This window comes from Canis aureus, chromosome 10 (genome assembly GCF_053574225.1).
Source record: "Canis aureus isolate CA01 chromosome 10, VMU_Caureus_v.1.0, whole genome shotgun sequence".
Classification (NCBI taxonomy): domain Eukaryota; kingdom Metazoa; phylum Chordata; class Mammalia; order Carnivora; family Canidae; genus Canis; species Canis aureus.
Window position 1 is genome coordinate 39444021 of NC_135620.1, and position 1153433 is coordinate 40597453.

A 1153433-nucleotide genomic window follows, 5' to 3' on the forward strand; every position below is an offset into this window, starting at 1 on the left:
CTAGAATACAGCAAACAACTACGATGTGAACTGCCCATGGGAGCACACAGCAAGGAACTGAGAGCAGCCACCAGTTGCTAAGAGCAATCCCTGTCTGACAGCCAGCAAGAAAACGAGGACCTCAGTAATACAGCTGCAAGGAAATGAATTCTGCCAACAACCAGTGAGCTTGGAAGAGGATCCCAAGCCTCAGATGAGAATCACAGCCCTGGCCGTCACCTTTATTTCATCCTGGTTGAGACCCTAAGCAAATGGCCCCACTAGCCCATAATTGGAATTCTAATTTACAGAAAGTGAGAGATAATAAATGGGTGTTGTTTTAAGCTGCTAGATTTGGGACACAGTAATAGAAAACACATATACCAACTGCCAAGTTTACTTCTCTACGTCAATGGGGAGGAAGAATCTCACACTTCCCATATCCAAAAAGAACTTTTGACTTCTTTCCACTATTCTACATTTTCCTTCCCTCCTCTCAGTAAGTTGCTCAGGCCTAAAAGCTAGAATGATCCTTGATGCCTCTCCTTCCTTCAGATTGCACAGACAGTATGTTTGCAAATCCTCTAGGTTCTGCCATCAACATGCAACCTATGTCGGACCACTTGTCACTGCCTTCCCTACAGTCATCTCCATCCAAGCCACCTCCATCTTGTGCCTGTATTTCCACAGTAGCATCTAGCTGCACTCCTCATTCCACGTAGTTAACTCTATCACTGAAGCCACAGTGAGTGTTTTAACGTAAATCAGGCCATGTCCCTCTGTGGGATACACCCAGGGCTTGTCATGACACTCAGAATAAAATCCAGATTCCTCACCATGAGCTCAAGGGCCTGCATGGTTTGGTGCCTGGCTACCTCTCTGATATCATTTCCCACCAATATCCTCTTTCCTCATTGTGCTCCAGCTACATTGGCCTTTTTGCTTTTCCATTATGATGCCAAACAAGGTTGCATTCCAGGATCTTTATAATTGTTTTTTTCCCTTTGCCTGGAACATTCTGCCCCATATCTTCCGTGACTCCTTCCCTCATTTCATTAGGTTTCTGCCCAAATGTTACCTCCTCTGGCAGTCTTCCCTGATTGTTCTATCTAAAATAGCCACCCCCTCCCCCTGCTATTACTTCCTATTTGTCTTCATTCCACTTAGTACTCCTGGCATTGTTATACATGGTATGTTCTCTATTTGTTAGTTTATTTGTTTATTGCCTATCTCCAGTGTTAGAATATTAAGTTTCATCACAGCAAGGACTTTGACTTGATCACCACTCAATCCTTAGGCCTTATAACAGTGTCTAACAAACATGAAGTAGGCATTTAAATAACCTTTAATGAATTAAGAGCATAGAGATATATTTGATACATTTACCTTACAAACAGAATTGAAACTTTTACCTAAGAAAGTCCTGATCATGACACCTGTTAAAAATAGGCATTGAGGAAACATTTCTTATTGAATTCAGAAATATTTGTGCTACCAAATTATATATTTTAGAGAAGTTTAATGCTATTGAAATAATACATGATATTGCTGATGTCATTTTTGCTGATGCAAGGTTATGAGGGTTGAATTCTAAGAGATAATGTCCTCATTATGTCCTCTTTTTTAGGGGGGGAGGGGCAAGGAAGAAATGACTTTGGTAATCCAAATGCTGACATCAAAATTCTAGATCTGATCAAGACAGACATGAAAATGGGCCACTAATAAGACCATATCCTAGGTCAAATACAAACCACTTTACTAATCAATGGCAAACAGAGCTAGAAAATATACAAAATATATGTGATGTGGAAAATGGAGTTATTCAGAGCTCATCTCATATTTTAGATATCTGGACAGATCACAATTTCATAGTTTCTACACAACAAATAGATGCCATTACGATGAAGTTTGAGATGTTGGAAAGTTTTTCCCAAGATCAAAAGGACTTCAGTGATCCAAGATGTATCAGTGTTTAAGGCCAAATTTCCAGGTTTGAAATGATCAGTTCCTACACAGAGACATCCTCATCCTCTTTCTTCCCTTTCACAATGCAGCTGGTTTTAAAAGTTTATCAAAAATAGTCTCCACTAGGCTAATACTGAGTTAGCTTTTCTACAATGTAGTATATGGCACACTGATCATGAAGAAAGCCAGTACAATTTGGTGTTCTCTTTTCCATCTATATCTTAGGTTTCTACTCTTTCAAAACTATTATGTGTTCAAATAATGCACTTGTTTCTTTTTCCCTAGCATGTCATCTCCTTGCCAACTTAAGACTTTTTAAACCATGTAAATATCTCTTAATTTATGAAAGAAAAGTTTATTGTAATTTATAATGTAATGTAATTTAGAATTTAGAATCAAGCAAATCAAATTCAACTTCCTTTGAAATCATCCCCAAAAGAAAAGAAATAAATGCAATACTTTCTTAAAGCTTTAAAATAGATATGAAAATATTTACTATTTACTAAAAAGGCCCTTTTTTGAACTCTAGTCAAGTATGGAAGTATGCTGTGAATTAAAAATCTGATCTGATAAAATGACACATAAATATTTTAGCAGGAATTTTGGTCCTAATGCCCAGGAGATGGCTGTAAATCTGCCTGCAATACAAAGCTCTCTCAAGTTTGACAACTTCAGAGAGCCAACTATTTGGGTATTAAAAACTCCTGCCCAGATTACTGTTAATGCTAATCCTGATGGAATTACTTAATAAGTATGATTTTTATCCCTTTTATAATGTCATAGCTGTATGACTGTTATATTACATGTCTTCACTTTGACTGGATTCTGGCTTTTTCCGTTGTGAATATGGATAGAAATTATGGTCTGTTTCTCATGAAGGTAGGTTTAGTTCTAGTTGAATGAACATTATAAAAGAATTATTTCTTTTCAGTGAATGTCAGTGTTATGCCCATGATCTAAAAAAAGAAATCGTAAATTTTATTTACAGAGACAGGGCAATATTTTTATTTTTAAGATAAAAAAAAATCCATGTTGACCAGAAATAGTTCAAATAATCAAAGCTTCAGTTAACAAAGTGGTTAAAAGATGAGGGGTATCTGAGAACTTTCTAAATTGCACTGAAATCACACAATAGCTGTTGCCCTGGGGGTGGTGAGAGGGGGACAGACTTCCAGGAGCTAACAGGCTGGGATGAAATGTTCACAGACCAACAGAACATTAGCAACAACTCTCCCCTCATCACCTACCTTCCCACTCATTTCATGGATGAATAAAGAGCTATTCTTCATTCTGTCTCACTATTTGTAACAACATATGCTTCATTTAGGTCACAGGTTAATAACCACATTAAAATACATGATACAATGAGCTACAGCAATAGTAATCCGCAGGGTTTAAATGGAGTCATTGGATTAAATGCCTCAGCACCTCCGTGCTTCCCTATTATTTTCTCATTAATTTTCATACTACTCCTGTCAGGGGTGGAAGCTATGATATCCATCAAGCAAATAAAGATATTGACGCAAGGAGAGAGCTGACCGTTACAAAAAAAGTCCAGGTAGGAAAATGGCAGCAGACTCCAGATTTAAAGACTCTCTATTACTAGATCCACAATGGCACAATTGAACTTCACATTAAAAATAAGTACCTTTCCCTGAATAGAAACAGAACAGACACCCTGGGCTTATGTTGGCTTCTTTTAAAAGAAGAAACTTTGTTTTGTTTTGTTTTGTTTTTCACAGGGGACCTGAAAAGCCTTCATTGGAATTTGCTTTTTAATTACGTAAAATGTTCATTTTTAGATTTTAAATGTGCACAGTTGGGCACCTTAGCAGTCAATTTATATGGTTAGAGCAGCACTATATGCATGTGTGGTCATCCAGGCCCTCATCCTCACACCTGGGCACCAGTCCTGCGGACCTCGGCACACAGAGCCCCTTACCACTCCTCCAGCAACTCCTAAGTTGTTTCTGACCTCAAGACCTGTCGCTGATGCTTGCTTGCAAAATGCCACATCTTCGCTAACAAAATTGGCCATTAAGACTCTCTACTCTCTTTTTCTACCCTTTGCTCTCATCCATTCAATCATTTATTCATTCAGTGAATATTCATGGTTATCCACATATATGAGGCACTATTTTAGCCTTGTTATATAAACGATCACCTTTGATCGTCAGAGGAACTCACATTTAGCAAAGGGAGGGGATCCCTGGGTGGCGCAGCGGTTTGGCGCCTGCCTTTGGCCCAGAGCGCGATCCTGGAGACCCGGGATCGAAATCCCACATCAGGCTCCCGGTGCATGGAGCCTGCTTCTCCCTCTGCCTGTGTCTCTGCCTCTCTCTCTCTCTCTCTGTGACTATCATAAAAAAAAAAAAAAAAAAAAAAAAAAAAAAAAAAAACAAAGTAAAGGGAGACTAAAGAATTATTTAACAACTGAAGAGGTGAAATAATGCATTGGGGGTATAATGAGAGGACTGTAATTATATAAAGAAAAAAAGAAGTAGATTATTATATTGAAAGAGATTTTTAATATTGAAAGGAAAAAAGGATTTGGAAAAAGATTTAGCTGTAAGGGGCAAGCCTGGTTGGCTCAGTGGTTTAGGGCTGCCTTCAGCCCAGGGTGTGATCCTGGAGCCCCGGGATGGAGACCCTGGATCGAGTCCCACGTCGGGCTCCTTGCATGGAGCCTGCTTCTCCCTCTGGCTGTGTCTCTGCCTCTCTCTCTCTGTGTCTCTCATGAATAAATAAATAAAATCTAAAAAAAAAAAAAAAAAAAAAAGAAAAGAAAAGATTTAGCTGTAAGGCTGTTTACCACAGGCTTATTTATTTCAGAACTTAAAAATATCATACGCCACTCTCCTAGTATGGGAAATAGGTTAAATAATTATGGGACGTTCACAGGTTGGGATATTAGGTAGTTTGAGTGGAATACTCCTAACCTCTTTCCAGTCTCTCTAGGAGTGAGACAGAATGTTTTCCCACCACTACTTCCTGGTTCTCCACCAGGTGCAATGCATGGAGTGTCTGATGATGGACTCACATGGAAGCTCTTCCTGCCCGGGGAGAGCCTTTCACAATGCTCCTTTCTGCTTCCTGCCCATGAGCTTTCTAGGAGGTGTAGTCTTTGATTAGTAGAGATGCACTTAAGAGGAACCAAACATAGACTATTATCCTTCCCACAAAAAGTAAAACCACTTGGAACAAGGATGGCTCCTCAATGTTGTGTTTGGAATAGGTTTTAGAGTGGACTGACAGTGAAAAACAGTGAAAAGGGATTCTTTCACAGAGCCTCAGGTAGGCATAGCATATTATTCTTCCATCAAGCTCCATTCATCCTGTAAGTGGATATTCTTTTTTTAATATCTGATAGTACTGTTTTTCACTAGAGTTGTTGGTTTTCATCCCCCCCCCCCTTTTTTTTCCTTCTGAATCATCATAGATATTTTAGGGAGAAGTTTAGAAAAGCCTTTTCAGGGATACATGCCATGAGTATTTAAAACCCACTGTTTTATTTGGCTTGTACAATTTTTAAAAATTCTTTCAGGCTGGACACTGATTCTCCACTTTGCCATAGGTTCTATCTACCACTGATTCTCCACTTTGCCATAGGTTCTATCTACCACTTCCTAGTATCTGAAAATGGCTTGTTCACTTATTTAAATTCCCTTCCTGGCCATTGAAGCTATCAGTGTTTTCCCCTCTAGTTTTATAGATATAAATGAAGTGGGAAAATAAAAACCCAACAACAGTCACCTGGACAGGTATTATGCTGCTATCAGGGATTTCTAACATTTCTGACTTAGAAGTCAGTAGGAGCCAATAATAACTTCATACAAGGAACCCTTAAGGAATCCTAGAATTTTCCATTCATTCCTATGTACAGGGAGGGAACTTCTTTTGTAGACCTGTAAAGTCTATCTTTAGTCCTTGAATGGGAGAAAGGAATGTGAGGCCTAACAAAATTGATGTATATGAAAGGACTAGGAAATGCAAGCTATAAGGAGTGACACGTAATGGGAATTTTGCCAAGTAATAAAGCAATTGCCTTTCAAGCCAGGCACAGGGCCCAAATCAACTAGCTGAATCCTTCATGGTTCAGATCCTCTTCATTTTCTCTTTAACTCTCCATCTTGCTAGTCAACTCTGATGTTTTCCAAACATTTAGAAACTGGAATGTAATCCCAGAAAGTGAGGGATTTCCTCTGGGCAGCCACCCTGATCTTGGAAAGAAACAAGATTTCAGATTCCACACCCTCTTCCTGGAAAGCCCATTTCAGATTCCTTTCTGATAAGCCTTGGGGAATGCAGATGACATTAGGGAAGACCTAGACCTTCCCATCATTCACTGGAATCCCAAACAGTGAACCCTGCTGGTCTCATTTGGGAGAATTCTTAGATTGAACTATTTGGGGAGGTATAGAAGTATCTATGATCTATATTGACCAGATAACCCATTTTTGCTCATCTCTTTTGTTTCAAAAATATTAAAACACAGAAGGGAGACTCTGCAACCTGGCAATATACAGTTTTAACAAGCACATCAGATGATTCTGCTGGAGATGATCCCCAGACCACATCTTGAGAAGCACTAAGACTTTATTCACCTGAAATGTATCTGCAAACTTTCCACTATGAACTTGCAATTATCCTTGATTACCAGGGCCCCAGGTAATATAAATCTGTTAATAATTCAGAATTCTCCTTTTAGCTATCAATTCTAACAACTTCCTAAATCTCTACATCCTGACAGAATTTCTTCACTTGAACAATGAAGACAAGCATCAATTGGATAATCAATCCAAGTTCACTACTGAGATCAAGTTAGAATTCTTTAGGTGTTAAAGTTTCAAGGTCACAAAAATTTGAAAAGCAAAAATCAGTTTATTGAAACGACTTAATCTGGGGTTTCATCAATGGAAAAAGAACACAGGAAAGTAATTGGGAATGTAAGCTTATTTGTTATAAGAAAAGAAGAACAACAAAGAAATATATTACCTCTAATGAAGTTTAAGGAATATAGTGGATTATGTAAAGATCACTTACAGAAATGGAAACGTAGAGTTGATAAATTGGACAGTATTTCAAGATCATGTATATATACTTCTGTGAAATTTGTATCAGTTATGCTAAATAAAACTGCATCCTAGATATACATACATTAAAAGAGTATAAAAATTGCCCTTATCAAGGTTAACAAAGGCTAGAGTTTTGAATATACATGATATTAATATAGTAAGTTATAATTAGACATTTCTTTGTAGATTTTGCTAAGTTTGTGTATTAATTTTGTTTCATACATATCTTAAGGATCGAGGTTAAGAGGAAAATGGAACCCTGTTAAAAAAAAGTATGTGGAAATATTTAGAAAAGTGCAAATGTTGCATAAATGAACAAATTCCTGAGATAATTTACAACTTTTACCCTTTTATATGTATCCCTGTAAGCTTTGTACTTTATTTTCTCAAATAAGTCTAGAATTCATTTAAGATGACTGTTAGTAAGGAGCTTTATAATCTCCAGTGAGACTATCACAGACTTTGAAAATATTCCATATATGGCTCCATCAGTTACTAAAGTAATGTGCCCTGGTTTGCACAACCAATACTATAATTGGCACAGGTAGCTCTGGGAACACGTTTGTGTACTCTGAGTAGCAGTATCTGAGACACAAGGGTCCCAGGAGATGCTGTTTCCTCTGTATCTTTTTCCACAAATTTATTATTATTATTAATTATTATTATTATTATTATTATTATATTATTTTCCTTTTTAGAAAGGATGGAATTAGGCACAAATAGCATTTATTCCTGAAGTAAAGTTTTTACATGTTAAAGTTAAATAAATTAAGGTTAGACCTTTAATCCTCAACTTTCTTCTCTAGATTTTAACATTATTTTCACATAATGGTACATAATAGAAAAGCTTAAAAGCAAAAATGAAGGGGTGCCTGGGTGGCTCAGTCAGTTGAGTGTCTGCCTTTGGCAGGTCATGATCTCGGGGTCCTGGGATCGAGCCCCACGTTGGGCTCCCTGCTCGGTGAGGAGTCTACTCTTCTGTTTCCCTCTGTGGACTCTCTTTCTCTCTCTCTCTCTCAAATAAAGAAATAAAATCTTAAAAAAAAGGCAAAAATGAAATTTAGTCTCATTTTCTTCCCCAGCCTAAAGGCACTTAAAAATTTAGATTGATCACATTTTTGTGATTTACTTCCTAATCAATTTACTTTCTTACACAACTAAATGGTTACAGCTAGTCTTTATCTTCTAGGGTTTTACAATTTTCTGAATTCTTGTGCTTCTTTTCTCTCTCCATTTGCCTCCATCCATCCATTCCTTAAATGAATGTGAAAAATCACCTATTCTGTGCCAAACACTCTGAGCACTGGGGATGCAGGGTGAGAAGATACAACTTTTGTTCTCCTGGGGGCTTACAGCCTAGTGGGGGTAAAAGAAGTAAACAATTGCAATATGGTGTGTGATGGGCACAGTGATAGGGACAGCATAGCAGGGGAGGTGTGAGTTGAGTGGGAGGGGAAGGAGGTCAAATAAGGTTTTCTGGAGAATATCCATTTGGTGATTGTTCATCTAGGACCATTTCAGTCTTGTTTTGTTTTGGTTTACTTCAAGTTTTTATGTACAACTCTATGGTCAACTAATCTTTGACAAAGCAGGAAAGAATATCCAATGGGAAATAAGTCTCCTCAAAAAAATGGTGTTGGGAAAACTGGAAAGCAACATGCAAAAGAATGAAACTGGACCACTTTCATACACCATACACAAAAATAAATTCAAAATGGATGAAAGACCTAAATGCGAGACAGGAAACTGTTAAACTTACAGAAGAGAACCCAGGCAGCAACTTTCTTTGACATCAGCCATACCAAATTCTTACTAGACATGTCTCTAGAGGCCGAGGAGGCATCAGTCTTTTACTCCAAATAGCATCATTTCTTGCACTTTATAATGAAAAACTTTCTGAAAGTTCTGTTGACCTTCTGGTAAGATTTCTCACATATCCAACCACCAAACTTATTTATCTTAAACGGCTATTGTGTTAAGCCATGGAGATTTAGGGCTTTATCTGTTACATCCCTTGCTTGATCCATATTCAGCCACTGAGGCTGAACCCTCTGGAAATCATGGATGAGGTCAAAGAGACTTGCCCCTCCCTCTATTACTACTCTTTGCTCAGAGTAAGAATTTGCATTTCTTATTTAAGTTACTTTCTCTAAACTTCAGTTCTGAATTTTCTCCCATGTCCCTTTTTCTGTCCTGACTTCTCTTTGAAAAGTTTAAATGTACAATTTAAAGAGGAAAATACATGTTCAGGAAATTTTGCTATGAGAGGTAGACACTATAAATCACAATTATAGCTTCCTTTATCAGTTATATTACTGTATCATTTTCTGCTAAGAGCTACGGGCTCATAAACCTGAGGGCATGTGTGGTAAAATTAGATGAGGCAGGATAAAAAACAATTATGGAGGTTTTCTGAATTTTGTCAAGGCCTGTAATAGTTTGTCTATGCAATTAGCCTGATTTCCCCTCAATATGGGCACTGTAATTTATTAGATTTCATGACTGCTTGAAAGTTGAGAGCCAAACCTGTGGCTGTGGCTCTTATGGAATCTGAATTTATATTAATTTCATCTTTGGCTCTGCTTTAGGGCCATATTCTTTTTGTTGTTGTTGTTTCCTATCTAATTTTCTTTCCAAATGGAAATATCTTTATTGTTTAATTATGAAGTCAATTCATACTTCAAGTAACAACATTCAACTAACATCAAAAAGCAAAGTAGAACCCGAAATATCCCAATGATCCCACCTTGACCCTTATTCCTCCAGAGTGTTAATGTTCTCACTACATTTAATTAGATATCTTGACATTTTGTTTAAACAAATATCTTCATAGGCTGTCTTAAATTCTTCTGGAGCTCAGCAGTGTGCCCACTGTTAAAAAGAAACAACAGGCCTTAAATAGAGTCACTTTTGCTAACTCCCATTCAGCAAACTAAGACATAGTGCCTAACCTGTATTGTAGTTTCACTCTCTCACGGGAATATAACCTTTTACTAGTCAATCTAGAATTACCTGATGAGATAATTACTAGTGAGATAATCTACCTCACAGGCCCTTACTTTTCCTTAAAAGAAAGTGGCTTTGCCTGAAATAATCTACTCTTTGCTGTAACTTCTTCACCCCACCTCCTACTGCCTATAAAAGCCTTCCCTATTGTACAGCTCCTTGGAGATCCTTGGAACTCCTTTCTATCTGTTAAAATGAGTTGTTGCATGATTCATGAATCATTAAACAAAGCCAATCAATTAGATGTTCAAATTCTGTTGAATTTGTTTTTTAACACCTCTAAATAATGAATAAGGATGCTTGTAGTAGTGCTTTCCAATCTACAGAGCACTTTCGAAAGCTTTAGTTCATTTGATCTTATAAGCAAATCAGCTGTATCTTCTAAAATATGCTTATTTTATTATTGCCAAAAGTCTCATTGATTTGACAGAATTTCATTTTCTTGCCAGTGTTTTTTTTTTTTTTTTTTGGCCAGTGTATCCAATTCAGAAAAAAACTATGTCATTCTTCAAACTTTATGTTCCCATTCTCTCCAGTGGGTAGTGACATCATTGGTACTTGCATCTTTGAATAAGAAGGACAACATAAGAATACACAGAACAGTAGAACAGTTAAAAATATATCAGTTGTTAATTGGAGGTCAAAAGTAACAATTGTTTTCAAATTCTGTTTCATATAACAATTCATTTTACTTATGATTCTATGAGGCCTATTTTTACTAAGTTGTTAATGAAAAGCAAGCAAAAATCATGTGCTCCCATGTGTTTTTTCCTCCATGTGTGATTTTTTCGAAACTAGCCAGAGACTGTTGATTTTCTGATTTCTTTTTCTAGCAAAACTGCAGGGGATTGTGTCCACATATATACCAATATTCCTTTCAGAATAAATCAAATGTAGGTAGGACTTACAGTGCTGCCTTTTATTGATACCTCTAGAGAAACGGAGGATAACATTTTAGTTCAAAAGAAAGAGGTCCATTTTCCTTTTGCTTGAACACTGATTCCAAATAAAAAAGAAAAAGTGGTTATAATAAGCAGAAACACTTGATATCCAGTCATAGGCAACAACAGAAAAGTGGAGTATTGCTTAGGTACATAGATGACAGTCTTTTGGTTTTGTTAAATTGGGTAAGGCAATTTTATGACATGGAAACCCAGCTCCTGGGACTTATTCTGGAATTCTTGTGACATAGTCAAGAAACTTCAGATGCTGAGTTTTGAGTAAGTACTATACCCACCAGCTTTCTAGTGTACCTAGTGTGCCTGGGGGCAGAGAGAACATGAATAGCTATGTTGCTGGATTATGTCATAATGAAGCAAAACATACAAAACACACAAAATCCTCAGGTTTAAAAATGGTATCCTTTTATACAAGAACAAACCCTTAAAACAAAATGTTGCATTAGCTGACTGAGAACTATCTACTAAACCACTATTACTTTCTGTATAATAGTTTAAATGATATGTCAGAGCACACCATATCAGCATTTGAGAGAAATAAGGTTTCTGATCACTGACATACTCTGATGGGACTTTATGAAGCTAGTCCAACATACAAAATACAAAGTTCCTGTTTGCTCCTCACAGTGCTCATTGATGTGGTTTGCATTAGAATAAGTATTCACTGAAGTTTATCAAACAGTTGAGGGTCTGCCTTGTGGTAGTTGTTGAGGATAAAAACTGACCGTGACAGATACCGTGCTTACAAAGGGCTACTGAAATAATGAAGGACAAGTATTTTGGAGATACACACGTCTTTCATAAATGTATTTTGTGAAACTTGTGACTCCTGAAAGAACATGATTTTCATAATAGCTAGTACAAAATGGAAACTGAATGTTATTGTTGATAGACCCTACTGAATTAGGGAAGAATTGTTGCCAAGTTCAGGTAAACTAGTTTTAGTTTTTTGAGGGTCTCTGGAGAAGGTGCACGGAGTTAATGTCTATTTCTAAAAGTAACTTTCTGATTCCTTTATAATCTCTGTTGTCATTTGCTGTGTTATTTGGACAGATCCTTCAACACATGCAGAAAGAATGACAATTTTTTGAAAAGGCTGTTATTATATAAGATTTTCTGCGTGATAGAACCACACCCAACAGGCCTCACCCAGTGGAGCTTATATATGTTCCTAGCCTTAGGAATGTTCAGTGTGTTAGATTCGGCCCCTGTTGGGCCGTCATATGACGCAAACGGTGACTCTGAAATGAAGCCATAATATATGGTTTAACCTCTTAACAGTTTGTGATGTCATTTTTTTATGTGGTAAGAAAAACAAATGCTGTCACATTTTATATTTGAGACTCCCGCAAGCCAACATCAGGAGATTAAGTACGCGCATTACTAACACACTATCATGGACTCAGTGTAAATGGATGCCAGGACAGCCCTGCAACCTCAGGCACTCCTCAGTAAGTCAGTGTTACAGAACGGAAAGATAAGTCTGCCGATAAGTCATAACCCTCCTGGGATTCTGTGTTTTCCCCTCAGAAGGAAGCAGAGGTAATTTAAAATATTTTGATCTGGACGTTAATTCACATAACTATGTTTATCTGGTTTCAGCTAATCTTTATGCTTTTAATTTAAAAATCCACAAACACAGTAGCTAAAAAGAAAGAAAAATCTGTATGTTCCTGTAAAAGACAAAATTAGACCGGAGATTAAATTAGGGTGGCGAATAAGTAAAACTGCTGGTTTCCAGTGTTTACTTTCTTGAAATATGGTTTTGAGTCATTTCTGTGAGATATAAACATACTACTTTATGTTTCCTATCATTTTTTTATTATGCACATAATTTAACAGTTTGTAATAGTTGAAGCCACATGTCTCTATGGACTGGAATATTGTTGAAACAGCTTCACTCAAGTGAGGAAACTTTTAACTGTATAATTCAGGTATGTATATTTTCTTTGAACAAAGTGTGTGACATTCAACTTGTCAAAAATGAACATTTTGCTTGACTGAACAGCTTTGCTCTGTGTTTTGCTTGTCTACCGAGGCAAATAAAGGCTGACAAGAAGGGCATTTCCAGCTAGTTAAAGAACAAGGAGGGAATGAGGCACAATTTGAGCCAGTTATCAGAAAATTCCTTTCTTGCTGAACATTTTATAATGTACACGATATACTAACTAGAAATAATTTAGATAAATTGTAACTCTGGGTAATAGAATGTGCACTGCCCCCTTTCTACTGCTTTTAAGTATTTAGTAAAAAATGGAGTTTGTGTTCGGGTAGGTATTCTGTGCCTATCATTTAAATTATTTACTTTTTGTTTTCTTCTTATTGGGGAAACTTCAAGGTGATGACGAGAAACATAATTGGCTCTGTACCAAACTTTATTATATTTTTTAGAAGAATCAAGTATAGTTGGAAAGCTCTATCTATTCAAGAATTATATGGCCTATGGATTTTTTTAAAGACTTTTTATTTATTTATTCATGAGAGACACAGAGAGAAAGAGGCAGAGACACAGGCAGAGGGAGAAGAGGCTCCATGCTGGGAGCCTGATGTGGGACTCGATTCCGGGACTCCAGGATCACGCCCTGGGCCGAAGGCAGGTGCTAAACCACTGAGCCACCCAGGGATCCCCGGCCTATGGATTTTTATTTGGAGTTTGCCTAGGAATTTACCTGATTCGGCAGCCTCCCATCTGTTAATGAATTTTGTTCATTTACTTAACCAGGCCTTTTTCTTAGTGGAAAAGGAAAGACACATTTTGGTCAGTTAATCACACTACTAAAAATGTAACTACAAATTAGAATAAATTCTCTGAAGGAAAGTAACAGAGATATATGAGTGCATATAAATAAGGACTCCAATGAAGATGTGGGAGGGGATTAATAATGAGGTAACTAGAATGAGTGATGGGGAAGGAAAGGGACAGCCCCTACAAAAATTTCATTCTTAGGAGTACTATTCCAATATCTGAGAAATAGCCAAGAAGGAAAGAAAGATTGGCCATGCCTTATGGTTTTGTGAGGGCAAGTAGGAAGAGGACCTGAAAACGTTCACTGGCTCTACCCTCTTGGAAGTAACTGGTGACTGGAGCAGGTTCTATATCTGTACAGTGATGGTGGCTGAATTTTGACTGGAATGGTTTGGGGATTAAATAGAAAGGGAAGAATAAACTGTATAAATAAAACCTTCAATAAGTAAGGTCATGGAGAAAAGTATGGGGTGGTTGGAGAGTGAATATATTTTTTGTTATACATGGCAGAGGCTGCACCATATTTAAAGATAGGATATAGTTTTCAGGGCATTGTTGAATATACCACAGAGAGAATGGAAAATTTAGAGTAAGTTTCCTTACTAGATGAAGGCAAGTGGGGAATGAGACCAAGGCACTATGGAGGGATTGGCCTCAGAAAGGAAACAGAGGTACACAAAATGGTTATGGATATATGTAGATCCTGTGGAAAAGGGTAAAAGTAGAAGTTGTTCCCATTTGACTGATTTGGTTCTCTCTGAGAAGCTAGAGTTCTGCATATCTGTTGAAAAGGAGAGATATAAAGAAGGAGCTGGGTGGAAGTCTGGAAAAAGGAGAAAGTTCGAAATAGTCATTGTAAAAAGCTGGATAGTACTAGAGTGAATGGTCCAGAAGGATCGATGGACAGTGTTAAGCCTAATGAGGTTGGTGAGATGATGCTATGGTGCTTATCTGTCCTATTTTGTGGCTCTCGCTTGCAAGGTTTGGCTTCTGTAGGGCAGGCACTGAGAAAGCAGATAACTAAGTTTGTTTTGAGTTGCGATGTGAAGAAAAGACCAAAAGGTAAGAGAGTAGAGGGTATTGGAAAGTGTTCTGGAGAGGCTAAGTTCTGGGGAAAAAGTATGCTGGATAAAAAGTTACAGGAACAAAGAGAGGGCCAAAGAAGGAAATGGGACATAGCGAGCAGTCAATGGAGTAGGAGTCCCACTGAAGTCAATAGGTAGACTACAGTGAGTCTCAGAATCATGGATTCTAGTGTTCCAATGGGATGGTTCTTTGAGAGGTCTGACTGGTGATGCCAAAACTCATCTTTAGCTGCAGGTCCCAGATGAAAAGGCTTGTGGCCCGGAGCAGAGGCTCTGGCAAGACTAGAGCCAGGGTGAGATGAAGAGCCATTGGTGGTGACTGGGATCTTCTGATACTCTGTGCAGATTCTAATACCTGAGGAATGTGACAGTTCTCAGGCCTTTTGTTACAGTGAGGTCATTAAGATGTTAAGTAAAGACATCTGTTTTAAAACATCCTCCCTATGTTTTACGCAGTATCAAGGAAATTTGATCTTCAGTGGATAATGATTCACTCAGTTATTTCTTATACTATCAGTGATATTGGTTGGAAAGTAGTTTAAGATAAATCTATACATTTCTGGGGCACCTGGGTGGCTCAGTTGGTTAAGCATCTGCCTTCAGTCCTGCTTCCAGCCTCCTCCCCTCCCCCCATCGTGATCTCTGTCACTATCTCTGTCTCTGTCAGATAAATTTTTAAAAAAAATCTTAAAAAAGGGAATTTATAGATTTTTAAGCAAATGATGAACAGTCAAGGAAATGAGTATTTGTTAACATTTGAGTCTAGTGTCAAGGATCTGGAGTCAAATCTCTGATATGGAGACGCTCTATGGAAGTGCCATCTTCATATATAGAACGAATAATGCTTTCCTTCTCTTGTGTGGCTTTCCAAACACTAACTTTGTTCTCCGGTAGCTGGAGTGCATTTCTAGTAATGGAAGACTTCATATTTGGTGGGCAGTTTTCAGCAGCATTGTCTTAGCTGGTCTCCCTCCTTTCGGGCTTACTACCCTCTTTTTATCTTACACTTAACTGCCCCATTAATTTAAATTCCTGTTTAAATAGAGGTACCCCCCCCTTTTTTTTTTACCACATTGAAATGGGAATACATTTGTATGCTTCTCGAATGAGACATTTGGACAAGTCACTTAACTTTTCTGGGCCTTAGTTTCTTTACCTATTTAAAAATAAAAATATGCGTATTGAATTAGATGGCCAAGTTCTTTGGGATTTGGGTACATAGTTGGGCTAGAGTGACCTTCCAATGTTGAAAATTCTGTTACTTTATACCTCTCTAGGTCTGGCCCTAATCCTGATAGTATAGCCATTGAGTTACAGGATTCTTATATGTCCAGTAGGAATACATGCACCTATCTGGAGGGCTGTTTAAAGCTTTAATTCAGTTAATGCCGCATGGTACACCAATGTGGGTTCCCTTTTATCTTCCAGCCTGGTGCTTTACCTTCTCCCATCCCATCATGTTAGGCCCACCACCACACTAAGCAAAGCTTTGTCTTTTTCTGCTTAACCTGTGACTCAAATATCTTAGTAAGACAAACCACTTGCAATCCTCCACGGGACACTTTCCTCTCTCCAGCCTCCGCCTGTTTGTTCCTTTTATGTGTTTGGTAACTTGCTTTTAAAATATCTTACCCCTTCCTCCTTACCAACTGAAGTTGAAAATCTGGCCTACAACCCTTCAAACAAATTTTAAGGTTCTGAACTTCAAGCTTTGACTTTCTGGGATTCTAAGTTCAGAGAAAGATTTTTTTTTTCCTTTTTTCCACTTCTGATTTTCTCGAGAACTCAAATACACAAATAATGAGTACACAGATGAATTCTGAGAAGCAGCTCCTTGACTCTATACCAGGAAAAAGAAAATCATCCTGTTCTGGACACAAACCCTCACGCTGGCACTTTTTAAACATTCACTTCCTATAGGCATTTCTGCCCTGCCTATGCCTCTCGTGGTCAGCAGACAGTTTGCGTCCAGTCTGTTTATGCAATTAAAATGGGCAAGATCCAAATCTGTCTAGGTCACCGATGGGCTACAGCGCTCAAGCACTGTTGGCTTTAAGAATACGTGGCTTGAATGAATGGTTGCTAGGCAGGATGGCGGCGTCTTCATTTAATGCTGGGCTCATCCCAATGCGCGCACGTGGGAACTTCACAAAAGTTGTTTCACGAGCGCTGCGCTGAATCCTCTTATCGCCGAGTTTACTGAAGTGGGGCCAGCTCCCCGCCTCTGTTAGCTTCACTGCCAAGGTTCGAGAGGGGTGGAGTGGCCTGCAAGACGGTTGGGAGAAGGGTGGGGGATTTACTTTCTCATAAATATGCTTTGGGAGCCTGGCCCCGGGGCGCCAGGTTTTCAGGAAGAAACGGACCCGGGTCCCAATGGCAAAGAACTGCAAAGGGCACGACGTTTGCTTTCTGTTACACAGAGAGCCCGGGACCCTCCAGTCTAACGCATAAGAGCACGGCCCCAGCAAACCACTGGCACGAGGAAAGCGGTCACTGTCTCGGGGTCGGCCCATTTCTTGGGCTCCGTACGGGTGACACTGGCCCTTGGTTCACTGCGTCCCAACCCAGCTGTCGTGGTCCCCGCCGCCTTCCAGCGAAGTCCTCTTCCCCTAGACCCAGGGGCCGAAACCAGCATCTCCACGGGAGACTCGCTCTGCGTGCGCAGGGGACGGGGCTCCGCGGACCGCACACCGCCGAGTTCGGGGCAGGGCAGGGCAGGGCAGCGCCGCGCCGCGCGGGTTAGCGTTTCCGCAGCATCGCGTCTCCCCCGGTCCCCGGAGGCCTCGCGCGGTTCCCGGGCGGCCGCGGTGCGCGGGGCTCCAGGCACAGCGCGCAGGGAACGGCCCCGGGGACTCGTTCCGGGGAAAGCGCCCGCGTCCGGGGAGAGCCTCTCCTTCCCCATCCCGCACTCTCCCAGGGCGGGCGGCGTCGGATTCCCCCCGCGTCCAAGGTGTGCGGTGCGAGGCCCTCCCTAGAAAGAGGGTAAATAAATAGAAGCCAGCGCTTAGCCCCGCTCCGGTTTCCCGAAAGGCGCACGCAGTCGCGGCCCGGGCGGCTGGGTGTCTGCGCTCCCGCCTTGCTGGGCTGACACGGGAGGGGAGGAGCAGGAGCCGGAGGGGGTGCCGGGGGGGGGGGGGTTGGAGCGCGAACCGTCCCGAGCCAAGACAAGCAGCACATTCACAAATAACGCCCCCACCCCCAGCGCACGCGCTCCCATTCAGAGCAGCGGGGCTCGGCGGCCGCGGGGCGGCTCAGAGGACGCGCGGCCGAGCCCGGCGCAGCCCTGCCCCGCAGCGCCCGCCCGGTCCGCCGCCCGCCGCCCGCCGCCCGCCGCCCGCCGCCCGCCGCCCGCCGCCGCGGCCCCGGCCGAGCCCTGCAGCCCGCGCGGGAGGCGCTGCCGCTTCCAGGGAGGGGTCTGGCTCGGACTCCCCTCCCGGCCGGCCGGGGGACCATGGCGCGGCTGGCTGCGCCCCGGCGCTCGAGGCTCCTGGCCCGCATCCTCGGCGGCACCTGGTGTCTGCTCTACGTCGCGGGACAGGTGAGGCAGCGCGCGCGCCGGGCGTCCCTCCCCCTCCTAGGACCTTCCTTCCAGCCGGCTGGAGCCGCGGACAGGTGGCTCGGGGCTGGGGCTCCGGGGGCCGGGCCCGGCGTCCGGCTCGCGCCCGGGTCCTGCCCCCCGCGGGGCAGAGTCGGCGACCCCGCACCTCCTTCCCGGTGGGGGCTCGGCCCCGGGAACCTCCTCCTCGCTTCCGTCCTTCCCGGGACCCGGTGAACTTGTGCCACCTGCGTCCGAGAGTCGGGGGCGGAGCGCGGTCAGGTGTGCAGACGCAGGACCGGGGCTCCGGGAGCCTGGGCGCTGGAGGGAAGGAGGCTCCGGGCGGCGCCCTGGGACGGCTCACCACGCCCCCTCCGGTGCTCCTGGGGTTTTTCCTTGAGCTAGAAGGGTGTAGGAATTGGGGCGTTCTCCGGAGCGGGTGGCTCCGGCCCCCGGCCCCGAGGCAGAGCAGCAGGGCCCTGGGAGAGCGTGTAATTCACAGCCGGCTGGACTGTGGTTTATGACTGCAAGAGCCCTGGGGAGGGGAGATGCTCAGGGAAGCGGCCGGGGCCCCGCAAACCTCCGATGCCTGTGATGTCTTTGGCATTAACACCTCCCAGAGTCTGTCTGTAGCTTTTGATTAAAACTCACGATTTAGGCAGTTTGTACATAATTTAGCCTACACAGATTCGCTTTTCACCCGACTCCTTGGGTAATTCTGGGAAGATGCCCAAACACTCTTGGCCGGAATTATGACCAGACAGCCTCCCTTTCCTCTGTTTTGCTTATGGAGACTTGTCCAAATCGGGGGATTTCCTCCCCTCCTCCCCTCGCTTTTACTTCACGTTTTGAAACTTGTTTTCCGATATCTCTTAATGGTCATCTTGACGGTGGTGGTGAGCTTCGAGAGGCTGAGCCAGGCCCAGGTTGAGAAGGGCCTGGAGCCGGGGAGAAGCTGAGAGCGGGGAACACGAGAATAAGCGATAGAAATTTTCAACAAGGAACACCTGCCTAGATTGGAGTAGGAAAGACCATTGCCAAAGCTCGTCTTAATTATTAGCAAGTTTCATTTCCAGAATACTTTGCTCCCTGGCAAAGCTTCTCAGAGGTGGCTGCACGTTAGGATTGCCCAAGGGAGCTCTTGAAACTCCCTGTGCTAGGGCCACACCCCAGCTGGATTACATCAGAATCCTTCAGCCCTTCGGCGGAGGGGGTGAAGGCCAGCGTCAGAATTTATGGAGCTCCCAGGTGATTCCATTGTGCAGCTGGGTTGAAAACCACTGTGTAAAAATGACCTGCCTCACAGTGACCTGTTTCGACAGAATCATGACCCCAGAAGGAAATTCAAAGGAGAATAGTAAAGGGCCTAAGAGAAGCTAAGGAGAGAGTCTTAACATCTAGCATCCAGTCCTGGCTGGGTCCTTGTGTCATTTTGGCCAAGGCTCTTAACCTTCCATTTCCTCATCTGCAGAAGGAGGGTGTCAGTGTATGTTCTCCAAGGTACTTCCAGCCTCAACAACACCAGGCAGGTTGACAGCTAAGCCAAACCAGGGCAGAAAGACTCAGTCTTATTTCTAAGTAATCACGGGGGTTAGTATTTTACTTTATCCTTGAGATTTTGCTGACACATCTGTTATTTGAATCCAGCAAAGATGCTAAAGAAGATGCTAAGACACATACTGTAGGATTTGTGTGTGTGTGTGTTGTTTTCTACTTCTTCACATCATTCATTCAGTGCCTCTTGATGTTCGGGACAAACTGATTTTTCCCTAGCATTACATCCTCGTTCTTCCTTTTCCACTTCTCAACCAACTTTCTTCTGTATAAAGATGATAAAAGCAGATTTGAGCCTTTGGTGTGAGTTGGAAGTGGTTTATTGTTTAATTCCAAGTGAGTTTTTCTTGTTCCATTCGGCAGGGCTGCTCTCCACATGTGAGAAGCCTGACTAAACTTGTCAGAGAAGGGATAGAAAAAGAGTTTAAAGTGGTAGCTGGGTTCGGTGTCCTGGTGGAATGCAACACACCGTCGAGTTAATGCAGGCGACGGGCAGAAGCAGCTAGCTCATCTTGCAACATGGCTTAATGTCCTCATCTAAACACACGGGCATTATTTCTAATCAGTGAATTAAGTAGACCAGAAACTTGAAGTTATTTAATATCAAGGAGAAATCATTCTATAAACCACAGCCAGTGCCAAATGATTTGAACATTGTTTGGAATGTATACATCGTTTAAACTGTGTTTAAATCAAAGCCCTCAGTACACGAAAGTATGACTATCAGAGTTATCAGACCTCTGTGTGGATATCGTAGCCCTAGTAGAAGGAGGGTCTGTGTTCAAGAGCTTCTGACTCCCTAAGCTGAATTACACCTGAGCTATATTTCCCAAAAGTCCAGAGAACAATGCTAATGCAAATAAAAATTTTGATTAAAAATTTGTAACACCAGCATTTCTCCTTTTTTTCCCTCACTGAATTTCTGCTTTCAGTGGTTATTTTCCTTTGCTTCTGTTCTGACTGAATTACTCTCCTAACTTGCAAGATTCTTTTCTTTCCTGTGCAATTGGAAGGCAGCTCACTCTAGGCTCTTATGAAACTGTTATTTTATTGATATCAATTTCATTTCATCCGTTGAACCCAAGTTCATCCCTTTGCTCAAACTGCTCCCAGGTAAGGAAGTAGATAATTAATGGTTTAAACCTGTGGAGGTTATCAACTACTTAATGATTTCTGCAACCCATCTGTAGCAATCCACTGTGAAAATAAACAAAGTTATTGGACAGGGTTGTGGCTAGGTCAGCACAAATCCATTACTATTGCTTAAAAATGTCACTTAGTACAAATTCATGTTCTTTTGATGGCATATCGGCAATAGCTCATTCAAACGTTAAAATTGAATATTTTCATTTACTATGATATTCTAAATTGCATTGTTCTTAGGAATTGAGTAATGAAGTAAATAGTTCCAGGATGGATGGAAAGAATTCATGCCTTTATGAGCACCTGATTTTCAACTAAAGACCTTAAAGAAAAGACTTTCTTGTATCTTTTATTATCCTCTTGTCGTTCTTGCTCTTGTTTTATTTTTATTTGCATTTTTGCCATGATGATTCTGTATGGTTAAAGAAAAAACCATTATGGGCTCATAGGAAAACACATCAAATTTTTGTTCTACTCTTTCTCCTCACCTCAGATCTCATGCCCCCAAATAGCCTTTTTTTTTTGTTTTATTTTGAGTTATAATCGACATACAGTAAACTACATATACTTAAAGTATGCACTTTGAAGTTTCAATATTTATATACATCCATGACACCATCACCCCAAAGTGTCCCGGTTACCCTTTGCAATCCTTCCATGCCACCCTTCCTTGCACCCAACATCACTAAACAAACCACAATGTGCTTTGTGTTAATATGGATTGGTTTGCATTTTCTAGAATTTTATGCCAATGTCACTATATAGTAGGTACCCCTACTATTTGATCTGGCTTTTTTGCACTCAGCCTAATTATTAGGAGATTCCCCTTGCTGTAGCATGTATCAGTAATCTGTTCCTAAGTAGTAGTAGGTTGCGTGTATATATACCATAGTTTGTTGTCCATCAGCTTTCACCTACATTTGGGCAATGTGTTTCCAATTTTTGGCTGTCACATAAAGTTGCTGTGAAGATTTGTATGCAAGTCTTTGTGTGGATGTGTGGTTTCCTCTGTCTTGGGTAAATACCTAGGAATGGTACAGCTGAATCATTGGTAAGTGTATGTTTAAGTTTTTAAGAAAATGTCCACTTTGCAGGAGGTTGTACCATTTTCAGCTCTTACTAGCAGTATGTGCGAGTTCCAGTTTCTCTGCATTCTTGCCAACACCTGGTGAGGTCAGTCTTTTAGCTGTGCAAGTAAGTACAGTATAGCTGAGGTTTTAATTTGTAGTTCCTTAATGATAAATGCTAATGAACATTTTCTCCTGGGTTTATTTAAAAATCCATATGTATTCTCTGGCAAAATTTCCATTCAGATATTTCACCCATTTCTTCCTGTGTTGTTTTCTGACCGGATTTTGAGAATGCTTATATATATCATGACTATCAGTCCTTTAATCAGATATATCATTTGCAGATACTCTCTCCCAGTCTGTGGGCTTGTCTTCATTTTCTTGACTGTGTTTTTTTGATGGGCAGAAGTTCTAATTTTGATGACTCTGAAGTTATTGAATTGTTTCTTGGTAGATTGTATGTTTCCTCTTGTTTTATTTATTTAAAAAAAAGATTTTATTTATTTATGCGTGAGAGACAGAGAGAGAGAAGCAGAGACACAGGCAGAGGGAGAAGCAGGCTCCATGCAGGGAGCCTGACATGGGACTCGATCCAGGGTCTCCAGGATCCCACCCTGGGCTGAAGGTGGTACTAAACCACTGAGCCACCAGGGCTGCCCTGTTTCTTCTTGTTTTAAAGAAATATTTGCCTAACCCAAGATCACAGAATTTTTCTCCTAGAAGTTCTGTGGTTTTATGTGTTACATTAAATCTGCATTCCATTTGGAGTTAATCTTTGTATGTGGTATAAGATGAGGACCTAAGTTCATTTTTTTGCCTATGGATGTTCAGTTCCAGCATTTCTTTAAAAAGTTATTTATTTTTAGAGAGAGAGAGAGAGAGAGAGAAAGAGAATGCACAGATGGGGACTGGTAGAGGGAGAGAATCTCAAGCAGACTCCCAGTGGAACCAAGGCAGGGCTTGGTCTCACTACCCTGAAATCATGACCTGAGTAGAAATCAAGAGTTAGATGCTAACCTGACTGAGCCACTCGGTGCCCCTTCTAGCATGAGTTTTTTTTTTTTTTTTTTCCAAAGACTTTCCTTTCTCCACTGAATTGCCTTTGCAATTCTCTGGAAAATCATTTGTCCATACATGAGTAAGTCTATCTTTTGGATTCTCTATTCTAGGGAACTATATGTTTCTTGCCATGCCAGTTAAATACTATCTTTAATACTGTAGCTTTGCCATAAGTCTTGAACTGAGAAAGCATGATTCTTCCAACTTTGTCTTTCATTCTCAAGGATGTTAGGATTTTGACTTGGCTACTCCATATGAATTTTAGAATCAACTTGCCAATTAAAAAATACATGCAGGGATTTCATTTGGGGTGTTCTAAGCTATAGATCTATTATGAGAGAATTAGCCTCCTAACAATTTGAATTTTATGATCTTTATCTTTTTCAGTCTTTAATTTCTCTAAACAATATCTGGTAGTTTTCTGTATACAGGTCTTACATATTTTTGTCAAAATATAATAAGTATTTAACATTTTTGGTACTCTTTTAAATTTCACTGTTTTTAAGAAATTGTGTCTGGTTATTTCTTGTTAGTATATAAAAACAAGTGATTTTTGCATAATCTGCAACATTATCAAACCTGCTTATTAGTTACAGTAGCTTTTTGTTATATCCCATCAGATTTTCTGCACATATGACTGTGTCATAGAAATAAAAACCATTCTTCCTTACCAATCTGGATATTTTAAATTTCTTGTTTAATAACACCAATTAGAACACTGATTGCCTTTTCCTAATTTTAGGGAAAAATTGATATTTTACCATTAATTATGATGTTTGGTATATGTTTTTTTGTAGATGCCCTTTATCAGGTTGGTGGAGGTTCATTTTATTCTTCCTTTGCTGACAGTTTTTATTAGAAATGAATGTTGGATTTTTGTCAAATGCTTTTTCTGGATCTAATTAGCACATGAATTTTCCTTTGTCATTTGTTAATATGGTGAATTACATTGATTTTTCAGACGTTAACCACCTTGCATTTCTGGGAAAACTGTTTGGTGATTAATATATTAATCCTCATTAAAAATATCATTAAGGGCGCCTGGGTGGCTCAATCGGTTAAGTTTCCGACTCTTGATTTCAGCCCAGATTGTGATCTCAGGGTCATGAGATCCAGCCCCATGTCTGGCTCCACATTCAGCAGGAATCTTCTTGGGATTCTCTTTCTCCCTCTTGCTCTGTTCCTCCCTTACACCTCTCTCTCTTGCCATCTCTAAGAAAAAAGAAAAAGATTATAAAAATAAACAGAGATGCCTGGGTGTCTCAGTTGGTTAAGCAACTGACTTGTGATTTTGGCTCACGCTATGACCTCAGGGTGGTGAGATTGAGGCTTGAGTTTGGCTCCATGCTCAGTAGTAGAGTCTGCTTAAGATTCTCTCCCATCCCTCTGCCCCTCCCAGCCCTGTTCAATCTCTCCCTCTCACTCTTAAAAAAAAAAAATAGAATTCTTTAGACTCAGTTTACTAAATTTTGATTCAAATTTTTGCATCTATGTCCATGAAGCATACTAGTCTGTAGTTATCTTGTGATGTCTTTGTTTTTAGTATCAGTATAATGCTAGCCTCACAGAATAATTTGGGAAATATTCCTCCTTCAGTTTTCTGGAAGAGTTGTGCCTGATTTCTTCATTAAAGTTTTGTAGAATTCAACAGTGAAGCCATCTGGACTTGGAGTTGGCTTAGTATAAAGATTAACTATGAATTTAAATTCTTGAATAGACAGAGGGCTCTCCAGGTAATCTATTTTATCTTGAGTTAGCTTTGGTAGTTTGTGTTTTTCATGAGTTTTTCTTTCATCTAAGTTGTTGAATTAATTGGCATAAAGTAGTTCATAATGCTTCCTTATTATTTCTAAGATATTATTAGAATATGGAGTTATATCCTCTATTATTCTTGATAATGGGTATTTATTCTTTCTTTTGTTCAATCTTAGTGATTTATTAATTTTATAGATGTCTTAACCAGTTTTAGTTTCATAGATTTTCTCCATCGTTTTCTATTTTACTCCTTTCTTCTGTCATCTTTATTCTTTCTTCCATTTTGTATTTTGGTCCTATTTTTCTAATTTTGTAAGGTGCATTCTAGGGTGATTGACAGGAGGCTTTTTATGTTTTTAAATATAGGTGTTTAGTGATCTAAATTTTTCCTTGGTGGTGTTTTATTGGCATACCATACATTTGTTTTCATTTTTCTTTTGCTCCAAATATTTTCTAACTTCTCTTTGTTTTTTAAAAGACGTTTAATTTATTTATTCATGAGAGGCACAGAGAGAGAGAGAGGCAGAGACATAGGCAGAGGGAGAAGCCGGCTCCATGCAGGGAGCCTGACATGGGACTCCAGGATCACGCCCTGAGCCAAAGTCTCAACCGCTGAGCCACCCAGGTGTCCCTCTAACTTCTCTTTGATGTCTTCTTCGACTATAGATATTTTTAAATGAGTGGCTTAGTTTCTAAATATTTGGAGATGTTCCAGATATCATTGTTAATGATTTCTAATTTCAGTGTGCTCAGAGAACGCACTTGAAATAACTTGAATCCTTTTAGGTTTATTGAGAGTTGTTTTATGGCCTAGAGTATGATCTGTCTTGGTAAATGTTCTATGTGTATTCATAGAGAAATAATCTTTCTATATATTTGTATCTTCTAAGTTTTCCTAGTTGGTTTGGATGTTGTTGGGTGGACTGCTCTATAAATGTCAATTAGATCCAGTTGGTTAGAAATATATTCTGTATATTTACTGATTTTTATATATTTAGTGTATCCGTTATTTAGAGAGGGATATTACAATCTCCCTATGCTATTGTAGATTTGTCTATTTCTTCTTGTGGTTCTATCAGTTTTTCTTTTATTTATCTGATACTCTATTATTAGGTACATAAACATTTAGAATTATTATGTCTTTTTGGTGAATTGACCTCTTTTTCATTAATAAATGACCTCTCTATCCCTAGTAATAGCCTATGCTCTAGCTTTGCTTTGTCTATATTAGTATTAGATCATTGTTTTTAATTCTTTGAGATTTTTCATATGATAATTACCTCCATAGTCCTTATACCTTTACTATGATTTTCCATATTCCATTAGATTTCCATTATGATATGATTTCTTAATTCTCTTTTGTATTCTACTTTCACCATTCTTTCATGATGTTTTGTCACATTTTACATTTTATTAATATGACACTGAGTCAGTATTAATGAGCTAGAATGATCAGTATAGTATTAATGGTCAGTACTAATGGTCAGTGGCCAAGTAGTATATTATTATTTTATTTTTTCTAGTACATTTCGTTTTTTAAAATCCAGATTTATTGAAGGACATCTGGGTGGCTCAGTGGTTGAACATCTGCCTTTGGCTCAGGGCATGATCCCGGGGTCCTGGGATGGAGTCCCACATGGGCTCCCCACAGGGAACCTGCTTCTTCCTCTGGCTATGTCTCTGCCTCTCTCTCTGTGTTTCTCATGAAGAAATAAATAAAATCTTGTTTTTAAAAAATCCAGATTTATTGAGCTATGTAATTCACATATCACATGACTCACCTTTTTAAAGTGCACATATCATGCAATTCACGCAGATTTTTAAATTATATCAACAGATGTGCAACTGTTACCTGAGTCAATTTTAGAAATTCTTTCCACTAGAAAGAAACTTTGTACCTTTAAATTATCACACCTCTACTTTCTGCCCACCTCCTCCAGCCTCAAGCAACCAATAATCTATTTTCTTTCTTTGTAGATTTCGTTATTCTGGATTTTCATATGAATGAAATCAAGCTTTCATATGTAAGCTTTTGAGATTGGCTTCTTTCACTTAGCATGCTTTCACTGTTTATCCAAGTGGTACCATATATCCTTATTTTATTCCTTTAGAGCTGAAAAAATTCTGTTGTATAGATAGATATACCATATTTTGTTTATGCATTTGTCTGTGGATAGACATTTGGGTTGTCTCTACCTTTAGGCTATTATGGGTAATGCTGCTGTGACAATACATGTGGAAGTTTTTGTGTGGATATGTTTTCATTTCTCTTAGAAAAATATTGGGCAGCCTGGGTGGCTCTGCGGTTTAGTGCTACCTTCAGCCCAGGGTGTGACCTGGAGACCTAGGATCGAGTCCCACGTCAGGCTTCCTGCATGGAGCCTGCTTCTCCCTCTGCCTGTGTCTCTACCTCTCTCTCTCTGTGTCACTCATGAACAAATAAATAAAATCTTAAAAAATAAAAAAAAAGAAAAAGAAAAATATTTTAGGCTTTGTAGGCACACTGTCTCTGTCAGAACCTCTGCCTCTGTAGCCTGAAAGCAGCAATAGACAATATATAAATGAATGAACTTGTGTTCCAATAAACTATTTACCAGAACAGACAGTAGGCCAGATTTGGACCATGGGCCATGCATGGTTTGCCAGTTACTGAACCAAAGTTTCATGATGCTATCTATGCCTTGGTGTGGGCTATTTAAATTCACCATTCCTGAATATATCAATGCCCTTTTTGGCATTGTTTGTTTGTTTTCATATTTCTTTGATGAGTTCTTTTTTTTTAAGATTTTTTTTATTCATGAGAGACACAGAGAATGAGGGAGAGAGGCAGAGAGACAGGCAGAGGGAGAAGCAGGCTCCATGCAGGGAGCCTGATGTGGGACTCGATCCCGGGTCTCCAGGATCACGCCCTGGGCTGAAGGCAGGCACTAAACCGCTGCGCCTCCCAGGGATCCCCCACTTTGATAATTTCTTTACTGGCACCTCAGGTGTTTACTTTTTGTGAAACTCCTGTTATTAAACCTTCTGGATGAACCATCTATCTTTTAAAGATCTTTTCTCTTGTCTTTATTATTTTTTCTATACTTTTTTTTGTAGTGGATTTTTAAGTTTACAAAATACATTTTTTATACTTAAAAAAAAAAGATTTTATTTATTTATTTGAGTGAGAGAGATAGCACATATGAGCCAGGGAAGAGGTACCAAGACTAGAACTGAAGGCAGATGCTTAACTGACTGAGCCACCCAGGTACCCCCCGCCCCTCTTTTTTACACTTTTGAAAGATTTTCTCATATTTGTTTTTCAACAGAGTTGTCTTTAGGTAAGATTTCAACCAGTATTTGTACTTGTAGCCAAAGCTTCACCCCCCCACACACACTTTTTTGCAGGACCAGATGCCTCCAAGTCTAAAGCCTTTCTGGAGTTTTACAGGCCAAGTGGTCTTGCTTCTCATCACTATATCCCTTTGCAATCAGAATTCTGCTAAGTCAGTAACAATTCTTCCACAAATTTTCCATATTCCAAAATTTATTGGCATCTTTTATCTGCTGTTTTCTCCTTTCCAGTTCTCTTGTCATCTTTATTTATTTATTGTTATTTTAGCGGACATTTGGGAGGGAATAGAGAAAATATGGTGTTCAATCTACCACGTTGAGCTGAACGTTAGTGCTATTTTTCTTCTTTCATTCTTTCTATTTTCCTGTCCTGATCCATCTCTACACACCATTAAAACTCATTCTCGTTATTGGACGCACTTTTTAGAGACTCATAGATTTCCCACCATATATAAAACTTTGGTCAGTTTTACAAAAAAGATGGTGGACCTGAGGTCTAAAGACCCAGGTTCTAGTTCCTGGATTTACTGTCTATGCAGCGAGGAGTCAGACTTCTTCAGGAAAGGAAATGAGTGCTTACCGGCTGCCTGCTAGTTGTCAAATGTGGTAATAGGTACTTTCTCCATTCTCATGCTTCTCTTTTCGTTTTTAATCTTTCAATGAACTTACTGTCCATTTTATGCCTAAATATATACAGCCAAACCTATTTGCTCACAAAGACAGCACAGAAATATTTTATTGTCTTACAAATTTTGATGTTTGGAGACAGTTTTATGAGAAAACACAGAGCTACCATGCTGTGAAGATCTGGCCCTAAAATATCACGTGTGGTATTAAAATGTGTTCTCTAAGGTATAATTGGGCTTGGTCTCTTTTGTGGTGGAGTATGGAGATGGGGTGAAGCAAATGGGGAAATCATGTTCAATAGTTAGTAATACCCTATCAGCTTTAATATTTGGTTTGACATGGGGATGAGCTCTAGAACATTATACATTTAAAAAAAATGTGTGTGTGTGGGAGGATGGAATGGGTGGTATCAGAGCTACATACTTGTTTTTGGCTCTGCTCTTGGCTATGGGATTATATAGCCAGAAGAAGACTTAGGAAGTCTTTCGTATTGTAGGTCACAAACTTTATCATGCATTAGTCACCAAAGATCACCAGACTAGAGCTGTGCAGCTAAAAGCCTGGAAGCTTTAAAATGCAGATTCCTGGACCCCACTCTCAGATTCTCATGCAGTAGGTGAAAGATAGGTCCTAGGAGTCTGCTTTTGTGAGGTACCCCTTCCTCCTGACACATATACCCATAGAAGTTTCGGATATAGTTGGACCAAAAGCCATATTTTGGAAGACACTGATTTGGTCTCTCCTATTTACGGAAGAGAGAAATAAAGTCCTAAGAAGTCGAGCGACATGCCCAGTTTATTAGTGGGAGCACTGGGAGTGGACCACACATCTCATGATTGTTTGTGCTGATTTTCCCACCAGAGCATACACTATTATTTTAGTGTCTAGTTACATCATGAACTAAAGATATGAACCACCAGCTTGAAGCGTCTTTATTTGTAGTAACCTCAGTTTTTTATAAATGGTTTTCAGATGTTTGGGAATAGCTCTGGGTCTCTGTCACTCTGCCTGCAGGGAGGAATGATGGGGGCTGGGGGTGGAGGGAAACCCTCCATCCTTACCCCCGCACGTAACCTGCTGGAAGCTGGCTTCTGTGTCTTTTCTCCTCGAGTCATCATGCCCCTGGAAGATTAACAGATACTTATTTAGAAAATCGTCCACAGCATCCAGGAACTTGACACTTGATGAAAGGGAGAGTACGTGCTGCTGAACACCTTCTCTACCCAAGTGTGATGTAGCAACTGTTGCTACGTTCTTGGAGGAGAGGAAGGAAATGTTTCATGTGCCTATTATTTAGGATGTTCTTCCCATCTCTATCACAAACCAGCCAAACAAAATATACACATACTCTGCACTGAGTCATGCAGAGTCTATGATGTAGTACTATGTGTGGAAAAGAAAGAAGTTTTCTTCACTGCTAATAGTCATTGTCAAACATCTTGTACATTTCATGAAGAGTACTAATTGTGTATTTTCTTTCAGAAATCAGTTACAGAGAAATAAAGGGGTTTTTTAAACTACTAAAGAATATTTGTTGATATAATCTGAAATTCAAATTCTCAAATTCTCCTGTTCCTTATAAAATTGTGTATTATTAGTCCAAATGGGCTAGATTATGCCATGGTAACAAACAACCCCCCAAATCATAGGGACTTAACATAGGAAAGGTGTATTTCCCCTTCAGGCTTCAAATTCCTTGTGGATTGTCAGGAGGGTTTGGTACTTGGGATCCACACGGGAGGCAGCATGCTTCCTTAGCCCCCAGGGCAGGGAAAGAAGTGACTTGCTCTGCTTTCCCCTGCCAGTCAAATGCTTCCAACTCAGAGTGACTACATATCACTTCTGCTGACATTTTATTAGACAATTCAAATTAAAGAGGGTTGAAAATGTAATGTTGCCATGAACCCAGACTTTGGGACTACCAAGATGCCTAGATGTTTGTTTCCTGACAGAAGTTTTCTAAAATCACTGCTTTAAATTACCTTGACTTATTCACTAACATTTGAAAAAATTTAGAAGTGTAAAATGCATGTTGACAAATTTACATCTTAACCATTTTTAATTATACAGTACAGTAGTGTTAAAATGCATTCACATTGTAATGCAACCCATCTCCAGAACTCTTGCAAAATAGTTCTTCAAAATAAACTCTATACCCCTTATATAACAACTCCCTACTCCCATCCCCCCTGTCACCCATACTATTCGTTTCCGTCTATGAATTTGACTACTGTAGAGTCCTTATACAGGTGGGATCATAACAGTATCTTTCTTTTTGTGATTGGCTTCTTTCTTTTAGTGTGATGTCCTCAAAGTTCATACCTGTTGATGTATGTGTCAGAATGTCCTTTTTAAGGCTGAATAATAGGCCATTTTACAAATGTAGCACATTCTGTTTATCCATTCATCTATCGGTGGGCCCTTGGGTTGGTTCCACATTTGACCATTGCAAATAGTGCCACTATGAATATTGGTGTTCCATTTTGTTTTATACAGGCTTCTTTTTTTTCTGTATAAAAGAGAAGCAGCATCTTCTTCAGACTTCTAGTTTGCTATTCAGACCAGTTAACAGGTATTTTAATTTAGAATAATGTTCTCATTTTGAGAATCTTCTGCCAGTGGTCACAACAAAAGGTAAGCAAACTTTGACTACCCCCTAAGTGTTTAACTGAGTCAACAGATTAATGGATTCTTGTGTTTGGTCTTGTATGTAATCTGCAAATCCTGACAGTTTTCAAGATAGGTGACAGCATAAGGCTAGGACATTATTTTTCCTCTACAAAATCTAGGAACACGGCAGAAAATTACATTTCCTTTCTTTTTGTATATCTGACTCAAATACTGTGTATAGTGTGGTCAATATGAATCATCATGTAAAATGTAGCCATGCAAACAAGTTGCATGTACAGCACAGAGTGTGCAGGAGCAGAGTAGAATTTTGGGAACAGTGCTGAAAGAAAAAGCAGTAGAATAGGATCCAAACTTTGCATACTAATTGCTAATGCATGGTTTTGGACACACTAGTTACAGAGCTTTTCTGAGTTTCATTTTCTTTTTGAATCTCTACAATGGAGAGCTTGGATTACATGATCTTAGTGGGTTAATACCAATTAACTGTAACTTCTAAAATGAATAGCGGTTTCTAAACTTTTCTAATATGACTTTTTAGCACAAAAATATTAACTCTGATTGAGTTTTTAGAAATGAACATCAAGTTGTGGCACTCTCTTGCTTAACACCTTCAGCCGATTCCTGTTGGCTTTGGATCAGTGTTTCTGAGACTTTTTTATTATTCTCTCTCTTTTTAGACATTTTAAAATACTTCCTCTTATTCCCCCACTACCCCCATAAAAATTTAATACCACGCATAAACTGTTTTCACGTGCTGTGACACTTTGAAGGGACTCGTTGTATTGTCTTCAAACCGTTGCTATCAGGAAGTATCCTTTACTCCCCCATTCCCAGAATTCCCCAATTTTTCATCCACTTGGCATGATCACCCCCATTGAGAATATATGCTTTAGACTAAGATTGAAAATCCTTACTAGTCGTCCAGGCCTGGCAAGATCCATCCCCTGCATAGTTCCCAGCATGTCTCCCCTTCCCTCCCCCCACCTCCCCTCCACTTCCCCTTGCTTACTACTATCTGGCTACTGGCCTCCTTTCAGTTCTACAAGGGCATCAAACTTGTTGCTACCTAAGGGCCTTTGCACAGTTCTCTTTGCTGGAGGGCTCTTTATTTTTAATTAATTAATTTACACTCATCCATCTGTTCTTCAGCTCCATGTCCCTTCCCCTGAAGAACCTGTCCCTCCACTCTCCCTGCCCCAGTCTGTTAGGTCTCTTTTGTGACTCTCTCATGATGCCCTATTTGCTTCAAGCACTTATAATTTGTAGTGATGTACTTACTTGTATTTTTATTGTGTGTCTGTCATCCCAGTATACAGTAAGCTTGAGGCCGTAGACTGACTTACTTTCCTCCGTATATGTCACATCTAGTTCAGTGCCTGGAATAGCTGAAAACAGTCAGTGAAGGGTTTTTCGGGAAAATCTACAGTGAGGAAAAAACACCTCTGAACTTGGTATTGCTCTTTACATGAGCGTATACACTCCTGTTGAGTGTCCTTACGAAAATGAGAAATAAAATGAATGCATACCTTGTTAATCACAGCAGCACCCACGTATGTGTACCAGTTAAATATTAACTGCTGTAACAGTAAAATCCTGAAATCTTGGTGTTTTGATAAAATAGTGCTTTTTTTTGTTGTTCACATAAAATCCAGTTGGCAAGGCTGAAAGGTGGGTGGGGGTTGTGTTGCAAGCAGTCATCCAGGGATCGCTCTGATGTAGCCTGTGCTGTCTTTAATGTGTGGCTTCCAAGGTCACCCTGGCGCCTATGACCAGGTGACCGAGGGGGAAGAGAATGTTGAGAACTGCATGGGAGGTTTTCTTGGGGTAATCTTAGGAGTGGAATGTATCACTTCTGCCCACATCCATTTTTTGTGTTCCTGATGAGACTCAAACCTCCAGGAGGATCCCTATCCCTATGATCCCACCAAAGAATCCAGTCAGTCATGTGGCTGTACCCCCTAGCCAGGGAGGCTGGGGGTGGGGAGGACAACTGTGAACTTGGGACGTAACACAAGCTGGCCTTTGCCACAGTGCCCTTGGAAAGTCACACATGTGCAAGTGTGTAGTAGATGTCTAGACGTGTGTGTGTTTATAAATCATTGTCAGTAACTTAGAGGTCTTAGGAGTCTGAGACTCAGAGAAAGGGAACCACGAAAAATAGGAGTATGTGAGTTTTATTTTGGAGGTTTCTCCCCTATAATTTTCAAAATTAGAAGATTAGATATGATGGACTGGGGGAGGGAAAGGTGGAAATGGGCTATGAATTAGAAATGCACTATATACAATAAACTGAACCAAATTTATTGCCATGCCACAACCAACCTTCCCAGGCTCTCTTGCCCAGCTGTGTTTGTGATAGTGCAGATTAGCATCTTGTCAGCTGAATGTCAGGCTGGCGGCTGGCAGCATTGGCCTTCATGAAATGGAGCCTTTTTGCCAGTGGACTGTTTTCAGTTCCTCAGTCACCTGGTAAGTCCTATTTCTTTTGATGACCTACAAATAAGAATGAGTTCTCCATTCCATGGGGCTGTTAATCAAATAGTGTCTGTTTGTTTAAAGAAAAAAAAAAAGGTCTATTGCATGTCTGGTTCGTAAGACTACAAGGCGGTTGTAATTGATCTATGAAATCGTGATCCTATACTTTTCTCTGGGCCAGAGCTGACCCAGCCGTCCTGCAGGTGTCCAGTTCTAACCCACGCTGTGTGATGGGAGCAGAAATATGAGCCTGGGCATTTCTCTCCTGCACGGTTTGTGAGCCTCTCTCAACTGCTGTCCTTGGCAGAAAGGAAGAAAGAAAACAAGGATGAATGAATGGAGAGCTTGGGTGGCTAGGAGGGCCGCAGTGTGACTCCTGTTTGGTTGTACTGGGGAACTCTGGAGACTTGTTCTTTTTTTCCCCTTCTGTCATCTATTGACCTCCGTCATCTACCTTTCAAGAAGCTGGGAGGAAGAGCAGCATTTGGAGGCTTACAACTTAAATTCCAAAATTTCAAACAAGTTATTTGGTGAATTGGATGTTTTTTTAACAAGTGTAAACATTTTCCACCTTGTGCTTCTTTCAGTTCTTGTGTTTTTCCTTTTGCATCTGGTACAGATTCAGATCAGTGTTGTCCTGCTTTTCCTTCCTTCCTTCCTTCCTTCCTTCCTTCCTTCCTTCCTTCCTTCCTTCCGAGAGTGAGAGCAAGCATGAGAGAGTACGCTCATGTGTGAGAGAGCAGGGGAGGGGCAGAGGGAGCAGGAGAGAGAGAGAATCTCAAGCAGGCTCCGTGCCTAGGGGGAGCCCAAGTCAGGGCTTGATCCCATGACCCCGAGACCATGACCTGAGTGGGAAATCAAGAGTCAGTCGTTCAACCAACTGAGCCCCCGAGGCACCCCTGCTGTCCTGCTTTCTAAACTTCCGATGAAGCTAGAAAGTGTTGGATTGACATTATCAGAAAGTTGGGGGCAGCGGCAAACATTACCACTGAAGCAGGCCAGTAAGGTCACGCTGGCATCTTTCCTGCTGCCTCAGTAGGATTACTAAAGAGGTTTGTGCTGAAGTTCCACCCAGGACCAGAGCTGGACAGGTGGCCTCCCAAGGCCAAGGTTTCACAGCTTGTTAAAACTTCACAGTGGTACTGACATGCCACGAAGTGGTGGCCACTCATTTCTCCTGGGTTTTACCCCAAACGGTCTCATTTAGAGCAAGGTAGCCATGTAGAAGCTGGGTGGAAATGGCTCTGTGGGATCCCGGCAACCGCAGGAGTCCTGCAGTTACGTCTAATTTGAATCTGCCTGTGAAGAGCCTTAAGCGTCCCTGTGTTTGGGAACATGCCCTTCCCTGCTGGATTTTGTTCTAGGTCATCCCGCGAGTAGAAGATGACTGTTCAGAGGAATGCTCATTGAGTGGGAATTCGGGAGCCTGTCAGCCAACCATGAGCTCAAGCAGTTCTCTTTCCCTGCAGCTGGACTTGATTATGTCTTTAGCTGCCACTGTTAATGAGGCAAGCGCAGCATCTGCTGGGAGCTGGGCTGGCACTTCCAGGGCCGTCTGCCACCTTCCCATCAGTTGCTGCAAAGAGTGTCCAGGGTGTGGAGCAGATAAACCTGAATATTGGGCGTGTGGTTCTTTGAAGCTGTTTTTGAGGGGGGAATAGAAAATGACTGAACTTGACATTGAGTGGCTTGCCAGCGACAGTGTATATCTCTTATAATTTTTGTGTACTGGTTGCTTTTGTTTCAGTTGGAGGTTTTCGTAGGGGTAAGCTTGGTTTTGGTTGAAGGCATGGAAGATTCTAGCTCTGATTTTTACAGGTGCCTCCTATGTAAAGTCACTAGTTTCTTGGGTGATTTCTGAAGCTGGGACAGATGACACCAAATTATGTCATTCATTTTATAAGTCTGTTCTGTGTTTGGTGGATTTACTTCATTCATTTGGTAAGTCTGTTCTGTGTTTGGTGGGTTCCCTTTCACGCAGGCTATTCCAGAAAATGTTTGCATTTTGAATACAGCAATGTAAGTGGTCAGGTCATCATAACTAAAATACTCTCCATGTTGTATTTTTTGAAACAAATATAAAGTACTAGCTTTTTGGAATTTATTCAAGAATCCCTAATCTGAATAACTCCTTTTGTTTTGTGACCTGACATAGGATCGTTTCAAAACCCATTTCTTCAAGGGGCTTGACTTCTTATTTTCTGGATTTGATTGACTTTTTTTTTTTCCACATCAAACTCGATTGTTAAAATCTTCAAGAACTAAGTCCTATTATGCATCTTGTATCTTTCCAAAGTGCCCAATCTAGCATCAAGCCTAGTAGACCCTCCAGAGATTAAGTTATCAGTATATTTTGGCTGCTATAATAAATTACCACAAACTAAGTTGCTTAAGAAAACAAGAGAAATGGGGATCCTTGGGTGGCTCAGTGGTTTAGCGCCTGCCTTTGGCCCAGGGTGTGATCCTGGAGTCCCAGGATCGAGACCCACATCAGGCTTCCTGCATGGAGCCTGCTTCTCCCTCTGCCTGTGTCTCTGCCTCTCTCTCTGTGTGTCTCTCATGAATAAATAAATATTAAAAAAAAAGAAAACAAGAGAAATTTATATCCTCACATCTTTAGAGACAGTAAACCCCAAATCAGGGTGTCAGCAGGCCTTGTTCCCCCCAGAGACACCAGGGAACAATCTGTTCCTTGCCTCCTCTGGCTTCTGGTTGCTGGCATTCAGTGGTATTCCTTGGCTTGTGGCTGCATCACTCCAGTACCTGTCTCTGTCTTTATACCATCTTCTTTGCACATGTCAAGCTGCTTTCTGCCTCTCTTATGATGGCATAGTCTTCTCATCTCAAAATCTGTAACTTAACTACATATCTGCAAAGACTCTTTCTCTCATCCCTGGGCATGACATATCTTTGGGAGCCATTATTAGTCTACCACACCCTTGGATGGTTTCTGAATGATCTTGTGGCCACTCATTGGATCTTCATCAAAAGCACTTCACCTCAAGGATATTTGCTTCTGTTTTATTTTTGATGAACTGTTTGCTTCAAGTCATTTCTGTTTCATATCATCTTGTTCTTTATTCTTTAAGATATTATTTGCAGTGAAAATTACTTTCCCTGCAGTAGGAATGGCTATGACCTTGACAGTCTGTGCCATTAATGATGAGTCTTACATGCTCTTTGGGACTGAGGGCAAGGCATTGTAACTATCATCACTGAAACTAATGAAAAGCTGGGTGTGGTGGCCAGAGCAGGGTTATTGTGGATTTGTTGGTTAGATAGCATCAAAGTCTTGGCATTAACAATAAATTTAATAATCTCGACATAATCTCAGTGTCAAGGATTTTACTTTCTAAGCTTTACTCCTATCTTTTGAATTTGGTTCCTCTAGAATACCTGATGTCATAATTCTTCAACTCTACTGAGACTTGTAAGTGCTTACTCCTACCACCCTTTCACTGTACCTCATTCACCTGACTTCCCTCCTGGGCCAGCTCAGATGCCTTGCCAATCATCATTACAACCCCCTCAGTTTTTTTCTCCTCCCTTGATGCACTCAGTTGACTAAACCTTTCCCCAAGTTCATTGTACCTATGCAGCTGGGTGTGGTCACTTCAAAGGGCCAACAATTATACTATATTCCCCTTATCTATCCACTCTCCCACTCCCTCAAATTGACATTTTGCTGCTTTTCTCTTATAAAACCTCTCACAATATCTTCCTTCTCCCCACTTATAGCTTCTTTAATTGGGAAAATAAAAGCCATCCGAAGAAAATTTCCACATTTCTCCACCCACTTGCATCTAGTTGACATACTTTACCTTCTCTTCATTTGCAATGGGTAAACCATCCATTCTCCTAACAAAAGCCAGTCTTTCCAACTGATGTCCCAGATCTCATCCCCATTTCCTCATTCAAAGATACTGCTCTAATTATCTGCTTTTCTGCATCCGATTTCTCTTGTTCCTACTCCTTTTTTACTTATATGCTAGACTTTTCCCACCAGCCCATAGACATCCTGTTACTTCTGCTGTACTTAAAGCTCTCTTTATATGATTTGCACCTTCATTTACCACTCCTTTCTCCACTTTTCTGTACATTAAAACACAAATGATCGCTTCCTCTTCCTGTGAAGCCTTTTACCACTTGGCCTCCAGAACAACACATTCGCCTTTTCTTCTTCCTATGGGTTTATTCCTCTTCTGTTTCCCTGCTTCTCCAGGATCAGGGAAACTCTTTTCTTTCCACATTCACTTCTTGGTAATCTTAATCAGTATCATGGCTTTAATTGCAAATTAGATTCCAATATCCAGATTTGTACCTGTAGCATACAACTTTCCTAACCTTCATCCTCCTCTATTCACCACCTACTTAGCATTCCTACTTGAATATTTAATAGGCATCTCAAACATAACATGTAAAACTGAGCTTCTGATCCCCCTCCCCGCAAAAAAAAAATAATAATAATAAAGCAAAATATGCTGCTTCCCCCATAGACAGTCCCATCTTATTGGAAGCTAACTCAATCCTGTCATTTTCTCAGGTTAAAAACATTGGGGTTGTTTTTGACTCTTCTATTTCTGTCACACTGCACACTCACTAGTAATGTTCTGAGCTCCTTGTTTTATAAGTGCAGATGAAAGTCACTTCTTAAATCTTCAACATCACCATCTTGGTTCAAATGATCTCCTATTTGCCTGGATTATTGGGAAAGTGCTGGCCACATCATCTCAGTTTATGCTTACCTACTTTAGTCTCTTCCCTGTGCAGCACCCACTGATCCTGTTAGACCAGGTCAGATACTCCTCTACTTAATACCTTCCAATGCCCTCCTATCTCCCTGAGAGCAAGTGCTAATGCTTTAAAATGGGTTATAATGCCCTCGACATCTGACTACCTCTCTAATCCTCTCATACCAGTTTCCTCCATCTTTACTGTTCTCCAGCCACATTGGTCATCATGTAACCATCTTCATTTCTGCTCCTCAACATGGGAGGCATCTTCTATCTCAAGGCTTTGAATTTCATATTTACGTGTTTATAAAAACAAGATGAATATATTGTCTTTATGCTCATTTTTACTTCCTTGGTTTGGGAACAAATATGAGTGTGTAGGTGGTTTTTCTAAGGTAGTTTTTCTAATTTTTCTTGCTATTTGCTAAATTAAAAAAATATTTTGAAATGAATTGACATCTGAGACTCTTGTATTCTATATAATTTTTACAGACTTATCTTTCCCCTTTGCAACAAAATAGTTGAAATTCTCATGGTCTTGTGCATTTTTGAAAATCACTGTGACTCACTTCTCAATTATGATTCTTTTATCTTTAACTCTGTGGGGTATCTCCCCCACTCCTTGGCACCATAGAAATAGCAGAAAAAGATAGAAGGAACCCCTAAGTTAATAGAAGTTCACAGATGTCAGGGGACATGTTAATGACCAAGTCTTCTCTCATCCAGAGCCTGCAAGGGAAAGAACACAGGCTGGGTGGTGACTCAACCACATAACTAGCATTATGACCACAGACAAACCCCATAACCTCTGTGAGTCTTTACCTTCCATATCTGTAAAGAGAAAGGGGCTGAACCAAAGGGATTGATCTCTGAGGGCTTTTTTAGTCCTAACAATCTGTGCATGTAGGCAAGAGTACCACTCAGGTCATAAATACCTGTTAAATTATATTGAGGTCTCTCCCCTTTCATACCTGCTCTTTGCCAGCTTTTATGTTAAAATTTTCCACCAAACAGGAACACCAGAGGCAAAGGACTTCCAGGCAGGTACCACCCTTTCTGATTGCCAAATGTCTCCCCAACCCAACCACTGCCTGCATGGATGGGCTTTTGCTAGAAATTGGCCAGCTTTAGTCCCCTTCTACAAATAAACTTTAAAGTACTCGCTTGAAGAGTGAGGAGCTGCCAGTGGTACTGGCAGTGAGTTTTATAATTATTTTTTGATGTTTTCCATGTGACTTTTGGTCTGAGGGCAGAGTGTTTGGTTGGGCTGTATTGATGGTTTTCCTATGGTCATGGTTTACACCTGCTGGCCATACAGGAAACTGTCGTAGGAGAGCTCCTTGTTCCTCTGGCCCTCTCCTAGCCTCGGGACATGCTGACTTCCATGTCTGCAGCTGTAACCATTGCCAACCTGTCCATCATTATTTGTGTGTCAGCCGTGGCTGCTGCTGAGGAGAGGCTTGGACTACTCAGCTTAAAAAACCTGAATCAAGCCTTGGAAGGCATTTTTCCTACCATGATGTTGAAGATAGTGATGAAGGGTAACCAAGGGTAACCACATTGCTGTGAGCCAAGGTCTGGGTTGGCCTTATCTTTAATACTCACAACTGCTCCTCCAGGAGTGGCTTTAGATCCAGGTTGGGAAAGATGAAAGTGACCTAGGTGTTAATTAGCAAGCAGTAAAAGGTTGAGCTAAATTGGAATTCAGACCTTTCTGACTTCATAGTGCATGTTCTCTCTTCTACTCTATCCTGCCTTTTAAATGTAGGTGGTGCTAGACTAAGATCCCTTATAGTTAATTTTGATGGGTTGACCAGGAGTCCAGATCTTTTATTGTGTATCAGTTCTCTTATGGGGGAAAAAAGGAATTCTTATTTTTAAACAAACTTAGAAACTTTGGCAATATTAATCCTTTGTGTGTTGGGGGAATTGTTTTACTTGTTGATTTAGGTTCCATTGTTTGATCATTATTCACGCACATCTTCTAATAAAAGATGAAGATAATTGAGGTTAGTTGAGAATTCGCCTACTAAAATTGTTGGCTGTATTATATTTCTTCATCTCTTTCTTGCTTAAGATAAAAAAAATCACCCCTACCAACAAAATCATATAACTAGAAATTAGGAGAAGAGGGAGACTCTAATGCTTTCTTTTAAAACACATGGATCTTGAGATTTGAATAAAAGTGATAATATTTTACAATTCCTATCTGTTTAATTGTGACAAAGTACACCTGCTTGCTTTTAAGAAGAAAAGTAATAGAAGTTTAAGGAGGGAGGAAAGTGACGTGGACACCCGATAACTCTTCTCCAGTGATATTCTGATGAGTTAAGCATAAATGAATCAGAAACAGATGGATTTTTTTTTTCCCCTTAAAATACACATGGGTTTAAAAACCAAGGGAAAATATGCTTGGAAAAAAATGTTCTTTGTTAAAGCCTAAATGTTTGAAATATAATTTAAAATTTTCATAGGATCCAGCAGGTAGTTGTGTGCACTCATCTCTAATTGAGATGGGGTGTGTGCATAAGTCGAGCATTTAAACTATTCTGTGGAGCTGCTGTCAGGGAGGCATAACAGTCCTGTAAAATGACATAAGGCACAAGGGCCTTATGTGCAAACTCGTTTCACATGGCTTCTTGGGTATTGAGTAACATGAATTTCATGTAATTTGATTCTTGAAAATTTCATAAGGTTTACCTCAACCTTTGTGTGTGAAAGTGGAAACAGTTTCAAAGGGATATATCCAGGTGCTGTGCTGGGCATCTTTATTCCCCATCCTTCTGCCAAGAGTGGAGTGTCATCTCCATGACCTTGTGCTCAACTGATTCTCCTTTACTTTCTTTGGTCATTGTTTCAGGTTTGATTGAGGCCAGTATTGCCTATAATTTGTTCTAGCTGCAGGTATTCCTATGGATGTGGACTTAACTTTGACTTTACTGCAATCTGGCAAACTTCTGAGTAGCAAGAGATGAGTTCTAGAAGAGATCACCCAGTCATCTTTCTTTGTCCAGGTCCTTTGTTGTTGACTGGAGTACTTGTGAGATCTTTGAGGAACTGTGGTAATGGTGACTTTTGAGAGCACAGTTTTCCAAATTATGAAGCTATTTATCCCAAAGAGATGCACTACCTTCTCCTGATATTTCTGGTTGGGTATATTGCCCCTGTCCTAAGTTAGACATGGAGAAGACCCATGTTTTGGCAATTCATTAAGCTGCTTTTCTGCCTAATGCCTCTGCTCCTGTTAGGAGGAAAAATATCCCTTACACTTACACCTATGCTTGCTCCACACTGAACTCCCTAACATCTTTCTTTTCCTTTCTCACAAAAACCATCAGTTCCCACTTTTACTCTCCATTTTTATGGCTTGGTATCTCTGTATGTAATTTTAGTCATCTGATTTCACAAAGACTGCCTTATTTTCCTTCAGTATTTAGAAAATTCTACAATTCCAAACCATTTTTGCTTCTTACATGGTCCATTCCCTTTTGCTGGCAAACTATTTCTTTCAGCATAAGTATTTCTTAATCTTGCAAAGACTTTCTTCATTAGATATAGTTTTTAACTCTTATAGTCAACATCTAGTTTTCAATTTGTTTCTTTGGTTCTTTTCAAACTAGTCTCTTCTTGGGTCCCTATTCATGGCTTTTCTTACTTGTGATTATGCTCTGTACCATCCTCAATGTCTAAAATATCTTTTCACCTCATCAATATCTTCATCTCACTCAAAAATCTTCAAGATTCTCTTTAAAAATAGAGTATATTTGGCTGATAACAATGATGTATGATTTCTGATATATAAAATTCCACCTCAAGGGAAGCTGTGTTCATTTAATGAAAGAATGATTATAATGATCGTGATGAATCTAGCTGGGATTTCTATTTTTTCAGCTGGTTTTTAATGTTCTGCATCATTTACTTACTTAAAGCCCATGTATTGAACATACGCCATATTCTCATTAAGCACCGGGGATACAAATATGAATAATATCTTACCTGGAAAGCACATAATTGGCAGAAGACAGGCATGTATAAGTTATAGTACAGTAGACTATATACTTTGAGGTTTAACTGAATCCTGTGGGCTCATGAAGGAGGGAGTCATAAAGTCAGTTCAGGAAAGGGATGGTGTGAGTGATAAAGTGACATCAGACTCGAGTCTTCTTGGCTGAGGGAAGAATGTGGAGAATGAGGGTATTGATAGAGAAGAGCATTTCCGAGGCATGAGAAGTGTGAGGTGCGGGGGCGGGGAGGGCGGTAAGAATAAAACAGTAAGTGTAGTTAAATTGTAGACTGTGGTAAGGCCAAAAACAGGACATAATACAGACTGGCAGATTAGACCAGATTTGTGAAAAATCTTAGCACAGTGGTAGGGAGTTTGATGTTAACCTAGGGTTATTGGTGGTTGTTTCATGCTTGTGTATGTGTGTGTGTGTTTCAGCATGATGAAATTATTTATTTTTAAGATTTAACCCTTAGACCCTTGTGGAGGAAGGATTTGGGAAGGGAAAAGATCATTTGGGGAAATGAGTTAGCTTAAGTTTCTCAAGGATGTGGGTGAGAGAAAATGAGGGCTTGAGCAGAGGCTGTGGCAGTAGGATGGAAAAGAAGGACAAACTCCATGAACAGAATTTGGTAGCAGACTGAATTCAGGGCCAGATATAGTGGGAGAAACAGCTGATGACTCTCACGTGCACAGCTTGGGTGGATGGCAGTAGAGTTTAGTGAGACTGGCTTTTCTGCCTGTATCCCTATTTGGAGCAGGTAGGTAATTTAATTGTTGAGTTGGAATTGGCTGGGAGGCATCAAGTAGAGCTGCCTCGTGGGCATTTGGAGATGTGAGGTGGGTGCCCAAGAGGGAGGTGGCAATAGAAATAGCAACCTGCCATCTCCTTAGACTTCCACAGCCTGCAAAAGGTACTTTGTATATACAGTTGACCCTTGAATAACATGGGGTTTGTGGGTACTGGCTCCCTTCCCCACCATAGTCAAAAATCCACATATAACTTTTGACTGTCCCAAAACTTAATCACTAATAGCCTACTGTTGACTGGTAGCCTTACTGAAAACAATTACCACATATTTTGTATGCTATATGTATTGTATACTGTATTTTTACAATAAATTAGAAAAAGTGATTAGAAAATCATAGGAGAAAATACATTTACAGCACTTCACTGAATCCATATAAGTGGACCATGTAAGTGGACCCACAGCAGCTCAAACCCGTGTTGTTCAAGGTCACCTTGACACTTAAAGTTCTCTAGGACAGCACTGTTGATACTCACATTACTCTCTTCTCTTAGCCATTTTCACATTTTCTTGACAAATTGTTCCATTATTTTCTCCTCTGTGGCTCTAGATTTTGATGTTGATCTCTTTTGTAAAAAATAAGAGTTATTATTTTTGGCTTCAACTTCAGACCTTTTGGAGTGATAACAATTGAATTTCTTTATTCCATTTTCAAGTTGCAGTTCTTTGGCCAACCATGTCTTTGTATCATAAAAAGAAGAACCCAAGTGTACTTCTCTTGGCTTAGACATTATAAGCAGGTGATTTTGCAGCTGTTGTCTCTTGGAAATCATCCCGCTCTTCTCCGTATCTCATTGGGCAACATGGAAACTCTCAAAGTCCGTGATTTTTAATTTGTAGTTATAGAAATTCCTGGTTTGATTTCCAACTAAAACAGCCAGTGTGGTAGTTAGAAAGTGTTACTTAAAAAGGCTTTAAGCACTAATCTAGTTTTTGAATACTTGTAATTTATTCCGTGATTGAAGAGACAACTTTATATGCAATTTCAGTATTGAATCAATACATTTTCTTAGTTGATAACAATCAATAGGGAGAATATCAAGCATATGTCAGACTTCATTTTTCAAAGATACTGAGATTTCAAGATAGAGTCAGGAGTAATATCAATAACTAGTATAATAATATGCAAATGTTTGTTTATTTAAAATATATTGCCTACGGATATTGTATGGTTCTATCCACCTATATGAGATATATAATAGATAAATTCATAGATATGGGAAATCATAAGTTACTAAGGGGTGAGAGGATTGGAGAGTTGCTATTTAATGGGTACTGAGTTTTTGTTTGGGATGATGGAAAAGTTGTGAAAATGAACAGTGAGGATGGCTGCACAACACGGTGAATATATTTAGTGACATTGATTGTGCACTTAAAAATATTGCCTTTTCACAAATGGCGAGATCCCATTCTTTTTTATGGCTGAGTAATATTCCATTTCACACACACATATGCACACACACACACACACACTCAACCACACCTTAACATGGTTGGACATAGAGGGCATTATGCTAAGCGAAATAAGTCAGACAAAGACAAATACTATATGATTTTACTTATATGTGGAATCTAAAGAACAAAACATAAAGAAACAAAAAAATGACCCTTAAATGCGGAGAACTAGGGGTTACCAGAAGGAGGGCAAGTGGGGGAATAAGTGAAATAGATAAGGGGTAGATTAAGAGGTACAAACTTCCAATTACAAAATAAATGTTACAGAAATGAAAAGTATAGCATAGAGAATATAGTCAATAATATTGCAATGTTGTATGGCTACCAATGGTGACTACATTTACCATGGTGATTACTAAATAATGTAGAGAATTATTGAATCAAAATGTTGTATACCTGCAACTAATTATATTAATTATACTTCAGTAAAAAAAAGTCTTGCATTCTCTAGATAAAGTATAAATATATATCATAAAATTGCTGACTGAGTGTAGCACAACTTATTCATCAAATTGGTATAATAATATCTAAGTTATTTGTTGATACTTAGAAAATTATCAATATGATCTTCTGTTTAGTATATGATGTCTTAGTCTGAACTCTGATATGACACAGGATACCTCATCAAACTCTTCCAAGTTCTCCATTAAAGCAGTGGTCAGTTAGGTGCCTGTCACTGGTGCTTTGTTACAACTGAATGACGACTGGTTGACATGCACCTAGAATCCAGTCCTTCCCACATGGCCTGGAAACAATGATTACTCTGACTTCTGTGGAGAATGTTACTACCAACCCACCCTTGGTTACCCTTCACAGACACTGAGGCACACATGTCCTTGTGCGGCCACCTCCAAGACATTTCAGCAGCCACTGGAAGTGACTCACGTCTGTGCTGGCACCATTCCAAGGCCCATTACCTGCTCTATGGCTGGCATAGTTAGGTAGCTTGTAATCTCAATGAAGGATGTCTTTTTACCAATTGGAATCGAAGTCTTTTACTATGTTTACCACCAGTACATGTGATCACAATGTCAACTTTGGTTATTCACTACAAGATGTTTTATATAAGAGAGTTTATAAGAATAATGTTCACTGAATCGATTATAATGGTTTATTTCTTAGAGCTTAACATATTTTTCCTGGACTTGATCTAGATGGCAAGTTGAAGTCTTGGGTTTTGGGTAGTTCAGAGGTATTGCTATTGGTTTGGAGATGAGATAGAAGAGGATTATTATCTCATAATGGGTTAATGCAGAGATTTTTTTTTTCATAAATAATCTTTCTCTGAACCTCTTGAGAGGATAGTGGCAAGATTGCTTTTTAAATCATTTGGCTGTTTTATTTGGACATAGATTCACTTATTTTGCATCTTCTTTCTTTGAACCACTTCAGAAATATGAAAACTGTGACAGCTCCTCAGATCATTCTTTAGAGACCTTCATCATGGTTCTAGAAATATGGCTTCTTGTTTGTGCTATTTTGCATTAAACTTCATGGGCGTCCTTTAGAAAATCTGCTTCTACCACAGAAAACTTTTATGTGTGTTTATAATTCTTAGTACTGAAAGATGAGCTCAGTGTATATGTGAACAAGGAGAATGGAATGAAGTAGCGTCACTAATTTATTAAGTACTTGTTCAAATCAATTGTGACAGCCAAATCAACATGGCCCAGTTAATAGTACTTACCATCTATTGAGTCAGGTATGTTAGGCTTTTTACATAAATTCTTGCCAGAGTGATTATAAAACTTAGTATTCAAGTAGATGAACTTGTGTGAGAGTGGGCAGTAAAGAGTAAAATGATAGATTTCTCTGAAAAACAGTAGTCAGCAGGTTGGCTTTATTATATATAAAATGGTACTTAAAAATATTTTAAAAATCTAAGAAAGAAAACTCATATTATTTCTTATTAACTTAAAATTTTTAAATTTCTGTTGATTCTCTGAGTAGTAGAATAATTATCCAAGTAACATATATACACAACTTAATTACATTGGCATTTCTCCAATATCGTTAGTATTCTTCTAAAGATTATTTATTTTTAAAAACATTTTATTTATTTATTCATGAGACACAGAGAGAGGCAGAGACAGGCAGAGGGAGAAGCAGGCTCCCTGTGGGGAGCCTGATGCAGGACTCGATCCCAGGACCTTAGGAGCCAAAGGCAGACGCTCAACCACTAAGCCACCCAGGGGTCCCTGAAAATTACATTATTAAAGTATAGTTTTTATATAGAAATAGTTACCTCCAAACTTCTTTCTATTCGCATTTTTAATTAATAAATTTCAAATGGTGGTCTCCTTGAAATGTCTCTTCTCTGTAGACCTTATTATTTTTGATAAAAAATTTTGCCAATTTATACACAGGTACCTGGTAAGTCAGAGAACATTCTAGTAAGTAGAATATATTCCCAATTTTATATTTTTAAATAATTAGATGTAAAATTATTTTAACCTGAATGAGCTTATCCTCCTTGAGTCTCCATCTAGAAGACTTTTCTTTCACAAATATGTTTACAAAACTAAATTCATCAAATACTTTGCCACTATGATCCTTTTTAATATTTTGTTAAATTTAAGTGCTGTGAAATTTGAGGTCTCATACTCTTCTTTTCATTCTATTTAATGTAAATTTTCCAACTAAAGATAGCAATTCTGGGATGCCTGGGTGGCTTAGTCCGTTAAGCATCTGCCTTCTGCTCAGGTCATGATCCCAGGGTCCTCGGGTCAAGCCCTGCATCGGACTGCCTGCTCAGTAGAGAGCCTGCTGCTCTCTCTCCCTCTGCTGCACCCCCCGCCCTGCCCCCACTTTTGCTCTCTCTGTCAAATAAAGAAAATCTTTAAAAAAATAAAGATGGCAATTCTGGATTCCTTCAAAGGTATGTTCCCACTAGTGAAACTAATTCAAAGTACAATTAGAGAGTTTCAAATTAAATCTTGCACACTATCTGAGGTCTCATTTAATTAGTTCAGTTGCTTCCTTTTGTAGGAATTAATTTTAATGTCTTCCTGTTTAAAAGCTTTGCTTTTGGAATAGCAGTTTGTTCAAAGCTTCAAAAACCTAACTCTTGGTATTTCATTTATACTTTTATTACTCCATTAAAGATTTCTAATGGATTTTTAGCAGAATGTAATAAAATTTAGAGAGTTTGTTTACAATAATAGGTCAATACCATCGTAAGAAACTAAGGTTGACTTTATGAAGGGTCAATACCATATGTAAGAAACTAAGGTTGACTTTATGAGTTTTCTAAAATCTGATTAATGTTTGAGAGCAAGGAGAAAAGACCTACTACCATGTGGAAGTGTGTGTAAGCAACATCAGCTTTGCCACTAAAATTTTGTTTCTAGTTGCTTTGACTGTGTGTGTGTATACATAAACTATATAAATAGTTTATAGTTACTTAACTATAAAACTGTATACATATGTATATAATTAGATAGGTACATATAACTTTTGGGTTACTTTATAAATATAACTATACGTGTGTATGTATATATATGTGTTTGTGTATGCATGTATATTATAAAATATACATAAAATATATATGCATGTTAAAATAAAAATTGTAAGGCATTGTCCTTGTAACACACATGCATATACATACACTACACTTGGTAATTTTGTAAATTACATCTATTTTGATTGGTTGACTATAATAACAGTTGGGCACTATTTTATTTTATTTTTATATTTTTTGAGACTGAGAGCACACATGAGGGTGGAGGGTCAGAGGGAGAGGAAGAGGGAGAGAGAGAATCTTAAGCAGGCTCTATGCTTAGCACAGAGCCCAGTGGCCATGCTCAATATCATAACTCTTGAGATCCTGACCTGAGCTGTAATCAAGAGTTAGAAACTTAACTGACTGAACCACCCAGGTGCCCCAGGACATAATTTTAAACCATTTCAAGTATATTTCTGCTCTATGTTTTTTAATTTTCTGAGAACATTTTTTGCCAGTACGCTCTGCTTTACTTAATTTGTGTTTATATTTACATCATGAAAATAAATACTTCCATTTTCAATGATGACCTTTGAACTGAGTTTGCCCTGCATAACAATGATATACACTATTATCAGCTGTTTCACTTAAGACAGAGTAAACTTCCCAAAGCTTCTTTCCCAGAAAGTATTTGAGGAATCCAGTATATGAGACCTTCTCTTAACTGACTTCTCTGAAGTATCTTTGACAGTCATCACTTAACTGCTTGCAAATCAAAGCCAATAAGCGGAGCATTTAGTTAATTATATTGCTTTGTTTTTCTTTTGTGCACAAGAAAACTTGGAATTGAAATAAATGAGTAGAGAAACAGCTATTTTGCTTCAAAGTTATATATTACAGAGCCATGTATAAACACTTTATGTAGCTGCACATGCTGTACCATCATCTTCAGGTACCATCTTGGGAAAACAATTTTTGAAATAGATGTTGATGCTGTTGAGACACATTGAGATCTCTGGTGTTCATGAGGTCAAACGTTCATCATGGTGGTAAAGGTTGAAAAACATTCTGTTCCATTTACTTATTCATCCTCAGTTACATTTTGAAATGCAACCTCTGTACTTTGTTTCTTACTATGTGTTTTTATTTTTTTGAGCTCACTGCTGTCAAAAGGATTCATTTCAATATTACAAATTCAATTTCAATACTACCAAAAAATTAAATAGTTGCAGCTTTCCACTACAATAAGTGATGAAACCACTATAACCAGAGTATTCAGACTACCCTCAGTGTGCTCACTAGTTCTTAGAACCACTCAGCCTTTATATCCTATACATAGTTCATCAAGTGGTTGGCTGGAATAGCAGTGTAGAGTACTCCCACCATCATTTGAGTGCAGGAGTAGCTATCCCAAGCCAATGCTATTAGGGAGTGCCATGGATACTGTCCTTGTAAGTGAAGTATAATTTGTGTCAAGACAAGAAAGCATCTAGAAAACAGGATCAGTTGAATACTGGGTGACTCTAGATTTAACCCTGCATTACAGTGAGAACTCTTTTTTTTTTTTAAAGCAGCTTTATTGAGGTATAATTGACAAACTGTACATGTTTCAAGAATGTACAGATAGAATTGACATATTTTTATACATGTGCACAGGTGACATTATCACCACAATCAAGATAATGATCATATTCATCACTACCTAGAAGTTTTTTTGTACCCCTTTGTAATCTCTCTCTGTTGACCCTCCCATCTTTCCCCACGCTGTTTGAGGCAACCACGTTGATGTGCTTTCTGTAACCATAGATTAGTTTGCATTTTTTAGGGTCTCATAAAAATGAATCCTGCAATATACTTTTTTTTCATTCAGTATAATTTTAAGATTCACCCTTGTTACGTGTATCATTACTTCATTCCTTTTTATTGCATAGGAGTATTCCATAGTGTAGATATATCACAATATGTTTAACTTTTCACCTGTTAATGGGCATCCGTGTTGTTTCCAATTTTTGTTTATTTTAAGTAGAATAGTGAGAATTCTTGACTGCACAAATGTCTCACATATTAGTAGATAAGACCATGGCAGAAACTTGAAGTACAATGTGGTCTATATTAGAAGACTACAATATTAGAAGATACTAGAAACTAGTTAAACAATTTTGGCTTAATTATTTAATTTATTTATTTTAGAGAAAGAGGAAGAAAGAGAGGGCAAGGGGTAGGGGCAGAGGGAGAGAGAAAGAGAATCTCATTCAGACCTCCCACTGAGCATGCAACCCTATGTGGGTCAGGGTTGTGAGATTAAGCCTGGAGCTAAAGTCAAGAGTTGGATGCTTAACCAACTGAGCCACTCAGATGCCCCAATTTTGGTTTAATTTAATGTAAATGTTAATAAAAATATTTTAAAAACAAAAACAGCACTAATAGTAGGACAAATGCAAAACTGGATGGTGTACCAGGACATTAGGTGTAGACCATGACTGTAATGTAATCCTCTACGAGGTTGGTTCTATTACCCATATTTATCATGGGAGGAAACTGAGGCTCAGGCTGTGGAAGCATTTTATGCAGGATCATATAGCTAGTTAGGTACATATGTATGATTCTGAATTTTTATCCCACCATAAATCACTGCCATTTTAGTATCTGAGGACCTTAAGTATACCATGAAAGGGTACAATGTCAAGGAATCTGATACTAGCATTAAATGTTTAAAAGGCACATACTTGTGGAGCCATTATATTGAGTATAATATGGTTCCATAAGAGGTTACATTATGACCATTGTTCTAAAGAGGGCTTCAGGATGCTGCGAGCAGGTGGTAAAAGTGGGGAACATGTTGTACTAGGGCCAGAGAGGGCAACTCCTAGTCAAGTTCTAGTGTAAGGAAGCTCAGTGAGGGGATAGAAGTGATGGAGGTGTTTGCCATAATGTCTTTCCCAGTAGGAATGGAAAGGCAGGTTAGTGGGTCAAGGAAAAATTAATTAGATAATTTCTACCATGAAGCAGGGCTTTGAACGAGAGTGAAAGTCTTTATTTATAGTTCAATGGGGAAGACATCCCAGGGCCCTAAGAAGAGGGCTGACTGTTGTTTCTGTGTTTCCTTTTCATTAATCAAGTATTGTAACTGTCTAAGACCCTTATTCATTGTTTGGAATCCAGCCACTCCAAACAATGGGCAAATGATATGTTTCTGTCCTACTCCTCTTGGGCAGGAAAATTGTAACCTGAGGACTCAGTCACCTCTCTTCTCTCTTGCTCTCTCTTTTTTTAAAAGATTTTATTTTATTTTATTTTAATTTTTATTTATTTATGATAGTCACAGAGAGAGAGAGAGAGAGGCAGAGACACAGGCAGAGGGAGAAGCAGGCTCCATGCACCAGGAGCCCGACGTGGGATTCGATCCCAGGTCTCCAGGATCGCGCCCTGGGCCAAAGGCAGGCGCTAAACCGCTGCACCACCCAGGGATCCCTAAAAGATTTTATTTTTTTATTAGAGAGAGAGAGAGAGAACAAGTGGGGAGGAGAGGGAGAACCAGGCTCCCCTTGAGCAGGGAGCCCAATGTGGGACTTGATCCCAAGACCCTGAGATCATGACCTGAGCTAAAGGCAAATGCCTCACCACCTGAGCCACCCAGGCATCCCTCATCTCTCTTCTCTAGGCCTGATGTGCTTGGTGTCCAGATATGTCCTGCGCACTCTGCAGTAGCACTACCAGCCAGTGTGTGGCATCAGTCTGTGCAGAGATGGCCACATGGGTTGTCAAGTTTCTGACGTGATTCCCTGAAGTGGTTCTGACAGGTCACCATGCCTTGTTTTGACACCATAAAAACAATGACTACCCCCAATTTTGTTACATGCTACCATCATGTTTGTGTTGGATTTTTTTTTTTTTTGGAGACACTTTAAAAATCAGAAAAGGAAAACAATGGCATATATAATGCTATAAAAGATACTTCTGTACCTTTCACCTAGAATGAATGTGCATTACATTTTGTCACATTTCTTCTCACTTTATGAAAATATTATACATTACAGATAGCAATAAAGTCCTCTTGGAATCTTTTTTTCCCAATCCTAATTCCATTCTTTCCTAGGAACACCTGCTACCATGAATTTCATCAGTTCCCTCATCCCTCTTTTTATACTTTTAATGACATATATACAGATGGATGTATTTTAAAATTGTAAACATTTATATAAATTATATATATTACACTTCATGAAGCAATTTGTAACTATTTTATGCCACACTATGCATTGTGATCTAATATTGATACATGGAGATCTAGTCATGAATGTTAATCACTGTAAAATATTTCCATTCTATGAATATATCAGAGTTTATGCATTTCTGTTGATAAACATTTGGTTTATATCCATCAGAGTCACAACAGAAAAGAGATGGCTGCACTCATGCTGGGTAATTGAGGACAATTTAATAAAGGATTTGTTTACAACTCTGTGGGCAACATTTTAGAATCCAACAAGGGAGGGTACAGTATCCTGCAAAAGCAGAAGTGCACTATGACCACCTGATGCATGACACAAAGCTGTTGTTCCGAGAGAGAGAGCGAGAGAGAGAGAGCTGTTTACAGAGGCCTGACATGAGCTGTATCCTTTATAGAGATGCAGCCACATGTTTCCTTGTGATCCCTCACAAAAAGGGATGCATTCTCTTTTATTCCTCTGAATTCTTGTTGGGATTCCCCATTCTCACAACTGGAAGAGAAAGGGCCAATGGAGTCATTGCTGTAGTCCTTGAAGATTAACTTCTCACAATGGAGGACATCATGGAGAAGGTGGATTCTGGATCTAGGAGGGTAAAGAGGAGATACAGAACACACTTTTGTTTCATATAATTTGCTACTGCACACAGTGCTTCAGGGGCCATCTTTGTCCTGCATCCATACCCACCTGTCTAGAGTTTCTCCAAGGTGTAAGTATAGCAATTGAGTTACTTAGTCTTAAGAAATGAAGATTTTCATTTCATGCGTATTGCCATCTTTTTTTTTTTTTTTTCTCCTAAGTAGTTGTATTTTCACCAGCTCTGCACAGGAATTCCATTTTCCATGTCCTCACTGGCACTTGGCATTTTATTTTTGACAGAATGGTGAGTTTGAAATGGTGTCACAATATGGATTTTGAACATACCTTTTCTGGTTATCTGCGAGGTTGATTACCTTTGCTTATTTTTATTAGATATTTGAGTTTCTTTTTCTGCGTTCTACTATTCATATATATTGCCCATTTTTCTACTGAGTTGTTAGTTCTCATTGATCTGTAAGAATTCTTTATGTAATATGTATTCTAATCCTTCCCTTCTTATATATGTTGCAAATATCTCCTCCGAATATGTGGCTTATCTTATAATTTCCTTTATGATCTTCTAATATTTTGCATTTTTATAAAGTTATTCATGTTTTTCATGTTAAATATTCAATTCTTTCTATGTTAAATTTTAGTTTCTGTTTATGAACAATTTTCTGACCCCAATATCATTTATTTTTATTAGTTTTGCTTTTACTTGTAGGTCTTTAACCCATTTGGAATTTCTTTTTGTTTCCTGTGAGACATCTAACTTACTCTTTTCCCATTGAAAATCCAACTACTCCAATATAATTTACTGACTAATCTATTATTTTTTTTTCTATTTATGATGCCTTCTCTCTCATACTGTTTCTCTTACAAGTATAGGATTTTGTCTGGGCTTTCTATTCTACTGCATTATCCTTTTTGAATATTCCTGCATAGATACAACCATATTTTAATTACTACAATTTAGGGGCACCTGGGTGGCTCAGTTGGTTAAGTATCTGCCTTCCTTCGGTTCAGGTCATGATCTCAGGTCCTGGGATTGAGCCTCACATTGGGCTCCTTGCTCATTGGGGAGTCTGCTTCTCCCTCTGCCCATCCCCCTGCTCATTCTTTCTCTCTCAAAAAATAAATTAAAAAATCTTTAATTACTACAATTTAACATGTTATATTAAAGACATTCTTCAGAATGTCTTCACTGTGTTCAAACCTCGGTTCTTTTGCATGAATTTAATTATCAATTTGTCAATTTTCATAACATTTTTTATTGGAATTATGCCAATTACCTACATTAATTTGGGTAGAAATAAAATCTTTATGATAGTAAATCATCCCATTCTTGAATTTGGTTATTTCTCCACTTAAGATCTTCCATGCCATTTGATCAAGTTTTGTAATTTTCTCAGAAAGGCTTGCACATCTTTGGTTGGATTTCTTCCTAATTGCCTCATTGTTAATTCCTGGTTATTATTGAGAATGAGCTTTTTCTTCTGTTATATTTTCTAATTGGTCATTTTCAGTGTGAAAGAATGTTATGTAATTACCATGGAGAAATGTTATACATTTCATTTATTACTTTTGTATCAGATTATGTTATTCTTTGCTCAGAGTCTTCCACAGGCTTTCCATCTGAGTTAGTGTAACATCCAAAGTCATTATGGTGACTTGTACAGCCCCACTGTGATCTGGTCTCATGACCCCTTTTTGGGTTTATCTCCTTAGCTCCCCTATTCCTTTTATGAATCTATATACTGTAACATCCTCTGCCTCCTCATTTTCTCCTTTACTATACTTTATTTTTCTTCTTAGGTCTTATTGCTAACTGGAATTTTGTTATTTCTTGGTTCTCTTCCTACTTCCCCACACTATAAGTCACCTCCACAACAATGCAGACTTTGCTTTACCTACTGCTGTTTCTTCAGTATCTAGAACAGTGCTGACACACAATAGGCTCTTAAATACTTGGTGAACGAGTGAATACATGAATCCAGTAACTTTGCTGAATTCTCCATTAGAAAAATCAAAGACAAAGTATTAGAAATCTGACAGTCTACAAGTCACAGCAGTATTGAAAGAGATGTACCTTTATTGTACCTTTCTTCTCAGGACCCTGATGTGAGTGCACATAATTGGCCAACAGAACACCTTAGTGGACACATGTTACTTCAACATCTTCTCTGAAGCCTTTGAACCTTCTTGTGTACCCAGGTCCTTCTTCCCATAAACTGAGCTGCCTTCCCTCAACACAATAGAAGGACATCCCTGGTGAACTTCAGTGTTTCCCCTAAATGTATATTCAGGGCCTCCGCATCTGCTTTGATTGTACCCTTTACCGAGCTGCATGGCGATTTGGCCAATAAACTACAGCTGCGCTTAGGAGAAAGCTTGGTCACTACGTCCGTGGAATTTCAGGTTGTTTTTGCTGCTCCTATTGATGGTTGGCAGTACATTTGTCACAAGGCACACAAATGCCTTTGTCCATTCCTTCATTTATTCATCCTATAACCTTTGATTGAACAAAGGGCATACTTAAGGCACTCTATAGGGTGGGTAGATTGTATGGTAACTGTGGTACACCCCCGACTCTTGGGCAGTTCATACGCTTACTGGAAATATTTAAAAAGTGTGGTCAGGGAAACCAGAGAAGAAGAGTAATTCTTCCTACCTGGAAGAATCTTGGGAGAGTTCACAGAAAAGGCAACAACAGAGCTTGGTCTTGCTTGTTAAAAGTTAAGTAAAATTTCCAGGAAGAGAATGAAAAACTATCTTTATAAAAGCAAAGTGTTTTTGATCTAGAATTTCACTTATAGCAATTTGTCCTACCGATGTACATGTGCACAAAGATTTACTTCATTGAATATTGTTCATAAAATCAAAATAATGAAAATTATTTAACTGTCCATTATGGTGGCACATGATGTAATGAGCACTGGATGTTATATACAACTGATGAATCACTGAACTCTACCTCTGAAACTAACAATACATTACATGTTAATTAATTGAATTTAAATAAAATAAAATTTAAAAAAGAAAAAAATCAAACTAAAGGGGTGCCTGGCTGGCCCAGTTTGTAGAACATGCAATTCTTAATCTCAGGGTCTTAAGTTTGAGCCCCATGTTGGGTGTAGAAATTACTTAAAAATAAAATCTTTTAAAAATGCACTATAAATTGTACAGTTTTTCATTTATGCATAAAAAATTTGCATGACATTTAATTATTTTATTTTTATGAAATATACCTTACAAAGATTTCTCAAAGGAAAAAAATGTCCATATGAGACTGGTATAATAGTGAATTTCAACAATATTAAGTAAGTCTGTATGCACTGATTTAGAAAGATAGAACATTGAATTTGAAAACAAAACTCTTAAGTCTCAGAATAACACATGAAAGGAACATGATATGCTTATATGTGCACAGAAAAATTCTGGAAGGATACTGTTTTAGTTATCTATTGTTGCAAAACAAACCACTCCAAAGCTTAGTGGTTCCAAACAACCAAGGTTTTATGCTCTTGACTTTGTGCATGAAAAATTTGGGCAAGACAAACCTAGGAAGGGTTCCTGCTTCTCCAGTTAACTGGGGTCTCCCTTTGAGATAGAGTGAATGGCTGGAGTTGGCTGGATGGCTTGAAGGGGACATCTGTCTGGATGTTGATTGGGTTTCTTGGTTCATTTCCACACTACATCCATATTTAATATGACTTCTTAACTCACAAGTCTGGTGTCTAGGCCAGGGTAGTTGGAAGATCAAGGGCTAGCCAGAGAAGTCACTCTCTGTCCCCTCCCATCTCTCCCCAAGGGGCATCTTCCCGTAGGAAGCATTGGCTTCCTCACAGCCTGACAATCTCAGAGCAGGAAGGCTTCTAATAAGGCAGCTGGCTTCTCCCACGGTGAGCATTCTGAAAGGCCCAGGTGGAAGCTGCAAGGATGTCTGTAATCTGGCCTTGGAGGTTCCAGAACATTACTTCTGCCACATTCTAGTCTTAATGCAAGTCACTAAAACCAGCCCAAATTTTAAAAATGGGAAGCCACCTCTCAATGGTAGATGAGCAAAGAATTTTCATCTGTGATTAATTGATCATAAATCTATTTCTTTTTAAAGATTTTATTTATTTATTTGAGAGAGGGAGAGAGTGTGTGCATGCACACATGAGTCGGGGGGAGGGGCAGAAGGAGAGGGAGAAGCAGGGCAATGCCAGGCTCCATGTGGAGCTCCATACAGGGCTTGATTCCAGGACCGTGGAATCATGACCTGAGCTGAAGGCAGACACTTAAAGGACTGAGCCACCCAGGTACTCCAATCTTAAATCTGATTTTAAGGTAGGTTAAAGATAGTCTTTATTTTGGTTTCTATATCTAAATTCAGTTATATGAGATGTTTGTTAATAGTAATTGCCTCTGGAGAGGGACTCAAGGGTATGGAGTATTAGGGAGACTTATATTTTATTGTATATATTTTTTTCAGAATGGTTTAATCTGAAAAAAAATCATTGTATCTGTATGACATTTTTAATTAGAAATCAGCCCCCAAACATAGTCATTCATAACAAGCTCAGAAGGCATAGAATTGTGCTGTACTCAGCTTTTTAAATCATCCCTCAGTGTGCCCATGAAGCATTTGCTCTCTTGCACAAATAAAAGGGTTAGATCCTGAGAAGAGAGGAAGTAAAGGACCAGAGTTTTAGTCTAAGTTAATAACTTTAAGTTCTAGATGGGGGGGTGGGGAGGGATTGAACACAGTTAGGTCTGTTTAGGGTTTTCACTGAAAGTGGAAATCGCTCTGTACAGGAGAGGTTCATGTTTCCCCTAAACTTCCTGACTTCCCATTCCTTCCAGTTTAGCCGTTTGATGGTGCTGGACCTGGAATCTGTCATGCCCAAGGTGAAAAGGTCCTGGGCTGCTCTTGAACTTCTGAGCCCCCTTAGGGAGTGGAAAGAGCATCCAGCCAGCAAAACGGGGGCTAGGTGCAAATGGGTGTGAGCTCAGTTCAAAATAATAAAGACAAAGGTAACGTACAGTCAGAGAAAGATTTAATCCACCACCTTGCATGTCCGTGCCATGACTTTCTCCTCATAATGTGGAAGAGCCCACCTCTCAGACTGAGAGGTCTGTTTCCTGTGGTCCTCTAGTGCTTGGCAACCTTTCAGGCTGTGGAGTGACCGAAGTGTCTCCTCCTTTCCTGAGATGTGGAGTAAGGGACTCTTTTGGCTCTACTGTCAGCAAAAGGAAAGGAAGACTTTTGCTTTTTTTAATTTGCTTGGTTTGCTGAGACATGACTCTTAAAAAAAATTCCAAATTTAGGATTGTGGTTATAATGGCTTTTGGGCTTCTAATTTTATGTTTCTTCATTCAATTTTTATTTTAAGAAATATATTTTTTTTTAATTTTTGAAAGCTTTCAAAGGAGAAAAGAATTTTTTAAGTATTGGATGAAGTTCTTATAAATGACAACCAATACCATGGAAAAATCTGAATATTTCATTTTTTAAAAATCTCAATAGGCACAGTTATGCGTGAGACTAGAATTATGTAAATCAAATATTTTATTGGATAGAAAGTTGCATTTTTCATGAACCCATTTTACCTTTAGTGTTGTTGTTTTTTTTTTTTTTTTTTTTTTTAGATTTTATTTATTCTTGAGAGACACAGAGAAAGAGGCAGGCTCCCTGCTGGGAGTCTGATCCAGGACTCAATCCTAGAACTCCAGGGTCATGACCTGGGTCAAAGGCAGACACTCAACCACAGAGCCACCTGGGTGCCCCACCTTTTAGTGCTTTTTGAAGAGATTATAATACTTTCCTTGGAGACACATGCCATCAGTGTTTTGCAGAGAGTTGACCCAGGTCTTAAAATCAATTATCCTATGTATAAAAAAATGGCTTGAACAAAGAATTCTGATCTCATTCGTTTGTTGGGCTATGCTGCTTGGTACAAATAGTGTTGGTAGTAATAAACTATTGATGGTAATATAGATTATTGGTAGTATTGTATAATTGGCAATATTGTTGGTGCTGTGCTCTTCTCCATACAAAACAATTAGAAACTCTAGTGAGGTTTAATATGAGTTAAGCAAAAGAAAAAAAAGATTTGAAAATAATAAAGTTTCAGAGGTACCTGGGCAGCTAGTTGTTGAGCATCTGCCTTTGGCTCAGGGCATGATCCCAGGATCCTGGGATTGAGTCCTGCATTGGGCTCCCTGCAAGGAAGCTGCTTCTCCCTCTGCCTATGTCTCTGTCTCTCTCTGTGTCTCTCATGAATAAATAAATAAAATCTTTTTAAAAAAAAACCCTAAAGTTTCAGAGTAGAGCAACTTATTCATGAGAAACAGTTCACTATAACAGTTTCAGTGGGCTTAGGTGCTGGCAGGCCTGCGTGATTGCAGGATGATTTCATGTCGTGCTCCCCTTCTCTGTTGGGACTGCCCAAAGCCTTCTCTGTGTTGCCAACTGCAAATGTTCTTTCCTTGGCTTGAATTGGAAAGTTCAGTATGGAGTTCGCTCTCTTTCTCTTTTCATTAACTTGCAACAATTAAAATCATCCTACTTAGGTGCCTCTTACTAGTTACCACTAACACGCATGCTAATATGGCATGGCGATCAGATCAGATCATCTGGAACATATCTCGTATTTTTCTAGATTTTCATGAGAATGAAAACAGAATATATATCTATATCTATAGCTCTATATTTTAAATCTATGAAAATAAATGTTCCAGAAGAACTCACAGACCCAAACACCCTCAGTTTGAGAAATACTATTGGAGAATTAGAGCCTAGAGGAGCCCACTATTATCTCCTTAGAATTCTATCCTCTGTCCCTTTCTGCCTTCCAGATACTCCTGGGGCTTCTTCTCTTTAATCCCCACCTGTTATTACTGCTGATCAGCCTGTTTTTGATACCAGTGGACTCTGACAGATATGGCCACCAGGACAAGGCTTCAAGGCTTCCATGTTGGCCTTCCAGATTTTTGGGCTTCTGACACCTTCATCCTCAAGCTGTCTCTTCATCTCTACTTCTCCAGCTACTGCTCTCTTGCCAGCCTAATTTTTATCTCTCCAGAGGTCAACCTCCAAAGGTAGGGGAAGCCAGAACTGTGATCTGGCTTTTGTTCCCCATTATAGTAAGTTGATTAGTGTCCCATCAAATTCATGTCCACCTGGAACCTCAGAATGTGACCTTACTTGGCAATGTGATTAAGATGAGACCATTCTGAATTGGGGATTGACTGGTGTCTATAAGAAGAGGGAAAGACCATATGAAGAAGAGGCAGAGATGGGAGCAATGTACCTACAAGCCAAGGAACTCCAGCCACTGAGAATCACCAGAAGCTAGGAAGAGGCAAGGAAAGATCTCTCTCCACCCTCAACCCCCAGATTTCTTCAGAGGGAGCATGGCCCTGGCCACACCTTGATTTTGGAGCTTCTAGCTTCTAAGAATGTGACAGGAATACATTTCCATTGTTTTAAACCTCTCAGTGGGTGGTACTTATGGCCGCCATGGGAAATGAATACACCCACCTACCAAAAACACACTGATCTTACCCTTTATCTGCCTTTCCTCTAGCTGGTTTTCTCTTTAGTCTTCCTTCTAAATGCCTCTTCCTTTGTTTTTCCTTTTTGTGTCTTGAGACCTTTGGCCTCTTCCTAGTTAACACCACTATTTCAGAAGGGATGGGTAAGTTTTAGCGGTGGAGTACAGGCGGGCCATCATATCACACAAAACCCTCTTCCTAGTGCCTAAGAACAGCCCCACAGACAATACAGCTGCGATAAATGGTGTTAAGATCTGTTTTTCCATTAGACACTCAGATGAGATAATGGGGAAAAGAAGCAACTTGTAGAAACATTCCCTCTATCTTGGGAAATGCAGTCTTGTTTATTAAAGGCTCAAGTTTTGTGAGCAAGTTTATCACATTAATTTCTGTTACAGGAAGATTATTTTAGCTGATGTTTTTCTTCCAAGTAAAATTCATGGAGTGCTAACAATGTCTTAGGCTGGGTCTGGAGCCAAAATAATTTGCTTATCCTTAGATGAAGAATGGCTCATTAATTGGGCATTGGACAAAATGTTCTTTTCCTCTGTTTGTCCTTAATTACATTAATTAGCTGCAATTTCTGTGGCATTGTATGTTTTGTGCGTAACACATTCCAGGCGAGTTCAAGTAAGGTGACTTAAAAATTGGATTTGTATATCAAAACCCAAAACCCAAATCAGACCAAAACCCACATCTCTCCCATGCCAATGAAAAGGAAAGTAAGCCTTAAAAATTACATCTGAGCACATGTGAGATCTTGGCTGATATAAACAATATGTACTATTATAGAAAAGATAGCGCCGTTAAATTCCATGGGAAATTTGGGCTTGTCATGATTCTGGGCAGAAGTTGAGAAAACCCATATCAGCTTGGTATTAAAACTGTCATATTTAAAATCAGAGCTAAATCAAATTCTGAATAGGCAGAAATGTAATTTTTTTTTAAGTTTTACCAGAACCCTAAAAGTATGGAGTGGATTACATTACAAATATTTTTCTGAATCAATTATCTTTCCTTAAATTATTCTAAAGTTTTCTGTCTGTAGGAATATTAACTCAAAAAAATTACTCTTTGGGGGGTTACCTGAGTGGCTCAGTGGTTGAGCAGTGGACTCTTGCTTTCAGCTCATGTCATGATCTCAGGGTGGTTGGGTTGAGCCCCGAGTCAGGCTCCACGTTCAGCAGGTAGTCTGCTTGTCATTCTTTCCTTTTCCCTCTCCTTCTGCTCCTTCCTGCTATCACTTTAAAATAAATAAATAAATATTAAAAAAATAATTACTCCTATCATACTTTATCATTTCAAATGCCAACAAAAATTCTGTATGTGGTTTAAAATGTGAAAACCTTGAAAGGACTTCTAAATATCTTGAATGTGTTTAAGTTCTCGAAGAAGGTAAAGGAAAGTTGACTTTGTGCCTAGGGTTTTGCTGAACACTATTTAGACTTTTGGCTATATGATTAATGTCATTTTTCATTTAGTGTAAGCCTTAATGTCATACTTTTCCCTTCATCTGCTGCCTTCAGGTTCTGCTACTTTTGGCTTTTCTGTATAATTATTTAATGAATGCTGTAGAAATAGATGATAGTGGTAACCCTTCTTTCCCCACCGACACCTTCACGGAGTATTTGAAATATATGACAGTCCTGGTAAATTTTTAATCTGACCTGTTTTCCTTTCTTATATTTTCCTCTTTCTTCTACCCTGACCCCTGCTTCCTCTTTAAAAGTGCAATGTTCTCAGTTTGATTTTCCAAGTCTGATCTGACTTAACCCATAAAATGGGTCTTTATGACCATCTGCTCACAGTGGTTTGGGTCCTGCTTATCTTTCGGCTCTATCTCAAGAGTCACTGAAAAGAAGTGTAGCATATTTGTTAGGGTGAAGTTCAGCTGTGATAGAGTACCCAAAGTATTACAGTGCCTTAAAAAAGATGTAAAAATACATTTCTTTTCCTTATCAAACATCGATGGTCCAGGCTGGCTTCTGGCTTCATGGTTCCTGGCTCCCTCTTTCTTGAATCTCTGTTGTATTGTCTTCAACACAGTTTTTAGGTTTGGTCCAGGATGGCTGCTCCTATTCCATTGTCATGGCTACTTTCAGTCCAGCAAGACACAGGGATAAAGGAAGCCTTGCCCTTTCCATGAAGGACACTTGTGGGAAGCTGTATGTATCAATTGGCTTGCATCTTATTGGTCCAAACCTAGTCATATGGACACGCCTAACTGAGGGAGATATGGAAATGGGGTCTTTTTATTCCAGGTAGCTATTTGGCCAGCTAGGGACTTGGGATTCTATTACTGAGGGAGAAGGAGAGAAAGAATTCCAAGGAATAAGCTGCAGTCTTGGTCACTGTTACAGAAAGAAAAGTCAAGATGCTTTAGGGAAGGTCTCAAACTCTGCCACTGACTGTGCAACTTTCTCTCAGACCCCCTCTGGGTCTCAGTTTCTAATCATCACTTATTTTGTAAACATTAATTGATTTTTGCTTTGTGCACAGCACCATACTCAGTATGGAGTGGATAGGGAAGCACCTTGCACAGTGGTTGGCATGTGGTAAATGCTCAACTAACAGGAGCTATGTTGGGTTTCTGGACTGTTCATGCTTTTCCTTTCCTGATCCTAATTTAACATGATTATAGTTCACTTGTACAAGTCTTCACTAAGTTAATATCATTCTGGAAATGAATAGTTCAGTCGGGACAGAAAGTGGTTTTAAAGTGAACCTTACACCATTTTACTCTTTACATTTTTTATTTAAAAAACTTTACTTTTCCCTTGTATGTTCTAATTGCCTTGGAAACATACTTTTCAGGCAACTTAGCACCAAAGGGACTTTGGCCTCATTTGGTTCCTTTTTATTTATTTTATTTATTTTTTAAGATTTTATTTAAATTGGAGTTAGTTAATATATAGTATATTATTAGTTTCAGGGGTGGAATTTAGTGAATCATCAGTTGCATATAACATCCAGTGCTCATTATATCAAGTGCCTTCCTTAATGCACATCACCCAGTTACCCCAACCCCCCTCTCCTCCAGGTACCCTCCATTTTTTCTGTATGATAAAGAGTCTCTATGGCTTGCCTCTGTTTTTATCTTATTTTATTTTTCCTTCTATTCCCCTATGTTCATCTGTTTTGTTTCTTAAATTCCACATGAGTGAAATCATATGGTATTTGTCTTTTTCTGATGAACTTATTTTGCTCAGCATAATACCATCTAGTTCTATTCATGTCATTGCAAATGGCAAGATTTCATTATTTTGATGGCTGAGTAGTATCCTATTGTGTATGTACACACACACACACACACACACACCATTTTATCCATTCATCTGTTGATGGACATCCGGGCCCTTTCCATAGTTTGGCTACTGTGGACATTGCTTCCATAAACATTGGGGTGCATGTGCCCTTTTGAATAGCTATTTTTGTATCCTTTGATAAATATCTAGTAATGCAATTTCTGGGTCATCGGGTAGCTTTATCTCTAACATGTTTTGAAGAACCTCCATACTGTTTTCCAGAGTGGTGGCACCAGTTTGCATTACCATCAACAATGCGACAGGGTTCCTCTTTCTCTGCATCCACACTAAAATCTGTTATTTCCTGTGTTGTACATTTTAACCATTCTGACCAATGTGACGTGGTATCTCATTGTGGTTTTGATTTGTATTTCCCTGATGAGTGATGTTGAACATTTTTTCATGTGTCTGTTGACCGTTTGTATATTAAATTGTTCTAAGCATATATATAGGCTCTGCTAATTTTCACTATGTGAACTTGGACAAGTTTTCAATTTCTCTGAGCTCGTTTTTTTATCCTTCTGATAGGTATAATAATAACCATTCGTGAATTTTCAACTACTTATAAGGAGATGTTGAAGGATGGTGGTGCTACACTTTTCACTCTCTTCTTTTTGTTGCAACAGTTCTTCAATGATTGCATGCAGTTGGCTTATTCGATTTCAGCTTCAGATGCATTTTGCTCTCAAGCATCCTTTACCTTTGTGTGAAGTACCAGTGGTAGAAAGGAGCATGCTTGGGGAACTTACTATACTGGCCTGTGACCCTTTAATCTGGACGCTAGCCCATTCTGGCCAATTCCAGTCAGGGAGCTGTAGGGTGGAGCAGCATTCATATGGTTGCCTGGCTCTAGCCCATCCTGAGAACTCCATGAATCTGGGTTCCTTTTCAGGACTTTGGGGACAAAAGATAGAATTCCCATGCTAATGCTAGAAACAAAGTAACTCATTTTTTTTTAAAGACATGGGGGATTTTATTTTTTATTTTATTTTTTTAAATTTTTATTTATTTATGATAGTCACACATTGAGGGAGAGAGAGAGGTGGAGACATAGGCAGAGGGAGAAGCAGGCTCCATGCACCGGGAGCCCGATGTGGAATTCGATCCCGGGTCTCCAGGATCGCGCCCTGGGCCAAAGGCAGGCGCTAAACCGCTGCGCCACGCAGGGATCCCAAAGTAACTCATTTTTATACAGAACTTTATCATGTAAGGACATGTCTCCTTGCAGCAGGGAGATTGATTATCCTTACTATACAGATGACAAAAATTGAGTTTTGTAGAGGTTGGGCTAGCCAGAGATTACAAACCAACTGAAGGGCAGAGCTAGGGATTGAATCCAGGTGTCCTAATTCCCAGGTCCCTTTTTATTAGGTGTGTCTTGATCTTCTCCTGGCAGACCAGATTGGGAACTAAACCCAGGCAAGGTCTTACCAGCCTCAGGGGATACCTGAAGGCCTGTCATGAGACCACACTCTAGGACTGGGAGGGTAAGGAAAGCTTGATCTAGAAATGTACTCTTCACTATGAATTTGCTTCACAGTGTATATCACAGGATACTTTCTGAATACTTTCCTGTCAGTCTTTTTTTTTTTAATATTTTATTTATTCATTCATTAGAGACAGAGAGAGAGAGAGAGAGAGACTGAGAGAGAGGCAGAGACACAGGCAGAGGGAGAAGCAGGCTTTCTGCAAGGAGCCTGATATGGGACTTGATCCTGGATCCCGGGATCACACCCTGAGCTGAAGGCAGACACTCAACCACTGAGCCACCCAGCTGTCCCTCCTGTCAATCTATTTACATTTTTCATCCTGATCATTTGTTCACTATCAAGTGTTATGATCTTTGTAGAAGTAAACCCTGGTTAGAGTGAGTTTTCTGACATCTCCCATATCAGTACTATGCTTTACCTTATATATCCAGAATTAGAGCCAAAGTCCAGGGCCAGCTTAATGTGTGTAAAGAAAACCTCCTATATAGCATGATATCTGAATCATTAATGGGTGTAATTGTTACAGAGTGGGAAAATATGAGATCCTGGCAAAAGCAATACTAATGTTCAGAGATTTCAAGTTCTAGATCTGTTTGTGATCTTTGTGGATTTTCCTTGGACCAACTACATAATTTTCTCCATATGATATTTTTAAAAAATTTTAATATTAAAAAGTGATTCCTGATATCATTGTATATTTTTCTAAATTTCAAGTATGTTTTCATCTATTTTTCTTAAGAATTTTTTTTTCCTTTGAAGACAACCATGCACAGCATGTCGTTATTTCATTGGTTCAGCAGTGACGTCATACTCTAAGTACACATCCTTGTTGCCAAGTTTCCTGGTGAAGTAATTGTCAGCTGGTATTTCAGAACCCACATCAATAGAAACTATTTCTCATGATGTCACCCTGCATCAGGGCAGGGGTCCAGAAGATAGGATTCCCTTTGACCTTCAGGGCCCAGAACTGTGCAATTAGCTACCTTTTGGCAAACTGCCCTTGAGATAAGTACATGAGGTTAAGAGGTCTGTTTGAACAGTCCCATTAATGTACTTTTTAATTTTTTATTTATGGTGATTTTTCCAATTCTATCCAGCTCCCTTTCTGAGGTTGTTTTTTTTCCTCCTTTTTATTATGGAAAATTTCAAACATACAAAAGTCAAACATATAAGAGAGATTACTATGAAAATCCATATGCCTCTGCATTGATTCTGCAAACAACACTTTACTGTGTTTGCTTTGTCACATTTATTCATTCATCCCTCTATATGGGTGGAGTTTTTAAGCATCACTAGATATAGAAGAAGGCTAGCTGTAGACTATAGATATTTGGAAGTTTTAGGGGAAAATTAGAGCATAGCTATGAGTCCTCCAAGAAGATAGTTTACTACAGAAAGAGTAACAATACTCTTTAATTTAATAATATTAATTATTATTAATTAATAATATATAATAAAGATTATATAATACAATTGTTATAATTAACAATATAATACAGTTATTGTTAATTATGTATTATATTAATTATTATAACAATATAATGCAATTATTATAATTATTGTTGAAGTAATATGGCAGCAGTATTGTTGACATCAGTGTACTCTCATGTCTGCATGTTGTTGACTACAAAGGGATAGACATTCAATTCAGGAAGCAAAGTTCTGGTGGCTTCCTGCTTTCTAATGAGTCACTTCATTATGTAACATCAGGTAGTCCAGACTGAGATCCAAATTGAAGGACACTAAAACTGTTATGGCTCTTTATCCCTCTAGCCTAACAGAAATCTTTGTTAGAAGATCCTTTCAATTTTGTTGTTGAAAGATTCCCAGGAATAACAGAATTCTATACCCTGTCTGTTCATTTTCCTACTTAAAAGCCAAATTAAAAAAAAAATCCTCAATGATGACTTGCATAGTCATGCTGGCTCTCACTTTTCAATTCCCTTTCATGACATTTAGCTGTGCCTTTGACATCAAATAGATTCCTGTCCCACAAACTACTAGTCTTTAGTTTACTAAAACTAAAAACTAGTCAAACATACACCATAAAAATGAGTCAAACTTTTACAAAGCATGAAAAAAAAATTGAAAAGTGAGAAAAGCATGTCCCTTCAACCACCCTGGTCTTTGAGAATTGATGAAGTTTACAAGGTTTGTTATTAGTGATACATTATGCATGGAAAAAATAGCTTTCTGGGTAGTAAAAGTATTCTGTTGGTATCTTAATGTAACACTATATGCTCTGGGTGGCTTTAGTTAAAAATGGCTGCTGTCTTGTTTAGAAAATGTCATCACTGTGGGGTGCCTGGGTAGGTCAGTTGGTTGAGTATTTGACTCTCAACTCTTGATTTGGGCTCCAGTTGTGATCTCAGGATCATGGGATGGAGCCCTGCCTCTGGCTCGGTACTCCCTCTGGGAGTCTGCTTGGAATTTTCTCTCCCTCTCTCTCTGCCCCTCCCCCTGCTTATACCAGCTGTTTATCTGTCTCTCAAAAATAAATAGAAAGAAAGAAAGAAAGAAAGAAAGAAAGAAAGAAAGAAAGAAAGAAAGAAAGAGTCATCATTGTGTAGATTCTTTGCCTTTAAAACTAACTCTTTATTTCCTGGAATCATATGTTCTTCAAACTCTGAAAAGAATATTCCAATTGCATGATTCCATTTATATAACATTCTTGATAAGATCATAGAGGTAGAGAACTGATTAATGATTTCAGGATGCTAGCAAGAGGGAAAGAGGCAGGAGGTGGGTAGAGTTATAAAGAAGACAACACAAGTGATCCTGTATGGTGATGAAACTCTTCTGTTTATTGACTGTAGTGGTAGATACATGAACATACAGGACAATATTGCACAGAACTAAACAAATGAGCACCTGGGTGGCTCAGTGGTTGAACATCTGCCTTTGTCTTAGGTTGTGATCCTGGGGTCCTGGGATGGAGTCTCCCCTCTAAGCCCTGTCTTGGGTTCCCTGCTCAGCCAGTAGTCTGCTTGTCTCCCCCTCCTTCTGCTCCTCCCCCCCTCACATTCTCTCCCTCTCTCTCAAATGAATAAACAAATCTTAAAAAAATGGAGGGGAGGGGACACCTGGGTGGGGCAGTGGTTAAGCATCTGCCTTTGGCCCAGGTTGCGATCCGGGGGTCCTGGAATTGAGTCCCACATCAGGTTCCTTGCAGGGAGCTGGCTTCTCCCTCTGCCTATGTCTCTGCCCTTCTCCATGTCTTTCATGAATAGGTAAATAAAATCTATTTAAAAAAAAAAAAGAACTAAACACATATATACACCCAAGTGAATGTAAGTGCACCTATGGAGATCTGAATAAAATAGGTATATCATATCCTGGTTATGCTACACTTGATCTTAGCCAAAAGGCCAAGAAGTGATAATATGCTGGTTATGATATTGTACTATTGTTATGTATACTATTGTACTATTTGTTCCCATTAAGATAAACTGTTTGAAGGGCATATGGGATGTCTCTATTATTTCTTACAATTGCATATAAATCTATAATGATATAAAAATAAGTGTAAGAACTTTTATTCAATGACTCCTTTGGGAGAAATAATTTTGTTTAAAAACAGAATTCACACGTTCATGTCATCTAGCTTTTCTTCCATCTAGAATTTTTACAATTACAATAACATATATTGGACAACTTGGAAGTGAATTGAAATCACAATAAAGTAAAACTTAATTTTAAAAAATCTCATTGTAATTTTTATTTCTATTTTCTGATGCATATTTCTGTTGGACAGGCTCAGTTTCTTCCTTATGAACAGTACACAGAAGAATATGATTTTATACCAGAATAGAAGTGAACAATTTATTAGAAAGAAGAAATATGATACAACTAAAATCTAGCATATTTTATACTTTGTATCTCTAGAGAATATACTTACATTAAAGAGCAATGTATTATAGACCATAAAGGCATGCATATTGATTTCTCATTGATTAAATGCTGAATATTTGGTATTGTGGAATAAAAAATATTCCATCAATGTTAATTACTAACTGATGTGCTGGATATAGACTGATTTTTAAAAAAATTAAAACAATCACACCACTTATTATTTAAAATTTATCTAATCATTGGAGACAAAGCAAACCAACTGAATCCTGGTAAAGATTGCTATGGTGTCCTTAAGGAAAATTCCATTAGACATAATTAATTCAAGTATTCAAGGTTTTGACAGTTTCTACAACTAAAATTATTTTCATAATTTCAGTTGAGTGGGGCTTGAAAAATTGGTTCTGTAAGAGTTGGAGGCCCCAAGGGTATGCAAGTACCCATCCAAGTGCATGTGGTTGACTGCTTCTCCAGGCTGCAGGAATGCTAGATAGCTTTGGTCCTTAGAGGAGCCAATTCAATACCCTAGAAGTCAAGCCAAGCAGCTTTTTTTTTTTTTTAATTTTTGCTTATGACTGCACATCTATTAGCCAGGGATTGCTGCCTGTCCAGTCATTGTATCTTCTTTGTTCTTCTCCTGCCAAATTTTGAACAAGTGAAAAGAAGCAAATTGATTTCCTCTTAATGAGTACCAATTTAGTGGAACAAAAGCTATTTGTTGTATTGTTGCAGCACTAGTTTAAAGTATACACATTTTAAGAATGCAGAGGCCCATCAACAATTTGTAGGATAGTTCCAGATAAAGATGGGCTCAGGAGAGCTTCTGAATATATGAAATGAGCACCTCAAGGCATAGTTCCTGCTTTAGCAAACAAATCTGTTGGGAAGACAGAGAAGGAATGAATGATTATAAACCTTGCTGCATTGGAATGCTATGATGGAAGACGTATGTTGTTTATTTACTGATTTGCTAACTTTTTGTTTTAATCTTTTACTATAAAACAAAACACAGACACAAAAAATCACAGAAAATAAATATATAGCTTAATGAATTATAAGGTGAAAACTATCCAAGTCAAGAAATAGAACTGTTTCCATGAGCCACATGAGGCACAAACCCTTCCCTTTGGTAATAACCTGGATTCTGCCTTTTGTAGTAATTTTTACTCCTTGTGTTTTACCATCAAAATGTGATTGTGCAAATGTGAACCCATAAATAACATGGTTTAGTCCTGCCCTTTATAAAATAAGATATGCCTTTTGGTTTTCTTCTCTAATCTATAAATCCACCCATCCCCCACCTCACTCTTTCTTTTGCTTTCATTTTTCCATCATAGAATGAGGGCTGTTTGACCAGTAGAGTTACCTATGCCCAAGTTTTGTTGATTCCCCACTCATACATAGTGAAGTTTGATATGGTCCTCTGTCCTTGATATTTCTGCAAACTGTCTATTAAACCTAGAGACTGGGTGAGACTCTGGTTCTATCTTTTTGTCAAGACTTTATCCCTTGTAGCATACACCATCTTGTCTTTTTTGTGACTTTAGCAAATGATACTTAATGCTTATATCTCTTTATCCATTGAAGGCTGAAATGGTGATATTCTAATTCTAGCATTTCTTTTCAATTATTAGTTGGATTACATTTTATTTTATTTTTTAAGATGTTATTTATTTATTCATGAGGGATAAAGAGAGAGAGAGTGGCAGAGACATAGGCAGAGGGAGAATCAGGCTCCCTGTAGGGAGCCCAATGTGGGACTCAATCCCAGGATCCTTGGGATCATGACCTGAGCCAAAGGCAGATGATCAACCACTGACACCCAGGTGCCCCAGTTGGATTACATTTTAAAGAGATATTTAAAGAAGATGTAGTTTATGTACACAGTGGAATATTACTCAGCTATTAGAAATGACAAATACCCACCATTTGCTTCAACATGGATGGAACTGGAGGGTATTATGCTGAGTGAAGTAAGTCAGTCGGAGAAGGACAAACATTATATGTTCTCATTCATTTGGGGAATATAAATAATAGTGAAAGGGAATATAAGGGAAGGGAGAAGAAATGTGTGGGAAATATCAGAAAGGGAGACAGAACGTAAAGACTGCTAACTCTGGGAAACGAACTAGGGGTGGTAGAAGGGGAGGAGGGTGGTGGGTGGGAGTGAATGGGTGACGGGCACTGGAGGTTATTCTGTATGTTAGTAAATTGAACACCAATAAAAAATAAATTAAAAAAATAAAGAGATATTTCCTCTTGTCCTTTTTGATCATGTAGTTGTACAGTTCCTGTAAAAAAAAAAAAAAAGTGCTTAGTATTTCCTTTTATTTAGCAGTTACCAAGATAATGACTTAGTTTTCAATTATCCTTTGAAAGTGACCAATATTTTAAAATTTCATTATGAACTCATGGATTCAAAGGTAGATGGTGTTGGTCCATTGAAGTTTTATTATTGAAATTAAGATTGACTTAATTGAGATACTTCTCCAAAAGCCATGATTACTTTTTGTGAGAATGGTATTTCAGGACCATAATATGGGCCCTAAAGAAAGCTTATTGCTATGAGGTTAATCATTGTCTCTAGGACTTTCAGTAGACGTAGATGGGAAATTAACAAAAACATAGGTATGAATTCATTACTAGATTTGGAATTTCTGGGAATTTGTGGTATATTCCCCTTTATAGTTCTTGATGTGTGTGTGTGTTTGTATGCCATATTCTTTCCAGATAACTTATACTAACCTGTATTTATACTGTTATATCATTGATAATTTTATGATTAATTTAACTCTTTTTTGCCAATCTGATTTGCAATGGTTTGCTGTTCTATGTTCTTAATTTAGATTCATTTCTAAGTTCCTTAGTATAATTGTAATTGCTTAAAGATGGGCAATAATAGTAATAATAACAACAATAACTACTAACATTTCTTGATCAACTACTGTGAGTCACTACATAGCATTTACACTAAGTCTTCAAAGCAACCCAAATTAGATAGGTACATGTTTGACTTTTTAAATGATGAAAATGGATGTAGGGAGGTTAAGTACTTCCAATTAATCTATAATTGAATTTTTAGTTTTTAATTTTTAAATTTCAGTTTTCTTATCATAGTCTACCTGATTTAGTTTACTTTTTTTTTTAAGTCTGCTTTTTTTTTCTTTACACAGGTCTTTTTTATGTCCTATTGAGGATATCAACTGTTTTTATGAAATATTCTTTTGGTTCCTTTAGCAAAAATGTTTTAAATGTATACACTTTTCTATATTTTCTCCAAATATTGTCTAACGTTCCTTATTTTGCCCAGGTTTTTTTTCTTTGTTTTTTTCACCCTGGGACAATAAAAGAAATCTATTCAGACTTGGTATTTGCCAACAGACTGGGTGTGTAGCTTGCTCTTGGCCTTGCTCACTGACCACTGTGAGTTGTCAGATCTCATTTTCTGTTACACAGCTAGAGGGCAAGTTGCTATGTACTGCTCTTACTGCAGATATTGTTGAACATTTGTATAATATAGCTTCAGTTGTTGAGGAGGAATCTTCTCTTACTCTCCAGTTCTCTGAAACAGAACTGATTAATTATATCAAAGATTACACATCTTAGTGTATATTGGGTTCATCATATCTGTGTCCTCCACCATCTCATGGTACTACACATCTTGATTCCACACTTCCCACTTTGCTGCTAGTGGTTCTTTGTGTGTGTGTGTGTGTGTGTGTGTGTGTGTGTGTGTGTGTGTGGCCCATGTGTGGTCTATGTATGTGTTTTCTTCCTGAGTATTGCAGTTTCTGTATACATGTTAGAAGAGAAGAACTGACAGGATGGTATGAGAACAGCATGCTGGACCTTACAGATTTCTTATTCATGCTATAGAGGTATGGCTGCCCAACCTTCTGGTTAGTTCAAATGCTAGGTCTTCCACAAAAGGCTAGGCAAAACAGGACAGATGAAACTAAATCCCTATATCCCTTCAGATAGGCAAGTGTACTTTGTTTCAGCTGGTAAAGCAGACATGGGCTACTGAAACTTGATTCTTTGCTTACCTCTACTGGTAATGTAGTTCACAGAATTTTTTCCCATATTCTCACATTGTGTTCTTTTCATTTACTAGAGCTGTGTGTGTGTGTGTGTGTGTGTGTGTGTGTGTGTGTGTGTGTATGGCTTCATATAAAAAATTCAGTGACTTGGCATTATCCTATGTGACATTGTACTAATTGTGTCTGGATTTTCATAGAGATTTTAGTATAGTATTAGTATTGGGAAGGGCTGTGTTACACACGAGCTAGCACCATGCCACTTTCAAACCAACATCCATAAATGAATTTTGATTAGTGGTTATTTTTGGAAGACTTCTACCATGTTGACCGTCCTTCATTGAGGTTTCAAACATAATTTCTTTAAATGCAGAATAATGTATAAGTAACTCAGAGACATTTTATATAGGATTTTGTCTGCCCTATGTACTCTTAGTACTGACTTTTAATTGCACTGACTCTTAAGATATTTTTTATGTAATTCACCATTTGTTTCTTTTGAAGCCTCTTTCTGAATTCTGCTTAAGGAATTCTGCATGATAAAGCTCTGTTCCTCCTCTGATAGCCTCATGATTAAATTATACTACCCACTGCTTAGAATTTTTTCTTTCCGTGTATATATAATTGTAATATAGAATAAATAGAACAGAAATGGAGTGTTTAAGTACACTTCCAGGTAAAATCAAATTTCTCCTTTATACTGGGAGAGTAAGCTTTACAGGAAAGAGGAAGGGATGTGTGATATTAGAGAATGATATTTTGGGGGAAATTTTTATCTTTCCTCAGCAAGGAATAAAATATTTTTCTGGAATACTAAATGAGAATGAGTTATAAGCAAGGAAGATCTGAGATAGAGGAGGCCAATTTTGCCTTCATGAGGTACCTGGTTTCAGACACATCGTTCAGCCATATGTTAATAAACAACAAGGAATCATAGTAAATCAACACCCTTGGAAAGATTTAAGGTCTTATGCAGTAATAATCTCTCCTTTCCACATCTTACCTTTTTATCCAGAGCTAAAAACTGTACATGAAATTCTCTCATTAAATACTGTTTATTGTCTAAAAAGGAGATCACAAGAAATATGTGAGGTAGAAATGAGGAAGAAAACCTAGTGGTAGATTAAAAACATATGTCTTATCTACCCATGAAGTTATTCATAGTGCTTTTAATAAGTTGTATGTAGTTAATTTTTGAAGTCTAATATTTGTAACTTAACAGTGAAGTAGAAAATGATGTTCTAAAGGAAGAAGTTATTTTAGCTATAAGCAAACTTTTGTTTATGTTAAGAATCTATATTGCTTGCTATATTAAAAAGTCTGTAATAAGGGCACCTGGGTGGCTTTTTTGGTTAAGCATCTGCTTTCAGACACTTTCAGCTCAGGTCATGATCTCAGGGTCCTGGATTGAGCCCCACATCGGGCTCCCTACTCAGTGGGCAGTCTACTTCTCCCTCTGCTCCTTCCCTGGTCATGTTCTCTCTCTCTCTCAAATAGATAAATAAAATCTTTAAAAAATTAAAAATGTGTAATAAAATTCTTAATAAAGGTAAAATTATGAAAATAATTCATATAGCACAACACTAACATGAAAAGATATGATGCTGGGTGCCTGGGTGGCTCAGTCAGTTAAGCATCTGCCTTCGGCTCAGATCATCATCTCAGGGTCCTGGGATCAAGTTCTGCATCAGGCTCCCTACTCAATGGAGAGCCTGCTTCTCCCTCTGCTGCTTCCCCTGCTTGTGCTCTCCCACTCTCTCATGCTTACTCTTTCTCTCTCAAATAAAAAAAATAAATATCCTTAAAAAAAAGAAAATATATGATGCTGTCAGTATATAAAGTTATATATATGTATATATATATAACCAGTATATATAGCATATATATATGTATATACATATATATACATATATATAACTATGTGTGTGTGTGTGTGTGTGTATATATATATATATATATATACACACACACATACATACATATACATATACTTCACCTCATGGACAGTTTACATAATTTCAGATAGAATTTGGTCAGGACCCAAGGTTTATTTATTTTTTTTAAATAAGGCACAATCACATAAACTTTTGTGTGTGCACCTTTGAAAAGATAAAATGATAGAGTAGTCATATCATATTATGTTGTATTACACTATTGTAAAGTACTTGGAATAGATATACACTTACTTAAAATAGAAGATTATTGGTTTTCTATTTCCACCAATGTCCTCTTTAATGCCCTCTATTTAGAAATGTTATGTAAATTCAAGGACTTACTTAGAGTATCCACAGAATGACTATACATAATAAAAAAACACAGCTCTCTTGTTTGTATAATGAAATGAAGGCTTAGAGGAGCATGTGAAAACAAAGGAATATAACTGGGATTTTCATATAGACTGTATGTAAGAGTGTGTGTGTGTGTGTGCTTCATATAAAAAATTCAGTGACTTGGCATTATCCTATGTGACATTGTACTAATAAAATAAATGTTAAGTCCTCTTGGAAATTTATTTTCCAAATTTCTTGGCCACAAGGAGGGCAATGTAAAAGGAAGACATTTTTGCCACATTTCTCTCCTATGTTCTGGAAGTGGTTTACATGCAGGGTCAATGACACAGCAAAATATTTCTTAGGATCAGTCAGGAGAGGCTATATTTTAGTTGCTGATTTATATCCGTAGGTTCTAAGGCCCACTAAGGTTTAACTTGGTTTCAGTATCAAATGTCCCTGTGTTTGGTACTGGTGGCTCATTCTTTTAAAATATAAATTTAAGTACTTCCTTTTTACCTACCTATCTGCCTACCTAATGAAAAAATTGGGACAGGTATGGATCACTGAGTGAGTAACCTAACCCTGAACTTCTGGGCTGACCTCTTTCCTCAGCTTTCATTTCTTGGCTGATCTTCAAATTGTGTATTCAGAGGCCTGTTGTACATTTCCACTTGGGTTTCAGGAATGATTTTTCTTATTTAATGTGATTTCATTGTCTTTGCCCAGCTCCCATTTTTTGTTTTAGACCATCAGTATTTCTACTTCAATTTATATTTTACTATCTATCCAGTTACCTCAACAAACATCATGGGAGCTATCTTAGATTCTTGCTACATTAACCCATTATTTCCTACGAACAAGACCTCAAAGCCATCTCCTCCATTCTACTCTGACTGCGTTGTTGGCTGTTTTTCTGAACAGGATGCTATCCTCTTCACCTGGCCAATTATTCACACCTCTGTAAATAATTATTCACACCCATTTTCCTGTTTAAAACTCAAGTATAACTGACACTGTCCTCAGGGTAGCTATGGAGGACAGACCTCGTGGTGAACTTTCCCTCATGCTTTAATTTTATGCTTTGGTGATTCTGAGCCATGTGGGTGTTGTAGCTACCATACCGACCGCCCTCTGTGCCAGTGCTGTTTCCAATGAACAGAATGACAGTCCCCTTCTCTACATGATGTGCTCTTTCTCACCCTTCAAGTTTCAGCTCCTGTGTCTTCTACAGGATGTTGTCGCTGGTTCCCCTCCCTTCCACCACTTAGATTGGATGAGGTGCTTCTGTATTCCACTGACACCATGTGCACTCACTTGAGTGTACCTCTGGCATTGCATTTGCCAAAAATTATGTGCTTATGTGTCTTCCCCATGATACTCCATGCTTCTCGAGGGTTGGAATCAGGTCTAATGCGTTTTGTACAGCTCCTGGAGCATAGAAAATGATTAATTTTTTTAAAAAGATTTTATTTATTTATTCATGAAACACACAGAGAGGCAGAGACATAGGCAGAGGGAGAAGCAGATTCCCTGCAGGGAGCCCGATGTGGGACTTGATTCCCAGACCCCGGGATCACGTCCTGAGCTGGAGGCAGATGCTCAATCACTGAGCCACCCAGGCATCCCTAGAAAATGATAAATTGAATTATATATACAATTATTAGTATGCCATGCTTTGATTAATAGATGTTTTCTTGAATATTTATATGTTTACTGTTTATTATTTATTAACTTTTTTTTCTTTGAGAGAGCATGCTTGATCTCACAACCCTGAGATTCATGAGTTGGAGGCTTAACCAACTGAGCCCCCAGGTGCCTGTCTTTGCTGTTTAGTAATTTTGCTTAGTGGTACATGTATATCTTTTTACACATATGTACATATACATATAAACAACTAATTCTGTTTGTATATCAAGACTTTGATTTTTGAAATATGGCCTTAAGGCTGTTTGTTTTGTGAAGGGAAATTAGGTATAAGAAAATTAAATGTACCATCAGAACACTATTTTCCTCAATTGATTTTTTTGGGGGGATGGGGTAAAGATACAAAAAATGTAGTCAAACAAACTGCCGAGTATCATTTTAACATTAAAACAACCTCTTTTCTGAAGCTAGCTTGTGGCTTTGAAGAATTATTACTTGTCTTCTCATCTGACAAGAGCAAATTTCTTAGGATCTCCAAACTAGTGAATAGTTATGTGCCTTAAGTTTGTTTGGCTTGCTAACCTCCAAATGCCCGATACCTATCAATGCTCATTTACCTCTAATTTTAAATGGGCTTTTAAATCTAAGGTACACATGGTCTTAGCCAATTAGAGGTCTGAGGAGTCTTAGAATTGGTCTATCATTAAATTAACCAATGAGTATGAAATTTAAAAAGAAAAATCCTTAATCCATAAAATAGCTGTGGTGTAAGTGGAAAGGTAAACATGTTCAGTATATGACTTTATTTATTAGAGTAATTTTTTCCATGTCAACAGCTGTTTTTAAAGTGTGGCCAAATTTAAGTAGCTCTACAAATTTCAATGGGGCTTTTATTCAATTTTATTTTCTAAAATTTACTTATGTCTTAGTGATTTTTCTGGCTGCATACTTGACTATGCCTATCCAAACGATAATTTGAACTACTTAAATGTGACCACCAATCAGGAGAAAGTCATCTTTTTTTGTTTCTTACTTCATGGGGAAAGAAAACTAATTGAATGAGTATTCTTGGCACATTTTCCTCTTGGGATTTTAATCAGAATTAGATTAGACCTTCTCCCTAAACCCTCCATATCTCTATTCCATATTTTCCATCTTTCCATTTCTGTGTGCCACATTGTGGAGAATATTTGTTTTTCCTTTTCTATCTTTCAATACGCTAATTCTTCTGTCACCAAACACAGCCAATGGATTTTAATTTTTGTAGTTAGATCTTTCATTTCTAGTACTTCCACTGGACTCTCTTTCTTTTTTTTCCAAATCATCCATGTCACTTCTTAGGCTCCCCAATTCCCTGGAGATATTTTCAAGCTTGTCATTTACTTCATTAAACGTAGTGCTCATAGTTACTTTGGTAATTTTAGTATCTAAAGTCTCTACAGCTACAGAGTTCTTTCTGTTTGTTGTTTATGCTCGTTCTTGCTCATGTGGCCTTGTTTCCTGTGTTCCGCATCAATTTTCACTACTTGCTTGCCATCAACCTTGGAAATTGCTGGTGTGAGCCAACTTTATGGTCTAGGATGAATGTGCCCTTCTTCAGAGGGGCTTTGCATTTTCTTCTACCAGCCACCTGAGGGCGCTCTCTTGTAAAAGCACCTACATATGGTTGAGTTGTTCAGGTCCACTTAGGCTACCAGCACTCCTGGTGCAGATCTCCTCCACGGCCAGTTTGTGACCACGCACGCTTAGATACAGGCTCTTTACGTCCGCTTTCTTCTCCTGTCCTGCCTGGCACTAGGCCATCTTTCTCTTTAGTCCCTGGAGGCAGACAGGAGTGGAGTGGGGTTTGGTTTTGCCTGAGGATGTAGCTCCTGGGGCACTTTTACATCAGTGTGTAGACCTTCCGCAATGAGTTGGCGTGGGATTCTAAGGGTCAAGAAGCAAAGGCTAAAGGGTGAAGTATTAGTGCACGCCCTGGGGGCAGAGGTGGCCAGATGCTTTTAAGAGAAAAAGCACACTACTTGCTGATATCTTTCCTATACTTATGATTGTACACTGTCAGTGCTAGTCAGCTTTTGGTGAATACATGTTCACCATCAATGTAGCATGGCCTGATATTAGTTTTGTGATAAAGCCGTGAAAATCATACAGCAGTCAAGTAATTTAAACATCTAATTAGAGTTGTGGCCCTGCCAGACATGAAAACTATGAACAGAAGTTTAGGATAGGATAGGATAGGACAGGATAGGATAGGATAGGATAGGACAGGATAGGATCATGCACTGTATAGAATTGCAGACTCAACTCAAATGGCAGAATCCGTTAACGTGTGGCCTGCTGACAAACCATTCCATTTGTAGGGAATAAAAGATTTAAAGGAACTCATCTGTGTAAATTTCAGGGTCATTCAGCCTCATGGTAACTCCTTAAAGCTCCTTCAGAATAAGCAGTATCAGGGAATTGCCATTTGCTACTGAAATAGTAAAGCCAGTTCTTGGTATAATTACTTCCTTCGAACAGATTCTCAATTCTGGCTGTGTATTTCTATCACTTGAATAACTTTGGGGAAACAAAACAAAACACCTCATTCTCCAGAGATTCTAAGTGGGTGAGAATGAAGCTAGGCTTCAATTTTATTTTTTTCTTTAAAGACTCCTTGGTGATTTTATTTATTATTATTATTTTTAAAGATTTTATTTATTTATTCATGGGAGACAGAGAGAGAGAGAGACAGACACAGGCAGAGGGAAAAGTCACATGCAGGGAGCCTGACTCAATCCCGAATCTCCAGGGATCAGGCCCTGGGCTGAAGGCGGCGCTAAACAGCTGAGCAACGCCCCCACCCCCCCCCCCTGCCCCGGTCCTGGGCTGCCCTCCTTGGTGATTTTAATGCATAGCCAGGGTTGAGAATCTCTTCCTTAGGGAATATGCAGGTCCTTTAACCCTTAAAAGTTTAATATTGAATATAAGGAAAACAAATACATTGTATTAAAATTTTGCATTGTATTTGAGAATAAGCTCTGTATTCTCTATGTAGTTAGTATTTAAGGCTTTTGTTAATGTTCAAGAGGATTCGATGTTATTTAATTGACTATTTGTGATTCCATTTTAAAATGCGTAATTAGGGCACCCCACGCTGGGCTCCCTGCTTGGAGCCTGCTTCTCCCTCTGCCTGTGTCTCTGCCTCTTTCTCTCTGTGTCTCTCATGAATAAATAAATAAAATATTTAAAATAAAATGTGTAATTAGTTTTAGGATTTGGGATCTTGAAATGTAATAAGGCAATCTGGCTAAATTTATAGACATAATTGGACTATTAAAAGAGCTTGAGAGAGAGACCATACTTATGTCTGAATAGATTTATTAGGATTAATAACCAAGGAACATTTTGTTTGTTATTCAGACTTTTGAAGTTTTTTAAAAAGAAAATCCCACATATTAAATTTTAAAATGTAGTTTGAAATGTTTATGGGGCTTAATAGTCTAATTTCATAAATGAGACCAAATATCAATTAAATTTTCTCTTGAAGGTGATTTTAAATACATGTTATTTGGTTTCTAAATAGATAATGCAATTTCTAAGTTTAATTGCTTGGGGAATACTAGAATTTTTAATTTATAATTTTAGTTGATTGAATACTTTCAAAGTAGTCACAGGGTATTTTTTTTAATGTTCAAGAACAATTCTTAACAATACCAAAAACTTACTTTGACAATTGTAATTTTTCTGTTTTCTTCCCAAAATAAAGTTTTTTTTTTTCCTATGTATAAAAGTGACACATAATTCAGAGTGCAGTAAGAGGCAAGGAATGAAGGGAAACACATTCGTAGCCTCAGTCTGAGGTGGTTAGTTTGACGTATTCTTTCTAACAACTGGCCAGCAGATGAGTTTAACTGATCTACGTATCTTTATCTTTCTGTCATCTATCTATTAATATTTGACTAAATGGGATGATTTTATATGTGCTCCTTTATAACCTTTTTACTTTGACAGTCTCTTTTGACTGTTTGTTCTTTTAACTTTTAACTATAAGGATTGCATTGTATTCATTATAGGGATTTACTATAGTGTATATGAGCAGTGTACCAATTAATAATGTCATTTTCCAACTTTTCCATTATAAACATAACTGTGAGGGACATACTTGAGTTTTTACCTTTAGGCCGATGTGTGACTATTTCCAGAGGAATCATTTCTAGAAGAGCAAATTGCTCTGAGTTATGAATCTTGGGACCTATTACCAAATTGTTCTCTAGATGATCCCCAGGCCTGAAGGATTCATAGAAATACACCAGTTCTTCTGAGAGAAGTTGAGCATTTTCTTTTGAAATGACTTAGTGGCTATACTCTAGTTCTGAGTTAGGTTGATAGTAGGGGGAAGAGTTTGAATGTCTGGATCAAAATCCTAGCCTTCATGTACCCCAGCTACCTTTGATATTTTAATTGTCGCTTAAATTCTCAATTTTCTCATTTTGTAAGAGAAGATAATATTTATCTTAAGCAATTCCAAGAGGGAATGGCTGTGTGAAAGTAGTAGATTGGAGCCTAACACACAGGAAGAGCTCAGTATATATAAATTTTCTCTCTACTTGGGTATGAACAATTGGAATTCAGTTGGTCCCTCCTAGTATCATCACTCTTTGAATTGCATAAGAGATGGGGCACAATTTAATTTTTCAGCTCCTGCTAGAGACTTCACTCTGACATCTCTTTCTGAGTAACTGATGTTTAATAAAATTTTCGATAGAATGAAGTGATTATCCTGTTTAGTATGGAAGCTTCTTGTACGTTTTTCATGATTGAAATACATTTTCACAACATTAAAACTTCCTTTGAAGAGATCACTAGCATTGCCATTTAAAATAGTTACAACAATGTGTCTTTTTGTATCCATATCATAAAATTTAAGTGGACGGATTTAATCATAGGGAAAATAAAATCTTGATGAACACTGTATACTTCCAAGTATTGTTCAAAGAGGTATCTGGGCTGAGAAATAAAGGTGAGAATTAGCTTTCAATATACAAAACAGGGAGAAAATGATGCAAAAACATTTGCCTTATTGAGTTTGAGGAGATGCAACTTAGTGAAAAGAATTTTTCCTCTGAATGAGCAACATAAATTTATAAATTGCATAATTTATAAATTGCATAAATTTATAAATTGCATAAATTAGGTAATTATACATGGGATCCTTCAATCCCTAAGTATCACTTAGGAAGCAAACTTAGAAATCATCTAGTTCAATTCCTTCATTTTACAAATGATCAAGATGAGATCCAGGAAGGCCTTGACATATATTTTATTTCTTTCAAAAGAAATCCCTGGGGATTTTGTTTGAGTGCATTGCAGACACATGTTCATATTCTGCAAGAGGAAGCTGATACCTGGAGAATCTGAAATGAATTGGCAGTGACAAACAAGGATCCAGGCTGGGGACTCTTACACCAGTGTTCCTATAACACTGGTCAACATGCATGCTGAATAGGCAGGAATAATAAAGGCTTTATTTCTCAGCCTGAAACTTTTCTTTTTTTTAATTTTTTTATTTATTTATGATAGTCACACACAAGAGAGAGAGAGAGGCAGAGACACAGGCAGAGGGAGAAGCAGGCTCCATGCACCGGGAGCCCGATGTGGGATTCGATCCCAGGTCTCCAGGATTGCTCCCTGGGCCAAAGGCAGGTGCCAAACCGCTGCGCCACCCAGGGATCCCTGAGCCTGAAACTTTTCAATATGAGAAGGAAAATTCAAAATCAATTCAAGTGGGAAAACAATTGGCCAACAAATAACGAATGCATTGTTTGCAGACGGTTTTGTTGATCCTTGGACATTTCTACGAGGCTCTTGGAGTTCATGAGCGCAGAGAGATTTTTAGGGATGTAGTTTAAGGAATATTAGGATGCCGGTCCCATATTCCCAGTATTTCTACCCCAGGTGACTTGGCCATTAGAAGACACGTGTTTCTCTCACTGCCCAGCTGCACTGTCTACAGATTCAGCAGTACCCTTTCTGACATGGTGCAAGTCCAGGAACTATAGGAGGAAAAACCAAAAGAATAGTCCTGAGTATGTATGTGAGTGAAAAACAGTGGACAGAGGTGGACAACTTGATGTGAACAAACATCAGAAAGACTCTTATTGTGTAAATCCATGTTTTGGGGTCTTCTCCATTCTCTGTCCCCTGTGCTTGTCAGGGGTAAAACACCCGCCCCCAGGGAAGACTGTATTGAATTGAAAGAGACTGGATCAGGGGATCCTTTTGACATTCTGCTCACTGCCCTTAAGGAAGCTGGAGGTGTCAGGTAAGCCCTCCCCTTGGCCCCCACCACAAACCCAAACCGAGAGTAGGCATGCAGCACAATAACTTGCTTCAAACGCCAGGTGTGTATGCAGTACTGGTATTTGGCCTTAAAAAAAATTTATTACAGATGTCTGGGATTGAAGACTGTTGACTAGGTGCAAACATTACCTCATACTCCATTTGACACTAGCACAGTTGAGGGGGGGCAGATTATAAAGGTAAATAAAAATGTGCTAAAATGTAAACGTATGCTATTTCTTCAGCAAATTGGGTTTTCTTGTTATAACCATTTCAGAGTTTTATGAGTCAGATAATAGAAATCCTGAAATTAGGTACAGATTTACAGCTTGTTAGGGGAACAGTTCCCACTAATCCTTTGAATATTTGATCCTCACAGTCTCTCTCATGGACTTAGGAGAATGGCTTCTTTAATGTCATGTCTCTTTTAGAGCTTTCAATCTCTGTAAATTTTACTGAGGAACCAATGACTGACTGTCTTTTTGCACTGAAAGATCTAAAGTGATGGCAGTAGTGAGCACACTAGGCACTTAACAGAGATTGGTGTTTTTGTCTTTGCGTTCTTGTCGATTTTTCCCATCCTGATGGTCCGTTCCCAGATGGCAAGCACCATATCACACTTGTTTTGGAGGACCAAGGAAGCAGAACACAGAAAACAATAGAAGCCATTCGATGACTATCAGTAACAAAATGGGGCTAAGGGGAATTAAATGCCATAGCAATCTGACCTCAGTGTCATATTACATAGGTTGAGAAATGACATGCACATCTGATCTGTATGGCTAAAGCCAGGAGGATTTAAAGGAAATATTTGGTTTTTTATTTGATTTATTTTTTTAAAGATTTTATTTATTTATTCAAGAGAGATGCACAGAGAGAGGCAGAGACGTAGGCAGAGGGAGAAGCAGGCTCCATGCAGAGAGCCCGACGTGGGACTCGATCCCAGGACCCCGGGATCATGACCTGAGCCAAAGGTGGATGCTCAACCACTGAGCCACCCAGGCACCCCAAAAGAAATATTTAAGAATGAAGGAATATTTGGGTCATTTTGAACTGGTAGAATTATTAGCATGTTTGCAATGGGTTACTAAGCAGCCTTTTTAAAGGGCTGGGGAGGGGAAGCCTATCTTGGCCAATGAAATGACCTGAAGTGTGCCTGTAGAAACATCTACTAATGAAAGAATTGATTAACCCTGAAATCCTTGTCTAAGTCTGCCAGCAACATGTAGTGGTGGTTCCAAATGTCCTGACTTTGCTTTGGAGCTGTTGAAAACTTTGCTTGTCTCCCTTTCAAAGGTCAGTAGAATCAAGTTCCCTAAATGTGTTGCTTGACTGTTTGGAGTCGAGTGTGGACTCAGTCGTCAGGAGTTGAGGCAGTGGCTCTTGAAAGAGCTCTTGTATTCTTGTTAATCTTTCTGTGACAACCCAGGATATGCATCCTTGTGTTTGCTGAGACCCCCTCCTCAGGATCCCAGCCTGCTTCTGCCTCTTTCTTTCAGTTACACAGGTTATGACAAATATGTTTTGGTCTACTGAAAGAGTAATTGCAAAAATCACTCATATTTCAGTTTGTGGTTTGTCATTTTGCGTTGCCCGATGTTGACCACCGCTGTCACTATTCTGACATTTATGGCTGTGTTTCATCTTGGAAACCATGTGTGGTTATAACCAGGAGTTGGCAGTTACAAGAAAAGAGTAAAGTGAAGCTAGATTGGCATTGTTTCATTCTTAGAGATTCCTTTCAGAAGGTGACATAAGAAATACTAAATTGAGAAGTCCGACATGTTCAAGCCTGTTTATGGTGTGACCTGATTCTGAGTTCATATGCTGTACTCCAGTGACATCATTGTTGTAGTCACAAATATAACACTGGGTTTCAAAGATTAACCTTCAAAATTATTCTTTCCCACAACGAGCAGTAACCAGTTAATGCAGAATTAGAGATCAGATGGCTCCTATGTGAATAGCTCATAAGCATCTCTTTATTTATTTATTTATTTTTTTGCTCATAAGTATCTCTAGGGATTATTATACTGATGTGAAAAATCACAAGTGTTCACACCATTCCATGTTTTATTAGTTACATAATTCTTTTATAAAATCCCTTATCGGTCTTTTAAAAAAATCAATTTATTGGAGGTGGTGGCCAAGAGTACCATCATTTTTAAGTAAAAATGTCTGACTTCACCTGCCAAGAGTAGCCAATCTGCTATTAGGTCTGTTAATGATTTAACTTTCTTCTGCTGATGTCAGCATGAGTGTGTTACTGCTTTCAATTATCAGTTAGATCTCTGCTCTTGACAGAGGAGAATATACATAGATAATATATGTTAGAAAAATGATTTTGGTTTTCATTATGAATTATGACTTTATATGAATCATGGTAAAAGTTTTATTTTGGTCTACTTCACTGTTTCTTAATTTTTTTTCATATTTCCCTCCAAGGAGCTTATTTTTAGACACTATTTTCTCTAATGGCTCTCCTTGTCCTACATGAAATTAAATACTAAGAATAAAAATATTTTGTTGCGTAGGGTTTTATACACAGTCCCATGCCTGAATTTTCACCCTCTTGGGAGTGAGGCACTCACTGAAAATGGATGGTTTATTTGAAATGAGCTTAGGTATAATAAAGGAATTTTAAAAATTTTCTTATTCCTTATGAAACAATTTTTCAGTGCAGAAAAATCAGAATGCAAAGCAAAAATAATAAACTTATCCAATCAGATATTCATTGATAACATTGATGTACATACTTGCAAATCCTTATCTTGATATGTTGTGTATCTTAGACAAACAAAAACACTGTACAGTATATAGTGTTTTTAAACTTGTTTTATTCATTTAATATTCTGTAAATATCATTTTTAGGCCAAAAGTAGACTAATACAATATCATTTTTACTGACTTCATGTTACATTGATTTGTCATAATTTATTTAATCAACACCCTATTGTTTGACATTATAGTGGTCTTAAAAATCATTGCATGATTGAAAATCATTTAAAAAGTCTCTGCACTTTTCTTGTAACTAAAACATTTTGCACATTAATCCCTTAACATTTTTCAGAAGGAGAATTAAAAGCCATGTACACCACAGAACCTTTTTGTAAGAGTCTTATACCAGTTTCCATTCCTACCAGCAGTAATTGGGGTTATTCATTTTCCAACAATTTAAACAACAAAAAGTATTATGACTTTTTAAAGTATTTCTTATTTTGATGTGTACAACCACTGATTTTAGTAAGTTTTCCTTTATTTCTAGGAAGGATGGTTTGTATGTTTTTCATGTATTTACTGCCCATCTCTATTTTGTTAGCCTTTTTCTTTTTTTCTTAAGATTTTATTTATTTGAGAGAGAGAGAGAGAGAGAGAGAGAGAGAGAGCAAGCATAAGAGAGAACAAGCAGTAGAGAGGGAGAAGCAGGCCACTCATGGAGCAGGGAGCCCAATGTGGGGCTCGATTCCAGGACTCTGGGATCATGATTTGAGCCAAAGGCAGCTGCCTAACTGACTGAGCCACCTGGGTGCCCCTTGTTAGCCTTTTTCGAACTTAAAATATTAGCATCTGATTTTTTCTTCAGCTTTGTACAAGGTCAGTGTAAAAAGAAAAGCAGTGACTGGATATAAGTTTACATTATGGCAAAACAAATATTTGTATTTAAGATACTGACTTGCTAGGTCAAAAGTGGTAGTATTTAAACAGAGTCTTTTTGGAGACAGGAGAAGATTAAGGGGATCAAGCAGGAACAACCTACAGATTTAGGGTTTAGTAAAATAAGTGATCTTTCACTAAGGAGAAGACATCTTGTAAATTGCTTACATGGTACAGAGAGTCATGTATCTATCTGTAAGCCTACTTATGTGACAGGGTTGACCTTTTGAGAAACAGTTGTTTTGGTACTTTTGTAGTTGACCATTTATGTAGTTTAATCCACATTATTGATTCTTGAAAGTTTACATACTTCATCACTGAGATTTTTGGACTTCTTTCATTTTTTTTTTTTGTTCTCTTTATTGATTCAATGAATTAGATCAGCCCATTGCCACAAAATAGTAACTAATTTATGCTAAGACTCTCAGTGGCCATGAACATTACTCCACAAGAGGAATTTCAAGATCTGGGATTCTTTCCCACTTTTCTGACAGTAGATTTTTGTATCAAAATATGTCATTGCATATATTTTATTGGCTTCACCTGAGCTGACATCATTATACTTAACTTACTGCTCACATTTAATTAATTACTAAGCCCTGTTTTCAACAAGAAGAAGAACCCAGAAACCAGACGATTCCTTTTTTCATTTCCATGACTTATTTATTTTAATAGCTGGAAGTTTCTGCCTCTTACTCCCCAGTTCACCCATTCTCCTCCCCTTTAGCAACCACCAGTTTGTCCTCTATATTTGAGTGTATTGCTTTTTTTGTTGTTGTTGATTTTTTTTTTGTTTTTTAGATTCCACATATAAGTGAAATCATATGTACTTGTCTTTGGCTTATTTTACTTAGCCACACATATTGCCATGAATAGCAAGATTTCATTCTTTTTTTATGGGTGAGTTATTCTATTGTGTGTATATACACCACATCTTTACTCATCCATCAATGGACACTTGGGCTGTTTCCATATCTTGGCTATTGTAGATAACACTGTAATAAAAATAGGTGTGCATGTATCTTTCTAAAATTTTTAAAAAGATTTATTTATTAGAGTGAGAGAGAGCATGACAGCACAAGTAAGGGGGGTGGTAAGGGAGAATCAGACTCCCCACTGAGCAGAGAGCCCAATGCAGAGCCCAATCCCAGGACGCGGGAATCATGACCTGAGCTGAAGGAAGACACTTGACTGAGCCACCCAAGCACCTCTGTATCTTTCTAAATTAGTGTTTTCATTTTCTTCAGATAAATACCCAGAGGTATTTGGGTGTATGGTATGTTACTTCTACTTTTAGTTTTCTGAGGCAACTCTGTGCTGTTTTCCATAGTTGGCTGCACCAATTTCCATTTCTACCAGTAGTGCATGTAAGAATCCCCTTTTCTCTCCATCTTGCCAACACTTGTTATTTCTTGTCTGTTTTCAATGACAAAAAGAACTCAAAAAGCCAGATGATTTTTTAAAATGAAATATGAAGAAATGACCCCAAATCATTTCTTATTTCTAAGCTGAGATATGTCTCTGGATAAGACCATTTGTTTGTTTGTTGTTTTGAAATGATATGTTATCAAAGGACTGATCATTGTAGTATTTTTGTTCAAAACCATGACATCGGTTCTCTGCCCTTTGGCATATGAGATAGTGACTGCTACCTCAACATTAGCAGGTAGGAAGGTTATAGGTAGATAGATACAGTCCCTTTATGGTTAGGATTCTTTTATCAAAAATCTCAGTAATAAAGTAGATGATAATACTATAAAAACAAGAATACATTAACTTTGGGCAGAAAATCCCACATCCTTTTGTGCAGACTTGATACTAAAATCTAATACAGGATAGAGTCAAACGTTGTATGGAATTCACATGTGGTTAGATGCTGCACTAGGAGTGGGTTGAGTACACTTATCTTCACAATAATATTATCACCCTTATTTAAAATGTGAGGGAATCAAATTCCCCATGACCTTGACCTCCTGACCAGTCTGGAAGCAGTGTCTATGTTCCTGCAATCCTTTGCCCTTTCCAGGATGATATATGTAAATGGACAGAAATGCAATATTCATATAAAGCAGTGATAAACACAACATAGTTATATACGTCAGCAGGTGTGTCTGAGAAGTGCCTGGAGAAAGGATTCTAAGTATCTGACTGGTTCAGGGGCAATAGAGGGAGCACCTCAGGAGCCAGTGGAACTGCTATTGTTAACTCAGTCCCAAATACCTTAACCTTTTCTCAGCTGTTGAAAAAGCCAGTCTTCTAAGGTGTGAATGGTCATGGCAAAGCTCCTGTCGCCCAGATCCCTCTCCAGGCAGCCCCTGTTTGAGTAACTCCAATTTGCCACTGTAGTGCCTGAGACCCTTAACAGAGAACACGAATGGCAACCTGGAAAACCTCGATTTCTGCGATTAGGGTTTCACTCTGTACAAAAGCTGGGAAAGCCTGCGTCAGCTCCTGGGTTTTATGATTGCCTTACCCCCAACCCCGCCCTCGCCTTACACATGCATCCGTGTGTGACTTTTGCTAGTTAGCTTCACATCATGTCATAGTCTGAACTTGGGCTGTGCTGGAAGGGAAGAACACTTTACATTCATTAAGTCTTCCTCCACCAGGTGCTTTCATATTTGGGTACTCCTCAGATTTTGTGATTAGACTGTTTCACATGCTTGTCTGCCTTTCATCCAACTTCCTTTACTAAGTGAAAAGTAGTCTAATGAATTATTTGACTAACTCATGAATGTTTCTTGCTTCCTCTTTGGAGGTGCTTCTCTGGGAGCACAGACAGGTCTCTGTATCCCCAGTACTCTGCCACCATCTCTTTGCTCTCTTCCCCCTTGCCCCTTATCTCCTTTGGGATGGAGACCCTCAACCACCAAGGGCCCCATGCTTAATCTCTTTCTCCAGGAGAGGTCAAAACATGTGTTGCCTTTCTCTGCCCAGCTTCCTGTCCCACTTGATGCAGATTCTTACCCTTTCTATGGTATGACACACTACTTGCTCATGGGACATGAGAGTGGCGTTGCAGACAACAAGGAAGATCCCCTTCCTACACATTCAACTTTCCTTGGTTATATAGCAGACCACTGTGGAGAGATTGAGGGGAGAGCAGAGTTCATGGCTGGAATGGGCACCTTTCTAGAGGCCATCATCCTATGAAAGTTTATCCCTACTTGCTACATTGTCTACCATTCTCATGTTTTAGAAGTAGGTGCTTTCTAATATATTGTTGGTTGTAAACTATATTTAATGCCATTCATATTGTTTAATTTCCGCTATCCCTTTTGTTCTAGATGATTTTAAAAATTTCACCAATGATGGTTTTGTTAATTTTGTTTCTTTCCAGAAAAATATTTGTACTTGGTCTCTTTAACCTGTGGGAAAAACATGTTAGTATCCCATCTCTTATGAGGTAGAGGATGGAGATGTCACACAACTAGGGAGTAAAAATGAGATTAAAAACCAGGTTTGTGTAATTTCTAAAACCATACGTGGTGCATTATCCATGCTGCTTTCCCCGATTATCAATGACCCTTTATTGAATTTGAAAATCAAACTGAATGGAAAATGGTAAATGTGGAGATAAAAATATTAATTTATGTGAATTCATATATGATGTGAAGTTTACTAAGTGAATAGCCAATTTATGTGTTATAAGTAATCTATCCCAAAGCTGTATTCAAAAGATGACAGAGGCAAATAATACACTCTTACCAGCATGGGATCTAGTTCTCTAGAGATTTACATGGCAGCTCTTCATTGAAGAGAAGAAGGATCATAAAAACACTGGTAGGTTATCTCGTCGGGTGGAGTTGTAAGAATTATGAAATCATTCAGAAGGGTGTAGCACCATCTGGCCTTTTATGAAGTTTGGGAAAGTGTGACATTCACTCCTATTCAACATGTGAAATTACATATTTTGTCATGACTATTTCTTTCATTTTTAAGATTTTTCTCACTGTGTGTTTTCTAGAATAAATGGATATTTATTGTGAAAGTAATTTCTGAAAGTCATGCCTTTCAGATTGCCCATAAATCACATAATAGGAGGCTGTCACAGCTCACAGAATTCTATTCAAATAGAAATTCTTTGGCTATTGGGAATGTGCTTACCTTTGTGTCTATTGGTCGTAAATTTCCATTTTTGGGTAACCTCTTCCAATCTAATGTAAACTGGTAAGGTTCCGTCATTTTCGGAGATCTCAATGTGGTCCCCATTATCCTTGATCTTAGTCACTTTTCTTTCTTTCTTTTTTTTTTTAATTTTTTTTTTATTTATTATTTATGATAGTCAGAGAGAGAGAGAGAGAGGCAGAGACACAGGCAGAGGGAGAAGCAGGCTCCATGCACCGGGAGCCCGACGTGGGATTTGATCCCGGGTCTCCAGGATCGTGCCCGGGCCAAAGGCAGGCGCTAAATCGCTGCGCCACCCAGGGATCCCTTAGTTACTTTTCTTGCAGAAATTACATGGGTGTGCTTGTTAATGGTGTTAAGTTGGAGTGTGGTTGATCCCTGAAGTTTTTCTAAATCAGAATGCAATTTGGATCTCTTTTATTAATGAAATTGACTATTACATTCTGCAAATTTTTGTTTGTTTTCTTTAGCATTTTGAAATTTGCAATTGTCTTTTTTTAATTTTTTTTTTTTTTTAGATTTTGTTTATTTATTCATGAGAGACACAGAGTGAGAGGCAGAGACATAGGCAGAGGGAGAAGCAGGCTCCTTGAGGGGAACCTGAAGTGGGACTTGATCCTGGAACTCCGGGACCATGCCCTGAGCCAAACTCAGACGTTCAACCACTGAGCCACCCAGGCATCCCCAAATTTGCAGTTGTCTTGAACTTCATGACTAAAATTGTGCACTCATATCTTGTGGAATTTGGCTACCCCTTTGTTGAAGAATGGATACATCTAAGATATTCCTTAAGATCTGAGTCTCCACACTGATAGAAGTCATACTTCTTTGTCTTACTCACCTTTGTCTATTTCTTGAGATATCAGAGGTCTTCAGAAACTAAAGTTTGACTTTTTTAAAGACCCATAATACTACTTTCTGTGCTTCTTCTCATTATAGATTATTTTCCACCTTAGCAAAAATATCCCTTTAAAAAATTGTCATTGTATATAGTTGGTGTAAGTGATACTCAAAATATTTAGCCACTATTAGGGACACAAAATCTCTGGCCAGCTACAAGGGACATGGCTGTAAACAGCTGGGGTGGCTGTGTCCGTGTGCTCTGAATGAGTGACTGCTGGTGGGGGATATTTGTCAAGCATGTGTCTTGATTAACTTTGTCTTTTTGCTTTTTACTAACTGCACAGTATCATAGATCATAGAAAATGTTGACAGAGAGACCATTGCTATCATCGTTTAAAATGACTCTGATGAAAGAGCAATTAGAAAATCACTTCCATGTCCTTTTCATGTGGACCTGTAATCATTAGATAGTTCAGCACAATTCAGAGATTTTTGGTGTATCCAGTTCTACTCTTGTTTCATCTTTTGCAAATGCAGCATACTTCACAAATATTAATTCCTAGCACTTGTACCTAAAGTATGAGTTAACTCTGCTCTATTTAAGATAAAGTTAACAAAGCAGGGAGATTAAATCTAAGTGCTGTCAGGTCAGTGGTAAACCCAGGATAAAGATTCAAAAGAAACATTTCATTTATAATCCTGATTTTTCATGTTCCTCTGAAGTCCAGGCATGGGCTCTTCTAGGTAGACAGAAATGTTTATTTAAATATTTTAAAGTGATTTATTAAGATAGATGTGTCAGTATTTTCTGTATGTACGTGAGATCCTTGAGAGATTATACAAAAAGGAAATAGATGAGAACTCACCCTTTGTAGGACCAAAATTCCCTTTAGCTGAAAGCAGGCTTAGAGAAAGACATTTTGCTGTTTTTAAAGAGGCATGTAATCTGTATATTTATTTTCTTTCTTATACCGGAGACCCGTTCTCATAGTCAGTGTGTTGCTTAGCACCGCCTATGGGATTGTGAACTTTTCCCCCTTCATTTACTTCCTTACATAACAGAGAAAGGGAGGTGGAAGTTAGGGGCTAGTGATATCTTTTCCTTTAGCTGCAGTTCATATATTTATATTTTATATTTATATTTATATTTATATTTATATTTATATTTATATAAATAAATATAAGAGAGAGAGTATATATATATATATGCCTTTTCTTCATTAAGCAGCAGGACTCAGCTTCTTTCCAACACCTTCTTTCTGAAGGGCAAAAAAAGGGGAGTTGAGAACTACTGACAGAATGATTGCATCATTATCTGTTAGGACTGGCAAAGGCATGGGAAATCAAATATTTTTAAAAAGATTTTATTTAGGGGCACCTTGGTGGCTCAGTGGTTGAGCCTCTGCCTTTAGCTCAGGTCATAATCCTGGGGTCCTGGGATTAAGTCCTGTGTCAGGCTCCCCACAGGGAGCCTGCTTCTTCCTCTGCCTATGTCTCTGCCTCTCTCTGTGTGTCTCATGAATAAATAAATAGAATCTAAAAAGAAAAATTTATTTATTTATTTGAGAGAGGCAGGGGAGAGGAGCAGAGGGAGAGAGAGAATCCTCAAGCAGACTCCCCACTGAGCGCAGAGCTGGTTGGGGTTGCAGGGCTGTATCTCAAGACCCCAATACCATGACCTGAGCCAAAACCAAGAGTCAGGTGCTTAACTGACTGAGCCACCCTGGTACACCGGGAAATCCTATTTCTAATAGAAATAGGAAAATACTCACTTTGTATAACTCAAATAACTGAGTATTTGCTTTGACCAGATGGATGATAAGAAAAAAATCCTGCATTCTCTCTGCTGGCAAAAGAAAGGCAGCCAGAGAAAGCAGATAGGTCGAAGTGAAGAGTTAAAATGATCCTAAAGCCTCAATAAGAATTTGAAATAGTTTGGCCTGCAGGAATGAAAAGACTAAAGATAAAATTTTAAGTAACTTTGGCTTTATTATTTTAAAGGTCATAGTAATTTGTTCTAATTCTAACCTTCTATTCTGCTAATTCCTTGTCACATTGTTTCATCAGAGAAAGTGTGCAAGAAAAGGCTTGCCAAGATGACTTCACTTAATAGAAGAGATACATTCAAAATCAGTAGTATGTGTATATGACAGGAGTTAGAATGCTAGCAACTTAAATACTATATTAGGTAGGGCATATGGATGGAAGTGCTGGTTTGGGAATCAGATGATCCAGGTTTAAAGCCTGGCTCTCTCCTACCCCAGTGGACTTTAAACCCTGACTTTGCCTACCTCTGCCTCTTTTCCTCATCCCTAAATTCAAACAGTATGTGTACCAAAGGCACAGGGATGGGGTGAGGACTAAAGTAATAAAAGTGCCTCAGAATAGTGGCCAGCCCACAGCAGGTGCTCCAGCAATGTCACTTGTAACTACTGAGTTAGTATTATTCTTCTTATACTGCTAATAATTCTTATCTGTTCCTTTCTCCTGGCTCATCTCTTTTAAGTGATCACAATTTAAATTTCCAGTGTCCAGAGTGTGTTTCAGGGTATTAAAAAAAAAAAATCCTTTGCAAGCTTCCTGTTCTGCTCTGTCCCAACCAACAACCTGCCCAGGAGCCCTTCCCCCCACCCCCACCCCCAGCCTTCATTAAAGGACCTGGCAAAGGATTAATAATGACAAGTACAGACCTTGACTTGTTTTTCATTTGATGGCTTTTGCTTCCCTGGCTCAAAAGCCAAGATGTTAGACAAGATGGGTTTGGGGATAGCAGAGACCCTTTTAGTCAGAGGTGAAGATGATACTGATTGCGCCCCAATGTTATTTTCAGGTAAAGTAACTGCCTCTTTTGTTACTTGTTCAGAATGTGAGCAGAGCTGGAGATAAAACACAGGGATCCCTGGGCAAGGCGCAGTGCTTTCCTGGAGAACTTTACAACACACTGCACAGCAGTTTTGAAAGGTCATCATGGTGCTACTTAATATTCTTAATGTACTGGGTTTTGTTTTCTGTATTGAATCCCAAAGTGCTTTCAGCTGCTTGCTAGCTGCCAGCCCTTCCCCTGCCCACCCCCTCCACCCCCCTTCCCTGCTCCCCCCCACCCCGAATTTTCTACATTTTCTATTCCTTTCCCTCTCTCTCTCCCCCACCCATGTCCTCTACTTTCCCCTTCTAGGTCTTTATGCTCCACATCTCATTCCCTACTCCCTTCTTGCTACTACTCCCTGTTTTTTTTTTTTTTTTTTTTTTTATGGAAACTGCAGTGATTCTGCAGTGTAAGCCCACAGTGGGTAATGCACATTTACTTTTGCCTTTCTTTTTGGTAATAAGCCAGAGAAAAATGGTAAGTAACCCCTTATTTACAAATAATATACCCGTAATTCCATTTAATTGGAAATAGTTGAGGCTACTTTCTCAAGTAGCCTCCTTGCTACTTCAGATAAAGAACCTACCCAAGCTTTCCTCTGAGCAGGCATTTTGCCTAAAAATTGACTCTTTGATAGTGAGTCTCAGGGCAGTGTACATTCCAAGGTGCCATTAGCCTTTAGTGTGTGTGTCAAAAAGCAGCATAGAGATTTGGATACATCCCAATCAGTTAGAGTCTAGCTGAAACTTGTACCAAATATAAAAGAAAAAAATTAAATCAAGCCAACTGGTCTAAAAATAGATTCCCCAAGTAGAATTTGAAGTTTTTCATTAAGGACCTTTCTTGCATTTTGATATTAACTATAGCAAATTAGGGTGTTGGTTCCAAGTTTATAGAGCCCAGTTATCTTGTTGAACAAAGAATGGACTGACATTGGTTGTGATGAAGCAGTATTATGTCATATATATGGGTGAGGGAATACATATGTATCCTATTATAAATCAGAACACTTGTCCCTCCTAAATATTCTAGCCAGGAAATTAATTCACTGGAAATCTTATTTACACATATGTTGGTAATGTTTATTACTTGTTCATTCTGTGTAAATGGCTCTACTTTTATTAAAGACAAGTATCTATATGAAAAGAAAAGTATTTCTCAGCAGACCTCTCAGCTCAGCGATGCCTGTACTTCACTGAAAATTATGAACAAGTGCTGGCTCTTGAATTAACACATGATTGTTTTGCACAGATGAAGAAAAAGTGCTAATATGTAACCTGAAGGGTTTTTTAAAGATCATACATGCAATATGTGATATATGCTAGCATTTCACAAATGGTGGTCAGTATTTTAAGAAAACATATTTTCCATGAAAATGGAGGCCCATGGAAAAATCACATCCTTCATACTGGATCTCTTGCCTTTCATTAAACTCTTGTATCTGATAGGTCATTTGCAAATATCTTCTCCCATTTTGTAGGTTGTCTTTTAGTTTTGTTGACTGTTTCTTTTGCTGTGCAGAAGCTTTTTATCTTGAGGGTGACAGAACATGAGAGACACCTAACTCTGGGGAACGAGCAAGGGGTGATGGAAAGGGGAGGTGGGTGGGGGGTTGGGTGACTGGGTGACAGGCACTGGGGGGGGGGGCACTTGACGGGATGAGCACTGGGTGTTATACTATATGTTGGCAAATGAAACTCCGATTAAAAAATATACAAAAAAAATAAACTTTTAAAAATCTTTAAAAAAATAATACTTAAGCTCCTGATGATTCAAATTAGCTACTACCTCCAACTATCTCCTACTGAAAATGCCATACTGAAAGCTTTGGCTTAATGTTACCTGGAGACACTGGTACCACTGTATATCTTCCCTTAAGAAAAACAAAAATAATATTCACCAATATAATAAAAAGTTGGGTCATTTTCCATTAATAAAAATTGGACCTTTTAGGCATCTCATCTAGTCTTAGCCTTTTCCTTATTAAAAAGTTTCTTTAAAAAGCCAATTTAACCCAATAAGTAGAAACAGACGTGTTAAAAGAATACGTATTTAACATATGCACATATGCTCACAAATATATGACCACATATGTACACACATATGTATGCTTGTGGAAATTCGAGCACCATGTCATTTATTAATGGAAACCAATGCCTTCAGGGAAGACAAAGCATAGTACTAAGACAGAAACTAGTAAAAAATGAGAAAAGTTGAAAAAAATATGATTAACATACACATGTAAAAAATGATAAAGGAGTCAGGGGACTGGGTAGCATAGCTAGGTACACAGGGGAAAGGCTGAAGAAACCGTAAGTAGCTGGTCATGAAAGTAACCCCAGGCTGTAGGTCTGTGATATCAAAGAACATGTAGGAATGGTAATAGGCTCACAGATAAAGCTAAATTGATGGAGAGGCCTTTCTAGAAAGAAAGAAGGAAGTGAAGTGAGGATTCCTGGCTTCTGTATGTTGGGAAGATTTCCACAGCATTAGAGTGGTATAGCTATATATTTTTCCTTTTAATAATTGGATATTACCAGGTCATCTGGGGAAGGAAATGCTTCAGAAAAGCAAGTGGGAATGAGGGGGAAAGTCTTAGAAAGTCAGACTGTGGAATGGGTTGGTGGGTTCTTTATTAGTATTTAATTTCCTGTCTGGGAGGTAGGTTTCTGACTTTGTATCTTACAAGTGAGGTGACCTATCAGGCTCTTCGCTGTGACGTCTGCTGCTTTCCTGCCTGTTTTATCTCCTGGATGCCTAGAATAATCTGAGAAAAGACAACAGAGAGCAAGCATATGTTCAATACAAAGGCCCCATGAAATCTGTGAGCCTGCTGTGCATCAAGTCGATGTAATTCATTTATTTTTTTAAAGTGGTGATGATACGCTCTTTCCTCTGGATGACAAATTACAGAGCACATCTGAAAAGCTCTCTCTTTGGGGAAAACATTCTGCTGCTTTCTTATTCCTTGCATAGCATCTTTATTATGTATGATGAGTAAAGAAAAGCAACATTGACTGAAGATCCCTAAAAAGAAAAAAAAAAAGATAAAAGAACTAGATTTGAATATATGATTATAATAATACACATACTGTATAGATAGTATTAAACTAGGAGAAGCAGTCCTTTGAAAGTGTTTTATAACTGTCTAAAATATGAATTATAGCTAGGTCTTATTGTCTTGTCATTGTGTTGGGGTCAGAGTCTAGAACTGGTTAAGTCTATTGTAGCAGAGGCCACCAGGAAAGTTTCTGTCTATAGAATTTAATAGGGTAGCTGCTAATTATTATTCCTCCGTAAGAAATACAACAAGAGAATAGCTTTACTTTTCTCAAAGAATACTTTTACTAGTTATTACAAACACTTTTGTTAGTCCTTGTAGTATCTTTATTATCCTTGCAATGGTAAAGGCTTACCACTGATGTTTTAATATTATGATTATGATGTATTGATACTTGTCTTCAAGCCACCCAGCATCTTTATTGTCTTTGATTTCTTAGTGTCCTCCCTAGCCATTTCAGATACTTTGCCTGTCTCCTAAGAACCCCTTGTGTTCTTCCCTGCACATAATTATCCCCTTCTCTAATAAAAATCCAAGTCACCCAGACTGGCCACCCTCATCTGCTCTTTTCTTTAGGTTCATCTATCTCTTCCATGAACTCAGAACCAAAGGGGAAGGGTGTCTCCTGCCTGAGCCAAGTCCCTTTGTCACCCACCACTTAGATGCTCTTTCTTCCCGCCCCAGGGGTCTTCCTATGTTCATTGTCTTTGTAGAGAATGTACTTCCTCCCAAAACTCCATGCTCGTAGGAATTTATAGGTCCCTTTTAAGTCGAGAAAAACATTCCTTTGATTCAAATATTCATTTGTCATCATTCAGTGAGAATTTGTTGAATGCCTATGTATCACTTAGTGCTGGGTGTTTGTGAGTAACTGAAACATCTGGTTATCTTGAACAAAGAAGGAATATATTGGAAGTCTCTGAGGTAACCATAAAATGGATGGAAAAGTTGAAGGATCTAGCTTGGAGATGACATAGGCCAAAGCAATTCAGGAGAATCCAGGTGGCAAAGACTATAGACAAATCACTTCCTGGATGAATTAACTTTAACCACCCTCAGCCCCTGTATCACTCTTCCCCAAATTTAAATTCTAAGGAGTGAGTGTCTGATTGATTTGAGACCCAGTGCCATCCATAGAATTGGAAAGATCTAGAAAATCTGGACTGACAGTCTCCCTGGGGTTGCATCCAGTGTGGGAGGAGTAGTTGTAAGGTGCTGTTCCTGGGAGACAGAGAACGGGTATCAGGCAAAAATAATAGTTTATCACTGTCCCCACCAGTATGTTAGGCAGCCACCATGCGAGCCTTGAGAATGGATAAGTAAAGGAAAGCTAACACTTATGGAAAGGAAAATAATGATACAAATGGTAGAATGAATATCAATTTGTAATGATGAGTCAAACGTGAACAGATGTACACATACCACAAGGTGTACAAGGGAAACAGTCCCTTTTCAAAGACGAAAAACTATAGCTGCCAAAACATGAAATATGGCTAACCACACTGTCTTGTCCCAGTGAGAAGACAAGAGACTGGAGCCAGTCCAAGTTGAACAAGCTCCCATGCTCAAGAGCATATGGGTAGTGGGGAGTCTAATGGAGGAAGAAGTAATTTTGAGACAATATAGAAAGCTGTTGATACGGGGACACAGAGAAGGTAGACCTAACCATAGGGTGGGCTGTTTCTGTGGTAGACAGGATGGTGCAGGAGTGACAAGGGCATTCTAGGAAGAGAGACCAGCTGGAGGACAAAAGCAACATGAGCATAAAACATATGTGGTGACATTGTGGAAAAGGAATTTGAGGGAGCAGAGTCAGAGGTGGGTTTGTAAGGCACCGTTAGAGCCGTTGAGGAACACATTAGAGAGGGCCAGTAGCAGGAATGGAAAATGCCTGCAGGTTTGGCAGGGAGGAAGCCAGAGGTGAGGTGGGAAAGGGTGGTGAATAGAACAGGGCGGGAGGAACCCTGGTGTGGTGCCAAGGAGGGAACTAGAGGTTCATGTGAAAGGAGTGAAGGAGGCTACTGTGGAGAGAGATGGAGAGAAAGGAGCAAAGACAGATGGACTCAGAGCTGGTGAGGACTGAGCAGTGATGTCTGTACTTTTACCTGCTGCAGGGTCAAGGTTGGTAGGGAGAGACTGAGCATACATGGGGGGGAGGGGTGTGTAAAGATCAGAATAGCAGGAAGAAATGTTGACCTAACATGGAGGGGATGGCTTGTCTTTGGATGCTGGGGCTCAGGACTTAGGGATGGGTGTCCATATACCAAAGTCTGTGGCTGGGGGAGTGGGGGGTTGGTGAGGACATTAGGGGAGGCTTTTGTGGATAGCCGCAAGAGAACACGAGGCAAACTTGGGAATTAAGAAGACCTAGGGTCCAATTTTGGTCCCAAATCATAAAAGCCCAAGGACCTCTGGAAAATTACCTAGCCATTCCAAGCCTCAGTTTTTCCATTTATAGAAGAAAGGTGTTGAAGACCCTACCCCTAAATGAAAACACTGAGTATTGTCACTGATGCCCAATAAGGACTTCAAAATGGTATCTATTAGTAGTCGTATAAGTTTGTACAAACATAGTCTTTAATGGATTACTTTATAATACACAGGATCCCCTGATTTGGAGTTGAGTCTAGAGCCAGTGGGCCCCAGATCTGCTACTTATCTGCCGTGTGACCTTGGGGATGATAGTATTTACATCATAGGGTTATTGTAAGGATCAAATAAATTAATGTATATGAAACACTCAGTGACAGTTCTGTTATTGGTATTCTGATTTTTATTTAAGTTCCAAAACTACCCTTCAGTGTATATTGTCATCTGCATTTTTGTAAGAGAGGGCCTCAAAGTGCAGAAGAGTTAAATGGCTTACCCAGGGCTAGAATCTAACAAATGGCAGAGTGGGCCTAGCACCCAGATTCCCTGGCTTTCCACATTTTGTACACAAGGCATTAACTATGACTTGTGACCCACCACCTACCTTCAACCTTTAGTACCTGCTCACTCATACTCATGATTGTTCATCATCATATACTCAGTCAGTTCTTGACCATTAGCTTTCAGGCTCCTCTATGGGGCCAGGCAACCAACTTTTTGTTCTGCCTTTGTGACCTGCTGCTGAAGCTCCAGCTCTTAACAGTCTGTATGCAGGTGAAGAGATCCAAGGGTAAATATAAATTTGATTTGCCCAAGAGTTTTTCTACAAGTACACGATGGAGGTCGCAAATATTTAAGAGAGAGAAAGGATCCCATAATGCCTACTAAATGGCAACTATGTTTCTGTGAATGCAGTGAAAGAAATCTGGCCAGTTCCAAAGATGCTGCTCATCTGCGCATGCTCTACCGATACATTGCTGCATTTCTTTCTCATCAGTACAGTCAGTTGTTTTACTGAAGTTCAATTCAGCACATTGGAATCGCCCAAAGACTTGCCATTTGGATTGTAATATGGATGCTTGATGATAAATGTCTGACCCTGTTTCTGTTGTAGCAAGTCTGATGGGAATCGCAGTTCCAAACGTTCTCTAACATCGTGACCTTTCTTTGATGTGTCTTGGTGTGGCAGACAGATGTATTTAAGCATCAAATCCAAAGTATTTCAGACTACCCTTGTTCTTCGTAACAGGATTAGGAGACAGGATGGGCCTTCTGCAAAATCCAGCTTTACCATATAAAAGAAAACATATATAAAAAGCAGATTCTCCATATTTAGAAACGAGGTTCTTTGGGGTCAGGTTTTATTTAATTTAAATACACTTAGGCTTTCCATTCAAAATGTATTTCCACTTCATGGACTTAACGAGTCAAACATTAGAGATTGAAAGGAGAATTCCAATAGTATTTTAAAACAATTAAGCTGCAGAATGTCAATATTTGGACACCTAAAAAGAAAATATTTCTTTTAATGAGTGTTAATGTAATCATTAATATACCAAAGAAAGGGTTCATAGAGACCATTGAATTCACTAATGTCTTAAAGAAGGGCAGTTTTAGTTCAACTGCTGAAGAAATGTTTTATTTCAGCTAGGAATAAAAGGATTTTATATACAAATCAAATGGTTTTACAAGATGGGAAGGATCTGGAGGGAGCAAAAAAAGAAAACCCTAAGCATCAGAAGTGTTAAACAGGGGATGTGCAGGCAGGAGGAGGAGAGGAGGATGGGGAAGAAGGTGCTCTCTCGGGGGGCTTCATTTTGGATCCTCTGCTGCTCCTGCAGGCGGCTCATTGGAAGCTGCTTCTGCAAGCAGAAAAGGATCCCTTACAGATAGCCAGGGCCACCTGACACATGGATGTGACCCTCACAAAACACAGGGCAAGTGAAGGCACAAAATGATGGGGGAACAGAGCAGGGGACTTGCTTCATGCCAAGAAGACAGCAGAAAGATGCACAGAAGTGAATCCTGTGTGGCGCAGCGGTTTGGCGCCTGCCTTTGGCCCAGGGCACAATCCTGGAGACCCGGGATCGAATCCCACATCGGGCTCCCGGTGCATGGAGCCTGCTTCTCCCTCTGCCTGTGTCTCTGCCTCTCTCTCTCTCTCTGTATGACTATCATAAAAAAAAAAAAATTAAAAAAAAAAAGAAAGTTTCTATTACGCTCAGTTATCTCAAACCCATAGGACAGGTGTCAGTTTTAAGCCAAATTTAGTAACCTGGAAGCTTAGAATTTTTCAACATCGCCTCTATCACCAGTGGGAATTTTAATGTTCATCCATCTCAGAGGGGCTGTGGAATGATCCTTCTGATAGATTCTGTGGTATAACAAAGGATAAGAATCTGGAAAAGTTACATTTTCTTGGGAAACGAGTGTCATTTGTTACGAGAAGACATACTGAGACAATGGGGTTTACAAACGTGTTGACTAAAGAAAAACAACTAAGTAGGAGCCTGGGTGCCCAAGAAGTGAAGAAATGCAAAAATGTAACCCATTGTCTGAAAAGATTTAGTGAACACATTTGTTTACCTAGCAGATATTTCCAAAGCACCTACTACGTGCTAAGCACGGTGCTGGGCTCTTTACGTACTATGGCAAGTAAGGTGCTTGCTGACTTCGTGGAGGGTTCAGACCAACAGGCAAGTGTTGGCAGTGAACTTTGCTCTGTGCTCTGATGGACAATCACACTATAACGAGACAGAGGGCAAGAGTACCTAACTGAGCTTACAGTGCATCGTGTAGGCATCATAGGAGATGTGTGGCACTTCAGTGATCACTGAAGGAGAAAAGATAGGCAAGCACAAACACACCTAGAAGGCTGACTAGGACATGGAGGATGCCCAAAGGACCGCCCAGCTCAGTGGGGGAGTGGGCAGGAAAGGTAGCCAAAGGATGAGAGTACCTACTGTGAGCCACGTGCTTTCCATACGTTATCCTATTTAATCTTCAATATGACAGATTTTGCCTTCATTTTACAGATGAATAAAAGAGAACTGCAAGGAGAATAAATGGGCCAAGGACATGCAGCTTTGTACCCACCCCATCTAGAATCCAGCTTCAACCACTGCTGTTCCTTTTGCCTTTGCATTTCCTGCAGATTTAAAGCAAAATAACCTTTTCCCCAAAGATGGCTATTTGAACCACAGACCAAATAGGTCTTTAGCTTTAATAATACCAGATCTTTTCTGTGGAAAGGTTTCATGTCTAGTACATAGTCACTCAACAAATGAGTGATAGGTATATGGAGTGTACGGTCTAAGGAGCAAAATGACAAGAGTATACTGGAAGCTAAGGTCTTTGTTCCCTTGGATTTTCAGGGTAGCACTTAACTTTGAAGTGCATTTATTAAATCCACACCACACTACCTTTTCTTGTACTCATAATGAATGTGGAATTCATTGCTTCTTGCTTTCTTCATGTTTGGGCTCTAGGACTTTTTGGGGTTATAGTTAGTTTTCTATTGGTCTGTGTCTTCTACGAGTTGTAAAATCCATCTTGCTTGCAGAGTGTGCGAGATCATGCATTTGTAAATTCCTAGTCCTACTGTAAACTACACACTACTTGTAAAGTGCACTCCATATATATCAGTTGAGTGCAGTGGTGAGGTGGTAAATGTTGAACAACCAGTTCTCAGGGGAAAGAAATTGCTAATTTGTAGTGTTTGCTGATTCCCATAGTGTAAATGCTCCCCTGATTTCAAGCTAGTAATATGATGTCACTAACTGAAGACCCCAAGGAACTGTGTCAGAGGTTTGCAGTGTCTGATTTTTCCCACCGTTCATGCATGCTAGACATCAAGAACCTCAGCCGCTTACTGGTGTAATAAGATAATTAGCAAGTGCTGTGTTTTGAGTACTGGCTGTCATTAAGGTCAATATAATTTATTTAATTGCAAATTTATATAACTTAATTTGTAATAATGGGTGTGTTTACCAGTTGGCTCACAGAATTCCTGAGCATGTAACAATTGGCCCTTCTGAGCAGATGGCAGCTGGCTCCAGCACACCACTGAATCCTAAGCGTCTAAGGCAAGAACCTCTTTGTGTTCATCACTGTGTTTGCAGTGCTTAATATATGTCCTGGAATGCAAAAGATGTTTGGATCATCAATAAATGATGAATAATAATAAGAAAAGAAGAGTATATGCAAATGTAAAACCAAGTTGCTATTGCAATGTGAAATGGACCTTAGATGTATCACATATCCTCTCTTGGTCTCAGCTTCTTCCTTCATCTGGAAGATGATTTTGACTGACCTTAGGCTCCCCCCAGCTCTCATGTTCTACATGTTCTAATGGCCAGAAGCAAATTCTGTGCTTGTGCCAACTGTTTTCTTACCTGCATGCTTATATTGTGATGACATTGTAACTACGTCATTTAGGACTTGAACCCTAAGTGAATGGGAGGTTCAGAACTTTATCTTGAATAGAGATGAAGACTACTTAATTTGCTTCTGTCTACTACTGAATCATTAGAACATTTGTCTAGATTTGCTTTAGCAGGGTATTGTCGTGTGCTCTTACATGTTTGGATTTAATGAAAAAAATCTGACTGTTTAAGTGATAGGAAAAAGAAAAACAGAAGGTCCTCACTTTCAGATGTTTAATAAAGCTTAAATGCTAATGTTCTGGAGCTATGAGCTTATTTTAAATTTTTTAAAATTAAAAACAAATTAATTCAATTAATTTATATAATTTATTAGTGGTTTCAGAGGTAGACATCAGTGATTCATCAATTTAAGATAAAACCCAGTTCTCATTATATCATGTGCCCTCCTTAATGTCTATCACCCATTTACTGAGCTTAAGGTTAATTTTGCTAAGCATTTACTTTGAAGGGGAGATCCTTTATTTTTTTTAAATTTTTTTGTATATTTTTTTATTGGAGTTCGATTTGCCAACATATAGCATAACACTCAGTGCTCATCCCGTCAAGTGCCCCCCTCAGTGCCCATCACCCAGTCACCCCAACCCCCTAAAGGGGAGATCCTAATAAACACTAAGGATAAAGCCTTTACCATAGTTTAAGTCATTTAAGTCAGAAACTCATCTGATCCTAGAGCCCCTTTTCTCTATAAAACACACTAACAGCTCATGGGATACTGGTGCTCCGTGAAACCCATTTTGGAACATGCTGTTCTTGATGCTTCTCTGATAACTCATCATGAATTGGAGCAGAAACAAATGGTTTTATTACTTGTTTATATATGTTGAATAATTTACAATTTCAAAGTTTCACGTGTTCCGTGATTAATTTAGAATTCTACTTTTCCAGGTGTTATCCTACCAAATCCATGAACCTGTTCTGTAGTAAAAAGCAAAAATTATGGTGTATTAGAGTAACCTCAAAGTGAATGTAAAAAGACTAAGACCTTTACCTCTTCCAGATTTCCTGAAGATATCCAGTAGAATTTGCCACCCCATTTACCTTATTTATAAAATGAGGCAGGTGGATTAGGTATGCCCCAGCATGTCAGATGTATATGTTAGCCATGTCACCAGTGCCCAGGGAACCCTGGCAATGAGGAGGATTCTGGTATAAAACTTTAAATACATTCAGAGAAGTAAGGGGATGAGGTAGGGGGTGGGGTGGTGGTGGACAAGAGAGGAGTTTAATTAATCTAAATGTTCCAAAGTTTGAATGTTGACACACTAAACCACACTTAGGTCCAAGAGAACATAAAAAAAAAAAAATCCCCTGGGAGAATAGACTTGATTTACATGGGACTTCTTTCATTAAATTCAGTGAAGCCTGCAAAACTTGCTAATGAAGGAAAATTATGAAGTATTCTGGCTCAGTTTCCTTACTCTTTCCATAATAATTTGGCCCCAGACCATCTCACATAGACCCTAAGGTAATCAGATTTCAAAGAAATTAGCCCTTCATTCTTTAGCTTAAAATTCAAAGAAGTGTGTTTTGCTCTTATCAGAAAGATTATGAAGATATTTACAACTGGGTTGGTACTTTTACTGCATTGTAAGACATGTAGGTTATGTTAGACATGAGCTTTTGGCATATTTTTAGAAAATATGCAGATATCTCCATAGAAATCTTCAATGCCTCTCTGAGGCATTACTGAATCTGTCAATTCTTAGGAAATAGGTCTCAAACAGATGTTTCATAATAAGGTGGGATGGAGGAAGGAAGGAATGGCTGAATAAGTCTTTGCTGCTCAAGAATTTGGGATTTTTATGTTGCCCCCTCCAATTTATCCTGTACTTTGTAGTCTGAGTGATCGATATTAGTACGCAAATCTGATTAAAACTTTCTTTGAATCCCTTTAAAGCAGTCCCAATGCTCTTAGCATAAGATACAAACTCCAGCTGGGAAGCCCAACATGCTTCCCATTCAAGAGGAGAGCTGCCACTCTCCTCTTGAATAAGTTAGGATGGGCTTTACTTTGGTTTTTAGTTATTCTGTGGTATCACACAACTCTCAGGAGTTTAGCACAACACAGATTACTCAGGCACCAAGAACAGCTCAGGTAAGCGGCAAGGATTTGCTCATTGTGATCCACTTAGGGACTCAAGGACTCGGGTTACCTGGGCATCTCCACCGAATATTGCTGGTTGTTCCATTAGAGGAAAAAAGAGCCCTGGAGTCCCATGTCAGCGACTAGGTGCTCTGACCCTTAAGTGACACTTGTGCTCACAACTCATGGCCGTAACTAGTTGTAGGGTCTCATCTAATCACAAGAGGAAGAGAGGGGGTTAGAGACTGCTGAGCAGTACGAATGACTGCCACCAGCTTGAGATTTGTTGTTGTTGACTCTCCCTTACAGATCTATACTCCAGATGTCATTAAAACCTCATCTATTTAGCTCTTCACACCCTTCATCATGTCACTAGATGTTCACCCAGGCAGTTGTTTCATTCATTCCTCTCTCTTCCTTCCTCCTCCTCCACATCACACTGAGGCTCAGAATATTCTTCCCTTCTGTGCTTCCTCTTCCCTCTTCCTTTATAACTCAGTTTTTCCATTGTTTCATTCAGGAGGCTTCTCTCTGCACCACACAAAGCTGGCTTATCAGTCCTTTCTCTGATCTCTAACACAAACTGTAACATGTTGTATTGTACATGCGTATTTATCTATCTCTGTCTTGGATATGGGTAAATAAGCATTTCTAATTCACTGCTGTACTCCAAGTACCTCGTACAGTGTCTGGCAGAGAGTCAGTGAATAAGTACTTAATTAGTATTTGCTATTTGAGTGAATTAGTTACAAGAGATTCTTTATAGTGAAGAACTTAGCATTGCTATGGATATGAGAAATTCCTTATACTCTAGTTTTTAGACTTTCATTTAGTTAAAAAAAAAAAATGAGCCAACTCCAGGCTAGTTGGTGTATTTGATGAGGACGATTCAGAAAATGAATTTTAGATTTTCAAGTGGCTGAGAATATAACTAGCTGCTAAAGTTAGTGGTATCATGAATGAGGTTGAAAGGCAGCATGTGAGGGGCACCTGGGTGGCACAATTGGTTGAGTGTCTGCCTTTGGCTCAGGTTGTGATCCCGGGGTCCTGAGATCGAGTCCCATATCGGGCTCCTGGCATGGAGCCTGCTTCTCCCTCTGCCTGTGTTTCTGCCTCTCTCTCTCTGTGTCTTTCATGAATAAGTTATTTTAAAAAAATGCAGCCTGTGAGACGGAGTTAAAATTCAAAGTTAAGTATTCTAACTTACTAGACCCTTAAGAACATAAAGTCACTAAACAATTCTGCTTGTTCTTAGAATCCAGTCTTGCAAATATAACTCCTCAACACAAATGTGTCAGCTTGCTTTAAATACATTATTTTCATTCTCTGAAAACTGAAAATAAAGGAAGAGATAGTAGAAACTTTTCCTGCTTTTCATTGTGCAATCTTCAAAAGAAACTTTCAACCTTTCCATCAGTCACATGGGAAATTTAAACTTAAAGTAAGAATAATTTTATTTCTCATTCCACAATTGATGGTGTGTGGTGAAGAACCCAAGGGGGCAGTTGAGAACACCAGTCTGTACATTGGCCTAGTCTTCAAACTCTGCCCCACAGTTTGCCAAGTTTCTCAGATGAAGCTCAAGCAATTCTAAGAATTAACACAATTGTTAAGGCAGATTCTTAAGGTTTAAGCACTAGGGATTAGCACTGAGCCTATGTAGAAAAATTTCCAGAAAACCAAGAGAATAATAGCATATAAGCAGAAAGAAAGTTTTCGTACCATACACAAACATACACACACAGACACGCACGCACACAAGCATGCATGCACAAACACACATACATACACTCACAATTATTTACATATATATTATATGCTTTGAAGTCTGAGGAGATTGTTACTAGAACATTAAACACCAGGGAAAATCATTTCATGGCTAAAGAATACATCCAAAGGATTCAGAAACAGTCTAATTCTGGAAAATACTTGACTCAGACTGTGAGGACCTGTACTGATTTTCTTCAGAGCCGGAACTGGGAGAGATTAATTGTGAACCACAGTAAATAAACTGTGAGGCCAAAACTTCACATCTGCTGAAGGATAGGTGTCAATTCCATGGGATGCTTGGGATGAGAAAACCCTTGAGTATCTTCAAGGCTGCTTCTCCGCTTTCTCAGCCCAGGGAACATGTGCACCCTCAACAGGGTGGGAGAGCTGGCTTAGCCAACAAGGACTCCCAGGCTGAGATTTGTTCCATTTGGTCAGCATAATCCTAGACCTAAGGAGATTCTTTTTTTTTTTTTTAAGATTTTATTTATTTATTCATAAGAGAGACACAGAGAGAGGCAGAGACACAGGCAGAGGGAGAAGCAGGCCCCCATGCAGGGAGCCCGACGTGGGACTCGATCCCCAGTCTCTAGGATCATGCCCTGGGCCAAAGGCAGGCACTAAACCACTGAGTTACCCGGGCTGCCCTTGCTCATGAATTTTATGTGATTATTGTATCTTGATATATAGTTACTTTGTGTACCATATTTGTTTAGATGATTTTATAATTTCTGTAGGTAGTCAGTTTCTTTAAGACATGGAACATGTGTGGAATGACAACTAAATTTATTAATAACCTAGTGTCAGGTATTTTAGGAATGGTAAACAAATGTAAGAATAATAATGAAAAAAACTATTCCAAAAATGATATGAAAGTGCTGAAAAGTTCTCGATACTTTCTGGATAGCCTAGAACTAATGTTTGATGTTGGGACAAAACAGAAGTCTGAAAAGATCTTTCCCAATGATGAGGTTAAGTTGAAGGTAATTTGGGAGCTGATGTTTATGAAAAATAATAGCTAACTTTTATTTGAGTTATTGTCACAATATAATCATCAAATCAGTCAAATATTATCTAAGAATTTTAACAGAAGAATGTTTAACAACTTATATAACCTCTTACTGAGCCAGGGAGTGGTAGAGGCAAATAACTGTTATGCCCAGCGTGGTCAGAATCGTGTAGTTACTCCTTGCAAAGGGTGAAGGTCACTCTCATGCCCTTGAGAAAGAGTGGAAGATGGCAGGTTGGAATTTAAGTTCTCAGAACTAGGAAAGGCAGGTCTATATGAAATCACTGGCTCTGCCTTCTTCCTCTCTTAACTCTTTTGCTAGATAGGTCCTGAACCTGTCAGAGTTCAGGGCCTAACTGAAGTTTTCAGATAGAGAATGTACATGATAAGCAGCTAAGATTCAGTGTTTCAGAGCTCACAAGAGTGGTAAAGGTCACTGAGCCTAACTCTTTCATTTTATAGATGGGAAATCTAAGGCCAAAAGGGGTTCTGTGACTTGCCCAAGCTCACACAGCATGTGAGTAACACAAAAGCCAGACTCTTGACTTCCAGCCCAGTATATTTTCCATGACACGACACATGAGTCATCTGAAGAAAGGAGCCTAGAATTACAAGGGTGGGGTGCAATTGAAGAGAGATTTAGGTATGTAGCTTTGGCAGAGTGTGCTCCCTTTCAGACAAAGGAGTTATTCTGGAGAAAATGTCCCCAGTGTTAACATTTAGAAATCTGAAATACCCATTGGGATCCTCAGCTGTCAGGGCAAGAAGGTTCCTTTCTAAAAAAAAAACAAAAAAAAAAAAAAAGGGAAAGAAAAACCAAGTTTGCCTGGTAAAGGGCTAAAGATTGCAGAGGTTCTTGTGGGACCACAGTCACAAAAGCTGGCCTTGGTTTGTCACAGAGAACCTCACCATGGAAGGGTGACCTGCAGGCCTCTGTGGCTAGTAAGAAAGGTGGCTTTGGGAAGGGTAGTACGTTCTAACAGATGGCTCCCATCTGACCACCAAGTCAGAATGACTTTTATGAAAAGGCTGCTGCTTTCCAGGGTTTCTGACATGTGCATTCCAAACAGGATCAAGAACATCTGGAGAACTTGGAACCAGAAATACACTTAGGTCATGGCCTCTAGGCAAACAATCAGCAAACTGAGTCACCGAAGCCTCTCTTTCATGAAGCATTAGCTGAGGGTCTGGAAGTGGTGCTTAGGCGATTCCATGTCAGTAGAGCTCAAGTCTCATATGTGAACATTGCTTTCCAACTAAGGAATTTAAAAGTGGGAAGAAAGAGAACAGTCATAGATTTATAGGGGATGTTGGGACAGGTGGCAAAAGACCTGAGCCCTGAGCCCTTACAAATGTCTGTGGTGGGCATTAGGAGGAGAGGTGTGGGGGTATGAATTTCTTCCAAGAGACTGAGAGACTTCTGAGATATTTTGATCCTCCATAGCATCTTCCACGGTTGATGGAATAAATGCTGTGAAGTGAGGGCTTTGTTTTTCTTGCTGTTCCATGTCTTTTCTGTGCCCAGGAAGAAAGGAAAAAAGAATGACAGAAACCCAATGTACATAGTAAAAATTTTCCCCTGAAATGGCATTTGCAGTAAAGGACCTTTCCAGTTAGGACTTGGAAAGAGAGTTCTCTTTCTTTCTGAGCTGTCTACCACCACCATCATCTACCCACACAGTTATCATCTTAGCTCATATACTTTGCAATTTTCCATTTTCTTGTTTCTGTCACTCTTATATTCTAAGTACTTTACGGGTTTTATTACATGATCCCTTCAGCCCCTGGAATTGTACTTATTGAAAGACCAGAATCAATCATATTAATATATCAATAACTGCCAGTGATGGTTATAATTATAATAACAATTGTACGTGTGCAGCATTCTGTATGTGGCTTGCAAAACACTTTCACATATATTGTATCATTTCAAAATTTGAAAGATTGTTGTCAAAATTTGTTGAGATTGGATGGTTTCCTTTGGGAAAATTGAACCTCCGACAGAGGCACTTGTCCTTGGGCTCTCAACTAATATCTGATGGAAATTTGATTCTAGCCCAGGTCTTCTGACTCCAAACCAGATACTTTTTTGATGATTTTTTTTAAAAAAAGATTTTATTTATTTATGAGAGAGAGAGAGGCAGGCAGAGACGCAGGCAGAGGGAGAAGCAGACTCCATGCAGGGAATTCAGCCCCAGGTCTCCAGGATCACGCCCTGGGCTGAAGGCAGCGCTAAACCACTGAGCCACCTGGGATGCCCTACTTTTTTGATGATTAAGAGGATATCTTGATTTCCAAACTATGTGTTCAGAGAATTGACTGACCAAAGTTGTTGGTTTTATATGTATACATCATGAGAAGTGGGGGTATGTACAGCCTTGCCTTCAGTATTTATGCAAAATTTCAGAGCAACAAGGTTTTGTAAATTTTTAAATGAAGAAGCTTTATAATGGTAAAGACTAACTCAAAATCAAACCAGCCCCCCCCCCCAAAGTCAAAGTGACTCTAAAGCCTTAAATATGGAAATTCTTGAGTAAAAAATTAGTTTTTTGGTCCCTGTTTTTGGTGACCAAACAGTATATCTTTATTGAGATCACTTAACTTTGATTTCCCCATCTGAAAAATGATGGAGTTGAACCAAATGGTGCATCTGTCAATTCCTTAGTCTCTATGGGCTGCTGTAACAAAATACTGTACACTGGATGGTTTAAACAACAAAAATTATTTCTCATAGTTTTAGAGGCCAGGAAGTCTAAGATCAAGGTGCCAGCAACATTTGGTGTCTGGTGAAGACTATGGTTCACAGATTTTTATCTTCTCACTGTTTTACCACTTGGAAAAGGCAAAAAAGCTCTATGGGGTCTCTATTATAAGGGCACTGGTCCCACACATGAGGGTTCCACCCTCCTGACCTAATCACTTCCTAGAAGCTAAAGGTGTACCTCCTAAAACCACCATCATTTTAGAGGGTAGTATTTCAACATACAAATTTTGGAGGACACAAATGTTCAGTCCATAGCACCATGACAAAATTCCATGTTTCGGCTATACAAATTAAAAGAGTTGGGATCCCTGGGTGGCGCAGTGGTTTGGCGCCTGCCGCCTGCCTTTGGCCCAGGGTGCGATCCTGGAGACCCGGGATCGAATCCCACGTCGGGCTTCCAGTGCATGGAGCCTGCTTCTCCCTCTGCCTGTGTCTCTGTGCCTCTCTCTCTCTCTCTGTATGACTATCATAAATAAATTTTTAAAAATTTAAAAAAAAATTAAAAAAAATAAAAAAATAAAAGAGTTGGAAGGTAAGCATTTAATTATAGCTGTTCTAAACATAGTACTCATTTCTAGTTGGGGAACTTATCTTGAGCACAGAGGTATTCAGATGCTGTTAATTAGGATTCAAGAGATAAAGTTCACCATATACAAAACAGTTAAGAATTAGAAGCTAAGATTTGAAAGGTCACTTTTCATCAGTCCATATCTATGAGAAAATCAAGTAACTGGAAGACATGTTCCTCAAGGGTTTGAAATATATGCCCCTAGAGAGTTTTCTCAGGCCATCTTCCACAGATTACCACCAGGCAAGGGCACGGTCAAGCTCATTTGGTAAAACTGCATAGAGGATTATATTCTAAAAATAGGAAGTTTATTAAATACATTTCTTCATATCCTATTTATGCTATTGCCCCTCCTCGACCCAGGACCTCGACCCTGCAGGGCTATGCACACTTCCACTTCAGAGTCACTTCAAGGATGCCATTTCTCAGCAGGACCAGTGCTCTGCTGGTGAGTTGTGGGGCTAATAAATCACATGCAAAACCTGAAATCCAATGCTATGTGGAAATTAAGTGCTATTTCAGTAACCTCATAGGATGGATTCACAGTCATATCAAAGCATAATTTGGGAATGGAAGCCTTGCTTATGAAGGAAATGTTAAGCATAGCAGTGGCTCTTGTTCACTCCCAGAATTTCCTACAGGGCATCTATTTAAATTCTCTAGTGAGAGAGCTCAGAACCTAGAATTATTCCGTCAGTAAAGTATTAAAATGGTCTACTGGAAATGAATTCATGATTCATTCAAAGCTCAACAGTTTTAGTGCAAACTAGGTATTTGTGAAAGGCCCAGAAAATTGTAGGCTGAAATCTTAATGCAACCATCTCTGCATGTAAAGTCTTTTAAACTGTAGGTTTCAAAGCAAAGCTGTGAGTGCTGAAGGACCATTTGGATCAGTGGAAATTCCTTGCAGAGGACTAACTAGCAGGGAGGCCAAGGAAGTGGAGGCTGATGATGGCTTTGGTCTGAATCATCCAGAATGGCATCAGCTGTTGCACCCAAACACACCAGAACCGTTTACTCAGTTTCAGAATCATTTCAAGGAGTCTAAGGAGCTTTTGAAAAATTAACCACTCAGAAGGGCCTTCCCTTCTCTGTTATATTTTTAATGACTAAAATCCGAGTGGAGTGAACGTAAAGAAAACCCATGATAAAATTAATCTAGAGTGTAGACATCAGGAACAGTCTGTAGATGGTAATGGAAATAATATCAATAGTAACATAAGCAGCATGCATTGAATATTTACTTCACTGCAGAATGTGTGCTGAGATGCTACTCGTTTCTTATGACATCCTTATGGGAGTGGGTATTAATATTCTGATGTTATAGAATTAAGGAAGTGAGAAAAGAAGCAGCATGCTCCAGGAAATATGCCAGCGAGCTCAACAGTCAGTATTGGAACCCGGATGTGTCTATGCTCATGTTCTCTCTCTTCCTTGCTGGGAAAGGTCTAACCAAAGGCTGGTAAACAACATGGAGGAAGTTGAGAAATGAAATCCATGATGATCTCATTTCATATGATGATGGAAATTAAATTAAATTCTAGCTTCTAGCAATTAATAGCCCTCTTAAAAAAAATAATAGCCCTCTTTTCCTGATATTCCTGCCACTACCTTGGGGTCTCCCAAAGCTTGGCTATTAACCATAGAGCAGAAACTTTTTGATACTAGAGCATATCTTATTTAGTGCCATTTATTCCAAACTGCTGGTGGCCCAAGGACTGTGACACTCATTTGGCATTACTGTGAGCCTCACTATGACACAGCAAGGTGGGTAGTATTCCGTTTTGCAGTTGATAAAAAAAGTTTCAGACAATTTAAGTAATATTCCTAATATTCTGGACTCATAAAGTGCTGGGATGGCATAAGAGCTGAGGGCTGCTTGACTCTGACAATCTTCCCATGGGACATGACCTGCATTTCTCAACCTACTATTTGAAACAGCTAGGACTTGAAAAAATAGAAATGTCTGGGTCTCTCCCCAGACCAGATAAAAATATCAGGATGACCTGGGCCTCAGTATTTTCCAAAAGCTCCTCAAAGGATTCTAATAAGTGGTCAAGATTGAGAACTATCTGCATCACTGATTAAGCTAGTTTATGGGATATAATAATCTCTTTAAACAGCACAATGACTGAATGATTAGTTTGGGTTTTTGTTTGTTTGTTTTAACTATAATAGATCTCTTCTGCATAGCCTTATATGCCAGGTAAATGGTATCTGATAGCTGATATTATCTGTTAATCTTTTAAGGATTTGAATAGGAATTTTCCTGGTATGAGGTGAACATAAGAAGGAGAGTCAGAAGAAGTACAGCAAATGTCTGTCCATCCTGAGAGCTGCTTCATTCTTCTAGTAGATAAATGGAATTAGTAACCGTTGTGTTCGGGACTTATGTCTGTGAATACCACAGTACCCAGTCCCCAGGAAGTCTTATAAGAGCCTTAGGTGGACTGAGAAGAAAAGTCTTGTCATTGTCCTGAACTTGCATCAGTGGGTCTGTACTCTTGATGTAATAAAAACAGGTAATTCTTGTCATAGTTTCCAGTATCAGTCTTCCTTCTGCAAAGTGATGGTCAGCATGGCATGACATGAACCCTGTTTTACTTAGGACTTATACAATGATGAAATGAAGGATCCTATGGGTAGATAATTTCTCCCAGCAACATTTGCAAGGTCCGTGACTAAAGAGATTCTACGGTTAACCTATTTCTTCTATTCCTTCCTACCCTGACCTCCTTCTCAACTCTAGACAACTCTAGTAAATGATTTTTAAAATTTTTGGATAAAACTGTTCTAGAAGAGAACTCAACTGTGTTTTTAAAGATTCCCTGAGGTGATTCTTTCAAGTCCCCAAAAGGTGTCATGTTAAAAAAAAAAAGTACCTAATGATTTGTGTTAGCAATTGTGATGTTAAATTTACTTCAGATTGGTAGATGGCTAGCAGAATGTGTTCTAAGTTTAAGTTGTCAGTGCTCTGTGTCAAGTTTAAAATCAGTATATTCAAACTGTGGAAGCTGGCTTTATAGAAGAATTTGTGACTGAAATGATAAAAATATTTTTAAAAATATGAATACATTGAAAGAGATAACAATGGTGTATATTTGCATACTTGTTGGATGGCAGATACTTAGCATGCTCCCATGTCCCTGCAGGACATTCCTAATTGATCATGATACGTTATCTTCTCTTTCTCTGGTTAGGCACAGACATGCACTCAGAAACATTCTCAGCACAGTAACCTATGCAGCAACTACCAATAGATCAGATTTGGCCCTGTAGATAAGGCCTATTATAGCAAGTTATAGTTTGCAAATAATATTCATGTTTGTTACCTTGTTAATGTTGCTGTTCTCAAAGTTTAAAGCCCTATAGGATACAAGATGCAGGTGATTGTATAAAAGATGATAGGGCTCCTCATATTCCTTTTGAATGATAGGTAAATACTGCAACCTGTTTTGTTTCTTGTTTTTGTTTGTTTGTTTGAATATGCTTTCATGTTCCTAAATCCAGCAAAGGGAGTATCCTGCTTTCCTAGACTCTGCTTTTAACACCTGCTTTGTTTCAGTGCTGACAGTTTATTTTATAATCCCCCCAGATTGGAGGAGCCCATTGAAAAAAATCACATTAGGCCTTCGATCATCAAGGGAATTAGAGCTCAGTTTCTGCACAACTGATAGAGTCCTATCTGTGGTACTTCTTGCTCTTCTCTTCCATTTGGCAACAAAGCCACATGGGCTGCAAGCATTTTTTGTTGGAAGTTCTATCTTTATAACTGAACATGAAATCATGATCAGATTTTCTCTTGTGTCTAGAAGGTCATGTGATCTCTCTGGGTACTGGATAAGCTTCAACTTTAGTAATTATATCCATCCTCCCAAATTCCAACTTGGTTTATGTGGTTCTCTTTTTTCCTTTCCCCCCATTAAAGGAAAGATTGTGGCATTCCTGATAGGAGCAGGGTGCCTTTTCCTAGCATGCGGAGTAACGTCCCTTTGCTAATTGGCATCACACTTGTTAGATCAGTGCATAGGTTATGCATGCTTTATAATACATTACGAATACCAATATTTGTTGCCCTCAAAATTGTGCCTTACTGTCAAGAAGTAGCTAACAGTGGTTCATGGGCCTATGACCTCTCTTTGTACAGCCTATGACCTCTCTTTGTACAGCTCTCGAGCTAAGAATGGGGTCAGCATTTTTAAAACATTGTAAAACAACTGCTACAACAACAAAACCCAAACTACATACATAAACAAGAATATACAGCACAGACTGCAAAGTCTACAATGTTTTGTAACTTGCCTTTTTACATAATAATTTTGCTGAGACCTGCTTAAGATGATTATAATAATAGTGATAGTATGAATGAAAACCCACTATCTAGTGCTTACTATGTAATGTCTTAAGTATTCTTCATGTTTTAACTCAGTTAATCTTCATGGAGACCCTGTAAGATAGTGTGGTAGGAATACTGTAAGACTGTAAAAGGACTGTTGTAAGCCCAATAGTCCCTGCCTCTGCCATTCTTACTCTTGTGTGAACCCTTCCTCTTATGTATGGGCTGTATTTAGAGACTCCTTTCTAATGAATAGTTATTTCCTTCTAACAGAATATAGCATGGGATATAAACTATGATGATGGGATATTACTGAGATTAGATTATAAAAGACTATAGCATCCTCCTTGGATTTTCTCTTGGGCTCTCACACCCTTCCTTTCTCTCCCTTTCTTTACCCCTTCCCTCCCTCTCCTTCTTCTCCTTCTGAGGGTTGCCATGGAAGAAGCCAGATGCCATGTAGAGATGCTCATGTAGTAAGCCACCGAAGCCTGCCAATTAAGCTCATGTGTGAACCAGGAAGCAAATCCCTCCACCCCAACTGAGCCTTCAGATGAGACCACAACCTCAGCCAACAACTTGCCTGAGAGACCTTATGAGAGATGTTGAGCCAGGGGCAGTCACCTATGCTGCATCCAGATTCCTGACCCGTAGAAACTGAGAAAATAGATACTGTTTAAAGTCCTGAGTTTTGGGGTAAGCTGTTAGGTATTGACAGGTAAATACAGATGCTGGCAACTGGAAGTGGAGCTTTGCCATGCCAAATACATAAAATGTGGAGTGGCTTTGGAACCAGATAGTGGGCAGAAGCTAGAGAGGATGTAAGATTTTTAGGAGGACATTAATGAAAGCTTAAAGTACCTTGAACACATTATTCATAGAACTGGGGGCTTTAATGGCCCTGAGGGTGAGAAATTGCAGGCTAGTGAAGAATATAAGAGAAGGGGGGATCTTTCTCAGTGGCAGAAAGATTAGCAACACAGTGGCCTGTAGTTATTTGGAAAATAGAAAGTGGGGCTAATGAACTGGCTGATTTACATGCAAAGTGTTGAAGATGCCACCTCATTTCTTCTTCCTAATAACAGTAACCTGTGAGAGGAAAGAGACTGAGGGATAAACAAAAAGAAATCAGGCCTTGGTGGTTTTGAAAATTATTTTCTGTGAGTGATGAATGATGCTAAAATAAATAGCTTCTAAGCAAAGATCAAGTGGAGGGTCTTGTCAGGGAAACATAATCTAAAGATGAAGCTGAGGGTTTGACTGTAAACCTGTTCTTAAAAACTCAGAAAGATACTATGTGCCTCAGTGTACTAGTTAGCCATACAAAAGGCTCTTTGAGGCAGTAAAAGGTGTATCTCGCATGTCCTCCTTATTACACAGCAGACCTCTGGGAAATTGAAGGCTGTTGTTTCTCAGACACCTCAGCAGTAACCCAAGGTACAGAAGGACAATTTGGAAGAGATCCATAAATGTGGCTTTTGTTTAATGGAGTGAACTCCAGTAGATTCATAGAAGACTCACTAAGGTCTTATAAACTGTTCCGTGGGCAGACACATGAAGGCTTGAAAGAAGGGGAACAGGGACAGGGCAGAAGGAAGATATGCCTTTGTACACTAGGGATTCTACTGTCAGGAAGCGGACTGGGAGAGCTGTTCAGCTGCAAACAAATGCTACTTTTCATTAATAAAAGGAAAGATGACTCAGAGAACAGAGCCATAAGCCCAGAGGATGTAGTTTAGAGCCATGGAGAATTATTCTCAGGCCTTAAGACCTAACCAAGGAGCTTTCAACATTTTCCTGGCTAGATTTTAGATTTCCTATGGACTGTGACTCTGTTGTACCTCCTGTTCACCCCCATGTGATTTGGGAATGTGTATAGTGGTCAACCTATGCTGTCTCACTACTGTATTTTAGGTATGTATAGGGAGAGGAAATTTTCAGTTTCACAAGTCTAGATTCTTTATTTGAAGAGCTATACTCAGGAACTACATGTGTGGAGAGTCATCTGCAAATGGACCTGACTTCCATCCCAAGATTCTGGACTTGTGCTGTAATTGGATGAAACTTTTAGGGGCCTTGGAAGAGGTGAATCTATTTTCTGTGTAAAAGGGATGTGACTCACTGAGGGGAGTCAAACAGAAGACTGTGATAGGCAGCTTCTAAGAGTGTCCACATCTACTGACATTCATGTCCTTGAGTGCAAACAAGATTTAGTGACTCATTTTTAACAAATAGAGTGATGCAGAAGTGATGGGATGTGACTTCCAATCACGAGTTATAAAAAAGATTGTGGCTGCTCTCCTGGATGTTCTCCTCTTACTGTCTTTTGTGTTGCTTGCTCTGGGAAAGCCAGCTAGGGTGAGGAGCCCTGTATAAAGGGTGACACCTGCCAGCAACCATGTGAGTGAGTCTAGAAGGAGATCTCCACCCCCCCATCAGGTAAGCCTTCAGATGAGAGCATATCCCAGGCCAACAATTTGACTGCTGAGAGACCATGAGCTGGAGGCCAAGCTAACCACAACTGGATTTCTAACAAAGATAAATTGTGAGATAATAAATGTTTGTTTAAATTGCTGAATTTTGGGGTAATTTGTTACATACCAATAAATAACTAATACAGATAGGTACAGCTATTATCCACATTTTATGGAAGAAATAGAGATATAGAAACCTATTCAGTGCCGTACCACTAATGAGGAATGGAGCTCAGATTTGAACTCAGGCAGTCTGGATCCAGATTCTGCAGATCTTTGTTTGAATCACAAAGATCATAAAGAGACTGAAGTAAAATGGATGAGAATGTACATTTCTTGAATGAGTGAATGGGGTTTGTAAGCATTAAGGGTCTCTTTGCTGGTGTGGGTATATGGGTTTTATAAGCACACATATGCACAGATATATTCACGATTAACATCTTTGGAAAGTATGGATGGTGCCTTCCAGGGACCTTATTGTCAGGTGGTACTGGGTACAAGCATATATTTGTAAAAGAGTTCTTTTTCTGTCAAGTAGTATTGACTGAAAATCCCAACTAGCATTCTCCAGCAACCTGGGAATTCCTGAAACAGTCTTTGGTCTCAAGTACTCCACATTTAGGGAAAATGTGTGGGAGTAAGGTTAAAATCATGAAATAAGTCCTATAGCTGAGTTTCCCCTTCTATTAATATTTATAACATTGTACACATTATGAGAAAGATGTGGGTTTCAAACCACTTATTTAAGTAACTTTGGCACAAGCAAAGGATGGTTGTTGTGATGTTGCATGACCTGCTTAGAAAAAGAAACCATGGCATTATTCACTTTTGTGTTTAGAACCTTTAAAATATTTTATTAGTAGACTTTATTTATTTTTAAAGATTTATTTATTTATTTATTTTAGAGAGAGAGACACACACACAAGTGAGCCAGTGTGTGTGTGTAGAGAGAGAGAGAGAGAATCCTGAAGCAGACTTCACCTGATGCAGGGCTGGATCCCAGGATCCTGAGATTATAACCTGAGCTGAAGTCAAGAGTCAGACACCTGATTGAGGCATTCAGGTACCCCTCGACTTTATTTGTTAAAGCAGTTTTATATTCACAGCAAAAATTAAGGTACAAAGATTTCCTTTATATTCTCTGACTCCCTCCCCCACTACACATGCATAGCCTCCAACTAATACCTTTTAAAAGTGAAGTCGAATCACCAAGTTCTCACTGAGAAACCTCCAATGGTGCCATCACATATACATAATGCGGTCAGTTCATCAGGTATTAATATGCCTGGGACACATATATTCTCTTTGGTTCCAGGGCTGCAATAAACTGCCAGGTGATAACTTCATTTTGAAGAATTTAACAAACCTCGCTATACATTCTGTGTATTGCCTTTTTGTGTGCAAAATGCCACCAGGAGACAAGATTTTGGAGACACAGCTCAGTAAATAGTGACACCTTTTCTTCTTTTCTTCTAACAGGGCTGGGGTGGGGATGGCAAAGTTTGAGGACATGGAGTAAGGGGGCATATGGCTCTCAGTGATAGAAGGCTGTTCCTTTCAGACTTCTGTGTTATTTTAAAGACCTCTTTCAGTTGTCAGCCTGTTTTCTTTAGCTCCTTAGACTAAGTGTTGACTGACATAGAACGGGCATCTTGAAATGTTATGTCCACCTCGTTGTTGCTTCTGAGATGTCATTTTTGTTTGCTTCGTGATCAACTACTAGTGAAAGAGTGAGCAAAGCATCAAGACTTTGAACTTACTGGAGCTGTCACTTTTCTAAATCCATGATGATGTCAAAGAGAAAGAGATAGGTGCTCCTGTGGTATAACTTCAACCCAGCTTTTCTTCTCAAAATGCCTAGTGATCAGGGGATGGATCCAGTGCCACTCAAAAGGGGGTCTGTATACTGGTAGGGTCCATTTCACCTGTGAGCTTATTAAAACTATAAATGCCCAAGCCCTATCCAAGTCTCTTTCATTAGTCAGGATCTCCAGGGCCAGGCCCAGCAAGCTGTGCTTTAATTGGTGATTCCTATACATACCAAAGTTTGAGAAGCAAGCTTGTAAGACTGAACTATAGGTTTGATTAACATTGTCACAGTTTTCTGAAAGCTGAAATCCAGGTTTCCCCTGCTCCCTGAAAGTAGAGCTTTCATATGAAACCTTTCATAAACTGAAGTGGTATAAAGTGAAGCATATCCACTGCTTTCTGAAAGTTTGCATTACCACTTTGCTTTTACAAAAGGTTTATATTAGTATGGTAATGGCTTTTTTCATAAAAGTAAAAATCTTCTTTGGATTTCTTTTGTTTGGCAAAAGCAAGTGCTAATATAGGTCTTTCATAAAAGCAAAGTGATGTAACAAGAAGCTTGGAAAAGCAGGGGGTACCTATATAACTTTTTCAGCTCTTTTGGCAAGAGTTACTTTGTTTACGGTAAATTTTTTTCTTAACACCCTTTTTTTCTTCTGTTCAGTAGTGATATTTGAAATGCAATTTGCAAGGGATCGTTTAAAAAGATGGAAAAAGCCTCAATGGAACAAATTGATTCTCCTAGAACTCTTTTTCCTGGTAGACCCTCCTGTAAATTTTGGCTGTTAGAGATTAATTTTTCTTTTCATTACACAAATGTGGCTAACTTCACTAATTGTAACAACTTCAGAAGTTAAATTTGTGTTAGAACTGAAATGTCTATCCCTAAATCCTTTCTTTACAAAACAAGTGATTGTTGTCATGGTTCCATGGGACAAACATAAACTTTCAGTGTCGCTAGAAAACAATTATTAGCAAGCTCTAATAACCATTTATTATAGATAAAAAGTTATTTAGTTATATAACTTCTCAGATGACGTTCTTTAAAAGAAGATGAATATCTCTTAATCTATCTGGGGACTTCTCATTAATTGTCAGTTGAACTGTGCCAGGAAATTATCCTGCCATTTATATACTATTTTAAGCTTATTGCAGATGTAGAGCTTCATATTAAGGCTGGAACATTCTTAATCTTTCCTGTCTCTTCAGAACAAGAAGATAATAAACATTTCTGACAAACTGTAATCAGGAACTTGCTTGTTAGTTAATGAGCAGGTCAGAGGTGGTCATCGGGGACAGTCCTGAAGAATGTTCATAATGAGGACTGATTGGCTTAGATCTACAGCTCCATAAAAGTGGTGATAAAAGGCATGGGGTGGGTGCAGGGGGAGGGATGGGGAGATTAAAGAGAGGAGGGCTCTTCATGGCCTCGATGAGTCACAGTACTCACTCTTTCCTTGTTTTGCTCTCCTAGTGTTTCAGAGAGTCTAGGATGCACCTAAACCATCCATCCTGCACTGATCACTAACTTGGTTAGGCTTGGTTTAGCACCTTCTCAGTGGCCCTGCAGGAAAGACCGCCATAAACTAGCAGGAAAGAATATGAGATCAGATTTGGGCTTGGGTACTAACCTCTACCTTGGAGTAGGGGAAGTTAGAAATATTGGAGCAGCTGGCTGGGAGGCATGTGGCAGCAAGGAACTTGTAGGAGGCAAGAGATTTTGTTCTGTGTCTCCTTTCCATTATCAATCTTGTGACTGATAACCGATGCTTTGTTCTTTAACAGAGGCGGGTACCACATACCATCTTTGCCTGCTACTGCCACCATATCCCCCCTTCAAGCTCACTACAGTGGGTAGGGATCATAAATGCTTCAATAATTCTTGCTTCTCTCACCTCGTCCTCCTCATTGTAGCATGAGGAAAACATTTTTTTAGTTGAAGAAGAATGTGTGATTAAGTCTGCATATGTCCTGAATCTGATTTTGATGTGTCATATAAGGTGAATTTCAGTATATTACATAGAAACAGACCCTTAATTACTAAGGGGTTCCATAAAGCAAAAGGAATTTTAGAAAAGCTAGCAACCGTTGTAACCAAAATATACATAGAAACATGATTTATACATATATGCTAAATTATTTCCCATTGTAAACATGAACCAGAATTGTCTCCTCTATTCATATGTACTCTGAAAATATTTTTTGAGCAGCTACTATTTGACTATTTTGATCCTGGCACTACCTTGCATGATTTGGCCCCTGTCCCTGTTGGTAAGTAGACATTGATCAAGGTCACCAGCTCATTGTCCGTCTCCTCAGCCTCCTCTCCCTTTTTCTGTTCCCCTTCCCTGGTCCTCTTTCCCTTCTCCCTCTCTCTTATGTTCTTAACATTTTTCATGTAGCTGAGTTACTCAATGGTATGTCTGGTTAAGTCATTCTAAAATGACTGCTTTCTGAAACTACTACTAGCATTCATGGATTTCTAGATCTCTATGTCAGGATAATTTACTATGTGTAGATAAAGACAGTGATTTACCTAGCCCAGTGGATTTCAAATTGTGGAATACATTGGAACCACCTGGAGCGCTTGTTAAACCAGAGACTGCTGGGTCCCACTCCCTGAGTACCTGCTTAGTAGGTCTAGGGAAGGCCTCATGAATTTGCCTTTTGAATAACGCGCCAGCTGATACTGATGCTGCCAGTCCTGGAACCACACTTTGTAAACTACTGACTTACGATATTATCTTAGGGACAGTTTGTTAATGTGTGTCTTTTTGTGAAGTAATTAAAGAAGAAAAGCTTGTGGTAGGATATTTTCTGGGGAATGAAAGACCAGATGGGGTTAAGAACCCTAAGATCTTTCACTTTCTCCAGACTGCCCTTAATCTCCAGGAAATGCCCTGTATCTGGCTCATTAACACTTAAATTTACATTCCTGTTGTTGGAGCCAGGGTAGCTGTTGGCTAAGGAATTTCATTTTCACTGGGTGGGAATGGAGTAGTATTACTGTATATCTTCTCTTCAGATTTCTCCTGCTGGGTAGATTGTGTCCATCTTTGCATAATATTCCAGTTCAGGATACTTGTGTACTTGTTCTTTTTGTTTGTTTGTTTGTGTGTACTTGTTCTGTTTCTTTGTGTAAAAATTCCAAATAACTGCTCATATGCCTCTTTGAAGGCTGTTTAATCTTTGGCAATGAAAGCAAACGGGAAATTTGCTAAATGATCTAGGCATTCAAATATACAGTAATGTAGAGACTTTAGGAGAAAGTAGTTGGTAAAATTTAATTGTTAAAGATAGCTCAACTTATTAAATGGTTATATTCAGGACCATAATAGCCAATAGCCAATAATAGATCTCTCCATTCTCCATTTGAGCCCTTCACCAAGGACATTCACTAATTACTTTACAAAATTAGTGAATGATATTCCAGATTGAGTTGGTATACTCTTCTCTTGAGTTAGGCCATGGTTTGGTAGCAAGATAGATTTACTCTTATGGTACCACATCAAAGGTAAGAAATGACCTGCTAGGGGCACCTGGTGGTATAGTTAAACAGTTAATCATATGACTCTTGGTTTTGTCTCAGGTCATGATCTTAAGATCTGGAGGTAGAGCCCTGCATCAGGCTCCATGCTCAGCATGTGGAGTCTATTTAAGATTCTCTCTCCCTCTGCCCCTCTCCACTGCACGCTGTCTCTCTCAAATCATCAATCAATCTAAAAAAAAGAAAAAAGAAAATAAATGACTTGCTCAAGTTTGCTAAATGCCATAAGTGTAATTTTGGCATATCATTTACACTTCCTTTCAAAGCTCTTTTAATTGTCTAAAGTCTACTTCAAATAGAGATATTATTGTATGAAAAAAATGAGATTTTAAGGAAGAAATGTTTCTTGCCTGTTGCCTGGATATAAGGCTAGAAGTATGACTCTAACTGAAATAGAAATGGAAAAAACCTCTCAATGTGGTGTCTCCATCTTGAACTTTGAGACAGCCAGGTTTCATATATAGTCCACAGTTAGCTCTTAGCCTCACGTATCCATTGACCTTAGTTTCAACTTTGCTCTTTGTATAGGAATAAACATCTACCATTTGTACCTCTTGAGTATACCCATTAGCCCAAGTTCCATTAAGGAGAAAGGCTGTCTTTAACATATGGTCTGTATTCCCTATGTAACATAACAAAATAAACACTCAATATGATTGTATTGGTTGGTTTCATCTTTTTATTTCAACAGAGATAATTATAAACTCTTGCTCTCTAACTCATGTTTTGTTTGTGTTCTCACTCCTTGTATTTTCCCTCCTTCCTTTCCTCTCTGAGTTAGAGGATAGAAACCAAAGCTAGCAACTCCTACTTGAAGTTGAAGAATCTGTTTCTAGTAGTTTATATCTTTCCTGCTGCTTCAGTTGTTTCCTTATTGCCCTTCTCCCCCCGCACCCCCACCCTGCCCCGCCATTAACATACTTTTTTCTCTCCCTTCTTGAAAAACCACAGAAACATTTTTTTGAATCTCTAACCCTTTGAGTGAACACTCTTATTTTTACCCTTTTTACTATCAACCTTCTGGAAAAAACAGCCACCCATCTCTCAGGACCTTGCATTGACTTCCTGACCCTTTTGCATCTCAGCGTCTGCCACATAGATCTACTGAATCTACTCTTTGAGAACATTACTCTTGACTTTCTGATTCCCAAACTATACCCTTTTAAGACATCCCCTGTCTTTCTTCATGCTCTCCTCTCTTGTCTTATCTGTCACAGAGACGTCTCTAGTCCTGTTTTGAATTATCCTATCTCTATAGACCTTTCCATCTTTGAGTCATTGTCACCTAATCTTTCTGTTATTTAAATATGGATATGCTCCAAGCTTCTTGTCCTATCCACTTCTACTATTTGCTTTCCACTTACTTTCTCCTATTTGTTTCATTTGCTCACATGATTCAACTTTCACTTTTATACAACTAACTCCTACACCTTTATTTCAGTCTCACAATTTTTGACCAAGCTCCTGACCTATGTTTCTGTCTGGCCCCTGGGAATATATGTTTGGGTTTCTCACTTGGATTTTTATTTTATTTTATTTTATTTTATATTTTATTTTATTTATTTTATTATTTATTTTATTTATTTTATTTTATTTTATTTTATTATTTTATTTTATTTTATTTTATTTTATTTTATTTTATTTTATTTTATTTTATTTTATGAGGGAAAGAGAGAGGAAGGGAAGGAGACAGGAGGGGCTAAGGGAGAGGGAGAGGGAGAGGAAGAGGATCTTAAGCAGGGGCCACACCCAGCACAGAGTCCAATGTGCAGCTCCATTTCACCACCCTTAGATCATGACCTGAGCTGAAACCAAGAGTCGGACCCTTAACTAACTGAGCCACCCAGGAGCCCCTCACCTGGACTTTAAGCATATATAAATATAAACTCATCAGTTTCTTTTCCTTTTCTCAAATAATTTTTTCCCTTTGATTTCTATACATTCGTGAAGAAAGCCATGTTTCCTTGAGTGACTTTAGCTTGAAACATCAGGATCATCTCTGACAATTTCCTCTTCTTCATCTAAATTATCAAGTCCTGATAGTTTTTCTTCCATCACTTCATTTTCACTTGTAGTCTCTCTACCCTGGCTCAGTCTGTCCTTAACTCATACTTGAACTATTGCTAGCAAGATTGCACAGATAATTTTGTTTCTGTTTTTCTTTATTTTCTAACCATTTGCACCATCCTGGTGACTTCTCATTTTATTTTAATAAAACAACACAAAAGCTGTAATCTTTGCTGCTCTAAAAATTTTAGTCTTTCCTCATGTCCTGACAAGTACATTTTAAACTCTTTGGCCTGGTAATCAGAATGTTCTAGTCAACTTGACTGTCCTATGATACCTAGTCTATGTTCTGTGTTCTAGCTAGGTACTCTATTATTGCTTCAGGTTTGATCACAGAAACTTGTTGATTTTCCTAGACTATATTGGATGTTTCTTTTAGGTATTTACTGTGATTAAAATTATTTTAATGATTAAAACCATTAATATTTTATCAAAGAAAAAATTATGTTTAAGTTAGCATGGTAATAAATAAAGGACTGTAAAAAAAAAGAGGGTTTTTAAAATCTCAAAGCTCTTCTTATAGTTCCAAGTTTCCTAGCTTAGACAGGGAGAGGAAAAATGGTATGTTTCAATTGAGCAGGGCCTATCTTTTCCTTTTGATAGTCAAGTGGAGTAGCAGAAAGGCCAGATTATGTCCCTGTACTATAGGGATTGCAGCGGTGGGGAGGCGGTATGGGGAGGAAATGTAGTAGCAGAAGTTATCCCAGGGAAAGCAGGCCATTTATTTTGTCTGAAATATCCAGTTACTTGTATGATTTACTTTCTCACCATGTTGTCAAGTCTGTTTAAATGGTCACCTTCTATGGACACCTGGGTGGCTCAGTTGGTTAAGCATCTGCCTTCAGCTCAGGTCATGATCCCAGGGTCCTGGGATTGAGTCCAACATCAGGCTCCCTGCTCCATGGGAGCAGCTTCTCCCTCTGCCTCTGCCTCTCACTCTGTCCCTCATGAATAAATAAAATCTTAAAAAAAAATGGCCACCTTCTCAATGAGGCCCATCTTGGTCATTTTATTTAAAATTATAACCTTTTCCCTTGGATACTTCTATTTCCCCTTTACCTTGCCTATTTTTGCTTACCCCATCCATCTCCCCACCTTCTCACATTCCTTATAGTTTTTAAATTATGTTCATTGTCTGCTATCCCTGCTAGTATTTAAGCTTTATGAGGATAGGTGTTATTGACTGTTTTCTTATGGTAGTGATCTTCGGATAATGTCTGACACATAGTAGGTGATTAGTAAATATGTGTTGAATCAAAGAAGAAGTTAAATTATTCAACAAATAACCTTTGTCATGCTGAGTACAGGCTAAGAACTGGCTCTGATTGTGGGGACCTACAGTGGAAAACAAAACAGAGTTGGTCCTTGCCCTGATCTAACCTTAGAGCCTAGTTGAAAAAGCCTATGCCAATATTACAATGAAATAGGTGAGTGTTTTGCTTTGAGAACATTGAGCTGCCCAAGGGACATTTTGGAGGATGCCATTAAAGCTTCCCTGAACAGATGAGGACCAAGCTGAGAACTGAGGAGATTATGAGTTGACCAAGTAAAGAATGAGAAGGAAGAGGTTTTTTCCATCATATTTAAGCATTACTAGTTCAAGGAACTGCAAGTAGTCAAATGGCTAGCCTATAGAAAGTGGAAGGCTGGGATCCCTGGGTGGCTCAGTGGTTTAGCGCCTGCCTTCGGCCCAGGGCATGATCCTGATGTCCCGGGATCGAGTCCCACATCAGGCTCCCTGCATGGAGCCTGCTTCTCCCTCTGTCTGGGTCTCTACTTGTCTCCCTCTCTGTATCTCTCATGAATAAATAAATAAAATCTTAAAAAAAAAAAAAAGAAAGTGGAAGGCTGATATTGGGAAAGACAAGCAGGTAAGAGGTTAGAGAGGTCTTTTTAAATCCTTCTAAGGAGTTCGCACTTTTCCCAAAGGCCAGTGGTCTCTCTCAGTACACACTCCATTAGCTTGTGTAATAGGTTGGATTTCAGAGTATGAATGTCTTCCAGTTGATTTTGCTCTTCAATGGATTGGAAAAATACTTTGTAAAGAAGCATGTATTTGGACAGAGTATAATAGGTATAATATCACACTTTTATTTTTAGTATTTGTGGCTATAGAGCAGTCACAATTCTGACTATGGAATGTTTGGTTTGGCATTAGCCAACAGCTTGTTGTTTAAATGATACTCACATTTTGCCTAACACAGCACAGCACAGTTTAATGTTATTCTCCAGAGTAATCAGATTAGTGACACATATTGGGAAAGGAAAGAAAATAGTTTTAGGAGGTATTAGATATCTTTCTTAGTAAAACCTGTTGCGATATAGGTCTCCTGTAATTAATATGTGTTAAAATCCTGCTTTCAGTATATAGGCCAAAGCCCAGATCATGTTATTGACATGGGTAGAGATTTGCCTTAAACTTTCTCTTAATGCTCTCCTGTAGTTCCTTTCTTTTTTTAGAGTTCCGTATGTACACATTAATGTCCTGCAACTTTCTAGAGGACACTCTACCCATGTTATTATGTGGCATTATTGGTGGTTCACCTAACCAGTCTCTGCTCTTTACCACCAACAGCCTCACAATTTACTCCTCTCTGTCTTATTTCTTTTGGGTCTTCCTAGGTGATTTGTTAATTAATCTCTAATAATGCTCATTCATTCTGCTACATTTATGCCTACTAGCTCTCTTAGAAGTATTTGCATGATAGATGATGGAGGTATTAAATCCATTTATACTCATGAAACAAGCTTCAGTGCTGCTGAGTTGGGGAAATCTTGTTCTAAGGCAAAAAAAAAAAAAAAAAAAAAAAAGAATGCACAGTGGGACATTCCCTTTAGTTAAAGGGTGTATTCCCTTTAACTTGATCCTTACATGTCTGATACTTGGTCTATTTCTAAAGCCTGTCGGTTTTATCTTGATGATAAAACTTCACAAGACCTTTACTGTCTCCTGTTTGTGACAGACTGCCCCATTTGGGGTGAAGCTGCTTAGTAGCATAGAGTAAAACATTAGTGCTATAGGTAGAGGAGCTCTGGTTCCTAATAGTCACAAAAACTGGTAAGTTGCCTAACTTCTTGGAGGCTTGTTTATTTTTCCTTCTTTTCTAAAATGTACTTCTTTCCATAACATATTAGATAAGTTTTAAATGATTATCAGGGTATTTCAAAACTACAAAGTGTACACAAATAGGAGATGGTATTTAAATACTTCCTTTTAGAGTTCCAAGATTTTATTTGTATGTGATTTAGGGTGGCCGTTCAAATGAAGAATTCCAGCTTATTGCAACTCAAATACTGATGCATAAAATTTTAACGGCTTATATTTTTATTTATTTAGTTAGAACTCACAGTTATAACTTCTTACTTGCCTGAAGTAAAATTGTTCCATATAAGAGAAATATATCTTCTCTGAATAGAATGTACAGAAATAGCATTTGAAGATTTATTACAGAAAGAAAACAAATGGTGCACAATTAAAATAGGCATGTTCTCCAGGAAAAATGTCTCTAGCAGGCCTCAAAATGCTGACTCTACTTTTGGATTTGTCTGGTCTGGCATATATACCAAGAATCTAAAGTATTTTAGGGTGATGCAATCTTTTATTTTAGTGATCATGATATGTGAAATCAAAGGGCACTTGGGAGAGTGTGATTCAAAACCTGGCCCGACAAGAGGCGGTATCCATGGGTGTTTGTGACCTGGCCTGACCCAACTGCTGGGCTGCCGCCATCATGGCCATTAATTATGCCCATCCATTACTGGAAGTGTCAGGCACACCTCTGTCATCAGGTAGACTTTCTGCTCATGCTACTTGTCTCTGTGAGACTTGGTTGTTCATTCCAGGGTGGCTATTAATGGGACAGCAGCTTGGGGACGTTTCAAAATGGAATTTTTGTCTGTTGCCCCTCTGGGCCTCTGGGGATCTTAGAATAGTCCATTCTCCCCATACTCCAAAGCCAAAACCAAAATCAAAACCAAAGCAGTTCCTGCCAGAATTTCAATTAATTAGGAAATCAAGAAGGCCTTAATCTCCTTGAAAGATCAATGTGGAAAGAAAGACTTTTTCACTTAAAATAAGTCTGATTTCAAAAGTATTAAATACATCGGTAATCATAATAGCTTTCAACTAATGGCAATTTAATGTCTTATCTCAACCTGTAACTTTGATATCTTGCCTACAGGATTTCAAAGAGGGATGGAGAAAAGAGAGAGAGAAATCAACTGAATGAAGTAGCATGACCTGGAGGAAAGTAGCTTAGAGTCTGCTTGACTTGGGTTTGAATCTCAGCTCCACTGGTTCCTAGCTATCTGACTTTTACGCTAATTTTTGACGTGGATTTTGATTTAGATAATGAACAGAAAACCCTAACTATGTGCAAAATACATGTTTGTTCCACTTTTTGCAAAGGAATAAAAACATTATTGGAGAGACCATTGCTTAAATTTTCCTAATACCATAAGTTCTCTCATGGCTAAAGGTCAGATTTGGCAGCAACTGCAAACTGACAAAGCTGTGAATTCATAACATAAGTAAGTTAAAAAAATGGATGGATCATCTGTTACAAAAGTCCTATAGTTCTCTTCAGAGGAGTAGCAAAGCACTAACCCTAGGGCCTAACCAGCTATTTGTGAAAAGGAAATGGAATCCCAGGACCTCAGGGATCACAGCAACAAGAAAAAGCTAGCACCAGCTAAGACAGAACTTCACAGAAAAAAATATGACACTAAATTGTCTGGGTCATTATTTTAGGAACAAACTGTGTTGCTAAAGTCAACAGAATGACTATTCAGAAGACTGAATTATGTTTGGCATATATATTTTATAATATAATACCACGACGTGATTAAGATTTGGAGACATAAATAGTTATCTTTACTTATCTAGAAAAATCACCATGTGGAACATCACATTGACAGATTAATGGGATATTACTATAGTTTATTCTTATGAAGAATAATATCTTCCTATGTGTTATTTTAAAAAAATAACTTCTTCCTCAAAGAATTGTAATAAGTCAAGAGAGTCTTCTAATAATTTTGGTGGGTTCAAGAATTAGCATGAGTATATTATTATTTTATGAACTTTTCTTGTTATGAGATGGAGTTTCTTTCTGTAGAACAAACATTTCACACAAGGAGCTTTTATTCTTACAATGCATTGAGTGAACTAACCGAGTTAGTTTCCAAGGTTTTTACTGATGGGAATTTAAAAAATTTAGACTGGGAAAACTGTCAAGTTAACCCTGTGGAGACATGCATACATAAACACCCCTCCTTGAAACTTGATTGTTTCATCCCATTTCTCCTAATGACTGCCGTAGATCGAAGGGTGGTGTTAAAATTAGGATTTTACGATGCCCATTTATAAAAAAAATTAACATTGTTCCTGAGTCAACTAAAGATTTGAGAAGGAAAGCAGGTTGATTCTGTGGATGTTTATATAGTAAACTAGCTAATCAGATGTTTGAATCTGATTTGTCTCCCTCCTTGGCATGTGGAAATAGGCAATTTTCCTTTTTAGGCATATGCTACTATACACTGCTATGACAAAATATACATGTAAAGGGTAGGGTTACCCTATATCCCTGTTTCCCCAGGACAGACATGCTTTATGTCGTATGTCTTGCTATTCTGTCTGGTTTCACACGTATCTTTTATTTTTTTTATTTTTTTTTAAATATTTTATTTATTTATGACAGATACAGAGAGAGAGAGAGGCAGAGACACAGGCAGAGGGAGAAGCAGGCTCCATGCACCGGGAGCCCGATGTGGGACTCGATCCCGGGTCTCCAGGATCACGCCCTGGGGCAAAGGCAGGCGCCAAACCGCTGCGCCACCCAGGGATCCCGTATCTTTTATTTTTTAACTAAGTGATATCATTAACGTCATATTGAAAACAAACCACGTTGTTCTACCACAGTCTCATTCAGTTGTGCATGAGATGCATTTGCAGTGAACAGTTTAAATTGTGATTAAGTGTGAGAGCCCACTGGTGATAACCTGCTTCTTTTCCCCAGTCCTTTCCAGAAGCAAGGTAAGTAACAGCTCACTTTCAAAAGCTGCAGGCTTTCTGATAAAAATAAGCCCTTTTAGACCTCAGTAGATAGGGAGAGTTAACTACTCATGGCCTTAAGTTGTGATGGAAGAAGTTCTTGTTACTGGCAGCACTGCTGGCCACATGGTGTTCCAGCTTGCTGGGCTGCAGCCCTAGCCACAAGTATGCAGGGCCAGTGGGAAACAGTAATTATACATTAGGGTTACATGAAATAGGTGTGGGGAAATAGAAGTTGAGCAGTCCTGTCATGACGCATATAGAGACAAATCTGAGTACTTCATTTACTGTCTGGTACCATCTATACACCCATGTGTTTGTTTTACTCAGGTAGTGAGCATTTTTTTCAGAGTTATCAGAGCTAGCTCTTACAAGCCAAGTTGTTCACTATTTTCAACTGTTACTAGTTTCTTTCTGGAAGCCAGGTGAAATAGGAAATAATTTGGGGGAGATTATGTTTATGAAAGTCTGGAGATTTCATTTCTCTTTAGTGCCCAATAAGATATCCTGAAAGTCTGAGGTTTGGTTCAAGTTCTCATTTGTGCTACTGTTTTGTAACACTTTTATTAAAAATATTACAATAAACCCATTTTGACCCTAATGAGTTTTAAGTGTACAGTAATGAAAATATCCATTTCTCAAACAATTGATAATGGGAAACATAGAGAACTCTTATTGACATATACTGTCCACTAGGGGGGCTGTAGTGATATTAGTAACTATGAAACTAGATGGAAATCTAAAGGAGCATCAGGAGCTATTTCAGAAGCTATTGATTATGTTAAAGAGATTGTATGTGAAGAAGAAGATTTAGCACAGAGCTTCAGAAAGTGCTTTTAACATCACTCTTCCCCTTCTTTGAGAATAAATGGCTGTTTCCCTGAGTTAATTTAACTCATTTATTTCGAATTATCTTATGCAAAAAGTAAAGCAAGAAGGCTTGTTAATGCATTGATTTTGTTAGCAGGAGAAGAGTTTTGCAAATATTAAATGGTGTAAATTTTATATCAGTGTCATCAGCTGCTTCAAATAGAAAAATTAAGCTAATTTCAATAATGGCTTGATTATTTCCATTCAATTTATGGAATAATGGTTAATATTTGAAGTTTAATTTTGTTGAAGATGAAACACTTGAAAATAATGTAAGTGCTAAGGTAGATTCTGTTAAAATTCAAACATGATGTGAGATTATTTGTTTTTTGCCATAATGATACAATTATACATGTTGGTAGAGGACTGAATCATCTTCAAAACGGCCTTGTTAAATTAAGCCTGTAGAGCAAAAATTACTTGGAATTAGTTGGGGTGCATGCAAGTCATCATTATGTCAAAACAAGCTGGTATTTTACCAATTGTGAAATTTGTCAAATTGACATCAGAATTACAACTTTCAAAATTTGTAAATATTTTGTGTGTACAGAGTTAGGATAATTGATATACAAAGTCAACTTTGATGTTGAATATAAGGACAGAACAAAACACTTCAGTGTGGTCATACATCCTATTTCTCTTGGCTGTCCACATACCAGATATTAGGAATGTTTAAAACTTTGAAGAATCTCTGCATATCAACTTTAGTGTTTTATAATCACTTTGAATTTTTTTATAATGGACTATTCTAAATTTTGGTTATATGTTGTTTAAAATTAGTTGGATAAAGTCTTTGATAAAATTATTTAAGAAATAAAATGCTAAACTTTTTACCTCCACAGCTTTTAGTAATTGCAACTACTGGGGGAGAAAAGCTGGCAACCAGTAAAAAGTTGAAATTTATTTCTCCCTAAATATGGAAGGTACTGAACAAATTAAACCATGAAATCTTAAATGATATGCAAATTATAGACCACAGAAATAGTTACAGTTCATTTGCAGAAGTCTACCAAGCTTGATTTAGGAAAAATTACTTAATATAGCAAATACTAGAAATATTAGGATTCTAATTCTGCCTGAATTTAGCAAAATCAATAAATTTCTACCAGCGGAAACTAACGAAGAACATTGCTTAGTGTTCATTATGTGCCAGTGACTTTTCATGGACAATCTCATTAAATCCTTATGATAGCTCTCTGAGATGGGTTAAAATGAGCTCTTTTCTGGTTGAAGACATACAGGGTAGAGTAGTCAAATGACTTGTTCAAGATCATTAGTAATATATGGGATCTGAAACCAGATATGCTTGATAAGAAAGTACCACCCTTCACTTACTATGCTCTACTGCTTCTGTGTATTTGGGATCATATTAAAGAAAGACCTTACAATCCCAGTGGCTCATTGTTATAGCTTTTATTTAGTTTATGTTTCTGCACACCAATTGAAGTGGAAAGTTATATGTTGCGAATATTAAACTCATGAAATCCTGGAGTTATTTCTTTTCAGTTGTTAAAGGGGTAACTAGTAAGATATCCTTAAAAGTATTGCAGCTCGGGGGAGCCTGGATGGCTTGGTCAGTTGGGGTTTGCCTTCAGCTCAGGTCATGATCTCAGGCTCCTGGGACTGAGCTCTGCACCTCTGGCTCCCTGCTTAGTGGGGAGTCTGCTTCTCCCTCTCCCTCTGTGCCCCTCACCCCACTCATGTTCTTTTTCTCTCCCAAATAAATAAAATATTTTTAAAAAGAGTAAAATAGCTCAGTTTAAGCCATGGTTAATATGTAATACAGAGGGTGAGATTGTGAGGTGATATCCTTCCAAGTTTGTGGTGATCAAGACTTCCACAGGAAAACCCCACCAGGAACCAGTGGAAATGTTTTGTGGTAGGGAGTGATAAAGCTAATTAAATAAGGATTTTTTTCTGCAAGGCAAAAATTAGGGGGAAAGCAAGCCACGAAACAACAACATGTGCAGTCTAGAAAACCTGATTGGCTGAAACAGTGTGATATAGACCAATCTTTTAAAAATATATCATGGGGGCAGCCTGGGTGGCTCTGCCTTTAGCACCACCTTCAGCCCCCGCCGTGACCCTGGAGTCCCTGGAGTCCCTGGATCAAGTCCCAACTCGGGCTCCCTGCATGGAGCCTGTTTCTCCCTCTGCCTGTGCCTTTGCCTCTCTCTCTCTCTCTCTCTGTTTCTCTCATGAATAAATAAATAAAATCTTAAAAAATCAATCAATCTATCATCTATCTATCTATCTATCTATCTATCTATCTATCTATCTATCTATCTAATCTATCTCATGGGCAGCCCGGTGGCTCAGCAGTTTAGCGCCGCCTTAAGCCCAGGGCCTGATCCTGGAGACCTGGGATTGAGTCCCACGTCAGGCTCCCTGCATGGAGCCTGCTTCTCCTTCTGCCTTTGTCTCTGCCTCTCTCTCTGTCTCTGTCTCTCATGAATAAATAAATAAAATAAATCACATATCACAATTACCTGGGACTCTTAAAATAGTACATATTCATATGCCCCACAGAAAAGGACTGTGTCTGAATTTCTCTGTCAGTGGGATTCATGCATGTTATTAAGAGCTCGAAGGTGATTCTTTGATCAACCAGGGTTAGGAATGACTAGGCTAGAATATTCTCAAGCAATAGGAAGCTGCTGCACTTGGTTAGTTGGGAAAAAATTACCCCAGGGAAGTAGTTTTTTTAAAAAAATTATTTATTTATTTATTTATTCATGATAGACACAGAGAGAGAGAGAGAGAGAGAGACAGAGACAGAGACAGAGACACAGGCAGAGAGAGAAGCAGGCTCCATGCCGGGAGCCCGACGTGGGACTCGATCCCAAGACTCCAGGACCGCGCCCTGAGCCAAAGCCAGGCGCCAAACCACCGAGCCACCCAGGGATCCCCAGTAGTTGAGTTCTTTAAAAAAAAATTGTGTCTAGATTTTTGGGATAATTACAACTGGAGAGACTTTCTGGACTAGCTAGGTAGGTTTTCTACCTCTTGTGCTAGGGCAAGTGAAGATAATTTGGATAAATAAGAATAATTCCAGATTTTAGTGAATTTTCCTAAAGTACATATTAAGATGATAGATAAGGAAAGAATATCATTTTTTAAAGATTTTATTTATTTTTGAGAGACAGAGAGAGAGGCAGAGACACAGGCAGAGGGAGAAGCAGACTCCATGCAGGGAGCCTGATGCGGAACTCCATCCTGGGTCTTTGGGATCACGCCCTGAGCCAAAGGCAGACGCTCAACTGCTAAGCCACCCAGGCATCCCAAGAATATCATTTATTGATGGCGAACAATTTTCCTGATATCAATACTGAGTAACCTGATGGTTATCTGTTTCCTTAGTCCTCCTTCATCCAGTTTCCTTTTTTTTTTTTTAAGATTTTATTTATTTATTCATGAAAGACACACAGAGAGAAAGGCAGAGATGTAGGCAGAGGGAGAAGCAGGCTCCAGGCAAGGAGCCTGATGTGGGAATTGATCCCAAGACCGCAGGATCATGCCCTGAGCCAGGGGCAGGTGCTCAACTGCTGAGCCATCCAGGCATCCCTTCATCCAGTTTCTAGTTAATTTTTATAACTGTATTATGCCTATTCTTATGTAATGTACCCTTCCACCCCCACTATAATTTACTTTTTTAGTATATGTGCTGCCGAAGCGAGCACATTTAATTTACTTTTTTTTTCTAGCCTATAATTTACTTTTTATCATTTCCTACTTTTGTCTCCCTTGGGAACCATTGCTGTCATCATGACCAACAACAAATATTTATTTGGCACCTGCTATGTGTAGGCTAGTGCATGAAGTATAAAAATAAGTCCAAGTCATTTCCTGTAGAGAAGGGACTTTGATCTAGTTTTGTAACAGAGGACATTCACCGAGACCAAGTGCCAAGTGGCTAAGGATCAAACAAATGGTCAAAAAAAGTAATTGCAAAGGCATAATTTGTGGGCAGATGCTACATGGAGTAGCTGGAGCTCAAGTTGGGTCTTAAAGGAAATATCAAGACTTGAGTTGTTAGAAATGAAGAGGGCTTCCAGCAAAGACCCAGAGGCAGTGAAGTTGATGGTTCTCTATGAAATAATGAATAGTCCAGGTGGTAGGATGGCTTTTTTGTTTCTCTTTAGCCCTTCTGAGCTAGAATATTAGGAGTAGGCTTTATAACTTTTGACCTCTGTTTTGGTTCAGAAAACAATATTAATAATTTATTTAGCTGATTGTATTGGCTTTTTATTCCTCCACTACTTCCTTCACATCTTATTACCAAGTTATGAAAAGATTAGAAGACAGGGAAGATGGATAAATTTGATTTTAAAATGCCAAGGCAAGTCAGGGTGTTCAGTGATCTTTCAACAGGTCCTAGAATCCTAGAAGCAGAGCTTGGAAGGGTCCTTTAAGAATATGAATCAGTCCCTTCATTTTACATTATCTGGATCCATCTAAGTCATCTCTGAAAATTATTAGCAGACTCATGCCTGGAATAGGGACCGACTGGCTCCCATTTCAAAACTCTTTCCTCTGAAGTGTATCTTTCCTCAACTACGCAATATGAGGAAGTTATATTCCTTTCTTCAATTGTCAAACTAATTCAAAAGAGTAATCTGAAAGATTCCACCTCATTTTTACGTGTTAGATTTCATTCTTGCTCTTGAATGTAAAGCAGCGGCAAACAGAGGTAGGGGGCCTGCTGTGGGAAGAACCCTGGGCTTTACTACAAGCTCTTCTGCCTTCTGCTGGCTGACAGCACCCGACACAAGTTCTGAGATCTTTGTGGGCCTCAGCTTCTCAATTGCAAAGAAAGAAGATTCTATTAGAAGTGCACTAACATGCTGACTCTATGTGCTCTGAATTTCATTTTTTTTTTCACGTTGGAAGTGTCACTTGCCAGAAAGTTGGATTGTGTCATGACTGAGTATATGTAGTTTGAATCGCAAGATTTATTCTCTTGCTAAATGTATACTGATGTGGTAGGTTATTCTACTTGTCAAGTGTTTCTTAAATCAGCAGTTGGAGTTGGCATTAGTGAATGGGCACCGATGACTGTAGCTCTGGAGTCTTAGCACAAAGAAAGTGATTTTGCCTTCTTTTGCTGACTCTAGGCAAATTCAGCAAGAAAGAAAAAATCTGCAGAGATGGTTTTGACGAAAACTTGGCATTTTGCTTTAACTCTGTCCACAAAGATACCCATTCATGATTAATGAATGCTTATTAAATTAGATGAATGGGGAGGTTCCAGAGGGAATTTCATTGCCCAAATACAAAAGCATTGCCCTTCCATAGAAATTCTCACGTATAGTGACAGGTCACAGCTTTCTGCAGTGAATTTAACTCTACTTTACCCTCATACATTGTAGTCCTCATTTTTTCATGGATCAGGCTATCTGTTGCTGTTTTTAAACCTCACATTATTTTCTTCAGGTTGCCTAGGACTTTCCTACCCTCGGTTCTGACATGTTTCTGGGACCTATTTTTTTAGATGCTCACCTGGCCTCTTAATTTTCTGTGTGATATTGACATAAGTAAATTCAAATATGTTAGCATTCTCATCTCATGCAACAGTTTTGGAGACTAAGAAGTCCCTATTCTGAAGAGAAGAGAACAAGAAAAAAAAAAAGAGCTAGATTTCAGAGAAGCCATTTGTAATTAAAATGTAGACCATTAAAATCTCAGGGGAAAAAAGATCTGTCATAGCCATTGTGGGGAGAGTCATCTTGTTCCTGGATGAGGGTTCCTGGATAATTTTCTCCCTGTGTTCAATTCCATCAAAACTAAACCACCAAGGATTTTTAAGGAAATGGCAAGTTGAGGCTAAATTATGGTAAGCATATATCCTAAAAGAAATGTATCAGTTAAGATAAAGTTTTGGCTGCTGTGATGAAGAGACTCTAAAACAATAGTGAGTTATCTAAGATGACCATTTCTTTATGTCTTACATAAGAGTCTGGCTAGATGGTCCCAGACTTCTGTGGTGGTGCTTCAATCTTGAGGGACATAAGGTTGTTTTGTTTTTTATCTTGTTGCTGTGCCATCCTCAATGCATGGCTTTCACCTAGTGGTTCAAATGAATGTTCCTGCCCAGGTCATCACATACACATTTCAGTCAGCAGGAAAAAGAAAAAGAGGTAGGCAAGCTCTTTCTTGTTAAGGATATGACCCATAAGTTGCACTAGCACTTTTATTCTCATCCAGTTGGCTAGAACCTAGTGGCATGGTCACATCTTGCTGGAAGAGAGGCTAGGATATATAGTCTTCAGCTTGGTGGCAGTGTGCACAGCTAAAAGTTGTTAGCATGGTAGAAAAGAATAACTGCAGTCTCTATCACAGGAAATAAGATTTATTGAAGACCTATTTTCTGCACTTAGCTATTTACATAAATATTGATAAAAACAGTAATAACAGCAATAAAATCTACCATTTACAAAACTGTACCACTTCATTACTTCTATGTTACATTGTATCTAATCTTCCAACAACTCTACAAGTTAAGCAGTTAGAAGCAAACAGGTTCAGAGAAGGAAATCAATGTACTCCAAAATGCATAGCTAAAACGTCTTTGGAATTGTAGATAAATTCTCTGATTCCTGGAGATCTCAGAAGGCCAAGATAAAAAGGTTGGATTTTCTTTGGTAGGATATCCAGTAATTGAAGAAAACTTGATGAAACTTAAATCAGAAATGTGTTTGGAGGTCAAAGTGGATGGCAAAGTGGAGGGATGGAAGGCAGGGAAATGGCTTATCAGCTGACTATGTAGGATCATGCGCCCTTAGACCAAACTGACAAGGGTGAAAATAAGAATGCTGGACATCTGTGGGGATGTTACTAGGGGACATTGTAGGTGCCACACAGAAGACAGACACTACACCAGCTACCTGAACGAGAGAATTTCATATGAGAAGTGTTAGAGAGGAATGAATGAAACTACTAATTAGGTAGCAAGAAAGGGTGAAAAGCAAGGTCTGATATAGTGGTCCCCAACCCAGGATGGGTCTGCCCATCCCCCCAGATGTTTGGTAATGCCAGGAGACGTTCTTGACTGTGGGAACTTGTGGAGAGGAATCATTGGCATCTTGCGTGTAGAGGTAGGAAATGCTGCTGCACATCTTAAAATGTACAGAACGAACCTCAATGACAAAGAAGAATCTTCCCTTAAGTTCAGTATTGCTGAGGTTGAGAAGCCCAGCTTTATTTATTTTATTTTTTAAAAATATTTTATCCATCTATTCATGAGAGACACAGAGAGAGAGGCAGAGACATAGGGAGAGGGAGAAGCAGGTTCCCTGCAGGGAGCCCAATGTGGGACTCAATCCCAGGACCCCAGGATCATGCTCTGAGCCAAAGACAGGTGCTCAACTACTGAGCCACCCAAGGTGCCCCCCAAAACCCTGCTTTAAGGTATGGAGCAGTCGTGACTACAGAAAGCAGCTACTAGACCATCCCCATGGCTTCAGAAATAAAGGGAAGTGAGTGGCATTATTGAAATTTAGGAGAAAGGGCCGTGTGGAGACCCCTGAGGAGGTTGGGCACAGGTCAGCTGATGCTCATGGCCTGAAGGCAGAGGGGGTAGGGAGGAATGAGTCTAAGTGCTTGAGAAAACGCAAACTGGATCCAGCTGAACAGAGAGACAGAGTAGGCATATTGGTATATAATCAGATGGGTGGGGCGCAGGAAAAGAGGGATGAAAATGGCTTTGAGGTCTCATGCACAATCTTACTCATACTGAGAGAAGTATTGCCCCAGCCACTGGATTTGGTAAAAAAAAAAAAAAAACAAGTTCAGTTTTTAGATTCTTGACCTCCATGTGGAATCATCCAGCAGGCCATAGGTGGACTTTGGAGGGTAAGGCATGGATATAAAGGCATGGGTCCTCCCCTGGAGGTCAGACATGAAGCCCTGAAAGGAGATGAGATCAGCAAGGGAGAAACAGTGGGTATTGGACACATAATTGTCAGACTTGACCTATTTGGGAACGAGGCTGGGATGCAAACCCACCATGCCCCTGGCATCATTACCTTGGAAGTGTTTTTAGATTTTTTATCTGGAGAAGTTGCATCTCTGATAATGATTTTTCTTTTGTATCATTATATTTACCAGGCCATTAGTGGCTTTTGTCTCTGGGCTCTTCTTGAACAAAAATTTAATTTTTCATCCACTCACTTTTTGTTTGTAGCCTACACATACTCTTTTTTGTAACCCCACTCTGCCCATGTTTCCTTTACACAAAAATGTGTAAATACTCAAATTTCATGATGACTTTTATTTTTTAAAGATTTATTTATTTATTTTAGAGAGAGAGAGAGAGCAAGCATGCATGTGAGTGGGAGGAAGGGCTGAGGGAGAGGATCTCAAGCAGACTCCCCTCTGGGTGTAGAGCCTGAAGCGGAGCTCCATCTCACAACCCATGAGATCTTGACCTGAGCCAAAACCAAGAGTCAGATGCTTAATCAACTGAGCCACCTAGGTGCCCCTCATGATGATTTTTATAATTAAGCTTCTTCATTTTACAAGGGGATAAAAAATAAGTGAATTTCCAATTGGTTTTATGCACACTGTAACAACCATATACTGGAACAGAGAAAAGATATTAAGTAAAAACTAAGGAAATTTGAACAAATATGGACAGTAATTAATAATGTATGGATATTGATTCCTTAAGTGTAACAAATATATTAATATAAGATGTTAATAATAGAAATTCAATATGGGGTCTATGGCAACTCTGTACTAGCTTCACAATTTTTCTGTAAATAAAAATAATCTAAAATAAACTTTTCTAGTTTATTTAGAAAAGGAGATTTTATTAATGGTTAAGGCTAGAAAAACAGAAAAGTGTCTCTAGCAGACATGAATAAATAAATGAATAAAATCTTAAAAAAAAAGTAAAGATGGCTTCTCTTCTTTCTTTGGACATTGGTGTGTCTAGATATAATGAATAGAACTACACAATTATTTTTTATCTGTGTGGGGATCTTGCTAATGATAAAACCATCATATAGAGAAGGGCAGAGCCAAGAGTCACAAAGAGAGAAAATTAAAGCCTCAGGAAACTATACCTGAAGCCCCCTATTTTCAGACTTCTTATTTTCTGGAACAAAAATATCTTTATTTTTTCCTTTATAAAGAAATATTTAATGAATTAATTTAGAGTGAGTGACCAGGAAGAAGGGCAGAGGAAGAGAGAGGATCTTCAGCAGACTTCTGCTGGGCATGGAACTGACACAGGGCTCCAACTCATGATGCTGAGAACATGACATGAGCCAAAATCAACAGTCAGATGCTCAACTGCTGAGCCATCCAGGCATCCTCAAAATGTCTTTATTTTATAAGGCACTTGACTTGGGAGGCTCTGTCACTTGCAGGCAGAAGAAGCACAACAGATACATTATCAATGTTTACATATTTCTCAACAGAAAATTTAATGGTCTCAGGCATCCAGTGGAAAATTTTAGATTGAATTTTCTCATAGCCTAGTATGACACTGAATAAAAATTAAATTGTAAGGAGTTAAAATCTCATTATATATAAGATATATATAGGAAGTATAAAATATTCTTAAATTATTCAAATGAAGGTGAAATAGTCTCTTAAGCATTAACTAGTAGATTTTGATAGAACAAATACTTTAAGTTCACTTTTCAATTTCCTGATAAGTGGGTAATCCTTTCTGAAAGCAAGTATAGAGTTTAGTAAACTACTTGAGTTTCATGTATCTCTATCAAATTATTGAATCCTTGAGTTGGGAGTCAATAATCTGCCACCTTCCAAAAGTGACTTTATGATAAGAATTCTCTTACAAGGAGAATAAAAAAAAATTTATTGTCGAAAAATTCTAGCATTAATTCAGGTGACAAATCTTAAAAGGATATAGTTGCTTCCACATTAGAGGATCTTCTTATTTCCTCAAAATAAGGCCTCTGTGAAATAATACTGGATCTTTATGTTTAAAGTCAGATTGTTGCAAAAAATGCTCTGGAAAGTCTAAACTTTCATATATCTAAGTGCTAATTTTCAGGCCAATTTTACCATTTATTTTGATGTTCAGACTGTTTGTTTTCTATTACTGATGGTATTGATACTATTTACTGATTTGATTTAATTACTGATTTTATTGGTGTGAACTTTTTGTGATGTGTCATACCTATTGAGGCCCAGAGGAAGATCTAAAGAGATGTTGTCACAGGTGACATAGGTCAGGAGCCTGACTCACCTCCATATAAGGGGAGGGAGTGGTGAAGGCTATGTTATCATAGCAAAATGATTGGGGTACAATGTTTGCATGTCAAAGAGCTTGCTTTAGTAAGATAAGAAAATTGTTTTATAATCCTGGTGTTGGTAATATGATTATTACCAATATGATATGTCATTATTTTCTATACATTGAAACTTCACTGCTTTTAAAAATCATTCTAGGGGCACCTGGGTGGCTCAGTCGGTTAAGCATCTGACTCTTGGTTTCAGCTCAGATCATGATCCCCGGGTCATGGGATCAAGCCCCACATTGGGCTCTATGCTCAGTGCAGAGTCTGCTTCAAATTCTTTTATCCTGTCCCTCTGCTCCTCCTGCCCACACTGTCTCAAATAAGTAAAATCTTTTAAAAAATCATTCTAATTAGTGAAATCACTTTATTGAATCCCTTAAAAATCCAGACTATAAAGACTGGTGATCATTTACTCTAGGTTGGAAGCTGCTGGATCACAGGGAGGAATTCATCAATGAAGAGAAGGGCAGAAATACTTGGAACATCTGGCTAGTGGTAGATCCCAAAGAACTATTCCAGTGGCACGTGTCAGTTTGGGCTACTTGGCTTCTGCTACAGAATTGGGTTCTCTCCAGACAGTGAAAAAGATAAAAGGATACAGACAACCTTTGGAGTGTCTTTTATACACAGGGAACTTCTGGATTAAATTGTCTTTCTTCATTACAATTAGGCTATTCATTTTATATTTTCTGTTTAAATGGTATATCCTATATCCCTATCAAGTTAATATCCATGACACAAATGACATAAATAAAAGAGATGAGAAAAGGTTCTTGAAATTTTTGGAAAGAAGAGAGACTTTGTCAGGATTTTGATTCACATCTATATTCTAAGATAGCTACTCTCTTCCTCTCCCTGTTGGTTTGTTTACTATACCTTGTCTGCCTCACCAGATCCTGGGTGGGCCTCAGGAGATTTTTCTCAAACCTCTTTCGTTGACTGTATCTGTTGATATAGGGAAGCATCATGGAATAGTATAGTCATTTCCAATTTTTCTTTTAACAACCTTTGTCTAAATATCTTACGAGGTAGTTGAAGATATAAACAGATGAACATATCCTATGTTTAGAACAGGCAGAGTGCAAGTGACTTCACCTCCATCTTCTGAAAATCATTGTCATACTTGGTCATTAGAGCCAGGGAATTGGTCAGTCAATAAATATTTATTTAATAATGACATTTGCAGACATGGCCTTTGCCTGTCCATTGCTTTCAGTCTGGATCAGAAAGCAGGTACTAAATACACAGGCACACAAGTGAATACATAAAGTCACCCCGAGATAAATGCCCTGAAGAAAAGAAGATGCTGAGCAAGACACTAGCAGGTACTTACTTTAGATTGAATGGATGGGTAAGGCTTCTCTGAGGCAGTGACATTTAAGCTTGACATAAAAGGACGAGTACAAGTTATGGAAAGATGGAGGGAGAATGTTCCACTCAGAGGACCCAATGTGTGCAAAGTGCCTGAGGGAGACAAATTTGGTGGTCTTAAGAGATTTGGAGTCAGAGGGGCTTGGTTTAGACTTCGGGTTCTGGGTCTGTGTTCAGCAGTTTTTGGGACTTCCATCGAGTTGTCAGCCTTCTTTGTGTCTCAGTTGCTTCAGCATAAACGTGGGGGGGCCTCTTTGCAAGGTTGTTCTAGGGATTAAAGATGATTCCATAAAGCCATTGTGCTCAGTAGGAGCTGTATTAAGCATAGCCACTGTCATCATTAGTTATTAGTTTACTCTTTGAGCAGCCTTTTTATGTTGTTTTTTAGTTAATCCAGTTGTGTTTTGTACTAAGGAGCTTGGGGTGGGCGTCATATATTGGAAGTCATTACCAGAAATCCTCTGTACATGTAGAAAACTCTTAGCCCCAACTAAAGTAAAGTAATCTTCACCACCCTGTCGTGCTCCCATCTTTTTCAGAACTTACAGGTTTGAACATGGCAATCTAATTGTGAAATGGGTTATCTTTCTTCAAGCTCTAACCCTTTGGTTTCTTCCATCTTTCGAGTAAATTTTAGGGAATCTTTTTATTTCTTTGATTCTTGCCTTGATAGTACTGGTGCAAAACCAAAACCCATAAAGTTAGGGGAACACCAAATATGCAGTGCTATTCTTGCACTTCTGTGTGGAAGTGACATCTCAGAGCTCAAGGACTGTTGCCTGGGTATGCAGGCTCACCTTCATGGAGAAGGGCCTTCGAGGGGTGGCAGTCGTGCCTGGGGTCAGCACCTTTCTGATGAGCATAGTGTTGACTCTAGATTTTGTACTAGAATGTACAATGAGATGAAGAGGGCAGGAGAGGGAGGAGACATCTATTTCATTGTGCCTGATATTGCCCTTTTTTTCCCCCTCAGAAGTCCTCTTGGGAATTAGAATTTTTCATGCTCTTTCATTAAAGAGGTGAATTTGTTTCCAGAAAGTATAAGAAAATTGGCTCAGCATGTTTCATGTGTGAGACTGTCCCAATTTTTAAAAACATGGGCTATTTTTGATTTCATGAAAAGTTATATATGTAAATAATCACACAATGTACCCTTCTTAATTGTCAGTGAGTCTTGTCTCGTTCTGAATATAGTTTTTTGAATATTGCTTGTCTTTTTTGTTACCAAGAAAGAACAAAACAAAATAGAAACCGTGAAAGCCATTATGATTATCCATCACTCCCATGCTACATTCATTTATTAGTTCTTTGAACAAATATTTACTGGGCACTTAACGATGTACGAGGCTCATGCAATCTTCAAGGATAAAACACCGGCAAGACTCCACTTTCTCTGGTCTGTGTCTTGCAAGCCAAAACAATTATCAGACAGGGTTTTTTGAAGTGCAGGTGTCTTTTATTTTTTCTTTAACTGTTGATGTTCAGCTGTCACTGTTTATGACATGTTAGTCAACATTCTGATGGTGTTAAAAGTGTGGAATGAGGGCACACCACTTTCTTTTTTCATAATGTTCCAGTAGCCTGTAAAACTCTAGACATGAAAGGACAGAGATATTTATTTATAATGGAAATTACTTGTCCACATCTTTTCCACAGTGTATTTTTCTGATTATGCAAGGTACATCTTATCTATAAATGTACATGTATAGACATTGTATATATGTACATACACATGCATTGTAGAAAATTGAGAAACTATGGAAAAACCTAGGGACTAAAATTACCTGCAAACCTATATCTAGCAGATAACCTCTGTTAATATTTTAGATTATGGTATGACATGTTTTATTCTATATATATGTGGTATATGGGTGTTGGGGAGTGGAAGTAATATTTTTTGAGTCTTATATTCTAGGTGCTATTATGCTAGGTATATACATTTTCTCATTGAATTATAACTGCCCTTGGAGGTGGGAAAATAGTGTTTTGTCCAATTTACAGATAAGGGGGCTTTGACTCACCCATGGTCTCTCAGCTATTAAGAGGTGGGGTTGCATGCACACAAAGATTATTTTTAAAAAACCCTTTCTATCAGAGTTGTTTATTATCCAGATAGTTCATATGTATCTAGATACTTGGCAGGATGAGGATAAAATTAGAAATTGACATTGTTGGGGCACCTGAGTGGTTCAGTCGGTTGAGCCTCAGACTCTTGATTTTAACTCATGATCTCAGAGGTTGTAAGATTGAGCCCTGAGTCAGGCTCCACTCTGGGCATGGAGCCTGCTTGGGATCTTCTCCCTCTCTCTTTGCCCCTCACCTCCCACACGTGCGCATGCACTCTTCTTTTTCCAAAAGAAAAAAGAAGAGAGAAAAAGAAATGGACATCATTCTTATTGAGGGTATGGGGCCATAGGGGGATCTGTTTTGTAAGATGTGAAGTTTTTTCTTTCCTTCCTTTGATTTAAAAAAGCACTTAAAAAACAAAACAAAACAAAACAAAAAAACAAAACCAAATCCTTCTGTAATATAAATGAACTGGCCCAACTATTTATTTGGAACTTCTTACGAAGTACTGAAAGACATTTATTTTGACTTAAGGGCATGTGCCTGGTCCCACCTGGCTGTGCTGGAGAGAAGGGAGTGGATTTCTGGCAGGTGAGGCACCATACCCCAGTGGGGTGGCCTGTGGCTCTTTGTCTGAGGCCTCAGATGCTACATTGTGCATCCTTTGAATGGATTCCAGTGTGCACATGGTCTCCACTTGGCAGCTTTCCTTAAAAAGCAGGGAAAAATGACAGGACTTGACCAAGATGCTAAACTAGTAACAGTGTCCTTTTGGTACCTCTGCATTGTCAGTTTAGTTAAAAGTAGTTGTGTAGGTATTCTCGCAAACTTGAGTTGTAAAATAGAAATCTCTGGGCCTCACAGTCGTGGGCCAGTTTTATTGGTTCTGTTTTCGAAGCACTTGCTTATAACCGTCCTTCTTGTGTTACCTCTCCTGCATGTGGTGAAGGCTGCCACACCCCAGTGAAAGGAAGTGTGTAAAAGTAGGGTCAATCTCGTTGAGCTTTTGTGGATTAAAGTTTTCTCATGGAAACTATAAAGGCTCATCTAAAAACCCTTCTATAAACTATAAAATAAGCCCCTAAGACCTACTTGAATGTCTATACATTAAATGCTTAATGTAGGTACAAAGACCAAAGTGATTTTTGCTTTTCTAGGGTTTCCTTCTGAAACTCCACCAAGTCTTTCAAAGTTACAACCACAAGGAATTCTAGATGCATGTTTCATCTGGATGTCACCTAATCGTTGTGGTGTTGTGTCTCAGAGCACGCTGTGCCTAAAATCACTGAACCTACACGTGCCTCTGGCAGTTTAGAATATTTATGATAGGGAACAAAAACAAGGTAAATTAGGATGGAGCTCTGGCTTGGGTTTTAAATTTCCTAGATTTTACAAGTCCAAGCATTCTTTTGCCATCCTGACAAGGTTTAATACTCAAGATACGAGCTTGAAGCCCTAGTGAGGGTAATCAGATATTAACTGGGCTTTCATGTTTAGTTCCTGCGGAGTTTAAAAATATACTCGTTAATTTGAATTGCTACTATTGCAACATGCAGTTTTTGAAAATTTTACTGTCTGAGTGATTAACCAGATAATGATGGCAAAAGTACTTTCCCAGTATCGGCTACACAGACTGTAGGCCTCTGCTGTACATTCTCCCCTGTAAAGGTGAAAGGGGCCTTAGGAACTGGCGGATATTTAGAGTGGTGACATTATTTCCCTGTCACCAAAAACAAAACCCTTTCTCATCCTTTGCCCTTCTCCTAAAATACCAATATCATAAAATGGTCTCTTAAAAAGTTTTTTTTTTTCCCAAAGATATGAAATGTTGATATGGAAGGAGAATTTTTCAGGAGGAACTCTGAATATTTGCCATCATGACCATGGGGACAGACTCAGGTCCAGTGAGGGCATGCCTGGCTGGCTGATAGCTTCTTTCAGACCTTGACCCTGGCATTGGCTCCAGCAGAGCTGCCTACAGCAGTGTAGAGGTTAATGTCAGCCGTAGCTCGTAGCTCGCTGTGGAAAGCAGATGAGTAATCCCACCTTCGGAGGGTGACACTTCCTCACACATTCTCAGTATAAACAACTCGCAGGCAGCAGGGTATTTGTTGGCAAGGTATATTTCTGTGGGAGGTAGGGAGCAAAAGAAGAGGCAATAAAAAGAGACTTAGATAGTTGAAAACTACAAATCTCAACATGGCAAGCAGTTCAGAGCATGGTAGCTGGCCAAGAGGAGGAATTTTAAGTGCACAAACACACGTCTAATCTCTGAGACCCTCCAGGTGGATCTGCAGTGGGGGAAATGTCCTGCTGCATTTCACCTAGCACATTCTCTGGACCCCACAGAGGAACCCCTCTGGGTTTCTTCCCAGCCTTTCTGCTTGTGCTGTCATCCCTAGCTCTTTCTCCAGTGTCTCTTCTTTTCCTTTTATTTGTCTCCCTGCACATGCTTCTTGGAAGACCAGAGACTAACCTAAATATAACATTTCTTTTTGATGTGCACGATTGCCCCTTTCATCAACCAGGACTCTCATAACATCTTAAGGGGCATCTGGAAATAGCCAGCGAGGCTTCACATTGTCTTTGTGGAGGAGAACTTTTATGGCTGTTAAAGGAGAGACCCCCAAACCCTATCCATCACCCCTCAGTAGGCAGGTAGTGGCTTCTAGAGAGCAGTCTTTCTGAGATCTGCAGAGATCATAATAGACTTTGAATTCTCCACATAAGAAATGACTCTGTGCTTACTTTTCTTGATGCACAGTATTGAATCAGATGGTTTTCCCCCCTCATCATGGGAAATCTATTAGAAGTATCATAATAGGGGACTTGACTATTTCCGTGTCTAAGCCATTTTTGGGAAATTGGTTATATGGTGCTAGTCTAAGGAATGGTTTCACAGAGATCGTAGATGAATGGATTTTTTTTTTAAGTGCAAAAATCATGCAATGTTCACCCAACATCATGGCTAGAAGCATGTTTCTAGAATGCTTCTGAAGATCCAGGGAGAATGGGCTCCAGGTGCATTTATAAATTTCCTTACCCAAGCTGATGGGGATTTGTGACTCAAGTGTTAAAAATGAGGGAGAATTCATATAAGTGAATTCAGTACCTAGTGTCTGGACAGATCAGTGAGTGTGATCTTTTCAAAATGGTCTGTGGACTTTGGGTCACCCAGACCCAGTCTGTAATCATGCTTTGCCACCACCACCATGTTGTCTGAGCTCTAGTCCTACCTGCTGGACCCACCAAGTCCCTCTCTACCTCAGATCCTTTACACATGCTGTTCCCTCTGGCCATGAAGGTCTTCCCAGAAACTCTTGATCTACTGAACTTTTCATCACTCCTGAGTACTGAGTTTTAATGTCATTTTTTTTCAGGCTGGCCATCTTCTTTGAGTCCCTAGTCTTATTTACCTTCCTCACATTATCCATCGTAATTGCCTACAGTATTTCTTTTTTAGAACACTTACCTCAACCATGAATGCATGGCCATCTGGATGGTTATTTTTCATTGCCTCCTTGGCTTGGCTAGAGTGTAAGTTATAAGAGCAAGGAAACCTCCTCTTCATCCGGGTTCATCATTGTGTCTTCAGCACTTAGCACAGAGTATGGTACATAGAAGTATCTAAATAAATATTCGCTGAATGAATGGATAGAAAAATGGATAGGTAAAAGAATGGCTGGTTGGGAGGATAGATAAATGGAAGAGAGGTTGAAAGAATACAAGTGCTTAAAATAGTAACCTAGAAATTTTTTGTTTGTTTGTTTCTACCTAATTATTAGTCTGACTTCAGTCACCGTAATTAAAAATCAGGAGATAAGCCCTCTCATCCCTAAATGGATCATCTATCTTCTGGGAGGCTAAAAAAAACCATTTCTACAAAAAGAAGAGACCAAATGGACATTGTCTTCCTGGGAGTCTTGTTTAATATCTAACAGCCCTATTCACTTTAGTCATTGTTCAATCATAAGATTAACCATTGAAGAGAAAATAATGTGTCTCATTGGTATATATGCCATTCGTTGTATTTTCAAAAGTAATGCTCCAATATTGTGAATATTCTGAACATGCTCCTCTTTCAATGAATTTAACTATAAATGAGGATTTTGAAATGAATGGACTTTTACTGGTATAATATAAATGCTGGCATTGCTTACTTAAGGAAAACTATGTAAAATCCCACACCTTTGACCCATGAAATGGGTCTCACTGATTCTTTCCAAAGCAGAGAACTTGCTTTGTCTTTATGTGGGGCATGCACAGAGAGGCTATATTAAAACATTTTTGTCTGTACATCTATTGTATTTCTACACCATTTTATTTTATGAATAAGCCAAGGAGGAACGTTTGCCTCTCGTAAATCTTTTACAAGAACAATTCCAGCAAAAGAAACCGCAGATGTAACTGCCAGTTTTAAATTTCTAACAAATTACTCTGCCAGCCCCACGTGAGCTTCCAAGTTGAAAGCTTGCAATACTTGGAAATTTTATGGAGATTCCTGCATTTTAGCTTTGGGATGAACTTTGCCAATGATAAACTCCTGTTCTTATTTAAACCTAAGGAATCATAGTGTTTAATGTTTACTTAAGACTAACCTCTGCTACTTTGTCCCTGTCTCCTATCTTGCCCTCCTTTGCTCCCTGTCTTCAAAAATATCCCCGGTTTTCCATTAGATTTGGTGCTTCATTGGCTTGGAGGGTATCACAAACACAAACTTTTGATGTCAGAAGTCACATTCATCACATAGTCTCCCCTGAGTAAATTAATTATCCTCCTGGACTGTTTGCTCCTTGCACAGAGAGGATGCATGTCACCTTTGTAACTCTCAATGCTGTACAGTGATTGGTGTCTTGAGGATGCTTAGTTACTGTTTGTAGAATTAAGCTAAACTGAGTATCTTTTTGTTGTTGTTATTTATGATACTAATTTTATGTCCCCTCTTTCATAAACATTTCAAAATGTATATAAACCTGCCACCTCTTAATACAGGGGGTTGGGTGATATGGAAGCAAGCATGTTCAAACCTAGTGACATTATGAAGTATATGGCGTATGTTACAATATGACTTGTGATATGAGTTTAATAAGCTTTAGTGGAACATAGAATATTTTTCTCATAGACACTGATAAAGAAGTGAATAGTTTTATACAGAGACACATATGAACATGACATTAGGTTCAAGGCCTCTGTATAAAAGCAAATACAAGGCCTACTCTTGAATGATTGCTCTTGACCTTGTAAAATCTTACTGAGGGATATTTGTGTATCCCGTTTTTTATACTTTCTAAGCTATAAAAGTGGGTTTCTACCTCACCTCATTAAATTTTGAAATATTACAGTTTGGAATTAAATAAAAATACAGAATTTGGCTTGATTTTTCAGCCTGTATTATAAATCTTTCTTTGGTACCATTTTAAGTTCTCTTTATGTGTGTTTTTTCCTCCTAACTCAAAAGTCCTTAACAAACCTTTCTTTTTAAAGAAAAGTTCAATTTTATTTATTGAATAAGTAATACAGTCACATGGCACAAAATACTATATAATAAGTCTTTTTTCCTCTGATCCCCGCCACCCAGTTTAGCTCCTTGGAATTAATCACTATGGACTGTGACTTATGTATCTTTCCAGGGTTAGTTTATATTTACCTATGCTTACATATACACACATGTGTTTTGTATGTGTGTGTGTACATACACGTGTGTGTATTATTTTTTTAATGCAAGTGGTGGCTTACCGTATACCTTACTCTGCACCTGTTTTCACTTTAGAGTATATGTTCAATCCTTTAACCTGGGTCAAATATTTGTGTTACAGTGACTTTCCATTTGTGGGTTCATGTGAATGTCTGATGCAGGTCTGTTCAGTTACTGTTGTACGCAATTCACATAATCTGTAAAATGACCCTATGGACTAAGCCACGTGCAATATTTTGCTTTCTTTATTTAAAAAATGGATAAGACTCTGGCTTCTGTCCATTGAGGGTCACAGTCTCTGTGATTAACCTTATTAACCAGCTTCGGTTTCTGACACGTTGGGCAAGATGAAACACAAAACTACTTTAGGAAGCCGCCTATAGAAATTTGGCAAAGAAGCAAGAAATACCTATCATTTATTTCTTATTATATTCTCCCTCCTTAAAACATATTTTTTATTTTTGCTCTGACATGTCTACCCTCCTGATTTCAGTCACTGATGCTTCTCACCACCCCCACCCCAGCTTTTAGAAATTCTCAAGTCCTGTGTTTACTTGCTTAGGATTCCCAATGCTGTCCTCCCACACTGAGTACATATGTGCATTACCTAATGACTTTCATATATACGCACATTACCTATTAACTTTTTGGCTTGTCCTCGCTAGACCAGAAAATGTCAGTGATGAGGAAACATATTTTCTTTTCCCCCTTTTCATTTCTTTATCTCAGAAGTTAAAAAGCAGCTGTGTCACCTAAGGACTCAAACTGAAGGAGAGCAGAATGCCTGTAACAGTGGTAATAATGTTTCTGTGACTCAGACTCCTTTGTAATGAGATGCTTAGTATCCTGTATTCTAGGAGTAGATTTTGGCCTTTTTTTTTTTTTCTTTTTTTTTTTTTTTTTGGTTCAGACCATCCAAATTCTGTACTTCTAAGGCAGGGTGTGGGAGTCATAGAAGAAAGAAAAATGACTTATCTGAAAGTCTTGTTCCAACTGAAATAGTTGAACTTAACTAGTTGTGTGACATGAGACAAGCCATTCAGCCTCTCTGATCATCATCAACTACTCTGAGCAAAAGAGGGCATGTTTACTTTCATGCAGTCTTCATTTGTTTCCCATCGGCTTCTCATTTTTCTGATGTTTTGTTACATTTATTTGTACTGCAAATCCTGGGAGCCTCAGTTTGGCTTCTGTGTAAAGCCATAAAGCCATACTACTCACCCTTTCTCTGACTCTCTCACGGCACTGCTGTGGGGGCCCACCAAGGATACTATGGGTGAGATACTGCAAAGTATCTGCAGGTAGAAAATAATGAACATGCTGTTTTCTTATATGTGATCTGATTGCTTCACATGACCCACTCCTGTTTCCTCTCCGAGGATCAGATGGGGCAGCTTCTGAGAAGCTAGAACTGTGCTATACACATCGTACTCACTGCATCCACACCCCTTGGAAATGAACTTGTCTGAAGTTGGTGTCCTGTCATTTGAAATTCGGTTCCAGTTGCCAGTCTCTTACGACTCATTCTTTTTTTTCATTTCAAGGAGATTAGTTTGTGGTCAGTCCAGTGGAGTCTGTGCAATTGATAAAATGCATTGGCCGTTTCAGAGGCTCAGATAATAGAAAGGCTTTGAATTACCCAGAGGTAATTCTTTTTCAGTTTTCAATGGAAAAATGACCGATCATTTGTGCACAGAATCTGAAGCCCAGGAAAAGGCTGTACAATATTTGCTTCCTCATTTCCCAGGAGATAGGACTGAGTAGTATAGGTTACTGCTCAGTGAGTTGGGGCCAGGCATAAGCGATGCCTGGCAATCCAGATCACTGCTTTGGGGCACCTTCGTGCACAGTGGCAGATTAATAAAAAAGGAATGGGCATTTTGTGAACCACCTAGGTTCCCTAAAGAGACATGGCTAAGACAGGCCTAGGGAGAAGCTAGTAATTTAGGATAAAATAAAATATTTCATCTTTGTTTTCTGAATATTTCAGAAATGACCATTTCTGGGACATTTCCAGTTTGTACTATTTTTTTTTTTCTGAATGAAAAATGTCATGGTAGGCTTGTGTGTGAATGTTAGGAAATCTGTTCATTCCATGCCAGTCTTTTCAGATAAAGGCCAATCAAATTTAACATTGAGTTATCAAGTTACTGAACATGAAACTAGCTTACAAAATACCACAGAATGTATATGAATGCTGTTGATGTTATTGAGTAAATAATATAGTTTATAATGAATGAGGGACATTGTATAATAATCGATGATCCTTTTATTCAGCAAATACTTATTGTATGTTACCATTTATAAACCAATGTGTCTTAAGCCATCTATCCTTAATTGCAAATGAGCTTAGGAAGAAAATCAGAAATTTATGAGGAATAAGATATTATTTTGAACCATCTGTGAGTAAGGAGAAGAGTTACAGCATAAATATTTGGAATTAAGGAATTAAAGATTCTAAAACTGTGTAATGTCTAACTGAATAATTGTATTTTATCTATTCAATTTGTGGTATTTAGCAATTACACAGAAAAACAATTCTAATGCTTTTCAAAATTCAAGTTAAAAATTATATTTCTATTTTTCCTGTGATTTGTGGCCAGATACTTTGATGATACCCCTCAGTAAGAGATACTTGCTCACATTAGTTCCTCCTTAAATTTCCTTAAATTTACTATCATTTTGTTCCATAGGCTGTTGAAAAGAAACCATTTGGCATAGCATATGATGCCAAAACAAAAATCACTTTATTAAATAAATTCAAGTATTACAGTGTATTGCTATTACACAAGATTCCATATTTTAAAAAATAAATTGGCGCTCACCCTTTTATTTTGGGATAGTTAGCTAAGGGCAGACTCTAGTAAACCAGGAGGAAAATAGTCTACTATGAAATGAATAACTTAAATACATGTTCTCTTTTATCTATCATGTTGTGAAGTATTCACTTTCAATCCTGGATGAGATCACAGAGACTCAGAGTGTTCAAAACTGGGATAATTCCAGTGCTCTTTTTCTGTCAGTGGAGCCAATGCAGGGGAAAGGTCAAGTGGAGTGGGACACATCAGAATGGTGGAGGAATCACACAGGACAGAGCAGTAATCCCCAGTCATTGTGCCACAGGAAAGAGCTCGTGGGAATCCACACAGATTGCATGCTCTGATTTCATTCATTTCAAAAAATAATTGGACAAAGTAAACATTTAATAAAATAACTGGACAAAGTAAACTAGAATCATCTTTTGAATGTCTGTCCATGCATAACATTTTTGGGCTGAGTGGTTTCCTTGTCACAAAACACCCTCTTTTCTCACAAATTCTGCCTCTTGCTATTGCAGGGACATTTGGCTCTGCCCCTCCTTTGCGAGGGGGTGTTCTACACCAGAGCCAGGACTCCAATTTCCATCCTGGTTCAGAATCAGCAATCACAGGACTCACATTTTATCCTTCCATTGCCTTTCTCTCCCTTCATTTATGGGACCATGTATATTTTTATGAATCCTTTCCCTTTTCCAAAGTTAAAAGAGAGAAGTAGGTAAACACAGTTGCTCCTGCTGTAACTCCATATGGAAACCCACTTTCTCAATGAGTGAGTTGTAGATCTAAGAAGTGCACTGAGCTGTCTCTCTCAAGCTTTTCCCTCTGGGAATGTGCAGCTGGATGGGATTCTTAATTCAAAAGAGAAAAAAGGGAGGATATGTGTGTTGGGGGTGGGGTGCATGCAGTGGAATGATCAATGTAGTCTGGAGGGACACATAGGGAAAAATCTGCAAAATGTTAATCTCCACCATCCCAGATGATTCTCAGCCTATTCAATTTTAAATTTACAGTAGCATCCTAGAGATACTTGGAATTTGAGAAGTCAGGATTAGATGAACTTTCTGGCTGTTTTTTTTTTTTTTTTTTTTTTTTGCCATTCACAATTTAGGAGTCCCATTTTATTTGAACTAATTCCAAAAGGCTAGCTGGAGGAACATAAAATCAAAGTTCTATGATCATAATTTCTACATTCACATTTAAGAATCTAGTATATTTTTTTATAAATTTATTTTTATTGGTGTTCAATTTGCCAACATATGGAATAACACGCTGTGCTCATCCCGTCAAGTGCCCACCTCAGTGCCCATCACCCAGTCACCCCCACCCCCTGCCCACCTCCCCTTCCACCACCCGTAGTTCGTTTCCCAGAGTTAGGAGTCTCTCATGTTCTGTCTCCCTTTCTGATATTTCCCACTCATTTTTTCTCCTTTCCCCTTTATTCCCTTTCACTATTTTTTATATTCCCCCAATGAATGAGACCATATAATGTTTGTCCTTCTCCGATTGACTTATTTCACTCAGCATAATACCCTCCAGTTCCATCCACGTCGAAGCAAATGGTGGGTATTTGTCATTTCTAATGGCTGAGGAATATTCCATTGTATACATAAACCACATCTTCTTTATCCATTCATCTTTTGATGGACACCGAGGCTCCTTCCACAGTTTGGCTATTGTGGACATTGCTGCTAGAAACATCGGGGTGCAGGTGTCCCGGCATTTCACTGCATCTGTATCTTTGGGGTAAATCCCCAGCAGTGCAATTGCTGGGTTGTAGGGCAGGTATATTTTTAACTCTTTGAGGAACCTCCACACAGTTTTCCAGAGTGGCTGCACCAGTTCACATTCCCACCAACAGTGCAAGAGGGTTCCCCTTTCTCCACATTCTCTCTAACATTTGTGGTTTCCTGCTTTGTTAATGTTCCCCATTCTCACTGGTGTGAGGTGTTTTCTCATACAGATATAAGATCTTTGAGAGTAGAGATTCTCTTCTGTTTTCACATGTCCTATGGCATGAACCATAAACTGAACATTCGTGAATGGATAAATGGATCAATGAAAGGATTATCACACATAGCTTAAAATTAATGCTCAATGGCTACATTTCTGTGAAATCTCATTGGCTTCTTTGCTTCTTTTAACTTATAGACTTATACTCATTTTGGGTGTTTGTAAATTCTAAATTTCAAAGTTTGTATATAGTTTTGAAAACTTTGAGGCATTAGGTAGCCTCATATTTTCTGGAGAGATCTTTGAGTCGTAGAATTGGAAAGAAATAACAAATAGAATTGTTGCTCATACCCAACAGAATTATGCTGGTATTCAAAGATGGATTCATAAAGCTGTATTTGCTATAGATCTTGTTGGTGGGCTCAGAATAAATCTAGAAACAAGGAGAGGGTTTGATAAAGACATGAATTTTTAGTAAATATCTTTGAAGAATTCCGTACCATGGGAAAAAGCAATTTCAAACTTCCAAGAGCTTCTCTGCAGCTGGGAAAGTAAATTCCTATAAAACCTTTTTCATGGTTAGCTCCAAAATATGAAGGCTGGCTTTAAACACTGTACTGACTCATGTCTTACCCAGAGGGACAGATTCCCAACTCTGTTGGGATGTGCCTGCAATGATTTCCTGTATACAGAGATGGAACAGCTATTGCCTTTGCTGGCAATTTCTAATCATAGAGTAAGGAGACTGCATGTCTGTAAGGATTTAGGTTTTCATCTTTAATTACAGTGTGTTAACCTATCAATCCCTTTGCCAAGTTCACTTATTTGTACGTCTGCTTGCCATTTTCATGTACCATTGTGATCTTCATGTGTTTCATTAAATTGGCTCACTTTGAAGTTCAATTAATTAATTATTTTTTTTGAAGTTCATTTAATTTAAAAGTAAACTTGATATCACAGCCATAAATGTAAAGTCAGTGACACAGGCCATGGGCCACAGGTAACCAAACATACACACGAAGTAAACGAAGCAGTGTCATTAGAGTCTATACACTGGGGTCTGTTCAAGGGTCTGTGGTTGAGGTCTGTTTACTCCTTGTTAAATGGGAGATTATCAAGTCTTCAAAAGAAGTTAAAAATAGGACCACCACAATGATCCATTCTCCTTCACTTCACCAAAATGATTGAATGAGATGCAGAAAGAAATAAGCTTGTTGACCTTATGATGTTATTTGATATAGTGTAACTATGTTCTTTTATATCCTCTTGCGTATTCTGGAAAACAATTTCAATATACCTAAAATCTTGGGTACCATCAGTAGCGAGGCATCCCACATCTCAGGAAACACTGCTGTATAATAAAGTAAGGCTTTCAGCACTGAAATTGATGCAGCAATAACAAAGTTGTTGAGCATCTATTTCTCATATGACTGGGCTGCTAGCGTCATCAGTTAACTAGTTTTGAGTTACACAGGGAAAGGTAGTTATAAATGTTCATAACTTTAAGATTCAGAAGATAAGGTTATTTAAACCTGGTTAACTTTAAGGTGGCTTTAAAATACCTAAAATAATGATTTTATTCTTATTTTTTTATGTATCTACACTCCAATGCTCTTGGAAATACTATGTGGTCCCTTTATGTAATATGTACCTACATGTACAGAATGCATATGATTATGATGAGACTGGCTCTTTACTGAAATGCTGTTCCTATATATTTTTAGGTAATGAATGACTACTGTCCTTGAAATATTTTTCTGATGTTTATTCTTTTGACTTCAACAGCACTTTCTGGGGAGATTTTTAAAAAATTATGGCTCTGAGGTTCTGATAAGGTTAGTAACAGTGAGTTCAGTAAACAGGCTGTTAGTTTAGGAACTAAAGTGTTTAAGAGTGTGGCCGACTCTCTGGATTGTAATCCCAGCTCTACCATTTAGTATCCATGTAACTTTGGTCAAGCTATTTCATCTTTTTGTGCCTGTTTTGTCATTGGTGACATGACAATAATAATAATAACAGTGTCTGCCTCATTTGTTTTACTTAAAAAGTTAATATAGGTATCTAATGTTTAGAACAATGCCTCACATGCAGTAAACATTCAAAAGCATTAGCTAATGTTCCTACCCACTACTGATTACCCTACATGGCCTTTTGCCATGATATGAGATAAATACAAAAGCCACCCAACTACGTTGAAACCATGGTCATTGTCATTCCATTTTATATTTTAGTTAAGTATAAGTAAGTGGGTGACTTAGGTTAAGCATAAGAAGTTCCTGAGCTTGAGAATTACTGTCATGCTACTCCAAGTCTTCCTGGGGCCATTACACAATACGAAGGGGATATTATTCATAGGAAGGCTGGAGTAATACTCAGCACATAGAGCTGTCGGCGGTGCTAAGCTTTACAACAGCAGTAGGACATAGGAACTTGGAGAATCTAGTTTGGAGGCGTGCCACCGCAGTGATTAAAAGCTTGTAAAATAAGATCTATGGAGGAAGGCTAAAGAAATTTGGATTGTTTACCCTGGAGAAGAGAAGACTTAAGGGTGATTTAGTGCTGTTATTGAAGCATAAGAGGATTCTTTTTTAGAGTTTCATGGAAAGCTCCTCTGTAGTCCTCCTGAGATCCAAACAGGAGGAGGTGGACTGACAGTGCAACACAAAGGATTTAGGGTAGGTAAGAAAAGCTTTTCAACAGGACATTTTTTAATAATTTGAAAGGGAGACTGTGTTTTTTCTAAAGGTTCTAGTAATAATCATTTGAAGTGGTTTGATCTGGTCCTGCCTTGAGGCATAGGAGTGGGTATTTTGCTATAGAAGGCACCTTCTACAAATCACTAAAGGCCTGGCCGGCCTGGTTCTCAGAGATAGCTACTTTATTAAGATAACAACTCTTCCCATCAGCACAAATGTAAGTAGCCCCCAACAATAAAGCCCACCTGGAAGGACTGCAATCTAGGTTTATTAAGTAGAAACACAAACATTTCAGTCTTGGAGATGAAAGCTCTCAGCTAGAATCATGACTAACCGTGTGTCCCCCTGGATCCCTCTGTAAGTTTTCTGAATTGTCAATCTAGAAACTTTAATATATTCAACAAGTTTTCACTGAACATACTCTGTGTAGTAGTAACTGTGAAGTTCTAAGGATATAAAACAAGTAAGACATATTCTTTGCCTTCTAGATGCTCACACTCTAACTAGGTAAGGCAGGATGTAAAAAAAAAACAATTATAGTGCAGCATAATGTTGCCTTAGGAGCATTTTGCTCTGAGATCCTAGAGGAGACTGCCTAACATGGCCTTGTTGGGTCAGGGTAGTTTACAGTGGATGTGGCCCTTGATATAAATCTAGAAAGATGAGTAAGATTTACCAGATGAATTTCAAAACAAAAGAACAAAGCTGAAGGAGATTCCAGGCACAGGGAACAGCATGTGCAAACACATGAAGGTATAAGGAAGGATGGTTTATTTAGGCAATTAACTATATGTCTAGAGCTGCCCTACCAGTACAATAGTCATTAACCACATGTGGCTAGTAAGACATACTTGAAATGTGGTATCTGAATCAAAATCTGCTGTGAGTGTAACATACACACAAAGATTTCAAAGACTGAGTACAAAAAAATATATTTCACTATAATTTTTATGTACTACATGTTGAAATGATATTATAGATATAGTAAGTTAAAATATGTCATTAAAGCTAATTTCACCTATTTTGCATTACTTTTTTTTTGATGTGGTTACTAGAAAAATTTAAATTACTTATATGGCTCACATTGGCAGTTTGTGTTACACTTCTGTTGGAATGCTCTGGTCCAGAATATAAAGTTCTCCTGGAAGTGAGGCAAAGTGTGGGAGGTGAAGGTAGAGAAGTATTCATGGATTAGATTACTGTAGAGCAGTAGATTCAGAAATTTTGTTTGCAATTCACAATATAAAGTATATAATATACTGCAACTTATTACATATATATACATAATAAGCATAAACGTAATAGAAACATGCAAAGAAACCAAAACAAAATGTTTACAAGTTTGCTCCGTTGCTTTGCAGTACTTTCTGATATTCACTATCCTATTCTATTTCATAGTCTTTCATTGCTGGTTAAAATCCATTAAATTGATCTTAAAATCCACTCATCTACTAATGGGACACAACTTATAGTTTTAAAAATGCTGAAATTTAATCTTCTCAACAAATCTGGGCTTTGTTTTCTACTTGCTGAAGTGCTTTTTTTCAGAACTGTGAATACTATTGGATTTTTTCCTTAGACTCCATTCACATGTTTAAGGTAGTTGGGTAGAAGTGAGGAAATGACCAGAATTAGACATGGGGCTGAAATCACTTTAACAGTCAGTGGGAAAGATCAGGGGGCTCTAAACTATGGGCATGGCATTAGCAGTAAAGAGAAGAGAATCAGTAAAAAAGTGGTGAAAATTAAGGGAAAAACTAGTTGAAGGTCTATAGATGGGATTGGGTGGGCGATTGTGAGAGAGGAGAGTGTTAAAGTCTATAGTCTTTAGTTTCTGGTTTGAGTGGCAAGATGGAGGTAGTGCCATCTGCAGTGATAAGTAATACAGACAGAGCCGGTTTGGGGAATGTAAGGAGTTTGGGTCTAGACGTATTGGTTGGAGGTATCTGCATGATATGTAGTTACCCATTGGGCCAAGTCATCAATGTTTAGCTTAGATATGAGACTTCAGGTACAAATTGGAGAACCCAAGGATGGTGTGTGGGATGAAAAGAGAATAGGGAGGAAGACTGAATTCTGAGAAATATGAACACATGAAAAGCCAGAAGAACCACAAAGAAGGATAGAGTAGGAGAACATGATCTAGTGAAGCCAGGGAAGGAGAGAGTGTCAACGAGGAGTAGACAGCTAGTCATTTTTCTTTTTTTAAAAGATTTTATTTATTTATTTAAGAGAGACACACAGAGAGAGAGAGAGAGAGAGGCAGAGACCCAGGCAGAGGGAGAAGCAGGCTCCCAGTGGGAGCCTGATGTGGAACTTGATCCCAGGAAGCTGGGATCACACCCTGAGCCAAAGGCAGATGCTCAACCACTGAGCCCCACAGCTAGTCATTATACAGAGAGTCAAATACTGGGAAAAGCTGGTCTGATTTGGTCTAGGAAGCTGTTTATCAAAGATGGTCCAATAGAAGCTTAGGATAGTGCAGTTGGGTGAAAAACTACCCAAAAAAGAACAGAGATAATGTACTGTATACATTTTTTCAAGAATTTTGGCTGGGGAGGGAATGTAAGATTAAGGAAAGATAGAGAAAGAGATCTTGGAATAAAAATGCATGAAGAGATGAATAGCAGAAAATGGAGAGTGCAATCTTGAGCAAGTGTTTTGGCTGTTGGATTTTTTTGGTTTTTTAAATTTTAAGAAGGAAAAGGTTTGAGTATCTTTATAAGCTAAGCTAAATGAGTAAATAGGGAGAATTTGAAGAAAATCATGGGACAGTGTCATGAAAAAAAAAAAAAAAAAAAAAGCCCCTCAGGAGATAAAGAGATCTTACAGCTGAACCAGAAGCCATGGAATGAATGAAGGAATAGGATTAAGCAGGGAGAATCGGGGAGAATGAGGGTTGTGGGGATATGTGATGAGTTGCTGAGCAGAATAGAAGGACCCCCCCCAGGGGATTGGACACTGTACAGCTTGTGGTATTGGTGGGTACACAGGACCCACCCTTTAGCAGCAGTGCTCATCAGACTGGGTCCAGGGGTGAGGAAGAAAGGTAGTGGGTGTATTTGGGATCAGAGTATTACCAGAAATTTAGAACCTGAGCTAGAAAGGGCAAGAAGAGAGAAGGAGTCAAGGAAATAAGGATCTTAATGAAGTCAAAGATCAAGTGGATTTGGAATAAAAGAGAAAGAAGAAAGGAGAGGACACTGTAGTTAAGATTTTTTTTTAAGATTTCATTTATTTATTCATGAGAGTCACACAGAGAGATTGAGGCAGAGACATAGGAAGAGGGAGAAGCGGCTCCCTGCAAGGAGCCTGATATGGGACTCGATTCCAAACTCTGGGATCACGCCCTGAGCCAGAGGCATACATTAAATTACTGAACCACCCAAGTGTCCCTGCAGTTAGGATGTAAGGTTTTGACATCAGTTTTCTGAGATAGAGGCTTTGTGCAGAATGGCATGTGCTTCAGTTCATCATAATCTCCTGAAAACAAGTGAGCAGGACGGGGAACCATAATTCAAGTTACAAAACTAATCTTTTGTTTGTTACCGGATGTTTTCAGGTCTAAAACATTTCAAAATTTGGTCATTCCAGAGATTATCCACGTAAGCACCTTTGAATTTATTTGGATAACAAGAAGTATGTGTATGTGTTTGCATATTCTCTCTTCTGACCAGATACTTGGAATGTTGGGAATTCCTGCCTTATACAAAAGGATCTCCATAGTAAAGAAATAGTTAAGTGTAGTTCAGGATTCAGTTAAAAGGTTAGTAAGTGATTATGTTAGTTTTACAAATTCTCAAGTGTGACAAATACTATGTACTGATTAGACTATGATAAAAATGTAAGGAATGCTAATATATTCAGGGGACAGTAATGTCAAAGCTGATTTCAGACACAAGTGAAATGACATTTGTCAATGGTATTCTGTTTTTATGCATATATCTAGCAAAGCACAAGCAAACATACGAAAGGAATATGTGCGATTGAGAAATTTCCTGTATCAGGGTGTTCCCTTAAAAAAGTAGATAACTGTTGTAGGCATGTGCCAATACCTCAGAGCACAGCCAATGAGTTATTCGATATACTGTGTGTTCCAGGATGACTCAATTTGGGGAGCTTGGATGTCAGTGCTAGAGAGATCCGGTGAAGGGACTAAATAATGAGATTCATCAGCCTCACTTTCTGTGTCCCCCTTGCTAGAACGTGATCCTCAACTCCATCCCCATTTGAGAGAAAGGACTCTGAGTTCTGTTTTAATATAGAACAAGCTCAACAGTTCCAAGCCCTTGACAGTGCCAGAAACTTCCTTAAGCTCTTAGCTTTTCTGGCAACTGTTAGAACAAGAACATTGCCCTTTACATGGCCAAGCTTGTGTTTTCCGGGTGGTCCCAAAGCCATGGACCTTGGGGAGCCTACTTTTGGACTGTATTTGTCCTTTTTTTTCTTGTTTTTCAGGGAAATGATAGTTGCAAAAGCACATAATGGACAGATTGAAGGCCTCTCTGAGTATTTTTCATTACTTTCAGTGGCAGCTGTTGGCTTTTATGTTTCTTACTACTGTTATGCAAAGCATGATTTCATGTGATAGTCATGTTGCTGGATGTGTAACAATAGGAAGAAAGTAAATGTGACCCTCAAAAGTGAGTCAAAACAGAGCAACCCAAAAATAGAGAGTGTCTACATCTTGTAAAGTTTTGATAAGTCCTACAGATCTTGACTCATTCTTCAGAATGAACATATTTTGCTAGTCCACTCTATGAACTATTTGTAGGAACTCAGATATAGTGGGTTTAGTTTTTAAAGTAGAGAATGTTATTTTTCTACCTGACAGATAATGTACCTTAAACATTGGTATTGCCAAAGATTGGTCATCAGCAGATATCTCAGAGTTTGCATTGCTCATCCAGGAAAAAAAAAAAAAAAAAGGAAAGAAAAAACTTGGACCACCTGTAATTTTTTATCAATATGTTTATGGAAGGTCCACTTCTCTTTGAAGGGTTAGTAGCTATTAGACCGATAGTTTTCCACACCTATTGAGCTGTGAGAAGAGTGATGAATGGCTCAGTCCCCCAGTTCACTCTGTCAGGAGGTGACATGCAAAACCACCTGCTGGCTTAGACAGTATCTCTCCTCTTTCCCAAAGACAAAATGTTACAGCTCCTTGTTAGTAGGGATTTTATATGTTATACATTTGCAGCTTAGGGGCAATAGTATAGGTAATTTGGTGTTCAGTTCCAGGTTGGTTCCCTATTTCGGAATTGAGATAATGAAGGTGATATGTAGATAGTTTCCCTTTGGGGAGATTCATAGAGTTGTCAATTATGGTCTTCATCAATGAATCACACTTAAATTGGGGACATTATAAGAGGTACAGAACAGGGACACCATGCCCATCACTACATGTTTTCCTTTCTTCCAAATTCCAGGACTCATGGATCTAACATAGCCACTGTCTACTCTTCAAGGTAACTCCCAAAGTCTATGATAGACAGCAATTCATAACTTGAATTGTGTTCACTGGGAAGATAAGTCTACATGGAGATGAGTGATTTAATCCAGATAGGTACCCAGCCTGGTAAGCATCACATCTCAACTGGTTTTGATGCCTTCTACTTAGTCACTTGAACTCCTGTAAAGAGCTGTTCTAGAAATCAATCTAGGTGATATTTATAGAACCATTAGGATCGAAAGGGGTTATGTCTGGTTTTCATTTGTATTTACACACTTGTAGAGGAGATTACATGTCACAGTGGTGTTTGCAACTGGGCATTGTTGAAGGCTGTTGATAGGGACATCATGCATGTCTAGAAGCAGCACAGAATGCCCTCTTTCCTGAGTGAAAATGAGTATACTTTCACAAATAACTAAGTCACGCTGTTATTTTTTTTTAACTTGCCTGCATTTTTGATACCCATGGAACTGTATGGAGATAAGACATAACTTGAAGAAGCCTTGGCAAGATATCAAAAATGATGGGTTCTGATTCCCACTAAGTGAGTGACCTTGAGGAAATCACCTAATATCTGGGGCCAGGATGTCATTATTTTCTAAAGAAAGTGGTGCTAGGTATAACTTCAGAATACACTTGGGGACTAGGAATCCTACTTGAGCATCCTCAAGAGCTATTTTAAACTAATGCTCTAAGAGATGACTTTGCACAGAAGATCACTAGCCTGTTTTATGCTTGGCTCATGAAACTCTGAATTTCTTGCATTAATGGGGGTGAAGTTACAAGAGGAAGCAAGTTAATTTTTTTGGTGAATAGTATAAGTTGTTAGATTCATTTCTCATTTCTTGGAGCACCTCAAAAAGTCCCTAAATTTTGAGCTGGGGACAGGAGGTTAAAAAATCATGTCTCTCTGTTGTGGTTCTGGCCAAAGGAGCCCACCAGCTGATGAATGCCATATCTCCTGTAATGACAGGCAATTCAGGCTTCCCTTTGGCTTAACAAACATCTTTTAGAGCTTCTAGGGTCATTTCCTTTTATAAAACTGTAAACACAATGCAGGAAGCTCCATCCAGGATGTCCAGGCAATGCCAAAGAATGTGGTGCTTGGTATGGAGATGCCTGCAAATAGATGTGACATAGCAGAGATAAAAGAGGATGTTGTCTGTTCTCAGTGACCACAGAGAAGGTTCAGCAGCAGTTGTAGAAGTGGGGTGAAGGGGGCTGTTGGCTTTTCAGAGGCCTTGTCTCATGCACTGCCCTTGAACTTGTGTGCTCTGGAGTTCATCCCTGGAATAGTTCAGAGAGGCTAGGTCTGGAGATTCCTGCTCTGCTGCTTGCATTGCATAAAACTTATAATTCCCTAAGGGTCTCCATGGGTCTGCTGTGTTTGCACAAGAAATATTAAAGGGTGGCAGTTGCTTCCTTCTTCTGTAAGGCTTCTTTTGCCTGACACTTCGGCCATTCTTTCTTTGGTAAATTTATTTCTCAACTTTGATTTCTTCTTATTCAGAAAGAGATGTTATTCAGCCACTCAGAATAAATTTATTTGAAATGAATGTACATTCCTTATTTCCCTCCCTCTTTCCCTTCCTCCCTGTTTTCCTCCCTCCCTCTTCTTTTTCTTTCATCCTCTTCTCATCCTTCCCCTCTCCTCCTTTCTCTCCCTCCCTCTTTCCTTCCCTTCTGTTTTCCCTTCCTTTTTTCTTTTATAAAAATTCTATGAGGGGGAAAATAAATTACTTCCCTCTGAGCCCTGATGCAAATTTCTTTACTGCAGTGTTATAATGGTAATTGACATTTGTATCATTTCTATTCTAATGACAATACTGCAATAGCTATTATTCAGGTTATTAAAACTCCAATGTGAAGTATGTAAGGTACACTTGTATGCATTTTTGTAACTAAGCACTGAGTCTGAGGTCACAGTCAATGTCTAAAAGTTTTATTTGAAGCAAAAAAGCCATGGTAGTTCCCGTATGGGAGCCACGAAGTATTCTTAGGACTCATTCCACCCCACTGCACTCTTTGTGGAGATGGAACTCTGATTACTATGTAAATAAAATGAATTTCATATATATATTTTGATGAAGTCAGTTTCAATATAAAGGTCTTGTAAAAGTCAACTACATTGCTTTATAACACACCAAAATCATTTCGTTTTGGCATATACCTGAACTGACTGCATTGATTGATTCAAGAAGGAAAATAGTTCATTTCTAGAGGAAGAAAGGGCAACAAAATCATAGCCAGTATAAGAAAATGAATTAGGGAGGGAGAGTAACATCCTTGGCCTGAGCCCACCTTGGGAAGGCTATGTGACTCTATCAGGAGGCCTCAGCTCCTTAGACCTGGCCAAGCTTTTGGGGTATTTCTTCCCTAAGAGCTGACCTAATCTTGGGAAGTTCCTGCCAGAGGTAGTCTGTGCATGTAAAAGGTATTGACTGAATATTTAGTGATAAGCTATTTATTAAATCCTCAGGAACCCAAACTGGCATTTAGTCCATCTGAATTCCAAAGGATATAGTATAGTGTTTATACAAATAAATTCATCAAAGTAATGAGCAACTAAAAACGCTGCACAATTTAAACATCTCACATTGAATGCCCAATGAAAGAGTGAGGATATTACTTTTTTCTCTTTTATTGGGCTCTTGCTTGGTTTAATTTGAGTCTTCTCTCTCTTCTTTTTAATAAGGCTGGCTAATGGTTTATCTATCTTATTAATTCTTTCAAAGAACCAACTCCTGGTTTTGTTGATCTGTTCCACAGTTCTTCTGGTCTCTATTTCATTGAGTTCTGCTCGAATCTTTATTAACTCTCTTCTGCTGGGTGTAGGATCTATTTGCTGTTTTTTCTCTAGCTCCTTTAGGTGCAAGGTTAGCTTTTATATTTGAGTTCTTTCCAGTTTTTGGATGGCTGCTTGTATTGCGATGTATTTCCCCCTCAGGACTGCTTTTGCTGTATCCCAAAGATTTTGAAGGTTGTATCTTCATTCTCATTAGTTTCCATGAATCTTTTTAATTCTTTCTTAATTTCGTGGTTGACCCTTGTTTGGTTTTCCTACATAATATGGCATTTAATAATTGTAACTTCCTCAAATCCTTTGAAACAAAGGTCTATTCCTGTGGTTTGGCCTTTTATTTTGTTCACTTTGTGTAGGTAGTTGAGCCCTAATAAAACCATTGCTCAATATAGGAAATATCTGGAGTATTTTATGAAATTTAGGTTATGGCCATTTTGACATGCTACCAGATTAATGTATCATTCTGCACATATTGTTGAGATCCTTCTGTGGGCCAGATATCATCTTCCTTGTTGGGTAGACATAAGTAAACAATGCTGATATGGTTCATATCTTCAAAGAACTTAAAACTTGCAGAAAAAGATATGTAAGCAAACAAATGCATGGTTATGTGGTTATAAGTGCTATGGCAGAAATGATGAAGACACAGTGATAAAAATAATGCCTTGAAGGGGTGATCAGGAAAGAACTGAGAAGCTAAGCATTAAACTGAGTCTTGGGAAAGAATTAGAAGCACCCTGTCTTTGGATAGGAGTGCTTTGAAGAGTATTCCAATCAAAAAGAACAGAGCATTTCAAGACCTTTTAGAGGCTTTTACAGGCTATTGAGGTTGGTCACTGTGGCTGCCTCATGTGCCTAACTACAAGGATTTAGAGTTAGTGGCTGGAAGACAGAATTTTGTTGAGTGAATCATGAGTCTTTACGTGTGTAGAGAGGAGCTGGGGATGATATGTACGTTGTTGGAATATCATTTGTCATAATATGTGGAATGTGAGTTGTCAGAGAGTAGGAGAAAAATGGGCTAGCGAGGAGGTTTTTGCACTAGTCTAGGTGAGCCATTTGATGGCAGTAGTGATGGAAATGAGTGGTTCAAGATAAACTTGAAATTACCATTTGGTAGATTGCCTACGGGAGATGAGGCATATGGAAGGATACTGAATGACATCCCATGATGTTGACATTTCCTGAGATGGAAAGTGTGAAAGCAAAACAGTCCAGGAGGAGGAAGAGGGTAGAGATTGAGTGGTCTATTTTGGATAAGCAGAATTCCACATGCTTGTGAAATGTTCAAATGGAAATAAGTAGTTGGATATAAAAATCTGAACTTTGGGCTGGGAATATAAATGTGGTAGTTATCAACATAGAGATGACATTTAAAACCATGGAAAGAAAGGCCAAAGACAAAGATATGAAGGCCTGGGGCATATTAAAAGGTCAAGTAGAGGAGAAGGAGACAGAAACTGCTGCCAGAGAGTGAGAGAAATGAGAAGAGTGATGTTATGGAAGTCAAGGAGATAATGAGTCCCATTACTGAAAAGGGGTCCCTCAGGGTTAGCACTGTGAAGTCACCAGTGATCTTGTTGGGCGGTGGAGTGGCTGAGGAGTAACAGGGAGGCAGAGAAGTGTAGACATCAAGTAAATACTATATAAATGAAAATTAACTGTGAAGAAAAGTCAAGAAATGGAAGAATAGCTGAGAAGTACTGTGGGACCCAAGGAAGATTTTTTAAATGTGTGCTTGCCCTCAGTAGGTGGATGAATAAATAAATTGTGGTACATGCAGACAATGGTATATTATTTAGCAATAAAAATAAATGAACCATCAAGACTTGAAGGAAATTTAAGTGTGTATTACTGGGTGAGAGAAGCCATGTGGAGAAAGGTACATACTGTATGATTCTAGACATTCTAGAAAAGACAAAACTATAAAAACAGTAAAAAAAAAAAAAAAGTCAGTAATTGTATAGTGGGGTGGGGACTGGGGGAAAGAGATGAATAGGTGAAGCACAAAGGATGTTTAGGCAGTGAAAATACTCTATCTTGTATTATAATGATCAATATATGTCATTGTGCATTTGTCCGTACTCCTAGAATGTATACCACCAAAAATGAACCCTAAGTTAAACCATTGATTTTAGATGATTATGATGTGTCACTTTAGGTTCATCCTTGGTAAAAATTTACTGTTAGGGTGAGAGCACAGTATGCTTGTGTTGTAGCAGGAGGTATATGGAAAACTCTGCATCTTTCACTTGATTTTATTGTAAACTTAAAACTGTTCTTTAAAAAAGCCTTAAAAATATGTGTATGCTGATAGGAGGCAGAGGTTGCCAAGGAGAGAAGGGGATAATCCCAGGAGGTGAGAAGGGATGGAAAGGGATTAGTGTCTCTGAAGAGTCTTCTTAGGATGCAGCCAGAGAAGATGTGGCTAATTCAGGCAACTTTGTAGGTGAGAAGTTTGGGCCTCCCTTTGGAGCTTCTGGTTCCACATGAAGTATGGGATGTTTTCATCTAGAAGTAAAGTGGTAAGAAGGGAGGGAGGTAGAAGATTTGAACAGAGAGAGAAGATGTCAACCAGTTATATAGGAGAATAGAGGGAATGCAGGCCTACTAGAGAAGTAAAAATAGTAGCAAAGCTGAGCTGTGCTGAGAGCTCATGCAGGGCTTGTGAATATGGAGTTACAGTAAAACCATTATAACAGTATACAGTATATTTACAAGCATGACTCATGATAGAGAATAAGGATACATTTTTAGAATTTTTAATATTTTTTATATTTTTAATTTTTCTCTCCCATTGTCCCTTTTATCATTGTGCAGTGGTTTAAGTTTTCTCTTTGCCTCAAAAAAAAAAAAAAAAAAAAAAACTCTGGATAATCTGTATGCCTTCTAGGGAATAGGAGGTCCTACAGATATATAAAGTTGAAAAATACTATAGATTCAGGGACACCTGGGTGGCTCAGTGGTTGAGCGTCTGCCTTTGGCTCAGGGCGTGATCCCAGAGTCCTGGGATCAAGTCCCACATCGAGTTCCTCAAAGGGAGCCTGCTTCTCCCTCTGCCTAGGTCTCTGCCTCTCTCTGTCTCTCATGAATAGATAAATAAAATCTTTTTTTAAAAAATACTACAGATTCAGAAATTAGAATGTTGAGTTCTAGATATTTGTATTTCAGCCTTCAATCTTCATCCAAAGGTAAGATTTCTTTTCTTTCCATGCCTCCTCTGTTCCCACTCCCAGCCAGGGCCTTGCTGACTCTTATTTTCAGGCTCTTTCTGGGTTAGTGCTTAGGCAAAAAGGAGAAGAAAGGAAGCTCAGAGGGTTTCTCCTCTGCTTGACAGATGCACTTGTAAATGGGTAGATATTTTTGGGCCTGGCATATATTTAAGTCTGTATCATCTTTGGAGGACATTTATGGGTTTTCCTAGAATCCCCTTCTAAGCCCTTCCAAGTGCATCTCCTCTGATATAATCATATTCCATCCCTGTGACTACCTCTCCTCTCAGCTCCTAGGTTTCCAAGAGTCCAGTCCACAGATACACTTGGTGGGAATCCCATTACCCTCCCAGTTAGCCCCTATAATACCTACAAGCCAAAGCGGCTTAAGGCTGGCCCTCTCTTTCATGGGCCATCTCTGACCTCAAGAAACAACAGTGTTTCCTTTGCTCGAATTAATTACAGAGTTGTGCATTCCATTTAGTCACCTCTCCTTGGCTTCTACATCAAAGTGATTTATCAGCTTATCTCTCCTGTCCTCAAGGTTTTTGGGACAGGATTCAGAACTGTTGTCCCCTGAGCCGTCATCTACAGGTGTGATGCACTGAGCTCTGACTAGTTCCTTAGAAATAGCCCTAGCTAGTGTTGACACTGTAGGGAGTGGGTATCCCTAGACATCTTCTGTTGGTGGCGGGTACAAGGTTCAGCATTCTGGCAGTTCCCACCAAACAAAGCCCCCACTTCTCAAAATGCATCCTGAGTCTTTTACTACCATCCTCAGAGCTGAGGAAGTTGTAAATGTCATGGAATAATTTTCAGTCTTTTCTTTGAAAATTTGTATGCTGGTTAATACTTCATGTTGGAATTTTGTGTTTATCATTTTCTGATACCTCAAGTCAAAGTTCCAGTTTAATATCCTTTAAACCCATTTGTATATTCAAGCAAACCTTGGTACATAGCTGAGGAGCACCATTATGGAGGACATCTAGATTTAGTTTTTTTTTTTTTTTTTCAGGAAAGTAGTATAGACACATGAAAATTGGATGTTATCCCAAAGGCATGATTTTATTGAAGGACCTTAGAGTTACAACTGGACCATAAGAATAATTGAAGGAAGAAAAAGACTGGTGGATTGTGAGGAAGTGGTTGGATTAGAAGTCACAATGAGCTTAAAAAATGTTGTAGTGGAGGTATCTGGCTGGATGAGCTGGGCAGGGATGAAAGATGGTTATAAAAGATTATTTATTGATTATGGAAAGGGCCAAAGAATGACCATGGGAGAGCACGGAAGAGATAGAATGGAGGAAATGGTAATTGTTGGTCAAATAGTGAGAAGACAGAGTGATAAATGGTTCATCTTCAGGATGGTCTAGTTTGTGACTGCTGCCTGGATTAGGAACAGATGGGAAGACAGACCCAAAGTAAAAGTCCTGCGTGAAAAAGGCATAGTGACCACAGAGTAGGTAGAAATGCCAAAGAGATAGGAGGTGGAGAGTAGAGAATGTAGATGGTGTGAGGCTTAAAGGAGCAGTGGTTTTTGTAAGACTGAAGGGGAGATGTGGTGCAGAGGTGAGAAGGGCCACCTAGAAAGACACCTACAAGATGCCTCAATCAAAATTTTAAGATGCCTTATGCATTACAGAGTATGATCATATCCCTTTTTCTGAACCTAGGTACGCAACCTAAGAAAGTTATGCTGTTTTGGAAAGGGCATAGTCAGCAGCCAGGAAACCAGGTTACTACAAGTTATGCTGTTTCTACAAATAACCGGCTGTGGGATCTGGAGCAGCAAGTCACCTAACCCTGAATGCCAAAACCCTGCATTGAACCAGCAGCTTACAAAGCACTTTTGTAATCAAGTTGTCATTTTATAGGCATAACCACCCTATCTGGTACACTCTATCTTATCCATTTTGCAATTAGGAAACTGGGGCCCAGAAGCATTAAGTGATTTGCCCAAACAGCAGGGTTGGACTTGAATGTAGATAATCTGGTCCAAGTCATGCGCCATCCATTTCTACTCTATGGTCATTCTGTCTGTTTTCACTCTAGACACAGCAATGCCCATCTAGACCAATAAAATTTGTATTTTGAGTTGAAAAAAGAAAAAAAAACCCTTCTCTCTTATTATGTCAGCCTTGAAAATACTTTTAACTGAAATTGAAAACTATTAATATTTTATGTATTTGTGAGTCAATCTTTTTATTAACGATTTATCTGGCAACATCATACATAGGTTTAAGCCAAAAAAATATTTCTAGTTGTGCTTCCCACATGAAGATTACTTGGTAACTTGAACTGATCATTCTCCTGGAAATAGGAAAACATTGTACAGCCTGCTAATATTTCTGCAGCTTGCAGCTTTGTGTTAAGGAAGACTTTTGGAAGTCTTGTCTCTCAGATTTAGTAGGCAGAGAATGAAGGCCACTGAGATGCCAGCCAATCTCATGCTTACAGCTGTGTGTCCCTAAATGTATTAATTGCTTTTCCCCCCACATTTCATCACATTTTACTGTGAAATAATATTTTTTTCAAACTTGTAACACAGATAACTCTTTTCCATTGTTTTTCTGCCTTATATTACTCTCACTTTATAAAACATTCCCAATCTTTAAGACTAGTTAACCATCCCACAACTGACCTTGCACATGAGAGTACGCAGTAGTCCTATTAAACATTTAACAAGACTCGATGAAAGTTGTATGCACATGGATCAGAGCAAAACTCTTTAAAATCAGTCTATCTGAATGATATATTTTTACGTATTTTCATGAATCCAGTGATTTTGTTGTTTGGTCAAGCTCATCTTCTTTTTTTTTTTAATTTTTATTTATTTATGATAGTCACACAGAGAGAGAGAGGCAGAGATATAGGCAGAGGGAGAAGCAGGCTCCATGCACCGGGAGCCCAATGTGGGATTCGATCCCGGGTCTCCAGAATCGTGCCCTGGGCCAAAGGCAGGCGCTAAACCGCTGCGCCACCCAGGGATCCCTCAAGCTCATCTTCTTGAAGAAACTAAGATCAGGCATAGAATCTTATGACTGAGAAAGCAATTTTCTCAGTTTGTTCATACCAAGATGAAAAACAAAAATAGAAACCCCAATTTATGCTTCTTTGTATTTTTGATGTAATTTTAATAGTTTATTTTTTAAAATCATGATATAAGAGTATGTAATTGGTATTGGCATTACTTTAACCAATTGTCTGAATACGTTGAAGAAAAATCTGTGTATCTGTGAAGAAACAAGAATATATTTGGCATAGATAAACTGAATAAACTCTTTAGATGCACTCAGGGCATAAGAACAAGGTTAAGATTATTGAAGAATATTATAAAAGTTATAAATTGGTAGTTTAATATGTATTAAAGTGATTTTAATTTCTTATGATATGAATCATTTTTTGGAATACATCTGTTGGAGAAATTTTTTTAAATAAAAACAAAACCTGAGTAAGCACGTTTGAACTACAGTTATTTTTAATGTTGAACATTGAATTCACACTTTTTAGGGCAGCAGGCTTCTTTAAGGGCATACCAATGCCTTTATTTTGTCCAATAACATATAGAGCATAAAGAGGGTCATACTAAATATGGGCCCATATTAGGTTTTGAAGGAGTAGAAAAGGTCAATTAAGGTGGACATTTGCAATTACTTTCTATCTTGACCAACCACCTATTTTAGCTTCTAAAGGACACTTGAGGCACATATCACCCTTCATATGCCCACTTGTAAAGCCTCCTCAAACCACATGGCCCCGCAGAGTGCCCATGAATCCCTGCACCTCTGGCCTGTCTTTAGATGATCTCCTGGTGTAGTCTCAGAAGTTAGGCTTGTTCCTCCAATCTCCCTCTGCTTAGCTACTGTGAAGAAGCTGGCAGAAGGAAGAGGAACCAAGGAGAGGGCGGGGTATAGAAGGAAAAAGTAAAAGAGGATAAAGGGACTAAGGAAGAGTGTCTGGCCTTATTATCTAAAAATCCTTACATGACAAAGAACATGAGAAAATTGATAAGCAGGATAGAAAAACCCATAATTAAAAGTGAAAACCAATGTGACCAATGTTGCTAGAAACTTACACCCTGACACAATAACTAAGCAAAATATTGTTAGAAAGGGATTAAATAAATGGAGAAATTAAAAGCATGTCTATTGCAATAGTGTCATAGACCAACATATGGAACATAAGATTTGAGACCAATTAGAAAGGTTTTTGTTTTTTTTTTTTTTTTTTTTTTTAAGGATTTGGGGTCAAATATTACCTCTTGGGTCTTTAGGTTTGACTACTCTTTAAGTCAATTTGCGAGGTCTTTAGGGGCATTGGAGCAGTGGTAGTCTGAGAAATCAAGGAGAATTGGAAAGTCAGTGGTTAAGTGTTGGTTCAGGCACTTGGAAAGCAGATTTTTCTTGTATAACTTCAAGTCTGAAGGTTAGAACTCTGTAACACTGAAATGATATCTCAAGATATTTATCTAACATGGGCTAAAGTCATTGAAGAAGAAAGTTATTGTGTTAGGAAATCTTTCAATGCCAATGAGACTAGGCTTTTCTGGATAAAAATGCCCATAAGCTTGACTATGGCATACATCACCCAAGAAAAATCTATGTCTGGTTTTAATGTTGATATTTAGCCTTTGGCTAGGTTCAAATGCTGTAGGTAATTTCAGGCTTAAACCCTCACTTGTGTAAAGCTCTGAAAAATCTCAGAGCACTTAAGAGTTATATGAAAGACAGACCTGCAGTCATCTGGAATTCTAATTCTAAACCTGGTGCAACCGGGGCTCTTTATGAGGAACAATTTGCTCTTTTGTGCCTGCTATTCGGAATTGTGTGAATAACCTTGTCCATAAGACATTAATTTTAAACAATGGTTCTGGATATTCTGTATAACTTGTAAATATAATTCCTGACATTAATGTTAGCTTATTTCTCCCACTTTCAACATGACATTCTTGCTTTAGCCCTAAAAATTGGGTTATTTATTATTCTTTTTTTCTTTTCTTTTCTTTTCTCTTTTCTTTTCTTTCTTTCTTTCTTTCTTTCTTTCTTTCTTTCTTTCTTTCTTTCTTTCTTTCTTTCTCTTTCTTTCTTCTTTCTTTCTTTCTTCTTCTTTTCCTTCCTTCCTTCCTTCCTTCCTTCCTTCCTTCCTTCCTTCCTTCCTTCCTTCCTTCTTTTCTTTCTTTCTGGATTACTACCTTAGAAAACCCTTTGCCCCAATTTTCATTTCTATAGACCTAAAACAAAACAACACTCCTGCTTTCTCTGTACTCAGAGAATTCTAGATAGAAGTCAGTAAAGATGAGATAAAGCATTCTGAAAATTAAGAAAGACCAATTAAAATATTCAGATTGGAAAAGAATATTTGTTTTAATTCTTAAGAAGACTTTTCTCCTCCCATTTCCCATTACAAACAAACTTTGCTAATTCCCAAGCCACTTCACAGAATGTGCTCCAATTCCTTACCATAGTGAAACTCAAGACTCTTATCTTGGGTTACTGCTTCACATACCAATTAGGTTAAGTGTGGTCTGTTCTTTGCAGTCAGATTAGGATGTGGTGATGGAAGAAGGAGAACCTAGCTTCTCAATAGTGTTCAATTCATAGGCATATCCAAAGCTGTGAAGTAAACCAATCAATTACAATAAATAGCTCAAGCTGACTTCCTCTCTCCTTCCCTCTCTTTGACGTTGAAGGCCCCAGTGTACAAAACAAATAAAAATCCTTACCATCATGTAATGTGCATTATAGTGGGGTGAGGCAGAAATATACACAATTAAAATGTCAGGTGATATTGCATGTTGGCAGGAAGGGGAGATGAATGAAGGGAGACAAGGACTGCAGTCTTAACTATGATCATTAGGTAAGATTCTGCTAAAATTTGACATTTGAGCAAACCATGTGGGTATCTGGAGAAAGAGTGTTCGAAGCTGGGAAAGCAGCAAGTGTTCATATGCTGAACCATGAGAATGCTGGTATGTTTGAGAAAGAGCAGGGAGGTGTGAGACTGGAGTGAGAGGGGAAAGGAAACAATAGCAGACATGATAAAAGAGGGACAGATTATATAGGACCTTGTAGGCTCTGATTTTACTCTGAAGAAGATGGGGGCCCTCTGGAAGTAACAGAGGAACTAATAGCCAGACTGTCTGGATTTCATTTTTTTTTTTTTTTTTGACTGTTTGCATTTCAATCCCACCTTTACCATATACCAGCTGTGTGATCTTCAGCATAATACTTAACCTTTCTGGGCCCCAGTTACCTCCTCTGTAAATAGGGATAATAACTGGACCTTCCTAGGGTTGGGCAGTGCAGTGGAAGTGATGAGAAATGGTCAGATGAGGGCAGCCCGGGTGGCTCAGCAGTTTAGCGTCACCTTCAGGCCAGGTCGTGATCCTGGAGACCTGGGATGGAGTCCCACGTCAGGCTCCTGCACGGAGTCTGCTTCTCCCTCTCTGCCTGTGTCTCTGCCTCTCTCTCTCTCTCTCTCTCTCTCTCTCTCTCTCTCTCTGTGTGTGTGTGTGTGTCTCAGGAATAAATAAAGAAAATATTAAAAAAAAATAAATGGTCAGATTATAGATGTTCAGAAAGTAGAATCAACAAGAATGGCTGTCCGATCAGATGTGAAGTGTGAGAGGAAGAGGAGAGTCAAAGAGCATTCCCAGAATTTTGCCCTCAAAACTGTCATTTACCAAAAGGGAGGAAGAATATGTGTGAGGCAATTATTATTATTTTTTTAAATCAGAAATTCTGATTTAGGCATATTAAGTTTGATGTGCCCCTTGGTCATCTAAGTGACATTGGCTAGGCAGACATTGTCTTTGTTATAGAGCAAAGCAAGCATCAGAGGAAGTCCAGATTAAGGGGAAGCCGACCTCCCCAGAGAAAGGGATTACCAAATAGAGGAGAGAAGCCTGCAAGCATTTGGCAGTTAAGTTACAGTTTGAAGGAATAGAACCTAACCTGAAATAAAACTGAATGACCAGCCACTTGAAATCTATTGCCTTTGCTTCACATAGAGGAATTTATAATGACTTTTAAAAAGCAAAATAAACAGCCCAAATCGATTTCTTTAAGACCTATCACAAAATCCTAAATCTTCTTAAAAGTTAGATGAGAATCTCCCCAGTACTGCCCCTCTGAGTTCCATGACTATGATAACTACTTTCTTCTACCTTCTGATTTATTGTCGTAAAAATAAAACAGACATTATGAAGCAGTAAAATAATAACTTGGACTGTACACTCTGATACACAGCATATTAAATACAATCTTAAGTGATTAGTAACTGTATTGCTCGTTTAATTGATTTAAGTGTACTTTAGAAAACTTTTAAATAATTTTATAATGACAAAGATGGTTATAGTTGATTAAAATTCTGCTCATGATAATTTTGGCATAAAGTTGGGCATTGGTCCTCGAATAAGTCCACTGTTATATTTTAATTTTACATGTATTAGCTTTGTCTGCTTAATTTCAAGTACTTTGAAAAGAGTATATATTTCTTACATTTTATGATTTCCATATTCAGGACTTCTGATTTTGATGACTTATGATTGCTGATTGCTTGCAATTTTAAGAAGACTCAGACATTGGCCTATTATCTAACTCCACAATCAACTCTTTTTGTAAAGCCATCTCCCAATCAAAAATCTCATGGGGCTGAGTTCATTTTATTAGACATTTAATTCTCGCTTTGCTTGACTTGGGTTAGATAGCTATTTTGTTGTATAAACTTTGTTTTTTGCTTTTGTTTTTCTCATCTAGCACATACTAGAGTGAATTTTAGGCATAACCCTCTTTTTATTCCCTTCCTGAATACTTAGAAAAAAAAAAAGGGTGGAAGCTTTTGACCAGAAATTTTTCATGGCTAATTTCATATCAAAGCACTATCTTCTTGAAAGTTTTAGCAAAATATATTTAGCAATGGATATATTTTATAGAGGAAATAAACTGTCCATTTTTAAAGCAATTGAGTTTTGTGCATAAATAATACTTGAATTGATGGACTATAAATGGGAGTGTTTAGCTAGATTTTAATGAGGAATTCTGGGTTATTTATTTAATTGATAATTTATATTTATATAATATTTATTTTATTTATATTATATATTTTATTTATTTTTATGTTACAGAGAGAGTAGGGAGAGGGGCAGGCCATGGGGGGGGGGTGTGAGGGAGAGAATCTCAAGCTGACTTTGTGCTGTGTGCAGAGCCGTATGCAGACTTGATCCCAAGACCCTGAGATCACGAACTGAGTGGAAACCAAGAGTCTGATGATCAACCAACTGAGCCACCAAGGCTCCCCTCTGGGTTATTTAAAGTCAAATAATATGAAAGTGATGAGTTCTGCAAGTCAGCCCATACACTCATAAATTAATTTTTTTACATTTCTCTCCATAAAACATACTTTCATATCGGTAGACCTAGAACTTTCATTTTATGATAAAAAAATTTGGATTTTATGATAAAAAATATGAAGTCTTCTATTAGAAGACATGTTTAAGTTTAGGATATAGAAAGTTATGTAGCAATTTAACAGATCATGTTGGGATAGGTGAGGTGATGGATGTTTATGTAATTTTCTTGACAATATATTTTGAGTTTTCTGCAAATAGCAGAGGAAATATAAATTTCACTTTTAAGTAAAAGAAACAAGGTAATTTTTATCAGTGTCATATCTCATTTCCTAATGTTCTTAGTCTTTTGCAATGAGAAGTTGTAGAAAATGCAAATAGTGTCAGCTACTCTCCCTTCAGGATGGAACAGAAGATGATTGGCTATCTTAGGAGGTTTCAGTGAAATAACAGTCCAGTGAAATAACAGTCCATCTATTCCTGATCTCTTTAGGCCCTTTTATTTATATAAAATAATTAGCCTATAGAAATTAAGGTTGATGAAATATAGTTAGGAAATTTTTATGGCATTTTTTAACATTAGTACTTTGATCTTCAGTTTGAATGCTTAGTTATTAAAAATTACTCATTCACACCCATTAGGATTGCTATAAAGAAAAAAAACCCAAATGTTGGCAGGGATGTGGAAAAACTGGAACCCTATGAGTTGTTGATGGGAATGTAAAATGGTGCAGCTGCTTTGAAAAATGGTATGGTGAGTCATCAAAAAAATTAAACATAGAATTACCATGCAATCTAAAAATTCTATTTATGGGGTATATACCCCCAAAAATTGAAAGCAGGGACTCAGATATTTGTAAACCCATGTTCACAGCAGCATTAATTAGAGTAGCCAAAAGGTGGAGTCAACCTGGTATCCTTTTATGGATGAATGGATAAAGAAAATACAGTATATACATACAATGGGATACTATTCTGCCTTAAAAAGAAAAGAAATTCTTGCACTTTACAACATGGATAAAACTTGAAGACATTAATGCGAGGTGAAATAAGCCAGATAAAAATGACAAATATTGTATGATTCTACTTATATGAGGTGGTTAGACTGATCAAATCCATAGACACCGTAAAGTGGTAGAACGGTGATTGTCAGAGGCTGGGGAGAAAGTGACTTGGGGAGTTAGTGTTGAATAGATGCTGCATTTAGTTGGAGAAGCGGAAAGGAATTCTGAAGACAGTATCATGGTTGCCCAACAATGTAAATGTACTTAATGCCACAAAACTGTGCACTTAATGTTTAAGTTGGTAAATTTTACGTCATGTATATTTAATCACGATGAAAAAGTTAGTTGTAAAAGAAAACCTACTCCATTCTACTCCACTTGATATTTAAAATCCTTTCCAACTTTATCTTCTTTCCTTCGTGTCCCTAGGATGTTGAGATGTTTTCCTCCTGTTCTTCCTAACCACCTCCCCTTCTGCTTGGGTACACTTGAAATGCCCTTTATGTCACTTCACCATCCTACCTACCTTTCCAGGTCCTGCCCAATGACATCTTCTCCATTAAGCTTTTCTCTCCAGCTGGAGAGAATCTCTTAAGTAGGTAGCATTCTGTGTGTGTGTATATATACCTAACATCAAAATGGTCAGTTGGGTAAATATATTAATCATCAACCATTCTCCCCACTATATTGTTTCTGAAAAACATTTATTTGGTATTAGACATAATTCTTCACTTTAAAACTGGTTGCTTCTAGAATATATAATGGTGTCTTACCTATTGCATTGTTGTTAACATTATCTATTTTGTAAAGAGTCATACTGAAGTGTCATGATAGTACATTATCATCCACATTTTTGTCTTTTTAAAAAAGGAACATTAACTATGTGAGTCTTTGAATTAATAAACTTACATGGAGCCTTGAATCCTGTCCCTGTCTCTGGTTATGCTTCCTTAAGATCTTTGAATGCACCATTTAACTTCTCTCATCCTGAGTTTTTCTCTGTGAAATCAGAATCTTCCTTATATCATAAGGATAAGCTGTAGTATCATCAGAGAGTGTTGGGGACACTTTTTAAGACATTAGAGAATCACAGATATTTTAGTCATGGTCCTGGATTCATTTATTAGCTGTGTAATTTCATACAAGTCACTTAATATATTGATTCTCAGTTTTTACATTAGCATATGAGGGTAGCAGCCACATTGAGCTTATAGAGTAGTCTAACAGTAATTTGTAAACACAACATGGTATTAAAAATTAAAGGAACATTATAGGGGCACCGTGTGGCTCAGTCAGTTGAGCACCCAACTCATGATTTGGGCTTTGATCATGATCTCGGGGTCATGAGATCATGCCCCCTAAGCTTCATGCTCAGCAGGAGGAAGTCTGCTTGATATTCTCTTCCTCTTCCTCTGCCCTGTGTATTCCATCCAGTACAGAGATAGTCCTTGTGCCTTAAATAATAAAGGACAAAACAGAGGTCACAGAGTACTGTAAGTACTGTGAATAGTGAGTGCTGGAGAGCTAAAAAAAAAAAAAAAAAATCATAAAGGTCCAAGGATAGTATCTCATGAAATCATCTTCTGATTGAGTTCTTTGGGAATGATCTATATCAGTTTTTAAGCCCAATTTGATATTTCACCTGATATTTTTGTTTATCTATACATGTTTCTGGCATACCTCTTCCTCAATCAGATAGGGATTGTTTAGGAAAATAATCAATTGAAAATGTTTTTTGGGCATTGCCTGTGCTTGAGGCTTGGCTGTAGGGACTGTGAAATGAATAAGACATTGGCTTTACCCCCAGACATTTGGGGGAGACCAATACATAAAGAGACAATTCTAGTTCAACACAACACATGCCATAACACATGTGAAAGCAGAGAGAGAGAATATCTCTCAGGGGAGGGCAGGGAAGGATTCACAAAGGAAATGGCATTTGTACTGAGTCAAAAAGGATAAGTAGACTGTGTCAAGCAGATGACAGTGGCTTAGAAAATGGGTTAAATGGTACAGTTGAGAAAGGGAAATGTGTGTATGCATGCACGCACATGTGTACATTTGTTCCAGAGTCAAACACGAATAATTTGGGGATTATCTACTATCCTTGGTCTAGACCTCTACTACTTAATTCTTACTGTGGATGACTGAGAAACAATTCCAATGACACAGGAGCTCCCAGAATAAGCTTTTATACCTGGCACTTGCAGTTTAGACTTTCCCAGTCTTTCCCCGATGCTCATGGTCCAAAGGACTCCTCGTAAGGAAATTTTCATTTGCTCTAGAATCCCCCAATTCCACCTCCCACAAAGATAGTCTGGTCAGGATACTTTAGGGCCACCAACAGAATTGCAAGTTGCCAAAATAAATGTTTTCCATCAAGATTTCACACTTGAACTTAATGAAATAGACATTCTCCAAACTGTTTCTTTCGAGCTAAGTTTTTCTTTAAGATTTGTAATGAAAATATTTCATGACCTGTTGACATATTCATATGGTGATTTTCAAAAAGCAGATTTCGTTTACAAAATGGACTTGGCAACAAGTAGGAATATCTGGGAAGTTGAACAAGGCCGTTGACAGGGAAAATTAGGGCTGAATCATAACTGACATTGTTTTGCAGCTGTGCCATTTTTTTTCAGACTGACCAATGGGACAGAGTTTGTAGAGACCTTATGCTAATAATGCTGAGATTGGCAGCTAATGGCCGTTCATAATGGAACTGCATAGGTAGTAGCTCAGAAAAGGGAAAAATTTGGACAGCCCTGATGGCCCAACAGTTTGGTGCCACCTTCAGGGCGGGGTTATGATACTAGAGACCGGGGATCAAATCCCACGTCAAGCTCCCTGCATGGAGCCTGCTTCTCCCTCTGCCTCTGTCTCCACAGGGAGCCTGCTTCTTCCTTTGCCTATGTCTCTGCCTCTCTCTCTCTTTCTCTCTTTCTCTCTCTCTCTGTATCTCATGAATAAATAAATAAAATCTTAAAAAAGAAGAAGAAGAAAGACAGTAAAGATGAAATCTATAGCATTTTTCAAAGGAGCAGAATTAAAAATAAAATTTTCTTTATAGCCTCTGTTCTATATTTCTTTTATCTGTGTTCTTCAGTTAGCTCTTCCACTGATTGAACTAATTGACTGAGAGATATCTAATTTACATTTATAGTAGTAGTGCAGTTTTAAGTAGAATATACTTTGTGTTCGAACCAGGAGTTGAAGATTAATGAGGTATGTTCAAATTCCAGTGATACAAGGCAGCATACAAAATAATTCTAAAAATTAATCAGTTTCAACTATTCTTTTTAGGTCTATAAAATTTTTATTAGTTCTCTCATGTGTCTAAGTTTCTGCTCCTAATGTCAGTAGGCCAAAAGATATAAGAAAGATATAAATATTGTCACTTTAAGTTCCCTAGTGATAAATATAACTCAAAATCTAATCAAATTCTTTAGATGCTGTAAAGTTTTTAACCATTCCTGGAAATGGTATCATAAGACTTTGCAAAGAGCGTGGTATTTGAGCTTTGGTCTTGGAAGAGAAAGAAATTACTGTTCAGTGAGGAAGAGATCACAGAGGGCTTCTTGGAGAAGGTGGTATTTGGGAGCTTGGGACTGGAAGATGATGGGGTTCACTAGGGAGAGAAATATGGGAAGCTAATTGTGCAGTGGGACAATTCCAAGAGGAAAGAAAACGAGGTATGTAATTATAAGTTGTGTAGGGTAGATGGAAAGGTAAGAAGGTCCCAGCTGGAATCCAGGTTTGGAAGATGATGTAGTATTTTATTTTGTCAGACATTTGGAAAACATTAAGAGGCTAGTTTTCATTGGATAACATAGCTGAAGTAGATTTCAGAAGTTAGAAACTGAGGCCAGGAACTTCCCTCTTAGGACCACTTTTGTTGCATCCCAAAGGTTTTGGACTTTTTCATTTTCATTTGTTTCCATGTATTTTTAAGTCTATTCTTTGATTTCCTGGTTGACCCATTCATTGTTTAGTAGCATGTTATTTAAGTTCCATGTGTTTATGCTCTTTGCAAATTTTTTCTTGTAGTTGACTTCTAGTTTCATACCATTGTGGTCAGAAAAGATGCATTATCTTTTTGGGTTTGTTGAAGCCTATTTGTGATCTAACATATGATCTATTCTGGAAAATATCCCATGTGCCCTTGAAAACAGTATGTATTCTGCTGTTTAAGGATGGAATGTTCTGAATATATGTTAAGTCCATGTGGTCCAGTGTGTTATTAAAAGCCATTGTTTCCTTGTTTATTTTCTATATAATCTGTCCATTGATGTTAGTGGGGTGTTAAAGTCCCCTACAATTATTGTATTATCATCAATTACTTTATGTTTATTATTTACAGTTTTATATAATTGGGTGTTCCCATGTTGGATGTATAAATATTTACAACCTTTTATCTCCTGGCAGTTTGAATATAACCATTCTAATGGGTATGAGATGATATCTTGTGGTTTTAGATTGCACTTCCTGATGATTAACACTGAGCACGTTTTCATATATCTGTTGGCCATTTGTATGTCTTCTTTGGAAAAATGTCTGTTCAACTCCTTTACCTATATTTCAGTTTTTGTGTATTTATTTATTTAATTGTATTTGCTATTGAGGTGTATGAATTTATTGTATATTTTGGATATTAAGCCTTTATCAGATATGTGGTTTTGTAAATATTTTCTTCTATTCCATAAGTTGCCTTTTCATTTTGTTGATTATTTCTTTTGCTGTGCAGAAGCTGTTTAGTTTGATGTAGTTCCATTTTTTTTCTTGTGTTACTTGTTTTTGGTGTCATATCAAAAAAATTATTGGAGGGGCAGCCCAGGTGGCTCAGCGGTTTCGTGCCACCTTCATCCTAGGGCATGATCCTGGAGATCCAGGATCCAGTCCTGCATGGGGCTCCCTGCATGGAGGCTGCTTCTCCCTCTGCCTATGTCTCTGCCTCTCTCTCTCTCTCTTTCTGTGTCATAAATAAATAAATAAATAAATAAATAAATAAATAAATAAATAAAATCTTTAAAAATATATATTATTGGAAAGACCAATGTCAAAAAGCTTTTCCCATGTATTTTTTAGTTTTATGGTCTCAGGTATTACTTTAAGTCTCTAATCCATTTTGAGTTAACTTTTGTGATGGCATAAGGTAGGGGTCCAATTTCTTTTCTTTTTCTCTTTTTTTGCATGTGAAGATCCAGTGTTCCCATTTATTGAAGAGATTATCCCTTCCTTAGTAAATATTCTTGGCTACCTTATTAATATTGTATGTGACTGTGTGGGGGATTATTTATGGATTCTTGATTCTTTCCCACTGGTCTATATGTCTATCTTTATGTCAGAACCAAATTATTTTGATTACTATAGTCTTGTATATCGTTTGAAATCAGGAAATGTGATGCTGCCAGTTCTATCCCAGGATTGCTTTGGCTTTTGGACGGTTTTTATTTTCTATACAAATTTTAGAATTGTTTTTTTCTACTTTTGTAAAAAAAAAAAAAGTCATTGGAATTGGATAGGAATTTGAATGAGTCTTTAAGTGGCTTTGGATAATATATGTATTTTCACAATATTAATTCTTATGATCTATGAACATGGTTATCTTTCTATTTATTTGTGTCTTTTTCAAGGTGTTTCATCAGTGTCTTAGAATTTTCAGTGTATAGGTCTTTCACCTCCTTGGTTATATTCATTCCTAGATATTTTATTGATTTTGTGCTATTATAAATGCTATTGTTTTCTTTTAAAAGAATTGTTAAAAATAAAAAAATAAAAAAAATAAAAGAATTGTTTTTAGTATAGTTGACATATGATGTTACATTAGTTTCAGGTATACAACATAGTACATCATTCAGTATGATGTTAGCTGTGGATTGTCATGCATAACCTCTACTATGTAGGAGTATATTCCTTCTATACCCAATTTGTTGAAAGTTTCTAATCGATTTGTGTATGTTGAGTCATTCTCGCATGCCAGGGATACATGCCACTTGATTATGCTGTATGATCCTTTTATGTGATGGTAAATTAAGTTTGCTAGCATTTTGTTCAGAATTTTTGCATTTATAGTCACCAGGAATGTTGGTCTGTAGTTTCTTGTAATGCCCTTATCTGGCTGTGGTATCAGGATAATGCTGGCCTTATAAAATGAGTTTGGGAGTACTCGGTCCCTGTAAATTTTTTGGATGAGTTTGAAAAGGATTGGTATTAGTTCTTTACACATTGGATAGAATTCACCAGTAAAACCATCTTGTCCTGGGTTTTTCTTTGTTGGAATGGTTTTGATTACTGATTCAATATCTTTACTAGTTATTGGTTTATTCAGATTTTCTGCTTCTCCATGATTCAGTTGTGCCAGTTGTATATTTGCAGGACATAATTTCTTCTAGGAATCTATTTCTTAACCAAGGAGATGAAGGACATGTATGCTGAAAACTGTAGGACACTGATGAAAGAAAGTAGAAAATACTCAAATAAATAGAATCTAAGTTGTTGACATAGAATTGTTCATGATCCTTTGTATTTCTCTGGTGTCAGTTGTAATGTTTTCTCTTTCATTTCTGATTTTATTTATGGGAACAGTAATTGCCAAGGTTTTTTAAAGAAATCATCTTTATCTGAAGTATAATTTATATAAAATGAACATATTAAACATGTAATGGGTTTTGACATATGTATATATATTATGACATATGTGTATATTATATAATCACCACCCAGATCAAAGGTCAGAATATGAGACGCCAGGGTGGCTCAGCAGGTGAATGTCTGCCTTTGGATCAGGGCGTGATCCTGAAGTTCGGATGGAGTCCCACATCGGGCTCCCTGCATGGAGTCTGCTTCTCCCTCTGCCTATGTCTCTGCCTCTCTCTGTGTCTCTCAGGAATGAATAAATAAAATATTTTTTTTTAAAAAAAGGTCAGAATATTTTATCACTCCAGAAACTTCCCAAGTTGCTTCTTGCCAATTAATTCCTTCTTACTCCTGCTCCAAATAACCACTGATCTGATTGCTATTAGTTGTAGAAACTAATAGAACTAGAACTTCATATAAATAGAATAACATAGTATATACTCCTTTTATGTCAACTTCTTTTACTTAGCATGTTTCTTAATATACTTTTTTGAGATATACTGTACATATAATAAAAGGCATCCATTTTAACATTTTGATGAGTTTTGATGAATATATCCACCTGTGTATCAGGTATACTATCAAGATATACAACATTTCCATCATCAAAAAATACTCCCTTGTCCACCTTCCTAGTCAGTTATCCAGTCAGTTATCTATCCCTACTTTAAGCAAACCCTGATATGCTGTGTCACTCTATGTTAGATTTGCCTTTTCAAGAGCTTGGTATCAATGCAATAACATGATACATACTCTTTTGGGCCTAGCTTCTTTGGTACAGCATAACTTTTCTGAATGTACAGCATTTAATTTTGAATGATATATACCTACTCTGGAAGTCTAGGGTAGATATATATCATGATTTGTTGATCCATTCACCTGTTGATAGATATTTGTGTTGTTTCTACTGTTTGGCTATTATGAGTAATACTGATATAAACTTCAGTGTACATTTTGGAGTTATATATTTTCATTTCCTTTGGGTAAATAGAAATACAATTGCTGGGTCTGATGATAATTGTATATTTCACTTTATATGAAACTTCTAGACTATTTTTCGAAAAGTGATGGTCATTTTATACTTTTATCAGAAATGGGGATCCCTGGGTGGCGCAGCGGTTTGGCGCCTGCCTTTGGCCCAGGGCGTGGTCCTGGAGACCCGGGATCGAATCCCACGTCGGGCTCCTGGTGCATGGAGCCTGCTTCTCCCTCTGCCTATGTCTCTGCCTCTCTCTCTCTCTCTCTGTATGACTATCATAAATAAAAAAATATATATATACTTTTATCAGAAATGTATAAAAGTTTGGTTGCCCTACATTCTCACTGACACTTTGTATTTTTTTTTCAAATTTTAATCAATCTAATAGGCATATTGTGATATATTATTGTGGTTTTAGTTGGCATTTTCCTGATTGATGATGTTGAGCATCTTTCACATGAGTATTTGCTGTTCATGTGTCTTTTTTGGTGAGCCTTTTACAGACTTTGTAAATTTAGTTTTTGCCTTCCTATTATTAAGTTGTAAGAATTCTTTACATATTCTGGATATGAGCCTTCATCAAATATATTTTTATGGCTTATTATATTTTAAGGTTACTGCATTTTTTGTATACCAAGAAATCTCTGCAGACTCCCAAAGTGGTGAAAAATTTCTCTTATGCCTTTTCCAGAAGTTATATAGTTTTTAGATTTAGATCTGTTATCCATTTTCAATTAATTTTTGCATATGATGTAAAGTAGAGGTTGAGGTTTATTTTTTTCTCCGGATTAGTATCCAATTTTTATAGAAACATTTACTAGAAAGACAATTCAGTACCCCGTTGAATTATGTTGGTACCTTTGTAAAAAATTAGTTGTGTGGGGTCATTTCTGGAATTTGTTTTGTTCTGTTTATGTTTATCTTTATAAACATATCTGTTTATACATTTATATTTATATCACACTGACTTGATCAATACTATCTTATATTAAGTCTTGAAATGAGGTAGTTTAAGTTCTTCAATATCGTTCTTCCCTTTACAAGATTATTTTGACTAGTTCTTTGCATTTTCATATGAGGTTTAGAACCAGTTCATCAATTTATGCAAAAGTCTTGATAAGATTATAATTTGAATTGTGTTAAATTTATTGATCAATTTAGAGGGAAAGGAAATCCTAACACTTTTTGGTCTTTCAATTGACGAACATGATAAATCTGTCCTTTAATTTAGAGTTCTTTAATTTTCTCACAGCATTATTTTGTAGTTTTCAGCGCAGACAACTTGGATATATTTTGATAAATTTATTCTTGAATATTTATCTTTTAAAATATTATTTTAAGTGGTATCATGTTTTTTTTTTAAGATTTTATTTATTTATTCATGAGAGACACAGAGAGAGAGGCACAGACACAGGCAGAGGGAGAAGCAGGCTCCGTGGAGGGAGCCTGACGCGGGACTTGATCCCAGATCTCCAGGATCATACCCTGGGCTGAAAGCAGCAGCTAAACTGCTGAGCCATCAGGGCTGCCCCTGGTATTATGTTTTAAATTGAATTTTCTAGAGTTACATGCTAGAAATGTCATTGATTTGTATATATTGACCTTATGCGGTCTTGCTAAATTAAGTTATTAAAACTAATAGCTTATTTTGGTAGATTTCTTAGTGTATTTATGTTGACAATGATATTATCTGCAAACAGTGTGACAACTTAAAAAAAATCTATTTGTATATTTTGCCCTATTGCATTGGTTAGAACCTTCAGAGTACAATGTAGAATGATAGTGGGGAAAGTAGATTTTCTTGCTTTGTTCTTTATTTTAGGTGAAAGCATACTTCATATTTCTTGAAGTATGGCAGAAGTTGTTGGTTTCTTTGTAGATTTTTAAGGATAGAGGAAGTTTCTATCTATTCCTAGTTTGCTGAAGTATTTTTTATAAATAGGCATTGAATTTGGTTACATTTTTTTAAAGATTTTTATTTATTTATTCATGAGAGAGGCAAAGACATAGGCAGAGGGAGAAGCAGGCTCCCTGTGGGACTTGATCCCAGGACCCCAGGATCAGGACCTGAGCAAAAGGCAGACACTTAATCACTGAGCCACCCAGGTGCCCTGGTTACATTTTCTTCCTCTATAACTATTAAGGACTTTATTTTGTACTCTGGTAATATGACAAATTACCTTAATTTGTAATTACTTCAACTGATTTTTTTAAATTCCTGAGACAGATCTCATTCGATTGTGATTGTCCTGTCTGTATATGCTGAATTCTATTTACTAATTTTTCAGAAAATTTTTGCAGGGATGTTCATGAGAAATATCGGTACATTTCCCTTTTTTGTAATAATCCTTTTCAGGTTTTGGTATGAGGGTTTTCCTACCTTCATAAAATGTGTTAGGATGTGTCCTCCTCCTTCTCTGTTTTCTGGAAGAGTTTACATAAAATTTAAATATTTGATCAAATTCACCAGTGGAATAATCTGGACCTGGATTTTGGGGGGAGGGGGACTCTGATTATGAATTCAATTTCTTGAGTAAACAGGGCTCTTGATATTTTTAAAAAGTATTATGTTTTCTTTCTTGGTTAATCTTGCTAAGAATCATTAATTTTATTAATATTTTCAAGTGACTCACTTTAGGTTTTGTTAAATTTGTGCATTGTTTTCCATTTATTGAGTTCTACTCTTTTTTCTTTCTTTTTTTGGTTATATTTTGATCTTTAAATTTATTTTCTAACTTTCTAAACTAGAAATTTTGAAAGTGTACATGGAGATCATTGATTTTAAACTTTCTTTTCTAATATAAGTACTTAAAGCAGTATTTTTTTCCTACACACTATGTTAGCTTTGTCTCATAAATCTTATATTTTCCATTTTCATTAAGTTTGAAATAATGTCAAATATCCCTTGTGAATTTTGCTTTGACCCATGGTAGAAAGTGTGTTAATTTCCAGACATTTGAACGTTTTCTAAATACTTTATTTTTATTGATTTCTAATTCTTTTTTTTTTTTTTTTTTTTGTCATCAGAGAATCTATTAAGACGTATTTTAGGACTCAGCATATGGCCTATCCTGGTATACTTTCCTGGGCAAACCTCCTATAGTCTCTGCTCATGCACAGTTTAGCCCTTTGCCAAGAACTCAACAGGGACCTATTCCCCCAACACACATACATTCTCACAGAATTCTGGATACCTTCTTTGTGCCTCTCTTTCCTCTGGTGTTCTGTCCTGCAGATTCCAACCAATTTGCCTACTTTGAACCCTGATGTATACCTTCTAATCCCTGCAGGACCACAGTGCTCTGCAGGACTCCAACTCACTGAACGATATTAGGGAATTGAGAAATGCCCCTATATAAGAGTCAGGTAGATTCTGGGGCTCACTTTGTGAGCTTCCCTTATCTCAGGGATCACACAGTGTTATGCTATCTGTTGATTAATGTCTAAAAACAGTTGCCTTATATATTTTGTTCAGTTTTATCACTTAAAGTAGGAGGACTAATTAGTTGAATTCATCATGCCTGGAAGTAGAAGTCCACTCCATGAGTTTTTGCATGTCGATGATAATTTTGTGTATGTGTGCCCTTTATATTTGAAAGTCAGTGTTTCTGGATATGAAATCCTCACCTCAAAAAAAAAAAAAAAGAAATCCTCAGCTCACATTTTCTGTCCTTGAATATTTAAATATGTTACTCTTGAAAAAGTATGATGATAATCTAATTTTCTTTCCCATATACGTTACTGGCTGTTTTTTCTTCAATGCTAAGTGGATTTTTTTTTTAAATGTAAAGTCCAAGAATCTCACTAGAATATGTCTTGGTTCCTCTGAAGATTAGTATTGCCCCGTATGGGGTATGTTCTTTTAATAGGAAACTTCCATAGTTTCCTTTAATTTCAAGAACTTTAAAAAAATATATTGTTTAGTTTTTTTGTTTTTTTCTTTTTCTTCTTGTGGTATTCTTCAGAGACTCATCCACATTTTGGATTTTCTTTGCCTATCTTCAATATTTGTTACTTCACCTTGAATTCTTTTTCTTTCTTTCCTCCTTCCTTTTTCATTGTAAAAGTTCTTTCCTTTTTATCTTGCATTTATATTAATATTTTATCTCTTGTCATCATAAGTTTGTGTTCTTTCTAATTTAATTTCTGATATAATTTTTCTTATAATTCTAGTTCTCTTCTGATATTTAATTTCTGAGTTTTCCTAATTCTCATTCAGGTTACCCTTTGTGTGTTGTACTACTTTTTTGTGTGTGTGTTGTACTTTTTCTTAGTATACTTTAGCCTAGTTAAATAGATAGCCTAGCTAGTTAAATGTTAACAGTTTTAAACTGTTCTGTTATGTTCTGTTATACTTTAGGCATATTTTCTTTCTCTGTTACAGAGTCATTCACTTTCTCCTGTTTTATTCAATAACTTTGCATGGAAGTTGACCTTGATATTTTTATGTTACTCATTTTTATGTCAAATTTGTTTCCCTGAACTTATAGAAGGAGCATCAGGGTAGTTTTCTAATTTTACAGAACTCCATCTTCTGTTGTTTTTTATGTGCTATTAAAGAATATGGCAAAAGTACAAGTGAAAGACTGCTTTTTAAAGGAGACGTCTGGGATCCCTGGGTGGCGCAGCTGTTTGGCGCCTGCGTTTGGCCCAGGGCGCGATCCTGGAGACCCGGGATCGAATCCCACATCGGGCTCCCGGTGCATGGAGCCTGCTTCTCCCTCTGCCTGTGTCTCTGCCTCTCTCTCTCTGTATGACTATCATAAATAAAAAAAATAAAAATTAAAAAAATAAAGGAGACGTCTTTACTAGTGAAACTGATTTGGGAGTTATTTATATGGAGGCAATAGCTGAAATATTGGGATGAATGAGCTTTCCAAAGAAACAAGTGAAGAAAAAATACAAAGGTCCAAAGCCAGAAATTGCTGAAAATCCATACTTTCTGGCAAAAGATGAAAAAAAGGAAGCAAGCAAGCTTGAGAAAGAAGGTATTCCAAATTTAAGAAGAGAAATGGGATGATGTCTTGGGAGTTAAGAGAAAATTCTGACTAAAAAGAGATGGCAACAGGATTTAAAATGATGTAAAGCAAGTTAGTAAAACTGGGGCTCAGTAAAATCACTGATATGATTGATTCAAGGAGGTGAGAGTAGCAGGTGTGAAACCCTTATTTGACAAGTGTAGGGTTGGAGAGAACAAGGGAGGAGTCAATGTGAATGGTAGAGTTGAATAAAAAAATTTTTTCCCAAGATAGTTGTAATCTAATTATGTTTGAAAGCCAAGAGGAAAAAAAAATCTGTGAAGAGAGAAAAATTAAAGATGCTAAAGAGAGAAGGTAAGTGAGAAACAAAGAAAACAAGAGGAAATGAAGGGATTTTCCTCCTGTGAGATATGAGGAAAGAAGAAAAATACATAAAGGATAGACTTCCAGTTAAGAAAGCCAATAAACATATACTGAAAGATGTTTAATTTAAAAAATAAAGATAGCAACTTGTTTTCTGAAATTTCCTAATTCTATTTATTGCCTCCCTCCATTTTCTTTGGTGACCTCTTTCTTTCATGTCTATTTCCCTTTTCCTGCTCAATTTTGATTCCACTCCTCATAGTTTCTTTTCACTGTGGGGCACTGTCCTGGGAGGGAGTCCTGGATGCTTAGTTTTGAAGCTGTCCATAGGGGCCAGTCTGATCTACTCCCTAAGACCTTACCATGAGCCAGCCCCTTGTACTCACCTATTATTGTATTGATGAAACCCTTGTCAGTTTCAGCTTTTGTTCTGAAATTGGCTGGCTACATTTTATAGTAAATACCTGTTAGATATTTGGGATTCTTCTCTGGTGTTTCAAATATCCCATTTTTTCCTCTGCACTCATCTCCCACACAAACATTGATACCATGCCAGCATTTTTTACATTGGTGGCTTATTCTTATCTGATTATAATTGGGGAGTTATGGGGATACCTTGTTACCTACTTCTTTTTTTTTTTTTTAATTTTTATTTATTTATGATAGTCACACAGAGAGAGAGAGAGAGGCAGAGACATAGGCAGAGGGAGAAGCAGGCTCCATGCACCGGGAGCCCGATGTGGGATTCGATCCCGGGTCTCCAGGATCACGCCCCGGGCCAAAGGCAGGCGCTAAACCGCTGCGCCACCCAGGGATCCCACCTACTTCTAATATATATGTTGTCTATGTGATTTCTTTTTCCTTTCTTTCCTCCCTCTCTCCTTCTCTCCCTTTCGTCCACCGAGATGCATTGTCTTTTTAAGACCACCATGTTTCTGTCCTCTTTCTAGAGTTCCCACATAGTACAGTTATTTAAAAATGGATTCTAAGTGAAATAAAATACTGAGAAATGTGAACAATGTTGTTTGAAAAGTTTGAAAAACACTTGCCCTAGATAGCACAATCTTATCAAAATATCTGCTGGTTAAACCTCTTGTCAAGGCTCTTGTTCTGGTCCAGCATAGGTCCTGGGAAGGAGAATCATCCTGAATTTGTATATAAGGGCAGGAGGGTGGAGGTTTAAGAGATGCAGAGATAAAGTTAGGAAGACAGTTATTTTAGGTTGGAGTAAACAAATGTGCTATGTTCAAGTAAGAAGGCATACTTGAGAATCTATCTAATCAGAAAAAGAAAGGAAGGCCTCGCAGGCCCTTAGCTCTTGTGACAATATGAAAGGCTATACATCATGACTCTAGAGAGGATGGGGTTCCTTGTCTCACATTAGTGTAAAAAGGTTGATTCTATGTATGGATTAGATAGTGGTGATAAGCAAAACTTACTGTATTTAGGATAGGGATGGAAATATTGGGAAGTGTTTTATGTTTCTCTTGCCTATTCATTGAGTGCCTTTCGGGAAAGGTGTTAACATTTTTATAAAATATATCCTTTTAAAGATACACTGAAGAAACTATTAGAAACTAATTATCAAGTGCCTGAGATAAAGCCATGGTATAATCATGGTCTTTTTCCTATACATCATTTACAAACATGACGGATCATGAATGCTTCATAAGAGTGGTTAAGGTAGGGAAGAAGTATTGGGTCATTTAGTTAGTGGTCACATCTGCATGAAGGAAATAGAATGATTAGTGGAAGAGTTAGAAGTGAGCAGTGTCTTAGATGATCAATATGATTTCTTAAAAGATTATATATTTATTTATTCATGACACACACACACACACACACACACACACACAGAGGCAGAGACGTAGGCAGAGGGAGAAGCAGGCTCCAAGGAGGGAGCCCAGTGCGGGACTCAATCCCGGGACTCTGGGATCACACCCTGATCCAAAGGCAGGTGCTACACCTCTGAGCCCCCCAGGCATCCCTGATCAATATGATTTTGACCAGCAGGATATGGTAGTGGGGAATGAAGGAAGAACAGAGCAGACCATCCAGCAGGAGGGGCTGGCTTGAACAAAGGCACTGAAGGCACCTTGCTCAGGCAATATCAAATAGACCAGTTTGGCTAGAATATGTGATATGTATGAGGCAGTTGTGAGAATTAGTTGAGAAAGCTTATGCAAATTATCAGGGGGTGAATTTCAGGTAGAGGAATCTGTACTTAATTTTGTAGATTAAAGGGATCTTCCAGAAGTTTTCAAATAATAGATGTACATGATCAGAGCTAGAAGATAATTCTGTGCGCAGGGTTGGTCAGAGGATATTGTTCAGAGCTATGGAGCCCACAGTTATAACACTTTTGAACTTGATAATGATGAAGTTGATTGGTTTTGTTTAAGTTTAAACAGATGCCTTTGACTATTAGCGTTCTCCTCCCTCTGTTTATGTGTACACACGTCACTTTTATGTCTGTTGTCTGAAAAGTGGACTGTGTGTTGAGAAATGGCTTCTCTGTATTCCTGGGCTATTTCATAATAAGCAGAAATGCCAAAAGTTCCAGGATAAAGAGATCTTTAATGATATGTAACAAATTAGATTGTGGAAGGTCAGGAAAACACTTTTTTTTTACTGAAAATTAAAGACATCTGGGTTTTTCATTGTAAATATTTTGCATGCTTAGGACTAAGCTAACTGATAATTTTAGGGACAATTTGTAGTAAAACATATGACTTTCTAAGCTCATTACATGCTACATATATATTTTTAAAATCAGAGGGATACCTATGATTATTGTTCTCTTAAGAGATGATAATATTTTCTGAGGATTTTTATGATGTCAAGAACATGAATGTTATTTTAAGAAATAATCTAAACAAGAGAATAGAGCTCAACTTTTTTTTTCCTCTTTCCCCTCAGGCCAGAACTATGAATTTCTGGAAAATAAATACAAAATCATCTCAAGTTCCTATGGCAAGTAGGCATTACAGGATTACGCTCCTTGCTTGATCAATAGTTTTATAGTGTAAAAATGAATATTTTAGGCTTACCAGCTATACAGTATCTGTCATTATTGGTTTATCAGAGCATTTGAGTACCTGCTATAAAAAGAACAGTGAATGTGAACTGGGCAACCTTTTTGAAGTGAAATTTAGATCCTTCAACCTATATTCCATGGAATCATATTTAAGAATTTAAGAGCTAGAAGGAGCAGTAGATATCTTCTAGGCCAGTGTTCTGTCCCACAGGTGGTCCGTAAATAAGAATTTTTGAGAGCTGGGCGCCTAGATGGCTTAGTCGGTTGGGTGTCTGTCTTCGGCTCAGGTCATGATCTCAAAGTCCTGGGATCAAGCTCCACATGGGGCTCCTTGCTCAACGGCAAGTCTGCTTCTTCTTCAGCCTCCTGCTGCCTGGCTTATGCTCTCTCTCTAATAAATAAATAAAATCTAAAAAAAAATAATTTTTGAGGGCTATATGCCATACCCCTTACTTTAGAGAAGCACATGGTTATTAGCATATTGAAGACTCTGGATTTTCCTAGTGATGAAGTTGGTTTGACTTTTTATAACCCAAAGTTTCTCAAACTTATTTGATTGTGTGTGTATGTGTATCATGTGTACACATTCAATAAATTCATGTGGAACTCATATTCTTTAGAAGATGCTTTAGGAAACTAATTGTTCAATCTCTTCATTTTATGGGAAACTAAGAGGGAGTTTTATTCACTCTAGTTCACATGACTTTTCACAGAACTGTGGACCATATTTCCCAATTCCCATATTGCCACTTCTCTTTTCAATTACCTCATTGATCCACATGTGAAATACCATTAGCATTGTTGTAACTGTCCATTTCTTTTATTCCCTAGTTACTATTAACTTTGCTTCTACTGATAAAACCTTTCATAGAAATAAAAAGATGAAGTCAGAGTTAGCAGTCTTTACGTTCTGTGGCTAACTCTGGGAAACGAACTAGGGGTGGTAGAAGGGGAGGAGGGCGGGGGGTGGGAGTGAATGGGTGACGGGCACTGGGGGTTATTCTGTATGTTGGTAAATTGAACACCAATAAAAAATAAATTAAAAAAAAGATGAAGTCAGAAACAAGTAACTATCCTAATTACAAAGATTCTATAGTGCTTAGCAAGAAAGGGACTGGAGTCTCAATCATCTCCATTTTTATGCCACCTGTGCTTCCTATGTCCTGCATATATGCCTGCAGTCGAGGTATTGGATTGCTCCTGTAATTGCTGAAATGGGATTAATCATTTTTGCATATTCCACTTGTGACTCACCAGCACCCCCCATGCTTCTTCATCCTCCTGGGCCTGTTTGCCATTTTATCACTTACCTGATGCTTCAAGTAAGAGTAAACAGGAACAAAGTAGTAAAAAGTGATTTCATCTTAAAAGGGTGAGTTAGGGTTTACTCAGCACTTCTGTCCCTAAGGACTTTCATTTGGGGGAAAGAGGTCAAGGTTAAATGTTAAAATAGAGAAATAACAACAACAAAACAATAAAGCCCGTAGAAATATTCCATGGTAAAGAGTGGAAAAGAGACAAGTGAACTCACAAGTCAGAAACTCAGTTCTAGGGGCTCCTGGGTGGCTCAGTAAGGCATCTGCCTTCAGCTCATGATCCTGGGATCCAGGCCCGCATCTGGCTCCGGCTTAGCAGGAAGTCTGCTTCTCCCTCTCCCTCTGCCCCTTCTGCCTATGCATACTCACTCTCTCACTCTCTCAAATAAATAAATAAATAATCTGAGCAGCCTGGGTGGCTCAGCCGTTTAGTGCCGCCTTCAGCCCAGGGAGTGATCCTGGAGTCCCGGATCGAGTCTTATGTCTGGCTCCCTGCATGGAGCCTGCTTCTCCCTCTGCCTGTGTCTCTCATGAGTAAATAAATAAAATCTTTAACATAATAATAATAATAAATAATCTTAGGAAAAAATAGAAAATCAGTTCTAGGCTCAACCCTTGTTAGGTGTGTGAATTTGTTCAAGACACTTGACTTCTCTGACTTGGTTACCTCACCTGTAAAACAAATGCAGTGGACTAAAGTGCTCTCTGACTTCCTTTCTAGCTCTAACTTTATGTGAGTCTGTGAACCGTGAGTGGTAATGGTCCATGACTTGATTGCTAAGGATAATCAAGATTTGGCTGTACTTGTTCAGACTGACAGTATCTTGATGGAATGGCTTGGAAAGAGAAGGAAAGGCAGGATCTTAGTTCATGTTTTTAGCAAATTCCAAGCTACGTACTTTTTTTCACTTAATACGGCAAAATACAAATCACCTTATTGTTTGTGATAGTATATTTTTAAAGTTTTCATTTTATAAGGGACAGTACTCTTAATTTTTGGAGAATTCTAGGCTAGAGGAAAAAAAAAAGTTACTTGAAAGAGTATTACTCTATGAGAGCAATCACATAGCAACAAGAAAGCAGAAAGTAAACTGGCCTCCTAAAGAGTTCTTTGCAGACCTTACCCGTAATGCCAAATGCAATAAAGGACACAAGCTGTTTCCATGGGGAAGATGTTGTAGAGAGATACAACCCATTAGAATGTATACATAGATATAATTCTATTTAAATTTGTGACATCTTATACAGCATAGCCATTTCTCCCTTTGGGAAAACCATACTGAATAATTAGTCACGTAATCCTCCCTGGAGAGTAGGACAACAACAACAACAACAACCACAACACAACCACAAGAAACAGCCATCTGGACCATGTCAGGGTTCTAAAAATTAGGGGAGCTCACCAAACAAATTGGCTGGGGGACAGGTTGAGTTATAGCAGCTGGATGTTCAGTTCTGTAACCAGACTCACGCTCAACTCTGCAAAATCAGTCAGGAGGTTCCTTGTTTATTCTCTGTGCAGAGATTTCTCATCTTAGAGCTCTCAGGGTGACTCTCATCACCTCCTCTCTTCCCTGGAAGCTTTCTGCAGTGTTTGGTGGAAGTTCTCCTCCCAGTCACTAGTCTGGCCAGCAGTGAGAGTGATTATGGGAGAGCTTGGTTCTTGTCTCACGGAGTTGAAAAATGAATCTCGTGGATGACAGTGAGCAAGGCGATAGAAGTTTATTAAGCAGAGATACAAAGAAAGCTCTCAAAAGTGAGAGGGGTCCGGCAGAGTTGCCTCCAAGGGCTTTTATGGTCTATCTTTTATAGGAAACTGACCAAGGAACTTGGTAAATTTCTTGTTAATATCAGGGTGGATATTTCCGAACAAACTGGTGGACTTATAACTATCATAATAACAAACAAGATGTTCTTGTAAATATTATGAGCGCAAACAAGGGGTTCCCTTCTCTCTGGTTAATATCTCCTACATAACATTTTTCTACATCTGGGATTTCTGTGAGCCTAGTCAGGTAGCCCTTGGCCTTGAGATTCTTGTGCTGTCTTGGTTTGAGCAGGGACTATTGATAATACCTTAATATGATTTCTTTGTAGTCTGGTGAGTTTCTGTGATTCCTTAGTAGCCATTAAAGGGGAATACTCCCTAACATTTTGGAGCTAGGGAGCCAGGTTTATTTTTTCTATTTTTACTCTCTTATTTCTGTTTTCTTGGGATGGGTAGGAGCATGACTCTGGGGCCTTTTCCTTATCTTTCCCTGCCTAGCCCCATCTGCCCCTAACTCATTCCTACATCAAGAGGGAGGCACTTGGAGGAAAGTGGAGGCATACTGCTGGAGGCTGGCATCTCCCTTGTGCCCGTTCTCGCAGCTTCTCAATGAAGGCAGCTAACCAGGAGAAAGAGAATGAACCTCACATGAATAGACATTTGTTTTCACATACAATGCTAAACAGGCTTGTGGGCCCATGCTGTTTTGCATCAGCAGATGCTTTAAGAATGCAGTGAAAACATCTTATAAAGTGAAAACCTATCATTTGTAAAGCTGCAAAGAGAGAGCTTTGTTTGCCCACACAGCATTTCTCAATGGAACCCCTGAGGCCATGAGTTTTTCAGGACAAGTTTCAACTCTGCTGAGTGCACATTTATTGTGTGAAGGAGAAAAGGACCAAATAAGCAGGGCATGCTATTGTGAATCTTGTAAAGACCGCATGAGTTTAAAATCTCTGTCTGTCTGTCTTTGAACTAAAGCCAAGTCACAATTACCTGTGATCAAAAGACAGAGTGTTGGCAAATTAAAATGGAATCCACATAATCTCTTCTTGACATTGAAAATGCCACCCTCACCTTCGCTTGTTTCGTTATTTGCAACAGAGCAGCCTACAAGTGGCAACAATTGTCCTTTTGAGTTTGGGGAGGAGGTTCTAGCCAATAGTAAAAGTGGGCTAAGTCTAGATAATAAGAATGAGCCTCCATGTCCAATTTAAATATAATCAAATAGACTGTGTAGATGGCCATAGTCACTTTTAAAGGGTGGAGAATTTCACGAAGATCCAGTAATTTCATGAAGTAATTTCACAAAGATCCAGTAATCCCCACATTAAACTTTCTTGACTAACAAGAATAGATTGTAAATTACATAGATTTGGGTTTTTTTTAAATGCAACTTATTTCAGCCTTGTATGAACAAAATTTCTTGTTTTTTTTCATTATCCTTCTGTACTCTCCAATCTTCTGTTCCTCTGTTCTTCTTTTATTAACTCTACATCTAATCTTTCTTGCATACCTAGAGCATCACACCTATCATAGGGGCATGAAGAGGTTGGATGCAATATTTCTAAGCTATTTTGTGATTTGAGGATAGAATTGATCCACATAAGGTTATGCTAGTTTTCATTTCCCTTCATGATCTGTGAACTGGGTGGCTCCTAATCCAGCAGTTTTATATTGATTTCATGTATGTAAATTTTGCAATGTCTAAAACATTAATGCACATTTTAATTATATTAATACCAGAATTTACCTCTAACTTCTGCATTAAAAGCATTTCCTCAGGGGCACCTGGGTGGCTCAGTTGGTTAAGCGTCTGCCTTCAGCTCAGGTCATGGTCTCAGGGTCCTAGGATCCAGCTCCCTACTCAGTTGGAAATGTGCATCTCCTTCTCCCCCTGCCCCTCCCCCACTGCTCTTTTTCTCAAATAAATAAATAAAATCTTTTAAAAAGAGAGAATCATTTCCTCAAATGCATAAAGATGAAACAAAACTTCTTGAGTAGAAATCCACCATGAGGGACACCATTAAATGAGAATATTTTACTGTAGTGCTGAACATGGCAGCACTTGGGCAAAAAGGCATGGAAATTCTGGATGAATATGGAAATAATATGATTTTCATAGCCAAACACTGGGATTTGAGAAGAATATAGACCTCTCCACCCCCTTCACAGAAAGAAGAAAGAAAGAACATTTTAGAGACTTGAAAATAATTTAAGCAAGGAAAAAAAAAAAACAAAAAAAACAAGAAGAAGTAAAAGAAAGAAAAGGAATATCTATTTCCTTGAGCTTCAGACCAGAAAGATTCATGATGTCCCGGCTGTTTCATGTGCTGCCTTTTTCCCAAACACTAAATCATCATTGTGAATATGATGTCAACTGCATGTCTTAAGACAGTAACTAAAAGACAGGTATATAACCTGGTACAGATTAGAAAGTTATACCACCAGGTGTTAAATGCTGACCATTTAAGGGTGAGTCTGGACTAGCCCAGCTCTTCACACCCACAGCGCCAAGGCTCTTAAGTGCAGTTTCCTGCCACCAAACCACTGCTGATTCTTGGTGGGCAAATAGAATAAAACAGGGCCTGAAAGAACCCTGTCTTTAAACATAGAGGGAGTGGCTTTATACTTAGTGGTTTTAGAAAATAGGTCTTTATTAGACTAGAGCAAAGGATTTCCAGAGCTAAAGCCTCTTTTGAAGAAAGAATTTGTGGTGTTTACATTCCTCCAAGGCCCAAGAATCTTAAATTTGAGAGAAGTGGGCAAAAGTATTCACATTAACTATTAAAGGCAAGAGTTTGGGGTAGGGTGATCTTAATGATTGTTGGAGGCCAGATCATGGAGAATGTTAAAAAAATACTGGTTTGTGTTTAGTAATTAGGAGGTAGCAGAGCCCCCAGAGTTAGCTCATAGCAGCTTCCTGCATTTACTTAAAAAAAAATGCATCTTCAATATCAAATTTGGTATTTAGAATTGTTTTTAATTTTATCCTTAGAATCTACTTGAAGATTAATAAACAGTGGATAAACTATCTAATGTCCTCTGTCATGAACTTTGGGTCAGAAGATTATCTAGCTTTTTTTTTTCTTTTTCATTGTATGATTATCTTTTGAAGCAAAACTCTTTTTGGTATTAAAATTAAAATTGGGGATCCCTGGGTGGCGCAGCGGTTTAGTGCCTGCCTTTGGCCCGGGGCGCGATCCTGGAGACCCAGGATCGAATCCCACATTGGGCTCCCGGTGCATGGAGCCTGCTTCTCCCTCTGCCTATGTCTCTGCCTCTCTCTCTCTCTCTCTCTCTCTCTCTGTGACTATCATAAATAAATAAAAATTAAATTAAATTAAAATTGTAAGACTGAATTTGCAGTTTTAAATTCACCAGCAGTTCCCCATGAAAACAATGGTGTGTACAGAGGGAAAGGGGACACATTTTATTGTTTTCCCTGGTGATGGTATAGAACTGGTAAAAATGTAGGGCCAAAATGAATTGATAGGCATTAGCCAATCTTGCAGTTTTTATCACAGCCCACCATCATGTTCAGACAATGACTTTAGAGAAAGTATCATGAAAGACTCTTTTCAGCTGCATATATAGATACCAGAAGTTTAGTATATTGAATACAAAATTTCTCTGCACAAATTTCTATCCCTTACATAATATACAGTTTGTTGGAAAAAATAAAGTCTCATTATAATCATCCCTCCCTTTCATTCATATCTGTTTAGTCCTATGTCTTGTATTTTCTTCTGTATTTTCTCTTTTCCTTTCTCATTGTAAAGGGATTGGGGATTCTGCAGACATGCAGTGATGAGAGACTCTGGTGCTCTATAAAGCACTGCCAGGAATCACTCAGAACTATTCTGGTGTTTTCTCCCATACCAAGCCATCCAGGAAGAGTTTGGAGCCTGTGCACATTAGCTCAGGGCACAGTTGACTGCACTGCTTCTTTGGATCATATGGTTGGCCAGTTCAGGGACATTCTGAAGAATGTAGGCTCCCTAGGCAATGAGTCACCCTCCTGCCTTCTATCATATAGCTTCAGCTTAGGACTTAAATATTTCCTCTTTCCTGAGGGTAATTTTAAGGTATATCTAGGTGATCTCTTGACCATGTCTTCATAATTCAAAGGGTATGACTAAAAGGATGTCCCTGTCTTACAATTTACAGTCCTGGGAAAAACAGATTGATGATAATAAAAATAGAACATATACCTGAAATTTATACTAGACAATATTTTTACTTTCTCTATACCCAAAACATATATCCTAATTTTTAGCCCTGTGAATCCAGATCCCTGAGAATTCTTGGCTATTGGCAGCACAATCCTACTCTTGCTGTTATACAGTGCCCGCAGTCTTCTGACATCTGTGTGAGAATGATTTATAGTTACACTCCTGCTGCCTCTTGCCCCTGCCTATAAAACTGAAGAGCAGAGAGAGAGAGTGACAAACTGCTGCTTTATTTTCTATCATTAGCATTATCACTTTTCACTGTTTTTGCATAAATTAGTTTTGTGAAAAGAGTAGAGAGATCTAGAAGGCAGAAAGAAGGAATATGGGCAGAAGAGGAGGTTAAATCCCACCATGCTCAGCCATTAAAGGCAGACAGTAAGCCCTGGGACACCCTTCCTTTATTCAGTAATATTTTGCTTTACTCTTTTCCTATATACTACATTTAGTTACTCAATTTTCCTTACATCACATTCCTCCCCACTGGTGCCTAAGGGCTTCATTTATCTATTTTCCATAGACAACTGTTGTTTGTTCTTGACCTAGATCTGAGGGTAGTTGGCTATGGACTTTCTAGTTCTCAGCTATCAGGCTTCTTATGACTGATGGAGGTTTACTGATTATCAAGGAGAATGCAATTCACATTGATTCCAGGTAGATCAGGGGATCCACAAGAAGGCACTGGCGCTGAGACCTGTAGCCCAAGGAATGCTGTGGGTTGGGAAGGTATGGGACTAGAGAGCTTTAGAGAATCTTTCAGAGTTCCAGCCACTAGAGTCCAGGACTAAAATCAAGATATTTAGCTCAAGGCATGAAACTTGAAGATAGATGATTTCCTGGGACCTCCTTCCTTTGCACTGTCTTTTGAAAGAGCCACAAATCCCAACTGGGACATCCTGAGCCAGAAGCTTTTGGGGGCCAGATTTGAGCTAGTAATTCATTGTGTATCTCTTAAAGGAAAAAAAAAACTAGTAGGAGGAATTGCAAGTGATCATGTTTTTCATGGTGACTACAAAGCTTGAGCACAGGCAGGAGGACTCTAGGCTCAATGGAAATCAGCCATTTTTGCTTACTAGGAAGAGCTACCTAAGAACACTTAGGATCTTACTTTGCTCTGCCCACTTATAGGAGCAAACCGAATCTGGCCACACTTAAGCAGTATAAGTTAATCCATCTCATTCCTCCCATGGTCAAGTTGAGTTGAGGGAGGGGGAATAAAAATTTAGTTTTTGATCAACTTTGTTTAATAAACTCAAGTACAGCAAATACTTCTCTCATCTACCTCTAAATCATAATCTGGTATTAGTTGATGTGGAAAAAGTATGAACAATTTCATTCTCTAAAATGATGCTGTTTCCATGTGTTCATTCTTCAGAGTGAAGTGGAGAAATTGTTTCTTCAAGCTTTCCTTGCTTAAACACACACACACACACACACACACACAGGGCAAGAAAATTGACCATTTTGCCTTTAAATGAGATTGAAGAATTTTCTCCATCCTCGATCAGGGCCAAGTTCTCATAACTATCTGTACTATCTTCCCAATCATTATATGACAAGAATTGTTTTATAAATCAAGAGCTTATACTCAAGTTAGACACATTGAATTGTAATTTGTTTTAATATCCAAAACTAAAAATAATTTTTGCAGTGGGCAAAACCCCAGATGTGTTTTGTCAGTCTCCTTTTCACTTAATGGCTAAAGCTTTATGTATTTAAGGAAAATTTTATCCATGTGTTTCTCATTTATTTACATTTAACTCATCAGTATGTTTAGTATGAGTTATTTGATGTCCAAGAACCCTTTTTAACCATTTTATGTGCTTATTTTATATGCCTATGAAATGGGAAGTTATTTTATGCCAAAATGAAAGCAAACTACACGAAGTCTATCACCATCACTGTCAACAAATATTTATTCCTAAAATTTCAATCCCTAAAATCTGAACAAGGAATTTCTGAATAGTTCTGGGCTAGTCGATGTAATACCCATATCTGTTCTCTTCAAACTGTCTTGTGTGGTCAGGGGCTTTTATAGTTAAATACAGCCTGGTATAAACAAAGAATTTGGGGTCAGGGCCTTCATAAGGATATATGTCAAGTACTGAGCCCAAGGAAAAGCAAACACTAGCTATTTCCATGCAACTCTTTACCGATAGCGTTGGTGAACCCACTTTGCCTGCACTGCACATCTCTACAAATGTGATCATCTTAGTTTGCTCCAGCTGCCATAGCAAATGCCATAGACAGAGTAGCTTTAAACAACAGAAATTTATTCCTCACAGTTCTGGACGCTCACAGGTCTAAGACCAAGGTAAGACAGCATTGGTTTCTGGTAAAGACTTTTTCTGATTTGCAGACAACTGCTTTTTCACTGTATCCTCACATGGTGTACAGAAAGAGGGAGAGAGGGAAGGAGGGAGAGAAAATGCATGCACAGGTAAGCTGGAGTGCTCTGGTGCCTCTTCTTATAAGGACATTAATCCTATCGGATCAGAGCCCCCCACCTTATGCCCTCATTTAAACTTAATTACCTCCATAAAGCCCCTCTCTCCAGATATAATAATCACATTGAGGATTGAGGTTTCAACATATCAATTAGATGTGTGGGACAAAAGCATTCCATCCATAGCAATGGTCAGTGATTAGAAAGAAAGAAATCTAATCATTGAGTTTCAAATCTGGTATTTCACCAAGGAAACTATTTCCCCAATCGTTTTGTGTTTTCTTCCTCACTTGTCCCATTTAGCCTTCAGTGTTAACAAACCAGCTGGATCCTGTTGAAAGTACTTCTTTCATCTTGTTGATGTGGTGGAAAGTTGTCCATTTATTTAGCATGCTCATTGACTGGGCACTCTACCTCAGGCACTCTGTTAAGTCCCATGAATAGGAAGATGGGTAATGCATTCTTATGGTGATGCTCAGGCTGGTAGGGCAATTGGACACTGTAGTAGATGTTATTGGGATTTTGGCCATTCTTGCCCTGGCCTATCTGAATTGATTGTCAGGCGGGTGCAACCTGGATGTTCAGTAGAGTTAATATTTCCCAAAGGCTACCCCATTAACAGATGGGATACTTCAGCTCCAATGCCATCTGATGTGTTGATTCTTAGATACATTCCACACAGTTTTCTAGTCATTTGAGAAGGATTGAGACCCAGTTGCACATAGCCACCATCTACTCTCACGCATCCCTTATTGGGTTTTTTCTTTTTCTTGTCTCACTTTACCTCATCTGGCATTTTGAGGTCATCTGGAAAATAAACCACCTGCATCTAAGTTCTTGTTTTATTGTTTCACTTTTGGAGAAACCTGCGCTAAAGCACAAGGAATACCAGGAGTTACAAAAAAAGAAAAGAGGATTTGCAATATAATGATATGAAATGTAACAGAAGTGTGCACAGTCAGAAGAGGCAGTAGCAGAACAACGACCAGTTATTTCTTTTGGTAAAGATTCAACATCCCTCTCTACAGTGTAAACCTTAGGAAGGCAAGGGTACCATCTATTTGCTCCTGTATCTTTAGAGCCTAGCACATGTCTGGCATATAAGATCTTAACACATGTATTTGTTGAATGGATGATCCTTCTTTGTCAGAGTAAAATATGAGGTTTATAAAGGTACATAACTTGTAAAGCCAATCAATCAGTAATGATAGTGAATCACACCTGTTCTAATGTCTAGTTCAGGGCTTCTCCCCCAACCTACTCTAAAAGGATAAAGAGTGGGCTAGAAGGTTATAGGGATAAAGAAGTATGTATTAGGGTGAAATTCTGAGCAATTATGGTATACTTGAGGAAACAAAGCATTTTTTTAAATATAATTGGATTGTAAAACATAAACGTTGGCTGGAAAAACAGAGATGAAGGCTAATAGGTCATGGTCAAGCAGGAAGACATATTAGGCCATACTAAGGCATTTGGGCTCTCACTGACTAGTGGTAGTGGTGGTAGTGGTCATAGTAGGGCAATAGTTTTATGGAAGAGTTTTCATTGGTAGGATATTTGATTACGTTTTAGAAAAAAGTTTTCTGTGCATTGAGAAAGATAGTTGGGAATGGCTAAGACTGGCGATCATAGAATAGATTCCAAATATGTTTAAGAAAATTAATAAGATTGATAGTGAGATGCATAGGCTGAGCTAGAAGAGAGAGTTCGAGTCAATGTCTTGGCATGGGCACCTGGCTGGTGCCAATTCTTGAGATGAAGCAGGTAAGAACATAGTACTATGAGAACTGATAGATCTTAAGGTACTCATGGAGCATCCAAGTGGGGATATCTGGGCTCTAGAGAGAAATCTTTGTTGGAAATGTATGTCTGGAGATGTAGGTCTACATGTGGTTGATAATTTAAAGCCATCAGGGTTCATGAAAAAAAATTAAATATTTAATATTAACTATTAATATTTAATTAAATATTTAATATTTAAATTTTGCTTACTAGATCCCAATCACTGTTCTGAATACTTATATTAACTCTATTTAACTAATACTAAAAATACTGATATTAAATAACTCTACTTACTCATGATAACCATTCTTAACTGTTAAGATAGTAAATATTAACTCAGCATCTAACTCAACAGCCTTAAGAGATACTGTTATTCCACTTGTAGAGGAGGAAACTTAGACACAAAGGAGCTAAAATAACTTTCTCACAGTCATACAACTAGTGAGTGCTGGAGCTGGGCTCACTCAGTTTTATGAACAGAGAAAGAAAAAACAAGTGTTCCAACTGCAAAGAATGGAATTGGAGCCCAAGATTGATTAAGACTTACAGGGGCATCAAGAGAGGTAAGAGAAATTTTAAGAATAGGTGGAAATTTAGGAGATTGGAAAGGAAAAGATATTACTTGGGTCACATGTCAATGAAAGAGCAAGCAACAAGAAGGCTAGAAGATACTCATTGGATTTCACATGGGGAAATAACAGCAGTTATTGGGGAAATAATAGTCATTAACAGCAGCAGTGGTTTCTTTTTTAAAATTAATTTATTTATTCATGAGAGACACACAGAGAGAGGCAGAGACATAGAGGGAGAAGCAGGCTCCCTGCGGGTAGCCCGATGTGGGACTCAATTCCAGGGCTCTGGGATCACACCCTGAGCCGAAGGCTCAACCACTGAGCCACCCAGGTGTCCCAACAGCAGCAGTTTTGATGAAATGATGACGGTTGGTCATTCAACTCAATCTCTGAGGTTGGGAGAAAGCTATGGGCAAAGCTATAAAGACCAAACAGCTTATCCGAGCTAGAGGAATCCATTCAGAGAATGAGTTTGAACTGACAAGTTCATGCAGCAAATATTATCTGAGGAAGTTTAAAATGAGCCAGATTTTCTGGAGGCTGCAGCTACCTACCTACCCTGATGCCCAAATGGGCAAGCATTAGGCAGCAGTAATGCCAAAAAAGGAAGGAAGAAAGGAGGGAAGAAGGGAAAACCTGAGTGAGAAACATAGTAAAACATGAAAATTGATTTTATAACCTGTTAGGATGTTCTCAAAATTATTCTTTTTTGAGACCCCAATTATTGGCTTTTGTTATTGTTCATACATGAAGAAATGAAAGTGTTACCTCAGACTCTGGAGCTCAAAATATCAAGAATAAAAAGAGGATTCATGTTAAATCCCTTGCTGATGGGTATTGGCAGCCTCCAAGAAACATGTGGGAGAAAGTTCTCAAGCTCAGCGTACGAGTGGAATGACTTTTGCACATGCAGGAAAGAGCATGTCCAAAGACAGTGGTGAAGGTTGAATGTGGGAGTTAGAAATCAGTGTAGGCAGCCCTAATGAGGTGGAGACAATTCTTTCCTCGGTCGTGTTTTAAGGTAAGTCAGGAGAGTTTGGACATAAGATGCTGTGGTCAACTCTCTCTGTAAGGGAGTTTTGCTGATACTTGCAGTGAATTCATTAGTTGTCAATGATAATTGAATCAATTCAGGGTGTTTTTGCCTGGGAGAGACTCCACTTTCATTCTGACTTGCCAGGTTTTAAAAAACAAAGCTTTAAATCGGTCAGCTGAAATTGGTTTATGAATTGCTGGAAATCCCTAGATAGATTTCCATCAATTCAAAACATCATGGACAATCCTGTATGTGCAGTGGGCTTTGAGTTATTCGTGAAATCCTATTGAACATCTTTTTTGCATTAATTTAGTGATATTTCTCACTGACGTCAAGGTGATGAAAAATAACACTAAACCTAACTTGGCTGACTGTGAAGAACTTGGAACCCCACCAGGCATGCTGCAGGCAATTTCTGGAAGGCAGGCAGAGGGACCCGGCCTGCCTCAGAAACTACCTCAGAGATGAGCTTTAGAGAAGAATGGATCTACAATTATAAGAATAAAACTCAAAAATATTTAACTGCTGACAGCAGTTTCTGAAAAGTTATACAAAATATGAAAACCATGCACCAATAAAGTAGAAGGAGGCACACTTTTAAAATAGAAAAACCAGCATTTTATCTGTTTACCAATACTTACAATACTTACCCTGTTTCGGGTACTTTTCCAGTGACTATGTCAATCTTAACACATTTAATTTTTTTTCATTTAATTTTTTTAAAGATTTTATTTATTCATGAGAGAAATAGAGAGAGAGGCAGGGACATAGGCAGAGGGAGAAGCAGGCTCCCTTTAGGGAGCCCGATGTGGGACTCGATCTCAGGACCCTGGGATCACGACATGAGCTGGAAGCAGACACTCAACCACTGAGCCACCTGGGCATCCCAACACATTTAATATTCTTGATAACCCTTAGGAGGTGGGTACTGTGATCATCCTCATTTGGTAGGAGCGGTGGTATGGCACAGAGAGGAAAAGTAGCTTCCCTGTGGTCACACAGCTGGTGCTGAGCTGGGATGTAGACTTGGGGAGCCTGGCTCCAGAGTCCTGGCTTTCCGCTACCATGCCCACTCTGTCTTAAAGGAAAGGAAAAGAAACAATCTATTATCTCTGATACTCAGAATGACTCTCCCACAGGGTGGCTTCTCCTTAATTCTAGTTATAGGACATTATGCCTTACTAAAGCTTCTTTTAGTATTGTGGGGCTAGCCATCTCTTACACCAGACCAGCCTTGTGAGAGGAAGCAGAGGCACAGCATCAGCTCTCTTCCAGAGTGGGTGATGCTGCTTTCCTTCTCAGTGCAGCTGAGGTCTTAACTCTAGCACATGCTGAAAGATTACAAATAGGAATAATTTCCACTGTATAAACTGTGAACATAGACTTTATGGAAAATTTATAGAGCGCATAGTTCTAAGGGATTATCTTCAGAGAATTAGCTTCCAGAAATTGTGAGAAGGAGAAAATGAGAAGGGAAAAGGTGTAAATAGCTTCTGTAAAGGATTCTTCTCTCGAGACATACATTTTTAGAACAAAATCACCACAGTGGCGTACTTTGTTTATTTCAAATAAGATGTACATTTCTCACTGACTTGAGAAGCTATCTACACCCTCATGTTCATGGAGGCACTACTTATAGTATAGGCAAGGCATGGCAACAGCCTAAGTGTCCATAGACCGATGAATAAATGAAGAAGTTGTCACACATACACACTGAGGGATGTTATTCAGCCATAAAAAAATGAGGAAATCCTACCATTTGCAATAACATAGATGGACCTTGGAGGCATTATGCTTCGTGAAATAACTCAGAGAAAGACAAATACTATATGATCTTACTTATATGTGGAATATTCAAATAACAACAACAAATTTATAGGAAAAGAAATCAGACTTATGGTTACCAGAGGCAGGAGGTGGGGGAAGAAGGAATCAGAAGAAAGTGATCAAAAGGTATAAACTTCCAGTTATGAGACCAGTAAGTACTAGAGCTATATTGTACAACATGATGACTATAGCTACACTGCTGTATAATAGGGAAATTAAGAGATTAAAACCTAGGAGTTCTCATCATAAGAAGAAAATCATGTTTTTATTCTTTCTTTTATTTTCAGTGTGTCTATATGTGAAAATGGGTATCAGCTAAGCTGATTGTCGTAATCATTTTACAACATATGTAGATCAAACCGTCATGCTGGATGCCTTAAACTTATACAGTGATGTATGTCAAATATTTCTCAGGAAAATTAGGGGGGAAAAGATTTTCTGACATGAAGACTTTGATTACTGGGTTTTGTTTAGCACAAATTTCTGTCCATTTGATGGACACATTGCTTGGAAATGAGGTTCTTCATGTGTTATCATGAAGTCTCCTTATCAATTTTTTTCAGCCAATCATTGTTCTCCCAAGAATCATTTGGCTCATCATAGAGGGGGCTTGCATTCTACACAGTAGGCATCGTATTTAATAGCCAAAAGAATAGGTCATTCTTATTAAAATACCTCATCCTTAGTCTAAACTTCTCTCCTTAGACTCTGGTATCCGACCGTCTATTCATCATTTCCACTCAGACTTCAGATTGAGGTCTCAAACTGAAAATCTCTAAATGACCATTCTCTTACCTGCAGACTTCACTCCATCTTAACTGAAGAGAATTCTTCAAATTGCTGAAGCCTTAAAGTTTAGAGGCATCATGACATCTCGCTTTTTCTCACACCCTCCATCCAGTCCAGCAACAAATCCTGACTCCATGTGTAGGATATGTCCAACATTGAGTCAGTTTTTTTATGCTTTATGCTACCATTTATTTGAACCATCATCTTTTCCTTCTTGGCTGCAGTGGTCTTGTCCCTCTAGAGCAGCTAAAATGATCCAGTAAAAAAATGTCAACAAATGTCACTATTCTACTAAAAAGCCTGTGGTAGGTCTTCCTTCCAAGTGGATCTTGAAGTCCTTTAAAATGGCCTTTGTTGCCTCTTTTCTGACTACTTTCACCCTTTTTTCTCTGCTCCAGCCATCTGGCTCTCTGCTGCCTCATATGTCAGGCACACTTCTACCTTCAAGCCTTTGCATCGGCTGCTTCTGTTGACTAGAAAGCTCTTCTTGCAGATCTACCCATAATGAATTCCTTCAGCTTCTTTTAAATCTTACCTGAAATGCCACTTTCTAAAGCTGTTCACGCTGGCCACCTTTTTTTTTTTTTTAAAGATTTTATTTATTTATTCATGAGAGACAGAGAAAGAGAGAGAGAGAGAGAGGCAGAGACACAGGCAGAGGGAGAAGCAGGCTCCATGCAGGGAGCCTAACGTGGGATTAGATCCCGGTCTCCAGGATCAGGCCCTGGAGAGAAGGCGGCGCTAAACCACTGAGCCACCGGGGCTGCCCCTAGCCATCTTATTTAAAATGAGACGACTGCTCCTCCCAGTCCTCTCCCCCCCCCCTTTTTTTTCCCATGACGCTCCTAATTTAGCAACTGGTAGAACTTATTTCTGACATTTATCTTTTAGTGTTTATTTCCCGTATTTAGAAAGTATATTTCTCAGGGACAGGGATCATTGTCTGCTTTGTTCATTGAAATATCCCAAGTGTCTAGAATAGCATCTGACAGAGTAGATGCTCAATAAGTATTTGCCGAGTACACAAACAAAAGAATTAACTTAAAAATGTGTGTTACATGGGACCTCTCTAATGAAAACATCCTTGGCTGTCTTCCTTTTTCATTTCCTCATGGTTATCCGCAAGTGTTACAAATTTATCCTAACTGTGTTTTGTTTTAATACTCGACTATTTAAAACCTCTTGTTCTTTAAACCTTCATTTAATATACCTCCTCACAAAACAGTCCTAAAAATAGCATCCACCATTTTAATTAAACCCATCATGAATGTATCATTATCTAAAACACAAAAAATAAACTCCTAGAGAAACATCTGGCAAGTAGGGCTAGATTTGCTATCATTTCATGAGTTTTGTAAATTGCCTTTCTATTCTGAGAGTCAAAAAATGATAACTTGCCTATTGATTAAAAAAGAAGAGGAAGAAAAAAAACTATTAATGTTATTTGAAAATGCAGAAGATGAACAACAATTTTGGTTAACTCAATGATTCTTATTACAAAACAGATTTGCTACAAAAGGATTCCAACCTTGCCTGAGAAGATGTGCACTGGAACCAGAGGACCCAGTGTGAAATCTCCTTCTATTTTGATTTAAGATGCTAAGCAATAAACAGTTCTTGAAGCTACCAGTATCCAAGGACACAGATCTAGTGTTTTCCACCTTGTTTGAATGTTCAGTTTAGGCAACACATGGCAGCTGGACTCAATCCTGTTGTTAGGAACGTCCCTAAATGAAAGTGCCCGGTCATTACTCATGATCTGATTGGTATGCTTAGAGAAGTGGGCCAGCCAGCTTTCAGGCTGAGATCGCCTTTAATGGGGGAGAGGGAGAAAACTTTGGAACTAAGAGGCAGAAAACAAAGATAAACATAGAAACAGCATGGCCAAGTGTTAAAATCACAAAATGCAGATGGGACAGTTTTATCTCTCTATATTCAGCAGTTAGGATTAAGTGGGACCTGAAGGGTGCAATGTCATCTGCCCTGTTGGTCTGAGGGAGTGAAGACAATCGCTCCCAAAGCCCCCTACACTCATCAGCCTTTATTCAAAACTGTAATTGATTTGGAGGTACCTCCATTCCCAAGCTGTCTAGAATCCCCCTATTTCATAACTAAGAGATTAAATAGTATAAAGTATGGTACTTCTATCTTGCCAATTCCTCGATTTTTACATTAACAGTATTTTAATATAATAAACATATTTGTTACTTATGAAGGCCAGTATCGGGGAGTTGAGAGCATGGACTCTGGAGCCAGACTGGTCTCATCACAAAACTGGCTGTAGGACTCTGAGCAAGTTACTTAACTTATAATTTTTTCATCTGTAAAATGGTACTAATCATTACACCTACTTCATAAATTCATGAGAATGACATGAGTTAATATATGAAAAGGGGACAGAACAGTAGTAATAAACACTATATAAGCATTTGCTTTTATTCCAATGAATAACTATTATCATCAATAGTTAATTTTTTTTAAAGATTTTATTTATTTATTAGAGTACAAGCAGGAGGAGCTGCAGAGGGAGAGAAAGAAGCAGACTCCCTGCTGAGCAGAGAACCCAATGTGGGGCTGGATTCCAGGACCCTGGGCCAAAGGTAAATGCTTAACCTACTGAGCTACCCAGGTGCCCCAATACTGCTACTTTTGATTTAGGCTAGACATGATTATTTATACCTAAGAACTAGTTCTTGCCTTTCTAAATATCTTTAATATAAGATTGTAACATATCTTAAGGAAGGAAAACTGATGAGGAGGGGTGCTGTTCCTACTAATTTACATCAGTGGTTTCCAGAGAGGTCCAGGCCAGGCTGTTGACCTGGGAAAATATACAGTGATAACATGGCCAGGTGTGGCATTCAGGGCGTGTGTACATGAGGAGGGACCAGATGCACTCCCACCTGCTTCTAACACCACCCTCACAAAAAGAGCATGATAAGTATTTGAAACCATTACACAGTGTGTTATTTTAGCTGTGACAGATGAATCCTTTTAGAAAAATTTCATGAGTTCTAGGAACAGACTACTTTCCCATGGATTCACTATTATATATATCATCTTTGCCCGCATATTTTTTATCTATTGTTATATATTTACTCCCAAAGTTGGTAGTTTAAAACAACAAACTTTTATGAACTCACAGTTTATGAGAGTCAAAAATTATGGAGTAGCTTAGCTATTCTCAGGTCATCACCAAGATGTAGACTGAGGCTGTAGTCATCTGAGAACTTGACTGGCCTGAAGGATCCCCTTCCAAGTTTATTCACATGGCTCTTGATAGTAGGTCTCTCACTCAGTTCCTCACCACACAGGTCTCTCCATAGGACTGCTCACAACATGGCAGTTGGCTTTCCACAGAGTGAGTGATCTAGAGAGCATGTAAGAGAGCCCAAGAGGAAAGTCACTGTGTTTTTTATAACTTAATATCAGAGGTGATATATCATCAGTTTTGTTCAATTATATTGATCACATACCAACCCTGGTATAAAATGGATTACTGGCCATGTAAGTACTAGAGGCTGGGAGCATTGGGACACTCGGCACTCTCTTTGAGGCTGGCTGCCACAGCCATATTTAGCTTTTCAAGGGGAATTTTTATCTTCTTTTTATGAATAACACTATAGCCATAAAATAGTCTGAATTAAAAATAAAATGACAAAGGGCTCCCAGTTGGCTCAGTAGGTAGAGCAATGATTCTGGAACTCTAGATCTTAAGTTCAGGCCCCACATTGGGTGTACAGTTTACTTAAAAAAAAATAAATGACAGAAATTATATCTAAAAGCATGTATTCTTCATTAAGCATTGTGATTTTATCTACATATACATAACATTTTTGTATAAAGGTACAGTACACACATACACACACACATATACATGTACACACTCATTAGAAATGCAGAATATTAGCCCTGCCCAGACATACAGGTTAGAATCTACATTTTGACCAAACCCTCAGATAGTAAATAGGGACATTGTTTGAGCAACACTAATATAGGATGCATTTTAAACTTTTTCACTCATAAAATTGATATAACCTGAAAATTAACAATGGAACAGAGCCAACAAAATTACCTATTCAATTAATGTTTGATACTCAAACTCTCTACTCTCTCTGCCCCTCCCCTAACCCCTAGTTCCTTTCCTACACATACTCTACACAGAAATGCAATCTGGCCCTCCAGAATGTGAACATCAACCAAAGCTTTTTCTTTTTTGCCTCACAAGAAAATAGGTGGAGTACTACAATGACATTTCAAAAAACCCATGTTTTGAGATAAGGATTGTTTTTATTGATGGCAGATGGGACTAGACTTCCAAAGGATACAGTTGGCTCTAGGAAAAAGAAATAGTTTTGAAAATCATCAACTGGTATTTGCAAAATGTCATCAGGGACTTTCTTTCCCCCTCGCCTAAAACAAATACAGATAATTCTGCGTAAAGAGAAGGCCTATGTATAAAATTCAGCCATGTGTTTGAAATGATTCCACTTTTATGGGACAGCTTGAAGTGCCATGGCAGACAAAAATTTAAACTAATTTGTTTTTGTGGTATTAATGAATTTATGTTGGTCTTGTTGGCATCGGGATTCATACCCACCCACTATTTAATTACAGAGTCAGTCCCTAAAGGGGAAGCCATGTAGTAAAAGCAGTTATGGAGGCTTCAGCTTATTAAACCAACCACTAGAATATATTTTTTTCTCTGATTAAAAGAGTAATGCAAATTCATTGGCAAACACTTGAGGAATACCGCCCCCCAAAAAAACTACAGAAAACAAGTTATTCGAAATCCCACTAAAAGATAACTACTTTAAAAAGAGAGAACGTCTATTAATGTTTTGACCTATTCCTTATTTTTTTTAATTTTTTTAATTTTTATTTATTTATGATAGTCACAGAGAGAGAGAGAGGCAGAGACACAGGCAGAGGGAGAAGCAGGCTCCATGCACCTGGAGCCCGATGTGGGATTCGATCCAGGTCTCCAGGATCACGCCCTGGGCCAAAGGCAGGCGCCAAACCGCTGCGCCACCCAGGGATCCCCTAACCTATTCCTTATAGTCTTTTTCTACATATGCCATATATATATATATGTAAGATTCCTGCTATGAGGAAAAAGAAAAAATTAGTGTATTTTTATAATGTAAACAGAACTTGTGAAACTGGTGAGTGTCTAGGTGACCATTTCCTGCCATCTGTACGCTGAACTGACTTTACACACAATGTTTACAACCATATCAGTCTTAGAGCTCTTCAGAATATTTTTGCCACCTCCAAAAGAAACCACATACATTAGCAGCCATCCCCCAACCCCTGCCCCCACTGCCAGCCCCAAGTAACCACTAACCAACTTTCTGTCTCTATGGATTTGCCTATGACATTTCATGTTAATAGAATCACGTAATATGTCATCTTTTATGTCAGGTTTCCTTTCACTAGGCATGTCTTCAAAGTTCATCCACATTGTACCATGAATCAATACTTTATTCCTCTTTATGGCTGAATAGTATGCCATTGTATGGCTATACCATATTTTGTGCATCCATTCATAAGTTCATAGATTGTTTCCACTCTTTTGGCTATTATAAATAATAATGCTATGAACATTCATGTACAAGTTTTGGTATGCACATATGTTTCCAATTCTTTTGTATATATATCTAGAAGTATAACTAATGTGTCATATTAAACTCTATGTTTACATAGACTCCATGTTAAACTCCATATGTAACTTTATTTTAAAAAAGACTTTGTTTTTTTAAGTAATCTCTATATCCAATGTGGGGCTAGAACTTACAACCCGGAGATTAAGAATTGTATGCTCTGCTGACTGAGCCAGTCAGGCACCCCTCCATATTTAACTTTTTAAGAAACTGCCAAACTGTTTTCCAAACTGACTGCACAACTTTGCATTCCTAACAGTAATGTATGGAGGTTCCTATTCCTCCACATTCTTGCCAAGACTTGTTATTGTCTTTTTCATTTTAGCTGTTCTGCTGAGTGTGAAGTAGTATCTCATTATTGTTTTGAAATTTGCATTTTTCTAATGACTAATGATGTTGAGCATTTTTTCATGTGCTTATTGGCCATTTGTATATTTTCATTGGGACGATGTCTATTCAGACCTTTTGCCCAATTTTATCTGCCTTTTTATTGTGGAATTGTAATAGTTCTCCATACATCCTGAAGACTAGCCCCTTATCAGTTAAGTGATTTGCATATATTTTCTTCTATTCTGTGGGTTGTCTTTTCACTTTGTTGATAATGTCCTTTTCACAAACATATCTAAACTTTAGATTTTGATAAGGCCAGTTTTTAGGAATTCCAACTGAACATGCCTGGTGTATATGAAATAGCATATGGATGACACACATACATGTACAGAAAGTGAAGGCCATACTCAAACAGACCTTTCAAAGTAATTATTTCAATAGAATTTCTGAGTGCTCTAGATGTGTTATTTCAGGGGGAAAAATGGAAAGCCATTTTAAGCAAGGCTTATTGACTCTTTTGCAATGCAAAAGGCAATTTAGTAAGTTCAGACATTTCCTAATGCTTTCAAAAAAGTTTTCTGGTTTTAGTTTCTCTCCCTTAATATTCTCTCCTTTGAATACATTGAATGTATATACTGAATATATTGAATGTGTGTGTGTGTGTATATATACACACACACACACAAAGGAATATATATATATATATATATATATATATTCACAAAGGAACATTCTTTTGTACTGAATATATTTGAAATTCCTACTGTCCAATGTGAGAAACACTGTTGAGCAAAGAGGAAGTAGAATCTTCTCTTTTCTTATGAATTTGTTGGAGGGATTCCTTCACTTAGTTTTGTATTACTTGGAGAGGAAAGCGTTTCACATTCTTAGAGTAGGTTCTATTTCTTGTTTAAGAAAATAATAGAAATGCATCTGATTATTTCTTTGGGTGCTTGTGCTGAAGTGTTATATCTAATAATTCACTGCTTAATTTAAGGTCATGAAGATGTATATACCTATGTTTTTCTTCTAAGATTTTTATAGTTTAGATCTTTGATCCTTTTGTGTTAAATTTTCTATATGATAGTGTAAGGGTACAAGTTCATTCTTTTGCATGTGGATATCCAGTTATCCCAACATTTGTCGAAGAGACTGTTCTTATCCTCATTAGTTGTCTTGACACCTTTGTTATAAATCAGTTGTCCATAAATGTAAGGAGCTTTTCGCTATTGAATCTTTTCTCTATGCTGCTGCCAGTGGTTATTCTAAACTGTAGATTTTTAAAAAGTTTTTTTTAAAAAATTCCAGTTAGTTACCATACAGTGTAATGTTAGTTTCAGGTGTACAATATAGTGATTCAACACTTCCATACAATACCTGGTGTAAACTGCAGTAGATTTGATCATGTGTTCCTGATATTGAAATATCTTCAATGGCTTCAATGGATTATAAAAAATGATTAGATCTCGCTATGTTCAGTGTGGTAGGAAGGACAGGAGCTGTGGAATAGGCATAGTTTTGAATCTTGCTCTGCCTTTTAATCAAAGTATGGCCTGTAACAAAATTGCTCAGTTACAACTAGAGTGTGAACCCCACATGGTTGGGGGCCTTGCCTGACCTGGTCATCACCAGAAGCCCAGCCTCAGCACAGTGCCTGATACATTGCCACATTCAGAAAATATTCATTCAACAGTGAATGAACCTCAGTTTCCTCATCACAAAATGGAGATTACTATAACATATTCATAAGGATCTGACTGATGTTAAATTGTATAAGATACTCCAGTGGTCTTTATAATTTTTTCTTTAATATACTCCCAGAAAGATGCACAAGTGTTAACAGCAAGTGTGATGAACTAAAGCCAAGTGAATACACTTGGCAACCACCACCCAGATCAAGCTCCCCAGAATCTTCCCCACAAACCCTTTCTTATCACTGCTTCTATCATCCTTCCCTATACACAGCCAGGTCTTTTTAAGATTTGGTTCCAGCGTGACCTTCTCCCCGGAAATCCCTCTTGAGCACAATATCTTTCTAAAGATTTTTTGACAGGCTCTACCACACTGTATTTTACTCATCTCTTGTACTTCTGTCTCCCCTACTAATTGTTGAATCCACCACACATAGCAGCATCCCCACCACCTATGGTAGACATTCAATAAACACTTGGGGAATCAAATCAGCTGATGTCATTTTGAGCCTGTGGAAACAAAAACTATTTAATTTCAAGCTATTATAATATTTTAGAAAACTTAAAGCAATGGCAGTTTGGAAGAATAACACAGAAATGGAAGAAGGCTGGGTGAACTCATGGTTTGGGCAAATGTAATATTAAGCAGTTATCCAAACAAACTCTATGTGGGTTTTAATTAGTTATCGCCGAATCTTTGAAAAATGCATCCATGGTCATGCCTCTGGGTGCAAAAGCAGTGTGCTGAAAACCCAGATTACAACACATAGTTGCTGTGTGAGACGATAGAGGGAGTTTCCTACACGAGCTATTTCAGTTTATCGTCAGCAACATGCATGATCGCAGCCAGTGTCTTTTGCCAACCTGGGTGGGGAAGGAGAAGTGACAAGGGAGATCTTTTAAACTGTGTGTCCACCAAATGCGGCACAGCCAGAGGGGAAGCATCTATGAGTTGTAAAGACAGCATTTCAGTGTATAACCAGGACTCCTTGTTAATAATGTGTGACACATGGCACAGCTGTGAGCATTTGGTGCCAGGCAGGGTGAGCTAGTGGGAAAGCATGCGGAGGAACCAGACCATTTAGACCTGAAGAGAAGCTTGTGCTGCTGGTAGGGGGAAAACAGGTGATAAAGTCATTTTCCTTCACAGCACAGGGAAAAATCACTTTGTGATTCACTCTCAAGGCTGCCAGATGATTGTGCAGCACTGCATCCCCGAGATAGTAGTTTCTGATGTCATAGCAATGTAAAATGGGCGTGGGTGTATTTGAATGGAGTGGGAGTGGGTTGGGAAAAAAATTAAAGGCAATTTTTAACAAATGGAGTGTGTGGATGTGTGTGGGGTGCATGTACAGTCACACACACATTTTAATAGAAGGAGAATACAAACATTTTCACCAGAGCCAAAATGTTCCTCTAGCTTGGTGGGCCTGAAACGTAATACGTCTAGTTTAGATGCTTGGCATGCTGCACGTGGAAAGTTTTCACATTTTGTCATCCTTGTTTTTTAAAGAGTCTTTGCTGTCAGGGACACCTGGTGGCTCAGTGGTTGGGCATCTGCCTTCCACTCAGGGCGTGATCCTGGGGTCCTGAGATCGAGTCCTGCATTGGGTTCCTGTGGGGACCCTGCTTCTCCCTCTGCCTATGTCTCTGCCTCTCTTTGTCTCTCATAAATAAATAAAATCTTTAAAAAAAAAAAAAAGAAGTCTTTGCTGTCAGTGAGGAGCATGTTAGCGACCTCGGGACTGGCTGGGAGAGGTACATGCCAGTTTGGCTGTATACAAAGAGTCGGAAATGGTCACCAGGAAACCCATCATGGTCTCAGAAGTGCTGTTTAAAGCAAAGACTACAAGCACATTACCATTTCATTTTCTTTTTTTCCCACATGGCAGGAATCTTAACATATGTTTCCCTCATGTTTCTATGGCAACAGTGTGGCAATGCAGTATATGAAGATTGGACCTTTACCTTTGTTTAGAAGAGGCATCTGCAAATAGATTACAGCTTAAGTAGATGGTCAATTTTAGATGTTTTTCATTAAGAAGTGGCAAGTCGCCTTATGGCTGCTGAGTTTTATGTACAATTTTAGTCTATCAGATGACTCATTATATAAAGTTATCAAGTGGTTTGTGTCATGGGAGAGTTTGAGTTAGGTAGAAAGACATTTAAGCATACAGAGTCTCAAATACAGCTTAAATTTGGGGAGAATTCTATGAGACTATGATTTTAGAAGAATATGATTATAGGAAATCAGAAAATTGCTTTGTATTTCCCCTTAAGCTATTGAGGGGCTTCCAGGGTAGTGAGATTTTATTTACAAACAGAGCACCAGTGATAGTCGTGAATGTCTTCTGTGTCGGTTGTAGAATTTGAATGGAAATACTGAATATGATACATGAATCACCGTCTTTAATGAAATAGGGAATCACTAGGATTTTACAAACTTAGCAAGTCAGATGAACAGAAATTCATGATTTCTTCCCACCCCCAATTCTTATCCTCCCTTTCCTAGCCAGCTCTAGCAAATACCTAAGAAAGTAGATGTTTACGCTAGAGGATAACCCTAATACACAGATAACCCCAACAAACTATAGTAGAAGGAAGGCAACCAGGAAAGGGTTTCTTGGGTCTTATTACAAGAATACCAAGACTCCAGGGGCACCTGGGTAGTTCAGTGGTTGGTTGAGCATATGCCTTTGGCTCAAGGGTTTCATGATCCCAGGGTCCTGGGATTGAGTCTTGCATCAGGCTCTCTGCAGAGAGACTTTCTCCCTCTGCCTATGTCTCTGCCTCTCTCTCTATGAGTCTCTCATGAATAAATAAATAACGTCTTTATTTGTTTAATTTTTTAAATATTATTTTTTTGAAAAAAATAAATAAATATTATTTTTTTGTATATTTTTTATTGGAGTTCATTTTGCCAATAAATAACTTCTTTAAAAAAAAAATACCAAGGCCCCAAACTATTACCTTTTAAAAAGGAAGAAGCTATATTTTGCATGCATGAGGAAAAATATAAAAGTCTATCAAATCTTTTGTACAAAAACCATAAACTGTAAATTATAAATATCTCCCTACTGTTTTTTTCCAAATAACATGCAGAAATTTCTGATTTTAATAATGCATTATTTTAGCAGCGATATAATCTGTTTTATATCTATGTCTGGGGAAAATAAACTGTGGTCAACCTAACATAATATTATGATTAAAGGAGACAGAAAGCCCACCTGCTAAATATATCTTTCCCTCCGAACAAAATTCTTAGGGATGTTGAACTGTAAAATCCTCAAAGCCTCTTGAAAGCAAACGGGCTTCCTGGAAGTTCATATTATTGCAGGAGTAAGATTCAGAGCCATAGACTGATAGAGCTGGAGCAGAATTTGTAACCATTTTTGCAATCTTTTAAAGATGAGAACATTGTAGTCCAGAGGTAAACAAGGGCTTGTCCTAGGTCATGGTTTGTTGGGGGCAGAACTGGAGACCAGACACCAGTTTCCTGAAAGAACTCAAGCCCCTGTCCCGCCCCAAACATGACCTCCTTTTACCTCTCTTTTCTTTCCTCATTATCTTTTCAATTTCATCTCTTTCTGCAGGTATCTATCTTGTATTAATTCTTGGATGAGGGGCGGGCCTATGAGCAATAAGACATAAGGATGGATATGTTTCTTAAGCTCATATGTTTATAAAGTTAATCATATTGACAATAAAATAACAAAATATCAAGCACATCACAAACAGTAGAGTATTTGTCCTTTATACAGTGCCAACTTTTTACAATAGAGGGCAGATGGCTGTTGAACTTCTCGTCAGCCCTGAGATTCTCTAATTCTGACTCAGAACCGCAAAATGGCGAGAGTATGGGATGGCAACTCGTATGCACTTTGTAGCCCATGGGAAGTAGTTTGAGATCAAAAAATTGTTTCTTTTCCCCCTGGGAAACCAGGGGAATGTTTATCTAGGCAGGTGATTCTAGTAACTGGTTCTTTTCCCACACTCCTTGCTCTGAGTTCTCCTTTGTGAGCCCTCGTTGGCCTCTTTGGGTCTCCCACACCAAGGTCTTGAGCAAGGCAGTAAATCCTACAAGTGAAGCTGCAGGCACTCACATCCTACCACAGGGCATTGGCTCTTGTAGAACTTCTGGCCTTCTGCCAACTTCTCGCCATCACAGCAGCCTCCCCAGCTACATTCTCTTCCTGTTCTATTGGCCTCTCTCTGCCACAGGTGTGTTTTTACTTTACTTCACCTTTTCTTGGAGAGGAGGAAGTATCATGGCCATCAAGCCATCTTCTTGAAATGGGGAAAGGAAGTATCTCAAGGCAAACAAACAAGTTAACATTTAATATTTAACAAGTACAGCCCCTACAGTCTCCTATTTTACAACTTTTATTTCCTTGATCCTTTTAACCAGTTGTCATGCTGATGTTAATTATGAAAGCCTGACCAACTGGACATGCACATTTGTCATGCCTTCCTGGGTAGATTCAGACTGGCAGGGACTAGAATAGAGTCATTTGTTCCATTGTCAAATGAGGGTCAAGTCTTTCATAGGTCCAATTGCATGACTTCTCCTATATCACAATTTATCTCTACAGAGAAGAGCTAGTAAGTTTTTAAAGGACACTGATTTAGTGTTTTCAATGGACAGGAAAATACATTATCAAAATATTTAGAGCAAATTAAGAATACAGACTACTGAATAAGATCTAAAACCCAGCATGACCACCAGACACATAGGAACATTTTTCTTCCAACAGACAGTGGTCTCCTCCAAATCCCTTAGGGTACAGTGAATAATCAGTTTCTCTACCACAACCTCTGAACATGAGCAGAGACAGTACAAGTGAGGGCAGTCCCCCTATGGTTTGGCAGCTTATGTCTCCATCATCAACTTTTCTGGACTTTCTTGAAAAGTAGCTGTCATTCCTGGCTCATGGTTTTACTCAATTCCATCAGAAACTAAAACCTGGGTGGCCTGGAAGCCTCAAGAGCATGTTAAGAAACCAGAGAAACCAGTGTCCCCAAAGTGTAACCAATCCTAGAAGTAGAAAATGTCTTAGAAAGGGAGTTTGGCCTGGCACCCTACTGGCCTCAAGAAAAACTGTCCTTTGGCTTCAAATCCTGTGTTCTTTCCACAATATCACTCTACCCAAGGCATCGATCTTTGAGTCTTTGGGTCTTATTTATTTTGACTAAGTCATCTAAGGAAGTTTTGATATTTTACTTTTAACTTTTCTCTTCACATCTTACAGTGTAGTAAGTCATTTGGGGATTCTCTGGGAACAAACTGCGCAGTTATACCAATACATCTTTGGGAAATTTGTCCCTGAATAATATTGTTTTAAATAGAGCTGACATCTCCAAGAACATGAGCACAGCATTACTGACATACACATTCTGTGAATGCTGTGGGATCCTAGGGCAGAAGTATAGTTAACTATTTGTGAAGGCTTCATGGAGAAGATCAATCTCTTGTGTGATGCAAACATCAAGTGACCCAGAGGGTCAGTAGAAATGAGCTCAGAGGTCCTTTTCTGAGCTTTACTTTGAGTTTCCAAGTTCACTCTCTGCTTGAATACTCTCCTAGTTCCTACTCATAGACTCTCCAGGGTTTCTAATTTCTTCTCATCTTCCTCCACTGGACCTTGTTGACTATGGCTGTTCTTTAGAGTAACCATCATTTCTCTCATCATTTCCCTTAATCCTCTTTCCCAAGGGATTTATGTTCTTACCAGATCTAGGATGATCACTCCAGAATAAGTAACACAAAATGGAAAGACCATTGGGGTGTGTTTCAGAAAGCGTAGTTCACTCTCTGCATGACCTTGTAGGAGCCACCCCACTTCCCTAGGGCTTGGTTTCTCCATCTATAAAAATAGCTGGTGAAATCAGATGATCATAGTAGCAGTGAGTTCTTCAGAAGGAAAGTAAAGCACCTCAACTCTAGACTTCCATTTTGTAACATCAGTGATAATTTCTCATTTATAAAATCACTTTTGATTGTCACTCAAGCTGTCTGCATTTCTATCTACTGAAGATAATTTTTCCTTACGTGTACTTCCAGCCCCCAGGGCAAAATACCCACCATTGCAAATGTAATCTTCCCATCAAACTAGATCTACTTCACTCCCTGTTTTCTAAAAATGATCTCCCTGGGGACCCAAGCCTAAATTATTATGGGCTTTTTTTTTTTTTATCCATTCTTTACTGTCTATGGCCATCAGTCACTTAGTCTGCCATGTTTCCTCTTAAAGTATCTCATGTGTTTATTTCTTCCTGTCTACTGTGTGTCTGTGTATGTATGTAGTAAAATATATACAACACGGAATTTACCATTTTAGCCCTTTTTAACGATATGATTCATTGGCATTAAGTTCATCCACATTGTCTGCAGTCATCACCACTTCCAGCTCCAGAACTTTTCCATTATCTCAAACTGAAACTCTTATTCATTAAACAATATCTTTACACCTCATCTGAAATAACATGATAGAACATCTTGGAATGTCAGAGCTAAATAATTCAAGATCATCTACAACTACTGTTTGATAGGTCATATATGGCAACCACAACTCAGTTGAGTTACACTGTGTACTTACCTTCATCCTAGTAGTTCTGTATTATGTTACCACTCTCCTAGCTTGCTTCTTTGGTTCTGACAACTCCTGTTTCCCATCTATCGCATGTATTACTTAAGACTGAATCTACTTTTACTTTTCTTCCTTCCATTCCCTGCTCAGAAACCAGAAGGTTCACAGTCACATTTCACTCAAATATCAACTGCCCATCATTTTTGCTGCATGTCATCTACTATGTCAGGCTGGTGGCCCACCTGCTTCCACTACAGACACACTTGTTTTGGTGGTTATAACATGTTTATTTTTGGTACCTGTGAGGTTCAGACAGGTTCAGGAAATAGCCCAGGATTATAGAGGTAGGATTCAGATTCTCTCCCAGAGGGCCCATATAATATAGTGAAGTAGTGACTAGATCAGTAGTGAGGGGTTACCTCAGTTAGCTTTGCTCTAGCTCCAGATGGCCAGCCTGACTCTGGCCACTGCTCCTTCTATGTCTTCTGCCTTAATAACGGTATCTACCAGCATTATTGATTTGTGTGGGACAGGGCCTGAACTAACCTTTTCATAATGTATTTCATTGAATTCTCATATTTATATTTTACAAACTTAACTACTAAGTATTAAACTAGTGATTTTCAATCTTGGCTGCACAATAAAATCACCTACGGTGCTGTTAAAAAGGACCAGTGTTCCTGCTTTACCCCTTGAGCTTTTGATTCTGTTTGCCTGGGATGAGACCCAGAAGCAACGTAACTTGTTCAAGGTCATGCAGCCAGTAAATGGTGAAACCTACATTCAAACCCAGGCCAATGTAGCTTCAAAACCCAAGCTCTTAATTCGAGTTATCAACCCTAGTTGTGGATTAGAGTCACTTGTGGATCTGTAAAATGGCATTATAGGGGAATTTTGATGGGGGGTAGGGTAAGAAGTAACTATAATATTTTTTTAAAAAAACTAGGGGTGCCTGGGTAGTTTAGTTGATTGAGGGTCTGACTGTTGGTTTTGGCTCAGGTCATAATCTCATGGGTCAGGGGGTTGAGTTCCTCATCAGATTCCATGCAGCGGGAAGTCCGCTTGAAAATCTCTCCCTCTGCCCCTCCCCACACTCGCACTCATGCTTTCTTTCTTTTTAAAAAATAAACAAATTTTTTAAATAAATAAATACAGGTAAATAGCCCCTTAGATGATTCTAATGGGCAACTGGAATTAAAAATATGGCCTTAGCCATGATGCAATATTACATCTCTTTAGATCTGATTCAACAAATGCGTGATTTCTTCATCCATTGATAAAAAGCCATTTGTGGGCAGGGTGGTATGTTGGAAAGTGTTGGGAGAATATGGAACAGTAACAACATTGTGTTGTTGAATATTAAGGAATGAAAATGGGGCATGTAATACTTTAAGTATCCTACATTTGCAAGCAATTATTGAAATAAACTCCCATTAAACCATATCTTTGCAAGCCTAATTTGGCACAATACAATTCTGATCATTCAATAGGAACTCCACATATGGAAGTAAGTATCCATCGTGAAAGGAAATAGGGACTATGACCTGAAGGGCTTTAGTGTAAAGATTTGCGAGTATTCTGAATGTAAGAACTGACAAGTACGTCCAGTGTGCTGCTACTTGTTTGAACTTCTACAGAGGCAAGTTTGTTGTTGCTGCATATCATGGGCACCATTTGATTATTAATATCATCAAGCTGATGGTTTGGGAGCATACATTATCCTATTTTGGCTTCAGATTCAATTCTGGTTATTGACAAATGGTGGGATAGGAGCCGAGATCAACTTTGCTGCAAGAGAGGCCCTAAGAGGATAACGTCTCTAAGGACCCTGTAAAAAGTACAGTTATATAATTTGTTGAGATGAGTTAAGTGGTAATTATCCTAATGTTTGACATTTACAGATTCTTCCCATAGTACTAGACGTTTAACTTAAGCACACATTTGACACTGAAGAAGTACTGTTCTATGTAATGTGCTCAAAACTTGCCAGTGGGTGTGGTGCTTTTTTCTTTAAAGTAAACAAACAGCCTGAGATTTACCAAAGTCATTGTAGAATACAGGGAAATGAATTCACTAGCACATTTCTAAAAGGTTATCTGCAAAATGTGATGATCTAATACATTTGAAAAGGGTTACCATATTTGTTGCCATTAAAATGTTAAGGGTATATTGTTTTGTTATGACTTCTACTCTCTTTCCCTAACTTTGGACATGTTGTCTTGTCTTCTTCAGAAGGAGCCAATTTCCTATTTAAGCAGTGCCCTCCATTCACAGGGTGCTATCCTAAGGACTTACAGTCCCCTAAGAAAAAGAGCATTTCTTTCATTTAAAATAAGAAACCTAAGACAAAGCTTAATCTATTTAGTTCATTTATTTGCCACATGATCATGAAGCTAGGATGTAGAGACAAGCTTCAGAGTGTCTCACTTTACAACCCATGCCCTACACAGCCTCCCTCTCAGGCCACAGCAGTTGGGGAAGAAGGAAGTAATAAGACAGTAAGTCAGGGAGGTTGTACAGTGATCCTCAAATCTGGCTGTACATCAGAATTATGTGGGAAGCATATTTAAAAAATAAAGATTTTCAAGGAATATCCTTAGAGAGGCTGATTGTGTAGGTCAGTGTTTGGCCATGACATAGCACCTGCAGTCCTCCTCTCTACCAGCTGAGCTTATGCTAACTGAAATAAGTCAAACAAAGAAAAACAAAAACCATACGATTTCACTCATATGTGGAATCTAAAAAACAAAACAAATGAACAAACAAACAAAAAGCAGAATCAGATGTATTAATACATATAACAAGCTGATGGCTGCCAGAGGGAAGTGATTGGGGGCATGGGAAAAATGGGTGACGGGAAGTGGGAATACAGGCTTCCAGTTATGGAATCAATAAGTCATGGGAATAAAAGGCACGGTAAGGGGAATAGAGTCAATGATATTGTCATGGCATTTTATGGTGACTGATGGTAGTTTCACTTGTAGTAAGCATTGCCTAACTATAGAAAAGTTGAATCACTGTGTTGTACACCTGAAACTAATGTAACATTGTATATCAACCATATTCAAAATTTAAAAAAAAATGAAGTCAAAGGTACACCTTGAAAGTCATTTTCATAGTTTCTCCTGGGTGATCTTGATGTAGAAGGTCAACACAGCATTCAGAAACCAGCATTTAGGTAAGAAGAAGCTGCATTCTCTAAAAAAAAAATAAAAAGGTGGCTACATTAAAAAAGTATGTAGGTCTTAGGGCTATAGCATGAATATTGAAAACAGCCACGACATTATAGTATGTCAGGGGAGACAGGTTGGTAAACCAGAGAGTGCAGATAAAGTACTTTCTTAGAGGTAGGCAAGACCATCACGCCAATATGGTGTGGGAAAGAGAAGGACTACACCCATTTGTGGAAGCCAGCAAAGGCTTCACAGGGGGGTATAACATGTAAGTGGGACTTTGCACTGTCTGTACAAAGGAAAAAAAAAAAAAGAAAAGAAAGGAAGGATGGCGTCCCAAGCAGGAGGTTGTGAGATCAAAGGTTATGAAAAGCAAAGAAAACAGGTATTGGGACAGCAGCTTGGAGGTGTGATGTGGCTGGTCTCACACACTGGGGTAAGAGGTGAGACCTTGCGTGAGTAACCAGTGACCACTGGCATATTTAAGTGAGGCAGTGAAAGATGAGGGCTGCAGCTGAAAAGGACGCCTATGGTTGAAGTGCAGGGCTGGCTGAGGCGAGTGAGGTTGGAAGGAGAAGGATGGAGATGGTGGGAGGCTAAGCAATAGGGCTGCATAAATGAATATAGAGAAAAGAGAAGGAGTTATGACACGCATCTGAGAGATCACCAGAAAGAGATGGGGGGAGGCAAGGAGTCAGAGAAGAGACCACAATCTCTAGATCCCTACGGACAGTGATGGTAGCCCAGCTTTTGGGGGAACATCTGTGGTTCCTTGGAGGTGCTCAGTCTAACCCTAGGTTTTCTTTCCATTTTACTGGTGCAGCCCATCATTTTAAATAGAAAATGTTAACATCAGTTTGAAGACAGGTGAAAAAATAATTTTATTCTTGAAATAATTATATTTATAGAAAGAGAAGTATGGTTTTTATTATTTTATTCGTGTTAAATTGGGATTGGTGGAAGCCTTGGGCCGTCCGTATTCATCTTTGAAAAACACATGGGGATCTTAAAAAAAACAAAAAAACCTTTTTAAATGTTTTCTGATAGACTAATGTTGAAAGCCCAAGCTCCATTAGTCCCACTGGTCAAACTTAAATCTCTTAACATGTAAGTCTTTCTGTAGTTGCTTTCCAGTAATAAAATGGGTGATGGAATTTTTAAGAAAACATTTTACGGTGCTGCAATAGATGAATTTTTCCACTGGGGTTTATATAATGACTTTGGAGAAAGCTAAAACAATGTATAAAATAAAACCCAGTGGAAGAAAAAAAATTATAAGGAATTCCCACCTGAAATGATGGAATGCCTCTAGTTTTAGAGTTCTGTATTTTCTTTCACTATCTATTTAATAATTAAAGGGCCCCTTTAGCAACCAGAATTTCCATTTTGAAGCACTTCATTCTAGGGTGCAATGAATTCCATTGGCAGATGTGGAGAGAAAAGCATTCAAAAGAGGTAGGTACCCTGGGCCTAAGACTCCATCAAGTAAAGATTGGCAGGGAGGATTGTTCTTCCTGGCTGGAGGATTTCTTGTGGTAGGGATCACCTACTGCAGAGCCAAACCAACAATCAAGTCCTGACCTGCAAAACATTTGATTGTGTCTTGCAATCCCATAGAACCAGGTATGGGTCCTTGCTGCGTGCCTTGTTGGCTGCATGTTCCTAGGCAACCGACTTAAATCGTCTGAACCTCTTTTTCCTTCTCTGTAAGATAGGGATGATAAAATTCACCACATGGGAATATTGTCAGAACTGTGAAATATGTGTCTGCTTTGTAAATTAGAAAGGCTTACATAATTGTAATTATTATTAGAATTTTAGGGCTTTGTTACATACATAAACACAACTTGGTTTTGTTTTATCTTGCAAGTTTTCTAGGTAGCTATCTCCCCGATTATTTCTTTTTCATCTGTGTAGCCAACAGCTAACATTTTGAAGGCAGGGTAGGCTAAGTTTAGGGAATAATGAATGTAAGGAGGCTCTAGGTTTGTGTGGTTTGCATTTTCAAAATGAGCTATTTGCATTTTTTAAAACAATAACTTCCACTGCTGCAGTATACAAAGAAGCTGGTGTGTTACCATGGGATATGGCTTCTAATATGAACCATAGCCTCTCCCGTGGTACTCAACCTGTGGAAAACCAATTTTATGAAAACAAGTGTTGTCATATTATGAGTGTTCTTAAAATACCCACATGAAGAAAGGAAGCACTGCAGAGACACAGCAAGCTAGTTCTAGGAATCCCAGATTAAAAAGGAGGGTCGAGTTGTGCTTTCTGTAGCATCTTCATTAACTTCTGGTGGAGTCTAGCATTCCTATGAGATTATTTAGGAAATTTAAAATAGATTTTGTCTTGGGTGGTCGAATTGTCTAGAACTAGATCTAATGCTCTGCTTCGCATGAATTGCACCATAGCCATGAGCCTTGTATGTCCCCTTGAGTACGGTATGTGTACAGTTGAGAGTGCATGTTTAAGTATATAAGCATCAAAGTACATGCAGTAGGAAGACTGGAAATCAGGAGACCTAGATCTTACTCTCTCTGTCACTAAGAAGCTATGAGAACTTGAGGGAAATCATCTCACCCGCCTGAATTGAATTTCTCTCACATGAAAGATGGAGGGCAGGATAAGATGCTCTAACGTTTTATGGTCTTGTAACCAACTGACTCGCTGATTCATTCAGAAAAACCTCAGAATTTATGGTATTTTTATTCTAAATTCAGTGTTTCAAGGACAAGCTTTTGTCAACCTGGCTTCTGTGGTCAGAAGGCATAGACTTTAGATTCTCTACCCACCATTGCCCTCTTCCAAGGCTGGTGCCTCGGGACATATACATCTGATTCTACAAAGTATCCTATACCTAAGGCAGAACTAATAACATCACTTGTCAGAAGATTTTAAAACATTAAGTATGTCTTCATTTGTGATGGAAAAAAGCTTCCTAAATTGGTTATGGAGAACAGAGTCAATGAAAGGGGAAGCCAAGTTTCTTCTGCTGTATTCTACTCCCTACTAAACTTCCTATTTTGATGAACCCCTTGAAAATCTACAGAAAAGTTTTCAACCCCTGTGGATTCAAATCCTCTCAAGAAAACAAGTTCCATCCGACTTTCAGGCGGCCAGAAAATTACGACTTAATAGATCCTAAATATATGCCATATTACATGACCTTTGTTCAAAATAATACTCATAGCCATCCTGTGTGATTGCTGTGTGGATTATACTTTAATCTATAAACTTTACAAGGCAGCACAAGCTATACATGTGAAATCATAATTTTGCCCACTGATACTGGGATACTGAAGTTTGAAATTCCACCCTAGAAAATTTCAAAAATATATCTTGCATTCCTTCCTCAAAATGGGAATGTGATCCTTCCCTATCTGTTTCTTATGATCTTTAGTCAATTGCAAGAGATTGTATCTTGGTCTCTTTCTCTCTACAGACATTAGAATTTTTAGGTTCTGGAAGTTTAGGAGATCCTAATGATCTCACATTCAAACAGGCCAAATAAAAGTATATAATATTTTGAGCCTGATACTGTATATGAGAGAAATGTCTAAGTGGCATTCACCCATTCATATACTAACTATTTACTAGTATATTACTGGTATATTGTTTGCATAAGGCACTGCACTGGATGAAACAGAGCTGAATTAAGTCTTGGCCTATTCTTAAGAAATTAATAGCCTAATAGAGAAGTTAGGTTTAACTATAAAGGACCAAAATACAAAGTAAAAAGACCTGGGGCTGCAAGAGGAATATATCTGTAGCAGGAAAGGTTTCTAAGATTTTATAAAAGCTTTTTTTCCCTTTACTCTATGTGTTGGGGGTCACCAAGACCACCCTAATGTTTAATAATTTGCTGGAACTCACAGAACTCAGCATGTGGTCATACTCATGGCTATGGAACAAAGCAAAATCAAAAGGAAAGAGTGTATGTGGCAAAGTCCAGAAAAAACCAGGAGCAAGCTTTTATGGGTCCTCTCTCCTGGTGGAGTCACACAGGATAAAAAGGAAGCTAGCTGATACTCAGCACCAAAGGATTGGAGAGGGATGTTGGTCATATAGGGACCCTCTTCCTAGCACATTCCAGACTCCCAGAAGGAAAGCAGGTGTTCAATCTAAGTCATGTTGTTTGTACACACACTTGAGGCACAGTGAGCTATTCTTTGATCAGCTGTGGGAATCCAAGTTCTCAGATGCCAGCAGAGGACCAATCTTGTAAGCAGGCCTTTCAAAAGATAGCAGTGTTTGGGCTGGCAGATAATTTTTTGTACACCATCAAAAAATTATCAAAAAAAGTAGTAATGGAAAAAAGGTCCCAGAGTAATTAACTACTTATCATTCATAGATTAGAGCTGCCCAAAATTGGGCTACTTGGAACACACTCAAAAGAAGGCAGAGTTCCATGTAATCATATCATTCATCTTTTCATTTCTGTATCTCTATACACTATACGGTGAGCTCTGAATAAAGGAGTGGAGACTATGTATTCATTTAAATTTATCATATGAGTCCAGTATGCTAAAGTCAAAAGGAGGTTTCATTTAGACATTCACAATGTTTCACTGAGTGTTTTGTGCCAGACACTGTGCTGGGTGCTGGCACGCCTTGCATGACCCAGTCAGAGCAGGTTCCTGACATCACAGAGCTCACATATGAACATTGGCATATTCCAATTCTTTAATATTAACTCCATGACCCTGGGCTCACAGAGAAGGGGAAGCTCAGAGGGAGAAGATTTGATTTCTCATTGCTTATGGGGAATGTGATCCCCTGGGGAAGTAGTGCCTTTTATAGCCTAGGGAACTCTAAGCTGGAGAAGAAGGCTCTGACAAAACAGCTCTGAATCAAAATAATTGACTTGATCAACATGCTATGCTGTGCCCTAGAATGCCAGACCAGTCTTTCTAGGACAGAGAGTCATGAGTTCTGCGGTTAAAGCGATTGAAACCAACACCAGTTCCATAGTTGGAAAAACTAGGCGACCTCTCACTCCAGTCCAAGAACCCAGCTTGAGGCAGCACATGGTGCCTAGCAGCCCAATCACACAACTGCGGCCAGCACCTCCTCCAGGTACTCCTCCATTTCCTTTTTTTTTTTTATTGGTGTTCAATTTACCAACATACAGAATAACCCCCAGTGCCCGTCACCCAATCACTCCCACCCCCGCCCTCCTCCCCTTCTACCACCCCTAGTTCGTTTCCCAGAGTTAGCAGTCTTTACGTTATGTCTCCCTTTCTGATATTTCCCACACATTTCTTCTCCCTTCCCTTATATTCCCTTTCACTATTATTTATATTCCCCACATGAATGAGAACATATAATGTTTGTCCTTCTCTGACTGACTTACTTCACTCAGCATAATACCCTCCAGTTCCATCCACGTTGAAGCAAATGGTGGGTATTTGTCATTTCTAATAGCTGAGTAATATTCCATTGTATACATAAACCACATCTTCTTTATCCACTCATCTTTCGATGGACACTGAGGCTCCTTCCACAGTTTGGCTATTGTGGACATTGCTGCTAGAAACATCGGGGTGCAGGTGTCCCGGCGTTTCATTGCATCTGTATCTTTGGGGTAAATCCCCAACAGTGCAATTGCTGGGTCGTAGGGCAGGTCTATTTTTAACTCATTGAGGAACCTCCACACAGTTTTCCAGAGTGGCTGCACCAGTTCACATTTCCACCAACAGTGCAAGAGGGTTCCCTTTTCTCCGCATCCTCTCCAACATTTGTGGTTTCCTGCCTTGTTAATGTTCCCCATTCTCACTGGTGTGAGGTGGTATCTCATTGTGGTTTTGATTTGTATTTCCCTGATGGCAAGTGATGCAGAGCATTTTCTCATGTGCATGTTGGCCATGTCTATGTCTTCCTCTGTGAGATTTCTGTTCATGTCTTTTGCCCATTTCATGATTGGATTGTTTGTTTCTTTGGTGTTGAGTTTAATAAGTTCTTTATAGATCTTGGAAACTAGCCCTTTATCTGATATGTCATTTGCAAATATCTTCTCCCGTTCTGTAGGTTGTCTTTGAGTTTTGTTGACTGTATCCTTTGCTGTGCAAAAGCTTCTTATCTTGATGAAGTCCCAATAGTTCATTTTTGCTTTTGTTTCTTTTGCCTTCGTGGATGTATCTTGCAAGAAGTTACTGTGGCCAAGTTCAAAAAGGGTGTTGCCTGTGTTCTTCTCTAGGATTTTGAATGCCCAGAAATTAGTGGCATTTCTATACACTAACAATGAGACTGAAGAAAGAGAAATTAAGGAGTCAATCCCATTTACAATTGCACCCAAAAGCATAAGATACCTAGGAATAAACCTAACCAAAGAGGTAAAGGATCTATACCCTCAAAACTATAGAATACTTCTGAAAGAAATTGAGGAAGACATAAAGAGATGGAAAAATATTCCATGCTCATGGATTGGCAGAATTAATATTGTGAAAATGTCAATGTTACCCAGGGCAATATACACGTTTAAGGCAATCCCTATCAAAATACCATGGACTTTCTTCAGAGAGTTAGAACAAATTATTTTAAGATTTGTGTGGAATCAGAAAAGACCCTGAATAGCCAGGGGAATTTTAAAAAAGAAAACCATATCGGGGGGCATCACAATGCCAGATTTCAGGTTGTACTACAAAGCTGTGGTAATCAAGACAGTGTGGTACTGGCACAAAAACAGACACATAGATCAATGGAACAGAATAAACCCAGAAGTGGACCCTCAACTTTATGGTCAACTAATATTCAATAACGGAGGAAAGACTATCCATTGGAAGAAAGACAGTCTCTTCAATAAATGGTGCTGGGAAAATTGGACATCCACATGCAGAAGAATGAAACTAGACCACTCTCTTTCACCATACACAAAGATAAACTCAAAATGGATGAAAGATCTAAATGTGAGACAAGATTACTCCTCCATTTCCAGGCTGGTGGCCTTCTCCTTCTGGAGACATTTCTTGCTGCCCTTGCCATTGTTGGCAAATTCCCCTCTTCTATACTGAAGCTAGAAGGAGGCATTCTCTTATGAACTAATCTAACCCTCATCCAGACAGACTGAAGAATTGTTTTCCCAATTGCTGTCCACACAAGCAGCTATTCCATGACTGGGGTGTTCATGAATGGCAGAATCCAGCAATGTGCCCAGCGACGGTTCTTTATACAACCTTGAGAAGCAGGTTGGATCCTTAAGCATGGTTACGAGAAATCACAGTTGCTGTGTGGTGGGGAACTCTCAGGGAAACAAGTGCTAAGTTAGAAAGCCAAACTGGTAATGTCTGTGAGGCTACATGCACATTTATCCTGGTAACGATAAAACAACAACAACAAAAACTGATGTGACTTGCTTTTGGTTCATCCTGACTCAACAGATATATTTTTATGTGAAAGTTGTCTTTTTTTCCCCATGGTTTGAAGAGTGAATGACTTCTTAAACATAGCTGGGAATGCAGTCAAAAGAAAAGCATGACTCAAGAGCAAGAGGAGTGGACTGAGAATTCAGAATTATGGGTTGTGTTTAGTCTAACTATTGATTTAACCTCTGAGCCAAGTTACTTAACCTCTTGTTCTCAGGAACGCTTCTCCACCTCTTGTATAATAATTTTTGACTAACAGATGTTTTAACAACAACGTAAAAAAAAAAAATTGGCAGGACAGTTGACTGACTCCAAATTGATTGGCTCTGTCCACAAGCACAGCTCAGAACCGTCAGACCTTAAGAGCAATGACATGACAGGATCAAGAGCTGATGCTGGCATTTCCTATCTTTCTCTATAAAAATCTTTGCTTATTTGTACTATGTTATGCTTCTCTCTCAAAAAACCATGAATGTCAGGAGTGATTTTCTATGCTTTGCTATGACATGTCCCTTCCTCATCAAACTCCTATCTGAGGCAAACAATAATAGTAAACATTTCACGAGCACCTTCTCCATGCCAAGTAACCCTCTGTTGGCTTCTTAGTTAGCAATCCATTCCAGCCTCATCTACAACTTATGAAGTAGGGGCAGCCGATCAAAGTGGGGCACAAAGAAGGTCAATAATTTGCCCAAGTTCCTTAGCTGGCAAGAGACAGAGCTAGGATTTGCCACAAGGAGGTCCGGAGTCTAATATGCTTGTCTGTGACACTGGACTGTATCTCTAAAAGGAAGAATGACATTCAATAGGAAACCACAAGAGTCACATCACAGAGTCACCTTCCTAACAAGTGACGAAGACCAGGTGTATGTGCTGGAGTGAATGAGAGCGTAAACGACTGCACACTTTGGAATGAGACAAGCATGAGTTCAAATCCAGCCCCTGCTGCTTTTAACCTCTTCCCTCTGAGCATCAGTTTTCTCATCTATAAAATTGGGGGACTAATACTGCCTTTGGGGATGATTTTAAAGATCAAGGGAGATCAGGTACATGGAGCACCAGTCGGTTCTGGCATCCAGGAAGAGGCTCAGGAGCCATTTGTTGTGCCAAGGATAAGGTGGTCTGCAGGTGGCAGTTTGACTCCACCCCTAACTGGGCAACACTGAGCCTGGATCAGGCAGGGCTAAGTGCAGTTCATCCACTTTGCAGTCAGAGGGCTTAACCACCATCTACGCTCTGCCACCATCCAGGTGAAGGGAACCAGAGGAACCCCGGGGGGGGGGGGGGTTGGAACAAACTCCCCTCTCCATCACTTAGCAATTCCTTATGAGCTCAGGTCAACTGGCTCTAACTGAAGGACGTTAAAGAGCAGATCTGCAGCTTCTCCACCCTGAATACATCCTCCTTTCCCACAGCAAGCAGCTTCCCCTTCACTGTATATTTTATGGCGGTCAGTGGGTAGGAGCTGGGGAAGCAGGACAGTGTTGCTTAGCAGCGAATCTAAGAGCTGCCATGTGCTTTTGTGTTTCTCAAGCCAGGGTTTTTGTCACTCTGTCCGATGGAATCATACTGGCGTTCCCCCTTGTCCGAACCCCATGGGTCAAGTGTAGGCGTGTGTGTGCTTTATAGAAGGGTCCCCGTCCCTTGCCTGGTGCCTGCTCGAGAGGATGGTGGCGGCTGGTTTTGTTTAACAGACACTTCATGCTGCAAATTCTCAAGTGCAAATCACCTTTTGTTTCTTTTATCCCTGGCAATCATGCAGGGCTGAACTGGAGCTTACATAATTCTTTCAATGAACACATTAAACAGACTCTTTCATTATAGATGTTAGAGGAACGAAAATCATCCGCACAAAGCCACATTTCCTTCACAAAGTTTTAAAAGAAGTGAGGGAACTGCCATGGAGGGAACAATTAATTTTGTTTCTGTAGGAAAATGGGGAGGAGGGGGGATGAAATATGTTTTAAGACTTTCGAAAAGATTTCTGGTGGGAACATTTAACAACTGAGTAAAACATTCCCTGGGGAACGACAAGGCTATTTGGACCTGTGTTTCCGTGGCAGTTTCTTATTATCTTCGGAGCAGATGAAGAGTAGAATTCCTCCTGCTTTTGAGAGCTAAAACTTACTACAGAGGCACATTTTGAGACTGGCATTTCTGCGAAAGCTGTGGAAGCCACCTGACATGTTCATAATACTGTCTGTCTCCTTGCGGCCAAACCTGCACAACGTTGGCTGTCAACACTTTCTTTTTCCTAGTTCCATGCCCCTTTCAGCCTTCCTGTGATTCCCCAGGTACTTTCCCATGATTTACTTTCATTTTTAGTTGAATTAAGACTAATTCTTGCAAATTTACTAGCTTTTTTTTAGTGGCAGAGAATTTGCCAACTTTACCAAAATGAGAGAATTGATACCTTTGAGAATGAAATGCCAGGCCAGGATTGCCCAGCTCAGACTGGTACCTCAGTATCTTTGGTTTGGTTAGTGTTCCTCCCAAGACACCAGGTGGAAGACATTCTCTGTGTTCAGAATGTTGGGACTTTTGTGGCATTACAGGTAAACAAACCCAGACTCGGTATGATGATGGAGACATTTCTCCCCTAGTATTGAGAGCTGTCAGGAGGTCAGCAGGCTGTCTTGGGGAGATGTGAAACCATAGATAACAGAGGAGTCTAAGAGTGGTTGTAAGAGCAGCTGTTCCAGGTGGGGAGGCGGGGCAGCATCATTCTTCTGAAGGGTCTGCAATGCTGTTGTTTGGGTGGCACCTGATAATGCTAACAACTGAAGAGGTGAAGCCGCTCTCAGTGGTGTGGATGTATTAAAAGTAGACTATTGAAGACAGAAGAGACTCCAGTAGCCAAGAAGAAAAGAAAAGAAAAACCATAAGGGTGTAGTAGTAACAAAAAGAGTTGAACCTTCTTGAATAATACTCTGTGGATACTGTATTGTGCAGTTACTATCGTGTTTTGTTTTCAGTGGTTGCCTTGAGCAAATGACTACATCTGTTGAACCTCAGTTTCTTCTAAATGACTCGTGTTAATGACTCCTGACACTTTATAAACTGAACGGCATTTTTTTTTTGAGAAATAATTGATGAATATCACTGTATCAGTTTCAGGTATACAGCATGATGGTCTGATTTACATATACAGTGAAATTATTACCACAGTAAATTCAGCTAATCTCCATCTTCTTATATAGATAAAATAAAAAAATTAAAAAGAAAAGAAAAATTTTCCTCATGATGAGCACTCTTATTTTATCTTTTAACAAATTTACTATTTATTATACAGCACAGTTAGCTACAGTTATGTCGTACATTACACTTCTATTACTTACTGATTGTATGATTGAAAGTTTGTACCTTTTGACCACCTTCCTCCAATTCCACTTCCCAACACCACCCTAATTTTTCTTTGATTCTACATATAAGTGAGATCATATACCAATGGAAATAAATTTATCTTTCTCTGACTTATTTCATTAAGAATTATGCCTTCAAGATTCATCCGTTGTCACAAACAGTAGGATTTCCTTTTTTATGGCTGAAAAATGTTCCGGGGTGTGTGTGTGTGTGTGTGTGTGTGTGTGTGTGTGTGTGTTTCTTTATCCATTTATTCATCAATGGACTCTTAGGTTGTTTCCATGTTTCCATGTTTTGGCTATTATAAATCATGCTACTATGAACATGGGGGTACAGATATATTTTTGAGTTAGCGTTTTTGTTTCCTTTGCATATAATCCCAGAAGTAGAACTGCTGGACCATATGATAGTTCTATCTTTAATTTTTTGAGGGTTCTCTATACTATTTTCCATAGTGCCTGTGCCACTTTACAGTTCCACTAAATTCCCTTTTTAGCACACCCACACTAGCATTTGTTGTCTCCTATCTTTTTTGATGGTAGCCGTTCTAAAGGTGTGAGGTCAAAGGCATTTTAATCATCATGTTAGTTTTATTTATTAATCCATTAGTAACTTTATGTAACTTGCAACAATCCATTCATTCATTGCATGATTATGGTGCTGAAACAACTGTCCATAAACAATACAATGAACTCAAATACAGAGAAATCTTTCGCAAAAATTAACTAAAACAGGGTAGCCTGGGTGGCTCAGAGGTTTAGCGCTGCCTTCAGCCCAGGGCTTGATCCTGGAGACCTGGGATGGAGTCCCACATCAGGCTCCCTGCATGGAGCCTGATTCTCCCTCTGCCTGTTTCTCTGCCTCTCTCCCTATCTGTGTCTCTCTCATGAATAAATAAATAAAATCTGTGTGTGTGTGTGTGTGTGTGTGTCTCTCATTAATAAATAAAGTCTTTAAAAAAATTAACTAAAATAATGGATCATAGACCTAACATGCAAAACTATTAAATTTTTAGACTAAAACATACAAAAATAAACATAAAAAAATCTGTGTAACCTTGTGTTTGATGATGAGTTTTTAGGCATAGCACTAAAAGTATAATCCATGAAAGAAAAAATCAATAAGCTAGATTTTATGAAAATGAAATTCTTCAGCTCTGCCAAAGCACTGTTAAGAGAATGAAAAACAAAACAAGCCACAGAGTGAGAAAAAATATTTGCAAGATCTATAAAAAAAAGAACATATCTAAAACATGCAAAGAGGAGCACCTGGTTGGCTCAACGGTTGAGCATCTGCCTTCTGCTCAGGGCATGATCCTGGGGTAGGGGATTGAGTCCCACAATGGACTCCCCACCCTGCTTCTCCCTCTGCTTAGGTCTCTTCCTCTCTCTGTGTGTCTCTCATGAATAAATAAATAAAATCTTTTTTAGAAAATTAAAAAAATATACAAAGAGCACTTAACACTCAACAATAAAAAACCAAATGGGCAATAGCTCTGAATAGACACCTCACCAGAAAAGATACGTAAATGGCAAGTAAGCATATGAAAAGGTGTTCAACATTATCCATCACTGGAGAAATGCAAATGAAAGCAAATGAGTTACCACTACACATCTATTGGAATGACTAGGGAGGAGATTGAGGAGGATGGGCAAAATGGGTGAAAGGGAGTAAAACAATTTATAAGAATGTATTCTTATAAATTTAATTTAACAATTTTAAGAATGTATTATATACATATATAAAAAGAAAAAAATTTCGTGTGTAGCTTTTTATGATATTTGATTTAATACAAATGCAAAGCAAATTAATTCTGCTCTGTATTTCTTTCTTTTTTTTTTCCTCTATATTTCAAAGTGGTTAAAACCCCACCATTTCCCCCCTCTCCTTTTAGATTCTAACTCTTTGAGGGCAGAGATCTGACCTTTGAGTTGATTCCAGCTTTTATTTACAGTGTTGCTCATGTATGCGGGTGCCCAATAATATTTATATAAGTGAATATTATGTTTTAATTTCTAAGAAAACATAGCCCTGAATTCAAGTTCCAGCTGGACTATTGGACAAGGTAGTAATCACTTTGAAACTTAGTTTCATCAACTATGAAATAAAAATAATACTGAATGTCTTATTGATTTGTGAGCATTTTGAAAAATTTCTACTGTAAACAGAACAAAGTTAAGAATCCAATAAATGGTCTTGAAGAAATTAGTGGCTACTGATTGATAAAGAGATGCCAAAGTATTTCATTAACTCAGGGGAAAAAAAAAAAAGAAAGAAAGATGGTAGGTGGTAAGGTGAGAAGGTGGCATGACCCATCACTTAGCACCTGTTTGGCATGGCCTTACTTTCCATCAGCCCATTCATTGCTTGAAAGCGAATTGTAGCCAGTCTGTCTACATTATTGTAGAAAGGGTGTAATTGTTAGGAATTCCCTCTTCCTCACTGCTGTTGACATTGGTGAAAATACCCAAGAAGTGGATGTGCTTAACTTTTTATAAGTCTTGTTTTCACAACCACCCAGCAAGCAGAATAGGACTTTCCAGACAGTGGAGACTTATACACAGTGGAGACTCAGTTGGTAATTGTTGATTAATCCATTCCTGAGATTGTTCCAAAAGACCAAGGCAACCAAGAGAATTGTTAGGTAGGGGGCTGAGGCATATATATTAGCAGGCTTGAAAATGAACATGAGTGGTTTGCAGTTCTTACAGCACATGTCATTATTCTTGGAGCAACCACTCGATTCCACTACTTTCTATGGATCCAAGGCAAGAAGCTTGTATCTCTATATAATGTAGCAGATACTATTATTTTGACAATTTGTTACTGCTACACCTTAAGGAGATGCAAATGAAGACCAATAAAGTACCACCAGACACCTATCTCTTATGGTTACCTACCATTCTCATTCTTCTACGAGACCATACGACTGTTGTGCCCAGGGACTATATTTACTTCTTTGTCCACTCCCTCCAGCACAGCTCTTACAGTATAGTAGAAGCTAAATAAATATTTGTTGAAATAAAATAAGGTAATAAAAGATCAAAAGCTGCTTCACTCATGTAAAGAAAGCTTAAAAACCTTTAAAAATTAGTAATATTTTTATAACAGAAAACCTGACAAACTTTAGAGTTAAAAATATAGTTTTAGAAGTGGAAGGAGTGGAATTTTTTAAACAAAAGATGAAAAAGCTCACATTTTTAAATGTTTACATAGTATAAACAAATGGTACATCCTATTTTCAGCTTGGATTTGAAAAAGTTTATTTAACATTCAGTTACTGATACTTCACTGACAGAAGAAAATTATTAACAGACTATAGGAATTTATTTGGTAGCTGTAAAATAGAAAGGTCTCTTGAAGTCAAGTTTAGATACTGAAGTCGAGTTAAATAGGAATTTGCAAAAATATACTTAAAATATGCAAAATTTACAAAGAACAAGCAAAATGGTGGAAGCATCCATGGGTTCTGTCTAGGAAAGACAAGAAGGGAAAATTATAAAGTTTAAAGAATCTTACTTTTACTGAGTAAATAATTATTTATCTTATTTGGTTGTTTAACTTTTCCCAGGATATTGATAACACTTGATGGTTAGATTCCAGGCAGTGAGGCTTTAAAAATTAATGACTCATTAGCTAATCCTCATTATTAGCTAATTGTGATTGGTGACACATTTTTTAATTGGTGACACATTTAGCACATTTAGTTATGTACTCAGAGGACACATTTAAATAAAAGAGTTTGGTGAAGCAGTTTGAAAAACATGAAAACATTTTTTATTAGTGATAAATTTGCCTAAATTCCGGTTGATTAAAGATAGAACTTTATATGTAATATGTATTAATATAATAACTTTATATGTATATGTATGTAATATGTGCTTACATTATATATCTTTTCCTCATCTACTCCCAATTTAGTATTTGTTTTAATCTCAAAAAGGAAAAGTCATCTATATTTATTTCACTGGAGTTTCTGTTTTATGATTATCAGCTTGCATGGGAAGTGTTTAAGGAACACTGGGAGTTTTTAAGGGAGTTATCCTGTAGACAGTTAACCAAGCTTTGGAGTCTAGCTCCTTTGGGCCAAGGTACTCTACGAGGTTAGGACCTTGGAGATGAATCAGACTTTTCTATCAAGGAGCTAATACTCTGGAGTGGGGAGGGAGACAGACTTGCCTAGATAGAGGTGAGCTGAGTAGGAGCTAACCAATAGACATCTGTAGGTGGGCATGCAAGGCATTTGGAACTGAAAGTGTATAGGCATAGAGAAGCAGATGATCACTATGTGTTTGAACATTCACAAACCATTCAGTGATGCTGGAGCATTAAGAGCAAAGGAGGAAAGAGTTGGAGAAAAGGATGCAATGATAAGTAGAGGGCCAAAAAACTGCTTGGGGGGCCTTTAAAGATTTTCTTTGTTTATTTTGAGAGAGAGAGCAAGCATGGGGATGAGCAGAGGGAGAGAATCTCAAGCAGACTCCATGCTGAGCGTGGACACTGAGATCATGACCTGAGCCAAAATCAAGAGTTGGACACTGAACCGACTGAGCCACGCAGGTGCCCAGGTTTGGGGGGCCTTTAAAAGGAAGTTGGGTTATAATCTGTAGAAACTTGCTACTGAAAGTATGCTTGCTGGACCACAGCATAAGAATCTTCAGGGAATGCGTTAGAAATGCAAATTTCAGGCCCAAACCCAGATGTCCTAAATCAGAATCTCTGTTATAATGAGTCAATGTCCAGTTGACTCTGGTGTACATTAAAATGTGAGGAATTGCATGAAAATGTAAAGAATTGTTACAGCGTGTTCTGCTAGAGAGAGACTTGGCTGGAATTTTTTTTAGAAAGCTCACTCCAGCAGCAATACAGGCATTAGATCAAAGAAGGAATAAGATTAAAAACAGAGTGACTGGGGGCACCTGGGTGGCTTAGTGGTTAAGTGTCTGCCTTTGGCTCAGGGTGTGATCCCAGGGTCCTGGGATCAAGTCCCACATCAGGCTCCCTGCGGGAAGTGTGCTTCTCCCTCTGCCTTTGTCTCTGCCTCTCTCTGTGTCTCTCATGAATAGAAAAAACAAACAAACAAATAAACAGAGAGACTACTAAAACCGGTGCTGTAGTAGTCTAGGGGATAGCCAACTACATCTGGGAATGTAAAGCAGGAAAGACATTTAGAAGACAGCAGTGTCAAAATTTGGCAATTGAATTGTGTAGGGGGAAGATAAAAGATTCTAGGCACACACTAAAAGATTTCTAGCTTGGGACACATGGAAAAATGTGTTGCCAGTATAGATAAAGTCTGCGGGGGAAAGAGCATATCTGTAAAGGGTGGACATGATGAAATACTGAAATATTTGTTTGGAGGTACCTGTGGGACCTTTGGTTGTGGATGCTTAATAGGTAACTGGGTGCATATATCTAGAATTTGGGCTACAGATACATATTTTTTGAAAGGTGTTATCTTATAAATGCTGTCTAAATCCATGGTCATGGAAAAAATTTCCAGGAATAAATCATAGAATAAGAAACAAGTTGTGTAAGGATAGAACACCAAAGAACACCAGCGTTTAAGGGATGGACAGATGAATATCAAACCATGAGAGAGATTAAGAAGAACTTGAAAGGAGTGGTGTCATGGTTAAGGAAAGCAGAAGATAATTTCAAGCAAAAGATAGTGGCTAACCAAGTCATGATTTGTGGATGTAAGATGAAAACAGGGAAATGCCTATCATATTTGGTACCTAGGAAGTCATTGATGACCATATACAGAGGAATTTTAGCTGGATAATGATATCAAAATTCATGGTTGCTACTGGTCAAGGTTGTGGTGCCATTAAATGTAGTGAAGCTTTATTTCTAGAAAAGTGGCTAAGAGGAAGGAAAAATGTTGGATACAGGAGCATAGAATAAAATAGAGTTATATTCTGTCTCTCTCATTCCTTTTCCTCCTCTCTTCCTTTCTTTTAAGACATTTTTTAAGATTTTACTTATTTATTTGAGAGAAAGAGAGTGTGTGAGCAGTGGGGAGGAGAGGGAGGAGCACAAGGACAGAAACAAGCAGACTTCTTGCTGAACACAGTTCAATGCGGGGCTCCATCTCAGGACCCTGAGATCATGACCTGAGCTGAAATCGAGAATCAGATGCTCAGCCGACTGAGCCACCCAGGCACCCCCTCTCTTTTTCTTTTAAATATGTAGAGGTAAACACAGAAAAGGGTCAACCATAGATAAATAATGACAATATGTGGATAGGGAGGAAGGAGAGAGTAATAATTAATGGAATAAGATCACAACAGGAATATTAGTGAATAGAATTCAGAGTATGGGTGGAGGATATTTGCCTTAGGCCAGAGAAAAGATATGTTAATGTGTGGGGCTAAGGGAAGCATGGGGATAGGGACATGTAATTTGGGAATGTGGTCATTTTAGAATATTCACATTTAAGGGACTTAATATTTTCTGTGAAATGGGAGACAATGATAGTCACATAGAAGGGAAAGCTGCTAAGGCCCAAAGGAGAATGAGGGGAAAAGCTGACTGTGATGCAATTAGAGGTTGGGGGGGGGGGGGGCGGTGGGCATTTAAGGGCTGTATTTAAAATTACTCAAGTTAGATTTTTTGAGTCTAGAAAATGTATTTTGGTAGTTTCTGCATTACCTAGTCCATCTATTTGATTAATAAGCAGATTCAAATGTGTGTGAATAATCTATCATCTGTAATTCTAATGCACGACCAATGAGGCCATTATTCAGGTGCCTAAGAACTGGAAAGTACTCCAAAGATGCCCAAAACAAGCAAACGAAAAGACTGTTGCATGACTACGGTCTCAAGGAAATAAATGTTGGCACCAATTGCTGGACATCTATTTTTATCTACTATTTATAGAGGAAGTGGGGAATGACAGTGGAAATAATAGCAATAACTTTAGCTAATTAATCTACAGATTTGGAGTCAGAAAGACTCTCAGAATTTATATAAATACTTTCTTCAGGTCCTGTGCAAATGCTTATAGTCCCAGAATCTTCATTATCTACCAATTAACCAACTTCATCTCAGGACACTTTATTTAATTGTTTGAAAACTATTTTATCAGGATAACTTATGGCTGAATTCCACTTTCCTTAAACTAGATGTGCCAAATTTATTTTCATTCAGCAAATTTTGTACACATGCTAAGTTTAAGGTATTATTCTTGGACTTCCAGGATGATCAATAGGTCAGGGTCTCTGACTTTGATATCTTTATAGACCAGTAGGGGAGGTAAGACAAGTTCCCAAATGACCACAAGAGAGATGAAAATACATGCCATTAGCGAAGTAATAATATGTTGTACTTTTTTGTTTAAAAATGAGGTGCCAGGACTCATATCTCAATAAATTATGACATGTGTCTCCTACACCTCCTCCCCAATTCTGTTTACATTGGAATGTCCACATGTTTTTCCAGCCAAGTGAGTCAGTCAAGATGGAAATACTAATTTATTTGACTGAACATACTCTGCTAGCTTATATTGCTGGAAGAAAGAAAAGACCTCATTGGTAGTAATGTTACTACCAAACTCTGTTTGTATAGCACTTTATAGTTTACAAATCACTTTTCGTATATTAACTCATGTAATCATCCCAACAACTCTGTAAGGCAAATAGTAATATTCTCCCCCATTTGCACATGAAGAACCTAAGACTCGGTTTAAGTAATTTACCCAAATTACCCAACAGGAAAGAGATGAGCTATGCTATCCAGGTCACATGACTCCAGGTCTCAATTAGAAGAGCAAGACCTCTGGATTCAGTGGAAGAAAAAATATGGGTGCTTAAAGGGTATGGAGAGGACACATAGAGAAAGAGGGCTTTAAGGACTGATGCAATTTCAGTAGGAGGAAATGGAAGGAGGCCATTCTAGGTGGAGAGCATGACAAGATTCAAATTGTGGATGTAGGAAGTGCAGGATATGATCATTTAAGAGCCAAGGCTCCGTATATGGGTTTGAGAATAATCTGTTCAGAAGAGATGGCTGACTCTCTGAGAGCTAATAAAAATCCTAGGGCAAGAAAAAAGGAAGAAAAGATGCTCATGGACAGAGCCCTGAGATCACCTATGGTTAGTGGATAAGAAGCACAGGAGGAGCTACCAAGTGAGAAATCAAAGGAATGGCCAGAGTTACAATCATTCCCAACTATTATATAAACCAAGGGGGAGGGGGTTTCAGGAGAGAGCATATGATCATTAGGGATGATGACAGAGGACAAGAGGATGAAAGACCAACTTGGTGGTCTTGGAAAGAGCAGAGGAGTGACAACAGAAGTCCAAATGTAAGAAGCAAGTAGATGGGAAAGGAGTGAAGATCAGGAAGGGGGTGAGGAGGACTGATGCAAGAAAATTCCCTCTCTCTCAGAAGTGGCCTTTCAAGTATTTGAAGACAGCTCTCAAATCATCTTCTTCCCTTTGCCGGGCAAAATACCATTAATTAATTCAGTTGATTATCATATGCCTTCCAGATAGTCACCATTGTATTTTCTCGTTTAGAAATTGTTAGTTTGTCATTTGTCCTTAAAGTTTGGGATCTAAAAATTAACTCTGCATCCCATGTTCGTGGTCAGTTGAGCATAGAGTAGAAGAAAGCTATTATATGTTGTATTTCTTATACCGTGTTTTTAACAGCAGCCCACATTTTAATTAGCCACATTTCACTGTTGATGCATTGGGCTTACAGTCTGTTGATTCCATGTCATCCACATCCTATACTTACCAACTATTTGGAGAGACAGCCCAAACAGGGAGACAGACACTGGAGCCCTGGGGTGGAAAGAGCATGGGACTGGCATCTGGAAATCTACATTGTAGTCTGGACTTTGACACATCAAATATATGCTCTTGGGAAAGTCCGTTATCTTCTTTCCAGGCTCCAGAGAGAGCTAGACTGGATGACTTTTAAACCTCTTTCTAGCTCTAAAAATTCTAAAATTAACAACTGATAAACAAATTGCCTTCATTGATTTACTACTCAGATATTTATAAAACTCAACATATATAGAGAGAGAATGGTTCTGAACCCTGGGACTTACAGACTCATGGTGGCATTTTGAGGCAGAAAAGTACTTGGCAAAAAGCAAGGAAGAATGGATGAAGAGCAAAGACTCAGATAATTCAAATTATTACCTCCCACAAGGTGTGTGGAAGGGCAGTGGCCTTGGGGACTTTCAAAATACAAAAATGAAGAAGAGAGCGACACCTGGGTAGTTCAGTCCATTATGCATCTGACTTTAGCTCAGGTCATGATCTCAGTGTGCGAGTCTGCCTATCTCTCTGTCCCTGCCCCTACTCGTGCTTTCTCTCTCTCTCTCTCTCTCTCTTTCAAAAAAAAATAAAATAAAATCTTTAAAAAATGAAGAATAGAATCCCTCCACTTGGCATTATACTAAGAAGTAATCATTTTATGTCGTTTCATAGTTATCAAAATTATCTGTGAAGAAACACAGTGAAGAGGATACTAGAAGTGTATTACACTGAAACTTTTTCCAAGGACCTAGTATTTACAGGAACTACAGCCACTTATATTGAAGAAGATGATGTTAATAACACCATCCGTGATATGGCAATATCATTAGCTGGCTTTGATGTTATCTACCCTAAACACAAAATTAATGAAGCATACAAGAAATTTCTATCTAGCATCAGGCAATCTTGAAATTTCAAGATGGGTCACAAAATCAGAGGGACCTACTGAAAGATCATTATTTTTTTCCCAGAATATCAACTGTAAGTCAATTCCTACATTTGTCTTAAGATTCCAATTTTCAGTAGATATGAACAATCTAAAGATTTTTATTTATTTATTTATCCATGAGAGACAGAGAGAGAGATGGAGACACAGGCAGAGGAAGAAGCAGGCTCCATACAGGGAGCCCGACATGGGACTCGAGCCCAGGGCCTCCAGGATCAAGCCCCAGACTGAAGATGGCACTAAACCACTGAGCCACCGGGTCTGCCCAGATATGAACAATCTAGAAGGAAACCTACCCCCCCACACACACACACACACACTTTGTGTGTTTCTGAAAGCAAACATGGGCTATGGAGATAAATTTCTCCCTTCCCCCTCCAATGAATAAATACTACTGTGGTATTTCAGTTACCTATTGCTATGTAATAAATTAACACCAAACCTGGTGGTTTAAAACAATAACTCTGTTATTATTACCTTCCATAATTTCATGGGTCAAAGGGGCTCAACTGGATGCTTCTTCTACTCCATGTGATATCAGTTAGGATTGCACTCATTTGGAAGCTTAATTAGACTAGAACGTCTAGGATTGTTTAGTCACGTATCTTGTACCTTAGTAGGGACAAGTGGAAGGCTGGGCTCAACTAGAACACTGGAATATCTGTGTCTCACCACATAGTCTTAAGACTTTTCCTATTCCACACAGCCCTCTCCATTTGGTCACTTCACATAGCCTCTTTAGCTGGGTGCCTGGACTTCATATTTGGTGATCCAGAACTCCCCAGAATACAAAAGTGAAAGCTGCTAGGTCCCAAAACTCTTAGGCTCTAAACTGTCATGACACCACTTCTACCTTATTCTATTGGTTAAAGCAAGTCACAGAGCCAACCCAGATTTAGTGTGTATGTGGTGGGGGGAGGGTAGTTGGGGGTGGACACACTAAACAGGTTCATTAATTCCAGGAGGCATGGTTCAGTTGGGACTATTTTGGAAAATAGTTACCACGTGAGAAGTATTGGAAATGGACGCCAACATCAAGACCTAGACCCAGTTGAACATGACCTGGCTCCACTGAGCTCATTTTTCATAGAATAGAAAGTAAGGAAAAATATTTTATTGCTGGCCTTCTACTGATTTTTCTTTTAGTATAAACCCAAATGTGGATTGTGAAAATTGCCAGTAAAAAAATTATTTTTAATAATTTCATGGTCAAGTGCTTGCTTCAGCAACATATATAATAGTAATTTCATGGTCAAGAAGAAAGGTTGTGTGTGTGCATGGCGGGGGGGGGGGGCATATAATTGATGATCTCAAGGCTTTTTCAGGCAATGATTTATAAAAGATTCACATTTTCATTAGCTTAAATGATGAATATGACTTAATTTTGCCCTACCTTTCACTGACCTTTGAGATCCTTGCAAACCCTTATCCTTTTGGGCTGCTTCCATGGGTGGTACCTATGAACAAGTACTCTATACTACCAGGGAAAGGCTACCATTTTCTTTCCTTTCCTGTTCCAGCCCTTTTGGTGATATCCACCATCAAGGCTTCTATGCCTAGGAATTTGAGCAGAAGCACCATGTAACCTGCAGTGCTCACAGGTGATCCACTTCCTGTCACAGCCCCCTTTTTCTCCTGGCTATTCCTATCCCTTCTGCAGGTGCTGTTTTCTCCCCTGGTATAGTCCCTGTCCTGGCTGGGCACTCTTTCTGGTCCATGCCACTGATGTGCTAAGCCAAGAGTGCCCACCTGTCAAATGGGAAAGAAAGCTTTCATGCTTTGTTACCTTTCATCCTTGGTTTTTAGTGCCACACCTTTTTGTTTTTTACTTAAAGACTCCCTGCACTGAGTGGAATCTGAGTAATAATCACTATTTTGCATGTAGAATTGTTCTTTTTTTTTCTTTGATATCCAAAGCTCTGTGTCTAGACCAAGCTGGAATGAATTCTTTTTCAAGAGGCTCCTCCATACGTCATGCAAATAGACTCATCATCTATCCGACATGCTTGGGTCTCCCATTTTTGGGTCACATTGAGATTTTTACTACACACGTACACACATACCCATTCATCCATAAATATCCCACACATGCATGCCTATTAAGTGCTTTCATTTCCTTACAAAGATTATGCTTCTTTAATAGGAACAAACTATTATTAATATATGACACAGTAATAATACATTTATATGACAAATCTATTCTGGAGTCCACTTCTGTTTCCCCAAGAAATGCATGGGCTGAATTTCAGAAATAACTTGGGAGTTGAGAGACAAAAGAGTTTTGAAGAACCAGCTGCCATCTGTGTGAAGTACATTGAGAATGACAGATAAGGGTGAGGAGAGAAGAGTGGACATTTAAGGAACGCTTGCTATGTGTGAACTGTAAACCTCCCTATTTCTTGGTCATTTTCTTGAGATACTGAGTAAATATTTGAGATTCTTTAGGTTACATAGACAATTTAAGTACTGATATATATTTCTCCCAATTTTTTGTGTTTACATTTCTTAAGAGATTGGGCCAGGGGATATGCCTGTGCAGGGTGGGGAGGGTGTGGTGAACTCACATATATCTGAGTTACACTACTACTACTACTACTAAAGCACTATCTGTAGAGCTGTGCTTAAATATTTCTTTAAAGGGGGAATAAATCTACTTGGGTCCATGCTATCCTATTTTTTCTCTGAAATATTGGCACATGTTGATAAGACTTCTAGCCAGGGATAGAGAAGCTTCTAGAGTTCATGCACCAAGAAAGACTGATTTGCCCATAAAGTACTTTAACTTATGACCTTGACACTTTTATGTGTAATTACAGCCATTGAGCCAACTGAATACAGTGAGTATCTGATGTACTATCTGCATTTCAGTAGCAGGACAAAGAAGTGTGCTAGAGTAGGGAGGAGCCTGGAGCTGGTATAAGCAGCCTGGGTGAGGACCCAGGAGGCAGAATCAGAGCTGTCTCTTATCCACCAATTCTGAGCATTGTTTCCTAATACTGCAGAGAATTAACTGAGACTTCAATGCAGAGAGAGTATAAAGAAACCCTAACAGTGTCCTCAACATTTCTTTGGCATCCTGGAGACCAAGTGGCCATTTTGCTGTAGATAGATAGGGATGGTGAATTGAAAACATTAGTTCCAATCCAATAGCACTTGGGGTCAGAAGAAGAGAAGCTGTGTTAGTTGAAATCCAGAAACAGATGCCAAGACAGGATTAGGAATGCGAGAGGTTTACTGGGGAAAAAGATGGGGGAGGCAGAGGAGGCCAGAAGAGCCTTTGACTGGACTGCAACTCAGCTGTCCCTAGTGAGGGAAAGAGATGACAGAAAGGTTGGGTAGGAAGGGTCACCACAGTGCAGTGCTGAGAAAGGTTTGGCCAGCCAGTGGGAAGTCCTGGAGCAGAAGTCGCCTGTCAGAGGATCTCCACATCTCTCAAGCATAGAGCTGCTTTGGTATCTGCTGTGCTCAGCCCTGGGGTGGGAGCAGCCGGTCAGCAACAAGGAGGTGGATTCAGAGTACATTTGGGGCACCTGTCGATTAAGCTTTCTGCAACAGGAGATCTGAGGCGCACATCTTTATGGCCACCCAAGAGGATTATGTAAACTGAGCAAGGATGAAGAAAGAATTTCTGCCCTAATTACTCTTCATCTTGATTCAGAATTATGAGAGATACCATCACTTTCAACTCCTTGTAGCCAAGCAACTTTAGAAAAGCCAAGATAATAATGTTGATGTAAATAAACATTGCCAACTATACAACCAAAGATGATTGATTTCTACCACTGCAATGTGTATTGTAGACATCTTTATGTTCTTCCTTTTTTTTTAAATCTTAAAATTCTCCTCTAACTGCTCAACTCCCTTAATTCTTGGCATTAATGAGTATTTCATTTTACATGGAAGATTTAAGGCATATCCTTAAGCACATAGAGATTTTAAGACCATCTCTGTCTCTGTCTTTAGAAGATGTGACCATAATGTGCCCTTCTACCTAGGAGTAGAGCACAGGGAATCCCATCTTTTCTATTTTATAAATGTTCTTTCACTGTCTCAATGTAGATCTGAATCACAGCTGTTACCAGCTTTCTCAAGCCGAGTATCCTAACTTTGGAAATTGTTATCTGCTTTCCTCTTGGCAGGAATGGGGTATAATGTGTCTTAAAATGTTTGAAGAAGATAAGGAAGAAGAGAATTCTCAGCATATTTTGGTAAAGTTGCTACCTTCCTTGAATTATTTGGCTGTTTTGCCATCTTAAGTATGTCAAGGGCTATGTCTCAAGATCCACATGTTTTCTCTACCAGATGCCTAAGAAGGCGATGGATGTTTCCCCTCATCTGAAAAGATCAGAGGCCAGTGAAGAGGGTCTCCAAGATTCTTTCTAGCACTTCCTTTTCAGTGCTCATGTTTATAATCAGTTATGGAAATGCCACAGCTTACCTGTAGATCAAGCCCACATTATACACAGGGCATGCGTACCCTTTGATGGTTTTCCTTCTGCTACTTTTTTTTTTTTAGCACATTGTTCTGTGAGGGTAAATTTCTCCATATGTTTTTGTTCGTTTCTTATTTTGTTGATATTGTTTTAATGACTCCTTGCCTTGTCAAGGTAGCTATCTACCTTAAAGATAAAGTAGATCTTTTTAAGCATTACTCCCCACCCCCCTAACCCCACACCATAAAGATTATTTTGCTAGGGTAATGGAGTTTCTTTTCATTGACATTCTGGGACAGATCTTTAAATTCAGCTACATCTGGTCACCTTGCCTCAAACCATATTATAGCTGTTGCTCTAAATCAGACCTGAACTAAGCACGAACATCTGTACCAGGAATTATGAGGCCCAGCTGAACACTTTGGACCAGTATGTTCCATCTCACTTCTTTCTGCTTTGACTGTTTAGCAATTATCTTTACAATCCTTAGAAATGGTAATTAAAGTTGGTAAAAGAACAAACAGAATACAGAAATGTTTTTAAGCTCCAAACACCAGGTATATAAACGTCAGTGGCTTAAATATGGTTATAAGAATGTTTTTATTAACTCCCCCCACCGATCTTCTTGGGGATCATATTTAGCCTTTCCTTAAGGGAGTATAATACTGCTAATCAGCTCACATAGTTGGCAGCCATTAGCTGGGGACACCTGAAGCCACCTCAAGAACCTTTTTATTTTCACAGACAAGCCTGCTGTGGCAGTAGGTATAGATAGGTATGTTGGCATCACAAAGTCTCTGTCTAAAGAGATTTAGTCACCCACCAACAAAACAAACAACAATACTTTCAAAGATAAGCAGATGGTTTTCTAAGTGGGCTCTTACAATGATGAAAGGAATTTATTCAGTGAGGCTGCCTCCGCACTCTCTATACACATTTATGAACATGTGCACACAGAGTTGCTGATCTCAGCATAAGCTGATTGAGCCTCTTCTGACTGATGACTATGAATTTGCAGACATTTATAAATACTATTATTTTGGTACATATTCTCATAAGTCTCTGAAATACTTCTCCGTCTGCATTATAATGAGGAAATTTCTTTAATAAGATTATATGCTGATGATTTGTTTCTATCCTTTACATTCAAATTATTGTTTACTCATTTCCCCATCTTATTACATTAGAATATTCTAACCAGAAATGAAGCTATAGAGATTAATAGAAGGGGAGCCACTGGAAAGTAGCTATTTTCCACTGCAATGGAAATTAGGCAGGATTGTTTTTTCCCATTGCATTTGGGTCCACTATAATAGCCCTAACAGGAATAGGCTTTCAAATGATTAATTTCCTTTCCCAAATCAAAGACCCTTGTTTATTGCAAAGTGGAATTTATTAATGTCAGGCAAACTCACTTTGTTACCAAATATCAGGACCTTTAATAAAGTTAGGAACATCTATATTTATTTTTATTTAGAGTCTACTTATTAGTATATTTAGTCTCCAGATTTCATTTGGGACTATTGTCATTTTGGGCTTAGTGTATCAATATTTTAAGGGCTAGTGATAGGATATTTATCCTTTGGCTTGATTTCCTTCAAACCAGAAGTTACTCATACTTTTATATTGGGAACAGATTTTCTCTTCTTTCCCTGGGTGTCTGAATCACTTTGATTTTGAGATCAGATGGTATTGATATTGGGCGGCAGGGCCACCTTTGGGCTCTTTGAGTCCATATATATTCTTATCTCTGCCTATTACTTGGTAGGGATTCTCAGAACTGGAGCTAGAGATTTTCTGTGTCCAAGAAAACTTTCTATTCAGTTATTTATTCAATAAGCATTCAAGTGTCCCTTTTATGCCAAGAACTCATAAGCCTTGCCCCAATCATTTCACTGTCCATTGGCATTCAAATATAGATGTGTATTCAGACAACACAGGAGTCAGTTACCTAAGTTGTTTGTTTAGACGATTATTCTAATTAGAATTTATAGCTTCACTATCTTAATTCTTAATAAACTATGAACCAAAATAGGGGAACAAATAGATGTTACAAGATCCTTTTGGTAGAAAAAAAATGTAACTGTGATTTTCAGTGCTACACTTTATTTTTTTTTAATTTATTTTTTATTGGTGTTCAATTTACTAACATACAGAATAACCCCCAGTGCCCGTCACCCATTCACTCCCACCCCCCGCCCTCCTCCCCTTCTACCACCCCTAGTTCGTTTCCCAGAGTTAGCAGTCTTTACGTTCTGTCTCCCTTTCTGATATTTCCCACACATTTCTTCTCCCTTCCCTTATATTCCCTTTCACTATTATAAGTAGTATTGAAACTGAAATCCAAAGCACGGGACATAAACTTGACTACATTTCAGTTTTCACAGAAAAACTAAATGAAGAAAAAAGAACAAGAAACTGATAATTTGAGGGCATGTTTGTTTGTTTAAACCTCTATTATTTCTGCATCCCTTCCTCCCAGCCTGGAAGTCAATGGAGGCTTCTCCCAGAACATTACAGGCTGCTTCAAAGCTCTGGCCATAATCCACTCCTATCATCAACATTGCAACTTCTAGAGACATTTCAACTCTTCCTTAATGATGGTGGAGATTCCAAAATGTGAACCAGTTGCTGTGTGTTTTAATATTCCAAATCCTAGTCACAACCCTAAGAGCAAACTTATAAGAAGTAGGACATTCTGAGGGGGGAATCTTATCTTTTCTTCTACCAAATACATTCATTGTGAGCTAATAATCAGGAGTCAGAATACTAACCAGTATTCTCTGGAACCACTGTCAGGTCAGGCAGGGGAATGGTTGGTGCCAGGTTATGATAGGAGCAAGTGTGAATTAGAAGACAAAAGTACACATAGATATGGTTTGAGCTTCTAATTGTATCCTAAAGCCAAATACAAAACCTTTGTTATTATTCAGTGATTTTGGTTTTTCATTTTAAACTACTTTTACCTCCTTTTCCCTCTCGGGGGTAGAGTATAGAGAATAGAGAGTTACTTGAAAGACTCCCTTGTTTCCTGTATTTACCTATGTACCTCCCTAAAATCTCTTTATGTTTGATCGCTCAGCCCCATTTACAGAGAACGTAAACCACAACAATAAATTGCTTCCATGCCTTCCTGGATCTAATGAGACTCTATTCTGGGAGCTGGTATTTCTACATTCCTGGGTTTCTCTAAGGAGTACTCTGGTGTGCCAAGGATCAGAAAGAGGAGTCAATGTTTGAAGCAGGAAATGAGACTGTAATTGGAGAAGCAATCTTCATCGTGGGGTACAAATTCTAGCGCATGACAGTCTGTGCTTTCTGAGGAGCAGTCCTCATGAAATCTAGAAACCCTGTAGAAACAGATAGGTGTCTCAGTCATGATTACTTGTTTCTTGCCCTCTTCCTGTAGATGAATAACAAGGTTTGAATCCACCAGAGACTTGAGGTTTTTAGAGACACTGTCTCTGACTCCTAATCCTAACATAGCCACTGGCCACGTGTAAAATTCCTCCACTTCTCACATTTCTGTTTTCTGACTGCAAAACTAACACCACTGAATCTAAAACATAATGGGCCACCAGTTTTGATGTATTTTTTATGATATGCTAACTACCTTATAACTGTAAGGGGAATTTTGACATCCAGGTGTAAAGTAACCTTTTTTTCAAATCAAAAATTGGGAAACCTGGTCCAACACTGGGAAATAGAATTTTTTAAATGTGAGTTATCCTGGAAATTTTCAAGTTCTGGTCAACATTTAGTTGAATTCAGGGGCTGGGGGATTGAGAGCCCAAAGAGCCATAGGCTGTTTTTAAGAAACTAAATGTAATAAGTTGAATGCAATGTTGTCATAAATTATTTTCATGGAAAAGCAATAAAAGCATGCCTAAAGGTGATGAAATGAAGTATGTTTGGATTGTCCTTGTTAATATTTTCTGTTGGCATAAAGGGGACGTTAGAGATAGATCCATGTTGCATGGTAAGTGTCACTGCTCCCCAGATGTTTCTTATCTCAGCTCTCATACCTTCGCATGCTCCATACTCTTCCCTTGGCAAACTCAACCATCCCAAAGTATCATCCACTCCCCCTATGATGCCAACACTTACATATCATCCTTAGACCAGTGTCTATCCAGTGCACAAAGCTCACCTTCCTTTGCCCAAGGCCCCTCAGGCTCCACTTCTCTGGAACCAGAATCTGCGTCTGACTCACATAATTGCTCCTCCTGCTATATTTCCTGTTTGCTGTAAGAGCTACTACCCACTCCACTCTTAGGCTCAAATCCAGGCAGAAAATATAGACTAACCTGACAATTACCATCTTCATTCAGTTGGCCACCAAATCTTCTCGTCTTTTCCTCTCTTCTCACATCTTCATGAGTCTCATCAGAATAATTGCAGTGATCTGAGACTAGTCACGTCATCTCTGGTCTTACCTCCTCAGAGCCACCAGATTGCACTTCCAGACTCATAAGCCCCAGCAAGACTGGCCGCTACCATATTTAAGTGAGCACAATTCATAACCCGGCCCCAGAGCATTATACAACATCTGTCCCCATCCTGTGGCCTCATGTACCCCCACACTCGTGCCATGCTAAATTACTTAAAACACAAATAAAACAAGGTATCTCAACCTTAACCCCTCTTCCCTCTTCCTAAAACAAGAATCTTCACTTCCCTACTCCCATTCCTCTTGTCCAGCAAGTAATAAATCCCCACTCTTCTTTTAAACCCACTTTAAAGTCTTTCATAATCCTTCTTGGGAGAGGTAATCACCCTTGCTCTGTATTCTCTGGCATCCTCTGCTTTCCAAGAAATTTTCATTGTATTAATTAGAGCACTGTTTGCCATAGTAACAAATAGTCTCTAACAGGGACACATTCCAACACAGTGGACTGTTACTTTTTGATCATTTTACAATGTTAGGTAAGTGAACAGGTCATGGGCTGGCCTTCCTGGGTATAGTCATTCAGGGAGCCAGCCTAATGGAACCTCTTACACCTTTAACCATTGATGTCAAGGTTTCCCTGAGGCTGTCTCCATTCCAGACAGACCTGAGGGCAAGAGATCCTGGAGGAAGGAATGTGGGAGATTTTTATGGCCAGGCCTAGAGTTTCACCTATCACTTTTACCAGCTAAAACTCACTCTTGGTCACTTCTAACTGCAAAGGAGGCTAGGAAATGTGCTCTAGGTGATGCTCTAGGTGATGGTGAAAAGATGGTAGCTTTTGGTGAGCGTCTAGTAGACTGTCATATCCATGTACTTGTTAGAAGAGAGTGCTCTGAAAGGAAGAAATATGTCCTATTTAATAAAGGTCCTGGCACTTGAGTAAATATGTGTACATATGAGTGAATGAAAAAAAATGAGTAAAAGATACTACATTGGATTGATTGATTGATTGATTTTTAAAGATTTTATTTATTCCTGAGAGACACAGGGAGGCAGAGACAGGCAGAGGGAGAAGCAGACTCCCACAGGGAGCCCAATGGGGGACTTGATCCCAGAACCCTGGGATCACGACCCAAGGGGAAGGTAGATGCTCACCACTAATCCACTCAGGCATCCCGCTACTTTGGATTTAAATAATCATTTTAAAAATCAGCTTGAAATAGAAGTGTAAGAGTTACATATTTACATATCTTTATATATTTATGTATCTCATTATATTCACACAGAATATAATAATTATTATTCATGGTTTGATAGATACAGATTTTTAAAAAAAATTTTTTTAAGATTTTATTTATTTATTCATGAGAGACAGAGAGAGAGGCAGAGACAGAGGTGGAGGGTGAAGCAGGCTCCATGGAGAGAGCCCATGTGGGACTCGATCCCATGATTGCGGGTTCACAACCTGAGCCAAAGGCAGATGCTCAACCGCTGAGCCACCCAGGCATCCCTAGATACAGATATTTAAAACTAACTTAATAATGACCAAATTAATTTGGGTACTTTACATTGCCTAATTAGTAATAGTGTTCATGAATAGAAGTTAAATTAGAAACAGATATGCACAAGATATCTATAGGGAGAAAATGGTTATAATTACATTTATCTAGCTTGTATGTTCTTATCTATTCCCAATATTAAATTGAATTTTAGTTTAATTAAGACCTTCTGCCTTGGTATCACAGAAAAGTATTGGGGAACTTGAGTATCTTGGTAAGAATTGTGAGTCTTACAAATGTCAATATTCTTGGGAAATACAAACAGGCAGAAATGCTTTTGAAAACACATATGCAGTTATGATTGAGAATTAAAGTATAAACCAAATGGATAAAGTGATTTTACTTTCTTTTTATAGCATTGCATATTCAGTCTTTATGTTTGACACCTCACTTTGTCTTTTGGAGGATATTTTAGTTATTTTGCCTCTTTCTTTAATCAGTTTAACAAAAGAAACATGTCTTTTACAGGCACAAAAGTTCTCCCAAAGAAAATGCACATAAGTTGATTAGTCTCTTCAGATTTGAGCTTTTATTTTTTATTTTTTTTTAATTTATGATAGCCAGAGAGAGACAGAGAGAGAGAGGCAGAGGGAGAAGCAGGCCCCATGCACCGGAAGCCCGATGCGGGATTCGATCCCGGGTCTCTAGGATCGCGCCCTGGGCCAAAGGCAGGCGCCAAACCGCTGCGCCACCCAGGGATCCCAGATTTGAGCTTTTAAAAACTATGACATTGCATGACAAAGTGGCCACCATTTTGCATATTGGTGTTAGAATTCACAATAGCCTAGGATTGTTGGAGAAATGATTAATGAAATCTGAACTTTAGTAGCAATCAGCCATACATCAGTTCTTTTGAAAACAGTGACATTAAAATAAACCAATTCTAGGTCACTTTAAACTCAGGTTCTGATCTTTTTGAGAAAAAGTTGCAGAAGTGTGGCTATTCTTTATCTAGAGCTTGAAAAGCTGTGAGTAGTCCTGAGCACCAGACCCATGAATTTGAAATGCACCTGACACGAAGTGGAGAACCCCTGAAAGCTTCCCTGATCAGGGAAATTTCAGGGTCAAGACAGGTTTTGAAGTGTATGTAGGTACAGACTCAAGGAATGACTGACTCTGATGAGAAAAGAAATGAGAAATTTAATTTTAAGGGTAACAGGAATAAGTTAGGTTAACCAGAAGGTTACATTTCTAAGAATTCGTCTGTAATTCTACCTCTCCTTGTTCAGTACTGGTTAATTCTTATGAAGCCATGCAGGAAAAGTAATAAGATAACCTCTCATTGACTGTGCCTCTTGATAAATATCAATATCAATATCCATTTTCTATTGCTGCCATAACAAATTACCACAGATTTAATGGCTGAAAACAGTACATAAGTATTATCTCAAAATTTCGATAGGTCAGAAGTCTGGCAGGCATGGCTGGATTCCCTAGTTAGAGTCCCACTGGGCTAAAATCTAACTATTGGCCAAAGATGTAGTTCTCTACTAGGGCAAAGGTCCTCTTTCAAGCTCTCCGTTATTGGCAGAACATATTTTCCTCTCAAGCTTCCCACATGCCCCCCCCTTGATCTTCAAGCCAAAAATGGCAGGTCAAGTCCTTGTCACACTTTGAAGCTTTTTGACTTTCTCTCCTGCCCTCAGCCCAGAATGTTCTGTTTGAAGGACTCCGATGATTGCATTGGGCCCACTTGGATTATCCAGGATACAACCCTATTTTGAAGTCTGCTCATAAGTAAACTTAATTACATCTGCAAAGTCCCTTTGCCATGTTGAATGATATAGTCACAGGTAGGAGACTAGAGAGTAAAGGGGCCCAAGATTCTGTCTACCTCCATGATACTATGTTGTGTATAACAGAGGCCATTTAGATATAAATTACAGAAAATTCTATTCCTTTCCAAAGTGTTTAGGGATTAAAATTATTTTAATTTATTATGAATTATTAGAGACATTGAAGAAGGCATAAAGTAATATCATGAACACCCACATATTCCTAATGACATTACCGATACCATAAAAGAGGTATAAAACTGAAAATGTTCAAAAATTAAATGTTAAACTAATAGGAAGATAATACAACACCCATTTATAATATCCATTACAGATATTATAAATATGGTCAAAGAATTTCATGTATGTTAAAAGCTTAAATTTTTAATTGTTCCTTGAGTAGAATGTGCTTTTGATAATAACTGTGGCTGTTATCTGTTGAATGCTTCCTCTAGGTAAGTCGCTGTACTCTGCACCTTACATGTATTATCTCCTGTCTTCTCAGCAGCCCACTCATGCTAATATCATTCCAGTTTACTCCATACAACGAGTAAACTGAGGTTCAGAGAGGTAGTGGGAGGCCTGGGTAAATTCACTGACCCTTGCATATGTAGTAGTTACTTAACAATTTGTTCTCCGCCAGAGGTTTGAGGAGCTCAGTAGAACAATGTGATAATAAAAAGAAAGAGGTTTTGGAGTCAGACCTGTATCTGAGTCCTCCTTTCAACACTTACTAACTTGCCAAATTCCTGAAACCCTGTTGCCAGTTCCTAATTTGCAAAGTGTGGCTAGTAACAGACACCTCCTGGGGCTGCTGCAAGATAACATGTGTAAAGAACCTGGTATGTGATAAGATCCAGATAAAAGTTCTCCAGTACCTTCCTCCAGAGTAGCTAAAGTGCATCTGGTTCTAAAGTACTTGAATAATTCGGGAAGTCAGTTATGGGCTTCTGCCAGCTTCTCCTTACCTCATAGATAATTTAATAGAACATCAGGGTCCACCTAGATGCTCATATCTATGGGACTAGGGATAGATCCCTGTGGGTCTGAGGTACCTGGGTGCCACATACAGAGGGGTAGCCCAAGAGAATAAATCTACGCTTGATTTGGCCTCAAAGATAGTTTACAATCTCTGAATTTTGGCATAGTACACCAGGCAATTAAGAGGTGCCAACTTAGCAGTGGACTTTCCTGGCATCCATCCAAGGAGCCACATGCCAGAATATTCTAGTGGCTCTCGCATTAATATGTATTTGCGTGCGTTGTTTTTGATTGCTCTAATCGGACTTGAAATGAATCCAAGAAGTTTCTTCAACTCAGAGACTCATTCCTCAGTGTCCCCTCCCTCCAGGCTCTGTCTGAAGGCTTAATTGGCTATCTTATCTCCCTAGGTGTGCGGAGACCAAAGCCAGGGGGCTGTTTTCCTGAGGGAATTTACGCTAATTCGGAGAGAGAGCCTTCATGAAGATTTCCTGTCTGACCTCTTGAATAGTCACAAAACTGAAGACCCGGTAGAGTGCCTCTTTTCTTTATTCTTAGAAACACTGAAGTTCAAGTCGCTAATTCTGACTCGTGGTGATGGTTGGTTTTAGCAAATGTGAAGAGGTTTGGATGGTATTTCCTCATGTCCATGACAAGAGGGAAGCAACGTGATAGTTCAGTAGACAGAATATGTGGGTCAACTTTCTACCCTTTCCTGGGTCTGGCAAGCTGCAAACCTTTCACTGGAGTGTTGGTTGGTTTGGGGCAGCCTGTGAAGGATTCACATGAAAATAACTGATGTTTTGCCAGCGCGTTGGAACAAGAAATGGTAATAATTTAAATGAGTGAAGAAAAAAGGAGCTTTATATGTAAATTGTTTTATGAGTCAATGGAAATTCCACCATCTTCCCATACTGGTTTCTTTGTGGATATTTTTACTTCAAAGTGTTAGTCATATTTATTTTATGAAAGTTTGTTTCTCTGGTGGTGGTTTTGAAAAAAAAAAAAAAAAGCAGAAAATTGAAAGTCTCCAAAATGAGCTCTGAAATGAAAACAAGTAGCACAGTTGAACAGAGATGTCAGGATTCAGGGTTCTCTATAACTGTGAATCAAGCCATTATTTGTGATTTGTACTTTATTGTGAGAATTGGAAGGATAACTTCTGAAAGTTTCAAGTGTGGCTCTTCATGGTGATGAGCTTGTGCTAGGAAGTGCTCACGGTAGAATTAAAGGAGCCCAGTGGATTTCTTGTGTACTCAGAAAATACTGATTTAGAACATGTTCAAAGCAAACATGCAAGTGGCTTTATTTCTACCTCCTCTACCCTGCCTCCTTACAGCCTCTCTCAAGAGGTTCTTTTGGGCACATTTATCTCATAAACTTCTCTTTTAAATACTAAGTAAATCAGTTCTCATGGTGGCCACTCATGACCACCATCTTCTCCTGGACAGACATTCACATTCTTCTCAAAGCTTGTGCCCCAAGTGTGGGCAGGAACAGTGGTACAGGTTCCCAAGGGTACAATAATTAATTTTCAGATGGTTCATGCAGATACACATATATTTCTCAGTAAACTCAGAAAATGCAGAGCCTGCCTTTTAAACTTTTATTGTCTGCTCAAGGATTTTTTGTGTGATCTACTATGGTATACACATTGCCACCTAAGTTTTATTACTTCTTTCTCAGAACATTATCTTGTAATTATGTTTTAATTTTGTTCCATTTGATGTTATGCAAAATCTGAGATATGTTAGCTCACTTTGGATTTGGTTTATGAAAAGTCCTGGTAAGTACTGCTACATGGATACCATATGCAAACCTCATGAGCAAGTCTAATTATTACATAATTTATACCAAAAAGGAAATTGAATAATATGAACTAATTATGGCCATAATGGAATTGTCATAGTGGTGCCACTAAAAACAATTTTTGTCACTTGGCAAGCATTGAGAGTTTTCACAAACATTATTGTTACATATTATAATATTGATTTACATCATAATGGAAACTGTTCATGCTGCAGAGTTTTCTCAAATCCACTGAGGTCACAAGTAATTGAGAGAGTGGAGGCATTTAACCTGACAGAGGAATTACTTACCAGCACAACTAGTCAGAACTGGGGTTGTATAAGAAAATGGTAGGGAAGAGAAAAGATCAAAGCTTCCTGAATACCAGAAGCTGATCCAGTTTCGAACAAATTTATGAAATTCTAACAATTTCTTTGGAGGATGTATCTCTCTATCTGAGGACTTCTTTTGGCCCCTAAGATATAAAAATTTTAAAGTGTAACTTGATTTTCTAAATAAACATTAAAAGATGAATCACCGCAGTGTTTGTGTTTGTTTAAGGGGAAGAGTTCAAACGTGAATTGCTACTTCTATCAATAGCCAGAACACTGAAACTCCTTTTGTGGCTTATATAAATTAAGTTTCTACTACATTGTGAGGAAGCTCTGCAGGACAATGGGGGAATCATCGATGAGAAAACTTCCTGGTATAGGTCACAAAAACCACTTCACACAGGCAAGTGGGTGAGAGGAAAAACAGCTGAGCCATAATCTGTTTGTCCAGTTCTGTCTGCTAACAAGTCATCCTTTAGTAGCCCAGTGACAGTCATGCTCATATTTCACTGCTCTTACCTGATTAGCAGCTCTGCTCCTTGAGATCAGGATGCATGTTCACTCTCACCTCCCTAGCACCCACCCCTGCACTTGCATATGATAAATACTTGGTTGTGCCAAGTGTTGATGGAGAAAACCTATCATGACTATTCTCTCTGGCCCAATTGTTAGCATTTTTATATTGAAAGCATGGTAAGAATTCCATTACAGGCTATGCATGAAAAGGGCCCTATAAAATGAAAATCTGGGGCACTGGGGTGGCTCAATTAACTATCTAACTCTTGATTTCAGCTCAGGTCATGATCTCAGGGTCCTGGGATGGAGCTCTGCATTGGGCTCTGTATGCAGCATGAAATCTGCTTGTCCCCTCCCCTTGCTCTTTCTATCTCTAAAATAAATAATAAATAAAATCTTTAAAAAACTAAATGTGAAGATCCTTCTAAATGCAAAATATTATTATTAAAATGGTATGAATGATTTCAGCTTTTAATGAGGTGATGAAAGAACATTTGGGATTATCTTCCATGATGTTTTTTCAAGCCATATGCAGGTTTGCAACAAAGAATATGAATGCAAATAGATTGAAAATTTATAGTTGTGTAAGTAATAAACTTATCCCCAATATGTATAACATTTTGGACACAAGTGGCATGAGATGTAAGAAACACATTGTCACACTGTTGGGTAAAATGATTGCTATCCTCATTTTAAGTCTTTAATTTTTCTTCTCTCCTGCCCTTTCTTTATTCTTGCAAATAATTTTTGAGAACCAGAACAGCCTGACTTATAACTTATTTGTGGAACTCTTTTACCTAAAAGCTTCTTTCGGTCATTTTTGACCTTAAATAACACTTCCTCAACTAGGGCCTTTGGCACAAATTGACTTTTACATTGCATTAGGAAAACTTTCTAGTTAGCTTTCTCTCCAAGGGCTAATTCCATGGGTTCACTTTGAAAAGCAGTGTAAGGGAGCCATTTGTCTTGAATCCACAGCAGGGCAACTAAACTTCTAATCATTGTCTGAAACTCTGCATGTATGTGATTTGCATTGTTTGCAGAAATAGGATGTTTGTCAAAGACTGTTATTCATTATTGGAATAGTTGGGAAACAGGTCATGTTGGCTTTGGTTGTCAGCTGGATACAAAATTATGATGATAATTAACATGAAATTCACTACAGAATGAGATTTCCTTCAGTATGTAATTTAGTGCAAACCCCAATCTGCCTGTAACTTTGTGGTTCACAAAGTAGTTATTTAAGCCATTCTTGTACCTCGGTAGAAAATGGAAATCATTTAAGTAATTTCTTATTTAATAATAATTTATTATAAAATAAATCATCAGTTATTTCAATAGAGTGTTCGTTTAATGACTGCTAAAATAGAGGTGAGTTTCAGGAGGGATCCTCAAAAAGACCCCCCCTTTTTTTTAAATAGTCATATGTGAAAAGGGAGTTTGTTTTTAAGGTCAAGTCAGTAATTCTCCGAAACTCAACTGAAATAAAAAATACAATTGATTAAAATCGGTTCTGCTTCAAAGTAAATTATTTTTTCTTCCTTGTTGGGGTGGGGGAACTGGTGGGGACAAGTATTATTTCTATGAACTGAAAAATGAGTTCAACCAACACATAAACACTTACATAAAATGGAATATAACCATTTCCATATGTTCCCTAGGTGTTCACCAGCCTCCTCCCCAACCTGCCAAGGGAAAGGAAACAGTGGAATTTAACTGCTAACATCTGAAGATAATAACTTAATTTGCTTAATTGTACTTCTACACTGGCTGCTATTTTTTGAGTATTTAGGGGACATAAACACAAGGAAGTGGCCATGTGCCGAAAGCATTTAAGTTACTGAATGTGAGCTGTGACTCGCTTTGTTCATCTCTCACTAGCATCTTCCTACCTGAACTGACTCTGCCCACCCTGGAAAGAGTTGTCTTTTCCCAAAACTACAATTCTGCTTGATGCATATTTGGCCTTCTCCTAGCTTCCTCTGCTCTCACAGAAATGTAGAAATGATGGAGAGTACTAGTTTAGGATACCAAACAATAATCAGAAAATGTGAAGTCATATAAAATATTCATATACTAAAGTTTAAAGTATTTTTTTCCCCAATGCTTCATGATCAGTAGAGTCAGAATGCATTAGATAAGTCTTGCAAATGCAGGCAAATAAAATATTTAAAACCCTCACAGGGTGACATATTATATATACTTTGCAGGGTGTTCTGATTTTTTCTCGGTGATATCATATTATATAACTTGAAGTAGCAAATGTACTAGAAACCAAATCTTGTCTTCCTGTCTCAGTATATTTTCCCAAAGGATAGCCAATTCAAGTTACACCTATAAGTGTGCCGCAAAAATCACAGATTGAATTGGAATGCACTTCCACTTTTAAAACACCTGGCTCTTCAGTATCACTGCACATTTCTTCTCTGCGTAAAATCAGTTAATAAAAAAGGTGTTGTCTCCCTCTGCCTGTGTCTCTGCTTCTCTCTCTCTCTCTCTGTCTATCATAAATAAATAAATAAATAAATAAATCTTTAAAAAAAAAAAAAAAAAAAAGGATCCCTGGGTGGCACAGCGGTTTAGCGCCTGCCTTTGGCCCAGGGCGCCATCCTGGAGACCGGGGATCGAATCCCACGTCGGGCTCCCGGGATGGAGCCTGCTTCTCCCTCTGCCTGTGTCTCTGCTTCTCTCTCTCTCTCTCTCTCTATCATAAATAAATAAATAAATAAATCTTTAAAAAAAAAAAGGTGTTGGTCACTAATCAATAAGGCTTTATGAAGCTGTGTGCCACCTTGAGTGTGTGCATTTGCAAGTAAATGTTAACTCCTTCTTCTCTTTATTCCACAAAAACTTAGTGAGGGACTAGATTTGGTTTCTAGTAAGCACCTTACTAGGCATTTTATACAAATTTCTCAGGACAACCTGAGATAGGCAATAATAACTCCATTTTGCAGTGGTAATGACCATTGGAAATGTAATTTTTGAAAGATACCACTCATAATTGTAATAAAACTATAAGAACAAAACTCTGAAAAAGATATAAAATCTAAATGGGATATCATTGAAAAAGTCAAAGATGAATAGCTTATTAATGGCATGTTAATAATGGCGTGCTATACATATATATTCAATATTACCACCCATCAGGGATATACAAATGAAAACAAGATACAGCATTTGATACCCATCATATTGGTAAAAAATTAAAAGAACTGACAAAGGCAGTATTAGTGAGGAAGAAATAGTGAGAACCACTCCTATATTGCTGTTGGGGTACAGATCAGTATAGCCACTTTAAAAGAGCAACTTCCAATGTCTATAAAGTTGAGTATATGCGTATCCTAAATCCCACCAATCTCATTTTAGAAATCTACCCTAGAGAAACACACAGATGTTCAACAAAGTATTGAATGTTATAGCCTAAAATTGAAAGAAAACCTTAAATATTCATTAGAAGGTAAATGGATAAACTACTTGTGGTTTATTCACAAAATAAAACACTAGAGAAGCAGTTAAAATAAATAACTAGATCTATATGTGTTGGATCAATCTCAAAAATATAATGTTGAGGGGAAAATGATACTATTTTATAATATACAATTTATATTAATTTTAGTATCACATAAATATTTATTAAATAATGTTTAGAGAAAATGATTATGTATAAAAACAAGGGTGGGAAAAATGTGCCTCAACTTTGTAATGTTGGTTACTTTCTGCATAGAGAGTAAAGAATGGGATCAGGTTGGGAACATGTGCATGGTATACTTTAACCATATCTATAATATTTTATTTCTCAAAAAAAGAATATGGTAAGATGTTAATATGTGTTTAAATGGCTAGTGGTTGCAAAAAAGTTTACTTTATTATTCCCTGCACTTTTTATGTTTAGAATATTTTAAAATACATGCATAATAAAACCTTTAGGATAATGTCTGACAGAAGTCAGTACAAAATGAATCCTGTTTTTATTAGCAGTGGTTGAATTGGCAATCATTGAGACATAAGTGACAAAGCTCAGTGCCCAAGATTTAATATATACACTATTCACATTTTTGCCTCATAGCATAATTAAGGAGTAGTCAAATGTCTGACAACAGAATACAAAATCATGGGACCTCCTATCAGTTCATGAACTGCAACTCTAGTAAATAATGTCAGGATGATGAATCTCAGTATTTAAGGAGAGGGACTATTTCTTTACACTTAACCTTTGGAATTAACTGAAAAAAAAATTATCCTGGGGGGGGGGAAGATTTTTTTTCTTTCTCAATTTTTAATTTCCTTACAGCTTATATAGTTTCTATCTGTTGTTTATAAGATATCCACCACCTGCTAGGATTCCAAACAACAAATAGATATCAGGAGTAATTATCTCAAAGACATTAGAAGTAATACAATGTGAAGCATTAAAAATCCCAACTCTCATGTGAGCAGATTTTTAAGACTAAACAATCTCTCAAATAAAATGTTAAAAAAATTTAACATCAGTTAGAAAATTATAAATAACATGTGTGAATTTTAGGACTCTGCTCAAGTACATTTTCAGGTTTCACACTGTGAGATCCTTCCCCAAGAAACTTTGTCAGTACTGGTGAAATTTCAGTATTAAACCAATTTTCCCTAGGTCACTCCAATGTTGTTCCTGTAAACTGGTAAATTCCTGAGATAGTGTCCACTTACAGTTATCCTAAAGCAAGCCAGAGTACTTTGAAATTAATATCAAATATCTTGAGTAACAGTTATAAATGTGAGGAGCCGACTCTTTGCTGCTTGACTTTGGAACTTCACGAAAAAGCATAAACTAACCAGGGGCTGTGATTTAAATTGCTCTGCAGAAAATCACTTGGGGCACCAAGGAATAATTTATTGCTTCCTTAATATAAAGAGCTAATTCATCTCATGAAAAGACAACTTTCAAAGAAGTTCTTTAGCTGCCTCTTAAGGTGGTGCTGAAGCTGTCAGAAGGTATGAAGAGTTTCAATGCCTGTCTCTAACGGGTGTTGATGACTGAGCTGTGCGTGGAGGGTGGAGGTGCTGTCCATCAGTGGATGAAGGCGGCTACGAAGGGTAGTTGCCCATGCCGCCAGCAGCTGGACAAGGTCCCTTGGCACCAGACATCTGCACAGGGAAGTGCTGAGTAGAATCGGAGCGGTCAGAGGACAGCCTAATGGAGTCTTGTAACTGAGAGTCCAAATTCTATTACTTGAATTTAAGAAAATATGACAGAGTACTGTGGGGTGCAGGCAGGGGCCAAATGACCTTTTGATGCATAACATCCTCTTAGAGTTTATATGATCTTCTAATTGGAGAGACATGATTTTTTTTAGAGTCGATGCTGCTATTTCCAAGTAGGTAGAAATGTAGGCCTTTAAACTGAGTTTATTTTATTTTTTTTTAATTTATTTATTCATAAGAGACACAGAGAGAGAGGCAGAGACATAGGCAGAGGGAGAAGGAGGCTCCATGTGGGAAGCCCAGTGCGGTACTCAATCCCGGGCCCCGGGGGTTAACAACCAGAGCCGAAGGCAGATCCTCAAGTGCTGAGCCACCCAGGCACCCCTTAAACTGAGTTTATAATTGAGCTGACCAAGGAAGCAAACATTAAAAGAACATTATTTACTAGCATGATATTGTTGAATAGCTGTAATCTCTAAATGTTGATTTTAAAATTCTGTATACCATTTTACCTTCGTTAATAGGAACTTCTAAGTAAGAAGAAGGTCATGTTTTTGTTCAGCTTAAAAAAAAAGCATTATTACTCAAAAGTTTTGGAAGGAACACATTTTCGTTTTCCGTTGTGTTACTTTAAGTTTGATTTCAACTCGATGTTGACACAAGAGCAAAACGAATACCCAAAAAATAAAGATGTTATTTATATTACTTAAATATAAATATGTAGCTTCTGCTAAGTGAAAATATCTTTATCTACAGTTAAATTGTTTTACCAAAACTAAAAATGTGGGATTTGTTGTAAAAGTGTCACTTACAGAGCCTAAAACCTGAGGAGGGCTTGTGTTGTTGGGTTGAGGCTTTATTTCCAACTAGCCATGAGACTTGAGGCAAGTCATATGTCTTCCTCAACCTCATTTTCCTGACCTTTAAGATAAAATATACTCTGGATGTCTTTGCAGCTCTAGAATACTGTGTTTCAAATTAGATATTTGATGGAAACTTCAAATTCCTCACAGTTGCTATTTGGTGATATTTTTTGATGACTACTCAAGGTCGCTTTCATGTCAGAACCAGTTTTGTGTTTCTAGAGTCAGATCTTCCCAGCTATAATAGATTCACCTTCCTTCCCCAATCTCAATAAATACCCACAGTCTGCCTGTGCATTCTACATGTACCACTACTAACATATTTCAAAAGTTCCACTTTGCTCTTCATGTAATGAGTACTTGTATGTCAAAGCCAATTATATAGTTCAAGAAAGCTGAGTTCCTCACACACAGCTTAATGCCAAAACCCCTTAGTATGGTTCCTGTTGATCTTCAACTTTGCTTCTGACAACGTCCATTTAGACTTTCTTCACTGCAGCTTGTCAACACCACAATTTGTTCCCATATGCAATTATCAGCTCATTGCTTTGCTCATAGGGCCTCTTCTGCCTGGCATGTCCTTGTTCCCTCTTCTCTAGACTTTTCTTTATTAACTCAACTCAAGTCTCACTTGCTCCAGGAAACCGGCTCTCAAGATAGGCTTGTCTCTGTGAACTCCTAAGCATTCATGATCTTTGCTTTTGGGACCAGCTGGGGCCCTATCTTCTCAGGCTGCCCAGAAGACTTTATGAAGCTGTGGAGAGTCCTTGGCTCAGGCCTCAGGACAGGCTATTGTCAGGATCTTAATCTGCAGGAATGGTCTGCCCACAGGGGAATATTAGTGCAAATCTGGGGAAAAAAAGCAGGAAATCATAAAATCTCAGTGGGTATAGTGGAGGGACAGTGGGGAGGGGAAAGGCAAGTGGCGGTTTGGAGTACAAGGCAATCAGAAAATTCAGACTAGGAGTTAATTCTGGGATCCTATCCCAAGAATATTGTCCATTGGTCATAGAACCCCTCCTACTTTGCATCTCCACTTATCTTTTCATATGTATAGACCATCTGCTTTGGATATTTTTTTAGCAAGGACTATGTTTTATAATACTTTTCCCAGCACACAGAATAGAATCTTAAGCAGAGTAATAATAATAGTGACACAATGACAAAAAAAATAACATTAATGAGAATATCAACTATCATTTATTGTCTACACCTTCTGTATCAGGTGCTGCCTAAAGCACTTTGCCTACACATACCTCATTAATCTTAGGAAGAGGATGCTATCCCCTTCTAACAGGTGAAGAAATGAAAAAGAAAAGTAACTTTCTCAAGGTCACAAAACTGATTTGTCACTTTAAAGAATACAGCAATGCACATTTGAAAAATACAAATTCATCTCAGCAACCATTAATTGAGTATCTACTATATTTAACATACTCATCTAGGTGCTACCAGGGAACATAAAGCTGAGTTAAATGGTCCTTACTCTCTAGGAGTTTAGGCTATCAACACTTTAATTCTAACCGTATTAGAATTAAAACTTGAAATGTTTTCTTTTTGAATAAGATCATCAGGGTAGTGGCAGAGTAGTAAGATTATGAGTATTGTTTTAGAATACCTCATCCTTTTAATAGCAAAGTCTTTAGAAATACTACTTGATTTATTTTGGGTTTTTTTTTTAAGGGTTGGACTTGATTATATATGAAGCAGGTTCAAAGGAGCTGCTGAACACACTAAATTTCAGGTGACTTTATTTTAGTTTGAATTAGATTCCCTCGTAGGATTATTGCTTTGCACAGTCCATTGCTCTTTAATGGCTTTGAGTGGATGTATGTTCAGATGGCTGCTTGTCTCCAGTGTGAAAGTACAATTTAAGTAGATTGGTTTGCAAGTATGACTCGTTACCATTGCTGGTTGGTGTTCCAAGTTTCTACAGAGACAATTAATCTTCATGTATTACGTATTAGTTCCACAGTATGAGTGAATGAGTGTGTGGAGAATATACCTAGGGAGCTGTATTAAATAAGTTGCTGCAAACAATGGTTGGTGTTCTGTGCTGAACTCCAATTTGATGTAATACTTACAAAGAGCAACAAAAATGGTCTTAGCTTTTTGAGTGCTTACCTTCTTGGCAATTCAAAATTTATGCCACCGGTGGGAATTTGGGATCCACTGTGTATGCCTTGAACATCCCCAAATGGTGGGATAAGCACATACATTTGCTTCTCTTCTATGTGAAAGAAATTTTCCAGGGAAGATATTTCAGGGCCAGTATGAACAGAGGTGCTAGCGACCCAGGCTCCTTCCATTGTTCTCCTAAATCATCTTAGCCTCTGCCTCCTAATCTTGAGGATGTCTTGTGATCCAGAAATGGCTCCCAGAGCTCCAGTCACTCATCATTCAGGCAATAAGATGGAGGAAGGGACAAAAAATAACGTGCTAATGGAGAAAGGGTATATACCGGCTGGCTCCCCACAGCTTTTCCAGAAGCTACCACTTTGTATTTCCTCTGAATTGCTAGCTCCCTGGCATGAACTTAGCTACATAGCCATGCCTAGGTGCAGGGGATTCAGGGTCATGTAGTCTTTTTTTTTTTTTTTTTTTAAGAATTTATTTATCTGACAGAGAAAGAGAGCACAAGTAGGGGGAGCAGCAAAGGGAGAGAGAGAAGCAGGCTCTCCCCTGAGCGGGGAGCCAGATGTGAAGCTAGATCCCAGGACCCTGGGATCATGACCTGAGCCAAAGGCAGATGCTTAAACACTTAACTGACTGAGCCCCCTGGTGCCCCGGGTCTGGCAGTCTTTATACTGGGCGGCTGGCTATATACCCAGTTTAAAGAGGAAGGGAGAAAACATTTTAGAGTGAGAAGCCAGTGGTCTTTCCCACAGTGATACACTTAGGTGGAATGATAATGGAACTGAATCCCTAGTATATATACTGAATAAAAAATTTATTTTGCAGTAGCTTCAAGATTCATGGGGGCAGTAAAATTGTTCTGGAATCAGATAGTAGTGATGGTTGCATAATATACTAAGAACCACTGAAGTGTATACTGTAAAAGAGTGGATTTCATGGTATATGAATCACATCTCAATTAAAAAACAACAATTACTGTGGTCTGTAAAGTTTCAATCTAAGAGGAATGGACACAGATGCAAAAAAAAAATCTTTATTTCCCAGAATGGAAAGAGGGTAGTTCCAAAGAAAAAGCAAAGGCTATGACAGCATGGCTCATTGGTTCTCTTTGGTAGAAGGGGAACTGCCCCCAGGCCATCCTCTCTGCCTGATGCTGGAGTGTGAGGGACATGCAGGATAACTGGTTGAACTTTGGAGCAGCTAGTGCTGATGATGACAGTGATGAGTATGGCAACAGCAAACACTTATCTATCAGATGCTGGCTAGCTGTATTATGTATGTAATAATCAAAGTAATGAACACTTCAGATAACATCAGGATAACATCTCATAATACTTATGAGAAAACTGAGGCACATATTGGTTAGCAAGCTTGTCAGGGTCACACCCTTGCTATGTAGTAGAACCTGATTTCAAATCCCAATGTCTGGCTCACAGTCCACACTCCTAATTGCTATACTACACTCTGGGGCTTTCTCCTGCTATCAAAAGTGATCCCTCCTAGTTAAAGCAAGAATTCTCCTTCTTGTATGGATTTTGTGATCTTTATAATGTGTATTTAAAATTAAATTTGATTATAGTTATCCAAGGTAGTTTATGAACTAACACAGGATATCTTCTGTTGTCAGGATTGCCTCATGCATTTTCATACTCAGTGCTCTCCTGAACTAATTAGGAACATGAGGGCAATTATCAAGACACACACACAACTGAAGAAGGTGACCTACTATACCAGGCTTGTTTTTAATTAGATACTTAAAGCACACATTTCCTTTGTCAAGCCTAATATGATGCAATAAGACAAATTTCTTTAATTTTTCCTTTCTTCCAGATGATCTCATATGGTCCTTGTAAAGTATATGGCTTGCTTTTGAAAGGCAAAGCATCTTTTTAAAAACTCAAAGTTGCTTGCAGTTTTCTGAGCACTTGGGGTATGGGTGTTTATTGTACTCTTATTTCTATAATTAAACAATGAATTAAAATCTGAAGAGTTTATTTTTGACGCAGTTCAAAGCTTGGGCAGTCCTACCTTGGAGCAGAAATACTCTCAAAATGTATGACAATGGACCTCTTCTGTATGTAATCAGTGAAGGTGATATGTACAATACATACTAAAACTTGGAGAAATTTACACATTTATAGAAGCATAAATTTGAGTGTCCTCTTTAGATGGGTGCTGCCTAATACCTATGAAATACGATGTTTTTGTGTTCTTTTTTTTTTTAAGGTTTTATTTATTTGTTCATGAGAGACACAGAGAGACAAAGAGACAGAGCAGACGGAGAAGTAGGCTCCCTACCAGGATCCTGATACAGGACTCCATCCCAGGACCCCAGGAGCACGCCCTGAACCAAAGGCAGACGCTCAACTGCTGAGCCACCCAGGCATCCCTGTCTTTATGTTCTTATAGCATATATGATTCTACACCACCATTTACTTTACTCTATGACTATGTTAAGGCCAACACTGGAAAAAAATTATCCAAATCTCTTAATTGCAAAATCAGAATCACACATAAGGACATGTGATCTTAATAGAAATACAGTAAAAAGATAGTTTTAATGGGAAGACAGTAAGAATCTTACCTGGCTTCTTAAAGCTGAGTGAATATCCATTATCTTCAAGGAAATAGATCCACTATTATACACTTTTAAAGCTATTTTTGAGAGGGATCCCTGAATGGCTCAGCGGTTTAGCGCCTGCATTCAGCCCAGGGCATGATCTTGGAGACCTGGGATTGAGTCCCACGTCAGGCTCCCTGCATGGAGCCTGCTTCTCTCTCTGCCTGTGTCTCTGCCTCTCTCTGTGTGTGTGTGTCTCTCATGAATAAATAAATAAAATCTTTAAAAAAAAAAAAAAAAACAAGGGGCAGCCCAGGTGGCTCAGCGGTTTAGCGCTGCCTTCAGTCCAGGGTGTGATCCTGGAGTCCCAGGATCAAATCCCACGTCGGGCTTCCTGCATGGAGCCTGTTTCTCCCTCTGCCTGTGTCTCTGCCCCCCCCCCTCTCTACTCCCCCCTCATGAATAAACAACAAAAATAAAATCTTTTAAAAAATACAACTATTTTTGAAAGTGTGTATTTCAGAATTTATGATTTTGCCTACTCAGATATAGCATCAGATATAGATGTGGTGGCTATAAACGGGACAGTCACATACTCAGGTTTGCAAGAGAGTGACTTTGGTTGATTTTTATAATCAAGTTTCATTTTATTTTGTGTTTTATATCACCCTCTGCACCATTTGTCCTGATGTATAAGGTAAATCTAGTACAAGTTAGTGATTTGGGTACAGAATTGTCTCTGTTGTGTGCCCATTGCCTTATCCCCATTCTCTGGGAAGCATATACAAATGTGACCACAGAGAAGAGGGGAAAGGTGTGTGGTTGTAATCTAGCTCCTTACTCAGGGTCTTATTCATCCCACTGGTTCTTGGCAGAGATGAGATTTGTGGCCACTCAAAAGAATACTTGAGGTCCAACTCACCAAGAATTATCAGTGATAAACATTTTGGCCACGATGTTCCCTTTCTCTGATAATGGTGACTTGTATTTTGTGGAGCAAAGGAAGAAAAATCAATATTTCAAGTAATCACTCTACCACAATAATTTATGTGTAACAGTCAATTATACAAAAATGAATACGCCTGCTTTATTTACAGATCAGTTGACTTTGCTTGTAATCTCATTGTTCCAGCTGCAGTTTTAAAGATTCCTGTACTATGAAACTTTCTATTATCTTGAGTTTACACTATGGAATTACATTTTACATAGTTGTAGCAAGCACAAGCTAATTAAATAGCTTGACTAGGGGAGAAAAACATTTGCATTGTGATTTAAAATAAGAAATACTATTTTTCGGATAGGATTTAGTCATAAGGTAAAGTTGTTGTCTTGTGTTCCCAATGATGTCTACAAGAGGGAGAGATGACTCATCATCTGATGAATAATTCTTCAAAGTAATGAATGCTGGCAGAAGTGGCAGGCATTTGATATTCTTCGAATGAATTCTAAAGGTCATTCCACTTGCTGCATACATTTCTTGTCCTCTGAGCAACTGCTCAAAAAGGGTTTAAAGTCTAATATCAGCTTTGGTCTAAAATAGATATGCATGGGGGCACCCGGGTGGCTCAGTGGGTTGAGCATCTGACTCTTGATTTGGCTCAAGTCATGTTCTCAGGGTCATGAGGTCGAGCCCCACATTGGGCTTTGTGCTGATCATAGAGACTGCTTAATTCTCTCTCTCTGCCCCCTCCTCTCTGTCCCCTTCCCCCCCTCTCTAAAAATAATAGTTTTGCACACTAAAAATGATGCCAATGATCTCTACTTCATGAAACCAAAGAAGACACAGAGATCTGACCTTTTAATGCCTAGAAGAAGAAACTAATTTAAACAAGTTCTAGACTGGTGGGTATAGTAAAAGAGGTGGCAATTCTGTTCAAGTTTATCTAGGACCACAAGTATTTTCTACAGAGAACTTTCACATGTTTTTTTTTTTAATTACCAATATCAAAATATTCTATAGGCAGTCGAACAGCACAAGGCTTCAGAAGATCAGCTTCCTGTTTTCCAGGAGCCAGAAGAGAAGGAAGATACCCACTTTCACCTTGCCTACTGTTATGGGACTTTTACCATAGCAAAGGCTTAGCTCTGACCTACTGTGGAGATTAGGCAGTCTTTAGTAACTGAACAGTAGTCAGACAGAAATAGACTCAACCTACTCAGTAACAAACCTTTTTCATGTAGGAATGACAGCAAATTGACCAGCATTTTTATGACCTCTCTAGAGAAGAAAGAAAAATAGGAAGTAGCAGCATTATTTCTTGAAAGTCATGATTTCTGGCTTGAGAACTCATCCATATAACTAAAAATCACATATTGAATAGCTGGAGTGTCCCAAACTTGCTCAAGATTCAGAAAGAAATTAAAATGTAAGTCATAAAAGTAGTGTCAGTTAACTCCCAAAGGCCCTTTGTTCTCTCATTATGGCTGTATTACTCTAACTTTGCATTTAATTCCTAGTAGATAACCTGGTATTTCTATGGCTGATAGACTATTAGGGGAGCCCCCATGAACCTCACCTCCTGGGTGTTTATGGCTTCATATAATTCCTTCCCTTTGAGTTTGGGTAGGACCAGTGGCTTGCAGTAACCAACAGAATATGGCAAAGAATGTCATTCCAGTGATTACATTACATAAGACTCTATCTTTCTAAAAGACTGACTTGAGAGGCTTGCTCTTCTTCCTGTTGGCTTTGAAGAGACAAGCTACTGTGAGTCTTACAGACACAGGAAGTGAATTCATCTAACAACTTAAAAGCTATGAAATGAGCTCTTTCCCAAATGAGCATCCAGATGAGAACCCAGCCCTGGTTGGCACTTTGCAGACTTGCAGAGGACCCAGCTAACCATGGTCAGACCTCTGATGCATAGGAACTATGAGATAATAAATATGTGTGTTGTGTAGTCTTTAATTTTGTGGCAGTTTGTTATGTAGCACCACAAACTAACATAGCTGCTTTCTTAAACTATAAAAGAGAGAGATTGGTACTTGGCTGAGGTATTGAAAGCAACAGGAGAAGAAACAATTGACAAGTAAGGAGACAAAAGATGTGAGAACATAGAACATACAAAATATAAGAAGAAAAGATATGGGTCTCTCAAAATCACATTTCTGTCTGAACCAATGTAGCATAGAAACTAGCAGCCTTTTATACCAGTATAACCTCTGAAAGCATAATTGAACAATAAATGGCATTCACGTTATGACAATGAGTTTATAAGCAGCAACATATCAAGTAAAACATTCTATTCAAGAAGCTAGAGATCTATGTAATACAATTGTGAAAAAATTTCGTAATCATTGACATAGCACTGGATGTGTTTGATCTTGGCATTATTTGAGAATTTGATATTTATCCTAGGATTAATTCAAAGAGATTGGAAAATAACAAAATAGTTATAATCAAAGAGTTACATGTGCCTTTCCCACAATGTGACATGTTATAATGATTATTAGAATATTGAGTAAGAATTTTAAGTTACAAATATATACTTGAGCTTAAAATTAAACTATCACTTATTTCCATGTAGCCTGTAGACAGCATGGCCTCTGTTTCCAAGCTGGAATTAGAAACAATAAAGAATGCTGATAATGGTGGTGGACCATGGGTTGGTTTTCCCTTTGGCATATAGAATATGAGAGGGAGATAGGTTCCTTGGTCTATGGAAGAACTAGTTAGGGGAACAACTACTATCTAATACTTACGTAAAAGGCCCAAACTTGATGCATATTTATATAACTGTGCAGTAAATCCTCTTGAGGCTTATTTTTCATGGTCTTCTCTATATATATCTCATGAGATTTGGAGTAGGAAGAGGTGGTATGAAATGTTGGAAATGCGCTGGACCATGCAGAAATCTGAAGCCTGTAAACTAGTTTCAGCTCAAACACACAACCGTCATGTTATCTGTCTGGGATTTAGAGTTACCAGTTGTAAAATGGGGTAATAGTCTCTACATAAAAGTAGATTATATACTATCAACCTCTTTGACAGACTCTTTGTAGGAAAATTTTGTTGCAGTAATTTTGTAAATGGTGTCAATTTCCAAAAAAGAAGAGTCTGTCTAAAAGGTTTATGAAGCCATAAAATAAAAGGTTTTGAAAAGAATCGCTTTATGTAATTTGAATATGGGATTGCATTTCAGTTTATAAAAGCACTTTTCATTGCAGATGATCATTTGATCCTCTTGGTTATCCTGGGAGGTAGATATTATCAGCATGTCATGTCAGCAGTGCTTCTTATTGCTTTGTAGTGTGCGCGCACTCATGTATGAGCGTGCACACACAAACACACACATTATGGATTATTGAAGGACAGAGTTGCCCAGTGTCCCGTAACTGGTGAATGGTGGAACTGGGACTGAAACCACACTTCTGACTAAATCCCATTCTGTCTCTGGAGGACTTTGATGGAATGATTTTGCTTACTTATAAGAAGAAGTAGTCCTATGCTGAGAAAAAAGATGCTTCTGAGTCACCACACTTCCTTTTCATCAGCAGCTGTGTCATGTTCCCACTTAGGGATTCACATCTGGACTGATGTTGCAACCTACTCGCAGGCCTAGGGAACTGCTTTCTGTCCATGCAGAGTTGTAGGTAAGCAAGGAAGCCCTTGTCATCAGCCTCTTTCTAGTAACTCCTATTTGTGGAGTCCATTCCTCATAGAAGATGGTAAAAACATGGTCTTGATCCTAGTCTCTGGAGCCCTGAAGCTAATTAGCTCACATGTAAAATATGATTACTCTCTGAAAAACTATTAGATTCTAAACAAAGAACAAAGTTTAAACATGACCTGTCCATATGTTCATATTGCAGATTATTCATTTTTAAAATTCTTTACTTAAAGATCTGAAGAGTTTAAATATCTAAATATAATAAACAAAATAGTAAGTTTGCACAAAAATGTACATAAGTATGACCCCTGTTTGGGGCCAAAAATAAAAATAAACTTAAATATCTGTATACACTTATATAAATGTAGAGAAACATGAAAAAAGAAGCTACCATATGAGAAAAGTTGGAACATTCTGACTTTATTTTTTATATATAGCTGGATTTTTTCACTTGTAATGAGGATCAAATAGTAATTTTGTAATTTAAAATTATCCAGTTAATATAAAATAAGAAATATGGGTTAAAGGAAAGGAGAGAGGGAGGAAGGATGGAAAATGAGCAATCATTCTACAGCTGACGTGGATCGCACTCGCTTAGCTCATAGATATAATTTATCTTATTTGTCATAATGAAAGAAATGAGAATACATGCTATGTAATTAGGCAATATATTCATCCCATACTTCAATAAATTTGCTTAAATGCCATTTATACATTTCTGAGCTGTCTATTGCTTATATTACTGACATTAAAGAACATGAGATTTTGATGGATACTGTAGAGTGTGTATAGTGTAGGATAAAGCCATTCAATTATTCGTTCTCACAGCCAGGTGCAAGGGTGAACACAATATAACCCCAACAAAAAAATTAAAAAGGCCTAGGAGAGCTCATAGCTTGTTTACCAGGGATGGTCAATACTTGGCACTCCTACCACCTGTGCCATCACCCCCACACCCCTTGTAAAAGTCTCTGTGTTACACTTGGCTCCTGAGAGAACATCCTTCAGGTTCCCTCTCAACCCTAGACGTGGACAGTCACTAATGACTTGCTGGCATGGGCATCATGTCTGTAATAGAATTACACTTCTGGGGAAATTGAAGCCTCTGGGGTCTTTCTGTTTAGCTTGTCACTTGTAACGTTTCTCACTGGCCCATGAAAACATGAAGATGAATTTCACTTTGGAGGAGAAGGGATGAATGGGTGAAAATCAGTGGCAGACAACTTGTAGAGAATTTAAAGACTTATTTTTGAGGGAAAATACTGCAATAATTAGATCTGCCCCATGAGGTCTGTTGGTTTGTTTTTTGTTTTTGTTTTTGTTTTTGTTTTTGTTTTTGCCAAAGCTGTCCTAATGGATTCTGGTGACAAATTGTCAGGGATATTATAGAGGAGATTCATGGGCTAAACCCCTTGGTGCTTTCATTGCATCTTGTACATACCCTTTATGGTTTCTTTATGTCATTGTTTTAAATTATTTATCTGTTTATGTGCCTATTATACAATGATGATTAATCCATTGGACTTTGCTATGAGCCAGGCATCCCTAAGTGCTGTTAGTTCTTTTTTTCACTTAATATTTGCTATAAAGGTATAAAGCTGAAATGAATTCTATTTGACAAGTAAGGAAACTGAGGCGAAGGAAGGTTAAGTAACTCGCTTACATCACTATGTTAACAACTTTGTGCTCTTTACCACTGCACAGTACAGCTTCCCAAGACAATTAGCAGCTGAGTGATGCTTGGATGAGAATGGTAATAGGTTTGAGTAAGTAGGAAAAGCTGTCTCTTAAGTAAATCATTTCTATTTCCCACCAGCTAATTGGAGACAGGCGTTAAGAGGAAGGAATTAGTTCCACTCCACAGTTCCCAGGCTGAGCTGTGTATTGCCTCCAACAGAGGTGGGGGGTGACTGGCACAAGAACATTGTTCTAAGCGAGATCCTAGAGGAAATTACTCTTGAAATGGCTGTGAATAACCATATTGAAGATTGATTTGATATTTCATTAACTTACAAAGCATAATTATTAGGTAAATTTTGCCATTGTAATTTACAAAGCAGCAAACTTCCCAGCTGATTTCAGCTTGCTCTAGAGTGGGCAAGGTGAAGTCTAGATAATATTTTTCTTAAGATAACTGCCAGCCAAATACAAGTCTTTCTACTGAACCAAGTCCTGCAAACCTAAGAAGTCTTTTTTAAGTAACTTCAAAAGACAGGACTGAATACTTTTTTTCCTCTAATTTTATTTTTTTAAATCAATACACAAGTTAGAGATATGATATAATATATAGGTATATCTTTCTCATTCCCCACGGACACATGTCCCTACAACTGTAAAGAGTAAAAGTCTGATATCAAGTAATTTCTGTTAGGATGTAACTCTTTAAGCCCTCAGAATTAATACATGGCTTCTACTCTATCATAGAACTGTTTGGCAATATATGAATTTTCTTAACTTCTCAAGTTTCTTTTATGCAGGCTAGGTTGTGGACTTTTAAGCTTTCCGAAAAAACCACCCTTTGAAAAGTTTTGTACCCTATCTCTAACAAGTATTATTCAATAAATCATTCTCAACGACTATGTCAAATAAGCATATTAGTCTATGTGTTATATTTAAACAGGCCTATTAACTGGCTGCATTTTGGCAGTGTGCCCAATTAAAGGTTGTCATAATGAATTTAGCTAGAATAGGAATGAGCCTGGTCAGGTTTCAAATGAAATGTCTGTTTTTGTATAAGTAACCTCTGAGGGAATCCAGCACTGCAAATTGTATAACGTGATATAATAGTCACAGAAGCTCAGAAATTCAGGAAAATGAAGTGCAGCATAGTCTTCCAACTATGTCATATATTAATCAAAATGGTTTAGTGTCAGCTTTTCCTTTCAAATTCCAGTGAATAAGAAGACAGCTTATTTTCATAAGGATATCATGATGTGTATGTGTATTTTAAGTGGAATGTTATATGAATGAGTTACGCTTGTCCGACCAGCTCCTTTTAATCCTTGACCATTTAAATGGAAAATCCATCTAAGCTGACTTTATTCCATGGAAGTCACTTTTCAGTGGGGGAGATTAGGAGCTGTCATTGTGACCAGCACACTCTTGCACTTTACAGAGAGTGCTGTATTATGCTTGTCTGAATTTTGTCCTTTATTTTGTCCATTAGAGTGGCTATTTCGGCCTGAGTTCAAGCCAGGCTTTTATTGATTGTTCCCAAACAGGGAGAGAATTCAGCTATTTACCAGATAAGAATTAATTTCTGGCCCTGCATCTGCAACAGTTCTTTCTAGATTTGAGTCCGTTAAATAAATCGTGAGGATACTGCTGAAGAATTATAATCGTTATTTGAAACTTGACCAAAAGAATTTTTATATTAATTTTTAAAATTAATTTATTTTTTTTGGTTTTCCCCAACCTATCTCTCTGGTTTAACAAACTGCTTGTTCTTTTTCATTAGTGTTCATAAATGGAACACTGGGAAGACTGGTTCCGACCACCCACCACAAGGTGGTGCTATGCCTTTGCCTTTCCAGAGTAGTGGGTTGTGCTCTAACATACCCCTAAGGCAAAAGAGCCCATGCATTTTCTTGTTAACCTTCCTGCAGGTGTCAAAATAATCCAGATTTCCCCATGAAATCTGGGCTGATGTTACAAATAAGCAGATGAAAATTATCCTCTTACAATAGTTTTTACAGTGGTAAGGGGAATAGGAGAGGACGCCAAAAGAAATATTTAGATCATATATTTCTGCTGGAAAGTGCCAGTTGGGGACTGGGTTCAGTGAGGAATGCTTATGAATAGGCCTTGATATTTTGCCTGGGTGGCTGCTGGCCAGGCACTCATCTGTCCTGACAGATGGGGATGAGGGGGAAAAGAAATCAGCATGTGTGCTTGTCACTCCCTCCCATGACCCTCAGAAAATTGCTAGTAGGAGCTTCTATTAATGTGCCTCAGAGTTCCAGAGTCCCTGCTATTATCAGGCTCTCTCCTTCCCTCCAGGCTGAGGAGGACAGGCCTGCTTTTTTTAGGAAGCTCAGACAATGGGGCTTGAAGAGTGGTGTCATCTCCACCAACAGAGAGCACCCATCCTGGCCTACTCTTTTCCTTAACCTTGAGATACAGACCTCAGTATAGGGGCCTGACAATTTCAGCCAACAGCCTGGACAAAATGGCCTGTTACCTGGTACAGGACAGGGCCTCTTAGTTGTGCATCACAACCCTGAGTTCAAAAAAGTTTTTTAAAGACTCCAGCCTTGGCAAAAAAGACTTCTTCATTGAATCTAATTACCAGCTTAAAATGCAGTTGCCAGCACAGAGAACCAGCTTCCATGAATTTCCAGGCCTGCTTATTAAGATGTCACTTAAGACTGCAAATAATTGTGGTAACTGGCATCAATTCTTAGAGGGCTTTGTGAAGATTATTATTCCAGAGACTTGTCTTTCTTGAAATATTTTATTATACCCATATTCTCTCTCCATTTCTTGAAGTTATAATACCACATTCAAAGAGAGGCTTTGAAAGAAGACAGTTATAAAAGGGATTGTTAGGATCTTGCAATGGAAACTTTATTGTTATTTGAGTCATAATTGCACAACCAATCTCATGGTAAATGCAATTAAGATCTGCTTGTGCTGAGGCAAACTGGGTATTAGAGTTGTGATGTTTAATGTTGACGGGTTAGTCTTTCCTGAAAATGGTGCACTTTTCGTGGTCATTTTTTTTCTCATCTTGCTCTCTTTATGTTTAATTAAGTCTGTTTAACTTTTCTAATAGGAATACTTGGATTGGTTGTTGCCTTTTCTACTCTTACAATGACTTATTCTATTTCATCCTTCTATATTTTAATAAATCATGAGACCTGTTCCTTTAAAATTTATTATTGAAATAAAGGCCATCACTTGGGGGTGCCTGGGTGGCTCAGTCGGTTAAGTGACCAACTCTTGATTTAGGTCATGTCATGATCTCAGTGTTGTGAGATCAAGCCCTGAGTGGGATTCTGTTCTCAGTGCAGACTCTGCTTGTCCTTCTCCCTCTGCTCCTCCCTCCACTCATATTTACTTTCTCTCTCAAGTTAATAAATAAAATCTTTAAAAAAAGAAGAAGAAAAAGAAAAAGAAAGAAAAGGCTACCACTAGGAGCATATCAGGAAGACTGGAATCTAAATTGAGTTGCAAAAAAAAAAAATTAATTAATTAAAAAATAAAATAAATAAATAAATAAATAAATAAATAGAGTTGCTTTACAGTGGGGGCCAGAACTGTTTATATTTTGGTTTCTTCGAGTGCACTAAAATTATATCAAGTTGACTGTCTGAATTATGACTATTAACAGGTCAAATGTAATACACCTTGAACATATCATGGGGAGTGCCCAGAAATTCATCCTATCATGAGTGTCTAATGTTGAGGAAAGTATTGAGCTTGCTGATTCTCTTGTAAATTAATTTTATAATGTTTTTTGGAGAAAACTAAGATTTTGGAAGCTATAATATTCTCCAGTGCTGTTCTATGGTAAATGATAGTGACCTATGGTTTTTGGAGAAGACTTTTCTAAATTCCTTTTACTTGTATAATTTACAGATCACTTAGCTAATGTTTAGCACCATGTGTTTGGTAGGCTAAGAAAACATTTAGAAGATTGTGTTTAAGAAGAATTGATACACAAGAAAATATGAAAACAAAGAAAAGTACTCAGTACATAGTCTTAAGGTAAGGTAGAAAACCAACTTAGACTATTTATATACCTCTATTCCTAAGAGGTTTCATTTATTCAGTATGCATTTCTTAAGGGGTTTTTACCTCAAACACTGTACTAAGCACAGACACTTAGGAGATGATGCCTGCTTTCTATAATTCCTATTTTAATTTTAGATGTAACATGCTCAAGAATTACCTAACCACGAAAAGGAAAGATGTAACAAATATTTAGACCACATGTGCCAAAGAAATTAAGGAAGAATAAGATCAGTGGCCAGGGAATCATTGTACTAGATCTGGAATTGCCTTTTCCAGGGTTTCTTGTTGGGCAAAATAAATAAAGATGCTGGCTGTAGTTTGGGTTTTCTTTTTCTCTCAGAGCACATTCCCGGTAGATTTAAGCTAGTCACAAGATTGTACTTGAACCTCAAGAGTCAGTGTAGATTTGTCCAGTCATTTAAGGTGAACTTGGTTTTCACTTGTTGAAAATAGTTTTTAGAAGGTGATCTTGTAAGTTGTGAGATGAAGACAGATAACTAGGAATTAACTATGACCTAGTCTCCAGTGGGTTGGGATAATAGGGAAGACTCACAGAATCAGTGTCATGGCAGACAAAGCAAGGGGATATGGAACATAGACTATGCAGGACAGAAGGAATAGCGATGAGGAGTTCTGGTTTGCTGAGACCTAGAAGCCAGTAATGGAGCTGCTATGAGAAACTTCTTTTCCTTGGATGAAGCCCTCCCCCACTCTTACACCCTATTTCTGTTCTTTTATTTTTTCCTATTAGATTTTAGATGTCACTCTAATGTTCAAATGTAGTTGAGAAGAACTAAACAGAAGAGGATCCAAAAAATAGAAGAGTGAAAAGATAAAAGTCAGAATTACAATTTGCCGCACATATTAAAGAAGTGGGTCTGTTTGGACAGCCCTCTTATATAGGCACTTACACATTTTTTTTTTTTTACCATTGACTGATCCCCTCAGTATGAGATTTGAAAAGCAGCTCTCTCTGCTATAACCCTGGGGGGTTTGCCAGGAAGACTAAATATCCTTCTTCTTTACCTCCCAGCCCCTTACTGTTTCAACTACTCTATTAAAATTGTTTGCACCCAAGTTTCATCATCTTTCTTCTGTGATGATGGACAATATACTTCATAGTTCTGTATTTGTCCCCTTTACTCAATATACTGCCTTTGATAGTATTCTATGATTAGCTACTTATTGCTATGGATCATAATAGCAGCCATAATTACAGCAGAGAAGAGCCATAGTATTTAGCTAGGGAAAAAAAGTAATTGATAAACCTAGTGAAGAGGGTAGTGAGTATGGTAATTAAATTGTAATTGAAAAAGAAAGGTGCTAAGAAGTGAGATATGTGGGAAGAGAAGAAGACTACTCATCGAACTTAGGTACTGAAATGATGACCTTAGGTTCCTAGGTTTTAAGTTATTTCTATTTTCTTCGCTGAAATGAAAGTCATATGTTCATTTGGTAAGATGTTTAACAAATTGTTAGTTAGATGTCCATCTAGGATGATTTTCTCCATACATTTCTTTTTTTATTCTTGGAAACTATTTTAGCTGATTCTCATTATTTCATGAGAAGTGAAAACGACATTTTTGAACTTTAGGAGAAAAAATCAATTCCCGTATCACTTTTCATTTTCTATTTGGGACCAAATACATTTGTGTTTTTTAGGACATTAAATGTAACCTGCCCTTGGTCTAAGTTTTGTAACAAAACTCAAATCCCAGACTTTGCCACTCACATACAGCATAGAGCTTTAGTTCTGTTACATCTTGTGTAAAGTTCTCCAGATTTGCATTCTTCCTTCTACATACCCCCTCCCAAGACAAATGCAGTTGGCTGGGAAATAGATGAGCTACTGATTTGAGTAGCTTAAGAAATAGTGTGAGCTTATTTGTATTCTGAGGTGTGTGTCTGTGCACTTGTGTGTTTTATTCTTTGCCTCATTATAAAAGATGAGTTCCTGAAATTGGATTTCTGGGAAAGCTCAGAGATATTAATGGAATAAATGTATGCAAGCTCATTTGTAGAAACCCAACCATTGAAGCCCACGAGAGTAGATGGGCGACCTTGGAGATTCGTTGGTAAAATTTTAGAGAAAACAACCTCGTAGGGCAGGGATGCAGAAATATGAGACTATGGAAAATATCTGCATGAGTGATTTAGAGATGCTTTTGCTAAATCTTATTACAAAACATAACTGCATGTTTAGCTTCAATTTCTTCAATGGTCAATATCTCTTTAATTGCTACCTTTAAAAAGTCTACAGAGTATCATTTAAATATTGGTTGGTATTCATATATTATAATAAATGTTAATTTTATGCTGGGAAGGCGTCTACCCTAAGAAATAAGAACCCCAAACCCCTAAAAGTTATACCAAGGAAAACAAGTCCTTTGTTGGTCTGTACTGTCACTTAATTTAGGGTAGCAACCTTGGGTTGTTGTACACATCACTCGACTTTGAATGGTATGCTATTGTAATTGTTCATTCAGGTAACCTGTTATGCCTCCCATGCTTTTTACTCTTCAGAAAGAAAAATGAAACAAGTATTAAAGTACTACTTTAGGGCACAGTTTCCAAATGAGTTATGTTTAAGTTGAAAAGTAATAGGTTCAATAATCACCTCATTTTCCTCTTCTTTATGTGATCCTAGCAATAGAAACAAGGTCAATAAGATAGAAGAACTAATTAAGGAGGAACAGTCATGATGTCCTCTTTCAATGTGCTTTTCTTATTTTCCATAAATAAACATGGTGGCCCTCAGAACTATATAATTTGCATTAATTAGAAAGAAATTTATACTATCTGATGCTGGACTTCTAGTCCGCACCTCTGTTGACTTTTTGCAATACTGCAAAACTTTGTAAACCTCTGAAATACTTTATCTGAAAAAAATCCTGATTGTGTCCCTCTGAAAATTCATCTCTGTTTCTTAGTATACTTTAAGTTAAGATGTCAGGATTTTTTAACTGAAAGCATAGACAGTTTATCAAATGGTGTTTTGGAGTTTGCGAAAAGAAATTGATTTCCCACAGAGAGTCAAATTTGGTCCAGAAATGAATTCAGCACATTGGCTTTTTAAAGGAAAAGCTTGGCTGTATCCATTTGGGAATCTTCTTGAGCAATAAATTTGATGATTTAGGCATGTACCTTCCAGTGTGTCTACTGTGTTGGATGATGTTGAGTTATCTCTGATTAAGGGGAACATGCTTCGTTATGCTAAGTTGCTTTCACCATTATTCATTTTTTAGCTGCTTTCATGTATTCTCCTGATATTCTCACATTAATAATAAGAGTCAAGTTGGATTTTGCCAAACATTTTTGGAAGGTTCCTAAGAACATTCCTCTTTTACTTTTTCTCTGCCTCTTCTTTCCCTACTAAAGACTATACAATATTATGTCTTTAGAAGGAAAAATGCACTCAAAAACTTTTCATCTTATTTTATCGAGGTAAGAGCAGGAATTTAAGGAACTAGCCTGGGATTTATGTATGAAAACTAATGAAGTAATGAGAAGAATACCATTGTATCCTATCCTAGTCTTGTTCTTATTTGGAATATGTAAGCGCCTGGGGCTTGGGATCTTGAAGACCTCAGTATGAATCCTGGCTCTGCAACTTATTGTCTTTATGTCTCTGGTTATATTATAAAATGTACTTACCTTTAGTTTCTCCATCTGTGAAATAGGAATAATAATATTCATATCATTGTTTTATTTCAAGAATTCATTGTGGAAAATATAGATGAAGCACTTAGTAATATCTGACACGTATTAATTTATCAAAAATGGGTTTGTCCTCTTTTCAAATTTCATATATAAAAGTGATACACTTCCTAAACAGACTATTTTATTTTAAAAAATCATTCAGTATGACTTGCTGTGACTGTATTACTCAGGATTGTGATAGTAATTTTTATGATAGATAAAATAAACATTTATAATAAATAAATAGATGAAATTCATGTACTTTCCAGACAAACCTGATATTATAGAGGAAAAATGTTGGTGTTGATTCAGTTAGAACTAGCTTAAGATTTCACTACTGTACTTCTAAGATATTAAACCTGTTTGACCAAGAGAAATTTAATTAGTCTTCTTGGCTTCTTTAACTTAATAGAACAAAAAAAGGTAACGCTGTATAAAGTTCAAAGAACTGTTTTGAGGGCAATCTATGTTAAATACTTAAGCTAGTGTTTGGGACATCATGTAGAACTGAGTTAATGTCAATATCCTTCCAATATATCCACTCAGTCTTCAGTGGAGCTAGTACATGGTCCTACAAATGAGGATACCTGAAATATTTTAATTATCTTTCAAATTGATCCCATCATTGGGCTTCATCTAGTGCTTTAAGCCTATCTGCCACCAGAATATTATTGTCTCCCAAAACTGTCTTCATACCCAATCTGAAGATACCCTCTTATTTGTCAAGAGCCAGACAAAAGCTTTCCTGACTGCCTGTGGAATGGATGATTCCTCTTCCACATCTCCACCACACCCTGAACACATCACAATTTAGCACTTGTAACACTTTTGTCCCCCTTATTCATTTGTGTATACACTTCTCTCTTTAAGACTAACTGCACTCCTTTGAGGTCAGGATCATATCTTGTCTAGTTTTGTTTTGTCTCTTTGTTTGTTTGTTTTGTTGCCAGTGCTTGGCACAGAGTAAACATTCAATTTTTTGTTGAGTAGGTCCAGTGGGTGGATGAATTGATGGATGGATGGATGGATGGATGGATGGATAAGAGAAATAAGCATATTGTTGGATAAACAACCATGAGAGATCTTTCTAGAGTGCCTAAAAATTAGCTAAATGGAACCAGAGATACTGCTTCCCAATAGCAGTGGTTATACACAAACTCAATTTTTTCATGAGCTACAAAGCTCTTGACTGCCAAGATCTCCAGTGGCAGGTAGCATCCTTTCTCAGCTTGCCCCTGATCAGGTTCTATACAAGTTAAGACTTTGTTTCCAAAACTGCTCATGAGTCCCACAAGGCCATCCCCATTTTTGCTCTATAAAGAGAGGACAGTGAACTGGAGGCCTATTGTTAAAATCTAGCATTCCTAGTGCATCCAGGTGTACCTCATCCTGAGGATGCCTCTCTGGGGAGGCTGAGAGAATGGGGGAGGAACTGCATTCACCAGTACACACCTCTTTCTGGACATGAGTTCCATGCTACATCAAGTACTGCTGTTGGTGCTTTCTCCAAGTTCCTTTAAGGAGAATGTTGATTTGACAAAGGCATTCTTAAGCCTATTAAATAATGATTAAAGAATATAGCATCTATGTAATTGAAGAATTTGTAAAAGAAGGCAGATAACCACACCAAAAAGCCAAAGCTCAGGATAAATACTAGATTAGAACAGAAATTTCAGCATTGGAATTCATAAGACATAAGGTCCTAGAGCTAGGCCCTCAAGAGAATAAAATGCTCTTGATTATATATTTATTCACATATAAAGTTTAAAAAGATATGAGGAAACTGACAAGTTCACCTAAAAAGTTAGAAAAATATAAGAGGGGACACCTGGGTGGCTCAGCGGTTGAGCGTCTGCCTTTGATTCAAGGCATGATCCCAGGGTCCAGGGATCGAGCCCTGCATCAGGCTCCCTAAGGGAAACCTGCTTATCCCTCTTGAAAATCAAGGGCAGGGAGAGTACAGACTATCTTGAAAGGTTAGTCTAGAGGAAATGAGGATGAAATAAGCCACAAGATCAGAGGTGGTTAATGCAAGTGTGTCTCAGATTTGGCCCGAATTTCAGAGACAAACATTCTCAGTGAAAGAATCTGGTCAAAAAGGAGTCTCTGTTCTACATTTATATGTTATAATTGGCACTTAAAAGAAGACCTCTGTGTCTTCCATGGTTTCCATATATCCCAAAGAAACATTGAGAATTGATTTTGTGAGAGAGGCAGGGAATAGAAGAAAAAACTGAACCTAATAAATTATTCAATAGATGTAAACAGGAGAATCTGAGATCTTATCACCTTGAGCTGGGTGCTAAATACCATCTCTGAATCTTTTAATAAGAACATAGGGCAATATTAATAATGATATTTAGTATCTACTGCAGGCTAACCGCTGTTTGGGATTTTGCCATGTATTCCTTAAATAACCCTGTGTAATGGATACAATATGTGCTGGAGAAAATCAAGAAGTCTAGTGACTTCTGTGTCTAGCAAGTAGATGTACACAGATTTATAAGACTCCTAAGCCTCCTTAGTTACCATTATTTCATACTGCTTCCAGAGAGACCCATCTGAATATCTAAAGACAGATTTGCCAGAAGTCTTCTGTCCCTCGGCATGTTGTGTTTGGGTTTAACCAGAAATTTACAAGGAAGGAGAATCTATTGGCTATTATAAAGCAAGTAGTGTCCAAAGCCAGCAGCCTGACTGCTCTGGATGATAACTCTAACACAGGACTTGAGAGGCACCATCTGTTCAGACTTGTTTGTTCTAGAATAAGCTGATGAGAACATCTCTCTGCTAATTTTTATCCACTATACACCGTAGCACTGGGGTCATGAGTGTGATTGGGTTGATACTGGAATTAGGCATTACAATAGGTAAAATGCCACATAATCGTTATACCAAAATCATTTCGTAAGGTTCTCACAGATGGAGGAGAGTAGTACCAAATCCACAGTGGAGCCACCAGTGTGAATTGTGGACATGCCTTGCATCTCATCACAGAGCTCTCTTCCAAAGAGAGCTCAAGTTCAGCCTTGTTTTGTTAATGAAATCTGACAGAATTATTGCCTAGGGTGGTATATAAACCCTGATTTTACTCTTTTAAAACAATTAAAAAGTCATCAAAAGATTTTAAGCATCAGGTATAATTATATACACTCTAGTACTCTTAGAAACACGATTTACCAGTTTAATTGATCTCAGAACTAAGAAAGCTGAAAATGAAAATACACAGTCATTTCTTAGGATAGGATTTTACAGTTCTTAGAATTTGTTTTCCAAATTTATCTTTCATTGTTGTTACTTTTAAATAAATACAATAATGGATTTACGTCCTCTCATTCTATTTTGAGTTACCATAAAAAAAATGGTCCAGTGTCACTTATATTTCATCTTTATTAGATGTTTTACAGTTACTGGGCTTAATTCTTTTCAAAATTATTATTAAAGTTATTATAATATTATTGACTATGTTCCTTATGCTGTACATTACATCTCCATGACTTAATCTATTTTGTAAGTCAAAGTTTGTGCCTCTAAATCCCATAGTTTGCCTGCCCACACCCCAACACTATCCCAACTCTGACCCACCTCTGGTAACCAACAGTTTGTTTCTTACACCTGTGAGTCTGTTTCTGTTTTGTTTATTGGTTTTGTTTTTTAGATTCCACATATAAGTGAAATCATATGGTATTTGTCTTTTTCTGACTTATTTCACTTAGCATAATAACCTCCAGGTCCATCCATGCTGTCACAAATGGCAAGTTTTCATTCTTTTTATATGGCTGAATAATGTTCTACTGTGTACATATATCACATCTTCTTTATCAGTGTATCCATTGATGGACATTTAGATTGCTTCCATATATAGACTATTATAGATAATGCTTCCATGAACACAGGCATGCATAGATGTCTTTGAATTGGTGATTTTGTTTGCTTTGAATAAATACCCAGAAGTAGAATTGCTGGATTGTATGGTAGTTCTATATTCAATTATTTTTTTGTAATTGGCTGCACCAATTTAAATTCCTGCCAGAAATGCAAAGTGTGAGAAAGTGGTCCATGTAGCAAAAGTCCTTTGCATGGAGGTGTCCCATTTTCCCAGCACCATTTATTAAAAAGACTGTCATTTCCCCATTGTATATTCTTGCTTCCTTCATCATAGATTAATTGACCATGCATATGTGGATCTATTCCTGGGCTCCTTATGCTATTCCACTGATCTGTTTGCCTGTTTTCATGCTAGTATTATATTATTTTGATTACTAAGGTTTTGTAGTATAGTTTGAAATCAGGAAGTGTGATACCTCCAGCTTTGTCCTTCTTTCTCATGATTGCTTTGCTCTTTGGGTCTTTTGTGGTTCCACACAAATTTCAGAACTCTTTGTTCTAGTTGTGTGAAAAGTACCAGAGGTATTTTGCTGGCAATTGCATTGAATCTGTAGATTGGTTTGAGTAGTACAGACGATATTCAGCAATATTCTTCTAATTCATGAGCACAGTATATTTCTCCTTTTATTTGTGTCATTTTCAATTTCTTTCATCAAAAGTCTTAAAGTTTTTAGGGTACAAGTCTTTTACCTACTTGCTTAAATTTAGGGGTTTAATTCTTAGGTCAGCTTTGAGAGATCTGAGGCACAGAGGGGTCAGGAAACCTGATGAAGTTCCCACAGGGAAAAACAGATTAAGATCTCTCTGATTCCAAAGCCTGTTCTCCCCGTAACTCCATGTTCTTCTGTCCTTGTGAATTCATTCACATTTTCCGGAGCAAGTAAATACTAGCATTCTCTTCTGAAATTGTAAGTCTCGCGAGATTTCGGATCATGAGGCTTCTTCACAAAAGCCAATTCTCAGACTTTTACATGGAAACATCCCAGCATTAGGTTTGTGATATCCTATTGCTCAGTAAGGATCATCTTTCATTGCAGAAGCCAAAAGTTGGAAGCTCAGGCCAGGAAGGTGTCCTTTAGAGGCTGATATACTCTTTGTCCTTGACCCCTGACTTCTTTGATTTGAGGCATTTGCCAGGTATACGATTCAATTTACTTTCTCAGAGTTGTGCAGGTGATTGACATGGAGCCAAGTTTGCTGGGTGTCCTGGAGTGTGTTTGCTGGCTGAGTCCTGTCTTGTTCTCTTTTTTCCTATCTCAATTTCATTTATCCTCCTTTCTCAAGCTGCTTCCCTTTAGTGAAGCTCTCAGTAAAAAATCTTCTCTGTTCTCTTTTATTTCATCAAGTTCAAATATTATATTTTCTAATTATTGTATGTTGTCCCTTTCATCTCCATGCTCCTAAAACAATGTGTAGGTTTCCAGTCTTGCAGTCTTGCATTCACCATATAGTGTCAGAATGATCTGTTTACCAGTGCTTCCCTTAAACTTGCTTTATCTATTCTTACATCTCTAGTTTGTAGCCATTAAAAATATATTTGTCTACTCTTTGTTAAGAATATGAACTCCTTAAAAGCAGAAGTCATATCTACTTATTTTGCACCCTATCTTTTCCTGGTGCTTGGCTGTCTTAGATGGTAATTGGGAGTTTATCCCTGAAGTATCTAGAAATCTTTTGACCTAGATGGAATTGAAATTAATCCTGGAAGTGACTAGCCAGGAAGAAAAAGGAAAGGAAAGGAAGAAGGTAGGAGGGGCAGAGAGGAAAAAAAAGGAGAGGAGAGGAATAAAAGAAACACAGGATTACAACAATATTGTCATAATCACAATAGCTATCAATTATTGAGTTCTTGCTAGGTTGTCACATAGTATACTTTACAGGACAGTAAGTAGCTCATTCAGTGCTCTCACTAACTATGTGACATAAGTACTATTTTACAGGTGTTTAAAGCTAAGCCTTGAGTCCAGTAACTGGCCTAAAATTACCTAGCTAGTGGCCAAAGTGAGATTAGATAGTTCAATACCACTCAATTTAAGAGTAATTAGTGTGTGCCTACATATGTCCTGCATAATCTTAACGTTACATGATTCTCCCCTAGGAGAGGATAGAAGTTAAACTCCTTAATGCTAATGAGAAGTTGCATTCATAGCCTGGTGCTAGTCATTTTAGCCTACCCTGATAGCATGTGTTTCATAGGCTTATTTTTTTTTTATCTGGCCTCAGCTCTGTGTTCCTTTTTATTTTTATCCTCTTTGAAAATTTCTATTCAGTTTACATATTTGTGTGAGTGTCAGGTCATTCTGAAACAATACAGAGTATAAAACAAAATAGGATAAATTTGGTTTTATTTTAGCATAATATGAGGTAGGATAAATAAATAGGGCATGATTTGGCCCCAGGAGGAAGCACTGTGTGATGTCATGGGCATAAGTTTTGGAATCAGCACCTGTGAACCAGCTGAATGCTGGTTTTGCAACTTGCTGTATGTCTTTGGATAAATTAACTCCTCAGTGTCTCCTTTATTAACTGTAAGGAGTACAAAACCCCAAAATACTTAGCACAGTGTTTTACATCTAATAGGTACTCAGTAAGTGGCAGCTGCTATTGTTTACAATAAATTGAAATATAAAAGATTGTAACTTCTTTAAATCTGATAATATAATTATTACTCAGGTTAGGAAGAGGTTGTGAGTTCCAAGTGGCAGAGTTCCTCCATGACCTTGGGTCAGATGCTCTGAAACTGCTTAACAAAATGTAGAGAAAGGAGCCCCCACGCCCCTGGCAGTAGGACTACTGGACATCTATGCTGGAAGCTCATTTCACTGAAGTGTGGGGGTTGTACCCGTGCACCTGCAGCCCATGAATCCTCAGATACAGGGCAATCACCACGTGTCCAGGCAGTCAGCCCCCTCGGGGCCAATGTGTTACTTTGCCAAGCTGAAATTTGAAGAATTTTATTTACTGTGTGCCAGATACTGTTTTAAGTGCTTCATAAATATTTTAATCCTTATGACAGTGCTATGAGATAGGTGATATTATTAGCCTAAATTTATAGCCATTGAAACAGACACAGAGAGGTTAAGTAACTTGACTAAGATCACATAGTCAGTAAGTGACTTTAAATCAGGCGGTAGGAATTGATTTCATTGCAATAAATGAATAACATATCATAATAACTTTTCTTTTACCTGGATAAGTTATGTTTAGAGGATGAAACATGAAAATTAGAAACTTAAACTTGATGTTTAACTTTGTGTCTCTGGCCACAAATAGACCTTGATTTCTTCATCTATAAAATGGGAATGATAAAAATGAATGTCCTTACAAGAGTGTTAGGAAGATGATGTCCTCAAAGATGTTTTTGAATTGTGACATGCTACACAAAGGGAAGTATTACTTACTGAATATAATTTAGGTTTATATTATTCCAAGGCATGTGCATGTGTGTGTATGTTTGCAAATTCAAATCTGCATCATACAAACTTGTAGTAACTGGTAAAGTTCCTTTTTATTTTCCTCTTGAAATATTTGTTATGTTTGCTTACAGTTGGAAAAAAATGCTTGTGATAGAAATTCATATAAAATGCATGCCAGACAGACTGGATTGTGATGACTAAAAGAAACCACTTGGGTTTATTATTATGCATTACGTACATCATCACTAGAAACTTCTCTATTGTTCTGCTGAATATGGCACATTCATGCATTTTATGTTACTGCTGGAATGTTTTGTATAATGCCTTTTTGTTATAGAATTAGTACCTATTACTCAGAGTTATGTGAGCAGTCATTTGAGACCCATTATAAATATTTAGACCATAGAACCCAAACCAAAATCTGCTCAAACTCTGTGTTGGGATTTAGTAAATAGAATTTAATTCTATAAAGCCATAGGGAAGCCCTTATTAACTTAATTCTTGCATCTAAATAAATCACTTGAATTCAATTTCATTATTTTAAGCCATTCTAATTAATAGGTTGGCGATCTTTAAAAAAGCCAGTTTTAGCTTTGCTGATATAATTGTTCTTTTTATTTTTTAGTAACTGTTCTTATTGAAAGATATCCTCATTCATTTAACACATGTCCAATTGCTTCTTACCAGATAATACTGATTTTTCTATTACTTTCCCTTTGCTCTATTTGAGTGACATAGCATAATGGACAATTAATTCTTTTTGTTAGTTGGTAATTTTGATGGGAACTTAACATAAAACATCTGCCAGCTTGCATGTAGATAGATGGTGGAAAAATTATAACTGCTCTGAATTATCTCTCTGAACCTGTGTCAGCCTCTCGAGGCTGTGGATCCTAAATATGGAAATGCCTTCTTAGTACAGAATATATGGAAAGAATATATATTTATTTCCACATATTATATTTATGTTTTTGTCTCTCTTTACAATAAATTCTGTTTTATAAGACTGCTACGTTGTGATCTCATCTCAAGCTTTAAAATAGGCCTGTCTGATGCCTTTTCTTCTCTTTTTCAGCCTCTTTCTCTAAACATAACCACAACCAGGTCACACCAGTCCTCAAGAATAGGCCTGTGTACTTTCTGGCGAGCCAATGTCTATTTTCTTTCTTTGCTCTTCTTTTTCCTTCTATTAAGGCATATATATACATATGCATGTATATATGTATATATATACCATACAACATAAAATGAATATATATCAAAGATTTTATATAGCTCATTAATTAATGAGAGGAACCTATAAAATGTTACAACTTGTTTAAAAGAGAACCCAAAGAATATACATATCTGGGCAACCAGGAATGCTGAGATGAATTTATTAATGGATGCAAAACTAGTTAGTATCCACTGGGTAATGATCAACTGCAAAATTCACCAAAACGATATACATTTCTGTGGATAAGAATCATTTGCCTTACTATCAGTTTTCTACAATTTACAGAGCTGAAAATCACTCAGTGAACTGATCAGATAACCCAGAAGGGTGCACTGGACAGGACACCCAGAAGCCTTCCTGCCCATCTGAAATTCTTTCCCAATTTCTCCTGATACTCTGTTCCTTATATACTAATCAAGTACCTGGCCAGGCATTATGTCACAGTTAACTGCAGAAGAAAAGCCTGCCACCACAGAGTTTAAAACCATTTAGAAACAAAGAAACACAAATGAATATACAATTATACAATGTGATAAGTGCTATAAAGAAAAGGTGCAAGGCAGCATGAAAGATTATAACAAGAGGAGCAACAAGGGAGGTCTGAGGGAATGATATTGAAACCATTTTTAGGATGACCCAGAGCTGGCTGTGAAGAGACTGAGAGGGCAACATCTCAACTTCACAGACTAGTTAAATCAATCCAGAAGCTACAGGTCTAAATCCTGGAATGCTATTTGATGGTCCCCCGTTTTTAAATCCTCTCCAATTCATCTTTTATTTCCTTTTCTCCCAAGCAGCAAAATGTTGATTTGACCAATATATATTTCTTTCTTTCTTTCTTTCTTTCTTTCTTTCTTTCTTTCTTTCTTTCTTTCTTTCTTTCTTTCTTCTTTTTCTTTGAGAGAGAGAATATGAGCAGAGGGGAGAAGCAGAGAGAGAGGGAGAAACAGGCTCCCTACGGAGCAGGGAACACGACATGGGCTTGATTCCAGGACCCTGGGATCATGACCTGAGCTGAAGGCAGACACTTAACCAACTAAACCATCCAGGCGCCTGATATTTCTTTATTCTTAAAATGGCTTCAACTTTCTAATTGTGTAGCTTTTTTGTTATTGTTAACTTCTGGATCAGCATTTATTCAAAAAAATTTGTGATCATGACCACCCACACAGTAAGAAGCACATTGTTCCTTATGCCCTCCATATGCAAAAACTAAAATAGTTATTTCACAAAGTAACACCCTTAATACAGTGGGATAGTCTCAGCTCTTTTCTGTTTTGTTTTCTTTCCTGTTTTATTTCATCCTAAAGATGCCAGTCTCATGACCTGTTAAATTGATTTCACAAGCCAAATGGGCAGCCATGTAAAATTTGAAAAGTACTGTTCTAAAAGCAGAAGTTTTATTTATTTAGTTTTAGTATCTCTGTCATATGCCTTATTAAAAAGCAGCAAATTAAACAGAAACCCCTTTAGAATCTTATCCTGAACTCTGTCCTCTGGTTCAGGGGTTGAAAATCTCTTGATCATTTTTCTGCCAAGGTCAAGCCTGGATTTCCAAACCAAACACTCAGGTATACATCACAATTTTATACCCTGAGACCAAATATCTAAACCTGTTTTAGTATATGTGCTGCCAAAGCGAGTACCAAATATCTAAACTTGATGTTAAAAAAGGTTCCCTCCCCCTTTTAACTTAGCTTTAGTTTCCAAGTATTCCATGTTTATTCAAATGCTTGGGCATTTGGACATGCCCTTCTGGTCTCCTGTACCCTCTCTCCCTGTCATTCCTCTGGACAACTCCTACTCCATCCTTGAGTTCCAGCCTAGAAGACTCTCCCAGCAAGACTTGGGGGTTCTTCTCTGTTGCTTGTTCTGTCCTATTATGATGGCTATGGCCCTCAGGACCACCTCAATTTTGTACATTAAATGTCTGTGGGCAAGCTGTCTCCCTGCTAAGAATTCAGGATTCCTAAAGGTGATAATCAAATCTATCTGCTACTACCATGGGAGAGTGGGGTAGGATGAAGGCCTCTTGGCCCATCTCTCACAGGATCAAAGAGCTTCAAATGATATCATCCTCAACTAGGAATTTCTATACACAGTCTCAGATATACACTAAGAGAATGGAAAGATCCTCGTATGTATCTGTAGATCTTTGTTGTTGTTGTGTGTTTTTTTGTTTTGTTTTGTTTTGTTTTTTTACTGGTCATATGGCCTAGAGGGGACTATAAATTTTTTCATGTTTTCCATCATTATCTACAAATAGCACAACTGTATTGTGTTTTCAAATTATTAATTTATAAAATGTAAAGATTTAAAATGTACCACAATTTTAGCCTTATTCTTTCCATATTTCTTCATTTTTGAAAATAGATGTGGGAACTTAAAAAACAGAAATGGGCTGTACCACTGTTCACCTCTTAATTGGGTAACTGTGGCTTTGTTGAGTAAGTGAATAAATGATATATAGATCACATCAGTCTAATGTTGGGCAGGAAGTAAAGATTGAGGCAAGAATTATAAAATTGTCAATAATAATTTTCACCCTTCAGTGATGACATTTCTATGTGTTGAGGCCATGATTCAACCTCCTGGACCAACATGACTAAATTCCAACTGTGCTTAAGATTTTAAAATGAGTATAGATCATATTTGGCAATTGTATTTATGACTAGTTAATGTTGACCAATCAAAAAAAAAAAAAAAACAGCAATAAGGAAAACTTCATGAAGTAATATTTTACCCATCAGTTTTGTCAAACAGGCAAAAATCCTGCTGGTCTTGATGAAGAATGGATTGATCAGGGTAGAAGTGTAATTTTAAAAGTTGTTACTGTAATCACTTAGTACAATCTTCTTTTTGTAATTTCATATACAATAGAAAATACATATGCAAATTGATGTAAGTCTTTGAAAACATGTGTATAGATCAAAAGTACCAGAGGCTACTAAATTACATATTTTCTATACTATGTAGTTAGAGTTTGAATGATCTTCCATTGGAAGGCAAGACAATCTCTGGCTGTAGAGCAAGTTTCACCTTTGTCACATGGATGATGCTCCTCAGTCAGGCCATGAATACTGAGACCAGAGAGACATGCTTTACATTCAGGCCCTCCCCACCCCAATTTTTTTTTCACATCAATCATAATGCTAACATGATTTAGGAGAGAATGACATCTGAAAGTTATATTTAAATTTTGCCTTTTTAATAAAATTTGTAGCTGATGGCCCTAAATACACATTCCTTGCCCTTATAGATGTTATAACGGAATCTTATATATTTATGCTAATAGTAGCTAAAAACATCAACTCAGCCTGACTTTAAATAATGCAGTATTTAACCATTTGCAAACATTTTTAAAGGTGAGCATTTGATATTTTGGCAGAAATTCTCACACACATCCGACATCAAAAATGTGTTAATCTGCATGACTAAAACAAAAGAAACTGTAAGCTACAAGCTTGGTTCTTGCCTGGAAGCTCTCATTGCAATCTGCTTAATATCCTTTCCACTTGGTTACATGATCAGCTATTACACTGCCTGAGCCAGCGAGTTCTTGTTCTTTCCTTCTGACTTCAGACAAAACACATTTACAGGTTCATGATCTTGTCCCTGATGGTAAGGGACATTTTCAGGGACTGAATTCTAGTGACTGTCTGTTAACACAGGACCCTGGGTGGTGCGAAGGCTTTAAGTCACAAACTGCCAGCGCCCTCTAGTGTTACTTTTCCCGGGCACTTGGCCATCACTGAAGCTTCTGCTCTGATAAGATGCTTCCTGAAAAGGAGATAGGATGGAACTCTTGGGTCCAGTGATTTGGCAATAAAGCATATGAGTGTCTTTTTATTTTCTGTTACTCTATATCTATAAATAGAAAATGAGGGTATTATGTGTCCACTATTTTGGGGATTATAATAAGCAAAACATAGTCCTTCACTATGTCTCTGCAGGAACTTAGAGATTTTTAAGTCAGCACATATGAGAACACCAAGGTTAGAGGAAGTTGTACCTGAAAGAGGGAAAAGATTCTAGGTCCAAGGAAATTTAATTGTAATTTTTTAAATTTCATTTATTTAATATAGTTAGATAATGTTTTAAGACACTCAAGTAGCTCTTAGTGATCTCTAGGCTAATTTTTCATGGTGAAATTATCTATCACCCCATATTTCTTCCTTCTCTAACAACCATATTTCTCTATTATGTTCATCCATCAACAAGAATCATATTTATGAAATATATTTAAATTTTTCCTTTTTAAAAATGAAAAATCATGCTATGCATATGATAGTTATGCTACATGTTCTCATAAAAGGCATTCCAAAATCAAATGTGATTTCTTTTCAAGTATCTTACTGGAAATTACTTAAGATATTGGTTATTGGGAGGTGTAGCTTATAATGTGCTCATAGCAATAACATCCTTTTTTTTAACATTTTATTTATCTATCCATGAGAGACACACAGAGAGAGAGAGAGAGAGAGAGAGAGAGAGAAAGGCGCAGAGACACAGGCAGAGGGAGAAGCAGGCTCCATGCAGGGAGCCCGATGTGGGACTCGATACCGGGACCGCAGGATCATGCTGTGAGCCAAAGGCAGATGCTCAACCACTGAGCCCCTCGGGCACCCCTAGCAATAACATCCTTTTGAGCAATTCAAACATTATGTTTTCTGGATCTGTTCAAATATGGAACATCTTGATGGAACAAAATTTTGATGATAACAAAATTCACCTCACAACCACTTTTGGACATCTGATGGCTGGAAATGCCAACCCAGTGTTATTAAAATATTTAGATTAATTTTAAAAATACACTGGAACAGTTATGTGATATCACAAACAATCCATAAATGAAGTGAATCATGGTCTTTTGCAGAAACATATTTTGAATTTGTGCTATCGATGGCCATTTGGTGTGTACTGTTGCTGGCTATTAATCATGTTTGCAAAACTTTTATTTCATAAAAACCCAGAAATATCAAAATTTGCTTATTTTATTTGATAAAGGACCTAAAATATTCTTAAATGTTTTAGAGAAAATTGTTTTACTAAAAAAGAAGAAAGAAGCAACACAAGAAAAGTGGCATTCTGTGAAATGTCATGAACACTGTAAAGGGGAAGATTCATATATATCTAACCCTGAAAGTAATTTCTAGAGACATTATTTTCTAGCTACCATGGATCAAGGGATAGTCTTGACTGAAAGAAGATTTTAACAAATTGAGCAACATACTTCTGGTTTTGACTTTCTTTATAATAACTATGCATTGAAAAATGTGAAAGAAAATATAAATAAATATATTTATAGATATTGCTTCAAGAGATAGTAGAAGTTAAATATGAGATGGTGGCTTGAATGATGAGATTTAAATGTTGTTCTGTTCTCTACAAAAAATAAAAAGTTTTGTGGCTCCATTAAAGTAATGTTTAATGTTTGAATTCAAATGTTTAAACATTTGAATATTAAATAATATATAAAATGAATCATTTTTAAGTTTGTTTATCTTTAAGCATTTCATCGACAATTCTAGTAGTTATTGCCTCAACAAAAAGAAGTTTATCTAAATTAAAAGTAATGTCAAATTATAAGAACTGTGAGATATGATCTAATTCAGCATTGTTGTCAATGTAAGAAAATCTTTGAAAATCTTAACTATAGGAACCATTATTTTACAAAATGAAGGCAAGGAAAATTAAATGTTATGGAATAGACATAAAATCTATGAATTATGTATGTGTTTATTTTATGACTCATCTAAACATTGCTGGTCTATCAACAGAACCCTGAGACATATATAGTAATAATTAACATTAATCATCTTTGATATCTCACTATCATTCATGAAAAACCCATAAAAACCCATCTTTTTCTTTTTTTAAGATTTTATTTTCTTATTTATGAGAGACACAGAGAGAGAGAGAGGCAGAGACATAGGCAGAGGGAGAAATAGACTTCTGTGGGGAGCCCCATGCGGGACTCGATTCCAGGATGCTGAGATCATGACCTGAGCCAAAGGCAGATCCTCAACCACTCTGCCACACAGGTGCTTCAGCTTTACTCTTTTTCAATTTTAGTGTCATGGAGGTTTATTCATCAAGGTGGGAAGGTAGAGTATTTTATTAAATGGTTTATTAACTTGATTCATGCCCTTTTAACTAGATTTGTGGTGTGAGAAGCCCCATGTGTTCCCTTGTACATGCTCTTGTGAAAGCTAGGGCTGACCTGTAGAGGGAGCTTCTGGGCACGATTCCAAGGCAGGTCACCAGCACCTGCTGTCCCCACCAAGAATTCTGATTTGTCCACATCAGTCATGTCAGCTTCCACCAAGAGTGAGATTCGGAAGGTCAGTTTTGTCAGTTCACTGGATGTTCGGGGTTGTGAATTCTCTTCTTCCTGACTGAGTCATTCATGAGAACAGAGTTCAGATCTCAAACCTTCAATAGAATAGAATACAAAGATTCTGTGGTAAAGCCCTATGATCCTATCCCTCCTCTTATAATACTACTACTCCTGGTAGAACATTCTACTTTATTTTTAAATAAATGCTTTTCCATGCATTTTATTGATTACTTGAACCAAGGTGTGTCTCTTTTTAGTAAAAGAATCCTCAATGCAACTTCATAAAAAAAAAAAAGTAACTGTGCTAAGTGAAAAAATGAGATCCACCGTATGTTGTTCCATTTCAGGACTCCTTGCACACCCTCAAGTGCGAGAAAAAGGTTGACTTTAATCTGAGGTTGAAGCATAGCATGAGGTGTAGTCATAGTATTTCATTTTAAGCAATTTGCAAGTGTGACTGGAAGTAGAAATCCTGCCAGGTTATAGCTGTTGATTGGACGGCTTTCATCAAGACTAATTCTTTTACACTTGCTTTGGATGCTTCCAAAAGAAACACATGTAAGAGTATTAACAGGAGAAGAATTTAGGCATGAGGTATGAGAGGAGCAAACCCTACCCTATTTAGAAGGTTGGCGGCAACATCAAGCTCACTCTGACAGGTAAGCCCCTAAGCAAAGATAGTAAAGGCAGGAGCCGGCACTTCCCCAGACTGATTTGGGCACGCAGCAGTAACATATTACTTATGGCCTCAGGTGGTAATCCTTCCTGCCCTCCTCTTTTTTTTCTCTCTCAAGAAGAAAAGCATTTCATAATTCTCTTGCTTTTTCCTTTAGTCTTTTATCACTCTCTTCTACTCCACCCTCTTGGTGAATAATGAATCCAGATATTAATATTTTTGTCTTTGTTAATTTCATTTTTTCATTGAAATTTTAGATTATGTAGTATAGCATGGCCGTTAAGAGCAAGGATGCTGGAACATGCTGGCTTCGTTCCCACTTGGCTCTATCCCCTCTTCCCTGGGTGGCCTAAATTTTTCTTGGACTCCACGTTCTCATCTCTAAAATGGGAGTACTATTAGTGCCACTTCATTGGGTTGTTGAAAGTTGAGTTAAGGCTATGAGGAAAACCAATAAAAATCCAAGAGACACTCTAGGTAGGTGACCAGGGAGGGCTATTTAGGGAAATGGCATTTAATCTGGGCCCTAAGGGAAGAGAAAAAAGAAGGGGCCAGTAGGAAATCTGTCTAAAGAAATATTCATGTCACACTGCCTGATTTTTCTCCCAATTAGAAACTGAGTCATTGCACTCCACGGTAATGCTAGTTATTAAGATGCTTTCATGGTATAGACGCAGTCTATAAGACGCAGTCTTTACACCATGTGTTCTTTGTCACAGTCCTGTGAAGTTTAAATGAGGAAACAGGCTCAGAGAAGTTCATTGTTTTGCTCATGTGTTGTTCTTATGACATCACCATGGCTCCTCATCCTAGATGCTCTCATGCAAAAGCCTCTTGAGCTCTGAGGAAGTGGCACCACCTTCACTTCCTCCCCGCCATCTCTTACTCTAGAAATATTGGGATCTTGGATTTCCTTCTTTCTAGAGCCTGAAAGTCTTGCTCTTTTCAAAAGACTTAGCTAGTTGATCTCCATCTCCCTAATACTTACCATCATGTGTCTCTAACGAGATGTGTGGACAACCACAGACATAACTGGAGATATTTGAAGTGTAGTGTTGGTTCATATGCATCCAGCTCTTGCTCTCTTGCTCCATCATCTCTCCTATTAGTTACAAAAGCCACTTGCACCTGACCCTTTGGTCATTGTGCTTCATGATTTTAGCTAAGATGGATGGTGGCTTCACTAGAAAAGACAAGATTTCCAGGAAAATGTGGCTGTTGGCTAAATTCTTCATCACAGAAAAAAACTTCTCTTGATTTAGATACAGGAAGGTTTCCTTTCCTGTATCCTAAGAATGTACAGTGCAAAGAAACACATGTAGAACTGCAACTTCAGGGAGGCATAATTGCTAATGGCTAGAATTTGAAGTTCTTTTGAGCCACCAACAAGTTAAATCAGAATCAGCTCTTATCATTAAACTGGGAGAAGGAAGATAATTTGAAGAAAAATACAAAATAAGAAAGTTTAATCTTAACTCCTGACATTTTCAAAATGCTTGCTTAGTGGAAGTAGAGAAACAAATGCTTTTTTTTATTTGAATCTTTCCAGCTAACGGCTGCCTTACAATTAATTAGTCATGTTCATAAAGTGAATCATAGGCTGAAGATACAAATCATAAAAGATATTTCCTCATTTTTCCCAACATATCCTACTCTACAGAAAATACAAGTCCTACCAAATATTAGTACCTCTTGTATAATCACATACATAATTTATCTTACATCACCTTGAAAAAGGCATTTTGTATAAGTTAATTTTGTATATTAAGTCCATGCAATTTAGCCACTAAATTTTAGTAAACATTATTCTGACAAATATATTGAGTGCTTCTTCATTTTTTATGATAAAGTTCATCATTCCTGCCTTTTTTAGAAAAGGTTATAGAATGACATGAAATGAAATATACAGATGTGAAGACTTTCTTTGATTGCAACTGATGTCAGTAATCTTTATGTATATTTATTTGACATTTTGATTTTCTTTTCTGTTGATTGGTAGCTTGAATCTTTTGCCTATTTTCTATTAGGTTGAATTTCTTTATCTTATTGATTTGTATGCACTCTTTATATATTCTGGAAAGCAGTCATTTGCGCATGGAGATATCTTCTCTTAGGCTGTGGATTATTTTTAATTTTTGTCTTTTTAGCATTTGGTGATATAAATTTTTAAATTTTTGATGCATTCAATTTGTCAGTTTTTTCTATTCTGATATGTGGTTTTATGTCTTACTTTAAAAACCCTTTTTGGGGTACCTGGGTGGCATAGTGGTTGGGCATCTGTATTTGGCTTGGGTCATGATCCCAGGGTCCTGGGATTGAGTCCCACATCAGGCTCCCTATCGGGAGCCTACTTCTCCCTCTGTTTATGTCTCTGGCTCTCTCTCTGTGTCTCTCATGAATAAATAAATAAAATCTTAAAAAAAAAAAATTTCTGTTTTAGTTTGTTAATATATTCTCCAATAATTTTCTTCCCATACTTTAAAGTAGTGGTTTTTATGTTGGATGTTCAATTAATCTGAAATTTATTTAATGAATAATTTGATAATAAAGATCTAATTTTATCTTTTCCAATATGTAATATAATTATAAAAATATATTTTTAAGATTTTTACTGTTTTCGGGCAAATAGGACTTGATTGATACTGTGGTTATAATGATCTTATATCTAGCAATCCTGTTAAACACTTAGTTTTTTTTCTATATATTGCTTTTAGATTTTCTATATAGGTAAGCATATAAGCATATAAGGACTGAAAATAAGGACAGTTTTGTATTTTCCTTTTCCATCTTTCATTTTGTAGTTCACTCATTTTCATTTCATTGGTTAGGGCCACCAGCCACATTGGCCTCAATTATTATTTTCATGGAGATGCTTTTAGTATTTTCCCATTATGTAGTTGTTTTCTGAGCATTTGTTAGGTTAAAATGTTTCATTCTTTATTTGTCAAGATGAAGTCTTCTATAACTTTACTCATATTTCACTGCTTGATCAATCAGTTTTTGGTTAAGGTCTGATGATATCTTTCCTTATAATGATGGATTTATGGATTTCTTTTGGTAAGACTCTTTTCCTCTTTTTTCAGAATTTACTTTTGTAAATTTTGTATGTTTTTAAGTGTAAAGAGGTTCAGAATTTTTTATCTTCATGAAGGGCTGTTCTTTTTACCATGAAGTAGTGACCTGATAGTTATTCTGATAGTTGGCTGGATAGTTGTTTTCCTTAAATTCTATACCATGTGATATTTATATAGCTTTTCAATTGGTAAGATGTCAATTGCAGCACTTTCACCATGTAGTATCCCTATGTGCTCATTTCTAGACACTATATTGGATTATTTGACTGTTATTTTTAAATCAAATAGGAGAAACTCTTATTCTTTAACTGGTGAAGTTAGTTGCGTTACCTTAGTGACTACTAACATATTTTGATTTATTTTTCTCCACCTTATTTTGTACTTCCTATTTTTAATGTGTTTTCTCCTTTCTTATCTCTTACTGTCTTGATCGTTTCCCTTACCCATCTTTTCCTGTTAATTGTTTTTCAGCAATATGTTCTACTTCAACCTTTCAGTAATTTCTCCTTCATTTTAGGCACGCATACTTCTTTAAGGAAAATCTAAGGTAGAAAATACTATGCTCTCTTCTTCTTCTATTTCTTTTTTAAGATTTTATTTATTTATTCATAGACACAGAGAGAGAGGGCAGAGACACAGGCAGAGGGAGAAGCAGGCTCCATGCAGGGAGCCCGATGTGGGACTCGATCCCGGATCTCCAGGACCACACCCCAGGCTGCAGGCGGCGCCAAACCGCTGCGCCACCCGGTATGCCCTCCTCTTAAAAAAGCCTTACAGTGCCTTAGTTTCAGCCTCATCACTGTTTAGTCTTTTAATTGCATTTTGTTTTTAAGCTTCCCATACTGGACACTATTATTGCTATTGCCATTTATAACAATGTGATCACCTGTAAATTTATTTAATCTGTTGAAGAGTCATTATGTTTCTTCAGTATGTAGATTCCATAATTTTTTCACTTCTGGGGAAATCTCAGTCATTATGTGTTCAAATATTGTCTTCCTCATTCTATTCTCTTATTCTAGGATTCCCACTAGATGTGTCTTCAAATGTCTTATTTATCTTTCACGTATTTTAACGTAATTTGCTTATTTTTTCTTATTTTTATTTCACTGTAAGTGAAATAAGTAAGCTGAATACTTCATGCATTTGCTTTTAGGTTTATCTTTTTTAATATCAGTGTTGTCTATAGATTTCCCTCTAATAATTTTTTTGCTACATTCTACATGTTTTGATATGTGATTTTTTTGAAAAGATTTTATTTATTTGAGAGAGGGAGCATGTACACAAGCCACCAGGGAGGAGCAGGAAGAGAGGGAGAAGCAGAAACCTTGATGCTTGGCTATATTCCAAGCCTCTGAAATCATGACCTGAGCTGAGGGCAGACGCTTAACCCACTGAGCTACTATCCATGTGCCCCAATATTCAATATTTTTTATTATGATTTGTTTCTAAGTATTTTCTGATTTTGTTTAGAACTTCTTATTTAGAAGTTTATAAATTTCCAAATATATTTATCTTTTTGTTAGTGTTCTAATACAAGGTCAGTTATGTCTGCTATCTAGTTATTGGTACAGGGTTACATATATATGTCCTTTAGATTAATGCTATTTTAATAGTTGATATTTTTTTATATTTATATCCTTGTTTTATTTTTATCTACTCTATCAATTCAATCAGGCTTGGTGGAATCTCCTACCCTGATGAAAAATTTATAATTTCCTTTTTCAAGTTTTACTCAATGTTTTCTTTTTATATTGTGGACTATATTATTAAATGCATGCAATTTTAAAAATTATATCTTAAAACTTGTCTAAGTATTCTCTACCCTCTTTACCACTAATAATAATTTTACCTTGAAGTCTACTTTATTTCCCATTTAAATAGCTATCTATGATTTCTTTGTAGCATTTTCCTGTTAAAACTTTTACATCCTTTAACTTTCAACATTTTGTTTCCTTATGCATTAATTGTGTCCCTCATATAGGGTATGTTAATTTTGCCTTTGCTTTTGTTTTTATCTAGTCTGATCAATTTTTCTTTTAGCTATTAGCCTATTTGTATTATTCTTATTGTCATTTTCATTCATTTAATTTTCATTATTTCTCTTTTCCTATTACTTAATATTATCTTTTTTTCATGCTTTATCATATTTGCTTCATTCTGTGTCTTCCTTCAAGATTTTTTATTTATAATTAAGCTTTACACCCAACATGGAGTTCAAACTCAGGACCCTGAGATACACAATCCCACTATCCATCAGTTGAGCCAGCCAGATATTGTAATCTGTGTCTTCCTTCAATATTTTGGAACTTAAGGTTTCTATTCATTTTGTCATCTTGAAAATTGTAATATGCATATCTGAGTTCCCTGTGTCAAGAGTTATTAAATATCTTTAATCACCTCACAAACAAGGCCATTTAAAATGCTTTACCCACAAGCATCCTCTTCCAATTTGTTTTGTTTTTGTCTAGAATCTTAGTCCTAGTCTATCTTGATTTTATTTTTACTCCATGAATTAGTTATTATTAGTATTATATACTGCAGTCAGTGTTTATTTCAGTATGCTCATTTACCACTTCTTTTCACCCTTTCTTCCTTCTTGAACCCTAATTCTGGAATCATTTTCATTCTCCATGAAATAGTTTAGAATTTTATGTATTGAGTAGGTACAGGAAATAAATACTTTCCTCCTTAGTTTGCTACAAAGGTTTATAATGTACCCCAATTCTTGAAGAGTAGTTTTCCTTGATAGAGTTATGGGTTGACAGTGATTTTCTCTCTGTACTCTCCAGAATTTACTACATTGTTTAGTCACCAATTGTGGCTATTGAGAATACAGCTGCCATTTTAACTGAACTCTTTGCTCTCTGCTTTTAAGTTTTCTCTTTGTCATTATTGCTTTGCAATGTTGCGTTGTTTTGATTTGCATTTCCCTGATGATGAGTGATATTGAACATTTTTTCATGTGTCTGTTGGCCATTTGTATGTCTTCTTGAAGAAATATCTGTTCATCTGACCATTTCTTAACTGGATCTTTTGTTTTTTGAATGTTGAGTTTGATAAGTTATTAATAGATTTTATATATTTATCCTGCCCATCCTGTGATATTTTGATGTCACAAAAGCCTCTTGTATTTTATCTCCTGTACCCTACTCCTCAACCCCACTTCCATGCTGGTCTACATGTTGAGTATGACTTAATAAATACCTTCCCCCAAAATGAGGCACCAAATTGCTGTAGACCTGTTTGAAAAGCAAAGGATGTATCATAGCTCAAATTGTTAATGTAGTTTGGAAGAAGCACAGACATAAAGTAAAACCTCCTTTTTAAATATTCCATTGAGTCATTATTTATATATCATTCTGCTAGGCAAAAACTTACCTTGTCCTAACAAGTATCTCCATAATGGAAATAAATAATGTGAGTAAGCCTTTTTAAAACTTAGTGCTTAAAAAAAGTACATATTTATCCATTAGATGTATCTTTGATAAAAAAAAAACCTTCTACTATGCAATTCTTTGTTAGTACAGTGTGAATTATTCTTTGTATTTAAAAGTAATAAAATCACATTTTTTCTAGAATACTAAAAAATGCTGAACTATGACCCATTCAGATGATCCTCAAAGTATTCTAATTACTGGGTTTCTATAATAGCTCAATAGAAATACTGCTTTGTTCAGAAACATTTTTAATAGTGCTAAGGATAATTAATGCAGAAAAGAAAAGAATTGGGGATCCCTGGATGGCTCAGCAATTAAGCATCTGCCTTCCGCCCAGGGCGTGGTCCTGGAGTCCCAGGATCGAGTCCCAGGATCAAGTCCCACATCAGGCTCCCTGCATGGAGCCTGCTTCTCCCTCTGCCTATGTCTATGTCTCTGCCTCTCTCTCTCTCTGTATCTCTCATGAATAAATAAATAAAATCTTAAAAAAAAGAAAAGAAAAGAAAAAAATTGAGTTTGACTCCTGGCCAGTTAAAATTAAATATGATCATTTATGGAATAATTATTATTTTGCATAGTTTATCTAAAATCCCTAGGTACTTAGCTTGCTTTATTCTTGCCTAGGGTATATATTAAAATATATATTTGTGAATTGAAGGCATATGTTTCAGTTATGTTTATGTCTGATTGATCTTCTTTTTCTCTCTGTAATTATTTGCTATCCCAGATAGATGAGTACTGATTTCATGCTAAAATTTATGTTTTGAGAATAAAGGTTTATGTTTGATAGGCACACAGCTACGTTCCCTTTCTCTTTTATAAAGAGAATGGTAGTGAGGTCAAAGTAGCAGCAGAGAGCTAAAGAGAGTATCTTTATTTTTGTAGTTGACATACAAAATTATATAAATTTCAGATGTACAGCATAGTAATTTGACACTTACATACACTGGGAAACATCACCACTATAAATCTAGCTACCATCTGTCTCCATACAAGGTTGTTACAACATTATTATCTATATTCCCTGTGCTGCACATGGCATCCTCATGATTCATTTATTTTATAATTGGAAGTTTATACCTTTGAATCCCCTCCCCTATTCCACCCACCCTGCTCCCCTTGGCAACAACCAATTCGTTGTATGTATTTATGAGTCTGTTTCTGTTTTGTTTGTTCATGTTTTTTAGATTCCACATATAAATGAAGTTATATGGTATTTGTTGTTCTCCGTGTGACTTATTTTGCTTATCATAACACCGTGTAGTCCAGTGATTGTCATTTTTGAGGTAACTTTATGTTTAATAGTGTTTCTGATTTTGAAAATATATTCATACCCTTCACCCCCGTAGCCCATCTCCCATTCACTCCCCCTCCTGTCCTTCTTCTCCTGGCTTTGCCCTTCTTCTGATCACTGAGGTTTGAGATGACAGTTCTTCTCTGGCCTCCCCTCTCCCCATTCAGTCTGGCTTCAGTTCTTATAGCGTCTTCATTTCCCCTTTCTCATGCTTTCTACCAACTAAGAGTCTTCTCCATCTTTCCTAGATGGTTAGTCTTTGGTTTCAAGAGCTTCCCATTTCATCCTGGACATTTGCATTTCTATTCTTTCTTCTAAAGATTCTAACCATGTCCCTCTGCTATTTGTTAAGTCTTCACCTGCTTTAGCATAGCATGTAAGGCTCTCCTCATTCAGTCTTCACCTCTCTTTCCAGATTGATCTCCTCCTACTTGGTTTATCCATAGGGCTCTATGAAAACTTATTCACCAGGGATGACAGCACAGTGCCTGGGGCCCAGGATGCTCTCAGGCTCATGAAAATATTGTGATTTTAATGTATTTTAAAATTAGAAGAAAAACGAACATGATGGTGACAATAATCATGAATTCAGCCTGAATATATTTTGCTTTATACCAACACAGGTGTAAAATGTAATTTTTAATATGGTTTCTAATGGAGAAATAGGTCTACAAATGCAAAAGTGCCTAGGGCCATGGAAGCAATAATGTATCCCTGTCTGTGTACATTAAATTCTGGTAGATTTCTCATTGTTCCTCACACACTTTTCATGCTTTCTTATTTTCATTACTATTATTCTCTGTACCTAGAAGTCATAGACTTAACCCATCCAATTTTTCTTAAGAAAATCGCTCTTATACTTAAAAGCACCAATTGCTATTTTCCCTCATCTTCCCTACCCCCCATCTATCTTATATGTATCCTAAATCATGTGTTTTACATTATCATTCATTTTTAAACTCAGTAATGACTTACTGAACACCTACTATGCGTCAGGTTTTATACAGAAGTATAAGAGGAATCAAACATCCAATTCTCAGCGGATTCTCATCTCAATGGGAGCAGAAATATGGAAAGCAAATAATTTACTAGATGATCCTATGATAATGCTGTAGTAGATGTATGTCCAGGGTGTCCCGTAGATTGTAAACTCATTGGAGGTAAGCCTATCTTATTCTTTCATGTGGGGATGGCCCTTAACCTGGAAATAAGCTGTGTTCCAAATTATTTTTAAGCCCATAGCTCACTTACACACTATGTACATCCCTATGCAAGGTGGTGGTCTATTCCATAAATGGGCAGCAAACATGCCTATATATTTAAACCTCTGTCTCTTTTTCTTGTAGAGTTTATGCCTAAAATACTCTGGAGGTTCTCTGCTTCCTATTAAAAATTTAGCTTTAGAATATCTTTTGAAACCTTCCCTAACACCCCAGGTAGCACAGATTTCTCCATCTTTTCCATTCCCATAGAATGTTTATATGGCATGTATTATACAATATAATATATTATAATTATTTCAGAATGAGTCAGTAAAAGGTGTGGTTGGTAATTCCTTGAGGATACTGTGTCTTCCTTCATTTTTGAATCCAGAGCCTGGCCTGTAAAAGGGGCTCAAGGCATATTTATTAAGTAAGTCACTGAAAGAATAATGAAGTCAGTATTTTTGGAACTCAGAACGTATTTTCCATTTTACTATAGAAACATTGCATGAGGAGTTAACTCTTCTAGTCCAGTTTACAAATGACTAACCAATAACACAACTGAAGTAAAATCCAATAGTCATGTTCCACCTAAAAACCATGTATTGAGTAACAACATTTCTCTGCAGAAGTTATTCAAAATATCAGTGAAATATATAACACATCTTCTTTCTTAGAGAGAGGATATTGGCGTCAGCTTCTGCTGGCTGGTGGAAGTAGGAAAAAAAAAAAAAAGGCTTACAGACCTTAAGATCTGATGATGGTACCTATATGGCTTGGATTCCAAACTCTAGAAAGGTTGGCTATCAGCACATGGATTTAAAAGGACCAGAAAAATAGACCCTTGAGGAGGAGAAAACAGTGAGATTAGAGATTCCTTTATTTACAAAAAAAATTGCGGACCCCTGGCTGGCTCAGGTGGTAGAGCATCTGCTCCTTGGTCATAGGTTGGTGAGTTCAAGCCCCAGCTCAAGTGAGGAGGCTACTATTTATTAAAATATATATATATATACTATTTCCAATCCTCACTATCACTCCTGACCAAGGCAAAAGCCAAGCCCTCTTAGTTGGCTTGAATCTGTGTTCTTACAGAAGGCAAATTCTATTCCTTCTATTCTGTCTCTCTTAGGAAATAGATGTAGAGTTGGAATTGAATAGTTTCATTTTTATTTTTCGGTTTCCCTTAAAATTCAATCATTGTCTTTAAACAGCAAGTGTTTGCCTCCTTACTGGGCTACTTCCTTGATCTTAGCATAACAAACAAGCACCTTTGAATATTCTTAGCACATTTTGCAAATCTTAGCGATCCTTTTGTGCTTAAAAATCCTGTCTTTTTGGGATCCCTGGGTGGCGCAGCGGTTTGGTGCCTGCCTTTGGCCCAGGGCGCGATCCTGGAGACCCGGGATCGGATCCCACGTCGGGCTCCCGGTGCATGGAGCCTGCTTCTCCCTCTGCCTCTCTCTCTCTCTCTCTCTCTCTCTCTCTCTGTGACTATCATGAATAAATAAATAAAATCTTTAAAAAAAAAAATCCTGTCTTTTTTATATATTCATCCTTGATTGTCTATCCCTCCTTCTGTCTTTGTAATAGGTCTTTTTTAATTTAAATTAACCACTGCCTCTCATGCCACTATGTCATGGTTGGCATTATCTTCAGAAAGCTGTCATTCATGACATACATATTAGGTACCAGTGCTTTGTAAAGTATTTCAAATGTATCATCTCATTTAATCTTTACTTCAAAACACACAAAAAATTGTCAGTTTCCTAGACAAATCTGTTTTCCTACCAAGCTTTCTCTAATCCCTTATCTGCTTTATGTATTATCTATTTATTTTTCTTGAAATATAACTGACATATTATATTAGTTCCAGGTGTACAACATGGTTCATTATTTGTATATATTGTGAAATGATCACCACAATAAGTCTAGTTATCCATCACCATACAATACAATTTTTTTCTTGATGAGAACTTCTAAGACTCTCTTAGCAACATTCAAATATGCAATACAGTATTATTAACTCTAGTTGCCAGGCTGTACATGATTATATCTCTAGGACTTATTTATTTTGTAACTGGGAATTTTCACCTTTTGACCTCGCATCTGCTTTACATTCATCTAAAACACTTAAAATATTCCACATTGTCATCCGCCTTTGTAATGTCTTCCAGATCTTAACACTTAATACGGTCTGGATCTCAAACTCTAGAAAAGTCGATTATGGGCCCATATGAAGAGAAGGACCAGAACTAACTCCAGGGCTTTGAGAAGGAGTAGCTGATGGAGACCAGAGCCTCTTGTTGGTTTACATCTGCATTTTTCTTCTCCATGCCAAGGGCATATGCCATCATCCTAAATGAAACTTTCCAGATATAGTGATGTCTCCATAGAATTCAGAATGACAGTCGGAAGCCAACAGGGAGAAGTGTGTAAAAAGGGCCCATTGGGGCAAAGAACAATGTGAGGAAAGATCTGGAAGCCAGAGAGATAATGGCATTCTTGAGGAAGTGCCCTCACCTGACTGGAACATAGAATCCAGAGGGGAAAACAGAGATGAATGTGTCCTGGCATGTATGGGTGTTCAGTAAATATGAATATATGAACCTATGAATGAGACTGAATAGAGATGACCATAAAATCCATATTCCCTAAAATCTAAAGAGGAGTTAGTGCAAGAGGGCTCCATAGAGCCATATGGTTATCAGATGTCATCTGCAAACTGGAAAGATAATACAGAATGTTTCAAACATATATGCACTACTTTTTTCATCAAACAGTATTATGATTGGTTAATAAAATGCAAGTTCAAATAAAAGGATTACTGAACTTGTGGTAGCCTTTTGTCATCAATTGTAGGCAATCGATGTTAAAATTACATGGATTCTCTTGCAAGTGACTGGGAATATAGTTTGTATTAAATTCTAATTAAAATGCTTTAATTTACTAATCTATTGAGGTAATTTCCTTCTCTACCTAGTTTGTTGAGAGTTTTTATGATGAAGAGGTGTTGAATTTCATCAAGTGCTTTCTCTGCATCTGTCGTGATAAATGTGTGGTTTTATCCTTCGTTCTGTTAATGTGGAATATGACATCAATTGATTTTTGTGTGTTGATGAAATTCACTAATCTGGAATACACACTTGTGTCTAATATTCTCCTCTTCTGTGGCATTTTCCTCGTCTCCAACCAGACACCATTTATCAATCATATTTAACTTTATTAGTGTACCACTTCCTTTCTTGTACCTCCTCACCAGACTGGACAAAGCTTTCTCACACTGGACTTGTCAGCTCCAGCTCTACCTTCCTTAATGTCTTTTTTGTAATCCCAGGAATGTTTCTGCTTTTCTTTCAGGAGAGCTACTTAGAAATAACTATTGCTCACTCTTCCTACTGTCTGCTTCTCTGTACCCTTTGAAACCAAATCTTGCAAACATGTTCTGTATCACCATTTCCATTTTTGCTCATCCCTTCCTCCCTTAATCTCATTTTAGCTTTCCCCCCTCACCATTCCACCAAAACTATTTTTATCAAGATGATAGTGGTTTCCACATGTTAAGCCCTATGGCCAGTTGCATATTCTGTGACCTGGCAGTAGCATTTGACCTGTTGACCAATAATCCTCCCTCCAAGGAATCCTTTTGCACTTGGCTTCCAGAACAACCATTCTCTTGGCTTTCCTTCTATTTCTCTGGCTGTTCTTTCTAAGTTTCTTTTACTTGTTCCTTCTCAAATCCAGTGCTCAAAACTTGGATTGTTTCTTTATTTATATGCATGCCTTTGGGATCTCAGCCAGTCTCGTGGCTTTAAATATGATTAAAACACTGAGACTCATAAAATTTCCCTCTGCTCTCAACCTCTCCCCTAAATTCCCAACTGGTGTATCCACCTGCCTACCTGATAGTTCCACTTGGATATCTATGAGGGATCTCCAGCTGAGCTGAATTGAACTCCTGACCCTCTCCCCATGCTAGTTTGTGGCCACTCTATCCTCCTAATTACTCAAGCCAAAAAACCTTCAAGTCATATTTGACTCATCTTGGCGAGGCCTACAGCAAATTCTGTTGGTTCTGCCTTCAACATATATCCTAAATCTTGTCCCCTTTACCCATACCACTACCACTCCAGTCTAAGCCAACAGCAACTCTGCCAGGAGACAATAGTCTCCTAATGGATTTCCATGGCTTCATTCTCACTGTTGCCTCAAAAGCTTGTTTTCAGGACAATAGTCAGAGTGTAATAGAGTGATGTTGTGAAAACACAAATCAGATCATGTCACCCCTTGGCTCTCCATTTCACTCAGAGTAAAAGCCAATGTTGGAACAGTGGCTGTAGGGCCCTATGGAGGTAAGTCTACTGTTTCTTCTCTGACTTTTCTCCCTGAATTCTTCCCCAATTCACTCTGCTCTAGCTACACTGGTTTCTTTCATAGTTCCCAAACAAGCCTGCCTCATCCTTTGTGCTTGCTGTTCCCTCTATTTAGACTGCTCTTCCCCAGGTATCCAGTTTGTGCCCTTGCCCAATTCGGATCCTCTTTGGTTGCCTTTTTGATTTTTTGCCCCTCTCTGACTGCTATATTTAAATCACAATTTCCTATTCTGTGTTGCAACTCTCCATCTCCTTTGCTTGTCTTCTGTTTCTCCACTTATGACTTCTGTATCATTTATTCAGTTTTCTTGTTTATTCCACATGAAGGTATTGTTTGTCCTTTCCCTGCCACCCCTGGTGCATAAGTAGGCCCCAGAAAAGTGCCTGGTATATAGTTGAATCTCACTAAATATTTGTTGGCTGAATGAGTGAATTGGATGGAATATAATTTATAGTCAGACTTCTAGGGTTTGACTCACATTCCTTCTATTTCTACTCTGAATCATCCTGTCAAATACAATGTTTGAGTCACCAGGCCTATTTATCTTCCTGAATTTATATGACAGCAGTGCCACTATTTTCTCAAAGTTTTTTTGTCATCTTTATTTAGAGAAACAGCATCTTGCTCAAGTGTATATATAGTAGTACCTGTTAGAAAAGCCACTCTGGTTACAGAGAAAAATTGCTTGCCTATTTCAATATATTAATATATTTTATAAACAGAATATGTTAATCTCTTCTGGAAGGTTTTGGTAGCAAACAGATGAGACTTGAGGAGGATCATGACAAATTTTTATGATATTTTATAGTTCCCCAAAGACAAAGGTTAAGGCAGGCATTATGATTACCATCTCTGTTTCTCATCCAGGGAAACTTTAAGGTTTCTGTTTGTTGAACACAGAGCTGGTTGGTGCCACAGTTAAAACAATGACTTCAGACTACAGAAACCAGGTATTTTACAGAATAAAACAATAAGAACCTCCTTAGATTGCAGCACATAAATACACGCATGCACGCGTGGACACACACACACACACACACACACAGGTCCACTTAACCCAAAGAGCACCTTATTATTTTTATCATGAATTCACTATTCTATATTTTAACATAAGATAAAATTTCATTTGTAGCATCAAGGCAATACTCCTTTGTGGTAGAGTAATTGGAAACTACAGAAATATGAAAAAATTAAAGTAAATTCTAACTCCATCGGTAAAAGTAATAACCATAAACATTTTGATGAATTTTGTCTTATTTCTATGTATTTACCATAGGAGTTGTTTAAATAAAATTAGAATCATGCTATGAGTCTACATTTTTATGGTGCTTTTCAAGAGAATTAAAAGACCTTATTTACTGATTCATTCATTCATTCAATAAATTGGGTACCCACTGTATGCCAGTTTTGCTAGACATTGGTTTGTTTCAGTGAATAAAAAGACTTATTCTCTTTCCCCTGAAAGGTTACAAAATTGTGAGGTGAGACAGGAAACAAAGATAAAGCATTACAAAATGTGAACTGCTATGAAGAAAATGAACAAGGAACAATGAAAAAGGAAAAACAGCCCTTGAAAATATGAGAAAGAATGATGAGAGAGAGAAGCCATCAACCCTAAAATGATAAGAAGTAGCCAGTTATAGGACATGCTAGCATTCACAAAAGAGGGAATGGCACAAAAGATGGAGAAAGGTCTGTATGGGTGAGAGGAATAGTGGTATGCTACGTGTAGAGATTTGACTTTATTCTGAAAATTATGAGAAGTCCTTGAAATCTGTTAAGAATGGAAATGACATGCCCCAATGAATGCTTTAAAACTGTACTTGATGGTGATGGGCAGAAGTGAGAAGCTCCATTAATGGCACTAACACCTTGGAGTGGGCTGGTGGCAAGTCAGATGGAGAGAAATGGACCGATCTGAGAACTTATCTCACAGGTGGAGAAGACAAGACTTGCTGAAGGATTTGACATGGAGAGTGAGAAAAAGGAAGGAAACAAGGATGACTCTTACATTTCTGGCATGAGCAACTGGGTGTCTGGTGGGCTGGTGGTGCCATTTACTAAAGTGGGGAAGTCTGGGAGGAAAACGTGTTGGCAGGAGAAGGAGTGTGAGAGGGGGCGTAAGATGAATCAGGAGTTCAGTTTGAAACCTGTTAAATTTGAGATCTTTGGAAGATATCCAGGCAGAGATGTCAGAGAGGTAGTTTGATGGTAGCAGCTGAAAATAGAAGTAGAAAAGGAAGAAACTGATATTTCTTGAGCATCTGTAAGAATTAGATACTGGGTATGTGTGGTTTAGCACTCCCCAGGCATTAGTAAACCTATTTAATAGAGCAACTAAAAATTAGAGTGGTCCTAAATGTGAATAGTGAAGGTACAAGGTCAAGAGTTGAATCTTACTTTGTCTGGCTCTAAAATCCAGTTTCCATGCACCAAAATTGACAGTTGTTCTCATTTGATGAACATTTAACTGAGCTAGACTTGCCTAGATGAACATTCAATTAACCATACTTTAGGAGTATTTAAGAATATAGCAGTATACATACTCATTTAGTATAGCAAATTATAAAATGTCTACCTGTGCATGATTTAGAAATAGATTTGTCCTCAAGCAATCCCATCACTGTACCTCCCAGTCTCCTATGAAAGGTGTCAAATACGTCACCACAATAGCTCAAATACCAAATTTTCCGTGGACCATATTTTTGAATAAATGCTTTATTTTTGCATTGTTTTAGATTCACAAAAACATTGCAGAGTTAGCGCAGAGTTCCCATTAACCCCACACCTAGATTCCCCTATGGCTAACATCTTATATTACTATGGTACATTTGTCACAAATAAGAAACCAGTATTAGTCCATTATTATTCATTAAATTCTAAACATTATTCAGATTTCACAAGTTCTCCCCTAATAACTTTTACTGGTTCAGAATCCCATCCAGGATACTACATTGTATTTAGTCATTATGTATCCTTAGGATCCTCTTGGCTCAGAGAGATTCTCAGACTTTCCTTGATTTTCATGACCTTGACAGTGTTGAGGAGTACTAGTCAGGTATTTTGTAGAATTTCTGCAATTTGAGATTGTCTAATGATTTTGTCCATGGCCAGGTTGGTGTTAGAGTTTGTGGGAGGAAGACCACAGAAGGGCATGCCCTCCTAACGTCATGTCAAGGATACTTTCTATCAACAAGACATTACTTCATGATGTTAACTTTGATCATTTGGCTTGGGTAGTGCTTGCCAGGTTTCTTCGCTGTAAAGTTACTACCTCCATCTCATGGGGCATATTTTAAATGTCATGGATTTCCTTCATGTGCTTCTGGAGCTGACCTATTATACCTACATATGTATTGATTTTGACAATTAATAGAATATTGACTACTTGCCAAGCACCAGGCAAGAACTAAGGGATTCCCGTGAAACCACCCCATATGTAGTAGTAATATCTCCATTTTATATGTGAGGGGAAAAAAAACCTACTCAATCAGAGATGTTTTGTAACTTGCCTACAGTGGCACAGCTGTCTACTCCAGCGGTGTGATTCTATGCCTATCTTACAAGGGTGGAGCTGACCCCATGCTCTGCCTCCTGTTGATCTCTGCAGAGCTCATGACAGAGTAGAAAGGCCAAGCTGAGGGCCCTGAAGACTTTGTCAACCTTCTGGGAGTTTCTTCCTGTCTTTGGGATTTAGTTCTTTGTTCCCTTGCTTTTAGCATTTGTTGTTGATGATCACAACTAAAGCAGAAGTATATTTGTGGGTGGGATGGCATTTTGCCAGGTTTCAACTCTTGGAAAAGAAGTCCAGAGTCTTTAACTTTAATCTCTTCAGATTCTAATGGAAATGATTTTTCCAAAGCCCTCATAGTAATTGCTGCTTTGCTGTTTATATTCCAAGTAATCAGCACCCTCACCCCCCATTCATCAGTGGTGTTTTGGTTGTGCCACTGACACACTTACGCGTCTAGCTACATCTGTACATGTCAGATTCCAGGGCCAGGTTAAATACCTCTCAGTGAAAAGGTTCATACTGTTCACATCAAATGCTATTTCATCCTTAGCAGACCTACTTCCCCTTCCTGTGATAATGATGGAAAATGTGTGTTTGCACTTTTCATCAAAGTTGGGGAGACATTCCATCCAACTGTTATTTTTAGGTTGCTAAAAGAGATAAGAAGCTACAAGTCTGTCTCCTAAATTCAATATGTATTCATACAGCCAAGATTAGATCTATCAAGTTAATTTATTTCAGAAGTACAGAAATTAAATTAAAGCTTTGATATATTTTCAGGAGACTATGGAGAAAAATACACATATCATTCATACATATTCTTTTGGAAAATGCAAAATGCAATAGAAGCAATTGATACTCGTAACATTCCAGGGCTATTCAGTTTCCCATAATGTAATACATCTTTTATCTTAAAGGACCATAAAGGATATGGTCATGAAAATTTCATATTTATGTGCATCTACAATTACAGAAGTAATCATGTGTTAAAATTTTCACATTCACTCCAATGTGAGGAACAGAATCTTTACACAGATAATCATTCTTCCAGAGGCTGACTCTTGTCCTATAAATCTTAAAATGGCCTACTAAATATTTAGTCATATTTTTATGTCTCCAAATAAAAGCAGACCTGGGTAATAAACAAATATCACTTGATGCTAATCTTTAATTTTATACCCCTCAGCTTCCACAAAGATGTCATGTATCTGAAGGTATGACCTCCATGGCAGACCACGATCCCTTCAATGTGGGAGATGAACCACCCTGGAAATCCATCCCTGAAATTGGCACCCCTTGCTCAGTGTCACCATATACCCAAGTGGAGTGATGTGACTTGGCATATCTGTTTACTAGCTCAGGAGTGACAACATGACAGTGGTATTTAAAGACACTGTGTGCAGAAAGGATTGATTTACTCTATGTTGGCACTCTTAGATCTGTTTGCATCTATATATCTGTTCTTATTTTTCCACTATTCTCATATTCCGTGCTCTACTGTCACCTGAGTTCTTTTGGCATTTTGGGAAGTGTTTGGTACTTTTTATATAAATGTTATGGAAAAAGCTCTTTGAGCTCTTCAGAGGAAAGTCACTATATAAATCCTATAAAACTAAAATATCTTCTTGTACAGAAACTCTTCTTGTCAGAAACCTAATACAGATCGCCTGACTGCCTCTGAGATACATATATTTGATTTCCTTCTCTGTCATATGAATGAAATGTGGGTATTTAGAAAAACTTAAGTAATCGACTGAATCTTTTTTTGTTGTACTCTGTTGCATTTGAAAAGATTGTGTAACTCCAACAAATTGTTCTATTTTATATAGAGCATGCATACTTAATGATAGACTGTTTCTTCCTTTGTCAAATTATTTTAGACTTTGATGCATCTTTTGGTTCAGACAAAGCAAGATTAAGTAGAATTGCTCCACTAAAAAGTTAAGATTGTTTCTTTATTTCATTCCTTGAACCTTTCATGTACTGGGCCATGAGCCAGGCACCCTAAAAGCATACCTGGGAAGTAGGAGGAAGGCCGAGATTCAGCCATTGCTCGCACTTTATCGCCCTCTAGAGCCCAAAAGAAGAAGCTTCAGTCACTTTCCCTGAAGAAATACTTCTCTGAAGAAAGCCACTTTTTAAAGATGTATTTATTTATTTGAGAGAGAGAGAGCAGAAAGAGAGAGAGAGAGAGAGAGAACATGAGCAGGGTTGGGGGCAGAGAGAGTGAATGAAGCTGACTCCTCCCTGAGCCCCAACGTGGGGCCCAATCCCAGGATCCAGGGATCATGACCTGAGCCAAAATCTACTGAGCTACCCAGGAGCCGTAGAAAGCCATTTTTCATCTACAATTCTGATTTAGATTCAGAGTTTTAGAAGATGTTGACTAGAGCTCTCTATGGGAATAAATACCGTACTGCTTTAAGAGATCTTAACTGAGTAATTGTTATGATTGTGTGGAAATTGTCTGAGATGCTCAAGATTCTTACATAAAAATTTAAAATGGTGTAAAGTGCAATAGAGAAAAAAAAGAACTAGTGCCCTGTCATTACATTTACAGTGATTCCATTTCTATGGTTTGCAGTGAGTGAGTGATTTATTTATAACTCACGGAAGAGGATCTGCGCAAGTTGAACCAAACCCCTTTGTGCTAGCAGCCCAGTACAGTGGGAGGAACTAGGCTTTGGAGCCACACTTGGGTGTGAATCTTGCCTCTCCTCTCTAGCTGTGACCCAGTCTCTCTGAATATTTCTTCACCTGTAAAATGGGATAATGGGATTACCAGGAATGATAGATGATATCAGCACAGTGTTTGACTTGTAACAAGTATCAAAAAAAAAAAATTCCTTCTCATCCCTTCATATTATACAAAGAAGGGAAGAGTAAAAGAAAAACAATGATATAACCTCCATTGAGGAGAAACCTTGAAAATTGTTTTGAGATCACAAGGGCTAGAAGTTTCAGCAAGAAGCCAGTATTTGGAAAAAGGTTGTGATTCCCTTAAGTGATAGAAAACTTTTGTTGCATATTCATGTGAATTCTCAATATTGGTTTGTAATGACTTGTGTTTCCAAACTATTGAAATGGTATAAAATAATTAAGCAATATTTGGGGAGGCAGTCCTTAATTGACTACAACTTTAACACAATTCACTTTAATTCTTGATAGAGATAACTTCTGATAGGAATAAACCTTAATAGTCCAATGTAAAGGAAATATAGAGGAATATTCATATTGAATTTAGAACAACATTTAGAACATTGGTAATAAATTGGTAATAATGTTAGTGTTTTCAGTAGGTTCTTAAGGTGTCTGAGTGGCTCAGTTGGTTAACTGTCTGCTTTCAGCTCAGATCATGATCCCAGAGTCCTGAGAGCGAGCCATACATTGGGCTCCCTGCCCAGTGGCAGGGTGGGGTATGGTGGTGGTGGGGAATCTGTTTCTCCCTCTCTCTCTCTCTCTCTCTCAAACAAACAAACTTTTTAAAAAATGGATCAGTATGTTCTCTGCTCTCTAGAGGAGCCAAGCAGTTACAATAAAGTTGGTTAAAGCTGCCTTGAGTCCTAGTGGTGTAACTGGTAATCTTTGTAGATTTTATTTTATTTTATTGTAATTTTATTTTTATTTTATTTAGCAATCCCTATAGATTTTAAAAAGACCAGATATGGCCTCTTTTTCCTATTGTTTCCCCACCTTAGGTGTAAGAGTTATTTGTGTTAGAGAATCTGGCTCAGAATTGTCTCTTTTTAACATACATTAAAAATGAAACAATACTAGTGGGCATTATTAAACTAATTTACAGTAAGGTGTTACTGTTGGTAAGGATCTTTCTGACTCACTTTCTTGTACAAAGGAAGATTGGAATTGCAAGAGGTGCAGAAGAGAAATAGATTATGGGGCACCTGGGTGGCTCTGTCAGTTAAGCACCCATCTCTTATTTCAGCTCAGGTCATGATCTCAGGGTCCTAGGATCAAGCCCTGCATCCCGCTCACACATTCTCTCTCTCAAATAAATAAATCTTGAAAAAGAACAAACCAAGAAAAGAAATAGATCAAAAGAAATAAAGACATCAAGATACCAAATTCAGAATGGGTGTAGAGAAACACCATAGGCTCCATGTAAACTTGTCTGTTTTTACTTGTAAAAATGTGACTGGTGGTAAGTTCCTTACTATCTTCTCTGAATTGATAAATATCTCTATGTTTTTATTTACCCTCTCTTTCTTCACTATTAGGTCACAAGGCCTGTCTTCTGACCTCTCCTAATTTCACCCCACCTATGCCTTTGATTACATTTTCTTAAACTTCTTGTTTTACTTCATCAATGGTATCTTTTCCAGGTTATAGTAATCTTGCCATTTTTGCAGCAAAGTTTTCTTTTCATCCTATTGATATACTCATTTCAAGTTTTCTCTAGCCTTAATAAATAAAATTGCATACTTTCTCTCTTGCAATTCATTAGAATTTGTATTCCTTCTTCTGCTGTTCTTTCCTATGCTCAGTGTTTCTATGTCCTTGATGATCAGCTCACTTCATTTCAGCTTGCTTCCATCCCCACCATCTCTAACTTTGAGGACTCTCTCAAAGATTACCATTGATTCCCCCAGTTAACACATTTGATCATCTTTTTATCATCTCTAACAACTCTGAAGCAAAACAGAGGCCTTCTTAAAATTTTCTCCTCCTTCAATCTCTATGGCATTCTATTAGCTTTGCTCTCACTGGGCCTTTATGACCATATGTACACTGCACCCTCTCCTTCATCTCACCACACAAGTGATAAGCATACTCTAAAATTCTCTCCTCAGACCTTTCCATGTCATCTTCTAAACTTAAGCCCATGTCTTCAACTATGACTTCTGGGTAGAAGAATTTCCCATCAAGATCTTCTGACCTATCTTTTATCCATAGCCCCAGGCCTGCATGTATTCCAAACCTTCCTGGGATTTTCTCCCCAAATTATCCACCATGGGTTCTTATGCAGCATGCCTACAGTGAAACTCATCCTCTTCCAAAGGAAGACCACAGTATCCCTAAGCTTCTCAGTACCTCCAGTATTATCCTAGTCAAGCAAGCAAGGGTGCTTAGTGCAATCATATTCCCTCTCCAATGAGAGGCCAGATGTATGTATTCAACCTCTGAGACGATTTGTATTTTTTCTCTTGCCAATATTGATGCCATCCTGATTAAGGGTCTCAGAACTTTTGCTAAATAAAAATTAGAAAATAAATTTTCTTCCATATGCCAATTTAGGGCATCCTGCAAACACTGTGTTAAGAATTCAGAGGCTGGATTTGAGAAAGAATGCCAGATCAGCTGGCAATATTTACCAGGAGTATGGAAGGGAGAATGACAGTCTCTCTAGCATAGAATATTCCAAGAGTTTCCTAATTGGTCTTTTCACTTCTAGCATATCCTTCATTTCACTGCAACTATACACCATTATGATCATTCTCCCTAAAACATAGCTATGATGGCTAACCACTATCTACCGTATCAGGGAAAAACTCCCTGGCCCAGAATCCAGTATTCTCACATTCTGTGCCCTAAATTCCATCTACCCCTCCAGACTTTTGGCTCTTTTTCTGCAGCCAAACTCAATTACTCATCCCTCTCCTCCCTGCCTTCTTCACTTTACTCAAAATATAGGATCTTTCATTCTTCTACCTCAACCCTCAAGTGTGAACTCATTTATCCTTTTTTTCCCCTTGAGACTTTTCCTGATTTCTCCACCTATCTGGATTTTCTCTCATTTCTTTTTTTTTTTTAAGATTTTATTTATTCATTCATGAGAGACACAGTGAGAGAAAGACCAAAGTGTGAGTTTATTTTTTATTTTTTTAAGAATTTTATTTATTTATTCATGAGAGACACACACACACAGAGAGAGAGAGAGAGAGAGGCAGAGACACAGGCAGAGGGAGAAGCAGGCTCCATTCAGGGAGCCTGATGTGGGACTCAAACCTGGGTCTCCAGGATCATGCCCTGGGCCAAAGGCAGGTGCTAAACCGCTTAGCCACCCAGGGATCCCCCTTTCTCTCATTTCTAAATCCCTGTGGTGCACTATAACTCTCTGCTACAAACAGGTAGTGATGATGAATTGGGGTGCTATGTGAGAACCAGGACACCCAAGGGACTTCTCTGCTCCTTCCTACTGAGTCATGTCCTCCCTTCTCTCTCACAGCTCCACTCACTTGCTCTTTCCCTTCCACTTGACTGTCAGCTCATTGCCAGTAGGAACTGCACCTGTCCCTCGCCTTGCTTCCTTGCAGTTTATGAATTCTCTTGCATAGTTTACTGCATAATGGCATTGGATTGAACTGTCATTGAACTATTAGAAAATAATTCTATATATTGCCTTTCATTTGCATTTCATTTAGAAGTTCTGAAATAGAGCTTATATCTGTCAAAAAGCCTGACCATCAAGGTAAGGGTGAAAAGCTGAAGTCAGGTGAACTCCTGCATGGCAGGAGTTGAATCAGGGAGTTCCTAACAGGGAAGCAAAAAGCTTTGAGTTATGTGGAAAGCTGAAATCCAAAAAGTCATTAAGAGAGGCTAGCACAGTGCTGTCCAAAGGAAATATAGTGCAAAGTATATATGTAATTTAAAATTTTCTAGTTGATGTGGTTTTAAAAAGTAAAAAGGAACAGGTGAAATTAATTTTAATAGATTCTACTTAACCTAGTATATTAAAAATATCACTTTGACATTTAAACAATAAATAAAAGTATTATGAGATATTTTATATTCTTTTTGTCATAGTAAAACTTTAGAAATCTAATGTGTATTTGATACTTACAACACATTTTCACTTGGACTAGTCATATTTCAAGTGCTCCATAGACCCATATGGCTTATACCTAACCTTATTGGGCATTGCTGGTCTAGGAATCACCCAAACAAAGGCACTATGGGATTCATGCAGAAACTGGAGTTCAGATCTCTGAATCTGGGAATTAAGGAGATGAGAAAACATGGGTCATGTTATAACTGGCACCTCAGTTGGGAAATCAGAGTGGGAAAAGTCAGTGGGGTCTCACAGGCTCAGCCTTAGTATTTGCATAACAATTGTTTCCAGAATTGGTATAGTGACCACATAAGCGGCTCATTCAAATTTTGAGAGCCAAGAAACAAAACCAACCCCAAGCACTGATTCCAGTCTCAGGCTCATGAGTGCTGCAACACCTACCTTTTACTGGAAGGTTAAAGAAATTCAGTAGGTGATCATTTGAAAAGTTTGTGGGAACTTAGAACAAAGGATATTTACAAAGAAACTTGGCCAACTGTTTGCCTGGTTGGTTGAATTTTAAAAGAAGGATTTATGGGGTTGCCTGGCTGGCTCAGTCTGTAGAACATATGATTCTTGATTTTGAGATTGAGGCTAAGCCCCATTTTGGGTATAGAGCTTACTTTAAAAAGAAAAGGATTTATATTTGTGCTTAAGTCACTTGTTTTGTTGCAGATACATATTTATATATGACTATAAGATTAAGCGTAAAATCTCATTAAGGGAAATGGAAAAACAAAACCCTCATTTTGGCTCACAAATATCCCTTTCTGTCCTCTACACCCTTCTCTGCAGGGGAACGGACAACATAACCTCCATGAGGGTAGTCCATGTCTGTTTTGTTCTCTCTTGAGTTCCCAGGACCTAAACCAGTCAGGCACAAATCAGAACACAGCCCTTCTTTTGAAAAATTATTATTTATTTTTATTTTTCATTTTTTTAATTAAATAAATGAGATTAAAGAGGAAAGAATATGGTCTGAAGTTCCTACTCAGACCATATTTGGGATAGCAGCATGATTTGCCTCTCTGAGTTTTTAAACTTTCCACTGAGCACCTGCAAGCAAGATTGCATTTCTTTCTTATCCTTTGACCGTTTCATCCCCACCTTAGAAATGGAGTGTCACCATTCATTTTGTCTCTGTTGAAATCTTCAAATCTTTTCAGACAAATTAGCAGAGAATTTTGTTCTTAAAAGAATGGCACGTTGTTGCTTTTACCATAAATTAAAATACAGTTCAATCCTGTGTCCCTCAATTGGTTGCTGTGGATAAATTTCAGACACAGATTAGACACAGATTTTGCCCTTGGGGAAACTGTAAACAATCAGGACTTTTATTTTTTTAATAACCATGTCACCCTAGAGCCATCTGGTGTATATTTAGAGTAATGTAATTTCTACTCTCGCTTGATGATACTGATGTTATACAGCAAATATATTGCCATTTTGAAAAATAATTGGGTTAATTTCTGCATGTAATCCAACAGTGATTTAATCTTTCATTTTGTGTGAACCACAATAAATTCTGAATTAGTTCCATTTTTAGAAAAATAGTCACAAGAAGAGCATACTCAAAGGCCAATGTGTATTACTGTATGGAAACTCAAAATGATTTTTAAAATATATTCATCTGGTAGACTGGTCTTAGGATACCCAAATAGAGGGAGGGGAGACCATCAGATAAAAGAAAATTGGTATCTAAACAAATACTAATAGTTATCATTTCTTGTGTGCTTACCTATGCCAGGTATGTAGGACCAAAGAGACTTTACCTATGTCTTCTTGTTTAATTTTTGTGACAGTGCTCTAACTTATATGTGTGTTATTTTCCTCTTTATTAAAGGTAAGGAAAATGAATGAGAGAAATTAATTACTTGCTCGCATATTGACAGCTGCAAGATGACATAACTGACATGTCAACTAATGTCTTCCATTACTTTTCTATATGTTTTAATATGTGAGTCCTAGTAGAAACACACACACATACACACACACACACACACACACACACATGCCACCACCATCAAAATTAAATACCTCCAGTAAAGGAATGAGTAATTCAGGAGGTCCTGTATAACAAATATTTGGTTGTGGACGGGAGACTTTCTAACTGATAGTTCTGCAAGACAATATGTAAGTAGCTCTTTCTAAAGCTCAGTAATAGAAACTTCTTACCTAGGACGTGGTTAAACTTAGAAACATTCACAAAAGCACAAATTTTCTAGAGAATTTAGGCATGTATGTATTTTTCTGAGTATAGGATCCCATAAATTTAATCAGAGTTAATAATAATCTGAAAGAGATACGTGACAACTTAAGTTAAAAACAGCTATATTAACAAGCATAAAGAGCAGAAAGTGTTGGAATCATGAGATGTGCTGTATTTTCTTCATAAATAACAAAATACATCCCATGTTTTTCTATTAGGTAACGGCTAAGAGCAACTAGAGCATCTATAGCTAAAGTAGTTATCCATTTATGACATTTATAAAATGCATTAAGATACCCTAATGAGAAAAGCAGGATATAATAATGATCGTATTTACTCAAGTTTTGAAGAAAGGGGAATAGAATGTCATGTATTCATCCATTTCCCCCCACAATATTTAGTTTATTTGTGCACAAATACATATATCAAGCACTCATGTTCTACATGTTTTGGACACAGCAGTGCTGAGTTCCCTCTCCCATGGAGTTTACTCAAGAGAAGGATGAGTAAGGGAAATAAACACCTAGTATTTATTTGGTGGGAAGTGTTATTATGAAAATAGCACTAGTGTGGATGATTTGATGCAGTGGTTTGGGAAGGTCTGTCTGATGAGGTGACATCTAAGCAGAGGCCTGGCAAGGGAGGGAAGGAATGTGAGGATGCCAGGCCGAGGCTGGGAGGAGGCAGGTAGGGCAGGACTGGGGGAGTGGAGATCCAGGGTTTTGGAGAATCAAAAACAGGCCTGTGGCAGAAAGGTCAGAACCCGTGGGACCTTGCAGGTTTACTAAGAAACTGGGACTTTATGTTCAAAGAGGAAGGGGACAGAGTATTTTGTGCAAAAGGGCAAATTGACCTGTTAGACTAGACAATTATTTTCCTTTTCCATGGCCTGGGGAAGATACTCCAAAGCTGATATGGTTATAAGTAGATCATTTCAAAGTCTTCTCATTTGTATAGTGGCCGAGTACACTCTGGCCACAAGTTAGAAGCTCCCTTATTTAAGCTTTATTGTATTTATTTGTTTTAAAGATTTTATTTGTTTATTTATTTATTTCAGAGAGAGAGAGTACAAGCATGAGCAGGGGCGAGGGCAAAGGCAGGGGGAGAAGCTGACTCCCCGCTGAGCATGGAGCCCAATGATGGGTTAGATCCCAGGATACTTGGCTCGTGACCTGACCCAAAGGCAGATAATTAATTGACTGAGCCACCCAGGCGCCATGAGCTCTATTTTACTTGAGTATAAAATTTAAAGCATGTAACTTTAAAAATCTCTAGATGCCATCATTTCAGTATTTTCAAAAGTAGCAAATCCAAGCACTTAACATTGCTCCCTATGATGACTGTGCAACAGGCCGCCGTGGTAACAGCTGGAAGGGCGGGGGCTGGTATGTACTCCATCTCTTCTCTCTGAAAGCAGCATCAGATGAGAGACCCTGGCCGTGGATTACATGGTATATAAATAGATCAACTACCTACATTTGTTATTCTGGCCTAGTGCAGTGGGACTAGGAAGCCAAGGTATATCCAACAGGTCCAGGAGCCTCAGGCAGTTTCCAAAATACTATTCTATCTGATATTGAAAATGCTAATCTGAACATTAAGTAATGATCTGATTATCTGACAACATTGATCTTTAGTATAAAAAGGACTTAGTAGCCACTAAACTCTTCAATCAAAGAAAAGGAGAGCAAAAATCATAAAGCAGTAGGATATAAATATCACAATCAGAAAATCACAGAGCTACTACAAGACTTGGACTCAATTATTTCAATCAAGTTTCTGAGCTGCAGTAAAAACATCCTCCATTAGGGGGCCTCATAACCCTGCTTTGGTCTGTGTGCCTTGTCACTATAGAGTGACAGATTCTCGCTCTCACCTTCAGTTTCTCTTTTTCAATATCTCCCTCGTTCTCACTGAAAAATGGATTAGTTGAGAATATGTTACGTGTATGTATTTTTTCCTACATGGTTGCATAATTCTCAACATTTGGACAAAGAAATTACCATGTAACACATGAAGGAAAAATCAAGAATGTGACACCTTTATGTATACACTCTGAATACTAATATCACCAGTTTCTGGATTTCTGGATAGTTTAGTGTGTATTGAGAAATAATGGACTATCACAAGTAACTGGATATTTTAAGGAAAGAGGTTTGTACCCCTGGAGAGACCTATTGGAGGAGAGAGTCTTACTTAACCCCCTTCACTTCAGACACAGAACAAGGAAGTCGACTAAGTGATTTTTTCATTAATCTTGAGATAGGAAGAATAAGTTGGAAGCAAAAAAAATAGAAATGATGGAGTTAGGATACTAAAAATATTCCCATTTGCACAAATCATAAAGGCACATTCTAGACTTGCCGAGTGAAAATTAGTGGCTTAGAAATGCATTTTTTAAACTGTCTGATCCTCAGCTTTTTACCTGAGTTGATAGAAGGGTATCACTTCTGCTATTAGGAGTCTTTTGAATTTTTCTAAGTGATTTCATTTATTTATTTGTCAGAGAGAGAGAGAAATCAAGAGAGAGAGAGAGAGAGAACAGAAGCGGGGGAACTGCAGAGGGAGATGGAGACGTTGACTCCCCACTGAGCCAGGAGCCCAATGTGGGGCTTGATCCCAGGACCCTGGGATCATGACCCGAGTCGAAGACAAACACTCAACTCACTGAGCCACCCAGGCATCCCTGAAGTTTTTTGAATTTAATACAAAATGCTTCAAATGTATAGAAAAATATAAAGAGATTACAAAAATCAATGTGCCCGTCCCTAAATTTAACGAATGTTAGCATTTTACCATATTTACTGGAGGTTTTTTTTTTTAATAGGTCAAGATTTTAAGAAAAAAAAATTAGGCTAGTTGGGCCTACTGCTAACGTTTCATGCCTAGTTTGAAGATTTTTTATTCAGTGGAAATTCTTATGTGGTATTGCTAAAGCACTGTGAATCAAGAGTAATCAAACATGATATTTCTTGAAAACCCTAAGGATGCATAGCTCTCAAGGCTCCTCATGTTACCCTTCACCAAAAGCCAAAACCAAAATGCATGCTTCAGAAACTATTAGTCTGAAATATTCTCTGGAAGGACTAGCTCAGGGCAGAAAGGTTGGCCTGGACTCAGTGGTTGATGAGGGAGGACATGATTCACTGTTAAGGATGGGATTCTCTCAGGGGCAGTTGCTGAGCTATTTGGAATCCCTGATCCATTTTCTAATGGGATCATATATTGTGAAGCTTCTCAAAAACATATTCTTCTTGAAAATAAAATGACATACCTATATTTATTTATATTAAGTACTTACTATCCAATCTTCTGTCCTGTTGTGTAAAAGTATAAAATAATCATGAGGTAGACAAATGTTAACAGTTTAGCCTACATAAATTATCATTCAGATTCTAAGTGCCTGAAAAGTATCACAAATTAATATCTATGCTCCATTCAAACCTAATAATGGGAGTTATGGGGAAACAATGGTATGCCCTCCCTTGCCTCCCTCTTAAGGAGGGGCTGGAGGACACCGATAAGGATGCAGTTCTTTTGAGACCCCTAGGGACTAAGCAGGTAGGAGCATGGTTGTTCCTGGTGCCCAGGGAGAGCCTGAAGCAGAAGAGACTGTCCTTTCCCAAGACAAAGCAAAGACCCAGCCTTAGCAACTACCTTTTGAACCTTAGGAAGCCTAGGGATCCCCTCCCCTCAAGTAGGAGCCTATGCTGCCCAGTTGCTCCATGTGACCTGGAAGGGACTGTTCCATGTTGTTAATACCAGAGATGACTCCTATAGGAAGGCAGATGTGGTCCCAGGCCTTGCTAATGGAAAACAGGGTTTCCTGTCCCAGGGAGGCTGAGGAGTTTAATGGTTGTTCTGCATGCTTCCCAGAGAGCTATTAGTTCGCAAACCGATTCACTGACAGGTAGTAGTAGAAGAAGCTACTTGTCTACCACCTGTGGCTGGTTTGCCACTGCTCAAAGGCTTTAAAAACCTAAATTGTACGAGTTCTGAAGGAACAGAAAACCCTTGTCAGGGGAAAATAATGATGAGTCACTACAGAGAAAGGTAATCCTGAGAGGGAACCCGTGTGAACACCCTAGAATAGCAGGTATCTGTGAAGTAGAACTGATGGGAGAAATAAGAGAGGATCCTACCAAAAAATGCCAGAGAACTGTCAGAAAGACATAATTAGGGCACTACCAAACTAAACTAAGGCAGACTTTAAAATCAAAAACAAATATCCTGATCAGGAGAATGCTTATTACAGGGAGCTGAATTTGTAATGCGGAGGAGGCAGAGACATCCCTCCCCACCCCCACCCCCACCCCATATAGAGAGGAGGCATAAAGAAAACCATAGCCAGGAGGAAACGGATAGCAGACTGGAGGACATATTTAGGAGACATAACATGCAATAGGAGAATTTCTGGATAAAAAAAATGGGGATGGGGGTGTAGATGAAGGAGAAGTAATAATAGAAAAAAGAATTTTCCTGAGCTTCAGCATTTTGAACATTTTGAGTCTTTAGACTAGAGAAGTTTATGGAGCCGTGAGAGAAGACCTATGTTTTGACACTTTCTGGTAACGTTCTAAACTCTAGGGAAGGTGAAAGAAATCGTACAGTTGTCCGAACAGAAATTGCAGGTTAGTAACAAGGGGTGTGTTCCTTTATGGCGGAAGATTTCTATAAGCACTTATCCGTTTAAAAGTATTGTTTAAATTGAATGTATTTTCTAGTAGAATGTCAGCTGGGGTTTGGTTTTGTTGGTAGGAAGGGACTGGATAACGTGATTTCAAGGCTCACATCAAGGAAAATGGGTGTGTGAGGAGCCAAGAAAATGATGAGAGAAGAAACTTGTGTGAGGAAACTTGCCTCACTGGACATTAAATGTTTCTACAAAGCTACTGAAAACCAAAAGAATAGAACTGGCGCAGACAGAGACATTAGTGCAACATAGTAAATGTCCAGAAATAGATGCAAACATATGTGAGAAATTACTTTTGACAAAGATGGAATTGCAGTTCAGTGGGAAAAGTTTGGTTCAGCTAGACAAAATTGGATAGCATTGCTGACATAATTGACTATCCAACATAGAAGAAAACAAAGCTAAATGTCAGTCCGTATTACTGAATGAATTCCAGATCAATTAACAGTATAAATATAAAATACAAAATAATAAAAATATTAGAAAAAAATTTCCAAGCAAGACAGGAAATCATGAAGCCAAAAGAAAAAATACATTAAACTGTAGCTTTTTAAATTGGATGTTAAAAGATTCTATAAAAAGAAAAAACTGAGAGACTGGGGGGAAAAGTTGCAATGCAGATGGAAGACAAAAGGGTAATATTCCTAATATTAAAAGAATTTCTTGAACTTAAGAAAACATATAACTCAATAGAAAAATGGGCAAGGAATATGGAAGTGGAATCCAAATTTCCTGTAGACATGCACATGCTCAACTTCATTTACTAGTCATTAGAAAACATGCAAATTGAATTAAAAATGAGATATTTTAAAAACCATCACATTGACAAAACTAAAAGAATAAAAGTATCCATTACTAGTCAGAATGTTAGGAAATGGGCAGTCTTACACATTGCTGGCTGGATATTCGATTGCCACCATTTCTGAAAGTCATTTTGCAATATCAAATAAAATTTAAAATATACATATGCTTTGACTCAGCCATCCAACTTTGGAGGATCTCTGAAAAGCAAGCATCAGGAGGTAAAGATGCATGTTACAGCTCATTTGCCTCAATGTCTTCCAGCACTCTAAACTGGAAACAAAATCAGCTTTTGCCATCAGGGAGAGATTAATTATGTCACATCCATACCAGGGAATATTGCACTGCTATTTAAAAAAAAAAAATTATTGCACTCTGCCAACTTGAGGAGGTGTCCATGATGCAGTGATAAGCAAGAAAACCAAGTTGCAGTATGTTTCATTTTCAAAAAATGAGATTTTGCATATGTCTATATGTGAGTGTGCATGTCTGTATGGGTATAGAGAAGGTGGATGGAAGGATGGACTTTGAATGTTAATATTACCTTGGAATAAAGGGAACTCTAGGTGGATGGAGATGACTCACTTTCCTTTATACATCTTTTGATGATTCTACTGGTAAAGATGACCATGTAGGAGTTTAGTAATAAAAATTTAAAAATTAAAGAAAATAAGACTATAAAATTTTTATTTTATAAAAATAATATAAAAACCTAGGCCTGTATTTTCTGAAATTAAAGCTAAAGCTCCCACTTTTTCCATTACTAAAGGAACTGTCATTTATTTCTCTCTAAAATGCAAGAATAGAAATGGCTTACCAAAAAAAAACCTTAAGTATATTCTCAATGATCTGGGCCTGTTTCCAGAGGCCATCAAGCCTTTCTGTAGTTACAGCTTCAGTCTTTTCAACGTGGGTCCAGCTGTCTTATTTCAGTAGTCGGAACTACTGTTCAGGATTTCCATTTTAACCTGATTATATGCTTTTTAAAAATGCTAGCTGAGGAGAGCAGTCCCAAAATTTTCAGAGATCTCCCTGTGAGTAACCATTCCACTAGAATTTCTCCTTCAAGCAGAGTGTTAGGGGAAGAATCACAGCCCTACTTCCCAGGTGTCAGAATGCAGCAAGCGCTAATATGCATATTATCATCCCTTTTTCTAGGCCACTGTTCATATACAACCTTTGAAACACATCCCCATTCCCATTGTGGGTCTTTGGCAACACAATCGCATGGCAATCCTTGTGCTGACCCCTCTGTATAACTTCCGCCTGGAGACTCCCTGTGGCATTACTGCATTGGGGCGGCAGTGTATCTCCCAGTGATTCAGAACTTGAGCTCTAGAGTCAGGCTCCCTAGGGTTGAATCTTACCTCAGCTACTCCCATGAGCTGTGTGGCCCCCTCCTCTTCCTCCACTGTAAAATGGGGTAGACAATAATGCCTCTATCACTGGTCTGTTATGAGATAATCTCTATAAAGCTCTTGATGGATGATATGCTAGTCATCATCATCATTATCATCATTTGAGGACTACAATCATTGAGAAGTAGCCAGCTTTTCTTTTACTAGTATCTTACACAGCTGTATCTGTGCACCTATGCTTGACATTCTGATTAATGGACTTGCAATAAGAAGAAAGTACAGGAAGAAGAGAAATGTGAGAGCATCATTTTATATCCTATCAGCATGCCTCACTTTAAAAATAAAAACAAACCACTGGGAAGATAGAATGCTTCAGCTATGTGACAAGAAGGGGAAAGCTTGATCTGCTCTTTAATACATTAAAATCCAATATAAAGGAGCTAAATTTGTCACATTATGCCGAACAAGAATTAAATTAGTCAGCTCCCCTTATCCTGACACCAGGGACTCAATTTTCAAAAGCCAACTCACCTTCCCCTGATAATCTGTGGGTATATATTGTTCCTATATTCCAAGCGTAACCTTACTGTTCTTGCAAGTGACATTACATTGATCTTCGATAGTGAAAGTTGCTATTAAAATGCTTGACTGAAAATTCATATTTCTGACTTGTGTTCATTTTTCCTTTTAATAGAACTTAACAGTGTTTGAAGCTTGGTTGGGAATTACATCAACAAATCCAGGCTTTTGGTATTTTGGTGTTCTGGCCATCCAGGGATAAAAAAGGGTCCCAATCCACTTGCCCGTTTGTGGACTGTAACTGGAGGGAGTGAGCACTAGGGGGCGCTGCTACCTTCTTTACCCTGTGCCAGGCGCGTCAGGAGGAGTTGGCTAGCATCTTTCAGCTTAAAGCATGATGTGTGTATGCACATACTGAGACAAAAAGAATGAGGCTTTCAGAGTAAAAACAGATGAAACTCTCAGCAGGTTTCACATGTCAGTACTTAATTTCTGCAGAGTCAGAAAGAAGGCTTTGTTTTTTAGGTTGTACTCCTGTGACTAACTACTTACGTGAACTTCTCCTAGAAAAGCTTTGAGCTTTTCTGTGAATCCCCAGTGCATTTAGCATTTCCTATGAAATAAGAAATAGGCCTTTTACATCACAGGATATGTATGAATAAAGGTGTGAAATATGAACCAATCATAAATACTGTGGTTTCCTCTCTAAAGGAAATATCTATGTTTGCAAATCCAGAGACAGGTGAAAATGAGGACTTTGTCTTTTCATACTCGGTTATTAAATCTTATTTATTTGGATGCAATTCATCGTTCTGTCAAAATCCCACCATCTCCCGGCCTCTTCTCCCACCTCCCTGCCTCCTTCCTGATTTCCAGTAGGTCCTCAATAAGCCTACCTACCATCTACCCTATTTGCCAGAAGACCCACAGAGTCTTTTTTACAACAAAACTGCGCAGGAGAGATTACAATTTGTTTCCAAATATGCTCGTGGTCTTGTGTCTCAGATGCCACTGACTTTTGCTTCATCAAAGGGCCCTGTTTTTGATTTTTCATGTCTATTTGGCTGTTTTCCTTGTTCTGTTCTAAAACGTGCTTCCAACCAAAGCATAATTTCTCTTGCTTTTATCATGAGATTTCATTTCTTAAAACTTCCTTGGTGACGCTGTACTCCTTTGGGCATAGTCTACAATCTGTACCTCTGTGTTGATGGTACCTCATAAGTGGCCTCAAGATGGTTTTTGTGGTGCTAGAACAAGGTCAAAGGGCAGCAGGTTGGCCAGGAGGTTTAGCTGAGCATGAGGAGTTTGATAAAGACAGAAAATGCTAGGCAGGCAATGGATTGGTTGTAATTAGAAGGAGAGCAACATAGACCCCTGTGGTCTTGACAGGGTTGCTTGGAGTTCTTCAGAGGCGAGTACAAGAAAGAAATCTGAGTGCAGGATCTGATGGGCCCTAGAACTGGAATACACAGGTGCTTGAGGAGGTTTCTAAAAGTTCACTACAGATGTTCTCTAAAACACTACTCTAGAGGATGGTAGTATAATGGAAAAAAAAAAAGTGGTTAATGAAATGAATAGAGGAAGACCAGAGAGTTGATGAGGTAGGAGAGAAACAGGGAAGTTTAGAGCTAATTCTGGAAGCTACTAGCCTCAGGCAGTTTTACTTCTAGCCCCAGGATTCATTGCTTACATGTGTACCAGATGAGACAGCAGTGTTGCCCAGCAACCGTAGAAATATACAGCCTGGGGGCTGTGATGGTGACATCCCCCTGTCAGCACTGCCTGTTCCCTGGGAACATTTTCTTTGATTCATTTTCCCAAGAAATTTCATTAAGGCATGTTCAAAGTAAGGAAGCTAAACCCCTACTGACTTATAGGCCTCTTCTGCTCTTACACTTTATCTGCCAGAGAAGTCCCAGAGACAGCTGTACCTCTGCCCCAACCTTACTTATACATTTTATTGAGACTATATTTTTTTATCCATTAAAAAATTATTTCTTAATATCTCCAACTCATTTTGAAACACACCCATAAAATAAACATGACTGATAGGTAGAAATTTGCAATAGATGATGGATAAGTAGGAGAGAAGTCAAATATAACACATTATTAGTATGGAAACTTGGGGAATTCTTTCAGATTTACTGAATGTTTGAAATTTTTCATACAAACATCTTCAAAAAATAACAACAACAAAATAGCAATTCTTCAAGAGCCCCCTACTGTGGACTAAAGGGGATCTAAAAAGATAATGCAAAAGGCAAGGAATTCCTTGAAAAAACAAATAACTTGATTCAAAAATGATCAGTGGACTTGAATAGACATTCTCCAAAGAAAATATGTAACTGGCCAATAAGCCCATGAAAAGATGCACAACACCATTAGTCATTAGAGAAATGCAAATAAAAACCACAATGAGATACCATTTCATACTTCTTATGATGGCTATTTTCCAAAATAAGTAATAATAACAACAACAATAACAACAATAATAATAACAACAACAATAGTAATAATAAGATTACCAATAATAATAATAACAACAATAACAAGGTTTTGGTGAGGATATGGAGAAATTGGAATGTACATTCCTCATACATTGCTGTGGGAATGTAAAGTGGCGCAGCTACTATGAAAAAACTAGATTAGCAGTTTCTCAGAAAGTTAAGCATAGAGTTACCATAGGATCCAGCTGTTTCCATCCTAGGTATATACCCAAAAGAATTGAAGGCAGGGATTCAAACAGATGCATGTCTATGTTTACAGCGGTGATATTCACAGTAGTTGAAAAGTGAAAACACCCCATGTATCCATCAACAGATGACTGAATGGAAAAGCAAAATGTGGTATATACATACAATGAAATATTACTGGGCCATAACAAGAAATGAATTTTTGATGCATGCTATCATATGGATGAATTATGAAAATATTTCACTAAGCAAAATAAGCCAAATATGAAAGGAAAAATGTGAGTCCACTTAAATGAAGTATGTAGCTTAGCCAAATTCAGAGAGATGGAAATAGAATCCAGTTTACTAGGGCTGGGTAGGCATGGCAAGGAGCGATTAGTGTTTAATGGGCAGAGTTTCTGTTTGGGGTGATAACAATTTCTGGAAATATGTAGTGGTGATGGTTGTACAATCCTGTGAATGAATGTACTTAATGTCACTAGACTGTATACTTAAAATGGTTACAATTGTAAATTTCCTATTATGTATATTTTACCACAATTTTTTTTAAAAAAGCAAGAGTTCTTTCCCAAACAAAATGCATATCTAAATGAGAAGACAAGGCAGTATGCTACTATGCAAAAGGAGGTAAATTTATAATTATCTGAAAGAAGAGAAAGAAAATAAGCTGGGGACAACAAAAGAACACTGTGGAGGAGGTGGGTCCCGTGCCAGATATCCAAGCAAAAGAATGGGGTTGGGAAATGCAAGGAGAGACTTGCCAAGTAAGCTTTTCATCTGCAGCTTTCCCGGCGGTTCTTTGTTCTTCCCTTAATCTGTCCACCCTTGCCTCTTGCCATCTAAAGCAGAGGTCCCACCTGGCAAAGACAAAAACGTTTCATGTGTGGCCTGGATCTCCACACACCTTCCTTAGGACCTTGGACTCCCAGTGATCCTCTCCACATCATCAATCTCTCGCCTGTTCCTGCATTCTTCCAACAGCACTCAAGTGTGTTCAGACTGCTCAAAATAAACCAACCAACAAAATCTACAAATCTATCCTGGTCCTCTACGCACCTGGGTGTCTCTCCCATCATTCTCCTCCCCTTTGTAACCAGACATCTTCACTTGCCATCTACACTTCCTTAATTTTTTTGCAGCACGTAAGCTCTTCTAAACTGGTTTCTCTCCTGATTATTCACTTAGATTACCACTGCCCAGGTCAGCAATGAGCCCAGTGAACACTTCTGACTCCTTATCAGAATTGCCAAGAACAGCCAACACAGTTGTTGACTTCCTGTCCTTCACTTCCAGTAAAGCTGCCCTTCACTCTGTCTTCATTGCTGGTTTCTGTTTCTTGCACATTCTCCTGGCTCAATATCATGTTGTCATCTCTCCACTTTCACTCTGTAGATAATTCATCCCCTCATGGCTTAAAACACCATGTGTGTGCCTATCAAAGTCATAATCCCAGCCCAAACTTTGTTTAAGAGTATGAGGCCCAAAAGACAAACTACCTACTACCCATCTCTATTTAAATTTCTCATCCAGCTTCACAAACTTGGGGGTGCTCCTCAAATGCAGCGTACAAGACTCTGAGTGAGCATAGCCCTACCCTTTCTGCCCAACCTTTAACTCACTGAGTTCCTGCAACCATGTTCTTCTGATTTCCCAGTGTGCCAAACTAGTTTTCTCAGTAAATGGAGCCTACCAACACCTGAGCCATAAACTTTTATAAGATGAAACAAATGTAAAATGCTCAGAAAAGTGGGAAATGTTGCAATTGTTATTTTCATCACTTAATTATTATACCAGTCTACTCGGGCAAAGAGAGGAACACAGAACCGTGATAGAAATCCATAATTACAGCTCTTTTCTAGTTATTGAAAGAATAAGCTATCTTTTTTTTGATGACTATTTGGCATTTTTAACTCTTCAAGGAGTTGGAAATAATTTGATCATACCACCCCCTCTGGAAATCTTGGAAATTAGTTTTTAATCCATATTTTAAAAACGGAGAAAACTGAGGCTGGGCAGTTATCAAAGGAATCAGCCAATTCAGGGCAAATAGTCCCACTATTATGTATTGTTTAGCCTCGGGTGAAGCTTTAATTCCATTTCAGCTTTCCAGCTAGCAATGCTGGCATTGTGTAGACAGCACCATACTTGCTAAAAATGGTGACTGGCCAATTAAAGCCCCCTGCTGTGTCTTCCACCCACTGAATTAGATTCCTTACTCTCTCATGCAGGACAAAGCAAGAATGCTTCAAGTACCAAATCATTTGGCAGTCTTTGATGGCATGAAAAACAACTGTTTGTATAGCAAAATATTTTCCAGAACTAGAAGCCCATAAAAATTACTGCCTTCTTTTTAATACACAGAAATATTCTGCAAGCATGACTCTCTCAGCTTTCTGCAATATGGCGCCCAGAAGGGAAAAGGCCCTGTCCTCTTCCACTGTGGCATTCTCTACTTTGTCACCACGTTTGGGCTACCTGGGTCCAGGACCTCCACAGTGCCTGCCCCCTCTCTGCCCATCCTCCCACCGACTGCACTGACTGTTGGCCGTCCCAGTGTAAGGAGAGAGCAAATCCAACTTGGCGAGGCTGGCCCCTCCCTGCTGATGCCGGGGCCTTGGCATTGCTTTTGCTGCCAGTCTGGTTGCTTCCTTGTTGCCTTTGGAAGCCTGCACTTTCTCTGTGGGTTTTGTGGTCGTTTCCATCCGCCAGTGTGGTCCCTTTCAGAGGCACTAGCGTGCCAGACCAGCCTATTTGAATTGGTGCCAGGCCACTTACTGGGGAGGTGAGGCCAAATCCCATATATTTAAAACTGTAATGCTTTGCTTGTCCACCTAGCTCCTGTCTCCTGAAGTCATTAGTTGTGGTTTTACTTTACTGTTAAAACACTCTTCTTTTTTTCCTTTCTCTCAGCTCTGGCTATTTTCAGCTCTATATATTTAGCAAGTTGTGTGTAGGTAGAGATTCTGCTGTTCTACTTAAATCTCTATTTTTTTCTGTATGTGTGTGTGTGTGTATGTGTGTGTGTCCTAAGGAAAGAGAATGTGTTTCTTATTAAATGGGGGAGGAGGGGAGGGTGAAGATAGAGAGACCTGATGTTTGACTAGAACAGAAATAAGGGAACAGTGGCAGCCTGTCTGCTAACACAGGGGTAGGGAGAAGCCCACTTACATGGCCACAGGATAGATGTCCTCCTGAGCTTACATTTCTTTGGAAAAATAGACCTTTGGTTGCTTCAGAGAGGCCTTCTGTGCTTCGTTTTGCTTGGCATAGTTCAAGGTTCTGAGAAAGTCATGGGGATCTCTTTGCATCTTGCCACGTCTAAAGCTTTGCAGAGATCAAGCATGATTGTACAGTGTAAGGCAGATAAATAACAACAATTCCATTCTGCAGTGGAATTGGGGGAGTTAAGGGATTTTCCTGACATCCCTCAGGAAGCTATAGACACATCTAGGAACACAACATGCGAATTCTAGTCTCAGACTTTGCACCCCTGGCCACATCGCCCTGTCTTTATTTACTCTACAACTCTGCACACATGTTTTTTTGAGTAAATATTTGATTCTGGGGAGATTTAGGGTGGAATAAATGCCTAACCTTCGTCAGTGGAAGGTGCTGGATTAACAGGGCTTTCGACCAAAGTCTGCCATCTATCAGTATGTCACTGCAGTTTGAGCAGCATCTGTCCTTCTTCTTCAGGGGGCCTATGCCACGGTCCCAGCCGAACACATTTTTACCAAAAGCAGAAAGAGAACCCTGATACCTGTCAGTGATATAAGATATGTTTTTTTGGAGGTACCCAAAATCAAGAATGGAACTCAAAGCGCAGGAAAAATAACTTTCCAAGGGTGATAATAAAACAGCTTGCCAATGAGGGGTCAATGTGAGTGCTCCATGAAAGAAACATGGGTTATTGAGTCTCCAACATAAAATCTATGAAATTCACTCTCTGAAAAATGTGGGTTTCCCATCTGGCTTGGAAGATGCAGTTATAATATATGTGGTAGTTTTAGATATGCCAGAATTTGTAGAAACTGAGAATGTGACTAATGAGTCATATGGTAGATACAATGGAGCAAAGCCTACAACTTCATTTTAGATGGATCTTTCTAGAGTTATGGTCAAAATCCTAGAGAGTTTAAGAGCCTGATAGGAAACAAAATGAGAGCAGTGACTGGTGGTATATAAAGGAGCCACGAGCCATATGTGAGAGAGGAGTGGGAGCTGTGGGAAACCAGGATACCTATAATCCTTGTAAAGGGTGCAGTGCCCACAGCTCTAACCAGTGCTCCTCAGGCAGTATTACAGGCACGGTGTGGTCAGGCTGTCTGATTTTTTAAGAGAACATGGAAATCCTGATTTTTATGTAAATATCCCAATATTTAAATGTTAGCAACTAATTTTTTAAAATTTACAACACTGCGTTAGCCAAAGAAAGCATATTCTACAAGACACATTCAATGGATAGGCTGCCAGTGAATTTTTTTTTAACTCTTGAAGGTGACGATTTATGCGATGAAACACAGGAGCTTTTAGGGGGAGTTTGTAGAGAATCTGAGAACCAGGGGAGGTGCAGGGTGATTTGGTACAAGCCAGAGATTCGCATATGCCACCTACCATGGCAATACATTGACTCACAAATAACAAGTCTAACAAAAGCATTTCGAACAGGAGAAGAAAGGAAACCCAGGAGAACTCATCAGGGTATGTGGGCTCAAAATATAAACTGGTCCTGGTTGGGTTAGGCAAGCAGGAGAGCAAGAGGCCACATGGGATATTTAGGTGGCTGTGGAGGGAGTATTTTTGACTTGCACACACCTGGGATCCACACCAAAAGAATGTCGTGTTTGAGCAGGTTAAGAGCAAAAGCTGGAACTAGCAAGTGAAACATAAGTAACAGCCTGTTACACATCTGATTAATGAGTTAGGCTGTGCCAGGATGGTTAAATGAAAGAGACAGGGAACTAGTATGCACAGGACTTGTAGCTCAGAGCTTTCCAAAGTCAGTGAAGTATTGTTTCACTATTAGGGTCTTTGAAGGCATATGTTATGTATCTTTTACATCACTGCCCCCGGCATAGTGGTTGGCACATGAGAAGTCCAGTAAATAAATGATTACTGAATATATTTGAAACCATAACAACATGATAGCACGTGAGATGCCAAAGGGGACACAAGTTCGTAATGACCCATCTGGTACCAAATTTAATGGCTCCTTGTCAGTGCACATACTACTCAGGGGAGGAGTTTTAACATTATCCAGTCTCCAATTATCCCCCCTTGAATGTCTTACTATCCTTCTTTCTTGATCTTACCTTTCTGGGATTCTGCGCCGTTAATGTAAACTACTGGCTCCTGCTGCTTCCTCTACATGCTTCTTCAATGTTGGTGTTAGCTGGAGCCGTAGTATTCTTTCTACGATGTTCTTCGGTGATCTCCTCAATGTTTACTGGCCATTTGTTGACATCCCTACATTCCAGCCTGAACTCAAATTCCAAAATAAAATTTCCAGTTACTGTTATGGGCTGAATGGGTGTGTCTATCCCCTTACCCAATTCATATGTTGAAGCCCTGACATCAATGTGGCTGTATTTTGAGACAGACCTCTAAGGAAGAAATTAAGGTTAAATGAGGTCAGAAAGGTGAGTCCTTGATCTCATAAAGTTAGTGTACCTCCAAGAAGAGAATCCAAAGAGCTTACTCTCTTTCCATCTCCCTCATTCTCTCCCTCCTTGTCCCCCACCATCTCTGTCTCTCTGTCTGTGTCTGTCTCAGTCTCTCTCTTTCTCTCTCTCCACCTAGAGGAAAGGCCATGTGAGCACAACAATGAGATAATGGCTGTGAGATAATGGCTGCCTACAAGTCAGAAAGAGAACTCTCACCAGAAACCAAATTTGCTGGCACCTTGATCATGGACCTCTAGGCTCTGGAACCATGAGAAAATAAATGTCTATTGTTCAAGCCCCCCAGGCTGTGGTATTTTGCTTTGTCATCCAGAGGTTGCCCGATCTATGTTTCAGGATCTTAATCAGTTTTTGCCTGAGATTTCTCTAAATTGACCTCCAAGTCCCATTCCCTCTGGACTTAAGTTCATCTTGTACCTTACTTGAGAGTTACTGTTCTGAAACATCTGATTATATCCCAGCCCTCTTTTAAACACTTACATTTCCACCCAAGTCTAAATTCCTTGTTGCAATAGAGGAAAACCTCAGCTGAAGAGGTATATCATCCAGAAGAACCTGTTAGGGGTGGTAACAAAAAGAAGTGGAGGACGTCAAAAGCCAGGAGCACTGCCTAAGAAGTACCCTTACCAAAGATCCTGAGGAAGCTGAGCATTCCCCAGTGGTTAGCCACCAGGAGTGAGGCAAAGGACATTAGGAAGTATGGCATTTGAGTGGCATGGGAAATTTCTACTTCTAATTTAATGACAATTTTTTAATGACACTTTTTTAATGTTAATAATTTATTAAGCTGAATTCCTTACTAACATTTCTTTTTTAAAAAAATGTATTTTATAATCGTAAGAAACTTCACATGAGAACTGCTACCCTCTTGACAAATATATTGGTGACAGTAGGTACAATGTTGTGCAGCAGGGCTCTCCAGCTTACTCATCTTGCTTAACTGAAACTCTAGCCCAGTGATGAGCAACTCTTCATTTTCCCTTCCCCTAGCCCCTGGAAACCAGTGTTCTATCCTTTGATTCTCTGAATTTGACTATTTTAGATAGTTCATGGAAGTGGAATCATGTGGTGTCTGTTTTTCTGTGACTTGCTTATTTCGTTTAGCATAGTGTTCTCAAAGTTCATCCATGTTGTTGCATATGGCAAAATATTCTTTTTTTTTAAGGCTGAATAGTGTTCCATTATATGTATTACCACATTGTCTTTATCCACTCATCCACTGATGGACATTTGACTTAATGTTTATCATAGCCTATTTCCTCATACTTAATGAACATCCAAACCAAAATCGGCCTTGTCATACAAATGGTGGAAGTAGGCAAATTTTGAAGAACCTCTCTCCCTCCTTCCCCAACCCCCCTCTCTATCTTTCCCTCTCACACAGACGCACACACATACTGAAGTATAGGATATTGTTTCATACTGGAGGCTCTGGATTTAGATCCAGACTCTCGATTTAAATTCTGGCTCCATTACTTACCATGTGACCTCGAGCAAGTGACTATTTTGCCAAACCTTTGCTTCTCTGTTAAATGGTTATAATAGTTTGTAACTTGCTTTACAAACTTGTCATAAGGGCTAAGTAAGGTGTAGTGCTTAGTACAGTGTCTGACTGATAGTAAGTACTCAGTAAATGTTTATGCTGGTATTAGCAGTAGCCACAATGATAGTATTTTCCAAAGATTTGTTTAAAGAAAAGTGTTAATGAAAAGTGCTGTAAAATTCTAGGGCTCTAGACAGGCCAGCTTCCTCTCGCTCCATGAATATACCAGGCACGTCCGACCTCAGGGCTTGTCCTCTTGCTGTTCCTTCTTCCTGGATGCTCTGCTGTCAAATATCTGCTTTTCGTGCTCTCTTAATTCATCCATGTCTTTACTCAAGGCTCACTTTCCCAGTGAGGCCTACCCTGATCACCTCATCTGGATTTCAGTAACACCCCACCCAGCACCAAAGCTTTAGATCCCTCTTGATGATTCATTCCTTCTTTCGAATGCTTATTATTAGCACACGGTTTATTTTAGTTACTCATCTTTTGTCTCTTTCTTCCACTACATGAAGCCAGGGAGTTTTGTCTGTTATATTCCCTAGCACTAATAGATTTTCAGTAAATATTTGTTGGATGACTGAATCAATAAGCTATAGTAAAATATTCAGCATAATGCTGAGCACTCTGTGAACATGGTACATTCATTTAACAATCTGCTAAGAGTGTTGACTATTTTTTAAAAAGAATATACTAGCTGTTGTATTTATATGAACATTGAGAGATTTTCACAAAAATGCCTTATTAAAATAAACTACAATATGCATAAATGGTGTACAATTCTAAAAGGAAGGAGAACACTTAAATGTTTAAAAAAATGAAATTAAGAGAAAACTGTGTTAAACTACCAGTTATTATTGTGAGTTTTCAGATATGGCACAGAACCAACCATGTTACCTGAACCATAACCATCACCCAGAAGGAAACCCGTGCTGTGAAAGATAGACCTAGCAGCTGCCAGCAAGAACACTAGGGAACTCACTGTGTTTTTAGAGCAATATTTTTGACATTAAAGTGAAATAATTTAAATTTAGAATAAAAAACAATTAAAATTGAAAGCAAAAATAATATACTAATTTCATTATTAAGAAAACATTCAAATTTTAAAAAGCTTATAGCACTACAGCATTATTCTTATTACACATTTATATTCCAAACATATAATTTCCAAGAACAGTGAAAGCCACCCCTCTAATTGTGCACTTCTAATTGTCTTGTCTTCTGCCTAGAAAACATTGATTATTTTCTCATTTTTATTTCTATGCTAGCATAGCTTTCCCACCTAGGTAAATTGTGGTTTGGTGGGCAGATTATTACAGCAAGGGGGATGAGTCCAGGAGGCCATCACCTTGTGGAAGTCACCATGGACCGGAGTCTGTCATCAGTCCAAAAACAACTATGGTTTTATAATCCAGAATGGATTGGCTGAGAACTGAATGAGACTTAGCAGCCAAACCAATTTAAGTAGATGTGAATACGGATATTCGCTCATAATAAAGAATGATACGTTATGGGTTCCTGGTGTCATATAAACTGTCAAGGAAGGGTCAGGCATTCTCCCTATGGGTGAGCTCTGGGAATGTTAAAACTAGGATCAGAAGTTTGGTTTGTTGCATTTTTATATATATAAAGCTAGCACAGAAGAATCTAGGTGTCCCTAAGGTACTTGTATCCATCATCTTCACTATGGTGATCGTTTCACTTCAGGGACCATAGTGATTAACCCTACTGGCCATTGAGTATACATGACCAACTTCTGGCTCTTTGGACTTTTTCTATGTCTGTGTTTCATATCAATTGTTCACTTGGTTGGGCCTGAGTTTGCCAAATAGCAATCACATTCCAGGCCCAAGCTCCTTGAGATGACCACTTCTGGGTCCTCACTGATAAAACTGGATTGCCTCTAATCTTTTTAGTTCCCAACCTGCAGACACTGCACAGCAGGAACGAGCATGCTCAGCTATATGGTGTATTGCAGGCCACAGCATCCTGCCACTACTGTATTTGATCTGACTTCTGTGTGCTCTAACTAAAGAATTGCAATATCATCTAGCTGGCATACCATGCAGGACCTTGTGACATCACTTTAGACGACTCTTCTCCCAAGTGCACTGGAGCTATTTTGAATCATGTCTGGGCTCGCAAGGCCAAGTTAGGTGCAGTGTCATTTGGGGACTATTTTCAGAGGCAATATAGTCAGTCATGCAGTGCTTTCTTACCTCATAGTATGGGTATCAGCCAAGCTCAGTTCCAGATGGTATTTAAAAGGTAACATTTTGAGCTTTTATCTTTTATAGTTCTTACAGGTGAGAGAGCTGGTAAACAGAAGACCTGAGTCTTGCAAGTGGCCAAATTGAATTCAGATTAGTTCATACTCAGAAATTTATCAGAAACACATTTTTCTTGCCACCAGAAGAGAGGACAAATGGCAGGAAATGTAAAATTTGTGCATTACCATGCTTCAGCGCATGGCTTACAGAAATGAACTTGTCATTGTATTCAGATCCACAGGAGTTCTTAGTTAAGAGGCAAGCACTCTGAAAGCTACAGAAAAGAATAGACAAAATTCAATCTATAAACATTCTAGATGTAAAGAAATCAATTCTTAAACCATCTTTCTGAGTATTGTTTTTTATTTTACTTTTAGAGAAGTACTGGGAAATTAAGTTATGAATTATAAGCACTTTTGCTTTTCTCAGATTACTCAGAGGCTATTTACCCTGTTTAAAAAAAAATCTTAATCTTATAAAAGTAAGACACTGAGTCCAGAAGCCAAAATATTTTCTTGCGATGCCTTTGATACATGCATTCCTCTTTGAATGAAAGATTCTTTAGGAGTCTTCTTACTCTGAGGTCTAGTTTCTCATCATCTCACTCATCTCTATCAGCATAAACTCTGGAATCAACTTTATTTTTAAACATTTAGATTCACCAGTTTCTAAGTTGTATTTGACAAAATAAATGTGTAAATTTAAAACATGTAAGTATTATGCTGAGAACTAAAATACTAAAGATACTTCTATTAAATTTTCAAAACAAGCCAAGAAGATATGAACCTTCTGTTGCTATCACTAGCCACATTAGATTATGTGTCTTTTAGTATAAGCTTTGGAAGCTGAATATTATGCTGAACATTTGAAATGCAATTTACCTGGTGCTTCGGTCACTGTTTTTATTCTATTATCTCTTGTTTCCTTGTTACCTATATTCAGAAGTTTGTGTTTGGAGTCACTGGTACCTGTATTGATTACAAACACATCACTTGTGAACAAAATGTCCTCCTTTTGATATGTATTAGTCCAAACATCACTGATCTTTTTCCTTTTGCTAGTTTCTTTCTACTTTGATTTCATTATCAATTTTAACTCACAAAATCACAATAGCTCCACAAAACTACATATGATGAGATTTCAGAATTGCTCTTTTATGCCATTTGGTAAGATATTAGTTATTTAAAAATATTTAGGGAAAGAAAGAGAGGGGACATTGGCAAAAAAACTATGACACATGGGTGAAGCATTCCTGTCCTCTCTGGCGGGACAATGCCTCCATTCATTTTTCTACGCCCTAGGGAATATGTTCTTCCTTTCTTCTAGCAGTGTGGGTTGGCCAGAGAGAAAGAGGAAGAGAGAAAGGCAGTAGAGTCTTCTGTAAATCACCATATACCTTTTCAGCTGACAGACCAGTTCATTGTCAGTGTGTATTTTAAAAGGAGGAAAGCTGAAATAGATTCTTTCTAAATCACACAGGGTGATTCCTTTCTTAAAAAAAAAAACAAAAAAAAAAAACAAAAAAAAAAAGCTCATTTCAAGGAGCTTCTTTTTATATAAAAAAAATCTATTTCAAAAGATCTTAGTAAGATCTTTTGTCTGTTCTTGCCATTGGAAAGCAAAGCAATTGGGTGAAAGTTCATTGGATATTTTCTTATGTTCTTTTTCTGCTGTGGTACATAAAATTGAGTGTTGAGGTCCTTCAGAAATGAACCTATATCCTTCACTAAGCTAAACTTTCAGGAGTATTTAAAATTTCAAAGGACCCTATAGAGAAGAGATTGTCTACCTACAAAATGATTTTTCTTATAGTTCTGAGATTCTGTATAAAACATTGTATATATATCCTGGTCTGCCTATATTATCACATAGACATAAGAGAGAGAGAAAACCAGATATGTGTTAAAATGTTTTTGGTCAACATTTATATAACAATGATAAATAATCCCTTCTCATGCTATGGAAAATATTCTATAGGATGAGGTAATATGAAGTGATATCATGCCAAATACAATTTTTGGCCTCTTGTTTTATAGTTATTTATATAAATATCATCTCTCTAGCTATATTATAAATTCCTTGAGGGAAGGGGTCAATTCACTATTGTATACTTCAAAGAACTTAGCATAGGGTCTCTATGTCATAAGTGCTCAATAAACACATACCAAATGAGGGAATAATATTAGGATCCTTCTGCAGGGATTTCTTGAGACCTTCTCTATACGTTCTTCAAATAAACTTGAAACTTCGAGTCCTGGGAAAGTACATAAAACATCAAATAAAAATACCCGACAATTAAGCACCAGTAAACAAACAAACAAACGCCAAAGGGAGGATATATAATAGTTTTCTAAGAATGGGTAAGGTGCTCTCATTATTGATAAACCTGGTAGTAATTTTCCATCAAAGCATAGAAATAATTAGAGCACAATCATCTCGGTCACTAATTGGTTTTGCAAAAAATGTCTCTTTTCATTTTATAACTGACCTATTTGAAACATGTAGTGAACCATAAAGGGCCACTTGCTTGGAAAAGAGTATGGACAAGTCCCTTGCAGTTTTGTTTGGGTGCTGTTCAAGGCCAAACCCTAAACCTCTCCCAGAACTTGAACCAATTGGGAAGTGCTACCACAAACCAAAGTGGGAAACTCTGAGGAGAGATTATTTCCACTTCATCTTTTATTTTTTTATTTGTGTCTCCCAGCTGCTTATTTAGATATATCCTACTTTCTCATGGGTGTGTTGCTGGCTCTGCACAGTGAATCTCAGGGACCAGGATTTTGGAACAGCAACTTTTAGGAGTTTATGTTCTGGTGCTGTCTGTACTAGACTCTTTCCCATGAGAAGCCAAAAGAATTTCCAGTGGGACAATTAAACTGGAATACAAACATCCACAAAGACAGAATTATCTTATTATCCTTTTCTTGAGCCAGGAAGTCTTTGTTGGGGAGTTGAATCCCTGATAAGGTCTTTATAGGGTGATAAGTGAATGGAATGAAGGCCAGCTAATAAATATGAATATTAATCTAAGAATGATTGACTCCTAGGTAAGTCTTATTAACATTTCTATCATAATGCAGTTGACATATTACCTTATTGGGCTTTTTATTAAAAAATGCAATATTATTTAGACATAAGGACCTAAAACATATATACTGTTTTGAGGTGAAGTAGGGACAGCTAGCTGACCATCAGACTTTCATCTTAAGTCATCATGGGAAAGTAACTATCTAGTGAGGGACCACATTTTCCAGTCTCCTTGTATATAATTAGAACACTGACTGGTTAGTGAAAGGAAATATGATGAAAGAGATGTATGTCCTTCTGGGAAGTACTGAAGAGGCAGGTGCATCTTCCCCATGGTGTTGTTCCCTGTTCTTCTGAATGAGATCTCTAAGACCCTAGAAAGGGGTGTGCCACAAGACAGACCCTGAGTTTCAGAATGACTCTGCGGTAGGGAAGTGGAAGCCCCCCCACACACAACTGGGAATATCTGTAGAAGTCTGTATCAGGAGTAAGACATAAATGTTTATTGTGTTAATGGAATTTGGGGAGTTTATCAGTTCCAGCACCTAGCATCACATTAACAAATATAGGACGTAAAAAATGTCCCAAACAGACGTTATAAAATGGGAGATTTGTTCCTATTATCTTTGATGCTAAATGTTTAGAATTTATCTAAGTGAAGGCATCTTTTGAGAGTCATATTAAAGCTGCAGGATTTATAGATGTACAAGGCACATATATTCCCTGAATGCTGACCTATTTGTATCCTCCTTTTCCCAGAAAATGGTTTTCCTGGTCACTGTTAAGGCCATCTTAGACGCTCATGTCTCTTTATAAAATCTACCCATCCCTTTCCTACCCATTTTCCACCCAGTTCCCATTTCCTCTATGAAGCCTTCCCTTATCACTAAAGGAGTCATTTCCTTTTTTGAGCTCAAAGCAATTAAAATCTGTACAGAGTTTTGTAGTACCTCATATGCTGCCCAGTGAGAACACTCACATTGTTATTTTTACTGAGTAAGGCATCATTTGTCTAAATTGTAAGGTAATGGAGGAACAGAGAATTTTTTTTAAGGAAATGGGATTGGGATACTGGAAATAGACACACTTATCCTTTTGTTTCTACCAAAATGATTATAGGGAGGACAAAAGGGTCCAAGACATATACCTAACCATGGTGTTGACCTCTATAGTGGAGCACTTTTAATATTATATACCAGAAGGGATATAGCAGCCACTGGGCCTTTTACTTTCCCACAAAAATTAAGACATTTATTAATATGCAAAGAAATAGAAAATTGGTCAGGAGTAATGCCAGTGTCTTTACTAATTTTGGCTACACAGACTTCTGGTTATAGTCATCTTCCAAATTTAAGAATGTATTTTTAGCTGATTTAGTACTTGCCATCATTCTTACTCTACCAGCGAGTGTCAATGGCAGCACCATTAGGATTGCAGGTTTTATGTGTTGAACACCCCTGAAAGTTGAAACCAGATTCATTCCACCCACGGTGCCAGCCATGTGGTAAACTCCATCTGGTTCCTTGGATGGGACCTAGATTTCGATGGACAATATGTAATGTGAAGGCTCCACAGTCTGCTACCCAATTTTGACTGATCAGTTGTCCACAGTTGAATATCGAATGTCTGCATCTTAATCATTGTCAACTGTGCAGAAAGACCCTTAGAGATTTTTATATACACTAAATTCAGGAAATTCTCAGGTATGCTTCTCTTAACAATGTAAGTCATGTCCCTTGTGTGCACACAAATCATAATTTGAAAGACCTGTTTAACATTAAGGCTTAAATAATTTGGAGGGTGAGTCCAAGATGAGTCCGTGGAAGAGAAACTCTGAATGGAGAGTTTTCGGTATCCCACACTTGCATTTCAAAAGCAAGAACTATGAATTCCCTTGCAAGCAGTTTAGTCCAATTATTCCAAGTAGTTATGGAAAAGCTTGAATCATTAACCCAATCTCTAGATGGTTTATTTGAGACATTTTAAAAAATAATACATGATATCTAATGTTCTTTCCTCTGACACATTAAGCTTCAGATTAACATATGATAATAATGCAACATTGTTTGGTTGGCCAATTCTTCATATAGCATGAAATAGAGTACAAAAGCACACATGTGCAAACTGAGCTAATATTTCTTTCCTCAAAATAAATAACAGTTATTCATCTAGATTCTTTTCAGTTACAGAAATTGATGATATCTTTATGTAAGGGGCTAGTAGTTTACTAGGAATTCTGCAATATTTGAATTATTTAAGAAGACAACAGAAATGGGTGAAAGAAAAGCAAGCTCTTACCTGATGCAAAAACAAAACAAAACAAAACAAAACAAAAAGAACAACTGTCATACCAATGTAGGGAGAAAAAAAAGTCTGAAAAATTTCAGCAGAGGTTAATTTTTATTATATAATGAGTACATTAAAAACAAGAGTTTGGAAAAGATGTGATTTTCAGCCACTTTTCTAGTGTAATTCTGCAATAACAACAAAAATGAAAATGAGTTGAATTGTTGCAAAGGAAGGAGGCTATCATAAAAGATAGTAAGTAGATTTACCTGTCATTTATTATATCATCCTGTTCGTAGCGCTACATTTGAGATTGTGTCAGCACTTCCATTATAAGCCTGTACTCAGAGGAATTTGGAATTTGGCCAACAAAAGATCATTCTGGACTAAAAGTTGGCACAGAAAGTTTCCTCCCATGAGCAAAAGTTGTTTTCATTATTTCTTCTTCATCGCAGTCTTCTTTTTTCCCTCCCTTTACAAAATTCCATAAAACTTCATCTGGTTGCTTTTAAGCTTGGCTATCTGAAGTAAAAGTTAACTATAAGAGAGCCAACCCAGTGGTTTGAAGACAATACATCTTTTGTCCATCTGGGCAGAATTTGTATTTGGTATTTTATATGAAGGAACCAATACTATTCAGTTGGGAGTATTTAGAGAAAGAGTAAAAACTAATTTCGAAAGACCTCTTAGTTATTGCCTCTAACAATGAAGTTTAAAGCAGTGAAATGAGAGTGAGCAAGAGCTTTTCGCTTACTCCCATTATCGTGCACATTACTTTATGGCTATTTATAAAAACTGTTCTTCACGGTACTCTGGCATCATTTGACACCCATCTACTTTACAGTTTTTATTGACTATAATTTACATACAAATAAAATGGACCCATTTTAAGTATATGCTTCTATGCGTTTTGGTACACGTATGTCACCTCCCAACTCCCACCAGCCACAATCAAGTTTCAGAACCATTTCATCACCATAAAAAGTTGTCTCAGTCCATTTGCAGTTTGCCACCCCAGCCCTAGGCAACTGCTGCTCTTCTCTCTGTCACCATAGATTTGCCTTTTGTAGAACTTTAAGTAGAACCAGATGATATATGATTTCTTGTGTCTCTGACTTCTTCCACATAGTATGATGTTTTTGAAGGCCATCCGTGTTCTTGTATGTATCAGAGAAGTCCGATATTCCTTTTTATTGCTGAGTAGTATTCCACTGTATGAGTGTATCAGAATTTGGTAATCCATTTCTAAATCATGGGCATTTGAAGCTGTTTCCAGTTTGGGACTATTGCTAATAAAACTGTTCTGTTTGTATTAGGTCTTGAGGTCTTGAGGCAGGCGTGTTTTCATTTCTCTTGTTATGCACACATAACCCATGTGTTATTTTGAATTGTGAGAATATATGGATGTTTCTTAAATTTCTGTCATTGATTTTGCATTAAATTCTGTTGTTGTTACACTTATTTTCAACTCTTGTAAATATATTCAACCTTATTTTATGACCTAGCTGTGCTGGTGAATGCACCATCTGCCCTTGACAAGAACATCTACTTGTTATTACCTGGAGTTCTCTATAGATGTCAGTTAGGTCAGACACTGTATAGGGTTTAAAAAATTTCTGTAGTTTTCCTGACTTTCAATCTTCCTGTCCTAATAACTGCTTATAGAGAACTTAAATCTTCATCTATAATTATTGACTGGTCTATTTTTGTTTTCAATTCTGATTTTGGCCTCAGTTGCTTTGGAGTTCTATTGTTAGGTACATAGGTGCATATACATTTATAATTGGTATATCTTTGGTTGACTCTTTTATCTTTATAAAATGTTCCTCTTTTTCTCTATCAGTACTTTTGTATAACACCTGTTTTGTATGAAAGTAATACAGCTTCTCCAGCTATCTTGTGCTTATCATTTACATGGTATATTTTTTCTTAAAACATATCTTTTTAAATATATATAATATATCTGTTGTAGACTACACATATACTTAGATCTTGGGAGTTTTTTGTTTTTTTAGATCTTCCTTTTTAAAAATCTAGCCTGACAATCCCTACTTTTTGGTTGGATTGTTTAGTCAATTCTCATCTTAATGTTGTTATTGGTATGATGATAGTTTAGAATGACATTTTGCTTTTCTTGTTGCATTTCTGTCCTGCCTTTACATTGTTTTCTACAGACAAAATTTTTCAGTATGAAATTTTAACCATATTTCTTTGATTTAGTTTTTCTCATTGCTCCAGGAATTGCAGTTAATATCCTTCACTTACCATAATCTGCTTGAGGTTGGGCAGCCCAGGTGGCTCAGTGGTTTAGCACTGCCATCAGCCCAGGGCATGATCCTGGAGTCCCAGGATCGAGTCCCACATCAGGCTCCCTGCATGAGGCCTGCTTCTCCCTCTGCCTGTGTCTCTGCCAATCTCTCTCTCTCTGTCTCTCATGAATAAATAAATAAAATTTTAAAAAATAATCTGCTTGAGGTTAACTGACTTCTGTTAAAATATAGTAACTATTTATTAGTATAGCTCTTTCCCCCACTTTGTGTTATTTTGTCATTTTTTACATCTATAATAATAGATATGAAAATGTAATAATAACCCCCAATACAGTGTTACAATTATTTTAAATTAATTTAAACAGAAACATATCTTTTAAAGTAATTGAAAGAAGCAAATATTATATACACACACATACATACATACGTACGCACACACACAGCATTTCTGGTGTTCTTCGTTCTTACTGGTGAATCTAAATTACAGTCTGTTGTCATTTCCTTCCATTTTGAGAAATTGCTTCAACATTTCTTGTAGCATAGATCTGCTAGTGACAAATTATCTTATCTCAAAATGTCTGTACTTCACTTTCCTCTATTTTTTTAAAGGTTTTCTTTTTCTAAGACTTTATTTATTCATGAGAGAGAGAGAGACAGAGACAGAGACAGAGACAGAGACAGAGACAGAGACACAGGCAGAGGGAGAAGCAGGCTCCATGCAGGGAGCCTGACATGGGACTCGATCCCAGGTCTCCAGGATCAGGCCCTGGGTGGAAGGCGGCACTAAACCACTGAGCCACCTGGGCTGCCCCCACTTTCCTCTTTCTAGAATAGATTCAGGGAATATAGAATTCCTGGTTGACAGTTGTTTTATTTTTAAGCCCTCAGAATGCATAATACCAGTGTCTTTGGCCTCTGGTGTCTGATGAAGAGTGAGCTGTTAGTTATATCCTTGTTTCTTGTATATGATATGTCATTCTTCCCTTGATGCTTTTAAGAACCATTGCATAATTTTTGCTTTCAGCATTTTAACTGATTTATCAAACTGTGTTTTTCTTTGATATGACCTCCTTGGGATCTATTGAGCATCTTGGGTAATATTAATTAACCTAGCCCATTAATTAATATTGGTTAATTTAAAATTGGTTATATTAGTTAATATTTGATAATAAATTTGGTAAGATTTAGACATTATTTCTTCAAATATTGTTCTGCCCCATTTTATCTCTCTCCTTTTGAGATTCCAATGACATGCATGTTGAAATGCCTTGGGTCTATGTTCATTTTTCTTTCTTTCTTTCTTTTTTGTTCTTCAAGCTGAATACTTAGATATTGCTTTATCTTCAAGTTGACTGGTTCATATTTCTTCTTAAATCTGTTATTGAGCATTTTTAAGTTCAAGTTTATGGTTTCTGTTAGATTGTTTTTCTAATTTTTATCCCTTTGTTAGCATTATCTATTTTATTTAGTATATTTTTTGTTTAGGTATTTGAGCATATTTTTTCTACATCTTTGAACATATTTATAATAGCTGCTTTAAAGTTTTTGCTAAATGCAACATATGGGCCAGCTTGGAGTCCATTTCTATTGAATATAGTTTTTAAGTGAATCTGGTCATTCTTTGTTTTCCTTGAATATCTAGAAATTTTTGGTTGAAATGTGGACATTGTAGATAATATTCTACAGCAATTCTGAATTCTATTTTATATTAGGAGGGTGATGGTGGTGGCAGTTTTCTTTTGCTTTGTAAGTAAGTAAATTTCCTATATTGAAACATGTCTGAAATGAAATATTCTTCCCTCATAATATACAGATGCTACTCTCTTTGTTCAGTTTTTTTTTTTCCTTTTTTCTTCTTAGTATGAGTTCCTAAGCATCTTCCTTGCATCAGTGTAATTTGGTGGCCACACAACCAAAAACAGGGCATAGGGTACACTCATACAGTCAAGTCCATAAAATTTCCATTCTTGTTATTAATCTATGTGTGGGTTCAGAACACATTTAATGGCATAACATATTCTTATGTGTCCCCAGGCTTTTAATTTTTGTCAGGCACATACAGGTTAGCAGTCAGCCAGGCATATATGGAGAATTTATTATCACAGTACTTCTGTAACTCTCTTACTTCTAAAATCCTTACTCCCTTATATTTCTAGCTGCTCTGCCACAGGCCCCAAGTCAAGTTCATCATCTTCAACTGACAAAGCTGTAGATTTTTGCCGCCCATGTTTGCAAGGGCTGGGAACACACTCATAATGAGAAGGCTCTAAATTCACAGTTCTTAAATATAGTAGCAGGTTTTTTTTTATTTTACTTATTTATTAGAGAGAGAGAGAGAGAGAGGGAGAGGCAGGGACACAGGCAGAGGGAGAAGCAGACCCCATGCAGGGAGCCCGAGGTGGGACTTGATCCTGAGTCTCCAGGATCACGCCCTGGGCTAAAGGCGGCGCTAAACCGCTGAGCCCCCCGGGCTGCCCAGTAGCAGTTTTTCATGAATAAACCCTTATCAAACTGTTGCAAGCTTAGGCTATTCCTAGTCCCTAAAATGGTTGTTTTAAATAATTTTATCTATTTTCATACTTATTTTCCATTGACAGAAATTGCTCAGATTCTTTGCAGTGCCCATTCCCATAGTCTGGACCTAGATCTATTTTATAACATGAAGTAAATTAAAGTAAAGTAAAGTAAAATTATCCTTTCCTTGAAATTCTTAGATAATCATTAGACACATACCTACCATGGATAAAAATGTTGGACAACAGTTACATAACTTTGACAAACTTTAAATTGTAAATACCCTTTGACCTAGCTATTCTACTATTCTATTTCCAGGAATTATCTTAAAGAATGATTCAAAATGTGACCAAAATTATAACTTTGGACATACTCATTGAAGCAGCATTTATAACAGTGGAAAATGGGAAAGAAACCAAATGCCCAACAACAAGGTTTAGTGTTATGTATAAAATGAAATGCCATGCTTCCAGTATAAGTAATGGTATAGAGTCATAGTGTATGTTTATTACTGTATGAGCAAAGCAGGGCACAAAGCAATATAGCAATATAGTTCTACCACTCTCTCACTTTTTAGAGTTTGTGGGGCCAGGGAAACTAGAACAAATGGAAGAGAACAATAGGTTTGAGACTCAGAAGCAGGGCTTGGTCTGCCATCAATGAACCAGCCTGGTCAAGCCTGGGTCAGCTGGCTGAAGCATCACCTAAGTCAGGAACTGGTCATTTGATAAATGGAATATTAACCCAAAGAAAGATCTGGATTTAGATGATTGATCCCTAAAAAAAGGTTCAGGTATCTGCCAAGAATCATTAATTACAATGTTTAGACCAAGTTCAGATCCTGGGCAGGGCTAGAGCAGATGGACAGCAAGTAATCAGCAGAAGTCTGGTCCAATTTGCCATCATGGGAGTAGTTACCTGAAAGAAGTAGGGTATATAGCAGTGTGATCAAATGGTAAGCGAAGCAGTTAAAAGGAAATTAGGGTAGCAGACATGTTCTCAGCCTTAGGGATTCAAGGCCAGTCATGGTCATTGAGGAATTGGAGGTGTCAAGACTAGAGTAGAATTAGCTGGGACAAGAAGAAAAAGTGTATTTACTGAGGGAGTACTAAGTGCTGGATATCCCTTCTGACTTATCTTTCAGCAACTCTGTAAAGAAGGTGAGATCTGTCTTCATTCACATTCTTCCCCAAACATGGTACAACTAATGTGCCAAGCACTTTCTTTAGGGATAAGCGAAAAGTCACAGAGCCAGAAAATTATAGAGCCTGGAAGAGAATTCAGGTGTTTCCGAAGAACCAATTATCCCCACTTCTTCATTCTGCAAAAAGATGAAAACAGGAAATAACTATCCTGTGGATTCTATGTAGATGCAAAGGGCATCCAGAAATGGACTGGATCACACTTACAGTGGATAAGTTCATAGGACTGTATGGTCACAAAGAAGGCAGGTTATTTATTATAGTCAGGTTATCACAGAAGCCTTAAAGGATGATTGCACTTTCTACCCTTGGAATCATTCCTTTGTGTTGGGATATGGCAGGTAGTGCCCAGATAGGTTAATAGGTAAGATATATCAGTAACAGAATGCCAGATGGTGAGGGTTCTGTACACCAAAAAGTAAGGAGATTGCTATTGTATAGATCAGGGTTGGCAATTTCTGTTTTGTTAAATGGGTCGCAAAATAGATATTCCAGGCTTTACAGGCCATATGATACAGTGTCTGATGCAACTACTCATTTCTGCCTTTGTAACGTGAAAGCAGTTTACAAATAACTAAGTGTTCCAATAAAACTCTATTCAAAAAGAAAACTGCAAACTAGAGTTGGTCTACAGGTTACAGCTTACAATCTGTTCATCTAGAAAATTCATAGTGTCTACCACTGTGGAGGCAGATGTATTTAATAACTCGAGACTTGTTAACTTGTAAAATCGTGTTAATTGACTAGACAGGCAACCATCATCTTAAAAACAAGGCTTCCTGGATCAAGGCCAGTGTAGTGGGGCTACTGATAACAAGAGAACTCCAGGTGCCTGGTTCAGAGGCAAATCTGAGAGGTACATAAAAAGGGCTCTGTGGTTATGAAGATGAACTTTGCTGACCTTGCCGTTATTCTCTGGATGTGCCAGAGTGAGCAAAGGAAGAATCACGGGGAAAATCAGATACTGAGAACCTCATGTGATATTTGGTCTTTTTTTTCTTCTTCTTTGCAAGATTGCAATATGGGCTCTGGCCCATATAGGAAGGAAAATACTTCTGCTTAACTAGTTATTGTCAGGATGCATTACTTTCGGCCCAGAGAGTGGCCTTAGTTCTAGACACTGCATGAGTTACTTACATAGACTACACAACTGAAAGATTTGCAAGTACTAAATAAGGAATACAGTGCTTCTAATCGGCCAAAAGTGGGTTGGGGGTAGAGTGAAGGAGGAGGTGATATATTGTAATAGCCATATTAAATTGTACTAAACTTGAAATAACGGAGAAAATATTTCCTTAAAGCTAATAGGAAAAATCAGTTACCAGACCCAGGACCATGAATCTAAGTTGTCATCCAGCTGCATGGGCTTATGGAGAGAGTTCCTGCACTGAGGTTTTCATTATAAAACACAGAGGCATTATTGGGGATAAATGAACCAATATGAATGAAATACCTGTAATTGCCAACCTGAAATTTCACGCCAAAAATCATCTGAATCCCAGGTTGATGTGGAGTGGTTTTTCTTCAAGTTCAGAAAGCATCTACTTTATTAGTGGAGTGGGATACTTAGCAGGAGTATGTTTATAAACTTGAATTCTTCATGTTTTCTCTAATATTGGAAACAGAAGGAAAAGGAAGTTCTTCCTTGAATTGTTTGTCCTGAATCTACGTATTGTGGTCTTTTGTTTAATGTGCTAAAGATAATAGTAGTAGTGCCCAGCCACGTGGGTGAGGAGAGCCAAGATCCTGCCAGGTTCTGGTGGCCAATCTGGGAGTGTCTGACCAGGGTGGTTACTTTGTCTTATTCATCTGCCCAGACTGGTTGCCATTCTCCACATTTGCACAAAGGAGCCACGAAGTCTAGTGGTGGTGGTGCTACCTGGTGGCAGGGCTAGAAGGCTGGGCCCATCTTGGACTTGGTGAGGGAGAAGGCTGTGTGGGGATGTTTGGGACCTTTCTAGCAAAATCTCCCAAGAGTCAGCAGGGTGCAGAGGGCAATCTGAGCTGAGCTCAGCACCCCCTTCTCCCCTATCCCAAGAACAGAACTTTGCACAATGAAGTCATGTGATAAATAAGACCCAATAGAATACCAATAGGGGGTGGCCAACTAAACAAATGTTTTATGGGAATTCCCATGGGTCATACAAGAAGGAAGAAGTTGTGCCATGCTCCTTCTCACTTGTTGATATTAGATTTCTATGTCCTTCTTTGCTCTTCCCTCCTCCCCCTTTCCCCTTCCTCTACCTTCTCTTCCTCTCCTCTCTCTTATCAGTACCAAGATCTGCTTAGATCACAGATTTAGCTGACTCTCTCCCTGCCACACCTCCTCTCATGCACTTGTTTCCCCTAGTACATGTGTATGCCATGCTTCTGTTTCTTTTTTTTTTTTTAATAATTTATTCTCCCACAGAATTTTGGTCCTGAACATTTCTTGTTATATTTAGCCATAACTATTTTATGTTTTTGCTTTTTTAAAGATTTTATTTATTTATTTATTTATTTATTTATTTATTTATTTGAGAGAGAGAGAGTGAGGGAGAGAAAACATATGAGCAGGGCAGAGGGATAGGGAGAAGCAGACCTCCCACTGAATAGGGAACCTGTTGTGGGACTCCATCCCAGGACCCTAGGATCATGACCTGAGCTGAAGGCAAATGCTCAACCGACTGAAGCACCCAGGTACCCCCATGCTCCTGTTGCAATAATGCTTTTTAAATGTTGTCATGGTCACAGTAAGAATGGGTCATACATACAGCTTTACCATCCAAAGGTGATGAGTTCATTAATTGTGACAATGAGGCCACATGTCAGAAAATCATCAGCTTTATTGAGGGGCCCCAGGGTGGGTGTAGAATTTACTTAAATTCTCATTACTCTGTCCCCTAATTGCCAGAGTAAGGAGAAAGAAGATGGATGGCATTAAACTGAATTCAAGAGGGCACTGGTTGCCTCAGTCAGTAGAGCATAATCTCAGGATTGTGAGTTTGAACCCCACATTGGATGTAGAGATTACTTAAAAATAAAATCCTTACGGGCACCTGGGTGGCTGAGTTGGTTGAGCATCTGACTCTTGATTTCAGCTCAGATCGTTATCTCAGGTTCTCTTGGGATTGAGCCCTGCTGAGCAGGGAGTCAGCTTGAGGATTCTCTCTCTCTCTCTCTCTCTCTCTCTGCTCTTCCCCTTTCTCTCTCTCTCTCTCTCTCTCTAATAAATAAATCCTTTAAAAAAATAAAATGAAATAAATCTTTAAAATAGCCTTCAAGAATGAACATTTTGACTTGCAACCATTGTTCTTAGTCACTTTCGTATCTTCATCCCTTTTGAAAACTGCATTAATTTCATCTTCTTTATGTATATGCATATCTATAACATTTTGCAAGCAACTTTAAACAGTTCATGTACACACTCCAAACTCACTCATGGATCTGAGGTTAATTTTTGAATGAGATGAATCTATAATGATTTAAATGCACTATATTAAGTAACACCAAATTTGCTATAGTTTTTTGTAATGTAATAACAAAAAGAAAATATATTTTACTGTGAAGAGACTTGTCCCTTATCACCTTAATTAAGTGATTAAACTTAGCATCACTAATAGTGGGCACCTTCCAATAATAATGCAATATAAGGTTAAATTCATAGTTGGTGAAGTACCCTGACTTATACCTAAAAAAAGTCTTTGGGCCTAACTCCTAAGTGACAGAAAATCCAGGAAATTAAAAAACCAAGTTAAATGATATTGATTTCAAGGAAACAATGAGACAAATTCAAAATGCGGAACATTCCCCAAAGCAACTAGTTTCGTATTTTGAGACGGTTAAGATCTTTAAAAACAAACAAAACAGCTGCACAGACTATTCTAGATTAAAAGAAACTATATGAACATAACAATCAAATGTCGAGTGCAAACCCTGACTGTATTCTGGTTCAAATAAACAAGCTATTAAAAAGTTTTTGGGTAACAGTTAACAAATATTTAACATAAGCTAGATGTTAGATGATATTGGGGAGTCATTGTTATTTTTCTCAGGTGTGATAATGGCATTTAATATATAAGTTTATAGAAATTTTTTATATTGTATACATTTTATTTTTTTAAGATTTTATTTATTTATTCATGAGAGACACAGAGAGAGAGAGAGGCAGAGACACAGGCAGAGAGAGAAGCAGGCTCCATGCAGGGAGCCCGACGTGGGACTCGATCCCAGGTCCCCAGGATCACGCCTGGGGTGAAGGCAGCGCTAAACCGCTGAGCTACCCGGGCTGCCCTGTATATATTTTTTACATATGGATCTATACATGGATGTATATAAACACAAAGTACATATGACAGAATCTTAATGTTGCATTGTATTCTTTCAATTTTTTATATGTTTGAAATCTACAAAATAAAAATAGAAAAAAATGAATTAAAGATAAACTTTTTTAAAGTATGGCATAAAGTTGTGTTCTTAGTCATGCATTTGATCAACTTTAGGTTTTTTTTCTGGACTGCCTAGTCTGAATAATTCACAGAGCCAGAACCGAGCATTTTATAGTAGGTCACCATTGACCAAGAAATCATGGTGAAGCTTTTTGTTTCTCTCATTCATTCTAGAGGTGATTAAAGATCTGTGCCTTTAACTAAAAATACAGCATTGCTTTGGGAGACTTTGTATCTCCGAGGCTTAAATAATGCTTTCTGGCAAACACTGAAGTTGAATACTTTTTAAAAGAAAACATACCAGAACTGCCACTGGCCACCATCTCTACCACCACCACCACCACCAGGCTGCTCTGATGTAATAAAAGGAGATACAAAAAAGTTAAGGAAATGTTATCACCTGAGATCATATTTTCCAACTGGAATTCATTGAGAACTAACAAAGTTGGACTAACAGAGTCATGATGTGCCCGGCATCCCCAAGTCTAATTAAGTCAGCCCGTATTATCTCATGTCCCACCCGGTGCAGTACTATGTAATGCCGCAGATTACTGGGGATTGCCAAGGACTTACTGCCAGTATTAAATTGTATAGATAATGGCTTTTGGCATTTTTGTTAGAAGGGACTGGTTTCAATATGCAGTAAGGCAACATCGTTGTACTCTCAATGGTTAGTTCATCACCAGCTTCCCGCCCCCACCCCCGCCTTTTTTTAAGTCCCGAAAATAGCTTACCAAAGATTTGTCATTTCCTGCCTAGAGAAAGTTCTGGAGTAGTTGTGTTTTTATAAATATCAGATGTGTAATCTCAGACATGAACTTATTATAACTAGCCCCAAGGCATTGTGAGCTGCGAGTTGCCACACAAAAATTAAAGGGGTCAAATTCAAGAGGGATGTGTGTCAAAAGGCGCTGGAAAATGGCACGAGCTTAATAAGCATCCCTCAGATGAACCTGTGATTGCGGCGGAACCTGCCATCTGTCTTGTGCTGGTGGCTGGCCTCCTAAATGCCTTTTATAGCCCCCCGGTAGTGAACAGGGTCCCCTGAGCTCAATTGGAAGAAAAATATATTAAGTTGGCTCCTCTTAACTGAAGGGAAAGGGAGAGACATGTTTAAATGACTATCTCTTGGGCTCTATTTACTCTGTTAAAAAATACTGTACCTGGTATTTCAGAAATAGGAGCTCTTTGAACCTCAGTCAAAGTCTTTCGGGGGTCATTTGGTATCCTTTTGGAGCAAGGGACTTGATGCTATTGTTTTATTGGTAGCATTTATCATTCAGTTCCACTTCCTATTTTACCTTTTTCTTTAACAGCGTATGATAAAGTAGCATCATAAAAACAGGCCTGCAGGCCTGACTTAGCCTCCACTCAGCTAAGCCATCGTTTCTCGATTGGAGTCTGAGTTGGCTCCAAAGGGGGCCCAGGTTCTCCGAGCCAGGACACTCTCCCAGGGAAGCAATGAGAGCGGAGGTAACAAGTGGGATGAGGATGATGATTAGGCTAAAAAGTAAACTCCGGAGAGGCTAGAATTAAGGGGAGGGCATGGGATTCAGCAATTACACATAGGGAGCCAGAGACCAAATACGAAAAATGCCCAAGACCAGTGCAGTGTAAAAATAAAGAAATATGGGGATGCCTGGGTAGCTCAGTGGTTGAGCGTCTGCCTTTGGCTCAGGGGGTGATCTCCAGGTCTTGAAATCAAGTCCCACATCGGGCTCCCCACAGGGAGCCTGCTTCTCCCTCTGCCTGTGTCTCTGCCTCCCTCGCTGAGTCTATCATGAATAAATAAATGAAATCTTTAAAAAAGAAAAAGAAATATGGTCCACGAGTCCTTGAGAGAGTCTTCCTTCTTAATTGAAAGTGATACCAGAAAACAAAATCAAACGATGAAAAGGAAAGGTCTAAAATAAAAGGAGTGGGGAGCTGCTCTGAATTCAGTAACAGTAACTGTGAAGCTCAAGGCACTGAGTTTTGATTCAGAAAACCAGGTTCGATCAGCTCAGAATATCTGACTCCAGAGTGATGCCCACGGATGTGTGTATAGTTAACTAACTTTTATTAAGTGCTTACAGGGTCCAGCCCTCAGTAGGTGCTTTATGATCATGCAAACATGTGTTCTTTGTAACACCCTTGAAGCAAGCACTTGAAGGATTCTCATTTTCCAAGTATAAAAAACAAGACTGGGGTAAGCAGTTTGCTCAGGCCCACACTTAGTGTCAACCAAGGACAATAGTTCCAGCTGTCATTTCTACTACGCAATATGTGCACTCATCTTGTCTGGTCCTTGTAATAACTATGTGATATTAGCACTATTATTATCACCATTTTATAGATGGTGAAATGGAGGCTTGGAGGAGTTATAGGTAAGTTTCACAAGGTCCTGCAGCTAGCAAGCCTGAGTGCCAGGATTCAAATCCAGGAGGTCTGACTGCAGTGCTTGGCCTCTGAGCTGCCACACTTCTGCCTCCATATGTAGTTTTTCCTCTATAAATTCCCCTCGATGGCTATTTGTATCTTCTCCATTGGGAGGGAATGACTTAGTAGAGAGCATTTGATATATCTAAAGTTAGCTTTAAAGTTTTATATATTTTTTAAGATTTTATTTATTTATTCACGAGAGACACAGAGAGAGGCAGAGACACAGTTAGAGGGAGAAGCAGGCCCCCTGCAGGGAGCCTAATGCGGACTGGATCCCATGATTCCAGGATCACACCCTGGGCCAAAGGCAGGCGCTAAACCGCTGAGCCACTCCGGCGTTCCAGTTTTAAAGTTTTAAAGAAGTGCCATACAACTACTATTGGAATGGCAGGTAATGTTGCTATGTAGATAAAGGTATTAATAACCTTGTTATTAAAGAAGTTGTCACTTAGAACTGAACTCCTGGATGAGAAAAGAGATCTCAGGAGCAGAGTGCAAGAAACTGGCTTGATTCTGAGTCCTGCCATGTTCTCTCTGGGAAGGCAATCATGGGACAGTGATTAGGATGCCCTACTCTTTTCAAATTTGGAACTCTTAGCTTGCATCAAAATTGGCTGCAAAGCAGAGGCTGCCAAACCTGGGCGATAGAGCCTAGGTGTAAGAATTGGCAGGGGTCACAGATAACTGGAAGCTGGAAAAGCAGGCCCATGGACTCAGAGCCGAGGCTGATAAGGGCCAGAGAGGAACAGAAATCTGGAACTTACGAAATGAAAAAAAGATCCACACCAAAGCACACTGTTTGGTGAAACTTCAAAATGCCAGGTAAATTGGGACAGTCCTCAAATATTCCAGGGAACTTGGAATCAGAATTATATCAGTCTTCTCATTAGCAGCATTAGAAACCAGAAGGCAGTGGAACAATGCTAATAAATAAAATAAAATAAAATAAAATAAAATAAAATAAAATAAAATAAAATAAAATAAATCCTGTGCTTGGAAGGTTTATAATGAGAAAGTGCTCTTTGAAACAGGCAATTTAATTTTTAACATTAAAATTTTACCAAACGTTTGTATTTTGTTCTCACTTTTATAGTTGAGCTTGTATATATTTATATTAAGGAGATAGATCCACATTAATGAGATGTCTTGGGCTTGAAGTTATCTGAATATCGTTCCTATTAAAGAAAGCTCAGGGTGCCTGAGTGGCCCCATTAAGCATCTGCCTTCAGCTCAGGTCATGAGCCCAGGGTCCTGGGATTTAGTCCTGATCACTGAGCACTGAGCACTCAGTCCCTACTCAGCAGGGAGCAGGCTTCTTCCTCTAACCTTTGCCTCTCTCTCTGCTCCTCCCCTGCTCATGCTGTCTCTCTCTCTCTCTCTCTCCCATAAATAAATAAATAAATAAATAAATAAATAAATAAATCTTTAAAAAAATTTTAAAAGTTCATTTAATAATGGTAACCTAATACATAAAGACAGACAACATAGAAACTCACACTTTTGGACGGCCCGGGTGGCTCAGTGGTTTAGCACCGTCTTGGGCCCAAAGCATGATCCTGGAGTCCCTGAGATCAAGTCCCACCTCAGGTTCCCTGCATGGAGCCTGCCTCTCCCTCTGCCTGTGTCTCTGCCTCTCTCTCTCTCCCTCTCTCTCTCTCTCTCTGTATGTCTCTCATGAATAAATAAATAAAATCCTTAAAAAAAAAATGAAAAAGAAACTCACACTTTGGTCTTTCCCACTCACCAAGCATCCTCAAACAATGCCAAAGAATGGTGTATGGGAAGACTTTAGCATGGTCTGGGTAGTCCCTAGGCCAAGCACCAGTTTTGACATTTAAAGTAATCAAGAAACGATCAAGGAATATTCACCTACAAAGCAAACACTGGAGATTAAAAAAAAAAAAATAAAGTGCTACTTTCTTCTTTTGAGAGCGTTGCCAGGCTTCCCACCTCAACTTGAGCTGCCTACCTTAAAGACCTTTCTCCAGACTCTCATGGCTCCCAGCGAGCAGAGCTCCTCGGCCTTCCAGCATCTGCGGGGGGTGGTGTAGGCCTTCCTTTCCTTCAGAGCCGGCCCATGGCCTCCCGGGTTTGGGATGCCCCGCCCCCCGGACCTGGGAACCTTGGCTGCCCCTTTTGGCCACGCGTGCGGCCGCGCCCGGCTACCGCGCGGGTCCCGGGAGTCGCCCTGCACTTCCGGACACGGCCAGCCGGGGGCGCGCGGGAGCCCCAAGGGAGCGGCGGGAGGCGCGGGAGGAAGACGGAGCTGAGAGCGGCCGCTGGGCGGGCGTGAGATCGCTGACGCCGCCCAAACCAAAGACGATAAAGAACGGTCCTGCCTAATGAGAAGGATGGCGTTTTTATGACCGCTAATGGATTTCGCAGCAAGATTGCGCTCCTTTCACGAGCCTGGAGTCCATTCGCAGCTGTGACCCGGGCTTGGAGGAGCGCGCCCTGGTCTCCCGCGCTGCGGCGCTGCTCTCCTTTCCCGGCTCGGCCTAGGGGTGACCCCCGGGCCGCGGCCCCTCCTCGGCCCTCCACCCCGTGAGGCAGCCCCTTTGCTGCACACCCGTGAAATGCACTTAGCCTTGGCCTGCGGAGATGTCACTCTCTCGGGGCCTCGTTATGCATCAGTGTAATATTTTTTCCCCCTGCCTAGATGTCCTCCGCATGTCTCGTCGTTGTTGTAAAACAGTGTGGCTTTCAAACTTTCTCTCTCTGTCACAGGATGCCGTGTTCGAACCTCTGCTCACGTACAAGCCGGTCTGTCTGTAAAGCAACAGGAACCTGAGGAATCCTTGAAGTGATGGTGGGAAGAAGGGGTGTGGATGCTTCTACCTCTCCCACCCCAACCTCCCACAGGCCTGCAGGGCCTCAGGGGGCAGAGCTGTGTAAAAGCTCCTTTTTTTTTTTTTTTTTTTTAAGAAAAGAGAATCTGTTGACTCCTGAATGCTGCAAAGGTCTTATTTCCTCTGTGCTGTGCCCAGGGGTGTTTGTCATGTGATATTAACACAGGGAAACCTCAACTGAAATTCAGAATCAATAATCCTTCCCAAAGGTTGAGGTTCCAGTTTATCGTTTTGGTTTTGTTTTCTGTTTTGACACAGAAAGAGAGGCAGAGACACGGCAGAGGGAGAAGCAAGTCCCCTGCGGGGAATTTGATGCGGGACTCGATCCCAGGACCCCAGGATCATGACCTAAGCCAAAGGCAGATGCTCAACCACTGAGCCACCCAGGCGCCCCAGGCTCCAGCTTATCTTGTACTGTTAGTGAAGCAAAGGATTTCCTCCAAAACCCACCATTAAAAAATATAGAAGCAGGGGATCCCTGGGTGGCTTAGTGGTTTGGCACCTGCCTTGGGCCCAGGGCGTGATCCTGGAGTCCGGGGATCTAGCCCCACATCAGGCTCCCTGCAGGGATCCTGCTTGCCCTCTGTGTCCCTGCCTCTCTCTCTCTCTCTCTCTCTCTGTGTGTGTGTGTACTCATGAATAAATAAATAAAATCTTAAATATATATATATATATATATATATATATATATATATATACATATACACACACAAGCAGACTACTTACATGAGAGAAGAAACTACTTATAAACACAGTTGGTGCTGCTAATTTGGACAAGCTTGTAGCACAATTTTTGTGTGTTTTGAGGAGAGGGGCTCTTTAGTATACCAATTATTAATCTTTTTTTCCTACAAATAGTGTGATTCCAAAAACATCCTGTGTTACTCATATGGATTTCAAGCATATTCTGTAATTTATAGTTGCATTAATCCAAAATGACTTTCTCATGAGTCTAAATTAGTGAAGTCTCACTGTAAATTGTATTTATACAAAAAGATTGAGAAAAGTGTTTCTTTTATGCCTCATAAATTGCATGCTTAAAAAGTATAATCGTTCAGAATAATGCGGTTTTAGTATTCTTTTTCCTTTCAGAACTAGTGGAATCAGGTCTGTACATTTACCAATCCAGAGTATCAAATTGCATGCGATAACTAATATGGTTGCTATCACAGTGCCTGGAAACAGCGGATGCCATCAAAGTGGTAGCTTTTGGCCTTCTCTCCACTTCAGACCCAGTCTAACTCCACCCTGTTTATCCAGTATTGACCTATACCCTCAGCGTTTCCCCAGACCTGAATTGCTGAATGACAGAGCTAGTTAAGAATTGGCCTGAAGTCCTAGAAAGGTCATAGACCACAGAATCCTAATGGGATCCCATGTTGGAATCATTCACTGAAGTCATCATATTAATAAAGAGTTGGTTCCTGCCCTCAGGATCCTCACAATATATTAGAGGAGGTTGAAAGGTGAATACTTCTAAGACAGCATTATGAGAGCTGCAATAAAGAACTTCCTCTGCCTATGTTGGGCTGTGACTGTGACTTACTGGCCAGGGAAGCATTTGCCAAGTTTGTGAGTGAGCACAGCACATCCCAGGGACAGAGCAGAGTGTGGAAAAGACAGAGAACATTACATATTGTTTAAATACCTATTGCATGTTGTCCTGGGCATTAAGGATAAAACAGCAGTTAAAACCCAGGCCCGATTCCCATGAAACTCACATCCTAGTGTAATGAGAGAATGTGCAGTGTTCAGGTAATGGCTAGAGGTTTCTTGTAAATGAGGGGAAGTGGTGAAGATGAGGCCGAGGATACCAGTTTCCATCTGAAGGGACTTGAACTCTAACCTGTAAGGTGGTTCCAGGGGTTGTCAACCAGTTTAGCTTCTGGAGGGCAGGATTGATTATGACTTCCTATGGACAAAATTAAAACCTGATGTTGTGTCTAAAAGTTCAACAGTGTTCATCCTGGCATTTGCTTGAGCCAAAGTCCATGAGCTGATTCCATGTCTTCTATTGAGTTTGTATGAAAATGCTACATTATTGCTTGTAAGGGGATTTAAAGAGGAGAAAAGTTAAAGTGAGAGCAGAAGTCACAGGAAAAGACTATGAAGCTGTGGCCCTGTGCACTGGCCTTGAACTTGAACCTGAATTCCTGTTGCCTGCCAGTGGCTTCAAGTGTGCACATGGCTTCACCTGAGGTAGCCAGATGGATAACAGCAAAACGCTATGCCAAGATGTTCCCTCTGGGTACTTTAAACTTTCCTGGAGCAAAACAAGGCTTCTGTGCACAGCCTGAAAATGTGTAATTTGGGAACACATTTTTCACCCTTAGTTTGAAAAGAGGAATCAAATCTGTTGACTCTTGTCTACCCCCTGCCCACTATAGCCTCTCCCCATCTTAAAATTTCTTTTTTTTTTAAAGATTTTATTTATTTATTCATGAGAGACAGAGAGAGAGAGAGAGAGTGAGAGAAGCAGAGACCCAGGCAGAGGGAGAAGCAGGCTCCATGCTGGGAGCCCGACATGGGACAGAATCCTGGGTCTCCAGGATCACACCCTGGGCTGAAGGCAGCGCTAAAACTGCTGAGCCACCCGGGCTGCCCCCCATCTTAAAATTTCTTGAAGGTACCCCATGTACAACTTTCTGCAAGGATGATTGATTTTTTTTAATGGCAGTCACTCTAATAGCTTCGTCCCTAGCAGAAACAGGGTTTTTAATGATATTTAAATGAGTGATATACTGCTTCTGGCCACCGACCTCCAAAGTGTGCCCTTCTGTTCTTTAGAGTACTAATACAGGGCACTGATTCATTCACACCGCCTTTAACCAAAGGCCTGGATTAAAAGTACAATCCATAGCTGCAGACAAGTAAAGGAACTTGTTTTGTGCAGATTAACCCCTGGTTTTGCCCTGACCCAGTTCTCTATCCAGTAGTTCTCAAATTTTTGGCGTGTATCAGAATCCTATGAACTCTAAAATGCAGATTGCTGGGCTACACTCCCAGAACCTCTGATTTAGTGGGTCTGGCATGGGGCTCAAGAATTTGCATTTTTAGCAGGCTCTCAGGCAATGCTGCAGAATCCCCTGGAAAACACTTTGCAAACCATTCATCTTGTATCTCAAATTTACCTGACCTACTGAAACAAATTCTTCAAGGGAGAGGCCCTCGATGTTGATCCTTTGGCCCCCGCTGACCCAAGTGCCTAGGTGATTCCACTCATCAGGAAAATTTAGCAAAGGCTGTTAACAACTTACCCCAGTTGAGTTACATGATCATTATGTCTGACAATTTATTTTAGTAATCAATTAGAGCAGTGGTTCTCAGTTTTGGATGCATATTAGAATCACTTGGTGAGCTTCTTAAAGCATTGATCTTTGGGTCATACTCCCAGAGATTCTGATTCAACTGATCAAATTAAGCCTAGCCATCCTCCCCACCCCCACCCACGGGGCACCTGGGAGGCTCAGTCAGTTATCATCTTTCTCAGGTCATGATCTCAAGGTGGTAAGACTGAGCCCTGTGTTGGGCTCCATGCTGGGCTTGGACCCTGCTTAGGATTCTCTCTCTCTCCTCCTCTACTGCCCCCACTCCACTCACATGCTCTCTTTCAAAGAAAAAAAAGCTCCCCCACCCAACGTATTTTCCATGTGTATCCAGGGTTTGGCTAAAAGCCTGTTAGATGGCCTTTAGCCCCTTCTTTACCTAATTACTCTAGCATTCTCCCCAAATCCCCTCTTGAGGAAGTCTTCCCATATACTTCAACCCGCAAGAGGGGTGAAGCACTTCTCTGCAGAATTGATAATTCTGTCAAAACAGTTGATACAACAGTTGGAATCACTGGGGACTTCGTGCTTTCTCCTGTGAGATGGTAAACTTCTTGAGGACAGACACCAGGTCTAAATTTTCCTGGAATCCCAGTGCCTTGACAAGAGGATTCAGTCGGTTTCTTTAGAATGAATAAAAGGTTTGTTTTCTGTGATTCCAACTGCAGTAGAGCAGAGAGCAGTCTTGACTCTGCCACTTACCAGCTGTAGACATGGGACATGTTATCTTGCTTTAACTGAGCCTCTGTTTCTCTGTCAAATGGACACCTCATGGGCTGGTTGTGAGGTTTTGATGAGATTGATGTAAAAGCACACGTCATGAGGCAAACCATGCAATAAGTGATTCAGACAATATGAGCTATTTTATGTTCTGTTCTATTTGTTGTTTTAACTCAAGCTGACTTGCATCCCCAGTTTCCTGGCCAAAAGAGGGCCACTGGCTTTGCTTTGCAGCCTATCAGCCTAAGTCCTGCTGAGCTACACAGCTTCTCATTGTCACCAACCAGCTCTCCTGGTCAGATGGGTCATGAAGACATTCCCCACAGTGGGTAGGGGCTGTGATGCAGCTTCTTTCTTGAGTGTGGGAAGATCCTGTTTTAGAGCTAGTAAAATTTCTCATCTGAGTATCCAAATCAGGCAGATGTGCCTCCCACCAAAGTACCTGGTCAGAATGCACCCTTGCCTTGTTTCTGCAGATGAGGAAAGCCTCTGGTTGGGATTACTACTTGGGCACTATGGGTATGAACTCCATCTGCCAATATCCATGTGATGGCTGTTACAAACTCCCCTGGCCCTTCATCACAGCCGGGTTCCCAGTGGTTCAGTCCTGCATATTCCCCTGTAATTCCTGTGGCATCAGATCAGAGACTCCCACAAAGCAACCCCATTTTGGAGGGGGGATAAGGTTGTCTCCCCTGGATTCTCTTTTCCCGCTGGAGGAAACAGCCAAATGGAGACCTCTCTGAGTGGTGTCGTGCTCTCCTGGGGGAGGGGCGAGTTGGTCAACCTATAATCACTTTTCTTACCCTTCTAATGCATGTATCTTGGTCTCTCAGCTGTGGGGGCAGGGGGGGGGGCTTCAGCCTCACCTCCTATGTTTTAGGATTCTCTAAGCAATCTTTTATTCTTGAACAGTTATTAGTTGTTCTTCTTATGAATGGAGAGAAAGTCAAGAATGACATATGTTGCCATCTTGATGACATCACTTCTTGACCCAATTTGTTTCAAGGCCAGCATAATCCTGATACCAGAACCTGGAAAAAATTTATAAGAAAAAGAAATCACAAATAAATGTGTCTCATAAACAGTGATGTAATATTCTCTGACAATGTATTAGCATATCAAATCTAGTAATATCTAAGGAAGATTAATGCAATACTAGGAGGAAAATTTATCCTAGGAGTGCAAAGTTGATTAGACATTTAAAATCATTCAGTACAATATACCACAGTAACAAAATAAAAAAGAAAAACTATATAATCAGCCCAAGGGATTCATAAAGAGCATTTGACGACATACAACATCCGTTCATAATAAAAACTTTCAGCAAATTGAAAAGAGAAGGATACTTCCTTAATCTAATAAAGGGCATCTGTAAGAAACTGAAAATTAACAGCATGGTTAATCATGAAACATTAAGTTTTTTTCCTTCTTAGGTCAGGAGCAAATCAAGGATCTCTGCACCTCTATGTACCATATTTTACTATATAATCTATTCAGTACAATAAACAAGGGGAAAAAGATAAAAAGTGGAAAGGAAGAAGTAAAATTCTTTTTATTCACAGGCAATGTAGATGCTTATTGTAAAAATCTATGAAACATTATAAAATACCTCATAAGTGAATTTAACAATGTCACAGGATACAAATTCAATATACACAAATCCAGTGCATTTCTATATACCAGTCACAAATAATTGGAAATTGAAATTTGAAAAATACTTTTTTAGGTAGCATTAAACATATGAAGTGCATAAAGGATACATTTAACAAAATATGTGCAAAACCTCTGCACTGAAAACCACACACACTGCTCAGAGAAATCAAATAAGTCCTAAGTAAGTGAAAAGAAATGCTATGAGCATGGATTAGAAGATTCGATATTGTTAAAGATGCCAAATTACTCCAAATTGATCTATAAATTCAATGCAATTCCACTTAAAATTGCAGCATCATTCTTTGTAGACAGTGACAAGGTCATTCTGAAATTTGCATAAAAATGCCAAAAGCCCTAAAGCCAAAAGAATTTTGAAAGAGCAGAGAAAAATTAAGTAGGACTCAAACTACCTGATTTCAAAACTTATATTAAGGCCATAATAATGAAGTATAGTGTTGCTGTAAAGATAGACAAATAGATGAATGAAACAGAATTGGGACCAGAAATAGACCCACTCATATAATGACTTCTGATAAAATTGCCAAGGCAACACAATGGGAAAAGGAAAATCTTTTTAACAGGTATGCTGGAACACCTGGATAAATGCATGGGAAGAAATAAACCTCAATCTTTACCTCACGGTACATATAAAAATTAATTCAAAATGAATAATAGGCCTAACCTGAAAAGCTAAAAGCAAAAAGTGACAACATAGGAGAAAATCTTGAATGTCTTTTTGCTTGAAGTAGGCAAAGCCTACTTCTTAGACCCTCTACACAAACAGCATTAAATGTAAAATAATAATTGTAGTTTATCAAAATTTATAATTTATTCTCATCAAAAGACATCATTAAGAAAATGTTAAAGCAAGCCATATAGTAGGAGGAAATATTTGCAGTACATATATGTCAAAAGCCTTGTATCTAGAACATCTAGAGAATTTCTACAAATCAATAATAAAGAGGCAAATTTTTTTTTTGTCATGGGCAATAAGACTTGAATAGACACTTCACAGAGGACAATATACAAATGACCAATAAGCACACAAAGTTCTCAAAATCATTATTTTTGAGGAAGATGAAAATTAGGAAGGATAACATTAAAGATTTTGATGACACCAAGAGTTGGCAAGAACATGGAGCAATCGGAATCATTATCTTTTGATAATAACTGTGTGAATTAGTACAACCACTTTGGAAAAGGTGACGATGTTTTTATAAAATCAAACATACACCTACAGTATGACCCAAATATTCTACTTCTGTGTATTGACCCAAGAGAAATGAAAACATAGTATCCACAAAAAGACATGTGCAAGAATGTTCATACCAACTTTATTCAAGCTTGCCTAATATGGCCATCAATAGTAAAATTGATGTCCCAAATGTCCATGAATAGTAAAATTGAGTGGCTCAGCGGTTTAGCGCCTGCCTTTGGCCCAGGGCGCGATCCTGGAGTCCCGGGGTCTAGTCCTGCATCGGGCTCCCGGCATGGAGCCTGCTTCTCCCTCCTCTTGTGTCTCTGCCTCTCTCTCTCTCTCTGTCTATCATAAATAAATAAATAAAATAAATCTTTAAAAAAATAGTAAAATTGATAACCAAATTTTGATCTATTCGTATTTTGCAATGGTACTGGGCAAATTTAAAAAGAACTAATAGTCCATACAACAATATGGGCAAATCTCAAGAATTATGTTGAATGAAAGAAGTCAGACACAAAATAATATCTACTATACTTGCAAGAATAATCAAATCTATAGTCATAGATATCAGAACAGTGGTAAACAGGAGCGCTTAACTAGAAGGAGGCACTGGGGAATCTCTGGGGTGATGGAAATGTTTCAATTGTGGTGATGGTTATATAGCTGAATTTTTTTTATCAAAACTCATTTTTTAATCAAAACTCATTGTATATTAAATATGTGTGCATTTTTTTCTATATGTAATTTTTTTTACCTCAAAAAAAAAAAAAAAGAAAGGAAATGAGGCAACAATTTGAGACTGGTCACTAGATTATTTTTAAAAAGGTCAAGTGTGCTTTGAATTTTATGGACACAATAAAATACATTTCATTATATATTGGATACTTAATATAAATAAGGCATCTTATATATTAATCAAAAATTGATTTAGAAACATTCAAGAGTTAGCACATTTCTTCTGAGTAATGCATATTCACACATTGGCCCTGCATGGTTCCACTCATCCCTCTGCCTTAGTAAATGAAGGCTGTTGAGTCTGGTTTGCAGATCAGAGCTCCACTTTCCATTTACTTGACCTCTTTATGGTAGTTGATTATTTCCCAGAATGCATTATTCCTAATGTGAAACTTTTATGTGAGAATGTCTCTAATATAGGGCTACCTGCCATTATTTAAGTGAAATATGACCTGTTGCTTGCAGTCAGATTTCAATGCAAAGTTAACCTTGAACAAAAAATTGAGACCAGTTAAATAGTTTTTTTTCCAAAAGCCCTATTTTTGCCAATACCAAGGGAAAAAAAAGAGCCAACAAAATTACATATTTAAGATCTGTTTAGCAAACAAAGAATGGTTATTTGGTTTGGAGTTGAGAAAAAAAACTTAGTAAAAACTGAGAAACGCTTCAAATTACTGATCCTTACTTTTATTGAGTTTCACAGTAGGTCATTTTTAATTACATGCAACTTCTCTCTAAACAGCAGTGACGCTCCTGTTTCTGTAATAACTGACTGGGCAAAAACCTTTGCTCTTCTGGAATTGCATTTTACAGAATCAACTGAAACATAAATAGAATTAGACTTATGGGTGTTTGGCATGATGTCATGGTGTGGTTGTGTTATTCTTGACTTAAATGATCTGTTCCAATGAATGAACTGAAGAACCCTGTTAATGACCCCATGTAGAGTCAGTCCCTGTGAGCCTACTTTCTCTTTTTCTTTTGGGGATTTAGAAACTGCCCTTCCAACTCCAAGCAGGGGACTTTCAAGCGTTCTTTCTTCAGCAGAACTGAAAGTCTATCAGCATATGCAAGCATTTCCTCCTCCTCTCTATAGTAGGTAACAATATGTCAGGGATTGTCTTCTTTATTGATGCACATAATAAGGAACAGACTGTCAGGGGGTTCTACGGCCACAGAACAAGGCAGAGATAGACAATAATTACACTGGCTTGGGTATTCTAATGTTCATTTTTCTAGCCAAACGGACTCTAATCTGTTGATATGAGTGCCTTTGGGCTAATGCTAAAACCATTATAAAATGTCCTGACCTTGAGATTAAAAGATAAGGGGAAAGAGGTACATTTTTAGTTCATATAACTCTAAGGCAATTCAATTAGGTAAATACATGCTAAGAAGAGATATAACTTGCTTACCAACCTAGCCGAGTTGGCTTCTCATTCACTCGTTCAGCAAAGATTTTTAGCATGGCTTTAGATTGTGGGAGTTTAAAGATATTTAAGATGATTTTCCTATTTTAAAGTAATTTACAATCTAGATATAAGATAAACACACTGGAAAACTTAAATAATGGTATAAGGCTCAAATAACAGAACACATATATAAAAGAGGTGTTACCAGTCAATAAACTTGCAAAAGATCATCATTAAGATGATAGTGCAAAATTTGAGAAGAAAATTGAATATCTAAGAAGAATTGAATCTTGTTTTTAACAAGTACTTGCCTGGGTGTCATTTGAGCCACTGAATAGCACCCACGTGCTAGTTTTCACTTCCGTGGAGAACTCATGTGTGTTCTCAGTTTATAATGAGCTATGATTCTTACTGAGAATGTGTATGTTTAACCAACAGAACTACCTGTTGTAACTGATCACAATTGGGTTGTAATCAGTTATGTTCCTATTTGTCTCTCTTTCTCTACTCTGTGACCCTGAGGACACTAAGTGTGACAACAATAACCAACATTTATTAAGCTTATTATATGCCAGGTATCATTTTAAATTTCAGGAACTTTCCATATATTAATTCATCTAGTCCTCCTAATAACCTGATAACATAGGTGTTATCCCCATATTTACAGATGAGGGAACTGAAGCATGAAGAGCTTGAGAAACATACCCAGAAGGTATTTGTGTTAGACCTGGGACGTAAAAACAGGTAGTCTGGCTCTGAAGCTCCCATGTTAATCCCTACACAATATCATGTCTTATCTAGTATCATCGGTGCCTAAAGATGAACACATGGATGAAGAGTAATTTTTGTGTTTGTAAGTTTACTGGAAAGATATATCAGTAATCATGCAAATAGTAATTGAACAGCTCCAGGAAGAGTCACTTGAGCCTAAAGGATACACAACACAAAGATGTCCCCCAGAAGTGGCAGTGTGTCCCCAACCCATGGATGTCTTAGGCTTTTAGTCACTCCCCCGTCCCCTCCCATAGCTACAGCCTACATGTTAGCATGGATGATTGTCTAGTCAAAGCTTTTTGCAATAAATAGAAACCCCTCAAACTTGCTCAAGTATTAAGCGTATTAAGAGAAATTTCATGGGTACAAAGGAAAGAAAATGTCCTGGGAGTAGAAAAGATACACGTTCCCAGGAAATGGGGTGGGGACAAGCAATCTCCTAAAATGCATCTGCTACAAGTATGTAGAGCCTATACTTTTACATTTTATAGAGTAACTGACATTTCTTTATTTTTCTCTCATAGGAAATTAAACAGTACTCAAAATTAAGGCAGTGCTTGAAACCATTCACTGAAATAGGCAGTGGCCCATCTTTATCAGCAATACTCATCCAGTTATATACCCCAAGGGTTCTGGCCCAAACCAAAGATTTGTGCCTTTCCTTTGAACATGTTGTTCTTTCACTCATTTGTTCATTTGTTTATGTATACACTCATTCATTTGGAAACTTTACTGTCTTTTGCTTCCTGTTTGTCATGACTGGCACAGAGCAGGGGGTAGTGGTGAGCCCAAAGGCTCAGACCATGACCTCTAACAGTTTACAGCCTAGTGACATCAGTACATAAACATGTCTTGGTGATTACTAAGTCTTGTTCTCATCTATAAAACAGGGTTAAAAACTGGCCTGCCCTATCTCACATGATAAAATGAGGCTTAATGTACATGAAATCCTCTTTCCAAGTACAAAAACTTAATCAGAAGGCTGTCATTTGATTAATTAATTAATTAACAGAAACAGAGATGGCGGCTGGAGCAGTTGACTGTTCCGTGGCTTTGAGGAGGCAGTCCCCTATGGTGCAAAGATCCTGGCTTTCAGAGACTGACATCCAAGTTTCATTTCAGACCTCACCACATACTAGCCAGGTCTCCTTGGGCAACTTACATAACCTCCCTGGGCCTCAATGTTTTCATCTCTAAGAAGCAGCACATCATGCCTGCCATGCAGAGTATTTTTGTGGACCAGAGAGAGTTTGAAAACCAGCTGACTCAGTTCAGTCTTGAATAAATGCTGGCTCATATTTTCAGGATTCTGAGCTCTTCCAGGTATCAATCCAGGTATCAGGACTTTTGGCCTTTCTAGATATCTTCCTTCTACCTCCCTCTCTTCTCTGTAATTCTGCTATTCCTTGCATCTGGTTAGCCACCTCCTGGCCTTACAATCACCACCTGCAGCCCATGGTCCAGATTGCTTACCCATTAGCATTCCACAGTCCATGGTAGCCTTCTTGGTTTCACCAGTGAAAACCAGCGTCTCTCCTACCACCCCCTTGGGGTCCTGCTTTCTGTGTGGGTGCTGGAGGTCTAATGTATCATTCCAGGAATGAATTCTCTTGGTTCATTTGCAGAGTACTGAGTATATGCCAAGTATTTTATCCCTACAATAGTCCTGCAAGGTAAATGCTCCCCCGCCCCCATTTTATAGACAGGTGGAATATTAGCTCCATATCACACTGTAGAAAGTGGTGAAACAAAGATCTGAACTTTTTCTACTAAATCCAATATCAAGTGCCTCCCTACAAACAAGGTAAATTACTATTAGTTGTAAAGAAATACAATCCTTAGGTGTAGCACCAAGCAAGCAAATTGTTAGGAACTGCATTTCAAGAAATGTGTGGCTTTCCTTGAAGCAAATTAGTAAAATCAGTGATTAGCCAATATTTATCAAGCATCAATTGCATGCCAGTGACTGTCCTAGATGCTCAGCATACACAAATAGATAAGCATGATCTTGTCCAAAGGTGCTCATATAAAGGAGGAAGCAGATGTAGGGAGAATAGACAGGTGATCATGAATGCAAGGAAGAAATCATTAGTTCAGTCTGGATAGGGGATGGCATAGTCAGGGGATATTTTCCATGTAGGTTTTGGTGGCGCATGCTCACAGGCAGAGAGAGGAAAGGTCCATAAAAGATAAATAGCATGACACCTGACAAAAGTGTGTGAATATAGGAGTCATTTTAAAAGACTGTAAGAAGGAATGTGACTACATAGAACAAAATATTCATGGAGAGAAATGAGAGATGAGCTTAAGGAAGTATGCTGGGGTGAGGCAAGATGATAGAAATGTCTTTGATGCCATACTAAAGCATCTGGAAGTGAGCCTATAACCAGTGGGCAGCCATAAAAAGTCTGTTCTAAAATAATGACTCTGGTGATGGATATGTTAACTAACCTCATTGTGGTAACCATTTCACAATATATACAAATATCATATCATCATATTGTACTCCTTAAACTTATACAATGTTACATGTCAGCTATATCTCACTAAGGCTGGAAAAGATAAAAATAAAACAATGACTGTGTGTCATTTAACCCCATTGTGTTGGCTTATGGTTTCTAAGATACCAAAGAACAACAAATCATGCCTTTCTCCTGGATCTGCCATCAGTAAAACCTTGGTATAACCCAATCTAAATGAACAATGAGCCTTAGTCCTGAAACATGACTTGGGGTTACAATATAATACACATGGTGATAAAGAATGCACCCCCAAGGAACCTAAGCAATATGAATGAATTATTAAGGTCTCTATACTAATTTTGTCTCTGATATAGAGATTGAACTGTCCATTAAAGCAGTTCTAGTTCTAGAAAGAAAACCAGGAAAGCCACACTTGCCATTAAAAACCCCACATTTTCTCCCCACTGCCATTTTTTTCTACCATAAGTTCTATTTTAAACCATAACTTTCCTAAATCAGACACTAGAGTTTTAGAAGCTAAGCATCAGTAGCTCTGGCATGGTTCGGAATCTTCCTCAATCCAGCAATGGAACTAAAATGAAAATAAAATTATGGAAAGGGCAGATACAGTATCTTATATCACTTTTATTACATTATATTTTAGCAGCTGAGACAGGAGGGGAGAATATTATAGAATCAGCTTGCTGCAGTCTCGCCTATAATTATATTTTTCCTTGATAAGGCATTGGCAAGGAGCCCACAAAAATATTGATGCGAAACTTGATCTCCTAGTGGTGTGGAATTTCTCTAGGCCCAGGATTGAGACTGAGAGGTTTTGGAAGTGTTTGGCAGCTATAGTAAATTCAGGAGCTGGAGGCAAGGAACAATCCCTCTAGCACAAGCCCAAAGTCAATATATTATATAACAACGAAAGGCATACTCCTCACTCTACTTTTATGCTCTTGACTGGATCTCATCCAGCCTATGTATCCTGTATAGGTGTAAACATACACTTCAAACAATATTTGGGGAGAAGGGTGTGAGCCCTATAACATTTTCATGGTTTTATATTTAGGGATGAGTGTGTTACTTAGAGAGACGCTGATCCTGAAGGTCTCCAAAACCAAGTGGCAGTAAAAACTGTGTGCCCCTTGCTATCACATGATTTGACTTTTGCTCTCCCTTGCAGTCCTTTTTCTAAGCATCAATCCAATTCTTCTTTTCCAAGAAATATTTGCTACAATGTAAACATGCAGCATGAGTGGAGTTTGCTGAGGACTATGTATTTGTAAGTAAAGTTATCTTAAATTAGAGCCTAGGCAGCTATTCCCATAGAAGAAGCTAAAAGGCATTGCATGCCCTGGCCCACTGGAAGACCTTTCAGGGCGACTCTAAGGAAGCTGCTGTCGGGGTGAAAAGAACACAAAGTTAGGAACCAGACATACCTGATTTTAAGATCCCACCTCTGGCATTTAGATGTTGCATGAGCTTGGTATCTGAGTCTCTCATCATCTGTGAGGAAGGGATGAATAAAATGGGGTTATGTACACAAAGCTCCCATAGTTGGAGGAGCTCAATATTACATTCTTTTCCTTTCTTTCCTTTTCCTATCTTCTTTTCTCTTTTCTACCTCAGAATATAATTATCTGCGCATGGAGTGAAGAGAATGCCAGGAAACTTACCTCACAAATTACCTAACAAGGGATCTGGTTACTAAGGCTTTTAAATGGCTTCAAATGTGATTTTTTTTTTTTATAATGTTGCCATCTATTTATACCATGCCACTTTTGCAAAAATGATTTGAGACAGCTTTTCAAATAAGATAAATGCACTAAGCTTGATAAAACGATAATAGAAAAAGATAAGGAAACAGGGACCAAATATTCTAACCCAGTTGCTGTAATGGAGTATAACATTGGCCAGGAAATCCTTGGAAATTTTGATTACATGTAGCTTCCATTATCAGAAAAAGGGAAGATGACAATTTATATGAGGAGACAGTTTTGCCTGGTATTCAAAAAACATTCTTATTTTGGTAATTTTCCTGGGACTATTTGCAGGCCCCTTTGATTTTAATATGATAAGCGATTTTCTTAATTCATACTCCTGAGACCCCAAGTAGTATAGGTAGGCCTGGCCAAGGCAGCAGGATGTATGCAGAGTCTGTGGGGTCCCGGATTGGAGGTCTTAACTCTAAGGTCAACTAGCTTCATCACCAGCTTAGGGAAGACACTGTGTCTAGTGGAGATTTCTTAGGCTTTGAAGTGAAACCCACTGAGGCTCAGACCCAGCTTTGCTACATACCATCCCCTGAAGCCTTGGGCAACTTTGCTGAAGCTCTCAAATCATTATAAGGGAAAAAAAAAATCATTATAAGGGAAATAATTTAAAAAAAGAAACATAACTAACACTCTATGTGCAAATGTATATACACATGTATATACATATGTGCCCCACCCACAGGATTATTCCTGGTATATTACTTCATAATCATAAAAAAAAAAAAGATTCCTACCCCACCTGCTTAAAGTGCTGCTGTTTCCACTTTAATTCTGAAATGATACCCTCCTTCACTGGCTACTTTGTAAATTCAAAGTTCTCAGTCCTAATAGTTGGTGTCATCCAGTCAACATGTTGTTTGTTCAACATTTAACATCCTTACAAATCATTTACTAAATAAATCAGTTCATTCAGCTAATTTCTGCATTTCTTCCAAATTCACATGGCAGACAGAATAATCTTGAGCAAACAGAATCTGTTATCAATTTAGGTCACAAGACTGAGGCTTGGTAGAAATTCAGTAGAATTTAAAAAAAAAAAAAAGAAAAATTCAGTAGAATTATATGACTTGTCTCTTTTGTTTATTTTTTAAATTTATTCTTATTTAAAGCCACTACCATTAAGTGTTTTCCTTTCTAATTCTTTATATAAAATAGTTTCTATTGTTCCAGTAGCCAAGACAAATCTTTGTGCATATAACCATCTGTGGTTCTTAAGTAATTATTTATATATTATATATATAATAAGAGCTTTTGATGATTTAGATCCCTTAATAACCTGAGGATTGTATAACACATTGCAAAACTATGGCAGTATCTCAGTGTAATGACAGGCAAAGGGGTGGTTGCCATAACAGACCTGTAGAAGAAGAAATATGCTTCTTATCCATGAGGCTCTGGTTCTAATGGGAAAGGAGCCACATATTTACATATTTGATTTTTTTGCCTTGAACATATCCCTAAATTTGTTGCATTAAGACAACCCACGATAGGACAGTGAAAATATTCTAAGCAGATATTCAACTCATTTTGCTCTGGTTCTTTGTTTACTAATAACCTATGGGCTATTGAAACAGGAAAGGCAGTGTGTTCCAATCTGCCTAACAGAGTTGCCCCATATTGTAATCATGTAGAGGTGTTATGCGTGTTTGGTTAATGTAGCCAAGTTTGCTGAGGATAGATGACCCTATAATAAAGAGAATAGATTCTGGACCCCTCCTAGGCACTTCGCATGTTGTAAGGCCCAATGCAAGACAATCTTACTATTATTCACTGTCACTATTAAATAACCTCATACTTTCTCACCTTAGAACCAAATATTCCAAAAACAAACCTTCAAAAATGAAAATCCAAACTCTGTGGGCCATACCTATGGAAAGTGGTATTAAAATTATGTTAATGGTGTTAGATTTTCAAAGTATTTGGACATCTTCCATATTTAAAAAAAAAATTTTAAGTGCCTTCAGGCTTTCATAGAGTAACAAGATGCAGATTTGAAGGTTTACCCAATTGAATTTGGGAAGTTTATAGAAATTTTTCTGCAAAGATAAAAGAAAATTCTGGTCTCCTGATGTTAGCATCTGTAGGAATGACTAAATTGACTACAGATCTGTAGTCGATGGGGGAGACTAATTAACCTAGCATTGGCGGAGGGGACCTGAAGAAAGTCTCCAAAGCTCAGTCTCAGCTGAGTGAACAAGTTCAGGTGGTTTTGCATGATGCACAGCATGATTGGGTAGAATTGAACAATTTACTTAAACCTTGTCTCAACACTTATGCCATAGAGTTTAAATAAATTCTAGTGATATGCCTGAAGAATTTGTGCTCCAAATAGCTGGACCTAAGGAAGAACTTAAGTTGCCTTTGGAGAGGTATTGTTTTGTTTTGTCTCTACAACAGGCTGTGACAAATTGTAAGCAGCTTGCAAGGATTATCAGGATCTTCAAATATTTTGCTTTTAAAAGGAAGTAATAATTTCACACACACACACACACACACACACACATTTACTGCAGGCAACAGTTTTTGAACCTAAAGTACTATCAGCCTTGTGCACGTGAATAAATCTAAGTGGAAATGGAGAGGTGCGGGAAATGGTGTGAATATTTGAAGTTACTCAAGAAAGATACTTAGATATTTCTTTTTTTTGTAAGAAAATTGTTCTAGAATTGTCAGAGAAAAAAAACAGTACCATCTTTAAGAAATGATCTACAGGGCTAAATATTTAAAAAAAAAAGAACCATGTGGTTTATATCAAATTTGTAGATGCTATAGCCTTTTACATGGTAGAGATTTTAATTTTTTAAAAATTTAGCCTGAGATCTAGTTTTACAGATAGGTGAAGCGACTTGACCAGACTTGCAAGCTAGTGCAAAAATTGGACTAGATGTTAGATTCCTAGTTTTGTCTATTCATACATAAATATAACTGTATTTGTAGAGATGTCGATTTTGTTGGGAATATGTAGGAGCAACAAAGCCCTAATAATGATAACTCCACCACTTATATAAATGTCCCATGTGTGTCAGGCACTATTCCAAGCCCTTTATTTTTATGAAGTACAAGTTAATGCAGGCCTTAGAGTCCCCATTATCTCTCCCCTGTTAATGTCCTCATTTCACAGATCAGGAAATTGAGGCACAGTGAGTTTACATAGTTAACCCAAGTTCACATTGCTGGAAAGTGGTTAAAAAAATAATAAAGGATTTAGACGCAGTCAAGCAAGCAAATTCTAGAGTCTACTGCATGCTTAGCTACCACACTATGAGCCAAAGTTTAGACTCTTTGTTTTATAGGGTGAATGTATTTAACAAATAGGTTTTAGTATGATGCTAATGACTAGTGGTGCAGTTCGTAGAATTCCTTCCCTCTGGATGATCTGCTGTGAGTGTCTCTTAGAGGGTCTTCATTAGAGACTGGTAGAGTGCTGAATATATTACTGAACCTTGGGAAGTGGCCAAAGTACTTCCCAGTGAGATGGGAAGGTATATTCCACTGGGGCGGAGTTCTTTCTAGAACTCTGATAGCTCTGATAGGTTTAGGGGTGGACAAGCCTGTGGTGGGTTTGGGAGTGGGGCAAAGATGAGGGCACAAGAGGAAAGATTCCGCAGGATACTGAGGCCCAGTAGTGAATACAATGATGCAGTCATTTTTAATATAAATGCATGGTTGACTACCTTAACGGGGCCCTCAATGCTACCCTATCACTCTTCCATTTTTCATAGTTGTCTTTCTTTCCCTGGCATGCCACAGTGAAAACTTTGTTCTTTTTCTGATCTTTTCAAACCACTGACCCCAACTTGTCCACCTCGCTTTCTGCACAGAGAAAGTAACCATCAACCAGAAAATCCCTTGGTCTCATACCACGAAGCCACACATTTCCTGCATGGGCATCTACTTTTGGCTCCTTTCCTGCCTCAGCGGTCCCCCTCCTGTCAGCACCTGGCTTTCTACTTCCATTCATGATGCTCCTCCTTTCTGCCTGCCCAGACACCTCACATAACAGATTATCCTCCCATTATATCATCTTTCTGTACTCTCCTCTGGCTCCTTCCCACCAGCATGTAAAGATGTTTAAGACTCTGTCATCATTTGAAAAGCCATCCCTCCTTTCCCATCACATCCTTCCCCATCTTGTGCCCCATGTTTCTCGTCTACAATCAAACATCTTCAGAGAGTTGTCCTACCAACTGCCTGGGCTCCACTACTTGCAGTCTGTCATCAACACTGTCTAGTCTGGATTTTCTCCCTCCCACATTACTGAAATCCTCTGAGCTAGGTCTGCAATGCCCTCCTGGTTGATAAACACAGCGAGCACTTCAGTGCATCTTCTCTTCGTGTTGTTGATCACTTCCTTCTTGAAATATATTAGTGATCTTGGAGGATAGCATCAACAGAGAAAAGTCTCAGGCTTTCCCAAACTGCTGATTTCCTGATTATATTCTGGCTTTTCTCCTCCTTTTGGCAAGTACCTTTTTCTCTACCCATTTCTGGCATAACAGAGTTGCTTAGAGTCTGTCTTAGGGTACCTTTTCTTCTCACTGTGCACACTTGCTTCATATCACTTTTATCAAGACTCTCATTATTATCTGTGTGCTTATGAGTTTTGAATCTATGTCTCTGATTCAGGTATTGATCTGAATTATAAATCTAAGCATACGTCCAACTATCTCATAGTTAGGTGAACTCCAGACTTGCACATCCCTAACTGTACTCATAATCTTTTCTTACCTTTTCCTTCCCTTTTCTTCTTCTTGTGTATCCTATTTCCCAAGTATTCACCAAAAGCTATCAAGTCAACTTATCTGTCAACTTATCTGTCACTCAAATCTGTTCACTTTCTCTTCATACCCACTGCCTCTGCTAATCTGCACCAGGCTCCCACCATCTCCCAATATCTGACTATTACATTCTCCTGACCAGTCTGCTGTACTTGGTGTCTCTGCCAGTTCTTCTGCCAGGATGGTCTATTTGAGACACAGAAATGATCACTCCAGGTCCTATTTCAAACACTGTAGTGGCTCCAAATTGTCCTCTGGATTAAACCTGGATTCCTTAACTGATTTGCAAGGCTCTTTATGAGCAAGTTCCTGCTCATCTCTCCACTACTTATTCTTAGTACTCCTTTCTCAGGTTCTGTGGTCCAGCCATACTTAAAAATCTTTCCATCTTTGAAAGTTGCATTCTGTTTCTCTTATCTGAGCTACAAATTCTGATCTCCCCTTTGGCTCTGCAATGCTCTCCTGCATACTCTGTCTTCCTCTTATTCATCCTGCAGGGTCCAGATGCCAAATGACTTCTTTTAGAGAGCATTTTCTGGCCTTCCACACCAGAATAAATGGCCTTTCATAACCCTTTTGAATTCTTGTATAATGGCATTTATCACACTATATTATAACTCTCCCATCAGGCTTAATGAATGACTTATAAGTATTTATTATAAGTATCTATTAAATAGATACTTAATTGGATAACATAAGTGATAACATTTTATATTTTCTCTGATGATTTTAGAAATCAAGTCAGTTAAACCTATCATCCACCACCTAAAAACCCTAAATCCATTACAGTTTTGCATAACTTCACTTTGTAGTTCAGTGGACCTTAATGAATAATTGTTTCCCCACAGTTTATGTAGATATAGAACAAAATATACCAAAGACAGAGAGGGAGAAAGAGCTGAACTATGTGTGCATTAAAGCAAAGTATTATGTTAAATGAAAAAAATACCTATGGCTATGAGGGAATTATGTGGCGAAGTATACACTTTGCTGATGTTCATTTTAGTTCAGTTAATATTTATGGTGCATAAGACCACATGAGGTTGTGTTCTCTCAGTGCTGAGCTCTTTAGTGTGAAATACATTTTATGGGACAAAATAATGAATTAACTAAAATTCCATGCTGCCACACTTTTCCTCTTACTGCCCAAGCCCAATTTTACTCCCATTCCTTCCAATCCTACATGAGTCTTCTTACTCTAGCATCTATTCCAAAGACAAGTCCCCAGTGCAAAGAGGAGAGAAGCCCCAGGCACACTGACATGACAAGCTAATTATAACTTGGAAGATCAGGATTCTTTTTTTTTTTTTTAAAGGTTTCATTCATTTACTCATGAAAGACACACACACACACACACACAGAGAGAGAGAGAGAGAGAGAGAGAGGCAGAGACACAGGCAGAGAGAGAAGCAGACTCCAGGCAGGAAGCCCAACATGGGACTGGATCCCAGGCCTCCAGGACCATGCCCTGGACTGAAGGCGGCGCCAAACCACCGAGCCCTGGGGCTGCCCAGGATTCTTTTTCTTGATCATCCGTTAAGCAAGCTTCAGAACTGTTGGGGCACTGTGTAGGTCATTCCTTTTATTTCTCATCTCCTGATTGGTGTAGTTAAGTTTCAGACGCTGTTCACAAACATCACATCAAATGGTGGTATCCATTAGGGCTGCAGAAATGGTTAGGAAGAACCCGAGTAATAGGATAAAACGGGACCAAGAGGAGGGTCCTTTCCGGAGCTCATCTCGGTTTAGTTGCAACTCTCTGACTTAGGTATTTATGTTAGAAAATACCATCACATTTTAGTTAGTAAATTATAGGTATATACTTCAAGCTTTCAGCCTTTACCGTTTTATCTTTCAAACTTGAACAAAGCTTGCCTAGCTGCCTATGGTTTAGTAAGCTATTTGGTGGAGCTACACTTCGAGCTTAGTGGAAGTCAGAGCGTAATTCCCACTACTCTGAACATTTCTCATCCTTTTCAAATGGCATTTCTGCTTAAATATGTACATTAGCTGAGGGATGGTTTTGTAGATCTTTTTAGTTCTCTTTTAGGAAAACTTCCTCTGCCTAGATGTCTTAAGAAGTTTCCCCTCCCTTTCATTTCTCAAACCCAGTCCTAAGCCGTAATTCTTTGCTTTCCTTCTTCTCTTTTCTCCCTCTCTCCTTTGCATGTTAATATCTTAAACTGAGGCTTCCTGCTCCTGCATCTGAACCCAGCAGTGATCAATGAAGTGAGTATCAATTACGAGCACTCATCCAGCAGGAGCCAGTTTGGCTTAAAATCAACCTTCCTCGGTAAACCAAGAGAATACATAATCCTGATTGATTACTCCCAGAGAACATATTTGTGTCATTGGTAGTCAGTGCAATTGAAGTAAAAAGTTCTTCATTCTAAATCCTCCCTTGGATTTTACCTTCTCATATGTCTATGCCACAGGTAAACAGTTTGGGTAAAGAATGAGGAGATGAAAGCTTATTTCAAAGCTTTGTTACAGTAGTGAATGGGTAACACATCTGAGGTCCGTAAGCTTCTTAGAATTTGTCTTAGAAGATGTAATAAACTGTGATGCATTTGATCTAGCCCAGGATCTCTGTGCAGTTAGGCTTGAAAAGAATTTCCATTTACGAGGTCCTTGACTCTAATGCGGGTACTCCAAGTTCAATCTATCACAAAAACAGCTTTCCCTCTGAAGAATGTGGCAGTCACATTGGCTTTCTTGGGAAACAAGGTTCATAATTCTCTGTATGGAAGTCTCTGCGAAGGTCTTACGGAAGGCCTCTTGCTGGGGTCCAACTTTATTTTTTCACCTTTAGTACAGAGTACTCAATTATCACATTCTTCCCAGGATTACTTCATCTATTTTGAGGAAACATTGAACAATTGTCTGAAAGCGTGTCTATGAAATCTAGAACCTACTTTCCTTGTCATGAGAGTGGAAAATGTCTTAACTTAGGATGTCCCCCCTGCATACTGAATTTTTTTTGTTCAACTGAAATATCTTAGGCTCTAATGATATATTTTTTATTTGTTCCCTGCATCCTTCCCATAATAATTCTTTAGATCCTTAAAGGAGTATATCTAACTTTTCTTAGCTTTTGCTGTTTTGTACCATTTTAATAATTTGTATGACATCTCCTGGATCGTGTCTGTATGTGTCTTTTAAATTTGGAACCTGTTATAGAGATGATGAGCAGGTGAGATTTACAAATAGGTTTTGTTTATGGTAATGATAGAATAAACTTTGGCATTTCCCACAGAGGGGACCAGTCTTGGGTATTTGAGATGACGAGGAATGGGGAATTGTTGAACTCCATTCCCTTTGGCCAATAACACTAATGCAGCAATAGTAAGGTAAAACCTTAGGGAGAGCATAGGTGGAGTAGGTGAGTGAGCAACACTGACTTGGAGGTAGGAAGTACATCAATAGCACCAGGCACCCAGTCTAAGCACAATACATACTTGAAAACCAAAGTCTGATACTTGATCTGACTTCAGAGCCCAGGGGTTCAGGAGGAAGCTCAGCAGGGGAGTTCAGAAGCTCTCTTGTCATCCTTTAGGCAGAATTCATTTTTGTTGTTGTTGTTTTTGTTTTTGTTTGTTTTTTGTCCTGGAGGGCCTCTTTTGAGGTCCTGGTAAACATGCTTCTACTAAACTTAAAAGCATGGTTCTGGCACCTTGACAGACATGATGAGAGTGGCGGGGTGACTCAGGCCTTCCTCTCCTGTCCATGAAGATTGGTCTGCTTACCCAGAGGTGATGCTGTACTTTCCTCATCTACAGCTTCATTCCGATCTAGTTCCCTATATGGATCCAGGTCCCTGTCATGCACATTCACGGGTCAGACAGCATATTGGCCACCCTAAATAAGGAGGACACGCAAGTTAGTGAACATGCATCTCAGAAGTAAGAGAATCTATTTCCATAGAAACTACCATTGGGCTCGACATTGCAAGTTTCACTGTCACTACACAGAACCATGAGCGGCAAACGTGGTCCCTTACCATAAAACCTGGGGCAGGTGAGACCCAAAATCAGTGATGAGGAAAGAAGCAAAGATACCCATCTAAGTAGTACACATACAGCAAAAAATAAATACAGCACAACTCAGAGACTTCAGACCACGTGATGGCCGTTAGCTGGCCCTCTCACTTGGCTCCTACTGTCTTCTTCTGCCCCAGTCCTGGACACACCCAGCTTCCAATCCCCTCTGATATGGACTTTGCCTTTGGCTCTTGAAGACTACACATCCATTAGCTTTCTACTTCTTGGAGCTTCTTTTTTTTTTTTTTTTTTTTTTTTTCGGGTTACTTCTTGGAGCTTCTTATTTATTTGATCAAATCTAATGAATACATCTGTGATTATTATACTACCATGTGCTGTACCAGGCTAACCACATTACAGATACTAATGTCTACACAGAAGAGGTGACCCTATTGCTCCCTCACTTTATAAATGAGTTTGTCCTTGTGGCTCTTCATGTTCTGGGACCTGGCATATGGCCAGCTCCCTGGGGAGCCAGTGTGGCCAGAGTCAGCATTATCAGTACCCTGTCAATGGCTCCCTCAGAGCAGCGTGGGTGGGCAGTGATCATTGTGTGACAGCAGAAGAACCAGAGCTCTTGCAGCTGGGCAATTTGGATTTTCATCCCCAGGCCAGCCACTTGGTAGCTGAGTGATTCTGGGCCTGTTATAGTTTTCTCATCTACAAAATGGGAATCACATATATCTTGGAGGATTATGGAGGGGGGGTTAGAAATCACATAGGGGAAAGTCTAGCACAGGTGCTGGAATAGATAGCAGGTAGGAAATGATAGCTACTGTTATTCTTTCTGATTCCTTTAAAAGTGTAGGAGTCCTTCTGTTTCATTAAATTGCACCTGGGAGAAATTTGAGAAGTGAAAATGACCTTAGGTTTTGGCCAATTCTTTCTTTCTCTTTCTTTCTTTCTTTCTTTCTTTCTTTCTTTCTTTCTTTCTTTCTTTCTTTCTTCTTTCTTTCTTTTCTTCTTCTTCTTCTTCTTCTTCTTCTTCTTCTTCTTCTTCTTCTTCTTCTTCTTCTTCCTTCCTTCCTTCCTTCCTTCCTTCCTTCCTTCCGTTTATTTGTTGGGGGTTTTTTGAATAAGGAGAATACACCCAGAACACTTTAGATTTTCTCAGTGGTATCTAGCTAATTAACAAGAGAGCAGGGTTCCAGAACCAACGCTACCTGATTCCTACATGAGTCTTTAACCGTTACCACCCTCTGCTATTGCCCATGTGCTGGAAGGGCTCAACCTAACACTACCAGAGCCCGACACTGGAGATTATCTGTCAGAACAGAACAGAGACATTCTTCTACTTCTATTCATTTTCCAGTAGAAGCCGCTCCTCAACTCAGATCTCTCCCATCAGGTTTCTAGAATAAGAAAGCTATTGTTCAGAGGCAAACACACAAAGCCTCTCTGCTGCTGCCTGCTTACAACCATGGTGGTTTCTTGACTCAATTCTTCCAAGCTTCGTAGAAGGTCATCTTGTTTAAAACAGAAACACACTGCAGTTTCCTTTTGTCCCATTTGTGTAAGTGGTCACTCCTCTCTTCTAGGGCAAGAGGGTACATTGGTAGGGCATATTACTCTAGCTTATATCACATCTGTTCTCTCCTGATAATTTAGAGATTGAAAATTACTTCTTAGAGACAAGAAAATATTCCTGGGTGTGGGGCTAAAGTTGGACTATTTGATGTGCCTGGTAGCAGGCGTTTGGCCGTAGTAATATTGTTACCATATGGATGGATGCATAACTATTGAAAACTGGGATGAGAATTTCAGGGCGTTTTACTGGGACCACCAAGATGATGAATGACATATTTGATTCTAAAGAACTAAAGTGAAGAATTTCACATTTTAAATTGGAGTATCATGTCAAAATGAAAACCTTATTATAAATAAATGTATATATATATGAACAAAATCTCTTTAGCTCAGGGAAGGATCTACAGGACACCGACATAGTTAGAATGTTTCAGAATTATTTAAAAAAACAATGAATCAGCATAGCTGTCACCATCATTTATTCCTTTCTTCCTCTCTAACGTAGCACTGCTCTTTTTTCTCCCCTGAATGAAAATTAGATGGCCCTGGCTTGAAATATTGGACTGTTTGGGGGTTTTCAGGCCTTTTTGCTCATGATATTTATCATTGGGGCCACTGATTGGTGAACTGGACCCATCAGACTCTGAGTAGCTTTTTGTTTCAAGCCCTGCTTTGTTTTAAGCTAGGTGTTGAATGCAGCATCAGAGGTAAGCAAGCAGACGTTCAGAGGCAGATGTGGGCACATTCCCAAAAGTTCAGTGCCAAGGGCCCTGTGTTTCTTAACAGAGGTGACCTGGAAAGACTCCAAAAACAAGATGAAAAATACAAAGTTGAATTTAGTTAAAGGGAAGGAGAAAGGAAAGCATTGAAAACTTGAATCCCGTTAACTTGAAAAGTTGAGTTCTGGCCTTTTAAAAGCTTCCTTCCAAAACAGACCTGTGTTAGTTTAATCTCTGGCCAATTGTAGATTTAAATTGAGCTTCTCACACATATTAATCTTTTTAGGAGTGAAAATGGCCATTGTTGCTAATAGGGAACTGATTTAGTGTTTTCTGTTCATAATGGACTTTTACTTACTTGGATGGTTAAAACAGAGACCATGGTTATTATTTTATTAATGAGTCCCTTGCCAAGCAGTCTGGGAGTGGAACACAATGACAAGGGCCAGCACACAAAGTCAGTCAGACCTGAACACGACGACTGAGCACCGCCACTTGGGAATGTCAGCTATAATGTCCGTGCCCCCTAACCTCACCGTTGTCACCTATCAAATGGGAATGTGTTTATAACATTTAGGAAGGCAAGTGGATGTAAAGTATAATGCTTGCAATATAGTAAGTAAATTCTATATGTCATGGACACATTAAATTGTACATTTAGAAAGCTATGAAAATGATCTCAGGTCCAACTGCTTACTTTATTTTACACACACACACACACACACACACACACACACAAACAGGATAAAGGAGGGTGCCTCTCCCAGTATCATGGGGCCCATATATTGCAGAGCCAAGGTAAGAACCCAGGTCTTTGTCTTCTCACCATTGAAGCCATTCTGTATAGATAATATAAGGCTATTTTAAATTTAATTACTATAAAATAATTATTTTATTGTATATAAAGTATATATACTATTGTTGTATGTACAGCAGCTCTATAAAATAAAAACCGGGATCCCTGGGTGGCGCAGCGGTTTGGCGCCTGCCTTTGGCCCAGGGTGCGATCCTGGAGACCCGGGATTGAATCCCACATCGGGCTCCCTGCATGGAGCCTGCTTCTCCCTCTGCCTGTGTCGCTGCCTCTCTCTCTCTCTCTCTCTCTCTCTCTCTTTCTGTGATTATCATGAATAAATAAATAAATAAAATCTTTAAAAAAAATAAAATAAAATAAAAACCATCTTATGAAGCTATATTGTTTGCCACTCATTCTACTAAATCCTTACGTACATTGTCTCATTTAATCCTCATAATGACTCTGCATGGTCAGTACTACTGTGACACCCATCTCTCACCGTTGAGGCAGGCTAAGGACAGGGAGTTTAAATAATTTGCCCAAGTCATACATTTACCAATGGCAGAAACAGTTTGAATGCAGGGGTTAGCCCTCTTTACTACCATGTGGACTGCACGTCAGTAATTGTCCTGAGTAAATGAGACCCACATGGATAATTATCACACTTGTCTCCACAGCTGACTTGAAATACAATAAGACCACGCACAAGTAGACTTAGACGGCCATGTCCCGTTTGTCACAATTGATGGATTTATTTAAATATCTGCCCAGAGTATACAGGTAGCTATAGCTTGCTCATAAGGAAAATCATGATTTCAGGTGTCAGAAGCTCTGTATTCAAATCCCGCCTCCATGTCTTTCTAGAAGGCTAATCTTGTGTCCTTACTGTTGCTGAGCCTCTCTTCCCTATTTTGTGAAATAAGAATGATGACTATCGGGGCACCTGGGTGGTGCAGTCAGGTAAGCGGTGGATTCTTGGTTTCGGCTCAGGTCATGATCTCACGCTCATGAGATTGAGCCCCACATCAGGCTCTGCACTCAGCACAGAGTCTGCTTAGAATTTCTCATTCCCTTCCCTTCTGCCCTTCTCCCAGCTCCTGTGTGCGTGCACACACAGTCTCTCTGTCTCTTTCAAATAAATAAATAAATCTCTTTAAAAAAAATAAAATAATGATGACTCTCGGGGTATTACATTACATTATGCCTACATTTAATAAGGCATAAATGCAATTACTGGGTGTGTCCAAGGTCTCCCAAGAAGGCCTCTGCCTTAGCTGAAAGTGCAGATAGTAACTATTTGATACACTTTTCTAGTTTTCCCTACCAGCTTTAGAAAATTAGGCCTTACAACACATTTACCCATTTCTTTCAGGTTGGAATATGTTCATAGTAAAATTCAGTTGTTCCTGAGCATAGGCCCTATTCACAGAACTGCAGGCCTTGAGCCACTCACTGGGTTGAACATAACAAGTAGAATTGCTGCCTACAACCTCCTTGGTAAATTTGGCGTTCAGAGGAATGTGGGGCCCAAATTTAGTCTGAGAGAAGCTTCCTAACTTTCTTTGAGCCTAGACTTCTAAGGACAAAAAAGCACAACGTGGGAGTTAGCCTGCAGTAATCTAGGCTCCAGCACAACCAGAAATGGAAAATACCCCCAAAGAGTTGGAAGAGGGGGAGCACGTTTGAAAGGAGTTTTAACTAGTGTGGCAAATGGTCCGTCACACACTCTCCTCTCCTAGTTTGTTTTGATACATCCCCACCTGGTCCCCAGGTGTGTCAGAACCACAAAATGCTGTTCATGCTGCTGCTGGGGACCAGACTCGTGCAGGGGAGGCCAGGCTGTGCACCTCGAACAATGGCTTTATTCTTTCAAGTGCCCGAAGAGAGGCCTGAGTGCAGAAGGAGCTCTGCTGCAGGAGGCAAGGAAAGAAGAGAAATGAGAAGAAAGAAAGAAAAGAAAGAAATGGTGTACTTTGAAGACTTTGGTTCCAATCGAAAATAAAATCAGAAAGTAGGAAGAAATAAATCCCACTGGGAAAATGTGAAACCAGTCCTTTCCTCTTGTCCCCCCAGTGTACACCCCCAGCCTGAAGTAAATGTCAAGGTGAATTGACTGCATATTGAGAAAGGAGAGGGGCGGGGAGAAAACTTTTGTCTTCGAAAACTCAGTTTATGTCTAGAAATACAAGACAGTTGCCAGAACGGAAAGTTGGGATTCCATCTTCCACATCTGGATTTGGAGGAATAAAGAAGGCTCTGGAGAGTTTGTTTTGGCGTTAATTATCTCACAGTGGAAACCATCATAACAAGATGGTAAATTCTGGAATTTCCACTTTTCCTTCACCTGAAGAGGGTATATGTGTTACTTTGGCCAGACAGAGACCTCACATTATTAGAGACACGAGTGAATTGGAAAGAACAGTTTTCCACCTCATTCTTTTATGGAATTGGCAGGAAAACTTTACTAGTCTCAAGGCAAAATGCAGTCTGTGATATTCTCAAATTTTTCTATGAGGAGAAAGGTGGCGAGAACTTCATAGAATTTGGTCTGAGAAGAATTGGCAGGGCACCATATTTTATATATATACATACATATGTATATAAATAATTCCATGTATATGGAAATATATATATATAAAATTAAGTTTCTTTTTTAAATATTTATTTATTTGAGAGAGAGGAAGCAGGAGCAAAGGGAGAGGGAGCAGCAGACTCCCTGCTGAACAGGGATCGATCCAGGACCCTGAGATCTTGACCTGAGCTGAAGGCAGTGGCTTAGCCTGGAGCCACCCAGGCGCCCCTAAAATAAGTTTCTTCTATGCACCTTTTGGCAATGGAGAAACAAATTGTATCTCACATCCACGGGATGGGACTTGGTAGTACATTTTTACTCATTGCCCTGAAATAACTAAAATTGTAAAAAGACATTAAATAAAAAGTGGTCTACCTAAACACAGATTTTTCTGGTTTGAAATAAATGCCTTGCATCTAGATTAATAAGGTGACGCAAGACACTACATCATCTGACAGAAGAAGATTTAAAGCAGGTCAGGTTCCTTGAGAGAAGAGAAAAATAACTTTTAAGATGAAAGACCAAAAAAAAAACAAAAAAAATCTGTGTGTGGTCCAAACCTCCCTGCTTTTTTTTTTTTTTTTTTAAACAATTTGCCAAAGGTGTTTAAGCTGTGTGGTGATAGTTTTCTTAAAGTTTTAATGATTGACTTGTAAGGCATGATTAGTCAAATCTTTGACCATCTGAGGAACACATAAATAAGAACTTTTCTTTATTAGTGGTGTTTGAGTCTAAGAGTATTGGGAAATGTGATGAGAGAGGGCATTACACTTAGTAATGCCTGTTCTCAAGCAGGGGCAAGGGGGTGTTGGCATGTAACAGCACATTATACTTCTAAAATATAATTATAAATACTTAGTAAGTTTAGACCAAAAGGGGAAAAACTGTCTGGCTAGAACAGGTCAGACCTCCCAGATAGCTTAGGTTTGACCTTCATCCTTGTCTATTTCTACTTCTATACTTGCAATGGGTCTACTGGACAAGACTTACTTCACCTGTGCCTTAGTCAAATCTTCTGAAGAGGATTATTTGCTATGTTAATTCTCCATTACAAATATGTGCACTGGGATCCCTGGGTGGCGCAGCGGTTTAGCACCTGCCTTTGGCCCAGGGGGCGATCCTGGAGACCCGGGATTGAATCCCACGTCGGGCTCCTGGTGCATGGAGCCTGCTTCTCCCTCTGCCTATGTCTCTGCCTCTCTCTCTCTGTGTGGGTGTGTGACTATCATAAATAAATAAAAATAAAAAAAATTTTTTAAATATGTGCACTGATCTTCCTGAACCACATTCTTTGAAGTAGCCAATGTAGTATAAGGGTAATTTTGTCACAAGAAAATTAGACTTTTTAAGGAAAGAAATTTATATAAATATTCTGTTGTATTTCTCTTGGTAGTTAGGGGCCAAAGGCAGTATTTTCAAATGTCAAAGATCACCTAGTTGTTCAGTTATAATCACTCTGAATTTGCAGCTTCTTTGAGAGCTATGAGAAATAATAGATGGGATTTCTTGCCCTAGCCCTATGTAGTTGGTAGCATTTAACAGCTTTTAAAAATTATTATTATGATAAGAACACTTAACATGAGATCTTCTCTTGCAAAAAATTTTGAAGTGTACAATACAGTATTGTTGACGATAGGTACAAAGTGGTGCAGCAAAGCTCTAGAACATACACTTGTTCCTTAACTGAAACTTTATGCCCATTGATCCTAATTTTCCCCTCTCTCATCCCCTAGAAACCACTATTCTACTTTTGAGTCTATGAATTCGGCTATTTTAGGTACCAAATATAAGTGGAATCATGCAATGCTTGTCTTTCTGTAACAGGCATATTTCACTTACCATCATGCCCTCAAGGCTCATTGTCTTCCAGGCTCATCCATGTTGTTGTATATCAGAATTTCCTTCTTTTTTTTAAAGACTGAATAGTAAGTATTCCAATTTAAGGATATATCACATTTTCTTCATCCATTCCTTCATCACTGGACATTTAGGTTATTTACACATCTTGACTATTGTGAATAGTACTGCAATGAACATGGGAAATTCTAACATTACTTTAAGATCTTGATTTCAATTCTTTTGGATAAATACCCAGAAGTGTGATTGCTAGATAATATGGAAGTTTATTTTTAATTTTGGGGGGAACATTTGATCTATTTTCCATAGTAGTTGCATCATTTTCCATTACCGTTAAGACAGTAATGTACAAAGATTCCAATTTCCCCACATCCTCGTCAACACTTGCTTTTTTTCTTCTTTTTTTTAAAGATTTTATTAATTTATTCATGAGAAACAGAGAGAGAGAGAGAGAGAGAAAGAGAGAGAGAGAGAGGCAGAGACATAGGCAGAGGGAGAAGCAGGCTCCATGCTTACGCAGGGAGCCCGATGTGGGACTCTATCCCAGGACTCTGGGATCACGCTGTGAGCCAGTCAGACTCTCAACCACTGAGCCACCCAGGCATTCCGACACTTGAAATGATCTATAAATACTCTACCTTATTATAATGATATTGTTCTCTTTCTTTCTTCTATCTAAATCCCAAATCCATATTCAGAGAACATGTCCTAAGTCAGGTGATTCTTCATCTATTCTGCCCTTGGCATTCTGCTATTGGCCTTGTCACATGGTATATTTCTTATGTATACACTTGATTTTCTCATGTATAACAGCCATCCTGACAGGTGTGACATGATTCTTCATTGTAGTTTTTGATTTACATTTCTGATGATTAGTGACACAGAGCATCTTTTCATGTACTTGTTAGCCATTTGTGTATCTTCTTTGGAGAAATGTCTTTTCCAGCCCATATTTAAATCAGATTATTAGTTTTTTGCTATGGAGTTATAGGAGTTCCTTATGTATTTTGGAGATTAAAATACATTTTATAAAATATTATAAACTATACATTGAATTGAAAACCTTTATCAGATACATGTTTTGCAAATATTTCCCCCATTCTGTAAGTTCTCTTTATACTCTTTTGATTGTTTCCCATGATGTTTCCCATGTGTACAGATTGTTTCTGTACACAGAAGCATTTTACTTTGATGTAGTCTTACTTGGCTGTTTTTGCTTTCATTGCTGTGCCTTTGGTGACATATCTATGAAATCACTGCCAAGACCAATGTCATGAAGCTTTCCCCCTATATTTTCTTCTATGAGTTTTACAGCTTTGGGTCTTATGATTAGGGATTTAATCCATTTTGAGTTGATTTTTGTGTATGGTGTAAGAAAGGGGTCCAATTTCATTCTTTTGCATGTAGCTGTCCAGTTTTCCTAGGACTATTAACCTTATCAATAATTATTTTTAATGTAAGTAGATTAAATTCCCCATCAAAAGACATAGAGAGGCTAAACGGGGTGGGGGGCAAGACCCAACAAACCTTTTTCTTTAATCTCAAGTTCAAAATGCATAAAACGATTTATCCTCTATTCTGATTTTAAAATACAACTATATCTTCTATGATGCTATATTTAGTGCATCTTTGAATAGAGAAATAGCATACTATCAAGATTGATGCTAACACCGATCTCTTTCAATATGGTAAAAAGTGGAAGAGGAAAGACACAGTGAACTTTATAAGATTACAGATTTTACTAATCAGGTGGGGAAAAGGTAGACAGAAAATATTTTGAAATGATCTATAAATACTCACCTTATTATAAGGATATTGTTCTCTTTCTTTCTTCTATCTAAATCCCGAATCCATATTCAGAGTACATGTCCTAAGTCAGGTGATTCTTCATCTATTCCGCCTTTGGCATTTTGCTATTAGCCTTGTCACATGGTATATTACTCTTACAGTGTCTACCTTCTCTCTGAACTGCAAATTTTTTCAGGTAATGGATTATGTTTATATTTTCTTTATAGCCCAGGACTCAAGATAATTCTGTGTGTAAGTGGTCATGTCCCTTTGTACTTCACTAATATATTATTCTATTTTTCAACCATATCTAAAAATGGGCAATTCCAGGGGTACCTGGGTAAACTCAATCAGTTAAGTATCTGACTCTTGATTTCAGCCCATGTCATGATCTCAGTCAGGGTCATGAGATCAAGCCCTACATCAGGCTCCATGCTGGGTGTGTACCATTCCATATTAAGCAGTTTTGATTTTTTATTCCTTATAGGATATCATCAAAAGTTATTTTATTTTTGATTGGTAATAAATACACAGGGTACAAAAAATAAAAGTTATAAAAGAATACATAGGAAAAAATATCCTCCTATCCCCCAGTCACCTAATTTCTCTAGCAAGATGCAACTTGTGCTGAATATCTTCTTATGGATATCTCTCAGAGATATTTTATATGCACATTAAACAAATACATATACTTGGTAGGCTATGATCAATCTACCAAAGGCCCTTAATGCTTCAAGAAATAAAATACAGCAAGCAGAAAATTCCTTACATGGTAAGTATCACAGACCCTTGAGTATTAGCATGCTATGTCTACCAGGAACTCCCAGAAAAGCAAGTCCTCCATTCTGGGTTCCTCTGATGTAGTGATATCCCACTTTATGTGGCCACCCCTAACCACAGAATATCACACATGCCTATATAGGGGAACATGGAGGCACCAAGGAACTTAACTCCTTTATACTCTTATCTACGGTCTGTCCTTTCTAGTGCTTCTTTAGTGCAGAGGTAAAAATAATAGTAGTGGTAAATTGGTTAATACTTACGTAGCCTGCACTATGTACCAAGCATTAACCCAAGTATTTACTTTTCTAAGACATGTAAGCTAAAGTAAAAATAAAATATAAACCCAGACGCAAGTGTTCTTTCTCTTTAGTGATCAAACCTGGAGCTCTTAAGACCCGAAGGCCTAATGTAGCTTGCTATGAGGAATTTGCTAAGGAAATAGGATTGATAGCTTTACATAAGTTTTAAGTAAGTTCATGGACATCCATAATTGTTTATTCAGGATAAGGGGATGTTTCTTGACTCAGTCCACCAAATTAGGTTAGTATAAAAATGGGCAAGCATACCCTCCATCTTTAACCTGGCTTTTAGCTGACTTTGGATCAAATATTTCATGGGTTAAATTTAGTCAGTAAGGATACCCATAAAATTCTACATTTGCTCCACCAGGGGGCAATGGAAGGTCATAGTCATAGCTCCACTTTTCGCAGGTTAGAGGCATAAAGTCAGTGGTTGGCATCCTTGTGTGTGTGTGTGTGTGTAATAGTCAATGTCTTTTTCTTCTAAAATGAAAATAACCTTATTTCTCCTTATTATGAAAGTTATATATGCCTATTTCAGGAAAACTTAGAAGAGTTTTTATAAAGAAATATTGAAAAACAGTCATAATACAACCTCACAAGAATGGAAATAATTGTTAACAGTTTGGTGTGTATCCTTCCAGACCTTTTTCTGTAAGCGCATATACCCTATAAATATTATTTTTTCTTCTTTTGCCAGAATAGGATCACAGACTACATACTTCTCCTTCCACAATACAATATATTATGTGTATCTGTTCCTGCTGTAAATAAATATTTATATTACCTTTTAAAATAGTTGTATCATATTCCCTTGTATGGTTATACCATAATTTAACTAGTCATCTACTGATATACATCTAGACGTAAATGCTTTGATAATATAAATAAATATCAGTATACATGCATCTTTATCTGTATCTCTAGTTAGTTGTTAGGTTCTCAACAACTAAAAGGCATGTATTCTATAAGTAAATTTATATCTTCATATGAAGACATAGTTCAGGAATTTTGCTGCTATAATGGTCACTTCTTTTTATTTTAAATGAGAATCTATTCCTGCTGACACAATGAGATAATTGATGTACTATCTTATTCAAGATTTCAATTTTCTTCCATTTTTGAAGAGATACTAGTGCAAAGAAGAGGCAACACAAATGTAGAAGGTGGAAGTGCTGTGTGTCTAGTTGATTAGGGATTGTAAACAGAGATTTAGAGTACGAAAAGAGACAGAACACCTTGATATTGCCGCAATATCCGTACTGGATTCCACAGAGCTCTGGAAAGACCAGTTTTGGAAATGCCTGGGTTAGAAGTCAGACCTTAGAGACCCTCCCTCTACCCTACTTGTTTCACCTTCTTGACACTACTTTTCCTCTTTGTGATATGGTAGCACTTTACCAACTTTCCTGGGCGATATCAGAGAAAAAAATGAACCAAACAAATTGTTTGAAGATCCTAGAACTTCTAGAAGAAATATTTTAATGGTAGAAAGGTATAATGTGAAGTATATATACATTTAAAAATTTTAAAAGCCTAAAATAGTTTCATCAAATGACTTACCAGGTCTTAATATGTATATTTTCAGAGTAGCAATATAACATTAAGTTGGCTCAAAAATTAGAGGTGTTGTTTGCATCCATGTTGGTTGTTATTCCATACAAGGAAATATAATTAAAATTGTAAAACTCCTTTTCAAATATAAATGAGAGCATGTTTCTAGACCCATTTTGATATATTTTTATAATGAGGAAAAGATACTGATAAGAAATGCATACAGATTCCCAAAATCTGTTTGACTTTCAACCAGTCTGTGAGTATTCCCACAAAAAGGGATGCATTCCTGAGCTTACTCAATAAATCTTTAAGTTTCCACCGTCAGTTCCCCTTGTAACACCGGACATTAAAAGGGTTGTTTGGATCAAGCTTAATTTTTTTTTAAATTTCCCTAACTATACTAAGTAGTGATTTCTACTAAAGAATTTTTACTATCTCTGCCTTAAAAATTTCATGCATCTACTTAATGCATATTTTCCCTTCCAAAAAACCTTCTGTGCTTCATTTTGCACTACTTTCCAGAAGGTGTTAAAATGAATCAATAAAGTTGACACATATCAGGACTAGACTGTACGAAATAAGCTCCATCATCAGAAGAATAAGATAGGAAGAGGGTATGGTATCTAAAGCAAATGAAGAATTTTGTACAAAACTGCTAATTGGGCTCACAGAGAAAGAAAGATCTGTGGTCCATTAATTCATGTTTCAGAAAGCATAAAATTTTCACATAGTATGCACATTGCAGACATCTGTGCTGAGATCTACTCTGAATTTAAAGGTCTATCACTCCCCACACAATTTGCCCTGGTGATTCCTCTATCAATTTCTCAGTAATGTTTGCATGGAGCTCTTTGAACACATATTAAACAAAATTATAAAGGCTGAGAGACCTTACATTTGTCATTGACCCCATCTCACAAGCCAGTATGTCAGCCATACAAGGACATTTTCTTTCAATTTACAAGAAGTTACTGGGTAAAATATGTAAAGAAATGCTTTTTAATAGAAAGGGCTGGAGAACATATGCCCTAATCAGAAACCTCCTTTGGAGGCTCTTGATTGAATATATGAATAGGACCACCCAGAGTTGCAGTTTTTTTCCCAGTAATTCAGAAGAGCCCTGTTGAAAAAATGAAAGTTTTGATTAAGAGCTTTAATTAAAAATATGCTGATATTACCAAGAATTGGTAATCCCTTTGGTAGAAGTGTTATTAACATTCCATTTTACTTCAACAGAAAATTGAAAAAGGATAAGGACTGAGTTCCCATGGCCTATGGATTCCCAGAGGGCAAGGAGTTCTAGATCAGGGTTTTATTAACCAGAGAATGCTTCAAATGCTTTTGAGAGTTCTTGGGGGGTATTTTGTAACCAGAGATTAGCTGTAAGTGTTCCTGTGACATTGCTGGACTTCTTCACTATTTCAAGTTTCCATAAGGATAACATTTCAGAATCTGAATCTAATTCCTCTTTCTTCATCTGAATTTTATTCTTTAGTTATGTATTTGTTCCTAAGTATAGTCGAACATGATGCCAAAAGCTCAATAGACTAAGTATTGCCAGCTATAAGATAGGATATGTATTTTATTTGTTTTTCCATAACCTAGAATAAGAAAACATGAAAATGAAGAGTTATCATTACAATCTCACAACCTTCATCTCTAAAGTTAATATTCTAGTAAAATGATACTGCTATCACTTAGACCCTAAACCCTCCCACCACAACCCACCCTTTCCCCCTCACAACGGGTTAGATGCCAAAGGAGAATATGTTTTACTTTATTGTTCCTCAGTCTAAAGCTCCCTCTCACCCGGTTTTCCAAGGAAGCTATACTGAATAGTGAAGGAGAGCATCATTAGGTTTTGGACTAAATAGACCTAAACAGTTCATATGCCGGCTCTTCCATTTACTAAACATATGACCTTGGTCAAATCAGTTCATCAGTTTTCTCATCTGTTGAGTGAGGATACCAAGAACACAGTTAAGGTTGGTATGAGAAATAAATGAGAAATGTATTAGGCACCTTACAATGCCTGACATAACAAATAGTAAACAAATGCTAATTAACCTCAGAACTATTTTCCCCACATGTTGAATAGAATATGGAAGAAATGATGATTGGCTTCGATGGCTTTTCTGTACTTTGTTCCCTCCATGGGATAATTAGAGCCCTTAAAAGGTTTCTTGTAGGGTTTTTTTTTGCAATTTTTATAGAGATTAAATTCACAAAACATAAAACTCACCATCTTAAAGTGTAAAATTCAGTGGTTTTTAGTATAGTCACAATGTTGCATAACCATCCCCACTAATTCCAGAATATTTTCATCACCCCAAAAAGAAACTCATAACTATTAAAGCAAGTCTTCCCCTACCCCAACCCCCTGGCAACCACTAATCTACTTTCTGTGTCTGTGGGCTTGCCTATTTTAGACATTTCATATACATGGAATCAGACAATATATGGCCATTTGTATCTGGCTTCTTTCATTTAGCATAATGGGATCATCATGATAGCCTGTATCAGTACTTCATTCATTTTTGTGCCTGAATAATATTCCATTGTATGTATATACTACATTTTTCCATTCATCATTTGGTGGACATTAGGGTTGTTCCCATGTCTTACCTATTATGAATAATGCTGCTATAAGCATTCAGGCACAAGTTTTGTGTGGAACATGTTTTAAATTGGAACCATTAAGAATTTGCCTCCTAGTATCACAGCCTAGGCAGGAGAGATTATTGTCATTATCTAAAGTAGATATTCAGAGTCCCAGGGATGTGTTAAATTTTTGAGAATGAGAAAGTTTGATCCCTTCTCATGTTTTTAGAGTACTGTCACAAGCAGATATATAGTCATGCTATTCATCAATGAATTTTAGTTGATTTCAACTCAGTCATCATTCCATTTTTGCAATAACTATACACAGTTATATATCACACATTCAAAGTTATGTGATGAAATCATTCACTGATGATGTATGATTCAACATGCAATTCTTTTCCCAAAGATGATTCCACATCAGGAAAGAACAAAGAATAAGGTTAATGCCTAACACAAAAGATGGTTAGTAATGATGGCATTTTTCTCACCAGGAAGATACTTGAATCAGGATCCTGGCTTACTGTTCACAGCTCTTCATCAGTGAGGTGACTATATCCTTTGCTTTCTATGCATCAAAATTATGCTCTTAGGTCTTTTTTCCATCTTTTCTGTACCTTTAGCTATTTTGATCATGTATGATATAGATTAAGCACAATTCATACTATTTTTAAGCTTTCTGAGGGTGATCTTCATTAAAGTGTTGGCATTATACCAAAAGTTCCCACCTGACAGGGCTAATATTCCCCCACACACACACATACACATTATACATATCCTGCATTGACACCTGGGCCCAAGCCTTGTTGTGTAACCTTGGAAAAGTTAATTCACTGCTCTGAGCCTGTTTCCTCAGCTCTAAAACCATCATCATCATAATATAAATCCAAAAAAATAATAATAATAATATAAATCCTTCAGAATTATCATGAAGGTTAGAGTTTCAAGCATCTAGCAAAGTATCTAGCACTTGATTAGTGCCCAATAAGTAGTAACTTTTATTATTGCTGTTATTTTCAGTGAGGAAAAAAACAGAATGTGGTTTCCTAGGCCCTACCTATCCATGGATGACTCATGTGTCTGCTAGAGCTTGCCCAGGATATGCTCTGCCTTCCCCACCCCCAAGCCACTGCATTTATATGCTTATTTTGCTCCATAGTTTTACCTCCAGATGGAATTGAGTTGAATTTAAAGCAAAGTTGAAACAATAGTAACTTGAAGGCATATGACCCAGGAGCTATACAAACACATGTTAAGTGAATAAGGAGCCAATTTCAAAAGTCCTCTCATGGTTTCCATGTACTGGGCTGTAGAAAGTCAGACACCTGGGCTCCAATCTGCTTCTACCATTTCCAGATAGAAGAGTCAGGGAAGGGATCTTAAACTCACTGATCTTCAGTTCCCTTTTCTAGAAAATGGAACTGATGGTATTAGCACTTCATGTTTGGGAATCTATAAATAGGTGGCACATTCTATATTAATGATGAGCAAAGGAAACAACTATAAAATTAGTGGAAAGATTTTGATTATTTGAGTGACTGGTGGGGGGAGACTACTACTGGCTAATTTAAAGTGTAGCAACAGGGACCCTCAACACTGCGGTGTGGCACAGCCCCATACAACAGATAATTGTCTTATATGAAATGCCAATAGCATTGTTGTTGAGAAACACTGCGCCTTATAAATATGTTTTGAAACCTAACATTTAACATGAATAAGTCACGTTAATGACCACTGATAAATAAGTAGATTTGAGTAGGGAGAGACAGGGTTCCCTACCTATATTCTGTGACTATCAGGTCTTGGGCATAATCCTAAACTTTCCATTTTCCCCATGGAAAAATGGACAAGAAAAATCTGTTTGTTTTTTTCATTTCCCGTATTCTGTTTTCTTTGTCACCAGATAAATAAATAAATCTTAATCTGGGTAAATCTGAGGAATTAATAATTGCTTAGAAACATAACTCAGAAAAATACTGGGATCCCTGGGTGGCGCAGCGGTTTGGCGCCTGCCTTTGGCCCAGGGCGCGATCCTGGAGACCCGGGATCGAATCCCACATCGGGCTCCCTGCATGGAGCCTGCTTCTCCCTCTGCCTGTGTTTCTGCCTCTCTCTCTCTCTCTGTGAGACTATCATAAATAAATAAAAAAAAAAAAAAGAAAAATACTAATTGGAGTCATAAAATAAGGCTTCTTAAATGTGTTTTGAGTTTCATAAAATACAAGATGGTATTGCTTTTCCCCTGCATTTGGGTACCTACCCACATCATATTGTCACCAGGTTTACGTTTTACAGCAGTATTTGAATGGCATGAGAAGTAACTAAATCATCCATAATGTATCTAGGTTATCTTCCAATATGTATTTTTCTATTATAAAGAAAATTAAAGTCACATTATAAAAAATTTGGAAAGTAGAGAAAAGAACAGAAAACTCATATATAATCATTCCACTCCCAAAACAACCACTCTGAAAATGTTGGTATTACCTTTTAGTGTTTTCTTACTTGATATATTGTTAATTTTTGACTAAGAATTTTTTTCACTGAACATTATATCTAATTTTACATGACTCCTTTTGAAATTAGAAGCTATTGTTTGATAAATGTCTGTGGCTATAAGCTTTGGGAGGTGGGGATATTGTAGATTCTTCCATTTAAATGACTTTGAACTTAACGATGTATTGCTCCTTGAAGCAAATAATAAGGGAAATTTAATTCTTCAACATCTAGAGTTGTTTGTGTTTCACTCCAAAGCCACTTCTTTTTTCCAACTTTTAATCCCCTAGAGTACTTCAAGGAGTGGAACTCTGAAAAGCAACATCAAACTGATTTAGTTTTTGTTCAGAGAAAGATTCTAGTGCTGGACTTAGATATTTTTGTGAGCAAATAAAGCTCCAGAGACTTTGTAGCTCAGTGAATAAAGGATTGGCCTTCAACCAAACCCAACTAGATGATTTTGGTGGTCTCAGCTGCATTTCCAGCAAGTTTTAGCCTGCATCACAAATTCATTATGCACAATTATGTGCAATTTGGCACAATTTCCTATCCCTGCTTAGGAGAGGCCCTCTGTTTGCGGCTGAGGAGGAGAATAAAATACTCGTTGTGCCTAGAGGGAGCAATTCTCTTAGGTCAAGGTTATATTACATGTAGAAAGAGATGAGGTAGAAGTATTGTCAAGCCCAAAGAATCTAGGAATAAGGAGGTATTGGAGGGCAACTGCGTTTACCTTTTGAGATTCCTCACTTTAAGAATCTTTTATTCAAACAAAATTTTGATGATTCCAACACTGATGGGCACTGATTCTCTCTGAGCTATAATTGGCACAGGTGAGTTAGGATTCGTGAAATTATTCTACTCACTTAACACCAGAATATAGAGAAGGATGCAAAATCAGTTTAGAAGGTTGTTGGGGAAAAAATTCACAGATTTGATGAGGTGCCTAATAAGTTGGAACAGATATATTATGAATCTCTAGAAATCTCAAATATTTTTAGTATTGCAGTAATGCACAATAATTGTTTGATTGAACATAGGCCAACTCAGGAAATGAAAATTCAAGCAATTAACTTTTCTTTCCATAGAAAAAGAGGTCCACTTCTCTTACATTCCATATATCCAACTTGGATTTGTTTTAATTATTTGGAGAGAAGTATGCTGAACAGCAAAATGTTCTTTGCTTTGTGTTCTTATTCTTAAGGAGTTGGCATTTTACTGGCAAGTTCACTATGTGTCAGTCTAAGTAATTAGATTCCTGAACAAATAATCATAATCCATAATCAGAGATTGGGCTATGAGAGTCCATCATTAGTTAGGTCTGGGTGGCAAGGTAAAGCTAGCCTGGGAGTTGCGCTATCAATAAATTGTGATTTTTCCTTCTCTGAATGATTCTACAACAGTGGCTAGATTAACCAAACTACTGGACCTAGAGTTTGTTGGTAGATGGACATAACCTTAAATAGTCCCCTGCTTATGGCATTATCAGTAATTACGACTTAAATAATGAAACCCAACAAACTATAGATTAATATGAGCAAAGAAATCCAACCAGGTAGCCAGAGGAAAATAACCCAAATAGGCATGATGTTGACATTTCAGCTCTTACTCTACCATGGATATTAAACACTGTCTTTCTTTAAAAATGAAAGGACTCAAGCTAGCCAGGGGTGCATAGGTTGATAACAGAACCTTCTCTCTAGCCTCACACCTGAAAGTGTTATTGAAGACGAAGCAAATGATGATGAGAATATCCCATCAAGAATATCCCAAGGCAGTTGGTTGAGTGGGAGCTCTAGCCATCTTTCCCAGGAAAGTCAGCACCCTTTCTGTCTCAATGAGGTGTTGACTGAGGGACTTACACCACTCCCACCAACTCACTTGTCAGGCATCCTGCCACAAATTGTTGGCAATAGCTACTATGATTCTTCTGAGGCCTCTCCTAAGTAAACGATCATAAAACTCAGTTGTGCAGGCAATCCAATTTCTTATTAGCCTGTTATAAGCCGACCAACATATACAGGAATTAATTAATTCTTTGGGAGACAGCGTAGAAAGAACCTAGCCTTAGAAATCAGACTGACATTCGGTTTTGATTTGCCTCTTTCAAGCTATGTGATTTTAATTAAATTACCTTCAGTTTTTGTGGTTTAGTTAATTCATTTGTATAATAAGAATAGATAATTCCTCATTTTTTAGTAAGGAATGCTTATGAACCATTTAATATGGAACTTGGCACACAGCTACAATTACTACAGATGATCTTTAGGATCTTGCTATGGTACTTGTGGTGAATCTGTGTGATAGGTAAGGCAAATTGTAACAGTGTCATTCTGATTAATGCTTGAGGAAGGAGGAAATCAGAGCTGACAGCTCCCCTTTCTAACGTATTACACCTCCAAGTAATACCTAGCCCCATGAGTTCAAGGACAAATAAGAAAGGAAAATTAAAGAAGGAATAACTGAAGAAATGTAAACAATGGAAGTATAAAATAAAGAGTGCAGAGATGTCCTCTGGAGAAACAAAATTAAAACCACTGAAAATAGAAAAAGAATCTTAGTTTCTAGCAACACTGTGGTCTAGACATCCTAGATGCAAAACATTTGAAGATACTAAAATATTAAAATCAGGTGGTTTTTTTTTTTTAAGTATATCTGAGCTGGAACGTAAAGACTCAGTTTTAGAGCCTAAAACTGAAGAGAAAATGAAACCAGAGAGGAAAGCCTGAACTGGAGCCATCTGCCAAGTCCTAATGGTCATATATTTACTGGGACAAGAGACAGACAGTCTCAGAACCAGAGAAGAGCAGGAGGTGGGAGTAGAAACTCTGACACAAATCCAGGAACCCCCCACCCACCCAAATGGCAGTACCTTCAGTAGGAAAGATTGCTTGGCAGCAATTCTTAATTAATATCTTAATTCTTCTTGTCTTTACCTTGACTCTGAGTAGAATGGGAAAAAAAAGAATTATTCCTACTGTGTGTGTGTGTGTGTGTGTGTGTGTGTGTGTGAAAGAGAGAGAAAGAGAGACCGCGATGTCTGCTCACCAACACAAGCATAGGGCTCCAAATAAGGCTCAGATAACAATTTGGGTTAAGGTGGGTCCATGCTGATAATGCCCCAGGAGTGGAAATAAGCCTTAACTCTCTCAAACAATAAAGTTTAATCTCTGATCTTAAAGAATCCCGAAAGAGAAAATTCCAAAGAATTTGAGCTTATAATCAAAACTCACTAAACCCAGATATGTCTTCATGAAGTATAATAAGCAAAAACAATGAACAATGTAAACAGAGCCCTGAAGCCTGCAGAGACTGGAATTATCAGATACAGAATAACATATCCATATTCTGCGACCCAGATATACTTTAGATTGGCACTGGCATGTATCCCCAGGATATATATAAAAGAATATTAATAGCAGCAATTCTTATACTATCTCCAAACTGGAATCAACCTAACTTTTCCATCAACAATAGACTAAATAAGTGAAGTGTGATATATTTATTCAATGAAATACAGTCAGAGCTCTTAAAAATTAATGAATTATAGTTAATGCTTATCAACAAGGTTATTATCAAAAACACTGAGGCAAAAAGGCAAATCATAGAAAAATGTATCAAGGGTATTTTTATTAATATAAATTTCAAAAGCAGAACGTTATTTAAGAATGCATTCATACATTTATTAAAAAAACAACCATGGGTTAACACAAAGTTCAGTGTAGTGGAAGAAAACCTTGCAGAACCTATACACTGAGTGGAGACACAGAGATGTTCAGTATTTAAACTGTATTCAATCATATATGCACATTGTATACATTCTTTGGATGCATGATAATTTCACAATAATAAGCAAAAGCAAATAGCAATTAGAAGAGGCAAGAGAAACAAGACTTCGACTGAGTTAGAGGAAGAATTTGAGAGTCTTAAAGTGGGAAATGAACGAGAAAGAGAGAGAGAAAATCGAGGTCAATTTAAGAGTATTGCTATGCATTTTGAGTATAATTTCCCCTTGGCATTTTTCTTGAGAGATAGTAATGATGATGTAAACTCCTTTTTATTTAATTTTGGATGCCAGAGTGAAGTTTCTTTGAGTGTAACCAATCAAGAAATAAGACAGTTCAAAATTATATGGATTATAGCCTACCTTTGTTGTCTTTGTTTTGAATAGGTGTTTTGTGGTAGGAAAAAAACTGAACTTCCATGAATTATTTATATATACACGACTGAAGTCATCATCACTATGGTCCCCTACTTCATCATGTTCTTTTTAAAAATCCATTCTATTATCTTTTCTCATTACTCCTATGTACTAAAATTTCTATATACATTCTGAGTATTATCACATACTATTTCCTCGTTTCTGAGACACACAGGGTTTTCATTAATATAACTTCAGAAAATTGGTGACATTGTATAATTAATACGTTTTAATTGTGGTATAGTGCTTTCTCCTCCAGAGAAAAAAAAAAGCTTCAGAAAATGTGTTTTTAAATTGATGATGTCTCTTAAATTGACAACCATGTAGAGTGAAAAAAAAATACAAAAATCAATAATCAACTCTTTTCCCTTTGTCTGATTCAAGTGCGAACAAATACATGTCCCCCTCCCTAGATTCACTGAATATTAAAATGGTACTATTTCCATGTAAAAGCAGTCCTTGTTTTTTGACATTTTCAAATGTCACTAGTTTATTCTACTCTACTTGGAAAATATTTATCTTTTCACTTACTAATGTAATGTACTTATTTAAAGATTTATACCAATGTCCAAGCTGACAAAGGTAACAGCCAAAAAAAATTGAGATATAATAGTTGGGTTATAAACATATGAATTAGGATTTTGTTTAAGAAAGACATCTAACATACAGCTCCAGGAATGCATGAAGTTCAAGCTTATTCATTTACCATGCACCACAATGATTTAGTTATTGGAATGGAAGTATGTTTGGAAAAGTGAATCTTTCAGATAATAGCAGATGGGACTCTTTTCAGAGAAATGACATTACATAATGGGAAGAAATGGACTTTGGCATAAATAAAAAATAAATAAATAAATAAATAATAAATATTTGGCATAAATAAAAAATAAATAAATAAATAAATTTGGCATAAATAAAAAACCTACCTGGGCTGGAGCCGTAGGGTTGTTATTTCCTAGCTGTGAAATTCTGGGCAAGTTATAATATCTGAATAAGTTTCTTTTTTAAAAAAAAGATTAGGGTTTTTTTTGTTTTGTTTTGTTTTGTTTTGTTAAAGATTTTATTTATTCATGACACACACACAGAGAGTGAGAGGCAGAGAGACATAGGCAGAGGGAGAAGCAGGCTCCATGTAGGGAGCCTGACGTGGGACTCCAGGATCACGCCCTGGGCTGAAGGCGGCGCTAAACTACTGGGCCACTGGGGCTGCCCCTGAATCAGTTTCTAAATCTCTAATAGTAAACATTATTTTAAAATATTACTATTGACTTTAAAATATTAACAATTTAATGAATAACTGCAGGGTAGCAGCCATTGTTGTCTGGGCATTTTACATATATTAATTCTTTTTTTAAGATTTTATTTCTTTATTCATGAGAGACACAGAAAGAGAGAGGCAGAGACACAGACAGAGTTAGGGGTAGAAGCAGACTCCATGCAGGGAGCCCAATGTGGGACTTGATCCCGTAGTTCCAGAATCACGCCCTGAGCAGAAGGCATATGTCCAAACACTGAGCCACCCAGGCATCCCTACATATATTAATTCTTAATCCTCAAAATAACCCCAAGAGTTATATTATGATCCCCCTCCCCAGTTTGAACAGAGGCAAAAATTGAGGCACAAAGAGTGTACATAACTTTCATGGACACAGAGTTGCACAGTTAGTGTCAAAGCCATGTTTTGACTCTAGGCAATAAATGGATGGATGGATGGATGGACAGAAAAGTAGGCATAGATATGAACCATATGCATTTCTGTCTCATCGATATGAAACATCAGTTAATCTTCCATTGATAGGACTATCACCATGAGTATGCTACTTATACAATGTTGGCTCATAGTGATGCTCTCAGGGTATGGCCTCCTGGTCCCACGCTGTCTGCTGTGGTGTGGGAATATGTCCTTATGGAGACACCTGCAGTCCATGACAAGAGGAATGGTCCAAGGAACAACATATCTGGCAGTGGAACCATTTTTCTCCATATTTTATTTAGGCAGATTTTATCATCACCATTTTATACAAGAGGAAATTGAGACCCAGAAAGGCTAAGAGACTTGCCCAGTGTCTCACAACTTTCAAGGTCGCAGAGGCAGGATTGGCTGGAGTACAGAATTGGCTGCCTCTAAAGTTTGTTTATACTCTTTATGCCCACCTATGTGCTGCCTTGTGTGGTGGGTCAGGCCTGCAGATACAGTGAGAAATTCTGGGTGATAAATATATTTGATTCAATTAGAGATCAGTGTATAATCCCATGCTGTGATCATTTAGGCAACAGATATAATAAAGTTTAGTACAGCTATAATGCAATTGTAGACTTTGAACAAGATGAAAAAATTACTACTGAGACCTTAGGGTATTACTAATTTCATCCAAGATGTTGCAGGGAAAGCACAAAGCAATATTTCACTAATCGTTCAAACTGATATGTATTTCTTGTGCTTTGCTCTTGATTAACTTTGTTTATACCCCAAACAAAAGTTTGATTCTAGAGTTTCTGTTCTTCATTTGGAAAAAATATCTAAGTAGGGCAATGAGAGGATTTGGAACTGTAATGTTATAGAATAATCTAGAAACTGGTCAATTAACCACAGTGTTCATATAGAAAAGGAATTTGCTAAATTTATTATGTTATAAGGAAGAGTTCACATTGTAAGAAAAGTTCATACTCTATTCACTAGGTAGTTAGCTTGGGCTCTTGAATCAGACTGCCATGGTTGAACTCTCAACTCTATCACTTACTATTCATGAGCTCTTGAGCAAGGTAATTAAATTTACTTTTCTCATCTATAAAATGAATATAGTAATAGTATCTATGTCATAGGGTTGTTCTATTAAGTGATATAGCCCATATACAGCACTTAGCAGGGTGCCTCATATATGCTGAGAGCTCAATAAATAATAGTTTTTATATTCATATTGATAAAGTAAGTAACAGAAATTGCTATAGTCTTCATTTTATTTATCATTACTATGTATCTAAGATGCATGATAGACTATATACTATGATATTTCCCTCTACTGGGTTTTCTAGGTGTGTTTATTTCTTACATAAGTGTGTTTACAGAATATCTTTAGTTTAAAGAAAGCACAGCACTTTCACATTGAATACAGCAATGCCAGTCTGAAGCAGACATAATTTTCTAACCAAATGGATGTAGATGGAGACAAAGGATATTGTTCTTGCCTTTTTTTTAAAGTGGAGAAATTGAGATTTAATAATATCAAATGATTATGTCAATTCATAAAGCTAGCATATGACTTAAGGGAGATATTTAGAATGTAAATATTTTAGATAGAGCCATTTTAATAGAAGTTGGCATATATTCATTCTTTTTGGTACAAAATGCTACCTTGAAAACCATTGCTCAAGACATGAATGCTTTTTATAGGAATTCTTGATTGATTTTTATGTATAATTCTTTTTTTATTAGCTATACTTGAGGAACAACCTATCAGAATTCAGAAAACAATTACTTGCTTTAAACAATACATGTCTCAGACTAATATCTTTAACTTTGCTCTTCTCATAGAATTTTGATTCATGTTCTTATGCCTTATGTGTATATGCATTAGCCATTCTGACCTTGTTCAAAGATCTTGATTTAGGTTTGCTTTTTTGATATAAAACTTAGCACAGCTATCATGCATTCCATCATTAGAATAATACTTTATGATTATACGCCAAATGTCTTTCTCCGACAGTTGGTATTTTAATAAGGGTGGAGTGCATCTGAAACTTATATCACATTGCAAACTGCATATATTGCCAAACCTTAAAAACATATTAGGCACAAGAGGGAGGTTTTTCCTTTTAATGGAATCTGATATTATCTGAGTTGTTACTCTTAGGTTTACTGGGTATTTTTATTTGCTTTATAAATACATGTTTGCTGAAGCGTAATATTTTTATTGTTGTGATAGGTTTTTGTAGTTCTTTGAACATAAATTGTTATACATGAAAGGATACTAAATTTATATGAAACAAGGTTTTAGAATCATGAAATACATGGCACTATAACATTATCAACATTTTTTATATGAGGTTCTGAATTTTAGAAAATATATTTCATGATCACAAATAAATGTGGGCATTAGAATGTGAGGAGGCAAATCTTACTCTAGTTTAAAATTTCTGCCTGGAGCCACATGCAGTTTGATGAAACCCAGAGCTTAAAGAGTGGATATGTTGTATAAATAAAGCTAAGTTTCTTCCCCACAAGGGATCAGGGCTTAGCTTCGATATTAGATCTCTAAACGTACATGATCCATTCTCACCATTAGGCGCCACAGTGGGGAAGAGTTTCCAGGTAATTGTAAGATAGGCAAATTGTTTATACATTATAGACAATGGGAATCTTTTATCAATGCAAGAATAGGCCTGGACAAGAAAGCAACTTAAAAGTTAATAGAGAATCTGTTAATCATACATCCCTAAGAACTGATTTAGAGAGATAAAACTGGGTTCATGGAAGTAGGAAAATAAGATTGATTTTAATGTAGCATCTAGAACAATAAAATAAACTGGCAACTGACTTTGAGATGACAGCTCTCAGGACTAATTAGTGACATCAAGAAAATCACTACATATAATCACCAAAGGAAGAGAGAAGAGACATAGGTAAGGATACTAATGGATAATTAGAAGGGTAAGTAGCATTCCATGGCTCATGCTCTTTTGGATTAATCACATTGTACATGTGAATGGCTGTGGCAGCTTACAAAACCCTTTCAAGTAAGTATCTCATGTGATTGTCATGATCACCTTATGGGAAGTAGAGCAGGAATAGTCTATATTTTATTGCTAAGAAAAAACTGAGAGAGAAAGAAGGAATACCAGGTCCAAGGTTTTAGTAGTAGATTTGGATGAAGGTCTTAGTAGTAGACTTGAATGGAGGTCTTCAGACCCCGAGTTTAGGACCTTTTCCCTACCACACATGCAAATTCCAGATTTCACAAGTCTCATTTTCCTATATGACATGCATGTTCACCAACATACACACACACACACACACACACACACACACACACAAACATTCTAAACTCTATCATCAAGGTCTTTTGGTTTGGCTCTTAATTGAAGGCTTGTTCCCATTTATTACAGATATAATACAGTATTGAAGGGTTTGCTTACATGTGGGGCTCTCTAAAATATATGCTTTGTATACACACAACCACTTCCTGATTCCAGATTGAAATATGGGAGAAATCATAATAAAATCATAACCATAGAAAAAATAACAGAATGGGACAAAGTAATAAACTATAGAACCACCTCACTTACTTATTCACTTGCTTGGGCCAGGGGCACATCATAAATAAAGTTCTGCCCAGCATGTTGGGGCTCCTCAGGAGACAGTGGCCTGATAGTCAGGAAAGGCCTGAGGAATATCCCCATGATCCTGGCAGGATCCTTTGTCTTCTGGAACTTGCTGCTATGACTTCTAAAATTATAGGATTAAAGTGGATTATTTCTAGAATCCATTCCCATACAACTCAAGGATCCCATGACTCTTAGTTGAACCTCCCATTTCCCCAAATAATAATCATTAATCATTATGTCATGGGAATATGTCTGAATTAACTGTCTCAGCTGCCCTTTATTGAAAATTTACTCTAAACATCATCCAAACAGCTTTCCATTTCATGTGGGTTCTGGAATTCAACCTAGTATATACATGCAAAAGATATGTAGTATTATTTTATAAAATCATTTCACTTTGATAATAAGTCCCTCACTGCTGGATAGATAATGAGAAACTTGTACTTACCTTATAATATCCCAACATCTCCTTTCAGCTTACAACAGTCCTTTCAGGTGTTCTCTCCTCCTTTTCTTTGCAAAATAATATCTATACACAGGATGGTTTAGCTCTGCCTTTAGGGGGCAAGCAGAAGAGTCAGAAATCTGCACGCTAATTCTTGGGCTCCCATGCAACCTTCTGTTAGTCACCTCAGCATTGCCAACAGGAGAGCTTCTGGAATCAAGGGAGAAATTGGGGGTCTAAATTCAGTACTCTTTCCAACTTCATGCCATACCGAGGTATGCATGGACATCCTAGCCATGAATTCCATCCCTGTGCTCATGAAATGAAGTGGGCAAGGTATTTCTTAGCATCCTGAAGCCCGTGAGGGGTACAGCTACCAGCATCATGGCACTCAATCTGCAATGAGTCACCTGACTGGCTAGAGTATGACTCTTCCCTGAGGGAAAGCACCTTCTTTCTTCCCTCTTTCTAAGAGAGGTGGGGGCAGCCCAGGTGGCTTAGGGGTTTAGCGCTGCCTTCAGCCCAGGGCGTGATCCTGGAGACTGTTTCTCCCTCTGTCTCTGCCTCTCTCTCTCTCTCTCTCTCTCTCAATCTCTATGTGTGTTTCATGAATAAATAAATAAAATCTTTAAAAAATAAATAAATAAAAATAAAAATAAGAGAGGTGGGAACAGGCAGGAAAGATTGCATCTCTGCTGGTTCTGCAGTATCTGTGTAAGGCCAGAAATTAAAGGGAAAGGGACTGCTTTTAGCTCTGCCTTTGGCCTAGAGAAGAAGTCTTTAGCCAAATTAAAATGCAAGGACTGTTATTTGAGGACTGAAGGAAGTACTGTATATGAAGCTCAGGTGTCTGGCACGTAGTAAACACTCAATAAATGGTAACTATTTTGAGCTGGTTTTTTTCAAAAGCATAATGAGAGTGAGCGAGTAGAGACCTTGAATAAAGAAATCTTTCAAGAATCTTGGCAATATAGCCAGAGAGGGATGTAGGAGTGGGGGGGAGGTGGTGGCTTTTAAATTTTTACTTGTTGGGTTTTGGTTTTATTTCAAAGCCGGGAAGATATAACTTGATTGAAGTCACATCTCACACACTGACAATTTTCATGTTTTGTGTCACAATAAAAGAAACACACCCAAACAGAAAAAAATGTGTCTTTCCAGACTCTTCTGATGCTAAAATACATTCAATCAACCCCCTAGGGTCATCTCATCTCTTACCCAGCCTCTTCAGAACAAACCTCTCTCCTACTTTACCTTTCCTCTTAAAATTGTTTTTTCCTTTCTTCTCCTCCCTTTATCTCATCCTCGTTCTTTATTATGTATATCACTTTCATCTCTTATTCATTAAGCCCTTCCTTCCTCTTCCTCTCTGGTCAGGTCACCCTCTAACCAATCCCATATTCACAATTTTTTTTTCATCACAAAGGCTAGTAGGATCAAGACCACGGTGGAAGTAAAAATAATTGATGTAGCAGAGTCCTTGTGAAGGGTGGGATTGAGAGTCTAGGTGAAGGAATGAGCTTTGGGTTGCAGGACACTTGATTTCTCTGACTAGAGAAAAGCAGAAAGTAAGTGGTGTGGCAGATGGTCACGAGAGGGTCAAGTCCTTGAGGGAGCTCCTGACCCAATGGCTTTAGTTTTTTCTGTGAAGAAAGAGATAAGATTATCTTCCGGGAGTAAGAATGGTGGACATTGGGGTGAAGGGTTGGGTAGGAATAAGATGAAGTAACAGGACACCCGTGGGTAGTATGGAGAGGAAGCTGATGGGGCTGCTGAGGAATCCATAGGCTTCCTCGAAAGCTCAAGAATAGGAAAAGGGAAAAATTGACTTTATGAGGGATGAGAAGATAAAAATATTTTTTAAAAAGATGGGATAGGGATCCCTGGGTGGCTCAGTGGTTTAGCGCCTGCCTTCGGCCCAGGGCGTGATCCTGGAGTCGCGGGATCGAGTCCCACATCAGGCTCCCTGCATGGAGCCTGCTTCTCCCTCTGTCTGGGTCTCTGCTTCTCTCTTTCTCTCTGTATCTCTCATGAATAAATAAATAAATAAATAAATAAATAAATAAATAAATAAATAAAATCTTTTAAAAAAATAAAAAATAAAAATAAAATAAAAGATGGGATAAAGGGGCAGCCTGGGTGGCTCAGCGGTTTAGCGCCACCTTCAGGACCTGATCTTGGAGACCCGGGATCAACTCCCACATCCGGCTCCTTGCATGGAGCCTGCTTCTCCCTCTGCCTGTGTGTCTGCCTCTCTCTCTCTCTTTCTCTCTCTCTCTCTCTCTCTTGAATACATAAATAAAAAATCTTAAAAAAAGAGAGATGGGTTAAAGGCAAGAAAAGAAATAAACTCTGTCATGAGACAACAAAGAAAAGGCATAATTACTATAAGGCGGTGTAAATGTGAGTGAGAAAATTAGGAAATGAGCAGCATTGCCCATATTTGTGTTCTTGGGCCATTTCTTTTACTCCACCATCCTGTTGGGGATTATATGCTTTCATTAAAGTCCCTTCCTGTTTTTCCATGCCACGGACATAAAGAAATCGAGCACATACTGAATGGGACAGCTAAGTTTGGGAGTACCCAGGGGCTGTTAAGAAATACTGACTATTGCTTTAGCTTCGCATTATTCTCATTTTTCGTTTAATCTTTGCTGTTTCCTTTCCCTTGTATGTTTTTCTTTCTTTATCCATTGAATCTGTCTTAAGATTGCTCACTATTTATTTCTGTCACAACCTTTCCTCCATTTATTCATTCCCTAAGCTTCTCTTTTTCCTTGAATTTGTTAGTATAGGAATTCAGAGAGAAGAATATGGAAGAAGAAAGATTACAAAAGACAGAACATTGTAAGAAATAGACTGAGAAGTTGAGAGCATTAGAGTGAATAAGCAATTTATAAAATAGAAGATATGTCATGATTGGAAGAGAAGCAGAATGAGTAGAAGAAATGAGATAAACGTAGAAATAAAAAAATATTGAGGAAATAAGGGAATGAGAAAATTAAGGAATGTGTATAGTTTAAATAGATACTATAAAGCAAATTTAGATTTTGTATGCATTTCCTCCATCCCCCCACCAATAGCCCTAAGAGCTATTTTTGAGTTATAAATAATTTTTTACTTGTTGACTTTACTCTTCTGGTCATCTCTTCTGGGAAAAGAGCATAAAAAGTTGCTACTTTTTACATGAGGCAAAGAGCAGTTTAATGAAAAACTTGGGGAAGGAAGAAAGCGCACATTTTCATGAATAAAATTCCAAATGACTCAGTCAATCTGGAGAGTTCACGTTTTATATATTAGCGCTTCATTTTTTCAAAAAAGAATTCTCATGTTTTTCTCATTAAGGCTGAATTCACCTCCATTTCTAGCCATCCTATTTTCCTCACTTAATACAGTGCTTCAGGTGAATACATACCACAAACAAATGCAGCGTGAGCCGTTGCAAAATGGAGTGAGAGAGGTTGCCCGTTTCTACCAAGGAGAACCCTTTGTTCTGAAACAGAGAACAACATCCCCATCAGACTTGATGGGAAACTCATGTGGACAGCATGTGGTTCCTGCTCATCCAGCTCCTTTGTCCCATAAGGTGTGCTAGCATATTTAAGTATTTATTTGGTTTTCTCTTGTTTTCTCTAGACCACTCAGTTCTCCTCCTGACTGAAATCATGCAACTGGAATGCATTTGAATGGGTGGAAATAATTTGAGTGAAATGATAATCTTCATATGTTTGACTCAAATAATGAAAGCTTACACTGAGTTTAACGTGGTTAGACTCTCTAGTGCTTGGCCTGCAGGCCATTGGCTGACCCAAGGCAAATTAGACCTCCTTCACATAAGTGGTTTTAATATGTAAAAAAGATGGGGAAGAAGATACTTAGGCTAACTCATAAATTATTATTTTGTTTTGCCCATTTATCTTTTCCCTCAAGTTTAAAGATTTGTTTCTGTTGTGAAAAATTATTAAGTCTTTGTATCAGTTTTTGTAAGGTACAATAGTAGGACTAATAACAGCTACCAACTATTTAGTACTTACTTTGTGCCAGGTCCTATTTGGGATATTTTATGCTTAGTTCTATTAGCCCTGTTTTATAAATTATGAAGTTGGAACTTGGACAATTTCAGGTTCTTACTCAAGGTCACATGCCTATTTGGAACAGAGCCATATTTGAACCCACGACATTCTGATTCCTCCACTTCATGCTGTCTGGTAATAGTGGGAGGACAGGGCCAAAGAAAAAATGTTCTTCACATCCACAGAGAATGAGAAGTTTCCTTTAATGAAATGCATGCAGAAATCTGGAATTTATACTTGATGAGGGGCCATGGTGTCATTGGCTCTGTAAGGAAGAGGGGAAAGAAACTGAGCCCATTTAAAAAACTGTATATCACTGAGAGCTTATTTGGAGCAGGGGAGGAGAGAATTGGATTTTGACTCTCTTCCCATTCTCCTGGTGAAGTATTTTACCATAATCAGTAAGGACCATTTTAAAGACAGCCAAAGGATGAAAGAAAAAACATCAATGTTTGCACCTTTTATTTAAAATGTAGTGGTTTTAGTTGTTTCCTTTTTCCCTTCCATAGCCTGTAAAATACTGTTTCTAGACAGCTCAATGAAATATTTTTCCTGTACTATATCTTGGCTCCTTCCTGAAGGCTTCTGCTTTTTCAATGACTGCTGGCGTACAAAGGCGATAAACCAGATTCATGCAATGATTGTGTAGATTCTCAGCCACTAGAGAAATTTGACAGGTGGCAGGTAGTTTTGCTCTTCCTTGCAAAGTGGCTTGGAAAATGATCGGCTCTTACAATGAAGACCTTTCCATGATTATGCATGTGTTTTCAAGGCTGGCAAGGGTAGCTCAGATACAGAGATCTGTTGTCTTGAAAAACCTTATGAAGAAGACACCTTCCTGCTGTGAACTCCAGTCATGCTCAGTTGCCAGTTACCTGCCACATATCTTGGGCTTCTTACATATGACTTTCTAATTCAGAATTGGTTGGAAATTTTAATTTTGCCAGAATCTTGGCAGGAGAGATGACTCTAAACTCATGTCTAAATTTAGCTACTTTCCCTCTCAACTGTGGTAAGATGACTTTTTTTCTTTTTTAATAGCAAGAGCTGCTTTAGATTGGGAAGAGTAGGAGGAATGTTTGTTTTGGAGAACCTCTACAGGCACATGGAATCTCACAGTACAGAAAGGAAAGAAATATCACTATCTCCAAAGAAACAAAGGAGCCATAAACCCAGAGCCTGTTTAGGGATACGTTAATGGCAGGAAGGAGACCAGAGCTTCAGGATATATCCTGAATAAGTGCAAGATTGGATTATGAACAACATCACAGGGTACTTCTTATGGTTTCCTTGAAATTACCTCCCAGCCTTGCTGAACATCTATTGAGAAGAGGTCCCCACTAACAAAGTTCTAGTTTATGATGAACGATGTACATAATAACAGCTCTTCCAGACTGGCTGTCTTTGTTGGATGGATTTCCAAAGGACAATTTGATGCCAAATAGAAGGATGGCAAAAACACAGAGGGAGATGTGAAAGCTGCAATAGGCCTATACTGGAAATAGCATCTCAGGAAAGAGAGCATAGCTGACGGTGAATATGGAATGAGAATGCTGTGCTCTATCCTTAACATTTCTTTAAATGAGGTAGGAAGGGACAGCTAGAAAAGATTCAATTTCTGGGCCCACCATCTACCTACTATCCCTGTGGGAAGTTACATAAATACAGGGGGATGAGCTTGGTTTGCCTGTAATACAGAGTTGTAGACTTTTTCTGTGTGTATGAGCATTAAATAACTTAAGTTACAAATGCAATGAATATATTTAAATATCAAAAATGTTGCTGTTCTTCCATACTTTTTTCAATCCATTGTCTCTCCGCCACTCATCAGGGAACTTTCTGTACCAACTGCTCTTGGCTGTAGAGAGAGTGCTGAGGAGGGCTGATGAGAGGACATGACCATACACAAGAAGGCATAACCATGCCAGAATAAAGACTTTTTCTACTTTGACTACATGTTTGACTACATATTGAAATTCTGATTTTTGTTGGCAAGAGCTAGGCCCACGAAAGAGAAGTGTTTCTCTGACCTTGCAGCCATTAGTTGGCCATGGAGATCGGTCAAGCCAGCCTCAGCCAGAACTGCCCAACTGACCTAGAAAATTATCAGAAAATTGTAGAAAGTGATAGCTATTTTTAAGTCACTGAGTGCCAGGATCATTTGTCACTTAGCAATAAATAACAGATATGAGACTTCTGAGGCAGTGGAACTGCCCTGATTGTCCCATTGGACTAAGGTTGAATCTTGAATTAACAAAATACTTGTCACAGAAAGACTGTTTTCAACAGAATGATGCTGTCTCAACTAGAAGTGACACATGTAAAGTAGTCATTGTTGCCATTGGAGGGAATTTCAAAGCTTGTGATGAGGCTGAGTTCAGGTATGGAGCAATTAAGAAAACTGCATTTCCATATGGCTGAATATCTTTCTATGCAAATTTAAATCCGTGCTCCTGAAAAAAGTGTGGGTATGAATCACCTGGGCTAAATGCAGAGCTGACTCAACAGCTCTAGATGTCTAGATGTCTAGATGCTCTAGATTCTGCATTTCCAACATATTTCCCATTGTGTGGGTACTGCTGCTCTGTGGCCCACACTTTGAGTAGTAGGGCTTTATGTTACCAAATGCTTGGTACTTGATCATGATAGATGATACTTAAGTAATGTGGGCTCCTTCCTCCTTCAGTGACTTCATCTCAGCCATTGTTTGCCAGGAAGTCTTACAGGAAGATACTTGAATCCCTAAATGTCCTCATGTCCATTAGATATGAATTTCCTCCACCACTGGGACATGCTCCTTCCTTCACCCCCTGACATTTTATGAGCACATCTGCCATCCACTGATCTACTTGGATATCTCTTGTCCTTCTGGTCAAACCCAATCGGATTAGTTTTCCCAGTTGTCCCTCTTAGTATTTCTGCTCCATTTGTCACTATCAGCCACTTCTGTACTTGGGAAACATTCTCCATTCATTATTCAGCTTATAGAGTTCTGTTGCTGCTTCCAGATTTCCTGGATGTGCACTTTTATTCTCTTCATCTTCTCTACCACCTCCGAATCCTTTACTATACTCCTTGAAACCATTTTGCAGAAAACCGCCTCCATGTACATCTTCTAAATCTATCCTTTGGACCTTTATCTCTCAATTTTTTTAATCTACTCAGTAGTAGTCATTTATTAAACTCCTCCTATTGTGCCAAACTTACTGATAATATAGAGATAAATCTTCCCCTTTAGGACTACATAGTCACATGGGGAGAGGCTGCAGGCAAAATTTGGAGGGGCAAGCCATTTAAGTGATGCTATTGTAGAGATACTGAGTTCTTTTTCTCTTTTACCCACTGGAGGAAATATGACCCAACAACTTTTCCACCTAAATCCTTCCTCAGAATTGACCTCTTGCCTGTATTTCTTGGACAAAATTCCCTGGGCCTCTGGCTTTATCATCTATCCAGATTCCCACATTCGCCTCCAAGATGTAGTGTTGCCAGCTATCAATTGAGGGTAAAGATGGTATGATTCATTCCATGGTGAAATGAATCAAGTGTCTTCTCTGTAAGTAATGAGAAATTTACTTCTTATGAGTTTAAAAGATTTTGCTTTATTTTTATGTTACTCCTTCAATTGACTTTGAATAACAAATTAGGTACATTGCTTTAAAAAAGCATTGTGTGTTGATTTACATTTAATTTGAACAATATGTAATAAGAAAAAGAAAGCTTCTTTCTAGCCCTTCCTTTTACAATACCTTTTTCATACAAGAGTCCCAAAAGCTTTTGTTAGCTGTAAAATGAATGTTAAGTTTTAATTTCAACTTTGAAAAGAATAGTTATCCACCTTTAAAATTTTAGTCATCTTTTTGAAAAGCACAAAATTAATTTTTAAATTCTCAATACATAATGAATTGTTGGTTTTCCCTATTCCAGTAGTATTTGGCTGACGTTTCACTATACGCTTGTCACATTTATAGTCCCAAACTAGCAACACATGGTGCAGGAAGGGAGTTATAGGCAATTGGTGGCAGGATTTGTTTTAAATGATGTGAGAATGTCGGTTACTCATTCTTGTTTCTCAAGCAGCGTTTCCCCACCTGCATCCTCTCTATTCCAAGCTAGAATGATAATAATAATTTTATGGCAGCACATAAATGCCAGTGAAGTCAAAGAATGTATAATAAAACAAGTATCCGAAAGCCATTAATTCATAATATCTGTGCTTAACTACTATTTTTTTTTAAAAAATCAGTGAAAAATTATTAGTTTGGTTCGAACTGCTTTCTTTTTTTGTTGTAGGAATAGTCTTCTTTCAGGATTCATTGTCTAAAATAGTTGTTTGATAAAAAGTGCTGAAAAATATTATTTTAAACAAAGTTGAAAATGTACTGTTGGTTGATGGAAAATGATCACTGGTTCTCCCATTGCAAAATAATGGCAACAAAATTACAAATTGCTGAGTGTTGAATCTTCGATTTGATATGGTTCAGCCTTTTAGCCCTCCGTGATTTCTCAACCATGATGGTTAGTGGTGAGGTAATTACTGGAGCCAGGCATAATTAGGGACTATATCACAGTAAAGACCCTGGGATACTCGGGTTTAGATTATTTCTCTGTTCCAAGGTAGCAGTGTTCCTCCCCACAAGTTTGCTGTCAGATTTCCTCATGCAAAATTTAGAAATATTTCTCTCTTTTCAGTGAATCTTTACGTTTTCCTGATGTAATAAAAGCCTTCATCTTCCTCTCTTCCTTCTTCCGTCCTCCCTCCCTCCCGTCTTCCCTCCTTTCCTCCCTCCTTCCTCCCTTCCTCCCTCCCTCCCTCCTTCCTCCCCCCTCCCTCCCTCCCTCCCTCCCTTCCTTCCTTCCTCCCTCCCTCTCTCCCTACCTCCGTCCCTCTTTTTTCCTTCCCTCCTCCCTTTCCTCCTTCCTTCCCTCCTTCCTTCTTTTTTCCTTCCCTCCTCCCTTCTTCACTCCCTCCCTTCCCTTCCATCCTTCTTTCCTTCCCTTCCTTTTCCAACTTTATCTAAAATTGACTTTATTTCTTATAAGCATAGCCCATAATCTGATCCAATTCAACATTTCCTCTTCGCTTTGTGGCATTTTCCTTTGGATTATAGTGTATTCTGCATGCATCCTACCTTCTTTTATATTTTTCTTTTAACACTTCAGGCCTCTTTAAACCGACTTCACAGGATTTCTTTACTATTTCATACTTCCTCTCAGCAATCTTTCTGACCTATTCTTGAGTATAATGAGTCAAATTTATTTAAAATAATGTTTTCAGTATTCATTTTCCTTCCTTTGAAGCCCCAAGTTCTTTCCATTGCATAGTTACCTCTATTTTCTATGCTTCCATGGGCAAAAATCAAGGTGTCCAAAAGGGCAATTTTGTTGGTATGCATCCAAGGTCTTAGAAATAATGTGGAAGGCATGTATTTATTAATGTGGAAAGGATGTTCAGGCAATATTGTAGATGAAGAAATAATTTCTAAAGAAATAATTTTCTGTAACATTTACAGCAGGGTACCATTTCTATGTATTTGCATAGGACACATTACATATTTTATATTTGGAATGTAATATATAGAAAGAAAACCCTGTAAGGATAGAACTCAATATAAAAAATAATTATATTGTGAAATATTTTAAACATATAAAATGCATAGATAAAACATAATATAAATAAATGAATAATATAATGGTCATACACCTATGTGCCCACTTTCAAGTTTCTTCAGATTTACTATTTCACCATATTTATTGGACACACATTTTAAAAGATATAGAGCAATGATATCATTGAAATTACCTGTACAGGCTTCTGCTATCTTGTTCCCCTTCCTTCCTCACCTGGGGGCTATCATGTGTTGATCATTCTCATATATCATTTCTAAATTACTACCTAACATATAGGTATCTATAGATCATTTGTAGTATTATACAATTTAAATTTTATTTAAATTGTTTCACTTAGTACATAACATTCAGAACTTGCTTTTTTCTCTTAAAGTCATATTTTTGAAATTTATCCATGTCAACACAGGTAGTCCTAGTCCACATTTTTCATTGCAGTATAATATTCTAATGTATATATTTGTATACATTAATATGTATCAATTCCCCCCCTGATAAGCATTTGACTTATTTTCAGTATTTTCTTGGTTATACTTTATATGTGTTTTATATTGTCTTTTTTATATTGTTTTTTTATTATTGATTTTGGATTTGATTGCATTATGGTCAGAGAGCATTACCTATATGATAATGATTCTTTGGATTTTTTTTTTTTTTGAGTCTTATTCCATGATCATTTTTGTGACTATTTAATATAGATTTGAAAGGATCTATTCAGAGTCTAGCAGGTGTGTGCAGGGATGTCAGTTGGTTTTTTACAATTTCTCTCTTTAATATTTTTGTTTGAACTACTCTTAATGACATGTTTTAAAATTTTTCCTCAAGTTTTTTTTTAATTTTTTCTTATAATTCTGGGAAATTTTTACTTTCTGGATTTTGAATCTCTATTATTACATACATTCAGAATTGCTGTGTTTTTCTGAAGGACTTGTCCTTTTTTTTGGTATGCACTGATTTTCTCTTTGCTTTAAGTTTAATTTGTCTAATGTTTAACATAAGTAGGCCTATTTTATTTTGGATAATATTTGCCAACTAGTTTTTCATATCTACACTTTCAACTTTTTATGCTCTTGAGTTTTACATGTTTCTTATGAATAGATATTGATATTTTACTGTATTTATCTAATTTAATAATTTTTGTCTGCCTAATAAAGAGGTCTAGTCTTTACATTTATTTTTATTAATGGCTTATTTATATCTATTTGTACATTATTAATTTGAGCTTTATAGTTTCATATTGAACAGACTTTTTTATTGTTTCTTCATTTTCTTTTCCCCTTCTTTTCTAGTTTTTTCTTTTTCTATGTTTTCATTATTCTCCACCCTCCCACCCCTCCACCCCCGTCTACTGTTTGGAAGTTAAATATTCCGTCTCAGTATTTTGTTGCATAACATTAGATGTTAGCACCTGTATTTGATTTCAATCAGTTTATAATTAATATTTCTACACTTTAACCAATTTAGATTTTTTTACCCCAATCACTTCCACCTCTACTTCCTTTTGTTGCTTTTAATTTTTTAAGGACTTGAACAGAGTTTCAAACTTCTTGTGTAATTACTGAAAGCCTCTTCCAGGCTGTATATTGACCATAATCATCAATAAATTATTCCAAGAATTGCTTTTTATGTATCTTCTAGATGTAAGCTGGTTAACATATATAACCTAATTTCAATACAATCACCAAATTAAAAATTTGTATTGAAAAAAAAATTTGTATTGAGCATCAAGTATTGAACCAAGTGTACTGAGGTATATAAGGAAACCCTGACGTGGTTTCCTCTTCTATCTCATCAAAATAGGTACCGTACATTCTAATTACTGAAATAATTTCACCTTGACTTAGTTCAGCCAATTGAACTGTAATTCTTGTTAGGAATTTGAGATCCATAATTCTTGAAGTTCCACCTGTGTTCTAGGTCCTAAGTCTTGGTAGTATATATGCAATATGTAGGGAGAAAACTTTGACAAGCCCATTCATATAAAAATTATTTCACATTATACATTCTCATCAATATATTAACTTCTGAACACAGGAGTTTTTAGTGAGTACTTTGCAAATACAGACATAGATAAGCACTATAGTACTATTAGGATAATAAGTAAATGCCATTAGAAAAAGAATTGAAATTATAATCTTACATTACATAGTTTGTAAGAGCATATATTTAGAGACAGATAAAGCTGAAGACTCCCACAGAGAGGCACAAATCTCTTCTTCACACCAATAGCTCTGATATTCCATTCATATGTAGTAGTTCAATTGTTCCAGAAAGGACTTTTAAAAGAGAATATAAAGGAATATGTGCAGTGAGAGAAAAGAAATGATAAATAAGTAGGTAATGAAGTTTGGGTAAGTTAAAAATTAGATTACTTAATTTAAGCCAGAATTTAGCAAAATATTTGCCATGATGCCCTGTGTATTAACTATTTGGAGTTGGGATACAAATGTGGCTCTAGACTTCCTATCAGCTAATGCAGATGGAGAGTGAGGGGATCATCATATGATTCATAGTATCTATGAGATTTTTTTAAATTGCTCAGGATAAACATACCATTTCTGGCATGGAGACTAGAAAGTAATTTTTCCTCTAATCATGAAGCACTGAAATGTAGGGCACAATAATCTCAACAACTAGCCCAGTGAATTCTGTGATGAGATGCACAGGGGTTTTCAGTGTAGACAAGTGGCTTCATAAATCAGCAAAGGCAGTCTGCAGTATTGAGGTCTAAAGTGATCTGAATTTGTCAGACTATCCTTCAGGCAACCTACATATTTCCCTCGGTCAGCCTTTGCTTATGTACTGCACAGCAGTAAGCATGAGATTCTTTACCCCATGGTAAGCATCTGGAGCGCAGCTAGTCCTCCCTGTTAGTGATAGTGAAGAACCACACACTGTAACAATCAGCTGCACTGAGTCTGGCCAACATCCTCTCAGAAGTGTTGACAAACTCCCAACAAGAACGCCTAAGGAGAAGTCTTCCTCACTTCCCCATGGAGGAAAACCAAGATACTTGTGTTCAGGACCAATGTTTTCTCGGGATGCAAGTTGGAGCTCACTTGAGCACACAGATAAATATATAAAAACCTCAAAAAATTCACGATGAAGCACCCACAGAACTTTAACCTTTACTAATGTAAGTAAGCCTGTCCTAGGGAACTCTCCAAGATAAACAGTTGCATAACGTATGCCGAGATAACTGGAGGTGTTAATTTGTTTATAGTTGTTAACTATAGGCTCCATGTTGGGGTCATCTAGTGAAAATGATTGCTTTGGCTGTAAAATGAGTAATCTACATGAGCCCTTCTTCCTGGCAGTCATGAGTGAGTTGGGTCTCTTGCGGATCCACACCATTTCTAATTAATAACAGCAAAACCAAGCTCTGCAGATGAGGATCTCATTTATTTTATTGGTTCTGAAATACGGTTGGCACTTTTGACATTAGACTCATTTTTCTGAATACTTTCCCTGTCAGAACTCTGATATTTTAAAATCTGCTCTCTTTGCCCTTTCAGATTTTAAAAACCTTTTCAGTGTAATTGTTACCAAATCAGCAGAGAAAATTTTTTTAAATTGGTAATAGCATCCTTTTTACCAGTTTGCTAAATGTTGTTAATTTGTTCATTATGTTTACTTACTCTAGAATTCTGTTGTTAAAATTACTAGTATTGAGCAAGATGTTACAGAGTATAGTTGTTCTTTTTTTTTTTTTCCAGCAGACAGCCTGAGTGTGGTTTTCTTAACTCCCTATGAGAAATTATTCTTGCTCATTATTTCTACAGGATTCAATGTTAATACTTGATTTACATTTCAATGGACAAAATGGTATATTTTGTATATTGGGCACTACTAACAAGATATATCTTTCACATATTGCTGTTATGATTTTAATGAAATGTTAATTGAATTACCTTCACAAGACAAATAGAAAGCAATTCATTGTATATATACTGGAATTGGCTGCTGAAGACTTTCAGCATACCAGTTTTACTAGACGTTTTGACTTGATGGCTCTTTAGACAAGTGTACACTCTCTTTGAGAAAAAAGTTTAAAATCCCAGCTCTCTTTTTCTTCACCAAAAGTAGAACTATTTTCTTGGAAATATTTCATTTCTTTCCCAAACTTCATTACTAGCAGGATTTTACTCAAATTTCCAAAAAGAAAAGTCATCCTTGGATGGCTTGAATGAAAATGTTTGGAAAATTCTGGCAAGACAACCAAATTAAAAAGTCAGATATAAATAATTGAAATATGGGCTTCTCTGGCCATCATATTCATTGGCAGAGGAATTACTCACATGCCTAATACCTCATGCCTCTTCCAAAATCAATGTTTAGGAGTACATTTCTATCTTAAAAATCAATTTTCTTTAGTTCTTAAAAAGAACTTTCATTAGAAAGGGAGAGTGGTTCAGCAAAAGAGACCGTGACTGAAGACTCCGAAGACTATGCTGACAACAGTGATCCATGCCGATTACTTTTGTTGTTATCCCTGCTATTCACTAGTTTTGAAACTTCTATCATTGGCCCTGCATTCTGAGCTTCTCCTTCAGCCTACTGGTGTTGACTTGTCAAAACAAAGTTACAACTTAAAAAAAAAAAAATAGTAGGCTAATTGAATTAAACCATCATGTATCTTGTAGAATGATACAAAAAATTTATTTTCACATTTTTGACTTTAAAGGATACTATGCATAAGAAAAAATTAATCCTCTTAATTATGGATCAACATGAGAAATATCAGCCTTCTTTCCTTCTTATTCTTTTTTTTTTTTTTCTTAACCTATCTGCACCTTGGTGCCCGACTCCTTCCTTTTTCTAATAGCAAACCACTTCCAATATTTCTTTTCCAATAGGAAGAAAACTTTTGCCTCTGCCAGTTTTAAGCTACATCTGGCCTGGTTCACATGCTACTCAAGGCAAGAACAAGGTTTATCTTTATTTACATTTGGCTACTCATTTCAGGACAGTATTTACTGAACACTTAGGACAATCCAGGAAAACTGCTATATGCAAGGGATATATATATCCCATCTTAGAGTGCTCACAGTATACTTGTGGGAATGTTACTAGGTGAACTGGGGAAACCCCAGCCCCGAGGCCTCGACTCAGCAGGACCCAAAGGAGTCACCAAAAGTTCTTGTTCTTCTTATGAGAAGGATTTCAAGGATAGACACACAGCACAGCAGTTGAGTAACACAAGTGGGAAAGTTTATTAAAGCAAAAAGTACACTCTCGAGATATGAGACTGGGTGAGAAAGAGTGAGAGAGAAAAATATTTGTTATAAGCAATTCTGTTTTAAACTTACATGGAAAGTCCATTTTGTATTTTCAAGACAATAGGCTAAAATAATGGCCTTGAGTGTAGATATAAGAAAGTTGATAAGAAATTCAAAATAACTGGGGTGCCTGGGTGGCTCAGTTGGTTAAGCATCTGCCTTCAGCTCAGGTCATGATCTCAGGGTCCTGGGGTGGAGCCTCAAGCAGCAAGGAGCCTGCTTCTTTCTCTCCCTCTGGTGTTCCCCCTGCTTGTGCTCTCTTGCTATCTCTCTGTCAAATAAATAAATAAAAACTTTAAAAAAAAAAGAAAGAAAAGAAATTTGACATGACTTTAATTATCCATTCTCTATCTCCAGATTATAGTCATGACAAAGGCAAATCAACCCAGAAAATGCGTTGCAAATCTCCGTTTTAGACAGCATGAGACAATATGAGAACAGCAGGTCTGAAGCAAAAGAAAGCATTCTTTACATTACACTATTAAATGGAACACTTAATCAGCTTTTTTGCCAAAGGAGAACTTCCCATTTTGTTAAGTTATAAAGAGGGCTGTGGGAAAAATATCTGCAAACCAAAAGGATGTGGACCTGTGTCTGTTGACTGTGGTTGTTCTATAAAATGGTACTGAATCAGCATTTGTCAGAAAGAGTAACTCATGGCCTTTGAAAAGTTGGTTGTAAGTAATTCTGTTTATCACTTAGTCTAAGGTTTGCTGTACCAACCTGGTGAAAAGTGCATTTTTTAGGGAGGGTCTGCAAGGTGGTTCCCTCTTATTCCCCCGTCACTCCTGCTTTAGCCATAGGCCACTTCCAGGTGTGTGAGATTATTTCAGCTTGCACACATGGAAAAACAACAATAAGATTTTTTTTTAAGATTTTATTTATTTATTCATGAGAGACACAGAGAGAGAGGCAGAGACATAGGGAGAGGGAGAAGCAGGCTCCCTGTGGGGGGCCCAATGTGGGACTTTATCCCAGGACTCCGGAATCATGACCTGAGCCAAAGGCAGACGCTCAACCACTGAGCCACCCAGGTGCCCCAACAATAAGATTGTAAACTATATTTCAAAATAGTACTCTCAGGAAGTCGGAGTGAATGTACTTAGGTTTAAAAACATGAAGTACACATTTGACCAGGAGTGCCTTTAAATCCTATCTTTTTTCACTAGAGGTAAAGAAATGAAAAACATGAGGATAGCCTGTCACTAGGCCACATCTTGACCTGCGGTGTATAGCATTCGAGATAGAATTAAATTCCCATGATTTATTCAGAAATTAATCCACTGAGCAATAAGAATATTTAATAAGAGGACTCATGATTAGGTCTATTCCTCTTCAAAAAAAGACTTTGGAATTTGCACTGAAAGTGACATAATGGAAATGGACCCATTTTCTGACAGGGCTTTTATTTGCAAAGATAAATAAATGGACAGTTGGAGAGGCAATGCAGAATCATTTCTGGAGGTTCTGGAGCAGCTCTAGAACAAATTACATCCTGAATTGGATTCACCCAGATTTGTTACTTCTCAACTGCAAGTGAGCAAAGGGCTCTGAGCCTGGGTATCTAGAATTGCACAAGGGAGGCAAGTGTACTTTAACTAGTCTTCATTTAGCCTGGTTTAAATGGGACACAGTTTAGATTTTTTTTAGTGTGTATGACACAGATGCCTTTGAATGAGTGTAGTATGCCAGAAGCTACACTAAAATTTACAAATGTTCCATTTCTCTGTAGAGATCATGTATACCTGAAAGAGGAAATGCAAGCTCCCAATAAACTTGTCTTCTGTCTCTGAAATGATGCCGTTTTATACTGGCCTTTCTCTAGAAGGAAATCTTTGATGCTAATCAGCATTTGAATCAGACCTTTGAGGCTGACAATTTCTAAGGCTGGATCTTGCCTCTTGGATGGACTTTCCTAGGTCATCTACTAGATCGCATGAGGTGGGCAAGATTGTCCTTCGTCCTGAAGGCACTCCTGTCCTTCTGGTTAAGGGGCGGGCCTGCTTCTCGGTGCTTCTGCCTTTCTACCATCTCAGGTGTTGCTACAACAGTTGGTTCTCATGGCTGAAAAAACTTCACTCAACATGGAAGTGGTCAAAGGGTTGACTGATCCTGGAATGTTAGGGTTAGTCCCTGGACTAGCCCAACACAAAATTAGATTCTGGCTTTGTTAGTACTCCTTGGAGTTTGTTATTACTCGTGGAACCCAAGTCTATTCCACTGCAGTTGTCAGTTTTAACATTGTTTAGTGCAAATAGAATACAGGTTCTTACTTAAAAATTGTGCTCCCTACACAAAAATAGACCTTTATGCTGTGACGATCTTAATTGGCAAGGTTTAATCATTCTGTCACATTTTCAAACCCTCTTTTAGTTCACTTGGTCAGTTTTAAAGTATATGCATCAGAACTCAGCACATTCCTAAAGAGAGGCCCTAAGAAATGCATGTATTGGTTCTATATGTACTATTTGTATATTAATATTGATCTAGCTCTTATAGTTTCTAACAAGATCCCTGTTGATAATGTTTACTCTCCATGCCATGCTGTTCTCTGTGAACCTGTGATCTCTTGGTTTTCAACCCATATGCATAAATTAAGCATTATCACCGGGCTCAAGTTTATTTAGATTTCTTATCTAATGTTTATTTCCCCTCCCTCCCCACTCGTTTACTCTTATCCGCAAATGGTGTTCTTGAATGATTTCCCAGTGGTCTATGAAGTTAAGTTATGAACCTAGCTTGAGTTGAGAGTGCCTGGCTTCCTTTCCAGTATGATATTATCATCCCAAAAGGAAATCCTGCCTTTTGGTATCACTTTTTCTGGGAGAAAGTGGCAAATTCTCTGAGCTTAATAAGTATCACATTTCTTGAGTCCATGATGCCTTGATGAAAGATATGCCATTATTTTACATGCACCCTGAAAAGAAAAGGGCCGAAGACGAGGAGTTTAATAATAATGTAGTCTAACTATCTTGGAGAACCTAATAACATAAGACAGCTTATTGTACTTGAGAGCTACATCTTTACTATATGAGTAAACAAAAAGACAAGTAAATCAACAGAACCACCATTTGGAAAGGACAGCCAGAAAACTTCTATTTCTCAATATTAACACTGAGTGGAGAAAGAAAAAAATCTTCCCTGATTATTTGACCTAAAACCCAGTACAAACACGGGTTTGCAGTGTGAATTCACAAAAGTGATTGTAAGTGATTATTGAACTTACAAGGGCTGTCTCATTTTCAGACATGTTGAAATGTGTTTAAAAGAAGTTTGTTTTAGAATTAATAAAAGGACTGAATTAAAATTGTTTAGAGGTTGGTGCTGTTTATAGATTTGCCTATATTTTCTTAACTTCTGAGGTTTGGGTAAGCATCTTTACCTCATTGTTCTACTCCAAACTGGATTTCCAGATGTCTTACGGCCATTTATCACTGGATAAACCTCTCTGGGTTCAACTTGATGTTTTCTCCTAGCTTCCATAAAGATGGAACATTTTAGAGGCTAATGTCCATAATGAGGTGTGTACATTTGAAAGACCCCTGGAGCAATGCAATATTGTCCTGCTCAGGGCAGTGTACATCAAGATGCAATTGTCAGATGTAAAATGACACTGAAAATATATTTAGTCTAACAGCTGGCTTTGTGGTATTGATTTTCAACACTCTCTTTCCATCAGATACACAATAGACTATCATCTTACTAATTTTCTCAATTAAGTGGGATCAGACTCCTCATTCACGTTGCATGGTTGGCTCTCAAGAAATACCCTGATGCTTCATGTGACATATGTGCGGTTGAATTACTTTATTACTGACCCATATGTCCTCCCATGGTATTAGAAAAAAATAATGTCATTATGATAAAATAGAAGTATGAGATCATGTTGAATTAAAATAACTTAAAAATGTTCCTCTTTATACTAAGAATGATCTGGAAACTTGTATACATTAGATACTAGATATATGTAGATTTTCCTGTACTTTGGTCTAGATCAGGTTTTTCTATTCTAAAATATTAGTCTAGTAATTACAGTTAATTAAATTTGGAAAATTCTACACACTTTGTTCCATGCTTAAAAAGTCACAATACACAATTGAGTATTAAATGCCCTGGGAAGCCCTATAGTAAGGAAACTTAGTCAACTTTTTACAGTCATTTTGCCATAACACCATGTCTTTCTCCTAAAACCTATTCTCACTTTGCATTACATGGTTTAAGGTGCTGATCTAGATCACCATTATTCATTTTGACCCTATTAGCTATGATTAGAGACAGATAGGAGACGGATTAGTTGGGACCTTATGGACTGTTTTAATGGAAAGCCACTGAAGAGTTTTCTGTGAGGGAGCGATCTAATCTGATATGCCTCATTTATTCATTATTTCAACAAATATTTAATGAGTTTCTGTTATATGCCAGGCATTGTGTTAGATGCTGAAGAGTGAGACTTGAGTGGTAGAGTAGATGATAAAACATAAACCAGTAAGGTGATGTCCATCCCCAGGGTCAGAAGCTTAAGACAATATATTTGGAGAAAAGTCACAGTAGGGAAATTCAGTTCAACACACAGCCTTTGTAGTACCACTTCAGTGCTAGATAGCTGTTCACTCGTGGAGTTACAAAGATGGATCTATACTCCAGGCTGCTGGGGAGCCTCAAAACTCATGAGTAGAGCCACATCGTTTGATGCCAAGTGTGAGAAACATTTGTAGATCAAGAACTGAAGAAATCAGAGCTGTCTTTTCTTTGCCCTGAGAGAATTCACAAACTTAAGGATTGAAGGAGACCATAAATTTCTCCAGTAACCGCTGTAATATTTTTAAGTTACCATTTTAGAATATATTATGCTATAGCTTCAGAAAATAGTATATTTTATTATCAAAAGGTTATTTTAAAAAGCATTAAAAAAAGAAAATTTAAATAAGCCAGGGCCATGGAGTTGGTCTGCTTAATGACAGAGACCAAGGTTTCCTGGGGTTGTCTCGGTTCCTGACAGATTTCTAGTGTGGGTCCTAGTGCAGACAGGGTCTTCCAATAAATTCCCTTATTCTAGGAGATAACTTGGGGAAGGATCCCTGTTCATGAAAGAATCACAAATAACAACAACCCAAGTAATCTGATTAGATGCACTATAGCACTCTAAGTTAGTGGACATCAGTAAGAATGCATTAAAAAAACACATCTGAAGTAAAAAAGAATAAACAAACAAACAAATAAATAAACATTGCTTTACTTGGCAATGTGTTTTTTAGCTACTGGGTCTCAAGGCGGTATTTTCCACTATGTTCTTGTACTTAAATCTAACCCAAAGCCTTTAAGTTATAACAGGAATAACAATTTTAAGAAATAACAATTTTATTAATTATTGACATATTTCTGTAAGACTTTTTCCTAAATGTGTGAGCTGTATATTTGATCACTCTATATATTTCAACAACTTGGTAATACCATTTTTATAGCAAGCATAGAAACATAATTCAGCCTTTCCTTCAGTATGGTTAATCAAAACAGTTTTTCCTGGTATTTTTTAAAAGCTTCTTTTAACTTCAATTCTCAGTATTGGTAATGTCATGTTGGTTTTTAGGGTTTTTGTCAAATTTGGAAAAGCTTTATTTTACAGAATACTGGCTGTTTGTAGTACTTCTGTAGGTTTGTGGTCTCCAGACACAGGAATTCACAGATTCTGTCTTGTGCTCCCCATAAAAATGTATGATGCATTTATCATTGTATATAGAATAGATTTCTAACAGGAGTGAATTTCCATCTTGACTTGGTGTCAATGAAAACCAAATCCTCAGCTTAAAATTTTTATGTGTCTAATGAATGGAAGAATTTTCCACAGACTAGCTTCTGGTTCCATACATTCCAAACCTTGTTTCTACTCATTATCCACACACTTCTGGTGTGTACCCTTACATCAGAGTAAGTCTCAGTAGGACCTCTGGCCCTGTACTTCTTGTCATGACACTGAGTAGTAGGTCAATAGAATGAGAATTTGAGGGTGCCTGGTAGCCATTCATATACCAGGACAGCTAACAATAAGCAAAGAGTAAACAATATCAATATACCTCATTAAATACAGACTAACTCTACTTCAATTTCAACTCCCTCTCAGCTGGTCTCACAAAAGCTCTTGATCCCTCCAGTGAAACTTGACCAGAGAGAAGGTACAATGAAAAAGAAATTGAGGCAGTAGGCTTAACCAACTGTGGTTTAAATATTTTATTCCTGCAATGTTTTGTAAAACTTATGCTCCTATGAACACATAGGGGCCCAAGGTCTTGGAGGGGCTTCTTACAGTTAACAAATTTGAAGCTTGAATCTCATTAGCTTATTACCTCTGAGTTTCATTTTCCTCTTGGTTCCAACTGATGGGTTTTTTCTATGTGCACTATACTATTTTCAATTGCTTGCTTTCCACTTGCTCAGTTTCTGCTGATGCCCATGGAGTCCAGTTCTACCTTCAAATTTCTTTTACTATGGCCTGTCAGCCTTCCTTTCTCACTGTTTACTTTTTTCCCTCCAAAAGTGGTTCCTTTTGCTTTAAGTACCAATGCCTAGAACAGTTGCCTATGACAGGGATAGGGGAGAATGGGGAACAGGCTCTGAATAGGACAACCCTGAGACATCCTCTAGTTCTACCATTGGAAAAGTAGGGAAGTGAGTCCAGGAACTAAGCTGGCTGGGTGGTGATATCTGCCTCTCTTGGTTTGTGGTAGAGAGAGCATTTAAAGAATACCACCTCTTGATGACTATGTTTCCCACGGTCTTTCCATCACAAGGAATCTTTTTCATTGCAACAGTGGTAGACTACCTTTAAAATGCTCATAAATCCACCACTTTAGGAAAATGTGTTCAGGAAGAGGAAACTGCTTCTCTGACCTTAGCCATGCTTCTGAGAGCTTTTCCTCAATGAAAGGTATGGAAAAATCATTCTTACATAGAGGGGTTTGGGGGTAAAAAGGACCCATGACTTGCATTTCTAGTAAGTATTTAAATACATGTGCATATGGAATATAGGATTCCTCATTTTTCAGAGTTGGTTACACCTAAGTGTAAGCAGTACTATTGCAAGCTGTCTGGTGATAGGTAAGTTTATTTTCTTCTCTTGTCATTCCCATGTAGATCATCTGCCAAATCCTTGCCTGCACCTAGATCTTCCTCCTATGAGTTTTCCATGCATCTACCCAGAAGGCTCATTCATCTAAAACCATGCTTATTTCAAATCTGCCTTTGCTCCATTATTTATTCTCACGTGAATACCACCACTTTTCTTTCATGCTCACTGCCCAGGACAAAGAAGTCCTTTAAACTTGACTTGTACATTGCCCTTTTCATTTAATTGGCCAATAAAATGTATCAGTTTTATGTTTGGATATCTCCCAAACCCACCCACTTCTCTCCATCTCGCTGCTACTGTCACTAACGTGGCCTCATTGTATCATGATGAAGTAAGGCGTCAGCTCTCCAAATGGCCACTCCACTACCCATTTTACCTCCCTCATTTCTGGTCTAAATCATCTCTCTGTATCACGAATCTCTTCTTGCCCTTCCTCTGCTTAGAATTTCTCAGGATGAAGTTCAAATTTTTTCGTTAGGATGCCTTTCAGCCCTTACCAACATTACCAGGCATTCTTAATGCCTCTCAGTCCATTAAATAGGCTGTGCTCTTTTTTTTCCCTAGATCTTTGCATCTTTTGGATATCCCCTCCTGAAATACTTTTTTGTCCTCCATCCCTCAACTCAGGTGCCATCCCTTCCAGAAAGCCTATCCTGACATCAGGCCTCAGCAGTCTAAATTAGATTCCCAGCCTTCCCTATGCTTACCTGGACCATGGCTGCCATTAGGCTATAATCACCAGCAGGATTGCTGTTGCTATTATCAGTAATAAGTAGACATTTACTGGATGCTAGTTTCTGTACTTGATATACATTCTTCATTAATCCTCACAAAATGTCATAAGATTGATTTCATTAATTTATAATTTACAGAGGAGGAAAAAGGAAGCTGGGGCTCTGTGAGATTAATAAACTTGACCAACATGATACTACTAGTAAGCAGTAAGTGTCAGAGCTGTGATTTTAGCCTGGGTTGATCTAGTGGATTCCAAAGCTAATGCTGTTACATTTAGCCTAACTGCTGCCCATTTATTACACTTTCTTATAATCATCTTAAAAGTCTTTATAATAGAGCATTTTATTTTTTAGAGAGGTTTTAGATCCATAACAAAATTGAGGGAAAGGTACAGAGATTTCTTGTATGCTCTCTGCCGCTACACATGCATAACTCCCCTATTATCAACATTTTCCACCATAGTGGTACATTTGTTACAACTGATAAACTTTCATTGACATGTCATTATCACCCAAATTCCAAAGTTTACCTTAAGGTTCACTCTTGGCTTTTCTAAGCTTGATAGCTCATTTCTTTTTAGTAATGAGTAATATTTCGTTATTTTGACATACCGCAGTACATCCATTTACCTACTGAAGGGCATCTTGGATGCTCCAAATTTTGGCACTTATTAATAAAGCTCCTATAAAAATCTGTGTGCAGGCTTTTTTGTGCTTGTAAGTTTTCAACTCTTTGGATAAATACCAAGGGGCATGATTGCCAGCTTGTATGGTAAGAATATGTTAAGTTTTGTAAGAAGCTGCCAAACTGTTTTTCAAAGTGACTCTACCATTTTGCGCAGCTACCAGCAATAAATAATAGTTAATAATAGTTTGTGTTACTTCACATCCCCACTAGCATTTGGTGTTTTCAATGTTTGGGACTGTAGCCATTCCAATAGGTGTTTAAGGATACCTCAATGTTGTTTTAATTTGTATTTTCCCAATGATATATGAGTTGAAGCATCTTTTCATATGCTTAATTGCCATCCATGTATCTGCTTTAGTGAGATGTCTGCTAAGGTCTTTGGCCTATTTTTAGTTGTTCATGGTCTTACTGTTGAGTTTTAAGAGTTCTTTATGTATTTTGTATAACAGTCCTTTATCAGATATGACTTTTGCAATATTTTTGCTCTGTACATGGTTTGTCTTTTCATTTTCTTGACCTTATCTTTCACAGAGCAGAAGTTTTTAATTTAATTTAATTTAATTTAATTTAATTTAATTTAATTTAATTTTTTTTTTTTTTTTTTTAGTTTTTAATTTTAATGAGGTCCAGCTTATCAGTTCTTTCTTTCTTTGGTGTTATATCTAAAATATCATCACTAAACCCAAGATCATCTAGATATTCTCCTACATTATCTTCTAGGAATTTAATAGTTTTGTGTTTTTACATACAGGCCTGCAATTCACTCTGAGTTAATTTTTTTGAAGGGCATAAGGTCTGTTCTGGATTCATTTTTGTGCGTGTTGGTGTCCAGTTCTTCCAACACCATTTGTTAAATGAACAATCTTTCCTTTATCGTATTGCCTTTGCTCCTTGGTCAAAGATCAGTTGAGTGTGTTAATATGGATCCATTTCTGAGTTTTCCATTGTTTCATTGATCTATTTGTTTGTTCTTTCACCTGTACCACACTGGGTTTCTCACCTATATTTCCTTTTCTCTTAAGAACTTTACAAATTCCTTCAATATTGGTTTGAGAAAGACTTTATTTCTCCTCACTTTTGAAGGATAATTTTTCAGGGTACAGATTCTAGTTATGCCCTTTCCTCTCAACACTTTAAATATTTCACATCACTCTCTTATTACTTGCATGGTCTGTGGAGAAGTCCAATACAATTTTTACCTTCACTCCACTATAGATAAGGCAAGTTTTTTCCCCTCTGGTTTCTTTCAAGAGTTTTCCTTTATCTTTGATCTTCTGCAATATAAATATAATATGCCTAGGTGTAGGTTTTTACATTTATCCTCCCCGATATTCTCTGAGTTTCCTGAATCTGTGGTTTTGTGCCTGATGTTAATTTGCAGCAATTCTCAGTCACTATGGCTTCAAATATTGTTTCTTTTCCTTTTACTTCTTGTCCTTATGGTATTCCCATTACACATGTGTTACATCCTTTAGAGTTATCCCATAGTTATTAGATATTCTATTCAGGGTTTTTTTTTTTCAATTTTTTTCTATGCTTTGCACTTTTGGCAGTTGCTACTGAGTTATGTATATTCTCAAGCTCAAAGATTCTTTTCTCAGTTGTCCAATCCAGTGATATACCCGCCCAACGCATTCTTTATTTCTGTGTTAGTATGTTTGATCTCCAGCATTTCTTTTTTATTCTTTCATAGAATTTCCATCTCTTTGCTTTCACTGCTCATCTGTTCTTACATGCTGTTTACTTTATCCATTAGAGTTCTTAGCATATTAATCATAATTATTTTAAATTCATGGTCTGATCATTCCAGTATCCTTTCCATATCTAGTCAGGTTCCGATACTCGCTCTGTCTCTTCAAACTGTCTTTTTGCCTTTTAGTATGCCTTGTAATTTTTTGTTGAAAGGTAGATATGATGCACTGGGGGAAGGACTATAGTAAATAGGAGTTTAGTTAATGTGGTAGTAAGATGTGGGGGCAAGGGGAGAAGGCATTCACCTATGATGAGGTCTACTTTTAGTGAGTCTGTGCCTCTGGACTGTGAATTTCACAAGTGCTTCTTAGTTCTCCCCTGCTTCACGGGACAGGATGCTAGAGTGGGCTGGAGATGGGTATTGCCTTCCTTCAGGTCAGTTAGGCTCTAAAAAAACCAAGCAGGTTTGGCTCTAGTTAAAGTTTCTTCTGAAACCAGGCCTTGTTAAGAATAACAAAATGATCTGGTGTATTTCAAAATGGTTCTTTTTTCCTTCCCCCTGCCAAAAGCATGAGGAGATATTTCTGCTATTCTTTCAGGAACCTGATTAGGTTCCTACAGGTAAAACTCAAGTGTGAGGATCACCTGTCACTAGGTCCTCTTGGAGTTTTTGACTCTCAGAGTTGTTCTCACGAAGACTCAGCAATTTGTCCATTACAGTTTAGGTCTCCCCACCCTGTTGCTGGTTTCCAGGGATGTTTCGACTCATGGATTTCTGTCCTAGTGAGTTCTGATTCTCTGTATCCACCTGTCTGTCTCTCCAATTTGGCAGAGATCAGTTTGCCCTATGACTGAATTTCTCTTATGGATCTAAGAAGACTTGTTGATTTTTTCACTTTGTTCAGCTTTTTACATGTTAGGGTGGAATGGCAGCTTCCAAACTTCTTATTTTGAGCTAGCTCCTCAAGGGAAGACAATGTGCCTAATTTCTCTGTCTCAGCAGTACCTAACACATTGAGAGCTATAACTAAAAAAATATGTTTAGTGGTGACACTGAGTGGTGAAAAAATAAATTAATGAAATAATGACTTCAGCATTCTAATGATACTGATTTATTAGATATAGAGATTTATAGTAGGTACATCTCTTCTCTTCTTACCACACTTGTCCCCTCCATCTCAGATGTCTGTTTCTTTGTCAACCAGGGCAATCTTGACCTTGAGTTGCTTCAGACATTTTACTTTCTTTACCTAAAGTTTAAGAATATTTATTATGTTACTCAAAGACATTTAATTAATATTTTATTATGCTTTTTTACATGTATTGAGTATTTTTTTCTTTGGGTAGGGAGGATGGTTGTAATATATGAGTCTTTCATGTAAGAACAACCTTTCAAGGAATTTCTCAAATGCAGCTCTACATGAAAAGATCAAGAAAAAGAAATAAAGATGAGGTTATGGCCTCCTGTCCCATCATTTTATGGGCTATAATAAAATAATGCTATATAATTTTCATAGGGTAGAGGTTATTCTGTCTTTTCTCATAGGAACTTCTTTCAAGGATACTATTCTATTCCAACACAGCCTATTTTCTCTAAATCTAAATCAACTAACTTTTATTTTGAGTATCTGAGATGAGTTGATGCTTTTTTAAGTTGCTATTTTACAGCAACTTCTCATCTTTTTACCTCATCATTCATTTTTCAATTGGTATAATTAACTCTGGAATACTTCAAAGGCTTTCTCCTTTTTTCATTAAACAATGATGTATAATCATAACAACTAATAGTTGTGGAGGATTTTATGAATATTTCAATCTAAGAAGCACCATTCTCCCATAGCTCAAAGAATGCAGATTTAATGTTTTCTAGCTGCTTTGAACCCATGGGAATGCAGGTCTAAATCATATCACAGTTTTGTTTACCAGGTTTCTATCACCCTCTGAGGAGGTGCCCTGTTAATCTCAATCTGTTCCAGGCCAGATGATGAATTCACCCAGACTTTCCTTTTCAGCTACATTTCTCTCAACCCACCTAAGAGTCTTTCAGCAAATAGTCTGAGTATCTTAATCACTTTTTCTCCTCTGGTCACTCTTCTGTCAGGACTCTGGCATTGTGCCTAGTGGAGGAAAGAGAGTAAATTTTCATGTAAGCTCATCAGTGGGATTTCCATTAGATTTCTAGGTGCCACCACTGAGAGTTACAAAGTCTCCCATTACAGAAGCTAAACAAACTAGGTGTTTTCAGCATTCCTGACTCCCTTGATTGGAAAACCATTACTCACTCTTTATTCCATTTCCCCTTTTCCAGATTGTTTCCCATCACTCCACATACCCCACTCCCCATTTCCTTTGATTCATCTCTCTCCTTCTCTCCCTTTGGCCCCTGGATTTAGTCTTCCGTCACGTCTGGCTAGCAACCTTCTTAACTAGACTTTCCTGGATTCTCCCTCTTACTTTGTTTCCAGAGCCCAACTTTCCCCCGGCCCCTACATACCTTTAATGTTTGCCTCTCTCCAGCCTCATGATGTTAAGTTTAAAGCTCAATTTTCCTGATTCCATCTTTTTCTTATGATACAAAAGAGTTCCAACTATATTCAAACAGCAACAGAAATTTTTTTTTTCTGAAAGCAAAGAATCACTTGACTTTCCAGTCACATTAACTACAGCAAACTCCTTCTATTCCCTACCCTTCAGTGTCTATTCCTCACCTTCTACATGCTTCTGTGTTTTCTCCATTTGCTTAGAGAGGTGACAACTCAATTGTCTCCAAACCCTGAGTCTCATGAAAGGATGGAAATGAGAGATGATAATGATGACAAAGGAAAATCAGGCAGCAGAGGGCAGGGGCATTTTCCCAACCTTTGTGAACATCTATGGTTTAAATTCCAGAATTAACTGCAGATTTGGCCTTGGGCCACACTGTATACTAGAATTGCAAATTCTAGTTAGACCAAGCAAAAGCTGAGGTGAGAAGGGAAGCTCCTTCTCAGATGAAGTGAGAGGGTCATGCCACCTTTGTATTCCTGCAAGTATCCCTTCTGAGAGGGAGAAAGGAGAAAACTTAGAAAAATAGAAAAATGCATATGGCTCAATTTTATGTAAAAGTAGCATAATGGTATCAGTTACTTTAAAGATCATTTCTAGCAGTGACTTAAATCTCAGATAAAGGAAACTTTAAAGGGAGTGACAGAAAGAAAAGTAAAATAATGCTCATATCAATTAATTTAACCTTGTGGGTATTTCTCACCTGACAATTTCATAGCTCTGAATAGCTTGGTTTGGCTCTATTCCTTTTTGAGAAACAAAAATTTTTGTAAAATATTTCTGCTTTTATAAGCAGAGAAACATACAGAGAAGTTACCCAGCTAATTTATCCTAAGTATCTTTAAACCAGATTATTTAGCTCTTGTTTGGAATGTTAAATTATGAACAAATTATATATCCATTATCAAATTGGCAAGGCATACAGATTGAAAACAATCCAACCATGTTTTAGATACTCCCCCACAAGTACATCTTTTCTTTGCCAATTCATGATGAAGGTTCAAGTCTAAAGTACAATCCCATTTTCCATTTCCAAAAGTATGAAAGAAGAGAAATCTTGCAGCTACGGGTGAAGAATACCCTGTTCAAAGGACTTGTTCACCAAAGTAAAAGAAAAATGACATGCTTCATTGTTATTAGGAATGTTTTCCACTTCAGTGAAAAACTATTCACCTTTTACTATTAATTAATAGCCTTTAACTGATTAAGCAATCAGTGTTGTTAACATTAGTATCAGATGCATTCTAGTCAAACTGTTTAAATGCATTTTGCCCCAATACAGTGCCTAGACCCTTAAACATAGAGTAAAGATTTGGGTTCAAGTCCTTATTCTGCCATTTGATAATGGTGTGTTCATGAGAACATTTTGTTTTTCATCATTTGTAAAATAAGAGTCATAACAGCCTTTGGAAGGCTGTGAGGACTGAATCTGAGAATGAAAGTGAAAAACAGGTTTAAAACAACAAAAGATTTCTTTATTCACCCAATAAACATAGTTATTGAGTTCCTACTAGATATCAAGGTTTGCCTTAAGTACTGAGACAAAAAAGATGGAAATTGAAACCCATCTCAATGGCACTTTGCCACCCAGAAAAGGCCATATCCAAACAGTTAAACAAGAAGATAATTGCTTTAATTAAAGTGTATACAAAGTACAGGAAGGGAAGAAGAAGAAACTCAAACCTGCCTAAGAAAGTGGAGAAGAGCTTCACAGAGGAGATAAGCATTTGACTAACTTGAAGGATGAATAAAATTTTGTCAAATGAACGAACAGTGGGAATCGATCCAAGGAGAAGAAAGAGAATGTGTGCAGACACAAAAGCATGAGGGAACATGGCACATTTATAACCCAGAGCTGAGGGAAAAGAGCTGAGCTCTATAATAGAGTTCTATTTTAAAGGAAACAATTGAATGCAAGATAAGGTGAGAGAAGATGAGACATAAGGATGGTTTCAGAGAGAGTAAGGATGAGAAACTCATGAAGAAGGAGAAGGAGCAGCCCAGAAGTAGGTGGAAAAACAGGAAACTAATGTTTTTTAAATTATTGGAGGAAAGAATTTTAGGAAGAAGGAGTGGCAAACAGTGTCAAATACAGCTAAGAGATCATGTAAGAAAAAGACTTAAATGTACCCACTGGATTAAAAGCCCAGAGATCCTTAATAATCTTAATGAGGATCAATGAAGAGATGTAGAAACATTATTATAAAATTTGGAGGTGTGAATAGGCAGTCAGGAAGTGAAAAATTTGCTTCCCTGTAGCTAAGAGAAGAGAAGAGGATGCTGGAGAAGAATAATCAAGGTACCAAGGGTATTAGGGAATGTTGACTATTTCTAGCAGCTAGGCTACGAAAAGAGCCAGCTAGAACTAGGGAAGATAAAACTGTTGTAGGGAACCTTCCAGTTCAGGTGAAGACTGGAATGTGTTTTTATGTTTTACACACACATATATATAGCAAACATAGCAAATATGTTGAATTTCTACAAAATACATCTTGGTGGTTTTATCAATTAAAATGTGAGTATACTTATCACAGAATCTGGTTGAGAAATAAACTCTAGAAACATGGTAAATTTTTAAAATTAAAGCTGGAACAGATAGCTGTACAGCCTTTAAGAAATATATTGAGTATCTACCAGGTGCCAGTCATTGTACTAGGTTCTAGTGATACAGTGTGGGCAAGGTAATTATAGTCCCTGCCATGCTCAAACTTACAGTGCAATAGAAAAGAAAGACACCAGAGGAAAAAAATATATTTAAAAAATTATTGAAACATACTTGTGTTCAGTTCTTTCCTACATATGCAATGTCATGTTTCTACCTTTAGACTTTGGAATATCACAACTATCCTCATTACTATCCATAAAGCTTTTTAATTTTATTCAGATTGCCTCCAACACCCATGTACTTTGCATCAAATGTTTTCAGGTAATTGGCTAGGCATAAGAAGAAACAAGAATTTGGAAGATATGCATTCTGACGTAATGCAGCTTATAACTAATTGTGTAAACAGAACCTAAACCTTTCAAGAGTACAATGTCATAAAGGATCACATATTAAGTTTAAATGAGGGATAAAAAACTGTTTGTAGGAGTACTATGGGTTTGCTGTGATATGCACAAAATGTATATTTTTAGTTCTTTAAATTAAATGATCACATGAAATTAGAATTATAAGAGATCCTAATGATCAGGTAATATATAAATTTATTTTCTAGATATGGAAACTAAGAGTCAGAGAAATGAGGAACTTGCCTAAGATCCCACAAACCTAATTTTAAAAATTGCAAGCCTAATCAAATACTTCCATTTACACATTTAGCTGCCATTAAACATTAATCTATTAATGTTAATAGATCTATAATCTATAGATTAATGAAGCAAGAAGATATTTATGATATAGGGTTAAAAATTTATTATCAATTTTCTGCAACATGCCTGTTTTAACATATTTTTCCTATACTCTCATTACCTGACATAGCCAAATTTAAGGTTTTCTAAGTAGACAGAGATAAAATATACAAATAAACAATGAGAATTTGTTTCTTTCCAATTCCTGTATGCTGCTTCTTTTATTCTTTTCAGATTTTACTTACTAGAATGTATATTATAATAAAGTACTGATGGTATCCTCCCTGAATTTAAATATAATACTTTTAATATTTCAATAATGAGTTTAATAGCTAATTAATTTTTTATAGCTGCCCTTTATTACGTTAGACAATTTTCCTTCTCTACATAGTTGAGGTATTTTATTATGAGTAGCTATTGAATTTTTTAAATGATTATACCTAGATCTAATGAGATATTTGAATCTATTCACATACTAAATTACAAGTAGGTTTTCCAAGGTTAATCAAACCTTATAATTTTTTAGTCAGTTCAACTTGATTATAATATCTTTTAAATTTTCTGGTTTTATTATAGGAAGGGTGAAATATCACTAAAAAGAGAGAAATAAAATATATCCTAATGTTATCACTTAGCTTTAAGAATTATGAATTATGAACATTTTGCTATTCTTGCTTTACTTATCCCTCTGTCACCCTATTTTGTTTTCTTAGAGTGGATTATTTAAAAGCAAATCTCATATCATTTCACCTACAAATATTTCAGGATGCATCATTAATGATAAGATATTGTTAAAACAAGTAACAAGTATCCCATTATTGCATCCAACAAAATTAATGGTGATTCTTTTATAATATAACACCTATTCTACATTCATAATCCCAGCAGTCTTAAAAGTATCTTTTTACATTATTGTGTACCCTTCCAAATTATTACTTAAATAAGAACCATACATTGCAAATTGCGTGTCGTGATTATGTTTCATAAGTTTTCTCTGTTCTTTTTTTAAAAAGATTTTATTTATTTATTTATTTATTTATTTATTTATTTATTTATTTATTTGAGACAGACACAGAGAGAGAGACAGAAACACAGGCAGAGGGAGAAGCAGGCTCCATGCAAGGAGCCTGATGTGGGACTCGATCCTGGGTCTCCAGGATCACACCCTGGGCTGAAGGCAGGTGCTAAACCGCTGAGCCACCAGGGCTGCCCAGTTTTCTCTGTTCTGTAACAGTTACACACACACACACACACACACACACACTCATACTTTTTTTCAGGGTGTGAATGTGTTCGGGAATTTGAGTTAGTTGTCCTACAATGCTCTGCACTCTGGAGTTTGCTCATTGCTTCTTCATGGTGTCATTTCACTTACTCTTCTATCCTCCACTTATCCTGTTAACTGAAATTGAGATTTAGAAGCACAATTTAATTTAAGTTCAATATTTCAGTCAGGAATACTTCATAGGTGGTGCTATGTCCTTCCTATTGCATCTTATTGTGAGGTACAAAGTATCTGATTGTCTCACTTAATGATGTTAAGATTGATCAGTGGACTCAGATGCGGGCAGCCTGCCTTCTCCATTGTCAAGTTCCCCCATCATCCTTTACCTAATGGTTTTCACATACATTCATGAATATTGTCCACATGTATGATTTCACGTAGAGTTTCAAAATAATGGTGACCTAATATATCCTTCGTGTTGCATTTGTTAACTAAATTGTTTTTCATAGAACCTTCTCTCATCAACATTTAAAGTACAATGAAACACAGTTCACACAGGAATGTCAGGATAAATGTTCATTTCTTCCTTTTATTCATTTTCAAGTTATGGGTTTTTGTCTTCGCAACCACCTTTGATGGCCAGTGAGGTGTTTTTGTTTTTGTTTTGATGTTTTCAGTGTTACTATGGTTTTCTGAATTTTATATTTTTGAGATGTTTCAGCCCAATATAGTTACTGTTTTTATTCTCAAATAATTCCATATTATGCCAGCAGGAGCCCTTTCACGTTTTATCTTCTGCCCTTTGACATGATTCCATTGATCTTTAAAAGCCTGTTACTTTCTGACACTACAGGATTTCCCAGGCTAAGCTTATTTATTTCCTTCACAAGACATGACATTAGCCATTTCTCTAAGAAGCTTTGGTCCCTCTTATGAGGTAAGATGTGTTAATATTTTGTATGTAATTTTTGCATCTATGTTCAAGAATAAAATTGATCTTTTACACACACACACACACACACACACATGCATTGCCTTGTCTTGTTTTGTTGTGATGTAAAGCCTCACAGAAAATTTAAGGAATGATTTCTCTTTTTTCTATACTCTGAAAGAATTGATATAAGAATGGAACTAGCTATTCTTTAAGTGTTTTTATTTACCTTATAAAATTTCTCAAGGTGGTGATTTCTTCTCAGGAACACATGTTTATTTACTGATTCTATTTTTTAAACAATTGGTTTGCCACCACCTCAACTGAGATTTAATAAAAGAAGTAATTTTTGATATATTACATGGCATTTTTAAATGTTTTTTATTGGTAGAGTTATCTCAGCACATCTGGTACAACATATTGACTCATGATTTTTTTTAAGTGAGGTAGAGATGGAAGAAAAAAAGTTTCAATTACCCCAGAGCCTAACTCTTCATTCCCTTTTATTGTTGAATTGTTGTGGCTTCAAAGTATTGGTTGTAAAGTTTCTTTCCTCACACAACTTCCTGTCCCATTTTTCTTGGTTTCCATCATGGTAGAATTATTTAAGACATGTTTATGAGATTTCCAACAGAGCTTTAAAATAGAAGATTGGCCACAGTATGATAGCCTGGCTATATTTTTTTTGTTGTTGTTTCTCAGATACTAATTTTAAAAATGAGACAATTCTGTGTAAAGTTACTAAATCTTAAAATTACAGAATCTGAATTGTTGGTGCACTACAGCAAATAGCAAAAAAAAAAAAAAAAAAAAAAAAAGGGAGTTAGGCCTGTTGAGCAAGGGCAGTGGGATGTTTGGTACAGTTGGCATTTTTAACTGGTTCTACAAAAAAATATTTTCTTAGCAGCTGCCTATTCAAATATGAGTGCAGTAAAGTTTCTAAAGCTCGTATCATAAAATTCTGTCACTTCATCAATTTAAAGTCTAATTCTTCAAAAGAGGTTTATGCCTCAAAGAAACTAAATCTGAGATGTCACATAAAATATCCTGATTAATGCATTTATCAACATCTGGCATACATAGAATGTTCTCCCTATTGATTGGTTCTAAAAAGTTACTATACTGGAAACATAACCTTTCAATAAAATGAGAATGTGTTCATTATATTCATATAATAGATTATTTTTTGCAACATAAATAGCTTCTATTAATCATTTTTTTAAAGAAATAAGGGTTTCCATTTCTGCAAAGATGCAGTAACAGAGGCCAGGTTACTCTCATGCCTGAAACAAACCAAAACAAACAAAATATATGAAACAGCAGTTTTCAAAATATTGGATATCAGACAATGAAGGGCAGTGACCTCCCAGTGATGGTAAACCAAGTAAGTTCTGTGACTGCTCCAATTTACCTCCTTGAGAGACTGTCCAGCCTATGGTGCAAAGGATAGGAACCTGGGCAAAACCTGGCAAGTTCCCGAAGCTGAGAAGATGATTTTTGAATTGGGAAGACCAAGATTTAGTTTACAGGACAGAGTACCAGTGAAGAGATATCTGCAGAGAGAAAGAATCTGGAGAACTGCAGAGGGTCCCCTCTGAATATCCAGAAGAGTCATGATCAGTGCCTGCATGTGAGAGAACTACTCACTGGCAGGAAAAGAACTCCCTCAAAGCATTAAAGAGAAGAATACCTGAATATCTGGCACTCCTGCAGAATGGGAAATTATGCCTCTTCCCACAAGCCAGACTGGAAAAACCTCAGAATTTGCTGGTCTTGGGTAGAGTGCTAATAAAGTCTTACCTAGTAACAGGGAACATTTAGCCCTAGTCTTAAGCACAGCTCTGGTTCTGACTAACGAACCTTAAAAGCAAGACCCAGAAGGGTCAAACTGATTCCAAATAACTGCAACCTAGAACAAAGCTTAAAAATGTTTACATAAATACAAAAATTTCCAGTATGCAATAAGGTAAAAGTCACAATGTCTGGCATCCAATAAAAAATAAACAGTTGTAGGAAGAAGGAGGAAAATACAACCCATGAAAAAAAGGAGCAAAATCAATCAAAACCAACCCAGAACCAACACACATGCTAGAATTAGCAGACAAAGATATTAAATTTTTTTATAATTGTATTTCATGTGTTCAAAAAATGCAACAGAGACACAGAAGATGAAAAGAACCAAATCAGATTTTTTTTTAAGATCTTATTCATGAGAGACACAGGGAGAGAGGCAGAGACATAAGCAGAGGGAGAAACAGGCTCCCTGCAGGTAACCCAATGCGGGATTCAATCCCAGGACCCCGGGATCACACTTTGAGCCAAAGGCAGAGATGCTCAACCTCTGAGCCACCCAAGCATGCCCCAAATCAGATTTCTAAAGATAAAAACTGTAATATCCAAGATAAAAGAACCCCTAGATGGGATTAATAACAGACTAGATGTTACAAAGGAAAAGATTAGTCAATTTAAAGATATACTAATAGATCCAAAATGAGAGCACCTGGGTTAGGTGGCCCTCAGAGATTTAAATACCTCCAATAACTGATAAAACCAGTAGACAGAAAATCGACAAGATATAGAAGATTTGAACAACGAAAGCAACTAATTTGACCTAATTGACATTTATAATACTTCATCAGAATATACATTCTTTTCAGTTGTAGATGAAACAATTACCAAGTTAGACCATTATTCTCCACCATAAAACAAGTCTCAATAAATGTAAAAAAGATACAAGTCACACAAAGTATGTTTTCTAATTAGCATGTGATTAAATTAGAAATGAATAACATAAAGACCTCTGCAGAATTATTAAAATGTTTGAAAATGAAATAACCATTGCTAAGTAAGTCATTGGTGAAAGAAGGAATCAAGGGAAATTACAAAGTATTTTGAACTGAAAGAAAGCAAAAACACAACATAATGAAATTTCTGGGATGATGCTAAAACATTAATTGGGAGGAGAAATAGCACAGCATGCATATGTTAGAAAAGAAGAAAGATCTTAAATCAATGACCTCAGCTTTCACTTTAAGCTACAAACAAACTTAAGACTAAACAAGACCTAAAACAAGCAGAGGAAAGGAAATAAGATCAGAGCAGAAATTAATTTAAATTAAAGACAATAATAGAGAAAATCAATAAAAAAATAATACAAAAGTAATAAAATGGATAAACATCTGACAATATTGACAAAAGAAAAAAGAAAAGTGTTCAATTACCATATCAGAATGATAAAGGGGCTATTACAACACACTGCACATATTGCACAAAAATTTAAAGGATAAGAGAATACTACAAACAGCTTTGCTCCTCTAAATTCAGCAGCAGAGATAAAATGGACAATTCCTAGAAAATCCCAAACTACCTAAACTCATCCAACACGAAAGAGATAACCTGAGTAGTCCTGTATCTATGAAAGAAATGGACTTTATAGTTAAAATACCGTCAAAAGGGAATCTCCGGGCCCAGATGGTTTATCTGGAAATTTCTACCAAGCATTTAAAGAAGAAGAAAAAAAACAAAGAAACCAAACCCACCAATTCTACACAATTTCTTCCAGCAGATAGAAAAGAAAACTACCCAATTCATTTTATACAGCCAGAATGAACCTGATACCAAAACCAGATAAAGATAGTAAAATAAAAAAGAACACTAAAGAACACAAAAATCTTCAATAAAGTATTACCAAATCAAACTCAGCAGTACAGAGAAAGAATACTATAATACAACCAACTACAGCTTATCCTGGAAATGCCAGGTTGATTCATTATTTAAAAAAAAAAAATCAGCCTTAATAGTTTAAAGAAGAAAGAGCATCAGTTGGTGCAGACAAGGCATTTAGCAAAATTCAACATCCATTCATGACAGAATCTTTCAGCAAACTAGGAATAAAAGAGAACATCTACCTGATAAAGGGCATCAACAAAAAAAGAAACCTACAGGAAACATTATACTTAATGTGAAAAGTTGACTGTTTTCTCCCCAGTGCTGGCAAGAATGTCTATTCTCACCACTCTTATTCAGTATTATACTGGCAGTGCTAGCTGCTGTGATAAATCAAGAAAAAGAAATTTTAAAAAGCACACAGAATAGAGAAGAAGAACAAAACTAACTCTGTTTGCAGACTACACAATTATGGTCATTTGTGTAGAAAATCCCAAAAAATGTACCAAAATCTCCTAGAAGTTTAAGTGAGGTTTGCAAGATCACAGGACACAGAGCAGCACACAAAAATTAATAGTAACTCCGTATGCCAGCCATGTAAATTGGAAATTGAAATTGAAAACTAATAATATTTTTAAAGTAGGGATAAAATGGGGGGGGAAATTAAGTAGGGCTAAGTAACAAAACATGTACGGCGTCTTTTTTGCTAAAAACTAAAAAATGTGGATGAAAGAAATCAAGTTAAGGTCGACATAGATGGAGAGGCATAGCTTGTTCATGGAAGGAAATACTTAACACAGTAAAGATGTTAATCCTTCCCAAATTGATCCACAGGTTTTATCCAATTTTAGTCATAATCCAAGGAGGATTGCTTAAATACATAGACAAGATGACACTAAAATGTATGTGGGAAGGCAAAGGAATTAGAATAGCTAAAACAACTTGAAAAAGAAGTTGAAAAAATTGCATTACCTGTTTTTAATACTTACCATAAAGCTGCAGTAATCAAGACAGTGTGGTATTGGCAATGAGAGAGACACATACATCAATGGAACAGAATGCAAAGTCCAAAATTAGACCTATACAAATAGGGCCAATTGATTTTTGACAAAATTGCAAAGCAATTCAATGAAGACAGAGTAATCTTTTCAATATATTCTGTTGAAAAAAATTGGACACTTACATTAAAAAAACCCTTAACCTAAACCTTATGCCTTACATAAAAATTAACTCAAAAATGGATCGTATATCTCAATGTAAAATATAAAACTATAAAGCTTTCGAAAGAAAACAGAAGAAAATCCCTGTGACCTACAATTAGGCAAAGAGTCCTTAGACATGATACCAAAAGCACAATCTATTAAAAATAAAAATTAATAAATTAGACTTAATCACCATTAAAACTTGTTGCTCTCGTAGTACTAGTAGAACTGCTGGGAATTTACTCTGAAGAAATAGAAACGTGTTTGCACAGAAACGTGTGCAAGAGTATTTATAGCAGCTCTGTTCATAGTTACCCCCAAAATTGTCCAGGATACCTTCAACAGAGGAATGGATAAGCAGACCGGTACATCTGTACCATGGAATATTAATCAGAAGTAAATAGACACAAACTATTGATTCATGTAAAAACTCCGATGGATCTCAAAGATGTTATGCTGAATTTAAGGAGTCAGTTTCAATAAATGATCCCATTTATTTTACATTCTTAAAAAAAACAAGGAGGGTAAGCAGGGGTGGGGAAGAGGTCAGATGTGAACTGGGACTTTACCAGCAGAGGTGAAAGCTGAAACCTTCCAGAAGGATGAGCACCTGGGAGAGGAAATGTGGAGAGGTCACACATTACTGAACTCCTTCCCTGGCTCCTTCTCGTAATTCCCAGCCATCTTTCCATTGGGCTGGGTGGGAAACATGGCTGTCACTATTTTATTTCTTTGATTTAGACATGTTTAATATTATGAGTACAGATTCCCACTGGTGACACAGAAAGTACATGGACTTTGCAGTACTGGGTTTGAACTATTACTAGCTGTGTGTTATTGGACAACTTTCTTAATCTTTCAGAGTGGCTCTTCTCATCGTTAAGAGTAGAATGATAATAACTTACAAGAATTTCACAGTGATACAAATCAAGTGTGTAATAAAATGGGTGTGGAATAAATAGTAATTATTACAAGTATTACACTTGCTCAAATGCAGTATCTATCAATGAGGTATCACTTTATTGTGGAAGTAGACCACTATAAATGGTCAAGGATTTCAGGATATAATATTTGCAAGATGTTTCTATCATCAGAATTTACTGCATAATACCAGCAGAATAGTTTTAGTATTAATTAGCCGAATGCTGGAACTGGTGATAGCTTTGTGATACAGAACTAAGTAGAGTAATGGTAGCCATTTAAATGTTATACTGCCTATATCTGTTAAACAATGTCATAAAATTGACAACTTATAACTGCATCCGGCTCATCTCCATTTCATTCCTCCCTGGCTCCCTATTAACTCTCCCTGGTGGTTTTCTTTAGGTAAAAGTGCAGTATATTCTCACTAGTGAATGAAATCTTATACACACACAAGCAAGCGTAAGCTTTGGAAAGTATATTTAGAATATTTGCCATTGTCAGAGTTTTGGGGAGGTCCCTAACATTTTCAGTCACATCAAAACACTCTCTGTCTCTCTGATCTAATTATGTAGCATCTCCTGTGAGTTGTGCATACACATCACTGAATCCCTTTCTTCTAGATTGGGAAATAGACAGGGACTTCTCTCTGAATAATGCTAAGTCATGTTTCTATTGGCATTCAGACCCATCCTTTCTGTGGTGTTTATGTGGTTTCTGTATCATCCCTCTTTTTAGTGAAAGAAGCCATGATCTTGCGCCTGATTTCCTGAAGCTCATTTCTCATCCACACATATGCTGTGCTCCCAGCTACCGTGGCATTCCCTTTTTCCTCTGTATCATTTTCCACCTTGCCCTGCTACAAAGAATGTCTTTCCTTGTCTATGTGAAAGACAACTGACACATCCCTTGGGAAGCCTTCCGGGGTGTTCACCTATGGATTCACTCATTCTTCCTCTCTGTTTCTACAGTGTCTGGTACAGCTTCTATCAGCCCTTATATTGTTGGATAGTTGATTGCTTTCTTGTCTGTCTGCCCACGTCATCTTGCTTCTTTTCGTATTCCTAACACCTATGCCAGCATCTTGCACAGAACAGATGTTTAACGCCTGTGAGTGACCAAGTAGGATTCCTTGCCCTCTGAAGATTTTTCTCAAGGTTAACAAGAACACTGAGTTATTACTGTTAATTGTAGAACCTTCTGGATGGTCCCACTTGTGCCTTCCAGACTTTGGTGTGTCCTGTGTCTAAGACCTTTGTATAGGATATAAAAACTCCTTCATGTTGTGGTGGCCAATTTCTTTAATTTCTTTCCCCTTCCTGGAAATCTCTTTAATTAAATTTTCCAAGTTCTTTTTGCTAGTGACCTAAAGGCCCCAAGGGATTACGTGTGTAGGAACTAACCTGGCTTTGAGCCTAAAAATGGTTTATTGCTTCAGGGAGAGAAATTACTTTCTGGACAATTTAAACTGGATTTTCTTTCTGTGTATGTTTTAGATAATAATGGAAAAAATCATAAATTAACCAGAACCTAGAAAGAAGGCTTTACACTTGTTGTATGGCACAGGTCACCTGTGTAGGAAATGTGCATTTTAAGATATGCCAACAAAGACTTGATTACCTTGTAGTCTCTGGTCCTATTGAAGGTCCTTTAGATCCTTACCCCCACCCCCATTAATAATTAAACATGTAAACACAGGTATTCACTCTCCCTCTTTCTTTAACATATCTTGAGAGAGAAGTAGCTGACATCAATTCATTATTTACTCATTCAACAAATTTAAATTGAAAACCTGTTAAAAGTAAGCACTGTACTAGGCACTTTGAAGGATCCAGTTCCTTGAGGACAATAGAATCACAATTGGCAAAATAAGAAACATTTCTAAAACAAGATTTTAAAAGGTGCTATGCCTGTGAGAAGTATAGGAATGTGCTTTTGGAGGTCACAGGTGGGGAAAGGCACATTTGCGTGAGCTGCCTGGTAGAAGATTGGATGTTGAAATCAAACCTTCTTCCAAAATAAGTAAGAAATCTGTGTCTTACTTACAATGCCAGAACAAAATAGGATGGTTTGCATGGCTTTTTAAAAGAATTTGAAGATTTAAAATGTACACATATCTTCAGTCCCAAACTTCATATCTTCAGTTTTCCAGTGTAAGGTTAAGATAAACATATCCTTTAATAACATTTATCCTCCAAGTCCTTATCCCACGGGCTAATGAGTACAGTTTCGGTATGTTGATAATGCTGCTGAGAAAAGGGCAAAAATGTAGCTCAACATGAGAACATTTGAGCTACTTGTTCAAAGATACGCTAAATTTAACCTCAAAGAAATTATTAGTTCATTGGTATCTCTGCATGTCTTCTAAAATAAGATCAATTTCCTTCAGTCTGGGATGTTTTAGATATGGCCTTGCTTAATGGTGAAGGAGTGAACAAGAGCTGAGCTATTAATGACCTTCCATTTCAAGACTCTCTGATGACCCTCCCAGCCAATGAAAGCACAAGCAAGTGAGTCTGGAAAACAGTCGCCCTGTTGAACTCATGCTGTGAGAAAAGTCAAGCATTGCCCAGCGATTCAGTGCTTACTCTTGGCTAAACGCTGTGCTAAGCTAAGGGACTGGAAAGATGACTCTTGTGCAGTCCCTGTGAGAGCACACATAGCTTAGTGGGGCAGGAATGGGCATACATTACCATAAATCAAGACCTAACTTCAGCTCATAAGAAAAGTGACACAATTACTGCGGAGTAGGCAGTTCTCTGGGAAAGCTTGCATAGAAATGATGACATTTGGTATTGAATAACAAACCTTAAAGTTGGAAAAAAAATAGAAGAACCAAGACACCAAACATATATGTATGACAAGAGAAAAACCCTACCCACATTGTCCTGCTCATTACAAAGAACTACGATGATTTGCTCACAGTCTAGGCAGAGATGCTTTAGATCATCCTTCTAGTGGTGATTTCTGTTGAGCCATTTAGATGTACCTACCTAGGCTCATGAATAGTTGGGGGAGGCTTATTTTCAAGTGGGATCTTCAGATTTTAAGAGGTCTCCTGACCCACCATACTTTCACACTGTCATGGTATTTGAAACTCCATGTTCTCCACCATTCAAAGGTTATACCTATACCTTGTGTCTTCAGTTGACCTCTTATCCAAATACCCATCAGAAAGTATTTGGTTGACCACTATGGTATGGATATTAGTTGGCAACTGCCCCAAAAACAGTTCTAAGTTATTAAAAAGAAGAATTGCAACCTTTAAAAACATTACTGAAGCTGCTAAGAGGGGGTTGAAATTAGGAATTGATAATACCTGCTTTACAACTTGGCAACATGGGAAGATGTGCATCAAAAGCACACATTCAGTCTTATCATTGCCATTTCTCAACCAAATATGCTACCCTATCTTAGAGTTTTGCTCTGCCAGCATGCCTCCCATACTCTTAGACAAGCATCAGAAGTTTATTAATCCCCAACCATTGCTACGATATCCAAGAGAACTTCTAAATCTCGAGAGAATTTGACAAACTTTTTTAATTAAATAAATAAAAGCCACCTTCTTTCTTCACTATGGCCCTGTCACTAGTTGAGTATAGTTCTTAGTTTCACAGCAATATTTCTGAGTAGGTTTAAAAAGAAAATTTTATAGAGCCAAATTAAAAAGGGGGTAGGAGAAAGGTGTTATTACTGAAACAGGAGACCCTCAATGAAAATTTTCCCAGGAAAATTTTTACTCACCTGCGATAGATGGAATGTCAACATCAAGGGTATAATGCATGTGTTTTTCCCCTTAATATACTCCATTATTCCACCAAAGGTGTGGTTACAGAATTCCTAATTAGAACTCTTTGGTGGAGGGGCACTGAAGCCGAAGTTCTCAGAATCATAAATAGACCAGATGAGATGACCTTATTTATGGCACTACTTGATTAAGAACAAAAGCCCAGGGATGAGAAGGAGAATCCTTGCCAAGGAGTCAGTCCATGGGCTGGTGATGTCATATCTGAGAAATCTCCATAACCCCTAACAGTGAGGAGCTGAGGTAGAAGACAACTTGTCAGATAGCAACTTTTCATCTTGCATATGAATTATTTCTCCTCTCTAACAGAATACCCACATGTTCAACTTAAGTTAGATTGGCAAATCATCTCCTAAGTATAAGAAAACACCGTGTCAAAGGGGTATGCAAAACTCAGTACTTCTTTTGCATTTTGGAATTCAGCTTCTTGACTTTTAGTGGCAACCATAATTGTGAAACTATCTACTAATAACAGCTACCATTTTTGTTTATTATGGTTAGGAGTTTCTCTAAGCATTTAAACACACTCTCTGCTTCTGCAGTAATAACATCTCAAACGATGAGAGTTGAGGTAACCCGCCAAGGGTTGGAGTGGTGATTAGGATAGAGCTCCAAGCCCAGGACTCTCATACTCAACCATCTCAGACAGTCATTCTGTCTCCTGTGAGGAAACTAAGGCCCAGAGACATTTCTACTTGCTTGATGTCACTTGGCAAGCTGGAGTCATACTCTGGCCCAAACTTCCTAAACAGTTTGAAATAAGGAGCCCCAACCCCTTAGCAAATAAAGAATAGGCAACAGTTTATCTCTTTATTTTTTCCAAGGGAGGCTATTTCTTAATGAATCAGGTTGACATTATAAAAGATTTTATTATTTGGCTTGGAGAATTGTGGTATCTTGAAAAATTTTTATCACTTGATGTATGTATCTCAACTAAGGTCTTGCTCTGAAATTACAGCTCTCTTAAAAGACTTTAAGCATAATGGCTATGTCAATGCTTCTGTGATCATTGTTCCCAAATGGTCTTTTCTTCCACCTGCCAGTCTAAGACCTATTTTGGAGCATATTGGAAAAACTTGGAATTAAAGAAATCTCACTAAAACCCAGAGCACCCAATTCTTAAGGATAGATTACTTAAGAATGGATTTGGTAATCATGAGTTTGGGTTAGTAAGATTTCAGTTTAGATTTGTACTAATTGAGTTGCTCAATTGCTGAATAAGGGTATACTCAGATACGCTTTTGGTAGATGCTTCCATGGATCATTCTAGGGATGATTCCTGCATCTTTGGAAAGAAAGCAATTTGATAGGGAGCAAAAACTGGTAGTCCAGCTATTTTATGTATATATTGCTAAAATATTAGAGGTGGCATTTATATCACAGCAAACAAGAAAAGTCACCATACACAGACACTAAGTAACAGAAGGCAAATAGTATAGAGCAAAAAGATATATGGCTTTTAAAAACCGTCACTACTGGATGCCTGTTGGATTCCAAACCTGCTTCTCTTAGCACAATTTAACTTTAAACCAGAGTAACTAACTGGCTTTCAGAAGTTCATGCTCAGGCAGGAGCCCAGGACCTGCCTTGAGGCTTGAAGCTTCAGAGGTAAGTACAAAGCCTTCCAGGTTACATTTTCCAAAACCTTGCAGTTAGCTAAAAAGTTTGCTTAAGCTTGTGTCTAAGTGTTAGCTCTCCTTTCTAAAGCAGGGATGGGGCCTGCCATGCCATTCAAGATGAATTCAGAGATGATAAAACCCACTCACAGTCCCCTCTCTCTTCCCATGACTGTTCAAGTGGATGTGGTCTGCGCTCTATACATGGCAGAGAGTAGAGTCCCCATCCTTTTTCCATGCCTAGTCCAGGTCTTTAATGTCTCATGTTGCAAAGTTCTGCTGTGTTGGAGCTGTCAGGCAGGTTGCCACCCTCCTTTCTCAGCCTACTCTGCACCCAGTTCCCCAGATACGTTGTTTCTTGAAGGTTACCTTTTGTTTTCAACATCTTATCGTCATCCAAGCATGGCAAAGCAATTTTAGACCATTATATAATTTTTGCACAAAATTCAGCTGCCTTTTATGAAATCTGTTATTTACCTGGCATTGTACTTGGCACTAAAGAGAATACAAAAGATAGGTAACATGGTTACTGATGATTGTAATGATCTCTCTTATGTTTAGTGGGAAAAAAAATCATCATATACAACAATTGCAAGACATCATACATCAGAACACAATGAAACAGTAGCATGTAAATAGGAGAAGGTGGATTATACTATATATTAAAATGAGGCAATAGACATGATTTTTGACCGTTTCGACTGTATTTTTCTGTAATGTGCATAAATAAAAAACCTCAGTTCTTTTGAATGCCTTCTTTCTTACTCATTCTGATCTTTAGCGTGTAATCCATAAAAGGCCATTGCTCCCTCCATAAATCTTCTTTAATTCAAAGCATAACTCTCAGAGCTAAAAACTGAGCAGATTAGCTCTTGCTGCTCCTCACTGAAATTGTCGGTGTATAAACATCTCCCTCGGGTCACAACTGCAGTCGGCGTAAAAATAAATCAGAAGTCAGCTATAAGTTCCAATGATTTATCAATGAGTTTTTAAATGGTGTGTGTCTGAATTATAGCATTTTTGCAAACCCCACCACTGATTGCTATTTTCATTAGTTCATAACATTTTAGATATACATAAATATACATACACACACGTGTATTTGCATCTATAAATTCTATATTTCATAATGGCATATTCTTTGCCACTAGATCAGCTACACTATTTTTGGAAACATTACTCTCTTTACTTGGAAATCATAACCTCTTAGTCAATCTAAATATGACTTCATAACTTTTATAGCTTTCACCCCATGCTTTTGCAAAACCTTATTGTGATTGCAAAAGAGCTCTGTGTGGTTAAGGGAAAAAAAAGTCACTTCTCACGACATACCCTAAAAAATGTTTTGGGTTCCTCTTTGGTGTTGGGATCATGATGTGGCTAAAGTGTTTTGTGTGCTAGTGTGTGACCGGGTAATCTAGGAGGTTCCATAAAGGAGTGTTTTTGAATTAAACTGAAATTTGACTCTATTGCTACTCCAGTCACTAATTAAATTAAAGTTGAGTCACCCAGAACAATGCTTTCAGGGGTTTTTGTACCCTGGAAAAAAGATTAACATTAATTTAAAATGCAGAGCATCATTAATTTTATTCATTAGGCATAAGTAATTCTCTTACTAATTCATCATTCCCTTTTAGGGAGAGGGGGATCTAAAAGTTTTGTTTCTATATTCACAATGCAAACTTTTTTTTTCTTCATTCAGTGAAATTTCATCTTAACTCTCTATTGATCCAATTGTAATAAGTTTTAAAGCGGGGCTTCTTAAAGTTTTATATACATAGGAATCACTTGGGGATGTCTTCGAACTGTGCATACTGATTCTGAAGGGCTGGGATGAAGACTGAGAGTCTACATTTTTAACAATCATCAGGTGATGTGCCTCTGCTGCTAGATGACACTCTGAACACAAGGCTTTTCCAGTATCCTAAGCATTTATTATTGCCAGAGTTTATCCATAGCATTGTTTTTCTGTGACCCACACAGGCTTCCTATGGAATGCCCGAGTTCTCCTTCTAATGCCAAGTTCAGCATTTCTTAGTCCATGTTGCGTATGTAAAGGTTGCCAATCCAGAGGAATGGCCCCTTGTAGGGAATTGGAACTGATCTGGTTCTCACCTTTCTCCACGTGAGTGTCATACAGACTTTGGGAATCTTGTAGCTGTGTACTGAAAACCAAAACATGCTTTAGATACATACATTTAAGTGAGTTTGATGTGACTCCGGCAGTCTCATCCCACTGACCTCGACTATTTCACTGACCTCCAAGCATCATAGAATAAAAGCAGCTCTGTGAACTCCTTTCTCCCAGAGATACTGAAGCAAGGCCAATACCAGAACAATGGCTGTCCTAGTCCCCCCCAAAACCCTCTTGCACCAGTGTAGACCCCTCCAGCTGAAGTGAAAATTGTGTACCTCAAAGGGGGAAATGTCTGCTGAATGTAATTGAATAAGAAGAGCAAGAAGGCAATGTGACTTATACCATTAACCAATATTTGTAAGAACTATTCGCTGGGGCAGGAAGTGGGTTCAAATAGTTAGCACTGTATGGTTTAGCCATAAATCATCTATATAGACATAAAATAACACACTGAATGGGTCATGTTGCATTTGCATATTCTAGGTCCCCACAGAGATGGTAAGGAAATGGTGCCAAACTGTCAATGTGGGTGCCCTAATTACTGCATGTCAGGTAGACTGGGGCAGCTATGTGGAACAATTATAACATGTACTCGGCCAGAGGTATACATGTGCCACACCTGTGCCACCAGCCACTACTCAACTACCAGATGATACCAAGGAAATAGATTTCAATTAAGACAAACTTAGGGGACCACCTCAGGGTCAGAAATGCCCCAGAGGTGTTTTATTCATTGAGATGTTGAGTTTATAAGTCCAGAATACAAACACAAAGGAGCACTGGTTATATGACTTGCAAGAATCCAGCACTGTCAGAGGCAAATCCCATAAAATATCCCATTTGTGGAAGAAGCTAAAAGTGTGCTGATGTGGCCCATTATTTACAAGTCTCTTTTGGAATAAGCTTGTGTGTTCATTCAGAGACAATTGTAAGCATCCTCTGACATGTTTAAAGTTCCAGATTACTAGGATTTGAAACAAATTTCACTGGGTATAAGAATTTGTGTATGGGACACCATACTAGAAACTCCAAGTCTTAGAATTGGAAGCAACATCAGAGGTCATTAGTCCAAACTCCCACTCAAAGCTGGAATCCTCTCTGCCGCATTCCTTGGCAGATGGTCATCCAGACTCTGCCAGAACGTTTCCAGGGATGGGAAACATACCACTTTTCGAGACAACACAGCCCCCAATGATAACTCCAAGTGTTAAGACATTGTCGCAAATACAGAGCCCAAACTAGCCCTTCTTAAATTTCTACCCTTTCGTACAATTTCTGCTCTATGGAACTGTAAAAGACAAATCTTCACCTTCTTCTGCCTTGATGAAGAAAACCTCTCGGCTGCCCCCAAAGTCATGTCTGCTTCAATACAATAGCCTCTGTTCCTCTTCCTTGTATTCCCATGACCAACCCTCACCCACTCAAAGGAGCAGATTATCAGCACCCTAAAACTATGATTCCCCAGAACTGAACATTGTAATAAGCGATCAAATCCTGTGCTGATGCAGAACTGTTGTTGTCTTGATAAGCTGGAGTTTTATTTCTATTCATGTGGCAAGCATAAAATTGCAAATTTTTCCCACTAGCCACAAGATCCTGCTTTTATTGAGTTTACAGAAAACAAAACAAAACAAAAATCTGTATGCTTCTGTATAAACAATAAATGGCAAAACACTGGTCTCTTCCTCATTCAATATTGGATAATAGATTTTTTTTCCTTTTAATATAAATTTAGAATCTAATATATCCCTTGAAGGAGGCCAGCTCACTAACTTTGGCCTGTTGTCCTAGCAGATCAAGACTTTTTTTAGCTACTCATCTTAGCTGAGTGCTACCCACAGATTACATAAAAAATATCTTCCATGTATTTAATCAAATAATTAATGAAAATGCCAAATGACGAGTCTTTCACATCTCTCTTATATCGGCATTGATTTACTAGTTTCACTAGACCTGGCAGAGAGCCTGGAACACAGCAATTGCTCAGTAAATATTTGTTGAATTGACTACACAGGTTTTCAGCCATCTGTGTATGCTTCAACTGGAATCTCATGTGGCTCATATTGTTCTATCTTTCCCATTACACATCACCAAAGATTATTAAATACTTTGCTAAAATCAAACAGTCATATATTAGAAATGAGTACTAGATTGAATGAGTAGACCCGAATGTCAGTACTTGTTTGCTGTGGGCCTCAGATAACCTTTCCTAGTCTTTGTTTCCACATGGGAATTGCTATTATCTGCCCAGATACCCATACAATTATTGTAAAGAGCAAAATATAATAAAATATGTGAAGATAGTCTATAAATTACCAAGTCCTAGCTACATAACTGTTAGGACTCGTAATTATGTTATGTCATTGCTCTAATCTACTAGTCAGTCTGATATTGCTTAGGTAAAAAAAAAAAAAAAAAAGGTATAAATAGTTTAACATCATTTGTCCTTAATGCAGCCACACTGCATGCTAGTGATCAGCTCTTTATTTTTTTATGTGCTTACAAAGGATGCTCATAGGCAATCATTCTGGATCTGGAGCTAGCTGGTATTTAACCCACAATTCTCATTCTAATCCTAAAGCTTTTCTTTTCATGAGTCTTCTACCAATATTATTCCTTTTTTAAAAAGCAGGTGGTGAGGCCGACAATGCGTGTATAAAATTACAGGAGTGATACTACAAAGAGCATCTTATTTATTGTCTCTGCTGCGGCTGCTCATCATCTGCAGCATTTTCAACCCATGGTTCTTCTGTGAGCTCTCACTAATGCCAGCATCTTCACTTTGGAGTTTTGGTGTCTTCAGATACCACCAGAAGTCCCCACCTTCATTTCCAACTTTGACATTGCGTTAGGTACCTGCACTATACTACGAAACTCAGGCTTTTTGTGTGTTTACTCAAAACATGCACCACTGTTTAGAAGGCACCAGTATTCACATAAGGCATTTCTGTCTCATCTAGTGTGGACACATACACTATTTGAAATCTTTAAAATAATCCAGGCTAGATTTTTTTAAGTAACACACCTTCTGTTAATTTTGTTTTAAAAAGAAGAAAGCACAGATCATACAAAATGAGAATAACTGAGTAGGCCCTTGTAGGTCCTTACCATGCTGGCTGCAACTGGAAAATGAAACCAAAAAACTTCATTTGTATGGCTTTGTCACTTAAAGGTTGTGAATAGTTTTAGTGACCACAAATTGATTCTTCATATAGACTCTATTGAAAGCCCATTATGATCAAAATGATATCAGCATTTGTATTTCTTTCCCCTGTTGTCCTTTCAGGGGAAATGGTATGAAACATAACAGAATAATTTTTTATTCTCTCTGGCCCTGCCTGGAGAATTTTACATATGGACTATAATATAAATTATTAGAATTTCTCAGGGACTGCAATGAATTGATTTCATTTAATACTGCCATTTAAATTTTTTTTTTGTTTTGAACTTCCTTGATGGCACTGAAATTAGGGAAGCCAAATCACTTTTAATAGACTTGGTCTGGATGTATGTAAAGATGGTAATACACCTCAGAAAAAAACTGGGCAACCACTCCTACAGGTCAAATTAAAGGTACGATTTGAAAAGGAAGCCATGATTTTATAACCAATTTTATATTAATCCCAGAGATCTGAACAGAAAACTCAGTTTATTCACACAAAGCTAATTAAGCCTAAGTACTGGCTAGAATCTAAACTACACACTTAACAATAGACTAGAAGAACTTTCAAATAGTTCCACAAGTTTCAACAGAGTAACCCATAAAACTCTAACAGACCTGGTCCATAATTTGTGTATGTCCTGACTTATAGAACATGGAATTTCTACTGGGCTCAACACGGAATGTGTCCACATAATGCTTTGCTGTTTAGGGGAATGTTAATTGCAATCCTCATATCTTTCCACCAATCCAAAAAAAACTGTTAGAAACTATAAATTTTAGTGTTTCACACAGATTGGTTATGATGACAAGTTGTCTGGCAAGCAAATGCTAAACCTTTATGTAGCCTTCCAAACTCAGGAAAAGTAGTTGGTAGATCCTAGATTCATCAGCTTAAAAAAGAACAATCAGAGGGAGTGGTACACTTTTATACCTAGCCCTTCTCTTTGTTGCATCAAGACAGAGAGCTATTAGGAGGTTTTCAAAATTTCCTTATTTAAAAGAGTTCAGTGTTATACAAACCTTGGGCAAGGTCCTATAAAGTCATTTTCATGGAGCCCATGATAAGTCGGTAAAGAAGAAATGATAGTATTTCCAGAAGCCTAAACACACATTCCTTCTGTCCCACTTCACAACAATAAAAATTTAAAATCGATTTCGGCAAATTTTCATGGACACTTAAACTATGTATCAGGAACTATTCTATGGTGAAGAATAAGAAGATGAGATTTTTGGCTTTCATGGAGCCTGTGTTCCACTGGAGAAGTAGCATGGGATAGATGAGAACAGAAAATCTGAAAAAGAAAAGAAAATGTTCATCAGTAATAAGGGCTTTGATGAAAATAAACCAGGGTGATACAATCAGTGTCTGAGAAGTTCCTGTAGAATGAGGGGAATAGTTAAAAGTCTCTGAGGAATCTCATCTCTAATCCATCCTCCTCCTTGAAGATAGATTGAAATTTTTTATATCTATTTGCACGACTCTTTGATTAGAGTCTGAGTCCATTACTAGACTGAGAACTCCATGAAGACGGGAGCTGTACCTGGTTTTGCTCACCACTCCATCACCTGGCACAACTTCTGATACATGGTAGATACTAAGTACATGTTTGGAATGCATGCGTACATTGAGAAAGTAGAGCCAGGGATCTTGGATACTGTGACACAGTAGTTCCTGATACTGGCCAGCTCCATGATCATGCAATCTAATGATTTTTTATATGGTTAAAGAAAAAAAAGCTATTGATTACTCACTCAGCTGAGATATATTGAGTACCTACTGTATGCAAAGTCCTGTACTAGATGCTTTAGGAAATAAAAAGGTAAAAATGCATGGCCTCTGTCCTTATAGAATTTATGTCTCCTTCAGTCTTTTCATAAATGAGATAAAAGTAGACTACAGCAAGTATTCATTTATTTGTCCAACTAAATAAATGTGCCAGACACCACTCCATAGTGAGTCCCTGACTTTACAAAGTTATGGTCTAATAGGAAAACCAGACTTAGTCAAATGTTCAAATATATAACTCCTAGCATGGTATGTGTTATGGAGAAACATACTGCTATGAGAATGTGTAATAGAGGTTGGGATCGGGGGAATCTGATCCGTTTGGGTAGCTAGGAAAATTGAAGTCCAAGGGCAGGTGCTGTTGGGCGGGAGAGGTATCCTAGGCAGACGTGGAAGTGAACTTCAACCTGAGAGGAAGTCTGTGAGGCCAAGATGGAAAGGAAGGAGGAACATCTTTGATAATATTTGACGTTCTACTTTAAAGAATAGGTAGAAATTTTAAAATAGAGAACCTTGGATAAATCCAGAAGAGACAAGCCAATGAAATGGTAATAAAAGGTAACAGAATTCAGTGACAGAATAATAGATTTCTTAGTAGAATGGAAGGAAGCTTGGAGGGCTTGTAGTGATCTGGATGGTTTGAGGATTGAAAGTCTGAAGAAGATTAGTGACAGATAAGGGCAGAAGGAGGTTGAAGAAGATTGGGCAGGACCTTGCGTGCTAATAGAGGGACTGATGTAGGAGATGGTAGAGCCATTCCTGCCCCTTCCATCACCTCCATACCTCCCTACAGCCAGTGTCAGGGAAGGACTTGGCTCCGATCGCCCCACCCCAGCCCCCCAAGAACTTCATCTCCTTACTGTTCTGCTCTTTACCCAATATCATCATCCCCTTTCTTTATTTTTTAAAAATTATTTAATTATTTATTTGAGAGAGAACATATGTGCACGAGCAGTGAGGGAGGGGTGGAGGGAGAGAGAATCTTAAGCAGGGTCTCCACTGAGCGTGGAGCCCGATGTGGGGCTCAGTCCCAGGACCCTGGGATCATGACCTGAGCCAGAATCAAGAGCCAGACGTTTAACCAATTGAGCTACCCAAGTGCCCTCATCATGCTCTTGCTTGCTTTAGGGCTCTTTTACTGCAAATCAGTCTTTTCTACTCAGGAGACTCTTCCTGAACTTCTACCACCTTGTCTCTCTCTTCATCTCCACAGACAAGCTTCTACACTGAGTGAATTTCCCTGTGTTGCTCATGAAGGCATCAATCCTCTGCTAATTGTCATCTATAGTACTACTCCCTTGAACAGTTCTTACCGAGATTACCCATGGTTTACCTCTTGGTTGTTCAGCACACACGTTTCTGACCCCATGTTAATCTACATCTTTACTGTTGACTCCTCCCTGCTCCCAGAAACTTCCTCCTCTGTTAATTTTCAGAACCATGTCTTTTCTCTCTTCTTAGCCATCCGCATGGAATCATTTTCATCTAACACATTCTCACACAGGGTTCTCTGGAAGCAGCCTGCAGGGTAGAGAGCTACTGGAAGAAGGTGTGTTGGGGAGAATCCTTGAGAGGCACGCCCGGAAGAAAGAGAGGAAGGTGGGAGTGGGCTGAGAAAAATGCTGACCCACAGATGAGGCTGTAGCCAAGCCTGAGGGAGCTCTGGAGCTGGAATAATCCCTTAAGCCTTGTCCCACATTGCAGCCTGGTGGCTGGGCCTTTGGATCTGGGCATCAGCCAAGCATTGGCTGGGGGCCACCATCTGAGAGGGTTGTAATCATGGGCAAGGCAATTCCCTGTGGCCAAGAGGGATTCTCAAGGAGAGATATTGGCCTTTTCTGGGCACCTCACACCCTGCACATCAAAACTGACCTTATTACCTCTACTCCAATCCTCTTGCCATCCTACTTATTAATTCCCCATCTTTGTTAGTGGCAGCAGCCTCCTCATGACTGGATTACTAGGACCAGAGACAATCTCCTTTTCCTCACGTCACAATTCCAGATAGCCTCCATTAATATCTTTTGCATCATCCCCTCCTCTCTATTTCTGCTACTACTCTGGTCTGACCCTCATCTCTCCCTCCTGCTTCTCCCATTGGGACCTCTTTCCAGTCAGGAGAGCCTACAGTCTATCCCTCTGTTGTGGTCAAAGCTTAAGTTTCTTTAACAGCCCTCTGACTGTGCCAGGGTCAAGTCCGAGCTTCTTAGGATGTCACCCAAGGCTTGTTCTTAGCTAACTGGCTCTCCAGAATCTGACTTACAGAGACTATTCTTGCGAGTTTAGAAAGGCAATCCACAACACTAAATAGATCATGTTATATTTGGAAGTGGTTTCCTCTCAGTCAGAAACAAAGCCGTTGGCCCAGAACAGTGATAAGCAAGGCATTTCATTAATGCCAGAATGAATCCCAGGGTGTCACATGACCTTTTGAGCTGACTGGCCTTGGCAAGAAGACAGTCGCTGCTCCTAGCTGGGCTCATCGGAGACCAAATGTTGCCACTAAATCCTTACTGAGCATGACTTAGGCACCCAGCAGCTAACACTGATACACTCCAAGTGCCAAGACCAGGAGCCATTCCTCGGGCACTCATGCAGCCCCTGCCTGCTGACCCTGGCTATGCGCTGGCATGGGAACGAGAGGGACAAGGGCACCCCCAAGACAGTGAGGGCAGTGGGCAGGCTTGCCACCATGTGTTCAGTGCTGGGATGCTGTGTCTTCTGTAATTCTCCTCCTCGGGCCAGATAACATGGAGCAGAATATAAATTCTCTTCATTGGCCTTATGTGACAGGAAAGCATTCTTGCACATTTCTGGTCTGGATCTTGGGCAGGGGGACAGGAGGAGGAGGAGGGGGAGAGAGTTAGGACATGAATGATAGGAGAAAGGAGAGAGGGGGAGACTATCATCCCCAGCTTGTTATTTCTGAAAAATAGCTTCTGATGAAACCAGAGCCCCTCTCTGAAAAGTGCACGCCAAGTTCTGCTTTCAGAGTAGCAAACCCCCCTTTTGATCTTTTGCTAGGAGCCCAACGCAGCCAGGGCCAACACCCCACGGACACCCGAACCCGGCCTCCCAGCACCTGGGGTGGCGAGGGATGTTTTTGCTTTGGTGTCAGCAGGACCTGATGGCAATACTTTGGAACTGAGGCTGGCTTCCTCCTCCTCTCCCCTCAGCCCCAGCCCCAGCCCCGTCCCCTCGCTCGGGTTTCAAGCCTGTCCTTTCGGAGCTGCCCTCTTGCATTCGCTTTCTTCTTGAGCTCCTGAATGTTACCCTAGAGGGGGCTGCAGCACCGCAGGCTTCCTCCTCGCCGCCACCATTTGCTGTTGTTGGCTGCGAGTCACCTGCCCGGCGCCAGCTCCTCGGCAGCCAGCGAGGACCCTGCGCTCCGCTTACGCCAACAGACAAGCCAGGCCAGGCCGGGAGAGGCTGCACCCTCCGGGCGCCCCGCACCCAGCCCCCGCGTCTCATTCCCGACCCCATAGACACGTTTCTCCAAGTGCGCATCTCACCAGTGCATCTCACCCGGGCCGCAGCTGCCCGGCTCCTTTGCAGAGCCCTTGTGCCCTCCTCCCCCATCTCGTCTCACTCCCCTGCTGCACATGGGGAAGGGGTGGCAGGTCTTTTCCTTTTTTCTGCCTTTTTTTTTTCTTTTTAAATGGATCCATATTCGTTTTGCGCAAAGTTCCTTTTAGAAGCTCCCTGAGCATGCATTCTGAAAGCATCTTAAGAAGCCCAGTGTCTTCTTCAAAAGGGCACCGCCAACCGACCTGCCAGGGACTTGCAAGTCCAGCATCGGTCAATTCCACGTCCTTCTGGCAACATGGTCACCCCTGGTGCCTTTTGTCTTCATTTTCCCTTAGGGATAGGTTCCAGCGAGGCAGTGAAGAATACCTAACTTCCTAACGACTCATTTTTTTCATTGTCATTCCTTCCCGAAGATATTCAGTGTTTTAGAAATATATGGCAAATATAAGTAAATGAGAAACATCATCAGAATAGCTAACTTTAAAGAAAATGGAATATTTATGTTGTACTTGGTTTGCAGCTGTGTCCTCAGACTCTCGAGTAATGCCTGGCTCCCAGACGCTTAATCAGTACTCACTGAATGAATGCCAGGCAACACACTAAGCACTTTACATTATTATCACATTTCAGCTTCTTACAGTTCTCTCATTTGGTTGATAATGAAATGGAGACGTAGAGAGAATAAATTGTGTGCCCAAGGTCCTATAATAAGAAAGTGGTTGACCCTCTGCCCCCCAGTGTGGTTTGAGCACGGGCTCTTCATCATTCTACTGTGCTGCTTCATACCATCCAGTAATTTGCTATTTGTATTCAACTTTAAATCTTCCCTCAAACCCTGAGATATTATCACTGTAGCATTGACTAACCAGCCACTACAGATCATGCTTAGAATTCTCTTGCTTTTAACATCCTCAAATAGCCTTCCTTTCATTATACTTGTTATTATGGGTTTTTTGTTTGTTTGCTTTGATGTGTACAGGCAGTTCTACCGTAGTGCGATAGACATTTCGGAGAAACCTTGCATCCTGGAGAATACACAGTAAAACTGACAGGATTTATAAGAAAAATAGTTCAGGGCAGGCCACTCAACAACACCCATGGAACTTTGGGCACAGAACATCCCCAGAAACAATAACAAACCTGTAAAAACACTAGCCCCATTTAAAAGATGTGTCTGATCCCTCACAAACACTACTAAAAACATAGGACTTTATCTTTAAAACACAAAGGAGAAGTAGCTTAATGGAAGGGGAGATGAGGAAGGCCTGAGCCTGCTGCGTAATAGAGAAGAAGACAAAATGCACCAAGATGGGAAAAGAAGCAACAAGCACTTCCCGACAGAGTGTGGGTCCCAAAAGACGAGAGGAAGAAGATGGAGCAGATAGCATGAGGGCACTGTCTGGACTGCAGGCCTCTCTACCACTGCCCAGTGCAGGTGTGTTAGCACACCTTGCGTACAGCAAGGGTTGGGGAAGTCACGGGCCACCCAGCCAACCTCCTTATGATTGTGATGTCACTCCTCCACCGATCACACAGGCCCTGACCTGCAGTACAGGAACATGGTGCTAGGGCTGAACTCTTCCTCCCCAAAGACAATAAATAATTAGAGAAGCAAAGAACCTATCTTATTTCTTTCACAATCCCCAGTGCTTAACACTTTCCATATCTCCAGTGCCTGAAACTCAGCACCTTTCCAAATCATATTAGTTTGCATTTCCCTATCTCATCAAAGGACACACACATATCCATGTATCTATATATGTTACCATATATCATCTATATAACTGTCTCTGATAAATATTTGAGTCCTTGCTTCAGAGGTCATTACAAGAGTTGGCAGTAGTATATTTTTCATATATATCCTTTAGCTTCAGATTTTGTATATAGTATTAATTAAAATAAACTATTAAGTCATGATGGAATGCATATCATATCAACACTAAGGATTACTCAGTGCTAGAAAACATGTGGTTTGATTTTTGAATCATTACCATCCAACCACCTGTCCATTTATTCAATAAGCACCTCCTATGGGCCAGGCAGGACACTGAGAATTAGGATACAGTTATCAGTCTAGTGGGCTTAATTCACAAAAAATATTCTAGGTTAAATATTCTAGGGTAAATAAAAGTGACATTTTCTACTAGTAAACAATAGACTGTTCCAAATATATATCTCTTGATTTCAAAGCCAAATATTTCTTTCTTTTCTTATAATATGTAGGCTTTCCTTAATATTGTCCCAAATTATTATGCTTACCACCTTGAAGAGATGATCATATTTTAGAGGGTTTTCCAGTAGTACCTATTGAGAAGTGAAAACAAAAGAGGGGAAAAAATCAAAAGGAATTTTGTTTTATTTTTATTTACCAGAATACTAGGAATTTCTTGATTTCAAAATCTATTTGACTACACTACATAATATTTTAGCTTTAGAAATGTTTATTTATAAATATTTTAGTTTTATGACTACGCAAAGACCCAAATTGAGCAAAGACCCAAGGTGAGCAATTATTCATCATGGCCAATTAGAAATTAATATGTTGGAATATTGTCTAGCACTAAAAAGGAATGCAGTGCTGATAATGCTACAAAACAGGTGAACCCTGATAATGTTCTAAGTGAAAGAAACCAAGCATAAAAGGCAACATATTATGTGATCCAATTTATATTTCATGTCTACAAGACGTAGAGACAAACAGTGGATTAATTGGTGTAAGGAGCTGGGAGGAGGAAGGAATGGGGAGTTTATGCCTATGAGGCTTCTTTCTGGGGCAATGGAAATGTCTGGAATTCGATGGTGGTGATGGTCACACAACTTGTGGACATAGGCAAAACTACTGAATTATACACTTTAAGAGGGTAGATTTTCTGGTATGTGTATTATATCTATTTAAACAAAGAAAAAAAAGAGGGGGGAAATGCTGATTCCCTTCATCCTTCCAATAGCTGAACCTCTGTGGAGAAATCCAGACGAGTGAGAGACTCATGTGAGCTGGCAAATATTAGTTCTTAGTCACAAGGTTGCTATACATGTCTTACTTCTAATCAGTTTTAAAATAAGACAGGATTTCAGATCCAGTGTTCTCCCTCTGTTGGGGATAGAAAGGAAGATCTGGGAAATTCACCATGGGCTGGCATGAGAAGGAAAAGAATTCACTACAAAAAATACAAACAAAGCTAAAGCCTCATGTGTCATGACAGAAGATGAAGAATGGCATGATGCCTCTTCAAAGGCCTGCCGAGTTTGTGAAAGGAATTCTCTTTTTTTCTATAATAGGAAATGCTAAAGAGACAAAAAACTTGAGATATGTGTGTCCCTGGAGGCTTAGAACGTAATGATCTCAGCCTGGGAGGGATAACATTTTGAAATACAGTTTCTCCAAATGGTTGGACATAAAGTTTTGAACTATGTTACCTGGAACAAAAGGTCCTCAGTTCAGTTTTTAACAAAGTTTTTTGGTGCTATGCAAGTATGCAAATATTTAAAAGGCAAAAAACTAGAATAATACATTTTGATGCCAGATTAAAAAAAACTGAATACGGTAAATGGCTACCTTGGAATGGCTGGCCAATAATGCATATTATGCTGATACACACACCAATCGTCAATAAAGTTTTGGCTATAGGAAAAGAGCTACTGGCTTTTCACTGTGGCCTCGGGTATTTCTTTTAATATTTTATTTATTCATGGGGTTGGGGGTGGAGAGAGAGAGGGCAGAGACACAGGCAGAGGGAGAAGCAAGCTCCCTGCAGGGAGCCCAACGTGGGACTGATCCCGGAACTCCAGGATCACGCCCTGAGCCAAAGGCCGGCGGCGCCAAACTGCTGAGCCACCCAGGGATCCCCTGGCCTCAGGTATTAAAAGTGTCCCCTTCATTAACACCCTTCACACATAGGACTTAAAATCCCTTCGGAAGACATAAGCTAGAGTCTTATTCTAAAAGAACCATTGTATCCAAGAGCTTGGTTTAGGTTTTACGGAGAACATTATACCTGTTAGGATGTGTAATAAATGTGTATTTTCATCCACATAGCAAACTCCAAGCCTCAATCTTCCTGTAGTAAGATTTCCAAAGTTTGAGGACAACATGAGAGAGAGAAAACAAATATAACTTGCCATTCTCTGATATTGTGCCAAGCGATTATTTAAGGCTTAGGTCATATCTTCAACAGAGATTTTCAAAAGGAGTTATTAAAATTCAAGGTTGGGAGACGTTGCCTTTTCAAATGACCGCAGACATTAGCAGCTCAGTTGAATGTATGTCTTGTGCACTCCCGAAAGGAAGAAAAATTCTCAATTGTGTTATCATAGTCTTTAATATATATTAAAGCTTTCAAATGTGCTAGATATTTGTTTTTACAGTCTCAGAGGAAGAGCCTAACTACAGGATTCCAAAATGGGTTTAAGAATTTACCTCCAGCTGCTGTGATAAGGAGGAAAACCTGATACTTTATTCTTTTCCCTTTAAATCTTTTAATAACACGGAGCTCCTGACAGGTGGCTTTGCCATCACATAGAAATTCGGTAGAACAAGAGGGCGCCACCTAGTGGCGGGCAGGTCGTTTGGTTGGTGGTGTCCGCCAGGAAGAGTGCAGGTCCCGGGGCCAAGGAAGAGCAAACTGGCACTGAGCTTCTACCAGGTCTTCTACCTGCCACAAGTCAGCACAATACCTGGCTTTTAGAACTTAGTGGTGGTTCCAGCTCTCTTCATGCCAGCCCCTCCCTTGTCAGAGCTGGTGTTAAAAAGTGTCGTGACATGCCTGTGCTTGCAATTTCTATCCTCACTGCTGCCACTGCCATCTGCTTAGAATGAAGGCTTTGGGGGCCTGGATATAGCTCTTTCCAAATGGCCAGCCATGCAAGGCTTTGAAAATCTGGCCTTTGATGTTTTTTATAGGGATAAGGAAACATATATTAAAGTCAGCTCTGCTGTACACACTAGGCCACATAACTGAGGCAGTACTGAAGTTGTAATTTCATCTTCAGTATTGGTGGAGCTTAACTGTTGCTGATGACATCATAGGAAGTCACTGATGAGCTGACAACTTTTTATGATCTAACTGAATGTACATTACTTTTGTCTTCTACAGTGTATAATGAATACCAGTGCTTATAGAAATGTAGAATTATCTGCGAAGGAAAACGGAATCTTCCTAGAAGTAGATTGAAAGGCAAAGCCAGTGAGATATTCTTTCTGGGGTTTTATCTTTGACTCCATAATCAGCCGTGGAGGTTATAGGTAGGTGGAAGTTGCAAGGTGGACTGGAGGGAGGGTAGGTAAGCAGACGGAGGCTAGAGATTACGGTTGATCAAATGACTTCATAAATCAGTTTGGGGTAAATCAAAGGTCTGGTTAATTTGAAGTTCTTTTTCAGCCTAGGTGTGTACGGATTTTTCATTTCTTGATAAAGTATGGAAAGAGCTGCTATATACTTGTGACCCAACTCATGGATTCAGTGTGCATGGCTTATAGCTCCGTATCATCAGAGCATAGAAACTGCTATATTAGAAGGAAGAAGCTAGGGCTTTCTCTGTGTATGAATTTTTAAATATTGCCAGAATTTATTTGAATAGATTATCTCTATATGCCACAAGCAGAAATGAATCTAAAGTATAAAGTAGCGAACTCTTCGATTCATTAATTAGTTGTGGAATATAAATAAATAGTTGTGAAAGGGAGGTCAATTTGTGTTGTAACAATGATGATGTAGATTATTTTCAAATTCAATTAAAGAACAATTGTGTGGCCGCTACTATAGATATGATATTATTCTGGGGGGGGTGTATACCTGGAAGCCATTTCATGTAGAGGTAAAAATGGACTAAAGAAACTTACAGGGGTTTGCCATGGAATCAAGAAAACATGAGAATGGCTACATGACTTCAGAGAATTTTTAGAATGTCCATTTTCTTATTTTACTGCATTTAATGAGAGAAGGAAAATGACCATGAACCAAGAGTCAGGCTCTGTGCTGGGTGCTTTGTAAATGCTATTTCTTTTTATCCTCAAATTGATTTTTTGAGCTAACAGGTATTATTTCCCTTTTATGGATGAGGAAATTAGAGCTCAGAGTGACCAATGAACTTGCCTAAGTTCATGCAGCTACTGAATGGAGAAATGGGATGTCCGGTCTTTCAGATTCCAAACTTGTGCTCCTCCAATGTTGATTTAAACGCAAACAGAAGAGAAAAAGTGCATATTATGTGTATGTAGAATCCTATTAATCTTCACTATTTTGAATTTCAGCCTTAAAAGATAGAAAAGCAAGCTTTAAGGTTTAGCCTTCAAGCAGATTGCCAGTCTTTCAACTGTGCATTCCTTTTCTCTGTTGAAAGAATATTCACTTCTTGAGGACAATATGTCTTTTGCTTTACCTAAATAACTAACAAAAGGATAACAGATGTAGGTGATAATAGTAGTGTGAGTAGGATCCAAATGGTGTACTCAGGTGTGAGCATAGATAAATGTCCTTAAAATTTTAACCCAAATGCAAAAATGCCATATTTAATGTCATACCTCTTACCAGTTAAAAAAAAAAAAAAGTCTGCGAATTTACCAAGATCCTAATAATACCAGCAACCACTAGTACTATTAAGCACTTCCTTTATGCCAGATACTTCTCTACAACCTTTACTGCTTTTACTTAATTTTCTCAAAATAATTCAGTTGAGTAGGTTCTATGATTAACCTCCTTTTACAGGTGAGGAAACTGAAATGCAGAAAATTTAGGTAACTTGCCTATGGTCAAATAGAATGTTCTGGATCCAGGATTCATACCCAATCCAACGCCAAAGCTCAAGTTCTTAAACTCTGTGCTGTTATTCAATAAACTAAATGTACAGACTCATTTTCCATGGTAGGGATGATTCCTGCTCAACCTTATGGGATTATTCTGATGGTGATAACCAGATTCTCTCTTCATTGGCTCAGTTTGGTGGCCCCTAAAAATACAAACTTTGGTTCCAAACCTCACCAACCTGTCACTATCATTATGCATCAAAGATAAGTTTTATCTTCAGGAAAAATGTATTAAGGTAATAAAGACTTTGACCATGCTTCTCAAGCATGCAAAAGATAAATCAAGTTCAACATGATAAGACAAAATCTTCATGATTCATCTATATTCCTAAATATAAAAATGATAACCTTGTGATGCATCTTTTAATCACAGTATATACAAAATAGTTCTTCAACACCCTGTTATTTACAAAGTGGACAGTTAATAGTAATCTTCAGTATTTCCTTTATTCTAAAGCCAAGTTTTGTCATTTCATTTTATTGATGGGAAAACTGAAGATTTAAAAGATTTGCCATAAACACAGTTTACCAAATGATACCAAAGAATAAAATGCTAGCTGAGACTCATATACGAAATACTGAAAGTATTCGATGCCCCACTTAGAGATATCCTAGAAATTTTTCCCCTCAGTTGAAGTTTTATAAAATATCTTTGACTGACTTAACTGGTATGTGTGTAGAAAGTCCAATATTTTTCAAAACCTAATTTTTAAAAAGTTACTCTTATCAGAATATCAGAATAGTTTTCTATGAATAATGAGCCAATGCAAACTATACATATAACACTGTGTCAAATGCTCTTTAGGCATTATTATGTTTATTAACCTTTATAGTAATCTTATGATATAGGTATGTATCATTTCCCTTATTTTAAAGAAGAAACTGTGGTTTGGGAAGATTAGTAGCTTGCTCAAGATCATGCATCTAGGAGGTGATAGAGCCAAGGTTGATTCCTGATCTGATCCCAGTTTTTTTCTTTTCTTGTGGAACATTCCCATTGGCCCCATTGTGAGCACCTCCAGTAGGAAGGCAGAAGTTTTATAAATGTCCTATAAAGTGTAGAAAGGAAAAAGCAACTCCAAAGTGATCTGCTAGGATTGAAGTTCAGAAACTCTAGATGTGGGCTTAAGTGTAAGCCAGAAACTAAATCTCGCTCCCAAATTCTCAGTGGGAAGGTATATCCAGGGTTGGAAAAATGTTGACATAAATATTAGTCTGGATTCGTGCTAGCATATATGATTTTCCCAGCATTAAAAAATATGAACTAAAAATGTTCTGCTACTCTGGATTTATTTTTCTTTCTTTAAAATGTAAAAAAATAAACTGGTATGGGGGTTATAAGTGGGACTAAAATCATTTAAAAGTCCACCAAATTACAAAAAATGGTAATCACAAAAAGCCCGAGAGCAAGGACGCAGATGCAGACAGTCTGGACTAACATGTTTATCATAATGTGAATATGAAGAAACCAGACCATACAAAAGGCCAAATGGGTCCAAGTCTGGTCAATCATTCAAAGCCACTGAGGTACACCAGGCAGGTTGGTTCTGGAAGCAAATGGAATCGGCAAAGCCAGAATCATTTATCTAAATACAGACCAAATGTATCTGAGTACGGACATCTATTTCGACCAACTCAGGTTCTAACTGATGTCATCTAAAATATAACACTCTTGATGTTAGGGGCAATAGTGTTTGTCTTAGAATCAGGCCTACCTTGGACTTTATCCAAAGAGAAAATTTAGTTAAAACTACCTTGAAAAGACTTCGCTGTGAGGTGACTTCCCATAAAAGGCCACCACGGGGATAGACTAAAGACTGTCCTGAGGGGTGAAAGTTGCTTTAAAATTTAAAATTTAGGGTTACCTGGGTGATTCAGTGGTTGAGGATCTGCCTTCAGCTCAGGTCATGATCCTGGGATCCATGGTCCTGAGATCAAGTCCCACATCGGGCTCCTCGCAGGGAGCCTGCTTCTCCCTCTGCCTGTGTCTCTGCCCCTCTGTGTCTCTCATGAATAAATCAATAAAATATTTGTTTTAATTAAAAATTTATATGAACTATTTTTTTACCAAAACTTTCCTTTTGCTGGAAGAGGAGGTGAGGCAATCACAAGATCTGGGCCACACAATCACTATGCTGATTGTTTACATACTTTCTGCCCAGTTTGGAACAATGGTAGTAGAGAGTGTTTTGAACTCTGTTTACCACAAGTAACAGAAATCAAAATAAATATTCAGTTGGCTTCACAAGGAAGCAAATATTTTCTGTATTATGTAGTAATAAAAGTCAGCGTGCACTGTAAATAAAGTTTGCTCAAGGGCTCTGTGAAAAAAAGCCAAATGTCGAATGACAGCCAGCATTTTACGACAGAGCAAAGAGAGCTGAGAAATTAGTCACAATCCCCCAAAGCCGAATGCTATAGCCTGTTTGGTTTGGTTCTCCTTTATTTTGTAGAAAGGGGAAAGTGTAAAGCGCTGGTAGGATTGGCTTCCTGCCCTTGGTGTCATTACTCATTGAAATAATGGGGAAAATGAGCGCCAAACCTATGGGGAGGAGAGGAGGGCCTGAGACGCCACACAGACCTCAGTTCAGTATTTAAAAGAAAGAAAAGAAATGGCATTGTCCTGAGGATCATTAACTGGGGAATCGGGCTGTTTGTTTCACCTGATGTGGAACAAAATGTCCCACAATTTTAAGTGTGTGTTCAGAGGCTCAGCAGGCCCCGGAGTGGATATGCCCTTATGGAACTTTCTGAATGTCTTTCCGTACATTCTTTCTTGAAAGAGAGTACCTTCCTTCTCAGAGTCTGACACACCTCTCTGCCAAATGAGTTGGCTTCCCTCAGGGGCCTGATGACAGGAGCCCTTTAAATGCACAAGAGCCCAAACTTTGATGTATAAAAAATTGCAGGTGTCAAGTCTGCGTGGTTGTGCCCTTGTGGGATGTGAACATTTCAGTTCACTTTAGAGTCCTCAATCAAAAGCTTTGAAAACTTTGAAAAACACTTTTCAGGACTCTAGCACAACAAGAGGCTTTCCATTCTCACTGTCTTCTCTCTCTTTCTTTCCCTTTCTCTCTTCCTCCTTCCCTCTAATATACACAAAGTATTGGACCAGCAAACAAGAGAGAACCGAAATCAATTAATAAACAAAACCCGAAGCCTCAATAATAAATCCTTTTATAAATTTCTGAATACCCAGTTAAGAATCTCTCTGGCTGTTTTGTTCTTTTATGATGCTTTTGTTGAGCTACTCAGGAAGAATGTCAAGACAGAGCCCTGGAGAAAGAAGTTTGGCATGGACAGCTAAGGCTCTGCTGCCAGCCGATGTGGGAAGGACACAGGGCACTGAATGAGCTAGTCATCCACTCAGTGTCCAGGGAAAATTATTGCTATTGTAATCGCAAACTGAGAAGCTTGAAAACTAGAACAATGAGACCGGGGCCAAATGTCACCACTGCCAGGAAGAAAAGGGAAAGAATTATAAAGGTCATGACCTATCTTTCAAAATTTTTACTTTCAAACTACCTAAAAAGAATTTAGAAAAATTATCTACCACAGGCACATTTAGAAGTTAGTATTTAAAACTTGCCATCATAAGTTAAAATAGTTACGAAAGTTGTAATACCTGGAGAATTATAAATACGGACAATTCTAGATGTTTTTCATACTATACCAATTAGACTTATAAATAGACTTATATCTGTTAAAAATATATACTCGCCATTTCTTTCATTCTCTTTTCTCTTTCAACTCATGTTATCCTAATGTAATGGATCTTATGATTGAAAGTTTTCCCCTTTCTATGATATGAAAAAGAACTAAAGCATAATCACCAATAATCATATTTTCTGCCAAAACAGAAATGTGTATATAAAACAAAATTTGATTTTTGTTAAATTTTCTATGTTCACAGATCTCTAAGGTTTACAAAAGTTTTTTCTGGGTAGTGATCTTATTTCCATTATTAGCAGTACTTTAGCAATAATATAAATAATACAAATTTTGATATGCTTCATTGAAAATACTTCTCTAAATGGGATATATCGGTCTTTTTCTCTTCCCAAATAGTTCACCTATCAGTGGATAACCATAATTTATTGCTAGAATGAAACAGGGTTACTCATAAATCCTATTTCTACTATTCACATTTACTCACATCAGTGCTAAAGAACATTGATTACACAAAAAGAATGAATTTGAGAGTGGAAGGAATTTTGTAAATAACATGACTCAATTCTTTGAAATCCTTCTGAGTCAGATGCCAAAAATCACTTAGTAATTAACCTTCTAAACTTGTATTTAATATTTTGTCAGATAAAACTCAATTATATCATTTAAAAGCAAAGAATTATAAATGGCCTGACTGGCAAAATAATTTGTAACACTAAAGCCACTTACCTTCTCGGTTTCTGTTTTACTAAGACTTATGCAATGATTACTAATTATACTTATTGTTCTTTTTCTTAGAGGCACCTTGTTTAACTTAATAAATTCAGGAAGAATTAGCAAATTGAGAGATAGTCAATTTAATATAGCTTTGCTAATACAATTTATCTTGAAAAATGGTACTATCACATCCTGTGTTTTAAATATATTATTATCAAAACCTTATAATCGCAAATATCTGATATAATCAGATATCTTTATCTGATATATCTGATAAAGGACTTGTGTAAACAAGAATATATGAGGATTTCTCAGAATGTAGTAACGAGAAAACAAACAACTCAATAAAAATTGGACAAAAGATCTAATAGGCACTTTGCCAGAGAATAAATACAGGTGGCAGATTTGCACATGAAAAGGTGTTTCAGCAGCATTAGTAAAACCATACTGATATACTACTTCATGCTCAGTAGAATGACCAACATTCTAAAACCTGACAATACCAAGTGCTGACAGGAATGTAGAGAAACTGAAACTCTCTTACATGATTGTGGGAGGACAAAATGGGACAGGTACTTTGGAAAACAGTTTGGCAGTTGCTTACCTGAAACTAAAATACACACTTACCATAAAACCCAGCAATCCCATTGCTAGGTATTTACCAGAGAAATGAAGCTATATATCCAGGCAGTATATGACCGGGCAATTCTTTGTATAGGAATGTCTGTAGCAGCTTTATCTATAATCGCCCAAAAGTGGAAACAGCCCAAATGTCCACCGAGAAGTGGTCCATCCGTACAATGGATGTATATTCCATGCTAAAAAGAGAAGATTAACTACAAAGAGACACAAGGGAATGTTATGAGGTGATGGAAATAATTCTGTGTCCTGATTATCATGGTGGTTATACAACTTATATATGTTAAAACTAACAGAATTATATACCTAAAATGGGTGGGTTTTACTGTATACAAATTATACCTCTGTAAGCCTTATATTTAAAAACAAGAACCAAAAAAACTAAACCATTTCATAGCTGGCAGATTTAACTCAATTAATGGGAAAATATTTGCCATATGACTTAATCATCAAAGTCAGAGACAGTCTGACTTCATTTTTTAATGGAAATAGATGTGTTAATACCGAGGTACATAACACTTTTTAGTTCTAAGAGGACAGATTAATACATACATTCATTCACACTCCATACATACTTACATACATACAAACATAAGAACAGACCATAAAGAACTTCATGTGACCTGGATTAAGTTGATGCCCCTATGATCTACCTTATCAAACTCTCTTTGCTTTGCTGTCACTCTGTGCCCTCTATAGTGATTCCTTTTTTGACAATAGTTGGAGAATGAAAGAAGCAAGGTGGTTAAATGAAACGCATCATGATTCCCATTGCCCACTATGCAATACACCTGGATTCAGAATAACTTTACATAGACTAAAATATCACATTTTTAAAGCCACACTTTGGTTAAATGAAACTTATCATGATTCCCATTGCCCACTATGCAATACATCTGTATTCAGAATAACTTTACATAGACTAAAATATCACACTTTTAAAGCCCTACTTTGTTTTTGCAGAAAATTGCACAAAACAGGGAAAGATATGAACTCTAAGTGTGGGTTTATGGTACTTTCATCAAAGGAGGTTTCACTGAAACCAATATTTCGAATCATTCTTTTGTTTGGTGCTCCTAGTTTTATACTCTGGAGTAACACACCAATGTAAGTGTCAGGTACTTTCAAAAAGTCAAATAAATGTGCTTTCAAATGGGGGAACTGGGAGAGGAGGGTATTAGAACACCAAACCTGTATTTGCATTTTCTTGCAGTTCAGTTTTAGGAAAAAGCACATATGCAAGTTGAGAATATGGAAATTCTTCTTCTTACAACAATCATGTTTACATATTCCCTGGAAAGGCTTTGGGTACCTTCATACATACTTAATATGAATATAAAACTCATACATCGATATTTTTTGGTAGAAGAACCAAATATAATAACCTGCTGTCATTATATGCTGTGTAAATATATATATTTAACTGAGCTCATCATCAGTTCAGAGATGATTTTATGTCTGTACTTTCCCTTTGATTTTACACTTGGAAAATGAAGTGCAACTCTACCTGTCTAAATGAGATTCTTGATGAAATGGTGATATGAACGGGTGAAAAACAGGAGTTACATTATTAAAGCCATTATTTGAGCAAGTTTCAGAAAAGCTATCGCCACTTACATAAGTACCAGCTTAAAATGTGTATGACTCAAACAGCTCTTGTGTAAATGTATTTGTTTATCTAGCTACCCCAGAAAAGAAACCTTACAAATTTCAGCTCCATGTGTTATTAATTTACTATATCTGGACTTGTTGTTTCATTGCATGTAATTTTTCAAGTTTGTAAAAATGAGAGATCAGTGATTTGATGTAAGTGTCTCAAATACGTCTCAGGGATATACACCTATCCCTCTCAGTGATGACTCTGGTTTACATTTTAAGCTACCAGGCCAGGAATCCAGAGAAAAATGTTCTAATCCTATTTTATCTCTCATTATCACTGGTTCTCAGTTTTTTTCGAGTACCTTGTACTATTTCTCTTCCTTTTCAAGGAATGGAGCCAGCGCTAATGAAAATTTAGAACTTCATTGTGTTTTACACACACAAAAAATGGAAATTTGATGAAAATTGATTACTGATGAGCAAATAAGGAAAATGATGTCAAACTTAATGCAAAATCAAGCAAATTCACCCAGTTGTGTATTCAAAGATACATATAAGATTTTTAGGCCTCCTAAACTGTCTTTTATTAATGCTTCAAACATGGAGGCAAGAGCTAAATAGAATTTTGTGTTTAATCTACTGCACTAATGCTGCAATTTTGCTCCCTTTGCACAATTCGTAGGAAGTGGTTGAGTGCTATCTATATGCCCAATTGATTAGGATTTTTATTATACCACTTCCTGTGGATCTCTGAAATTTATACTATATTGAAAACTGTTTAATCCATCAAGTTAAAATTACTGTTCATTGCAACATAAGCTTTAGGTATGAGAAATTTAATATGGAACCTGATAGCCTCCTACTTATTAACAATATAATTTCTTGCAATGTTTTACTGCTTGCTTATAAATACATTTTTTGTTAAAACAGAATAGTGCATTCATAGTCATGACTGTATACAGGTACAAGTTGTTCACTTTTCTCAAACATTTGGAAGAAATACAAACAAAAACCATATGTTTTAAATATTCCACAGAATACCTTTCTCCCGTTTGTTCGTATGTCGCAAACGTTTTTTAAGCTGGTACTATTCCCAAGGAGTACCTCTTACCCTCCAGTTTTATGGCAAATATCCCTATATATATTCATAAATGCATTTTTCACTTAAATGTAATTTTTTAAAACCTAACATTAGTCTCCTAATTTTTTTTAATATTTAATCTTTAGAGCAGCCATTCATGCAAGTCTCGAAGTCTCATAAGCAGCTTATAAGATGCTAGGCAAACTCGAAAGGACATCTAGTCAACTCTCCTTTTTTGGACCAAAATGTTCTTAAACTGATCCAAACCAATGAGAATATAATCAATTTTCAAAAGCAGTGATTTGTAAGCATTTTTAGGCATGAACCCAATCTAATAATAGTTGTCGATCCTCTTCCCAGAAAAAAAAAAAAAAAAAAAATATATATATATATATATATGTATACATGTGTACATATACCCACAAGATGTTGCATTAAATTTGACAAAGATCACCAAACCCATCCATGTGGAAGGAGTCCAAAGATCTTTAATAGCTTCTGTTTTTAAGTTTAAAGAAAGAGACCCAAGTTGCTTGCTAGGTAAATTGCTCTGTTTTGGATACTTCATAATCCAAAAATTCTCATCTTTAACTAAATCCCTCCCATTTTGACTTGTTCTCTTCATAGAAGTCATAAAAAACAGCTAGTCACCATTACCTTTCATATTCTCAAAGCCATATTAAACCACACCTTGGATGTGTCCCTCACCAAGATAAATAATCCCAGCTAAGTAATTCCAGTTTGGCTATACCTTTTCTCAGAGGCCCCATTTTTCAATTCTTAATCATCTTTGTTGACTTCCTCTGAATAGTCTTCAAGTTTTCCATACTCCTCTGAGATTGTTGAGCTTATAATTATTCCTCAGGCTGTAGCAAAGGTCTATGTAAATGAGCTCAGTGTTTAACAAGCATTGTGTAACCCATTGTCCTCATTGTGGTGGATGCACCCTCGTACTGCCATGTTGGAAATTCTAAACTAACAAATTGCTGCAGATGTCCTCAGTGGTACTCGATTGTTTGATCTACTAGATTTTCCTTCTGGGATACAGGATATCTCTTAACCTGGCTGCCAAGGTTGTGAGCCACGCTATTCAGGCGGGCGTTTCCAGAATAAGAGCATTATTTACTGGCTGAACAAGGCGAAGGGAGGCCCTTCCCTTAGTACCTAACTGATCCATTTAAAACAACCTATGAAAAACTTGTACTACCTGATTTCTTTTCTTCAGTTAACACATCTCTATTTCATTTTCTTTTTGAGTTAGGGAGATTTAATTTTCTAATACCATGAACTGAATCCCAGTGCTCACACTTACTCACTTTAATAGCCCTCGAAACCCTGGCTACCTCCTTATTCATGGAGATACTAGTTCAAAAGTCACCCCCTCCGAGTGACCACTCCAATTTCAGTTTGTACCCCAACTCCATCATGAGGCCGCTCCTGTTTTCTCTTTGTCATAGCACTTACCACAATCTGAAATTACCCTGTTCATTTATCTGTTTCATTTTTTTTTTCCCTGATCAGAGTCAGCACCTCAAAATCAGGGATCTTAGCTGGCTGTTTCATTCATTCCCATAGCATCTAGAAATAGTCCGTCCCATATGCCAGCTCCTCAGTAAACATGTTTTGTATGTGTATCTTTAAAGAAACTCTCATCCCACATTTATTACACTTCACAGTCATTAAGCTCCATGTCCTTATGAAAAACTTCTATTTTTCCATGTACTTTATGTACATAATGATCTAGTATGTTAAAGTGCTGTGGACTGTCCAGTTATTGAGCTAACTTTGAGGTTTTATTTCTAAAAATACCAAAAAAATGTTTTGAGAAATAAAAGGAGATGAAAATACTGACTCATCAGTTAAAGTAAAATCAAATTACAGGAATGTTTTATAGATATACACCAAGATGAAGAGAGGAATTTCTGTATGAGGTGTTTTCACTTCTAGAATATCCTTCCATGTTCTCCAGAAGGATGGATTCTGAGAAATCTTCAACAGAAATACAAGACACCAAAGGAGAAGGAAGAACTGAAGAAAGCTATGATGCTTTTCTTTTCCTCTCAGGAAAAGTTACACTTTTCTGTGTGCAAAATACGTGTCAATTAAAAGGTTTTTTGAAGAATCCCTTGGCCTGTCTGAGCTCACATATAATCACACAGTGGCATAGCTGACAACCACCCTCCACCAGGGACAACAGGGATCTGCCTCTGTCTCCAATCAAATCTGTTAGAAGAGGTCTGGTTCAATGATCTCAGCTTCTAGGGTTCAGACCTATGAGTGAATTTGGCCCTGCTTTTCTTAAAGAAGAAAACACCCTACCTCCTTGCTACAACGGTTAGGATGCTCATGAGATATTCAGGATTTCATAGAAGTAATTACAGAGTTTGAAAGAACTTTGAATGGCTGTTTTCATTGGACTTTGAATGGCTATTTTCATTTAAACCAATAGTTTTCCAACTTCTTTTAATGTGCCCCACAGGAAGAAATACATGGTACATGGTGACCCAGTTTACAGGCCACTGAAACACAAACATGCTTCTGAAATAAGTTTTATCAAACAATGCTACCCTAACTATATGAGCTACATTAAATATTTTCTATTCTCTGGGCTGGTCCTTTTTTTTTTTTCCTTTTATTTTCAATTCTGGTTGTTACACACTATGTTGATTTCATGACCAACTGGTGGATCAAGCCAATAATGCTTTGAACAATAATGCTTCAGCCATTCTGCAGAATGGCAAATGTGAGATCTGAGCACTTTAGCCGGTTTTGTCCTAACTCTCTGTGTCTTTTCTCATTGGGGTATCAATTTCCAAACACAGCTATGGATTATGATAGACTCTCTGTGACTTCCACAAGATTTTCAGAGGACCCTTAAAAGAAAAAGACATGATCAAGGTTAATACACATAAACAAGACTTGAGCCAGAATATGCTGAATCAGTGAGGAGTCTCTGTCCAATGACAATGAAAATTCTGAGCAAGTTACAAAGACACTACTTCCCCATGGGTAATTTGTTTTTAAAGTCAGAGTTATAAAATTTTAGAGCTAAAATAGACTTTAGGAAATCTAGTCCAGCCCTTTGATTTTATGACAAAAATATTCTCATGCATGTTCTGAGAAGGTCAGAGCCTGGGTCTCATTCCCTTATCAACAATATTTTTAAAAACAGTATTTGCTGCCATGAGCAGATGTATTTTGAACAAACAGAACTTTTATTTATGTTTTCAGAAATAACACAGGACAAAAATTTTAATATTATAGAAACACTTGAAGTATTATTTCTATATTTTAGAAGTCACCATAATAACTGAATTGTAGAAGCTTCATATGCATGATCTACACATCTACCTGAGACAGTTGTCCTTTGGCCATGGATTTTGCCATTATTTAGACATTCAACAGATAGTATTTGAGAACCTAGTGTCTGCTATTAAGCATCTTATAGTAAAATATAAAATGCTTGTTTCTTATACTACAAATTATGTTATCCAGGAAATAATACATTGTAAACAATGTGTATTTTATTGGTCAGAACTTCATTGGTACTTTATTGAACATATTTTATCTACCACACTGGATCCTAGTTTCTTGGTATGGGCCTAGATTTTTTTTATTTCAATTCTTCTGTTGTACTCAGGATCCTATCTCACTAGTTATTTTATTTGTTAATAAGTATTTATTGATTACCTCAGATGTATCAAGCACTATTATAGACACTAGAGTTACAGAAGTGTACAGGAAAGATCAATTCTCTGTACTCAGGGAACTTAACATACCAAGGGGGCCCATCGTGACTCGGAAACCCCCAATCTGGCATTAACCAGAGTCTTTGGGAAACTATTAAACTACGTAAAATTTTACAAAAATTGATTTCAAAATCTCCAGTAGCACTGAGGAGACAAGTGTTTACGAAATTGGATTCATTTGGTTATTTAAAAAGTTGTGAGCTCAGTAGCTTGCATTGCTGGGTATTTTGAAGTACAATCCCTAAGTCAGATTCTTCCATTTGATTTTAATCCCCACAAATACATTATTAATAGCCAACAACAATTGACAAAGAAATGAGGAGGGAAGAGAGGGATAGAAGGAATGTGAGAGGTCAGGCTGCAGGGGAGGAAGATATCCTCAGAATGAAGCAAGCAAGTATAAAATTCAAAATTTGCCAATAATATTTTCAGAGTCATGACTACACACAGTCACAAGAAAACCTACTAATGCTCACAATTCAAATAGAGTTGGATCTAGCAGAAGTGGGGAAACTGTTGGCACTCTTTTTCCAGAATTGCATTGTTTTGATGTTCTGACTCAAGTCTTAAGCATGACATTTCATGATCGACTAAGCCTCGGAGCAACCACACCCTATTCTTGGCAAAAATATATATCATGTTACATTACCAAGAAGAACACAATGGAAAGTTTTTAAAATAATAAATAAACAACACATCTTATTTATAAAGCTTGTCAAGATTCTCAAGGACTTGCCTCGCTCCATGGTGAAACCCCTGTTTGTTTGCTAAGATGGAGCATGCAGAGTAACTGCCTGAACAGCAAACTTCTTTTCAATTTCAGTATCTTCAGCCCCCAGCAAGGAGGGGGACTATCGTCTTTAGTGGTAAAAGTAGATCCAGGTTTTATGGCTGGAGAGAGTCCAGGGCACTCAAAGTGAAGCAGACGGTTGTGAAGAATTATTTATGGCAGATTTTGTGATGCCTGTGTCATACTCTGATTTAATAGGGGGGAAAATGAAATCTGAAGCAGAGTGAATTCAATTTCCAAATTTTACTAGGTGTACATGCAGGTTTTACACGAGGGTACTATCGCTACCCCCAGCTTCTTTTCATGGCTCTCGTTCTTTGGAAAAGTAAATTCTTCCTTGAACAGACCTGTGAAAATACTCTGTTGGGTCATCCACGTGAAGTCTCCAGGATAACACTTTTCAAGTCCACACAGTCGACCTGTTCTACAGTAATGCACACAGTGGATGACATACCCGTCTATAATGAGAATCTCACATTTCCGTAGAAATCACCCCTCTGAAAGAAGGGGAAATTATTACAGAATCCTAAAGCAAATGGGACCACAGGTTACTTTTGCTGACTCTTCATAAAAACCTTCTATTGGCATGTGAGCAGTAATATTGGCCATTTAAAGATATCAAAACATTGTCATTTGGCATGGAAAATTAAATACATGTGTACAATCTAATTTTTTAATAAGTGTTCCTTTTAAGGCAAGTCCTGATTATTTTCCCATACCTCATCTCCAAAGGGAATATCAAATATAAGAAGGTTGCCTAAAGAATAAGCAAAATAAATCTTATAATTAAAAAACATAATATATAAATGTACAGATTTTAATAAATATTTTTTGTATTACTTTTTCTCTTCTTCAAGTGTTTTATAATAGTAAATATATGTCACATAAAATTTATCATTTTAAATATTCATAAGAATACAGTTCTATGTTGTTAGGTACATTCAAATTATTATACATTCACATCTACCACTCATCTTCAGTCTTTTTCATCTTTCCCACCTGAAACTCTGTACCCATTAAACATGAATTCCCTATATCCCCCCAATCCAGCTCCTGATAATGACTATTTTACTTTGTCTCCATGACTTTAGCAGCTCTAGGTGCCTCACGTGAATGGAATCACACATATCTTCAAGTTTCATCCATATTGTAGCATAAGCCAGAATTTCCTCTTTTTTTAATAGGCTAAATTATATCCCGTTGTGTGTATATACCCTATGTGCTTATCCATTCATTTGTCAATAGAAACCTGCACTGCCTGTACCCTTTGGCTTCATAACGCTGTTATGAACATGGGTATGCAAATACCTGTTTGAGTCTCTGTTTTCACTTCTTTGGAGTATAGATTCAGAAGTAGAATTGCTGGATCCTATGATAATTCTGTTTAATTTCTGAGGAATCATACTTGTGCTTTTATTATTTATACATTAAGCCAACACTTGTTAGATTCCTACTGTGCGCCAGCTAGCCATGCCAAAAGTTGGGTATGAAGAGACAAGACGCAAAAACTGCCTTCACAGCTGATGGTCTAATGTTTGAGTAGTTTGCTGTTACTGTTCTTTTGATGATGGTAATGATTTGCCATTGATGCATTAATTCTCTTTCCCAGTCTTGAGACCAGTAATATATTTGTACAGTATATGGCAAAAGTGCCCTCATGACCCCAAGCTTCACTCACTTGAGGCTTTGAGCAACTCAGACAACTAGAACCAGATGGAAATAGTACATTGTCCCATACGTCAGGTGACTCAGGACATTGCCAACCCCTCCCCCATATACATCATCTGTAATAGTAGCTTCAAGAGAATATCATTTCAGCTGAATCTGAAATTTGATTAATGGAACCTGTACAAATGAATGTAGTAGTATTATATGAATTCTACTAAGGTATTAAATTTGATTACAAGGGAACAAATTTTTCCATTCGAATGGCATTCTACCAATGGAAGTAACATATAAGAAATAATAATCCAGTGTGAATAAATGTTCCTAAATAATGTTAAAGTTTCTCCAAATAACTAAAGATAACAAAATATGAACCTAGAAAGGGTAGGATAGCCTTGGAAAGTTTGATAAATTATAGAGGTGACAAAAATGAGTTTAATCACCATAAGGATGAAGAAAAACATTGTTTACATCAGCATGAAATCACTCTCTTATTCCATCATCTCCTTCCAAATGCTCCATAGATGGCTTCCATTTTACAATCACAATGTTTTATTTTATACCCTTACACTCCACCTTCTTCTAAACAAATTGAAAGGTTATTTAGAGTAAAATGCAATGCGAAAAATACCAAACCACTTACATGGAATAACAGAATGTAAAAATCAAGAAAGAGTGATGACATTTTTTTAAACTATAGGCTGAGGAAAGATCTAAACACTGAGCACAAATTTTTGTTCTGAGTTTCCTAGTAGCCGAAACAAAGATAGAAACTCAAGGAGTTATATAGCTCTCATTACCTAAAAAATGAAACATACTCATCTGTCAAAGCCATGGTTTTTTTGTATTTGACCATTATATTCTAAGGATTTCCCAGAGGAATTCTTATATAATTGAACTACATAAGCAAAATTGTCCTAGATAATTTTAGATCTCGGGAGTATTGCATATACACATTTCTATATTAGCCATTAGTCAAAGCCAGAGAAATGATGTTTGTTCATAGAGACTAAGCTGACAGAAGACTATATAGTTTGGCCTATTACTTAATAGTTTCACATAATCCTGCCACCAGGATATTATGTTAAAACATACATGTTGTATTAAACACATTTCTTTCTTGAAAGTCGGGAGGTAGGCAATCTAGGAGCATGATGATACTCCAGAGTGTCAGGCAGCCAGGGCCCTTTTTCTGGTGCATAATATCACCTCCAGATTACCTCATGGTCCAAGATGGCTGTTCCAGTCTTCATATCATCATTCCCACCAGACAGAAGAGGAAAGCGTGAGGGTGATATGCCCCTCTTTTTAAGGACGTTATTTGGAAATACATCCATACCTCCACTTATGTTCCTTTAGTGAGAATCTTGTTACGTGGTCACATATAGATGCAAGAGAGGCTAGGAAATGTCTCTCTTCTGGTTGAGCATGTATGTTTGTTAGCAAGGCAGCAAAAGAATAACAGATATTGGGAGACAGCTAATATTTCTGCCATAGATGTGCTATTTAAAATTTTGTCCCTTGAAATGTAGGTGTGACTTGAAAAAACTATTTGTTGAGAGCAAAAGTAGATGCATATGATTTTAGTAAACATTCTACTTACAAGGCCATTGGAGGCTGGCAAGAGCATTTTTATCGCAGTCTGAGTGATAGGAAAGCAAAGTGGACATAGAAGGTGAGGTGGGGCAGGGGTGATGGCAAAAGAAGATATGTAACAAAACACACAAACCAAAAGCTAGGCCTGTATGACCATTTGGACACGGATGAACCTCTCTAAAACAGACTTTGCCAAAATCCTTACAGTCCTGAGCTTTGGACTTTTCTGCCTCTTTATTTTGCCCACCACAGACATGCCCCCCACCTATGTAGTCCTCCTGGAGGTATGATCACATGACATGCAGCAAATTTATATTGCTGGCCTTAAATGCAAGAAACCTCAAGCCTAGGACTCATTCCCCTCCAGCTGCTCCCAAAGGCTTTTGTGATTAGCTCCCACCCTACAATCATATCTAAGGAATAGGGTTCTCTCCATTATCCTTGGAATCCTACACAGTCTTTAACTACTAGTTTCTGTGCTAGAAAACCAATGTTGGATTTTAACTCCTAGGAAATACGCGTGTAAAAAAGACAAATCTCTGGTTTCTTTTACCTGTTTCTCCTAATTGCATCCCATTTCCCCCCTCAGAGCACCTGCAGATTGGTAATTTTTTGTTGTTGTTGGCTTGTATTCAATTCTCTATGTTGTTACCCTGAATAATGCTTCTCCTTTTGCCATACTCCTTCATGAAAGTATTTTCAAAAGAGAGGCTCACCGTAGGATATAAATATAGTGATTCAAAGGGGCATCTGGACCCCAATGTTTAGAGCAGCAATGTCCACAATAGCCAAACTATGGAAAGAGCCCAGATGTCCATCAACAGATGAACGGATAAAGAAGATATGCTTTATATATATAAATATAAATATAATATATATAATGGAATATTAGCCAGCAAAAAATGAAATTTTACCATTGGCAATGATGTGGATAGAACTAGAGTGTATTGTGCTATAAGCAAAATAAGTCAATCAGAGAAAGACAAATATATGATTTCACTCATACGGGAAATTTAAGAAACAAAAGAGATGAACATAGGGGAAGGGAGGCAAAAGTAAAATAAGATGAAATCAGAGAGGGAGGCAAACCATAAGAGATGCTTAACTCTAGGGAACGAACTGAGGGTTGCTGGAGGAGGTGGGTGGGAAGATGGGGTAATGGGGTGATGGGCATTAAGGAAGAGCTTTGATGTAATGAGCACTGGGTGTTTTATGCAACTGAGGAATCACTAAACTCTACCTCTGAAACTAATAGTACACTCTATGTCAATTAATTGATTTTAAATAAAAAAAGAAAGGCCCCCCATATTTTGAAGTAGGAAAGATAAAACTTTACCCACAAACTCCATGTCCTTTTCAGAAACTTAAAAAATAAACTATACTATAAATTATTTTAAATTATAGGTTCTTTTTCAGCTTTTCATTATTTGATAGTTTTGATATTTCTTTGACTATGTTTACAATTGTAGTATGAGGGGCACCTGCTTGGCTCAGTGGTTGAGCATCTGGGCGTGATCCTGGGGTCTTGGGATCGAGTCCCACATTGGGCTCCCTGCTTCTCCCTCTGCCCATGTCTCTGCCTCTCTCTCTGTGTCCCTCATGAATAAATAAATAAAATCTTAAAAAAACAATTGTGAGGGATCCCTGGGTGGCGCAGCGGTTTGGCGCCTGCCTTTGGCCCAGGGCGCCATCCTGGAGACCCGGGATCGAATCCCATATCATCAGGCTCCCGGTGCATGGAGCCTGCTTCTCCCTCTGCCTATGTCTCTGCCTCTCTCTCTCTCTCTCTCTCTCTGTGACTATCATAAATAAATAAAAAATTAAAACAAACAAATAAACAAACAATTGTGATATGAGATAACCTTTCTAACTTAACAGAGAAACCATTCATCTAGTTGGCATTAGCAAATATAAACAGCATACAACGGAAATAAATTTGAAGATTACACAATGATTTGTTTTATTTTAGAGGAAGAGGACTGATTTTTCCATGGTTTACCGCTATTCTGAAATTCAGATTTTATTTTGCCTTTAATCTACATTTTTCTCGGTTTTCGGAGATCATATTTCTTTTGCAATTCTCTTGCTTGCTTTTATTTCTCTTTTCTTTTTTTCCTGTTGCCATATCTTTAGAGACAGCATATGTTCATCAATTCACATGTTAATTCGAGAAGCATTAATCTAATGTCAGTTTTGTACAAGGCTTTGTAGAGGAGCTATCTGAGCTATACCTTAAAGGTTAACAAGGATTTCAGCAAGACAGAGATGGCAGGGAGGACTTTCCAGGCAGGAGGGACAGGATGAACAAATACGCAGAAGTGGAAGCTCTTGGAGTGCTGGGATAATATCAGGTATTTCAATTGGGCTGGAGCATGACTTTCTATTATCCTGGGACTAGAAGCAGATCAGGGAGGTCCTTGAATGCCAAGCTGAGGAATTTGGCTTTTGCCTTTTACTCCTACTCTTTCTGTATTGTCTATAAATCTGTTAACACTCCTTCACCTTATTGTCTGGCTCTGGTATAATTATTTTATCTGTGAAGAATGATGTCATGGAAATAGTACTGAACTAAGAATCAAGGGCCTCAGATTTATATATTACACTTGGGTTTAATACATGGATATTACAACCATAATTCAAACCTCAGCAATTAAACTGGTGTCTCTCTATGTCAAAAAGGCTACAAGAGACAGTTTATCTGTTTCCACAATATTTATCAAGCATTGCACACAGTAGGTGCTCAATAAGTGTTTGTTGAATTTAATTCAGTAACAAAGCTCTGTGATCCATGACATAGCCCAGGAATGTAGAAAAAGGGGAAAGAAGGGTGACTAGTTTGGAGGGGAATAATTCTATCCTCCCAATGTGGTTCATTGCTCTACTGTGAGTTTGTTTGTATGTTTGTTTGCTTTCTTGGGGTGAGGGAAGAGAGTCCTAGAATTAGAATCCAAATTATCATTTTTTTCCCAGAACATTATTAGAATTTTCAAACACACAGAAAGATTGAAAGACATATCCTTAAAGCCCTCCTGGTAATAAGGGGAATGGCTAAAACTTGAACTCGCTCCAAAATCTGGGTTCTTTCCACTGTACTAAGTAGCCTCCAAAACCCCTCTCTGCTACTGGCCAGGGTCACAGATTCTAGCTGAGTATCTACTGTGTAAGAAGTCCTGAATTAAGCATTATAGACAATAAAAAGAAATGTAAGCTGAGGCTCCTAGGGCGTTAGGCAACTCAAGATGAATCAAACCAAATTTTAAAATGTGTTGAGTTCTTTCTCTGTGTAACATGTAGTGCTAGAAGCTTTGTAGGAAGAGATCGCTGAGAATGTGATTTGAGACTGTGGAACAAAGAATTTAAAAACTTATTTCTTTCTCTTTAAGCAGCCTAAAATAGTGGGTCAGAGTGAGTAAAAGCCTTGGCCTTACATGTTCCTGCTTTCTCTCTGCTTACTCTGTCCTTCTCACCTGCAAAGCTTTTTCCCCTTTTTTATCATCTCTTTAAAGTCTCTGTATATCTCAAGGTGTTTTTTTGATTTCTGTTTTTTCCCTTTTGGTCCTCCTTACGGAGTCCTCCAACTAGCCATAATATCTCCCTTCTCTGAATTCCTGCAGCCCTCTGCTCTACCAAGAGGTAGTGTAGCTAGTGGTTAAGAACACAGATGGCCTCTGAGATCCTGGCATTTCCCCTTGGAGGATATGTGATCGTGTAAAATTATTGAATTCTCCATGCCTCAGTTTTCAACTCTGGTAAAGGGGATATATCAGTCAAGGATTCTGATTCAGAGAATATAATTTCCTCTTGCTAATTGAAGCAGCAAGTGTTATGTTATAAAGGAATCAATTAACTCACCAAAAAGTCGGAATTGCCAACAACAGAAAAAAAGACTCTAGTTTGAGCTTTCTGAAGACTCCTGTGCTACTCTGCAATGACAGATTGCCACAGGAGCTGCTGCCTCTTCAATAACCAGTAAATCACCAGCTGACTGGAAATACAACATTCTCTGATCCAGCTGATGAACTGCATGGCCCAAGTTTGCCTCTTGTCACCCACAAAGGTAGTGACAGGTTGGCATGGTTGCAAACTGCATTGCTCTATAGCCATTTTGATAAGCAGAGAAACCAAAGTGTGGTCTCTGCCTCACTTCTTTTAAATCTTGTGAGCATGATCTTGTGGGCTGCCAAATCCAAATTATATCTGGTACCCTAGCTGCAAGGGAGTCTGGGAAATGTAATTTCTAGGTTTCTGGCTTCTCTGTTTCAGGAAGGCACTCACTGGGAGAAATGTTGACTGCTAATCAACCGTTAATCTTATCCATTTGAGAATAATAAATGTACCTCCCCCATTGGGTTGTTGTGAGGATTACATGAAATAATAAAGTACTTAAGGACAGTGCCTGGCACACAGGAGACTCTCAGTAAATGCAACTCTTTTCATCAGTCAACATCTCAGCGAGTTGTCCAGACAGAAGACTTTAGATATAACTCCAAATTCCCACCTGCTACTAAGCAATGTTGATGAATCCACTTACCATATAAGAGCTCCAGTTTTGCTACTTACAAATTGAGGATAATTACTGTTCGCTACCCTACGGAGTTTCTGCTCACATCACATGAGCTCATGCATGAAAGATGATTGGGAGCTATAACGAACATTCCAAATGCTTTGGTGCTAAATGGATATTAGGTAAATTGGAGAGGTCCAGACTCCTGCTCAAATTCCGCTCTGCCCCTGAGAGGAGAAGTGGGCTTCCTATAGTTTTATCTTATTCATCCCCACACCATGTTTTCCTCCTTTTAATTTTCAGAATTAGCCAGGGAAATTGAACAACTTCCACGCATGCCTGTGAGGATAGTAAGGCTCAGGAGCTGCCGTTACCACCTCCTGCAAAAGGGGAGATGAGGTCCTACCCAGCTCATCAAGGCTCCCCACCCCTGAGTTCTTTCCAGAAGACTCTCTGCCCTCTCCATTCCAAGTACTGCAACTGGAGGGCCAAGCGAGGAGGCCCAACCTCAAGAAGAGACAGGTGGTTCTGGCGTGAATGCTGTAATGCATTCTCCCCAGGGAGAGAAATTCTGAGAGTTTAGCTCACTCTTTCCTGCCATAAAGCACACTGAATGTTAACAGCTTGCTCCTGTCCAAGCTGGTGTTTTTTAAATTAAGTATTGTTAAATCCATACCATTTGGAATGATGCTTCAGACAGCCCTGACACTCTCTCTCTCTCTTGCTTCTGCTTTCATTTCACCTAATATATTGTACAGGGAGCCAGTAACCAGTATTATGGCAGCTGTGGCCACTGCTGCTGCTCAGACACTGGCAGACGGCTTTAATGTAGATACCTGAAGAGGGAAAAGGAGCTCGGCCAACGCCCTGCTCCCATGCTAAGGGGCTTTTCCCGGGCCGCCATGAGTAAGGATCTAGATCACCTAGGGTTTTATGTTATTTTTCCTTGGCACTGGAAAAAGTTTTAGAAATGACAAAGGTGGGAGACTGAGAAACTGTAGATTAAAATAAGATACTTTCCGTTGTCAGGTAACATATACCCAGAGTAAAAGCTGGGTAGCCTGCCTTTGGCTCCTTTACCTTCACTATAAACATCACCCTCCAACCCAGATGAGACCACTGCCAGGGTGTGAGTATGAAGGTGGATATACACACACAAACATATGCATAGATATGCATATCCATATGTAAATGTGTGTATATGAAAGAGAGTGATTTAGGGTCAGAAGGCCCAATTTGAAGGCCAGTACTAGCCAGTGGGTCCTGAGGCAAGTCATTTAAGCCCCCTGAGCCTCAGTTTCCACATATATAAAATTGGGTGAGTTCTTAATCAACTTCACAGAGTACTCCTAAAGGTCAAGTGAGACTGTGGATGTGAAACCATTTGCAGCCTTTCAAGATATGACAAACTTCAGTAATTATCAAAATTAGCTCATCCCCCAAATGCACCCCAATCACCTTCACCCAGCTTGATTTTGTTCTCCTTTTCCTAAAATTACAGTGAGCTTGGAGTTTACCCTGTAGTGTGTAATGTTTGACCTTACAATTGCTTTTCCTAGTTTTTCTGGGCATCCCCAACAGGAAAGGGAATGCTATGAGCACTGGGACCAGAAGCATGAGACATTGTGGTGGGCATCCTCCAGGCATTCAGCAGATAATTGAGGACTTGACTTTAAAATATCATAATATCCAGAGACTATACTGAGGTGAAAGTACCCATCATGCTATACATCAACATGTTCATCAAAACTCCAAGGCAGACATCTCGGACTTAAAATATCTAAATAATATCTATTTCCAAGGTAGGAAGGATTCTAGATGAGTATACTAGTAGCTACCAGTTATTCTCTGAGCATGCCAATTTTTTCCCCTATTCTTCTGCAGATGATATCATATCATTATCCTTGTTGCTACTATTTCTTCTCCCATCACCTGTTTATCCCTTTGGATCTGCCTATTGAGTGATGGTTATGTGTGAAGAGGGAGGAAGTAATGTTCAGTAAAATATTCTATTTTATAGAACTAATTGGAACTCTTTAGCTAATGACTGGTAGAAGACAGAACCCTGTAGCAGGAAGCTCCAATGTGTAAAGGAGAGATACATAACATAGCTTTATGAATGAAAGTTTATTTCAATCAATCCATTTCTTTAGTATTGTGATTTCGGGTAACACCAATCAAGCATTTTTATATCTCCTCATGAGTTCTCTTTAGCTTGTGAGCATTAGCTGTTTTTTGTTTTGTTTTGTTTTTTTCAGATTTGTAAAACTAGTCTCTCTGAAAGGGAACAACATACTTCAAAATAGGACCTCTTTGTTATGAATTTTTACTATTCATTTTCCTGAGTAAGGGACAAGGTGGATCCTTGTATTCCCGGACTTTCCCAACAGGTTAAAAATGGGAATTTTAAAGTTCTTTTGTCTTTGAATGATATACCATGGGAAGTTAAGTAACCTGACATTGAACAAGCTGCTTTTCTTCACCTTTCTGAAAAGCAGGGCTGCAGGTATGTATGTATACAGGCAAACCTGCCTGTATTGCCTGTATTCACATGCCCATTATGGCTTGATCAGGTTTTCCATAGCTGTGTGTTTCACGACTCTTCTTAGTATTTTTTATTAATGAGAGGAACGTCTCCTTCCTCCTTCATATGTATTTCTGGGCTATCGGGAAATCTACAAAGGAGAAACTTCCTCATGACACACCTATGGAAATGGAGGGTCAAGTTTGCTAGTTCATTCTTTCCAACACTCAGTGTTTTTGTTTTTGTTTTTTTTTTAGCAGATAAGGGGAAAGACGTTCTTGTTTGACACTTGACACTTTCCTAAAACTGTAATAAAATCCTCCTCTAGTAGAGTCAAATCTTGATTGCTGGTGGATTAGCCAGACTTAGAAGCTTTCTGACCTTCTCTTTGCTGTGGCTGGCCTTGTCCTCATTTCACTGCTCATTAGCACTTCCTCCAGAGCGTCTCCCGTCCCAGCCTCTTGCAACAGTAGAAGGGAAGAGGAGGTAGTCTCACTTCGGCCCTTTCTGCTGCTGCATTGTAGCTGCTCTGATAAAGGACACGGATAAGGAGGAGGCTGAAACGGTTGGTTAAAAGGTTTGGGGATTAACTGAGGATTTAATTCATCCCGTCTTTCCCTCCCCCTGCCACAGCAGATAGTTGAGAGTTGGCAGTGTGTCAAAACCAGGCTGTTCCTCAACCCCAAATTTCAGCCCCACTCATCCCAGAGTCTTTGTTAAACAGATTTTTTTTTTTTTTAAACCAGGGGATCTAAATTTCTAATTGTACCTTTAGTGTAGTAAACCCTGGACATTTTAAATCGTCATTTTACAAAGAAGCAACTTTCTCTCCCGCCCCCCACCGTAGATCAAGTCATTAATACCCAGAGTAACTTATATGACCTTATTTAGGTTTAGTGAGGAACTCCCAAAAACTTCCACAGTCTCCCTTTTCCGAGTCAGGGGAGAAAACAGAGGAACTTCACAGAAGAGGAATAAAGCAGTTGTACAGAACACGTTGAAACAGCACACTAAGTCAGTTTTTGTCTATGGCTCTTTCCCTTTATGGCATATGTTATATATTGACAGGGATTAAGTTTCTCTCCTGAATGGAACAATACAGAGTCACAGGCAGCTACTGTACTTTACAAAGCAACAGGCACCAGCACAAGCAAATGGCAAATGGAAAGGTATCTCACAAAGAACCAACCAGGTTAGTTAAAAGTAGAGGGCTTTGCTTCATCTTTTGCAACTCTGCATCTTTTGCATTTCTCTTCTGGCTCGGCTGTGCGCGCTCTGCTCTCCTTTCTCTTTCGTCCCGTTCCCCTTTTTTATTTTTTTTTTTATTTTTATTTTTCTTTTCTTTTTCTTTTCTTTTTTCTTTTTTTGCTCACACTGTTACACTTTCTCTGTCCCCCCCGGCTTTGTTATTCAGCATGTCTGATTAGCAGGAGCCTGATTGGCTGGCTGCCGGCTCCGAGAGAGATTCCATTCAGCTTACCCCCCACCCATCCACCCACCCACCCACCCTCGGTCAGGAAATGTGAGCGGGGCTGATGGAAGCTGATAGGCAGGGCTGGAGTGTTAGCACCAGTACTGGATGTGACAGCAGGCAGAGGAGCACTTAGCAGCTTATTCAGTGTCCGATTCGGATTCCGGCAAGGATCCAAGCATGGAATGCTGCCGTCGGGCAACTCCTGGCACACCGCTCCTCTTCCTGGCTTTCCTGCTCCTGGTAAATGCCTTTTCATTTCAATACGTTGCTATTGCCACTTAGTCTGGGTGCTGTCGGGGGCTCGTGTGTGTATGTGTATCTTTATCTGCAAACCCCAGGTAAAATAATTTACCCGATTTAAAAAAAAAAAAAAAGGAAAAACTTCTTTCAGAACTTTAACCCCATCGCCCCAAGCAAAATAAAGTCTGCTTGGGACTTCGTGGGATAGAGAGAGGTATGTCATAATATCGAGACTGGAGCTTTAGGATATGCTGCATAGAGTTCGTGAGCTGGGGACTGTATATTTAAATGGTGGTGTGTATGCTTGGAATTTGGGTAACAGACGTTGTCCTGAGATCAAACTCCCTCACGGTGGTGTTCCTGGAATTTTTGAAGGGTGGGCTGTAAGGGGCTTTCCTCCCACTGCCTTTTTATGAATCCTACCCCCTCTGTGCACATGTGCTAGCGAACCAGGTAAAAGAGGGAACGAGAGCCTGTTTGCAGCCAACCCAGATTATAGCTCATAATTACTGTAAGTCCTCTATGGATACAAGTTAATGCTAGTATTTATGAATTGAGGATTATGGTCTTTGATCTCAGATCTGCTTTTAAAGAAGAAGAAAATGCTGACTTTTTTGTGTGGCTGCTTTCCATAGTCACAGTGATAAGATGCTCTGCTCTTTAACATCAGCACACACTGCATTTTTGACTCAAAGTAAATGTTCCGTTGTGACTCATACTTGGTTTTACGGGCAAAAAATGAACATTTACTGTCCAAAAAAAATCTACACTCAAAATATTAATAGCAATGCACATTTTTTTAAACCAGAGTGTTCTGGGCAGGCAGCTTCATAAACCTCATCTGAAGGTTCGGTTCCAAAATTTGCACACACCGATTCCAAACAAATGTGATTGTAGCTCTCCTTGTCACATTTATGGCATGCCAGCACTTCCTCAGAAGGTAATAAGGCAAGAAGGGCGCAAGGTAAAAACGTAATGAATATATAAGTTGCATTGATTTGCTGATGCTAAAGGAATGTTTTGTTCTGTTAAACTCTGACAAATTTGATCTGCACTATAATTTTGAAGAAGGGAAGCAAGCCATTTGGTACAAATTGAAAAACTCCACAAAGATTCATCAGATAGAGTAATCAGACAATGTTTAAATATTTTATACATTCCCACTTCTTATTTGCATCACTGTAGCCAAGAAATCATAATGCTGCACTGCAAATGCTATAAATATAGAAGTGTATTTTCAGGCTTTCAAAGATACTTAAAGGCAAACTGAATTTTAAGCATGAATAGACCACATTTTAGCTGTTGTGAGGAATATGAAAAGCAGAATGTTTAGGTGTGCTTTATGGCTAGGGGAGCAAGCAATTTATGAAAGGTGTCTCATTTTTTCCATATGGGACGTGTTACTTATATACACACCATTAGTTTGCCTCATCTTTCCTTCTTTGTGATTTTTTAAAAAGTGTGTGTTACTTCCCCCATTTAATTGCATCATAAAGCCAATTACCAGTACACATTTCTTTTTTGGTATCTTCATATGGAAATATGATCTCATTATACTTTGGAAAAACTTGTCCCATTCAGGAATAGACTGTTTTGCTACCCATTTGGTAACTGCATTATATCCTTCTTTGATATCTTGAATGTTCATATATGTACTTGAGCATATAATTAGACTTATGTGGGGAAAAAAAGAAATGTTTGTTTATATCAGATTTAAAATACAAAACATGCTTTGTTTAAATCACAATGATTGTATTATGAGAATAAAATAAAATCAAACCCAGGTTTGGTTTAGGTCTGTATTTAAACGAATTAGGATTCTGAGAGTCACAAGAAAAAAAAACTGACTGGTGCACGCCAAGAGATATCCCTGTGCAGAGTAATAACAGCAATGGTCATACCTTCCACGGATCATGTGTCTGCATGTGCCAAACACCAGGCCAGTTGTTTGAAAAGCATGTCAAGGAACCTGCACAATCATCTTGCAAAAAGGCATTTTTAAACCTATTTCGCAGAGAGGGAAACAAGCTTATATTTGAACTCAAAGGTCAAATAATGAAGAGAAAATAACTTGTGTGCTTTGTACTGTGGTTGTAAAATATTTAGCAGCGATGGAAGCAATGACGTAAATTGGTCCACCGTCTTTGTTGGAGATCCTTTGGGTTTTTGCCTCATCGTGCCTGTTAAATATTATGGGTACCTGTTATGTTTGCTCCTTAACTGCCCCCTTCAGCTCGTAAACCAAAAATTAAATGATTGGCCTAAGACAAAGTGACCTGGAGCTTCATCTGGAGTTGACTTAGAACAAGAAGTGTGACAGTGTCTGCTCAACCTTTGGTCTGGATGGAGAAATTGAACTAGGTGGCTTGTTTTTCCCATAATCATCTTATACATTAGAAGAGTTTATTCACTCTTAGAATTAATTCATGTAACTTTTGAAGATCTCTTTAACTTTATTGGAAAACATCCTGTTTGCTTAGTGGCAAGTCCAGTTTCTACTTCAAAACAGCGCTCATTATCACCGACCGCTGAATCATCTGTATCGCAGCTTGAGTCTTGAGGGTGTGCGAATAGCAAATACTGTTCACCCTCAGTCTTGTCAAAATCCTTTCCCCTTGGAGCCTGCTTCTGAGAGAATGAGGTCCCTGTGTCTTCTGTATCATATTTTTATGCAAAGCTCATACATCATAGACTTCTTTTTTACTCTGGATGCACAGGACAGTACTAATGAATGATCAAGAGATTTCCTCCTGATATTCGGGTCAGATTAAATCACATCACCCAGCTTCCCCACTCTTCCCACCCTGTTCCCCTCTTGCACTCTCCCTCCTTTGTCCCAACTGTGTAGCTCAAAAGGAATGTGGCAAAAACCATGACCGGCCATTGACATATGTGTCCATCCAAACTTGAAGTCAAATCACTTCTTGTCAGAAAGGCATTTAATCAAATTTGCATTTGCTTTTTGTTCCTTTTAAGTGGTTTTAAGCTCTTTCGCCTGCTATTATGGGAGTTGCAAGAGTAACACTCGGAATTATAATAAAGTACATGTGTTTTTCTGTTGAATTTCTTTTTCTTCTCTGCACTAATTTATACATGGAAACTAGTCAAACACAATAGTCCATTCCCTTCATCGCTCTGGCACTGTCCTCCACTATTATCTAAGTGGATCTATCTTGGATGGCGAGAAGCACCATTAACTTGCGGGATGAATGTTAAATCCCTTATTTACAGCAGATTGTGGGCTGCTCCAAAAAGGGTGGTGTGCACACGCGCGCGCACACACACACACACACACACACAAGTACCTTTCTATAACTGTTCACTCTACATCTATTTGTTTTTCTCACGGCTAGATTGTCTTTAAATCAAGCTGAAGAATTTTTCACCTGCACCTACAGAACACAGTGAGACATTTATTTATACATGATTTTCTTCATGTTTTCGTGAAGTTTCTTGTCTAGACATAGTCAGCTACAGTTTCGCTTCCTCTGACTCCTGTTTTTAGTGTTTCGGTCTATTCAGGACCACCTTCTGGCCCCCATTCTTATTTTCATATGAACCAGTTCTATCGCTTCATATAAGTTGAGGAAAGTGTGTCCAATAGTGGTCACTAGTGAACTACAAAAGAATTCTATTACACCAGGGAAGTTTTCCTTCAAAGACCACATGGATATTGAAGACTTTTGAGAAAAAAGATAGAAAGTGAATAAGTGAGCTATTTATTTGTGCATTTATATAAATGTTAGTACATATTGATTCTGCTTTACCTACATGTGTGAATAAGGTGGAAAGCAGTCCCCTAGCACATCATGGAGTAGTCTATTACTCAAACTTAAATGCTATACAAAGTTCGAATGATAACAAAATTAAGGTCAGGGTTTGTGTAATTTTAATCAGTAAAAAATGATTAATCACTGTACCTGTTACTCATTAAAAACAAAACAAAACAAAAAACCTCACTAATGTTTTGGCGTTTTGCACAGAAATTATTTGGATGAGACACAACCTGGTCACTTGGTTCTCCCCTTTATTATGGCTTAATCAAAATATAATTTTAAACTCTCTCAGGAACAATATAGTGTTCTCTGAATGTCTGCATTTCCTGCAGCATCTAGTAGGGTGCCTTTTTTAAAGATTTTATTTATTTATTCATTCATGAGAGACATAGAGAGAGAGAGGCAGAGACACAGGCAGAGGGAGAAGCGGGCTCCACATAGGGAGCCTGACGCGGGTCTCGATCCCGGCACCCCAGGATCGCACCCTGGGCCAAAGGCAGGCGCTAAACCGCTGAGCCACCCAGGGATCCCCTAGAGTGCCTTTTGCATACAGGCATCATAGCTGTTTGTGAATTAGTTTAAGGGAGGAAAGGACTTACAGAGGATGTTACTGGGTTTGCTGATTCTCCACACACTTGGTGTTTCCTTCATGTGTATAGACCAGTTTCTCTGGTCAAGTGACAGCTCTGCTTTTAATAGGTCTAGTTCAGTTTCCAGGTCTAATTATTTACATTTCTCTCATCTAAGTGTTTCATTCTACCCTTCCCTCATTTCTTGAGGTCTCATGAGTAGAGCGACCCAGAAGTGACCTCTCCTAGCATGAGGGCCCTAGTCTTTTCTTGAGAAAGAGCATTCCTTGAATCATCATGAATAACCTACTAGTTAAGTGCATTGAGATAATTGCAGGAAAATGTGTCTAAATCAAGTTTTACAGGCCTGCTGTTTTTACTAATTTTCTTCTTCTAGAGAGCTGGCTTCCAACTTTGTATTTTCACCAGAATGAGACAAGTTCATGTCATTTTCTGTCTACATCATAAAAACCATACCATGTGGTTGAATTTTGGCTTGATTGGCAGTACTGGCTCATGAGCGGCTTAGGACTGGCATACCAGAGGTGATGTAAGTCCTAAAGGATCCTAATTGAAATAGGCCAGCACAGCTGTGTGGGGAGCCTGCCTGCTAACTGGGGTAAGCTGTTGGTATCAACCCCTTCTTTCCATGAGCTCAAAAATAAATGACTAAATCTCCCCAATTCCCGAACTTCAAGATTAAAACCTACATTGAATAAAGCTTAACTGTTTTGGTTTCTCCTCCTGGGGATTTTGCTAACTGGAGCACCCAGCATGGAGAGAGCAGTTAGGAGTTTTCTGGCCATGACAAAAAGCTGTCCTGATGATAGTAGTCTGTGGCCACCAGTGACCTCTGGTTTGATGTTTGTTGGATTTCTAGAGGCTGTGTTTATAAATCAGTTTGGATATTTTCCTGTATTTACTAATGGTCTCTATTTCAGTCATAGACATATACCTTATCTCATTAACTTCTACAACGTTCTCTAGAAGAAATACCATATTTTCTACTTGACTACTCCCACCCCAAATCTTCCCAGTGTATGGCTAGCATTTAGTAATTGTTTGTCAGAGACATAAATAAGTAATTGTAATCTGCAATATTTTAAGATGTTATTTTTTTTCTAGTTCTTGGGCTTCCTTTCATTTATCTCTGTCATTGTACTTCTCCTACTGTGCTTACATTTCTGTTCACTCCACAAAATTGTGGGTGACAGCAAGAGTGACTTGTCCTTCCCACCTCTGTCGGAATGCCTGGAAATTAGATCTCAGTGAATGTCATTCAGTGAATGAAGAAAAGGATGGATAAGAATGACTTGGCAAGAAAAGGTGAGAAGATGGTAAAATACAAATAGGAAGGGAAAATGTGAACACCCACTTCACATGTGAAGCATTCCACTCGTTCTGGTTTTGGTAAGACCAAGTCAACAGTATAATAATTTCTCAGGAGAAGATAAATATTTTGTTTCTCTCTCTCTTAAACATATACATCTATATAGTGGACAACAAGTGAATGACAATTCTTTTGCTGTTGATAAATAGAATGAATTTTGCATGTTTCATGTTTTGTTTAACCCATTTGGTTCTCGGGGATCCCTGGGTGGCTCAGCGGTTGAGGTGCCTGCCTTTGGCCCAGGATGTGGTCCTGGAGTCCCTGGATCAAGTCCCACGTCAGGCTCCCTGCATGGAGCCTGCTTCTCCCTCTGCCTCTCTCTCTGTGTCTCTCATGAATAAATAGATAAAATCTTAAAAAAAAAAAAAAAAAGATAGGACATTAACCCATTTGGTTCTCAAATATTTTTTCTTTTATGAAATTTGTTCTTAGAAAATGATGCTTAGAGTTGGCAGTCTTATAAAACTAGAAGGTAGCTATAAACTCTCAGTTTAGCAGAGATAACACTATGGATTCACTAAGTCATATGTCTTTACGACTGGACACAAAGATAAACTGTACTTCCCAGCCTTCTCTGTGATTGGATAATGCCATGTGACTGAACTTTAGTCGGTGGAACAGAGTTAGAAGTGACAAGTGGGACTTCTAGGACTCACATCTGCCATGTAATCCTCCAAGCACTTAGCACTGTCTCTCTTTACCCACCTACAGGATGCAGAGACTCCAGTAGAGAACTTCAAGACATTAGGGAATGACAGGGCCACCAAATGGAAGGCCTGGATCCCTGAATTATTTCATGGAGCAGAACCCCACACTGTCACTTTCACGGAATTCCATTTCTGAACATTCATTTACCCACTACCAAGAAATAAACCTTTGTAAACCTTCGTTTACCTTTGAGACAAGGTGTTGTTTGTCATACTGAAAATCTTTTTAAATAAGATATGCTTCAAATTTAGATGCCATGCATGCTAGTACTCACTTGTAGTCAATATTAATTCCACTTCCCATTGATTATATAGAAAAATTGAAATGAGAAGATGCCATGTCATCTTCATGATGATTTAATCTTTGTGGTGTGCAACCTACTGCATACCTCGAGTATTTAGCATGCTCTAAGGTATGCAACAAGTTGTACAGCACAAAAACTGTGGGAAAAATAGGAAAATGAAGCCATGCTCATTTTTCAAACATAGAATTTAGGAATTAGTGGCACATAAAAAATGGGAAAAAGAACCAATGGAGGCAGGGCTGTAGTAAATAGTTGGAATTTTCTGGAGCAGAGCAGGACCTATCAACCCAGCCAAGGACATAGAACCATGCAGACCCAAAGGGAAGGTCGATTAAACAGAAAGAGATATGGAGAAGCAGAAGCTGAGGCATAATACCAGTGCTGCTCTACAGATAGAATGTCAGTAGATAAAGGAATGAACAAGTGATAGGAAGGGGAACAGACTCACAAATGCAGAAATCCCAAATGTTTCACACAAGCAACATCCAAAGTGAAACACACTTCTTTGTGTGTGTGTGTGTGTGTGTGTGTGTGTGAAACACACTTCTTGAATGTATCTAGTTGCAACTATCTTGGAGATTTTTTTTCTTGCAGGTGTCTCAGGTGGCATGAAAGAGCATTGGTTTTACAGTGTTACCATCTGGGCTGTGGCACCAGTTCCATCTCTGTGATCTTGCTCTAGTCACAGAATTTACTTCAGCTCTGTTTCCTCATTCAGGAACTGTTCCTGCTTATCTCACCTAACTCTCCAGGATGTCATGAGAGACAAAGGCGGCATTAAATGTTGAAGTGTTCTGTAAACTCCAGAGTACTGTAAAACCTCAAGTGATTACTTTCATTCATGGCATTTATCTGTCACCAGCTGTCTACCGAACACAGAGCCAGGTTCCATGGTAGATAGGGATACAGTCTTTGCAATGAGGAGCTTGGTAGTTCACTGGACATTTTGTTGTAGAGTTATTTTTAAAATTGTTCAAAACAGTCTTCTGTAGGGAAGAGTTCTGTGATGGGCACTATTATTTTCAATTGCCCCACAAATTGCCTCATCTTGTAAGGAACTCTCCTGTACCTGCATAGACACTATCTGTTTATTTCTATCCATGTATAGGATTAAATGTAAATTATGGCTTTCCACTGATTGTAAATTATAGCTTCCCACAGATTATTAACGTATATTATCTGTATGGATATTATGAGACAGTATTTGATTTCAGAAATTAAAATTTGTTTCCAATTTCCATAGTTCAGAATATCAATTTTTGTAGCCGAACACACTAGAACAGGATTTTAGTTAAGATAAATTCTTTAGGGAAAAACTTTCCTCCAAACAAATTCTTACAGCCGTAAGAATTACCATTAATTAGAGGTGAGCAGTATCTAGGGCATTTTTATCTGCCCCACTATAATGGGGACATCATGCTGGCAGACTTCGATCTGATGTGATTTCTACTACATCGTGCTTACTTTATAATGGCCAAAAAAAAAAAAAAATCCATGTAAAAAACAAACATTTCATTTAGGATCACATTTCTGTAAGTGCTATTGCTCTAGTGGGTTGTATCTTGCTTCTTCACCAGATTTTTCTCTATAAGTCTTATTAAAAATAGATTAATTATAATAAAACCAAAAAGGCCTTATGCATGGAAAAGGTGGACAGTTGAAATAAAGGGAATAGCAGAAAAATCACATGTGTGAGCATACACCATTTATAATATAGGAGATTTATTCCACTTCTGAGGCAAGAAATTGCAAGACTCTAATAGTTTCACCACCTGTGAATTATTTGGGTGCACCTCATAAGCGGGTTCTTTCTTCTATTTGTTTAAAGAAATAAGTGGTATGTTCGCCAATTCTACACTACATTAATTTTCACAGAGTTTCCATTTTCATCTTCATTGCTTTTTCAGATTTTTTTCCAAAGCTTCTGCCATTCTCCAACTAAAGCTTTGGGTATTTTTCCCCTTCAATTTTTGTCCGGGGACTTTCTCTAAGTCAATTCAGTCTGTTGGCATAAATGTTGGGACAAAAGAGGGAAGGAGTTTGATAACCTAAGACATCCTGACATAAATTCCAAGAGCCCTAAAGAAATGAGACAGGAAATTATGAGCAACCTATAATAAATTCAAAGTATCCAATAAAATAAATACACCTCACTTGGTTCCCATCATAAGGTATGGTAGGGTGTCCAGTTTCTCAGCCTGCTCTCCCGGCTGCATCTCAGTCACCATATGAAGTGTGCCAGAGTATTGTGCAAATATTGTACTTCATGCACAGATCCAGAAATGAAAAAGCACAATGGAAACAATAAGAGAATTCCCACTGTTCAGGTGCTGAAGGGAGATTTCGAGGAAAGGTTTTTTGGTTTTTTGTTTTTAATAGTCTGTTTTTTCATTATAGTTGTTACAACCGTTTGTCATTGAGACCAAATATAATTTCCACACTTTTATTCTTACTTTGTGGCTCATAGCCAGTCTGAGATAACAAACATGCTTTGATATTACCGTTACAGAGTGAATTTCATTGATATTTGCATCCCCAAGACACAAATTCGTAGCATGTTAGAACTGAAAGAAATCTTTAAGATGGCATAAAATGTGATCTTAATTGACTGGGGATCGTGAAGGCAAGAGTTTGGTTTTATTTTCTCTTGGAATATATTTATATCCCCCTTACCAAAGAGTTTGATATATACAAAGTGTTCAATGTGAATTTGTTGTTTGAATGAATGAATTAACTACCTATTCCCACCCTTTGATTTTGCAGATAATTGAATGTAAAATATAAATGTTTGCAAAGAGATTTGAGACATATTTGCCAGGAAAACCTAGAAGCTGGGATCCAGATCCTGGAATCTGGAACTCTTTCCTTTGAGTCTGTACTCCTTTGTTTTTGATTTGTTTTTAGAAAGAGAATGTGAATGGAGATTGGGGGGCAGAGGGAGAGAGAGAGAGAATATTAAGCAGGCTCCATGCTTTTTGCTCAGTGTTCAGCATGAGGCCCAATGTGAAGCTGGACTCAGGGCTCCATCTCACAACCCTGAGATCATAACTTGAGCCAAAATCAAGAGTCAGACATTTAACCAACTGAGTCACCCAAGAGTCTTTACTATTTTGAAAAAAAAGTTCATTCTCTTTCTATTATGGCTTCTGGCACCTTTAGATAGGAGTCAGCCAAGCTGGCCATAGTAGAAAGGGGTTGAAATGTTGAAATGTCTTATGCAGAAGAAACTGAGTAATCAATCAATGAAGCTGCCGGAAAATAATCTTGAGTAAAAACTTAAGGATCATTGTTGGTTTATAAACATTGAGATAACCTAGCAAGAAAAGGGGGGGACTAGGGCAGCCCCAGTGACTCAGCTTAGCGCTGCCTTCAGCCCAGGGCATGATCCCAGAGACCCGGGATCAAGTCCAACATCGGGCTCCCTGCACGGAGCCTGCTTCTCCCTCTGCCTGTGTCTCTGCTTCTCTCTCTCTCTCTCTCTCTCTCTCTCTCTCTCTCTGTGTGTGTGTGTGTGTGTCTCTCATGAATAAATAAGTAGAATCTTTAAAAAAGGGGGTGGGGGACTGAAGTCTGTAAAACTTGTTGCTCACCCTAGACTTGTATCATATCAATGGGTTTTATTTCTCTTGCTTTCCGTATCAACAAAAAATGTGAAAAATTTGGTGCTGTGTGAAAATAACTTCACATGGGACCTTGCACATGGTAAATCACCAAAAAAAGTTGGTCCCTTCCCTTCCTTCAGTGCAAATTAGCATATTCATTGAGAACCTGCTGTATGTCAGGCACTGTGCTAAGTCCTGGTGATATATACTGTGTTGAGCAAAATGAACATGGTTCTAAAGATAGGTCTTTCCACCTAATATGTCAGAAAGGATTGAGATGGGGAGCGGGGAGAACAGGAATGAATTGGCCAGCACTTTCCATTGGTTTTATGTTGCTGTCATGATATTATTTTCTTTAAACTGTGTATTTAACTATTGCTGATGTAAGGGGGTCTCTGCCTAAAGAAATAGACACATTAATTCATTATTTATTGTGATTTCAGAAAGAATGTGTAGAAAAACTCTAAAACTCTAAAGATTTATATTTAAGGTCATTTCTTTGAGTTATGCTTTTTTTATTTTCTGGAATCCTCTTTTTTTGGTCATACTGAAATAAGCTTAGTGCACATATTACTTAGTCTCTGTGTTTATTGATACATAAATATCAATTGTCTTCTCCATGTTAGAACTCCGCTTAAAGTAGGCCTTCATTCAAGTAAATAAAAAGCCAATCACTAGCATATAGAGCACTAATGACAGATTTTTCCTCTAAAGGTTTAGCTTGCTCTGCAGAAACCATGTTATGCAGGACTTTTATAAATCCTTGGGCATCATGCTGGTGACCAATCAGCAAGTTCTCAGCTCTCTGCTGGGAGAGGTTCTGATTTTCCAATACTTCTGTCCTGTTCCTGTTACTAGCCCCACCATGAATCTAAGGCAGCATTCTTACCATTGATAGTTCTACTTGGCCAACTTCAGTTTGGTGGAGCTGGGACTCATATCAGTGGGACTGTTTTGCCTATGGACTCCAGGATCTCGATTTTAAGAAACCCATCCAGTGGTTTGTGTCCATTTTTCAGCTCTAGATAAATGAAAACAGTGGTTCTCAGACTTTTGAATTTTGCAGACCATTAAAATTTCTAAAGTAAATAATGATGTGTTTGCAGGTAGATAGGAAGTATGGGAAACTAATACAACATTTCTATTTTTTTTTTAATTTTGTTAAGGCCATCAATAAAATAAACCTCTGTCACCTGAGTTTCATAAATGAAGAGAGTACTTGCTTCAGTGTGAGAAGCACTTTACACATGTCAAGCATCTGACTCTTGATTTTGGCTCGGGTCATGATCTCAGGGTCATGGGATCCAGCCATAGGTCGGATCTGCTCTCAGTGGGGAGTCTGCTTGGGATTCTGTCTCTCACTCTCCCTCCCCCCTCGCACCCCCCAGTCTCTCTGAATGAATGCATTAATTAATTAATTAATTAATTAATTTTAAAAACTTAAAAAAAAAGAAGGGGAATCTAAAGTGAGTCTTATGGGATCAGTGGAAATTCACCAGGCAGACAGGGGAAGGGAGCATTTGAGACAGAGGGACCTGCATGGGCAGAGGCACAGGAGAAGTAAATTCCAGTGGCTGGAGCATAACTAGTTCATGCAGAGCCTTGAATGCCATGGCCAGGAGCGTTGACTCAAGTTTGTATTTTAGGAAGGCAGTGTGGTGGACACATGGAGTAGAGAGGCCTGGCCCCTGTGGAAGACTGTTGCTTCTTTCCTGGAGAGAGGCTGGTGAAGGCCACAGCAGCCGTAGGAAAGTCGGGGCGGGGGAGGGTTGGTGGAGGCACCTAGGTGTGTATGGCTGCCTGGGTATTGGCAGGAAAACCTGTGGTCTCCCTTCGCTTTACATCTTGAGGTCTCAGAGGTCCTTAAAGCTTCAGCTGTGCCTCGACTCTTCAGGCCTCAGGGCTCAGCAGACAGATCTTAGTCTGGCACCGAATAGGTAAGTGTGCCACACACACACCGTAAGTGTGTGCTGAAGGAATGCGAGAAAGAGTGAACCATTTCATTCAAGGCCTCCCTGATTCTGGAAGACCTTCCAAGGCACCAAATGCAGCAGTATCCCAAATGTTAACTTGCCCTCACTCTCTCAGGAAAGACTGAGATTTAGGCTCAGCCTCTCTGCAGAGATTGCTACAATGTGCTGACAACTCTTTCTGTGCTCTCGGTGTACCTTTCCAAATAAGTAGAACCTGTTTCAAAGGGGTTACCCCTGGCTTTTTGAAATCTTTGTGGCCCTGACATAGTGCAAAGCCAATAACGTGGCATCACTTTTGTACCTTAGGTGATTATTTGTAGTAAGAGACAGCAATATTTCCCTGTGGGTGGGTATTTACCTGTTTTCTCACCAAACAGTGCCCTATTCAACACTGCAGATTCATGTCACCATGATAAATCTCTGTGGGAGGCCAGCAAATCCCTTCACCCTAATTCTTGCAGCTCTCCACATTATTGAATGTGGGCCCCACGTGTGGACTTCTCTTGGGAAGCAGGTGAAACTCCAGTAAAAGGTGCAGCATTAAGGATGTACATTTTTTTAAAGATTTTATTTATTCATGAGATACACAAAGAGAGGCAGAGGGAGCAGGCTCTCTGCGGGGAGCCCGATGTGGGACTCGATACCAAGACCTCGGGATCACAACCTGAGGCAAAGTCAGACAGACACTCAACCACTGAGCCATCCAGGGTTCCCAGGGATCTACATTTAAGTCACCTGCCCTGATTAAGTATGAACTGTGGTCTTCAGAACATAAGCCATATCTAAAATTCATAAACTCATCATTTTACACCAAAAACATATTGTGACTGAGAAAAAATAACCCATAGGTTCTATTAAAGAAAGTGTAAGTTAAATGTCATGTACATTTTTGATACTTTTTTCTTTATGAATCCAATTGCTAAGGCGTTGGATTTTTAATCAGGCACTAGAATCCTGTGAGACTATAATTCCTTCTTTTCCTAATTATGAAGAGTCTCCTGTGTGTGCACAGCTCTTTACTCAGTATTAGTACAAAATTGATTATAGCTTGGCCTCACCTCATAAAGTAGATTTGCTTTGGAATAGCATCAAACAGGTATTTGTTTTAGACCATACAGCCCTTCTGACTTTCATTCTAACTTTGGACATCTACCACTTTTAGTTTCCTTCCTCCTCCCAAAACCGACTGCAAACAAGCTAAAAATCTCTTCAGACTTAGCAAAGGGGGAAAAGGGGGATTTTTAGTCTTCTCCTAGGTGCCAAGCTCTGTGCTATTTGTTGACATAGATAAGCCTTACCACAACTCATGTCACAGATAAGAAATCTGAGTATAAAAGCCAAAAGAGTGGTTTGAAGTCCTCTGCTTTTGGTGTATGTATGTTCATTCTTGTAGCAAACAAATTCTATTAAAATCTGCAGTTCACAGGCACCTGGCTGGCTCAGTGGTTGAGCATCTGCCTTTGGCTCAGATCGCGATACTGGGGTCCTAGGATCAAGCCCTGCATCAGGCTCCCCGCAGGGAGCCTGCTTCTCCCTCAGTCTGTGTCTCTGCCTCCCTCTGTGTGTCTCTCATGAATAAATAAATACAAACTTTAAAAATAAGTAAATAAATAAAATCTGCAGTTCAGACTATTTTCCATGTTGTTGGAACTCTGTTTTTTGGTCCCTGTCAGCAGGAGCCTCCCCCAACATGCTGAGTGATTTTCAGTTTCAGAACCAAGTTCACTAGAGTTCATTGCTTGTACCATATTTCATCGATCCTAAGATACACAATTCTTTTCTGATTTTAGGAACTTAGTTGCGTCTCATAATTGATAGCGGTTGACAGTTTCATGAATGCTTGTTTTATTCTAAATGGCACATAAAACAATCACGTGACTTCAATCGATATCATATTGTAGCCCATGGAATACCATCTCAGGTCTTTCCACTACTTAGCTGATGGGAGCAAAGCAAGGTTGGGAACTCAGATGCAGAAATAGGATTAGGGATCCCTCCCTCCCCTCCTTCCTCCCATTCACCATCCATTCACCAAAAACAGATAATTCCTGTCTTTGCTTGCCAATCTGAGAACTTGAGAGTTTACATATTGAGCTAGCTCACTTCTGTTCTATTCCATAACCAGGACAACCATCTCCTGGCTAGGTCTTCATTTCTTCCTAGTGTAGGTAGACCTCAGCGATCTTATCTGTAAGCAATCTGCTGTAAGGCAGTAGCAGTTCCTGATGTTTGGTCAGTACCAGAAGCAGCTGAGCTCTTGTTAGAGTTACAAAGGCCCAGACTCCTCCACCTCCAGTGAGTCTGGGTGCCCGTGTGTACTTTATTAGCTCTCCAGGTGATTCTGATATACACCAGTTTGAGACAACTGGTATCAATCCTGGTTCCACCATCATGACCTTTCTGTTTTGTTTTTTTCTATACTTATATACTTTATATATTTAGTATATATTTATATATTTAGTATACTTTATATACTAGTTTTCTTCTCAAAACAGTGATCAACAGTAGCACCTACCTCAAAGGATTATGATGACGTTTAATAAAAAAGTTCATGCAACATACTTAGCACAATACCTCAAACATAGAGCAAGTACCCAGTAAACATCAGCAGTGATGGCTCCTTTCTTCCTACAGGCTGAAATTTTTCTCTCACTCCCAGAAACTATTCTCTTCTTTTCCTGGATCCAAAGCAACCGATAGCTTTGCCTGGTAACTAATCTCCCTCGCAATCTCAAAGAAAGAGGCTGAGAAAAAAATTAAGGTCCCTCTTAGTTGAAAGATGAGGATGAGTGGTCTGAAGCCAGGGAATCTGATACAGAAAAAAAGATGAAGGTTGATTCCAGAAAGTCATCCTGTGAATTCACTATAAATACTTGTCTAATTCAGGATTCTAACCCTCCTCTGCATCAAAGTCACGATGGAAACTTGGAACCTAAAAATGGCTGGGTGGCCCACCAGCCTCTCTCCCCAAAGAGATTCAGATTCAATTGGTCTAGGAAGGGCAGAGACATTGGCAGTTTTTTTGAGTTCCCAGGAAATTTAAAATGTACCAGATTTGATAACCACTGATCTAATTGAATATTTTAAAGACTCTAAACACCTTGCACCTGTTAGGGGATTTGTCTCTGATCTTTGAAGATGCATTGGGGCGCCTTCGTGGCTCAGTTGGTTAGTGTCTGCCTTCGGCTCAGGTCATGATCCTGAGGTCCTGGGATCAAGGCCCATGGTGGGCTCCCTGCTCAGGGGGGAGTCTGCTTCTCCCTTTGCCCCTCCCCCCACTTGTGTTCTCTCTCTCTCAAATAAATAAGATCTTTTTTTTTTTTTAAAGAAAAAGATGCTTTATGGATACCTCCTTACCCAAAACAAAACTTAGGAGCCCCTTTTCCCTAAAATAGGGATGCTATACCAGTTCAAAGAATTCATATAATTGATGTGAATGCCCTCCATAAGTTGTAAATATGTGTGCATGAGAGAGCAAGAGGGAGAGGGAATTGTGATGCATAATGTGAAGATGATTATCCAGTTACATTACATAGAATGCATAGAGGGACCCAGAACTCTCCTGGGTAATAGGATGTAGTGTAATCTGAAGGATCATCTACCAGCCATTTCAATGTATACACTATTCAAAAATAGGAACCATAAACATTTTATACAAGTTAGAAATTAGAACCTTCCTGAGTCTGATTTGAAGAAACAAAACAGATACCAGTTCATCTTCAGCATATACTAGTCACCTAATTTTTGATTTTCTTTATTTTCCTTTTTCTGGATGCCCTTTATGTTAGAGTAAGCATTTGATCTTGTTTCCACTGCTCTCCTGACAGCCACATTTATCGCCTGTCTGGATGACTTATCCATCCTTATCCTGCTTAATGAGACATGAAGTTTCTAAATGCCTCTTAACTGTTGGGGAAGTAGATGTTAGGTGGATTTCTTTTTAATCCTTTTTACAGCAACTTTTCATCCACCAACCCTAGTAGTTGTTTTTTCCTAACATGCCCACAAATCTTCTGTGCCTCATAGGACTATTATGAAGATCAAATGAATACGTGTAAGGACTTTGAAACTGTAAAACTCCAATAATAGTGTGCCCTGCTTGAAAACCTTCGTTGGCTTAGCTGTCAGCCTACTCAAGGACCATTCCCTCTCCTGGATCTCAAAGCCCCATCCTAGACTCCCAGTCCAACCTTATCTATTAGCTGTTTTGGGTCACTGAGAGCAATGCTACAGAGGAACTGAGTGGGAAGCTGACTGAGACACCAGCTATGTACCATATAGATGATGGTAAGACACGTCCGATTTAGGGTACCTGTTGATGGAATGGGAAAGAGGGATCAGAAAGGAGGTACATTGCCAAAGTAAAATATATACTACAGGCAATTGTCTGGGTATGTGTGTGTGTGCATGGGTGGTGTGGGCCAAGGCAGAGCACGGAGAGCTTGGAGGGAGGGGAAATGTTGTATAGAAAGGTTTATATATTTAAGTGTGTTTAAGAGGAAAGATAGAGGACTGAGATACTGAGTTTGGTTTGGGACATATTGGCTTTAAGGTGCTAATAATGCATCCAGGTTAAATGGGAATGCAATCCTGGAGATTAGGGTAGAGGGGTTTTTTGTACTGTGTGCAAAGAGAAGAAGGTTCAAGAGAAGGGAAGCTGGTAAGATCAACAGGAGAGGAGAGAGGAGAGAACCGTGGGGATTCCAGCATTAACTAGTCAGGATGAGTAAGAAAAGGCAGGGGAGGAACAGGCCAGGAGTCACTGCCAACGAAGCCAGGGGAGCATATCCCCCAGCAAGGTCTGAGAGAGGGCCAGGGGATGTGGTGAATTCCTGGATCCTGATGAATTTCAGGGGAGCCACGTCACTCATGTGATGGAGCAGAAGCCAGATTGCAAAGCGTTAAGGAATTTGGGGGTATTGAGGAAGTGGGTGCAGTGGACATGGATTAGCCTTTCAAGAAGTTTGAGAAGTGAAAGAGAAGGAGGCAGGAGACAGTTGAACTCTCACCACTGACAGTGGAAAATAAAGCCAGAAAACAAAAAGCGGGAGCCGTGAGATAAAAGTGAGCTTGGTTTTAATAAAAAGAAGAGAAAGCGCTTTAGTCTTATAGCTCAAAGAATGCTGATAGCAGCCGTGTGTGAAATTGATTTCTGAGGCCCAGCACCAGAGACAGGGAGGCTGTGAGGCAAATGGGGTAGTAAACCATGATTTAGCACCTTCACTTTCTGTGCTTATTACAAAACAGGCTTTAAAAAAGATGCCTGTGGTGCGTCTCAGCAATCTTGGTATTGTCTGTGGCCAAGATCCATTTTAATATATTCCCGAGGCATTTTAGCCATTAGAACATTTCTTTGGACATCTGTCTATTAACTTTTCACATTGCTAAACATGGCTAAAGCAATACATAGACATAGTATTTCTACTACTAAATAATAATAAATGGTGCTGAAGGAGAAAGAATTATCCTTGCCGAAAACCAAAACATGACAGACTCAAAATGCACGTTGAAAGCAAAAAAATAAGTTTAACAGATTCTCAGAGAAACAGTGTTTGCTTCTGCTTTATTAAGCCTTGAGGGTCAGAGAGGGGCTCACAAGAATCACAAAAAAATATATTATGTCCCATATGCTAATAAACCTTAAATAAGTGGCTTTTGCTAAGGACTCCTTGATGTTGTCACTCAGTTTACAAATGAATGGAAGATTGTATTATTTCCCATATGTATGATGCTGAATGATATTTTTCAAATATGATTTTAAAATGCTAACAGGACAGGGAATTTAGCCAGCTCAAAATTATAAATACCTGTCATGAACTTGAATAGGAGATAGGAAGAGACAACTGGCATAGATGTCTCTAATCACCAATATTATTTTCCATCTCAATACAAGTAGATCTGTACTGTTTGCAAATAATAAGGACAAATTAAAATTGACAAAGACAAAGCCTCTTAGAAAACACAAGTCTTTCTTACAGTGATTTAAAATAAGGCACTGCTGCAATCAATTTACTATGTACAATATGAAAGAAAAATTACAGACCATTATGTTTATAAAATATATGATTATTTAACTAGAGAATGCTTGTCTTGATTGCTGTAGTTACAACCAAAACCATACCAAGGCTGTACCAACTGACTCTGTTGCTTTGATGAAAAACCTAATGTGTTGAAAATATATCTGTAAATCTAAATACCTAAAAAAAATAATAATAATAACCACTAAGAATTATACTGGTAGAGAACCACAATAAGAGAGTTTTTCTTCTAATACAAACTATGTCGTGAAAATTGCCAAGAATAGTCATTATAGTAAAGAAATATTATAAGAAGAAAACATTCCTTAACACTTGGATGGAGAATAAGTCAATACAGAAACTACAAACTGCCAAATAAAGCTAACTTTTATCTCATCATTTGGGAAACTTTTGCTTACATGTGTTTATTGATTTTTTTAAAACTAGCATACATTTATGATTAAAAAGTGCAGAGTATAATTTAGCTTTTCTTTTATTATCGAGAAATCACTTTAAGGATTTGGCTGAGGATCCGTATGCTAATAAATGTATTAGCAAAGAAAAGGAGTTCCAAACAGAGATTCTCTATTTCAAGAATTAGTTACTTTGTAATAAAACAATTCTTACAGCTGAAGGAGTAGGATAATCTCTACTTTAATTTTGTTTAACAATTGTACTGATCAACACTTTCATATTTTAGTACTTTTGCTTTAAAACTAATCTTGAAAAAAACTAATCTTGACAGCAACCCTATGAGTTAAAGGGAGCAAATGTTCATGTCTCATTTAATAGGTTACAAAACTGATTTGTAAAGATGGTTAAATGAGATAGTCTAATTTAGAATCAAAGACTTTTTCAGGCTCTGGATGTCTTAGAAAGTGACCAAAATTTCTCGTGAAAGTGGTTGTGGCACAGAGAGCCAAGTTGCCTAAAATACCATAATGGCAAAGTCAAAGCATGTCCAAAAGAGCACAATGGCCAAGTGTTGAATCCCAGCCTGTGGCTCTCTTTAGAAGTTTTGCCATCAGTATTGTTCACATCCAACCTCTGAACCATTTTAAAATTAAAAGTGTTCACCAAAAAAAAAAAAAAACCAAAAAACCAAAAACAAAAAAACCCTAAACAAAACAGTTAAACACTAAACATCCACTGAACATGGATATCTGTGTCTGGCCCTGTGTTAGACATTAGGGTTGTAAGGCTGAATATCACATATTCCCTGCCTTCAAGGGTTCATATCAGTATTTGCCTCTATTAATTTCTCTTAAACATCAGATCTCTATGATCTAAATGTTGAGATTTATTATTATATGGAATCTAATGGAAATATGATCTCTGCAGTCTGGAACCCTTACTTTAAAAATTGTAGCAAAACCTGCTTCTCTGAAATCATTTTGCCTGATTATTTCTCATCAACATTAAATCTTCCTGAGTTCTATGGTTACCTGTCGTGTGCTAAGTTTTGCCTTCCTGAAAATATGATTTAATACATGGCCTTTACTTTTCTATAGGTAAAAGCCTATGCCTTTAAGTCAAGACTCCTTCACCCACCATTCCTCATTCCCTCCTCCTCCTGGCACACTTCCTTCACACAGCACTGCTGTCCAGGTCCTGCAGAAGGGCCATAAAATAATGTACTCAATGATCAGCTTTAGCAGATAGATATCTAGGACTTGGGTTTGGCCAGATTAAGGCAAGATGTGACAGGTTCATCATCTTTCAGCTTTACACATTTTAGATACATTTAAAGTTGGCCTAAAAAGACATATGAATCAGCAGAAATGTGATTGACTTTTTTTAACATGAGTCATGTTAATTTTTTTCCTCTTCCATTTCCTTGCCTATCTGTAGCCTTTGTGTACACACACACACACACACACACACACACACATTTCCCACTCTGTCTTTAAAGAATCTGAATGTATATGAATGAGTGCAAAAGCTGACAGCCGTTATGAATTAGACACTCAACTACAACTTGTCCTTGCCTGTCTCATGTTAATTATTCATTCAACAAATATGCATTGAGACTGATTACATATCTGTGTACTGGGAGTTCAAAGGCATATTCATCTTTGTCAGGGACCTTAAGAAACACACAGTCCCTTCCTGGGGATGGATGTGTAAACAAGTAACTACAGCACAGTGGCTGATAAATGCTAACACAGCCGTGTGTATAAAGTCCTAGCAGCATGCTCCAGTTAACACAGACCAAGGCAGTGATTGATTTTACTGGAGATCAGAGAACGTTTCACTGGAAGATGGCATCAGGGCTCCATCTCAAAGCAGGAGCATGCATATACAAGTTGGAGAAAGTAAAAAGATGTGAGGAAGATAGAGAGGAGGGAGGTCTAGGCCATAGCAGGACCATGAACAGCATATCACCAATACCAAGCAGTTTGTCTTACAGTGCAACAGTGCCCAGTTCCCAGGGTACAGAGGATAAAAGTGATCAGAAACAGCAGAAATGAGTCTCGCATGTTAATTTAGGGTGTTGTGTGCCGCACTAATAATTTGACCTTTACCTATACCCAGTGGTTCTTACCCCTTTTTTCGAGAATCCAATGAAACCTATGAATCCTCTTTCCAGAAGTATGATAATAACACACATACACTCAAAATGGCACATACAGTTCTGAGTCCTCATAGCACATCTGGAATCCATTACTGGATGCCACCAGCTGTAGACATGGAACCATAGAAAGTCTCTTAGCAGGGACTGAACAGTCTAGCTCTGTATTCTAGAAAAAAAAAACTGGCAGCAGTGTGCGTAGGACAGGCTGGTGGGGGGTCAAAACACCAGATGAAAAAGCCAAAATGCCAGGCATGAGGCCTTAGACCCAGAATGAAGACAGTGCAAGGAGGGATGGAGAGGGTAGTAATGGAAAAGAAAAACATTTCAGAAATGAAACTGACATAGCTTGGTGTCTGATTAATGGTAGAGGATGTCAAGCATCAAATATTTTGTTATTGTTTGTGTTTATCTTCCCACTAAATTATAAATCCTCTGCAAGGTGTTGCTGTACCAGGCTCAACCCAGGAGTGAGCAGAAGCAGAGACATAAGCACGTAGGATTAAGACTTAACATTCAAGAGAAAAATAAGTCCTCCACCAACCAAGAGGCAGAGGGTCCGTGGGACTCTGGAGCTGATGGAGAGTTGCTAGTAGACACTGAGAATCAAATAAGGACCTGCTGAAATTGTTAATTGGGAGGGAAAACCATCATATCAGAGCAGCAAGTGAACTTGCTGGTTGTCATCTGTACCTTACAAGAGTTCCTTGCCACAGAGCCTCTAGTGGGGTATAGATGCAGGAGAGATCTGTTGACTATCAGCATGAGTCTATATTAAGCAATTATGATACTTCTGGATTCCTGGCACGCTTGGTTGGTTTGCTTTACATTGGCTATGGAAAAATATTCTCAGGACCATAAGTAGCTCTTCAAATTTGATTTATTTTCAAACTGCAGAACTTGTGAAACTATTCCAGTTATTCAAGCTGCTACCTCTAGCTACAGGTTAAAACCAGAGGGGAATTTTATCTACTAAAGATACAGAGATATGGTAGTTGAGATAACAGTTGCTTTTTAAAACATGTTTCTGAGCTACAGGTGTAGTGTTTTTGACAAAATTCATTTCCTTGTGTGTGTGGGGGGGCACATAATTGAACTGGAGAAAAGAAGTCCCAGAATTTCACATCACTTGAAAATTTTAAGTAACTAGATCTTCCTCTGCCCCCATCTCTGTTCCCCTTCTTTTATCTCTCCCAACCCCAACCTATGCTTATGCCATGCCCTATGTATATTTTTGAGCAACAAATAACAAGTAAACAAGTAATCTAGAATTTGATACAGAACATACTTCCAAAGCCTTTCACCATCTATTAAATGTCCAAATGTCTTACGCTTTCTTCTAAATGACATGTATAATAATTTCACTGATAACTGAGGTAGCTCAAAAATGCAAGCATAATCCCTGCCTTCGAAGAATTTGCAATCTACTTGGGAAAATTGCAGTTGGTCAGTACTGGTGGGTAAAATGATAAGCCCAAAGAGCTACAATGTCCTGTTTTAAATATAACTCATTCTGGGCAGCCATGGTGGCTCAGCAATTTAGTGCCACCTTCAACCCAGGGCCTGATTCTGGAGACCCAGGATGCAGTCCCACGTCAGGCTCCCTACATGGAGCCTGCTTCTCCCTCTGCCTGTGTCTCTGCCTCTCTCTCTTTCTCTCTCTCTCTCTTTCTCTCTCTGTCATGAATAAATAAAATCTTTTTTAAAAATTAAATAAATAAATAAATAAATAAATAAATAAATAAATAAATCTAATTCTATACTAATTCTTGCAAATTGATAATGCCTGGATGGAATACCAACTAACTGCAGATTAAGCAGGATATTGAGATAATGAAGAGTTTATCATTCTTTAACTTTTTCTGGGCATAAAGAATTGAATGCAAGCAAAAGTAGAAAAAAATATATAATATCAAGTCAAGGAGAATATTTTGGATTTCAATTCCAAACATTCATCCTGCAACATCCAAATGGCTCTTGAGAGAGAAAGCACCCGATCATGAGTATAGGAATGGAACCTAAATTACATCCCGAATCATGTGTAGCTTCATTCAGAATCAAGGCAGTACATTTTTTTCTCGGCCCAGATGACACCGTGGTCAACAACCAGGAAGAGTTGGGGGAGTTCTAAAATCAGAAATTTGATAGTGGCAGGAAGTTAGCTGGTGATTTTTTTGCAGCTTCTCTGTTATCAACTATAGTTTGAGTTTTTGTCCATCGGACTCCAAGCCATATTAACTTCCTAACTTTCTAGTTTCCTCAACAAGTCACAAAGTGAGCCTTCTGTCAAGAATTCTTTCTCCATGATTCCAAACCCCAACATGTGCTTTCCAGAGCCTCAGATGTTTCGTTAGTTCTACAGATGTTTTGTAAATGCATTCCAACAGAATTTGCCAGGGCTGCAGAAGGAATCTATGGCTGATTAGAGTCACAGTTTGGACAGGGCTTGAGTTAGATGAGATGGAACCGGAAACTGAAACTTCGAACTGGCTCACCAGGAAGTCAGGAATTCACAAAAAGAGTGGAGAAGGAATTTTATTTCAGGGGGTGTTTCAAACATGCCTGTTTTGGGGAGTGGAAGGGTGTGGAAGCCCCCAGAGCTGATTCTTCACTGTTTTCCTTGGTGCTTGGCCTGCATATTATTTTACGCTGGGGATTTTTTATTTTCTAAGTATAGAAAAAACATCAACCAAGATTAGCAGCTTAATTTTCAGAACTCCAGGTAAAATGGCTTTTTTCACACTTGTGACATAACGTAAGGGCTTTGAAATATCCCTACAAGTGCAAAGGGCCAAGAACATGATGACTGTCAGCACAAACATGGGGAAAAATGGGTTTTTAAAATATTTTATTTATTTATTTTAGAGCATGAGCGGAGGGCAGGGGCTGGGGAGGAGCAGAGGGAGAGGGACAAGCAGACTCCCCACTGAGCATGTGTCTGACATGGAGCTCAATTTCATGACCTTGAGATCATGACCTGACCTGAAACCAAGAGTAGGTTGCTTAATTGACTGAGCCACCCAGACACCCCAGAAATAAATGATTTTTAAAAATTACTACAGTTTGTATAGGATACAATTCTCCTATTGTCCATTTTTCCTTTGTGAAAGAAATGGAGTTACTGGTTTCAGCCTTCTGCTCCTAATTGCGCAGCCCTGAGGTTCAGGAGCAAACTATTAAAGCAAATTATTATAGTGGAAAAAGAAAACCAGACTGACAGGGTCTTTCTAGTAGAAAATCTCTTTATACACATGTATGGTCTGGAAGATTATAGTCTAGAAGATATATATATATATACACACACACGTGTATGTACATACACTGTATACATACATGTTTATGTATGCAGTATATATACAAAAGTTTTTATCCAAACTTAGAATTTGGAATCTCTATTAGAAAGAATGCATAATAATACTTATTTCAATATTCTATCAGGATTAAAACAGAGTATCTCTCTGTGCTAAGTGTATGCTTTTAGAAGAATAGAAACCAACAGTGATAGAATATTTTACTATGCTTTTCCTCAAGATAAGCTGACTCAAAATACTCAGACCAGTTGCAAATTTCCCGAATACTGGTCTTTGCTCATATCAGCAATTACTGATTTTAATTCAGCTGGCTGTGAAATTGTATTCTGGTGGAGCTCTCCAAAATGCCCAGAGGTTTCTCAGCAGTTTCTTAGATGAGCTGTAATCCAGCCTTGTCCTTGGAAAGAATACAAAAAAATCAAGTTACCATAGCTCTGAAATGAAAATCTCACTGAAGCATTTGACATTGAGCAGAGGCAGGTTTTTGTTTCCTAAAAAGTAACAAAGCTGTCTCAATTCTATCTCCAAGTTGTTATTCCCAGAATAAGAAAGAATTCTGAGTACAAAATTAATTTTTAAATATTTATTTATTCATTTTAGTGGGGAAGGGTACAGGGAGAGGGATAGAGTCTTTTTTTCTTTTTTTAAGATTTTATTTATTTGTTCATGAGAGACACAGAGAGAGGCAGAGACACAGGCAGAGGGAGAAGCAGGCTCCATGCAGGGAGCCCGATGCAGCACTTGATCCCTGGAACCAGAGATCATGCTCTGAGCTGAAGGCAGACACTCTACTGCTGACTAAGCAGTCTCCGAGTTGAACTCAAAGCTCCATGTGGGGCTCAAACCCATGGCCCAGAGATCACAACCTGAGCTGAAACCTAGAGCTGGCTGCTCAATCTACTGTGCTCAAAAATAATTTTTTTAAAAGAAAAACATTAGTTCTATTAAAAAAAAATTATGTACTGAGAAATGCTTCTTCAAATGGAAAGGAAGGTAACAATTTCAAGCTACGCAAAGCAAAACAAAAGGTGATCAGATAACAGGTGTAAAACCTGGCTCACCCAGATACTAGCCGTGTGACTTGTCCCGAGAGGGATTTATATATTCGCAGCAGAGTTGAAATAATTAACACTAACAAGCCAGAAAGGACATCCAGTACTTTACATATGTTCTCTTGGTTAACCTTCGTGATCACCCTAGTACGGGAAGTACCAATGTTCCCCTTTTACAGCTGCAGAAACTCAGTCAAAGAGATCTGACAATCCGAAGGCAAATTGACTAGGATATGACTCGTAAGGTCAGTGTGAGAGCCACAGCTGAGCACTTTCTCCTGTGGGATGATGTAGGGTGTTCAAGCTCTCTGAGCCTCAATCTTCTTGTTAGTAAAATAAGGGGAGGGGGAATCCAACCTGACATGGATCACTGTGAGGATTAAATGCAGTAATTTGGGTAGATTCTGGCTTACTTGCTGGCACATAGGTTCTTAGTAAATCTCAGCATTTTTCCCCTCACCAGCAACCCTCCAGGCTCAGGTGCAATTAGGTGCCCTCCCAAAATTGGGAAAGGTGTATGCTAGGGTGCACTCATGAACAGGTACAGGGGAAGAAAAAGGAAGCCAGGTGCCCAAAAGTCTTTGTGAGGCCTGCATAGCTTTTACACCGTGTTACAGAATTGACTTTTCTTCTCAGTAGCAGGGGACAGGTTTCATGCAGTGGCCTCTGAGAGACCATGCACTGTGTCACTGGCAGTTCATCATATCCCCCAGCAGTGCAGCTGTGATAAGAACCAGATGATCTGAATTTCCTAAGCAAAGCCAGCAGCAAATATCTGGGAAAGCGCATGCCTCAGTATCCACATGCTCTGCTCTTTAAGAAACTACATCAAAAAGCCAATGGACTTTTACAAGAGCCCAGTTACAGCTTAATGTCCGTGAGCTCTCAAATCAGGGAATCGCAACCCCTAACACGTGAAGTTGGTGAAAGAACCAGTATTCCAAATTGTCAAAAAAGCCACAGATTAGATAAAATTTATAGAGACCTGATATGTGTAGGAGAGTTACAAATGGAATCTGCAGATTCATTTTCAAAGCTTGGTATAGGGACAGGATGTTTCTGTGTGTAGATTTCTCCACTTTGCGTGGGCTCGCCCCAGAAAAATGGTCCTCTCATTACTGGGGAGGTTGCCCCCTCTTTTTAATTTAGAAGAATGTGACATCCATTTGTGCAGTCACATGCATAGCTCCAGATGGCTTAAGCTAAATGCTGTCTTGGAGGAGAGGAAAACCAGAGACTCTGGTGCCTTTCTGCTGATCTTGAAATAGTAAGAATGGCTCTTTGCCTCGTCTCGTAACCCATTTTGCTGCATTTGAAGATCTGTTGGTGTTTGAAAAACACTTTGCTTATAATGTAACTTCATCTGTTCTGTGACTCCCATTTTACAAAAACCTGTATCACCCATTCCCTCAGCTCCTACCACTGTTTTTATTGCGTTCCATATAGCTTGACCTCTTGTTACAACATTTGGGAAAAATATTTTCCAAGGCCTCTGTATATACATGAATAGAACTGCAGAGTCTTTTTACTGCTAATTTGTGCTTCATCCTACAATATTTTTCATAAGTCCTGCATAACCCGTCCCATGACCATAGAAGGTCATCCTAATAGACATCCATTCAGTGTCTATTGGGCAGTGAGATGCAGGGAATGCATACTTCACATGGTTACTCCAAGTGCTTAACTACTTGTAGCCATCAGGCTTAAATTTGTTCACCTGAGACTTGGTTATTGATTTCAAAGCAATTGGCTCTGAAACCAACTGCAAAACAAACAGTTGAAAAATCATGATTGGGTAAACCAGCAATGGTGAAGAAATGACACCATCCTGAGGTTAATGTACTCAGAGAAACTATTCTGATCTTTGAATATTTCTAGGATGTACATGATCATCTGTGGCCACAGCCTACATTCTAGGCAGTCATCACTGACTGAGGCTTAGCACATCTCAACTGGCCAGAGCAATGCATGGATGGATGCTGAGAGTTGATTGCTGAGTTTTCTTACAAGAAAGTAGTTGATTTAGCAGTCATCATCAATGCATCAATGCTACATATAAAGGTCATCATGTGGCACCAAAGATATAGAACTCTAGATCTGGATTTTTTCTCAATTGAATAACTCAAGGCAAATACTCAATTTTCAAATATTATAGAGCCAAGATGCAGGCCTTTCTTCTCTCAGCATTTGCTGGATTTCTAAAATGCTGGCTCAAAAGAGGCACCCATTGTCCATCTTAACCCATCCATCCACTACAAAGTAAAATGAGTGCTGTAATAAGGGTAGGGTTTATAATGAATTTTCTCCTCAAGTTTAGTATCATATGCAGTTTTGATCATTTTGGATAAATCTGATGACACTTGGAGTCTTATTTACAGAATTTAGTGGTTGCCATTTCGTTCTTGGTCAATTCATAGCAAACGCTCACCAACTCACCTGACACTGTTGCTGAAATGCCCTGCAGTGGGGTCAGGAGTAATCTCTTGGTCACTGTGTTGTATAGCATCTGTGAGCTTGTTTCTGAGATACTGAGATTCAAATATTATATTTAGGGATGCCTGGGTAGCTCAGTGGTTGAGGGTCTGCCTTTGGCTCAAGTAATGATCCCACAGCGGGCTCCCCACAGGGAACCTGCTTCTTCCTCTGCTTGTGTCTCTGCCTCTCTCTGTGTGTCTCTCATGAATAATAAATAAATAAATAAATAAATCATTAAAAAATAAAATATTATATTTATGTGACAGAAATCCAATTGGAAAGATTGCCCAAGGTATATTTTAAAAGCTTAAACTTTTGGTTTCAGAAACAACCATCATTGCTTCTAGGCAACTCATTATCTAGTTCCTTATTATTTCTGCCTCAGTTTCTCTTGCTAGGTGCAATTCAAAGTTAAGACTTAAAAAAAAATGCTACTGTGGTAAAGAGGAACGCACATTTCCAAACAAGAGAGAGTAAGCTCCAATCCCATCTGGACCAGACACAAAAGTTGTTTATACTGAGGCCCTCTTAAAAACCGTAATAAGCTGATGCTGGTAGGTCTTAAATGACCTGAAATGCATTGCTGCATTGGTGTTTCTGGTTGTAAATGTAGAAATCTGGCACAGTTAAAGAGGAGTAAAATCACTCCACGTTCTATAACATTAAACATGGATTCAGTTGACATGAATTATGTTTATTCCACTTGCTAAAAGACAACTTGGAGAATCTTCCAGTTTGAGAAACAGGCCCATGACTTACTTCTGGGTTCGTGTGTGATCTGTTTCAGAGCAGCATGGGCAGTTTGTACGTCTAGTTGTACTGAAAGTTGTAACTTATGATGAGGTAAGAGATTTAGTCTGTACAACCTCACCTGAGAGCCGTTTTAGTGCTTCTTTGGACAAGGTACATGAAAATAAACCAAGCAACTCAACATAGACTTTGAAACAATTTCTTTAGAAAAACAACATCTCAGCTATACATTATTTCCAAAACATCTTAGAGAGCGGCCAGAGGGAAACCTCCCAAGGCTTTGGCATTCTAGTTTTCTTATCTCACATGGAAATGGAGTTCACATGTGAATACTGCGTGTGGATTTTTCTTTTTATGCAGTTGTGATCATTGGATAGTATCGTAATTTGTAATCACTCATCTTACTCATTTTAATTATTTCATGAATCCTAGCATTTGTGATGTTGGTTTTCATCTCAGACTTATTTAATTTGAATAAAGTGAGGGACATTACATTGTACAAATGTATGTTTGTCACAAATAGTTACTGCATCCAGCAAATACCATAGCTCTCAACAGAACTTCTTCCAGTCACACAGAGAAAACTTAAAGGGAGCCAGAAGATGCACAATAAACTTGTTAAAAATCTGAGGAATGAATTTAATGGATATGTGGACAATGTATACTTCATTGCCAAAGAGTCTTTTCTCCCTCAGTATATAATTAAGTTCTGGAAACAGAGTGCCCCATATTGCCTTGATTAAAGATTGATTTTATTAATCCTAAAAACCAGGCTTGGGAGCTCAGTAAATACTTCCTTTAGAAAGAACAGACTCTGAGGTAACCAGTGTTTCTTTTGCCCATTCTGTTCCACATTTTATAGGGTCCTTGAACTACTGACAGGTCATATCACCAGGTAAATCCAATGTGGCAGGTGGCTGGCTGGGAGGTTCTGCTGTGGGAACATCCGGGTGTTCAGAGAGCTGATGCCTTAGGAGTACAGTGTCTCAGCTAAACCTAGTAGGAAAAAAAAAACATTAGTTCCTTCCCAGAGCACCTTCTACAACCTTTCAGAGTGCACATGTGTTTATAAATAATGTTAACAATAAATAAGGTTAATAAAAGGGGCAAATGCGTATACAGTGCTAATTTAAGCCCTATTAGCTTCTGAAAGATGGATGTCTGTATGTGTGTATTTTTATTGTGATAAAATGTATAAAATTTACCATTTTAATCATTTTTAGGTGCACTGTTCAGTGACATTAGGTACACCTAAAGGCTGTACTCTCATTGCTGTACAACCATCACCACTGTCCATTTCCAGAATTCTCTTCATTTTCCCAAACTGGAACTGTGTGCTCATTAAAAAACGATTGACCATGCCTCCCGTGCCCCTGCCCCCAGCAACCACCATTCCACTTTTTGTCTTTATGCATCCGACTACTGGAGGTGCCTCATATAATTTTTGTTCCTTCTGTCCTTTTATGCTAAGCTTATTTCTCTTAGCATGATGCCTTCAGGGCTCATGCATGTTGTAGCATGTGTCAGAATGTCCTTCCTTTTAAGGCTGAATAATGTGCTCTTGTGTGTATATATCATATCTGAGTTATGCACTCAGCCACTGATGGACATTCGGGCTGTTTTCAGCCTTATGTGACTTTTATATATGAACTGTTAATTCTCATAATAATAGTCTTTATTATCCTTATTTGCTGATTAAAATCTGAAGCATAAAGAGGTGACCTATAAGAAGCCCTGGCAACAGGGCTAAGTAGTCTTTCAGTCCCTGCTCTTAACCAACATGCTATCCTGGGCTAGCCCTTTTCAAATGACTTATGAATCTATGAATCTAAATAAAGCTCATATTAGTTAGACAAGCCTTGATGCAACACCCTGAGGTGGGGTTTCTAGCTTTGCCTGTTCAGGTTTTAAAAGGTCCAAGGAGTCATCAATTTGACAACAGAGCAGCCCCATAGCAACTGATCCATAAAGAAGCCTACTACTGCAAAATAAAGTTTTCTGAGGGGCTAGAGGATGTTCTTTCCTTTTTCAGGAGCCTCTTCTGTGTGATAACACTTTGCATATAAACAGGTAGGCCATGAGAGAGTGATTAAAAACAAAATTAACAACAACATCAATAACAATATGAATTACCACTTGTAGACCTACTATGCCCTGGTTACTTTACTTACATTAACTCAAGTTCCCTCAATGCTTCATAAGAGGTAACCCTCCTTTTCGCCTCCATGTCCCATCCTTTCACGGTATTTATTGCACATCGCCTGTGCTCTCTCTTAGAGGGAAAACTGAAGATGAAATTGTCATATTGTCTAACATGTATATCTTTCCAAATCTAAATAGTTTTGGAACTTTAATGTTTTTCATAATTATGTCCTTGATTGATACCAGAAGATGCCATCTTTAATGTTTGGATATCATGTTTAATTTACTCAGTAAAATAATTTGACCCCAGTTTACATTCACTATTTGTAGAACCATTGCTATGGACTGAATTGTGGCCCCCACACCATTCATATGTTGAAGTCCTAATCCCCAGTGTGATTGCAATGCAGATAATTAGTTGGGATGGGGGTCATGAAAGTGGGATCCTCATGATGGGATTAGTGTCTTTAGAGGAAGAGACACCAGAGAACTTGCTCTGTTCTCGTTCTCTCTCTCTCTCTCTTCCTCTCTCTCTCTCCTCATACAAAGTGGAGGCCATGTGAGCACACAGTGAGAAGGTTGCCTTCTGCAACCCAAGGGGAAAGCTCTCACCAGGAGCCACCCATGCTGGCATCCAGAACTATGAGAAAATTATTTTTTATTGTTTAATCCACCCAGTCTGGTATTTTGCTATGGCAGCTTAAGCAGGCTAATACGACTGTGCATGTATGTATATGACATTCTCGATTTATAATAACATAATTGTGGGTAATATTTATTCATGTTCTACTCTGAAACTAGTCCTAGGCTAAGTTCATTTAGCCAATCTTCTTACAGAGTATGTATGTGTGTGTGTGTGTGTGTGTGTGTGTGTGTGTGCATGTAGTAGCATGGTTATAATATTATCCCCATTTTATAAAAAGGGAAATTTTAGTGTAGGCGGGTGGTAATTTAATTGTTCAAGGACACTTAGTAAAAACAGAATCCATATACCAACCCAGGCAGTTTCTAACTCCAGAGCCTATGGCACAAATTTTATCTTTGCCTCTTATGAGAAAAGTAAGGCTTAACATGGAGATGGGTACATAAACAGTTTTCTATATAGTAGGTGCAGATTTCACTAGGAAGCCTGTCAGTAACAAGCAAATCTATGAGTGTCAAGAGGCAGTCCCTGCATTACTGAGGTTACTTCATGTAGTTATTCTAATTAACAAGTCTGAAATCTGGAAATGATGTTCCTCCCTTAAAAAAAAATGTGTCAGTTGTATGAGTTGTTAAATTTTGGAAGGTTAAGCTGATAAACACATTTCAAGCTTCTCAGAGCAGAAACATCTCTGAGAGCAGTTTCTCTGTTTTCACGAAGCAGTAGTAGATGAGTAGACTTATGCTCCTTGGGCAAAATTGTGACTTCAGTGCAAAATGTGGCTTCGATGTATCTACCCCTTACCCAGATTCTTATTTCTTGCTCCCTGTTTTAGTTGCTCCATTATGCAATCTCTGTCCCTTTCAGGCATGACCCTAGGTCCTTAAACTTAAAATCAAATAGTCCTCTCTGCAAACATACACACATTATTAAATTGGAAAGAATCTGCTTAGTGTTTTCATCTCCAGCAAGGCTACCATATATAGACATACAGAACACCCACACTTTAGGACACATTTCACGGGTCACTGGGGACATGATACTGACCATCCTTTTTTTCTCACAGAGCTCCAGGACAGCACGCTCTGAAGAGGACCGGGATGGCCTGTGGGATGCGTGGGGCCCATGGAGTGAGTGCTCACGCACCTGCGGGGGAGGAGCCTCCTACTCCTTGAGACGCTGCCTCAGCAGCAAGTAAGTCCTGCACCCCCCTAGGATGAGTGGGGAGTTTGTAAGACCCAGCAGTAACAGGTTCAGTGCATACTTTTGTGGTTGGGAGTATGCAGAGCATTTGGTGGCACATAAATCCAGATGAAAGGAAGTTACCAGGAATTAAATCTATGCATCTATAGCTCAGTTATTAATATACTTCTATGTACTAAGCAATATAGAATTTATCTCATTTACCAAGCAAATTTTATCTGTTGTCATGTTATTTTTTTTAATTTTTTAAAAGATATTATTTATTTATTCCTGAGAGATACAAATTGAGAGAGAGAGAGAGGCAGAGACAGAGGCAGAGAGAGAAGCAGACTCCATGCAGGGAGTCTGACATGAGACTTGATCCTGGGACCCCAGGATCACAACCTGAGCCGAAGGCAGACGCTTAACCCCTGAGCCACCCAGACGTCCCTCTGTGGTCATGTTAGAACCAGAAAGAGGATTTGTAATTAGAAATGGACCTCATGTATTAAAGCTTTATGATACATTATGCTTATTGAATCGCCTTAATTATACTGGCAAAACCAGCAACCATTTTAACATTAACACCATATGAGTTTATGTTGGATTCCATTGCTATCAAGCACTTTGCAAATGACTGATATGTGGGTTTGGTGTTTTGATGTCATAATGGATGGAAGTTCCCTAAGGTTATTCAGTTCAGTGAATGATGAATTTTGCATATGAGGAGATTTGGAAAAACAGAAACTGCTGTGGGAATTGGGCATGGGAGTGAGAGCAGTGGTGAAGGTGGATAGTGGCTAATGGTTGCTAAGCTGAAAGTAAAGGCCTGAGGCATTGTACTTGGAAGAATAATAATTCAGAACTGTATCTTGAGCTGTGTGGTCTATGACTAGATTTTTCTCCAAACTATAAAATACAAAGCACAATAGTAATATTTTTTAATGAAAGAATTTTATTTGATGTTGAAAAGTATTATATGTGACAAATAAGAGGTTTGATTAAAATTGCCGTATATTATAAAACATGAAACTGAAGAAGGAAAAAACATACATATATCTGCTGATTCTTCTAGATTTTTCATGAAGAGTGGAAAGTAGTAAGATGTAGGTTCAGAAAAATGTCAACATACTCTAATGAGTAAAAATTTCTTGAATTCAAAGTTCGAGTCTCATTCCTTTCTGTGTCATCCAGGCCTGCACATGATCTGACAGGTCTTCCTTTACTGAATCCACTGATAACTGGAGACCATTTTGGTTCCAGGCAGATCCCAGTGGAAATGATGTACCCTGGGAAACCTGGCCAAAGGGCATATCCTGTAAGAAACCAGATCAATTTTGCTGTTTAACCACACTGGTGTTTGGGTCTACTCAGAAGATGGAGCTATTGGATTGCATCCACTAGCATGTTTGTCATCTTTGGAGGCCTGCTTCATATCAAGCCAGATCTCTGAGCTGATTAGGAAAAAACAGACCTTTTACTTTTATGATTCACCTCTTTTCTTAGTCTTAAATATCAGAAACTTCCTACATCTGCACTGCATGATGCTACATGGTGATAGTGCCATGAGATATAACTGATAACAAACATACATCAGCAAAGCCAAAATGTACAAATTTGAAATGTTCCTATTATGCAGTTTTTTCAAATGGCCATGTTTGAATATTCTATAGGGTTGATCCAGAACATGTGTCTCACAAAACTGGTAAGGAGTGTATGGAGAATTTTCATACTGGCTCTCTGATGTGAATGCCACATTGTGAGACTCTTGTACTGAATAAGAGACTGATGTGCAACAAAAGGTAGAATTTTATCATTCAGCAAAGCATCAAGTATTGATGTTATGTGAAATTCACAATTACTTCTTTTTCACCTAGTAAATTAATACTCTAATTGTTAGCGTTTTATTGAGATACTATTGAGGATTTCAGTTGTCATCTACTCACAAGGCATTGGAAAAGTAAAATGTAAATTATAAAAATGTAAACATATAGGCTGTATGTCTTCATTTGACTTTCAAATATTGAAAAAATATATATATTAAGTAAACTCATACTAGGCTGGATAGGAAGCTAAAACAATGAGGGGAGGGCAGACCAGCAGCCTTCTGTGGATGGTCATCTGTGGCCTTCATATTCATTTTGAATAGCTAATCAGCTTAATGGATTTTCTTTCATCTCCATTCTACATTTAGACATTCAAATTTAATTTGATCACCTTATACCCTTGAGAAAGATCAGAGGTTATGAATATATATGTCCTTAGAGGCCCTGTAGAATACATGTTATAGTCTACTGGTAAGCATTCAAATTCAGCCCAAATAAATCCTATCCACCTGTTGAATTAATTTGCCAGACCAATTTTCCAGCCTGGTGATATGTTCTCACAGGTCTCTTTTAGCTCTGATATTTTTAAGTCTATCAGCTAATAATTATTCTATTCCAAATATGATAGAACTGTAAAAGCAGTTAAAATACTCAGATGTTATGGAATAAAGGACAACTGCTCAACTTCTGGAATTAATTATGTTCTGTGATGGATGGGGAGCTTGTGAAGAGGCTTGGTTAACTTTCTGAGTTTGAGAACATCTTCTCTGAGTGATCTTTTGAAGAGTTCAGGAAAATAAAAATCAGTGGAGGGAAAGCAGAGTGAAAATATGGACAAGCATTAAATATAAAATCCTTCATTCTTCTCACTGGTGGTGTTTGATGCTGGAGAAAAAGCCTTGACCCAGGGAGATACTGAGCAGAATCTTTTCTTTGGCTTTTCCCCTATCCTTTTTCTCGGCTCACAGAAAATAAGGAAGGCTTAATTTCCCCAATCTCTGATATTGGAGCATTGATAATTGCCTTTACTTGCAACCCTGGTTTGACCAATAAGAGAAGGCACCATATAAACTTTCTTTCTACAACCTTTACTAATTTCCATAAGATTACTTAAGTTTCATTGAATAACTCTGATAATGCAACTTTTTTTCTCCCCAAATTTTTATTTAAATTCTAGTTAGTTAACATGTAGTGTAATATTAGTTTCAGGAATAGAATTTAGTGATTTATCACTTACATTCAACACCCAGTTGAATATATGACTCTCGCTAATCTTACATCACTAATTCTGCTTTCACTTTTGCATCAAAATGTCTGGTTTGGGTTTTTTTTTTCCTAATTAGAAAATAGAATATATGTACTTGTACTTTATGACGGTTCTTTATTTTCAGTGAATTAAACAGTGTACCAACTACCTTGAGAAGCTGCTGCTTTTCTCTACTTCTTCACTTTCCCCCACTAAATACTCTGAAATAACATTTTTAACAAATGCATTTTTCTGACTGATCTAGTAGTGTGGCTTGTTTAGTGGAAACTATCCTTCTTCAGCCTAAATTACTTAAGCATATAGTTTTTAAATTTGATACTAAAGATCTGTCTCTGAGAGCTCTAGCTTTGTCTTCAGCCAGTTAATTTAAGTTTTCCCATAAGGAATTCCAGATGCATAAAGCACTTAAGAATACTGTGTGTAACATCATATGTACCACTGTACTACGTCTGTGCCAAGACCAAGGTCAAAGGGGTAAATGGCAGTTCATTTGAAATGGCAATGAGTCAGATAGCTGGACGCTCTTACGTGCAGTGTCAACCTTTATATTGGTGCCTGAAGAAGACTTAAAGGTCTTTTATGACATTTTTTACATTCTGAAATGCCAAATTAATCTCCAGACTAACAAATAGTATGGATTAATAGATTAATATATTAAGAGTAAGAATATTTTGTTAAATCTCAACTGATTAAATGAAGGGCTTGTCAAATTTATATATATCCAAATAGCAAAAAAATGGCTTGCTTATAAAGGATGAAAGCATTTTTTAGAGTTAATAAATTTTGCATTGAATTTTTTTAGTTGAATATAATTTTTGGAGCTGAATAAAATTATTAGATGAGTAAGAAAAAAAATCATCACACCGTGGAAGTACCTAAAAAAAAGAAGATTATGATATCATCACACTGTGGAGGTATCTAAAAAAAGGAAGATTATGATATTATTCCAAAGGGATGTGGCTGCCAAAATGTTGTCAATATAAATATGGAAAAATTAAAATAAACATCCTCAAGGAGTCTTATCTCACAGTAATGGGGAAGATCATTCAAACTTGTCATTTCATAATTGTGGTAAGGGAAAGTAAGTTAACTCCTCAGAATTTTTTTTTTAAGATTTTATTTATTTATTCATGAAGACACAGAGAGAGAGAGGCAGAGACACAGGCAGAGGGAGAAGCAGGCTCCATGCAGGGAGCCCGACGCGGGACTCGATCCCGGGTCTCCAGGATCACATCCTGGGCTGAAGGCGGTGCTAAACCGCTGAGCGACCCGGGCTGCTCCTCAGAATTTTTAATTGCAAACATAATTTTTCTCCCATAAAAATATTGATACTTACAGTAATATAAACTTTAGTTAGCAAGTAACTTCTACACCATAAAATAATAAATACCAAAAGAAAAATTTTAACATTAAGATTTGGCTTCTGAAATATTTTTTTTCTTTTAAAATCATTTCATCTCTATCATAACATCCAATTAAGGTTCACAGTACTTGTTTTAAGAGGTTTTAGAACTTTCAGCTAAAATGAGCCCTAAAGCAAGATTTATCTGTTATTCATCTAGTGTTATATGTTATCAGCCTTGTTTTCATTGGAAATGCTTGAGTTTTTGTTTAAAGGAAAGATATACAAGTTCAGAATGGATCTGATTACTCTGTCATTCATATGAGATGCTCTTTTCATTGTGTTAGGGAAGATTTCACACTTCAGATGTTTAAGAGTTTGTGGTTGCCTTCCTTTTACTTTCCAGGTTAAAGCCTAATCTCAGTGTATTACCAGGACTTCTAATCATCCAGATCATATATCTTTAGAGGGATGCTTTTTCCCCCTCTCTAAGATCTGATCTCCTTTCAGGAGAATACACTAAGTCCAAAGACTGAATGTTTGGAACCAATTTATGGCCTATGTTACCCCATAAACCTGTTTGTTAGAATAAAAAATGGTTGGCAATATGTTTGATGTCCACAACCTTTACTAGCCATATTGGGAATTTGTAACTCTTGGCTGTCTTTTTTCTGTTTATTTAAAAATTCTTTATTTGGCTAGTTCAATAGCCCGTGTGAAGTTTTTATTTCTCTTCAATTTTCTTTTTTTTAAACTATTAAGATACCATTGACATAAAAAGAACATATATTTAAGGTATATAACTTAATGTTTCAATGTATTTATACATTGTGAAAAGATCACCACAAGGAAGCTAAATAACTTATCTATCACACCTATATAATATATAGATTACTGTATGTGCATGTATATGCTGAGAAAATTTAAGAGGTATCTTCTTTCAACTTTCAAGTATACAATACAGTCTAAACTGTTAACTGTTACCACCATGCATACATTAAATCTCCCAAAGTCACTCATCTTCCATAACAGAAACTTTGTACTCTTTGACCAACACTTCCTCATTTCTCCCTCTCCTCTGCTCCTGGTAAAATACCATTATACTTAGGCTCTGCTTTTATGAGTTTCACTATTTTAGATTCCACTTATAAGTGAGATCATGCAGTGTTTGTCTTTCTGTGTCTGGCTTATTTCACTTAGCATAATATCCTCCAGATTCTTCCATGGTGTCACAAATGGCAGAACTTCCTTCTTTATTAAGACTAAATAATATTCCATTGCATGTGTATACCACTTATTCCTCTGTCAGTGGACATTTAGATTGTTCCCATGTCTTGGTGATTATGAATAATGCTGCAGTGAAAATGGGTGCGGCTGTCTTTTCAAGATCCAGATTTCATTTCCTTTTGATACATAAACTTAGAAGTGCAATTGCTGAATCATATAGTGGTTGTATTTTTTTTATTAAAGATTTTATTTATTTATTCATGAGAGACTCCGAGAGAGAGGCAGAGACATAGGCAGAGGGAGAAACAAGCTCCTCCAAGAGAGCCCATGTGGGACTTGATCCTGGGAAGTCCGGGACCACGCCCTGAGCTGAAGGCAGACGCTTAACCATTGAGCCACCCAGGTGTCCTATAGAGTTTGTATTTTTTATTTTTTGAGGAATCTCCATATTCTTCCATAATAGTTTCACCAATTTACCAATTTGCTTCCTATCAACAATGTGCAAAGTTTCCCTTTTCTTCACATCTCACCAATACTTGTTACTTTTGTCTTTTTGATAATAGTCATTCTAACAGGTATGAGCTCATATCTCACTGTGGTTTCGATTTGCAGTTCCCTGATGATTAGTGATGTTGAGCACCTTTTTATGTGCCAGTTGGCCATTGTATATCTTCTTTTGAGAAATGTCTGTTCAATTTCTTTGCCGAGTTTTAGTTAGATAATTTGGTTTTTAACAATTGATTGTGAGAGTTTATATTTTGGATATTAACCCTTTATCAGGTATATAGTTTGCAAATATTTTCTCCCATTATGTAGATTGCCTTTTAACGTTGTTGATTGTTTCCTTTGCTGTATATAAGCTTTTTAGTTTCATCTAGTCCCACTTACCTTAGTTTTTGCTGCATGTGGTTTTGGTGTCATGACAAAAGTCATTGCCAACACCAATGTCAAGAAGCTTTTTTCCTATTTTCTTCTAGCAATTTTACAGTTCCAAGTCTTACTTTTAAGTATTTCATCCATTTTGAGTTGATTTTTGTATTCCTGTGAGAATAAGTGTCCAATTTCATTCTTGTAAATGTGGATATCCAATTTTCCTAACATCATCTATTGAAGAGATTATCTTTTCCCCATTGTGAGTTCTTGGCACCCTTGTCAAAAATTAGTTGACCATATATGTGTGAATATACTTCTGAGCTCTTTGTGTTTTGTTTTGTTTTTTTAAAGATTTTATTTATTCATGAGAGACAGAGAGAGAGAGAGGCAGAGACATAGGAAGAGAGAGAAGCAGGCTCCATGAAGGGAGCCTGAAGTGAGACTCAATCCCAAGACTCCAGGATCATAACCTGAGCCAACGTCGGACGCTTAATCACTGAGCCACCCAGGTGTCCCTGAGCTCTTTGTTTTGCTCCATTGGTCTAAATGTCTGTATTTATGAAATATAGTTTGAAATCAGGAAGTGTGATACCTCTAACTTTTTTATTCTCTCTAGGGATTTCTTTGGCTATTTGGGGTCTTTTGAAATTCCATATGAATTATAGCTTTGTTTCTCTATTTCTGTAAATAATGCCATTGGAATTTTGATAGGAAGTGTATTGACTCTATTGATCACTTTGAGTATCACGGACATTCTTCCAATCTGTGAACATGGGTTATCTTTCCATTTATATATGCCTTTAATTTCTTTCATCATTGTTTTATAGTTTTCAGGGTATAAGTCTTTCACCTAATTGGATAAGTTTATTTCTAAGCACTTTATTCTCTTTGATGGTGTTGTAAATGGGAATTTCTTAATTTCCTCTTCTGGTAGTTTGTTCTTAATGTGTAGAAATGCTGTTAATTTTTATGTTGACTTTGTATCCTGAAGCTTTATTGAATTTATTATTTATCGTAGTTTTTTGTTGTTGCTGAATCTTTAAGTTTTTCTACATATATGACCATGTAATCTGCAGAGAATATTTTATTTCTTCTTTTCCGACTTGGATGCCTCTTATTTCATATCTAATTGCTGTAACTAAGACTTTTGGCTCTACATTAAACAGAAGTGGTTAAAATGGGCATTCTTGTGTATATTGAATTTTAGAGGAAAAGCTTTCAGTTTTTTTCCCATTATTTTGATGTTAGCTGTGGGTTGTTCAAATACGACCTTCATTGTGTTGAGGTAAGTTCTTTTTACACCTATTTTTAGAGGTTTTATTTTTTTTATCATGAGCAGATATTGAATTTTGTCAACTTTTCCCTGCATCTGCTGAGATGACCATGATTTTTACATTTCATTCTGTTAAGGCGGTGTATGACTTTGATTTATATATGTTATACCACCCTTACATCCCACAGATAAGCCCTACTTGGTCATGGTGTATAAACCTTGCAATGTGCTATTGAATTCAGGTGACTAGAATTGTATTCATGATTTTTGCAACCATGTTCATTAGGGATATTGGCCTATAGTTTTCTTTTCTTGCAGTATACTTGTCTGGCTTTGGTATCAGAGAGATACTGGTTTCATAAGATTAGTTTGGAAGTGTTTCCCCTTCTATTTTTTGGAAAAGTTTAAGAAGAATTGGTATTATCATTTTTTAATGTTTAGTAGAATTCACTGGTGAAACCATTAGGTCCTGGCTTTTCTTTGTTGGGAGATATTTGATTTTTGATTCAATCTTCTGATTTCTTATTGGGCGGAACTAGAAAAAGAAGAACAAACTAAGTCCACAATTATCAGAAAAAAGGAAATAATAAAGATGAGATCAGAATGAATCAAATAGAGCTTAGAGGGACGCCTGGGTAGCTCAGCGGTTTGAGCACCTGCCTTCGGCCCAGGGTGTGATCCTGGAGACCCAGAATCAAGTCCCACATTGGGCTCCCTGCATGGAGCCTGCTTCTCTCTCTGCCTATGTCTCTGCCTCTCTCTCTCTCTCTCTCTCTCTCTGTCTCTCATGAATAAATAAAATCTTTAAAAACAAAACAAAACAAAGAACAAATAGAGCTTAGAAAAATTCAACTAAACTAAGAGTTGGGTTTTTTTTGAAGTGATAAGCAAAACCAACAAACTTTTGGCTAGACTAAGGGGAAAAAAAGAGAGAAGATGCAAATAAAATCAGAAATGAAAGAGAAGGCATTACAGTGGATGCCTCATAAGTTAGAAGACCATAAGGGACTATCATGAACAATTACATACCAACAAATTGGATAACCCAGAAGAAATGGGTAAATTCTTAAAAATGTAAAACCGTCTGAGAGTGAATCTTCTCAATTTTCATTCATACAGCTAATAAATATTTACTGAACATCTACCCTGTATAGGCAAGTTACTAGGTATAACTCAGGATAAAAGGCCCAAAGGTTCAGCACCTGCTTTGGGGGATTTACCAATTATTAAGTTTCTATTTGAGTTTCTGCTGATTGTAATTGCGAAATATTTTAAGAAGAGAATTTCACCCAGTTCTGTAAATAGGTAATACATATGTGGCGATGGTGTTAACCCTAGCTGTACTTTAGAATCACTGGGAAATCTTAAAAAAAAAAAAAAAAATCTAGGCCCTGCTGAAAACCAATTAAATTCAAATCTCTGGGGTGGAGCCCTAATCACAATAAAATATTTTAAAGCTCTCCAAATAATTTTAATGTATATCCAGTGTTAAAACTGCTACTCTATTGAAGAGGAAGGATTTTCTGATAAATTTGTATTTGTTTCCATTCCTCACTCAAGTTTCTATGAAATGATCCAATTGGTAGCATGGGAGGAAAGTCTTGGGCACCAGCGTACTAGGACATAGAAGTAGTGATTGTTCCTGCCCTTCTGCAAGTCAAGGGAATACCTTTTCTGAATAGTTACACAGTTGTCTAGTATTCATCAAGGTCAACCTGCCCAAATTGGCAAATAGACTAAGTAAATTCTCAACTTGCCTTCCATTCCATTATTAAGCTTACAAGTATGACCCTTTATGCCTCCAGGTTGTTAGTAAATGACTAAGGTAATGCCCAGTGACTGGAGTATTTTTTGCAAATTCTCTGGGATCCACCTCCCTTCAGTTCATGAAATTTCTTATCCATAGAGTAGAGTTTAACTTTCTACCTTCAAATCAGCATCTGTCATTACCCTGAATATGCTCCCTAAGAGTACTTGAGTTCTGTTATCTCTGCTTGGGCCCAATTTGTGCAGTAGAAAAGAGGAGTTTATCTAACCCTGCTTTGTTTAGTTTCAACCAATGGGGCAGAAGGGATTGGCAGGAAGGAAGGGGCAAGGGGAGGAAGGATAAAGGGAGAGAGAGAGAGATTGATAGAAATTAAAGGGACACCAGATATGACGAGCTAAAGATAAGAGTCATCAGAATTGCATACATTGGGGGAAGGATGCTTTACCTGGAGACAGAAAGAATAAGTATATAATACTAAGTAACACATATTCATGTGGGATCATTAGCTGCAACCCATAACTACATATGCCAACCTTAAGTAGCTGTACAGCCAATCCTACCTCTAGGTTTTGGGGTAGGACTCACTGGTCAAGATTGAGATCCCTTCCTAGTGAGAGAGAGGCACTGCTTGGGAGCCTGGCTCTCATAATAGTGTGTTTCACCACCTCCCTGAGAACCTTTAACCTATTTTGTAGACTATCTCCTTTATGTTTTTATCAAACTAATAATTTTGAGTCTTAGCGCCACTATGTTCTAGCTATGTGACACTGGATTGGGTTTGTAGTTTTTCTGGGGTTTCGTTTGTTCATCCATGATGTCAAGTGGATAGTGCCTGGAACAGAATAGCTGTTCAATAAGTATTTATATCCAACAAATGTCTAAGATGTCCTTCAACTCTAAAATTGAATGTGTGAGCCTGAGACAGAGAGATTTTCTCCTCCACATATGCAGTCAAAACCCATTTTGCTGCCAGATAGGAAGAGGAACAAAAGCTGCTCTTAATATGAATGGTTTTAAAGAAAAATGTTGTTATTCTCCAGGCCCCCATCTTGCAATGGACATCTGGGTGATATGGGCGGATTGAAGAACTTTTGTCTCTAGCCAAAATAATTCATAAATTCCCAGCTCCAGGGTTGTATCGGGTGAGGTTGTGAGAGTCCTAGAGTTTCATAATATACATTTTCCTCATGGGGAAGATGGAAAAGTTGGACTTGATGTTGCTAAAACACATTTGTTTTTATTCTCATTCTTCGCCTCTTTTGGCTACTGAGCAAATGTAAGATCATTTGCAAAGCTTATGGCATGTGTGTATGTATAATAAAGTGCGTGTCCTTCCTGCTAGTGAATCTCGAGCCAAAGGCAGCAAGCCCCCTGCCCTGCACCCCGCCATCTTCCAGAGGGAGCAAATACATCGCAGTGACAAATACAACTTAGTAAATATGTGAAAATAAACAGTCTGGGGGGAAAAAAGCCAGAGTTTCTTTCCTCTGGTAACTATTTTGTTTCATTTTACACTTTTCATCTTCATTTTATTGTAGAAAGATTCTAATCAGGTTTCAAGATTCAAAACCTAGAGCAAATACTCAGTCAACAGTTCTTCATGGCCTGAAATTCCCCTGACAGCATTTCCTTCTGTTCTCTGTCATCTCTCTTCCCACTTGCCCTTCCTTTCTTCCTCCTGTCCTTCCTTCCTCCTCCCTCCCTCCCTCCCTCCCTCCCTCCCTCCCTCCCTCCCTCCCTCCCTCTCTCCCTCCCTCCTTCCTTCTTTTTTTTTTTTCTCAAGAAATGCTTGTGGAGTATAACCCAAACACCAAGCACTTTGCTAGGCACTGGGGTTCAGAGATCAAAATCTAGGGTGCGGGGGAGAAGAGTAAATTAAAAAAACCAAAAATATGGGTTTTTTTTTTAAGTGAAAAATGGTCCTGGACAATGGCAGGATGTCCTGGTCCTTTAAAATGCTGACCACACTGCTTTTAGTCTCTCCACCTCTTCTTCTAATGAGCCACTTACCTCCAATGCCCCTCCATGCCCAGGCCCAGCTAACAAAATTCTTGATGTGCTTTAAAGTTGCATCCTCAGCAGTGTCCCTTAGTCTCACTTTGCTATACTTATAAGTCCTTTTTGTTCACACCACTTTGAATTACCATTACATAAACTGGCATGTGTTGTGTTTATGTGGACAGTACTGTCTTCCTCTATACTATCAGCTTATGGGCACTGGTTTTATCTTTCTTTTCTTTATATCTTCCTGCCTTGCACAGAGTAGGTACCTATCCAGTTCAGGGTTGGATAAATTTACTGAATAGAATATTAAGGCCAAGAACCTACTGTAGGCTCCTTCTTGAGTAACCCTTTCTCCCATCACACTCTTGGGACACACATGGCCCATATCGGACATTGCACCTAATATGGTGCCTTCTCTCTCACCAGCTTGTCCCTTTGTCCAGCTCCTTTTGGATTTAGTATCCAGATCATACCCACTAGCTATTGACTATGAAGTATACTGTTGTGTGTTTTAGGTGGACTCATATGTATTTTTTTCCAACTAAATTATAACTTCAAAAGAGTCAGGTCATCATTTTTCTGTTTTCCACAGTACCTTGCATAGTACTGGTTCAGATTAGAGGCTCAATAAATGTGTTAAATGACTATAAATCTGAAAGCATTATACAAAAGCTTCTTAGCCAGAAACCCTGCACGGGGGCTCATTTTCACTGTTAGACTGCTTATTGTACATTTTCTCATTAGATTTTCTGAACAGCGTGCTTGGAGCAGTTTCTGGCTTCATTAGAAGTTAGGCATGATCATTATGGTTTACACTGTCATTGTTCTTGCTTTTTTCTTTTTTGATTGCATGAGTGTACTCCTCATTTTCATAACCTCAGCCCATATTTGTGAAAACTCATGCTTTGTTGTAGCATGTCTGTCTTTGAAGAACAGGCAGAGATATGTAAAATCATACTTGTTTGGAAAAAAATTGGCAGAGATTTTTCTAGCTGTAATTTAGAACATCCCAAACACTCATAATAACAAATAAACCAACTTGAAACTCTCCAAAATTCAGTGTATAATATCCTCATGTGAGTCTACATTTTAATTTAACAATTCTGTAGCCTCTTAGCTGCTGCTAGAGAATCTGTAAAAGTCAATGAAGATTTCCTTAATTTCATAAGGTAGAGAGAAGATCAAGCAAACATAGGGGATGTCTTCTCAGAATGTTTTCCCCAAACCTCCATCATTTCCATTCATACTGAATTTGTTCTCTACATGAAGTTTTAGTAACCCCTCTCTATATTCATAAACCAGGGTCTCTAAGCTGGCACAGCATTCAGAATGTTTTTATAATGAGAGATTAGTAGAGAGCAGAGGTGTTGAATTATAAAACTAAGGTTACAAAAATATGTTACCTATGCCAAAGAAACACTTTTAAGTCAAGGCCTCCATTTATAGCACCATTTTAAAATTTGGGCCTCTGTTACCCCCTATTCTGTTTAAAATTGCTTAGAAAATTCAGCTTTCAGGCCAACTATTCTTTTGGCTTCTTAGGCCACATTAGAGCCTCTGGCAGATTGAGAAGAGCTAGTGTGACACCAGGGCTGTGTCTATTCCCAGCCAGCTCACCTACTGATGGATGATGCCTGGCAGCATGCCTTCTTGTTGTTTGTTGTATTATTACGACAGAGAGCATTTTCAAAAGCTACATTTATCAAGTTGTCATAATAGTTTGGCTTGTATATCTATCTACTCAGAAAAAAAAATAAATCTCTCCCTTAGCACTAATCTGTTCGAGCCACGTGATGTATCACATGCACAAGAGGCAGTGCCAAATGAATAGGCCATTCTGCATGAGATTAGGGAACCTTGCAACTCAATGCTGAAAAGAAGAGATATTTTTTATGCATGCTTTTGAAAGTCCCATAGCACCAAAGACCTATCTCTCCCATGTTTCAAGGGTACTTTTCCTTGCTGGCTCTATGTGTTGCAGATGCATTATTTCCAGAATTTTGGTGGCTTTGTCTAAGGAAGGAGATTTAACCTCAAAGAGGAAAAACATTGTCTGCTGCAAAGGTCAAAGACACCTTTTATTTTTTTTTTCAAAGACATCTTTTAACTTTTTAAAAGTTTTTATTATTTATTTATTCATGAGAGACACACAGAGAGAGGCAGAGACATAGGCAGAAGGAGAAGCAGGCTTCCTGTGGGGTGCCAGATGTGGGACTCGATCCCAGGACCCCAGGATCTTGCCCTGAGCCAAAGGTAGATGCTCAACCACTGAGCCACCCAGGCATCCCAAGACCTTTTAATGTTTAAGGTTGGTTTCTCATTGGCAAGTATCACCAGATTAAGTATTACTTGTTTGATTTTTTAAGGTTTTATTTATTTATTTGAGAGAGAGATAAAGAGAGAGAGCTCATGAGGGGAGGGGAAGCAGAGGGAGAGGGAAAAGCAGGCTCCCTGCTGAGTGGGAAGCCTGATGTGGGGTTCGATCCCAGGACCCTGAGATCGTGATCTGAGCCAAAGGCAGCTGCTTAACGACTGCCACCCAGGCACTGTAAACATTACTTGTTATGAAGAATTTAGTGAGCAAGTTTCTTATTACTTGAGCTAGGTGGTGGTCTGGGAGCTCATGGCTGTTGCAGGTGGGTAGAGTTAATTGTTTGACTCTTGATTTTGGCTCAGGTCATGATCTTAGGGTCCTGAGATCAAGCCCTGAGTCAGAGCTTGAGATTTTCTTCCCCTCTCTTTGCCCCTCCCCTGCTCTCACTCTTTCTCACTCTTTCACAAAAAAAAAAAAAAAAAAATTATTTGAAATCTATTAACATTAATACAGCACTCACTGGCGATGCATACTAGAACATCTCCAATTGTTCAGAATTGGAGTATATAATGAATATATAATAGAAACATGGTTATCTGTAGATAGGTTTTTATTGAGATATAACTGACATATAACATTGTACAGGTTTAAGGTATGCGATGTGTTGATTTGTTGGTTTTTATTCCCATTTTTCTCATCTCTTAGCCCCTTCGCTTTGCAATCATCAGCTCATTCTCTGTATTTATCGGTCTGATTCTACTATTTATTCATTTGTTTTGTTTTTTAGATTCCACATATGAGTGAAATCATATGGTATTTGCCTTTGTCGGTATGACTTATTTTTCTTAACATAATACCTTCTAGGTCCATCCATGTTGTTCGAAATGGCAAGATTTCATCCTCTGTGATGACTGCATAATATTCCCTTGCATATATATGTCACATCTTCTTTATCCATTCACTAATCAGTGGATACTTAGGATGCTTCCGTATCTTGGCTATTGTAAATAGTGCTGCAATAAACACAGGGATGCCTATATCTTTTCAAATTGGTGTTTTCCTTTTCTTTGAGTAAATGCCCAGCGGTGGAATTATTGGATCTTATGGTATTTCTATTTTTAATTTTGTGAGGAAACTTCCTGCTCTTTTCTATAGTTGCTACACCAATTTATGTTCCCAAGAGTTCTTTTTTCTCCACATCCTCACCAGTACTTGTTATTTCTTATCTTTTTTATTTTAGCCATTCTGATGGTTATGAGGTTATATCTCATGGTGGTTTTGATTTGCATTTTTCTGTTGATTAATAATGTTGAGCATCTTTTCATGTGTCTGTGGGCCATCTGTATGTATTCTTTAGAAAAATGCTATTTGGGTTCTCTGCTTATGTTTTAGTGAGATTTTTTTTCTTTTTCCTTTATTTTTTTGGTGTTGTTGTATAAATTCTTTATGTATCTTGAATATTAACTCCATATCAGGTATATCATAAAAATTTTAAAGCATACAACATGTTAATTTGATGCATCTATATATTGCAGTATGATTACTAGTTCTTTATTAGCTAACATCTCTAATATGTCACATAATCATTTCATTTCTATGGTTGGAACAATTAAGATCCCTCTTAGAAACTTTGAAGCTTATGATACAGTATTTTTTAAATCACTATACTGTGCATTAGATTTCCAGGACTTATCTATCTACTAGTTGCAAGTTTGTAAACTGCATCTCCCTAATTCCTACACACACACACACACACACACACACACACACACACACACACAGTACCTGATAGCTACCATTCTACTCTGTTTTTATGTAGATACGTTTTGAAGAAGGGGTGGTGCTGAACTTGCTCCTCTTGCTGAGACTAAGCACCACACAAATAAAATTTCCACATGAACAAGGCTCATTTTTATTCTCATGAAAGATATTCTAAATTAGAATTAAATAATTATTATAGGGATGCCTGGGTGGCTCAGTGGTTGAGCCTCTGCCTTTGGCTCAGGGCGTAATCCCAGGGTCTGGGGATTGAGTCCTGCATCCAGCTCCCTGCATGGAGCCTGCTTCTCCCTCTGCCTATGTCTCTGCCTCTCTCTGTGTGTCTCTCATGAATAAATAAATAAAATCTTTTTAAATAAATGAATATTATAAACATAAAATGCAGGGCATTAAAGAATTACTTTTTTTAAACAAACAAGTGAAACAGAGCTAAAGGAAAGAAGAGAACACAGGACTTAGGAAACCCACCACAGTGGCATGACCCCTAACTCCTTTTTCTACACCCTGTAAGGCAAGATCACCACTAACCATCTGTGATGCATAGACTCCACGTTCTAAACCTTAGTTTTTATCATCTGGTTTGACCCATGGATGAGGACAGTGAGCATCTGAGGATAGCTTTACACACAGGGTCCAGAGGTTCACGTAACTTCCTTTTTAATAGCTAAGTTGATTGGTATCAAGTGTTGTTTCCTCTTACAGTAATGTGTCTGTGGAAAATGAAAAGCAGCCCAATGGTGCATTTGCACTTGGTCTTCTCAAGTGTTTTCAGAATTTGTTATTCCTCTTGAGGACTTTGTTAAAAAAAAAAAAAAATCCCAGAAATGTAGAAGTGCTTTAAATGGCTCCTTGGGGACATCCTCCTGCAAGAGAGTTCCAGTGAATACTGCGAGGCTCAAATTGAAGTAAGGGAGGAAAACCCGCACCAATACTACCCAGAGCCTTGGTTCCAGCTGTAAGTCTTCTTGTCTTGTCTCAACTATGCTCCTTTTAGGATCCACAGTCTGAAGGACCCCAGAGTCCTTCTGTCAGCTTCAACTGCAATGTGGTTTTATACCTGTCCTCTTGTGAAGAGCTTCTGGTTTCCTTCTGGATAACTAAAAAGAGAGAGATGAACAGAGGAATGGTAGTATTTTAAAGTTCTTTGCCCATGTGTCCATAATTGAAAACCAGGATGTATTCCAAGAAATAGAATAACCTGGTTGGTTCATACTGAGCAGCACTCTTGAGCAGTATTTAAGAATCCTGGAGTCTTTTTTTTTTTAAGATTTTATTTATTTATTCATGAGAGACACAGAGAGAGAGAGGCAGAGACATAAGCAGAGAGAAAAGCAGGCTCCCTGCCGGGAGCTTGATGCAGGACTCCATCCTGGGACCCCGGGATCGACCTGAGCCTAAGGTGGATGCTCAACTACTGAGCCACCCAGGTGCCCCAAGAATCCTGGAGTCTTAAACACATGGTTACCACACTTTCCTGAAACACTTTCCTGACACCAAGGATGAGTCTGGTTATAGCCCCAGAAGAATCTGTTGGCTTAGGAGGAGATGAGAAGAATTTTGAGGTAAAAATTGATGTTATGGGATCCCTGGATGGCTCAGTGGTTTGGTGCCTACCTTTGGCCCAGGGTGTGGTCCTGGGGACCTGGGATCGAGTCCCGTGTCAGAATCCCTGCATGGAGCCTGTCTCTCTGTCTCTGTCTCTGTCTCTGTCTCTCATGAACAAATAAATAAAATTGTCATGAATAAATAAATTTTAAAAACTGATGTTATGCCCATTTTTAAAATTCTTAGTGAGGGATAAATTGAATATGCCTCCCTATGTTAAAGACTTAAATTATGTAAGTGGGAGGATGGGGAAGTAGGGGCCAATAAAATGCTAAAGCCTGGAAAGGGAGCTTCTAATTTTCCATGGTAATTCATCTCTTCAATGGTTGTCAAATTATGGTAATTGAAACAAAGATATCAGGATTTTAAGAACTGGAAGAGTTCAGATGGTTTGTTGTGTGTTAATTAGAGACCAATAAAGTGTGCCTCAAGCTTACACTAATCTCATTATAAGTGAATTAAAGTCTGAATAATTCACAAAGAATAGCTTGTCATTGAGATGATTTCCATTTTTGAGAGAAGGAATTAAGTCAAAATTAATACATGACTGGCTAGAAGTAAAGCGCTAAAATAAATAAATAAACACATAGAAGGAACTTTCCATACAAATCTGGTTTGGAATATATTTGAATATTTGTGTTCTGTTCTTTCATACTTGAACCAGTTCTGAGTCCTTAACTGGCACAGCCCTTAGCTCACTGGTGAGCTAAGTCGTGAAACTCTTCTATAGTTTACATCGAGAGGATGCATTTATTTAAAATCTCTGTTATCAGTTATAACAGAGATTGCTTCGGAACCCATTGCTTGCTATGGAACTTGCTTCGGAAACCATTTTGGATTGAAATCTCTGCTTGTTTTCATTCCTAGAGGTGAATTTTATTTTGTTTAAATGTGAAGGAAACCATTTGGCTGTTTTATATTAACAAACTGTTAAAGAAAGGGAGAAAATATTTTTTACTGCTTGATCCCCAATTGAGGCTTTTGTGTCTAGATAAATGCCTTGGATGAAGAAATTCACGCTTGGCATGAATCAAATCCTTGTGGTGGAATAGTGACTTCATTAACTTAAATAAAATGTATATTTTGGTTTAATCAGTTTGAACTTTCAAAAAGTATAAGCTTCTCTTCACCGAAGTTCTTTCATGTTACTTTTTTTTTTTTTAATTTTTATTTATTTATGATAGTCACAGAGAGAGAGAGAGAGAGAGGCAGAGACACAGGCAGAGGGAAAAGCAGGCTCCATGCACCGGGAGCCCGACGTGGGATTTGATCCCGGGTCTCCAGGATCGCGCCCTGGGCCAAAGGCAGGCGCCAAACCACTGCGCCACCCAGGGATCCCCTCTTTCATGTTACTTTTTATAGAGGAGCGTGGTTCTCTTAGAGATGTTCCCGATGTACAATGCGTGTTTAAGTATCCTTTACTTACTAGAAGTGAATTTACCAGAACTGAAGAGCAGCTGATAAATTTATATGGTAACAGTTAGGTGCAGGTAACCCCCGCCCAACTCTCATCTTGGTTCCCAGATTTCATCTAGTACTAATATTCTACACATCTTAAGCAAATCTTGTTCCATTTTTTATTGTTTTACATGCTTTAGAGTTAGGGAAATCTGGGTTCCAGACCCTGGTTCTCTCATCTCAATTTTTTCATCTATTAAATGGGAATGATGAAAACTTGCAGAGCTGTTAGAAGCTTCTTAATAATGTACACAGACTATGTAACCCTGGGCCAGATACCTGTAGAAGGCACTCAATATATCAGAAGGGCTAGAATTACTGTGGTTACCCACAATTTGATAATGTTTTTCGGTAATGAGGACCTTTCCAAAATCCAGCATGACTGCTTTAATATCATTTGTTAGTCAGTTAAATGAAATAAGCTCTTGAGCACCTGAGTAGCTCAGTGGATGAGTGTCTGCCTTTGGCTCAGATCTTAATCCTGGGATCCTGGAATCCAGTCTAGCATCAGGCACCCCGCCAGGAGCCTGCTTCTCACTTTGCCTATGTCTCTGCCTCTCTCCTTGTGTCCCTCATAGATAAATAAATAAATAAATAAATAAATAAATAAATAATCCAAAGAAAGAAGCTCTCACTAAATAAAGTAATACTGTATAGTAAAGGGAAGGCTTAATTCAGGGGAAAGATAAAATTATTTGCAAATCAATCTGAGGTGTTAGACAATTACAGGATATTTTTTGGAAATTGAAGCAAGTGTTATTCTTTGTTTTTGTGTTGTTTTTTTTTTTCTAAATAATAAGGATTTTAAAGAATCTTTTTATGATGTGCTTATAGCTCCTATTTTTCAAGAATGCTTTTAAAACATGTGTTTATAGTTGAAAATACATGGGGAAAGGCTCGTTTAAGTTATTGAAGCAGATATTTTTCTGCTTTTTTATTTTGTTTTGGTTTGGTTTTTAGTAAATGATATCTTGATAATAACCCCTTGGCATTTGAACAGAGCTTTTATAAATTATCTCAGCTAGTAATCACAGCTTTGTGCCCTACCATTCCAACATATATTTGACAGCTGAGAAGGGTTAGACACTGAGAGGGCAACAGGCTTATGCAAGAAATGCAAAGTCTACAACCTACATCTTCAAACTCTTAATTTAGAGTTGTTTTCATTATTCCTTTCAGGGGGATAAGTCTAGGAAAAGAAAACAAAAGGAGGTGAAAAACATAGAGCTTTAAGGTCTTAAAACCTTGGTGGTTCCCCTTTGTCTATTGCCAAGTTCAAAATTAGAAGGTATTTCTCTCATCTATAATTCCCCACATAAACCCCAAATTCCAATAAAGCAAAACTCTATCTTTTTATACCTCTATGCCTTTGCCTGTGGTTTCTTCTCCACATATCCTTAACACTTCTTCAATATCTATTATATTTGTATAGTTATTATGCAATTAATTTATCAAGTGTCTACATAATATTTACTGTGTGCTAGGTACCACTGGAAGTACTTCACAAATATTAACTCAGTTAATCTTCATGATAATCCCAGGAGATAAATAATATTATCCCATTTTACAGATGATAAAACTGAGATATTGAAACTGCAGAAGAAATCAAGATTCCATAAAGAGCATTCTGGTTTCAAAGTGGGTACTCTTAACCATTATACCATGACACATATGTACTCAGAATTTCAAAACTGAAAACTTATCATATCCAGCCAAGACCAGTGTCTAAATGGCATGCGACCAGAGGCCTGTGGGTTGTAGAATTCATTACCTTGTAAATTTACCATCAACTGGAGCCTAGTTATCTTTTTAGCCTCAGAAACCTGGTATTTTTCAGCAATCATACCAAGAACAGATCCTTTTCTTGAAGGTGGACTCAACAATGCTTTGACACATGAGATTAATGTTTCAAACTAGAATGCTAGTTTATTTATTAACTTATGATGAAAAATAGGACTACCACATGGACCAAAATACCCACGTCAGCATAACAAGCACACTCTGCCTCTCAGTAGTCCCGAGAAACCAGATCACTCTTGGCAAGTTGCTGGGTCAACGTGGCATTGTAGCAAGGGGTATTCCTGGGATGAATACAACATTAATTGGCATCAGCTAAGTTAGCATGAGGTATCTATATCATGATAGCAACAGCCTTGCCAATGGGACCTGGAGGACATGAAGTTCATTGGCCTTTTGCCTGGGACATTGCTAGGCTGGGCACTAACATCCACTTATCTGTGTCATTCTCTTCTTTTCTATGATTGTAATGCCTGGCCAGCCCTTCCTTTCCTTTCCCACATTCTATTGCTAATGCGTGTTATTATGTCAGACTGTTCACAGTCAAGTCTTGAGGCCTGGGACCTTTCTATCTCTTTAAGACAGTCTTGGTGTAATTATATTTTCAGATACTATTCTCTATTTGATGAAATCCTTAAGACCTAATACAAATACCATCTAGTTTTTCCTACACTGAATTATAACTCCAGGAGTGGTTTTCTTAATACCAAAGACAAAATCATATTCATTCTTCTTTGTATTTCCAGAAGAAAGTGCATAGCCTAGCACATAATAAAAGCTCAATGGATATTTGCAGAACAAACAGGGAAATTAGGAAGTAGTAAATCATCATGATTATGAGTGTAAGCTCTGAAGCTGGATTGCCTGACTTCATAGCTCATCTCTACTACTTAATACTTATGGGATTTTGGCAAGTTACTTAACATCCCTAAGTTGTAGTTTTCTCATCTATAAAACAGGTATAATAATGGTACCCTATCTCCCAGGGTTCTTGAAAAGATTTTTATTTTATTTTATTTTATTTTATTTTATTTTATTTTATTCTATTTATTTTTAAAGATTTTATTTATTCATGAGACTGGTGGGTGGGGAGGGAGAGAGAGAGAGAATGAGAGAGAGAGAGAGGCAGAGACACAGGCAGAGGAAGAAGCAGGCTCCATGCAGGGAGTCTGACTGGGACTTGATCCTGGGTCTCCAGGATCATGCTTTGGGCTGAAGGTGGCGCTAAACCGCTGAACTACCCAGGCTGCCCGAGTTTTCTAAGATTAAATAAATTAATACATATAACAAACCTAGAAATGTACCTGGGATTTCATAACTATTAGTTATATATAACCATTCTCTCAGCATTTTAGATTATATTTTTACTTGTTTTGTAAAAAGTATGACTTATTTTGCAAATAGCAAAGTACTGCTGTCCTTGTTTTAAGTGTCATCATTGAATATTTAATCAAGAATTGTTTTTGTTCACAAAAATTCAGTAAAATGGAAACTCCCATGTAGTGCTGATGGGAGTATGGAACGGTACAACTTTTATGGAATGCAATTTGGCAATATTTATCAAAAGCCTTATAAAAGTTCATTCCCTTTAGTCCAGTAATTCCCCTTCTAGAAATTTATCTATCCTACAGCCACAGTCAGAAACTTGGATAAAACATATACACGGACATAGTTTATCACACTATCATTTATCATGCCCCTAATTGGAAATTACTTAAATGACAAGTCATGGAAGAATAATTATACAAATTATGTTACCTTATTTAATGGAATAGTATGTAGCTCTCAAAGCTATGTCTTTAAAGTTATTTAAGAGTATGGGAAAATGCTTCCAAAAATTTTAAGTGGAAAAAAAAAACCCAAACTACAAAATGGTATAGGTGATGTGATTTCCTTCACACGGAGAAGAAATCAATAAAACCAAAATAGTAGTGATTATCCTTAAATGACACAACTATAGGGGATTTTGTTTATATAATCTTTCTTTCCCAAAACTGCTACAATGAGCATGTATTTTAAAAATAAAAATAATTTATGTGTTTTCATGGTATTAAGTGTATCATTTTAAGACATGTTGAATAGTAAGTCTCATTTTTACCATATTCCAGATCTACATTTTTTTCAGTGAAATATCTCTTCAGGTTTTATACTAGAAATAATTAGGAAGACTCACTTTCAGAAAACCTTGACTTACTTACTTGGTTAAATAAGCACCAACTGTAAGTGCTTATTGTAAAAAAATTTTGAAGCAAAACGAAGGTTAGGTTTCAGCCCTCATGGAAAAATCAGTTTGCATGTACAACTTCTTGAGATCTGCTGTTTAGTGTTTGATAGGAACTTCTCTAAGAACATTGTTACTCAGAAGAAAAGAAAAGAAACACTTGTACATTAGAATTAAGAGAAAATTGCTTTTATAAGCAAATCGTTTCAATTTTGAGCCTTTCACAGGTAGTAATGAGTTTGTTTCTCCTTTGTCATGTAGGAGCTGTGAGGGAAGAAATATCCGATATAGAACATGCAGTAATGTGGTAAGTATTGTGTTCCTGTGACTGTGATCATGTATTTTTTAAACAACTGAATAATGCTAAGCAGTTTTATGTATCCTGAACAAGAAATTAATTACTGTTTCGGTAAGAGTTATTTATCTCACACTATAGTGATTATGCAACCTTAAAAAAATAGATATTTTTAATATTCCTTAATATAAACTTTCAATGAGTTGGCCAGATTTCAACTAACTAGACTATTTCAAAACAGGGACTCTACTTCTTTTCTGCTTTCTGACTTTTCACATCTAAGTCCCTTGAGAACCAAGAAGAGGAATGATAAAAGGGAAACCACTGGGGTCTTGTGAAATAGATATTAATCAAACTCAGATTTGACAAATTCATTCATTCATTCAACAAATACTGTTCAGTGCCAACTATGTGTGAGGCATTACACTAGTCCAAGGAATAATAACATGTGGTCACTGTCTGGAAACATCTGTGATAAAGTAAGATGCAGAGAGAGAAGATAGATGTGCAAATAACCACATTCTAGCACAAAGTATGACAAATGCTATAAGAAAAGTATAAAATTCTTTGTGGGTTAAAAGTGGAGAGGCATCTGAAGGCTCTTCAAGGAAAAATGATCTGAGGTGGGGCTTAGAGGACCGAGAGGGCTGTGACATGATCCACAGTGAGTGTGAGGGGGTGACAGCCAGTCCAAGTAAAGGGGACGCAATGGGCAACTTTGGATGAGGAAAATGTTCAAGGTGTGCTCTGTGTACAAATTTGGATAGGATTGTGCCTGGCAGTATGGAAGAAAATAATTGAAAGATATTCTGAGGTTACAACTTGAACAGATTTGAATGTTAGTCTTCCAAACTGATATTAATTCAGTGAATAATGGGGGATCACTAGAGGCTTTGGAGCAAGAGAATGATATTATTTCACTTCAGGCAGATGAATTCTGTAACGATATGAAGGACACTCCAGAACAGGAAATGAGTGGGGAGCAAGATACAAACAGGGCTTACACCAGAAGGAAATAGGTACCTGACAGATAAAAATTAAGGTCACTTTGCAAGACTTCACAAGTAATTTAAATTAGAATGATGAGTTGAAGTGAGAATAAAGGAAACAGAGAGGTGTATACATATTTAGAGCCCTTGGGCTGGCCCATCCTCTGTTAGAGGAGCTCTTTTCTCCTCTATGGGATTCACATTTTCCTCATTCCATTCAGCTCAGCTACCAGCTCCTCAGAGGAGTTTCCTCGACCACCTTATCTGATGTGCTTGTCCCACTGCCCAGTCCCACCATCTCTCACAGCAATTAGTCTGCCTCCTTTACAGTACTTTGACTTTCTTTGTAGAACTAATCTCTACCAAAGTTTATATTCTTTGATTACTTGCTTGTTTTCTGTTTCCACACTCTAGAATGTGAACTCCATGAGGATAGGAGCCTCATGCCTCATGTTCGCCCCTTTATCCCCCATGCCTGGAAATGTTGACTCGCACATATTAAGCACACAATAGAAATTTGCTGAATTAAAATGGACACTCGGGCCTCTGGAAGAATGGTGGATACCATTATCAAAACCAGGAGCGTTGGTAGGAGGTTTGGGAGAGGAAAATGACCAATTTGACGTAAGAACACTAAAGAGTTTGACTTGCAGGCCAGTATAGGTGGTATATTCAACTATTGCAATGGGGATTTGGTCTTAGGAAAGCGATCAAGGCATAAGCCACAGAAAAACACAAATAAGATGTATAACATTTGAAGATTTAGAAATAGTTCCTTAGGTAGAGCATGTAGAATCCTAACCAGAGAGAAGCGCAGAACCTCAGTGAATGTCTGTATTCAGACAGAAAGAGAACAGGAGGGCAGCCGGGTGGCTCAGCGTTTTAGCGCCACCTTCAGCCCAGAGCGTGATCCTGGAGACCTGGGATCGCATCCCACATAGGGCTCCCTCCCTGCATGGAGCCTGCTTCTCCCTCTGCCTGTGTCTCTGCCTCTCTCTCTCTCAATCTCATGAACAAATAAATAAAATCTTAAAAATAAAAGAGAGAACACGAGAGAGGCAGGTAAACCACACAAGGCATCATGAGAGAAGTAGCAGAAGACATAAGAATTTCTAAAGGTGTTCAGTAGGATGAATGTTGCCTAGAGGTTGAACACCAAAAAAAAGGGCTGCTGGGGCAACTGTTTCTATAGTGTACTAGGGACAAAATCAAGATCACAGGAGGTAAAAAAAAAAAAAAAAAAAAGTATCAATGAGAACATGGAGTTAATGGGTATAAGCTATTCTTATGAAACATTAACAGAGCATTAACAGACTCCATCATCGGGGGAATCACATAGAGGTAGGTGGGTAGTTGGTTTGTTTGTACTGAGGAGACCTTGAGAGATAAGTTGATCTAAAAAGGAGAGATTGATGACATGAGGAGGTCAAGGGATACTTGAAGTCCCAGGCCCCAAAGGAGACAGCAGGTGACAAGAAGAGGAATCTTGGTGGGACACCTGGATGGCTCAGTGGTTGAGCATCTGCTTTTGGCTCAGATCATGATCCCAGGGTCCTGTGATCCAGTCCCACATCAGACTCCCCAAGGGTAACCTGCTTCTCCCTCTTCCTATGTCTCTGCCTTTCTCTCTGTGTCTCTCATGAATAAATAAATTATATATATATATATATATATATTTAAGTGAAGGAGGTGAGTTGAACCCGAAGTAGTCAGCATGAAGACCTACAACAGCTACTGGGGGAATCAAGTGGAAGCCAGCAAAGCAAAATAAAAAAATTGTTGGATGGCAAAGAGGCGGTTCAGCTGAGGCCAAAAAGCTTGATCTGACAGCAAACAAGATCAGAAGGGCATAAGGACTTAGGCCGGTGGTACCGTGATGCACTGGGGCAGGTATAGAGATGACCCACAACTAGAGTACAGATGAGATGGGCTGAGAGAAACCAAGATGAATGAAAAGTATAAATATTTTTAACGTACAACCAAGGAGAGCGCCAGCAACTAGAAGTTATGATCATTGGGAGTCAGAGTAATGGTTTGGTGGAAAATTTTGCCTAGTTCATTTCTGTATTTTCACTGAGGACACTAGGTGCCACACGGTTCAATTGCTGTTTGGTTAAAAGAATCAAATCTGTAGTTCTTGAATTTTTAAAAAATGGTCCTGACAGAGTTTGTTTTAGAAATGGTATAAAAAATGTTTATAAAAAATGTTTAATGGAAATGTACTTTAGCTCATTGATTTTCTTTACTATCCCTTTTAATTTAGTGATATCTTATATATCAGTTCTTTTCTTAACTACCATGATGTTATTTAAAAATCTTCATAATGTCCATTCTAGTCCTTTATAGCCTTTAAAAGAGTGGAAAGGGTCCAAACTCTCCTAAGTAGATGAATGCCTAAAGCATCATGAGCAGATGTCTGCCTACCCTTTCCTTAAAGCTCTTCAGAAACAGCCCACAAAAAAAAAAAAAAGAAAAGAAAAGAAAAAAGAAAAAGAAAAAAAGAAACAGCCCACAATTTCTTTGCTATCATTATGAGCACTTTTGTGGACAGATGTAGGCTAAGACTCTGACCTAATTTTATTTTAAACCCATAGCGTTACATGAGCCAACTCTTTACAGCTTGTACAATCAAACTGACCCTGAGTTTTTTATGAGAATCTAAAGTCTTCAAATCATTTGAAGATTTTTTTTTTCTGGCTTTTGGCCACGACAGAAGCAACATTGCCAAAAAAATAAACGAAAAATCTCATAAGAAAGAATCTTTTCATAATCACATTACAATTTCTCAAACTATGAAGTTCAGGGCAATTCAGTTGTTAAATATTCCCCTTTTAAATACTTGTTTTGGAAAAACTCAAGGATCTCTTTTCACCTAAGCCTCCAGGGTCAGCCCTTAATCTTTGACAGCTTCTTGGGGCTCTTCTGAAACACTTCTCCAAAGATACACCCTCTTTTTCTATTCTTTGTAAATGCTGCCTCTGACATTTCTTTGGGTTCTTATAATCTGAGGCTGAGGAGGAGAAAGCATCTCCTCACTTTTCTAGTTTTTTTGCATTGCCTGAAAAATCAGTTCACTTCCTTTTACAGTTTTCTTGTTCATCACTCTACAGACAGGGTGTGTCAGTACCCATGACGTTTCCCTAGTTCTCATAATCATGCTACCTTCTTTTCTTTTTTTAAAAGATTTTATTTACTTATATGAGAGAGAGAGCAAACAAGTAGGGGCCTGGGGTGGGGGGCAAAGGGAGAGGGAAAAGCAGATTCCCCATTGAGCAGAGAGCCTGATGCGGAGCTCCATCTGAGGACCCTGAGTTTGTGACCTGAGAGGAAGGCAGACATTTAACCAACTAAGCACCCCCAGGCTACCTTCTTCTACTGTCTCTAGCTGTTCCAAGTAGACTATTTCCTTTTCTAAGGACAAAGTGCATCCAACACTTTGGATTTCACAGTCCCTGCTCTTGTCTAGAAAAGTGGCAGGGGCCTCTTTCTGGAAGGAAAGACTAAGGCTACTAATGGGAAAAACTATAGGTGTCAATTAGCAAACCACTCAAGTGGGTCACTTAGGTCTCAGGTCTTCCCTGGGGCCCTCAAAAAGGTTTCCTTAGGTCACATCTTCATGTTTATTCAAATTAGATCTCAAATCTGAGACCCTTGATCTCAACTAGGCATTTTAAATTGACTTTCAATGTGTTTAGACTAATATCACATGACTTATAAACTGTTTCTTTGTCACCATCCTTAATCTTTACCAGAGTTGATGTTTAGGAGACAGTGACCATACTGAGCAACATAAGAGCCAAGGTGCCTGTGGTAGCTGATGGTGCTCTTAACTTCTTTATTAAGGTTTTATTGCTTCACTGTCACACTTTACTATTCTTTAAAAAAAAAAAAAATCTATGAGACTAAAATTGGTTGGAAAGCCACATTTCTAAGCCAGCTTCTCTGAGACACTGGTAGGTCATTTTATGAGGCATGGTACCAGGTATGGTCTGGAAAAAGAGGTACTCACCCCGTGCTGAGGAATGTGAACTTACCCCCAAGTGTTATTCTGCAAGGGGAATTCATAGCCTCTGAGTAAGGGTGATGGGCATTGTTGGCAAGAGGACCAGAAGGCTGACAGGAAGGGGGTTGCTCACCCCTTCTGTGAATTTCTCTTCTAGGCCCAGAGCCAGTTAGTCTGAGACTGAAATACATGAAAGGAAGTGGAGTTTTCTTAACCTCAAGTAATAAGTTTCTTACCTGAGAAAGAAATTCTGAGGGAAAGAATGTTGATTTCTTCTTAATAAATGTTCAAAACCCTCCCCTTACTCCAGGGGGGCTTCCAGAGGGTTCCCTGGGCATCCAGAGTGGTCCTCTGCTAGGCTGACTAGATTCGGTAGCACCGGACCTACGAATGGTATTTCCTGCTGGATTCATTCATGATTCCCTTCTTAATGACCCATCCAGCTGAAAAGCAGGAATTTTTCCTATAATCTTCCTTGAGAAAGAGAGCACTCTCATTTTAAACTCTGACAGCACATGTCTCTTCCAAGTAACTGTATTAGGTCTCCAATTGTAAGTTAATATAACAAAATTGGGGCCAGCCTCTCCTGTGCTTACGCATGTGCATTTAGCCTGGTAATGGCAGTCTCTGAGAGGCCATCAAGATGTGTGGCTAGGAGGTGAGAGTGATTTAAAGGACACACTTCATTTTTCAGCCCTGTGGACACAAAGGATTAAAAACAGTAATCTCTAAGTACGGCAGCCACTTAGTAGTTATGTGCTTTTGAAACAAAATTCGTTCATCTGTGTTCTTACCTATAAAAATACCCTCCATATATATATCCAAAGAATGTTTGTTAATACAATGTTTATGGTAGTTTAAAAATTGGAAACAAATGGAAGGGGGCTGGTTAAATAAACTGTGGTATGTCCACACCATGGAGACTATATAGTCACTAAGAAGAGTAAGTCAAGGGGCACCTGGCTGGCTCGGTGATTGAGCGTCTGCCTTTGGTTCAGGTCATAATTCTGGGGTCCTGGGATCAAGTCCCGCATTGGGCTCCCTGCAGGGAGCCTGCTTCTCCCTCTGCCTATGTCTCTGCTTCTCTCTCTGTGTCTCTCATGAATAAATAAAATCTTAAAAAAAATAATAAGCCTCTTATGTATGTATAAGCCTGTCAAGCTTTTCTGAGACATATGAAGTGTAAAAGAAGCAGATTGCGGAGTAATATCTTTAATATGATCTCAGTCAGTTTTTAAAATCCCCAAATTGAGGTACGTCTGGGTGTGTGACATACCACGAAGTCTTGAAGGGCACATATCAAACTGATCACAGTGAGTATGTTATGCAGAGAGAGATTTGAGTAATTTAAGAAGGACTTTCTTTTCTTTACTCTATATACTTTTGTAGTACTTCAGATTTTTTTCAACAAACATAGATTCTCCTCTTACAGGTATAAATTTAAAAATATAAAAAAGAAAATAAGGTTAGGGCAAAATATTTTGAAAGCCATTGGATATACATTTATTTTTGAAACATTGGGAGGAGGAAACACCTCACAGAGTTTTTCTGAGGATGGGGAAGCATCTAAAAAGCAGTGAGCATGGTGCCTGACTCAGCAATGTTGGCTCTGCCTTCCCTCAGTCCTTCTCTTCAACTCCTCCTTCCTGTGGCAAAGTACTCTTTCCAGGAGAATACACTATTTATAAAAAGTGAAAATTAGATGACTTTAAATTCCTGAAGGTCGGCCTGTGTGGAGCCATGGAGAACTTTTCTTGATTTTTTTTTTTTTTTTTTTTGCCAAATAAACAGGTTCCAGGTACTCTGGAACAAGAATATTAGTCCTCATCTCTGGCCTAACTGCAGGCTTATAATGCCCCTTCTTTTAGGTGAAGTATAGGAAAACAGACCTCCTTTAAAAAAAAAAAAAAAAAGATTTATTTATTTATTTTAGAGAGGAGAGCAAGGGGGGAGAAGGAATGAAAAATTCACTGCTCTGTGGAAGGGGAGGAGCAGACAGAGAGGGAGAATCTTCAGCAGACTCCCTACTGAGCAGGGAGCACAACACGATGCTCGATCTCAGGATCCTGAGATCAGGACCGGAGCCAAAATCAGGAGTCTAATGCTTAACCCACTGAGCCACCCAGGCGTCCCAGAAAACAGACTTTCTATGCAGTGCCCACTCCCTAGGCTGGACAGTTACGTCTCTGGCAGCTATAAAGCTTGGCTCTTCTTTGGCCAGACAAATTTTTGGTTGGAATTGCTATATATTCTCAGGAACATATCTCAGGGGACCAATCAATACCCCCCCCAACAAGTCTAACTTACCACAGAGCTAGAATGAATGTAGAATGGCAACTTAACTAACTACTTGTAGGGCTTTGTGGTTTGTGTGTGTGTGTGTGTGTGTGTGTGTGTGTGTTTTCCCTTTCAGTATTGAGAGTCAACTACTGCTGAACCAAAGGGATGTTCTGTAGGGAATGCATTTTCAGGAACATCTTGATTTTCTTTACTTGGACCATAATTCTTTCTATGTATGCTGAAATTAGTAACAAAGGAAAATAATTTTTAAGGGGCAAGAAGTGATAAGTGACTTGTATTATTTCTCTGAAGACAGAGTCCCTGTCTGACCTCTGTTAGCACCAATGCTAACCAAGCTTTGACCGTCCTGCAAATGAATTAATTTCTAAGTGCAAGTATACAGCATGCCATGTGGATAACTCGTGGTTGATTTTGGTTCAAAACACATCATTTCTCTTTCAATAGTTAAACACTAAGCATTTAGAATAAATGGTTGAAAATATCTGCAGCAATTACTCCAGGGGAAAAAAAAGCCCTCATATTTTATGACTAACTGTTTTATCATTTGTGGCATAAAGAAATAAACATTTTTTTAATGATTCACAGATTCCTTCATTTGGTGGATCTGGTGGATATAGATCTCTCTGCAGTGCTTGCTGCCAGGCAGCTAGCCAAGTTTTTTTGGATTTTTCCTCCCCTGTGGATTGGGCCCTTCTGCTTTTCTTCTCCCCTAGGCCTTCTTTTGACTGCTGCACACATTTCTTTTCTTTTTAATGCTTTTTCTGACATGTCTTTATTGGACCCCTCCGAAGTCTCTCTACTTTTCCTTTCTCCTTAATGTGTTCTCTTAATGTGTTTCTTATCCTCTGCCTCAACTTTTTACTCTCTGGGAGGGGTGTGATAGGAACATGACTCCATGGAGAGAACACGGCTGGGCAGTTCTGCTGTTGCTCACTTTGTGGTTGGGCAAGCTCTTTGGACTTCTCACAGCCTCAGTTTTCTCAATCATGAAGTGGAAATAAGAGGCATGTCCGCTTCCTTTACAAAAATCCATGCAATGATGTAAATACATGGAAGACACGCAATGAATTTTCATTCCTTCTGCCACCTTATATGGCAAAGATGATGGTGAGTGATGGTCTGCCAAAAGAGCTAAATTCCCCAGCGGAGGATGATTTAGCCCTTGTTCCTAACTCAAGATAACGTAAAGAACTCCAAATCGTTGGGGAAAACACAAAAGGATATATATTGTTATGACTGATTTCTACTTATTGGCATCCTTCTGGTATATTTAAAGGCCATAGGGGATTTACTCACCTAAGTTGGTCGTCGTTAGTCTATTCTAAGCCAGCGACATCCCATGGAGACTGTCAGAAGGAGCGTTGACAATACTTGTGAATAGCCTTTTAGTGACAGGAGCTGGACTCCCTGAAGTCATGTGTTCTAGTTCACACATATGATGCTAAATGATAAGAACACAGAGTGCCTCACATAACAGATATGTTTTTTTCCTATGGATTGATAGCTACATGTCAAGCAACTGCTTTCTTAAGGCTGTTGGTATGAACAGGAATGCCTACTTTGGTCAACCCAGAATTTGTTTCCTTCAATATCATCATGATCATTTGTCATATTGAGGAAAGAGGTCAGCTAGACCTTTTGCAGGTATGTGACTTGTTATTCATGGTAAAGTACTAGCTTGATAGATTTTTGAAAGGAAGAAAAATCCTTCATTGATTCACCTGATGCTGGGGACTGAAGGATTGTCTATCATTTTCCTACTGTTGGGATTTATCCGACCAGAAAAGCTGATATGAGTCCCTTTCCCGGCAAGCTCCATAACCACTGGCAAAGATCTTTCTCCTCTCTGTGCTGGCATCTCTTTTGAAAATGACTAGAACAGGGCAGCCCCGGTAGCGCAGCGGTTTGGTGCTGCCTACAGCCTGGGGTGTGATCCTGGAGACCAGGGATCGAGTCCCGCATCGGGCTCCCTGCATTATAAAAGCCAAAAAAAAAAAAAAAAAAAGAAAAGAAAATGACTAGAACACTGATCATACACCTCAAAGGATCCCGGCCAAGTCATAGATCTACAGAAGATTAGAATTAGAAAGGAATGTGTTCGTTTTGGATATCTGCCAGGTACCAGGCCTAGTGCTAGTGACTAATTCATTTAATTCTCACACCATCTTGAAAAGTATTACCCTGATTTTCAAGATAAAGAAATTTGAAATTTAAAAAAGATAAAATACTTTATCTAGTGATGCTGCTAGGTTTGTATAATGCTGAAAACCATGCTTATCTCAGCATAATGCAAGAAGGTAAATCAATGATCTAGAGTGACTCGGTTAGCAAATAACAAAACTAAAATACAGAAAGGTTAAGGTTCAAACATTTTCACAACATATGCTTTTTTTTTTTTTAGCAAAAGAGATACTCAAATAAGTTTACTGTAGCAATTATAGTTCTTCTAAGCTAGAAGCATATGAACTGTTGAGAATTTTAAATGAGCAAATCAAATGCAAGAGAAAAGGCAAATCTAAGTATCCTTACTGAAAACAACCCAAATTCCCTCTTCTTTTAGCTTCTCCTCCTGTCAAGAGGATATAAATTTACTGAGTCAATATTTCTCAAAACCTACTCTCTCAAGTCCTAGTTTCTGAATTACACAAAATGTATGCTGGCCTCTGGTGACCCAGATAGAAGCTCAAAGCAGGGATTTGACAGTGACTTTGAAAGATATTACTACTGCAGTTCTTCCCTTGGCAAAGAGCCTCATGAAATGAAACTAAACAAGCTGCCATGCATAGGTTGCTAACGTGCAAATACTTGTCTGTGTTCAGCCTGCTTTCCATGAGACTAGAAATGATAAGCAGCATCAAGTCTTCCAATTAACACCAAGATGTGTTGAAACTCAGGCAACATAAATTCTTACACTCTTTCCTCTGAGAAATCACTCACAGACCTTTGCGCTAAGCCTTCTGAGCTAAGGCCATTATTTAATTAGTCAATCCACTTTCCGACTGTATTGCATTTCTAGGAATCTTTTCTTCATATGTTTTTCTCTGCATTTTAAACATCCCTTTTCTTTTCAAAGGAAATTGTGAAATTTAAAGAGGATATCTTGGAGGTTTGGCTATATTTTTTCTTTATAATCTTACAATGAGCAAAGCTACACATGGCTCCTAGGATACATTTAGTTGAGGCTTCAAATTCTGTTCAAAGTCTTGAGTGAAATATGGTCATCACAGAAGGAAGGGCAAGGGAAGCATTATGTGTCTTTGCGTTCACATCGTTGTCAAACAAATGTGCTTCAGAGCTCATTCAACAACAATGTCCTATAATGTGCCATTGTCCTTTGCCCAAGCAATATATTCATTACCAAAACTCCTGCCCTCCCCAAACTGAAGATTTTATTTTTTTAAAGATTTTATTTACTTCTTCATGAGAGACATAAGGAGAGAGGGAGAAGCAGAGACATTGGCAGAGGGAGAAGCAGGCTCCATGCAGGGACCCCAATGTAGGACTCGATCCTGGGACTCCAGGATCATGCTCTGAGCCAAAGGCAAATGTTCAACCACTGAACCACCCAAGTATCCCCCTAAACCAAAGATTTTAAATCATATATCACCATATTTCACAAAGTGGAATTTATAACTTTTTAATTTTTCTTTTTCTTCCTCAAAATACTGCTAGGAAATATTTACTTTGAATGGTTATAGATCCTGAAATGCAACTTGGACAAACCTCTTGATCCTTAGGACTGGATTTGGAAACAATTTTCAGACGACTTTCTGTGGAGCCACCTTGACCTCATTGTTGGGTGGTGAAGGCTAAGCAGCCAGGTTTCTATGAACATCATCCCTAAGGCATCTTACTTGCTCTTACTTGCTTTATTGATTAGCATCTTACATAAGATTCTTGGAGGGGATGAGTGAAAATAGCTCTGCCACAAAATAAGAGTATGAAACCCCCTGCTTCATAATATCCCTCCTAAGAGATCTTCAAGCTTCTGCTTATTTCTAGAGAAGAAATGTATCCATCTTATATATATTTGTGTACAAAGCTAATTGCCAAAAGAGTTTCTTATAAACTGATATATACTTTCCTATGAGTTTCATTCAACTTCAGTTATTAACTCTGTACATGGCATTATGCTAAGGAGCACATGACAACAAAAAGATTTGTATATGACAGTGTATTCTCAAATGTTTTAGTGAAATTGGAGGCAGGAAGACAAGAAGACAAAAATACAGATATTTACAATCCATGCAGAATAAAATGTGAAAGAAAAATGTAGGGAAACAGCTAAGAGAATTTCAGATCAAGCTATTATTCCCTCTGTTTCCAAACAAGTAACAATGTCAGATAAATTATAAAATGATAAAACCAATGACATAGCCAAGTTCAAAAGCAAGATTAAGATGTCCGTGGACCAAAAGTGGAACATACATGCAAGATGGTGAGCAGTGCTGATGCCACAGGCTTTTGGGCTTCATAATTAGAAATAAGCAAAGATTAGCCCTAGCTCAACTCCTATGGGATAACCAGGACTAAATTTACTTGTACAGGAGAAGGAGCACCTAAGCCAGGTAGAGAACCTCATGTCTGAAGCCTGGATGGCCCCTTTTGTGGACAAAAGCTCAACTTTGGTTTGGTTTTAAAGAATGACATTTTGCCTGGGATGAGAGCTTTATCTGAAACAGTAGATCTAGAGAGGCCAGTGGACATCATGGACTTAAACTACCAAAGGACACTTTGGCTCTCTGACTGGATTTGCAATTTTCTCATTATGGATTAAAACTCAAAATTCCAGCAGAACAATCTGCTTCTGAACTGGGAGCTGTATGAACCACATGGAGATAATAAAAAAAACTTAAAAACAAACAAACAAACAACCTTTTAAAGCAGACAAAGAAAAGAGGAAAAAAAGAAAAGCAAAATATTTCCCCTAAAAATAAGTCTACAAATATTTCAAATTTCAAAATTTCAGAAAATTCCAAAACACATTAGATAACTATATCAAGAAAGTCAACAAAATTAATATTCCCTCCCAATAAAAGTTGACAAATGTAACAGTTTGACAAAGACTTTAAAATTGATAGAGCCGATCCTTATTATTTGTGGATTCCAATAATCATGAATTCACCGTTTCTTTAAAAGTTTATCCCTGGTCATTTGCAGACATGTGCAGAGTGGCAAAAAATTTCGGTTTTCCAGCCAGCACATTCCCAGCTGAGGTGGTGCCTTCTTGTTTCAGCCCTCATACTATAAACAAGTGTCCTTTTCACAGTCTACGTAATGCAAATTTTTTACATTTTTGTGCTTTTTAATGATGATTTTTAAAATGACCCCCAAGCATAGTGCTGAAGTGCTGGTATTTCTAAGCATAAGAGGGCTGTGATGTGCCTTATGGAGAAAATGTGTTACGTAAGCTTTGTTCAGGCAGGAGTTATAATGCTCTTGGCTAGGAGTTCAATGTTAATGAATCAATAGATATTAAATAAGGTGTCTTTAAACAGAAACATACATATAACAAGATTATGTATTGGTTGGTTGGCCAAAATGTGACCAAAGATTCATTGGAACTGTGAGCAATGATAGTATTTTCTAATTCAGTGTTTATGTTGACTTGATAGAAAATAACACCATGAATAATGAGAATTGACTGTGTGTGTTTAAAAGGAGCACATTAAAAAAAAATAACTATTGAAAATAAACAGGAAATGAAAGGGAAAATCAGGTAAAAATGAAATAATAGATTGATGAACAAAGAAAATAACTATTAGAAATTTTACAATAAAAGAATATTGTAATTGAAATAAAAATCTCAGTAGATGACATAAATTCCCTACTGGACACAAAGAGATAACTAGTGAATTTGAAGGTAACAGTTAGAAACTTACCCAAAATACAGCTCAAAATTCCAGATACCTGATATGATAAGAGATATAGAACAGATAAAATATTCACTCTCTATGTACATGTAATAGGAGTCTCCAAAGAAGAGAATGGGGGATATGACATTTCAAATATTCCAGAAAGGAAATTTTGAGGACAAGAGTGTTCAGACTTGAATTGTGATGTAAGTGCTGAAGAGAAAAAATAAAATACACACCTACACATGTCATAGTCCAACATCAGAAGAATAGTCCGACATGAAAGGAAAGGGGAAAATATTGAAAGCTATCAGAGAAACAGATCACCCATAAAGGGATGAAAATTAGACTAATGGCAGAAACTTCTCCAGCACATGGAGTCCAAAATATAATGAGTTAATATCTTCAAAGTGCTAATGGAAAAGATGTGTCAGTGTAGAATTTGGTACCCTCAACTATCTATCAAGAGTATAGGCAAAAAACAAGACATGTTTTGAAATACAAAGACAAGAGAGTTCACTACCCATGGGTTTTCACTAAAATAATTATTACAGGATGAATTCCAGAAAGAAAAAGGAGGACTCTAAGAAATCATACAAGCATACAAGAAAACAGGGATGAGCCCAAAGGGGTGTGAAAATGCATCTGTGTATGCATGTATGTTTCATTACTAATATTCCTGGTTTTCCATTCCTAATGAGCATATGGAAGTATTGAACTTTTCTAACCCCTCAAATTTAGGCAGGACCATATATGAGTAGCTTTGGCCACTGAAATGTGAGTTGAGATGTATATTATTTTCAGGAGGAAGCAATAAAGGGTCAGTTTCATAGTGTCCATGGTCATTTCCATGTGTTCCAAAACCTTTCTTCTCAAAGGGTGGTTTGGGGATCAGCAGCATCAGCCCCAGCTGGGCTCATGTGAGAACTGGAAGAATCCCAGGTTCCATTCCAAGTTTGCAGAATCAGAATCTTCATTGTAATGGGATCCTCAGATGACTTGTCTGTACATTAAAGTTTGAGAAGCACTGTTCTGTCAGATAATACATCCTCTCTCAGTTTGGGTCATTGAGTTCTCCCCATGGATAACAGCTGGTGTAGAGTCAGAGATTCTATGAATATTGAAGGAAATCTTTGCTGAAGGAAGCCAAATAGATTTTGGAGATAGTTTGCATTTTCAGAATCACCTAACCTGGGGCACTTGGGTGGCTCAGTCATTTAGGCATCTGCCTTTGGCTCAGGTCATGATCTCGGGATCCTGGGAACAAGCCCAGCATCAAGCTCCCTGCTCAGCGAGGAACCCACTTGAGATTCCGTCTGCCCCCTCCCACTTGTGCTTACCCTTGCACATTCTTTCTCTCTTTCTCAAATAAATAAATAAAATCTTAAAAAAAAATTCATCTAACCTATCCTGGCAGCTATAACTAAGGTGGTGGTAGGCAGAAGGGTTCCCCAATAGACCCATGCTCTAATCCCTATAACTTGTGAATATGTATTACATTAAATAGCAAAAGGAATTTACCAAAGTAATTAAGGTTATAGACCTTAAGAAGAGTAGCCTGAATTATCCAGGTGGGCCTAATCTAATCACATGACACCTTACAAGCAGAGAACTTTTAACATCTGGAGGCAGAAAATATATTACAAAAGAAGTTAGAGAGACTGCCAGCAGAAGAAGGCTTTCATGCACTATTACTGGCTCTGAAATGGAGGGGACCATGGTCAAGGACCATAGAGAGACCTCGAGGAGAGTGTTGGCCTCTAGCTGGCAACTAGCAAGGAAAGAGGGACTTCTGTCCTACAAGCCCAAAGAACTGAATTTGGCTCAAAACCCGAATGAACTTAGAAGTGGGTTCATCTCCTGGCTCCAAAAAGCAATTTAGCCTTTCCAACACCTTCTTTTTAGCCTGTAGAAAGAAACTCTAGGTAAGCTAGGGGCCCAGTCAGCCATACTCTACCCGGACTTCTGTTGTCCAGAATTGTGAGATAATTACTGTTTTAAAACACCTACGTTTATGTTAATGGTTAAGGTAGCAATAGAAATTGAATACAGTCATGGAGCGCCTGGGTGGTTCAGTTGGTTAAGCATCTGCCTTTGTCTCCTCATGATCCTGGGGTCCTGGAATCTAGCCCTGCATCAGCTCCCTGCTCAGAAGGAAGTGTGCCTCTCCTCCCTCTGCCTCTCCCACCCACTTGCTGGTGCTCTCTTTTTTTTCTCAAATAAATACATAAAATCTTTAAAAAAAAAAAAAAAAGAGAATATAGTCAGTAAACCAACTATTGAACACAACTTTGTTTCCATTTAATGTTTCTATATTAACAGCATTGCAGTGTTTAGTATAAATGAAGATCTTTGTTGTATTTGAAAGGAGGATAGAAACACCGAATAAAGTGAGATTTTACAAAATTCAAGTTGGTTATTAAAAAAATTTAAGAATCCATCAAAAGAATGGAAATACAATCTATAATTTCCAAACTAGCAGAAGAAATGCTAGAAAATAAGGAGAATAAAGTTCTGCCAACTTAAATTAGAGAAGAAAGGAAAAGGTAGTAAAGAAACGCTAGAGTAAGCAGAAAATACAAAACAAGATGGTGGTTGTTCAAACTTAAAGCAATGCCACAGTTTTCTGCAGTAATTGTTTCAGTTCTCAGCCCCACAACAATTACACATGTTCTTTTGGTTCCATATCCTTGCCAATGCTTGATATTATATGACTTTAACTTTTGTCTAATCTTGCGGGTGTATGTCTGGAATATACCCAACTCAGTCAAATATATTATACATTTTGCATACGTCTGGTTTGGGTTTGCTAATGTTTTGTTCAGGTCTTTTGCATGTATGTTTATGAGTAATTTTCTTTCATATACAATCCTTATCTGGTTTTGATAAAATGAATTAGGAAGTGTTTTCTCTTTTTCTAGTCTTTGGAAGACTTTATTTTAGACTGTGATTGTCTGTTCCTTTCATGTCTAGTAGACTTTGCTTGTAAAGTCATGAGCAAGACTTTTTTCTTTGTGAGAAGATTTTTAATCATTGATTGAGTTTCTTTAAGGGTATATGAAGAAGAGCCTGGTAGTAAAAAGAATGAACGTTGGGGCCATGCTCGTCATGATCAGTCTCAACATTGAGTTATTAACTCTGTAAAACACATTTAACTTCAGGATGCCTCAGTTGTCCCAGCTATAAAATGGAACACACAGGAGGGTCATGAGGACTAAATGAGTTGATATACATAACCCACATATGACAGTGCTCTGTCCACTGTGAATACTACATAAGCATTTATTTTTATTGTTATTATTTCTCTTTTTTCTTGAATGTTTTTTTTTTCCCTCTTGAATGGTTTTTGCCTAAGACAAAATTTTCAAATTTGGTGGCCTGAAGCTGCTCATGCTTTTCTGTTACCATCTTTTTAACTCTTAACTGGGTCTTCAGCCCTCTCCCTTTTTGGATCTATAATAGTGTTTGGGATTTCTGTTTTCTTCATCTTGCCATTTAATAAAGTTTTCAGAAGTTATCTATTTTATTCATCTTTTCAAGTGGCCAATCTTTGGCTTTGTTGGGCTTCTGTATTTTCTGTTTCATTGATCTTTGTATCATTTATATTTCATCTGCTTTCTTTGGATTTATTTTATTGTATTTTCCCTAATTCCTTAGGTTTGATATTCATCATCTTAAGTTTCAGACTCTCTTGTTTTTCCTTTATAAAATGTTCAACCAAATACTGCTCTGGTTGCTTCCCACAGTGCAATAAAGGGAATTTCATGATAAAGTCCCAGGTATTTATAACCTGAAGCAAAAACAATGGAAATTTGAAAGTTATTTACAAGTCTACTACTTCCAAATATATGGCAGTTTTAAAATCATCTTTATTGTTCTCTAACAATTATATTGTAATTTTGTTAAAAGTAATTTTTTTACTAAACTTCTTTGAAGTTTGTTGAGATTTGCTTTATGACTAATATCCATGTGTTGTTGGAAAGAATATGTAGCCCTTGATCTGGAGATGTAATATATATCTCTTCCATATATATCAAGCATTTTGAATGTGTTTTTCAAATCCTTTATTTTAATGATTTTCTTAACCTGGAGTGAAGGGTTTTTGTAATATTCTACTTCATTGGTTAATTTGCCAGTTTCACCTTGTGATCTGCTTGGACCAATTCAAACATGTCTTATTACATATATAAGCATTTTTAAATGGTTTTATCTTCCTAGGGAATTTAACATTTATTCATAATGTAGTAACCATATTTATCAGTAGTAATGTTTTTGCCTCAAAATCTGTTTTGTCTGATACTGTTACAGCTAGTCTACTTTTCATTATGTTAGATTTATTTCATATATCATTTTCTATTCTTTTACTTTCAATGTATCTTTATAGTTAAGTTTATGAAAATCTCATGCAAACATTTTTTTATTGCAATCTGGTAATCTTTGCTTTCTTCACTCTGTTTGCATTTACTATGATTACTGATAAAATTGGAATCATTTCTATCAACTGATTTTGGGATCTCTAGTTCGTACTTTTGTTGTGCCCAAGATTGCGAGTCTGAGAAACCACCAAGGAGCGGACACCGATGCAAGCGCACGAGGGTTTATTAGCAATCTCAAGCTCGAGCTTGGGTCCAAGTATACCCGACACAGAGGAGCAGGGACTTGGACCCCGAACTAGGTTACAGCTGGGTTTTTTATAGGCTGGTCTAGGGGATTTTCAGAAGGGGTGGAGGAATTTCTCAAGTTCTGTTTACATTTTGATATGGGGCTTTCAAGGGCACTGAGCTCTGTTCTTATTCTAATATGGGGCTTTCTAGGATGTTAAGGTGTAAGCTGTTTTCTTCCTGTAACTGAAGTAAGGTAAATTTCAGCTCTTATTCACCGGGGCCTGGGAAGTGCTAACGCTGAACTTGAGGTGGAATGGCCTTGATTTTTCTCGGCCTCCACACTTTAATATTTCTTTTTTTCCTTTTTTGCCTTCTTTGAACTATTGAGACTTTTTTATTATACTTTTCTGTCCATTGGTTTTAAAGTCATATATCCATTGCCATTCTTAGTGGTTATTCTAAATCTCAATATGCATACTGAAAGGCTAAAGTAGTATCTGTACCTGCCTATCAAACAATTTAGGTCTTTTATAACATTTTAACTCTAATTACCCTCCTTCAAATTTACATGCCTTTGTCGTCAAATGTTTGGGCTCTGTTTTTATTAACCCCACAGGTTAGATGTTTTATATAGTCAATGCTTTATATAGTCAGCCTATCTTTATTAACACCACAGATTAGATGCTTTATATAGTCACGGTTTATTTAGATATATTTGAAATATTCCATTTTCTTTGATCCCTATTCTTTCTTAAATCCTAGATATTCAAGGCTCATCTTTTTTTGTCTGGAGTACATCCTTTATAAGTTCTTTCAGAGAGGGTTCAATGAAAATAGTGAATTTGGTTTTCTTGTTGTTTGTGTAAAATATCTGTATTTAGTTCTCTTAAATATTACTTTTACTGTGAAAATAATGATCTCCCCTTAACACTTTGAAGTGACCTTCAGTTGACCTTCAGTTGCTGTTGAGATGCCAATTGTCATTCGAATTGCTCTTCCTCTGTTCTGTTACTGCTTTTATAATTTTACCTTTATCACTGGTAATCTCAAGTTAGCTGATTAATATAACCACTTATTTATCCTGTGTGATTTTCATTGGACTTTCTGGTGTGGGATTTGTATTTTTAGTTATTTGAAATTATTTTTCCAAGAAAATTCTTTGAAAGTAGTTTTCTCACACTTTGTATATCTTTGCTTCTCTGTATTGTGTCTTCTGTCATTTCAACTCTTCCTTCATTTAACATGTATCTCCCTTACTCTAATACGCTTTTTGTTCCATCTATGAAGTTTCCAAAGCCTTTCTGTATATTTCATTTGTGTACATTCCTTTTTAACATTCTTTTTAAGAATTTTCCTTAAGCATATTAAATTTGACTTTGTATTCTGTATCTGACCATTTTACCATATGAATTCTTTGTGTTTTCTTATTTTTACCATCTCCTTTTCTCCTTTCTTATTTTTTCATCTCCTCCTATTTTTGCCACCTTGTTTCCTCATGTGTTTTTTGATATTTCTATGTGCTTTCATGATTGCTGGAATTTAGGACAGCTTTTCTTATAGTGTGGGTTAGTATGTATACTTCCTGGGAGAACTTATATTTTCTTTTGAGGGAGATGAAGTTGGAATGGGCTGGTGATCAGCATGAATCAAGACAACTTTAAACAAAGTTCTTCAAGGTCCACTCTGTGTGAATTGTGTCCCAAATTCTCTTGAGTCCTGTTATTAGGAATTCTGTAGGAGACTTTACCCCATCCCTCACTGGCAAGATTCCTTATTATTTTTCTCTGTGAAGCTGAGTGCTTTTGTTTTGTTGATGTCATCCCATTTTATTTTATTTTTTTTTAAATAAACTCCATTGTTCACAGAAGTTTTAGGTTTGTGGCAAAATTAAGCAGAAATTACTTAAGTTTCCCATGTGCTTCTGCCCACCATGAGCATAACCTTCCTAACTATCAACATACTCCACTGGAGTGGGAATGCATTTATTACTATTTATTTACTTATTTAGCATTTATTACAATCAATTTACCTACATTGACATATAATCACCCAAAGTTCCACAGCTTACATTATGGTTTACTCTTCACGTTGTATATTCTATGGTTTGAGCAAATGTATAATTTTATATGTCTACCATTGTAGTATCATAGAGGGAAGTTACAGTACATCAAAAATCCCTATGCTCTACCCGTCACTCCATTCTTCATAACCCAGAAACCACTGATTTTTTTATTATCTCCATAGTTTAGCCTTTTGCAGAAACTAAATGGGTTCCCCCCGCCCCTTTTCCTACTTTACTCTTTCTCTGAGGCTTTTGTCTTAGGGTCTTGGCATTGGAGGGAGACCTTGACCCTCTTCCACAATTTGTAGTCCAGAGATGTTATCCCCTGTACTCTGCTCTTATAGGCTATGGAAGTGGAAGGCTCCAAACCACCAGGAAACCAGCAGATCCCTTTAGGATATCCATCAATTTCCTCTCTGGATTCATGCTTTCTCATTGTTTTTGTCTCTGAGGAAAACTCCTTGCCAACTCAGCTGTCCATTTAACATTTTTTTTTAAATTTTATTTTTATGAACTGTAGTATTTTTAGGTGTTCTGTAGGAGGAAGCTTCCTCAAAGTATCTAGTACTCCATGTTGTTGCATCTAGAAGTCCCTTAATCCAATCAGGGATTTGGCATAAATTTTGTGCCAGGCTCACAGTAGGCCCTTAGTAAACCAAGAATAAAATACAAGGTGGTAAGTCCAAGAATGAAAGTGCATACAGGGTGCTATAGCATCACGGAGGGAGTTGTCTTGCACAGGCTGAGGATTAGGGAGCTGTTGAAGAAGATGACCAGGAAGCTATACTTGAGCCTCAAGGTGTCAGCCAGGTGAATATGGAAGCCATATTGAATAAACTTAGCCAAGGAAGTCAGCACTGAGGGAATGGTGGATATTCAAATGTAAAGTGTTGGGAGGTTGGAGAGAATTGGTAGAACTGAAGCTCTAGAAGAGTGGAGCTTGGTCAGCTCCTGCAGAAACCTGCTGAGGTATTTGTGGCATTACCATACCACACTGAACAGGAAAAATGGACTGAAAAAGTTCTAAATTATATTGACGGTGTGCAGTGTAAGAAAGCATTTCCATGGCTCTTTCCCTCACTGCCTTGTCCAGATTCAGGCTTAAAGGGAAACAAAATATGGGGTACTTGGGTGGCTCAGTCAATTAAGCTTTGTTCCCGGGGTCCCAGGGTTGAGCCCTGCATCAGGCTCCCTGCTCAGCAGGGAGTCTGCTTTTCCATATCCCTCTTTCCCTGCTGGTGCTTTCTCTCCATCTCTCACATAAATAAATAAAATCTTTTTTTTTAAAGGAAAACAAAATAGGAAGGGTGGTCATCTCTGTCTAGAAATTATCTTCTAATTCTGAATTGTCTGCTACTCTTCCTGTAATCCTATAACTTGATATATAGCCTCAGTACCTACCATCCTCCTTTAAATGGTAAGCATCACAAAGGCAGGGAGTATATCTGACTTTTTCCTGTAGCCTGGTATTTGACAAGTGTCTTTATGTTTCTTGAATATACATAATTAATAGTCATTGGGAATGACTAAGTAGAAAGCAGCATTTTTCATTCAAAACTACTCTAGATAAGTTGAATCTATTTGCATCCTTCTTTACTTTTACCTATTGCTGCCCACTGAAAGAAATGGAAGTTTTACAGACAGAGGACAGGAAAATCCACTTTGGAGCAACATGCTCTTCAGGATGAGGCTGGTGCTGAGAGACCATGCTTTAAGTTTCAAAGGACAACCTGAAAACACTAGGTTTTAGGGGTCAGAAAATATATTTCTCTAATTCCTTTTTGGTTTCTTAAAATATGTCCATGGTCCAAGATCAACAAACTAAGAAGTATGAGCACATAGGAACAAAGTTGAGTGTTGTCATCCATTAAACTTATAACCCAGTAAATTTGGCACATGATATTGTTTGATTAGATTCATATGTTAAGGCATTCAGATAAGTCACTTTAATTAAAATGATGTTTAAATAACTGAATAAAGTAGTTTTAGAGGCAGCAAGACAATGGGAAAGGCAAACCTGGATGAAAAAAAAGCAGTCTGAGGTCCCTCTGAAGGCTCCCCAGAGCTGGGTAGCTCATGAATCGTTTCTCATTCTGTGGTATTAGAATAATAGCAATACCATACATTTGTTGAGTACTTACTATGAGCCCATATAGATTTAAATGTTTTACTTGTATTAACCCATTTATGTCCCATTTACCCACAAAACTATCATATGACAGTACCAGCCACCTTTTGACCAATGTAAATCTGGAGACCCTAGGCAGAGATAAACCTTTCCCTTTTGTTTAGGAGCTGACTCCTTTCACTGTGTTCTAAAAATGGAACCCAACAATCCAATATCAATGGCCGTAATGGGAATTTGACAAGAGAATCATTATAAGAGCAATGATGGACCTGTCCTTTTGGGCAGGGTAAAAAGGAACCTGGGATAGGAGAGAGGGCAGAGATATAATTAGTGGCACATGTTGGTCCTAGGCCCCTAGAAAAAAAGAAAGGGAAAACGGAAGGAAATTTAGAAAGGGAACTGGGAAAAGATAGCAAACAACTTCTATGTCCTTACCTAAAGAGTGCCCAGAGGCATCAAGTCGTTCACAGTATTGTGTTACCTGCCTCCAAAAAGGATTGGATGATTAGATGCAGTGCTAGAAAACCCAGACAGCTGTCAGGATTCAGTGACAGCCAAAATGAAGCAAAGCTGGCAGGCAACATCAGGTGGTTTGTTAGAGACTGTGAAGAGAAGGTGAAGCAAGAATGCTGGGGTCTCCCCTCTCTTTTTGTGTGTGTGTGTGTGGGGGGGTGGTCTCCTCTCAATTGTCCAACATGGAATTTATCTTTGAATTGCTCTAGACAGTGTCTTTTTCCATTCTTCTTTCAAGTGACTGGCATAAGCACCACATGCTCCAGAAGACAATTTCGGTCTTCATATTTTGTCCTTTGTAATATGTCAAGCTTTATTACCTTTTGCAATAAATAGAAACATAGTGAAATTGTTACACAACAGGCCTGAGCAATAGTAACAGTTTAGGTATTTACCTGCTAAAATGTTCCCCTTGTACTAGTTTTTCCTCTAGATCTGACTCTCCACCACAGATATTTTGGTAAATGCCATCTGAAAATAACAACAAAAACTATGTAATTGTGTGTTTATAAAATGAAATTGTCTGCCATGTTCTAAAAAAGATTACAAATTGCCACTTCAAATATGCTAATTTAGAAGGGGTGGGGGAGGACATTTATTTTAAACTATAAAAAATAGTAAAAAGGGAGAAATGCTGATTTAAGAAAAGATACTGCTAAATTGGAGCTAATTCAAAGAAAGGGACTAAAAATAATAAAAGGCCTCAAGGAATGAATATTTTCAAAATTGAGAGAATTTAAGAGTCTAACATGACAAACTACAACCAGTCCTACAAATACCTCTGGGGAATTGGATTCCAAGAGTCTGCATTGTTCAAAGGAGAAAAAATAAAAGCACTGAAATAAAAGCTACCCAAAGGAAAAAAAATGAACTTTTAAAACTAAATGTTTTAAATGTTTTTACTTAGATCAGCTCTCCGATGCCTGGAGTCATTAAAAACTAGCCAGGCAAAGCATTTGTTTTCAGATAACAAGCTCTAATCAAGTAAGTAGGGTGTGGTTAATGATTTATTATATCATACATTTTGAATCTCTTATGTCTGGACCTGAATAACACACTGGAATGGTTTAGAGCTATTTTATATACCTGTAACCAGTATTCACTTAGTAGGCATAGAGTAGGGCACACCCAAAGCTTGAATAAACTAGAGAGTTCCATATTATTTTACAGGGTCACAAATCTGTAAAGATGTTATTTTATGGAGCATAAACCTGATCCATAGTAAAGCATTAAAATGGTTAATGATTAATTTTTGTAGGGATGTATTTCCCTTAAATATATGATTTTCCAAGAGTGTTGACAGTTTGGAAGGAGAATAAAGAAAATCTGCAAATCTTTTACACTAGGAAAAAAAAGAGAACAAAAACAAGGACTTTAAAAATATATCTTGTATATATGAAAGTCTAGTGTCCCAAGAAAGTCTGTTGGCATTTTCAAAAAGGAGGAAGAATGAGCCAAGAATGGCCTCTACCTACTATAGCACCACCCTCCAGAATCGACCCCATTTTCTGTTCTTTGCACTCACAATGATGTGTTAGAGATTTAAATATTATGCTCTTGAAATATAATAGAATTGTCTCCATACAGACTGTCTAGACAGGGAAGGGATGTCTGTTTAATTTCATTTTACGTAGCAGCTAACAGTCTTTTACAAATAAATGCTTTTGATGACGATGTTGATGTTACTATAAGCAGGTGGCCAAAATTTGGGGGATAAAGCTTGATACCTTTACATTAGCACTTTATAGTGCATGCATATAACATGGAGTGCTATATAAAATTTACAAATGTCTGGCTATTTATTGAATAATAAATAATTTCAGCACATTTTATGTTTCTTAATATTACCTTGTTAAATTTGTTTATGTGGAGGAGGAAATATCAATCTGCCTATTCAGAAAACAGGCTAGAATCCCTACTCACTTTTCCTAGTGTCTGAAATGCACAAGTATTCTTGTACATTTGTATTTTAAAGAAAAAAATTAGATGTCCCATGAATGAGAAAGCTATCAAGAATTAGATTTCCTGCAAGATTTGAAAAAATAGAAGTGGAGTTTCTACAATGAAAAATAGCACCTCTGTTCCATTTATTTAATGTTAGACACTCATTCTTTCAACATATACTTGAGTCCTCGTATATAAGAGTGAGCCAGTCAAAGATTCCTGTCCTTCTGGAACTTATGCTTTAGTGGAATGAGACAGGCAATTAAAAATGAGCATGATAAAGAAGTAAATTATATGGCATACTTGAATGTGATTAAGTGTGATGAAAAAAAAAGACCAAAGTTGAGAGGAGAAAGAGGAATCGGAATCAGTAGTGGGAGGGGATATTGCAATTTTACAGAGAGTACTGGGTTTAGGTCTATTTGAGAAGGTGATATGTGAGCAAAAACTTGATGGAGGTGAGGTAATTATCCATTTGGAATCTGAGCAAAGAAAATGCCAGGCAGAGGGAGTAGATAAGGCTTGTGTCCTAGGGTAAGAGCATTCCTGTAGTGTCCAAGAGAGAGCTGGAATCCAGTGTGGCTGGAGCCAGGTGAGTAATGAAGACAATAGGAGGTGATGGGGCCAGATCTTCACCTCCATCCGAGATGAAGATTTTGTCTTTTAGCTGAGTGAAGTGGGGAGCCATTACAAAGTCATAGCAGAAAGTTTACACAATGTGCTTTATGCTTTAATAAGCTCATTCTGGCTGCTGCATTGGCAAAAGTCTCTAAGAGAGCAAGGGCAGAAGACAGGTGATTAGTTAGGATACTATGGTGGTAGTGCAGGTAACATGATGGTGGTTCAACACTGGGTTGTGGTCAGATTCTTCATACTTTGTCTATATAACCAATCTTTCCAAATGGATTAGATGTGTCAAGGTTGACTCTAAGGCAGTGGGTCATAAAGCGTGGTCATCAAACTAGTAACACCAGAATCACCAGGGAACTTGTTAGAAATGCATATTCTTGGACCTCATGGGGTGAGATCTACTAAATCAGAAACTTTGGAGGGTGAGCCTCTGCAATCTTGGGTTTTTCACAAGCCCTCCAGGTGACTCTGATGCATCCTCAAGTTTGAGAACCTGAGAAAAGGGTAGAGTTGACTGTGACTGGGCAGGCTCTGGGGAGGGAACAGATTTGGGCAGAGGAAAAGGATGAGGGGTTCAGATTTGGGCATAGGGAGTTTGTGATGTCCTCAACATCCAGATGCTAAGGAAGCCCTTGTATATTAAAGCCTGAAGCTCAGGAGAGGAATCTGAGTTGGAAATAAAAACTGAAACATTGGTTATGTTTCAGTACCATGTGAGATGGTATTTCATCTTTTTTTTTTTTGATGGTATTTCATCATAACTCTGGGTTTTTTATGTGTTTCCTTATGATTATCTTTGTAATTTTAATTTTTATATTTTATTTCATTTAAAGTTTGTTAATATACAGTGCAATATTGGTTTCTGGAGTAGAATTCAGCGATTTATCACTTACATACAACACACAGTGCTCATCACAATAAGTGCCCTCTTTAATACCTATCACTCATCTAGCCCATCCCCTACCCACCTCTCTCCATCAACCCTCAGCTTTTTCTCTATCATAAAGAGTCACTTATGACTTGTTTTCCTCTCTCCTTCCCCGCCCTTCCCATATGTCCATCTGTTTTCTTTCTTAAATTCCACACATGACTGAGGTCATATGGTATTTGCCTTTCTCTGACAGACTTATTTCACTTAGCATAATACCCTCTAGCTTCATTTGCATCATTGCAAATGGCAAGATTTCATTCTTTTTCATGGCTGAATAATATTCCATTGTGTACACACACACACACACACACACACACCACTCCTTTATCCATTCATCAGTCAATAGACATCTGGGCTCTCTCCATACTTACCTGACAGGGGAGATACCATTTTCACCTTAACTTTGAATAAAAGAAGCAGAAAGCCAAGTAATAGAGACAAAAATATATAAACGAGGCAGCCTGCCATCTACTTAAGTGTGCTAAGAGATTTGAGAGCTTTGGGAGTATGTTTTCCAGAGCCTCCATCCATTTATTATGAAGGAAACTTGTAATCTTTTTCTATTTTACCATGTACTTTGAGAATTCCTAATGTTTCAAGGGCAAAACTTAGAACTAGTAAGATTCTCTAAAGTCATCAAGTAGCTGAGAAATTTCTATCTATGTTTTTATCATGAATAGCAGTACCAAATTGCTGGCAAATGGAGCAAATGCCTTACTAAGCAACTCTGTTTTCTTGCATAGCAACTTTCATGAGGAGTGAGTGCTTAGGGCAGGGTGAAGGAGAAAGAAAAGATTCAGAAGAACAGTGGCAAGATAGGGAAGTACAGTAGGAAGCAAAGATTTTTTTTTCCATTACTACAGTTCATGTGGCCACCCAAATACACTTTCCAGTGTTTTCTTGATATTATCAAGTATGAATAGTGTCTCTGTAAATAGAACCACAGAATCAGAATATGGCACTCATATATGTTCACTGAAACAGCAAAAATTAGCAGAGAAGGCCAACCAATGAAGGACAGAGGTAAAGCAGAGACATGTCCCTCTGGAAAGAAAATGTCTTCTTTAAAAAGAGAGAAAATACAGAAAAAGTCATGCTTCTCCTGACACTGAATCTATATCTTCTGTATATTTTTTCAAAAACCATTTTAAAGGCCTTTCAGACGCTCCCACCTTAACTGCTGAGATAGAATCTTTTACATTTCACCCAGTGAGTAAACTCTGGAAAGCCTAACTCTCTTTCATCCCACAATGTAATCTGATCCACCTATCATCATCAGGGGACATCTGGGATCCATCTTATCTTTCCCACTGGCTAGTTGATTAACCAGAAAGTGTTTTGAATTGGATTCATCTATGGCAGAACTCCACGGACTTTATGAATTATAATGGGAGCAAATAAAAGGTCAGACTATATTTCTGTGCTTTTAAAGGAGAAAATTCTGCTATGGTTCAGAGTGACTGCTTAAAAATTGGAAAACTATTATATTGTATTAGTGGCTAAATACAGTAACTCATGGGATCATCTGACTGTTTAAAATAAAATATATTTTTTTCAGAGTGAGGAAGTCCTAACTCAGGAACCTGACACACAGTTGTCAATCCACAAGCATACGACAGTTAATTGGAAATAGACAGAAGGCCAGGGAAAGTGTTCGATTGCTCTTTCTTCCTCCATTTCTACTAGATGGTATTTCTAGAGACATAAGAGAGGCTGGAAGGGAAGGATCTTTAATCCAGTGCATCCTTCTCACACCATGTTTTTTGCCAGGTTCTTGTGTTTTGCCAGGGGCATGTGTTTTGTTCAGTTAGCCACTAGAATTTTTGGTAATTTTCATTGTTTGTGTCATTACTATCTATAAGCCAGGTTCAGTGCATAAATATATAAGTAATTGATTTGTTTTCTTCTTTGTTTTAATTATCCCCATTGAAAATTCATGATTTCTACTACTAAGGCTTTATATATACAAAATCACATTGCATATATCCAATACATGCTACATTCAGGAAAACCACATCTCATGGGCAGCACTGATGACCTATGGTATCATAAAGCATATTTCCAGAAGCTAATATTTCAAGGAGGATGACCAGGATAAGACATTAAATATTTTCCAAAGCAATTAGGACATCAGTTTCCAAATCTGATTTCTAAGAATATTAGGAAGGATGGTGGTCTCTTGAACCAAATTATAATTAAAAACTAAAAATTTTGTACACGGTGGATCTCTATACAAATGAGAGCTGTTCTGTTGCAATTATTATGATCATACTGGCGGGACAAGAAGCTGTGATGACTGTGCTTGAGTTTCCATTCCTGCAGCTGGGTGATCCCAGATGTATCAGGGGTTCAATGAGGGTCTTGAACTATGCTTGAGATGTTTTGGGTTCAACAAAGAAGCTTTTGCCAAATCCTTCTTCCCTTAATTTTTAAACATGTGTATTTCAAGGGAAATTTGATTCATATGTTTCTGATTCATTTACACTTAAATCATCAAAATGTTATTTTGTAAGAGCTATTTGATGTCCAAGAAGCTTTCTGAACCTGTTTTATAAGTCCTCTTAAGTCCTTTTTCTTAAAACAGGAAGTTGCATTTTGCCAAGTACAAATAAACTAAAACATTAAAAAGGTTCAAGTTCAGTTTCCAACTCTGAACTCCAGGTTTTAAGTACATTCTCAATTTAGCAAAATGTATTTTCCCACCTCTACAAAAATATGGGTGGAAGAAAAGACAGTGATGATAAAAATGAATAAAGGTATTCCCGAGCATTTATTTTTCTTAGAGACATTTCTCCAGTTGTGAAAGTTTATAATATCTATAAAAGGTACTCTTGCAGCTGTTAGCTAAAGGTGGGTTGAGAACAGGACCATCAGTCTGCTCCTTGATTCTCTGTTGACTGTGTCACAGAAGAAAAAAACCTAAAAGTGTTAATATTTTAACTTTTTACTTATTTTACCTTTGAGTGCCTTTGAGCCTTATTTATTTTAGAAAGATGGGAAGACTCAACACATTTGGTCGAATAGAAGGGACTCTAAGAGGTTCTGCAGTTTTATGTCTGTACTAAGACTATGTAACATCAATTTAAAAATATAACTGACACTCCTCTCAGAATTGGATAAATGCAGAAAATGATCTCTGGTTCATACTAAGAGGTCTCTTAATTATATACTACTCTCATGACTTTAATGCAGAGATCATTCAGCCTGACCCTGTAATTCCCTTACAGCTGATTCACTTTCATTTCTAGAAAAGGGAGGAAAAGGTTAATTATGAGAGGGGTTGGTGACCATTCTAAACAACTTACCCCAACTTTCTGCTTTCTTTTGTATTACTGAGAAATCAGGTGATTCTTGGGATGACAGGTATGATGCAACTGAAAACACTTCAACATCATTAATAAGGAGTGCCTCAGTTGATTGAGCATCCAACTCTTGAATTTGGCTCAGGTCATGATCTCAGGGTCATGAGATCAAGTTCCCTGTCAGATTCTGCACTCATGGGGGAGTCTGCTTGAGATTCCCTCTCTCCTTCTCCCTCTGCCCTGCCTCCCCCACTCATGTTCTCTCTCTCTCTTCCTTGCTTTCTCTCCTTCAAAAACAAACAAAAAATAAACATTATTAACTAACCTATCAGTTCTGCTCTGGGAGCTCACATACAGCGGCCACCAGGGAAACATGCTGATCATAGATAGCAGGTTATTTTAACAGTCTCTGTTGTAGCTCAAATGGGGGAACTTTAGGAAGAGAATGTGTAGACTGGCGGACAATGTTCATTCATAGGTTTATTTCAAGACAGAAGTAAGTAAGTGAGGTCTAAGCAGAGACTGGTAGGATTTGTAAACAAGTTGTGGTCTTGTTTTTAATGTGAGCGTGTGACAGGTGACTGTTAAAAATCTGTCTTCACTCTTATTTTGGAACACATGGTCTGAAAGGAGCTAGTATTAAAACATTTAAGTTCAGAGAATCTGTGTTACCAATATACAACTAACCTGTTGTGTGATTCATAACATAGTTTTGTAGGGTGTGGTTTTTGTTTTATTTCTCGTGATGAATAACTATCACAAGAGACAAAGTATAACACATGCTTATTGATTGATCTTTAAAAATTTTAAACTGTTGCCTATCATTTACAAAATTAATAAGTAATGAATTTTAATTACACTTTTCTCAGGCAATATTTGAAATCACTTAAGCCTCATTGGGTAGTGATGGGTATTATATTTATAAACTATTTTTTCTTTAATACTATGTTTTCATTCACTCTAAGAACATATATGATACTAGCAGTAAACTACCTTTGAGATGTTATATTATATTTTAAGCTATTTTATGTTCATCTTAAGTAAGTGTTTAAGTGCTTATCCACCATCTTGCCTAGAAAGAATTTATGCTGCTCCAAATATTAAAATCTTATATGCTACTTAATGGTACCACTAAAGTTTGGGGGAAAAAAGTCAGGAATTCCATTTTATGAAATAGAGTAATACTATCCTCACAATGCTTCTTTAAATGTAAAGAGGTTTTCAGAGAAAGAAACCTTATTCTATGTAGAGCCCTCAAAAATTATGATGTAGTAACCAAGACATGCTAAAGGCCACATCCAAGCCTCTATTTGAGATTTTTCAAAATTATAGTTAAAACCTTTCAACACATGGATTCTTTTTTAAAAAGATTTTATTTATTTATCTGAGAGAGAGAGAGAAAGCACCAGCAGGAGGAGGGGCAGAGGCAGAGGGAGAAGCAGGATCCCCACTGAGCAAGGAGCCCTGTGTGGGGCTCAATCCCAGGACCCTTGGTCATGACTTGAGCTGAAGGCAAATGCTTAAATGACTGAGGCATCCAGGTGTCCCAATAAATAGATATTCTATAATATCCCATAGTAAATCCTAATCTGAACACGTGGAGAATGAAATAAATGTATCCAAAAGCCTTTTCGAGGGATAGGTGATGCTTGCCTTTTTAAAGTTGAGTATCATTTGCTTTCACTAAAATGTATCGTGCTTTAGATAATAGCCATCATGAGTTATAGTTTTAATTTTAAAATGCCATTTATAAAATATACATTTAAAACATTTTTATTTTCCACTGGTCTCTGCCAATGTGATTTAAAATTTAAATTCAGAGGATCTCATAATTCTCCAGCTTTTTCTCTTCAGTGGCTTCATTGAATAATCATAGTAATAGCTACCATGTACTGTCTTCCTTATGCCAGTATTTAGCTGACATAAGCCCAGGAAATTCTCACAGTGACCTTGAGGGCTGAGTAGTATTATTACCTCTCATCTGAACAAAAGGAAACCTAGTCTCAGAGAGACCCCTCTATCACAGCCTTGCTCCCATCTGAGAAGTCCAAACCTTTCTGCTCTGCTGTGTTGCGAAAGAAATTAAGATATAAATGCTCTTTTCTCTTTTTTGTCCCCCCATATTTAATTCTAGATGCTGTGCAAAGTTTTGTACAAACAGTCCTACAAAAATGTTTGAATGAAATTATCATAACTTTATGCTGCAAGTTGCTATAGTATTGTCATAGGTTTCATTATTAGAACTGAAGGCAACAGGCATGTTTTTCGACTAACCCTCTGGCTTCAGTAAGTTCTACTTAAGTTACATAGAAATCAAAATCGTATTTCATTGTAGAGGGATCCATGGATGATTCAACATCTTTCAGAAAATATATTTCAAGCTGACAACTTTCCCAACTAATATCAATTAGATCGATCTCAAGTTGGTGACTTTTCCACTTATTTCAATCCAAAAATATATTTCAAGGTGATTACTTTCTCAAATCTTTACACTTTTCACAGCCAAAGAATCATATGATTGATTCTCAGATGTTATGGGAGTGTCCATCTATAATAATCAGGACATTTGTTTTGTTGTCTAAGATTTTGACAACCCACATAGCTGCTCCAGTTTTCTGTTTGGGCTACCCTCTTAACCTGTATGTGCCTCCTTCCTTTCTTTTCCAGGACTGCCCACCAGAAGCAGGCGATTTCCGAGCTCAGCAATGCTCAGCTCACAATGATGTCAAGCACCATGGCCAGTTTTATGAATGGCTTCCTGTGTCTAATGACCCTGACAACCCATGTTCACTCAAATGCCAAGCCAAAGGAACAACCTTGGTTGTTGAACTAGCACCTAAAGTCTTAGATGGGACTCGTTGCTACACAGAATCTTTGGATATGTGTATCAGTGGTTTGTGCCAAGTAAGTGCTGACTTCTTTCCATTCTATTTTTCCAGAGGGTCCTAGTGTCTTTGAGTAAATAGCCTTTGGATAGTCCTGCTATCTCAATCATCCAGCTTTACTTTTTCTAGAATTTATAAAGGATGATAGATTTGAAAATTGAGGTTTACTTTCAGTTGAAACTATAAATGTTATAGTTTGTGTTAAGGAAAAGAGGGCTAGAATTGTTTTTTCATTCTTTGAGTCTCAGCTGAATATGAAAGGCTAAAAGTTCTTGAGTATGTGTGTCACTTTTGTATTAGACTCCGAAATTACTTCTACCTTGGTTGTCACTGAAATGTATTTGTATGTGCCTGTGGGGTGTATGTGTGTGTCTGTGTGAAATTGGAGGCATCAATTTTCATTTACTTAGAGTTGCTGAATCACTTGGGTAAGATTTACTCTAAAATCTCCAAGTAAACTCTGGGCAAACTTATTTCTTCATTATTGTAACTCTAATTTTGTTGAAAGCTTGGGCAAACTAATGAAAGGCATGGCAGTGTGAGTTAAGGTCAGATTTCATCCAGGCAAGTCTTTAAAATAGGGATAGTGAAGACGTTTGATTTCTGGTGTCAATTTATCAGTTAGGTGTGGGGTTAGTAAAAAGAGAAAGTTAGTGTATATGATGTATTTGCCAGCTTTATATTAAAATCGACTCTGGATTAGGATGACTAGCCTAGTTTTTGGAGCAAGCAGCTGCTATAATTTCCTGTGTGCTATACTTGACCATATACTTTTTTATTTCACTAAGTACACATTTTGAGGATCTTTGCCTCTCCCAAAACAATACTGTTTGAAATTTTTCTCTCCTCAGAATCTCTAATAGCTAGCAATAAAAGAAAAAACATAAAATATATTTCAGTAATTTGTTGTTTCAAATCCACGTTTGTTTAAAACCTAAACCTATATTATATTTATTTATCTGAATATTTATATTCAGATATAAAAGGAATAACTGTAATGTGTATTACTACAAGAAATTTGAGGTGTCCTGCATGATTTTATGTATATGAGAGACGAGACAGACATGCTAAACCTTCATAAAATCTAAAATCATGAGACAGGGAAATTGTGGCATGTCCAAGCACTTCTCAGATAGGAGGATAGAAATGTATACATCTCTGCAGATTACTTTATATACAAGAGATATGTAAATTTCAGATACAAATATGAATATAGAATCTTACTATTTTAGATATAGGAAAAGCCTAAGATATTATCTATTCAATATCCTAAAAAGCCATATATTTGAATATTGCTTGTGATATAGGGTGCTTGCTTCCTTCTCTGGGATTTTCAGTGGTATCAAAATGGAATTATGAAATCTGTAAAAGTTTTGGGAATAATAGAGAATTTAAAGCAAATGCATATAAAAAAGAGGCTGTGTTGTAGGGAATGGCAAATAAGATAATAATAATACTTTATGTGTGTTTACTATTGGAGTAAAGCCAGACAGATTTCCATTTTATAAATGAAAAAAACAAAACAAAACAGAGTAATTCCATGGTTTTCTGAAAGTTACATGATTGAACTTGAAATGGGACTAAATTTCTGGTCTCCAAAGCTGTTTGTATTCTATTACACTGATGAATGGACCAAAATAAACAAGACAGGTCAGCAAATTAGGTTTCATTTATTTCTGTGGCATGGGAGTTCAACGTGGCCTCTTTCTTTCCTAGACTAATCCTGCCAGCTGGCTTCATATATGTTGGCAACTGAGAGGGAATCGTATCTCAGAAGTGAAAGAATGAATTTTATATAAGTAAATATGGAGTACTAGGCTGGACATTTGGTTACAAGTATAAGCAAACCTCCTTTACTTCAATTCTTATGAGTCTGACTTGTTAGATTTGGGGTGGGGTGATAAATGTAAATTAGAGAGTATCTGAAAAGAATATCTGAAAAGCAATAGCATGGTACAGGAGATGAAATAACACAGGTTGCATTTGGGCACTAACACACAGTTTGGCTAGAGATCAGGGGCTCCCCACCCCCAGAATGCAGTAAGAAGACAGAGAGGTAGTTTGGGAGAAAATCATGGATGCTTGAATGGCAGACATGACTATGGCGAATAGTAGGTGGCCAAGAAAGTGTTTTAGAGGAGAAGAGACATAATCATAGCTCTGCTTTAGAAAGATTAATATAGCTACAGGTGTAGGTCCTAAAGCCAAGGACTCCAGCTGAAAGGAGGCCTGTAGAGCAGCCAAGGTGAGGCGAAGTAGGAGTCTGGGTTAGGGCAGTGACAGCAAGGAAGTAGTAAGAAAACTAAGCCTAAAACCGGGAAGGAGTTTTCATTTTGATCAAAACTAGGACAGAGGGTAGAGAGCAATAAATCAAATTAATCATGCTCAAGGGATCAAAATCTACAACTTAATGTGAATTTGTAACGGATATAATTCTGGATCCTTGCTGCCATTACCATGATAAGCCTGTATTTTCATGATTAAAGCCTTCTTCAGTTTTATAAAAAGAAAAGGAAGGGACAAATGATAGCAAGATGATAGAGAAATAAAGATGGAATATTTAAATGCAATGTATACATTTTTCAAAGGACAAGAATAAAGTTAGTCATGATAAGAAAAGCACTCATTACTATTTAAATACATGCATTCTATTCTACTTAGAAAAAATTCCTTTATTTAGCTTGTATCTATGTATTGGTGATTCATATTTTCAGTCTTTGATAAGAAACATTAAGAAAAGGCCATATTTTCCTAATTTTTGAAAATGTCACAAGTCTCACTGCTAACTTAAGTGTGAAGTTTTTCACATTGAACAGCTTCTCCTGGTTTCCTGAAAAAAAAAAAAATCATCTCTGATCTATTTCCCCTTCTCTTCCATTTCTATCACATTTGTTGGGGGATTCTTAGCGCTTTCTCTGGCTATGTTTTTGCCTTAAAATAACTTTTTTGGCAAGCTGTTTCAAATATTTTTGATGCTGGAGAGATATAAACTCTAAGGAAGCTAATGTCTACCTTTGGACAGAGCCTTGCTTTGATAGCAAATGACTGTATAACAACAGAGACTTGTCATTTATAAGCACTAATTACTTCAGTTATATTGTTTAATACTCAAGAACCACTTTCTCAATCTGCCCTTTAACTATTAAACTATTAAGTAAAACTGTGGGGTCCTTGCCCTTTAGAGCCAGGAGATACCTTAGCAATCCATAGAGAAGAAAACTGAGACTGAAAACTGTCCCAAGGTCATGATTGAGTGGGTTGCCTGTCTTTGTTGTGTTATTTGTATTAGGAAAATTCTAGAATCATCAGCATTTATAATAATATCTTATTCTTAGTAATATTAGAGCATCCTATTAGGCAGTATACTCACTCTAGTAGTAGTGGTAATACTAATCATAAAATAGGTTCTATTTTTGAGTGACTACCACATCTAGACATTTTATGTCTATTTTTTTCTAATATAATTGACCCTCAAACAGCATGGGTTCAAACTCTGTGAGTCCATTTATACATGGATTTTCTAATAAATACATTAGAAAAATTTTGGAGATTTGCAACCATTTGAAAAAACTCACAGATAAATTAGGTGGCCTAGAAATATTAAAAAAATTAAGGAAATGTTATGTCCTGAGTGCATGAAATATTTGTAAATGAAGTCTATTTTATCACTTACCTAAGGCACAAATCTATTATAAAAGTTAAAATTTATCAAAACTTATACACACAAACACAAATTATACAATATCTCTTCATTTTTGATGTTGAGTGTTAGTAATACCTACATCACCTACAGTGTTTTGTGTCAGTAAGGCAATATTGTTGTAGACGTTTCATCTTATAAACAGGTGACATAAACTTACTATATTGATAAATGCAGTACAGCACTGAAAAGGGATTTTCCTTATGATTTTTTTAACATTTCCTTTTCCTTTGCTTACTTTATTATAGGGATACAGTACATAATACATATAACACATGAAATATTTGTTAATCAACTTTATATTATTGGTAAGGCTTCTAGTCAAGAGTATGCTCTAAGTAGTTACGTTTTTGGAGAGTCAAATGTTACACGTGGATTTTCAACAGCACAGGGGATGAATACCTCTAAAGTTTGAATTGTCCGGGGTCAACTGTATTTACAACTCTACATATTAGGCAGCATCTTCATTTCACAGATAAAGAACTAAGACTCTGCTATAGCACTAGCCCAGAGGCATCACGTTCTGTCTGACTCTAAAGCTCCTGCTCCTCTTATAAAGCTATGTGGACAGGAACCATCCAATGTTCACCAATGGTTCCCAAACTAGGCTGCATACCAGAATCACTTGGAGAGCTCTTAAAAGATCCAACTCTTAGTCCTCATCCCCCAGAAACTCAGATTTATTAGTTTTCTGTATATAGAACACTCTCCTTATGATCCTTTGTTTGACTAGATTTATGAACCACTTATTGGTTGAAAAGCAGACAAGATTTAAAGTCAAAGGACATGGATTAGAATCTGGCTCTTCTTTTATAATCTTGACCAGCCTTCCTGAATTCTATTTTTCAGTCTGTGGGAAGTAAGATTGTCTCGCAGACTGTTGAACACTGAGATAATTCATGTGAAAATGCTTAACTGTATAGCACTATGGAAATACAGAATATCCTGAACATTTTAACTTGCAAAATATATTGAAGTTGTGGTTCCCCTTATGATATATCATAACCCTGTAACAATTCAAAAAGGTTCTGGAAGGATAGAAAGTAAGCAAATTCTTGCTCTGCTAAGAACATCAAATAAGCAAAGGAGAACTTTCATCATGTACTTCACCATCATCATTTCATAACTGAAATGTTAACAAGGACATAGTAAGAACCTGATTTCAGAATCAAGGACCATACTTTAATTTGAATATACTTTGCCTTATGAGAAAGTTACTACTCTGTACTTAGGTTTTTTTTTTCCCTCCAGAGCACAGAAATTGTTGCAGTGCTTCACAGACCAGCATTTGGAAAACACTGTCTTTGAGATCTAGTCCAGCCCAGAGAAATATTGCTACTAGGTATGATTTTCCCAGGATCTTACAGCCCGTTAATGGTAGGCTAGAGGTCAGAGAATGTCAGTGTTTATCAACATTTTTGACTATGCTCCCTGTGTAATTTCATCAGCATATCCCATGGGCCAAGATTTTGTTCAGCTTTAACACTATCATTTATACATGAAAACAAACAGGTTTAGCGAATATATCTTTTCAAACCAAACTTCTCCTTTTCCCTCCTGCCCTAGAATCTGATCCTTGTTCCTGACAGGTCATCATCGTATTGCTGTCCCTCTCCACCTGAAATACTGGGATTTTCATTTGCTTGTTGTCATTCAAAATTAGATGAAGTTGGAGATAAGGCAGATCTGGGGCAAGAAGGGGGGCGGTGGGGGGCAACATTTGTCATCCTGTGAATAGTTAGGAGCAAAGTCTCTGGAGTCAGACTGCCTGGTTCTAATTTAGGCTTCACAACTCATCGGTAGGTGACTTGGAGCAAGTTCCTATGTCTCAGCTTCCTCATCTGCAAAATGAGGCTAAGATTTGTAACTACCTGATAGGACTTCCATGAGGACTAAGTAATCAAATGTTTAAAGTGCTTACTATAAGCTTGATAAATCCTAGCCTGTAGTAGCAGTGTAGTAATCACAGTAGTAGTAGTAGTAGTAGTAGTAGTAGTAGTAGTAGAAGTAGTAAGTGGTACCCAAATTACTCCTTGCCATTGACTTTTTCTCTTTTTGAGTGCATGGTTTAATGCAGTTATACATACAAAAGGGGATACTGACTTCCCAATGAATGAACAGACCTTCTGTTAATTTCCTATTGCAACCTTCTTTTACTAATAGCTCCACATTGTACCATTATCAACTCCTGATCCAGGGTAGTGAATTGAATCCTGTCCAGAGTTAATGAGCCATCACAAATAGGATCAGCTCTATTAGTACTGCTGTTATTCATTTATTTTCATTATCCAAATTACCCCATTTATATTTGCTATAAAGCACAAAGCTGGTTTCTGTTTTAAATGTATAAAAGTGAGTAGCATAACTTTACAGATAGAACATCTGCTGCTGTTAAAAATAATTTTGAGGTTATTTTGAAGTCACATTCATAAAAGTGTACTTTATATCTATAATTAATGAAATTCATCAGTTGACACCTAATATGTGTATATCAAAGACAAAATGTCATTATAACCAGCTCTTTTGTAATGAATCTACATATTTATAATATTGCTTATTGCTATGTTAGAAAATAAACCATTTCAAAAAGGAAGAGAATAATTTCTTTTAAAGTAATGCCTTATAGAATATTGTTTTTAAATGAATAATACAATTTAAAAATAAGCTGTAAATTGGATCATGGAGTTTTGACATCTGTACTATGGATGGCAACATTACAATGAGCCGTGCTTCTAACAAAGAAGTTCTTTCCATTTTTAATAACTCCTGTGGTGAGTAGTTAGAAGTGAATTAAGTGGAATGATTATTTCTCCATCTCTGTCTGTGACCTAAGTCACTAGTATCAAATGTCTACCAGTTATTCTAGGTGGTGATGTCAGAAACAAGGAGTTAACCGTTTTCCTTCTGTGTTTTTAAATCGACTTCCATGTGGAAGCACGGTGTTACTTAAAAGATAAAGTGCACATTCTTTCTTTCTATCCCCTTTGCAGAATACAATACAAATTTACTTCTTACTAGTTAAATTTTGGCAAGTTACTTAGTTTCTGAACATTATTTATTTCTTCTCTCAAAAAACTACTAGATGTTGGGTACTGAGGATGCAAAGTTAAGTAAGATCTCTTCTCTCCGAGTGATACCTTTGTAGGGTTACTGTGAAAAGTTCAGTTACTTTTCTTAAAAAAATCATTAATTTAACAAATATTTACTTAGGAATTACCAGTGTGTTTGCTCGATGCTGAAGATAGATGAATGGAGAGAGAAAAAAAAAACAACAGTCTCTGAATTTACACTCTGATGAGAGATATGATAAATAATACAGAAAATTACACTATCATCACAATACTACATGTCCTCTGAATACAAAAAGTACCCTTGAGTCACCAGACTATATTCTCACTGTAAGTAGGGTGTTCTTTGTAAAATACAGATTTGGTTTCATTTCTTATCTGCTCAAATCATTTCAGTTGCATTCTTTTGCATCAGGGTAAAAAAAAAAAAAAAACATTTTCTTTTCTTTTTAAAAATATTTAATTTGTTTATTCATGAGAGACACAGAAAGAGAGACAGAGACATAGGCAGAGGGAGAAGCAGGCTCCCTGCGGGAAGCCTGATGTGGGACTTGATCCAAGGACCTTGGGACCATGCCCTGAGCTCAAGATAGATACTCAACCACTGAGCCACCCAGGCATCCCAACCCAAATTTCTTATATTGGGTTTCTTTACTGGGTCACTTACAACAACAGAAATTTAGTCTCTCACAGTTCTAGAAGCTAGAATTCCAAAATCCATGTGTCCTCAGAGCCATGCTTCCTCTGAGACTCTGGGTCAAATCTCGTTGCCTTTTCCTAGCTTCTAATAGATGGCCTTCATCTTCCCAGGGCCATTTTCTCTCTCTGCCTACCTCTTTGTCTACATGGCCTTCTCCTGATGTCTCTGGTTTTGCTTCTTATAAGATCACCGGAGATATGGGATCAGAGCCCATTCCAATTGAGCATGACCTCATCTTAATTTGGTCGTTTCTACAAAGAGGCTCTTTCCAAATAAGATCACATTCACAGGTAACAGGGTGAGGGAACAGTGAAAGACTTATGTATCTTTTTGGGAGACACAATTCAACCCACAATAGCATGCATCCCTGTTAATTTGAAAGTAGTGCAAACATCTACATAGATACATACACATATATCCATATATACATAAATTTTTAATAGCATGTAGGAGCCACAATGAGGGATATTTAGACTGTGGTAAATAGGCAGAATATTTAACCAAGACACAAGATCAAAGAATGCCCAGAGGAGAACTGAAAATGCTCTAACCAGTGCCTAGACTGAAAGGATAAAGAACTAAAGAGAATGTCAGGGCCTATGTCATGAAGAGACATGAAAGTAAGAAGATTGGGGACTTGTAGTGTTGAGTGCAAAAGAGTGCCTTTGAAATAATTCAGGCAGGTGAAAGATAAGGGAAGATGTATATTTCAGAAAGAGTACTCTATCTTTGGTGAGAGCAATAGATTGGAAGAGGGCAAAAATTGGTAGTGGGATGAGGAGAGATTTTAATACAAATTAGAGTTAGAATTCATGGACTTGGTGATTGGTTAAATGCAGCAGGAGAGAAAAATTGAGAGCTGAAGATAATGCCTGGTTTTCTAGTTTGAGCAACGTGTGGTGCTGCCATTCATTGAAATGAAACACAGGAAAAGAGTCACGCATTGGTTTAGAACAGGGAGGAGCGATGCAAAGAAAATGCATGCACAGTGTACTGTCTGTCCTGTGATATTCACTCAGTGACTTTGCATCCTTCCTCCCTCCCTCTTAACTCTGTTTTCTTAATGAAAGGTGTGTTTCCATTAAGTTTGTATAGTCATAGGCCTACTTGGGCATGTTTAAAAATTTGTCAGGTTAACCTTTTCTGTGATCATGCACCAGTTAGGTGACTAGTCAAACTAAATGTTTGTCTCTTTCAGGAAAAACTGAAGTCAAACTAGTGTGTATGTAGCATTTTGAAGTTCCTCAAGGTATCCTTTCTCTTTGAAGAGCTTAGAGATATTAAAGCAACATTCCATAGGTCCTCATTCATCTCATGATATTTCCTTGCTGCCATCCCAATGAGGTCTGTTTTTTTATTCATGTATCCTGTCTACTCATAGAAAACATTTCTCTGTTATATGGGAATTTTTTTCCATCTTGATATTCAGTTTGTGAGGTGGGAAACCTTTCTTCCTATAGCATATATAGGAAAGCTTTTTAGAATGTTATATCCATTTAATTTTTCCGTTGAAATTAAGCATGGGCTGGGAAAGACAGGATTGATTTTGTTTTCCCAAAGAGATTCAGCTAAGTAGATGAAGACAGAGTGAATCTAACGTAGAAAAAAAAAATTCAAATTTTATCCTTTTTGGTGCTATTTACTCTGCAGAGTACACTGTACATATCAGCACGTGCTTCTTGTGCCAATTCTTTGGGATATCTTTATCATTTCCATTTCATAACTGAGGGGATTGAGGCTCATAGAAGTTCATACAACCAGAAACAGGCAAAGGTACAATTCAAATCCCATCATCTCTATTATATACCACTCCATCTTCTGGGAAAAGATATTCTAACAGTGAAGCATAATATCAGTAAAGATACCTCTTTGCTATTAGGTGTATGACTGTCTATTGCTCAGATAAGGAACTCTTTGGCCTGGGAATTCTGTGTTCCATTAAATGAAAGCTCCACTAGGATCTGGCAACTTTCTTGATCCATCCTATGATGCCTTGTTTCACAGATGATTCTTTGGACCACTTCCTTGCAAAAATACTAAATGTACTAAATTTTACCTACTTATCTTTAAGAGTGTCTCACTATTGTTAGTGACTATAAAGTGCAAGGTCCCCCAAGACTACCATCACTTTTCACACCAGCTTCAAGTTTGGGATCTCTGAGACTACCCTCAGGTTTGATAATTCACCGTAAAGACCCACAGAACTTACTGAAAGCTGTTATAGTTACAGTTTGTTACAGCAAAAGAATAGTACAGCTACCTTGGAAAACAGTCTGGCAGTTCCTCAAAATGTTCAACAGAGTTACCATATGAACAAGAATTTCCACTCTTGGGTACAGACCCAAGAGAAAAACACACAAAAAAATTGTACTCAGTAATTTATAACATTATTCATAGTAGCCAAATAGCAGAAAACGACCCAAATGGCCATCACCTGATGAATGGATAAATTAAATGTGGTCCGTCTATATGGAATATTATTCTACAGTTAAAAGGAATGAAGTACTGATACATGCTATAACATGAATGAACTTTCAGAGCAATATGCTGAGTGAAAGAAGCCAGTCACAAAAGGCCACATATTCTATTATTGCATTTCTATGAAATGTCCAGAATAGGCAATTCTATCAAGACAAAAATTAAATTAGGGGTTGCCTAAGGCTGGGGGTTAGAATAATGGGGAGCAACTGCTAATGAGCATGAGCTTTCTTCTGGGGGTAATAAGGATGTTCTAAACAGACTTTAGTGATGGTTTCACAATTCTGTGAATGTACTAAATAAAACAATTAAATTGTATACTCTAAATGGATGGATATTATGGTATGCGAATTATACCTCAAGAAAGATGTTTTTTAGATATGGTACAAAGATTCAGAAGTCTATGGACTAAATCTAAAGACTGTTATCTTGAAGAGTGATCTGATCTAACTCTTTGGCAGAGTTATTATGACTAATCCATTAGTCTTCGTGGGTGTCCCCTTCATTCATTATTGTTCTAAGAAGTGATTTCTGACCCTAAGTATTTATAAGTATTAAAACTGATTTAGAAACTGGCACATAACAGGTTTTTAATGAATATACACTGAATGAATGGATACTGATATTAAGCTGGAAGTTGGGGCAGCCCTGGTGGCCCAGCAGTTTAGCGCCGCCTTTGGCCCGGGGTGTGATCCTTGGAGACCCGGGATGGAGTTCCACATCAGGCTCCCTGTGTGGAGCCTGCTTCTGCCTCTGCCTGTGTCTCTGCCTCTCTCTCTCTCTCTGTCTGTCATGAATAAATAAATATAATCTTAAAAAAAATTTAAGCTGGAAGTTGCACATCTTTCCTTTCTTTTTTATGGGAAATAAGTTTGGACTTAAGGTCTTTTTCTTTCATTGTAAATTCTCAACCAAGCATTATTTGCTTAGGGGTATCAGATATTAACACTACTACTTAATTCACTGAGTGATTTCACAGAAAGCAGTTTGGAACTGAAAAGACAATTTAAAATCTTGCAGTATGATCCTTCTATTATATGTGTGAGATATTTGAGATCTAGAGAAGTTCAATCAAATTTTTAATTAGGGCTGCCGTGTGGTGCTGAATTATACTCAATGGGAATATGAAGACACTCATGATCCCTGCCTTCAAGAGGCTTACAGCCTTAAGTTGATGAGGCTCAAACATGAATAATTATAATCAGCAGCAGCATGTGGAGGGAGGAAGAACTTGGGTTTTGGACTCGAACACAAGTCTGAAGTCTGACTTCTAAACTTTTACTATCTGTGTGATCATGGAGTAATTTATTAGGTTCTTTAAGCCTCATTTTTCTCGCCCATAAAAACAGAGATAATAATGCCTAATATTAATAAGAACTGGTTTTTACTGAGGAAGTTACATGCTGGGCACTGTGTTGTGCAAGCACTTTATGTATGTTATCTCCTTGAATCCTCACGTAAACCAATGGTGGTGGGGGGTGCATATTGCTACCATTTTTATGGAGGAAGGAAATGAGGCTTAGTGAGATTAAGTATTGTTGACTCATTCCATTTATTGAGCATCTAAGGTGAGGCATCTTGCTAGAAACAATATACTCCGTGTACAGAATGCGATGGGAGCAGGTAGGAGGAGTGGTGGATCTCAGTTTTGAGGAGGTTGGAAGGTCTTGATTTCCCTTGTCATGTTGCCCTCTTCCCTGGTACCCAGTGTCCTACAGGGAAACATTGTAGGTGAATTAATATTAATTCCCTTCTCTTGCACCTGTTATTCTCTTGTTTCCTTTATCTTTATATTAATCATCATGACCATCTAGTCAGTTAAATTAAGACCCCACCCCCACTACTGACTGGCAAACACTGTATCCAAATCATTCTTTGTGTTTTGCCATTAATTTGCTCAATATAAGACAGTTGCATGGACGGATCAACAACTCAATAAATCTCTGTGTTGACTATTTTTGTCTCCTGATGACCGAACCCTCCCTAAATCACACATATTATTCATTCTAAATGTCTTTTTTATCTTTTAATTTATTTGGGTCTTGTTCTCATTTCCTTCAGGCTGTGAAGCAATGTCCATTTGTGTAAGTTTATTTTTTTTATGATATTAGGCTAGAAATACTTTAGAATTTGGGGTCTCCTGCCATCCATTCTTTATTTACCATGGCTTAGGAGATGGCCCATATCTACCCAGAACCTTTGCCATCAACATAACTGTTGATTTGCTTAGTACATCACCCAGATTCTCTGGATGAACTCTCATTGCTGAAGCCCTTAGATCTTTCCTGGGATTAAACTCACAATATGCAAAGGCCATAAATATCAATCAGGATTCCAGTGTGAGGTAGTTTCTTTCCCAGATATATATTAGAAAATAGGTCTGGAGATTGTTTTCTCCTATAGGATGTTCCATGGCTAAGCTAGATGATCTCCACACACAGTTTTAATTAGTTCAATTCTCTCCATAGATAAGTTTTAGGTCATAAAATGCTAGTCTTCCCAGAAACTTGAAATGCAAGGTTTAAGTGTATGAGAAATGTGTAAGATTTGAAACTTTGCCTTAGGTTTTACAAAAAAAAAAAAAGTTAGGTCAGAATAGCAAAGTAAAATTCAGGAAGCCGTTTTGAAACGGAGTGTCTGAAGACACTTCCTATAATTGTTTAAAAATGAAAGGCAATTAGTAAGTAATTATATGCTGGCTGATTGGCATATTTCCAAGGAAATATCAAGAAAAAGGCATAATTTTAAAAAATCTTGTAGCTACTTTAATTGTCAAAATTCTTAATAAAAACAATTTAAAGCATTAGATACCTTCCAGATTATGAGCCGTGAACATAATTTTACCCAAGTTTTAACGTACTCATGGTTGCCAAAGACCCTCTTGGAACACTCCTAGGAAGGGCAGCTTGCCAGCATTAGGAAAATCCACCCAGGCACCTAAAATTAGTGTAATATACCCCACCTGTCCTTTTGAGTGCTTTTTGGTTAGACTGCCTTGAGGAGCTCAAATCAAGAAGGTACAAAGTGTTTTTCCTGTGAGATGCCTATTTGCAATCCAAGGGAACACTTAAGAATCTGAAAAATCTAGACAGAAAGGCAAGAAATGATTGGTGTGGTTAATAGAACAGAGAGGCCAAGACAAATTCAGAGGCCTTGGGAAATATTTTGAACCTGTACGAAAAGCTAATCACGTAATAATGGCTTTGAAAGAAGCTTGGAGATCACCAGCTGAATCTCCTCATTCTGTTTTTGAAAATACCGAGCATCACAGTAGGCATGTGACTTACCCAAGATCTCCGAACAGGCAAGCGATGGTGGTTCAAACTTGGAGGGCTTCTGGCTCCAAGTCCAGTGCTCTTTAATCCGTATTAAGTACAAGTTCTTTTTGTGCATATGATTTTAAGAACCTTTAGAGTTTAAAGCATTCTTTTGAATTAGACTATTCATTTTGTTGGTCTCTTTTTACCATTATTGAGTACATTTCAGTCCCTGAGCTAAATTTCTCTCCCTTGTGGCCAAATTATCACAGAACATTCCACTCACTTAAAAATAGTTGTACTATAAAAGAAAATACAAGTGGAAAACCGTGCCAACAATAAACATTTTAAAAAAACTTCACACACACTGCTTCCATTCCTGCAGAAACGCCAAGTGCAAACCTACTGCACCTGCAGGCTATGGCAATCACACAGTGGCCAGGACCTGGTGACTGGCTAGTCCCTTATGCCCTTAGGTTTATGATTTAATTTGAATACAACTTTAGTTTCTTTTGCCAGCAGAGTTACAGGTGATTTAAAGAAACAAGTATTTTAGGGTAAGAGTGGGGAGGGGCAGGCGGGTAAAGGAGGCTTGGGAACTAGTGGCAAAGTCACATTAAAATGAAAGAATGTAACCAGTGTATCATTTTCCCAAGATCTCACCTCCTGCATTCTTGACTACTGTCCTTCTCTTTGTCTGCTAGGGTTCTCCCGGTAGGGAGAAGTTCTCTCCTCTGAATGACTCTCAGCTTCTAAGGCAGAAACTTCAGTATTATTGATGGTTAACAGAAAGACTTGTTAATTTGATTCTCCCATCCATACAACAGGGTTTTTTTTATTGAGTAACATTGTCTGTGCAGCCATTTCCACTCCAGATTTTTTTTTTAATTTTATTTATTTGTGATAGTCACAGAGAGGGAGAGAGAGGCGCAGAGACACAGGCAGAGAGAGAAGCAGGCTCCATGCACCGGGAGCCCGATGTGGGATTCGATCCCGGGTCTCCAGGATCGCGCCCTGGGCCAAAGGCAGGTGCCAAACCGCTGCGCCACCCAGGAACCCCACTCCAGATTTTTATGTGACCTAGCTAGGGATGGATTTTTTTCTTCTTTTTATGGAGAGTGTTTGCAAGGGCATGCTTTGCTTGGGTAAGGGATACAATTTGGTTTGGTAAAGCAAAGACATACTCAATGGTGACATGAATGCAGCTCTTCTGGCCTCTGCCCTCTCCTTCCCCCACATGTACCTGGGGAGACAGGCATGTGCTTAGCAGGAAGTAGGATCCTACCAGATCAGAGGAACGCTGAGTTTCTTCATGCACAGGCTTTTTTTTTTTTAATCCAGCGAAACATTTTTATGATCATTTAACACATGCTTTCTTAGGCAGCGTGTATGTAGAATGGTTTCATTGGGCCTGTGTAGATCTAGCCTGGTATTTTCCCAAGTATTCTCCAGGTTTCTCTCTGTAATTTGGAGTATAGTTTTAGTTTTCTCCCCAGGTGATTTTCGTAGCTCTAAAGCAGAGGTTGCAAACTAGCAATCCTTCAGCCAAATACATCCCCCACTGACAACTTTTATTCAGTGCATGTCGTGTTTTTTTGTAAAAATTTGAATTCGTTGCCAGTATGGAAATATATTTCCGATAAAACTTCTGATTCACAACATATCCTTTAAGAAATCAGATCTGCAACATGACAACCATTTGATAAAGCTGAGTAGTTGCTGCAGCTTTGTGATGACATGGACATTTCCAATCCCCTTTCTCTACCTGCATAGGCTAGACTCTGCAGCTATGTGTATCTCTGACTCTCCCCCAAAGGATACATAGTCTAGATGTTTCTAAGGGCAAGGGGAAAGAATTAGTGATTATCATGGTAATTGTAAGAAGAATAAAATAATCCACCCCATATACTGTGCACAAACCATGCCAGACCCTGTGCCAAGTACTTGACCTGCCATTTAACCTCACATGGACACCATCTATAACCCAAAGGGTTAATTTGCTGCCCTAAGGTCATATAACTTGTGAGTGGCTGAGTTAGGATTTGAACAGGGATGTGTCAGACTTTAAGACTTGTACTTTTCATTTTATCATAACCATCTTGCAGAATCATACCTTCCTCCCAAGTAACCCTTCCTGAATTTCAGACCTATAAGAATATACAACTGGATGCCAAAAATTGGGGGCCCTATGCATCACTAGTTTTCCAGCTTCTGTCAGGAAGAGGCAAAGGGAGAAACTTGGTTCTCACTGGCAAAGCTTCTACCCTGATTTTTGTCCTCCACCTGAGGAATAGCTCAGATGCTAATGCATGAAGCCATTCTCTTGGATAAAAGGAACTCTCGGGAAAATTTAAGTTTATTTGAGGCCACATTAAAGGCTTTAAAAAGAACATTTGAATACAAGGAAGGAGGACCTACTCAAGTGTTTTAAAACCTTAAGATAGGAAAATACGCACATAACCTGTTCCGATGGTTATTTTAAAAGGAAAAAATGAAATTTCCTATACTTGAAATTACATATCTTATTTATGTTCTCTTTCTTCCCCTTGTATGATATTTAAAGCTTACTGCTTTTTAAATCTAGAATGTTGTTGATTTACTATTGGTTTCCTTTGACATTATTTTCCTTCACTTCCACTTCTTTTCTATGGAAGTTCTCAAAACCTTTAACTCCTTTGATTTTTTTTTCTCTCCCCTCTTACAAATGTTACGAATATACATCTTAACAAAGTTTCCTCCTATACACTTAGTTTCAGGATAGGAAAACATATGCCCCCTTCTAGCAAAATCTATATCCCTCTGTTCTTTTGGTTACAAGCAATAGAAATGCATTCAGTTCAATCAAAATCCAAAAGAGAGATTATTGAAAGTATAGGATCAGTGATAGAAATTTCAACTATTTATTCTGCAAACCAGTTACTGAGAATTTAAGATCAAAGGGTAAGCCAAGGGCCAGACTTTAGGAAGCACAGGAGCTATGGCAGCTTTAAGGTCCTCAGCATAGATCTGGAGAACGACTTCTGTCTTTCTCTGTTCTGGTCACTTTTTTTAAATCCCAGGGAAGACAATCCAGTCTAGCCTAGGTGATTCTATTATTAAAAAGATAAGCCATGGCTAGGGGATGGAACAATGAATACAATCATGGGCCACTGGGGACTTCTTAGGGATGCTATCTTCTTAGGGATGCTATGCTTCTTAGGGATGTGGTGACAGTTTCATAAATTTTTATTTGCTTGTCTCTAAGTCAGGGATTCAGTCTACACAACAGTAGATTTTATTGTGTGTGAAGCTTCTGCGAGATATAGTGACAGTATTGACACAGGCTCTTAGTTAAAAGTCTAGAACTTTAGTTGTTTAGAGATTCAGTCTGAGAAATATCCCAGACCTTTTCCTGTAATAGGAAATGATTTACTAAAGCAATAGTTCTGTAAGTTGCGTTAACATTCTACCATGTTCCATGATTATTAGTGATTTTCACAGGGTCCTACAGTGTGGGCTCGTGCATAAAAAAATGTCCTCCCTGGTTAATAAATAGATATGATTTTGCTACTGCCTGCTGCCTGTGAGAGAATAGGTACCCCCTGAGTTTTTCTGTTCCCTGGACAGGAGGTGCATCTTTCATCCTTTAGTGGGTGAATCTGATGGGCTGGAAATGCTCAGAAGTTAATATTGATAGACAAGCCATGGAAAACCTCTGTCTTGGTTCATCCTAAAATCTTTTTGTACTAGGACAAGATGAACCTTCTGCTGCAAACATGAGCCTTCTCTCTTCTTCAGCCAAAAGTTCGCCAGGGTTCAAACAATGTTTTAATGGATTCCAGCAAGACTTTTGTGGGGCTTTAAGGAAGAAGTTTCTGGTGTGCAGCCTGGAGGAATGTGTCTAGCACAGTACCAGCACTAGAATCAGGACCCACCTGGCTTCAAGCCCCAGGCCAGCCTTCTAGTCTGCTTCCGATTTGGGGGGGGGGGGGGTAGACTTGGCAGCTTGCCTTTATTGTTCCAAAGTAGTGCTGCCATTCCTTAGTTCACAGCTCACATCTCACCTCCTCCATCAACCCTTCCCAGGCTGATGAGAAACCAGTCCCATCTGTACCCCAAAGCTAGTACATAAGACCTTTTATTCTCCCATTCAAACAAATAGAGACAGACAATTCTTGGTTGTCCACACTGATAAAGGAGTATGTTCCTGTAGAGAATCTGTTATTATATCTAGCCTGTCGAGACTTTTCTTCCTCATAGAGAGGTGTTTGACACATGGAGATACATAGGTCAGACATTGAAGAACAGCAAGAATAGGCAGTTGACGAAGGGCACAACCAATGTGTTCACGGTGGTGAACTCTGTTTTTGATACCTGCTCTCTGAATAATCCCATCTTCCTTCTTTATCTTAGACTAGTGGGCAACTATAGAGAGAGAGTAAAATAAGTCACTTGAATAATGAATAATAATATTTCTATGTAAAATGAGAGCTCCATTTTGAGTTTTAAAGAAGAGCAGAGAATCATTTAAAAAACACACAGTAACATCTACTTTCTGGCCTTTTTCATTTCTTCAGCTTCCACAGCCATATTTGTTGTTATAATCTATGGTAGTGAGAGCTCCTCCTGTTGGTAAACTTTAAGAGCTTTACATTCTTGTAATGAATTCTCATAAGCTTGTAGAGGTGTGATTGGAACCATATTACAGAAGAAACCAGGACATCGAGAGATGTCAGAACATGGGCAAGGTCATGCAACTAATAAGTAACAGAGCTTGCGTTCAAATTCAAATCCCTCTGATTCCAAAGCTACTACACTATACCACACTATAATACTCTGTACTATATACTACACTACACCATATTATATTACCCTATACTATATTATACTACACCACATCATACTGTCCTATCCTAGAGTACACTATACTATACTATATTACCCTATACTATATCATATTATAGTATGTGTACTATACTATGTTACATATGTATATATACTGCACTATACTGTACTACCCTATTACTATACTACATTTCCCTGTAACTATATATTACACTACATTACACCTCACTATACTACACTACACTGCACTATACTACACTACGCTAAACAGTACCATATTACCCTATAGGATACCATATTATATTATACTATCCTATACCAAACAATGTGGGATGGTAGGGTCCATATAAAGCTTGCTCAGTGGAAGAACAGGAAGTACAAACACATGGAGTTTTGTCCATGTCCACATAGAAGAAGACCAATAGAACCAGCTGGTATTACAGAAATGACACCACTACAAAGTTGTGTTCTCAACAACTACAAGCAAACATCAGAGCATATGTTTACTTATGTACATATATTTATTTACCCAGTTCATCTCTGTATTAAGTATTTGTGCCTGTCCTTTTCTACCTCGTGTGTGTGTGTGTGTGTGTGTGTGTCTGTGGTAAAATATACATAGCATAAAATTTAGTGCTTCGATCATTTTTAGGTCTACAGTTCAAGTTCATTGACATTAAGTATGTACACATTGCTGTGTAACCACCATCGCCATCCATCCCCTGAATGTTTTTATCTTCTCCAGCTGAAAGTCCATACCCATTAAATAGTGATTCTCCATTCCCCCTCCTCTCAGTCTCTGAGAACTATCTTTCCACTTTCTGTCTCTATGAATTTGATTATTCTGGGTCTCTCATGTAACAGAAATTATATGATACTTGTAATATTGGTCTCTTAGTTCACTTAGCATCAAGTCTTCAGGGTTCATCCCTATTGTATTATGGGTCAGCTATTCCTTACTTTTTTTTAAAGATTTTATTTAGTTATTCATGAGAGACACAGAGAGAGAGGCAGAGACACAGGCAGAGGGAGAAGCAGGCTCCATGTAGGGAGCCCGATGTGGGACTCGATCCTGGGACTCCGGGATTATGCCCTGGGCCGAAGACAGACGCTCAACTACTGAGCCACCCAGGCGTCCCTATTTCTTACTTTTTATAGCTTGAATAATGTTCCATTGTATGAACTGTTGAAAAAAGATAAACTGAGGCATATTAAAAATATTGCATTTATTTGGGCATTATTGATTAGAATCAAACGGTAGCACATTGGACATGAGGGGGAGCACTCACCGACAGGAACCAGGGAAGAAACTTACTTAAAGAAAGTACAGAAGCAAAGACAGGAAATTATTTGATTGGCTATAACTTAAAGCCTCTTTGGCTCTTAGTGATTGATTATCCTTATTATTGATTTTGTAACCTTGAGGAATGTATAGGCTTAGATTTGGGTTTCCTGATGTAGGCTCCCATGGCATTAGAGCCCCATCAGTCTAATGGCCTCCTCGTTTAATTAATTCAACCATATATACCACTTCTGTTTATCCATGCATCTGCTGATGGTCACTTGGATGGAAATGATGCTGCTACAAACACATGCCTACAAATATCTATTCGAGTCCTAGCTTTCAGTTCTTGTAGGTGTATTTATATCGAGAACTGGAACTGCTGGATCATGTGGTGATTCTGTGTGCCATTTATTGGGGAATCTCCATACTGCTTTCCACAGCAGCTGTACCACTCTTCATTCTCATCAGCTCTGCCTACTTCCCTCTCACCCAGCTTCTAGCTTATAAAGCTCTCTAAAGCATGGCTGTGACTTTTCAGCTGTTAACCTTCCAACAGCTAGGACAATACAGTACCATAAAGGGTGTGGAGTAAAGGACTTGCTCATTGTGATGGAGATCGTGGCGCTGAAACTTCTTCAGCTTCTCTAGGCAATTTACAAAGGTTTGGGCATGGAATTCCCGGAGCCTGTGTTCTTCCCCTACCTTTTCTCCCTTTGCAGCTTACAAGCTCAGAAAATCACCATGAAAATGGTGAGATGCTGTTTGCAGGAAAGAAAGAGAAGTAGAGCTGTGCCTCTTTGCATACCAATGAGGTGTTTCAGAGAGCTCCCGCCTGCTGTGTATGCAGGTGTTGATTTATGATTGTGTGTACATGTTTGGCAGGCTGAATCCACGTCTGCAATTTAAATGACCACTTAAAAAATGGAGCCTTTTCTTGCAATCTAATTAGACCCAATGACTAGCATTGTAGTTGAGGAAGCAGTTACGTCTAAAGGGAAGTTCTGATCCCATTGCAAGAGAAGGGGGACTTGTGGAACCATCAGATAAGCACTAAGTCCAGGAATGTCACCTGGACCATATACACACTTGAAAGCAATGCATGGTTCCATTCAGTAGGGGATCCTGCCCTCATTTTAGGAAATTTTTACAGAAATGGGATAGACAGCTTTTGATTCAGGCCCAGAGACAGAACTGCTCTTTCAGAAGCAGAAGGAGGATGCTGGCTTCTCACCTAACTAATGCCTCCCATGGTCCTCATTTTGTACTTGTGCTTCCCCTGCGACAGGAATCCTGAACATTTCTGGAGCTAAAGCTGCCAACGTTCCCATTTTTTGGAATTACATGAGGTTGTCAAATAAAAACTAATATGAAAATACTCTGTTCACATGCTTCTCAAATGTTTTTATTTTGCCTTTGACAGAGAGGGTCGGGGCTGCATGCAAAGTGTTTTGATATCAGAACGCATCCTTTTTGCCTCATGGGTTGGCCTTTGACCCAGGCTGGGTGGAAGAAGCAGAGGCAGTTACCATTTGTGTGAACTGGGTGTTCAAGCCAGTGTGCCTCAGAATTGCCTGTGTGTCATCTGGGCTTTCTTCTTCCTGACACTGCATGGTACAAATCCAAAGTTCACCTGGAGGTCATACTCACTGGTCACTGGCAGGGCTTGTGAGGTCTCTGCTGGGTTAGGCCGCCCAGCTGTGAGCTGTGTTTTGGGCTGAGTTCAGTTTCTTTCCATACTCTCCCTCCTCGCTGCCCACCTTCCCCCTTCCCCTTTGTCTTGCCAACTGCTACTGGAGACTTTTTTACCCTCTGTTTAAGGTAATAACCAACTTAGTGCCAAAGCCAAGCTACAAGCAAGTATTGAAAATAAATTTGCAGGGGGGTTTATTTTCATACTGTTGGAAAAAGTCTTGGAATCTTTTTTTGGAATTATTGGTCTCCCTAGAGACTGCCCTTGGGAAGCATCTTCCCTTTTTGAATGCCCTAATAAGCTGGGGCTAAGAAATAAACTGAGTGAATATTGATAACATGGTAGGCTAGGTTTTAAAACAGAGTGGTACAAACTTTTGCTGAAAAACTAGGTCTTAAAATAGTGTATTCTCATGGAAGCTGCTGCCACATACACATGGTACCTCCCTACCCCTCTGAATATATACACTGTTGACTTAAAACATCCTCTGGTGCATTAGGTGACCCAGTGTGATAGGAATAATGTCCTAAAAAGAGGTTGGAGGGGCACCTGGGTGACTCAGTGGTTGAGCGCCTATCTTTGGCTCAGTTTGTGACTGGGGTCCTGGGATCAAGTCCTGCAGAGCCTGCTTCTCCCTCTGCCTGTGTCTCTCCCTCTTTCTTTTTCTGTGTCTCATGAAAAAATGAATAAAATCTTAAAAAAAAAAAAGTTGGCACCCCAAGTCTGCCATCTTCTAGAAATGTCACAAAGAAAGTTGCCCAGATTTGTCATCTGTGCAGTCAGTTTGTGTAAAGATTCGTGAACACAGCAAAACACCTGACAGTACCTGGCCCATAGTAGACACTTCCTGGGAATTGTGATTCTTTCCCTCTTCACTAGTTATTTATTATTGTCTCTTCTTGACATCAAATTTGATAAGTGAAAAGTGCCCTTTGCCACAGTCTACAATTTCTTACTATAATTTTCCACTCTTCAGAGTAAGGGTAGCTAACAGTATTTATTTTCTATCTTCCTGTCAACTCTGATGCAACTGCCATTCACTAGTTACAAAATGTAAGGCTTCATGGACTTTAGCTAGCTAAGGCAAGCTAGCAAGGGAAATCCATGTGTCCATGGTCTTGACACCTTCCTTAGAAAGAATTTTAAAAATCGAGGTTATAGATCATCTGAGAACTTGATGCCCACATGTTCTGAACAGCCCTGTATTCTTAAAAATTACCATGCTGATATTAGCAGCTGTTTTTGTCTACTCTTTGATAAATATCCAGTAAGTGATTCCTTGTGACATGCCTGCACCTACAGAAAAATAGTTTAACTTTAATAAAAGTGGAATTTTAATGCAGAAAATGGAACGAGGTCAAAACCATGGAAAGGATCCATTTGACATGATAGGACTTGAAAAACTTAAAAATCAGTGGTTAAATTATGTTTTTTCTAGAAAATGTGGTATTTGATAGACTCAGCCTTACAGAATTTAGGGACTTTTCATTTTAGATTCACATAGATAAATTGATAAAGACACATTGCATATTTTAAAAATACAAACCAATTTTCCAAAATTTATGTGACTTCTACATAATACACGCAGAAGAAACATTATTTTGTTTAGTATAGCCAAATTGTGATTGTTGCATGAGTCATGAAAATTTCTGTTCTTCTTTACCCATGGTGTACCAGGAAGCAATAAGATGAGGACTCTGAAACAGGCAATTGGCTATATTTATAGAAGTTAGGAGGTAAGCACATAGATAAGCTTTCTGTGCTATTTTTCAGGTAGTTTTAGAATACTGGCTAAAAACCAATTATAATCATTATAAAAACTTGAAATTTTTTAAAAGATTTTATTTATTATTCATTCATTCATTCATTCATGAGAGACACACAGAGAAAGGCAGAGACATGGGCAGAGGGAGAAGAAGGCTCCCTGAAAGGAGGAGCCTGCTGTGGGACTTGATTCCGGGACCCCAAGATCATGACCTGAGCTGCAGGCAGATGCTCAACCAGTGAGCCACCCAGGTACCCAAAAACTTGAATTTTAAAATACTTCTAAATTTAAGTGGGAATTTAAGTTTATTCTCAAATTAGACATATACTGAGTATTGAATTCTGGCAAATTTGATATACATAGTTTCAGCTGATTTTAAACTAGAACTATTACAGGAAAGAATAAGAGTTCATTTTTATGAGTGCGAGTGGGTGGCTAGTGGAATTTTCTTAATGGGAAAAAATGTCTGCAGTCATTTCTTTTTATCTCAGGGCCTTTGAGTGAACTTGTTTTTGTCCAAAATGAAAGAAGGGACAGTTTATTTTTGCCACAGTCCATACTGTAGTGATTCAGCAAAATGCAACTGATTGTCATGAATGCACAAGCCTAGATAGAGTTTGAAAGGGTGGCCAAGGGCAAAACCATTAGCCTTTTTTCCCACCCAATTCAGTCACCACACCCAGCAGCTAACCTTCCATTAGACTCAGGAAACTTGGGGCCCATTAAAAATCAGCAAGTCCATGCTGCTCTTAGGTCTTCATGACTGCTATTTTATTGGTCTATTGCTAATTCTGATGAAGAAACACTTCAAATTCCCAGTTTCAAGTGGGCTACTTTTCCTTTAAAAGATTTTTTTAACTGATTTGTTTTGGCTTGCACATTCATATTCCAGGTTTGTTCCCCATTAAAACAGATTTTGAGTATTTCTTATAACAATTGGATTTGCTGAGTACTCATTTTCTTTCATTATATTCAGCTGTTACAGTAACATATGGGTGCAGGCTCCCATGGAGAAAACAGGACCCCCAACTCTTGTTCCAGCCCCTGAAAAAAATATTTTCCCCAGATTTCAGGTTTTAGAAGATGAAACTTGAGAAATCTCCTTTGTGTTGAATGCATTTAGTGATTGTCCCTCCCTTATCCATATTTGAAAGTGGCCCCAAATAAAACAGATTAGTGGTGAAGAAGTAGAGAGCTAAGAAAGGATATTTCAAGAATCCTAAGATTACTTGTTCCAACTTTGTGAAGAAAGTCCATGGTATTTTGATAGGGATTGCATCGAACGTGTAAATTGCCCTGGGTAGCACACATTTTCACAGTAAGAATCTGAAGCATTCTCCTCTCATTTGAGTGGGCTGTAGAGGACATGGCTTGCTACTCCACAGCAATTCCAGAGAGACTTTTTACATTTCTATCAGAATCCTTAAGAAGTCCCAATTCTCATCTCCCAAGCTCGCTGCTATTTCATTGGCTACTTTCACAAGGTAGAGGGAAGTTAAAAAAAAAAATTCATCTGGTCTGCCCTTTAAAGGCAAGTCTATTTCTTCCACAGGATTGGGGTTGTTATCTTACTTTATATTTGCTTTTCTCAAAGCCAGAGGAACTAAAATGGACCTGAGCTTTTACAACCTTGACCCTATACCTAGAGCTGTGAGACAACCAGTCTACAGGTGCTCAGATCACAAAGGTACCCTTTACAACTTCAGACACATTTTCACATAGGGAAGCAAATACCTCCCATGTGCACAATGACCACATATCCCCCCCGCCAAAGTAATTAGCACATGTGGCCCAATAACTATGAGGACTACAAAATACAAGATTTGAGAATAGAATTGTCCCAGAAATTCCAGAATATATAGTTAGAGTTGTTCCATGGCAGACTGGCTAGTAATCTCTTTATATAAGTATGAAATCTTTACAACAAGTATATAAAGTAGATCTGATTATCCTCTTATAAGTCAAGAGAGAACTGAATCTCATATTGAGAGTGTATGATATATTCAAGCAAAGGTAATAAATCATCACATCCAAATTGAGTCGTTTGATTCCCCCTATGATGATACCATGCTGCCTCTCTCATGACTTGGAGGTACACAACATGTGGATTCTTGATATAAGTAATGATGTTCCATGGTAAGAAATGGTGAAGGGTGGTGAAAGTCTGGATAAAAGGCTGAGATGAGGCACTGTGGTACCGTTGGTCTTAAGTATAAAATTTCTAGAGAGGGAACAAATACTCTTAACAATTATAAAACTTGTGATAGAACTGAGGATCATGTTATGGCTCTATTTGTTCCATGAGAGAGTAAAACAATCATCTTTTTTTTTTTTTTTTCAGTAAAAGAAGTTTACTATCCCATCCAAACATTTTCTGATATGACTTGTTCCTCTGGGAATAATCTTAGATTAACAGCCTTTAGTTTCTCAAGCTGATCTGAAAATTTTCTGCCTTGTGCAAGTATTACAGCCATATGGGACAGAATGTGGAGGTATTTAACAGATGATGTTTTTATATAAACTCTGTTTTGATCAACTTTATCAGGCTTTATTTTAGGACAGAAATGGCAATGGAGAACCCAGGAAAAGAAAAGGAAATAAATATATAAGCTGAGAACATTTTTTACTGACTTTGAATCAGAATACTAATAGTATCATTCAGAAGCTTCAAATTAATATAAAGTAATATAGTTTGGGAAGTAACCAGGAATTGATATGAGGACCAAGGAATGGTGGAAGCCTTTCTGGCTGGGGATCTGAGTTGCTTGGAAAGTGACAATGGGAAGGGACCTATTTTGGGAGAAAGATATGTCCCTCTTTACCTTTTCCATCATGTCTGTTCTTAACACACGCTTAGAAACAGCATACTACTGCTCTGGGAATATTGACTTCAGATAAAATATCCAAACATGTAAATGAGAACTTTATTGCATGCAGAATTTTGCTAAATTATGGTCACATCTGAAATGTTAAACTCTTTAGATGTAAAATTTCACAGAGTTTTCCAGAAATATGTGTATGAGTAAGTTCTAATCATCATAGCAGAATGGTTACTTTGTGGCGACTTACTGAACAGACACATTCCAGTAAGATCCACATTTGTACCAGGGCAGAAGACCAGCTGCTATCTTTTTTTCTCAACAAAGAACTCTTGTGTTTGAACAAAAACTATGTATTGTATGCCCAGCAGCAGAAGGGAGTCTGAGCAGTGATGTCAAAGTATACCATGATGTCACCACAATTCACAAAGAATTACAGTTAATGCCATGTGAAGTGAGGCCAAATTCAACACTTTCCCTCTTGGGTACTCCACAGGCTAAGAGACAGAAGCAAGGCCAGAGGTCACGCCTTTGTATAATTTTGTTTCACATTCTCCAGACACCCTAATTTTGGAAGCAGTGAAGAGAAGAAGACAGCCTGTTAAAGAAAAGTCCGCTAACCATGTGCTGAGAATGAATTTTAGTCTATGTATGCACAAATGTCTGTACTAGGATAATTCCTAGAATTTCTGCTGAGGACTACAAGACAAACAAATTTAACTAAAAATGATATGCAAGAAAAAAATCCAGATGTTTTTAGTAATAAATTTACACAAGCATTTGGCCCAGACCCTGAAATAAATAAGAAAGAAGCAAAATAAATTAGATAGGAGCACCCAAGAAATTTAATAAATGTTGGAAATAAGACTTAGCCATTCTCTTTTTCCCTTTCAGGGTGTGTTTATCCAGCAATTAAGTAGATTAAATTCTTGATCTCAAGAAAGGCAGTGCTGGAAAACTCTTAAAAATATTTGCAACCTAATAAATTCACCATTCGTTCTATCAGCTGTCTCAGACTTCTAACATTGACATGTTCTTTTTCTTCCATTTACTTAATAATATGAAGAGATAAACACCAGTGGTGATTGCCAACATCTCTAGAACTACAGAATAAGCAAGCTGATAAGGAGCACAGGAAAATACCTATAGCTCAAATAGAGAAAGAAAGAAAGAAAGAAAGAAAGAAAGAAAGAAAGAAAGAAAGAAAGAAAGAAAGAAAGAAAGAAAGAAAGAAAGAAAGAAAGAAAGAAAGAGAAAGAAAGAAAGAAAGAAAGAAAGAAAGAAAGAAAGAAAGAAAAGAAAGAAAGAGAGAAAGAGAGAAAGAGAGAGAGAGAGAGAGAGACGAAAGAAAGAAAGAAAGAAAGAAAGAAAGAAAGAAAGAAAGAAAGAAAGAAAGAAAGAAATAGGACCCTTAAAAAACAGCACCTGGTCACATCTAATTGCAGTAAGTCTTCCTTTAGACTTTAACCATAGAGATGGTTGAAGTCCCTACCCTTTGATGAGGGTGATGGGTTGGTTGGAGGTAGGGAAGGACTATGGTTCTAATCCAGCCAGATGACCAGCCAAAGGGCTAGAACCCACACAGAGTAATGGGAAGAGTCAGGCCTAAGACTATCCAAGCTAAAGTCTCTCAAGAAGAACCAAAAAGTCAGGTGCTCAGGAGATCAAGTATGAAGGGGGCTTCTAGGTTAGAGTTGGTGTCAGAGCTGTGGTATAGAGCCTAGAACACTGTGCCTGGTGGAAAAGAAATAAGAGGGAGACTCACACTCACAAATAAGAAACATTTATACCCCAAGGCATTTTGGGGGTGGATAGTTTGAATTTTTTAATAGTGGATAAAAGACTAGAGACATACCAGGCAAAGTAAGAAATGGAAATTAAAGTGGAGATTACAGTGCTATATAATGATGCATCCATAAAGATCTTTTTCATTTTGACAGAGAGCTCTCTTTTGGTCTTTGGAATTAGTGGTAGAGAGTTTAAGTGGTGGAAGCAATTTTTACGTTCTAGAGGGGATAAGGAGGAAGCTTCTTTGAAACCATAATATATCCTCCTCCCCCGTGGCTTTGCCTATATACAGAATTCATTCATTCATTCATTCAACAAATCAACAAATGTTTATTAATTGTTATATTATTGGACAATAGGACCTTGTGTTATATTCTGGTAGGAAATAGAAAATAAACAATAAACTTAATAAGTAAATTATATTATAAAAAGAGTGCCATAGGATTAAGAACTTGGGTCTGGGATGCAGCTTTAGATGGTCTGGTCAAAGTAGGGCTTATTGAGAAGATGCATGTTTCCAGCAACAGCTTAAGGGAGGCTTTAGAGGTGTCTACAAAAGAATGTTCCAGTCAGAGGCAATAACCAGTGCTGTCCTAAGACAAGAAAGTGCTTACTACGTTTGAAGAACAACGAAGCACTCTGGATAATGATCCAGAGGGAGATGAAGTCATAGAGGTAACTCAGATAATACAGGAGCTTGTGGGCCATTGTAAGGACTCTGGTGATTCCAAGAGGAAATTGAATCATCCCACCAGTGACTGGTAAACCTAGAGAAGAGACTGTCATGTACTGGGAAGATCCTTCAGAAAATCTTTGCCTGGAAGAAGAGAATTAATGCCTTCATGTAATTTCTTTTCTGCATTGTGGTATATTAGAGCATAAGAGTGCTACACCTCATCCATTTGGCCTAATAATCTGTGGGTATTTACCAGTATTTCCCTGTGGCATGTGTGTGGCTGTTGAAAAAAAGCACTAATTTTTTTAAACCAATTCAATTGCTCTCCCCCAAAAAGAAATCCTGCCCTTTGAAAGTATATTTTCAAAGCTACTGAATGCAAAGACACTACTTTTTTCTTGGTGCTCAATCTTAGTACTTAGGGCTGTAGGCTGATGTTGCTTTTGGCAACAAGCTGTGGCTGCCAGAGACGTGTTCATCCTCATTCTTCCTGTCTGTTCATTGCCCTTCTAACCCCCAAGAGGAACACAATACATCATGGAATAGAGGAATCACTCATTGATGACATAGTGTTACTCAGCTTGGATTTCAACTCTGGCAACACAAATTCCCAATAATGTGATCTTGGACAAGTTGTTGAACCTTTCTGAGTCTCAGTTTTATTTTCATTAAATAGTTTCGTCTATTTTGTAAAATAGCCATAGTTAACCAGGGATAGCATGAGGATAATATCAGGGATATTAGGAGAATTGAATAATGTTAACTAGTTTACTGTGGTGATCATTTTGAAATATATATAAATATTGAAACTTTACATTTTATACCTGAAACTAAAGTTTGTGTATCAATTATATCTCAATAAAAAAAGGAATTAAGTGACAAGATGTATATAGCAAGGGTTTGGCAAATACTAGTTTACTCTCTTCTCTAGGTGGCTTTCCCCTCTTTCTCTACCTCCGTATCACTATGACCTTCAGTCTTAGAGACCTCACTCCTTTTCTGGTTTCACCTATTTTGAGGAAATTATCTGATTAAACCCATTCACCCTAGATTGGGACCATGCCTATTTATGTGTATTCCCCACAGCACCATAAGAGCCACATAATGCCTTATGCTCAGTTGGTTTGGTTTAATTTAAGTATAATCAACAACTTAATGTGTTACTCCTCCCAAGGGTATTTGAACAACAAACAAAGGAGTAAACCAATGGTTCTCAACTTTGTAACACAAAGGTGTTCTTTATTATTTTTTTCCTATGGGCCTTGTGTTTTGGAAGTTTCCATCTACTCAAAACACTACATGTATTAAATAATAATTTGTTTTCCTATTTTATGACTTAAAGACCTGAGTATAAGTGAAAAATAAATGCAATAAAGATCAGGATTCAGCTTATTTGTATAATGAGATGGCTGGGGTTTGGGGGACCTTATGTGGTTTTATTGCAGGTAAATATATTTCCATTAGGCTTTGAAAATGCTAAACATAGCTCATGGACCACTATTAGCACCTTTGTGAATGGCCAGGGATTTTGTTTTCTCATACTGAAAAAGTGTGAAGCACAGTATAGATGGGAGGTGTACCTTTTCACGTACTCCCTTTATGTGTTTTCAAGTCACATAGCACAGATGAAGCCACCTATTCATCCCTGTGCCTAAGTCCTGCTCTAGTGGCAGTGATCTTGATAAGAATAGTCAAGCTTGTTATCAGCATTCACCTTTGCCATAATAAATATCATATAGTTTGTCTTTCCATGGTTCAAAGACATCCTACTTTAACCTGTAGTAGGGAATCCCAAGTTGGAATTTTGGTTTTGTTAGTTACTACCTGTGTTACCATGGAGGAAGCTGTTTGTTTTCTATGAACCTGAGTGTTATAATTTGTACTTGAAATCATTCATATCTTAAGAGAATGTTAATTTTTTCCCAAGCCATACAGTATTCAGCTTTATTAAAGATACTTTTCATAAGCATGGTATTATGGACACTGGCAAGCAATCGTTACCAATATACAACAACTTTCTAACTCCCTTCTTCATTGGACTACCAAAATCAGAACAGCACTACAAAACCCAATGAAGTCTTCATTTAGTACTCTGAACAAGGAAAGTTTAGTCAGGGTTGACATTTCATAATTAGCATATTGTTTAACAACTTTTCATAAGCTAACCCTGACTTTCAGGAAATGAAATGAACATGGCAAAATTATCTATCTGAATTGTTAAGCTAAAAAAGGAATTCTTTTGAGGGATGCCTTCTCAATGGTGACACTTTAAAGTCTAGATTGCCTGACATACTGAGAAACACTTCTTGGGGTCAGGGTCCAATAGGTCTCTAGATTTAAGGGAGTCAAGGCTATGATGAAGGCAGAGAGGGAGAAGAGGACATAAAAATGAATTTTAGCTTTTCCATACCACAAGGTATCTGTGCCAAGGTGGCTAATATGTGTCAACCTCAGGGAATCCCTCCTCCTGGGAACCATGAGGAAGTTCCTCAAAACTAGAAGGGAAAAGTATTTTCCCTGTATCAACCTAGCTTCAGAGATACTCTATTAGTGATATTTGCCCTTCCCCCAAAACAACAATTAAATGTTCTATGTGCTAACAACATATTTTTTTAAAAAAAAGTAAAACAGTTTTACATTTTTATAAAACTTGATAAAAGATCTTATTTCAAACTGTATAGTCACACAGTTACCAAAACTACACACACCTCATGGTGTTGGATCAAGATTCAAAATGATTACCAGAGTAAACTAGTTAACATTATTCAATTCTCCCAATATCCCTGATATTATCCTCATACTATCCCTGTCTCCAGCACCTTCAGCTTTCTGTGCCTGATCAGTTTTGGCATCTCTGTTTTCCACAGAGTTATGCCGATCCTTGCCAGCATCAGCTTTCCTCTTAACCTTTTGGGTACCTTCTCTCCCTTCTTTGCAGGGGTCTTTTTTTTTTTTTTTAATTTTTATTTATTTATGATAGTCACAGAGAGAGAGAGAGAGGCAGAGACATAGGCAGAGGGAGAAGCAGGCTCCATGCACCGGGAGCCCGATGTGGGATTCGATCCCGGGTCTCCAGGATCGCGCCCTGGGCCAAAGGCAGGCGCCAAACCGCTGCGCCACCCAGGGATCCCTGCAGGGGTCTTTTTAAGCTTGGGCTCTGGCTTTAGAGGAGCAGGTTTAACAGATAACCTTGCAGATTTCTTTGGCTCATGCTTCACCTTGGCTTCATCTCCTTTAGCATCCCCTTCAGCCTTTCTCTTGGGCATGGTGGCAGTGGCGGTAGGATATAGGACCTGGATGTGGGGATGCAGCCACATGTGGCCTTTTGTCAATCCAGGGGTCAAAAGAGAGATATTTGCATTGCATCACCCAAAAGAAAGCCAGTTCATTTCTCTGACTCCGGAATAATAAAGTGGTGTGTAGTCTCCTCCAATGACAGCCATAGTCTATTGAGTTTGGCTTCTAGAGTACAGTATTGTAGAAGATTTGGAGCTACATAAAATCTCAGTGGCAAAGAGTGCTACAGTTGATTAGCAATGTCTGTCATGGGTCCTGGCATGAAAAATAGCTGCACACGTGCCAAATTTTTGTCAACCCAGCCCTATGTGTTATAAAGTCTATTCGCAGATTAAGTCTGACCGTCACAATGCTCTGTATCTGGATGATTTGTTTTGGCTACTTAAAATTTGCTTTTTTCAAATCCTCTCTGACTATTAGGATCCATCAAAGTTTGTTGAAGAGCCAGTTCTTTGAAAGGTCTTGTATGTATTTGCTCTGTTGTTATTGGGACATTGTTATATGGCATTGTCTTTCAGAAAACTCACAGCAGATATATATCTAGGATTTCAATACTGTGAGTAATTATGGTTCTCCTGAGCCAGTTTGTCATTTATTCATTACATAAATATTTATCAAGTGTCTCCTGCAAGGAACACATTATCCTATACATTTTCTAAAAGATCCAGTAAATGCTGTAACTCTTGGAATTGTTCATTTTCCTCTCTTCTAGGAAGCTCATATCCAGATATGTAACCCCCATTTAGCAAATGTGTAGGACTTCATGGTATGCATTCTGTATAATTCTCTCCTTTTTGGCTTTAACTCATCTTTCTTACTTATTTTTCTCCTTACCCCATATTCCCATTTGTGCATATTTTTATTTTATTGTTTTGTATTATATGTATGTGCTATAAATATTTTTGCAAAAAGGTAAAGCATGGGGATCCCTGGGTGGCTCAGCGGTTTTGCCCCTGTCTTCGGCCCAGGGAGTGATCCTGGAGTCCTAGGATCGAGTCCCACCTCAGGCTCCCTGCATGGAGCCTGCTTCTCCCTCTGCCTGTGTCTCTGCCTCTCTCTCTCTCTCTCTCTCTCTGTCTCTCATGAATAAGTAAATAAAATCTTTTTTTTTAAAGGTAAAGCATAAGCAAATCAATCAATGTAAACTCTTTTGAAGATAAGGTTGGAGATACACTGTCTTCCCTATTAATGTAAATAGTAAATGAGTTATAATACATGTAAGAGCACATTCTTCCCCATAAAGTTCTATCTGAATTAAATAATTATAAATAAGAGCAGCTGTGATCAGATTTGCAGCATTTAGTTTTCCATATTTGTCTTTCCCCATGCTGAAAATAAAGGGATTTAAAAGTTTCTTACCTCATGGTGTTGGATCAAGAAAAGCTTGACATCACTGGCTCAGTATTTGATGCTAGAAGTTGAGGTCCTTTTGGGAAACCATTTGAAATGTGGCCAGTGTGAACCCATCTAAGCACGTCAGTTTGGGCATGCATTATGTTTATTTACATTCTCCAAATTATTCAGATGATAATCTTTCTTTTTCCTGTGGCTCCTAGTGAAGACATTTTATTATACATATTTCAGTGTCTAGAGAATTTCAGTTTTGCAGTCTGCCTGTTTACCTGCTGTCAGTTCTGTAAAACTAAGGGAGAGACCCCCTATCAGCTCATAGAATAGCCCTGATGCCTAAAACCTGCATGACATGCTTGAAGTCTGCAGTGGTGCTTAAGCAGCAAAAATGTCTTGGAGCTTTGACTTTTTATGTCACCTGAGATAAGTTTTATTTAAAAAAAAAAAAAAAAGCATCACTGTGAATACAGAGGCGGTTAGACCACTGTATCAGGTTGACACCTAGTAGCAGAATATGAATAAAATACATTAGGCCAAAATACTCAGCTAGTTTTCCACCCTTTGCAAAAAAATTCTATGTAGTTGCCAAAGTTATGAGTGGTCATTATCTCACTTTAATGTTTTGTCCAGAACGGGGTGGGTCTGGGAACTCAGTGACCTGAACATTGCCTCCCATGACATTTCACTAATAATGAGTGTAGGTGCACTTGGGAAATAGTCTTTTAAAAATACTAGCCCTTTACTGTAATTCTTGTTCATGCAGCAGGACAGAAGTTTCAGTTTGACCAGTAGTTGTCATTTATGATATGCCTGTTCCTCTGTGTACACAGATACAAACAAGCACATGTATACACATATATTCACATTTTTGTCTACGTGTGTGTCAATGACTGCAGTCTAAGGCTGCTTACCTGTAACCTACAATGGCTTTGTTAACAAACCATTATGTTTGCTGTGTGTTTCATTGATTCACCAGCATTCACCGTGCTTGTCAAGTGTCACACACTGTGCCAGACAGCAGAAATGGAAAGATTGATGAAATGTGGGCTCTCAAATAGCCCATGATCTGGTATAGAAACAGACATATTAATAGATTAAACTCAATATAAGTTATTTAACTATTTGAATTGGGTGTATACAAAAGAAACGCCAAAGCAATAATGGTTTAAGCACATAAAAGATTACTCTCTCACAAATAAAAAAAGAAGTCAAGATATGATCAGTCTAAGTAAGGTTAAAGAACCAGGCTCTTTCTTTCTCTTCTGCCCTCCTTACTGCAGGGCTTCCATTCTCAGGATTGTCTCTTTTTCAAAACAGCACCTGGAGCCAACAGGAAGGAAGGAGAGTAGCAGGCAGGTGGGGTCATCTAAGTCAGCTTCTTTTAAGTAGTTTTCCCAGAAGTCGCATACAACATTTCCACTTTTATTTCACTAATTATAATTTGATCACAAAGCCAATGAAAAATGTATTCTTTTAACTGGACATGTTGCTACCCCAAATAAAATTGGAGTTCTGTTACTGAGAAAAATAAGATGGATGTTGGGTGGCAACCAGTAATCTCTGGAGTTCTGAACAAATGGCTGAGGAAGCACAGAATAATAAAGCCATTAAATCTGGAATCTAGATAGGCATGTTTGAGGAGGAGACACTTAATTTGGGATTTGAACGATGAATAATAGGAGTTTGCTAACTAAAGAATTGGGGAAAAGCACGTTAGGCAGAAATAGTAGTATGTGCAAAAGCACAGAGATCTGTCATTATAACTGCCAAATAAACCCATTTCTGTATTTCTTTTTTTCTTTGTTATTAATAATAGCTCTCAAAGTAACAGTTTAATTAATCTGTTATTCCAGATCAAAAGATTGAGATAGACTGAGATATGTCAATAAGGATTTTCTTGACATAACTGCAAACAGTTTTCCATTTAGACCAAAATAGGAACATTTTATCTGATGATAAAGTATTCCCATGTTTTAAAAATAATTGAGTTAGAATATTTTGGCATCTTAAAAAGGAATTGATACAAAGGAGCAAAAAAAGTGTATCAGGGAGATGTTTGTCTCTTGAACTCTGAAGTTAAACAAAGCCTAGTTAGAACCCACTTGGTTCATATCCTGAGGTCTATAAACCTACATTGAGGGCACTAAGTTGGTGGTCTGGTCAAGTGAGCCCTAAAGTATGTCACCTTCTATTTAGCTGACCCTAATAGATTGTTACTTTGGATCTGTAAAGCAGGATTGTTCTTTTCTTAAAATGGCTTTGGAGCCATAAGAAATCTTTAGGATTTAGAGAGATTTTCATGGTAATCTCCTATTTGGCTTCTTTAGAGATATCAGAGACCAGTAAAAAATCTCCAGTGAAAGTTAAATCCTTTGAGAAACTCGAAATTTCTTTAAGGAATAAACCAAGTTATATTTGAGATACCTGAGAGTATAAATATCCATGCCCCTTGCCTATCACCCTTCCATAGTGCTGAGTATCTTGTCAGATTAAATTCATCTCTTTCCAAACCCAAAGAACAACAGATGAGTCATTGATTCTTTGCATACTGCCTAAACTAATATTACCATGTTTTTTTCAAAGGACTTGACCCTGCTAAGCCAAACAGATGGTTTAGCTTCTGACATTTTTTTTGTTTTTGTTTTTTGTCAACTTGGGTTTTGGATTACTTTCTAATTAGCTGGTACCCACACTTGACTAAAATGTGCAGTACACCTCACAGCAACACCTCCCTTTTGTATAGTTAACTCTGGCACCTCGTCCATATCTCAGTTTAAAAGACTCTTCTCTGGCTCTAACTATACCAAATTCTCCATATTTCATGTTCTTAGAGTACCATTTATCTGTACTTTATAGTTTGCATCATGATTATCATTTTACACTTTTTGTGTATGATGATTTGAATAATACATGCCTCCTAGAGGAGACTACTAGACTCTTAGGTCCCATGAGGGTAGGTGCTTATGTGCTTAAACTCACCTTTCGATTTTGCTTCTAGCACGGTGCTTGGCGCATGGCAGATCTTGATCATTGATGGCTAGAGGATTAAATTATTTTTTAATAATTGGTGGTGGTAAATAAGTTACTTCTGCACCCCCATTTCACACTGTGTTCAGAATACAAGTGACTGCAGAATTATTCAACTCGTATGTGGATTCGTCTACAGATTAAATTTTTGAAAATAATTTTATTACAGCTACATAGAAGCTCATCAATGAAATTTTAAGCCAGCATGTGTTGGTTCTGCATGGATGAAACTTGGGTGATATTCTAAAGTGACTTCACTGCAACCTGTGAGCATACTGAGGTGAATGGCAGCTTGATCACAATGAGCCCATAAGGACAGACCCAGCCCAGCTTTGCTCCCCACTTAAAAGCTGGGTACTATGTTTTCCTGACATCTTTGTATTTCAAAAAATGTATAGTTGTTGAAGGAGTTAATGCTTTGTCATTGATGTTAAAAATGCTTGTATGCCTGTGTATAAAAAATACATATTACCATATTTAAAAATATAGCACATATATAATGCAGTGCTAAATAATTGTAATTTTTAAACCTTGGCCTAAGCATGTGTTTGCAATTATTAATTAAAGGTACAAAAAAGGAAAGTCAAGCCTCAAAGAAATGTCAATTAACAATTAGATTTTTGAAAGACACAGTGAATTGTAGGGACTTTTGGGAAAGAAGCCTCTTCAGATGTTACCATAGTTCTCATTTTATTTGTGTCAAAGACAGTAGTTGAAGTTGTTTGCAAGTGGAGTCTTTCGATATTAGATCTAACTACATCTATAGAGGTACAACCCGATGCAATTTGGATTTGAGTTTTTTTAACTTGAACAGTAGAAAGGAGAGAGTAAAAGTACAAATAGACTTGGCCCACATACCTGATAAGTGCTTGTGATTGTTGTTAAGCCTGATTTGGACTAAGCATAAATGTTTTATTAGATGTGTTCAGAACTCAGCCATGTTTTATCAAAGTGACCTTGGCAAGACTTAGGGCCTCGGTTTTAAATGGAGTTATCTTACTTAATCGTTCTCAGAATTAACAAGGTACTTGTCTTGTGCCTAGCAGGACACAGCCAGGCAAAGAGGGCCTCAGGATTGGTGGTCTCTGCCGCCTGCCTCATCCACCCTCCTCCCCCACCACACACATACAGTAATCTTGCTTCTGTTTGCTCATTCTGTGATTGTTTCTCTTTTCTTAGTTGAAGTGCTAGCTAGAAAAGGAACTATTTTAGGGCAGCGTTGAGTGTCTGTCTTCGCCCCAGGGCTTGATCCTGGCATCCCAGGATCGAGTCCCACAACGGGCTCCCTGCCCCATGGGGAACCTGCTTCTCCCTCTGCCTGTGTCTCTGCCTGTCTCTGTGTCTCTCATGAATAAATAAATAAAATCTTAAAAAAAAAAAGGAGCGATTTTCATTATCATTCAGCAGCATTGGTGGTTCAGTGATAGAATTCTCGCCTGCCATCATCATTCAGCAAATACCTATTGAGGGCTTACAGTTTGCCAAGCACTGTACTAGTTGCCTGGTACATCAGTGGACCTAACATACAAAACCCCTACTCTTACACAGCTTACAGTCTAAGGGAAAATATGGAACATGAAAATAATCCACAAAATTTTTCCTTTCATGAGTGTATTTTTTAATTTTAGTGACACATAATTATTGACAGTGGGAGTGATTTTTTTCCAAGATTTTATTTATTTATTTATTTGACAGAGAGTGTACAAGTCGGGGTGGGGAGGGGAGAGGTGGATAGAGGAAAAGGGAGAAGCAGGCTGCCCACAGAGCAGGGAGCCCAACTCGGGGCTCCATCCCAGGACCTGAGCCAAAAGCAGACACTTAACCAACCGAGTCCCATAGGAGTTATCTTTTAAATTAAGGCTCCATGATATCAGTAGGTCAGGGTCTTCCTCTCTCCCTTACCTTCTCCCCTGCCTGCCTCCATTCTCTCTCTCTCTCTGTCTCCCTCCCCCACCCTTCTTTCTGTTTATATATTTGAACTGTAAAAACATCTTTGTCTATGCTCTGCTTTTTCTTCCTTAGCTTGATTGAAATTCCAGCTGAATTCATTCCCCTCTACGGGAAGCATGTTTTATGCTTCCTCAAAAATGAAGCGAGGTCATTTAGTGGTGATGGGCCTTGCGATGGATCCCTGCAGTAGGCATCTGGTTGAATCACCCATCTCTCTCTCCTATTAGATTGTCGGCTGCGATCACCAGCTGGGAAGCACCATCAAGGAGGATAACTGTGGAGTCTGCAACGGGGATGGGTCCACCTGCCGGCTGGTCCGAGGGCAATATAAATCCCAGCTCTCTGCAACCAAATGTAAGATGCCACAAGAGATGGGGCCATCTTCGGGTTTGTTGGCTAATTAATCTCTCCTGGTTTAGTGCTGGCTCCCCTCAGCAGCTGGGAATGAGGCCACCACCAAAATGAAGATGAATCTGAACATACTATAGAAAGCTTCATGTTCCTGCTTTGTGTATTACTTTAGGTAGAACAAGTCAGGTAACCCATTGCAACCCTTTCTTTTGTCATGCAGCAGGAGTGAACTACACGCGGATCAAAACACACTCTATTTACAAACATAGACATGCAGTTTGCTGCCCAACATGAGGACAGACTGAGTCCAAGCCTCTGCCTGATTCAGTCTGATGTGCCTGATGGGATTTAGCAGGGAGAGTATGTAAATCTAAACAAATTCACTTCTACCACCATGAAATCATGCTGTCTTCATTTACAGAGTGATCTTTGATTGGTGCTGAACACAGGTTCTTTCAGAATTAATATTGGACGGTGATTTTTTTTTAAATTTTTATTTATTTATGATAGTCACACAGAGAGAGAGAGAGAGAGAGAGGCAGAGACACAGGCAGAGGGAGAAGCAGGCTCCATGCACCGGGAGCCCGACGTGGGATTCAATCCCGGGTCTCCAGGATCGCGCCCTGGGCCAAAGGCAGGCGCTAAACCACTGCGACACCCAGGGATCCCCTGGACAGTGATTATATGAAGCCATTTATTAACTTAGGTCTTACTCTGTATACTAGCACAATAAATATATGCTTCCTCTGTAATATGTGCTGGGAAATTTGCATGATCATATCATTTTATCCTTATAACAATCTTATTGCAAAGCATTGTTTATCCTTATGTTATGAATAAGATAACTGAAGCTTAGTCAGATTATGTGACTTGCTCATAGTCACACAACTATAAGATAGTAGAGTCAAGATTCAAGCCCAGAGTCCAATTCCAGAGCCTAAGCACTTACTCATTTCTCTGGCCTGTCCCACAACCCTGCTGATTATTTTCACGGTGGGACACTTTAAAGCAATTAGATGGATTAAGACAAGTTACTTCAGATTTCTGCCCAGCTGGGTCTTGCTTGGGTAGATTGCACATGTTCTGGTGATACCTAAGATAACCACGCAGTCACACAGCGATCCAGATCATTTTACAAAACACTATCCTTTGTGACAATCACTGCTCTGGGTGCTGCATCAGAAAAAAAAAAAAATCGAAATAAGGCAACTCTTGTACTCAAAGACATACATTTTTAGAATAATTTGACCTTGCTTGGCATACTGTCTCCAGATTTTGCCCCTACCCAGAATCCTTAATAGATTTGACTGAATGTCTTTGCACATGGTTCCCCTAGCTTGGGAACTGAGAATAATATCTTTTACTGAATGTGGCTTTGTTCTCCCTCTTTGTTGACTAGCTGGAAAAAAACAATTGACATTTGGCAGAGTCTGTGGCTTTAAATGGGCTTGTAGGTCAAGAAGAAAGGCAGTATACACTAAAGAAACATTCCCAGAAGTTAGGAAAAGGCAGTTTGTTCAAAGGCAGTTTGTCCAAAGCCAGTTCTTGGGAAGAAGAGGTAGTAGCAAGAAAGACTAGGGACTTTTAAACACAAGAAACATTGGAGGTACCAGCTTTAGTGAACTCTACATTCTAACACCCCTGCTGGCAGTGAAAAATGTGAATTAGGGGGTGGGGGAAAGTCTGGCAGAGAGAATGAAGGATGAGGTAAGTTAGACATTGATATAGTACATTCAGGTGAGATTTTTTTTTCTTTCATGTGTTGGTAGCTTCTTCTATAAGATGAAAAATTTAAAAATTTGGAAGATGAAAAATAGAGGATAGAGGCACAATTGTTTTGTAAATTTCTGAAGTCACAGTAAGATATTTGGGGAGGAAGTTACATTTAAAAAGACACTTTTGTAGAACACTAAGAAATCCTGGAAGAGCTAAAATCTGGCTAATTATTATTATTTTTTAAAGATTTTATTTATTTATTCATGAGAGATACAGAGAGAGAGGCAGAGACATTGGCAAAAGGAGAAGCAGGCTCCCCACAAGGAGCCTGATGCAGGACTCGATCCCGGATCCCAGGATTAGAACCTGAGCCGAAGGCATCGGATGCTCAACCACTGAGCCACCCAGGTGTCCCAAATCTTGCTAATTATTTGTCATGTAATTGATCAATGCTCATTATCTAGGAATCTAGGAATTTCTGCTAGGCACAGAAAAAGGAGATGACTGCTTTTGTGTAGCAACTGCTATATAGCAGGCTTAGGGATAGGGAATCCTCCTTCCTTTCGCACTCATGCCCTCTGCCTGAACAGTCTGCCTGGATAAATATTCCTCTTACCCTCCTGTTAGGGAGTCATCAGGGACCCTGGGGCTTGACTCCCTGGAACAATGTGGAGAAGCTCTGAAAGAACAAACTGAAGCAAATTAAGAGCCATAAGTCATCCCCGGATCTGCAAATAGATATTTCAATGAAAAGTGCTCTATTCAAGACAGAGAATAGGTTAATTATATCATACACAACCTGATGATTATCCATAATGACAAAATGCAATTGATTCATTTACCTTAGCACTGATGATGCCTCATGACAAAATGATTTATATCAACAAAGCCCAACATATGCATGCACCTCACCACAATCTATAGCAGATGCTGAACAAACTGCCTCGTTTATGTTTTCTCCACCCCAGAAGAACCTTCCACCCTATATTTACAGACTGCGGGGTGACCCACAGGCAGGGAAGATTAGACTGCTCTGCGGGGCCCAGTGTGCTGGCCAGGTGAGCAGTTCTCCACCCGTGAAGGCCTGGAGGAGTGGTGCCAGGTCTCTCTCCTGCGCTCTGCCAAAAGGCACTGCAAGCCAGCCACATGCTCTTTTCAAACTCCTAGCAGTCGGATTCCCCACATTGAACTCATTTTCTTCTGAACTTATATCCAATACTTTTTTTTTTTTAATGTTATCAAGCCTTGGGGGAACAAAGAGAAAACAGAAGAGTGGAGAAAGACCATGGTGGGAAGTGCCAGAAGGAAAACGAGAAGTAGGAGGAACTTATCCAAGGGCTGCCATTTGCTGGCAAATAATAAAGAAACCATCTTTGTATCAAAAGACAGAGTAATTGCCTAATACAAATACAGACAAGAAAGAGAGCTAGATCAAGGCACATTTTTCTCCCTTTTTAAAGGAAAATGCTGTCCACTGATAGCATTCAATCTTTCCACTTTTCCTAGTCACTTTTTTCAACTTCCTGCCCCCCCCAAAAAAAGAATAAATTTAACTAACATTAACTTTTGATTCTTGAAATCAAAGGCTCACTTTCTTGCAAATTATATTGGCTTGTACCCTATTACATATTTTCCAAGTATATGCAATATACTTATAACTAGAGCCAGTCTATTTGCTATCAATTTAATGTCTCCAGCTTTGCAAACCTGTCGTATGAATTTGTGTGTTTTGAAATCACCTGGATATCCCAAAATTCCTGAGGGGCAGACAGCAAAAAGCAGACAAAACAAAAAACTAAATAAAATGTATTGTCTGTCATATGGTGGTAAGAGTCTTAAAAAAAAAATAAAGCAGGGAAGAAGAACAGGAGATAGGGCTGGGCTGCCAATTAAGTGTTACAGGGAGTTGAAATACTAGATAGGTTAGTAAGAAGAGCACACACTGATAAAGTGGCATCTGTACCAGGTTTTAATGTCACCATGCAAAAGTCAAGGGAAAGAGAATTCTAGTCATAGAGAAAGTCAAGAACAAAGGCCTTACTTAGGTAAATGCATTCTTGACATATTTCTTGAAGTGCAAAGAAGCTGATGTGACTTAAAGTAAGTTTAAAAAATCCTACAGGAGATGATGAAGGCAGGAGGATTGAAAGGTGGCATGAAGAATGCCACAGATATTGTAGGCTTTTGTAAGGATTTTGGCCTTTAGTCAGAATGAGATGAGAAGTCACAGGAGGATTTTGAGCGGTGGAATGACTTGATTTTTTTTTTTTTTCAAAAGGATTGCTCTATCTATTGTGTTGAGAATAGACTATAATTGATCTAGCTATGGAAGTACAAAAGCAATCAGGAGGCTGTTACAGTAAGCCAGCCTTGGAATGATGATGGCTTGGACCATGAGGGAGGTGGAGGTGCTAAGGAGTGATTTGATCTGAATTTACTGCATTTCTTTGACTCTAAGACCTCACTGATTGAAAGATGTGCCATTATTTTATGCCCAACTATGAAAGAAAGAAAACCTGCTATAGAAATTAAGAAACTATGACACAATGCCTCCTGACCACTTAGGGTTTTTACATGATAGTTAAAAGATCTACTTTAAAGGTAGATTTTTTTTTAAAACCATGTATTATACATACAAAGAACCTGAAATAAATCAATAAATTGGCAAATAAAATTCAAATAAACTTTTTCTCCAACTTCTTTTTAATAATTTTGGACTGAATTTTCACATGGCATGGTGGTACCTGTAATACACTATTTGAAAATGAATCTGCAAAAGAAATAAAATCCACTGGTACTGGACTCTTAAAAAAAAAGCAGCTATATTGAAGTATAAATGACCCACAATAAACTGGATATTTAAAGTTTTTAACTTGTTTACATATCACATACACCTGTGAAACCAAACATACCCATTATCCCAAAAGTTTTCTTGTGCCCCTTATAATCCTTACTTCTGCTCTCCTGGCCCTGTGTTCTGGCAACCACTGGTCTTTTTGTCACTATAGATTTGATTGCATTTTCTAGAACTTTACATAAATGGAATTACACAATATAAACTATTGTTCAAATAGCTTCTTTCATTCACTGTAATTGAGATTCATTAATATTGTAGCATGCATCAATAGTTTATTTTATTTTATTGCTGTATGGTAATTCTGGTGTATGGACATACCACAGTTTGTTTATCTATTCACCTGTTGACAGGCATATGGGTTGTTTTCACTTGGGAGGTCTTATAAATAAAGCCGCTATGAACATTCATGTTCACATTTTTATATGGGCATATGCTTTCATATCTCTTGGGTAAATTCCTGGGTAGCTAAATAGCTAGGTCATATGGTAGATATATATTTGGCATTTTAAGAAACTGCTAGACTTTCTTCCAGAGTAGCTCACTATTTTGCATTTCTACCAGCAATGTGTAAGAGTTTCATTTGCTCCACATTCTTGGCATCATTTAATATTGTTAGTATTTTTTATTTTAGCCATTCTAATTGGTTCATATTAATATCCCATCATTGTTTTAATTTGCATTTTCCTGATGACTAATGATGTTGACTGTCTTTTCATGTTCTATTAGTTTCCAGTTGCTGCTGTATCAGATTACCATAAATTTAGTGTCTCAAAGCTATACATTTATTATTTTATGGTTCTGGAGAGTCAGAAGTCTGAAATGGGTCTGGCTAAAATAAAATTACAATGTTAAGCAGGGATATGTTCCTTCTGGAAGTTCTAGAGGCTAATTCATTTTCCTTGATTTTGCCTTTCTAGCTTCTGTTATGTTATCTATGTTCCTTGTTATCTTCAGAGCCTGCCCTGTAAAATCTTTAAATCTCCTACTCCAATCTCCTCTTCTGCCTCTCTCTCTCTCTCAGTTTGAAGAACCCTTGTGAAAAAATAAATGAGAAAGAAAGAAAGAAAGAAGAAAGAGAAAGAAAGAAAGAAAGAAAGAAAGAAAGAAAGAAAGAAAGAAAGAAAGAAAGAAAGAAAACCCTTGTGATTACATTGGGCCCATTCAGATAATCCAAGATAATCTCTTTATTTTAAAGTCAGCTGATTATCGTCTTTATTTCATCAGTAATCTTAATTCCCCCTTTCCATGTAACATAACATACTCATAGGCTCTGGGAATTAGGACATGGTTATCTTTGACTGAGCGAGGGGGTAAAATTATGCTGCCGACTACAGAAGTGCTTATTTCTTCTTTCATGTGGTATGGGTTCAGGACACCTGGTACTGGGTGGCTCAGCAGTTCAGTGTCTGCCTTCCGCTCAGGGCGTAATACTGGGATCCAGGATCAAGTCCCACATCAGGCTCCCTGTGAGGAGCCTGCTTCTTCTCCCTCTGCCTGTGTCTCTACCTCTGTCTCTCATGAATAAATAAATAAATCTTTTAATAAAATGATGTCATGTGGGTTCAAGTCCTTTGCCCAGTTTTTAAATGGGTTTGGTTTCCATTTAATTTTGAGAATTCTTTATGATTTCTGGGTACAAGTCCTTTTGTCAGATGTGTGATTTGAAAATATTTTCTCTCCATAGATACCTCCCCCCCCCAAAAAAAAAACGGCTTAATATCAGCTTTCACAGAGCAAAACTTTTAATTTTTTTAAAGATTTTATTTATTTATTCATGAGAAACACAGAGAGAAAGGCAGAGACATAGGCAGAGGGAGAAGCAGGCTCCATGCAGTGAGCCCAAAGTGGGACTAGATTCTGGAACTCCGGGATCACACCCTAAGCCAAAGGCAGACACTCAACTGCTGAGCCACCCGGGTGTCCCAAAATTTTTGATTTTGATGTAGACTAGTCACCATTCTTTTCTTACTAGGACTATGCCTTTAACATTGTATGTAAGAATTCCTTGCCTAATTACAGGTCACCAATTTTCTCTGATATTTTCTTCTAAAAGTTTTACATTTTAGCTTTACTATCAATGACCTATTTTCAGTTAATTTATGGTAAGTTAAATCTTGGTACTATTATATATATATATATATATATATATAGTTTAATTTGGGAAATTATCAGGATGTCTAACTTTTCCAACCCCATTTGTTACAAAGATGTCTTTTTCTCTCTTGAATTGCCTTTAAAACTATGTGAAGGGGGGATCCCTGGGTGGCTCAGCGGTTTAGCACCTGCCTTTGGCCCAGGGTGCAATCCTGGAGTCCTGGGATCGAGTCCCACATTGGGCTCCCTGCATGGAGCCTGATTCTCCCTCTGGCTGTGTCTCTGCCTCTCTCTCTCTCTCTCTCTCTCTTTCATGAATAAATAAATAAATAAATACTTTAAAAATAAATAAATAAAATAAAACTATGTGAAAAGCCTACTGGCCCTTTGTGTATGGGTCTCTTGGACTCTATTCTGATCTATGTGTCAGTCCTTCACCAAAACCACATTCTCTTGGTCATTATAGCTTTAAAGGAATTCTTAAAATCAAGTAATGTGTCCCTCCAAATTCTTCTCAAACTCATTTGGCTATTCTATAATAGTTTATTTGCTTTCCATGTAAATTTTTCAATCTGCTTGTCCATATCTATAAAAAATCTTGCTGAAATTGTGATTTATAATTTTGTTAATTCTATAGATATGTGGGAAATTGACATTTTTACAATGTTAAGTCACTTAACCTATGAGCACTGCATGATTATCCATTTCTTTGGGTCTTCTCTCATTCCTTTTCTAGGCCTTTATAGTATTTTAGTTAAATTTTTACCTCTTTATTTTCTTGTCATATTGCATTGGCATTTTATTTTTTATTTTAATTTTCAACTGTACATTGCTAATTTATTTTTATGTGTTTGCTCTATATTTTGCAAACTTGCTAACTCACTAGTTCTGAGAGTTTTTGGATTTCCTACATAAACTATCATCTTGTTTTACAAATAAGGATGGTTTTACTTCTTCCTTTTCATATTGTAAACCACTTATTTATTTTTATGGCCCATTCCACTGGCAAGGTTGTCCAATATGATGTTGAATAGAAGAGGCAAGAGTGGGTATCCTTATTTCATTTCCAATCTTAAGAGAAAAAGCATTCAATTTCTCACCTTTGAGGATGAAGTTAGGTGTAGGTTTTTTTGAAAATGCCTTTTATTACATTAAGGAAGTCCTTTTTTATTCCTAATGTACTGAGAGTTATAATGACTTGATACTGAATTTTGTCATGCTTTTTATGCCTAAGGTGATACAATCATATGGTTTTTCTTCCTTAGACTTTTATGTGATGGATAACATTAATGATTTTCAAATAAAGAACCAGCCTTCCCTTCCTTGGTTATAGTGTATTAATTCTTTATATAGATTACTGGATTTGAATTACCAGTGTTTTGTTTGAGGGTTTTTTTCCATCTACATTCATGAGAGATAGTTGTCTGAAGGATACTTTTTTTATACCATCTTTGTCTAGTTTTGGTAGCAGTGTAATGCTGACCTCATACAATGAGTTGGGAAATGATTTCTCTTCTGTTTTTTTTTTTAAAAGACTGCATATAGATTGTTATTTCTTCTTTAAATGCTTGGTAGCATTCACCATTAAAATTCTCTGGGCCTGAAAATTTGTGTGTATGTGTACTTAAGTTTTTGAACATAGAGTAAAGTTGTAGTAAATATTTTAATGTCTATCCTGTGTTTTGACTGATTGGATTTTTCTCTGCAGCATGGGCTGTAATTTTTTTGGCTTCTTTGCATGCCTAGTAATTTCTGACCTGATTCCAGATATTACAAATTTTATCTTGTTGGATACTAGATATTTTTGTATTCCTGTAAATGTTTTTGAGTTTTGTTCTAGAGGCAATAAAGTTACTTGGAATAAATTTGATCCTTTTGGGTCTTAAAATTTAGTTGGCAAGACCAAAGCCATGTCTGGCTGGTGCTAATTATCCCCTGCTACTGAGGCAAGACCCTTCTACTGCTCAGTGTCCCAAAATTATAAAGTTTTCTAGGATGGCTGGTGGGGTAAGATAGTAATTCCAAGCCCTATATGCATGCCATGTAGTCATTTCTACAATTCTTTTGTGTGGTTATTTCCCCAGCCTCAGCAAGTTTCTTTATATGCATGTCCTGATTAGCATGGGTATGCTGCTGGATACCCAAAGAGAATAATGTTTTTAATTATATAGTAGCATATATTATTAGCATGCCACATAAATATTTTTTTTATGTAATGTAAATATTTTTCCCAGTTTTGTTGAGAAGTGATTGATATACATCACTGTATAAGTTTGAGGTGTACAATGTGATGGGAGAATGCTCTTAAATCTCTAGAGTTGTTTCTCTGTGTATCCCCTTTTCTCTCTGGTAATCTGCCATTCAAACTCTAGCCACCTTGATCTTCTTGGATTCTTAGCTTGGTCTCCTCAACTCAGGGAATCCTCCAGGCTTGGAGTTCTCACCTCCTGAGAGGCGGCTGGGAAAGTCTTTCAAAGTAGGAAGTCAGGACAATGCTAAGGCTCACCTACCTTGTTTCTTGATTCTCCGAGATTGCTGCCCTTTTTACCTGATATTCAGTGTCTCAAAAGCCATGTGTTGTGTTGTGTGTGTGTGTGTGTGTGTGTGTGTGTTTTAGTAGCTTTCTGACGTTTTGGTGATTTCTAAGCAGATAATTAAGTCTGGGCACTTATTCCATCTTGTCAGGCACCAGAAGTCTTGATGCTGGGCTCTTAACTCAGGTTTGCAGCTGCATACAGAGAGCCAGCTTTTGATTCCTACTTTGGCAATGTTATAAGCACTGTGGGGATTCTCATTTCCCTACAACCCCCATAGCTATTTAGTTCCAAGAGGCTAAATAAGTGTGTTCCACTATTTTCTTAGAATTTTCTTCCCAGCTTCTGACACCCATTTTGCAAGTTTGATACTGGTTGTTTTGGTGTGTGCAGGCAAAGATAATTATGGCAGGATTACTGCCTCGGTGAGAAAGAATATCATGCACTATTGATTGTGGGATGCATTCTGATTTCACATACATTGAAATGTAAGAGACTGTTCCTCTTAGAATCCATGAAATATGGTATTTTGACTCCTGTGGCAATAGGACTTTCTAACTGATTAGATATATGAAGTCAAGGATGACTCTAAAGTTTTTGGCCTGAATAACTGTAAGGATGAAGTTCCTAACAGTCAGGAAAAATCCATCTTGTTTCACCCAACAGTCAGGAAAGATCCATCTTGTTTTACCTGTCTGACAGTCAGGAATGTCCTCCAGTGTGTAATTACTGATAACCTCAGGGAGGATAGTGAAGGGCTCAAATGCTTAGCTTCACCTTATTTCATTGGTTATATTCTAAGACTAATAAAGTTGGCATGAAGATAAAAAATATACCACTGAAACCTCCTCAAGATTAGCAGACTACTATTTTATGTACTACTATTTTTATGTGTAGCCAACCACATTAATGAGGACTCTTTTGTTTTAAAAACTTTGAGTTTCTTTTATAGACTTAGATGGAAGACTCCTTAAAAACATAAACATCAACAGGTCTAAAAATAAGGCAAACTTGGATACCAGAATAGGAAATCCTCAGAAATTATCATTATCACCTTTCTCTGATACAGCAGTGAATGACACGGAGAAGTCCACATATGATGATATTGAAAAATAAATCTAAAACTTTTGATAGAAAGCTGTGGAATACACATATAGCTGTAGATTTTTTGATGAAATATTTTAGGTACAATCTTTAGAACAATTTTCTTGAGAAAGGGCATTTGTAACCAACCCACATTTGTGAAATGACAGCATTTATGATTTCCATGGAAAGTTTATAAATTTAATTGAGAAAGAGGTTATTATCTGATCTCTGAAGCAGGTCTTTCAGAATTGCTGATTAATAACCTAGAAATATGTCCTGAAGATTGGCATTATGATTTCCTCAAAAAGCCAGAATAGATGAGGCCAGGTATATTTGATCATAGAGCAGTGTGCCTTTGTGGAATGGAGCACCCAGAGGAAGGCAGGGCACAGTGAGAGACAGTGTACCCATCTGTCCCACCAACCAAACCTATAGAATTAATCACCAAGGAGGCAGGTGATAAAGCCTGCTTACACATTCTCAAATGTCTTAAACACCATCCTGTGTTCACTACTATAATAGATGCCAAATAGAAGAATCTCCTAGCCCATCCCTAATTATTGAGAATTTATCCCCAAATGAGACCATACATATCCAACTCAGAATGGATTTTTATCAAGTAGAATATGAAATTAGTTTTTTCTTATCTTTTTTTGGTCAAATTAAGGTCACCATTTCTAAAATTATATTTTGAGATGTATCATCTGGTATTAACAGATGATATATATTTTAAAAAATTCTCTGGGTTAACACTTTGGGGGAATACACTGGATAAAATCAAATGAAATGAGGTTCTTTGGTTCAGGGCTTCTAAGAAACCAGTGTGCTTTATGAGTTTTCATGGACATAGCATGTGATATTTTAACACAGATTTTATCTTAGGTCTCTTCTTCTTGGACCATTTTGTGGGGCTGCTGCTTTGCTTGTCTTTCTTGTCACTGAATCTCTGGTACCTAGGATGGGGCCTGACACTAGGAGACACTCAAAAAATATTTGTGGAATGAATTTGCGGACTGCCAGTTGTCCATCAGCCCTTTACAGAACCATAGAACAGACCAAGACTCTCCATACCTCTTGTGCCATGTGCTGCTGACTCTTCAAGTTTGTACCAGCTTGAGTTGCTCCCTATTTCTCTTTGACCAGAGCAGGTGCAGAGGAGCATCAGGAGGCATTCCATTTTTGCCTTATCTACTGTCTCCATCTTAGCTTCTTCCCCTAACACCTTTCTGGATTTCTCCCCATCTTCCTTGGTGAGCATTCAAAGGTTAATGCATCAGCCAGAAGCTAGGGTTAATGCCCCAGCATGTGGAATGTGAGTAGCTTCTCAACAGAACAAGAGGGAGGCCGCCTGAGTAGTGTGTGGGTCAGAAGTCTGCCACTGAGCATTGCAGAGCCAAACAGAAAGCTTCCCCTTTACTTGCACTTTATTTGACCTGTGGATAAACAAAGACTTTCTATTTCCAGAAATCCCATTGTCTTAACTGCTTTGAGTTTCTTTTGTAAACTTAAAAATCCATGTCTTTATGCAAGACATTTAAAATTCAATGGGCCCAGTCTGAACATTTTTTTGTTCCTTTTTCTATATTCCCCTTACATGCTTTGTGTTTGTATTCCACAAACTCTTGGCTATCTGAAATTCAGCCTTTTCTTCAACAATGTATGACATCAAAAATGGCTAGAAGGTTGTAGTGTGAGTAGAATATTCAACATTGTAAAGAACCTGATAAATGCAACTTCTTTAGGGAAAGAATTGAGAGCATATGATTCTTCTTTCTCATTCAACTGGCTGTGTGCTGGGGCCTTGGAGGGTTTAAAATTATAGTAAAAATAAACAGTCTCTCAGTTCCTGTCCTTAAGGAGATTTGCAAGAGAGGGACAAAAGTGATATTTACAAAATGCCTCCTGTGTTCCAGGCTATACATCTATATATTGACACCAATATCTATATCTTTTTACTGCAATATTATGAGGTAAGTGTGGTTTTTCCCTGGCTTACAAATGAGGAAACTAAGGATCAGAGAGGTTAGGGAACTTCTGAGATTCATTTATTGAAATCAGATTCTCCTAAAGACAAGATGGTGTTAAGTTTCAAAACACCAGGTATCTTTTAGGATTACTCTTACTGAAACTAAATTTATCCAATGAGAGTATGGTAATATATAATATCCTAAAAATACGTGTGAAACAAAGAATCCCACAGAGCTGCTGACTATACTGGTGAATTTTAAAAATACCTGCTTTTTCCCTTGTCTTCTGAAATGCCCTCTTCTTTTTTGACCATACGCTACTCATTATACTTCTCAAAGCCTACATTTTGTCATCATCAAATGGGGATAGTAGCATCCTCTTTGCCTATGTCACAAGTTTTGGGTGAAAGCTAATCTTTAGCTTAAAGATTTATATTTTATGTCTGTAGTATTTAAACTCCAAAAGGCAATGACAAATCAGTGAAATGTCAGAACAATGAATCTGAACTTTTAGACTATTTCTTTGTATTGATGTGCTCAAACTACTACATACACATTTGTTGCAAGCTACCTCCTGTATCAATCACTAAGGTAGAACTCTGTCCAAAGAAATCCCAGGGACTTAGAATAGAATGAATTCTGATTGAGTTCTCTTTATTTTTCTTCATCCCCATTATTTTTCTATTTCATTTTTTAAATTTAAATTCAATTGAATTTAAATGGTATAATTTAGAAAGTGAAACTTCAGTGGCATGTAAATGAGAGTTATTGCTGTCACAGATGTCACAAGGGAGAATGCCTGTGATATGTTTGCAATGCATAGAAAATATCCTTAATTAAAAAAAAAAAAAAGTAGGCTTGAGGACTGCTTCCAATGAATTAAGGTTCAGTTTGCAAGGAGGATAAAAGTAATCCATTTCTAAATTATCCGTGATTCACCCCCAAAATAATTTTTTTTTAATTTTCAAGCAAAGAGAGTATGGGGTGAGGGGAAGGTTCCTAACCATTCTGCAGGCACTTGCTATATATAGTATTAGACGTAGATAGAGTAAAGGATATTAAAGAACTGGGAGGCGTGATATCTGCCCTTGAGAGATTTAACAAATGCAAACAAACATATTTTCTCCTATTCTTATTTGTTCTTCTAATCCAAGATGGTTGCTTTGCTAGAAAGAAATTTAGATTTTGATATAATATAGTCATCCTTTGAGCATTAGAGTTTATTTTCATTTTGTAACCTGGAGAAATTTGGCAAGGTGAAACCAGGTTTTAAAATCAGAAATGGAATCTTGAAATTTCATTTCTCAATATATCAAAATTTATATACATTTTTAAGAGGCCAGATCCCCCAGAAGTTAACTAGTGACCACCTTCACTGGCATGCTTTATTCTGAGGAAAATGGACATTTTGATTCCCAAATATCAGCATTCCTATTTCAGATGCTTAAGAGAAGATTGTCATTTGAGGAAGTCTAGAAGTCAGTGCCTTTACATAGGAACCAATCAATAATTTTGTATCAAATTATGTGATTTTAAGATACCGCCTTGTTTCTTTCTAGTGGATGATACTGTGGTTGCTATTCCCTATGGAAGTAGACATATTCGCCTTGTCTTAAAAGGACCTGATCACTTGTGTGAGTAAACTCAGTTGTTTTCCTTTGGGTATTGGGAATTTTAGTCATTATTATTTTTTGTTCCCAGAAGAGATTCAAATACAGAAGTGCAAATCTTTTTACTCTGTCATAGCATGATATTTTGAGTGCTTCTGTTTATCTTTTGGCTGCCTGATGAGATAGCAAAAACCTCAGGGTAATTATCTCTAACCACACTCATCCTGAAAAATACAAAATAGATGCTCCCAATAGGTTTTTCATGAGTTAAGCATATGTTTATGCTTTTGTGTCTATTATTTCTCATTCTCTCTCTTCTTCCTCTCCAATAATCTGTCTTTTTCTTGCTTTGCATCTCTTTTTTTCTTTCTTCCTTCCAGCCTTCCCTCCCTGTCCTTCATTCTTTCTTTCTTCCTATTCTTTTATTGCATTATTTTATCAATTCAGTGGAGCACAGAAGCACCAAACAACCTTAACCATGGATTTAAAGAAAACCATGGCGGTATAATTAAACATCCCATGTATTAAAGACAATACAAAGCCCTTATATATTGAAAATTCGGTTAAGGATTAAAACCCTAATATCTCAGGGTTAAGGATTGAAACCCCAAAGATCAAATGGGAGCATGGCCCCACTAGAATTTAGAAAGAATTGATATCTTCAGTCATGCCAAGGCTGTAGTACACAGCCACATCTTTCCTTTTTTATTTTTAGCATTTAGTATTGTTTAGATGTAGACCTGTAAATTACCAGCAGAAAATTATAGGCTGTAAACCAGGGAAGGGGTATAAGAGGATACATTGTATTTTCTACAAAATTCAGTTCCACTGAAAGAGTTCATTTCAGCTGATCCCTTGAGCATTTCGGATCTCCTCCACTGTGACTGTTCCTGGATTCCTAAAGAACCATCTATCATCTTCTGTTCTTTCTCTCCTCCCACACACATGCCTATGAAACCAATTTAGGTAGCAAGCATTATCTTTTGGCAATTGGATTATAAATGAAATAGTTCCAGAAAGACAAACAAGAGGAAGATAAATTGGAGCCTGTGAAAGTTCAGATAGCCTGCTATAGTCTTTCTAAAAATAAAAATAAATACGTTTCATGGGAGAGGCGGGATTTGAGGGGTCATGTGAAAGAAAGGAATAAGTAAGGTACAGTTCAGGCAAAGCCAGAAGATGCTGGTAAGGCACCTTATATGGATCCAAGTTCTTTTCTAACCCTAAACAACCCCCCAAAATATAGTGTTCACATGTCAAGGGATGATGTATGTGTGTACACTATCACTACTCAAATGATTTGCTTTTCCCCTGGAGGATTAGACAGAGGTAACTGCTCATATAACAACCCTACTCAAAAACAGTATTTTTCTGAGCAGTGACAGGCCTGCTCAGAATAAAACATCCAGGCAGAGATCAGGGTACTGACTCCTCATTGCAGAAGAAGGAACCCAAAGGAATAGATTGAAGAAGAATTGATTTTTATAAATGTCTGAGTCTCCTAGTTTTCCTAATTATGTGATCACAAAGAGGCTAAAGAATGAGCCTCATTTTGGTTTAATTGTCCCAAGAATTCAATGGATGAAGTGGCAGATGATATTTATCAATGATGGAAAGCAAAATGGAACTTGCTTTTTTTTTTTTTCACAACAGACATACTGTTGACAACATATATGTAGCTTAGGAACTTTTGGTTTTGTTTGTGTATGTGGAATACAATGTAATATATAATATGAAATTAATATGTGAATAAAATGACATCCTGTTTCTCTTGCCATCCTTTCCACTTAACTCCCAGAAGCTGGTCTGATATGGGACTAACCTGAAATGTTTAGGGCCAAACCAGAACAAGACCAGTCTGGTCCAGCTGCAGCTTATCTTCAATCAGAAGCTATGAGGCTTGGTGACAAAATTGAATCAGATGCTCAGATCAGACTTAGACCCTCAGGATTTTTCCAAAACCAAGTTGGTTTATGTGTTGGGGATATATCTACAAACTAGTACACATACACAGAAGGCAGCTTGAGGAATGAAGGCTAGAAGAAGAAGAGCCCATGCTGTTGACTTTCCCCTGATGACAACTGCTGTGGTTTCCTTCCAGTTCTCCCTTATGAGCCTTATGTCCTTCTGTGAGGAGCTCTGGACTCAGGGCCAGGGGGATGGAGCCTGACCCATTCCAGAAAAAAGTCCACACAGACTTCGTCTGAGGGTCGTGGCCATTTCATTGGACACTAATATGCTTCACCTGTTGGTATTCCAACCTGGAGTAGACAACACTTAGAATAACTTAGTATGGGTGCTTGAGTACCTCCAGAGGTCCTAAAATTGTCCCAGAACCCCAATTTGTAAAATGTGGTAAAGGAGAGTGATTCAGATTGAATGTGGGATAGGAGACCCAGAGCCTCACCTGGCACTCTGTCCTTCTGCTAAAGAACCACTGCAAAACTAAGGGTGCTTATGCAAGTTTTAGAAGCCATTAGACCTAGTCTATCTCTCTTCCAACTGTGGGGAGTTATTCTAAATGGTTTCTCAATCACATGAGAATTTTATCTGCTCTGAGATACACGACATAATTACCATCACCTCCTGCTTGCTATGATTTCCTATAACAAAAGATGTTTCATCGCCTTTGTCATTGGCCAAATTGAGATCAGAATGCTCCAGGAATCAAGAAGTTCTTCTTTCTCTCTTAAGCACTTACAAAATATCATATATGTACATAATACTGTATTAGGTACCCTGCAAGATTTTAAAAGAGAGCTAAAAAGAAGTGACTTCCTTGTCCTCGTTACTATCATTTCTTCATTGAGAGCCACAGACACACAGTAAGAAGCCAGATAGTACAAATACACACAAGGTAATGCATGAATATAAAGTCACACTGCTGAGGGAAAATTGGAGAAGCACCCTGGATCTGACAGATCCAAAAGAAAACTAGAGAGTATTCTATTCTAGATGGAGAGCCATAGAGGCTGAAATCAATAAGATAGATATTGGAGATAGTTTAGTTAAAGGAATAGGATTATGGGAAAGTGGGATACCCAAATGAGGCCATCAGGGAGTCGAAGATTTTTTGACCAGGAGCCTTGAATGCTTGGCTAATGAGTTTTAAAATAATTTCATGGGCAACATAAACTCTTTGTGATCCAGAGGTGCCCATAAATTTTGTTTATATCACAATTTCAACTGTGTCAACAGTATAAAGGACAATACTTCTCCCTTACACAGCTGTAGACCGTTTTATGAAATGTGCTTGTATGTGGGCTTTGGTAGCCCTGGGAACATCTTTCTCTCCTTTACATGTGTTTGGTTGTGTAGATCTGGAAACCAAAACTCTGCAGGGAGCTAAAGGTGAAAACACTCTCAGCTCGACAGGAACCTTTCTTGTGGACAATTCTAGTGTGGACTTCCAGAAATTTCCAGACAAAGAGATACTGAGAATGACTGGACCCCTCACAGCAGATTTCATTGTCAAGGTAAGTGCCTTTGGGTACCTTGTTTTCGAGCCATATCCAAACTGTCACTTATGATCTCCTGGAAAGAGAGAGAGAGACTGAGACTTAGGGCTTGGGCATAGATTTGGAAATGTTTAATTCAAGGATGTTGAGGTACATCCTGGACTTTTCAAGAACATATGATATTTTTAAGTCCTAAGAAAATCGTTATGTGTGTGTATATATCATTTAATAAAAAGACTCAAAGACTAACACATCATTAGTTGGAGGATATAAATTGTTTTTAAAACAAGTTAAGATATAGTCATTGACCCATATAAGGTGTTCTCAGTCAAAAAGAAAAACAAACGAATGATCCATACACTCGGTTATACTTCTAATTGCAAGTTCTGTTTTCTCTTGTCCTGGTAACAACACTAAGTTGTTTCCTATCAGAGCTTCCCTGCTCTTCAAGGTAATATAAAACACACTGCTGGAAGCAACATATACATTCTGTAGGAGAAATGTACACACTAGAAGAATGTTTGGGAATCACAATCAAATAAAACATATTTTTTCCTTCAGTAGGTCAGAAGGACCTGAAGGATTTCAGCTGTAAAGCTGTAAAACTTGTAATGTGTCCAGGACTCCATAAATTTTTCATCATGGGACCTGGAGCCAGAGGACATTTGATTTAAGCTAAGACTCAATGACCCCATGGCAGCTGGAAGTAAGAATGCGTATAGGAAAATGGGATCGACAGTGAGGTTGGATGGAAGAAGGGTTCCAGAACACTGTTCTCTGTCTCCATCTGCATGGTAGTTCTTTTTAATCCAGTCCAGATGCCAGCCACATTCATATGAACAAGAAGCTACAAACCAGCAGAGAGAGCTCACAATAGAAATGATGCTATAGGTGGTTAAATCATTTCATTTAAATATTGCAAACCAGTACAATACTGAGAGATGTCTTTATTTTTTTAAACCCTTCAAGGGCTGCTGAATAAACCATTTGTATTCATTTCCCTAGAGCTGCAAAGAGTTCCCTAGAGTTGCAACTCTTATACATACTGAATATATAGATTAGAATTCAAGTAATATTATTCACATGTCAGGAGTTGACAGCATTGCCAATGCATTTCATACATCTAGCTGCCTTCTGCACATCACCACTTGGATATCCCATACGCACAACCAGCACAATGTGTCCCAAACTGGACTTTCTAGCCTCAGACACCTACAAAATCTTCTTCATTTCCTATCTTGTGGAATAATATGCTATTGACCTGGCCACATCAGAAAGCTTTGATTCACACCGATTTCCTGTACTCCTATTCACCCCTAGATAGTTGTTAAACTTTGTCAGTTCTACCTTCATGCCATCTTAGGGCCATTTTTTATTGTCCCTTCTTGCCTCCACTATCTTAAATTAGGCCTTTGTATTTTTTTCCTGATCATGTGATGTGCATCCTTCCAAGACTGCAGCCCAATGAAAGAAAATGACTTTCTGAGCCACAAGAGGATCTTTTTTCAGTCATGGTCCAGCCTTCACTAGAACTGCCAGCTTAGCTCTACTTTTGAAAGCAGCTAAGGTATAGCTATAGCTATTCAGTTTGTGCCCATTCTAGAACTCTAGAGCATCTAGAACATCATAGAGAAAAGTAACTAATGAGTACCTAAGCACCAAAGTAGTAGAACGGTTGTGATTTCCATTTGCATCAACTAGAGTATTAGGCACAGATAATGTGTTCATATGTTGTTCTGAACAGGCTGGAGCATCATTCTGTGCATCATTCAGCAGCCAAGGAACGTAGGACACCTCCTGACTACCAATCCCATGCCTGCTTGTCTGAGGCAAAAGTTTCTACAACATCAGTGAGAGAAAAGAACAGCTAAGGCTCACAAATTATCCTTTTCCCAATCAAGAAGAAAAAGATTGGCATTTCGTAGTGCATCAACTGGGAGATCACTTTGTGTACTTGATATCTTTTTTTTTTTAACATTTTTTAAAATTTTTATTTATTTATGATAGTCACACACAGAGAGAGAGAGAGAGAGAGAGGCAGAGACACAGGCAGAGGGAGAAGCAGGCTCCATGCACCGGGAGCCCGATGAGGGATCTGATCCCAGGTCTCCAGGATCGCGCCCTGGGCCAAAGGCAGGCGCTACTTGATATCTTTCATGCAATTGAAATGCCTCCTTGATTCTTGTGATTTTGCATGGACCTAATGTTCATCCATTACCCACACACACATTTGCCCTGCCCCGTGGCTCTATCATGACAGTGCAATCAGTTGCTATGCAAAGTGACCAGTTTTTGTCTTCTCTTTTCTTTTCAGTGTGAGAAGTCCTTATATTAAATTAGAAACACTGAATCATTGTAATTATAGGAAGAAAAACTTGTTTCAGAACATTCTTTTTCCTTATTAACTTAAGGAAGCAAAAATTACATATGCCAGATGTGTTTAGCTCCCTAAAACTAAATTCGAGTGTGTCAAACTGAAGCTTTCAACATACTCTTGAGAACAAGAACCTGATGTCTGAGGATTTAGGGTGTATAAAGCTCCAGCGCTAATGATAACAAAGGTCCCAGGCACCCAGAATTAATAAATCCAGAAACAAGGAACATGGCAGCTCATCTCTGTAAGCAACAAAGGCCATCAAAGTTGAACATCAGGTTGGCTCCTGTATTTTAAACAGTTTTCCTACTTTAAAATGAAAAATTAAGAAGATACAGAGAAGAGCAGTAAAAGGCCTCTACTACAGATAAATACCTTTGTCTTCACAACACTAACAGAATTACTTGGAATCATGAAAAGAATGGCAGCTTTCAAGCCACTGCAGACCTGAATTCAAATCCCAGCTCTGCTATTCCTTTGCTGTGCAACCCTGAGCAAGTCACTTAATCTCTCTGAGACTTATATCTGTCGTTGTAATGTAAATGTGGGAGATAATACAGAGTAATTCTAAGATTAGATTTCTTAGAAATAACATGTACCCTGCAAACAGTAGAAATGTATTAAGTGCTGGTTTTTGTGGTGATTGTTGGCTGCTATTAAAAGAAGGTGCCTATAGGGAAGAGAGACCCAGGAATATTATCAGTGTAGAAAGAATCAAATGAGATTATGTGGTCAGAAGTTTGGCTACATCATGACTGTTTTTATCTATTTGAAATAACAATATCACTGTTCATTTCTAATCTCTTTTCAAATTTAGGCATACAATCTCAGCATTCATGGTCATTGTACATCAATTTCATTGGATTCTTTAGAGCAATATTCTTTCTAAGCTCCTTTTTTTTCTCTTCAACATAGTATTTACAAACACTTCCTCTTAACACTAAAACTTCTTGACACGCATTCCTTATTCTCAGAGCATAAGGTGCTTTTACCATTAACTTCTAGCAAGCTGAAAATTTGAACTGTTCCATCTTTTTCCTTTTTTAAATGATCAAAAACTAAGCCCAGACACTGTACAGATATTCTAGAACAAAGTTTCTCCAAGGATTTTGATGTTATATCCTCCTCATTTTTTGTTTTTTCCTCCACTTTCCTAGGACTTAGTCTGATTTCAAGGTCCCCAAAAGGGACCTGTGCAAAGGAATCTATCTCTCTAAGCCTAAATAAATCTTCTGGTCTTTTTATTTTTTCATGGAGCTAGTGTTCAAATGAAAGTCTTCTTCTAATACCTTTCCAGCATGGAAACCACACATCCCAAGAGAGCTATAGGCTTTTGTAAGCTTAAAAAAAAAAAAAAACCTTTACAAAGAATGTGATTAATACTACATCCCTGAGCAAGCAATTAGGTATCCTGTATCTGACACATAGGATTGAAAAATATTAATCTGTAGGCTATGCTCCCCTTTTGTGAAAGACACTGTATTGCTTCAGCTGTTTTTGCTTTAAAGTAGGGGATTGTATCACCGTTTATTCTAATTAGGAAAGATCTTGATGTTCCATGGATCAGAATCCCAGCATAATACAAGATATTCTATAGTTCTCTCTCCTTCTTCTTTCTCCTTTTCCAGCTCTTGCAGATTATCTGAGGCACATTTCCAGTATTTTCATCCAAAGTCCAAAACTGGCCTGCAGTTTAACACTTACTCCCTGTGTTCCAGTGCTCCTAGATGTTTAATCCAGTTGTTACACTCAGTAGCAGAAAAATAGGCTGTCTTTAAAAAAAAAAAAAAAAATCCGAAGGCCAAATCCATCAGTATATCCTAGGTAGAGGGCAGTTGGGACCACAGTTAGGCTTGAAAATGTTAACAAAAACTTAGACCGCATTATGCGCTGATACTCCCCTACTGTCTTGGAGTAAGAGGTAGCCCTCTTGGTTGTTCATGGAACTTCTGTTAGTATAATAAATAGTCCAAGCCTTGTCCAGTTGTCTCAGTGCTATATGACATGTCATTCTGTCTTTGTGAAATCAAGGCATTGCTCCTGTTTGGGTATTTTCATCTTCTCTTTTAGATTGAGTATGTTTTCACAACCTTGTACTTTTAAGAACTATTAAAGGATTATTGCCTCACTTCCCCTCTCTTAAAACACAAAGGAGTTGTAATTTCCATAAAGACTTGTTGTATTCCAAGTACTTGCTTTTATAGAATAAGTTGGTATTTTTCAAAGTTTGGTACTTGGACTATCAATGTTTGCATTGCTCTTGCATTGCAGGAGCCCAGGAATTTGCATTTTAGCAAGCTTCCAATTGGTAATTCTGCACATTAAAATGTATGAATCACTAAACTGCCAGGAAACACCATGTCTGAGTGGGCAGAGCCATTTAATTCTTTAATTCTTTTTTTCTTTTTTTTTTTTTTTTTCTTTTTTTTTTTTTTTTTTAAAGATTTTATTTATTTATTCATGATAGTCACAGAGAGAGAGAGAGAGGCAGAGACACAGGCAGAGGGAGAAGCAGGCTCCATGCACCGGGAGCCCGACGTGGGATTCGATCCCGGGTCTCCAGGATCGCGCCCTGGGCCAAAGGCAGGCGCCAAACCGCTGCGCCACCCAGGGATCCCTAATTCTTTTTTTCTTAATTGAAGACAGGATCTTTCCTTTTTTGCAGCGTATGCCATTTATAATTTTCTTAGAACCAATTGTCTATTTCTGAACCTACATTTAAAAATCCACATACAGGGGCTCCTCGGTGACTCAGTTGGTTGAGCATCTACCTTCAGCTCAGGTCATGATCCCAGGGTCCTGAGATCCAGCTCCCTGCTGAGCAAGAAGCATGCTTCTTCCTCTCCTTCTCCCTGTCCCTCCCCCTGCTTGTGCTCTCTCTCTCTCTCAATAAATAACTAAAATATAATAAATAAATAATAAAGAAAAAATCCATATACATATATATAAAAATCCACATAATTTTTCCTATTATATACCAGAGAAGTTAGAAATAAAAGAGGGAAAAGGAGTAAGTGGCCTGGAAAATGATCCTACTAGACTCCTAAGTAAAGACACTGAGATCCCTTCTTCTGTGAGAACAGAACTGAAAAGTGATGGTCATGATGGTGTATGGTTGATGGGGAAGATCAATGATATTTGCTATGCCCATTTTTCTCCCAGGACAGTTCTTCATGCATCTTCTAAAAACATGAATACCACTGTGCATTCTTTCCAAAGTTGCAGGAGACCAAGAAAGCACCTCCCTGTCATACCAGTTTCTCTCTTTGTTTTTTGGTTGTTTTTGTTTTTGTTGTTGTTGTTGTTGTTTTTGAGTTTCTCTCTTTTATCTCCTGCAGATCCACAACTCAGGGCCCACTGACAGCACAGTCCAGTTCATCTTCTATCAGCCAATCATCCACCGATGGAGGGAGACAGATTTCTTTCCTTGCTCAGCAACCTGTGGAGGAGGTAATGGTGTTCACTTACCCTATGGACTGTTGGCTTCTGTGAAGGAAGACTTAGCTTTTATGAAAGTAGTACCTTCAGCATGGAAGAAATTTAGTGCTGTGATGGGTCAGGTTCTTGATTTTCAAAGGGGCCAAATCTTGAAGCCTTCCTACACCTCAGTCTAGAATCCCCATGAATGTTTTCTGTCTGTTCAGTCTCATTAATGGAAACCGTCTTGACTCTATTCTGTTCCTTTGAGAATAAACTACTCCCACCTGGTTGAAGAGAACTTACCTATTCAGAAGTCAAGTGGAGAGTGTTTGTCAGGCCTATTAAGCATGATGTGTCCAAAAAGAATCAGAAAATAATTTAGTTAAAGGAAATACTTTATTACAAAAAAAAAAAAAAAAGCCCCTCCACTGTAAACTTAGACTCAGTTATTGTGAAGTTCTATCCCATCATCTGAGCAGTAAATGGAAGGCCACGTGACTTCTTTATTCATTAAAACACATCTTTCCTGAAAAGTCACCAAACAAATTCCTATCTCTGCTCCATTACATCGGCAACATGGACAGCAGAACATGGGAAAGATATTTTCCCCCATTTTCTTTAATAATTACAATGGTTACATAATAATTGCTTTAAATAATTTTATAATTTATTTAGCCATATCCCTATGGAAGATTTAGTTCATTTAAACTTTTCTATTATAATGTAATGAAGAACTTAATACCTAAGTATTTTTCTCCTTTCAAATTATTTCCTTGGAATAAATTCTCAAGAGTGAGTTTCAGAATTTTTGTGGCTATTGGCATATATTACCAAAATTCTTTCCAGAATGTAATAAGCAGTGTATGAATAGTTCATTGCCAACTGAACCAGTATTTGCAGATTATAAGAATTGTTTAATTTTGCTGATTTAATGAGCATAAAATTGTATGTATGTTCCTTTAAAAACTAGCACATTAAATAAATGCTGGCTTCACCTGCATAGAAGCCTGATAATTGGATGGTGTTAAATAACTAATCCACATGGTTATTACTAGATTATTTTGACAAGAGAAAAGGAAGATGGCACCTCAAAATGAGACAAATTATCATCTATTAATTTTTTAAACCATAAGAACATATGAAATAATTCATCTTCATCTGCATAACGTGAACAAGCCACTGAAAATGAGATTCTATAGAGTAGTGTTAGATTTTAGCTTAAAAGCAGTTAGTCAAAAATACCTTCAAGTGCTTTTACTTGGTTGTTAAATAACTATTAATTCAACATTTTCAGCATTTCAACAAAATATTGTTTCTATTTGCTGTATCCGTCCTGAAGAGAAAATTACTTTGTTTAAAGATAAAATGCCAATTACTCTGATGTTTCGTGAGAATATGTTGCTTTGATACAGCTATTAATGACTAGCATAAGAAATCGTTTCAAAGAAAGAAATCCAAGCAAATAATTACTTTTCTTCTTTTCTTTTAAATGAAAACTGTATTTTGTGAGAAGTAACAATTCAGTATTATGCCCTGTATGCTAGTTTTACATAGAGCTGCTTTTGGAGTATAATTTCAGTAATCTTGATGATGCTTTGCTATATAGTAAGGCAACTAATGTTGGATTCATATATATCCAAACCTTCTCAGTCTTATTTTCCTCACATCTGAGTGAAGAAGTGGAAGCATTAGTGGTCTTCAAATGTTTTGAGCAATCAAACCCTTTCTTTAAAGGAAATCTTACTAGGAAGTCCAGATAAAAGGAGTATTGCTCAGAATAGAGATATGAGCAATGTGGAAACCAGCCTTCCTCCCACTTTGTGGACCACAGTTTGAAAATATTAATGAAAAAATGATCTCTAAGTTCCTCCTTATGTTTCTAGTTCCACATTCAATGGCTTGGCCATTTTGCTAAGTGTGAACAAACAATTGCTATTCCAATTTCTTTGTGAAATGTTTGAAAACACAATTATCTGACCATTTTGGTCATTTATATCATTTTTGTTCTAAATTCATTTCACACACTCTTGGATAGCTTGACAACAACCTTTGTAAGCTGACAAATTATGATTTTTAAAAAACATAATCTGTTATATAATTTACTTATCACCTATGCCCACATTAATAAATATTTAATATTTAGTAGTAAATACTACTACTATAGAATTCTGTCCTTGAGTAGAAATTATTATATGGAGGGCAGCCCCGGTGGCCCAGCTGTTTAGCGCCCAGCGGTTTAGTGCCACCTTCAACCCAGGGCGTGATCCTGGAGACCTGGGGTCGAGTCCCACATCAGGCCCCCTGCATGGAGCCTGCTTCTCCCTCTGCCTGTGTCTCTGACTCTGTGTGTGTGTGTGTGTGTGTGTCTCATGAATAAATAAATAAAATCTAAAAAAAAAAAAAGAAATTATTTTATGGAAATTATAAATTACAATTTTGAATTATAAAATGATTAGTTTATCATAACATTATCTGCTTTAGAGTATAGTATAATCGAAAAATAAAAGTATATTTACTTATTTAAAATGTCATTTTTCTCTTTGATTTTCTTATAAAATAAAAAACTTAATGGAACATGTGTTCTTACCTCTTAGTTTCCATGCTTTTCATCTTTACAGTAAAATTGTTAAAAGGTCTTTTTTTAGGTCTTTAATGAACAATTAACTTTTGCGGGTGGTCTGAGAACACAGCCTCAAGCCAGGAAATCTGGTTTATAAGCCTCCTTCTGATTTCCTAAAACCTTTTGCAAGTCTTTTAATTACTCTAACTCTAACTTTCTAACCATATCTAGCAATAGCAATATTCAACCACCTGCCAGGGAGAATGTATTTTGGAAGTTGGTTAGGGTTAGAATGATATAAAAGCCAAAGTTAAAATAAAAAAATTCTCAATGTGCATTTATTTTTCACACTAAGAATCTCTGTCTTCATCACCACCTCACCAAAAATGCACAGGACAGGAAAGGCAGATGGGAAAGATACAACACATTATGAGTGGGACTTGGTCCTCAGCAATGCTATTTTTTAAAAGAACTCTCTAAACAGTGGAAATGTGTGCACAGAAACAAAAATATCGGCTAGAGACTTAAGGAGCAATGACAAAGGATGTTAGGTGAAGCAGAAATTGAACATTAGAGGAGTGTTGTTGTTGTCGTTGTTGTTGTTCTGGAGGGATCCTTAGTGGCTACTGTTAGGATCTTCATTCTCCATTTACTCAGCCTAACCAACTCAGGTTTAATTTAGACAAAAATAATGTTCCTAGGCAGCTGGCAAGACCTGATCTTATGCTGCATTCCATTGTCCCCCATTCATCCAGGGGAGCAGTATTAGGGTTTAGTTCATTTTATTGATTGATTTGGGAGTTTATTTGCCCTAGATACAAGGGAGGCAATTTTACATCCTTGCATGAGATGGTTGGCAAATAAATACTGATCATCTTTTTTGGATACAGAAATCGGAGTTATACTTTTAGGTTATACAAAGCAAATTAATAAGAATAGTACTTACAGCACAGTCTTAGTCACCCAGCTCTGCCATTCTGTGGTTCAAACCTTATAGTATAATTTAATTATTAAAATATGAGTGGAGGGGATCCCTGGGTGGCTCAGCAGTTAAGCGCCTGCCTTCGGCCCAGGGTGTGATCCTGGAGTCCCGGGATGGAGTCCCATGTCAGGCTTCCTGCATGGAGCCTGCTTCTCCCTCTGCCTGTGTCTCTGCCTCTCTCTCTCTCTCTCTGCTTCTCTCTGTGTGTCTCTCATGAATAAATAAAGTCTTAAAAAAAAAAACTATAAAAAATAAAATAAAATAAAATAAAATAAAATAAAATAAAATAAGAGTGGAAAAATAATATTTGAGGTCTGTAAAACTTAATGGGCCTTCCATTTATCTGTCTTTTGTCCTAGAAATTACTGAGGTGTTGGGGAAGAATTTCCATTAATGTGGGATGGCCAAAAAGCATAATGAAATATATTGCATTATATTTGACGGTGGTATGTGCATTTTAAACTTGCCTGGATGGTTTGCCACTGCAGGTTACCAGCTGACATCGGCTGAGTGTTACGATCTTCGGAGCAATCGTGTGGTTGCTGATCAATACTGTCACTATTACCCGGAGAACATCAAACCCAAACCCAAACTTCAAGAGTGCAACTTGGATCCTTGTCCAGCCAGGTCAGTCAGATTTACCAGTTTATTTATCATAAACATAAATTGAGTTCCAACCAAGCTTCTTAAATTTTTCAATTAAAAATAAGTATTGTTGTCCAGTGTCCATTCCTAATCATCCATTTTGGTACCCATGCTCCTTGCTCTTGAAGCTATATGATGCCCTCTCAAGGTCTACAGATTTTCCCCTTGTGGAGCACCCTTCAGAGTTATTTTCTCTTCTGATTTCTTTTTCTTCTGGTACTTCTAACTCTCCTTAACAAGGTCCGGGCCATGCGATGGCACAATGTTCTCAAGATCCTTTCCATTTGACTCTGTCCTTGATCAGTGACATGATCAGAGTAGACCATATTTAAGGATCACAACTGACCCATTTTTAGCCAGGAGTGGTCAACAACTACAATTGAAACTTAGAACAGTTCTAATTTTAACACACTTAGCCTTTGTTAAAGAGAAAGCAGAACTTATTGTCAATGGTCAAATTTTTCTAAAAGATCTTTTTAAATTTGGAACTTTAAAGAGACACTTGACACTTTCATTATTGTTGCTTTTTGGAAACCATGATTGGCCCTCAGTTAGATTTAAGAATCATACTGATGGGGCACCTGCATGGCTCAGTGATTGAGCATCTGCCTTTGGCTCAGGTCATGGTCCCAGAGTCCTGGGATCAAGTCCCACATTGTACTCCTCATAGGGAGCCTGCTTCTCCCTCTGCCTGTGTCTCTGCCTCTCTCTGTGTGTCTCTCATAAATGAATAAATAAAATCTTTTAAAGAAGAGAATTAGACTGACAAATATCTCAGATGATGAGTAGTCATAAAAGTACAGGTCAGCAGTCTCTGTTCATGGTAGGACATTTGCCTTTGTAGTTGCAACACTTCCTGGTAAATCTCTTTACTAGCTTCCTTATCCTCAACATATGAGAGAAGATACAAAAAATTCTTCTTCTATAAACTAATCATGAACAGCAAAAGATTAAAAAAAAATCCTTTCCCAATCTCCTTGGATTTCTGAGAAGCACCTCAATATTATTTTTAAATCATAGTTTAGTAATTATATAAACATAAAATCCAAATTTAAATAGTTGAAATAGTACATGAGCAATGTGCATGAAAATTGCTCTTTTTGAAGTTTTTGTTTTCTGCTGATAACTTTCTAAAATGTATTTTCTTGTACTCTGTCTCACATTCATGAATTCTAAATTCTACTTGTGATGCAATATTGCCTATTTCATATACTTAGCTCATAAAATGAACTTAAACAAATTTTCATTAAAGACACAAAGAATCAATATTTTATAATTATATAATTTAGGTGAAGTTTAATTTAGGTTCCTATTACACCAGAAAATTATGTATTGAAAATTGGATATGGAATAAAAACTGAATAAGGTATTAAAATTTTGCTTGGACTTTTTTTAATTTCAAAAATATTAAGAGTGTGAAGCATTTTTAGCCAAGATAATTATAATCAATGCGATTCAACACTATTTTTAATTTACTTATTATACATCTTTATATCCATACCAGAAGACTAGTGTGTGAAAAGCATAGTTATCCTAATTCAGACAGGTCCGCTCAGCTGGAGGAAGACTTTGAAAGTCTTTACATGCTTTCATGAAAACTTATGTGTGAATTTCTATGAGAAATGAGGGATTCATTCCCACAATTGGGGAATAAGCTTCCATAAAGAGATGGCCATGGAAGACATTTGTGAGACAAAAGCATTTTGTTAACAATTTTAAGAAAATGTTGATAATTTACTCAATTTTTTTTTTCTGGCTTCTGATTTTTATCTATCTTCTCTGTTGGAGTAATATTTGTGGCCTATTTCATATTATCCAAAAGCAAAAGGCCATGTTCTAATGAAAGAAGTTCACCTGTGAAATTTATGCTTTGTCTGCATCCTTGTTATTTTAAAACATCTAATACAGCACATGTATAAATGTTGGGACAGGTGGCTATTAAGGAAAAAAAAAAAAGAAAATGGAAAAAAAGAGAAAGAAAATGGAGAAAAAGAGAAAGAAAAAGTAAGAGGCAAATGTCAGGAAGCTGTTTTTTTTTTTTTTTTTTTTATTGCAGAGGTAATTAAACAAAGCTGGAAAAATTAAGACTTAGTAGGAGAGATTTAAGAGGAAACTGCTTTAGGAAATGTAGATTTGCTGCTCCAAGGTTAAGATACTTCAGGATCACTGGGAAATTCATTGCACTTATTTGCATATCTGGAATCAAGGCAACTTTTCTAAATTCAGAAAGAAAATAGAAGTGATAGTCTGAGAGAAGAAGGTACTATATAACAAAGGTCTGCCTTCCCATTAGACATAGCAGAGGCAAACCCTTAAGAAATGGCTTTCTGACTACAGATTTAACTGCCTGTAAAATCAGGAGTGACACAATGACATTAAACTGTCACCTTTGTATCCCAAATTAGAAACCGCCTAAAGGGAGAAATGTAGATGTTCTTAGTACCAAGGGTCAGATATTTTTGAATTCCAAAAGAAACTTATTTCATCTAGCTCTTGAGACACTGGTTTACTTTACCTGTATGAGACTAGGATTTGGGGCCTATTATATGTTATTTGAAAGCAAACTCCCTTTCACATAGCTAAGTTTATTGCCTGTCAAGGCTGGGAAGTACCATGGGCAGCAAAAAGTGCACTAAATAATTAGTCTGTAGCCTTAGATTTATTATCTTACCTTTCTGGACCTCAGTTTTCTCACCCACAAATTGGGGATGAGAGGGTTGTTTGTTGCATTAAGTTAGTGGTTTTCAGACTTTGCCTACAGAACCTGTTATTCCACAGAGTTGCTTCACTGAATTTCATTTAATATATTTTGAAGTGTTTTTAAACAATAACTCACTAGAAGTTTATATACTCAAACACATTAAAATAATTTTAACTTATTCAGGCTCAGTTAAATTGGAAGAATTGTTGTAACAGTTGTAAAAATGTTATATCACCAAAGTAACTACTCTTTGCCCTCATCCTTGAATTCTTCAACATGTCAACATAACTGAAAAATAAGCATCCTAAAATTGCAGGGTGAGCTATAGAAACTGCCACCATTACCAACTGTTTCTCTGTGATAATAGGAATTCTGTCATTGCTACACATCTAAAACAAAAACAAACAGAATAACCTGGCTGTGGTGACCATTCTCCATAATCCTTGATATCCAATTTTTTTCTGCCTACCAAAATAGCCTCATTGTGTGCACTAATTTACTTTCTAATAACTAAATGTTTACAGTTGAACTAGTGAAATAAATGACATTATTTAGTCATTTCACTCACTGACAAGACCCACTGGTTCACATGGTTGTGGTTTGGTTCGTTGAAGCTAGAGAGATTGTTGGCATCTAGCTCATGTCTTCAAAGTAATTTTTATGTTTTTTCGGCCTTTTTTTCTGATGCTTAAATGCTAACTAAGAAATGTCAATGAGTTAAAAGCCTATAATGAAGACAATAAACCTCACTAATAATCTCCAGTGCCCACAGGTAACCAGTTTAATGATTTTGCTATATTTCTTTCTAGTCTTGTCTATAGTCTATATAGATGAGATCATACTGTGAGCAATGGACACTTGTAATTCAGTGATTTAGCATTCTTGGTTTCCACTATTCTAAACGAAGCCTGAATATCCATGACATGTAGTAATTTGACATTTTGCTGAGGCAAGAATATGAGTCCCTTGTACTAGTAGACCAACATTTCAGCCTACCTGGCTGCCAGAAGTTCCATCCCAAGAGAGTTTCTGTTGCTCTCTGCTGGTGTCTTTTATGCAGTCATTTTTATGAAGTGGTAAAATACTTTGTTTCCTAGCCAAAAGTGGGCTTGAAAAGGAAGCCAAAACTTAACACTTATAATGGAAGGAAAGAGAAAGTGAAGTTAAAAATTTAATGGCTTTTAGCTAAAATTGAGAATGTTTCTCATTGGTGACCCAGAGCTATGACATCACGAATCCCATCATATGCTCTCTCCAGTGTTCTGATGGCAGTCCCCACTTGGGCACTCCCAGAAGTTTAGAGGCATACCCCTCCTATAAGTCAGGGATCTACTGCATGATTAATTGGTTTTCCACTGTGTTCATTTAACCCTATCACCCTTGTAGCTAAAACATTTAGAATAAAATAAAATGTAAAACCTTCTCTCATGCCTGCCATGCCATAATCATGACTTCAGTCTCACACCACGGAGAAATTTTTTTGATCCCTTTTTCGCTGTTGTTTGTGCAATGCTTTGTATGATCTTTGCCTCTCAGGTGAAGGGTAAGATCCATCATGTGGCAAGAAAGCCTCCAAATGTATGCCTATGGTTCAGCAACAACTAAAAAGGCATAGTTTTAGTTCAGCTAATAAGCACCTAATACTTCCAGAGTAGCTTTAAATGTAAACTATGCTACATTTGGCCTTATATATCTCAGTCTCTGAGACTGGAATGACGGTTAATGCTGTCTGGGGGAAATTGTGCAAGACATTGTTTGTGAGAAGATCAGAGAACCACCTTGCAGACTTTTTCTGGCATGAATCTCCAGTTTTCCCTCCAAGGCAGTAATGAAGGGGGCTTAAATTGGCAAGGGTTGGAAAAGTGAAAAAAGCTCTCACTCATCACACTATCATGGTCACAATCATTAGCAAACAAATCCTCTTCTAGCCAAAACTGCATCCAGATTCCCCCCTTCCCTCAAGGAATTCAGAGCAACAGTCCTGAGCAAATGCCCAAACTTGTATGCCTGGAGCGGCAGGGCTTGGTGAGTTCCAGTGGATGATTTTGTCCAGCTCCATTTAATTTGACAGAAAATTGCCTAAGTCATCCCTGGCTGTGATCCAAATTGTGAACAAAATCTCAGATTGAATCTTAATGCAACTTGAAACAAATAACCTGCATCGTGAGAGCCATTATGTGTAGTAGGCATGGAAAAACCTGGTCACACTAACTTGGTGACTAACTAGTTCAATGGCAGTACAGCCTGGTGGTTAGGAGGGGAGCTTTGGAGCAAAGAGGCCAGCTTGGGAATCTGGTTGTACTAGTCCTACAGCTGTGTTCTAGTTGAGTAGCCTTTGGCCAGTTCCTTGTTCTCAATGAGTCTCGGTTTTTTATCCTGTGAAGTGAGGAAAATAACAGTACTTGCCTCACAGAGTCATCATGAGAAGTAATCATGAGGAGTAAATGCCCTGATACATTTAAAGAGCTTAGCAGAATGTCGGACACATGATAAGCACTCAAGAATGTTAGTTGCTATAGCTATTATGACTAAGATCATGATTATGATAATATTGATGTTACCTCAGAGATAAATTGCTAAAGTTTCCAGAAACCAGCTTTCTCCTCCATGAAAGAAAAAGATGGGACCCCAGAATTCTGTATGAGCCTAGAAGTAGAGTTTGCTGTTAACAGAAAGAGACACAAATTCCTAAAAAATATCTTCATCAAAGTAAATCACATGTATCAGATTTTTAAAATACAACAACCATGAGAAATTAAGGTAATTAGCATCTCCATAAATCGCAGTGTGCAGTTGCCTAATAATCCCCACATAACCAACTGGGAGACATTGCCATTTAATTTAGATGGGATTAATGCCATGTCTCTAAAAAAGGAGAACTCAAAGTAAGGACTAGAAAATGCTTGCTTCATTAGCAATTAAAGTATAATGAAATGTTTTCCTAATCTTGGAAGTCTTTTTATTTTGGTATAAGAGGTAAGTGATTTAGAAAAGCAACAACTTCCTCTTAATCAACCTCATTTGAATACATTGCTCTGAGAAGCTAATGAGTAAGCAATAAGTAAGATTACTATAAAACCCCATGTCCATTTTCATTTATTATCTATAAGAAGGAAAAAAAGCAGAGTTCTGGTTCTTCTTAGGATGTATGATCATACCCTTCCTAAGTTTACAGTCATGCCACACACACACACACACATCATCATCATCATCATCATCATCATCATCATCAGATAATCAGTTGTCACTCTGTTATTGGGGCAATTCAATCCTTCTACCAAACCAGCTCATTACTACTAATAACGATAATCACTTTTTATATTACATCTCACACATTTTAAAAGTGTAATTATTTATGCAATTCTCTTAATTAGCTTGTGAGTTAATGGAAGAGGTATTATCATCTCTTCCATTTTAACCTCAATCTATCATTTAGGCTTACTAGCTAGTAACTGCTTTACTTAGCTTCTCTAGACTCAAGTTTTGCCATTTGTAAAATGAGTATAATATTCCTGTAAGAGAGTAGCTGCAAGGATTAAATGAGATAATACACATAAAGCTCTCAGCAAAGTGCCAAGCACTCAACAAAAGTCAGCTATCATTATCAAACTGAGAGCCAAACCTATAAAATGACTTGCCCAACCTTACTTCTTTATGAAGTTATAAAGTGCTTTTACATCCATTATCTCAACTCAGTTTTATAATCCCTGGGAGGTTAGCAGGACAGAGATTATTATCTATATTTCCAGATAAATAAACTGAGGACTAAAGAGGTTGAAGGATCTGCTCCAGATTAAATTGTGCAAAAGAAAGCTGGGTTGTAAATCTAAGTGCTTTTAGTTCCAGAGTTACCTCCATTTCTATGTAAACTCAGTGACCCAATCAATTCATGTCATGGATACCTTGTTCTTCATGATGCCTTTAGCACCCCATAATATTTGATTTAAGTCCAACATAGACCCCCACAACCAGTACAGAACTGACAACCACATCAATGCAATGTTTGGTCCTCTGCATCTTTAAAATGACTACACACTCAAGTTAAGAAAGCCTCTTTTATATAAGCATAAATACGGATGTTTACTCAATCCAAACAGTGACCCATCACTTCGGGAAAGTAGAGGAAGAGTAAACAAAGCCCAAGGAAATATTAGTCCCACTTACTTAAAAGCAGTTCAGAAATTGCATTCATTAGTATCAATTATATCAAAAATATTAACCACAGAAATATCAATGTGAGGAAATATTAATAGATGGGGTCAAATAATCAACAACTCTCCAGTGGTTTTATAGCAAAAAATGAATCTGTGCCTTAAAATGTTTTCAAGTCCTGGATGATGAAACAGGATTCTTTTGGTCTGGTTCCAAAAAGTCAATGAATGTTGCCTAGTAGGTGCTGTGGTTTACAAAATAATTGTGACCTATTTACAGAATAGTTTCTCATTTGCTGGATCCCATCTTGCTTAGGGGAACCCACGGTCCTTTAAGAAGTCACCAAATTATCAGAGTAGGAAAGATTTTGAGATGATAACCTAGTTCAGTAGTTTTCAATGTGTGGTCCATAGAGCTGCAAGTTCTGCCTTCAGCAGTAACTAGAAAGAAGACAAGTGAGATAGAGCTCCATGAGATGAGTTTCCAGGCCCCTACTGTAACTTCATCTTAAAATTCCTGATTTCAGCTGATACTTAGATGTGGTTGAAGTTCAAATGTGAAGCACTCAAGATCGCATAGAAAGAGAGAAAGAGTGACAGGGAGGAGAACTGTCTATCCAGCTCCTAGCTCCCCAGGGGGTGTTTCCTTATTATACCATGACCTTTTGTGCTCTACCACTCAAGAAAAAGTGAAAGCTTGAGTCTTTTCCAACTTTAGTTACATTTCTCCTGCCCCATCCAAAACTTAGGAAAAGATTGGCTTCTGTTGCCCCAGAGCTGTCAAGAGGAGATGAAATACTCTCTTCTGTGCCAGAGCTCCTTCCACCACCCACAATTTCATTCATTTTTCTTAATTGATTGACCAACTTGTACCAGGTCCAATGCTTGGTACCATGGCAAAGGCAAAGAAAAATCAACTAGCATCTGGCCCCAACACTGCCAGAGACTTGCAGAGTTACAGAGCATCATGATATCTGAAAGACACACAAGTCAGGAAAGAGAAGATCTTTTCAAGCTGTCATGGCTATTTCTGGGAGATAACCAGTGGAAGAGATGCAGAGGTAAGCCAAGCAGGCTAGAAGCACAAGTGTCATTAAGCTGTCATCTCTCCGTCTCAGTTGGCCCAATCACCTCTGTTACCAGAGTAGCCTTCCTTAACTGCCAACTCCACTCCCTCCCAAATTTATCTGCCTCCTCACACAGATAGCAGAGCTAGAGGAGGGCAAGGAGTGGGACTCAAAATGTGCAGTGAGTGACAGTCTGCTTGGGAGTTTCTTTGACCTTGTTTGGTTTATTTGCTTTGATTCTGGATGGTACTGCTTGTCTGTGTGTCTACATACCAATAGCATAACTTCATTGAGTGAATATACATGAAATGCCTCTGCCTAGAGCATGGTGTTAAGAGATCCAGTAGAGAACTGATATGGATCCTGTCCCATGGTATTAAACTAAAGAAAACTTAAACATAATTAGAATTTAGTAGATAGTTAAAAGTGATGAGCGGAGTTAGTGCAATGGATGTTTGGAAGAAGAAGAGAGAATTTCTGGCCTGAGGGAAATTAAAAGACAGGCTTTAGAAGAGATAGCACTTGACTAAGAAATTCCACTGGGCATCATGGAACCACTTAAGACTTTTGAGCTGGGAAGTAAAATATTGGTTACTGTGATGGCAAGGAGCAAGTTGGGTTGGAGGAGGCCATGCCTGCAGGCAGAGAGAGATCTGTTAGCTGACCACTGCAAAAGGAACAAAACTTGTATCACAAGGAAATGTCCTTGGCAGACCTCATAACTGGCAGAGCTGTGTGCAAGTAGGAAGCATGGGATCGAGAAGCAACATAGATGTCCCAGAGTGTCTAGCCTGGGTGGCTGGGAGGAATGTCGTGTTCTGAACACTAACGGTGATCACCGTTTTCAGGGGAAGATAATGAACTATCTGGACACATTGAGCTTGACAAAGCTAGAACATGTCCAGCTGTCAGGAAGTCAGCAATGAGGCTCTGCAGCTCAGGAGAAGAGGCAAGATGTCATTAGAGACTCACAGAAAGGGACCCTTAACACTATGAGAAGGACTTGTTGTGGTTCATTTCCATTATAAAAGGAACCCAGAACTCCACAAATTAGGCTCTTATAGAGTTAGTTCTTTTTTTCGTATATTTTTTTATTGGAGTTCGATTTGCCAACATATAGCATAATACCCAGTGCTCATCCCATCAAGTGCCCCACTCAGTGCCTGTCACCCAGTCACCCCATCCCCCCACCCACCTCCCCTTCCACTATCCCTTGTTTGTTTCCCAGAGTTAGGAGTCTATTAGGATTTTTCTTGGAGAGAGAGATTTACTAAACAGTATGAGTCTGAATAGGGATTGATCTTAAAGCCATTTAAAGTCAGGGATATTGTTCTAAAGTAGCTTCTGAGGTTATTTCAGAACAGATTCCATAATCTTTAAGCGACACCTGGGATTTGAGGTGATGGCCTCATTTCATCCATTTATATCGTATTTTTAAATGTTCCTGTCTTATACTTTCCCAGGTTCATATTTTGTCTTGCATGACTATTCTAATTCCTGTAATTATACATTGTGCAAAACTCAGAAAACAGAAAAATGTAAAAATACAAAGGCAAACACCAGGAACTAACAACTGTCTTTGGTCTTTTCCTAACATATTTCTGTGTACATATGTATGTGTAAATATATATAAATAAATATATGTATTTATAAACATACATAAAATATGCAAATAAATGTACATATAAATAAATATATAAATACATATGTATTGACACAGACACATGTATATGAACAATGAAAATGATTATGTAGATTAATGAATACATGAAGTTTCTTAGTATTGTGGCTCACATGGCATGTGAACTACTTTGCATTGAGTTTTTTCACTTGACATTACATTTGAACATTTTTATGTCATTAAAAATGGTTCAAAAGGCTTCATGTTTATGACCACATAATATTTCATTACATGAGCCTATCTTAACATTGAGGCATTCTCCTACAGGTGTGTACTGTGAGAGAATGAGGTACTGTCTTTTTTCTCCTTACAGCACTTGAGTCCAGAATGACCTCATCCTCATCTCTCATTTTCTCCCCACAATCTCTGATGTTGGGGAGTCCAATGGAGTCTGGTCACTGCCCAGTGTAAGAAGTACATTAAGTGATCAGAATAGTTAAGGCAATGGAGAATGGGTGGTTTTACCCCAAACCAACTTTTTTTTTTTTTACATCTTCCCTTGTGATCATTTTTAAAAATTATTTTTGCCTCCTTCACCACTCCCCACGTCATGTCTGAATGCATGCATAGGCACATACACACATACACAGAGACACACACAAACCAGGGCCTAACCATGGGAAGAGCTTCTTAAAGTGCCTAAATGGCATCCTTTTCATCATTCTTCAATATGTACATTTTCCCTAAGAAAAAGACCAAGTGTCTTAAAGGTAAGCAATAGGAAGTTACACTTAGGCCAGAGTGCCTACCCTCCTGTGACAGTGTGGTGAAAGACCAGGGCCATGGCATGAACCCCTAGAGAGAGCAGAGCTCATGCACATGAGCATGCATTAATAAGACTGGACAGAGCACCATTGTTTTGATATCTCTGTTTTCACAGGTGCCATAGAATGATTTTATGAGTCTTCACCATGACCCATGCCATAGAAAGACAAATATAGCTATAGTTTTGCTGAATCCAGGTTTAGAGATCCTTGTGCAAACAAAAACACAATTTCAAAATCAGTCCAAAGCAAAGCCCAACATCTTGAACTGTATACACCCCCTGTTATTCTCCTTCTCTTCTAGCCTGTTTTCTTCAATATCAGTACCTCCATTTTAAATATCATCAGCTGATAAATCAATTGGCAGATATTCACAAGATTGAGGATAACAAATCATAGTATAACATTTTTCAGAAGAGAAGATAAACTATTTTTTATTTAGAAGGTGGTGTAAAAAAAAAAAAAAGGTGGTGTAGGCATGAGTAAAAATACTAGGGTTAGCTCAGGTATAACTGCAAAGTCAATTTCAATGATTCGATGTATATCCAAAGTTACTAGAAGAACTTTGGAAGGTTGAATTCTTTAAAAATATAGCTCTTTTTAAAAAGAAGATTCCCGTGGGACACCTAGGTGGCTCAGTGGTTGAGCGTCTCCCTTCAGCTCAGGGTGTGATCCCGGGGTCCTGAGATTGAGTCCCACATCAGGCTCCCCACGGGTAGCCTGCTTCTCCCTCTGCTTATGTCTCTGCCTCTTCCTCTGTCTCTCATGAATAAATAAATAAATCATTAAAAAATAAAATTTAAAAATTCTCTTAATTACTAGACATAAGAATTATTGGAAAGAGATCATATGATTATAATAAAAGACAGGATTAGTCTTTCACATTCAATTTTTCTGTCAGAAGAAGGCAAGAAAGAAGAGGAAGTTTCTTTTCCAACTTGAAAAAACAGGGAGAAAAATTTAATCTTAGAATTCACACCATTTTTCTGTTAGAGCTGTGGAATTCTGACCCTCCTGAAAAGGCAGCATCCAGTTTCATGAATATTGTTATTTTAGGATAATACACATCCATATTCAGTGAAAACTTAGCCATGCAAATGAGTATGAAAACTTTAATCATATAGATAAATATAGAGCATTTAGTCATGTAAGATAAACAAGTGAATTAGTACGCCAATGATTGTCTCTCCTGGGAACAAATCTTTCAGAGCTTTGTTTCCCATTATCTTTTAAAGTTAACTTCTCTCGTGTATCCTCTTACCTTTCAATAATTTCTTCAGAAACTACCTTCTTTATCACTCCCTCTTTCCTCCTTATTAATGATGATCTATAGTCAGTGCTGCTTTTTATCTGATCCATAGTATACCAAGCTCACCCATTTTACCCAAAAGTTTTGATTTGCTAGCCATCTAAACGGAATGCATTATGTCCTCCTATATCAGAGAATGAGATTAAAACTGAAGCCTTAATGTATTTATTTAAATATAAATATCAGCATTTATAGTGAATGTGGATATATAAATATACACGCATCTATCTATCCCAGGGATACATAGAGAATAAATGAGTTCCTTCAGTATTCAAAAGAGAGACTTCCTATCATTTGTCAGTTGCAGAATAAGTATCTTCTGCTCAGGCCCTACCATATTCTGTCCTGGGGCGACAGCTGTGTATCAAGCTTTCTCTGTCTCCCACTCTTGATGGAGAGTCTATTACACTAGCCCTTTTATCTGAGACCAATTATTCATAAATCTTCTACAAGCCAGGGGACTGTGCAAGAAAATCTTGCCAATTGGAAGCTTTAGTTGAAATCAGTGGAGTAGATTTAGTATAGTTTGTTAGAGTCTGTAAGGCCTCTGGGGACTTTCAAATAGCCTATAATATCATTTCTTATGTATCCTTTAGCCATATGGCCTATAATGTCATTTCTTATGGCTCCTCTAGGCTCTATCTCTGAATCTCACATGTTTCCCAGGGCACTAGGAGCACCAACAACAGGGCACTAGTACACCAACAACAGTCATGGCCATCACAACCACCACTGTAATAGCAGTTAACACAATATTACATTTTTATGACCACAAAAACAATTTTTTGTATTTTTTAATCTATTTTAACTGCTCTACCTTTATTTTGGTAGGAAACTTGCTTTTGTTGCTAGTTGCCTACTATATCTGCTAGTTCTCCCTCCGTTTATAACAATAGTTCAGTGACTGCTTTCCAGATACAAACTAAAATCTTTAGATATGCTAAGAGAAGAAACCTATTTGCTAAGGCACTTTACAGAGTTGTGTCAATTCCCAGGTACATAGTCTTAATACATAGCTCTCTCTTTCATCAGGAGTGAGACAGTAACTGTAATTGCTTGCTAAGCATCTGGAAGGAACATTAATAATGATGATAATAATGACCTCATAGGATGTATAATTTGGTGGATTAAAGAACATTTACAAGCTTATTGTGTCATAGTTAATGATGAAGTGCCAAGTTTTCTTGCCACCACCCTTTCCAGTGGTATTTCCTGCTTGGATCAGAGAACTAACTATAGTAAACGGTGCCCTTGCGAAGAACTTGCCCCATCCTCAAGTATACCCTAGTATAAAGATACTGAACTGTTTTAGTGTTGTTTTCAGAGACAATTTATTAATGTTGTTTTGCATTTGTCTAACAAAATTTGTATAATGTAATCATTTAGTGTTTATTTTATTGTGTGTACCTTCTACTCAGAGGGTTGGCATTATTGTTCCTAACAGTGACGGATACAAGCAGATCATGCCTTATGACCTCTACCATCCCCTTCCTCGGTACGTAAATCAACCATCCTGATGCTAGAATTAGTAAATCAGCCTTCTGCTTCTTTTATATATATATGTAGATATAGATTGTGTATTTTTCTGTAAAAGTAAGATGGTAGACAGTATATTTTGCAACCCATCCTGAGCTCTGCTTTTGAATAATACTGGACTGCTCAGACTGTAAGTTTGTCATTCAAAAACCACTTTAAGATAGGATCCTATTACACTGAAGAAGAGGATGCAGTAATTCACTCTGATTAGATACAGTGTATGGGTTATGTTGTGTCTTTCTTTCACTCCCTTTGTCCTTTTGTTTCTCTGCAATTGAACTCTAATCATTAAAGCCCTGTTGCTAACTGTTAAGCAAACACTGCCTGAAGTACTATCGCAGGACTGCAAATGTGGGATTCCAGATGTGGTATTACTCGGCATAGGGGCTTCAAATATCTTCTTTGTGTTCCAAAGAAATTATAATTTGTACAAATGTACAAAAAGGCAATGTTTTCCTATCCTTATTGTCCCTATAATTGTTCAGGGACATTTTTTTTCCCCAAAACATCAAATTCCATATACTGTGTTGCTTTTGTAAAGTACAGTCTTTTTTTTAACTAGAAAAAAAAAAGAAATTGACAGATGAACTTTTAAAAGAACTTGTTCCCTTTATTAATATATTCATAAGAAAACTGGAGAGGCTGAAAAATACGCTAGCTACTAAGTGTATGGTCTGCCACATTGAAAACAGCTCCTCAGACAGCAGAAAGTAGAATCGGGCTTGACTAGGAGAAGACTCTGCTCTGTCCTCTTTGCTCACTTGGACTCTAGGGCATCAGCTGCTATTTAGAACCTAGAGTTTCAATCAGATCACAAATGGTGCGAATAATCCATGGTAGTTTTCTGAATCTCAAACCAAACAAATCCCAGAAAATAATTTTATTCTGAACTGCAAAATAAAACAAAGTTTGATGGAAAATCTCCAAATACTTCATGAAATGGAATCCAAATAGAAGCCCTTGAGGTCACTGAGTTCAGTTCCCAGAGATGCTTCCCTGTCCTATTCCTTCCCAGCCATCACACCCATACGCCCTACAATTATACACATATATATTTACACAAACATGCATATATGTGTATTTAGTGCATATGTCTTCCCACATGGGTGTACACATAGACAGATAGTTAGACAATACATGTACGCCAGTGCAAGCCGTCACCCAGCCTCTACGTAAATACTTCCATTGACTAGTAGAGAATTTGCTTTTCACCATGCCAATGGTAGCATGTAGAGAGGGGCATTGGATTTATATTCCATATAGCTGTTTAAGGGTTTTTTTAAAAGTTCTTCCACTATGGGATTACCTCATTAGTCAGCTCCCTCCCACTTTTCTATGACTATATTGATAAAGATGATAAATGACTTTAGAATGCTACTGATCTATCATTTGATCCAGAACCAAACTTATATAATAAATTCTTCTTTAAAAAATGGAATGAAAATATAAAAAGATTAAATTAACTGAACCAAGATTTCATTCAATTTCAGTTTCTGTATCTGTAAAATAAGTATCCATAGGACACACACATCTGTTTGTGTGAAGCCCATATATTTTACAATAAAAGCAAAGTTGGGTGTCAGGGCTGAGCAACTCAAGTTTATGTTTTTCTTGTAATAGTACTCCTAAGTTTCTTTCATATCTATGATCTCTCTTGTTTATATTTCTCTGGTATGACTAATGCCTATCTTAGGATAAACTTCATTTATTATATGTTCTAATTTCCCCCAAATGCCAGAAGCCCCATATTCTCAAAGGCAGATTGAAATAAGCCACCTTAATGTTATCCCATATACACATTGGCGTTGGCCTGTCCATGCATGACGATGGAAAAGGACAATCACAAATAAATAGACTACATTTCATCCTCCTTACACTTCTGTTACTGAGCTAATTCTAAAGCTAAAGATTCTGCTTACTTGATAAAGTCTTAGTATGAAAGCGATTTCTACAAATATGTTTTTACAAGAAGAATTGAATCTCAAAAATGACCCATAGTTAAGAACTGAGGCTCAAAATGATTCTCAGATGGCAGCTACCTTCTGATCAAGGCAGAAGGCTTTACATATTGAAATTATTTCAATAGGCTTTAGACCATAAGTATAGATACAAAGCACAGTTAATGAATTTTTAGATTATTTTTCTTGCTTTCAGTCTCAGACTGGAACACATACCTGAACCTAATATAAGAATGTCATCTGATGAATTATCTTTAATTCAGAATTAATTTATACAAATTTTCCACATCACTCTTAATTTTGACAATCTCTTAAATACTGTGTGTTTAAAAATTTTTAATTAAAAATTTAAATTTAAAAAATGAAAAGCCATCAGAGTTAAAATATGTGCTATATGAACTCATTTTATATTCTTCCAAGGAAAGGATTCTTGGATATGTTTTTTTTTTCCCCTAAGCACTTACCTGGTCCTTGTTTTAAGATATTCTAACTGATGCTTTTTTCTCAGCTTTTATTATACTTTCTTTAAAGCATTCAGACATATTTTGCCTTGAAATTCCACATAACCCTATTATTATGTCAAGATTCACACAATAATTTTTCACATATAGAACTATAGTGGTATGATGGGCCCATACTATAAATTCTTAGAATAATATTAGCATCATTTGTCTTTCTGTGATCACTGACATTGAAAAGGATACTTATTACTGTTTGTCAAATTATACCACGGGTCAGGACCAAGTGTTGAGACAGAAATTAATCACTCTTTCTTTAGAAGGGTCAAGTTTAGGGACATTAGAGTACCAATTAGAAAGTGTGCTCTTTTTAGAGCATCTTAATGTTCTAAGAGATTAAATATACATTCAGAAACATATTCCCACTTCACTGTCAGATCAAATCTAATGTGAATATGTACTTACATATTCAGCCCAATTTCAATTCTGAATCAGACCCCTTATCCATATCCAGAGGGAAGCTCTCCAGAGATCTACATGGAGATAAATGAGAATTGGTCTTACCCTTTTGGAAGAGAGACCCTCTACAGAGCTACTTCGTTCTCTTGAAAGGGATCATAAAGTCTCCTACAGGCTAAACAGAAAAACCTCAGTTTCCCCATAATACCATTTTCTTTTGCATCTCCTGGGGAAACATGCATAGGAAAATATTGTACTTGGCAGCATGTTTAGGCTGTTGGCAGTAGAGATAACAATTGTTGCCTAGACTCAAACAGTGCAGAGAAAATGTGGAGGGAAATCCTCTATTAACTGGGAAACACACATTATCCAGCCTCATGCAGAAGAGAAGTCAGGTTCCCAATGTACATAAAATCCTACTTATAGAATAATTGATGTCTCCACGGTATGCCTATGCAATATTTTTACATTTAACTTTCAAGTAGATCGACTTGGTGACATTTTGTTTATCTCTCATTAAAATTATATCTCTCCTAATTCTAAGAGAAATCTTAAAGTTTCTTAGCAATTCTCATCAACAAGCAGAATATATGTAAGAAAGACAAGCTTGGTCTGAATGTTTCAATTTTTAAAAATTCTGCATTCTCTAAATCAGCAGAAGGAGAAAAGAGAATCAGGCAAAGATCTCTCTCTACATCCGGTTCCCAATGCTTCAGAGCTGTGTAGGGATCTAAAAAATCAATGGAATTCTCTTAAATGTTATTGATAATATTGTAATTTTTTCTCTTACTTAATCCTGTCTTTAGATTCCAATGCCATCAGCCTTCCAACCTGAACCAAACTTTCTTCCCAAATCCAACAGTGCTTTATTTGGAGAATGCTAACTGCCAGTAACCCTCAAACGATAGGGAAAAAGAAGATAATGCCTCACATTTTTACTTCTGCTGCTTAGTGTAATGATGGCATAGTTTGAACATCAGAGTTATGCTAAATCTGTATAGTCCCAAATTGTACTGAATCCACTATAGAAGCAAGGAAGAGGGAGTATTTGACTTACCTTGATCTATCTTGAGCTTCTCATATTAAAGTATCTAGAAGCTAAGTAATAAAGTATTGAATTGAAAATAGGAAATACCAGCCTAGGTGCAAACTATTAGTGTTAACTGAATAACCAGTTTTAGTCTTGACAAAGATATTTAATGGGATTTAGTAAGTATATATGACATATATATGCAGAATATATATTTATGAAATATAAAGTAACAAATATTATACAGAGAATACATATTCAAACTATAGGGAGAAGGACGAACAGCCCCTCTTCTGAGTAGGTTACAGACAGCACGGATAGCCCTGTGGACAGGTCTCAAAACAGTAATTTCTTACATTTGTGTAGAGCTTCAGGGTTTACAGAGAACTTTTGCCAACATTGAACACTTTACTGTTGCTCATCAGATTTTAGGCATTAGGTGGCTTTCGGATCTCTTGGCCAGAACCTCTCAGAACCTGATTGCCCCAATAGGCACTGGGAATGGGGTTGGTCGGAAAGGTCACTGAGGAGGTTTGGCAATGTGCATGTCCGCCCTGATGACTCCCCTTGCTTCTGTAGGTGGGAGGCCACCCCGTGGACCGCGTGCTCCTCCTCGTGTGGGGGGGGCATCCAGAGCCGGGCAGTTTCCTGTGTGGAGGAGGACATCCAGGGGCATGTCACCTCAGTGGAAGAGTGGAAATGCATGTACACCCCTAAGATGCCCATCGTGCAGCCCTGCAACATTTTTGACTGTCCTAAATGGCTGGCACAGGAGTGGTCTCCGGTAACTGTGCCCTCTTTCTTTGTTCGTTAGGAGAGTAAGTCCACTCTTCCCTCTCATCATCATGACCCCACCAGCTACTTTGTGCAGCTTCCCACTTATCTTGAGGTGTCTAGAAGCCTACCAGTTTAGCTTCTGACGTAGGCTTGCCCCAAAAACAGCATAGCCAAAAGTAAATGAGTAAATATATATAACTTATTCAAGTTACTGCAAGAAGCCTCTATCACTTATGACATTCCTTCAAGTGGCAGAGAGAGGCAAATGACTGATCCTGAATCTCTAGAAGATGCTCTGATGATAGACCACAGATTGGTTTTATTTTTTATTTCTTATACTTTGTCTATATCCAAAAAGGGTCTGAGCATATTTAAATTAGAACTGTATGTACTATTTATTGAAAAAAAAAGATGAAATGGAAATGACAAAATAATTAGAATGGTATAAAGTAGGATAATTAAAACCTAGAACATTCCAGAATGATAGGGAAACTTGAAGCAGCTTAAATAAGATGATATTTGGGGTTTCCGGCTGCTAATGCAAAAGGTTTGAAATGGCAAGAGATAGAAAGTTGAGGAGGCAAACCACTGTGCTCTGAGCAAGAGATGGCAAGACTTCTCCCTTCACTATAAGGCTTTGGGGCAGCAGGATCAGAGCTGTGATGTTTCTGACTAGACTTATGCTCCCTGGCGTGTCTAGAAGCACTGGAGGTGCCATCTGCATCTGACCTTTGGATCAACCAGCTCCATGAAACATTTTTGACCTGTCAGTATAATCAATTGGATCAGCCATGCTGCAATATAAATTCAAAATAGCAATTTGCAAAATGTTAATGTCCATGTGGGAGCTAGCAAGGTGACTAAATAAAATTAAAATCCAGTGTTAGTAATCAAAATTGAGCACATTCTACAGTGTCTTTTCTCCTTCTTTTCACTGCTTGGTTTGGGACTTGGCACACAGTGGGTGCTTAAGGGATGCTGCCTAACTAATCTAAATCTAAGAAATTGAAAGTGATTTAATTTTCAGCCAGCTTCACCCTAAATAGCCAAATAGAACAAAGACTCTATGAATGGTAAGAAATGGTACAAATCTACTGGGAGTCCTTATATAGAAACAGCCCTTTAAAGAGTCTCAGGTGAGAAACGAGGCAAAGTAAACAAGGCTTTGCTATGAGTCTCTTCTTTCTTGCATTCTCCTTCCAGTGCACGGTGACATGTGGCCAGGGCCTCAGGTATCGGGTGGTCCTCTGCATCGACCATCGCGGAATGCACACAGGAGGTTGTAGCCCCAAAACCAAGCCCCACATTAAAGAGGAATGCGTCATACCCACTCCCTGCTATAAACCCAAAGGTAACTCAACAGGTGCTCTGTCACCAGTCTTTTCATTGTTCTGTGTCTTTGAAAACCATTTGAAACTACTTGGAATATTTTTAAGTATCCCAAGTGTTCCTATTATCTATTTTATGTAGCTTAGACTCTACTAAATGGGCTTAACTCTTTCAAAAAATCTTTCAAATCATTTTGCTTGCAAATTGTTAGTAAGTACTACATATATCATAAAGCTGTTTGAAGACTGTTGCTGAAAAGTATCAGCTACATCTGTTTAAAAGGAGTTATCATACAGATATCAGAGAAATACATGTGTGATATACAAGCCACATTTCTTGCTGTTAAAAATAAGGTGGTGAATTTGATGTCTACTTTGTGAAGCATCAAATATATTAGGAGGCTTCATACTTCAAATTGCTGAAACAGAAAGGTGTTGCTGCTTATACTGAAAATTAAAATATGAATATGAGACCAGATTCTGGAATCATAATTTGAAATGAAAGTCTGGAATGAATCAGGATTTAACAGATACTATAAATAATTTATAAAAAGCAAATTTTAGAAAAATTCTACTTAGTGAGCAAGATTTATTATTATTGCCTATTATAATTTCTCGGATTGGCATGCATGACTAATTGGACTCCTTTGCTAATACTTTCATCATCTGTGTGAAGAAAATAGAAACTGCCAAAGTGCAAACCATTCAGAAGTAGAGAACTCCTTATTATAAGCTACCTCCTATTTATTAATATTAAATATGATTCTCTTTTGCTTCTTAATTTATTTCTTTAACCATTACATTTCTTGGAAAATCAGCCACAGTGTAGCTCTTTATTATACTATAGGTTGCCCTTGATGGAAGTGAATGGCATCATGAAATCTAAATGATTTAATGGAAATAAACCCAAAATACCCGAAATCCTGATTAATTGTAATAAAAACATCTCTCTTTCTCTTTCTCTTTCTGAGACTAAGTTACCTCATCTGTAGAATGGGGCTAATAGTAGTAATTACTTTAGAGATCATGTGAGTATTAAATGAGATATAGTGCAGCCAGGGTGCTTAGCTCACTGCCTGGAATATAGCAAGTTCTCCACAAATGTCATCTTCAACTCCTAACCATCCTTGTCATCCTCAAATATGGGAGGAAATGTCCACCAGTACCTCTGACAGGACCACTTCAATTAGACAGTAAAGTATCGCAGGCCTACTAATAGTGCCAGGCTGAATGTTTCATCACTGAAACAGAAATGGCTCACACTGTCAGATATGGTATTGTTGACTGAATCACTTAGCTGGAAGAGGTGGCCCAAATGTAAAATGATATATGCATAGGTACTGTGTCACCATGTTTAAATGTTAGCAAATCCTTCTGGTCTTAGCAGTTTCATATTTCACACTCACTTTGTTTTCTGACTAGACACAATTGCTGCACGTAGAGGACAAGAAGTGATGCCTCTAACTTAAAATAGTCAATTATTTATTAGCTGTCTTTACCAAGCCACTTCAGAGAAAGAAAAGCAGTTTGTGGTTAACTATCAAGAATAAAATCTGGATTTTCACAACTAAGTAGTGAATCTGGCTCTCTAAACATCATTAAAATGCCATATAATTCTATGGTGTATGCATATAGAGACATAATTCTTTCATCTTTACAATTATATGTCATAAAATCGTGATAGAGCTTCACTGGCTCACACTATAAAGGCAAATATGCCTATAAATGATCCTAATAAATATGTCAAAATGGGAATCTTGGCAGTTACTTCTGTAGGAGCAGTTATAACCTCTCTTTCTTTTTCTCCTTCACAGTTTTTTTTTTTTTTTCCAGGAAGTAGTTAGGAAGCTTGTCCTGAATCGTGTGGTCAAAGCTAGATAAAACAGTCAAATTATGGCTTCTGGACCCTAAACTGCTCATATTCTGACTGTCAGTGAGCCTTGGGGTGATACAGAATGAGTCAGAGATCTAAAGCAACATTTTATGAATTTCAGAGTGGCAATTTTGTTTGTTTTTGACAATATGGCATAGATCACACTTCACCAAAGGGAAAAAGAAAAGTCAGAATGTATTAAAGTCTTACAGTATAATTTATAGTACTTTGTGTTTGTCTTAAAAAATAAATATTTTTCTATCTTTGTAACAGGAAATAGTGAAAAAATACTTTGATGACTCTTCATGTACATGTCGAGCCAGCGTTCCTAGAGTTATGACTCTCCTAATTAAAAAAAAACTCTCCTTTGCTCTTCAAACTGATAAAAGTGAAGCATAAAGACTAGTAGACTGGTATTACTAAATATTCTAAAATATTCTGTTTTCTTGATATAACCATCATTCGAAGCAGAAATTTACCTAAAAACTTATCATTTGGGGATCCCTGGGTGGCGCAGCGGTTTGGCGCCTGCCTTTGGCCCAGGGCGCGATCCTGGAGACTCGGGATCGAATCCCACGTCGGGCTCCCGGTGCATGGAGCCCGCTTCTCCCTCTGCCCCTGTGTCTCTGCCTCTCTCTCTCTCTCTCTCTCTCTGTGACTATCATGAATAAATAAATAAAATCTTTAAAAAAAAAAAAAAAAAAAAAAACTTATCATTTGCAGTTATCAACATAGTTTCTAGGTAGTGCAAAATCAGGAACTGGTGAAGAGATAAAAGAATTTCCCTCAAATTCCAAATTGGTTCTAACCTCTTCTCTTTTGTATGCATGCACTTAATTCTCAGAGAAACTTCCAGTAGAGGCCAAGCTGCCATGGTACAAACAAGCTCAAGAGCTAGAAGAAGGAGCTGCTGTGTCAGAAGAGCCCTCGTAAGTTTTAAAACCACAAGATGTTTTGCTTTTCAAACTGACTGGGCTTAAGAATGTAGTCTCTCACTGAATGTGGCTTCCCTGGGTTTTGAACTGGGTGTAATACTTTTGCCAAGGGTCAAATGAGCCTTTCAGGCTGTCAAAGTAGAGATTTATCAGTTTCAAAGTGTTTCTCAAAACATTTGATTGCATGTTTGCTCTCTAAATACTTTTTGGTTTTAAAGTAAGAAAATGAAGGGAAAGTGCCTACCCTCTTCTCCAAAACCTGACCTCCTCTTTTCCAAGAGGCTAAAGGTGAGAAGGCCCAGACTCCCTCTGATGATATAATACAGATTTGATATGAAAGTCTGGGCAGCTTTTCACATTCCTTATATCCTTATATTCCTTATATTGCTTTGCAATACAGCCACACACAAAAAGTAAAGCATAGGCAAAATATATCTGAGGGCAAAAGAAGTATATTAGCTTTTCTTTTCCCTTTCTTGCTGCGATTGAGATCAGATGGATACTAATCATTACCCCATTTGATCACAGTCCCTCTGCTCAGTTTTATCAAGGCCATGAAGTTTGTAAGACCACCAGGCACAGGTTTTCCAGATGCTTCAGAAGAGGAAACAAGGATTAAAGACAATCATGGATTAGACTGATTGATTAATTAGTAACTATATCCTTAGTACTAGAAAACACTGATAGGTATATCTGCTGCATCATTTTTAAAAATAAGGGAAAGCACCTTAATGATCTATTTCATTTATAATCAAAGAAGTTTCTCAGAGTGATGATTTTCTGGGTTAATTTGTTAAATAGAAGCCCTAGGCTCTATATTGGTGCATTAGACACATCACCCACCCTCCAGGAACTCAGAGTATAGCATGTAGATATGAAAAGGTTTCCAAATTCAACCATAGTTTAAATTTTACTATTGGTATAAATTAACACTGTAGTCTGTAGATTCAAAAGCAATATATAATTTTCTCAGATCCATCCTGTTTGAATCTAAATCTGACATGGTGTGCCAGAGCACAAACTGTGACCCCTAATCACAACGTAAACAGCAGAAGATTGAAAAAAAAATTTTAAATACAGATTGGTATGACCAAAGTTCATTTGTAAAAAAATGAAATTTGTTTTTCAGTCACTTGGTTTCACATTAGGCAGTGCACTTCTGACTTTAAAGGACAATAAGCAAAACATAAATTATCTTTGTACTATAAAGTTACTAGAGTATCTTTTTTCCACTTTTTTTGAGAAATGACTTTTTAAAGAAGCAATTAGCCATTGCAGAACTTTGGAGGAAAGATAGTGTTTAAATATCACAGTGCAACCTTTACATGAGTATATGAAGACTTAAAACTTTCTGTTTGTCTCCTGCCAGTACCTGGCTGGACAGGCCTTCTTGCTGCTGGAGAGGAAGTAAGGAGTTTATTTTAGAGGGGGATTAACTCTTTATCTACTAAGGTTCCATTTAAGACACAGAAAGATGCTGTATAATTGGAGCTGGTTGTTCCTTATATGTATTCTTAGGTTAGGTACATTTAAAGCCAGGTATCTATTATTTTATTAAATAAACTCTGCTCTCTGGTGCACAGTGTTTTGTCATTTGATCTAAAGCATAATCCTACATACAGTATCGCATTATAACCGATGTTAAATAATATGGTAAAGTTGAAATTAAATCAAAACATTTTACATCAATAATTTAACATCTTTCCCATTATTAGATATCTCTGAAATGAAAGTATTAAGTGGAGTTTAATGCCCGTGTAGAAGGATTACATAGACCATAGTTAACTATGTTTTCTAATGAGTGTCTTGCACTAAAGGTCTGACTAAGATGCATTATGTTTCACTTTAATCTTAATAAAATCCCTAAAGTAGTTAACCACATAGTTTTCACCATTGAAACTATAGCCATATATTAGATTATTAAATTTTACTCTTGGTGTAATGGAATTGCCATCTTGGCATGATTAATCTGAATTGAAGTAGATTGTAATTGGAGCACTGGTGCTGGGTAAAGGAAATGTATACTATTATGCTCAGAACAATAATTACTTTTATACCAAAATGAAATAAGTGACAGCTGTAGAATAATGTAATGAAAGGTATATGGTTTCCACATCTTAATACACTTTACATCTTTAGTGCACTGAACCCTAGGAAAGGTCCTACATGTCACATTATTTTTTTATTGATTTTGAATTTAAAAAACATAATTTTGCATGGTCTTAATTCTTTCTTTTTTAAACCACATAGACTAGTTCCTAAATGTATGTAGCAACCTATAATTACTCTCCATAGTATAATGAAAAAATGATATACTGTCAGCAAGTCTTTCCTTCCCCCCAACCGAAGAGACTCACATTGCTTAAATTAAATGGTAATGTTTAGAAGCTGTGGCCATCACTTCTGAACTGCTCAGAGAAGCATGAATAGTGGTCTAGAACTATTATCTCTCACTTTGGCCCCAGCTAATATAGAGTTTTGTAGTAAAAACAGTAAATATCATTTATTTCCCCTTATATAAAAGTATTATCAACAGCCTGTCTCATTAAATAATATAGGAAAACCAGTAGCTTAAAGTCTTTAGCATATGGAGCTACTGTTATTGAATATTAGATGCTTGTGGTAACCCCAAAATGAAAAAAATAATAATAATCGGTTAGCTCTCTGGCCAAAGATATGGTGGAAAGTAACCTCTCTAACATATGTTTAGAAAAAAAACTCTGATTAAAAAGTAAACACTGAACCTCCAAGAAATAACTAAAACTTTATAGAACAGAAGCATGTACCAGTATGGCTGTGCCAGTGAGCTTTCAAATGCCGTGCAGAAGATACACATGCTGGTATCGGTCACATAGAATACCTAAAATAAGTATCGCAATTAGGTCACCTTATGGGAATGCCCTTCATATATTGAACTCATTCTATAAAGCTGCAGCTTTATTCAGAAATCCTCTTAGACATTGTTGTTGTTTTTTTTTTTTCTAGCAACAGACAGGTTTATTTATGATGTATTTGATTCATATGGTGCAAAGGTAGGAATTTTGTGATGAATATATTTTCGTAGTATTAAAAAAAGTATCTCCTAACCCACTTGGGAGAGTCATACCCTCTAAGTGGCCATGGTTTGTCTTGATCCAGGCACATGTTTTTATCAGATTTTTCTGACAACCAGCAGCAAGAATCTGTAAGCAAGGTATCTTTGTCTCTCCTCATTGAACAGGACAGTGTGAACAAGATCCAGCCATGTACTAAGTCATGTGGGGCTTTAGCCAGTAAAGCTGATCAAGCACAGACAGTCTTATAAATAAATACAGTAAGGGTGAACGTGCCTCTGAGGATGCTTGCTCAGATCATAGAAATCCCTGCCACTCAATTAACACAGAAGGCATTATGGTTAGAGAGAGACTTCTAAAAATAATAAGATTCTGGTCTGAATTGCATTTTTGTGAGGTTAAGAGCAATGCCATTCCAGCACCAGGAAGGGACAGATGGAAAAATAACTGATGGAATTCTCTTTTGCTGTTATGTGAAGTGTCCTTTTGAATTTGCCTCCAGCTGATGAGAGTGTCATTTAGGATTCATCATTTATTTTATTTTTCTTAAGTTTCATAAGTTATGAATTTTCTTTTATCATTTTCTTTTATTTTTTACAATGCTATATTAGTTTCAGGTGTATAATAGTTTCAGGTTATATTAGTTTCAACAGTTCAACACTTCCATACAACACCCAGTGCTCATTACAAGTGCACTCCTTCATCCTCATCACCTATCTCACCCATCCTCCCACCGACCTCCCCTCTGGGAACCATCAGTTTGTTCTCTGTAATTAAGGGTCTGTTTCTTGATTTATCTGGGATTGAAAATGTCAGACTGAGCCCAGTTGGTTGCTTCCCTGTATATCCCCAGATATATAGGAATAGCTTTCTAGGTATTTTTTAAGCCCTCAGAATTTTACTTTTATTTGGTAAGGGATCAGAACTACAATGTGGTAGTATGATTATGTTCATTAACCAGGTGGAAGCTAAGTAAATTACTGACTTGATTCCCCATCTCCTATATATAGCTTATTTTCAGTCTCTGTTGAGTTATATATACCCAGAAACATGACAACCACCTCAAGCCGAGTACACATAGTGACCACTTTGACAGCTTAATTTCTTGATACTACACTGTCCTCTAAGACACATAAAGGCAGCACCGTCTACTGTTGCTGTTCAGGAGGTTAATCAGTTGGCCTGCCTAATGAGCCTGACCTAACTTGGAATAGGAAGGAAAAGGAAATTGTTCATTTCCTTAACTCCTTCAGGCCACTAAGAGGCCACTCAATGCTCTGGAAGGTGTAATCTTTTCAGGGAGGCAGGCATAAGAATAAGCTATGGCCTAGATGCTCCAGATGCTCTGCCTCTCTCTTTTTAGACTTTCTGCTCTCTGAACCAAGTCATTCCAGAAAGAGGAAGGAAGAACTAATTGGGTACCTAGGGAAACCAGTTTTCTCCCAGATTTATTTCAGTTGCCAAGAGTTGTACTTGGATGGCTCTGAGCAAGCACTAGGAGACAGGCGATTACTTTTGACACTAGGTGACCAACACAGCTATTTTAACCAGCCAACCTTCCTGAAGACATTGGTGCATACCAGGTGGATAGCCTTGATGGTGCCATCCTCTCAAAAGCAGGATTGAGTGGTCCTCTATGTCTTGATCTTGCCCTTAAAAAATCTTGGGTTATCTCATCAGATATTCAGTTAACAGCTTTATTGCATGGTTAAGAAAACATTTTTGTGCTTCAGCACAATAGTCAGGCCTTAAATATATTGCCATAAATAATCTTGGTGTAAGCCATTTAAAAAAAGGAAGAATAAAAAGGAAAGCAAGCAGGCCAAAGGCAGCAGTAATATCTGGATGCCAGATGGCATCAGCTTAGTGATGGGGCTGATTCAATAAGAAGCAAAGGGAAATTCCTGTCATGCATCTGTGTGAACAGAACCCACAAGGAATTAGATACAGAAAGAAAAGCCAATAAGAGTCGCCATAGTGACCCTGTAGTCATTAAATGCCTTGTTTACCTTGTTGGAAACAGTATTTATATATATAATATTTAAGCTTTTGTTTACATTAGTCCATATTTATACCCAGTAAGTTGTCTGAGAATGTGAATGGCTTAACTCAGTGGTGAAGAATGTGAATTCATATTTTTTTTAAAGTGGCTAAAATGTTAATTGTGTGACATGTGTTTTTATATTTTCCCCCAAAGAATATTCAAGGAATCAAACCTCAGTAATGGATCCAGATAGTTTTGCTGTTTATATCCTCAGTACAAGGTGCCTGAATTATTTTCTCTTCATGCATCTCAGGCCACAGAAAATAAAAAGGAATATATATGTATATATATCTTAAGAATCAAAAGTCATCTCATCTAAGATCAAGCAGTTTAAATACTATCTGTAGATCATTAAGCCAACTTCAGGGATATTCAAGCAGAATAAGGTTTAGCATTAGAATTACAGGATGAAGAAAGCACAAGAGCTCTTAATTTTGAGAAGCTATAGCCCCATACTGGCTAGACTGAATCAGCCCCTACCCCGCAATGGTCATGACCTTGCTCACTTGTAACCCCTTCCTCTCTAGCCTCCTTCCCACATACCCAGATCCTTCTCCTCCATTATATCCTCTGCAACAGCATGCTTAATACAATTTCTCTGGATGTTTATGTACTTTAGATGACTGTAGAGAGTCAGTAGACCTGCTAAATTGTTCAAACCCCCTAATGAAAGAAGCTAAATTTACTCATAAGTCACCTACTTTGTGCCAGTTACTGATAAAGTAAACCTGGTAGTCCTTGCCCTCAAGAAACCTTAAGTTCATTATCACAGGAATGGTAGGATTGTGTCCAAAATGCTGAATATTGGTCAGTTATCCACAGATTGAACAAATGAGCTAGCTGTATTTTTTTAATGCAATTTGATTTTAAAGAATGTAATTTGATGTCTGAGTATGCACAGTGTGATAGTGTTACTGGTTTAAAAAGAAGTATAGGGGAATTATTTATTGAATTCCCAAATTCTCTCCCTTACTGTATATTCCTCTGAGTTAAAATACTACAATGGTTAAGCTAGGACACGGTAATTCACAAATATGAACATAAATGAGAGAAGAATGCAATATACATGGAAAGGATTTGGAGGATGTTGACATGAATGGATCTTTGGCAGATTGTGATAGAACTTATCTGAATCTTTCACTAAAAAACCAGTTCATGAGGAAGGATTACTGGATATTTTTATATGGCCAATGATCATATATTTGTATCACCATATGTACCTCAGCGATTCTTACCTATACGTTGAGAACAGGGTGCAGAAACCATAGGTAATTTCCTAACATTTAAATTTTTTTCAATACACCATGCTGTCAACTATGTGAGTTGGTGAGGGGTAAGTCTGTATATTTGTGTGCTCAAACAAGGACAAAGCCCTGCTGGGATCAAAGTAAAAAAGTAGTTTAATTGTTGATCAGCCCTCCATGCAGAGCAGCAACATGCACCAGCAGTGGTGGATTGTGGGCTCCAGTGACAGACTGGCCAGGTGTTCATCTTGGATCCAGCACTAGTAACAGGAGACCCTGGGCAAGTCACTTAACCTTTTGGCTGCAATTTCCTCATTTGCGAAATGAGCATGATAACAGCATCTACATCATAGAGTTATTACAATGATTAAGTTAGTATATATAAAGTAGCTGGTATGCAGGAAGCTGCATACATGTTAACTGGGGTTATGATTGGGCTTTTCCCAGCATCACGCATCTTCCCAGGGAACCTGTAGCTAATAAAAATGTGTAATAATCACTTCTTTACAAATGGAGAAATTGAGGCAGAAGTTGTATCTACTGGTATGTGAGAGAAAAGTACCATTTAACCTGAAATTCAGCCAGTGGTTCCCCAGCTAGCACCACCATTTTGCCTCTCTTCTGTACTCCTGAGGCTTTTTGCAGAGTCACTTGTAAGCATCACACTTTGAATGTAGCCAAGAATTTATTCTAAAAGACAAAGCTTAGTTACCTTTATTTGAATAAAAAGGGAACCTACAGAGAATTGCAAAAATTAATAAGGAAAGTTTAGAAAATGCTTGGGTAGAAAAGCATCCTCTCTCAACTCTAGGTTAAACACAGTCGATCCCCATAGACTGTTCCCAACGTGCACCAAGACAGAAAAATCAATAACAAATTCAACAGAGCAGACAGAGCCATTTTTATGTAGTCATTAGAAAAGCCTTTATTGCAAACCAAGAAGTTCTCAATTTATCAGCCCCTCCCAACATCTCCACTTATTGCTCATTCTGTAGCTACTTTCAGAAAGCTAAATCTGAACTATTGCTCAGCTGAGCCCCAGAGAGTGACAAAGACAAATTAATGGGATCCGTGTGTGCCAAAATAAAGTATGGACCCTGTCACCACCAATATATGTTAAGTCCATTAAGGTCATTTTTAATGAACTGAACTTTTCATTGGAAAGCCTTGCCAAACTTGTTGAATTAAAGGAAAGAAACCTTTACAAAATTGCAAAATAAACCAATTTCACTCCACATGAAGAAAAAAAATGGTTCACGGAAAGTATTCTGAGTTTATGATATTTTAGATTTTTATCAAAATCGGTGAAAATGATATGGATTAAAAGCTCCATTCTGGTATTAAGTTGAGAATTACAAATGCATTAATAGCATTGTAAGCAATAATGGTAGGTTAGTCCCTGGGACATGACTTTTTAAATAATCAGACTTGCCTCAAGGAAGACCCAACTTTTAAATTATGTTCTGTGTATATAGGTCAGAAAAGCAATAGGAGAGAAAGATGGTCTGAAACAAATGTCATAGCCTGATTTTTTTATTTGTGAAGAGAGTAATTTGGCTCCATTTGTATCTGCTACATACAGTTAGTGGCCTATCTTTTCTTTTTTTCCTAAAACTCCGTGCATATTGAGTTTTAAAGAGGAGACAAAAAATGGGAGCTTTCTTTGGGTTCCCCTGACATAGGAACAACTCCAAAATATCTCAGAGCCTTCCCTGGGGTAGCTGCTTGTATGATAAGGCAACATAAAATCAGAATTATGTGTAAATCACTGAAGGCAGCCTCTGGCTCAGAGATGCCCCCAAACAGTCTTCTATAAAACAGCCTTTTTATTGAGATTAAAGTGTGATAGACACAAGATTTAAACTTGCCTCAAGCTACATGATAACCTAATATCCCATCAAGATGAAATAAGACCAGCACATACTGCCTAAGTACAGCTATAAGAAACTACTAAATTTGGGCGCAGTAACTTTTTTTTAAAAGACCAAAAGAAACTTCCACAACAGGAAAAAGTTTTTGTGTGCTCATGCTAATATCTAGAACGGAGACGTAAGATTTAATTGCTTTGAGTTTTAAGACTCTTGCCTTTTTAGCTTGTTTTCAGCCTTTGGACCCAAGAACAAACCCAGAAGCAACTCACTCATAATGTCAACTCTCACCATTCTATGTATCTACTCATTTACTCATTTAAAATTGTATATTTGTTGATTATGTACTATATGAAGTTCTGCCTTCACAGAGGTTTGGCATAGTAAGGAAGATAGTTATTACCTAAAGACTCACATTTGATTTTCAGAAACTGATACTGCTATGAGTAAATGAAGAGGTGCTCTAAGAGAGTCTAAGAGGAACCCCAGCAGGTCTGGGAGTCAGGAAGTCTTCTCTGAGAAGGAGCTTGTCAACTGAGGCCTGGTGGATGAGTGGGAGTTACTCCAACCTGAGAGAAACAAGGAAGATCACCCAGGAAGTGACCCACCTGCCAAAATCTTGAGTCAGGAAAGAATGACACACGTTTAAATAAGAGAATATAGACTAGTATGGCTGGAGGCTAGTGACCAGGGGGAGAAGAACAGGAAATGAAGCTGGCTGGAAAAGTACATAATGTAGCCTTTGTAAGTAGTTTGGCTTTACTTCTGGATGTACTGAGAAACAGTTAAAAACTTTACATTTTAAGATCCCCCTAGCTACAGCGTGAAGAATGGCTTGGTAAAGTCTAACAGAGAAAGGAAACAGACCAATGGTTATTGGGGTAATCCAGCAGAGAGGCAGTAGCTTCAGTAATCTTGGCTTATATGGCCACCCTATAGCCAGTATGATGACATGGTGAAGAGCTTGGATTCTGGAGTCACCTGTCATGGTTTTGAATCCTGATTCTGCCCTTTATTTAGCAATATGGTATTAGAAATCTCTGTGCCCTAATTTTGCCATCTAGAAATTGGGATGAAAATAGTATTGTTAAAATATAATTTTCAAAAAGGCAAAATCATGATCCATATGAGTGCATGTCAACATTTTTATTTAACTCCTAAATTATTAAGGGAACCAGTAAGATGTTAAAACTTATTCAAATGAGAATTGGATTTTAAAAAGTGTGTATTAAAAAAAAAAAAAAAGTGTGTATTTTCTACCAGACAAAAATCCTTTGCATTGACAGGAAAAAAAAAAAAAATTTCCATCACTATGGACTGGAAACATTCGTGTCATCACAGCCCTCTACAAGGAAACTTCTGTCTAGCCAAAGACAAACAAAGACTCATACCTCATAGAATTAGACAACCTCCCACCCTGTAAGTCTGCTAGGCAATGTCAGCATTCCATTGAAAGGTTCTCTTTTGCCCATTTCACAACATTTCTGACAGTATCCATCTCCTAGCAATGTTATAATGAGTTAATGTATAGAAAGGCTTAAAGTACATTGGTAAACATTGGCTGTTGTTGTTGTTATATCAAGGTGGTGGCAGTGGAGATGGAGAAAAGTAAATGAATTTCAGATACATTTTTAAGGGAGAATTGTAAGAATTGGGGAACCATTGGGTAGTGAGAAGTAAGGAAAAACGAGGGGTCAAGCATAACTCCTAAATGTGTACTTAAGCAGTTGGATGGCCAGTAGAGTCATTTGCTGTGATGGAGAAGACTGGAAGAGGAATAAGATACTAAGGAGGGAGATCAAGAGTTCCATTTTGGTCATTTGGTTGGAGATGTCTTTGAAATACCAAAGTAAAAATGTCAATCAGGAGAGAGAGCAATGTGCAACGGCTAAGAGCATGAAACCTACCAGCTGTGTGAATAACTTCAATATCCTCATTCATATAGTAATTATGAAATGGAGATTATAATAGTTCTTAATCTAGCTGTCATTAGGACTTAACAGCTTTTATTTATAAAATACTTAGAGTAGTGCCTGGCACATAAGAAGCACTAGATACGTTTTTGATAAATAATTAGTTTTGTTGAATTAGTGTTTGCTCCTTTGAAAGAATAATGGCTCCCTAGCACAAAACTTACCAAAAAAAAAAAAAAAAAGAGAGAGAGAGAGAGAGTTTGGGTATAAAGCTCAGAAAAAAAAGTCCAGACTAGAGATGAAATACTTCGAAGTTGCCCACACATTGGTGGTGCGTGAAAGCTAGAATCACTGAAAACATCAGAAGACAGCTCCAACAGAGTTCCAAGGCACTGTGACATTTAGAATTCAAGGAGAGAAGAAAGGTCTAGAAAAGGAAACTGAGAAGGAATTGACCAGAAAAGAAAAGAAAGCCAAGAGTTTGTCATCATGTAAGTCAAGAGGATAAAGTAATTCAAGAAAAAATGACATGGTCAGCTGTGTTGGATGCCACTGGAAGCAAGATAGTTGAGGGCTCATTTGTTGGGAAGAGCAGATACTCTAGGACCAGGATCTTCAGAAAGTGATTATTACCTGTCTTTCTGCTGGCTCTTCTCTTACTATTGAAGAACAAACTCCTGATGGTTAACAAGATACCTCCTTTAGTAAGACTTTTTGTCATACTTTGTCAGGAACCATGTTGAGAAAGATAGGTCAGAACTGCAAGATGAGTTTAACAGAGTCCTCAAGTATGAGGCTGTCAGCTTTGACAGAGCCCCTTAGTCTCTGACTCATTGGAACTCTGAGAGAACTCTGATACCCCGCAGCATTTCCTTCTAGTATAAAGTCCCTTTGAAAGGAGAATGTGCCCTTTAATGCAGCCAGGCTTTCTTTTCCCACTTCTAGCACTGTGCGTTTCTGCAAGAAAGTCAAGGAGGCATTTTTGCAAAGGCCAGCTGCCTCTCAAAGAACCCAAAAGGGCATCATTCTCATGAGAAAATGAAGTTTGCTTCTTGGAAAAGGCCACTAAATATAGTTCTCCCAGCACTGCCTTAGTCTCTTTGAAATTGGGTCCTTCCTCCATATTTATTTATTTGTTATTGGTCAGTGACATCTGATGGGATGGTGACTGAATTTGTTTCTCAAATAGATGTATTAGTGGTTGATTCAAAATCCTCATTGTGTTTTGTTATTTTAATTTCTGGAATTCGTCTATGCTTGGTTTTACAAATGAATCACCCTACAGTGACATAAGACTCTCAAAACCCATATATAATACTTAAGGATTTGAGGAACCTATGAAAAAAAGCAGTGCTATCAATGTTTTGTGGATCGATGTCCTGGAAATCTTTGAAAAATTGTGCTTGAAGACTTTAATATGAGTTGCATAACGAGGATGAATTGCTTGCAGCTCCAGAGAGTTGTAAGCTAACAACAGCAGTTGAGAAATATTTTCATAATTCCATATTTAGGTCAAGTATCCTTGACTAAAGATCTTTCACAATAAGTTAGATTGTTATTTATTTGGAATGATTTAGGTGTGGTTCTAAGTGAATGGAGAGGCCTATTTTGGATAAGTGTTCTCCCAAAACTTTATTGCCCTAGCTATATTTTTAAAGAATCATTTTGAAAGTTGTCTTGGTGTCATGGGCTTTACAGTTAATTCTAAAATCCCTAAAGTGATTCATTAAAGAGTCACCTTCCCTTTGTAGTGTTCCAAAGGTTTTTGTTTGTTTACTTATTTGGGAGGGTTTTGAAAAAAATCTTTTACTTTTTTGAGAGACACTAAATACTAAAGAAGTTTACATGAGGTCTTTTGATCTCATATAAAATTGAGAAGGATGAAAGAAGGTGTCTCCTGTTCTACTTTCCAAGTTTTTGTCCCACCCAACAGCAATTTCTTTCGCTCTCATTTCTAAATACCTCTTCAGTTCAGATGTCAAAATGCCAAGCTTTGATTTAGGAAACTGCACCTTCTCCTAAAGATCTTACTCCATTAATGTCTCAAGGATTGCTCAGAACCAGGAGGAGAACCAACTTTTCAAAACTAAAGAAAAAGGATAAAGAAAAGAAGATTGCATTCAAAATAGATGAGGCAATGTAGAATAACAACATCTTTATCAATAAAGTATGGTGACTTTTTTTGCTCCCAAATGATATATTTATGTAAAAGACTCTCCGGTTAATTTAGGGTAGAATTATTTATACTGTATTTTATTTTTCTAATATACTATTTTCCAGATCCTTCTGTGGCCACTAGTTAAATGATACAATTTCAGAAAGGGAAAAACCATGATTCTCGTGCATATATAAATTGAACCTCTGTCCAAGATTTCATCTACCTCATTAATTAATGAGGGTATCAGGAAAATGTTATGACCAATTCAAAGGAGATTTCGAAGAACCATACATATTTAGGCAAATAAGATGCAGGAATGGATCTACAAGTAGATGTAAAATAGGTCTGTCCACAGGACAGCACTCAATTGCATTCCATTAGCCACAATTAATCTGCATTTCTGTGGGCAAGAATCATTTGCATTATCCATTTTCTGTCATTTGTAGAGTGGTAAAATAGCTCCCAGTCAATGAGAGACTGCAATAACTAGGAAGGATGCACTGGACAGGGTGCCCACTAGCCTCTTGGGTCACTGTTACACCTTTTATGATTTTTGCCTATACTATTCAGTTCATTCCACCTTCTCTCCTCACCCTGAAATTGTATCACCACTCTCATGTGCAAGCATACACCAAAAGAAAGACGGCAAAGAAATCCACAAAGCCTATCAGACATCTCACTAAAATTTAGTAAGATCGAAAACAAAACCAAAATTAAGTATTTCTCATGTGATTTCCTGCAAGTTTTAGTTTGCATTTTGAAACTAGAGAATGAGGTGAGGCTGGTAGAAGCATTACGATAACACTCCTATAAAGCTATTCTTATTTTGAAGAATCCCAATGATTTTTTTAAACAAACAAACATGTATATGAGAGAGGAGAGGAAACTAAGAAGAGAAAAGATAAAGTTAAAAATCCTAGGGGTGGTTGGCTGGCTTACTTGGTACAGCACACAACTCTTCATCTTGGGGTTGTGAGTTCAAACCCTATGTTGGGTGTGGAGCCTACTTAAAAGAAAACAAAAAACAACTTAGTCAAAAGACCACATGTGCATAAAACTGGAGCTGAACGCTGGCTATGATCTGCAGTGACACGAGATTAATTAACCAAGAGTGGATGGTTTCTGTTTAGCACTACATTAATAAAGTGATAGTTTTTATTATTTTGGTCCATGCTCTGACTTCATAATAACCACATATAAACTAAACCACATTGGGATTTTACAAGTGAATTTGATTATCACTGTTTTCTGTTTCATAAAAGGGACTATGATAATAACTCCAATTAAAGGGTAAGCCTTTTGTTAATGAAACATGAACGATTAAGCTTGCAAATTGAAGACCATACAGAAGCATAAATCATCTATTTGCCAGGTTTCTTTTTTAATTTCCTGGAGATGGGAAAACTGAATGCAGAAATGCTATCGATCTTCTCTGAAGTTAGAGCCTATCTCAGCAAGAGCTCACGTATCCAGCGATTCTGCATTCACCCCACAACAGTGCTGCTAACAAAAAGAAATTTAAAAGTACCCAAATTAAACTTCAAGAACAAGAGCTTTTTTCATGAAACACTTGTACATCAAAATGACTTTGTTTAAAAAAAAAAAAAAAAAAAACCTACTGACTCCATCTTAAAGGTCCTACTTTAAGGATTCCAGCTCGGCAAGTACTAATCAAACCAAGTCTCCTAAACCTTCCACTGAGACCTCCTGGCTCAGTCGCCTGCCCTCTAACCGACCTTGCTTCTTCCCACTTGTGGCCAGTAAGCTCAAGATAGTAAACACAATGTTGGGAGATCTAGGGATGTGGGGGAAAGTTTTGCATGAAACACAGTTATTATTCACTTGGCCATTTGCTCTATTAGATATTTTTCTTTTGAAATATGATCTCCTGCCTTCAACAAGAGGGAATTTATTATATCATACAGTGTATGCACTAGAGAAATTAAGATGCCTGCCAAAAGACAGCACTGCTTAAAAGCCAAATCATTTTTAATTGGTGTGAACTTGATGAAGACCTAAGGATAGTGGGTTGAAAGATAAGCCAGAAAGGCTATTTGACATTTGATAAGACTCTCACTTGGGAGACATAAAATAGATGTTTATTGTTTTTGCTATTAACCCTAAAGGTCCAGATAATAAAAAACAGACAAATGCATGTGTGTATGCCCCACACACGCACACGTTTATTTTCATTTAGATGCTGCTTCAAAATAAGGTTCAAGCATTGCAATGGGTTCATGAGGCTCCAGAAATGTGCCCTTTCTACTTTGTGTGCTTTTGGTATATTATCTTCCTGATCCTGGAATGAGACCAAATGCAAAGTGATTGACATGATAGGCAAGGAGAGCAGAGGGTTTGGTTTGTAGATCATTTAGATTCTAGATTTCATTTGAACTCACTTTGGAAGATAAAACATAAATCAATTTAACTGCTTTTCATTCTTAGAAACTTATATATGTGGAAAAGAGAGAAACCAAGACTTAAGTTTAAAGATCATTTATGAATCTTAGTGTGCTTGGTATCTCCACTAAAGGTCCTAGTGCAGGACTTGGGAAACTACAGTCCACAGGCCGAATTCATACCTTTCTCCTACCAACCTCCCTCCAGGTTTTTTTATTAAAACAAACAAACAAACAAACAAACAAACAAACAAACAAAAACCAGGTTCCAAGACTAGGTTTGCATGTCTCCTCCCTCCTTTTTTTTAATAAATAAAGTTTTATTGGAACACAACCACACCCATTTGCATACATATTGCCTATGACTGCATTCACAGCATGTTGGCAAGAGTCGTTGCAGCAACAAAGACCCAGAAATGACCCACAAAATCAAAAATATTTTCTATCTGGCCTTTTACAGAAAAAGCTAGCTGATCCTCGTTGACTCATAATGGTCTCTGAAGATAGCTTTTAGGGGGTGACAGAAACTTTCCCAGCGTAGGTAAAGCTAATAGGGTGCAGTGCTTCTTGAGATCTTGTCACTTTTTTATTTGAAAATAAAATTCATTCCTACATTACTAAATAAGAAACATTATTCACACACTATCGTCAAGGTTGGCTGACTTTTCCTTTGCTTTTGGGTTTTTCTTACACACAAAATAGTTTAATATGCATTTTCCTTTATGTCTACACCTGGATTGTAGCATTCAGTGTTTGTGTATTTTTCACTGTTCTTCTTCCAGGAGCCAGACAGACAGGTATATGTGAATGTGTAATAAGAGGGTTAAAATTATTTTGATGGCAGAGTTGGCTTTTATATTTATAAAAAGCTCCTACAGGTGGCATTATTTAAAGAGAGGGAGACTTTTTAGTTTTTTAGGATACTATTTTCCCCCCAAGTTCTCTGGGTGCCAGAAGATAGATCAAGAATTCAAAAACAAGAGAGGGAGGTAACATTGTAATGAGAATGTCTTGGGAATAATTCTGGATGGCTCTTCCTCCCTCATCCACCTTCCTGACAAGGTTGTATGTGACCTTCATTCTCTCCTAGGGGATGGCTCTTCCAGGCCTTCGACACCGTGAGCTGTTGGGGGTTGGAGGAGTCTGGCTCTCTTGGCCAGCTCCATGCACAGCCCAGGCTCAGGCAACATCTTTGTTATGATCCTTCCAATTTGAAAACTTGGATAGGGTTTCCTGCTAGAATTTCTATTTCCCTAAACTAGATATGAACCATTTGCACTTGCTAAGATTTAATGCCATAATCTTATCAGTTCTTTCGTTTTCTGCCAAAGTCAAGGTTAGGAGACCAGGTTTGCATGCCTCCTCAGCACGAGTCTCTGTGAGAAAGCAGTAGGATCATGGAAAAATAAAAACGTTTTATTCCAAAGTTCTTTTTCCAGATTATTATACTAACTTTTTGAAAATCTTAGTGGTTTCCTCTTGGGCTTTTCTCCCTAGGTCTCTCTCAAGGTCATTGCAGTCAAAGCCATTGTAGATTAGTGAGAGAGAAAGTCTTTTTTTGGAATTTGGATATTGCCCTGTATTATAGAGAAAACTCAGAAGAAAATCAAATTCTCACTAGTGTGGCTCCTCTGAGGGGTTGGGGGAGAGGAAGCTGTTGAACAAACTTGAATTGAATGCAGAATTTCTTGTTTACTGTGACACGTCTGTGGATTTAAATTTGTAGCACAGCTTTTCTCTACGATATAAAAAGTATTGTAGTCCAGACTAATTCAAAGAATGTGTGAGGAACAAGACTCTGCTCCATTCTTGGAAACTTACAAAAAAAAGAACCTCTTTCTATATATAAATAAATCTTGGGAAGCACATTGAACAGAAAAGCAAAAGAAAGTTACAGAATATGAGATCCAGACCAAAAAAAAATTTTTTTTTAAAAAACCTTCCTTAAATATCTCCAAGGGCTTATTTTGTGATAGTTTTTAGGATCAGTATTAGTCTGCTGTAAGAATAGCCAGCATCTTGTGGAAGGCACAAGTGCTGGGATTTAGAGAGAGAGAGAGAGAGAGAGAAGAGAGAGAGAGAGAGAAGAAACCACCGATTTCCTGCTTTGAAGAGCTACCACTGTGGGTGCAAAGCAGGGAGAGAGCAGGTGGTCTGTGGCTGGAATGTCTTACAGCTGGGAGTTCATATGACCCAAAAAAACCAATCCAGAAACTATGGCAAACGAGCTCATGAACTAAACAGAAGCACCCATCGCGGGACAGGGTGTCAGAGCCCTGAGCACATCCCAGGACAGCGCTGGGCAGTGGCGACAGGTGGGATGCAGCCCCCCACAGCCCCCACGGTCTCCTGCCTGGGGCTTCTCATCCTGTCCTCTTGCTTGCTTGCTGACTGCAGGTTCATCCCAGAAGCCTGGTCGGCCTGTACGGTTACCTGTGGTGTGGGGACCCAGGTGCGAATGGTGAGGTGTCAAGTGCTCCTGCCTTTCTCCCAGTCCGTGGCTGACCTGCCTGTTGACGAATGTGAAGGGCCCAAGCCAGCCTCCCAGCGTGCCTGTTATGCAGGACCATGCCATGGGGAAGTTCCTGAGTTGACCCCAGAAGAGACAGATGGCCTCTTCGGTGGCCTACAGGACTTCGACGAGCTGTATGACTGGGAATATGAGGGCTTCACCAAGTGCTCCGAGTCGTGTGGAGGAGGTAAGAAGGGGGCTCTGGCCCAGATCCCCTCCATCTTCTTGTCCTTTTCCTATAACCTCTCCCTGCAGGAGACTGTGTCACGTGACTGCCTCTAGCCCAGGAATGATAAGCAGGGGGCGGAGGGGAGGAAGCCCTTCTAAATGTAAAGCACACGGAATGAAACCCAGATGTATTTCCCTTTGGGCTCGCGTGGCGCTCAGGCTGTCAGCTGTGAGTGGCCAACACAACTCATGCTTTTACTTTCACTTGTCATTCTGATGTTTTGCAATGTATCCTGGTGCATCTGACTGAGAAACCCAGTTGACACTGACCTGGCAGTGCTCTCGACATTCAGTTTTATTTATCTCCTTGCTTCAGTGCATGTGGTATGGACCAAGGCCCAAGATGACAAAACATTCTGCTCTTCCCCAGAATAGGTTAGAGTCCCCCTGATTTACTCAGCTGATTTCCCAAAGCAATATCCCTTTACAAAGCAAAAAAGGGTCTACAAAGGGCACTTAATACTGTGGTCACCTGGAACCGGACAGGACTTTAAAGTCTGACCCCACTGCCATTTCACAGATGAGAAAACGAAGATCTAAAGAAGCTGAGTGACTTGAAATCACACAGCTAGTGAGGGGCAGCTGCGATTAGGCCTGCTATTGATCTGTTCGCCTGTCTAGAGTCTTTCCAGCGCATGACACTTCTTTAAGCACTTAGAGAATTCCTGAGGCTTTCCCCTCACGAATATCATTTAACTAATGATAAATGTGTCCATGTACATTATCCTGGTTCTTTAGGGATATTCCACGGTGATCACAATAGACTCAGTGATTCTTTATTTCAGGTGTTATAAAGGGGTCATACGGGAAGAGGAAGGCATCTAAGTCAACAATAAATTCTTTAAGATTATGATCCTTCTTACACTCTAAAAAAATACATCAGGTTCATAATGCCACTGCCTCCCACATCCACTCCCAAGAGAGATTTTGATAGGTGAGGGAATGCTGGCTAATTTCCTGCCAGACCCCTCTCACTGATTATCAGTAACCCCTTTTGCTACATTAAGGTTCTGCGTTGCCAGCAAAGTTTCTCAACTGTTATTTTTTAAAAAGTATATTAAAATTACTTTCCAAAACTGTTTTTTGAACCATGACATTTTGGAAACTTTTAAAAAGGCGTCTTTGGTCATTACAGAGAATGTGCAAGTACATGTGCCCCAAATGTTCACAAGCACTTGAAAAGGGATGAATAGTGAAACAAGCACATACTAGCAAAGAATCCCTTTTCTCCATCAGATCTTTTAGCAAGCATGTAATAGTTTTGACCTTGAGGTTCTTGTTTGTTTCTAAGTCTTCCAGTTTCAAACCATGAAATTCTTAAGTGTTTTAATGGAGGGCCCTGTTATTTTTAAAACCTAAATCTTTCCATCTGATTCTGGAAGAGTTTCCTGGAACTCAGCTAATCTCTGTTCTTGAGGGGTTCTCCAGGCCCACTGAGGACATCTTTTCTTCCATGCTTACGAAGGGAGACTGTTAAATAAGCTTTGATGATCTCTGAGCCAGGGCAGGAGCTGAGAAGTTAGGTAGGAGGACCACAGCCGATTGCCACAGTGGCTTCTTTCCAATATAATGAGGAACTCAAGAGTTCAGATGGTGTGTGTTTATCCCCAAATTCCACAATCACCTGAATGGAATGATCATTATCTCTAGTCTGAAATGAATGTGCTTTGGAAAAAAAATTGACTTGTGGTCTCTCAGTTATGGTTCTCAGTTACAAGTCAAGCCTGGAACTCTATGAGCAGATGGAAAAACTAGACACAGTCGTGGAATAATAAATAACCAGATACCTTTATCTTTGAGATTCTAAACACTCTGCTGATCAACCAGAGGTATAAAACTCAAAGCGTAGAGAGCATGTGGAATGTTTTTCATTTCAAATGTTTTCAGAAGATAACTAATTTGGAAATAAGATTTGGACATTTGATATACAATTGATCTCTGCCTGTAGGAACTGAGCATCTTTGTACAACATAAATTGTACATCCTTTATATCCAAGGCAGGGTAAAGTTACTGAAATGTCTTATGGCTTTAACTGTCGACAACTGTGCACACTTACCTACACTTATGTAACTGTGCCAAGGTAATATATTTACACCTAAAATGTTAGAGTTGAAAATTCCAAAGTGGTGAAAATATGCTTGGGTTATATGGTCCATATGATGCCCATATGCACTAAAAAAATCATTTCACTGTATGGGACATGTATATTTTGAAGTCAGTGTTTGGCAGTAACATTGTATTACCAACTTTGATCTTTCACCAAAATACAACCTACAAGGTTATATATATTTTTAATCATTCTTGCTGAAACCAACCAAAAACATGCAGGATTAACAGATAGACTTTAAATCAATTTTGGATTGTAAGCCTGGTCAAGCTAATTTCATTGTCTTCTCTATCTCAAGAGCAGAAACTGGATAGACACAGAAGTAACCTTTCACCTAGCAGAGGTAGCAACCAGAAGGAACTAGTTAGTAATTTAGGCTATAGTTGGTGGCTGTGTTTCCCCAAGCTGTCATCAAATATCATGTAACAATTATGCTATTCTGGCAGATATAAACACTGAAAATCCCTTTTTCTGGAAGATTGAGCCTAACCTGCTCAGATATGTGCCCTGAATCCCACTATCATCTCCTTGTTATATTTTAATTTCCCCGTATGTGAGCAGCTAATAGGTGTGGTCGAGGAGAGTGGCTTTGAACCTGAACAGCTTTACTATGTTGAACTCCTAGATGGTAAAATCAACATTAAAATAGAGCTGAAGGAAAACTTGAAATTTATTTCAGCAAGAATGAAAGGTGAAGTCTTCTACCTGCCGCTCCCCTGCCTTTGCTTCTGTCAAGAAAGGAAAACGCAAAATTGTGAAGTACTGTACTTAAACATGTGTTCCGTGTTGGTTTAAAATGTCCTCTAAGTGCATATACTAGCCTGTTTGGAAATAGCACGCACTTGATGAGCTAACTTCTCACATCCTGGCCCCACACCGCTGGGCCAAGTATGCTGTGACCTCACAGGTGAGGTCTTCACATGCCCTCCCTCCTGCAACTTCCCACACTCCCATTACAGGGCAGCTCCCTCCCTCCATGTTCCTTACCCCAGGCATGCCTCTACTACCTCCTCTGGCCTAAACAGCACGATGCTTAGAATGCCCTGCCCTTAAGGCATTTTGTTCATCATGCCACAAAAATGTATTGTGTGTTGACCACAGGGCTGGTCCCAGATACTCCTTAATTATGACAGAGCTCTGTCCTTACTTTCCCTCAGCACCCCAGGCCCCTCCTAAGAATGCCTAGGCAACTGGCCCCTATGGCAATGGCCATTTAACATGGTGTCAGAGGCCTAGTATTTTGTTTTATAATGTTAGATTCAGATTTAGTGACTCTGGAATGCTCATTAATCTTGGTACTTACCCACCTCGAAGGTGATTTTTATCTTAGGCGAGGATTTATTGGCTTGGGGTAATATAAATTGGTATTCCACATATCTAAGAGAGGACTATACTGATATCCTTTCAGAAATGCAAGCCCTTGCAACACTTGTCCTTTGCAGTCTTAGAAGAACCTAAGTTCTACAAACTAGGAAGTCACAAACTAGAAACAGAGTACATCCCCTACACATCCCCACACCTGAAGCATTTTCAAGTAGGACAGGTGACAAGGCCTATGATCACTCCCTGCTGACATCATTGACTCAGTTTCATAAAATGTTCCGTAGCTGGAAAAAAAAAAAAAATATATATATATATATATATATATATATATATATACTTTATTTTAGAGCAACATTTACAATCTCTTGAATATTACCAGGTAGGCAAATGAACTAAAAACCTAATTTCTAATATAACCACAGCTCTAGGTTTTGTATGGAAGAGTTAGCTTCATCCAGCACCTTGTCGTCATTACCTTAATAATGCCAGACTATTCCAGAGGGAAGTATCAGTGATGATTTCAACAATTTCTTGTGAAATGTTTTGCTATATCATCATACCATAAATTTCAAATGGCTCATCCCAGCTGCAACCAAGAGAGCAACACCCTGTCCCCAGCATTACAGAATATGATGGGACAGCCTAAATGTCTAGTATAAATCGCAAATGCTCCACCCTGAACTGGCCAGGATAGATTTAAATTACATTTCAAAGCTCATACAAAGATTGGAAAAAAGAAAATTTACCTCATGGCCTCAAGGTAAATACTGTGACTGATTTTTTAAAATGTTTGATTCATCGGACTTCTGGGAAGAAATAAAGGTGATTCAGATTCTGGTTCTAAAATGTCACTTTTTAAATGGTGGTCTTGCTGAATGACCTCAGTCAGTCTCCTATCACCTTAGGAAGCATTAGACCATTGACTGGAGTCATAATTCCTTGAAGAAATGTGGAGAAGATGGGAAGTGTGAAGCAGCAAGGCTAGTGAGTGTGAGGCAATGGTACTGTATTAGGTACTAATTGATAAAGCAAGACAGAAATAAGAACAAGAAAATGTAAATTTATATATAAAACTATGTGAGTTGTGACATACTTTGCCAAAACCATATACAAATATTTAACTACAGATAGATATATTTAGTTTCACATATCTTTATATACACAGCTATGTATGACTGAAAGCAGAATATTAAGAACATGTTGTCTTGCCTCTTCTTTTTTTTTTTTTTTTTTTATCTTGCCTCTTCCTTACACTGACTCTGCTGAAATTATCCCAGATAAATGTCTAGGAACTGCCTACCATTGATCAACTACATAACCTTAGCAAGTCTTCCCAGCTTTCTAAGCCTCAGTTTCCTTATCTGTAAAACAGTATAAAAATAGTCCTTACCTCATGGAGTTGTGGAGAGAATTGCATGGTGCATGTCATGCTCTTAGCATTGACACCTGGCTCATGATGTACAACTCATAGATTTCAACTCTCAGTTTTGACTGTGGGCACCAGAATGAAATTTCTGGTCATTACTGTACCAAGCTAAATGTTCCCTTGCTCCATGAAGATTTCCATAAGGGGTCCTGCACACCATCTTGAAAGACTAGCCAGTAACTCTATGCCAATCACTGCTCAAACTCCTGTTTTCTTAGCTCCGAGTCAGAGACATGCCAGTGTCATTGGGAACATTGTTTCCCATAGATGTAGAAAAGATTGCATTTCATGGGTTTAGTCATTGTGCACCTTGTTCTCTTTCTCTGTTCCAACTTCCAAAGCTGTCCAGGTCACTAAAGAAATGAACTAGAATCAAAAGGAAACCAGCAAAGATTGGAGTCCCCAGTGTGAGGCCCCAGGAGAACAGCAGTTTACAGAATATTAGATATTAAAACACAGCTCTTGGCCTCCCTTCCAAATACAGCAATAGCCAGTTGATTAAAATATTACATGTGAAGGTCTTAGGGACATTTTTTCTTGTCACTCTGCTCTCCTGCATTAAATTATCACATTTCAACTTTGGCAGCTCTATAACTTTGGTGGCATTTTTTGAAGCTTTTCATCAGTACTGGTGCAAGCTTTCCCATTAAGGAGGTTGCCCTCCTCAAGAGACATGTTTATAGAGGCACAAGCTCATGAGTCCTTACTCTCTGATGGAGCGATGCTTGACAAGATGGGCAGCCCTGGGCTTTAAGCTGCAATCTCTGACATGCAGCCAGAGTCCTACCATTCACAGAGGCCTCCCACCAGCTGCCTTGTCTACACTTCATCACTGCACACACGCCCACTCTGGCCTGACAGTGTGATTTGTACGCAGGTGTCCAGGAGGCTGTGGTGAGCTGCCTGAACAAACAGACACGGGAGCCTGCTGATGAGAACCTGTGTGTGACCAGCCGCCGGCCCCCACGGCTCCTCAAATCCTGCAGTTTGGATCCCTGCCCTGCCAGGTAAGGGGCACAGTGCCTGCCCTGCTACCCAGGAGCATGTTCAGAGTAGGGTGCATCTGTCCGTGGGCAAGACCAGAATGCTTATTGTTCAAAACCCAGTGTTTTGAAAACCAATTAGCATCAGTTAAAACTTTTAGTCAAATCCACTTAAATTTAATTGAAACCAGGACTTTGGAATTCCAGCCCACTGGTCATGCTCAGAGTCCAGAAGACTCTATGCACTGGAATGAGCCCCATGGCATGACGGGAATGTGCTCGTGCTGCACTGCAGTTGTCTCCTGAAGGGAACTTGAAGCAACCACAGACTTCAGGATCTCTGCCATTTTTAGCCTGGGTCCCAAACCCTCACACCATAGTAATGGATTACAGAGTATAAGAAACTGAAGTGACTGGGTGGTATAATTGATCCACTGTGAAATCTGTATGCACACAGCATGCAGATTCATTATAGCATGCTCTGGAGTATATGTGTGTCATTCCACATGCATAAAATCAATTGAAGCATTTCATTGTTCGGTCCTGCCTGGGTCTCATTTTTACCCAACCTTGAGTCTTAATCAATCCAATCACTGGTTTAGTCCACACAATTTTATGGTGTCTTGAGAGACTTGCCTGCAGATACTTCTTTGGAACAAATCTCTGTGGAAGCTAAACCATTTTATCAATGATTCTGGTTTCAAAGAGAGATGTTTAAAGAACCAAAGCCAGATTTTCAGGTCTGCTGATGGGATGAAGAATGTTCTAAGATAAGGTCATATCCTAGCTATAAAGAGGAATGCTTTTTCAGAACAATATTTCTTCTCTTCCTACAAAGTAACATGGAAGAAGCACTGTGTTGCCTTCAGGGATCGACGATAATTTGCGGATACAGCTTGACTTATTTCTCAGCAAAATGCCTTCCTTTGGAACTTAAAGGGTCCAGACTATAGGTCATATCAGGGCACAAGCTTATAGTGACACTTCTTCTGGTCACAGAGATGTCTCATATAGTGATCTAAATGGGGGACCTGGCAATCCCTTTTCCAACACAAAAGTGAGGAGGGCCACTGGTGCCATCTTCTCCACAGCAACCAGAAAAGCAGTCAGCCATTGCTTGGAGCAGCACCCCACCCATAAGAAGAGCAGTCAATAAAATAGATTCAAGGGCTAGACCCAGAAAGAGCTAGATTCAGTGCATTAAATCCTGAAAGACCTCTTTCCTCTCCCTGTTCGACCTAGTCACACATCTCCAACCTAACCTCACAGTTCTCCAGTTGGGCAAACCTAACTGCACAGGCAAGGGATATTAACCCTTTCTATTTGACTACATTCTTTCCAAATTGGAAAAAGCAGAGTAGTTTTGGCATGGACAGCCTGTAAGGGCCTTGGCTAGGAAGTCCAGAGGTTCTCATCTTAGCTTTGTCACCCACGAGCTGTGTGGCATTGGGAAAATGTCTGCCCTTTTTGTTTCCACATCTACAAAACGAACAGGCTATATCTGAGGTCACTACATCCTGCTCAAATATCCCGTGACTCTTTGTTAGTCTATAGGCAGACGCACTGGACAGCTACTGCTGTGGGCTGGTAATTGATGTCATTTCTGTTCCACTTATTTACCGTCACTTTAAAAACAAGCCTAAGTGTCTAACCACATTCCAGGGCTGTAATGACATCCAAATGCTGTGATGGGCTGAGGAGTCAGCACCCGGGCCCAGCTGAAGATCTTGTGGGATTTGCAGCCACTAAACACGATCCTCCCCGGGCAGCAGAAGGGATAGGACACAAGGTGTTACTTCCCATCCTCAAAGTATGGAGCACGGTTAAATTAGATGAGCTTAATTTGCTCTGTGACCTTTATATTGACTCCCAGACAAGGACTCTTGTTAGGCTTAACTTTATTGCATTTGCTCCAGATAAACTTAGTACTTTGATCTTCTACCAGCCAATTGTCAGACTGACAGGCAAGACCTCTCTTACAGGGCACAGCCAGGGGCTTTGGGGCCAACCAGCCATAGTTGAGTGTTTAAAGACTGAGGCTAATGAAAACGACAGAGAGGGCCAACAGACAGTGGCCTGAGATGACTCACACTCTTCATCTTGTGTTAAAGGGCCGAAGTCAAATTTTCATCTTAAAAAGGGAGAAATGGGGATCCCTAGGTGGCGCAGCGGTTTGGCGCCTGCCTTTGGCCTAGGGCGCGATCCTGGAGACCCAGGATCGAATCCCACATCGGGCTCCCGGTGCATGGAGCCTGCTTCTCCCTCTGCCTGTGTCTCTGCCTCTCTCTCTCTCTCTCTCTCTCTCTCTCTCTGTGACTATCATAAATAAATAAAAAAAATTAAAAAAAAAAAAAAAAAAAAAAGGGAGAAATGAACGGAGATGCATCTCCCATGAGATATTTCAAAATGTTGTCGGGGGAAAACAATCTCTCATTCGGAAAAGAGGTATAGACGTACATGGAAGAGAAAATGGGTCTGGTAGGGACATAATAGCGTGTTGTTTTCCCGAGCACCTTCTGTTCGGTTTCATTTAAATCTTTAATTCTTCTTGTGCACAGATCAGTGATCCCTGCACATTTTAGAGTATCCTCTGATGGACTCTTGGCCTGCACTGATGTCCATGTGTTCAAAACACGGTAGCATTTTTCTCTGGGACATGCAGAAATGATGTTTCTAGTCTTGTTCACCGGGTTTATGTCACTGAGAGGTGGCTGCTGGTTAAGATAAGTAGCTTTCCCAGGCAGTTGTCAGTGCTATGCAGGTTAGGGAACCACTTTCCCTCTATGTGTGGTCAGAGTTATCAGATCAGAGAATGCCATAGACCTGGAGGGCATGTCCCATCTGGGCTGTCTTTCTGAGATTAAATTTACCTTCTCCTGACTTAGTCTGTGTGGCTAGCAGAGCCGGTATCAGAAGCACGTGCCCAACTTTCTCCAGGTTTAGATGAATACAGTCTCACACCCAGCTATCCACAGCAAGAAGGGTATTCTCAAGCTGGAGGTTTTCTTATAGTTCCAATACGTGTGTGTGTGCGTGCCCGCGTGCACGCACATGAGTGGGCATGAGCATGGACTGCCAGCATTTTGAGGGCACTTTAAAAAAAATAGTAGTTGTCTATTAAAGAGGACTATATTTTAAAGTCCTCACTATCAACTCTGTGTCCAAATCTTCCTCTCTTATGAAACTAGCAGTTGGCATTATGTCTGACACACGGCAGGTGCTTAGTGTTTATTGAATACATGGGCATAACAGACAGGACCAAATGTATAAGGAGTAATATTTAGATCCGAGTATTAATGATAGCTGGGAAGACACCAGTGCTGTGTATCTCTACTGTCCATCCACCTATCCCCTCTCTTCCACCCACAAGACGATGCTGAAAGGGCTATTATTAGAGTCCCTTCTGTAACTTTAAAGCTTTAAATACCAATTCAATATATAAATAGACTTAGGATAAGAAATCCTTTATGTTAGGAGCCATGTATAGCAGAGTATCCCCAAGATAAGAGTAAGAGAGCAAACTTTAATAGAGGAAAGAATGGACATAATGGAGGCTGAGTGAATTGTTAGCATTACCCAAGGAGTAGTTTGATTGTTGGGAGAGACGGAAAGTAGTACATCCCCCTTAACAATCTTGCCTAAAATTGGTAAGAAGAAATTAGGACCATTTTTACTTGTGAGCTGACGATGAGAATATTGCATCAATGTTAATAGCAAAGAGGTTATAATTACAAGGAAGGAAAATTATTTTTGTTACCTTTACCACCATCTGAGTTATTGGTGTTGAGAAGCCCCTCCACCCTGCTCACCTTCATGGGTGAGTTAGACTGGTTTAAGGGAGAAATGTCCAAAAAGGAACTAAAATCAGGTTGGCCTCCTTTTCCCAATATGGAAGCTTTTCCCAATACAGAAGCTTTTCCCAATACGGAAGCTTTCTGAGTATTATAATTATGCAAGTTATTATACATGAATATTCTCATTCTTTAAAAGTCAAATGCAGCAGAAGTAATCAAGGAAGAAAGACACATATCCCCTTTTTACCACCATACTCTATAGTTCCAGAACCTTCGGCTCCCCAGAGATAAACCACTATTAATGATTTAGTATATACCTTTCCAGACCTTTTTCTGTGAATTTATATACATATATGAACATGTATTTATATACATATATGTGAATTTATATACATATATGAACATGAATATCTATTTATATACATATTTAGGCTTTCTTCCCATTGGAACATATTATGTATATTACTTGGAAACTTGATTTTTCACTTAATAATGTCTACTAAAAAATCTCTCCCATCCTTGAGACCACCAAAATAAAATCCAGCAGATAAATTTCGATCTGTGTTCAGATACTGCTCTCTTATGATTAGCTACATACATGACCTTTAAGAGGCTATATACCTTTTTGAATCCTCAGATTCTTCATCTCTAAGATAGGATCATAGTGGGAACTCAGAAAAATTCTCTTTTTCCTCTCTTTCCTTTCTTGGTGAGCAATACTTTTAGTTTGAAATAAAACATAATTTTTTGTATTTAGGACTTAAATTTGATTAGATTTTTCTCTCTTATTTAACTAGGTCTTATTAAGTTTTACTGACTATCTCCCTGGTTTATTCTAGCAATGACATGAACAGCCCAAAGAGAGCCAGAAAGCACTACCTTTAAAAAAAAAAAAAAAGAGCATGACTGTTATTAATTATAAGCATTTGATAGCTTGGCCAGTGTGTGTTGAAAAGATTTGGTAAACGTACGTGGAGGAGGGGAAAGAAATAAGCAATGAAAGCCAGATGGCTGAAAATGAAGGAAATTCCAGGCAATTTCTGCAGCTTTGTTCTAACATACTTTTTAAACTAAACTTTTATTTCTGTGCAACAGAGAACAGCTGAGTGGTGCAGAATAGATAAACAGTGAAGGGGGAAAAAAAAGCCCGTAATTCCAGGAACAGGACTTGGTTTCTGCCCCTCGCCTCAACCTCAGTCTCTTTTCTCAGACCTAGGGTGGTACCTCGAACCAGCAAGAACTATAAAAGAAGTTTGAGAATCCCTATTTGAGACGAGAGAGTTAAGAAAAACGTCTTAAAGGTCACAGAGTCTCCTCTTTAAAAGCAAACTTCAGAATGCCTATTTTATTATACACTAACAAAATCCATGCATACTAGCAGCAAATGATTTCCAATTTCTAATTTTCTTTTATATTGGCCTAAAATGGCTAGAGCAGAAGGTGTTGCCTTTTTACACAACCACGTTTTAATTTATTTGATGGGGCTTTCAAAGTTTTGCAGGCACCTTCCCCTTTGACAGCTTGTTTTAAGGGTTACTGTTTCAACATGCTCTCCAAATATTGGTTTATCTTCTGCTGTGTTCCCAAAGTTTCCATATGCTGCCTTTTGGCTCTGTCCATGCTAACTTTTAAGCACTTCAAGCATAAGCACACCAAAGCTCACTGGCGTCCACAGAAATTGAGTCCAGATTTAGGGGCCATATTCAGGCGCCTTTGGAGAGTTAATGCTATTACTATCGTCATCCTCCTTGGTAAATCCAGATGCATAATTACACCGTCTCTCTTTTCTTCCATTGATGGACAAGTTACAATAGAGGAACCTGCCAAGACCTTTTTCTTAACTATTGAACCTGATTGGCCCAATGGCAGCCTCGTTTATTTCTCTCCCCAGGAATGTGTTGGCCCAGTGATCAGAATCATTCCCAGCAGCATTTTGACATCAACAAGGATAAACGTCACATATATGCTTGCCTCAGGGCTTCAATCTCCATTTTTCATGAAGAGAGCCCTTTCCATGTTTGCACATCACCTGTTACATCAACCCCCAACCTCCGTGAAGTGAGCTTGGATGGTATTAGAAATTGTTTTTGCGTGTATAGATTTATTTAGTCATTGCATGAATCTGGGGCAAAAAAAAAAAAAAAAAAATCAAGGGATCAAGTCTACCTTCCCATCATGTCACATGAAAACACAAATGACTCATTCTAAAAAGATAGAAACATCAGCTTTAGGAAAATCCTTTCAGTTAAGTCCTGAAAGGGAAATTTCCCTGGTTTCTTAACATCCGTATAGTTAGACAGCCCCTTACACCACATAGTTCTGCCTGGACTCTGAGAAAGTTCTTATACAGACCATTGATGAAGTTAACCTTCTGCACAAAAAAAAAAAAAAAAAAAAAAAAAAGGCAGAGAATGTTTTATATCTCAATTCAGTCACAAATGAAAGTACACCATCAGATACGACAGTCTGCTTGTATTTGGCCCTCAGAGATGAAGAGAAAACAAAATCTGTGACCAGTTAGTGGAAGAGGAAGATTTCAAACCATAACTGCTGTAAATGAGGCAAGCACACGGTTCTGTGGAAGCTGAGGTTGAGGGAAGGCTTCCTGGAGGAGGCGATGCCTGGGCTGAATCGTAAGGCATAAGTAGGAGTTGCCTAAGGTGAAGGAGAAAGAAGAGAGATGTTGCAGGCAGAAGGAAGGCATGAGCAGGAAGAAAAGGCAACAGTGGAAGCTGGTATTAGAGGGTAGGCAGGGGCCAGATCCAGGATATCCCAATAGGCTAGGTTAAGTTGTTTGGACTTTATATCTTAGAGGCAGTGGAGAGCCATTGAAGGGAGTTAAACAGGTAGAGCAGAACAGTCGGATGTGCTGGAAGAAATGACTGGCTGCTCACCCAATAGAACTGAAGTGCTAACGGTGGCTAGCTTGTATTTTATGATAGGCATCTGCACCTTTTTTCCTGTAGAGTCACAAAACAGTGTGTTCTATGTGATCCACAGTGTTACATTTTCCCTGAAAGTAATAATGATCTCTTGCCTGGAAAAGGTTAGCATTTTCAGCACTCTCACAATCAGCCCAGTATGGTGTGGACTCAGCCTATCCTCCTGGCAGGAGGATAACACCCCAAGCAAGAGTATCATGAAGGAAACAATGACAGGTGCAGCTGGATGATCCCTAGTCCTTGCACCCCATTGTATGATTCTTTGAAGGTAATGATAATTATCCACAGAATTGAAGCTCTTCAAAACCAAAAGATGAGTTCTATTAGGAAAACATCTTGAGGGATCCCTGGGTGGCGCAGCGGTTTGGCGCCTGCCTTTGGCCCAGGGCACGATCCTGGAGACCAGGGATCGAATCCCACATCGGGCTCCCGGTGCATGGAGCCTGCTTCTCCATCTCCCTCTGCCTGTGTCTCTGCCTCTCTCTCTCTCTATGTCTATCATAAATAAATAAATCTTTAAAAAAAAAAAAAAAAAGAAAACACCTTGAGTCAAATTTAAGTTTTGAAGATAAAACACTTCTATTAGTCAAAAATAAAATAAAATAAAATAAAATAAAATAAAATAAAATAAAATAAAATAAATAAATAAATAAATAAATAAATAAAAACGGGGGGAACTAGCCTTAACTATAAATTAAGGAGCCATAGAAGTCTATAGGGAATAAGACTTAGATTTCCATAAGAAAAAATTAGGCAAGAGCAGTGAAACTTGGCGGTCAGGATGGTAGAACACTAAAATGATGAACATTTTAAAAATATTTCAGTGGTATCTGTCCATGTGTAAAAGAGTAGAAAATATTGGAATCCCTTGGTTTAGAATTTTATAGTACCCTTTAAGATAACTAGAATTTCTCTTTATTCAATCCTCCATTAAGCAAATTTACTGAATGCCAATTTTGTGCTGGGCATTGTGCTGAGGATACAATGATGAAAAAAACCCACTTTGTTCCCTGAAGCCGAGTCTGGGTAATGGTCCTGAAGAAGCCATTGCATATTTCTTATCATGGCTACTTTTAAGTGTTGCCCTTCTAAACAGAGTTATTAAACTAAACATCCTCCCACATTCTTCACTGCTCCAAGAGCTGACGTATCTGAACCAGTCATCAATCCCATTGCATGTAAGACCATGAGGATGGAAATATCACCACCTGATAGCTCCCTGTTGTAGATATAGTGATGAAACATTGGAGTTTTACAGTTCACAAACCTTCCAGCTTACAAATCAATCAACAGAAGTAGAGTGGAGACTCCCAAAGTAAATCTTTTTCAGTTTTTTTTTTTTTGCCTTTTCTTATAAACCAGTGTTTCTAAAGTCTGAAGTAATCATTTAAAGGCAAGCAATAATTTGGCCCATGCTTTGAAATGAGAATTATTGCTGCCTAAGTGTGCCCGATGCCTTCTTTGGAAACTTTGAACGAAGGCCTCATATGCAATTTGAGATGGAGAGCTTTACTGTGACCTTAGTGTTAGAAATCTGCTATGTTACTCTGTTCCTTAAACTTGGAAAACAAAGTAGGAAAAAGACTTAAGAAACAGATAAAGAAAAAAAGGAATATTTTTTAAAAAAGGAAAAAGATATTTAAGCAACATAAAAATGAAAGACCCAAAAAGAGAATGCCCTGGTTTGTGCCCAATTACCTGGGGGATATAGTTGAAAAACAGTTTATTCTTCTGGAAACATTATTCTTGTCATGCCCTGGCCCAAGGTCAGGCAGTTCTTAGGTTATCTACCGTGGTTACAGAAAGATCTGTCACAGAGCAAAGCCCAGCCAACTTTCCTGTGGTGAATCAGTGTTCTTCCTTAACACCTGAATTTTCCCATTCCTTTGTTTCTTCATCATTTTGTCTTCAAGGACCAGGGCTTCAAGGAATTTCTATATTTGTGTTAGTGATACGTTGAAGCTTAGAATGATTGGAATTAGATTAACAGAGCTCCCAGATCCACAAGATGCTCATTGCTTTCTCATGCAGCTTTTATTTCACTTGTGCAGTGACTGTCCTTGAGGCCTAGACAGACATGGACACAGGCCATAGGCTGCATGCTAGGACAGCTGAAAGTGGTGTGTTCTCTGTAACTCAGTGCTATGGACTGCGGGTCCTGAGTGGGTGGACATAACTGCTTTCCTGGCTGGCCAGAGATAGCTCCTCAGGTGATTCAAAGAGCCAAAAAGGGCCTTCACCTTGGCTGTGTAAAACCTGATACTTATTCAACTATCAATAATGTTTTATATACCAAAGCCATAGTTTGCTTTGGTACATGCCTCTGGGAGAGGTAGCTCATGATCATCTTAGCATAATTTTTTTTAAATCAGACACCATATTTTTCCTAATAGGAATCTTGGTCACATGGGATCTTGATTTCAGGATAAGAACCAAAAGGAAACTTGGTGATGCCAAAACTCAGTATTCCCCACCAGGAAGAGGAAGGCTGCCTGGAATAAGGGAGAAATCATAAGTTTTTGAGATCAGACAGTTGTTGGCCTCCTCATTTGCTTTGTGGCATTAGGCTGGCTACTATAACCTCTTTAAGGCTGGCTTGTCCTTAACTGTAAGACAAAGATAATTGTCCAAACCACAGACAGGGGTTGTAAAGATGATCACATGTGTAAAACAACTCAGCCAGTTCCTACTTCATGAAACAGACACTCAAAAAAATAGTTTTCCATCCCTTTTAGATCCCTATGCAGGAAGCCATACAATTTAAGAAAGCCTTTGTATTTATTTTATAGTTGTTACAGTTTATTCCTAAACTTTCTTAACCAGCTAGAGAAGAGCAGATCAAAGGGGAGGGTATACATAGAACCTAGCTCCAAGCCAGATTTCTGTATAGCCCTTGCTGGGTTTCTAAGGTAGCTCTGGAACAAGAATCAGAACAGCTGGTTCTCATGGATTCCACCAAGCCTACCAAAGGTAGCTGTTGTTGGGACATTCCATTTAACTTTAACACCCAATCCAATATGGTGTGTTTTTTCTAAGAGCAATAATAAGATGACGATGATGTGGGAACAGGGGAGATAGAGTCCAAATATTCCTAAAAAGTGAATATCCTATATGATATGAGTGAAGAAAGTAAGACCTGTGGGCAAGGGAGGTGTGAGTACTGGAAATGAGCAGATGTGTCCTTATGGTCAGAAAAGCCTTTAATGAGTCAGGAAGCAATCAGAAAGCTTATACAAATAATGTTATTCCCAACCAGTGTCTCCTCAAATACTTGTGGGAAAGGAAAGAAAGGGAGGAAGGAAGAAACTTTAAAAAAAGTGAAGGAAAGAAGTAAAATCTAACTCAAGGTATAGATAGGGTATAGGGCATACCTTGCTAACCTTCGTAGGCCATCTTTGAGCAAGATAGGCTTTCCCTAACAGCTTCCATTTTGAGGAGCTTACAATACACAATGTGTTTATCACTTTACATACATTATTTTATGTAATTTTCCTCATATTTTTATGAGGATTTACTCTTCCTATCCCAACTACACCTGAGGAAACTGAGTCTTAAGAGGGATCCTGTAACTAGCTGGTGGCATGTTCAGATTTCAAACAAGCTCTGTTTATTTCCAAAGCCATTACTAAAGAGCTTGTGGTTCATTCCTTGCCTCTGTTAATGATGTTTATATATTCTCCATCCTGTCCTTCCACCCCTCCATCCCTTTAACCACGCCTCCCTCCATGCCTCCATCCATTCATCCCCTACCTCTTCTAGGCATGGGAATTACCACAGTGAAAAGAACCAGTCCTCTAGTCCCACTGAAGTTTATAACCTAGTGAAGATCAAAACAAGTTAACAGGCTCTTCATTCTTTACCTCCAGCAGATAACCTTCATCTCATAATCTCAGTTGCCTGGGGTAGAAGTAGACTCGCCAGTGCTTAAGGGACAGTGAAAAATTCATTATGGCACATGCTTCTCAGATCAAAGCCAATATATAGGAAATGAACCATGCTAAAAGAGAGACTGAATAGACCTAAAGTGAATACCTTAACATCCAGACTATGTCATTAGGCAAAGCACTCAGGTCCAAAAAAAGCAAAGAAACATTTTTATGAAGAAATACTAAGTCATCCAGGAAGATGCAGCCTGGGCCCATGAATCTGGAAGCCATTGGGTGGCTATCTTAGAGCTTTGCCTTTTTGCTCTGCCGCTACTAACAACCACTGGGTTAGTTTATGTGTAATTGATGGTTTGTTCATGTTGTTAACGACCAACACCATTACTCTCTTACACATGTGTGTTCGTGCACATACACACACGTCTGTTTCCTCACTGCAGCTCTGGTCCCTGACTCCTTTTCTACAGCACTGTCTTCTCTGACTCTTTCCTAGCACCTCTTTTCTCTCTCCCCCAGACTTAATTCTAATTACTTTGCCCTTGGACTACCCAAAACCCCAGATGACTCTTCTCTACCACTTGTGCAGGGCCTCAGTTCTTTTAACCCTTTTTCTTCCACCCACCTCTCATTTATTCAGTTCGACTCAACTAAGAATTAGGAAAGCAGAACTACCTAAGCTAATTCACCCTGAAGTGTAAGTGACTGATCCCAGTCATTCATTCCAGCTTTAAGCTCATTGACATGACAGTGTAAAATCCGAGATAATATCATACAATTTACTCACTCGTTGGCCTTGGCAGATGCTTTAACTTTTCAGAACTTCAGTTACTGTATATTTAACTCTTGGATAATTGTTGTGAGGATATGTATATTAAGTGCTTAGCATAGTATTCAGCACATATTAAGAACTCAATAATTAGTGACAGGTATTAGGTATGTTTTTTGTGGAGTTTTTTTCTCTGTAAGAAGTTGTACTTGGGTTGGAGGATGAGGGTGATATGTGTACATATTTAGAGAATGAGGGTTCTCACCTTTTTTCCTGAAGGATGCAGAGATAAGCTCTGTTACAGAGGCAAGGGGATACCTAGTGTAAACCAAGAATACCAGATTATACCTTGTTATATAAGCTCTAGCCCCTGGAGAGTGGGCACTTTCTGCTGGTTAGGGGAGAAGCCAACTCAGTTCAGTAAATATCTGTTTAATTCTTGCTGTGTTGTAGGGTCTGAAGAAACAAACACACCTAAGACACAGACCCTGGGGCTAGGCACTAACATTTGTTGGTGGCTAGGATACAAACAGATCATTACTATGCAATCATAATGGTCATGGCAGAGATTAAATGGTTATTGTCTGTGAACATTGATAAGAGTTACCTAATTCAGATCAAGGAAAGGGACCTAGAAAAGGTGACCTCTGAGCTGAGTCTCTTGTTCTTAATAGATGTTCAAGTATTTTTTCCTGAAATTCTAATTAAACATGTAATTGTACTTGGATATAAACATGACTACTTGGCTGCTCCCTCCAAGGTCCCAATTCAGGTATTTCAAAGGCCTTTGGGGCAATCTTGTGTCCTGCCTTTCTGTCCCTTCAGTCTTCCAGATAAGCCTAAAAATGCTTGATTCCTCTCTATTATAAAAGTATCTCTAGTTGCTCTCAATTAATTACCAGGGAGCTAATACATTTATGTTCCATAACCACAAAATACAATAGCAATGAAGCCAATTATTTAAAATAGGCCAGATTAATTTACTACCAGCTTTATTGAATCACTGTCCCTATGGGTAATACTGCAACTTGAAGCCTAATCGTCTGTAAGTTCCATGTCCTCTTAGGTATCATGCTACCCTCAGACAGCCTTGATGGCTCAGGAGATCTGAGAAAGGACCTAGAATATAAGGCATTGTATTTGTGTTGGATCTTCAAGCAGTGGTGGAGAACTCTTGAAAACAGAAGTATCGCTTGGCTCATATAGTCCTGCCATTTCCCATTACAATTTTCAGTTGTAAATTCAAGGTTACGAACCCTTAGATTAGACAGTTTTGCAAAGTTCTCTGAGTTCTGTGCAACTTGGTATTGTGTAAATACAAGATACTAAATTATTACTCTCTGTTATTTCTTCTTTTAAACCACTGCTTCATCTCTTGCCATATGAGATATTTCAGAGAGTTGGTTTTCAGGGCGCCGCTGTCCAATCGGTCCTCCAAATACTTGCTTATTGTGCAGATGCCATCAGAAGATTTGCTTAGCACACAGAGACAGCAGCATTACAGAGAAACCTCAGTTTGGGAACTGACCCTCAAATTGTTTTGCAATTTAAGGAGTTAACAAAAGGGAAATTTATACCCTGGACTTGGTAAAAGCCCACATGCCAAATATGGAATTCTCCTTTATTAGAATCAAAAGTGTATGTGGGAGGACTCTGTAGATCATTGCTGAATATGTCCAGGGTGCTCTCTGAGAAGTTGAATTGCGGTTCCTAATGATAGAAAACGAACCTTATACATCACTGATGCATTTACCAGGGAAATTTCCTGGGATTAAAAAAAAATCTCTGCGGGTGGTCTGTTACGCACCCCCACCCCTACCACACCATACTTATCCTGCCTCGACTCCTTCCCCAGACTAGCAACCCAGAAAAATCAAAGATTGCAATGCCCACAGTGTGTACAATTTTAAGCTTTTTTAGGCCATGGAAAATCACAGAAGGAAACTGTTATAAGCAAGGTATTTATTGATGTAAAATTCACCACAACTAGACAGATACCATTTATCAATGCTCTTTTTGTGAGGAAAATGATGCCAGAATTATAATGTGGGGGAGAGGCTGATAGTGGAGCCAGATCTTCCTCATAAGATGCACCCCACTGTCAAGCTCAATTTTGTGGCACTTTTTTTTTTTTTTTTTTTTTGCACTAATGGTAGGCCATTTTGTTTGCAACTGGGGGGAGACAGTAAGATGACAGCTGGGCCAGGAAAGCTTCCATTTGTCTCCTTTTTATCCTAGGTTATCAGTTAGGTACTTCCATGAACCTTCTGAAGGCACATCCCAGGCACACCTAGAAACACCTTATGTGAAAATGGGCATTGTCATGTACTTTCTCCTTAATTTAATGGAGGTTGACAATATAACTGACCCATGGTGGAGTGAAGTGAAACCACATGTGGGCTGGATTGACCCTCCCTTGATCTAGAAAAGAAAAGTGCTGTTTTCCAGCTCACCCTTGCATACTTAACTCCTCCAGGAGGGTAGTTCTTCAGAGCAAGGTTGGCAAGAAGTAGACTACTTTTCACCACACATGGTCTTGCTGCAGCTGTGTATCTATCTAGGTCTAAAATGTAGGCCCATGGATTGTATTCCTTTCTCTTGACATAAAGGTAGTGTTGAAATCTTATATACTTGGCTGTGATATAGGATATCTTTCTGCATCTTTTCATACTCATGTGTGTAACATTGCCTTTCCAATTTTTTCTCTGAGCATAAGTTAACTCTAAATCTAAGCCTATCCTAACATTTATGTCAGTTCCATAATTGTTTAATTGTTTGCTACTTATCACATTTGAGAACCTGGAACCCTCCAAATGGACAAACCCGTGGATGGATTTTCTGAGCATCAAATGTATCCGTTTGTTCACAAAAACTCTCTATCTAAAAATCAATTGAAAAGATGAAGCATGGGTTGGGTTTCCAATCCTTTGGCAGGTAATGCTGATGGGTAAAGAGACTTCACCATAAGTCCACAGTCTTCAAGTAGCATTGGGAATCCATGTTTGTAATGGCCACCAATTTTGCCAATCAGTTATTGAAACCTGGATTCTTTCACTTTTGGTGACTGAAGGATCATGGTCACATGAGGAACTTGGTGGACATTAAATTCTCATCACTTCCCAGTCTGCTCTATTAGCACTATTAGTAGTATCAAAATATCATAGGGCTTTGTTCTTTACACTCAAAAAAGCCACAGAGTGGCAGGGAGATTGGCTGATAAACTTGTCATCTGGAATCTAAAAATTTGATAAATGAGTCTCCCTCAGTAACTGGGGTTGCAGAATACCAGAATGTAACTTGGCCCCAATTCCCTTATATTACCTGTGAAGAAAGTGAGGCCAAAGATATTAAGTGACTTGACCAAGTAGTCATGCCTAGCAGAGCTCAAACTAAAAGCATGATAAATAATGGTTCCCAGCTTTTAATTGTTTATTCCAAACAGGTGAAGTCCAAAAATTGGTATTGGTATATCTCATAATTGAGATCTAGACTCAGATTTCCTAAGTTCAAATCCTGACTCTGCTACTTAACAACTGTGTGTCCTTGAGCAAGTCACTTCACACCCTCTCTATTCTCATTTCCTTACCTGTAAGATGGGAATGAAATAATACCTACCTCAGGGGTTCTGAGGTATCAGAACCCTTGACATATCCTATCAGCCTTGATAGGTTAATATATGTAAGGCACTTATGTGAGTGCCTGGTTATTGAAGAATAGATTCATCCATTTAGGAGTTTTCCAGTGCTAAAGGTGCACTAAGAAATAGAATCAGAGGGGCACCTGGGTGGCTCAATGGTTGAGTGTATGTCTTTGGCTCCGGTCGTGATCCCAGAGTCCTGGGATCGAGTTCCACATCAGGCTCCCTGGAGGGACCCTGCTTATTCCTCTGCCTATCTCTCTGCCTCTCTCTCTCTCTCTGTGTGTGTCTATATTTATTTATATGTAAATAAAATCTTTAAAAAAAAGAAGAGATGGAATCAGGTGACAGAATAGGAAACCCAGATTGGACATAATATACTCTTAAGAAAGATTTTTTTTCTCTATATCTCATTAACACTACAGAAATAAATTGAGTATTTTATGTATAGCTAAGAAGATACTAGTTACTTCAGGTAAAAAAAATCTTTTATCCTTTCCAAAGATAGATATATCAATCAAGAAGAAGAGCATTCCTTCCTCTTTGAGAGTGAAGAACAGTAGGTAAAGCTTCAGGTGGGATATGAATGGAGAAGGAAAACAATAGCTGCATTCATAGGGCATGAGGATTCTGCTAGTAATTTAGTATGAATGAATAATAATCAAGAATTAAGAATTCAGTTGACCTCTATGTGGCACGGGGCAGAAACTCTCTCGAAGGTCTTTTGGAAGTCATGGATTCCAGTGTTCCTATTCAGAATTTAGTTACTGGGCTGCCCCACTATTTCTCTTTTCCTAACTGGGAAAATGGGTGGCAAGCTCTGAGGATCTGAGGGCAGCCAGAAAGTTCTCTGTGGCCTGGGAAATGTTGGGCTGCATGAAGCTAAACCCTTAATTATTCTAAGTGTGGGATAAAGCAAGCACAACCAAATGGCAAAATAGTTCCTCCAGTTTGAATATAGTGATAGCAGTAATTCCAAGAAACCACAAGCCTCATTCTTTCTGTTGGTCTCTCTTGGGTATGAGAAATAATACTATAACAATAATGACAACAATAATATTGATGGCAGCTGCTAGGTGGTATTTTGCTCCCACTACCTATACAAACTACAGGCTAATAGGTAAGAACAGACTTAAGAATTCTAGAAACAGAACACTTAGAATGGAATCTTGGCATATATATATATGTGTGTGTGTGTGTGTATATATACACACACATACACATAGTACATATATACATCCATATACATATATGCATAATAATAGTACCTATGTCTCAGGTTTCCATGAGGATTAAATGAGTTAGAACATGTGAAGTTCTTATAACAGTACATAGTACATAACAAGCATCCCATTACTACTGGAAGCTATTGTTGTCATTGTTGTCCCATTTTACAGACAAAGCAGTTGGCATTCAAAATTGGTAACATGCAAAAGGGTTATAAAACACAGGTGGAAGTACATTCCAACCCTAGTCTGCTGGAATCCAAAGTCTGGATCAGACTGATTCTTTGGCATCATACTCATGTGCCTCCTACTTGATGAACATAACTCAGGGATTTAGGGCAATTCGTCACTGCTATTCAGATCCAAGTGTGTTTAAAAATAGTGTTCCAGGGATGAAAGTGCTAGCAATAAATGAGCATCATGGATAATCAAAAACAAATGAGGGGTTTAATAAGCCAATATAAATCCTAATATGAGGATTTAAATTTATTCAGACTTTAGCCTGGTAATAATCCCTTTAACTCACCCTGTGATAACAAAACATCAAAGAGTGAAACATACATTTGATGTGAAGAGATCTTTGAACCTAACTTGAAAAATAATTTTAGGTCATTTTTGTGTGGTCTCTTATGAAAACATTTGTGAAACACCTCACTCTTACTCCTCAAGTAAATAGCCTTCAGGGCTGGAAAGTGCATGGGCTACTGTTCTCCGTGTTCTATGGATGGAACATCTGTATGTGTGTGTGTGTGTGTGTCTATCTGTCTGTCTGTCTTTCCCTGTGTCAGTCCAGCACTGAGAGAATTAATCACACCCTACATTAATAGCTAGCTGCATCCTCTCTTGATTCCTCACACATCAAACTCTGGAGACTGAGACAGGGAGATCTCTCCAGAGGAAATGGCTCAATCTTTTGTTTTCCTCTGCCAAGCTAGGTTTGAATTGAATTTGTGATCTGATTAAACATGGTGGAGAGCCAGCTTAAAGCACTGTGTCTGTGTTACCCTGTGCCATGGGCCTATTGAAACTCTCACCAAAGCCTGGCAACCCTTAGGATGGATGGGAGGGGAGCAGGCTGGACACCCAGTCTTCACGATGAGGCATATATCATTCAGCAGTGTCCTAGGAGCTGTGAGTTTGAACTGTAGTGAGCTTAAGTCACCTTTGTCATTGGGACTTTGCCCACAGTGCCTCTGTTTCCTAGGCTCTGTTACCCACCCCATACTTATAGCAAGTAAAACAGGAGTGAGAACCAAAGTTCTCTGAGGACTTCCTAGACTTTCTACTCCATATTCTTTCTAGCCCCAAGCATGGAAGTAGATAAATTAGAGTTTCCAACTGCATTGTACTTTCCCACACCTCATTCTGCCTAAAGTACCTTCTTTTTACTTCTGCCTTGGCCTGGCCACATCTGACTCTTCAAGCCACAGCTCAGATATCACCACCTCCAAAGAGCTTCGATGACTCTATCTTTTCCCTCTGGACTCTCAGTCTTTATTATTGTACTTCCTTAATCCCTCATGTTTATCTGTCTCATTCCCATGAGCCACGCAGAAATACAATCTGTGTTGATCTCGTTTACTGTTCTATTCTTTCACATAGAACCTGGACCCAAAAAATGCTTAATAAACGTGAGGTGAATGAATAACTAAATGAATAGCACATAAGGTAGAGTCTTGTAGTTGTCTCAGAAAGCCCTAAGATCAAGAATTTTTTTTTAACTTTGTGTCCCCATCATTCAGCATAATACTTACTACACGGTATGCTTTCAACAAGTGAATACGTGGCTGTAGGTACACGTACATACATGAATGTTGAACATGTGAGTGAAAGAAAAAATTCAGTCTATAAAACTGACCAAACAAGTACAATAAGAGGAAAGAAGAGGCCGAATCTTGCTGGGGATAACAGAATCGGGTCTGTGGATCCTGATGTCAAGGACTGACCACATTTTGCTTGCAGAGCAAGCCCATGAATATAAAGGTCCAGAAAAATTTCTGCTTACAACATAAATAAATAGATTAAAACTGCTCAAAAGAGGGCAGCCTGGGTGGCTCAGCGGTTTAGCGCCACCTTCAGCCCAGGGCCTGGTCCTGAAGACCCGGGATCGAGTCCCACGTTGGGCTCCCTGCATGGAGCCTGCTTCTCCCTCTGCCTGTGTCTCTGCCTCCCTCTCTCTCTCCCTCTCTCTCTCTCCTTCTCTCTCTCTCTCTCTCTCTTTCTCTCTCATGAATAAATAAAGTCTTGAAAAAAAATTTTTAAATTAAACTGCTCAAAAGAAATGACTTGAAAGAGTGTATTAGTTTGCTGTACTACTATACCAAAGCACCGCAAGCTGAGTGTCTTAGGAGAGCAGAAATTTATTCTCTCAACAGTTCTGGAGGCTAGAGTCTGAAATTAAGGTGTTGGAGGGCCAAGCTCCCTCTCTGTCTCTTTGAATCCTGTAGGGGAAGGATCCTGCCTTGCCTCTTTCTAGCTTTGGGTACTTTGTCAGCAGCCTCTGGTAGATGCATCTCTAACTTTCTTCACATGGTCATTTACCTGTCTGTCTCTGTGATCAGATTTCCCCTTGTTATAAGGACACTAGTCATATTGGATTAGGACTCACCCTATGACCTCATTTTAGCATGATTATCTCTATAAATACTCTCTTTCTAAATAAAGTCACATTCTGAGGTACTGGGAATTAGGATTTCAACAGACCTTTTGGGGAGAAGAAAATCCATAATTGAGGAGTTTTAGTAAGGAATGCCACCTGCAACTCAACAAATAGATGGAGATCTTTATGGCCTGAGTTGATGGATGTCAAACAATCCCCTTAACCCCAAAATCCTTGATCCCAAGTCTTAAAAGCCTTATATTCTACTTGGGACAATAACTAGAGAAAAACATTTAAGCTAATAGAATGACATCAAATAAGATGCTCTACCTTCTTAGTCTTCTTACAACACCAGGTAGTCAGTGTTGTGAAATGTAGACATGGGTCAAATGACAGTAAATTTGATAAGGTGGCAAAGAGAATACAGTTGATACTGGTTGGAATGGGAATAGAAATCTTCCCCGAAAAAGAAGGGCTTGAATCAGACCTTGGGGTAGAAACATGGACAGCATTCTAGGCAGAAGATGGAAGCAGATTCAAAGATGTAAAAAAGGAAAATGGTGTATTGGGAAGCCAACACATGGTTAAGCTTGGCAGAAGCTCACTCTGTCTGAGGGAGGTAATCTGAAAAAAGAAGGGAGTTCGTCTAGTAGCAGAAGACCCTCAGTGTGAGGATGTTAATCAATTAAGATAAAGTAGAGAAAAATAGGAATAAAAGCCAAAATATAGTTGGAGGAAGAGAAAGAAAACCAACACAATGACATTTGTGTTTATGATCTAAGTAAATCCTCCTCTGATCTGACCAGAAGAACAACAACCCTGTGATTATTTTTAGTAGGAAATTTCCACCTAGAATTCCAAGCAAGCCAACTAAAATCTCTAACTCCCGAGGGCAGAATTGATTTTGCAGATCATCTCCCCTTCCAACCTGTTTCTCAGGAAGTTCATATCTGAATTATATAAACAGCCAGCAGAAATTCTCCCTCATTATAATGTGCTATCACCTAGAAGACAGGGTGAAAATGGGAAGGAGAATTTAGATGTTAACTAAATCAAGCTGCTTTTTAGGTAAATAGGCACAAGGGCATTTCTTTGACAGTGGGATATCATAGAGGTGTTAGGGGTATGGGAGGGAAGGCTGAAGATACATTTGGGCCTCGTTTTGGTGCCATTTGCTGTTTGATATGCTCCATGAAGGAGGTAGATTTAAAGCAAATGGCATGCTGGTAATGAGATAGTAAATCTATATGTAGCTGCAAATGGCATTTTTAAGGCTATTCATTAATTTAAAAAAAAAAAAAGACTTGACAAGAATTATTTGCAATGTTAACAGCTATTTTTTCTTTTCTTTACCTTTTCTTTTAAGACATGATTTGGAAGGTAAGGCAAACCCTCCTAGATTAAGTAGTCACTTTGACCACACTATTTTCCAGTGGAAATGAGTGCTTTGCCATCTCAGGTGTTTGGTAATCCTGACTATAAATATTTTTATGGAGCCAAAACCTCATGCCAAACCAGCTGACTTCAAGAGAAGCATGGATGTATCTCCTGTTTCCTGAGCTGTGCAAGCTACTCTTTTACAGAGAGCCCTGATTCTCAGGGTGCTACTTACCATATATGCTTTTGGTTCATTTTTGGCCTTCAAAATATTTTTACACCCTATTACCTAATGCCTCCTTTGATCTTTTCTTTTATCTTTTCCTAGCCCACTTTAAGGAGTTTTCTAAAATACAGAGGTTGTATGTGGAGATACAAATCCATCTGCTATGGCGTATAACTTTTTCTAATCCTGTCTATCTTCCTGTCTGTGACCTTCACGATACCCTCCTTTGTTTCTAGCAGGGTAGAAGAAGTTAAGCTGAGTTCCCTTCCCAACTTTGGGGAAATCACTTGTCTCTTTGAGCCTCAACTTGCTTGTCTATGAAATGGAGATAGTAATGCCTGCTTTGGGTACTTCCAAGGTAGGAGGATCAAGCAAGATCACATAGATGAACAGACCTTATGAATTGCAATCAGCCGTATAAATGTAAGTGGTTATGAGCTCCATGCTTCCTGTCTTCTGAAATTCTCTAGTATTCATGGTTCAGTCAAATCATTTAGCAATTAGCTCATTGATATCACCCAACATTGTTTGCTATGTCTCCTGGGCATTTGTCAGTTCTCACCATCTCTGCTGAAAGCACGTTGAAGATCATGAGCACATTTCCCACTTCTGGATCTGTCATAATGCTGAGCAGTGAAGGCTTAAATGGTAAGTTAATGAGGGCAGGTCGCAAACGTCCTTTTCCTCAGTGTCCATAACATATGGCTACTGTACCTGTTTCACTCCAGGAAGAATCTTCAGTCTACTCATTTAATCTCTCTCCTCACAATAATCACCCATGCATTTAACAAACATTTGCTGAGCACCCAATAAAAACAGTTCACAGTAGATAATGTTTAGAGAGCCTTTAATCTATGCCACTGTGCTTAAGGCCTTTTCCATAGATGTTCTTATTTAAATCTCATGATGACTATTTGAAGTTGATATTGCTATTATTCTTATTTTAAATATGAGCATACTGTTAAGTAACTTACCCAACACTGGACAACTAGAGAGTGGCAGAGTACAGTTCATTCATGGATGATGCAGTTACAGAGCCCAAGCTCTTCTACATTATGCCACAAAGCCACCCTAAGCATCTGTGATGTGCTGGGCACTGCCGTAGCACTGGAAGATATTAAGGAGATATTATAGGTCACACAGCTATTGATACCTTTGTGGAGTGCAGAGTCTAGTTAGAAAGACGGACTTGTAGACAAATACTTAATGAAGGTGAGTCCAAGGGGTAAAAAGAATGCCTTTATGAGGAAAGAGACATTAGCATGCTGCAGAAGGAAATGTCTAGCTCTGCTTCATAGGAAGCATATCAGAAAAGTATTGGGAGGAGGAGGATATTTAGAATCTAACCTGAGAGTCAGAAGAGTTTGCCAGCCAGAGAAGATGGGTGCTCATCCAAGTGTAGGGGTGACCTGAGATTAATCAGAAAGGTATATTCAAATTCCTTGGGAAGCACACTATAGGCCAGACAAATACTGGAAAGGGGCAGGGACAGCCCCAAACACCCTGGCCCTCTGATCGCCTTGGCGCGTGGGCCCCGCAGTAGATATACACGTGGCATCACCTCTCCTAAGCCCATGGCAGTCCTGCAGGGTGAGGCAGTTGTGCTTTTGCTCTATGCTGCTCCAGCGCTTCACCCGGACCAGCCCTGCCAGATGGACCGTTTGTGCTTAGATGATCCCTACCCTGTGCAGAGCAGGGGGCCTGAGGCTCTGTTCGGGGCATCCCAACAGCTGGCAGCGTCCTGAGATTAATCAGAAAGGTATATTCAAACTCCCTGTGAAGCACACTATAGGCCAGCCAAGGAATTGAACCTTGGCTTGTGAGTAACTGGGAGTTAAAAAATGTTTTTTATAACTTTTATTTTAAAATAGTTTGTTTTTAAAAAAAGTTACAAAAATAATAAATAAAAATTGTAAAAAGTTACAAAAATAGGAGACAGGTCTCTCTTACCATTTCTCTTGGTTCCATAGTCATTCACATTTGGGGACCATTTGAGAATAATTTCAGGCAATACACCACTGCATTTTAACTTCAGTGTTACTACCTAAGTATAAGGATGCCCTCCTAAATAACCTCAATATAACCATCAAAACTAAGGAATGGTGGGATGCCTGGGTGGCTCAGTGGTTGAGCATCTGCCTTTGGCTCAGGGTGTGATCCCAGGGTCCTGGGATCAAGTTCCACATTGGGCTTCCCCCAGGGAGCCTACTTCTCCTTCTCCCTGTTTCTGTCTCTCTCTGTGTGTCTCTCATGGAAAAATAATTTTTAAAAAAATCTTAAAAAAAAAACAAACTAAGAAATGACATTAATTTGGTATCATCATCCACCAGTTGTCCCAACAGTGTCCTTTATATTTATAGATCCAAGATCCAATCCAGGGCTACATGTTACATTTGGTTGTCATGTCTTTTTTAGACTTCCTGTATTTGGGACAGTCTTTCCCTGTCTTTCATATTCTAGATATTTTTGAAAGACTCTAGTGCAATTACTTCATAAAATGTCACTCATTTTGAGTTTGCTTGATGTTTCTTCATGATTTTTAAATTTTTGACAGAAGTATGCTGCATTTTTCTCAGTTCATGATATCAAGAGACCATGAATGATGTTGTGTCCCATTCATTTCTGATGATGTTGATTCATTATTTGGTTAAGATGATCTCAGCCAGGTTTTCACTGCAAAATTAATAAGGACAGGGGCAGCCTGGGTGGCTTGGCGGTTTGGCGCCTGCCTTCAGCCCAGGGCATGATCCTGGAGACCCGGGATTGAATCCCACATTGGGCTCCCTGCATGGAGCCTGCTTCTCCCTCTGCCTGTGTCTCTGCCTCTCTCTCTCTCTCTCCTTCATGAATAAATAAATAAAATCTTTAAAAAACTTAATAAGGACATTGTACTTATTATAAGTAACAAGTGTTTTTATGGGGAGATAACCTGAAACTAAGTAAATACCCTATTACTTATCAACCTTTTTACTGACCAGCATTATATTCATTGATGGCTCTTGCCTGAATCAGTTATTATTACAGTGGATAAACAGCAGGCTTCTAAATTCTATCTTTTAGATTATTGATCTAATTTTATTAATTTTATTATTGATGGCCTTCTAGATTATTACTAGGAACTCTAGAAGATAGAGCTTTCTCATCTTATTTATCCATTACTATCAAATTGTCCCAGACATGGCCAGTAGGAGCCCCTTCAAACTGGCTTCTGGATTCTTTTGACATATACCCTGTCATTCTTTGAGCACTTCTCACTTTTCTGGCACAACAAGATGTTCCCGGTTCACTTTTTACTTTCAATTCCCCTGCCCCAGAGCCATTTCTACAGAAACTGATTCTTCAGTAGAGAATGCTATTTAGAATCTAAAATCTGGGCACTTGGTGTGCTTGATTTTCCTGAAGTGTCTTTGGTTTTAGGCCTCTCAGCAGAGAGATGTAGGTAATATTGCATGCATATATGTATGTTTACATTCATTTATATCTGTTGATACAACTGTGTCCATCTATGTACTAATCCATCTGTTAAAAACTATGAGTTCGTACTATTTTCAATAGCAATCCAATTCCACAAGGCTTATTTTAGTCATACCACTTGCCATATTTGCAACTCCTTTCTCCAACAGTAAGAAATCTGCCTCCCATTCTCCTTCATGTATTTATGTATTCATTCAGTCTTCCCTCAATGTGTGGTCTCCAGGGACCCTGGCCCAGTGCTAAGCCCTGTCACATGCCATTGAACCACTCCACACTAAGCCTCATGCTAAAATTCAGTTCCTAAAAAGAGGAAGAAAAAAGAAAGTTGTGGTAGGGAGCCAGTTAGAAAATTCAACTCCAAACACATAGTGTCCCCTCGCCCCCAGTGGGTACATTGAACCAAAGCTGAGCCTGGATATACTGGTCTCCACCCCACGGAAGCTTGGCTCACACTTCAATTGAGGTTTTTAATCGGAGGAAGTAAGTGGCCAGATTCATATTTTGGAAGCATTGGGCTATATAAATTGGAAACTGGGAGATATAGAGATAAACTGGGAGCCACCAGTAATAGCCCAAAACCTTAAAGGGGCATCTAGTCCTAAACAGGGTCCCAGTTGGAAAGGGAGTTTTCTTTGTCCTACCTTAGGCTTTCCAGAGCTGGCCATGCTCCATGGAGTCTGATTTATTATTGCTTAATTGCTTTCTACCTCCTGACCTCAGAGACATTCTAAAGGAAACAGATATCTTTGTGGGACTTTAAAAAATCATGGGATAGAAATGTTAGGTAGAAATGTCAAGTTGAAGGATTGCACACAAGTTTAAAGAATGCGTCTAACAAATAATTGAAATTTACATGGTGTTTTGCCTCTCGATAACTACATCTTTAAATTTTGAATAAAGAAACAAGGCCTACTTTGCTGCAAAAAAACAGGGTAAGGGAAGGTTCTTAGGGCATATGTTGGGGTGGGGAGAGTCTACCATTAGAAATTATGTGCATTTATACCAGCAACCAACAATGAGTTGCTGGAGGCAATGGCCAATTCCTTCTCTGAAAGGGTAGGGGAGAGAAACCTTGGCAACTCACAACAAGCCCTTGTCCAAAAGAAGTAAGAAATTCCTCCTTTTATATAACTAATACAAACATAAACTGCTAAGAAGTGCCAACCACTATGGGTCTCTGATTGCCCACATTATCTCTGATGGCCATCTTTACAAAAAACAAACCTATCCTTGAGTGGACCACACTCAGCCTTTGCCCATTTGTTGCCAAGTACCATTGCTGCTTCACTGCAATAACAACTCCACATATATTCATAACCTGGGCTGGCATCAGTGTGTTGGTTTCTATTATTTAAGAATAGACTGTCATTTGTCATTTCTGAAGTTATAAGCACCAAGGATCCTAGAATTTGCATCTTGGATCAACGTTGTACTGTCTATTCGTAATAGAGGTCTATTCATCATCCTCACCCTGAGGCAGTATAATATAATATTTCAGCATGCAGGAGCCAGGCTAGTTGGGTTTGAATCTTGATTTTCTTGTTTACTAGCTGTGTGACTTTGGACAAGTTACTTGACCTTTCAAAATCTCTATTATGTCACCCTGTAAAATGGAGGAACTTATAGTACCTTGTTCATAGGGTCGATGTAAGTAAGAAGTGAGTTCATATATGTATCCCACATCTTGGATGAGCTTATCTCTGAGTCCTGCTAGGACCTCTGTGAAAGAAGCTGGGATGATGCAGAGCTGGGGCTTATAAATCCATGTGGTGGCATCCGTGATGGGGAGCAGCTCCATTCTCAGCGCCTTTGTGTCCAAGTCATGGTAGACTTGGATGTGATGCATGTGGCATTAACATCTATGGGAGACCTGAGAATAAGCATTCTAGGCCACGACTAATTAATCATTTAACTTCTCCAGGCCTCAGCTTTTTGTTATTAAAAGGCAGAGAATAATAGTACCTCCCTTACAGAGCTGTGGAGAGGATTATAGGAAACAGTGAGTTTACAACAACTAGCACAGTAGCTGATTCATTGAAGCTCTGTATAAAGGTTAGAATTACTGTTGTTATTGGCAGTAATGTGTGATGTCAGCTAGATGGCTGTCACATCATGGCTTATGGCTTGTGGCTAAAGGGTATCTGCCCAGGCCAAGGCAAGGGGCTGGCCAGACCTAGGCAGAGTGACAGGATCAGCATGCAGTAGGCTAGACATTGGGCAGAACTATAGTACCAACGGGAAAACAAAATGGGAATTCAGAAACCAATGCTAAAATTTTAAATCCAATTATAAACACAGGCCTACCCAAGTACATCTGATGTTGGACAGAGGGCAGGAAGACTAATCCCAGCCTTGAGGGGTGGGAGGTAACCCTCTGTCTCCTGTCTACCCTTGGTCAGGAGACCACGTGTTGGACAGCGTCCAGCCTGACACAACAGGGCATCAGCTGTGATCTGTCAACTTCCAGAGCCTTTCCTATAAGCAGGTTTTGACAAAAAGGACAGGAATATGGAGAAGGTCAGAGAGTGAAAAAGGCAATAAAGCAAGAGAATGCTGGAAGAACTAGAGTCTCCATAACATTTTGGCCAAGGGCCTAACCATGAAGCTAAACACCTGAAGCCTGGAAGCTGAAAGAAAACATAGTGATCATGTTTACCATCTTCCTTATACAGAGCCAGGGTTCTTTAGCCAAAACCATCAGGGCAGATGTGTTTTGGAATTCAGAATTTTTTATACTTTAGAAATATGTTAGGATTAGTGTAACATAAATTATGTATTACCCCTAGTAAGTTCTAGGGGGAAATGCCATAATCCAGCAGTCTAACATTGCCGCAGTAAAATGTGTAAATATTTGCACTAAGTGAGATGCAGCCTATAAAGGCATCATGTCAATTCAGGTTCAGTCCTGTCACCAAATAGTTTGCACCACACTAAAGAAAACTTTGTGGTGTTCAGAGATTTAGGGACTTTGAAATTGCTGCTGGCAGTTGTTCAGTGAACATAGCTGAAATGACTGACCAGTCAAGTGTCTAAACCAAAGGTACACACACAGTTCATTGGGGTTCTACACGGCTTGAGTCACCTCAAACTTACCGAGCATCTATGTTCTAGGCACCACTCTACATACAGAGGTTACAGTGATGTACTGGTTTCGTGGCGCTGCCATAACACAGCACTACAAACAGGGTAATATAAAACAATAGAAACATATTCTCTCACAGTTCTGGAGGCATACATGAAGGTATCAGCAGGGCCATGCTCCTTCTGAAACCTGTGAGAGCAAATCCTTCCTTCCTCTTCTAGCTTCTGCTATATGCTGGCAATTCTTGACATCCCTTGGCTTATAGATACATCACTGCAATCTCTGTCTCTGTTGTTACATGACATTCTCCCTGGGTGTCTATCTCCTTTCTTATGAGAACACCATTCACACTGGATTAAAGGCCCACCCTACTCTAGTATGATTTCACCTTAAATGGTTATATCTGCAATGACCCTATTCCAAATAAACTCATATTCCAAGTTATTGGTGGTTAAGACTCCAACATACCTTTTAGGGGTATATAATTCAACCCATAACAAGTGCTAAACCAAAATAAACATTGCCTCCTGCTCTCATCAAGGTAATAGTGGAGCAGGGTAGTCAGATTACAGATGCATTGAGCACAGCAAAGAAAACACTCAACAGAGTAACAGTAAGAAAAAAAATTGTAAACCATCTATAAAGAACTTATCTTATAAAGATAAAGAACTTATCTCCGTAACATAGGAGGAATACCTACAACTCAATAACAAGAACAACAACAAAAACTAATAATCCAATTTAAAAATGGGCTCAAGACTTGAAAGATATTTCTCCAAAAAAGACATACCAGTGGCCAATCAGTATACAGAAAATGCTTAACATCACTAATCATCAGAAAATGCAAATCAGGGGCACCTGGGTGGCTCAGTTGGTTGAGCATCTGCCTCTTGATTTTGGCTCAGGTCATGATCTTAGGGTTACGAGATTGAGCCCCACATTGGGCTCCACACTAGGCAGAGCCTGCTTGAGATTCTCTCTAACCTTCTCCCTCTACCTCCCCCTTCTCGTGCTCTCTCTCTTCTTTCTCTGTAAAAACTAAATAATAAATAATAAAAGAAAATGCAAATCAAAACCACAATGAGATAATCACCTCAGATTATCTCATTGCTGCATGGCTCTCATTCATGTCTGCATGGCTATCATCAATAAAACAAAGGTCTACAGGGACACCTGGGTAGCTCAGTGGTTGAACATCTGCCTTCAGCTCAGGATGTGATTCTGTGGTCCAGGATTGAGTCCTGCATCAGGCTCCCTGCATGGACCCCGCCTCTTCCTCTGCCTATGTTTCTGCCTCTCTGTGTGTCTCATGAATAAATAAATAAAATCTTTTTAAAAAAAAAAAACAAAAAAGGATGGCAAGGATGTGGAGAAATTGGAACACTTGTGTATTGTTGGTGGGAATGCAAAGTGGGTGCAACCACTGTGGAAAACAGTATGAAGGTTCCTCAAAAAATTAAAAATAGAACTACCATATGAGCCAGCACTAAGGATTTATCTAAAGGAACTGAAGTCAGGATCTCAAAGAGATATTAGCACTCCATGTGTGTTCAGTGTAGCACTATTTACAATACCCAACATGTGGAAACAATCTAAATGTCCTTGAGCAGTTGAATGGATCAAGAAAATGTGGTATATGCATACAATGAATACTCTTCAGCCTTAAAAAATAAGTCTACAATGTCTGACACTATGGATGAACCTCAAGAACATTATGCTAAGAGAAATAAGCCAGTTATACAAGAACAAATACTGCATGATTCCACTTACATGAAATACCTAAAAGAGTCGAATTCATAGAATCAAAGAATGGATGCTGATTGCCAGGGGCTGGAAGGAGAGGGAAATGAGAATACTCATCAATAGGCATAAAGTTCTAGCTAAGCAAGATGAGTAAGTTCTAGAGCTCTGCTGTACAACATTGTATGTATAGATGACAATACCATATTGTACACTTAAGAGGGTATCTTATGTTCTTACCACAATAAACTTTTTTTTTAAGTGTTGAGAATTTCCAAAGGGGGATATATTAGTGAGACTCCTAAAGTAGGTATATTTTACCCAGTTGAGGGCTTCATCCCTGAGGAAGTACCATTGTCAATGAAGACATAAAGATGAGTAAAAGTCAACCAGGCAAAGTAGGGGAAAAGCACTAATGCCTGCATTCTCCAAGCTCCTTGGAGATGTGGCTCTCATCACTGAGCTTGTGGGGAAGCCAGGCCCCCAGAATTCCAGAGAAGGCCTGTAAGTGCCTCACAGGCTGAGAGCCACAGCCAGTCCTGCCCCCAGGCTGACTCCTCCTGGCCTGCAGCAGTGCCTCAAGAAATAGCCAAAGGCACAGAATGTATGAAGGTACTATCAGCAGCCAGCTGGACCCAAGGCTCAGAGTTGTAGCCCCTATGCAGGGAAATGAGGGGAAAGTCTATTTCTAGCCCCCTTTTTATTTTCCTTTTGGCCTAAGTTGATTTAAATACTTTCAATCAGCAAAGTACTTAATACTCAGATAGCTTCTGCTGACCTCCCCCCTTGGGAAGGTAATGTACTCTTATCATGGGTAAGCAGATATGTCTGTTTTGTGAGTTTGATGAACAGTGCTGAAGTGACCTTATGGCTGCCAAAATGCTTCTGCTTCAAGTTCCCAGTGACTGAATTTCTGCCAGAGGTGGAGGCAGGAGTGGGAGCAGTGGAAGTGCAGAGCCTGTACTGTGACAGCTTTTAACCTTGGACAACATCCACTGTGTAGGCAGCTCCTTTATGAGACACATACATTGTGGTCATCGGCATTGAGCATGGTTGTTGGATTTTATTTTATAGCCACACATTTTAACATTTCACTTAAAAGTCGGGGATTAGGGGGAAACACCTTTTTTTGAAGCACAATAAACATAGAGAAAAGAGCATAAATCCTACATATATGGCTTGGTGACTTAACAAAATGGATCCAGATCTAGCACCCAGATAAAGATAACATCCCAGAATCCCTTCCCCTCAGTCCCTCTCTTCTAGTTACTGCGCACCAAAGTTAACCATCATCCTGATTACTAACATCAGAGATTAGTTTTGGGTTTTGAACTTGATATAAATGAGAGCACAGGATGAATTTTTTGCTTTTGTGGCTTTCCTCAATTTGATGTTTGTGGGATTCATCTGTGTTGCTTGTTGTTATAGTTTATTCTCACCATTCAGTGTTCTTATACAACTATATCATAATTTTTTATCCACTCAACTATTGATAGATATTTGGAATGTTCCCCATCTGGGCTATTATAAATAGTGCTGCTTTGAATATTCTTGTATCTATCTTTTGATGAACATATGCATGTTTAGAGGGGAGAGTATGCTTGTATTAGTTGTCTGTCGTTGCGTAACAAATGTCCCCAAATCCCAGTAGCTCACAATAAAAATAAATGTTTTTTACCTCTCACCATTTAATGAGTGAGGCATCTGAGAGCTCCTTGGAAAGGCAATTCTGACTCAAGGTCTCTCATGAGGGTCCGGTCATCTGAAGGCTAGACTGGGTCCGGCAGATCGGCTTGCACTGTAGCTCAGCCCTGTGACTGGTGAGTTGGTGCCAACTGTCGGTGAACAGCTTTAGTTTCTTTGCATGTGGATTTTCCTGAAGATTGTCTGAGTGCGCTCACGACATGACAGCTGGCTTCCCCTGGAGTGGGCAAAGAGAGAGCCAAATGGAAACTATATCCTTTTAATGATTTAGCCTTAGAGGCCACGTAGCCTTGCTTCTGCCTCATCCTAGTCATTACAAGTGAGCAACTAAGTTCAGCCCAGACTTAAGGCTTCATCTTTAGAAGAGAGAGGTGGCAAAGAATGTGTGGGTATACTTCAAAACACGACATTTTAAAGCTAGGAATTACTCAAACTAAGGATCTGAAAATAAGTTTATAGAAATTCACACAAGGATCTAAAATAAATATATATTCAATCCAGCCTCACCTCTTCTATTCACTTAAAATGTTGTGAAGGTTTATAGGACAATTTTCAAAGTATTTCCAGGAGACAGTGTGGTACAATAGAACAGAAAATGCCTTTGGAGCCAAACACACCCGTCTGAATCCTGGATTCACTATTTACTAATTGTGGGTTTAGGGCAAGTCAACCTCTTAGATTTTCAAATTTCCTCAGTTATGAAGTGGGTGAAATCAGTAGAGCCTATCTCATGTTGTTCTGGAGGTAATTAAATGAGATAATGGGTATAAAGCTCCCATTGTGCTAGTAGGTCCCTTCCATTTGCTCATTTATTCGGAAATTATTGACCATGTACATTAACTATCTAGAAGGGCCTATAATGAACATTGTGAGTGATACAAAACAGATACAGACACAGCTTGTCTTCAAGAGGTATAAGTTCCAGTGGGGCCCGTGACATGCAGAATAACTATAATGTAATTGAAAAAATGATCCATGTCTGGAGCAGGTACACATCCTTTAAACATGGATCAAATTTGGATACGTAGGAATGGAAGACATGTTGAAGAATAGATAAGGCAAGGACAAAAAGTATTGCAAATTCCAAGTAACAGCTTGAGTGAAAACAGAGCTGGCGAACCAGGGGGCGTGAGTTGAGAATAATGAAGTTGTTTACTACCCATATGACTTAAACACAGGATAGACAAAAGGAAGTAGTGGAAATAGGGGTTAGTAAGGTAGTTATATGTTAGAGTAGCAGAAAGAGATTGAAAGAGTATGTCCTCAGTTTTGCGGTCTGATGAAAAATGTTAAGGCCAAAGATTTTTAGGCCAGTTTTCAAGGCTAGCTACAAAATCTAGGAGGGCCTAGCTACTGAAGGGTCTACTTGGCATGCTTTTCTTGGCTAAATTCTGTTTGTAGAATTTTTGTGCCTCACATTGTAAATAGAACTTTCCAAAACTGATCATTAAAGAATACTTCCTACTCGAAGCCCAAGCGACTGAGCTTTTTCCTTATCATTCCCATTTTGGGGGCTGCATCAAGAGAGAAATGGAGTGGTATTATTTTATGGGCTCTCAGCTCACTGTAAATGTACTTCTCAAGACTTGGCCATTTGGAATGGCCAATTATGCACTCAACTCCTCTCTGTGTATTTGACTTCTACTTCCAGATAATGAGCCATTCTCTCCACTTATTTTCCCTCAAGAAGACTGATCTATTTAGCAACCTTTACTTTTGTTACATTCCCCAGTCGCAGGCAGTGATGATATTTATACATAAGACAGAGACGTTTCTATGCTATGTTGGAAGTTTAAAGGAAGTTGGAGCCAATGACCTTTCACTTTGAAGCCAAAGAAAAACAAGCACACATTTTTTAGTCTTGCTAAGAATGGGGACGAGACAGATTATGAGCAAGGCTATTCAATGCATCGTGCCCAAAACCTTTCTGTGCTCAAACCTCTGTCAGATCTAACATATTGCCTTATTTTGATGAAGTTTGTATAGTTCATCGAAATTGACATGGTTATGACCATTCTTGGTGATCTTGTGGGTAAAAATGGAGGTTGTATTTTATCACCCTCTTTGTGCATTCTAAATGAATTCTAAAGCATGTTGGAAAGGATGTGTTCTAGGCTTGGGATAGAATTCCTAGCCAGTTGTATGCTGAAAATTCCCACATTCCTAAGGTATGTGTTTCTACTCTATTAGCAACACTTGACATCATGATGTTCTCTGCACAGGTATAAGGATGTCCTCATCCTCTCTGATTTCTTCCCAGGTGGGAAATTGGCAAGTGGAGTCCATGCAGTCTCACCTGTGGGGTAGGCCTACAGACCAGAGATGTCTTCTGCTCCCACCTACTTTCCAGAGAGATGAATGAAACCGTAATCCTGGCTGATGAACTGTGTCGTCAGCCCAAGCCCAGCACGGTGCAAGCTTGTAACCGCTTCAACTGCCCCCCTGCCTGGTACCCTGCACAGTGGCAGCCGGTGAGTTCTGGGGTTACTCAATACTAGAGTTTGTGTATATAACTCTGATTCAAGGCAGTGGGACATTCTCTTCAAGGAGTTTTGTCCCATTTAAGGAATGTTCAAGGTCTGCTTCTCCTTCTCTCCTAGTACTCTCTCAACCTTATTCAAATCCAGATATTTTTATTATAAATACTGTGCTCTTTCTATGGTTCCACACCATTGTCCTCCAAAAGCAATTCAAGATCCTTCTGTTAAACCAAATATAGTCATAATAAAGTTTTTACCAAACTCAGAAAACATTTGTTAAAATAAGGACAATGTGGTTGGTTTTCCACATAGCTAAATTTGTTCTGAATTTGTGCCCTTTCTAGTTTTTGGCTGTTTTAGGATTCTAAGAGGCCAGGGTGCTAGGCAATGACTTTTCTCTCTTTTTTTTTTTTCTTTTAAATATTATTACTTACCAAAATAAAATTAGAAGTCAAATCAATTCCAGAATTTTAAAAAATTTTCCTGGTCCTATGAATTCCAAAAGTCTAGGAACTATTGTTTTAAAGCAGGGGTTGACAAACTGCAGCCCAAAGCCAGATCCATCTCACAACCAGTTACTGTAAATGAAGTTTTATTTGAACACAGCCATGCCCATTCTTTTATATATTGTCCATGGCTGCTTTTGCACTAGAAGGGCAGAATTACGTGGTTGTGACAGAGACCATTTAGCCTATAATACCTAAAATATTCACTCCGTCCTTTACAGAAAAACTTTACTGACTCCACTGAAAGGCATGCATAATAATAATACTCAACCATTTTGTAATATTCTATCTCAAATTAATATATATTTCTCAAACTTCAGTTAAATAATTTTTGCATGCCTCTAAAAAAACCAGAAATTTTAGATTATTTGGATAGAAACTTATTTTGCACTTCTTCTCCATGAGGATACCAGATGTACCTATAAAGTGACAACAATGGTCACAAAAAGTAATCCTGAAAGGTGAGGGGGACATGCACCCCAGTTTTACTAAAACAGTTTTTCACTCTCAAAATTATTCCAATTGGGGTGCCTGGGTAACTCAGTCAGTTACGTGTCTGACTCTTGGTTTCAGCTCAGGTCATGATCTCATGAGTTGTGGGATGGAGCTCCACATTGGGCTCCATCCCAATGGGAAGATTCTCTACCCTTGCCCATCCCTCTATTTGTTCTTGCTTGCTCGCTCTCTCTCTCAAAATAAATAAATCTTTTTAAAAAATTTAAGTGTCTCAATTAAAATGATAAATTATATGATTATCCAATTGAGGAGAGAGCGTAGCAGCTTACACACCCTTGCCTTAGTGCTGAGAGGGGGCTGCCATTTCTATTCAGCCATGCATCAAAGGTCACTTTTCTACTGTCACTTGGCAGAGCCCCTTCCTTCTCTCTGCCCATCTTGGGACTATGATTTAGTAAAGCATTCAAAGAATCAAAGAGTAATCAGTGAAAAAAAAAAAAAAACTCTAAAATAAAAGCATCTGGAAAAATAAATTGTTTCCTATTAGAACTTAAATATATATGTGGCTAAGCTCATAAATACCATGCTACTATGTGATGGTTTGTGGAAATCAAAGGATGTTATGTATTTTGAATGCCTATGTACCAGTGTTCTGTTAAGAAATATTATTACACGCCTAACTGAAGTTAATCCTCATAACAACCAGTGAAAAGTAGATTTTATTATCTTCATTTTGGATTTAAGGAAACTGAGGCTCATACAGGTGGCAAATTTAGGGTTGGCCATCAACCCAGTTTTATGTGATCATTTCCACATACCTCATTGTTGGAGACTACTATGGCTGAAAGAGCCATCAGGGATTACATATGAGTCCCTTTGTTTTACACATGTTGTAACTGCAGCCTAGATATGGCCTTGCCAAGATCATAAAGCCCTGTCAAGACCCAAGGTCTCCTGGTCCTAGTATACTTACACTGTTAGTTTTAACCAGAATGAACCCATGACCTCAAACTGCACCACTAACTAACTAATGCCAACCCTAAGGCAAGACGAAGAATCAACCCAAATCAACCTCCACTGCTATAGTAAGTCACTGTATTATTAACTCATATCTCTATTAGGTACATAGTAAGTTCTGGGTTACATGTTTATTGAATGAAAAAATGCATAATTAGATCAAGAATACTATCCACATCCCCTGAAAATTCTGACTTTATATCTTATATGTTTGTTTTATGGTTATGGGTTCTAATGTTGACCTAGCAGTGAAACTCAATGAAACACCAACTTCTTTTTATTTTTTTAAGATTTTATTTATTTACTTATTCATTCATTCATTCATTCATTCATTCATTCATTTTAGAGAAAAGGAAAGCACCTGAGAGCAGAGGGAGGAACTAGGGCAAGGAGGGAGAGGGAGAGAGAGAATCTGAAGCAGACTCTATGCACTGAACATAGAGCCCGATGCAGTGCTCCATCTCACAACTGTGAGATCATGACCTGAGCCGAAACCAAGAGTCAGATGCTCAAGCAACTGAGACACTCAGGCGCCCCCAACGTCTTTTTAATAGCCATACATGTTGCTAAATAATGGCAGTGACCTATGACTTTTTTTTCTTCAGTTTTTTGAGCATATCCATTTACATGACCTTTTTTTTTTTTTTTTTTCTTTTTTTTTTTTTTTATTATTATTTTTTTTTATTGGTGTTCAATTTACTAACATACAGAATAACACCCAGTGCCCGTCACCCATTCACTCCCACCCCCCGCCCTCCTCCCCTTCTACCACCCCTAGTTCGTTTCCTAGAGTTAGCAGTCTTTATGTTCTGTCTCCCTTTCTGATATTTCCCACACATTTCTTCTCCCTTCCCTTATTTTCCCTTTCACTATTATTTATATTCCCCAAATGCATGAGAACATATAATGTTTGTCCTTCTCCGACTGACTTACTTCACTCAGCATAATACCCTCCAGTTCCAGGAGAAGCCAAGGGATACATGACCTTTTTTGGTCTATTGCTACCACCAGCACCCCCATGCCCAGTGTCCCTATTTAATACAGTGGATTTCCAAAAAGTCAATTATTCTTCCATTTTCCATCTCCTAGGCCTGTTAAGATATAAATTTATTTTGGAAACTTCTACTTCTTTCCATCAGGGAGAGGCCTTTGAGGTTGAGTCAGATTTAAGTCCATTTTTCAGGTCAGGAAACTAACAGCAAACAGCTTTTTGAAGTTCATCCAATGAGCTACTAACTATACTTTATTAAGACCTTTTAGAAGTATCTTCTTTATACCTAATACATCGTAATTATGAAATATATTCAAACATAACAAGAAATAAAAAACATAGAAAGTGAGAGCCACCAGTGATTCTATCCTCTAGAGAGAACTTGTTAGGCAAGTGATGTGCAGGGTCTGTTTTAAGAATCCTTGGTCATTTTTAGGAATCCTTCTAAACCTAGAAGCAACCACAGACTATTCTTTTTATATGATTTCCTAGAATACTCCTTCTTTAATTAAGCTTTGTTAGATAAAATCAGCTAATGGCAACCCCTTGTTAAAGGAAAGAAAGTCATTGTTTATGCCATATGGTGAAATAAGTCAAGAGTAACTTGGGGGGGCTCCAAGCTAATTGGCTATTGTCTTAGGACCCCACTTAGTAAAAGATACCGGCTGTTGACCGTCCATTTGCCTGATTAGCCCTCTGGTTCCTGGGTAGTCCTTGTTGGGACAAAGGAACCTGCTGTGCACTCATCTGCTTTTTTCTATTTGAAGCTACTAGAGGATAGTTCTGAGGTCTCTCATCCTTCAACACCCACCTAATAGTCTTCCTTCATATGAAAGAAAAACAAATACAGTCTCAAATGCTTCATTCAAAGGAAGGCATCACGACCTGGTGAACATTGGATTTTGAGAGGAGAAACTCCTCCTCCTTGCTCTTGGAATCCTGGGTGACCACTGACCTCTTTTCTTCCTGGAAAAAAAATAAAAAGCACAAATGACATGAATTGCCAGATATAAATGCAACTTCTTCTGTCTTTTGCAAGAGCATTTGCCTGACAAATGACAAGTAGCCAATATTTACACATTCTTCAGGTTTGGAGAGGACTAGCATGCAGTCCAGGTATATATGTTAAAATTTTATATTAGAAATAAGTAGAAACAAAACAAAAATCTAATTCTAGCTTTGGCTTAGAGGGCCTTCTTTATTTCAGCTACCACTTTACACTGCATCCCTTGGTTTTTATCTCTGATCTTGTGTGAACGACTCATTTATCTTTATCAATTTAGCTTTAGTACCTTGTTGGTTTGTGTTTACTTGAATTTTGAAGCATATAGTTAGTGCATAGGTATCCTGATCTTCTCAGATTTATTAAACACACTCATCATCATCATCATAATCTTTGGTATGGGCTATGTATTACTTTATATACACCTCACCAGGGATCATATCCCTCTGGTGTGTTACAGCACCATGACTGAGAACGATTGTTATATATGCCATAAATCAATCTGAGCCACTGATCATGACAGTATTCTGCTGGAATTTTTTCAGTGACATTCTGTTGCCATATAGTAAAGCCAAATGGGTTAGTCAGGCCTTCGTTCCCCTGTACATCTGCTCTTGCCCATCTTCCACCCTGCTCTCTCACCCCTGCATGTACAGTCCTGTCTGCCTGTGCTTCTCCCTGCCCACAGGCAGGTCCCTTCCCCTCTGTCAAATTGGGTGGGAGTCGCACCTCTTTTACCAGGACTCCTCCACTGTCCTCCTACACTGAAGCCACATGGTATCCATGGTCAGTGCTGCTCAGTGTACAGTCACATACTACCCTACCTAGGCAGGCACTTTCTCATGACTTCTGAATTAAACCATAAGGTCAATGAGATGGAGACCAAGTCTCAGTGAGACCCCATAACATCAGAGCAGGTATGTAAAGCATAGCACATGGTGCTGGCAAGTTGCATGACAAGTCTGCCAGTCTATTTATTGAGAACCTGCCCCATTTCAAGACCGCCTCATTTTAATAAGAGCAGTACTTACTATGTTTCAAACACAGTTCTAGGTACTTTACATATTTAACTCATTTAATCCTCTATGAGACCATTCCTACTATCCTATGTGACGATTCCTACCGCTCTCCCATTCCACAGATGAGGGTCTTAGAGCACGGTGAAGTTAACAGGAATTCCATTGTCAGATAGCAGAGCTCTTTCCCACATTTTTCTCTTTTAATCTCTACAGCAACCCTGCAAAGACACTCAGAGAGGTTGTCCTTGCCCCAGGTCACATAGCCAATAAAAAGCAAAGGGGGCCTATAAGTTTCAAAACCCATTCTCTTTTCCACTCTGCAATTCAGCTTCCCTAAGACTATTTTACCAGTTGCTTGAAAGTATTAAATTGTGAGGAAATCTGACACCAGCCCTAAAGTCAGGAGTTTACATAAAAGTCATTCTTTGTTGCCTTATCCAGGGCAGTTAATCTGTGCATGTTTCCTGTTGCTCCTATAACAAATTACCACACATTTTAGTGGCTTAATACAACAAGAATTTACTATCTTATAGCTTTGGAGGTCAGAAGTCTGAAATCAGTTTTACTTGGCTAAAATCAAGGGGTTGGCAGGCCCAAGTTCCTTCTGGAGGCTCTAGGGGAGAATCTGTTACCTTGCTTCTTCCAGCTTCTAGAGGCTGCTTGCTTCCTTGGCTCATGGCCCCATCTTCCATCATCAAAGCACTTCACTCCAACCCCTGATTCTCTCTGACTCTGATCCTCCTTCTTTCCTCTTAGAAGGAACATTGTGACAACACTGAGCCTACCTGGATAATCTAGGTAATCTCCCTCATCTCTACATGCTTAATAATGTCTGCTAAATTGCTTTTACTGTGTAAGAAAACATATCACAGTTTCCAGAGATTCTGATACAGATATCATTGCTCAGCCTACTACAGTCTGGACATAGATTGTGAACTAAGCATTAGTCTTTATTGGCATAAGATCCTTGAGAGGGATCCCTGGGTGGCGCAGCGGTTTGGCGCCTGCCTTTGCCCCAGGGCGTGATCCTGGAGACCTGGGATCGAATCCCACATCGGGCTCCCGGTGCATGGAGCCTGCTTCTCCCTCTGCCTGTGTCTCTGCCTCTCTCTCTCTCTGTATCTGTCATAAATAAATAAAATATTTAAAAAAAAAATAAGATCCTTGAGATTAAAATCTGCCTTCTACTACTACTCTACTCACCACTATCTGTAAGCTTCGTATGCATCAGTCTCTATCAATTTCCATTCTAGAAAATAAATGAAAATAGAAACAAGAGGAAAAGAGATAGATGCTCAAAGGGTTAACTGAAATGAATTAGGGAGTCCACTCTGAAGCATAATTTATATTTCTCTGTATTACGCATGTTTTATGATCAGAATTGTGTCCACCCAACTATACACACATATTGCACACATCTGTGCAGAGAAACAATCACCATGGTCCCTGCTTTCTCCTTTGCTTAATACTGATTATGTGGCCATTTCCTTATAATTTTTTTCTAAATCAGGGATACAATACAAAATGCCTATAGTTTAGCTGTATAGAAAGGTATATTACCAGTCCCTGCTGGTAATATGAAGAAAAAAGAGGAATTTTAATGACAACTACAAATGCTTGACAATTCATTTTTTTCATTTTTTAGATTTAAACACACACACAGAAAAGAATGACTTTGGTCTGGATTCGAGGGCTGAAGATTGGCAGAAACAATCAATTGAGTCATCAGTTTTGTTACATTCCAGTGACTAAAATATAAATCCTCATAATTTAGAAGCCATGCTTATTTAACATGTTGTATCCAAGGAGGAAAAAAAAAAACTACTAGGATGTTTATCTCATTTTTAGTAGTGTGTTTTGTAAGGAAATGGACACTTGATCCTACCTTTAGAACCAACAATAAATGTAAGCAAAACAGAGATTAGAAGTAAAATTTCATATGTGCAGTGTTTTCATTTTTACTTATTAGCAGAACGCTCTTTGTAATAATTGCCCTGGATTTTAGTGAGTGTGCAGCCGTTATGTTTCACGGAGTAACAGGAAAATTAAGCCCAGAAGATACACTATACTTTCAGGGTGAGGAAGCTCAGTTGATATTAGATGAACAAGGTAATTCTAATCCATAAAATGGTCAAGGTAAAAATTTTGTTCTCATTGAATGATTTTGAGTGAGATTCCAGTCCTCATGTTCTTTGTTTCTCTGAGCCCTAATTGACTGGGGCTCAGTGTGACCTCTGTTGTATACCAAGCACTGACTCAAACTGCCTTTTGATCTTCTCAGTCTCACATATCACAAAATTACCTCAAATTACAAAGATCTGATACAGAATTCAAAACACAGCTACCCACCACCCTTGCCAGCAGACCCAGTCTTCCTTCCTAGGTCACACCACCTTCTAGCATGTTCTCTAGTCCACGGCAAACCAAACCATTACAAAGAGCCTTTTACTTGGTGTCCCTGCATTATCTTATTTCTCATCCTTTGTGTCCCAACTTGGTATCAGTGGTTCTTTACTACAGGCCCTCTGTTGAACCTTTAAAATATTTATGAATGCTGAGGGCCCCCAAATAGATGGTATGGAGTGTTATTTGGACTCACTGGACCAGGAAACCTTTTCTCCTTGGTACACCAATTAATATCTCACAAGGCTGTACTCTTTAGAACCCATCAGCCTTCATAGCCTGAATCATTTTCTACAAATTGGATCATGTTACCCTCTACTGTAAAATCTTTAATGACACCCTATGGTCTTGAAATTTTGTCCAAATATACCCAAGGCCCTTCACTATGTTCCCCTCACCTGGCTTCTCAGTCTGGTTTCCTGACTGCAGCTTCCCCATGAACTCTGTGCTCTACCTTTTCAGGTCTCCTCAAAGATGCCATGTTCCTTTATACCATGAAGGGTCTGTGCACGCACAATGTGACTCTGCCACCACTCCTTATCTCCCTGGCCAGCCCCTCATGTGTCCCCTCTGTAGAGCCTTCCCCAATTTTCCATGAAGACTTTAGTTACCTCTCCTCTGTATTCCCTCTTTTGTAAAACTGATCACATTCAATAATAATTTTTTCTCCCTCACTGGACTGCAAATACATGAAGCTTAGTGTAACCAGTTTTTGGTTATCCTACACTCCCAGCACCTAATATGGTGCCTGGCACTCAGGAAGTACTCAGTAAGTGTTTGGTGAAAGAATGAATGAGTGGATGAAGAAAGGAATGTAATGAGTTAGAAACTACAGGCAGAGTACATTATGTTGAAACTAGGAAGCTGACCTTAGAAAGAACATAAATGTTACTTTGTGTTAGGGCTTAATAACATGACTAAAGGGACCACGGAAATGAACTCACCTCTCCGTAAATGGAGCTACATGAAGTCAAAGGTGTCAATATAGGCAGAATTTATTAGTGTGCTGATCATGGGAAAATCTTTAAAAATACAAGACATTTAGGCCACTGTAATTTTGTATAGAAACATAACTTTTAGGGCCACCTGAGTGGCTCAGTTGAGTAATCATCCAACTCTTGGTTTTGGTTTAGGTCATGATCTCAGAGTCTTGAGATCAAGCCTCAGGTGGGAATCCATACTCAGCACAGAGTCAGCTTAGGATTCTCTCTCCCTCTCTCTTGCCCCTCCCCCCCTCAAAAGAATAAATGAACCATTAAAAAAAAAAGAAACATAACTTATAAGTTCTCCCCTCATTGTATATTTTTTACTTTTTTATAAAACTAATGAACCTATGGCCATAAATTGTGAAACACATATGGCAGCAAAGATAAGCAACATAAGTACTATTTTTTGTTCTGTACTTTATTTATGGCACATATTTAAAAATAATACCCCTTACTAGAGATCTACCTCTTCATACCATAATATTATTTTAAATGATTCATAAAAGCAAACATTTTTCATTTAGTTTTATTAAATTTATTTTGCTGTTCTATTTTTAAAATTTTCTTTGCATTCTGCTTCTCACTTCAGAACTATCAGCCTCATCAGGTAATCCCAACATGTTTACAAAGTTGTCACAGACTTCAGAAACTTTAATAATTTGAAATTTTATCTATGGTTTTTAAATTTTTCTAAGAACACCTTTTCGGCAATGTAAACACACCAAGGAAATTTTTTGAGCCAAGATGGACTATTGTTTAAGAGCAAAATCCCTGACAACATTAACTTAGCTAGATAGTTGTCTACCATACGTGGAAGGTCACAGCACCCAGCAGAGTACACGCAGCATCTGGCTAAAACCCCCATTGCTGACTTACTTAGAAGCAGCTTCTGGTTAATGATAAAACAGTTCGATAAAAGGTATATGTTCAGCCCATCAGCGGGCTGTTTGTGTCACGTCTTTTAAACATCTGGATTTTTGGATCTTTTGTTCATCTAATCATCAATTCAACAAACGTTTATGAAGTGCATGCTCTTTGCCAGATGCTACACTAGGCACTAGGGAATAGAAGGATGATGTGCATTCCCTTTCCTCAAAAGATGCATAATCCTGTGTGCATGCAGGGAGGCGGGAAGTGGGGGGGGGGGCAGGGAGGAGCTGGCAGGCACATAAACAACTAGCCCTTATAGGAGACGCTTAGTATCCTTCCAGGTTAAGGCAGAGTAGGAGGTGACTCATTCTTTGAGCCTTTGAACTGGGCCTTCAAAGGTATCTTAAAAGTTTCTGGATAGGCAAAGAAGCAAAGGGCATTGCTCACAGAATGAACAATGTGGTCACAGGCCTGAGCAGAATGGGCATCTGTGTGCCCAGGGAAGGGCAAATTGTCCCCATGGCAGGCCAGCAAAGAACATGACTGAGCTGAGCTGCCAAGTGTAAGGGCTCTCAAGGGCATTCTCAGGAGTCTGAGCCTTATAACCTCCAGGGTGTTGAGAATTTCCTAAAAGTTTTCTGTGTAGATCAAATTCTCAAACAACAAGCTGATTTTCTTTATATTTTCTTGTAGCTGCTTTGTCACCATATTGTCACAGACTTGTGCACAGCACTGATGGGAATCACCTGAGGGTCTGTCCCTTAAATCACAATGCTATCTGCAAAATGATGACCCAGCTAGGTTATGTTTCATGAGCACAATTTTATTACATCTCCACCCTTAAAATAAGATCAATTGTTTTCACCATAGATTTCCTCAGTTTGAAAGAGAGAGAAAAATCACCTGCATTTCTCCTTATTGTCACATTGACCAAAAGGCTCTACCTGAGTGGCTTGGATCAGAGAGCTCTTCTGTTGCACCTATCTGTCTGTTTGGGAAGCATTTATTCAAATTGAATGGAAGCCCATGTGCCTTCTTAGATATTTAGGGAAAGAAGACTTTAGCCATCAAGCATTGAAGAGATCTGTAGTCCTACATATCCAACATCACTAGTGAAGTGCCTAAAATGTCAGTTACCAGATGACAGAAACTTCAAGAGCATGTTCTTTTATGCCTCACAGACTCAATAGGACTCATGGGGAATTTGTGAATTATAATCAAAGGAGTAGAATAAAAGTGGTTTGATGTAATGTTGAGGTTTAGGCGATAATGATTTTATGAATCAGCTATTACTTCTCTCAAAGAAAAATACACTGCATTTTCACTACAGTGTAGACACCATACCTAAATGTCCCATTCCTCCAGCATCAGTTATAAAATGTCACTCTACTGTTTAACTTATACACAATTACATTTTTTATTAGGAAAAAATCATTAATTAAAAAAAAATGGGGGCAGCCTGGGTGGCTCAGCAGTTTAGTGCCTGCCTTGGCCCAGGGCATGATCCTGGAGACCCGGGATGGAGTCCCATGTCGGGCTTCTTGCTTGGAGCCTGCTTCTCCCTCTGCCTGTGCCTCTGCCTCTCTCTCTCTCTCTCTCTCTCTCTCTGTCTCATGAATAAATAAAATATTTTTAAAAAATAATATTTTTTTTTTAATGGAGAGAGTATGGAAGAAAACTAGAGATGGAGACAACCAATCCTAAGGTCTCTTATTTGAGATGTAACTATCACAGTGGGGCAAGTTTGGGGCTTTGTTTTTTGGTTTTGGGTTTTTTTTAATTTTTTTAAATTTTATTTAAATTCAATTTGCCCACATAGAGTATAACACCCAGTGCTCATCTCATCACGTGCCCTCCTCAGTGCCCATCACCCAATTACCCCATTCCCCCCACCGACTTCCCCTTCTGCAACCTTTTGTTTGTCTCCCAGAGTTAGGAGTCTCTCATGGTTTCTCTTCTTTTCCATAATTTTTCCCTGAGGGAAAGTTTTGAATGCAATTCTAAAACACTAATATGAGCAACAAGAACCAAAATTCCTTCCTGTATAGAGTTAATAGGATAATGGATGATAATTTTCAAAGGGATGAAAGCTATTTAAAAGAGCTATTTAAAAATAATAAACAAAAAGAGGTTAATAGACTAGAGACTGTTTGGCCATTCTAGCGAGGTGGTTGAGGATACAATCTCCATGCAGGTAAGAATGAAATTAAACCTGAATAATTAGAAACACTCAGCCATGTGAAGAGTAAGAGGAGAGTGGGGCTGGGTGGAGAGAAGAACAAGTGCAAAGGTCCTGTGGGAAAAACAAGCTTGGCATGTTGGAGGAACAACACATACACACACAAAACCAGTGTGGCTGGTTTATGCAGGGAAAAGGGAGAATTGTATGAGATGAAATTGCAGAGGTGTGTCAGGTTCCTCTTGTTCTGTGCTAGAACCAAGAATCTAGAACCATGCTTGGTACTAAAGAAATTTTTGTCAAATGAATAAATGAAGTTAAAATTTGAGACAGGCTGTCTCAAAAGTTCCTTCAGGGCAGGAACCAGAACATTTAAGGCTTTGGAGGTCAGGGTTAAAAGAGTTTGGATTTTATTCTAATCACAAGGAAAAGCCATGGGAATTATATGATCTGATTTGAAAACATCATTCTTGCTTCTGTGTGGAGAGTAGACTTTAGATATGCTAAATATCTTCCACGGCTCTTGTAGATTCACCTTACCTTCTCCATCTGTGTCTCAGGAGGCTGACCTGTAGAGACTCCACTTTCTGGCTTCTAGTTGTGTTGAACCAATGGCATTTTCAGCAGGCTGTCAGAAGGAGAGCAGCTGTCTTCAAGTTGAGTACACCATCCATATCCTGCTAGGACCTAACTGAGAAAACTAGAGACTGGTTAGGAGGCTTTGTGGTAGTCTAAGCAAAGATGATGATATCATAATTTATTATTTGTTGCAGAGGTAAAGCTTATTTATTTTGGAGGGATATCTGAAAGTATTTGCTCACAGATTGAGTGTTAGGGAAGAGATGGCAAGAAAAAGGAAACACTCAAGACGTTTCCTACTGAATTCAGACATTTCTGTCCTGAATATGGAGCCATCAAATAAAGGGGGAAGGCTGAGAGGAGAGAAGATTTGGGGCAAGGACAGAAGGGCAAGATCACAGGTTCCATTTTGGACATATTTAGGTCAAGATACCTGTTTGCATTTAAGTGGACATACTGAGTAAGCAAAGGGGAGAAGTCAGAGCCTAAGATTTAAATTTTTGACTCACCAGGACAAGCTTTGTTTTTTTTTCTAGACAGTACAATTTCAACAAAATTACATTAAGTTCATGGAAGAATTTTAATAATTCATAGAATGGAAAGAATTGTGGAAAACACAGTCCCCAAGTTTGGCAGATTTTAGGAATCAGTAATGCACATGGTTAGTTGTATAATTATAAAAGAGTCCTGAAGAAAGGCTGAACAGTAAAGGTTATAACTAATCTGATGATAGAATAACTGGATGGTTGGAAGTGAGGATTCAATAAAAAGACAAGAAGGCTAAACCTAAGAAGTCATGCAAAAGACTATAAAACCAAATTGAAACCTTTAGCTGTCCGTATAACAAGAAGGCATATTTTAAGTATATGGAACTCTTAGCCACCAATTTAAATTTCCCCTAACCACCAACTTCAATTCCACAAATATTGAGGATTTACATTCGCAGAAGGCACTGTGCTAGACAGTGTGGGTACAAAACTCATTGCAGAAATAAAATCTTTGAGACCTTATTGAAGTGCTACTAAATGAGAGCTAAAATTAAGTTTTGCTTCTGCAATAAATGAAAAGGCCAGGGAGTCATCACAATGAGCCAGAGAAGCCAAAGGCCTGGCCCACTCACAGCTTGAAGCATTAGCTCTGAGGCTGTAGATTTTTCCTCAAATAAGGCTAAACAGCAAGCTAGACCAGTCCTTGGAAGGAACTTTTTGGATCTGTGATGAGTCACAACTGGCTGAAGACCACCTTCTTCAGTCTACCTACACACTCAGCTTCATGGCATAGCCTAGAAGCTGTGTTCAAATGTAGCCTGTTGGCTCCGAAGTCAAAAGGTCTAGGGAGAACACATTTTCAGGGCCACCACAGTGCCCAGATGAACTATTTGAGAATGTTGGTCCCCAACCTGAAACATGGACATACGCCATCAGAGATAGTCACAGAGTGGAGGCTGAGGATTAGAATTGCAAATTTGCATTGCAAAGCACCACCCCTCCAGTGGAGGAGAGGCTGAGACCAGGTTCTGGCAGGCTGGTGCTTAGGGGGCCTGGGGCTCTCAGCAGGAGGCAGCAGCAGAATACTCTCCCACTGCAAAGGGAGAGGAGCTCCTATAGCCACAGGAAAGAGAAGCTGTGCTTGGGCTCCCTCTCCAGTTGGATGGGCCACCCTAGCTCCAGAGCAGGTGCTCCATAGGAGGTAGGTGAATGTTGCATAGAATGGAAGTCAACCAGTTTCTGCCCCTGAGTGGCCTTAATTGAATCACTTCTTTCCAGCTTCAGCTTCTTTATTTGTAAAGTGGGGCTAAAATCTACCTCCCAGAATTTCTGATTTAATGGATCTGAGATGGGATTCATCTAGGCTTCAGAAATTTTAAAAGCTCCCAAGTGATTTTAAAGTGCATCCAGGGTGGGAACACAAAAAGAAAGTGACAGTTGGATCACAGCAGCATTCTGACCACACTCAAGGACACTACATCACCATCCTAACCTTGACCATGAGCACAAATCCCTCTTGCAGTCCAAGTAAGCCCACTGAGCACAGACACCTCTGAGAGACCACTGCTAGAGCAGGAGCTACTCCTTCAGCAAAAACGTTCAGGTTTGTATACCCAGCACTAACCTCCCAGTGAGCCCAAGGGCAGCAGGTGGAAAGAAGAAGACTATTCTGGAAGAAAGCAGAACACTCTCTAGAATGTTGACAGTAAAGTATCCCCAGCACAGAGTAGTCATCAATTGCTGATCTAAAAATGACTAAAGTTTAGATCCGACTAAAAATAACAGAAAACCCAATGACTTAAATAAGAGAGAAAAGTATTTCTCACTTGTATAAGCCCAGATTATCCAGGGTCCATGTGGTAGCTTCACAGTCGGGAAGATAGGCTACTTCCATTTGTTTGCCTATCACTGTCCAAGACGGGAGGTTAAATTTTAGACTTCATGTTCACATTCCAGCCAGCAAGGAGGAGAAAGGGACAGGGTGGGGGTGGGGTGTCACACACTCATTTTGTGGTCATTTCCCTGAAACGGCACACCACCTTCCATGTATATCCCACTGGCCAGCTCTCAGGCACAAGGCCAGGTGCACCTTCAGAGCAGATTGACAAATATAGTCTGTATGCTGGAAAGTCATGTGCCCAACTAGAAATTGGGGGTTCCTTTGCTACTGCAAGGGAGGGGACTACTGGGACAACAGCCAACAGTCTATGCCTGAAATCGCCTCCCTTGCCCCTCATGCGACTGGATTGTAACTATTCAGTTACATGTAAATAGTGTGTTTGACTGGAATCCCACTGAAAACCACTGAAATAAGACTATTTTCCTGCATCCCAATTCCAGTGACTCTAGTTCCCACTGCCCTGAGAAATCAACAGTCCTACAAGAAAAGTGTTCCAGGGGAGTTCTTCAGGAAACCAGGCCTTACCTCTAATGTGCTTCCTCCAGTAGTGAGGCAGAATGGATGTTTACACTTGGAGAGAAAGTCTTGCCTTCTGTGCAGATTAATTCCTGCAGATTTACACTGATGGCAGGCGCTCTCTCCTATTCCTTCTGGAGGCTGAACAGATTACTTTCACTGGGTCGTAAATATGTTTAACACCCTATTATACTAACCTTTTAAACCAGTTGTCTTGGGTGGCTGCAAATATACTTTAGGAACAACTTTCTATGATTTAAAGGCCCTTGAAATTCCTGGATGCTCTAGTTAAATACTTGAAATTAAGATTGGAGGGTGTAGATCTTGTGACAAACTTCATTTCAAAGAAAGGAAGCAAAATCCTTTGGGTTGATTCTTAGTTTTCTTCTTCTTCTTCTGTTGTTTTTTTTTTTTCCCCACTCTTTTCTCACCCAAGGCTAAGATGAGTACTGGCAGACAAACATACCACTGTCCTACGTTTAGATGGACTTTTTATTCCTTCCCCAGTGTTCCAGGACCTGTGGAGGGGGCATCCAGAAGCGTGAGGTTCTTTGCAAACAGCGCATGGCTGATGGCAGCTTCCTGGAGCTTCCTGAGACCTTCTGTTCAGCCTCTAAACTGGCCTCCCAGCAAGCCTGCAAGAAAGATGACTGTCCCAGCGAGTGGCTCCTCTCTGACTGGACAGAGGTACGTATGTATGCTCCTTGGAAGGAGATCATAAAAGAAGCATAAGGAAGAAGAGGAGGTACCCCAAATTTACACAAACAGAAGATGAAAACAGAACAAAATAATCCTCCTAGCATTTCAGAACTGTATTTTTGTAACCATTTATCCCATAATGTGCAACCAGCTTTTAACTAGGCTACAGGGACATGAAGTAAGCAGCCAGCCATTACACGACAATCAGAAGCATGGAATTGTAAACAGGTTCCTCGTGGAACAAAACCAAGCTTTGTCTGGCCCAGAATTCCTGTCAGAAGACTGTGTTGTTCTACCTTTATCCACACCCACCTTTCCGACCTCCCGGCACCTCCTCCTCCCAGATGTTTCTAGTCTCTACTCAGGATGGGCAAAGCCTCTTTCATTATTCCCTTCCAAGTTACTGGACAATAAGGAACATGATTTATTAAGAAAAGAAGGCCAGGGAAATCCTGCCTCTTTACTGTCAGTTTCCTGGCTCCAGGACATTAACAGCTTCCCAGCAAGAGAACTTGATTTCCCCTGCTGCTTGCATTTGGGGGGATGATTACATCAGCATCCACCATTCCTTACTTACCTCATAAGTTAAGATATACCCCCAACTCACTTAACTTTTCTAAATAATTCCTACTCTAACACTAGCCTAAATTAAGTCATTTACACCTAGCTTTGACTTGTTCTCAGCCCCTCTACCACTACTGTGAATTGTGTACAACTCCCCCAGCTTCATAGGCATGTGTGTCTTCCATAAAGAAGTCCCCCTAAAAGTATTGCCTCATATGCAGATTTAACCAAGAACAGAATTGCCAGGCCTGAAGTGAAAATCTTGGTGTAAAAAGCAGATTCAAGACCCTGTCCTTTCTTGCATTTAACCACTTGCACTGGGCTTGCTGATCCCATTGCCTTCTTGGTATCGTTGTGTGCATATGTGTATGTTCTATGTATTCAACAGGATGGGGCTTCTGGGGGTTGAAACACCTCACAAGGACGCTTGCTTCCACAGAGGGAAAAGCTGCCTCTGAAGATTAAGAGGCCACCTCTTTCAACCTGGGTTCTTAGAATTCTTGCGCTTTATCTAGAGCTTTATAGATATAAAGTTCACTCAGGTGGTGTTTACTAAGGGCATCGCGAGAATGAGGTAACCTACTTCACCACAGGTTTTATATTTGGCAATAAAATTGCCTTCTGGTGCCTCACCCCAAATGTCCCAGAAGAGAAATAGGTATGATTATTTTTTTTAATTTTAAGAACAATTATCTTTCAATAGGATAAAGGATTAAAAGCATGTAAAATAAGTGTGTGTGTGTGTGTGTGTGTGTGTGTGTACACATGTGCATGAACATGTAAGTGCCAGTTTTTCCATGGAATGTTGATTTGAGGTGTGGTGTTATGTAAGAAAAATCATAACAGAACTAACCATGTAGGAGAGTGCACCGAAGTAAGTGGCTCTAGATGGAGACTTCCTTCCAGGGGCATACGGTAAAAGGTGTCCTTCTACGAATTCTGTCGGTGATAGTTGTCCTGAGTGGAATGCTGAGGAAGGGACTTGTGCGTATTATCATGGACCTGCCATGTTTCTGGAGTTTGTGGCCTCTGAGCACATGGGACACAGAGAATTCAGAAAAAATTCTTTCAGGCCTGCAGATTTGAGGCAGGGCCCCTTGTTTTTAGGCACTAAGGAAAGGAGACTGCTCAAGTGAGGTGCTCTGAGTCCCTTTAAGTATCACAGACCTTTGGAACCCTGCTGTGTGTGCTCAGGAGTTGGACTCATAGAGGCACTTGGGTGGCTCAGTTGGTTAAGCATCTGACTCTTGATTTCGGCCCAGGTCATGATCTCAGGGTCATGAGACTGAGCCCCATGTGGAGATCTGCACCAGATGTGAAGTCTGCTTAAAATTGTCTCTCTCCCTCTCCCTCTGCCTTTCAAGTGTGCACTCTCTCTCTCAAAAAAGAGAGAGAGAGAGAGAAAGAGAGACTCAAAGGCAAATTTAGGTTCTCATCCTGACTCTGCTACTTACTGGCTCTCTAACCTTGGGCTAGTTATTTAACCTGTCTGAGCCTCACTTTGTGTATCTGAATATTGGAGATAATAATGTCCACTCATATGGTTTTTGAGAGGATTTAGATAAATGATGCATATAAAGCTTTGTGCTTAGTAAAAGTTAACCCTATTAATGTTATGGTCCTCTTCCATCCCTGCTCATTGTCAGGAGGAGAGGAAATAAAAGGAAGCACTTACCTGGACTGGCTAGACCCAGGGTCATGGCCTAGGCTTCCTGCGGGCTCTTCCAGTCTTCTTAGGAAGAGAAAGTCACACTTTGGGAAGTAGGACTGGTTAGCCCTTATGCGTGGAATGTTCTTAGGTTCTGGGTTATCTGGGCTGATGTGTAGAAATTCCAAACATTGGGGAGGGGCTGGGAATGGTGGGTAGGAATCACCAGTTCACTGGGATTCAACTCAAGCTGGTGCCATACAAATGTGCTCCCGGGGGTGTTCACAGAGGCTCTTATTGGCCCTGTCATCCAACAGCCCTTGCCTTGGCCCTGGTGCTCTGATTGAGATGAAACACGCATTCCACATCTCCTGCCCCCAAGACTCCCCTTGGAGAAAGGAAGACCTGGATGATCTATGGGTGTTTTTCATCCTCAAGTATCTGGGCTCAATCTTATAGTTACTGCACAGAATCCCTCAGAGACAGAATTAAGCCAAAATTTTAGACACTTCAAATGAAATTACTTTCAGATTCTATTCTGAGAATAAGACCCCTTAAAAGGTTTTACTTCTTTTCTTTAAAAGAATTCCTTGCATCTCTGGAAAGAGATGGCTATCATATATTTTTAAATCATATTTTTATGAAAGTACTTTCCCCCAAAAAATATAAAAGAAATTAAGGTCAGAGTAGTCAATTTTAGAGCTAGAAGGAACATAGAAGATTCTATAGCCTGGTGGTTCTTTTAAAAATTAAAGCCACAGAGGCCTCTTTTCAATTGAAATGTTACTACAAAGCCAAGAATCTCAAACAGAAAAAAAATCAGAGCTGTTTTGGTTGAAGTATGGTCAAGGGCCCCAGATCTCCATAGGTTGGATCTCCAGATCACCCGAAAGCCTCTGAATCACTTCCTCAACATAGAAGAGGGTTTGAAAATCCCTCCTCATGCTTAGTTTTCTTTTAGAGATCTGGAAACTGAGCCTCAATAAAGAACTAGACTTGACCAAAATCATAAACCAATCTTCAGAGATATAGTCTATTTTCCTGCTTGGCAGGACTAAACTGACCATGCTTTTAAATTTTCCAGGCTCTTTGCCTCCATCCCACCTGATCCCAGGATTTGGGGCTGTCATTTACAATAAAATAAGAGATGGGTAGAATCTGGAATCCACCATCATCAGGAAACAAAAGCAATGGGTTTCCTACCTCCATTTTTTTGCATCTAAAATGTCTTTCAGGGTGGCGTATATCACAGCACATTGCATGGAGTAGTTCATTTCAGCAGGTTAACATATAACACTTGAAAATATAAGATAATATTTTGGGGCTTAGTGTCATTTTTCAAGTTAACGTGGCACACTGCCATGACCCTAGTTCAGGTCTTTATCATCTCGAGCCTGGACTACTGTGGCAGCTCCTTAACTGACATCCCTGCCTGCCATACATCTCTTACTCCCTTCCCTCCCGGACACTGTTGCCAGATTAACCTTCTCAAAACACCTCTTTCATCATTTCACTCCTCCCTCCAATGGCTCCTCACTGCCTAGTGGACCAATTCCAAACCTTCTGTCTGAAAATTAAAAATCTCCAACGTCTGGCCCCAAACTACCTCTTGAGCTCCTCACACTCTCGACTTGTTCCCTCTGTTCAGTCAGACTGGTTTAGCTCTTCCTCGAAGCCTGCCTTGGATTCTTGCACTGAACTCTTCAACTGTCGCTCTGGATATTCCCCTGCCTCCCGTGCTTATCCCTAGTTTCTGCACACATTTGTACTTTACTCACCTTCAGAACCTCAGCTGGGAAATCACTTGTGCACCATCAACATTCAACCATTGTTAGCATTAATTTTGTAATACTTCACTTCTCTTGTAGTTTTATATTCCTACTAAATTCTTATATTACTGTCTAATTCTTTGAACAGCTTTATTTTTTTAAGATTTTATTTAAAAAAAAAAGATTTTATTTATTTATTTGAGAGAGAGCAAGAGTGATTGGGTATACGAGAGAAAGAGAGAGCACGTGAGAGAGAGAGCATGAGGAGGAGCAGAGGGGCAGAGGGAGAGGAAGAAGCACACTCTCCGCTGAGCGGGGAGCCCGATGTGGGACTTGATCTCAGGACTCTGGGATCATGACCTGAGCCAAAGGCAAACACAACCAACTGAGCCACCCAAGCACCCTGAACAGCTTTATTGAGGTATAATGTACATACTATAAAATTCAACTTCGCATTGTTTTCAAGGTTTATCTGTTTACTACATATCCAAAAGAACAACAGTCCTTTTATGGTAGAATAATATTCCACTATATAAATATACCATATTTTTGTTTATCCATTTACCAGTTGGTGGACATTTGAGTTGTTTCCACATTTTTCTCTGTTGAACATTCTCATTCAAGTCTTTGTGTGAATGGATGTTTTCACTTCTTTTGGGTAGATACCTACAAGTGAAATTGCTGGGTCATACTGTAAATTTATGGTCATCTTTGTAAGAAACTATCAAGCTGTTGTCAAGAAGGCTGCACTATTTTACATTTCCACCAACAAGATAAGAAGGTTCTAATTTTACACATCTACATTTACAATAACATTTGTTACTGTCTGTTTTTGTTATGGCCATTCCAGGGGATATGAAGTGGTATCTCATTGTGGTTTTGATTTCTATCTCCCTAATACGATATTTCATTTTTTTTTATTTTTTTATTTTTATGATAGTCATACAGAGAGAGAGAGAGAGGCAGAGACATAGGCAGAGGGAGAAGCAGGCCCCATGCACCGGGAGCCTGACGTGGGACTCGATCCCGGGTCTCCAGGATCGCGCCCTGGGCCAAAGGCAGGCGCCAAACCGCTGCGCCACCCAGGGATCCCCCGATATTTCATTTTAAAAACACATTTAGATTCCCCCCCACACACTCATTTGATGACAGCCCCTTGAGGTACAAACCACCTTGCACTTTTTTTCCCAGAGTTTCTAGCACCCGAGCTCAGACAAAGTAGATGTATGACGGTTATCGGATGCTTAACATTAAAATTATATTTGTGAAGGAAGGAAGAACATAATTAGCATTGAGTGTCATTTCTGTGTGTGAAATTCAAACTATATTATCTCATTTAATTCCCAACCTTGCTGGGGTGCCTGGGTGGCTCAGTCAGTTAAGTGTCTGCATTTGGCTCAGGTCATGGTCCCAAGATCCTGGGATTGAGCCCCATGTTGGGCTCCTGGCTCAGCAGGGAGCCTGCTTCTCCAGCTCCCCCCGGCTCATGCTTGCTCGCTCTCTCTCTCACTCAAATAAATAAATAGAATCTTAAAAAAAAAAAAAATCCCTACCTTGGAAAATAAGTGTACAAAGTAGAAACAGACTCTGAGTTGCCAACTGGTAAAATACCAAGCTGGGATTTGAACACAGGGCTCTATGACTCTGTAACTCTAAAGGCCAGGCCACATAAGTAGAACAGGTAGAGTGTCTACAGGAAACCTGAGAGCAGAGAAATCTTGGGATGTGTTTACAACATGGCCGTGTCTTCCCAAAGTGCTGCATACTTGATGTTTCTCTCTTTCAGTGACTGTTGCTTTTTTAAGCAACTTTTCTCGCATTTTGGTGAGTTTGAGAGTCCATACAAAAACCCATTAGCCTCTAGTTCCTGCATTTACGTACATGTGGTCCCTCTTTCCTCACCAGTGTTCCACAAGCTGCGGAGAAGGCACCCAGACTCGGAGTGCCATTTGCCGGCAGGTGCTAAAAACCGGGGTCTCGGCCATTGTCAATTCCTCCCTGTGCCCTCCCCTGCCCTTCTCTTCATCCATCAGGCCCTGCATGCTGGCAACCTGTGCACGTGAGTATGTCTGAGCTCTGGGGACAGGGGGACCGAACCCACCACCCAGGAGCGGCTGTGGCCACACGGTAGCTTTCCTTAAACCCAAGACCAGAGGGAGGCTGTCAGGCAGTAGGGCTGGAGGACAGCAGCAGGCTGGTGGGCTCAGCTGGAGATGGAAAAGAAATCTTAATTACACGTGGCCAAGCAGAATTCTCTTCTCTGCTGGAAAAACAGTTTGCAGGGGGTAGTGCAAAGTTCACTGGCTGGCACAGAGAGATCTGGAAGCTGGAGTCAGCATATTACCGATGAAGCCTAATGCTGTCCACTCGGGGGTTTTAAAATGCCCTAAACAGATTTGTTATGTTTAATATTAATCCCTGGAGTTGTAACACCTCTGGGCTCTCCTCCCCAAGTACCCTGCCCCGCCCCCCGCCCGTGCTCTGCAGAACACGAAGGGATGTGGAAACGGAGAGCAGTCCCCTTCCCTTTGTCCCCTGCCTGTTTTTATGATGCTTGTTTTCTTTCTTTTTGAATCCTTCTAATGAGAGGAACTGCCTCTGCCCCTGGCGTCCCCCTCCATCTAGAACCTGCATCTCAGCTTCTAGGGGTAGAAAGCCCCAGCAGGGTGATAGCAGGTTGCCCCCCCTGCACCCCATTAGTTGGAGCTTAGCCTGGGCGGCAGCCTGACGGCCCACAGCTGGCAGCCGCTTCCTCCCCGCAAAGCCTAGGGCTTGCGCCTCCCCTGAAGCCCTGTCTCCCTCCTCGGCTCCAGTGCGTCCGCTCCCTCGCTTCCCCGCCCCGCGCCCCGCGCCCGCGCCCGCGCCCCGCGCTCACTCTCGTTCTCCTCCGCCCTCCGTGCGCTCCCCTCCCACTGCCTCGGCGGCAGGGCCCGGGCGGCCGTCCAGCAAGCACAGCCCCCACATCGCGGCCGCCAGGAAGGTCTACATCCAGACCCGCCGGCAGAGGAAGCTGCACTTCGTCGTGGGGGGCTTCGCCTACCTGCTCCCCAAGACGGCGGTGGTGCTGCGCTGCCCCACGCGGCGCTTCCGCAAGCCGCTCATCACCTGGGAGAAGGACGGCCACCACCTCATCAGCTCGGCGCACGTCACCGTGGCCCCGTTCGGCTACCTGAAGATCCACCGCCTCAAGCCCTCCGACGCCGGCGTCTACACCTGCTCGGCGGGGCCCGCCCGGGAGCAGTTTGTCATCAAGCTCATCGGGGGCAACCGGAAGCTGGTGGCCCGGCCCCTGAGCCCCAGGAGCGAGGAGGAGGCCCCGGCGGGGAGGAAGGCCAGCCCCAAGGAGGCCCTGCACACCCACAAACACCAGAACGGCATCTTCTCCAACGGCAGCAAGGCCGAGAAGCGCGGCCCCGCCACGGACGCGGGGAGCCGCTACGATGACCTGGTCTCGCGGCTGCTGGAGCAGGGCGGCTGGCCCGGGGAGCTCCTCGCCGCGTGGGAGGTGCAGGACTCGGCCGAGAGGAACGCGTCCTCCGAGGAGGACCAGAACGCCGAGCAGGCCCCGCGGCCCCTGCCCTTCACCATGGTGACCGAGCAGAGGCGCCTGGACGACATCCTCCGGAACCTGTCCCAGCAGCCCGAGGAGCTCCGGGACGTCCACCGCAAGCACCTGGTGGCCCAGCTGGCCCAGGACATCTTCCGCAGCCACCTGGAGCACCGGGACGCGCTGCCCAAGCCCTCGGAGCGGAGGCCCCCCCCGCTGGCCGTGCCCCCTCGCAAGCACGTGTCCGGCTTCAGCAGCTCGCTGCGGACCTCGGCCCCCGCGGGGGAGGCCGTGGGGGGCCCTCGCCGGCCGCACCGCAAGCCCACCATCCTGCGGAAGATCTCGGCCGCCCAGCAGCTGTCGGCCTCCGAGGTGGTCACGCACCTCGGGCAGACGGTGGCCCTGGCCAGCGGCACGCTCAGCGTGCTCTTGCACTGCGAGGCCATAGGCACCCCGAGGCCTACCATCAGCTGGGCCAGGAACGGAGAAGCGGTTCAGTTCAGTGACAGGTGAGCCTGGCAGCCACCGGGGCTGGGGGGGGGAGGGGCGGGTGAGGGGCCACAGGTCGCCGCCGGGGTGCTCGCCGGGGTGCTCGCGTGGCTCTTCCTTCCAGGTGGTTCCAAGGGTAGGGCTTAGAACCCCGGGCCTCGGGCCTGGCAGCCTGAGTTGCAAGTCACCAATAGGCCTGCTGGAGCCAAGACTAAGTACTTGATTTCTCTAAACTGTATGCTGTCCTCTTGGTAAGGTAACAGTAACAGTGCCTATCCACCCCAGTCCCCGTAGGGTCCCAAAGATTAATGAGATATTCTCCAGATAGCTTTGAACTTTTGGCAGAAAGCTATCATTCAAGGCCAAGGCATTATTACATTACCACTCTGTGAGATGGCCCACTGAACAGCTTATCCATCAGAATACTGTCTCCGTGTGTGGTCCCTCAGGGCTGGAGAGAGAGTGCAGCCAGCACCTGCTGCTCCCTGTGGGTGAGCCCATCCTCTGTCTGGGCCCGACAAAGCTGGTTGTTCCAGAAAGCTTTTATTCCCAGTCAGACCTGTGATTAATTATCCTAATATCTCACGGTGTCTCTGTTTTGATGTGTCATTACGAGGATGACAGCATGTATTACTTACTGATTTCCTTGGGCCATGGCCATTTATAATGTAAAATCAATAGTAGTGGTAGAAGTTATAACAATAATATTTTTGAACACTATGTGCCAAGAACCGTGCCATAATTCCTGCATATATTCTCTTTTAATCTTTATAGTGGCCCTGACAACAATAATAGCTAGCATTAAGTGAGTAGCGACAATCTGCCAGGCTAATGGGGTCTTTGTGTGTTTATTTCATTAAATTCTAACTAAGCCCTAAGAAGTGGGTACGGTTTTTGTTTTGTTTTGTTTTTTTAAGATTTTATTTTTATTTATTCATGAGAGACACACAGAGGCAGAGACATAGGCAGAGGGAGAAGCAGCCTCCCCTCCAGGAGTCTGCGGGACTTGATCCCAGGACCCCTGGATCATGACCTGAGCTCAACCACTGAGCCACCCAAGTGCCCCGTGGGTATAGTTTTTATCCACACTTTACAGAAGAGAAAACAAAGCCTAGGAACTGGCTAAAGATCTTAATAGTAGGTGGCAGAGCCAAGATACGTGACACAAATAAGATAGGCAGTCAATGGGAAGAATCATATACTCCGGATGAGAGAGGGGTCTTTAAGGTCCTCCCACATAGAGTCCTCGTTTTAAATTTTTATCTTCTCTGAATTCATGTAGAATGCTATTTTCATTAAGAATAATCCCAAATACTATTACTTGGCAATCCTTGTACCTAGCTTGCTAGCTTTGGGTAAAGGAAAGAAAGGAGCGAGGATTTATTGTGCCAGGCACTTTGCCAGGTATATTTATATGTAACTGCATTTCTTATTCTAACAGTCCACAAGATTGACATTATCCTCCAGTTTCACATAGAAAATCAAGGGTTAGCAGCTCACCCAAGAAGATCACACTTTAGTAAGAGCCAGACCAACGATTCCATATCAAGTTTGTTTGAGTCCAATTTGGTCTCCTCTTCTGAGACTGGGGAACAAATGTGACTTTGTCTTGCCTGCCTACATCTTTTGTGCCTTTGAAATGGCAATAATATTGCCTCTCAGCCTTAGTACTTATAGGCCAAATACCTTTAATAACAACAATAGTAAGTATTTTTCCGGCGTACTCTTATTATGTGCCAGACACGGTAATCAGTGCTTTAAAAGCGGCATTTAATCTTATTTAATCTCCAAAAATAACCTTATAGTTTAAACACTATTATTGTTACCACAACAATATTTCTCAACAATGAGAAAGCTGAGACACAGATGTGGGAACCCACACAGAAGTGCCGGAGACAGGGTTTGAATGCAGGATTTATTGCACCAGGCATTTTAAATGCACACCTCAAGAACCTCTCCTCTTGTGTGCTGCTTGGTTCTCCCCAGCTCACGCTTTCATTGGTCAGCTAATGGCTAGGGTTCCTGCAGATCTTCCTAGAAATCTTTACAACAGATTTTGGGGTCAAGCTGAAGTTGGAGTAAATCCCCTTGAGGTCATGGAGTCGATGAGAGGTAGCCCCAGTGTCAGATCCCCCAGGATGACGGGTGCAGGTGAAGAGTGGTGCCCTGGTGCTGGGGTGGATGGTGCACTCGAAGCCTATTAGTGCACCGTCCTACCTACTGTGACCAAATCATGTCATCTTCTCCACCAGCCAGTCGGCTTCTCAAGTGTAGGTACCATTTTATTCCTAGACCTCTTGTCCAGGATTGCGCTACTGGGATGGAAGGGAATAGCATTTGGCTATACACAGGAAAAGATGGGAATTAATGTTTCTTGACTCACCACAGACCCAGTGCTCTGTGCCAGCAACTTTTTCATAGCCATCGCCCTTGGTTAATGGCCACCACAGGGTACAACATAGGAGCTGCTATCCCGATTTCAGAGATGAGAAAACTGTGGCCCAAAGTAGTTTGGGAGCTCGATGATGTTAGCTCGCAAAAGGCAGAATCAAGAGGGCAGATTCGAACCCAGGTCTGCCCAACCCTAGCCCATGCTGTTTCACTTGGTATGACCTTAGTCCCTTCATTTCAAAAGCAGGGGAGTGGCAGGGAGGTTGTACCAGTTCATCTCTGAGGTCCCTTCTACCTCTTTCACTCACAAAAAGCCACAGAAGACAAAAACCCATATGCTGGTGGGGAGTGGGGAAAGCCTTGAGCACAGGAGCTTCAATCTCTGTCGCATGAGCTATTTCTGAGCCCCCTCCACAAAATGGGAGTTCACCAGTTGCATGAGTTTGGGACATATTCACTTAAAGCTGAACAGATGTACTTTGCTGCTGGATTTTACTTCTATTTTTTTAATATAGTGCTTGATATTTTTTCTCATTTTTATTATAAAAGCAGTAAAAGGACTATAAAGCAATTCAAATAATACCTAAATCTATAAAGTACAAATGTAAGTCTCCCTCATCCTCCCACATCGATTCCCCAGAGTCTGTCTCTCTTAATAATTTGGTATACATCCTTTTGGAATTTTTATATATTTTATTGCATTATATATAAAACACATATACACATATATGACTTGGGTTTTTTAATGGAATATTACTCATGTTTAGAAATTTCATGTGGTTTCTACTCAACAACATGTCTAGAAGACATTTCATTATAGTATGTAGAGATCTGCGTCACCATTTTTAATGGCTGATTACTGTTCCTGAATGCATTTAACTATCCCCCAATTGAAAATTATTTTGGTTTTTCTATTTTTTTAAACTCCTTTAAGCACTCCAATGTGTGTTGTGACTGTCCAAGTGAATAATGCAGTATGCGTTATTTTCCAAGTAGTTCTTTGATCAATGAACAATTTTTTGCCCTAGTCATCTCAAGGATACCAAGAGTTCTTGAAATACCACTTAGGAAACATTACTTTCACCTTTTAATTCTCACCTCCTTGGGTACTCTGTGTCTAGCTCTAACGTCTTTAAGATGAAGAGGGTTCCATGGAATCTTACTAGAAAAAGACACATGGGAGCCAGGTGCTAAAGATACCGAAGGTGCTAGACTAGAGCCAGTCCTGGCTCTTCAGTCACAAGGACATTGGTGGCAGCAAGGGTTAGGAGTAGCATTAAGAGGAAGAGCACATGAAGCACATGGGCAAACAGTTTTACAGTTTTTGCCACTCTCAAGATTTTTCTAGATCTACCCTTGACAGAGCTTTCCAATGCAAGTTAATGGCACCCGGTAAAGAAAAATATGAGATTTGGGATACTGATCTCTGATGTCATAATTTCTCCATTTAACTTAGCCAGCCAAAAAGAAATATGACTGGAGCTTTATTTTCTATACAGTTTTCCAAGTCCTGTTGAAAAAAAGAGAGTGAATATATCTGCACAGAGTATGCAGGAGCACAGAGCTGCCATTGGGACTCCTTTGCTATGGGCCATTGGTGACCTCTCTGTGTTGGGTTTCATTGCTTGTCATCATTCCTGTGTCCGGTAGCAATTCAGAAATGCTCATTTATTTTCACACAGAGATGTGCTGAAATGCCCAGTGCTGTAGTTCAGTTAGTCTGTTTTTGCTTAGTACCAAATCCATCTTTCTGAAAGAATCTGCAAGATTCAGCTGGCTATTGGTTTGTAGGACTTTGCCATGTGTTAAAGTATACTCTTAGTAACCTGAGCCAGCCAGATAGGTCAAGAGATGAAGAAAGTAACTAAGGAGAAGTCTACTACTTCTTTGGCTTTTCAGTATGCCAAAGTTTTATCTGAAAGAAATTGCTTCTATGAAAAAATCACTATCAAGTCAATACCAGTGTACCTCATATATATAATTTACTAGTTGAAATGAATTCACATGCCAACTTATCAAGCAATAGTTTATGGGATGTTATTGAATATACTATGATAGACTGGTTCATCATAATCCCCTGCTTCTCCTTTATTTCATATAACATTCCCATGGATCCTCAGAGCCGGACCCTCAGTTAGATACTGGGGATAGAGGAAAAAAAGACTCACTCCCTATCAGTGAAACTCAAAGTCTCATGTGGAAGCAATAGAAGTAAATGCAGTGTTCAAGCGCTAAAAAAAAGATCAGTATGGATATTTATTCAGTCCATAAGAATTTATTAACCTATCTATTATATGCCATACACACACACCTAGTCACTAAGAAGGACTATTGTGAATGAAAAAGTAGTCTGTATTCCCATGCAATTTACACACATTTAGATTTCTGCTCAAATTTGTGCATCAGAAAGGCCTTCCCTGGTCACTATCTAGAAGAGCAATCCTCATCACCCTTTATCCCTTTAACTCTGCTATTTTATTCATAGACTTTTACCACCATCTGATACATATTTATTTGTTGACTGTGTGTTCATAAGGGTAGGGACTTTATTGCTGTATCCCCCTGTTGGGAATAGTGCCTGGCACCAAACAGATACTAAATAGTGAGTGAATGAATGAATGAAGCAAGACAATAAACACAGAAAAATGCACAAGCATCAGGTGGTGATAAGTGTTGGACAGAAAATTGAAACAGGTGATAGGGAATGATTTGGTGTCCACTTTAGATGGGTATTCTGAGGAGGTTACCTATAAGCCAAGATGGGAATGATGGCCAGTGTCCAGCAATATGACATCAGGAGAAGAGCACTCCTGCATAAGGAAAGAGCAATGTGAAACTCTCAAAGTGAAATGAGTTCAGTGTGTTGAAGGAACCCCAAAAGAAGCTCATTTGGCTGGGCTGTGGTAGGTAGAAGGTAGAGGTGATGTGGCCTGAGGCCATGAGGTTAATAGAGACCAAGAGAAGGAATCTAGCTTTTAGTCTGAGTATCACAGGGAGAGTTTGGAAAATATTAGGAAAGTAAAATGATCTAATTTCCATTTTTACGGACTCACACTGTCTACTTTGTGGCAAGTGGATTATAGGGGAACATGAATGGAAGTGGGGGGTCTAGTGAGATATCCTTCGCAATCACCCCTTCGATTCCACAAATATATGCTTGGCATTATAGACAGTGGTAGGCACCAGACCGTGAAACAATAAATCAAAGTCTCTGCTCTCTAGAAGCTAAGAAACACTGAAAGGCTGGTATGGAATAAAATAACTTGAGCCCTGAGTTTCTTTTAAACTCCAGTGGAAAAAAATACTTCTCTTAAAACTTCTAAATGTTTAGGGATGCCTGGGTGGCTCAGTGGTTGAGCATCTGCCTTTGGCTTAGGTTGTGATCCCAGGGTCCTAGGATCGAGTCCTGCATCCCCGCAGGGAGCCTGCTTCTCCCTCTGCTTATGTCTCTGGCTCTCTCTGTGTCTCATGAATAAACAAATAAAATCCTTTAAAAAAAAAAAAACCCAAAACTTCTAAACGTTTAAAAGTGAATAGAAAAGGCCTTCCCAAGCTCGTATGCACAATGATTACCAGGAACTTGTCAGAAAAGCAGATTCCCACATCCTACCTTACTCCAGAAACACCCTCTACAGCAGTACCCCATAATTCTCACCCTACAAGCACCACAGGTGACTCTGAGACCAGACATTCGAGGACTGCTGTTAAGAAACATGTTGAGCAAGAAAAGGGGAAGAAAGTGAAGCTCACTTGCTATTATTAGTTCTGTTAAAAGACCTAGTGGTGGGAGACAGAACTCCACCCTGAAGGTGACACTTAGGAATTCCAGGCACCTTCCCTTCCTCCCTGCCTTCCCCCTAATATACTTCCTTCAACCCACACACCGGCATGTGGGTTAGATTGAGTTCACACAGGTCCTTGGATTTGAGGCAAACCACAAAGTGCCTGGGGTGTGATGAGAGCAGACATGATGGAAGTTAACAGACCTCAAATCTGTCAGTTTGGGGGGAACATTCTGGACTGCGTAGAGGTTAAAATAAGCAAGTGCGGCCACTTGGTTCAACCTGAAAATAAAGAAGAACTAGACTTTCCAACTCAGCCAGAAAAGGAGTGAGTTAGAAACTTATGTTCACAGGGCTGTGATGCCGCTTGATTTAGAAAACAAGAAAACTTGGCCTCCTTCTCTCTTTGCCTTCATTGCTGAACCCATAGCTCTGTGAACCTGTAATTAATTGACTGTTTTCACCATATTGCTGCCCTACAAAGTACATCAGGAAAGAAATTTTAGAGCCCCACCTCCGGGGTCTCATGCATTAATGGTATCTGAGTGGCTTGAAAACCTTAATACGATAGCCCTAGAGTAGCCAGCCCATACCCTGGAAATATTTTGCATACAGGAGACTGTTTTAGCTGCCTCCCCCAAGGTTGCTAATTATGAATTTTTTTTAAGTTCCACCTAATATTCTCTCTCAGCTTATTATAGATTTGGCTTCTCTCTGTCCACCTCATACATACTCTTTGTGTATGTGTGTGTCTGTGTGTGTGCGTGTGTGTGGTTCAAAGAGTTAAATATATGGTGCCTTCTCTACTTTTTTCTCCAAATTTTTAAAGTCCAGTTAGTTAACACAGTGTAATATTAGTTTCAGATGTAAAATGAGTGATTCACCCCTTGCATGCATCGTCCAGTGCTCATCACAAGTGCACTCCTTAATTCCCATCACCCACTTAACCCACCCCCCAGCCACCTCCCTTCCAGTAACCCTCAGTTCTCTATAGGTAAGAATCCGTTTCTTAGTTGCCTCTCTTTTTTTCCCTCTATGCTCATTTGTTTTGTTTCTTAAATTTCACATAGGAGTGAAATCATATGGCACTGTCTTTGACTTATTTCATTTAGCATAATATTCTCTAGCTCCATCCACACTACCAAGATTTCACTCTTTTTTAGAGCTGAGTAATATTCCATTGTATGTATGTGTGTATTTATATATTTATATATATATAATATACATATATGCATATATATATAAAATCTTTATTCATTTATCAGTTGATGGACATCTAGGTTCTTTCTATAATTTGGCTATTGTTGATAGTGCTGCTATAAATATCACGGTACATGTATTATCCCTTCGAATCCATATTTTTTGTATCCTTTGGGTAAATACCTAGTTGCTGGGTCTTAGGATAGTTTTATTCTTAACTTTTTGAGGAACTTCCATACTGTTTTCCAGAGTGGCTGCACCAGTTCACATTCCCATCATAAATATAAGAAGGTTCCCTTTCTCTAAATCCTTGCCAACACCTCTTGTTTCCCATGTTGTTAATTTTAGCCATTCTGACTGGTATGAGGTGATACCTCATTGTGGTTTGATTTATATTTCCCAGATGATGAGTGATGTTGAGTATCTTTTCATGTGTCTATTAGCCATCTCTGTCTTTCTTGAAAAATGTTTGTTCGTGTCTTCTGCCCATTTTTTAACTGGATTACTTGTTTTGGGGGTGTTGTTTTTTTAAGATTTTATTTATTTAAGAGAAAGAGTGAGCATGAGCAAGGGAGGGGCAGAGGGACAAGCAGACTCCATGCTGAGCATGAAACCCCCACATGGGGCTCAATCCCCAAACCTTGAGATCATGACCTGAGCTGAAGTCAGACCCTTAACGTACAGAGCCATTGAGTGTTGAGTTTTATAAGTTATTTGTGCATTTTGGATATTAATCCTTTATCAGATATGTCATTTGCAAGTATCTTCTCCCATTCTATAGGTTGCCTCTTAGTTTTGCTGTTTCCTTTGCTGTGCAAAAGGTTTTTATTTTGATGAAGTCCCAATAGTTTATTTTTGCTTTTGTTTCCCTTGCCTTGGGAGACCTATCTAATAAGAAGTTGCTACAGCCCATGTCAAAGAGGTTACTGCCTGTGTTGTCCTTTAGGATTTTGATGGTATCCTGTCCACCTCATATTCTAAGGCTGCATGCAATATACTTTCTTGGAAAGAGCTCCCTGCCCCCAATAAAAAAGTTGTTTCTTGTTTGTTCCAAAAGAAGAAAATGGTCTCTGAAAACACTTACCTAATCTGAACTCTGATCAGGATCCCATACAGGCTAAGCACATTTTCTTTAGAAACCACCCACTTGATTTGTTTCCTACTTCTCTGGTATTCTTTCTCAGTCTGTGTATTTCTCTTCTGCTACCTACCTCTTATCTACCCTCTGGGAGTCTCACTCTGTATACACTAATAACCCCCAAGATTCCAGACTTCCCCTAGATGCCAGTGATTCTCATGTGTCCAGCACCAGCCCAAGCCTCTCTTCTGCACAGCTGCCTACAGGACATCCTTACCAGATGCCCCACAGAAGTCAACTCTGTATATCTAAAACTGAAGTCAGGATCTCAGGAAAGAGTACTCCCACCTATCCAGCTTCCCAAACCAAAATATTTCTAGACTGTTCTTGCCCCTCAGTGGTTTTCATTCCTCCACCTTTCTCTGTTCTCTTTGCCTCTACTTTGGTCCCTTGTTCACTTTAAATGATTTCAACAGCCTTCTAAACTCTGTATTTGCCTTTTCTAGATTAGGAGTTGGCAAATTACAGTCAGTGACTTTAATATTTTTTACAGGGTTATTAAGAATGGCTTTTAAAGGGTTATTGTAAGAGCTATTGAAACTGAGCCCAGAGTTATTGAGTCAACTTGCTTGAGGTCTCACACCCAGTAAGTGATAGAGCTGGGATTTGAACCCAGGTTATTTGAAGGGTTATTTAAAACAAACACGAAATAGAATATACAACAGGTACTATAGGTGGCCCTCTAAAGACTAAAATATATACTATCTGTCCTGTTATAGAAAAAATGTATTGACTCCTGCTCTGAATCATTTGATATGCTACTGCCAGAGTATCTTTCTAACAAACCTGTCCATGCTGCTCCCATGCTTAAAATTCTTTTAATGGCTTGCCATCACTTGAGGATAAGTTCCAAGTGCCTTAGCATGACTTGCAATACCTTCTATCATTTGACGTTTGTCTCTCTCACTTTCTTGATCTCTTACCATACCCCCCACCTCACCCTTCTGAGCTATGCCTTTCAGAGTACACAATTATTTGCTGTTTATGAATTTGCCCGGGGCCTTACATCTGCCTCACCCTACCCTCTTCCTTACCAGAAGCATATCCCCAAAGCTCAGTTGAACTGGCATAATAGAGCTAGAATTTGAATCCCAGGATGACCCCCTCCACGACCCACATAGTACCCTTATACATTGTACTCATCTCAGCCCATCCTACCACTGCGTGTTAGAATTCACTATTTGTTTTTCTGGACTCTGGATTATGTTAATCTTCTGGATTATGTTAATCTTCCTCCAGGGCAAATGTTTAAAAATGTATGTCAACTTCTCCACAATTCCAAAAATACAATAGACACTCAACAGATGATAAAACTGAGGGATGCATGAATAAAGGAATGAACTGTAGTGATTCGCAGGGAAGTTTCTTAATTCCTGGAGACTGTAATCTACATGGTTTTGCATAATCTGAACTTCTAGTCTTTAACATGCAATTATGGCAGAGTTCCAGAGTGGTACCCACTCCCAATGAAACATTCCTGCCCTGCCCACATACTCTCCTTTACAGAAGTGTCAGGAAACCCCGAGGTTCTGTAGCACACAACTACAATTTGAAAAGCCCTGCTGGAGAATGACTAAGTACTGAAAATAAACACCTTGTGGTATCCTATCTCCCATCACATCCAGACCAATGAAGAAATCATCATCATCATAATTGTTAACATTTATTGACCAACTGCTTTGAGCTAGATGCTGTTCTAAGTGTTTTACAGGTGTTTGTTTATTCTTACAATAATGTTTTGGGGTTACTATCCCAATTTTACAGATGCTAAAATTGAAACACAGAAATGTTAGATTAACTTGCCCAAAGTATTACACTTAATAAACAGTGGAGCTGGGATTTGAACTCAAGAAAGTCTGGCTCCAGGGACTATTTCTTTGTGTTGATTTTAACCTTAGTTGAATCCATGGACTTGGCCATTGTTTTAAAAAGAAGTCACTGGGGTCAGCTAGATCTAGCATAAATTAACATTCTATCTTCTAGCCAGCTGGCTTGCAATCTGTGAGGCTTTCGTTTTTATTTGGCACATGTGTGTTAGGGAAAGCCTTTCTTTTATTTTCTATCACTCTACCTTTATGCATACATTCCCAGATAGAAATATGAATAGTACTAGGCACATAATAGGTACTCAGTAAACCCTGTAATTGTGCATATGCATTTGCATCTCTGTGTATGTTTACAGCATTGTAACACATGCATGTGTGCATCTAGAGACCTACACCACAAGCAGGGTAAAGCTAAACTGCTTCTTGCTTTTCAGTTACCCTGCATAAACACTGAACACTTATTGGGCCCCCCTACCCTTCACTACGCTGAGCTGAGATTCAGGCAGAAGCTAACTCTGGTTTGCATGTACACTGGTCAAAGGGTCTCACAAGTAACTCTTCCCCACATCTAGCATGTAATATGGGCAGGTGTACATTCAGTATTCCTACATCTGAACCCCAGTCCAGAAACAATACCTGTAAGGGCCTGCTGACTTCCTTATAGAAAAGAAAATCCAAATTCTCTAAAATTGGCACTGGAAGTCAGATTACCAAATTGGGAAGGAAAGTTGGCAGAGGGGGCACCTGGGTGGCTCAGTTGGTTAAGCATCTGTCTTTGGCTCAAATCATGATTCCAGGGTCCTGAAATCAAGCCCCATTTCCCTCCTGAGCAGGGAGCCCACTTTTCCCTCTCCCTCTGCGCCCCACTTTTGCTTGCTCTGTCTTTCTAATGCTCTCAAATAAAAAAATAAAATCTTAAAAAACAAAAGCAAGCAAGCAGGCAAGCTGGTTGAATATCGATCCTTTCCCTAAGAAAACCTAAATCCTGCTGATAGCCCCACACTGGCAGAGAAGTCCCGGCTCACTATTCAACACTTTGGCCCAAGACTGAGCTACCAGTCAACATAATATGCATAATAAATAATAAGCTAATAAATAGCTTAAAGCATTTAAACAAGACTTTCCTAAAGGTTATGGGATTTTTCAAAGGAAATGCAGGTGAACAAGAAGAATCGTGTGAAACTAGATACTTTGAAGAAAATACTGATTCCTTCTTAGGGGTGAAAAGTGGCTCACAGGTAATATTCTGTGAGCCATGGAATCCTAGGGAAAGGGCTAATGCCAGGGAGTTTCTGCCTTTTAACCCCTAAGCCTGTCCCTGTTTCTCCTTCTATCCTGGGTCTGCCTGATTTATGCTCATCATGTCTGACTACCCTCTTGGTTAGGAAGAGCAGTCTGAGCAGCCTGATGACATATAGAGGGCAGCCCACAGTGACGGAAGGACAATAGGGCTAGATATGAGCAACTTAGGCTGGGATTCCCAGTCTGCCACTTCTTGTCTATGTGAGTCCACTTTAACCCCTCTGAACTTTGGTTTGCTCATTAGCTAAGTTAAGACAATTACACCTGCCCTTCAGTAGAGCAATGGTGTGTAGAACAGATAATATCTATAAAGAGCCAGGCACTCGTATAGAGTATCTATAATCGTTGGCATATAGATACAAAGTCATTATATCACACCATCTTCCAGGACATCACAAAATAAGGAGGCTTATTCTCATTTTGAGGAACCTAGGAACAACCTGGCAGTTGTTCAAGGAGTTGAGATAGAAAGGTATGTAGGAAACATAGTGTGATGGATAATTAGCCTAAATCCAAGCACTAGGAGAGGATGCTTATTATATTCTTCTAACATTTTTTTTTTTTTTGCTACTGTTTCTGTTCTGGTAAAAGAGAGAAATCTGTATGCTCTCTATGCTTATAGTTCCCAGACAGTATTGAACAACTTTCCAAAGTGGTGTTGAATAGGAGATGAATTAAGGAGTATTTGGAAGGCTTCGGCCTGGGCAACACAGAGTGTTTACAGATGGAAACTTCTCAGAATGGAAGAGAGAATCAAATGGGAAATGCCTCCAGGGTCAATATCAGGACCACAGCTGTGAATAACGCTACATGTAAAAGTCATAAGCACATGAAATACAGTTTCCAAGTTTGCAATGACCATAAAAACTGGAAGCAGGGCAGATAGAGAAGAAATCAGTTTCAGTTTGGTTTGGCTCATTTCCTTTGTAGAACTAAAGGCAGTGGGGATGACAAATGTTTTTCCCCGTTGAAAACTGGACAAATAGTAAGTCAGAGGAAAAGGGGCCATCCCAATAAATACATAGGCCTGGGGTTGGGGTGGGGGAGTGTTGAAGGTCAATATAAAGGTCACAGAGCATCAGAGGACACAAGACAGTGACAAGCAGGTGGCACAAGTGAGGCACTGACTATTCCCTTACAGGTTAGGAGGGTCTCCAAAGATCCCCCTAGTGGTTAATTAATTCTTCTTAGAAAAGCAATCAAGAAAAAAAGAAAAGGAAGGAAGGAAGGAAGGAAGGAAGGAAGGAAGGAAGGAAGGAAGGAAGGAAGAAAGAAAGAAAGAAAGAAAGAAAGAAAGAAAGAAAGAAAGAAAGAAAGAAAGAAAGAGAGGAGGGAGGGAGGAAAGAAGGAAGGAAGGAAGGAAGGAAGGAAGGAAGGAAGGAAGGAAGGGAGAGAGAGAGAGAAAGAAAGAAAGAAAGAAAGAAAGAAAGAAAGAAAGAAAGAAAGAAAGAAAGAAAGAAAGAAAAGACAATCCTAAAAAAAGGCATAGTTCTGAAAAGGTGGTTAACATTGTTCTATAAATGAAGCACTGAAACAAACCAGAAGTGAAAATTCTTCCATATTCTAGGTCCAGGTCAGTGAACTTTTCTTGTAAAGGGCCAAATAATAAACATTTTAGGCTTTGCAGGTCATCCTATCTTTGTCCCAACCATTCATTTCTGCCATTGTAGCATAAAAGCGGTAATAGAAAGCCGTTCCAGCGGCATGGTGGCGCTCCAATAAAACTCTATTGACAAAAGCAGGTGGCAGCTGACCAGAGTTTGATCCTTCTCCCAGGTAAATAGGAAATCAAGTCAGAGTCATTTCATGCAGAGGTTGATAGTTCAAAATGAATTACCCAGCTAGCAAATAAAACTGCAAGTATTAGCAAATTCAAGATTTCATGAGTTGCTAAAGAGAAAGAAGTTGAAGAGTTTGGCAGAAAGTATTAGGACGGGGTAAAGAATGTGTGGTCAGGTGGCCTTTCCCATTCCAAGAATATTTTCTATACTTCCACCTGGAGCAATCGTGAAGCTTCCAGCATCAAATAAATTTTGGTTGGCAATTGCATTAAAAACAACCAAAGTTATAAAAAGCTGCTCTAGCCAAATGGTGATATGAAACTCTTCATGAACCTCAAATCTGTTCCCCAAAATATCTGTACAAATCAAAACTCTCCCTTGCAAGTCTCTAGGCTACTATAATTTTTGGTTTCAGGAAAAAAAAAAAAAAACTCTTGCTCACAGAGGAGGTCTTCTCAGAGCATTTTTTTTCCTTCAGCTTTAAGCTATTTAAAATCTAGAATATTCTTGTTAGTGATTATCCATTTCCCTGAGTAACTACAAACTTTGGCATAAATTACCCCCCACCAAAAATGAGGCCAAACCACATGCCTTCCAGTTATTTAAAATCCAGAATATTCTTGTTAGTGATTGTCCATTTCCCTGAGTAACTACAAACCTTGGCACAAATTACCCCCCACCAAAAATGAAGCCAAACCACATGCCTTACTATTAGGCCCCAGCGGATGCCTGGATATGGTTTTTTTAAAAGGTCAAAGGTCACTACTCATTCCTGATTCTACTATGCACTAGCTGAACAAGTTAATTCTCTGAGCTTTTGCTTCCTCTCTCAAAAGGGATGAAAATATCAATCTAATCACATGACCATGAGAATAAAATTATAGAAAGCTTATATACCTGTGTAATAAGTACCAGCCCTTACTGTCCCTTTGTGGTAGATTTGATGATCCTAATCTTAAAGGTTCCAAGGCAGGGGGAAAAAATCTGCATTTCAGGGTAAGTAAAAGTCCTCAGCAGCATCTCCCAGGATTTGGAGATGATGTTCTCTGCACAGCCTTTCACCTCACATATTTGCTTGTAAGCTCACTTTTTTCCCAAATTTCATTCCTTTATTCTCTATATCTTTTTTGTTTTTGCATGTTCTAACATTTCAGTATATATAGTTCATAGCTGTATGAAAATATGTAGTTGTACTTATTTAGAGATTTCTGAGTCAAGACTGAAGCTGAACCAGTTGCCAACCCAGTGTGCCATACGGCCTCAGCCTCTGCTCCTCTTTTCCACCCCCACCAAGGTAAAGGTACTGCAGCTCACTCCCTGCTTGCTCACACAGCAGACTCCTTGTCCCTCCCTGTGCGCCTCATTGATGTTTTGTTTTTTTTTTTAAGATTTTATTTATTTATTCATGAGAGATACAGGCAGAGAGAGAAGCAGGCTCCATGCAGGGAGCCCCATGTGGGACTCGATCCTGGGACTCCAGGACCACGCCCTGGGCCGAAGGCAGGCACTAAACTGCTGAGCCACCCAGGGATCCCCCTCATTGATGTTTTATTCCTGGAAAGCTCTACACTTCTCAGTCATTTATCCTTGTCAAAACAGTTTATCACAACATTCAGAATACATATGCTCAGACTTGGAGAATGAATCATAATGGCGATGGTCATATCAATCACAACAGCCACAACCTGTGCTTCCATAGGTTTTACCACATCAGGCACTCATCTGCATTCTTTATTTATGTTTTGAGAGAGAGAGAGAATGCTCGCAGGAGTGGTGGGAAGAGAAGGGGGAAAGAGAGAGAATCTTAAGCAGGCTCCACGCCCAGAGCAGAGTCTAAAGCCAGGCTCGATCTCATGACCCTGAAATCATGACCTGAGCCAAAACCAAGAGTCGGAAGCTTAAGTGACTGAGCCCATCATCTATATTCTTTAAACACCTGAGCTCAGGTAGCATATACACAACAATCCTAGATAGGTGCTATAATTCTCCTCATTCTACAGATAAAGAAACTGTGACACTGAGAGATACATGACCTGCCCAAGGTTACAGAGTGACTAAGTGGTAAAGCTGGAGTTGGGACCTAGGCAGTTTGCCTTCAGCATCTGCGCTCTTAACCACTATGCTGTGTTGTCAGTAGGAACATTTTTAGCTTCATTTCTCTGAAGATAACAACAAGTATCTATTCAGCATGCCAGCCCTGTACTGAATACTGAGGAGGGAATCATGAAAGAAGCCAAAAAGTGTCTCAGCCCTTGCAGTATTTCCAATCGAACTAAAGAAACGCCATAGAATAGAAAGAGTTTTATAGTACAGTTTAGAACAACTTTGAAAGATCAGGAAAGGGAGAAATCCCATGGAACATGGTAACACAGGACATAGAACTTGACTCATTCTTAATGGAATGGGAGAATTTGGAAGGATAGATGGGAGGAGAAAGAGCATGAATTCATCCCCAAGCTAATGACAAGGAGAGTCAAAGAAGCCATCTTGACTAGAGAAACAAGTTAGTGTTGGGATGTGGGATAGGTAATTTTGCAAAGATGAGTGGAAGATACTATTCTAAAGAGAAAGGATTTTCCTATAATCTCCAGCATCCAGTCCTGTGTTGAGACCTAACATGGATTTAAGAATGCTTGCCTGTCGGAGCAGAAGGCCTGAGATGGTGCAATATGATGACCCAGGTAGCAGATGGGTATCTCTGTGTCCAGAGCTTTAAAATTTCCTCTTGAAAAGGAGGAGTTCCAAAATGGTAACATAGGTTAGCACCACCTACATCATTTTTAAAAATACCAGTTTGGGGATCCCTGGGTGGCGCAGCGGTTTAGCGCCTGCCTTTGGCCCAGGGCGTGATCCTGGAGACCCAGGAACCAGTCCCACGTTGGGCTCCCGGTGCATGGAGCCTGCTTCTCCCTCTGCCTATGTCTCTGCCTCTCTCTCTCTGTGTGACTATCATAAATAAATAAAAATTTAAAAAAAAATAAAAAAATAAAATTAAAAAAAAAATACCAGTTTGTTCACTGCATTTGATGTTGAAGCTGATTTTTTTTTTTTAGTTTAGAAAACAGTAAGAATGGGTCTTACTGCTTTATTTGATCCTCATAGAAACTGTCTGCAGTACTATCCTCAATTTGAAGAAAGGACTCAGAGGCTCAGAGCTGAAAAGTTCACCCAAGACCTCCACATGCCTCTGTTTCTTCTGATTGAAGTCAGAAGCCTTCCTCTCCACAGCAGCTTCATTTGGTCATGGAGGTCACTTTGAGAGACAGCCCTCAGACAAGAAAGTGGTGTTCATAGTTGAGCCAAGGGTTCAGGAGGCATCGCAATGCCGCCTCACTCACAGAATGCTAGAGACTTTCTTTAGGACACCCAGAGCTGCCTTTTTTTCAACTCAGCACACTTCCTCACTGTACATTACAAATGCAGAGGAGAAAGCCTCACCTCAAGGAGCTTGGACTTGGTAGGACTGGCCCATGAACACTTTGTCTGGGTCCTACTCACAAGGTGGACAAGGGCCGTACTTATGTAACAAAACAATTGTTTTTACTCTCTTAGCAGCTAGAATGCTCGGGAAGACAGGCTGTCACAAAGCAGCTCACAAGTAAAGGCCATCAGAAAAGCAAAACTCCTTTATTTTCCTGCTAACTATATGATCAAAGAAATAAAGCAGTAAGTTTTAGCTCAGTAAACCAAAAGGGAAGTGGGGCATGGGTATGGGAGAAAAGCAGCTCGTATTAATATACCTAATGTGACCACAGGACCATTTTCTGTGTAGGCCTTAATTATGCCCCATTCCATGTCCCCTCATTCTCTGATTCCTTAAATTCCAAAACAACCCCAGAGAGATCTTTCTGGTTTTGCTTGGAAAGCAGCTCTATGTTTCTGTGTCTGCGCATTCTAAAACAGGCCTGTCAAATCCGAAGACGAAATTCAAGCTGACAGAAATCAGCTACTAACCAATTAAGTTAAATTAATAGAGCAGACGCCTGAAATACAAAGAAAAAATTTTTTTCCAGGAATCTCTCTCCCTGGATGCCAGGCTAGATAGAGTAGATGAAAACCGATCTCAGGCTTCACAGCAAAGCCCTTTCCTTTGCCTTGTTGTATTTCCTAGAGAGCCCTTTATGGGAACCCACTCCAAAACTGCTGCTCCCCCTGGTGGCAGCCTCCAAACCCCCATCTACCAAAGTTTAGGACATACCAAAGACCTGATAAATTGAATTTAAAAAAAAAAAAAGAAGAAGAAGAAAAGAGTGCTAGACCAAGAATCTCTATTTCAAATTCAACTCTGCAAACAAATAACTCTGTAGCTCCTTTGAGCTAAAGAGTTCAGTTTTATGAGTGTAAATAATTTGTAAGTATATGTAATAAGTTCAGATTCTGTCCCCTGTAGGTTTTGTCTTAAATTAATATTTAAGACTGTTTTTATGAAGGCAAAGACTTAATCTTCTTTGTCTTTGTATATACATTTTATGGAATAAAAAAGCATGCAAATGGTAAATCTCAAGGTCTAGGTTCATTCCTTTCCACTCCCACTATTCCCATCCTAATACAGACCTGTTTGGCTTTTAGCCTGGTGTGAAGGCTCTCCTCCTCTTCATCACCTCTGTGGGAATATTTTCCAAGCTTCAGACCTGCTCAGAAAGCATTATGGCTCACTCAGTAGTACCTGTGCCTGGAGGAACTACTAACCCGTACACCCACCTTTAAAAATGGGTGGTTCAGGCTTGGCAGTGGGTTTTGTACCTCCTGCATGAGATCAGGCAGATAGAATAGCTTTATAAGGAAAAAATGATCTGAATATGAAGATCTAATAAATTGTCTGGGGGCTACAGAGAATTGGTTAATAGCATGTGCCCTTTCCTCCCTTTCTGACAATCTTTACCACTCCTGTCCTTCCTCTCATTTAATTCTTCATTCAGAGTGTCCAACATTACCAACAAAAGCATCATTGGAAAGGCCAAAAGATGGTCTGAAACTTCCTTATATACCTTAGTTTTACAGCTTCCGCTGCTGAGTGGGAAAACCTACTTCAGCTGGATTTTAGAAGTTGATAAGCTGAAATGTAGGAAGGTGAAGGGATTTGCCTGTGGTGACTATTTAAACAATAGCAGGGCCAAAATAAGGTTCAGAAGGCCAGTGTCCTAGCCTCCTGCTCTGAGTGTTCAATTCAAGAAACCTTTTTGAAGGGAAGAAAGAGGGGATAATGGTTTTAGGGATGCAGCTATCCCAATGGACTTGGGAATTTAGCAAATTCTAATCCTTGACTTTTGAGAGCAGTAAAACAATAACAATGGACTAAACTCAATCATTATGAGTAGTCAGTTCTATTGAAATTTTATTAAGCCTGCTTTTATTATTGCTGTTTGGAAATCATTATGGAGGCATACATGTTCCTGAGACATCATAATGATTTAAATCATAAAGTAAATTTTTAATTTTTTAAATCTGAAACAGCCTAAATACCTGAGGAAATTTAGCGACCATAATATGTTGTATCTGTTAAGATTCTCTTTTAAGATAGTGATGTTATTACATATTATGTGGTTTATCAAAGATAAGAAGTGTTACAGTCATCTTTCTCTTATTAGCTTCTTTGAAACAGACTAACATGTACTCGTCTGAGAAAAATCACTTCACATTTAATGAATGTGTGAGTGAAAGAGTGGATGTGTTCTACCCCAGTCTCTCGTGGCCTCCCTCCCACCCCTCACAAAACCCCAGCTAAAGTCCAGTGTCACTTTTGTGGTGACTGTCCTCAACAGTTGTGGCGATGGTGTGGAATGGCACCGAATCAAACACAGACCATCCAGAAACTTCCCTTTAGCTGAGGTTTTCTATTTCCTTCCCCATTTTTACCAGGACTGAAGTAGATTGAGGACTGATACACATAAGCCTTGCTTTGCCTCTTTCCTGCCTTTCCTCTGACAAGAGGTAAGAATAAGCAATGCAATTGGCCCAAGGCCAAAAATGGAGTTGAGAAGCATGGTCCATTGCCAGACTGGTTGCCCACCTGAGAATAACTAAGAGCTGACAAGAGGCATTGCCGAAGTGCTCATACCCATAGAGTCTGGAGAGGACCCAACAGGAGAGATAGTGAAGAAAGAAAAGAATTGTATAGTGGGGAAGAACATGTTGCTGGGGCAGGAGCTCCGACTCCTAGTCTTAATTTTACCACCAAGTCTCGTGAGTTCTTCTAACATTTTCATGCTTTCCCTCCCAACCTTTCCTAAAAAATGACCCTTGTTTAAAGCTTACTTCCTGCAGGTAGATGTTAACATGATATAAGGTGAACAGATCTTTGGGCCTTTTGAAACCAGGGAGGTGAAAATTATCACAAAGATGGAAATGACTGACTCTAGAAGCCCATAAACCACCTGTAAGGCATTGCTGTGCCACTGAATGGTTTGCTGACGTATGCTGGCCCTTGACAGGTCCGGGCGCTAGATCTCTGAGCTTCCTGTCATGTCCGCCTCCCTGCCCTTCTGGATTCCCACCTCCACCTACACGATCCAGTTGTCATCCTCCACCTACACGATCCAGTTGTCATCAACCTTACCAAATCGCTGAAACATCTGCTTCAAGTCATCATTAGTCACTAATCTGCTTAACTGCCATGATGTAGCAGATGGTTCTTAGAAATGGCATACATGCAAAGAAGAACAAACAGACTAAGATTGGAGCAGGTTTTGAAGCTCTTGCTAGGATGAGAATTACTCACAATGTAATTCTTATAATTCTTTTCAGGAAAAGCAAAGTGTCTGAACTCGATGGTGATTATTCTGGAATTCTCTACCATTGCCCTGAAGGGCAGGCTTTGCCCTCATTTTATCGGGCACCTTCTCTACAAAGGGTCCTTTATTAAGTATTATGGGAAACAATAAGATCTGGGTTTTATACCCTATAATGTTTACAGACTAATGAAGGTAATAGATGTATATATGACTACTGAGAATTGAGAGGTAGTTAGACATACAATTTCCTTCAAATATATACACCAGGATCCTCTCACCAATATTTGACTCTTGGCTTCCTCTTACACACCTCCAAGCCTTTACTCCAGATGCCTTACTCCATGTCTGGAAGCCCTGCCTACTTTCCACCATCCAACCAAGCTGTACTCCTCCTTTATGATTTTTCCTTTTCCTTAATAAGCCTTTCCCAAATCCATCTGCACCATTCATTGTAACGTGCCCTCTCAGCCATGATGTGGGTGTTATATATAGTCAGCAAACATATGCTGTCGACTCCAACTGGTATTTTTAGATCAAAATAATCAACAAGCTGCATAGGTAATCAAAAGCCTCATTTGGGGTTGCTGTCAGAATTACATCAATCAAAGTGGCAAGAAAGCCCGGGTTCCTGAGTGTCACTGTGGCTGGTTTGTCTCCGTTTTAGAACAGGGTTCCAGGAGCACCTGAGTGGCTCCGTTAAGTGTCCGACTCTTGATCTCAGCTCAGGTCTTGATCTAAGGGTCATGAGTTCAAGCCCCATGCTGGGCACAGAGCCTGCTTTAAAGGCCTACCGCCTTACCAGTATTGAATGCCAAAAAGGAGTCAAATGACCTGATCAGGTCTCCATTTCTTTTCTGTTGCTCCAGGATTCTTCTACAGCCAGATGATTCCTTACAGATCCTGGCACCAGTGGAAGCTGATGTGGGTTTCTACACTTGTAATGCCACAAATGCCTTGGGATATGACTCTGTCTCCATTGCCGTCACATTAGCAGGTAACTTGAAAATCTTGTGTAGTTCGATTCAGAATGAAACCATTATTGAGAGTGTGCCTACCACATGCCCAGCAGGCCCCGGAACACATAGATAGATGAGATTCATACCCTGCCTTCAGAGAGATTATAACCTATAGTTAAAATTAAATGGAGATGAGGTATATTAGGAGGGAGAATGAAGTACTATAAATGATAACCTGAATGTGCAAGAACATTCATTCCATCTGGGATATATTAGAGTCAGAATGAGAGGATTTTGATAAGCAGAGATGGGGGAAATATTCCAGGAAGAACAACATGAACAAAGGAGTTGTGTACAAGTTCCATGTTAAGGAACACGAGTCATGACCTGAGATCATTGAATGCTCTTTTGAGATCCTGTCATTTCTGTGTTACACCTGTTGCAAAGAAGACTTTAAGGCTCACAGGTAGTTAGAATTCTGTGGTCAGGATTTGGAGCAGGAGTGTTCTGTCCAATTCTGTTTTATTTCAACCTCTTGTTCTACTGCACCTGCCAATACTTTCCCTTTATCCATAGGGTTAGAAAACATTCTACACATGATGACTTAAGAAAACTGCTGTGCAGAGTACAGGGCCTCCTGAGGTTGTGGTCTTGTCATCATGTACTTTATAAAACCTCTCTTAACATAGGACACAATCCTTGCCTTTGAAACTAAAAAAAGACCTTAGGTACCAACTGTACCAGTGCCCTCATTTCTTAGAGGCCAGCTCACCTGAGGTCATGTAGCCACTCAGCTAGTTGTAGAGATAAGGGGACTGAGGCCTCCTGAATCCCAGCTCATTGTTCCCTCCACTTCCCCAGTGATCCTCTCAAAGTACGATCCTTTTACTCAGATCTGGGCCATACAGTCTTTCTGGCGGTATGTTGCATGTGTTCATATTTATTCTTTTCAATTGCTGCTCCCGTCAGATGATTCAGTAGATGCTAGAAAAGCCAACGTCACCCCACACTGACCTCATCGGTCCATGCTAGGATTATGTTGTCACACTGTTCTCTAGTCACACATGCTACTCCCTTGCATATCTGTTTAGCAACAGCATTTCTGCCCCCATGACCTAAGGCTGCTCTGGAAAGGGACCTTTAGCAGGAGGCTTTCCAGGGAAGATAAAAGTCAGCAGTGAATAAGGCAAGCTGAGATTACCCTGGGGTGGATTAAAGACTGATATTATTAATGCCCCCCCTTTTTAGTGAGTAGAACATTTGCTTTACTCCTAATGTATTCCAGTTACGGTCTTTATTCCCCTCTTTATACAGAGTCCAGATGCTCAGCACCAATCTCCTAAAATCTCTTCTGCCTTCCACACTTCAACCTGCCTTAGCAGGGGCACTGCTGACATCCTTCCAATTGCTGGCAAATAATGGCTTTTACAGGATTAAGTCTCTTGTTTATGTTTATCCAGATATGGTTCAGCTCCATTACAGACTAAATACCCTTTGTTCACCTGAATTTAATACGATTAATGGAAACCTGTCTGGAATGAAGTAAGGCAATTGTAACATCAGACTTGTCTTCAGCTCTTTGAAGAAGCCCTATTGGAGGCTGCCAAAGTGTTCAAAGCCAGGAAAGAGAGAGCAGCCAAACAGACACTGGGGAATGGGAGGAAGAGGCTGGCCAATGAAGTAGATCACAACCACCACACTTAGGGCTTATGGGACTATGTCCTTGAATTTCAGTGCTGGGCTTTGTTTAGGTCTGCTGGTGAATCTAATAGTCCCACTAAAAAATAAGCTTCAAAATGTATTTTAATGAGTTGCCTTAAGATTGCATTTGTGTCTTTAGCTGGGATTATCATCTATACTCATGGCATACCAGATCCTATTCTTCTTCTTCTTTTTTTAATTTATTTATTCATGAGAGACAGAGGGGATGGGGGGAGGCAGAGACACAGGCAGAGTGAGAAGCAGGCTCCATGCAGGGAGCCCGACGTGGAACTCGATCCCGGGTCTCCAGGATCCCACCCTGGGCCAAAGGTGGCGCTAAACCGCTGAGCCACCGGGGCTGCCCCCAGATCCTATTCTAAACACACCCCCCACCAAGTACTGAAGGGCCTTTAGCAATAACTAAGGCCTGAGTTTTATGCTCCATGATGCTTACAGACTAGTGAAGGCAACAGATGCATACAGGACTACCTAGAATGGGGAGGTACTTATAATTTCCTTCAAAGGTATATTTCAAGATCCTGTGTAGTGATGTATAAAATACCACCCACTTAATACACTACATTTAAGGGAAAAATGAGTGTCAAGCATTTCCGAATTTGTTTACCCATTATACTGCTTCCCTTGAACAAACCATATAACCTCACTGAGTGTTCATTCTCATCTATAAAAATGAAATTAATAATATCTTATGGGATTGTTGTGTATTAAATGAGATGGCATGTGTGAAAAAAGCACTTAGCCCAATGCCAGGCATGTAGTTCACACTCAATAATCGCTGCGTTTTCTTACTCTAGCTTTTCTAAAATGAAACACATCCTGAAAGCAATTCTAAAATGTGTAAAACATTAGTCCAACTTGGCTTCCATGTATTTTTCATTAGAAGTCTTCACACTGAAATTTTTCGAGTTTGGATTTAGGAACCAGTTCAGCTCACTTGCAATCTAATCTTCATGGTAAATCTCTGTGCTTCCGTACTTCCAAAAACATTGCAGTTTTTGCTTTGGCTTCTGTATGGATTTTAGACTAGAAGGGGGAAAAATCTTTTTGAGGTTCAAGATACTCAGGTGTCTCCACGATTTTGTAAGGAAGGTATAAATTTTGGTCTTCCAGTGTGCCTGAGATTGACCAGAAGTGGGGAAACTTGTTCATAAAAATTCACAAGAGCAGGCACAGCAAGACAATTAAGCCTGAGGGCTCAGTAGCCTGTAGTCTGGATTGGAATCCTGGCTCTGTCACTTCCTGACTGTATAATCTCCAGCAACTTCTTTGCTCTCTCTGACTTGGCTTCTTCATTTGTTAAATGGTAAAAGAAGTAGTACTTGATTCAGATGTTTGAGTACATTCATTCATATAAAATGCTTATAATTGTGCACTCAATATTTGTTAGCTACTATTATTGTGAAGATAATGCACAAAACAAAAGCCAAGTTATTTTTACAGTAGGGGAGACTCCTTTTCAGAAACCAGAATGCTCACAAACGCTTTGTAGAGCGCCTCACCTTCCATGTCTCCATGCCAGCCTGGGAAGTTGAATTAACCATCTGTGAAAGGCTAGACTTCCTGGATTCGGAGCCAGGCGGACAGCTTGTGGTAGGGAATATTTCACATGGCCCTGTTGTATGCTCCTTGGCCCACAACCAGACCTCTTCCATTGAGTTGTCCCATCCTCTGGATTGACTGTGTTGTCAGTTCTGCCTCTCAGATTCATTTTAGGTCCATCGCTACTCTGTACACAATTTTTCTTTAAATATGTAAACACCATTCAGCTTCAGGCATGCCAAACCCTTCCTTGGTCTTCCATATTTGGGCTTGTAAAATATTATCTTTAGTATCCTTTTGTTTCTCCTCCACACTCATCCATTACATATTGATTTATCTGTAAGTCTCAGAGATTTGAGAGTACTTTGCAAGTATTTTGCTAGTGTGTCTCTGCTTGGAAATGGCCAGCATTTCCTTGTCACCCTCACTGGTTCAGAATGGAAGCTCACAGCCCAGGTAAACACAGGCCCTCAAAATTCCTTCCTGTCCTGAACTGATTTAATTAAATACCTCTTTCACTGATCAGAATGTAGATGACAGTAACATACAGTGGATGGGATGGCAATAAGGGGTAGGAAGGAGTATAAGAATGTCCCCAAAATGTCACATCCCTAACATTTTGAAGTATTGATTGCTGTAAACCAGGTATAGATGATTCTAGGTGAAGGAGGGTTTCAGGTGTGCACAGAGATGGGCACAAAGACGGGAGAGCCATCATGACTAGTCAGATTCAACACCCAGCCAGGTTGCTCAGAAACCTTCCCATCTGAATGGCAAAGGCAGGGTTTTGAAGGAAAGCAGTAGTTTCCTGGTAAATTGTTTCAGTCTGGATCCATGGAGGTTAGCTCTACTTACCAATGCAGATGAGTCCTATCCAGGTGTAGACCATGGATGAGGTCATAGCCATAAGGGAAACGTTTTTGGTTGTCATTGATTTTATAAGATCACAAAAGAGATACTGTAAGGCCTGCCTGACATCATCACTGGAAAATGAGAAGAAGATGAGGGATGAGCATATCTTTCATTGAAAGGAGAGAATACAGATGAGCTCATCTGAAGTTTTCACAGGAAGAGAGAGACAGAAAATATTTCTCCTTTCCTGGCATGCTTTTCTGCTTTTTTATGAGTTGAATAGCTGACACATACTGTGTCTAATAAAGAGATCACAGAAAATAAAATAAAAGGAAAATAAAAATAAAAGGCAGTTGTCCTTGAAATTCTTCTTTCTTTACCCTCCCCATCATGATTTAGTAGCTGTAATAAAAGGCAAGCAGTTTTCTAAGGTTCTTATAACATAAGTCATTTCAGATTGGCATTTCTGAAATTTTTACCCAGCAATTCTATTAACCAGAGGTGGACTTTGCTTCACAGACAGTTAGACTCAGAGAGGGTCCTGTCACCAGTGGCAAAGACAGAAAAAGGAAGGTTTTCTCCAGTGCACTAGATCAAAGGGAAAGGTAGACAAGTTTGGCTATATTTCAGATGGTGCTCTCAACAACAGGGTAATGGCCGTTGACTAATCCAGCCTGCCATCAAGGGATTTTATGTCCTTAAGTTTTGTTCAGTATCTACAAATGTGAGGCATGCCCACTAAAGAGCCCTAGCTTTTATAGAATAGATAAGAATATAGCAGGAGAATCCTACCAACTTCCTCTGCTCCTCAGTAGACTAAAGGAAACAAAAAAGTACCAATGATCCAAGCTAGCCCATCTCAGATTCTGAAAAAGTGATTCTCATGTCTATCCAAAGGAATGAGGGAAGGATGCATGGTTGGGGAGATAGTGGGATATAGCATATCCTGGGTTAGTTGTTTCTAGGAGAGGCTGCAGCATTACATGATTGTACTATGTATGAGGTCCCTTTTGTCGAGAATTCTGCACTGGAACATGTAAAAGAAGTGAGGACAGCACCACTTGCTGCCTCAGTTTTCCAAGGAATTATCAACTTCAACTGAATCATTAGAAGAGGTGGCATGGGATGCTGGCATTGGCAAAAGATATCTTTAGAGAATGGTATTGAAAACTATTGAGAGAGGGGAGGGAAGCCATACAGCCTGGGAATGTTCCAAAGAGGAGTCTAAGCCATGACCATTTTCAAAAGACCCTGAAATATTTACGCTAAAGTCACACCAACTGAAGGATAGCAAGGCCAAAGAAATTTCAATTCCCTCTCATTTTTTTGTGCCAGATAATTAGTAGTCACAATGGTTTTGGCTCAGATGGTGGTCTCAGGGTCCTGAGATTGAGCCCCACATCTGGCTCCATGCTAAACATGGAGTCTGCTTGAGATTCTCTCTTCCTCTCCCTCTGCCCCTCCTGCTCTCTAAAATCAATCAATCAATCAATAAAAAAAGAATCAATAAAAAGATTTATTGAGATATAATTCACATATTACACAGGTCAGCTGTTTACAGTATACAATTCAATGGCTTCCAGTACATCCAACACCATGCTCTTTTTAGAGCATTTTCATTATCCCAAAAATAAACCCCAAGCCTCTTAGCCATCAGTCCCCAATCCTCCCATTTCCCCCTGCTCTAGGCAACCACTGATACACTATGTGTCCATTGATCTGCCTGTTCTGGATGTTTCACATCAATGGAATCATACAACACTAGTCATTTGTTACCAACTTTCATTTAGCATAGTTTTTCAGCATCATCCATGATGTAGCATATATGCTAAATTTTTTATGGTGGAATAATATTCTGTTGTATGAATATACCACATTTTAGTCATTCATCATTTGATGGATATTTGGATTGTTTTTACTTTTTGGCTATTGTGAATAATGTTGCAGTGAACATTCATGTGCAAGTTTTTGTATGGACATATACTTTCCTTCTCTTCCACCTCCACTGCCATATACCCTCCTCTTCCACCTGGAAGTGGAATTGCTGGCTCACGGGCCACATTTGGATTTAACTTTTTGGGAAATTACCAACTGTGTTCCAAAGTAGCTTCACCATGGTACATTTCCACTAGCAATGTATGAGGGTTCCAGTTTCTCCACATCCTCAACAATGCTTATCATCCTTTTTTTATTACTATTATAACCAGGCTCACAAATGAGAAGTAATATTTCACAGTGATTTTAATTTATATTTCCCTAATGATTAATGATGTCAAGTATCTTTTTTGTGCTCATTAGTCACTTATATAATTTTTTGTTGTGGTTATAACTTTGTTAAAACAACACAAGTATATAATCTGACAGTTCTCTAGGTCAAGAGTTAGTATAGTCTCACAGGATAAAATCAAGATGTCAACAGCCTGCATTCCTTTCTGAAAGCTCTAGGGGAGGATGCTTTTTTTTTTTTTTTTTTTTTTTTTTTTTTTTTTTTTTTTTCTCAGTTGGGTTGTTGGCAATACTTACTTCCTTATAACCTAGGACTCTGGTCCCTGTTTCGTTACTGACTATGAACTGAGTGCCATTCCCAGATTCTAGAGGCTACTGTATTCTTTGGCATTTGGCTCTCTTTATCCATCTTTAAAGCTAGAAATGGTGGACTGAGCCCTTCTCATGTTGCTTCTGTCTGACAAACTTCCTATGTCTCCCTCTTCTGATTTTAAGAGCTCATATGATAGGCTGGGCCCACCTAAATACTTAAAATAATCTCCCTATTTTAAGGTCAGCTGATTAGCAGCCTTAGTTTCCTTTTTGCCATGTAGCATAACATAGACAGTTTTTCCAAAAGTTAGGTAGTAGACATCTTGGGAAGGACAGAGTATTATTCTGCCTACCATACCCTGTCTGAAGGGCACAGCTCATTTTCATCAAACTGTTGCCATAGAAAAATCCAAATTTAATGTATATAGACTTTCTAATTTTTCCAGAGAAGCCAAACCAAAGGGCGCGCGCACATGCACGCGCACGCACACACACACACACCATTTTTAATTCCTCCATTTTTAACTGAGCCCAACTAATTCAAACTTGTGAAAGCTTATTTTCAGGCTAAACATGTCTGTGCTGTGAACATAGCCTGGAGGTTGCCAGTACCCTCTGGTCAAATCTTCCATTTTCTGTATTCTCTGATCAGATATTGCACCACATTTCCCAGTGTAGTCAGCGTATTACGCAAAGTGTAATAATTTATTTTATTAGATTGCACTAACTAAAACCAGGTAATGATTTGGATGAAAGAGAAACATTTATTTTTTACTATTACAAAAAAGGAAGCTTATTGTAATAAAGGGGCAAGTAAGATTCTAAGGAAAGTATTTGCCTCATTACAAAATTTAGAAGCAGATTTAGAACTATAAATCCATGTCCTTATTATAAACAGAGGGGTTTTAAGTAGATACACACCAGGTCTCTTGAAGACCTAAAAGTTCTATGAATTTCTTACATACAAATCAAAAACAGCAGGCCCTCTGCCACCACTACTACCAGCTATAATAAACTCCCCTTACCTGAAATTCAAACATTTACAAATGTACTTCCTTTATCTTTGGAAGACTAGATGACCAAATTGCAAAGAAGTACAGCTTTTGCCAGTGATGTTTTGGAAAAATAACAAGTAAGAGGAAAGGTTCCCAGAGGACTGGTGATGAGAAAGGGTACCAGGCAACAGAGTGGACTGAAAGGTCTGATGCCAACTCTCAGGTCAGGATGTCGAAGTGAAGTGAAGTGAAGGAGACCCTACACGAGAGACAGCAGGATAGAAAGGAGTTAAAAACCCCTGAGCTATAAAATGTGAAAGGCATTTGGAAGGAGAACCAGACTAAGAAAAAAAAAATCATGCATTTCAATATAACTATTATCTGTAACAAAGTAACTTTTGTTAAAATTGCCAGGTAGCCAGATCCTGAAAAGTTTCTGGCTAGCATGGGATGGTGACTGGTAATACTCAGTAATCGTCATTACTCATTTCAGATGTATAAGATGTTGTTGGTCTTTATAAAGGCTTTCATGGAATCACACTGATCATGATCCCTTAAACATTATTTAACTCATGAGTCTCAAATTCTTCAACTGGGAATTCTCACTTCAGGGGGGTTTTGCAGATTAACGCCAGTGGCCATTGTGGGAAACCTATGATAACTGCATAGGTGAGCATCTCTTAAGGGATTGTTTTGATATCCCCACTTATTACAAGGCATTATTCGTTGATTAAATCTGGATTGAATGCAGTTTGTTTAGTTTTAGATGTTGAAAGTGTGTGAAATGTGTAACACCTCATTGCTGTTTATTCTAATATTTTCATTAGTGGATGTCACTGCCTTATTCACCTTCTCTTGAGTTGAAATTTGGGGCCACTGTGGATATCATAGCTGGCTTCCTGAATAGTGACGTGGAGGTCCCCAGCAAGTCAGCCTGGCATACTTGGTCTCACAGCCTCTCTGCAAATAGCTACTTTCTTGGGATCTCCAATGAGACCAGCACTGGGGTGATGTTTAAGCTCTCTGTGTCTATCAGATGCTGATGGTAGTTTCGGGAGTATCCTTACTTCTTCTAATTATCCTGAAACCTTCACAGTTCTTCGATATAGAAGCAGTTGAGCTCCTTCTCAATAACAGATTTGATCCTTCTCCTTTTTCCTGTCCTTCTTTCTTTTTTTAAATTTTTCCTTTCTGTTTTCTTAGTTCGTCAACGCCCGTCATAACATTTTTTCTTTGTTTTAGCAAAGCTGATACCACTGATCACTAACATTTATTCCAGCCTCACACTGCGCTGTGGAATCGCTCTAACAGTTTCACGTGCATGGATGTACTTATTCCTCTCTACAGCCACAGAAGTAGAAAACCAAGGCAAGAAGAGATTAAATAACTTGCCGAGTCCTCATGCATGTAACCCAGAATCTGTACCTGAGTGGTTCCCTAGCAGGACTCTGACATCACTAGGTGACACTTCAGAATCTCAATCCTTGCTATTTGGTAGTCTCCAAACCTGCCACCTGCTATGCCTGTTTTTGTTACAGCCCTGTACCCCAGCCATCCTTGACATGTCTCACTCTGCCTGGGGACACATGCAAGTGCACACTTCCTAGTATAGATTACCTCCAGCTCCACAGTTAAAATCACAAGTCTTTGAAGTACGATTCATTTTCATTTTTTTAAGGTTTTATTTATTTATTCATGAGAGACACAGAGAGAGAGCACGAGGCAGAGATATAGGCAGAGGAAGAAGCAGGCTTCATGCAGGGAGCCCGATGCGGGACTCGATCCCGGGACTCCAGGATCATGCCCTGAGCCAAAGGCAGATGCTTAACTGCTGAGCCACCCAGGCGTCCCACGATTCATTTTCAGTGGCCAGTAATGGCAATCAAGTGATATGTGTGACTCAATGTCAGAAGAATCAAAAGAAAATCCATTTGATTCATTTAATGAGTCAATAAATATTCACTAAGCCTGGGTTAATTAACATTTGCTAACTACTATAACAAACCAAACCACAAATAATGATGGCTAAAATATGATAGGTTATTTCTTATTCACATAAAGTCTAAGTAAATTAGTGCTCAAAAGGGATTTTGTAGGTTGAATCAAGAAGTGGCATTCTTCTCACATCCCAGCAGCTAGAACTCGGTACCTTGCTTATGCCTTCCCAGCAAAGAGGCTGGGAAATGACCTAGCTGTGTGACCAGGAAGAAGAAAAGAGTTTGGTTAGTAGCAAATCAGTATCAGCCATGGATTGTAAAATGGAAGGCATCATGCTGTTAAAAACAAAATTCCTCTTAGCAGAGGCCTGGACTTGGGCCCTGAGAAAAAGTTACTTACAATGCTCTCTGTTCTTGGCTGCACTCAAAAAACAAACCTTCCATCTCCTCTGGCTCCTCTCTCAATCACCTTTATACTGGGCCAAAGATATTTTTCAGGCACATATGTTCAGATTTTTTTCCCATTGGGTTTTGATTTTACCCAGAGTCACACATGCAGGAAAGAGGCATGAGCCAGAGCCCAGATTATACACAGGAATGTATTTCTGAGCATTTGCTCCTGGGCTGCTCATTTGTCCATGCCTGTCTCTCCACTGGATCATCCTTCAGGGTAAGGACAGTGCCTGGATGCCCAAACACCTTTGCTGTAAGGGCATCATGATGCAACACATTGTTGGATACTGACACACAAGGTTTAGCTACGCCTCACGTTCACCCTTTGGACAAGGGCTGCCCTCGCTGACCAATAGTGAGGCTCTATTTCCCCTGTTCCACGTTACTTCTAACAGGAACCATAATCCAATAGCTAAGGGGTATGAGGTCTGAACTGAACAAAAACGATTCTCTTAATGCTTCTATTTCTGGGTACAACTCTCTCAGCCTGGCTCGATTCCTTATATTAGTCCCAATAAATGGAAACACTTTCCTCTGTTTCCATTTCTTTGTTTTTCTTAGGCATATAAAATGAGGCATAACCTCCTTCTGTATAGCTCTTACTCATCTGTAACACAAATTCATAGATTAAATGAAATAATCACCTATAAACCCTATCAGTTCACATCAGGTAGCAGCACACATGCAATCTGCAGGCTGAGCTGACTTGCAGAAGAGAATAGCCACCAGCAGTGCATGCCCACAGGCCTGACAGCCCAGGCATGGCTCACACTGCAGAGGCCCTGCTATCACAGCCTACTCTTGAGGCCCAGCCCACTCTTGTGGTACTTACAGCATGCCATTACCTTTTGTGTTTTTTTAGCACTGCCTCAGCACAAGCATATAATTTATCACTTCACTCTCTCTCTACATCTCTATTTTTTTCTTCTTAGGTAACCTCCATAATTAAAGTCAGACTCATTAATGTGACTCTAATCAGACACAAACCTAGGCATGGCATCATATAGCAGCATTCACTTATTAAGTCATCATCCAAGTGTTCTATAATTGGCTCATATTTTTGTTGTTATTGTTGTTGTTGTTAGTTGACCATTAAAATCAGAGCTCCAACTTGAAATCTCAAATAGAGAACTAGTAGTGTTCTCTCAGAAGAAATCTTCCAACTCACCAGGAATCAGAGAAATCAGTTACAGAAAAACTAAAAGGGTGTAATTTGTTGATAATCAAACCTGGCTGTGTATCAGAATTACCTAAGAACTTGTTTAAAATAGAGATTGTAGCTTCCATCCCAGAACAGACGACTCTATCAGGAGTCTGAACTTTGTCCTGGAGAAGCCTCTGCTTCTGCATACTGGCATGGGATGGTTACATACACAGGATGAAACCATCTTCTTGGCAACCATGAAGGAGCAAATCAAAAGGCACTTGAAACTCTCACATGGCTGACTTGTTCTTGGGACAGGGAGAACCTTCATGTCCCAAGTCAAAGTTGTGACCCTGTGTACTGGTTTTAAACCACCTGAGATTCAAATGTAGTAGATCCAGAATGGGACTCAAGAATAGATACAAGTTTTCTCTAATCTATATAAGAGGTTGAGTGGTTAAAAAGCATTCTTTTCACTGTATATTTCCATTGATTATAAATACTTGGGTAACTTTGTGATTTGTCTTAACAATGGATCATGAAGGTAATGAGAAACATACAAGTAGCCTATGCTAACGACAGCCCTTCCAGTGATAGGACAAAAGGCCATTACTTTTGAGCAAAAGCTCAATATAATTAATTAAGAGCTGGATTTAATTCAATGACATTTGAATTTTATAGCTATACACTTGCAGCTATAAAAACCACCTTTATTATTATTAAAATTCCTATAGGAAAAATAACCTAGTAATTGTGAGTCTGAAACTCTCTGGTCCCTAACCTACTTTTCTGCATTGGCACAGTTGTTTTTATTACACAGTGAGGCAATGTGTAGTAGAGCAGGACAGATTATGTTTTTAATAAGTACCCTGGGAGTTCTGAGGCAGCCAGTCCACAGGCAATGATTTGAGATCCCCTATAACAAGCACTGGACTTCAGGTAAAAAATCTAGGGTCAAGTTTAGCCCTACTCAGTGTAGTTCTGTGGCTTTGGACAATCCATGAAGCCTCTCTGAACCCAAGTTTCTTGATTGCATAAAAGAAATATTTTACCTGCCTTGTTATGAGAGCAAAACCAAATTCAGATAATACACGTAGCACACCATATGCACACATATTTTCACTTACTAGATATTTATTGAGGGCCTACCATCTGCCAGGACTAGGTAGTAGGAATGAAAAAGAGGACAAGAGAGATGTGATCTTTTATGGAGGCTACGTGATGAGGGATGGGGGGACAGAAAATACACAAATGAATTATAAATTCTGATAATTCTTTGCTTATAAAGAAAATTAAGTTGGTGGTGAGATACGTAATGATTGGCCAGGGATAAGGGGATATGTGCTTTAGATGGAGTGGTTAGGAAAGGCCTCACTAGGAGGTATTACTTGTACTGAGCAACCACAGGAAGACAGTGATGTAGAAGTCTATAGCTGGAGGATGGCAGGGGAAGGGAAGAGCCATGGTAAATGAGCTGATGTTTTAGGGGAAGGGAAAAGAGACCAGTGTGACTGGAGCAGTGATAGACAGGGACTGTGTCCTCAGTGAGGTAGAAGAGGTTGACAGATGATCATATAGGGGACACAGATGGTCAAGAGCTTAAAATTTTGTTCTAATTGTACTGATAACACACTAGATAATTGAACCCAAGCAGTTAGATGGATGATCTTATTTGTGTTTGAGAAGGATCACTCCAGCTGACACAAGTAGTGAAAGACGAGTGGAAGTGAGACCAATTAGGCTCTGCAGCAGTGCAGCCAGAGAAGGTAGCAGCTTCAGATCCTAGTGACAGAGGGGATCACAGGATTAGATTTAGGGTATATTTACCAGTTAGAGCTGGAGAGCTTCCTGCCAGTAGGGAGGTAAGGTATAAACCCAAGATTTATCAGTGTCATTGCAGCGGTGTCCCTCTATTATCACCCTGCATTACTCTCAGAAACCGTAGTACAAAGTCATTCATCTTCACATCAAGTTATACATAGTCTCAAATATACGGAATATAGGTGAAATAAGGGGAAGATCCCTAAACAGTCAAAACAGATATGGAGAACCTGTGCACATCGTCAAACCTCACTCAAGTTTCTGCCTTTGACCATAGTTTTAATGAGCCTAATAACGTAGAGCACAGTTAAAAGGGGAGAGGAGAAGAAAGAGGGACAGCTTGTAACAGGAGGCTGTGTGACAGTGCAAGCAGGAGTAATGGATAAATAGATGAGGGATAAAACAAAAAGTAGAAAGTAGAAAAAACAGGTTAAAGGGTTGAATTGAATTATGGTCTTCTTCACAGTTAATGAAGGCAGAGAAGAATGAAAACCATCACAGAGTGTCCTATATAAAATGGTTAAAACAAAATCCATTTGCCTTACAAAGAATTAAGTACAAGGTATATAAAAATGATTTCATGTGGACCCTTATTTCCCCAGGGTGCTCAATAAATGATTCTTTTCATTGTATTTTCTGGTCATGTATACAAAGTGCTGGATTTTTCTCCCCAGCTGATAAAGGTCTATTAAAATGTAATGTATACAGAACTTCTACTCCTGGGAGGATGGCATAGACCCACTTTTCCCCATCCTTCTTGCTAAATACAACTAAAATCCACAGAGATTACACATGAAACAACCTGAAGAAGACTAAAAAGTGGAGAAGAGAGCTAGAGGCTTTGGGAACTGAGTAACAACACAACTGTTCCTTCCTCAGGTTTTCTTTTAGCCTTTCAGTTCCCAAACTTGTAGCTGAAGAAGCCAGCCATCAGGAAAGGTAATAAGAACACGTACAAAAGAATGTTTCAACTAGAGACTGCTCTTGCTAACCAAGGACCAGGAAAGGAGTGGCCTAACAAGACAGAAAACTTTTGGGAAGCTCTACTTCAAAATGATATACTGTAGTCCATCGCCACCCACACCAGCAAAAGCTGCATGGGGAACCTAGACGCCACCTCATCAGACTGAAATGATGTTCTGCAGTACCCCCACAGACCTGGTGTCAGAGAAGACAGATTTCATCCTCACCCTGCTGCACCCTCCTTACCCTTTTCTCTGGGGTGGTGTTACAGAAGGCCCCTCGGAGGGTCAGGACTTTCACCTACCACCCAGTAACCATAAGGTGCCTCCCATGGTGGGATCACTAGAGACTGTGTGGGGAGCCAGAAGTCCCACCCCTGCTTGGCAATAATGAGGAGCCCCTCCACTTGAGTAACAGAGGAGGCCAGGTGGAGAATCTACTTCCACTGGGCGGTAATAAGTTGGCCCATCCCTGCTCCCCCACCTTAGCTGTTGCAGAGTAAGCCAGCTAAAACAGTAGGCTTAAATAAGATCCAGATTTGCATAACATACTCTGAAAATGTCCAGATTTCAATTGAAAATCACTCAGCATACCCCAAACCCACTTTCACCACTCTTACTCCACATTCTTATTCAGTTTCAGCACTCTTACTTGGTGCTGGAAGTTCTATCCAGTGAAATAATGCAAGAAAAGGAAATGACAGGCATACAGATCAGAATGGAAGAAATAAAACTATTTGCAGATGAAATGATCACCTACTTAGAAAATACCAAAAAATCCACCCACAAAAAGTCCTAAAACTAGCATCTAAGTTCAACAAGGCCACAGTTTATACAAAAATCAACTGCATATCTATATGCTATCAATGAACACTGATATTGAAAATACAATATAATTTGCCATCCCTCAATAAAATCAAAATAGATATAAACCTAGCAAAATGTGTACAGAACTTATATGTTAAAAATCACAAAACTCTGCTGAAAGACATTAAGGGAGAGCTAAATCAATAGACATACAGTATTCATGAATTGGAATATTCAACACAGTTAAAAAGTACTAATTCTCCCCAAATTGATATAGTAGTTTAATTCCTATCAAAATCCCAGCAAGATTTTATATGGTTGTAAATAAGATTATTGGAAACCTACGTTGCGCAAAGAAACTAGAATAGCAAAGAAGAATAAAGTGGAAAGAATCAACCTACCCAATTGTAAGATTAATTATATAGTTAAAATAATTTAGACTGGGACACCCGGGTGGCTCAGCGGTTGAGCATCTGCCTTTGGCTCAGGGTGTGATCCTGTAGTCCAGGGATCAAGTCCCACATCAGGCTCCCTGCATGGAGCCTGCTTCTGTCTCTGCCTGTGTCTCTGCCTCTCTCTCTCTCTCTCTCTCTCTCTCTCTCATAAACAAAATCTTTTTAAAAAATAAAATAATTAAGACTATATGGTATTGGTAGATGGATAAATGCACAAAACAGTAGAACAGAAGAGAGAACTAGAAACAGATCCATAAAAATATGCCCAACCTATTTTGACAAAGGTACAAAACAATATGATGGAAGAAAGATAGCTTGGTGGAGTAACTACACTCATAGGCCAAAAAATGGAGTTTGACTGAAGTCTCACACCTGTACAAAAATTAACTCAAAATGCATCAAAGGCTTCAATGTAAAATGTAAAACTATAAAACTTTTACCAAAAAGGAATAGGAAAATCTTCATGATCTAGGTCTAGATAAATAGTTTTTAGACTTATTATCAAAAGCAAGATCCATGAAAGGAAAACTTAATAAATGAGACTTTATCAGAGTTAAGAATACCATTGTTCTGTGAAAGATCCTGTTTAAGATGATGAAAAGCTACAGAAGTGGGAGAAAATTTTTGCAAACCATATATCTGACAAAGGACTAATATCTAGAATATAAAGAATTCTCAAAACCCAACAAAAAATAATAATCCAATTAGAAAATCCTCAAAGGACATGAAGAGACATTTCAACCAAGAGGATATAAAGATGGCAAATAAGCACATGAAAAACTATCCAACATCAGTAGCCATTAGGGAAATGAGAACTCAAACCACAGTGAGGTATCGCTATACACCTATCAGCATGGCTAAAATTAAAACTAATGACAACACCAAATGCTGGCAAGGATGAAGAGAAACTGGATTGTTCATATATTACTGATAAGAATGTGAAGTGATACAACCACTCTGGAAAACAGTTCAGTTTCTTAAAAAATTAAACATGCAACTACAATATGACCTAGCAGTGGCACTCCTGGGCAATTATCCCAGAAGAATGAAGACTTATGTTCACACAAAGACTTGTACAAAAAATGTTTGTAGCAGTTTTATTTGAATAGATACAATCTGGAAACAACCCAGATATCCTTCAATCAATGAATGGCTAAAGAAACTATGATCAATCTGTACCATGGAATACTATTCAGCAATAAAAAGAAACAAACTATTGATAGACACAACCATGGTAGCATGAGTGACCCCAAAGAATCTCCAGAGAGCTATTGATTGGAAAAAATATTTTAAAAATATTACAGTATTATATGATTCCATTTTTATAATGTTCTTAAAATGACAAAAGTATAGAAATCAAGAAGAGATTAATGGTTGTCAAAGGATTAAGGCAGCGTTGGGGACAGCATTTGGGCTCCTGTAGTGGTGGAAATATTCTGTAGTTTAACTTTATCAGTGTCAGTGTCCTAATAATGATACCATAGTTTTTAAGATGTTACCATTAGGGGGATCTAGGTAGAGAGCACACGGGATTGCTCTGTGTTATTTCTTAAAACACATGTGAAGCTATAATTATCTCAAAGTAAAAAAATTAATTAAAAAAATAAACCGGGGGTAGCCTGGGTGGCTCAGCGGTTTAGCACCGCCTTCAGCCCAGGGCGTGATCCTGGAGACCCAGGATCGAGTTCCGCATCAGGCTCCCTGCATGGAGCCTGCTTCTCTTTTTTTTTTTTTTTTTTTTTTTTTAAGATTTTATTTATTTGAGAGAGAGAGAAAGAGCACAAGCAGGGGGAGAAGCAGGCTCCATGCAGAGAGCCCGATGTGGGACTCGATCCAGGGTCTCCAGGATCACACCCTGGGCTGCAGGTGGCACTAAACCGCTGCGCCACCGGGGCTGCCCTGGAGCCTGCTTCTCCCTCTGCCTGTGTCTCTGCCTGCCTCTCTCTCTCTCTCTCTCTCTCGAATAAATAAATAAAATCTTTAAAAATAATAATAATAAGCTGGGGTGCTTGGCTGGCTCAGTGGAGCATGTGCTTCTTGACCTCAGAGTTGTGAGTTTGAATTCCATGGTGGGTATAGAGACTATTTAAAAATAAAATCTTTTAGGGCAGCCCAGGTGGCTCAGCAGTTTGGTGCCTGCCTTCAGCCTGTGGCATGATCCTAGAGACCTGGGATAGAGTCCCACGTCCGGCTCCTTGCCTCAAGCCTGTTTCTCCCTCTGCCGGTGTCTCTGCCTCTGTGTGTGTGTGTGTGTGTGTGTGTGTGTGTGTGTGTGTGTCTTTCATGAATGGATGAATAAAACTTTTTATTTTTATTTTTTTAAAGATTTATTTACTTATTTTTATTTATGATAGGCATAGAGAGAGAGAGAGAGAGGCAGAGACACAGGAGGAGGGAGAAGCAGGCTCCATGCAGGGAGCCCAACGCGGGATTCGATCCCGAGACTCCGGGATCGCGCCCTGGGCCAAAGGCAGGCGCCAAACCGCTGAGCCACCGAGGGATCCCCAATAAAATCTTTTTTAAAAAAATAAAAATAAATAAATAAAATCTTTTAAAAAATAAGCCCTTAAAAATAGGAGATATAATGTCATTTGTAAATGTAATGATAAAATGCACAAATCATCCCAGCTTGTTAGATACTATGCTCATCCTCAGATTCTTCAATATGTGTTCTTTTCCTGACAATTCTATGGTGGATGAGTGGGTAGGTGGATGATTTCTATATCATGCAGTTAACAATTTTTTCAAAGGAAAACATGGTTAGTGGGAAAAGCCTGGGTATACCAGTTGTTCATTGTGGGTCATCCCATGGTTCAAGGGAACACCTCATGCCCACAGCCACCATCTAGTAAAATCTCACATTCCTTCTCACCTTCAGGAAAACCACTAGTGAAGACATCACGAGCGACTGTGATCAACACCGAGGAGCCTGCAATCACAGTTGATGTGGGAAGCACCATCAAAACAGTGCAAGGAGTGAATGTGACAATTAACTGCCAAGTTGCAGGTGAGAAATGTATTCATGTGTTAATTCATCTGTTCAAATATTAATGGAGCCTAGTATCAAGCTGGGGGATACAAAGATAAATATAGATTCTATTCTCCGGGACTCAGGGGTAGTAGGAAAGCTAACCCAAGAATTTCAGTCACCCTGAAAATGGACAGTGCTACAGAAGTTTAGAGGAAAGATAAATTCTGGCTGGGACAGAGGTGGTTTCTTATTTCAGCCTTGCATACTACAGGTGCAAAGGTGGAAGCAAAGCGTGTTCCAAATAGACAAAAGAATGTGAAAAATTCATGGAAGTAGGAAAACCTCAAGACTGTAAGCGAATAGTATGTGCTTTGGTCTGGCAGGAGCCCAGAGTATAGAAATGGTGTGGAGGGGCTTAAACTTTAGTAAGGTGTGTTGCAACTGTGGCATGAAAGACCTTAAACGCTTGGCCAAGGAGTTCAGAAAAAGGCAGAAAGAGAGTGACACTGAGGAGCCATCCTTCCAGAAGAGCGAGCCAATAGCAATATGTAAAATGGATTGAAAATAGGAAATACTGGGACAGAGAGACCAGTTAAGAAGTTATAGTAGTTGGGACACCTTCCTGGTTCAGTGGGTAGAACATTTTATGTTCTTGAGCTTAGGGTTATGAGCTCAAGCCCCGTGTTGGGTGTAGAGATTACTTAAAAATAAAATCTTAAAAAAAAAAAAAAAAAAAAACCTGTCATAGTAGTTTAGAGAAGAGATAATGAAGGACCAAACTCAGGTCAATGGTAATGGAAAGGTAAAGGGTAGAGTAACATCAGAGAGATGACAGAGATAGGACCAACAGGAATCTGGAGCTTCTTCTCATCAGAAGTGGGTAGGAGTCATTAACAAAAGCAGCCAGTGCTATTAGGAGTTGTGATATAGGAATGCTTCCCAGTTGGCCTTGCAAACTCAGAGGCCTACAGGGAACAGAAAGGGAAGTGGGGAAGGAGTAGACAAAAGGGGGTGGTAGTATGCTCTTTAAAAGGGTATTTACCGGGGATCCCTGGGTGGCTCAGTGGTTTAGGGCCTGCCTTTGGCCCAGGGCATGATCCTGGAGTCCCGGGATTGAGTCCCACATCAGGCTCCCTGCATGGAGCCTGCTTCTCCCTCTGCCTGTGTCTCTGCCTCTCTCTCTCTCTCTCTCTGTGTGTGTCTCTCATGAATAAATAAATAAAATCTTAAAAATAAATAAATAAAAATAAGAAGGTATTTACCTTCAATTAAAAAGCAAAAAGTCATCAACACAGAGCCAAACAAAGCCCAGGGGCTAAATCTCCCTTCCTATGGACCACTAATGGTGCCATCTACCCTAAGGGTCTTCATTTTCACAGTGCAAAGAAATGAATGGCTATTGTGCCAGGGCCCATCTACAATCCCTTGATTGCTGTCCTTATCAGCTATACCCTCCTGTGGCACACCCACAGCTGGTTTCCCTGATTATACCCAGTGGACAGACAGTGGCACCCCTGCTTTGGGACTTTCTTTTATCTTAAATCTCTGCTTGTGATTTATAGGTCACATAACTCAGTTTAGAATAAATAGGAGGAAGATCTTAATCTAAAGCACGCTGTTTCCAAAGAATTGCCAGTCTGGTTTTCTCTGAAATATCCTGGTAGCTCCAGGAAATCAGAACCATAAATCTCTCTCTGTCATCATACATTAGCTTCTTTCTGTAAAGCTTCCCTTGGCCTGCGTATCCACCCTCATCAGTGAAACCTGCCACACCAGATCCCTTCAGGCCCTGCCCTCGCAGATAATGAGTCAGACAAACCCTCAGACAGGGCTTCCCTCGAAGGAACTGCCCTTTGTGCAGGGACCGCTGGTACAGGTAAGGCGTCTTGTGCAGAACCATCCTTCCCCACCCAATCACTGTGAACACACGCCTCAGAGACCAGACACTGCCTGGAGGTATAACAGACCATGCCAGATCTCTTCCTGAGTGCTGAGATTGGTAGGAGGAAAAGAATGGGGAGCAAGAGGCAGAGCAAGGAAGTGGGCACTTAAATTAGGAGATTGAGAGACCCAGAATCCAGGTGAGAAAGTGTCTACCATGGGAAACCAAGGACACTAAAACTCGCTTTGGCCAAGTTCTTTCATGCCATTTGGTGCCCTGTCTTCTTGACTTCATCCAGAGACTTGCTCTTGGTGATTGCTTCGTGAGATCTCAGGTTGTCGTGCCCAGTTTTTGGCCTGGCCATGCACAGTACAGTTTTTATTTTTATTTTTTTTTTCATAGAATCATTGGTGTTAATCATGGCTAACTGAAATACATCTGGGTGTCTTTGTCATTATGCCTTTTGTTAAATAAGACATTTATTCAAAATGGTGGACAAGAGTCTGCTTTTGATTACACAGTAGGTCATGAATTTGCTGAACAAAGAAATCATCCTTGAGCTACGTCTCCCGTCAAAATACTGAGTGTTGTAACGCTCAATGGCAGTAGGAATTACTTTTACAAATACAACTGGCTCATTGCTCTCTTTTGGTGTAATTTTACTGGCTATTTTATAGTCTATATTAAGCATATTACATAATTTATGTAGAGTAACTTATGTACTTATACATTTGAGTTGCTAGCTATTTCTCATTAAATAACTCTTTGTACATAGGTGCTTTCAACTTGTAATATGCAGCCTCACAAATTCTTCCCAACCCTTAAACATAACAAATATTAAGCCATGAGTATGATGAGCATTCTTTTTGAAAGGTGATCCAATCCAGTCACTCCCATACTTTTTCTCTATTTGAGAAGAGTTCAAAAGGCCTAGTAGGAGATAAAGGGTTAGAGGAGGAGGGAGTAGTATTTCAGTCATTGGGACCAGTATGTACAAAGGGCCTGAGGTAGCAAGAGCAGGCTGCCTCTAAAGGAGTAAAATGGCTGGGGTGGCAGTAGTATAGATAGCAGAGAAGAAAGTAGCATGACATGTGGCTGGAGTGTGGAGGAGAGCAGACAAGGGCTAGATCTTGCATACTCTCATAGATTATGGTACAATTTGACATTTTGTTCTAAGAGCAAAGGAAGCTTTTGGAAGGAAGCTTTGGAAGGAGATAAAATTATCAGGACTGGTGATGTAGAAATAGTTGATCAGTGACAGGCAGTATATTCATTGGCATAGGCTAGACTATGGTAATAAGTAGACCCCCAAATATGTCATGGATCAAACACAATAGAAGTTTATTATTGTTTACCTGAGAGTCCAAAGAGCTGGCTGCCCCACACAGTCAGGGTCACAGAATGCTTGTGGATCTATTATTTAAAACTCGTGCCCTCCAAATTCTCCTCAAGGGTTATCTCTAACTTGTCAACCAGAAGAGGGGAAAGATAAAGCTTGGAGGATGGTTGGGAAGGTTTTTAAGGGCCACACCTGGAAGCAACACACACTTCAGAAAAGGTCAGAAAATGCTATACTGTTGTTCCTGAACTGTCAGAGTCTTACTTTCTACATTGAAAATTAACCTTTCTGCTATAGCTGTAACACCATGATTATTGTTAGGAGGGGTTTCTCACTTACCACTTCTCACTGTCCCTCTTGATCACATGGTCACTCCCCACTATAAGGGATACTGAGCAATGTAGCCTAGATGGGCACCCAGGAAAAAGAAGGAAACAGGTTTGGTGGTGAACAGCTATCAGTATCTGCCCCATTCAGTATGGGGAAATGTGGAAAGCTGAAAACATCCTTTCCAGACTTCCATGGTTCTTTAGAATAATTGCCAAAGCTGACATTTAAGTTACTATAGTCTTTTCTCGCACCAAGCCATCGAAGACACTTCTAAAGTGCATCAAGGTACACAAGATACTGCACCTTGAAATGCTGCCAGGCTTCCAGGATGCAAGCAGCCTTCCAAATATAGCAAGCAGGCTGGTTAGCAAGAGTATCCTGTCTGGGATTTTAAAAAAGAATATTATAGCATCACCCTACCTGGTCGCTCCATGGAGATTAAAGGCACTAATCCCTGCAATCCTGTCAAGTTACAACCCATTACGACCAGACTCATTTATTGATCCTTTCAAGCAATATAGAGAGCATTGTGTTGTTGATAAGATATGCCACCAAGGGGGAAAAGTAAAAACAGAGTTTTTTCCTCCCCTGTTTTAGACACAAATCATACCAGGGAGTCCAGAGTGTGGAGCCTATCCAAGTAACTTGTCAACAGCACAGTTTTGGACTTTGGTAGAGTATATTTTCTGACATTTCTTTCAGTAAAATGTGTGGTCACATCACAACAGCCTAAAAAAAAAAAAAAAAAAAAAAAACCCCACCCACACCCTGACCAGCTTCTCAACAAGAAAAGAACTAACAAAGCCAGCACATATGGGTTCTAGAAACCCCTCCTAACAATAATCATGGTGTTACAGCTATAGCAGAAAGGTTAATTTTCAAAGTAGGAAGTAAGACTCTGACAGTTCAGAAACAACAGTATAGCATTTTCTGACCTTTTCTGAAGAGGCAGTTGGGTACAATGGCAGGCAGTGTGGGGCACAGGTTAGGATGGGGATCCATGGCATATGAGTTTGGATCTCCACCCTGCCGTTTGTAGGTCACTGATTTGGCCATGGAATGAGGAGTAGGGAGAGACAGAGGCTCTGTCCCCTTCACCAGTCCAGGATCCAAACTAACATCACTTTAGACAGATTTTTTTAATCTCTTTGAAAAATGTAATTATCTTTATAAAATGTTTGGCTTATAGCAGAATGTTCTTTCTCCTTTCCTGACATGCTCAGGATATTTTGCACAGCTCCTGACTTGTGTGCTCCCTGGGTTCAGGTACTCTAACGTCAACATTGGGCATGGGTATCTGCTACCTTTTCAAGGGACTCTGTCTTAAATAGTGGCTGGTGATGTTTTCTAAAGGCTCATTATCATCTCTTGAGAGAAAAAGAAAAAAGAGCTCTCTGAGGCTTCGCTGCTTTTTCCTCTATCTTTTCTCTATGTTTATAAGATGTCAGAGTCTGTCAGGAAAGGGACTAAAACTATTCTGAAGCACCTTGTTGGTGTTATCCTCTGCCCACAGTCCCAAGCAGGAAGCCCCCAAAATGTGACACCAGACACAACTCCTTCATCAGCGAATTTTGATGCAGGTCCCTGCTTGAGTGAGCCTGACAAATGTTTGCTAATAAATATATTAAAGAATGAGTCCTACATAATTTCTCTGCCTTTGGCACTGCCATCATTTCTCTGATTTTAGCTGTACAGAGACTGGAGGCAATGTCCTTCTACCCTCTGCTCTCCTGAACGTTTGCATTTCTCCCATGAGCCCCCCCACCCTGCTCCTGGAAAATTCAGTCCTTTTGTAAGCACCCTGTCTTACCGTGGCAAACACTCCTATTTCATGGGGGACATGAGGCAGAGTGATTAAGAGAACAGAAGAGGCTGGGACCCACTTCCTGGGAAATGGCTCCAAGTCTCTCTCAGGGCCTGGGTTCTCTCCCTCCACCTCTTGTTTCTCACCTTCCCACCCCCACCCCCACCCCCCCATTTCCTCTCTTCTCCTACATGTCTCTGCCTCTGGCTATCATGCAGGACCATGGGCCCTTCCAGAGAAGGACACGCTGGGAGCAGCAGGAAATCTTGCTGCAGAAATGTCCATGTTGCAAGATCCTCACAGGTGTTGGTGCTGGAGACGCACACACCACCCCCTCAGCACAGTGGTGGACAGTGTTAGATTAGATCCCCTGTTTGCTTAGTGGAACCGAAGACCCGTTTAGTCCAACTCCCTTACTCTACCTCTCTTGCTCTAGAACAGCCCTCAGTCCCACTGGGGACTGTGTGCTCACTGCCCACAGCACTCTTCCAAAGATTGAGCCAACATACATGCTGCACATGAGTGACTCATAGCAAGGGAAATACTTGTGGAAAATAATTTGTAGAACCTCGCTTTTCCTTGTGCTTTCAGGAGAGAAATGGCAGGGAGTGTTTTCTTCAGCTGACCTTTCAGAGACTGTCTCTTGAATGCTGTGGATTTCTTTTTTTTACATAAAAATTAAGCTCATGTTCCTAAGTCCAAGCTGGCATGGCCAGGCATGTGATGCTCTTGCTCTCCCTAGTGGTGCTGCAATGAAAAATCAGCTCTCTGCCTCTTACCTGCATCTTTTGTCCAGGTATATTCAGAGGCTGTGCCAACCTGGGCCTCCTCCTGCATTTGAGCAACAGGTGTCCTGAGACATGCCTCTCCCCGATGTGACAAGCATGCAGTATCCAAGTCTTCACCCCGTTCAGTAGCCCTGCCTCCTCCTTCCAGCCAGTTTAGTGATCCTTAGTGATTCTCATTAAATTATTGGTAATTGGAATAAAAGAGAAAACTGGAGAGTCACTCCTCTATTCTTTATAATAGGGAGGAAGGCCCTACAGATTGGCCAAGCACTTTCACCACCCCGTTGCACCACTGTTCTAGGCCTGCCCGAGGCAGCAGAGCAGCCAGGAAACCAGTGAATTCCCAGAATGCAGTTCGTCTTTAGTGAAGGAGTGTGAAACCACCTTCCCACCTCCACCCCACTTTCTCCTACTGGGAGCTCAGGAGGAGCAAGTGCCCAGGGGGGCATAATAACTGCTACTGAGCTGGGTGTTACGGAGTAGACTGCTGGTAAATTCAGTTCATCAGATTCAAAGAAAAGGAACAGATACACAGGTAATCCCTTGAAGATGTCTCCAGTAGGAGACCAGTATCCTCTATCCTCACCAGCAGGCTCTATCCTCACCAGCAGGCTGCCCATTAAAGGCAACACTGCCCTTGCCCCAAGGACAGAATCTAGCCCCAGTTCAGAAAAGCACAGGACCAAAGGCCAAGCCCTTTGACTCTTCCAGCCTTGACTCCCATTTGCCAGGATTTGATATTATAAACATACCCTGGATACACACCCAAGAGCTCTGAGTAAACTTTTTGAGCTAGACCAGCAGGCTGGGTGGTACGAGGAATGGAGCTTTCTGCTCCCCAGAGACCTGTGAATTGATGCCACAGATTTTCTGTCTCCTAACTCACTCAGAGCTCAGCCTGCTACAGAGCCTCCTATGCAGACTCTCTTAGAAGGCTTGTTCTGAACCGGGGCTTGTTTACCAGCATGGCAACCACAGGGAAACCTAAAGGATTAAGGCTGTCCCCTTGTCTTAGCCTACTGAGGCTGCTATTACAAATTATCCATGGACTAGGTGGCTTAAATGTCTGAAATGTATTTCTCATCTTACTGGAGGCTGAGAAGTCCGAGCTCAATGCAGGTCCTGCTGAGAGCTCTTTTCCTGGATTGCAGCCAGTCATGTGTACTGACTGAGAGAGAGAGAGAGAGAGAGAGAGAGAGAGAAAGAGAGGAGAAGGGGAGGAGAGAGGGGAGAGAGGAGAGAGGAGAGGGCGCACTAGCTTTCTGGTCTCTTCTTACGAGGGCACTGATCCCATCATGACAACCCCGCCTTCATGACCTTACCTAAACCTAATTACCTCCAAATACTGTACCATTAGAGGTGGTTAGCACTTCAACACAGGAGTTTGGGGAGGAACACATTCAAGCAGTGACACCCCTAGAGGACAGAGCCCAGCTTCCAAAGACAGATACTCAGTCCTAACTCTGCGCACCCTTCCCAGCTCTCTCCCACAGACAACAAAGATGGACTGAGGAAAGAGCCGACTTCTTTCTTTTTGTCTCTTTCTTTTGTCTCTTTTTCTGTGGTGCTACTGACCACAGCTCTCTGTTCTCTCGTTCTAAGAAAGCACAAAGGCTCCAAAAATTACAGGCATGTTCTCTATGTATCATGTCAATTCTGGTATGGTTCCAGCAGCTTTCATTTGTCTAGTTCATACTAGACAAGATACTAATAGTTTGTAGCTTTTAACTTTTTACTAAAGTGTAATATCTGTATAGAAAAGGATACATATCATAAAGGTGCCAAGCCCCCCCAAACCAGCCCTCGGGTCAAGAACCAGAGAATTACCAGAGACCAAGAGCCTCATCCCCACCTACTGACAACTCCTCCCTGTTTGTCCTTCCCTCTCACAGGAGTCACCTTCCTGGCTGCTAACAGCACAGATTGATGTTCTCTTATCAGTTTTTGTTTTTCACTTACAGAAATGAGATCATACAGAATGTAGTCTTTTGTGTCTAGCTTTTCTTAGTGCTTATTTCATGTGGTTGTCAGGTTCTTAGGCTTATCCAAGCTTTCTCCAAAGAACTTGGGTACTTTCCTTCCACCTTGGCAAGTGCCCTTTACCAGTTGCCCCCTTCCTGTGCTGTGAATTGGCCTCTCTTCCTACCTCATCAGTGTGAGTTTTAAAAGGTAAAAGACCTCCAGACAACAGAGACGTCACAGGCATTATTTAGTGTGGCCAGAGGATGGTGGAGATGCCCAGGCAGATGCTTCCTGGAGAGGAGCCCCGGGGACGGTCCGCCGAGTGGCTCTAACTCTCCAGAGTCACCTGAATGTGTTTAGCTGATGAGTTTATATAAAAAAAATATATGTATATATTTTTTTCCTTCCTAGGTGTGCCTGAAGCCGAAGTCACTTGGTTCAGGAATAAAAGCAAACTGGGCTCGCCTCACCATGTGCATGAGGGCTCCTTGCTGCTCACAGATGTGTCCCCCTCTGATCAGGGCCTGTACTCCTGCAGGGCAGCCAATCTGCATGGAGAGCTGACCGAGAACACGCAGCTGCTGCTCCTAGGTAAACAGCTCGAGGGCCACTGCCCAACCCACACTCCACTTCCCTTTTCCCCTAATCCAGTGAAGTACACAAAAGCAATATCCCTTCCCTTCTTCCCACATGAGGGCCTTCCAGTAGGAAAAACACAAACTTGGGGGCCGGGCAGATGTCATTTTGAACACCGGCTCTAATGTTTATTCACCACGTGACCTTGGGCGACTCACTTAGCTTTACTAAGCCCTAGAAGCTGGCCTTGATGTGGACGCATGACAAGGATCCCCTATCTAAGGGGAGGCAGTTGTTAGAGCTAAAGAAGTTATTTTTAATTCCTTCTGTGTTAGGGACTTCTTTGAAAATCAGATGAAAGTTATAGATCATCCCCCTCCAGAAAAACTCATACATACAAAATTTTTCATATAATTTCATAAAGTTCATAGTCCAGCCCACCTGAAGTCTACACAGGCAATTGAATTTAAAATTAAATTCAAAAAAATAATAAAAATAAAAATCCACACAGGCACTCCCCTGACTTAGTCCATTCAGGCTGCTAAAACAAATACCACAAACTGGGTAGCTTATAACAAGAGAATTTTATTTCTCGCAACTCTCAGGGCTAGAAGTCCAGGATCAGGATGCCAACATGGCCAGTTCTGGTAAAGCCCCTATTCTGGGTGCAGACTGCTGGCTTCTTGCTGTGTCTTCCCATAGCAGAAGGAACAAGCCAGCTCCCTGGGGTCTCATTTATTGGGCACTGATTGCAATCGTGAAGGCTCTGCTTCATCTCCCAAAGGCCCCATCACCTTGGGGGGTTAGGACTTCACATATAAATTTGAAGGGACATAAACATTCAAAATATAGTACCCTCAAATATAAGAACCCTTGACTAAAGAGTCCAACGCAATTCTTGGCATAACATAGATTTTAGAAATAACAACCACTGGGACACCATCCAGTATTCAGTGTTGCCCAGTGCTGGACTCAGCCGTGTAGGGACAGTAATCCTTTTATCCCCTGGAATAGGGACCCTGGGCTTATCTTCCCCCACAGAGTCTGGAACTTTTGGGATGTAATAAAAAAAATCTTGTTTTTGTCTTACCTTTTTTTTTTTTAAGCAACAATTAGATCCCTCATGTTAGTTTTCTCACTAAGAGAAAGCTATCATTCTAAGAAAAAAAAAAAAAAAAGAGGAAACTGTGAGCAATATGAAGAATCACACGCCATACATACATACACATACATACATTACAGACCTCCTCGGGGAAAAATAATTAAACTTTGGACTTGTATTTCTATACCCCCAATTGATGATAGACCAAAGCCTAGGGTCCCTAGCCCCTGCCCACTCAGGTTTCAGAGAGGCCCAGGTGGGTTTTCATCTCACCAGTGGCTGCATAAACCTCCAGTCATCTTAGAAAGCCACGGAAAAGCAGCTCAGTGAAGGACGTCATTTGTTCTGTGTTGGGTTGCATCTGGCTGAGCTGTGTGCGAGTCTGAAGCCCGGATCCTGGGCCCCGGACACTGTTGCCCCACACTGAGCTATGGTGCTTACTGTAGGCTTTTCCTCCATAATAAGCCTTGCTTGGTGCCTGCACTGACAGAGATGAAAGCCCAGGATGTGCAGTTGCTACTGTAGCTCTGTCAATGAAGTGCGCACGATCTGCCAGCCAGCTCTTGCAGGGCTGCAACTGTAAAACAGCGTGACTGTGAACACGGAGCTAGACGAGCATGACGCCTTCCCCTTTTCATCAAATGTGATGCAAAAAAAAAAAAAAAAATCTGTGGTTTGACTCTTAAGTTTAGGGCTTTTCTTCATCAGAAGCCATGGTTTATTAAGCCGAGTATTTTTAGTTTTCTAGATGCCTTATGAACACAGAAATAATCTTTTCTTGTATTTTAATCAGCCAAAAATGTTGCTTAATTTTTAAAGACGGACTTCATGTATAAAACAGGTTTCACACCAAGCTCTCCAACTTAACCCGTGGCATGGAGACTTGAAATGTAATGAGACTTTAATTCCTTTATTCCTGTAGCCATTGAATGAATATTCATTACATATTGCCTCTACGTTTCATCTCAAGCATTAGGATAAATTTAAGAGGTGACCTCTGACCTTGGGGAATTTACAGTTTCCCCTGGAAGATCAAATGGGCATACACCAAAGAAAAACAATATGATTAATGCTCTAAGGGCATTAGGAGAGGCTGACATTTGGCCCAAGAAGATTTGATGGTTTTGAAAATGGGACATAGCCTCCCTTTTTGGCTTTTAGGAAATAAGCAAAGGTTTTCTTGAGTTTAATGTTCTTTTTTTTAAGATTTTTTATTTATTTGAGAGAGAGAGAGAGCACAAGTGGGAAGGGCAGAGGGAGGGAGAGAAACTCAAGCAGACTCCCCACTGAGCAGGGAGCTTGACAAGGAGCTGGATCCCACGACCCCAAGATCATGACCTGAACTGAAACAAGTGCTGACACTTAACCGACTGACCACTCAAGCATCCCTTCAATTAAAATTCTTGAGGGAATATTCTGTATTCAATTACAGTATTCTCAAGACAGTATTAAAAAAATGAGTGATGGGCATTAAGGAAGGCACTTACTGGGATGAGCACTGGGTCTTGTGTATATGTAATGAATCACAGAATTCTCCTAAAACCAGTAATGCACTGTATGTTAGCTAACTTGAATTTAAATTTTAAAAATTAATTAATTAAGTTTTTAAAAAATAAAAAGGATGAGAAGAGAGTCTAGGTTGGAGTAAACTGCTACCATCAGTTCCTAAAATCTTGGTATTTGAGAGTAGAAATAGATCTGGGAAATGATGAATTTCCTCATCCTCTTATAGACAAGGAAACAGGTTCTGAGGAATTAAGTGACTTGCCCAAGCTAATGAATGACAGAGCCACAGCTCAAACAGAGGGTCCCTGGGCCCAGACATGATGTTTTCACCCTATACCATATAAAGAATATTTTTAAATTATATATAACATATATGTCTTTATAATTTTTAAACGTATATGTATTAAAATCTCAAGCTCATCATTGTTTTCTGTATGCAGTGGTCTTTTGCAGTCAAGGCAGAGTAGATGGAAGGTATATTTTTTAAGATTTATTTATTTATTCATGAGAGACACACAGAGAGATGCAGAGACACAGGCAGAGGAAGACACAGGCTCCCCATAGGGAGCCAGCTGTGGAATTCGATTCCAGAACCCCAAGATCACAACCTAAACGGAAGGGAGACATTCAACCACTGAGCCACCCAGGCATCCCAACAGAAAGTATATTTCTGAAGCAGACTCGGAAGTCATCATGACTTATTTGCCACCCTTAACAAGTATCTGCAAGTATCTGACAGGGAGACAGACACATAAGAGGTCCTCACTGAACACTGATGATATGACCATCAGTTGAAGAAATATTCCTGCTTCCCCTAAGATTCCAACAAGTCTCTAGAGAAAAAGATGGGAGCCTGCCTTGTGAGACATGGGAAGCCCAGGCAACAGGATTCTCCTTTTCCCAGAGAATCTGGAATCCTCTCACTACCAGGTTCCCTCTTTATTTGTCCAGTGAAAATGATAAGCCACTATAATTCCCATTTTTGTCACTTTGGGCTCTGATTAACCAGACCCTTGATGACTTCAGCCCTACTACTCCTTCTAAGATTTGGAAGAAAAAGTCATCCCTGTCCTGCTTATCTGGTCCTACCTGAGCATAAAATCCAGACCACTAAGCAGATTAACTTCATCAACTTCACAAATAAACCTTTTTCTTTGTAGAAAATGCCACTCGTTGAGTAAGAAATTTCTGGGTCACCCAGATGGTGCAGTCGATTAAGTACCTGATTCTTTATTTTGGCTCAGGTCATGATCTCAGTCGGGGTCATGAGATTGAGCCCCATGTTGGGCTCTGTGCAGGGCATGAAGTCTGCTTTAGGTTCTCTCTATCCCTCTCTTTTTCCGTGTGCCTCTCTCTCCACCCTCACACGTGTACATGCTCTCTCTCTAAAATAAAAAATTCCTATGGTGATGTATCCATATCTGTGGGGATAATAAAGTGCTCTAAAGGATGCCATAAGAGTTAAATGGAAAAAGAAATGAAAACTATTTAACACAAGACTTGGCATATAATAAATGCTGAAGAAGTGTTGGCTTTTAAAAGTATTTTTATAATATGGTTTAATTTGCCTACACATTTATAGGGACCCAGTGGTCCTGTGGTATAAAGTGGTATACAGTAAGGAACTCCTAAAATCAACACGCCTGATTCTTATTACTGATCTTATTGGTTTGGGCATCAAATATTAAGCTTGAAATTCAGACTCATCTTAATAGGCACACCTTCTCTGTGGGAAAAAAACAATGCTGAGTGGCAACCATAACAATGCCTGCCTTACACACATGCCCACCTCTCCTTCCCCACTTAATACAGCCTTCATGCTTTAATCTGCCTGACTCCCCATCTGCCTTCCCATAGATCCCCCCCAAGTCCCCACGCAGTTGGAAGACATCAGGGCATTGCTTTCAGCCACTGGACCGAACCTTCCTTCAGTGCTGACATCTCCTCTGGGAGCACAGCTGGTCCTGGATCCTGGGAATTCCGCTCTCGTTGGTGAGTCCAGATCTCTGGAACATTGGGCAGAAATCCAGGGCTGGACAGGATTTATGGATGGGTGACTGCTTGCAGGTGGGGGGGAGAGAGCAGTAGGGGGTGGCCAACAGGAAATCACTAAATTGCCTACAGAATCCAGACTCACCAGTGGAAACTTGGCTGACTTTCCATGTGAGGTGAGTGCAGACCTTAGTCTGGACTCAAGTTTGTCTAGATTCCAACATGGCTCCTTTCTGAATCCTCCTGGGTTAATGCCACAGTCCAGATCCTCTCAATCAGATTGACTCACTGAACAGTAAGTAAAGAGCAAAGCAGTAAAAATACCTCCTCTATCTGCTCTCCCCTTGCCACCCCTACCCCCAGAATGCCCCCATGACCTTCTCACAACTAAGCTAGAGCTATAACCAGCTCTCGAGAGAAAGCTAGATAATTCTAGATTTAGGCTAGCTTCCTATATCCAGGGCCTGAAACCAACCCAGATGGACTCCTCAAGCAAGTGTTTAAATAACTTTACCAAGTACAGCTTCCCTGGCATCTGTCAATGGGAACTTTCACCAAGTTATTGTCCACATGGCTGGTGCTCACTGGTAGCAGAGAGAGGTTTGCAGGAGCATCCATGTCCTGATACCTTCACACCAGAATCATGGAGATGCCACAGAACCCTCAAGGTGAAAGAGAATAATTATCTGCCTTCAAAGGCCTGGAAACAAAAACCAGTCTACAAAATGGAGAAAATCTTCATGCTAACTCTTTGTGGTGCCAAATGTTAGTAATGGTAACTAAAATTATTCCCTTGGCTCAAAGCTAAAAGTTTCTCTTTTCTCTTCCCCATCACCCAGCAAAGAGCAAGAGGCAAAAAGGTACTAGTCATACTGGTGAATACTTATCAACATGGCCACAAGGATTGGCATCTCTCGGATTACAAACAGAAAGATTAACTTCAGTTTTCATTATCATCTAAAATTAAGAATGCTCATAGTATATGAGCATAAGCTTATAATTTCTCTATTTCTGATCTGATCCTAAAAATAAGGCACATATAATGACAAGTAGCCCTACTCCATCTCCCATAACTTAAACAAACTTGGCGTTGAGTTTTTTCTACATCATGTTAATCAGAATTCATAGAAGTTTCAAACTGCGGTTTGTTTGGTTTTTTTTTTGGCTTATAAATGGTAAATTTATTCCAAATTAAGTGTGAGCATTGTAAACTTTTATTTTAGACTCATCACTATGAGAAATTGTAATAAATATTAATCATAGCCCAGTCACTAACAGAATGTGCAGCAATTGTTTATTTTCAAGTTCAGTAACTCTTGGGTCATTCAGGTGCCATTCAGCATGCTGGAAAAATTAACCTGCTCATATTTTTTCCATGATAGTTTTACTTTCTTTTGCCCTTATTCTGGAATAATATTTTGTCTTATTGTAGCCATGAGCAATAAGAATTTATTGTGCTTTATGCCGCTGCATTCCATCACTAGTTTATAGTGCTTTGTTACCTTAGACTGGTATTTAAATCTAACAGTTGAGAGACATCATAATACCCTAGTTCACATCCAGACTGCTCCATTTTAATGCAACAGTGAGTCGGTAACCATAAAGTCTCTGAATGCAACTGCTTGGGCAACATGGACTCTAGTGGTAAATGTTGATGCTTCACCAGCACTGTAGAAGTAGGAGGGATCTACATGGAATTGTGGAGATGAGTTAAGAAGTGATGCCAAGTATCAAGACTCTAAGAAGTTAGTCATTTGAAACAGACCAGGGCCTAACTAATGCTTTGGAGCTGAGCACAAAAGGTTGGGTGGGATTCACATATGCAGCAAGGAAGGGAAATAGACATTGAGGGAATAGAAGGTACCATCAGCCTGGTGTTGATAATGTGTGGGATATATATCAGGCATCTGTACAGAAATAACTATAAAATAGCACTGCTTTAAAAGTGATGATGGGCAGTTAAACTGTGTTAGAAACTAGGTCATTTGAAGGAACAAGGCTTGGCCAGAGCTTGTCCACTCCAATTGAGCTTGAACCCTCACCCCAAGAATTCTAATACCCTCCTCCATCTTGAGCCTCCCCAGCTATTGACTCATCCTGATATGGTAGTCTGGTTGCTCTTTTTGGACTGGTTCCCATGCCTGGCTCCTGTTGGTAGCCCTTTTACACCATGTTGCCTGCTCTGGGTACAAAAATAGGTCAGGGAGGCAAGTCTGTGTAGGGTTACTGAGAGCTTAGAATGGTAAGCAGTGTCAAAATGTGGAGGACCTTGATTATTAGACTGGAGAAATAGATTTACTATGTGGGACAGATCTTTAGGGAGTTTTTAAGTAGGAGAATGATATAGTAAAAGTAATATTTGAAAGAATTAATCTGGTATTCTGTAAGAGTAATCAATAGCAGGAGCAATTTAAGGAAGAAGCCCTATTTTGAGCCTAACGATGTTCTAGACCAGGGTGAAAATAGGTGGCCATGATACTGTTAATTGCCCCTTCCACAACCCATACATCTCCAATCAATCATACTATCTTTTCATTTAGCCCACATGCTGCCTTGGAATTTATTCTAACATTCCCACCAAGCATGGTGGCAGTCAATATATAGGATAAAAGCCATTTGCCAATCCTGTTGTGGCCAGTAAATAGTGACATTCCTGTGTATTCTCCCATTGATGAGATTAGTTCTCGGAATCTGTTGGCTGTGACAGATTCAGAGAACTTCATGATTCTGTGGCACAGGTAGGGATAATAACTCATGGACCTTGATTCTCATGTTTTCGTGGAAAAGAGAAAAGAAGGGAGATCGGCATTTTTTTAAAGCCATATATTAAAGCTAACTCTTCTCTGTTAAGACCCAGGTGTTGAGATTCCCATTATGTGATTTTATTCCAGAAATGACTGTTTTAGTTGACAGACATTCTGGCATTGATTTCACTTCAAGCCATTGTGGGAACTTTCAATAAGGAATGTACATCGAGCAACACAGGCATAGAGCCCTGTAGGCCTCACTTTCCATAACTGTAAGTGAAATCTTGGGACCAGGGAATCCATTTTTGCTCTCACACCCTTTGCTGTATGACACAGACATGGAATATAGCCAGTGGAGGCTCAACTAAGCAGAGTGGACCCAACCTAACCATTTCCATTTTCCTAGACAAGATGGGTGCTAATTTTCTGTCTGTATTTTACAGATTTTCTTCCTGCTGGGAGGCCTGAACTGTGCCAACTGCTATAGAGGGCAAGGTCCATGCCACCTTCCTTTCATGGTCTGAGTCTAGGTCCCAGGGCTCCAATTTTAGAGCAGCAGTATCTCAGGCCTCCCCATAAACCTACACACTTTTGCAGCCTTCTGTTCAATTTTGGGGGTTCTCTAAGACTCAAAATTAATGACTCACAGTATCATTTATAGGGCATTAGCATTAGTATTATGCAAAAACTAATGTTTGCTAGTCATTTGCATTCATTTATGAGTTGCCTGTCAGTTCCTTTGTTCATTTATTGATAGGTATTTATCTTATTTTAATGATTTATAAGATACAATACATATTTATATATGTTGGACATACATTTGACACAAAAGGTTTTTAACAGCCTAAGAAATAATTGGCGTTGGCATAAATGAGTAACATATATTTAAAGTCTAAAGTTTGATGTTCTAATACATGGATACACCTATGAAACCATCACTACAGTCAATGTAATGAACATATTCATCATCCGCAAAAGTTACCTCAATGCCCTTTTATAAAATCATGCCTTGGGGCACTGGGTGAATCAGTGGTTGAGCATCTGCCTTTGGCTCAGGTCGTGATCCCAGAGGTCCTGGGATTGAGTCCCACATCAGGCTCCCCACAGAGAGCCTGCTTCTCCCTCTGCCTATGTCTCTGCCTCTCTCTGTATGTCTTTCATGAATGAATAAATAAATAAATAAATAAATAAATAAATAAATAAATAAATAACTTTTTTTTAAAAATCATGCCTTCACACTCTTGCCCCACCACATGTCTACCCCCCAGCAACCATCAATCTGCTTTCAGCATAGATAAATTAGATTAGATTTCTAGAATGTCTTATACAAGGACTCATACTTTGGGAGGAATGGCTTCTTTCACTCAGGATAATTATTTTGGCATTCATCCATATTGTAACGTGCGTCAACAGTGCATGTTCCTATCAACTAATGTTCCATTGTAGAGATGGACTACAGTTTGTTTAATCACCTACTTGTTGAGGGATAGAATGGTCATTTCCAGTTTCTGGTTGTTACAAAAGAAGTTGCTATAGTTATTCATCTACTCATCTTTGTATGGACTTACACTTTCATTTCTCTTGATTAAACACCTAGAAGTGACATGGCTGGATCACATAATAGGTGTTTGTTTAACATTTTAAGAAACAGCCAGACTGTTTTCCAAACAGTCTTCCAGACTTTTTCCAAAGTAGTTGGATTACTTTACATTCCCACCAGCAGTGTCTGACAGTTTAGTTTCTCCACATTCTCAAAAGTACTTGCTACAGTCAGTCTTTTTAATTTTAGACATTCTGTTAGGTCTGCAGTGGTTTCTTTTTGTGATTTTATTTTGTGTTTTCCTGATAAGTAATAGTGTTGAGCATCTTTTCCTGTGCTATTTGCCATCCTGATTTCTCGTTGGGTGAAGTGTCTATTCAATTTTTCCCTGTTTTTTTAAATTGGGTTGTTTGTTTACATATTGAATTTTGATAGTTCTCTATATACTTTAAATTCAAGTCTTTTATCAGATAAATAAATTTCCAAATATTTTGTCCCAGTCAGTGGTTGTCTTTTTACTCTTTTAGTGTCTTTCAAAAAGCAGAATATTTTAATTTTGATGAAGTTCAACCTATTCATTCTTTTCTTTTATAGGTGGTTCTTTTGCTATTGTATTCAGGAAATTTTGCCTACTCCAAGGTACCAAAGATCTTCTCTCATGTTTTCTTCCAGAGGCTTTATATCCATATTGTATAGATTTAGGTTTAACAGTTAGGTCTATCATTTCCTTTGAGTTTGTTTTTACCTAAGATGTGAGGTATATATTGAAGTTCATTCTTATGCATATGGTTACCCAAAGTGTTCCACTACCATTTGTTGAAAAGGTTATTCTTTCTCCACTGAATTGCCTTGGCACCTTTGTGGAAAATCAGTTGTCATTATATGTGTGGGTATATTTCCAGACCATTCTGTTTCAGTGATATATTTGTCTCTTTACACCAATACCACACATATTTATAGTCTCTATACACCAATACCACATTCTGCCCAACAACTTATGAATCATGAGGCTTTCCAGCCTGGCTGATAGGAACAGGTGCTATTCTGTACCTCTGTGAGCACCAGAAACTGCTACCTCTAATTCTTTCCCTTTTTTCTGCCTCTGATAGTCCTTTACATGCATACACAGATGGGTGTTTTACTGAATACTCAAGGGGGATCTTCTGCAGATTTTAGGAATTCATTTATTCATTTCCTGTCTCTGTGCATTCCTCTCTTCTCTGATACTCCTTTCTGTAAGCTGGAGTCACTTTGTCCTCCCTGTGCATTCAGGTCCCTCTCCTAAACTCATGAGTCCACTGGGCACCACCTGGGTTTCCCTGTGTTGCAGCCTGGAAGCTCTCAAGGCACTGAGCTGCAGCAGCATTATTCTGTTTCCTATTTCTTAGGGAAGTGTCCTTCACTGCCTAATGTCCAGTGTCTTGAAAACCATTGCTGCTTATACTTTGTTCATTTTTTTATTATTTTAAGCAGAAAAGCAAATTTAGTCTCTTACTCCATTTTGAAACAGGCATACAGATATGTGTATATATATGTGTGTATATATACATATAAATTATATATACACACACATAAATATGATGTGTATGTTTTATATTTGCCTAGACTAAGCTGATACCCAGATTTGGCAATCACATTCTAGAATTATTACATAAACACTTTTAAGAGATAATGCCCGGGTGGCAAACTACAATCCCCGGGCCAAATCTAGATCACCACTTATTTTGGTAAATAAAATTTTATTGGCATACAGCCATACCCATTTATTTACCTATGTATTGTCTATGACTTCTTTCACTCCATAATGGGAGAGTCAAATACTTGTGACAGAAACCATATGGCCCAGGAGCCTAAAATATTTCCTTTCTAGTCCTTTACAGAAAATGCTTGCTAATCACTAATCCATCCACTTCATTATGTAAAAGGATACCAAGGTCTACAGTGGTGATCACACATCTGTTTCTGAGGAGGACCATACTCAGCCCCGTACTACTCTGTCCTCTATCCTGTCACCAGATTAGGCTTTCTCCATGAAGTAAAAGAGCCTAAAAGAAAAATGCAATGCAACAAACCTAATTTATAGTAGTAGAGATCTTTCTCAGGAAGATCAGGAAAGAGAAAATCTGGATTATAAATATCCCTAGATTTTTTTCAAAATTAGATGACCTTGGGTGCTTCCAGGAACAAAACACACAATTATATATGGCTTACAAAAAACAGTTCAGTCTCTTATCTCAGCCTATATTATTTAGATCCAGAACCTATTAGGATGTCTCTCAGAATATATCCACAGGATTTGGTCTCCCCCCTTATATTTAGTCCCAAACTCTCCTTCCTCATGAGTGAGCAAGCCGTGATGCCCCAGTCAGAGGGACTCCTGGCTTCTGTATCAGAACCTCATGTCATGCTAGTGCCCCCAGAGAACCAAACAGCCCAAACCTTTCCTTGTCCCTTGTGATTTACCAAGAAGAGAGAGATTCAGGCATTCAAAGCTGGGTTTGCAAAGTAAAGTTTTTCCATGAAAGAAGTTATTGTGCCTGGCCCCTCTCCCCAGCCGGGAGCTCAAGGGTCACAGCCAACACACACAGCAGCCTCTCAGCAGCATCAGCAGGCTCCCCACAGTCCTGCATGGTAACAGTTCCACTTCTCAGAGCCCTTTCAGTCCTGGAGAAGCGAGGCAGTGAGGCCAAGGCCCACACACCACAGCCAGGTGGTGGTGTTTTCCTTCTGACCACCTGAAATGGGCAGCCTGCACATTTTCTTTCTCTATCCATTTGAAGTGTTGAGAATTGCACAGCATGGCTGGTATCAATGTAGTTCCTACAAATCATACCACACCGATGAAGGAGCTGTGGCTAGAATATGTAGGACCCAGGTCTGGAGTCTAAGGTGGAATTTATAATCATTGTTCTCATGTAAACCCCTCAGGGTAGGAAGATATTTCAGAAAACAGTTGAATAAATATTAATGTTCAGAGTTGAAAGCCTTAGTAAAGGGCCTAAGTAGCCAGTACCTCAAAGATAGATCAGTTTGCTCATTGAATAAATATTTATTGAGTGTCTATTATGTGCTAGACACTATGCTAGGGCCAGGAATAACAGTAAATAAGATAGACAAACCTAGCTGTCATTCACTCACTCAAAAAAAAAATTATTGAGCACTTACCATGCATTAGGCACTGGCCTAGATCTGAAGATACAATAATGACCAAGCACCCTGCCCTTGGGTGGTTTGAATTCTGGTGGAGGCACTTTGAGTCGGGTTGAGAGAGTTGTTCAAGAATACTGTGATCAAAAGAGCAAGAACTGGTGCTTTGGGGACATCTGACAGGGCATCACCCTTGGTCTGAACTTTAGGCAAGGTTTCTTGAGGAAGGGATATTTGAGCTGAGATAAAAAGAGAGGCTGGAAGTTACCCAAGTGAAGACAGAGCATTCCAGACAGAGACCCAGAGCTTTTGAAGGCAGAGGAAGCAAGAAAGCCTTGAGCATTTAAGGAAGCATCACAGCAGTAGCTAGGGGGAGCACAGCCTAAGATGAAAGTAGAGAGAGAAGTAGAAGCTGGCACTCTGTGAGCCCTGGTGAGACTTTCACACTTTGCACTAATTGCAAATGGAAGTCTTCAAGTGGTTTAAAAGCAGGAGAGAGACATCGTTTGATTTGTGTATTTAAAATCTTGTTCTGAAAAAAAAAATTAAAATTAAAAAAAAATAAAGTCTTGTTCTGGCTACTGGGCAGGGGATGGGCTCCAGGGAAGAGACTAGAGAGAGTCCACCATTTAGGAAGTATTTCAGGTAAGAGAGAACCATGGGTGAGAGTAGAGAACTGGAGAGAATGGAAAGAAGTGAAAAAATTCAGGGATGTGTAGGCTGCAACACCAACAGGAAGTAGCTTAACATTGGGGTGGGGGCAAAGGTAGCCCATACAATTTTCTGTAAAACTCATGTACCTCCTATGTGCTGATGACACATTACAGACCACTCAAGTCAATGTGGTAGAGTAAAATGGAGAACTGCCTAGGTGTACAACTATAGAAAGTGTTGTGAAAGGATAGTCAAAGCTTCTGTTATTAAGTACTGGTTCATTTCCTTAGCACACACCTATCCAGTCTCCACTTGATGCTGGGTCCTGTGCCCTCTCCCAGCGTTGGAGGAGCTCAGAAGCAGTGGGAGAAAAAAAAAAAGAAGAAGAAGCAGTGGGAGAGAGAGAAAAGACAGTCCCGGGTGAGAAAAAGCTCTAAAGAGTTGCAGAAAAAGCCAAAGGGAACAGGGGAGGAAAGACCCCTTATTCTAGTGAAGGGAAAATCAGAGCAGGCTTCGGAGAGGAACTGTGCAAACTCAGTCTGAAGTGATGAATAAAAGCATTCCAAGCACCGATGCAACAGCCACATACTGAGCAAGTATGGGCACCACGTTCTGTTCTCTGTTCTGGGCACCACAGAAGGCGCTAGGGATGCAGCAGAGCACAAAATAAAATTCCGTCCTCTCACACAGCTTTCATTGCACTAAGGGAAATAGAGAGTAAACACAATGAAGTAAATGATAGTGGTATAGAAGGTATGGAAGGTATAGTATATTAGATAAGTGTTCCGGGAAAAAATAAAGCAGGGCAGGAAGGATAGATAGTGCCTATGTGGGAATGAGGATGCAATTTTAAATTCGACTGGCAAGACAGGATTCATGAAGAAAGCTGTCTTTGAGCAAAAACTTGAACATGAGCTGTTGGGCCTTGCATGTGTCTAGAGGAAGAGAAGAAGGGGGGTATGAGGGGTGAGGAGAGGAGAGGAGAGGAGGCAGTGGAAGGGCCATGGCAAGGACATGCCTAGTATGTTCAAGGAACAACAAAGAAGCTAGTGTAGGAATGGAGTCATTCGGGTTGTATGTGGGAGAGAGAAGATCAGAGGCGTAACAAGGCCGAGGGCAAATTGTGTAAGGCCTTGTAAATGATCATGTTAAAATAACACTGAGAGAAAAAAACTATAAATGCCCAAATTTATAAACAGACTCAGTATCGCATGGAGCATCATGAGCTTTTCCAGGATTAGGCGACGGCAGGCAGAAGTGATTTCTTTTATTGGAAACCATGTGGCCAACTGAATATTATATAGCTGACTCTAGTAAAACAGAGGTTTATCAGGCTGGCTCTGGTACAAGCCAATATTGCTGACTTAATTTGACTCACATGTGTTGGGCACCTGCTACATCTACCTGGCCCTGAGCTGGGCTTCTGCAGGCACGTGCCTGGCCATTTCCTTCATCTAGCAAAAGGTTCCCAGTTGCACTAGAGTCCCCTAAGAAGTTTAAAAAAAATACCCCCTGAGGCCAACTAAGAATCTCTGGGGGGTAGAGGTCCGCATCAATACTTTAAAAAACTGATTCTCAGAGCTTGAATGCGCATTAAAAGTCACTTCGACATCTTTTTCTTCTCATATTGAGGCTGATGTGGGGAAATGGTAGGCTTTATCATTTAATTTTTTTTTTTTATTTATGATAGTCACATAGAGAGAGAGAGAGAGAGGCAGAGACATAGGCAGAGGGAGAAGCAGGCTCCATGCACCGGGAGCCTGACGTGGGATTCGATCCGGGGTCTCCAGGATCGCGCCCTGGGCCAAGGCAGGCGCCAAACCGCTGCGCCACCCAGGGATCCCAGGCTTTATCATTTAAAAAATTTTAGCCTGACATTCAAGACTCCTTGCTATTTTATTTTTTTAATTTATTTATTCATGAGAGACAGAGGCAGAGACATAAGCAGAGGGAGAAGCAGGCTCCCTGAGGGGAGCCCCATGTGGGACTCAATCTCAGGACTCCGGGATCTTGACCTGAGCCAAAGGCAGATGCTCAACTACTGAGCCACCCAAGTGCCTCTCTATTCATCCTTCTAACTTATTCCTATCTCAAATAATTCCTCAATCCAATTAAAATGTTCCCTAGTAATCGCCATGGCATTGAGCCTGCCTTGCTTAGAATGCCAGCTAAATCCGGGAAGTCCTCAAGGCACAGTTCAAGCCATTCTGTGAGGCCTTCTCACAGTGCTCCAGCCTGAACTGATCCCTCCTTGCTCACCTCCTGAGACATCTACTCCAGACCAGTGTTGGACAAGCTTTTTCTGTAAAGGACCATATAGGAAGGAAATACTTCACACGTTGAGGGCTGCAAGATACTTGTTGCAGCAACTCAACTCTGAGTTATAGAGTAAAACAACCATAGACAATAAGAAACAAAGGGGTGGAGCTGTGCTCCAGTAAAACTTTATTTACAGAAACAAGGCTGGGTTTGGTGCTCAGGCCATAGCTAGTCAACCCATGCTCTAGACCACAGATAGGAAACCAAGTCTACAACATTTTGTATTATTAAAGATATTTCCCATCTGTGTCATGTCTCCCAACTAGATTTTAGGTCCTGGGGAGAAGGAGAAAAGAGGCTACATAAATATTCTCAGATGTGGGATACCTGGATGGATGGCTCAGTCGATTAAGCATCCAACTCTTGATTTTGGTTCATGTCATGATCTCAGGGTAGAGATTGAGCACTGTATCAGGCTCCATGCTGAGCATGGAGTCTGCTTAAGATCCTCTCCCTCTGCTCTGCCCCTCCCTTGCTCATATGCACACACATTCTCTCTCTCTCTCTCACTCACTCACTCACTCTCACACTCTCTCAAATAAATGAATAAATACTCTCAGGTTATTTAAAACAGGATTACGTAGCAGGACCTTGGCTTAGAAAGCCTCTTGAGTCATTTCCATCTCATTTCTACAATAATTATAACTTTATCATCTGTCCCACATACTTCCATCCTCACCCCACCCAGTACACTTCCTGATTATTCTGATACAGATTGGATCAAGCACTTCCTGCACCACCATTAGGAGACAAGCTACACACCAAAGGTTAGTCAGTACCCTAGGCCACATCTGTTGGGAAGCCACTCTTCATATGACTGTTTGGAAGACTAAGATCGTCACTGTTTCCTCTCTAAAGATCTTTGTGGGAATGGCAAGTTCTGATGGCCAACAGTTAGGTAAAAATGAATCCACAGTGAAAGCCTGTCCCACCAGAAATGCAGACACAGCAAGAAAAGTGATGCAGAGAAAAGGGAAAAAAAATAGGAGAGGGCTAGCATACTTGATGAGGAGAAGGAAAGAAGAGAAATTTACCCTGACCTTTTTTGAAGAGACACAAGTTGGCATTTGTTTCCTCATTTATAGTGAAAGCCTGAGGTTTATATCACAAGGAAAATGCTTTTGATTTGCTATAGCTTTGCCCACAAAAAGAATATACTTTGCTATTAAGAAGAAAGGTCAGTATTTGGTGGTTGTTTATGGCACATGCTTATGCACTTTTGTCTTTTCTTTTTAATAAAATCCACAGTAGAGAAGAGAGACCCCATGGGGATGGCAGGAAGCTCTATAGCATATATACTATAAAACTAAATCAGTATTTCAGTGGGCATTTATGAGGAAGCCACAGGAAAGAGTACTGTGGTTCTTTAGATTGGAGTGAACATCCATAAATTTAAAAAGACACCAGAGCATAAGCGACACTTAAAATAGTTGGACACAGAAAGCAAAGCAGTAAATCTCCCTGCCTAGCCACTGTTCCAAGCCACAGCAAGCATCCAGGCACAGGCTTATTTTAAGACTCCAAGTAGTCAGGAAAAGGGGACCTTGAGAAACTTACACTTGCCCCTGCCCTTTCCTGGCACAAGGACACAATTCCCAGGCCCATCTGCCCTCCCCGCCATGTTTAACAGGAATGACGTGAATGAATTGGATGTCCCAGAAATAGACAGGTATTGAAAGTCCATCAGTGGGAAAATGAGGAACTCTACACTTTGCCTAATAAATCCTTCCTCCAGCCTGAACTGGCTTTTGAAAACACCAACTCTGGTTCTGCGCCTTCTTGCATCTGTGTGGTACTAGAGGCAGTTCTACAGTGGTCCCAGGGCCCAGAGGCAGATGATAGAAGGGAAGACAGGATCATGACCTAAGGCCCCTGCCTTGGTTCCCAGCCCACCTTCAGCGGAAAGGACAATACTAGTACTTCATCTAGAAGACCCATTTCTAAATCCTTAGCATCTGCTTCCTTGTTTGTAAATAATTTATCTCAGTCCATTGGGATGCTATAACAAATGCTATGGAGTGGGTGGCTTACCAACAACAGACATTTCTTTCTCAAATTTCTGAAAACCGGAAGGCCAGGTTCGTGGTGGCTGCATGGTCATATTCTGGTGAAGGCCCTCTTCCTGTTTCATAGCCAGCACCTTCTTGCTGTGTCCTCACAATCTGGAAAGGGCTAGGGATCTCCCTGGGGTCTCTTTATAAGAACGCTAACCTTTCCATGAGGGTGCTGCTTTATGATCTATACCCCTCCCAAAGATCCTTTGTCCTAACACCATCACACCATGCAGTAGGATTTCAGCATATGGATTTGGGGGGACCCTAACATCCAGACCATAGCAGTAATGCCGATCTTGCTGAATTAATTCTACTAAATGTTCGATGAGATATCATAACCAACCTGGCCAGGTTAGTGCTTGGTACAAAGTGGATGCTAAGAGATGCTGAGTTCTTGCCTCTATCCCTTACTTCCCCATCGAATCTATGAACTAAGAAGTCTATTCTCTTCTTCACTGTGCTGTCTAGCACAGGTTCTTCCTTATAGGACCAGAACATGTGGCCATTTTAAGTGTAAACTACTGGCTAAAAATCATTCAGGAGACAGGTGCCTTACTGAAGGCTTCATTCTATGCCAGGCGCTGGGTAGGAAGAGAGAAGCACTATGTATGCCCCCTGACATCAAGGCACTTCTTATCTAGTTAGAAAACATCAAAACAGAAAGAATGGTAAGAAAGCAGTGTAAGTTGATGAGGAGGAAGAATAAAGAGTCCTGAATGGCTGCTCTGTGAATTTACAAAAAAAAAAAAGACCAAGGTTTCAGTTTTCTCCTGAAAGCTCTATTCCCATCTCTCCATCGAAATCCCCTGCTTTCTGTTGGGACCCTTCACATGCACATTAGAGTTTGCACAGCACGGTGGTTCCGAGTGCGGACTCCAGAGTCAGAATGCCTGGCTCAGCCACATGGTAACAGCTGTATGACCCTGAGCAAGTTCTGGAAGTCCTTTCTGGCTTTGACTGTAAAATGGAGGTAATAACTGCATATACCTCCAGGGCTTTTGAAAGGAGTAAATGAGGTAATACATATAAAGTGCTTAGAATGAGCTTTGGCACACAGTAAATGCTCAGCTAATGCTAGTCATTATTATCTTGGCAATACATGCTCTTGCCCCAACACTCCCCTCCTCAAAGTGGAGGAACCAGGAAACTTAAGGATGCCCTGGGGATACTGTATTATATGCTTGCCAGTTGTGAAAAGAATAAATCTTAACAGGTCTTCCACAAAACAGAAATGGTAATTATGTGAGGTGGTGGAGGTGTTAGCTATGGTGGTAGTCATTTTGCAATAAATAAGGGTGTCAAATCAACACATTGTACACCTTAAACTTACACAATGTATATGTCAATTATATCTCAAAAGAGCCAGAAAAGTGGGGAGAAAATGCCCTTGGAAGCCAGGTCCTGAAGGCAAGGACCACCTTTTCGCTAACTTACCCATTTTATGCTATTCATATTTCCTTTATATATTTACTAGCTAATTTATATATTTACCAAATAACATACTTTTTAGTCAAGTTGCCTTTGACAATTTCAACCTATCTCAGATAAATTAAGCAAAAAGAGGAAAAAGTTTGTGTCCACTACCAAACCAGAAGCTTGAAAAGGGCATGAACTTTGGAATAGGACTTGAACAATGGTCGAGTCACATAACCTTGTCTCTTCCTTTCTCATGAGTAAAATGGGTTGCTAACCCATCTCTCAGGACTGATTTGAGAGTCAAATGAAATTGAATATGTAAAAACATTTTGTAAACTCTAAAGTACTCTATAAAACTAGTTGCTGGCCTGATCCTGGAGCTAGAGGTAAGGATGGTGTAGTAAAGGTAGGATTTCTAGGACCCCAGGGAGAAGGTAAAGTCTCAGGGGAGATTCTAGACCATTGGTGAACCCCTTGCTTCCACCTGAGAGCAGTTTCCTTACTTGTTCCTCTTTGCTACATACTGGAATGTAGATTACACTGTTGGTTTTTTAAGGGAGCTTGGAGAGGATGCGGACTCTCCTGGAGAGTGTTGCTCATAAAATACAGAGGGCTCACAGCACCTGAGTTGACTTCATGGAGAAATGGGACTCAAGCAGCACCATGAAGGATATATGGTATTAGGCCAAGAAAGGAACACAGGTGTGAGTTAGGCATCCGTCGTGGGGGCAGAGGACAAGGTTCCGTTCTACATCCAGTGCTTGGCCCATGGAGTCCAGATGCCTGGACTCACTTGTGGGTTTTTTGTGCAAACAGAATGAAATGGAATGGAATCAGAACTGAGCCAGAGTCTTGTCTTAAATCAGTCACCTGTTGCCACTTGTAGAGGTTTGCAATCTTTGATCTTCCCATGTGTTATGCCTGCTGAGAGTTCAGGAAAAGTTGGGAAAAGCTGAGTTTGGCAGATATTATGGAAATCAGGTTTGTTTAACCTCTTACCAGAATTAGTTTCAGTTTCTTCTATCTTTTGTGAAGCAGAAACACCCAGCTTCTGCTTTATAAGACCTTTTTGTCTCCTGGATAAGAATTCATTCCCAACACACACACACACACACACACACACACACACACACTCCTTAACTTCTCTTGGTTGCCCATGGGCGTTGGCCTTGACCTTATACTTTCAAGGTTTCCTTAGACCTTAAGGCTGTTAGAGTTTAAAAATAAAAAAGCAACCCATTTTTTTTTTAAAGCAGCCCATTTAATTGCCCTTTGCTCTTGAAAGGAAAACAAAAAAAGAGGACAGTACAGTTTTTTTCATGGCATCAGTTTTAATATCTTTTTTTGTGTGTGTCAAAAAAAAAAAAAAAAAAAGACTTTCCAGATACACAAGAAACTGGAAATTCTAGTTCCCTGTGAGGAGAGTAACCTGGTAGCTGGGGGAAAGGCAGAAGGGGGATAAGATACCATTGGTATTTTATGGGGAATAGCACACCATTCAGTTACTTTAAATTTTGAATCAAGTATATGTACTAACTATTCAAGAATATATGAATAAAATCTGGACTGGAAGCCTAGCTTGGTTCCACAAATATTCCTTACAACTCTACTGTCTGCCAAGAATTCCATATCTTGACCATCACTCAGCTTATGGTCTGGGTCTCCCATTCTATGGATACATAGGACAAACAACTTGGGAAAACACCCTGCCGTTTGCTGATAGAAAGGAGAGCAGGGCAGTGAGCTGGAACCTTTCAACACCCTTAAAATCCCAATGAGGTGTACATAGTTGGGTTTTGATTTTGTTTCACTGTTTTCATGAGCATCCTGGAAAAGATATTTTGCCAAGATACCCCCATGCCACGTCGCAAGTAACATTCCTAAAAACAGAAGAAGATTTGCACTGTCTCTGAAAACCTATACAGCTTAAAAAGGATTTTGTTGACCATATACTCTTCCCCAGCCACTATAGGCTATCAGAGCAAATCTTAGAAAGTAGATTGGGCCAGTGGTAGGTTCAGCCCCCACCCCCAAAAAAAAATGATGATGATAATAATAATTGTACTCTATTCTAGAAGCATAACCTAGTAATATGACTGTATCTATTTAAAAGTTCAAACTCTTTCATCATTCACCTTTAATACTTTATCTCTGAAAGCTATGTAGAAAGACAAGTTTCATTCCAAAAACATCATTCTGTCAAGAACCTTTTTATGTGAAAATCCATTATGATTATGGAATTCTCCATTTCTCTGTTGGCAGTGCCTGCTCAGAAATAATGAGATCCCTGTAACTTTTGTTGCCAGGAGATAAGACCAAAAATTCATTCAAGGCCCTTTCTGGAACATGGCAGGGACCATTGTATCAAATGTGTGACTCTTTGAAATGGTATCAAGAGAGATAAGCCAGCACATGCCTGTCTGTTGTCCTGCCAGCTTCCTGAGCCCAGAAAAAGAATTTAGGCCCAGAAGAAAATGACCACAGTGTTCCTATATGAACAATAAAGACTGTACTGCCTATTAATTCTTTTCCTGTAATCCTGCTGTTCTCAACTTTAATGAACTTTTGCGGCATCTCAGATCCTTGCTTGAAGCCACAATTCAGGGAGTGACTCATCACAGTTAGCTCTGAATGCATGTCAGGGACATAGAAAGGGCCTCAAGATTTTTCTTTGAAACACAGTGAAATCATTTGCAAAATGGTATAGTTACGAGAGAAAAAATATTATGAAAAGTTGAATTGGAAGTAAAATAAAAACTTTTCTTAAGAAGTCTTTATAGAGTTTTAAATATAAGCTTTTTATATTTAATAAACCAAAAACCACATCCTGTCCCAAAACTTTTTTTTTAGAGATTTTATTTATTATTTGTTCATGAGAGACACAGAGAGGCAAAGGGAAAAGCAGAGGGAGAAGCAGACTCCCTGCGGGGAGCCTGATGTGGGACTGGATTCCAGGCCCTGGGACCACGACCTGAGCCAAAGGCACACGCTCAACCACTGAGCCACCCAGGTGCCCCTGTCCCACAACTTTTGAAGAATTTTCCCTCTTTCTCCAACCAGATTCTCCTCTGAAAATGTCTATTCTGTCCATTAAACACTACAGATAAATCAAAGCCTGGAACATAGTAACTTTGTTTTATTCAAATACTGCTGCTGATTTTTTTTCTCAAATCTTTAAAAATACTTAAAATCTGATTAAACACACGTGAAGTGAAACTCTAGCGACCCCATGTCCTGAGCCATCGGCAATTTTATTGCTTTGGGTACTCATGTTTATCAATCCTCCAAATCCTGAGGTCTTGGCAGATGGAAGAGGTTTTCCTCTCACACATGTTTTATTTCTTGGTTTGGTGTAAGAATTGCTTTTTTCATTACCATATATTTGCTTTGACATAATCTTGTTTTCACAAAAAAGTTGGAAATACAAAGAACTTTTTCTACCTGATCCAAATGAGTTGACAACACAATACCCCATCACCCAGGGTACGTTTCCTTCAAGTTGTGCCAGTTGTTCCAATAATGTCCTTAATAGCAAAAGAATCCATCCCAGATCCCACACTGCATTTAGCCTTCATGTCTGTTCACTCTTCTTCAATGTGGAGCCATTCCTCAGGCTTCCTTGACTTTCATGACCTTAACCATTTTTGAAGACTGTGGGCCTGTTATTTTAAAATATGTTCCTCAATTTGGATTTGTCTCAGGCTTCCTCATGATTAGATTCAAGTTATGCATTCTGGCAGAAACATCACAGAAATGATGCTGGACTCTTCTCATTATACCTGATCACGTGATCATGATTGCCATCGTACCATTACAGTTGATATTACTTCCAATCACTTGATTAAAGTTGTATCTGCTAGTCTTTTTCATTGTAAAGTTTTCCTTTCTTCCCTTGTAATATTTATTTTGAGAAGAGATTCTTTGAGACTATGGTAAATATTCCATTCCTCATTTAACTTTCAATTTATTCATTGACTTATTTATATCTGCATGCATGGACTCAGAGATTCCTATCTTGTTGAATGGGCTACAATCTAGTACTATCCTCTTTTATTTTGATGTAAGAAATTTCCCAGGTTCAGCCATTAGAGCTCCTTTAAGGTGATTCCTATACCTATTGATATGTCCATATTAATCTTTGATAACTTCATTACTCTCTGGCTCATCTTGAACTTTGTCTTGGAGAATAGTATATTTAGAAGCCAAGATCTCTATAGCCCAGATCTGTTGCTATTGGAGTATCACTGCTCTCATTCCCTTTCACTGCAGAGAAATAAAGACCTTCTGTTTACATATATGCATACACACCTGTGAAAACACACTTGTTGTATTTCTATGTCTATACACTGGGATCCATGAGTCCTCCCTTGCATCTCCAATTATTATCCAACACTACAGAATTCACCCTGTATTTTACCCTTTCAATATTTCCAATTATTGCAAATCTGGCTCCCATACCCTCATATATATATTTACTTATTTAATCAGACCCTCTCAATATAACTAATCTCCTGTCACTACTGTCTCTACCCCCCACAGTTGCAGTTGCAGTCTCCCCATTTTGGTTCTAATACCTTCACCAAGCCATCACCACAACCCTCATGTAGACACCCTCTTCACCCTGCTCAGGCCCAATGCCCCAGTAGGGTCTACCAAGACTACCCTCCCCAAAACCCTCTGCCTATGAATGCTGCTGCCTTTCACTTCACCTGTTGGCTTTTAGACTGAATTGTTTATGTAAAGAAGGGAAAAGGGAAAGAAATGGCTGGTGTAAGAATTTCTGAACAGAAACCAAATTGCTTCCAGGTTTAGAAGATAGAGGGTAAAAGAGCCAGAGAACAAAAGTGGGCTCTGGACAGTATCCGGTCTCTGTATTCTGTGTTGCAGGAAAGATCTGCATGGCCAGATCACTGCTTATTGCCCTCTGAGCAAGGCACTTTTGACAACATCAAGTCTTACATGGTTGGGGAGTGCTAGCATGCTTTATGTTTCTGACTTTGAATAAAACAGTGTTATCTATCATTGGTACACTTTCCAGCCCTGCTGTCTAACACAGGAGCTCTTTTTTATTCTTCTTTTTTTATGGAGCTCTTAACCTGGAGCCCTTGAGCTTTGAGGCTATAAGCTCCCTAGCATATGTGTAAATGTACTTTTCTCGAATGTAAGAACTTACAATTTTCTTCTGGTTCCCAAAGAGATCCATGACCCAGCAGCATTGACAATTTGCTTTACATTAAAAACTCAAAAACAGGACAGCCCCAGTGGCACAGCAGTTTAGCGCCGCCTGCAGCTTGGGGGTGTGATCCTGGAGACCCGGAATCGAGTCCCATGTTGGGCTCCCTGCATGGAACCTGCTTCTCTCTCTGCCTGTGTCTCTGCGCCCCTCTCTCTCTCTCTCTCTCTCTCTCTCTCTCTCTCTCTCTCTATATATATATATATATATATATATATATATATATATAAAATCGTTAAAAAATAAAATAAAAATAAAAACTCAAAAACATTCAATCTTACTAATAAAGAAATGCAAATAAAAATTAGATAATATTTATTGAATATGATGGGATTGATAAAGATGAAAAACATTTACAAAATGTGTATTAATTTCCTATTGCTGCTATAACAAGTTTAGTGGCTTAAAACAACACAAATTTGCTCTCTTATGGTTATAGAAGTCAGAAGTCTGAAACAAGTCTTATTTGGCTAAAATCAAGGTTGGCCAACCTGTGTTATTTCTGGAGTCTTTATGGGGAAATCTATTTCCTTGCCTATTCCATAACCTAGAAGCTACCTACATCTCTTGGCCCTTCTTCCATCTGCAAGGCTGACATCTAACAACTTCTTTACATCTCTCTCTGACTTTGACCCCTCTGCCTTTCCCATTATAAGGACTCTTATGATTACATTGTACCCTTCTGGATAATCCAGGATAATGTTCCATCTCAAGATCCTTTCTTAATCACATCCATAAAGTCTCTTTTGCCATGCAAGGTAACAAATTCACAGGTTTCAGGAATTAGAATGTGGTTATCTTTAGGGAGACCACTATTCTGCCTACCAACCACAATATCTAAGAATGAGTTGGCATGTACTGCCATGCATTGTTGCCCAAAAGATAAATTAGTATAACATTTCTGGGGGGCAATTTGGCAATGCATACCAGTATTTTTAAATGATGCTTATTGATCCAGCAATGCCACCCTAGTAATGTAACCTAAGGAGATATTTGGATACAAAGATTATATATACTAAGAGAGTTACTATAACATAGTTTATACTAGTAAATATTGGAGACAACATAATTATCTATAAATGGAGAATTGATTAAATAAAAGTTCTGGGGATACCTGGGTGGCTCAATGGTTGAGCATCTGCTTTTAGCTCAGGTTGTGATCCCAGGGTTCTGGGATCAAACCCCACATCAGGCTCCCGAGGTGGAGCCTGCTTCTCCTTCTGCCTGTGTCTCTGCCTCTCTCTGCGTGTGTCTCATGAATAAATAAAATCTTAAAAAAAAAAAAGTTCTCATGCATCCACATACAGAATCTTGAGCAGCAATTTTAAAAGAATGATGTAGACCTATATCTTTATTGGTGAGACTATGCAAGATTTATCAACCTATCCAGTGATATTTGTACACATATATGATTAGATGGCAGGAATAACATTCATAGTGATTAGGATTGTTTTATTCTCATATTTTTCTGAACTTCTAATCTATAATGAACATGCACTAGATGTTTTTAAAACAACAAATTACTTAGCAAAGAAGGTATTGAATTCATCTTTCTTCTCTTGTGAAAATGGCCTTTGCCTTTGGAGGTAAAAATACATCCTGCATAAGTGTTTGTTTAATAGTTTTACTACACTGTGTGTTCTTAGTGTATAGAAACTCTAATGATCTCATAGCCTAGACTGGGGTTGGCCCTAGGGCCAAGTCTAGATTACCACCTATTTGTAAATAAGGTTTTAGTTGGGCACAGCCACACTCAATTCATTCCCTTTTCGTTTATATGTTGGCTCTGGCTGCTTTCAATTTATAATGGCAGACTTGAGTAGTTGGGACAGAGACCATATGACCCACGAAGTCCAAAATATTTATTATGTGGCCTTTTACAAAAAAAAGTTTGCCAACTCTTGCTCTGGATTTTCTTATCAACATTGACAAAAGAATCTTTCTGCTGCTTAGTTTTTAAGAAATTATTTTGACAAAGAGATAGCAGCATGTGAACACCTAATTGGTAACACTTTTCTTTCATGCCATCCCTGCAAGAACATAATCCAAAAATGCATTGTAGGAGGAAAAAAGTCTCATTACTATATGGAAAGTTCATTCTTTTCCCATTTCCTGGAACTTTGCAGGTTTAGTCTTTAGAAAGCTCCAGGAACAAAACTCTAGGGATATGCACATTTTAATGTGGAGTGTAGGTACCCAGTGAGGATACAGAATAATAGGCATAACCTGTCCCCATGCTGTGTGTTTTTGCTCTGCTCAAGCACAGACCTTTAGTATTTCATATATCTATGTCCTTGGAATGCCTTTGAAAAGCATAGTAGGAACATTAGTTCTCACTTCCATCAATTGTACAGAGATTAGGTAAACAGCCCTGTTTCAAAATGCATCTTTCAGTCTAGACCCTCTACCTTCACCTGGTGTGAGTGCTTGGAGAATAGCAAAGCCCATAAATAATGAATTCAATCAAGAAGTTGTCTGTTCCTAGCAAAGCACCATGCACTCTGCCTCATCCAGGGCTAGTATACCCAAAATCCCCAGTTTCCTAAGGAGATTGCATTGGTTTTAGGGACTCCGAGTCCAGATGATTCCTTCCAAGGTCAGAATTGGCCCCGAGGATCTGAACCCCACTTCTCCCTTAAACCATCAAGGAGCCCACTAACTGTTTCAAGGGAGTCTCTGGACTATATAGGACCAAGGCAGATCTGAGAACCGAATGCAATAAGGACTAGAATCCGAAACAAATCAGTACCAGAAATGTATGTTGCAAGACAAAGAGCAGGCATTTGGATAGCCACCTCTGCCCTTCAGATCCATGTCCCACTGCTGTCATGGCCTTTCCAGTCAGAGTTGTAGGTGTCTGACCTCCTCTTCATAGGACATCTCCATTTATGGACCCTTTGCAAACTACACATTCTTCCGGCCTGGCTGCCAAAGGCCAGACATCACCTGCCAGAACACATTATGACACCAGCAGAGCTAGCCAGCAGTGTCCTTGCAAACACTCTCCACTGACCCCCTCCCCTCTCTCTACTTTCTCCCTCCCCATGGCACACAGCCCCACTTCAGCCTGCCTGCTTAACCCTCCCCTTATTCACCTCACCCACATTGTTTATTATTTTCTTTACTTTGTTGAGGAGTTTCTGGAGCCTCAAGACCCAGGAGGCTTATATGGGAATAATAAATTCAGGCAAAGTCCTCGCGCTCCCCTAGCAGCTCCACCCCTACCGCTCACTCTGGAATTCCTTGCTCCTTCCTGTGACTTGCTGCTGAACTCTGTGGCGTGCCCCAGTCGGGCCTCTAAGGATACCTGCTATGAATATTAGCCATTCTTCACATCCACTGCTGTTCTGTGGCTTTGGTTCAGCAGAGGAGAACTGAAATGGGGTGTGTACAGGGCTGCAAGCGAAGGCTCTTTTTTTTTTTTTTTTTTTTTTTTTTTTTTTTTTTGCGTGTGTGGGTTTTTATTTATTTTGCAAAGGCTCTGGCCCATAAACGAGCCAAACCTAGGCTGAGTTCATGAAGGCATGTTGGCTCTGAGCTGCCCCTGGCTTTTGTTTTTTCCCTAATCTGGATGTTTTCTAGCTGGCCTCGCCACTGGCTGGAGCCAGGGGGTGAGGAAGGCTATATTCCTCAAGGGAAGAGAATATACAGAGTCTGAAACTGCCTTTTCTTTGTCACAGCAGGTAGCACCTTGATTATTACAGAATACTTCTTAAAAGCCCTGAAATACTGTCCCCTTTTGGACCAAAGGTTTAACATCAGTCTCATTCCTTACAGATTTTTTACTTCGTGGGTGTAACCTATAAACATACACAGAGAGGAGAGTTCTGACTTGGGACCCTGCACAAATGTATAGTATGGCCCAAGCGTGATCCACATTCTGAGGTTCATTAAAAGGCCATCTCACTAGTGGACTGAAACTCCCTTCCTCTGCTCCAGACAGCCTCCAGCCAGGCCTCCGCTGGGGTCACCCCAGTCTTTCCTCCTGCAGGCCGGGTAGCACCTGCCAGCAGCCTGAGGGTAGAGTCAACCAGGGACTTATAAACCCAGAAATTTGAAACTTAAAAAAAATGCTGATGTGTTTTTAAAGGTGTGTTTTATGCCAAGAGCCTGCTGGCAGAGACAGACACATGGGAACTCTGTGTATTATCCACTTGAGATAGTTTCAATCCCCATCAACACTAATGTGAATTTAAAGAAATTAGACCGGCTTCTGAGAGCACCACCCCCCAGGGCCCCAGGTAGCCCAGTCAGCCCCGGATAAGCATGTTGTCCAAACTCTAAGTTAGACAATGCAATTATATGTTTATAGCCAAGACTGTGTGTGACAGGACATTCTAAGTAGCGTTCACCTACCTTCCTTACCTGTAAGAGAATAATCCGATTCTAAGGTTATGGATGAGGGCAGTAGCCAAGCAATAACCAAACTATTTTGGATAAAGCAAGTCTTTAATCAAGTCATAAATCTGGATGGAGCTACTTTTCATGCTGAGAAATAGATCAGGTTCTTACACCAGATGCCCAGGAGCATGGAGACATTAGCATACCCCCTGCCAGTGGAAACCCAAAGCTTGCCCTAGGGGTAAAAAGACATTTGGGGAATGGAAACTGGGCTTGTCTAGTTCCTTTTTTCCAGGAATGTTTTAAAGTTCGTTTTCTTTGGGCAAATGTACACGGGAATAGTCTTGGCCTGGTTATTTGACCAGCTTTTTGGGAGGTCCCAAAGATCGGAGTGAAAATTAAAGTTGTGTGTCTTCTCCCACAGCCTTCTGGGGTCCAGCTGACAAATGGGGAGTAAGGAACTGAGTTTTTTCCGATATGAATTAATTATGTCTCTCAGCCTGCTGCCTAGTGCCAGTTCCATGCTGCTTTAGAGACCATCTCTCCAAATCAGGGGGACACCGAACCTGACTAGATCAGGGGAAGCACCCAGAAAATGCAGTGGGGGCAGCCTCCCTGTCCTTGTCCGTCACCCCACAGCCTTCTAGTGAGGCCAGTACAAACTATGTACCATGCGCAGCATGGAGATCCCTCCATAAATGTAAATGGCTGAGTGTTTTCCAGTTTTGTAAAATTAAATTAAGGACTCCCAGACTGACTACACCAAGTGCCAAGTTTCATCCCAGCACACATCATTTTTATAGTAAGTTTTAACTCCGTGAAAAATACAGGATTATAATGGAAATGCTGACAGGCCTGGAGCCAGCTCATGAAGTAATAATGCCACGTCTTTAATATTTTTACACAGCACGTCCTGATCTGCCACGGCTTTCTTTTCCTTTAGATAGCAGTTAAATAAGTGAAACCCTCCACAGAACTACTTTTTTCTCCTCCTCTTTTAGATCGCGTATCCCCACTTTCAAACCATTCTTCCTTATGGGCCTCTGTCCGTCTATTTACATTTTTTGTTCTGTACAATTGGTTTATCAAGCTCAGGTGCCTTTTTCTGAGCTATTTGGCTGGAAAGGGAGGAGAAGAGGGATAATATGGACCCTGAACTCTTGTCATCTTCTCATGGAATCTAAGAGCTCATGGAATTCAACTCTGGATGTGTGGCACCCTCAGGTGATGAGCAGCTAATGAATGCCTGAGTTGGCTTGATCTACCCTACAAAGAAGCACATAAATAAGCTGCTTGCCCCTCTCAGCAGACCAGCTCTCCTGCTGATTTTCAGCCCTTCTGTTTAACAAAAATACCACTAATTAATGACCATTGTGAGCTCAGAGCTGCTTTCACTTTCCACAGGGTGCCTCCAAGGCAGCCCTATCTCACCATCTTTAAAGCAAACCAGCATCTTCCAAAGGGTGCAAGGCAGTGGATGCCAGGACCACCAGGACTCCGTTTTCTACCCCCATGTTTCCCTCATCTGTTGAATCAGCCTGTTTTCCTGAGTGAGGCTCCTTTGGTTACAGAAACCAATGTGAAACAGACAAAGATGAAGAATGTCAGTGAGGTCAATTTGACTTAATCAGCGATGTCAACTAGTGGCGGGTTACAGCTAAACAACTCCCAGAGGATGCCATTTCATATTTAATTTGATTTTCTTATTGTGCACATCTCCCTCATTCTAAACTTTTATCACTCTCCAGTCAATGTATTAAAAAAAAAAAAAAAGTAGGTGAAACTGGGAGAAAAAACCCTCACACATGTATGAATCACACCTGGCTTTGACTCAATTTAGAGCCACGGTACACCAAGGAATGGAGGCCTAAAGGCAATATTTTCTTTCACTGATTATAAAGGATTGATAGATGCTTTCTGCTGCCAGAACTCTCATTAGCTAGGCAGGCTTCCCAAGCACTGCTTCCTCCTCAGACACCTAACCACCTCAAGACCTGTCATAACTGAGGTCTGAGGAAGGAGAGCACTGCCATTCCATGCTGATTGACTGTTTCCTTGGGTAGGCGTTGAAGTTGGGAGGTTGGAAATGGTCAACATTGACATAGCTGGGAGAGAAACATAAAAGGAGATGCTAGCCCCTGCATGAGACGTTGTTTAACGTCCTCACTAAAGCAGAGGGGACAGGGAAGTGGTTCATTATTGAGTCTCTCAGAAGGTGTAGAACACGTTTGCCCTTGATTTGGGTGTCCTTGTAAATGGAACACAGAGAGATTGCTCACCTTCAAGAAATGATTGATACTTCTTTTACTTTAACAAATGAGAAATGTCCGTGACAGAAAAGAACCCCCGTTACAAGCCAGGTTTTCTCATTAGCAGTGAAACATGGATAATTATTCACTGGGAACATATGCTGTGGGAATTCATGTTAGATTTCTTATTTTGACTATCACGGTGGGCAAACCTCAGAGACCACTGTGTACACATAGAGCCATGCACATAAATACATACATAAAAGCACAGAGGCCTATACTACATGTGTGCAGAGGAAGATACCATTTCTGGATACAAAGGAAGTTTTTAAGGAGAAGGAGCTATATATTGAGTTAAAAGCATTGAAAGTTTAGTGATAGAAAAGGTAGGTGGCCAGTAATTTTGTTCATTTGTTTTAGTTATAGCTAGTTTATTTTGGTCTTGACTTTAACTATTGAAAGCAGACTTTCCTAACAGCATTTTCAAGATGAGTAGTCACACTTACTAGAAATACATTCTCTCTGGTCCCTATATAGGCGTGAAGGAAAATGCAATAACCCATATAGCAGGACACAGTCCCAGTAAGGAAAGAATAATTAGGATCGCCATAGTTAGGATATACATTCAACAACCTAAAACAGAGAACCAAAGTTCCAGAAGGCATTCCAAGCTTGGTCTAACAATCCACCACGCCATCTAAGGACCCAGGCAAAAAAATATTTAAAATCCTATCATTCTGACATCCTGGAGTATTGCCCTTATCCAACTAGGCCAAGATGGTTTGTTCTACATACATATTCTCAATAACAGGATGGAGGAAGGAGGAAAAAGAGAAAGTTTGTTCCTTTAAAAGCATGTCCCAGGCAGTATACGTATCACTATCCCTCTGATTTCACTGAATGCAATCATATGTCTGTCCTATATCTTATTTCAAGGGGTGATGGGAAAAGTGTCTATTCTGGGCAGCTATGTACCTAACCAAACTTCAGGGTTCTTTTACTCCAGGAAGGAGAGGACACTTATGATGGGATCACTAGCAGTTTCAGCCATACAGAACAACTGAACTAAAGGTTGGAATCAGGGGTGATAGAAGTACAAATGAAAGTGATCTCTGACTTCAATGGGGCTAAATGAATGAAGGTGAACCCAGCAGTAGGAATTTGTAAGTTGGGCAGATTATAAAGCATTTGAGGAAATATCTGAAAGTAGCAGGCTGGAACAGCAATTTTTTTTTTTAAATTTGCCAAACACTCATAGAAAAAGCATACAGGAAAAAAAAAAAAAAAAAGAAAAAGCATACAGGGACGCCTGGGTGGCTCATCAGTTACGTGTCCACCTCTTGATTTCAGCTCAAGTCATGATCTCAAGGTCATGACATCAAGCCCTGTGTCAGGCTCTGCACTGAGTGTGAAGCATGCTCAGGGTTTTCTCTCTCCCTCTCCCTTTCCCTCTTCCTCTATCTCTCTGCCCGACTCCTTCTCTAAAGAAAAAGAAAAAAAGAAAGCATAACCTGAATAAGCAGAATATGTGAAAAGCAACTCTTTAGACTCTGAGTTGTTCACGATGATCCATGATTTAGACAATGCAAATATGTATCTTCCTTTTTATTATGGATAATTTTGCATATATGCAAAGTAAACAGAGTAGCATAAATCACCCAGCTTCAATAAACATGCTGCCATTTCTATTTCTCTTGTACTTCCACCTCCTCGCCACCTCCTCCCCAATTAATTATCCAGGGCGTGATCCCAGAGTTCCGGAATCGAGTCCCACATCGGGCTCCCCATGGGAAGCCTGTTTCTCCCTCTGCCTGTGTCTCTGCCTCTCTCTCTGTGTCTCTCATTAATAAATAAAATCTTTTTTTAAAAAAGGAATAATTTACTTATACACATTAAAATGCCCAAATCTTGGGGCACCTGGGTGGCTCAGTTGATGAAGTGTCTGCCTGAGGCTCAGGTCATGATCTCAGGATCTGGAGATCAAGCCGTGTGTCAGCCTCCCTGCTCGGTGAGGAGTCTGCTTCTCTCTCTCCCTCTGCCTCCCACCCTCTGTCCCCCACTCATGCTCTCTTTCTCTCTCACTGTCTATGTCTGTCTCTCAAATAAATAAAGTCTCTAATATCCTTCTCTACTAATTGTCATCCCTGTAATTTCTAGATATGTTTCCTCTGATTGAATTTTATCTTGGTTATAAATCACATTTTTCTGCTTCTAGACTTATCAAGTAATATTTGATTCAGTGATGGACACTGTAAATTTGTGTAATTAAGTGTCTGGATTTTGTTGTCTTCTATAGATTGCTGGATATTGTTCTGTTAAGCGGTCAAGTTATTCAACGTTTAATTTTATCATTTTGAGGATTCTTATTTAAGCATGATTAGGGCAGCTCTGAAGTAGTGTTTATTCTAGGGCCCTTCTAGGGCCTCTATTGCATGCCCCAGATGATCAAGGATATTCCAATCTAGCTGGTCTTGAACTTGAAGGTCTCCCAGCCCTATTTGAGCTTTGGGAAATATTAAGCTTACCTACTTAGTTGGTCTTTGTTCAGTCTTAGAGAGTTTCACTCTGTGCATTACATCTTTCATTGAGCAAATTATCAGCATGAATTTATGCAGACTTCTGGATATGCAGACTTCTTCTATGTAGCACTCTTATCTCCAAAATTCTCAACAACTTCCAGCTGCCTCAGCCTCTTCAACTCTGTTCTTTATCTCATCAATTCATCCAGACTGCTGTGCTCTGCTTGGGATAGTCCTCTGCTAGGACTTGAATTATGTCCCCCCCCAAAGATATTGAAATTCCAAACCCTCTGTGCCTGTAAACCTATAAATGGGACCTTATTTAGAAATAAAGTCTTTGTAGGGCAGCCCGGGTGGCTCAGCGGTTTAGTGCCGACTTCGGCCCAGGGCATGATCATGGAGTCCTGTGTCGGGCTCCCTTCATGGAGCCTGCTTCTTCCTCTGCCTGTGTCTCTGCGCCTGTGTGTGTGTGTGTGTCTCATGAATAAATAAAATCTTTTTTAAAAAATAAGGTCTTTGTAGATGATGGTGTTAAGATGAGGTCATGAGGGTGGGTTCTAATCTAACTGGTGTTCTTACAAGAAGGGGAAATTTATACACAGAGATGCTCAAGAGAGAACTCCGTGTGAACATGAAAGCAGAGATTGGAGTGATGCATCTATAAGCCATGGAATACCAAAGGTTGCCAGCAAAGCACAAGAAGCTAGAAAAGAGGAATAAAACAGATTATGCCTCACAGCCCTCAGAAGGAACTAACACTGCTGACACTTTGATCTCAGACTTCTAGCCTCCAAAACTATGAGACAATAAATTTGTTTTGTCACCTAGTTTGTGATACTTTGTTATGGCAACCCTAGGAAACTAATATACCCTTAAAGGCTGTAAGTTCACTAACGGTCATGCCATCTCCAATTCTCTGTTAAGCCCATCTGGTGAATTTTTCATTCTTGTACATTTCAGCCCCAGCATTTGTCTTTGTAGTTTCCACTTCTCCACTGAAATACTCTATCTGTTCATTTATTATGAGTGTATTTTCCTTTAAGCCCGTTAACATATTTATCACAGTTGCTTTAAAATCACTCTACTCATTGAAACATTTGCACCAGAGAATTCATGGGTCACATTTCTTCTTGTCTAATGTTTATTGTATACAGAACATTATAAATGGTCTATTGTAGAGACTCAGGATTCTGTTATGTTCCCTAAGAGTGTTTATTCTTGTTCAAGTGGACAGTTAACTTAGCTGAACTCAAAGTCCAACCTGTGTCTTCCCTGCAGTGAACACAAGTGTATTTTCTACTCTGTTCTTTCAGCTTTTAGCTGCTTCTTTTGCTGGGTCCCTTGCATTTTGTCTACTAACAGTTTGGGCAGGATTGATACAGATTTTGAGGTTTATTCTCCCTGTGACTCTTCCAGGATTTTCCCCCTTAACTTTTCAGCTGTTCTAAGACCCTCCAGACTCTCCTCTGGCCTTTTAAGCCAACTCCCTGAGTGGGCTTTGAGGAATTTCCTCGGGTAGAAAGCTACAAGCTGGCAAATGACACTTGTTGCAGTTCCTGAGTTTCTAGGATACACTCCCCTCCTGTTTCTGTCACTGGTTTTGGTCACTTTTCAGTGCTTTTATAATGTTTAATGAGGCTTGTTGTTTAGATTTTATGATTGTTATTTGTAGGAAGGTTAGTCCAACCAAGTTATTCACCATTACTGGAAGCTAGAATCCCAGTCAAGTTGTTTTAAGAGTTTTCTGGCCATGATCTACTCCGTTCTTGTGACATTTGAAGCATTCTTATTCACCCTCTTTAATTTTTTTATCTTCTTAATAACCCATGTTATCAGGTTGTGGATGTTGGTTCACTTCTAAAGATTCAACACCAAAAAATAAAAAAATAATAAAAAAAAATATTCAACACTCAGAGATAAATCTTCTCTTAAATTCAACAAATGGGTGTGCATAGCATTGAATGATATATTGATTCTATTTCTGATTTTATTAATTAGCTTTAATTAGTTAGAATGAGTTTACCTATTGCCTGAGCAGGGAGTTGGGAGGATTGTGGGAAAAATGTTTGTTTATTCAGTTATTTTCATAAACAAATGAAGCTATTCATTCATTACATACAAATTCTTACTAATTGCTTATTTCTTAACAACTAGTTTCTTTCATCTGTCCCCTTTCTGGATTTCCATGAAATCACATAGTCTCAATTTTCCTCTTATCTTTTAGGCCATTTCTTTTCAGACTACTTTAATACCTCCTTTAATCACTGAATGCTGGAGTTCCCCCACTGTTTTGTCCTGAGACTTTCCTGATCTCTTTTCATTGAAGACTTCATCCATACAAATCTATGAAAATGGTTCCCAAATTTTGTTTCTAGTTAATATCTCTGACTTACTTACATTTTTATCTTTGCCATCTTGATGGATTTTTTCTATACTGTGGTTCCATCACAACCTTTAAGTCAGTATGCTTAAAACTAAACTCCTCTATCTCCAGGGGTGAAGATAAGCAATAGCTTCTCTTCCTGGCTTACCTATTTCTGTTAATAGTCTCACTAGTGTTCCAATCTTAAAGGCTTTTCCTCATTTTCTTCATCTCTCTCCTCCTCACATCCTGTCAGAGCTACCTCTGCAAATATATTTCATTTCTTACCACATCTGAACTGAATTATATATCTTTTTCTCAAGCCAGTGTATCTTGTAAAGAACTACCTTAATATCCTTTCTAAAGCCAACCTAGATTAGATCACTCCCTCTCTTCAGAAACCTACAGGAGCTCCCAAAAGACTAGATTCTGGCTGTCAAGATCCTCTTTATTGCAACTCCCACATACCATGCCAACCTCATTATGTTTTCTATGTTTCAGCCAAGTCAACTAGTCTTTTCTTCTAGCCACACAAGTTTTCTTGTCTTTGTACCTTTGTTCACACTGCTTCCTCTAGGCTGCCCTCCCCTTCCTACTCTCTATGCCTGGTCTCAGTTTACCTTAGTCCTAAATAGCCTTCATATATAACATCTCTTCCATGAGCTTTGCATTGGCATAGTTCAGTTTCACTACACATTGATCAAAGCAATATAGATTGGTCTATTTTACCCTTGGCAATTTGGCTATCTCGGGGCAGGAAGAAGAGGGATGAGGATAATGAGTCTAAGATGATATTGAGAAATCTAGGAATCTTAAAAGCACATTAAAGATCATCTAATTCAGTGATTATCAATTGTGGAATCTCCTCACACAGAAGCCCAATATATTCTTTTGTGATTGAAATGGTAAGAGAGGCCCCCAAGCCCTTACTTCATGCAGGTTCCCTCTCAAAGGCCCCTCCTCAGATACTTCTGCAGACACTTAGGGCCTCAGAGAACTATCAGTTACAAAACCACTGACTAATTTAATACTCTCACTTACAGATTAGAAAACTGAAACCAGAAAACCCTATCAAAATCTAGCATTCTCTTTGAGAGTAATGAATCTGAGTCAATGCATTTGAAAGTAACAAAATTGCTTTTCTTTTTAAAACTTTCTACAAAAGTGATCTTGATCCCGATAGGTTTCAGAATGAGAGGCATTACCCCGATAGGTTTCAGAATGAGAGGCATTACTGGGAAGGTCGCTGATCAGACATCCACTTCAGTGACTGCTCCTCGCAGATCTTTTTCAAGTTGAGTTTTAGGAATTTCGTGTCATGGCAGCCCTCATGCCTAGCTTTGGAAGGAACTCTGCCCCATCTCATTCACACTGGGAGCACCAGGCTGGAAGGCCCTAGGAACATGTCCAAGACCTAAGATCCAGATAGGCCAAGAGAGATGTCCTGGCTGCTTACTATTGCCTCTGATTCCAAGAAGGAGGGAGGATTATAAATGTAAATTGTTATGCAAATGAACCTCTTATTTAGCTGACTAGGATTCCTGGCTCCCAGTAAGTAACTTCATCCGCCATATAAAACAGCCTGAGGCTGCTACTGCTCTTTTTTCTGCTTAAAAACTCTGTCAGAAAATCAATCCTAATGGAGTTGGAAAATTGAAGATTAGGGCTAAATATAAGAGATTTCCTTGCCAAATATCTCATGTTTCCTTGGAAATAGCAAGATTCTTATTTATCAATTTAGAATATAGCCTCACCAGGGTTCTTGTCCCCATTGACCAAACAGAATGATTCCTGGAACCAACATCTTAACAGTATATGACACCTTTTTTTTTCCTTCAAAGCAGATGTGATTGAGACATACATTGGCCTATTTAAGTAAGTCTGAAAAGCTATACTGGTTTCAAGCTACACTTTTTAAATCATGCTATTTGCCTAAATAAATGTAGCTTTCCTGCCTCTTATTAGAAAATGATTTCAGCATCTGATTCCAGACTACATTTGGTACATTTGGAGGGGGCTGGATACTGCTGCTCCCAAGAAATCCTCGACTGATTTCTATACACTTCTCCCTAAGGTCATTCTTATCCGATTTTGTGACAGGAGTAAAATGATACCACCATGGACCTTATACCACAGAGATGCCTAGATGCCACCAGGAGCATGCAGGGAACCTGCTCCTCCTATGTATCTGAATAGGAAGATACAGGTGATCAGCACACAGGTAGAAAGTCTGCCCTACCCTTGGATCCATGGCCTACGGGAATTGTGGAAATTTCTTCTCCCTAAATATATCAGTTAGCTATCACCACATTAAGAAATAATAACAATAATAAGACTCAGTGGCTTAAAATAGCAGTAATTTATTCTTACTGATCTTAAGTTTAGCTGATCTAAACTGAGTTTGGCTGGGGTGAATTTGGCTGTTCTCCACATTTCTTTCAACTCCCTCTTGGGATCATCAGGCCAGTCCAAGCATATTCTATCAGTGATAGCAAAGGCACATGATCACAAGCAAAAATACACAGCCTCTTGAGGTTTAGGTTTGGAACTGGTATACTAGCACATCTGCCTCATTTCTTTTATTGTGGTTAAATACTCATAACATAAAATTTACTATTTTCAATATTTTTAAGTGTTCAATGGCATTAATTATATTCATATCATTGTGCAACCATCACGCTTTCCATCTCCAGAACTTTTTATCTCAAACTGAAACTCTGTACCCATTAAAAAAAAAAAAAAAAATTACCCATGCTCCCCTTCCTCCAGCCCCTGGTAATCACTATTCTGGTTTCTTTCTTCTATGAATTGGACTATACGAGGTACCTCATATAAGTGAAATCATACAGTAGTTGTCCTTTTGCATCTGGCTTCTTTCACTTAATGGTTCAAGGTTCATCCAGGTTGTCATACATATCATGCTTTCATTCCTTTTTAAGGCTAAATAATATTCCATCATACATACATGTCATATTTGTTCATCCATGTATCCATCTACTGATAGACATTCAGGTTGTTTTCACCTTTTGGCCATTGTGAATAATGCTATGAACATTACTGTACAAATAGCTATTCAAGTCCCTGCTTTCAATTCCTTTGGGTATATACCCAGAAGTGGAATTACTGAATCATTATGGTAATTGTAATTTAATTTTTTGAGGAACCTCTATACTGTTTCCCACAGTGGCTGCACCCTTTTACGTTCCCGCCAGCAATGCACAAGAATTCTAATTTCCCCACATCTTCACCAATACTGGTTATTTTCTGTTGTCATTTTTATTTTTTTAAATAACCATTCTACTGGATGTGATATATATCTCATTGTGGTTTTGATTTGCATTTCTATAACAATTAGTGATGTTAACCATCTGTTCATGTGCTTATTGGCCATTTTTATATCTTTGGAGAAATGTCTATTCAAGTCTTTTGCCCATTTTTTAGTTTGGCTGTTTATATTTATTACTGAGTTGTAGGAATTCTTTATATATTCTGGACATTAATCCATTACCAAATCTATGATTTGCAAATATTTTCTCCCATTCTGTGGGTTGCCTTTTCACCCTGGTGATAGTGTCCTTGGATGCACAAAAACTTTCAATTTTGATGATGTCCAGTTTGTCTTTTGTTGCCCTGTGCTTTTATTATCATATCCCAGAACTCATTGCCAAATCCAATATCATGAAGCTTCTGCTTATGTTTCCTTTTAAGAGTTTTGGGGGATCCCTGGGTGGCTCAGCAGTTTAGCACCTGCCTTCTGCCCAGGGCATGATCCTGGAGTCCCGGGAATGAGTCCCGCATCAGGCTCCCTGCATGGAGCCCTGCTTCACCCTCTGCCTGTGTCTCAGCCTCTCTCTCTCTCTCTCTCTCTCTCTCTCTCTCATGAATAAATAAATATTTTTTTAAAAAAAGAGTTTTATACATTTAACTCTAAGATTTAAGTTTTTGATCCCTTTGAGTTAATTTTTGTATATGGTGTGAGGTAAGTCTACAACTTCATTTTCTTGCATGTAGATATCTCATTTTCCCAGCACATTAAGTGGTCCTGGCATCCATGTTAGAAGTTGTTTGAGCATATAAGCAAGACTTTATTTGAGGGCTATTTTATTCCATTGGTCTATCTGTCTTTATGCCAGTACTGTAATGTTTCAATTACTGTAGATTTATACTAAGTTTTGAAATCAGGAAGTATGAAACCTCCAAGTTTGTTCTTCTTTTTCAAGATTATTTTGGCTATTCAGTATCCCTTGAGATTCCATATAAACTTACAGATGGATTATTCTATCTCTGAAAAAAAAAAAGGAAAAAGTCATTGAGATTTTAATAGGGATTATACTGAATCTATAGTTCATTTGGGGTATTGACATCTTCACTATATTAATTTTTCTAATCCATGAATATAATATAGTCTCCGCAACATTTTATAGTTTTCAGTGTACACGTTTTCCATCCTCAGTTAAATTTATTCTTAAGTATTTTATTCTTTTTTATACTATTATAAATGGAATTGTTTTCTTAATTTCTCTTTCATATTATTAGTATAACATCTGACTTATTTTATTGGCCAAAGTAGTCACATGGCCAAACCCAAAATCAGGAGGTGGGAAAGTACAGCCCACCTATCATCAAAGGCCACTGCAAAGTTACATGGCAAAGTGAGTCAATACAGGGAGGAATAAAAAAAAAAAAATACAGGGAGGAATAAAGAACAGGGTTCTGTAACAATGATATTCCATACTGAACTTCTTATAGTCAGTTTTAGCATTATTTTTCCAGGGCCCTTCTTCAAAGTAGTCTGCTATAAGCACTTCAACGAAACAATTGCTATGAAAATGTAAAAAGGGAGGGGGATAGACGGGGCGGGGGGGGGGGCAAAAAGAATGAGCAGACAAAGGAAGAAGATAACAAGGTGCCTAGGTAAAACTGCTGATGCCCAGCTGAACAGGTAGCAGGCATGAGGAAAAGAACACATGGTAAGGAATCAGAAGGCATGTCACTTGATCTTGAAGTGTCTTAACATCTCAAGGCCTCCGTTTCCTCCTTTCTCACAAGGCTAGACAATATCTAAGGACCTTTCCTGTGTTAATTCTGCATCCTATACAAATTCTAACAGTGTCTCCCCCAATATTCAAAAGACCCATAGCTAATACCATCCTCAGTGATACTTCCCCTGTGGTCAGGAACCTTTCCCCTATGGTCAGGAATAAGACAAGAAGAATGTCCACTCTTACCATTACTACTTAACATAGTACTGGAAGGCTTAGCCTCAGCAATCAGACAACAAAAAGAAGTAAAGGTCACTGAATTGACAAGGAAGAAGTCAAATTTTCACTATTTGAAGATGACATGACACTCTATGTAGAAAACCCAAGACTCCACCAAAAAATTGCTAGAACACATACATCAATTAAGCAAAGTCATAGGATATAAAATCCATGTGCAGAAATCTGTTGCATTTCTATACACCAGTAACAAAGCTGCAGCAAAAGAAATCAAGGAAAGGAATTGATCCCATTTACAATTGCACCAAAAATAATAAGATACCTAGGAAAGAAATTAAAGAGGACACAAATGCTCATGGATTAGAAAAGCAAACATTGCTACAGTGTCTGTACCACCCAAAGCAATTTACACATTTAATGCAATCCCAATCAAAATGCCACCAGCAGTTTTCACAGAGCTAGAACAAATAATTCTAAAATTTGTGTGGAACCACAAAAGATCCTGAATAGCCAAAGTAATTCTGAAAAAGAAAAACAAAAGTGGAGGCATCATGATTACAGATTTCAATCTATATTACAAAGCTGTAGTCATCAAGACAGTATGATACTGGCACAAAAAGACATAAAGATCAATGGAGCAGAATAAAGAACCCAGAAATGGACCCACAACTATATGTTCAACTAATCTTTGACAAAGCAGGAAAGAATATCCAATAGGAAAAAGTCTTTTCAACAAATGGTGCTGGTAAAACTGGACAGCCACATGCAGAAGAATAAAACTGGACCACTGTCTTACACCATGCACAAAAATAAATTCAAAATGGATGAAAGACCTTAATGTGAGATAGGAAACCATCAAAATCCTAGAGGAGAACAAAGGCAGAAACCTCTTTGACCTCATCCATAGCAATTTCTTGCTAGACACATTTCCAGAGGCAAGGGAAACATAAGCAAAAATAAACCATTGGGACTTCATCAAGATAAAAAACCTTCTGCACAGAAAAGGACAATCAACCAAACTAAAAGGCAGCCTACAGAAAGGGAGAAGATATTTGCAAATGACATATCTGATAAAGAGTAAGTATCCAAAAGCTACTTATCAAACTCAACACCCAAAAAAATAAATAACTCAGTTAATAAATGAGAAGAAGACATGAATAGACACTTCCAAAAAAGACATCCGCATGGCTATCAGATACAACATCACTCATCATCAGAGAAATACAAATCAAAACCACTATGAGATACCATCTTACACCTGTCAGGATGACTAAAATTAACAACACAAGAAACAGGTGTTGGCAAGGATGCAGAGAAAGAGGAACCGTCTTGCACTGCTGTAGGAGTGCAAGCTGGTGCAACCACTATAGAGAACAATGTAGAGGTTCTTCAAAATATTAAAAATAGAACTATCCAATGATCCAGCAATTGCACTACTTAATAGGTATTTACCCAAAGGATACAAAAAATACAGATTCGAAGGGAGGCAACACACCCCGATGTTTATAGTAACATTATCAACAATAGCCAAACGATGGAGAGAGCCCAAATGCCTATCTACTGATGAATGGATAAAGAAGAGGTGATATATATACAATGGAATATTGCTTAGCCATTAAAAGGAATGAAATCTTGCCATTTGCAATGACATGGATGGAGCTAGAGTATATTACGCTAAGTGAAATAAGTCAGAGAAAGACAAATACCATATGATCTCACTCATGTGAAACTTAATAAAGAAAACAGATGAACATATGAGAAGGGAGGAAGAAAAAAAGGAGAGAGGGAAATAAGCCATAAGACACTTTTAATGATAGAGAACAAACTGAGGGTTGATGGAGGGAGTGGGTGGGGGATGTGCTAGATGAGTGATGGGTATTAAAGAGGGCACTTGTTATGATGAGCACTGTGTATTGTATGTAAGTGATGGATTACTGAATTCTACTCCTGAAACCAATATTGCACTGTATGTTAACTACCTAAAATTTAAAATAAAAAAAAATAAAAAGTAAACATCCAAATAAATTTTCTGTGGAAGATAAGTTGTGGAAGACACAACAGCAAATTCAGCAAGTACTCTGAATTTAGAGAAAATTAGTTTTTTCTCACAATTGCAATTAGTTTACTTTAATAATTCTGGGTAGAGGGATGCCTAGGTGGCTTAGTGGTTGAGCATCTGCCTTTGCTCAGGGCGTGATCCCAGAGTACTGGGATCGAGTCCCACATCAGGCTCCCTGCATGGAGCCTGCTTCTCCCTCTGCCTGTGTATGTCTCTGTCCCTCTCTTTCTGTGTCTCTCATGAATAAATAAATAAAATCTTTAAAAAAAAAAAGCCTGGGTAGACATAGTATGTAAGTTTAATATTTTAGAATTTTAATATATCAAAATATGTTCAGTGACTATGAAGATAAGTATATGTCCAATGCTTGGTAAGAGTTGTTAGAAGGCCAAGGTTCTTAACTGACAGAAAAATGAAATCAATGTTTACAAGTATTTTCCTAGATTCTGTTGAAAAACTTAGGCTTGAAAATCACATAAACAGTAAAATAGTGGCAAATATTAGACCTTAACCAATTAAAGTTTGATTCTTAACTATTACTACATAGAATTTTTTTCCAACTCACTGCATTTGAAGAACTGATTTCTCTTAGTATAAAAACAGTATAGGAACTAATTAACTTGAAAAATGTTCAGTGAGTGAATATTAATTCCTTCATTTTTAAAAATGTTAGTACGAGGATATAGAAATAGGTACTTTGTGTACTCTAAGAATTTTTACTTAACTGAATGAATAATAGTCACCTTCCCAAAATTCCTGGGTAGAAACATCCTTTGGCTTGGAAATGGCAAGCATACAAAAAGTGCCATAGGTAGAGACTACACTGTATGCATGGCTTCTAAGCCACAGAGACTAAAACAACTCATCAGGTGTATATCCCGTTTCACTTTATTAATGTCTTCTCTCTCTCTTCCTCTCCTCCTAGGCTGTCCCATCAAAGGCCACCCTACCCCCAATATCACCTGGTTCCATGGTGGTCAGCCAGTTGCCACTGTCCCAGGACTGACACATCATATCTTGGCAGCTGGACAGATTCTCCAGGTTGCAAATCTTAGTGGCGGGTCTCAAGGGGAATTCAGCTGCCTTGCTCAGAATGAGGCAGGAATACTCGTACAGAAGGCCTCTTTAGTGATCCAAGGTAAGAAATCCTTCAGGCTCTGCTGCCGGGTTTATTTCTTGAATGAGAAAGTCCACCTGAGAATCTAATTCTCAAATGAAACAAAGTGATTTCTGATTTCAGTGGTTCCTAGGGCATGAAAATCAAAGCTGAACCATGTTTCCATATGATGAGGCCCTTCAGAAGAGCCACCAGGCACCATCCCAGCAGACTCTGGAAAAATCAGAGCTGCTTTCATAAACAGTTCCTTCTACTTCATAACATTGCTGCCACTGAGGACCAAGGAAACACTGATATATCAAAGCCAAAAGAGTTTCATTTTTGTTTGTTTAATAAGAATTTCACGTACGCATGTGTGCAAAGTAGCCTATTAAACTAATGCATACACATTTTCTCTGTTGGCTTGACTAAAAAAAAACAAAAAACCTCTTGATCTGAATTGCTTGGTTATTGCCTCCTCTACCGGAGAATCAAGCTGGTACCAGTACCTCCTTATCGTGCTAAAGAGTCTTCAGCTGCAGTCACGTGCTTAAGTGTTTTGCAGGCACCTTTCTGTGACCCCATCAAAAAACAGACTGTGTGGCTCGTGCATTAACTTTCTAGGAACACGGGCAGGTGAGAAAGCCCTTGGGAGGAAAAATAAGCAAGGAAGACAAACCATGAGAGACTCCTAACTCTGGGAACAAACAAAGGATTGCAGAAGGAGAGTGGGTGGGAGATGGGGTGACTGGGTGACAGCCATTAGGGAGGGCAGAGGATGAGACAAGCACTGGGTATTATACTGTATGTTGGCAAATTGAATTTAAATTTTAAAAAAAAATTTTTAAAAAGCCCTTGGCAGAGACTTGGCTTTAGCTATACCAAGAAAGAGTTGTGAATGGGCCTAAAACAGTAAGAAACAAACCCAAACTGGGCCTTCCTTCAGAAATTAAGTGAGGCTTTCAAGCGCTCCATGAGCTATTTCTACCTGTGGCCTATTTACGATTATTTTTAGGGAAAGCAAAATTCTATTGCATGCATTCTAAAATGAAGGATTCTTTGGGAAGGGACAGAATTTTGCACCAATGTAGCACATGAGAAGGGAGATTTTTCTGAGCAAATGGATTTTCCCTTTAAGCATCCTCCCCTGCCATTTGGCTTTCCAGACAGGAAAGTAAATGTTCCATTTTCTTGCCAACCAGCCATTCTCTGCTGAAAACCAGAAGCCAGTGCCTATCTGCAAGATTTGTAATATACGACCTTGCAAATAAGCACTCCCAGTTTACCAGCCCACAGTTATTTTTAACAGCTTTCCTACCAGTGAGTCCCAGACCCCCAAATAGAAAATTCTAAGAAATTGAATTTCTTCCTGACGTCATAATCTCATATAAATGAGGACTCTCTGGGTAGGCTGGGGTTTTTGGTTTTTTGTTTTTTGTTTTTTTGGTTATTTTTTTTGGTAACATTTACAAAGTCCAACTCAAATGTACACATATAAATATGACTGTTAAGTATCTGATATTTTTGTAGCTCTTTGTTGGAAAAGAAAGTCCAACTGGTGACCCACTAGAAAGAAAAAATACTTTAGAAATGTATTTAAAAATAGGGACTACAGCCACTGATTAAGTACTCTCTATGTGCCAGCACCGGGCTAGGCCCTTGCTTTCATTATACCCAGCCCTCACGACTTTGCAAGGTAGGGGTTTTGTACTCGCTTTATGGATAAGCCACCAGAGGCTCCTGGACACCATACCACTTGCCTGCCTAAGCTGGGAATGAAGCCCACTCAAGGACAGAGTCTCATTCATAAGAGCTCCTCATGCCCACAGAACATAGGCAATAATGCAATCTTCTTTTCACCTCTGATTCTCCTTCTATGACAGATTACTGGTGGTCTGTGGACAGACTGGCAACCTGCTCGGCCTCCTGTGGTAACAGGGGCATTCAGCAGCCCCGCCTGAGGTGTCTCCTGAACAGCACAGAGGTCAACCCCACTCACTGCGCAGGGAAGGTGCGCCCTGCTGTGCAGCCCATCGCCTGCAACCGGAGAGACTGCCCTTCTCGGTGAGTGTAGCAGATGCTGGCTTAGGCCTCCCCAAAGCTGGGCCCCAAAGTTGGCCCCAACCTTTAGCCAAGTCAGTGGCTAGCCTTGGTCCAGCACTGCACAGGAAGAGACATGTTGTGCCAGCAAGGGGGCCTGCCATCCAAGGCACTTTTTTCTAGGCACAGACTTGTCAGGTCTCTCCACCCTACAGAAGATACCCCTCAGAATGGCTCTCCTCCCTGGGCAGTTTTTGTCCTCACCACTCAGGCTAAGGGCTTCCCCGGGGCATCCCAAGTGCCTGAGAGGTTCTGTTCAGGGAGCAGGGGCATCCCAGGCCCTGGCCAGCCCTAGCTCGCATCCTGCAGTAAGAAGCTTGCTCTCTGATTTGTTTGTGAGATGACAACTGTGTTTGTAGTTGAGGTCCTGAGGGGATAGGGGTTCCTGGCCTCTACCCCAGTCCCTCCTCTTTCTTCTAACTTCAAAAATTGTGCTAATCGGTACTCTGGTTGAGGTGAGGAAGTCTTGTCCAATTTTTTTCTTCAAAGGGTTGCATCCTGCTAAAGTCAAAATAAATCTTCATTTTCCATAGTTGCCTCCATGTTGGATATGCATTCTCTGCCTCTGGCCCCAGAGTGACACCCACCGCCATGTCTGCCTCTTGTAGCTTTGAGAAGCCGGGTGTCCCATAGAGCACCCTACCCCCACTTTGCAGACAGTAGCTAAAGGGATAATGGATGGACTTAGAGTTGGCACCGGTATGGCATCCAGAGCCTGGGGGGACTTGGCTGGGCCTTGCAGTGCCCCCTTCCTACCCATCCGTGGGACTTTCCTACACTACTTAGGCAACCGCTTTGTGTTTTGCCAGCTGAGTCATAAGGAGCAGCTGAAACCAGGAGAGACTCAATGAAATATGAAACACGCTCATTAATATCAGCAGTTTGACTTGCTGACGGGAAGGTTTCCATGGGAATGATTAATGTCCTTTTATACCCTTCCTGAACTGTAACATAGCCATACCTCTCCTTTCTCAAACCCCCCACCCCAGCTCCTGAAAAATTGCTGAAATGTATATTTGGAAATAAAAGTTGATTGAAATGCAGGCCTGACATTCACCGGGGATATATGGGGCTGGAAGACTGCCCTCGCCAAGCTATTTGAAATGAAGACGAAGTCTTGGACATGCCAAGGACTTTTTGATTTGCTGTGGTGATGGTCAGAGTCAATCAGCCTCATTTACTTCTGCAAATGAAATAATGGCCATGTCTGCTTGGATTTCAGTGCCCCCAGGAGCTTTGTAACACCTCATGCCTGCTTCCTAAGTGGCTCTGCTCCTGTGGGTTGGAGATCTGCATGCAGTCATCTCTCTCCAGGGCAAATGCAGCAGGGAAGTTCCACCAAACTAAATAAGTCACAGATCCAGATCCAAAAGGAATTCGCTCCCTGGCTCTGCTACTTGTCTCTCCCAAGAGCCAGATGTGGTGCTCCTGGACCGGGAAGTGGCCACAGGTTCATCTTTGACTGGTGTGTCCCTGCCAGGCTTCTCAGGCACCTCAGCAGCCTTATCTGAACACAAACAGGTGTCACCCTGGTTGTCTCTGAATAGTCTGAGAAGTCCTGCTTTGACCCAGCTGGCCATTCAACCATTTCATTTAGATCAACCTTGTCTCAAGTATTAAAACCCAAGAATTATCTTTTTCCCTAGATTGCATAAAATGTCTGGAAAGCCCTAAAGCTCTTCTATCTCCCCCAAACTGTCCCCCTTTCCCCTTCTCTTTGAGAACTAGCCCACAGTGCAGATATGCACAGGGAACTCCTCCGGGTTTGTATCTGGACCAAGGATTTCGGAGTGTTTCCCCAGTTCCAGCCTGGCTTTATGAGAAAAGCCATTTGCACAGCCTTGGTCAGTCTCACTTCTGAGCATCCAAATTTGTAGTTGGAACCTAACATCCTGAGAACGACATTTTCCACATATGCAGCCCTCTAGGAGGCATCAGACCTGTGCACCGTGACTCATGGAGGTGGGACACTGCTCCACAGAGCCAGAGGGAACTTGGCCCTCTTCAGACTGCTTTTTCAAGATGCACCTGTGCAGTCAATTTCCAAAGAGTATTTTTTTCCTGTGGCCACCATTACAAATTACCACAAACATGGTGGCTGAAAAGAATAGATAATTTATTTTCTCACAGTTTTGAAGGCTGGAAGTCCAAAATCATGATGTCAGCAGGGCTGCACCCCTTGCAACTTTCTCAAACCCTGCAACTTCTGTTGGTTCCAGGCATCCCTCAACTTGCAGCCATGTTAATCTAGCCTCTGCCTCTGTGGTCACACTGTCCCCTCCTCTTTTCCAATTTCTCTTTCTCTTACAAGGACATTTGTGAAGGCAGATAATGTAGAATAATCTTATCTCAGAATCCTTAATTATATCAGCAAAGATCATTTGTCCAAATACGGTAACATTCTTAGGTTCTGGGGATCTGATGTAGATCTTTTGGGGGACCATTTTCAGCCTTCTACTCCATGTATACCATGAAAAGGGCCATGCCCCAGAATTAGTACCTGTGTGGTGAGAACAAGGGGATGCACAGGTTCTTTTTTCTGAGAGTGTATGCCTGAACCTTTGCACCTGCCCTGATTCTTCTTCCTCTCCCCAGGTGGATGGTGACCTCCTGGTCTGCCTGTACCCGGAGCTGTGGGGGAGGTGTCCAGACCCGCCGGGTGACCTGCCAGAAGCTAAAAGCCTCTGGGATCTCCACCCCTGTGTCCAATGATCTGTGTACACAACTCGCCAAACGGCCAGTAGACACCCAGGCCTGTAACCAACAGCTCTGTGTAGAGTGGGCCTTCTCCAGCTGGGGCCAGGTGAGTGGATTTTATTTGAAAGGTAAATCTAAAGGTACAGACCCTGCCGCAGTAGGAAGTAAAATGCCACCACTGCCAAATCCTCTGTGATCTCACATGCTTCACATCCCATCTGTCAATCAACTCACCTGCCCAGTATTCATCCCAAAGCTTAGAGTTTCTGATCATTCTCTAAGACAAACCTACCTCCCACAGCCATTATACTTTCCCCATTGATTTCCTTCCTCCCAAGCTCATCCCTTTTTCAGATCATCAGCAAATCCTCAACAACCCCTTCTTCAGACTCATTTTCTGTAAGGCCACCTCTTCTCACTGGCTGTCCTATGGTTGATGATTTAAAGCTCTGATGAGATCCATTTGGGGGCTGAGTGAGGGGTTCTCAACTGGGCTACACAATTAGAATCACTGGAGAAACTTCTTTAAAAGGCCAATGTCAAGGCTGCACCTCCCTGAGATTCTAAGTCAGTTGCTCAGGGGTGGGATCAGGGCATGGGCAAGTTTTAGAAACTACACAGAAGATTCTGGTGTGCAGCCAGAGGAGAGAAACCACTATTCCAAGTCAAGAAGAGTTGAAACCTAGCTAGATCACTTTGAAACCACCAAATCCTTTCTCAATTCTCAACCAGAGGACAGCCAAAAAAGTCCCAGGTTAGCTCAATACACAGCAGAAATGGGGGCTCCTTGGACCCCAGTAGGGAGGGAGCCTCTCTGGTATATAGGACTCTCTCCATTTGGAAAGGAAATTTTGTTTAGTTGTGATTTTAAGAATTAACACAAACTGAAGATTCTCCCTGGGAAGAGCAAACCTGAGCAATGACAGACACTATGCCACGACAAAGCAGCCTCAGAGGGATGGGAGGCACTGAAGCATCTTCCCGTTGTTCTCATGTCATTTCTGGGCCAGGTAGCACCAGGTAGGAATCTACATTGCAATTAGAGGTCTAGGCTTTCCCCAGTGCCCATACATAGACCCTCTATTTAGACAAAGAGAAGTTTTATTACTCATCTGACCACTTCTCTGTTTTAGAATGTTGTTGTCACTTAAAAAAAAAAAAAATTCAATGTGGTGCTTAGGGGAAATGACATAATTGTGTATGCTCCATTCCTTTCAAAGTCTGTGTTCAAAACCTACTGGGGACCTACTCAGCATCTATGAGCTGCCTGCCAGGGCTGATGACCAGCTAGTACCCAGCCCACCAGCTATATGGTAGCAACTCTTGTTTGTCAGAGGCTGGCACTGATTGGTAGGCTGACCATTCTGATCAGTCAGGCAGAGTGTGTGATTGGTGTCTGAAACATGCCATTAAGCTTGGCCTGCTGGGACAGCCCAAAACCACCACAAGGCTCTTAATTCTTTGTGTGACCATATGAACTAACGTGACTGGATGTTTTGGGCAGCTAGCAACTCGAAACTTGTTGGAACTGGCTATCCACACATTACTGCACTCACGTTCCTCTGTCCCCACCCTGAGGTATGTTCTTTGGAAAACAATCACTTGGAACTTTCCCGTTAGGTTAATATACTGTGGCCATCTCTAATGAAGATCAAATGTTATTTGGAGGAACTCTGGCCACAGAATTCACTTGCAATCCATAAGCCATTTGTGTCTCAGGTGAGTCTGGGGATATAATGCTCAAAGCTGGCCAATCAACAGCCAGCTCCTTTTTGGCACCTTCACCGACCCCCACCCCCCTCCCCCCGCCTTTATTTCCAGTGACCTAATGTATGTGCTTCATAATCAAAGAGGCATGAGCTGCTTTTTGCTCTGATGCCTGGGGGATATCATCTTTCCCTTACCTGGAAAAGCCCACTTCTTCTAGCTTTCATTCAGCCCAAGGCAGCTTTGCTTCTAGGCCCTCAAGGCTTACTGACAGTTTGTGAAATTACAATTGGGAACAGATCTGGCTACACACGGGAGATGTTTCTATGTTGTACCACTGAGGTCACTAAAGGGGACATACATTGTGCACGCTGATCATTTCTCAGTGATTACTTTTTCTAAAAGAGAAAAAAAAAAAAGGTCCTTCTCCCTTCCTTCCCCTCAAATAACACTCTTATCTCCTTTCTTCTATAACCCTCTAGGCAAGTATGTCTCATGCTTTAATGTGAATCATGTTGTTAAAAATGCAAAATCTGACATGGCAGGACTTGAGCAGAGCTTTGGATAATGAATTTTTTTTTATTGAGGTATAATTGACATATACCCATTATATTAATTTCAGGTGTACAACATATAATTTGACATCTGCAAAATGATTCCCCACAACAAGCCTAATTAACATCTGTTACTATGCATAATTAGAAATAAATTTTTTCTTGTGATAAGATTTTAAGATCGACTCTTAACTTTAAAATAGTTAATACGGTATTATTACCTGTAGTCACCATACTATATATTACATCTCCATGACATATTTATTTTATAACTGGAAGTTTTTACCCTTTGACCCCCTCCACATATTTCACCTATCCCCAGCCCCCACCTCTTTAACCAGGAGGAGGAGTCATTGCTTAGATTCCACATATGAAATCACACAGTACTTGTCCTTGTCTGCTTTATTTGACTTTTATGCCTTCAAGGTCTACACATGTTATCAATAATGGCAAGATGTCATTCCTTTTTATGGATAAATGATATTCCTTTGTGTGTGTATGTACCACATTTTATACATTCATCCACTGATGGATACTTAGGTTGTTTCCATATCTTGACTCTTGAAAATAATGCTGCAATGAACATGGAGATGCATATATCCTTTGAAGTTAGTGTTTTCATTTTTTGGGGTAAATACTCAGAGATGGAATTGCTGGCTAATAGAGTAGTTCAATTTTTAATTTTTGAGGAACCTACATACTGTTTTTTATAGTGGCTGCATCACTTTACATGCTCACCAATAGTGCACAAGGGTTCCCTTTTTGCCACATCCTCACCAACACGTGTTATTTCTTCTTTTTTTGGTACTAGCTATTCTAATAGGTACGAGGTAATATCTCCTTGCGGTTTTGATTTGCATTTCACTGATGCCTGGTGGTCTTGAGCACATTTTCATGTACCTGTTGGCCATCTGTATATCTTCTTGAGGAAAATGTCTATTCAGATCCTGTGCCTTTTTAAAATTGCATTGTTTGGTTTTCTGAAATTGAGATGCAAAAGTTCTTTTCGTATTTTAGATATTAGCCCAAATATGATTTGCCATATGCTTTTCATGTCAGATTCAAAATGTAATTGCCAAGAAAGATGTCCAAGAGCTTACTGCCTATGTTTTCTTTGATTTCTAGGATTTCAAGAATTATGTTCAAGTCCTTAATCTATTTTGAGTTAAATTTTGTGTATGGTTTAAGAGTAGGCCAATTTCATTGTTTTGCATATGGCTGTCCAATTTTCCCAGCACAATTTATTGAAGAGATTGTCCTTTCCCCATTGTATATTTTTGGCTCCTTTGTCATAAATTAATTAATCATATATGCATGGGTCTGATTCTGGGCTCTCTATTCTGTTCCAACTGTATGTCTAGTTTTATGCCAAACCACTCTGTTTTGATTACTATAATTTTTTAATAGTTTGTAAGCAGGGTACATAATACCTCCAGCTTTTGGCAATTGTTTTGGCTATTTGGGATCTCTTGCAGTTATATACCAATTTTAAGATTGATTTTTCTATTTCTGTGAAAAACACCATTGGAATTTTTACAGGGATTGCATTTAATCTGTAGATTGCTGAGTAGTGTGAACATTTTAACAATATTGATTCATCCAATCCATGAACACAGAATATCTACTTGCATAATCCTCAATTTCTTTCACTAATGTCATAGTTTTCAGTTTATAAAACAAATTTATTCCTAGATATTTTGTTCTTTCTGATACAATTATAAATAGAATTGCTTTAATTTCTCTTATAGTTTATTATTAGTCTAGAAATACAACAGACTTTTTGTATTGATTGTGTGTCCTATAACTTTGGTTTATTAGTTCTAACAGGTTTTTGGTGCTCATTAGCATTTTCTATACAAAATGTCATCGGCACATAGTGAGTGACAGTTTTACTTCTTCCCTTCTAATTTGGATGCCTTTTATTTCTTTCTCTTGACTAGTTACTCTGACTAGGACTTCCTATGCTATGTTGAATAAAAGTGGCAAAACTGGGCATTCTTGTCTTGTTTCTGATCTTGGAGGAAAGGCATTCAGCTCTTCGCCGTTGAGTATGATGTTTCCTAGGGGCTTGTCATAGGAATTATTTATTATGTTGAGGTACATTCCCTCTATGCCCACTATTTTTTGCTACTTTATTTTTTATTATTGAAGTATAGAAGACATACAATGTTATATGAGTTTCAAGTGTACAACATAGTGATTCCACAATTTTATACATGACTCAGTCTCACCACAATAAGTATAGTTACCAGCTGTCACCATACATTACAGTATTATTTACTATATTTCTTTATGATTAACTTTTCATGTCCATGATTTTTATATTTTACAAGTGAAAGTTTGTACTTCTTAATCCCCTTCACTATTTTGCCCATCATTCCACTCACCTCCCCTCGAGCAACCAATAGTTTGTTCTCTGTATTTAAGTGTCTGGTTTTTGTTTTGTTTTTTAGATTACACATTTAAGTTGAATCATATGGTATTTGTCTTTCTCTCACTTATTTCACTTAGCATAATATCTTCTAGGTCTGGCTGTGTTGTTGCAAATGGCAAGATTTTGTTGTTTTTTATGGCTGAGTAATATTTCATTGTATAGATATATACCACACCTTCTTTATCCATTCAATCAGTGGACACTTGAGTTAACTCCATATTTTAGCTACCATAAATAATGTTGCAATAAATATAGAGGTGCATATATCTTTTTGAATTTGTGTTTTCTTGATCTTTGGGTAAATACCTAGTAGTGCAATTACTGGATCATATGGCATTTCTATTTTTAATTTTTTTATATCTCCTATACTGTTTTCTACAAGAGTTAGACTAATTTACATTCTCACCAGCAGTGCACAAGGGCTCCCTTTTCTCCACATCTTTGCCAACACTTGTTATTTCTTACTTTTTTCATAGTAGTCATTCTGACCAGTGTGAGGTGATATCTCATTATGGTTTTAATTTGCATGTCCCTGATTAATGATGTTGAACATCTTTTCATATGTCTGTTGGCATCTGTATGCCTTCTTTGGCAAAATGTCTGTTCAGCTTCTCTGCCATTTTTTCATGTGTTTTGTGTGTATGTATTGAATTGTATAAGTTATTTTGGATATAAACCCTTATTGGATATATTATTTGCAAATATTTTCTCCATTCACTAGGTTGCCTTTTTATTTTGTTGATGGTTTCCTCGGCTGTACAAAGCTTTTTTACTTTGATGTAATCTCAGTAGTTTATTTTTACTTTCCTTTCTTTGAATAAGGACACCTAGTCATAAATACATTCCTAAGGCTGAAGTCCAAGAGATTACTGCCTATGTTTTCTTTAAAGAGTCTTATAGTTTCAAGTCTCAAATTTAGGCCTTTAATCCCTTTTGAATTTATTTTTATGTATAAGAAAGTGGCCCAGTTTCAATCTTTTCACGTAGCTGTCCACTTTTTCCAGCACCATTTATTGAAAAGACTATCTTTCCCTCGTTGTATATTATTACATCCTTTCTGTAAATTAACCTATATAGATGTGGTAAACTTTCCAATCTATCTGTTCCACTGATCTTTGTGTCTGTTTTTGTGCCAGTGCTGTTTTGATTATTGTTTTGATTACTGTTTTGATTATTATAGCTTTGTAGCATATCTTGAAATCAGGAATTGTAATACCTCCAGCTTTGTTCTTCTCTCTCAAGATTTGGGTATTCTTTGGGGTTTGTGTGTGTGTGTGTGTGTGTGTGTTTTTGTTTTTTAAGATTTGGGTATTCTTTGAATATTCAAGATCTTTTTTGGTTCCATACAAATTTTAGGAATATTCTAGTTTTGTGAAAAATGCTATTGATATTTTGATAGGGATTGCATTTAATAAGGAGATTGCTTTGGGTGGTATGGATATTTTAACAATATTCTTACAATCTATGAGCATGGTATACCTTTCAAATTGTTCATGTCATCTTCAATTTCTTTGATCAATATCATAGTTTTTAGAGTACAGATCTTTCACTTCCTTAAATTTATTCCAAGTTTTTTTTGGTGAAGTTGTAAATGTTATTGTTTTCTTAATTTTTCTTTCTCCTACTTTATTAACAGTGTATAGAAATGCAGCCAATTTCTGAGTATTCATTTTATATCCTACAACTTTACTGAATTTATTCTAAGAGTTTTTGGTGGAGTCTTTGTGGTTTTCTACATACAGCATTATATGTCATCTGTGGATAGAGAGTTTTATTTTTTCTTTACCAATTTTATTTCTTTCTCTTCTCTGATTGCTTATAGCCAGAACTTCCAGTACTATGTTGAATAAAAGTGGTGAAAGTGGACTTTTTGTCTTTTCCTTATCTTAGAGGGAAAGCCTTCATTTTTTTACCATTGAGTATGATGATAACTGGGTTTTTCATACATAGCCTTTAATATGTTGAACTATGTTCCATATATTCCTTCTAAACACACTTTGAAAACTTTTATCATGCATGGATGTTGTATTTTATGAAATGTTTTTCCTGTATCTATTGAGATTATCATATGGTTTTTATTCTTCCTCTTTTTAATGTGATGTATCACATTGGTGATTTGCAAATATTGAACTACCCTTGCATCTTTGAAATAAATTCCTCTTGAGTATAGTGAATGATCCTTTTTTAATACAGTTTTAAATTCAATTTGCTAATATTTTGAGGATTTTTGCATCTATGTTTCCCAGGAATGTTCCCCTACAGTTTTCTTTTTTTGTAGTGTCTTTTGTCTATTTTTGGTATCAGAGTAATGCTGGCCTTGTAAAATAAATTTGGAAGCTTTCCTTTCTATTTTTTGGAATAATATGAGAAGAATAGGTACTAATTCTTCTTTAAAAGTTTGGTAGAATTCATCTATGAAGCCTTCTGGTCCTGGAAAATTTTGGGGGGGGGAATTTTTGATTACCAAATTCAATTTCATTACTAGTAATTGGTCTGTTCAAATTTTCTATTTCTTTCTGCTTCAGTTTTGGAAGACAGTATGTTTTGGGGATCAATTTCATTACTATTAATTAGTCTGTTCAAATTTTCTATTTCTTCCTGTTTCAGTTTTGGAAGACAGTATGTTTTGGGGAATTTACCCATTTATTTCTTCTAGGTTGTCCAATTTGTTGGCATCTACTTTTTCATAGTATTCTCTATAATTCTTTGCATTTTGGTGGTGTCAGTGGTTGTTTCTCCTTTTTTGTTTCTAATTTTGAGTCCTTTTATTTCTTGATGAGTCTGAGTAAAAGTTTATCAATTTCATTTATCTTTTCAAAGAACCAGCTCTTGGGGGATTTTTTTGGTTTGGGGGGGGTTGAGATGTTTTGCTTTTTTTTTTATTAGTTTCCACTTATTTCCACTCCAATGTTTATTATATTCTTATCTCTATTAACTTTAGAAAAAGATCAAAGCCCAGTTTCCTGAGGTATAAGGTTAAATTGAGATTTTTCTTGTTTCTTATGATAGGCTAGTATTGCTATAAACTTCCCTCTTACAACTGCATTTACTGTGTCCCAAAGATTTTGGACTATTGTGTTTCCATTTTCATACACCTCCATGTATCGTTTGATTTTTCTCTTTATTCATTGACCTATTAGATGTTTAGTAACATGTTGTCTAGCCTTGATGTGTTTGTGTTTTTTCTGGTTTTTTATCATACCGATTTCTAGCTTCATACCATTCTGGTTGGCAAAGATATTTGATATGATTTTAATCTTTTTAAATTTATTGAGACTTTTTTTTTTAATTTTTATTTATTTATGATAGTCACACAGAGAGAGAGAGAGAGAGGCAGAGACATAGGCAGAGGGAGAAGCAGGCTCCATGCACCGGGAGCCCGACGTGGGATTCGATCCAGGGTCTCCAGGATCGCGCCCTGGGCCAAAGGCAGGCGCCAAACCGCTGCGCCACCCAGGGATCCCTATTGAGACTTGTTTTGTGGCCTAACATGTGATCTGTCTCAGAGAATGTTCCATGTGCACTTGAAAGGAATGTGTATTCTGTTTTTGAATGGAATGTTCTGTATATCTGTTAGGTCCATCTGGTCTAATGTGTCATTCAAAGCCATTGTTTCCTTGTTGATTTTTGGTCTGGATGATCTATCCATTGATGTAATGCAGTATTTAAAGAGCCCTACTATTTATTATTATATTACTGTCAATTTCTCTTGTTATGTCTGTTATTTGCTTTGTATATTCAGGTGCTCCTATATTGGGTGAATAGATATTTACAATTGTCACATCTTCTTGTTGGATTGATCCTTTTACCATTATGTGATGCCCTTATTTGTCTCTGGCTACACTCTTTATTTTAGTCATTTTGTCTGATATATATTTTTCCATTCCTTCACTTTCAGTCCATATGTTTTTTGGTCTGAAGGGAGTCTCTTATAGGCAACATATAGATGGAACTTTTTTTCAATCCATTCAATCACACTATATCTTTTGATTGGAGCATTTGGTCCCTTTACATGTGATTATTGATAGGTATGTACTTCCTACCATTTTGTTTTTCTATTTCTTTCCTGTTCCCTTCATCTCTGCTCTCTTTCTTTATAATTTGATGGCTTTCTTCAGTGTTATACTTAGATTCCTTTCTCTTTATTTTTGTATATATATTATAGATTTTTAATTTGTAGTTACCATTGAATTCATATATAACATCCTCGGTGTAGAGTAGTCTTTATTAATTTGATGATCACTTAAGGTCAAACACAGCCTAAACACTAAATCTTTACTCCTCCTCTACATTTTATGTATGTCATATTTTACCTCTTCTTATTTTGGGTAGCCCTTGACTAATTTTTGTACTTATAATTTTGTCCTTTTCTGTTTTAACCTCCACACTGGCTTTTTAAGTAATTATCTATTACCTTTACTATCTGTTCATTTTTACCAGTGAAGTTTTTTTTCTAGTATGACCCCTTATTCCCACTTAAAAAATTCCCTTTAATATTTCTTGTAGGGGATCCCTGAGTGGTGCAGTGGTTTAGCGCCTGCCTTTGGCCCCGGGCGCAATCCTGGGGACCCGGGATCGAAACCTACGTCGGGCTCCCGGTGCATGGAGCCTGCTTCTCCCTCTGCCTGTGTCTCTGCCTCTCTCTCTGTGACTATCATAAATAAATAAATAAATAAATAAATAAATAAATAAATAAATAAATAAATAAATATTTCTTGTAAGGCTGGCTTAGTGGTGATGAACTCTTGTACATTTTGCCTGGAAAACTATTTTTCTCTCCTTCAATTCTTAACAATAACTTTGCCAAGTATTCTTTGATGTGGATTTTTTCCTTTCAGCACTTTGAATATATGAAGTTTCTGCTAAAAGATCATCTGATAGCCTTATAAGATTTCCCTTGTATGTAATAGTTTGCTTTTCTCTTACTGCTTTTAAGATTCTCTAATCTTGGCCATTTTAATTATTGCATATCTTGGGTGTGAAACTTCTTAGGCTCATCCTATTTGGAGATCTCTCTGCTTCCTAGATCTGGCTGTGTAGGAAGTTTTCTGTCCTCTCTTCATATCCTTAACCTATTCTTTTATATATATAAATATAATTTTTGCTCTTCAGCTTGGTTGCTTCCATTACCCTTTCTTCCAGATCTCTGGACCATTCTAATCTATTGATTCTCTTTAGTGTATTTTTCATTTCAGTGATTGAGGATTCTTTTATATTTTCTGTCTCTGTTGAAATTCCCACTAAGCTCATCTGTTTTCTCATGTCTAATAAGTATCTTTATCAGACATATTGCTTATCTCTGTTTCTTTTTTTTTTTTTTAAGATTTTATTCATTTATTCATGACAGACACAGAGAGAGAAGGGCAGAGACACAGGCAGAGGGAGAAGCAGGCTCCATGCAGGGAGCCCAACGTGGGACTTGATCCCGAGTCTCCAGGATCACACCCTGGGCCGAAGGCAGCGCTAAACCACTGGGCCACCAGGGCTGCCCATTTCTGTTTCATTTAGCTTTTTGTCTGTGGTTTTGTCTTGTTCTTTCATTTAGCACATAATCTTCTCATTTTATCTAACTCTGTGTTTATTTCTGTGTATTAGGTAGGTCACCTACATCTCCTGGTCTTGAGAGTAGTGGTGTTCTATAAAAGAGATACTGTGGTGCCCTATAGGACTATTCCCCCAGCTAACCAGAACCAGTTATTCCAGGTGTGTCCCCTCTGTGGGGGCTGTGTGCACCCTCTCCTTGTGGCTGAGCTGTGATTGCTTTGGGCATGTTGGTGGGTAGGACTGGCCTTCAGGTCAGCCATCTACAATGATCTGCTTTGCCTGATGTGAGCCCACTGGGCAGGATTAAAGCTGTTCAGCTGCAGTCACTGTGACCATGCTGGTGGCTGGGGCTGATGCTCAGCCTGGCTCTTTGCATTTAGCCACAGCTACAGGCACACCACAGGACCGGGCTTTCTCCCTATGCAACCAGCTAAGAGCCCCAGCTGCACAAACTACACTGGTGTAGTCTATCCACCCTCCTCCAGGATAGAACTCACTTTAGAGTTGCATCAGTCCCTGCCTCTGCCAGGTGAAATAGGGCAGAAGCTCTTTAGAAGGACACCTGTCTTGGCAAGTGGGTTGGGTGTGCAGAAGAATGCTAAGGTGGGGGCATTTGGTGCTAGCAAGGTAAAGAGGATGTTAGCTGGAGACCCCAAACATCCAGTTAGAAGATGTCAAGAAAAATGGTGCCCACAAGCACTTTTGTTCCCAGTTAAATCTCCTGCAATTCCCTACCCTTCCAGCACACATTCTAGGATTAGTCAACAAATCTTCAGGTGCTTTTCAAACTGCTGCTTCTGTGCTGTGTCTTAGGCCATTATTTAGCATGCTGGCTCTTTAAAGACAGGGGCTCAGTTTCCTGTCACCCTCCTGCTCTCCTGGAGCTAATCCCTGATGATTTTCAAAGGAAAACTTGTCTTTCCAGTGCTGGTCTGATCCCCCTCACTTCTCCATGCTTGTGATAGCCTCCCCATTTGTGGTTAGTCACCCTAGGAGTTTGGGTCCTGATCATCCATCCTACCCTTTTTGATGTGCCCTTCTCTCTATGACTAGCTGTGGGAGCAGTCTTCAGGTTGTTTTCAGAGTTAGTTGCATAAATGCAGTTGTAATCCCCATGTGTCCATGGGAGGAGATGAGCTCAGGATCCTCCTGCTCCACCACCTCCAAATCAAGAGTGCCTTGTAAACAAGACACACAGCAGGTCCTCATAAAGGTGCAAATCTGGCAAGCCCCCTGGGAAGAGACGCTGCTGTATTGTGACTCTGAGTAAGTTAAAAGAGTAGCAAAGCCATTGGTTTGCTGTTAGGGGACATGAGCCAGACTCCTTGTGGATAAGTCAGGACAAAGAGCCTCTATAGCCCAGGTGTTTCTCCCTTCTCTGCCCACTTTGTTGAGACTTTTTATCATAAATGGGAAGTTGAATTTTGTCAGATACTTTTTCTGCTTCTATTGAGATGATCATATGATTTTGATCCTTTATTCTGTTAATATAGTGTATCAATATAGTGTATCTCACTGATTGATTTGTGGATGTTGAACCATACTTACATCCTTGGAATAAATCCCAGTTGATTGTGGGGCATCATCTTTTCAGTGTACTGCTGAATTTGATTTACTAATATCTTGTTGAAAATTTTGGCATCTATATTCAACAGAGCTATTGGCCTTGAATTTTCCTTTCTTGTATCCTTTTCTGGTATTAGTATTGGTCTCGTAAAATGAGTTTGGAAGCATTCCCTTTTCTTATGCTTTTAGTAAGTGTTTGAAGAGGACTGTTATTAATTTTCCTTTGAATGTCTGATAGAATTCACCAATGAAGCTATTTGGTCCTGGACTTTTCCTTATTGGGAGGTTTTGATTATTAGTTCAGTCTCCTTACTAGTAATCAATCTGTTCAGGCTTTTTCTCTTTTTTTCATGAATCAGTCTTGGTTTCTAGAAATTTATTTCTTCTAGATTGTCAATTTGTTGAAGTTCTATAATAATAGTAGACTCTTATGATCCTTTATATTTTTTGTGTTATCAATTGTAACAGGTTTCATTTCTGATTTGAGTCCTTTGTTTTTTGGTGACTCTAGCTAAAGTTTTGTCAGTTTTATTTTTTTCAAAGAACCAACTCTTGTATTAATTTTTTCCATTTCTGCTCTGCTCATTGTTATTTCCTTCAACCTGCTAACTGCGGGCTTCCCTTGTTCTTTTTCTGTTAACTGTAAAGTTAGGTTGTCTGAGATTTTTGGTTCTTGAGGTTGGCTTATGTTGCTATGAAATTTCCTCTTAAAACTGCTACATCCATTAAAAGTATTTATTCTTTTAATTTCTTCTTTGACCCCTTGGTTATTCAAAAGCACACTGTTTAATCTTCACATATTTGTGAATTTTCCAGTTTTCTTCTTATAATTACTTTCTAATTTAATTCCACTGTAGTCAGAAAAGGTGCTTGATTTAATTGTAGCCTTCTTAAAATTTGTTTCATGGTCTAGTATATGATCTATCCTAGAGAATGTTTCATGGGTACTTCAGAAGAATGTGTGTACACACACACACACATACTTATTAAGTCCATTTGGTCTAACATGTTTAAAGTCAATGTTTCATTATTGATTTTCTGTCTGGATTATCTATCCATTAATGTAAGTGGGTTGGTATAGGGGACTTTACTATTTCCCCTACTATTATTAACTGTATTACTGTCAATTTCTCCCTTTAGATCTGTTACTATTTGCTTTAAATATTTAGGTACTCCTATTTGGGGGTATAAGTATTTACAAATGACATATCCTCTTGTTGGATTGACCTCTTTATCATTATGTAATATTAATCTTTGTCACTTTTTATAGTCTTTAAGACTTAAATGTATGTTGTCTGATACAAGTATAGCTACCCCTGCTTTCTTTTGCTTTCCATTTACATGTATTATCTTTTCCATCCCTTCACTTTCAGCGTATGTCTTTACATCTGAAATGAGGCTCTTACAGGAAGCATTTAGATGGGCCTTGGTAGTGTTTTGTTTTGTTTTTAATCTATTCAGTCACCCTAAGTCTTTTGATTAGAGCATTTATAATTGATTTACACTTAACATAATTATTGATAGGTGTATACTTACTACTTTTTTATAGTTCCTATCTCTTCTTCCTTTCTGGTTTGATGACTTTGATGATATGCTTAAATTCCTTTATCTTTTGTGTATCCACCATAGGCTCTTGCTTTGTGGTTACCATAAGGTGTACATATCATATAACAACTTCTATCTATAACAATCTATTCTAAATTGAAATCAACTTAATCAACTTAAGTTTGATTCCATTCCATTATCAAAGTTAGAGTTATTTCCATATATTTAGCTTTACCAATGAGCTTATTCTTTCATGTTTCCTAGTTACTAATTAGTGCCCTTTTAGTTTAAAGCTGACCCTTTAATATTTTTTGTTCATATTTTTTTACATAAGATTCTTTCATGTCTTTAAAATTGATCATCTTGTGAGATTTCTTTTGCTACTGAAGATGTTTTTATTTTCTAATTCAAATATAATTAACATATCCTCTTTTAACATTTGTTTGTGGTTTTGTTTTTGTTTTGTTTTTGGTTTTTTTTTTAGTACATCTTAAATTTTTAATCCTTTCTTTACAGGTTACCTAGACGACTTTTGATTAAGAAAACTGTAGAAAGTTAGTAACTGACACAAGCAAATGCCAGGCGGCAGCACATGTCAATTTTCCAGAGTCCTGCTTTGCCGGGTGTCTGAATGCACTGCTTGGGGTCTACGCTCACGGTCGCTGGAGTGGTGGCAGTTTAGTCCACAGGTTGCTTCTCCCTGTATTTCTTTGTAAACTCTTCAGTGTTCTTACAGAATTTTTTATGGTCCTAATTTTTTATTCTTCAGCTAGGCCAGCCCAAAGTGGGTGCTCCGGTGCTATGAGGGACTGGATTACCTGGTCGGTTAGGGTTGCTGGTTTCCAGTTTTCAGCACTAATTACTGGCAGACAGACCTGCCCCTTTTCATCGATATTCGGGTGATAGATCTTTGTTTTAAATGTGATCTTCGGGGGATCCCTGGGTGGCGCAGCGGTTTGGCGCCTGCCTTTGGCCCAGGGCGCGATCCTGGAGACCCGGGATCGAATCCCACATCAGGCTCCCGGTGCATGGAGCCTGCTTCTCCCTCTGCCTGTGTCTCTGCCTCTCTCTCTCTCTCTCTCTGTGACTATCATAAATAAATAAAAATTAAAAAAATTAAATGTGATCTTCGGTGGTTTGAATGGGTACTCTGCTGGAAAGTTGATTTCAATTCTGAAGGCCCCCTTATCATATGGAGGGTTGTCAGGAACAATAAGCCCTGGCCAAGTCAATAAATTAGCTTCATCAACCTGATGTTACAGAAGTTTTTCATTCCACATTTGCAGATTTCTTCAAGCTCCTTCATCAGCCTCCTGCTGGCCATCATCTTGGATCTGGTGCTGCTGCTTTCCCCTAACATTTGTTTTAAGGCTGGTTAATTGTTAATTGATAGTGAATTCTTTAGCTTTTGCCTGTCTAAAAAAACTCTCTCCTTCACTTCTGAATAACAACTTTGCCAGGTAGAGTATTCCTAGTTGGAAGTTTTCCAGCTTAGTTGGTGACTAGCTAAAGTTGCAGGTGAGAAGACAATGACACAGTATATTCAATGTTTTTGCAAAGAAAAATCTGCTGATAGTCTTATCAGGGTTCCCTTGTATGTAGCAGGTTGTTGGGGTTTTTTCTTACTGCTTTTAATATTTTCTCCTTATCTCTAACTTTTGACATGTTAATTATAATGTGTTTTGGTATGGGTCTCTTTGGATCCATCTTTGGCATTTTCTCAGTTTCCTGAATCTGATTATCTGTTTCCTTCTCCAGATTAGGGAGGTTTTTAGCTATTGTTTCTTAAAATAAGTTTTTTGTTCCTTTTTCTCTCTGCTCCTTCTGAGACCTCTATAATGCAAATGTTGGTCCATTTGTTGCTGTCCTGTAAATCCTGCAAGCTATCTTCAGTTATTTCATCTTTTTTTTCTCTGATTGGATGAGTTCCTCTAAAATTGGATGAGCCCTATTTTTGAGGTGACAGAACCTTCTGCTTCATGTAGTTTGTTGTTGAATCCCTCTAGTATTTTTATAAGTTTCAGTTACTGTGTCTTTCAGCTCTTTCACTTCTATCTGGCACTTTCTTATACTTTCTATCTCTTTTTGAAGTTTCTCACAATGTTTATCTATAGTCATCCATGCTGAATTTCTATAAGCTTTAAGGTGATACCAATGTTACTGGTCCAACTGCCACCCTTTAAAGAGTATCAAGACTTGGGGCATTACAAATTATAGGGTACTGCTTGATCTCACAATCCTATTGTTATTTTCCTATTGGTGACAGTGCTGAAATGTGCTTCAAATTATGGATGCCCTCTACACCTCCACATTCCACTCTTGTGAGAATGAAAATGGTAATTATTTCTTACAAGAATATCCTTTTGGAACAGTGTCATGCAGATATCTGTCTTTCATGTTCCTACCTCTTTGAAGTCTATGGAAACCATGCTGATTTTAGTCTAAGTAGAACTAAGACCACTTTCTCAGCTCTAACAACCTGGCTTCATGTAATAATTCAACTTTCTTTTTTTAACCCAACATACGTTTATGAGGCACCTGTCTTGGGTGGCAACTATGTTCCATAAAAGCATGTGTGAAGGAATGAAACTGAAAGCAGCCCCAGAATGTTTGCATGAAAACAGGTGCTAGATCATGAGGAGTCTTGTATGCTCTATGAGAAATTTGGATTTTATTATGAATGCCACCTTGTTTGGAGGGGGAGAGAACTCACACTTTTAAGAGTATATATTCAGCAGTATAGTACTGAACTAAAACTAGAGAAAGAACTAGAACTGAAAGACTAGAGAAAGAAACCTAATGTAACAGAGAAATGGTGCTGATATAAATGAAGGCAATGGCATGGCTTCAGTGGTGCTTGGTTATCACAGATGAGGAGGAAGCTAAGATGATACATTTATAAATGGACTCAACAATTAGGGATGCAGAAATAAGAGAATTAATTAAGAAATTCTTTTGAACATGTTTAGTCTGTTTAGATATTTTCAATAAGCTGTTGGATGTAGACCTGGCACTTAAAAGGGTAGTATAACTCAAGGAGGGGGAAAGCATGAGATAAAGAAAGGCACAGGTTAGAACCTTCAGGAGCACTAATTACTCTGCAGAAACAGGAGGGGGGAAAGATAACCTAATGAGTAGAAAAAGAAAGTATATTCACAGAAGGTAACAAAGGAGTTTCCAGAAAGAAGGAAGGATCGGAGGTATCAAAATGTATCAGAAAAAACAAGCAAGGAAAAGTAAACATTAGCCAGTACCCAGGGGAACTTGAGTGACAGACAGTTACTGGTGACCTGTGAAGGGCAGTGTTAGTATGTCAATGGGCACTTAAATCAGCAGTGAGTAATTTCCACTGTGGTCAAGGGGCAGTGACATCAGTAAAATGACAGACTAGGTAGCCCTAAGTTCCCATTCCCCTACGGAAACATCAAAGAACAACCAGAAATTGGCTGAACTAATCCTATAGGAGTAAAAGCTTACAACGACAAAGCAAACACCCACATAAAAATCCACCTTTTAAAAAGTAGGAAATTTTGTGGCACTTTCACTCATGCTTTCCCACCCTCTCCCCAGATGGCACAGTCTTGGCATAGAGGCATCGGCAGTCCATTTCCCCTCTTCAATCCATGTCAGGGAACTACCTGAATGAATAGTCTGTCTCAACTAAGATCTCAAGCTGGGGGGAAGAAAGGCAGCCACTGCTTCTGAAAGTTGTAGGGGGACTACAGACCTGTAGACATCTGGGGCAAGAGATTACAGATAAGGATATTAAAAAGGCCATCAAAGGCCCTGAGAACTTGGGAATGAGATGCCTTAGGAAATTAAGACATTAGGAAGCAGATATATGGACAGGGAAATTGAGAAAGCTACATGCAGGCCCAGGCAAGATATATACTCAGAAAAGACCTGAGCATAGCCTAAGTTTTCATTGCAGGCTGATCCTTAGGCTCAGAGCACACCCAGCTAATCAGGGAAGGAGTGCCCAAGCAGAAAGACCTATACAAAAACTGAGCAAGATGTTTTTTCAAATGTTTTTTAAGGAGAAAAGCAGGAAAATTCACAAATATTGGAATATTGGAAAATACCTGAGACAAGTGAAAATAGGGGAAGCAGAGAACACAGTGGTCAGAGCAAAATTTATATTTATAAATGCTTACATTAAAAAAGAAAGACTTCAAAAAGCAACCTGACTTTAGGCTTTAAGGAACTAAAACAACAAGAGCAAACTAAACCCAAAGCTAGTAGAAGAAAGGAAATAATAAAGAGAAAAGTGGATAAATATATTATTTATAGATAAAAGAAACAGAAAAATCCGGGGCACATGGGTGGCTCAGTGTTTGAGTGTCTGCCTTTGGCTCAGGTTGTGATCCCGGGGTCCTGGGATCCAGTCCCACATCAGGCTCCCTTCTCCCTCTGCCTATGTGTCTGCCTCTGTGTGTGTGTGTCTCTCATGAATAAATAAAATCTTTAAAAAAAGAAATCTATGAAACTATAAGTTGGTTTCTTCTCCAAAATGGACCAACTTTTAGCTACCTGAGAAATAAACAAAAAACTCAAATTATTAAAATCTGAAATAAAAGTGATAACACCAAATCTGTACTATGAACAATTGTACACCAACAAATTGGATAACTTAGATGTAATAGACAATTTCCTAGAAACATACAACCCATCAAGATCAAATCATGAAGAAGTAAAAATATGCATAGACCTATAACTAATAAGGAGATTTGTTCAGTAATCAAAGACCTCATAAAAGAGAAGCCCTGGCCCAGATGTCCTCACTCGTGAATTCTACCTAATACTTAAAGAAGAATTTATGCCTAAGTTTATTCTTCCTAAAAATTGAAAGAGAAAGAATACTAACACTCCCTAAATCATCCCATGAGGCCAAGATTACCCTGATAGCAAAGCCAGAGGAAGACAGTTCAAGAAAACTAAAAACCAACATCCCTTTTAATTATTGATGCAGAAATTCATGTAGTGAAAAGATACTCTGTATGATTTCATTTTTTTAAATTTATTAATACTTGTTTTGTGGCCTAACATGAAAAAAAATGTTTCTGCTTTGGTTGGGTTGAGTGTTCTGTATAGGTCCCTTAGATCCAACTGGACTTAGTCTTGCTAAATTCTTTTTTATTGATCTTTTGTTTGGTTGTCCTAGCCATTATTGAAAGTAGAGTATTTTAGTGGCCAATTATTATTGTAGAACTGTCTATTTCTGTTGTCAGTGTTTGATTCATGCATTTTGGGGGTTTGGTGCTTCTGCATATATGTCAACTAGTAGTTGTTATATCTTAGCCTTTATCAATACATAATTTTCTTCTTTGTCTCTTACAACAGTTTTGACTTAAAATTTATTTCATCTGATATTAGAATAGCCACAACCCTCTTTTGGTTACCACTTTTGCATGAAGTATCTTTTCCATCCTTTTACTTTCAGTGTCTCTTGTAGATAGCAAAGAGTTTGATTATTTTCTTCACCTATTAAGCTAATATTTGCCCTTTAATTGGGAAAGTTTTTCCCCACTTGAAATAATTACTGATAAGGAAGGACTAACTTTTGCAACTTTGGTATGTCTTATGGCTTCCTTCCCGCCCCCCTCCTCCATTCCTTCCATTACTGCAGAATCCTCAACAAAATACTAACAAATGAAACATAGCAGCATATTAAAAGGATTACAAACATTCAGGTAGGATTTATTTTTATAAGGATGGTTCAACATATAATTCTTAACCACTATAATGTACCATGTTAGCAGAAAAAAAGGAAAAATACACATGATCTCAAATGATGAGGAAAAAGCACTTGATGAAATTCAAAATCCTTTTAGGATAAAAACTCAACAAACTAGCAATAAAAAGAAACTACCTCAAAATAATAAAGACCACATATGAAAACCCCACAGCTAAAAGAACCCATAGCTACCATAATCAACAGTGAAGACTGAAAACTTTTCCCTAAGATGAAGTACATGACAAGAATGCAATGTCCACCACTTCCATTTAACATACTATTGGAAGTTCAATTAGTCAAGAAAAAGAAAAGCCATTCAAGTTGAAAAGGAAGATGTAAAATTATCCCTGTTCATAGAGGACATGACTTCATATGTAAAAACCCTAAAGATCCCAATACCACTACCAGAATAAACCTCTTATAGCTAATAAATGGATTCAATATAGTTGCAAGGTACAAAAATCAATAGAAATCAGTTGCATACCCATACATGAATTATAAATAATCTGGAAAGGAAATTAAGAAAATCATACTACTCAGCTATCAAAAAGAAAAATGTTGTCATTTGCAATGATTTGGATGGAGCTAGAGTGCATTATGCTAAGTGAAATAAGTTTATCAGAGAAAGACAAATATCATATGATTTCACTCATATGTGGAATTCAAGAAACAGGTGAACATTCGGGGAGGGGGAGAGAGAGAGAGAGAGAGAGAGGGAAACAAATCATGAGAGACTCTTAACTGTAGAGAACAAACTGAGGGTTGATAGAGGTGGGTAGGGGATGGGATAGATGGGTGATGGATATTAAGGAAGACATTTGTTACGATAAACAAGGTGGTTATACGTAAATGATGAACCACTGAACTCTACTCTTGAAACCAATATTGAGCTGTATGTCAACTAACTAGAATTTAAATTTAAAAGAATAAATTTGACTCTAAAGTGCCAGAAACAAAAAAAAAAAAAAGAATATCATAATAGCACCAAAAAATAGTTATAAACTTAACCACGGAGGTGAAAGCCTTGTACATTGAAAACTATAAACCATTACTAAAAGAAATTAAAGAAGAAAAAAATGAAATGACATCCTGTGTTCATGGATCAGAAAACTTATTATTAAAATGTTAGTAGGGCTCAAATTAATCTAGAGATTCAAAATCCCATGGACTTTTTTGCAGAAATAAGAAAATCCAACCTAAAATTCAAATGGCATATCAAGAGATCCTGAATAGCCACAAAAATTCTTGAAAAAGAACAAAATTGGAGGCTTCACACTTCCTGATACCAAAACTTACTACAAAGCTACAGTATTCAAAACAGTATAATTCTGGCATATGGTCCAAAAGAATGGAATAGAGAGCCCAGAAATAAACTTTTGTATATATCAGATGAAGTGTGCCAAGTTTATACAATGAGGAAAGAATAGTCTTTTCAACAAATGGTGCTGGGAAAACTGGATAACCACATGCAAGAGAATGAAGCTGGATCCTTATTTTAACTATATATGAAAATTAACTCAAAATGGATCAAAGACTTTATCCTTACATTTAAGAGTATAAACTCCTAGAAGAAACATACAGAAAAAGCTTCATAATATTGGATTGGCAGTAATTTTTTGGGTAGGACACTAAACTCACAGTTAACCAAAGAAAAATTAGATAAACTGGATGTCATCAAAATTGAAAGCTTTTCTAATTAAAAAAAATTTTTGAAAGCTTTTCTTCATCAAAGGACACCATCACCAGAGTGAGGAGACAACCCACAGAACGGGAGAAAATACTTGCAGATCATAAATCTGATAAAGGATTAATACCCAAAATATAGAGAGGAGAACTAGAACTAACCAACAAAACACAATGCCTAGAATACACATTTCTCCAAAGAAGATATATGAATGGACAATACACACAGGAAAAGATGTCCAACATCACTAGCAATTAGGGAAATGCAAAATAAAACCACAATGTGATACCACTTCACACCCATTAGGATGTTATACGCAACTAATAAATTATTAGAAACTATATCTGAAACTAATGATGTTCTATATATTAGCAAATTGAATTTAAATTTAAAAATTAGATAACAAAAAATAAATAAAAATAAAAAATAAAAAGTAGATAACAAATGTTGGTGGAAATATGGAAAAACTGGACTCTGTGCACTGTTGATGGGAATGGAAAACAGTATAGCAGTTTCTCAAAATACTGAACATAGAATCACCATATGATCCAGCAACTCCACTCTGAGTACACACTCAAAACAATTGAAAAGATATGAACAAATATATGTACACTAATGTTCACAGAGCATCACAGTGGCCAAAAGGTGCAAAGAACCAACATATCCATTGACAGATGGATGGATAAACAGAATTTAGTATAGACTCACAAGAGAAAATTACCCAGCCTTCAAAAGGAATGAAATTCTCTACATGCTACAATATAAATGAGCCATGAAAACACTAGCTAAAAGAAGCCAGGCATAAGAAAATTACAGGCTAATATCTGCTGAACATAGATGCAAAAGCCCTCAACAAAATTTTCACTAACCAAATTCAACAGCGCATACTTAAAAAAATCACACACCATGAATAAATGAAATTTACCTCAGATGCAAGGATGATTCAACATCCACAAATTATCAACATGATACACTACATCAACAAAATGAAAAATAAAAATCCTATCTCAATAGATGCAGAAAAAGCATCTAACAAAATTTAATACCCATTCATGATAAAAAACTCTTAACAAAGTGGGCATAGAATGAATGTACCTCAGCATAATAAAGGCCATATATGATAAAGCCCACAGCTAACATCATTCTCAGTGGTACAAAGATGAAAGCCTTTCTTCTAAGCTCAGAAATGAGAGAAGGATGGCCACTCTCCCCATCTTTATTTAACATAGTGTCAGATGTCCTAGCTAAAGTAATTAGATAAGAAATAAAAGGCATCCAAATTTAAAAGAAAAAGTAAAAGTGTCATAGTTTGCAGGTGGACACGCTATTATGTATAGAAAACTCTAAGGACTCTATCAAAAACTGTTATAATAAACAAATTCAGAAAGTTGCAGGATACAACATCAATATACAAAAACCAGCACCAAACTATCAGAAAGAGAAATGAAGAAAATGATCCCATTTATAATTACATCAAAATGAAAAATTATGAAAAAGTTTAAGAAAGTGATTATTGAAAACTAGCAGACATTTATGAAAGAAATTGAAGAAGACACAAATAAATAGAAAGCTATGCTGTGCTTATGGATTGGAAGAATAAATATTGATAAAAGGCCCACATTGCCCAAAGCAATATATGGATTAAATATAATCCCTATCAAAATTCCAATGACATTTTTCACAGAACTAGAATAAATAATCCTAAAATTTGTATGGAACTACAAAAAAAAAAATAACTTGGCAAAGAAGAACAAAGCTGGAGGCCTCATGATCTCTAATTTCAAACTATTTTAAAAAGCTATAGTAATCAAAAGAGTAAGCTATTGGCATAAAAACAGACATCTGTCAATAGAACAAAATAAAAACCCAGAATTAAACTCATGTATATATGGTCAATTAATTTACTACAAAGGAGCCAAGAATATATGGTAAGGAAAGGACTGTCTCTTTAATAAATGAGGTTGGGAAAACTAGACAGCCACATACAAAAGAATGAAAATTAACCAGAATCTTCATCACAAAAATTAACTCAAAATAGATTAAAGACTTGAATATAAAACCTGAAATCATAAAACATAGGCAGGGGCACCTAAGTGGCTCAGTTAAGCATCCGACTCTTGATTTGGGTTCAGGTCATGATCTCAGGGTCGTGAGATCAAACCCTGTGTTGAGCTCCGTGCTGAGTGGTTTCTGTCTGTTGTCTGTCTGTCTCTCTCTCTCTCTCTCTCAATCCCTTTCCCCACCCCTCACCCATGCTCCCTTGCTCTCTCTCTCAAAAAACAAAAACAGAACAAAACAAAACAAAAACATAAGCAGCAAGGTCCTTTGACATAGGCATTGACAGTGTTTGGGTTTTTTTTTTATTGATACCAAAAGCAAAAGCTACAAAAGTAAAAATAAGCAGTACTACGTCATACTAAAAAGCTTCTGTACAGCAAAGGAAATCATCAACAAAATGAAAAGGGAGAATGAAAATAGGAGAAAATACCTGCTAATCATAAATCTAATAAGGGCCTACTGTCCAAAATATATAAAGAACTCATGCAACTCAATAGCAAAAAAAAAAAAAAAAAATCCAATTTTTAAAATGAGAAGAAGCTCTGAAAATATCTTTTTCCCAAGAAGATATACAGATGGCCAACAGGTACATGAAAATGTATCTTGGTACATAATCTCAAATCATCAGCAAAACCACAATGAGATATTACTTCACACCTGTTAAAATGGCTATTATCAAAAAGACAACAATTATTGGCAAGGATATGGAGAAAAGAAAACCCTTGTACACCATTGGTGAAAATAGAAATTGGTGCAGCCACTATGGAAAACAGTAGGGATGTTCCTCAAAAAATGGAAAATAGAACCACCATATGAACCAACAATTCCACTTCTGGGTAGAATTTCTCCAAAGAAAGTGGAAACACAAACTCAAAAAGACATATATACTCCTATATTCTTTGCATTATTTACAATAAACAAGAAATGTAAAAAATCAAAATGTCCAACAATGGATGGATGTAGTATGGTATATAGATAATATATAGATTATATATATAGATTTCATGTGATATGTATGTAGAATCTAATACACACAGACACACACACAATGCACAGAATAGATTGGTAGTAGTTGCCAGAGGCAGGCAATTAGAAGATGAGAGAAATGGGTAAAGGGGGTCAAAAAGAAAAAAATAAAAGCTTTTTTAAAGATTTCTGCTTATAATTTTGAAGGTTAACAGCCCCCCTGCAGACCCTTGGAGTCCAAAGATCCCCAAGAGCTTTTTCTCCAAAGTGACCTCTAAGGCATGTCTGTTCCCTTACTCTACCCAAATAGCAAATGTTGGTTAAGGGCCTGCTGCCTTTGTGCTTTACGGACATGTTGTTGGTATGGGATTTCCCATGACAGTTTGGCTCTGGCAACTCTGGAAGAAGCTGAACAATCTCTGAGCACCTAGCAGGAGAATATGAACAGGGACTAAACTATACATACCTCAGTCTACTTCTGTTCAGCTGTGTCGGGTTTAACCTGGAAAAAAACGAAGCCAAAGAAAGGAAAGAAATGATGGACTTGTTAATTTGCCTGAATTTAGCAAGAAAACAAACCAAATTGCCCTGTAGACTGAAGGAGCACCTAGAGTTCTTCTGCTCTAAAGCTTACCACGGGGATCCCTGGGTGGCGCAGCGGTTTGGCACCTGCCTTTGGCCCAGGGCGGGATCCTGGAGACCCGGGATCGAATCCCATGTCGGGCTCCCGGTGCATGGAGCCTGCTTCTCCCTCTGCCTGTGTCTCTGCCTCTCTCTCTCTCTCTCTCTCTCTGTGACTATCATAAAATAAATAAATAAAATTTAAAAAAAATAAATAAAGCTTACCACGCCACATTCTTGTGCATTATGCCAAGAAACCTTTGATATGGTTCATCTGGGGAGGGAGTGGACCTTCTCTGACTGGCTCTTTACTACCATTAGCCATTTGCTAGCAGAATGCTTCTAGAAAAGCTAACCATTCCGCCATGGCACAGAGAACAGAGAAATGTGCCAATGAATGTCCTTCAGTTAACACAAAGAGGGGTGAGATGAATGATCTGAAGGCCTCAAAATGCTCAGAAGGACTCTGCATCCCATGCAGCCTGAGCATTGCAGCCACACACAACCCCCTCCAACTTGGCTAACATTACCCATGTCGCCTTTATCTGCCCCCCAGTGCAATGGGCCTTGCATCGGGCCTCACCTAGCCGTGCAACACAGACAAGTGTTTTGCCAGACGCGGGATGGCATCACCTTACCATCAGAGCAGTGCAGCGCTCTTCCGAGGTAAGAGAAAGCTATGGACTTCCTTTCCCAAGCCCCTGGGTCAGTGGCATGGAAAGATAGCATGAGTGGATGTTTCTCCTCCAACATCCCAAGGTCCTTGTGGTCAGATACCCTTCCCTTTCCCCTCCTTCTCCCAGGCCACTGTTCTCCCTAGAGATAGATGCTTTGTGGTGGCCTTGCACTTAGTGAATGGGGCAGGCTGACCTCTCCTCTTTCGGAGATAAAGAGTACAGACGGTGCTGTGCCTCCGAGGGTGGCCTGATACCACGGGAGATTGGCACGAGCCCCAAGGTGGGCAGGAAGTGAGGTCCACGTGGTGGACATCACACCTTAAGGGCTCCAGCAGCCCCTCACACTTGTTGGCCTTCTACAAAAGTTATGCTGAAGTGAAGGCCCTGATCCCTGGGTCTAAACCTATCATTCCGGGGCACCCAGGTGGCTCAGTGGTTGAGCATCTGCCTTTGGCTCGGGTCATGATCCTGGGGTCCTGGGATTGGAGACCCACATTAGGCTCCCCTGCAGGGAGCCTGCTTCTCCCTCTGCCTATGTCTCTGCCTCTCTCTGTGTCTCTGATGAATAATTAAATAAAATCTTTCTTAAAAATTTTAAAAATAAAATACACTGAGCAGGCCCAGGCTAGATGGCAGTCCCCATTCCCTGTCATATTTGTCTGTAGAGGTTCCCCTGGGGTGCGGGCCTACCATCCCCACCCAAGGGCCCAGCCTCTGCCAGCCTCCGTCCTGGAGAGAGTTCATTCTTGGATCATGCAGTGATACAGACTTGTGGAGAGGAGCACACAGAGGCCCAGTTAGAGCAAGCGGCCTTCTGAGATCTCAGAACAGAGATCAGAAGCCACCTCTGGGAGCACCAGCAGTTCTTGAGGAGCTGCCCGGCCTTGGGTTTGCAACACTGTTTTCCCATCTGTTCCCCGATCCCATGCCCACAGGGGCAGACCCTAACCCTGCCACCCTCCTCCTGCAGGCCCGTGAGCACTCAGAACTGCTGGTCAGAAGCCTGCAGCGTACACTGGAGGGTCAGCCTGTGGAGCCTGTGCACGGCGACATGTGGCAACTACGGCTTCCAGGCCCGGCGCGTGGAGTGTGTGCACGCCCACACCAACAAGGCGGTGCCCGAGCACCTGTGCTCCTGGGGGCCCCGGCCCGCCAACTGGCAGCGCTGCAACATCACCCCATGCGAAAACAGTATGTTCCGACCCCAGGGAGCTTTCTGCCAGGTCCCCGCAGGGCATCAGGTGCAGAAGGCCATGCCTCGGGTCGACCCTGTACCTAGGGCACTAGATAGGGTTTCCCTAGGATTGTGAGCCAGCGCCAGGGTTGGGTATTTTCAGAAAGGTGCATGCAGGTAAGCCAAGACGTGTATAAGGACGTGTGTCCAGGCCACAAAAGAGGGCTGAGTGTGCCCCAAGGCACCGAGCAAAGCCAGGTGCTACTGGCCAAGTCCTAAATGAAATCAGCCTCGGGCTCACCCGCCGTACTTGGCTGGTACCCGGGAGAGGACCACCAGTGCCTCCTGGGGCCCAGGCCACGAGACAAAGTGCTGTCCGCACGATAGGAGCACGCAGAGTGCCTCCTGCCCCGCCGGCCCTGCAGCCGCGTGGCTCCGCTTCTCACGGAACAAGGACCTCCGCGCCTCCTCCTTCCCGCCGCACGGGCACCCACCGGGACCGTGCAGGAGCCCGTGCCCTCCAGATCTGACACTCATGCCCTCTCTCCTCCCTCAGTCGGGATCCTCCTCCGCCCCACACAGGCATTTATATCCCAGTTGGGTATTTTTCCTTCCTCTGGACCCAAAACAAATTGGAGGGGAGACAAAGGCAGGAAAGGGAAGGAGAGAAAGTATAGGCAAAGAGTAAGAAATGTTAAGATGTTGCAATGCAGCTATCCGCTAACCGGGGCCTCTCCGAGCATGGGATTGCCCAAGATGCCCTGGGGGCACCTTGTCCCTTTGCTTATACACTGGGGAGAGGTGATCTTTGTTCTCTGGGTGGTGCCCACCCACCTTTGTGTCAGGAGCCCACCACCATCCATCCTAACAGTCCATCAAAATATCCCCGACTCACGATGTTAATCGCAGATGCGCACCGCCCGACTCAGCACCAGCATCTAAGCACCGTCTGGCCCGTGGCCCTCTGAAGCGGCATGCCCAGGCTCCGGTGCAGCCTGCTGGGGCGGGGGGGACTGGCGCAGGTGCCCGCGAGTGCCAAGCTTCCCGGGGCACAGGCGGCAGGCACTGCGTGGCATGAGGCCGTCACCCCGGCCGCGCTTGCACGCCTCATGCCAGTGGAAGAGAATTCAGTCCTCCGGGGCGGGGCGAGGAGCGGCCCCAAGGCGTCAGGGATAAAGGCGCCCGAGGAGAGGGAGATGAGCAGCACCCCCAAGGCAGCGGGGCGGGGGCCGGGGGCAGCCCGGGAGGCACGTGGCGGAGTTCCCGAGAGCAAGAGCAGGCCCAGTGCTAGATGGCAGCGGCCCCTCCGGCGCGGGAGCCCCCCCAAGGCCCCGGCTCACCCCTTCCTGTGTCCGTTTCCCAGTGGAGTGCAGAGACACCACCAGGTACTGCGAGAAGGTGAAGCAGCTGAAGCTCTGCCAACTGAGCCAGTTCAAATCTCGCTGCTGTGGGACCTGTGGCAAAGCGTGAAGACGCGCCGGGGAAGAGCTCCACGCTGGCCACGCAGAGGACTCCCGCCACCACCTCGGACAGAACTTAAGCTTTCTTCGTTTATTTATTTATTTCCCTCCCCGCCCCCCCCACACCCGTCCACCCTCTCCCCCCCCCCCCCCAGACGTGAGGACCTCGTCCTCTCTCCCAGTTAGCTGGAGGACAGGAGGTCGGGGAAAGACCAGGAAAGAGGCCGAAAGGAGCTTGCAGAGCGGACGCCGTCCCAAACCCAGGTCCCAGACAGACCGAGGAAGAGGGAAGCCAGCTCCTGGGGACAATGGGGAGTCAGAGGCCGGAGCAGGCGGAGAGGGCAGGGGGGCCGCCGCGTTCGCAAGGCACCACTGATACAGACTGGGGACAGCCAGCCGTGTCTTTGCCGGCAGCACACGGTTGACAAAGGAGCGTGCTTCCAATTCGGTCGTCCTGTGCCTCGGCCTTGGGACGAGCGGGCAGGGAGGGGGGGACGCCACAGCGAGGCAGTGCCCAGGCCAGGACTCCGCTCTTCTGGTGGGGGAGCAACGGGAACTCAAAGCATGGACACCAGCAGTCAGGAGGAGACAACCAGGTGGGCCGCAAGCACCCTGCTTCAGAAAGCCAGCTGCGGTGGGGAAGGGGACAGAAGCAAAAAGAACCCTGTGCACGCTCCGCAGTGGGCAAGTACAGGTAGATGAAGAGGAGGGAGCAGGCAGGAGGCTCAGGGAAGGGGCACTCGGAACTGCGCCGCACCATCACCGAGGGCACAGGCCCTGGGGGCCCATGCTACGTGGGAGAAGACAAACCCTCCTTGGGGTGCAGGGGAGTCCCCACTCCCCATGCCGTCTCAGTTAACTCTCTGCCTGTACACCCATAGCAAAGCTAGCAAGACATCACGGTCTAGTTATGCGGTCAGGCCACCCTGGCGTCTCTCCCTAAATCAAGAGTTCCACTCCTCCACCTGCCCCAACTCAGAATTAATAACCACTGATGTGGGCCAGGGGGATTTGGGGCTTGAATAGGCTGGGTTTTCAGCCTGTATGGCCTATGCTACTCCACTCAAGGGCCAGGGATTCGGGTCAATTTGCCAGAGTATCCATCAGGTCTTAGTAGCCACTTCCAAGGACACGGGGTGGGATGGCCGGCTTGTGTGGGCCTTTCTAGGAGCACAGTGAGAGCTGCCCTCCTATTTACACAGCAGCTCGGGGCAGGGTGATGGGGTGTGGTGGCAAAGCCATAGGATAACTAAAGCTTGCAAAAGGGTCCCCAAAGGCTTTTCAACCTGTTTCCCCCACATAATGAAATACTATGAACATTCTAAGAATTAATATCCACCAGTTTCGGTAATTCAGTGAGCAAGGCAGCACACACTCTTCTAGAAATGCCCATCAGCTAGAGTAAAACAGCTGTAGCCAAGTATAGTGGCAAAGCTGAATTTCTGGAACTATTTGGCAAATTGCTCTTTCAACAGAGGGGCTTCGGGTGAGTGGTTTTGGCCACCTCCCCCTGAGTGAACACCACTCAATAGCCAGGGCAACATAGTCACCATCACTCACCCCTTGGATAAATTGTGCCCCCCATACCAACTCGCAAAATGCCACTCACCCCGGGGCTGCCACTGATACCCGGGCTGTGTTTTCCAGCCCACCTGGAAGTCAGAGAGAGGGGGAAAGACAGTATTAAGCTGTGTCCTCCCCAGGCGAGCTATGGACAATTAAGGTTGGGACTCTTTCTTCCTCACCACAATGGGCTCAAGAAATCATGTTCCTAAAAATCGGTGTCATTTTATTTAAAATAAAAGAGAATGTTTTCTATGTCTGTATATCTTTTGTGAATATTTATTAGGATTTCTTGTATAAAAAAGTGCAATATTAATAATTGTACATTGTCATCCAGAAAACAGAATATTTGGGGGACTTTTTATTAACTTCCTGCGGTTATGTTCCTGTAAACTCAGTGGTAATTATTGTATTGTTCCTATTTTTAACAGAACCTGATGTTTAATTCCAGATCCATTCACTGTGTACAGAATAGGTTGTAAAGCTAACGTGGGAGGACAGGGCAGTAAGAGGAGATTCACTTGTGACACAATAGTTATGCATGGGATGAAGACGACAGATTCCATCCTACTAACTGATGTGGTTATTTTTCTAGTTCAATAGCCATGGAAAACCAGTGGCCAATATTTACGTTTCCTAAATAGCAGGTGTCCTCCAGCGCTGCCTCGTGGGGGGCTGCAGAGGTTGGAGTGGGTGTCAGAGCGAGCCTGGAGGACCTAGGTTTGGGGTGGGAAGTAGCGCGCTCCTTGCATGAGGTGAATGTACATTTACTGTTTGTTCTGTGAATCGTGACTCAGCGGCAGCACAAGATTATTAGAGCGGCTGAACAATGTGGCAGGAGGCACTTCCTCCTCTAAAAACACAAAACTGTATTTATATTTTTTGTACAGATAATACAGCTTATTTATTTAAATCTTGTCGTCCGCGTCTCTGTTAAGCCCGGCCTTCCTGTCTTGTTCTGCGCAGGGGGTGAAGATGGTTCCAAGCCACCTGCGTGTGCTCGGCTGACACAGAAGAATTGCAGTTTTCAGCTCTGCCTGGGAAGCTGAGGGGCCCTGTGCTCTATAAGGAAACCCAAAGGTGCTACATTTGTGGATGTGCACATATGTGGGCTGAGTATGGCCCTTGACCGTCATCTCATTTACGGCCGTGCACAGTAGGAAGATGGGAGCCACGGTACCTTCAAAAAGAATAGGCATCTCTGGGGGCAGGTGGCTCCAGGCCGGGTTCCCTGGCGACAGTACAAAGCAGCTGTGTGCTGCAATTCGGGGTGGACACCATTAGTAGGAGCTGACATTTATAGCTCATTACTACATTTCATCCTCACATGAGCCCCAGGATTATTGCCATTTGGATATGGATAGACAGAGGCCCAGAGAAGCCCAGCACCAGCCAGCCAGTGAAGAGGGATCAAACTCCTAGAAGCCTGGCTTTTTAGCCAGAGCCTTTTTCTTACCCACTATGCTGTTCCCAGCTCTTCTGTATAAGAGCCAACCACGCACGGCTATCTTCATGTGCACCATTCTTTCCTACTGCTTGGAGGCTTTGTAGTTGTCACTTTCTCATCCCCTAAAATCAATTCTCATGGCATTGTAGGGCCCCAAGCTCCCTATTTTTAAAGCATTTTAATAGAAACAAAGCTACGGTACAGAAAAAAGCACCATCTGGCCTGTGGCCCTTTGAGTAGTATTGTAGAGTTCTTCATCATCTGGCTCCAGTGGAAGGGCAGTGGGTCCCCAGGCCCAGAGGATGTCCACACAAGGACCTTTGTGGGAGGCATTTCAGAGGACCCCCAGCCCCAAAGCCCAACTCCAGCCAGTTTTCTAGCAAATCATCACAGTCTGTTAAGCAGTATAAAAATAAACCAGAAAACTCTTCCTGAAATTCCAATTATTTTCTAAGGAGTTTAAGGTTTTGCTTTAAAGAAAAAGCCAATACTAGAACTATAAATACTCACATACCAACAACCAAATAATATCCTACAGAGACCCCAGGGGAGGAAGGGGGTGGAGTGGGGGGGAGATGAGTCAGAGATGCCAGAGCAAAAACCCAGGAAGTTTCAAATGGTGGGAAGGGCTCAAATAGAACATATGGAAATTTTTCCAGCCAAAATCAGAGAGCTCAGCAAGGGAGAAAAAGATTCCTAGAAGGATGCCACCAACCACAGTGTAAAAGTTTGGAATCTCAATCACAGGCCAGGCCTGGGGTTAGAAATCCCCATCCCAGTGGCCCCTTCTTGGCCTCTGAAGTTTCCAGGCCTTTGACAAGATGAGCCTGGGGAATCTGGGGCCCATCTAGACCAGAATGATCAATAATCACCAACACTTATCCATGCCTCAGTTTCCTCACCTTTAAAAAGAGGATACTGGGATGCCTGGATGGCTCAGCAGTTGAGCATCTGCCTTTGGCTCAGGTCCTAATCCCAGGATACAGCATCGAGTCCCACATCAGGCTACTTGTGGGGAGCCTGCTTCTCCCTCTGCCTGGGTCTGTGCCTCTCTCTGTGTCTCTCATGAATAAATAAAGTAATTAAATTAAATAAATAAATAAATTTAAAAAGAGGATACCTCACAGGATAGGGTTTCTGTAAGAAAACTAGTGGTTAATTTACATTGAGGAAATCTGTGATTGTTGATGTGTCACTAAATGTTAGCCACTATTGTCATCCAAGCTACCTTGAAGACAGGGAGATGAGAGCCAGAGCCGGCAGCATTTGTGCTCTATAATATTTTTTTAAGATGTATTTATTCATGAGAGACAGAGAGAGAGAGAGAGAGAGAGAGAGAGAGAGAGGCAGAAGGAGAAGCAGGCTCCCTAAGGGGAACCCAATGTGGGACTCGATCCCAGGACCCCAGGATCATGACCTGAGCCTAAGGCAGACGCTCAACCACTGAGCCATCCAGGTGGCCTGGCCTCTTTCGTGTTCTCATTGTCAGCTTTGAAAGACTGTGCCTCTATTTCCATTTTTGACTGAGAAGGACATCAGTCATTCCTTCAAAGTCCAATACTACACAATAGCATAAATAAGAGCAGCATTAGTGAACCACCCATGTTAGCAACTCACCAAAATGTTCACATACATTCAGAAATACTTCCCAGGACAGACATCATTTTGTAATCCCAATGTACAGTCTAGTTTTGGTTCAGAATACCCAAATTTACACATAGCTGCCATTTCCTTTGATTTACTAAAAATCACAGAGAGATGTTCATTCAAGAGCAAACATACGTGTAATGTAAAAGCTAAAATTACAGATATTTTACTTACCAAGTGGTAGCCTTCCTCACAAACAACATGCTACTATCCCCTTACCTCCTTCTACCAATAAATTCAAAGAAAATAATCTAATTTACTAACAGTTCTCAGCTAGAATGAGACAAGCTAGAGCTCAATAATCTATTTGTGGGCCTCCCTAAAATAGGCAAATTCAAAAAAAAAAATAGGCAAATTTATCCACAAAGGATAAGGAGATTGTGGGGTGAAGAGAAGGATGAAGCTCTTGGAAATAATCCAATGAAAACTGACATGTTGGGTGAATTACCCAAGAAAGGATAAATCAGGAAAACAAGGTGAGATCCCCTTGGTTTGGTCTCTCTCTGTCCCTCATTTTTTTCAATGAACAAGCCATGATTTAAGGACTTCAGGATTCAAACTCACAATACACTGAATGTGAATCAAATCAGGGAAGGTTATCTACCCATATCACATACTGCCAAGTAGGAAAATACTGGTATGGACTCAAGCCTTAATCAGTACAGAATTGAATGCTCAATGAATCTACCTATCCTGTAAAACTAAGATGAACCCAAAATTATTGTCTGTCCCCACCCACTTGTGCTGTCCACTTGGAGATGCTTTTACAGGTCAAAGGTATACAAGCCATTCAGAGATTGTTATCTTTGGCTGAAACCTAGCTTCTAATTCATAGCACCCCAAGGTTTTCAACTGTTTGTTGCTACCTCTAATATGGAAGGCAGAGACTTTGCTCGCAAGACCTGGGCTGTCACCTTGCCTGTCAACTAGAGGTTTATAGCTTTACTCAGATGGATTCTGTGAAGCACCTGGTCCCAATCAACCACATGTGTCACGCTTCTGATAACACAATATACAGATGTCACTCACTTCTGTGTTTTCCAAAAGCAAAATCCATCTTCAACCAAAGATTTCCCAGGCTGCTCCTAAAGATGGAGTTTTTATATGTGTAAACAGAAATTAAATGTGCAGTTTTATATGAGTGAAGAGAAAGCAGACGGTGGGGAATGGTTCTCCTTCTGAACATAAATAATGTTTGTTTAAGCAGAATGCTTAGGAGGGCCTGAGAGATTGCATGGTCAGCATCCAGACCAGAAAGCATGCCTGGGAAAACCTGCCTCCTTCTCCAAAATGACATAAACAGCCCTCGTCCGGGTCTTTGTGATGGCCAAGGCTGACCTTGTTACAAATCCCATAAAGGATAGAAGACAAGCTGTGAACAGCTTAGTTACCAGGTGAGCAACTCCAGGAAATATTTAATGGTCAAGGCAAGGAGCATGGTGATGAAATGTGTCACAGGCTTGATTTTCTGCTCTCCAATCCTCCCCATCATTTTTTTAAACAACAATGAAGGGCCAGGAAATGACTTAGCTGAGGTCACTTGAAGAATAGTGAGGTTGTTTGGTCGGTCATGCAGGTCGTTCTGTCCTAGAGCTAAAGCTCAGCATGTCACAGTACCAGGGCAAAGAGCAGGTGCCAGGTCGATGGGCCAGCCATTCCTGAGCTGAATTTCTTCACCTCCGAGGCCCTTCCTATCGGAATGGAGATACTCACAGGAACCACCGGAGAGCAAAACCACCATAATTTCAACCCTCCATTCCCTCTGCAATGGGAAGGTCTAGACTCTACACCAGGGTCTTGCTGAGATGGAAAACCACCAAATCCTCATCTGGTCCTGGTGGACCTCATCCTACATCTCACTTCCCACCCCCCACCCTGCCAGTTAAGCCTTTATTTCTTCTCATCTCCTCCCTGATTTCTTCTCCTATCACTTACCTTCCCCTTCCCTCAGTCTAAGAACCTCTTGCTAAGCACCAACTCTGTGCTGGGCCCAGGCTGGGCCCTGGGGACACGGGGCTGAAAGCCAAGTCCTCATTTTCAGGGAGCTCAGAGTCAAGTCAGGAAAGTAGTCATATTCTCACCACAAATGCCAACATGTCCTACTCTAACTATGACATCCCAAGCTTGGGGGAAATCTCCAGCTCAGCACCCAGGGATTGCTCCTTTTATTCCTAATCGTCTCTCACCGGGACTTCGCAAAGGTATCCTGTTGGAATAAACCCACTCCCCACACAGCAGCTAGAACTATCATTATACTGCCTACAAATATACCAGTGTAAGCTGATGCACATGTGAAATTAACTTAAATCTACACCCTAGAGGCAGTTAGCTCACATTTAATTACCCAATCATAAATCCACCCTCCAAAACTGACCACTGCAAGCCTTTCAAATACTGTTATCTAAATCTGCCACAGAGGGTTTGTTCATTACAATAAAGTTCATTAATTACACACCAATGAAATGAAAGGTTCTAAAGGGCCTGGAAAGGGTACACAGCACCACTGCCCCTGTACCAACAATCTAAGAATCCAGCAAATCCAATAGCCTAGAGCCCAAAGTCTAGAATTGTCTTTGGTTCTGTCCCACCCCCACCCCCAACCCCACCCCCATCATGCTTAGTTTAATTTGACTAGAGAAGTTTTGGGTTGATCTCACCATAGGGACATTTGCCTTGGACTAACTGTCAGAGTGTCTAGGGTTCGACACTAGGACTTATTAATGAGTTCAAAAAGCAGGTTATAAGACTGTGTTGGGCCATTTTGCTAGCATGTATGCCACAATGTGGGCTGGGATTGTTTTCAGTGAAACATACCACCTTAGGGAATGATGTTGCATAGGTGGAGACACAGAGCTCCAGGCTCTCTGGATAGAGCTACCCATTTTACCAAGATAACCCAGAAATCAGTGATAAGCCAAAGTGGCTTAAATCCATTCACAAAGAGATCATATCAAAAGATGGTTTGGGTTATACCGGTCCTCTTTAAAACCTGCTCCACAGTCCCACTGTTGTCAAGATAAGGAATGGACTCCTTAATATGTCCTGAGGTGCCCTGCAACCTCATCTCTGGTCACTGTCTCTGGGTGACTGGCCTCAGTTCCTTGAAAGCTCCATGATCCATTCCCCTTCCCCTTCTTACCTTCCCAGAAGCCCTGGAATACTAACCACCACACGCACCACCACCTACTCTCCCATTGTGACGTCTTTCTTGGAACCCAGGACAGGCAAATATGGAAGCTATAAATTGCAACCCAATAAATAAATAAATAAATAAATAAATAAATAAATAAATAAATAAAAAGTTTATAACATAATGCTTCCTCCAGATTGCTGCATTTTAGAACTTTTTCCCCTCACTGCCCTGCAGCAAAACTGGAAAGCTGGGCCTCTCAGCCCTTTGACAGCCCACAGAGATGGATACAGTCTGAGACCCAAAGGCAAAGGCAAAAGCAGGGAATCCTGTGTTCACAAAGCTATCTCTCCCTCTCTGGTCCTCTTTTCTTCCCTCGTAGCACATATTCACTTATTGCAAGGCCAGGTTTGGATTTGTGGCAGAAAAATAGAAATACAATTATTTACAACATCCCCTCATCTTTTATTACTAGACTATAATTGACATACAACGTTTATTAGTTTCAAGGGTACAACATAGTGACTCAACAATTCTATATATTAGTGCTCACCATGTTACATGCAGTCACCATCTGTCACTGTACAATGTTATCACAATATTATTGACTATATTACCCAATGCTGTTCTCATCTCTGTAACCTATTTAATTTATAACTGGAAGTTTGTACCTATTAGTCTCCTTTATTCCACTCATCCCCCCCAACCACCTACCTCTGGCAACCACTAGTTTTTCCTCTGTATTTAAGGATCTGTTTGTTGGGTTGTTTTTTAGATCCCACATTTGAGTTAAATCATACAGTATTTGTTTTTCTCTGACTGACTTATTTTCTCGTAGCATAATACCTTCTAGGTCCATCCAAGTTGTTGCAAATGACAAGATCTCATTCTTTTTTATGGCTGAGTAATATTCACCCATAATGTGTGTGTACACATACAAACACACACACACACACATACACACGTACCCCACATCTTCATCTGTGGACACTTGGGTTGCTTCCATATTTTGACTACTGTAAATAATCCCACAATAGACACAGGGGTGCATATATGGTCAATTAATCTATGTCAAAGGAGACAAGCATATACAATGTGGAAGAGATAGTCTTTTCATAAATGGTGCGGGAATACCTGGATAGCTATACACAAAAGAATAAAACTGAGCCACATTCCTAAACCCCACACAAAAATAAATCAAAATGGATGAAAGACCTAAATTTGAGACCTGAAACCATAAAACTCATAAAAGAAAACATAAGCAGTAATCTCTTGGGCTTAGCAAAATATTTATGGATATGTCTCCTAAGGCAAGGGAACAAAAGCAAAATCAAACTATTGAGACCAAAATAAAAAACTTTTGCACAGCAAAGGAAATTGTCAACAAAACAAAAAGGCAACATAGTAAATGAGAGAAGATATTTTCCAAATTATATCCTATAAGAGGTTAATATCCAAAATATTTTATAAAATTGGACAACACACACAAAAATCTGATTTAAAAATGGTCAGAGGACCTGAATAGATATTTTTCCAAAGACGATATCCCAATGGCCAACAGACACGTGAAAAGATGCTCAACACCACAAGTCATTGGGGAAATGCACATCAAAACCACAAGGAGAGATCACCTCACACCTGTCAGAATGGCTAGTATTAAAAAGACAAGAAATAGGGGCACTTGGGTGGCTCAGTTGGTTAAGTGTCTACCTTTGGCGCAGGTCATAGTCTCAGGGTCCTGGAATCGAGCCTCACGTCAGGCTCCCTATTCAGTGAGGAGTCTGCTTCTCTCTCCCATCTGCCCCTCCTCCTCACCCCCGCTCATGCTCTTTCTCTCTCTCTTTCTCTCTCTCTCTCAAATAAATAAAATCTTACCCAAAAAAGACAAGAAATAACAAGTGTTGGTGAGGATGTGGAGAAAAGAGAATTCTCATGCACTGCTGGTGGGAATACAGATTAGTGCAATCACTGTGAAAAGAGTATGGAGATCCCTCAAAAAATTAAAGAAAGAAACACTATATGATTCAATAATTTCACTACTGGGTATTTACCAAAGAAAACAGAAACACTAATTTGAAAAGATATATACAATATCCACTCTTCTAACTAGATCCCAAAAAAGTGACCTTTGTTCTGCTGAAAAGATGATGGTGGGTGGAATACAAAAGAAAGTGACCAATAAAAGACTAAACTGCATGATGTGATAAAAGGATGAGAGATCCTAAGGGACAAGACCTAGATGACTGTGGCTGGAGACACTAGGGGGATGGAGGTAGGAAAGGGGAGGCAGGTCACAGTCTCAAGGAAGCCATGCTCACCCTCCAAGCAGATACCTGGCCTCCTTCTCCCTCACGGCACTCAGCATAATTACAGCTACTTGTCTAATCCTGGTTCCTGGAAACCCTGACTTCAGGAAATCCTTATGCACTTCAGAGAAGACCCCTTTCTCCCTATGAGTCACAGTGCAGAAAGGGGAAACAGAAAAAGGAAAAGTTCCTAGAAATCGCAGGATGCTCTGGGCATCCCTTCCCGGGGACGAATGGGGACCAAGGCAGTAAGCGGAAGTGCCAGGCCAGTCTGACTGAAGAGCCTGCTCAGAGACCCGCTCCATCCCACTTCTCAGCAGCAGGCTGCTGGCCACCCAGCATTCAGATGTCCATGCCAGCCCTCCCCAAACTCAGGCCTCCTCATCTCTGCGACCCAAGGTTCTGGAGGCACCCCCAGAGCAAGATGTTAGTGAGAACTGCACAGGCCCAGGAGTCTGAGAAAAGACCCCACAATAGCCTCGAGTCACATGGGCCCCCAAGGCAGATGGCAAAGGTAAGAGATACCATGCTTCTGAGCTGTGGAATCCTCAAGAGCTTGCTAACCAAGAGGCAAAACCTCCCTAAATTCCACTGTTTGAGAGACTATAGTGAAACAAACATAATAGATGTGACTGCATGTTACCAAATCATAAGATGAAAATGCCTTTTTCCTTGAAAAAGCCCAAAGGATCTTTTTCTACGATGAAGAGAATCTATTCTTAATGTGATTAACTCTTTCCAACAAAGAACTTAAAAAAATTTTAAATCCCTTCAGGGGTGCCTAGTGGCTCAGTCAGTTGAATCTCCAACTCTTGATCTTGGCGCTCTGGTCATGATCTCAGGGTCATGGGGTCGAGCCCCATGTAAGGCTCATGCAGGGCGTGGAGTCTGCTTAAGATTCTCTCTCTCTCTCTCTCTCTCTCTCTCTCTCCCTGTCCCTCCCCCATCACTTGTGCTTACACTCTCTCTCCCTCTCTCTCTCAAAATAAAAATATATATTTTAGATAGATCGATCGATCCCTTTAAATTATCTTCAGTTTCTGGATATAATCATTCCCTCCTATATATTAGCCCTGTCAGTAAGCAAGCATTGTGTAAAGAAGTCCTGTTGCAACCCAATCAGCGTGTTTGCATCTATTTGCTCACATCCAGAAGCAACTCCTAAGTCTGAGTGCTGAGCACAAGGTGGAGAGTCATTCACAGACATACAGTCACCATTCGGGAGCTCATACACCTGCACACTGCATGATCCCACAAAGGCATTTGAAAATTCAGTTTTTTCTCTTCACATCAACAGTCCCCTGCCTCTCTCCAGCCTTCCCTTGCAAATCCACGGTGTCATCTCACCGCTCCCTGAGCTCCTTCTATGAGCATCATTTCCTCCACTGCCCCCAGTTCCTTAACCTGTCTCAGCCTCAATTCCCTGCCCCAAAAGGGAGACAACAGAGCAGGAGGCACATGGAGGCCCTGAGGAGTGATGTGCTGTTGCTGTCAGGACTCAAGGGAGCTCCACCCTGGAGATAACAACACTCGGGGCCGCTCTCCGGGAAATGAACTCTCCCAGGCCCCCTGTGCCCGGCACTCTAGCTGTGCCAAGAACCTCCCATTTATCAAGAAGCCAAACCATTTCAACAGTCAGTGACCAGGATGTTTCAACACTCAGAGCTGACCCTGAGGCAGGGCAGGATCCGCTGAGGTTTTTAAATCATCAAAGAAAAGTTCAACCACATGTGTGCATGCGTGCAAATTTTATTGTATTCTAAACGTATTCCCAAAAAAATGTATGATGAGCACTTGGCAGGCTTTCTTCGTGTGTGTTCCAACAGGTTTTACACAATAAAAGGGCTCTATTTTCAGCATTGGAAACTGTTGCTCCTGCCTGTTCAGCATTCATCCCTCCCCTTGCCTGGAAACTACACCTCCGCTTCCTTTGGGGACCCGCCCCACCCCAAGCCTTCCAGGGCTCACGTAGTCTGCATGGGGTTGACCCCACCCATACACACTACTCAGTCCATGGGGAGGACCCCTGATTCAGTATTGGACAAGGAGGATTTGTTTTTTTTTTCCTCCCTGGACGTGGCCATCAGTTCAGGGATCAGCAGGAAGACTCAAGAGAGATTCATTTCAGGGATTTTTACTGGAGCCACTGGGAAGGAGAAGCTCTTTAACTGAAGGATATCATATGCTTAAAATCACTAGAAACCCCCACATGGGCAGAGCCTGCCCAAGAAGGCAGGACAGAAGAAAATAAAGCCAAAAGATAAAGACCAAGCACCCATTGCATCTTCTCCGAGTCTCTGGACTCAGCTTTGCCTGAATCCCATAGATAAAGCCCTGAATCCCATAGATAAAGCCCTAGACTGTTCAACTGTCTGAACCAAAAAATTCCCCTTTTTTGCTTGAGCCCTTATAATTGCTAGCATACTGATTCACATACTAGGCTATACAAAGTGTAACATAGTTCCTTTACTCTAGGGTTTCACAGAGCCTTCAAAATATTATTATGCAGGACAAATCTCAAACAGGGTGATATAATCTGCAGCCTCTCCCAAACTTCTATGTCCAATGAACTTTTTTTGAAAACACCATATCACAGTTTCTATTCCATAGAAAACACCTTCAGAAAAGCTAATAGTTGTTACCTGTCGGTTTGTCAGTTAACCTCATATTCAGATACTCCAAAACTCCATTCCCTTATAATTATAGATAAATGAGACAAATGGGAATTCATTTATCCAACACTGTTCATGCATTTGTCCAGACTTTAAAAATGTAAGTGTAGAATTCATCATTTGTATTAAACTGGGGCCATAAGCATAAACCATGGCAATTTTTCCAGACTTAATAAAATGTGTGTATGTGCAAATGTGTGTGTACCTACACTGTTTTTTTTTTAATTAGTACATTGGGGTCACAATTCCTGAGCTGCCATACTTTGGAGTTCTACATTTTTAAACCATTTTTTGGTCTCCAGCCCCACTGCCAAGCTGTCAGCAGCCACTCCCTTCTGTTTAGATGTCTGGTTCTAGCAGAAGCCCCTGCTGCTGTTCTGAGGGCTAATAAACCCTCAGAAGCTCATTGGAACTGTACTGAGGGAAGGGGGAAGGAAGGAAAGAAAGAAAAGAGAGAAAAGAAAAGAAAAGAAAAAAAGGAAAGGGGAAAGGAAAGGAAAGGAAAGGAAAGGAGAAAAGAGAAAAGAAAGGAAAAGAGAAAAGAAAAGAAAGAAAAGAAAAGAAAAAGGAAAAGAAAAAGAAAAAGAATAAATGAGGGACAGGAGCCAATATGAGCATAGTGAGTGCCAGGATAGGGGGTGTTCACTGCATAAAGTACCTGAGTTTCCATACATGAAACGGCTGTCAGGGATTTTGGCAACTTAAAGGCAGCATGTGTCCAGACTCTGGCCTCAGTTTTGGACATAGAAGTTTCCAAATAACTGGCCTTCGAATATGGGAGGTGTTACAACTTTGCTGAGCCAAGCAGAGAGCCTCTCCAAATTGATAGTAAGCACTGAACTCTGCTTAGAAACTTTAAAATGAAAAGTGGGTTGGTTTGGGTTGTGGGTTTTTCTTTTTTCTTTTTTTTTTTTTTTTAAGTCTGGGAGAGCCTATCATCCCAAAAATTCCATTTCTTAGTTTATAAGTCATTCACTGGCAGAGATGCCAAATTTTAGTCATTTTTCAGGCATTCTGTCTGCCTGTGTTTCTCTAGTAGCTACTTGCCTGCTTCAAGGGCATTTGTGGGCTCCCCTAGTTTACGATCCTGTGACATGAAATGGACAGGGATTGGGATGACGAGGGAGTAACCAAGCTACCCCTGTGCCAGTGAAAGCACAGCCCTGGCCCTGGGCAGGTAGGCAGAGTGCAGGTGGGCAGGCAGGCAGGCTGGTCTGGGCGGTAAAAGCGCAAGAACATCAGTGTTAGACTCAATCACGGAAATGGAAAGTTGCTGAATCCTTTTGATTAACATCAACCTGGGTTTGCTGCCACACTGAGAGTCTTGACAAGAAAAAGCCATCCGAACTTCTCTTGTCAGTGTCCAAAGATCCAGAGACAGGGACCAGGGGCACCTGTGATGCAGAAGCAGGACTTAAAGCCCAGCCCAGCCCAGCCCTATCCTGATGCCTTTTCCAGAATCCAGAGCATATGTTCTGGAAGGTTTACAGGCTCCAGGGCTCGTGTTGCACCCCCAAAGTGGGGAGGAGCCAAGCACCTGCTCAGCCAGCCGCATGGAAATTCTGAGCCTGCCCTGCCAAAGAAAACACGCCTGCCTGCCCGCCACCCCCAGGATTTTTGCCCAGAAGGGCCTATGTCTTCCCACCTCCAGGCTGCTGACCAGATGTGGGCTAGAGGGATGGCAGGGCAGGCCTGAGGAGCCAGGGGGCCATTTAATCTGCTGCTAGAAACCTGTGCACACCCCCGCCTGGCCCGCTTACTTCCTCTTGGCAACTGCACAACAGAAAAGCACTTTGAGAGGAAACAGATCTCTCAGGTCATCTTTATGCCCTGACGGACCAGATCCCAGGAGGGTGCGTCCTTGTGGAAAGGTACAGTTGGGCTGTAGGTTTGGCTTCTGCTTTAGAGGCAAAAGCTTGGAGTGGGGCAGGCAGGACAGTTATTCTAACGCTGTATGTTATTTCCAAAATGTTTATGGCAAGGAGACTACAGTGAAAGGTATTCAGAGGACACAGCATGGAAGCAAAACCAGGAGACGGTGCTTGCTTCCCCAGCCACCCCAGCACTGATGCTCCTCCTGTCGCAACTGGGCTCAGTCTCTGCTCAGTGGAGGGCTGGGTCTGAGCCCCCAGGGCCCTCCCTCTCTGAAGCTGCTGGTGATATCTGAGAAGGGTAGGAGGGAGAATAGGTGAGGCCAAGGATGTAGGGGTGGGAGGGAGGCATGGAGCACAGTCTGATGCCGTCTGCACAGGCTTAGAGACAGCCTGTGGTTCTGAAGCTAATGGCCCACAGCAGGGTCCCCTCCACCTGTACACACCAGTTGACCTAGTACTTATCCCACTCTGCCCACGTTTGCCCTTCTGTCTAGTTAAGGGGGAAGGTCACCCTCCAGATACACTTTGTGGTTAAGGAAATGCCATCAAAATCCCATTCATGCTTTATCACCGTCACCCAGCTCCACCTATGTGAGGTCAAGTCGGCCTACCTGGACTGGTCTCCTTCCTGCCCCACTCACACACACCATGTTAAGCTGTAATAAAGCAATAAGGAAATTATCAGACGCCGTAGTGAAGACGACAGGAGGGCAGTCGTCCATGGGCAAGGGGCTTCAAGAAACTTGAAGGAGACAAGAGGTGGATGGGGAACAAAGACCTGCAAGCACAGAAGGGGAAGCCCCAGCTTCAAACAAAACTGTCCCTGGACAGCTAGAGCTGATAGGGAGCAGGTCTTCATGGCAGAGCCTGGCTGGGGCTTGAAGCCATAAACACCAGCTACCATAGAAAGTAGGGTGACAAATGGTGCTAACAATGGGGATGGCAGAAAGAACCACTTGGGATGGGCCCACCATCTCCATCCTCCAGCCCCTACCTGGTCTAAGATCTTAGAGCCAAGCCAAAAAGAAAAAAGAAAAAAGGCTCGCCCTTAAAGACATTGGCCCTTGTGAACATGCAACAAGTATCAGAATGCCGGGTCCCTTAACCTGTTCTTAGTGCTGTGTTTATACCATAATTGGAGGGCAAACTAGAGAAGGGTTCCTAATCACCAAAAAAATGAGAGTACTGTGCTGGGTCTTGACTCATGCAGGCAGCCTACCGTCCAGTGAACCACAGGATAGGACCTGCCTATGCACAGTACAGGCAGGAAGTCACCGTTGTGATCAAGAGGTCCTCATCCCAGCAGATGCCATATCCATCACACCACATGGTTTGGGCACCATATGCCAAACCAGCAGAGCCTGTCCAACCAGCCCAGGGCTTCCACACCAACAAATCTCACTAGCCACAGCCCATCAGCCACACTGGGAGACTCTGCTTTCCTCTGATAAGACAGAGCTTGCCATCTTTGGCTTCAAAAGTCCTGTCCCTGTTTTCTTCCCGAGAATCTCATCCTTAGAGCATACTGGGCTCTCCACTGGAGCAGGTTCCCTGCTTGGCCATTAGATTTTTCCAAATTCTTTGTTCTCCAGTAATTTTTCTTTCTAATATGCATAAAGCCTTGAGACGCTGGGCCATGGTAGATTATGAAGCTCCCAGTTCATTATCACAAGTGAAAAATTATACGATATAAACTATAATTCTTCCATATTTCTGAAAGAAGACCACGTGTTTGAAGCCTTTCATCTCTAGGGTTTGTCAAACACAATCCTATCAGGTGTTAGAGCAGTATATGCACATGTGTACAAGTGTTTTAACAGAGGTGTTTCCAACGAACTCTTACATGGAAGCCGGATATGCAGAACTCATTAGCAAGAAGCTGCCGTGGCAGAGCAAGGAAGGGGAGCCAAGGCCCCATCTGCTCAGCTCACCCTGTTTCCCTCCTCCCAACCCCCATTACTTCCTAAAATGACATTTCCAGGAAGCACAAGGGAACAACCCCAACTCACAACAATTATATAACTATATGGGGGAAAAGTGAATATTTTTCCTTTGTAAATTAAATGAGCAATCCTGCTTACCTTCACACTTGTAAACCATGGCCAACAAAATCATGAATAGATCCAGGTAGACAGAAGTCAGCCCCGTCGTCCTCCTCCTCCTCCTCCTTCTTCTCCCTCTTCTTCTTCATCATCATTATCACCACCACCCTCATCTATGTTTAATTAGAGTTAACCATAAGCCAGGGCTAAGCGATTGACATATATTCTATCATTCGACACAAACAATGAAGCCATGGAGCCAATATTGTTATTAGTCACATTTTAAAGAACTTGACCAAGGTCTCCTAGTTAGTGGGTGACAAGGGCCGGGAAGTGAGCCCAGGTCTGCTGGACTTTCTCCTTACATGTTGCTCACCACTGGGCTCCACTAGTCCCCATAATAGCTTTATATAGTTTCTGTGTTTTCTGGATTTTTTACTGCATTTATCACTTTCATAATACGGATATTTTGAGACCCAAAAAGGACAGATAGGAGGAGAGAGTAGATTCCTTAATTCTGGGAGAAGTTGGCAGGCAGGGATGTTCTAAGTGGCTCATCTGGCCCAGGGTCACCATGGAGTAACCCCTACACATGTCCTAAAGGAAAGACTCAGAAGAAATTCCTCACCCCAAGAGAACTAGCACTCTAATCAGCCAGGTCCATCCATCCTTCTTCAGGTTCTTTGCACTCATCAGAAATATTAGAAAAGCTTATTGGTCCTGATATACCAAGCACTGTCCTATAACTACACTGAGAAGAAGGAGAGAAAAGCAGGCAGTGTAAGGGAATTAAAATTCCCAATCTACCAAATCAGACCATGTCTAAAATCAATAAGTCAATGGACAATAGTATATGCATATGATTTTGGAATATGAAGGAAAATAGTAACAGAAACAGATATAATAATTTTAAATTCTTCTCTGGGAAGCAATGATGGGGGAGGCCAAGAGCTAGAATAGAAGAGACTGTGGCATTTTTATAAACATTTAGCACTGTGTGGCTTTTCAAGTCAACTGCCATTATTTCTCTGATTTGTGAAAAAAAAATTACAAAATGAAAGTAATAAAACCTACCCTCCTTAGTGCTCTCCTTTAGCTTAATGTACTCCAGGAAGAAGCTCAGAGAAAATGTGGTGTCATGTGGCTTATGGAGCCATGCAACTTGGGACAGCAGATGGGATGTACCTGGTGCCATGGGAAGAGCACTGGATCTTGAATCAGAAGGCCTGGGTTCCAATCTTGACCTTGGTTCTCCATGCTCTGTGGTCTTGGACAAGGTGCGTTATCTCTCTGAGCCTCTCTACCCCATAGAGGCAGGTATCCAGACCCCATAGAAGCAACAAGAGGATTAAATGATTTTTATCGCAACCCAGTGATACAAACCAACCTCATAGAGAGGCTGCAAGGCAGAGGGACCTGAGAGGTTTGGGCCAGGTAAATAAGAGTCCTGGAAATATGGGACCTAAATAAATGATACAGGTTTCTCGCCCATGAACCAGGCACTGAGCCTAAACCCAAGTCTCCAGACTTGAGCTGAAATCTCCTCCCTCCCCTATACACCATTCCCAAGTTTCTTTAGACCATGGAGTATGTTTGGGGTTCTGTGGACTCAGAAATGAGGTAAGTGATCCTGATATCAGGCTGCACCCCTCTGAGTGAGGCTCACCCACATCATGAGCCCATCTGACCCTAGCATAGGTCCTCTTGGACAAAACCTTTCCTCAATTCTTTCCAATTAGGAAAAAAAAAAAAAAAAAAAAAAAAAAACACACCAAATTACTTTGGCTCAGAATCAAGCCTTAGACCCAAAAGAGAAATTTCCGGCCCTTCCTCCAGGGCGGGGTCCAACTCATCACTGCATCAAGTTTTGTCACAAGTCTGGTCACAGCTGTCTTTTTAGGAAAAGCAGATCTAGCCTTAAAAGAAGTATAGGGCAATTTTTCCCAGCTCCAGACACTTAGAAGAACCCACAGGGGTGGAGGAGCTCATAGCCAGGAGGAGCCTGCCAACTACCCAGTTGCCAAGGGTCCCTTTTCCTCTTCCTCACCCTGAAATCAGAGCCAGCACTGGTTTGGGTGTAAAGAGACCCAATAGATCCATGCTCCCCTGGAACTGCTGTAGGATCTCTTTCTCCTCTCTCCACTTCCTGTGACTAAAGAAACTCAAGTCTCATTCAGACAGCACTATCTTGCTCATATGTCATGGTGTGAAAAGGTAGGAAGAAGCCAAACAAAGCAACCCTGGGCAGAGAGAACACAAAATCCAGAATGGGTCCAAGGCACTCCCACCAGTATTGGGATGCAATGGGGGCTATAGTCTGAAATCTCCCCAAAGGTCCCAAGGAACACAGCCCCTTCCCTCCATAGACAGCACTTAAGGGTGAACACATAGACCTGAAGATTCATTCCCCCAAAAATAAAATTTATTCTTTAGCACTTCATACTTGGCAAGGGTTAATTATCATGTCAATTCATACAGTGATTACATCAATAAAATATTTCTGGTTCAGAGAAGAACCCTTGGGACCAACTTTGATTCCATCAACACAAGGTAAGGGACCAAAGTGGGGGAAGAAGCCAAGGGAGGGTTAAGGGGAATACTTAGCCCGTGATTAAATGTCATTTTCGTTGAGTCAAGCGATTCTCATTTTATTCAAGTGTCCTGGAAATGATGAAGAAGACTCTTTTTTTTTTTTTTTTTTTTTTCCATTTTGGGGAATTCTTTTTTGGCCAATGAATAACTCTCAATCACCTGCTTTTAAAAGTATTGTGCAATTTCTAAGTAACCATTTTTAAATATCAGGCTGACACTGCCAATTCCCGCTGGTTAGGGTTTTCTGAATCATCTACAGAAAGACGGCTGTCCTGCTGAGAGCCTGTCTGGGAAACTGGCCTGTATATCCTGTGCCCCAAAGCATCTGTTTCCTCAAAGATGTAGCCAGGGGGCTCAGCGTATGAAGCCAGGCACCTGCTCACATCCTTGGGAGTAAAGCTGATGGTGTATGTGGTCTGGCCCTCCACAGGGATATTTCCTCGGGGGCCCACCCAGGAAGGCTTACAGCTTTTGGTATTGATGGGTGGGTGGGGCACATAGTGGGCCCGCATAGTGGTCAGACAATCCAAGGGCTCAGTGGGAATGTTCAACTGGGGAATGGGCTTGACTAGCTCTGTGCGCATGCCAGGCCACTGCTTGTAGTCGTCCTTGGTGGTAGTGGAGCCTTCAAAGTGGCCACCCTTCTTGACTGAGAGCACCGGTCGGCAGGACTGAGCTGGGGCACCTTTAGGATATGTGTAATGGGCCTGCACTGTTGTCAGAAGGTCCATCTTTTCTTCAGGAGGGACATAAGTGACAGGAACTTTGGAGAATATCTGGGGTGTGGGCCACGCTTGGTACTTATCTCGAAACTCGGTGGTGTTAGAGAAAGTCGTGTCTAAACCACAGGACCTGGCTGGAGGTTTCAAGCTCTTGGTTGGCTCTCCCATCAGGCCCCGGTAGGATTCTTTGTGGGTGGTAAGGCTTTCAAAGGGGATTTCACAGGGTCTGAACTTCTCTGCTTCATACACAAAGCGCTTCTCCATAGGGTGGGCCACATAGCTCATCTTGTAATTAGTCAGATCCTCCAGCGGTATGTTACAGAGCTTGGGCATGGCCAGAGGCTTACAGCTCATGGTGTTCACTAGGCCCTTTACAGAATAGTCATCCTGGTGTGTAGTTCTACTATCAAACCTGGTTGATGCTGGCCGGTAATGGTGTTCTGGACGAAGCAGCTCTCGTCTTGGTTGGTTCCAAGGTAAGTAATCAGCTGAAAATAAAGCAGAAGTGGTAATTACTTATAAATCAAGGCCACTTAACCTACATGTATTCTAAAGGTCCCCAAAGCCTTAAGCCAGTCTCCAGGGAGATGGTCCTTGAAACAAAGGAAGACTAGAGTAGATCCCTTCACTGCCTCAACACTGGGCTTCATACTTCAACTTTATAGGATTTGCAAGTGAGTATGCAGAACAGATATATTTATAGGAGTCTCATCATAACCCACAATGCTGCATGCAGGGATTTTAGAGAGTCCACAGCTATGGGAGGATCTAAGGATTTGATTCCAGCTGAGGAGTCAACCACCAGTGTACCTTGATCCAAGAATAGTTCTGTTCCTCTATGGGGGAGGTGCCCACTCTGAATCAGCACAGAAAGAGAAGATGCACATGGTGTAGTGAGAAAGGGGATTCACAAGTCACCACTGGTGGGCCACCAGCCAGACCAAGTAGACCTCTCTTTTCAACCTTGGGGTGACCATGATTGTATCCCTATAACCCACACATTTAACCCACATAAATCAAACATGCTGGCCCCAAGGGAATAAGGCATTGCATTGGCTGGTGAGAGAACAGCAGCTGCCACCTGCATAGAGATTATCATGTGATATCTTAATATCTTAATATTCTTAATACTTCCTATATTAACTCATTTAACCTGTGGACAGGTCTAATCAGGTGCTTTCAATATGCCCATTTTATAGATGCAGAAGCAGAGACACAGAGAACTTAGGGAACTTGCCCAAGGTCACTTGGCTAGAAGTGAAAAAGAAGGGCTACAAATCAGGATCCAAAATCCATACTCTGTACCCACTCCACTATCTGATTCTGACAATCAGAGAACACTATATACCAGCTAACTGTGCTAAGGGATTTCCATACATGACCTTGTTTCATCTTACCATAACCCTTTGTGATGAGTATAATTATCTCTATTCTACAGATTTTAAAGAGCAGGACTCAGAGAGGCTAAGAAATTTTTCTTAAAGTCACATGGCTAGGAACTTAAGAATTGGGATTTAAACCACATGATTGACTCCAAAGTCATGCTCTTCTGGCAGCCTATAATACAGTTAGGAGCACCATACATTTAGAGAGAATAAAGACTAATAAAGACTAATGAAAAATAATCAGAGAATTTTTGCAGAAGAATAATTTCAGAATATTTAAAGAATGTAAAGAATCGGTCCATGTATCTAGAGGATATCTGTCTCGAGGGGAACTTTTGCTGTGGGACTGGCATGGCCAAGATAATGTGAGACCTGTACCCAAATAAAAATCTTCCCTAAAGATGATCTCCATGAATCCTGGAGGTTTTGTCTTCAAATTGCACTAGGATCCTTTTAAAGTAACTTCCCCACACAAATCCAAGGACAGCTTTGAAACTAAAAATCAGCAAACTGTACCATCCAAACACCTCGATACTGGTTCCATAATGCTGGGCTCCCACCCAGGTCCTACATTGCCCCCATTGTGTCCATAAATTACCAGATCTAAAAAGTAACCAATATGAAATTCTAGTAAACACTCTGAATCTGAAGGGAGTTCTCCTGCTTACAGCTTTACAAACATTAGAAACAAAAGCAGCTTCTAAGGAGCCTTGGTTATATATAGCCAATATCAGTGGAGTCCATAGGTACACTTTTTAAAAACACCTTTACTGAGATCTAATCTGTATAACACAAAATGCACCATCTTACATTTTTTTAATTATTCAGTAACTTTTACAGAGTTGTACAATCACCAAAATCCAGTTATAGAACATTTCTACCCCAAAAATATCAACCAAGCCCACCTACAGTTAATCTTTAGGGCCATCACCAGCAACCACACAATCTGCTATTGGTCTCCATAGGTGTGTCTTTTCTGGACATTTTATATAAATATAATGGCACAATATATAGTGTTTTGCATTTGGCTTTTTTCATGTAACATAACAATCAAGATTCATCCTTGTTGCAGCATGTAATAGTTCACTCCTTTTATTGCTGAATCATATTACATCATATGGATATACCAAATTTTGTTTATTTATTCAACAACTGGTGAATATTTGGGTTGTTTCTACTTGTTGGCTATTGGGAAAATTTCTGTTCTGAACAGTCATAGCCAGGTCTTTGTATGAATATATATTTCATTTTTCTTAGGTATATACCAAGAGAAGAATTGCTAGGTTATATGGCAAAACTATTTTTAACTTTTTAAGATTGTACAAACTTTTCCAAAGTGGATGTACCGTTTTACATTCTCATCAGCAATTTGTGAAGGTTCTAATTCCTCCACATCTTTATCAACACTTTTTTTTTTCATTAGAGACACTATAGTAGGCATTTAGTGGTATCCCACTGCAGCTTAATTTACATTTCCCCAATAATTCATGATGGTAATAGAAAGAAACACAGGAATATGTCCCAAAAGAAAGAACTAGACAAAAACCACAAAAAAAAAAAGAACTAAACAAAACAGAGATAAGCAACATGTCAGATAGAGAATTCAAAGTAGAAGTCATAAAGATATTCACTGGACCCTAGAGAAGAGTTTTCAGTGAGAACTTAAGTAAAGAGACAGAAAATATTTTTTAAAAAACTAAAAAGAAACAATCACAGCTGAATACATAACTGAAATTAAAAATATACCATGGGGGCACCTGGGCAGCTCAGTGATTCAGCATCTGCCTTCGGCCCAGGTGGTGTTCCCAGGGTCCTAGGATTGAGTCCTACATCAGGCTCCCACAGGGAGCCTACTTCTCCCTCTGCCTATGTCTCTGCCTCTCTCTCTCTGTCTCTCATGAATAAATAAAATCTTTTTTTAAAAAAAGATTAAAAAATATATATACCACAAAGTAATCAACAACAGATTAGTAATCAACAATAGAATAAGTATCTTATTCTTATAGGTCAATAATCTGGGAGGTAGGGTAATGAAAGCAACAAAGCAAAACGCAAAGAGAAAAGAGAATATTTAAAAATGAGGATAAGTTAAGGAACATCTGCAACATCATCGAGCATAATAAAGTTAACACTACTGAAGTCCCAAGAGAAGGGAAGAGAGATAAGGGGGTGGAAAATCTATTTGAAGAAATAATAGCTGAAGGTTTTCCTAATCAAGGGGATGAAATAGACATCCCAGGTTCAGGAGGCACTGAGAGCCCCTAACGAGATGAACCCAATGAGGTCCACATCTAGACATATAACAGTTAAAATCTCAAAGATTAAAGATAAAAAATCTTAAGAGCAGCAAGACAAATCAGTTATATACCAGGGAAACCCCATAAGATTGTGAGCTGATTTTTCAGCAGAAACTTTGCAGGCCAGCATGGCATGATATATTCAAAGTACTAAAAGGATAAAACCTATAATCAGGAACACTCCACCTAGCAAGGCTATCATTCAGAACTGAAGGAGAGAAAGAATTTCCCAAACAAACAAAAGGTAAGAGTTCATCACCACTAACCTAGACTAACAAGAAAGGTTGAAGTGACTTCTTTAAGTGGAAAGAAAGTGCTACAACTAGAAGAAAATTATGAAAGGAAAAAAATTCACAAGTAAAAGGAAACATAGTAAAGGTAGTATATTAATCACCTATGATGCCAGTATGGAGGTTAAAACACAAAAGTAGTAAGACCAATTATATCCACAAAATACTAGTCAAGGGATACACAAAATAAAAAGGTGTAAAATACGACATCAAGTACATAAAATGTAGGTGGGGAAGCAAAATTTAGTGCTTTTAGAATGTATTCAAACAAGTGATCACCAATTTAAAATTGGTGTATAGCCAGCCATACACAGAGGAGGTTGTATATGGACCCAATAATAACCATAAGCCAAAAACTTATAACACAAAAAAAATAAGGAGTAAGGAATCCAAGCATAGCACTAAAGAAAGAAAGCCATCATGCCACAAGGGAAGAGAACAAACCACAAGAGAAGAAGAAAGGAATGGAATTACAAAAACAACCAGAAAACAATTAACAAAATGGCAATAAGTAGATCCCAGGACCACCAGTGGATTCACAGGTGAATTCCACCAGTTAAGAAGAGCTAATACCTATTCTCAAACTATTCCAAAAAAATAGAAGAGGAAGAAAAGTGTCTAAACACATTCTATGAAGCATTACCCTGATACCAAAACCAGACAAAGACACTATGAAAAAACCCTGATGAACACAGGTACAAATATCCTGAACAAAATATTAGCAAGCCACATTCAAAAATACGTTAAAAGGATCATTTGCCATAATCAACTGGGACTTATTCCAAGGATGCAAGGATGATTCAATATTCACTAATCAATCAACATGAAACACCATATCAACAAAAAGAATAAAAACCATATAATCATCTCAAAAGATTTTTTTTTAAAAAAAGCGTTTGACAGTATTCAACATCCATTCATGATAAAAAAAAATACCTCAACAAAGTGGGTTTAGAAGGAACATACTTCCCTCATAAATACATACATATATAAAGCCTATATATGAAAAATCCACAGTTAACATCATCTTCAATGGTGAAAACCTGAGAGATTTTCCTCTAAGACCAGGAATAAGAGAAGGATGTCCACTCTTTCACTTTTATTCAGCATTGTACTGGAAACCCTAGTCCCAGCAATCAGACAAGAGAAAGAAATAAAGGGTATCCAGATTAGCAAGGAAGAAGTTAAATTGTCATTATTTGCAGATGACATAATACTATACAAAAAAAAATCCTAGATTCCACCAAAACTACTAGAATAAATGAATTCAGTAGAGTTAGAGAAAACAAAATTAATACACAGAAATAAGTTGTGTTTCTATACAGTAATAACAAAGTAGCGAAAAAGAAAAATTAAAACAACATTATTTACAAGTGTGCCAAAACAAATAAAATTCCTGGGCAGCCTGGGTGGCTCAGCGGTTTAGCGCCACCTTCAGCCCAGGGCCTGACCCTGGAAACCCGGGATCAAGTCCCATGTTGGGCTCCCTGCATGGAGCCTGCTTCTCCCTCCGTCTATCTCTCATGAATAAATAAATAAAATCTTTTTTTAAAAATTCCTAGGAACAAAATTAACTAAGGAGGTCTTTTAACAAAAGACCTGTACCCTGAAAAGTATAAAATACTGATGAAAAAAATTAATGACACAAATGGAAAGATATTCCATGGATTGGAAGAATATTGTTAAGATGTCCATATTACACAAAGTAATCTACAGATTCAACACAATCTCTATCAAAATACCAATAGCGTTTTTCACAGAACTAGAACAAATAATCCCACAATTTGTGGGGAACCACAATGCAAACCCAAACAGCCAAAGCAATCTTGAGAAAGAAAAAGGCTAGGGACCCAGCCAGAAGTGGAGGCATGGTGTGTGAGGGTAGTGCCTGGCTCGTGGTTGCTGCCCAGTACTTGTTGGAGCGAAGAACAAGAGCACAGAGTGGACAGAGTGGACATGGGAAGAGAAGAGGCGAGCTAAAGATGAAGATGCCTATTATTTTGAGATCTACTCACACTGCTGAATATACATCTGATTTATTATGAGAGCTGTATGGAACTCCATGAAGACACCTTCCACAGTTTACTAGTTGATTTCTGGACTAGTCTCACCCAGGCTGCCCCCCAAACCTACCACTTGCCGCCATGAATGACATTGCAGTAAACATGTATGTCACTTTACAAAGTTATGAGAGAATTGCTTTGTGATTTCCTAGGTTTGGTAATGCTGTCCCAGGAGATATGCAGGTAGGTAATTTATTACTTTGCCTAAGAAGTGGTAGATTAGTCTTCAAGAGTGGCTGTAACAGTCTTCACTGTTACCACATGTTATGAAGCTACAGCATTGGACATGACCCAGCTTTCTGATGTTTGCTAATATAACAAGTACAAATTGTTCTCTTGTTTCAATTTGAACTTGTTTGGTTACTCATGAGGTTTTGAACATCTTTCTTATGCTAATTAGTCTTTATCTTTCTTGTATAAAACCACAGTCTGCCTATTTTCCTGTTGGTTTACCTTATATTTTCTTGCTGCTTATCTGCATACACATTGACAATATTAGTTTATTGTTGTTTTGGGGAATGGCAAATATCCTCCAGTTCTGTCAGCTGTCTACTAACTTACCATAATGTCCTTTACTTATCAGACATCTTCAACCTAACAAAATATTGATTGGGAATGAAATGAATTTTTAGAATAGTTTAGGAAAAAAAAAACAAACATAGTCATATTAAGTTATAATCTACAAGCATGGACTGTCTCTCTGTTATTCATATGATTTCAAATATCCTTTGAGTTTTAAAGTTTTGTCTTTGGAAATCCCAAGTATTTTTATTCTTGTATAGTTAATTTTCAGATATTTCATAGCTTTTGTTTCTATTTTGAGCGATGTATTATTATAACTGATCTTGCATCCAGCACAATTGCAAGATCCCCTTAATAGTGTTAACAGTTTGTGATTAAGCCTGCCTTTGGATTGACTATTTTTGTCTTAGGCAGACTCGAATGCCATTTAGTAAACAGAGAAACACGAAAAGACTTGAACAAAATAAAAAGTTCATTGCTTATACACACACACACACACACACACACAAGGCTAAAAGAGAAACATGAAAAGACTTGAACAAAATAAAAAGTTCATTGCTTATACACACACACACACACACACACAAGGCTAAAAGAGAAACATGAAAAGACTTGAAAATAAAAAGTTCATTGCTTATACACACACACACACACACACACACACAAAAGGCTAAATCTATCACAATTCTAGATTTCAAGATTACTACAACACTATAGTGTTCAAAACATTTTGGTACTTGCACAAAAATAGACTCACAAATCAATAGACAGAATTCAGAGCCCAGACATATATATACATGATGAATTAATCTATGGCAAAGGAGGCAAGAAAATGCAATTGGAAAAAGACTCTTTCCAATAAATGGTTCTGGAAAACCTGGATAGCTACACGCAAAACAATGAAACTGGACCACTTTCTTAAATCATATACAAAAATAAATCAAAATGGATTAAACACCAAAATGTGACACCTCAAACCATCGAACTACTAAAATATAGGCAGCAATCTCTTGAACAAATTAAGGACGATTTTCCTGGATCTGTCTCCTCAAGCAAGGGAAACAAGATCAAAAATAATCTCTTGAGACAAAATCAAACTAAAAAGCTTTTGTACAGCAAAGAAGACCATCAATAAGATGAAATGGTGACATACAGAATAGGGGAAGATATTTGCAAATCATATTTCTGATAAGAGATTATTATCCAAAATATATAAAGAACTCATACAACTCAATAGCAAAATAAACTCAATTTTTAAAATGGGCAGAGGACCTAAATAGTCATTTTTCCAAAGAAGACATATAGATGGCCAAGAGACACATGAAAAGTTGTTCAACATCACCAATCATTAGGGAAACGCAAATCAAAACCATAATAAGATATTACCTCACACCAGTCAGAATGGCTAGTATCAAAAATACAAGAAAAACCAAACGTTGGTGAGGATATAAAGAAAAAAAGGTATCTTTGTATACTGTTGGTGGAAACTCAACCAAATTAAGTGAATTGATGCAGTCACTCTGGAAAACATTATGGAGGTTCCTCAAAAATTTTTAAATAGAAATATTACATGATCCAATAATTCCATTCCTGGGTATTCACCCAAAGAAAATAAAAACACTAATTTGAAAAGACATGTGCATCCCTATGTTTATTGCTTTACTTACAATAGCCAAAATATGGAAGCAACCCAAGTGTCTGCTTATAGATGAATGAATAAAGATACCAGGGGTATATATACAGTGGAATACTACCCATGAAAAAGCATGAAATCCTGCCACGTGTGAAAACATGGATTAACCTAGAGGATATTTCACTAAGTGAAATAAGTCAAAGACAATACTATACGATTTTGCATGTACATGGAATCTGAAAAACAAAACAAACAACAAAAACCAGACTCTTAAATACAGAGAACTGGTGGGTTGCCAAAAGGGTAGTGACTTGGGAAAATGGGTGAAGGAGATTAAGAAATACAAACTTCCAGTTATAAGTCACAGGGATGCAAAGTATAGTGTAGGGAATATAGTTCATAATATAATATACTTACCATGATGAGAATTTTATAATGTATATAATTATTGAATCACTATATTATACACCTGAAATTAATTTATTATATATCAACTGTATACTTCAATTAACATTAAAAAAATTTTTAAGTAACAAACAATGTTGAATACCTCTGCATGTGTTTATTAGCCATTCATATGTTCTTTTTTGGTAAAATGTCTTCTCAAGTTATTTGCCCATTTTTTTAAATTGTCATCTTACTATTAAGTTATGTCTTATTTGCATATTCTGGATACACATCTTATACTAGATAAGTGATTTATAAGTATTTTCCCCCATTTATCACTTATGGCCTTATTTTCTTAATGGTGTCTTTTGAAGCACACAGAAGTTTTAAATTTTTATAAGATGAAATTGTTTTTCCTGTCTTAGTCTAAAAGGTTTATAGTTTTGGCTCTTATTTTCAGGTCTCTGATCATTTCTGATTCTTGAGTATGATGTGAGATAAAAGTCTAAGTTCATCTATTTGCATGTGGACATTCAATTGTCCCAGTATCATTTGTGCAAAAAGACAAAATTCTAGCAATTGGTTTATTTCAATTTAATATATAAATTTTAGGATCAGCTTGCCAATTTCTGAGCGGTGGGAACAGTGTTGGGACTTTGATAGGAATAGCATTGAATTTTTAGATCAACTTGGGAGCAACTCTATTTTAATAGTATTGTATCTTCTAACCCATATACATGGATTGTCTCACCATCTAGTTACGTATTTCTCTCAGCAATGTTTTTGAAGTTCACTGTATGAGTCTTACACTTCTTTTTCAAAAAAATATCCCAAATATTTTATTAATTTTGAAGCTATTGTGAAGAGAACTTTTTTCTTCTTAGTTTCATATTCAGGTGGCAAATATTAATATACAGAAATACATTACATACATTAATCCTTAGGATTATCTGCATACAGGATTATATTGCCTGAGAATAAAGACAGTTTTGTTTCTTCCTAATTTAGATGCATTGATTTATTTTTCTTGCACTATGTAACTGTCTATGATCTCTAGTACAATGTTGAATGGAAGGGGTGAAAGCAGACATCTAGACTGATCCCAGTCTTGGGGTGGGGGGAAGCATTCAGTCTTTCTGCATTAAGTATGATATAGACTATCGGGTTTCCTGTGGATGCCCTTTAGCAGGCTGAGGAAGTTTCCTTCTAATGCTAGCTTGTTGAGAGATTGTATGGTTATCAGATACTGTCAAATATTTTCTATGTGTCTATTAATCATGTTGTTTTATCCTTTATTAATGTGTTATATTAATTGGTTTTCTGATGTGAAAACTACCTTGCATTCCTGGTATAATCCTTATGGTTTTATAATTATCTGTTCTTTCATTGTTTTTTAAAATAGAAAAAGTAGATGCTTACCTACGTAATTACCTTTACTATGGTTTTATGATTGTTCTTTCATTATTTTTTAAAATAGAAAAAGAGTATATGTTTACCTACATAATTACCTTTACTAGTGCTCTTTATTTCTTTATGTGGATTTGTGTTACCATTCAGACTTAATCCAGGCCAAAAGACTTCCTTTTTATTTCTTGTAAGACAAGTCAGCTAGCTACAAATTCTCCTAGTCTTTATCTGGGAATGGTTTCCAACAGTTTGACTATTATATGACTAAATATAGGTCTCTATTTATTCTATTTGGACTAGGCTTCTTGGATATGTAGATTAATATTTCTTCTGCCCTTTTCTTCTTCTGGGGTTCTCATCATGAGTATGTTGGTATAGCTGATGATATCCCACAAGTCTGAGTTTTTATTTTTCTTAAATTTTTTCCAGTTCTTCAGATTGGATAATATTCGTTGATTTATGCCCAATTTTACTGATTCTTTCTTCTGCCAGTTCAAATCTGGTGTTAAGTCCCTATAATTCTTTTATTTTGTCCTTTCAACTCCAGTGTTTTCACTTGATTTTTATGGCTTCCTTTTATTGGTATTCTCTGATAGGAAAATTGTTATAATATTTTTATTTCTTTAAACATGGTTTCCTGGGGCACCTGGGTGGCTCAATCAGTTAAGCGTCCGAGTGTTGATTTCTGCTCAGGTCATGATCTCACAGGGTCATGAGATAAAGCCCTGCGCTGGGCTCTGTGCTGTGCATGAAACCTCCTTAAGATTCTCTCTGCCTCTCCCTCTGCCTCCATCCCTTAACATCCATCCCCACTCAGTCTCACACAGGTGTACATGCTCTCTCTCCCTCTAAAAAAATGAGAATTAAAAATAAACGTGGTTTCCTATTGTTCTTTATTTATAATAAGTACTTTAAAATATTGTCTGCTAGGTCTAATATCTGGGCCTTTTCAGAGGTAGTTTTTATTGCTGCTTTTTTTACCCTATTCATAGATTATATTTCCCTGTTTCTTTTTATGCCTTATAATTTTTTGTTAAAACCTCAACAGGGGGTATCCCTGGGTGGCTCAGGGGTTTGGTGCCTTGCCTGCCTTAGGCCCAGGATCCTGGAGTCCCGGGATCAAGTCCCACATCGGGCTCCCTGCATGGAGCCTGCTTCTCCCTCTGCCTGCGTCTCTCTCTCTCATGAATAAATAAATAAAATATTTTAAAAATAAAAAATTTTTTAAAAAACCTCAACAGGGACACCTGGGTGACTCTGTGGTTGAGCTTCTGCCTTTGGCTCAGGGCGTGATCCTGGTCCGGGGATCGAGTCCCACATCAGGCCCCCTGTGAGGAGCCTGCTTCTCCCCATGTCAACCTCTCTGCCTCTCTGTGTCTCTCTCTCATGAATAAATAAATAAAATCTTTAAAAAAAAATTCAGCATCTCAGATAATATGCTATAGCAACTCTGGATTCCAACCCCACTGGGAGCAGTTTTTGCGGTTTCGTGACTTGCTTGCACTAATTCAATGGAGTCTTGTCTCCCCAACCGTGTATGGCCACTGATGTTTTGCTTAGGTTCTCTTTTTAATTGTTTTTAAGCCAAAATTCCTGAAAGTCACCCTGTGTTAGCACTGTTTAGTAATTAGCCAATGATTATCAAGTTATGTTTAAACGCCTTAATCCAGAAAGGCTTTCACCCTTTGCTAACGAATCTGTGTGTGGGTTAGGGAACACAGTGAAAGATCAAACAGTTTACAGCTCTGCCTTGGCTTTTAGTTTCTTCTGGGATTTCTCGTGTCTCCTCTGTACCTGCACCAGGCATGGACTTCAGCCAGGGAAGATGAGTAGATAACTAGGCCCTGTCTCTTAGCTCTCTTGAGCCTATATACTGCCTGGCCCATATGCAGTCTTCTAGACCACAAGGAATATGTATGAGCTTATCAAGGCCTTTCCCATTCTCTGGATTTCCTTGTTAGATTTCTAGCTGGTCTGCTGTTTTCCCCAACTAATTCCACAACCCCAGACTAGCTGCAGAAGTTGTCTTCACTGGTTTTTTTGTTTGTTTGTTTTTTGTTTTTTTGCTACTGAGATCACAATTGTTTTACTGAAACCTCTGGGTATGCACACTACTCCCAACTCGCAGCAGACCTATTAGTTTTTACAGCCCAGCCTTCCCAGGTAGAACCACCACACAGATCAAACTTGGGAGGTGGCATGATGGAAGCAGCCCTAGGATAAAACACCACAAACTCCCACTTTTTATAATGATGGTTTAGCAGTTTTTCTGGAATAAATGCTTCTCAATATGTTGTGTGCCTTTAGTTGATTTCCAGAGCCCTAAAATGGTTGGGTTTTATTGTTTTGTCCAGTTTTATTGTTGCTTTTTAGGAAGAGGATTTACTAAGCTCCTCACTCCACCACCACTCCAGAGGTCCTGACATCCCCACCCCCAGGCACACTCTTAAGTTTATTTTAGGCCAATAATACTACCAACTATTTATTTTAAATTGGCCTCATTTTAATTGAAAATCTAATCTTTCTCTGAGAGCCATTAATGGCTCTATCAGCATCTTGAAAGCATTAGGGGGCCTTAGAGGGAACCATCTTGCTGAATATAAACCACATGTTTCCCTTTCAGACTTCAGACCTCACTAAAATGGGGGCATCTACCTGTAGATGCCTACACACTGCCTCAAGGTGTGTGGGGGTGGGTAGGACAGGGCTTTTCTGGCCCTCTTCTGTGATGGATGAAGTGTTAAGAAAACAGGTTCCTAGGCTGGAAGTTGTCTCATGTGATTTCTGATACCCAACAATACAGTCAAAACCACATAATTATCCAACCTCCTAACTTCCTCCACCCAACATGTATTACAAAAAAAACCTCCATAGGACCCTGAAAACCTCAGAATTCCACATGACAAACTATGTACACGCCTGAAAAGCCATCAGTAAAGCCCTTCAGGGCCAGGGTGTCATGTGGGTAATTGGCAAGAATCTCTTTAGAAGGGATTCCATTCAATAATGTGTCTTTAAAAAAAGCTTAGCTAAACCTAAAGCTGAGCATCAAGTAATTACACTTTCAATCTTTCCAATTGCACTGTGTTTTGAAAATGTCAAAATTACAACCAAATGCTGCTGTGCTGCTGGAGCATATTTAATGGTGGTTTTCTGGACTCCAGTAAAGGTGCTGGCCATAAGAGAAGAAAAAAGTTTGCATATTTTTCCTGTAGAACTACAGTAAGTGGAACATAGAGACATAGGTGGCACCCATTGAAATACACATATTTAACGACCTTGGGCTTTGGTGTTTCTTCTCCTTTGGAAGGAGAATCAATGTATGTCCATAAAACCATGAAGGTTGCTATGGAAAAAGACTTCCTTAGAGGTGATACACCAAGTGATAAGGCAAGGGTGAGGCCCCCTCACACATGCATGAGGTTTTATAGGACTAACCCAAGAGCAGAGTAAATGTCCCGAGTCTTCCCTGAGCTTCACTCCTGCTACTAGCCAAGACCCAGAGTAATAGACTGGATGGGTATTTGTATAAATCTAATGCCAAACTGTGTCACCTGGAGCCTTGTAAACAACCATCCAGACTATTCATTCATTTATTTCCTCACTAAACATGCCTTTGTTGTGCTCTCACCTGTGCAAAATGATAGGAATGTTGAGCAGTCACAGCCCACTTTTGGAAGCCATCATATCATAGGGAAGAGATGCAACAAATAAACTATGTACATTAATTGAATATGATAAGTATTATTCTAAAAGACTATCAAGACAGCAAACTGGTGCCTATTGGTCAAATCTAACTACAGAAGCATTTCCTTTGGGTAAATACTGACTTGCTTTAAAATCTGAATTTCAGAGGAGAACTATGAATTCCAACCCCAAGTGCATATGTAGCCAGAACAAACCTCCTCCCTCATCTGAGTATGCCTGGTTCTGAGCAGTCCTGCTGATACTAACTAGTATTTGTTCATTAATTCTGTATAAGTAGGTAAGCAGTTAATAGCTGTCAATTTTCTTAATGGAAAAGAAAATTGAATTTTCTCAATTTTAACTTTATCAGTAGGGAAAAGTTAACTATGATTCCGCTTTAGCAGAATACTACTCTCTGGTTTGCAGGGAGCAATGTGAGATGTAACTATTTAGAGAAGGGGAGGAATAGGAGACAGATTAAAACATAAAATATATCCAATTATTGTTTTGGGTTATATTCTGTGTGTTTGAGTGGTAAGCATTTTGTCAGGAGGAATAGAGAGGAGTTTTCTTTCAATAATGGCACTGGGCTACTCCATCTTTGCCAAACCCTAAAGTAAACAAAGAGCATTTCTCACTCCCAGACCTCTCTCTTCACCTAGAACAAGGTGAGAGGGGGAAATGAGCTGAGCAAGCACTTGTACTGAAGAGGCTCAAACTCCACCATGATTCATAAAATCAAGGGGACCCAAAGGAGTATGTAAAGGAAAGGGGAGTTTGTAGCTGAACAAACCCTACCAGAGTCCCTGCTCCCTTTCCCGTCAGAGGTAAGGGTTCATTCTAGTTTGTGCCTCCTTCCTCCATTTCTTAGGTTCCACAGTACTCCCTTTCTTGCCTCCCATTAAACACTGGATGGAAAGGGAGTTGCAGAAGTCCTGTAGAGGCCAGAATGCCACCCCACCATGCTCCTGGTTGCAATGACTCCTTTGTAAAGCTGCCTTATTGCTGGTAGCTAGCAAAGAAAAAGACAGATCCCTGCCACCCTAGAGATTACAGCCTGGCCAAGGAGACAAACATTAAGCAAAACAGCAACAAAAAGTTACAAAATGGATTACAAAACAGAGGAGTACAAGGCACTCTTAGAGCATCTAAAAGGATGACATAGTCTGATAAAGGATAAGATCTAGAAAGGCTTCAAATGGTGTGATATTTCTGCTGTCCATTGAAGGATGAGTGCTAGACAAGGGAAGGGCAGAGGTCTCTATAAAGAGGAGTAGCATGTGCAATGTGCCTGGAGACAGAAAAGAAATGCAGAAAAGAAAGTGAGAGAAGGTCCTGTGGCCAGAGCAGAGGGGCACCTGGAGGATATACCAGAATCTGCGAGGTACCAGAGAAGGTGGAAAAGATTGGGGATTTTATCCTAAGAACCATAGTAATTATTTGCATTTTAAGCAGAGAAGAGGTCAGATCATACTGCCATTTTTTAAAGACCTCCTCGGTTCCTTTCTGTGGAAAATGGATAAAAGCAGACAGGATTGGAGACTTGCTCAGGTATATGCCAGGTGTGGACATGGAGAAGGCAGGTTTGGGGCTTCGCTGGCAGGAAGCAACAAAAGGACAGAGGAGAGACGGAGTAAAATCCGGGCTGCACTGATATATCAGAGAATAGGCTACATGAGGCACAGACACAGGAGGGGTTGACGGGGAGATGGAGGCTGAGGCACCAGTGGACAGGGGATCCCAATGAGGCCAAAAACTGTCTTGATGGGAATAGTTAAGAGAGAAAACTGGGAGCACTGGATGTTGGGGTACATAAAGGAGGAGCCATTTCAGGGTATGACAATGTCCAAAACACAGCTTGACAGAAGGTAACAGTGGAAGAATGGAAGAGAACAATATGAAAGATGCAGTGGAAAAATGACAAGAGTCCAAGTTCTTGGAAGAAGCAGAGAAGCTCGGCCATGTGTGGTGTCTTCGGAATGATGGATTCAGAGCCCCTAGGAGGGCTTCAGGAGGATGCCCACATCCTCCCATGCCTCCCCACCTCCACCTGCCTAAACGTGTGGCTTGACAAAATAAAAGCAACTACTAGCACAGTCATTTGGAAATCCACAAACATGTTACATGAGCAGTTGAGCATACACTCCTAGGGCTACCATGTGCCCTCGTGCATCCTATTGCAGAAGAGTTGGGGATTACAAACTGGCCTCCATTCCCATGGTCTCAGCCTGCGGCTTGTGCTCCACAGAGTGACTGCCACACTGCTTTCACTGTACCTACCACTCCATATCTCATCTCTCCTATAGGACTATTAAGTCAGGGCACAGGCCATTATGCTTCCTTCACAGCTCCTAATACCAGGCCTGTGATGTAACAGATGCTCAATAAAGAACGAATTAGGAACACCTGGTGGCTCAGGTTAAGCATCCAACTCTTGATTTCCACTCAGGTCATGATCTCATGGAGCCCTGCATCAGGCTCCTCACACAGCATGGAGTCTCTTGAGATCTTCTCTCTCCTCTCATATCTCTCTCTCTCTCTCTCTCTCTCTCTCTCTTTCTTCCTCCCCACCCCAAATAAATAAATCTTTTTTTAAAAGAATGAATTGACCACATTAATATGAAATACAAAACAGGTAAAACTAATTCATGGTGCCTATTAGCATAATCCTTCTATCCTACATGGGATCAATGTTGTATTTCTTGATCTAGGCACTGTTTAAAGAAATGTGTTCACTCAAAATTCACTGGTCTGTAAAATTAAGATCTGTATGTTTTCCTATATGTACATTATGTTTCCATAATTTCTGAAATGGATGAATGAATCAGTCACTCAATCAGAATTGGAACCTAACTTAAACTTGAAACACTTCCCCAATGTAGAATTCCAACAGCAAGTTAAGGCAGGGGTTGGCACATCTTTTCTATAAAAGACCCAGATATTAAATGTCTAAGGCCATACAGACTCCAGCACAACCACTCAGATTCACTGCTATAGCACAGAAGCAGCCATGGATAATGTGTAAACAAATGAGTGTGGCTGTGCTCCAACAGAATGTACTTATGAATGCCGAAGTTTGGATTTCATGTAATTTTCACATTTCCTAAAATAATAGTCTGATTTTTTTTTAATCATTTGAAAATTTAAAAACCATTCTTAGCTCTCCAGCTCTAAAAAAACAGGCTTGTAGACCAGATTTGGCCCACAGGATGCAGTTTGCCCAACCCCTGTGCTCAGAGGGTGTGCCTGTAAAACCCATTTCCTGACCTGCACACAGGCTCAGCCTATCCTTCCCCAAGCTGCCCCTCAAGCACTCTCCCCCACCTTTGTAAGTAGGCAGACACTCCATCTTGTCACCACATGGATATTTACTGTCCCGAGGCTTGATGGAGCCCATTCTACAGACAGGGTAGGGGTTATAATCCTGTTTATATGTTGTGAGCAGATCCATGTTCTCTTCACTTGGGATGAACTTGTCAGGCTGGTAGATCTTCACAGGTAACACTTTGTGAGGTCCAAAATCTCTCCTAAAAGGAAAATAAATACACACCATTGACCCAGGAGAAGGCTCTTAAGGGTTTCCATTTAATCCAATTCTACAGACGTTTGCTGAGAATTCACCTTCTACTCTATCCCCCTAACTGCTCTTCCTCCTCTGTTTCCCACTTTCACAAAGGGTACCACCATTCCCCTCTCACCCAAGTCAGACACCTAGATGCCACCCTGGACCTGTCCTGTTGCTGCTCCAGATAATCACTCACTAAGTGCAGCCCCCACTCCATCTCATTGGTTTGTCTTTCCCCCTCAGTCCAGACTCTGACCATTTCTCACTTGAATCATGTGACAATTTACTACCTGGACTTCCTGCTGCATTTCCCACCACTTCTACATTAATCCCCATATAACGTAGCCAGAATAAACTCTCTGAAGAGAGATCACAAAATGAAATCATCTTACTCTCCAGCTGAAAAACATCTCCCAGATAAAGCCAGACTTTCTATCATGGTATATAAGCTTTCCTGGACCTGCCTCTGCCTTCCTCCCCAGCCTCATCTCCCACCTCCGTCCCAGCCTACACTCCACTCCAAACATACTGAACCACTCAGAAGGCCTCTTGTCTGTGCCTGCTCTCTCCACCTTCTCCCCCCCACCCAGTCACTTGACTGGGGGGCTAACTTTTATTTTTAAGGTACTACCACCTCCTCTTCTGCACTCCCAATAGCTTCTCCTGTGGATAATGATTGCCTTCCTCTACTTGATCCTAGAGAAAACCTAGAGGGCAGCACAATAGATGAAGACACAGAGTCTTTCACGTCTCAGCTCTCTGGTATCAGTGCTCCCATTATTTCAGGGAATATGAAAACAATAGATCAGAAAAAGCATGATGGTCTTCAACTAGACAAGAAGTACTCCCTTCCCAGAACATCCTACAGTTACAGAAATTCCAAGCTACTAACTGCACTATCACCAGCATCGATGCTGGTAGAGCCAGGGCTCAGCTTGGGCTTGCACTGTCTCCCAAGGCAGTCTTGACTCCCCACTGTTCAAATGCAAACTCTTTTAAGCAAACATTTCCCCTCAAGGGCTTCTGATTTACACAACAGCCTGTTTTTGCTTGGAACCCATTCATCCAACTGGACAAGTGGAAGGGAGATTTTCCCTGATGGTGCTTGCCAAAACAACCTCGCCAAGAGAAGGGGGAGGTTTCCGGACAGGAAAACATCAGGCCCAAACACCAATAAAACCTACTTCCCTGCCAAAATCTGGAGCAGCATTACTGAGCCATGCTTGACTAACAAAGGTAACACGCTCCACTGTAACCTGTCTTGCATGAATTATACACGTGGTTGTGAATAAACCCAAACCAGGGCCCAAAGTATTTGGTGGGATGGGAGGGGGGAGTTAGGAAGCAGGAGAATTGGTCTCTCTAGGGCTCTAAGGGGGAAATGGGAGATGCTTCAGTTGAACTCCCAGTAACTCCCTCTGAGTAGATTTAAAAATATATCTCAGCAGCAGTTATAGGGTCTTCGGCCTGGGCTCCCTTCCCATGGGCCCCGTGTTGGCAAATAGCAAGAGGAAGCTGAGTGACCTGACACATCTGGAAGCTGACTCTGTATAAACTGGGGCTTATGGAGGGAACAGGCTAAACAAGAATCCAAGGGTCAGTTCCATATTTCTACTCTTTTTGAGTGTACAAGTGCCTCATGCTGGTATCTGTTTAATACTTAACCAGTTGCAGCAGAGAACTAGGAACTGACAGCCCTAGGCTGCAGAGCTGCAAGGTGGCCTTCCTCAGAAAGTGTGCTCCCAAGGAGAGGTGAGCTCTCCTCACTCCAAAAAGGGGTGGAGACAGCCTGGGACCACACATCCCCATATAAACCCGTGTTCGCTGATGGCAACTCAAGGGTTCAGCCCTCTTCATTTCCGAGGATTATCAACAGATATCTAAGGCAAGCAAAGAAGAACAGAGTTGAACGTCCAAGCTGCCCTACAGAGTACTCCCAACCCCAAAACGGCCAGTAGTGCCTTCCAGTCACAGGCCTGCCATGCTTTGGGACCCTTCGCACAGAGACCTCCTTTTCTGCCATTATTGCTAGTAAGGGAATCTAATTCCCCCTCAGAGAGGATGTAAGAACCTTTCTACAAGGCCCACCAAGCTCAATGACAACAAAAACCTGCTTAATGCATTTCCTGCCATCTCCATAGGAAAAGAGTAGGTAAATGCCAACCAAACTCACCAGCCCCGTGGGCTATCCTGAAGTTGGTTATTCAAAGACAAGAACTGATAAAGCAAAACCCTTGCTCACTGTGTTTAAAAAGTGAAACTGTTAACTAAATCTCCCTTTCTGGTACAAAATTCAAGTTTCTTTGTGAAAGTACACTTATGGTTGTATTTACTGATCAACAAATTAAGCAAACGATCTTTGTGGGAGTTGGGGTCGGGGTAGGGGGGTGATCTATTTCTAGAGTGGTAAAGTTTTAAATTTAAAGTGTAATTCATGGGGCACCTGGATGGCTCAGTCAGTTAAGTGTCTGCCTTTGGCTCAGGTTATGATCCCAGGGCCCTGGAATCAAGGGTCCCTGCTGAGTGGGGAGCTTGCTTCTCCCTCTTCTTCTGCCTGCCACCCCCCCCCCCCCGCTTGTCTTCTCCCTCTCTGTCAAGTAAATAAATAAAATCTCTTTAAAAAATAAAAGTGTAATTCATTTATACCCCACCCAAAGTATTTACTGTGGCTTAAGAGTGAATTTGATCAGAATATATGTTTCCTCATTATGTTTTTATGCTGAGAACATTCACTGAAATCGACCATTAACCACAACATAACTGCATGTCCCCAATCTCACATAATCTTACAGCCTTTAAGGTCATGTAAGAGAAAAGTATTTTATTCTTCCCAGAAATTGCTCAAATTTAGTAGCTTTTTTTTTTTTTTAAGAACACTCCCTTGTCTCCCTGTGTTACATTCCCTACCTAGTCCCTATACCCCTTGCGACTATGAACCAAGAAAAAAAATTGGTCAAAGATGTTAAGTCTCTTATAGATGCATAGCCATAAAAGTTATATTAGTCTGGAAGGCCAAGAGTTAAACTTCAAGTTAAGCAAAGGTTAAAGTGGCCCTGCTGGGAAAGTCATAACAACTTAACTTCCAAGAGTTAGGCGAAGCTGAAGGAAGATGTTTGACCAGAGTCTGACAAATGAAGAAATAACGTAACGGCCAACTAGGGTCCTGAGACTGGAAGTGGGAAATGCAGATTTTCACTGTGATAAAGAGGCCAGGTAATACTTTTTTTTAAACTATTAATGTTTATCCCCAAAAAGTTCAGTACTTGTTAGTGTGTCCAATTAATCAATCAATTAAATGAAATCCATTTTAAAAAGAGTTGTGAAAAATAAAATAAAATAAAAAGAGTTGTGGGATGTTTGGGTGGCTCAGTGGTTGAGTGTCTGCCTTTGGCTCAAGGCATGATCCCAGGGTCCTGTGATCGAGTCCTGCATTGGGCTCCCCACAGGGAGCTTGCTTCTCCCTCTGCTATGTCTCTGCCTCTCTCTCTCTGTGTCTCTCCATGAATAAATAAATAAAATCTAAAAAAATAAAAAATAAAATGAAAAGAGTTGCTCCTCTTGCCCAATGCCATTGTCTTCACCCTTATCCTAAATTCTCTCCCTCTTTCTCGGGGACCTGTCTGTATACTAGTCTATGTGTTAGCCTTTTCCTCCTACTGGTTCCTTTTTTTTTTTTTTTTTTTTTAAAGATTTTATTTAGTCATGAGACAGACAGAGAGAGAGAGAGAGAGAGGCAGAGACACAGGCAGAGGGAGAGACAGGCTCCATGCAGGGAGCCCAACGTGGGACTCGATCCCAGGTCTCCAGGATCAGGCCCCCTGGGCTGAAGGTGGCACTAAACCGCTGGGCCACCTGGGCTGCCCTGGTTCCTTTTTCTCAGTAGTTAAACATTCTTCAGTTTTTCCCAATTTTAAAGGAAAAAAATAAAGTGACAAAGTGACACAACCCTCACTGGAGCCCAATCCTCTCTCCTCTCTCTTCCACACAGGGTTGTCTACACACAGACTTGCCTTCCTCACCTCCCACTCCCCCCATCAAATGTGGTTCTGCTAACCCTTCACTCTAGCCCAGGACCCCTAAGTCCCATTGGGCTTCCAAATCCAGTCTACTGCTCTTCAGGCCATTATCTTTCTGAACTGTCCTAAAACAACGATCCTCTGACTCATCTTAATTTCTGTGATTCTCCTCCTCATTATTTCTCCTCTCTCAATCTCCACTGCAGAATTTGGTTTTTTTTTTTTTTTTTTTTTTGTCAGTTGATTTGATTTCATGTCTTCCACACATAATTCCAACATTTCCCAAGGTTATAAGGCACCCTCTAAGAAAACCATTATGTCATCACAGGCAGGCTGGGATCCCAGCCCAGCACACTGAGAAAGATCCCAAGGCTGATTCACAGGGCTTAATTCATGCCCCTGATCCTGATCAGGACACTGAGCCCTCCTTGTCTGTGCTGTGACAGACAAGATTCTAAGGACTTGCCTCCAGGAATTAAATACTACAGTATCTAACTCCTGCTCTACTCTCTCATCAACTCTATGCCCACTAGAGCTGATACTAACATCTGTCACCACTTCACTTTGGCTCTGCACAAAAATATGAAGAACAACTACCTGTGAGCACTAAAGAGCAACCAAGATAGGCATATTCTGGAGGAAAGCCAACAAGTAGAAGAAGGGAATGGTACTGCATGAGCCTCTGTATAAATTTCCATTTTGTGGTGGAATCATTGTTTTTCCAAAAGCTTCTAGTCTGGCAGCAGGCTCCAGTCAGTGCCAATCCAAGCAGCCATAATGTGAACAGAATACCTCTCATGTTTGACTGAAGAACCATAGGACCAAGTTTGAGGCAACCACAGGTGCTGGAAAATAAGGAAGAAATCCTGGAAAGGAAAAAATCCAAGACAAGAAGCTCTAGCTTCTGTACATAAACTGGGCCCAGGTCTCCCACTGACCTTATATGTGTGAGGTGACTTCAAGCAATCATGCTAAAGATAAAGAACTGAAATGATGGGGCATCTGGGTGGCTCAGTCAGTTAAGCATCTGACTCTTGAATTCAGCTCAGGTCATGATCTCAGAGTTGTGAGATCAGGCGCCGGGTTGGACTCAATACCTACTTAAGATTCTCTCTCCCTCTTCCTCTCCCTGCTCATGTGCTCTCTTAAAAGAAGAGAAAAAGAGAGAGAAATTAAAAATAAATAAATAAATAAATAAACAAACAAACCTGAACTGAGATTGGAGCTGCCACCTATGACACAAGTTTGCATCTTGAATCAAATCAAATTACCACCTTTCTGCCTTAAAAAAAAAATAGTAATATTAATAAAGTCTTTGGAGGAATGTAAAAAAAAAAAAAAAATCCAGAGTCGTTACAACATAACTTCAACAATGTACAGGATCAATCTAAAATCACTGACATACATACAGGAAAATGTGACCCAGTCTCAATAAAAAAATTAATAATAATAATAATAATCCTAAAGATCAACTTCAAGCAGATGCAGATGTTACAATTAGCAAACAAAAATTTTAAAGCAGCCATTCTAACTATGCTAAATTATAAAAAGCAAAATAAGGTCATAATCAATTAAAATGTAGGAAATTCATAAGAGAAATAGAAACTGTCTAAAAATAACTAAATATAACTTTTAAAACTGAAAAATACAATATCTGAAATAAGATAGTCACTGGGCAGGCTTGATATCAGAATGGAGTTGAAGGAAAGACTCTATGAGCTTGAAGACAGATGAATAAAAACTATCCAATTTGAAAAACAGGAAAAGGGACTGGCAGAAAGAAATGAACAGTCTCAGAGACAGAAAAAGTATTTGAAGAAATAATGGTCAAAATGTTTCCAAATTTAATCAAAGATACACAATATCAAAGACTCTGAAATTGCCCAGGCAAGTCTAGTGCTGAGATTTCTTTCTGCATTTTTTTCGTGATTCTTGGACCAAATCTACAGGACGGGAGTAGATATATCCCCCAGGGGTGTAGCTCTGGGTAGAGAAGTATGTATTTAAACAGAAAATGTGTAAAATTCATGAGTAGGGAAAGATGTAGGCCCACTACCAACCTTCCTTCTTTATTCCTGGCATTTGAGAGGATTCCAAGTGCCTTTTCCCTTTTAGCTCTTCCTTCTGCCCCCCAATTCCATAGTTTAACTACAAGTTTTGTCAATAAATGAAAAATCTATGCTGCCAACTTGCTGCCCTTTGCCTTTGAGCCAAACCTATCAAATCAGAACCCCATTCCATCTTGCTTCCAGTGCCTCCTGTTCACTCTCCACATGGTCCCACTCCCCTTAGAAAAAAGATGTAACATCATCTTGAAGACTTACCTCTTTCCTCTCAGGTTATCCATTCCGCCATCTTAGGGATCTTCCTTAGCTAACAAAATAATGTCCCAGAATGGGGCCCACGTGTTTTGCATGGTGACATGCCTAAGGGGAAATGAGGCTTGAGGTGCAAACCTCTTATTCATAAATTGATCTCCCATCTATCCTAACTAAAGGCAGATCCTATGGAAGAGAATCGACAAGGGCTGCAAGAAACTGCTTCATACGAAGAAGGGCTGAAAATCACAAGCATTCCCCTCATGGCACCTGCTGTAAATCCCTAAGATTTACAGTCAGTAAGAGTTGTGTGCAGCTGTATCCCTGCCTCATGCTGGGATGATAACCTTTCCAGAAACCAGGTGTTATTTGTGTATGAGCTTAATCACCAGACCCAGCCAAGCCCTGAGCCACATGACTTTCATTCGCCAGGTGGCAGCCCCAGGTCCAATTTCAGAAACGAAGTTGGGTCCCTTTACATATAGAAGTGGGTGGGATATTCAGGTAATAAGGGTTCTAAGGGCAGAGAAGTGACAATCCATGCAGTTAGGGCAGTGTGCAAACACAGGGCTGACCCATACCTTCCCCCAGAAGCCTCTGATGGAGCACTCAGATGAGGACTTCTCTACATTTCTTATATGGAGTAGTTCTGCTGTATATGCAAGTATACCAGCCAGAGTCCCTGCTAAATTTATACAGTTCAAAAAACATGGTTGGTAAAATTGTGTATTTGTTACTTATCTCAATAAAACCTCACTAGAACTTTTTTTAAAAATGAATCCTGAGAGGGACATAGTTTTGTTCTCAGTCTATGACAACTAGTGCCTGCAATGGCAGGCATAGGGCTGAGATATGATGAACCTGAGGTACCTGTCACAGGTGAGGGAAGAGATGCCCTCTGTTCATTTTCCCCCCGGGTTCTCTCTCTGGGGAAGAACATAAAGGAGAAGAGAGAAGCATTTCTGCTCATCTTCCTTCCCATGGGCGATCTTGATCCTGCTATGCATTTTCTTTTAAGGCGCTTATGGTCACGAACAACTTGTTTTGGAAATTCTTTTTGTGTCTGCAGTCCTCCACTCTGGCCACATTTTGACATGAATGATATTGTTACCCTGGCTCTGGCAGGGACAGAGGGAACTTCTGGGTGATAGGTTTATGGCTTTAAGTGACATGAGGCAAGGGTAACTGAGGACAGGTCGGAGGGGAAGTTTTTGTTTTCACAAAGCACCATCAGAAGGCAGGCAGGCAGGCATGTGGGGCTCCATCTGGGGACCTCAGAGCTAGGTGACGGTGCAGGGCTTCTGCTGCAGAGAGGATTTGTCCTCAAACTCCTAAGCTTGTGGGCAATAAATAAAGAGCAACCTTCAGCATCCAACCCTCAAAGCATCCTTTTCTGCATTTCTGGAACAGAGAACATACCCCTAATATGACATCTGAAGCTGTCCTGTACTTCACATTTCATGTGTGGCTCTCAATTTCCTGCAAATTGAAGAGAGGAGAAGACCAGCACCTAGAGGCTGAAATATGATATTTGCTAGCCATTCCTCAATGCTACTCTCATCTTTTTCTACCCATTATATGTCTCTTATACATATGCTGTGGACTCTTCATCAACAATGACCATGGTATCCTACAAGGAAAAGCAATGCTTGGGAATGGTAGGAGTCTCTCCCTGTGGTCTTCAGACCTTAGGATCTAAGAGTGCTGTTTTCTTGGTAACATGAAGCCCAAACTCATATTATTTTATAAGCTATAGGTTGAAAACAGGTTACATAAAATATGTTTTTAATACTCAGAAACAATGTGTTTAAACCAAATCATGTAAGATATCTGTCTTGCATAAAAGTGATCTGATTCAAGTCATGCATCAAACAAGGCCCTTGACTACCCCCCAGCCTCAAGCTGTCCCTGCCCACCGCTTCCCACCACAATCAGGAATCCTTTGGCTTCATTTATCTCTTCATCGGTCTTTCTGCTTCATAACTCATACATGGACTTCCTTTGGATCTAGAACATAGCAGCTTTTTTGTAGGAATACTTCATGCCCTCAACCTACAATCTCAAAAGAGGACGTATCCAGGCCCATCATGGGAAACCCTGGAGGCAGAATGAGTTAGAGCTGGTCTGCTTCACCTGAATCATCTGGGACCTTTACTAGGAAAGCACAAAATTATGAGCAAAGGGGGAGCAATAGGAAGAAAATTTACCAGGTCTTGAGTCCTGTAAGGCTGTGCAGGGCTGTGCTGCAGCAATTTACATACTCTAAGATCTCCATCTCCCAGAAATCCAGCCCTGTAGGGATGAGGAATGTGGAGGCAGAGAAGGCATCCTTCTCAGGTCTCATCTGAGGACTAAGTATACAATCCCGCACACCGCTCAACTGCCTCAAAGATGTTTCCACTCCACCGAGTCACCAATCACAGGTCACCACCCAGAGGTCACTAACCAAGTTGTCAGTGGCAGATTCTGCTAGTCTTGCAACACGTAGGGCAGACCCGAAATTGATTAGTTTCCCCCACCCTCTAAATATGGATACCTCTGCAACCCTATTACACTAAGCCAGGTAGTTCAGTCTCTAAACTAAAATCTCTAAAGAAATCTGAGTTTGCATATCAAGAGCAATTTAAAAGGAAATACCACTGACCCTTGAACAATGCAGAGGTTAGGGATGCTAACCTCCTAGGCAGTCAAAAATCACATATAACTTTGACTCCCCAAGACAAACTGCTAATAGTCTACTATTGACCAGAAGCTTTACCAATAACAATCAATTAACAAATATTATATGTGATATGTATTATATACCGTAGGCTTACAAAAAAATAAGCTAAAAATGTTATAAAGCAAATCATAAGAGAAAACATATTTACAGTACTGTACCATATTTATTCAAAAAAAATCCACATGTAAATGGACCCATGCAGTTCAAAACCATATTGTTTAAAGGTCAACTCTAGTCTTTGTTCATTCTTGGGTAACATTCAAGGGGATCTCAATTCAAAGTCTGCAGCATAATTTCCAAACAGCTCCCTCTTTATCATCAAGTTTCCATTCACCCCTACCACCATCACTATGCTACCCAAGCTGACCTGGAGCTTAGATGTCAAAGTCCAAAACTCCCTTTTCAGCAGCAGCCCAGTCACCATTTCATCCCTCTATACTTAACCTCCAACTCTTTGCTATGTAGATCATTTTAGCCTTCCTCACCCCTAGACTATTAAGTAACCATTTTTTCTCTGTAAGAAGAGGTTGGGAAAAACTGAGCAGGCTAACAAATGCATGATTTCCTTTCTGAGGTACAGTATATTGACATTAAAGGCTTTGGTACCAGGGGCATCTGAGTGGCTCAGTGGTTGAGCATCTGCCTTTGGCTCAGGTTGTGATCCCAGAATTCCAGGATCAAGTCCTACATCAGGCTCCCCACAAGGAGTCTGCTTCTCCCTCTGCCTATCTATATCTCTGGGTCTCTGATGAATAAAATGTTTTTTTTTTTAAAAAAGGCTTTGACACCATACATTGACACTGTACATTGATGCACTAATCCTGTATACTATATTAATATTGTTCATACATTAGCGCTGGACATGGATATATACATATGCATATATTTATTCAATATATTCTTATATTTATTCTACTTGCACTCACCTTGATGTGGTCAGGCCTTCCATGGGGATGGACCCTTTCTGGTACTCCAGCTTGGGCTTGAAGGATTCTCTGGGCAGGTAAGAGTGATAGAGAGGGTAGTTCTCGGTATATTCGGAGAGAAGACATGGTTTCTCTATTTTATCATAAATCTTGGTAGGGAGATGTGGACAGTGATGCCGTCTAAAAAAAAAAAAAAAAAAAGAAGACATGAAGTTAGGTCTGCTACCTTCTTGGGAAGAATACATCCAATAAGACAATGCCACCTCCTCAAAAATGGGACCCCAGGCTTTAAATTCAAGACTGCTGGCCATGAAAATAGGAACTTAACTTTCCTTTTCTCTACTAAACTATGAAGTGGCCAGAATTTTTTTTTATGATGTATAATGGCAATTGGTTAATCATCAGAATTCCTTAAATCATAAAATTCATAAAATTGCACACCAGCATGCCTGATGTTCAACCATTATAGATGCCATACTGCCTGTTTAAACAGGAAATACTTCTGGACCATAGTGGGTAAATCACTGTGGCCACGACCCCTTTTGAGTGATACTCCCAGCTGGTTTCCCAATCACCCAACTAGTTAGGGTTCAACACCTGACCTGACAGTGTGCTGCACAGCTGTGCACTAACCCTTTCCTAAGTGGCTGGTTCCTGTGTCAATTCAGAATGTCACCCTTCCATACAAGTGGCATCACACAGAGCAAAACTACCTCAATTCTGAGTACACTACACACCATTGACTATGTGAACCTGTTTCACTTTGAAAGCCTGGCTCATCTTTCAGATCTCACCTCGACTATTGCCTCCATAGGAAGACTTCACTGGCTATCTTCTACCTAAGGCACACCCACCAGCCCTCCACAGCACAGAGGATCTCTCATCCCAATGTGTGCCTTTCCCATCACTGACTGCTGTCATTGGCAGGTTTGTTGGGGAGTTTGTTCATGGTCTGACTTACCTATCAAGCTTAGTACCTTTTCTATCTTGCCTACTGCTACAGCCCCTTATCCTCCTCATATACCACAAGCTATCAATAAACAATTACTGAACAAATGATGAAATGCATAAATTATTAAATAAGTGTTATGCCTCATTACACAAATAGATGATAGAAAATAATTTGAAGTTATAATCTATGGTGAGCTTTCTGATTTTACACACATGGTAATAAATAAACCTTATTATTATACTTAACACTGGACAAAGGGTAACTATTTGAGCTTTCAAAACCTGAGCAGTATATCAATCATTCATATGCCCACATACAATTTTTTTAAGATTTTTTTTTATTTTTATTCATAGAGACAGAGAGAGAGAGAGAGGCAGAGACACAGGCAGAGGGAGAAGCAGGACTTCTCGACGTGGGACTCGATCCAGGGTCTCCAGGATCACGCCCTGGGCTGCAGGCGGCGCTAAACTGCTGCACCACAGGGGCTGCCCCCCATATACAATTCTTACAAACCAGCTGGAGTGTCTCTTGTCTTCAGGTACCAACACATTAACAAAACTGCATATTAGTGATTTCCAACTTCCTTCTATTGAGGAATGGCATAAGATGACATATTTTTAGCTTTTTTATACTAATTTTAATTAGAGAAACTAAAATACATGGTATTCTGGGGCAGCACATGGAGAGAAAGGAACAAAGAGAGAACTCATCACTGTTTTAATCTAAAGCTGTTTTCCAGGCAACATTTCATAAAACTTGAGTTGTCCTTTTTTAAAATGCACATCATTGGCATTTCATGGACCAAGATGATTATGTATTTCACATTTTATATATTTAATAAAATATGCCCTAATCATAGGTATGTAAGTTGATGAGTGCTTTAATCTTCCGTCCACTCAAGAGACAAATGTTTGCATAGTAAATAAAATAATCATACCCCTTGCTCTGTAAACATTAGATATTATTACCATTTCTATGATCACAATCAGTCCAATTATCTGAGTTTTCAATCTGAACCAATTAGCACCTTATCATCTTGGGATTCCTACAAACCTCACATCAAAAGCCAAGAACTACTGGCTACCAAAAATACCCCTGCAGATATATTTTTTCACCCACACCCTGAGAAAAAAGTCAAGATTTTATTAAGAATAACTTCGGTTCAGGCACTTGCAATAAAATCGACTCCACAGGCAAAGCAATATTTTCCCTTTCTCCAGTACCCTTGTTTTTCAAACCAGTAAAACTTTGTTTTTATATAACCCCTCCTTTCCATAATGTTACTTTTACTTTACAGTAAAAAGACTTATTCCTAAAGAAAAATAAATTTAATGGCAAAATACTACATTGTGATTGGTATCATGAGAGGGGATTTCAATATAGCAACAAGCTTCCACCCAGACACAGATGTTCCAATGCAATGTTATCTATCTATGGGGAGAGGGGCGGGTTTTATTTGACTTACTGCTAGTTAACGAAAATCTATCTCACTTTGAATATCAAAGACTCTTATTTGGAAGTAAATGTTTCACTACCTGTCTGCTCCTAGGGTCACCTCCTTTTCCTTACCTGTAACCCAAAGGTTACCAAGTCACCAAGCACTGTATCTCCTTGTTGGTCTGCCCACCACTTTCTTAAAAGGGAAAACACTTCAATTCTTAATTTTTAGCGGCCCTAATCAGCGATTAAAGAACATGTGTGGAATCACCATGCTTGGGGTATTTGAAAGTAGACCTGACAGTCATGAACCAAAGAAAGGAGACCTCCTCAAAATCTCTGATACTTGTATTGTTTTAGATGCTGCTGGGGTCACTTTGCCCAGGAGTGCATACTGGGATCAGCGTGGATGGGGCCTGCTAGGCAGAGAAGGCAAAGGGGAGGAGGTTTCTTTATCAGAACTCTCTTCCCTCAAGTCTTTGCCCTCCAGAATTTACAAAAGGATCACAGAAAAAGGAAATAATCCTGACTTTTTTTGATATTTGGTAAAGAGAATAGTGGAGACATTTCAAGAGAATACAGAAAAGGTTAATAATAGTTGAACTCGGAACATTGGCTCCAAGCTAGAGCCACAGAGTTTTAAAAATTAAAATTAAAAGGGTGGAGAATATCTGATCCAATGTCCTCACAATGCTGATGAAAAAAATCAGAAGCCCAGAGAACAACGTACACAGCCCAGCCATGGACAAAACCTAGTTTTCTTTCATATCTGAATGACCGGATTCATTTCTTGACTCTAGGTCTCAAGGAACACTAGAATGGATGAAAGAATTTTTAAAAATAGGGATCCCTGGGTGGCGCAGCGGTTTAGCGCCTGCCTTTGACCCAGGGCACGGTCCTGGAGACCCGGGATCGAATCCCACATCAGGCTCCCGGTGCATGGAGCCTGCTTCTCCCTCTGCCTGTGTCTCTGCCTCTCTCTCTCTCTGTGTCTATCATGAATAAATAAATAAAATCTTTAAAAAAAAAAAAAAGAATTTTTAAAAATATGACAAGTACCTCTAGCATAGCACCACCTGATAGAGATAGAATGCAAGCCATGTAGGAGAGCCACATGCATCATTTTAAAAGTTCTAGTAGCCACATTAAAATGGTAAAAAGAGGTAAAATTATTTTTAACATTTTATTTAATCTAATATGCTCAATTTCAACATATAATATAAAAATTAAAATATTTTACTTTCATACTACATCTTTAAAATCCAACAGGTGTTTTCCATTGACAACATATCTTAATTAGGAATACCACATTTTGGGGCCCTGGATGACTCAGTCAGTTAAGCATCCAACTTTTAATTTCAGCCCAAGTCATGATCTCAGAGTCCTGAGATCAAGCCCCGCATCCAGTTCCCCACTCAGGGCAGAGTCTGCTTGAGATTCTCTCCCTCCCTCTCCTACCCCCATTTCCCTCCCTGGGCTCACACACTGGCATGGTGTGTGTGTGTGTGTGTGTGTGTGTGTGTGTGTGTGTGTGTGATCTTTGAAAAAAAAAAAAAGAATATCACATTTCAAGAGCTCAATAGCCACATGTGGTGATGGATTCTCTATTTGGAGATCACAATCTAGAATTTGAAGGTACACACAAAAGAACTGCCAGCACTTGGCTGCTGATTTTCCCTGCAAGTGGATACCTTGACAAGATACCTAGAAATATTTTTCTTGATTAATACTGTATTTATCTCCTCCTTGGACTCTCTGACCTGCCTTTCTATGACATAAACAAAGGCCTTAAAAGACATGAAAAATTTAATTTTCCCTAATTCTTCTCACGCCAGAGAGCCAACCTTCAGTTTCATGCACCTGTGATGCTCTCTGGAGCTGCTCTCTTTCCTGCCACTTCTACTTTTGCAAAATGCTTCTCCTTCTTTGAGGCTCATCTTGAAAGCCATCCCTACCCACCACTACCACCACCCCAGGAAACTACTAAAAATGTCACTGCACTGTCACCAGCTATGACTCATTCTCTTCTGAGTGTGAATGGCTTTGTGTCCCTCCCTCTTTTAGGACACTTTCTATACTGCCTTGCACAGGCATCTATCTTATGTACTCTCAGGTCAAGAATTCTCATTGCTACAAACACAGATATTTACCATGTTGAAAAGCAGGACAATTCTTCCTGCACTGACAAGCAGCATGAATAATAGCTAGTGTAATATAACTTAGGACTTCTCAAATAAAGAAACTTCTAATAGTCTTTTAGATCAAAACCTGTTTGGTCTGGCTGGAACCATGGAGGATACAGAAGAGAAGAAAAAGAAGGTTGCTGCTGTGTCAGAAACCCTTAAGAAAAGTGAAGGAATTTTACAGAGTTGAAGATCAAGCATCTGAGAAAAAAGTTTGCCCAGAAGATGCTTTGAAAGGCAAGGAGGAAGCTTACATATGAAAAAGCTAAGCATTACTACAAGGAATACAGGCAGATGTACAGAACTGAGATTCGAACAGCAAGGATGGTAAGAAAAGGTGCCAACTTATATGTGCCTGCAGAACCCACGTTGGCATTTGTCATCAGGATCAGAGTTATCAGTGGCGTGAACCCAAAGGTTCGAAAGGTGTTGCAGCTTCTTGGCCTTCACCAGATCCTCTATGGCACCTTTGTTAAGCTCAACAAGGCTTCAGCTAACATGCTAAGGATTGTGGAACCGTATATAGCATGGGGATACCTAAACGTGAAGTCGGTGAATGAACTGATCTACAAGCATGATTATAGCAAGATCAACAAGAAGCGAATTGCCCTGACAGATAACACATTGATTGTCCGATCTCTAGGTAAATATGGCATCATCCGCGTGGAGGATCTGATTCACAAGATCTATACTGTTGGAAGACATTTCAAAGAAGCAAAGAACTTTTTATGGCCCTTCAAATTATCTTCTCCATGCGGGGGAATGAAGAAAAAACCACCCATTCTGTAGAAGGTGGAGATGCTGGCAACAAGGAAGACCAGATCAATAGGCTTATTAAAAGGATGAACTAAGGTACCTACCATGATTATTTTTGCAATCTGGTCACTTAATAAATGACTACTTTGAAATGGGAAACAAAAAACAAAACAAAACAAAACAAAAAGATCATGACGTGTTTGTAAAGAGAATAGCATCTATGGATTTCAAGGACTTCTCTTGCCTCTACCGTGGCTATCCAGGCTCCCCCGAGCCTAGCCTGGCATGGCCAATGAAGAAGGCTCTCTTTCACTCTGGGAGGCAGCACACATGGCAGAGAGGGACTTCGGAGGCGGGAAGGTCTGGTTTCCACCTCTAGCTCTATTGCTGACTGCTTATATAATGTTAAGGATTTTTTTTTCCCTTAGTTACTTAACCCTTCTGAACTTCAATTTCTTCCAGATCTGGAGATAACTTCTACTTAGTAGGATTATGTGGATTAAATCAAATACTGGAGGTAAAATGCCTAGCCCAGTCCAAGGCAAGCAGACTGAAATTAATGGGCTGTTTATTGAACAATTACTATCCACCACATGGGCTAAGAGTTTTCTATATTATCCCATCTAATCCTCACAGCAATGCTGTGAGCAAGACACTATTATCCTCATTTTAGAAACATGGCACTGAGACGTACGAGGTGTTCTTTTGCTCAAGGCCACATAGCCAGGCTGCAGTGAAATCAGGGCGAAAGCCCCAGGTCCTCCGCCTGATTCCAAAGCACATGCCCTTAGTCATGTACATATACTCTGTGGTTTCCAGGGATGCCAGCCGGCACCAAACACCTCGGTTTCCTGGCTCTTCTGGGAGATGTAAGGGCAGGCAGTTAACAGGCAGGGCTTACACATGCCCCTTCCCCTTCGCTAGACTCAGAATCTTCCAGGACAGAATATGCTCTCTCTCCCAAGGACTCTGAAACTATCCTAATACAAACCAACAAATACATACAATTCCGAATGCTCTTTAAAATTCTGACCTTTCCATGGCTTCTTGGCCTTTTAGCTAAGATCAAGGGTAAAACTCTGACCTTCCCACGGAACTTCGATATTGTCTGAAGAAGAACAAATCATTAAGTAATAACAGTAACAACCAGGAAAAACAAAGAATGTGAGACACCGGATCCAGAAGGCCCCACGAGAGCAGCCAACTCCACAGCTTCATCATGCAGATGTGGCCACTGAGACCAAGAGATGCTGAGCTACTACTGCCTAAGGTCACACAGCTGGTCAGCAGCAGCCTGCACCCCAGGTCCCACATCACCTCCCACGTAATGGACTTCCAGCTACCATCCAATCTAACACTCAAAGTTCACACTCTTAAAGGATTTGCAGCCCATTTTTCCTTTTTCCCCAGTAGTTAGGAGCCTGTGACCTGTAACAGCTGCTGTGTGAGGGAAGAAAACAGAGCAGAAAATGCATTCTTGGTCTAGGAGAGAGGAAGCTGCCAGGGATCACCAAACCTCCAGTCATAAAAGTCATTCCATGCTGACAGTTAAGAAAGAGTCCAGGGAATTTTAAAAAAGGAAAGAAATAAAGAGCCCAGAGTGTCTAGAATAACAAAAACTGTAAGTTCCGAGAGGCAGGGTCTTCTCAGAGAAGAACCCATGTTTCTAGAATGGTCTTCTCCCCAAACATGAACAGCTCACAAAGTCAAACCAAGTAGCTTCTGGGAAAGAATATAGCCAGTGCTTTTCTTTTTTTCTTTAATTTTTATTTATTTATGATAGTCACACAGAGAGAGAGAGAGAGGCAGAGACATAGGCAGAGGGAGAAGCAGGCTCCATGCACCGGGAGCCCGATGTGGGATTTGATCCCGGGTCTCCAGGATCGCGCCCTAGGCCAAAGGCAGGCGCTAAACCGCTGCGCCACCCAGGGATCCCTAGCCAGTGCTTTTCCTGAAGCGCATATTATCTATCTGCAGTAATTTATAAACTTTCAAAATTTTTACCAAAATTTCTTCCCTTGTATTTATAATATACCCAGAGAGGCAAATAGACAAAGGATAAGGCTTTTATTAACTGATACATAGGACCATTTATATTTCATTCCAATCTTGAGACCAAAGGATTCATATTCCCTACCTACTTCTTCTCTATAGATCTTAAAAAGAATCAGAGCAGGGACACCTGAGTGGCTTAGTTAAGCTTCCGACTCATGATTTCAGCTCAGGTCACAATCTCAGGGTTGTGAGATCAAGCCCCGTGACAGGCTCCATGCTCAGTGCAGAGTCTGCCTGAGATTTTTCTCTCTCTCCCTCACCTCCGCCTCACTCATGCACATGCTCTAAAATAAATAAATAAATAAAAATCCTTAAGGAAAAAAAAGAATCAACATTGTGAAAAGTATGAGTAACTTCAGCTTATATTCTGCCCACGGTGCTAGGGAAGTGAGCAGGGATTATAAACTAGAACTTTTTGGTGGCAACTCATCTTTTAGCAGATCAGATTCTGCATGGCAGAAAGGCCAAAACCTTAAATATATGAGGGAGAATAAGCAACCTGAAGACCATTTGGTACAAATATGACAGATGCAAATGATGAACCAACCAGCATCACCTTGGGGGCCACAGTGAAGAGATCCTGAGATCACAACCAAGTTTAGGGAGAAAGATCATCTTGATTGAGTAGCCATGTCTGTCAAGGACGCCAGGCTAGAGAAGTGGGGATGAGCGGGTCAATCAATCAACAAAAGGGAAGGAAAGAGAGGAAGGGCATTCTGGTGGAAATGCCCACAGACCTTTGAAAATGGTGCCTTGCTGGAATGAGACATTTGGAAAACATCTGGCATGACAACAAAGCCTTAAAAGTATAAATGAAGTCCTGAGAAGAGAAAGTAATAAAAACAAGGACAAAATCTTGAAGAATGTAGAGGTTTAGGAAGCAAGACAAAAAAAGTTTCAGGGCAGAAAAAGAAAAGACATAAAGGTCAAATGAAGAAAAGATTTAAGTGTTCAAAAGTTATATGCCACAGAAAAAAATCAAAAGGTCTGAGGGCAGAGAAAAGGACATCTCCTATGTTGACCAGAAAGCAGCTTTAGTAGAGTGATGGGACTGGAGCCACGGAATTGAAGCTGCGGAAGTAGAGGGAGGGAAGCCACCACACTGAAAAATCTGGTAGCAAAAGTAACAAGAAAAGTTGAGCTCAAGAAACTACCCAGGAAGTACATAAGAACTGTGAACTATGTGATCATCACCAGGAGGCAGTGGCTAGAAGTCCAATCATCTTTGTAGGTAAGGGAACAGATTAGCAGACAGGGATTCTTTGATGAGCACAAATAATTGATAGAGCCAGAATCTAGGCTACAAAGAGGATGTGACTGAGGAAGGAAAGTGGACGAGGTTCAAGAGGCAAGATGAGAAGCAAATCAGCAGCATCAGTCTGATGGCTTCTACCCAGAGTACAAGGGCACAGAGAGAAGGAAAGTAGATGAGGTGGGATGGCAGCCAGAAGAGAGTCAAAGTGTGCACTGGACACTCTGAGTGTGCAGAGAAGCCACTAGAGAACAATGCAGACTTGCTTCCAGAAGTTGTGCAGCTGAAGACAGGGCACACTAGGCCCAGCCAGCCCATGTCACTGTCAGGACTCTCCGGAACAGTGCTCAGCTCTCTGGGGGTAGCTCTGGCTTGGTAGATGAGAAGCTAAGGAACTACGGGACAGCAGGAAAGGAGCCCTAGCAGGACAAGAGCACTCAGGCTCAGTGGACGGAAGGGAAGGCAGCAAGGGCCAGTGGTCCTTGGGAGAAACTATAAACAAAGCCTAGAAATTGGTTTTAAAAAACAAATCTTTGGGGGCACCTGGGTGGCTCAGTCAGTTAAGCATCTGCTTTCAGGTCAGGTCATGATCTCAGGGTCTTGGGACTGAGCCCCGTGTTGGGCTGTCTGCTTAGCAGGGAATCTGCTTCTCCCTCTCCCTCTGCTGCTCCCCCTGCTTATGTTCTCTCTGTCAAATAAATAAACAAAATCTTTTTTAAAAAAATCTTTGAGCCCTGTGGCAAATCTCTCTCTCTCTCTCTCTCTCTCTCTCTCTCTCTCTCTCACACACACACACACACACACACACACACACACACACCATATTTTGAGCGGAATTACAAACCCAGATGTGAAATCTAGAATTATAAAGGTTTCAGAGGAACACACAAGAGAATATCTTTGTAACTTAAGGGAACGCAAAGATTTCCTGGAGAAGTCAAGAAAGTAGTAATTATAAAAGAAGGAATTGGTTAGATATTTGTCAAAGTCAAAACCTGCTCAAAGATATCATTAGAAAAGTAAGCAAGTCACATACTTGGAAACAATATTTGCAAAACAGCTATCCAGCAAAAGACTGAGATCCAGGATATATAAAGATTAACCATAACCCAATAATAAAGACAAAAACAACAACCAAACATTTGAACAGGCACATCATAAAGGGATATGCAAATGGATAATAAACCTATATAAAAGTGCTTAAAATCATGCATCATCAGGGAAAACATGCATCATCAGGAAAAAACATCATCAGGAAACATTAAACCACAGTTAGATATTACTACACACACAGAGAATGGCTGGAATTACAGACTGACAAAAATGAAACAACCGGAATTGCCATGCATTGTTGGTAGGAATGCCAAGTCTATTTGGCAAAATGTACAGCAATTTCAGGGCACCTGGGTGGTTCAGTTGGTTGCGCCTCCAACTCTTGGTTTCCACCTGGGTCATGATCTTAAGGACGTGAGATCTATCCTTGCATCAAGCTCCATACTAGGCATAGAGTCTACTTGGGATTCTCTCTCCCTCTCACTCTGCCTCCCTCCCTGGCCTGTGCTCATTCATGCTTGCTTGCTCTCTATCTCTATCTATCTCTATCTCTATCTCAAATAAATAACTAAATCTTTTTTTTTAATGTATGGTTGTTTCTATGTGTAGGGCTACCTCCTCATCCAGCAATGCAATTCCTAGGCATTTATAAATAAATGGATGAGAGAAATAAAAATCTCTCATCCACAAAAAAACAAAAAGTTAGTCAAGAATGTTCATAGAAGTATACTCACTTCACCAAAACTAGAAACAGTCCAGGCATTCATCGATGGGAATAGAAGTAAACTATGTTACGGTCATTTGATGGAATAGTACTGAGCAATAAAAAGGAACAAACTACTTGCAGTCACAGAACAGCAGAGATAAATCTCAAAAACATTTTCAGTGAAAGAAGAACCAATCAGAAGAGCACAAACTTTACAATTCCATTTAAGTGAAATTCCAGAGCAGGATGAACTGATCTTTAGTGGGGGAAAAAAAAAATCACAGTAGACTGTGATTACTACTGGGAGCAAGAGAAGGAACTGACTGGGAAGAGAAATGTAGGAATTTTCTGAGGTGTTGGTAGTATTTCATATTTGATCTGGATTTGGGTTACACAGGCACTGGAATTTGTCAAAACTCAACAAATACCACATCAAGATTTGTGAATTTCATTGTAAATTTACCTCAAAGGAAGAAAAAGGACAAAAATATTAATACTGCTGTTAATGATAGGAATGCTGAACTATAGGAGAGAACTTTGCTGATTTCTGTGATTTACTTTGAAATACATCAAAAAAGATGAATTGATGACTGGATGAGTAAGATGAATAGGTGGAAAGTTACGTCAACGTTAATGATAGAATCCAGGCAGTGGATATATAGCCATTCACTTTAAAACCTTTTTAACTTTGTTGGATGATTGAAATTTTTCATAATGAAATGTTAGGGAAGGAAAAGTTTCTGAAATTACCTGATTTTTTTTTTAAGATTTTATTTATTTATATTTGAGAGTGAGCAAGCATGGAGAGGGCGGAGGGAGAGGGAGAGAATCTCAAACAGACTCCACACTGAGCACAGAGCCAATGCAGAGCTCAATCTCACAACCTGAGCCAAAAACCAAGAGTCAGATGCTCAACAGACTGAGTCACCCAGGTATCCCTAAAACTCCCTAATTCTTTTTTAAAGATGTTATTTATTTACTCATGAGAGACACAGAGAGAGAGGCAGAGACATAGGCAGAGGGAGTGATGCAGAACTCGATCCCAGGACCCCAGGATCATGATAAGCCAAAGGCAAATATCCAACCACTGAGTCACCCAGGTGCCCCAAATTCCCTGATTTCTAGATGTGATCACAACATTGTGGTTATAAAGAAACACCCATACTTTCAGAGGTGAATAAAGCCTGTAGGGGTGAAATGACAAGATGTCTGTTAACTGGATGAACCAAATGTGGCAAAACCTTGATAATTACTGATGCTGGGAAATATATACATAGAGTTCGGTTGATCATCCTTTTTCTTTTTTTCCCTCTTTTTTTTCAGATTTAAATTCTTCTAATTAAAGAAATATTAGAACAAATCCCTAAGAGGTACAGCCTACACGAAACAAGTGTGTATCTGCTTAAGCAAGAGTTCCCTTGAGGCTAATAGGGCTTTAGTCCAACCACCTGGGACAAAACAGGATTTTGATTTAAGCTGATGATAAGTGCAGAGCCAACAACCAAAGGAAGCTTCCCTTCTCACACTCTGAAGTTTGTGTCAGCTGCACTGGGCTTGTTCCCACATGGCCTTTCAGTGTCCTCCAGCCAAAAAGCAGCAAGCTCACATACTTAACTGGAGTTTCACTGTCTTCTTAAGAAATCTATTAAGTACCCTGTGAATTTTGGATGAAACCAGACAGCTGTGCTTTAAAAAATCTTCCCAAGGCTCTCTTTCAGGCATTGCAAAAACAACCAAAGCCTCTTTAATCTCTATCTCAGAATGACAACTTCAACCCACCACCACCTCACCCCTACCCAAGACTACTTTGCTTGCCTGGCACTCTGTGGTCACTCTTATCATATCATTTGTCCCACAACATTAAAAACTGCTTATTGGGCTGCACAGATAGCTCAGCAGTTTAGCACTGCCTTTGGCCCAGGGCATGATCCTGGAGACCTGGGATCGAGTCCCACATCAGATTCCCTGCATGGAGCCTGCTTCTCCCTCTGCCTGTGTCTCTGCCTCTCTCTCTGTGTGTGTCTTTCATTAATAAATAAATAAAGTCTTAAAAAAAATAAAAACTGCTTGTTTATTTGCTGCCCAGAGTAGGCTCCCCTTTTTTGAGGGGGTGGTGAGAAGGGGTATCTTGTTCACTATTTTATAACCAGCTAAGCACAAGACTTGTAACACCTACATGCTGACGAAAATGTTTTTGGATGACTAGATGAGCAATTTATAAAACGCATAGAGTTCAAACAACTATTCCCCGTGGTCTTATTCTTCCTACAGCCCTACAAGCTAAGCAGGACAGAAATTACTAGCCCCCTTGCAACTTCCCAGATGAGGGAGTGATGCCAGGGGGCTCAAGACTTGGTCAATCTCACAGAACAATCAGTGGTAAAACCAGGACAAGTACCAGTTTTGCTGACTTCTCAAGAGATGCTCTTTTATCATATCCAGTTCCTTTCTGAAGAAAATTCAAATTAATCATTCAGAATCCAGGACCCTTTTGCTCCCACAATCGCAGAGCTCAGAGTTAGAGGTTGGGTGGCCTCTGACTTACAATGTTTAAGAGTGAATGGTACCCAGTGAGCACAGATCTTACTCAGAAAGCAGGGAGAGTCTAAAGTTGGATAAATGCCACCACCCATAAAACCCCAGATGTTTGGCTTGATGTTTCAACATGTTAAATGTCTCATATAATTAATTAAGGTAGAAAGACAATAGTTCTACTACTATACGCTATGTCAGTTTCCACTAGCCAGCTGACATCCACCACCATGCATGTATTAATTTGTATCATACTTTCTCCCTCCACACATGCCCTTTTCTTCATTTTGCGTAAATAGCAATGAAGGGCTATGTTTTCACAGCCCCTTTCTTAGAGATGATCAGGGGCTGGCTAGGATTACTTGTAAGCAGTCATCTTCGAGGTCAGATTACCCAACACTACAGTAGATCATAAAAGACTCCTGTTTTTCTCTCAGCTTCAAGTTTGGGGAAAGAACTGAAAGTCCTGCATGAGTCTATAAATAAAACACCAGCCATCAGCAGAAGTGTACTGCCACTACTCTTTACCTAAACCTATGGACATGGGCATCTACCCCAGCCCTGGATTTTAGCTTTGAGTTTCAGCAGGTGAACTGGCAACAGCTTGAGCAAAGGTCCATGGAGCAGGACTTCAGGCCCAGCTGTCTTCCATTTCCTTCAGAACAGCACCCCAACATCCCATCTCTGGGCTACAATCATGTTTTTATGTCCTACACAAAGTTATAAAATGGCTAGGAGCTGTCAAGTGCCTTATGAATTGCTGTGAATTACCAGGTACTTCACAGTATTTATAGATGTCCCACAGCCTTGAGCCCCAAAACTTGGAACTGAGGTATCTTTAGCCTCCACATCAGATTTTCAACGCCAAAGGCTCAAGGCTCCCTCTGTCAAAGTCTCTGGGGGCTTTTCTTTCTCTAAACATGGACAGGTCTCATGTTATGGATAATGGAGAAGAGATGGCTTCCATCAGTTCTCTCCTAACCTCAGGCTTTCCACCTGAGTAGCCACAGAAAGGAACACTTTGGTCCTTCAAAGCAGCAAGTGGCAGAGCAAGACATGCACACAGATCTGAATCTAGTAGCTGTTGCCTCCTTCCGACAGTGAGGATTTTCTCCACCACTCACTCATTAGCTACCAACTTGATCACTAACTTCATATTCCCCACACCCCACTGCTGCTTGCTTGAATTCTCAAAACCTTTGGAATTTCAACTGATACCAAAATTTCAACAGCTGTTATATCTTCCATCAAAAAAGATTTACATTGCTAATCTACATTTTTTCTCTCTGCCTCTAAGGAGCTTTTCAAAATGTGAGCCAAATCTTCTATAATGTCATTAAAGTGAAAGAAACGTAATTTAAACAATGAGTGGAATGATTGTAGAAAAACTGCCTCATTGCACTAAATTTATTCCTCCATGTACCATAAATATTTTTAAATAAGCATTTGATTCTTAGAGACTGAAGTCACTATTCTAGACACCCCCACCCCGCTCCTGCCAAAAAAAAAAAAAAAGCAGGAGGCTGAATTTTGAGTTTAATTATTACCACTGAACAGCTGCAACAAAATTATTTCACTGCGCTGTGTTCATAATTCATTATGTCAAAGTGGTCTCTGATTTTGTTAATGATGTTTCTCTATTTCTCATGTTTAGCTTAAAGGGAAAATTTTTAAATCGCCTCTTTCCAACTGTACTCTCTCAATATATTCTTCTCTCCAGCAATTAAAGTTTACTACTAGGAACTTTATATGGATTGTGTGAAACACACTCATTCAATAAAATCCGATGTTATCAGATGTGTTAACAACAACCTGCTTATCTCTGAAGAAATATCTTGCTTTATACCGATTGCCCAATAAACAATAACAGAAAATGCAGGTTATGCTTTGTTACTTGACAAACAAAGATCTCTAGCATAAAGAACCAAGTTGCAGAAATCATTTTTTTTTAATTTATACGTTTTAGCTAAAATCAGAACTTGTTAAACCCCTTGGGCTTTTGGAAGAATGTAGAGGATTTAAAGAGCATTTCTTAGTGGACCTCCCAGATGCTGGCAAAGGTCTAGGGAATGAGGAGGTGTTAGGAGAGAACAGACAGATATACACACATGATGGGTGTTAAGTCCCTTCTTGATTTCTGGTAGAAGATACCCCTTCTTTACAGAAAAAGAAAATTCACAAAAATAAAACTCTTGGCTCTCAATAATCATCTTTTTTTCATCTCCCATCACAGAAGAAACAAACACCATACAGTTCTATCAGACCAGCTGACAAATGTTCTCCACGGGACCTTTGCTTTTTGTTCCTAAACATATAAAATGTGTACTAGATTTGTGCACTTTCAAAGAGAACAAGATGAGTCATTAACATTTAGAAAGCACTATCATTTGTTAAAGCACTACGTGCTGGGCACAGATCTTAACTCTTTATGCATATATCATCTCACTTAATCTTCACAATGACCAAAAGGCATAGAAAACACTTCAGACCTGAGGTTGTGAGTAATGCTGCACAAAGATCCTGGAGGCCACAGAAGACCAGATGTGAGAGCCACACGAGGGTATTCCCAAGGAAGAGGACCTGTGTCTCCATCTCTGACCCTCTAAGCAGCCTGAGGGGTCAAAGCTAGGCCTCCCCCAGCTTCTACCAAATTCCATCCTTCCTCATATTCTCCAGCCTCTACTTTTCTCCGTTTCTTTTTCTCCCTTTTGTTTTCACGTTACACTAAGCCTTGAGGCCTTCAGGATCCAAGGTGGAGACCATTTCCAACCCAGAGGACACTCTAGAAGGCAAAGCTCACTAGAGAACACAGTATCAGCAGTCCTGGGTGCTGGTAATTTTGCTCTCCGCAACCAAAGAAAAAGTGAAAATTCCAGTCCAGGAGCCTTCTCACAGACTGCAACCAGGTCATAAAGCCACCCCTCAGCGGCAAGGGTTGCTGCAAGGTAAAGAGTCTGGCTTCTCAGACACCATGGTAGGCACCAGGCAAGAGAGATGGGGTTTGGACAGTAATTTGAGGGCTACCCAACAGAATCTGTTCTCAAAATGATTCTAACAAAATAAGGTATATTTATGTATTGTCCCCATAGTACAGGCAGTTACCATGCTAAGGGTTATGGAAAACTCTAATGGGGAGGATAACAGGTTTTTAAGTATCCACCGAACTAAAACCATGCCTGTGTATTTACACTATTAAAGAGGAATCACTGATTCTAAAGCACTGACACCTTTAGACTAACAATCAACATCATTGCCACAAAGTTGTACATTCCAGTAGAGTTGGGCAGGATGTCATGGAAAACTGCAAGCTAAATGGAATTTCAGAATACACATAGATGTGTGGGAACTAATTAGTCTGGATTATTGCATTGTATTAGCTCTAACACACACACACACACACACACACACACACACACACACACACCCCTCAAACAAAATGAAGGAGCCAAAGCCCAGACTGTGCCTTGCCCTTGTTCTCATCATTTCACCTGCTGATTGAAGGGTCCTCATGTGCCCAGTGTGCTGAAGGCAGACAAGCCTCATCCTGTAAACTGACTCAAAACCAGAGTTTTCTTCAGTGCCTCTGACTGCTTGAGTTGATTTCCCCGCGCTGGTCCCTTCCCTGTGAAGCCTTCCACAACTCCTTTCAAGGACGCAAAAAACACAGAAACTTCCTAGATAGAGTAGATCATTGGGTCTTACCTATCCTATCCTCATCCTCTAATGATCCTGACGTAACATTCACAAACTAAACACTGCACAACAGTTAGTACACTTACTTCATTTGTTCATTTTCCTGTGTATTTATTCATTCATACCGCATTCACAAAGCTCCTGTTGCATGCCATGTACGGTGTTGGGTGTTCAGGTTAGAAAGAGAAAGTACATATTTCTTGATAAAACACACATGTATTACTTCCTATGTCTACTTCTTGACACTGGTGCTCAGGAGAAGGGGCCCCTCGTGCCGATATTAGTGACCATGTGTATGGAGGTGGCAGACAGAAGAGGCCACCAGAATAGTTAGGAAGACTAGTCACATTGAACTAATAAGTAAATATATGAGAATAAAAGAAGCCTGCTCTTTCACTGAGTAGGAATTTGTAAAAATGCCTGAGATGTTGGATTGAATTGGAAGTATTGGCATGAACTGATGGGTTTTTAATATATAGATATAGAAATGCTTATTTTTCTCTAATTCTGGGTATGTGTATAATACACATACATTTTACAGGCAGGCACGTGTATGTGAAGCAATGAACACAGTCAGCAATCAGTTTCTCAAGATCATCCTCCACTAAAAGGAATCAACTGTTTGAAGAAAAGTTGATTTCAGGATTGGGGCAGGAAAATACAAGATAAACCTAGAACAACTTGTATCAGAAAGTAAGAAAATACTTAACAGATGATATTATATATATCAAGACTATATAAAGGGCCAGCTTGAGGGAGCTCAACTTGAGAACAATTTGGGAATTAAAATGATAGTTAATGATATAATCCATTGAATTAAATAGAACCATGAGTCCATTTGAAATAAATATACATAGAAATTGAGAAAGGTATATTCTTTCTTACAGTAGAAAGTAATATATACGACAGAAATGAGGGAAACTGATCATCCCTAGGTGGTAACCATGGTGGTGGTGGATGCAGGTGGGGGTCATTACCATGTATACATTACCATGTATAGCCATGTAATCATGGATACTGAAGCTAATAGGTGATGTTTTGATGAGGAACAGGATAGTGATATATTACCAAAATACCTCCCCATAGTCATCAACTACAAGGGAAAAATGGTGATTTCAGTGGAGACATCTAGCAGATCCCAGATGATCAAGGTTATCCCCACCGGTGATAAGATAGGTCATTGTGTGTCTCTTGATGAGATGCATCAGGAAGAACTCAGCAGCATTTCTGTGGTTTCCTCCCAAAAATGCCTCCACTAAGTCAACTCATGAGAAGATACTGGATGGACTCAGGCAGGACAGCCTGCAGGATGAAAGTCCCATCAAGGGGATGAAACACAGGGCAAAGAGGAAAAACAATTCCAGATTAAAGGACACCAATGAAACGTGGTAACTACAAGCAGAACATGTTCCTAGATAGGATCCTGGACCAGAAATGAATAAGAGGTATTGTTTGACTACTTGAGGAATCAGAATGGGGACTGGCAGTTGCCATAGGTTTATTTTATCAAACACAACCTCCTGACTGGGAGAGCTGTACCATAATGCAAGAGGAGAGCCCCTGGTTGGGGCGGTATTAGGGGTGATGAGTCATCATGTCAGAAAAAGATGTGTGTTGGGTAGATGTCCACATGCATACCCAGAGGGAAAGAGAGGAGGACCAGACATTGAGGTGAAATGTTAACAATTGGAAGATTCCCCAAAAAGTTGAAAATAGAGCTACCTTACAACCCAGCAATTGCACTACTAGGTATTTCCCCAAAGATGCAAATGTAGTGATCCGAAGGGGCACCTGCACCCAATGTTTAAAGCAGCCATCCCCAATAGCCAAACTATGGAAAGAGCCAAGATGTCCATCAACAGATGAATGGATAAAGAAGATGCAGTATACACACACAACAGTATACTATTCAGACAGCAAAAACAAAACAAAACAAGTGAAATCTTGCATTTGTAGCAGAATGGATGGAACTAGAGAGTATCATGCTAAGTGAAATAAGTCAATCAGAGAAAGATAATTATCATATGACCTCACTCCCATGAGGAATTTAAGAAACAAAACAAGGCAGCCCCCGTGGCTCAGAGGTTCAGTGCAGCCTTCAGCCCAGGGTGGGATCCTGGAGACCCGGGATCGAGTCCCATGTCCAGCTCCCTGCATGGAGCCTGCTTCTCCCTCTGCCTGTGTGTGTGTGTGTGTGTGTGTCTCTCTCTCTCTCATGCATAAAGAAATAAAATATTTAAAAAACAAAACAAAGGATCATAGGGCAAGAGAGGAAAAAATAAAACGATGAAATCAGAGAGGGAGACAAATCATAATAGACTCTTAATCACAGGAGACAAACTGAGAGTGGCTGGCAGGGAGATGGTAGAGGGATGGGGCAAGGGGGTGATGGACATTAAAGAGGTCATGTGATGTAATGAGCATGGGGTATTATTTAAGACTGATGAGTCACTGAATTCTACCTCTGAAACCAATAATACATTATATGTTAATTGAACTTAAATAAATTTTTTAAAAAACAATTGAATAACCTTGGTGAGGTGAAGAGGATATACAGAATTCTTTGTACTGTTTTGACAACTTCTTTGTAGGTTTTACACCATTTCTTTTTTTTTTTTTTTTTTTTTTTTACAAAAAAATAGTAAGAGGCCAATGCCCCTGAAGTCATACTGATCTGAGCTTAAATTCTTAACCCAGTAATTTATTTGATCTACAACCCTACGGAAATAATTTGAGTCTCAGTTGTAGCATTAAAAAAAAAAAAAAAAAGTTAATTCCTACTGCACCTTACAGAATTGGTCTAGAGATAACCAATAAGAGTAATAACCATTTATTGAGGACGTATTATGTGCTAACATTTTAGAAATACTATTAAACCACTCAATAACCTGGCATAAGTATTATGATCCCCAATTTACCATATGAATAGCCTGAGGTTCAAAAAAAGGACATCTCTCAGGTAGTAGAAGAGAAAGACTCAAACCAGAAAATCTGCTTCAAAACCCTACCCTCTTTCTACTCCGCTGGGCTTCCAGCATGGGCAGTAATTCCCAACGTGCCTGGGACACTGGGAAGGAGCTCAATCAATATTGACTTTCCCACCAAGTAGTGTAGCAGGAGAGCAGACATACAATTAAATGATTGTAATGTGCTAATAATATCATGTGTCTACCGAATGCCACGGGAACCTAGAGAAAGAGGTGATTTTGTACAATCTGGCTTGGGGACAAAAAGGTGAGGAGGCTTCAAAGGCAGGAATACTTGTGTCAGTGTTGAAGGATGAGGAGGCAATGGGGAAACGTGAAGCGAGGGATTTCAGGTGGACATTCAGCAGATACAAAACCATGGTGGTGTGATGGCAGGGGTGCTGGGGGAAAGTGCAGGGAGGGAAGTGAAGGCTGGGAGCGGTAAATGATTCTGGCCAGAAACCACATCATGAAGAGTCTGGTGTGCCAGGTTTAGAAGTTTATACCTTATCCTTTTGACTAGAGATGACACACCACAGCTACCCCTCCACCCTCACCCACTCCCTATTCCCCACACCCCACTTCTCCCCACAAGGGTCTGACATTACCAATCACAGCACTTAAGGCATGCACTTCAGTCATTCGCTGCCAACCACCTGGAAATGGAATCGTTTGCCTTCCCGACTCCAGGCAGTGAGAAGCTCACAACGTTTGTGACAGGTGGCTGCGTGCTGGACCAGGCTCAACCAGCAAAGCAGTCAGTGAGTGTTGATCAAGAAGGAGACAGCAGGCACCCCGACAGTGTTAAGGCCACTGCAGTAGTCCTGTCCACTGTATAAACGGGAGGCACACATCCCAAGGAAGTTAGAATTGGGTCAAACTCCAAGTTTGGTCTAGTCACTGTCATATGATGGTGGAGAGGGCACTTAAAGCACTCCTCTTGGGCGCCTGGGCGGCCCAGTTGGTTAAGCAGCTGCCTTTGGCTCAGGTCATGATCCCAGGCGTCCTGGGATCAAGGCCCTGTCGGGCTCTCTGCTCAGTGAAGAATCTGCTTCTCCCTCTCCCCTGCTTATGCTGTCTAATATAGAAGTAAGCATTCTTCAAACAATAAAATCCAAGGGCCAAGGGCCAGCTGAAGGCGGTGCCGAAGGGCCAGTGAGACCTGGGAGAGCGGTCTGGAGCAGGGGTGAGGCAAGCAGACGGAGAGAGAGGTAAGCTGTGCTCACCTCGGCAGCACATATACTAAAATTGAGAGAGATGTGAATTTCACGAGCCTTGAAACTCCATGTCAACAGGTTGCATAATGATCCTGGCAGGACCGTAATACCTAGGTGCCCTCTGACTACTAGTCCTTCCCCCGCAACAGTAGGTGCTCAATGAAAGATTATTGAAAGGTGATTAGTCTCAGTTTCCACATCTTAGGAAAAGATACGTGATATTTAAGTAGTTCAAACACACAAACACAGATAGAGCCCTGTGTGCACAGGGACATGAGACACAATTAGGAAGCCTTCCAACCCAGGACTTGGGCAGAAACCTGGTTTGAGGAGCTGTTGAGCACTGGGCGGAATAAGGGGCACTGCACAGAATGGGTTTCCACCTCTTTGCCAGGCCTCTGTTTCCTTGACGAAAAGGAGAGGACTGAAGACAATCTCTTCCAACATAACAGAGAGGACTCTAAACTTGCCTCTCAGAAGAAAATATCAGGAGATGTGGGCAAGAGATCTTGCAATGAGCACAATTTAAGTCAGGCTAGATCCTTCCCCGAGTGGATCCAATGAGGGTAGCAACTCACATCATATCCAGACCCTTGGTAATACGATTGTGAAAACTGAAAACACATTGTGAGTGGCAGCCTGGGGAGTGGACAACATTCTGCTTTAAGATGCAGACTGTTTTTGAAATAAAACTTTAAAACGTGTCATAAAAAGCAACTATTCCTCCGGGGAAAGAGTGGCCTGAAGTGTCTTTGATTGTAACTGTGGGAAAGACTTTCATCTGCACTCTTTACGAGGTTAATTGTAACTCTCCCCCAAGCTCAGAAACACTTTTCTGAAGCTTGTGGTTGTAATCTTACACTCTGCATGATAAACCTTTTTTCAGCAGGCACATTCCAAAATGTTAAAACTTATGGCTCAGAAAGCAGTCAAATGAGCACAAGGTGATAAGAGGCGCTCTGGTTGCTAGCCCACACGCATGCGCACGCCCACTCAGCCCACTGACCTCCAGCTACACCCAGGGAAAGCCCTTTATCTCTCAGACTTCTGCTCTCCGAAGTGCTCAAGCTTCACCAGAAGGGACACCACAAACCCACACCAATGTGAAGCACTTAGCTCAATGCCTGGCACACAGTAATCCCACAAGAGCTCTGAATTGTTATCACCATCTTATCCTTTTTCTTTATTATTAAAGGAAGAAATAATTTATTATTGTTGATGAATTATAACTCTTGTTAGTGTTTAGCACTCATTGAGAGAGATTTATTCCCTCCAGCGGAATATATGAAGCAATTTATGAATGCCGCTGTGGTTGCCTTCTTTTAAAAACAGAAGTGAGACAGCATAAATTTGTTGTCTATACAGATGGAAAACCCCACTGCGTTGTTTTTGACAATTCTTTGATATACAAGATCTCAACTGGGAACTATGGTTCATACTTTCTTCCCAGCTGCTAATAGGAATTAATCTCCTGCTATACTTCCACAGCTCCCTTATAGCAGGCTAATAAAAATGTGTTATCATTTATTGATCACTTACCACATGCCAGGCAGAGTGCTAATAGCTTTTATGTTTGTGAACTTACTTCATCTTCTCTACAGCCCTATGAGATGCCCCTGCTGCTATTTCCACCTCATCATCTGTGTGAGGTGTCTGAGGCTTAGCAAGGGTAAGCTATCCAAGGTCATTCACTCATTTCAGGAGATACATAGCTGGTAAGGGATGGAATGCAAACTTAAACCAGCTGTTTCTGAATCCAATGTCCATGTTAATATTTTCCACTAGATTATAGTTACTAAATAAAGGGTTCTTAACTGCAGGGTCCGTAAATGAACTTTAGGGGATCCTTGAGCCCCCAGAAGTTGTTGAATGTGGTGTGTGCATGTACACGTTCTCCTTGGAGAAAGTCCAAACCTTTTAACCATATTCTCAAAAGAGTCCAAGACTTATTAGAATCTGTTCTTTTTTTTTTTTTTATCACCTTTAGATTTTGTACCACCACTAGCATCCTTTTTTTAAAAAAGATTTTATTTGAGAGACAGAGAAAAAACACAAGCAGGGGGAGAGGCAGAGGAAGAAGCAGGCTCCCCACTGAGCAGGGAGCCTGACTCCAGGACTTGATCCCAGGATCATGACCTGAGCCAAAGGCAGACGCTTAACCAACTAAGGCACCCAGGCACCCCACCACTAGCATTCTTGTCTCCAGCACCAAAAAGCCATGTTGAGCACATGACAGGTATTGAACTACGGGTTATCCAAACGACCCAATTGTTCTCTCTGGTCCTTCCTTGGTCCTTCTCTGGTCCTCCCATAGGGATGCAATGGGAGTGATGAAGTTTTCTGAAGCTCTGTTCTTAAGCCAGGCACATATGAGAGCTCCATTAGCATGGCTTCAGAGCCCAGCTTTTCCCACTATTGCACTTCACAGCCACATGTGATGAAAGAGCAACTGGGACCTCATCCTGCCTTCTCATCCCAGAAAACCAGACATCTGCTTGTTCTGGCTTAAAGATCCAGCCAGCTGAGGAGGAAGGAGATGCACTGCTCGGCCTGGCAAAGCACACCTGGCCCTTCCTGAGCACAAGCTCTATTTTCAGGGTCAGCTGGCAAGGAACCCTCTGCTGTACAAACAGCCACACATTTTAATAAAGGCGATTGTGCAAGGTGAGCTTTTGAAATACACAGGCTGGTTTTCTGTCTGCAGCTGCACTTACAGATGCTCCACTTTCTAACTGAACCATGTGCAGTGGCTATGAAAATAATCATTATTCCACTTTGGGCATGTCCACTGGGTACCTGGCACTGTTCTAGACACTTCAACCCATCATCCAACAGTCTACACAACAGCCTAGACAGATATTATAAACATTTTGCAGGTGGGGGCCTGAGATCCTACTTCATGAGAAGACAGCATGTGAGCTGAGAATGGGCAGGCTGGGGCATGTCAGGGATGGGCAAAAGTGAAGAGGGCTATCTACAGGAAACAGAGGAATCTGAGCAAAGGCTCAGGGAGGAACAAGACAGGGCACATGATGGGAGAATCTACTGCTCTGTGGGCTAGAGCACTTGGCCTGGCGATTGCACTAGGAAGGCCTGAGCTATCTGCTTAGTTCAGTCAAAGCAATGGGGGGAGCTCAAAGAAGGATTTTGGATTCACAGAATGACCTGATCCGCTTTATTTCCACGAAGATTAATCTGGCAATAATGTGCAGCCTAGAGAAGAAAAGAGTCTAGAGGTAGGGAAAGCAATGGCCATTGTCTGGTCATGAAATGCTGAACAAGGCGCGGAGACAATCAAGGGTTAACTCAAGAGCCATCTCACCAAGACTCAGTGATACACTGGATCAGAGGAACAAAAGCAAGCAAATACCTCACCAGGCAAGGTATCTGAAGGGGGGTGGGGGGTGGGGGTAGGTCAATCTGAGAAAGGGAAGGATGTCAGTTTTTTTGAATTGATGGATTCTGATCAGCTCAAGCGTTTACACTTTAGGATTAACAAATTAGAATAATCATGAAGCCAAATTTTCAGGGAGGCCTCAATACTGAGTTATTCTAGAGTCATGTTCATGTTCTGGGGTTGCTGAGCTCATTCATAAAGCTGCTTTCTGGCACCTTTTGGCTTAAATTTTTAGAATCAACAGGAGGAACTGAGGCTTTGCTTGGGAGTAAGTGTAAGCATACAAATCATGAGTACAGGGGGACATGGCACATGGCTGTGGTAGGTCACATTTGGAATCTGTAGTTTGAAAGGAAGCTTCAGGAGATGAAAAAGTCGGGCTTAACAGCTCATTAATCCTCCAGACCCACCAAAACTGGTATGTGTGGCTCACTAAACATCCAGCTTGCAAGGAAGCCCTGGCGTAAAGGCCAGTCTGATCCCAGCTTCTCAGCTCTGAGCTGCAAAGAGAGCAATGGGTACACTGTGCTAGAACTCAGGAAAGCTTCCACTCTGGCTGGCCCAAGCTTGCCTTTTAAGATTTTCCAGATACACTACTGCTCTTCAGCTTACTGGCAAGTCACTAACTTTTAAAATCCATATTTTTCTAATATTAATAGCACTACATTTGATTTGTGGGAGGAGGTATATGTATACTTTTTATTCCAAAAGCCAAACCCATTTTTGAAAGGTTGGAAAGTACAGAAGTGTATAAAGAGAAAAAAATCAGGACTCCATGACACATCCATTGGTTAACATTTTGGTATATTACCTTCCAGTCTTTTTCCACCTGCATTTTTAACACAGTTGAGAGATTTTCACCTGTAAAATGTGGTTATCCCAGTAGAGCATTGTCTAACAGCTGAGGAATAAATGGACTTATGGACTCGTGAAATTCAAATCTGACCAGCCGCTAGCCCAACACCTGACAGCAGAGCAGGTGTAAAGTGTAAAACCAACTTCAAAGTCTTTCCCAAGAACCTTGGTAAATGGATATGATGACATCTACAAGAAATCACTTTAACAGAAATGCTTCTCCTCCATGCTCTCGGTTCTTTGTGACTGTGATAATTAAATAGCTTGCTAATGGAAAAAAAGGGAAAGAGCAAAGACGACAGCATCCCCTCACCCCCATTCACAGTCATAAAATACCCTAGACTATTTTCCTAACAGCACTTTCACATCTACATGATGATTGTATTTCTACAACCACTTTAGCTGGTGAGCAAGGCTAGTCCACACCAATTTCCCAGCAAGTCTGGAAACTGAGGCAATATAAAGCAAGGGACTCATCTAAGGTCATAAAGGTAGTTGCTGGCAAAGCCAGGACTGGAACTCAGGTGTCCTCCCCTATTCCCTTTCCCAAGGGGCCCCCAGAGCATACCATCTGAAGAAGGGACCAGACTCAAGGTCCTCACACAGAGTCTGGAGCCGTCTGAGTCAGTGGGAGGCCAGTCATTTCAGTCATTTCAGCCATTTCACTAGGCTGCCAAACAAAAACAAAATCCCTTCTCTCTTTCTTGCCTCCCTGTATTCCTCAAATGTATTGTCAGAAATGATAGTCACGCATGGGAGTACTAAGTCTTGAGCACCCGGTATGTATCAGGAACTCCACCAAAATGCTACACACCTAATCCTCACAGACCTCACAGCAAGGAGCACAGGCTCTTTTTATAAGAATTTGTTTTAAAAGAACAACTGAGCAGCTGGCCCAGGCTCCTATACAAGTGCTGGAATCAGGAGTCTCATCCAGCCTTGCCTGACTCTCAAACCCTTGCCTCTACATTTTGCTACACTCAAAGTTGAGAGGCCTTTGGCTCCTGACGGCTGAGTAAGCTGGACTGTTCTAATGAGGGGAGGGGTATACCCACCCCATCAGACTCCCTGCTCCCTGAGGCTCTGAGAACCCATCAGGGGGCTAGTATGCATGACAAACCTCCTCATGCTTCATGCCTTACACCCTCACGGAGGCAGGCAGGGCCGCATTCTGAGGACTCAAGATTCTCCCTCCCAAGGGCAACCTGCAGGGTGGAGACACAGAGCCCTGTCCACCCAGCTCAGCCCAAACAGGCCACAAAAGGAAGATGTCCTAGTGATGAAAATACAACCTGCCCCCAAATCAGGAGAAAATACAAACCTTGTAACGTGATACACCAAGACAAAACCATGAATTAAAGGAAACCTCATTTAAAATGGAGTTGAGGGGCACTCTGCTGGCTCAGTCCATAGAACATGCAGGTCTTGATCTCAGGACCATGAATTTGAGTCCCATATTGGGTTTAGAGTTTACTTAATTAATTCACTAGAGTTGTGGGGCACCTGGGTAGCTCAGTGGTTGAGCATCTGCCTTCCGCTCAGGTCATGATCCTGAGGTCCTGGGATCGAGTGCGCCTCAGGCTCCCCACAGTGTGCCTGCTTCTCCATCAACCTGTTTCTGCCTCTCTGTGTCTCTCATGAATAAATAAATAAATAAAAATTTTTAAAATAATAGTAATAATAATAATAATAATTCATCAGAGTTGAGAAATCAAAAGGGGGAAGCTCTGGCACCACACCACTCTTTGTAGCCCTTTCCAGAACCAACAGAAAGAGAAGTAGCTTGCATTCCCAACAGAGAGAAGCCTAATCGTTACTACCCCAGCAAGAGGAAGAAAGACTTTCTCCTTGCCTGGCAACAGCCCAGCCAATGAGAGACTAACAACACTTGGCCAATGAAAAGCCACATTTCAAACAAACTCCCAGTTTACTCCAATGGACTTTTTGTTTATAACAGCCTTTCCAATGTCCCTCTTTCCTGTCTAAAACAGCCTTCCTCCGGGTGTGGGCATAGGTCAGTTGGTTAAGTGGCCAACTCTGGATTTTAGCTCAGGCCATGGTCTCAGGGTCCTGGGATGGAGTTCCAAGCTGAGCATGGAGTCTGCTTCAGATTCTCTTTCTCCCTCAGCCCCTCCTTCCACTCATGCATGGTCTCTCAAATACATACATACATACAGCTAGTCTTCCTCTTTGTTCTCTGAACTCATCTATGGTTTTACCATAGCCCGTGTGTCCTGAATTGCAATTCTCTGCTAATCCCAAATAAACCCATTTTGCTGATAAAACAACTGGCAGTTTTATTTTTAAAGTTAAGAGTATCTGACATCAACATAGGAGAGAAAGCAATAAGCACAGAGGTGGATAAGGCTGACTTTCTACTGAGGTAACTTTTTTCACCAAAGCCATGCCATTCCGTTACATTAACTTGACAGATTTAAAGAGGTCGGCCTTTAAAAAAACAAACAAACAACTGCCTTTGAACATTCACTGAGCAGTGCCTTGGCATTCTTTCCTTGATTCATTCATTGACCTTCTATATGCCAACTCCATGATAGTTTATGGAGATACAAATTAAATCTATGATCCTCAACCTCAAGGCACTCAGAGTCCAGTCAAGATCGACAAGTATTTATGCTCTTCAACCACTGCTTTGATGGCTGTTTTTATATAAAGCTCAGTAGGAACACAGAACGCCTAAATTAGGTGGAAATCAGAGAGGGCTCCAAGGAAGAGGTGGTATTCGGGCTAAGAGCTGGCCAGTTGGACCATTAGCCAGATGGAGAAGACATCCAAGGAAGAAATAAGAACAAAGGTACAGAAGCGTGAGGGATCGAGGTATACTTCCATAATTACAAGAATATCTGGCACATAAAACAACAGGTGAGAAGAGCTGCAGATTAGGCTAGGCGAGGCGGCACAGGCCAGGCCTGGAAAGGCCTTCAACAACATGCAAAGGAGTTTGCACTGGATGCTATAGGTGACTGGAACCCCAGATGAGCTCCCAGCAGGGAAGAGAAGACCAAGCATCTTTAAAGATCACTCCAGCCACGATGTGAAGGGTAGACTGGAGAAAGGAGGAGAGAGGTAGGTGTGTGTGTGTGGGGGGGGGGGGGGGGGGGGGCGGGGTTGCTGTTAGTAAGTATTGTACCAGTTCCAGGAAGATTCATGGGATCCTAACGCAGGTTAGGGTGTCAGGAGAAGATAATGGGGCCTGATGAGAGAGATGTTTGCAGGTAACATTGCCCGGACTTGGAACATCTACCCACTCTTCGGTGTTCACTGCTGTTAACGAACCCAGGCAAGCCTCCACTTAGCAAGTATTTCCAATGGAAACCTGGATGTTGGAAATTTAATTACATACGGAATTACATACGGCCGTGTGATTATAGCTGGATTGCAGACTGAAGCGAGATTCATTTTGTTTGTTGGTTCATCAGCTAACAGAGCTGCAGTGGGCTTGCATCAAGGGCTCCCCGACTGCACCTCTTGGCACAGCCGCCCAAGGAAAGGCTGAGACCTTGCAGCTCCACGTGCAGCCCACAGAGCCTCCTGAGAGCAGTGGAGGTGGGGGTACTCAGCCACCACACTCTGTCTCTGTCTCCCTTGCCCTTTCTGTTCCGGCAGCCACATTCCAAAGACTAATGAGAACAAGGTGCAACATGGTTTAACAATTTTGATACATTCCTTAACAAAACATAATTTCTTTAAAAACACATAGACTGCATTACAGTGACTCCATCAGGCAAGACACATGTCAGCTTAAAAGAATGAGAAAATTTGGCAGGTATGTGTAACGTGTCAATAAATTAAACTACGTTTATTTTCACAAAACCAAATGGTCAGACTTGCTCGTGGTTTCCTACCAAGGAATAAGAATTACTCCCTAGAGAGAGTAATCAAAGTGCAATTAGACCGGTTCTGGAATTTTTTTTTTAAACATACTATCCTTTCTTCACACATGATTGCTCCTTCATTTTTAGCAAGGGTCCTTAACTCCTAGAAATAGTAACAGGCTTCTCTGGGCTTGTTGGGTCCTTCTGTGATAACATGCAGTCATAAAAGAGGTTTTTTTGGTTTTTTTAAGGCAACTGGTTTACAGTTCAGAATAAATGTCCCTCACAATGAATCCATTCATCTGTCCATTTAACAAATAATAGCATTGCCTGTTGGTTTGCTCTATTTCAAATGCTGGTAAACAGAAAATCCACTTTCCTAATAATGGCATTAATTTTTAGCCCCGGGGCAGGAACTTACTACTTTGAGGATATTCTATCAAGGTCCTATTTGAATGAAAGATTTTTAAATAAGAACTGTAATACCGGGGATCCCTGGGTGGCTCAGCGGTTTAGCGCCTGCCTTTGGCCCAGGGCACAATCCTGGAGTCCTGGGATCGAATCCCAAGTCGGGCTCCCGGCATGGAGCCTGCTTCTCCCTCCTCCTGTGTCTCTGCCTCTCTCTCTCTCTCTGTCTATCATAAATAAATAAATAAATAAATAAATAAATAAATAAATAAATAAATAAATAAATCTTTAAAAAAAAAGAACTGTAATACCAGGGTGACTCCATATTTTCAAAATGTAGCAAGTGGTCAAAGAACAGAAGCAACGAAGGAAGGCAGATATAATTTTAAAACAAATCAGACTGTAAACGGTTGATATATGCCTTAGAAAAATGGCATAGAAACGACCTTATGAAAAGAAGCGACACTTTTTTTTTCCTGTGGCTTAACAGAACTGGCATCATCTTCTCCAAAAAAGAATTCTCAACCATGTTTATAAAGATTGGAAAAAAAATTTACCTGGGAATATCTGCAAAATTCAGTAAGATTCAGTAGTAGGAAGTAAGGGGAACAAAGTTGCCACATACGGTTATGCAGGTTGTGTACTGCACAAGGATGACAGACTGACCCATCTAAGGGGGAACTGTTCATTTTAGAGATATTGTCAATTTGTATATTTTGACAATTTCTCAGGAGACAGTAGTGAAGGTATTGTTCTAATAAGCTTAGCAGGACAGTTTTCTGACAGATGGAAGTAGAACATATCGGGGAAGGGCTGCCTGTTTTTAATTTGCAAGAAGGATTCATATGGGCTAATGGTGGCGGTGGCACAGAACATATGATTACTGGGTGAAACACAATTCAAGTGATTCATTGGGATGAATTGCTACTTTGAATCAAATTTCCAAACCAATGTCTTGCACACAAGCACTCCATAAATGTTTATTAAATAAGCAAAAAGCCACCAAGATGATTGCCAGGTGTGTGCTCAGCTCAGGTGACTAACCAGGATGTTACCAAAGACAGTGTCACAATCCCATCACTATAGAAGCTGACATTTTCAGCTCAAAGAAGAAACGGGACCATGAGACCACACACCATACCCTTAAACTCAGGGCTGGCCCCATGTTTTCACCCCTTCTTCCTCACGCCCAGAAAGAAATGAACTCCAGGGTGGCCCATTTGCAGGATGGTAGCAACACCAAGAGCCTCTGACCTGATATGACTGATACACCTTCATCATAACTAGTGAGATTTTAGGGTTGGCCACCACAGCACTGATGGGAATTACTTGACAGATATCCTAAGGCAAAGAGGAGGGACCTTCTGCCCTTGCCACTCTCTCTCCTCAGGTCGCCCACCTGCCCAGCCTGCCATGACCACCTGCATTCAGTAATGCTGCAGGGCTCTCTGAAGGAAGAGCAGATTCAAGAGTCTCTTTCTTTGTGAACCATCTCAGCTGAGGTCCTCCGTGAGACTCCACACTTTCAGATGCTCTAACAATTTCCCTTGAGAACGACCTCAAATTTAAATTTACTCTAGGCAATTGGTCCTAAGTTCTCTGACATTTTGATAGCATCTGCTTACTACAGAGACAAATGTCAGGTCCTTGTGGTGTATTTGAAGGAACACAGAATGAGCAGTCAGAAGGAATGGGTTTTAGTTTCATTTTTCAACTTTGTGGTGATAAAGTGACTCTGAAAGTGTCATTTATCTTCTGTGCTCATCAGTGTCCTCTTCTTCAAAATGCAAATGATGGTGTCTTATCTTAAAAGGCCACCAAACACATGTAAAAACATTGTGAAACAAAGCATAGAAACACAAAGAAGTATTAACACAAGAAAAGCACCCGTTCAAACCTCCCTACCTATCTTACCCTCATGAGTCACTGAGTCACCCAGACCCCCAGATGTCTTTCCAAATTCTAAGGACAGCAAAAATATTCCTAACTAGACATGTAGGAATGTCTTATTGCACATGCATTATGTTAGACTATATGCACAAGACTAATAAAACTTCAGCTTACATCTGTATAGCAATCTATACTTTATTAAGTTCTTCCATTTACATTAAACCATGGCAGAGCTGTGCATTTTTATATGCTGAATGTATATTTTATAAAGCACTTGGGTTTTGGATAATAATGTATACACTACATGCATGCTCATTGTATATAACTGGGAGTACGATATTATTTAAATTATTACATGATGTATATTGCTGTATCTTTACTTTTATAACATATCCATGGCCATATTTATGATTTATATGATGGTGAGCACTTTGTCAAGAATAAAACCCCTAATTAAAACTAGACTCCTATGGGAAAATAGGATTTGTTTTATGATGATTCACTTTATGCTGGTTTCCAGATCATATAGCCCTTCAGACTTGTGTCCGACCTGAACATAGTTTATGAAAATAATTATTAAAGGAAGGTATAAAAACCTCTGGCATTTTGAACTCTTCCCCTATGGAATTCATAAGTTTTTTATTTTTAAAAGGGAATAAGATCATTTGACTTTAAGTACACAAAAGTAGTTATAGAATGAAGTTATACTGATTACAATAAGGCATGAATAATCTCTCCCAATATCTATCATTACTTTCATGGAAAATGACAAATATCCCACCACCCTCTTTTTAATGGAATCATCTGAGAATGGCTTTGAAATGAGAAAATTAATAAAACAAGTAAACTCATGCAGAAACATAACATTATATGCCTGTTTCCTTTGCTACTCTATTCTTTTCAAGTGTAACTAGAGAGCAGACTCCTCATCTGATACCAAATGACTAATTCAATTAAGCCCAAACTGCAGTCCTGTTTTATATATTAATACAGTCTACGTTGATGTTTATAAAAAGCTTAGAGATTTTTAGGTTATTGATATTATCTGAACCCTAAGTGCTCAAATAACCATAGTTATTAAAGCAGATTTATCTTCAAGACCTTCAAAAATATACATTTAACTTATAGAGATGCCCTACTTATAATTAAAGAACATTAGCTAAAGGAAAATTTACTTTTTTGGCCATCATGCACACATACACCCATCTCATTCTTCAAATGTTTATTTTAAAAAATTTTTTTAAAGTCTAAAAGTACTAAACAACTCAGAAGCTACACTATCACCAAAAGAACCTTAAGTAGCCTATCAAATTCACTTTGGAGCATGTTGAGAAAAGGTTATGAATCTGAACTATGTCACTCAAAGGTTCTCAGCATGCAGGTGGCATGTAGCTTTCTACAGAGTATAATTTAAGAGGCACAATAAGCTCTTACCTATCATAAAGTAACCTCCACATCATGCCTAAAGAAGCCAACTCGTAAACCACCCACCATTTAACGGCTGGGAGATAGAGAAATGGGAGAAAAGGAACTTTCAAGTATGTAGCACACAGAAAAGGCATTGCTTTACCTAAGTTACCTCATTTAAACCTTAAAAAAGCCACATGGGAAGGTATCATTATCTTTGTTATACAGAGAAGATAGCAGAGGACTCAAAAAGATTAAGAAACTGGCCTAAGGCCACACAGGTGCAGTGTCAGACTGAGACCCACAGCTGATTCCAGATGACACCCACCTCCCACAAAGAAGGACTCAGAGTTGTAAATTCAAAGATTTTTATTTTTCTTCTAACCACCACCAAATAACCCAGGCCCTACCTCCTGTAGCCTTAGTAACAGGAATTTTTAAAAAGAGAAATCACTAATAACTAATAACAAACCAATAGAAAGAAATTTGAACAATAACCAATAGAAAGAAATTTGAACAATAATCCCATTGACAACTGCATCAAAATATTAAAATACCGAGGAACAAATTTAACCAAGGAGATGAAAGGCCTGTACCCTGGAAAACATAAGACATTGATGAAAGATATTGGAGAGGACACAAATAAATGGAAAGATATTCTAGGTTTAGAGTTGGGAAGAATCAATACTATTAAAATGTCGGCATTACCCAAAGCAAACTAGAGACTCAATGTAATCCCTATCAAAATACCAATAGCATTTGTTCATTGAACTACAATAAACAACCTTACAATTTATAGGGAACCATAAAAGACCCCAAAGAGCCAAAGCAATCTTAAGACAAACAAAGCCAATTTCAAAATACACTACAAAGCTTTAGTAATTGAAGCAGTATAGTACTGGCACAAAAATAGACAGCATAGATCAAGGGAACAGAATCAAAAGTCTAGAAATAAATCCACGATTATATCATTAACTAATCAAAAACAAAAGAGGCAAGAATATACAATGGGGAAAAGCGAGTCTCTTCAATAAATAGCTCTGGAAAAACTGGACAGCTGCATACAAAAGAATTAAACTGGACCACTTTCTTATACCATAAATTCAAAATGGATTAGAGATCTAAATGTAAGACCTGAAACCATAAAAATCCTGAAAGAAAACATAGTCAGTAACCTTTTCCATTTAAATTTACATATTTATTTTTGAGAGAGAGCATGAGCAGGGGGAGGGGCAGAGGGAAAGGGAGAGAGAGAATCTCAAACAGGCTCCACACTCAGTGGGGAGTGGGGCTCAACCTCATGACCTGAGCAGAAATCAAGAGTCAGACGCTCAACCAGCTGAGCCCCTCAGGCGCCCCCATGGGCAGAATCTCTTGAACATCGGTCTTAGCAATATTTTTTTGGCTCAGTCTCCTCACACAAGGGCAGCAAAAGCGAAAATAAATAATTGGGACTACGTCAAACTGAAATATGTTTGCTCAGCAAAGGAAACCAACAAAATGAAAGGTAATCTACTGAATAGGAGGAGATATTTGTTAATGGTATCTCCCATAAGGGGTTAATATCCAAAATGTTTTTAAAAACCTCATACAACTCAACACACCAAAACACACACACACACACACACACACACACACACTTCCGTTAAAAAATAGGCAGAAAACCTGAACAGTCATTTTTCCAAAGACATGAAGAGTGCTAAAAAATCAAAAAGACAAGAGATAACAAGCATTGGCAAGGATATGGGTAAAAGGGAACCCTTATGTACTGGATGGTGGGAATACAAACCAAAGCAATCTCCATGGAAAATTGTATGGAGGTTTCTCAAAAAATTAAAAATAAAAACACCATATGATCCAGCAATTCTTATTCTGGGTAATAACCCAAAGAAAACAAAAACATTAATTTGAAAAGATATACACACCCCTCTGTTTGCTGCAGCATTATTTATAAGGCTAAGATTTGGAAGCAATGTAAGTGTCCATCAATAGATAAATGGATAAGGATGTGGTATAAATATACAATGGAATATTACTCAGCCATTAAAGGTAATGAAATCTTGCCATGTGCAACAACATGGACTGACCTAGATGTGACTGTGCTGAGTGAGATAAGTCAGAGGAAGACAAATGCTATATTGTTTCACTTACATGTGGAATCTAAAAAAAAAAATTTTTAATTTAAAAAAAACATAAAACAGGCTCAGAAATAGAGAACAAACTGGTGATTGTCAGAATGCCAGAAGGAAGGGATTGGGAGGATGAGTAAAATAGGGAAAGGAGATTAAGAGGAAACTTCTAGTCCTAAATCAAAGGGATGTAAATTACAGTATGATGACTATGTAGATAGTATTGTAATAACTTTGTAAGGTGACAGATGGTATCACACTCATCATGGTGAGCAGTCTATAATGTGTAGATGTGTCAAATTACCATGTTGTGTGCCTGAAACTAATACTGGATTGTCAACTATACTTAACTGAAATAAACAAAAGTAAGGAGATAAAAAAAAAAAAAAGTAAGGAAATCAATAGGTACTTAAAGGTTATCATATATAACAAAGGCTCTCAGTTAAAATGGTGGGGGCCTCAGCCTATTAATGTGTACTAACTGGGCAGCCCGGGTGGCTCAGCGGTTTAGCGCTGCCTTCAGCCCAGGGCGTGATCCTAGAGTTCCGGGATCGAGTCCCACGTTGGGCTCCCTGCTCTCTCTCTCTCTCTCTCTCTCTCTCATGAATAGTCTTTAATAATAATTAATAATAAATAATAATAATAATAATAAGTACTAATAGGATGGGACGGCTTTGCAGGTTACTTGACTGGCTTAGCGCTTAATCAAGACATGAAAATCCCAACCAAACGGGATTCCTGCTGGAAAAGATAATTCACTTCAGGCTAAGGCTTCTAGATCTCATGGTCACAGAAATCAGAGCCTGGCTGAACAGCTTCTGGAGAAACACAACAACGGGATTGCTAAATTTAAAAGTGGTCCAGGCTGAGGAAGGCTGGGAGTCTACAGAACAAGCATAAAGGGACACCATTAATAAAAGTCTTCCCAAAATTCCAGTCACTATTTAAACCTCGGAAGAACCCTAGGAGATAGTTATGATTGGTCATATCATCCCAGAGATTTAAAAAAATAATAAAGCTGAGAAGATGAACAGACTTGCCTGCTTCACACAACCTACATTTCCCTGGGGCTGTCATAACAAAGCATCACACACTGGAAATGTATTACCTGACAGTTTTAGAGGATAGAAGTCCAAAATCAAGGTGTCAGCAGAATACGTTCCTTCTAGTTTGGGGAAGTCTCAAGTATTCCCTGGCTTGTAAAAGTTGCTTTCTCTGTGCCTCCACATAGTCTCCAGCCTCTATGCATCTGTCCCTTCTAATAAGGACATCGGTCGTGTTGGATTAAGACCCACTCTAATAACCTCATGCAACTGTGACTACCTTGTCAAGACCCTACTTCCAAATAAGGTCACATTCTGAGATACTGGGTCAGGACTTCCAATGTCTTTTGGGAGACACAATTATACCCATAACACACAACTATTAAGTAGACAAGCTGGATCCAATTAACCACCACTCTATGAACCTGACCTCCCTGGGAAGCCAAGCCTGCTCCGGTGACAGAGGAGAGCCTCCAAGCCAGAGGGTTTGAGAGAGGCCCAGGCAGCAGAAGGATGAGGGAGATAAGCACCTCATGAGCACGTACAGTTCTACAGATTTATTTTAAGAACCGCCCCACACATCTGTTGAGAGCCTAACCGTAATCGCACCTGCTGTGTGCACAGCACGTGCTAACGTCCCACAGGAAATGCAGGGCTCCATCAGCCTCTGTCCTCTGCCTTCTGCCCAGTAGCTTGACCAGAATGGGGGTGAGGCCGTACACAGATGGGCTGCTGTCATCGCCACAGCGAAGGACATCACACCAAAAGACAATAGGAGAGAGGCTTAGCAGTCACTATGAAAATACAGAGCAGTGTGACTTTCCTTCCAATACAAGAGGACTTCATGAGAGCACAGGTTTTGCCGTGGACAGAATTTCAACAGAAGAGGGTATAAGACGTAAATACAGAAGGTGAAGTGAATCCACACCTACTGAAAACCTATCTGAGGGCTCATGTGGAAGCCACCACACTCGATCCTTAAAATAACCCCAACCATAGGTACTATCATCCCCAATATGCAGGTGAAGAAGCTGAAGCCTGGAAATTTTGCAGTGAGGGTGGGAGGAAGGGAGGGGGATTAAGAGACCAAAATCCTAACTCCAGCTCACAAGGAAACCCCAAAGTTCTAGACGGCACAGGACTCAGGTAGCTGGCTCTCAAGAGGTAGGAAACTATAAAATGAGTGAAACCATTTCACCTTCTCATCATTTTGGACACAAACACAATTCTAAGAGTGTGGTCCAGCATGCAAAAATCACAGGTATTTTACTAAAAAAAAAAGAAAGAAATCAAGTCTGCTCATATTCATCACAGTATAAAATAATGCACTGTAGCCAAACTAGAAGAAAAGCCCAGAAATGTATATTAAAAGTGGCAATTTCTAAAAACAGAAGTCATCATGTAGCTGGCTAGGGTAGCTATGCATATGTGGCGTGTTTGTGTACATGTGTTTTTATGTGTACATTTTTGCCCTTGAGCCATTAAAACCTCAGGAAAATTTTATGACAACAATGTGCCATGTATGTAAAAAATGGATGGGCTAAAGTTACTGTTTTCTTAGGATCTGTCTGGCATTTGACAGCCACGCACCAGTGCACTATCTGGAAAGATTTAGGACCTCTGCTGTAAAATTATTTATTAGTTGTTATTTATACTACGTGCTTACTGGCAGACCACCCAGTGTTGTAACAACAAAAGCAGTCATGCTGCATCTCTCCAAAACAAGCCTAAGACCACAGGGGTTGCTTTCGGGTGTCACCACAGCAAGATGTGGCTTCCGGCAGGGAAGTGTGTTCTATGTTTTGAAGGTGCTGCCATCCTTGGAGAGACCAAGTAAATGGGAAACGCCTGGGCTCAGCAGGAGCCGGCTCTGTTCTGTCATCTGTAAAAGGGCGGGCAGCACCAAAAATCCCTCAAATCTCTTCTGAATCCTGGATTTTTTTATTTATTTATTTTTTTTTTTTTAGAAGACCAGAATCTGTTAGCAGTTGCCCACTAACCCCTGGACGTGATCTGGGGCTAAATCTCAGTGCCTGGAGTCTCAGGCTGCCAACATCTTTTTGACCCTCCCAATTTGGCTTGAGTAAGCTAACAAGACATATTTGAACACTTAAAGGCCTCAAAAGAAAAGCTCATTATACAACGCTTAATTTTATTAAATTTGTCAAGGTTGCTGTTCCACTAGACCATCCAAGAGGAGATTGAGTTTTTCTTTTAGAAATATAGAAGGTAATTATAGTATGTCTTACGCTAACTTAAATAAATAAGCAGAAAAATAAAGCAAACTTTTCCCCTCTACCTCCCTCAGCACACACACATGCACGCACCTATGCATGCATGCATACACACGCACACACATGCAATCTTCAGGAATTTGTGGTTATTCTCTTTGGGTGATTCTTCTGAAAACATAATCAACCTAATACAGATACATAAATATCTTCTCCTTCAGGACACAGGAGGATGCCACATTAATCCCCTCATTCTGGTCATCAATGTCTCTCTCCCAGACTGACTCTGACCAAAATCTCATCATGGAATAACCAACTCATTCAGGGAGCTCACTGGTAGCACAGCTCAGTCTCGTTTTTCTGACAGCGAAGTCACCTGTTCAACCAGGGTCTTCTAAGTCTACTACCTGGCCTGGAACATCTGATTCCAAGTTCTGCTCTCCTCCCACTGATCCAGGATGTTCTCCAGGCTGGTAGGAGGGAGCATTGGGCTGCCATGCCCTTCCTGGTGCAAGGCTCCTACTTAGTGACTCCCAAATCTGACCACATCCTAGTCACTTCTGGGGAGCAAGTCCTACCCTACCTAGGCCTAGGGAATCTGTCTACATTTCTGTACTTTTTTCAAAGCTCCTTCAAGTAATTCAGGCTGAGAACTTACTGCACATTTATACTCAACACTCAAGAATTGACAAGAATCAACTTTACCAACTTCTAGAGGCAAGAAGAGAACTGAAGGCCAGAGTCAAACTCTTAAAGATCATAAACAGATTCTTCTTCTATCTTAGGAAAAAGCAAAAGCATAATAGAGTTGGCTGTTGCAAATGAGCACAATATTCCCTGGAACAAAGAGAAAATAAATGACAGTAATCAAAATAATAACTTAATAACTTAAATCAGACATTTTTAAGAACAATTTAAAAAAATTCATACTTTAACGACAGCTTTTCCTTTTATTATAGTTAATATTAAGTATCATTAATAGTTTAGTAAATCCCCAAAGCATCATCCATTCTACACAATTACCCAGATTTTGTCATACTTGCTTCATAAAACCTCCTTTTTCTCTTTGCTGAAGTAGTTTAAAATAAACCTCAGAAATCACATTGTATATTCTTAATATGCATCACTACAGAAGCAGCACTTGACAAAATTCAACATCCTTTCTTGGTTAAAAAGAAAAACAAGAAAAGCCTTGGGGCACCTGGGTGGCTCAGACAAGTAAGCATCTGCCTTGGGCTCAGGTCATGTATCCCGAATTCCTGGGATGGAGCCCCACACTGGGCTCCCTGCTCAGCCTCAGTCTCCTTCTACCTGCTGCTCTACCTACTTGTGCTCTCTGTCAAATAAACAAAATCTTAAAAAAAAAAAAAAAAAAAAACTCAAATTAAGAATAGAGAGGGACAAAAGATGACTACAAAGTAGGACACTAGGCTCACCTAGTCCCATGAATATAATTAGACAACTATCAAATCATCCTAAGTACCCCCAGAAATTGACTTGCAGACTAGCAGAACAAACTCCATAACTGAAGGCAGAGAAGAGGCCACATTGAAGATAGGAAGTGCAGAGATGTGGTTTGGACAAGAAACAGATGGTGGCCACTGTGGTGGGGAGGCAGTCATCCCAGAGATCACAGGAGAAAGAAGCCTAACACATAGGGGAGCACAAGGAGCAATGAATCCCCTTAGCAGCTGGCTTGGAAAGCAAGAGGGACCAAATTTCTTGAGTTCTTACAACCAGTGGGGCTGAAAGCCTGGTGGTTTAAAGGTCAGCGTGCTTGGCTTGGGGAGAGCCTGGAGACATTGGGGCTGCTCTTGGAAAACAGGCAGGCAAACAATCCAAAGACCAGCATAGAAACAGCAAACTGTAGAGCCTCGGGTGCACATACTGGGGAGATTATTTGCTCATTTCAGCGCACATCCCAGAGAGGCAGCCTTTACAGAGATCCTCTTCCAGGAACAAAGGAACTGGCCACACCAGTTCTATCCCCCACCCCTCAGCATAAGCACAGTGCCACCTGCAGGAACCAGCCCAGCACTGACACTCACTCATTAAGTTGCTTACACCAAGCCCCACTCCCCCCCATGCTCTGGTGGAACCAACACTCCCAGTCATGCTGGCCCCAGTCCCAGTGCAGAGGGCCCTCTCCCGCAGAAGACTGGCCAAATCCCCTGCCAGCACTGTGTCTCCCAACCCAGGAGTTTTGCAAGGCCTCAGCTCCAGTGGCAGCAGCAATAGGTCTCATTCACAAAGAGATCAGAGCACACCTAGTTAAAATATACCATGTTCAGGCCAGGGACCAAACACTGCCCACCAAAGGTAAAGAGAGCTCCTGAAGAGAACCAGCCTGAAGGATAAAGCAGTCAGGACACAACAGCAGACCATACATAGCACACACTGGAGACACTCTCAGAAGTAGCAGGTCCTGGAGACCAGGGGACTCTGTGTTGCAGGGTACTATAGGACCTCTTCTTCAGAAAGCCATTGCCCTCAAGAACAGGAGACATATCTAACTTTCCTAACAGAGACTTAAACAAAATGAGAAGACAGAGGAATATGTTCCAAATGAAAGACCAGGACAAGGCCACAGCCAGAGATCTAAGTGAAACAGATGTTTAAATCACATGCCTGAAAAAATAAAAAAATAAAAAATAAATAAATCACATGCCTGATGGAGAATTTAAAGCAATGATCCTAAGGACAGTCACTGGACTTGAGAAAAGAGTGGAAGATATCAATGAGATCCTTAACAGAGAGATAAAAAATAATAATAATAACATAACAAAGATAAAGGACTCAATAAACAAAAGGAGAAACATACCTGAAGGAATAAACAGCAGGCTGGAAGAAGCAGAGGATTGAATTCATGACCTAGAAGATAGAGTAATGGAAAGTAATCAAGCTGAACAAAAAAGAGAAACAAGAATTATGCAACATGAGAATAGATTTAAGGAAATTAGTGACTCCATCAAACATAATAATATTCATATTATAGGAGTTCCAGAAAAGAAGAGAGTGAAAAGGGAGCAGAAAATGTATTTGAAGGAATAATAGCTGAAAACTTCCCTAATCTGGGGAAACAGATATCCAGATCCAGGAGGCACAGAGAACCCCCAACAAACTTGACAAAAGCAGATCCACACCAAGACATATTATAATCAAAATGGCAAAATAGGGGCACCTGGGTGGCTTGGTAGGTTAAGCATCTTCCTTCCAGCTCAGGTCATGATCCCGGAGTCCTGCAATCGAGCCCCACTTCAAGCTTCCTCTCCCTCTCCCTGTTGCTCCCCTGCTTGTGCTCTCTCTGTGTCAAACTGACATCTTTTAAATGGCAAAATAGGGATCCCTGGGTGGGGCAGCGGTTTGGCGCCTGCCTTTGGCCCAGGGCGCGATCCTGGAGACCCGGGATCGAATCCCACATCGGGCTCCCGGTGCATGGAGCCTGCTTCTCCCTCTGCCTATGTCTCTGCCTCTCTCTCTCTCTCTCTCTCTCTCTCTGTGTGTGTGTGTGTGACTATCATAAATAAATAAAAATTTAAAAAAATAAAAAAATAAAATGGCAAAATATAGTGATTAAAAAATATTAAAAGCAGCAAGACAAAGGAAGACAGTTACATACAAAGGAAACCTTATAAAGCTATCAGTGATTTTTTTCAACAGAAACTTTCCAAACCAGAAAGAAGTGGCATGACATATTCAAAGTGCGAATGGGAAAAATCTGCAGCCAAGAATACTCTATCCAGCCAGGCATTCATTCAGGATAGGATAGAATAAAGAGTTTCCCAGACAAACAAAAACTAAAGAGTTCATGACCACTAAACCAACCCTGCAAGAAATATTAAAGGGGACTCTGAGTGGAAAGGAAAAATCAAAATGACATTATAAAAGTAGGAAACACAAAGCATCAAAAATTAATATTTCTATTAAAAAAATCAAAGAACAAAAAAAAAAAAAAAAAGAACTTGCAGAATAAAAGGATATAAAATATGACACCATACAGGCACCTCAGTGGCTCAGTTGGTTAAGTGTCTGCCTTCAGCTCAGGTCACAATCTCAGGGTTCTGGGATTGAGCCCCACCGTCAGGCTCTCTGCTCAGTGGGGAGTCTGCTTCTCCCTCTGCCCCTCCCCCCACTTATGCTCACACTCTCTCAAATAAAATAAATAAAAATTTAAAATAAAAATAGAAAAAAATATGATACCATATGCCTAAAACATGGGGAGGAGAGGAATAAAGAATGGATCCTAACTTAAATGACCATCAACTTAATATAGACTGCTATATGCAGAAGATGTTATATACAAACCTAACCACAAATCAAAAACCACTAATATGCAAAAAATAAAGAGAAAGAAATCCAAATATATCACTAAAGAAAGCCAATAAAGCATGAAAGAAAGACAAGAAAGGATCAGAGAAAATCTTCATAAACAATCACAAAACAAGTAATGGCAAAGGATACATATATAGCAATAACTACTTTGAATGTAAATGGACTAAACACTCCAATCAAAAGACATAGGGTGACAGATGGATAAAAAAAAAAAAAAGAGGGCCATTGATATGCTGCCTACAAGACACTCATTTTAGACCTTAAGACAATTGCAGACTCAAAGTGAGGAAATGGAGAAGTATTTATCATGCAAATGGATGTCAAAAGACAGCTGGAGTAATAATACTTATATTGGACAAAACAGACTTTAAAACCAAGACTGTAACAAAAGACGAAGAACACAGTATAATCATAAAAGGAACACTCCAATAAGAAGATATACAATTATAAATATTTATGCACCCAACACCGGAGCACACAGATATGTAAAACAGTTAATGATAAAAATAAAGGAACTCATTGATAATAATACAATAATAGTAGGGGACTTTAACACCCCACTTATATCAACAGACACATAATCTAAACAGAAATTCATCAAGGAAATCATGCCTTTGAATGACACACTGGAACAGAACATTCCAGCCTAAAACAGCAGAATACATATTCTTTTCAAGTACACATGGAACATTCTCCAGAATAGATCACATGTTATGCCACAAAACAAGCCTCAACAAGTACAAAAAGATCAAAGTCACACCATGCATCTTTTCTGGCCACAACATTATGAAACTAGAAGTCAACCACAAGAAAAAAATCTGGAAAGAACACAAATACATAGAAGTTACGTAACATGCTACTGAACAATGAATGGGTCACCAGGAAATAAAATTTAAAAGTACATGGAAATAAATAAAAAGAAAAACACAATAGTTCAAAATCTTTAGGATACAGCAAAAGTGGTTCTAAGAGAGAAGTTTATAGCAATGCAGGTACAGGCCTACCTCAAGAAGCAAGAACAGTCTCAAACAACTTAACCTAATACCTAAAGGAGCTAGAAAAAGAACAAACAAAACCTAAAACCAGCAGAAACAAGGAAATAATAAAAACTAGAGCAGAAATAAGTGATATAGAAACTAAAAAGACAATAGAAGAGATCAATGAAACCAGGAGCTGATTCTTCGAAAAAAAAAAAAAAAAATCAATAAAATTGATAAACCTCTAGCAAGATCTATCAAGACAAAAAAAAAGAGAAAGGATCCTAATAAAATCACAAGAGAGGAGAAATAAAAACCAACACCATAGACAATACAAACAATTATGATACTAACAATTATGAGAAAATATTATAAAAATTATAAAATATAAATATAATATATATAATATAATTATAATTATATATTATAATATAATTATAATATATTATAAAATGTTATAAAAATTATCTGTCAACAAATTGGACAACCTAAAAGAAATGAATACATTCCTAGAAACATAAACAATCAAAACTGAAACAGGAAGAGCTAGACAATTTGAACAATGAAGCTGAATCAGTAATCAAAAAGCTCCCAATTAACCAAAGTCCAGGACCAGATAGCTTCACAGGTGAATTCCACCAAACATTTAAAAAAGAGTTAATACCTACTCTTCTCAAACTGCTACCAAAAATAGAAAAGAAAGGGAAACTTCCAAATTCATTCTAAGTCCAGCATTACCCTGACCACCAAAAAGGAGAACTATCGCCAGTATCTCTGATGAACACAGATGCAAAGTTCCTCAACAAAATACTAGCAAACCAAATACAACAATACATTAAAAAAAAAAAATCATTTACCACAATCAAGTGGGATTTATGCCTGGGTTGTAAGAGTAATTTAATATTCACAAATGAATCCGTGTGTTACGTAACTTCAATAAGAGAAAGGATAAGAACCATGTGAGCAGTTTCAATAGACACAGAAAAAGCATTTTTGACAAGGCACAACATTCATTCATGCTAAAAACCGTCAAAAAGTAGGTTTAGAGGGAACACACCTCAACATAAGAAAGGCCCTCTGTGAAAAACCCAACAGCTGGCATCATCCTCAATGGGGGAAAAATTCCAGGGCCTCTTCCCTAAGGTGAGGAACAAGACAAGGATGTCCACTTTCACCACTTTTATTCAACACAGTACTAGAAGTCTTAGTCACAGCAATCAGACAACAGAAATAAAAGGCATCCAAATCAGCAAGGAAGAAATCAAACTTTCTCTATTTGTAGGTGACATGACACTCTCTGTAAAAACCTGAAAGACTCCATCAAAGAACAGCTAGAACTGATAAATTCAGTAACATCACAGGATACAAAAATCAATGTACAGAAATCTGTTGCATTTCGTACACCAAAAATGAAGCAACAGAAAGAGAAATTAAGACAACAATCCAAGGGACACCTAGGTGGCTCAGCAGTTTAGTGCCTGACTTTGGCCCAAGGTGTGATCCTGGAGTCTCGGGATCGAGTCCCACATCGGGCTCCCTGCATGAATCCTGCTTCTCCCTCTGCTTATGTCTCTGACTCTCTCTCGAATGAATAAATAAAATCTTAAAAAAGAAAATAATCCATTTTACAATTGCATCAAAAATAATAATATATCTAGGAAGAAACCTAACCAAAGAGGTAAAAGACCTGTATTTTGAAAACTACAAAACACTGATGAAAGAAGTTTAAGAAGACACAAAGAAATGGAAAGGCATTCCATGCTCCTGGACTGGCAGAAAAAACACTGTTAAGAAATGTCTATCTAGAAAAAAAAGAAAAAGAAAAAGAAATGTCTATCTATACTACCCAAACCAATCTACACATTTAATGCAATCCCTACCAAAATATCAACAGCATTTTTCACAGAACTAGAACAGTCAATTCTCACATCTGTGGAACCACAAAAAAATCCCAAATTGCCAATGCAATCTTGAAAAGGAAAATCAAAGCTGGAAGCATCACAACTCTGGACTTCAACTTATATCACAGAGCTATAGTGATCAAAACAGTATGGTACTGACACAAAAACAGACACATAGATCAATAGAACAGAAGACAAAATCCAGAAACAATCCAGGAATTAAGCCCAGAAACAAACTCACAATTATATGGTCAATTAATCTTCAACAAAAAAGGCAAGAATATGTTATGGGGAAAAGTCTCTTCAACAAATGGTGCTGAGGAAACTAGATAGCAACATGCAAAAGAATGACTCTGGACCACTTTCTCACACCATACACAAAAATAAACTCAATATGGATTAAAGACATAAATGTGAAACCTAAAACCATAAAAATCCTAGAAGACATCACAGGCAATAATTTCTCTAACAGCAGCCATAGCAACATTTTTTAGAATATTCCCTGAGGCAAGGAAAACAAAAGCAAACAAACTATTAGGACTATATCAAAATAAAAAGCTTCTGCACAAAAGAGGGAACCATCAACAAAACTAAGACAACCTACTGAATGGATAAAGGTGTTTACAAATAACATCTCTAATAAAGGGTTAGTATCCAAAATACATAAAGAACTGATACAACTTACCAAATAAGTAACAAATAAGCCAATTTTAAAAATGGGCAGAAGGCATGAGCAGATATTTCTCCAAAGAAGACATCCAGATGGCCAACAGACAATGAAAAGATGTTCAACATCACTCATCATCAGGGAAATGGAAATCAAAACTACAAGAAGATATCCCTTCACACTTGTCAAAATGACTAAAATCAAAAACACAAGAAACAAGTGCTGGTGGAGGATGTGGAGAAGGAGGAAGACTGCACTGCTGGTAGGAATGCAAACTGGTGCAGCCACTGTGGAAAACAGTATGGAGATTCCTCAAAAAGTTATAAATAGAGCTACCCTATAATCCAGTAATCCCACTACTGGGTGTTTACCCAAAGAATACAAAAACACTAATTTGAAAGGATATGTGCACCCCTATGTTTACTGCAACATTATTTACAATAGCCAAACTATGGAAGTAGCTTAACTGTCCATCAACAGATGAATGAATAAAGATGAAGTGAATATATATATATATATACACACACACACACACACGCACACAATAGAATATTATTTGGCCATAAAAAAGAATGAAATATTGCCATTTGCAATAACATGGTTGGAATTAGAGTATAATAGCTAAGCAGCTAAGCAAAATCAGCTAGAAGACAACATATGGTTTCACTCCCATGTGGAATTTAAGAAACAAAACAAATGAACAAAGGAGGAAAAAAAAAAAAAAACAGAGACAAACCAAGAAACAGACTCTTAACTATAGAGAACTGATGGTTACCAGAGGTGAGGTAGGGGTGAGGGGGGAAATGGATGATGGGGATTGAAGAGTACACTTATCCTGATGAGCACTGAGTAATATATAGAAATACTGAATCACTGTACCTGAAACTAATATAGCACTGTATGTTAACTATACTGGAATTAAAATTTTAAAAGTTAATAAAATTGGGGCACCTTGCTGGCTCTGTTGGAGGAACATGTGACTCTTGATCTTGGGATTGTGAGTTTGAGTCCCACTAGGAGTATAGGAATTAAATAAACTTTTAAAAAACTTAATAAAATTGGGACACTTGGGTGGCTCAGTTGGTTAAGCGTCTGCCTTTGGCTCAGGTCATGATCCCAGAGTTCCAGGATCAAGCCCCACATCAGGCTTTCTCCTTAGTAGGGAGCCTGCTTCCCCCTCTCCCTCTGCCCTTCTGTCCCTGTACTCATGCTGTCTCTCCCACTCGTTCTCGCTCTCTCTCAAACAAATAAATAAAATCTTAAAAAAAAAAAAAAAAGGTTTTTTAAGTAAGTGTTGGTGAGGAATGAGGAAAGGAATGATTTGCTCTTCTAAATAGAAGTTGGTCAGGTAGTGGAGTTCCTGGGTGGCTCAATCGGTTGAGCAGCCAACTCTTGCTTCTGGCTCAGGTCATGATATCAGTGTCCTGAGATTGAGTCTCATGACAGGCTCCACATTCAGCCCAGAGTTTACTTGAGAGTCTCTCCCACCCTCTGCCCCTCCCCCTGCACACGCTCATAAATAGAATTAAGTAATTTATTTATGTATTTATGTATTTATTTAAATGTTGGTGAAGTAGAGTAAGACTATGGAAAGGAAGAGGGAAGAAGAATCTAAAAATGTTTAGAAAAACGGAGTACATTCTCAGTCCACATACTCTAAATTCCATATTCAAAGTGAAACCTCTGGGCATTGCTCATGGGAACGTAAAATGGTGCAGCCTCTGCAGAAAACAGTATGGTGGTTCCTTAAAAAGCTAGAATTACCATATGCTGTAATTCCAGGTATATACACAAAAGAATTAAAAGCAGGACTCAAAAAAAAAAATAAAAATAAAAATAAAAATAAAAATAAAAGCAGGACTCAAGCAGCATTATTCACAGTAGCAGAAAGATGCAAACAAGCCAGATGTCTGCCAACAGATGAATGGATGGATAAACAAAATGGATATGATATACACAAATGATAGAATATTATTCAGCCTTAAAAAGGAAAAATTCTGACACCTGCTACAAAATATTGATGAACCTGGAAGATATTATGCTAAGTGAATAAACCAGACTAAAAATGATAAATACTGTATGGTTCCACTTACGTGGTACCGAGAATAGGCAAATTTATAGAAAAGACAATAGCGGTTTCTATGAGGTAGGGGGAGGGGGTAGTGGAGAGCTGCTGTTTAACAGGAAGAGCTTCTGTTTCAGATGATAGAAAATCATTTAGGAAATGGATCATGGTAATGGCTACACATACTGTGAAAGAACTTAATGGCACTGAATTGTACTTTTAAAGATTAGTTAAAATGGTAAATTTTGTATCATATTTAAAAACTAAATGTATCACTAAGAAAAATGTGTATTTTCTAGTAATGTATTTTTATGCATTTTAAATTTTTTTTAATTTTTATTTATTTATGATAGTCACAGAGAGAGAGAGAGAGGCAGAGACACAGGCAGAGGGAGAAGCAGGCTCCATGCACCAGGAGCCCGATGTGGGATTCGATCCCGGGTCTCCAGGATCGCGCCCTGGGCCAAAGGCAGGCGCCAAACCGCTGCGCCACCCAGGGATCCCTATGCATTTTAAAGTATGTGACCTCAAAACAGTCAACTCTTTGAAACATTTTTAGATTCTCCTTCCCTCTGCCCAGAGTCTCAGCCTAGTTGACTAACTTGTTCTTAGAGCAGCAAAATATTACTTTCTTTTCTTAGAGCTTATCATTTCTACAAGCATCATCTAAACTCAGAGTCAGCAAACCATGGCCCTATGTTTTTGTGTAGCTTATAAGAACAGCGCTTACATTTTAAAATAGTTGAAAAAACCAAGATAAATATTTCTGGACCATAAAAGTATCTGTAACTTTAATTTCAAAATGATAATAAAATTTCATCAGAACACGGCCATGCTCATGCTTCTATATATCATCGGCAGCTGCTCTTGCAGCACAAGGCAGACTAGAGTAGCTATAGCACAGAGGATATGGCCAGCAAAGCCTAAAACACTTACTCTCTGGTCCTTTATAGAAAAGCTTTGCCAAGCCCTGATCTAAATGATCAGCTCAGAAAGGGCTAAACTGCAGTGTCAAACCACACTGAACTTTCCTCTGAGCTAAAACAACCCTTACTTTTTTAAAGTTCTGAATAACATGGCCATTCTCACACTGGACTGACCTGTTCCCCACCCCCCCAAATCAAGTTGGCACAGTTGAAGATTTCTGAGAGAAGCAAAAAGTCCTGTTAAAGTCCATGGGGGAGGGGAGGTTGTCATATTTGAAGAGGTGAGTAATGGTGGCAGAAAATACTAGCTATCTACCCCAATATCTATATTCCTCTTCTTTGGTGGCCATAGAATCCCCAATTTTTAGCTGGGCCAGCTAGGAAGTCTTGTATGATACTGCTGGTGAGGTCTCCACAAAGAGAGCACATGGTTTGGGGCTTAGGAGAAACCATTCTTTCCTGCTGCCTAGAATATGGACAGAATGACTAGAGGTTCAGCAGCCATCTTGGATCATGAGGCAAAGCACTAGAAAGAGCCTGAGTCCCTGACATTGTGAGCTGCCCTATCATCCCTAGACTTGTCTTAGGTGAAAGAAAAAATTTATCCTGTGTAAGCCACTGTTATTTTAGATTTTCTGGCATAGACAGTCAAATCTTTATCCAAATACCAAAGTGGTGTAAAAAAAATAATGTGAAATACACAATTTGGAATGAGATTTTTTTTTTTTAAGACAAATATATAGCCTATTTGGGAATAGCTAAGGGGGGAGAGGGAGGTGATCCATTTGGTTAGGGCCTTATCTTAACAAAAAGTAAAAAAAAAAAAAAAAAAAAAAAAAAAAAAGGAAGAGGCATGTCTCTTATATGTTAGCGGGGTGTAATATGTAAATATACATTTGTATACTTATGGAAAGTCTCAAAAAAGATACATAAGAAATCAGGAACGGTAAAAAAAAAAAAAAAAAAAAAAGAAGGAAGGAAATCAGGAACGGTGATTGTCTTTGGTAAAGAAACCTGGAAGACCATCTAAACCTTTTTAACCATAAACTGCCATCTCCTCTCAAAGTTTTTTCTTGCTGGGGTGCCTGGGTGGCTCAGTTGGTTAAGCATCCAACTTTTGATCTCAGTTCAGGTCTTGATCTCAGTGTTGATAATGAGTTCAAGCTCTGCAATGGGCTCCATGCTAGACATGGAGCCTACATTTAAAAAAAAAAAAAAAAAAAAAGTAGGGAGGGCACCTGGGTGGCTCAGTCAGTTAAACAACAGACTCATGGTTTTGACTTAGGTCATGATCTCATGGGTTGTGTGGTTGGGGCCTGACTCGGGGCTTGGCTCTATCTCTGCCCTTGCCCCTGCTTGTGCATCCTCTATCAAGTAAATCAATAAATAAAATCTTAAAAAAAAAAAAAAAAAACTCTTGCCGAAATAAAAATAATAAAGTACTAGTACAAATGCTCAAGCCTAAATCCCCTGTAATACTTGAAATGGCAATGATGAAAGGTTTGGGACCTTGTATTTTCATGTGGATTAATTCATTTAGTCAGATTGCTTTCTATCAATAGACAAATTATTCATTCAAAAATGTATTAAGACCCTACCAGGTGCCACTGTCCTAAATATTCAGCCAAATGACTAAAATCCAAACTACCAACAGCACAAGGGAGTATGAAAGTCAGGAAAAGAAGGAGAAGCAATCATGAAGTATGGGACACAGGAGTAGGGGTCTCACTGGGGGTGTTTAGTCAGTCATAGGACACTGAACTCTGGAGAAATGGGAAGTACAAAGCTGATATGCTTTCTTAAGAGAAACAAGTACCAAAAGGGATCTGGGATAGATTTTCCCAAGTCTCACATCCAACTTGAGATGCCAGCAAGCTGACCTTTTAACCTCTCACCAGGCTGTCACTCCAGCCCCACTCAGGCCATGCATGAGGTCACAGGGTGAAGAGCAGGATAAATCAAGAAGGGGCGGTGAGGGTAGAGGGAAAGAAAATTGGCACAGCCACCGTGGAAAACAGTATGGAGGCTCCTCAAAAAGTTAAAAATACAGTTACTCTATGATCCAGCAACTCCACTCCAAGGTATATACCAAAAGGAAATGAAAACCAGATCTTTAAGAGATAGTTATACTTCCATGTTCACTACAACATTATTCATAATAGCCAAGATATACAAATTACCTAAGTGTTCACCAGAGATGAATCATACATATATATATGTATATATTTATATAAATACACACATACACACAATGAAATATTATTCAGCCATGAGAAAGAAGCAAACTACACCATTTTCAACAATACTGGAGGTGGGAAAAACAGGGACAGGCTGGTAAAAGGGTACAAACGTTCAGCTACAATATGAATAAGGTCTAGGATCTAATGTATGACAGGGTGACTAATAGTTGAGAACACGATATTGTAGAATTGAAATTTGTTCAGAGAAGAACTTAAATGCCTCACACACGTAAGAAAAGATAAATGTGAGGTGATGGATGTGTTAAGGGGAAGAATCTGTTCACAATGTTTATCAAACCATTGTGATGTACACCTTAAATATCCCACAGTTTTGTCAATTATACTTCAATAAAGCTAGAGATAGGAAAAAAAAAAAAAAACTTCCCCACACATGGTGGGGGAAACGAAGGAGGAAAAGAGGGTTGGTGTTCCAGCCACTGCTGGGGACTTTTGCAAGGACATGCATGTTCTCTTGGAGCACTTTTGAGCATTTGTGCAATGTAGTTACTCAGCTAAGCGAATGCTGAGCACAGCACACAAAATTTATTAACCCCCGAACTGAAAGCAATTCATCATCCAGCTCACTGATGGATCAATCTAGTCAAAATGGCTAAATTCATTCATACATGCAGCCAACTGTTATTTGCAAACAAAAATCCATATTTCGCCTTCAAATAAACAACGATGCCCCCATTTTAATCAGTGCCACGCCAGCAACGGCAGACAGAATTGACTCTGGATGGCCTGTACCTTTTCCCCTCTGTTAGAGAATCAAAGCCTAATGCTGACAAGATGATCCTGAAGTTATTTTCTGTATCTATGGGCAAAAAAATAATCATCTTTACAGAGTTTTTTTTTTTTTTTTTCAATCTGCCAAATTTAAAAATTAAAAGAAAAAAAAAATCCCAGCAGAGATGAGTGAGGTACGGAAGGATTTTTCAGAATTAAATCACCCCAAACCCTCACAGCAGAAAACTCTCCACGGCGGTGTTGGCTTTTCGGCAGGGGGAGACATGCCACTTCTGAGATTACAGTTTCAGTTGAAACTAAAAACTCAACCAGGAATACCCGGAGATACAGCGCTGATGACATAAACAGTCTAAAAAAGCAGCCCCCAGCTATAAGATGTGGCAAAAAGGGGGAAACTGCAGATGCTTTTTTGGCTCTGTGTGAACTCCTGAGACCCCAGGTGGAAACTGTGAAGTAATAGAAGCAATTTGGTATTTAAATCTGCGAGGAGAGGAGTACACAGAATGAAATGGAACAAACATCAGGGAAAATGGAGATTTCTCATGGTGTTATTCCCCAAGTGGAAGCACTCTGCCTACTAAAACAGCTGTGAGAAATCCCGACGTGCTTACACTCTTTCATTACCAAAGCCAGTCAGATTTTCCTTTACTCATGCAATTTCCATCACCTCAAAAAAGAATACTCTCTGAAGAGGCAAAAATCCATTTAAGGTTTTGTTTTTGTTTTAACCAAATAAACATTATGCACCATAGAAAAAAATCTTCCATGAATTCGAAGTTCATTGGTACACGTTGTGCACCTTACTCTTCCTGGGAGGGTCTAAAGTGCTTCAGTGACTCTGAAGACCCCTGAGGCACCCAGGGGCAGCCCCGACACTCTCAGGGCTGGAACCCACATTTCCCACCTGCTTAGGAATCGGGTTTTTCATCAAGTTCTCTTTTGATGGGAAATAAAGATAATCCATGGGGATTCCTGGGTGGCTCAGTGGTTTAGGCCCTGCCTTCGGCTCAGGGCCTGGTCCTGGAGACCAGGGATCCAGTCTCACATCGGGCTCCCTACATGGAGCCTGCTTCTCCCTCTGCCTGTGTCTCTGCCTCTCTCTCTGTCTGTGTGTCTCTCATGAATAAATAAATAAAATCTTTAAAAAAAAAAAATAAGCCAGACACTAGTCACTGGTTTGGTTTGTTTCTACCTCTGGTCCTACTAAACAAACACTGCAATATCCAGGTTTCACATTCCTGGAAACCCCAATCTTTTAGAATATGGCCAAGAAGATGAGAGCAAAAGGATTCTAAGCACCCAAAACACTGAAGTTGTCACTTACTTATTATTAACCTAAGTGCAGATCCTTTTCCCCTTTATGTATATCTAGTTAGCTGATTTTCCAGAATAGAAGCAGCTGATAAATAACAGGAGTCAAAAAAAGGGGGCCCGTTCCAGGCAGGCACGCTGATTGTGAGAAAAATACCTTCAGTGGTGCCTGGGTGACGCAATTGGTTAAGGATCTGACTCTTGGTTTCAGCTCAGGTCCTGATCTGAGGGCAATGACATGGAGCCCACTTCAGGGCTCCAGCTGAGCACAGAGCCTGCTTAAGACTCTCTCTCCCTCTCCCCCTGCTCCTCACCCCTGCTCACTCACTCACGTGCTCACGCTCTCCCCCGCCCCCCCTTCTTGCTCTCTAAAACAGTAAGTCTTACCTGTACAGGGAGCCTGCTTCTCCCTCTGCCTATGTCTCTGCCTCTCTCTCTCTCTCTCTCTCTCTCTCTCTCTGTGTCTCATGAATAGATAACATCTTTTTAAAAAGAAAAAAAAAATAGCTTATTAAAGAAATCAAGATATTATATAGTAGTAGTCTAGGAAATTTTCTTTCAAAGGGATTTACTTGAGCAGTGAGATGGGAAATCCTTTCTCAATAAAACTGTATAAAGGAAACTTAAATTTATGATCATCTAACCAAATACTGAACTTTCAACCACATACCAAGACTCTAGGCTAAGTATTTTACATACATTATCCCATAAAATCTTTACACTCTCCCCATTTTACATAAAGGAACTAAGACACAAAAGGGTAAAAAGGATTCAGGTCTAACCCCAGAATCTCTAACCTAGGCACTACAATATGGTGTCCTGCATTGCTTTCTAATTGTGTTACTCCACATTCCAACTGCATGGATTTTAAACTCCTTAAAAATAGGGATTAAGTCTTCCACTTATAATAACACCAGGAAATCTAAGTGAAGTTCAGAGTATTAAAAAGGCATTGAAATACATGCTGACTAGACAGCAGTACCAAATAACTTTTTAACTATCCTATTTCTCCAAACCCTATAAAACTACCTAATGAGGCATTTGAGCCCATTGCCACCCTCTCTGGTGGGAGAGGCAGAAATGGGTTCAACCACAGTGTCACTTCCTTGGCTCTGCACTAGGAACCCCACCGCCATGGGTGATGTTACCAACAAAATATAACCGAAGGAGGCACACCTTGGAACACATGGAGATTCCCTTTCAACTAAACGGAGTACATTTTAAAAGTTACCAAAAATTGGGGATCCCTGGGTGGCTCAGCGGTTTAGCGCCTGCCTTTGGCTCAGGGCGTGATCCTGGGGCCCCGGGATCGAGTCCCGCATCGGGTTCCCGGCATGGAGCCTGCTTCTCCCTCTGCCTGTGTCTCTGCCTCTCTGTGTGTGTGTGTGTGACTATCATAAATAAATAAAAATTTTAAAAAAAGAAAATTAAAAAAAAAAAAAAAGGATTCTTGGGATGCCTGGGTGGCTCAGCAGTTTGGCACCTGCCTTCGGCCCAGGGTGCAATCCTGGAGACCCGGGATCGAGTCCTACATCAGGCTTCCTGCATGGAGCCTGCTTCTCTCTGCCTCTCTCTCTGTATCTCTCATTACTAAAAAATAAATAAAAATTAAAAAAAAAAAAAAAAGGATTCTTTTGTTCAAGTGATCCTTGAACAAGGCAGGGTTTGGGTTGCCAACCCCCACGCAGTCAAAAATCCACATGGAACTTTGACTCCCCTAAAACTTAATCACCGACTGTTGACCAGAAGCCCTATGGATAAGTCAACACATTTTGTATGTTATATGTATCGTATACTGTATTCTTACAATAAAGCTAGAGAAAAGAAAATGTTAAGAAAATCAGAGAAAATTCATAGTAATATACCTATGTATTGAAATAAAAAATCTGTGTCAGTGGACCCGTGTTCAAGGATCAACTGTGTATATATTTCAGTATTGGCTTTCCATAATGGAATATAGATAGGTTATTCAACCCAAACTGATGCAGAAAAAAATTTACAAAAAATTTTTCAAAAACCCAAGACCCAATTATACCATTTCTGCTTTCTCTTCCTCATTTTCCGTATTTCCACATGCCTCCTGAACCATTTCAAATCTTAGCAGCATAAAGAGGGATGAAGAAGCAATGAGGGACACAAGGTGAGAGGCAGAAGAGTTACTTTGTTGTCTTAACCAAAGGCAAGAGAAGAAAACCAATAGAGAAAGTAAGACTTGGCAACTTTGTTTTCACTTATCTGCACTCAGTTATCTAATGGGGCTTAAGAGCTAGTGTTGTTCACTATGTTCACTAATGTCTCAGACTTCTTACGGTGGGAGAAGTAGAAGTGCTAAGGTACCTTACCCCTAGCCCTCCCCAAATACTTTGACCTAAATTACTAAAAACAAAAACAAAAAAAAAAAATTACTAAAACCAAAATAGTAGCATTACCAACAAGATCTGAAGTTAAGAAACACGTCAAGGCACCCACAGCACTGACCCTCTATAAGGAGGGCCAACAAAGGTGCCCCAGTCAGCCCCTCACCGCAAGAGGCAGCACCAGAAAATCACAGTGGGACCTCCAAATGTGCAAATCCTAACACTCCCCTTGCTCAGAACTCAGACAAGCTACTCTGTGATTATATTTTGGCTTCTACTGTTAATTTTTCTAAAAGGAAAGTATACACTAGCCAGCAAAAATAAGGCTTTAGGCCCCCTCTGCAGATATGTCACATTCTAAATTAATAAATAGGCACGGGGGTTAACACACTGGCTCTGTGGGCCTGGTTAGTATCAAGGCACACCCAAGGGTGACTGCTCTGGGCTCAGGGTGCTGACACAAAGTATGATCCTGGCCAACAAGAAGCACAACCAAGGAGCAGCAGGTTGCGAGGTTGTCCCCATCAATGGAGCATTCCCCTGGCAAGCACCTTGCCTCCTCAGGCCTCCACATTTCCACAACCTCCATCGAAGCTCAAAGGTAGCTCCAGAAACTAACTGGAGGCCCTGTTTGCACACATTTAGCTCAAACTGGCTTTCAGAGGAACCGAATTAAGACGCTGGAGAGGAGCCAGCCCAAAGGGAAGGAGTTTGTGAAAGTGCATAACAGTAGCTCCCAGTGAGCCCGAAGCCCATTTGGCCTGCGAAATGCAGGTAGGCTCCCAAACATGTTGACTTCAGCAACAAAGTCAAGCTAGCAGCTTTGGCAATTTCAGTTCCATTTACTTTTTTTAGAGATTATATTGCCCTCTTGTGGGAACTAGGAAGGTGAAGTTTCACGGTATTTCCCCTTAACTTTATCCAAGGTCACTATGGAGTGAAAATACCATTTAGGAACATGGGCATGGTACCGGCACATTGTTTAGTTTTTCAAGAGAAATAAAGCCCAGGCTTTTAAAAATCAGGAGAGTTCACAGAATGTGAGCAATCATTTTTATCTTTTAGGAAATAAATAGTTATATATTTATATATATTATATATAAGGGTACCTTATATTCATCAGAAGATTCATAGAATCTTCTGGTGAGTCTGGAATACAGGCTGTTAGTCTACTTCACATACCAAGTAGAATTAGTCTACAGGGTGTCAGGACGGTTTGGGGAGCCTGACTTTTAGGATGCATGGTAGGAAATAGCTGGAAAGGCAGGGTGGGGGCTTAAACAAGTATAGTTTGTTCTTTGATCAGTAGACAACTACCAAAGGCTTTGAATTAAAGCCACATGATCTGCTGTTCAGAGTACTGGCTGCCAGAACTAGCACTGTGACTAGTGCCCGCTAGAGCAGAAAGGAAAACAGGACCCCGTAGCTCAAGCGAGCCCCCTGAAATACGGTACGAAATTACAAGATGCTTGGTCAGTGGACAGAACCTGCTTGTTTAGATTTCAGCCTTCCTGAGAGAGGGGTGGAGAGACCCAGGAGGGCCGCAACTTTGCCGCAAATGTTGCCAGATGCCTCCTCTGCCCCGTGCAGTTAGAACATGGGACTTAGCCTCGGAGGTTCTCACAAGGATACAGAGCAGTGAGGCTGAGGGACCGTGTTCCCTGCACCTGTCGAGGTTAAGGAGTCCCTGAGTGAGTCCCTGCTGAGCGCCGGCATCACTTGTCAAGGTTGCTTCCAAACAACCCTGGCCAAAAAAATTCCTGTAAAACAGACTGCATCTTTACATGGCTTCTTTTTCCATCAACGACTGGAAAGTTTGAAAGCCTTAAAATTGCATCTCTTCTCCTTGAAGAAACATACGCCTTTAGTATCTGGCGTCGATACTCAATGAAGTAGCTTCATGTTTTTTCAAAATGTGGTCCATAGTCCACCTTGCATCAGAATCACCAGGGTTGGGTGCCTGGGTGGCTCAGTGGTTGAGCATCTGTCTTTGACTCAGGTCATGATCCTGGGGTCCTGAGATCAAGTCCCGCATCAGGCTCCCTGCTTCTCCCACTGCCTAGGTCTCTGCCGCTCTCTGTCTCTCTCATTAATAAATATATAAAATTAAAAAAAAAAAAAAGAATCACCAGGGTTGTTAACATTTGCAGATTCCTGGGCCCCAGGACCCACAGAGTCAAACTATATGGGGGCAGAGCCCAGGATTTGCATCTTTGAAATAGCTCTCCAGGTGATTCTTAATACTAGAATTTCAGATGTCTGTATTCAGGGGAAGGGCACAGTCATGGGGAAAGCATGGTCTCTCTACAAGGACAAGAGTATAAGGTCCATTCTTGTGATAAATCCATTATTGCAAGGCTATCAAATTATAATCCATGGTTTGAGAAAGCCTCTAGCCCAGTGATTCTCCGACTAGGGCTCTCCCCACAACCCACAGGACTTTTGGCAACAGGACAATAAAAAATGTTTCCAGGGAACTGTATAGGTGCCGTGGACATCTAGTGAATAGAGGCCAGGAATGCTACTTAACATCCCACAGCGCACAAGACAGGCTTCTAAAACAAAAACATCAAATTATGCCACAGTTGAGAAACTGCTCTAACCTAAGTTCAGTGTTTTATTTTCATAAATGAATACAGAAAATTAAACACTAGTTTTAAGCCTTTTTTTGTTTTGTTTTGTTTTTTAGCTGCTTAACCTCTCAAGCCCTTCCTTTGTTTGAGGAATTCCCAACCATGCCAACCTTATGAGAGGCACAGCCCATCTCCCGCTGGAGAAGCCAACACCCAGCTCCACAGCGAGGCCTTGGCATGTGACCAAATCCTAGCAAACCTGAAGCTCTAGAAATGCTAATGTAGAATAAATGTTGCAAAAATAAGATAACTAGGACAACAGTGAAGAAGTTGTTTCATGGGCAGGGACCCTGGCAGGTCCAGTGGTAGTAGCTGCAGGTGTAGCATGCTCAGTCCCCAAGGGGCCATTAGCAAGAGCCTCACCAGATGGTCTCCAGAGAGTCATCTGGACTGTGGCTCTGGCTTCTCATCCTCCATCCTTGCTTCTCCAGCCTTCCTACTAATTCTGTCAACCGTCCTATTGCTTCATTTGTTTAAATCTACTTAAGCCAGCCAGGGTCCATTTCAGTTGCTTGAACCAAGAATTCTGAATAATAGAACCATTCTGGGAGCTTTCCTAAGTACCAGCATCATCATTGAAAAATATCCGCAGTTGGTTCCTGCACCTTCTCATACAGAGACTGGAAAATTGAAAAGGTAGGGAGAGCAAAATAGCAGCCCTCAATCCACACATGGTGGGGACTCAGAGCAGGTACACTATTGGGACAGAAAACACAGAACTATTGATGATTGTCCACGAGAAACTCCTAACTCTGGGAAACAAAGGGTTGCAGAAGGGGAAGTGGGTGGGAGGATGGAGTAACTGGGTGACAGGAACTAAGGAGGGCACTTGATGGGATGAGCACTGGATGTTATACTGTATGTTGGCAAATTGAATTTAAATTTTAAAAAAATGTTAAAGAAAAAGAAAACACGGAACCAATGCCCCAGATTTTTCATCCTTGTATCATGTTATTTAAGATTTCTCAAATTCCTTTTAGAGAAGAAAGCATCTTAATAAAATTCATTTCTAGAGCAAGCAGTGGAAGAGAAATAGGAAGCCTTGATTCGTGGAAGCGTCAGAATTTCAGCAACTGCCATGTTGGCAGCAAGTAGGGCTTCCAAGCCCAGAGCCTAGTTGAGAAAGGCTCCAAGGTGGTGTGAAGTAGAATGTTGTAAGGAAAGAGCATCATGGGTCATCCCTGTATTAGAGTGGAATCAGTTTCAAAAGCCATACACTGGTTGCGGGAACTGTGAAATACATTTCCCAGAAAAGCATTGCTTCACGTGGTGCCTAGTATCTCAGGCTAGCCCACCAACGCCTCCTAAACACAAACTGCTACGTGTGGACATTATCAGGGAAAGTCATGGAAGCAAGAGATGAAGCATTTTTATTCATTACCCAAAGGCTATTAAAGGGCTCTCAGAAATGCAGGGGCACCAAGTGAAAAGACAGTTCCGTAGGAGCAGTGGATGGAGACGGGAGGCTGGAGTCCGCACATGTGCTTAATGCATTACCTATAAATGCCTTAGAACCCTCTTAACTTCCTGGGTTTTTCAGGCACATATGGATCTCAGCTTATCCTTCATATCACATGCACCCATAGTTCCTTGCTCTGCAATAGTCTTTCAAGTTCAATCATCATATTAAAATAAATGCTCTTCTCCTTTTTTAGAAATCTGGGTTTTCAGTGTTGAAAGGGACCCTGGAGATCATTTTGTCAAACCTCCTGTCCAATGCAGGAATTCTTTCCACAGCATCCCAACAGGCACATGCCTGGCTCAGGGACCAAAGGCCGTCCACTTCAAGTCTCTAGTGTCCTGCTGCAGAATTCTTAATTTGTATTGACCTCACACCATCTTTCATGAAGTGACCACTCAGTGATCTTAGTTCTACCCTCTTGACTCATAACAAGTACAGATCGTCCCCTGCAGAATTCAGCCTTTCAGTTACTAGGCAACTATCTATCCAGCCCCTCATCTTGTCATTTTTTCCTCACTTCCAGAGTACATCCCCCACAACCTAGCCCTCCTGGTCACTTGTTAGCCTTTAAAAAGTGAAGTGTCCAGTGGCACCTGGGTGGCTCAGTCAGTTAAGTGTCCAACTTTGATTTTGGCTCAGGTCATGATCTCAGGGTCATTAAGAATGAATCCCAAGCCAGGCTCTGCACTCAGAGACTGCTTGAGGTTCTGCCTGTCTGTCTGTCTGTCTGTCTCTCTCTCTCTCTTTGGCCCTCCCCCAGTTTATATGCTCTCTCAAATAAATAAAACCTTCTAAAAAAATTAAGTGTTCAAATGGAAAAGCATCCTTCATTGTGGTATGACCAAGCCAAAGCTCAATGAATAATTATTTCTTCTGACCTGGACACCCTACTTCCATTCAGCCCGAAATCACGTTAATGTCTCTTAGTAGCCACATCACATCATCAGATCACATCAGGATTGTGGTTAAGTAAAACCCGAAGACCTTCTCATGAACTATGGCCAAGACAAACTTCTCCCATTACGAATATGTATAATTGATTTTTCATCCCAATGTAGAACTTCATGTTTACTCTTGTTAAATTTCAGCTTGGTTTGGGGCCCAGCATTCCAGCCTATCAAGATAATTTTGAATCTTGATTCTGTCATCTACCACACTTGCTATATTCTTCCCATTTTATGTTTTCAGTATATTTGATAAGGAGGACTTCTACATCTTCATCCAAGTTTTGCTAAAAACATTGAACAAGACAAAGTTAATGGTGGGGTCCAGTGTCATGGTGCTAGTGATGTTGTTCCAAGCAGGCAAAAAGCCAATCAACTGATGGCTCTATGGGCAAACTTGTTCAAGGAGCTGGAATCTACCTAGTTACATTATCACCAAATCCATCATTCATGAACTTCAGCTATAAGAATATCTTGGCAAGAGTCCTCAAGGGGCCCCAAATATCTGTTTTTGTTTCTTCTTCTAATTTTTTTTCTACCCAAACTCCTATTATTCCAAATAACCCCCTCCCCACCTGCTCAGTCTGTACTGTGGAACCTCATGACTCCAGATCTCAGCTGACTCAGCCAAGGCAAAGGACCCTAGCTGCCAGGGGAACCACATCATAGGCTCCCCTCTTCCTTTTGAAATTTGAAAATAGTATATTAGTCTCTTTGGTTATCCTAAATAGTGGCATAAAGTTAGAACTAGGGCAGCCACACACAGCTGATGTGCAGAGAAATTCAGCACAGCAAGAGGAAACTGGATCAGCCAAGTCCCCAAGAATCTAGGAGGCCTAAGACAGACATTCATTCTAACTACCCATTCAATATTTTTGGAAAAAAAAAAAAATCAATAGAACACCTATCCTTCCTCACCCCTGCAACACATCTCCACTTTTCCTTCCCTTCTCTAGGGTCACCAACAGAGGTTCTAGAAGATCTCAGAGACCGGAGATGAAAATTACTAGGCTCAGAAAGCTCCATTACAGAGAATAGGGGTTATCTCATTGTCTGATGAGCATCAATTTTTTATTTTAACTTTATTGTGGTAAGAACTTTTTGATCCTTAGAATTTTATTCCTCTGACTCACCATCATGACTACTGGACACATCTTCAACATTCCTCCCACCCTTACTTCTTTGGGATATCTTGACTCCTCTTGGTTTTTTTGTTTGTTTGTTTTTTGTTTTGTTTTGTTTTTACTATTCTAAAAGTTTATTTAACAAAAACTTCAATATGAAAATGCACAGGACCTAATTTTGATATCATAGTAAATCAGATACTATGGACAGGGGACATGTAGAAGCAGTTGATTTCTTCTGATGAACACACCCATTGTTTATACTCTAAGCTTCTAACATGATACTAGCTCCTCGTATTACCACCATCCCAATATTGTTCTGTTGCCCACTGGCTGCATCTCCGCACATTCATCTATCACAAGATTCATAAACAATATTCCTTGGGCATGTCTGCCACAATTTAATTTTAATGATAATTTTTTGTCCATAAATTTTTTTAACTCGGGAGGGTAAAGCTTTGCTCCAAGTGTTCACTTAGCGAGCTCAAAGATGCCTGACTCCCCTTGTTTTCAAATGTGTCTTTGATCTGTTTGCAAATTTAAGTTATAGGTTTCTTTCTTGAGTTTATTTGTGAGTGCTGGGCCTCTGTTCCCCATGTACCACAAAGCAATTACTGGAATGTTGTGTAAGGGTGAGTCTTAGATATACCCGGGGACATAAGAAAGCCTGCATGTAAATTAGTGTGTTAAGAAGTTGATAAGCTAGTGCCTGGACCCTGGTTGACAAGCGTTCCCCTATTTCTCCCTGCAATGAAGGTCTTAAAACTGGGATCCTCTTTCAAAATTTAGAGCCTGTGAGATTTTTTTAAAATTCTACTTGGCGCACAATGTTATATTAGTGTCAGATATTCAACATAGTGATTCAACAAGTCTATACGTTATGCTATGATCACAAGTGTACCTACCTCTACCACCATTCAACACTAATTACAGTACCATTGACTCCATTCCCTGTATATTGTGGTAATACTTAAAAGATCTACCCTCTTAAAATTCAGCACACAATACAGTATTGCTGATAGGTACAATATTGTACAGCAGAGCTCTAGAACTTACTCTCTTGCTTAACTGAAATTTTAGGCCTATTCATTAGTAACTCCCCACTTAACCCCTCCCCTCCGTCCCTGGCAGCCACCATTCTACTCATCAATTTTATGAACTTTTTAGATAACTCTGGTAAGTAGAATCATGCATATATATCTTTCTGTGACTGGCTTATTTTCCTTAGCAGAATGTCCTAAGGTTTTATCCATGCAGTCATATTGCAGAATTTCCTTCCATTGTATGTAGGATATTTATCTATTCATCCATCAATGGATATTTAGCCTTCTTCCAAACCTTGGCTATTGGAAGTAGTGCTGCAATAAACAAGGGGGTGTTAATTTCTCTTTAGGATCCTTATATGAATTCCTTTAGATAAATACCCAGAGCCAGAATTATCTGATCATAGGGTAGTTCTATTTTCAATTTTTTATGGAATCCCCATATGGTTTTCCATAGTGGCTATACCATTTTGCATTCTCAATTCCCAAGGCAACCTGCAGAGTGGCAGAAAATATTTGTAAGCTATGTATGTGATAATAGGTTAATCTCTAGAATATAGACTTCCTATATATAGAATATAGGAATATAAGGAATTCCTATAACTTAAGAATTCTAGTTTAAAATGAGCTGAGAAAAAAATAAAATAAAATAAAATAAAATGAGCTGAGGACTTAAATAGACAGCAGCAGGAACATGAAAAACTGTTCAATGCCACTAATCATCAGGGAAATGCAAACTAAAACCACAAGATATCACCTTATACCTATCATCATGGCTGTTCTCAAAAAAACAAATGACAAGCGATGATCAATAATTTCTAAAAGTCCATAGATGTTAAAGAACCTAAATGAAGTCACAAACCTAATAATCAAAACCAGGACCAGAATTCAAACATTCTAACTCCTTGTCCCACGTTCTTTCCCAGACATTATTCATTTGAGGCAAGAGAGAACAAGATGTTCAATTAATCTTCTGCTTTCCATTTTGAGCTCTTATTCAGATATTATATAGATTGTCTGTATCTGAAGAACAGAGTTGAAATACATCCTACCTTAAAGAAAAAAAATGGACAGCAAGGAGGAAAAGGGTCGATTTTTTTTAATAATCACATACAGGACAAGGCTTCTAAAATTAAATAACTGAACAGCACAGGCAGAAATTTAACTTTTTCCTTACATCACTAACTCAATTTGTTAACATTAGAATGAGTGGCTTTGGGATATTCTGGAGACCCAAACAGATCCATACATTCTGGGTATGTGGCTAACTTGGCAGCCTCCCTTTAAGAGGGAAGGACCAGGGATCCCTGGGTGGCACAGCGGTTTAGCACCTGCCTTTGGCCCAGGGCGCGATCCTGGAGACCTGGGATCGAATCCCACGTCAGGCTCCCGGTGCATGGAGCCTGCTTCTCCCTCTGCCTGTGTCTCTGCCTCTCTCTCTCTGTGTGACTATCATAAATAAAAAAAAAAAAAAAAATAAGAGGGAAGGACCATCACAGATGCTTCAAAGTCATTTTGCAGGAACCAGGAAGGAAGAGGATAGAATGGAACAGTAATATATGCTAGGCAGTGAGGATGCCTTTAATGCCTTAGGCACCCGAAGACTTGGAAGCTCTGAACTGAATTAGAAACATTACCTTAATGTTAAGGTCTGAACTTGAGAAGTAGAACCATTGCTTGACTAAAGTGGAGGCATCCCTGAGAAGGCAGAGGGCCTTCCCACTTGTGTAAGGAGCAGATGGTCTAATGCAAACCATGTCTCTCCTCCGAATTTAATCAAATTCCCCAAGCACTTAAGCACATCACCCTGTCTGAATTCTCTGCAGAGCATTTTTCATTACCTGCCAGTTAATAAACAGAATTAATACCCCTCCCTAGTGTTCAAGCTCTCTCCTCCCAGGACCTCATTATCTAGAGCGCAGACCGGCATCTTTGTGGTGATTTAATAACTTTTATCTATGCCTTACTGCCTCTGCCAGGCACTATTCTATTTGTGTATTTGGTACTGACTCCAACCGCACAAGAACGCCATGAGGGTCTATTATCTTCATTTTACAGATCAGGGGGAACAAAGGGGCACACAGAAGGTAAGACTCTGCAGTAAAATGACCCCACAAGACACAGCTGGGGAGAACAAAGGCTGGGATTTGAACCCAGGTGGTCTGGTTCAGGACCTGTGCTCCTAACTCCTACACTCAGCTGCCTCCCACTCAGAGTAAACCATCAGCACGTTGTTGAATAAAGAAAAATGACAAGAATCGAATGAAGATACCTTGAAGGAAATATTAGCAAACTACAAATCTATTTGGGAGTTTTTGGGGTTTTTTAAGATTTATTTATTCATGAGAAATATGAATAAAGAGAGAGAGAGGCAGAGACACAGGCAGAGGGAGAAGCGGGCTCCATGCAGGGAGCCTGACATGGGACTCGATCCCAGGTCTCTAGGATTACGCCCCGGGTTGAAGGCAGCACTAAACCGCTGAGCCACCCAGGTTGCCCCTATTTGGGAGTTTTAACCAAACAGCAGACTTTCAGATATTGGGTATTTAAGACGAAGACGCCAGGGAGGAGAGAGAAGGGATGTTGCTCTTTTGAGAAAAAGGTTTTATCTATGTTATTCACCTGCTCAAATCCATCGGTGACTGCCTTGCTGCCCCAGGTCACATTCTTAGACATTTAGGAGGCCTGTGCAATTACTTCCATGGAGCTTCTGGCATGACCTCCCTCTCAAGGCTTCAGTGTGCGTGTGGATAGGATATATTCACATCTCTATGCCGCCATGCCCCTGCAGCTGGTATAGACAGTCCTGCCCCCAAAGCTTTCCTTCAGAGCTCCTAAGTGCTTGTATGTGCTCTCCTCCCCACTAGTCCTCACACCTACCCTACAAATAAGGCGTTGTCATCATCCCTATTTTACACATAGATTAAACTACCTGCACAAGCTCAAAGTGGCAGGACCAGGGCTTGAAACTAAGTAACGCTTTCCCAATGCCCTGGGCAAGTAATTTCCTCTTCCTACAGCCTCCCCTGCTACTCCTTCTCAAAGGGAGCTCTCCCCTCTCTGAAATCCTACAGCACTTATTTTATTGGTCTTATTGGAAGCTTAGCTACTCTTCGCCCCAGGAGAGAGGTCATCTAAATGAATGAACTATAAATCAGAAGGTCAGTCCAAAATATCAATAAAGGGAAGGGAGTCTAAAACTGCTCAAAGCAGATGGAATTAGAGCAGGGGTACTCGAAACTCTAAACTGATCCATTTGTAGACTGTAAGACTGAGTAGATCGTTTTAACTGCTGTAATTTGAATTACTATGAAGTTGCGCTCTAATTTCCTATCAGAAATTTGACTCATTATACATAATTATACTCATAAGATAAAAGCTGTATTTTGATGATTAAACATTAATTCTGATACCACAAAGATGCCATGCTTTTTAAAGAGCATATTACATGAAAAGCACATAAATTCTATAATAAAAATAATTCAATGCTAGAGCAACGTTAAAGAGGTTTTTCTTCTCCGCACCCCCCCCCCCACCTTGGCTCCTCTATCTGGATTCTGCCAAAGATAAAAAGTCACCAGCAAGCATCTATTAAAAGCTGCTCTTTGTCCTTTTTTTCTTAATCAGAATTTATGAAGTCAATTTTATTTAAATTAAAAACAAGAATTCTTCTTGAAACATGTAATATCAAACCAATTCCTTGATTTTTTTTTCCTTCCTCTTAATTTGTAACAGAGACTCTAAGAAAATAAAATCTAAGGTTAAGGAAATTTCCATCAATGTGAAGAAAATATTTTCCAAAATTAAAATAACAAGTTCCTCCCTGGTTAACATAACTGAGTTAAGTTGCAGATACATGACTGCCCCTGAGATCCCCTTCCTCCCCAAGCTCTGTGAAAGGGCCAAATCCACATCCTTTTCAACAACTCACAAGTCCTCTACGGGACTACCTTTTTTATGAAATGCTGCACATACTACCAATGCTACATAAATATTTCCTGATACATTACCCAGTCCTGGAATTTTCTGCAAGATTGCACAAAGTTTTTAAAATAGCACACGGCAAGCCATAAAATAATCAGATATAAAAGCAAGCTATATCAACCCCTTGATTAACTTTTTTTAACATGAATTTCAGAAAAAAAACGTTATTACATTTTAATCTCAGGAGAGAGATTCGCTATTTTTATTACTTGACTAAATGGCTTTAAGAATTACACCCTTTTTATATCAGATAACATTTCTCAACTCTACAGGAGCCTTCATACTACAATCTGTAGTCAAGAATAGCCCAATGTGAGGGGGACCTGGGGGTACTTGAGTGTCTGGCTCTTGGCTTTTGCTTAGGTCACAATCTTAGGGTAGTGAGATGGAGTCCTGCATCAGGTTCCACACCCAAGCTTGAGAATCTCTCTCTCTCCCTCTGCCCCTCCTCCGGTCTCCACACTCAGGCGCACACACTCCCTCTCTCTCTCTCTCTCTCTCTCTCACACTCATTCATATATATATATATATATATATATGTGTGTGTGTGTGTGTGTCAGTGTGTGACTTGAAAACAGACCATGGCCTGTGAACTGTAATATCTTTTTTTTTTAAGATTTTATTTATTTATTCATGAGAGACACAGAGACACAGGCAGAGACACAGGCAGGGACACAGGCAGGGACACAGGCAGGGACACAGGCAGAGGGAGAAGCAGGCTCCCTGCAAGGAGCCTGATGTGGGGACTCGATCCCAGATCCTGGGATCAACGCCCTGAGCCAAAGGCAGATGCTCAACTGCTGAACACCCCTGTGAACTGTAATATCTATTACACTGTCTGATACACACTAGATAAATAAAATTTAATTGACCTAAATTGTGTCTAAAACTCAACAAAATGTGTTCTGGTTCATTAAGATGAATCGCAAGACTTCAGTTGTGTTATCTGTAAAATAAAAGAGCTAGTAACCATTAAGATCCCATTCAATCTTAAAAAGCTGACATTTTACTTCATCTGCAGCCCTCCCCAACTCCAGTTTCAAATTTAATAATTTGGAATGAGCATAGCTCAGTAAACCAAAAGCATCCACAGGGAGAACAGAAGCTAAGATCGGGGAATCTAACTTCCAAACTAAGCAATACTTCCCTCGTAGAGGGACCCCTAGAAAGATAATAATTTATGAGAAAGTGCTTTTACAATTTTTAAACACTATATAAATGTAAGGTGGTAAAGAGTAGCATCTTTTCCATAACATGAAACGCTGGCGATACTCAGATGTAATTGGAAATACTATTCTCTCATATACAAAATCACTCCAATCCCAATAGAGCTTTGTTGTCCGTATAATTAAGTTGTAGGATGATGGGGGAAAAATGTTAACTCCTCACTTTACTGTATTTCTTCAACTCATCAACAGTTTGATTTATTTGGGACTGATGGTATTGAAAAGAAAATACAATTTCAGGGTAATAATTCCAATTGCCAGATTTTGACTATCAAGCAGACTGTTGTGGAGAGCCTTGAGCTTGATACAGTAAAATAGGTCTGCTTTGTTAAACCCAGCAAGGCTCATTAAGATTTTTTTTTTTTTTTGAGTGGTTAGAATTTTTAGATTTAGATATTTGAAACACAATCACTTTGTAATCTGTGATCTACTCCTCAAGGTATACCACTTCCTGAGCTCTGTTGGCCCTAAAATCTAACTGCTCATTTTAGAAGACAATATGGTAAATCTATAAAAAATTAAAGGAAAACCCAAAGCTCCAAGGTTTCGTTTTCCTTTTTAGGCTGGTCTCTGGTTGAAGGAGCTGTGGAAGTTGGTTGGGAGAAGGCTGCCATCTTGTGGCCAAGAGGAAGAACTTGTTCAAGAGCTCTGTCCACGCCCAGAGCCTCTGACAGCTGCTCCTGCAGCAAGGAAGCCTTCCTCTCCAGCTCCCTGTGCATCTCAAGCCTCCCCACTAACAAGAACCACGTCTTCAGAAATTTCAGTTGAAAGAAGAATTAACTCTCTGCATAAACCTAGTCTTTGGGAGAAGATGAAGTGGGAGAGGAAGGAGAGGTGTGGGCCTCCCTAGCTGTACAAGAACCTCACTAAGTCTGGTTTAAAGAATTGGAGGAGGGTGTCTGGGTGGCTCAGTCAGTTGGGTGTCTGCCTTCAGCTCAGGTCATGATCCCAGAACCCCGGGATTGAGCCTCGTGTTGGGCTCCCTGCTCAGCGGGGAGTCTGTTTCTCCCTCTGCGCCTCACCCAGCTCATGCTCTCTCACACGCACTTGCTCTCTCAAATAAGTAAGTCTTTAAAAAAAGAAGAGGAGGAGGAGAAGCAGAAGAATTGGAAGAATAGGAGCCCAGAGAAACCAAATGACTCCGTCAGAAACCCCAGTCTTCCTCTCCCACTTAAAGACTCTCTCTCCTCCGGCAACTAGAATTGTTCTTCACACACATTTTTCCTCCAGATTTCTCATGATTTTTTCCCATCACTCCAGGCTGGAAGTCAAAAATTATCAAATCTAGAGCTTAGAGAACACCTAGAAAATTCCTCTCATTTCATCCCAACCCACCTCTGAGCAGATTTAATTGGTGGTGAGGAGGATGAGGACTTCCAAATAATGAGGTTCCATCAATACTGTCCAAGAACTTTCTGCAAGGATGAAAAGGACCCCCATCTGCATTGTCCAGTAAAGTAGCCACAACACACAGGTAGCTACTGAGCACTTGAGATTATGCTAGTGCAATGAGGAACTGAAGTTTTCATTTTATTTCATTAATTTTGGTGAAAGTATACATGTGACTAGTGGCTTCCCTACTGGACAGCACAGCTATAGATTTTGTCTTCCTGGTCCATTTCAGCATATCCAAACAAACAAACAAACAAAAAATCATGTCACTCGAAACAGCTATGTTTTGACCATCAAATGGAGAATGTTGTGTTAATATTATATAGCACACACAAAAAGTAAACATGGTCTCTGCTTCCCAGGTATATACAATCAAATGAGTAGGGATAAAGCATGCAGACATATAACTAAAACCAAGATCAGGAGCTACAGGGCTGGGTTAATGGAGACTTGCAACCAAAATAGGACTTTAAAAGGCCACACAAAAAAATAAAATAAAATAAAAATAAATAAATAAAAATAAATAAAAGGCCACACAGCCAGAAGAAGGGACACAGGCATTTGGAGGAGGGCAGGCTAGGGCAAGAAACAGAGGCAGGAGGCCATGAAGTCCATTCAGGAAATGTCAGGAAGCTCTATCCAATTCGAGGAGTGGTTTTATGTAAGGCAATCATGGAAGACAAAGTGAGAAGGTGTGTCAGGATCAGTTTCCAAACATAAAAATGGGAGACCCAAGGAGGGAACAATGGGAAGAAAAAGAAGGGACCAACTAAAGACCACAAAGGACAAGGAAACCAGACTTTGGAAATGATGAAATGTTGGGGATGAGGAAGAAGATTCCAATTTTTTCAATCCAGGGTAAATGGAAGGTTGCTGACACCATTAATGGGGCAGATACTGGGACAATGGAGCAACAGAGAATGCTCAAGGACTGAAGTTAATGAACTAGCCAGGTAAGTCAACAAGAACTCTGCAAAGTGAAATAAGACAGGAAAAAGCAGAGGGACTGAAAGACAGGAGGCAGACAAGAGACCCCAACTGAAACCATAGAGTGGAGGGGTAGACACAGGATGAGGAGGAAGCAGAGAACCAAGGACAGACTCCGCCCCAGATGGCAAACAGCCCCCTGGCAGGGATAAAAGAAGCACAGAGTCATCAGCACCATCCAGAGAAGCACTTCTCCAACAGGGATGGGACGGGGAGACTTCTCACTGCATGCACTTTGCACCTCTTAGAGAAGTATTCCTGCCTTCCTAACCAATGAGGTACTGTGCAAAGAAGGAAAATAAACCTTCATTCCCTATGCCCACAACATTGCACATTAGACCCCAGTAAGAATCCTACCTGAAGATCTCACTACCTCAAGACGAGGCAGGAGGGTGATGTCAAGGGCCCCCAGAGGAGGGGGAGCCATAGAGACTTTGCCTCAGGCATGTGCAAAAGTAGCCCTAGACTAAAATACTGCTCTCGTCCCACCTAACGATGCTTCCAAGCAAGGCTCATGCACAGATGTGATCCAGATCAGTGTTTCCCAGTCCCAGAAATGATTGGAATTCCCTGAAGACTGCCTGTGGGGCCCACCCTCAGGGAGGATGGCTTAACAGCTTGGGCAATTGATCTAGTGTTCAAGCTCCCCAGGGGACACTCACGAGCAGCCAAAATTGAGGACCATCTAGTGATTCCAGAGATGTGGAAGGTTTCAAACCCTGTCCTTAGAGTTCCCCTTAATTCTCCCCACTACCAGAGCCCTCTCCAAATTCATGTAGCACTCTGCAGCGGGCAAGCACTTTCTGGTATTTCAAGATGTGACACTAGATCAAGTGAGTCTAGTAGCAGGAGACTCATACAAGTCATCTCATTTAATCCTCCTCTAAGGATCCTAGAGGAGTTCAGCCACCTGGCTAAGATCCCGCCGTTAGCCACAGCCCAGGAGAACCGGCCCTAGGCCTAGCCTTTTATCAGCTGCGTCCGGGAAGCAAGTGGAAGGAACAGGCCAGATCCCTTGAAACACAGGAGGGGTCAGCCACAGAAGGTTAAGGGAAGCTCTCAGGTCCTCCCTGGGACCACCTGCCTTTGTGGAACTTCACCCAGGATTGGTCCTTAAAGGGAACTGGCCAGCAGGAGAGTGCCAAAATGATTTCCCTTCCTTCTTCTTGTTCAACTCTGCACCAGTGGGAAACAGGTTTTCTAAATACCTTATGTTTCTCTGACAAAGTGGCAGTGATTTCACTCAGAGGAAGTCTGTTATAGTAAAGGACTCCTCTGCCCCATTCTATCCCCTTCCAAATGAGTCCAACCAAAGCAGCCAGATGCCTCCCAACCTGGCCAAGGGTTTCTATCTTTGACCCTTTCTGGGCTGCAAGGAAAGAAGGACACACAGGTGGGGCCTGGTGGGTTTTCAACCTCTGTTGCAGCTCCGGGTGAAGGAGCACATTTACAGTCCTGAGGATACAGACCTGCTCACCCAGACGGAGTCAACACGGCTGCACTAAACTCTAGCTGCCAAAATTGCAGCCTAAGAAGGGTTGACAAATGGGCGACCCCACCGGGGTGCTTCTACATCACGCAGCATGGGCTGGGGGCTCAGCCCAGCTCTCAGGATCTGAAAAGCCAGGCGCCTGGGTCCTGGGCCAGGGCGCGGCCCCCTTACCCGCAGGTGCACAGGTCACAGATGCACTTCCTCTTCAGCGGGGCCATCCCGCCGCCTGGATGTCCGCGCAGAGCATCCCCTGCAGCCGCCGCCTCCTGGGCCCCACACTCCTCTCCCGGGTGCACCAGTCTCGAGGGCCTTGGCAAGTGCTCCGAATAGTTCCTCCAAAGCAAACTTAAGTGGCCCTTTTGCAAAGGCCGGTCATGTGTTCCCTTCCGGGAGCTGGCCTTGCACAAGAGCAGCAGTGAGCGCGGACTGCGCGCCAGCCCGGGTGACCTCCCCCTGCGCGCGCTGCCCTGGCCTCTGCAGGCGCCGACCCACGCGCCTGGAGCAGCTGCCCCGGGACCTGCGGGGCCTCTGTGACGTCACCAGGGACGGGAGCGGCACCTCGGGGTGGAGTGATGTCACAAGGGCCGCTTGTGAGGTCAGGAAGCTCCCAGAGTCTCACCTGGCAGGCCCAGGACAAAGGTCTCCTATTGGACCGAGGAAAAACAACAGAGTGAAGGTCATGACGCCTTTGGAATACCTGCTGGTGTGCAAGTCAGCAAACACCATGATCACATGTGCAAAGAGCTAAAACGCCACGGTCGTGCCATCCGGCGTCATGTTCTATCTCTAGGACCTATGATGCTCCCCCTACTTATAGAAAGGCATCCTTTCACTTTCTGACGGCTAATGTCAAATACCATTTCCAGATCTTCCTTGTAGAAATCAATACCTTTGGCTCCACCCACCCATCAACTTCGCATTCTGAGAACAAAGCGGTTTCATGATGCCTCCGACTTTAGTGCTCAGGTGGGTGCTTAATCACTTCTCCAGATGCTAGTAGTGATGCGGTGGTTCTCAATTTTAGAGATCAAGTCTAGGCATCAGAATCACCTGGCTTAATAAACACCAGATTGCCAACCCCGACCCCGGAGTTTCTGATTCAGTAGGTCTGGGGTGAGTAGAGAATCTGTATGCCTAGCAAGTGTGTGAGTGCTGCTGATGCTGCCCAGCCGGGGGGCACACTTTCCGAAGCAGAGCTTTGGAGCTTCCTTTGCTCTCTTTAACAGCCGCCCCCAAGCACGTGGCTAACCTGATCCCCAGAATCACTACAGATCCTGCCCAGGAGCCACCTGCATCAGCATCTCTGGTCTGGGACTCTAGTTTTAGCAGGAAGCCAGGTGATTCTGATCATAAAGCAAGCTCAGGAGACACTGCTCTGGTGAGTTGTTTGGAATCAGACATCACTACCTGGTTAGGGGAAATAGCTTCAAGTATGGGCAGTCCTATGTTGCTCTTCTTTCCCATGCTTGCTACCTCTTCCCATTCGTTCTAGTAAATGAGTGAGTGAATCAGAGCATCTTCAACTGCAGGACACTTAATATCACAAGTTCTGGGGATTTACGTTCTTCCAGGTTAGGCTCCTGAACAAAGGTCAGATAACTAATGCCTGCAGGCCAAATTCAGCTCGCCATCTGTACGGCTAGCAAGCTAAGAATGGTTTTTACATTTTTTAATGAGTGGAAAAATTAAGACTATTACATGACCCACAAAACATAAAATTCAAATTTCAGTGTCTATAAGGAAAATTTTAAATTTGGCAAAAAATTTGTAGAAATATTCCTGATTTTGCTCATTGGCCCACAAAAGAACTAAATACTTACCATCTGGCTTTTTACAAAGTTTGCCGACCCTGTATCTTGAAAGACAAAAAGGTAGATCCAAAGGAAAGCATGCTCTTTCTCAACAGTAGAGGGTGAAGCTGCTCCTTGTCTTCCTGTAGGAAGTCAGGGCCCTAATGGGAAAGAGAGAAATATTTTGAGGTGAGGGAGAGACCAGATGAAGAGGTGGGATCTATTGAAAGCCAAGGCAAAGCCTGCATGGCCTCCCTTGCCATTGACAGGGAATAGCACATAATCCTTCCAGAGAAACTGAAGTGCTGGACCCAGCCATCTCTTAATAGCTGCCTAAACATTATCCATGAATCTTCCAGAAGAAGGATGCCCCATTCATGCCCCCAGACTTTAATGAGAACCACCTCCCATTCAAACCACCCTTGTGAATGGATCTTGTCAACAACCCATAGTACTCCCAACTTCTCCCATCTCTGCCTTCAACAGAGTGGAGATCTTGAAAGATGAAGGTGGTGTGGATAATACGGCCTCAACACCGGTGCTTCTGTAGAGCTGGTGCAGGACAGGACAACCTGCCCCTGCTGTCTACACTTACTGCCCATGTTCTGTTAGTTCCTGGCCAACTCTACACTGCCCCATCTAAATACCTTCCTAACCCTGATCCAAAATGCCCTTGCTTGTGAAGAATTTACCATCACTTGCTATCTACTAAACACTTCTGCATACTTTCCCACAAGTTCTCTCATCTCTCTCTTAAAACTGACAGAATCTATCATACTCATATTGTGAATCAAAACACTGAGCCTAGGGGGTAAACGCAAGATTACACAGCTGCTAAGTACTAGAACTGGGATTCAGACTCACCTAGCTCTTTCTTTTCAAATTTTTCCACCCAAGAAAAGGACAAAGGAAAAGAATGAATGGGGAACCTGGAGATCTTAAAGGCCACTGCAAACAATATTTTCTCTTAAAATTTTACATTTGCTCCTTAATAGGACCATTTTTATTTACTATTTCCTCACAATCTTTTTGTAAAATTAACACTCAGTGAAGCTGCACATTTTTTATTCTGTAGCTTTATAACTAACTTACCCAACCCCAAACTCGTTCTGTATCATCTGAAAACCTACTCTTTGTAGAACACTGTTTAAAAAGGTATGCTTAGGGGGCTCCTGGGTGGTTCAGTCGGGTAACCGTCCGACTCTTGATTTTAGCTCAGGTCGTGATCTCAGAGTTGTGAGATCGACTCCCGTGTTGGGCTCCGTGCGCACTTGGGATTCTCTCTCTCCCTTTACCTCTGCCCCTCCAATCCTATGCACTCTCTCTCTCTCCCTGTCTCTGTCTAAAAAAAAGAAAAAAAATCTATGGCTAGTCCTTTGAATGCACAGCACATTCGTAAAACGTTGTTTCAACATCCTTAAATATTTAAAATTGCTAAATGTCATTGGCACTAACAGAAGACTAGCCCATTGTAACACATAAACCTCTACCACCCTGCCACTTAGTTACTCCATGTTGCCATTGACAAGAAACATCACAAACATGTACTGGTCCCCTGGCTCATCAAGCCAGGCACTGTGCTGAGTACTGGAGACAGGGACAGTGCTCTCATGGCGGCTTAACATAGAGGAAGGAACAGGCAACTAAAATACCACTCAAGTGTATGACAGTAAACTATCAAAAAGGTGAGGAAGCAAAAATAGAAGGGCCTGGTGAATTCTGTCAATTTTTTGAGGAAGAAAGAAAACCAGTTCTACACATACTCTTAAAAAAATAGAGGATTCAGTGAGGCCAGTATGACTCTAATTCTAGAGCCAGACAAAACTGCCACACAAAACTGCAGACCATCATCTCTCATGAATATAAACGTAAAAATCTCTTACATTAGCAAACTGAAACCAGCAACATATAAAAAGGATTATAGGGGCACCTGGATAGCGCAGACGGTTGAGTGTTTGACTCTTGGTTTCAGCTCAGATGGTGATTGCAGGGTCCTGCGATTGAGCTCCCATTGGGGCCCCATGCTCTGCGTGGAGTCTGCTTAAGATTCTCTTCTCCCTCTGTCCCTCTCCACCCCACACATATGCAATCTCACTCTCTCAGATAACTAAAATCTTTTTAAGAAAAAAAACTGTAATGATTATTTAACATGACCAAGAGCAATCTATCCTAGGAATACAAAGTCACTTTAACAGGGAAAAGCAATATCCTGCACCACTTCAATTGAATAAAGGACTAAAATGAACTGACCTTCTTAATAATTTCAGAAAAAGCATTTTATAAAATCAACACTCATTCTTGACAAAAATCCTCAACAAATTCGGGAAAGAAGGGAATTTCCTCAACCTAATAAAATTTTGCCAAAAAGCTACAAATGCCATCACACTTAGAATTTACACTTCAAAAGACACTGTTAAGAAAATGAAAAGACAGTACAGATTGGGAGAAAAACTTGCATCTCAATTATTTCATAAAGGACTTGCATCCAGGATACACAAAGAACTCATAACTCATGATAATACAGTCCAATTTTTATTTTATATTTTTTTAAGATTTTATTTATTGGGGTGCCTGGGTGGCTCAGTTGGTTAAGCATCTGACTCTGTCTCAGCTCATGATGGTCATGATAAGATAGATCATGCCTCATGTCAGGCTCTGCACTCAGCGGGGAGTCTGCTTCTCCCTCTCCTTCTGCCTCTCTCCCTGCTAGTGCTCTCATGCATGTGCACTCTCTCTCAAATAAATAAAATCTTTAAAAAATAAAAAAAATTAATAAGTTAATTAATTAAAGATAGGCTACCTCCTGAGCCCATTTGAGTGGAGTTAGATTACACTAGTGTGACCACTACGATAAATCCCCAAGTTTTATGCTCAAACCTATCAACAACTGAAAGAAGATCTCCTGGATCCTAATTCAAAAAAACCTGTTGATGACAGTCTAGAACCTGGTGATTTGGTATCTAAAACATGATCAGAGAAAGACAGCCCTCATGCCATTAAAAGGATCCTAACCAAATGCTCCCTGACTACAGACACTGCTACAAAACAAAAAGAGGCTAGAAGTCTCTTCAAACTCAAGGTGTTCACTGCTGGGGGTGCACCAAATTGAACATGACATGACCTAAAGAAGTATTGAAAGCAAGGAATTTTTTATTCCCTGTTATAAGTAATGAAACAGATATCTCCCAAAGCCCTCTCTCTCCAAAGGGTTAATATGGAAAGCTTTTATTTGGTGTATTAGGGGCCAAGGCAGGGAGCTTGAATAAGCATTTCAGTTCAGTTGGGTATACCTACCATGTCAACATGCCAGTACATAGCTCTTTAGGGGCCAAGGGCAGGCCACCTCAACATGGGCCACTTTGGCACAAGAATATTTTGAGTTTAAAAGCATTCATAACTCGGTAGTTTCAGAAAAAGCTCTTTACTTCCCCCTCAACTGCCTAAAAAGAATTTTAGAATTTAGATAGAGGACCTGCTCCGGAAGAGAACTATCACCATTGCTAACATTACACTATGAACTAGGTATGGTAGACAGAGGGAACCTAGCAAGGCCACTTGGATCACAGTCTCTTTGCCTCATTGTTTGAGTGGCCCAGCAAACATCTATTTACCAAATATTTACTCTTTTTCATCTTCCTGTAAACTGTATTCGTTTCCTCTAAAGTCCAAGACCACTACCCACTTCTCCTTAACTCTAGATGACATATATACATCATTTTTCCTGATTGTCTTTGGAATTTCCATGTTTCTGTGTTCCCCATGTGTACACTATTATATTTGATTTCCTCTTGATAATCTGTCTCATGTCAAATGGATTCTTAGCCAGCTAGAAGGACCTTGAATGGGACAGGAATTCTTATTCCCCAACACATCATAAATTCAAAAAGTGGCAGAAAACTCTGTCCCTAGGAGGTGATCTTGTATTATAATGCGTTAGAGGCAACTTAGGACAACCCAGGGGGCCTTCTACACAGGTCCTCAGTTCCACTGATCTGGCTCAAACTAGCTTATGTAAGGGGCTATCAAGTGAGACGCAGCTTGCATAGGGTTATAAAATGCAACACTTAATTGGATGTCTTCTTGGCAAAACAAAACACATTCCTTCCCCTTCTCCCTTTTGCTGATAACTTTCAGCTCTATGATCAGAGCAACTTCCTGTTGCATCCTTGCTAACTAGACCTGTAAGTCAGATTAAGGTGGAAGAGAAGTAGCTGACATAGATGGCAGATCATGTCTTCACACTTGACCATAAAACTCTTTCTCCTTCTTTTCCTTTTCTTTACTATGGCACTGTCCTAGAAGGATGGCACCCTCATCTGTATCTCCCAGGCCACTGCTACGGGGAGGTGGAGAGTCAACCTCTCTTATTTCAGGCTTAAAAAATAAAAAAAAATAAACTTCATTGTACCCCTAACTATTCACAAGCAAAATAAGACATGTCATCAGTCATTCCCCTAAATTCACATTGTTGAGTTAAAATGGACACTTCTTTTGGCAAGGCCCTATTTTCTTGATTAAAGATAAATGTAAATAAGGTTATAATTAAAGGTAAACTTTTTATTTTATTACAAAATCTGCTAAAACAATAGCAGCCCAACAAAAATGTGTAGACTCTCAGGCCAAATTTGTCCTTAATAATAGATTAGCTTTTGCTTATCTTTTAGCTGATCAAGGAAGTGTCTATGCTGTGTTCAAACCACCTGCTATGCCTGGATTAACCTTTTTGAGGAAGCTAAAACCCAATTACATAAGTACAAACTGCTTGGCTTAAAAGGGTGACTGCTTCCACAGGGTCTTTTGACTTTGACTTTTTTTATTTTGATTGGATGGCTCCAAAGTGTTGGGAATTCTCAAACTATTGGGAAGTACTGGGAATTATTCTGCTTATAGTAATCATAATAATCTCCCTGGCACGTTTTTTAAAATGCTTTTTAAATGTATGTTTGCAGCCACTAACCAACCAAGCAAATGATCTCCCTAAGACTGGAATGAGGAAAATAACCAACTCAAAGAATGTGAACCAGAAGCTGTGACCTATGAATATCACAGAGGCTAAGTAAAAAACGGCATGACCTAGGAATACCACACAGAGGAGCACAAAATTCTGTGATCTGCGAAAGCCCCAGCTGAGAGTGGCATCAATGCCTTCATATTTGATCACAACTTTCAGTTAAACTAAGAGCCTGATTAAAGGGGGGAATTGTTAAGAGAAAACCATAGGCTCAAAATAGGATCACTTAAACCAAGTTCCCAAATCTGGGCTTTCCACCCATTCTAACTGCAGTTTCAACCTCCTCCAGAAATGCAGGCTTAACTGGTCAGTGAGGAAAAATTTTCTGTCAGCACCAATGAGCCTGTCACCTGGATCCTCTCCATCCCCCAAAGAAAGATGAGGGAGACAGAACATGAAGACTCCTAACTCTGGGAAACAAACTAGGGGTGGTGGAAGGGGAGGAGGGCGGGGGGTGGGGGTGACTGGGTGGCGGGCACTGAGGGGGGCACTTGACGGGATGAGCACTGGTGTTATTCTGTATGTTGGCAAATTGAACACCAATAAAAAATAAATTTATTATTAAAAAAAAAGAAAGATGAGGTTGTTCCCCACCCCAACCCCACAAACAGCCTAATCTGGAACAATCCTTTTCTTTTGCTAATAATCTTCTGGCCCCCACCTTCCATCTATAAAAACCTTCCATTCCAGACAACAAGTTAGTGCCTGTCTAACTTGCTAGATGGGATGCTGCCTAATTCATGAGTTGTTTAATAAAACCAATTAATTTTCACATTTACTTGGTTGAATTTTGTTATTTAACAATATTTACTCAAGAGAAATGAAAATATATATCTACACAAAAAATTTGATATGAACGTTCATGTAGCATTTTTCGTAACAGTGACAGTGTAAAAAGTGAAAACAACCCCAATTCCCATCAACTGGAGAATGAACAAACAAAATGTTGTCATGGATATTTGTACAATGGACTATTACTTACCAATAAAAATAAAGTACTGATACATTCTACAATATGTATGAACCCTATCAATAATTACTTTAGATGTAAATAAACTAAACTCCTTAATAAAAGGGAACAAAAAAAGAGTAGCCAAGAGAATAAAAAATCATGTATGCTGTCTCTAAGAAACCCACTTTAAATTCAAGAACACACAGAAGCTAAAAGTGAAAGGATGGAAGAAGCTATTCAATGCAATTGGTAGTCAAAAGAAAGTAGGAATGGTTATACTTAGACAAAGTAGATTTTAGGTGAAAAACTGTCTCTAGGGTGCCTGGGTGGCTCAGTCGGTTAAGCATATGCCTTTGGCTCAGGTCATGGTCCCAGGGTTCTGAGATCGAGCCTTGCATCAGACTCCCAGAGAGCCTGCTTCTCCTTTTTCCTCTGCCACTCCCCCTGCTTGTACTTTCTTGCGCTCTCACTCTCTCTCTCGTTCTCTCTCAAATAAATGAATAAAAATATTTTTTAATGTTAAAAATTTAAAAACTTTCTAGAGGGGCACCTGGGTGGCTCAATCAGTTAAGCATGGGACTGTTGGTTTCAGCTCAGGTCATGATCTCAGGGTTGTGAGATCAAGCCCCACATTGGCTCTGCACTGGGCGTGGAGCCTGCTTGAAATTCTCTCTCTCCGTCTCCCTCTGCCCCTTCCGCCCTTAAAAAAAAGAAGAAAAAAACTATTTCTAGAGACAAAGGTTATTACATAATGCTAAAAGGGTCAACTCAAAAGGCAGGTAGGTAAAACAATTACAAATACATACACATCCAACATCAAAGCACCTAAATATGTAAAAGAAGGATTAGTGGACCTGAAAGGATAAATTGACAGCAATACAATATGAGTAGGCTTCATACCCTACTTGTAATAACAGAACATCCAGACAGGAAATCAATAAACGGTGGACTTGAACAACACTATAGACCAAACAGACATATACACTATGGACATAACAGACATATACGTATTACATGTTCTCCCAACAGCAGAAGAATACACATGCTTCTCAAGTACACAGAGAACATTTTCTGGGATAGATCACATGTTAGGTCACAAGTAAGTCTTAATAAATTTAAGATCAAAATCAAATAAAAAACAAAAAAACAAAAACAAAAAAACAAAATCAAATCAAGTATCTTTTTTATCACAATAAGATGAAACTAAGCGTCAATAACAGCAAGAAAACAGAAAATTCACAAATATATGGAAACTAAGACACTCTTGAATAAACACTGGATCAAACAGGAAATCAAAAGGGAATTCAAAAATTATCTTGAAACAAACAAAAGCAAAAACACAATTTACCAAAACTTATGGAATGCAGCAAAAGCAGTACTAAAAGGGAAGTTTATAGTGATAAACACCTATACTTAAAAAGAAGATCTGAAATAACCTAACTTTACACCTCAAGGAACTAGAAAAAAGAATAAACTAAGCCCAAAGTTAGCAGAAGGAAAGAAATAATAGAGATCAGAAGTAACTCACATAGAGAATAGGGGGGGAAAACAAAATTAGAGTTGGAAACTAGGAAAAACAAACAAACAAACAAAAACTATAAGTCATTATCTCTGATAAACATAGATGCAAAAATCTTTAATAAAATACTAGCAAACCAAATTCAAAAACATATCAAAAAGATTATAAATGATGGGGCAGCTGGGTGGCTTGGTTGGTTGAGCACTGGCTGTCAGCTCAGGTCATGAACTCAGGGTCCTAAGATGGGGCCTTCACATCGGGCTCTCTGCTTGGCAGGGAGTCTGCTTTCTTCTATCCCTCTGCCCCTCCTCCAGCTCAAGCTCTGTCTCTGTCTCTCTCTCTATCTCTCAGTCTCTCTCTCTCAAATAAATAAAATTTAAAAAAAAAATCATACACCATAACTAACTGTGACTTATTACTGGGATGCAAAGTACAGAATAAAAGGTAAACCCACATGATCATCTCAATAGGTTCCAAAAAAGCATGTGATAAAGTTCAACATCAATTTATGATAAGGGACACCTGAGTGGCTCAGCGGTTGTGTCTGTCTTTGGCTCAGGGTGTGATCCTGGAATCTGGGATCGAGTCCCACGTCAGGCTCCCTGCATGGAGCCTGCTTCTCCCTCTGCCTGTGTCTCTGCCTCTCTCTCTCCCTATGTCTATCATGAATAAATAAATAAATAAATCTTTTTAAAAAATGGATTAAAGATGTGAATATAAGACCTAAAGCCATAAAACTCCTAGAAAAAAGCATAGGGAAATGGTTCTTGACATTGGTCTTGGAAAAGTTTTTTTGGATATGTCACCAAATGTGCAAGCAACAAAAATCAAAAATAAACAAATGGAGCTACATCAAACTAAAAACCTTCTGCATAGAAGGAAAAAAAAACACCAACAGAACAAAAAAAGTAACCTATGGAATGGGAGAAGACGTTTGCAAATCATTTATCTGATAAGGGATTAATATCCAAAATGTATAAACATTTCTGAAATTCAATAGGGAAAAAATCAGATTTTAAAAATGGGCAGAGGACCTAAATAGACATTTTTCCAAAGAAGACATAACAAATAGCCAACAGGTACGTGAAAAGAGGTGCTTGCCATCACTACACATCAGGGGAATGTGTATCCAAACCAGGAGATATCACCTCACACCTGTCGTCATCAAAAAGACAAGAGAGAAGCTTTGGTGAGCATGTGGGAAAGAGGGCAACTTTGTGCACTGTTGGTTGGAATGTAAACTGGTGCAGCCACTATGGAAAACAGTATGGAGATTCCTCAAAAAATTAAAGATAGAAGTTACTATATGATTCAATGATCCCACTTCCGGGTATATATATATTCAAAGGAAATGAAAACACTATCTGGAAAAGATAATCTGTCCTCCTCCCACCCCACCCACACCCAGTTCATTGCAGGATTGTTTACAGTAGCCAAGAGAGGGAAACAACCTAAGTCTCCATCAATGGATACATGAAGAAAGAAAATATGATATATATTTTTATATTATGATTATAGAATATATATTATTCACCCATTTAAAAAGGAAGGAAATCCTGCCATTTGCAACAACATGAATGGATCTTGAAGGCATGCCAAGTGAACTAAGTCAAGGACAAATACTGTATGATCTCCTTTGTATGTGGAATCTAAAAAACCAAACAGAGATACAGAGAATAGATGGATGGTTGCCAGGGATTGGGAAATGGGTGAAGGTAGTCACAAGGTACAAACTTTGAATCATAAGATAAATTCTGGGGATGTAATGTACAACATGGTGCCAATAGTTAGCGGTACGGTACTATATGTTTGAAATTTACCAAGAGTATAGATCTTAATAGTTCTCATGGCCAAAGGGGAAAAAAAGTTGTAACTACCTGAGGTGATGGATGTTAACTAAACTTATTGTGGTAATCATTTGGCAATATACACATATATCAAATATATCAAATTTTTAGGTGTCATACACCTAAAACTAATACAGTGTTACATATCAGTAAAATGGGGAAAAAACATCACTACAACCAACATAAATACTAGAAGAATTTAAATAAAATGAATGCTAAAAATAAAGAGTGTTCAACTTCCCTAAGGCATGGCAGGAATATCTACTATTAATATATTTTAGCTAAAATCTATGTTAATTAACTACTTGTTGAATAATGTTAGAGAACATGCTTGGTGGCTCATAAAACTGCAAGTGTGTGGGGATGCCTGGGTGGCTCACTGGTTGAGCGTCTGCCTTCAGCACAGGGCATGATCCTGGGGTCCTGGGATCGAGTCCTGCGTCAGGCTCCCCACAGGGAACCTACTTTTTCCTCTTTGTCTCTGCCTCTCTCTGTGTGTTTCTCATGAATAAAATTAAATAAACTGAAAGTGTGTTAAGTTTTAAACACAAAATTAGGGGCATCTGGCTGGGTCTGCCTTCAGCTCAGGGCGGGATCCTGGTGTTTTGGGATTGAGTCCTGCATCTGGCTCCTCATGGGGAGCCTGCTTCTCCCTCTGCCTATGCCTCTGCCTCTCTGTGTCTCTCATGAATACATAAATAAAATCTTTTTTTTTAAGTTTTAAACATAAAATTAAAATAAAATTTTACCATTAAAAGAAAGAGAGGCATCTGGGTGGCTCAGTCTGTTAAGCGGTCTGCCCTTGGCTTAGGTCAGGATCACAGGGTCCTGGGATCCAGGGAGCCTGCTTCTCCCTCTCCTCCCTGCTCCTGCTCTCTCTCTCTCTCTCTCACACACACACACTTTCACTCTCTCTCTCAAATAAATTTTTAAAAAAAATTTTTAAGAAATGGTGATTTATATATAGAGTATTTTCTTGCCTTTTAAAAGGAGATTGTGTCATTTCCAACAACATGAATGAACCCGGATGACATTATGCTGAGTGAATAAGCTAGACAAAGAAAGAAAAAAGCTTGCAGGATCTCATTTATGTGGAATCTTTAAAAGTCAAATCCATAGTAGCAGAGAACAGAATGGGGGTTCCCAGGCACAAGGAGGTGGAGGTCATGGGGAGATGTTGATCAGAGGGTATAAAGTTGCAGTTATGCAGGATAAGTGTAGAGAGCTAGCCTACCACAGGATGAGTGTAGTCAATACTGTATATCGAATACAGAAAATCTGCTGGGAGTGGATTTCAGGTGCTCTCACCACACAGAGAAGTAACTATGAGGTTAGTCTGCGGTAATCATTTCACTGTGTGTTATCAAATCACGTTGTACACCTTAAATATATATAATTTATATTTTTAAAAAGACAAATTGCATTGCATTGTTTAATAGATGTGTAACTTGGTAAAATTACTTAATCCCTCTAAGCTTTGATTTATTCACTTGAAAATAAGATTATTTATTCATAAGGTCATTTATTTATTCATGGAGTTATCATGAAGATGGATCTCCAGCACAGCTCCATACCAGTTTCCTCGAGCTTTGGGATTCCAACAATAAATTCCAAAGCCTGAGAAAAGGAAAAGGAGCTTGCTTCCAAATGGAGAAAGCACGGGGGGGGGGGGGGGCGGGGGGGAAAAGGGGGGGCGGTGTCAGTGCATCCCCCAGTAGGGGTTTACTACCATCTCACTGTGTAGCACGGGGCAGTCACTTAACTTCCCCAAGTCTCACTTCCTCATCTGCAGTGCTCTGTGTGCTGTGCTTGCGCGCAGCACACCTGGGAATCTGGGGAGGCCTCACGGGCTGCGGAGCCTGGCCTTCCTCCACTTCACCTGCCTGCAGCCCGGCCTAGACCCACCTAAGTGCACTGCACTCTGAAAGCGACCCGGGCTGGGCTGTCCTGGGCTGGGTTGCCCCGGGCTGTCCCGTCCTGTCCTGTCCCGTCCCGTCCTGTCCCGGGCTGTCCCGTCCCGTCCCGTCCCGGACTGTCCCGTCCTGTCCCGGGCTGTCCCGTCCCGTCCTGTCCCGTCCTGTCCTGTCCCGTCCGTCCCGTCCTGTCCTGTCCCGGGCTGTCCCGTCCCGTCCTGTCCCGTCCTGTCCCGGGCTGTCCCGTCCCGTCCCGTCCTGCCCGGGCTGTCCTGTCCTGTCCTGTCCTGTCCTGGGCTGGGCTGTCCCGTCCCATCCTGTCCCGTCCCGTCCTGTCCCGGACTGTCCCATCCTGTCCCGGGCTGTGCCGTCCCGTCCTGTCCCGGACTGTCCCATCCTGTCCCGTCCTGTCCTGGGCTGGGCTGTCCCGTCCCGTCCTGTTCCGTCCTGTCCTGTCCCGTCCCGTCCTGTCCCGGGCTGTCCCGTCCCGTCCCGTGCTGTCCCGTCCCGTCCCGTCCCGTCCTGTCCCGTCCCGTCCTGTCCCGGGCTGTCCCGTCCCGTCCCGTCCTGTCCCGTCCCGTCCCGTCCCGTCCTGTCCCGTCCCGTCCCGTCCTGTCCCGTCCCGTCCCGTCCCGGGCTGTCCTGTCCGGGGCCGTCCCGGGCCGGGCTGGGGCGGGAGCCGGATCTGGCCACGAGATGGCAGCATTCTCGTAACCGAGCGAGCGCGCGCGTGCACCTAGCAACGGCACCCCCGGCGCGAAGAGGGCAACGGGCCGCCCGGTGCGGGTCCCCCTCCGCTCCATCCCTCGGGCGCCCCCGCCCCGCCCCGGGCGCCCCGAAGCGGCAGCTCCTCAGGGCCCGCGCGGCAGAGGGCCGAGGGCCGAGGGCCGAGGGCCGAGGGCCGGGCCCCGCCGCTCTCGCGAGACCGCCGCCGGAAGTGGGTGGTAGCCGGGACGCCGCGGCCGCGCTCCCCGGAAGGCGAGCTGTTCCCCGGAGCCTCGCAGCCGCCTCGCCCAGGGCGCTCGCCTCCGAGGGAGAGCTCCCGCCGCCGCGCCCTCTCCGGCCCAGCCCTCCCGCCGTCGGCTGCCGGCACCGCACGGCTGCACGGCCGGGCCTGCGGAGCCCCTGCGCCCCGACCCCGCCCTCCGTCCGCGCCGCAGGTAGGCCGCGCCCTGAGGCCCATTCCGCGGCGGCCCCGGCGGGTGATGCCCAACACGGCCATGAAGAAGAAGGTGCTGCTGATGGGGAAGAGCGGGTCGGGGAAGACCAGCATGCGGTCCATTATCTTTGCGAACTATATCGCTCGCGACACCCGGCGCCTGGGTGCCACCATCGATGTGGAGCACTCCCACGTCCGATTCCTGGGCAACCTGGTGCTCAACCTGTGGGACTGCGGCGGTCAGGACACCTTCATGGAGAACTACTTCACCAGCCAGCGAGACAACATCTTCCGTAACGTGGAGGTGCTGATCTACGTGTTTGACGTGGAGAGCCGCGAACTGGAAAAGGACATGCATTATTACCAGTCGTGTCTGGAGGCCATCCTCCAGAACTCTCCGGATGCCAAAATCTTCTGCCTGGTGCACAAAATGGATCTGGTTCAGGAGGATCAGCGTGACCTGATTTTTAAAGAGCGAGAGGAAGACCTGCGGCGTCTGTCTCGCCCCCTGGAATGCGCTTGTTTTCGAACCTCCATCTGGGACGAAACGCTCTACAAAGCCTGGTCCAGTATTGTCTACCAGCTCATTCCCAATGTGCAGCAGCTGGAGATGAACCTCAGGAATTTTGCCCAAATTATTGAGGCCGACGAAGTCCTGCTGTTCGAGAGGGCTACGTTCTTGGTCATTTCCCATTACCAGTGCAAGGAGCAGCGTGATGTCCACCGGTTCGAGAAGATCAGCAACATCATTAAGCAGTTCAAGCTGAGCTGCAGTAAATTAGCCGCTTCTTTCCAGAGCATGGAAGTTCGAAATTCTAACTTCGCGGCCTTCATCGACATCTTCACCTCAAACACGTACGTGATGGTGGTTATGTCTGACCCGTCGATCCCTTCCGCAGCTACTCTGATCAACATTCGCAATGCCAGGAAACACTTTGAGAAGCTGGAGAGAGTGGATGGCCCCAAGCACAGCCTCCTGATGCGTTGAATATTGCCAAATACTCTTTCTGAAGATGCTCAATTGCCTTCCCCACCCCCGCGTTTGTTTGTTTTTTTTTTTTTCAATAATGTCGTGTGCTTAAAAGTGAGCTTTGAAATGTGTGCTGCTTACTACCTTCCATCTTTCTTCCCTACTCCCCCCTCCCCCGACCTTAAACCTATTTACTCAGTTATCCAGTAGAGCTTCAGGATGGCCTTTCTGAAAAGTTGGTATGGTGTAACACTAAAGTAGGTGGTGTGTGTGTGTGTGTATGTGTGTGTGTGTGTGTTCTGATGACCTGGTTATAATAGATATACACATTAAAGCCTTTACAGTCTCTTCCTGTATTCCTTACAAGATTGCAAAGATGGAATGTTACTATTTTATCAGCAAGGTATTAAAATGCATTTATAAATCCTTCTTGGCTTCAATCATGAATAAACATTTGCTGTTAGCAATTTAAAATATGGTCTTATTTGAAATGATTTGAAGGTGGTTAATACCTAAAGACTCTGCCCACAAGTATTGCTTAGCTGATAAATTTCAGTTTTGTGATCTAGCCCCCATCACCTTATGGATAGTTCACAGCAGCTGTAAGCAGAGCGATTAAGAGTAAGGGCTCTGAGGCTAGACGAGCTGAGTTATTCTTCCTTCATTTGCTAGCTCTGTGAACTGAGCAAGGTACTTCATTTCATGGTTTCCTCATTCATGAAATGTAGTAAGAGTAGCTCTACCTACAGTTTTTTTTTTAATTAAAAAATGGAAAGCATTTAGAATGGTGCCTGACACATACTCAGTACTATATATCAGCTATCAATACCACTACCTGAGCCATTCGCCACCCTCTACCCACCCACCCCCACCCCAACTCCCACCACCACCTCTGCAAGTGCTTACTCCCAAATTACTAGACTGAAACCTGTTGAACCCTCACTAAATGCCAGGTACTCTTAAATGCTTCATGTGTATTTTCTTATTTAATTCACACAACCTGAAGTAGATTACTTTTATTTTTTAATAGGTAAGAAAACCTTATTAAGGTCCTACAGCTAAACCTAAGCAGTAGAATTACAGACCTACCCCTCTCCTAACCTTACTCCCTTCTCCCTACTACTTCTAACATTGACAGGAAATTTAATCATAAAAACCTTAGCTGGAGATCCCTGGGTGGCGCAGCGGTTTAGCACCTGCCTTTGGCCCAGGGGGCGATCCTGGAGACCCAGGATCGAGTCCCACGTCGGGCTCCCAGTGCATGGAGCCTGCTTCTCCCTCTGCCTGTGTCTCTCCCTCTCTCTCTCTCTCTGTGACTATCATAAATAAATTTTAAAAAAATAAATAAAAATTAAAAAAAATAAAAACCTTAGCTTTTCAGGTGTATAATCCTTCACATAATTCCCCTTTGTATACAGACATTAAATATAACAGAGCTTAAGCATTTCCAAGGCTTTTATAGCAGCAGCTATGGATTGACAAAGTCCTTACCCCTGAAGAGCAAGAAGCTATTCACATGTAAGTTATTAACTTCTCCTAAACGCGGCCTTTGGCAGTAAATTAAAGGCTCCAGATTAAAAAAAAAAAAAAAAAAAGACTCTTAAGGATAGATTTCCTTTTTAAAATCACTTTAAAATACCATATTTAGTAAACCTAATTAAAACAGCAGTAACAAAATACATTTACCTGAATCACTTAACCTCTCAAATTTCTTTTGTTGATCGAGTTACTGGTAGACCTTTATATGTGATCATTTTACAAATTACAAGGCATGGTTCTTTATGATACTATATAGGAAATTCCAAAGCCAGGTGGTATAATATTGAATGTTTATTCAAGACTATGGTGAATAGAACATATTTACAAATAGTCCCATAAAGGACTCACAAATATTTTAAAGTTGGCATGTGGACTTGACTTGCACAGTGTGTGAGGAGAAAGAGCAACTGTGTATCTGCAACATAAAGAGAATTTTACCTTTGCAAGTATTTCTACATTAAGGAAAATGTCCTTAAAACATTTTAATTTAGTATTCCAAGAGTAGGGAAAAAATAAGGTTTCCTTTATAAAGGTCTCAAGAATTCCTGTTTTTTTCCCTTAGAGAAAATGGATTTCATAGATCATGGTTTCAAAATACTGTATTTTTTTCAATTAAATTCCCCCAAAATGTTTTTTTAGCCTCAAATACTCTTTATTCCACTTGATAACATTTTTCATGTTAAACATTCCATGCTTGTCCTCTTTAAACACATAAAACAATTAGGACAAAAAATTAGGACATTTTGTCATTCAAGTTGACACAGAAGTCAGTTTACACACCTTTATCTAACAAATAGTGAATAAAACAAGGTACATTCTGTATAATCTGCTATGAATGTAATGAGAAAAATATATTTACAGCAATGAAGGAGCACTCTTTACCATTATTTTAATCCCATCACATAGGAGTCAAAGAAAACAATTCCAATACTTAAGTATTTGCTAAAGATGATCCATGACCTTTGAGAATATGATGGGTAGATACACACCTCCCACATCTACATAGGCACATATATCCATATGTATATCAGTATGACTGCAAAGATTACATACAATCAAGAAAAAATATGGTAAAAGCATTAAGTGAAAAAAATACTAAATGAATAAAAGATAAACTACAGATCTTAGAGAAGGGGTAAGTCCATGGGTTTGGAAGGGATAGATTAGGTTGGAGCCCTCCGCGGCGAGGAGCGAGCCAAGGGCCTAGGAAAGTGCCGGGGCCCCACTGCGCACCTCGCCTCTTCGGATCCAACCCCCTCCCGGGGGCTGAGGTGGCCCACCCCAGGGGCCAGCCATCCTGGTCCTGGAGGCGCCCGCCCGTCTGCAGGAAGAACAGGGATGCTTTCCCTCAAGACGGCTGGCGGACCTTCCCAAGGAAGGACGGACTGCCCACACCTGCGGCGCACAATTAAATTTTATTTTTGCTGATTTTGAATGAAAAAAAAAGGAGAAAGTAACATTAGGTCTGAGCCCTAAAGAGCTATAATTGTGAATTACGATTTCTAAGGAGCCACGCTCACCAAAGCAGTTGAGTTTTAAAAAGGTGGCAGGGGACAATAGTATAAGGAGAAATAGAGGACTCCACGTAGGGGACGATGTATGTCTTTAAATTTTAACTCTGTTCTAGAATTAGCAATAAACCATTACTGGAATTTTTTAAACTAAGTGATCAAAACAGTCCCTTAGAGTCAAAAGGTAACTATGCAGGCAATACTGGAGAGGGAAGAGCCAGAAGGCAGTTAAGTCATAATCATGATGGTTTGGGAGAAAATGATAGATAGGAGATATTTTTGTTTATACCACTGGCATATAAAGGACAGGAAAGAATGCCAAAACTCCCAACCTATCACAGGTACAACTCACTTAACAATGTGGTTTTTGTAAATCTATACTGTCCATAGACATTTTGATCTTTTGATTCTCAGTAATTAAGGGCTTCCCACCCTTAATGGTGAACTTGCACTTCCTTTTCAATTAACCTCTAAAGCAGTACATATGTAATAATATACTTGCTTCTTTAAGGTACCCCAGAGCTAAATGTGACTGTATTCCCTAGCAGTGTTTCTAAATATCTTAAGTGAGCCTAAGAATTATCAGGGAAACATATTTAAAATATAGATTTTTTAATCCCCATTTTAGACCTACAGAATCTACAGTTTTTAGGATATATCTCCAATGATTCCTTGAGTCCCTCTTAGACAAGTCATTTAAGCTCCCTCCCTAGCTTCAGTATCATTGTCTGAAGAATAGATATAATAATCACTATCTTAAAAGTTAGGACAATTAAATGAAACAATATGTATTAATTTCTAGGAATGGCCCCAACACGTTGTAGATGCTAATAACCCTACCTCCTCCCTAATACATTAAATTTGGATTTACAGGTTTAGTGGGTTTTCTTATGGTACAGTACAGGATAGTTTCTACAGGAGATAGATCTACAGTTCGTGATTTGTTGTATTAACTAATAAACGAACATAGCCCCCTAGGAGAAACTGTTCGTCCTCTTTGTTTTCCACTGCAAATAAGGTAGTTAGTGTATGTGCTCTTCTTGTTTTTTTCTCACAAGAAGACTGGCCTTCAAATTGGGATCAGACAACTTAAAAAGCCCAAAAGGAGTGAAGAAAGATCAAGCCCATCCACCTCCAGAACCCTTCCCTTCAACTTTTCTCCTCTCTTTACCAGTTTCTTGACAAACAGACAAGGTTTTGGTGGTAAAAACTGGGACTAGACAGAGGGGTACCATAGGTGCTACCACCATTCCAGTCCATGCTCATTGCTCCTGGTTCACACAGAGCAATGGCATACACTGGGATGGTAGAGACAAGCTCTCTTCGAGGATCATGAGAGTGAGGCCTCACATCTGACTTCCACATAGTCCAGAAGGTCAACAGGGGGCCAATTCCTGTGGCCATATCCTTTATCCTAGCCTATTAGTAACTTCGAGAAGGTCTTGTGATATAGTAAAGAAGGAAAATAGGATTGAATCCTAGCTTCACCACTGACATAACTGTGACACTGAACAAGTACCCTGAATTCAGTTTTCTCCAACTTACTTTGAGGCTATTCATAGTGGCATACTGATGTTTTTTGAGAAGGAAAGTAAAACAATCAAAATTCACTGCTTTTCCTAACCCCCCCCCTTAAACCAACAAGAGACTAATAAATTTTTACTTTTTTTTTCGTTAAAATATAAAACTAGGGTTAAATTCTCAAAGTCTAAATTAGACTAAATATAAACCTGTACAACCCATTGAATGGATTTATAGTTTGACAGTGTTCCTTTTAAAAGTATCTAGACATCTTCCATTTTTTTCCTTTCTTCTAAATTCATTCTGCGCCAGTCCTTCACCTATCATCACATACATATTCAATTACACATTTTCCAGGACTAACTTAATACTTAAATAATAATTAAGCCTGCATAGAGCTTTCCTAAACTTAAACTTACTCACCCTGACTACACATCCCAAGGTACTACTCTCCTCACTTTTTTTGGTTAGTACTATAATGTTTCATAAAGAAACAATAAGTTACATTATTTCCCTAAAATGAAAGATCAGTATTCAATGGTTATTATGTTAACCAATTAATAAAAGTACATCAAAAACCACTTATATTTATGTTAACTGAAATTATAATGTAATAAATTAAACTAATACTTTGCTATTTACTTAATGCTTACAAATTATTCAAGGAATCAAAATGTCTTCACAAAACCTAATGTCTGCTTCCCAAATACTTCACATTTTAACCTCAGATCCATACAAAAAAAAATCCAAACATACTCTCTACGTAAAAACTAATGTTTGCTAAAAGGCATTATTTAGGATATTTTAGACCTTGAAAAAAAGTTTTACTTTCAACATTTATTTAAATTATAAGTCTGTTTTTATCCTGTGACACTGCTTGAAATTTAAGTACATCATAGTCATTAAATTATCTGGGTTTCTGCTTCATCTTTTCAAGTCCGACTGAAATTCATTTGCATCAAGGGTCTTATTCAAGATTTCTTCTTCTGCAAGGGTGATTTTAAAAAAGAGAAAAAGATAATCAAACATTACAAAGAAAAAATTAAATAGGACAGATTCCAAATAGTAGCAAATTTCAGTCTTCTTAAAAATGTTCACATGCAATTATATATTTATAAGAAAAATACCTGTAATAAAACTATAATAAAAATTACCATTATTCTCACTGAGGTATCTTTTCTCCAAAGAATATACCCCTCTTAGAATACTTTTCAACATACCAGTGTTTAATTATCATGGGCAAACCAGAGTGATATATAATTAATTTTATCACCAGATCTTTATTTGCTCTAACATGCATTAACAGCAGGGGTTTTTTTTTCATCTCTATGATGAAAATTTTCAACATAGAAAAGTAAAGAGAATTATCATTAACCCAATGTATCCATTATCCAGCTACAATAATTATTAATGCTGTTCTGTGAACTGGGTCCCCCTGTAAGATATTGTGAAGTTCCAACCCCAGTACCTCAGAATATGGCCTTATTTGGAAAGAGGGTCACTAAAGATATAATCCGTTAAGATGAGGTCATTCTGAACTAGGGTGGGCACTTAATCCTGTATGACTGGTGGCTTTATAAAGAAACCATATAGACACACAAGAGGAGAAAGCCACATGAAGATGGAGACAAATCAGAGCTGTGCTACAAGCAAAGGAACACCTAGGGCTACTAGAAACTGGGAAAGGCAAAAAAGATCTTCCTCTGGTGGCTTCAGAGGGACCACAGTCCTGCCAAAACCTTGATTCTAGATTCTAGCCTTCAGAACTTGCCTCCAGGGACAACAAATTTCTGTTGTGTTAAGCTACCTGGTTTGTGATACTTTGTATGGCAGCCCCAGGAAACTAATACACTAACCTATCTTGTTTTGTCACCCAACATGCTCAAATTTATTTCAAAAAAAAATTACAAATATTATCACAAGAATGATATTTAACATGCATAGTGTTACTCAACCCATTTTTAGAACCATCTTCCACTAGCTAAGATTTTGATGAGGTTTACTTTTGATAGTCTGTATTTATAAAAACAGTAGGTTTCAGGGGTTTGGTTGTTTTCTACCCATCCCACACTAACTGTAAACTATATAGCCATCATCACTTGAGATTCTAAAAGTACCCACATAAGTGATAGGTTCACTCTTCTCATCTTAGTCAAGGAAGAGCACATTTTGTCACATTAACAATAAAAACCATGTAGCATTTAAGCATACTACTGTTAAAAGAGGCTAAGAGAAAAATTCAATAGGTCAATACACACAGGTCTGATTCAATCTTACCTTTTAAATTAGGTAGAAGTTCTCCAAGACTACATGGTATTATAGTTTTCAATCTTTGTTCCACTGGAGAAAACTTAATTAGTGGTGAAAGAGACCGTTTTCTTTCACCAAGGGACATGCATAAAGATGGTTTTGTATAGTCAACATGCATATCATGACTGTCTAAAAAGTCAAGCATATCATCTGTTTGCATGTTTGTGGGAGTAGGACTCAATTCTGGTTTGTGTCTTCCAAGTGTTTCAGGATTGGAAAGGCCACTTTCTTCCCTTTTCTTGGAGAGAGATTTTTTCAGAGCTTCATATCTACGGCAAATAGCCTGTAAATTACAGTCTGATCCTGGAGTAGCTGGTCTTTCTCCCACATCTTCTGGAAAAATGCTACTGTGCAAAGGACTACTTGGTTCCAGTTTAAAATTGGCCTCTGTACTACTGGAGCTATTAAGACTTAGGTTACCAACTTCTTCTGGAAGAGTTTCATGTAATATGCCAAAATCAATATCCTTTAAACTCCTGGAACTAATTCCACTTGATACTTGAAAAGAGTCCCATAACATACTTTTATGCATGAAAGGTTCCTTATAAGAAGCTTGCAAGTGGTCAAGGGAAGTCTCCTCCTCACTGCTACCCATCACAACTCTCCTATTACCTGTAGCAGGGGAGAATGTCTCTATTCGGCTAGTTTCTAAAAGCTTGTTCTGTAACGCTGCACCCTCCAAATCTTGCTTGCACATTACTTTCTTACTTAACAAATCTGACTGATTTTGTATTGATGGTCCACCTGTATGACTGGTCACTGTATGTTTCTGAGGCACACACTTGAGGCAATCTGAAACAACTTTCTCTTCCGGCAAATGGGAATGGCTAGAATTCGATACAGTGCTTGCTGAGAGAAAGCTGGTTTTGCTAAATTCTCTTGGATTATGCAACACAGGTAAGGATTCTGGCAATACTTCTCTATGTTGAGTATCCATCTGAATTGATTCTGTACTTCTGTTATCTTCCAATTCAACAGCTTTTCTCCATGAACTCCTAATTTCACTTACTGATTAAATAAAGGGGAGGAAAACACAATTTACTAATATTCCCAAACAGAGCATGCAATTAAAAGTTTAATTTCAAGTGCTCAACATAAAGCTACTGACTCAATACATGTTCCACAGATATGTCCCCTGGATGACAAGACTCTACAACAAACCAAAAGACCAACATCAAAGAACTCCTTCTCCAACTGATCACAAATAACAAAAGCTGTCCCTGAAATGTGCATATACTTTCACACAATACATACAAATTACATGAACAAGAAAAGATGTTTTCTTATTCATCTAAGCCAGAGTTCAGCAAACTTTTTCTCTAAAGAGCAGATGGTAATATTTTAGGTTTTGCAGGCCACTAGTCTGTGGCAACTACTCAACTCTGCCATTGGAACATGAAAGCAATCATAAACAATATACTGACAAATCAGCAAGGCTATGTTCAATACAACTTTATTTACAAAAACACACAGGGCAAGGTAGATTTGGTTCATAGCCTGTTGTCTGCTGACCACTGATCTAGTCTGTGGCTAGGTTCAACCTGAATTTAATCAATTTAACTTCAAATACGTTGTTTCTAGCAGCAAAATGGAAATTATATTTAATTAAACCAGGATGATGTGCCACATGGACAATTTCAGAATTTTGCCAACACAGATTAAAGGTTGTAAGAAAAAAGTACTGGGCAGTCTAGCTAGCTTGGGAGGGGTAGAAAAGATTTCTATACACACAATTTTTGGCTAATGTTGCTGGCTGCTGACTGTAAGGACACAGACTATATACTCTATAAATGTTGATCACAGGTCAGATGTGGAGGCAGAGGGGGTCTTAAAAGTGCTCAACTCAAGTATTTTCTAAGAAAGAGCCAAGTAAAACAACAACAAAATTGCAGAGTATCAGGGCAAAATAATACTGCTTAAACACTGCAATAGCTATGAGAACACCCACAATTAATACTTCAGTAAAAGTCCCTTACATCAAAACAAAACATTGCCACTAAAGTGAAAGATGGAGAAAAAGAATTTTAAACTGAGTTTCCAGAAGATATGTCAGGCCACAGATCTAACAGTAGTAATGTCTAAGAAAAAATAAGTGATAGAAATCATTAACTTACTCAAGTTTTCTGGCGTTCGGGGAATTTGTTTCCTTGTTAAGAATGGGTTAGAAACTAGAGAATCAAATATTTCCTCTAATTTTACTTCTTTTCCATTAGAGGGCTGTGGTGAATCCGATAAAACTGCCCTTGCAACCTAAAATAGAAAAGGTAAGCAAAAATTACCATCCTCCTTGGTAGAATGCAACAAAAGCCCTGATAAGAACAAATCAGCACCTGATGGTCAGCAGTCCCTACCACAGCAAATGGCACAAAAAGCCGCTCAAAAACACAGCTCCCAGTCACTCCATATAGTCTATCTAGGCACAATTTTCTGAAGGAAAATTAAACACAAAACTGTTTCCTCCCTTCTTATCTTAACTGGATATCCCATTATAGAGGAAAGGTAAAAATCTTAATACTTGAGAAGATTCAGAGGTAGTCCTGATGACACAGTGACATAAGCTACTATACGCCACATCTGTGAACTTGATAATTCTATATCTGCTAAAATAACTACTTTTAAAGCAGATTCCTCTTAAATATAACCTATTTGCACAGTAACCTCTATTAACAAATGAAATACACTCTGACAACATTATATCTTTGCCAGAAACCTCATTATCAGACAAAAATTAGTAAACAAGGCATAGGAATACATTCTAAAATAGATAAAGTATACAATATCAAAAAAACAACTTCATTAATTAAATTTCAATAAAACTGAAAGACAAAAAACATACACATTTAAAAAACTGCCCCCCCCAAAAAAACTGCCCCAAGAGCACTAAAAAAAACTTCCTACAACCATAATCAAATGACCCCCCACTTACCCTCCCCTATGAAAATAGGATTTCTTATAATTCAAACACTAAATATTTCTTGTCACAGACACTATTAAAGAAAATTAATTTCACTTCACTTTCAGAGCTATATGAGATTTTATGACTCTCTTCTTCTAATCCATCCAATTTTACTGCTAATATAAATTCTTCTAATTGAAAATGTCTCTCTTTCCACATCAGGAAAGAAAACAGAATGACTGACCATCTCTTACGTGGATTCCATCAACCAATAAAGAGAAATAATATAAACCTGAGAGATTTTAAAGTATTTATAGACCAAGAAAAGGGTCCAACCTCCTCATGTTAACAAACAAGAAAATGACTGATATCCAGCCCTCATATTTGGACATTTTTCACTTACTTTGATCAAGATTGAAATAAAGGAGGGAACTCCAATACCTGAATCAGTATGTACTAAACCAAATTTTTCTTTCAGTCTCTCAAGAATATGAAGTAGCTGATTTATTTTCAGGCTCCTTACCCAAATTCAAACAATGCTAAGGGATGTTATGGGAGACTAATAAAAATAACATTAGAGAATGGCTTGAGTATTTGTATACACTTCTGCAGTAAATAGTACAATTTGACTATCGAGCAATAGTAGCATTATGTAGTTACTTGCCAGTGTAAAGTCTCTTGTCAGGAAAACCAAAATCACGAACAATGATGCATTTAATGGCTTTTTAAATATTTAGAAAGGAGGACAAACACTATGCTTAGTGATAATATGATATTACATAGTCTTTGTCCTTAATATTCAAAAAAAGAGGAAGTTTGGCTAAGTAACAAACATTATTATTTTTTTAAAAGCAGATTATTGGGATCCCTGGGTGGCGCAGCGGTTTAGCGCCTGCCTTTGGCCCAGGGCGCGATCCTGGAGACCCAGGATCAAATCCCACATCGGGCTCCCGGTGCATGGAGCCTGCTTCTCCCTCTGCCCCCCACCCTCTCTCTCTCTCTTTCTCTCTCTGTGTGTGTGACTATCATAAATAAATAAAAATTAAAAAAAAAAAAAAAAGCAGATTATTTGGGGATCCCTGGGTGGCTCAGCAATTTGGCACCTGCCTTCGGCCCAGGGCGTGGTCCTGGAGTCCCAGGATCGAGTCCTGCATTGGGCTCCCTGCATGGAGCCTACTTCTCCCTCTGCCTGTGTCTCTGCCTCTCTCTCTCTCTCTCTCTCTTTCATGAATAAATAAATAAAATCTTAAAAAAAAAAAAAGATTATTTTAATAGAACATAATCACTGGGTGTATTTATCTAACAATTTATATAATCGTTAATTCCAAAAATATCATACTAGTATTATTTTTATACTTTTGGATATTTATAGAATCAGACATCGGTTCTAAATCATGATCTATATTAAATCTATTTCTACTTTCTGGGAAGTCCAGTTTTGCTTTAACCATGATTTTCATTTTCTGTGCTCTCCTTTCCCAAATTAACCCCAGTTAATCAATAATTAACTGTAACTTCACTTACAATCCCAATGCCAATGAGAAAATAAAAGATATTTCAGTGTATGTATTACAATATTTTTCTAACCTCTTCTACCAAATGATCCTGCTCTTTTTGAAATGGATCCCTATTTTTAGGTGGCAGAGACCCTCCAAATGTAGTATTCTCTGTACTTGCAGTATCTGACGATGTAGAATTTTTCATTTCAAATTTTGGTGTCTTGTTAGAAAGTGTTTCATTTCCTTTTCTAGGAGTTCTTATCTTCATGTCCTGAAGAAGACAAACATGTAATGTTAAAACTAATGATTGCATTGCAGCTGATCTTCATTAGAGGTTCTTGAGTTATCACAAACCTATAAAAAGCTAACATTATTATGAAATTCTATGTTCACTGGAACAATTAAATAATTCCAATATTTCTGTTTAGAAGCAATAGGAAATATGTAAATACAAATTAATTAGGATATCAGCAAAAATAACAGTTTAACATAAGTTAATGTGATCAAGATTAAAAATGGTTTTAAAATATACCTTTTCAAGTAATCTAACGCTGTTTCTATCTGACGATGAAACTGGCTGTGACAGGAAAGAAGCATTTCTAAAAGGAAAAAAATCACAAATCCGAGTTACATACAGTAAAGAATTCTATTCACTTGCTATATCTGAATAACAAAAAAAAAAAAAAAAAACCTGTCTGCCCCGTATCTGTCCGTTACGATTTCCCTCAATTCGTCCCGGTCATCAAAAGGCAGTTTATTCTAGGGAGGTATGGTGACAATCAGAGCAGTACTTCAGCTCCATTTGTGTATCAGCCTCCCGAACAGTAAATATTTTCTTGACCACTATATATTTTAAGACAACTTTTTTTACAAAGTTGAATGACTTGATGAACTTGAGTACATAGTAAACACAAATTCAATTAACTAAAATTTTATCATCCTTAGGCTTTTCAGATCACAGAATTTAACTGTAACAGAGACTTTAAGATTTTGATCTTTCATGTTCAAAATCAATTTCTCTTATTCTGAATCTTGCACAATAGCACATATGTTAGTTAAAAGTCATAAGGTTGTTTAGTTTAAGTCTGCTGCATTCTACACATAGCATTCATTACTCTTTTAGATTCTCTGTCTCCTGTGGATAAACATAAAAACCTTACACATCAATTACAAAGCAAGTGGTTAAATTTTTAAAGCCCTCAAAGTGATGAAACTTCAGCTTCATCTTGAAAGAGCTTTCAAATTCAATCATAGATGGATGAGGTCTATCACTGGTCAAAGCTTTTCTACTCCAGGTAATACAAAAGGCAAGATTACCACAGAGATCACTTTCAGTATCAAGCATGTTGGTGCTTTGCTTTCTGTTCATAACCAGAAGTATAAAATTAATAGCCTTAAAACATTTATGTAACAGCAAATAGGCTTTTTCAAACTTTTTCAAATACACACTCCTTGGAATCATCATCTACCTTCCAAATACAATGCAAGATCACTAAAACTGCTCAAGCTCAACTTTGCCTTGACAGGATATAATTTAGATGTCAAAGGAAAAAATTAATCATCTAGTTGACTTTATCTTAATTTCTCCAAAAAGTAACATTAAAATGATCAGGGCAGCCCAGGTGGCTTAACAGTTTAGCGCCGCCTTCAGCCCAGGGCCTGATCCTAGAGACCTGGGATCGAGACCCGGGATCGAATCCCACATTGGGCTCCCTGCATGGAGCCTGCTTCTCCCTCTGCCTGTGTCTCTACCTCTCTCTCTGAAATAAATAAATAAATAAATAAATAAATAAATAAATAAATAAATAAACAAACAAACAAACAAGCAAGCAAGCAAAGCAAGCGCGCCCTCTGAAACAGGGCTAGCAATCTATGATGCAATCAGATTGTGAGTTCCTGGAGAACAAAGACTGAACTTCCTAGTTATTACCAGGAACTCAGTGCCTGGTACTGGCAGTGCAATACATGTTTATAACCAACTGATGGATTGACTGAATCAACAAATAGACGTCACCTGAGCATGAGGTTCAAAAGATGGATGCTCCAAATTTTTCTATTTGGATCATTCTTATAGATCATTCTTTTTTTCTTTTTTTTTTTTTAAAGATCTTATTTATTTATTCATGAGAGACACAGAGAGAGGGAGAGAGGCAAAGACACAGGCAGAGGGAGAAGCAGGCTCCATGCAGGGAGCCGATCAATCCCGGGACTCCAGGATCATGCCCGGGGCCGAAGGCAGGCACTAAACCGCTGAGCCATCCAGGGATCCCCTTACAGATCATTTTTAAAAGAAAAAAATGGGAACATATTCTCTACCTTCCTCTCTCCCTTTTCTGAATTGGCAACATGGTATTAGCCCTGCTAACATCTCAATCTAAGCCAACTTTAAAGCAGCCTTGACTCAGTCCTTACTCTCTACCCACTTACTATGTCAGAATTGAGTCCCATAAAATCCTAGCACTGTGAAAGATAAAGACAGAGGGTGTTGATCCCACAATGGAAATTTACACTAAGGAAAGAGTATATCCAAAATAAAATAAGAAACAACACTTTTTTATAGCAGTAAAAAAATTGAGGAAAACATAAAAATCTAAAAATAAATGTCATAAACCATTATCAGGAAAAATCAGTAATATAATGTTAAGAAAACATACACACACAAAAAACTGTACTTACGAATATTGACGTCTAGAAAATTTTAAGTGGATTAAATTTACATGTTTGTAAATAAAGCCCAAAAAGACAACTTGCAAAGTCTAATAAGTGATTTGTTAGAAATTTTTTTTAATGTTTTATTTTATTTATTCATGAGAGGCAGAGAGAGAGAGAGAGAGACAGAGGCAGAGACACAGGCAGAGGGAGAAGCAGGCTCAATGCAGGGAGGATCTTGCAGGGATCTGGCTCCATGCAGGGAGGATCTTGCATGGATCTTGCTCCATGCAAGAGATCAGGCCCAGGCCAAAGGGGCGCTAAACCGCTGGGCCACCGGGCTGCCCTAGAAATTTTAACTAATTATTCTTCATTTTTATTTTGTTGTTCCAATATACCTAAAATTAACAAAGAAGTAACAAACAGAAATTATAAAAAAATTTGAGTAAGATATGAGATTAGAATTTCTAAGGCTAAAGAAATTAAGTTGGCATGCACTCAAGATAATACTGCCCAATCTCTGAAACACAATAAAGGAGAAACTGTGAAGGGTAAAGGTCTAGAACTGCATCGCCCACACTACAAATATCAGGGAATCCTCCCTGCCAGAAACCACTGCAAAGAAGGGTAGTGCCCACAGTGCACAGCAAAGGCATCACCAATCACTGAATTCTCGTTTAAAGTGCGGTGAAAGGTGCCTCGTTAGCGCAGTAGGCAGCGCGTCAGTCTCATAAAGTGCGGTGAAGCCTCCATCAGCTCACTCTGATCAAAAACTGCCATGAGGGGGATCCCTGGGTGGCTCAGCGGTTTAGTGCCTGCCTTTGGCCCAGAGTGTGATCCTGGAGTCCAAGGATCGAGTCCCACATCGGGCTCCCTGCGTGGAGCCTGCTCCTCCCTCTGTGTTTCTGCCTCTCTCTCCCTCTCTCTCTCTCTGCATCTCTCATGAATAAATAAATAAAATCTTAAAAAAAAAAAAAAAAAAACTGCCATGAGACTAAAGGAGAAGACTACTTCTATTTTGGTACCTATGAGTGACAAGTGCATATGAAAGGGCTAATAACACACTGTAAAAACCACATTATTTCTATGTTTCTTAAGTGAACAGCGGTCCTGATCATATCCACATACGAATTTCCAAATTAACTACACTGATACTGATATAAGATACCATTACAAATAACAGCTGAACTACATTTTTAAAAAAAGAGGTATTATTTTCAGTATAGTCTGTCTATATTACACATTACTAATGAAACATTTTATTACAAAATATCTTTACAGTAAAGAATTCTGAGGAAAAAACCTTATTTCCACATGACTCAATTCTTCACCTTTCTTCTGTTTTGCTATAAAGCAGCAATAATCATTCATATCCCATGAGCATTTATTTATCCCTCACCACCGACAGCCTTCCGCTAAACTGTCCCTCTTCAAAATCCCAAACCTACAATTAAAGTATCAGAAAATAATTAAAAGATCTAAAAGCTTAGAAGTATAAATCTGGAAATCAAATTATAATTAATACAACCTCGTTTTCCTATACTAAGAAAATTCCACCTGAGCTAAATTCTTAGGGGCTAAGTATCTGAAACTGGTAGAATTCTGATAGCATCGGGCAGCCCGGGTGGCTAAGTGGATTAGCGCCGCCTTCAACCCAGGGCGTGATCCTGGAGACCTGGGATCCAGTCCCACATCCCACGTCGGGCTCCCTGCATGGAGCCTGCTTCTCCCTCGGCCTGTGTCTCTGCCTCTCTCCCTCTCTCTCTCTCTGTCTCTCATGGATAAATAAAATCTTAAAAAAAAAAAAAGAATTCTGATAGTGTATCTTAGTATAGAATTTTACTTCAAAAATCTTCAAGCTCAATGAAGTTCATAAATAAAACCTGATCTATGATCTATGAATCAAGCTACTACCTCCATCAATCTTTAGTCCAGCAGCAGACCTTAATCAAATATTTCATTTGCTCTCTCAAGGAAAGACAAACCAAAACCTCAACTGAAGTTGGGAAGCATCAACTATTACCCTCTAGCATGCTTTAAGAACAGTAATAATAGGATAAACAGTGAAACCCAGTAACTTCACTATCTCTTCAATGTCAAGTTTTCACAATAGATTTCACTATTTTTCTTTAGGGACTCCAAAAATCAACATAACATCCAGATATAAGAATAAAAATATAAATCTTCCACAAGTAGGACACCTAGGTTGCTCAGTGGTTGAGCATCTGCTATGGCTCAGGTCGTGATCCCGGGGCCCTAGGATCGAGTCCCACATCAGGCTCCCCACAGGGAGCCTGCTTCTGCCTCTGCCTATGTCTCTGCCTCTCTCTGTGGGTCTCTCATGAATAAATAAAATCTTAAAAAAAAAGAATTACTTAAGTAATTTATTTCCATATCTGTGCCTGAATTACATGGAGAAGTTGGACTGAAAGACCCTTATTTATAAGGTCAGAGTAGTCAGAAAACAAAAAACAAAAAAACACCTTGTTCGGTATGTCTGTACTTGATTGCTACTTAATAATACTTTTCAAGAAAGAATATATATATTCCCCAAATAGATTACATACATTTAGAGATTTTGGGGGGTTTTTTGTTTTGTTTTGTTTTTAAAGATTTTATTTATTTATTCATGAAAGAGAGAGAGGCAGACACACAGGCAGAGAGAGAGAAGCAGGCTCCATGCAGGTAGCCCGACGCAGGACTCAATCCCTGGACTCCAGGACCATGCTCTGGGCCAAAGGCAGGCGCTAAACTGCTGAGCCACCCAAGGATCCCCTAGAGATTTCTGTTTACAAAATAAGCCATCTGTTCTAAGAGCCAAAAAATGATAATAAAGAAAACAGACAATAAAGAAAATAAGAACACTCCTGAAGGATATCATAGTAAACTAAGGTTTGGTTTTCTCATATGTTAAAAATTAGGGGATTAGATTAAATCAGGAAGTCTTCTCTTTTTTCTTTTTTAAAGCATGGAACTCTTTTTATCAAATGGCATACAAAATCCCCAACATATATCACAGATAAAAGAACTAGCTGGTCAGGTTGAAGTGGAAAAAAGCTAGATGCAGCAACAGGCTAAATCAGATGCATCCACAGCACCAGGGGGTGCTGCAGAACAGTCTGAAAACTAGGAGAGTAGATGATATCAAAAGCTCTTAAACTCTTGGATTTAGTCAACAGGCACAAGCAGTTTCAAAGAAGTTCAGAGACACAAAAAGGCAAAAATTCCCAAGCCTACATTAGGTAATTTCCAAACATGCTTTTTATCTTCAGATATTAGATAATCCCCTATGAATCCCAACATTTAAATACACAAAAGGGGATCCCTGGGTGGCGCAGCGGTTTGGCGCCTGCCTTTGGCCCAGGGCGCGATCCTGGAGACCTGGGATCGAATCCCACGTCGGGCTCCCGGTGCATGGAGCCTGCTTCTCCCTCTGCCTGTGTCTCTGCCTCTCTCTCTCTCTGTGTGTGTGTGACTATCATAAATAAATAAAAAATTTAAAAAAAAATAATAAAATAAATAAATAAATAAATACACAAAAGAAGGGGGGAAAATGCCTATGTATCAAAAATGTAGTATATTGGGATCCCTGGGTGGCGCAGCGGTTTAGCACCTGCCTTTGGCCCAGGGCGCGATCCTGGAGACCCAGGATTGAATCCCACATTGGGCTCCCGGTGCATGGAGCCTGCTTCTCCCTCTGCCTATGTCTCTGCCTCTCTCTCTCTCTCTCTCTCTCTCTCTGTGACTATCATAAATAAATAAAAATTTAAAACTTCTTTTTTAAAAAATGTAGTATATCTTTCCTGAAAATGTGGATCTACAGTGGGAAAATATTCTCTGGTTATGAGAAAATTACAGACAACCTCATTGTAGGGAAGCTTGGAATTAGGTAAAGATGAAACTAAATTAATGAAGGAGGGGAAAAAATCAGTATGAAAATTCCCTTTGTTTTACCTGTTGGCTAGACCATGTATAGTTTCCGGTATATCACTGGCTCTCCTGCAATCATTTTCTTGGTTATGTTGCTTAGGTGTATCTAAAGGAACATAAATAGTAATTACTCTTTAATTATGTTTGCAAATTCTAATATCCAGTGATCTCTTGAAATTCTAGAAAGATTTCTAAAAGGAAGAAAACAGAAAATTCAGACCAATATGAATGCTAACAGGAAAAGACAATTATTCAATTAGGTGTATAAACAGGACAAATAGAGAATATCTAGTAATAAGCTCTTATATAAAGAGTGATAAGTTACAGAGCTGGAACAAACAATTCTAAAATTTGTATGGAACCAGAAAAGATCCCAAATAGCTAGAAGAATGTTGAAAAAGAAAATCAAAGCTGGAGGCATCACAATTCCGGACTTCCAGCTGTATTACAAAGCTGTGATCATCAAGACAGTATGTTACTGGCACAAAAACAGACACATGGATCAATGGAACAGAACAAAGAACCCAGAAAAGGACCCTCAACTCTATGGTCAACTCATCTCAACAAAGCAGAAAAGAATATCCAACAGAAAAAAGTCTCTTCAACAAATGGATGTTGGGAAAATTGGCCAGCCACAGGCCGAAGAATAAACTAGACCACTTTCTTATGCCATACAGAAAAGTAAATTCAAAATGGATGAAAGACCTAAATGTGAGACAGGAATCCATCAAAATCCCAGAAAACATAGGCAGCAACCTCTTCGACCTTGCCCGCAACAACTTCTTGCTAGACACAGGTCCAAAGGTAAGGGAAACAAAGGCAAAACTGAACTATTGGAACTTCATCAAGATAAAAAGGTTTTGCACAGCAAAGGAAACAATCAACAAACTAAAAGGCAGGTACAGCCACATATGGCTCAGCTCATGATCCTGGAGTTAAAGGATGGAGCCCTGCATCAGGCTCCCTGCACTGCAGGGAGTCAGCTTCTCCCTCTTCTTCTGCCCCTCCCCCTGCTCATGTTCTCTCTCCTCTGCTCATTCTCTCTCTCAAATAAATAGGGATGCCTGGGTGGTTCAGTCAGTTAAGTGTCTGGCTTTGGCTCAGGTCATGATCCCAGGGTCCTAAGATAGAGAGCACTGCATCAGGCTCCCTGCTCTGTGGGGAGCCTGCTTCTCCCTTTCCCTCTACTGCTCTCCCTGCTTGTGCACTCTGTCAAATAAATAATAAATCTTTTTTTTAATCAAGTAAGTAAATAAACAAATCTTAAAAAAAAAAAAAAAAAACTAAGGGATCCCCGGATGGCTCAGCGGTTTAGTGCCTCCCTTCGGCCCAGAGCATGGCCCTGGAGTCCCAGGATCGAGTCCCTCGTTGGGCTCCCTGCACAGAGCCTGCTTCTCCCTTTGCCTGTGTCTCTGCCTCTTTCTCTGTATCTCTCGTGAATAAATAAATAAAATCTTTTTAAAAAATTTAATTTAATTTAATTTAAAAAAAAAACTAAAAGGCAACTTATGGAATGGGAGAAGATATTCACAAACGACATATCAGAGAAAGGGCTAGTATCCAAAATCTATAAAGAACTTATCAAACAACATCCAAAAAAAAAAAAAAAAGCCCAGTCAAGAAACGGGCAGAAGACATGAACAGACATTTCTCCAAAGAAAATATACAAATGGCTGACAAACACATGAAAAAAATTCTCCACATCACTTGGCATCAGGGAAATACAAATCAAATCCACAATTATACCACCTCACACCAGTCAGAATGGCTAAAATTACAAGTCAGGAAACAACAGATGTTGGTGAGGATGCAGAAAAAGGGGAACCCTCTTATACTGTTTGTGGGAATGCAAGCTGGTACAGCTACTCTGGAAAACAATATGGAGATTCCTCAAAAAATTAAAAACAGGGCAAGCCCCGGTGGCACAGCAGTTTAGCACTGCCTGCAGCCCGGAGTGTGATCCTGGAGACCCGGGATCAAGTCCTGTTTCGGGCTCCCTGCATGGAGCCTGCTTCTCTGTCTGCCTATGTCTCTGCCTCTCTCTCTCTCTGTCTCTCATGAATAAATAAATAAAATTTTTTAAAAAAAATTAAAAACAGAGCTACCCTATGACCCAGCAATTGCACTACTAGGTATTTATCCAAAGGATACAGTGAGTTGAAGGGGCACATGCACCCCAATTTTATAGCAGTAATGTCCAGAATTGCCAAATTATGGAAAGAGCCCAGATGTCCATCAACAGATAAATGGATAAAGAAGATGTGGTATATATATTCAATAGAGTATTATTCAGCCATCAAAATAATGAAATCTTGCCATTTGCAACAACATGGATGGAACTAGAGGGTATTATGCTAAGTGAAATAAGTCAATCAAAGACAAATACCATATGATTTCACTCATAGGTGCAATTTAAGAAACAAAACAGATGAACATAGGGGAAGGAAAGGAAAAATAAAATAAAAACAGAAGGAGGCAAACCATAAGAGACTATTTAACTACAGGAAACTGGGGGTTGCTGGATGAGAGGTAGGCGGGGAATGGGGGTAACTAGGTGATGAGCATTAAAGGAGGGCACTTGATATAATGAGCACTGGGTGTTATATGCAACTGATGAATCACTAAATTCTACCCCTAAAACTAATAATACACTATATGTAACTAAATTGAATTTAAATTTTAAAAAATTTGGGATGCCTGAGTAGCTCAGTCATTGAGCATCTGCCTTCGGCTCAGGGCATAATCCCGGAGCCCCGGGATTGAGTCCCACATCGGGCTCCCTGCATGGAGCCTGTTTCTCCTCCCTCTGCCTATGTCTCTGCCTCTCTCTCACTCTCTCTCTCCCTCTCTCTGTGTCTCTCATGAATAAATAAAATGTTTTAAAAAATTTTTTTAAATGATAGATTTATACTAAACCAAATTTCCAAAAAGGTGACAGTACATAGTTCTCCAGCATAATATTAGCTGTGCTTCTAGTTTTCGTACACACACCATGCAATTACTACATAAATCAGCAAGGTCAAAAATTATGTATTTAGCATATTTCAGCCCAGCATCTATGACATCAGTCAATATACATATTTATTCCTCAGTGCATCAATAATTATATGCCACTGCTATAGTAACAATGAGAAAAAAAAGTTGGAGATGTTGGCTTCAAGGAGTCAGTCTAGGGAAGAGACTATTGATGAGTAGAGACTTACGGCATGTTGCTATAGTTATTAGAGAAATATGCACAGAATCCAAGGAGGGAAAAAGGTACCTGGTCCAGATGGAAATGTGAAGAGGACATAAAGGTACTGAGAGAACAGGGAACAAATTCAGTATGCTAGAGCATAGTGTGTATTGAGTGGAAGCATGGCAGGAAACAAGATTGGTGAAGAAAGTCATGGCTCCATTACAGAGGACTGGATATTCCAGGAACTTTTCTCTCAACATGTTAGCTTCTAAAGGACTTTCTCCAATTTATACATGTGTCCAAAGCGTTACTGGAAACCAATGTGTATATTATGTGAACTTTTCCTTTTAATCCATCATTATAGTACGCTATATTATAAACATTTTCAGTACTCTATGCTTTTGCACTTACTAATGATAATGGAATTACTGGTATTCATAAAACATTCTAAAAATGAGCATAAGTACAAAAATTTTATCAAAAAACGAATAGGCAATAATAAACTAAAATAATTAGGCACAACCATAAACACTGGTGGTAATTGGTAGAGACGATGATGTACATGTGTTCCAGTATGTAAGAATGTTTTTAAGGTAAAAGTTGCTTAGTGAAAGTCATCTAAAGCTTTTTTTTTCCCTAAAGGTGACAGGAAGTCACTGATGTGTATTACACCAGGAGATAAAAAGGATCAGATTTTTGTATTTGCATTACAGAAGGATCACTGATAATCATTTGCAACATGGAATAGGTAGACTATAGAGGCAAAGTACCTAGTTAGAATACAATTAAAGGCAAGAAACAGAAAATCAAACTATAGCACTTAAGATGTGAAGAGAACAGAGGGGACAGACACAACAAGGTAATAAGGAGGTAAAGACAAAATAACTCACTTGAACAAAGCAAACAAAGCTGTAGCAGACAATGACTCTTACCATAATACACTAGAACTGCAAAATAAAATTTAAGAGAAAGGAATGCCCAGAAGAACAGATAAAAATCATTACATGACAGGACTAAAGACAGAAAGCATTTAAGCTCAAATCAAGACACAAAGGCTAAATGGTGGGTTCCTGGGGCTGAACAATAGGGATTTACTGCCTAAGTAAGAATAAAATCTTGGTCTACTCAGACTAAGATCTGAGAAACTGCCCTAAGACCAGGACATTGCAAAGGCTACTCAGCCCCTGAAGATATTATAAATATTTGGACAACTGGACCAGGAAAGTAACAAGGAAGTCTGCTGTCTACCTGGAGTCTTGGGTTTAAAAAATAAAAATAAAAAAAATTTTAAGGTGGAGAGAAAAGAAATTTTAAGCCTACCTAGCCTACTGAAAGGGAAGTATGAAATTCAATATTATATTGGCTACTTGTGGGAACCCCAAACCAAAAATATTAACTGCCTAGTGCAAGGGAAATACCTGGAACCCTAGGCCACCATGTAGAGACCATTCTACAACCCAGGGCCCATGTGATGCCTTCAGGGGTGGGTCCACTGAAGTCACAATCAAAAACAATTTTTTTTTTAAGATTCTGTCTTTTTTTTTTTTAAGTTTGTTTGTTTGTTTGTTTGTTTGACAGAAAGAGAAAGAACACAAGCATGAGGAGCAGCAAAGAAAGAGAAGCAGGCTCCCTGCTGAGCAGGGAACCCAATGCAGGGCTTGATCAGGACATGAGCCAAAGGCAGACAACTGACTGAGCCACCCAAATAGCCCTTTAAGATTTTATTATTAAATAATCTCTACACTCAGCATGGGACTTGAACTCACAACTCCGAGATTATGAGTCACATACTTTTCCAAAAGAGCCAGTCAGGCACCCTCACAATCAAATATTTTAATAGGAAACAAACAACTATGAAAATGAACAGGCAAGGACACCTAGGTGGCTCAGCGATTGAGTGTCTGCCTTTGGCTCAGGGAGTGACCCCGAGGTCCAGTTCCCCAAAGGGAGCCTACTTCTCTCTCTGCCTATGTGTCTGCCTCTCTCTCTGTGTCTCTCATGAATAAAGAAATAAAATCTTTAAAAAAAAAAAAAAAGGATAAAAAATGACCACGCAAAACACACAGAACCAGAAGTATCTGAAACACAGGGATATTTTAAAAATTGAATAAGATCAAATCAGTATGTTTAAAATATTTGGCAAAGAAACAACAGGAGCTATAATGAAAGAAGATGATACCAGGAACAAGAACAGGCAATTTTTGAAAAGAGAAGCAAAAGAAAAAAAAAAATGAAAAACACATCCACGAAAAAGCTAAAGATTAATTGGACATGTCAAAAAAAAAGATTAAATACATCTAAAGAGGTAGCCAGTGAACCATAAATGAAAAGTTTATAAATACAAATGAAAAGTTTAAGAGATATAGAGGACAGAATTACAAGTCCCAACAACAGGAGCTCTAAAAGGAAAGCATCAGAAGAATGACTGAGACCTGCACACCTGGGTGGTACAGTCAGCTAGGAGTCTGCTTTTAGCTCAGGAGCTATAATGAAAGAAGATGATACCAGGAACAAGAACAGGCAATTTTTGAAAAGAGAAGCAAAAGAAAAAAAAAAAAAATGAAAAACACATCCACGAAAAAGCTAAAGATTAATTGGACATGTCAAAAAAAAAGATTAAATACATCTAAAGAGGTAACCAGTGAACCATAAATGAAAAGTTTATAAATACAAATGAAAAGTTTAAGAGATATAGAGGACAGAATTACAAGTCCCAACAACAGGAGCTCTAAAAGGAAAGCATCAGAAGAATGACTGAGACCTGCACACCTGGGTGGTACAGTCAGCTAGGAGTCTGCTTTTAGCTCAGGTCATGATCCCAGAACCCTGGGATCAAGCCCCACATTGGGCTCCCTGCTCAGCGGGGTGTCTGCTTCTCCCTCTCCCTTTGCTGCTCCCCCTACTGGTGAACTCTCTCAAATAAACAAAATCCTTTAAAAAAAAAAAAAAAAGGATGACTGCGAAAGTGTTAGAAGAGATCTATTAGTAAGTTTCCAAAACAGAAAATGTGAGCCTTCACATTAAATAAGCACACACAGGCCCAAAAGTTAAATAAAAATAAACCCACATTTAGATACATCTAAATGAACCTGCATAATACAAAACTAAATAAATACAAGTCTTAAAAGCAACCAGAGACTAAAAATTACCTACAAATGAATGACCATAAGGCTGACAACAGAGATTTCAGAAATAGAAGGCAGAAAACAATGAGATTATATCATCAAAGCCAGAAGAAAACTGAGCATTGATCTAGAATCCTATATTCAAACTATCATTCACAAACTAGTGAAACTAAAGACATTTTCACAGAAAAACTAAGAGATTTGACTATCCAGCGTCCATGACAAAAAGAATTAAAGAATATACTTCTGAAAAGGAGAATACAAGTAGTAATCTTGACAAGAAAATCTGTAAATGGGGGATCCCTGGGGTGGAGCAGTGGTTTGGCGCCTGCCTTTGGCCCAGGGCGCGATCCTGCAGACCCGGGATCGAATCCCACGTCAGGCTCCCGGTGCATGGAGTCTGCTTCTCCCTCTGCCTGTGTCTCTGCCCCTCTCTCTCTCTCTCTCTCTGTGTGTGACTATCATAAATAAATAAAAATTAAAATTAAAAAAAAAATCTGTAAATGTGTTGGTAAATCTAAACACACAATGACTGTTAAAAACAATTTCTAACAATGTCATTTAAAAAGGGGGAACACCTGGGTGGCTCAGCGGTTGAGCATCTGCCTTCCGCTTGGGGCACGATAAGTCCAGGGATCGAGTCCTATGTCGGTTTCCCTATGGGGAGCCTGCTTCTCCCTCTGCCTGTGTCTCTGCCTCTTTCTCTGTGACTCTCATGAATAAATTAATAAAATCTTTAAAAAATAAAATAATAGAAAGGGGGACAGAGGCATTATTCTAGAATAAAAGTAAGAAGACAAAACAACCAAATGCAATGAATGAACCCTCCTTAGATCCTAGTTCAAAATATAAACATTTATACAGGACATTTTGAAGTATAAGAAGAGAATTTATTCGTATGCCAGAACAGTCTTATACACAGTTAGATCCATACACATGTACTAGAATTTTTTTTTTTAAAGATTTATTTATTTATTCATGAGAGACACAGCCTGAGAGAGAGAAAGAAGCAGACTCCTCGCAGGGAGCCTGATGCGGGACTTGATCCCGGATCCCGGGACCACAACCTGAGCCGAAGGCAGACACTCAACCTCTGAGCCACCCAAGCATCCCTAGAATTATTTTTATAAACATATACTAGCTGAAACAAGATTCAGAATAGTGGTTACATTTGCAATTGCAGAAAGAATGGAGTCAAGGAAAGGTAGATCCCCAAGGATTAATGACATATATACTTAAAAAATATATATCTAAATATTGTGGGACACCTGGGTAGGCTCAGTCAATTAAACATCTGACTTCGGCTCAGGTCAGGATCTCAGAGTCCTAAGACTGAGCCCCATGACAGTTTCCACATTCAGCCCAGAGTCAGCTTGAGTCTCTCCCTCTGCCCCTTACTCTGCACATGCTCCCTCTTTCTCTAATAAATAAATAAAATATTTTTTTAAAAATCTAAATTATTGCAAAGCTTTGACAAGAGTGTTTGATGAAGAGGTTATTTATATTACTATTCCCTGTACTTTTCAATATACTGAAATATTTTTTAAAAAACAATTTAACAGAGGGCAGTCTGGATGGCTCAGCAGTTTAGCGCCACCTTCAGCCCAGGACATGATCCTGACGACCTGAGATCAAGTCCCACATCAGGCTCCCTGTACGGAGCCTGCTTCTCCCTCTGCCTGTGTCTGTGTCTGTGTGTGTGTGTGTGTGTGTGTGTGTGTGTGTCTCTCACGAATAAAAAATGTAAGAGAAAAAAAAAGAAAACAATTTAAAAGAAAATTTCTTCAAGTAAGATGTAATATATAAAGTGTAGGGAGGAAAAAAAGTTGTTTTACTACAAAAAAGCATAAAATAATGTTAACATTCCCCAGCTAGCATCAAGGCTCTCTCTACCTCTTTAGGGAAAAAAAGGGAATCTCAAAGAGTACAAATTCTACAACATATGAAGGAGAGCATTACCTCAAAGAACCTATCAAACACTTCTAAAATGTGAACTTCCTACTTACAAATATGTCCTCATTTTCAAGGCAGATAGAAATCACCGAACGGACATGCAGACAGATTTCAAGGTTTCACAGGGCCTAAACTAAGTCTTTCTAGATGCCAACGACCCTTTCCAAGTTGAAGTGAAAACATATGCCAATCAAATATGCCAAGAGCCCTAAGAGTCATTCTATCATCCTAAATAATGCTCTATCTGAAGCTCTCGGTCATTCACCAAACCATGCAGTCTTTTCTGTGTCTACTCTTTTGCTAGTGCCTATAATGAGCCTTGCTCTCTAATCTATGACCTTTCCTATCTAGTGTCTTCCCCATGTACACCTGACTCCCAAATCAATCATTCATTCCCGTTGTGTTCACCCTTTTCTTCCTAAGTCCTATGCTAACGACTGCCATGACTGTTGGCAGCCATGAACTCCACTGTGGCCTACATCTATCACCTGCTCCAGTCTCACTACATAATTCATAGGTTTTTTTAACGCATTTATTCCTCCTCTTATCTAACATTTACTGAAATTAATAACAATTTCTTATACACGAATACTGCAACTAAGGAAACTGAAAACTAGATGGATTATCAGATATCGTAGAGAAATTAATTTTTCAGGTGTGATAGTGGCATAGTAGTTAAGGAAACTGAATGAGATATTATAGTATTATTAATTTTTTAGATGTGGCATTACTATGGTAGTTATATAGGAAAAGTATTTTTATGGGAAGGCATGCTGAAAGAATGACATGTTACTATGTCTAGTACTAACTTGGTTTAGCAAAAATACATGCATACACATATAAAGCAATGTAGTAGATGTTAATGTTAAAACAGGTGGTATTCAGGTAATTATTGTACTGTACTTTCATGTTAAACAGTTGTGGACTTCTGTACAAAAACTTGTAAACAAATGTTTATAGCAGCATTACTCTTAATAGTGAAATGGTGGAAACAACCCAAATGTCCCTCGGTGGATGAATGGATAAACAAAATATGGTTTAGGCATACAATAGAATGTAATCATAAAAAGTAATGAAGTACATGCTACAACTTGGATGAACCTTGAAAATATTATGCAAAGTGAAAAATTCTGTAAGTGAAAGAAACCAGAGACAAAAACCCTCATATTAAAAAAAAAAAAAAAAAAAGTCTCATAAGACTCCATTTATATGAAATATCCAGCAAGAGAGTGTGGGGGAGGGGGCAAAAGGGGAAGGAGAAGAACAAACTAACTCTGTGCTGAGTGTGGAGTCCAAGGCTGGACACAGATGCAGGACCCTGATATCATAACCTAAGCCAAAAATAAAAGTCAAATGCTTAATCAACTGAGCCACCCTAGGATTTCCTTTTGAGATCATAAAAATATTCTGGAGCTAAAAAGCAGTGACGGTTGCACAATTTTGTGAATTTACCAAATGCTACTGAGTTGTACACTTTGATGACTAAAATGCTATGTGCAATTTCATCACAATAAAAAATAACTGGGGGAAAAAAACAAAAATGTAAAGAAACTGCTATCATAGGGAGAAATACTGATGAGAGAAAGTTTAAGAGAGAAAAATAGGGCAGCCTGGGTGGCTCAGCAGTTGAGCGTCTGCCTTCGGCCCAGGGCATGATCCTGGAGTCCTGGGATCGAGTCCCACATCGGGCTCCCTGCAAGGAGCCTGCTTCGCCCTCTGCCTGTGTCTCTGCCTCTCTCTGTGTCTCTCATGAATAAATAAATAAAATCTTAAAAAAAAAAAAAAAAAAAAAGAGAGAAAAATAAATAACCAACCTGGAAGTGAAGCAGGATACTGCAAAAGAATACTCCTTGCATATACTTCTTCTGAGGCGGGATCAAATGAAAGAGGAGACATTGGTGGTAAAAGATCCACAGCCTTAAAACACAGAATTTATCATTTTGAAATATACACATTTACTTCTTTACCACAATAACACTACTAAATTAATCTATGAATGGATGATCCCCCCCCCCATGAAGATAGAATTACCAAGCATATAAATTATCCTATAACTATTTTAAACCAAGGATTACAATACTAGAACAAGGGGACTACTCTGTCCTCCAACTGTGTCTCAAACATACTACCTAACAGCAAAAGAAATTTCTCATTTTCTTAATACAATCCTCTGAATCTAAAAATATTAACTATAAATCACAAAGCAGCCTGATCAATACTCTATATGTATTTAGAAAACTTACAGAAACCAAAACATTTAAACTTTAGACTCAGATGCAAAGATGACAACTTACACATGCATAGCATTCCTAGATCATTCATAACATGATAAATCAAAAGACTGCCTTATATTAAACTACTCTCCAAAAGGCAAGTCAACATTACTTACTGGAGTGCAACCTTTAATTAGACTGAAAGGAGACAGACTAAGAAATTCTTTCCACTTTTTAAACCATTCTCCTTGTTTTTCAACAACAGAATGTTTTATATTGGTGAGATCTTCTTTTATTTTACACCTATGATAGCATAAAAAAAAAGAACTTCACTCAAAATATGAATATATAAAATGAGTACTGAGTAAAACTTAAGAATACAACAGTTTGTAGAGAAAGGGAAGAAAATGTAACTGGAAGTTCAACCAATATAGCACATATACACCGAATAAACTCTCACAGTGAATGAACATTCAGAACCTAAAGTACTTTTTTTCCTTTTAGGAGCAGAAAGCAGTCATGCATCTATTATTCCATTTATCTTTATTACTTTTTCCTAGTTCTAAACTAGAATCCAAATTCTACTCCTACTCTGTCCACTCCTAAAGGCAGCCCATAGCTTCCAGTTACTCCATTCAAATAACAAATAAGGTTGGGGTGCCTGGTTGGCTCAGTCAGTTAGACATCGGCCTCTGGCTAAGGTCATGATCCCAGGGATCCTGGGATCAAGCCCCACATCAGGCTCCCTGCTCAGTGGAGCATCTGCTGCTCCCTCTGCCCCTCCCTTTGCTCATGCTCTGTGCGCTCTCTCTCTCTCTCTCTCTGAAATAAATAAAATATTTTAAAAACTAAATAAATAACAAATAAGGCTTAGTTTTATTAAGTAGACTCCACAAAAGAAAAGCTTGAGAAAAGTTAAAATTATTTCCCAAAGAATTATCACTCATGGTAAATAATTTATTCTAGTCAAAAAAGAAAACTACATTAATTGTAGTTTCTTCATGTGTCTCTCTGGGAGTCAATGACAAGGTTTTTGAGTTCTAATGAAATGTTCACATTTGTTTGCTAAAGCTAAAGAGTTATCAAATATATGAGCTGTGCTGAGAAATTATCAAAACCACCCTATTCCTCCCCAATAATATAACAAAAGATCTTTTTACAGTACCTTATATGCTTCAGATCTGATAATCTTTCTCTCTGAAGTTTGGTCTCTTTTTCAAGGAAATGAAGATCTATTTTCAGTTTTGCTGGGTCAGCCTGACAACGTTCATATTTCACTACTTTTAAGGCTTCATTTAATAACCGAATAACTGTTAAGAGGTTCAATTCTCCAGCCTCATAAACACTTCCTATGTGCAACTAAGGATTCAGAGGGGAAAAAAAGTGGTTCTTAAGATAAACTATTACATAAATAGGTGTTTTTTTTTTTTTTTACTATTATATAAAAAGTTACCTTAAAGAAGAGTGAAAAAAGCCACAAGTTGGGCAGCCCAGGTGGCTCAGCAGTTTAGCACCGCCTTCAGCCCAGGGCCTGATCCTGGAGACCCAGGATCAAATCCCATATCAGGCTCCATGCATAGAGCCTGCTTCTCCCTCTGCCTGTGTCTCTGCCTCTCTCTCTGTGTGTGTCTCTCATGAATAAATAATTAAAATCTTAAAAAAATAAAAATAAAAATAAATAAAATAAAATAAAAAGCCAAAAGTCTACCCAAAAATGAAACCAAGTAAATAATTTTGGTCCAAAGAAAACTACTGTGAAAGAATTATCCGGCTGTGCTATATTTTTATGTTATGCAAAAAAATTGCAAACTAGAATAAAAGGAAAGCAAATAAATGAGAAGCAAAATAAAGACTGAGGAGAAAGAGCAGGTTTAGTGAAAGATCCTGAATTCATGTTTTAAAGAAGTTGCAAACTGATGAATCCAAACTTAGACACGTTTATTTGACCTGCACAATTCAAGTACTTTAAAATCATTTGAATTAGTTGCCAATCGGGCAGCCCCGGTGGCACAGGGGTTTAGCGCCGCCTGCAGCCTGGGTGTGATCCTGGAGACCCGGGATCGAGTCCCACATCAGGCTTCCTGTATGGAGCCTGCTTCTCCCTCTGCCTGTGTCTCTGCCCCTCTCTCTGTCTCTATGAATAAATAAAATCTTTAAAAAAAAAAAAAGAATTAGTTGCCAATCAACTAAAAATCTTAGATTTCACATAAAAATTACTATTTCTCCAAAGACCTCATCACTACCTACGTTACCCCTTTTGTTACACACAATTAGCAAATATTATCTACCTAGCCTCTGTAGGAATCTGAATTTGCAGACTCTTGATATTTCTGTACTAGGAATTTGAAGTGCGTGGTAGGTTTACCTATTACAGTGAAAGCTCTTCAGTGTCACAACACTATTTTACCTTTGTATTCCCCTATATTGTAATTAATGCCTGGCATATAGGAGATACTTCATAGATTAGGAGTTCACGGAAAAAAAAAAAAGTAAGCTATCCAGATGAAAATGCCATATAAGCAATTGGAAATAATTTGATGGAGTCTGGGTTGAAGGAGAGAGACTGGAAATACCAATCCTAGGTATAGGATTACTGATGAAAATATAGAATTGAGTAAGTAAATAAAGATGACTGTAATGTGGGAAAGAAAAGTAGTCATTAAAGGAACCATGGAAAATACTTTCATTTGAAATTTAGAGAAAAACGATGTGCCTGGATGGCTCAGTGGGTCAATGATCTTCCTTCAGCTCAGGTCATGATCCCAGGACCCTGGAATCAAACTCCACATCAGGCTCTCTACTCAGCAAGGAGCCTGCTTCTAGGGAGCAGGCTTCTCCCTCTCTCTGCCTGCTGCTCCCCTGCTTGTGTGCTCTCTCTCTCTCTCTTTGTCAAATAAATAAATAAAATCTTTTTAAAAATTCGAGAGAAAGGAGCCAGTATAAAAAACTGACAATAGCAGTCTAAAAAACGAAAGATACTGAGGTCACAAAAGCTAAGGAAAGAAAAGACTAAAATACTTAACAGCATTAAAATGAAAGAGAAACCATAGGATACAGACATTTTAAAAAGACATTCAGCCAACTAGATCACTGCTGCTCTCCTTCAGAATTTATAAAGAACTAGTACCATATTATCTTCCTACTAAGTAACCTCCTCCATTTCTCTACACTGCATGATGTATGCAGCACACAAAAGGAATGAACAATTAATAAAAGCTAACATATGTGAATATATACATGGTTAACAAAAGAATGTTTTACTAGATTTATTCACAAAAATAAATTCTGAAGACATTGTAAGAATATACATTATTTACATATCACATATACATTAACTGTATATTAAACAGGCATGTATTATTATTATTATATATAATAATTCACGAACAGAGTTCTTTCAGCAGTTTACTTAATATCAGATGCTTACCTGACACCTCTGTTTCTCAATTTTGTCAAGTAAGAGCCTTGGAATGTTGATAGCAACATTAGTTCCATCTAAAGTATATTGGTTAACAAGACTAAGGACTGCATTAACAACTTCTTTTTCTTTTTCCAAATATATTAGTGTTTCATTCACTGAAGCCCACAAAGACCGGACCTTTGAAAACAGAGACCAAGCCTCTATGTAATTTGTATGTATATCAAAGAAATGTAAAACACAAATATATCCTCACTGTCAGGAACAAATGAAGTATTCTTGTAATGATTTCTGGTGAGAAAATTAATTAACTGCCTAAAAGCACTAATATTACTTCCAAAGGGGTTTTAAAACTAAAGAATTTCAAAATCTAAAATAAATAAAACTAAAAAATTTCTCAGGAGTTTAAAAAAAATAAAAAGAATTTCTCAGGAGAATTTAATTTAGCCCACCATGATTTTCAAAACAAATCCAAGAAACTTCATTCTACAAAGATGCAATTAGCATTTCCTGTGTCCACCCCCTCCCCAGCTTGAGCCATGAGCATCCATTAGGAGCTAAGAGGAGTTGCAACTGTTGCCATGAAACCACCTACTCCCTGATGTGGGAAAGCTAGGACCAGCAGATAATACCATCCCTCCCTGAGCTGTTGCTGTTCCCTGATGCTCCCAGCCAGCTCAGATTTTATAAAAATGAATTAAAAAAAAAAATCTATTGTTAGCATTTCAAAACATGCCATGAATCTAAATGAAACTTTTCAGGAAAATGGGGCCCAGGGTAGCTAAGTTAAGTGTCTGTCTTCGGTTCAGTTCATGGTCCCAGGGTCCTGGGATCAAGCCCCACACTGGGCTCCCTGCTCAGAGAAGAGTCTGCTTCTCCCTCTCCCTCTGCTCCTCTACTCTGCTCATGCTTTCTCAAATAAATAAATAAAATCTTTAAAAACAAAGAAAACAGAAACTTTTCAGGGAGTAACAATAAAAGATTTTCAGGAAGGGAAAAAAAAAAACCACATCAATTCTAAGAGCCATTTAAGTTTCTTTCAAAAGATTAAAATATGAAAAACCATGCTTCTTTAAAAGCAAAGAATCTTAGGCATATACTAATCCATCTATGTTCGGTAAAATGCAGATGTAAGAATGTTTATAGGTGGGATCCCTGGGTGGCGCAGCGGTTTGGCGCCTGCCTTTGGCCCAGGGCGCGATCCTGGAGACCCGGGATCGAATCCCACATCGGGCTCCCGGTGCATGGAGCCTGCTTCTCCCTCTGCCTATGTCTCTGCCTCTCTCTCTCTCTCTCTGTGACTATCATAAATAAAAAAAAAAAAAAAAAAAAAAGAATGTTTATAGGTGGTAGCTACACTTGTGGTGAGCATAGCATAAATAAGAGAATTGTCCAATCACTACGCTGTATACCTGAAACTTACATAACATTATGTGCCAACTATATTTCAATTAAGATAATAAAAAAAATTTTAAAGAATGTTCATAGCATTTCTATTTTAATAGTCAAAAACTGCAATTAACCCAAAGGTCTACTGAGAGTAAAAAAAAAAGTATGTTGTGCTATATTCATAAAACAAAACACTACATAACATTGTGAATGAACACACTACAACCTACACACAACAGCATGTATAAAACAGCATGAGTCATCAAAGACAAACACAAAGGAATGTATTCTATATATAGTCCCCTGTATATAAAGTTCAAGAAGAGGCAAACTAATCTTTAATGTAAGAAGTGAGTATTTACTCTTGGGGAAAATGGTTTTAAATGAAAGGGGACCTGAAGCTTCTGGGGTAATGTTCTGTTCCTTATACTGTATGCTGGTTACATGGGTATACTCACTTTGTGAAATTTTGTCAGGCTACACACTTGTGACTTTATCACTTTTTGTACATATATTATGCCTTCAAAGAATTTATAAAAGTGGGAGGCAGGCAGGGAAATACAATAATTATACCCATGTTTGTGCTTATGTCTTCCCATGGTACAAGGTAAAGTTGTCCCCAAAGAGGACTCATTGGCAATCTAGAGATTTCACAGGATGGCATTTCCTTGGTGGACAAAGATCCAGGATCTCATTCTCAGATTTTTTTTTTTCTTTTTCTTTTTCTTTTTTTAAGTTCTCAGATTTTTACTTTAATCTTGTCAATGACTAAAAAACTGACCAAAGGTAAAGGGCTCAGGGAAAGTGAACCTTAACCAAACTCAGGAGGGATCAATGTGAAAACTTTTAACAGGTTTCACATCAACCTATTAAAATTACAATCAAAGATACTGTGTTCAGTAATAGGAATATCCATTCATATTCACAAAGTTGGAAGATCCATGAAGGAAATGACTTTGCCTCTTTCCTTCACTACTGTAGCTCTACTATCAAGAAAAAAGCCTAGCACATGGCAGGTGATTAATAAAAATTCACTGATGGATGAATAATTATTCCCTGAGGAGAGCACTGACTTTTTCCAGTGACAAACTGCTGGGGACGCCAAGTTAACATGCAAAGCAGCTCAGTGATCATAAAATCAGAACAAAGAGCTTGAGAAAGATTTCATCTAAACACAAAGGCCTAAGAAAACACTCCAATCTCACATCAAATCCAACCTCTGAAAACCTCAGATTATGTCTGCCAGATTCTTCCTAACTGCCAAGCCAGCCTCAATGCTGACTTCTCATTTTTCTTCCATGCTTACCATCTCCCTTCAGTTAACATACTTTATTTACATAAATACTATTAGTTACAAACTGAACTTTCTATCATTAATTTAAACCTGCTTTTGTATTTTTTAGTCTTAATAAATTTTAAGTTAATTTTTTCCATTATATTCATGCTTTTTAGAGGCACCCTTATATATTACTTACTGAGTTAAAAAAAAAAAATTTACAAAAAGAAATGACAAAAAGAGAGAATAAAAGTCCAAATAAGTAAGCCAACTGCACATCACAAAAGTAAGAAAGATTAAATTTGTTCCTTAAAAAGTTACCTTCTGGATTTTCTCTTGTATATTACTTTCGTCATCAGAGGATTCCACTCTAGTCAAAAATTAAATGATTTCATTAGTTATTTTTTTTAATTGTCTGATAATTTACCACCAAAAGAGCTAACTGATCTATAAACCCACCAATTAAAAACTATCCTAATTAAAAACAAAACTAAAATTCTACCTCAGCAATAAATGTATTGGAAGAATTGGACTAGGAATCAGAATTATGTTCTAATCTTATGGGACTCTCAATTTCCTTCTGGTAAAATGCAGGAGTTGAACTAAGGCAACTTTCAGCTCTAATTTAAAAGTCACTTACTTCTTTATTTGGTTTTGATGTTCCATACATTCTGATCTCAAATTTCTTACTTGTTTAACTGACAATCTGTAAGAAAACATATAAATGACAACTATAATTCCATTACAATTAACTGATAAGGACCACTTTGATGCTTTCCCCCATATCTTATCTTTGCTCAAGGCCACTGAAAACTACTCTTCCAAATAGACCCAGCAGCCAGGTAATGGGCTCTAGACTTCCTTTAAGAGTTACAGGAGTGATCTAACATATAGATTGCTATTAGGATGGACCAGGACTTCTTGGCTCATATACACTGTCTTCAAATAAAAATGTTGGAAGTAAGACTACTCTGCTCTCATCCTTGTCACAAATACTTAAGGGATAAATTTAAATGTTACCTAGGACACTTAGGCAATGTTGTATTTTCAAGGTGATTTCAAAGGATATTCTAACTTTCACAATAGATTAAAAAAAAAAATATGCTATTTCTTGAGAGTAGGAACCTTGCCTATCTTATTTAATGCTGTAGGACCAGTGCCTAAACAATATCTGGCACATAGAAGTAACCAAATAAAAATTTGCTGACAAGATAAACTTAAATATAACATAATATGAAGTGGTTAAAAAGACTATGGAATACCCACTTCACAGTATCTATTTAATGGATACTCAAAGACTATCAAGTAGATTTCAGAAGCAATATACTTTGAAAATGTTAAAATTTTAAAAATAAAAATAATTTTCAAATTTTTAAATAAATAAAAGCAACATACTATGGCAATATGGAAAAACTTACAGAATGAAATGAGAAAAAAGGATACAAAATAGAATGAGCACTATAATTATATCTTAAAAATGTAAATCCATATCAAAGAAAAATCTCTAAAATACTGAATTTTTTTGATTTTTTTATTTAAGATTTTTATTTACTCGTGAGAGGCAGAGACACAGGCAGAGGGAGAAGCAGGCTCCATGCAGGGAGCCCAATGCGGGACTCAATCCTGAAACTCCAGGATCACACCCTGAGCTGAAGGCAGATGCCCAATCACTGAGCTACCCAGGCATCCCAGTACTGAACTTTTTTTTTTTTTTAAGATTTTATTTATTTATTCAGGAGAGACAGAGAGAGAGAGAGAGAGAGAGGCAGAGACACATGCAGAGGGAGAAGCAAGCTGCTCCACACAGGGAGCCCGATGTGGGACTCGATCCCAGGTCTCCAGGATCACACCCTGGGCCAAAGGCAGAGCTAAACCGCTGAGCCACCCCGGGCTGCCCCAGTACTGAACTTTTTTTTAATTAATTTATTTATTTATTTTAAAGATTTTATTTTATGGGGGGATTCCCTGGGTGGCGCAGCGGTTTAGCGCCTGCCTTTGGCCCAGGGCGCGATCCTGGAGACCCGGGATCGAATCCCACGTCGGGCTCCCGGTGCATGGAGCCTGCCTCTGCCCCTCTCTCTCTCTCTCTCTCACTGTGTGCCTATCATAAATAAATAAAATAATTAAAAAAAACATTTGTTTAAAAAAAAAAAGATTTTATTTTATTTATTCATAGAGACAGAGAGAGAGAGAGAGAGAGGGGGGCAGAGGCAGAGACACAGGCAGAGGGAGAAGCAGGCACCACACAGAAAGCCTGACGTGGGACTCGATCCCGGATCACGCCCTGGGCTGCATGCGGCGCTAAACCGCTGCGCCACCGGGGCTGCCCAGTACTGAACTTTTAAATCAAAGTAATACTTTCCTTTGTTCTGAAATTTCATTTAGTATGCATAGTTTTAAAATATCTTATCCAGAAGTTATCTGGCTTTAAAATGGAAAGCGAACACTAAGGAGTTTTTAGGTAAGCATGGATTACTGCCAATGAAGGCACATTGATGACATTTATTCAAAAAGAAAGGAATTTCTGTTTCCTTTTTTGGGGGGTGTAGGGAAAGAACATACACATATGCGAGGGAGGGGCAGAAAGAGAGGGAGAGAGAATCTCAAGCAGGCTCCACACCCAGTGCAGAGCCCCACAATGTAGGCTTGATCTCAAGGACTGAGAAATCATGACCTAAGCCAAAACCAAGAGTCAGATGTCTAACTGCACCACTCAGGCACCCGTGGAATTTTCATTTTCTATTAATGTATTACTTACTGTGCATTTTCCTGATACTTTTGAATAACACAATCTTCTCTTTGCAAAACGTGTAAAAATCGATTACGTGCTACATGGCATCTGGCAATGCATTTGTGCATATCTTGTGGCTTTACATTAAATGTCTCCGTAAAACGTATAGAAGAATCTACATGCAACACAAATAAGATCATAGAAAACGAATGGGGGGGGGGGATAAAAAAAATAAAAAAAAAAAAAGATCATAGAAAACTTAGATTTACAGCTAATAAATATCAAAAATGTTGAAATCTATTAATTTTAAGAGATTAACAACTCCTTAAAAACCGGTATGTCGCATAAACACATACAACTAATTTTAACAAAAGAAAGGAAACCTTTTTTTAAGTAGGTAACTAAAAAAGGGTATCTAAAGTTGAGTTGTTTTACATACTAAAAAACTTTTGAGAGTCCATATGCCCCAAATAATTCTTATCACAGCTTGATACATCCATGAACAAATTGTTATACATAGTAACACAAACAAAAGAAGAAAACCAATTTAAAGAGATGAGGTGAGATCACAATACCTCCTTTGCTCCAATCAGTTTATTGTTCTACCTAGTAAGACCAATAGGACAACCAAATTAAAACCAGTCTCCATTTCCCAAATAATTCTTAGCTGTGTTACTAATGATCAAAGTAGACCCTGAGAATAATCCATCCAACATTTCAGAGTCCAAATTAAAACCAGTCTCCATTTCCCAAATAATTCTTAGCTGTGTTACTAATGATCAAAGTAGACCCTGAGAATAATCCATCCAACATTTCAGAGTCCGGATTTTTAGCTGTAATAAGTCCTACTTTAAGATGGCTCAACACAATAAAAATGGATATTCTGGAAAACAGGGACCACCCCACTACACTTAACATTACTAATCCAGGTTCTAGTGATACCCCCAAAGAAACCACAGATTCTAAATATTTAACAGGGGATAAGTCTGCTGAATGCAGAAGTCATCTAGAGACTGAATGCGTTGACTGGAATTGCTTTAAACAACAACTACGACAACCCATGCTTAGAAGTCTTATGCACAATAAACTGTTAAATCCAAACATATAGATTTCATATAATAAATTTTAGGCTACACATAGTTAAAGTAGACCATCCACAAAAAGAAAAACTGGTAATAATGCTTATGTTGCACTAAATTTTAAATATGCAAATACTTATACAGCTAGAGCACATGTATAAGTTTTTAAACACCATGCACAGAATATAAACTGGAAAAAAAGGTTTACATATCACATCACAGAGAAAGTATACTAAAAAATAAGGGCTACAAATGAAAGAGCAATAACTTAACAGAAAAAGTTATAGAGTACAAAAGAATACAAACTGCTCTTTAATATATGAAACAATTTTCAATCTAACTAATTAAGAGGAATACAAATTAAAACTACCCTGAGATTCTGTATTAACCTATCAGACTGAAAAGATAAAAATATCTGACATGCAATGTTGTTGAGCCTGTGGAAAAACAAAACTCTCCATACACTGATGACAGAGGTATAAATTGTTCAATCTCTACGGGAAATAATCTGAAAATAATTAGTAAATTACAACTGCACAATTCCTTTGACCAAGCAGTTATACACACACACACACACATATGTATACTTGAACATACAAAATCATACATGTATAAAGCTTGTCACTGTAGCATTGTATTTGTAGCCAAAAAAAAAAAAAAAAAAGGTGGGGGGAAAGCCAAATGTCTGTCAACAGAAAACTGGTTAAAAAATTCAAATATGCAGTTCTAAAGAGAGAAAATAAAAAAGCTCTATGAACTGATATGAGATGATCTCCAATATACACCAGTGCGAAAAACACAAGATCTGAAACTTGATGTATGTCACCATTTAGGGTTTTAAAAAAAGAAAAAAAAAAAATATATATATATTTGCCTGTATTCTTAATTACATTGGTTACTTCTACAAAAGGAAACTCAGTAGAGAATAGAAGTGAAAGATTTTTTTCACTTTTTGATTTTTGAATCATGAAAATTACCTACTTAAAAAAGTATGGATATAGTTACGTGTAAAAAAAAAATCTAAAAGAAAATAAAGCAAAATGTCAGCAATGGTTGTTTCTAGAAACTGGAAGATGGATGGGACCTTCCTGCATCGACTTTCTGTATTTGCTGCCCATGTTTTATGAGCATAAACCAATTAAACAAAACAGGATATTTAATAAACTACAAATAACATTTTTTTTTACGTCTTAGCTTTAAAATCAAATATTGTTTCTATGAGTTAAGAAACAGATCAAATCCCTTTAAAACAGCTATTTCTAACAAAAAAATCCCAACTGACAGTAGCCAAAGTAAACCTTGCATGACACAACATTTAACACAATACATTTAATACAATATAGTAGAGGCATATAACCTCCAAGTCTAATTTAATTTAGCCCTCTGGATAGTTTTGTGAGGTCAGCAAGCTAGGTATCCTTTCCAGGGTTTGAAAGGGTTGTATTTAAAAAAAAAAAAAAAAAACCATAGAGATGTGTATGTGAAAGAGATCTTGTGTAGTCCACAAAGCTTAAGATATTCACTATCTGGCCTTATATAGAAAATGTTTCCCAACCCCTGTATTAGAATGTAATAAAATTATCTGAATAGTTACTTATGTTCATTAGAGGCTTTCAAACTTACAGTTCCAGTAGAATATTAACTATATGCCTTGTAAGGTAAGTTAATGTTTTTATCTTATCTTGCTTTATTAAAATCTCTTTGACTTATAAATTATAAAAAAACAATGAAAATTTAAAACTCAAAACAAAAAAATTCCTACTAAAAATTAAACTTACTTTTAGAATGGGTTTTTATATATTTTATTGCAACAAATCTTGCGAAATGATACATCAGATGAATAAACTTAGGACCACCAGGAGAAAGAAACAATGATCCAACAACTTGAGGAAAACTACTTCCACATTCAGCCTAAGGAAAAAAAGAAATAAGATGATTTGAAGACCTTATCAACAATAATCTTATTAATAATAACCGTAATTCTGGGGCATCTGGCTGGTGTATTTAGTTAAACATCTGACTCTTGATTTTGGCTCTGGGTATTGAGATCCAGCCTGGCTTTTGGCTCAGCGCTCAGCAGGCAGTCTGCTTAGGAGTCTGCTTAGCATATGTCTCTCCTTCTCCTCTGCCCCTCCCTCCCATGCCCCACACTCACAGATGCAAGCGCGTATGCTCTTTCTCTCTCCCATATAATAGATCTAATAATAATAATAATAATAATAATAATAATAATAGACAAAATTCCTATTATGTAGCATAGCAGGAATGATCAGGATTATTCCATTTGAACCAGAAGTTGAATATTTGAATCCCTGTAAACTCTTGGTGGACTTGGCCAGAAAAAATAATTATAATATAAAGCCACAATTATTGATACTACTTGGGGACACAAGCTAAAGTAAATTATCGTCAAAAATGTTTTCATAAGAAAAAAAAAAGGTTTCTTTAAATGAAAACCATGATATAACCTCCCAGGAACTCAGTAACCTATTTCCAATGCATCTAGGCAGCAAAGCTGGTTTCCTAGATATATGCAGAATCCTTACCAAAAACCATTAAAAAGTATTATTCTAACAAATATTTCCTTGCTATTATACTGTTAGGATAAAAGCACTAAAAAGATTTCACCTCCAAAAAATTAAGGTAAAATTATACTTCAATAAAGCCAAAAAAAATTTAATGTAGTTTTTTAACTTCTTAAAGTTTGTATCTTCCAGAAAGAGAATACTTACAGAAATCTTTTTTAACCAATCACAGCAATGTTTCCGGAATTCAGTGTCACTCTTTTGGTCAAATGGAGGCCAACAAAGCCTTAGAAACATATATAGAAGCATTAGAATCATGAATTTAAAAACTCAGCAAAATTTTAAAACACGAGGGCAGCCCCAGTGGCGCAGTGATAGAACAGCCTGCAGCCCAGGGCGTGATCCTGGAGACCCTGGATAGAGTCCCACGTCAGGCTCTCTGCATGGAGCCTGCTTCTCCCTCTGCCTGTGTCTCTGCCTCTCTCTCTCTCTCTCTCTCTCTCTGTGTGTCTCTATGAATAAATAAATAAAATCTTTAAAAAAATAAAAAATAAAATAAAATAAAAATTTTAAAACACGAAACTTACATCCTATACTAGAAACATTAATGCTAAATGAACCAAGACTAACATTTGTAGATTTCAACTAAACAAGGATACCAACCTGTGAGAAATTGGATCTTTTTCTTTATAAATTAAAGGCTGAGTTCAGTTTACCACATCAGTGAATACATATGTTAAATGAAGCAATTAATCACCAGTAAAATTACTACAAATCAGCTAAAGAAGACAACGCTCTCAATGGATTCACTGGACTAATGCCAAAAAAAAATGGTATAAATAAATTAGTATGTTAAGCCTGGAAGAAAGAAAGAGAGAGAGAAAGAGAGAGAGAGAGAAACATAAATAACTGCTCAGGAAGAGCACAGAAGGAATGACATGAAAGCTTTGGACTCCTAGAGATAATCCATAACACAGTCAATATGTGCTACTGTTTTGTGGATAAACAAGACATAAAATAATTTTCAGAGTTTATTTATTTGAGAGAGAGAGAGAGAGCGCACAAGTGGCATGAGGGGCAAAGAAAGAAGCAGACTCTGCTGAGCAGGCAGCCCAAAATGGGGCTCAAACCCAGGACCTTGGGAGCATAGCCTAGTGGAAAGCAGGCGCTTACAGACTGAGCCACTCAAGCACCCCAAAACTTTTCTTTTTAGTATTTTTATATCTTGTTGGGACCCTGCATAGGGCTTCCTGCTCAGCAAGGAGTCTGCTTTTCTCTCTCTGCCCCTCCCCACTGCTCATTCTCTCTGTCTCAAATAAATAAAATCTTTAAAAAAAAAATTATCAAAAATAACAATGCCTAAACAATGGATTTACTTGTTGCTTTTCTTTTTTTTTTTTTTTTTTTAAGATTTATTTATTTACTTTTGGAGACAGAGTGTGCACATGGTGCACACAAGTAGTGGGAGGGAAAGGGGGGGAAGAGAATCCTCGAACAGACCCTCTACTTTTTCTATTTAAAAGGATAATAGCACAATATAAATATTAAAACAAATTTTAACACTTTTTCTGGTGGTAGAAACCCAAGTGATATGGAAAATAACTTGGAACCAAGGTTTAGTGCTATTCATATTCTTATCTCCTCCTTAAACTATTCAATATTCCACACTATCTACCATTAAACTAAATAGAAATGATTTTCACCTATAGCATTTGACACTTTTATATATCACCGACTAAACTAATAAGGATTTAGAGACCTAAAAATTAAAAATAGACAAAACAAGTGATATTGCCTATACGAAAAGGAGTAAGGCAGGGAGTAATGAGCAAAAAAATATTTTAAAAAAGTAAGGCAAAACTGTATAGACAGATTGGTACCAATTAACTGTTTTGCCCAACAACTGTGACTATAAAGAATGTTAGGAACTAATTTTATAAACAAAATCTATCTTATCTATGACATAATCAGTGATTTTAAGGTAAGTACCAAAGAAAAATCACTCAGATTTATAAAAGTTAAGCACTAAATTTTTAAGACTCAAACCTGATTTTTGTGACAACCATTCAAAACAATAGTCAAAGGCCAAAGTTGAGATTCTGGCTTACATCAGAGTATATTCCCCTTTTAAATTTGAGACTGACCACTTACAAAAAAGGAAATAAATTTAAAAAAAGAAAGTAAATAAAGTAACTTGACTCACTTGAAAACTTCTTTGGTGAGTGACTGGTCCAGTGTTTGAAACAAAAAATAAGAAACGATTTGGAAGGCATCACGGTTCAATTTATCAAACATGTTCCTAGTGGTTTAAAAAGAAATAGAAGCAGGGGGGAAAAAAACAAAAAAGGAATATGGTTAATAAAACTATCATCAAAAGCTGTGTAACAATTTAACACAAATTAGTATTTTTCATTCTCTTCAAGAGGTCAAGGCAAACTAATTTCTCATTTATGTACATTTTTATAAATAAGAAAAGCAATAAGCCTTTATTTTCTGATTCTGAAAATACTGATCACATAGAAAACTGGTAGAACTTTTTTTTACTGCAATGAGAATAGGACACATAAAGAAAAGGAAAGCCTAATTAGATTGAGAGAAAACCATGGCCTATGATGGGCTAAAGATGATATATACCAACATTTACTGAGTAACAATAAAAATAGCTACTAATAGTTTATCATTTCCCAGGTACTATTTTAGGTCTTTTACAGGTAATAACTCATCTAATTTTCTTTTTTTTTTTAATTTTTATTTATTTATGATAGAGAGAGAGAGAGAGAGAGAGGCAGAGACATAGGCAGAGGGAGAAGCAGGCTCCATGCACCGGGAGCCGGACGTGGGATTCGATCCTGGGTCTCCAGGATCGCGCCCTGGGCCAAAGGCAGGCGCTAAACCGCTGCGCCACCCGCAGGTGGGATCCCCTCATCTAATTTTCAACAATCATGAAATTAAATACTGTGCTAGTTGCTTTACCATGGATTATTTAATTCTAATGACATTAGATTGTAATTTGATTGTTCTCATTATACAGATGAGAAATTTTTAAATTTAGAGAGGTTAGCTTAATTGCCAAAACTATCCAAAATCATACAATCAGGAAGTAGAAGAGCAGTGATTTGAAATATGTCATCTGACCCCAGAGTCCAGGGTCTTTACTATTACATTTTAATCACAGAACCACCCTTATATAATTCTAGCAGGTGTTCTAAAGTTTTTGATTGTCCTGATTTTCCTAACTAATCAAGACAAAGCGTAAAAAAAAAAAAAAAAAATTATGTTAAGAATAACAGCAACAACAACAAACTAAACCTCACAAGAATGCCACAGCACAGCTATGAGGAATCAAGAGTTAACATAAGAGCAGTATAGGAACCATGGGGCCAGTCATCAGCCACTGTTCTAAGATGGATGTCTACTCCTCATTACCCTATCCCAAACCTTAGTGTCTGGTAAGACACAGAAAATTCAGGCTTCTGGGACTACCAGAGCCATAAGGAGAAGAGTTTTCTGAATTTCATCTACAGCAACAAACGGCTGATGGAAAGGATCCACCACAGATATCATGTTCCACCGCATGGCCCACCTGCAAGATTTTAAACTACACTTTGGTAACTCCCAAGGTAAAACAAGTCAAATTTGGCACAGAGATATACCAACCATTTTTCAAAGTCCTGGCAGTAAAGTATGAGTAGCATGAGAAGCAAAAAAAAAAAAAAAAGCAATTTAAGTTCTCTGGGTAAGTGAAAAGTGAATAAAAATGGAACACATATCCCAAAAGAGGTTAAAGTTTACACTCAAGAAGGAAAAAGAAATAACCTGTCAAAGTTATCAGATAAAAAATTATGAGAATCTTCCATTACTGTAGTATAAAAAGGCATTTGTATGGGTGCAAAAGGGAATAGTTTGCCACTCGATTATCAAAAGAAGTTAAGGGCAGCCCCAGTGGCCCAGCGGTTTAACACCACCTTCAGCCCTTCAGCCCAGGGTGTGATCCTGAAGATCCAGGATCGAGTCCGTCAGGCTCCCTGCATGTAGCCTGCTTCTCCCTCTGCCTGTGTCTCTGCTTCTCTCTCTGTGTCTGTCATGAATAAATAAATAAAATCTTAAAAAAAAAAAAAAAAGTTAAAAGCAAAAGAAACCAGCAACTATAAACAAAAGGTCTCAGAAGAATCTGAAGACATTATCAAAAAGAAGGGAAAAAACACTCGAACATAATAGACTATATCTAAGGACATTCTATATGCTAATATAAAATATTTTTAATACTTAGAACAGTGATCTGAGGTATTTCCACGTTCAATACATTTTCAACAATAATCTGAAGGGATATTTCAATTGGGTGATTCCTTATTTTCAGACTCTAAAAAGAAATTGGCTTAGGAATTAGGCAATTACAAAAGGAGCTGTGAGGCCCTGGAATTCATGACAAACATACGTGAGTACCCCTATAAACATAAAGCTATGTTCTCAAGTTGGAAAAAGAGTTAAGATTAAGGTTCCTATGCTTATCCATATGTCAAACAACTCTTGTCCTTGAAATGTTTCTATTCCTCAACAAACACAAATGAAGTCCCTACCTTCTTATCTCTCAAACCTGTTATTTTTTCACATAGTATCCTGTTGTCTTCACTTTGACACTTATTATAATTTTAAATAAGATATTTGTTGAAGGTCTGTTCATCCACTAGACTGAAATTCTGCAAGAGAAAACTTTGTCTATTCTGTTCACCACTGCCTACCCAGATCCAATACTGGGTTCAAATAGTATCTGTTGAATAAGCAAATGAATGAATCACCTTTTCTTTCCATCCCACTCCCACCTTAGTTTAGGCCTACCTAACTGCAACGCCCTGTTTCCCCATTCTGCAACCAGAGTGGTTTTTCCAAAGTGCAAATCTTCTGGGCAAATAGGAATGAAATTGCTGGATCACATATGTTAAGTGTATGTTTAACTTTATAAGTGGTTACAGAACTACATGCTCAGAGAAATTAGAAAACCATAGGACTTCACTCAAAAAAAGAATAAACTTTGTCATATGTAAACATAAGTCAAAATTTTTTTGAAATTTAAGTATCTTTGATGGTACGTTCCTGCTTGAAGCATTTTAAAGAGGACATCTGCTTCAAAATGATAGATCCCTCCTAACAAGCGACCAAAATGACTCTAAAGACAGGGAGTAAAATATTCTATGGCAGTGACGGGGAGGGAGGGAGCCCTGTTCTCACTGGACCAGCACTTAACAGATTTTTAACTAATTTTCAAAGGCAGAAAACAGACTGGAACTGTAGAGAAAACTAAAGCTGCTAAATAAATACTGGAGAGAAGGATGTGGTGGCAATAGTAACCATTCTCAGTGGAAGCCTGGAGAAGCTTCAAGCTTCTCTGCCACTAACGGAGAAAATGAAACTGCACTATGGGACATCAAATCATGTGAGATAACTGGAGTATTTATTAATACATAAATATAATCTTATAAATGCTATCCTCTGGTTGTCAATTTTTGAGACAAAGCACTTCTATACGTAAATAATAGTAACTTCAAAACAAATAGTTAACCAGCAAAACTCATGGCTCTAACCCTGTCAGTAAAAGAGCTATAATACATCTGAAAAAAGTCAAGGCAGAGGAGGGCAGGGAAGTGTGGATGAGCTGATTAATTACCTTATAAATAACATCTACCTTCATTGTGAAATTACTTGGTGGGGAATCAAGAGATCCTTTGAGACTGATACAGCAAGAAACTGAGGTCTTAAAGCACATTATTAAAACACTTGCCACTCAAAGTGAACACTTAAATAACAATTGGAAAAGTCTAAAGACTGAGAACAGGAAACAGCCAATGTATCTCAAATTTCTCAAAGATAATGCTCTAAAGCTGATGAGTTTAGCGGATCCCTGGGTGGCTCAGCGGTGTAGCCCTGCCTTCAGCCGGGGGCGTGGTCCTGGAGACCCGGGATCGAGTCCCACAGCGGGCTCCCTCCGCCTGTGTCTCTGCCTCTCTGTATCTCTCATGAACGAATGAATAAGATCTTTAAAAAAATAATAATAAAGTTGTAAGTTTAGAACACAGAAATACAATCAAAATATTGAGACTCAGAATCATAACTATCATATCAGTGACAAAAATAGGGAAGGGGGTTTTACTTTCCACTTTAGTACCCTTTTCTACTATTTCTTGCGAACTACAGAACGGCTCGGTCTACAAATTCATAAGGTAAAAATCATCATCCGGAGAGCCACCCCCTTGAAAGGCTCCCTCAAGGCCGCCTGGGTGGCTGGCGGTTGAGCGTCAGCCTCCGCCTCAGGTCGTGATCCCAGGCTCGGAGGGGGGCGGAGGGGGAGGGGGAGGGGGAGGAGCCCCGCCTGGGGCGGGGAGCCTCGTCTCCGTCGGCCTCTGTCTCTGCCTTTCTGGGTCTCTCACGAATTAAATAAGATCAAAAGAAAGAAGAAAAAGAAAAAGAAGAAAAAGAAAAAGAAAAGAAAAGAAAAAAGAAAAGAGGAAAGAAAAGAAAAGAGAAAAGAGAAAGAGGAAAGAAAGAAAAGAAAGAAAAAGAAAAGACAAGACAAAGAAAAGAAAGAAAGAAAGAAAGAAAGAAAGAAAGAAAGAAAGAAAGAAAGAAAGAAAAAAAGACAAGACAAAGAAAAGAAAGAAAGAAAGAAAAGAAAAGAAAGAAATGAAAAGACAAGACAGGACTCCCCCGAGTCCGAAAGCCGTTGAAGATACCGCCGTCACATCCTTCCACGGCCCACTCGCCACCCCTCCCTCGACCCCACAGTCCACCCCCGGCATCACCACGGAAGCGGGATCCAACTACCGCCAGGCTGGCAGGCTCGGGCCGCGGGGCCTGGTACGGTGCTGGCGCACAGTGACGGCCGGACACTCGATTCCCCAGCCCGCGAGGTCCGCGCCCGGCTGGGGCACCCCCGCCCCGTCGGCCCCGGTCCTTACACTCCGAGGTGCGTGTGCGACACAATCTTGCCACAGGCAACGGTGGCCGGGCCTGGCTCGAACCCGAGCGCCTGCAGATACATCCAGAGATGCTCCTTCTCGAAAGAGGTGACCCACGCCGAGCTCATCTTTGCCGCAGGCGGTTATCACTGCAAAGGGAACCAGCGCAGGCCCCAACGGCTCAGAGCGCCTTCATGCTCCCTCCCTACGCGCAGCCGGAGGTAGCGGCGGCCCCACCGTCGCCACCGCACCTTCCTCTCTCGCCCGGAGCCATTTCGCCTCAAATGACCGTAAAGTCCGGGGGAAATGGAGCCTTTAATGGTATTACGGTACAGCGGACTCGCCTAAGCCAAGCCAACAAAAACCAAGGCTCCCGCGCTTCCGGAAAAGCGGCGAGCGCTGGCGCTGCCTGGCTTCCGGCAGAGGACGGATTTCCAAGGCCGACTATGTTTCCCGCCGTGCAATGCGCCCTGTTCTCCATCTCTTCCCGTCAGGTCCAGCCGAAAAACTACAAGACCCACAGTGCATTGCGTTGCCGGCGAGCTCTTTCGCGCTTGCGCGTAACTTCAGCACCCCCTTGCAGTAGTCCCACGGCTTCGCGCTTTCTGGTCTTTTGTGTCTGTGGTTCCTTTTGCTCTTGTAGGTCTATTTCGTCAGATTAAAAAAAATATGTAGATTTAGGACTGTGGCCCAGTGTAGTAGAAAAAGCATCGGGTTCCATCCTCACCTGTCTCAGTAGCTGTGAGATGTACCCACAACTAACCACTAAGCTCCAGGTCTGCTGTGAGCCCTCAACTGCTCAATGTCCTTTCATCCTCTGGCTGTAAGAAACCTGGCCCTCCCCTAAGCAGCTTTCCCCTGGGGCCCCCTCCACTGACGACTGTTTCCTCTTTCACACCCCGTAGACAATAGGGCCTGGAAATGTGGTGGGTATCCTAACTTAGTTCCCATTGCCTCCTCTGGCAGTTACTGCCTCACTAAAACCAGCTCCTTTGAATTTTATGCTTTCACCCACGACTCTTGCTTTTGGGGGTCAGGGGTGAAGGTGGGGCGCTGGACTTCATTTTTAGAAAACTTAGACTTGTTCCCGGATGTTACTCTTGGGATAATTTTTGGTAATTTCTATATCCATAGGTGACCTTTCAGTGCCCTGGTCTCCCAGTTACTCCACCTCTTCTCAGCTCTCTGCTCCTTTTCTCTCATTGCCAGATTTCTCTGGCAGAACCCAAATCTCTGTTAAATCCAGTTTTCGGCCTACTCACGCCTACAACTTAGCCCATAAACACGATCATGAAGCCTGTGGTAGCTCAAAATTCATGACAAATCAAATAGGCTTTTAGGCCTGCCCTCTCCCCTCTGTTTTTCCCAAAAAGTGATACAGTGATACATCTTTTCATCCTTATTCCAATACTTCTTTCCCCTCCTCTCAGTGTCTTGCATCCTTGTTAATGGATGCTTCCAGAACAGACTGTCTACCAACAATTTACCAACCTGCCTATACCTTTGCCCATATAGTCTTCCCTCCTCTCTCTCTCTATTATCTGGGTGAGTCAAAATATGCCTCCCTAAGATTGGTCCTTTGACTTATTCGATGGGTCATATTCCTTTTCTCCTACTCAAAGAGTTTGCTCCAGCCCTTATCCTATATTCTCCCTTGCATCACCAGTTCTTCCCATAAATACACAAACATGCGATGCTATCACCCATTGTTTAAAAAAAAAAATTTTCTTTGACCCCAATGCCTTTCTAGCTACTACTCCATTTCTTACTGCAAAAAAGCTTCTCTTGGGGATCCCTGGGTGGCTCAGCATTTTAGCACCTGCTTTTGGCCCAGGGCATGATGCTGGAGTCCCGGATCGTGTCCCACATCAGACTCCCCATGGGGAGCCTGCTTCTCCCTCTGCCTATGTCTCTGCCTCTCTCTCTCTCTCTCTCTTTCATGAATAAATAAAATCTTAAAAAAAAAAAAAAGCTTCTCTCAAAAATGTTCTATACCTACCCCACCACTAATAGTAACTTGCCAAGGCCACTTACATCAATTAGTGTTCTTTAGTAGCAAACAGCAAAACTGCCTCTAAGCGGGGTTTATTTGATGGGTATTGAGAAGCATAAAGAAAGAATGGAAAGGCCAGAGAATAAGATTCAGAAAATGCCAAATTCATGTGCCACTCCACTCAAGATTTATATGCCAGCAATCCAATTTACAGTTTAAAAAATAGCTTAATAGAGCAGCCCAGGTGTCTCAGCGGTTTAGCGCCACCTTTAGCCCAGGGTGTGATCCCAGAGGCCAGGGATCTAGTCCCACATCCGGCAGGGAGCCTGCTTCTCCCTCTGCCAGTGTCTCTGCCTCTCTCTTTGTGTGTCTCTCATGAATAAATAAAATTTTAAAAAATAAAATGAAAAATAGCTTAATATATTATTGTAGGTGAATGCCCTTATAATTACCACCAAGGACAAGAAATAAAACTTTTTCAGCACTCCAGGAATCCCTCATCCCCCCCCCCCCAAAAAAAAATAATCACCATTCTCACTTTTATAGTAATCACTTCTTTGTGTTGTCATAATTTCACCATCTGTGCTGCTCTAGACACTATGAGTCTTACCCTTTTTATACTTGCCTTGCCTTCTTCATTAGTTTTTTTCAGTCTTTCCCAGATTTGTTTTCTCAAATAATAATATTTAATATACAGGCTTTCCTCCATCCCCCTCCACTCCTTTTTTTCTTACAACTTTCCTGTTGAGGATCTGAGGCTATTTGACTTGAATAACTTCCCTTATTCTGGGTTTTACTGATTGTACCTTTGCTATAGTTCAACATGTTCTTCTGTCTCTGTCCTCTGTATTTCCTTCAAATTGGCACCTGGATTCAGAGAATTGATGAGATTCAGTTATGATCCCTTTGGCAAGTCTAGATGATGGTTGGCATATGTTGTTTCATCAGGCTGTACATAGCTTTGTTTATGCCATTAACAAGGATTGATGCTAAATGCCTAGATCTAGTAATTTACTGGGGATCTTAAAATGTTAAAATTCTAATTTATTATTTGTTATGAACTGAATGTTTGTGCCTCCCTCCCAATTCCTATGTTGAAGTCCTACTCCTCAAAGTGATGGTATTAGAAAGTAGAGCCTTTGGAAGGTAATTAGGATTAGATGAGGTCCTAAGGGTGGAACCTTCCTGAATAAGATTAATGCCCTTACTCTCTGCTCTTTCCACCATTTGAGGATCCAAAGGGAAGTGGACTCTGCAACCTGCAAGTGTCTTCACCCAAACCCAACCAGACTGACACCCTGATTGCAAACTCCCAGTCTCCAGAACTATGAGAAATGTGGGTAGCCTGGGTGGCTCAGCAGTTTAGCGCCTGCCTTCAGCCCAGGATGTGATCCTGGAGTTCTGGATCGAGTCCCACATCGAGTTCCCCGCATGGAGCCTGCTTCTCCCTCTGCCTGTGTCTCTGCCTCTCTCTGTGTCTCTCATGAATAAATAAATAAAATCTTTAAAAAAAAACAAACTGTGAGAAAGAAGTGTTGTTTAAACCACTCAGTCTAAGGTAACTTATTATGGAAGTCCAAATTGACCAAAATATTATTTCTTTTTCCTCTTTTTAGAATAGGAATTTTCCCTCATTTACTCTTTTATCTAGTGGTAAAAATATAAGGAAGGATAGGGAGCCTGGGTGGCTCAATCGTTTAAGGCATCTGACTTTTGGTTTTTGGCTCTGGTCAGATCTCAGGGTTGTGAGATGGAGCTCAGCATGGGGCTGCGCACTCAGTGTAAAATCTGCTTGAGACTCTTTCTCCCTCTCTAAAATAAGATCTTAAAAAATTTAGATAGATAGATAGATAGATAGATAGATAGATAGATAGATGATTCTTTCCCTTTTACGGTTAATTGGTTTGCTATCATCCCCTGAAGGTAACCAATTAAATTGTTTATATGTATAATGGGGGCACCAGCGTGGCTCAGTAGGTTAAGTGTCTGCCTTTGCCTCAAGTCATGGCCCCTGGGTCCTGGGATTGAGCCCCACATGGGGCTCTCTGCTCAGCAGGGAGGCTGCTTCTCTCTCTCCCTTTGCCTGCCGCTCCCCATGCTTATGTGCTCTACTCTCTGTCAAATAAACTTTTTTAAAAAATCTTTGTATGTGTAATGATATATTTGGATATTCAAGAGGGTTCACATTTGATGGGGTTCAGTCTATTGCAATTATTATTATTATTGAAGTTCAAATTGTCCTATCTGTAGTCATTGGGAAACTCTTCAAATTTGTTCCTTTGCTATCTGGAACAGCAAGAAGTTCAAGGATTATCTTGTATATTTTCTGCCTTAAATCTGGAATCAGGGCAGCCCAGGTGGCTCAGCAGTTTAGTGTCATCTTCGGCCCAGGGCATGATCCTGGAGGCCCAGGATCGAGTCCCACGTCGAGCTCCCTGCATGGTGCCTGCTTCTCCCTCTGCCTATGTTTCTGCCTCTCTCTCTCTCTCTCTCTCTCTCTGTCTCTCATGAATAAATAAATAAAATCTTAAAAAAAAAATCTGGAATCAGCCATTTCTCCAAGAAGCCCTGACTTCTTTGAGAGAGAAGGGTATTTCAAAATGACTATTCGGACACTAGGGATGCTCACAATTACTGGGTCAACCATTGTTTCTACAATTTATTTAATACTTTTTTTAAAAAAGATTTTATTTATTCATGAGAGACACACAGAGAGAGGCAGAGACATAGGTAGAGGGAGAAGCAGGCTCCCTGCAAGGAGCCTGATGGTGGGACTTGATCCCAAACCCCAGGATCATGCCCTGAGCCAAAGGAAGATCAACTGCTGAGCTACCCAAGCATCCCAACTTCTTTAATACTTATTCAATGCCAGGCATTGCTCTAAGCTTTTCACAAATACTAATTTGCTTTTTCTAAATAACAAACCTACTACTATGCCCATTTTACAGATGAGGAAGTAAAGGTATAATATATATATAAAACCCTGACCTACAGACCTACTGAGACATCCCCATCCTGGGAGGCCAAAAACAAAAAGAAAAACGTCCACACATCAAAAGGAAAAAAAACCCCACTCTGATTCAAGATTATACAGCATAATCTTTATAGGCATTTCAATGATTAAATTTTGAAGAATTATATGAAATAATAAATGCTACAGAACTGAGTTCTCTTACAAAAGTTTAAACCAATCAGTTTCATTACAATTATGACCAAGTAGCCAAAAACAAACAAAAAAAGATAAACCCATAAGAGATTAATCCCCAAAGCCTCAGGAATAAACACATGAGCAAGCATGAAGTTTAATGTGACACAAGTTGTGTATTCAGCCAAAAGGAGTATTTTCTTTTTAATTATTCAACATTTTGCCCTGAGAAAACTCAGGGCCATTATCATGTGAATGATCTGATCCATCCTCCTCTTCCAAAGCTATAATATCTGGAATTTCATCAGTCTCAGATGTCAAGTCTATGGCAGTGAAGTCAAATACCTGAAAAAGAAGAATCTTGGATATTAAAACAAACACTAATGAAGTGCGCTGTCAGGTCCAGGACTCATGGAAACATGAATATATATGAATGAACCTTACTTTCCCCATAGACATGCCTTCTAGCCTTATACCCACAATTCACTTATATTATAAAAGTACTGAGGAAATTTCTCTTTAAAAGGAAACAATTAGGGGCACCTGTGTGGCTCAATTGGCTAAGTGTCTGCTTTCATCTCGGGTCGTGATCCCAGGGTCCTGGGATTGAGTCCCAAATCCGGGGGCTCCTGCTTCTCCTATTCCCACTGCCCCTCCCCCTGCTGTACTCTCTCCCCCACTTGGTCTCTCAAATACATAAATAAAATCTTTTCAAAAAATGAAAAAAAAATGGGCAGCCCGGGTGGCTCAGTGGTTTAGTGCCACCTTTGGCCCAGGGTGTGGTCCTGGAGACCTGGGATCGAGTCCCACGTCGGGCTCCCTGCATGGAGCCTGCTTCTCCCTCTGCCTCTCTCTCTCTCTCTCTCTCTCTCTCTCTCTCTGTCTCGCAGAACTTACAGAGTGAAAGTTTTTTTTTTCTGAAAAATACAAAATATAAAGCCTTTCTGGTTATTCATCTATTAATCTACTATTCTCTCTTTTTAAAAGATTTTATTTATTCAGAGAGACACACAGAGAGAGGCATAGACATAGGCAGAGGAAGAAGAGGCTCCCTGAGAAGAGACTGATGTGGGACTTGATCCCAGGACCCCAGGATCACTACCTGAGCCAAAGGCAGAGGTGCTCAACCACTGAGCCACCCAGGCATCCCTAATCTACTATTCTCTTAAAAACAGTAATGCTCCACCTTCCCATAAATCTGATTTACAAATATAAACCCTTTGAGAAATGCCTAAGAACTCAGAAAGGAAAAGGTCTTTTAATAGTTGAAATAACCATCACAAAGTTCTAGTACATCTCTGCACAGGAAAGGCTTTTAGGAATAAGAAGTTCTATTAACTCTTACTTTACATGCAATTTTGATAAGCTAAGTGATGTTTCTTGGCCAATAGCAGATTAGAAGCAGAAAAGTAGTAAGGTATAAAAAAGCTAGCTAATCACCTAACAGGGACAAAAATCCTAACACAATCCACTAACAACAAAAATCCATCAAAACACAGATAGATGGGGAGGAAGAAAAGAGGAGTCTTTGTCTAATAGGTATAGTTTATGCTTGGGATGATAAAGTTCTAGAAACAGAAAGTGGTAATGATGGCACAACATGGTGAATATACCTAAGGCCATTGAATCTGTGCACTTAAGAATGGCTAAAGTGGGTGGCAAGAATGGCTGAAGTATGGATCACTTGGGTTCTTCAGTCAGTTAAGCTTGATTTTAGCTCAGGTCATCTTAGCTCAGGTCATGATCTCGGGGTCCTGGGATCAAGCCTCGAGTTGGGCTCTCTGCTCAGTGAAATGTTTGTTTCAGGACACCCCACCGCCACTACCACTCTCCACTCTCTCTGTCCAAAATAAACAAATCTTTCTTTTTAATGGCTAAAATGGTAAATTTGATGTTGTGTATATTTTACAATTAAGAAATAGTAAAAACAAATCAAGAGGAAAAACAGACAAGAAGAGGGAATCTTGTTTATCATATTTTCCACTAAGAACTCAGGTGCTCAGAGAACTGCCTGGTCTGAGGCATGAACTTCTACTGTTTGTTGTTGAAGCTCTCAGTTTGGGCAGAGCTAACTGCTTTCTAGCTATTTATAAATGCTCACTTTGCAAAGATTAGATCCAACCTGATACCCACAAAAGCCAGCAATGCTTATACAAATTCATTCAGAACATCAACCAGGCAAGCAACTATTGCAATGTTAGCTTTATTCATTAAAGATACATCTTATTTAGCTCTCTCTTCTGAACTCTCTCTACTAGTTGGATGTTTCAACATCCAATATCACTTTGTTTTTAACAACTATAAAATAGGGGATCCCTGGGTGGCTCAGCGGTTTAGCGCCTGCCTTTGGCCCAGGGCACGATCCTGGAGTCCCAGGATCAAGTCCCACATCAGGCTCCCTGCATGGAGCCTGCTTGTGTCTCTGCCTCTTTCTCCCTCTATGTCTATCATGAATAAATAAATAAAATCTTTAAAAAAAAACAACAACTATAAAATAGAAGAAGCTACAATACAAGAAGATTCAGGCAGAGAAATCTTTTGGGCCCCAAAAAAGGAGGCAAGCAGTAGTTTTCTTCTATTAGAGAGTGCTAGAACAGAAAAAAATACATGCCCTTTGACATCAGTAGACATCAAACTAAACCCCCACCATACTACCTATTTTTTCAACCTGTTTCCTCAACTTTCATGTGAGGAAAAGACCTAACTGATTTGGTTACAGGCGAAGAATGAAGGTTAAAATGAGCCTAACTTGTAAAAGGTGCTCAACAGTAGCTTTTATTTTCTTTAGTTCCCTAAAGGCCAAGACACACACACACACACACACAACCTCCAAAGTCACCTATAGGCTAGGTAACTATTGGTCTAAAGCAGAATTCTTTGCAGAAGGTTGATGATCCCACACTCAAAATTTTAGGAGAAAAATTTAGGAGAAAAATTTTCAATGCAATCATCAAAAACACACAAAAATGCCTCTAGTACCTGAGATGCTTTAGAAGAGCCACATGAATAATTCCCCTTTCATATATCCAGAAAGATCCAGAGTGTCTCCTTCCCATTAAATTCTTGGCTATCTGCAAAACCTACTTGGGGGCTGTGAATAAAATAGAGGGTGGGGAGGGACACCTGGGTGGCTCAGGGGTTGAGCCTCTGCCTTCAGCCCAGGGCATGATCCTGGAGTTTGGGGATGAAGTCCCACATCAGGTCCCTGCATGGAGCCTGCTTCTCCCTCTGCCTATGTCTCTACTTCTCTATCTCTCGGTATCTCTCATGAATAAACAATTAAATAAAAAAAAAAAATAGGTGGGGCAACGAAGAGGTAGTCACAGTCCATCGGGTTTCCACGGTGAGTTTAATGTAAAATGTTGTGGTTGTACCTGACCATATACACAAGGTTTTTACAAATGTGGCACAAGATAAATCACTTCACACATCTATAGAATAAATCCCTTTTTCATTGACACGAAAAGTGTAGCCTGGACCACTGATAGAGTGTAAGGAGTCTCTTGCAGAGAATGCCCCTCAGGGATAGAGGCCAATTATGAAATTAATGAGATAACCATAGTCCCTCCCTGAAAAGACAGGAAACCAGATACACATTCTTCTCAAGAAAACCAAGTGACCATGCTAGGATTTCTGTGACCCTATGTACCTTTTGCAGGTTGCTTACCATATGACCTCAGGGGGCATCTTTCATATCACAGACTTCATATTTTGTATATTTTTCATATTTACTATATGATTCTCATATTTACTATAACAACTTTCCAGAAGGTGGTGCTACACATATTGAGGATACATGCCATTTTCTAATTTGCCTAAAGATGGCTGCTGGTGGCCTGGGGCCCTGTACAGGTGAGACCATTACAGAAATAAAAACATGGGGGCATCTGGGTGGCTCAGTTAAGCATCTGACTTGATTTCAGCTCAGGTCATGATCTCAGGGTAATGGGATTGAGCCCTGGGTCAGCTTCCTGCTCAGCCAGGAGTCTGTTAGAAATTCTCTCTCTCCTCCTCCCTCTGCTCCTCCCCACTGTGCTCTCTTTCTCTCTCTTAAAATAAATAAATCTTGAAAAAAAAAAATCTCTGGGAATTTAACTTGTGTCTGTCTTCGACTCAGGTCATGATCCTGGAGTCCCAGGATTGAGTTCTGCATTGGGCTCCCTGCTGATCAGGGAGTCTGCTTCTTCCCCTCCTTTTGCTCCTCCCCCCTGCTCATGCTCTCAAGCTCACTCTCTCTCTAATAAAGAAAATCTTTTTTAGGAACCTAAACTTTGAGGGATGCCTGGGTGGCTCAGCAGTTGAGCGTCTGCCTTTGATCAGGGCGTGATCCTGGGATCCGGGATGAAGTCCCGCATCAGGCTTCCTGCAAGGGGCCTGCTTCTCCCTCTGCCTATGTCTCTGCCTCTCTGTGTCTGTCATGAATAAATAGATAAACCTTAAAAAAAAAAAAAAAAAAAAAAAACCTGAAAGTTGTTTGTATAAAAATAATTTGATAAATAGGGCTATGAAAGGGTCTTACAAGAGGTAATGATTAGATCTAACACCAAACACATAAGGAAAACCCTGTTCAGGGTTGGATTTAGAAGCATGTCACCATCCATAACAGATTGCATATGTAGCTTGTTGAAGTGCTTGTAGGCTAGGGAGCTGGGAGCATCTTGGTTCTGCTTTACTTGAATAGTTTGATACAGTACTATCCCCTGGTACATATCCCCTTCCCTGCTGTGGAAACACCCTCTCACACCCTGATGCTTTATCCATAGCTAACAAGTCTGTGGAAATGACTAGAACTCTCAGAGTAAGAAGCCGGGTGCCAGTGATCCCACCAAAATTAAAGCGATTCTTGGTATCCCTGGCACAACATTCAACTAGTCACTGTTAGCTCCTATGTATTCAATTCATTTGAGCAGGAAACCCAAGAGTAGATCTTAGGACACTTAATGGAACCCACACTAAGAGTCTTATTTGAAGAAAAGAGCCTAGAGGTAACCTTAGTCCTATTTGTGTCTCTGATTAGAATAATTTGTTTCCTTTTTTTTTTTAATAATTTTTATTTATGATAGTCAGAGAGAGAGAGACAGGCAGAGACATAGGCAGAGGGAGAAGCAGGCTCCATGCACCGGTAGCCTGATGTGGGATTCGATCCTGGGTCTCCAGGATCATGCCCTGGGCCAAAGGCAGGCGCCAAACCGCTGCGCCACCCAGGGATCCCTGTTTCTTGTTTCCTTTGGTTCTCTAAGAATACTCAGTGGATCACCTGAAGTAGAATCACTAGGGATGATGCTTTTATTTTTAAGGGATGCTTTTAGGTTGGTTTGTGTTTGTTTTTAAAGGATGCTTTTATAAAGTGCAGATGCCTGGTATTACCACCAATCCTAACAAATAGATTCACTGGATGTGAAACCCAGGAATCTGCATTTTACCAGTCTTCACAGTTGATAATCCCTGGCATAGACAGAGAAGGCAGGAGATATGTTATTCGTGCAGAGAGTTCACTAGAGCTATTTTATACAAGAAGTTGGTCTGGGGACACCTGGGTAGCTCAGTGGTAGAGCATCTGCCTTTTTGGCTCAGGGCGTGATCCGGGGATCTAGGATTGAGTCCCACATTGGGCCCCCTGAGAGGAACCTGCTTCTTTCTGCCTATGTCTCTACCTCTGGTTCTCATGGATAAATAAATCTAAAAAAAAAAAAAAGTCAGTCTGATAGATATCAGCGACCTTAGTTAATAAGTTTTCCTGTGCTCTAGCCTGTGTGGAGTAGACAAAACAAAAGGACAAGTGTTTGATTCACACTATTCAACATCTACTCTTTCTAATGCTAAGTTTCGACTTAACTGGTTGGCTAGAATAAAAGCCAGATAACAGCTGTTGGTGAAGGTGTGGAGAAACCAGAATCCCCATACCTTGCTGGTGGGCATGCAAGATGGTGCAGCCACTTTCAAAAGTTTGGCAGTTCCACAAACAATTAGACACAGTGGCTATATGACCCACTCACAGTTCCACTCCCATGTATATACCCAAGAGAAATGAAAACATTGGTAACTACTTCTCCATCATTATCTACATAAAAGTACCATTTAATCTATTCTTGACTTTTGTAAAGTGTCAGTTAACAATGCTGTCCACTACTTTCCTCACTTAAGTTCTAGAAGGCATTAGAACTTTTCCTTCCCCTCACAGGAATTCTCACCTAAATTAGGTTTCTTTTTTTGCTTTGACCAATAAAACTGAAAACCCAAATTGTTGCCCTGCCATTCCTTTTAATAGGGTACTGTTTTTTGTTTTGTTTTTTAAGATTTTATTTATTTGAGAGAGAGCAAGAGAAGGGTGGGGGGTTGGGGGGGAAGGGCAGGAGAGAGGGGCAAAGGGAGAAAGATTTTCCACTGAGTAGGGAGTCAGGTACCCTGCCATTCCTATACTGCTTTATGCTTAAATGTAATATTTCATAGGCTAATTTTGTAATAAAGGTAGAGAATTTTTAAATTAACAGCCTGGGGCCAGAGTAAAGAACAAACAGTGTTCTAAACTAGGATACATTTGAATATTCATCAACAAGCTTCCCCTAAGACTATAAGCATCTCTTGAGGAAAGTTTCTGGTCTTTCCATTCTCATCAAGGAACACTTCATGTCTTATACCATTAGAAACTTAAATACTGGGATACCTGGGTGGCTTAGCGGTTAAGCATCTGCCTTCCACTCAGGGTATGATTCTGGAGTCCTGGGATTGAGTCCCACCATCAGGCTCCCTGCATGGAGCCTGTGTCTCCTCCCTCTGCCTAGGTCTCTTGTGAATAAATAAAATCTTAAAAAAAAAAAAAAAAAAAAAAAACAGGGATCCCTGGGTGGCTCAGTGGTTTAGCGCCTGCCTTCAGCCCAGGGCGTGATCCTGGAGACCCTGGATCGAGTCCCACATCAGGCTCCCTGCATGGAGCCTGCTTCTCCCTCTGTCTGTGTCTCTGCTTCTATCTCTCATGAATAAATAAATAAAATCTTTAAAAAAAAAAAAAACTCAAATACTGAATTAAATCGTTTTTTAATGTAGCTACATATCCAGAATAATGTAGCTACCTACATATCTCACAATATCATCATCCACGCAGACCTAAGTGCTAGGTCACCTCCTGGAGCTGGCCACAGTCCAAAGTCCATGAAAACCCAGGGAGATCAGACTGGCCAGGGACCCTCCTTTCCATACCCCATTTCCTCTCCGAGGCATTATTTAGACTTCATTTCTTCATTCTTTAGACTCATTTCTTAAAGATTTATGCACAAATATCTACCCTGCTCTGTATTCCTTCCTCCCTCACCAGCCACCTCCATGAACTAAATGGTATTCTAAAAGAGAGAGCTCAGGCGGTCCTGGGTGGCTCAGTTATTTAAGCATCTGCCTTTAGCTCGGTCATAATCCCAGGGTTCTGGGATTGAGCCTTCTATGCAGCTCCTTCCTGGGTGGGGATCCTGCTTCTCCCCTCCCTGCTCCATATTCTCACTCCGTATGCCAAATAAATAAAAATCTTTAAAAAATAAAAACAAAATAAAGAGGATAGTTTAGATCAAATTTGTTTTTCCTTTTTCAACTCATTAGATTTTCCATATCTATAATGCCTCATCAAAGTGGCTATATTTCCCTAATCATGGCCTGATACTACTACATACTTACATCTGGACTGGCAAGTTAAACATACTGTAGGTCACTACCCTACAGATGGTGTCCTCATGCCTCTAGCGCAAAACACAAAAAGACACCCCACCCTCAAATACTTCACTTCCATCTGTGAAAGCATCACTAATTTTACATTGCAGGATAGAAAGCTAAGGCTAAGAGATTAATGGCTAGGACACCATATTCCTTTGATTTTTTTTTTTACCCAGAACTAACCAGAATCTGTATTATTATTACATGCAAAGGAAAAAAACATCTTTGAACAAACATGCCACGCCAGCCTTCATGCAGCCAAATGTTTAAAAACATTCCAAAGTTACTATGCTTAGTCAACTTTTTTTTTCCTCACAAGAATTGTCCTCCTTGGGGGAAGTCTGTTTAAACCAAAACTGCCAGTTTATGCAACAATAAAGCTGTAAGATGCAAGAACACAACTTTGAGACATGTTGACAACGGAAGGGAATGCACGTAGTCACAAACTTGAGACACAAGAACAGACAAAACCACAAGTACGCACAGCACATGGCAAAAAACGAGGGCTAGTGGTGTTCTTCTGGAAGCTAAGAGTAGTCTTTATATTGTCTTGCTCATGAAGAATCGCTTTGAGAATGGTCTCATTTTCATAAGCAATTCAGTTGGCACTATAACTTATATGATGGGAAACAGAAGTTTGTTCAGGATAAGGTGGGTATATAATTTTCCAACCAATAAGAATAAACCACAAGATAGGAGGCTTGGGTCAAAGGAGCAAAGTCATGTCCAAACTGAATTAAGTTTAAAAAAAAAGTTTTAAGGGAAAGTGAAAAAGAGGCAGTTGCTCTAGAATGTGTTACTGGGAGCAGGCAGGCATGTGCTTCTGGGATGGAACCTGGCAGTCCACCTTCCCAGAAACCAGGTGCTCCTTGGCTTCAAGTATCTCAGTGAGTCCCTCCCTTTCAATTGAACTCACCTGTTACTGATTCCTGGCATTACAAGGGGGAAAATTTAGTTCTGTAACTTTGAGGTCTCACATCAAAGATGTATGTAGGTAAGCACTGCTTCCTTGTTCAGGGTAGAAAAGGGGAGACAAATAATCTTAGACTCCAGTTCTGCCAAAGGACAGCCTTACTAACCTTTTAGCAGGAAGACAGAAGCATGTAGCTCTATTTCACAAGTCCTAAGTTATTTTTGAAATAGTGTGGCATCCTGCAGCTTTGTTATAAGGCAGCTCATGAGATTTCCTCCCCCAGTTGACCAACATCGAGGGGCTGAATATCCTAGGGAGGATGTAAGCAGCCTTTCCCGCAGAGGGTCTAAAGTCTAAGTACTTTCACAGGCTCTTCTAAAAGGTATCTCAGCAACTAGTGTTAGTGACTTTTTGTCAAAGTGACAATACAGCAAGTCCAGTCCAGTTGAAAATGGATACCAACCAGTCTCAGTTCAGGGCTCACACTTTCAACAGCCCTTTAACAAGAAATGCCTGCTGCCTTTACGTGAAACTGATGCCAAGAGTCACTCACTGGCTTCCTTTTTCAGTTTTGTTTCCTTTTCAGCAAGGCAGTCAGCCATGAGCAGCCTTCCACTGGCTTAAAAATCCCCTCTCAGAGGTTGAGTAAATAGGGAGACACAAAGGTAGTTAACTGTCACCTTGTAAAAATTCCTGTATGCACATTAGCTTTATTTTGTTTAAAACCTGTTATCAAACACTCCATTCTTAGCACTCACCTTCCAATGTTATTACCCTGCCAAATTCCCCAGAGGGTCGACTGGAATTCATGTATGTGTATTCATACCCCTGTCATGCAGGCCAAGCAGCTCTATGAAAGCAACACACAAAAGCACATGGAACACACAAGCATAGACTTGATCTATTCTGCAGTGAATTTTATTGAATTCATAGGGCACATTCCTTCATAAAAAAAAAACAAAACAAAACCCCTAAAGTCATACAGGCATGCTTTGTGAGACAAACCAGTGAGATGAAGCCTGCTCAGACCAGACAGGAACAGATACCAGTTTACACCACAGCTCACATGAGGGTGTTTTTATTCAATACAAACAAACAGCAACAATGTTAACAGGATGAGGCCATAAATTCATTGAAACTTTCTGGGAGTCCTGGCTAGGCTGACCAACCTATCACTCTTTTCTTACCAGCCAGGTAAACAAGAATTCATCTGCTAATGCCAAAAATTGTAAAGCTCTTAATCCAGTTAGAAATGACTACAACTGAGGATCTTTAGCTGCTTCCCCAATTCAGAGTTGCCTAGCAGGTTAATTTCAACATAACAAAAGTATCATGTGGCCTGCTGCACCAAGAACAGCTTTAATGTGTTCTGTCCTCAGGCTGCTGGACCTCCTGACTGGTTGTGTCCTTCTGTGCACCTTGGTCTTGAGCATTCTGAGACTCGGTCAGCTGAGGATAAAAGGGACCTACCAGCCAGTTGAGAGGTGTGTTGTTAACAAGATAATCCATCACATCATCTAAAGACTCCTTCATTTTCTGCAGCTGCCCCTTGCTGGAAGTGAGGAGGCTGTCAGACACTTCCTTAAAGGAGGCAGCATTGCGGAACACTGAGTACATGTCACCAGCCATCACCCCCAAGTGACTGGCCTGATCTTGGATGTTCTGTGGTAACCCTTGGATATTGGACAGCAGGGTGTGGCACGTGGTCTGGAGCTGCTGAGTCAGGTTGCCGGCAATAGCCAGAGTACGTGACTCAATGAGCTAAAAACAAAACAAGTTGAAAAATTAGCAATAGATCCCATAGTGCTATTTATGAATCAGTTCAATTACAGTAAACTGGTTATACGCCTAGCACATACATGGATTCTTTGACTTTTAAAAATCCTGAGAATCCTGAATAGAGCAGTATTATTCACTTTTCAGGGATACTCGTACTAACTTCTGGAACCCAAAGAACCACCTCATAGGACCACAGCATGCTAGTGTTCTGTCTGGAACATTAGTGCCCTTTCACCTAGTTTATTCACCCAGGAGATTGCAGCTTAGCATCAAGCTCTTCCCGGAAGCCATCTGACTCAACCATCCTCACTCAAAGGCTGAGTTAGGTTCCTTTCTTATGTATTCTCATGGCACCTCTGTTTATGCTGTCCAAAAGCACTGTAGCAGTAAAAATGCTTATATTCCCCGTTAGTCCTGTCTACACCCAGTAAGAGTGTAAGGCCATGTTTCTCATTTAGTAGTACTGTTATGGCCAACACATGTGTCTATAGGTTAAGTTACTACGTGTTTTCCTTTTCTGTCACTTGACCTATGTACACAGCATTTTTCAAACTTTTGATAAAGAAGAGTATTCTAAGGAACAATGGGAAAATGGAAAGTGAAAATTTGGTAAGAACATCTTCAGAAACTGTAGTGGAAGACTCTGTCCCTAGTGTCTTACCTCAGCACAGTGGGATTCATCTGTATCATCATAGCCAATGCTTCTTTTCCACTCCACCCAGGAGAGGTAGAACTTATCCTGAGCACCTTGAATTTTCTGGTTGGCACTATGCACATTCTTTCTGGCAAATTCAATCTGGAGCACATTGAAATAACACAAAGGAACAAACTTGTCAGGTATTCATGTTAGCCGGTTCTCAGATATAGAATATCAGACAATATAAAAAACAAGAATTCCCATGAGAGTTTAAGGAGAGACCCCTGCTATCTTGTTAATTATTGGTTTTTGTAAATCAAACAAGTAACTGTAGCTCTTCGCTGCCTCTATTTAACTATTAAACCACTGCCTCCAAATTTACCTCCAGTTTAGCATAGGTAACTCAAACTTAATATGTACATACATAAAAGATGAAATTACAAAAGGAAAAATAATTAAAACATCCTCTTCCCTGTTGCCAGCTATCTTTTTCCCCTTTCAAAAAACCAGAATCTAATGGCAATACAATACATACTGTTCCGTAATTTGGCAACTTTCAATGGCTACACAATAGTCTTTTATGATGTAGCAATTTAGTTTCCTACTAGCTGATATAGGAAACATTTCCAAAAGTGAAACCACTTAAGGCATAGAGGTGTTTGTGGCTTGCTCAGAATAGTCCCTGTATCCCCCAGAAGTGCATAAGTGCAAGCATACCTTCTTCCCTACCTCATTACTCAGGGCGTCAAGCTTTGCCAATGTGATAGGCCAAGAGAAGCATCTGTAATTGGGTCCCTCACAGTAAGATTAACATTGCTTCATAGAATTCAGCTACTTATAACTTGCTTTTCTGCGAGTTGTTTGTACTCTGCCCATTTTCTATCGGGTTTTTCATTAAGATTAAAATTATTGGATTTTGGGCAGCCCAGGTGGCTCAGCGGTTTAGCGCCGCCTTCAGCCCAGGGCCTGATTCTGGAGACCCCGGATCGAGTACCAAGCAGGCTACCTGTCTGGAACCTGCTTCTCCCTCTGCCTGTGTCTCTGCCTCTCTCTTTCTCGCTTTCATGAATAAAAAGATCTTAAAAAAAAAAAAAAAAAAAAATTTCTTGGATTTCATGACATTTACTCTCATCCCTTGACATAAATGAACTCACTTTACCTACCTTGATTTTTTTAAGATTTTTATTTATTTGTTCACAACAGACACACAGAGAGAGGCAGAGACACAGGCAGAGGGGAGAAGCAGGCTCCCTGTAGGGAGCCGGATGCGGGACGCAATCCCCAGATCCCAGGGTCACACCGTGGGATCGAAGGCAGACATTCAACCACTGAGCCACCCAGGCGTCCCACTTTCAGCTACCTTTAAATGAAGTTTTACTCACCAGATTAACAGTGGAATGGAGCTGAGAAATGGTCTCTTGGCCTTTTTGCTTGGCTTCTTTAACCCTGCTGAGAGCCTGTTGGTAGGCACGTGAGCGGAGCTTGGTAGACAGGGAGCCCAGTCTAATGTAATAACTTGGTTTCTGAACTGTATCAAACCCTTCAACTTTTTTTGCTTCTTTTTCTGAAATTAGGGGAGAAAAAAAGGAGGGGGGTACAAAAAACATAAGAGATCACAGCTAAAATTGATGAAGCCTGGCCTCTAACCTGGATCTCACTTAGTCCATTCTACCCACCTACCAAGCAATTATTCTCTCATTTTCCCAACACAGCTCCTGTCTGCTGCTGGGCTTGACCACCCAAAATATACATATTACTGCATCTGACATTGGTGTGATAAAGGTTGTACCACTTGATTGTGGTGATGGTTGGGCAACTCTTAACTCAGAATCAAACAGGTGACTTTTATGGTATATGATGTAAATTCAGTGAAGCAGTTTTAAAAGACTGCTTTTAAGATATAAACCATTAGTTCAAGACAAAACTCCAATTACCTAGTTCTTTCTCAGTGAGAGGGAGGTACTGGTCCACCAGCAACTCTGATTTGGTGAGTGCATTTTCTACTCCGCTGCTCACCAGCTGCATCATCCGACTTTCCAAGACTGTGTTAATGCTGCCATTGACCACAGACTTAGTCTTCTCCACGCTGCCAGTCATCGCTCCTTTGGTCTTGTCCATCACCCCACTGATAGTGCTTGCCATGGAGTCCTTGGCCCCGGTCACAGTAGTAGTCACAGCATCTTTTGCCCCAGTCATAGCACCTCTGGCATTGGCAACAACCTACAAATAGAAAAAGAGATTGCTTGGCTGAGCAGAAGCAGAGGCATAAATATGCAGTAAGGCAGCCCACTGAAGTGCTAATGAAGGAATCTGGCCTTTTCATTCTCTTTAGGTCTTAGGCAACTTGCTAAGTGTTATTAGAGGACCCAGCAATCCTCTAGGTTTTAATAATCCTCTAAGAGTCAATAAGCCTCAATCTCCTTATCAGGTTATACCTGCCTTATCTGCCATCAGTTAAAGGTTGTTGGAAGAGCAAAGGAGGTAAAATGATACAAAATCTGTTAAGGAATTTAAAAAAAAACAAAACTAGATGAATGTGTAATAAGGCACAAAGAGTACTGTAGAGAAGAATGGTATTTTCCACATTGACGTGCTTAGTGAGAGCAGCTCACACATGCCTGTGAGTGGAGACAAATATACCATGCCCACCTGGCCCTATGCACACAGCCCCAGAAGGCCAACACAGGGGCAGAGATGTCATTCTCCATTCTACTGGATGTGCTCACAGACACTGAATGAGAAAAAGGTCTTTTTTTTTTTTTAGAAAAAATGCTTTGACTCACTCTTCATCTTTTCTTTTTTTTTTTTTTAAATTTTTATTTATTTGTGATAGAGAGAGAGAGAGAGAATGAGGCAGAGACACAGGCAGAGGGAGAAGCAGGCTCCATGCACCGGGAGCCCGACGTGGGATTCGATCCCGGGTCTCCAGGATCGCGCCCTGGGCCAAAGGCAGGCGCCAAACCGCTGCGCCACCCAGGGATCCCGAGAAAAAGGTCTAAACACCATGTCTGCACTTATCTAATACTATGTGGGAATCAGTTATTTGTGAGAGCGTTATCACCTAGAGGCAAAAATCACAAATCAACAAAGATCAAACTAAAAGCACTGTAGTCCAAAGGTGGCTAGTTCATCTCTGCTTTAGACGTAACCTGACAATAATTCAGGAAAAGAGTGGCCTTTCAAAAATACATCCATGAGGAGAGAATATTTCCTGTTTAAGATATGCACAGCCGGTGTTAAACAGAAGACGTAGGAGGTAGCAAGCCTTAGCACTCCTGCCCGAGCTCACCTGGTTTGTTGGCTGATTCAGAATAGGCAGTTTCTCCTCAATCCTGTCTAGCCCCTTACAAGCATAGGTATTGGCAACCGCAACTAGAAGAATGACAAACGGAGAAAATGTTAAGTGTACATAAGAATGAATATATAGTATTATACCTTGAACTTTAGGCTTTATTACAAAACATAGCAAGAATGCTGATCTTCATTTATTATACAATGCACCGCCTAGTGTTTCTAGCTCAGCAGCAGGTTGCTGACAATGGTCTTCTACTGACAGGGAAATAAGGGGGTGGAAGGGAAAGCAGGCAGAGGCAGTGACCTGCCAGGTAGGAAGCTGGCTAAGAAGCTTCTTCCTCATCAACTGACACCTAGGGTTAATGCCAAGAGAAGCCAAGCTTCACCTGAACTCTCATTCCAGGAGTGAAGTAACTTGAAAACTCTCAGAATTATTTCCACTCCACTTAATCCCCACCTACACTTAATCCAGTAAATGACAGCATATTTTGGCTTATCACCAGGAAACTATGCTAACAGCACCCCAGATCTGCCCAACAAAGCCCAGATGTTAGTCTAAGCTTTCCTTCCAATGGTGACCTACCCAAGCACTAATAACAAATTTATCTGGGAAAGAGCAGAGCTGGAAAACCAGTTTTTAAAGGTTCCTTATAGTCCCAAAAGTCCATGATCTAACCATTTAGAGGAATGATTTAAACCTTTATTCAAAGGTGGTTAATAACACAAAGAAATAGGACCCTTCAAAAGCTGCTGGTGGGAATGCAAAATGGTGCAGCTGCTTTGCAGTCTGGCAGTTCCTCCAAAGCTTAGTTATTAGAGCTCCCAGCAATCCTCTAGGTTTTTACCCAGGACAACTGAGAACCTATGTCCACACAAAAACTTGTACACAGGGGATCCCTGGGTGGCTCAGTGGTTTAGCACCTGCCTTCAGCCCAGGGAGTGGTCCTGGGGTCCCGGGATTGAGTCCCGCATCAGGCTCCCTGCATGAAGCCTGCTTCTCCCTCTGCCTGTGTCTCTGCCTCTCCTCTCTCATGAATAAATAAAATCTTAAAAAAAAAAAAAAAAAAAAGAAAACTTGTACACAGATGTTCACAGTAGCATTCGTTATCCATCATCCTCCAAAATGGAAGCAACTCAAATGTCCATCATTTGATGAATGAATAAAGTATTATCTATCCACACAACAGAGTAGGATTCCACAATAAAAAGGAATGAGGTACTGATGTGACACTACAATATGAATAAACCTTGTACACATTACACTAAGTGAAAGAAGCCAGTCATGAAGAGACATTCTTTATGGTTCCATTTATATTAAATGTCCAAGAGAGAAATCTATAAAAACAGAAAAGAGATTAGTAGTTGCCTAAGAGGGTTGGAAGGAATGGGGAAGAGATTGCCAATGGATATAAGGTTTCTTCCTTTTGGGGGGGCGGGGGGGGATGGTTTTTTTTTTTTTTTTTTTTTTTTTTATTCATTCAGAGAGAGAGAGTGCCAGAGACAAAGGCAGAAGGAGAAGCAGGCTCCATGCAGGGAGCCCAACGTGGGACTCGATCCCGGGTCTCCAGGATCACACCCCATTCTACAGGCGGCGCCAAAGCGCTGCACTACCGGGGCTGCCCGGTTCTTTTTTACACCTTACCTTCTTCATTTTTTCTTTTTCTTTTTTTTTTTTTAAAGATTCATTTTATTTGGGATCCCTGGGTGGCTCAGTGGTTTAGTGCTGCCTTCGGCCCAGGACGTGATCCTGCATCAGGTTTCCTGCGTGGAGCCTGCTTCTCCACCTCTCTGTCTCTCTCATGATTCATTTGATTTATTCATTGGGGGGGGGGGTGGGGGGGGGCAGAGACATAGGCAGAGGGAGAAGCAGGCTCCCCACAGGGAACCTGATGTGGGACTCCATCCCAGATCCTGGGATCACGCCCTAAGCCACTCAGGTGTCCCTACACCTTACCTTTTTAAATGCATAATTCAGTGGCATGAAGTTCATTCACAAAGATGTGCAATTATCATATTATTTCCAGTAATTCCAAAACAGGAATTGGTATGAGGTTCCTTTCTCAGGTGATGACAAGGTTTTATTTATTTATTTATTTTTGATGACAAGGTTTTAAAATCAATTGTAGAGATACTTACACAACTCTGTGAAGAAACTTAAAACCACTTAAGTGAGTGGACTACATGGTGTTAATTACATCTCAGCACTGTTACTTTTGAAAATAGTTCATGAAGTCCTTATTTCAGTTCACCACTCACTCCCCTTGTGATCTCAGCTGTCACCACAGGGGCATCTCTGGGGGAACATTTAAACTCTACAGAACATCTACTGTTAGGAGGCAGGCCTTCTAGGACAATGAGGGCCATGTGGCAGTTTCTAAGTCAAGGCAGCATGTGCCTCAGGAATGATTAAGGATTCCCTGACATTGCCTCTATGTACCAGGGGCATAAGGCTGGCATCCACATATTCCAGACAGTTCCTGGCTCACCCCTACCCAATCCCTTGGGCTGCATCTCAAGGAAGAAACCAGAACTCACTTTGTGGCTCTAGCTTCTGGATGATGGGCAGAGCGCTCATCACAGCCACGGAAGTGAGGGTCTTCACACCCTTCTCTGCCATCTCGCACACAGACTTCAAGTACGGATACTGATCCTTTGTACTGATATAAGCCGCAGAAACAAGGTCGTATGTGGAGCTCACCAAGGGCAGGTTGGCAACCCGAGTCACCACACTCTGCAATCAAGCAGAAGAAAATGTTAACTCCTTCAAAACACACGGTGGAAGGAAAGGAATCAAGACCATGAAATAATAAAATAAAATAAATAAAATAAAAAATAAAATAAAATTCATACCGGTTGTGGATCAACTGCAACAGATGCCATTTTTCTTCTTGGAGAAAGAGAAAGAGATCTGTGGAAGAGAAACTTATTTCAGGATGCCAGAAGGCTCTCAGATTCATTCCCCATCCAAGTAAATGTGAATTTCAAGAAAAGAAAAATTCAAGATGAGGTAAAGCATAGTTTTCTGCACTTCTCTGCACCCTCCCCCATACCTTCTCAGTCTCAGCTTTTCAGCTGAATTTTCAGTTTTCAGGCAAACTCGTTCTGAGGCGGCCTTTCAGAAATAATGGGTAAAGTTCCAACAGAAAAGAGGGTCTGTGGGGGGAAAAGCAAAGAGACTGTGTTATCCAGATATTTGTCTTATTTGTCCACCGGATAATAGAAGTGCTTTTAGTAGAGAAACATCCGTTCACAAAAAACATCGAAACCAAGTTAAAATCCCTGTTAAAAACTAAAAGAGCCGGGGTGCCGGAGCAGGAGAGAGTTGGGAGTTTAAGCCCTATGTTGGGTGTACAAATTACGTAAAAGTTAAATCTTTAAAAAACGAGACACTTCCGGGACGCCCGGTGGCTCGGCGGTGGAGCATCTGCCTTCCGCTCGGGGCGTGACCCGGGTAAGGGCTCGGCTCCCACCCTCGGGCCCCCTATGAGGCGCCTGCTCTCCCTCTTAAGTCCCTGCCCCTCTCTCTGGGTCTCTCACGAATATATAATCTTTTTTTTAAAAGAGATTTCAAGTCGAATACATGTTTAACAATCAGGACTCTCAAGGGGAAGCACTTTGGGGGGATTTATTCCTTGGGAGGAATCGAGTACTCCAGGAGGCTTTTTCTTCTTAAAATATTTTACTTATTTATTCATGAGAGACGAGAGAGACGGGGAGGGGGGGCAGGCGGAGACACAGGCAGAGGGAGAAGCAGGCTCCACGCAGGGAGCCCGACGCGGGACTCGATCCCGGGTCCCCAGGATCAGGCCCCGGGCTGAAGGCGGCGCTAAACCGCTGCGCCCCCGGGGATCCCTCCAGGAGGCTTTGAAACGTAAACGCAGCGGCCCCCACGACCTAGCGCGCACAGCAGGCGGCCTGGCTGCTGCGCCGCGGGGCCCAGAAGGGCGGACCCGCACCGTCCGCTCGCGGCCCGCCCCCGCCGCCCGGGGAGTCCGCCCCCTCCCCCCGCCGCCCGGGGTCCCCGCGCCACAGGCCGGGAGGAAGGGCCCCCGCAGGCGCAGGTCGGGCGCGGGTCGGGCGCAGCCCCCACCGCCTCGCTGTGGCTGGGAACCGCGCAACAGGATTCCGCCCGGAGCCGACCTGCTGGCGCATTCCCCTTTCAGGAACGTACTTTCGGGACAAATGGATACTGTTACCCCGCAGCAAGCCCTGAAGCTGCCGGCGGAAGAGACCCCGACCCCGACCCCACACCCACAGCGAAGGTGGCAAGCGCAGGCCCAGGAGCCCGAGCCCGCCCCCGCCCGCCCCCGGGCCCGGCCCCGGCCCCGCCCAGCACGGAGGCGGCGCGCACCCACCTGCAGTCCGCAGCGTCGAAGCCAAGGTCCCTGGAGTCCCGCGCGGCGCTCCAGGAGCCGGACCCGCGACCCGGCTATATAGCCCTCCCGCCCCGCCCCGCCCCCCGCGCCCCGCACCACGTGACCGCCCCCGGGACGCGGAGCAGCCCCAGGCCCCGCCCCGTCCCCGCCCCCGCCCCGGGGCCGCGCTCCCGCGGAGGTGGGCGGGCTGCACCGTAGGGGCGGGGGGCGGGGGGTGCCGCGAGCCGGGGTTTGCAAAAGGCGGCGGCAGAGTTGCGCGCACGACCGAGCCACTGTGACCTGTTGATTCCCGTCAGTCCTCAGAGGAGAACTGCCTGTAAAAAAGGGAAAACCAGGGCTTTTCGACCTATTTTTTTTTTTTTAGCAAGGAAATCATTTCTAAAGTTTTGTGAAATTCTAGCCCGGTGATGGACCCGTAGAGATGATTTTATTGCTCCCTTGTCTTAAAAGTCATCCAGATGTAGTTCGCATTTCGAGCAAGCTGAGTCGCGTGGCCCCAAGAAGTGCCTTGGAATGCGGTCCGTTGGCCCCCTTCTTTTTTCCTCAGGGACACTTAAACCCAAACCATTCCAGGATGGTAGCTGTCTAGGCTTATTATGCAAGATGGCCTTTTTTTTTTTTTTTTAATTGTAGGTTATGCTTTTTAGAAGCGAGGGCGTTAGGAAGTTAAATCGCCAACATGTGAGCCCGTTTTCTCGCTTAAAATACAAGGACTTGGGCAGCCCGGGTGGCTCAGCGGTTTAGAGCCGCCTTCAGCCCGGGGCGTGATCCTGGAGACCCGGGATCGAGTCCCGCGTCGGGCTCCCTGCTTGGAGCCTGCTTCTCTGTCTGCTGTCTCTCTCTCTTTCTCTCTCTCTCTCTGTGTCTCGTGAATAAATATAAATAAATAAAATAAAGTGCAAGGACTTGCACCAGATTATCTGAGCCAACGACGAGTTGTGCAACGGCGGCGGCTCCGTGGGCTTGACCCCGACCCGACCCACGGCAGGGGATCTCCACGTGCTGCTGCCGCCGGCCTTCGCCCCCTCTCGCTCTCACAGGGAAGGTAAACAAGGGACAGGTGGCAGGGTTGCTGGCAGCCGCTGGCCCTCGGCCTCCCGCGCGCGGATCTCGGGGAGGCCCCGAGGACGCTGGAGCCTGGAGGCTGGCTTTGTCTAGCAGCGGCGTTAGAACGGTGGAAAGCCCGCAAAGACATTGACCTCAATTACTTCACTAACGTCGCGTGCACGTAGATACTGTTTATCATATCTAAAGCTCCAAATTGATCCATTAAAAACGTATCCCTTATACAAGACCGAACTCATACAACTAGAGGCCCTAAGCAAGAAAGTAGAGTACTTCTTCCTCTCGTACCATCTGATTCAAAATAAAACACATGCCAAACCATAAGATAAGTGTTAGAAAGTCCAAAAAGGTTATGAGTTTGTTTTTCGGTTTCCCCCCAATGTGTTGACATTTTCAGTACTTCAAGCGATCAAATTTTTTTTTTTTTTCTTTTTCTTTTTTTGTGTTCCAGCTTTGTTAGGGCTGTAAGCAGAGGTTTGGTGTGCCAGTTGTTAATCTAACCCCTGCTCTGATGTAAGATGTCAGGAATGTATTGAATTTTGAATAAGGAGGAGTTGGGTCTTTTTTTACTTCCCTCCAATCTGACCTCTCATTTTGCAACAGAACACTCTTGCCCTTTCACCTACAAAGGGCTCCAATTTTTTCTTTTGAGTTATTGGTCTTCCTTAAGGAGGAGCAAGCTTCCTTTTATTTCTCTCAGCCTGTAAGGGAGAGGGCTCCTGGGGCTAATCTTGAGGCTAAGCCCAAAAGAGGATGGAGCAGCCGGCATTTACAACCCTCTTTTGTCTTCCTGAGTCAGTGAACCGGGAACCAGCTGCAGGAAGTTTTCCAGGTGATTCTGATGGTCTCTGAAATTTGAGAGTCGTTTTTACAGAAGCGTTTTTTTCATACTGTGGTAGAGAATTCATGTCTCAATCAGAATTGCCTAGGGTGCTCCTTAAACATTTTGCCTCCTACCCCAGACCTACTGAGCCAGGATCTGTAGGGAGTGAGGCCCGGGAGTGAGCATTCGAACTTTTACTCTGCGCATAGCACTTTCACGTCTTCTTCATGTTTGAGCCTGCAACAGCCTGGAAACCCATCTTATTAATGAAGGAACAGCTTCAGACAAATTTCAGGATTGGCCCACAGTCTTACCGCCGACTAAGCAGCAAGCTACATAACACTACATCCTAGAGGCATGACCTGGGCTGGTTACCTAATTTCTCTTTGCCTTAGTTCCCTCACCTAGCAAGTGGAAATAATAATAGTCCTTCATGCTTTAAATAAAGGACATATGGATGTTCACTTTGTTCATTTCTCAACTTTTCTGGGGCTTAAAATGTTTCAAGATACAAGGTAGAGTAAATAATGTAGTGATAAAAGAAAATGAATGGACCTGTAATTATATGCAATATAATGTAAATGAAAGAAACTGCAGACAAGTAATACTGTACAAAACAAACTAAGCTCTGCTACTAGAAGTAAAGATGGCAATTGCTTTTAGAGCTAAGGAGGACTAGTGACTGGATATGGCAATGAAAGGCCCTTTGGATGGCTGCTAATTTTTCTTTTTCTCTTTTCTTTCTTTCTTTCTTTCTTTCTTTCTTTCTCTCTTTCTTTCTTCTTTCTTTCTTTCTTTCTTTCTTTCTTTCTTTCTTTCTTTCTTTCTTTCTTTCTTTCTGAGAGTGCACACAAGCCTGGGGGGCAGAGGGAGAGGGAAAGAGAATCCTAAGTGGGCTCCACACAGTGTGGAGCCTGACCCAGGGCTCAATCTTATGACCCTGAGACCATGACCTGAGCTGAAATCAAGAGTCAGTTAACCAACTGAACCACCCAGGTGCCCCACTGCTAATCTTTTCTTGTACTGAGATCTAGTGACATGTTTGTGCTCTTATTTGTGAAAATTTATTAAACTTATATATATAAACTTAAATATTAATATATATAAGATACATTAAACATTTTTTGCATGTATCTTATACTTCCCTAGATAAGATTTGAAAAGTCAAGCAAAGAAAAAGGCATAGTTGTGCTTACTTCGTAAGATTTTGGCAAAAACTAAATGAATCCATTCACTCAACAGAATAATGCCAGGTACATAGAAATGGTAGCTATTCTTAATGTTTTATAACCAGAGCTTTTTGTTCAAGAGGGCCATGCTGGGCATTGGACTGCTGAAGAGAGCTCAGCTCACAGGGGAAGTAGAAGGGGTTCCAAGGGACCAGCATCCCAAGCCCTGCCTAGTCTTCCTTCCTGGACTACAAAGTATGGGAGACCCTGTTGACAAAGATACTTATCCTAGAGTTAGTAGCAACTCTGCCCCCTTTGAGTATATAACTGATACAAAGTAATAATAAATAGCAAAAAAAAAAAAAATTGCAATGAAGTTTCCTCTTCCAGAGGCAGGGAAACAAGTTTTCTCTCTGGCTTATTTCTCTTAACTCTGAGGTAAGCACTGTGTGCTCCAGCTGTTTCCACCTGCATTGACTCCTCCATGCAGCCTTCTCTCCCTCCCATCCCTCTCTCTTTGGACATACCTTCAGTCTGTCTGGCATACCTGCCCATCTGGAAAACTTTACTCACTCTGTGCAGTACAGCTCTCCTCTGTGAGGCCTTCCTCAGCCCCAGGGCCACAAACTTGGAAATGGCGGAGCTGAGCCTCAAACCATGTATGTCTGGCTTCAGAATCTGTACTGTTCACCACTACTTGGTATGTGCTCTTAGGTAGTAAATATACTTGATCCTTTGTAGGCCTCAATGCCTCTATGAGGGAGTTAGAAGGTATCTAGGGTTCCTTCCAAAAAATAACAATACTTTACATTTTTTTATGACATCAGAGTGTTTTTCTATAAACTCTGTCCCAAACTAGGCCGATGCCTTTTCATGAGACAGCCCCACCCAAACACAGGAGAAATATACTATGTTTATTTCTCCTTTTCAGTTGAGCTTGAACTGCTTTTATCATGGACCAGAGATAAAAATAATGATTCACAAGTAATGAATCAGGAGGCCAGATGATTTCTCTTTTGACCAGTTCAAACTCCATGCAAACTGGTCCCTTGTAGGAAGAATTTCTTGGATGACCCAATTAATCTACTTTCCTAATCATGCCCAAACTTGATCCTCTGCCATTCTTCTTTTACTCCCCTCAAGCAGACTCCATGCTCAGTGTGGAGCCCCACATATGGCTCAATTCCATGACCTCAAGATCACAAACTGAAAAAAAAAATTTTTTAATTAAAAAAAATAAGAGGAAAAAAAATCACAACCTGAGCTGAAACCAAGAATTGTATGCTTAACCCACTGAGCCACCCAGGCACCCCTAAGCGAATGTAATTATTAAATGAATTCATAATATAGCTTGTTTTTGTTATTTATGTATATCCAATTTATTCCCTATCACACACAAAGGACTTAAATTGCCTCACAAAATGCATAGAATATAAGAATACATTTTTTAGGGTGGCCCGGGTGGCTCAGGGGTTTAGCACCTGCCTTCGGCCCAGGGCATGAGCCTGGAGACCCGGGATCGAGTCCCACGTCGGGCTCCCCGCATGGAGCCTGCTTCTCCCTCTGCCTCTCTCTCTGTGTTTCTCATGAATAAATAAAGTACTAAAAAAAAATACATTTTTAAAAGTAAGAAAAATAAGGCAAAAAGTAAGATGAAGCTTACTGTTTTTATATTATCATCATCACCTCAGGTAATTAATGTTCACAATAGAAGCTTGGTGATTCAACAAGGATGAAGAAACAGCTCCTAAAATAGTAATCTATTGTATGAAGATAAGGTGCTGCACTAGAGCTTATCAATTATAAATTCTTTTGTAGTTTCTTGCTAGAATATGAGACTGTGGCACAAAGGAAGAAAGAAAGACAAAAAACACTGACTTTGAAATCAGAGTGCTTTTTCCCACCAGTTTCATTGAGATATAGTAGATATATGACATTGTATAAGTTTAAGGTATACAGGGAATCCCTGGGTGGCTCAGCGGTTTAGCCCAGGGCGTGATCCTGGAGTCCCAGGATCGGGTCCCACATTGTGCTTCCTGCATGGAGCCTGCTTCTCCCTCTGCCGGTGTCTCTGCCTCTCTCTCCTCTGTGTCTTTCATGAATAAATAAATAAAATATTTTAAAAAAAAGTTTAAGGTATACAATGTAGTTATTTTATATATATATATATATATATATATATATATAATATGTATATATATATATGGAAAAAGGATTACCACAATTAGGTTAGTTATCACATCCATCACATCACATAGTTACGGTGTGTGTGTGTGTGTGTGTGTGTGTGCGCGCGCGCACGCGATGAGAACTTTCAAAATCTACTCTCCTAACAACTTTGAAATAGACAAAACTCCTGTTAACTATAGTCCCCAGAACTTATTCATCTTACAGCTAGAAGTTTGTACAGAGTTCCAACTTGGAATCTATACATACTGGGTGATAACAATAACACCTACCTCAAGGATTATTGGGTAGAAAAATAAGACAATGAGTATAAGGCCCCGAACATAGCACAGGCAAAAAATAGGTTCTTAGCCAGTGTCATTGCCTTTCTCCTTTTAATTTCATTTTGTTCACAGAAAATAGAGCGAAGTAAAATTCAGGTGATGAGAATGAACAGAATTTTAGAGCAGGAAGAGATCCTATTGATGGTCCTATCCAGTGAATCCCTGTGTACATGTCAATGGCCTGGGGCCATTGTGCATGACAGATTTGGGGACCTCATGCCCAGAGATTCTTTTCCACCAGATTTAAGAAACAGTTCAGGGACACCTGAGTGGCTTAGTCAGTTGGGCATCTGCCTTTGGCTCAAGTCATGATCCCTAAGTCCTGGGGTAGAGCCCTGTGACTGGCTTCCCTGCTCAGTGGGGAATCTGCTTCTTTCTCTCTCTCTGCCCCTCTCACCCATGCATGCTCGCTCTCTCTCTCTCTCTTAAATAAATAAAATCATTAAAAGAAAGAAAGGAGGGAGAAAGAGAGGAAGAAGAAAGAAAGAAAGAAAGAAAGAAAGAAAGAAAGAAAGAAAGAAAGAAAGAAAGAAAGAAGAGTGAGTCAGTCCAGGGGCATCTGGGTGGCTCAGTCAGTTGAGCATCTGACTCTTGGTTTGGGCTCAGGTCATGATCTCAGGGCCATGGGATCCAGTTCCACAATGGGCTCTGTGCTTGGGGCAGAGTTGACTTGAGATTCTCTCCCTCTTCTCCTGGCCCTCCCCCAGCTTGTTCTCTCTCCCTCTCCCCTCCCCACCCACCCCACAAAATAAATAATAGGGACATCTGGGTGGCTCAGGGGTTGAGTGTCTGCCTTTGGCTCAGGTTGTGATCCTGGGGTTGAGTCTTGCATCTGGCTCCCCGTGGAGAGCCTGCTTCTCCTTCTGCCTGTGTCTCTGCCTCTCTCTGTGTCCCTCATGAATAAATAAATAAAATCTTTAATAAATAAGTAAATAAATAAATAATATTAAAAAACAAAGAAGGACACCTGGGTGGCTCAATCCCAGGGTTCTAGGATGAAGCCCCACATTATGCTCCATGCTCAGTGGGGAGTCTGCTTCTCCCTCTCCCTCTCCACTCCCCCCATACACATGTGCTTATGCTCTCTTGCACATGTTCTCTCTCTCTCTCTCTCAAATAAATAAATAAAATCTTAAAAAAAAAAAAAAAGTCCAGAAGCATTTAAAAAGTAGCCCAGATCATTCTGATGCAGGTAACCCAATAACTACACTTTAAGAAATAATGTATTCCAGCCATACTTATTTTTTTAATTTTTATTTATTTTTAAAGATTTTATTTATTTATTCATGAGAGACACAGAGAGAGAGAGAGAGAGAGAGAGAGAGAGAGGCAGAATCACAGGCAGAGGGAGAAGCAGGCTCCCTGCAGTGGACTGGATCCCAGGCTCCCGACGTGGGACTCAATCCCAGGACTCCAGGATCATGCCCTGAGCAGAAGGCAGATGCTCAACTGCTGAGCCACCCAGGGATCCCTCCAGCTGGACTTCTGAGAGACAAAGCAGCTGAGTGATTTGCCTAAGGCACCACTGCTGGCAGAGTTGAAACCTGAACTTGAGATGCCTGACTCCTTGGCCTTCCCACAATGTATACAAAAATATAACCCAACAGGAGATCTGTTTCATTGAATCATTTTGGCATAAAGAATTGCCCTGCAGGGAGCCTACTTCTCCCTCTGCCTGTGTCTCTGCCTCTCTCTGTCTCTCTCTCTGTGCCTCTCATGAATAAACAAATAAAATCTTTTTTAAAAAATTGCCCTTTATAATAAATACAGTTGACCCTGGAACATTAAGGATTAGAGCTGCTCCATCCACTCTGCTTACATGCAGATCTTTTTCAATAAGTGCAATACAGTACTATAAATATATTTCTTTTTCTTATGACTTCCTTAATATTTTCTTTTCTCTAGCTTACTTTATTGTACAAGTACAATATATAGTCCATATTACACAAAATATGTGTTAATCGGCTGTTTATATTATGGGTAAGGCATCTAGTCAGCAGCAGGCTACTAATAGTTAAGTTTTGGGGGAGTCAAAGTTATACACAGATTTTTAGCTGCACAGGTCAGCACCCTACATCCCTGTGTTGTTCAAAAGTCAACTCTATTTATTAACTTTAACTCAAGCTTCCTGCCTAACCCTGATGCTAGAAAGAGAATCAATTCCCAACCTCAAGGCCTAAAACTTGGAGGACTTATGATTTGGGGGTTACTAGAGCATAGGAGTTTGCAAAATAAGTGGCCTTTGTCCTAGGTAACCTAAGCAGCTCTGCCTGGAGGTCACGGTCCACTGTGTATCCAGGTCTGTGACAATCAGGGCTTGATCACAGGAAAATTGAAGTGGGCAAAGTACTTTTTGAGGGCCCCTCACAAAGTACTTTGCCCACTGAGGGCAAAGAGAAATGTGCCAAGGCTCCTTCAGCACATTTTTCTCTCCTTAAAAAAAACCCTCCTTTCCCCAGGTCATTTAATAAGTTCCTTGAGTCTCTCAACTACAGTATCCTCCCCAACAGACTCCAATCCTAGCAAGTGTGTGCTCTTAATGAAAAAGGCAGATGCACCTTATAGGTGAATTCAAACCAAAATGCTAGACTAATTTATTAGGTCCCCTTCCCTAGGGGCATTTACAGGTTAATAAAAATCTTCTTCTTTTCTTAAACAATTTACAAAATACTTTCTTATGAGGTTAGGAAGGATACGCTATTCCTATTCTGTGCTCTGACTCAAAGTCACTTGTACTTGTCTAAGCATTCCTGGTCTGTAAGTGATGGATTTGGGCCTCAAATCCCGACTGCAGCCTTTAAAGCCAAAGTTCTTGCAGCTATGTTATGCTATCTCTGAAGGAAATATGCACGTCTAAAAACCCCCAGTAAATGTTTGTTGAATGAATGTTAAAATAAAGGACAAGAGAGAATGAGGTAGTAAGTGAAGAGAAAACAAAAACAAAGGGTAAGGACTGTTTCCTTAGGGGAACAGAAAGGAACTGTTCTTAGTAGATGCAAAAGAAGTTAAGAAAGTCTGCCATAAACACACACACACACACACACACACACACACACACACACATATACTACCTATGTATCAGTCTCCAAGCTTGATCAGTTCCCCAAGGACACCAGACCCATGGTTGCCATGTTTATATCTTTTTTGCCCTTTCTCAGGAATTAAAATTGTAATCAGGTCATTTTAATTTGTGGCCACAAAGCCCAGATGACAGTCATAGAATTCTAGACCAGGAAGAAACCCAGCAGATTATCTAATTCAGTGGGTCTCTTGTGCTTCTTTGTGCATGAAAATGGCCTGGAACGCAGATCTTCAGTCAAGCACCTTCTCCTCGGAGGGCTGCTTCAGCAGTTTTCTTGGAGGCAAAAGCTCTGGCCAGACACCAGTGAAAACCTGTCCTTGTGGCCTGGTTTCATTTTGTGAAGATGCCTTATCCTTCCATTTTTGAGTTTTCTTATTAGTCAAGAGCAAGGAAGTAGGGGTGGGAGAGGAGTGACTTTTGTTTTTGCTTTTGTTTTAACTATGTTATTTGGGAATGATGCCAGAGCCAAAAGTTTCAGGAATGACTTAGCTATTCTATTCACTGTCATTCTATAGCCTAGCTCTGGAATGTGCTTTGGCAAAGATTCTTTTGCTAGCCTGGCTTCTGACAGAGTCAATATTAACTGTCCTTAGTGACTCAACAAACAACTGAGAAAGTTAAGGAAATCAATGACTTTAAGTAATCCTGATGTCATTTTGATAGATCTGTACAAACCAAAATCAATCTATCTTTGATGATCTTCAAATGTTAGAACACTAAAATAGAAAAAAAACAAAAACAAAAAACAAAATGTTTGTGACAGAGTCGTGCTGTGAGAATGGCATCCATGATAGCTTCATTGGTTTTCTACACTGCAGAAAATTTCATATTTGGCTTTAGCAAACTGAAACGACTCTTATCTACTGTCCCTGAAGAAAGGGAAGCATATTTTTCTGAAACTGAGATGCAGATCAACTAGCCACCATACCCCCTTCACCATCTATACCGATTACTGAGATTCTGATTAGATATAAAAGGATGATAATGAAATATGGACTCAGAAACACTCTCCCCTCTCCCACATTAACGGGCTTCAGGCTGGCTTCAGGAGTTGAAAAATATAATCTTGAAGATGCAGGCGAATAATTAAATCCATATGTACTTAGGTAATACACAGCTGAATTAAATTGACTATCATACATATAATACATGCTGGTGTTTTATTCCTCTTCACACTCTGCTCTTAAAAACTTTCTACTTCTCAAAATCATCCCTCTCAGAGTTGAGAGGAAACCACATGGCACTTAGTTTGGCAAATGTTTCAGATAAGCAGGAAGGTTATTGGGAGAGAGAATATGTCAGAATTAAATTCAATTTCCTTTTTTGAAGTATCATTTTACTGTTGATCAATAAAGACTATGATCCTACCTAAATTTTGATCCTACCTACCTAAAATTTTGTTTGATTATAAAAATAATATATGAAAAATGTAACATAGGCCTACTGAAGAAACAATTTAAATATAAACATGAATGAAATAATAATAATCACTCATAACTCTATCACCTAGAGATAACCACTGGTAATATTTTGGATTATAGCATTTCTATATTTGTTCTATGTAAGTGTATTTATCTAATATTATACTTTCATAAAAGTAGATTTATATTATCAGTATTATTTGGTAGCTTGCTTTTTTCAGTAAGCTTATCATGAACATTAAATATTCTACAGTTTGTGTCCAGGTTGACTGTTTACCCAGTTACCCACATGACTCCAGTCTGAGTAATATGATTGTTTAGTTTAATAAATCTCTCTCATTATATATATATAATTTATTATTTTATTTATTTACTTGATAGAGAGAGTGCATGAGCACAAGCAGGAGTGCCGAGCAGAGAGCCTGATGTAGGGTTCAATCCCTAGGACCCTGGAATCATGACCTGAGCCAAAGGCATATGCTTAACCAGCTGAACCAATCTGGTACTCTATGGTCAACTGCTTTTGAAAAATATAAATAATATAGCAATTCTGTAAAAAAAAGAAAAAAAGAAGAGAAGAGAAGAAATACAGAAAGAAACATAGCTATCCCAAGGTTGAAATAAAAGAAGGAAGGAAAACTTTCTCATATAACTATAAAATATTTATTTATTGGGCAGCCTGGGTGGCTCAGGGGTTTGGTGCTGCTTTCGGCCTGGGACATGGTCCTGGGGGCCCGGGATCGAGGCCCGCGTCGGGCTCCCTGCATGGAGCCTGCTTCTACTCTGCCTGTGTCTCTGCCTCTCTCTGGGTGTCTCTCATGAATAAATAAATAAAATCTTTAAAAAAAATTTATTGAAAGGTTATTAAAGTATGGAAATTTTACAAGGAAATATACCATAATGCTAATTATAGTTACCATATGGTAGGAGGATTGCAGTTCATTTTTTCATATTGTTTATCTCTAGTCTCTAAAATGACTATATTACAAGAAATTAATTAAATCAACTGAAGCACCTGGGTGGCTCAGTCAGTTGAGCACCTGCCTTCAGTTCGGGTCATGATCTTGGGGTCCTGGAATTAAGCCCCAAGTCGGGTTCCCTGCTCAGTGGAGTGTCTGCTTCTCCCTCTCCCTCTCCTCTCCCCCTGCTAGTGCTCTCTCTTTCAAATAAATAATACCTTTTTAAAAAATTAAATGAACTATATTACTTGTGACTGAATAAAAATGTTTTTTTAGTGAAGATTTTTCTTAGATTGTACATAATACTCAAAAGCTAAATAATTAGCCACAGTAGTCACTGATGATTTCTAAATTGCAGTTAGCAACCTGATTATGGAAAGCCAGTAACTGAGTACAGCTCACCCATTCTAGAAAATCCAACTGTGAACATTACATGTGTATCTGAGTCAGGAAGTCCCATAGCTGCTTAGAGATGGCCAGTTAGGAAGTCTCAAAATTGCAAGTCTAATTCATGAACCAAATCATATTCACTCAGTGGTGGAGCATCCCCAAAGGTACAAAGTTTAACTTCTATGAGAGGTGTCCCAACCAATCATTTCCTTAAGAATTCTTCCTAAGTCTCTACTTCAGGATATTTTTGCTAGTCATCTAAGACATGGCTCCTTGCCTTTCTGTTTTTGTAAGAACTTCAAGAATCCTGGGGGAAGAAGCCACACATAGGCTACTATGTTCTTGACAGCTCTCCAACAGGTGAGTACATATGTAGGTCATAACTCATAACTATGTAAGTATTTATTTTTAGGTAACTCTTGTTAGGGTATTCTCTAACTGAAGTAAATTTTAATGTATTCATGTTAAATAAATGATCTGGTGACCTAATTCATAACACAGTTTCCTATGAAAGATAAAAATCAAGAACTGAAGAGCATTTCCCAGAAAAGGAATACGGGTAATTTTATCAGATTTATTCTGTGTCTCTTTCTCTCTTTTATACACAAACATATAGCCTGATACCTATACTCCAAACTAGCAAGTAATCTCAGTTTGTGGTGCAATTTATTTTTGGTCAGAGATATAATGTGTTAAGGCATACACAATTGGCTTTATCATTTTTTTTTTTTTTTGAGAGAGAGAGCAAGGAGGGGGTGCAGAGAGAGAGAGAGAGAGAGAAAGAGAGAATTTTAGGCAGGCTCCATACCCAGCATGGAGCTCAGCTTGGGGCTTGATCTCATTTCCCTGAGATCATGACCTGAGCTGAAAACAAGAGTTGGATGCTTAATCAATGAGCCACCCAGGCATCCCACAAAGTATGCTATCCTGAGACACATATCAAATAACTGGTTAGGGATTGAGAAAAACCCCCATTCTTCATATTACATATTTCTTAAAACATTTGAAAATGTTTATTGAGCCTATATTTCTACTTTTGTAGGCAGAAAGCATAATAGAAAATTTAAAAACAAAAAGCTTCATAATGTGGGTCATTTGAAGCTTTCCCACAAAGATCAGGTACAAGGGAAGGGTGTCCCCTCCCACTATTCCCTTTTAATATGGTACTGGAAGTTCTGGCTAATACAATAAGACAAGAAAAGGAAATAAAAGATACACAGTTTGGAAAGGAAGAAATAAAACTGTCTTTGTTCATAGTTGACATACTAGTCCATGTAGAAAACCCAAAAGAACTGAAAAAAGAATTTCTGAAATTAATAAGTGATTATAGGAAAGATTATTGCAGGTTATGAGGTTAATACGCAAAAGGCAGCATGCATAACCCCTACACATGGGTCACATATTACCATCATTAGCCTCACACAGATGTCTTTTGAAGTCCTGCCTATCTTTGAGAATCCCCAATACATTTTTTAAGCAGCTGTGGGGGTCCCTGAGAAGACAGCTTCTTATGAATCTTCCGAGTCCAGAGGAAATTAGGCAGATATAAATCTTGGAAAAAGTGGAAACCCCCTTGGCTTCCTTTTCCTGTGACTCCTTGTCTTGAGCCTGCAGGCACTATCCACCTCCTGTCAGAATGAGCAGTTTCCCTTCAAGTCCTTCCCACAGCAACCACCACCACTACCACCACCACCACCAATAGCCCACCCTTCATTCTCCAATTTTTGTTTATAGTTGATTCTCCAGGCCTCTCAGAAAATGGCAAATGGCTGTAGGGGTCTAATCTAGTATTGACTGTTGGCAACAACAGACCTCATGCTCAGTCAAAAGACAGTGTGTTAAAACTGGACTGTTAAGTGGGCATTTGGGTGGTTCAGTCAGCTAAGCATCCCACTCTTGATTATATCTCAGGTCTTCATCTCAAGTTGTAAGTTTAAACCCTGTATTGGGCTCCACACTGGGCATGGAGCCTACTTAAAAACAAAACAGAAACAAAACAACAACAACAACAAAACCCTAGACTGTTAGGTTGAATTCTCAATGTGTGGACGAATGATGTTGGAGATGAGGTAAGGAACCTCTGTCCTCTTGGCCATGCAAATCATTTAGCACAGTGCACATTGCCAGGGAACCAAGAACACATTTTCCATGGCACCCAAAAGAACAATACATGTATTCAAGAAGGCCCTGCCATGGAACCAAAGTAACAGATGGAAAATTCATGACCCCTACTCTTGAAGAGCCTCAAATAAAGTTAATGTCTGAGGATCCTGACAGTTATAAAGCAGCAAGCTAATATTAATATGTAATATTGCTCCTTCTCTGTGTGTATGTGTGTGTGGACACGCATTTCCACAGGTAAGGTACTGATTACTGTCACCTGTCTGATTACATACACAGCTCCTTAAAGACGTTCTTTATTTCTTCACCAAATCAAGTTCTACTGCTCAAGCACTCACTTTCCTTTGGCCTTTCTGGCTTTGGCAGTCCCCCGTCCTCCAGCCATACTTCCTATCTCTAGGGAGATGTGAGCAAGAGGTAAGCATTACCTGCTCAGGTCAGCTGCCTAAAGTGTTCAGTTCAGGGTTGCTTCCACAAGACTTGGCTTATTTAAGTTGCTAAAATCCCCTCCACCATCTTTATACTGTAGCCCTTCTTCCATGCATCATTTCAGGGCCAACCACTCCTAGAACATTGGCCCCTGAAGGTTCTTGCTTTCTTTCCCAGCCAAGCACACTTTCGAAAGGAAGCCCTAGTTGTTCTGACAAAACATTCTATCAATTCAGAATGAACTCCCAGTGGAATCCTGGGAACCCATGCCAACAGCCTACTAGATTGCTCCCAACCAATTCCAAGAAGAGCCTAGAAGTAAGAGCCTGCTGATTCCTGTGCCTCCTCCATACCCTATGTTAAATGGTGTCATGCTCACAGCTTACAATGTCCCCATTCTTCTGGTGACACCATTTCAACAGACTTAAACAGCTTCCTCCTTAGACTAGTGTTTGTGTGTCTATGACATTTTATGCCAAACCATAAGGGTGGCCAGCAAATGGTAGTTTTTCTGGCCTGCGTACATTCCTATAATCTCTAGGCTGGCCAGCATAATTACAAACCCCAGAACATTAATAAAGACAATAAAAAGGGGGATATGCAGGATGGTAAAGGGCAAATTATTAACAAAGAACAAAAGAGGGTGCCTAACTGGCTCAGTCGGTAGACCATGCAACACTTGATCTCAGGGTCATAAGTTCGCCCCCCACATTGGATGTAGTTTACTTCAAAATAAATAAATAAGTAAGCAAGTAAATAAATAAACAAAGTCTTAAAAAAAAAGAACAAAAGAAACCTCAAAGTCTGTAGGTAAACTAAACAGAAAGCTTTGTGAAACTGAATCCTGTAAATTTACATAATTCAATAAAGCCAAGCTTAGCTGACTCAGTCAGTTAAGCATGCAACTCTTGATCTTGGGGTTGTGAGTTCAAGCCTCATGTTGGGTATGGAGCCTACTTTTAAAAAAAGAATAGTGTTTGATCATAATTTAAGAAAGCACAATTGCATTTTTAATAAGATAGAATAACTTCAATTTCTATGCCTGTGTAACATGCCAGACATAACCACATATATGTAAATATAGATATAATAAAGAATTTAAAATAGCAAGCTGGTTGGAAAAGGATGTGCTCATCTAGTGACTCAAGCTGAAATGAACTTTATGAAAAGAATGACAATATAGTACATTGATTAGAAGCATAGCCAAGATAAAAAAAAAAAAAAAAAAAAAAAAAAAGAAGCATAGCCAAGAATCACCCAGATTTCTGTTTGATGCCAAAACAGCATCCAACTTGCAGGAAATGCCTCTAAGAGAAAATAAGAGGGAATCAGGAGAGGCTGAGAGAGCCATCAGACTGTAATGTAGGCTCACCCTGGACCAAAGAAGAGAGGGAAGAAAGGGTGGGGGAAGCAAGTGTTAGTGAGGGAATGAGTGTTAGTTTATAGTGTTTTCTAAGGGAAGTTCAGCAAGGTTGTTGAGCAGCACTCAAGCCACTAGAGAAGTCCCCTGTCCCCAGAGAATGAGGCTGCCTTCATATCTCGGCTGCACCCTGTCATTGGCCAGGAGCAGCCCATGTATAACATGGCCTTAGCTCAAACATGTTGGTGCATTTCAGAACACAGCGGGGTCCTCCATCAGTTACTTCCTGTGGTTGGGAGGATATCTGACGCAGACAAATCTCGTGGCCACCACACTTAGCTTCCTCTTTAGTAAAACAGGTCTAAACCCATACTCCCAGGGCAGTTGTGTTACTCAGAGGAAGTGATGTTATGAACACTTTGTGAACTGTAAGGTATATAATATGTAAACTATTATTTACACAGAATTATGCCCCAATTGTGAGGTGTAGTTCTCACTTCCTATTTCTGCCTGTCTCCTTTAAGGTGTCTGCAGCAGTGGGGTCTACCTCCAGGCTCCTCTGAACCCCTCATTCTTTTTTTAAAAATATTTTATTTATTTATTTTTAGAGGGAGAGATAGAGCACATGAGCAGGGAGAGGGAGAGAGAGAATCCCAAGCAGACTCCATGCTGAGCTCAGAGCCTGACACAGGGCTTGATCCCTGGACCCTAGGATCATGACCTGAACCGAAATCAAGAGTTAACTGATTTAACTGGGTTAACTGACTAAGCCACACAGGCACCCCTGAAGCCTTCATTCTTCTGGGCTACCCAGCCTGGTTATTTCCTGGGCCCAGCCCTATCTGGAAAGCAGGAGTAGAAAATGTAGTCCTTTGGCTCACAGCCCAAATGTCCTCGACAGTCAGCTGATTGCTTATGGGTCAGTCCAAGTCAGTCCAGCCCCATAATGCCCCATTCGTGAAGCTGGACATTGACTTCTTCGCTTCCATGCACAGCAAGTTCTGCAAATTAACACTTATACTACTAGCCAAAGAGGTAGACCATTAGGTTTTGAGAGCTCCACATTTGTTTTTTATTTTATTTATTTTTGAACAGGTAATACATAGATACAATGTGATATAAAAAACTTACACAAGGAAATTCAGTGAGAAATCTCCCTTCCATTCTTATCCTTTAGCTACAAACATCTTTTTGCCCCCGGAAGCCATCTATGTTATTTTCTTGTGTATCCCCTCAGAGATATTTTATGTGTATTTATGCTTATAACTTTTTTTTTAAAGATTTTATTTATTTATTAGAGACACAGAGACACAGGCAGAGGGAGAAGCAGGCTCCATGCAGGGAGCCCGACGTGGGACTCGATCCCAGGTCTCCAGGATCACACCCTGGGCTGAAGGTGGTGCTAAACCGCTAAGCCACCAGGGCTGCCCTATTTATGCTTATAGCTTCTGAAACTGCTGAGAAAAAAATCCCTCAGAGTGTACCCACTGTTCAGACTAGGTTAACAATATTTAGCTACATCTACTGTGTTCTAAATGTTCTAAATCTACATGTACTGTGTTTATCTCATTTCTACCTTATGGGAACCCTGAGAGGTAGGAAGCATAATTTTTCAAGATTTTATTATGAAGATTTTCAAATATATAGGGACATTGAAAGAACTGTTCAATGAACACCTATACTCCTATACACCACCACTTAAATTCTACAATTAATAATTTGCTGTATTTGCTATAGTTACCATTTCCAGTGTATTGCTGAGGAAACTGTCAGATGGTATATAGTTTAATAAAAGTCACACTGTTGACGATGTGTGTTAGTCCTTTTTCCAACTCATCACACTACTTTGCTAGGGGACAAAGGTGTTAATGGTTTATTGCAAAAGCCTCAGCTGCCATCTTGCCTCTCATGCTCTCCTTTCCTAGTCCAGCATTTCAAGCAAAGTCCAAAGAGATTAAAGTTCCCTTGTATCTGAGTGTGGTCTGCAGATAAGCCCCAGAGAACATGAGTTCTTTTTTTCCTCACAATTTCCCTACTCTTTGGTAGCACGTGGTGCTGCTACTCTTCCTGACAGACTTTAACCTCTCTTAGCTGACTTCATTCTTTCTAAAGTGCAGGAATTTTGTGAGAAAAGCAGACCAGAGAGGAGAGCAGGGCCCATTCGTCTTCTTCTTGTCAACAGCCTACATGGATGGCTACCTTGCTACTCATACTATGGTTCAAGGACCAGCAGCATTACATCATAAATATCCTATCTCAGACCCATCCAGACCCAAGGAATGAAAATCTGCATTTTAATGGTCCCTTGGCGATTCCTATGCTCATGCCAGACCACCACCTTCTCACTTCAACTACAGTTCAAAAGGAGGCCAATGTAATTTGCCAGCTAAATCTTAAATGAAAATAAAGAGCAATTAATAACATTTAAGAAATACATTTTCCTCTTTATTCTTCTTTTAAATTTCCTTTGCCTCTTCACTCCCCTTCTTCAAAACCTACAGTGCCACTTATTGGGCTTCTATTCTGTACCACACACATTATTTTTCTAACCCTCAGAGCATTTAAAAATATATTTAAAACATTTTTAATGTGCAGATGAAGTTCAGAGGGCTGGAAATCCACTCAAAGTTAAACAGCTGTAAATTTTCAGCATATGTGTGCCCTTCTCTGAGTCCTGCTTCTCTCTTTCCCCTGCATGACTCTGTCTCTCAAAGCCCTGGCCAGTGCCTTCACCTAGACCTTGCCCATCTGGACCAGAGGCCTTATGTTTGCCTGTCATCCAAGGCTTCTGGACTTGTTTCTTCCTCCCTGGACATCCCCATCACTTTCCCATGTCCCTTTCACTGCTAGTTTACCTGGATCTTGTTCTCTCAGCTCTCAAGCATCAACCAGCTATTCTCATCATGAGAACAATGGGAAACACCTGTGCCTTATAACTGTGGTCCTCCACAGGCATGGAGGAGGAAGAAGCAAGAACAGGGCAGCAGATAAAGAAGTTCTTGGGCAGATAGGATGCACTGTGCTAGGGCATGTCCTCTTTTGATTCAAATAACTCAAATGGCTGCTACACATGGTACTGAACTATGCCTCCCATAAAATGTGATGCCTGGCCTTCAGGAACATTAATCCAGCAAGGGAGCTGGGACCCAGACACATAAATGCCCCATGAGCAAAGCACACAGAAGCACAGAAGAGATTATTTCTGAGTGGCGAAATTATAGATGACTCCACAGAGCAAATAGCACTTGAGGATCACTATGTAGAAAGGTGGGGTGGGAGGGCATGGACTGATCCATAAAGTATGTTAGACTAGAGGCAGATTAAGGAGGTAGATTGGGAATGGCTCATGGGAATCATTGAAGTTTGAGAAGTGATATGGTCCTAAGTAGGCAATTATGCTACTACTTTGCAACAGAAGATGGATCAAAGCTGAGCAGACAGTGACCAGATTGAGATAGGTGGCTGATTCATACCTAGAACAAACCTCAGAAAACAGAAAGACAAGTGGCTTTCAAACTTTTTGGCCGTGAAACCCTTCGTGCAAATGAGAGCTTGCTTAGCTGTATAAACAAAATGGATTAAAATTAAATTGCTCTGATGAGGGAAAATGGGGAGAGAGTATCCTCCCTCTCATTTCCTCACATCCTGTCTCTCTGAGTGGATTCTGAAGGAGCTTCTTGCTTGAAAATCAGTGATCAACAGAAATCAGCAAACTCTAACAGAATCCCACCTGCCTCTTGTCTTTGAAAATAAAATCCTACTAGAACACAGCTATGGCCATTTGAGTATATGTTATCTGTGGTTGCTTTATGCTACAAAGACAGAATTGAAACAGACTATTTGGCCATGTACAGAAAAGGTCTGTCAACCCCTCATCTAGAACCTTGCTACTCAAAGTATGATCTGCAGACCAACTGCATCAGCCTGCACACATTGTCCTTGTTTCCATAACTCGGTTCTGTCCATTGTCCCTACAAGCAGAGAGAATTCCCGGTGGGAAGGTTGACTTAAAAGTCATTACTAAAAAAAAAAAAAAAGAAAAGAAAAAAAAAAGTCATTACTTAGGAGGAGATCTGTGGAGTTAGGAGTTGTATGATATGGCTAAGGTCAGGAAAGAGAGAATATAGAAAGAAGAGAAAGGAGGGTAAAATCATAAACTACTTTTTAGGTTGACATACATGTCAGGAAAATTACCATACAACTCAAATGAGTCAACACATTTTACAATCCCGGGCTTCACTTGCAGTGGCTGCAGACAAACTCTTACTTTCTTTTCTCCTTCAGGAACTATACGTTATAAACAGGAGGAACTCAGAGTTCCTCTGGAAGTCTGGAACTCCAGAGTTGCCTGTATTACCAATTTATAAGAAAAAAATTTATCTCAGCATACCTCTGAAATTGCTTTGACTTTTTTTTACCTCTTGTTTGAAAGCTTTCTTTTTTGAAGGGTTAAGACAATGAACTGAAAATTGTCCGCCTTTTGATGGGACCAGACTTCATTTTATTTTAGTTATTTATTTGACATAGAGAGAGAGAGAGAGTACAACCAGGGGAAGTGGCAGGAGAGGGAGAAGCAGGCTCTGCGCTGAGCAGTCTGACATGAGGCTCTACCAAGATCCCTGGAATCATCTGACCTGAAGGCAGACACTTAACTGACTGAGCCACCCATGCCCCCCGATGGGACCAGATTTCTGAGGTAAAAATAGATATTTGGTTTACTTTGTATATCTTTTTTTTTTTTTTTTTAACTCTATATATCTTGGAAAAGGCTTACAGAGATCTGCCTTTAGCAACTGTTAGTTGCCTTTAAGATGCAGGATTCTGATTGCCGAGATTTTCCTCAAAGCAGTTTTCTTTTTTTTTTTTTTTTTTTTAAGATTTTATTTATTTATTCATGAGAGACCAGCGAGGGAGAGAGGCAGAGTCACAGGCAGAGGGAGAAGCAGGCTCCATGCAGGGAGCCCGATGTCGGACTCAATCCCGGGACCCCAGGATCATACCCTGGGCTGAAGGCAGCACCAAACCACTGGGCCAATGGGGCTGACCACAAAGCAATTTTCTAACACATATGTTTTACTAATAGCTTCGTTGTTTTCTCCTTATTTCTCTACTGTAACCCTGAGTCACTAAGTGTTGAATATCCCAAAGGAAAAGAATATTCTCTAAGATTATAATATCAGTATTAATCCTAATATGCTCACAAAAATAATTTTTCAGTGGTATATAAACTTTATATGGACTCCCTTGATCTGTACCAATTATCTTTCTAGATCAGTGCTAATAGAAATTTGTGATAGAAATATTCTATATCGTGTTAACCATAGACTAGCCACTAGCCACATGAGGCTATTGAGCATCTGAAATGTGGGTAAGGTGACTAAGGAACAGAAAGTTTACATTTTATTTATTTTTAAAGATTATTTATTTATTTATTCATGATAGAGAGAGAGAGGCAGAGACACAGGCAGAGGGAGAAGCAGGCTCCATGCAGGAAGCCCGACACGGGACTCAATCCCGGGACCCCAGGATCACGCCTTGGGCCAAAGGCAGGTGCTAAACCACTAAGCCACCCATGGATTCCCCCTATTTTTAAGTATTTTAAACTTGAATAGCCACCTGTAGCTATGGTTATCCTATCTGACAGTGCCATTCTAGAGTGTTTCAGCCACACTTGAAAGATACCCCTACATTTATGAAGAGAGTAGCATCACCTCTTTGATCTACCTCATAAACAAATGATTTAGCAAATGTTGCCTGGCATTTCTTTTACTTACAAGAAGCAGACTATTCAAGGAGGGCCTTGTGATTCTCTCCCTCTCCCTCTGCCCTTCCTCCCTGTGCTCATGTGTATGCATGCTCTCTCTCTCTCTCAAAATAAATTAATCTTTAAAAAAATAGACTATTCATGGGGTGCCTAGGTGGCTCAGTCAGTTGTGTTTGACTCTTGATTTGGACTCAGGTCATGATTTAAGGGTCATGGGTTCAAGCCCCACAATGGGCTCTGCTCAGCTCAAAATCCACTTGGGATTCTCTCTCTCCCTCACCTGCTTCCGTGAACTCTCTCTGACATAATTCAAAAAATCTTACCACCACCACTACCAACAACAAAAAAGAAATAGATTATTCAGGGAATTTCCAGTTGATGAGGTCGCAGAGGGAAGCTGAGGGCAAAGCAGAAGCTGACACCCCTTAAATCCCCATCCCCACTCCCTGGTGGGATATGTATGACATTCTCCAGGCACTCCTGGTTGCCCTTAATCTAAGGGAAGGGGGGGAAAAAACCAACTAGTGGTTAACTGATAGAGATCACAGTCCTGCAGGATGTGAGTCTCCATCATTTACAAATATCTTAGTGATTTACGTGAAAAAAGCAATCTTGTCAATAGCTTAACTTCTAGAAACCCATTGACTCAGTTTCCTGGCATCCTAACATCACCCTTCCCTCCAGAGTGACGTGGGAAGCAAAGCCAGAAGGGAATGCAAATAAAATCAAACCCCCTTATACCTACAGCCCATTGACAAATACTTGAGATAGGTTGAGTATAACTCCCTCCAGGAAACTCCCAACTGTCTTAATATTAATGCCTTTCAAGAGGGAAAAACAATCTTAGCTTGGTAATAGCCAGGTCTCCAGTATCCTGAAAGTCCTTTTGGACACCTCCCTTTGTCCTTACCTCCCCCAACTCCAAAGTATATAATCAGCCATTCCTCACAACCCCAATGCAACTCTTTCTGCCCACTGGTCCTGTCCACATACTTTAATAAAACGACCTTTTTGCACCAAAGACGTCTCAAGAATTCTTTCTTGGCCATCAGATCTGGACCCCAACAATACTCTAAATTACATCACAATGAACATGATCTATGTACCAGGTACTTTAGGAGAACTTGCAACAGTAGACAGAAATGAAAACATGTCTTTCACCATTCTCAAGTAGCCTACAACCTATCAGAGGAGAAAGATTGTTAACAATCAAATACAGGACATTGAAGATACAATGTAATCTAGCTGCAGCTCACTCAAACTAGGGATGGGGGGGGGTAGTTGTACGAAAGCTCTCATAAAGAAGGTGGTGCTGAAGCAGGGTCTTTAAGAACAAGTGAGGAACAGGGAAGGGAAGCATATTCGCAAAATGCACACTATGCACGGGGCAAGCTTAGTGTGGTGCAACTGGGAAAGTTGATACGCTGGAAGATAGTAGGAGATGGGGATAGAAAGCTAGATCTGGGGGATCCTTGAAAAGCATGCAAAGGGGCTGAACTAGAACAGAGGTGATCCGCTCCAGTTGTGGAAGGAATGAAATGAAGGGTATTTGGAGGGAGTGGCAAACAAAGAGGCAGGTAGGCTTGGTAGGATGAGCTCAGGAGTTTAAACTTCATTCTTGCAGTGATATTGAGGAGTCCTTGGAGGAGATTATGTGGTTTCTGGCAGCAATATGAAAGCTGGATTGCAGAGAGACCACTGGTGGATTCAAGAAATCTTCAGGAAGGACAGCTATTTTGAAAGAAGAAGGAGCTAGTTTTGTCTGCTCTCGTGGAAACCTTGAAGTTTGAAATCTCTATGAAGCCAGAGATGGGCAAGCAAGTGTTCTTTGGTCTAAAGCTTGTCTACTCCCGCTTCACATTGAGGGTCATGGATAATTCCTCGACCCTCCCTAGAATACAAACCCAACCCACAGCATGGTTTGACTTACCTTATCGCTTTTTTGGCCTCTGTACAGGACTGTGACACTCATTGAAATGTTCTCAACTAGTATAGAGCCAGCCACTGGTAATACAATCATTTCCCAGTCACAGAATCATGACTTTCCAGTACATAACTAAGTTGGGTTATTGATTCCTCAACTCAGCTTTGCCACTGTTTGGCTAAGATGGTACAGTAAAGCTGGTGACAGGTAGGGCAGAAAGACAAAGAGCAGATAAGGAATGGCAGTAACAGTAAGGTAGATAGAGGGCTTTGAGTTCTAACAAATTCATGGTAGAGTGGTTAATGTTTTGGGCTCCAAAACCAGACCACAGGGATTCCAAATCTCAGTTTCCCTACTAATACCCATTGAGTAGAGCCTGAAGCAAATACTTAACCTCTGTGTGTTTCAGTTTCTATGCTTACAAAATGAAAATAATAATAGAATCTACCTCTTGTGAGTGCTACCTAAAGGGTTTACAACAATACCTAGCATATAGTAGGGCTCAGTAAATATTATTACTTTTACCACAGAATGAAAAAGATAAGCAAGTGCTCGGGGAGCCTGAGTGACTCAGTTGGTTAAGTGTCCAACTCTTGATTTCAGCTCAGGTCATGATCTCAGGGTCATGAGATCAAGCCCCATGTAAGTCTCCACATTTAGTAGGGAGTCTGCTTGAGAATCTCCCTCTCCCACTGCCCCTTTTCTCCCTCTTCCCTCTGAAATAAATAAATAAATAAACCTTAGAAAAAAAAACGAAGCAAGTGCTGCTTTCTATGGCTGAGATGGAGAAGTAGTTTTAACTTTTTTTTTAGTTAGTTTTTAAGTTTTTAAACTTTAAATGTATGTGCTAATAACATTTATGAAGTATTTAGTTGTCTCAAGTATCGATATACAGTATTAAAAAGAATTAGTACGCCCAGATACAGTACTATTAATAATTTCAGGGAATCAGGTATCTAGGTGAAAGTTCATGGAGGAGTGCATGCCATTACAACACAAACTAGACCAAAGTTCAGAGCCACACAGAATTGCTAAGCACTACAAGGTAGATGTAAAATTTAACAGGAAATGACTCAAATCTGGACTAAAGTTAGCCCCATGCACAATGAAAAGTTGTGCAAGAGAAAAATGAATGTCAGGATGATGTGATAAATTGCTCAAGATACTGGTGTGCAATCTGTCTTTGCAGGAGTTAGATCACTATCACACTTTAGAACAGGTTTGCCATTTGCCCTAGACATTTTCACCCTCTGGGTCACTTCCCAAAGTACATTTGCTTTAAACCAATAAGCAGGGCAGCCCGGGTGGCTCAGTGCTTTAGCGTCACCTTCTGCCCAGGGCCTGATCCTGGAGACCTCAGATCGAGTCCCACATCAGTCTCCCTGCATGGAGCTTGCCTGTGTCTCAGCCTCTCTCTCTCTCTGTGTCTCTCATGAATAAATAAATAAAATCTTAAAAACAAAAACAATAAACAAAGAAAATCTTTCTCAAGTGCTCTGAATTGATGATTTCCCTTTTCTAGACTCTGTCATCAGGGTCATAGGAGTATGGATGAGGGTCCCAGATCCCCTGGGGAGACTGGGTGTTTTATGAACATAAGAGGTGTTCAGGAGTGATTACACCTTGAACTGGAAGCCAGAAGTCACTGAGGTAAAGACATGAAGTATTCTCATTAAACTGAGAGGAGTTAAGAAGAATCACCCTCTCGAGCCTGCATGGCGCAGTGGTTAAGCATTTGCCTTTGGGTCAGGTCATGATCTCAGGGTCCTGGGATCAAGCTCTGCATCAAGCCCCAAGCAGTCAGCCTGCTTCTGCTTCTCCTCTCCCTCTGCCTCCTGCTCCCCCTGCTTGTGTGCTCTCTCTCTCTGTTAAATAAATAAATAAAATCTTAAAAAAAGAAGAATCGCCCTCTCAAATTAATCAACAACATACGGGGAGGCAGTGCAGTATGAAAAGTAAGTAGCTTCGAGGTCAAACAGATGTAGGTTTTAATACTAGCTTTCACCTTTGTCAACAGTATATATACAAGGAAATTTCTTGCAGAACTGTTGATAATAACAAATGACTAGCAGTATACTAAGTATCTGCCAATGGGGGACCAATTAAATGAATTATAGTATAACCAGGAGAAAAGTTCTTGAGTGGAAATACAAGGTACAAGGCAATATAGAAAGTATGTTACTCTCTGTGAAAACACAAAGAGGAGGAAAATATTTTCTGTTTTATATCTGCTTGTCTAGGAAATAGAATTTTCCTGAAAGAATATTCAAGAAACTAGTAAGACTGATTACCCATGGAGGGGGAAAAGTTGAGAAAAAGTTTGAAAGATGGGATCCCTGGGTGGCGCAGCGGTTTGGCGCCTGCCTTTGGCCCAGGGCGCGATCCTGGAGACCCAGGATCGAATCCCACGTCGGGCTCCCGGTGCATGGAGCCTGCTTCTCCCTCTGCCTATGTCTCTGCCTCTCTCTCTCTCTCTCTGTGACTATCATAAATTAAAAAAAAAAAAAAGTTTGAAAGAGAAACTTGTCATTTCACATTTAAACTATGTGATTCTCTCATCTGTCCAAATATTAAAGCAATAGTTTTTTTTCTAAAGATTTTATTTATTACAGAGAGAGAGAGAGCACGAACAAGGGGAAAGGGAGAAGCAACTCCCCGCTGAGCCTGACTGGGGGCTCAATCCCAGGACCCTGGGATCTTGATTTGAGCTAAAACCAGACATTTACCCAATTGAGCCCCCTGGGTGCCCTAAAACAATGATTTTTTTTTTTATTTATTTATGATAGTCACAGAGAGAGAGAGAGAGAGAGAGAGAGAGAGGCAGAGACACAGGCAGAGGGAGAAGCAGGCTCCATGAACCGGGAACCCGACGTGGGATTCGATCCCAGGTCTCCAGGATCGCGCCCTAGGCTAAAGGCAGGCGCTAAACCACTGCGCCACCCAGGGATCCCTAAAACAATGATTTTTAAAGAAAAAATAAAGTGCTACATCTGGAGAAAACTTATAAAAAGAAAAAAAAACAGCTTTCCTTTTTACTAGTTATACAAACTTGAACAAGTTATTTAACTTTTATAGGGCTCAGTGACCCTATGTATAAATGAGGATAATAATAGGACCTATCACCTAAGTTTGTGTGATGACTAAATGATCAAATATAAATGTACATTAAAGGATTAAATTTATATTTACATTAATGATACCATGCCTGGCACATAAATACTAGATACATATTAGCTGTTAGCATTATTATATTTATTTGGGTTCTGATAATGAAGGCACTATTGAGAGTTTGCAGAGAAAGAAGATACTGGCTGTGCCTGTATGGAGCTTACAGGTATCTAGATATAGAGACATTTATCCCCACCTCCACTCTGCTTTGTAATCAGTAACTTCATCCTTGCAATAGTTCTGACCAAAAATCTTAGAATCATTGCTGCTATAAACATTGGGATGCAGGTGCCCTGCTGTTTCACTGCATCTGTATCTTTGGGGTAAATCCCCAGCAGTACAATTGCTGGGTCGTAGGGCAGATCTATTTTGAACTCTTTGAGGGACCTCCACACAGTTTTCCAGAGTGGCTGCACCAGTTCACATTCCCACCAACAGTGCAAGAGGGTTCCCCTTTCTCCACATCCTCTCCAACATTTGTGGTTTCCTGTTTTGTTAATTTTCCCCATTCTCACTGGTGTGAGGTGGTATCTCATTGTGGTTTTGATTTGTATTTCCCTGATGGCAAGTGATGCAGAGCATTTTCTCATGTGCTTGTTGGCCATGTGTATGTCTTCTTTGGTGAAATTTCTGTTCATGTCTTTTGCCCATTTCATGATTGGATTGTTTGTTTCTTTGCTGTTGAGTTTAATCAGTTCTTTATAGATCTTGGATACTAGCCTTTTATCTGATAGGTCATTTGCAAATATCTTCTCCCATTCTGTAGGTTGTCTTTTAGTTTTGTTGACTGTTTCTTTTGCTGTGCAGAAGATTTTATCTTGATTAAGTCCCAATAATTCATTTTTGCTTTTAAAAAAATTAAAGCAAAAAACCCCAAAAATCTTAGGATCATCCTTGAATCCTCCCCTCCCTTTCTCTCACACTCCACATACATTTATTTATTTATTTACTTACTTACTTACTTATTTTTAAAGATTTTATTTATTCATGAGAGACACAGAGAGAGAGGGACACGATCCAGGACCCCGGGATCATGCCCTGAGCCAAAGGCAGATGCTCAACTACTGAGCTACCCAGGTGTCTCTGTTTATTTATTTTTTTTTTAAGATTTTATTTATTTATTTGACAGACAGAGAGCACAAGTGGGGGAAGTGGCAGGTAGAGGCAGAGGGAGAAACAGATACCCCACTGAGCAGGGAGCCCTATAAAGGGCTCAATCCCAGGACTCCAGGACCACGACTGAAGCCGAAGGCAGATGCTTGATCAACTGAGCCACCAGGCACCCCTCATATCTCACATTTAAACTATTTTTTTTTCACATTTAAACTATTAACTAAATATGTTGGCTCTTGACATTTCAAAATATTTCCAGAATTCAAACCTTTCTCATCTTTTCTTCTATATACTCTAGGCCAAATCATCTTCACTTGTCTGGCCTTCTGTAATGTGTCTTATGGAATGCCACCCCCACATCTTAGTCTGTTCTCAGCATGTCATCAGTGTAATCCTCTGCTCACAATCCTTAATGATGGCTCAACACACTCACAGTAAAATCCAAAGCCTTTAAGAAGTGATCTGACCCTATTGCTTCTTTGACCTCAACTCCTACTCCTCTCCCCCTTATTGTGATTGAGTCACACACTGGTGTCCTTGCCATCCCACAAGCATGACAAGCTAGGAGATTATAACAAATATTTTTAAAAATGAGAACTCAAGCCAAAAAAATGTTTTAAGAGTACGAAACACTCCATCAAAAGATTGAGAGAGCTCTGAAACCAACAATTAGAGAAAAAACATACTTTTAAAGCACACAAGGACCATTTAATAAAACTGGCAATGTAGTTACCCAAAAAGGTGCCCAAAGATAAAAAATAAATATATAACCAGATCCTCAGATCACAACACAATAAAATGAAAAATTCATAACCAAAAATAATTTTAAAATGCAAACCACCCATTCTTATATGGCCTTTAAAACAAATCTACTCATTTATTTACTTTAGAAAGAGAGAGAGCATGAGTAGAAGGGGCAGAGAGAATTTAAGCAGACTCCCTACTGGGTGCAGAGTTGGATGTGGGGCTTGGTCCCCAAACCCCAAGATCATGACCTGAGCCCAATCCAACAGTAAGATGCTCAACTGACTGTGCCATCCAGGCACCCTTTTCTTATATGCCCTTTTGATTTTCAAAAAGACATCAAAGCAATATGATGAGTAAAAGAAAGTAATTTCAGTAAATTACACTGAAACAACTAACTAGTCATGCGGAAAAATGAATCCCAATCCTTAGCTCACAACATACACAAAAAATAGTTTGAAATGGATCACAAACCTAAATGTAAAAGCTTAAACCATAATGCTTTTAGAGGAAAACATATGAAAATGTCTACATGAGGGGTACCTGGGTGGTTGAGTGTCCACCTTTGGCTCAGGTTGTGATCCCAGGGTCCTGTGATCAAGTCCTGCATCAGCCCCTTGCAGGAAGCCTGCTTCTCCCTCTGCCTAAGTCTCTGTCTCTCTCTGCGGTCTCTCATGAATTAAAAAAAAAAAATCAGTTGGAATATTAAACAAAAGGGCAGATATTCAATAAATGTTTATTAAATGTTTAGTTGCTCTAGTGGTATATAAAATAAATTGGTTGTAAGTGTTCTGTGGTAAATTAGCATTGTATTTTTTCCATGATTCTATTTTTATTGTAGTCCACCATTGTTTTAGAACTATTGTTGAGGTAGCAAGAAATATTTAGAATGTAACAGGGTTTCTCTGAGAGCCCTATGAAAGGTAAATGAGAGCCTTTTACTGAAGGGCTTTTTTAATTTAAAAAATGAGAACAGGAAAAAAATTATTTTTAATTAAAAAAAAAATGAGAACAGGGATGGATGCCTGGCTGGTTCATTCAGAAAAGCATGTGACTCTGATCTTGGGGTTGTGAATTCAAGCCCCATGTTGCAGGTAGAGATTATATAGATTTTTTAAAATGAGACAATACATCTAGCTGGTGTAGGGAGTGGAACAGGAGACTCTTTTTAACTCTTCCTTTTTTTTTTTTTTAAACCAACTGAGCCACCTAGGAACCCTGAGCATGTTAAAAAAAAAAAAAAAAAGAACTTAAAAAAAACATAAAAAAAAAAAAAACAGAGAAAACAATTAAGTAATCCACCTGTGGCCAATTAATATTGCAGTGTTGAAGGTCCCCTGGGTGGCTTGATTGGTTGAGCATCTGACTCTTGATTTTAGCTGAGGTCATGATCTCAGGGTCATGAGATCCAGCCCTGGATCAGGCTCTGCACTGGGCTTGAAGCTTACTTTAAGGTCCTCTGCTCCTCTCTCTCTGCTCCTCACCCCACTTTGCACATGTTCATGCACACACACTCACAAAAAAAATTGCAGTGCTGAAATTCAGTCTTCATCTGATGATGATCAGAGTTCACCATGACCATGATTACACTCAAGGTTCTGTACTGAAATGTAGTGGTAGGTTAGGCTGGAGCACTTAACTTCATAGGAAAGTCTTTGTGCCTCAGTTTCCTTGGGCAAATAGTAAAATTTGTAACTAATTAGAAATGATTTTAAACCACTGCTCAAGGGGCACCTGGGTGGCTCAGTTCATTGGGCATCGGCCTTTGGCTTAGGTTATGATCCTGGAATCCCAGGATCAAGCCCTGCATCAGGATCCCTGTTTGGCAGGGAGTCTGCTTCTCTCTCTCCCTGGAAAATAAATAAGTAAGTAAGTAAGCATTGCTCAGGTATAAACGGTAGCATTCTGAAGAAGGAAAGTGGTGAATACCGGACTTTTTTCTCAAGAGGATAAATAAATATCTCAGAGGATGCCAAGTTAATGATCAAAAAGCCACCTACTGTAAGGTGATGGGGACTAACCACAGGTTTTGGGGTATAAGTGGGCCTTTGATCGCCTACCTGCCAGCTGCCATATTTGCCACCTATCTTCTTAGGCCAACATTTACCTTCCCAACTCAAGTCTGCCAAAAATGCACTCAAGCTTACTGTGATTCTTCCTCATCCCAAATCTTTTCGTTTATTAGCCTAAGATCCAGCTAATAATTGGCCTGGCATGAACATTTTTACCCCTGGGTTGCACAGTGTGTCCTATTTCAGCTCTAATAAAGCCATCATTGGAATTTTCTAGAAAGCCCTCCTTTAGCTGTTATAGGCCAATAAAACAGAACACAATTGTGACTGATGAACTTAAATCATTTCTGAAAGCATTTTATCTGTAAATTGCTAACTTCTTTTTGACTCATGGAACCAACCTTAGCTCTTTAATACATGAGACCGCAAAGATGCTTTTGCGCAGAATGGTATAGCGAAGGAAAGAGGAATGAAGATGCCAGGAACAGAAACATGAAATATATTTTAAAACTTTGTTGGCCCCTATTCTATTAAGAAACATATATAGCTGACAAATCTATATTATATTAAGGACATGTGAGATCAGAAGGCTTTTAATTTATAAGGAAATAGAATGAACTCAATTATATCAGGTTATGGGTAATTTGACGATTAAAGTATGTATATAAAGAATTTTTGGCAAAAACCTAAAAGTTTTGTTTTTGTTACATAAGCCTATCTAATACATCAAATTTCAAAGAGATCATTTTGGGGCAGCTCGGGTGGCTCAGCGGTTTACCACCACCTTCGGCCCAGATTATGATCCTGGAGACCTGGGATCCAGTCCCACCTCAGGTTCCCTGTGTGGAGCCTGCTTCTCCCTCTGCCTGTGTCTCTGCCTCTCTCTCTCTTTCGCTCTGTGTCTCTCATGAGAGATTATTTGTTTATAAATAAATAAAATCTTTAAAAAAAATCAGAGATCTTTTTTTAGCACAATAAAGAAGTATGTCAACGAAGAACCTATGTTCTCCAGAGATCTGTATTATAAGACATAATGCTCAGTTATGAGATTTTTTTTTAAGATTTATTTATTTATGATAGAGAGAGAGAGAGAGAGAGGGGGGCAGAGACACGGGAGGAGGGAGAAGCAGGTTCCATGCAGGGAGCCCGATGTGGGACTCGATCCCGGGTCTCCAGGATCACGCCCTGGGCCAAAGGCAGGCGCTAAACTGCTGAGCCACCCAGGGATCCCTGAGATTCTTTTTATTTTATTTTTTAAAAGATTTTATTTATTTGGGAGAGACAAAGAGAGAGTATGAGTAGGGGGAGAAGCAGACTACCCTCTAAGCTGGGAGCCCGATGCAGGGTTTGATCCCAGGATCCTGCCTTAAGTGTTAAGGTAGACACTTAACTGAGTCACCCAGGCACCTCATGAGATTCTTTTTAAAGTAACAGTATTGTTAAAAAAAAAAAAAAAAAGTTCAGGGGTCCCTGGCTGACTCAGTCAGTAGAGCATGCAACCCTTGATCTCAGAGTTGTGAGTTTAAGTCTCATGTTAGGCATAGAGTTTACGTAAAATAAATAAATAAATAAATAAACAAACAAACAAACAAATAAATAAAATTCAGGGGTGCTTGGCTGGCTCAGTCAGTGAAGCCAGTAATTTTCAATCTCAGGGTTGTGAGTTCAAGCCCCTCCTTGGGCATGGAGACTACTTAAAATATATATTTTTTCTTTTTTTGAAGATTTTATTTGTTCATTTAGAAAAAGTGAGTATGGTGAGGGGCAGAGGGAGACAGAGGTGAAAAGCCCCACACCACACAGAGCTTCATCTCACACCCAGGTCAGATATGACCTGAGCCCAAATAAAGAGTAGGATACTTAACTGAGTTACTCAGGTGCCCCCCCCCTAATTTTCTTTTTTTAATTCAAATGATACAAGAAGATAATAGAAAGTGATTTTTAATGCCAACTTCACATTTGAATCACTAGGGAAGCTTTGTCTAAAATGCCAGTGCTTGGGTCTTTCTCCCAGATTCTCATCTAATTCACCTGAAATGGGTCCAGGCAACAGTAGTTTTAGAAGCTCTGCCAGTGATTCTAATATGCAACAAAGACTGAGAACCACTGGTGTAGAATGGGAAGAAAAGTCTCTCTTCTATCCTTGATCTTTAGCTCCCAAGTCTCCAGCCAGATGCCCCCAGCATTACCAGGCTTTTCTAGAGCACCTTTATATTTCCTCCACTACTGCACATAAATAAGGTATAATGATAAGAGCTAGTCTCCCGAAATTTAGACTACCTGGGTTTAAGTATCAGCTCCTCTAATCACTAGCTAGCATTTGGACAAATTATTTAATTTCTCTCTGCCTTACTTTTATCTGTAATATGGCGATAATAAGAAATGCCTACTTCCTAGGGTTGTTTTAAAAAAATGTTTGGTTTGTTGTTTTTTTTTTTTTTTTTTTTTTGAGAGAGAGAAAGCACGTGCTTCCTAGAGTGAGTGGGAAAGAGGCAGAAGGAGAGAATCTTTCAAGCAGACTCCCCACTCAGCATGGAGCCCCATGCAAAGCTCCATTTCAGGACCCATGAGATCATGACCTGAGCTGAAACCAAGAGCTGGATGCTTAACCAACTGAGCCACCCAGGTGTCCCCCAGCCATTTTCTAATGACATATTTTGTGGATAGCTTTATTTTATACCTATAAATATACTTATTTAACAGTTGCATAGTAATTCACTGTAAGATGTACAATTTAACCAGTTCCTTATTAATGGGCATTTAAGTCATTTCTATTTTTTTTGCTGCCATAAGCAATTTTGCAGTGAATCTGTTCTTATACAAATATTTCTGCATGTGTGAAAGTATTTTCTATCACTAGGACAAATGTCTAGAAGAACGCTGTCAATTAAAAAATCTTGGCAGATATTGCTGAATTGTCTTCCAGAAAGCATAAATCAGTCTACACTCCCACTAAGAATGTATGAGAATACCTGTTACCCTAAAACAAAGATATCAAAACTGTGGATATTTGCCAATCTCCTTAGTAAAAATTCCCTCTGCAGATTGATTGATATTGTGAAGGAAATTTGGAATCTTCAGAGATTTGTAAACAAACACAATACAAAAGCACTAGGACAAAGATTTTCCTGCAGTGCTCTGGGTTAGGAAGGAGGGCCAGATGAGGCTCCACAGAGGAGGTGACCTTTGATTTAGGCCTTGAAGGACAGGATGAGTTCTGCCATAGAATACCTTGATACTGGTTTGCAGGAAGCCAAATGCTTACCAACTCAGTGTTAACCGAAATGGCAAAATTAAGACCTTTGAGGGGCACCTGGATGACTCAGTGGTTAAGTGTCTGCCTTTGGCTCAGGGTGTGATCCCGGGGTCCTGGGATCAAGTCCTGTATTAGGCTCCCCACAGGGAACCTGCTTCTCCCTCTGCCTGTGTCTCTGCCTCTCATGAATAAATAAAATTAAAAAAAAAAAAAGGATATTTGGAAAACTTGTTTTCTGGAAGGCTGGGGCTTTTCGGGGTTACATACAGCAATGCGCTGATGCACAAATATGAATTACATGAGTAAGCAAACCACAGACTCAAGATAGTGGGAAGGACTGGGTCCTGGGGGACCAAATAGGGGTTTTACAATCCACGCCTGGTTTCTTGTACTTCCTGGATGCTGAGCGACATCTAATGGCCAAATGGGAAAAGTCTGTGTTTTCAGTATTTTATTTTCAAGGAAAAGTCATTTGTGGTGACATAAGCACAATTAAAAAGAAGTTTACCTACAGATTTACAGAAAGACGGAAATTTATTTTTCCCCTGTAAACAGAGGTGAAAGCTGAACAAAAATTAATTTTGAGGGGTCTGGTACACTGAAGGATATAGAAGGGAAATGAGATGTTAGAATTGAAAGAAACTTTAGACCAGAATCCAAGCTCTTCATTTTATCAATGAGAAAATTTACTTCCAGAGGGAATGAACAAACCCAAAGCTCTGCAGCTAGTGAATTATTGGTGCTCTGATGTAGTTATTATTTCTGCACAACGAAGAATAGTGAATATTTACCCATCCATTTGTAAAACACAAGATGAAACAGATGCTTTCTTTTTTTTTTAAGATTTTATATATCTTAAAATATTTACCTATTTAATTTATTAATCTCATATGAGAGAGACAGAGAGAAGCAGAGCCATAGGCAGAGGAGGAGCCAGCTCCCCTGGCATCTCGACCTGAGCCAAAGGCAAATGCTCAACCACTGAGCCACCCAGGTGGCTGAAAGAGATCCTTTCAATTACACTAATACCTGTTCATTCACAATAAGGGGCATGTATGGAATTTAATGCTATCTATATAGTACCCTGAGATAATGAAGTAGTCAGTTACTGGCCATTAGGCCCTTGCCTAAGGTTACCTGGTTTTTCCGGCCAGTAAGGAACAAAGACAGGGAAGTTCCAATGGACCTCACACTATACTACAAAAAGTTCAGGTAAAGGTGTGACCTCTGTAACCTAAGAGTAACGTCCCTAATTTTTCTCTTTGCCTTATATCTGCCAGTAGGCAAAGTTGGGACAAGAAACCAGGGTCAATCCATATCATTCAATAAATCAACCCCTAAGCACTTACTGACCCCTTGTGCATGTGCACCATCAGAGGGATTTTGGAGGAAACAACACTGTATGAAGCAGAGAACAAGTCACAGTGAACTTACTTCTCCAACCCATTGATCTGACTTGAATCAAGGGCAGCTTAAAGATGGGAAGGAATTTACAGTGATGCAACCACAACCCTGAAAAATAGATTTATTGATTTATCAAATAAACATTTATTGAGCATTTACCACATGCTAGTGCTATGCAGAGATCCAAACTCTCATGGAGCTTTTTTTTTTTTTTTATGATAGTCACAGAGAGAGAGAGAGAGAGAGAGAGAGGCAGAGACACAGGCAGAGGGAGAAGCAGGCTCCACGCACCGGGAGCCCGACGTGGGATTCGATTCCGGGTCTCCAGGATCGCGCCCTGGGCCAAAGGCAGGCACCAAACCGCTGCGCCACTCAGGGATCCCCTCATGGAGCTTTTAACCTGATAATTATGTCTGCTAACAATTGTGATAAATACTACAAAGAAAAGTACAGGTGCCATCATTTAAAATGTAGCTAATATTTATTGAGTACTTGCTGTGTACCATGCACTATTTGCATTTAACATGCATTAAGTCTTTTAATCCTCACAGCAATCCTATAATAATAACCCTTTATCCTCACATGAGAGTGAGAAAAATTGAGAAACACAGGATTTTAAACTTGCCCAAGGTGACACAGGTGGGAAAGTGTATCCTTGGCTATGTATCCTTGGACAAGAAAAGAATGTCAGGGAGATTTAACCTATGGGGCAGAATTAGGATGTATGTAAGAAGCAGCATGATTCCTATTCGTCTTGCCTAGATTAAGTTGATTGCACATACATCCAGTTCAAAATTCTCTGCTGAGATCCAAATCCATAAATGCCTTCATACCAACTCCATCTGGATATCCCATAGGCACTTCAAAATCAATACATCCAAAATCAAAGTCTTCCCTTCCCCTTAGGCCATTCTTCCTATGTTTTCTAGCTCAGTAGACTTACCACTATCCACTGTTACCCAGGCCATTGGTTTTACCTATCATTGGTTTTGAACAATGAGTGCAAAAGTCAACACAGGGAATAGGCAGCTAAAACCTTTATATTATTAAAAAACATATTTTTGATTTTGCAGACCCCCTGAAAAATCTCAGAAACTCCAAAGGCCCAGAGATTAAAACTTTGAAAACTGCTGTTCTAGCTTTAAAATATATATATATATATATATATTTATTTATTCATGAGAAACACACACAGAGAGGGAGAGACACACACAGGGAAAAGTAGTAGGCTCCTTGCAGGGAGCCCAATGAAGGACTCAATTCCAGGACTCTGGGATCACGTCCTGAGCTGAAGGCAGATGCTCAACTGACTGAGCCACCTAGGTGCCCCTTCATGAATGATTCTTAAGCATTTTGGTCCACTGCTTTCTAAAACCAGTCCTTCAGAAATGCTTATTTTAAAGGCATTTATGAATTTTTTTTTCCTTTTCTTTTTGGCTGGGCTAAGAGGCTTTATTAGAGAAAGCCAGGATTACAAAGGATCTAACAGTTGACTTCAGAGCTCTTCTTGCCAAAAGTAAGCCCTACACTGAGGAAGCACCAGTTGTCCTGCATCAGCTGCCTGGTTCAGCCTGTCTTCTGTTCGGCCACCAGCCTGTCTTCTGTTCGGCCACCTGGGGAGTCTGACCTGTCGTTTCCCCAGCACATTCCTACACCAGCACCAATACAATGGAGGGAGAACTTTGCTGTTTCCTTAGCTCCTCCTCTTTCCACTCTTTCCTTCTAGAGTGACACACTGCGCTATCAGAAATGGCATTCCGAGGAGGATGGGACAGATAGAGAGGTGTGGACAGGGTGACATTAACAACACTCCTCTTCCTTCAAACTGCCTCCTTGCCTCCTCTGGCGTCATCCGTGAGAGCGTGTGAACTTGGATTCAGCTGAGTGAATTCTGTGCATGCAAACTAGTTGTGGTGCTCGTTAAAATCACAGATGACCGGGTCCTTCTCTAGAGATAACCATGCCTTAATCTTGGTGATTCTAACGTAGGTGGGTCTTGGGCCACACCTTGCAAAATAGTGACACCTGTAGGTGGGTCTTGGGCCACACCTTGCAAAATAGTGACACCTGGTCCCCAGAATCAGCGAGTTTGACAATTGAGTATTGACATCTTCATTATCCCAGCTTATGGAAATGATCCCAGCTGGAAGGAATTGATTCATCTGGGGAAGAGTGTGGTCAGTGATCTCTGAAGCACAGAAACATGTTTTCCATTCTTAGTGTGCAGATTGCTGGTCTTCCTTAGTGAGGCAGGCCCAGACAAAACCTCCCGGGCAGCATTTTTCCACAGATGAAATTAGGTCAAAGAGAAAATTCAAAACAATTGGAGGAGGAAAAAAAAAATCTCCAAAACTCAACATGAAGCTGGAGGGCAGACGTGAGCCATCCCACCTGCTTTGTCTGCCCAGGTGAAGGCCGATGGCTTGTCACATGCATCTCAGGCCTTCCTGTCCCCTGCGGCTGCCTTCTGAGTCACTGTGGTGGCAGGGGAGGGCCCTTGTCAGGGAACACACAACCTACTCACTGACCATATGACTTTTAGGTGAGGCCACTGTTCCAGGCCAATATAGAAATTAAAGAGCAAGTGCATTGTTCCCTCTTTTATTTAAAGTTCTTTAATCTCGATTTGTCTGCAACTGCAAATTAGCAGAAGGTAGAGAAAACAAGGTGGTGAGTAGACGTCACAGCTGCTAAGTTAGAACCAGTGCCAGGCCTATTAGTCACTAAGATCATTTAAGGGTGGAGTGCACTAGCAGGATAAACATTAAACCCAAAGCAACACTTCCTTGTAACAGTTGGGGTTTCCTCAGAAATCCTTACAACAAAAACCTAGATGCCGAGGCAGGCAAATATTAGCATTATAAAAGCCAGCCTTAAGCCAGCCTCTACTTTTCTTTCTACTGTCCTCAGCAGTCGCAGAATGGTGTGGGCTACACTCTACTCTGTGAATCAAGATTTCTCATTAAATACGTTTACATTGTAAAAGAGCCTCCCCCAGTTTTAAACTGTTCAGTCTTTTAACCTGAAGCATTTAAGAACCACTCCAAGTGATAGAAAGAGCACCGAGGTATCTATCACGCATTTGGACTTGGAATCCTGTCTCTGCCCCTCAGCCCAGTGCCTCCATGTGTTTCAGGATTGCTTTTCTTTTAGTGACTGAGGTTCTTGGTCACACCACTTGGAGGAATGAAGAGATAGACTAGACGAGGAACGGCGGACAGCAAAGCAAAGTTTACTGCGCGACAGTCTAAAGCTCCTGAAGAAGGAAGGGATCTGAAAGGGTTGCCGTTGGAGTTTTTTTTTTTTTTAATTTATTTACGATAGTCACACAGAGAGAAAGAGGCAGAGGGAGAAGCAGGCTCCATGCACCGGGAGCCCGACGTGGGATTCGATCCGGGGTCTCCAGGATCACGCCCTGGGCCAAAGGCAGGCGCCAAACCGCTGCGCCACCCAGGGATCCCGCCGTTGGAGTTTCTAAGTCTACGGGGTTTTTAAGAGATTGTTGGCGGGCTGGGTTTTTTTTTGTTTGTTTGTTTGTTTTTTAAGATTTTATTTACTTATTCATCAGAGAGAGAGAGAGAGAGGCAGAGACACAGGCAGAGGGAGAAGCAGGCTCCACGCAGAGAGCCCGACGCGGGGCTCGATCCCGGGTCTCTAGGATCACGCCCTCGACTCAAGGTGGCGCTAAACCGCTGCGCCACCAGGGCTGCCCTTGGCGGGCTGTTTTAATCTGGTTAACCCTCCATGCGCCTGCCACCCAATCAGGTTTTTGTTCACGTGCTCATCTACTTATCAGGCAGTTGTTCACGTGGGAAAGGGTGGAGGGCTCCTTCCAGGGTGGTGTAGAATATGGGGTGATAAGAGGATGGGGGTTTTTCCTTTTAAGAGTAGTTTCCTCTTAGGATGAAGGCCCCTTGCCCCTGCCTGCCTTTCTTCTGACTATCCTCCATGACATGTAAGAGGTGCTTCATAAAAACCTAACTATGTGATCAACTTAATGATTGTAGAACAGGGGCACCTGGGTGGCCTCAGTCAGTTAAAGCTTCTGACTCTCGGTTTTAAGCTCAGGTCATGATCTCAGGGATCAAGCCCTGTGTCAGGCTCCCCACTTAGTGGGAGTCTTCCTGGGATTCTCTCTCTCTTATCCCTCTGCCCCTCCCCCTGCTGTCCATGCTCTCTAAAATAAATAAATACAATCTTTAATAATTATAATTATAGAACAGTTATAATGATTTACTTCTCTGAACATTCACTTATGCTTCTGTGATCAAGAAGGAAACCTCTTCTGTGTCCCTTACAGAATTTTTTCAGATCAAATAAGTTATGTTGAAGTTTTGCTTTCTTATGCCCATAATTATCTCAGAAAAATGCATTAAAGGGGCAGCTGGGTGGCTCAGTTGGTTAAGCATCCAACTCTTGGTTTTGGCTCAGGCCATGATTTCAGGGTTGTGAGGTGGAGCCCCACCTTGGGCTCCATGCTCAACAAGGAGTCTGCTTGAGATTCTCCCTCAGCCCCTCCTCTGCTCTCTTCTCCTAAGAAACTAGGACTAGTGGTAATCTGCACATGGGGGAACTGAGAGATAGAGGTCATGGTTAGGTAAAAGATTTTCTTTTCATTGTATGTACAGTACTTTCTAACCTATGGGGGGAATACATGTGTAAGAATCACTGATATGCAATTTAGGCTTTAATAAAATCTTCATGAAAATGCAGAAGCATTTTATTACATTTTTAATTTTTTTTTAAAGATTTTATTCGTGAGAGATACAGAAAGAGGCAGAGACATAGGCAGAGGGAGAAGCAGGATCCCTATAGGGAGCCTGTTATGGGACTTGACCCCAGGATTCCAGGATCATGACCAGAGCCGAAGGCCCATGCTCAGTCATGAGCCACCCAGGTGCCCATGTTATTAAGTTTCCATTCAGATCTGTTATGTTGACTGCAATGCCTTACAACACAGTTCAAACTAAGTGTGTTCTATGTGAGAATTAAAATTATACAGTAGAGGGACCTCTGGCTGGTTTGGTCAGTGGAGCATGTGGCTCTTGATCTCAGGGTTGTGAGTTCAAGCGCCACATTGGATGTAAAGATACTTAAAAATATTGAAATAAAGCTATAGTAGAAAAGCTATATACTTCTTAGGGTTACATTTCTTATCTGATGAAAGTCAATGCCCTTAAGCTATTTAATTCAATGGAAACATTAGTTCAGAGACACTTGAAAAGGCAAGGCAGAAAGAATAGTTTGGAATTTATATACTGGAATCTGATATAGTAGTTGTGAACCTGAACATTTTTATCCTGGGAAAGTCTGAAATGCAGGGATAAATAAGACTACTTGTAATAACCCAATAGAAACTATATCATAAGCTTATTATGTGCCAACAAATTTTATTTAATATTTTGACATAACTACAATCTCTTTTTCGATGAGAGCTTTGATATTGAAGTGGGTTCACTGAAAATGAGAGCTATGTCAGAGAATTACATCTGAAATACACAAATCCTCACCTGGATATTTTAGTGGTATGGCAATAACTACTCTATAACCTTCTAAAAAATAAATACAAGTAGATGCGATGGTGAAATCTCTCCTTAAGGTCCTCTTTCTCAATAAACTATAATTCAGCAAACTTGACTTTTCAGTTTACCAAGAAAAGATTGGGTAATAAATGTAATCATAGAGTAGATAGTCATCAGCCCTGTCCAGAAAAATACTCTTTGAATGATTCAAGAGGAAAATAAAAAGCAAAAATGCAGAATTTGTTTCCCCATAAGCAAGACATGAGAATGGCCATGACCATTACTGAGCATTAATCATTTGACAACCTCCTTCCCATTAACCTCAAGAGATTATCGTGTCTCTTCCTTATTGTCAGGAGGCCTAGAGTTCTGTCCCAGCTTTGTTCCTACAGTCATAACTTGATCTTATCTTTAAAACTTTAAAACCCTTGTCTTTATTTTGAAACTGGAATAATAGAGGAACATAGTGTGATTGTTGCAAAACCATAGAAACTTGAGCTGAAAGAACCTTAAAGATTATCTTGTTACAGTTAATTTTTATTTTTTGGCAGAATTCTTTTTCTTAAGATTTTATTTCTTTATTTGAGAGAGACAGAGAGCATGAACGAGGGAGAGAGGGAAAGGGAGAAGCAGACTCCTCGCTGAGCAGGCAGTCTGATACCGGGGCTCGATCCCAGGACGTATCATGACCTGAGCCTAAGGCAGACACTTAACTGAGCCACCCAGGCTCCCCTTAGCAGAATTCTTATTCAAACAAAAATATAAGGAGTAAGAGGAAAGATAAACAGCTTTGGCTGAGAGTGGCTGCTCAGGCCCTGTGTGCTGGTCTCCCCGTGCCCTCCTCTGGTCCTTTAGGGGAGCCCTGAGGCTCCACAGCAAAACCCGAACCAGACTTAGTCTAGCCTCAGTTCACAGACAGTGAACAGAGGAACTTTCAGAGTTTGTTGCAAAGCAATAGCAGATTTAGGACACCTTGCTCCTTTGTTGTATCTACTGTCATAGCAACAAACATTTATTGAATGACATTTATTGAACGGACTAAGGGTGATAAATTCTTTACTTCCTTATCTCTTTTATTCTTACAATAACCCTCTGAGGTGTGGATACTGCAAAGATCAATGTAATAGATAAGAAAAATAAGGCAAAGGGAAAATAGATAAATTGCCCAAGGTCACATGGTCACCATGTTGTCCTCTCAGGCTTCAGCTGTTTGATCCATAAGGAGCTGGATAGGATAATTTCTGAAATGCACACCAGACTACAGCTCTAAAGCTTTATAATCTTATTTTAGGTTGTGAGACTTGTTCTTCCACCATGAGTTGTTTCCTCTGAACCAGTTACATTCTCTGAAGCCTACAGAGGGACATTTTAAAACAATTGTTTCAATTTATCAATCAGTTGAGTCTGACAATCTTTCACCTGTGAGCAAGTATGCCCATTGACCCAGTGTTTATTAAAGCAATCTATGGTATGATGGTGATAAATTGCTTTGGTCTTGGTCTTTGTGGTCGGAGAACAATGAAGCAGAAAGTGGCAGGACAAAAAGCTTCCTTTGAGATGATTATTTAGCAGTAGAAGCAGCAAAAAGATGCAGATAATGGTGGATAGACAGGAACCTGTAAGAGGAGTTTAAGAACAGGCAGGTGAGAGGCAACAACAGGTAATGTGATCACGGTAAACTTGGAGCTATTTTTTATTATGCAAGTGGACACAAACCTGCTAAGGAGATAGAGAATTTTGTTTTACAGTCCACTTGGCTAAAATCATAACTTTTTTTTTTTTTTTTGCATAAGAAACAAAACTTATGGGATGCCTGGGTGGCTCAGTGGTTGAATGTCTGCCTTTGGCTCAGGGCATGATGCCTGATGCCAAGTTCTGGGATCTCCCCCATCCGGCTCCCTGCAGGGAGCCTGCCTCTCCCTCTGCCTATCTCTCTGCCTCTCTCTGTCTCTCATGAATAAATAAATCATAAAAAAAAAATAAGAAAGAAACAAAACTTATTACCCAAATAATTCTTGAACTGTTGTGATGACCCTGCAAAGAGGAGAGCCATATTTTTATAAAGATAACCAATTCTTGAACTTCTACTGATGAATTATATACAAAGATGATTTGGTACATCAAAGTAGCATAATAGTTAATCTTCTTTATTTTGTTGTTTCAAATCATATTTAAACTCAAGATAGTTCACTACTTCCCTTGGTTTGAATTTCCTGCCCACAGGGTTAGAGTTCTTATCTCTGTATGCATGCCAACCTGCAGAACGGTGTTTTTCACTCAAAGAGTAAAATTAATGTGATTTTTACGAGAGGAATTATACTTTGGTTCTGCCTCTGACCTCTTCCTCTCTTCCAGCCTCATTCCCTGCTCTCTTCACAGTGTCTCTCTTTTCTACAGTAATTCCCAATTTCTTTTTTTTTCTTTTTTTTTTAATTTTATTTTTTTTTTAATTTTTATTTATTATTTATGATAGCCACACAGAGAGAGAGAGAGAGAGAGAGAGAGAGAGAGAGGCAGAGGCATAGGTAGAGGGAGAAGCAGGCTCCATGCACTGGGAGCCCGACGTGGGATTCGATCCCGGGTCTCCAGGATCGCGCCCTGGGCCAAAGGCAGGCGCTAAACCGCTGCGCCATCCAGGGATCCCAATTCCCAATTTCTTATAGTTTCCCAATACACTGGAATGTGTTATATCTTTGTACCTTAGTGCATACTCCTCCCCACCCTCAATGGAACAGCATCTCCTCTTTCTATTCCCAATAGGCCTCCTAACTCCTATTCACCATCTTACAATCTTCTCAGTTGTCATGTCCTCCTGGAAACTTCTACCACTAAAAAACTGCAGGGGGGATCCCTGGGTGGTGCAGCGGTTTGGCGCCTGCCTTTGGCCCAGGGCGCGATCCTGGAGACCCGGGATCGAATCCCACGTCAGGCTCCCGGTGCATGGAGCCTGCTTCTCCCTCTGCCTGTGTCTCTGCCTCTCTCTCTCTCTCTCTCTCTCTGTGACTATCATAAATTAAAATAAATAAATAAATAAATAAATAAATAAATAAAATAAAAAACTGCAGGGAGGGAACCTGGGTGGCTCAGTGGCTGAGCATCTGCCTTTGCCTTGGGTTGTGATCCTGGGGTCCTGGGGTCAAGTTCCATATCAGGCTCCACAGAGGGAGCCTACTTCTCCCTCTGCCTATGTCTTGGCCTCTCTCTCTCTGTGTCTCATGAATAAATAAATAAAATCTTAAAAAAAAAAAAACTGCAGTGAATATTTTTCTATATATCTTTGCACATATTTCTGAGTGTGCCTTTCATGGGAATTATTAGAAGTGGATTTACTGTGACAATGATTATTAATATGTACAAGGGTCTTAACACACAGAAGACCTCATTCTCTTAAAATAATCAGGGATGATATAATGTTTGTAAAGTCAATCAGTTCTTCACTTGCAAATGACAGCACAAACCAGTGGCCCCTTCTGCTTCACTCCTCTTGACCCTGGGCTCTCCTGGTGCTGATACTACTTCCTTTTCATAAATGCTCCTGTTTTATTTCTGGGGGAACTTGTAAAGATCTGGCCCTTTTTTGTGCCAGAAATCTCCTCCTCTACCCCCTATTGCCCTGGACCTGTCTACCTGTCTCACTCACCTTCTACCACTTATGCCAAACAGAGGTTCCAGAATGCAGAAATCAGATTAAGAAGGGTCAAATGGTCAAATTTCAGGGACTTCCAGGGGCCTCGGGCTATGATTTATTACATTGGTGGCTTTCATGGTAATGCCCTAGGATTTTTAGGGGCCTCTAAGGGGAGAGACAGAAGGCAAGGGAAAGCCAAAACCAAAACCCCAGGTACTTCCTTTTGCACATCAATCAGTGTCTATTTTGCCTCTTTTATATGCAATGTGCTTGAGTAAGGTTTCATTTGAAGAGGAGATAGAAGAAGAAGAAGAAGAAGAAGAAGAAGAAGAAGAAGAAGAAACAAAAACAAAGACAGAAACAAAACTACAAGACTTAAAAAAAAAAAAAAAAAGGTCATTACTCTGATTTATGAGTTTATGAGTTTACCAAGGTTGAGTGGGCTGGCCTAGGAACCTCACCTCACCATTATGTTTCAACTTTGGTCTTTTTTGGAAAACGCATTCATTCATTAATCTTAAAGTGACCAATTTGTCCTGGCTTGCCTGATATTTTCTTGGTTTTAGCACTGAAATTCTGTGTTCTGGGAACCCCATTGGTTCCGGGCAATGCCACCTTATTCCACTCATTCTTTCCACCCATTTATTAAAAAAAAAAAAAAAAAAAAAATCACTGAGCAGTTACCACATGCCACGCACTGTACTAGACACTGGAAAATAAAGAAAAACTTTGAAAGAGTGACTGGGTGGCTCAGTTGATTAAATATCTGACTCTTGATTTTGGCTCAGGTCATGATCTCAGGGTTGTGAGATTGAGCCCCAAGTTGGGCTCCAAGCACTGGGCATTGAGCCTGCTTAAGATTTTCTTTTCCTCTGCCCCTCCACACCTCCTGCTTGTGTGCTCTCTCTCTAAAAATAAAAAAATAAAAACTTTGACAAAGTCCCTGACCTTGAGGCATTCACAGAGGAGCAGGTTCAGAAGGACACTAACATTCAAGAACAACAAACAACAACGAAACCTTGGTAAATGACACTACAGAGCAGTCTTCAAAACTGAATGTTTCCATCATAAAAATACTGAGCATTCACCCAAATATATTGTATCTATGAATTATACTTATGTCCATAATAATAAGAGGTAAAACTGTATGGCACTACTAAGTGCCAAGTATTGTTCTAAATGCCTTACAGGGATCCCTGGGTGGCGCAGCAGTTTGGCGCCTGCCTTTGGCCCAGGGCGCGATCCTGGAGACCCGGGATCAAATCCCACATCGGGCTCCCGGTGCATGGAGCCTGCTTCTCCATCTGCCTATGTCTCTGCCTCTCTCTCTCTCTCTCTCTCTGTGTGACTATTATAAATAAATAAAAATTAAAAAAAAAAATGCCTTACAAACAGTGGCTCAGTTAACCCTCACAACAACTTCGAAGTAAGTACTATTATCATACCCATGGTGTTTTAAAAACAGCTACAAATTCTTTGGCATGCCTTCCATCAGAAGGTCTAATTCCTCATCCCTTGAAGCTGACCTGACCTTAGTGACTTGCTTGGTTAATAGAATGCAGGAGGAGTGATATTTGGGGACCTCTGAGGTTATGTTACTAAATGGCCCATTCTGGGGGAAGTCTGATGTCAGTTGAAGAAACACAAGTTGGACAGTGGAGAAATATCCAAGTGGCCCAGCTATTAAAGTCCTCCTAACCCAGGTATGAGGTACACAAGTGAAGAAATCTACAGATAATTCCAGTCCCAGTCCACATATGGCTGCAACCATACGAGGGATCCCAAATGAGAACCACCCAGAGTCCAGTTATCCTCCAAAACTCTAGAAGATAATAATGAAGTATTAAGTCTTCAAGTCTTAGATTGGTTTGTAATGCAATAATAGGTAATTGGAACACAATCTACTTTATAGATGAGAAAACTGAGACACAGCATGGTTAAGTAACTTGATCAAATCAAACCCAGCCAGCAAGTAGCAGAGCCAGCATTTGAGTCCAGGCAGTTTAGCTTCAGCATCCACTGAAGTGTTCTGCCTTTGCCTTAAAAAAAAACTTACACAGGGATGCCTGGGTGGCTCAGTGGTTGGACATAAATGAAATCTAAAAAAAAAAAAGAAAGAAAGAAAGAAAGAAAGAAAGAAAGAAAGAAAGAAAGAAAGAAAGAAAGAAAAAGAAAATCCTAAGGAATCTTCTGAAAAACCTGTTAGAATTAAGAAATAAAATCATCAAGAATAAGATCACTAACAACAAAACCCAATTGTATTTCTAAACACTAGAAAGGGACAATTCAAAAATGAAATTAGGAAAAAGAAAACAATTGTATTTATAATAGCATCAAAAAATAAATACTTAAGAATACATTTACAAAACAAATGCAAATCTTGTGCTCTGAAAACCAAAAACTGTTGAAAGAAAGTTTAAAAGACTAAATAAGTGGAAAGGTAACCTATGTTCGTGGATTGGAAGACTTAATACTGTTAAGATGGCATTACTCTCCAAATTGATCTACACATTCAACATGGCCCCTATCAAATTCCCAGCTGTCTTCTTTGCAGAAATTAGCAAAATGATGCTAAAAATAATACAGAAATGCAAAGGATGCAGAATAACCAAAACAATCTGGAAAAAGAAGAACAAAGTTGGATGACTCACACATCCTGATTTGGAACTTAATACAAAGCTATAATAATTAGGAGAGGGATCCCTGGGTGGTACAGCAGTTTGGCGCCTGCCTTTGGCCCAGGGCGCGATCCTGGAGACCCGGGATCGAATCCCACATCGGGCTCCTGGTGCATGGAGCCTGCTTCTCCCTCTGCCTATGTCTCTGCCTCTCTGTCTCTCTGTGACTATCATAAATAAAAAAAAAAAATTAAAAAAAAATAATTAGGAGAGGGATCCCTGAGTGGCGCAGCGGTTTAGTGCCTGCCTTTGGCCCAGGGCGCGATCCTGGAGACCCGGGATCGAATCCCACGTCGGGCTCCCGGTGCATGGAGCCTGCTTCTTCCTCTGCCTGTGTCTCTGCCTCTCTCTCTCTCTCTGTGTGACTATCATAAATAAATAAAAATTAAAAAAAATAATTAGGAGAGTGGTATACTGGCATAAAAATAGATGTGTAGATCAATAGAATAAAATTTAGAGTTTAGAAACAAACCCTCATATTTACAGTAAATTGATTTTTGACAAGGAGGTGAGGCAATTTGATGAATAGAGAATACTTTCAGCAAATGGTACTAAGAGAAATGGATGTCACATGCAAAAAAATAAAGTTGGACTCCTATCTCACATTATATAAAATCATTAACTTAAAATGAATCATAGACCTAAATGTAAGAACTAAAACTATAAATGAGCTAAACTAGAGGTACAAATTTTCAAGACTTTGGATTGGATTCGGCTATGGTTTTTTAGAAATGACACCAAAAGCACAAGGACTACCACTTCCCCAAAGAAAAGATACATCGATCATTACTAAAATGTTTAACTGTTTTAGCTTTCAGTGACATCATCAAGAAAGTGAAAAGACAAACTACAGATTGGGAGAAAATATTTGCATATCATACATATATCTGATAAAGGCATTCTTAAAATAGCAAGAATGTGGAAAAATTTGAACTCTTGTACATTGTCACTAATAATGTAAAATGGAGTGGCTACTGTGGTTAAGAGTTTGGTGGTTCCTCCTAAAGTAAAACATAGAATTATCATATGACCTAGCAATTCTACCCCCAGGAATACACCCAAAAGGATTGAAATCAAGTGCTCAAACCAATGCTTTTATGCCATTGTTCATAGCAGTGTTATTCACAATAGCCAAAAGAACTGGAAACAACTCCAATACCCATCCAGGGATGAATAGATAAATAAAATGTGGTATATTCACATAACAGAATACTAGTCAGCCATAGAAACGAGTAAAGCACCAATAAATGCTACATCATGAATGAATTCTGAAAGCATGCTAAGTTAAAGAAGTCAGACAAAAAAGGTTGTATGATTTCACTTATATGAAATACCCAGAATAGGCAACTCAGAGAGATAGGATGTCTATTAGTGGTTGCCAGGGATTGGGGGAGAAAGGAATGAGGAGCAACTGCTGATGAATACAGAGTTTCTTGTGGGGGTGATGAAGGTGTTTTAGAATTAGACAGTGATGATAACTGCACAAGTCTGTGAATATATTACAAGCCATGGATTTATAACCTTAAACTGGTAAACTATATGGTTGAATTAGTTAGAATTCCCCAGAGAAACAGAACCAATAGGATATATGTATGTAGATATTCATAAGAGGAAATTTATTATAAAAATTGGCTTAGTGATTAGGAGGACTAAGTTCCACAATCTGCTATCTACAAACTGATTAACCAGGAGAGCTGGCTGTGCAATTCAGTTCAAATCTGAAGGCCTGAGAATCAAGGGAGCAGATGGTGTAATTCCTAGTCTTGACCTTCCCAGTCTAAGAAAGGGAATTCACCTTTCCTTCTTCTTTGTGTTCTATTCCTGGCACTCAATGGATTGGATGATGCCCACCCACTACTGGTAAGAGAGGATCTTCTTTTCTCATTTTATGAATCAAATGCTATATCTTTCAGAAACACTCCCACAGACAAATGCAGAGAAACTGTTTGCCAGCTATCTAGGCATCCTTTAGCTCAGTCAAGTTGACACATAAAATTAACCACTACAAAAAAAAAATAAAAAATAAAAAAAATAAAATTAACCACTACATATGGTATGTCAATTATATATCAATAAAGTTGTTACATTTACCATGATTCAGGTGAAAATCAATCAAAAGCTATGTATAACTTCCAATGCAAGTGTTGGAAAAGTATGAAAATACAACAGAGATTAAATGGGATAATGCAAGTTCTATGTTTCTAAGTATAAAATTTATATTTTCATAGCATCAGTTGGTGACTGACATAAAATTCCATTATTAAGGAGTATTTAAATATTATATTCAAATGTTCTAAGTGTCATACTTCCCTTCCTTAGCTTTTCCACAGATGCTAAATTTTACCTTTGGCTCAGACTCTACAACTAAAGGGAGAATAAAAAAATATGATTCTCTTAACTGGTAGTTGTGAAATTAAGATTAATCTGCAGGCAGAATAGGTGAAATAAAATGGTTTAAAAATTTTTGTGATATAGGGATCCCTGGGTGGCGCAGCGGTTTGGCGCCTGCCTTTGGCCCAGGGCACGATCCTGGAGACCAGGGATCGAATCCCACGTCGGGCTCCCGGTGCATGGAGCCTGCTTCTCCCTTTGCCTGTGTCTCTGCCTCTCTCTCTCTCTCTGTGACTATCATAAATAAATAAAAATTTAAAAAAAAATTAAAAAAAAATTTTTGTGATATATAACTCATTCTTCAAATAAGATGTAAATTGGAAGTCTAGCATATGGAACAGATGAAAATGTAAATGGAGCTCCTTTGGTTGAGATATGGAGAGAAGGAAGCCCTTGCCTCCATATCCACTCCTACAAAAATATCTCAGCACAGCCAAGTCAGCAGCTCTTTACTGTTCTATGGAGCAAAGTTTATTTTTTTTAATTTTTGTTTTGTTTTATTTTATTTAGAGAGGAAGGCAGGGAGGCACAGAGGGAGAGGGAGAGAATCCTAAGCCGACTCCTCACTAAGTGTAGAGTCTCACACAGGGCTCAATGTCTCTGAGATCATGCCCTGAGCCACAATTAAGAGTGAGCTGCTTAACTAAGCCACCCAAGTGCCCTTTAAAAAAACATTATTAATTTATTTAAAGATTATTTATTTGAAAGGGAGAGAGAAACTGGGAAAGGCAGAGGCAGAGAGAGAATCTCAAGCAGATTCTCTGCTGGGTCTGGAGCCCGGCGTGGGGTCAGCACGGGGCTAGGTTCAGGGCTCGCTCTCACATCCATGAGATCAAGGATCCCATGCTCTACCTACTGAGCAAGCCAGGCACCCCTAATGGAGCACAGTCTAAACAGTATGGTGACTCAGCACACCAGTTTTTGACAAAGTACATAAATTCCATGGGCTTCCATTTCCTATCTGTCAGATGAGAGGTTGAACTAAAACCCCTTGAAAGCTCCCTTCTACTCTCAAAGTCTATCATTATAGCACTAAATTTAGTTTAGTTAGCACTAAAGCAGCTAACAAAAAGGCTATTATCAATTGGCTTCCAAAATTTTTACCAATCACCCCAGAGCTTAAGGAGTTTATTTAAATGATTTATTTATTTGTTTTGAGAGAGAGAGCAAGCATGAGGGGGGGAGGGGCAGAAGGAGAGGGAGAAAGAATCCCAAGCAGACTTTGTATGGAGTGCAGAGCTCGACAGGGGGGACTTACCCCACAACCCTGAGACAAGACCAAGAGTCACACGCCCAAGTGAGTGAGCCACCTAGGTGCCCCCAGAGCTTAAGGAATTCGAACAAAGATCAAAACAAGCCTTCAGCTTTCCCAAACTTCTAAAATACTGTCAAAGTAAACTGGATGAAAACAGAGAGTAAGGGAGAGGTTTATATCAAAGTCAATGAAATAGTTTGAACAAAGAGCATCTGGTTTCCATTGATCTTTCTTATCTCTTAGATAAAGGTAGTTAATGGCCCATAAATACAAAGGATATGCTTATCTCAGGAGGAAGGAGGAGGGCAGCATCTCAAGGAGAAGCAAACACAAGGACCTCTACGGAGATGAGAAACTGGTCACTGATCAGATAGCTGGGAGCAGGCAAACACTTGAAGATTTAAGAAAAAGAAACTAGTTGAAGAGCTGGGGGGTGGGCAGAGCAGAGATTTGTGCTGGCTAAAATGCTGCCAGCAGAGAGGCTGTGTTAATAAAGAACATGGCAGCTTTCACACAGAAACATCTGAAGGAGAGCTTCAGCAGGTTTTCTTCTAGAAACATGGTCCTAGAAATGCCTGGGTGGCTCAGTGGTTGAGTGTCTGCATTTGGCTCAAGGTGTGATCCCTGGGTCCTGGGATCAAATCCCACATTGGGCTCCTATAGGGAGCCTGCTTCTCCCTCTGCTGTGTGTCTCTGCCTCTCTCTCTCTGTCTGTGTCTTTCATGAATAAATAAAATCTTTAAAGGAAAGAAAGACAGAAAGATAGATCCTAACTCTTTGGTACTCAAATTGGGGGTCATGGACCAGCAGCATGGGCAGTACAGTAAGTATATTAGAAATGCAGAGGGGTGCCTGGGTGACTCAGTTGGTTAAGTACCTGACTTCAGCTCAGATCATGATCTCAGCATCTTGGGATCAAGCCTCGGCATTAAGCAATCCCCCACTGGGCTCTGCACTTGGCAAGGAGTCTACTCCCCTTCTCTCTCCCTCTGCCCCTCCCCCTGCTCATGTGCAAGCCGGTGTGCTCTTTCTCTCTTTCTCAAATAAATAAATAAAATCTTAAAAAAAAAAAAAAAAAGGAAATGTAGGTGTGGGTCCAACTCACACCTACTAAATCAGAATCCACATTTTAACAAGATTGCTGGTGATCATGTGTTAAAAGTTTGGGTGTAGCTGGAACACCAGCTTCACAAAGATAGCAACTATGCTTGTGATACCTAGTGATAGAGAAAACTCCCAAGCATTCAAACTATTGTATCTGAGTTCCATCCATCTTAATAAAGAAAAGGCTAAAAGTTAAAATAAATAAAAACCTTCATGCCAAAAATCATTAAAATTATCCTTCAATCTGGGAAAAAGTCAGTATAAGCATAGATTAATTCCAGTTAATCCTGAATGTGATAAGTAAAGATGATACGAGATTAAACAATCCTGAGTTCTCATCACAACCCCCCCCTTTTTTTTCTTTTCTCTTTTCTGTATCTCTATGACATGCATGATAGATGCTAACTGAATTTATTGCAGTAATCATTTCACAATATATGCACGTTGAATATATGCTGTTCACCTTAAATTTATATACTAATGTATGCCAATTTTATCTTCTTTTTTAAAAAAGATTTTATTTATTTATTCATGAAAGAAGAGAGAGAGGCAAAGACACAGGCAGAGGGAGAAGCAGGCTTCCTGCGAGGAGCCTGATGTGGGACTCGATCCCAGGACCCAGGGATCACACCCTGAGCAGAAGGCAGATGCTCAACCACTGAGCAGATGCTCAACCCAGGCATCCCTGCCAATTTTATCTTAACAAAACTGGAGAAAAATTAATCAATGGATATAAAGAAGCTGAATTGTAATATTTTTACTATCTAGTAAATCTTACCTGTAAGACCCAAGAAGGTTGAGTCTATATGTACTTCACTTACCTAACACATTGCCTTACAAATAACCAACATTCAACAAATATTTGCAAAAATTAATGAAAATACAACTGGTACTTTAAAGGGTAAGTATCATGGTATGTGAATTACATCTTGAAAACAAAACAAAAAAACAAGATACAATTGGGAACTGTGGCATGCCAGGAATATACCAGACTGTAAGCTCCATGAGGGCAGGGGACATGTCTGATTTGTTCAACACAATACCCCTAGCACAAATTTAGCATACAACTACTGCATTGCTCAGGAAATATGAGTAAAGGAATGGATGGATAAGTGAATGGGAGGTCACTTCTCTACGAGTATACCTGAAAATGGAATAGACAACTACTGTTGGAGAAATCTACTCTTTTTTTTTTTTTTTTTTTTTTTTTTTTAGAAATCTACTCTTTAATCCAAAGATTCCTGTGAAATTCAAACCAAATTTACCTGACGCTGAAAAGGACACGAGGGACACCTGGATGGCTCAGTGGTTGAGCAGCTACCTTCAGCTCAGGGCATGATCCCAGTCTGGGGATCCAGTCTCACATCAGGCTCTGTGAGGAGCCTGCTTCTCCCTCTGCCTATGTCTCTGCCTCTCTCTCTCTGTGTCTCGAATGAATGAATGGATGAATGAATGAATGAAATCTAAAAAAAGAGCACGAATATGACGTGAATAGATATCATTTGATACTTACCATCATAACTTAATGATTTTCAGTAGAATTTCAATAGTTTAAACTTTACTAGGGATGGGCAGAGAATAACATTTTTTTTTAATTTTTAAAAAGATTTTATTTATTTATCCATGAGAGACATAGAGAGAGAGGCAGAGACACAGGCAGAGGGAAAAGCAAGCTCCATACAAGGATCCTGATATCAGACTCGATCCTGGAACTCTGGGATCATGCCCGGAGCCAAAGGCAGATGCTCAACTGCTGAGCCACCTAGGCATCTCAAAAATTTTTTTTAAATAAACAAACTTTGCCATACATAAAATGGGGGTAGATTTTAGCCTAATATGGGTCTAATTTAGCCTAATATGGGGAATGCCCATATTAGGTGTCATGTGTAATGTCTTACACATTCTAGTTTTTAAAGATATTTTTAGAAATGCTACTTACATGGCCACATTATCTATAAAGCAGTTCCTCTGCATGAATCCTGCCATGTAGGCCTGGGAAATACTGGGAAAATTTATCTTTGGCCCTTCCAGGATTTTCTTTTTTCTTTTTCTATTTCTTTTATTTTTTATTTTTATCTTTTAAAGATTTTATTTATTTATTCATGAGAGACACACAGAGAGAGGCAGAGACAGGCAGAGGGAGAAGCAGGCTCCACGTAGGGAGCCTCCTGTGGGACTTGATCCCAGGACTCCAGGATCATACCCTGAGCCATAGGCAGAAGTTCAACCACTGAGTCACCCAGGCACCCCTCTTTTTTCTTTTTATTTATTTTTTAAGATTTTATTTATTTATGCATGAGAGAGAGAGAGAGACAGGTAGAGGGAGAAGCAGGCTCCATGCAGGGAGCCCAATGTGGGACTCAATCCGGGGTCTCCAGGATCCCACCCTGGGCTGAAGGCGGCACTAAACCACTGAGCCACTGGGGCTGTCCTCTTTTTTCTTTTTAAAAAGATTTTATTTATTTATTTATTTGAGAGTGAAAGAGAGGAAGAGAATGAGCATGTGAATGTGCTTGAGTTGGGGGAGAGGCAAACGGAGAGGGAGAGAGAAAATCTTGACTAGACTCTGTGCTGAATGTGGAGCCAGACTCAGGGCTCCATTCCAGGTCCCTGAGACCATGACTTGAGACAAAATCAAGAGTCATAAGTAAGCATAACTGACTGAACCACCCTGACTCCCCTCGAGATTTTTTTATTAAAAAAAAATAGAGTAATATTTAGCATGTACAAAAGAATACATGTTATAATTAATATGTGACTATGTGTTCTGCTTAAGAACAAGAACAAAAAAAAAAGAAAAAGAAAGAAAAAAAAAAGAACAAGAACATTATCAATATCAGGATTTACTTCCTTTGGGGATCTTATACCTATTTCTGAAGGATTCTGGCTTCTAGATATCTGGCATTGAGATAAAAGTTTGAGAAATATATATTCAGTAAGGTATTACTTGCTGAGAATTGCTTTAGATTTACCATTCTTGAATGTCTAAAAATTTGAAGCATTCTTTCTGATAATAAAAGTGTATGTATTCATTATAGAATTTTTTGAAAATAGGGAAACATATGAAGAAAATAATAATCCCACTATCTCCAGATAGATGTTAACATTTTGAAATATGCATGTACACACATCGACACACTCACATAAGAATGCACCATTAGGTGTCTTGAGTTCCTTTCAAGACATAAAGATATGAGTCCCTAATAGTGGAATTTCAGGCGTTGTGGCAGGCTGGTGGGAAATTTATTTGGGATTAAACAAAATTGTATCAAACAAAACATTGCATTTACAACAAGATAGCATTATAGTGATGCTCCTCAGATATTCAGTTATTATGTAACACAAATAGCTCTAGGGCTATGAGATGGGTGTTAGTAATTTCAGTGTAATTCACACAAACTGGCATTGAATTCATATACTCACAATAAGATAAGAGTATTCAGCCAAATTCATGCAAAGTAAGCATATGCCTGATGCCTCATGCATTCACATGTTCACAGATATAAATTTACCCAGACTGATGGGTGGTGGCAGAGCCAAAGGGTTGGAACAGTGAAATGACACCAGACAGAACCAGAGTGCCAGGAAACCTTAGTTCCTCCTAATAAACTACCCACAAACCAGACAAAGCTGGGTAGGCAAGTGTGTCTGTGTCTGGGAGGTGAATGAGGAGATGAGAGTTAAATGAAAGACAGACAGGTTTCAAGTGTATATCACATGAATGTCTTTTCTAATTGAGCGATGGCAACTAGTCTAGCAGGTTCTTGTCCCCTTGAGGGAAAACCTTGTGCAAACAGGTAACTCTTGCATAAGGTTTTTTTTTGCATTAACAAATTTTGGTTTTTATGTGAGGACCCTCCACCAAAGAAGAGATCATATTGAGAGACTAAGAAAGATGCTTCTCTGGCTGAGCTAATATTTCCCTGTTGGTTTTAGTGTCTAGGACGTAAGGGAAACAGTAACTCAGTGTAAGGGGTGTGTAGGTGGAGTTTGGGGGTGTCAAGTTCAGGAATTTGAATTGGGAGACAAGCTCAGGTTGGGACAGAAGTGCAAAAACATGCCAGAGGTAGGATCCAAAATATGAGAAGCCAAATAAACTAAAATTGGAGTCTAAAGCCACACTCAAAAATCACAGTGTTGAGGCAGAAAAGACCAACAGTAAAATCCAGAATACAAGGAAAGTACAGGAAGACTGATGTCATATAGTAAGCTTCTGTACATTTTTCTAAAGAGGACTGAACATGTAAACAGTTGTCTGCACGAGTGGATCTGGCAAGCTTGGAGGCAGGCCAGGTCACTTCATCACTCATAGGCAAAAGGTTCATATCCGTCAGCCATCCTAGATATCTAACTATATGGTATGCTATAGATTAAATCAGCCAGTATAGGTACTTAGCGAACAATATATTTTTTAAAGATCTTATTTATTTATTTGAGAGAGAGCAACAGAAAGAGCACAAGAGAAAATATGAGCCAGGGGGGCAGGTCAGAGGGAGAGGGAGAAGCTGACTCCTCCCTGAGCAGAGAGCGGGATACCCTGAGATCATGACCTGAGCCAAAGGCAGATGCCCAACAGACTGAGCCACCAAGGCACCTCATTTAGCAAGCAATAGTAAGCAAATAAATTAGTATACCTTACATTTATTTCAATGATTATATTGAGAATTTGTTTCAATTATTATCCTCAGAATTCTCCGTTGTGATGTTTGATTTATATTCTCGGATTTATATTCTCTGATTTATCAGAGAAATGACCATACGTATGCCATAGCAAACTATCGCTAAAAATCTAAAAATAATAGACCAATCTTGTAAAAGCCCCTTGCTCATTAATCACGTGCATCATAGTTTTGCTGGATTTGATGTTCCCAGAATAAGTGCTTTAGGTTTCAAATTCAGGATTCTGGTCATTTTTTATTTGTTTGGGTTCCATAGCTGTAAATTATGTTTGGTGTTAACTTGACTAATGTTTTGTTGTCCAAACAACTGGATTTGACAAGCAGTAATGGTTAACCAAGAGGTTGACAATCACATTTTTACGTTCCTCTTCTGTCTAATACAAAAATCCATATAGGGCTATTGTTTAACACTATGTTTAGATGATATCTGCATCAGGCAAGGTTTTATTGTAAACGTATACACAGGCTATAAATATAATAGCACATTTTGGTTCTATTCCCAGAGTAGGAAGGCTTCTTTCTAACTAAACCTGAATATGTCTTTTAGAAGGTCCCATCAAGGACAGTCCCCACATTTCAGGCCAATCTAGTCTTAAAATTCCACCAGTAACAAGAGCTCAATGAGATTTTTCTCCAGCTTCTTGGAGTCCAGACTATTCTCTTGCTACACAAAAAATTACTTTAACACTTAATTGAGGTTTGGTTTTCTTAATTTCCCTTACTCCCCAGATCAGTTAAAGGTCTTTATCAGTTCTTCTGACAGCTTTGTTCTCTTTCCACTTGGCTTAAGAATAAAGAGATGATAGTCACAAAGACACATCCTTACACTGACAGAGTAAACTTCAAATCTGCAGGGAGTCATTTGCTATTCTCTTAAAAAGAGAGCAAACCTCCCTTACCAATAGCAATCCAGCTGTTTTGTTTTTGTTTCCTGCACCATCTACTTCTCATAGAAAGTTTAACATTTCGACTTTTACCAAAGCAAACTCTTCATTTAAACATTGTATAGCTTTTATTAAATGATTGTAATATGTATTCATTAGAAATACAGTTAAGCAAATTGAAGGAAATAAATTCTCCATGACATCACCAGTCTTCCTGGCAGGGTTTTCCTACATATGTGTATGCATATGTATATTCACACTAATTTAAAAAGCAATCATCTGTGCATACTGTTTTTTTCAGCCTGTGCTTTTCCATATGAAAAATATACTTTACAGCAACATCATTCTTATTATGATATACTCCAGTCCATCTCATAGATGTTCCACATGCAATTGTTGAATATTTGCTATTTTATTTATATTAAATATTTTATTTATTTATTCATGAGAGACACAGAGAGAGAGGCAGAGACATAGGCAGAGGGAGAAGCAGACTTCCCGCAGGGAGCCCTAATGCGGGACTTGATCCTGAGACTCTGGGATCATGCCCTGAACATAAGGCTCAACCACTGAGCAACCCAGGTGGCCCGAATATTTGCTATTTTAAATTATGTTTCGCTATAGGGTTTAAATACTCCTCTAATGGCCTTAACTAAAATTTAATTAAGAGGTAGGCTTCGTTAAAAAAATAAAAAGAGGTAACCTTATTTTTTAGTTAAAATTTCTGCAAACGGCCTCATTGGATAAAAAGCTATACATAGTTGTAAGATTAGATAAACATGGTCAAACTGCCCTGCTGAAAGTACATAGGAAGGAACACTTCTTAGTTTATAAAAATGCCTTTTCCTCAACAAGAACACTTCCCCTTTTTATCCTTTTTTCCCCTTCTCTTTGCTCATCTGCTGGATGAAAGGCAGTATCTCATTGTTTTATTTTTCCCCGATTACTAGTAAATGCAAATATTTATTTATCAGATATTTGCTTATATTTGTTTGCCATTGGCATTTCATCTGAGTTGTCCTTTTTTTAATTCATTTTTCCATTTAAATATCATATTTTATGCCATTTCTTATCTAAATGTGCTGTTTGCATTTTTATTATTGATTTGAAAGAGCCATTTGTATATATGTGCAATAGCAGACTTTAATATATATATATTTTTTTTAAAGATTTATTTATTTATTTATTTATTTATTTATTTATTTATTTATTTATTTATTCGTGATAGACATAGAGAGAGAGAGAGGGGCAGAGACACAGGAGGAGGGAGAGCAGGCTCCATGCCGGGAACCTGACGCGGGACTCGATCCCGGGACTCCAGGATCGCGCCCTGGGCCAAAGGCGGCGCCAAACCACTGAGCCACCCAGGGATCCCTAGACTTTAATATATTTATTATAACTTTCTTCATAATAAAATCTCCCAAATTGAAAAACTCCAGAATATATTTTAATTAGTGATAAATTCAATACATTAACGTTCATTAATGTATTAGAATTTACAAGGCAGGGCAGCCCCGGTGGCACAGCAGTTTAGCGCCGCCTGCAGCCCGGGGTGTGATCCTGGAGACCCGGGATTGAGTCCCACGTCCGGCTCCCTCCATGGAGCCTGCTTCTCTCTCTGCCTCTCTTTCGCTCTCTCTGAATAAATAAATAAATAAATCTTAAAAAAAAAAAAAAAGAATATACAAG

General features: G+C 39.1%; 5 protein-coding genes, 6 long non-coding RNA genes, 1 other non-coding gene and 2 pseudogenes across 28 annotated transcripts in view; 3 read left to right on the plus strand and 11 right to left on the minus strand.

The window, feature by feature from the left end:
- The first annotated feature begins 18239 nt into the window (after window positions 1-18239).
- Window positions 18240-891656, plus strand: ADAMTSL1 (ADAMTS like 1). 4 transcript variants are annotated; one of them, XM_077912089.1, is made up of 30 exons: window positions 18240-18353; window positions 265313-265432; window positions 542635-542762; window positions 565766-565811; window positions 597729-597965; window positions 635848-635974; window positions 649785-649859; window positions 653154-653311; window positions 659006-659117; window positions 663118-663256; window positions 676392-676442; window positions 680968-681172; window positions 682369-682516; window positions 685211-685295; window positions 702378-702679; window positions 708455-708584; window positions 741272-741482; window positions 756912-757091; window positions 762990-763143; window positions 764012-765140; window positions 786138-786265; window positions 804331-804459; window positions 812940-813119; window positions 817570-817704; window positions 856489-856701; window positions 858543-858723; window positions 861355-861562; window positions 886426-886535; window positions 887517-887737; window positions 889084-891656. In XM_077912089.1, the coding sequence occupies exons 1-30, from the start codon at window positions 18267-18269 to the stop codon at window positions 889188-889190; spliced, it is 5436 nt and encodes a 1811-aa protein (XP_077768215.1). In that variant the 5' UTR covers window positions 18240-18266; the 3' UTR covers window positions 889191-891656. The 4 variants fall into 4 exon arrangements, with proteins under 4 accessions (XP_077768215.1, XP_077768216.1, XP_077768219.1 ...); XM_077912090.1 differs by lacking the exon at window positions 676392-676442; XM_077912091.1 differs by lacking the exons at window positions 18240-18353; window positions 265313-265432 and adding an exon at window positions 510064-510284.
- Window positions 29867-40453, minus strand: LOC144321661 (uncharacterized). 2 transcript variants are annotated; one of them, XR_013387255.1, is made up of 6 exons: window positions 40336-40422; window positions 39300-39459; window positions 33845-34015; window positions 32801-32942; window positions 31214-31400; window positions 29867-30013 (listed from the first exon to the last, which is right to left on the minus strand). It is a non-coding gene; the product is annotated as an uncharacterized LOC144321661 (long non-coding RNA). The 2 variants fall into 2 exon arrangements; XR_013387254.1 differs by lacking the exon at window positions 39300-39459 and having other exon boundaries at window positions 40336-40453.
- Window positions 147352-155391, minus strand: LOC144321662 (uncharacterized). The gene is made up of 5 exons (XR_013387256.1): window positions 155264-155391; window positions 151606-151775; window positions 150180-150260; window positions 148687-148842; window positions 147352-147657 (listed from the first exon to the last, which is right to left on the minus strand). It is a non-coding gene; the product is annotated as an uncharacterized LOC144321662 (long non-coding RNA).
- Window positions 341286-350054, minus strand: LOC144321663 (uncharacterized). Of its 4 annotated transcripts, none has more exons than XR_013387259.1 (4): window positions 349973-350054; window positions 349124-349289; window positions 346980-347135; window positions 343676-344668 (listed from the first exon to the last, which is right to left on the minus strand). It is a non-coding gene; the product is annotated as an uncharacterized LOC144321663 (long non-coding RNA). The 4 variants fall into 4 exon arrangements; XR_013387258.1 differs by lacking the exon at window positions 349973-350054 and adding an exon at window positions 349510-349565; XR_013387260.1 differs by lacking the exons at window positions 343676-344668; window positions 349973-350054 and adding an exon at window positions 341286-341731 and having other exon boundaries at window positions 349124-349559.
- Window positions 352187-373593, minus strand: LOC144321665 (uncharacterized). Its single transcript, XR_013387261.1, has 4 exons — window positions 373422-373593; window positions 355471-355559; window positions 354187-354273; window positions 352187-353579 (listed from the first exon to the last, which is right to left on the minus strand). It is a non-coding gene; the product is annotated as an uncharacterized LOC144321665 (long non-coding RNA).
- On the minus strand, window positions 850369-888755 carry LOC144322254 (uncharacterized). Its single transcript, XR_013387839.1, has 3 exons — window positions 885883-888755; window positions 885715-885750; window positions 850369-852569 (listed from the first exon to the last, which is right to left on the minus strand). It is a non-coding gene; the product is annotated as an uncharacterized LOC144322254 (long non-coding RNA).
- Window positions 871655-879029, minus strand: LOC144322253 (ubiquitin-conjugating enzyme E2 L3-like; annotated as a pseudogene).
- A 16609-nt stretch (window positions 891657-908265) lies between the features above and the next one.
- On the minus strand, window positions 908266-1010153 carry SAXO1 (stabilizer of axonemal microtubules 1). 3 transcript variants are annotated; one of them, XM_077912094.1, is made up of 5 exons: window positions 1008373-1008700; window positions 977210-977259; window positions 936394-936573; window positions 926171-926373; window positions 908266-909663 (listed from the first exon to the last, which is right to left on the minus strand). In XM_077912094.1, the coding sequence occupies exons 2-5, from the start codon at window positions 977254-977256 to the stop codon at window positions 908660-908662; spliced, it is 1434 nt and encodes a 477-aa protein (XP_077768220.1). In that variant the 5' UTR covers window positions 977257-977259; window positions 1008373-1008700; the 3' UTR covers window positions 908266-908659. The 3 variants fall into 3 exon arrangements, with proteins under 3 accessions (XP_077768220.1, XP_077768221.1, XP_077768222.1); XM_077912095.1 differs by lacking the exons at window positions 977210-977259; window positions 1008373-1008700 and adding an exon at window positions 1010022-1010153; XM_077912096.1 differs by lacking the exon at window positions 977210-977259 and having other exon boundaries at window positions 1008373-1008731.
- On the plus strand, window positions 941072-941816 carry LOC144321666 (large ribosomal subunit protein uL30 pseudogene; annotated as a pseudogene).
- A 12047-nt stretch (window positions 1010154-1022200) lies between the features above and the next one.
- On the plus strand, window positions 1022201-1023836 carry RRAGA (Ras related GTP binding A). The gene has a single exon (XM_077912106.1). The coding sequence runs from the start codon at window positions 1022439-1022441 to the stop codon at window positions 1023378-1023380; it is 942 nt and encodes a 313-aa protein (XP_077768232.1). The 5' UTR covers window positions 1022201-1022438; the 3' UTR covers window positions 1023381-1023836.
- A 1343-nt stretch (window positions 1023837-1025179) lies between these two features.
- Window positions 1025180-1071504, minus strand: HAUS6 (HAUS augmin like complex subunit 6). Of its 5 annotated transcripts, none has more exons than XM_077912098.1 (17): window positions 1071055-1071504; window positions 1066308-1066403; window positions 1064312-1064390; window positions 1063358-1063490; window positions 1060528-1060675; window positions 1058410-1058475; window positions 1058091-1058139; window positions 1055114-1055284; window positions 1052852-1053045; window positions 1051863-1051989; window positions 1051288-1051390; window positions 1041242-1041323; window positions 1035171-1035237; window positions 1034817-1034909; window positions 1032358-1032493; window positions 1030211-1031251; window positions 1025180-1028919 (listed from the first exon to the last, which is right to left on the minus strand). In XM_077912098.1, the coding sequence occupies exons 1-17, from the start codon at window positions 1071180-1071182 to the stop codon at window positions 1028858-1028860; spliced, it is 2775 nt and encodes a 924-aa protein (XP_077768224.1). In that variant the 5' UTR covers window positions 1071183-1071504; the 3' UTR covers window positions 1025180-1028857. The 5 variants fall into 5 exon arrangements, with proteins under 5 accessions (XP_077768224.1, XP_077768223.1, XP_077768228.1 ...); XM_077912097.1 differs by having other exon boundaries at window positions 1034727-1034909; window positions 1071055-1071503; XM_077912102.1 differs by lacking the exon at window positions 1071055-1071504 and adding an exon at window positions 1070265-1070372 and having other exon boundaries at window positions 1034727-1034909.
- Window positions 1035328-1035458, minus strand: LOC144322849 (small Cajal body-specific RNA 8). Its single transcript, XR_013388463.1, has one exon.
- A 4622-nt stretch (window positions 1071505-1076126) lies between the features above and the next one.
- Window positions 1076127-1094978, minus strand: PLIN2 (perilipin 2). 4 transcript variants are annotated; one of them, XR_013387840.1, is made up of 11 exons: window positions 1094869-1094975; window positions 1093564-1093666; window positions 1093364-1093421; window positions 1093049-1093244; window positions 1090509-1090591; window positions 1089154-1089439; window positions 1088602-1088783; window positions 1087244-1087378; window positions 1086274-1086564; window positions 1085562-1085653; window positions 1076349-1076537 (listed from the first exon to the last, which is right to left on the minus strand). XR_013387840.1 is itself a non-coding variant. In XM_077912103.1 (10 exons), exons 3-10 carry the CDS (start codon window positions 1093391-1093393, stop codon window positions 1076397-1076399), a joined length of 1359 nt encoding a protein of 452 aa, XP_077768229.1. In that variant the 5' UTR covers window positions 1093394-1093421; window positions 1093564-1093666; window positions 1094869-1094978; the 3' UTR covers window positions 1076127-1076396. The 4 variants fall into 4 exon arrangements, 3 of the variants coding, with proteins under 3 accessions (XP_077768229.1, XP_077768230.1, XP_077768231.1); XM_077912103.1 differs by lacking the exon at window positions 1085562-1085653 and having other exon boundaries at window positions 1076127-1076552; window positions 1094869-1094978; XM_077912104.1 differs by lacking the exon at window positions 1085562-1085653 and having other exon boundaries at window positions 1076127-1076537; window positions 1094869-1094976.
- A 41199-nt stretch (window positions 1094979-1136177) lies between these two features.
- The window catches only part of LOC144322260 (uncharacterized), a 34072-nt gene continuing 16816 nt past the window's right edge, over window positions 1136178-1153433 (minus strand). The window contains exon 3 of the long non-coding RNA XR_013387841.1: window positions 1136178-1136741. This is a non-coding gene — a long non-coding RNA (uncharacterized LOC144322260). The remainder of the gene's footprint in view (window positions 1136742-1153433) is intronic.

Coding starts and splice junctions, on each gene's coding strand:
- ADAMTSL1 (XM_077912089.1), top strand. CDS start 18,267: ATGGCGCGGCTGGCTGCGCCCCGGCGCTCGAGGCTCCTGGCCCGCATC. Junction 682,517..685,210: donor TCCCTGCTATAAACCCAAAG/GTAACTCAACAG, acceptor CTTAATTCTCAG/AGAAACTTCCAGTAGAGGCC. Junction 804,460..812,939: donor AATTAACTGCCAAGTTGCAG/GTGAGAAATGTA, acceptor TTTCCTTCCTAG/GTGTGCCTGAAGCCGAAGTC.
- SAXO1 (XM_077912096.1), bottom strand. CDS start 1,008,419: ATGGCCCCGCTGAAGAGGAAGTGCATCTGTGACCTGTGCACCTGCGG. Junction 936,574..1,008,372: donor TGTGACCTGTGCACCTGCGG/GTAAGGGGGCCG, acceptor TTTTTTTTTTAG/ACGGCATCACTGTCCACATC. Junction 926,374..936,393: donor GAAGGCCTGACCACATCAAG/GTGAGTGCAAGT, acceptor TTTTCCTTTTAG/GAGAGATTTTGGACCTCACA.
- RRAGA (XM_077912106.1), top strand. CDS start 1,022,439: ATGCCCAACACGGCCATGAAGAAGAAGGTGCTGCTGATGGGGAAGAGC.
- HAUS6 (XM_077912097.1), bottom strand. CDS start 1,071,182: ATGAGCTCGGCGTGGGTCACCTCTTTCGAGAAGGAGCATCTCTGGATG. Junction 1,063,491..1,064,311: donor ATTGGTTAAAAAAGATTTCT/GTAAGTATTCTC, acceptor TTTTTTCCTTAG/GCTGAATGTGGAAGTAGTTT. Junction 1,041,324..1,051,287: donor GTATCCTGCTTCACTTCCAG/GTTGGTTATTTA, acceptor ATGTTCCTTTAG/ATACACCTAAGCAACATAAC.
- PLIN2 (XM_077912103.1), bottom strand. CDS start 1,093,393: ATGGCATCTGTTGCAGTTGATCCACAACCG. Junction 1,093,245..1,093,363: donor TTGCAGTTGATCCACAACCG/GTATGAATTTTA, acceptor GCTTGATTGCAG/AGTGTGGTGACTCGGGTTGC. Junction 1,090,592..1,093,048: donor CCAGAAGCTAGAGCCACAAA/GTGAGTTCTGGT, acceptor TCATTCTTCTAG/TTGCGGTTGCCAATACCTAT.